Source organism: Desmodus rotundus, chromosome 6 (assembly GCF_022682495.2).
Source record: "Desmodus rotundus isolate HL8 chromosome 6, HLdesRot8A.1, whole genome shotgun sequence".
Classification (NCBI taxonomy): domain Eukaryota; kingdom Metazoa; phylum Chordata; class Mammalia; order Chiroptera; family Phyllostomidae; genus Desmodus; species Desmodus rotundus.
The window spans coordinates 90917229-92055696 of NC_071392.1; the positions used below are offsets into that span (position 1 = coordinate 90917229).

The 1138468-nt window shown below is 53.0% G+C and overlaps 8 protein-coding genes, 5 long non-coding RNA genes and 1 pseudogene across 36 annotated transcripts; 7 read left to right on the forward strand and 7 right to left on the reverse strand.

The window, feature by feature from the left end:
- Window positions 1–230: 230 nt before the first annotated feature.
- Window positions 231–22325, reverse strand: XRCC2 (X-ray repair cross complementing 2). Its single transcript, XM_024564444.3, has 3 exons — window positions 22182–22325; window positions 13657–13738; window positions 231–4863 (listed from the first exon to the last, which is right to left on the reverse strand). The coding sequence occupies exons 1-3, from the start codon at window positions 22218–22220 to the stop codon at window positions 4139–4141; spliced, it is 846 nt and encodes a 281-aa protein (XP_024420212.2). The 5' UTR covers window positions 22221–22325; the 3' UTR covers window positions 231–4138.
- Window positions 22326–22409: 84 nt separating this feature from the next.
- LOC112308349 (small ribosomal subunit protein eS4, X isoform) lies at window positions 22410–28312 on the forward strand. The gene is made up of 2 exons (XM_024564550.4): window positions 22410–22543; window positions 26901–28312. The coding sequence occupies exon 2, from the start codon at window positions 26937–26939 to the stop codon at window positions 27726–27728; it is 792 nt and encodes a 263-aa protein (XP_024420318.1). The 5' UTR covers window positions 22410–22543; window positions 26901–26936; the 3' UTR covers window positions 27729–28312.
- A 21306-nt stretch (window positions 28313–49618) lies between these two features.
- LOC123480194 (uncharacterized) lies at window positions 49619–52909 on the reverse strand. The gene is made up of 3 exons (XR_006656097.2): window positions 52410–52909; window positions 51336–51427; window positions 49619–49939 (listed from the first exon to the last, which is right to left on the reverse strand). It is a non-coding gene; the product is annotated as an uncharacterized lncRNA (long non-coding RNA).
- On the forward strand, window positions 52113–99141 carry ACTR3B (actin related protein 3B). Of its 6 annotated transcripts, XM_053926404.2 has the most exons (13): window positions 52230–52291; window positions 64189–64244; window positions 67023–67256; window positions 71777–71901; window positions 72638–72748; window positions 81636–81731; window positions 82972–83079; window positions 85731–85874; window positions 88454–88627; window positions 90205–90297; window positions 96969–97094; window positions 98095–98178; window positions 98661–99141. In XM_053926404.2, the coding sequence occupies exons 5-13, from the start codon at window positions 72656–72658 to the stop codon at window positions 98754–98756; spliced, it is 1014 nt and encodes a 337-aa protein (XP_053782379.1). In that variant the 5' UTR covers window positions 52230–52291; window positions 64189–64244; window positions 67023–67256; window positions 71777–71901; window positions 72638–72655; the 3' UTR covers window positions 98757–99141. The 6 variants fall into 6 exon arrangements, with proteins under 6 accessions (XP_053782377.1, XP_053782378.1, XP_053782381.1 ...); XM_053926402.1 differs by lacking the exon at window positions 67023–67256 and having other exon boundaries at window positions 52113–52291; XM_053926403.1 differs by lacking the exons at window positions 67023–67256; window positions 90205–90297 and having other exon boundaries at window positions 52113–52291.
- Window positions 99142–135061: 35920 nt separating this feature from the next.
- Window positions 135062–135879, reverse strand: LOC128781207 (RNA-binding protein PNO1 pseudogene; annotated as a pseudogene). Its single transcript, XR_011651387.1, has one exon. The product of XR_011651387.1 is annotated as an RNA-binding protein PNO1 pseudogene (transcript).
- A 284000-nt stretch (window positions 135880–419879) lies between these two features.
- On the forward strand, window positions 419880–928444 carry DPP6 (dipeptidyl peptidase like 6). 4 transcript variants are annotated; one of them, XM_045198757.3, is made up of 26 exons: window positions 419880–420222; window positions 736107–736221; window positions 748421–748519; window positions 774136–774230; window positions 787497–787571; window positions 820900–820952; window positions 837858–837939; window positions 862635–862755; window positions 875092–875246; window positions 877483–877580; window positions 888242–888365; window positions 889367–889405; window positions 894870–894977; window positions 897166–897257; window positions 898056–898103; window positions 899650–899768; window positions 908274–908321; window positions 913986–914084; window positions 916217–916286; window positions 917431–917625; window positions 920535–920589; window positions 922112–922223; window positions 923637–923695; window positions 924487–924559; window positions 924664–924737; window positions 926600–928444. In XM_045198757.3, exons 1-26 carry the CDS (start codon window positions 420172–420174, stop codon window positions 926741–926743), a joined length of 2403 nt encoding a protein of 800 aa, XP_045054692.2. In that variant the 5' UTR covers window positions 419880–420171; the 3' UTR covers window positions 926744–928444. The 4 variants fall into 4 exon arrangements, with proteins under 4 accessions (XP_045054692.2, XP_024420239.2, XP_045054693.2 ...); XM_024564471.4 differs by lacking the exon at window positions 419880–420222 and adding an exon at window positions 513313–513643; XM_045198758.3 differs by lacking the exon at window positions 419880–420222 and adding an exon at window positions 578834–578978.
- Window positions 928445–935314: 6870 nt separating this feature from the next.
- PAXIP1 (PAX interacting protein 1) lies at window positions 935315–964764 on the reverse strand. Of its 6 annotated transcripts, none has more exons than XM_053926684.2 (21): window positions 964571–964764; window positions 961252–961386; window positions 957715–957758; window positions 955751–955814; window positions 954258–954371; window positions 951995–952639; window positions 948055–948586; window positions 947514–947608; window positions 945932–946027; window positions 945197–945334; window positions 944739–944860; window positions 944141–944325; window positions 943226–943269; window positions 941429–941499; window positions 939691–939793; window positions 938101–938269; window positions 936671–936771; window positions 936446–936580; window positions 936290–936365; window positions 936121–936181; window positions 935315–935756 (listed from the first exon to the last, which is right to left on the reverse strand). In XM_053926684.2, exons 1-21 carry the CDS (start codon window positions 964649–964651, stop codon window positions 935741–935743), a joined length of 3027 nt encoding a protein of 1008 aa, XP_053782659.1. In that variant the 5' UTR covers window positions 964652–964764; the 3' UTR covers window positions 935315–935740. The 6 variants fall into 6 exon arrangements, 4 of the variants coding, with proteins under 4 accessions (XP_053782659.1, XP_053782658.1, XP_053782660.1 ...); XM_053926683.2 differs by lacking the exon at window positions 964571–964764 and adding an exon at window positions 962856–964467; XM_053926686.2 differs by lacking the exons at window positions 935315–935756; window positions 936121–936181; window positions 936290–936365; window positions 936446–936580; window positions 964571–964764 and adding exons at window positions 937306–937376; window positions 962856–964483.
- A 387-nt stretch (window positions 964765–965151) lies between these two features.
- Window positions 965152–966769, forward strand: LOC128781245 (uncharacterized). Its single transcript, XR_008427186.1, has 3 exons — window positions 965152–965475; window positions 966079–966165; window positions 966322–966769. It is a non-coding gene; the product is annotated as an uncharacterized lncRNA (long non-coding RNA).
- Window positions 966770–967653: 884 nt separating this feature from the next.
- LOC123480195 (uncharacterized) lies at window positions 967654–989442 on the reverse strand. Of its 3 annotated transcripts, XR_006656099.3 has the most exons (6): window positions 989132–989442; window positions 978371–978414; window positions 976641–976706; window positions 976186–976289; window positions 972798–973004; window positions 971030–972554 (listed from the first exon to the last, which is right to left on the reverse strand). It is a non-coding gene; the product is annotated as an uncharacterized lncRNA (long non-coding RNA). The 3 variants fall into 3 exon arrangements; XR_008427118.1 differs by lacking the exons at window positions 978371–978414; window positions 989132–989442 and adding an exon at window positions 967654–967793 and having other exon boundaries at window positions 972365–972554; window positions 976641–978072; XR_006656098.2 differs by lacking the exons at window positions 978371–978414; window positions 989132–989442 and having other exon boundaries at window positions 976641–978072.
- An 804-nt stretch (window positions 989443–990246) lies between these two features.
- Window positions 990247–997725, forward strand: HTR5A (5-hydroxytryptamine receptor 5A). Of its 2 annotated transcripts, XM_053926736.2 has the most exons (3): window positions 990275–991059; window positions 994330–994464; window positions 995890–997725. In XM_053926736.2, the coding sequence occupies exons 1-3, from the start codon at window positions 990319–990321 to the stop codon at window positions 996409–996411; spliced, it is 1398 nt and encodes a 465-aa protein (XP_053782711.1). In that variant the 5' UTR covers window positions 990275–990318; the 3' UTR covers window positions 996412–997725. The 2 variants fall into 2 exon arrangements, with proteins under 2 accessions (XP_024420319.1, XP_053782711.1); XM_024564551.4 differs by lacking the exon at window positions 994330–994464 and having other exon boundaries at window positions 990247–991073; window positions 996093–997725.
- A 39075-nt stretch (window positions 997726–1036800) lies between these two features.
- Window positions 1036801–1063651, reverse strand: LOC112308340 (uncharacterized). Of its 7 annotated transcripts, XR_008427090.1 has the most exons (7): window positions 1051826–1052025; window positions 1043075–1043432; window positions 1042654–1042744; window positions 1040383–1040571; window positions 1039949–1040261; window positions 1039802–1039859; window positions 1036801–1039485 (listed from the first exon to the last, which is right to left on the reverse strand). It is a non-coding gene; the product is annotated as an uncharacterized lncRNA (long non-coding RNA). The 7 variants fall into 7 exon arrangements; XR_006656091.3 differs by lacking the exons at window positions 1042654–1042744; window positions 1051826–1052025 and adding an exon at window positions 1063455–1063651 and having other exon boundaries at window positions 1036803–1039485; XR_006656088.3 differs by lacking the exons at window positions 1042654–1042744; window positions 1051826–1052025 and adding an exon at window positions 1053394–1053531 and having other exon boundaries at window positions 1036803–1039485.
- LOC123480190 (uncharacterized) lies at window positions 1056538–1058670 on the reverse strand. Its single transcript, XR_006656087.2, has 3 exons — window positions 1058531–1058670; window positions 1058234–1058442; window positions 1056538–1057916 (listed from the first exon to the last, which is right to left on the reverse strand). It is a non-coding gene; the product is annotated as an uncharacterized lncRNA (long non-coding RNA).
- Window positions 1063652–1066194: 2543 nt separating the features above from the next.
- Window positions 1066195–1074970, forward strand: INSIG1 (insulin induced gene 1). The gene is made up of 6 exons (XM_053926692.1): window positions 1066195–1066350; window positions 1066770–1067189; window positions 1069745–1069869; window positions 1070769–1070935; window positions 1071409–1071508; window positions 1073266–1074970. The coding sequence occupies exons 2-6, from the start codon at window positions 1066796–1066798 to the stop codon at window positions 1073293–1073295; spliced, it is 816 nt and encodes a 271-aa protein (XP_053782667.1). The 5' UTR covers window positions 1066195–1066350; window positions 1066770–1066795; the 3' UTR covers window positions 1073296–1074970.
- Window positions 1074971–1128689: 53719 nt separating this feature from the next.
- EN2 (engrailed homeobox 2) lies at window positions 1128690–1134066 on the forward strand. The gene is made up of 2 exons (XM_024564450.4): window positions 1128690–1130136; window positions 1133298–1134066. Exons 1-2 carry the CDS (start codon window positions 1129476–1129478, stop codon window positions 1133612–1133614), a joined length of 978 nt encoding a protein of 325 aa, XP_024420218.2. The 5' UTR covers window positions 1128690–1129475; the 3' UTR covers window positions 1133615–1134066.
- The last annotated feature ends 4402 nt before the right edge of the window (window positions 1134067–1138468 follow it).

Here is a 1138468-nt window from a genome sequence, read left to right on the forward strand (position 1 = left end):
TTCCCTTTTGCCAACTGAATATACACTGCTGAAACATGTATTAAATTTCTTTCTTTGAAAGGCAGCTCTTCAAATTAAGTTCATACTTAATTATGTCTAAAGCTGGTCCATATCTTTACTCTCCTCCAGAATAAGACAAGACCTTAAGACTATCATGTTAAGTGACAACCTTACGAGGTCTTTCCAGCCAATGAATACGAAAAAGAGATGTTTATTGAAGATGATACAAGACACATATATATAGGACAATGACACCTCAGTCCCCTTCAATTGGGCACCTTGGGACCTCACACAGTTCTCTCAATTGCCATCAGCTGCCCCATTGTATTTTCCTGAATCTCATCGATGATCTGAAATCTCTTCCCTTTCAAAGGTGATTTTAGTTTTGGGAAAAGCTGGGAGTCGTGGGGTGCCAAATCTGGGCTGTAGGAGTCGGAGTCACCTGGGTCACTGATCTTTGTTGATTGCAGCCCACACACGTTCGACAACCTCAGGCGCTCTGCTTGTTGCAGGCCTTCCAGAGCGTGGATCACTTTCAACAGATTCTTGACCATCTTTGAAGCATTTGTGCCACAGTTTTATACGTGCCGCACTCATTGCATCGTCCCCAAAACTCTTCTGAATCATCTGAGTAGTTTCTGCAGAGAACTGTTCAAGCTTAACGCACGACTCGATGGAGATTCATTGCTCTACTCACCCAGTCACTTTAAATGTGACGGCCACACAGTACACGTGCTCACTCAACAGTGTCTACCGCCCCCACTGACTAGTACAGTGAAGTCATTGTTCACACATGCACATTCCAGTCTAGTCTCCTTGGCTGCCAGGTTACATCGATGCTGCACAAACCGTTCTCATTATATTAACAATGGCTGGACTTTTGCCAAAAAAACCTATCATATGCACTAGGCACACAGGCAATGGGTTACCTAGAGTTTTTACTTTTGTCTTTTTCTCCAGCATATTAGACACTATTGTTTTATATTATCACTATTTCTTCGGATTTACTCAGGTGCTTTCTATTTTCTTTACTCACGACTGCTTCTTACACCTCAGACTTTCTGGGATAACTGTCCTCTTTGAACTATATCTTTTAGAAGCCCCTTTAAGTGTGGCAACTTTGGTGATAAATTCTCCACTTTTTTTCCATCTGAAAATATCTTTCTTTCACCCTTATTCTTAGATAATCCATATAGCACAACGGTCTGAATAAAATTTTTTTGAATGATATTACTAATATAGCATTTGATGGTTGAAACCTTAAAATTTATATATACAAAGGAAGGGATAAGGTAAGTACTATCTTAATTTTGTATAGCATTTCCCAGATGAATGTCTGAAATATCCTTTGTATGCATTTGTTTTTTCTAGATTCTCAAAATTATCCTGAGTTCACCTTTAAGAAAAGTATTTTATGATATCCATTTTTTCTTTTTTTATATGAAAATAGGTTAAATTTTCTAAAATTTGTAATCACTCACTCATTATTCTTTTGACTCTCTCCAGCATGCCTGTATCTGCTCCCAACATAACCTAGGACGTGTGACTTCAATCTCTTTCTTGTTACGCCTGATTCTTTTTACAGTTATTAAAACTCCTAGTGTTCAAGAAATCCCATTGGCATAACTTTTAGCTTAAAAGAATTTTTTGTTAACTGGGATTCTTAATTCCTTCCAGCATGTTGGATAACAAATCTTTTAAAGATAACGAAGTCTTTGGTCTGACACATTCATATATAATTGATCATTTAAGTTAATATAAAAGTTCATTATTTTTTAATCATGTTCCCAAAGAGTAAGTTATAAATCTGTGGGTAACAGTTCACTAAATTAACGCTTCATTTATGCAGAGGAGAAGTGAAAATCCTGTCACAGTCAAGGCTGGAGTTCTGCTAGGAGCTGCAAGTCTCACAGACGTCTGTAAACCGCTCGCCTGGCCACAGTGCGGAGCTTGACAGGGAAGGTAACGGAATTGTCATCTCTTCTCTTAACAGCTAAAAGAAGAAGTAGTCTATGCACTGGCTGGTGCGGCCCAGTGGACTGAGTGTCGGCCTGCAAACCGAAGGGTCGCTGGTTTGATTCCCGATTGGGGCACATGCCTGGGTTGCGGACCAGGTCCCTCACATGAGAGGCAACCACACATTAATGCTTCTCTCCCTCTCTTTCTCCCTCCCTTCCCTTCTCTCTAAAAATAAATAAATAAAATCTGTAAAAAAAAAAAAGAAGAAGAAGTAGTAGTCTAGAACAGAGCAACAGATTCCCAATCCTAATGATCACACACCCTTATCAGGATTTGGAAAAATAGGTAGATCCCTCCTGAAATAGCAAGTGTACAAATCACTTCCATGTGACATTGACATAGTGCACGTAACAAAATAGCCAATGTGACTTGAAAAAGGATGAACTATAGATAAAATACGTAATATTTTAAAACACCTGAAATGCTATGAATGGCAAAACAACATTTGAGCGCAGACAGGGGTGTGGAAGTGAGTGACGGTGATGAGACCCGACGCCATTGCACTGATCACCCCTTACAGTCACTGTTACTGCCACAGTGTGGCTGGGGCGGGTGTTGGGCCTGGAAGGGCTGCGAGGGCGACACCTGTCATCTCGTGCTGACGCTTGGTTCCCCGTACCCTGCCACAGACGCAGTTCCCAGACAGGGACTGTCACTCATTAGCGAGCCAATCCCAGGAGGCCTCACACCGAGTGGGGAGTGAGAGGCAATGAACAGCATTAATGAATGGGTTACAGCTTCACGCGCCCAGGCACCAGGCCTGCTGGGGCTGCTTGGGGAAACAGCACAGTGCCCTCTCCCCAAGGGACATGTACTTATAGACCATATCCTGAGCCTCACTGGTAAAGCACTGCCCGGCCCAGCCCACCTGCAGCTCAGCAGGCTCTGGCATCTAAAAGCCCCCTGCAGAAGCCCCCAGGCCCTGCGTGGCCAGTGTGGCTCAGTTGGTTGGAGCGTTGTCCTGTAACCGAAAGGTCATGGGTGCAGTTCCAGGTCAGGACACATACCCAGGTTGCAGGTTCAATCCCCAGTAGGGGTGCAACAGGATGAATGTTTCTCTCTCACACTGATGTTTCTCGCTCTAAAAGCAATGAAAAAAATGTCCTCGGGTTAGGAGGAGGAGGAGAAGAAAGAAGATGGAGGAGGACGAAAACACCACTGCCATTCCCTTCTCCTCTCCCCAAGGATACCTCAGACGTGTCCGTGACTTAAGACCACCTGGCATAGAGACTGCATGAGTGCCAGGGTCAATCTATCAAATATTGATCCAATTTCATTTCTGTTTGCATGGAAATCGCTCTGCTCTGCTACAATGCATCGTCTTCCGGGCCCCTTGAGGTGTGAGCTCCCCATCTGGCCGTCACGAGGCCAAAGCATGCAGAGTCTTGCCCAGGTCGCAGCTGGAAACGGTCCGAGCCATTTTGGGGTGTATTGAAGCATTCTAAATACCAGCAGGTAAGAAAATACTAGCGACACACAGTTCTAATAGTTTCAGTATTTGTCTATCACTTAACAACAAGGAGATAAAAATTTCAAGACACTCTTCACGGAATTCCTTGAGTAGTTATCTTATTTCCCCGTGTTTAAAAAATGACACAGAAGCCTAGCCATAATACACCACCACCTTGGAATTCAGTGCAACTAGCGCAGATCAGAACGGCCTGACTTTCCACAGCTCTCGGTGGGAAAGGCAGGTGGGCAGACTTCTCGTTTCCACTGCATTTACAGAGAGAACAGCTCTACAGAGACACTGCCCAAGGCACAGCTTCCGAAAGGAGCTACATATGAAATTAGAATCTTTCCTAAACGCATCACTGAATTCCAGAGATGTGGCACCACGTTGACAAGTCCACTTTGTTTAGGCTGAAATGAGCATATGATGTATTGAGTTTGAAGCAAGCTTTCACACATAGTTTTATTGTTAGTATCACTTCGATGAGGCGGCAACAACCCGGGAGCAGCATTTTCTAAGGTGTTACTGTACTGGTGCAAGAAATCTATTCTGCATAGAAATACTGTGAATTCCCTTGGAGTTTAAAACCTCAGAACCGAACCACTTTAGCCTATGAACGACTTTTCAGAACCTGCATAATGTCCTACAAGACCATTCCGATACATATCAACAAAATTCAACCCCACTTTCTCCAATAATGAAAAAGTGCTTCTTTACGCTGTTACTCTTTAAGTGACGTGAAAGTAAAGAAAACTGGCTGGCGGCTTTAGCCCCGTCTTTGGAGAAGAAGACCCTGCGCGTCACCAGCCGTCGCCAGGCCTCACAGAGGTAGGGCCGGTAGTCCACGCTGGCGTCCCCGTCACCCAGGTGGCGGGAGGCCGAGGAGGGGGCTTCGCTGGAGTCGGAGGCTTTCTGCATTAAACTCTGTGTGGTCGCCAGGAGAACCAGGCGGTACTCCCGGACAAGCTTCTCCAGGACCTGAGAACACTTCTTCAGAGGGGCCTCCTGCAGGCTCACGCTCCCCCCTCCGTTGGCTCGGTCTATCCAGTAGAAAGCCGACAAGCTGTCCACAATCAAGAGGCAGAGAGAGGGGTGGCTGCAGAACATCGCTTCCAGGGAGTGAAGTGTGAGCAGCAACTGGGAGCTGCTACTGCAGTGCACCAGGAAAAGCCTTCCGAGGCAGCACTTGACCACTTCCTCAGAGCTCTGCGCCAGTCTATGCTCCAGAATGGTAACAAGCCGAAGCAAGTCAAAGTGGTAATCTGTGTCAATGAATAAGACTTCTATTTCCAGGCCACCTTCGGATCTGGGAAGTACACACCGTGCTGTCATATGATACAGCATTTCTGTTTTTCCTGTTCCTTCTGGACCATGAAATTCAAGAATATCACCTGCGTAAAATTTAAAAACGTCAGTCAAAATGCTGCAGCACAGTAAGGGCATAAATGAAAAGTCTGCAAAAATGTTTTAAAAGACATTCACTGGAATGCAGAAGAAAATCTAAACCATTTGCCAAAATGGGTCTGTAGAACAAGTCGGTCAGTCATGGTCTGAAAGCAGAACGACAGGCGAACCGCATCCCGGGGACTCTCCCGGGGGTACACGCACGCACGCACGCACGCACAAACTGGTGGCACAGGGAGGTAAAGCACCACAGACCTAGGGCCTCCCCAAAACGCTGCTGCTTACAAAGGACGCGCTGTTTCTAGGGATGGATCACCCAGTGTCCATTCTCTCCTTTTCCCTTAAACACAAAAGCCCCAGTTGGGGAAGGCCATGGCCAACTTAAAAACTATCTTTCTTCATCTCCCTTGCAGAGGGGTCACCGGGCGTCTGGGCTGCAACCACCGAGGCACGCGGAGGCGTCTGCCTGGACTTCCAAGCCCTGCCAGACTTCCCAATGCAGGCGGCCCGTCTGCTCTCTGGAGAGGGAGCAGCTGGTGGGGAACAGTGAGGAGGAGAGGTGGGCCCTATGGGGCAGGCCTAAGAGGGGTGGGCAAGAGGACAGGAGGCACCCAGGACCTGGGCCACCGCCTGCCTGATTCCACTCCTGATGTGAGGAAAGTAAGCTTGTACCTGGTAAGCCATAGGCTGAACGTCTGATACATGCAGATGAAACAATTCCCAACTAGGGTTTCTCAATGTTATGGGCACTGGGGGTGGAGCTAGCCTTGACCGTGCCATTTCACAGCTACAGGCTGGTGGGTGAGGGCCCACAGCTCTCGGGCCTTCAATGCCAACAGCACCCTCCACTGAAAATGCATCTCCGAACGGCCCTCGGGCCTTCCTTGCTGCATGGCTCTCAGGAAACTGTGTCCATTCGGAATGGCATCTGCGCTGTAGGGGAGAACTACTCCCCTACCATCGTAAACCCAAGTCCGCCACTCTGAACTTGGAAGAGCCAACCAAGTCTTTCTACATAAGTTCCAGTAACTCTCTTTCACTGAGGACAGCATGAATTAAATAAAACACCCGGGCACACTGTCCTGCCTCCGGAGCTTTTCAAAACCCACTCTGAACAGAGGCCTTTCAACTCCTGCTAAAACTAAAACTTGCCGAAACTACTGCCATTTAATTTACAGCTGAAGTGCAGACTAGAAAACACTGTTGAAATGCAGATTCTTAGGCCTCAAACACATTACATATTTTGAGAATCCAGTTACTTTATTTCTTGTTACGACTAATATACCGTTATATGTTGGAACAGTCACAAATAGTGTGTAAGAAATTTAGCAAGTTGCTACCATACTATATTTAAGGTAATATAAAGTGTCAGTCAATTTCTTCAACAATCTTAAATATAATTTACTCTTCAAAATTTACGTTAAAAAGATCCCCCTCCAAAGATTCCAGCCTCAAGGAGCGAAACTATTTTCACATCAACGATTGCTCATGGATGCTCTTATTAAACGTTAACACGGTAACTAAAACTATACTCAACCCAGACGTTAGGTTTACTCTCTCCAACCATATCCCTGGGGACCTAAGCTGCCCGCAAATGAAAGTCCTTCACGGCCGTGTAGCACAGGAGAGCGAACGACACACGCAGGAGGAAGAAACGCCGACACAGAGCAGCGCCAGTGCTAGCGAAGGGACGCCGAAACTACGGCTCCCAGGCTGACTCTGACAGTGGCTTGCGGGACACAGCGGACGGTGAGAAGGACGGTGAGAGAGACGGAGAGCATAGTGCGGCGCACCCTGCACCAGCGCCCTGCCCTGTCCCCACCCCCCCGCCCCGCCACCCGGGGCAGAAGGCATACACGGATGAGCAGCAGTGGGCCTTCCCAGAGCATTTCACAAATGACACGCACTCTTCACAAACAACGTCACGTGGGCCCCAACGACAACACCGAGGTAGGAAAAGCAAACTTCATCATCTCCCACGATCACATTTATTGTGCTGTATACAAGTGGGGGGCCCAAAACAGGAACTACCTTCTGGAGGGCGGGCCCTTGGAGAACAGGCTTCCCTGGCTAGGTGAGTGCTCTAGGAATCCATCTGTGTCGGTGCACCAGCTGGTGTTGTTGTGAGAGGCTGTGTGCAGCTTCAGTGAGATTTTTGGAGACTCTTTCAACACATTTGCCCATTGCATGATGGGTGACTTACCAGTGCACCTGCCCAACCACACTCAGTGTTCAGCAGATTATGACCAGAAACGGCAGGGCCCCTGTGCCCCACCCTCCCTACTCACCCGATCTCACCCCGAGTGACTTTGTTTCCCTGGATGAAAAACCCTCAAAAGGACGCGTTTCACCGATATGGAAGAGGTGAAACAAAAAAGCAGAAGCACCAAAAGGCATCAGAATCGATGAGTTCAAAAACTTTTGAGCAGAGAAGAAAAACGTTTCGACAGGTGTATTGCATCAAATGGAGAGGACCTGGATGGTGACTGAAATTGAAACATGAAAGAATAAATACAGTTTTTTATAAATAAAATGTTTTAGGGGTGTTGGCTACTTTATAAGGTTGGGACTTGAATATTCTATCCCCAACATAAAACACTATCTTTTTTATCAGATGACTTTCTAAGAACTACTTCTTTATTCTTTTTTTAGATTTTATTTATTTATTTCTAGAGAGAGGGGAAGGGAGGCAGAAAGAGGGAGAGAAATATCAGTGTGTGGTTGCCTCTCAAGCGCCCCCTACTGGGGACCTGGCCCCACCCCAGGCATGTGGTTTGCAGGCTGGCACTCAATCCACTGAGCCACACCGGCTAGGGCAAGACAGGAGCAGTTTTCATAACACCTTTCAGCATAACTTGAAAGAATAAGAAGAAGTCTTTTAGAGAACTTCCCTACGTGGTTTGACAAGGCCTCCTAAATCCATACATCAACTAAAAAACAGCTGATGTAGTATATGCTTTCCTTAGCTCCTTGGTTTGGCACAAATAAAACTGAGGCAAAGTTTAAGGTTAAGTCCTTGGTTAAGAGGTTATTAGGGCCCTGGCTGGTGTGGCTCAGTGGACTGAGTGGTGACCTGCAAAGCAGAAGACTGCTGGTCCAAATCCCAGTCAGGGCACATGCCAGGGTTGTGGACCAGGTCCCTGGTCGCGTGTGTGCAAGAGGCAACCGATAGTAAGTTTCTCTACCTCTCTTTCTCCCTCCCTTCCTCTCTGTCTAAAAATGAGTAAATAAAATCTTTTTTTAAAAGAGGTTATTAGCCCTGGCTGGTGTGGCTCAGTGGACTGAGCACCAGCCTGAGAACCAAAGGGTCGCTGGTTCAATTCCCAGTCTAGGGCACATGCCTGCATTGCAGGTGAGGCCCCCAGTAGGGGGTGCACAAGAGGCAACCACACAATGATGTTTCTCTCCGTCTTTCTCCCTTCCTTCCCCTCTCTCTAAAAATAAATAAATAAAATAAAATAAGAGAGGTTATTAGGTATATAAAGACACTCTTCTACAGATTAACAGCAAAGCAGATAAAAAGGTCATTTATAAAAACTGGGGAAGTGAAATCTGCAAACTTGCAAATTACACGAGTATTACCATTAACATCCTTGAACTAGATGAGCTGAAATCAGTTGCACTGTTTTTATAAACATTTACTATCTAATCATAAAATCAAAAATCGTTCCAAACAGTGTGTTCTACAGAGGGGACACAGGCCTTGCAAAGGTGTGTGAAGTCGTGCACCCTGTCCAGTGCAGGCTCCGAGGGTGACAGTTTGTAGTCAACAACAAACCACAACAAGAAACACCACCCCCCCCACAAAACCCTGTGTTGTTTGGCACTTGGAAAATTAAACGAAATCAGAAAATCTGGATGGGTTGGCCTCGACTGTTACTCTCACAGACAGAATGCAGAGAGGGTTTGGGTAACAGATTGTCAGAGTGAGCTGATGAATCTAAAGATCCTTCAAAATAAGGAAAAGAAAAAAAAACAGCCTAAAAATACATCATCTGGGTACCAAACTACTCATGGTATAACAAATATGTTGGATCTGCGCATTCTAATCACTCTAGGACTGAAGAGGTAATAAACTGGAATATGGTACCAAATCACTATTCTCCAAAAAACCATTGAAAATGCGTCCACGACAGCTTCAGAGACTCCTGTTGACCCTACATCCCTCACTGCCTCCACTCCAGCCTCACGGAGACAACTTCCCACAAAGTGCTGCTGCTGCTGAGCAGCGGTCTTCATCACCCACTCTTACGTACCCCCTGCTCCGACAGGCATTCACCAAACCAGTCTAACAGCCTGAAGATCTGTGAGAGTTTCCAGTAACTTTCGTTACTGCCTGAACAAGATGGTGTTTTAGAAGTTTCTGCAGCCCTGGCCGGGTGGCTCAATGGGTGGGAGCACCCGCCACACACCAAAAGGTTGTGGGTCTGACCCCTGGTCGGGGTGCGTACAGGAGACAACTGATTGATGTTTCTCTTTCACATCGATGTTTCTCTCCCCCCCACCTTCCTGTCTCTCTAAAAATCAGTAAACGTATCCTCGGATGGGGATTAAAAAAATTAAAAATAAAAGCTTCTATAAGTGTAATATTCAAATGTATAAACTGAGTGGCAAATCCACATTTCAATGTCAATTTCATAAAGTTAAATTTACCCTTTCCTTTTGTCTGACAGGTTTGATCAAAATCTGTCTTTATTGTTGATAGCTTAGAATTTTATTGCCAGCAGACCTGCTCTACAAGACATATTAACGGGATCCTTCAGGCTGAATGAAAGCTCAGCACACCGTAATTTGGTCCGACTTAGTTAATGAATGAAGCTCACAGCACACACAATAACCATGTGAGTAAACAGGAAAACCAGTACAAGTGTGATCTACACTTGCAATTATTTTACCCACTGATTTAAGAAACAATTCCAATTATGTTAATGATTTTAAATGCTTATGGGCACACGACACAGAAATATATAATTTGTAACGGCACAAAGGAATGGAGATACAGCAGTACAGTTTTTATAAGACACTGAAATTAAGATGGTTTTAATCCAAATTAAATTGTTATAAATTAAGATGTTGATGGTAATCATCAGGACAACTAATAGTAAAATAATATTTTCAATTTTTAAAAGATTTTATTTATTTATTTATTTTTGAGAGATGGGAAGGGAGAGGAAAAAAGAGGGATAGAAACATTGACTGGCTGCCTCTCGTACACACCCCAATCAGGGACAGAACCTGCAACCCAGGCATGTGCCCCAAGCAGGAACTGAATCGGTGACCTTTTGCTTTGCGGTATGACACCCAACCACCGAGCCACACTGGTCAATTTTTTGAAAAAGGGAAAATAATGTTAAGGAATTAAAATGGTGCACTAGAAAATATCTACCAAACACAAAAGATGGTAAAGGAGGACTAAAGAAACCAAAAACGCCAAAGACATAAAACAGCGAAACGGGAGTCATGAGCCCCACCTCACCGATAAATGCACCAACTGTAAATGGCTCAGACAGTCCCAACAGAAGGCAGAGACTGCGGGACGGAGTAAGAGATGTGGTCACAGGCTGTCTATGGTGGGCACACCTCACATAACAAGGCACAAACATGTCGATAGTAGAAGCGCAGAAAAAGCCGTTCTATGCAAACCACTGACAGAAAGCTGACGTGGCTCTTCTGTTATTGCACAAAATACTCTTGGACAAAAGCTGCTGTTAGAGACAAAGACGGATGTTGTTTTGTGTTGTGGGAAAACACAATGAGCGTTTTTACGTGCCTGGCCACAGTGTTTAGCATTCCACGTTACTGTGAAACGGACCTCCGGAACTGCTTCATCCTGCTAACTGACACTCGGTGTCTACTGGACACCCCCCTCCCGCTTCTCTGGCCCAGCCCTTGGCAACCAGCACTCTGCTTTCCGTCTCCACACGTCTGACTGTCTCAGATCCCTCACATGAGTGGAACTGCAGAAGTGTTTGTCTTTCGGTGACCGGCGCACCTCACCTAGCACATCCTCAAGGTTCATCCACGCTGCACCGTGTGACAGACTTTCCTTCCTTTTCAAGGATGAATTATGCCCCCCCCCATGTACGTACCATATATCGTTTATTCATTCATCCATTGAACATTTGGGTTGCTACAACTTCTTAGCTGCTGTGAACAGTGCTGCTGTGCACACGGGCATGAAAACATGACTTCAATGTGCTGCTTTAAATTCTTTTGGATAAGTACCCAGAAACAGAACTGGTGGATCACATGGTAGTTCCACTTTTACGTTTTTGAGGAACTTCCACACTGTTTTCCATAGTGGTGGCTTCATTCTACAATCCTATCAACAGTGCACAAGGGTTCCAATTTCTCCACATTCTCACCAGCACTTCTTGTTTTGTTTTGTTTTATTTCAGCCATCCTGATGGATGCGAGATGACAAATAGGACATCTCATAAAGACACTGAGTCAATCCGTCCATGAGATTGAATTTGTGCCCAACAATACACGAAACCCCAAAGGACACAAAGCAACAAGTAACAGAACCAAAAAGGCAGACGATTCACAATTACAGCTGAAGGCCTTACTGCCACCTCCAGTAGCGGCAGAACCACCAGTCAGAAGGTCAGCACAGGCACAGGAGACCTGGACACCACTAACACCCAGCGAGACCTGAGAGACGCCGATGACACACCTGCCCCGATCGCAGCAGGATGCATGATCTTCTCAAGGGCGCGCGAGACATTCCCTAGGGTAGACCATGTGTTTGGCCACCAAAAAGTCTCAATAATTTAAGAAGACTGAAGTCACAGATGCTCTCTGATTGGAAAACAATGAAAATAGAAAAAAATAACAAGCTGTAAATCTTCTCGACCTTGGTGTACATCATGGCTTCTTAACTAGACCAAAAACATAAGCAAGAACAAAAAAAGAAACGCAGATAAACTGGACGGCATCAAAATTAATGACTTTGATCCTGGCCGGGGGCTCAGTGGGTCAGAGCATCGTGCTGATGCACAGAGGTTGCGGGTTTGATCTCGGGTCAGGGCACCTACAGGAGTCAACCGGTAAGTGCAGCGATAAGTGCAACAACTAATCGATGTTTCTCTCTCCTCTTCTCTCCTCTTCCTCAATCTCTAAAAATTCAACTTAAATAATCTATAACTTATGCTTCAATGGATACCATCAAGACAGTGAAAAGAGAACCCACAAAATGTAAAAACGAAATATTGGCAAATTATACCTTTGCTAAGAGACTGGAATCTGAACACATAAAGGACTCTGACAACTCAATAGTAAAGACGACCCAATTTTTAAAGTGGGCAAAGGCTCTGGCATTTCTCTAAATCACACATAGAAGCTGCTAGTGAGCACATGCAAAGAGGCTGAACGTCACCAGTCACCAGGGAAATGAAATCAAAACCACAGTGAGGTATCACTTCATACTTGCTGGGAAAAAACTATAATCAAAAAGTTGGACAAAAATGTTTGTTTGCACACGTGGGGAAACTAGAACCTCACACATTTCACTGCTGGTGGCAAGTAAAATGTGCAGCGGCTTTGGGAAAATGTCTGGCCGTGCCACAGAGTCAAACACAGGGTTGGCACGCAAGCTGGCAGTCAGTCCCTCTCATAGGCATTACCCTAGAGAACTGAAAACACGTCCATCGGAAAACTCGTACAGAAATAATCACAGCCCTGGCTGGTGTGGCTCCGTGGACTGAGCGCGGGCCTGTGAACCGAAAGTTCACGGGTTCGCTTCCCAGTCAGGGTGCACGCCTGGGTTTCAGGCTAGGTCTCCAGTGGGGGGCGTGCGAGAGGCAACCGATCTATGTATCTCTTACACATCAATGTTTCTGTCCCTCTTTTTCTCCCTCCCTTTCCCTTTCTCCAAAAGTAAATAAGCAAAATCTTTAAAAAGTTAAAAATAAATAAATCTAAAAAATAATAATAATTATTATTATAGCATTATTCCTAAGAGCCAAAAAGCAGAAACGACTCAAACGCCCACCAGCCGACGAGAGGCCAGCCAAATGTGCTGCATCCACACGGACGGGCTGTTCAGCGACAGACCGGGCAAGCCACCAATGCACCTTGAAGAGACTGTGCAAGGCACACGAAACCAGTCACAGAAAAGGACCATGTTCTGTGTGGTTCCAGTGATCTGAAGGGACCAGGAAAGGAAAATCGGTAAGAGTCAGAAAGCAGATTAGCAGTCGTCTGGGGTGAGGGGTGTGGAAAGAAATGCGGAGTAACTACTGACAGGCACACGATTCCTCTGGGGTGACTGAAATGTTCTAAAATCAGTTGTGGCGGTTGCTTTACTGTGTGAGTACGAACAATCACTAAATTTACCCTTAAGTGGGTGAACAGCATCACTATAAAGCCGTTACATTTAAAAAACCAACCCAAGCACACTCCCTTCTCTCTAAGCTCCCCGGGGAACGCAGCACTGAGGGGCCGAGCAGGCACGCCTCTCCCCACTGCGGGACCACGAGGCCCCGCAGTCCTTCCTGCGATTCTCCCACTTCTCAGGAGTGAAAAACAGTAACAAAATCCCCACAAATACGGTGTGTAGGGGTAGAAGAGGCCCCCTTATTGTGAAGATGCACCACAGGTAAGCCAAGCTTCACGTCATCGGACATAGAACGGGCAGGCACTCGGTGGTGACCTGTGGCCGAGCGTTGACAGCCACCCTGCAGAGCCTCCTGCTAGGCTAGGCGGATGAGAACGCACAGGCAAAACCACTGGCGTCACTGGACTTCAGGTGTGGCCCGGTATTCCGAGACAGTTTTTACCGTGCACAGGTGAGTCTTCGTCCGCAAACAGACACGGTTCCATTTCTTCCAGGGACCTTCTACCTTCAAGCCGGGCGAGGAGCTTCAAAAGAAAAAAAGAGAAAAGGAAAAGTCATTACCTAAAAACATAAAACCCTAAAAAATCCACATTTATATAATTTTCCAGAAATCTATAAAAAAGGTGTTTCATAATTTTGAGGACTTGGAAGGAATTATGAAGTAGGAAATACAATGGAGGAGAAAAGTTGTGTTCACTTATCCGGAAAAAGAGTTCATTTTCTGTTTACGCACCAGACACCAACAGTATGAGTCTCTGCCCCAAAGGAGCGCAGAGGGCAGTTTAAGACACAGGGGCAAACTGCTAACTGCAGAGTGGCCGCCTTCCCCCAGCTTGACAGTTGTCTTTCCCTCGTCTGCCCATCGCACTGTGTTTGCCCATCGAACAGCTGGCTCCTTATCCAGTTCGGGGCAGGAGGGAGGGGGAAGGTGGAGGAAAACGCCTGGAGGAGCGCCTCCCTAAAGCAGGTGGGCAGGTGGAACAGAGGCAGCAGGTGCAGAGGCTACAAACAGCAGTGTGGGGGTCAACCACAGGCAGACTTGAGATGCTGGAGCTTGCAGCACAAAACCAGCAGGAGACAATGAGCCCTAGAGACAGAAGTCAGATTGCGGGACCTGCTCTGTGGCTGCACACAGGGCAGGGGTTGTGAGCTCCACGGTGAGAAGCCACAGTGAGCAGAGGTCGGGATGCCAGCAGCACCTCTGCAGGATCACTTCCTGGGCCTGGGGCTTCCCATCAGTACAGGGGGGATCGGTATCACCCTCACAGTGTGTGAAGAGTGCTGAGCTCTGGCGCTGCCCTCCTGTGAGTGCGTCCCCGCCTTCCTCCCCCACAGGCAGGCGTCTTCGAAACCCTAAGGGTCCCTGCAACTTGCAACCAGGGGGGCGATGGGAGCGGGAGCTCCCATCTGGGGCTTACCTCCCCCCCATCCTGTCTCCAAGGCCCCTTTTCTCTGCCTTTCCAGTGGGCCAAAACCTCCCGCCTAGGATCTCTCCTGTTGCTTCTTCTGTCCTAAGCCCTCCCTTGTTTCACTGTCCCCAGATTTAATAAACAGCCACTTAAAAAAAAAAAAACAAGAGAGTGCTTGGCACTATGACCTGATTTTCCAACATCATCTTGGTGGCCAGCCGGGCACGGGCCTGACAGTGAAGCAGGCCTGGGAGCAGGCTGGGGCCGGCCACAGGGCCTGGAGGAGAGCCTGCACCCAGGCCAAAGTCAGTGACAGCGAGCAGGACACAGGGACTGAGCGGAAGGACAATGCAGGGAGCAGGCTCACAGCTGACTCTCCGGTTTCTGGCCAGCGCAGGGGAGACAGGCCTTCCATGCAGCACAAGAAAGAGCACATCGCACAAGGGAAGAAAAGCTGTCACGCTGTGTGTCTCTGTGCACGACGCATGAGACTTGCTGAAGTGGTGAAGAGGTTCCATACCTGAGCTGGCAAATGTTTACTGAGCTTCTGTCACGTACAAAGCGCCATGGCAGGTAAAACGGGGACCGCGAGGATGAAGATGACCATTAGCCTGCCTCGAAGACCTGGCAGGCTGGGCTGTCCAGAAGACGTTTTATGACAAAATAAGGTGCGGACGGCCAGCTTCACAGAAGACAGAGCGCCCTGGGCTGGAGCGGAGAGTGTGGGCGCACCCAGCTGACCAGCTCCCAGGGCTGGCCTGCACAGTGGGGGGTGAGGGGGGAGACACACACCGCTGGCTCCCAGCACAGTGCCGGCCATGGCCTCCAGCTGCACGAGGACACGCGCTCCTCTTCACCCCAATAAGCCTAACAAGTCTGACATCAGAATGTCTTCGATGAGGCAGAAGGTATTAATTCTATTAAATCAAGACCTTTGGGTACTTGTAGACATATTCTGTATGACAACAGGGGGTACTTAGTAGTAGTAAAGAATTTAACCTTGACCAAAGAGAGGTCTGGCCTTGGCTCCTGGGGGAGAACCCCTCAGCTTCTCAGTGGGGGCTTTGGGTGGGCTCAAGCTCTGGTTCCAGCTCCGGCATCAGAGTGGCTGCGGCTGAGGTCAACTGCTTGGGCGGTCGACTATGTCTATGGGACAGAGCCCCAGAGCTACTCTGGACCCCACGTCCGAGTGGCCTTGCCTGGTGGGCACACTGCCACCAGCTGCTGGGGGAAGCTGGCACTGTGCAGATGCCACTGGCGGAAGACACTAGGTCTGCACTTGGAGTTCTCTGGACGCTGTCCAGTCACATCTCTCCCTCGGCTGATTTTAGTCTAACCCCTTTCACTGTCATAAGCCATAACCACGAGCAAGGGGCAGGGAATTCTGCAAGTCCTGCTAACAAATTCTTACACGTGAAGGCGGTTTTGGGGACCCCCGACCTTGCAGTTAGCGTCAGAGTGAGTACATTCCCGGGGCCTCGAATTCTGCAGCTGGCGTCCAAAGTGAAGGCAGTTGGGGGGATTTCCCTGACTTCACACATGCATGAAGTACTTCTGCCCCAAACTCAAGAGTCATGGTTTTTCTCTAGGAAAAGCAACTGTATGATCCTTTGGGCCGGCTGCTTTCTCCCTGGAACACTCTGTTACTATTGCTGAACTTTGAAAAACTTGCACCTACCGCTGTGAGCATGACAGCTTCCCAACACTTAAGATCCTTTGGGTGAACTCACAGCTGAGTTTAATTAATGTGATTTTTCTGGATAATTATTTAATGAAATGTGTCAATACTTGGAAGATCTGCATAACTTAGCCAGTTATTTCCAAATGACCAATGCACAATGCTGTATCGCCCCTGGGCAAAAGACAGATCAATGGGCTTTAACATCAGAAAAATTCAATGGTATAATTTTATGTTCTACATTGCAATTAGTTTATAAAAACCACAACTTGTCAAGTTTTGATAGAGTGTCAAAGAGTATCCACAGTGATCTGAGAAGGTCTTAAAACACTCCTCTTCCCAGCTATACACCTGCAAGAGGCCACACAGTAGAGAGTAATGCGCTGGATACAGCAGAAGCACCCAGAGCAGACTACGGGGTGTGTTTACAGTGTGTCCAGAGGACAGACATGCTCATCGGGATGATTACTTGGGAAGTGCCTCCAGGTGCCTGTTCTCACGGCCACTGCCGACAACGGCGCTTTAGAACCCTCCCCTCCGAGATTCCTGTGTGAGATGGCACTCAACAAACTATGGTCTTACAGACGTGACCCCTGGACAGAGGGGGCAATGCTCCGCCTCCCAAACTGTTTGGCTGAGCCAATCAGCGTCTGACTTTCCACTGTCATTGAAAAATCAGTTTTCTTTTCACAGGATGAGAGCTTTCCACCACTGACAATACTGAGAACCACGTTCCACAACACTGCAGCAGAGAGTGCAAAGGGAGTGTGAGCAACTGCCAGCCCTTAGGAACACAGTGGCTGTGCCCATAGCTTTAACCTCACAAACGTGGACACCATGAACAAGAGAGCTTCCAAATACGAGCAAAAAAACACCTGAAAATCTGACACAAATCTGAACAACCCTTAGAGAAACTAAAACCCACGATGTCCAGATTTGAGGAATAAGTTGAAGCAGCACCAGTCAATCCAGATCCAGAAGCACGAAGAAGAGCCTGCTGGGCGTCCAGGGGAAAGGGACCCAGGTACGTGCCGTCTGCCACGGCAGTTCTGCTTTCAGGGAAGACGGACACATCGGGCAGCCATTAGGGTATCCCAACGACGTATTTCTCTTGCTTCCCTGGGCAGCCTCTCCGAGGCCCAGTGTCCGTGGGCACGACTATCAGTCTGTCTGGTGTTTCACAAATACGGTTAAGTAACAGGTTTGGCATTCGGTTTGTAAATCAGCACCTCCTAGGTCACAGGTGGCAAACATAACGCCCACGGGCCGAATCTGGCCCCCCACCTTGTTTCTACTCGGTGGCAGCCCCGAACTCCTTGCCCCTAGTTAAGGAGTAGTTACATTTACAGTCCTAAAACTACACTCAGCCCCCTGAAGGCCACCGCGAGGCTGGTGTGGTCCCTGGTGACAATGAGTCTGACACCCTGCTGTAGGTTTATCAGCTATACACCTGCAAGAGAATAAGTTGAAGAAGCACTAGTCAATCTAGAGGATGGACACCATAAGTACCTAACAACTGATACGATGTGAACTCACTGTGGAATCGGCCGTACCTCACTTACAGACGTTCTCCCTTTCACGTGGGTCCCACTAACCGTCTGTTACTCTGTTTCTCAGAGGAGAAACACTAGGAGACACCAGAGCCAGGATCTGAGCTCTCTGGCCCCCAAAGGCCAGAGCTCCACTGCGCCGCACAGCCCAGAGCCAATCGACTATCACCGAGTCGGATCAAGTCCGAGGACAGGAACGGAAAAGAGCCCTGGACCTCCTCACTGAGGCGGGAGCCAGTATGAGCTCCAGGCTAGCATCTCTCCCTCAGCTCCGCCTCCTAGCCCTCCCTCCGACAGCAGCGGGAGCCCCAGGGGCCCCCACAGCAGCAGCACTGGGGCAAGGGCACAGTCCGCAAAAGCAACAGGACTCGGCTACATGGGCAGTTGCTAGCACACACTTCAGGGGAGTCCCGTGTGTGCCAGCGACAGAGGGAGGAGCTGGGGACACAGAGGAGAAGCAGACCCAGTTCCCGTCCCCAAAGACCATCATGGGGCAGAGTCGAAAGGTTAAAAATGTACAGCCAAGCATGGCAGGTGCGGTGACAGAAGCCCACAGGGCTCTGGGAAGGTAGGAGGAAGGGTGGTCGGCCCTGCTTGTCGGGGGGCACCTGTAACTCTGAAGGAGACAGCTGGCACCGTGTTCTTCCAGGCGCACACGGGGTGCGCACTGACAGCACAGTGCCTTCCTCCCTCTTCCTGGAATGTCCTTTCCCCATTCCCGCACTACATTCCCTACGGCCCAGACCAATGAACAAGCAAAAATTCTACACTCTCCAAGGCTCCCTCCTTCCATGAAGCTATTATTATACTTAAGAGCCTGTCTCTTGATGTGGAGGTAAACACTTAAAAGGAAATTGGCTCACCACCAGTTCCAAAATGCTTTCCATTTGGCAGAAACTTGGTAGCTGCCTGGTAAATCAAAGGTAAACGGCACAGGTAGGCAGCAGTGGGGGAAGCACGAAGAGTGTAAAGAACCTCAAGCCGCCCAGACCCTCATCTATCTGGGTAATCTGTGCCGACCTGCACTGCGCAAAGTCCGTGAGAGTTCATACGGCGTCGTGGAAGTTCGAACACTCAGACAAAGGCCACCAGAGGCAGTCGTACACCCCCAAAGCCTATTAGGCAGAACACCTAACACAGAGATGTTTTTAAATGTGTTTAGTTTTGGGGTAAACATGTTTACCCTAGAGCAGGGAGGGGTGCCTAAAGAGCAAGCCAAGCAGAAATAAATGGCATTTCGGCAAACGTGTTTCTAAGACTTAGCTGGATAAAGGCACACTTCCCTGACCTTTTGTGACTCATCTGTTTGCAGAGGGACAACGGCAGCAAGGTCCAAGTATCAAGGGCCACCTGCAGAAGCCAGCGTGCTAACCACCCCCCCCCCCCCCGCTAGTCTGCAGCCCCACACAGCGCTGGATTCCCACCCACAGACTGCAGACAGTTCGCAACGCTTCCACTGGTGATTTAAGGGGGCAGCTACTTCAGACGGAAGTGTGTAACTACTGGACTGGCCCAAAAGTTCATTTGGTTTTTCTCTATACAATGGCTCTAGTAGTGCTGAGTTGTCTCTACATTAGAAACAATTTCGTTAGATTGTATTAGGACAGCTTGTTACATCAGTGTGCATTTTTAAAAAACATCAAAATTGGTGAATTTTTGTGTAGCCATTTTAATATTGAAGATGGAAGAAAATAACACTTAGGTACCTTATGCTTCATTATTTCAAGAAAGGTAAAAACAACTGAAATGCAAAAAAAGATTTGTGCAGTGTACGGAGAAGGTGCTGTGACTGACTGAATGTGTCAGAAGTGGTTTGCAAAGTTCCTTGGTATTATTGACATTCTGGCCAAATAATCCTCTGCTGTGGGGCTGCCTTAGGCATCGGAAGGTGTTTAGCGGCACCCCTGGCCTCTGCCCACTAGAAGCCAATAGTGGGAGGTAGCCGACACACTCAAAATATCCAAATCAATAAAAGTTATTGGTGAAAATGAAAACTGTGTCTTTTACTTTACGGAAAAAACTAAGTGGGCTTTGTCCAACCCAGCACCAAACCCAGGGGAAGTCAGAGAGCAGCTGCACTGCGTCGATGGCAAGGGGAAGGGCAGCTCTGTTACCATGTGCGCGACAGGTGCCCACTGGCCCTTGTCACAGCAGTCCTTTCCATCAGAGGGCTGTTCCCTCCCACGCGAGAAACCAGGCTCCTCTGGCACTTTGAAAACTAATTGTCTTTCAGGACATAGTGCTAGGCCTGGCTCTTCAGTGAAGTGTCTGTCTACATTACATGTAAAAAACAACTGTTACTCATATACTACGTGGTTAAATTCCATTGTTTCTTAGCACAACGTATTCCCTGAAGGGCCGCTGCATTAATAATGAGTACTTTTAAAAGCAATCACCCTGGTCTGGCTGGTATGGTTCAGCTGATTGGAGCGTTGTCCAAAACCAAAAGGTCGCAGGTTTGATTCCTGGTCAGGGCACATGCCTAGGGTGCAGGTTCCATCCCATGTCGGGGCGCGTTTATTCTTATAAACCGATCGTTTCTCTTTCACACTGATGTTTCTTCCCCACCTCTCATCTCCTCTCTCTAAAATCAATAAGCATGGTCCTTGAGTGAGGATTAAAATAGACAGATAGATAGATAGATAGATAGAAGCAATCATCCTATAAGAGGAAAAGGAAAACAGATAATTATATAAAAAGTCAAGCAAAAATTACTACATATACCTAATAAGCAGCATTAATGTCTAGTACAGGGGCAGCCCTGGACTCCATCATGACCGAGAGACCTCCGCCGCAGAGGCCTGGCTGTGGTTCTTTGCTTTCAGTAACATTCCACGGTTGTAATCAACCTAACCACATCCTTAAAGGATAGAATGTAGATGCTGACACCCCTTCTTAACGTCAAGGTCTGCAAAATGGTCATTCTGTGTATGAAATGGTAACTAGAACATTTACAGGCCCTGTGCATGGTCTACTGACCACAGAAAACATCTTGCGACCATCCCAGGATCAATGCCCATCTGAGGACAGTTGGGGACACCTGACCTCAACCTCATTCCCAAGCCCCACAGCTTCCCAAGGCCATCCTCTATAAGCCACCCACACGAATCCCTTGAGAGCTTGACTTCTCTCTTCTGGTCGATTCCCTTGCCCACAAGCTCTTTGCAATCAGCTCGACCTGCCTGATCTTGTCCTGAGCCTGGAGAACCTGGCATTCAAGGTCCAGTAACACTTCCTCCCCTCACCTACATAAAAGACCCTTCCTCATCCACCTTTGCCTGTTTCCAGAGCTCACCTCCCAACACCGTTCCCAACCACTGGCTTTGTTCCACCCACACACAATGGCTGGCAGGTCGCCTGAAAGAGCCACTCACTTGCTACTCTCTGCTTTGCTTGCCGCTCCCTCCGTGCCAGACTTCAAATGGTCCTTCCAACTGCTGCTCAGGGCCTCCTCCCAGTTAGTCTCTCATGATCCTGCCCCTCTAACGGACCACATGACATACACACCCCATGATGTTTAGGTCAATCTCCTTTCCTAGTTCTTTAAATGGCACGAGTTGTTTCTTTTGTTTCTGGCTCCTATTCCTTAACCAGTGGGTGACACGTAGTAAGTGCCTGAAACCCGTTGGTTCAATTCCTGAACAAATTCTTGCAGGACATCAAATGGTGTGTGCTGGTTGGGAAAGACTGAGGCAGGAAATGTAACCGCCTGTTCAAGAAAAGCGTCCACAAATGCTCCACCTGGCAACTGCTCTCTTTTCCGAGTTTCTCTTCACCTAGGGACCGCCTCTGACCCTAGCTAAATTGTGACAGGTTTGGGCCATAATCCTATCGAGTAGAGAGCTCGAATTTTACCTCCATCTGCGCACGCAGAAACTAGTGCATCTACGGGATTGAATTCGTCTGGCTCTGCTCCGAGAATGTGCTTTTTAGGCCACCGGTCTCGGAGGACTTCGCGTCACCGGGCGACTCCAGGTGCATAGGTTGGGGGTGCACAAGTAGGGAAGGCTGCACAGGTGGGAGTGCACAGGTGGGACAGGGCGCACAGGTGGGGAGAGGCGCACAGGTCTGGGGAGTGCCCAGGCGGACGGGTGCATGGACTGGGTGCGGTGCACAGGTAGGGAGTGCAAGGGTGGAGGTGCAAAGGTGGGGTGGGATTCACAGGGGGAGTGCACAGGTCTGGGGAGTGCACAGGTAGTGGGGCGCACTTGTGGCGGGACTCAAAGCGCAGAGCGTGCCCGGCCCGGAGCCGCGCTCCCAGCCTCCCCCGCCTTCCGGTCTCCCTCGACCTGTCCTTTTTTCCTCTCGCTCCCACCCCGACGACTCTCACCTCCGTCCCAGACTCCGCCCTATGGAAGTCGTTACACATCGCCCCAAAGGCTCGGCGCACCTGGCACTCAACTTTCCCGCCACCAGCGCCATTTACCGCCGGCAACGCCGGCTCCGCCAGTCAGCCAGCCACTCAGACGCGCCGACCCGCTGACCCGGACGCGAACGTGTGCGCAGCGCCCGCCGCCGGCCAGCCGTGGAGGAAGTGGGCCTGCGCAGGAGGCGGGCCTGCTCAGGACTGGGCATGCGCAGGAGGCGGGCATGCGCAGCAGGGCGTGGAGTTTGAAGACGGCAGACGCCATCGCGGAGCGGGACCGTGCGGGCGGTATCTTCTGCTTACAAACTTCGTTTCGTGGTTATTAGGTAAAACTTACAGTATGTCCTTATATTTTTACTTTTAGACAAGTTTTTAGTGAGTAATCAGGCTTTTTTCGGTCCATTCTTGGGTTTAAAGCCTGTGGCTGAGTATGCGACTCGCGGTGAATTCTGAGAAAAAGAAAAACCACCCTACACTTAAAAGAATTTTTAAGATATACGGAACCTGCGAATTTACCTAGGTTTTTTTCGGAGGTAGAGGAATTCGGTTACTCTTGGTTTTCAAGTGTTCACTCGTTAAGGTAGGTAGGTGTTAAATAGACACGGAGATAGAAAAAACTAGACGGATGTCGAGTACCATAGGCCAGGCCTTGCGCCAAGTTCTGGGAATACGACGACGAGTAAGAGGTGTGCCTGAAGGGAGTTGAATGATTTGCTGGAGTGTGTTTTTTTAAAAACGCGCTTTTCAGTGGCTGCGTCTGTCGTCTTATCCTTACACTTGCCGGGATGTAAATAAGAAATAACGATTATATAACAGCAATGGTCGCTAACACCTACCGTGCTGAGTACCTGCAAGGCACGGCCCTAGGTGTGTGTTTGTAATAACCCATTGAATCCCCGCAGGCCTGTGAGGCGCGTGCGGCTACGACCCGCGTTTTACGGCGGAGGAAATAGAGCCGCAAATTTGGCCCACGTGACCGTGTTGACCGGATGTAGCGGATCAACACATTAATGGAAAATAGAAAGCAAAGACGACGAATGTGGACAGTTCCTTAAACACACACTCACACACGACTCTGAAGGAAGGAGGTAACACGGGATCTAGAAGAATATGTAGGACAGAGGGTCTCCTAAGAAGGCGAAGCCTGGGGCATGTTCAAGTGCAGATAGGAAGAGCCGGGAGGCTTCCTGGTCAAAGACCGTGAATCGTGGCTGCTGGAGGGGGGAGTCGCAGCCTAAGGAGGAAGAGTGGGAGGGGGTAGGTCTAAGAAGCGGCTGTAGCGCCCCAAGAAGCGCCCTGTCATCCACTCTGAGCAAAGACAGGGCGTTGATGAGTGTGGGGCAGGGAGCTCATAAAAACTGAGAGGTTCTAGGCCGAGGGGGTCTACTTTTCCTCTGAAGGAGAAGGCAAGGTAGTAGAAATACAAGCCTCAGAGTCCTCTTGTGGAAGGAGACCCGCACGAGTGTTACCGTCTGTGGGCTCTGCCGAAAACCTCCGTAGAGACGCTTTTTGGTCCATTCTGGAGCAGTGGGTTTGCGGAAACTGAAGTGCTGTTCTGCTGTAGAGGGTGGCAGCAGCTATTTTAATGGGGGGGTGGGGGGTCCCTGTAGCACGCATTGTCTGCAGTCACATTTAATACGCAGCACATGTCAGTACAGTGTTTTCATTGTAAGTGTTTTTTCCCTCCTGAGGTACCGTCCTCCTGAATTCCAAGATGGATTTTCTGAGCTCAGAAACACCTAGAATTTTCATCCTGGTGCTGTCACTTACTACCATGATACACGTTATTTACCACGCTGACCCTTTGTTAACAGAGTACTGTAATGACACAGTGAAATAATGTCCTTCAAACAGCTGACACAGCACCTAGAACAAAGTATGGGTTCCCTTCCCACTTACCTGCATTTCTTAGGTCATCATTTAGCATGTTGCTGGAGAGACATGAATACTCAATACCTGTCTCCTGTTCACCATGACGGCAGTGATCGGGGCCGATTAAGATCCATGAGCCTCTCTGGTCCTTACCCAGGAGGGCTAACCATAAAGGGGTGAAACTTATCTAGGCATTAAGATACGAGAGCAGGAGATGGAGAGCCACTTTTATTGCAGCCCCGGTCCAGGAGATACTTCGTGTGGTGGGAGGGAAAGGCACTTGGAAAGAAGGTGAAGGGAACAGCAGGCGGGGCATGACTGGCAGGTCACCGCGTGTAGGGCGGAGGATTGTGATGGGAAGCTTGGGGAACCAGCTGGCACACCCCCACCACCAACACTCACTCACTCTGCCTTCCCCCAGCCACAGAAGCGGGATTCTGAATCTGTCGAGAAAAATATCGAAAGTGTGCCAGATTTCATTGTCTGCTCTGCTAAGCAAGTCCCCAAATGTCAGTCCAACTGAGGGTATTGATGATAGTGATTGCTTGAGCTAAAATCCTTTTTGAACTGGGGTCCTGGATTTCCTGACTTAAATCTCTTTCTCTCTAATTCTACAAAGTGTCAAAGTTGTTTAGTGAACAAAGCAAAATCAAGCCTATTGCCCATTTTAAAAGATTTGCGTTCCCTAAGCAGAAGTCTCCCCTTTGGTAATGCAGCCCACTCCAGGTTCAAGTGTCACCGGACGCTTTTCCCCTTGTCCTCTGGTTACTGGCCCACGGGTAACCACTGGAAGGAAATGCTGCTGCTCTGGGTGCTGCTGTTGCTGTGAGTCAGGCTAACATGTCAGCCCGCGGGCTCTCTACAGCTCTCAATAACCCACTTGTAACAGGGTAGACTGAACTTTCTGAGTGAACAGAGCAGAAGCTCAGAGAAGCAGGAGCATGACTGTAATTGAGACAGGCAGGAAGACTGTTTCAGAATGGTGGCAAAATGCAGCCAAAATGGGTGGATGTGCTTTTCATTCTGAACTGAAAACTTTATGCCTAGTTAAGCTTTCTCTTTTTTTATCGTTGTTCAATTACAGTTGTCTGTGTTTCCCCCACCCCAGTTAAGCTTTCTTAGTAAAGATTTGGATCTAGCTTTTACGATTTGAGGAACTAGAAATTTAGACCTAGTAATAATAATGCCTATTCTAAATGGCAAGAATTTAAACTGGTAACACTAACCATTAATATCAGAGCAAACAGTTTTCTGGAATGAAAAATAAGAAATTTTTCACCCATTCTTTAAAAAGCCTAGGGAATTGTACCAGCTTATGAAATGTGTCTTGCAGGTAATACTAATGTTTCTCATTACATAGATTAGAATATTTTTGGCTGCAAGTCACAGAACACACAGCTTTTACTGATTTAAATAATAAATGGAACTTTCTGGGTCACACGGCTGCAAGTCCAGAAGACAGACAGACTTCAAGGCTAGTTTAATTGAGAGGCTCAGTTACACAGTCCCTAATTCCTTTTTTCTCTGGTCAGATTCTTATTCTCTACCTATGTGTTCATACCTGAAACTCCGAACAATCGGGGAATGAGACGGGGGGGGGGGGGGGGGGGTTAGCTGAGGCCTGAGCCACGTGCCCAGCCCTTAGGCCTGGGGATAGAGGTGTGTTCTTTTAAAGGTTATGTGGGCTCTGTGGAAAGGGGTGGATAACAGTAAATGACCAAAACAGAAGGGGAGTAGTTAGGAGAAGTGGGGGGTGGATGCTGCCAAGTCACCCTCCAACGAGGACACAGGTACAGAGCCACATTTCCAGGTCACCCTGTGTACGCACTTTTGTACATAGTAAATCTTTCCTCAGAAAGAAATCAGTATTTACGAAGAAGGCTTTGTAGTTGAATAGTTGTGCTGTGCTACGTGAGTTCCTTGGTGCCCACCTGTGGGCGGGACTGGCCCAGTCCGTTAGGTGAGCACCTGCTTGTATGGTCTGTCTTGCACGACCTGGCTTTGAAGTTACTGGACTTAATGCTTCACAGACATCACTTGTCTTTTAAAGAACGCGTGAGGCGCTGCCATAAATTGCTGGTAGAAATGCAAACATGTTCTGTCACTTTGGAGGGGGATTTGGTGGTCTCTTAACAAAACTGTATGTTTAACTTTTTGACACATTAATCCTACTTCTAGGAATTAATCCTCAAGTCATACCTCCAGTTCCACCCCTAGGTATATGCCCTTAAATCCATTGACACGGGTTTTAAATATGGAGTTTTAAAGTCCATCATCAACTCTGCCCTGCATTCTGGTCCTGGCTCTGTCTCTGACTTCCATGCGGCAGCAGCTTCCTCTCGGAAGTGAGGCCTCTGGAGTAAGATGGTAGCTCCACTTATTGAAGGTCAGCTCTGTTCCAAACACTGCTTCTGGCTCTGTGTGTATGACTTCCAGCCCTTCCCTGCAGGCTGTCTACTCTCACCTCACAAGCGAGAGCTCTGGGGCCCAGAGAGGTTTAGCAGTCATCCGGTCCTCCAGCTAGTGAGAACCCAGGTCTGCCTGACTGTGAAGCCTGTGGCCTTCCTAACACATTCAGTTGCTTCCAGAAGATGCAAAGATCTAAAGCGTTTTACAACTCTAGAGCCTATGGTTCTTTACTCTTTTTAAAAGTTCAATTTATTGAGGTAACATGGGTTAATAACATATTTTAGGTGTATGATTTTGTAATCCATCATCTGTGTTCTATTGTGTGCTCATGCCCCAAAGTCTGGTCCCCTTCCGCCACCATATGTTTGACCCCTTTGTGATTTTTTTTTTTTTTCCTTTAAGCAAGAAGAGGGTCCTCTTAACGTGCCTAGTGCAGCCATGGCTCGTGGTCCCAAGAAGCATCTGAAGCGTGTAGCAGCTCCAAAACATTGGATGCTGGACAAACTGACTGGTGTGTTTGCTCCTCGGCCATCTACCGGTCCCCACAAGCTGAGAGAATGTCTCCCTCTCATCATTTTCCTGAGGAACAGACTGAAGTACGCCCTCACGGGAGACGAAGTAAAGAAGATCTGCATGCAGCGGTTCATTAAGATCGACGGCAAGGTCCGAACCGACGTGACCTACCCAGCGGGCTTTATGGATGTCATCAGCATTGACAAGACTGGAGAGAATTTCCGTCTGGTCTACGACACCAAGGGTCGCTTTGCTGTTCACCGTATCACACCTGAGGAAGCCAAGTACAAGTTGTGCAAAGTGAGGAAGATCTTTGTGGGCACAAAAGGAATCCCTCACCTGGTGACCCATGATGCTCGCACCATCCGCTACCCTGACCCTCTCATCAAGGTCAACGACACCATTCAAATTAATTTGGAGACTGGCAAAATTACTGATTTCATCAAGTTTGACACTGGTAACCTGTGCATGGTGACCGGTGGTGCTAACCTGGGGAGAATTGGCGTGATCACCAACCGAGAGAAACATCCTGGTTCTTTTGACGTCGTTCACGTGAAAGATGCCAATGGTAACAGCTTTGCCACCCGTCTCTCCAACATTTTCGTTATCGGCAAAGGCAACAAACCGTGGATTTCCCTTCCCCGCGGAAAGGGCATCCGCCTCACCATCGCTGAAGAGAGAGATAAGAGGCTGGCGGCCAAACAGTGGGTGAAGTGAGCCTAGGTGGCATGTTTGGAAAGAACCTGTAATTAAAGATAATACAGCACAGAAAGAAGAAGATGATGGGCGGACTGACACGTTCACGAAGGCGTTGATGATGCTTAACCTAGGTTTCATGCCCTTTTCCTGTGGGACTTAACAGCTAAACAAGTGTGACAGTCCCCTCCCCTGCAGTCACTCTCTCTCCAGCCTCTTCTTTGTCGGTGTGCCCCAGGGTTGGTTAATGGCACCTTCCGTGTGCGACTAGCTCTCTGCGCCCCCAGAGCTGCAGAGCTCGCGTTTCACTTGTTCCTTTTAGTCACATTTCTCTCTCTCTCTCAGTTGCACAGACAGTTTTTGACGTGTATTTGTAGGTTTCTTGCAAAATAAGTAGTTTTGTTTTGAATGTTTATGTAATTGCAGTTGAAATTTTAATATAGATTTTAGTTAATAATGTATTAATATTGGTTTATTAAATGTAGCAAGTACACCATACCAATGTAAGATGTTCCTAATTGGTTCCAGATACATGGAAACTCTACTCTTACAACTTTTCTGTAATGTAAAATTGTTTTAAAAAATAAAGCTTATTAAAAAATGAATGTGTACAAAGATGAGAGGTTCATGGATAAAAATATTGCTATTTAAACTGGTAAGTTAGTGTATCTTACCACCTTTTATATTGAAACTAAAATGGGGGGTAAAGTGTGGCAAATACCACAATATCTTTACGAGTTCTTTTTTTTTTTTAAGACTTTATTTTATTTATTTTTAAAGAAAGAAGGGAGAGAAACACCAATGTGTGGTTGCCTCTGATGTGCCAACTGGGGACCCTTTGGTTCGCAGTCCGGCACTCAGTCCCCTGAGCCACGCTAGTTTTGTTTTAAAAACCCAATAAAACTCATGTTAAAATACTAAAATATTCCATATACATTATAAATTCATCATAATTTATAACTTTATTTTCAACTACAGGGGCAAAGGATTATTCTTTACCTTGTTTAAATAATGCACAAAATTAGGAACCTCATTCCTGCTCATCTCCCCAAACCTTGTCAGGCTGAAATAACTACCTTCATATTTGATCTTAACATTTGTAAGGGATCAATAATTGAACAGCACAGAATTCTGGGAAAAGCTGAATAGCTTATGCTCAGCACTGAACTGTTTCTAAATGTCCTTAGGCATCAACCCAAAACATACATCAAAAAGCTATCTGTTGGCATTGGGAAGTGAGGCAGCATGGATTAGAATTGTGAATCAAGAAACGCAGCAAGAGGGCGTTGTCGGTTCCACTGCCGGTTAAACTGCTTGCTGGGGTTTTTTATTACCTACGAGACAGCGTGATTAACCACAGGGACAATGCCGAGCAGGGATCTAGAATCTGTTCATCCTGCATAACTGACACATTGTGCCTGTTGGTTAAAAACACCCCGTATCTCCCACCCCACGGCCTGTGTCCACCGCCATTCTACTCTTCAATTTTATGAATTTGACTATTTTAGGTACTTAAATTTTTTTAAGGGTTTACTTATTTTTAGAGGGGAAGGGAGGGAGTAAGGGAGAGGAACATCAATGTGTGGTTGCCTCTCACATGGCCCCCACTGGGGAGCCAGCCTGCAACCCAGGCCTGTGCCCTAGACTGGGAATTGAACCAGCAGCCCTTTGGTTAGCAGCCCACACTCAATCCACTGAGCCCCACCAACCAGGACTAAATTTTATTTTGATTGATTTAAGAGAGAGATGAAGGGGGTGAGAGAGAAACATTGAATTGTTGCTCCACCCATCCTCTCAGGTTGATTCCCACAAGCCCAGTGCATCAGGATGATGCTCCAACCAAGCAAGCTGCCTGGCTAGAGCTGGACCACTTCAGATACTTCACATAAGTGGAGTCATGCGTATTCAATATTTCCTTTTTTTAAAGGCTAAATACTACTCTCAGGCTGTCTCTCATAGTGACTGTAAGGATCTTGAGTTTAGGGACCAGGATTGATTTGTTTATAATAACAATGCAATGTTAAATGAATGAGTGAATGAATTGCTTACCGCTTTCCTATATTATAGTACAAATGTTTGCATTTTTCTCTCCCAATAAACTCGTAATTCTCACCTCCTGCAGGGGGGTGAGGAGAGAGGATCATATCATTTGGGATACTTCAAACTACAGATGCTTTCACATTCTGGTGTGTGCCCTCTACTCCCATGTTCAAGGAGCACCCTTAGGAAACCACTTGATGAGAATGTGTCTATTTCAATTGAGAACTCTGTCCATCTTACAGTTGCTCTTTGGGAAGTCTTTTGCCTCTGGCTGATCTTAATATTCTCTTTGTCTTTGGTTTTTGTAAGTTCTGTGATGTAGCTAAGGATTTTTTTCTTTGTAATTATCTTGCTTGGCACTCATGCTTGTATTTGCAGTTGATATCTTTCATTGGTTTTGGAAAATTCTCAACCATTATCTCTTAAGTATTGCTTCATCTCTATTCTCTATTTCCTCTCCTTTGGAACTTCACCTACATAAAATTTAGTCTCCCTACATCTATTTCTTTCTCTTCCATGGTTTCCATCCTTTTGTCTCTCAGTGCCTCGTGCTAGATATTTTTTTTCTAGCATATCTTGTGATTTATTAATTCTCCAGAAGTCTAATTGAACTCTTAATTTTGATTATTTTTAATCCTATTATTTGAAGTTACTTCTGTTTTAGTTTCCAGTTCTTTGCTGAGTTCTAGAGTACTTTAATCTCTAGAAACATTCAGCACAGTTATTTTTACACTTTTGAGTAAGAACTCCATTATTTTACACTGGCTGGTGTAGCTCAGTGGATTGAGTGCCAGCTTGTAAACCAAAAGGTTGCCGGTTCAATTCCCAGTCAGGGCACATGCCTGGGTTGAGGGCCAGGTCCCCAGTAGGGGGTGTGTGAGAGGTGACCACACATTGATGTTCCTCTTTCTCCTTCCCTTCCCCTCTCTCTAAAAATAAAATAAATAAAATCTTTTTTTAAAAAAGGTTTGTGAAACCAGAATTAGAAAATAATACTTTTTTTTTAAACTCCATTATTTTGATCCCTTAAGGATCTGTTTCTATTGTCTGTTGTTTCCCTGGGTTTCAACTGACTTGGCTTCTCATAAGCTTGTTTACTTTTTGTTATGTGCAAGACATTGTGTATTAGTTACTGCAGAAATAATTTGAATATATCGATGCTGTGTTTTGCTAGAGATTTATTTACATTTGCTTTCGGCAAGTGTTTAGGGACACTGGCAATTCCAGGTACGTTACTCTAACACAGGCCTTGAGATGACTGGAAGCTGTGCTTTGGTTCATCCTTATTACTAGGGTTGAGCCCTTGAACTTCCAATCCTAGAGTGTGTGTTTTGTTTTTTTTCCCCAGAGCTCCCCTTCACTGTAGGTTCCCCCTCTCAAGGTTGTCTAAGTATCTGCTTAGCTTCTCCGTCTTTCAGTTGCTTTTTCAGGAATTAGCAGGTGCCACAGGAGAACAGTAGACCCAAAGCTGGATGCACCTCTTTGGGTTTAATTAGTTCCGTGCTGTGTTGTTAGTTCCCCCAAAGCCTTCACACAATGTAGTCTTGACTTTTGTGTGGCTTTTCTAGACGTTCTCAGTGAAAGAGTCGTTCCCCATTCTCTAGTCTGCCATTTTTAGAACACACCTAATTCAATCCTGATTAAAATTGTATTTTCACCAGATAAGCTAGTAGTAAAAAAACAAACAAACAAAACCCAAATATTTATTTTTAAATGTCTTTTTTTGTTGTTGTTTCTTTACTCTGGTGAAACTACTTCTAAAGGCTTTTCTAAATAACAGAAGCAAAGTAGATGGCGAAACAAGATAAAGGAAAAGATCTGGTTAATTCACAAACTGCATAGTTAACCTGAACAATGGAGATTAAAAGAAGAGAAAATTCCCAAATGAGGTTAAGCAGATAGTCTTTTTAAAAGGCATTTATGTATTATTTGTTTTCTGAAGCAAATTTTTCTCCATGCAAAGCATCAGGTAATCAGATATTTCGTCAAGTAGGACAGAATTTTGTTTTTCCTTCCTCGGTGACCTGGGCTTGTACATGACCACATGTCTACCAGGGATGTAGGCAGCACCAGGTTGAAGGTGCAAGCAAGGCAGGTGACCCCGTTCATGAAAAAGATGATCGCCAAGTCAGGGATCAATGCTAAATACACGAGTTACGGCCTGGGCCAGGGTCAAGGCAAAGTGGGCACCAGCTAAGGGAGCAAGACGGCATTGGCAGTCAGCTGGCCACGGTGCCCAGGGGTCAGATCAGCTGACTCAGGTAGGGCAGCGGCCCCTGGAGGGATTCAGGGAGACAATGTAACCGGGACATTCTGCTTTAATTTCCCTCTTGTCCGGCCCAAGCCTGGTTCTGAACAGGGTTCTGAATGGGGCCTTCCCAGAGGAATTCTGGGGAAGAGAACTTCCCACTGGTTTCTACAGACAGACAGGGAAGTGGAGTTTTACACTTCTCCTGACAGAGGCAATTACAGCCCCCAGAAACAAGGCCGGGGCAGTGTTTCCCCAGACTTGATCTGGTCCCTCTCTGCGGGCTGACGACCACCTCAGCACGGGGATAGTGGTGTGGAGGGTGGCTGCCCCTGTGCTGCTGAGAGTGAAAGAGGAGTGAAGTTCACACGCAGAAAAGCTAAGGGGAAAATACCAAGGCCAGGTTGCAGGTGGCTCTCCACCTCTGGTGACCACGGCTGTCTCTGCCTCGTGCACCTGAGAGGCCGAGGCCCCTTCTCTCGGGAACCTGGAAGGAAATTGGTTGGATGAAGACCTGCTCCCCACTCCTGCCGTGCACCCTCCTGTCTCATCTACCTTCCCCTGACGGTTCAGATTCACAGAATCTCTAAGTGAAAAGAGAACTTAGCCCTGGCCGATGTGGCTAAGTTGGTTGGTGTGGCTCAGTTGGAGTGTTGCCCCATAGACCGAAAGGCCGTGGGTTCAATTCCTGGTCAGGGCACATACCAAAATCGTGGGTTCAATTCCCTGTCAGGGCACATGTCTAGGTTGTGGGTTCCATCCCAGTCAGGGCACATACAGGAGGCAACCCATCCTTGTTTCTCTCCCTCTCCAAGCATGTCCTTGGGTGAGGATGTAAAATAAATAACATATAAGTTACAAGAGAGTTGAGGAGGGGAGCTTAGTGATACTGTCATAGGTGCTTCCCCAAAGCAGGAATTCCTTTTAAACTTAATTTTTTTTTCAATTTTTATATTAAAGCATTCTTATCAACTGGCTGACAAGACTCTACTTACGCACCATCAATGTCAAAAAAAATTGCTGGGCATTCCTTTCATTTTATTACTTATTAAAACACAGGCAGAACCAAAGCATCTACTGAGCTGGGTAATTCTCCATCCTATCCCCATCCCTCTCCGTGTGGCCACCATTGTTCAGTTTCTAGGCATTGTAGAGAAAGTCTCTACAACGAAGAGGCTTTTGTACAGGTATTCACATGTGTGTAGCAGTCTTCCTTCAACCAGCACCAAACGTAACTTTAAAAAAAAAAAAACAGTACAAATAACAACAGAATTCTATGTTAAATTCCATTTCTGAGTACTCCATGTCACAGACAATAGCACCTAAAACTGGACTGGAATTTTTGTGGATTCCAATGGTTAAGTCCTTATTTGAGCTTCTAGAATGTCACGGAATGGGTTGGACTCTTCAAGGCAATGATGGTTCTGTGAGAATTTCACAGCTGCATTCTCCTACTTGTCTTCCAGCCCTCTGCCTTCCCCGTCGCCCACTCCTTTACCACACAATTCATTTTGGCTAAATGTTTTGAACTCCTGTATTCCTCCTGTGGCATTGTGGAATTAAAATAATTATACATATTTCTTGCCAAAAAACCCCCACCAACCTTTCAAAACAATAAGCTTGCTTTGAGTTAAATGAAACAAAGTTAATGACTTTTGGTGAAAGGTTTGTTTGGTGGTTCTTGCTATTAGCGCCGTATTATGCCATTATAAGGCATTTCTTGTGCTATTACAGCATCGCGTTACAGAATGTTGGCTTCTGGAGACTCCATATCTGTTACCTGAATTTCACTTGCGTGAATTAGAAAATCAGGTACTCAGGTGATTTTTTAATTTTTTTTTTTTGCAGCTGGAAACCTAAATTTTAAAAATCAACATAACTTTTTAAAAAAGTTGTAGAGGAGGCCCTGGCTGGGTAGCTCAGTTGGTTGCAGCATCGTCCTGCTACACCAAGGTTCCCGATTTGATCCCCGATCAGGGCACATACGAGAGTCAACCAATGAGTGCATAAATAGGTGGAACAACAAATTGATGTTTCTCCCTCTCTCTCACCCTAGCCCTCTGAAATCAGTAACATAAAAAAAAAGTAACTTAAAAATAAAAAAATTGTCGACACTATCTCCTAAAGTGGAAAAAATGTTTAAATACATTTTTATTGTGTAGCATGTTTACAGATGCAATCAAATTTACTTATGAAATGAAAAATAAGTGGATTAAAGTGAAAGGCAATTGAAATACCCAGCTATGTAAAATCTCTTATTAACTGGAAATCAGTTAACAATATAATTAATTAGGCTTCCTTCTTCAGAATTACGAAAATGAAACTGCTACAGGATCTAAATTGATGAAAGAATTTGTACTTCAGCAAAGATCAAAACACAAGATCGCCGGAGATATTTTAGGACGGGAAGACTTCTCCACATTTTTAAATGTACTTGCAAAAATGGGAGACACTGATTCTGAGCCAGAAGACTCCGGTTTATGCCCCAGATTTGCCTCTTCTTAGTTGTTGGTCTGTTTGAGCAGCAGGCTCCTCACAGGGCCATCATCATCATCATCATCATCAATAACTGGTATTTAGGGACCTTTTCCTGTACAAGGGCCTTACACAGATGATCTGTTCAACCAGCCATGAGGGGCGTGCTCCTGTTATCCCTGTTACAGGGGAGCAGCAGGCTCAGAGGGGCTCCTGAGCCTGCCCAAGGTCTCACAGCCCCAAGTGGGGGCCTTGGAACCCACGCGCAGACAGCTGAGTCCTCTCCCCCAACTCAGCTGAATTTGGGGGGGTAATTTCTTTAAAGGGCTTCCTTGTATTTCCTTCATTCTATTCTACAGGTCTTCCTGCAAGTCACCTCTCAGACACTGTATTTTGTCGTGTATAATGCACTCCTGTGTGTAATGCACACCCACGTTTTTGGCCCACACTTGCAGGGGAAAAAAATCTTTCGATTTTTTCATTTGATTATTTATTTATTTATTTATATGTAGAAACAAAGCTGATTATCATATTCCAGAGTAGTATTTTGCCTACGGATATCACTATTGCTTTCTGGAGTTAGACTTTTAACGCATAAGCATAAATAAAAAATTAAAACATTTATGTAGATACGGAATTAGTACTACCCATGTACAATGCGCATCCTTATTTTCCCCTCAAAAATTTGGGCAAAACAGTCCACACTATACAAGGCAAAATACGGTAGTTCTTTTCCGAAAATCTGACTAGTTCTTGGTTTGTGCACGTGAAACCCCACATTTTTGTACCTGGCACACCAGGCCTGCCACACTCGGCTCCAATTCATCTTCCCAGACCGTCTCAGAGATTCACCCCACCCACTGCCCCTCAGCTGAGCTCTTTCTACTTCTGTTCCCATCCTGTTAGGGAGGGGGCCTCTCTCAGGTGCCATCCTTCAGGAGGCCAGGTTTTCACAGTCCGCCGGGATCTCTCCCTGCCTCACCCGGAGAAACTCTGGGGCGCAGACTGCCTCATCCATGTGATTTCCTTAAATACACCGGCCTGGATAGTAACTTGTGTGCGCGAATTATCCCTTTTGATGTGCTGTAAGAAGATAGACAGCAAGGTACCGCTGTTCCTAGGGCCGGCTTTTTCCAGAAGCGGGAGGTGGGTTTGAGCCCCGCCCCTTAACAGCCTTGGAGGCCAGACTATTAATTGCTGGGTTCTTCTGCATCACTTCTGCTGTTTTGCCCAACAAAGGGAAACTGTTAAGCCTCAGGCCATATGAATCAAGTAGAAACCTCCCTCTAGTCAAAGCCTTGGGCCCACTGCCCTGCAAGTTTACCCGGAAAAAAAAATCCTAACTCTCCTTCCTTCCTGGAATTTCCTCTAGGCTGTCTTGAAAGCAGAATTTGACCCTGTGGTTTTAGGTGGAATGGATTATGAAATGCAGTTAATAATGGCACCTGCGATCAAAACTGCCTTTGCATATTTCTTTTGCAGTAAGAAAAACTGATAAAACTGATATATTTAAATTGCTGTGAAGTACGCAATTAAGAGTGTTTTTTCACCTCTTTATGCTAGGGGTTCAAAGTCCTTTTACAAGCCGAACTGAGGCAGAAAAAAAACCGTTCCTTGCAATGCAGCCTTACAGTCAGACAACACTGCCTCCTAGTGTCTAACATAGGTACTGCCTAACGTGCATGGACTTGAAGCTAAGTGGGTTGCAAAGGGAGGTTTTGTAGTGGGTGTGAGTGTGTATTTACCGGCCAGCATACATTTTCCAGGATGTAAAAGCTTAATCACAAAACAAAGGAACCTTGAGCTTTGCAAGACCGTGATTCAGAGTCTAGGAGAACTCACGCCTTCCTGGACCCGGCAGGCGGGTGGAGAGCACTGGAGCTGTGGCAAAGCCATTCCCCTTACGCAGGCACTGGCTTTCCTCAATTTCTAAAGTGCCACAGACCCCCAAAAACACTTTTGGGGGCCACGTCCAATTGTAAGTCGCCCCTCTGCATCAAAAGGATTCTAAATGGGAGAAAAGAGACTTTCTTTCTCTTGGGGTTTCTCTTTCATTCTGAGAGGCTGCTGGAGCTAGTGGCCTGTTACAGGGCTTACGAATCCAGGCTACTTGTTCTCCCCAGTGCATGGGGACTGCCACCGTGCTGTGGGTGACCCTGAGGTCTTGCAGCCTGCTCCATGGGGGCGGGACCTGCCCAAACAGCGCTCCCAGTGCTGATGGCCCCGTAGGTGGTCCAACACCACTGCCAGGACCTTGAAATTCTTCATACGCTTTGAACGGGTGGACCCCACATTTCCATTTTGCACTGGAACCTGGAAATTACATTGCTGGCCCTGCATTTAGTAGAATGTGCTACGTTTGTATCTTTTCTCTCTGTTTGCTGTGTATGCTCCACGTACTCGGTGCCATCTTTTGCTCTACAGCTCCCTCGGAAAAGAAGGACAGTTGTGGCCGTGGTAGTGTGGACCCATCTGGGCCTCCCAACCCCAGCATCTGAGACTAGGGGTGAATGAGTTTTTCCGAATGGCCCCGGCCGTGGTCATCCCACAACCCCCTGAACCGTGAGGCCCAGGCATCCTTGTGGTTTGTTTTGTCATCTCTCACTGGATCCTGTGCAGCTACCATGTTTATTCTTGTTCCCTGGGGGCCTCCTTAAACAGACAGGAACCCCTGCTGGCGACCCCAGGTGTCAGCGACAAAGGCACCAGGAGCTGCCAGCTGTTTCGCATAGGGCGTTATTCCGAGACAACTTTTGATCACAAATTTGTCTGTACTCCTCATATCTCCTTTCCCTTCCTGCATCTGGCAGGTTTCTGCTCTTCTCTATGGTCTCCTTACCTACCAACCATGCTACCTAGCTACCTACCTACCTGCCTACCTACCTACCTGTCTACCACATGCTCTTCTTTCTACCCGCAAGCCTGTGAAATCCCATATCGGATGCTCTAAACATTGTCGGGGAGGAAAATGTGTCCTCCACCCTTGAAGTCCTTCTGGCTGTGCTGACAATTAAGTGAACACAACACAAATGAGCAGGAGAAAATCAGCTCGAAGTTTAGTAACACGCACATCTCCTACACAGGGGCGGGGGGCGGGGGCGGGGGCGGGGAGATGCAGGAACACTGGGTAATTCACCGAAATGGTGGAAGCCACCACCTTAAGTACTGCCTTGGGCTGAAGATCAAAGGTGACACTGGGGATGGCGTCAGTTAGGAGAGGCGACCAGGAGAAGTAAGGGAAACCAGAGTAGGACTGTTATGCAGATTTAAGACAGGCTTTCTCTAGTAGCAATGAGGGCAGTTTGGGGCCAGTGAGGGACACGCCCTCACAGGTGAAGGCTTCCCTTACAAATGTAAATGGCACTTAGAAAGGGTAACTTTTAGCTTCCCCTAGCTCTGCAGATTCTTCAAATTCGCCAGGCTCAAATAATCAAAATCACAGAGAGGCTTATTTGGGGATGGCAAAAGTGCTCCACAGAAAAATCTTTCACAGCCTGGCCAGGTAGCTCGGTTGGTTAGAGTGTTGTCCCGATTCACCGAGGTTGCTGGCTCGATCCCGGTCAGGCCACAGGCAAGAACCAACCAATGAGAGCACAAGCGAGTGGAACAGCAAATCGATGTTTCTCTCTCCCCTACCCCACCCCACCTCTCTCTCCCAAGTCTGTACTTTTTTTAAAAAAATTAAAAATCTCTTTTGTTCGCCCCTAATCTTCCAACCCTAACACCACAGTTATTTCATTTACTCAGATTCTCATCACTTCCAGCCTTCTCCTTCCTGTCTCTGCGTCAGTCCACCTTACCAATGGCTGTAGAGTCACCTCTGTGAAGAGCAGCCCCTGAGCCCACCAGCCACAAAGAAAAAATGTCGGTCCCTTGGCCCTCCCCTCCCCCACGGTCCTTTCTACTTCTCTTCTGGCACCTTCCTTGAATTACAACAGTTTGTGTGCTTGTCCAAGGGGACGGCGCAGGAAGAAAATGAGACTGGTCTCCAGAAGCCATTCAGTAAAACCACCTTTAGTTTTCTGTTACATGGGCCACGTCAAGGGGCTGATTGGTCCTCGGCCCCTGCAAGACAAGTTGACAGGCAATCGCCCACATTTTTGCAGACCGATAACGAACATTCCCGGTGACCCAGAACAAACTCCCAGTAACCCAGAAAACGCTCTTCAGTGACTGCAACAAGAAAAGCCCGATTGTGGAAAGCAGAAAGCCTGTTTAATGACCATGGAATCACCTTGGGAAAAGTTGTCATTGGGCCAATGGAAGCAGTAGACAGACCCTCCCCCCACCATGACCATGTTAATGACACAATCACCACCACCCTCCCAGTTAGTCCGATTCATTAAGCCCTTGGTTTCCAGGAACCAAATCCCGTCCTTTGTCATTAGCTGAGGTAATAAATGCTGAGTGGCACCTTTCTCCAGCCACCCATTTGATTAGCGTACAATGACCTCATCCTAGTTGTGCACCCTTGCAGGACTCCGGCTGACTTCATCAGGGCCCGCGTGCAGCACCTTCCCTAACATGTCCGCAGAGGAGAGTTGTAAAAGCCTTTTCTTTTAATTTGTGAATGTTGTACAACGAGCTGTAGCCTGCCGTTCATCGCCTCCTTCGACATCTTGTCTTCAGTTTTTGGTGCCTTGCACGCCAACAACTTGTGGAGAATGAGCCCCTCTCCATTTTCCAGCTTTTTAGCACAAGTCACCGTCTAGTAAAACTTCCTAGAATTTAGAAAACCCGAGTTCAAGAACCAGTTTACTCTGGCTGGAGCGTGTGCATCGGTGCTTCAGCTCCCGAGTTATTAATAACCCCACCTGACGTCTGTTGTCCTCCTCCTCCTCCTCACGGCACGTTCCCATTTATCATCTCGTTTGACCCTGCGATAACCCTTTCAGGTGGGTAGGGAACACAGAATTCATGGTTATTGTCACACGAGCCTCGGTGCGGGTGTCTTTGGGGGGTTCTGTGCATCACTGACCTGCGGTATGTACTTGGGAATGGAGCCCTTGCATCACGGGGAGACATATGCTAAACTGTAATCAGTCCCGTTGAACAGCCTGCAAAGTGCCTGCCCCAGTTCACACTCCCCTCAGCAGCAGGTAAGACCCCCGGCAGTCCCACAGCCTCACGGACTCTGGACCCAGAAGCTTGATCTGACTGCGGAGGGGCCCCCCGCTTCGGCACGCCCAGAGGTGACCTGCGTTCACTCGTCCGGAAGAACACGGTATCTGGTTTTCACTCTTTTTTCACCGGAACAGCCGTGGGTACGGAACACCTAGATTCATGAACTCATTCTGGGTTACAAACTGGTGATATTCTAATTCTATCATTTTAGTCCCTAAGCTGAAATAATTTGATAAGGAACAGCTGCTCCCTCATCAACTATTAAGTAATGCTTCTGTAAATCTCATAGAGGAAAGTCAAGATAAGTGCCTGATTATTTCCTTTTATTTACTACATTTTCGAAGAATGGTTTCCTGTCATCTTCAGGAGGTAATTAATCTGTTGTTTAAATATTATTATTAACTCACGCATTTGAGCATACTTGCTGGGTTTTAACTCTTTGTAATCCTTATCTTTATATGAAACTCAAATTGCCCCATCTCTGGCCACCCACTGGGGGCCTGACACTCTAGGTTGACTCAAGTCCCTTTGCCAAAACCAGAGAAGGTTCCAGACTACGAGGGACAGCCCCTATGACCTGTCAACGTAAGAAGCATTTACACCTGTAGAGAATTTTTGGTGAGTTTATCTGAGCCAAACTGACAACAATCCCAGGAAGCGATATCTGAACAGCCTGAGAAATGCTCCGGAGAATGGCAGTTCAGCACCTCATTTCACCCGTTAGAATCAAAGGAGGAGCCCCAGTGGCTTCCATGAAGTCCAGTGGTGATCGATCAGGGAGGCAGGAGAAAGCAACTCGGGACGCCTCTGAGACTGGATAAAAGGTAAAATGACAGACACTACCTCTTTTACACAGGTGGGTAAGATGAGTGCTATCGTACCCCCGCTCTCCTGGCCCTCCAGGGGAACAACTTGAACTTCCCCATGAGAGGAGAGGACGTCCAACTGCACCTAGAGGTGGCTGCCTGATGGGGCACCCGCTAGTGACAGCTGTTCCTCTCCTGTTCTGCTTTGCATCCCCCTACAGGTGTCTCCCGCACTTCCAAACTGGACTACCGGCCTCGGAGGCCTTGTCTCTGGGCATGCGTCTGGGGACCCCAAACTGAGACAGAAAGGTTAACAAATACACGCAAAAGGGGGTGCAGTGTGTACAATAAGTGTACACAGATGCAGGGAGGGGTACAAAGGGGAGTGTGGTCCATTCTACCCACCTGGGGCAGGGGTTAGAGGTATGAGATGATCTGTGAGCTGACTTTTTAAAATGTTTTTTATATGAAAGATCTCAGTTATTTACTTTTAGAGAGAGGGGAAGGGAGGGAGAAAGAGAGGGAGAGAAACATCAATGTGTGAGAGATACACGGATCAGTTGCCTCTCACACATTCCCAACTGGGGACTTGGCCCACAACCCAGGCACGTGCCCTGGCTGGTCATCGAACCAGTGACCTTTCAGTTCACAGGCTGGCACTCAACCCACTGAGCCACACCAGCCAGGGCTTTTTAAATTAAGTTGATTTTAGAGAGAGAGAAAGAAACATCGATTTGTTGTTCCAATTATTTATGCACTCATTGGTTGACTCTTGTATGTGCCCTGACTGGGTATCGAACCCACAACCTTGGTGAATTGGGACGACGCTCCAACCCACTTTGCTATTTGTCCAGGGATGTCAGCTGAGTTTTGAAATAAGTAGGCAAATAAGCGGGTGAGTTTTGGATTAAGGTGGGGATAATGGGGTGGGCCAGGGGTGGGGGGATGATGTGAGCAAGAAGAGGAATCTAGACGAGTGAGCAGAGATAGGAATAAAGTGAGGATTGGGAGTGGGGTCTCGGCTTGTTACGAGGTGAGGCCTGAGATGCTGGCTGGTCAAGGGGAGCTTAGCATTCAATCATATGGGTAACAGGGAGCCCCTGAAGTGACCAACACATGACTTACACGATCAGATTTGAGTTCCCCTGAAAGTGGCGTGGAATTGGGGAGGTTATTTAGGAAGATTACAAGAGCCAAGTTAAGAGAGTGAGAATGTGAACTAAGGGCGTAGCCGTATGGGAGGAGGGATGCACAGAAGGACTGCCGTGGAGGGAAAGCTTCAGGAATTGAACGTAGGGGCTGGAAAGGCAAGGGGATGTTGACAAAAACCACCCCAAACTTGCAACAAGTTAAAAAGGCAGGCACATAGTTCTTCAATGACATCGTAAAACGGCAAACTCCCACCCAAGGATTATCAAGGTAGTATATTTAGTTCAACTCACTGACTTCTAAGGACTAAAGTTCCCAGGAATTTACATGTTAACCTGTAGATGTTTGTCTGGCAGAGATGCAAATAACTGCTCTTTGGTGGGGGGAGGGGGAGAAGGGGACAACCCCAAGGTCATGTCCTATTGTCCTCTAGGATATCAGCCAGTTTTTAATGCAAACCGCCAATCTTATCCTAATAGTTCTTCAACAACTTGCTACTAAGTACCTAGCTCCTCTTTTGGCCTTCAAACCAGTCTTAACATCTTACCGTTTCCCACGTTATTGAGTTGAATAAAATATTGGACAAGTGTTCATCTTGTATTGACACAGGAATCCTGATTTCGTCACTTTCAAAATGATACTTCGGTAGCTTGCATGCATGACTTTGCGTATCTGGCTTTGGTGACAGTGCTGGGAGTGAGACTTCCCTTAGAGAGAAGATCTAGTTTGTTGGCAAAGATAGTAATTTATGCCTTTATGTACTTGAACTTGAGGTGCCCTTGGGACATGCAGAAGCAAATATGTACTGAACTTCCCAATGGAGATAGGAAGGAGTTTAGGGAATGAGGATAATGTAGCAAAGAGGGAAAGTCTTCCAAGTAGTTTTTAAATCAAATTAAGCAGCAGAGTAATTACTTTCAATCCAAAGATATTTTGAGAGTTACACTTGACAAATTAAGATAACACTCTTGTTGCAACTCTGTAACAGTCAGACCAAACATAAAGAGACCGGCCTTTGCTTGTCATCAAAATAATCTTTAGATGCTATGCGTGTTCAGAAGGGGGAGACTATTTAAGAATTTACCCAAAACTGGGAGATAGTGTCCAAAGGTGTGTGGCATGTCCTTCCAAAGCCACCCAGGGGTGCAGCCCAGCCACAGCACATCTAGGAGACTGTGCTCTCTCTCTTCATTATTGATTACCCTCGAGCATAAGGCACTGTACTAAACCCTTGGCACTCTCAGGAATACTCACCTTCAATGTTTCTTCAATTATAAGGTACCGTTTTTTCCATCATGACATTTTTCTAAACACTTACTTAAAGCAGGGTTTTTTTTTTCTCAAAAAAGCTGTTATAACTTGATGGTGCTCCTTGTGATTAAGGAAATATTGTACTATTTTCAGGTAACTTTTACTTACATTCTTGTAAGTATTCCTATTAACTAATCAAATCCCCTCATTCTCCATTTACCCGTCTAAGACACTGACAGCAGAGCGCTCTCAGTGGCTGGCAGTGATCCATCCATCAGTCATCCAGCACAATTGGGAGAGCGAGGCCTGTCAGTCCTTTTAAATTTTCTTCTCCAGTGAAGTGAGTGTTTCAATTGCTAGAAATAGTGGAGCGACAGACAGGCAATATTTTGATTTTCATGGAGCATTGAAATTTCGTATTTTGAATAACACAGTCAGTAGTAGATATAAAATTAAAAAAAAAATTAAATGCCCCTGGGTCCGTACCTTTGTTCTAGATGTCACGGCATCATAAATCCTCCCTCGATAGTTACACATCTTGATTTTGGGCTGATTTGGGCTTCTCATTTCTTGTCCTCCTAAGAGCCAGCCAGTGGGGTGAGAGTTTTGCATCATTAGGACTTCCTTCCACTTGAAGGCGAGCTGAGGGAAAGACAGTGAGAGTAACTGAGAATTCACCTCGTTCACCGTGCTGCTCGCGAGTGTTTCTGAGGACACGTGGTTGTACTAAATGGTCAGACGCCTGTCTCTCCCGGTTCCGAGGCGATACTGGAAAGTGAGCTAGCTGCAAGGTTGCCCGTGTGGGCACACTCCTGGTAGAAGGGCAGTTTGTAGAAATTGATTTTAGAGAGAAGCAGGGGGAGGGGAGGGGGGAGAGAGAGAGAGAAACACTGAATTGTTGTTCCACTTACTGAAGCATTCATGGGTTGCTTCTTGTACGTGCCCTGACCTGGCAATCAAACCTGCAACCTTGACGCACGGGGACGATGCGCTACCACGTGAGCCACCCGGCCAGGGTCTGCACTGGTCCTTCTATTTCCGTTGTCATCACAGCCCTCCATGTGGACCACCTAAGTGGTTCCTCAATACATTTCCCTGTGTCCAGTGTCACCCCCCTGCCTCCTCCCCCCCCCCCCACACCCTTCCTGAAAAGTATTCGGATATTTATTGTTTAGAATAAAATACAAATGTCATAGGACAGCACGGAAGGGTTTTCCCAACTGGACTTCAAACCCTTCTAACTTCACCGACCCGATGCGTCACCGTGGACACCCCCCCCCCCCGCCCCCGCCCCGGCAGTGAGCCTCCGCACCTTGGAAAACGCAGATCTTCTTTCCTACTCTGTGTTATTTCATCTAAAAATGTTTCTCCCTCTGTGGATGGGGCTTGTCCCTGTTCTCCTAATCAGAATTAATTGTGCTCTTGCCCCCTACCTGTATCTACTTCCTTCTTGCCACACCCTTACCTGTTCCTCCTTAGGCCCCTGAAAGGTACTTAATAATGAATGCTTAAACTCCGAGCTCAAACCCACACCCTGGCACTTTGGTTTGAAAGTCTGTGCTGTGTACCAGGATGGACTCTTGAGCTCTGAATTGCAAATTCAGACGTGACAATTAAGTGTCCTTGGTCATAATGGAAAGCTGGTAAGAGGGCATGAATGACTACAGATAGCTCATCTCCCCTCATGGAAACCTGTCTCAACTCTCAAGGGCCAGTGAGAACAGTGATAACAGGACAGAGGCCCGGCCCAGAGCGGGGCTGCCCAGGGCCGCTGGTAGTGTGCAGGTTCCTGCCTTCACGCAGGAAAGATTTCACAACACGAGTGCAGGGGGCAATAGGGGTCTGTTTATTAGAGCTGGGGACAGTGAGACAAGGAAGGGTCTCGCGTACAAGAAGCAACAGGAGAACTGAGGTGGGGCTGCCCTAGCCCACTGGGAAGTCAGAGAAAAGGGGGCTTTGGGGGCAGGTTCATAGACCAGCTCAGGACGAGCTGCCGCTGCTCACTGCTTCCCTGGTTGCAAGTCTGGTGGGGCCCTTAGAGGTTAGGAGATGCCTGCCTGGGGGGGAGGCAGAGGGGGAAGAAGAGGGGGAAGAAAATGGCTGGGGCAGCTTCCCAGGGGGAGAGCATGCCCTGGGTCCTTTGGTCCTTTGAGTTTCTCTCTCTCCCTCTCTCTCTCTCTCTCCCTCTCTCTCTCTCTCTCTCTCTCTTTCACAGGCAGGAACTTTAGGGCAGGTCTCAGGGGAGGGTTTCAGCAGAACAGTCATCCTTTTTCCAGGTGTGCTCTTTCAGGGTCGTGGTGTCCACTGATTGGTCAGTGCCCGGCAGGGAGTCTTCAGTCACTGCCGTTGGTTCTGGCGTTGCCCATCTGGCTTTGCTGCTTTTCTGGGCCTGGAGCTGAAACACAACTGGGGCCCAGATGTTATCTCCAGGGAGGCGACCTTCTGTCTCTGCCTGTAAATTGCTCGGCCAGTTTGTTCAGCTGTCTGTCTCAGTTTCCTTATTCCACTTGCCAAGGAATATTCCTAGCTTCTTACTACCCTGCCTGAGCAATACATTTGTTTCAACCCTTTTTTAATTCCCTTGGTTAAAATCCAAGTAGCCAGGATGGAGCTGCGTGACTGTGGCCGCACCAGTCTCAGGTTCAGAGGGTGCGAACAGCAGCTGCTGAGCGTCGGGGCAATGGTGACACAGAATGCCTGCTGTGTCACAGGGTCTGGTATTTCCCTCCGCTCAGTTTGAAACTGGGAAAAGCCCTTCCTTACACAGAGGGGAACCAACGTGCAGAGATACTGAACAACCCGTGCATAAACATTTTCAAGTTTCCGAGGTGGGATTTGGACACAGTGCTGAAAGGCTGAAAAATTTGGGCTCATTCCATACTCTAATCAACAAGTAAGGTGAATTTTATACATTGTTTTGTTGGTAAAACCAACACAGTTGAAAATGTCTGGATTGAGAAGGCAGGACAACTTTTTACCTTCACTGACAGCTACTTGCTTACAATGAGCAGGGACACAGTGGCTCTCGGTTTTTCTGCAGACTCCTCCTACTTAGAGTCATCTTGTACCTAGATAAGCAAGCAGCACAGGAAATGGTAGGATAAGACGCGGAAACATTGTAACTCTGTATCCCTTTTCAGATGCACATTGTTGCAATCCGAGTTTCATCAGGATGCAAAGACAAACTCAGCAGGCATGGCTCCACTCCCTACTCCCTACTCCCCCTTCCCCCCCTCACGGCTCACTCTGACCTATTTGGGTTTCCCTGCCCACCTTCTCAGGTCCAAAAAGACCAAGTCATTATCTGGGAAGATCGTTTGAAATGGCATGGTCTGGATTCATCCATTCTATTCTAATTGCATATGAGTTCCTGCCGTGCACTTCTGAAAAATGTTCTAGAATGAACGTCTATAAGGAAAGGAGAGGCCCCGCCCCCCCACCCCCCCCCCCCCACCCCGCCCCCCGGGAAGCCAGCTCCTCCAGTCCCTGTTGCTGCTTGTGAATTTCACAGCTGCAGGGATGCAGTTCTGTCCAAATTGCCCGGAGCCCAACTCTACTACTCAGCAGTTTTGTGCCCATTGGCAAAAGAATGAGATTTTTATTGGCTACTATTCAGTCTCCAGGACATGCCGTGACTGCCTAATGGGCATTCGTGGGCATTGGTTACTGGAAATAGAAACTATTCAAGGTGAAGGGCTCACAATTTTCAAAGTGTATTTGAAATTATTGGAGGGTCGGGTTAGTCTGAAGGACCACGGATTGCAGAGCTTCCTTCGGGCTCCGATGCATCAAACCTATGCTCAGCAGATGCTGTGTTTGCAACATGTTTGCATTTTCCCGTTTCCTCCGTAGGGCCTGATGGAGGTGCCCGGAACAAAATTAAATTCTTAATATATCCTAATTTTAAAAGTAGGAGCCTCCATTTTCTTTTCTTTTTAAATTTTACTTATTGACTTTTAAAGAGCGGTAAGGAGAGAGAGAGAGGGAGAGAGAGAGGGAGAGAGAGAGAGCGATTTGTTGTTCCACTTATTCATGCATTCATTTGTTGATTCTTGTATGTGCCCTGACCGGGGATCAAACCCACAAACTTGGCATTTTGGGATGATGCCCTAACCAACTGAACTACCTGGCCAGGGCCTGACCCTCAGGTTTCTTGATAAGGAGAGGCATTTATAATACCTACCCACAGGATTGTTAGGAACATTAAATGTGATGATGTATTGAAACGCTTTGTAAGCTCAGCCGTGACTATAATTCACTTCACAACAATCGGGTAGGAAATAGCTCCAAAGGAACCCGCCTTTCCGTCTGTAGAGCAGGGGACTGTATCACGGTGCGCCTGCCCAGGTTTCACCTCTGGACTCGGACGCATAGACAGAGAGTTAGTGACTCCTCACCCTGTTCTGCTGAAAAAATAAAGTGGATCTGAATGGAAATGGGAAGGATGAGTGGACTTTGAAAGGAGTCTCACAGGATGAAAAGGGGCCAGTGAAGAAATGTGTTCTAGACTGAAGGCCTACATGAAGAACCTGGCAGCACAGAGGGTTAGGATTAGCATGAGATGCGATTTGAAAGGTAACTCAGGGTCCTGGCTGGTGTAGCTCAGTGGATTGAGCACTGGACTTCGAACCAAAGGGTCTCAGTTCCATTCCCAGCCAGGGCACAGGCCTGGGTTGCAGGCCAGGTCCCCAGTAGGGGGCGTGCAAGAGGCAAACACATATTGATGTTTCTCTCCCTCTCTCCTTCCCTTCCCCTCTCTCTAAAAATAAATAAAAAGAAATTTAAAAAAATAAAGGAAATTTGGGAGCGGATCATCAAGGACCTTGTTATTGTAGAGGGTTTGGATCACATTCTGTAATAATAGGGAGCTGCTGAAGGTTTGGGGGACAGGAGGGTGACAAGACGTACTGGCGTCCTGCATTTTGGCAGGACACCTCAGAGCAGTATTGTTCGCCCAAGAGACGTCTTGCACAGGCAGAAGCGTGGAGACAGCGTGGCTAGAGGGAAGCTATTGAGCAGCTGAGGGCGAGTGACAGTAGGTAAAAAGCAGGGCTGTAGACACACGGGAAAGGAGCCGTGGGGCTGAATGAACAGGACTTGGCAGCTCAGTGGGTAGTGGAGGGGAGGAGGGGGGAGGGGGAGTCCAGGACCAGTCGTCATGGAGGGGAGGGGAGGGAGAAACATAGCTGCGTTGGTCTGAATATGCGTCAGCTAACCAGTCCTTCCTTAGCCATCTTGCGGTTTCAGGTGCGTTACCAGCTCTGGCACCGTCGCATCTCTCTGCCCAATCAGCTCCCACTTGGACCGTTTCCCTCCACTACTGCCAAGACCTCCCGCAGGTCGGCGCAGCGCAGTTGCGGGCCCTTCCTCTCCCAGGAGAATGCCAGCGGCTTTCAAAGGAGCAGGGCACTGATTTCTGGGTGCTCCCTTCACCCTTTGTGTCCTCATGGCAACGGGGAACTCACAGACGGCTCCTGCCGGCAGCTCTGCCATTGAAGGTTCCCAGAGTCGCTGGGTGGGCCGTCTTTGAAGACGGCCTTTGGTGTTTGTGTTCTTTTTCCTTCTTGGCCCAGCATGACTGGCTAAATGCAGGAAACTAAGATCACATTGTCCCAGGGCTCACTGACGAAATCCCACTGGACAACTTCCGAGCCCTGGCTGTTTTCTGAAGTTGGCTTCACAGGCATAGAAATGCATCCAAAGGGGTTATGAAAAGTTGGTCCAAGGGTGGTGCTGGGTTGTGCAGCACTCGGGATAGCAGTTAGGGAGGAGTTGCATAGTCTACCACCCAGGAGATGCTGAGTTCTACATAGGAGGTGTGTCTGCTTTCCATGTTTCTGCCTACTGGGGATGGTTGGGGGTGGAGGGGGTGGAGGAGGGGGCTCTTGTTGGGCAGAAGCACATATAGAGATGCCTCTTTGCTAGAGAAAACCAACTGACAGTCTCCTCCCATTGCCGGTAGAGAGAATGTTGCCAAGTCTATGGGAAGGAGCAAACCTTAGCAGTATCACTAAGAGAGATGGCACTTGAAGTGCTTCTTACAGAATAGGAGCTTTACTTCTCCGTGGGGGTTCTGCTGCAGATGCTGTCAAAAGCAATGCCATCAGTCTGTGGTCTGCAGGAGTTTCAGATCTGAAAAGAGTTAACACCGCAGCACGTGCCGGGATGTACATACAGGGTGGGGCAAGAGTAGGTCTATAGTTGTGAGCACGAGAAACTTTGTTCTTGTATTATTATTCATTAATTGTTGTGTTGTTTTCCATATAGACAACTGTAAACCTGCTTTTGCCCCACCCTGTACAGAAAAAAAATCAAGTAAAAACAGAAACGATACATATTCACTTTTATTTGCTCATGATAATAAAAAGCTAATAGAAGTGACTGTCTTGTCTTGTGTAATCGAGAGGTTGAAAACCTGCCTGATGACTTGTCCTGACTGAATAACCACTTTTTCTGAGTTCCTACAGGATGCCAGGTAGTATCCAGTGACCTGAGGACACGGAGCCCCCAGGGCACTGGGTTATGGTGGTGTGACCATTACCGTGCTACCACGTTTGTGCACGGGTGGAGGGATGCAGGTGGCCCTGTGGGAGCACAGAGGACAGGGAGAGTCTTTTGTGAAGTTGAGGAACGGCTTCACACAGGTGCCAATGCTCCAGTCGGGTCAATAGGATGATTTGTTTAAATGATGATTCCAAACAGAGGTGTGAAAGGGTGTAGAATGAGTGAGAAAAAAGTGGATGAATTAGGAAAATGATGAGCGAAGCAGAACCTTTTTTTTAAAAGATTTTATTTATTTATTTTTAGAGAGGGGGGAAGGGAGGGAGAAAGAGAGGGAGAGAAACATCAGTGTGTGGTTGCCTGTCATACATCGCCTACTGGGGACCTGGCCCGCAACCCAGGCATGTGCCCTGACTGGGAATTGAACCGGCGGTCGTTTAGTTTGCAGCCTGCGCTCAATCCACTGAGCCACACCAGCCACGGCCAGAAACTATTTCTTGTCATTTCCGTCCTGCTGATCAAACCCAGTTCCAGTCAACTACCAGCAGCTGTCTGTTTCAGATGACACGAGGCCCCCTCTCCAGCCCAAGGGGTCATCCTTCCAGGGGTGTCCAATCTTTTGGTGTGTCTGGGCCACACTGGAAGAAGAAGAGTTGTCTTGGGCCACACATTCAATACATTGTGACATGTAATCACAAAGAAAATCTCATAATGTTTTAAGTAAATGTACAATTTTGTGTTGGGCTGCATTCATAGCCATCCTGGACCGCATGCAGCCCATGGGCCACAGATGGGACACACCTGGAAGCCCATCACAGTACAACACTTCCCTCACCCACGGCAGCTTTGGGCACTGGTGAGTAATACGAGTTGAAGTGTGTCCCCTAAAAAGACCTGTTGAATCCCAACACCTGGTACAAGGGGAGAGGACAGAAAGGCCCCTCTCAGGCCCACTTTACGAGTGCCAGGTCTCTCTCTTTCTTTGAGACGGTCGGGCATAATTAACTGTTGTTTCTCTGAGCCTCTACTCTCAGGACTGGGAAGATTACTAAAGGCATCCCCTGTGCAGGTGTTTTAAAACTCCCACAAACAGGACTTTCCAGACCAAAGCGCCAGGACCCCGAGCCCAAGATAACAGTGAAACAAACTGAATCTGCGCTGTGAGCCTGAAACCTCCCGATTTACGACTACTAGCCAAGACAACCGGGCTACACCCCTGCCCCCTTTTTTTTATCCAATAAAACTCACAGCCCCGGCCCCTCAGGCCTGGTGCATTTCTCTGCATCTAGCCCTTTCCCTGTCTTGGGAAAGCGGAAACAGAACTTCGCCCTCTGCATTTTCTTCTCCTTGTGAATTCCCTCACAGCCTGTGTCACTGGCCGCCCTAACACAAGAAATGGGATCTTCTCGGGGAACAAGGCCTTTGCAGTGATCGAGGTGAGGAGTGGTCATTAAGGCAGGCCTTCCTCCATCCAGCATGACTAGTGTCCGTGTGAGAAGAGACTGTCATGTGAAAGGCAGACACACTCAGGGAGAACACCATGTCACAGTGGAGGCGGGGACTGGAGTCATGCACCTGGAAGCCAAGGAACATCAGGGACTGACCGCAACACCAGAGCCAGGAGAAAAAGCACAGAACAGAGCCTTCTCTAGGGCCTCCAGACCTCGATTTCAGCCTTCTACCTCCACAACCCTGAGCCAATAAACGTTTGTTGCTTTAAGCCTCCCAGTTCGTGGGGCTTCGTTAGGGCAGCTCCAGGAAACTAATGGAGCTGAGCTGGTTAATGAAACTCCAGCAGAAGCATTTTCTAGCTCTGGGTCTTATTGGATCCTAGTAGGTGAATTAAACAAAAGGAATGATCAGGGGTTACCTAGAATGACCAACTAACCTATTACTTCTCCTGGGGGGGGGGAATAATAATGCTTTAAGTACTAGTTAAGCTACATGGAACTATGGCTCCAGAAAGCTCCTAAAAATGAATGTCAAGAGTGGGCGATAGGGCAGGAAGTAGAAAGCCAGTGAGACCTTCAGTACCTTTACAATGCGGTAGGTGCTTGGCTGCTTTGGTCCCTGGTTTCGGTGAGAACTTTTGGACGATTCCATCTTTGATACTTGAAAACTTTTTCCTGTAATGATGTGGGTGTGGTGTTAACTCAATCTAAGATCATTCATTCTTTAAGGCTGCCCACGCTTTTTTTTTTTTTTTTGCATATTTTTCCTCCAGGGAATAAATTATGCAGTGTTCTGCTAGATATCTTAAGTCTACCAACATATACTCTCATATATATGTATATATATATATATATATATATATATATACACACATATACACACACATTACATATTCTTTATGGTGAAAGTTATACATTCATTCACCAGACATCTGGGTGCTTTCCACGGATGCAACAAATACTCTGCACACACGTGCAATATGGGTCACCACTGGTAAAACAAACACCAGCCCTATCCGAGTGGAGCGGGGGCAACAGGATACAAGTAATTACATTAAAGAATTTGCTTCAAGTGCTGTGAATGAAAGCAATAGATTGCTGCGATAGAGAGTAAGGTGTGGGAAGGAGATAGTTTCATTGAAAAGGTGACATTGGAGCCCAGACTTAAAGGATGAGAAGCAGCCAGGCCGCGGAAACCGGGTCACGTTCACGGTAAGTCAGTTAAAAATAGCCCCCAATCTCTAGAGCCGGAAGGCCGGCGGTGTGGGTAACGAGGCCTTGCCGCCAGCACTGAAGATGGCGGGCGGCGGGGGCGTGCCCACGCCCTGATTGGCCGGCTGGTGCTGCGTCACGTGGGCGGCCGCCGAGCATCCGGGCTCCCGGGGCCGCGTTGCGGAGGCTCCCGGGAGCGGGCGGCGCGGGGCGAGCGCGGCGAGCGGACGGTGGCGGGGCCTCCGGGGTCGCCCGCGTGGGCCGAGTGGCGCGCGTGCGGAGGATGGCGGGCTCCCTCCCTCCCTGCGTGGTGGACTGCGGCACCGGGTAAGAGCCGCGGCGCCGAGCACCTGCCCCGCGGCCCGCCCTCCCTCGCCTGCGTCCTGGTCCTGGCGACCCCCGTGCAGGTGGAGGCGACCCGCCCCGCTCCCCCAAGGCCACTCACCTTGACTGGGAGGGAGTCGGGGTAGAAGCCGGTCCCGCTCGCCTCGCCGCCCCCTCTCCTCCCTGGCGGCGTCCTCTGACCTGCCAGCTTCCCCCGAACGCCAGCTTCGGGCAGATGCATGCAGACCCTCCGGCGTCCCCTGCCTCCTGCCCACCTAACGGTGTCCTCACCTCCCACCGGCTTTAACACCGGCCCTCTCCTGGTCCCCGGGTGCATGTCATTGCTCCTGGCTGATGACTCTTAGCTACTTACTCGCGGAGGCCGTTACAGCCGTTCACCAACTGACACCTTGCTTTGCAGCGCGCTCTGCTGTCTGCCAGTATCGGGGGCGCTGGCTCAGGCTAAGCCCGGGCTGTAGTTTGCGTAGACTTGCCCTTTCTGTTAAAGAAAAAAAAAAAGGCTCCATTTTGAAAAACAGGCTAAATTCGGGAAAGCCTGCTTGTGGTATAGGGTTTTTCCCCTCCCTTCTTTACTTTTTGGGTGTGATTGCTTCTTTTGATGTTGTCAAGATAGGCAGAAGAGGCCTTCGGAAATTTCCTATACTCTCTTGGCCCAAGCTTAGCTGATTTTTGGAAGGTGTTACTGAATCCGGCCAGCTGGTAGTTTAGCAATTCAAGGTTGTCTGCTTGCTTTATAGATGAGGTACGTACTAAAATAACTTGGAAGGAAATGTAGTCTCTCAAAAGATTTTTCAAGATGGGATTTTAATCTTTTTTTTTTTTTTTTTTGTGACGAAAGTGCATGCATGTTCACCGTAGCCTTGATTCTTTTTGTGCATAAATGCACTTGGTTTGGTTTCCTTGACAACCTTGTGGGGGTGTCTTCTTTAATTTGCTGTCTGTTCATCTCCTACTGATCTTTTTTTCCTTTTGCTGCTGAAGCCACCATTCGTGGTTACAGGCTGGAGAAAAACCATTGCCTTTTTGCTTGGACTGATTCTTCTTTCTGAACTACACATTGTGCCAAAAGCATTATGACTCTTTATTTTAGAGGTCATTTTGCTGCCCAAACCAAGCCAAAGTCAGGATTGGTATTAACACCTCCCCACCTCCAAATGTGGGCTCCCTGGCCCATCCCTTCCTCCCACTACCGAGTGTTCACCCCTCACCCACCAAATCTGGGAAAGAAAGTATTTTTTCCCCCCGCATTTGCATGTGCGATTTTTGCTTTTGTATTTTTGGCCTTGTCAGGCTGTTAAAATCCAAAGCATTTCTTGGTAGTAGCAATAAAATAACGCCCACAGGGTTTGTCACTTTTAATATTAGTAAACCGGGGACTTTCCTCATCATTCTTGCTATAAATATCTAAAATGACCTCAGAAGTTTTGACCTTCTGAGGTCAGTGATCAGTGTAACTTGGCTCTGTTGGAGGTAGAACTACAGGATGTCGTGCTGTGGCTCAAAGTCACGCCACCTTCAGGCTGTCATAGGCTTTGGTGCTGAGACTCAAACAGTGGCAGGGGATCCGACAGTGGGTGTCACGTGGGCATGTTCTGTGATGGGAAGGACTGCGGTCCGTCACGTATGCCCAGTGTCCAGTGGACGGCCAGAAGGAGCCTCCCAGAAGAGCCCACATTTACTGAGAGTGTGTTAGTAGTTCTTATATTTCCTAGAGAGCTTACGTGTATTTTTTGGATGGACTTTTACTGCAAAATAGGATCAAAAGGGGTAAACGCAGAGTAGAAATAACTGGGACCAAGGGAAAGCATGGGCCTGGGAGTCACCCGAAGGTGCAGGCCTGGGGCTGCGGTCGTCCGGCCCCACGGTTGGCCTCAGTCTGCCTGTCTGAGTCACTAAGAGGCACCTTCGCCATGTGATTCCTGTCACCAGGAAGCAAGAGGAACACCTGGTTCTCAGGTGAGAGAGCCTCCTCTAGTAATAAATTCTAACAGAAAACTTCACCTTGGCTGGTCTTTTCCAGTCCCCTCCCAATGCCGCTCTCCTCTGAGGTCTGTCAGTCTGGTCCATGACTCCATGCCTCTGGTTTTATTTTGTCCATCAGTTTATTTTCCACATTTAGATCCCACGTTTGCGTGAAATCATATGGTGTTTGTCTTTCTCTGACTGGCTTATTTCCCCTAGCATAATGCTCTCCAGTCCATCCACACGTGTACGTGTAGCCCTTGGGCACAGGCAATAATGTGAACGCCAGGGGTGGGGGGTGGGGTGGGGAAGAGGGGGTTGGGCGAAGGGGGCAAAGGTGGGGGGAAATGGGGGACATCTGGAATAGTGTCAACAATAAAAACTTAAAAAAAGAAAAATTCACAGGTAACCATACATGGTGGACCCCAGCGATTCAGTAAACAGTATATTAAGTGGTAGTTTCTGTAGCAGATGAATTCATCCTGGTGGCCTGGCACCCTCTGATAAACCCAAGACCGATGGGCCGATCACCTCTGCTGGGGGCCAGGATGGTACGGGCTGTGGGGCCCGCCCGATCCAAAGGCAAAGCTTCGTTTATTTAAAGGAATTGCTGGGGTTCATAGTTTTCAGAGAACATTCACAAAACACTAGTCTCACTTCTCACAACCAAACTTTTTAAAGGAAGATTCTGTATTTTTTAAACCTGTTTTGAGAACCTTCTAATCTATGGAAAAGCTGCAAGAAGTGAACCAAAAAAACCTACATGTTCTTCATCCAGTTTCACCAACTTTTAACATTTGCTTTATCACCCTCTGTGTATCCATCTGTATTATTATTTTTCTGAACTGTGCTTCAATGTATACTGTCTGAGAACGAGGAACTGTATTAGCACAGGCTGATGATCGAAACCGGAACGGTTCACTTTATACGGTGGCGTTACAGGCAGCCTGGGTTCCCGTGCACGGCCCCGTGTATGCCGTCCCTGTGGGTTCTGTCCTCCCTGTCCTCTAGCAGCACACGTGCTGTTTGGTCGTCATCTTGTCCTTTCAGTCCCACTTAACTGGAACCGCCCCTTAGCCGTTTTCTGTCTTTCCAGGTATTGACATTTTTGGCAGCTGGTCCTTAGGGTATCCAGTCAGCAGGCGTTCTCCCCTCAGTTTCATTGACCTGCAATTGACATATCACACAGTGTAAGTTGAAGGTGTGTAGCATGTTGATTTGATGATACATTTGTATCTTTGCAAAACGGCCATCAGCACAGTGAGAGCTGACCCCCATCAGGGCGCACGGTTACCATTTGAGTTCTGTGGTGAGAGCACTGAAGATCTGCGCACTCTGCCCCTGCGGAGCGCCTGAGACAGTGTTGCTGACTGTGATCGCCGTGCTGCCCCTTGGATCCCGGACCTGTTCTTGTCGTCAGAGGACTGAAGATCGTGCTTTGCCTGGTTCCCGATAAGGTGCCCTTGGGGTGTTTGGACTTGGCGGTGCCCACTAGCTTTCTTCTCTGCCTGGCTCCTGTTTCCCTTTTTGTTCGTCATGTCGTTTGTGGAGAGAGACCCTGTTCGTCCTTGAACTTGCACCCACTAGTTTTAGTATCCATTGGTGATTCTTGCCTTTAGTGGTTATTACAGTGAGGGTTGCAAAACCATGATTTAAAACACACACACACACACACACACACACACACACACACACACCTCTAGTATTATCTACACTTGTCAGTTAACACTTCACTATCAGGAAGCAGTTTTCCATAGCCCCCATTTATTTATCATCTGCCTGGGTTATTATTGATACTTTATTCAAAGGGATAAAATCCATTATGTCATTACTGTATTCAATGGGTTATTATCTGTTATGGTCATTATTTGTTTTGAAGCTTAAATTGTTTCAGATTTGGCCAGCTGAAACCCGGTCAGCCTGTTCCTGGTGCTCATGGGACATGTCCCCCCAGTTTTTTTTAGCATTTTGCTATTATCAAAAGACTGCAGTGATAGCCTGAGCAATGCATACACCTTTTAAAAAAAATTTTTAGAGAGAGAGGAGAAAGAGAGAAACATTAATGTGTGGCTGCCTCTCACACGCCCCCTACTGGGGACCTGGCCCACAACCCAGGCCTGTGCCCTGACTGGGAATCGAACCAATGACCCTTTGGTTTGCAGGCTGGTGCTCAGTCCACTGGGCCACACCAGCCAGGGTCTTACACCTTGCTATATTTTTTCCTGGAGTATCTCTGGGTTATATGTCTAGAAGTGGAATTTCTGGGTCAAGGAGTAAATGCATAATGTGATTTTGTTAGACAGTGTTGATCCCACTCAGCGGTGTGGTTCTGCAGCAGTGTATGAGAACGCCTGTCCTCTTGCAGCTTTACCAACAGTATATCACCATTTTTAATTATTTTTATCAGTCCAGAAGGGCGGAAATGACACATCTTAGCATAGTTGTAGTCTGACTTCCTAATGTCATTATGTGGGCAAATGAGCATCTTTTCATATGGTTAAGGGACATTTGCTTTTCTGTTTTCTGTCTCTTCATGCCACTAGCCCATTTTTCTGTGGGATTTTGGTCTTCAACTTTATTTTTAGAAGTTCTTCAGGTGTTAGGGTGTGTTCAGAGTCCCACATCCTACCCCTGGGTTCAGTGATTTGCTAGGAACAGTCATAGCACTATATTGAAAGGGTACAAAGCACAGTTAGCGGAGGGGAAAAGGCACTCGAGGCAGGCCTGGGGGAGACCCGGAGCTGGCTCCCAGGGCCCTCAGAGCCGCACCCCTGTGCCAGCACGACTGACTGGGGAGCTCACTGAGGCTCTGCCCAGGTTTCCACGGCTTGGGGGCTGCTCGGGGCGCTGCTAGCCCCGGCTGACACTCCAGCGTCCCAGAAGGAGAGCAGGTGGGCAGTGCGAACTTGCTAGCGTGGGTCAGGCAAGTGTGAACCACTCCTACCTGACCGGGGATGGCGGCCCCCTCCCCCCCGCAACCCAAGTGCCCAGACGCCAGCCAGGGCAGGACTCCAGCGCAGGCCTGTTAGTGCTCTTCCACTCGCAGGGGCGCCCACCCTTCGTCAGGTCAGATGCAAAGACATCTTCCCTATGCGTCGTTGTCTTTCGTCAGACAGAAAACTTTAAAGCAATCAGATATATTAATTTTTTTCCTTGCTCTTTCTGGATTTTGAGTCATAGTGAGGGAAGTGTCCCCCCATGCCCAGGTGCGTGTATGTGTGTGTGTGGGGTTAACTTTTTTATTTATTGATTTTAGAGACAGACAGACATTGACCTGTTGTTTTTTGCTCCACCCATGCATACGTGCGCACATGGCCTTGGCGTATGGGATGATGCTCCGACCAACTGAGCCACCGGCCAGGGTGCAATGCTTTGTTTTTTGATGTGTAGGTGGATTCTGATAAGTATTTCATTTAGATCTTTGCATCAGTGGGAGCGTGTGCACGCCTGTGTGTGTACATGTCCCCTCCTTCTGCAACTCCTGTCACTCATGTGTTGATTTTTGGGCTGTTTCTTATCTTTTCTCTCTGTTTTTCATTATTCTGTCTTTTTTCTTTATTTCTAGGATATTCCTCTTTTAGCATTTCTCTTTTTTTATGTTTGTTCTAATTTCCATGAGCTCTTTGTGTTTTCTAAATGTTCTTTTAAAAAATAGCATCTTATCTATAACTTAGATTACTCTCGCCAGCAAAGCTATCATTTAGGATGGAAGGGCAGATAAAGTGTCTCCCAGACAAGGTCAAATTAAAGGAGTTCATCATCACCAAGCCCTTATCATACTAAATGTTAAAGGGACTTATTTAAGGAAAAGAAGATCAAAACTGACATTAAAAAACTGAACATTAAAACTAACATTAAAAAGAGAGCAAATTCACAACTATCAACAACTGAATCTCAAACGAAACAAAGCTAAGCAAACGACTAGAACAGGAACAGAATCATAGGTATGGAGACATTTGGAGGGTTATCAGCTGGGAGAGGGAGAATGGGGGAAAAGGTACAGGGATTAAAAAGCATAATTGGTAGGTACAAAATAGACAGAGGTTGTTAAGAATTGTATGGGAAATGGAGAAGCGAAAGAACTTATGTGCATGACCCGTGGACATGAACTAAGGGGGGAATTGCTGGAGGAAAGGGGGTACCGGGTAGAGGGGGGCAAAGAGGAAAAAACTGGGACAACTGTAATAACAATCCATAAAATATACTTAAAAATAAACAAATACAAAAAATAGTATCTTGTTCTTGTTTCTTGGATATGTCTTCACAGGAAATCGATGATAGTGGGTTTACTTACTTATTTATTTTTGGTGTCAGCGGGGTGTCTCCCTGTAGTTTCTGTGTCCGCCAAGTTGTTTTTATTGATTTGTCTGTTTTTGTCCCTGTGTTTCATAGCAAAGGTTCTTCTCTGATGTTGGTAATTTCTGGCTGCCCACTCAGGATTAAAATTGAGAGTTAAAGAGCTACTGAGCCACTGTGTTGTGTAGGTTTGGCTTGCTGATTTTGAGCTTAACCAGGGGTGAAAGAGGCAGGTGGTTTGCTGGGGACTCTCCTGGTGTATCAGGGTTTTTAGATTTCAGAGAGTGCTGGGATCAGGAGGAGCAGTGACCCAGCAGTGTGGGACGGAGGTGGGAGTCGTCCCAGGCCCTTGAACCCCAGTTCCCTAGGTCCCAAGCGGCTAGGTTCTGGAGCCTTTCAGAACCCGGGTGTGTGGGCTGGCTCTCAGCTGCTGCTTTGGTGGGGTTTCTCGTGTCTGCAAAGCCAGTTACCACTGATACCACTGAGCCCCTGCTACCCAGGGCCAGGATTTTGCTATTGCCTCCACTTTTTTCCTCCATATATCTTTTAAAAAATCATTTTGCTTTGGTGTTAGTGGGGCTCTGGGGCAGAGTGAAGTGAGGTGTTTAGTCTGCCATTTTTGCCCGGGAGTCAGGATTCACTCGGCGATGCTCCAGACCCACAGAGAGGCTGTGTGTGCCTCCTGATGTCACATTTACCGAGCGCAGAGCAGAAAGTGCGGCCTGTGGGAGAAGTGGCCAAGTACAGGGCCCGGCCCAAATAACGCCCCCTTTTACCACAAAATCCTTTATTACAAGACCACAAGCATGTACTTCTGTAACATCACAATACCACACTCCAGCACACCATACGACACTTCAGGTGAAATGCTTACGTTAAAACTACACATTACCACACCCATATTCTTCCCCTACTAACCACACTCTAGCAGGCGTTACTTCTGCCGGGCCCTGTATAGTAGGTAGTGTAAGATTTACAGATCAGATAGCCGAAAAAGGATATTGGATTTAGACAAAATAATAAATTTGAACGTGCATCTGAAACTCTGTCCCGTAAACACAGACCACGCTTTTCTGTTCAACAACCTAAGGAACATGGGGAGAACCGGGTCCGTGGGAATTTGCAGAGGACAACGTGGGAAGTGTGTACGACTTAGAAATACGTCATAGGGCTGGGGAGTGACTTTAGTTTTAATAGAGCCCTGTTCTCCGGCAGTGTAGTCACAGTTGGTTTTTTTACACTGAGAAAATCTTGGGAGCAGAGCCGTTCTGGGTGGAGTTGGGGTTTGCGATTGGACTTCTCACTGGACTTCACACGGGTCTCATTCGGAAGAGCCTCCCGGCAGAAACACACCATTTAAAAAACGCTGTCTCAGGTGGGGCCTCTCCACTTTCAAACGTAAATTAGTTGAGCTTAAGCTTGTCACCTTATGCTCTCCACACGGCATTGTAGCAGGCACTCCAACCACATACACGTGGGGTGTGTGTGTGTGTGTGTGTGTGTGTGTGTGTGTGTGTGGAGGGGACCGTCATTGGGTTAATCCCCCCCCCCAGCTGCCTGCTGAAAGGGGCTGTTGAGGGGAGGGGGCTGCTGAGGGGAGGGAGCTGAACGGGGGGGGGGGGGGGGGGGGGAGGGGAGGGAGGTGACAGAGCTCTGCCGGAGGCGGTTTGAAAGGTGTGGGGCAGAGGGGGCTGTCGGATTTGCAGAAACAGACATGGGCAGAGGCATAAGGTGGCTGGAAGGCAGAACGGGGGCAGGTGAGTTTAGGAGTGGGAGTGAGAGGCATCTTAACTGGTTCCTCTCCCTGGTGCTTTGAGTCGGAGCCTGAGAACGTATTCATTGAAGAGGTGGGGTTATCACTGCTGGTGTTGCTCTGTGCAACTGTTGGCCTTGTGTCCCTGTCTGTCCTGCTTCTGTGAGAGGAAAGGGCTGGGGTCAGGGCTGCAGGGAAGGCCACGCTGAGGTGACGATGCGCTGCCTCTGGAAGCACAGTGAATGCGTTTGGGAGAAGGATGCATGCCTCCGCCAGGCTGGCCGCCTTGTGGGGAGCTGGTGCTCAAACAAACATGGCCCCAGGGGCTGTTAATGTAAAATTATGGGTCTTGATTCCTCATGTATACACCGAGAACTGGAAGAGAAGCAATAGGACACCTTAGCATTGCCCGCCAGGGGCTTCTACAAGCGGAAGCTATGAAGGGAACCGCTCAGGAAAAGAAGTGCTAGATCTGACCCCCCGAGCTGTTTCAACATTTCTGTTTCAGGAAGGGGTAGCTGAAGGGAGACGACAAACGGGCAAAAACTAGCCGTATATCTGAGCAGGCATTAATATCGTCAGTATGTAAGAGTTCTCGCAGATGGATGAGGTGCTGAAACTCTATAGAAAGTTTGTGTAAGGGCAATTCAGGGAAGAAATGCAGATTGCTAGCACACAGCAAGTGACACTCTGTAGTAGGAGAAATGACGTCATCGAGTAACGAGACCCTTTTACTTGGGAATTAGGAGATATTTTCCAGGAACAGTCATATTTAACCCTGAGGTAGGGCTAGTTATTATTCACCCTTTTCAGATGTGGAAACTGAAGAATTGAGGGGTTGATTCACTTCGAGTTAGGTGATCAGCCTAAGTTGGTGCCCTGGGCCCCATTAAACCTGCTCGCATTGTGCACGTGCGTGGTGCAGCGACCGCTTTCAAACCATGCTGTCCATCTGTGTGCGGCAGTGACAGGTCTGCTTCATTTTTGACGCGTGTGTGGCGTTTTATCGGACGACGGTGATAGAGTTCGTGGGATATGTCCTCTGTTTGGTGGTGTGTGGGTGTTGCCGGTTTTTCGTGGCTCTTCTGCCGTTGAGCGCTGCAGTGAAGGTGTGTGTGCGTGCCTCTGTGCGGGAGGTCCCTAGGAGTGTGCTGCTGGGCCGTGGGGCATCCGCCTTTAAACTACTTGGAGCATAGGGCGTCTGCGTTTAAGAGTTTGACAGAGAGAGACTTCCCTTTATAGCAACTCCTTGGCCTTTGCTGTGCCCACGTGCCCCCGGCAATCAGCGGCCATCGTCTTCAGGACGGGCTCAGATTCTGAGCGGGGTGTGCAGCGGTGGGCTCCAGAAAGACTGAACACTGTGACTTGGGACACAGAACTACTGAACATCATTTTTTTCAAAAATTTTAGTGAAATATTTCAAACAGAAAAATACTAGTAAACATGACAAAAAACACATAGCTAGCACTGTTTTAGTGCTTTCTTTCTATTTATGCATTTTTAAAAAAAGATTTTACTTATTTTTAGAGAGAGGGGAAGGGAGGGAGAAAGGGAGAGAAACATCAATATGGGAGAGAGACATGGATTGGCTGCCTCTCACACGCCCCCTACTGGGGACCTGGCCCATAAGCCAGACATGTGCCTTGACTGGGAATCGAACCTACAACCATTTGGTTCACAGGCTGGCATTTAATCTACTGAGCCACCCCAGCAGACAGAGAAACAGATACTGACAGATAAAGTAACTTGGCCTAAAGTTACATACCTGGCAAATAGCAGAGGTTAGATTTGAACCCAGGTGGTCTAGTGCCAGACTGTATGGGCTTAACTGGTACAATATACTCTGTTGCCCTTCAGAAATACAAAAAGTGATATCACACACGTGAATGATATTTAGTATCTAATTTTAATAAATGTTACCATTTTGCTATATTTCAGGTTTTTTTTTTAAATAACCCCACTGCACAGCAAGTGCTCTCCCCTGCATGAGAGCTTGTGTTGGACGGTGTCTGTGGTCTTTTCTGGACCCCCCAAAATGGTTTTGAGTGCTCCCCTGTCAAACCCCGGTCCCTTCCCCTGAGTTTGGCTGTGACAGCCTTTTCTTCCGTCTGGTAAGAGCTCATTCAGCGGGTACTTCCGGAGTGTCTGCCACAGGCCAGGCACTGCCAGGGCGGGGCACGGTCAAGACCAAGCACCCCGTTCTGGTCACTATGCAAGTCAGAGTCTTCACTGCATGTGTGGGAGTGCGGATCTGCTTCACACAAGGGGCAAAACCTTTTCGGGGGGTGGGCAGTGTGGCCTGTTGGAGCCGTGGACTGAGACATGACGACGTCAGCAACTCCTGGCCTGCCTGTTAGACCCTATCGCTTCGTCAGCCTCGGGTCAGTGACTCTGTTTGTCTGTGTGTTTCATCCCTAGGAAGGTGGTTGGATTGGGGTGATTGGACTTTTTTAAGTTCAGTATATGTTGACTCTTCTGGAAAGCTCCCTGGCTGGGGGTTGGGTGTAGACCGGCCCTGTGGGTCTGGAGGGCCCTGGGGCAGGGGACTGGTGGGTGCACGTGTGGCTGGGTGCCTGTGGGCTTTGGGGGGCCCGCACATGGGCGTCAGGGCCTGGCCTGGCCCGAGCTCCATGTCACCAAGACCTCCGGTCCTGGGAGCCTGGCGGTAGGGCGGGGTGCACGTGGGCTGGCTTGCTTTTTGGTTTGTTTGTCTCTTCAAACCCTATTCACTCACTCTGTGTTCAAAATAGCAAAATTAGCACAGGGGAGAATACATTTAAAAATCATGAAATTAATTTGTTAGAATTTGGAATGTGTCACCACATCACAAAATTAGCATCAAGCATCTTGAAAGACATTTGTAAACTGGAATGAATCAATTAAGTCATTTTCAGCACCACCAGCAAGCATTCCTATCCGTCACCAGTGTCGTTGCCGGCCGGGGCATGTTGTCCAGCCGGGGCTCTCTGTCCGGCCGGGGCTCGCTGTCCAGCTAGGACTCCCTGTCCAGCTGCCACTGTTCGTCCTGGTGGCAGATCCTGACTCGTGTTTCCGGCAGATGGTTCTGGGTGGTGCCTCCCCGCCCCCACCTTCTTTTTTCTTAATGTAGGAGATTAGCAAACGCTTTGCGAACAGATAGTAGTGTGCTGGCATTCACTGCAGTTAAGACTTCTGGCATCTGTCACACCGAGCATCTTGACAGAAAATGGGCTCATTCGGGAATGGGAAGGAGAGAGACGCTTCTGTCAGATCCTCGTGGGCAGTGGGGGGGTGGGGGGGTGGGGGGGTGGGGGGGTGGGGGGGCGGGAGCTGTCGCCGCCAGGAGCCCCTGCATTTGAAGAAAATCGTGTAACCACTTTCTAACAGCCCGCCCCACTAAGATCACAGGTTTGGGGACTTTGAGAGCAGCTCCGGCGGTGGAGGCTGCACGCCGAAATTCGGGCTCTTTCTCAGCTTACTGGCGGTCTGGCCCCGGGCAGCCACCTTCAGGCCTCAGCCCCTCGCTCTCCTCATTCACAGAGTGGTGATGCATTCACCTTGTTCACCGGGTTCTTGTGAAGGTTGAGAGTGTGAAAGCACTTCTAAAGCTGCTAGGGGCCCACAGGGGTAAATCATGGGTTAGTATATGTGCACCAGAGCTTTCCCAATAGAAGCAAGCGCAGCCTTCCCCGTTTTTGTAACTGCATGCTCACCCAAAATCAGTGTTTGAGTCCCAGCTGCCGCAACTGCTTTAAAAAAAGAAAAATTTCCAGGGACTCTCCCGAGGCTGGATATTTTTGGGCTTGGAGAGCTTGTGATGGAAGGCGTGAGCGGGATGCGGAGGAGAGTGTCACTGTCTAAACTTGTGTTGATGACTTTGTGCTTCTAGGTACACCAAGCTGGGCTACGCCGGCAACACCGAGCCTCAGTTCATTATCCCCTCATGTAAGTAGCGCTCGCCCTCGGTGGGGGGAGCGGGGGTGGGGGTGGCGCTCAGAGGCGTCCTAGGCACCCCCATTCTGGTTTTAAGGTTCGTTCATTTACCTGCCATCTTCCTGGAGAAGATTGTGCGGTTCCTGGGAGGGTCGTTTATTTTGACACCTAGTTCCTGAATATTGTTATTGTCTGCGGCTGGGACCCAGCCCCTCCCACCTCCCCCCCGCCCCCCAATTTCTGGCAGCCCTTTGTCACTGGCGTTGGCCTGTCAGCCAGGGGGGCTGGCAGGGGCCTTGCGTTCCATCATACATGTCGTTTTGTGTAGAAGTGTATGTGTCTCTGTGAGGTTAATCGGTAATTTGTAAGCACAGTTTCCTCAACCAGCAGCTTTGTGGACTGAATATCCACTGTGCTTACGACTCACTCTAATGCAAGACTATTTATTTTTAAACGCGAGGCTGTTGTTCTGCGTCCAGGAGTGCCCCGCTGTTGCTTACGTGTCAGTCACTGGAGAAGGACGGACTAAAAGAGGAAGCGCTCTCACAGACAGCGCCACCTGCTGTCTCCGCAGGAGCCTCCAGGGGCGGGTCAGGTGCTGGGAGTGCGGAATTCTTCTCTGAAACCGTTTCAGCTCTAGGTTAGTGTTTGGGGACAGTTGTCCAAAGAGGAAGGCGCATCAGTTATGAGTGAAGCGAAACTCTGCCTTCTGGACGTAGCTCTGGCACAGTGAGTTGTGGTCGTAGAAAGTGGACACTGTTAGGGGCCAGTGACAGGTGATGACAGGCCCTCCCAACCAGTGTGGGACTTGGCAGGTAGGTGCCCGGGAGGGAGGGAGCTTGGCTAGTGTTTACTCCAGGGAAGGCGGAAGCTTTTTGGTGGACTTGGGCATTCGGATCACTGAGAAGCACACCCCGATTCCGTGAGAGTGTTTCATTCTCTCGCGCCGTTCCCTGCTTGCCGGGCCACTCCCTGACCTGAGTCTGGCTTCCTGGTCTGAGTGCTCTGATCCCGCGATGGGTGTCCCCGACGACCGCCTGGTGGGTCTGGGGCGTCCTCATTTCAGCTCATGACTTGGCATATTGGTTTGCGCTGCAGAATGGGGGCTCGCAGGCCCCGATCAGGTGCCAGCAGGATTGGCTCCCTGGGGCCCCTCTCCCTGGCCTGCCTGCTGTGCCTTCTCCACGGCCTTGCATGGCCTTTTCTCCTCCTGTGGCCAAGACAGAGCTCTGGGTCTCTTCCTCTTCCTGTGAGGGCACCAGTGATCTTGGATTAGGGCCCACCCTCCGGACTTCCTCTACCTGTGTTTGCCCCCGCATAGGCCTCATCTCCCAGTACCGTCCCACTGGGGGTTAGGGCTTCAGCAGGCGGCATCGCAGGGGACGCGCTTCAGGCTGTAACAGTTGGCATGCTGAGGACGGACTGGTTTTCTGTGTGTCTTGTGGTTGTGACTGCCCCGGACTGGCCTGTTCCGCGCCCAGTGGATGAGTCGGCCTTTCTGGCTTTCAGAGCAGGTTGGATTTGAACCCTGCTGGGTGCCTCCGCCGTAGCAGCAGCAGCTCTGAAAGGCTGGCCCTGCGCCTCTGCTTTAGGGCTTCGGCACTGAAGCTGTCATCAGCACGTGGTTGTCGGCGCCTTCCAACCTTTAGGGGTTTGCGGCATTTTGTTCGCTGTCAGAGGCAGGGCCCTCAGGTCGGTGCTGTGGAAGCTTTGCAGCGGCGGAAGCTGTGAGGTACTCAGAATGTCCAGCAAGTGGGGGTTAAAGAAGAGCTGCGAATGCTGCTGGCCGCACTGTGGCCAGAGAGAGAGCAGCGCAGGCAGGTTAGTGTTCGGGGCAGGAGGGGCCTTGGCCCCGGGGTGCACGGCTGGCTGCCGTGGGAGAGCTGGAGCCGAACAGCTCCTCTGTTCACAAGTGAAGGCCGCGGCCCATGCGCTGCAGTGGCACCGGAGGGCAGGGGGGAGCTGGTGCGCTGTGGGGTGGCGGGGGGGGGGGGGGGCTGCGCCAGGTACCGGGACAGGGACCAGGCGTGCTGACTGCAGCAGGCACACGGGCAAGGCCCCTGGTGAGGGTGAGGGCAATCACAGTGCCCAGCAGACCTGGCAGACGCGGAAAGAGAGAGGGGCCCAACGATGACGAAGGACCTTGAACTGCCTTCCTAAGGAATTTCAGTTTGCATTCCAGGACCCTTCAAAGGGGTCCTTTCCGAGGCTTCCGCTGGGACCCGGTCCTTGGAGCAGGGAGGTGGGAGCCCCATCCCACCCCACAGGGCAGCTCTGCTAGGCCTGATTGGTCTGCGCCTCTGTGCAGTTTGCTGACTGTTAGAAGGAAGGGTTTCCCTACCTTGTTTTTAATGGTGAGTTGTGGGAGAATACTGGGAATCACTGCAAAGTTTCAGAAGAGTGAGCATGGGGGGAAGAGGGAGGGTCGGGAGAAAGAAAGTGCATTTTAGGCATTGGGTGCTGGAAATGCTCAGGGGTGGGGAAGGTCCAGCAGGCGGCCAGGGAAAGGTCTGGACTGGAGGCAGAGGCTGAGCCCAGGGATGCTTTTCTTCTTCAACAATTAAATTGACGTCATTAAAGTCTTTACTCCCCCCCAAGCAAAAGATATAAAACAAAGACCCATGTACCCAGCGCCCAGAGTGAACAGACAACTGGATCTCGCCTCGTGAACACCTGAGTGCAAACCTGCATCAGCGTGCGAGCCAGCCTGCTTTGCCCCGCCCTCCCTGCCCCTGCTGTCCCCCCCCCTCCCCCCCTGTGGCCGAACCTGTACCCGTGTTGGATGCTTAGGTTGCAGGTACCGGGCTGCTCGCACAACACGCAGCATTGTTTGGTGAGTGTAGACATTTCCAAAGTGGTTTCTTTCATACGGTGACTGACTTCCTACGCGGCACCCCGGACCGAGGTCAGCGTTCCAACACCAGCTCGTGTTTTCATCGGGGCGTTCTCCAGCGCTCTCTGTCGTGCAGGATGGTGCAGCGAACATCTCCTAATCCGCGCGCGCCAGCTTCCCACGAGAAAGGGGTGAGCAAAGGGGGTTCCATCACCCGGGTGCCGCTCTCCAGGCGGGTCAGGCGGTCAGGCGTCGTCAAACTGCGGGTGCTCCCGAGGGCTGGCGCCGACCGCTCGGCCGGGGGGTTTGTTTCGGCGCACGCCTGACAGCAGGTGCTGTGGGACTTCACTTTTTGCCGTAGGGCGCCTTTCATTGCCCGTTCCCGTCTTTGCCTGTGTTTCTGTTGCACTGTTTGGCCTTTTTTATGGAGTTACAGGAACTGCTTGTATACTCTACTGATTTGTTGCGTTTATCTTCTATGACATTTAAAAAAATTTTATTGGGAAGTTTAAACATTTTGCTGTAGTCAGATTTATTAGTCTTTTTTAATAAATTGTTTCTAGTTTTAAGAATGCATTTCTGCTCCAAAGTCAGAAAGACTCTCTATATTTCTTAAAGGGAACTGCACGTTTATTTTTTCGTCCAGTGTGCGAGTTAATTCACGTGTTTTCCAAATGGAAGGGCGCTTGTCATTTCTCGAAGAGCACATTTGACACGCCTCTTCCATTGTGCGAGGCGCCATCTGTGCCTGGGAAGGTTCTGGCGTGTCTGTTTGTCTCACTCACGCGTGTGTTCGTTTTCTGCCCCACGTTTGCTCTGTCTCAGACACGGTTTTTTAGCATGTGTTTTGTGTCTGCCGGGTCCAGTTCCTGTTCCTTTCCTCAGAATAGCCTTAGCTATTCCTAGGCCCTTAGTCTTGGTTAGAAATTTCGGAGTCAGTTTAAAGTCTGTAAGAATTATAAGGGAGTTTTGATTAGAGACACATTCAATTTGTAGATTTTTTTGGGAAAACTCTGACCTTTTTCTAAATGGCCTTTTTCCTATCCATGAATATGGTATGTGTCTTCTTGTTTATTCGTGTCTTGTATGTTTGTCATTAATGTTTTGTAACACTCTTCAAAAACTCACACACACCTTTTGCTACATTTGTTTTTAGGTACCTTTATGTTTGTGTTGCTGTTGTGATTTTTTTTAGAATTAAAATTTGTAATTCCTTGTTGCCAGCATATAGGAGGGATACTGCCAAGACTTCTGAGTTGCTTCTGAGTCCAGCAGCCCTGCTGACCTGTCTGACTCGTCCTATAGCCTGCAGGCCTGTCACTCGTCTGTGCCGAATATTGTGTCCACTGCAAGTACTAGCGGTTTTGTGTCTCCCGTCCCGACACTTCCATCGTGTGCGCTCCTCGGCCTGGCTGCACTGGCTGGGGGCCCGGCCACAGAGACTGGGAGTGTGAGACAGGTTCCCCGGCAGCAGCGCCGCCTGCCCGGGCTTTTGTGGGAGGGCCTCTGCGGGTCGGTGCCCTGCCCTCCACTGCGCGTGGACTCTGAGTCCTGCTTCTGTTCCTCTTCTACTAAAAATGCGTGAACGGGTGTGACAGGCCAGATGTTCGTGTCTCTCGTGGGATGACCCCGTGGTTTTGAGCGTGGAAGCTCCGACTCCAATGGATTCCACTCATCTTATTTTCAAACATTGAACAGTCATTTATTTCGCTTTTGAGAGAAGCCCTATTGGGTGATGAAATAGCAAGTCGTATCTGCTGACTTGTATTTGCAGGTGCCTGTTGGGGAATCTGGGGATGTATTTGTCAATATTCATTTTTGCCTCGGTGTTCAAAAGTGAGATTGGTTTATAATTTTCCATTCTTACAGGTTTTTTTTTGGTCTGCTTTTGTACATCAAACTTTTACTGGCTTTGTAAAATGAGGTGGTTAGCGTTCTTCTTCCGTTCTCTGGAACTCTTTGTGATAGGTTAGGGATGACTTACCTGGAAGGCGTGGTGAAATGTGGGACATGCTTTGGGAACACTCTGGATGTTTTTGTTTTACGTACTGGTGTTGTCGGTCAGCGGCTGTGGCAGGTGTCCTGGGAGGCAGACGTTCTGTCGCCATCTGCAGTGCCGCTCTGCCTCGGGTGTTCTCTCCCTGGTAACCCTCCTTCGATTCGCCCCGACGACCTTTTAGCATTTGGAAAACAGCCTCTCTCTTGGCTCCGCACATATTTCTCCCCGTATAATTAAAAAAATCTTCAGAATGTTTGCATTTTCCTTTATCAAGTTTAATCTTGTTAGTATTGATTCATCATTACAGCTAGCTGTGGTGTTTTATTTTTGAATTTGTTTAAGTCACTTGCAAACTGTATTTTCTTTGTCTTCACAATGTTTTACTTTGGAACGATTGTAGGTTCCCAGGAACTTGTCCCGCCTTACACAGTTATTCAGTGCAGTGACATCAGAACTGGGGAGCCGGCGTGGTGCCGGTGTGCCGCTCTGTGTGGTGCAGGTATGCTGCTCGGAGCTGGTCCATCCGGGGTAGGCTCATCCCCTCCACTGCAGGGCGCAGGGTGCTCCCCACCCTGACACTCTGCCCCTCCCACTGCTCCCTACCGCTAACAGCCATTGGTCGGTGCCCATCTCCACAAGTTTACTGCTGTGATGATGTGAGAGCCGCTCATTCATCCAGTGGGCGGCCTTTCTCACTGGGCCCTTCACTTGGCAACACGCCCTTGGATCTGGCCCAGTGCCTGTCCATTGTTCCTCTCTGTCCCCGAGCCGTATTCCAGTCTGCTGATGTGCCGCAGGGTGTCTAGACGTCCATCTGCAGAGGACATCTTGGTCATTTCCAACTCTTCACTCTCACTAACACAGTCGCTGTGAACACCTGTGCACAGGCTTTTGCGTGGACGTGAGTTCTCGGTTTTCTGGGCAGACACTGTGGAGTGCCGTTGCGCACTTCTGTGGCAGGTGTGTGTTTAGTGTTTTAAGAAACTGCCAGAGTAGTTCCCCCCTTAGGTGGCGCTGCTGTGTCTGGGTCTCGCGGGCCCTTCCTGGGACACTCGCTGCACCGACAGCATGTGGCTATCCCCTGCACCTTCCCTGCAGCCTGCAGCTGAGCGGCGCTCCCAGGCTACTGTGCGCATAGTGGCCTCATTCCCGTTCCTGGTCCTGCCACTCAATGCACGGGGAGGCTGTGTGCGTGTGCCCAGTGGGGACGGTCCTGGTCCCGGTCAGATCCCCGGCTGCTGTGTTTGCTGACCTTCCATCTTGTGTCCTCGTATGTTCTGGGCCTTCTCGCTGGCGTGGTGTGCTGGAGACCGCCGCTGGGGTGGCAAGGACCTCTCCTCCACGGAGAGCCCTCCCTCCCCTGAGTGCTCACAACGCCTGGACGCGATTCTCCCTCACGTTCACAAGGCCTGTCTGGACCACGTCTAGCTTTTCGTGAGGATGAACGGGAGATCCGACTACAAGCTTTGTGTGCCTTTATTCTTTACTCCTTTTCATGGGTTCAGTTGCTTCCTGTATCACAGTTAAATGTATTTTGTTTGTTGTTGTTTTCTTAAAAAATTATTTTTATTGTTGTTCAGTTACAGTTGTCCCCATTTCCCCCTGTTGCTATTTCTAAGGACCACTGACCGTAGGTCTGCTGTGGTTTGGGGTCACGGTACTTGGATCTGCCTTTCCAGGAGGGGTAAGATTTGCTTTGCCATCACTTGAGTTTTGGAGTGTGGTAGCTTGATTCGCACTAAGTGCAGCACTTTCATTTAAGGCAGTGGGGGGGGGGTCTTTCCTGAGTGACGTCAGGAACTGCAGAACCATTTTGCCTGTGTCTCTTCACGGTCTTTTATCCCGACTTGGCAGTTTGGTCCCAGACTTGTGCATCATTGAGTCTGGTCTCGTGCAGCGGATGGGATCCGTCATGTGTGCAGGCCTCTGGGTGAGGATCTCCGGGGCTAGGCCAGCCACCCTGCCCGGTGCCTTTTACACACCTGCCCTGTGTCCCTGACGGTCCCCTGTGGTGCCTTCAGTCCCCGAGATGGGTTGTTTCTTTCTGCAGGTTGCCTAGATGAGGTGGGCCCACCCTGCTTCCCTGCCCATCCTCAGACAGCAGCGAACTGCTTCCGGCGGGGCACGGCCAGGCTCAGTCCTGCCGCGTCAGCCCCGCAGGAGTTCTGTCCTCGGCTTTGTGTCCCCTTTTCTAACAGGTGGAGGAAAGGGGGTGGGCAACCCCCTTTTTTGTGTCCGATACTAGCCAGCCACCTTCTCGTTTTCCCTTTTAATGGGAAGTCAGTTCTTTTCCTTTTGTAACAAACTGAGGCGTATTTTAAGTTTATCTGATGCAGAGTTTTATTAAAAGGATGTAAGAGCATACAGGCATTACTTTTCAGTTGTCTCTCCTCTTCTGTATTCTGCTTGTAGTTTTGTCTCCTACCTTGTGTTTTTTCAGGTGAAACTGAGGAGTCTAGTGATGTAGCGTCTGTGGGCACTGAGAGCAGACCAGCTGGGTGCCTGCGCCCTGCAGAAAATAATGCCGCAACATGCTAACTGGTCTCCGTGTTTTATGCACCGGTCCTCTCTGCGACCCCTTGACCCTCTGTAAATCCCTGATGTTGGAAATCTACTTGTACATACTTAGGGATTATGTCATCCTTTCCTAATCATGCAAATAAATGTGGATTGTGACGGAAATCTTTGTGCTTTTTTTTTTTTTTTTTTAAGGTATTGCCATCAGAGAGTCGGCGAAGGTGGTGGACCAAGCGCAGAGGAAAGTATTGAGGGGCGTGGACGACCTGGACTTCTTCATCGGGGACGAGGCGATAGACAAACCCACGTACGCCACAAAGGTGAGCCCCGGCTGCCCCGGTTCAGGCGAATAGCCGGGCAGAGCGCCGCAGAGCGAACCACGCAGAATGTAGACCGTTTGGAAATTGTGCTCGTGAGTCGCATGTGATCTTATCCTTACGTTTGACGGGAGGTTTTGTGGTTGCTGTTTTGACTGGGGAATCGAGTGGATTTTCGAGGCCCCGGGACACAGCCTGGACTCCGGGGTGCTGGACTCCGTGTGCAGGCGGGCTCTGCCGCGATGGACAATCACAGGTTGGCTAATTAACCTGTCCGATATGGAGAGTTGCGGATTGGTTCACTAGAGGGCAGCACTAAAATTATTTGCGGAGACATTTGTTCCAAAAAAGAGAAGAAACTCCTGACGGACGGCAGGTGGAGCAGCCTCGCTTTGCGCCTGCCTCTCCGGTGTTAACACGTTCTCTGTGGGTGGCGTGAGGGCAGCGGCCCAGCCTTTTTGGCACCAGGGACTGGTTCTTCCGTGCATGGGTGTCCCTCGTGGCCCAGTTCCCAAGCTGTACCGGTCCGCGACCCAGAGGTTGGGGACCGCTGCGTTAGAGTGTAGACAGTTACGCGACAGCTTTTCTGTTAAAGTGCCCGTTGGTGCCGTAAGTGATCGCCACTCACTCATGCAGGGAGGCGGGGCTCTGTAGCGACTCGGTCTCTCACGCCTGGCCCTTCGGGTGCTGCTCCTGCGGTGGGAGCCCAAGCCTGACATGCTGGTCTCTCTCGCCTTAGTGGCCGATACGACACGGCATGATCGAGGACTGGGACCTAATGGAGAGGTTCATGGAGCAGGTCATTTTTAAGTACCTTCGAGCCGAGCCTGAGGATCACTACTTCTTAATGGTGAGTGACTGCAGCCGAGAGGGGGTCTCTCTCTCTGTAAACTCCAAAGTGCCTACCGGTAGATTGTGAACCCGAGATACTCGCTGAAACAACATGTGTGAATCAGGCTGCTTTTTGGGGCAAATAACAGAAGGCTGAACAAAAATCTGTAGATCTGTAAAAATCAAAAGGGGCTCATTATCTCCCCAAATAGGGAGCCTGGAGTCAGGTGGCCCCCGAGTGGGTTATCTCAGCAACAGAAGCGAGGCCTGCCCGCTGCGCTAGCTTGGCCTCCTGTGTCGGTCCCCCTCTGGCCCAGGTCTCTGTGCCGCCTCACAGTACATCTGCTTTCAGAGCTGGGTGCGCGTTTGAAGATTCCTGGAGACCTTCCCAGCAGGTTGGCCCGTCGCCACTGCCTCACCGGGTCACTAGCAGGGGAGGCCTGACAGGGTCAGGGCCGTCCAGGTCCTCTCCCTGGGCGGGGAGGGGCCCTCTCTGTCACCTGGCCCAGGGGATAGGTGCCTCAGCGGCTTCTGACAGCCAGGGAGGGGGAGGGAGGGACTGGTGGGGTAGGAGACCGCCGTGCACTTCGACAGCTGGGGAGTAGCTGGATGGCGGTATTTTTGCTTCTTAGAGCAGAGGGAACCAAGGCAAGGTGTTCTTTCGCCGGGGTTTAAATTTTGCTGTAAAGTGAAGTCGAACAGGTTTAGGGCCCTGATTATGCCACTTGAACTTGTTCAAACAAAACGAAGCCTTGCAGACAAATGAGAATTCCCTTGTGGTCACGGACTCCGTCCTAATTGTAATACTCATTATTACGTGTTTTCTACCACGAACTGTTTTCTTTGAGTTAAAATTAATTACGTCTGAAATGCATGCTTTATGAGAGCAATTGCAGGCGACATCAGCTGCCTACTAAAACCGCCCTGCTGTAGCGTTGGGCTTTTCCATGCGGGGCGCTGGGAGCGGGCCCCCGGCAGGCCCGGCTGTGTAGCACTGCTTAACGTTCGGGGTGCAGTGCTCCTTAGGGTCCTCTGGCTTCACGTGTGCTGCTGCCAGGCTGTGTGACAGTGGAATCTGTCTGCTGCATGTCCGTCCAAGCGAGCCCTCGGCGGGGCTCCAGTCTTTCCTCCCGGTGTACCTGCACAACCGGAAGTCAGCAGTGGTGTTTGCAGAGTGCCGTGTGTGTCCCCCGCTGCCTTCCCAGCGGTTCACGCACAGTGAACGGGGCCAGGAAGCTGCCAGTGTACCCATGTGGCCTTGTCTTTGTGGCCAGAACACATCACAGCTGCCCACCTGTCCCACTGGGCACTTTCCTTCCCCAGCACATCCCATTGCTGCCTGCCTGGTGCGGAGGGCGTAGGAGCCGGCGCTGTGCCCAGCCCACCGTGCCATCTGCTTAGCTCACCATGCCGGGAGCCGGCCGGCCGTCCCCCTCCCCTCTGAGGGCCCTTGCATTCTAGGCCTGTGGAGCCAACACGCACAGCCAGGACGCAGCCCACAGGGAAGCTCTCCTGATTTTTTGCTCTGATTGAGCCGGTGTATTTAGGCTAGTGAGGCAAAACCAGCTGCCAGGAAAGGGTGGGAAGTGTCTGGTGTGAATGTAGAAAAGCTCAAGTCCATTTGCCGAAAATGAAGACCTGTAGCGGACGTTCAAGAATAACCAAGTGTGTCAAAGATGAGAAAATACTGTGTTACAGGTATTGTTTTCTGATCCACACTTCATTTTTTTCTTTTTACTTTTTTAATTGTGTTTTTTCCATCACCATTTATCCATTTATCCCCCTTGTACTCCCCCTGAGTCACCGTGCTTTGTCCGTGTCCCTGAGTCCTATTTCCTTCTTCCTCAATCCCTGTACCCTTCAAACCCCCCATATTGTTTTCAGGTCTGCGAGTCAGTGCGTTGCAGGGTGCAGTCACCGTGGCGATGAGAGTAGGGCCTTTCCTGCAGGGTCGTGTCCTCGCTGGGCAGTGAGCGGGGCGGGTGCAGAGGGGCAAGCAGGCCGAGGGGCGCTGGCCAGGTTGCAGGAGTGAGTGGAAGGCCCTCGCTGAACGGCTGCGTGGGATAAGGGTTCTCGGTACAAAGGGTCTGAGTAGGCGGTCCAAGTTGCGCATCCCTCCGTAGCGGGCATGGTAGTTCTTCCCGACTGCTCTGACCGCCCACCCAAGCAGACCGGGTGCTCATTACGGCCCCTGCCTTTCACGATGTTTCACAGACTCAGCCCACTTGAGTTGGTCGTGTGGATGGAGCAGAGCACGCGGGAATCACTGTCCTCTGACACTAAAGCGCCTAGAGTTCAAAGCAGAACCACGTATTCCAGAGAAGCGCAGTGCTGTGGGTGGAAAGTTAGTTGTGCCTTCGGGAGAGACTGGGGACTTTGACTGTGATTGAAGTGAGAAAGAGCAAATAAAGAGAGAGGACGTCACCCTTCCGTCATCTTTTTGTTCCTTCCTGGTCCTCGGTGGGTTATGGGTGTTGCTGCCCACGTGGGGAGGGACATTTCCCCACTCAGTCTGCTGACCGTGCCCTTTTCCAGAAGCACCTCCCAGCTGCACCCGGCTCAGTGGGCACCCCGTGGCCAGTGAGGCTGATAGTGGATGAGCCTTCCCATGCGGCGTGTCCCTCCCGGTGCTCAAGAAGCCCAGAGACCCGCTCTGTCCGGTGGCCTTCAGCCGCTGCTTCCCAGACTTGCTCAGTTAGTGACCAGTCACCTGTGTGCTTCGTAGCTGCCACTGGGTTGCCATCCCTCCCCCACCCCCCAGCCTCCCTCCGTTGGGATTTAGATGTGGTAATAGGGTTGCCGTGCTGCAGTTACAGGGGCGGGTGGGGCAGGATTACGTACGGTGTGCGGTTTGCTGTCTTCATCCAGAAATGTGGATTGGTTTTAGGGCCATGACCGATTTTTCGTTTTGGAATCGATACCAGATCATATTTCACCATTGTTATGAATAAAAATGTTTATGTAGTTTGCGTTCGTGTGATGTTTTAATATGTCTGAGTGTTAAAAAGGGAGAGCGTGATACCTCCAATTTAGAGCTTGTTATAAATAATGGTCTGGGAAAGTTTTATTTAAATTGGCCTCCTAAAGGAACAACTACTGGTAGTGAAAGTAGAAGAAACGGAGGATTGAGGGAGAAATGGGCTTATGATTATGGCTCACAGAACCCAGGAGGATATCCCCTTAATAAGCTGGATTCGGCTCAGTAACCAGGGCACCTGATTACATTGTAAAACATTCCATAAGTGGAAGTGTATGGATTTTAATATGACTCCTCCACAGGTGGTGAATTGTTTGGTAGCAAGTAACAGAAGTATAAAAAACAGCAGTTTAAACCAGTTAGGGGTTTTATTGTTAAGTTTGTATTGCATTGGCCACTAAGTCCTTTACTTGTTTTCCGTAAAATAAAAGACACGTTTTTAATTTTCATCAATAACTTTTATTGATTTGGATATTTTGAGTATGTTGGCTACGTCCCACTGTAGGCTTCTAGTGGGCAGAGGCCAGGGGTGCAGCTAAACATCTTCCAATGCATAAGACAGCCCACAGTGAAGAATTATTTGGACAAAATGTCAAGAGTACCAAGAAACTTTGCAAACCACTTCTGACACTTTCGATCAGTCACAGCACCTTTCCCATACACTGCACAATTTTTTTTTTGCATTTCAGCTGCATTTTACCTTTCTTGAAATAATAAAGCATAATACACTGAAAATGTTGTGTATTTTCTTCCATCTTCAATATTAAAATGGCTGCAGAAAAGTTCACCAATTTTGATAAGTTTTTAAAAAATGCACGCTAATAAAATCACAGCTATCACGATACAATGTCACGACGTTGTTTTGAATGAAGTTACAGACAACTAAGCGCTACTGGAGCCGTCGTATGGAAGAAATGGAAGAAACGGAGCGGACTTCTTGGCCAGCCCAGTAGCAGGGAGGCGGTGCTGGCGTGGCTGCTCCCTGGCGTCGCGAGGGACCCCAGAGCTCCGGGGTGGTCAGCATGTGGCTCCATTCGAAGGACGCGAGCTGGCAGCTGCCCTCGGCACCTCCTTGGCCCAGGAAAAGGTGGGGGTGCGGGCAGAAGGGAGACTGCTACCTGAGGCTACCCTCGGCCTTGTGAGGAGCTTTTCTAGAAGCCGCATCCGTCAGCTTTTGCCTCCTACCGGCCAGAAGGTAGCTCCTCCGCCACCCCCATACAGGGGGTTCTGGGACAGGCTTCCTCTGGGCCTGGTGTTGCCCCTGTGGTCAGTCTGCGTCAGTCGGGGAGGCAGAGGGACACTGGGTCCGGGGTAGGCACTGGGTGGTGTGTGCCGTCACCCTGTGGCCACAGGGGTGCAGACAGTGGCGAAACGGGAATTGGGCCGTTTTCAGAGCTCTGGCCGGGTTCCACCTGCATGGGGAGTGCCATCCACATTGGACAGCCGGCAGGCCCGGGGTCCCCGGGTCCAGGTGCGCTGTGAGGTTTCTCTCTGGGTGGTCAGTCCACTGGGAGGCCCCATCGGGCATCTCTGTGCCTCCTCCTGAGGTTCCTGTTATGGAGCTGCTGATGTGCCGCTGAAGACGCGGAGGGCGTCTCCCGGGCTCTCCCCAGCCCTGCCATGCCAGCACAATGGGTGTGAGCATCCAGGCTGCTTCATTTAACCTGTCAGCCATGTGTTTATGATTTCACACTCGGCGTCGCGCCCCCGCCTCTCCCCGCCCTTCTCCCACAGCCTTCGTGACCCTTGTCTTACGGGCCGTCCGCCATCCGTCCAGTGGGTGCTTCTTGTCCGCTTAGCAGTCCCACTGCTTTTAGACGTTTACTTCTGTTTCCAGTTTCTTGGTGTAACGAGAAACAATATAAGGTAGTCTTTGCACAAAACACCTTTTCCTGTACCTGCGTAAAAGGAACCACCAGTGTGTGACGAGGGGGCCAGTGGCGAGAATGGGTTTGGAATCTTGGGCGGGCCACTGCCCCAGCCCATGGCCCGCGGAGGCTGTATTTGTGCTCTTGTTGGCGTTGGTGCCGGTTTCTTTTGCACTTTTGGTAACTTTGACCTTCAGTATTTTTCACCTGCTTGCTAGTTGAATTTCCTCTCGTGAATCGCCTGTTCCTGTCCTGTGCTCTTGTGCATGTCCTGGTCTTACCGCCTTCCTCGTTGCTGTAACATAGGTTGTGTCTTCTGGTGTGCAGTCCATTCCAAATAGTGACAGCCGGCATTTAGCGCGCATTTGCTGTGTGCCTGCCCCTCCCCCGTGTTCACCTGTGTTCACGTATTTCGTCCCTCCGCCATCCCTGAGGTAGGTAGTTATCGGTCCCGTTTTTCAGGCTGGGGGGAGGTACCTTCGGGGACACACTGTGACCAGCACTGGGACAATCTACAGCTATTAGCTCACGTGCTCTAAGTGAGAGAAATCTGAAATAATAATGTCTAACAGTGAGAGTGAGAACGAGGTGCTGGGCATTACAGGTATGTTGCAGGTATTCATCTGAACCCTGAGGAGGCACATTCAAGTAAGCCACGTGTTGTTGGGTGACTTTGAGGTCCCTTATTTACATCTGCTTTTGAGTGGGACTTCATTACCTCTCCCCCATGCTTTTAGAGAAAGCTTTCTCTCGCCCATCCAGGGGGCACACGGACTGCCGTGCTGGTGGACAGTCAGGCCTGCCTGTTTGACGAGGCAAGCACCCCCACACACCAGGTCCCGGGGGTGCGGGCGGGTCCCCAGTGCTTCTCTCCTGCCGTGGTCCCAGCACTGTGCCAGTTCCGGCTTGGTCCCTGCAGAGTGAAGTGTGTGCAGGCACGTGGATTACGCACGTGCTTTTGCTTTGTACAAATGGTGGCAAAGTATACACGCTGTTGAACACGTTGACTTCTTATTTAAAATAATTAGAAATCATGATAGAAGCATAACATGAGATTTGCCTTCTAACCACTTTTAGGTTCAGTGATGGTAACTGTATTTGCATGGCTGTGTAACAGGTGTCTGGAGCTTTTCCATCCCTCCTGAACAATCCCTACTGAACAATGCCCCCCTCCCCCATACCTTCTATTTAAAAAAAAGTTTTTATTAAAAATTGTCAATACAAAATGTTTAAGCATGTTTGCAGTATGGAGATACCTTTAACAGTTTATCATAGAAACTCTTTCATAACAGCATATATGGAGCTCACCCTTTTTATTTTATTTTTATTTTTAGAGAGGGGGAAGGGAGGGAGAAAGAGGAAGAGAAACATCAATGTGTGGTTGCCTCTCATGCGCCCCCTACTGGGGACCTGGCCTGCAACCCAGGCACATGCCCTGACTGGGAATTGAACCTGCGATCCTTTGCTTCATGGTCTGGTGCCCAATCCACTGAGCCCCTCCAGCCAGGACTTGAGCTCACCCTTTTTAATTAACACAAAGTATTGTATTTTATGTGTGTGGCACAATTTAACCAGTTCCTTAATGATGGCTCTCAGGTCACTCCTGACCTGGTACTATCGCCCTCACCCAAACGCTGACTCAGCCTCTCTGAGGCACCTGGGCTTAGGAGGGTCTCTTGCCTGTGGGTGCCATTGCTGAGTTTCCCCCTTGGATCTGCCGATGATTTCCATACTGGTGACCCCTTTCCCTGAGCTCCCCCTCACGCCTGGTGCTGCTAGAAGCACTTGGACTCCTTCCGTCTCCCCAGCTCTGTGAGGTAGGTGCTCGCTGTGACTGGAGGGGGAAATCACCTCCCAATCAGTGAAACCGAGGCTGGGCTTGACCCGGCTGCTTGACTTCAGAATTGCTCCTAGCCCTGTGCATCCGGCATGCCGCGGTGACCGCCCGGTCTGGTCCGAGGTCAGCGCTTTATTGTTAGGCTCTCTGTTTTCAGTGTGTTTTCATTTATGTGTCACTGTTTTACACCCAGTCTTGGTTTTCTCTCTGCTTTGTGTTGGGTGTGTGTTCTTTCTAGCAATTTCACCCTGTATTTGCTTAGTCCATGTGACACTTTCACCCTGTTTGTTTAGGGTGATTACTTCCTGCCCCGAAGAGAGACCAGGTTGGCACATTCCCACATTTTCTCTCTCGTCCCTCGTCTTCCTCGCCTTCCTCGCCTCTGCCCTCTGCCTGTGGTTGACTGTGTTACTGAACTGACTCTAACATCAGCCTTGACAGCTTTCTGTACATCGATGCCTCTGCTACTTGCCAGTTTAAAACAGTACCTTTCGATTCCCCCATGAGAGGTATCGGTGTCTTTACATTCTCCCCTTTATGGCTACATATCTCACTTGGTAACTTCTCCGCTGTTTTAATTTGAAAATCACATGCTGTTCCGTAACTGCAATTCCCAGGGAGGAAAAACCTTTCGTCTCTCATCTGAAGCTTACTGCGCGTCTTCGGCTAGACTCTCTGCCTTCTCGTTTGGCTGACGTTTACCTTCCAACAGTGAAGTCGTGCGGGGCTCAGGGGCCAGGTTCCCCGTGCTGAAAGACACTTGCTTTTGCCTGGCACTGGGTGGACGGTGCGGTCAGGTGGGGAGTGCGGCCCCGCCTCCCTACCGTGAAGGCTGTCAGTCCTCCCCGCGTTGCCGGTGACGCTGGCCGCCCCCCACCTCAGGGTGTTTCAGTGCGCTCGAGCTGCAGTGATGCAACACCACCAGCGGGGGCGCCCCAACAGCAGACACTTGTCTTCTCGCTGCTCTCCAGGCCTTAGGTCCTGGTCGGGGTGCAGTGAGGGCTGGTGTCTGGGGCGGCCTGTCTTCCTGGCTTGCGTGAGGGTGGTGCCTTTTCCGAGCGTCCTTGCGTGGCCTTTCCTCGGCTGGTGGGCAGGTGAGAGCACCCTGGTGTCTATTCCTAATGAAGGCATCGCGGTCCTATAGGTCTCCAAATACAGTCAGGCTTGGGTTTGGGGTTCAACAGGAATTTTGTGGACAAGGTTCAGTCCATAGCAAAGGGTGATGTGGGCTTTCTTTTCCCCCAAAAGGCTCTCAGAATTTTTATTTATTCTTTTTCTTTTCTTTTGCAGCTTTAAATATGTGACGTATGTCCATACTTACTGACATGGGAAAATTCACAGCATACTGCTGAATGAAAAAGAGCAGGTTTACTTATTCTTTTTATCTTCCTTTAACCCTGATATTTCCTCCCATTTGATAATGGCTATGATTTTAAAATAGATACTCGAAGTTTTTGCAATGTCTTTGGCTGTGATTTCTATATGCTTTATTTTTATATTTTTCTGGGTATGGGTCTTCCATCTGCCAGTTGTTTTTCCTACGACTTTTCTCTCTTCCCTCTCTTTTTCTTCAGCCTTTTCTATGGTCTTTGGCTACCTTCTGTGTGTTCTTTCCTCATCTTTGAATGAGGGGAGTTCTTCCGGGACTGCCTGTGTGTGTGACCTTAGGCAGGGGAGTGGACAGGGCACAGTCTGGGGGAAGCTGCTTCTGCTCAGGATTCTGCTGCCCTGCAGCCAATGGCGAAGGCGTTCGTCTGGCCTCACTCCTGCGCGCTGTGGCTGGTCTGCCCAAACTGCTCTTCTTGCTCGAAGCAAGGGCCGCCTCTGCTTCTGCTCTTTGGAGAACTCTCTCATGTTTCTGCGACTCAAAGCCCCTGGGGGGTCTCTCGGTGCATCTCCCTTGTCTTGGTGGAGTTTCTGTTGCCCTTGGCAACTTGCTGCAGATCTGTCCAGTCTCCGGGTGCTCAGGCGCTTTGTTGCCGAAGCCAGAATTTTCTCTTCTGAAACTCGTCCTTGGTGTGGGGTGGTCACTGAGGGCAGCGGTGTCCGGAGAGGCCTTCACTCTGCCATCTGACATCCCGAACGGCCAGATTTCTGTAATGAGCCTCTCTGGTCTGCTCCCTGCACAGCATCCTCATTATCGTGTTTCTTGGTTAACTTTACGGCTCTGATGTGATTACATGAAATCTGGGTGAATACTAAACATATGACTGTTTTCTTACAGACAGAACCTCCACTGAACACTCCAGAAAACCGAGAGTATCTTGCAGAAATTATGTTTGAATCTTTTAATGTACCGGGACTCTACATTGCAGTTCAGGTAAAAGCCAAGTGATGTTTCTCATTCCCAAAGGGTCGTCGCTGGCTCGTGGTGGGCCCAACGCTGATTCCAAAGCGCTCTGTTGTACGATGGTGCTCTGCATTCTTCCCTCTGCCACTCCCGCAACACACACACACTCACAACTCTCACACACGCACACACACACACTTTAACACACAGCCACACGCAGGAGCACACTCACACACACAACTCTCACACACACATGCACTTTAACACACAGCCACACGCAGGAGCACACTCACACACACACTCACAACTCACACACATGCACTTTAACACACAGCCACATGCAGGAGCACACACACACACAACTCTCATACATGCACACACACACCACTTTAACACACAACCACACACAGGAGCACACTCACACACACTCACAACTCACACACATGCACTTTAACACACAGCCACATGCAGGAGCACACACACACACAACTCATACATACACACACATGCACTTTAACACACAGCCACACGCAGGAGCACACTCACACACTCACAACTCTCACACATGCACACACACATGCACTTTAACACACAGCCACACACAGGAGCACACTCACACACACACCCACACACTCACACACACCTCCTGTTCATCTCAGACTGAAGTTTTCCAGCCGCAGTGCTTTGGACCGAGCAGGTCTTTGTGGTGGGGCGTCCTGTGCCTTGCAGGGGATTTAGCAGCATCTCTGGCCTTGACTCATGAGGGGAAGCACCACCACCAGCCTCTCCTCCCCGAGGTGTGACAGAACATGGCACTGGGCATTTCCCGGTGTCCCCTGGAGGGCAGCGTGGCCCTGGTTGAGAAGCAGTGTCCGAGCCCCACCGGTGTAGACTTTCTGGGTGGGGCTGGGAACCTGTCTCTCACAGACCCCCCACGTGTGTTCTTCCTGCAGCCTGTCCGTGGACCCCATTGGGGACTGGGAGGTTGAAGTGCCCTCTCCCGGTTCCATACCCAAATCCTGTCTCCCTGGCTTTTCTTTGTACAAAGTTGAGTTATTTCATTAAAAATGAGCCCTCCAGTTTAAGTATACAGAATTTGCATGCTCCTGGTTCAATTTGGGGTTTGAATTTTGCAGGGGGGGGAGGATGGGGGAGGGGAAGAGTCATTCAGACTTACTCGGCAAGAAGGACCTTACTGCTCGAGCCTGAGAAGCAGCGTGCAGACGCCCTCAGAACAGTGCTGTGCGCTGATGGGTCCTTCTCGGAGCAGGCGGTGCTGGCCCTGGCGGCCTCCTGGACGTCTCGGCAGGTGGGTGAGCGCACGCTCACTGGGATCATCATTGACAGCGGGGACGGCGTCACCCACGCTATCCCAGTGGTAAGCAGGCCCGTCAGGGCCTCCCTCTCTGCGGGACTCACCTGGTGGGAGGTAAGGGAGCACGTTAAAGACGAAAACCTCTTCTGTAATTAAACTGCCACTTGCAAAGTCACAGCTGTACGCAGAGAAGGAAATGAGAGTGTTTAAACCAGGTGCGTGAGAAGGGAGAGGACGCCCGCGCCCGAGGAGAGGCAGTTCTAAATCTGCGGGGCCGCCCGCAGCGGGGTCTCCTACTCTGCCTCCTGTCCGTGTCGCAGTCCCTGGAAGGGAGGGCTCTCCTGTGTGTGGTCCTCCCGCTGGGGATAGGCCTGCCACCCTGGGAATCCCATTTGTTGGGTGTGCGACCACCGGAAGGATTGCCTCTCCTCTGTGACAGGACACGGTGGCTTCACCCACCTCCTGCTTCAGAGAAGTGGCCACGGCAGTTTGGAAACTTGTTTAGGAGCCAGGAAAGATGGAGTGTGCGCTGGGACTCGCAGATGCTCTGCGTGGTCGCGCTTCAGTTGTGCATTCCAAATATTAGAGGAGTGACCCCCAATCGGGGCTTTCTGTTTCTTGGTTTGGCCCAGTAAGCTATTTAAATGGACTGTTTAAAGTTGTTTTTGCGAAAATAAATTGACACAGTTGGGAGGGAGGGTATGGGGCGCAGGGGGTGTGTGTGGAGGGTGGGGAGTCAGCCCCGCCCCCAGAGGCAGCCGGGCCCACCACTCAGGGTCAGTGCATTGCACTCACCCGGACTGCACGTGCGGGGGGCGGTGCATGGAGAAGGCCTGCTAAGGAGGCAGGCTGGCGCTCTTCCTCGGTTCCTTTGCTTTCATTGGGAAAGCCGTCCGTCTGCATCTCACGTCAGGACTTGGAGGAACAGCTCGCTGCTGATGCTTCTCCTCCTCAAAGGCCAGAGCTCCCGGAGGGGAGGTTAGCGCAGAAGAGTCCCGTTCCTCCCTGGCCCGGGCCCCGGCCAGGCTGCCTTGGGCTGTGCCTCTCCGGGGTCGGAGGGACGGAAGGGACTCCAGGCGTTCTCGCAGAGTCCCCTGTGCTCGGAGCTCCTGCAGGCCCGTCTCGGACCCGTGCTCCTGCTGTGCGTCACTGAGAGGGGTTGGTGCCACCGCGCTTGGCTGGTGACACCGACTGGAGGCGCCCCACTCTCCTCTCCCTGAGGGTCTCCTCTCAGCCCGGAGCAGCTCCCGCCCTGGGCCCTGCGTCCCCCGCTGCCCACTCTCTCCTGTACCCGACTGAGGAGAAGAACAGAACACAGGTTTTCCCCGGTGTACAGGCCCGCAGGGAAAGTTGTAGTTTGGGTTTTTCCTGAAAAAAAATTACATTTGTCTTACAAAATTTGGATAAAACAGAGAACTGGAAAGGAGAATATAAAATGACCCACCGGCCCACCCAGAGAACCAGTCCGGTGCTGGCGGCAGAGCCAGGGGCCCTTCCTTAGCCTCACGGTGAGCTCAGGTGAATAGCAGAGCTGTCTGGCTTTGTGTTCCGATCGTGTAATACGCTCGGAGTTGTGCTTAGTGTGCTGACTTACGGCTTCAAGTTGGTCTCTGCTGTGTTAATAATTTGGACATAAATTTTACCTCCCACTTAAAATGTTTTACAAACAACTCAGATCTTGGGGAAAGGCAAGTCTGCTCTTGCTCTTGGACGTTAGGCACCTCAGACAGGAACAGAAGGGGGTGTGGTGACTTGTCCTTGAAACTTAGTGTGGCCGTAGCCGGGGCTCAGAACCTTGGGACACATCCCTCTGTGAAACGTGGCCAGCGGTTCCCTGCCTCGCCCCCTGCCACACCTGGGCACGGGCACCGAGGCTGGTGCTGTTCTGTGGAATGGGGGTGTCACTCCCACTGCGGTGGGAGGGGTCCGCTCCGACCACCATCCCCGGGGAGGGAGCTGGGTGTATGTCCAGGCACGCAGCTTCCCACCAGCCATGCCCTCAGGAAGGTCGGTGAGGGGCCTGGGGCCGCGCTGGGCATGTGAGGCCTTGGCCCGCACACGTGGGTGCTGGGCTGCATCCCACTCCTGCCACTGCCGGCGAGCCTCTGGTTCAGGCAGGCGGCCCAGGGAGTGGGCCCGAGGTGTGACCAGCGCCGGTGTCAGCGTGGTGGTCAGTGGACTGATGGGATTGCTCCTGACGGGCGCTGGACTGGCTGTGGTCTGGCACTCCGCCTTGTCACGCTGAGGGCCATCACTCACTCTGTACTTTGGACACAGGCCCTGGGCTGAAGCGGCCACAGATGCGCCCCAGTCACTCGGCTGGCAAGGGTGCGGCCGGAGTTGGAATCCAGGTCCTTAGAACCGAAGGGCTGCTAACTTAACCGAGTTGTCGATTTTTAAATAAAAGTAGGTTTATAGCGGATTAGCAGTTTACAGATAAACTAAACCCTTCCCTTGTGATTAAGGACTGAAAAGAGACGGGGCTCACAGTTCCGACATCAGCATCTCTTTTAGGAGGTGGGCCGTCCCTTGTGGTTTTTCTAGGCGTTTTCCTGATGAAGGCGTCACTTCCGTTGCTGGTGGAGAGGGCGGGTCACGTTGGCGGGGTGGTGAACACTGTCACTTCAGAGGACGCGTCCGAGGTGCCGCATGGGGCAGCTGGGGGGCTCCGCAAGCCCAGTCGCTCACGTGTCCTGTGCCCCTGTCCTCCCCAGGCAGAAGGCTACGTCATCGGGAGCTGCATCAAACACATCCCCGTCGCGGGCAGGGACATCACGTATTTCATCCAGCAGCTGCTCAGGGAGAGGGAGGTGGGAATCCCTCCCGAGCAATCCCTGGAGACCGCCAAAGCCATTAAGGTAAAAATGGGTGGGAAACGGGCTAGTTTGGGGGTGAGAGAGAGCTGGTGCCCCCTTCCTTCCTCTCCCGTCCCTGCCAGTGTGGGTCTTGCTCTGTTTACTGCCTGAATCCCGGATGGGGGTGAAGGACCCAGCGCTCAGGTCAGCACTGCAGTGGCCTGGGAACTGACGGAGCCCCGGCTACGTTGCAGCCCCAGGTGACTGGGGCCTTCTTAGACAGAACCTCAGGTTAGCTGAATGGTCTTCCGCACGCCCTACACCTGCGGCCTGTTTCTGGAACAGGAGCTAGTGGCCCAGCAGTTACAACTGGGAGCCCTGGGCCGTAGCCAGCACTGCACTCCTTCCCAGTCCCCGCCCTGTGGGGCGTTCCCTGAGAACTGCCGTGCAGAACAGTGCGTGGTCCAGCACCCAGGACCGTCCACCAGAGCCTGCCTGTGATTGCTGACTCCAGGCACCGTGCTGGACGAGGTGCGGGAAGCTCCTCCATCCAGGCGATGGGATGGGAGGAGGGAACCTTGGTGCGCACTCACACGTCGCAGCACTGGTTTGCTCGGTGTCCCTGTGTCCCTGTGTGAGTCGCAGATGACAGGCCGCTCTAGGGGAGCTTCCGCGCTGCAGAAGTGGGACAGGTGGTTACTATTTTTAGTCAGAATGCAAGAGGTTCTTAGTCACGCCAGGATCATCATTTTGTGCACGGTGAGAGGAGGGCTCTGTGTGTTTCTGAGGAGAATTTCAGTGCGGATGCGAGCGTGAGCCTCTCCTGTGGTTCGGAGCTGCCGTGGGGGCTGATGGGAGGCGACCCTTTCCAACTGGGGAAAGTTTGCAGAAGTATCATCAGACTTGCTTTTTTAGACTTAAATGCTCGCCAAGATTTCCCCTCTTCCTTCCCTTGCCTCTCTTCAATGAAACACAGTTTGGATATAGGACCCAAACTCCCGTGCCCCCCAAGTCTGTCACGAACGTGAATCAGAACTGAACCCCTGTCCCTGACACTCAGGGGCTGAGCCGGCGGCTGTCAGTAAAGGTTCCTGAGTGTGACGACCCCTGGGGCTGCTTCTGGTCCCCAGGGTGGCTTTTACTCTGCTCCCTGGCTCTCTGGGATCCGGTGTGGACCCTGAGCTCAGAGCTGGCCCACCCAGGCCACGAAGGTCGGGCGTGAAGGGACTCCTTTCACGAGGCTCCCGAGAGAGCTGCACTGACCCTGCCATTGCGGGCTGTCGGCCCTGTGGCTCGCCCTCGCCTCGCCTCGCCTCTTTCTGTAAAGGAGAGCCCCCGGAAGGAGTGGAGGGCTTCCCCTCGTTGGGTCCCTGCCGTGGCTGTGCCCTGGGCTGCGGGCAGGCCCGAGGCTGTGTGGACCGTAGCTCCCACCATCCTGGGGCAGGAGTCCAGCACTCAGCTGGCTGCGCTGCCCTAAGCACTGACCAGGCCTCCGGGCACGGCGTAAAGCTCTGTCTTCAGCCTGGTGGCTTTTCACCGTCCCCACTGGCCCGCCCTCTCTGCCGTCAGGGAGCACAGTGTCGCGTAGCAACCCGCCCACCAGTCTTCGAACCCTGTCAGTGGATCAGGGGTGGTATTAGCCTATGGTTCAGGGATGCTAAGAACTTCCGAGTTCACGTCGTGAGAACACCTTCAGAGGTTCTTCCAAAACGTGTATGAGCACCAGGGGGCTCCTGCCCTGCAGTGGGGGCTCCGTGTGCTGCACAGGGAGCAGGGCTGACCCAGCAGCTGCGGATCACCCTGCAGACCCTGAAGCCAGGCCGTCCCGGGCTCCGTACCTCTGCACGTCTGCCCACAGGAGGCTGGCTTCCAGAAGCTGGTACTCAAGCGCCACCTGCAGCTTTACTGAGGTTAGCGCTGAGGACAGGTGATCTGCCCAAAGACCCCCTTCCAGCGCCCACACATGCAAAGGGAATGGCACACCCCGGCTGGCAGTCCACGGTGAGCCACGGACACGTTCTCCTGCACAACAGCAGCAGACTCCCGGCCCCCTAGGTCTGCCTTGCCTTGTTTCCATGCCTCCTACCACCTGGTGACCTGCTGTGTCACCTGCTCAGTTGTTAGGGACTCGCAGCCGGGGGCGTGCTCCAGGGCAGGGGTCAGTGGGTACTGTTGACGTGTGCCCTGGCATGCAGTACATTCTGCCATGGGGCCGACGACCACACGGGGTCAGACTGCGCAGGAGGTTGACAGCTGGCCGACTGGTCAGGGTGGGCGTCAGGAAGTGCTGTGCAGGGAGTCCCTGAGGCAGGTGCCCTGTGGAGACCTAATGGGAATAAGGAAAGGGGAGATGGAGACAGGGTACTTCGGAGATGCTTTGAGATGTTATTTCAGGTACTATGGCAACAAATTGGAGGCAGTGAAGCTGAGAATAACGGCTGAGTTGCAAAGAGAGCAGCTTTACGTGCCTGAAATCCAAGCGTGGTCCTGTCTCCTGTGCCGGACGACAGACGCGAGGCCCGAGGGCTTGTCCACCCCCCTACCCGTCGGGGGTGTTTAAGGCTTGGGTCACGGGCCTCTGTCAGAGGAGGCTCTGGGTTGGTGGCTAATGCCTGGTGGCGTCTGTGTGTGTGTGTGTGCAGGAGAAATACTGTTACATTTGCCCCGACATAGTCAAGGAATTTGCCAAGTACGACGTGGACCCCCGGAGGTGGATCAAGCAGTACACGGGCATCAACGCCATCAACCAGAAGCAGTTCGTCGTCGACGTGGGCTACGAGCGGTTCCTGGGGCCCGAAATCTTCTTTCACCCGGAGGTGAGGCCCTTCCCCCGCAGTGTGTTGAAGGGCAGCGTGTGTGGGGCGACGCCGCCCCCTCGAGTGCGTGACGGTCAGGTCCCAGTCCCCAAACGAGTGGACCGCCCTGTGTGAGCACAGCGGGCTGGCACGCGCGCCCCTGTCCCTTTGCCTCTCTGTGGCCTGGCTTACCCGTGCGCAGTCGGTGACCCGTTAGACCACGGGTGTGAGGGAGGAGCTGGAAGAGCAGTCGAAGACAGTGGAATTGGGACGAGTTGCACACTGATGTGACGACAAGCGGCCTCAGTGACCGAGCGCGGGGTGCCCCTGTGTAAAGTGGGTAACGTAACCTTTCCACCCGATGCCAGCTTCTCACCCAGGACGCCTGCCTGCTGTGCCCCGGCCACCAGTCACTGTGGTTACAGCCTCTGTCCGTGGGCTGGCCTTCCCACTGTGTGCTGCTCAGTGACAATCACGGCTGTCACCCTTTTAGCGGGCGGTCACAAATTACCATCGTTACTTTTGTAGGTGCAGTAATTAAGGTTTAAATAGAATGCATTTAAAAAAAATTTATTTATTTTCAGAGAAACGGAGGGAGAAAACGAGGGAGAGAAACGTCAATGTGTGGTCGCCTCTTGCGCGCCCCCTATTGGGGACCTGGCCCACAACCCGGGCATGTGTCCTGACTGGGAGTCGAACCATTGACCCTTTAGTTCACAGTCCTGCGCTCAGTGCACTGAGCCATGCCAGGCAGGGCTGAAAAAATGCATTTTTAAAATAGTTTGGTATGTCTTCCTGCCTGATTCAGTTTGTATTCAGTAGGTAGGTTGCCAGCCTCTGCCCATCTTCAGATGGACACAGGACTGTTTTGTGCGGGGAAGTGGCGCAACGCGTGTGCACCGCTGAACCTCATAGTGTCCCGCCGGTCCATGCGTGCCCTTGACCGCGCTGATTTGCAGGAGGCCTGCAGCTGGCCGTGTGCAGTGGACAGCTGGCGAGCAGCTGGGTGCCAGCTCCTCCTCCCTCAGGGCTCGAGTGCGTCAAAGCGCCCCTTGATTTTAAAACGTATTTCAGATGTGACAGACGGCATTATTTGTGCTTTAGCTCATGTAACTTCGGGAACCGAAGCTAAGGCCGTTTCCTCAGCGACACGGATGTGATGTCGCTTCGTTGGAAAGGCGCCGCGCAGCGACCTTTCACTCACTGTGTTTTTGTCTCGTTAACCCTGGCTGGTTTTTTCATGAATTAGTGTCCTAACCGATGTGTTCGTTATACACTCTCAGTGTTTCTTGGCATTTCACACGCACCGTGCCCACACTTTGGCGAGCTCCCGTCGGCACGTCTCACCGTGTGTGTGACACGGGCCGTCTGCTTTTGTCGTGTTGGGTAGTTTCCCTCCCTCTCTCGAGGGCACATGTTGTCACTGGTCCGCACACACAGTCGTGTGGGCTTCATCTGACATTCTGTCCATTCCCACATGCCGTGGTCACAGGTACAGTCAGTTCTGTATTTGCTGAAGACGCTTTTTAAAAAGTAGTTTTATGTTTTCCTGTTGAGGGAAATGTGTAACGTTTCTTTTGTATCTACATAAAATGCAGTTTGCCAACCCAGATTTCATGGAGTCCATCTCGGACGTTGTGGACGAAGTCATCCAGAACTGCCCCATCGACGTGCGTCGTCCGCTGTACAAGGTACGAGCCGCTCGCCCCGGCAGGGCACCCTGAGCCCACTCCGCAGTCAGTGGTCCAGCGTCCTTCCAGCAGGCTGAGAACCTCGACCTGCAGACGTCCCTGTGTCCCCTCCTGTCTCAGAGGACTTGCTGAAGGCCAGTGTAATGGCAAAGGGCCTTTCTTGGAGTGTGGAAGCCTTAAATGCTTGCAAGTAGGACTCGGTAAACTGGAGGTATTAAGTATTCTCCTGTCTTTCACCCACAGCTGCCCAGCCGTACTTTAAGTCAGACGACGTTGACCACACGTTTGCTGGGGAGATGCAGGTCTGTCCGCGTGCTCCCCACGGGTCCTGTCAGGTGCAGACTCGGGCTCGGTGCCCACGCCGTGCTGTGGGGCTCGTTAGAGGCTGGCCTGGGACAGCCCAGAGGCAACACCCACCTAATGCTTCCCCAGATTCTTTTTTGAAACTTGAGAAAACGCTAATGCATGTAATTACAGGGTAAAAGGGAGTGTTGCTGATGGTCAAACGTTGTGAGCAGAGAGGCACGGTCAGGCAGCTTCCCTTCACCTTTGACTCATCAGTCCCTGGGCGTGAGGGAGTCAGGGTCGTGGCCCAGCCTCTGCACCGCGCCCCGCCTAGCTCAGCTGGTGCAGGCCCAGGCGGTGCATTTCAGAGCGTTGGGAATGGGGCTCAGAAAAGAGGGACTGATAACGTTTTTCATCTGTAAGTCGAAGTACTAGGCAGCCTTTAAAAAGAATGGGGTACATCAGTGTAAGTTCAAATGGAAAGCCATCAGTATATATTGCTACGTGAAAAAGCAGCTTGTAAAACTTACACGTAGTGTTTCACTTTATGTGAAAATGTAGCTTGCGTGTGTATAGAAGGAAAGGTCCTGAATGACGTATGCTAACTTTTTTCTGGGAATGTCAATTCTTTTAAGTTTTTCAGTACATTTACTTGCTCTTTTCTTTTTCTTTAATCTTTTTTTTAACTTTGGATAATTTTTTACTGTTCAGTTATTATTGATGTATGTGATTAAACATAAGTGATCCCCCACAAATCTAACACCCGTTGGACACTGTACGTAGTTACTCCACTCCGCTGACTGTATCCCCTCTGCTGTGCTTTGCAGCACCTGGCGTTCTGTACGTGCCAGTGCGTCTCAGTCCCTTCATGTTTTCTCACCAGCGCGGGATGCCACCCCCCGCCCCCAGCCGGGGGCTCAGGTTTTCAGGGGCCAGCAGAGAAGAGGGCGTCTCCAGAGAAACAACCAGCAGGGGGTCACCACGCTTTCTCTCCATCTGCCTCTGCCTCCACCTCAGCAGGACTGAGTGTGAGGGACTGGCCCGCGTTCAGTGTGGCACGTCGGACATTTGACATTTGTAGCGTGGGTGACCAGCTGGGAACTGAGGCAGGAGCTGGCTGTGAGTTCTCTAGGTGGGGCCTGCTGGGGAACCCTCTGGTCTGCCCGTTGGGCCGCCACCGGCTCAGGTCTCGGTGAGGAGGTGGGCCGCAGGCTGGCTAGGGCCGTGGAGGGAGAGGCCGTGTCCCGGCTGTCCCGTCCCCATGGCCGGCAGCTGTCTTGGGCCAGCCCTGAGACTCGCCGGCACTTCTTCTCGGGCCCTTGGGCACATCTCAGGGACAGGTGTGCTCTCCCTGAACGGGACTCGGAAAGTCAGGGGCTTCCTGTAATTCTTGCTGCGCTGGGGGTGGGATGTTTTTGTTGTATTAGGAGATGTTAACCTTAGAGAGGAAAGGCAGGTCTGGCAAAGTGAGAGGCCACAAGCATTTACTTGAGATCTAAGAAGGGCTACTCAGGAAGCGTTGATTCAGGCAGAAGCCCAAACAGTGTTGACAAAGGCGAGGGGTGTTTGGGAGACAGGGAAGGGGACAGGGACACCCACGGCAGGACAGCGTTGCTGTCGCTGCAGATATCTGTGTTCTCATTGTCCTCGCAAGCAGTTCTTTGGGGCTCGAGGCTGCTCTGGGCCCCGTGCCAAGGTCACTCTGTCCTGTGTCAACCTCCAAAGGTCGGAGGCATCGGACATGAGGGGCAGTCCCTCTGGGGCGGCAGCTCCGGCTCCCTTTTAAAGTGGCTCCGTTTACATTCGTGTTCCGTGACCCCCTTTTGGTCGAGGTCTTTCCTCGGAAGCATCGTTGGCCAGGCGTCAGAAAGCAGGTCTGAGCTGCTGTCAGAAGCATCGCTGGGTCTCTGTTGTCAGTGGCCGACTTGGGGGATCTCACCGCACAGCCAGCACCCACTCACCAGGAGGGCTCATCCCAGCACGTCACGCCCCTTGTGTGTGTGTGGGGGGGGGGTGGGGGGGTGTTTTCATGAACCCTGGGCTGCAGGTGAGCCCGTGGGGCATCAGAGAAGAGGGTGCCTCTCCGCCGTGTTCCCTGTGGGGCAGACGGCTTCTGCGGCTCTGGGGGTCTCCCCTAGGACATCGCAGAGGCTGCAGTGAGCAACTCGGATCACTGGGCGACCTCAGTCGGGGTGGGGTCTCTGTAACACCAAGCTGCGCAAAAGAACAAAGTGTTGAAACAGCAAAATTTTTATAGCAGAGGACAGGCCAATTTCAGTTTGAAGACTGGGCCCGGACCAGGAGACCACACCTCAGGGCAGTCAGGTGTTCAGGAGCCTTGAGGTGTCAGTGGGCCGCATGTGACCTCTGGGCTCGAACCTGGGCTTTCTCCAGTTCCATCCCTGTTTTACCGGAGGTGGTTTATGTGAGTAGGACAGGAAGCACTTGCCAACAGCAGAGCGAGCCCTGCCCTGCCCCAAGCTAGGATGCGGTCAAGGGCGCTTCTGTTGTCTCACGTAACTCGTGCAAGGGGATTGAAAGGTGTTTGCTGGGGCGGTCGTGGCCACGCCTGCCCAGGGAAAAGTGTCCTCTCAAATGTGGCCCCATTACGGGAGCTGACGTCACCAGATAGATACCAGACAGCTGTGGTTTTGTGTTCAACCAGAGGCGCATTTGAACCTCGAAGTAGGTTTAAAGATGGTGTCCAGTGTCGAGTTACCTTCCCAGTAAGAAAAAAGGGGGAGCCCTGGCTGGTGTGGCTCAGGGGGTTGGGTGTCGTCCTGCAGAGTGAAGGGTCGCTGGTTCGATTCCCGGTCATGGCACAGGTCTGGGTTGCGGGCCAAGTCCCCAGTTGGAGGTGCGTGAGAGGCAACCAGTCGATGTTTCTCACATTGATGTTTCTCTCCCTCTCTTTCTCCCTCCCTCCCCCTCTCTCTAAAAATCAGTAAATAAAATCTTAAAAGAAGCGAGAGGGGAAAGGAAGCAGTAACTGTTACGGTGAGTGCTTTGCCCCTGACATTGTTGTGAGGGAGGCACTGAGGTCAGGAGAAAGGAGGAAGAAGGTGTCGCTTCTGCAGGCCTGGTCCCCCATCCTCAGCACCCACCACCCGCTTCGCTGCCTGGGAATTTTAACTTTCTCGTCCTCTATTGGGTGCGCAGTCCAGTTCGGATGGGCTTTCTGTAACCTGGACACATGGGACTAGGAGTCAGCACCGTTGCATTCGGCCGCATGTGGGGAGGTAGAGAGTACCTGAAATTGTGGGCAGGGGGGTCAGGGAGGAAGGAAAAGATAAAGGTTTTAATTTCGCAGCAAAGGTGTAATTTACCAAATTGCCGTAGGTCATAGGTGCCGTAGGAGGAAAATTTCTCAGATTAATGGGTTTTTACCTTATTGTACCTATTTATTATGGGTTGTTACCTGATTCTTTCAGCTGTGATAAATTGAACCAATTTTTATCTTTTATGGTTTGTGGTTTTTAGGTCTTAAATCAAAGAAACTTTTGCCTGTATCACAGTCATGAAGATTATTTCCTTCTGAAGTGCTTTAGTTTTAGGCTTTCCTTTTAAATCTGTGATCCAGGTTGAGTTAAAACAGTAGGAAGGGCCCGCGTGCCCCCGAGCTTCCCACAGCCAGGGCAGCATCCTGGGCCCCGTGGCGTGTGTTCGCAACCAGTGTATCTTCCAGCGAGGCCTGCTCTCCCGACACCGAGACCTGGGAGATGTTTCCTCCAGGAGGGGACGCCGTGAACTTCCCACTGCCCTCTCCTCACGGGCCTGGGGGGGTGGGTTGGAGCGGAGCTGAAGCCCTTCGGGTGAAACCAGGAGACTGCCGGGCGCACAGGTGGCGCCCAGGAGCCTGTTGTGATGTAGTGATGTTACAGTTCCGGTCCTTTACAGGCTCGAAGGGGCACCTGCCCTTCAGATTACCTTCAAAGGACAGCAGCCGGGTCTTGAGACTCTTGCTGTTTTCAGTGAAGAGCGGCTGTACCTCTCGGACAGTCCTTTAGGGGAGGAGGTAGCTCACAGAGTCACACGGAGGAGGCCGCAGGAAGCTCGCGGGCAGACCAGCCTCCTCGGCCGTGGCCTCCAAGCTCCCTGCTGTGGAGCAGGGACTGGCCCTCCTCGCCCCGGAAAGAAGGTCCCAGAGCAGTTGTTGCTGTGGAGTTTTACAAGTAAAAGTAAATGAAAAATGAGCAAAGCCCCCACAAAACCAGAACAAAAAACCCTAAACACAGCACTTTAGGAACACACCCTTAGAAATGTCTGACTTCAAGCAGGCGCCATCCCTGTGCCCCCCCACCACCCCCCAGCCAGGATCAGGTCTTCCTGGGCCGTGGGCCGTGGTCTTTCCCCCAGGAAACAGTTGGTGGGCCTGACCCGCAGTTAGCACCTGGGACCGGGCACCGTTTGAGGCCCATGCTGAGATGTGGTGACTGAAATATCAAGGGCGCTTTTAAATTGTGATTGTGGGCAGCAAACACGTGGGCAGGTTGTGTGAGAGCGACCCCAGGGGAGGGGACCTGCCCGAGAGACGGGGGCGGGGGTGGTGAAAACACCCTTATAGTATTGGCTTGTGATTGCTGCCCGATCGGCCAGGGCCCGGCCCTGCTGTCCCACCTTCTGGCCATGTCCTAAATGAGTGTCAGTAACCAGGGGTGACCGAGTCCAGTGATGGCCACAGTGGCTGGTGGCCCTGCACTCCGTGACAGGAACCCAGCACTCTCCTGCTGTTCCTGAGGCTTCTCTGGGGGGTGACAGGATCTCACTCATCCATGACCTTGACCCCAGGATGGGGTGTCGAGTGAAAGGTCTTGACTTGCAGTTTGCCAGGAAAAGGTGCTGCCTGACGGTCTCTGTGGGGAAGCCCGCCCCTCACACCGTGGACTGGACGGCAGCCTGGGGTCCTCGGCCCTGGGACCATGCCCACGGCTCCTAGAGAGCAGACAAGGCTGTGGCTGGTGCCACAGCAGGGTGGGCCATGCCCCGTCCTGGGGGCAGACACTTTCACCGGCCCTGTGTCTCCTGTGACTGTGTCAGGTGTTCTCCCTGAGGTGGGGTTGCCCACCTGGGGTCTCAGTGTGCATGCAGTGTCTCCTTTGAGTAGGAGGTGGGCAGAAGCAGGGCGGCCACCCCATGTACTGGGGAGGGCAATGGGAGTCCCCAGTGCTCCTCCCACCAGACAGACAGAGACAGCCAGCCTGGGAGGGGTTAGCTCAGAGCCACCCTCATCCCTGGCCCTAGGGCCTAGCCCACAACCTCCCTGAAAAGTAGGCTCTGCTTGGGGCTTTCGAAGGTGATAAAAAATGTGAGTTCAGTTTGGTAGCCGCTTGCTGGTGGCTTCCGTGGCTCCTCTGTGGCACCTCTGTGTCTGAGGCAGTGAGACAGCTTCAGCTCAGCAACTGAGGGCTTGTTCTAGGTGGTGAGCAGCCTGCTGACAGGCCACAAAGGCGGGTGCTCTCCGCAGACCCCTGGTGGGAGTGGGGGGCTTCTTGCCTCCCAGCTCCGTTTCTGCTGGTCTCTGATTTTGCCTGACTGACCCCAAGTCTGAGTGGGTGCTGGCACCCCTGTTCCGCTCAGGACTGGCTCCTGAGGATGGCTGGGGCCAGGAAAGGGCAGTTCTGTGTGACCCGTGACCTGGGCCGCCAGGGACCGGAAGGCACGTGTCCCCTGCTGGTTCCTGCGATGACACGTGCTCGCCTGTCCACATGGCCAGCCTGGGGAAGCCTGATTGGGGGGCGGGGCCGGGACTGCCTGCCTGGGGGCTGCCTGGCTCCCTGGGGGGCGCTTTATTTTCCTCCTCTTCGGTTTTCTCCAGTGACAGTTCCCGTGAGAAGGTGAGTCCGGATATATTTAACTTCAGTTCATGGTCCTAAATAAAACATCCTGTAGTCTGAAAGAAAACTCTTTCATCAAATCTGGCAGGAGATTGAATGAGGCCCCCGGCTCCCCCACCCCCTGCCCGGGCCTCTGCTGTGGCCCCTTAGCAGGATCCAAGGGGACGCGGCAGCAGGGGGTCTCCTTTGAAAACACCTCCTGCCAGGGTCGCCCTTCCCATAGCTCGGGCGCTGATTAGAAGACCTATTTCCCCGTGATTATTACGGCCAGGTGAGCGGAACGTCCAGTGTCTCTTGGCCAGTCCGTCGGTTCACACAGCCCACCTGCTGCTGGTGCTTGCGTGGCTCCCGTGCAGCGGGCAGTGGGCACGCAGGGTGGGGCTGCTCTCCGCCTCCCCTGCTTGTAACCGGGGGCCCCGAGACCACTGTGCTTCGCGACTGAGTGCTCAGTCAGGTGGAAGCGGGCTGGTCGCAGCAGGAGCCATCGGGCAGGAGGGGTGTGGGTGGGCGGGCGCCCCCCCCCAGGAAACCCCTCTGCTTTCTGTCTTCTAGAACGTCGTTCTTTCAGGAGGCTCGACCATGTTCAGGGACTTTGGACGTCGACTACAGAGAGACTTGAAGAGGGTGGTGGATGCCCGGCTAAGACTCAGCGAAGAGCTCAGCGGCGGCCGAATAAAGGTGGGGGCCGGGTGTGGCCGGGGGCAGGGTGTGCTCCTGTGCTGCGCAGACTCGGCTCGCCCTCCGGGACCCGGAGCCAGAGGAGTGTGGTTGTCTGTGTGTCAGGGAGTAAAGCGGGTTTGAATCCCTCTCCCAGCCACATTGTGAGGTGGCGTTCCGAGGTGGTTGCCCGAACCCTTCCGAGTGTGTCGTGGGGAGTGTGTCATGGGGACCCCGCAGTGCCCGCCTGCCCCGTCTGCCAGCAGACCCCCTCTGTGCTGTGAGATCATACATGTGATGACCGGTCTCCAGGGAGATGGGGCCCCTTTATAGGCAGGACCGCTGAAGTCTTTTGGGAACACTCTTGTTAACCCAAACGTCCCACCTGCGCAGAAGTCACAGGGCAGTCTGCCCCCTGGCCCCGCCCTGCCCTGGCTGGTGATCCTGAGCGGGCTCTGGAGCAAGCGCAGGGTGGCCGGGGGAGTACATGCGTGCCCTCACCTGCTGGTCACACTGTTGGCCAATGTCACTTCTCACAGCATTTTTGGAACACTTAGTGTCATTTGGAATTATTTCTACAATGCTAAAACATCTAATTTGTGCAGTTAAAAAAATGAACTGGGGTAGTTGCTTGGATTTTTTCCCCTTATTTAAATGCCTTTAGTGTGAAAGATAAGTCCTCTCTGGCTTGCCTGCTTTGTTCTCTAACAAAGTACCCCCCTGGGCTGGGGTCCAGAGGCTAGGGCTGGGGGGGTGGGGAGCTCTGGGGGCTGGGGTGGGGGTGGAGGTGGGGGGTTGTGGGGGGCTTGGTGCTAGGGGGCTAGGTGTGGGTGCACTGGGGGCCAGGGCATTTGGCAGCGGGAACTTCGTTTCTGAGCCAGCGGGTGGCTGATGTTGTCACAGAGGGACTGGACGTGGAGAGCCCGTGCTGTCAGGGTGGGTGGAGGCTGCGTCCATCTGGGGAATGGTCGTGGGAGACGCCCGTCCGCACTGGAGTGACCCGCGTCCCCTTCCTTTGCAGCCCAGGCCCGTGGAGGTGCAGGTGATCACGCACCACATGCAGCGCTACGCCGTGTGGTTCGGCGGCTCCATGCTGGCCTCCACCGTAAGTCCCGCGCCTGCGCCTGCGCGGCGGGTCCCCTGTGCGAGTGCAGAGACGTAGTCTCGGGAAGGTCAAATAGCAGGTGTGGCTCTAGACAGTGCCACACTTAGGGTAGTGAGGTCGCGAGCACACGGTCGTTTATGCTCTCAAGTGTCCTTGCTCATGAGGGGCGAGAGCGCGTGTGGAGCCGTGAAACCCACACGGAACCCAGGACCGCCCCAAGCAGGTACTGCCCACCCCCTCGGATGTGTGAGTAGGTAGCGAATTGCTAGTTCGGGGCAAGGGTGTAGCTGGTCCCAAGCAGGCTGAGCAGGTTTGGAACCGGCCAGCTGTCCCGGCCCAGACGAGGTCAGTGTGGTCAGCGTGGCAGGAGCCAGGTCTGGAGGAAGGGAGGCTGGACAGGCCGGGGGGCTCGCTTGCTGGGCAGTTTGCTGCCTTCCCTTCCTCTCTGGAGCATTCACAGTGTCCTGCCTGTGGCCCCTCAGCCCGAGTTCTTCCAGGTCTGCCACACCAAGAAGGACTACGAGGAGTGCGGCCCCAGCATCTGCCGTCACAACCCCGTCTTTGGGGTCATGTCTTAGCGCTGGCTGTGCCGTCGGTCCGGTAGTGTCATGTCAGTGAGAAAGTGTCCTTCGGAGCCGGAGACGCCTGTGGCCCCTGTGAACGCGGCGCTTGGTGTCGAGGTTGAGGAGGGGCCTGTGTTGCCGAGTGCAGGAGGCACCCCGGCGCCAGCTCGGTGACGGTCACCGCGTGCGACCTCCGTGGCCTCCCTGCTCCCTCACGTCCCTGCAGTCCACCCGAGCTTCCAGTGACGAGCAGAGTTCTGAAGGCGTTCAGCTGCGACTTGGAAGATCGTTAGGAAAACAACCTAGAACGAGGCACAAAATAGTGCCCCCCCAAAGAGCGTGGGGCCGTAAACCCTGTCCCTTCCAGCCTATTTTTGTAAATAAAATGTCATAAACTGGAGGCACAAAGGGATGTCTGTCTTTTCTGTCACTTTGTGTTTTGTGGTATTTGGTGCGACTGGCTGGTCCCCAGCAGATGCTGCTGTCCCCGAGGCTGGTGCCCTCGCTTCTCCCTGGACACTGGCCCTGGACGCTGGCCCTGGTGCGTGCAGGCGTCGGACAGTGGGCTTGGCCCCGTGGTCACTGGAAAGTGGCTGCGCTGGGCTGGAGTGATGGGAAGTTTTAGCACCACCTCCGCGTGAGAGTTGCCCAGGTCACATGTGCTGCCACGTCCTGTGAGAGCCCCTGGTCTGCTGCAGGGGCCGTTCGCTGTGGGTGAGCGTGGGTGAGATGCTACCCGCCCAGGGGAAGACAGGCGGCCGGGCTCTCGGTGAAGATGCCCTGTGGCGCTCTCTCACCTTTCTCCTCGGTGCCCGTGTTTATTTTAAACAGCATTGCAATCGGCTCCCCCTCCGTGGGGCCTAATGGTTAATATGGAGCCTGGGAGGAAATTTCCTGACTGACGGGGGCTGCCCGCCCGGACTGCTCCAGCGTGGGGGTGGTGTGGTGGCCGGGTCAGCGTTTGGGGTGGGGGAGGGGTGCTCCGGGGGATGTCCCGTGTCCTTTCCGAGGAATGCAGAATTCACGGCCTGCAGTATTGCATAAGTACTCCGGCCGTGGCTCAGGAGAGTGCTGGCTTGGAAGGTCATATTGAGAGATTTAATTTTACTCCATTCATACAATGTTGCTAATTACTTCTGGAGGGGAAGCGAGGGAGAGAGAGGAGAGGACCATCCATCACTTGTCTCTCGGAGGCGTCCTGACCCGGGGACTGAACCTGCAACCTTTCGGTTTGCTGGATGGAGCTTCAACCAACCGCACCACCCGCCAGGGCTTTAATGTTACTTTTTAAACTGGGGGGTTTGTGGTATTTCTTCCAAGATGTGAAATGTGTTTTATTCTCTCAAAATTTGCCTTGACAAAGCAGGATTTGCTAGCTATGTCAGTAATTTTAAAGTTTCTGCACATGCCTTTTCTCCAGATGGAATTAGATTGTGATGTAATGATGCTGACGGGTAAAATCAACCTTCCGCGACAAAATGCCTCCGCGAACAGTTTCCTACAGAAACATCTCAGCGCATGCACACTTGCAGAAACATTCTAAAACTAGAGCTCACTAGTGTTTGGAGCCATCCCACTTTTTGGTGGGTAGGAAGCTGCTTTGCCCTGTTGAACAGATGTGGTCTGAAGTCCGCTCTGTGACGATAAGAATGTTACAGGGATGTGTGAACTTGAGACCGGGTAACATGTGTGAGAGTGTTTTCCAGCATCGAGATGGCAGGTGGCGGCCAGCTCAGGTGCTCTGCACAGGGCAGCTGACGGGACACCTGTCTGTTCTGCGTAGGGACCCCCACCCGCCATTCCTGACGGCTTCGGCTTCCGCTCTTACTACATTTCTAGCCAAGACCAGGTTGAAGAACGTGAGGCTGATGGTTTTGTTCCTACCCATGCAGGGAGAAAACCACCAGTGAGAGAAATTGGCAACCAAAGGGGGCGGGTGCTTAGCTCCCTGACAAAGGCAGGTCCTGGAGAAGGGGCGGGATGGTGCCCTGAAAGCACCAGGTGTGTGCTGGGAGCAAGGGGGACTCCCGCGGAGCGTCCATTTCATCCCGAGGGAAGAGGGAAGGAGCCAATGAGGTGACCTTGGGGTCGGGGTTTTGCCAGCAAGTGTGGTAACAAGGCAGGTGCCCTGGGGGTGTCCGGTAGTGAGGCCGCTGTGAAGCTCAGGAAGGGCAGGGAGCAGAGGGAAGGGAGAGGCTGGGGGTGGAGGGGCCTGAGGACTGGGGGTCCCCCGAGCGTCACAGTTTGGAGACGGGCTGAGGAAGTGGAGCACTTCTCAGCAACAACAGGAGCATTGTGCCGAGGTGGGGTTCACTGGGAATTGAAGGGTTGGGGTGTTGGAGGGGTGGTCCAGTTGGGGTCTGGCATCCTCTGGGGGAGGTCCGGGGCCTTGGAGGGGAGGGCAGAATGTGGTCTGGCAGTCACTGTGGGGAGTGACACAGAGCTGAGCCTGGCCCTGTGAGGGGACCTCCACCAAGTGCGGGCTGCGCAGGGCAGCGCCCCTGGGAGGCTGGGGTTACTGTCTCCCTGTTTTCCAGGTCGGAAACTGGCTGAAAGACATTGACCGACATGCCCAAGGTCGCATGGTGAGGAAGCAGAGAAGTCATTGTTTGGTCTCAAGTGTGCATTGTTTTTTTAAAAATAAGTATTTAGGATTTAAAAAAAATATTTATTTTTAGAGAGAGGGGAAGGGAAGGAGAAAGAGAGGGAGAGAAACATCAATGTGTGGTTGCTTTTCCTGTGGCCCCACTGGGAACCTGGCCCACAACCCAGGCACATGTCTCAACTGGGAGTTGAACTGGCGACCCTTTGGTTCACAGGCTGGCACTCAATCCACTGAGCCACACCAGCCAGGGTTCAGGTGTGCGTTCTTAACCAGTCCTGTGGAAGCATGTAGATTTACAGGCACCGAGTGGGTCAGCCGAGGACAGGCGTCTCTGGAGTGCTATCATAAGATGCTGACAAGTAGTGTGCGGAAATCACAGCGGGGAGCTAGAAAAAGTCCCCCTCAATCCAGCTCCCTTGGCGTATCGTGTCTTCTAGGAAGCTGCTGATGTCGGGTGTTTTGCTGTAGAATTAATTTTATTTTTGTTCGAGTGCTTTGCCAGTGTATGTTTTGCCGTGTTCATTGATTGTACTGGATGTTATGAGGCAAAGGCGATAGGAGGGAGTCATTAATCTGGGCGCTGCGAGCCATTTGGGTCCGTAGTAGGTGTTCAGCAAATTTTAGTCATTATTCTGTTGAAAAACAATTATTGTGCCCTGAGGGCCCTACTCACCAAAACTGCATTAACAAGATAGTTTTGGTAGAGAAAAGAGAATTTTGAGGTCTCAGAGCTAAATGGTCTTTAGGACCTCCAGTAAGAAAATATTCTTTAAATGATTTTATTCATTTAATTTTAGAGAGAGGAGAAGGGAGGGAGAAAGAGAGGGAGAGATACATCGGTGTGAGAGAGAGACATCGATCGGCTGCCTCTCATACCCTGCCCTCACTTGGGACCAAATCTGCCACCGAGGCATGTGCCCTGACCAGGAATTGAACCGGTGACCTTTAGCTTGGTGGGATGATGCCCAGCTGAGCCACACTGCTCAGGGCAAGCAAATGTTTTTTTAAACAACACTAGTATATCGTTGCAGAGCCTAAACATCATTAGGCCTTTTTCTTATCGTGACATTGCTGATGCAATGGAGTCACTTACCATCCACCGAACAGAAAGCCACCCCGTGCGGCCCACGCCTGCCACCTGTGCCTGCCCAGCTCCACCCTGTGAACCACCCCTTGTAGCCGGGGTGAGAGCGTCTTCAGTTTCTTCGTGCTCCGTCACCATGCTCCTGCTGAACTCATGGGGCTTTTGAAAACGACTCTTGGGGTCACTGTGTTATTCCTGCGGCAGGGTGGTGGGGCCCCGTCCCTGGACTGCCCTTCCCTGAGTCCTTGTCTCCAGCACGACCTCCCATCGGTTAGCCTCTCCACACCCGGGATGCCCGTGTCCCTCGCCAGACTGAGATCATTGAAAGGAGGGGACTGATCTTTGCGATGCAGGTGCCCTGTAAGTACTGAATTAAGCCCCTTGATTGCGATTCCCCTGAAGACTCCATTCCTGGTTTTCCCAGGCCATGTGCTCTGCACTGAGAAGTGGAGTGTGCTTGGGGAACCTTAGGTGAAAGGCGGCTTTGAGTGTTGGGGTGTCAGCTCCCGTTAGCTTATGACTCTGAATGATGTGACGTCTCGCCCTTGCGTGGGGACTGCCGTGGGAGCCACGGCACACCTGGTGTGACAGCTTCCCTCCACCACGGTGACCAGGCGGACGGACAGACGGACGTGTCTATGATAGTAGGAATCGCCAGTTCATGCTGCGACTTCACAGGTGACATGCTCGCGTGTGACTGAAGTGATGAATTCCTCCTGTACAGTCCCTCCCTTCCATCTCGTTTGTAAAAATTACGATCGTGCCGAACAAGCCTGTGAGGTTAATCAAGAGCACAGCTTATTTAGCACCGCAAGGGGGCCCGTTAAGAATATTTATCCGTTAAATAATTCTTCACTTAACTGGGGAATATTTCATTATGTTTCTTTTAGAAGTAACTGTCAGGCTTGTTAAGTAGAAATAGATTGGCCAAATAATTGTGCGAGGCTTTAATTGGCAATTACATCAGTTTCCCTTGGTCAGATGGAAATAAATTTTTTTAAAAAAAGAGAAAATAAACCGGGGCTTCATATTGATGTGATGGAAGCAGTCTTCTAGTGTTAAAATAGCAGTTCTTTCCACCCTGCGTTATGTCTCCAAGTGAGCAGGTGTTTTGTTCCCTGCAGGTTGACGTCTCCGGTTTACACTTGTTCTGAGCTCAGGGTGCTGTCGGTTGCATCTGGCTGTGTGTGTATATGGTCCTGTGTCTGTATCACTAGTATTTGCTGCCCTGCGGCTCAGCTGGAGCATCGTCCCGATACGCCGAGGTTGCTGGTCCAATCTTGGGTCAGGACACATACAAGAATCAACCAATGCATGCACGAGTAAGTGGAACAACAAATTGATGTCTCTCTCCCTCTCTAAAATCCATGAAAAGTAGCTCAGTTGATTGGGTGTCATCCTGCAGAGCGAAAGTTCACTGGTTCGATTCCCAGTCAGGGCACATGCCTGGGTTGCAGGCCAGGTCCCCAGTAGGGGGCGCTTGAGAGGCAACCACACATTGATGTTTCTCTCCCCCTCTTTCTCCCTCCCTTGCCCTTTCTCTACAAATAAATAAATAAAATCTCAGAAAAAATAGTATTTGCTACCAAGAATTTCAGAAATTTTTAATTGGTAAAAGAGGATTGATAATTTAATTGATAATATAGCTTTAAATCATTAAACAATTAATAATTACAAACCCAAGGATTGAGGAGGAAAATGTATATGATATGGTATCGGCCACCTTTTCAGTCTTAAGGGGTCAGGTCAGCAGTAATGGTTGATTTAATTCTCTCTTGGCTACATTAGGACCCACTGCAGATACAGTCTGAATAGTTTTCCATCAGACATACTGTGGCCTTGAATCGACCTTCTAGCTGCTTCTTGTCTGTGACCGGCTGTGGTGACCACGTTGGTCTCCTGGGAGGTTCACGACGTGGTGTTGTGCGTGCGTGACCTTGAAGCAGAGTTTGGGGGACGTAGCAGAGTCAGGCTGTCTGACCCCTGCATTCAAACTCGAGCAATGCCCTTGGCTGGCTGTCAGTCGGTCCCATCTCCGTCCCCGCTCCTTGTGTTTACCTGGCGGGACAATGGCCCTGGAGCCAGGGTCGTGGGGCCTGCAGTGCCACTGGCTCCTTTGGTGCGTCTGGGGGGGATGAGCTGGGGGCAGTGACGAGGAGGCTGTGACGTGAAGCAAACTGGACGTGAGGGTTGACTGCTCTCATTGCACACCTCCGGGGGGAGCCCTTCGGGGTGTGGCCTGTAGAAACCTCACCCTCGGGGTTGGTGCAATCCATCCTTCTTGCCTTAAGTTTTATGAGTTTTCTTTGAAACTTGAAAAGCCATCATTTATTGAGTTCTAGCTCAGTTCTGGGTACCGTGCTAAGTCCCCATACTTATCAGCGCCTGTTGGCTGTGCCTGTGAGCCTCCCAAAGCCAGGCTGAGGTGCAGTGTGTTCCTGGGTGGGTGTGTCCCGTGGGCACACTGCTTGAACTGCTGCCCCGGGAGAGGGCAGTAGAGGTTCCCAGTTCATGGCAGGATTCCTCAGACCCCAGCTGTCTTCTGCGCTCATTTGTGACCCGTCCGATCTGTACAATTTGCCTCGCTCCCATGCTGGTGGAGCGGAACTCTGCCTCTGCAGCTGCTGGAAGCCAGCCAAGCTCCCTCAGGAAGCAGCTCCCAGGCACACGAGCGTCTCTTGGGACGTGGGGCCACTTGTGAAGAGCAGAAGCACTGAGGAAAAGAGAGATGGTGTGGGAGGAGATACACAGAAATACAAACACCAGCTCCAAATGTAGTTGATTGTATTTTTTTTTACAGGGTCAAATTCTTTCAATGATTTTAGAAATCAAAATGTTACCCAGCAACTATGAAGCAGGATTGGGAACTACCCAGGCTGGCTGAAGACAGAGGCTCTGGCTTTCCTTCTAGACTGAAATATAAAACGTATCCAAGGGTTAGAACAGTGAAAACACAGAAGTAACTTAAACCGCTGTTGTTACAGTAGCCTAGGATTGCGGACCACCCACCACCAACCGGAGCTAGGCCAGGAAGCGTGGCCGACACCGTGAGTTTGGACTTCCAGTCCCCAGACGTGTGGGAGAGTATGTTCCTGTTGATCTAAGGCGCCACTTTCTGGGGCAGCGCCCGGCGTCTGTGCCGGTGGCTGTGGGCGGCATCTGCTCAGACCGACCGTCTGAGATGCTGGAGTCCACCTAGGTGAAACCCACCTAGTTCTCTGTGGGTTTGAGCATAAAGGGGTCTTGAAAGATGAGGAGGAAATTAAAAAAAACACACAACAAACAACTCAATTTTGCCAAAGCTCTGGGTTATGCGGCCCAGAATCGGAGCTGACCTTCCATGTGATTATCCAGCAGAGACTGCATCCTTGTCGCTCACGGAGCAGCAGCATCTCCCGGGAACGTGGGAAACGTGGACTCTCAGGCCCGCACGCCCTGGACGCGCGGAACCTGCGCACACGCTGCAGCAGGCGCCCGGCTGATTCTCACACGTTCAAGGCGAGGAGGGAGGAGGCAGCCACAGTTCCTTGGAGTTGATACCGAACATGCTTAAATGATTCCAGCAAAGTCTGAGCCCTGGTTAAATCCAGAAAGGCCGGTGGTTTAATGGTTGAGAGTTCTCAGGGCAGCCCGCTGGGAGAAGGGCCGGGCTGTGGGTACACCAGGGACAGAAGAGGGTGCTTCTGTCGGCTCCCAGGGGGTCCCTTGGTGGGTGGCACCTTCACAGGTGAGTTGCATTTGGTGTGGGGAGGTTGATGGAGGGAGGAGTGTGGGGGACAGGGTGCCCAGGGAGGGGGGAGGCCGAGAGGGGCCAGGGAGTCAAGGATGAGCCCAGGAGCCCACCCTCCCTACACTACCCACCCCACAAACCGACACCCCCCAAATTTTACTACCGACTTTGCTTTTGTTTTCTTCCACCAGCTTTGTTGAGATACAACTCACATACAGTGTAAGTTTAAGGTGCACAGCACTACCCGCTATTGAATGAATGTCTGTTAGATCAAGGTTTTAGATTTTACACTGAGAGATAACCCGGAATGCAAATGCCTCATTGAGACATTCACACATGAGGAGGAAAATTAACCGCGGCCCAAGATTGGAGATCAATTTTTTAAATGTTTGTCAACAAGAAAAACGAAGCAAATGCATCCCGACAACTAGGCTCGTGGCCAGGGGCGGGGAGCGGAGGGTGGGGGGAGGGGTGCGGCGTACATCAGCCGGCTCAGACACTCATCTTCGGGCGTTCCCGGAGTGGGCCTACTGGCTCTTTGAACCCAAGCTGTCATCCTAGAAGCAGCCTAGGAAACGGCCGCAGGAAGCCGGTTCCCATCCGCCCCCCCAGCCCACACGCGCACAGAGCTCCTCCCCCGTGCACAATGCCACTTGAGGCGCTCACAGCTAGGGGGCGCTGTTCCCCTTCGTCCAAGAACGCAGTCAGGTCCAGGCCAAGTTCACCACGCTCCGCCTCTTCTTTGTTAATTGACGCTGTTAGAAACCCGGAGCAGAGGACCTGGAGGCCAGGGTGGACATCCCGGGTCCTGCTTTGAGTGATCGTGCAAATCTCGGCATATGTCCTCACCTCTGACCCTCCGTTTTCCAGTCCCGCACGGAGGATGTAACTGAGTTGTCCGAGTGGCGGGAGGCGGAAAGGAGGTGGGGATGCCCCGGCGCTGAGATACGACACCTCTGGGTGCCTGGTCCTTCCCTCTCTTTCCGCCGTTTGCTCTCTGACCCTTTCTATCTCCAGGGAGGGAGAGCCCGAGGTCCACAGGCGCCCTGGTGGTCGGCCAGACCCTTGCCCGCTTGTCCCAGAAGCGGACGCCAGAGGGCGCGCCAGCCCCGCGGCCGCCCTGGATATGGGAATTGGCAGCAGGTTTACTGACTGCTGAACCCCGGAGCTGGCAGGTGCAGGGTGCCGTGTGCGGAGCTGGCCCCACCTCTTCATTTCCCGGGCGAGGACACAGTGCTAGAGAGGGGAGTGACTTGGTCACGGTCCCCTTCGTTTGCCCAGAACCAAACTCTCCTGGTTCCCAGGCCAGTGGAGGGGCCGCCTCTCCCTTGACCTTGAGCGGAGCCTTGTGGAGCCTTCAGGCCACACACAGGCGGGCTCCACAGGCAGCAGCGGGGGGTGGGCACGCAGCTGGCCTCTGCTGAAGCCCCCAGGGGGACTTCACCTGTGTCCCTCCTCGTTCCCTGGGGCCTTTGGGGATCAGAAGGCAGCCTCCTCCCAGGTTACCCCCTGGTGGTACTTCCCAAGGCAGCCGCTTCGATCTTTCTCTGCCCTTGTTAGCTTGTTCTCTTGCCTTAAGATGGAGAGCCCATTCGGGGGAGGTACCAGTGTATTTTTCCGATCGATTTCTTGTCGGGTCTAAGAGGATCAATGGAGTCATGTGTCCAGTTACACTGACTGAGCCCGCACCATGACATTGCAGCATGCCGAGGACACGTGACAAGGGGCAGAGCTGCTCTGCTCCCTGCTCCCTCCCAATCCGAGTGCTCACCTTCTCAGACCCTTCCTGCCCAGGCAGGTGCCAGGGGCCCCGGGCAGGGGGTCCTTGCTACGCTGGTGGGACACAGGCGGTGCTGGTTCATGAACCAGCAGGCGGGGGTGGCAGGCACAACAATGCCGACGGTGCCGTTGGGGAGACAACTCAGAAGTGCTCAGGGGAAAACCTGGCTGGGAGAATGAACGCTTTCCATTTTGACCGTGTACCGGCAAATTCTGCTACTAACGCCGTGCTCTGTCTAATAAGGAAGTGAGCCTGCGCAGCTGTGATTGGGCCCTGCCCCTGGGTCCTGCCCGCCATGGCTGCTGGGTCAGTGGTGGGCGCTGGGTCTAAGACGGGCCCAAAGAATCCACCCTTTGGAATTTGAAAGTGGGCGTTTAGAGAGTGAGCCAAGAGCAGATGGATGGAGAGGAAGCCGACCCTGAGCTCATCCCGTCTGTGGGAGGTGTAGTCCGAGGTCCCTGGGTGCCCGCCCCCATTGGGCCAGCTTTTCTCGGGCTCCCTGGAACCTACACCTCACAACATACCGTCCTGTTCTGGAGATCGCCTGCATGGATTTGTATTCCCGCAACCCAGTACATGCTGACTGAAAGAGACTTCTTCAGAGGGCATCTGCCCTGGCTCCCATAGACCTAGGAGTCCAGAAGTTTTCTGTATGGTGGCCTTTAGGGACCATGCGGGGTTGCCGATTTCTAGCCTGCAGGAGTGCGCCCTGTTGGTTGCATTTAAAATGTTCTGGTTCTGCCTTGGCTGGTGTGGCTCAGTGGATCGAGTGTTGGCCTGAGAACCAAAGGGCCGCTGGTTCGATTCCCAGTCAGGGCACATGCCTGGGTTGCGGGCCAGGTCCCCAGTAGGGGACACATGAGGAGCAACACATTGATGTTTCTCTCCCTCTCTTTCTCCCTGCCCCTCTCTCTAAAAATAAATAAAGTCTTTAAAATAAAATGTTCTGGTTCAGTTTCCCTGGAGAGCCCTGACTGCCCCGTGGGGGCCCTGATACTTGCACTGCAAACACAGCAGAGGCAAGGCCGAGCCTGGGCTCCTGCGGAGTTTCCACCCTGGTGGAGAGAGGCCTGGGGTGCAGACTGGATGAGGCCAGACAGGAGTAAGTGCTGCGAAGACAGATAGGGCCTGGGAAGGGGACAGGGACGGGGACGGGGAGGGAGAGGCAGATTGTTCCCTTAAACTAGGTTACGCACGCCTCCTGCAAGCTTGATGTATTTCTTAGCAAACCTATTTCTTCTACATTTATTTGTATCATCTGTATACCTTTCAGAAAACGTGGACCTAAATTCTGTATTTCTTTCTAAAATAAACTTCAGGGTTTGAGCCGCCCAGACGAAGGTCGGCGGGCACAGACTCTGAGTGGGCGGGCCCTGTGCAGTGACAGTGGCCTGATGTCCCAGCTCTGGGTGCAGGGCGAGGAGCCCGGGTGGGAGGCCGGACCCTCCACCACCTCCCGCAGCATCTCGCTATTGAGCCAGGCCCAGGCCTCCTCTCTACGTCCTCGAGCAGTTCTGATGACCCCTCAGCTGCCTCCTGGGGCCAGAAGTTCAAGTGGGAAAGGGTCCAAAGGGACCTTCCAGGAGCCCAGACCCCGTGGTGCCTCCTGGATGGCACAATCTGATTTTCGGCTGATCTTGGGACTTGTTCTGCTGGGTGGATACCTTCACTCTGGGTGCCGTAACTGTGGCCCGCTGAGGGATAACAACATTAGCAGCCTGAATGAAATGCCTCTCTCGGTCTCCCTGGTCTGTCCTGGCAGGCTGGGGTGGTGGTGGGGGATACTCGTGGCCCTGGACCAAGTGTACGGTACTAACAAGCAGTAAGGAACACCTGCCGCCGAGCCCGGCAGGTGGGAGACGGGACAGAATCTGACAAAGTAACACACCGGCCAAGTCCTTCCCAAACTGCCCTCCAAGCGGCCGCAGCTGCGGTTGAAATTAGAAGCAATTAAACGATAAATACGGATTACTGGCTCTACGGGAGCTCCCGGGTATCGACTCGGCCCTAGAAGAATAGACTGTCATCCTCCTTGGCTTACCTGGGATTCTAGCTCACCGCTAATTAAAGGCCGTCCTAGGAGTGTTCCCTTGAATATAAAGAGCTCTTGGACACTGGCAGGTTCTAGAAACTGTTGTTTGGCTGAAGGGAAGTGAGGACCCCTGCCCACTGGGGCTCCAGCCCTCTGGGACACTTGCAGGCCGTGTGCTTTAAGCAGAGGGGTCGACATTGCACGTCCTAAGTTACCCGACAGCGTGCGCGGTTCCATCCCGGCTGAGATGTTTGGGAACCAGCGGCTGGGTTATCAAGTTTTGAAAAAAAATCCCCATGTTGTCCAGTTTTGCTTTCAGCCAAATTGCTTTCAGACAGTTGTTTCTGGCTGGAATCAGTGCTCTTGAATGTTTACCTCTTCCTCCTCCCTGGCCATCCGCACACACATGCACACATATGCACATGGCCACTCACACACATGTGTGCGCACCTCCCACGTGCAGGCCTGCACACCAAGCACACACCACACTCCCGACAACGCCCTCACAGTACATGCACCTGTACCCCACATCCAAGCCCAAGTTCCCGCCGTCCCCCTGCTGGCTCCTGACTTACCCCTCTTGGCCACACCAGTGGCTCTCCCAACCATCCACTGGTCTCTAGCACCGTCCCTGCTCTCTGCCTGAGAGCGTCCATCTGCTCACTTGCCTGTTTCCTCGTGCTCACCTGTGGTCGGCTGCCTCAGGAGGTGAGATGTGGAAGGGTGGGGGGTGAGCCCATTGGGAGGCAGGAGTGGTGGGGGCAGGTTTCGGGGGGGTGGAACCTGAGGGGCGTCTGGGGAGATCTGGTGAGGTCAGCGGGGGCAGAGCATCGCAGCGCAGGTGGGGCCCTGGACACGCAAAAGCACAGGGAAATATTTATGGGAAATGACGAGAAGGGGGAAAACCAACTTATGTTCAGAGCAGAGTGAAAGCCGTCAGTGGGAGCTACAGCTAGAGGAGCGGGGAGGGAGGGCGCCTGTCTTCCTGTGCGCCCGAGGCCCTGCATCGTGGGAAATGGTCTCTCTGTCTCAACCCGGGACAGTGTCAGAGCCGCAGAGAGCAGAGGCCTGGGGAGAGGAAGTGCTGACTTCCAAACCCTTTCCCCTCGGAAGAGCTGTGCAGCGAGCACGAGACAGGCCAGAACGGAGCGCCCAGCGGTGGGGGGCCGCGGGATGTCTTGAATGTCAGTGTGACACAGCCCGCTCTCCCTGTCATCCTCGGCCTGCCCTCCCCACCCCGTTCTGGGTGCCAGCTGAGCGATGCTGTCGTCTGGGAAAGCAGGCTGTAGGGGTGACAGGGACGACTAAACTTTGGACACATTTCTTCCCGGTTCCTGGCCGCTGACTTCCCTTCCAAACACACTTCATTAGAAATGGGAAGGTTCTTTCTCTGCACGTTTGCGATGTACATCTTTGGAGAGCCTCTTGCTGGTTTTTACAACCCAGGACTGTCCCTCCCGGACCTGAGAGGCCGTCTCTTCGAAATGTAAACATCAGGGAGAGAGCACCCCTATCTTTGGTTTCATCTGGAGTGGGAAGAATGACCCCTGAGGGCACCTGGCTCCCAGGAGGGAACTACCTCTGTCCTGAAGGTACAAGGCCACTTTCCTTTTGTGTAAAGGTGATCGCTGGGCAAACAGAGGGACTACAACCCTGCCCCCCACCCCGCCTCCCACCCTGCCCCTTCCCTCCAACTCTTACAAACCCTCCTGCCCTTCGGAGCAGGGTAGTTCTAGCTCCGCCCCCCCCGGCCCCGCCCCCGCCTCCGCCCCCGCTGCCCCCTGCAGTAGTCGTGAATAAAGCCTCCCTTGCCTGTTTGACTTCGTGTGATTTTTGCTTGGATGGAGAGCTGGCCACACCCAGGGAAAGAAAGATGGTTTCCTTTCGGGCAGTGGAGAGGTGGAGGGTGAGTCCCTATGTCCCCTACAATTTTGTGGCTCATTTTCTGTGTCCTGAGCAGTAAAAATGGGATAGTGGTTGGTGTTATTGCTCCTTCCCAGGAAGTACCAGCCAGCCACGGTACCCCAACCTGTTCCTATTAATGTTTAATCCCAAAAAGGACCATCAGTACTTCAGTCACTGCTACTACCATTACTGCCACCGCCGCTATCACTGGCGCAGTCACAACCTCCGCTGCTCCCGCTGTCACCTGGGCTGTCACTTCTGCCACCACGAGTACCACTCTCGCCACCTCCATGACCACCGCCGTGGCACCCTGCTCTCCCCACGGCCCGGGCCCCGGCTCCCTCGTGGTTCTCCTGGACGGACCCATCAGAGAGTTTCTGCGCGGAGTTCCACAGCCACCAATGGCCGGCTTGCCTGCCCTTGTGCCCAGGAACCTCACCCCGTCCCCCCCCTCCCCCGCCCCCGCCCCCGCGTGCGTGACCGGAGCCCCTCCCCGAGCCCGGCCTCACCGGGGCTAAGGACGAGGGAGTGCTTTTGAAATAGTCCGATGAAAGCAGCATTGATTTCGATTGGGCAGTTCGATTTCACAGCCGTGAGACATTCAAAATTATTTTCTTGTAGGTTTTAGGTTTGTTTTTCCGTCGCACGGATGGGGAAATAGCGGGGCCAGTGAGGCTAGCCCTCAGCTCTGCTGCTGTCCGGGGGGAATTAATTCATCCCTTTGTAATGGAAGATTAGATCCAGGGATCATTTTTAGTTGGAGGCTCTCTTAAGCCATGTAGTAGAATTCTTGGCAGTCAAACATTTTAGGGTTTTTTTTTTTTTTCCTTTCTTGAGTTCCTTTTCGTGAGTTCCACCCCAGACAGGTGGAATGTTCTCTAATGCTCTGTCTGACCCCTGAGAGGAACAGGCCTTATTGTCTTCTCCTCCGTGATGACAGCGTCCCCATGTTCTGTATGTGTGTGGGGGGGAAGTGGACCGTCACATCTGTTGGAGGAAGGGACAGAGGTCACTGAGGGTCCTGAGGGTGGCCGGTGGCCGGTCCGGGGCAGCCCTGCATCCAGGCCGCCTGCTCTGAGTCTGGGCTACTCATCAGCTGCGTGACCTTGGCCGATCACTGAGTTCTCAGTTCTGGGTTTCCCTCGTCTGTAAATTAAGGACGAATCAGGAGACTTACCGCCTACGGTTGTTTGGAAGATTAGAAATAATGTTTACACCTCAGAACAATTCCTGGTGCACTGTAAGTGTAAAGATACCTGTAAGCGGAGCATGTTATTTCTTTCCGGGAAATCGTGGAATTACTTGGCGGAAGCGTCTAGAGAGCCCTGATTCCCGCAGGCACTGGCTCAAAAACGGGGCACTTGTTTTTTTTTAAGTAGAAACTTAAATTTATTTTGTAATAATAAATGAGTAAAATCTTAGAAAAAGAGAAAGAATTAAACGTTTTTCTGATTTCGTTTCAGTTAAAATCTTTAAAAATGAGGAGCACGTCCTGGGCCGTTGCACCTCACAACGCAGCCGGCTGCCAACGTGGTACCTAACGCTGCCGAAATTTGAGTTTCTGTTAATATTAAGTCCTAAATAAACCAGACTTAAGTTTGGAAAAACTTTTTTAAAGATTTTATTCACTTACCCTCAGAGAGAGGGGAAGGGAAGGAGAAAGAGAATGAGAGAAACATCAATGTGTGGTTGCTTTGTGTGGGTCACACACCCCCTACTGGGGACCTGGCCTGCAACCCAGCCATGTGCCCTGACTGGGAATCGAAGCAGCGACCCTTTGGTTTGCAGTCTGGTGCTCAATTCACTGAGCCACACCAGCCAGAACTAAGTTTGGAAAATTTATGTTAAAGTGTAACACATACAGCAAAGGGCGCGAGCTGTCAGTAGACAAGTTGTGAATTCTCACTTTGTTTCACAGGTGGGTAAGCCCTGCCCTGAGGTCAAGGCGGAGGAGCGTCCAGCATCTGGAAGATGCCCCAGTGTCCCTCTCTAAGGCAGCCCTGGTCCTGCCTGCACAGCCCCCATCCAAGGGGACCGGGCTTGGACTCCTATCTCCGCTGGTTGGTTGTCCTTGACATTGACGTGCCTTTAACTTGTATCGTAACATAGGCAACTGTTTTGTGCTGTGGCCGTTTGCTCATCACTGTATCTGTAAGATTTGTCCACTGTTCCAGTGCGTCATTTACCACAATATTTTCTTTTATTATTTAAAATATTTAAAAAATTCTCATTCGAGGGCATATTCATTGCTCTCGAGAGGGGAAGGGGAACAGGGGGACAGAGAGAGAGAGAGAGAGAGAGAGAGAGAGAGAGAAACATCTATGTGAGAGAAACATCGATTGGTTGTCTCCCATACGCACTCCGACCTGGGATCGAACTTGCAACATTTTGTTGTACGGGACAGTGTTCCAACCACCTGGGCCACACTGGCCAGGGCTGCCACAATATTTTAAATCCATTCTACTCTACATGGACAGCCGCATTGTTCCCAGTTTTTGGATGTCACAGAGAAAGCTGTGGCCCATTGCTGGGCGTATCTTCCTGTAGACAGATGCTCCAGTGCTGGGCGTACATATATTTACAGCTGTTACATCCTTTCAATGAATTGACTCCTTTGCCATTAAAGAATGACCTTCCTTGTTTTTGTGACAGATTTAAAAGTATGTTTTGTCCGGTGTAAGTGTAGCCACCTCTGCTGGCAATATCTGTTTCCAGCCCTTTACATTCAGCCTGTCTGTGTCCTTAACATAACATGAGTCTCTCATGGGCAACATAGAGTTGGGTCTTGTTATTTCCCCCATCCACACGCTCTAGAGATCTTGAGACTGGAGAACAAATCCACTGCATGTAAAGTAATTATTTACAGGGAAGGCTGTAGCAGGTGTTAATGGTCTTCTGATTGCTTCTCAGTGCTCTTATGCCTCCTTTCTTTCTGTCTGCTTTTGTGGCTCAGTGACGGCTTCTTTTGTAACGGAGCTGTGATTCATTCCTTGTTAATGGGTGTGTGGGTGCGTGCTAATTCTGTGGTCGTCACGAGGCTTGCTGGAACACCCTATCGTTACAACAGCCACAGAGGTAAGAAGAGCTTTCCTACAGGTGGCACCTGAGGTCCTCGTGGGTCAGGCAGATGGAGACGCCGTCTGGAGCTTAGCAGAGAGAACTTTGGTACCACAATGGCCCGGTACCGGAATCCCGGCCTTTGGGGTCACCTGACTACTTTGTCCTGTAAAAGAGGAACTTAACTTGGAGACTTACAATGTCCTTGACCACACTAGAGGCTGCCATTGGTGATGAAAACAGATGTCTAGCATGAAAGTGATTGTTTCTACAGCTGGAGAAACTGAGAATTCTTGATCTCATAATCTTCCAAGGTCCCCGGACATTTCAATGGGTGTCGGCTTCGGCACGCTGTCTGTAGCTGGCTTTGCCTGCTGGCTGGTTCTGCTTAGCGCCGTGGTGCTGGCTGTTGGTCTGTGAACCATACTGATCTCCAGCCTCCATGTGGTTCCATTTACTCTGGCCGGGGAACAACGTACCCGTACACCTGGTAACTTAACAGAATGAACACACATTTTGACCATGAACCTGAACTTTGTGCAGGACTTGGTGGGGATAGTGGGTGGTTCCCTCATTCAACATCAGCTGGGGCAGCTTGCAGCTCATGATCTGGAAACTTCTGAGGACTCGTTCACTCACATATCTGGCTGTTAATGCTGGATTTTGGCTGAAGTTCTTCTGGGGGCTCTCGGCTAGAACTGTCTCCATGTGTCCTCCCCATATTGTCTTGGCTTCCTGCAGAGGGAGAACCCCCCCAAAAGAGGAATTATCTTCTGGAGGGCAGGCCCCTTGCAGTCCAGGCTTCCCCCACTAGGTGAGTGTTCTAGGAACCCATCTGTATCAGTGTACCAGCTGGCGGCGTTGTTGTGAGAGGCTGCATTTGGCTTCAGTGGATGTTTTTTTTTTGAAGATTCTTTCAACACATTTGCCTATTGCATGATTGGTGATTTATGAGCACACCTGCCCACAACACGCTGAGTGTTCAGCAGTTTTTGACCAAAAACGGCAGGACCCCCATGCCCCACCCTCTCTATTCACCTGATCTCCCTCCAAGTGACTTTTTTTTGTTTCCTGTATGAAAAAAGTCCTCAAAGGGAAACGTGTTGCCAATTTGGAAGAGGTGAAACAAAAAACAGCAGAAGCACTAAAAGGCAACGAAATCAACAAATTCAAAAACTGTTTCAAGCAGTGGAAAAAAATGTCTCGCTAGGTGTATTGCATCCAATGGAGAGGGCTTTGAAGGTGACTGAAGTTCAAACATGTAAGAATAGATACACAGTTTCGGATAAATAAATTCCAGTTTTGGGGGTCCCCCGCCGTAGGGAGTCTGGGATCCAAGGACTGGCAGTATTGCTGCGGCATTTCCGGCGTGTCATTCTGCCCCACAGGTATTGGCCTCTGTGACTCTCTGAGCCTGCCCCCAGCCCTCTTCGGCAGCCCGCTCTCCCTTAGGCATCGCCGATTATGTCTCAGGCCCAAAGGACGGATGGGCTTCTGTCATCTGGTCTGTTGTCTTTTACATTCTTGCGCCCAAACAACAGCATCAAAGAGGACCACGTGAACTTGGCAGCCGCTGGTGGGGAACGCCCAAGCCCAGAAAAATGCCTGCAAAGTCTGGGCTTTCCAAGTTTTCCTCTCCTGTCAGCAGAAACAGTTAGATTTAGGGCCTGTGAGATTTAAGATGTTTGGTCATACAAATCAAAAACCACCAGTCTCCTCGGGTTAACCAGGACAAATTTATGAGGAAGAAATTATACTTTAAGAAAAATAAGATGCTGTGAGATGAACTAAGACCGTTCTGCTGGCAGGGCCATTTTTCCTCGTGAAATCTTGAATTTCGCATTCAGAGAACGGTATTGTGGGTGCCCTTACGGATGACCGAGAAAGCGATATATTTGCAAAGTGAAGTTTTCTTCCCGGGAAGCTCGTCTGTCCCCGACTCGTGGTAAAGACGTTTTGATTTATCTGCAAGCCACACTTCCCCTCAGAGGGGTGATGAAACGGACCAGCCCCTGAAATACGAGACGGGCTCATTCGGATGGGGCGAAGCCATGTGCCTGGGACGGCTGTTCTCCACCAGGGCCTGCTGGCCCTGGGAACAGGGGCGTTGAGGAAATTTATAGGATGAATGGAAAAACGAAGAAGATGAATGGAAATGGGGAAAAAAACCCATCATTCCGAAACTACCGAGAGCCAGAGTTTGAAGGAAACGCGAGATAAAAATGGATGCCTCAATGTTTTAAAAGCGATTATGCAAAACAGGGTATAAACCAAGTAGAATATTTGTATAAAAAATTGATCTATCAGTAGTAGCCCAGGAAACTCCAAAGTAGCGGCAGGGGCTGTGGAAGTTGGGCGGCCCCTGCATTCTTTCATTTTACAGACATTGTAGAGCACCATCAACCTCCCAGGGCACTGGACAAGCTCCCCGAAGTGTAGCGTCTAAGAGGCGGTTCTTGCCCCTGAGGAGCTACCGTCTTGTAGGGGACTGTGATGGGCTGAGTAATTGCCCCCAAAGGGACCCTGGTCCTGTGGCTGTTATATCAGAAATGAGCCTAGCAGGTGTGATTACGAAGGAGCCTGAGTCGGGGAGATTATCTTGGATCGTCTGAGGGGGTCCAAACGGTCCCTGCAGCATCCTTACATAAGGGAGGCAGTGGGAGGTCTGGCTGGGGACGAAGGTGGTGGGATGGCCAGGTGTTATGCTGCTGGCTCTGGAGATGGACGAAGGGGCCGTGGGTCTGAGACGGCGAGGAGGGCAGGTCTAGAAGCCAGCAGAGGCATGTGGCCCTGCGGACACCTGGGCTGGTTCCAGTGGGATCCAGAGTGGACTTCCGATGTTCCAGTTTGTGCCCTAGGAGGTTAATGAGGGATTTCGACTTAGCAGATACGTCTACGATATAATTTTAAGGACTGTGGAGGTGCCTTTCCGAGGATGTCTGTCACTTCACTGCTGGCAAGTGAAAAGTTTCCACGGTTTCTTTCTCTGGCTTTAGGATTTGTTCAGTGGTGGTCAGGGATCAAATATCCTTGGGTTAGAGATTTCAGTCCGATTGTTGGGGCTTCTGCCAGACGAGCTGATGAGGAGGAGAAGTGGAAGAGCGCGTTTAAGACAGGTGTCCGTTTCGGGAGATGTGTGACGTCACCTGACTTTTTAATTTTGCTGTTTCAGACTTTTGTTTTTTAAAGAGACAGATTGAAACTTACGTGTGCAAACACATTTTGGCCTTATCTAATGCCCATGTCAGATATTGTGTATTAACTCTAACGGTACTGCCATTGGTTAGGAAGAAAGTTAAATTTTATATTATATTTTATTTTTTAAAATATTTTGTTTATTTTTAGAGAGAGAAGAAGGGAGGGAGAAAGAGAGGAGAGAAACATCAATGTGTGGTCGCCTCTCGAGCACCCCCTACTGGGGACCTGGCCCACAACCCAGGCATGTGCCCTGACTGGGAATTGAACCTGCGACCCTGTGGCCCACAGGCCGGTGCTCAATCCACAGAGCCACACCAGCCAGGGCTATATTTTATTTTTAAATTTTTTAAAATTTTATTCTTCCATCACAGTGTATTTTCAATATTATTTTGTATTAGTTTCAGGTATACAGAATAGCGGTTAGACGGTCATATATAAGTTAGATTTTTTTTTTTCTGAGCCCTTGACTATTCTCAAAGTTGGTAACTCTCCCATTCCATGGAGAAGCTGGGTTGTGGGCGTTATTGCAAACTGTGTCCAGGGTCCAGCGATTTGGTGGGCTGTAAGTCTGTCTGTTAACATTTGGGGTAAAGACAAATAATTCACACGTGCAAACACGCCCCTTCCCCAAGCAGGGACCCCGATCAAGTGCTGAGTTTCGTTTCCATGCACAAGTCCACTTGTGACTTTTTTCTGAATTTGAGTCGCCTTTGATGTAAGATGCCCGCTCCGTCCTGTCTCACTGAGAAGGAAAGAAATCCGCCACAATTCTTTTCTAGAAGTTTTGTTTTATATTTATTGAAAGGTATTTTAGCCTATGCAGACAGATTTTTTCCACTTATCATTCTGTGCATGTCCGGGAGGAAAAAAAAACCTAAGTGAAATTGGTGGAGAGAATCCTGGAAGAAGTTTCCAATCAGGGCCTGATGCTTGCGAGTCCCCTTTGGCTCAGAGTCACTACAAAGCCGTGAAGGGCATTGGCTAAGGGACATTCTAGAAGAGAGGGCTCCGCCGCATTCCGTGGGGTTTTCTCCAGTCTCCCCACCGTGCCCACGGAGTGTGCTTGGATCCCGGTGAGCCCCCCCTGCTTTGTCGCTGAAGGCTCCTTCTCTCCTGCCTGTGCCCTTTGCGGGCCTCTCCGTGCACCCAGCCACGCTCTGCTTTAACTGGGAACCATCCTCTTTGCTTCCCACACACTGATTTTTTTATTAGTAGGCGTTGTGTTTCCACAGCAGTTTCAGGTTTACAGAAAAATCGAGCAGGACGCTCAGCACGCCCCTGCTGCACGCCGTCATTTCGAAGACACCTGAGCTAGCGATCCAGCTCAACACGGGGAGGACGGCCAACGACGGCCACGGGGACAGGTGAGAGGCCTGGTGGACAGGGACCATAGGACGCTTCATTGCACCCTAGGAGACGGTAGGACTATCAGAAATCCCAATTTCAGGGTGCGAGGACATGGGAAAAGGGGCCGTGGACATTGCTAGCATTCACTGCCTTTGCTTAAGGTCCTGCTGCTTTAAATCCGCGTCCAGCTGCCCCGCGAGCCGCCAACGGCAGCTCTCATTACAGACGGGTGAACAACAGCTTGGAAAGCAAAGGGGTGTGCTCCCGGTAGGACACCTTCGAGGACAGCGACCCAGAGTCGGCAGGGCGACCGCTCTGACTTGTTTTTTACATCCTTCCATGGAGCTGGGATGCCCCGCGGCACGCTGTCCCCTGTGCGAGTTTTAGAGAAAGGGGACCCCGCGTGCCCGCATTTACCGGAGGAAAACAAGGACTCCTGCCGTGGTCGTGACTCTTCAGGGCTGGTGCGGGTGACTCATGTGTCTGCAGGTACGAGCCCAGGGGTCAGAAAGGATCTGCAAGTGTCGTTTGGCATTTCCAAACGATCACCGACTGTCCAGACAGCCGAAGACAGTGCCGCTCCCTTCCTTTGCTCTCCTCCTTGCTGATCTGTCCTCAAAGGTTAGCCCTGGTGGGAAAGAATCCCAGTTGTTTTTGTTTTTTTTTTTTAAAGGTCTTGAAACACTTCCATTTGAAAACCTAATTTGCAGGGGTTTATGGATTTAATTAGCCCGAGGTCATTTGTTGGTTTGCGATGGAGGGTGGGCGCCGTGGTGAGTGGAGTGTCTGAGCCCGGCTCCCGTGGGCAGTGCAGCGACCCCGATGTGCCGGACGCCTGCAGAAGGCCCACAGATCCTCAGGAAGCACTGACATCTGTGAAGTTTAAAAGAGAGATGGCGCCGGAGGGTACTGTTCAGCCAGCGAGCTGATCATTTTGAGGCTCCCATAGTAAAATGGAGATGTCACGAATATACAATATTCATGGTGGGGGGTGGCTTCTGGTATTTATTCTCTCATCTACTCAAGCGTCTGTATGTGACCGACATGGGGGGGGGAGACAACAAGGAAAGAGACGGGGTTCCTGCCCTTGGCATGATATCCACTGGCCGCAGAGGCAGACAGATGGTTTGAGTGTGGTAATGGGGGCCGCTTCCCCAGAGCGGGCTACGGAGGGAGGGTGGGCACCCAGAGGAGGGCCTACCCCACAGTGGCTGGATGACCTCGTGGGCCAAACTGGGGCATTCTCTTGGTGCCAGGTGACCGGAAGGAGTTTCTAAAGGGCAGGACCTTTGGAGACGGGGTGGACGGGGAAAGGATTTCTGGTTCTGCTAATGACTCAGGATTCTGGCGAGCTGAGCCTTGGTGACTGAGGTAGAAATCCTTGTACTTCGATGAGGTTCTCCTCATGTGTGTGTGACATGTGACGGGTTTGCCTGCTCCCTCCCTCCCTCCCTCCCTCCCTCCCTTCCTCCCTTCCTTCCTTCCTTCCTTCCTTCCTTCCTTCCTTCCTTCCTTCCTTCCTTCCTTCCTTCCTTCCTTCCTTCCTTCCTTCCTCCCTATGTTTACTAAGCACCAACTCAAAGCCGAAACCGAAGTCTTTTTCTGACCCAGGAAACTCTGCGGTGCTGGTAGTGTGATCGCTTCCGACTGGATTCATTTACGGTTTAAGCTCCGCTTTGGGCGACACCGCTCTCAGCTGGGTCTCATCCTAGCTGCTCTGCCTGTTTTTCTTGTCAGGCTTCCTTTCCCTCTGTCTTTCCTTAGTGAGGATACCTCTGGTCCTTTCTTCTTCTTGCTGTGCATCACTGCGGCCTTTCTCATGGCTCCAGCTCATAGCTTTAATCAGAGGGAGAGGGGGAGAGAGAGAGAGAGAAAGGAGGTTGGCTTGTCTTAGCTGATAGGATGACTTGGGCACTTGGGCAGCTGTCCCTGCTGCTCTTCCTGCTCACGGACAAGATGACCGTGGGGCCTCCATCCTGACTTGCTGCAGCTGGCACAGCCCAAGGGGACTTACACTCTCAAAAGCCTTCCTAGGGCGGCCAGAGCAGAGGACCACAAACCGGGCGGCTGAAATCAGGCATTTATTCTCTCTGGTCTGCAGACTGGAGATCTGGGACCCAGGTGTCGACACAGCCATGCGCCCCCTGGAGGCCCCTAGGGGAGGACCCTTCCTGGCTTCTAGGTTTAAAGATTTTACTTATTGATTTTTAGAGAGAGGGGCAGGGAGGGAGAAAGAGAGGGAGAGAAACACCTATGTGAGAAACATTAATCGGTTAGTTGCTGCTTGTACACGCCCTGGCCAGGGACGGAACCCGGAACCTAGGTACATGCCCTGACCGGGAACCCGCGTGGCTAACTTTTGCTTTGCAGGATGACGTCCAGCCAACTGAGCCACACCAGTCAGGGCTTGGTTTCTAGCTTTTGGACGGTGGCCCCCAGTCCTTGGTGTTCATGGGCTTGTAGATGCATCACTCCAATCTCTGTCCCCGTTGTCACACGGCCTTTTCCTCTGTGTGTGTCTCTATCTCCAAGTCTCTCCTTCCTTACGAGGTCACCAGCCATTGGATTAGGGACCACCCCAATCCAGTGTGAGCTCACCTTCACCTGGTCGCATGGCAAAGACCCTCGGCCACGCGACGCAGCATATTGGCAGGTTCTGGGGATTCGGATGGAGATGTCTTCGTGCGGGAAACGGATGTGCTACCTCCAATACCATAGCGGAGCACACCATAAGGGCAGGAGCGCAGTGCCCAGCCATGCTGTGCCTTACCCATAGTGCATGCTGGGCATGTTTTCTTTTCAATTGATCAGAATTTACGTCGATCGTTTGCTCTCAAGCTCCCTTCACGGGGAGGAAAGTTTGGTGGGAACGTGTGGAGCTTCCTGCCGGGAAGCACCAGAGGGCGGGAGGTGGCAGCTGAGATTCCTGATGGAGGAGTGGTGGAGGACGTTGGGGACAAGCGCCAGGAACAGGTTCAAGGCAGAGACTCAGTGGCTGAGGCAGGACCACGGAGCCAGCGGGGGCCTGAGGCCGCAGCGGGCAGAGCTTGGGGGAGGAGCAGTGACTGTAGCAATAATAACAGCTCATTACAGTTCATTAGCATCTGCAGTCATTCCGGGTGTGCACTGTGCTCACTGCTCTTCGTGGTTGTCACACTAACTCTCACAGTCACTCGTGAGGCAGGTGTCCTTCACGTCCTCATTGCACAGGTGAGGAGACTGAGGCAGGGAGCGGTCGGATACCTTGTCAGGGCTTAGGAGTGGACGAGGGGCAGAGTCGGGATGCAAAGTGAGGTGAGTTCTACCCCGGAGTTCGTAAGGCCTGCCCACGTTAACACGCCTCAGTGACATTTCTGGCGTCCCAGGCCTTCCTGTGCGGTGGCTGCTGTGGGTCCCATAGGCTGGGTCCCCAGGAAGGCCAGCCTTAGGGGACTGAGCCCAAGGTGCTGGTTTGGTTTGCAGTAAGTTCCAAACAGCTGAGCCGACTATACTCAGATCATTGAGAATAACCTGGTTTGCACCATCACAATCAATTCTTTCATTATTATAGTCGTTGTTCTTTCCCATTGGCAAAATGCCCCTTGTGGGTTTTTTTTCCAGTTTTATTGGGATATAATTGACATACAGCTTCTGTAGAAGCTTAAGCTATACAGCGTGACGACTTCACATACGCATATTGTAAAATGGTAACCACGATGTTGAGTTAACATTCATCTCCTTTTTATAGTTACAATTTTAAAAAAACCCTCACCCGAGGATATTTTATTGAGAGAGAGAGAGAGGTGTTGATGTGAGAGAGAAACATCGATCGATTGCCTCCTATGTGTGCCCCGACTGGGGATCGAACCCACAACCTTTGGGTGTATGGACGACGCTCCAACCCACTGAGCACCCCGGCCGGGCGGAAACATTTTTTCTATCGTGTTATTTGCAGCTCTGATAAATCGATGGCGTCTACATGAAGTCCCCTCTTTGTGGGCTCCCCGGTCAGGTCTTTCATCCGTACTATTATTGTTGTTGTTCGCCATCGGCAGGCCCTCTCTGCAGTGTTACCTGCCGCGCCAGTACATTGATGGCAGCTCCTAAATGAAGTCCAGTCCAGGCTGCTGTGAATTCTGCTGAAGCTGCTCCTTGCCTTTGGCACGAGCACCCAGCTGGGGTGAGCCCTGTATTAGCATTTTAATTGCTGGCCGATTGCTTTCCTGGTGTGAGGCCCAGCCCAGGAAGAGACAACAAGCAAGTTTCAATTAGTTCTCACCCTGTGATTGACTGGACCCATAAAGAATATCTCCCTGTAGCACTTGGGGAGCAATAAATACCCTTGGATGTTCTGGAAGCAATAGAGAACAGTAAAGAAAAAAAAATCACCTTTACCGAAGTGTGCGTGTCTGGGACCCCTGTTGGAAGGGCAGTAAATTTTCTTGGGTGGGTTCTCCTTGAAACAACACAAAACAAGCAAAAACCCAGGGCTCCTCCCAGCACCTGGCTGGGCTTTATCTCCTGAAAGCTAACGGGGTGTAAAATAACAGGCCCCAAACGGAGTCCTTCACCCCTGCCAGGACAGCGAATGGAGACTCAGCCACAGCAGTCAAGCTCTCCCAGGAAGGTGACCTTTCAACGGCCGATCTGAAGTTCCTGGATAGCACCTAGTGAGGCCGTCCGGATGCTGAGACCACGCAGGTGCCTTCCCACCCAAAGAGGGCAGGCTGGCCTGAAACAATCTTTTCTTTGGCCACGTGATGTCCTTGTCCAGCTCTTCTGCGTATAAAAGTCTTCCAGTCGGTACAACCCCCGAGCATCCTTCTACTTGCTTGGTGGGATGCTGCCCGATTCACGAATCCCTTCCTGACACGATGGAATTTCGTTCCTGAACAATGGAGATGCCCCTCCTGAGTTTCCCCTCTGCCTGCTTTGTTTTGTAGGGAAGCTGGCTCACCAGAATGACATCTGTGATGCCCAGCAAATGTATGACCAGGTTTCTAGTTCCTTGGGGGGGGGGGTTGAGTGCTGAGCCCTGGACGTTTGGTACCTTTTGGAAGCATTGGGGCAGCTTGTGAAAATGCAGATTCCTGGGCCTGTCGGCACAGGTCTGGCTCCGGAGGCCCGGAGTGGGGACTCTGATGGTGCTGCTGTCCCCGCAGTGGACTAAGCCTCAGACAGCGTTCTTCCTCTCTGTGGGCCGCTGCCCTCCTTTCCTTAGAAGTTGCAGTGGTGAAGTCTTTCTCTGCCTCTTGAGGTGTTCATCCTCCAGCCTCCCGCCCTCCCAGGAGGGTCTTTCTGGAGGAGCTGGGAGCCATCTCTTTGAAATATCATCATCAACACAGATTGTCCTCTATTTCCCTGTCCTGTGAAAGGGGAGGAGCCTCGGCTCCATGAGTGCCAACCAGCAAACTCAGGTTGCCCAGCCTCCCCGTTATCACCCTCTGGTCCTTTCCCACCAGCTCGCCCAGGGCTCACAGACTTGCCTGCTTTTTAATTTTTTTCCTCCAGTGCAGTTGAGTTAAATCTCTCTCTCCCGTCGTATTGCAACAGCCTTGAATAAAGTCTGCCTTCCTGCGTTAGCTCTGTTACCTTTGCTTTGATGGTGTGGCCTGAGTTTCGGAATCTCACAAGCTCCCAGGTGACGATGCTGGCTGGGGACGGCCCTTGAAAGAGCAGGTGTCGAGAGGTTAGGTGAATGGGAGAAATGCTGTGTGTGTGTCTTGGATTGCAGGGCCCCTTGCATGGGTCCTGCCTCCTGTCCTTGGGTGGGACTGCGTCCGCCATGGTGGTTCATGAGGGGACTGGTCTCCGGGGGCATGGGCACGGGGCTGTGTCACCTGAGACGGCTTTCACCTTCGGTAGGTCTCAGAGATGACACGGACCGCCCCGAGGTTCACCCAGTGGCTTTGCTCAGATGGCACATTGCTAGGTGCTCTTTGTGCCACCAAACTGTCTGGCCCTGGACTTCCTACACTTCGAGGGGAGGATATGACTGCAGCTTCTATCCTAGGAGCTAAAACTCCTTTCCTTATTTCTAAGGCTATGTAGAGACCAGTATTCCATCTAAGACCTCTGTTCTGCAGACTCCTTAAATCTCCACGCTTCTCGGCTGTCCATTGGAATAGGGTCTCCCGCCGTGGACGGGGAACGGACACTTGTTCGTGGCTTAGTCTCAGCATAAACCTTTGGTGCCGCCCTCAAAATACAGATCCATCCCCGAAAGGCTCTGTCTTCAGGGCCAGTCCACGACGGGGCATTCATGCCAAACTGGCATAAAAAAGAGGAGACGATTGTGCATATTTTGTGTGAAACGATGTTTAGATAAATTAATAAAAAGGAATTGTGCTTAAAACAATAGAGATTGTTTTTCACGTTCTGTACTTGTGTTTGAACCCTCTTAGAGGTTATGGGACCAAAAATGATAATAGTCATTTTGTACAAACCAATCTTTTAAATTGCGCGTATTCTTCAAGTTACGACACTAACTTACAACATGTCGCCGGCACTCGTGTGCATTCCACAACGCATCCAGCACCATTTGCTCTCTCTCACTGTCCACCGTTGGCGGTTAACTGGGGCTACCCTATTTCTTAAGGTCTTTTTCTTCAAAGAAGCCATTAAAGAGCGGGAGTTGGGAGTGGCTTTGTAAAAAAGAACCATCCTGTTTGAAAGTCACCTTGCATATCTGTCATCTTTCTCTGTCCTGTTCTCTGACTCTGTCTCTCGTCTTTCCCTACCTACTCTCTGTCTCTCTCTCTGATCTCTCTGTCTCTATATGTATATACGTACAGATACGTGTATCAATGTATCTGCGTCTATCTCCCTGTCACCTCTGTATCTCCACCTACCCATCCCTCCCCCCACGCGTCCGGACGGAAGGGAGGGCAGCTGCACCCAGCAGAGGGCGCTGCAGGCGTTCATGGCTTGTGAATCTCTGTGAGGACGTGGCCCAGAGGAAGGAGGGTGCAGCGTCTCCCTCTGCAATGGTCCCCCACCCCCATGTCCACACACCTGCCGCAGCGGGAGGGACAGGCGGGCTGTGTCATGAGCAGAGGACGAGGCGGGCCTGACAGAAGCGGGGGGGTGCCAGTCTCAGAGAGAGGGGGCTGGACATTCATACGGGGACCAGCTTACGGGGGCCCTTGCAGCACAGGGGGTCCAGAGGAGACCTCGCAGGTGAGCCACGTGACAAGACATCCTTCGGGAAGACGAGCCTGGCAGGGGAGCAGCGACAGCTGTGGCTGGGACGGCTCTCTTCCGCGGGGTCTGGGTCCCGAATTTGGAACGGTCACCTGTGGCGGTCACCGAGGGGGCGCTAACGTAAAGGAAACAGTGCTCCCCGGGCCGGAGCAGTCGGGGCAGGTTGAAAAGCCCCATGTGTTAACACCTGGGGACTCACTGCCCGTGTGACGGGGCCGTGGGCAAGGTCACAAGACGGTCACATCTCTGCGGATGAATGGCTGATCAGAGTATCTATTACTGTGGTCGGCAAAGTAAATCTGCTTTTATAGGCGGTTTGCTTTGGAAAACGAAAGCTCTTATAAATTGCATTTGGGTCAATTTTGCTGTCACCCTGTGAACAGTGACGTGTGAGTGTTCTTGGGGATGGGAGCGTTCCTCCCTGGGTCTCCCATCCTGACCCCGTCAGGCATCAACAAGTCATCCTGCCCCATCCTAACCCCATCAGTCGTCAACAGTCCATCCTGCAAAGCCCAGGACATCGTCCTCTTTCCATTCGGGTGGGAGGCCACGCATCTAGGAGTCGGCGTCTGAGGGATGTAATAGCCTGTCCAGGAAGTATCCAGCCGTGTACTAGGGAAAATGGAGATGTTTACTGAAGAGGATACAAGATACAAGAAACATTGTACTAGGACAATGATGCCTCAGTCCCCTTCAGAGTAGGCACCTTGGGACCTCACACAGTTCTCCCAGTCGCCATCAGCTGCCCCGTCGTATTTTCCTGAATCTCATTGATGATCTGAAATCGCTTCCCTTTCAAAGATGATTTTAGTTTGGGGAAAAGCCAGAAGTCACAGAGCACCAAATCTGGGCTGTTAGGGGGGCTGAGTCACCTGGGTGATTTGACGTTTCACCAAAAACCTCTGCATGAGACATGATGCATGAGCAGGCACGTTGTTGTGATGAAGCTGCCAATCACCACTTGCCCACAGCTGCAGCCTCTGAATCATCTGAATAGTTTCTGCAGAGGAATGTTCACGCTTGTGCTGAGGGCTGAGAGAGGGACACGGAGACTGGGAGGGACACAGCGAGGGAGAGCACTTTGACCCTGCCGACGCAGGTTCCCGTCCCTCCCTGAATGAAAACAGACCTTTTTCGGGATGGGAATAATTCCTCGGGACAGACCCCATGGTTGGAAGAGGGGCCTGAAGCAGTCACTTGTGCAGCGACGGTCACGGCGGCCAAGAAAGAGGAGGAAGCAGCCCGAGGGTCCATCGCCGATGACGGGTAAACAAATGTGGTCTCTCCATGTGACAGGATGTTGTTGGCTCTCCAGGCATTGGGCTGCTACCACGTGGCTCAAAGGACACCCCCCCATCACAGACTGGTCTCTCCGGCATGGCCAGCGTCCCCCTCAGAACCCGCCCCATGACTACCGAAGACCAGCCCCCTCTTTGGGTAAATGAATTCTTCACTACCCAGAAGGGCTTCCTGGGGGCTGTCAAAGGTCGATTGATCGGGAAAGCAGGGGGGGGCCCCCCCGCCATGGAGACAGGGACACGGAGGCCAGGTTGACGTCGGCTCCGGTTGAAGTTGCTATGGCGTTAGACTCGAAGTCACTTGAGTTTTTAATCAGGAGGGTTTTCAGGAAAAATAGTGTAAACTATTTGAAACTAGGTGAAAACGTGGTTTCATAACCCTTGGATGTCACGCCCGAACCTTTCCTAATAAAACCCACGTGACGGTCACCGGACCCGTCTGGGGACTGTAACTGTGTCTGACTAAGGGCTGCTGCAGACGCTGCTCCGTAGGCTGAGCAGTCGCTTGGGGAAACTGAGGACGTTTCTGGTTTCCTCCTGACTAGTAGGAAGATAACCTCCAAGGTGACACCTTTATTGACTTACAGGATATCAACTAGTTTTTTAAAAAATATGTAACTCAGTGATCTTATTTCAATGTTTCTTTTTTGCATTGATGGCATAAACCCCAGGTTCTCCAGCCCCCCCTTCATCCAGCTCTTGGACTCCGCAGGCTTTTTTTCTCATTAGTGAGTTAACTAGAAGTTTCTCCCAGGCTCACAGCCCATGTGTGTGAGCTGGGCTTGAACCAGGAGCTCAGAGACGGCATCCGGTCCGAGTGGGGGGGGTGGGCAGCCTCTCAGAAGCTCTGCTTTCTCAGCCAGCCCCTGGTTTAGCTAACTCAGTGTGTTATTTGGGAGGGAGCACTGGTAGAGATGTCATGGGGGGGTGGGGGGGGTGAATGCCCCATCCCCCTTTGTACCCCATTGCTTGGTTTTAGCGCTCCAGGGCTGGCTTTGCTGCTCCCCACTCTCCCCTTCCTGTCTTCCTCATTTCTTCTGTCTCTCTCCTCCTCTACAGCCCGTCCCTCCTGCTGCGGTACAGGGATCCCGACACACTGCCTGCTGTGTGCCTTTCCCACCCCAGAAAGGTGGGACGTAGGTATGTAGAGCGAAGAACAATGTCCAATTATAACGGGCTCACTGAGCGCTCCTGGGCTGTGTCCTGGAGCAGAGGCGACTGCTCTCTGTGTCCTTCACTGTCCCCGCTGATCAGGGCGCAAGTCCAGCAGGGCGGCAGCGAGGAAATTGTCAGGGGGGTGGGGGGGATGGATGAAAGTATGCCCAGGACCTCAGCGATTTGGTCTGGATTGACCAGAGGTTCTCATCAAGGTCCTGTGTGTGTTGGTAGGAAATAGCCGGCTTCAATACAACGGAGCGATGCTCTCGGATAAACGTCGGTCCCTTTCGGAATAACGACTGATTATGGAGTGATTTGGCTTTTAATTTACCCCAGCACTTAATGTGTTCCTGTTAACCGAATACTCCCCCGTGCGAAGCGCGACCGCAGTCGAAGACAATGACGGGTGGGAGCCCTGGGGCGGGGGGGATCTCCATTAGGGAGCAGCTCCCGGTTGGTGGGGCTGCCCCCAGCCTGAGGCCTGGCGGCTTCCAGCTGAAACCGGGGCCAGCCTCGCTGCTGCGGCGGCACCTCTAACCTTTCTTCACCTGCGGACTGTGCATCACACAGTCCAGTGCATCCCGTCATTCAGAAGAACATCTGCGAAGAGCCTACTGTGTGCCGGGCACGCGAGAACACTTTAAGGGCAGCGCTGAAGGAAGAAAGGAGTCTCAGGGCAAGAATCCTGAGGAGAGTGTGGCCTTGGAGAGGACAGCCTTCGCGGTAACGTGGGCTTTGCTTCCGCCACAGCCCACCCTCCTCTCTGTCCTCCCGCCCCTGGACCTAAGAAAATGAGATCGTCCTGCCAGGTCGGCTGTTTTCCCCAGTGAACTGGGGACGAACGAGTCATCAAACATGGCCAGCCCCCACCTCCAAATGTCTAATGCTGATTCCCCGCCTTCTCCTAAGTAACAGCTTCTTCCTCTTCCCTTGTTCGTTTGGAGTGATGTCTGACATCTGACCCCGCGGTGTGCTGGGGGATGTTTGACAAGGTGTTCCCACGAAGAGAAAAAAAGAAACGGCGTTCCGATTTCCTCGGTGTGGAAGGGGTGGGAGGTGGCAGCCCTCCCCACGCTGTTCAAGCTTAAAACTGACTTCAGCTCTGACCCTCTTTCTTTCCCTTCCCTCCATTGTCCAGCATCGGGACACAGGACTGGGCTTCCTGCTGTCCCATGCCCTGCGGAGAGCCCCAACACACTCCCGCAAGCACGTCACCGGTGTGAGAGGTGCCCTTCTTGAGCTTCCTGTGGGGCTAGGGATTCACGGTGGGGCCAGCCCCGCCCCCTTGGGGTATTTAGGGAGTTCGTGGGAGCACTCCTGGTGCTCACAATGATGGGGTCCCAGCTGGCATTTAGGGGACAAAGTTCACGGGTGTCTCCTGGTGTTCAGGACAGGGATGCCTGGAAAGACTTGTCTTGCTCAGCATGGCTTTCGAAGTTCATTCACAAAGGTGGAACGTTTGTGTGTGATTTCTGAGCCGAGAACCTAATTCCATTTTACTTCTGAATGTGGAGTTTTTTGTTTGTTTTTGGATCTAATATATACTGATAGTCCGGTTGTATTGTTTTAATCCTTATGTGAGGATGCGATCATTGATTTTAGAGAGAGAGGAAGGGGGAGAGAGAGACGGAGAGAGCGAGGAACATGGATGTGAGAGAAACGTTGATTGGTTGCTTCCCATATGCGCCCTGACCAGGGATCGAACCTGCGACCTTTTGGCGTATGGGAAGAGCCTTTCGGCTCCAACCAGCCGAGCTGCACTGGCTTTTGTTCCTGTGCCCTCTCTCTCTGGTTTCTCCACACTTTCTGATCTTATTTTCCTCTAATCCAATCTTATTCATTACATCTACGTCTAAGACAATACCATTTATTTGGGGGGGGGGGATAGAACAAAACACATATCACCGATTATTACAAATTATTTTTTCACCACCTCCTTTAATCAAATCAGGCATTGTGTACATGTGTGCGTATATTTTGAATTTTGTATAAAGCTTATACTATCTTTAGAGTTCTTTGAGGGGACAGAAGAGAGGCCCTTGGCACCGCCAGACACCCTGAGAAAGCTGTTGCCCAGGCTTACAAACTCCCCGGTTCGGAAGCCGGCCTGGGCCTAGAAACAAAGAGCACTGTATACACTGTTTCAAACAGTGTACTTCTGAATCCGGCAAGCGGACTTCTCTAGGGGGCGCAGGACGCCCTGTGCGGGGCACGCCTGCGAGAGAAGGGACGTCTCTCTCGGGCGGGTCTACTCTCACTGTCCATAGCGATGGAGCAGCACAGACAGGCGGGGAGCCGTTGGGGAGCTTGTGCCCAGCCTCAGCGATGTCTCGGGGGGGGGGGGGCAGGTGTTCGGAGCCCCTGATGGGCCGCGGCCGGGTGGTGGTGAGATCTGCGGGGTCATGGGTAAGGTTGCTGGGAGGCACTCCTTTCTGAAGACTCAGGAAGAGCCCTTTTTGGGGGGGCGATGAGGGTTAGGTGGGGTCCCGAGGGTGAGGTTCCCGGGATGGGATTTGGGTGCTTAGCAGAGGAGGAAGAGGCCAGAGCTCGCTCACTCTCCTCTGTGTGGGGACACAGGCAGGACACACCTGTCTGCCAGCCAGAAGAGGGCTCTCGCCACAAACGAAATTGGTTGACACCTTGATATTGAACTTCTCAGCCTCCAGATGGTGGGAAATAAGTGTCTGTTGTTTGATCCACCCAGCCTGAGGTATTTTGTTACATGGGCCTGAGCAGACTAAGAAGGGAGATTTTCTGAAAGTGGGCATGGGGGTTGGGGGGGAGGGCCAGGCTACTGTCCTTCTCACGTGCTCTCTAACGCTCAGAACTTGTTAATTATTCTTAACAAGAATTCTTAAACCTTGTTACTTATTATTTGTTTAATCTGTGACGGGAAGATAACAGTTTCTTCCACAAGGGGTCATTGTGAGCGAGCTGCTTGTAAGAGCTCAGAACTGATGTCTTTGTATGTAGGATGTATACGTTGTCACACTGCCGTCTTTTTATATATATATTCATATATTTAAAAGTTACTTTATTGACTTTTAGAGAGAGAGAGAGAGAGGAAGAGAGAGAGGGAAACATGGATCTGTTGTTCTGCTTACTGATGCATCACTGGCTGATTCCTGTATGTGCCCTGACCAGGGATCAAACCCACAACCTTGGTGTATTAGGACGATGCTCTAACCCACGGAGCTACCCGGCCAGGGCAGGCAGCCTTTGAGTTAATACTTCTCTGCCCTTTATATTCAGGTCCGCAGTGATGTGAGCCCCAACCAAGGTATTTATAATGGGACTTATCTCTAGGAAAACAGTGACCTCAGTTGCCAAATCTCATTTTCCTACCTTGGAATCACATTCCAGATTCTCTGCCAACCTCTGTCCATTGAGGGGCTTGTGGGTCAAGGTCTCACTGGCTAGTTCCTTCCAGAACTGCTGGTGTTGGCAGCGGCAGCCACGTGCTGTTCTAAGGCAGTGGTCCCCAGCCTTTTTGGCACCGGGGACCGGTTTTGTGGAAGACAGTTTCCCACAGAAGGGTGGGGGGCACAGGAGGCGGAGCTCAGGCGGTAACGCAGCGAAGCTTCTCTCGCTGGCCCGCTGCCCACCTCTGCTGTGTCCCAATTCCTAACAGGCCACAGACCAGCGCCAGTCCACGTCCTGGGGGTTGGGGACCCCTGCTCGAAGGAACAATTTAACAGCGCGTAGTCACCTCCTTATTAAGACTATTTCTTTATTCTGAATGTTTGCATTATTTTTGAAATTTAGGGGAAAAAAGGGGGTTAGAAAAAGGAGAAAGGAGATACAAGGTTCCTGGAGCATGGAGGGTGTGCCTCCTGGAAACTCATCATTCTCTCCTTTTACCCAGTTTTCGTCTGTTCCTGCAGACATTAACTCTCCGTCATTCTCCTTCCTGTGCAGGTGGGTCGTGTGATGGACGTGTCCTCTTGCATAATGTGTTTAGATACTGGATCTGAAGTGAAGAGGGACAGATTATTATTAACAATATTGATGATGCATTACAGCTTTGTGCCTCCGAAGCGCTGGTATGTCTCATATTTCAGTCCCGGTTTTGGACACTATGCCCCTTAGGAGAGGCTTTAGACAATAAACCCTTGGCACTTGTGAGTGATTTTCCCCTCAGGCCTTTTCAAGTCTTCACGATCCGTGTGGGCCACTTCCTCCATGCAAGGGAATAACGTGGGAGCTCCAGGTTTGGAGAATAGCAACTTTGGACACGGCAGGCAGAGGACTGCCGTGGGGAAGGAGCTGCTGAGTCTGGGGCCGCGCTCTGGGCCCCAGGGACTGGGCTGTCCTCCCACTGCCCATCAGAGGCCCTCCCACCCCATTCCCACCACGCCACGCATCCCTCGTCATCAGCCCTTACCCGTGAGAGCTGAATCGGGCGACACTGAGTGGTGAATATAGAAATACAGAACATGCTGTTGACGTTTCTCACTCAAGACCTTTAGGCAGACATGTGGTAACTTAATTATCTGCGGGACTATCTCCCACTCCGTTCTGGGCTTGGCCGTGGACTCTGCCTTTGACACAGCACGCCCAGGGGCCACTGATCAGAACTGGTACCAGACTGGTCCCCTCTCTACCACTCTGGAGTCACATGATTCTTCTGCTGCTGTAATGTCATCGGATGGAATCCATCAGACGCACCCGGGCTCAGGGACCACCAGAAGGGAGAACAACCCTTTAACGGAAGAGATGAGAACCTCTGTGTTGTGATCCCAGGAAATCTGGGGGACCAGGACCTGGACTCCTGGCCCAGTGACCTGCTAACGGCATCACCCTGCTTTCCAAAGAGCAGGAGAGAGTGCCCCGTTTTCCCCATTTGGAGTTGACTGCAAAATTACAGAGCCGCCGAGTCAGAAGGAACCCGACCAGTTTTGTCTACATCTCGGGAGAGGACCGGTCGCCCAGCCTGCGCCTGACCCTTTCAGTGGCAGGGAGCTCTCTGTCGCAAACCCTTCCATTTTGGGTTCCAGTTGAATTAAAACCTTCTTCCCTGGGGCTCTCCCCCAGTGGCCCTGGTTTGCTCCCTAGGGGAGCCCCGCAAGCGGCTGACTGTGTTATCTTTGCCTGGGAGGACAGAAGTCTAACTTGAGTTAAATGCACCTCCCCCACACGGCTTTTACAAGGCAAATGTGCCCCGGCAGGGTGGCTCCGTGGTTGGAACGACATCTTTTTCTTTTTTTTTTAGAGATGTACAAGCACACGCATCACAAGTTTAATGAAGTGAGTTCTTTCATTTAAAAAATGCATAAACTGAATCAGACAATATTTAAATAGCCAGACACCAGTTAAAACATTCTATTACATTTGAAGAATATATTTTCTAAGGAGTAAGAACATTCTTTTATCATCTTACTACTTAGAAGAAACCCCACATACACACTTACATAAAGAATAACATTTTTTTCCTCATGTCAACCTGTTGATACAGGTCTTTAATTTTAATTTCACAAGTCACAAAACAGGTACAAAGAGCAGCCTTTTTGGTTCACTCTGGCCAAACTGCTGCTTACGAGTGACCCGACTGTAAAATAGTGACACATCACCCAGTACTCGGGGCCGTGATTCAGAGAGGTTTTCTGAGACAATACTTTAATTACAACTTGGAGAAGAAATTTTCTTCAATTTAAAAGTAAAAAACTTATAAATTCATATAGAAAAGCAAGAGTTTTCCCTCCAAATGAGTTAGAAACTGCAAATCTGCTACATGTAATTTAAAATAAAAAAGATAAGTTATAGTTAATGTTTAAATATAATCATGGTACTGAAGTTGGATACTTAAGTTACACTCAAACTTGTTGAGTGAACACTGTCGAACTTTTCCTTTTTGTTTATTCTTCCCGCTGAGAACTGAAGAAGGGAAGGAGATTTGAAGTCCCTGCAAAACCCCTCACATGGCTTCTTGTGACTCCTGGTGACGGGGAAGGTCTTCTCTAGAGTGCAAAGACAAAAGTCTCCGATCTGAACTCAAAATCGATCCGCTGCTCTGCTGGCCACAGCTCAAATATTGCCATAAACCTTTGACGGAGGATTTCCCAGGATGAGGTTGCAAATGGCAGTTCTTGCCATCTTGATGTTTTGGAAAGAGCCAAGAATGTGAACTTTCACATCAGCTAAAACTATCCGCGTCCGTGTCACATTCTCTATGGTGAACTTGGTTTTTCCTCCTTGGCCAGCGATTCTTCCTATTGCCCTTGACAGGTGGTCTCCCTTTAAGGGCTTCACATCTGTAATTTCAAAAGACTCTAAGAAGAGGTCATTCAACCTAATTAGAGCAAGTGCATCCTCCACCTGAAACCCGAGAATAAAGGCTTTCACAAAATCAGCTGCTTTTGTCAGAGCGCTAACATCCTTGGTTTCTTTACAAGTCCTGATTTCTACATTCCTCGATTTCAAGTTAAAGCGTATCTGAAGTCCCAAATATTCTACAATAGGCGTAAATATCTTCAACCAGTTCTCTTTTAATGGTGTGTATCTGTTAGCTGGGACTGGAATTTTCCTGGTTTCTTCTTTCCCGTCCAGGATCCCGTCCCTGGAGAGGGGCGGAAAGACGGGCCTCTTGGCGGGCCGGGCCTCCACCGTGTCCATTGGACCCGCGTCCCCGCCTTCCCCGGCCGCAGACAGCTCTTCAGCCTGCTGCTTCTTCGCCCGTCCGCCACCCTTGCGAGTGACCTGGGTGAAACCGTCCTCGGCCGCGGCGTCCTGAGACTCCATCTCGGTGGCCATCCTCAGGAATCTCCTGGAACGACATCTTGTACACCGAAAGGTTGTGGGTTCGATCCCCGGTCAGGACATGTACAGGAGGCAACCGATCGATATTTCTCTCTCTTTCTCTCCCCTTCCCTCCCTCTCCTTCTAAAATCAATGAACATATCCTTGGGGGAGGATTAAAAACAAAGTAAATGTAACGGTGACCATTTTAAGTGCGCTGTTGGGTGGGCGGGCGGACACTTCCAGACAGAAAGATGCTTCGGGGCTGGCATAGCTCCCTGTGGACATGCTTTCTCCTCCACACAGAAGGCCAGGCCCAGTGCTTTGGGGAGCCCCAGGACCAAGTGGGGTGTCTGCAGCCCTCCTAGGAGCTGCAGACGAGGCTGCTGTCACACGGGCTCGGAGGAGATCGCCTTCCAAGGATTTTCTGAGGGTTAAGATGGCTTCCTTCTGGTACCTGAGCATCTCCTTGGGTGCCAAGGTGACGGATGGAAATTTTTTCCACAATGTAAGCCGTTTTGACATCAAGTGTGCTTTTCCGAGGCACTTTGGAACTGATCGTTGGCCATCAGCCTGTGACAAAGCTGCATATTATCGGAAATACCACAGGAGCGGCTCTCCTCTGCTCTATAACTCAGGGAGCACGCGAGGCGCTGAAATTCTAATACCTCATTTTCATGACAAACGAGGCAACAAGAGCCCCAAACGGCAGCCATGAATCTCTGGTCCTGACCGCGATCCATTGCCCCGGGAGGGGCCGAGTGCCCGGCGCTTAACCTCTCGGGCCACACGTGGCTGCATGGGGCGCATGCTCAAAGCCGACCCCCCCAGGGTAGGGCTGCAGTTCCCGTGGCTCTGGCATCCTAATCACTTGAGTGGACTCTATTCTAAGGCGCACGGACAGGTCAAGAGGCCAGGATGGTTAAGAGGTACACTGGACGTGGCTCACAACACAGAGAGCCCTTGGCAAAGGGGCGATCCATAGCCACAGGAGTGGAAACGCCCCGTGGACGTGAGCCCGTGAGTCGTGGTTAGCGCCCCGTCCGGGCGGCTCGGCCAGAGTATCCGGAGGGTACCAGGCAGTTAGTTCATGTAAGCGGTCGGTTCGCTCACTTGATGTGCAAACCAGAACACGACTCAATGTGTGTACCAGCCCTGGAGATGCCCAAGTACACTCAGCCTCAGTTACAAACAGTTTTCACGACAGAGCAAACTTGGAAGTAGGACACAGGTCCATCTGACCCTCCAAGAGGAAACTCTGGCGATTAAAACACGAGGGGGTGGGGGTGGGCTTATATTAGCCAGGGTTCTCCGGAGAAACAGAACCCGGGGCATGTGTGCCCGTGTGTGCTTATATGTGTGTGTGTGCATGCATGTAAAATAACGAACTGGCTCCTGCGATTATGGAGTCTGGCAAGTCCCGGGATCTGCGGTCAGTAACCTGGAGACCAGCAACCCTGAGACCCAGACAGAACTGATTTTCAGTCTCAGTCGAAGGCAGAGAAGAGGAACCAATGTTCCAGCCTGAAGGCTGTTGGGCAGGAGGAATTCCCTCCTCCTCAGCCTTTTGGGTCTGTCCACACCTTCGACTGATTGGGCACGGCCCACCTGCTGGGGAGGGCAATCTGCTTTACTAGATCTGCTTCAAATGTGAATCTCCCCCAGCAACACCCTCCCCCGGAGTCGTGCCTGACTGGATGTCCGGGCACCCAGTGGCCCAGTCCAATTGGCACACAGAACTACGTGTCACAGGTCGACCTTGTCAACCTGGCTCCCACACACGTCTCCTTAAACCATCCTTAATCTCCAAAGAGAGATAGTAACCAGGTCATAATTCTGCCCCACTGGATACAGTTATCCTGAGTACGACCGAAAACGCACGAACTCCTACCCCAGAGGAGGAGGTAAAGCCTGTGAGGGAGGCTTACTCTGGCCTGTAACTTAAACACTGTGAAGTAATGTTGACGATACTTTAATACCATGCAAGAGAGTCCACGCATTTCGTGTTATGTGATGAGGGAATAAGAGAGGGAAGAAAACAGAGGCATTTGCTTACTACATACACACAAACACATTCACAACAAAATGAGGAGGACATTCTCACGACCGTTATGGTCCTCCTTTCTGTAACTGGCCACCTGGTCATTGCTGCCTTTCATAACAACCTTCTTGTACTACCGACTGTGTCCACTTTGTCTTCAGCCAGCACAGCTGGCTTGGTTTTCACCTGGTGCGGTGACCCCGACCTTCTAGACCAGGGTGTCAAACTCATTTTCCCCGTGGGCCACATCAGCCTTGTGGTTGCCTTTAAGGGGCTGAATGTAATTTCAACTCCTGAACAGTTAAGGAGTACTTACGTTTATACAGTCCTAAAATTATTTTGGCCCTTTGAAGGTAACTGCAAGGCTGATGTGGCCCCCGGGGAAAATGAGTTTGACACCCCTGGTCTAGGCCATTAGGAATCCTGCCTGGATTGAGTCATAGTTTCCCATGGACCTGGGTCACAGGGCCTGGAATGCTAAGAGGTGCCTGGAGGGACCACCCACATTCCAGAATAGTCTTCCTTCCCTACACCGTGGAATGGTGGTAGCCTGTTCATTCAGAGCCATGAGGAACCCGAAGAGGCAGGTGGCCGGGGAGCAGGGGCAGAGTGAGTGGGCTGAAAGCAGCACAATCCACCTGTTTGGTGATTGGTTGGAAGCTGAGGGGTGGGGGGAAGGAGGGATCCCAGCAGTCCCCCGGGGCTGTGGCTCCCATCGGGTGGAAAGGAGCAGTTCAGGGTGCTCCGATGCTAAGGGACGGAGCTGAGGGGAGGGAGGAGCTGAGTGATGGCGGGAGCACCCCCGCCCAGCCTCTGCCTCCACGGGCTCCCCATCTGTGTGCCTCCTGCCGGTGTCTGGATTCCTCCTACATTGTCTCTTCACCATGCTTCCTGCCTCAGCTGCCCTGAGGTCCCCGATGTCCCACCTGGGGTGGGGTCCCCCTCAATGCTCCCTCTAATCCACAACATCAGTGCTCATCCCAGGGCAGGGGACAGCAGCCTCCTTTGCTGAAGGTGCCCCAGTGTCTTGCACACCCTCAGGTCTCCTCACCCTGCCTATTTGTTTTGCTCCAACCCTGTCTGTCCAGTCCTGGCACCACCTGGGAGCACGCTTAGGAAGCAGACCATGTGAGTAAAGCTGGGTGGACAGAAAACACATTAAATAGTTCTCAGCCCCATTCGGAAACGCATGGGGCTGAGCTTAGCGGATGTGATTAAAGGACTCGCTGTCTGGCCTGTTGGAGAGAGAGGGATTCAGCAACAAGGATCTCCAGACTCTGTCCCAGGGGAGAGCTGTCCTCCGGCTCCCTGGCTGCTTGTCTTAAAGCACCAGGGTCCTTTCCTTCATTTGCATTAATAGATCAGTCTAAAATGATTAAGCCTTCTGTGGTTTTGCTGCCCATAATTCATTGAATCATATAAAAGCTGGAAGGGAGTTTAGAAAGAACCATCACCCCAAACTTCGATTGATGGATGTGAGAACCAGAGAGGTTAACTGACTGGCTTGAGGTAGCACAGCAAGTTCCTGGCAGAGCGCTGAGTAGAACCCAGGTCCTTGTCGGTGGGATCAGCTCTGCTTCTTACCCTCCCCGGGCCTGCAAGAGGAGGCTGGCTGAAGCACATGGCGACGAGCTGGTGAGGAGGAAGCGACAAGGAAATGTCCTCGCCCCGTGCTCCATCCCCATCTGACACTCTGCCTCGGTCACATGTGGGTTCCGAGTAGCAAGCAGAGCTGACGTTTTACTGGAGCAAAACACCAAGGGACTGGTGTGCCCAGGCCAGGCTTGGAGTTGTGAAACCTCAGACGAGGGATGAGGGCAACACGACACGGGTCTGAGAAAATGGTCCTCGGTGATCTGTCCTCTGGACTCACGGCTGCGGGATGCCCAGAGGCAAGACAGGGAGACCCCTGCGTGAGGGGCAGAGGGGCTGTGCCGGGCTCCCCGGAGTTGTCCTACAATAAGGATGGGTTAGGAACTGGGTCTGGCCGATTATACAAGAGGACCCACCCGCCTTGTCTGGCAAGAACTGAGGGCAGGCAAAGCTCCCATCACACGTCTGCTGCCCTAACTTCGCTCACAGCTGGGTCAGCGCTGAGTGAACCAGGAGCAGCCTGAGCTGGTGGTGAGGGGACTCAGGACAGAAGCGGATGACTCTTCGGCTAAAACGACCCTATGTGGTTGTTTCACCCTCGTTCAGAACATTATTTAGATTGGCCTATTCCATGCCGGAAGACGAGATTGAGTTCCACGAAGCCACACTTGGTGGGTAGTAATTGTTTGCAGAGCCATTTTCTACTTTTCCTAAAGAGCTGTGATGGGGAGAATGATGGTAAATCGTTGGTACATATTCTCAGCCGCTTTAGATGAAAGCTGTTCCACCATGCATCCCGCAGTTTCATGGCCACTATCGGAGCCCTGTGGGGCAGCCTCCTCACAGGCCCTGCGTGCACTCGACTGGCCCTTGCACGGCTCTGCATTGCCCAGCGACTGCCCGGCACGTTCGAACCTCGGAGCGCAGCGAAGGGAGGCTCCGGGGAATGAAGAAGGAGCCGGGGCTGCGGGGAGACCTGCACCCCCTTTTCAGAGCGGTACAAGGAGAGGGGTCAGATGCACATATGTTCTTTGGAGGGATCTATCCCTCTATTGCCCGAGGCTTCCTGGGTAGCCTCACTGAGCGCGTCTGCCTCAGTCGTCCTCCAAACAAAAACAACAAAATAAGCACCCACGTCGGCCTTATATCCGACTGTCCAGCAGGGGTGTCCAGCCTTTAGGCATCTCTGGGCCACATTGGAAGGAGAAGAGTTGTCTCGGGCCACACATTCAATACATTGCAACACGTAATCACAAAATAATCTCATAAAGTTTTAAGTAAATTCGTGATTTTGTGTTGGGCTGCGGGTTGAACGCCCCTGGCTGCAGCGGGACCCTCTACCTCAGGGCCATTGGGCCACCGGGCCACCACACGGATGAGCCCACTGCAGATGGTGGAGTGGGAAATGCACCCACTGTGTCCCCGCCCGCTGTTGACCAGTCATGCCACGTCACCACCCCACTTCGTTTCCCTGGTGGCCTTGCTGCTTGGCCCACCTCTGCAGGCGTTTGAGATTCCCATACAAAACCCACACAGTGCCCCTCCGGGGAGGTGTTGGCCCTCCCAACCTGGGGGACCGGGGTATTTTCTCAGCCATCCAAGCCCTGCTTCCATGGGAGGTTGGTATTGAGGTCATCACTCAGCACTAAACGTTAGGGCCCTGCCACCGGCGCCTGGGAGACTAGGACTTGAACTTGAAGTACCTTAAATTCCGAGTTGATTCATTCATCAGTGCTTGGGGCGATGGTGGCTGCGGAAGGAAGGCGGGCTCTCCGCAGAGACCCGAGCCACATGCCCCTGGCAGACCACATCGAACTTGGGAGCGGGGAGGAAATAGCGGGAGGGTGGATGCATTTCGGGAATCTTAAACGCATCACGGGAACCCCACCCCGCCAACAAAGCGGGGGGCAGCGAACAGGGGTCGATAGCGCCTGGAAGGCATTTTTGCGGCTCTTTCGATGCCTGGAGGGCTGGACAGGGCAACGCGGCCCCTCAGCTCCCAGCTCTCCTCGTGGGGCTCGGGGAAGACCAGACTCCCAGACCCCCTGCTGTTGGCACGTGACTAGTCCCAGCCAATGAGCTGCGGAGAGTCATTTCCTGGCTGCCGCTGGGCTGCCCTCTCCTGGTCGGGGAACGTGGGGTCTCGCGGTGAGTTGGGGGAACTGGAGGGAGCAGCTGGGATTGCTGAGTCCCCGGGAGCCCCCGGTGCCCCGGGCTGTCGCCCGCATGCGCGGAGGGTGTGGTACAGAAGGCAAACAAGACATTTCTCAGTGCTAAGCTAATGAGATTTCGGATTTTTTTTTTTTTTTTTTTTTTGGTTAATTTCGTTTAGCCTAGCTTTTTTTTTTTTTTTTTTTTTTTTAATCCTCACTCGGGGATATATTTATTGATTTTGGAGAGAGGAAGGGAGAGAAAGACCTTGATGTGAGAGAGAAGCACTGACTGGTTGCCTGCCGTGCACGCCCCGACAGGGGGAGTGAACCCACGACTTAGGTAAGTGCCCTGATCGGGAATCAAACCCCCAGCCTTTTGGTCTGTGGGACGGTGCTGCAATCCAGGGAGCCAGCCAGGGCCAGCCTAGCTTATCCTCACTGATGGAATGATTGGGTACTGCTGGAGATGGAAATAACAGAAGGGGCAATGGTCAGCCTGCTGCGTGCGGGAGGCTTGTGACACGTTCCCACCTGGTCCTCATCCGATTCTTTCTTGTTTTTTTTTTTAAGGTTTTACTTATTTAGTTTTAGAGAGAGGAAGGGAGGGAGAAAGAGTGGGAGAGAAACATCAATGTGTGGTTGTCTCTTGCATCCCCCCTCCCCGCTACTGGGGACCAGGCCTGCAACCCAGGCATGTACCCTGTTGGGGAATCGAACCTGCGGCCCTTCGGTTCATAAGCTGGCGCTCAATCCACAGAGCCGCACCAGCCAGGGCGATCTCAGCAGCTCTTGTCAGATTGTGTTGGGCTTCATCTATTTTGTTGTCCCAAATGTCCAATCTTCGTCAGCTGTGAAACATCCGAAGTGCTGACGGGGTTCTTGTGGGCAACACACTTCTCACTGCCGAGTCTGTGGGCTTAGTTCTTCTTAATTACGTCAGTGCTGGGCCATCATTCACGTTTACTGATGCTGTCTGCTCATGTCTCAGAGATTTATGGGGGCCCAGATTCAGCCCGCATACAAGAGACCGCAAGAGATCTCTGTATTCTCAGCATCTTTTTGCATGCAAAAAATGTTGTACAGTTATTACATGAAGCTTTCTAATAAACAAGCTCTTGCTTCTCTGAGTTTGCTCCTTGGGGCCTTGGGAGGGGAGTTTGGAAATTTGGGATTGATTTTGCAACTCCTGGATCTTTTCCCCAATGGCCGAGCTAAAAATCCATATTTCGCACTCAGAGTGTCTCATTTCTAGTTCAGGGAGTGTTTTTGAAAATGATATACAAGTTTGCTAGGCGGAATTGAATTGCTTTTATGTACGTGGCCTTGGCCTTCACATCAGCAAGTGTAAGATGTTTGGATTTCAGTCAGAAGGAAGCCGAGTGAGTCTAGAATCCCACACTCCAGGGAGGCTGGCGGTGAAATGAATCGAGGCCAGTGTGTAGTGGCTCCATTCTGGCTGCACGACGCCGTTCTCGGGGACGGTGGTTCTGAGTGTCAGGAGGGACGTTCCGACATCTGTATGTCTCGAAAGCCTGACATGTAATTCTTGTGTTCATCTAGGTGTAAGAACCCTGGATGTGACTTTAGTCTAGTGAGGGGTGGGAAGCTGGTGGGGAAGCGCCATGCATGTCTGTGCGGTGAGCCCAGGTTTCGTCGGTGGGGACGTGAACCCTGGCCTAGGGAGGGAGCATGAAGCCAGAGGTGATGGGGTTTGGTGGGCCTGAGCGTCCCAGCAGCAAGCACCTGATGGACATTCTGGGCCAAGTCCTGGGCTGCCCTCTGAATGCATCACCTTCCCAAATAAAACCACGAGCCTGTGTGGTTGGCGTTACTATCCTCACTTCGCTTATGAGAAGAGCAAGACCCACAGAGGGTTACTAACTCGGCCAAGACGACATAAACAGGGAGTGGGCATCGGGGGTTGTACCCCAGTCTTCTGGTGGAAGACCCCTGTTTTCTCCCTCCCGGCTGGAGGAAGGAAAGGGAGACCAGTGGGGACACTAGTTGGGCGGTGGGGGGGCACCTGCAATTGTCTTTGGAAGGGACACTATATAACGCATGGGTGTGAGCATCCATTCAAATCTCAGCATGGCGGTCCGACGAATTTGATGTAATTCTCATCGCGTGAAGGACGAAAGCCGTAGATGGTGAAGTGACAGGAGACAAACAGCAGGGTTAGGGAAAGAGGGGGGTGGTGACGGGTGATTGGTGATCAGTGGGAGACTGTGGTCAAGATGGGGGCGACCAGTGTGGACACTGGAAAGACGAGATTGGCAGCAACTTACCAGTCACGTGCACTCACAGCTGGGGCGGAGGGGGATGACAAGCCATGCAGGCCGCATGCGGGTGGCCCTTGGGAGCAGAGTGGACATGCGAGGGCCATGGGAAGCAGGCTTTGTAGTAACAAGGGGGTGGGGTGCCCCTGGTCCCCGCAGGAGGATGGGTTAGGTCTGTTTGAATGATTCGTGGGCTGGTGGGGATGCAACCCCCCTGCTCATGGCTAAGCAGGCACTGTGCCCAGTCCCTGTGATGGGGGGCGGAGCTTGTTTGACCAGAGGGTCTTATCTGCAGATCGGGCAGGGGGACTCAGCGCTAGGCCATTTGAGGCCCCCCAGTTTACGTCCAGGGCACGTCAAGTCAGCCTATGCCGTGAGTCTTAATTTTGGGCCCTAAGCAGAACCAGTCCTTCCTCGGAAGGTCGTAGCGATGACAAAGATGGATGACAATGTAAACTCAGGAAGCACATCATTAAACACAAGGTGGTTACGGAAAGAGCTGGAAGCTTGCTGATGACTTGCGGTTGTTTTCTGAAATTTTAATTTTGCTCGACAGCGACGCACTAGTGCCTCCAAGCCAAGCCGGCGAGTAGGGGCAGGACCAATTGACCCCCTCTCGGCCTCTGCTGCGTGTGGGTGATTCAACCCCTCGACCTCCGCTTACCTGCCAGGTGGGCACAAGCCTGCATCCCCGATTGAGTGAAAGAGACCTTCATGCTTAGCTTTTGTTCTTGAATAAAATCCTACCAAAAGAACTAGAGGGAAATGTTACATTAGGAGGAGAGGTAAAAAAAAAGGGGGGGGCAGATACAACGTCATATTTTCATTAAAAGATAGTTTTTTCACCACCCGCTATCACAACTCTTTCCCCTTTTTAAACATTTAAAATGAAAACTGACGTGTAACTCTGCTCCCCAAATAGGATGGCACTGTCCTCCTCCCGAGGGTCCTGGTGGCCCCCGGGGGTGACACGCTGGCTTGCTGAGTGTAGCGGAGGAGCACACTTGGGGTGGATTTGAAATGCAAGTGTTGGCAAAGAGCTCAGCAGGATTCCGCGTTTTCGCGGGTCCTTCCCTCCTGATTTGTGAAGGTGGATTACAGGAAGGAGCAGTGGAGGAGTGATTTATGGATTCACAGAGCGGGGGATAAAGCACAATATAAAATGGAAAGGACAATTGTGGCTCCCAGCCCCGCGACCTGGATTTGAGTCCCGGCTCCATCACCGGTCCATTGAAGAGCTGGAGGATTTCCCTAGTGGGTGTTCAGCGTGGGTTCCATGGGATCCCGCTGTGGCCACAAGCAATGTCATGTCCATCCCCCCTGTAATAGAGCAGTAGTTTTTTTGTGCCCTACACCTGAAATATTCCCCAAACTTCTGTGTGCTAAGGCAGAAACGTAAAAGACAGCTGGGAGTTCTCCATTCCCGGCCGAGAACCTGCGCGGGATCAGGCGTCCTGCAAGCCGCCTGCCGCAGGAAAGCGCGAGGCCCCTCCGATTCCTGTACATCAAGAGCAACAGGAAAAGAAAATTAAAAAAACCCTCTGGATTTGGGGGGGAAAAAGGAGGGATAATTTTCTTTGGTGTGATGTGATTGAAATGCGTACAAGCACAGGATTCAAATAGGCACAGCCTGACTTCTACAGTCCCGCCCGGAACGTCTGAAGCAGCACTGAAACCGTTATGCCAGGACCAGCCTCTGTTCTGCACACTGAGAGTCTGTGTGTGTGTGCGCACGCGTGTACCGCAGCTGGACAGACAGACACACACAAGAGAGACAGACGTACGTGTCACCTTAAAAACAACTAATGCCATTGAACTTCGAGTGTTTGCAAACCATACAAGGTTGGGAATGTCTAGCAATTGCTTGCAAACTTGCCAGCTGCCTGGTTAATTATGAAAAGGAAATCTCTTTGCTTTCCCATAGCCTTCCCAGTTGAACAGGCTCATCTGCGGGATAAAAAGCAGATTGGGAAACTCTCCACGTTGCACACGGTCCTTCTTTCTTGTCCAAAGATCGTCTCTTCAGCAGATCACTTAGGTTGCTGTGGGGGCAGAGGTATGTCTTTGTAAAGATAAAATTAGATTATCCCGTTGCTGCCCCTAAAAACAGGGAGCTTGTGTTGTGTTTCATTTTTTTCACGACGGAGTCGGGGAGCAGAGGAGCTGCCTTGGTGTTCCGGAAAAACACCAGCAAGCGGCTTTATTGTGTGCGTGGGGTGGTCAGTGCGTCCGAAGCAGCAGGTGCGGATGTAAGAGGGCAGGTCCTCAGGCAGGCAAGGCCACGGTCCCTGGCTGCTAGTGCTTTGTTTTGCAATTTGTTGCCATGCCAACTCCCTGCTCACCTGGGCAGAGGTGGGGGATGGGTCAGTCTCAGAGATAATTGCAGCCACAGAGCCCAGTGCCAGGGGCAGCATCGTGTGGAGGGACGTGCCTTCCGTGAGTAGAGAGGGCGAGCACCGCTTCTGGAAGCTGACACAGCTTGTGCGATGTGTGTGTGGGGGTGGCTCCCTGTTAGCATGGACCAAAGGATGCAGACCCCTTGTGGCCACCAGGAAAGGGCAAAGCAAACCTGAGTGTCCCCCGCCCTGGTCAGTCCCTCTGCCCACTGAGCTGCTCTCTCCCCCCTCCAGACTTGGAGCAGATCCTACACTGGACAGTTCCCCCCGGATGTTGCCCTCTGTCCAAAGCATACTTAAAAGGAGTCCCGGCTTGGTTTTCTTTCTTTCCTTCCTTCCTTCCTTTCCTTCCTTCCCTTTCCTTCCTTTATTTCCTTGTTGCATACAGCACAGAGAACAGCTCTGTTCCAATTCTGTCGAGTGTATTCGCAGTTCCACATCAGAAACCCTTTGCATTTGGAAGGACTGCTTGATCTTAAATCCCCAGTGTGTGTGTGAGATTTCTTTTAATCCTCATCTGAGGACACTTTTTCACTGGTTTTAGAGAGAGAGGGAGAGAGAGAGAGAAGAAACATCGATGTGAGAGAGAAACATCGATGGGTTATCTTTTCATAGGCACCCTGACTGGGAATCAAACCCCAGACCTTTCAGGCAATGGGACGATGCTGTAACCAATGAGCCACACAGGCCAGGGCCCCAGAGTGTGTTTTAATCCAACATTCAGTCAGACTGAGGAAGCCCCCTGTGCCACGTGGGCTTTCCTGTTAGTCCTTTCTATTTATTTATCCTCATCTGACGATATGCTTTATTGATTTTAGGGAGAGGGGAAGGGAGGGAGGGAGAGCAGGAGGGAGGGAACTGAGAGAGAGAGAAAAACATCGATGTGGCAGAGAAACATTGATTGGTTGCCACCCACACTCTCTCTGACCGGGGATGGAACCCGAAACCTAGGTGTGTGCGCTGAACGGAAATCGAACCCGCATCCTCTTGGTAGACAGGTCGACACTCCAGCCAACTGACCACCCGGCCAGGGCACACTCCTTTTGATGCAGAAATCTAAATAAAACATTAACAGAATCTACCTACCCATCGAGCAGTAATGCACGACCATGGGGGGATTGCACCAGAACGCGAGGCTGCTTTGATATTAGGAAACCCGTTAATATACTCCATCATGTAACTGGCTGAGAAAGATGAAAAGCCCTGTCCCATCTATGATAAAGATATCCGGCAACGTCCAGCACCAGACACCAAAAGGCATGTGTGTGCGTGAGGGATGCTCCCAGAGGCTCAGGCTGGGACGAGAGACGGGGGCAGGGAGCCCTCTCCGGGGAGAGCGACGGCCGCACCCCTCACCGTGCTTACGAGCCACCTGGGAAACCTGAAAACACTCACGTGTGCAAGCCCCTCAGAGGCTCTGACTCAGGAAGTCTGGCGTGAGAACCAGAATTTTTTTTTTCAACAAGGAATCCAAGTGATTCTGACAAAGGTCGTGCGTAGGCCAAACTCTGAGGAACATTGAACTTGGTCGATGGCCCTAGTGGCTACTGGAATCAATTCCAATCAACAACGGTGTCTAAGATTTCACGGTGGAGCCACCTGTGGCCAGAAATACGAGGCGAGAGGAACCTGCCGGCTGAGCGTTGCCATGGGATCCTCACCCGACGGTAAAACAGACCGGCACCGTGAGGCTGGGTCGGAGCCCCCGGGCACTCCGCGGCTTCTGCAGCAGACACACGAGTGGGAAACGGAGGAATCCTCTGTGCAGACCACTTTTGAAATGTTTCTGCACCACTGAAAATCCATTTGCTCTCTCCCTTCAGAAGCGAGGACGACAGTTAATTGGGGCCTTTACCCTCCTGCGTCGGCAAAAGTGTCCCCTTGCAGGCCTCCCTGCCGAGGGAGGTGGCCTCTCACCGGAAGCATGGGCTGCGGAAGAAATTGCCAGGAGGAAGCAAGAATTTTTTAAATTTTTTATTCTTAGACGGTCCTTCCCCCCCAAATAAAACAGCCCTAAATATACAGAAGGTCAGGGAGCACTTCTAATATGCTTATTTTTAGAGCAAGCCCAGCCTGAATGAAACAAATTCACCTTCACGAAAAGGAAAGACTTACAAAGCTTGTGTAGTATTTACTGGCGGGAAGCGATTTTTGTGGAGAGAGAGGAATAAAGGGAGAGCGACGCTGGATGGAGCTGTAAGGAGCTTGGGTGGTTTTGCTTTCAGAGCGAAGAGGTATTTGGGGAACAGGACCATTTTGGGGTTAGCCGTGGTCCCAGCTTGAGCGCCATCTATAGGCCTTGTTGAGCCGTGACGGGGACCACACACGCCCGCAGAGCTGGTGAGCTGGGCCACCAGGAGGCCACCAAGTGGACGATGGGAAGTCTCCTGAGCAGCGCCCATTCTCAGTCTTGGGAGCTGGGCCAGCCGCCTGCTCAGCTGTGACGAGGCGGGAAGGAGCGTGCAGGGCGCAGGGTGGGTCCAGACCTCCCTCCCCCCACCCTCCCACCCCCACAGCCTAGGAAGAAAGCAGCATTAAATTAGAAACCATTCCCCCCTTTAGGCCTGCAGCCCAGGGTGAGCCCTGAAAACGGTGCCTTGTTGCTGGGACCCCAGAGAACCTTCCGGACCCTGAGGGGCATCGCTGCCTCGCTGAGCCCGGGGAGGTTCCTCTGGCCCCGGGAGAACCATGTGCGGCTCAGCATTTGTGGGTTCTGGGCTTGGGCTCCATAGTCGAGGCCCCAGACAGGACCCAGTCACCAGGGAGCCCCTCACTGACCTTGGCTTGTCTTGTTTCTCTCCTCTGGGACCCCAGCATCAGCTGGGACTCTGAAGTGAGGTCCCTACCTTCCTCCCCGAGACTTACGGCCCCTCCAAAAACTGTCTTGTCACTGGGCTGCCGTCCAGGCAGCCTGGGACTCCAACTGACTACTCCTTCCGTGGAATGACATCTGCCAAGACCCCGTGTCTAAACAAGCCCATGTCCACAGCTGCCTGGAGTGAGACCCTCAACTTGTCTTCTGCGGGGACAGGGCACAATTCAGGCTGCAACACCAAGAAGCCCCCGAGACCACAGGGGTGATGGCTGAGGGAGAGGGGCTGTGTGAAGGACTGGGAAGCAGGAAGGGGGTAGGTGCCAGTCACACCTGGGGCCAATGGCTGTGACAGGGCGTAGTTTGTCCCCACTCAGGAGAGGGGAGCTCAGAGGGTCACACGTGGAGGGAGGTTCGGGGCGCAGATGCAGCCACCAAGGAGGGTCGCTGCTCACACAGGTCTCCCTTCCAGAAGCATCTCGTTCAGCTGCAAGGAGGGTCTCTAGCTCACAGCATCCAGGGGTCAGCCCCTTCAGGGTCCACCTCCGTTTGGGACCTCTGTCCAGTGGGCATGCTTTATGGCAGACCCACCCCCACGCTTCCCAGTAGAGAAGATGATTCTGGAAGCAAACGTAGGGTGAGTCCCAACAGCTTAGGCTGCTGATCCGTGGAGATAAGGAGGACTCCGTGAGGCAGGACACATGTCCCAAGGTTCAAAGTGACTCTACAGCCAAAGAGGAGACAACCTACTGTCCCATGTCGTGTCCTCTCCTGCCTCTGCTGTGAAACTCTGCTCCCGGGGTGGGCCAGGCACCTCTGTTTACTAACTCAGAGATAAACTGGCGGTGGGACCCCAGGCAGGAAGTCTCTGCAATGTGTTCCTGTCTTGGTGGAGCCCACGCAAGATACCAAGACTCTTCATTCTCTGGAAGGAAGTAGAGCCAAACATGCAGGCCAGTCCTCGTTTTTGCGGAGTTGTTTCAGTGTGCAGTGAGCTGGACTGGAAGTGACAATGGTACCGGGGTGAAAGGGTGACTTTCTTCGGGAGTTAGAGCAGCAGCACTGGTGAGGGCTTCGGTTCCCGAGGAACTCCGACTCTAATTGCCTTGATTAGAAAAGGTAACTTATTGGGTGACTGAAGCTTCCAAGACAGAGTCAGGTCTGGCTGGATCCAGGAACTCACACAAGAGATCCATTCACCCATTCAAGGTGTCTCCCTTCCCATCTTCCATCTTCCTGCCCTTTGAAGACTTTCTTTTCTTTCTTTCTTTCTTTTTTTTTTTTTAAAGATTTGGCTCAGTTTTCCCTCTCCACCCTGGTGGCACCCTGGTGGCAGGTCTGGGTTTACCGTGGGCTCTCCTTGTCAATTTCTGCAGAAAGCAGATCTGGATGCTGAAAACTCCAGCGTCACATCCCTGAACTGGAACAGGGGGTTGGGTCTGTGTTATCCTACGTAGGGAGCTTGGTGTTGGGTCACATATCCTGGGCCTGGGTCACATGTCCACCCGGCAGCAGAGACGGACACAGCCCCACCCAAACAACGGGGGAAAGTGGTGCCCACGGAAGTCCCCTGCATGCTTCTCAGAAAGAGGAGAAATGGGTCCCATGCAGGCACCGTCCCCAGTGCCCCCTACCCGCCCCTAGATCAGCCACAGATTAGAAATCTGTGTCTTTAAGTCGGAGTGAATTAGCCATGGCTATGAGCCTCATCTTACTCTGGAAGAATTGCTTTCCTGCAGCAGCTTTGGACTCCAATCAATTTGCTAATTGTAATTATTTTCATTAAAACAGGTGCGCCAAGGCTTTGCACTTTGGCAACACAGTTCCCAGGCTGAGTTATTGCCCGTGGCTGGGAGCTTTTAACGTATTTCTTGCTGAGTAGCCGATCGATATTGCGCAGCAGTTAGGGGCAGGCCCCACCCCCGCAGCTGGGCTCCGTCCCCATGCCTTTGCCCTTTTGTCCTTTCGTCCTGTGGGCACCAAGCTGCCTGATGACGACGCTGGGGGAGCTGCTGGGGCTGGAATCTTGGAGCGACCCCTTCGCTTGCTCTTAGGGGGTTTAAGCTCTCAGGCCCTCAATCTTCTCATTAGTGAGGTGGGTGGCCTCCCCCCCCCCACCCCGGGATACTGGGACGGTTTCAGGAGAAAGGGAAGCCCCTGCCTCGTGTCCAGTGCACGGTGGGAACCGAACTTTTTAAAATTATGTTTTATTTTCCAAATACAGTTGACATACAATATTACACTACTTACTCTTGGGTGTACAGCACGGTGATGAGACAATTATACAGCTCGCAAAGTGATGCCGTATGTAGTTCTTAGAATATTAATGACTCTATTCCCGGTGCTGGACAGAATGTCCCCGTGACTTTTCTGTGACTGACAACCTGTACTTCCCAATCCCTTCACTTTCTTCACCCAGCCAGCCCCCCGTCAGCCATCAAAATGTTCTTCGTATCCACGAGTTTGTTTCCGTTCTGACTGTTGGTTTATTTTGTTTCTAAGATTCCACGTAAGAGAAATCCTATGGCATTTGTCTGCCTCTGTCTGACTGACTTCACTTGGCGTAATGCCCTCTAGGTCCACCGTGTTGTCACCGGTGACCAGACTTCCTGCTTTCTTACAGCTGAGTTCCATTCCATCGTGTAGCTGCACCTCTGCTTCTCCTGCACCGTCGGTCAACGGGCACTTGGGCTGCTTCCTGATCCGGGCGATTGTAAATAACGCCGCAGTGAGCACGGGGCAGGGTGCATATGTCTTTTCGAATTCGTGTTCATGGTAATTTCTTTAGACCACTTCCCAGAAGAGGAGTCGCTAAGTTCTTCTTTGTCTCGTGTTGTAAAGTGTGTTTTGTCTGATGTCAGTATTGCTGACAGTGTTTTCATTTCCATTTTTACGAACTACGGAGCCTAATCTGTAGAACCTGTGTGAACTCAGATGCCGAGAGGGTCTTCCGCCCTTGGGAGGACTGGGGTGAGGCTCTGTGCTGTGCCTCACGAGTGTCGGGTCTCAACACCTAGAAGTGGATGGTGACAGCCTCATCCACTTCTAGGTGTTGAGACCCGACGCTCGTGGCCTGAGACCTCGGATTGGCGCAGCAGTGGGCCCGATGCTTGGGGAAACATAACTCTCACCCACACATGGGATGGTCATTCTCAGATAAAGAGTTCCCTTGTGCAGTGAGGCCTGATTTTAATCTCAGCCAACCGCGCCCTGGGCATAGTCGCCGCCTTGGTGTTTAGCCAGGGAAAGGGGACGGTGACTCCCCAGGAGGTGACCCTTCTTCGTGTCCACAGAGGAGAGAGAGGGGCCCTGGGCGCACCTTGCCTGCTGGATCCTCGGACTATCTCTTTCACATGCACCCCGGACTTCCAAGGAGCTGGGAGCTCAGGGGCGCATATGTGACGGCCAGGGCCGGGGCTGGGGCACACGTGCAGAAACCATGCCCGTTTGGTTGTCTCAGGACCCCCAGAGCCCTCAGCGCAGGGCTGGGCCTGTCACAGTGCTCTGCTCTTTGTCACTGATGCCGAGGACACTCACTGTGCCTGGCGGAGACTTACTTCAAGGACACGTTTAAGAACGTGACTGCGGCCCTCCTGCGTCTGCAGCGTTCGTCCCATCCATCGCGCTTTGGCAGCGCACATTTTGTTTTACTCTGGGAAGCGTTCTTTGCATGAGAGAAACGCGGCAAGCCTGGATGGGGCGCTCCTTCCCCTGTGACCTGTAAGTACACGTGCCGGGGACGGGGGTGGGGGAGGATGAAGGAACAAGTCCTCCTGCTTTCCTCCGAAGTCCTGCCTGTGACTGGCTGGGCAGGACCCCCTGCCCCCCATGCCCCCCATACCCTCCACGCTTTCCTGGAGCCCAGGCATGGTTTGCTCCACCCCCGGCTGTCTGGTGTCCTTCCACATAAGGCAAAGCCTAGGCTAGAGCCGGCACCGTGTGCAGTCCAGGGACCGGTGTGAAGTCCGGGTCCCTCGAGCTGCCCACGATGTTGCTTCAGTGAGAGGACACACCCTTCGTTGTGTCCTTGGGGAAGGGCAGTGCCATGCCGCGCTCCCGGAGCCTGGTGCTAACAGCTGTGGACACACCAGGTGCGTAGCCAGGGCACGCTCCGCCTCCGCCAGGTGACAGCTACAAAGTCAAAAGCGAACTACCACCTTCTTTTGGGCAGTCGTCTGGGACACAACATGCCCCTACTTAGAAACCTTCCTTGGCTGCCCCTTTCACTGAAAAGAAACCCACTACCATTCCCGCGAGGCCCACGTGATTGGCCCCGCCCACCCCTGCAGCGGTTCCATCAGCAGCTGAGCGGTGGCGGCCCGCCTGCTCCTTGCGTTAGGGCCTGCCCAGCTGTTCTTGGCCAGGCCGGGAAGCCGGACACTCCCAGGGCCAGCACTGTGCCCTGTCCTCGCCACATGGACCCCTCTCCTTCGCTCTTCCTGCGTCCAGCTCCCTGTCATCCTTCAGGCCCGAGCTGGTTACACAGGTTGCACCTTATCAACACCTGCCTCCCTTGGTTCCCGGGATAAGTTTTTCTGATACTTGTTGAAGCAGCGAGGGAGGCTCTGCTTAGGGCTGTCATGACAGGTGCTGAGATTCGGTCCAGGGAGAGAGATTGGGCTCAGCTGCCAGCACTACAGAGCACAGGGAGATACATAGCCAAGGAGCAGGGTGGGGAGGGGTCAGTGGATGGAGAATGACTCAGAGGAGCTGTGGAGGCGGGAGGACTCTCACTAAATGGCCCTGACCTTGAGCTGGGAGGCAGGTCAAGGCGATCAAATCCCAGCTGGGGGTGGGGATGGGGAGTAAGGTGTCTGGTCAGAAATCAAGGGTGAGGTTCAAGGGTGAGGTTCTTTCCACACGGACTCGGCAGGACTCTGGAGGGTGCTTAGAGGGGCGTGGCGGAAGTTTGGGCAAGAAGACGGCCTTTGTCATTGCCCGATTGTCTCTCTGTTGCATTTCTCACAACTCGGTGGCCGCCTTGGGACTTAACGGAAATCCAAGGGGACTCCCCAGTGACGCCCCGGGGACCCCTGCCGCCCTTCTCAGGTCTCAAGAGTGTTGTACCTATACTTTTAAGTAACCTTAGGTAGAAAAACATCAGCTGGCACTTTTAAGTGATTGGAAAGGGTCTGCCAAGGTCAAGTGCAGTCTCCTTCTGGCTGTGGGATTCATCGGAGCTGGCGGCTGACTCCGTGATTTAGGAGAACTTTGGCCAAACGCAGACCCTTTATTGAACAGCTTTCTCACCTACTGGCCGGACTGCCAAGAACTCCACCCTGGTGTGTCCAGTCAAGGGTGGTCGCGGCCAGTCCGCATGCCAAATTTGTCTTACGTTCAATGCAGCGTCTTCCACTGGAAGCCCCGTGCTGGATGCTGGGCGTGGGAAGGGGGTGGAGGGAGTGTGTGGTCCCGGGGTCTGTGACATTTACACCCGGCTAGCAGGAGGGCTGGCCGGCCAGGACCGCAGCTGGCCGTGTGCTAACGGGCCCCCAGCTGCAGGGCATTGCATTTGTAAACAGAGTCGTATTTGAGTGTTTTTTTTGGTTTCGATCTGACGCACTTGCTCGAATCTTCCTTCTAGGGCAGTTCTCATGGCGACCAACTGTTTCAGTTTGGGTTTTTCTGAGAATGTCTGAACTTCTTCATTTTTCAAGAGGCTTTATTGAGCTATAATCACCCACCACACAATTCACCCTTCTAAGGTATCCAGGTGGGTGGTTTTTAGGACATTCACCAATCTGTGCAATTTTCCCTACAGCTGATTTTAGATTGTTTTCATGACCTCAAAAGTAACTACGGCCCTGGCCAGTGTGACTCAGTGGATTGGGCATCACCCCGCAAACCAAAAGATCGCAGGTTTGTTCCCCGGTCGGGGTGCGTACGGGAGGCATCTTATCAACGTCTCTCTCTCACGTGGGTGTTTGTCTTCCTCTCTTCCTCCCTCCCTTTCCATCTCTTCAAAAATAAATAAATACAATCTTTAAGAAATAAAAGTAACTCCATACTTCTTAGCGCTCACATTCCAAATCCTTGCAATCTAGAAAGTTCAGAAAGAACCGATTTGGTCTACCTCTGACCTGAAGTGGGGCTTACACTAGAAGGGTTGCCCGCAGTCTGTGATGTCCCCAGAATCTTTGTTGAGAGAAGAATACCGGGGTTAGTCCTGGGAGCCACACATCTGTTCCCCCCCTTTTGGGATGGAGCTTCTGACGCTGTTGAGGTTGCAGGAAACGGGAGGAACGGAGCTGGGTCCCAGGAGGATGTGGCCGCCTCCAGTCAGAGTGGCTGTCACGGTATTTATTCCTCAGCGGGACACTGGTGGCATTCTGGGTAGGACCGCGCCCCTCGGACTGGTTCATCCCATGTATTTCAAAATGTTTAGCGCCCACGGTTCCCTCAGACCGGTGTCTCGTTAGTCCCACAGTTTTGTCCCAAACAAGTTTCTGATATTTCCAGACATCCCCTCGGTGTAGGTACCAGCCTCTGCCCGTTCCCTTGTGTCGACCACTATAGGACACGTGTGGCCTTGGGACATGAGACACAGGTTTTCAGGATCAGCGCTTGGCAGTTTGTTTTTTTTTTTAGATATGGGTGAGACTCCCTCCTTCCTGTACCCTTTTTATATGTAAATTTTCCCTGGCTCCCTGAATCTGCCCTACAATCGGTAAGTGATACAGAAACGCGTTGACTTTGTCCCATCATTCAGAATTAGAAGTCGCTGAATTCTGGACTTTAAATCTTAAAAGATCTGTCATTTTACTTCTTGTCTTTGGTGGTTTTCCCCAACCAAACATCGGCCTCCCACTGGCTTTTATTGCAACGATGCTGAAGGACTCAGAAGTCCCCCGGGGCAGGACTTTCTCATTTGGGTGGGTAATGCCGACTGAAGGACTTTTGTGGCATTAGTGCCACTTTCAAAGCAAGGAAGTCCGGAAAGTTCTCACGGTCACTGAAGCCACCGCCGAAACAGAGCTTGCTGCCTCTCTCTCAGTGGGGTCGTAGCCTCTCAGCATCGCTGCCTGCACGTGTGACTCATTTGTGGGAGGCGTGTAAAGGACATTAAACATCCACACCCTCCTGGCTGGTAGCTGCTGTCCTGTCCCGCCTTCCTGGACGCAGACACTCCGGGATGAGGTCACCTACAGGAGGTCACACGTGGACCGCGATGCTGACCTTGGCTCCAGCAGCTGACAGCTGTCGGAGAAGTAGAGAATCCTCTTCTAATTGCTGCTCAGAGACTAGCTAGCCCCTCCCTGGGCCCGTGGGAGCAGCGGGCCAGGAAGACCGAGCAGCTTACACAGCTGAAACTATTCCGTGGAGTCAGTCCACTCGGAAACACAGACTTCGGGCCAACCTGTCTCACCACGTCACCAAATACAGGGGTGTGTGCAAGACCGATTGGTTTCAGTTCCAGTTTCTGAGTCTTTGTTTATATTATTCTTTCTAAAAATCCTCACCTGAGGACATGCTTACTGATTTTAGAGAGAGAGGAAAGGAGGGAGAGAGAGAGAAAAAACATCAGCGTGAGTGAGAAGCATTGATCGGTTGCCTCTCACACACTCCCTGGCCAGGGATCGAACCCGCAACCTTTTGGTTATAGGATGACACTCCAGCCGACTAGCCACCCAGCCAGGGCTGTTCTTCTTTATGCCGAGAATGGCCTTACTTCTCTCTTCCTGTCCAAAACATTTCCTACTCCTGTGTCAAGGTCTGACATAAATTCCACCTCTTCCGTTAAACCCTGTCGGTTATTACCCCCTTTAATGAGCTGTCTCACTGGACGTACTTACCACACCTAACATCTTTGCTACCCATGGGTGCGGCATCACTCTAAGCCAGCGGTCCCCTACCTTTTTGGCACCAGAGACAGTTTCTACAATTTTTCCACTGACCAGGGCGGGGCCACGGAAGGGGAAGGGAGGGAGGAGACAGGAGGTGGAGCTGAGGCAGTAATGGGAGCGAAGCTTCCTTGGTTCGTCTGTGGCTCCCCTCTTGCTGTGCCACCCCGTCCTAACTGGCCAGGGACTGGTACCAGTCCTTGGCCTGGGGGTTAGGGACCCTGCTCTAAGCCACTGCCGTGCTAGGACGTCCATGCTCCTTGTCGAAATTGGAAAGAAGACGCTGAGTAAGTACTCATTTATGGATTGTATAAAAATGCAGAAGGGATTTTGCCTTCCCACCCCCACATTCAAGTTGGGTTACTTTCTCTTCTTCCCCCAGCCGCCCCGGTTATATCCCGGACACTGTCTTATTCAGCAGGAAAGCAGACACTTCCTGTCTGGCTTCTGTGAGCTTTATTTGCCTGCCTGCTTTTTATCTGCGGTCTTCACTTTAATTTGTTTTTAATTGCTTATTTAACACACCTAGCTAGCAATTCAGGTGAAATGGCTCTTTGACAAACGCGAGTGCTTTTAAACAAGTGCTAATTGCTTTTGTTAATTAAAAGTAATGCTTTATATTGTGTTATTGGTCGGCTCTAATATAAAACTGGATTAATGACTTCTAATCAATTCTGCTCCAAAAGGACTTTCCTTTGGAGTCCTCGGGACTTCGGGGGCGTGCTGTCTGGGTGGAATGGGGAAAGGTGGCGGGATGTGTGAGGCGGGCCGGCTCAGCCCCTCCCACCGCGCCACAAGCTCCCTGGAAGCCCTGGGTGAGGGCCGTCTCGGTCTGGGGCCCGATGAGAAAGAGAGACGTGTACCCACGACAGGATAATTGAGGGAGATTTAGTAATGGGACTGTTTATAAGGGCTGCGTGAAAGCGGTGACACCAGCGAGGTCCCAGGACCAGAGGGAGGGAAGGCCGCTAGGACCTGGACCTGGGGTGACAGAGGTCACTAGACAAGGCTGCCTTCAGGAAATCCATGGCCCGTGTGGCTGGAGGGCCTCCTTGAATTGAAACGGCCTGGCAGGGATGGGTCCAGGGCTCCAACAGCTGGTGCTCACTTGCCTTTCCCCTCTGAACTCTTGCTGGCTGAACCCACCTGGAAGGGGCGGGCCGGGAGCCCAGTGATGGAACCCAGGTGAGTTGGACGTGCACAGGTCTGCAGGGCCAAGGGGAAACAACCAGCACAGCCACCGGATGTATTTCAGGTGCCCAAGAGGCCAGGAATCACCGGCTCAAAGGATGGAAAGCTTTGTTCGCTGTTGCTAACTTTTCTTCCAGAAAGGGGTTTCTGGTTCATTTTCCCACAGCTAACCTTTGCCCTGTCGGGAACCGTGCCTGGGCCCTCTGGGCCCCAGATGGGTGGTATGTGGTGGCGCCGCACAGCCGTGACGGGACCTTGGTGTGTGCTGCGTGGAACACTCAGAGAAACTGCGCTGTTTTCACGGAGTGTGATCATGCCAAGGACATGTGTGCTGTGCATGTTTGCTTTGTGGGAGCTGATGGAGCCCAGTTGTTACCTTAGAGCAATTTACCCTTCACCTTGGCCTCCCTCCCTCTCGCCTCCATGGGTCTCGGCATTTTCTTCCTTCCTTCCTTCCTTCCTTCCGTCTTGATGTCTTTCTTTCTTTCTAAGATATTATTTATTTATTTATTTTTACAGAGATGAGAAGGGAGGGAGAAAGAGAGGGAGAGATACATCAATGTGTGGTTGCCTCTCACGTGCCCCCTACTGGGGACCTGGCCTGCAACCCAGGCATGTGCCCTGACTGGGAATTGAACCGGTGACCTTTTAGTTCACGGGCCGGCACTCAATCCACTGAGCCACACTAGCCAGGGTGGCATTTTCTTTAATGTTCCTCTGCGAAGCCTAAGGATGTCCTCGCAGCACCCTAGGCCACGCACACAGTGTGTCTGGAATGAGTCTAGCAGGAAGCATGGACGTTCTACTGATTTGTGTGAGTGGGATGTTGGCGTCTTTATGTGTTGCTGGATGGTCTGTTTCTCCTTCTGCTATGTCTATTTCTGTTTCTGCTAGTTTTTGCTCTATGTGTTTTTCAGCCTTTTTGTTAGGTGCATCTGTGTTTATAATGATTATAATTTCCTGATGGATAGACCCTCTTATCACTATAAAATGGCCTTCTTTAATTCTAGCAAAACGTTTTATTTCGAAGTCCACTTAGTCTGGCATTGACACAGACCCTCCACCCCTCACAAAGATGCTGTCTGTGTACTATCGTGCATCCTTTTATTGGCCACCTTTATGTGCCTCTGAGTCCAAACGTTCTCCTGCAGACAGTCTATCATTGGGTCTTGCTTTTAATTTAGTTTTTTAAATCCAGCCTGACAATCTCTGCCTTTCGATTGGCTTGTGCCGTCCACGGCCATTCTGGTCTGCTCCCCCCAGAGTGACGCACCAGCCTTGTGAGCAGGGCCGGGTGCAATGGGGGCCTGGTCTCGTGGGCCTGTGCCCCTGGTGTGGACTCGCTGTGTTCCTGGTGGGAAGGGGACCGCTGGGGCCTGGTGCAGACATTCCGCCCTCCAAGGCAGGCCAGGGAGAGGGGTGGAGCCCTGTCCTCTCAGCCACACCTGCCTGGAGTCCTGGGAGTAGGGCATGTGCTAGTGGCCTGCCCCTCAAAGCGAAACTGCGACCTTGGCGCAGAGGCGCCCTGTGTCCTGGGCCACACCTGCCCAGGGCCGAGCACCTGCGTCGCACACATAGGGCTGGGGCCGGTGTCCGGTGGGTCCAATCCCACAGGCTCTTACTGCACTTCCCAAGATTCAGGAGCTTTTCTTGAATGAATGTTTCTCCATTTGCTAAATGCCTTTAGCAAAATCTCCAGAGAGTTTAGATGACTGCTTCAAAAAAAATTATTTTCCCTAGCTCAGTGGCTGTTTTCTGGGGAGCAGGGTCGCTGGACCCAGCAGGGACCTGAGTGAGCACAGTCATCTGAACTGCCACCAGAATTCTGCCACACCATCTCAGCCCCTCAGATTCGAGGGAGAGCACGTGAGACGACTAGTGTTGACCCAGGAAAGCACGTGGAATACCAGGGGCTTTCGTGGGCACGTCGGAGGGAGCCTGCCCTTCTGCCTGAGGGGGAGGAGAGAGAGGAAGCAAGGCCACTGGAGTTCTTCCCAGAGTCAGAAGCAAAGCCCACAGGCAGGGCGGAGAGAGAGGCTTGGCTCTGGGGACCACGCTGGCCACCCGATGCGGGGCTTGGGGTCCCTTAGGTCCAGCGGGCGTTCTTCTGGCCGTAAAGATGGTTGCTGTGCCCATGAACGGGCAGCCCTGCCTTCCTGTCCAGTTCAGCATTTCTCAGGAATCTATGACCAGAGGGTGTCACTGTGTCCCACGTCTAAGATTTTCTCCCTCAGCGATGCCCTGCTGCCGGAAGGAGCAGAGAGAGAGAGAGAGAGGGAGAAAGAGAGGGAGAGAGAGAGGGTGGGGGAGAGAGAGAGCGAGGGAGTTCTGTCGTTGCCTCTGTTTGCGTTTCCCTTGAGGATTTACACACAGTCAGCACCAGCAGAGTCTGGAGACAGCCGATGGTTTTTATGGCCTTGTAATATTTAGTTGGATTTTTTTGGTCTCGTATTTCTCTACTTTTGAAACAGTCAAAAGGTGCTCATGTGGCTCCCACTTGGTTGGAGAGAGCAGACTCCATATGCAAACGAAACCTAATGGTATCAAAATACTGTTTGTGTCAGAATTTGAAGTGGTCATTTATTCGCCAGGTGTCGCCAAGCCCCGCGGTCGCGTGGGGCAGGAATGGGCTCCGGTACCACCGGTCCCCAGGTTAGTGTGCCTGAGGCTGGGGAAACACCTCTCCCCGTCCTTCCTTAGGTGATGTGCCCCCCCCCCCATTTGTTTTCATAATTAAAACAGTGAACGGTGACTTGTGACGATAATTAAAATGGTGAACCATGATTTATGATAACAAGTACAATAGTTTTGTTTGGTAAATATTGTTTACCAGCCAATGATTCCGTTTGTGATTTTTAACTCTGACAAAGGGGACCAGAAGGGGACATTGCTGGAAGCCCCTGGTGCACAGTGACAGGCCAGCTGCAGAGCAGGGTGCTCCAGCTGGGACTTCCTTGGGGGTGACACTGTCTCCGCTCTTGTGCTGTAGAGCATTCCGCTGACTAGACGCTTGTGAGGATGAATCCGAGGGTCTGAGTGTTCACCATGGTCGGCATGCGGTTCTAGCCATTCCCAGCACAGGAAGGCTTTCCTGCAGGAAGTATGACGTCATCCCGAAGTCCTGGGACAGGAAAAAGCATAAGGTGATCAGAAAAGGGACGTTCCCCAAGGTCAGGAATGCGACGTTGTCATTCTAGTGCGGATTCTGACACTTGGCTCTTCAGCTGACGCACCTGGAGAACGTTTTATAAAGCAGAGGCTGTGCTTTCTCATATAAAAGGATGTGACGGCTGTGATTACATTATAAATAGGTTCCAAGAGTGGTAGGTGAGGCAGAAAGCTGGGCGTTTGTGCTTCTACCTACCAGAAAGGTAGCTATATAAGTGTATGCTTATTCTTCACACACACACACACACACACACACACACACACACACACACACGAGCAGATGCCAGGGTCAAGCCCTGATGGGTCTCTTAACCATTAAGTGAGTCTGTGGTGGGCTCAGCACCTGTTTATTCCTATAGTGCAGTGCCTCAGGAAACCCTGATGGACAGGCTCTTTGTCAACAGACCTCCTGTGCCCTATCACCGTAATTTACTTTATTACTTTTCTTGGGGTGACTTTGGTTAATAATAGGGTTATGTAGGCTTCAAGTGTCCATTCCTATGACACATGATCGGTATATTGAATTGTGTGACCACCACCCAAAGTCAAATCATCTTCCGTCACCCATGTTTGGCTCCCTTTTTCCTCTACCGCACCCCCCTCCACCCTCCACCCCTGTGGTAACCACCACCTGTTGTCTGTCCGTGTCTATGAGTAATTTTCAAAGGGCCACCTCCTGAGCATGTAAAGAAATTTTTTTTATCCTCACCTGAGGACAGTTTTCCTTGCTTTTTCAGAGAGAGAGGAAGGGAGAGAGAGAGAAGCATAGATATGAGAGAGAAGCATCGATTGGTTGCCTCCTGCCCGTGCTCCCAACTGGGGACCAAACCCACCACCCAGGTATGTGCCCTGACCGGGAATCGAACCCTCAACCTTTTGGTTATGGGACGACACCCAACCCACTGAGCCACACCGGCCAGGGCCTGACCACCTTTTTAATGGAAATTGATAAGTCTATTGTTGGCTTCTCCTTGTCAGACACTTTCCTTGCGTTGTAGGTCACCGTGGACCGTGTAGCAGCTCCTAGAGCTTAAAATGGAAATTCTTAATTCTGCTCAGTTGCCCAACTCATCAATTTCATAATAGACTAAATATTTTGATATTTCAGCAAGTGTTAGCCGCCTTCGTTTTGTTGGCCGAGACGTAGCTATGCTCAATCATTGTTCAGTAGCTGTTACTAGGCGGGTTCCTGTGGGGTTGATCCAGCCATGGGCTCCAGTCGCGCCGGCTCAGCCTGGGCTGACGGTTTTCAGGCCCCAGGAAAGCGATCAGAGAGAATGAGCGCAGTCAAGACAATGCTGTTAAGAGGAGGGTTTTGAATTATATCATTGATTTTGGGAACGTGTCTTTTATTAGAATGAAGATCAGTTTGAAGTATTTCTGAAAAAAGGATTATGAAGGATTTGCATCTTCTAATGGGAACCGAAGCTCTGTGCGCTGCCGAAATGTCACGTTACAGAGTTAATCCTTTAATTTAACTGATAGGCCCTGGCGCTCCTGTCACGGGGAGAGGGAATTGGACGTCGGTCGAGTGATATTTTAAAGATATTGAGACGCTGGGGAAAGGCCACAGTGTGGAGAGAGCAAGATCGGCTGTTAATGGCTCTGTGATTTTAGCCAAGCTGCCTGGCTCTCTGAGCTTGGTGTGGAGTTGAGAGCCCAGGAGGGTACAAAAGTGTCTAATAATCTCTCTTCTCCCTGTCAAAAAAAAAAAAAAAAAAAGGAAAAAAAAGAAAAAGAAAAGAAAGAAAATCCAGTGTCGGTTGTCAGAAGTGGGCCTACGCATGATTGTGGGCACCGAGTTTTTCTCAAGAGCGCCCCCCAGGAAGTGCTGTTGCCTGGGTAACGAGTAGTTTTCTCCTGTCCTCCAGGGCACTCCCATCTTCCCTCCTTTCTCGTCTTGCCTTTTCTCTCATCCTTTCCTTGGCCCTCAGGCCTGCCTCCGAGACCATGGCTGCTATAACCCTGCAGCGGCTGAAATCACTCTTGTAGTGTCCCTGCGAACTGGCTGCCGTCTTTCTGCCAGTTACATACAGGGTTGGGCAAAGGTAGGTTAATGAGGATAATAATAAAATACAATAATTAATGCATAAATAAGAATGCAAGAATAGCCTGGCTGGTGTGGCTCAGTGGATTGAGCACCGGCCTGGGAACCAAAGGGTCAGTGGTTCGATTCCCCGTCAGGGCACAGGCCTGGGTTGCAGGCTAGGTCCCCAGCAGGGGGCGCTCAAGAGGCAACTACACATTGCTATTTCTCTCCCTCCCTGCCCCTCTTTAAAAGTAAATAAATAAAATCTTTAACTAAAACAGAATGCAAGAGTGAACTCTGTTTTGCGTACTCGCAGCTGTAAACTTCCTTTTTGCCCACTCCTGTGTCAATACACCATAATTGGTATTTTTCCATCTTCATATCCCTGTTTACACATCAGTTCCATTCTCATCTGTACCCACCTCCGAGAGACCCCTGAGCTGTCTTTCCTTATTGTCATTCTCATGCTCAGCAATGAATATTGACAGTAAAAAAATCCCCCGTTAGAAGAGAGTAAAAAGGCACAGAGACAGAATAAATGTGTCCTGAGGGGAAATGAGAAGTCCGGCCCTAATTAGGCATGTGCTTGGGGAGGAGGTAGGGCCAGACGTCGAGCAGTTTGGGACAGAAGAAGGGTCACGGAGCTGCCACGCACACTCCAGGCTGGAGGCCTGTGGGCAGGGAGCCCAGCAGGGGGCACTGTTCAGATCAGCGCCCGTGGAAGGAGCGGCAGGTGCGCAGCTGACCTTGGCGGACTCAGGACCGGGCTCAGCTGAGCCTGGAGGCTCGGAAGCTGAGAACCGCACAGGGAGGTCCTGAGGTGCCTTTGAAAGCACGGCCAGGGCACATCGCTGCCTGAAGGCTGCGGGTGGGCAGTGATGTGCCCTGCTCATGGGTAGTGTGAGCCCAGGCCGTTGGGACAGGGGACTCGGTGGCACTGAGCATGTGGCCTCCGAGGTCAGTGTTCACACCTGTGAGCGGCTGTGTGTCCCGGATGCCCCCTGCTGGTGGCGTGCCATGGTTTGTTGCCATTCTGCCGGCGGTCAGCATTTCTGTGATAGAATTAGAGGCCTGTAGTTCCCAGAACAAATGAGTCATTTTGAATACGGGGAGATGTGTAATTCATTAGGCTCTGAGCCGTCAAATGATTGGGTCAGAGAAACAAAGTCACATCAGTTCAAGTGACACCTGGGAGACGGCTGCGTGAGTGGACTGGATCCCCCAATAGGAGTGTGAATTTGGTACCCCCACCTGTGGGAAGGCAGCCCTCAGGACCCGCCTCAGCTATGGACTCACCTGGCCCCACACACACCTCTTTCTGGGACAGCCTGCACCCAGTGACTGCCAGGTTTGGGGGTATAAAGGCCCGCCTCCCTCACGTCAAGTTGGGAAATGGCTGAAGATCTTAAAAAAATGAATAAAGGTGGTATCATGGATTTAGGAAACTAAAACCCCCCAGCTAATCAGGAGTGTGGGGAAAAGGACTCAACAGACGAGGCCCACAGAAAACACCCAGCGTCCGCAGAGACTTATCCACCCTGATCGATAAGTATATTAAATAGAAAGGTACTCAAACTCCAATGAAAAGGCAGCGATATACTCTAAGAGATAAGGCCAAGAAAAACAGCAAGAGCATATAAATGCCGTTTACAAGAGAAACATTTTAAATATGAAAGGAAGATAATTAAAAATAAAGGGACAGGGGAGGTGTACCACGCATGCATGGACCACACGAAAGCGGTGTTGCGGATTGAACTGCACTCCCCGCCAAGTCCCCAAGTCCGGGTGTTGACGGCCCAACCCCAGGGTGACCACCTGTGGAGACAGGACCTGCAGGAGGTAATTCAGCTGAAATGAACACAGGACCGTTTGTGTGTTATGCCTCTGGACAGTGATTTGGAAATGCCACTGGAGTGAAATGTAAAATTCCAGGCTTTTCCCTCTGTGTTGAAGCTACCGATATGTTTCCTTCCCGTAGGAACCGTCGTCTGGGAAAACTCCGAGGCAAGCAGAGGCAAAGTGAACTGGCTGTTTAGTCTCGAGCCACAGAGATTTCTCCTTTCCGCACCGGAATGGGGGTCTCTTGGGATCGGCACGGTGCGCTAACCCCTGTTCTCTGCGGGAGGAAGCGCTGGCTGGGGGCCTCTCTTCTGCGCAGTGACTCCCTCAGATGACACGTGCGTTTAACAGACCCATCCCTTTGGCAACTCTCTAGATGCTGGTGGGTGGTTTGTTTTGTCTCGGTATCAGCGGCAGAAACAGCTTCACGTTGCGAATGCGGCTTTTACTAAAACACAGAATGTAAGGCAGACGGATTTGAGCAAATGGGATGTCGTTTTAAAATATTGGCATAGATACAAATGTATTACTCATATCAAGTTTCCCCCTTTGCTTTGAAAGTGAAGATGATTTCGGTGGCCGGCTCTAGATAAGTGTGTGTGTCGGTGCCTCCGCAGCCGTTGTTCGTCTGGCTCCAGGAGAAGATGGAAATCCCGTCTGACACCCAGTTCCGCCGCCTCTTCTCTGGCTGGTCCTGCCTTTTTGCTTCTGCTCCTTATACACGCAGTTTTTTGCAGGGAGCGTCACACTTCATAAAGTTCTCCTGTGTCTGCGTCCTCCACAGAATCTTCCAGCGCCAGGACAGGGACGGGGTCTGGCTGGAGGGATGGGCATGAGATGCAGTTGGTAGACGCTCTCAGTCTAAAGGTCAAGTGCAAAGAGTTTCAGCCAAGATACGGAAATGCCCTAAATGTCCTTTGGTGTATCAAGGAATATTATTTTTATATATTTACCTTAATGAAATAAATCGTAAGCCGCTCATCAAGTGGGAGCTTATACATTTATTACAGCTTATTTTCTATTTTGTTCCTTTCAATTCTGTATCAGACAAGCCCCATTTCCTCCCCATTGCGCAGTGTGAGCGGGTGACCTCAGAGCTCTGGGACCTCTGCCCGCTTCACGGCTCTGAGCTCCGAGAAGACGATTATGGTTCCTTAAGGAGCAGGTCCTGGGCCACCTCACGGGTCCCGCCCCCGCGGCCCCACCTCAGGGTGAGTCCGCTCACGCCTCAGTCACACACCTCCTCTTGAGTGCCCCGCAGCATTTTCAGCTCTGTGCAGTTAGGAGCACTACACCGTCAGCTTAGTCATAGTTTTCACGGTTGCCAAGCTGTTGGGGTCATGTGTACCGGGGAAACCACAGATGGCTTCAGGCAGAACAGTTGGATCTCCTGGGGTCCGTATGGCAGCAGGACAGGCAGGTGAGACAGGTGGGGGATCACTTCGGCAGTCGGGGACACTTCGGTGTTGGGAAAAAGTGGTCCAAGAATGAAGACTGTGATGGAGGCCGTGTTCGAGCCGAGTCGCATAAAGCCTGGGGGTGACAGGTGTCAGGGTTGGCAGAGCAGGGACAGCTGCGTGTCTTACTTCCCAAGCGGCGTGGTGGTCCACGAATTCTCACCGGTCCTCCCTGCCTCCTATGAGGGCCCACCTGTGACCCACGCTCCCAGATGCAATTGGGGTGATGCTTCAAAAATGCAAATCAGGCCACTTTGCTCTCCGGCAGGTGCATCACTCAGGCCTGGTTCCTGTCATCTTCTCGTCACCTGCCGTGTTTAGGGTCCGCCACCACTCAGCACCCTGCCGTCACTGGTTTAGAAAGGACAATCCCGAAGAAATGCAATTCGTGTCTGTCGGTTTGGCAGAGTCTGCAAAAATCTGCTACAGCGAAACAGCCTGTTATTACCTCTCTGGGCCACCGGCAAACGGCCAGAGGTGGAGACCTCATTTCCTTCCTCGGACGTGGCTGGCTCCCCTGGGCCCGGCTGTCCGCAAAGGGGCAAGGCCTGTCACTCTGCAGCGTCCCTCCCCTTCCTCACTCTGCTCTCCTCTCCCCGTCCTGGGGACTGGGGCCCAGTGGAAGCTGCCTGCTTTCTAAGCTTCTCCTCCTGCAAGCTTGGGGACAGTCCAGTGACAGCCGTGCTAGCTCTGTCCTGGTGAACCGAGTTCACAGAGGGCCACCTCCCTGTGTGAGGCAGCGCTCTGTAGGGCCAGCCTGCACCCCAGTACGTTTATGGGAGTCTCAGCCATCTTTCACCCCTGGTGGTTTACCAGCCCCCCAATCAAGCAGTTCCTGCCCTGGAAGCAGCCTCATGGGATGAAGGTCACAGTGGGAACGAAGAATTGTCTTCCGTCGCCAATTCCTCTGAGAAGCACAGGCGAGCACACTCAGCGAATGCGAGCTAGCACTTTCCGGGGCCCTGCGGAGCTGACAGAGCCCACAGGGGGGCCCACTCGGGGTCTGAAAAGGCACGGCCAGAGCGGCAGCAGCAGATGCTCACCCCTAGGCCACCCCCTCTCACCTGTCCTGACCACATCTCCCCGTTGTGGGTTGAGTGACTGCTTTGGATCACTGGAGCGTATCATTTGGGGTCACCTTTGTAGGGACGTTTGAGGAACCCGGTGGGGGCTTTGATGGTGTGGTTTGCATGTCACCTCGAACGTCCACCGGCCACTGCGTAGCTGTCAGCCTGTTGTTACAGGTTCTGGAAAAGGGCCACCGGGGCCTGACGTCGGTTCTCTTGACATCCCCCATGAGATATTCAGAAATGACGTACCTTCCTCCACTTCTGACTCAGTTTGTCCCGGTTCTGTCTTTCCAGCTGTGCAGGCCGACAGAGGGTCAGTGGGCCAGATATTTCCTTGATATTGAATTTTCTAGCTTCATCGACTTGCCTGGTAGCAGCTTCCATCACATGTTGATCTGAGAGAGAGAGACAGACAGACAGACAGACGAGAGACAGAGAAAGAGGTCAATTTGTTGCTCCACTTACTGACGCATCACTGGTTGATTCTTGCATGTGCCCTGACTGGGGATTGAACCCACAACCTGGGTGTACGGGAAGCTACCTGGCCAGGTCTTCCTTATGTTTCTTATTAAAACCCATGTCCTCTCCCCGTCCTTGGCATTCAGGACGTGTGGTCTCAGTCAGTCAGAGAAGCTGCTGTGTACCCCATGAGCCGCTTTGCGCCCGGAGGAGGGCAGCAGGATGAACCTGCTCAGGTGTATCACCACGCCTTCACTGGGGCCCGAACCCCAGAGCCTGCCTCCTGGGGCCTGTGAGGTGGCTGATGCGGACACAGTGTGTCCAGTCACACAAGATGGGGACCCCTGTTCTCGGGGTTCACTGAGGACCCGGAACACCTTTCCCCTTTAAGTACCGCCGTCCCTTCTCCCCGCTCATGCCAACTCCCCACCACTGTTGGATTCCCCATTCCCAAACTCCGGGGTGTGGCGGCACCCCACGGATTTCCTAGTGCCTTTGAACCCAGCCTCCTTCAGGCCCTGGGCTACTCAACTTCCTTCTTTCCTGCTGGGAACACCCCCTGGCTGTAAAAGATACTCAGACTCCTAGAGTCCATCCAGTCAAAGCTAATTGGCTTTACACTCGTCCTTCTTGAATCCCTCTCAATTCTCTTGTCCTTTTTACATCTCCAGGAAAGACAGTTTTTACCCTCTGCTCTGACTCCGCCCCTCCCCCACACCCTGCCCAGAGCGCCACATGGAATTTCCTGGGTGTTTTCCCAGGGAGAGAACACAGGTCCATTCACTGATTAGTGGATAGACAGCTCTATCACTTATTATTCACATAACGTGAAAAATTGATGGGGCTTGTTGACATCGACACTATTAACAGGCAAACTTGATGATGATTGAGTAAAAATTAGATGCCGCATTAGCCAGGGGTCTCTGTTTTTGTGTCTGTCGGCTGGATCTTAAGCAGCTGATTTCTGAGGGTGGGGCGAGAAGGCAGGAGGTGACAGCGTTTAGTTTGGAGGAGATGTAGCAGAAAAGTGTAACATTTTATAACTCAGTTTACAAGGAGTAGCTTCTGAAAGATTATTGGGCCTCCTGACCTGACTCCCTGAACTTGAATAATTCAACTAGTTGTAATTAAATATTCTCACGGAGGCGTGGGTGATATTCTTCCCATTTAGTTTATTGTGCCAGATTGCAAAGTTAAGAAGCGTTTTTTTTTTTTTTTAAACAAAACAAACTAGTATCTCTTATCCCTCAGAGAGTGTTTTAAATTTGACCGGAAACAGAGACTTCCTAGCTTTAATTGGTATTGGCCTTGGGTTAACTATTTCTGTTCCGTATCAGTTCAAGAGACGTGGACACACACAGAGTCTAGAGTGGAGCCAGCAACAGCGACTCCTCGAAACATAAAAATACGGTGCTACACCAAAAAAAAAAATCAAATAAAGATCATTTGTTCTAAATACCCTGCAAAACTTAACTGGTAAGGTGCAGCCAACCTTTTTTCTCTTTTGCTGTCCTCGCCCCCACCTGTCCCAGGTGCTTCCTGTGCCGTATTTCATCCCTCTGACGTCTCTTTGAGATCGTTTTATTGGTGCGTAGCAGACGGGGAGACTGAGGCCGAGCACGTGACCTTCTGGAGGCCACTGACCGTATCTACAGTTTCTAACACGCCTTCCACAAACTACGTGTGTCAGAAACACTTGGGGTTCCCACAGGGGGATTCAGGGGGCTCACACAGAGCTTCTCCATATTTGGAGCTGGGACCCACGCATTTTTGTTTTTTAACCTCCTTCCTAGGTTGTTCACGCAAACACCCACGCTGGGCAGTCCGGCCGCAGCGAAGCGATTGCTTGGCACCTGTGGATTCTGTGTGGGGACTAGAACTCCATGCCGGGGGGAGATGGTTGGTCGGAAACGACCGAGGGTGGAAGCAGTGTTTTGTATCCCGAGCACTCAGACCTCCAAGGGCCCCGAGCTTTCCGAGTCCGAGCTACTTGAGTTCCCTGTACATTTCCTGCACACTGCGGACCCTCACGGGTGCTCCTTTGGCTAGCGGGGCCCTAGCAAGAAGATAGAAGCCATGCCAGGCCTGTGACCGGAGGGACTTCAACACAGGGAGCCGGCTGCAGGGGTGGCAAAGACGGGACAAGTCAAGTGGGCCAGGAGGCCGCGGAGAGATCTGGAGCCGCTGGAGGGTGTGCAGCTGGAGGGAGTATGTGTTACTAGAAACTGAGCCGTTTGGCAGGTTCTAGAGGCATCTGGGGCGAGAATTTCTGGTGAGAGCTGCCGTGAGAAAGGAGGTGCTGGTGACGTGGCTGAGGCAGGGTGCGGTGAGCCGGGGAACGCCGGGCTGCCTCCCTCCCCTTGCACCTGGGTTTCCGCAAGAGCTTCCCATGAGTCCAAAGTGACCAGAAAGCCAAGGAGGCTGGGGAAATTGAGTTCCCCAAGTAGGGAGCGAGGAGGGAGCAGGCGTCCCCTTCTTTCCCTCTCGTCTGCCCATGGAGGACACGCCATGAATCTGGCTAAGGGGGTTCCATGCAGGCACCTGTGGAACGTGACTCCCAGGGCAGGGCCCTCTCCCGCCTCTCAGGTTGTTTCACCTCTATGCGGAGAACCACACACAAGCTCCCAGGCCCCGGCAGGGTCACCGTCCTGACCTCACACAACTGGGGGCCGGACCTGCCCTGACCTCAGAGAGGGAGGCCAGCCACCCAACTACCCACTCCACGGCAGGCGGGGACCGGCCACTCCCTAATCCTGGGAGCCTGTGATATGTTAGTTACACTGGGGGAGGGGTTCTATGTGCTCATCAATTGACCTTGAAATTGAGACATGCTTCTGGCTTGTCCAGATGGGAAGCACCTGTCCCACACCTGCTTTGAGAGCTGGTAAAACAGGAGCGCCAGATGCTGAGCGATCACGTTGCTTCATTGTCCTCCCTTGTAGATGGAAGAAAGGTTGGTGTGGGCTCTCCCTGGGAGCACAGGAGAGTGGGGAGCGGGCATGCTGCCTGTGCTTGCCTCTGCTGGGTGCCCCTCATGTGAATTATCCCCTAACACCCATTGTCTGTGCCCTGGAACCTCCTCAGAGATAGTCCCCCGTGCTGGCACCTTCCTGTTATCCAAGGACTTCGAGGTTGTTCTCATGGTCTGTCTCCTATATTTCTGGGGGACCGGAGAGGAAGAGATATGAACTACGGACTTAGGCCACCTTCTTGGACTGGCAAGGTGACAGGGTGGGTGAGAAGTGACCCTCGAGTGAGGTATCGGGGGCAGACAGCTGATGCACAGTTTCACAATGGGGAGTCTCGGGAGAAGACAGTGAAGGGGGAGCTGTCTCCCCCCAGGGGTTTGGAGGAGACACTGGCACTGGAACAACTGACTGCTCAGCAGACGAGCCATGCTCCACGGGAGGTTCCACGTGCCCTGCTCCGCAGCTCTGCACCCGTGGGGCTCATTCTAGAATGCCACGTTCTCTCAGCTTCTTTCTTCTTCTCCTTCAAAGGCAGGAACTCATGACATCCGCACCCTCTTTGATATCCTCCTTTCAAATGGGCACATCTCATTAATTCCTGTGGGTGGGGACTTCCCGGTGAGTGCTCTCCACCCTCCTCTTCTCTGCCCTCCACCCGGGGTTTACCTTTCTCGGGTCCCTTCCATCCGCTAACAGAGGCTTGGGTACAAGATGGGAGAGTGACAGACAGGAGCCTGGTCCTTGCCCTTGGTTGTGTGCCAGGCAGAATCTCCCTGGTGCCCTAGCCCTTGAGGGGAATCCACCCCCATAATCCCGAGGTCCTGACTCAGGCCAGGCAACCCCGCTGTGGCTCATGCTGCTCCCTGTGCTGGGAGCCCCACCTGGTACCTGGGGGGCCTCCTTGCCCCACTTTGGCATCTCCATTCTTCCAATACCTGTGTAGGTTTCCTGCATCCAACCCCTGTGTTGGAAATTCTACCCTGTTTCTGTTTTCTGACTGGACCCTGGCCATACAGTGCTCACCTGGTTTCTCGACAATGCATTTATTGTTAACAAATATTAATAATAATGTGCTACTTATTTCTGCATGCCAGGCACTGTGCCAGATGCTAGGGGCCGAAATACAGAAAGCAAAGTCACTGAATACGTATCTGTCGCCTTGAAATTCACCGGTGGCAGAAGGGGTGCAAGGGCCACTGTTCCTGCCTCAACCTCCTGCCGCGCCCTCGGGTGCAGAGGATTTGGCACATCTTTGAGTTTTGACTGTGACACTGAGAAGACTCCCCAGGAAGGGTGCTTCAGTGTGGATGGCCACGTTTCCACTGGTGGCTAAATGTCACACTCGTCAGCGAGCTTTATGGCTCTGTCGTGGCCAAGTGTGGTGCTGACAGCCGATTGCAGAGCCCGAGTGTTGTGCCTGATGGATGTTTTGCATCAGGCGGCGCCTGGCACCCGGTATTGGGTGCCCTGTGCTCTGAGTGTGCAGAGAAGTTTTATCTCCAAGCCGGGCTCTTGTAGGAGCATAAATGTCCCAGATTCCTTTCTGTTCTTGGACGACGAAGGTTTCATATCATTGCGGAGCATTTCTGGCGGCCAATGACCACGTGGTCAAGGCACATCAAACCCTCGTGATGGCTTCGACCCAGGCAGGATGCCGAGCTCCACGGCCGCGCCTTCCCCACCACGGGAGTGCCTGGTGGGAGCTGGCCCAGAGGCTGGGCCGGCAGGACCTTGGTCGGACGTGGCTCTGTGCTCTGTGAGTCTGGGGGGAGGAGCACGTTGTGTGGCTCCCTTGGAGGCTCTGCACGGCCCCACCTCGTGGTGGCCCGTTTGGTGTTTATCAACTTCGTGCCCAGAAGTGACACTTCCCTGCAACCAAAGCCCTTCTGTGATCACGGGATGCTCGCGGTGATGGGCGGGTGAAGAACTGGGCCGCGGGGTGTCTGCTGGGCCTGGACCGTGGTACCAATGTTCCCTCTGCCCCTGGGTGATGCTGCATGATGCTGCCCCAGCAGCTGGATCTCTAGAAGCTCGCTCTCTTGGTCCAGTGAGCTATACCATTTCTTTGGTGTGAAACAAGATTCTTACTTTTTTTGAGGGGAAGGTGCGGCCCCATTGCGAATTGGATGAATTGATGGCCCTTCCCCTGGAAATGGGTATTTGGATGTGACTTTGCACAGCCTCTGCTCCAATTCTGATTGGTGCGAGTGTCCAACCTCTACCAGCGGGCACCCTGCTGGGCTGAATAGCGTCTCAGGATTGGAGCGTCCAAATGTGTCCCTGACGGCAGGGAGATGCTGTTGCTGGGCGGTAGGAGAACCTGTAGGGCATAGTCTGTGGGTCGTCGAGTGGGGAGGGGACCAGTTACCCACCTGGATGTTTGCAGGCCACCCTTGATTTATTTTTCTTCTCCCTTCTCTTGACCACCCAATCTATCTGAGAATCCAGTCAGCGTTCTGCCCCCCCGAGAGATCACCATTCCATCGGCTTTCTCCCTCTTTGTCACTCTTCACTCAATCATCTTCTTTTCCTGCCTGGACTAACTCATCGCATCCTCACGGGCCTCACTGCGCCCTCTTTGACCTGCCTGGTCATTCTGCTTCTCCCAACACGGCGACTTCCTTGAGCACAAATCAGGTCGCCTTGCATCGTTTACCTTCCAAAACGTCCAAGGAGCCCCTCCGGCACCCGCCTCTCTCACGGGCTCACGAGGCTGCAGCCAGGCTCAGCGGTGTTCTTCCTGTTCTCACACCTGCTAGGCTCTTTTCCTCCTCTGGGGCTGGAGAAGGGTTCCAGAGAGAATGCCACACCTGAAAACCGATTTTCACGTGTGTGCTGCCTTACCTGTCCAATCAGATGGAGCTCCCTCAGAGCAAGGGCCCAGCTGTACGCTTTTCATCGTCCACATCGCCCCCTTTGCCTCCACTCCTGCCCCTTTGCCTGCATCTCGGACAGGAGCCCGCACAGATTCACTCGACACATTGTTTGTTGAGCCCCTGCTGCCAATGCGACCAGTACCGGGGACCTAGTACATTTAGACGTTGGGAAGGTTTCTCGCTTAGTCTAGAAACACGAGCCACCGTGCAGCGATGGTGGCAGTGAGGAGACGCTGGCCCTCGCACGCGTGAGATGTGTCCAAGTCGGTTTTCGGCTCGGGTGGAATCCCGTCATTCTAATGACTCCGGAAAGCCATCTCAAGCGAGCCTCACGGCGTTGGATTAGTCACCGACTAAATAAGCCTTCGTTGCTTCCTGGAGTAAATGTAATTTCCCAGGGTGCTAGACTCATTCCTCAGCTGTAGCTGAGAGGGTGCAGCAATGGAAAATAATTGTATCCTTAACTAGAAGAGACAACAAGCCGGGTTACCCTTGCTTCCTTCTCTCCCTTCCCCCGTGATAAACTTCTACCCGGAGGCTTGCCTGAAACACGGCAGAACCATAAATCAGCGTGGTTGGGGAAGAGGTATTCCCCTTTCAGCCACAGACTCTTCCTCCAGACGCAAACACGGCCACCACACAGTGTCAGGGGTGAGCTGACTTGTGCTTAGGGGTGACGTGTGGTGTGGGCAGCCCACCTACCAGCTTCGCTTTAAAGCTCTGTCTTAAAAAGAAATTTAAGGCAGGCCTTGCCCAGTGAGAACCCAAAGCTTCTGTGGTGTTGTCTACTCTCTCTGACCACACGAGGGGCACCTCCTCTGCCCCCAGTTTCTTTCTGTGACTCGGGTGTCTGGGCGGATCATCTCAGTTGGTGGAATAGGCCCCCCGTGAGCCAAATCACGTGGACTCTATGTCCCTCGGCGCCTGTCTTTCGGAGGAGTAACTGCAGAGAGGAAATCAGTAAGGAAATCAGGACATCCTGGGGTGTCCCTGGCAATCTGTTGTTAATGAGAGGCCTTCTGAACTGGATGACCCCGCGTGACCTGTCCCGAATTCGTGATCTGGCATGTCCCTGGCCCAGCCCCATCAGTGAGCCTGTCATTTCAGGTCCTGGGCCCCTGATAGGGGCATCATTTAGAATAAAGAGGCAGGTGCGCTCTGTGGATGGTAGCCTCCCTCCTGTGCGGCCCTCTGCCCCCCTCCACGTCCTTCCTGCTCCAGTTTCTCACCCGGATGAAGCCCAGCCAGCCTCCTGCTCCACGAGACGCCCTGAACTGCTGCTTCAGTAGGGAAGGGGGGGCTCTCCACCTACTCGCTTTCAGCATGGGGTCGATAGCCCCCCCATTCCTAGCTTATCATGTGGGCTCTGGCTTCCCTCACGACAGGCAGCAAGACCCAGAAAATAGGCAAACGGGCCCCCTCATTTGGGACAGAGGCAGCTTTACTCAGCTCTTGCCCTGTGGCTCTCCCCCGCAATCTCCTCCCCTGTTCTTCTTACCACGTGGCTGTGCCCCAGCTGCCACAGGTGCTGTTGGTGCCCCTGTGTCCCCGCCTCCACCTGCATGTGGGCAGGGTGGGCTGCAAGTGGTGGAGAGTTAAAGCCCTCGGAGCAACCTGACAAGGTGGCAGGAACTCACCTGCTTCACCTGTCCCTGGGACAGTGTGGAGGGGTGTTGGCCCCGCTCTCTCACAAACCTGGAGACCACCCATGGAAGCACCTTCACGGCCTTTGCTACACCCCCTGGGAAGATTCGTGATGCAACCCAGTCTGTCAGAGTGTGTTTCCGCCAGGAGGAAGTGAGTTTAGCTGCATTTAACCTAATCTTTCCAAATGTGAATAGACTCACACAGGTTTTTACCAGGCCCCTTAGTAATATCATCTTGACCTGCTTCTCTGGAAACCTTGAATTGGGTGAACCCCCAAATCCTCAGTCTCATTCAGTGGCCTCCATAATCAGGCCCGCAAATCAGCCTGGTCTCATCTTGCACGGCTTTCCCACATACATCTCCGACGGGCAGAAAGGCCGATTCGTTCTCCGGAAACACCGATTCGTTCTCCGGAAACGCCACCCACCACCATCACTCCCTGTGTCAGGCTCCAGGATCATTACTCCCTCGTGGCCCGTGTCCTAATTCTCCCAGACCTCGCCCGCCACCACCATCGCTTAAATGTTAATGTATGAATTAATCACTGCTCACCTGTGACATCTCTTCAGCTCTCTTCCATTACCCAGCAACTAATAAGGGCTGACACTTCTTGACCATCGGCTGGGTGTTCTGGGCTCTAAGGAAAGCCCTTTCTATGCGTTATTTCCTTCCGCTATTGGTCTTCTCTGAGGGCGTGGCTGTGAGTAGCTCTCCGGCCCTGCACAAGCTGATCTGTGACGGGAGCGCAGAAACCCTCGCCTGAGCCTGGGGCTGGTCAATAGGGGCATTGATTCCAACTCCGCACGGCTTCTGAGCTTCAGCCGGCCCTCGTGTGTCTGTCTCTTTGCAAAAATCATTCTCTCATCCAAATCTCTGTAAAGTATCAGATCAGGCTAGTTTTGGAATTTACTGATTTATTGCCTTTTTCAATTCGCTGCTTTCTAAGGGTTCTATCTTTAATGAAGTTGCAAATTCAGTGCTGAAGTCAAGGCGATAGATTGTCCTTAAAAAAATACTTGTTAGCAAGATAGAGACAGACTCGGAGAGAGCGAGCAGGCTGACGGCTCTGGGTGGGGGCTGGGTGGGGGGTGGAGGGATGGAGCAAAAGAAAAAAGAGAAAGCACTCATGGACAGGGACAGCAGCGTGGTGACTGTGTGGGGGAGGGGGGTGGCGAGCTGGAAGAGGGTGTAGGGGGATAAACGGTGATGGGAAAAATAAAATAAAATACTCGTTATCTTCTTCACTTTCTACACTTCGCCATAATACAAAGACAGTGAACAAGAGAGCCTGTAAACCTAAATAAAACCCAGGAAGGCAGCACAAGGAGAAGACAGCGGGTATGCGCATCTCAAGTTGCTTGTCAGTTAAAAAAACACAACAGTCAAAGCTCAGTGAGCAACCTCCCAGACTCTTCTGGAAACCTTTGTTGCAGGCAAAGGCAGTGTGATTAAAAAAGAGCACAGAGGCGAGGAGAGTGGGCAGCAGATCTCAAATTATTCTAAAAGCACCCCCGGAATGAGAAAGTCCTCCTAATTGGGAAGACACCGACGAGTTGTGGTAGAGACTACGGCACCAAATGCAGGGCAGAGCCTTCAAATACAAGTGATACGAGGTGGCTGTCGTCGAGAAGCATAGCTTCTGGGGAGAAAAGGACCAACAATAAGTAGCAGGCACCTTGGGTGACTGGGTGGTAAAAGGTACAGAAGCAAAAGCAAAAATTAAGGTCCTGGAAGACAGACGGTAATACAAAAATCAGAGGGAACGCCACCACCCCCCACACAAAGAAACTCACTCACTAGAGAAACTGAGGGAGGAGGCAAGGAATGGAAGAAATCTGTGCAAACACCACAAATCGGCAAACCAAATAGCGTGAAACTGAATATGTCTGAATGAAGTTACCAGAAAAACTGGACAAATGGGAATGAACACATTTCAGCTGTTGGACCTCTTCCCGTAAAGATAGCCAAGGAAAAACCAAAACCAAGAAAACCCCAGACTGTAAGATGTGGTCTGAGTGAATCAAATCTATTAAATGAACAGTTATGACAGGAAGAACCACGCTGGCTCAGAAATGAAATATGAACAACAAAAAGCGCAAACAGAAAGAAAAATGAGGAGCTGAATGAACTCAGGAAAGAAACGGGAGAAAAAGACAAAACCGTCTCAGAAATGAAGAGGGCTCCCAGGAAATGTAATAAAGGGCATTGGAGAAACACAAGAAGCAATCTCCACATGGAAATAAGATAAAAGGGGACGTAAAAAGGACCAAACAGGCCTCCCGAAGAGGCGTCTCGGAGGAGCAGCTCGACTGTGGGATCGCCTGTGTTAAGGATCGGATCTTCACTCCCTGGTGTCCAAACGTTAATTGTTGATGCCACAAACAGCCCTGTTCCCCATCAGAACGGCTCCATCCTGTGCTGCCCCCACGTGAGCTTGTTCACAACATCTCAGGCTCTGAAATCCTCAAAGCTGTCTGCAGTATTATTGCTGCAGAAGAAGTGACTCCGAATCTTACCAGCGTGAAGCCCCACGCAGGTGCAACTGAGCTGGGCAGTCCTGGCCCGGGCGTTCACAAGGCTGCGGTCAGGCCGCTGGCCGCGTCAGCTGGGGCAAGGGGGTCTGCTTCCAAGTTTACTCATGAGGCCTGTCTTGGGGGCTGCTCCTGATGTGGTTCCCCCAGGATGCGTCATCCAAGGGACAGAGAGGGACTTCTGTGGCAGTAAGTCCCTCTCAGCCTGGGAAGCACAGCATGAAAGGGTGGTATGAGTTTGCTCTGGATGCTGTAACAAAGTATCATGGACTGGTGGCTATAACAACAGAAATGTATAGTCTCAGGGATTTGGAAGCTGGAAGTCCAAGGTCGAGGTGTCAGTGGGGCTGGCTCCTTCTGAAACTCCAAGGAACAATCTGTCCCATGCGTCTCCAAAAGCTTCTGGGGGTTGCTGGCCACCTTTGGGGTTCCTTGGTGTGCAGATGTACCCCCATCCTTGCCTTCACCTTCACAAGTTATCCCTTGTGTGCGTGTCCATTCAGTGTCCAAATTTCCCCTTTTTCTAAGGACGCTTCAGTCTCTGAATAAGGTCACATTCCCAGGTACTGGGGGCTAGGTTCCTCCCCTCTTTTGGGGGGAGGAACACACTCCAGCATAACAGAGTAGAACCCCGTTTGTTTTGGGGGACTCGCTGGGAAAGGACATCCTTCAGGTTGAAGGCTGGGTGGTGTGAAGCTGGGCAGCTGAGAGGGCAACAAACTGGGAGGTGGAATTCACGGGCATTTCTTTGCATTTTTCTGCACTTCTGAGATTTCTTGTCCACCCAAGGAGTAGTCATATCTGGTCTGGGGCTAGTTTCCTGGCCGCACTGGGGGGGAATTATGTATTTTCTCCAGGCCCTGTGACTTTGGGCAGCGCTAATACTGAGGTCTGGGAGCAACGACCTGATTCATTAAACACGATGACGTCCCTGCAGGGGCCCGATGACAACAAGGGGCATCACGGCCCCCACGCGTTTGATGGGAGACGGTATGAATGTTTCTCCCACAGATACAGTGGTGCTGCCCCATCGCCTCTGTGTGAAACCTTGCGAAGCTGTTGAGACGGGTTTGGGAAGCGGGTGGTATGTGTCTGATGAATTTTCCCCTGAGAATTCCAAAGAAACAATTTATGTTGGTGCTGTTGTTACTGCAACCACTATCTACACCTGCTCTCACTTATTGTGCGTTAATTTTTTTTTAAATTAATTGTCACCCAAGGACATGCTGCTTATTGATTTTAGAAAGAGAGGAAGGGAGAGAGGAACATTGGTGTGAGAGAGAAACATCGATTGGTTGCCTCCTGTACGCACCCTGACTGGGGATTAAACCCACACTCGAGGTACGTCCCCAGCCAGGAATCGATCCCACAACCCTTCGGTATATGGGACGACACTCCAACCCACTGAGCAGCCCGGCCGGGGCTCATGCATCAGTGTTTCATACACTGAACAATCTGAATTCCCACGTGGTCGACACACGGTGACACCAGCCAGCTGGGCCTGAGTAATGATGGCCTGGGCGTCTCCTGGCCTGTGAAGGAGTTGACGTTCATGGTGAAGTCAGCCTTGAGTCTTCCTCTGAAATTTTCTGCCCGCATCCCAGCGGGAACAGGGGGCCACTGAATATCCATGAGCGGAAGGGCAGGATGTAAGAGACTCCGTAGACAGATTTCGGCTGCCCTCCGTCCTAAGCAGAAGAAGTAAGTAGGAAGGCTTTGTGAGTGCCAGGCCTGCAGTGGGCGAACGGGCCATCCAGAGGCAGGGCCTCACGGCTGAGCGGCCGCCTTCAAGTCGGCAGCCCTTGTGTTTCCAGTCACACCCAGTTCTCGCTCACGAAAGGCCACCGCGATCTTGAAGACATTATCTCCGACACTGTTTGTCTGCTGCTGGTTAAGCAAACGGCAAACCCAAGTGCCTGCTCAGGGGAATTAACGCCCTCATTTGTCACCAGCCAACGCGGCAAAGCTCCCGCTCCCCTTCTCACGGATTGACAAATGGCTTTGAGGAAGCAAAGTGAAAGGTAGCCTGCCTCCCTGGAAGGGGAAACCGATCAAAGGAATTGACTACCCTAGTCCTTCCCATTTCAATGAGATGCTCTTTCTGCCCAAATTAAATGAGCTTGTCAGAATAAATAAGAAGACCTGGGTGCCGCAGGTGGCGGCCAGGTGCTGAGTCAGGGCGATCCATGTGGGGGTGGCTTTGTTTCTCACCCACTCTCTGCTCCAGGCCGGGTGTGTGTGTGTGTGTGTGTGTGTGTGGGTGTCTGACCTCACCCCGCCTTTCTTATTGATGCTTCGTGTGTGCGCATCCCCCTCTGCCTTTGATACAAGCCCCGCACAGCCTTTGAAGCCAGCCTCTAAATCTTCTTTTGGAAGTTAGCACTTCTGTGTCTGAGTCCCTGCCACATGCAGGGTGCCCTGTGCAGTTGGGCTCCTCGTCATCTTCTTTCCCGTAGTCACGCTGAGATTTTGGAGGCCATTTGCCCTGTCCTCTGCCACTCTGTATCCTGCATCCCAGAGCACCGTGCTGAGGACACGGTAGGGACTCGATGTGTACCTGGTGAGGGGTTCCATCTGTAAGAAATCACCGGCACCTACTTTTGGTGGTCCAGCCCCCATTCTCTTCCCTTCTGGGAGTACTCATGTGGAGCCCTACCCTAGATGCTGTGACAAGCCGCTCCTCTCTTGTGATTCACTGCGTGTTTTGTGGGGGCTGGTCTCTTAGTCCCCGTCTGGTGGGCACAGCGATTGGTTCAGGGAAGGGCGGGTATCAGAAGGCAGAGCGAGCCTCGGAGCCTCTCCTGGGATGTGGGTCATGCCCAGCGCATGACCTTGGGGACCACTAGCTATGTCTTGTGACCACGAGGACACCCTGCCTCAGGTGAAGGCAGGGAAGAGGGATGTTTGAGGATGTCATTGAACCACGGGCCAAGGTGTGCCTGTGACTTTCCAGTCTCAAGGACCAGTACGATCAGCTCCGGGAGTGAAGCTAGGCGAGCTGTGTTTTTGTTATCAATAGCCAGCAGGACGCAGGGGTAGTTGGTAAGCATCTCCCTGCAACTCCCAGCTGTTACGGGACAGCTCATGTCTACTCAGAGCTCAGGGGGCTTTTCAAACAGAATCCCACTGGGACAGTTTTTCTTTTTGTGACACTAATATTCAGTTACTTTTAGGAGGAGGCTATGACAACATGCCTTCCACTGCTGGGAAAACTGTGGATCGTGGGGAGGAAGTAACAGGCAAATTTCCTCCAAGACTCCCTTCCTGCACGGGAGCTTTCTGGGAATTTTTCAGGCAAATGCAGAAAGAGCAACAGTTGGGGAGGGAATGACTTCAGACGAGTTTTCACTTTTTTTTTTTTAACTTCTACTCCCAACTCCAAGGCCCCATGGCTGGACCCCACCAAGGAAATTCTATCTGTGTCTCCCAGCAAATCTTTTCATTCTTTTCCTGCCTCCGTGATCCAGCCCACTCACGTGACACACGCCCACATCCACACCATCTTTCCTTGCACTCACCCTCAGCAGGGCCGACATTTCTGGCCAGATGCTCCTTTGTTGCGGGGTGTCCTGCACTCTATATGGGGTTAGCAGCCAGCCTGGCTTCTTCCCAGTAGACAACACTGGTACCCCCTCCTCTTCCTGGGGTGTGACAGCCAAACATGCTTACAGACATGGCCCCCTGCCCCTGCGGCTCAAAGTCACCCCCTCCCCTCATGGAGAACTTCCACCCTCCAGGGAGAGAAGGAAGTATAATTTGGAAAAGCCACTTCCCAGTTTGGTGATAGCTTTCCTGTTAACGTGCCAAGTCCATTCGCACAGGGACATTCGAGTCCTGTCAACTTTCTAATCCTGCTACAGGGACCAAGGCGTCAAGATACGGGGAGCGATCAGGGACTGGCCGATTCAGTAGCTTTGTGCAAATGCCTTCGGTAGTCGCACGGTCAGTTGACATCGTGCTCCCAGCCAGTGTGGCCGTTGCCCAGCCAGGACGAGCAGCCCGCGTCTAGGGCTTGTCGTGCGCAGGAAGAGCACAGTGGACCCCTCCCTGCTGCTCACTGAGTGTGAGCTGTGCATGGGCACAGCGTGCGTGCACCTGGTCATCGCAGAGCGGGTGGAAGGTCCGCATTACTCCTCCCTGATATCCGTCCAGATACTTGACCTCTGTGAGCCTCGCACCAGCTCCAGCAGGCTTGAACTTGGCTGTCTGACCTTGAAGCGCACACCGTTTCACCTCGGCCAAACCGCCTCCTGGAGGAAGGGAACTTCCGCAAAGGAACGTGCTCTAGGCAAGCACGCTGCCGTCTGGGCTCCGGGGCGGGTCACCTGGGAGCCTTGCTGAAGAGTGCGTTAAAAGCGTGCTGTTTCTTTCCTTTCTCTGTGTCTCAGGCTCTCAGGTTGAAGGGGTGGTTACTCGTAGGTGTGTCACACCTTCAGTTGCCTTCAATGTGACTATGGGGTCCTTTGTTCTCAGAACCCAAGTGTCTGTCCCAGGTCCATGCACAGGGATCCCCCGCTCCTCCCTTTATCAGCCACCCACCTCGCGCCTTCCTGCCCCTTCGCTAACATCAGATGTTCATACAGACCCTGTTCCCACCCCCTCGCCATTCCCTGGGGGGGGGGCCAGAGCCCCGATGGGGCCCCCTGTGGGGTTTCTCTCCCTTACACATGAGGTTTCTTCAGGTCTCGGCAGCAGAGTTCCTGGGGACGCCCCAGAAAAGTCTTCTAACTTTGTTTCTGGCTTCACCTTAGTTCCCCTCTCCTGCCTTCATTTTTCTTTTCTGCCCATTCTTGATTAGAAGCTCTTCCTCTGTTCTCTCAGGCCCAGCCTACGATCAGCTCTGTGCCTTCTGCCCTGAGCCTGGTGACTGTGCCCGGGATTCTGTCATTTGAGTCACACCTGTGGGGAGCAAACACAGTGAGTAGATAGGGGGCCCTGCTGGAGGGGGCCTGGGAGGAGGTGGAAGACTGACAGACTGGCCTGTCAGTGGGTCACCTCCCTGAAGCAGGGTGTGGCGTGGAGGGGCAGGGAGCAGGCGACTCCACCCAGGCCTCTGGGTGGTGGAGGGTGTTCCCTTGAGGGTGTGGCTGTGGGAAGACACACCTCTGCCATTTCAGCACTAGAGTCGAGGACCATTTCCAGGAAGGCGGACAATCCTCCTGCTCACTACTCTGCCGAAGGAGATCTTCCGGCCAGGCCGTCATCACTGACTAGGCCCCATGTCCTTGACCGAATCCAGGCCGTCATGGAAGAGGCAGAGAGACCAAGGCTGGGAGGTGGGGTGGGGAAGAAAGGCCAATAATTCAATCATGTTGAGCCAAAGCTGCAGAGACAAGATGACTTGGGAAAAACCCCAAACCCGGGGTGTTCTAGCTTTGTGGTGAGTCACCAAGGATCCCAGTGGATACCGAGCTCCTCTCCGAACACAACGTGATGGTGTGGAGGATTTTGGGAATGCCGTCATTCGGCGGCAGGGAGCCCTGACCCCTCCGAGGAGATCACCATCTTGCTGGCCTTTGAGATCTGCTTTGCGAGCGGAGGGCAGCTGCGAGCGGATAGAGACGATTGCACACTCGGCCTCACGTCGCAAGTGCGCTAACATTGTCCACAGACGGAGCCAGCCAAGGGCTTATGTGGGTGCTTCCCGGGACCTGGCAGTCCACTCGGGGCTTTTCCTTCACGAGGGGACCGTCCGGGTGGCAGGAGCCTAGAGCTGGTCTGTGACTGTTTGAAGGGAGAGGCTCCGGGAAGGAAGGCAGCCTGGTGCCCGCAGCGATGAAGGCCGGCAGGTTCGATTTCTCAGGACACCCAATGCCAGGGGCTGGCTCTGGCTCCCGAGCCCTGCCCGCGGGCGGCGTGTGCCCAGGCTGAGCTGACCGTGTCCGAATCCTCCAGCCCACTGCTGCTGCGTGTGTCTGAGCTGAAGTGTTGGGGTAACTCGCTGTTGGAAGGGATAACGCACCTTTGATGGCGAGCTGAGCCATGGGGCACCTCAATAGGAGGGCGCAGGCCAGGTGACTTGGGGCGTAGTTTAGGGAAGTGAGGCTTTGCTGCAGATTGGATGCTGTCAGGAGGCAATGGGAGTCGTTCTCTGATTGGATGGGTAGCTGAATTCTGATTGGTAAAAAAGTCCCCCTGATGCCTAGTAGCCAGGATGAGGGGCATGGGGTCCCAGGCTACCGTTTTGTCCACGTTCAGATGTGATTTCTGAGTCTACAGCTGTGTGACCGGAGAGGAGTAGGGACCAGTGACAAGACTCCTGACTTCCAGCTCAGCTGGCAACAGGACAAGGGCAGGGGCGGGGCAGGACTCAGCCCTACGGAGGAAGGAGGGCTGCTTGGTGCCGTGGTCTCACCCAACCAGGTCAGCAGCGGGAGCGTGTGCTGAGGGTGGCAGTGCCATTCAGGGATGAGAGTGGCCTCGGCAGCTGACTGGGGAGGATGCGATCGCAGTCACTGCCGCCTCATGCTTGTCTTTCTCACTGGCTGCCCTCCCTCCGTTGTTTGTTGGTGAGGGAGCTGAGGACGGAAGGCTGTGTGTGATTCTGTGGCGGGTTCACGGAGGTGCCACCGAGCTGTCCCTGCAGGAGCAGGCAGAGTCTGGCACAGGGAGGGGGTGGACTTCATCCCCTGGGGAGAGTGCGGGATGTTTGGATTTGGCTCCAGGGGACCTCCAGAGAAGGAGCCACAGCGGCAAGGGTCAGAGGGTCTGCCCAGCACACATCCGTGTGAGCGTGTGTGTGCGCATATGTGTGTGTGTGTTAGGCTAGATGGGGACTCGGGCCGTGGACAGTCACCAGCACTGGCAGGTGACCAGCCCGAGGGCCCTGAGGTGACCACACAAGGGCAGGGAGTGTGCGGCCGGACTGCGGTGGCCTCTGCTTGCTGCCATGAGGACACTGGTTGGTGTCAAACAGCAGGGCAATGTGTGAACAGATTGGCCCTGGACAGGTTTGCTCTGGGGTCATTGCCCCTAGCACCCCCCTTGGCTCTCAGCAGGGTCCCCAGGGAGATTTTGGGTCATGCTCTCCAATAGGACATGGGCAGTCATCCCAGGTGCACTGCTGAGCTGAGCTTGTCATCACTGTCTTCCGCTGCGGGTCCTCCCCCCACCTGCCTGATTGGCCGTGACCATTCACCCCGCTCCTATTTCTGGTCCCCTTCCCGATTGGGCACAGGTCTCTTTCCCAGATCGCCTGTGGAGGACACCTAGCCCTGCGTTTTCAGGAGAGCAAAGCTTTGCTCTAACCCCTCGTGCCCTGGCTGTGGGTGTGTCCTGCGACTCAGTGGTCCATTGTCCTTACTTGTGGCTCCTGGAAGCACGTCCGTCCACCCTCAGAGCTCATATTCACGGTGACCAAAGACTGTCCCAGGGGGAGAGGAGGCAGCAGACACAGGATGATGAGGGAGGGAGTCGTTGCCAGTCCCCTGATTGCACTTTCACGGAGGAGCGCAATCAGTATGCAAATGGCTCTGTGTCTCAGCCGCTTCAAGGACGCCAAAAAACCCAGCTCCCTCTGCAAATGCACTGACTGCCTAAGACGTAGCCCCTCCCAGTCAGAGCAGTGTGCTTGCCTCCCGGCTGGCCCTGCAGAGCTGTGACTGAGGGTGGGCTCACAACCATGGCCAACACAGGGACCCCTGGCGCTCCGAAGACTTGGGATGGGCTCCCAGGGGGACTTGGGGCTCTGCAGCCGCAGGGCGTTGATTGAGTGGAGCCTCTGTGCCCTGGAGGCCGTTAGAAGGCAGCCACTGGGATCCTGGTGCCTTGAGGTTCCTGGGAACGGCCTCCCAGCAGCGCCCTCCCAGCAGCGCCCCCATGCCCTGGGCAGTCTCTCTACCATGTTCAGCCAGGGGAAAAAAATGTGACTAGTGGATGCATCAAGGCTTGGTTTACAACACGAAAGTCAAGCTGGCATTTGGCGTTTACCAAATTCTGACCCGGGCACGTTCCCGGTCTTCTCTCCTGTTCCTCCTCTGCCCCCCAATTCCATTGCATCTGAACTTACCTGTGTCCTCTGTGCAGGTGGGGTTGCTCCTTGCACGAGGCCACACCAGTGTCCTCTCCCCTTTGCCCAGCTCGTCCGCCTAGGACCCGGCCCCCTGGTGCTGGTCTGGGGCGTTTGGTGACCATTGCTAGAGGTACCATTGCTATCACAATAACGACTGGCTCACCTTGGGCGGGGAACTCACTTCTTGGACCCTTAGTTCCTTCCCGGGTGAGCTGTTGGGAGGGGAGCAGGGGCAGTGCCCGGGCTTCCTGCCAACACCCACTGGCCCAGAGCGGGGTGCCCCCGGGGGGCTCTGATCCCTGAGACACGCCAATCACAGGATGCATGCTCAATCCTAGTTTAAGGGAAGCGTTTGCTTCCAAATGCCGCCTTCTTCTCGTCCTTGCCCCGCCCTGCCCCCACCCCACCATGTTTCACCAGCCCAAGTTCACGGACATCATTCATTCGTTATTGGGGGGCTGGGCTCCTTGGCTCTTTCAGAGACAAGATGCCCACCGCAGGTCCCTGTGTGAGTCCACCCGTAGTTTCTCTGCAGAAAGCTACATGAGGTAGGCAGCATTTTCCAATGGTAATTCTGAAAAAACAAACTTGCCTTTTGTCCTGTAGGCTTTCTGGAAAATTCTATGAGCCCTTTCTTGATGGGGGTGTATGTTTTATTTTACAGATTTCTCTGCCCAGCATCCAACTGGGTTTGCAGCTGAGCCCTGCGCTAGTCTCTGGGGGGCAGGGGACATGTGGACTCTCCGGAATGAGGGGGGCGGGACTTGCTGAGGGGGAACATGGCGGCTTGCAGGCAGGGAGTGCTGTCCCGATTGGCGTCAGAGCCTCTGATTTGGGGGCTGAGCTGATCACTCTGCGAGGTTGTGGGTAGGAGTTCTGCAAGTATTTCCTTGAACAAAAATCAAGGCACAGCCTGTCTTTGATAGAACTCAACAATCAGCACCTGGAAAGTGAATCCCGGTCACTCTTTATACGCATTCAATTTGTAAAAACTTGGTAAGGATACCTGACTTTGTTAATCTGTAAAAGTGACTGCAAAGTCCCCCACTGCCCAGAGGGGAGGAGGGCGAAGGACACCCAGGGGAGAAGGGGATGGTGGGGGTTACGTGTCGAGGAGATGTGCTCACCAGCTGGGGGAAGGCCCTGGGCTTGTCGTCTCTGTGGCTGGCAGACATGGGTCCACAGAGCTGCCAGTCCGTAAACGGCTCAAAACATGCTTATTGGGCTCACATTTTAAACAATTGGACGTGTAGAGGTTTGAGATTGGTTGCTGGCAGTCTTGAGCAAATGGGTGTCAGACTGTGGCGATGCAGTGAGCAGGCTGCGGGCCAATGCGCGGAGGTCAGGAGGCCATCGTGGGGCAGGTGGCAGGTGACCTCTCATCTCCCCTGCTCCCCCCGGGCCTTGGCTGCACTGCAGGTTAGGAGGCTGGAGGGACTGGGGGCTGATCCCAGGACAGGATGCGACCACAAGGTGGCAGCGCTGCACACTCTACCTGAGCTCAGCTTGACAGGTTTGCAGGGGATGGAGGGATTTCAAATTCCAGGTGCAGGTCCCAGCGGAAGAAGCCTTGGGGTGGGGACGTTCCTCAGGCGCTGCAAATCATGCTATATTTGGTAAAAACAGAGCCACAAGGACGCGTAACTCCTACCCAGGAGGGTCCGGCTGAAGGCCAGGGGCTCATGTCCGGGAGTGTGTGGCTAAGACAGGTCCCGCTCACACCCCAGCTCGGACAGCAGCGATGCTGAGACACCGCTGTGGCTCCATGTGGGTTGTGCAGTTTGATTTCTGTCTGGTCCAGAGTCTCCACCATCACACCCCCACAGATAAAGGACTTAATGCGGCACTATTCACATTTTTGGAAAAAAATGAGTGTAATATTTTTCTGACCTTGATTAGGGAAAAGTTCTTTTTTTTTTAAAGAACAGAAATGTTCATGATAACATAAAGGAATGAGACACTTAATTATTTTAACATTAATAAATTCTGTCCGTGAAAATGTGTTATAAAAATGGTAAAAAGATCGCAGACTGAGAAGAGATAGATATCTGGAATGCATAATTAATAAAGTGTTATCATCAGAATATATTAAAACTCTCTATGAAACCAAAAGAAAAAGATAAACTAGAAAAACGAGCAAAAGACACAAATGGACACTTTGCTGTGGAGGGAGAAACCAGCGGCCAGTCAGCACCTGAGGACATACTGCATTTCATTGTCGATCGGACCGGCCAGACTGGGGAGCTCGAAAGGGGTCAGTGGTGGGAAGGATGGGAGCCAAGGACGTGTGCGCACTGCTGGTGGGGACGTTATCTGGGACAACCGAGTGCTTTAGGAAAAAAGGTTCGTGTCTTCTTGTAAGCTGAACATTTGCACGCCCCGTGATCAGAAGCCACCCTGTCCCAGGCACGGACTCACGAAAACGTCTTTGACGTGAGCACCGGGGGGCGAGCACAATGAAGTTGATAGTGACCCTATTTATAATGTAAACCCCCCCCCCCAACAAACAGGAAGCAATGCAAATTCCATCAATACAAGCATAGGAGATAGAGAGAGTGACCTTGAGGCAGAAAAGTTGGGATGGTTTCAGGAACGAGGGCCACACCTCTGTGCCAGGTGTGGACTCCATGATTTGTCAATGGTTAGCTGTCAGCTCCCCAAAAGCAAGTTCAGTAAAAGGTGCTGGGGCATCATCTTGACCCTCATGATGTCTTGGACGGAAACAGTCAAGGGCAGATCCTCAAAGGACTTTGGGTACAAACTTCCAGTGATGAGATGGACAAGTCCTGGGGCTCGAAGGCACAGCGTGGTGATGATGGGTAATAACCCTGCGTCATAGACTCGGCAGTGGCGAGGAGATCTCAGATGTTCTCACCACAAAAACGACATGGTAATTGTGTGTCTTCATGGAGATGTCAGCTAACTATGGTGCTAACCAGATTGCAATATATAAATGTATCTAATGAATGCGGTGTGTACAATTGTATATTAATAAAGCTGGGAAAGTTTTAAAAGGACAGGCAATTTAAACGTTAGTGGTCCTGAGGTGTTTTCTTGTTTGTTTTTCTGCGGAGCCGCAGCTTGTTCATGCCTGGGTTTTGCAATCCGGGCTGAAGCCGCTCCCCTGGACCAAGGGCGCCCGGCCGGCCCGCTTCCCTGGTCTGTGTTAAGGGACTCGGATCCCTTCTGATTGCTGCATATTTGACTTTGGATATGTTCTATGGCAATATTAAAAATGTGCCTGCAGGTAACATTGTCTTATGAGTAGCCCTGCAGGTTCCTCTGATGTTCTGACTGCAGGATTTGTTTTGTTCAAATAGAAAACCCATCGGGCATCGGACACAAAGAAAAGTGTGATGGTGTCATAGAAGAAGCTGCGTTGTCAATCCTCAACAAAATATTGGCCATCCAGGTCCAGCAATACATTAAAAAGACCACACACCAAGATCGAGTGGGGTTCATTCCAGGGATGCGAGGATGGCACAGTATTCGCAAATCCATAAACGTAATACATCCCATAAACAAAATGAAGGACAAAAATCACACGATCATACCAGTAGATGCTGAAAAGGAATTTGATAAAGTCCAGCACCTATTTATGTAAAAAAACACTCAGCAAAGTGGGAGTAGAAGGATCATACCTCAACATAGTAAAGGCCATTCATGAGAAACCTACATCCAAGTTTATGCTCAATGGGCAAAAACTACAAGCGCTTCCCCTAAGATCAGGAACAAGACCAGGGTGTCTACTTTCACCTGCCTTATTCAACATAGTACTGGAAGTCCTAGTCACAGCAATCAGACAAGAAAAAGAATTAAAAGGCACCCAAACTGGAAAGGAGAAAGTAAAATTTTTGTTATTCACAGACGACATGATATTGTACATAGAAAACTCTATAGTCTTCACAAAAAAACTACTCAACCTAGTTAGTGAATTTGGCAAAATAGCAGGATACAAAGTCAACATTCAGAAATCAATGGCGTTATTGTACACCATCAATGAACTATCGGAAAGAGAAACTAGGAAAAAAATCCCATTTACTACAGCAATAAGAAAAATAAAGTACCTAGGAATAAATTTCACCAAGGAGGTAAAAGACCTGTACTCGGAAAACTGCAGACCACTGAAGAAAGAAAGTGAGGAAGACACAAACAAATGGAAGCATATACCGTGTTCATGGATTGGAAGAATTAACATCATTCAAATGTCCATGGTACCCAAAGCAATCTATAGATTCAACACAATTCCTATTAAAACACCAATGGCATATTTCACAGAGCTAGAACAAATACTTCAAAGATTTATATGGAACCAAAAAAGACCCCAAATAGCCTCAGCAATCCTCAGAAAGAAGAACAAAGTTGGAAGATCACAATACCTGATATCAAACTATACTACAAGGCCAGTGTAATCAAAACAGTCTGGTACTGGCGTAAGAACAGACGCATAGATCAATGGAACAGAATGGAGGGCCCAGAAATAAACCCAAGTCTCTATGGTCAATATTTGACAAAAGGGGCATGAACATACAATGGAATAGAAATAACCTCTGATAAATGGTGTTGGGAGAACTAGACTGGTACGTGCAAAAAAGTGAAACTTGACCACCAACGTACACAATGCACCAGAATAAACTCAAAGTGGATAAAAGACTTAAATATAAGTTGTGACACCATAAAAGTCCTGGAGGAAAACATAGGCAGGAAAACTTCAGATATTCCAGACAGCAATATTTCCGCCAATATATGTTCTAGGACAAGGGAAATAAAGGGAAAAATAAACAAATGGGACTGCCTTTTGACCCAGTGATCTCACTGCTGGGACTATAGCCTAAGAAACCCTAGTCACCAATTCAGAAGAACCCATACACCCCAATGTTCATAGCAGCACAATTTACAATAGCCAAGTGCTAGAAACAGCCTCAGTGCCCATCAGTAAATGAGTGGATCAAAAAACTGTGGTACATTTACCCAATGGAATACTATGCAGCAGAGAGAAAGAAGGAAGTCTTACCTTTTGCGACAGCATGGATGGAACTGGAGAGCATTATGATAAGTGAAATAAGCCAGGCAGTGAAAGACAAATACCACATGATCTCACCTATAAGAGGAACCTAATGAACAAAATAAACTAACAAACAAAATAGAACCAGAGACATGGAAACACAGAAGAGACTGACAGCGACCTGAGGGGAGGGGAGTGGGGGATAATGGTGGGAAGAAGGGGAAGGGACTAGTCAAAGAGCATGCATGAATGACCGACGGGCATGGACAAAAGGGGGCGGGGACTGACTGTGGGCATGGGGTGTGGGCTGGGCAGAGGAGGGCAAAGGGAGGGAAACTGGGACAACTGTAACAGAATAACAATTTTAAAAATCTAAAAAAAAAGAAGGTAAATAGGACATCCTTTACCTTATAACAGCTGCCTACCCGAACTCCACAGCAACTTCATACGCCGTGGTGTGAGCCCACGGGACAAGGCATGAGGCTGCGCATTTAATCCACATGTGTCATGTGGATGTAAAAGCCCTTTAGAAAAACAGTGGGTGTAGGTTTTCTGTCTTTGCCTGGACCCGCTTCCTTTCCCACAATGGGGGAGACCGGGTGCCAGTGAGGATGCCCCAAGCACTCGCTTTACAGAGGGCCGGTGTCTCTGCTGAGTCTCATTTTCCGGGTGAGACAGTGGTATCTTTGGTATGGGAAGGCTCTTACGGGGCCAGTTGCACGTGGGTTTGCTCCTTACTGGCCCTTGCGGGCCTATTCAGCAAGTTCACCTACACAGCTTGATCTCCTAAGATGAGAACTAAGATAAATGAAGGCTTTTGATAGACCTGTCTTACTATTAAAAGAAAAAAAAGTGTTATAGATTTGGAATGCAAGAACACAGTTAGTTGGAATCTGACCTTGAGTGTAATTCAGGTGTTAGGTGGAAGTGATGGTGTTTATACGTCAACTCTTCTTTCCTCAAAGTTCGGTTGAAGTTTGAAAATGGAACAGGGCGTGTTTGAAATAAGGCGACCGAAGTGGGGGAGGGGAAGAAACACAGGAGGAAATAAAACCAGGACAGTGTTTCCCTCTCATACTTGTATTTACCCAACAAACACTTCTGAAGCGGGATCCACGCCAAGCAAGGTGCTGTAAACGAGCAAGGTCATGGCTAAGTGAGCAAACGGCGCTTGTGATGAAAGGGGTAATGAACGAGATCGTTCCTGTTTCCACTGAAGTAGTAACTGGTAATTAAATCTTTCTGGTCCATTGCCTGGTTGTTTCCATTTCTTCCCTCCCTCCCTCTGATGAGTGGTCTTCCTGTGAGCAGTGTGCTGGACTGGAAGGTCCATCTCTCTGTCTCCCTTTGTCCGCCTGCCCCACGTGCTTCGGCCAATGGAATTTTAATGAACTTGGTGTGAGCGGAGACCTTCAGTTTGCTTGAGTGGTTGGCTTGGCCTCTTGCCTGCCTGGGATCCGTTATCAGAACACCTGGAGAGGCTGCTGGTCCAGCAAGGATGGGAAGACCAAGGGAACAGAACCGAACTCGCCCCAAAGCCTGGAGCCAGACTCAGCCGACCCGGGGCCCAAAGCAGGGCTGCTCCCGGTGACCCGGAGTCTCCTGAGTAAGAAGTGGGATTGCAAGTTGTAAGCGTAAGACACTGAGTCTTGCAGTGTTTTGTTAAACAGCTTCAGTGCAGCTGGTATAACCTCGCAAGTGAAATCGAAAATGAATCAGGGGGCGGGTGTAATATAAACAAGGTCAAGTTTTGGGATAAGCGTGTCGATGATGCATTCTGGTCTTTAATGAACAAGAGTAATGGTAGTTATGAAGTTATTTGAAAACCTTTCTCGTATAGGGACAACAGGCAACTCCAAACGGGCATGTGTGGCCTGTCTAAGAAACGTTTGACCGCTGGTTAGCTGCCCTCGGAATTCTCGTGTGTTTTACAAAGTGTTTGCGTCGGCTGTCATTAGTCAGTGCCATTTCGCACCATGACTGCAAAGGACAGTGCTGGCAGATGAAGCTGGAAAGTGAATGAGAGCCCTGGCTGGGTGGCTGCATTGGTTGGAATGTTGTCCCTTATACCAAAAGGTTGCGGGTTCAATCCCTGATCCGGGCACATGCCTGGGTTGTGGGTTCGATCCTGACTTATATTTGTTTCTCTTTCTCCCCCTCCCCCTTCCTTTCTTTCTAAAACAAAAAATCTATAAACATATCTTCGGGTGAGGATTCAAAAATGATAAAAGATAAAGCGAACAAGGAAAGAATGATGCTGGCGGACACCTTATGTTTCCGGTACCGCGTAAAACTTCCCATGATTCCATCTCGACATTTCCTGGACACGTTTGGTTGCCGGGTCTGTGCCGTGTTGATGCGCCCGCTCTGTGCCCTGAATGCCCAGGGCAGAGGGAAATAGGTCGGCCAAAGTTCGAGCTACTTCACCTATCGGGGAAGGAAGAAGGGGGCATAACATGAGGTGGAGAGTTTAGAAAATGCTTTTGCTCTATGGGGAAAAAATGATGATTGAGCCGGAAAAAAAAATTAGCTCAGAACGTCTCTGTGTGGCCAGGATGATGGATGGGAGAAGGGGACAGAGGGAGGCACAGGGAGACACCCGGGCACTTGAGAGGTTTGACTCAAGGTTTGGACTCTCCTTCTACCTGCTTTTTAATCTTCACCTGAGGACATGCTGATTGATTTTAGGGAGGGGGGAAGGGAGGGAGAGAGAGAGGAAGAGGAACATCAAGTGAGAGGGAAACATCGATGGGTTGCCTCTCCCATGTGCCCCGACCAGGGGCCGAACCCACAACCTCGGCGTGTGCCCTGATGAAAACCAAAGCTGCAGCGTGTGTCAGTGCGCAGGACGGTGCCTGGCCCACCGAGCCACACCGGCCAGGAGAAGGTGCAGACACTTGAGTTTTGTGCATTTTGGCTGTGTTTTATGATTACTTTCAAATCTCCCTGATGTGGCTCGATTCCAACTTTCACTTCGCTCGCAGAGCTCATCCTCCCGGTCTGTTTGTGGAGGAAGGCTGATTATAAAAACTCGGTTCCTTGCTGTTTGGCCTCATCCCTTCCTCGGAGATTACAGTGCAATCTCTTCAAGTCAGACCCGTGGCTCTAGATCCGTATGTTTGGGAGCAAGTACCGTATTTCGCTGTGTATAACGCGCATCCTATTTTTCCCTCAAAAATTTGGGCAAAAGTGTGTGTTATACACGGCAAAGTACGGTAAGTTCCTTCCTTCTTCAGACTCTTCTGATGTGTATTCTAGGGGAGGAGATAGACTGAGGGTTACTCTATTTTTTCTGGAAAAGGTTATAAAAAACCAGTTAATACTCGAAAACACAAAGACATACGCAACCTATGATTAAGAATTTCACAGTAAGTCCCTTTGGTGCAGCAAAAAACATCCACGTGTGTGTTATTAGAAAAAACCAAAACTCTATCTCTCCCAAAAAGTAGGCTAAAAAACCCCTCTCAGTGGTAACTTTTGTTAATATGTTTTTGGTTATGTTCGTCTATGTGCTAAAAAGCACTCGTTTTTAAAATCATTTATGCTTTTTTGGTCACGGGAATGAAACTTCTTATCCACCCCTTGCTCGACGGGCCCGTGCTCATCGAGGTGAAAATTCGGCGCTGATTTTACTCTCCGGGCATCCACGGCGGGCAACAGGGTCCGTTCGGAAGAGGACGCAGCGTCCAGCGCAGGGAGCAGAGTCAGTAGCTTGTGATAACTACACGCAGAGCCGGGTGGGCACGGGCTCACCCGGCTGCTTGCTTCGTAAGTGACAGAGACGTCTAATCACCGCGCGGTACACCTGAACCTAACGCTGAACGTCAGGTGTAAATGGAAAATAAAATAATAAGATAAAGTAATACTGACACGTGATAAAAATGAAGTGCAAATGCTATCCTCAGAGAGAGAGAGAGAGAGAGAGAGAGAGAGAGAGAGAGAGAGAGAGAGAGAGAGAGAGAGAGAGAGAGAGAGAGGAGCCTGGTTGGAAACCAAACGTCACACCTACTAACTTATGAACGTGTACTCAACAGAGAACTGGGCTTCCACCCGTCTCAGCAGAAAGGAGGATAATGAATAACAGTTAATTTTCTCCCTGTCAGATTACTAGAAGAAGTTTAAATTCCGTGGCTTTCCTTCGCCCAGCCCTGCCCGATCTCACGGTCCCTGAAGAGTGGACGCTGTGTAAGGACCAGCCCTCAGTTCCCGGCCAGGGGCCTCTGACTGTCCTGACGTCTGGGAGGTGGATAGTTTTTTCTTTTTTTAAATTTTCCCTTTTCTCAGTCACAGTTGACATGGAATACTGTATCGGTTTTGGGTGCACAATGTGGTTTTTAACCACTTGTGTGCCGTACACAGTGAGCCCTCTGGTGAGTCTGGTGCCCACCTGGCCCCACTCACAGTCAACACCGTATTATCGGCCCTCTTTCCTGTGCTGGTCTGCACATCCTCTGTTTTCATAACTAGCAGTTTGTGCTTCTCAATCCCTTCGCCTTTCCCACCCAGCCCTCTAACCCACTCCCATCCGGTGATCGCCAGTTTGTTCTCTGCATCCGTGAGTCTCTCGGTTCATTTATCTATTTATTTTAGTTAGATTCCACACGTAAGTGACATACGGTATTTGTCTTGCTCTACGGGACTCACCTCACTGAGCGGAATTCCCTCTAGGGCCGTCCATGTTGCCACAAAAGGCAGGATATCATTCTTTTTTTTTTTCAGGGCTGAGCAATTATTCCATTGTATAGATGTCCCACCTCCTCTCAGTCTGCTTCCGGGTGAGTTACCCAAAAAACCTGACACCCTAACTCCAAAAGCCAGACACAAATGCTATCCTCAGATGTCCCCTGCAGCCCTGTTTATAGCAGCCAAGCTGTGGCAGCGGCCCGGGAGTGAGGCCACTCCCCAGTCCCCAAAGTCCCAGCCTGGAGCTCTCCCCCTGGGGCTGCCCCTCTGTGTGGGGCCCTGGGACTTGGGCCTTTCCCCATTCCTGTCTGTCAGGCCGGAGTCGCTCAGGAAACCAGATGGACTCAGTGAGCTAAGGAGCAGGGTTTATTAGCGGGGACTAAGTGGGAAAGTGGCGCCAACCTAGGGAGGTTGGGGAGCCAACCAAGGCAGGTTAAGACTCACCTGGTTGTTCTTAGGGCAGGGTTTTTAAGCACAAAACCCCGCGAAGGGTAACTGGTTGGGGTGACAGAGTCTGATTGGCTAGAGCTGGTTGCTGGGCGCCGTTTCTGCTGACCACTGTTCTTGATGCATCTTGTCAGGCTCCAGTTAAAGCTGCATCCTGTTATGCTGGACAAGCTGACCCCAGACCCCGATCTTAGCCGGGCCTCTGTTTGTCCTGGGCAGGGTCGGCAGGCAGTTTCCCAGGCAGGCATTTTCCCAGGCTGCAATTTCTCAGGGTACAGTTTTCCCACCTGGTGATTCTCCCTTCCTCCTAGGCCTACCTAGGTCTGTCACTGTCATGGCCCCTGTTTCTAGTTCCTGTATTACCTGTCACCTGCTGGTCCATCAGAGAAAGAGGGGCCTTGGAAGAGATCAGAGGGGGCAGGAAGCGTCGGGGGCTCCATGTCCCCAGCTTCCTCTGTGGGGTTGGTCCTCTCCAGCCCTGGCGGCCTCCTCTTCAGTGAGTTCCGGCCGGCCCAGTGTGCAGACAGCCCTCCGGTGCCAGCCCTGGGTGCCTGCCCTCTGCCCTCTGCCTTTCTGTCCACAGCTTTGTCATCAGCCCCTCGCAAATACATCTCTTCAAATTTCCCAGGATCCAGCCTTCCGGTGTTGGCGGGGACGCTGACTGGTACAAGGCCATCCTCCCACAGATGCTGGAAATTCACTTACATCACAAGTCCCTCATCTGGCTCCTTTCTTCCTCAGGACAAAGGGGGAATCGTCGAAGCCCAGTGCGGTTCTTCCATCAGCCCTAATCTGTGTCCAGCAAACGGAAACGCTGTCGGCGGTGATGGAGTGAATTGCTGGGTTTCTATGTCATCAACAGCCGGGGAAGAAAGGAGGAGCGTGTCAGGGGAATTAGTGCTCACACGTAAATGAAAGCGAGTTCATCAGAGCTGGTAAACTGCGCTCCCCTCGGGCACCGTGGCGTGCCCAGCGCCTTGCTTTGCATCCTGAGGGCCGTGCGCTCCCTGGGTGGGTGACGGTTCTGCAAGACAAAGACGTCGGGTTAGTGACAGAATAGGGAGGCAATTATGAGTGAACACATCTTTTGTTCTTACAGTCACGTCAGCTCCCCTGTGCGGACATACTGGGACGGCGTCTGGAAAGTGGGAACTTAATATATGTTCTCTCTCCGCCCCCACCTTCTCTCTCCCTCCTCTTCCCCGCCCCAAGGCCAAGTGCGGAAAACAAATGAAAAGATAAGGACTGCGTTAATGAACTTTAGATGCCAGGACAAAGCAGACTTGCTCTTTCCTTGCTCGCCCCCACCCACCCCGCCTTGTGCTCTGGCTGTGCGGAGGGGACAGCGTGGGTCTGGCTCCAGCAGGTGACGGTCACAGGCCATCTGGTCGAGCCAGGCCGGCCAAGTCTCAAGGTGCTGGGAGCAGGGCTTTGTCTAGAAGAACAGACGTAATTGGCTCCACGCCCTTTCCTGGACCGTTCAGATCAGGCGGCAAGGCTGACACACCCTCGAACTTGCAAATGACACTGAAGGTGATGGGGGACCCGAGGGGAGGGGGCCGGGAGGGTGGGAGGTGTCCTCGAGGACCCGCTGGTGTACATCCATGTGGGCTCCTGACTCGGCTTCTCCTCCCTGCTCAGGGCACCGGCAACATCAGCCCCTCCTGTCCCCCCAGCGTCCCCTCCACATCATCACCCCACCCGAGAATTCCTCCTCCTCTTCCTCGAATACACCGATTTCATCCCATTTCCCAGGCCCCTGTCTGATAGAAGATAATGGGATGAAACTAACACACATAAAATAACCAACAAGCTACAAAGTTACCATCCGTAGCTCGTGTATTATTGAAACACGATAAATGGCTTGGTTGTGACTGTCATTGTCGGCATCGTGCAGAGTTCTTGAGGAATGCAGGGGCTGTGGGGGGCGGAGGGTCAGAGTTCACCGCCCGTGCCTTTCCAGCGACGCCCTCCGCCGAGTGTGGGGGGACAGAGCAAAGGGCCGAGACCCCCGGGGGTGCACGGGAGAGAATGGGTCAGACAATGATGCGGCAGGGACCCCGTTTAGCTTCTGTCCCATCTGGGACATTCGTACCACTGTTTACCTTTAAATCACACACCGTGGCCCAGCCCAGTCCGTCCATAGTAGCTGCTACCTCAGTGTCACTTCTGTGTCCCCCTGGGCAGAGAGCCCCGAGTCACTGCCCGACACTCTCACCGTCCACCGAGGCCGCCTGTGGTCGCCTGGCCGACGGGCCGAGGCAGACCTATTAATATTCAGTCAGATACCGATAAAGCCCTGATTCTGTGTGATTTATTTATCGAATTGACGTGCCCTCCAAAGCCAAGAGCAAATTAAGTGAGTGTGGGCTTGTGTTGTCTTGAGCCTGCGATTCAGATAAAAATCAAGCTGTCATCTTCTGCATGCTGGGAAGATGAATGGGCAAGTGTGCTCTCTGGGCGCTCCGTGTAGCGTGCGGAGCAGCCAGGGGCGGGGATGCCGGCCTTTGGACCGTGGGCGGCTTTTATCAGCAGGATCTCTGTCATCCCAAAGGACCTAATTAACAGTCCTGCTTGTGTTTTCCTTCTTCCTTTCTTCTAAAACCCGTACGGACATATCGGCACCCTCTCCTAAATACCTGCTTTACATCCTATTCTCACAGTCAGTTTATGCGTTGTCGGGCATTTATGATGGGCGCATCTCAAATTAAAATCACCTGTCCTGCAAGCCGGAACCGGGGCCCCCCGAGAGGCCTGGGCCAGGCCAAAGGTTGTCTGTGCTGAGTTAGGTCCAAGCCTCGTGGGAAAGTAGGAACCCATGTGTAGGGAGGTTTCTTTTTTAACTCTCCATCCACCACCTTTTTGGTTAAGAACTTGGGAGACTTGCTGTCCCCCTGCTCCACTGTGGGGCCAGAGGAGCGTTCAGGAACTTCGAAGCGCTGTCCACTCCCAGGGAGACGTTGGGAAGCAAACAGCTTGCTGTTGCATTTAGCCAGGAAGTGACAGGCCTCCCCACCGGGGTCCGGTGTGCCCCACAGGGCTCCCGAGGCCTCGTAAGGGGTGTACCCCTCACACCCGCTCTGTGCCCAGTGCCTGCCGTTCACAGTGGCAGGGACCTGAGACCACAGCACGGCTTGTCCCTTCAGACGCCTGCTTCGGGCGGGGGGGGGGGGGGGGGCTTGCAAATCTGATCCTTGCTGAAGAATGGGAGCTAAAGTTGAGGTGAGCTCCATTCTGTCCCCGCCCCCAACCCGGTGTATTCAGGGAAATCGGGAAGGAAGTGAAGTTCCCCTCCATCTCCATCTTCCGGCCTCTATTACACTCGATGGAAAAGCATTTCCCACCCCCGGGGCCCGCAGCGCCCGGGCTGCTCTTGGATGGTGTGGGTTCCCCGCGGTGCTTTTCACACACACTCACACACACTCGCACACCCCTGTTCTCTCCTGCTCGGTTCCAAACTCAGTAATTACATCCTTCTCTCTGAACACCTCAACTTGGGGGTGAAGAAGAAAGCAATCTGTCCAATGTCTTCACTTATGGTTATTCCTGTATCTTAGGGGGATACCTACTAGCACAAGTGATGGATGAATCCAGGTTTGAGGGGGGACAGGTGGGAGCCAGGTGGTCCGAGAAGCCACGGGGCTTGCAGGGCCCTGAGGGCACACAGGTGTGCAGGGGCGGCACTGGCTCTCAGTGGCTATTTATTTTGGGACAACAAGGCACCAATTTCCCTGCAAAGCACAGCCTGGTGGACAGATTGGGGGTGGGGGGGGCATTTAGAGACCTGGGCTAATGCCACCACCAGGACAGGGGAAAGTTGTGTTAGAGCGGTCCACACAGCTCCTTCGGTGAGGCCGACTTAGACCAGAGAGCATCGTCTGGTTGAATTTGAAGGCTCCCGCTCTGCTTGTTATGGGTCCTAGACTGGCGGGAAGTCCAGTACTCCACTGGAGTCAAACAAACTTCGTGCTTCTGAGCGCACTGATTCTAGGGGATTCACTAAGCTTTGCTTCTGGGTGTCCCAGTACCTCCTCAGTTTTAAAGGTGTTCCTTGCCCGAGAAGGGTTTTTCGGGCAGCATTCCATATACATCCTGTAGGACAGGCGTGCGAGTCTTGTGTTCAAGTCGACTGTATCCTAACACGTTAAATGTTCCTGGTTGATCAGTCATTGAAAGACGTATAAAAATCCCTCTTATTTTAGATTTTCCACATTATTCTTTCAGTTTTTAGAGTTATTGATGAGAGAGAGAGAGAGAAACATCGATCTGTTATTCCACCTACTGATGCACCCATTGGTTGATTCTTGTATGTGCTGTGACTGGGGATCGAACCCGCAACCTTGCTGTGTTGGGATAATGTTCTAACCATTTAGATACCTGGCTGGGCAAACCATCAAAACCTTAAATGCAGTATTTCTGCTTTATCACCATCCCAGTGAAGACCTTTTTCTCATTTTACCCAATATTCCAACACTTTCCTTTAGAGCAAAAGAATCCAATTCAGAATCCCACATCAGAAGCTGTCATATTTCTTTAATCTGGAGAAATCCTTCATTTTCCCCCTGGCCTTTACGTCCTTGGCACTTCTGAAGCTTTCAGGCCAGTTATCCCACAGTATGCCCCCAAATTTGGGTTCGCCCAGCATTTCCGAATTGCTGTCAGAGACACACGCTCCGCATCTAGTCAGGTCACAGAAATGCCGAGTGTTCTTTCTTCACGGTGTCCCGTTGGGTGACGTGTGATCCCACTGTGTCCCTGCACGAGCTACACAAAGGTGCTGTTTACACGCCAGGGTTCTTTGCCCTGTGCACTCAGCGCGCACTTTGTGACGAGCGACTTTGAAACTGTGGAGACATCTCCCCTTGTCCTTGAGTCTCCGGCTGACTCATCACGTCAGCGCAGGCTTGGGGCGTCCTGTGCTCCTCCAGGAGGTTTTTATGGCCGAAGGGTTCCCCACCCGGTCAGTGGAGCCTCTCTGTGCAGGTGCCTCTCTTTGACGTGTCTGTCGCCTGTGCTGACTTCCTGCGTGCAGCACAGTGGGTTGTCATTTTGTGCTTCTCTGCCCCAAACCTGGACCCTGTCAGATCCTCGAGGAACCTGGCTTCTTTGAGGATGATATCGGGAGGCCGAGATCCGGGCGCTGGGCGTGCTCACTGCCCTGAGGAGATGGTGCCGTCCAAGCCACTTGCTGGACACGGGGGGAGGTGTATGTACAGACCCCCCCACGTCACACATATGCACACTACACACACCACCTATCACATGCCCACACACCCTATCACACATCACACACACCACACATACCACACATGCCCACACCTTCATTTACACCTACTGTAGGTACATTGGTCCACATCAGTTTCTCCGATTCTCTCATTTTCGTAGAATTTTCCCCTCCCGGGTCTCCTCCTTCCCTGTTGGGGAAAAGTCTGGTCCCCCTCATTCTCCAAGTCTTTCCTGATTTGATCAGTTCCCCAGACTCGGGCCAGTCCCGATGGACTGTCCTCTGCAGGGCCCTCATGCTGACCCCTTGCTGGTCCCTTCCTGTGAGGGCCCTTTCCATCCGCCGTCCCTCTCCTCCAGGGGTGTGACACCCCCTCTCCTTGGAGTCAGAGCTCGCGGCCACTGCGTGTCCCTACATTTGTGGCGTGTTTGTTGCTATTAGCCAGCTTTTCTACCTGCCCGTAGAAGGAGGGGCTCCCTCATTATTTACCTACAATATTTTTGAAAACTAGACTCTATGTGGGTCCTTCTAAAATTTGCCCCCAATTTTTACCAAAAGCCTTCCTTAAAGTCACTGTGCCCACCCCGGACGGGGTGGACAGCTGACAGCTACCCAGACCGACAGCACCCTTCCTCCCTGGGGCCACTCCCGTCCCCAGATCCCTGGAGGGAAGGGAGAGAATGTGAATTGAAAAGCAAACCCATCTTTCAAGTATATAAAAAAGATCAAGCGCAAGGAGAGCAGAAGAAGGGCTGATGTGGCCCAAACACCCGTGCCTTCGAGAGACGTGCGAGAAATAATAGGATTGAGCCGTAAAATCTTTATGGCATCCCAGGAATAATTGAATATTTCAGGGTTTGTTGTGCTGAGGCTTTATGAGCCAAAGAGGGGACCTTTAAAGTTTATTTTCCTTTGCTCTTCAATGGCTTTAATTAAGGTTGGACTTGAGGCTGGAAGTTGCTTGGAAACTTGAGATTTAAAATAAAACAAACTCAGGAAGCCTACATCACTGCTAAAGCTGTGGCGGCCCCAAATGGGCTAATAATCTGGCACCATTTGAACACAACATTTTAAATGTTTCTATTGAGTAATCACTCAGAGATGCCAAAATAGAAATGTTTATGAACACGCCTTGCATCCATCTTTCTTTATGTTCATGACCTGAGTGCCCCTGGGTTTTTTGAGGGGAGTTTCTGAATGATGTGATGGGTGTCTCCTGCCCCCTGCCCCAGTGGAAGCTTCTAGTATGTTTAATGAGCGATGGGCTTCAAAGCGAACCCTCGGGATAAAAGCAGACACAGGCTATTCTCATTTCCCCCAAAGCAGGGGCCACTGCCACACACACACAGCTGTCACTCTCCTTTTGAGCTGGCCTCATCTTCGATCGATGGCGAAGACATTCCGTACTCAATAAAGAAACGGAAGTTGCCTCTGACCCCGCAACATCCTTCTTCACCCATGGAGTTTCTCCAAGGGGCATGAGAAATAAGTAACTACATTACCATTTAATGTCTTTTCTTCTCCATATCACTGGTGATTTCTTTTTAGGTCCTGAAAGTCTCTTTTTCTTTAATTAACCAGATTTGACTGCATTAAATACAGGAGGTCTGTCTGGAAAAAGTCCAGCCATTGTTAATGTGATGAGAATGGATTGTGCCACATCAAAGTCACCTGGCAGCCAAGGAGAGTGGACTGGGATGCACATGTGTGAACAATGACGACTTCACTGTACCAGTCAGTGGGGGCGGTAGATGCTGCTGAGTGAGCCTGTGTACTGTGTGGCCGTCACATTCAAGATGACTCAGCGGTACAGCAATGAATCTGCATCAGATTTGCATTAAGCTTGAACATTCCTCCACATTTGGATGATTCGGAAGGCCACAGCTATGGGCGACTGGTGATTGGCAGCTTCATCATGACAGCGCACCCACTCATGCATCACGTCTGCTGCAGAGTTTTTTGGCGAAACATCAAACCACCCAGGTGACTTGGCCCCCTTACAGCCCAGATGTGGTGCCCTGTGACGCCCAGCTTTTCCCAAAACTAAAATCACCTTTGAAAGGGAAGAGATTTCAGACCGTTGATGAGATTTAACTATGACAGGGCAGCTGATGGCTGTTGGGAGAACTCTGTGAGTTCCCAAGGTGCCTACTTTGATGGGGACTGAGGTGTCATTGTCCTGTGTACAATGTTTCTTGTATCTTGTATCCTCTTTAGTACGTGTCTCTGTTTTTCCTAGTACGTGGCTGGATCCCTTCCACTTGTGTTTTACTAATCCTCGGCTCTCGACCCAAATTTCACCTGGTCTGAACGTGGGTGTGGGTGGCATTTAGACACGCTGTGGACATGGCCTGAGACAGGCCTCAGGTTGTCTCTATGATGAGCAAGGAGACTTGTGTTCCAGGTCCTCAGGTTCCGGATGTGAGGCCCCAAGACCCAGTGATTTAACAATACCACTTGGTATCCCGGCAAAAGTGAGGACAGGAAGCTGGCCCTCTCTCATCTCATCCCTGCATGCTCCCCACGGGTGTGTGCTCTTGCTGTATGTTTTTCTAAATCCTCATTCTCAAACAGTTTTTAATTGCTTTGAGAGAGAGAGAGAGAGAAGAGAAGAGAGAGAGAAAAACATTGATCGGTCGCCACCCATGCGTAACTAAAAGTCGCAGCCACAAACAGAAATGCCGAAGGAGAAGGAGAGGAGAGGAGAGGGGGAGTGGGGAGAGATGGAGAAGCGAAGTGGGAGCATCGGCGAGGGGGGCGGGGTGCGTTGCGTAGCAGGAAGCGAATCCATGGAAAACCCACGTGACAAGTTCCGGCAGGTGAGCCTCACCTCAGCTCCACAGGGGAGTGAGTTTATTCTGAAATGGTTTCGGGAGGAGAGGCTCAGACCTGCCAGGAGAACCGAGGACAGATTTACTGAGCGGGTCAAAGGGAATATCCCTGCTTGCTCTCTGTGGGAACGAAAGCTGGGGGTATTCGCGGGCTAGGACCGCCACAACATGTCCCGGAGAGCAGCGGGCACAACAGAAATTGTTTCATAGTCTGGACCCTGGATGTCCCAGATCAAGGGCTCCTGGGCTTGCACTGTGCCTCATGTGATCTCCCCTGGGGAGCACACATTGGGGGTGTCCCGTCCTAGGAGCCCAAATTCCCTCTTCTTTTGTGCACACCTGTGAGACCCTTGTCACCTCTGTCCAGGCCCTATTTCTAAACACAGAGACATTCCAGGGTGCTGGGGGTTAGGACTTCAACATGTGAGTGGGGGGTGGGGCCTGACCTGGCCCATCACACCCGGGAAAGTGGGAGAACATGGCCCAGTTACAAAGATGCTAGAGGGGAGGGGACCGTGCCCATAAAGGAGGCGGGCTGGTGACTCGTGCTGGAGGAATACGAGGTACCTGTGAAATCCCTGACCTGGAAGTTGAAGTCTCTTCAATGACGCAGCTCTCTCCTGTGGCCAATGGCCCTCTCAGCTCCGTGCGCCCTAAAGGGCCATAGGATGCAACCACGAAACCCCAGAAAGGACCCTGATACTCACTCTCACTCCTTGTCCTTCCCGTTGAGCTTCCCCACAGGAGCGGCCTTCCTCTACCTGACAGGTAGGCGTGTCGTCGTCAGGAAGATGCACTGTGCTCTCCAGACGCGGAGGACAGCGTCTGAGTGTGGGAGGGAAGGGGGCCCGAATCACCGCTTCCTGATGTGGTGGCATCTCGGGAGGCTGATCCCCAAATGCAACACGGGGGGTCCCACAGCGGGGCCTCGAATAACCTCCTCTCTTGCAGCATCGTTTGGCCGTAACGCAGTTGAGGTGCCGTTGGCACTGAACTCTCGTTCGTAGCAGTTGGCCTGGGGTCACATCGGTTTTGTTATCCCTCCTTTTGGTTAACGTTGCAGAACCCGTGGGTGATGTGAAGCGAGGACTTCTTGCACAGATAAAGTAACTGTCACACTCCCTGCCGTCAGGGCACTCGGACACTGCGGTGTGACCCAGGCCTGACATTGCAGTTATTCACGCTGGGGGGCGCCCTCCACGTTAGCCAAGGGTTTCCACGAGACCCCCTCTTTCTGTAAGAAACGTTTGCGCACAGGCTCATGTTCAGACCTGAGGTGATCTGTTTAGGCAGCCTGCCTGGTCTCATCACACCTGTCACTTTGTCCTCTGCTCTGGGGACTCCACAGTCACAAGGCTTCTGTGTGTGACTTTCTCAGACTTCGCCAGGTGGGCGCAGGCCGGTGGTCAGAGACAAGGGCTGCCAGCAGATGGTTTTGTGCAAATAATCGGGGCGGGGCGGGCACGGCCAGGAGGGAAGTTTTCTGGATGGAACTGAGACAGTGTAACTCGGAGGCCCCTTCATAGTGTCCGTCTTTCCCTGGAAAAGCAACAACTCGTGTTCAGTCTCCGCCTGACGCTGACGAGCTCTGTGGCTTTTATTGCGTTTCCTATTTGTTTTCATTTTCAACAATAACCGTGCATTCTTAGCCTCTGTTTTCTCGGGAACAGCTCCCAGTTCTACTGTTCAGGGAGTGGGGAGTTATGAGAAGAGAGGAGGAGGCGAAGGCAAGGCTGGGGAAGCAAATAAAACTGCTCCCAGGTGAATGTCGGCTTTATAAATCATAACCAGGACCGGAGCTCCACACCTCAGTCCGGCCCGTGCCCTTTGCTACGTGTGCATCCCGTCTCAACAGACACGTTGGGAGGATTCGGGTGAGCTCACGTCTCCTTGTTTTGAGCTCTCTGAAAGTGCCGGGAGGCATCATCCCTGGAAAGTCTTTTTTCTCATCCAAAGATATGTTTATTGACGAGAGAGAGAGAAACATCAACATCGATGTGTGAGAGAGAAACATCGATTGGTTGCCTCCCGCTCACGCCCTGACTGGGGATTGAACCTGCCACCTAGGCATGTGCCCTGACTGGGGATCGAACGCTCCAACCAACTGGGCCGCCCAGCCAGGGGACGGGATGTCTTTTAGTAACAAGGCTGCTGCGTCTCCCAAAGCCTCACCTATGTCCATGAGAAATGAGTGGCCGAGTCCTTTGCGGCCCAGGTATTTGTGTGCGAGGCAATGCACCTCCTTGCCTTCGCTGCTCCATGAATCCCTGAGGCCTTTGGTATATTCGTTGGGGACACCTGCTCTCTTTTGTCCTCTGCGGTCCACGTCACAATATTTGGGTCTGACGTCTCTCTGTTTCTTTCCCATCCATCAGCTCCCCACCCGGTTGGATTAGGCATTTCCGGCCAGCAGGTCACACCTTTTCTCCTTCCTGACCGCACATTAGAAACGCATCGATGACACATGTGCCGATCCCCGGTCAGTTCTGCATTTTCTGACACAGGGCTCTCTCTTGGTCCTCCATCCGGCCACACCTGGACGGTTGTGTTCTCAGAAAAGGAGGAAGCCGGGGCCCCTCCAGAGCGCCCTCTGCTCTAGGAGACAGAAGCGGATCTGCAAGCAGGATCGCCTTTGGCCATGTTTCAAAGACAAGAGATTTGTTTGCTGGACAGATTGTGGGGACAAGGGTCTGTGACAGATGCAAATCCTTGGACTTCTTAAAAGTGGGATGACACCCAAGCAGCGGAGCCACCCCAGTCAGGGCAGGGCATTTATTTTAGATGGGGCTGAGCAGCACAGCAGACCCTGCTTCTGGGTCAACGCTGACCTTGGAGCCGAGCTGCCAAATCACCTGGACTGGACAGAGCCTGTCAAGCCCCAAGTCCACGACAAAGCACAGGCCAGGGGGACAGACTGGAGGTGCCCAGTGGTCCCAAGGCTGCCCCGTCTTCATGCCAACTCCTCTCTTTTCTGAGGCGATCTGAGAGATGTTCTGTTGTCTTAGAATCTTCTAGTTCTGTGTCCTTTATCTTCTGCTCCTCACCCCCCATTTTCCACATCCCAGGGTGGGCCACCGGAGGCCGAGGCAGAAAGGTGCTCAGATGCGAGGGGCGCTGCCAGCTGTCACACCCGGGAGACGAGGCTTCGGTCAGCAGGGGCACGGAGGGCAGCAGCAGCCAGGTTGCTCGTTGTCACATGGAAAGGGAAGATGCTAGAAGCAGCCCTGTGGTGCAGGACTGGGTAGAATTCAAAGTGTTGGTGGGACCCAGAGGGGCGGGAGGACCACGCAGCCCAGGGAGTGGCAAGCACCTGGGGCTCCCCGACTGTGGCTTCTCCTCACCGTCCTCCTCCAGCAAGGGCCAGCCAGGAACCCACCCCCTGCTCAGGGGACGGTGGGGATGTGACAAAGGACACAGCAGCGAACCTGAGAGGCCCCCCCCCCCCCCGCACATCCCCCACTGAGCCAGGGCCATAGGACCAAGAAAATAAGTTAGCTTGAGAACAGATTATAACCTTATGCGCACGGCAAGAAGAAATCCATACCGATATGAGTGAGTACATGAACAAAAAACGGAGAAAAGAAAGTGTTTCCTTGCGGTAGAATAACACCTGATACCTAGAAACAGAACGAGGGCTTGGAGACCGTCAGTATCGAAGGGGGAAGTACGGCAAGGAAGGGTCAGGCAGGGTGTTTCCAGATAAGTGGGAGAGGCGGACACTGGCGAGAGCAGCAGAGAGAGGCGGGAGGGGACTGCAGATGCAGGGAGGGGAGCAAGTATGGGGGGAGGGCAGGTGGGGTGCTGAGGGAGTGAGACAGACCGGGACTGGGGCGCAGTGGCATGGGAGACACCGCTGAGCTGGGCTACAGGACCCTCGGCTGGCCGGCCCCTTGGGGCTGGTCCGTGGATGGAGCAGGGAGCTGGGGTGGGGGGAGTGGACTGAGGGGCCAGAGCAGGAAGGGCCTGTAGGAGCCACTAAAGGTTTGACATCATTTAAAGACAAGGATCAGTCACTCAACGGTTTTCAAATGATCAACAGACTTTACAACTTTTTTTTTTTTTTTTGTGCTGATGTTCTTAGAGACCCTTTTTCAAGGTTAACCAGCCCCCCTTTTCTTGAATAAACTGGTGTCTTTGGCTCAGACTAGGGTATTAAAAGAGGGATTGTGACTCTCTTTTTGTTGTCCTATGTTCATTGGACTTTTATTTTATTTTTTTAAATATATTTATTGATTATGCTATTACAGTTGTCCCATTCCCCCCCCACTCCACTCCATCCTGCCCACCCTCCTCCCTCCCACATTCCCCCCCTATAGTTCATGTCCATAGGTCATACTTATAAGTTCTTTGGCTTCTACATTTCCTACACTATTTTTACCCTCCCCTTGTCTATTTTCCACCTATCATCTATGCTACTTATTCTCTGTACCTTTCCCCCCCTCTCCCCCTCCCACTCCCTTAATGACAACCCTCACGTTCTAGTTGTTTGCCTAGTTTGCTCTCGTTTTTGTTTTATGTGTGGCTGTTAATAACTGTGAGTTTGCTGTCATTTTTACTGTTCCTATTTTTGATCTTCTTTTTCTTAGGTAACTCCCTTTAACATTTCATATAATAAGGGCTTGGTGATGATGAAATTCTTTAACTTGACCTTATCTGAGAAGCACTTTATCTTCCCTTCCATTCTAAATGATAGCTTTGCTGGATACAGTAATCTTGGATGTAGGTCCTTGCGTTTAATCTTGGGTAATGTAATTATGATGTGCCTTGGCATGTTCCTCCTTGGGTCCAGCTTCTTTGGGACTCTCTGAGCTTCCTGGACTTCCCGGAAGTCTATTTCCTTTGCCAGATTAGGGAAGTTCTCCTTCATTATTTGTTCCAATAAGTTTTCAATTTTTTGTTCTTCCTCTTCTCCTTCTGGCACCCCTATAATTTGGATGTTGGAACGTTTCAAGGTGTCCTGGAGGTTCCTAAGCCTCTCCTCATTTTTCCAAGTTCTTGTTTCTTCATTCTTTTCTGGTTGGATGTTTGTTTCTTCCTTCTGGTCCACACCATTGATTTGAGTCCCAGTTTCCTTCTCATCACTATTGGTTCCCTGTACATTTTCCTTTGTTTCTCTTAGCATAGGCTTCATTTTTTCATCTGTTTTTCGAATAGATTCAACCAAGTCTGTGAGCATATTGATAACCAGTGCTTTGAACTGTGCATCCGATAGGTTGGCTATCTGTTCGCTGCTTAGTTGAATTATTTCTGGAGCTTTGAAGTGTTCTGTCATTTGGGCCTTTTTTTTTTTTTTTTTTTTTTTTTTTTGGCGGGTCTGTTACTTTAAGGGACGGAGCCTTAGGTGTTCACCGGGGCGGGGTAATGCTGATTGCTGCGCTGTGACGCTGTACGTGGGGGAGGGGCCGAGTGGGAGCAATGGCGCCCGCCTCACTCTCCTCCCGCTTTCAATCTTTCACTCCGCTACCCACAATCAAACTGGGCCCCTCTGGTGCTGTTTCCCGAGTAAGTGGGCCTGTGCACACTCTAGGCCCCTGTGGGTCTCTCCAACAACCTCTCCTGTGAGGCTGGGAGTCTCTCCTGCTGCCGCCCCAACCCCCACGGGCGTTTTCAATCAGAGGTTTGAGGCTTTATTTCCCTGAGCTGGAGCCCTGGGTTACTCGGGTCTGCTTCGCTCCCCGCCGTTCGTCCGGTATATCTGTGGGCGAATGTGGTGCAGCGGGGTGCTACCCGCGGCTCTGCCTGCCCCGCTCTCCGCCACTGTGAGTCCGGCCCTCTGGGTTTATCTGTGCAAATGTGGGGCCGCAGGGTCTGCTAGTGGTCAGACTGCCTGCGCCATTGGTCCCACACTCCGCCAGTCTCGGTCCCGCCACAGCCACGCGAGTCCTCTCCACCCTGGTGCCCATCTCCGCCCCTCCTACCAGTCTGGATGAATGTCCGTTTTCTATTTCCTTGGTGTTGGTCCCCCTTGCTGTTCGATTCTCTGTCAGTTCTGGTTGTGCGAGGAGGCGCAGTGTGTCTACCTACGCCGCCATCTTGGTTCTCCTCCTACAACTTTTTCCTTTACATTTTATGGGAACATTATGTAGGTGTGTGTTTGTGTGTATACATGATTATACTTACAAATTGTATATAAACTGGACATGTCATTGACGGCCAGCTGGATGGATTTCCACACATGAAACACACCACACGTGTAAGCAGCACACCCAGGAAGTAACATGTTTCCCCCCCTTTCTGGAAACGGCCCCTCGCAGACCTTCCAGAAACCGCCTTCTGCGAAGACAGCTGCTCTTCCCCCTTCGCAAAGCGTGATGTATTTCATCTGTCTCTGTCAATTATCCGGACGGAGCATCTTTTTTCCCGAGATTATTCAGCCAGATCATTCCCCGCGGACGGGATATCCCTGCTGCTGCAGAGAACCCCCCGGGCGAACAGAGCGTGATTTCTGTGTGCATTCCGCAGCCCGGGGGCGCTGGGGCGGTTGCCGGGTTCGGGCTGCTGCGAATGATGCTGGCGTGCGTGCTGGCGCACACCGGCACGCGTTTCTGGAGGGCACATTCCTGGCGGTAGCGTTGCTGGGGACGGGCGTGTTCAGTTTTCGCAGAAAAGGTCAAAGCGTTTCCAAAGTGGTGGTGACAGTTTGCGCTGTTTACAGTCACACTCCATGTCGTTCTGTAGCAGTTTCAGGTGCACGACACGGGGGTCAGACGATCATGTGATCACAAAGCGGTCCCCCCAGTGCTTCCAGTGCCCACCTGGCCCCATGCGTGGTTATTATAATGTCACGGGCTCTGCTCCCTGTGCTGGGTTTTCCATCCCGTGACTGTTTGGTAACTGCCACTCTATACGTCTTTGTCCCCCCCGCCATGTTTTCCAACGAGGAGCTCCCCCCAGCCCCCCAAACCCCCTCCCACACAACCACCTCTGCTTTCTGGGTCCACGAGTCTGTTTCTTTCTCCTTTGTTTATATTGGTCTTCAGCTTCCACGTCTGGGTACAGTCACGTGGTACGTGTCTCTCTGTCTGACTGACTTCACGTTGCCTAACATTTGCTCTACGTTCTAGACCATGGCTGTGTATTTTCAATATGTTAAATTTTAGTTCTGGCAAGAATGTCGTGCTGTTGGATTGGGCTGACGAGGAGCCCATTTTGATGGTCATTGGCTGTTTGGCTCCGTTCTCCTGTGCAGTGTCTGCTCCAGTCCCCTGCCCCACCTCCCCCCTTAACCAGGTTATCTTTTAAAAATTGACTTGTACGAGTTCTTTATATATGCTGGAGATCATTCCCCTGCTGAATACATTATCACTCTCTTCTTTTATTCTGTGGGTTGCATTTTTCCCCTCTTGGTACGAACAGTGTCTTTCAACGAACAGAATTTCTTAGTTTTAATATCATCTAATTTAGGGCTTTTTATGGCTGGATTTTTATGGTTAATTCTTTTGCCCTTCCTAAGAAATCTTGCCGACGCTAAGGTCATAAAGACATTCTCCAGAATTTCCTGTAAAAAGCTACACTATTACATCAGTTAGGTCGGGATGTACAAGCCGTCCATCTGGTATTGATTCCCCCCCTACTGTGTGACGGGGTCGATATTTTTCGTACAGGTATCAAATTACCCAGCTTCGCTCATTGGAAACCATATCCTTCCCCCGCTGGGCTGATATGTCAGCTTTCACATCAGAAGAATGTGTGTGTCTGTGTGCGTGTAATTTGGTCTGTCTGCTCTGATTTTGTTGCACAAACTCCAAAGAACACATACCTCTAACTATCGAGGTTTTTCTGTCTGTGTTTATATAGGAAACGATATACTTATGATCCCAGAACGCAACTCATATTTTAGCGAACGTATGTGTAGCCAAAGCCCCGAGGGACACCCCCCATGACCTGGTGGAAGGAGGGAGTCGCTTGGGGTGCTGTGAGCGGCTTGCTGCGTGGGCCAGGGCGTCTCGGACTCCTGGCGCTGACAAAGACCTTTCACGGCACCCAGATCCCTGTTAGCCGTCAGGGAAGTGATCGCAGTGTGGCAGCGTTTAGTGCTTTACTCCCTAACTCGACAGCTCGTGAGTTGTTTGTAGGCGTTCGGCTGCGTCACCTTCCAGGACAGTGGGAGGAGCTTTCCCGTTTATGTGAGGTGCATTCGATAGGGCAGGAGGCAGGTTCCCAGGTTTTGTGCAGGTGGCTGCGTGGCAGGAAGGGATCCATGGAAGTGTGGCTGCACCTCCCTCCCACGTGTGGCCCAGAGAAGTTTCTCACACTCAGTCACGCTCCCTGTCCCCCAAGTCCTCGCTGTGAGTGATCGAGTGGACTTCCTGCTGGTTTATCGATCCTGAGGCTCTGGGTCAAAGGTCTCAGCTGTGACCTTTCGTGTGCGCCTGTCTCTCTGGAATTCCAGGGAGGGGGCTTTCCCTGCCACCTGCGTCCTCTGAAGGGTCCAGTGAAAGTCATAGACTTTTAGTATGTCCGGCTTTTTCTTGTAGGGGTGACGTCCCAGCTCCTCACAGGTTGCAATGGAGTCGGGAGCCTTTCTCACGACACTTAATTCTCGTTTTGACCTGAGTTCGTGGGAGGAAGAGGCTATGGCCTCAGGCTCCAGGATACTGACCGGGGAGGAGCAAGGTGTGATCCTGATGGATTCACTACATGACACACTCCTGCCAGGCGGCCATTGCAATCCCCGTTTTAAATGGACAACTAGCCCGGGTTGGTGTGGCTCAATGGATTGAGCGCCGGCCTGTGACCCAAAGGGTCACTGGTTCGATTCCCAGTCAGGGCACATGCCTGAGCTGTGGGCCAGGTCCCCAGTAGGAGGCGCTCAAGAGGCAACCACACATTGATGTTTCTCTCCCTCTCTTTCTCCCTCCCTTCCCCTCTCTAAAAATAAAGTTTAGGTATTACACAATTTAAAGAGATTAAGCAAAAACATCCTCATAGACACAGACAACAGTGTGGCCATCACCAGGGGAGAGTGGGTGGGGAGGTAGGAGAGGGCAAAGGGGGGAATCGACGGGGATGGAAGGAGACGTGACTTGAGGTGGTGAACACACAACACAATATGCAGATGATGTATTAGAGAACTGTACAGCTGAAACCTGTATAACTTTATTAACCAGTGTCACCCCAATAAATGCAATTTAAGAAGATACTAAACAATGTAGCTTAATGCTAACTGGGAGGGAAGCTTCTCCCAGAATCTTCTGAGTTTCACATTTTTGCTGTAACATGGAGAACTGGAACCGAGCCTTCTCGTCTAGGGTCCCGTTACGTTGTTGCATGATACCTTGTTGCATGTCCTCAGTTCTATGCAGACTGAACGGAGGGAGAAGCGATGCGTGTGGATGTCCCGGTGACGACGTGTTCAGAGGTCGTTTCCGGACAGGTGGTGTCCGCCTTCCGAAGAGCGTGAGGGTGTCCCCGTTGGCAGGATGAGAGGGAGCGAGAGGGCCAGGGGTTTCCTAGGGAACAGAGTCAGCACAACGGGGGCTACTGTCTGATGGGAGCAGCCTTCAGATGGGGTAAAATTCTCACTTGAAAATGAAACAATCATTCCGCCTTGAGTGTTACCATCGCGAGTAGCCTCATGTCTGTCATTGCAGAGATTCAGGCTCCCCCGGGGCGCACGGGGAAAGGCTCAGGCCTGGGGGGCAGTGTGGCCAGAGGCCCCAACTGTCCCTCCACCATCCAGCCCGACATTGAGATCGATGACAGCTCTGTCCTGGTTTTCTTCACCCTTTGAGCAAATGCTTGCCCACGTCCCCTCCGGCTGGATGCTGTGCTGGTTTGGGACAGAGCTCTCCCCAGTTGGTGAGAACGAGTGGATGACTTCCCCAGGACGGAGCCCGGATCGAGGCCCATGTGGTCCGAAGCCCCTCCCAGCATAGGGAGCAGGGCTAGAGCCCTTTCCAGGAACCGGCAATGTGCTTGAGTGGCCTGTGGGGAAGCGGGGAGAGCACGGGGCTGAGATCTGGTGCCTCTGGACAGCTGATTAAAGTTATCTCCAGGCTCAACGTCCTCGCCCATCAGATGAAGGGATTTAAAGGGAACGCACAGCTGATTCAGCTCTGAAACTCTGCCGTGTTTGTGCATGTGTACGGACAGACTTGGACCCGTGTATAAATATTGTGTGTAAACACATGTAAATGTGTGTATAAACATGCACACAAACACGTGTATAAATATTAATATATAGACCGTACAAATGGATATGTGCATATATGTATTTATTTCTAAATGTCATAAACAACAAGAAAAAACATGGGGTTTCAGTTTCTCACCTTTATTTCGGGACCAATTGCTTTTCTTTCTCATTTTTTGGGCCATTTTTTTTCCTGCTTTTCCTCTGTTGACATGAGCCTGTCTCAGTAAAGCGTTGCTCACCTTTGTATAAAGCCAGACCTCCTCTTAAACCTCCTTTTCTCCGATTCCAGCCTTCCCTCCTTTCTCTAAGCAGCGAACCCACCAAGACACGAAGAAATCAACAGAGAACTCACCTCGTTGGCAGCTTTCTCTCCCTTACTCGTGTTTGGGGCGGGCCCGTGCGTACCTTACTTAATGTATCCCACCGAGGTTACCTTCAGCCTTGAGGTTCCTTCCTGTTTCTTCCGTTTCAAAAAGTGAGAGGTTACTTTCTAGCTTTTAAAAAGTTAATAGCAACTAATAAGGACTTTGATAAAGGCAAAATAGAGCATTAACTCTGAATTGATAAGATGGATGGATCTCTTTTGGGGAAAATGCATGGAAAAACTAAGGCAATGATATATTTTTTAAATTCCCCTTTTTACAACAGATTCTTTTTTTTGCTATAAAATTCAATCATTTTATTTTTAATTGAAATTACTGGGGTGACATTGGTTAATACAATTATATGGGTTTCAGGTATACAGTTATCACACATCATCTGTATATTGTGTTGTGTGTTCACCACCCCAAGTCAAGTGTCTTTCCATCCCCATTTATCCCCCCTTTACCCTCTCCTATCTCCCCCCCAAATAACAAGTTCTTGTTGTATACAATTTGCACATGACCAACAAAGTGTGGGGAAAGAATATATTACCCAAACAACCAAGCAGTTTAATTTAAATCCCAATTACTTCAGTGGTAAACACGGGAGGAATCGGAGCGGTGATTTCTGACAGCAGCAGTGGCTGACATGCAAATCACGTTGGATGAGGTGCCAGGAGATCCGACATCTAATCTGCCATCTAATAAACCTGCGTGTCCCTGCGAAAGGTATTTCACTTCTCCCTAACACCCGTGGAATGAGAATAACACCGGCATGCTGGTTATCTCTCACGGCGTGAACACCACCCACAGCTCCCACGGCATCCTCAGGTTGTGAGTGTGTCTGCTGGTTCTGGGTGGGTCGCTACCTGCCCAGATACCAGCGGAGGGCAGGCAGGCTCCACCTCCCGAGGCAGGGCCAGCTAGCTTCTCCCCAGACCCCGAGAAAGGGAGATCCTCTTCCAGCTATTTCTAGAAAACACACACTTTCTGGCTAAGCTGCTATGTTTTTATGCTTAAGCGTTGCCTCAGAATATGAAGTGCATATTACTCTGTGTTTTTTCATAAATTAGCACCTACTCAAACAATTTTTGGTTAAAACGTTTTTGCAGGCTTTCTTTTATCTGTATGTTATATCTGTCTGTCTGTATATTTCCCCTAGCTCTATTGAGAGATGATTGTTGTGTAACATTGTGTAGGTGTAAGGTATACAGCATATTGATTTGATACATTTATATATTGTAAAATAATTACCGCATAGCCTTAGCTAACATCCGCATCCCGACACATAATTACCATGTTCTTGGTGTGGTGAGGACACGAAGGTCTACTCTCTCAGCAGCGGAAAGGATAGGACACAGGTAACTCCCTTCACTGCGCTGCCCATTAGAGTCCCAGAGCTTGTTCATCCTACAACTCAAAGCTTGTTTACATATATTTTTGAGGTTTATTTACAGTCCTGCTGAGGACTTACTATGAAGGATGGAGCTTTTACACCTTAAGCCCTGTACCTTTGATAGATACGGTATTGGGTATAAATGGAATATTTTGGCTTCACAGCTGACTTGCCACATTGTCTCAGGATGCTTGTGGATGAATCAAGTCCGAGCTCGTATTTATGGGCTTCCAGGCCCGGGAGGATTTCTCTGGTGGGAAATAGTGATATTTGCCTCCTTAGTGAGAAATAGAAAGCGATTAACCCCCCCTTTTGGCCTTAGGGTAAGATATTGCCGTGGCAGGAAAGGACCCGTGGATGTGGAGGTGGGCTGTGTCTGCCACTGGGTCCAAGTGAAGCTCTTAGTGGCTGTTCTGGTCAGCGTCATTTCCATCCCCAGGGGTCCCTCCCGGCTCTCAACGGAGGCTCCGTTGTGTGGGCTACAGGCTCAGCCTTTGGTGCCACTCAGCCCAGATTCTGCATCTTCCCACCAAGCTCCGCAGCCATGCCCCCGACTGCAGCCTGTGCCCTTGACCTGATCCGAGAAGCCCCTGCTTACAGAGTCAAGGTTAAGTGACTCCTCTGTAAACCACTCACTCAATGGTTGGCATTAAAATCAACCTGGTAGCTGCCATTGTTACTCGTTTTACTTCATTATCACCATTCTTATGCTTCTCAGTGTGACACCCGCCTTCAAACAGCCTGTCCCAGCTCTCGGAATTCCTGATGCCTGGGTGGCCACGTCTTCCTCTTGGGCACCATGTCTCAGCAGCAGCCCATGACAGAGACACCGAGAAAATTCCGGTGGCGGCTGCAAGGCCAGACCCTTCTTCCCGGGACGGCTCTTTAAAGGCACATCCCGGCAGTGGGGTTTCAGAAATGAAAAGGGCTGGTCCCTGCGTCACCGCTGACGTCCCTACCACTGCCCACGGGCTCCCCCTCCCCCAAGTGTCCTTTCCTGGTAGTTTCCATCTCTATTGGGAAATTGAAGGAGAGACAGTCCTTCCCAACTCATTTCACGAGGCCGACATCGCCCTCACACCACGGCCTGATGAGGACAACACCCAAAAAGGAAAATGATAGACCCTTGTCTCTGACAGATACAGGTACAAAACCCCTCAACTGAACACAAGCAAATCGAATACAATGCTACGTTAAATAGACAACACGTCACGATCGCAGGCGTTCATTCCGGGGTGCCAGGATGGTTCGGCATGGGCAAATCGATCAGTGCGATACACTCACGTTAACAAAATGAAGGAGAGAAACCATAGGATAATATCGATTGATGCAGAGGAAGCATCTAACAAGACACAACATTCACTTACGATGAAAACGCTCAATAAAGTGGGCGTAGAAGGAAAGTAACTCAACATCATAAAGGCGACAGATGCAAACCCCCAGCCAACATCACACTCAATGGTGACAAACGGAAGTCTTTTCCTCCACAATCATCCTCTAAGACAAGGATGTCTGCTCTTGCTACTCTTCTTCGGCACGCACTGGACGTCCTAGCCAGAGCGAGCAGGCAAGAGAAAGAAAGCAAAGCCCCCCAAAGTGGAAATGGAGAATTAAAATTGGCCCCTTTTACAGACAAAGATGATTCTTTATAAAGAAAACCCTAAAGACGCCATCAAAAACCCGTTAGAAACAGTAAAAAAATTACAATAAAGTTGCAGGATACAAAACCAACATGCACAAATCCCCTGGGAATGCACTGTTGAGAAGCAGCATCATTTCTAATCTTTTATCCCAAAAGAAGATGAGGAGGACACCTGATGAAGCTGAGGACGCCCACGGAACCTCTGGGTGGCCCGTGCCAAGACCGGCTCAGGGCAATCCACCGGAATGTAATGTCCAGGAAACCCTTGGTGACTGGGAAGGCGTCACCCCCGTCCCCCACCGCCTTCTCTTCTGGAGCTCAAAACAGAGCCAGCTGCACCGGGCTCTCCCCATCCACCTCTCCCCCGGGGGCTTGGTTTCTGCCCCGGTTTCCTAATTAGTCTTTCCAGCAGACGTGGTCTGAGCAGAGTGGAGGGTGCAGCTTCTCCACGGTCCGGAAAGGACACCCTGGGGCGGCAGTGGTGTGTGCAGATGGCAGGAACGTTTCAGCCACTTCACCACACCCTGAACTCGCAGCCAGTACAGCGGAGACGCCTTTGACTCCACCCACCGTCAAGCCACAGACCTGCTGCCGAGTCCTGGAAGTGGATTTTCTGGACTTGACCCAGGCTGCTCGATGAAGAAGCAAAATGCTTTTTGACCCATGACCTTGTCCCGGTCAGGACTCCACTCACTTGAAATGCCGTCCCTTTGTGGTCATTCACCCCTGTCTCTCCTGGACTTAGCCGGGACCTAGACACCCAACCTGCCCCTCCAAGTCTTTCCAAAGCCTTAGAATCTTCCAGTCCGATGCTCAATACACAGAAAATCAGTGCAAATGTACTTCCCTAGCACGGCCTCACTCACATGGTAAAAGAGTTCGAGTTACGGGTGAAAGTCCTCACCCTGACCTTGCCCGGCAGCAGGTTGGTCCAGGAATGAGATCAGCTGGCTTTCAGAAGAGTGCGTTAGTGAGAATCTCCCTCTGATCGAGGGAGGAGCTTTCTCCCTCCTTCAGATTCCCCGTGAGTTACCATTTCATTTGGGGAAAGCGGCCAGCACGTCACAGGGCCAAAAAAAGACAGGGGACAGCTGCCCGGCCTTGCTGTCACTGGCTCCTTCCATTGTCACCGTCCCTCCCACCGGAGGGCAGCCCCTTTGGTTCTATTTCTTGAGCAAAGCACCTCTGCTTCTTTCTCAGGACCTTTGCAAAACTTTACAATTTAACAGGGTATGTCAGTAAAAAAAAAACATCTTACGGACATTCTGCCCTCAAATAACAAAGGACTGAGTGCCTTTCAAGTCCCCTCGCTGGGCAATCAGTCTCAAGCAGGGACCCACATTCTCAACCTCGCCACCAACGCCCGGATCCCACGCCCACACCGGTCAGGAGCCAGCTCGACTTCGATTTGCCTCTCCCGAACGGGCAGGTGGTGGAAAAGATTAAAATGGAAAATGAAGCCACTGCATAAAAAAGAATAAAGGTTTGACATAGGCTATATAGCATGGGTGGACCTTGAAAACTTTCTCTCAAGTGGAATAAGCCAGGCACAAAAAAGACGGATGTTGTTAATTCCACTCGAGTGGAGTATCTAGAATGATGGCAGGTTCGTACGGATAGAAAGCAGACTAGAAGTTACCGGGGGTGGCGGTGGCGGCGGTGGCGGTGGCTGCGTCCCATGAGTATAATTAAGGCCACCGAGTTCTACACTTGAAAATGGTTGAGGTGGTCAGTTTTATGGTGTTCTGTCATGTGTATTTTACCACAACTAAATACAACAGGAAGAAGTCCACTAAAAACCGTTATAGACGACATAAAGATGAAAATGGGATTGGGACGACCCAGGACAGTCAAGTCAACCATCCAGGTGAAGTGGATAATTTCTTTGACGAAGAGGAACAGGAGAAGAAACAGAAAATCTAAACATACACACACACATTTAAATTTTAGAAAGAGACCTATCAGCAAAAACAGGTCTAGCTGAGGTCTAGTTGACTTCACTAGCGAATTGCATCAAAGATTTAAAAAGAGTATTACAGCATTGCCCATTTGTCTTCCAGAAAAGGCAGCAAGAGGAAACGCTCTGGAATATTTTTACGAGGCCCGTATGACCGGGAGGCTGGACATCTGACCGGGACGTGGCCAGCAGAGAAAATTAGGTCAGCGTCCTCCGCACACGTGGTAATAGAAGCGCCAGGGGGCGCCCAGGCTTCCTTCCCACGGGCAGAGCACGGCAACGTCAGGACTGAAACCCAAGTCGTTTGCTCTTCGTCGCCAATGCTTTTCCAAGAAACGATACTTTGCTGTTGTACATTTTTCTTTTAGTTTTTTAAAAAATCCTCACCCAAGGACATTTTTCATTGTGTTTAGAGAGAGAGAGAGAGACATCTATCAGTTGCCTTCTATAAGCACCCAACTGGGGATAGAACCTACAACCTAGCTATGGGCCCTGACCGACAATTGAACCCACAACCTTTCAGTTACGGGACGATGCTCCAGCCAACTGAGCCACACCAGCCGGCATGTGGGGGCACTACCTTTACGCAGAAAACCCCGGCAGCAGTGTGTGCATTTAGAACTCTGATGTTAGACTGACCCGGTTCTCCGAATTGCAGTGTTTTCTTTGCCTTCACTGTTGGGCCCCGAGAACCACCGGGAGCCTGCCGCGCCCGGCCTGCAGGGCTGGGAGCAGCACGAACTCCGCACAGCCACAATACCCAGGGCCCGGTGCCCCGTTTTCTGTTCGTGTGCCTGCCGCATCCGTCATTCGTCTCTGAGCTTTCCTGTGTGTGGTTTGGGGACAAACGATTTCTTATTCCCCCTGTATCCCTGTGCCTGGCTCTCCAGAGCCTGTCACTCACTATTTCCTGAGTGACTGAGCCATCAGGGCAAAGGCCTCAGGAGAAAGGGTCACCCCCGCCCCACCCAGTCGGCCCTACCCCGCCACGCTGCATTGCTGCATCAATGATTAATGATTCGTCTGGAAATGAAGGTCCTTCGTGATGCAGGCAATGATATTAAAAGCAACGTTCTCATGGCGCCAGTAAACGCAGCGTGGTTCGAGTTGCCCGCTCACCGACCACGCGCCGGCCCGGGTGGAGGTGGTGTCGGTGTTGTTGGTGGGGCGATGCGCCACAGTGCGCAGCGTGACTGTAGCTGTTGGACTTGCCCAGCGGGTGACACACAGGGCAAGTACAGCTGTGCCAACGTCGTGTATCTGCAAATTCATCCGTGTTTCGTTGATGGTGATTTTTGTGTCTTGTTTAATAATTCCTTTTTTTTTTTTACCCCGAGGCATTGTCTTTTATTTTGGGAGGGTTTCATTTTTACATATTAATACTCAACACATTAAAAAGTTATTTTTTAATGGTTTTACACAGGTATCAGCCTTTTTGCACATTTTCCCGACACAATCTATTGAAAGCTGAGCTTTCCTCTCTGGTTTCTAACATCACTGTCAATGTCCTATGCATCATATTAACAGGTCACTGTCTGTCACTTTGTTCTTTGCCACTACGTAGTTGGCACCGATATCACAGAGGTTTCATTGTAGTAAGTTTTATAATAAGTCCGATACCTAGTAAGAAATTTGGGGGTCCATTTCTTCTCTCTTTGTGGTGTTTATTCCAGAGGTTTTAAGAAAACATATGTTTGTTGAAGCTTGTTTGTTTCTTTTTCCACTTTATTAAGAATCATTTATTGTATCTGCCTTATTTTTAAATGCTTATTCTCAGTGTTTAACCTCCCTAGACATTTCTTCCTAGTCTCTTTATTAGTGCACAAATCCCACCTTTTTGGGGTCCAACCCCAGATGCCAGGGAACTGGCGTGCTTCTGGTCATTCGGTCCTACATGTTTCCTAGTTTCCTGTGCGAATAGCTGACGAGCTCGTGAGTTATCTAAGAGCGTCCGTGTTATCTGAAGTCTGTGTTTGTTGCTCATTTCTACATTATTTGCAGTTTTGCTGATCTGAGTGTATACCACTCAGAACCCCAATGGGCAGCCGCTGCCACCCTCACGTGGGTAAACTGAGGAAGGTTTAAGGAAGAGGCTGTTTACTTGTGTGTAGGCGGGGTTACAGGAAACCAAGACAGGACAGTGGGAACAGTGTGGTACCGGCAACAACAGCAGGGGGTCCTCAGGACTGAAGGTCAAGGGGAAGGTCCAGGGGAGGGCCAGGGCTCAGAGAGCGTAGGTGCTGCGGCGAAGGGTTTCCCGGGAGGGGCTGCGGTCTTGGCAGAGAAGCCTGTCCAACCTACAGCCTCAGGGAGGAGCCCGGGGAGAAGTACCCTGACTTCACTCTGCTCCCCAAGGCAACCTTCTGCCAAGACTCCTGCCCATGGAATCCCACCAGAAGCCCGGGGCAGGGTGGCCAAAGACGCCATCCGCGGCGCTGGGCCTGCCAGGGTACAGGGCACGGGCTTGGATGGCATAACCACAGCGTCCAGTACGGCTCCTCGCTTCGGTCTCAGGACCCTCTCTTCTCTGTCTGTCTTTCAGGTAGAATAAGTGTGTTCTCAACACAGGGCAGCAAAGCCCCACCAGCTGCCGTATGAACACAGAGTGACGTCAATATACCCGAAAGCGAAACTATTAGTCCCCACCCACTCTGCTGAGGACAGTCAGAGGCCCAAAGGGGGAGTAATTACCCTAAAACAGCTCACACGTCTCTGATTCTGGAGCTTGTCAGGGCGTCTAAGCTGGCGATGCCCGGGATTGATTTCATGTTCTGTGTGTGCCCTTCTGGGACCCGAGCACGTGGGGTCCTTTTATCTGAGGGGTGCTTTCAAACCTTCATTTCTTCATTTTCTTCAGAGACCCCTGGGGTCTCTGTCTTTGTGGGGCAGCTGGCAGTGTTCCATCGAGCAGAACTAGGGGCTGGCAAGGCCTGAGTCCCACTGGGGGTCCTGCCAGCCGGGAGGCGTCCTTCCCCCCAGCACATCCCAGGGCTGGGGACAAACACGAAGTATGTCTAGTGTCCCACTGGTCGCCCTGTGACAAGTGTCCCACTGAGGATATCTATTTATGGCCCAGCCTCCCCATTTCAGCCTGACAATTAGCATCAGTCCAGGGCCGGAATCCGACAGCCTCCGCAAGGCTCTCGGTCTTGCTTTTCACCCGTAAGTAGCTGGGCTTGTAAATGGTTTCAGGTCCCACGTGCAAGGCTGAGCGCTCTCCGCGTGTGTTCCCACGGCCACACGCGTGTAGGAGGCTCCGAGAGGCAGCAGAGAAGGCAGACAGCACATGGGAGTGGGCTTGACTTCAGTCAGACGTCTCAGGTGGGACCGGTCCTGGCCTCTCACTGGCCCGGGAAGGGTCTGCCTCTTCAGGCGGGCTCACCCCCTCCCCACGCAGCAGAGTGCGTTTGCCAGGCCAGGCCAGGCCAGGCCAGACAGGCGCTTCGGGCACCCGAGGTCGCAGGTGGACGAGGAGAGAGATGGCCATGGCCGGGACAGGAGCTGGAAGAAGAAAGACTGGACCCAGGGACCGGGGCTGCGTTTACACGGGAGAACTGAGGGAGGAAGGGGGGCCGTCATTTCATTTGGGCCGTGGGTGCAGGGTGATAGAGAATACAGCGTGAAGGGGGAGGGGTGAGGGAGAATTTTGGAGGTGATCCAAGGGGATTTAAGTGTGGTTAGGCATTAGAAGTCAGATTACCTTTAACGACTCTGAGAGTTTCCAGGGGAGATGGAAATGAATTCTTCCCTCGATCATTTCCACCTGTGTGTACAATGTTCTAAATATACCCGTGACAGAGCTGTCCTGGCGTAAACTCAGTTATGCTCATTTTGTCTTCCCTGCTCTTTTATTTATTTACCAAAATAACAGGGAAATACCCTCCTTTCCCTCCGACCTAGCTTGGCTCTGCCGGGCATGCCCCCTGTAGCTCCCGGGGTTGGCCACCAGGAGGCAGTGTTGTCTCTTTTCAGACACAAGGTTAGAAGGTCCCACCTGAGGTTAGAGATTGCTATTAAAATAGAGGAAGAAGGAGACAGGGGATCCCAGGTAAGGGCTTGGGTGAAGGTGGGAGAGGTGAGGACAGAGCAGGACACCCTGATGAAATGAAATGGGCTCCCTCAGACCCTGGGGGGCTCTGATACATCAGATGACCCCTGCGAGGCAGATCGAGGTCTCTGCAGGTGCTGGTATTTAGCCGTTTACCTGAAAACAGCTGCTGGCCCATGGTCGGGGCAGACGAGTTCCGGCAGACGGGCTCCTGCCCCCTGATCTCCCTCCAGGCCTCTGCTCAACAAGTTATTCAAGGAACGACTTGATAAAGCCCCTGACCCCCTGCTGAGGTGCCACCTTGGGAGGCACGGGACTGGGCTGTCACCTCGGCCCTGCACCCGGAGCTGGGTGCCCTTGAGAAGTGCCTCCCGTGTGAGCCTCACCTCCCCGTGTGTGACGCCTGTTACTGATGGAAAGTCGGATTCCACTGAGTGCCGGGCCGCTGATACAGATGCACGGTTTTGAATAAAAAGTGGTTACGCATGAGGAATGAAAGTCTCTTATTGTTTTAGATCTTCCTGCGTGAAGGCTTTTGGAGATGTGCCTCTGTCCAGGCTGGGTTAAACTAGTCAGGCGCTGTCGGGGCTGGTCTGTGTGTGGCTCACCCGCTTCAAGCTCATCAGGACGGGGGTACCTGTGGCTGGCTCCGTGTTGAACTGCCCCTCGTCCCCACCTCCCGAGAGCCCTGGGGTCACCCGGGTGCTCGACTGCAGGATTCTTGGGGCGCGAACCGTTTCCTCCACCCAGAGAAAATTGTGCCGTCTCCTCTACAAGCTCCTGTCTGCCTGGCTCTTTGATTCTGCAGAGTGCCCACGGCTGCCTCGCCCTACCAATAAGACCCCTGGCTTTACCCTGCCAAACCTGACCCCTGCCTCCGTATTTTTCTCTCACTTCGATCGGCACTTTGTCCCCTCAGCCACCATCCACCTTGTTGCCCCACCCAAGCCCAGGGACACTGCTGCTTCTCAGCTTCAGTCCACACTCTGCTCTGCGTCTGCTCCGCCCCTTAATAACCTTAATGATGTCATATCTCCAGTTTGCTTTTCTTGGTCTGGAATGTGGACGGAGCTTGTCACTTGCCATCTTAGTTTCCTCTCTCGGCACTTTCCTGGCTCCCTTGGCGTTCTGTGGGCTCATGGAGGACAGGTGACACCTTTGTCTTTCACCGTGTCCACCCCCCATAGCATCCAAATAAGAGCTTGTGAAATAATTGGACCAGAGTGTGGCCCTCGAGCTTTGCAGCTGAGACGAAGCCTGGACCCATGAAAACCTCTCAGCCAGGGAAATGCATGCAAATTCCTGCTTTGGGGGAAAGAAGGAGGTCTTTTCCTATGCATACACTTCCATAAAATCATCTCTCAAATATACATAACATTTGAATACATGGAGCCTCAGCCTTGTGAAGCAAGCTAAGCAACGGCCACTTTTCTGAGGGTTTAGTTGTGAGATGAGAAAATTGAGCCTCAGAGGGGCTGAGAGGTTGCCAAGGTCACGGGGCTCGTACATGAGTGTGCTTGGCAAGAAATAGGATCTCTCAGGTTGGCCGCCATGCCGGTTTTTCATCACGCCGCATCCTCGTGACTTGGGGAGCGGGTGATGGGTGATGTCGGCTCACAGGTGCTTGTGAGGTGAATCTCTGACCCCTGTTCGTGGGGGAGAATCCTTTGAATTGGGGCTTAACAAAGACAGACACTAACTGGGGTGAAATAAAGTGGTTTAAAGGCATTTTGAGATACTTCACCCAGAGCCGCACTACTGACAGGCAGTTACAAAATGAGCGTGGAGAAACCTCTCCCCGCCAATGAATTTATTTTCGGGAAAGTAGCGAAATTCAAGGAGATTATTTTTCATAGCTATGCTCAAAAAGTTTAGCACATGAATAATTGAGCCACTTCCCAGCACACTCAGTATTCATTTGTAAGTGTGCTCTGGATAGTAAAAGAGAGAAAAAAAGCCATTTTTGAGAACAGGTGTTGCGTTGGCCAGGTGTTTACTTGTTTGTCAGAAAACTTCGTAATTCCATTTGCAAAGGACACATTGGTGGTTCTTTGTTGATGTATCGTTGGGAAATATATTAGACAAAGTAGCAGGGAGGAGCGTAGGAGCCTGACTCGTGGGTGCCCGTGTGTGTGCTGCAGGAGCCTGGACTGAAACCTGCAGGAGTCTGCTCCTCTGTCACCCTTGTTACTCCCTTACAGTTCAGCTGAGCTTGAATTGTCTTTGAGACATGGCCCGTCCAGCTGGGGGCACACAGCTCTGCAGGGTGTGGATTGCATGAATGTTTCCTGTCAGTTGTCCTTATTAAGTCACGGGGAGAGTGTGTCCTCCACCCCTGGTCTCAAGGGCGTGGAGTGGGAGGAAGTCTCATTCACAGAAAGCCAGTACAGATGGCTCTTCTTTCCAATCCTCACCTGAGTACATATTTGATTTTTCAGAGGGAGGGAGGGAAAGAGGGAGGGAGGAGATATCTATCTGTATCCATCTATCTATCCACGGATCTGTAACTATATATCTACATACCTGTATCGGCTGTCTCCCGTACGCACCCTGACCGGGGACCGAACCTTTCCACTTACAGGACGACTCTCCAACCAACAGAGCCACCCAGCCAGGGCTGTTGGTTATTTCTTTAGGTGCTTCTTTAGGCCTGGTGAGGAGCTCAGGTCAAACCGAAGTGAGGAGATCAGCGACTGCTGGTAACATTAAGGAAAGGATGGGACTCTGGGGGGTCTGCAGCTCTTGTAACACATATTGCAAACAATGTGTCTTATTTAGACCTCCTGCTCTTGCATGCGTTTCTTCATGCACCAAATGAATAGCTTTTGAACTCCTGAAACCAGAAAAGACACCCGAATCCGGGCTGCCTGTCACTACCAAACCCAGGAAGCAATGACAGAGATTGAATCTTTATGGGTGCTTTATTCAGATGGCCAGAGATCCGAGAAGATGGTGGGTTCATACCCTAACAGACCATCTTCCCTTCTCTTTCCAGGCCAGACTTTTCATAACAGGGAATAAACAAGGAGTGGTGAGGGCTTTGAGACTCAGGGAGGATTGGGGGAAAGAAGCTGCAACATTCCTGTCCTGGGCAGTTAGCTGTTCCCAGGGGCAGTGGTCATCTGTCTCTCTGGAACACAAAGGCCCGGATGTCTCCAGTTGTCCCCAGGGGGTACTCTTCAGCAGTGCCCCGGGAGGTCAGCTGTTTTCCCAGGAGCCAGGACGGCCTCATCTTTAGTTTCTGAAACAAAAGCTTTCACATATGCATTACTTGCTAGGCTTATAACTTTTTACCTTAAGCTAAAATTTTCCAACTCTCGAGTCCCCTATCACTGCCACTATCCCAGGCATAGACAACAGTGGGAAGAGACAGAAATCTCTGCCTCCGTGGGGCTTACAACCTACTGGGGGAGGATGGACGAGAGGTCGGAAGCTGTGTAGAGGTTTTCCGTGTGAGCGGCCCGCTTCCCACCGACTGCAAATGTCCGTGAGATGGGATCCTGCTGCTACCCTTGGGGAGGGGAACAGGAATCGAATGGAAGGCTTCCCGGACTGTGTTCCTGAAGGGGGGGGCACCATCAGAAGAAGCTAGTCTGTTTCATTTCAAAGGCTTCAACCAAATGCAACTTAGTTTTTACTGGTAGGAAGGTGTTAAATCAAAGACCTAGGGCTCCCTCCAGTGAGGGGGTGCGGCTTGAAGGGAGAACGGGAGATTGTTGGTTAAACTCGACCATCTTTCTCTTTCCCTCCCTCTCTCTCTCCCCCTCTCTCCCCGGCAAGTTTGGTGCTGTCTCATAGGTTTCCTTCAAAATACTCAATGCTTGGCTCCGACTGTGCCCTTGGTACAGGTGTGAACGCCAATAAACGTCAGTGCATCTGGTTTTTAACCTGAGCCCAGGTTTCTGGTAAGTGTGGTAGACTAAGAGACAGCACAGGGGCAGACTAGCAATTATAGTATTGGAACACGTGGTAAACATTTGTGGGGATTATTCTTCATCCCTGTCACTTCCATCCACTTTTTTTTGCCTCCTTGGTCTTCTCTCTCGGTGTGTGATGTGTGTGTGACGTGTGTGAGTGTCTCTGCTCGCTTGCCCCGCATCTGCACCAGTTGGTTCAGACACAGCAAGGCTGTGGGAGAGGGTGGGAGTTTTTCCTCCTGCTCCCCCCTCCCCTTTGGTCCCTGGTTCAGGGGTGGGTGGTGCAGACACAAGTTCAGTGCTGCTGGGTGGCCCCCCTTCCACAGCCCCAGCGCTCACTGGGGTGCACTGTTTCTGCTTCCTGGCCCTTCGTGTATGTGGGTGGGGGGGGCGGTGGAACCCTCCAGCCCTGTCTGTGGCTCTGCACCCGGTCCCTGCAGTCCCTCCTGTCCAGAGTCCCCCTGGGCGGGCCCGGGAGCCCTGACGGTCTCCCCGATGTAGTGATCTATTTGAGTAACTCAGCACTGACTACAACACATTGCTATTAAAAAAAAAAAAAAGTCACGATTTAAAGGGAAGAAGGCATGAGGATGTTATATAGGTATCCTGTTTTTCCTTAATCATTTTTTAAATTAATTGATTTTAGAGGTGGGGGGAGAGAGAGAGAGACAGAAAACGTTGATTTGTTCTTCCACTCATTGATGCATTCATTGGTTGAGTCTTGTATGTGCCCTGACCGGGGATTGAACCTGCAACCTTGGCACGTTGGGATGGCACTTTAACCAACTGAGCTCCCTGGCCAGGGCCTCCTTAATGATTTTAAATTATTGTGCAAACCAACCCTGTTTTCTTCTAGCTTCAAGGCATCACTTTTTTAAAACCACTCTTAATCCTTCAATTTCAGAACAACTCTCCCCACCCCACAGAATATATTTGACTTTGGGGCATCTCAGCCTCTGAGAAATTCCAAATCTTCAATTCTCTGATGACGTTGCCGAGAGCTAAGATAGAGTTCTCCCCATGTCCCCCCAAACCGCGTGAGCCGAGCAGACAGACACGCCGACGTCTGCCATCTGTGGCAGCAGGGAGAGGACACTGCCATGGGGGACGGGGAGGTGAGGGGACTTCACAGAGAGGTTGGCGTGTGCATAGGACTTGGTGGGTGAGTCGGAATGTGTCTTCTGCTTGGAATGACCTTCACCCTGTGGGACTGGAGAACAGTGAGGTGTATTTGGGGACGATGCGTCACAGTGAGGGCGGAGCAGGGCTGGAGGGAGAGGGGCAGTGTCAGGATGGCCGCGGCCGCCCCTAAGTCTCCTGGACTCACAGCCTGCTGCCAAGGTCACGTCCCAAAGGCGCCATTTCCCTCTTGGAGAACGTCACGTCCCCTCCCTTTCCGCTTATGGGACAGGAGGGACTGTTCTCCACCTGCCCATGTGAAAGCCTGTTATTAAGACAAGACAAACCTGAAGGGAATTATTTTCACTTTCCTGATTAAAAAAAGCACCAGGGCACAATTGAGGTAGCTACCGGTCTAAATGTATAATTTACAAACGAGAAACCTCGGCCTTTTCTTGAGTCAGTGCTCTGCCTTTCGAAATCTCGCCTTTGGGTTCATCCTCAGGCGTAAATGATTCTCCCACTGAGTCGGGCCGGCTGCCCCTTTCAGCGCGAGCCCCTGCTGGAAGTTCAGAGTTAAGTTCTGACGTGCCTGCCTGGTCTCAGGCGGTGCGAACGGGATTTATGAGGTTCCTCCTGCAGCCTCTTCCCCTCCTCTGGCCTCACCTTTTCATCTCCGTTCTCCCCGCCTGTCCTCGCTGTTTTCGGTTCTCTTTATTGCTTTCCCCATACAAATCCTCGCTCTTCCTCACTTTATCCCGACTTGGGGAGCCCTCCTGGCTGCCCCCACAATGGGAACCATCGACTGGGGTGAAGCCTGGGGTGGGAGGGAGGAGGGCGGGGGGCAGGACCACTTCAGGTTCCGGCACAGCGGGTCTAGTGCATCCCCAGATTCTGGGTAAAGTAAACATTCTCAGACAGAGCTCCCTGCCGGCCTCAACGTGGGCCTGGGATTCTGTCTTAAAAGGTCTCGTGCCCACGTAGCATGTCACGGTAGCATTTATCACGTTAACAGCAGTCATCCCGCGTAGCTGTGGGACGGGCAGCGGGAGGAAGATCTGGGGGAGGCTGCGTGGGGGAGGGGAGGGGCTGGCCCCCACGTCCCAGGCCCCGCAGGGCAGACAGACACCGGAATTGCTGAGCATCTCCTTCGTCCCAGAAATTATTCTAGAAAACTGATGTGCACACATACTCATAATAATTCTATGTGAAGTATGAGTCCCATTCCGCAGAGGAGAAAACCGAGGCTCCCAGGAACTCGGCCGAAGTGGCATGGGCTTGCGAGTGTGAGAACTAGAACTTGAAGGTGAGCCTGGCGGGTTCCCAGGTTCCGCTGTTCTCAGAACCTCTGGGAGGGCCCGAGCCCTTGGCAGGCCCCTGGCAGGGGTGGGAAGCAGACTTTGTCACAGCATGCCTCCATCCCCACCTCCCCACCTGCCACCAGCCCCCCACCCCAGAACTGCCTACCGATGACAAGTGACCGCCTGGGACTCACGGCAGACAAGCCGGAGCAGCCATGAGGAGACCCAGGGACACCTTTCTCAGGTCAGTCACCGGGACTAGGATCAAGGTTAGGCACCTGCTGGTTCTCTCCAGTGACCTCCAAGGACCCCTTGCACACTCGTTAGTGAAGACGGGCCCTGGCAGAGGGGAGCACGGGCACCCCGACCCCCGGGGACGTCCAGCAGTGGGGTGGCCGCGGGGACTGGGAGTGTCGGCCGTTGGTGGTGGGGTCAAGAGAACTGTGTCTGGTTCCTCAGGAGCCAGCACTGAAACTGGAGACACCCCTCGGGGCGGTATGGGAAGTCCTCCCCACAAGACAGCAGCAGCTGTGGGGTGTGGGCTACCTCCCACACTGTTTCCCAAAACGGCAAAACAGGGCCCGCTGAGGGAAGGACAGAAGATGAAAGGAGAGGCCTTCACCGTGCTCGGAATGGGCGTCCAGCCACGCGGCGCCCAGCTGCGACCACGTGGCCGCACAGCTACACTGCCTCCCACCTTCCTGTCACTAGAGAAACGTACGCAGTGATCACGCAGCAGTTCGCCCCCCCTTAGCAAGGGGATGGAAGCGCGGGAGGAGGCGCTGAGTCTTCCCATCCAAGGGGCCCACGCAACAGCACCCCTGAGCTCTCAAGGCCGCAGACAAGACTACCGGGCAGCCTGCTGGCCTGCGCCGTCCTCCCTGGCGTGGACGGCCGTCCAGACTTCTGGGCCCCCTCGGTCTGTGAGGGAAGGCTCGGGCCGAGCCCGGAGGTTGGTGCCCACCCTGGGGCTCCAGGCCCAGCCCCCTCTCACCTCGGGAGTGGGGGCGGCTCGTTCTGACGCTTTCCATTGTCTTCTTGTTATGTGGTTCTGGTCTCCACGGGCCCATCTAGTGAGTGTCTGTCTATTGTCCTAATAAACCATAATTTATAATCTGTCAGGGATCTCCTCCACATGAGATATTCCCGCGGTTATTACTGGAATTGGTCATCCTTGAAATCCTACGGAGAAAGCAGCCGGGGTTGGGAAGCGTGCTCCCTCTGTATGATGTGAATAGATTATTTGTCTTCCCCCCGGGAATGTTGGTGCCTGGACTCAGGGAGCTCTCTGGTTCGTAGGTTTAAATAACAGTTTTTAGGCATCTTTATGGATGTCCCTTTATCCTTTTAAAAACATTTTGACAGGACAGAAAATGAGCTTGCTAATGAGTTTTCTCTCCCTGACGTGCACTATCTTATTGTTCTAATCTGTCCCCGGGGACGCAGACCAGCTTCGTCACGCCCACAATTCCAACAACGTCCGGACACTGCGCAGTGCAAGTGGAGGCTCGCCAGCTGCGGCAGCTCAGCCGGGTGGGCGGCCCCTGTCACCTCATGTGCAAGGACAAGGTAGGGGTGCATTTTCTCTCCCCTCCGCCTGCAGCTCCTAAGCACAAAATCTTCCAAACTCACCTGGAATGCTTGTTCAGAAAATGACTTAGACGAGACAAAGTAGAATTAGGGGAGAGTTCCAGCTCCTCTAGGCTGCAGTTCACAGGCACCCCCAGGTGGTTCTTAGCCTCAGAGACATTTTGGAAACTGTGATTTGGGGGGCGATTCCGGGGTCCTGTTCAGAAATGTGGGAATGGGGCTACCGGGAACCCAGGTGTGGCGGTGAGTCACTATGATTTAGGATACATAATTCAGTTGTATTTGTTTTTAGTGGTCACTTTGGGAAGCCTGGTGTCGATGAATCACAGGGGACACTTCAGTGTCCTACGGGGTGATGAGCGGGGACAATTGTCCACACAGAGTGGAAAGGTGCGTGTTTTGTCTGGGTGGCAGGGAGCAGAGGCATCAGAGAGAAAGCACCTTCTGTCCGGGGACCCAGCTCTGTCACTGCCCGGGGCGGCATCTCCTAGCCCGGTCCCGAAAGTGACTTCCAGCCTCGTTGCAATGTCTCAGGATTATTTCCGGGGAAAGATACTGTAACCTTCAATGTCATCACTGTAACAGTGAGCAGGGACCTATGGCTGAACACAGCACAGATTAACTACCTGGCACTTCTGTCCTCCAGAAATGTCCCCTGGGGGTCCCCTGGGCTAAAATTGCAGCGTCTGCAGGGCTGGCTCCTTCCGGGGCTTCTGGGAGGGGGCTGTTTCCTGGCCCCTTCCAGCATCTCGAGATGCCCACCTGCCTTGGCTCATGGCCTCTTCCTCCAACTGCCAAGCGAGCAACGTGGCCTTTCTCTAACCTTCTCTCCCTCCCAGCCGTCTCTCACCTGGCAGTTGAGCCTCTTGTAGGAAAGTGTGAGGGCAGGTTCATGGGGGGGCCGATTAATTCAGCAGGAGGAGCTGCCCAGAAAATAGCACAGTTTGCTTCCCATATGTGCCCTGATCGAGAATCAACCCTCAGCCTTTTGGTGAACGGGACGACCCTCCAACCCACTGAGCCCCCCGGCCAGGGCCAGGCATTTTTTTGACAGATGGTTTCTACAAGGCGACGTTAACCAATCCATTCAGTCGACTGCCTGACACCCTTTGTCTATGAACTCTCACTATTTTGCATTAGCTTTTACCAGTAGGACTTTTCTTTCTTTCAACATTTTAATTTTTAAATAATTTTAGACTTACAGGAGAGTTCCAAAAATAGCAGAGTTTCCACAGATTCCTTCACCCACTTTCCCCTTCTGTCAACCTTTTGTAGAGTCCCAGCCTGTTTGCCGAAACTAAGAAGTTGACCTTCACATTACGCTGTTAAAGTAGGTACAGAACACACTTGACGGTCACCAGGTGTTTTCATCGCGTCCTCCCTCTGGTCTCCTTCGCCTCACCCAGCCTGTGACGCTTCCCAGTCGTTCCTTGCTCATGATACTTTTGGAGGACGCTAGTGAGGGGCTTTACAGAACACCCCTCAAGCTGAGTTTTTTCTGATGGTTCCCATGATCACGCGGAGACTGTGGCTTATTACCAAGGACAGCACTGCGGTGACAAGTCCTTCTCGGGCCATCTTCTCAGACGGTACGATACGGTTGTCCCCTCTTCCCTCTGGGTTCACTTTCCACGTTTCAGTTACCCACAGTCAACAGTGGTCCGAGGTATTAAGTGAAAAAAATCACAGAAACGGCCACTCTGTCAGTTTCATTTTGTTATCAGTGATGAAATCTCCTCCCACGCCATCCCACCTCGGACATAAATCATCCCTTTGTCCAGCGTCTCCCCGTTACTGACACTGACACTACCCTCCGCCCTGTGGTCACTTAGGACTCATCTTGGTTATCGGACCCACCGTCAGGGTACTGCGGGAGCTTCCCTTCGAATACCCTTCATCTTACCTGACGATGGGCCCGAAGTGTAAGAGTGGTGGTGACGCCGGCCGCGTGCTTTCCTCCCGTAGGTGAGGAGGTGTGTACGTGCAGGGAGGAGCATGGTACACACGGGGCTCCGTACGGCCTGCGGCTTCAGGCGACCCCCGAGGGTCTTGGGACATTTCTGCTGTGGATAAGGGGGACGACTGCATGTCACTGTGTGTTACTGGTCACATTAGCCTTGGTCGCTTGGGGAGGGGATGAGATCCCAGGACACGTTGGTTGTGAGGGCCACGCAGCTCACCCAGTAACGCACGTCCCGTATAAATGACCTCCTGCCGCGCTTTCCGATGTTGGTCCTCTTCCGATGCTCCCGTTTGCTGGCTGAGAAAGCCTCGCCTTGGAAGGTAAACACTTTGAATAAAGCCTCAGAGCTAATAGATGACATTTCCAGGCTCATAGCCAAGCCGACACCAACCCAAGACTTTTACTGATTTTGTCAGCTCCCTGGCATCTGGGGAATTAAATTCCCTGCCCCAGATGGAGCACTGAATAAATATGTTTTCACTGACTCATTGGAAGGGGGGCGAGGGTGGGGACGAGGTGCCAGAGAGAAGAGCCCACACCTGAGAAACCACTGCCACCATGAGGGCCTGCACATGCGCGTTACCGCCCGAAGTTCCCTGCTCTTACAGTCATTATGGTAACAACGTTTAACCGAAGATCTACCTTCTTAGCCAATTTTAAATATTCAGGAAAGTTCTGTTCACTACATGCTGTGCGGTAGATCTCCCAAGCTACGCCCTTTGACCAGCATCTGCCCAATTCCCCCACCCCCAGCCCCTGGCATCCCCGTCCCCCCTCTGCTTCTGTGATTCTGACTGTAGGGGATTCCTCACCTACGTGGGATCCATCAGCGTCTGTCTCTCTGTGTCTGTCCTCTCTCACTCAGCCCGCATCATCATAAATGGTAGGGCTTCCTTCCTCTTAGGGCTGACTAGTACCCCATTGTATACACACCCCCCATTTGCTTTACTCATCTGTCAGGTGGGCACAGAGGTGGCCTCCAGATCTCGGCCCCTGTGGGCCACGCTGCAGCGGTCACGGTGTGCGGACATCTCTCTGAGACTCTGGCTTCCGTTCCTCTGGGTGAGGGCCCAGAGGTCGGAGGCGGGACCCCACGGGAGCTCTGAGGTGGGGACTGAGGCCCCTTGTTCACGTTGCAGAGACCCAAGCGGCACGAAACTGTTGGGAGATTTGTGCCGAGAGAAATGATACCAACTGCTGATTTCTGATCAGAGAGAAGAAAGGGTGTCAGAGACCCCTAGTGATCGAAAAATAGAAAAAGTTTCCACTTTCCTTCAGGAGATTTTCAGGATATCTCTCTGTCTCTCTGTCCGTCCATCCATCCATCCATCCATCCAATCGATCCTTCCTATCTATCTATCTATCAATCATCTATCTATCTTTCTTTCTTTCTAAAATACATTTGGCATGGTGTAGTTGCTCTTACAGAAAAAGGGGAATTAAGTCTGGGGGCTTGACTTATGAGAGAATGGACTTAGCATTAACTGACCGGTGGAACAGCACGGGAGGGGCAGATTCGGGAGGAAAAACCAGGAGTTGTACTTCGGGTGGCTTGTGTCTGAGGTACTTGTCAGCTTTCTAGGAGAGGACGTGTATGCAGAGCTCAGGGAGGGTCATGCATGTTTGGCCACCTGTGCAGGTGGGTGGAAGGTGGGACCAGGAGAACGGACGAGGGGATCCCGCAGGTTGGTGTCAACAAAGAGTAGAGACATCGGGAGCTGCGTCCTCATGAAATGCCAAGGTCCGGGGCAGGGAAACGAGTCCGGGGAGACGGAGAGGGAGCGGCCAGTACGACAGGGGAAGCAAGAGCGTGGCTTCCCCGAGGCCACGTGCAGGCAATGCTCCTTGATGGTGTCACATGTTGATTTGAGCAAGATGGTCGTGGTGGAATGGCCATCCGGTTTGATGAAATGGAATTGACCTTGGCGGGGAGTCATTCTGGTTTTATGGTGGAGAGCACAGTCCGATTGGAGTAGTTCCAAATGACAATGATGGGGAAGAGTGTGGACTAAGGGACTGTGGCCTCTCTCGAAGAACCTTGACAGAAAGGAATGTGGACAAGTGCAGAAGAAGCTGGAGAGGAGGTCCACTCCGGGGAGGTGCCTTTATTATTGTTTTGAAAGGCGGGAGCACCTCTGTATAACCGTGGAAATGATCCACGGAAAAGGCAACGTGTGGTGTGAGAGGACGGGGAGTGGCCACAGTGATACCCTTGAGATAGGCGGGGAGACCATGCCCTGAACCTGCCTCCCCGGAAATGCTGGTGGACGAGACTTGCCCCTGCTTGGGGCCCTGGGGACAGCTTGGCCTGACGGTAGGACATTTCCCACGTGATGTGCTCTTCTCTCTCCAGTTGGTGAATATTTTCTGTCCTTGGGCACCTTCCGGAAACTTTGCAGGACATTGGCCTTCCGTTTGCGGGGATTCCTGGGCTTTTTAGTCATGGCTTCCCTTTTCTGAGCTGACCCTTACTTCCGTTTTCCTAAAGTCCTCCCTTCCCCCGTGTTGGTGAAGGGCACTGGGGGCATTGGCATCGGCAGGCTGGAGGGTGCAGCTTCTCCCCCCGCCACCTATTAAAATCCGGTCACTACTCCCACTCTGCCTTTCCTTTCCCTACACACGGTATGGCAGCCACCCGTGTCAGCCTCCAGAGACAAAGTTCGGCTTCTTCTAAAGAACACGGGCGGTCCCAGACTGGCTGCAGCAGACCCAGAATAGCACCCGGAGCCTGCGTGTCCCTCTCCAACTCAGCTCAGGTATCACGTCCTCTGCTGAGGGCCCCTGACTGTCCCAGACAAGGTGACACAGTCCCGCCTTTGTCTGCTCTGCTGTTACCTTATAATTCTCCTGCAGTAGGTCCATGCTTCCACCGTAATCAATACCACCTTGAACCACAACTATATATCAGCACGAGATTCTCGTCAGGCTGCACCGAGGCCCCAAACGCTGAGAATGACAGACATTGTCACCCCATTTTGAAGAAAGCATCCAGGTGACCTCGTAGGAAGAGCTTAAGGAGAGAACTAAAACGGGCAATTCTGATGTCAGTTAATTCCCTACCCGCAGCAGTGAAAGAGGCAGAGGTGAGAGAGAGCGAGAGGGCAAACCCCTTTGGGAAGGGTTTTCAGCGTGAGGGGCATTTCCCAGGACCCAGACTCTCCGTACCTCCCCCATGGGGTGTGGATGGGGTGTTTCATTCCAGAAAACCCCAGGAGGCACCACGAGTGTCCATGTTAGTATGTAGTCCCCATGGCCTGCGCACTGACGCCCCCCTCGTGGGCTTAGAGGCAGGAGGACGTGGCCAGGCTCCATGGCAGGTGGACAGACGACCTGTTTTCTACATGTTCCCAGATGGGAGGGGGCTGGGGCTGTCTTCACACAGGTGCCTTCTAAGGGCACTCCCGGAGGGGAGCAGGGTCCCTAGAGAGAGGCGGTCAGCAGAGGCTCAGGCGCAGCAGGAGAATGAGGGTGTGGGGCCCCCTTGGGGAGAAAAAAAGGTGACATGGGACCTTCTGCCTGAAAGAGGGGACTTGAGGCACAACACAGATGCACCCAGAGAGGCGGTGAGACACACAGACACAGAGAGGCAGAGGGACGCACAGACACAGAGAGGCGGAGAGACAAGAGAGATCCCTACCAACTAGAAAATAAAAAATAGAAAACCTAGTTCTTTATGCAACCAGAACACCAACACCAACTCCGCCCTGCACCCGCCACACGATGTCACACGGACCTCTCTCCTGATGCTCCTTCCCGGCACCACCCAACCTCGGAACGGTCAGCAGTGGAAGCTGGTGCGTGGGAGTTGCCTGGTGTGAGGACACCACCCGAACTGACCATGGTCTCATCTGGCCCAGGGACGTGGCGGCAGGTCCCCCTCCCCTCTTCCACAGCCTCGTCTTCATTTCTCTTCCTGCCGGTGGACCCCCGACCTCTGGACTCCACTGAAGCACACATCTAAGGTGCGTCTTTTCTGGGCTTCGCTCCCTTGGGCTGGAACAGTGGTCGGCAGCTGGGTGCCCGCGAAGGGTGCAGAGATCTGGTCCAGGTCGGGAATCCGGGACTGGGGTCTTAGGTGGGCTGTCTGTGGGGCCACATAGGTAGACCTGTGGGACAATGGCCTGTGCCAGGCTGGGACTCAGAAACAGAGGCCGGTGCCCGAGGAGAGAGCCCTCTGCGTGGAACGGGTACGGGATGTTTTATTCATTCATCCATACAGTTTACTTTCACTAGAACCTAATTCGTTGTGACTGATGGGATTCTGGGTGGTGGTTTTCAAACCTTAACATGCACAGGCCTGACCTGGGAGCCAATTAGAATATCCAGATTCTCGGGGCTCCTACCCAGTGAAGCGACATGAGAGTTGGGGTGGGCCCTGACGATACGCATTGTAACAAGTCTCCAGGGGGTAGGACACCTGGTCGCCAGACCACTAGGCGTGTGACCGTGCTCTGGCCAATTCCCATTGTACTCAAAGCCCACCGACCGTGGGCTTTGTCTCCTTTTGTGTTTCTCCCTCCGAGAGTCACGTGATTAATGCAGGCCTGTGAGTGAGCCAGTCGAGCGGGGTGGGGGCCAGCCTGGCAGTTTGACTTTTCCACGCCAGCTTGACAGGGGTCTATTTCAGCCCTGCAGAGAGCCAGGTGGGTCCCTGGGGCGGTGGGCAGAATGAGCCACCCTCCCGCCTCACTCAGTGTTTGCCCAGGAAGACTTGCCCCGTCCCCAGCCCCCGGGGACAATGCTGCGAAACTGTGCTCCTCGCTAGGCACGGCCCCCGGCGGCCTTTCTAGGACACTGGGGATGGTGGAGGGGGGGACGTGGGACGTCATTTTAGGCTGCTCTGTCGCCGTCACACTGGAGAAGCCGGGGGAGTTGGCAGTCCCACCGTGAAACAACTTCTTCCAAAGCTGCTCTCCTTCCTGTGCACAACCATGGGTAGAGACAGAAACCGTCAGCCCAGCGGGCATGGTGCGCGGATTCTCTGGGCCCGAACGGCGTAGGTGGGTTAGGAAAACACTTTATCAGTCTCTTTTTTATTTTTGCTGGGGGAGGCAGTATTTCCGACAGGTGGAATTTGGGGAGAAAACACAACCCAGACCAAACCCGTGGGAATCGCACTTCTTGGTGGCACAAATTGTTCTTCGGGCACTTACTGTGGGGACGGCCTGAATGCCGGGTTTGCAGGCTGAGAAGGTGCTCTCTAGCAGCTGCTAACATTGTGGTTTTTCAAGCAGTGGAAGTTTCTAGATTATCTGTCATGTGTTCTCTCCCTTGTGGGTAACAACACTCTTGTCCTCTACAGCCTCACGGGCAGAACAAAACAGCCCAGCCTGTGGCAGGACTGCAACTGTGCATTGAATGTCGCCGCATTGTGAGGGGAGTCTCCTGTAGACCAATAGGAAGGCACCGAGTACATGCACATCAGTTGAAAGATCACAGTGATTGGCCCTGACCAGCTGTCTCAGGTGGTCGGAGCACCGTCTCGTACACCAAAAGGTTTCAGGTTCGATACCCGGTCAGAGCCCAAATGGGAGGCAACCAACTGATTAATGTCTCTGTCTCTGTCTGTCTGTCTGTCTGTCTGTCTCTCAAGGCAAGGAACACATCCTTGGGCGAGGATTTTAAAGAAGGTTGCAGTGATCGGTCAGCATGGATCAGGGTGCCTTCCAGGAGCCGGCACGACGACGCTGAGCATTTTACGCGTCGTGTCTATATTTTTCATACCCTTTCCATGCCATCATTGTGGGAGCGGGAATTAAGGCAGCTAGCATTCGCACACTTGCCCAGATGCCGCCTGGCTGTGTTACCCCAGGCTGGCTCAGGGACAAGCCCCAGGTTTCTAGGTCGAACTCACGACCTCCCCGTGACATGGCTGTCCCCGCCACCGTGCCAGCCCCCGTGTGGTGTTCCAGCTCTCCCTTCAGTCTCGGATTTGCTAAAAACAGTTCTGGGGCTGAAGGGCTTGAACGTGGCCAGCCATCTCAGGGTCCTCCTGGACGTCAGGAGCCCAGACACTGAGAGGCGGGCAGGCAGCCCTTGGAAGCCCTGCTAACACCAGCACTGGGGCTGCTACCTGCTCCGGAGTCTGCTTCGGGTCTTGTTTTGAATGAGGCCAAGGCCGTGCCCTGGGGGGCGGGGGATGCTGTCTTCCCCAGTGGTGTCTTGGGCGCCTGGGGCTCTCTGCTGTTACCCTCTGTCTTTGCCTCTCACACACAGCCTGAGTCACGGGTGGAGACGTGACTCCCCAAGCTAATTCTTGTAGGCCCCGTCATATAGACCTGGGTACCCCTGAATGGACGGCAGCAGAGACTAGCCTCTGAGTCTCCCAGAAGCCCCCTGCCCTTCGAGGCCCCCCTTCACGTCCACCAGACAATGTCCTCGAGAAGCTCTGTGAGGTGAGCCTGCCTCTCACAGGGCAGTGGCCAGAGGAACGAGCAAACTTGCCCGTGAAGGTAGACACAGCCGGTAACAGCCATTTCTTCTCTCTCACGATCCCTCACAGGCTGGTTCTAAGGGCCTCAGGAGTCTGGAGGTGCCCGACGGAGACGGTCAGTAGGGACCGACCACGTCGAACCCTGCGTGGTCAGGTGGGAGGACAGCAGCTTAGGGGACTGTTGACTTCAATGCTCCTTTGGTTCAGGCACAAACTGGCCCCTAGCCCTGCACCAAAGAGTATTCTCAACCGTGGTTTGGGCACGATTGTCCCTGGGGTGTCCCTGAGCAGCGCCGGCACAGAGGCGGGGTCTGGTGCTTGTCCTGTGCATGTGTGGTTCAAAGCACTTCCTTCTGCCCTCTGAGGCCGTCCTCATCCTCCCAGGCCCGTTCCTGGTCTCTCCCAGTCCCACCTGCTTCTGTCATTCACTCAGCTTCGTGCCTGCAGTCACGTGTGCACAGGAGGTGCCCTGGGGCTCACACCTGCTCCTCCTCCAGTCTGGGCCCTGGGCCTGTCTGACGCCCAGGCCCGCAGCCTCTGTGAGCAGCACCCCTTACCGGTGGGAGAGGCCACAGGAGAGAGAGTGGGGCTGATGAAAGCGGCAGGTGCAACGATGTACCGATTACCGACTGTGAAGGCACAGGAAATGCTAACTAAGATGATAAAAGCATTGAAAACCAAGGAATGTAAAAAGGTATATAACACACGCTGAAATGAATGAATAAATCGAAGAAAGATTTGATTACTTGGACTCCACAGAAATGGAAAACTTCTGCTCTCCAAAGGACACCATTAAACTAAAAATACAAGCCCCAGGCTGGGAGAAAATATTTGCAAATCATGGATCTTATAAAAATATAATTACCATACAAACCAGCAATTTTCACTGCTAAACTATGCATATATCCAAGATAAATAAAAAATATATATCCACACAAAACTTTGGGTCTGAATGTTAATAACAGCATTTAACAATGGCCTAAAACTGGAAATAGCCCAGATGTCCATCAACCAGTGAATGATAATAAAATGTAATGTATCTGTATTAATAGCTGTCTGTCTGTCTATCTATCCATCACCTATCTGTTTATCTCTCTCTCCCCCCCTGTCTACCGACCTCTACATGGGTGGGGTGGGGAAAGAGTTGCAACACGTCCTTCTTTACTTCCTAGGGGTTTTACATGAACCAGAGGAGGCCCTCCCATACTGTTGGAGAAGGAAATATTTCCAAAGCAAGTTAAACTCCAGCAGTTTCCTGTTTCATTTCCTCTGCAAGCAGAGCCTCCCCTGGGAAATTGTTATAAAAAGATTAAATGTGCTCATTGTAAACCCTGCCAAGGTAATCTTTGCGTGATGGGAAGCGCCTGTGCCTTCATCCCGCTGCAGTGGAATTAAGAACAATTTCCAAATTAAACTCCATTCTGCGGGCTACAGTTTCCTCTTATGAATCTTTCAATTGAATAACTGACTTAAAAAAAAATAAAAGAAACTCTGGAGATTATTTATCAAGCATCCCTCCAAGTGCTTTGAGCTATTATCCAAAAATTGCTACTTAAACGGTGAGAATGTATTTTTTAAAAATCAGAAATGCATATTTATTGTACCGCATGATTTTAATATTAGCTATTATGTGCTTTTCGTTCAATTATTGTGCAAATGAGCTATGGATAGGAAATGCCTGGTGCTTATTTCCAGTTTGCACTCATGAGAAGACCCCCAGGCAGACGGTGGGCTTCATGGAGGAGGAGGCCGGAGGCCAGCCGCACGTCTGGGGGGGGGCATCTGAAGCCCAAACTGGACCCATGGAAGGAGAGACTATGAAACATGACGGGACTTGACAAGGACAACCCAGTAAGACAGGTAAACCCAGACAGGCATATTGCCACAAGGCACGGTATGTCATCGTGCTGAACTTCTCCGAGGAAGAATCTTTTCACAGAGACCAAGGTCTCCAGCGCCTTCGCCTTCATGTTACAGACGAGCCCGAGATGCAGGATCACCTGCTTAGGCTCCCGGAGCCCTGTGTAGGCTCCCTGCCCACCCCCGTCTGCACCCTCTAACCTGGCGGGAACGTGTCATTAACTCTCATCCCTGGGTCCATGGGAGGCGTGGCCTCTGGAATCTGTCCTGACCGCAGACTAGCACGGGGTGGAGTAAGGGTCCCTACACCAGACGGGCCCTTCCATGAACACTGAGTCAGGCCTGTGCCCTGCCTGGCTCTTCTGCTCCAGATGCTCACCTCCTGCCCCAGCTCTGTCCCCGGGGCCCAGCTGTGCGTCCCAGACACCAGTTCCCCCAGGGCTCCTTGGAGCCAGCAGTTCGGGATGTGGCCGGAACACCCACTCAGCTCTCCTGAGTCAGTGTGGCTCTGCTTCTGTTCCTCCTGATGTCCCTCATGCCCCCGTCCCCCACCCTAGCTCTCTATCAATCTGGCTCCTTGGTTGTTACCAAACAAAGGGGTCCATTTACCTCCAAGCATCAAAGCCCAGAGAGAAAGAACAGAAGCTTGCAGCCGAGAAAATAGTTAGTTGGGGAGATGGGGCTGTGCCCGGAGTCACAGGTGAGCCAATGGTCAAAGACCTGGCTTCCAGGAGATAGATAATATAGTGGGGAAAATCATTAATCATGGGGCTAACGGAGTTAGGGCTGTGGGCTCTACTGGTTGGTTGGTGCTAGGCTATGGGGTCATTGATCGTGGCGTCTGGCCCTGACATCAGCTGTGGAGTTGCTCTGTCTGATTTTGCAAAGATTTGTTGGGTGGGATCGTTCTGTTTTCTTGGTCTGGAGCTAAAACACAACTGAGGTCAAAATGTTATCCTTAGTTTGAATGAAAACCAAGGTCAGGAGAGCTAGGACCTTGTTGCTAAGACTAGTTACTAACGCCTTGTTCTTCTGTGGACTCACTTATTGCGTGAGGCCAAGAGGCGGGAGAGTCAGGGCTCTGGGTGAGGCTGATCTGAGTCAAGGGGGAAAAATAAAAAGGAAAGGGCAGATTAAAGAAGAGGTTGTTATGCGGTTTTAGTTTTGGGTGCATTTCCTGGAAACCTAACTCCAAGTGGCTGAACCTAAATGGATGGTGTCTTGTGTGTGTGCCTGGTGGCTGTCATGCCTTCCTCTGGACTGGCCAGCCGGACTCTCCATCCTGACCCTCCAGCTCCACGGCCGGGTTGGTCTGTGACCCATGCACGAGTCGGGTGTGCAGGGAAGAGGGGCCGGCTCCCATCCTTGCCCAGGCTGCTTCTGTCCCCGTGGGTGGGTAGTGACTCCCCTCTAGCATTCTAATCCATTTCTCAATGGGGTCCATCTCTAGCCTTGACCTCCAATCTCCCTCTGCCTTTTGTCCTTTTAGACTATGCTGTTCCTCCGTGGGGCCCACTGAGCCGCGGTTCCTGGGAGGGGAGCCTCCCGCGAGCTAATGGGGAGAGGAAGAGGCAGCCTTTGCTCCCCACCCTGCTCTGCCTCCCACCACTTCTCCCAGGAGGAAAATCTGCTCGAGGGGACGTTCACAGCTCTCTCCCCACCCATGCAGCTGTCTCAGGCACTTCCTGTTTGTTCTCGTCCTGTCCTTTCCCTGTCTGTCTCAGCCTGGAGGACTCTGGTCTCTGAAAACCGGACTCCCTGGGCTCTTCTGCCAACTGGTCTCAGGCCTGAGCCAGCCAATGGGGCACTAATGAGGGGGAATATCCCCCTTCTCTGCTCAGACCGTGTCTATGGCAACAGCCATTCTCCCACGAGGCTCCCTCCCTCTGTGACCCCAGCTCCTGGGAGATGCACACCTGGGAAGGGTGGGGTTTCCTCCTTCGCTCCTCAGCCCAGGGTTGCTCATTTTGGGCGCCCCTTGGCTGTTTGGTCCGACTTCACTGACGGTCAGCCACCTCATCAGCGAAGCGGCAGAAGCCTTTGGGGTAAACAGAGTCACCCTGTATTACGCAGTTGTAAACTGCAATACGGTGCGGCTTCTACCGCACGCATCAGCGTCAACAGGACCGTGTGAAAAATTAAACTGTCTTCAGTGGTAACCGCAGAATTGCAGCCTTATTATTGCCATTAGCAGTACCCAGGCGCAGTCCGACTCCTGACTTCCAGGTCTGCCTATGTACAACTGGTCAACCCTGTAGGCGTGCAGACAACCACATGGCGAGATTGAGGGAGTGTAGGACCATTACCTGTGACCTGGGCCAAGCCGAAGAGACGTCTCCTACTGAAAGCTCCCTCTCCCATCATTGGTGCACATCACCAAGTCTAAGCATCTATCACTAAGATGTCCAGTCTTTGTTAGGTCCTTTAGAAAACGCCAGAGCAGGAAGACAAGGTATAAAGGATCAGGGAAATGCAAATTGAACCATAATGAGATATCACCTCACACCTGTGAGCCTAGGTATTCTTATAAAACCAAAAGGTAACAAGTGTGGGTGAGGATATTGGGGAGAAGGGAGACCTGGCACACTGGTGGGGTGAATCTAAATTGGTACGGTTGTTATGAGAAAGAATATGGAAGTCCCTCCAAATATTAAGAATAGAACTACCATATGACCCCGCTTTCCTCTTCTGAGTATTTATCCAAAGGGAATGAAGTCAGGATCGCAAACAGTTATCTGTTCTTGCATATTAATTGCTGCCTCATTCACAATAGCCAAGCGTGACAATGACCGAAATGTCCAACAAGAGGTAGATGGGTAAAGAGGGGAACCCCATCATTTGGGACAGTGTGTGTGGTGGACCCGGGGGACAGTATGCTAAGTGAAATAAGCCAGATGCAGACAGACAGGTACTCAGTGGTGTCGCTTGTGTGTGGAATCTGATACCATCAAACTCATAGAGGCAGAGGGCGGATGCTGGGCGCTGGAGGCTGGGGGAGGGGGCCATGGGGAGATGTTGGAGTGAGGTGCAGGGGCGCGAAGTTTGATTTATGCAGAATAAGTAAGTTCTGGGGAGCTAATGTGCAGCCTGGTGACCGTAGTCTTCTGTCCTGGATACTCGACATTTGCTAGGAGGTAAAACGGGCCGGGACCTCATGAACAGGTCGAAGTGCTAATTAGCTGGATTGTGATGGCTAGTTCACCATTTACCCGTGTATCAAACCATCACACTGTACACCTTAAATACACACAACAAAAAAGAAGAGGAAACATGAGACTTCGACTCTCACAGAGTTTATGGAGAACGAAGGGCACGGACTAAAGTGGCGTGACGTCGTGTGAGACACGAGCAACGCCTGCTGCAGAAGGGCCTCAGCCAGGAGAATCACCGATTGCTGGGCGTGACTGGCCGTCTTGGCGGAGGCCAGAAAATCTGAGACGGATCTTGGAGAATTAATAGTCAGCTCTAAAAGCTATCTTTATTTCAGAGAGACACGTAGATCAACACATCCACTGGAGAACAATTGGAAACAACAGAAAAGATTTGAGAAGGCAAACATTTCTCCTAACCCCGTAGGCCATAGATACCAGTACTACCAGAACAAGCTTGAAGAACTTGTATTTTGCCCATTATCCCAGTTTATTTCTCGTCTCTTGACTCGAATTTACACTCCATCTGGTACTAAAACGGTTTCGAGACATCTTAAAGATGTTTAAAAAGGGAGAATACAAAACATTTTAAAATCACAATAATTCTCATTGCCCAGTAAAAACCTTTTGGCCTCTATTAATTGATTTTATTCTTCATCCTTGTTCCCAAGGCGAAGAGAAAAGCATTGATCTCTATTGCTGCTACTGGCCGAAGACAAACTTTCTGCTTTATCCATCAAGCCTTTTCTTGTTATTGAATTCAAATAGGATGGAGGAGGCATAATAGATAAAGCATTCAAATACGGTTTTTGAAAACATGCAAGTAAGCTGTTCCAAGGCAAAGGGGCGTAACTGCTGAATTATCTTAGTTGCTGGCAAAACTGATTTCTACTAGGCTATAATACAGCCTGTGCTCACTGAAATCTATTGTTCCAGCTTCTTCTAGCAAAAGAACATAAAAAAAAAACCTTATTAGACTGTGGGCATTAGAGGGCCCCGCTCCAACATCAGACGTCTCAAGCCGGCCGTCAGCAGTAGGGATGACCGTCTACTCCTGTCTGAATTCTCTAGCACAGGTCTGCGGCTCCCAAATTCACTACAGCTTTGAAATTCATTAACATAAGAGACTCACGCCCCCCCCCTCCCCATCTCCCAGTCATGGCCGAGGACCAGCTGCCATGCTGATGTGTGGAATTTAAATTCAGGGAGGGCCCCAGCAGGCTTCAGGGTACCTGCAAGCCTTAACAAGAAATCTCTGCTTTTTAGTCCAAAATAGTCTTTTCCAGGTGATGGGACACGGGAAGCAGGACCATCAAACCCGGGAGACCTAGGGGACGTGTTCACGCCTCCTCGTGAATATGTTTCCTTAGTTTCCTGACTGACTCTGAATGAAATTGGCAGATCACAAGAGTAAGTCACAAGATTCATCACCAGCCAGTCTACTATCAATAAATTAACCTGGGAGCGCGGTTATTGATCCTTGTCCTGTCAGGCGTTACCGCAAATCCGATTTTCGCCATGTAATTTCCACGCATCTGAGGCTGAGCAGATTAATTTCATGTGAATTGGCTTTGAACTTTAAAATATTACTTACTGTTCCCAATATATTTGTCCGGAAGGAACAACCAAGGGTTGGCTTTTCTAAAAGATTAGTTTTTCGTCCCGTGAACTCCAGGTTAAAGGACCCCGGGGCAGGCAGCTGCCTGGAGAGTCTCAACAGCGTGGGGACCTGCAGTGACCGTTAGAAGTCCCCTGCTGGGGCTGACCCCTCCTCCTCAGGGGAGCCAGAAAGATGCTCCGTGGGGAGTCCCTTCCAAGGTGTCTTTCCTTGTCTGTCTCCTCCTTGGCTGTCGTCCTGAGAAATGAGCTGATGGCCGGCACCCAGGACGGCGGGAGCCAACGGGCAGGTCCTTCACCCAGGGTGGCCGGTCCTGGGCGCTCCATTTGTCCCCCACCTTCCTGTGCTCCGGGACTCCCACCTCGTCACCTGTTCCCAGAGTGAGGACACGCCATCCTGGAGGAGGGGCTTCAGTGTTGGACTTCAGGTTGGAGAAAGTGAAAAAGACCCACGAACAGGCCCTGGAGTCCGAGTCCAGTGGCCGTCCGACATCTTTGTAGGTAGATATCTGTAGATCAGCCAAATCCCAGAACCATCTTCAAAAATTGTTTCCCAAATGTAAAATGACATATCAATAGACGTGAAAGCTAAATAGAAATTCTTTGTATTGTTTTAATAAGTAAAAACAGAGGCAGAATCGTGGCATCTGGAACCTCTGTGCTTCTTCAGGTCCTAGAGGCCCCGGAATGAATTAGGCTACATGCAGGATGGCCTCTGTCCTATTATTTTTTAATTTTAAAAGAGACAAATATGTCAGCCCAGATACATGTATAAGTACTTTCTTTTGGCCTCCGTTCACACTAGGTTCTCTCAAAAGTAATTTTCACAAGACAAGCCATGCCAAATTCTTTGGCATGCTGTGAAATCTGGGTGCTGTGAGTCTTCGGCCCCTGTTTTATTCTGTTCCGCTGCAGAAAGTGCTTCATCAATTTAAAATGTTGCTCATGGACACGGGCAACAGTGTGGCGATGCTGGGGGTGGGGGGTGGGGGTATAAGAGGAATAAATGGTAATGGGAAATTTTGTCGTTTCAGGTGTTGAGAATTTCTGAGTACAGAGACTTCCACCTGACTGGGAACGGCACGCAATTGGGACTTCAGGGGGTCATTTGCTAGAGTCCAGTTTGTTGCCACTGCTGACACTGTGGGTTGATTACTGTGAAGCATTTCTGAGGGGACCGTGTCTGTCTGTAGTTGGGCTGATGACAAGGGGGTGCCACCATATTTAAGTACTTTTTTTTCTTGTATTCAATGTCAGGTTTCTCTCAAAACACTCTGTAGTTCACCAAAACCAAATCAGGGAAGCAACCTAGGTGTCTGCCGGTAGACAAATGGATAAAGAAGATGGGGCACATGGGCACAATGGAATACTACTCAGCCATGAAAAAGAATAAAATCTTGTCATTTGCGACAGCGTGGATGGACCTACAGGGAATCGCGCTAAGTGAGAGAAGTCCGTCAGAGAAAGACAAATGCCACAGGGCTGAGCCTACATGTGGAATCTAAAACAAAACAAGAGAAAACAAATGAATAAAGAACACAAAACAGAAACAGACCCATAGATGCAGAGAACCAGCTGATGGCAGCCGCAGGGGAGGGGGTGGGGGCTGGGTGAACAAAGAATTCCGGAGTCATTAGTCTTCTCCTCTCTGCCCACTCTCCGCCCACCCGCATACACAAGCCCCAACATTTTACCAGTCAAAACAGAAGCAGCCGTAGTTTTCTTCACTCAGGAAAATACTATTTTTACAAGGTCTCTCTGCTCTACCAAAATTTGTGATACCACCACAAAACTAAACGATGGATGTAATGTTTCCTTGTAGACTGAATTCGCAACAATGGTCAGCACGCGGTTAGCTGTCTCAGCTTGCACAGGACGAGCCCCTGGAAGTTCCACTTCGGTTCCTGACTCAGGAAAGTGGAACCACAGTTCCAATTCATGAAGCTGAGGTCCTTTCGGAAGCATCTGAACGCAGTGGTATGAACGGCTGTCCTTCAGTCTTTGAAAAGCTCTTCGGTTCCCACGGAGTCAGACTACGAACAGCCACGACCTGGCGTGTCTTCCACACACAGGGAATTTTGGAGGAGAAGACGAACGTGTTTCATTTAGAAGAACAGTCTTCTCAGGAGAACAAAAGCTGCTTTGCAGAGCGATGTGAAATGCGCCTTCTGAAACTGTTAAGTCACCCGGGGGGGTGGCACAGTCTCCCTAGAATAACCATCTGGGTGTGAGGGAGGTGCCGATTGGCTTCAGGGGTTTTACATGTTCTGACTTCCCAGACAGGGGCTCCCCACGGCCTCTGAGCCCGAAACCCAGGCCCGCCTCCCTGACACAGACCGTGTGTTTGCCGGTTGGAATTGACCTGAACTGTTCCCCACCCCCCTGCTGGGACACCTGCCTCTTCCCGGCTTTCCTTGTGTTCTCTGCCTTCCTACATCCGCCCTGCCGCCTGGGGCCCTTTGCTCTGTGATGACCCTGCAGCTCCATCCTGGCCGGCGACCGCCCACTGTCTGGGCTTGTCGCTGCTCCTGGCTGGCTCCCTGTCATCCTCAGTCATAAATCTGGAGCGGGATCTTGCCTTTCTCTCCCCAGTAGCCTTAATCTACCCCGGCAAACCTGTTTCCTGCTCACCTGATGTGCAGCGGAAAGCTGGTGTAGTTTGAGGTAATGGTGGGTAGATGATAAGTTAATGATTAATGTGAAACGTTTGAAGATTTTTTTTGCATAGGACACTTTTAAAACCTGCTGTTCTCAGATGCTGTTCCAATGAGCAAGAGAGAGTTTATATTCTGTCGAGAATGCCGGGTCCCTGCTCCCGATTCTTCTCTGCCCCCTGCCCCCTCCCCTCTTGTCCCTGCTTCTCAGGGTCGTGGGCAGGCCAGGCCATGGCCCTGGAACAGGACAGCCTGAGTCTGGACCTTAGAGGCACTGCACGACTTTGGGCCAACAATCAACCCCTGTGCCATGGTTCCTGACCCCGTCACCTGGGCGACTGTGAGAACTGACCAGGCTGACCCATGCAAAGCACTGAGCCGGGACACAGGGAGTACACAGTCCCCTGTGAGCGTGAGTCACTGCCACCATATTTCGCAGGACACTACTTTTTTCTCCCTCCTTTGTCACTCAGCAAAGACAGAAACTCCCTCCCTCGCTGAATCAAGGCGCTGCGGGCAACGGGATTCCGCACAGACAGGGCCACGCCGCAAAGCGTCCGTCTTTCATGGGGTTGTTTGCTGTTAGCGTTGAGTGTAAGTGTTCTGTGTTTCTTTATATATAATCAATATATGTAGGATTATATACCTGCGTGCCTGCCCTGCAGCAGAGGTATATAATCTCCTATTGGTCGTGTCAGTTCGAGCTGTATAGTGTGGTGAGCCAGCACTTCTATACCTTACCGTGTGATCGCGCTATTAATTCTCATAGCCGCCCGTCACCGTGTAAACTCACCCCAATATTATTGGTTATATTCTCCTTCACGGTTTTCCCCCGCCCCTCTGGCAACCGTCCCTCCTGCTTCTGCTTCTCCGGGGCTGTTCTGGTTCTGTTCTGTTCATTCATTTGCTTTGTTCTTTCTTTAGATTCCACATATAAGGGAAGTGATACAGTATTCTTGGTTCTCTGTCTGGCTTGTTTCCTTAGAATAATACTCTCTCTGCCTCTCCATGCTGTTGCAAGTGGTAAGAGTTCATTCTCTGTTATTGCTGCAGAATGTCTCATTCATATGTGTGCGTGTGCGTGTGTGTGTGTGTGTCACATCTTCTTTATCCATTCACCTCTTGGTGGGCACGTGGGTGGCTTCCATAGCTTGGCTATTCTAAGGAATGCTGCAAAAAACATATATTTTTTCAAATTCGTGTTCTCGTTTTCACCAAAGCTCCTCGTTAAATGTAAATTTGGAGAGCCAGAGCACAAATTGCTGGTTATCGGCTTCTGGGGACTTTTTTAGGGGGCAGTGGACCTGTTCTCACACTGAATTGTAGCAATAACGGCTCAACTCTGCCAGTTTACCAATAGGTGTTGGGTGGCTCACTTGCCGTGGTCACAGCAGGGTTAAGCTGCACCCCAGCGAAGCCGTTAAAATGGCACAGGCTATGTCTGGCTGCGGTCACTGGCCCCAGCTCCTTCTGCTGACAGGGCCACCTCATCTTCTGCCGGTGGCTCTTAAGCACTCCCTGCGTGTCTCTGGACCGCCCGTGGCTCAATCCCTTATTAAGTTGATCAGTATCAAACACCTCGTGCGAACATTATGTTCCTCCCTCTGAAAGCCACTTCCCTTCAAGTAATTATTAACCACTACTGTCAACGGCCTTCTCTCACGCCAGCTGGCTAGAAGTCTAAGTGCTCTGGGGCCATTTGTCACCACGACGACACGTCTGCGGTTCTCTGGGCCCGCAGCCTTAGAGAGGTGCGTCCGCCTCCGTGCCTGCCTTCTGTCCCCTGCCTGTCACTCTCCTGTGCCGTTAACTCACCGCTGCTGTGAGCCTCACCTCTTCCTCCCGCTGCCATTCCGAACAACAGAAGAGCAATCGCAACCCAGGCCCTTCGAGTGGACTTTTTTTTCTGCCAGCACTGTGACCTTGAACTTCTCAGCCTCCAGAACTGTGAGAAATTAATATCTGTTGTTTATAAGCCAACCGGCCTTCAGGGTTTTGTTATAACAACATAAAAGGACTGAGATATAGGCAGATTGGGCCACACACTCTCCAGAAGTAGAACCCAGGGCAAGACAAGGGGCAAATGGAAAAACCGGCAAATTCAGCTTAGCAGGAGCTTGAATTTTTTTTTCTTTCTTTTCTAGAAAGGAAAGAAGAGAAGCATTCTTCCCACACTTGATTCTACTAGGGTGAGAGCTGATACCTTTGGTCCTTCATCAGTTACCCAAAACCAAGCCACCAAGCAACTGACCAACAAAAAGGAAAGAATCGCCCCTGCCCCTCCCCTCAAAAAAAGGAAAATTAGAGCTGAATTCTCCCAGGAGGGCGGTAAAGACAGCAATTCCAGCTCTGACCCCGCTGCTGTGGGACCTAAGCCAAGACCCCAAAGAGTTTTGAAGGGACCTCTTCGTGCCCAAGACTCTTCCAAGTAGGATTGGTCTTGATCGTAGAGGATTTGCATGCAACTCAGTGGCGACAACAGACCTAACGGTATATTGGGGGAAAAAAGAGTTTGTAAATATTGCGATTAATGTCATCTCCCAGGTTCCCTCGCCCACTGGATAGAAACCCAGTATCGGCAGTCAGTGAGGAGAATGATTTATTCATTTGGGTTGTTAACTTAGTAATTGACCCTCGGAAGCACACATAGGCGCCAGTATGTGAACGACTTTGCCCAATAAATTGTCGTCCAGACCAGGGTGAAAAGTGGAAGGAGCCACCGCTGATCCTCATGCCAGGGCCATAGTCACTGAGTCACCACAGACTTCAGGGACATTCCTGAAGTCTCCACCGCCCTCCCTGAAACCTTCGGTCACACGGACGTAGGGGATTTCGATCGAGTTCTTTTGGCTTTGGGAGCTCCTTGGGAGACTGAGGAGTGAATGTGAGGGGGTACTGCTCGGGGCGGAAGACACGGGGAGACGCCAGAACCAGGGCTGACCTCCCCGCCTTGCTCGGGATCCCGGGGTTAGTCTGCTCGCTGCCATGCAAAGTGCCAAGATGGGAGACTTTTCTCATGGTCCCGGAGCCTGGAAGTCCAAGTTCAAGGTGTCTGCAGTGGTGGTTCCTCCGGAGGCCTCTCTCCTTGGTATGCAGGTGCATCTTCTCCCTGTGCCCTCACCTGGCCGTCCCTCTGTGTGTGTCTGTGTCCTCGTGTCCTCCTCTTCCAGGGACAGATTAGATTAGTCCCCCCCCACCTCATTTTCACTTAGTACAGTCTCATCCTCAGGCCCTGGGGTGAGGGTTCGATGGATGGACTCGTGTGGACGCAGTGAAAGGCTACTTTCCCGCACCCCTGCTCTGCTGTCCGAGTCCTGGCTTTGTCCTCCTGGCCTTGTCCCCTTCCCTAGCGCCAGCTCAGGGGGACGCAGCCCCACTTTTGCGGTGGCCTCTGTGCTCAGAGAGAGGGGTCAGAGACTGGGGGAGCAGAGAGGGCACTGGCCGCCCCAGAGTGTTCATGTGAGGTGTGAGGAGCATCTGCACCTTTAAACTGGGCACCTTGGAGCCTGTTCCTGCCTCCCCCCGCCCCGCGCAGGAGACTCAGGGGCTGGTGCCAGCTGGGGGAACGTGTTTGCTCCAGGGACTGTGTTTATGTTCCTGGGTCTAGCAGCCCACGGGAACACATGGCTAATGAGGGTTTTGCCTGTTAGGGACAGAACTGTTTATACAGCTACCGAGGACACGGAGCAGCCGGTGTGCGGGGGCGTTCAGAGAGCCAGCTACGGCAGCCTCTCTGTGGAGGGGGGGAGTGGGGCGCAGCAGGCCCGGCTCTGTGTTTATGGAGTGCCCGCCCGGGGCATGGCATTGTCACGGAGCCAGAACCTGTCAGGAGGGAGATAGGACAGGCATGGTCCTGGGTCTTGGCGTGTTCCTAGGCTGCCAGCAGCCCTGGGGCCAAGGGTGCCCGGAAACACCCGGGAGGGGGCAGGCACAGGGCAGGCGGGGCAAGGCAGCGTGCAAAGAGCGCTAGAGGTACAAATGCTGCTCGGCCCCTCGCACCCTTGCAAGGGGGCGTTCCGGTGAGGGAGTGGAGTCTCTTTCCGGGGCGGGGAACTCTTCTCTCCCAAACCATCCCCTCACTGCCTCCTGGCACGGAGCTGTCCCTCCGTGGCACCGGGGATGAACAGCTGTCCCCACAGTGTCACTGCAGGTGGTCTCCCTGTTCCCAGTGCTCCTGCCTGGTGTATGAGAGAATTGTAACCCCTGGAACCTATAGAATTTTGTTAGCCAGTGTTACCCCCTACATTCAATCACAAATATTGCTGTGGCTAATTTAGCAAACGGCAGGGTTTTACTCCCATCTCTAGGGAGTGGCAGAGTGAGCAGGACACAGTAAATGCTGAATAAACGTTTGCTGACTGCATGGAGGAAGAGGCGTATTAGTTCCAGATCACAGTGCCTGGACAGGCATATGCCGCCCACTTCCCAAAACAGTGTCAACAGAGAACAAAGAAAAGAGTGTTTTGCCCTGGCTGGTGTGGCTCAGTGGATTGAGCACTGGCCTGTGAACCAAAGGTCACTGGTTCGATTCCTAGTCAGGGCACATGCCTGGGTTGTGGGCCAGGTCCCCAGTAGGGGGTGTGTGAAAGGCAACCACACATTGATGTTTCTCTCCCTCTCTTTCTCCTCCCTCCCTTCTTCCCTCTCTAAAAATCTTTAAAAAAAAGATACAGAAAAGTGTTTTAATAGGTGGACCCGACTCAGACACTTTATTGTGGGTCATGCTGTGCTGGAGAAGGGGGCAGAGTGGGCGGCACAGAGGGAGCTAAGGGTACTTAGAGGAGGTGGTGCCAGGCCTGGCCTTGAGCACAGGCGGGTTTGGAGGAAGGGAAGGGGGAAGGCAAGGTTTGCGGGAAGAGGACGGAAGGGACAGGAACCCCAGATATGGACCTGCAGCAGGCAGGGGCAGTGTTTGTGAGACGGGAGGCTGAGCAGTCACCGTAGGGCTCGGTCCCCGGGGTTGTGGGGGGTTGGGGTGGCCAGGCCGAGTGTGGTGATCTGGTGTCCCAGGCTGGCTGGGCGAGCCCGGTCCCCGGGTTGGAGGCGGTCCACATTTCCGTCATGAGTTTGTCCGGGCTGCCCACGCCTCCGCTTGCTGCTTCCTTGTAAGCTTGTTTTGCAAAGCGTTGCAGGGAAGGCCACCTGTGAGTCCATCTGTGCGCTCTTGAAGGCCTGCGGCCCTCTGCCACCTGCTGCCACCACTCACAGGTGTGTGGGCTTGTGGCCAAGGGCTGAGCCAAGGAATCCGCCACCTGTGAGCTGGGTGGCTCTAGGGCCAGATTGCCGGGTTTTCCTACCATCCCCTCTCAACTCGCCCTGCTCCCTGCTCCCTGTGTACGGTCACACACACACACACACACACACACACACACACACACACACACGCGCGCGCGACCACGCTCCATGCACCCACAGCCCTTCGAGTCATTTTGATGGCAGAACTTTTTCCTTCCACTCCGTAGTGAGGTGTTTCGGTTGGTCTGATAAACTCGGTCCCATGAAGTGGCACCAACATAAAGATTGTATTTATTTATTTACTTACTTACTTATGGATTTATAGAACCAGCAAGGGAGGGAGAAAGAGGGAGAGAAACATCAATGTGTGGTTGCCTCTCCTGCACCCCCTACTGGGGACCTGGCCCACAACCCAGTCATGTGCCCTGACTGGGAATTGAACTGGTGACCTTTTGCTTCGTAGGCTGATGCTCAATCCACTGAGCCACACCAGCCAGGGCAGAATCCTTTTTTCTTTGTTCTCTGTTGACACTGTTTTGGGAAGTGGGCAGCATGCTCCTGTCTAGGCAATTTGATCTGCTGCAGGTGCGGTCCTTCTGTCCTCCTCTGTCTCGCCCATGATATTTCTGGAAAGAACGCTGGGTCTGAGGTTGCTCAGGGTTCTTGGAAGACTTCCCATCAGAAATACTCTGCTCACCGGGGAGGATCCTGGCTGTGGGTGGGAGCAGGACCGTGTGCTGATACCTACCCGCCATAAAAAACCTCTTCTTCTGGGAGCTAGTCCGAGTCACATCTGTGTCTCTGTGGCTGGGCACACCGCCAGCCCCAGCTGCTCCCGACAGCGTGTTCCTATCTGCTGGCAGAGGCAGACAGTGAGGTCACAGGCCTGGCGCCCTGCACAGCTGTTGGGATGCCGATTGTCCACTGAGTGACAGGTTTCCTCCCCAGACACGACACCGGGGCCTGAATGCCACGGTGCTTGCCTGAAGTGTGAAGGTGGTAGAGATGGGTGCTCAGGCTCTTATTTTCTCCCTAATTAGCATGAACAGCTTTACGAGCTAATGTACTTAAAGGCTCCCTCCCTTTGGCCAAGCGGAGCCCCAAACCTATATTTTTATAGCTCAGAACTCAAAGGAAGAGACCCGTGTATGAATCAGGGTTCTCCAGGGAAGCATAACCAATAGAATGCATGTGTGTGCACATGTGTGTGTGTGTGTGATTAGAAAGACAAGGTCCCAAGACCTACAGTTGGTGAGCTGGAGACCAGGGGATCAGGAGGTGGTGTGTAGGTCCGGGACAGAGGCTGGTGGGCTGTAGACTCAAGGAGACCCGATGTCTCAGTTGAGCATTAAGGCAGGAGAAAAGCCTGTGTCTCTGCTCAAAGCAGTTGGGCGGAAGTTCTTTCTTACCTCCGGCTAGCCAGACCTTCAACTGATTGGGCGAGGCCCACCCACATTGAGGAGGGCAATCTGCTTTCCTCAGTCCACCACCCATTCAAATGTTAATCTCCCCCGGGAACGCCTCCTCAGACATGTTCAGAATCACGTTTGACTAACTAGCAGAGCACCCCATGCCCCAGGGAAGTTGACACAGAAAATGAAGCATCACAACCCCCCCCCCCCCCATATCTTAACTTTCATTTACGTAACTTCATTTAAGATTGTTTGGCTCTGTCCCGATTATGTCCACCCTGTGGCCCAATCACTGTGGATCGGGGTGGGGGCAGGGCAATAGACCATCACCATTCTCTACTTTCAGAAAGCGGGTGGGCCGCTGTGATTGGTGATCAAAGTCATAGATGAGCACCGTCCCAGGACAGTGCCAGTGCCAGGTGAGAACAGCAAAGGGACTGTGGCAGCTGATGTTTTGCACAGGACCCTTGGGTATAACCTCATAGTTCATGGAGCGCTCTCCACGCTGTCTTATCCAATTCTCACGACCTCCGGGCCAGAGAGCTGGAGCACAGAGAGAGAGAAAGGGGCCCGCTCCACCATGAGCACAGAGCTGGAGAGTCAGACCACTCTTTGGCTGTCCCCAACCCTAAGTGCTTTCGGGCAGGAACAGGTGGTCCACCTGCAGGCACCACCCTTTCTGGTGCCTTCTGACCACAGTAACGGTGAAGTCCCTTGATTCACCTGTGGGAAGGAGGGGCTGGTGGGACCTCACTGCTGGGGACCCGAGCAGGCAGAACTGCCAGGTCAAGGCTGTTCGATCAGTCCCCCACCCCCACCTCCGCTGTCACTGTCCTCCCTTCTCATGGCGGGCCCAGGCCGGCTTCTAGACTATTAATTTGGGCTTTCATACCTCTGTAAGCATGTTCTGCCACCGTTCCCACCTGTGACTCCTCGGAGGGGCTCATCCATCAGCCTTCCCCTCGTGAGGAAGTACCCAGCTGAGAAAGGCGTCCCTCCAAGGACGGCCGTGCGTGCGGGAGTCATCCATCACGGCCGAACGTGTGTGACCGAGGAGCCTCCTACAGCCAGCGCCATAAGGCAAAAGAGGGGGCTTCTCTGACGGCATCGGTGTCGCCGTGCTCCCAAGAGCAAGATGGATCTGGTGGCCTCGGACCAGCGAGGCCGGGGGCAGGAAGCGGGGTCCTCCAGCCTGTGAGAGATTTCACACACCCAGCACCAGGATGGAAGCCAACGAGACCTGAGCGATGGGGGTGGAAGCTCTCTGCAGACTGGGGGCTCGGCGGTGGCCTCCACACACAGAATGGGGGGTGAGCCAGAGAGAAACCAGCGAGCCTGCCACCTCCCTGGCCACTCTTGCCCCTGCTTGCCCCCTCAGCCCACATTGCCTCTGCTACTGCCCGGGACTGAATTTCCTCCCTGGATCCTTTCCACTCGCCACACGCTCCTTTCTGTTTTAAAGCGAGGAAGCAAAACTCATCTCCTGGCCTAGCTTTGCAAGTGTTATTTAGGGGAGTTCAGGGGGTGAGGAGAGGGTTGGTTTCTATCCCCCTCTCCACCCCCCGCCCCCAGGTCCTACTGTTTAAAAATAAGACAACAGACAGGAAGACTTGGGAAGGGATCCTTCTTAGAAGGCTGCCCCGGGAGGCTACCTCTGCTGATGAAAATCACACACCCAGCAGAGTGTGGTGGGCAGAACAGAGGACCCAGAAGGGATGGGCTCTGTGTGGCCTCCGCACAGATGGCCATCCTGCCCGGTCACGTATCCAAGGAGCAGCCGGCTGGCTGGCCACCGTGAGAATGCACAGTGCTGGTGATTACAAGGATGTGCAAGATTTTATTTATTTTATTTTTAGAGAGAGGGGAAGGGGGCGAGAAAGAGAGGGAGGGAAACATCAATGTGTGGTTGCCTCTCATGCGCCCCCTACTGGGGACCTGGCCCGCAACCCAGGCATGTGACCTGACTGGGAATGGAACCAGCGACCCTTTGGCTCGCAGGCCTGCACTCAGTTCACTGAGCCACACCAGCCAGGGCTCATCCCTGGCTTTTAAAGCAACACATTAGAATGCGTGTTAAAGACTAGCTAGCACTCAGGTCTGATATGGATAAGGGACTCCGTTTCTGATTCCTACCCATGGTGGCCGGGCCTTCGAAGCACCTGATAATGAAATCTCAGTGGGCTAATTGTCAAATTCTGTAAGTTTTGTCTTCAAGGTTTGTACTGCTTTAAAGAAAGTTGAATGGCTGTCACCCAGAGATTTCTCTTTATATTATTCTATGTTTCCTGAACTTGGTTTTTGAGTCAGGAACCTGAAAGGAGCTCAGTCTCCCGTGTAAGACCGGGAGAAACGTCTGGGCCGATTTTAACGCCGCCCCGTGTTTGCGGGAGGCCGGCTGGCTGCCGTGAATGGCGATGTCCCGCCCGTGAATGTCTCCGCTTCCTCCTTAATTAAAATCTGTGCTTCTGCACCGAGTCAAGCTGTGATTCTCAAGCAAAGAGCATCGAGGCTTCTTTGTTTCAGAAAAATAACAAGGTAGCATGGCATCCTCCCGGGCGCGGCCGGGCTGTTAATGAGTTAATCCATCCGTCACTGAGCATTGACTCAGGGGGGGACTGGGTCCGTGCAAAGCACAGTGTTGGGGTTTGGGGGGACAAAACAATGAATAAAACAAGAGCCCATCTTCACGGAGAAAATGTGATTCTTTCAAGGGTGCAGAAAAGGAAGGGACCCTAACCAGATGCATGGGGGCCCAGCCAGAGGCCATGGCATTTGGACTGAAATCCTCGGCTGACGTCCCCCGGCCTCAGGGCCCCTTGAATTCCGTGCTCATAGGGACTTCTGGGCCTTCCTGTTGGGACCGGTTGCAGGTGGTTCAGGAAGGTCCACGTGTGACGTTCCCCATCCTGCCTCGAACCTGCCTCCATTCTATGAAAAGGGGGGGGTAACAAAGACATTATTATTTATTAATAATCCATCTTTTTTTTTACCTCTTTGCTGAGAACACTGTCTTTGCCACTCGCGAAACACCCTGATACCCGAGGGCCAAGCAGAAACAGGGTAGTGATTTTTAAGAGTTAAACTGTGACAGTGATGATTTGTAAGCCAACGGTCCACCTAGGGAGGCATTTCAAATGCCACCTCTGAGTGTCCTTGACTCCCAGCGACTCCCAGCGACTCCCAGCGGGAGACGAACGGGGTTGTCTCAGGGGAGGCAGAGGTGCTGGCGGCTCTGCGGGGTTCAGTTATTTGCCGAGCGTCTGTCCTGTGCTTGCTGCTGTTTTAGGGACTTGGGGTACATCAGCCTCCCCCGCAGCCACCGCCCGGGCCTTGCGGACGTCACCTTCTCTCTAGGTTAATCCCACATGGAGATCTCTGCGGGTCTGTCCTGATGCATGAATCAGTCTTACAACCTGGTTCAATGGTTCCTAGGCTGGGGGCTTCTGTTCTCTTCTTGTGTACGTGGAAATGCTCCAGGAATGTCCTGTTACTTTGGGGTTTGGACAGGAATGAGAGAAACACATCCTGCCCCAGCGCTGGGTGGGGGTGCAAGAAAAACATCTCACAGGGAAAGATCGAGGACTTCTGTCTCTGGGCCAGGAAGTGGGTGGATTTCTGACACCCGGATCTCTTAATCACATTTTCAGAAAATTTTTCAAAAACAAAACAAAACAAAACACCAAACCAAAAAAACAGCCAGTGCCCTTCCTCTGGGTAATTTCTATCCTGTTTCCCCCGCATTTGTGTTTGGAGATTTTATTTGCAAATCCTATGAAACTTTTATCCATTTTATCAGCATTACAGAGAGGGTGCGAAATAAATAGTGGATTAAAATTCATCTGCATTAATATTTATTAACCTCGTTCCCTGGAGTGTATCTGTTCCTCCTACACCTAAGCAAACGAGACTGGATGGATATCACACAGCACTGGGTACCACTGAGTTAGTCATTATTAATAATGTAATTACCGGCCGCGTTTTCCCCAAAGGAAAACTTACCTGCTGGGGCGACCCACGCTGGCGGAAATTGAATAACATCTCGGTAAGAAAACAGCTGATTTATTTTATTGACTCATCTCTGCCTTCTCCGGGCTCGTTGGTATATAGTTTATAACATAATTATCTACTGTCTTAATTGATTCATCAGCTATAGGTGTGTGTTCCTCTTTCCCTTTAGCTTTTAAAGCTACTTCAGGGAGGCCTTCATTTTGCTTTTTGCTTCTTTTTGCCTTTGTCCAAATACCCTAACAGGCGTGTCCAAGCTCGGGCGTCTCTGGGCCACGCTGGAAGGAGTTGCCTTGGGCCACACATTAAATACACTGAGACATGCGATCACAAAAACATCTCAGATTGTTTTAAGTAAGTTGACAATTTTGCGTGGGGCCTCATTCATACACATCCTCGCCTGCATGAGGCCTGCGGGCGGCGGGTTGGACACCCCTGCCCTGAAACAACAAGTTCAACCCCGGAGGGACAGAAGATACCCAGTAATTAGCTGGACGTACGAATAGGGCAGCTTTCGCGGCCTCGCAACCCACTCCGAACTCACTCTGAAATGCAGCCGTTCATTTTGTCCCCAGTCCGCGGGCCGGCAACGCAGGGTGCGCTGGGCGGGCCAGCTCGGCCGTGGGCTTCTTTGTTGGTCTGCGGGCAGCTCTGTGCTGCTAGAAGCCAGATGAGTGCCCTGGTGGTGGTCAGCACGGCAGAAGCACGCAGGACTCCTGGAGGCCCAGACCCGGGCCGCCCTCTCCTCCACCACAGCCCACCGGGAAAACTAAGTCCCAGGCCCTCTCAGACTCAGGGGGTGGGGAAACCAATGCCCCTTCCTGACCAGAGGGCCCATAAGTCACGCTGCCGGGGGCACGGTGAGACTAATGGCCTCTACTAGCCGTCCACCGCGTGGTACAACTACGTTTTGTCAACGAATTCCGATGAGTGAGTCACACACATGGATGCAGTCGCCGAAGCATCCCCCCTGGGACTCTCTTCCGTATCAGAACCGTGGGTATCAAAGGTAACGACAACACGGATGTCCGACAGCTGCCTCTGACAATCACTCTCCGCTGCCTCTTTCTCCATCCGCGAGTGAAGAAGCAACTCCGCTCCGTCCTATGCACAAGGGTTACGTTTCCAGGCCTAGGCCGCCGGGACTGAGCTGAGCTGCTGAGCCTGGTGCAGCCGGGGACCTACAGAAGAAAGCGTCAACAGCCCCTAAGCCGGTAGAAACTGCCCAAACTAAAAACTTCATTTAATGTAGTCCCTCTTCGGGGCTAGTGATATGGTGCGGAAAAAATTAAGGATTTTGCAACAGACAAAATGAGGTGTGAATCCTTGAAGAGTTGAATGATCCCGGGCTCACTAATTAATTTCGCGGAGACTGGTTTCTTACACATATAAATGTGGGGGTTACACCAGGGGCGTTGCGAAGATTAAACAGGTAACGTGAGCGTCGCCCCTGGCACGTACCAGGCGTCTGAGAAGTGTCCGTTCCCATTCTTTCTTTATCTCCTTGAATTTCGCTGTGTTTGTGGTTCTTGTTAAGGGTTCAGTTTGTATTTTCTGGAGCTTGGTGGCAGGTCCGTGGTGGCTTCACGGGTCACTCGCTGGAAGAGAGAGGTCCAGGAGAGGCTGGAAGGAGAGCTCAGCCTGTGCGTGCTCAGGTTGTTGTGGTCATGGAGAAATGCTCTGCAGATTTCTGAGTCAGTTTCTCCCCAGCCCCGGAGTCTAGAATACCAGAACGTCTCAACTTCCATTCCCGGAGCCATCAGTTGCTGACGAAGGACGTTTCACAGAAACCAGACATAATCTCAGTTCTTTGTAGAAGGAGGAAGACCGTCCCAGATTCTGGTGGCCCTCGGTCTTGATCAGTTGACATGGGCAGGTAGTTATGGTGGCCTTCTTCAGAGTCAAGTTCCTTCACGTTGCGATTTGAAGAGGTCCTGAAAACCTCCCTTTATCCCAGTCCTTTCCGTTACCAGTGACAAGAGAGGAAAGACCGAAGAAGGGCTTCCTTTCAGCACAAACAGCATTGCGTATACAGCGCCCCAACTTGAAAACACAAGACCCGATTTTATACCTCATTTCTCACACCCGATAATTCATCCCCACTCCCCAAATCTGCCATCCCGCCCCTCCTCCTTGGGTGCCAGCGTGTGCCCCCTGAAGCACCCTGGAGCACCCACCCACGGCGTGTCCAACTAGCTCTTTACAAACCGACCATTCTCCCCAACCACACTGTGTGCCTTGGGAGGGCAGGGGTGGAGCCTGCCATATTCATCGCTCCCCAACACGCTGTGTCCCTCCCTGTGCTTCCAAATGATTTCTTGAGCGCCCCTCTCCCTAGGGAATGTCCCTCCTCAAACTCCCCTAGACACCCCTTGTTTTCATGGTTTCAAATCTTAATTCCTCTTCCAGACATTCGAGACCCTCCTCCGTGGCTCGGTAAACCGCTCCCACCTGCCTTCCCCACCCCCGGCCCACACCGCTGCCCGGGGCTTTCCCGAGTCTTCTCTGTGTTGGGTCCTCCTCATCCTTCACCCCTTAGCCCTGCCCTGACCACCCCGCTCCTCCAATCTCTGTGCCTTCCTCATGTTCACGACAGAACTTCGCAGTTAGGGATTTTGTGACAGATCGTTTCTCACCGTTAGGTGATGTTGCATCTATGAGTGCATTGGAGTGGCTCCTTATAAACCAGTCTCCCCAGCCACCCCGTAGAAAACCAAGCCCGATCCCACTGTGACCTCCTTGGGCCCTGCCCCCCACAACTAATGCTTCCAGAGCATTAAGCATTTAATTAATGGTGTCGAGTGACTGGCCGATCGATGGATAGTAAGCACTTAGCAGCTCCTTGACCTGATGTCTGACAAGGCTCCCCATCGCTCACCTCACTCAGACTGTCTTGGACGCGGCGAATGGGGCACTTTGTTGTACAGAGACTGATGGGAGCCACGCTTCGCTTTTACGTTTCGTAGATGCCGCATCTATTCTGCAAATGTCAAAGGGAGTTCCTGTGATCCGTTTGGGCAATCTCTACCAATTCGGGGCTTGGACCTCAAATCGATACGTTTGCGAAATATCAAAAGAATGGTTTGAAACCACATGAGATCTTTTCACACGTCGGGTAAATTGCCTCTCGTTATGGTGCTTGGGATTTTCGATTATTTATATTGCACACGATTATTCTGAGTACAGTTCTTTAGCGTGTACTTTCTGATGTTTTTGAAATATTCTTTTAACGGCCACTATCCTGTTTGATTTATTTCAAGGCAAAGAACGTTTCTTCAGTCTCCACTGCGTCCCAGATGCTCTGCTGGGGGTCAGGGATGGAACGTTAATGGCGCATGGTCCCCACTCTCAGGAGTTCGCAGGGAGGTGGGGCCGTCGGAACTGTCTGTGAGACCACTCAGTCCACGTCACAACAGCTGCCAGAGCCAGAGGCAGGTGCCGGTGGGGCGGGGGGGTCTTTGGTGCAGAAGGAGAAACCACCGTGGTCTCCTCTCTGTGTGGGAGGGGCTCTGGGGCGGGTGCCGCTCTCTGCCCCCAAGAGGAGGCTCAATGGGAAATGCATGGTAGGTTCTACGCAAGGTGTTTTCTCATGAAAGGTGGGTTCCTGATTACACCTTGACTATAGAGGGAAATACCTTAAGTCCCCAAAATAGGCCCGTCACTGTACCCAGACGAAGCACTGAGAACTTGCCAGTATCTGTCACACGGTGGGAACAATACCAGGAGGCTTTGTACACCTGGCAGCATCCGCTCAGGCAGGGGCCTCTTCAGCTAGGTGTGTGACTGACCTGCGATGCCCGTGCCGTTAGACCCGGGCCTCCTGCCACGTGGGGACCAGCATCCACCTGTTATCACCTAAGGGGGTGCTCCCGGGCAGGTGGCAGGTGGTGGTTTGAAAAGATGGAAAAGCACAGGGCACTTGGGAGGCAGAGGAGGAGAGCTCAGCTCTGATCGGGATGCCGTCTCTCCATGTCTGTCTCTGGCCCCTCCCAGTGGAATCTCGAAGCCAGGTGGTTTGCTCTGTGTACTTAAAAAAAGTCCTCACACCAGGATATGTTTTTTATTGATTTTAGAGAGAGAAGAAGAAAGAGTGGCAGAGAGAGACAGAGGAAGCGGGAGAGAGAGAGAGAGAAAGAGAGAAGCATTGATATGAGAGAGAAACATTGATTGGCACACACCCTGACCGGGGATCAAACCCGCAACCTAGGCGTGTGCCATGACTGGAAATTGAACCCGCAGGCTTTGGGTGCGCAGGACAATGCTCCACGCGACTCAGTCACCTGGCTGCTCTGTTGACGTTGACCCAGGCCGGCAGGTCACCCTGGAGGCAACAGCGCAAAGCAGCAGCCCACAGGGACCCTGTTCTCTGACCGCTAATGCCGACTGCCCATCCGGTTCCCGACCTCTTGCTGTGCTTCCAAGTATGTGAATAAAATAGCAGCAGCAACAAAGGGCGGGTTTCTCAGGGACCCCCTTAGAGAAGCTTCCCCACGCGGTCTGTTTGGACCTGCCTCCCCCAGGGGGACCCCCGAGGTGGACAGACCAGTTTACTGATTAAACCCAAGAACCAGGGACCCCGCCTCCAGCTCCACCTGCCACAGGGGCGACCACAAGTGACATATTGAACGTTGCCTGGGCGGGTCTGGAAAGCAACATCTCCCTCACACTTTGGTTTCCGTTTCTTGTTTCCCTTGCCTTGTATCACGAACGGCGATATTGCTGCAGAACCTCGTACGTGACCTGATTTCCTTACCAGCCCTGCCTGCTCTGGGCAATAAGCAGTATTTCTTGTGTGGACAGGTCTGTAAAGGGAACGATGTTGGGCATTTCTTCCAGGTTTTTCCTCAGGAGGAAGTATTTGAACCGAGCAAAGATGATTCTAGAAAAACCCCAGTGTGATGTCAGGCCCCTGAAACCAAAACATCAGCCGGGCGCCGACTGCGGGCCGGAGCCCTCGGGCACAGGAGGGGAGTGGGCACGTGGCTCTGAGCGGACTTCCGTGGTCAATGTGCTGTTTCTTTTGTGGCCAATGTGGACCGTTTGAGCTGGCTGGCAGCCAGCCTGTGCTGTGACAGAGAAGCCCCTCGCGGAACTAGCATTTCTCGCTTCTCTTCCAAAATTCTGGCATCCAAGCGCCATTTTCAGTTACGGTAGAAAGATTTCTTTTTGAGGGTGAAACGCATGCACACACACGCATGCACTACACGGGCACACATGCACATGGTGCATACATGTGCACACACACACTCTCTGTTACTAAGAGGATGGCTCTATTACCGCCCAAAGGCACTCCCCACAGGGCCCAGCTTCCTCCCTCAGCCCTTGCTTCTGGTGTCCGTTTTTTGTTCTAACGTGCCAAGGACAGCAGGGATGTGACCTCCTGTCGGTGCGGTTGCTCCGGTGTTAGGTCCCAGCTTCAGAGTGGAGCTTCTGCCCCACTGGCACCTCCCCTGTGAGCCAGCCCAAGGCTGGAACAGTGAGGGGGCAGGGTTGAGTCATTCGGAACCGAAGTGGAGTCTCGCAGTCCTGGCCGACCTCGTCAGTGAGCCAAAGGCACTTTCTCCCCCAGATTAAATCCCGCATTCAGAATAGGAGCGTTTCATAAGGCAACGAGTAATGGGCATTTCTATAAAGCAAATAAACCAGCATCATTCCATCCCAGGCCACGTCCTGGGGTTGAGGCCCCCCTTCTGCATAATCCCCGCCTTCTACAGGGACCACAGAGGTTCTGCGTGGAGAGGGGTCAGGTTCACGGCCCTGGGCTCAGTGTCCCAGTCACCAGATTTTGGCTCTGAGGTAGCAAGATGGAAGAATGGATTCAAGCTGTTTAGAGAAAAATCTTTCTCCCAACATGGAATCAGCCTAAATGCTCACTTAACCAGAAGGCCCCCAGCTCCAGCCCACCTGTTTTCACATCCCCAGGAGGCCTTTGTTTCTGAACAATAGGAGCATAACATCCCCAGGGAAGTCCTCTTGCTAACCAGGAATTATCGTGTCTCACAGGACAGCGCCATGAAGGAAAAAATGGCATTCTATGTTGACATAATTATTATGGTTTATTTTCGGGGACATAAATGGTAACGATGCAACGGACTGAATTTAATGCCACTGAAAATTACATGTAATCGCTATAGACGGTAGCATAAGCCAAGCCTTGTTACAGAAAATGCAACTCTTGAGTGCTTTCAAACTTTTTTCACACTTTTTTTCAGCCCTAGAAGCACCGTTCAAATTAAATTGTACATGGAACTTTATTATTGAAACGGGGTGGGGGGGTTGCTGGTCTTCTGTATTCTGTTGCCAAAGTCACTGCCTACCTGCGGCCATGACCCGGTGGTTGTCCCCTGGGTGCTCCAGGGGTCTTGGGAGCTCCCCCTGATCGCAGTTTAGCCTTCTGGCCCAGTCCTGGAAGCACCACATCCCCGTTCCAAGGTTGCCCGAGTTCACGTGTGGTTCTAACACTTAGCAGCTGTGGGGCGTGTTCCCATGACTGCACCTCTCTGGGCCGGTTTTACAAATAGCAAAATTAATTCATAGCCCTATTTACAGGAGCTCACAGAAAGGGCTCGAGTTGTGTCTAGCACTGTAGATGCTTAAGATAGTAGTTCCCTTTTATCCTTGGTTCCAGTTTCCCAGGTTTGGGTTACCCATGGGCCACCGAGGTCCAAAAGTATTATGAAATGGAAAATTCCACAGCCAAACGATTCCTAAGTGCCGAGTGGCGTGATGGAGTCTCTCACTGTCCCTCGCAGCCCCGCCCATCACCCCTCTGTGCAGCCTCTCCTGGACGTGCACACTCCCGGCCTGCTGGTCTCTTAGCAGCTGTCTCGGTGATGGGACGTATTTAAGGGAGAGAGGCCACATTCACATAACTTTTGTTACAGCATTTCGTTATCATTGTTCTATTTTATTGTTAGTTACTGTTGCTCGTCTCTCACCGGGCCTGATTTATAGGTGAAACTTTACTACAGGGAGGTGTGTGTCGGAAAGAACACAGGATGGGGAGGGGTTGGTACTATCCATGGTTTCAGGCATCCACTGGGGGGCCGGGACGTGTATACCCCCTGCAGATACGGGAGGGGGGTGATTGCACTTCAGTTTCCACCAAAATGAGATGAGACTCCTCAGCTTTTTGATGGTACAAAAGTGCCCAACAGCATGGGCCATCGGGCCAAAACTATCTGTGAGATACAGTGAAAACGCAATCAGTGAGCAGTCCCCTCTGGTGCCTCTAACTTTAAAACCTACAGGTTTGACATTATTTAAAATTCGAAAATATTGCACATTAGTAATGTGTTACCCTTAAATTAATATTTTAAACATTTCATGTAGGCACTTGAAAGTAAATGAAATAGCCCTGACTGGTGTGGCTCAGTGGATTGAGCTCAGGCCTGTGAACCAAAGGGTTGCTAGTACGATTCCCAGTCAGGGCACATGCCTGGGTTGTGGGCCAGGTCCCCAGTAGGCAACCATGCATTGGTGTTTCTCTCCCTCTCTTTCTCCCCTCCTTCTACCCTCTAAAAATAAATAAAAATAAAATCTTAAAAATATATACCATCTTTAAAAAAAATGAAGTAAATGAGATAGACATTTTCCCTACCCCTCCTCACGTGGGCTGTCTCTGAGCTAAAGAAGTACTCACACAGACGGCAGCTGTATGAGTAGAACAAAGAGCCCTCCAACCAGCCCTCCTGACTTGCCGTCAGGAGCGTTCAGCAAACCAGGGCCAGGGCGTTTTCACCCAGGGTGTTGACAGGCACACTCGCTCTGATGTGAGGACACAAATCAGGAAGATGTTTTTCCTTTGCTGCTTTTGCAAGAGTTTACCACCTACGAGCCGCTGGCTGACCTCGTGAACCTCAGAGCAGCCGTTCAAGTTCCAAAACATCCCTCACAGGCCACTGGCACCTAGCCCTAGGTGCAAGAGAGTCATCAAAAACGTTTTCCATTGCGTTTCTGTCCTGCCCAAGAAATGAGATGATGAACTCTTTCTTAGCTGTGACTCTCACCCTTGCAGTCAAATGCTGCTTGTGGGCCATTCACATAGGAAGCAAAGCACTGCCCTCTTTGTTTATATTTTTGTTTGGTTTGTTCCCCCTGGTTCAGTTCTCCTCAGTGGGGAGTTGGTGATTCCCGTGGGGAGGTGTTTGGGTGGGGGTGGGTGGGGGTGGGTAGGGTGGGAAGCTTCCCAACCACGTGGACGGCTCGGTGGACAGCAGCCAAGGTCAGAGCAGAGGTGAAGACTAGGCCAATCCCTTGCAAAACAGGAAATTAACTCCCGAGTCCTCCGAACCTCTTTTCCTTTGTGAGAACTGCAGCAGCAACACATTTTAACCTGCAAGTGAATGCAGTGCTTTTAAAAAATCCATTATAAAATCAATTATCCTTTTTTATAGCCTGGCTGGAAGTCGCCATGTATCAAACCCAGCATTAACGAGGACAGACTTAAATCCTACATCGGCTCCACCCAGCGGTAAACAGACCAGGATGGTCAGATTGTGGGCTTGCGGATACTGACATGCAAAGGCGTGGTATTCCTGTCTGGACGTTGAACGTGGGATCCCTTCCCCTCTGCCCCTCCCCCACCCCTGTCTCGTTCCCCTCCCTCCTCCCTCCCTCTAGGTAGTGCCGCCTTCCAGAACGTTCCTGTCAATTCTGTAAGGTGGTTGCTGCCTTGAGGGAAGAAATTCTCTCTCTCAAGGAACAAGACTCACCCGTCCCCTCGGTCGGCCAGCAGCCTGTCCCCTTGGCCAGGACAGACCACTCTCCACAGAAGGCCGGATAAAGACTAATCCCATGACATTCTGGCTGTTTGACACGTGACACAGGGTCCTGAAGGAAGACGGTAACAGGGAGATGAACAGTCATTGAGGAAGGGCAAGTGCATCGGTAACGATTCCGCACGGTCACGGAGCAAGCCCCAGGCCCCAGGAGACCAGGCCGCCGGACGCGAGAGCCACCAGGGACATTCCCTCATGAGACATCATGACAACGCCTCCTTGGATTTGGGCGTCTGGGGCACTTGATCCCTGATTTAAGTAAAATAATACAATTCCGCCTTTTGGGGGCGTTTTCACAGAAACAGGGTAAGTTGCTGTTCAGCGTCTGTGACAAGTTAGCTCAGTCACGTGGTAGAGCCTCGGAGCTACTTGCGTGCGGGTTTGCTCATCTACGACAGAAGGGCATGTACATGGGCCACGTTAGAGAAACCTCCAGTTTTCTAACTTTGTGGTACAGTGGATGGTATGTCAACACGGCCTCCATTCTTCCCTTTCTGGTACGGTGTTTCTTTCCCCCGCTCCTGCCCCCGGGCTGGCCCCGCAGCTTGATTTGACCAACAGAACCGGGAGAAAGAGATGGCGTCATAGGTCCAAGCCTCGGCCTCAGGAGACTTGGCCCGCTAACGTCTTGTCTTTGCTCGTGGAAGTCTGTCCAGCATTCGCGTGGGCCAGCCTGCTGGGGCGCAGAGGCCTCCTGGGGCAAGGCTGCCACCCCAGGCCAGGCCACCCCAAAGCGGTCGGCGGATCCAGTCAACTCCCCCGCTGGCCACGGCCGCACGAGGGCCAAGCCAGATGACCGCCCCCAGGTGGCCCGCTGACTCTGGGGAAATAGCAAATGAGGTGCCCGAGTCACTAAGTTTCGGAGCTGACTGTGCAGCAGTACCTCGCTGGTACAGATGACGGCCCCTTCTGGAGTCTGTTGGCGTGCGCTGTGGGTTCGATCCTGGATCAGGGCGCATATGGGGGACCACAGATGGATGTTTCTCTCTCTCTCCCTTTCTCTAAAATCAATAAACATACCCTCAGTCCTTTAGTGAGGACTAAAATAATAACAATCATAAACAGAGTTGATGTTGATCTTCTCCAGAATCGGGGTGTGTCTCAACTCCATTTGTCAGATGGAAAGCAGGACATACTTTTGTTTCTCTTGTAAGCTACTAGCTAGTTCCCCACCTTTCTCTGAGCGTTTGGGGAAGTCGGGATCACAGATACTTGACCACAAGTCCCATATTCTGGCCCCTTAGCTCAGCTATCAGCTCAGGCAACACAGAAAGATCCCTGGCGTGGGGGGTGGTTTTTGGAGCATCGCCTGCGTATTATTATAAATACCAGGAGACTTTTCCTGCTCTGGATGAATGTAGGTGAATTTACTTATTGGATAGGAATGGAGGAAAGATTCACTTACCCACAGCGACAAGAAAGACTCCGGCGTCAGCGTGATTATTTGAATCCTGACTTTATTGCATTTGTAAAAATGATACATGCTCACTATAAAATATTCAGGCAATTCGGATAAGATTAAAGAAAGCGACAGATCATGGTGAATCTTCAAAAACAGTAGTGCTGTCATGGTGTGAACATCATCTCACATATCTCTCTATTCTAATACGTAAATAAGAGGCCGGGGAGAAAGATGAAGGGATTTCTGAGCAGAGTTTCAGGTTTGACATGCCTTTCATCTAAAAAGTATTACACGTAATAATCCTCAATTTTGTCGGGGGAGAAAAGTTAAGAGTCCAAATTCAGATAAATATCGATTCAATTCCTTAGGTACTGGTTTCTCCACGTTTATTCAAAACCTGAGAAGGATGAGAGAATCAAATACCAGCCAGATCTTTCCGGCCTCGGCTCTTCCCTGTTGCCTCGCTGCATCCGGTAGGGCCTGTTTTATACGGACGGGCTTTTACAAAGATAGAATATGACTGGGTATCACCGTCTGTCTTGCTGTGCATCTCAGCTCCTGTCCGGGGCTTCCCTGTGGACGTCACCATGGGATTCTACTCAGCCCATATGTGACTCGGCAGGGGAGCTGACACCCGGGGCAGAGTCTCAGGCCAGTTGTTCCCCCTGTCCCCACAATCCCCAAACAGGGCCGGGTCTTGGGGTTCTCAGGGCCTCATTCTTATGAATCAAGCCACCATTCACCTGTAGCAAGAGCTGCCCCACTCTGCCTTCCTCCCTCACCATGGTCCTGCCTCCGGCTCTCCGGGGGGTGGGGGGGTTGAACTTCAATGAGAATAGCACACAGTCAGTGCTGAATTCACCCTGAGGTGCTGATACGAAGCTTCAGCCAGGCTCCCCTGGGCCCTCTGTCAGACGCGGCCCTGTCTTCCGCCTGCCTTGCCGGGTTGTAGCAAGAGTCCCACCAGATCAGTGTAGTGAGAATCCCCCACCCTTGATATCTGATTGAGACCCTCAACCCCCACCTTTGAAGTCCTGGCTCACCTTCAGCAAGAATCCTGCCAGGGGGACTTAGCAAGACCCCCTCCCCACACACACCTTCGATGTCACCTCTTAGCAATTTTCCACCCACTGACGCCCACCTGCCCCGTGGCTGTAAATCCCCACCTGTCTTTGCCATGGGGGGATGGAGCCCAGCCTCTTTCTTCACCGCCTTCTGCACACATGCATTGAATTAACAGATGAATAAATGAACCTAAGGACTCCCGTTACTTGGGGTCGGTTGAATGCATATCGCATTCCCGAACTGAGAAATAGTGAGATAATCCGAATCAATACCTTTAAGTGGTGCTTGAGGTGAGTAGTCAATGAAGGTTCGGTGTGAAAAATAAGAATGACAAATAGCCTTGCTCTCCGGGCTCTGGTGTGGTTTCGTACGGTGGCGTATTCCGGCGTGCCTTCCCCTCTCCTTAGCTGTCCGGGGGAGCTCTGGAGCTTCAGTTTTCCCCTTGAACCTTTTTGAAGGGCTGCTCTACATCGTAAGTTACTGGGGAGGGTGGGGAGGGTTTTGTGGACTTACTTTTCCTCCCAATGCTCCTGGGTGGCGCCACATCGTAGATGGGTCATACACTGGACATTCTGTGGGACTTCTTTTCCTGTCTGCTGGTTGCTGTTGAATTCTTGATGGGTAGTTATTATTTATTAGGCACTAGAGGGACAGAAACGGGGTGACCTGGCGTCGTCCTGCCATCTTCACTGTGTCTCATGAGAATTCGTACGCACGGGCACTTACATTCATTGTCTCTCAGGGACCCAGCGCTGTGACATAACTTTATACTGGAACCCACTTCCTGCCCACTGACCACTCACTCTGTCCCATGCAGGGGGCAGACGCTGGGCCCGGGAGGGGGAACGGACACCCTGAGTTCGTCTCTCCTGAAGGCAGGACAAGGTCAGTGTGCTGGACGCAGGGGCCACAGTCAACCTCAAGGCCAAGTGTTGTGAAGGCCAGCAGGGAAGGGGGCAGAGGGGGGTTCTGTCTGTCCTTGAAGCCAAGTCTCTGGACAGAAGGGCTCAGACTTGGGTCCTGGAAGAACCGGCGTGTTTGGCCCCCATTGTCACGGCGGCTTGTCTGCTAGGCGTGACTGTTATACCTTGGGGAGAAGGACTCAGAGCACCACCCTCCGTCAGCATTTCTCTCAGTTCTTGCTAGAAACAGGCAACAAATCCTTTTAAAATCTTCACAATGATGAGCGAGAAGAGTGATAAAAGGCAGGGCTGTGGGATGGGGGAAGGGACTTGTTTATGTGGCTGATAGAGGTATAAATTGCTTTAATGGTTTCGGAAAATGACTTGACAGAAACCTATTAGAGTAAAAACACATTTGCATTTTGACACAGAAAGGCACCTTTGGGGGAATCTAGCCTATCGCAATGCGACCATCACGGTGTAAGAGTAGAGGAATGAAGATGTTTACCGAGGTGTTATTTATAGCAGTGACAAAATGGAGAAGCTGGCGCATCGACTGTCGGCGCACGAGAAGCTAATACTCCCGGTGCTCCCGTCTACAGAACAGTGCGCAGCGACGGGGAACTAGATCGGCTACGGTGTTAGTTGCAGAAAAGGCGATTTTTCGAGTCACGCGTGTGAACTGAAAAGAAGCCTTCCTACCTTGCGTGTGCGTACACGTGTGTGTGGTGCGTGTCTGTCTGTGCAGATGCGTGCAGGTGTGTGAGTGCGGACAGAGTGTGGAAGGAGGTAGGCTAGGGTTTGAATGTTGATGGCCTTGGAGGGGGGGACACGGGGAAACACTTGACTTTGACCGTTCCCTGCATCAGTAGGTGATTTATTTTGCTCCGACAAGCAGCATGTATTACTTCGGTAGGCTGAAAGGAAAATCCGATGAAGTATTAAAAAATAAATGAAATCTTAATAGTTTGTGGCCCACGAGACAAATGTGGAAGAATCAGGGAGTGGGGGTCTCTTTACTATCCGCGTAAACCCCACCCCTCACTCCCTCAACGTACATCCAACAGCGTGAGGGGCGCTGTGCCCACGGGGGAGGGGAGGGAGACCCCCTTCCACACCGAGGCTCCCCACCCAGCAGGGGGACACACTGCTGCCACCTGTGTGTGTGTTCCGTGATCCCGTGACGGTCATCCCCCTCTCGTGTCACTGAAGACGGAGCACCATGGAGCCACCACCATGTCCCTTCATCTGTCTAGCTCGTGCGTCCCTTCCCAAAGTTGAATATACAATTCCCACTTCTAAAGTGTATCGGCAGGACTCTGTGTGATGCCGGACCCCACTGTCCAGGCCGAGGCATCTGTTCCCGAGTGCAAGGCGTTAAATGACGGGTCGGCGCAGAGCAGAGGTAAGACACGAGGGCCTAGCCCTTCACTCTCCATCCGAACAACCTGCTCTCGGTAACCGCTCCGTGGAATCGAGACCGTGTCTTCAACAAGTTCGGTGGAAAAGCCTAAATGAACATCCTCAGCGCATTTTTCTCTTAAAAAAAAGCCAGTACGCACATCTCAGGAGATTATAGGGATGTATTATGAAGAGCTTTGAAAAACACGAATAAACACCATGCTCAATTTAAGGCTGGGCAGGAGGCTCCCAACCAGACCTGAAAATAGGGCGGGGAGGCCAATGAGGACCCGTCTGAACTCTCAACGTCCCCACCTGTAGGTTTTGACCTTGTTTCGTTCTGCAAGAACCGTTAAAGGTGCCTGAGCAAAAGTTCAGAGAGTCTCCCCCAAACTCCCAGGGGTTCCTGCTCAGCATCAGGAAGAATTCGTAGGCAGGTGAAGTGTTTTTATTCAGTTATCACTCAGTGGGTCTCGGAGTCTGCCCACCACCGAAAAAAATAATTTGTTTGCTTGTGCATAGCAGAAGTGAAACGGTATCCGGAGAGACGAGACTCAGAAACACATACTTCCTGATAAAAAGCCAAAGCAATTTTTATTTTCTTTATTGAAACTAAAAAATTGTTTCAATTGCAGTTTAAATTCACTGTTATTTTGCTTTAGTGTCAGATGCACTAAAGTATAGTGCGGTAAAGTATAGTGGTTAGAGACCACATACTTTACACAGCGCCCCCCACCCCGACATTCGGGTGCTGGGACCGGCCTTGGTGAAGGGCGCGAGGTGTGGGTGCTGATGCTCGCTGCGGGCAGCTCGGAATCTGAGCTCAGACTGCTTGATCTGCGTCATGAGAGGAGGCAGAGGAAGGGTTAAAAGTCCTCATGACCTCTTCTGCTGCCTTTCATTTAAATTCTCATCTCATCTTTGGGAGACAGGATTCATTTCTGAAGCTGGGCAGAGGGAACAGTGGCAGTGGAAGCCAGGAGCAAGCTGGGCTCCTGGCTGTAACGGGGAGGCTGGCTGTTTCCTTGGTCCCCAAGGGCAGGGAGAGCCCGCCCTTGGCAGAGTTGCTCTGAGGAGAGAATGAAATAATAGACACAAAAAACATTCACAGGAAGTTACAGGGGCTCCGAATGTAAGAGGGTTATTACAGCATTCTCTCTTCTTTGCTATGGAAACCGAGCCTTTCCCCACGGCGAGAATTTGTATGTTCAGTCTCATGAGGGTCTAGACTTAATTAGAAACCTTACTGTGACGGAACCTTCTGGAAATGCCCCCAGAGAGAACTCAACAAATGACCAGCAGTTATCCCAGGAGGCCTCTCAGCAAGATCCCGATGCATGGGAGGAGGGTGACATTTCTCCGAGACACAAAGTCACCCAGACAGGCTATGCATTTTGCTGTCCTTTGCTTTTCCCACTGGAAGATCTCATGTTTCTCTCTATCACAGTCTAAAGTTTTCAAGCAAATCAGTTGGAGCTGGTAAGCCAGAGAAATTCATATATAATATCAAATCAAGCCTCATTAAGCCAAACCAGACTTCTGTTTTCTTCAGTTTCAGATGGAGTTGAGCTGAGGGCTAGAGGTGCAGAGTCCCAAGAAGGTGGCCGATCCCACTGGGACGCATGGATGGGCACACTTCCCTTCCAGAACCTTCTCACCCTGACTCACACTTTCCTTTCTTTTCTTTCGAAGGGCCCTTTTGAAAATAGCTTGATGGAGGCACAGTTTACCTATAGGAAGCTGTATACATTTAAGATGTAACATTTGATCATTTTTGTTATATTTCTACCCCGAGACCTCCATGACACCACCTTTTCTGACCGCCGCTGGGAACCAGTTAGTGGGTTTGTAAAAGAGATCCGTGCTGTTTATTACCCAGGTTTTGCCTCTATCTACAGGGATGTGTAAGAAGGTAATTGAGCCTTTGTGCACATGAATTTGAGGAAAAAAGTCACATTTTTTACTCCTCCGACTCACTCGAATTTATTTTATCCCACTACCTCGCACCACTGGGGATGTGTTTCCTCCTTTCTCTTCATCTATTTTAAGAAAATCCCTTGTCAATTTGGGGGATCTTTTTGTGGAAATGCCTTGTTTAATCATTGTGCGGCCCTGGCCGGGTAGCTCAGTTGGTTAGAGCGGTGTCCCGACACGCCAAGGTGGCAGGACTGCCACAGTCCTGGCTGCGGTCCTTCTCACCAGGTTCCCTCGGTGCCCCATTTGGCTGAGTTGCCGGGCAGAGAGATTTACTGGCTGCTGTTAGTCAGATTCCCAGGGCCTCGTAGGGTGGGGGGAAAGTCCAAAGCTGGGGGAGAGGTGGGAGCCCATGGCTTTCCCTTGTCTTTCCGTGGACAGGCCAGGTGGTGCCCGAATATTTGCAGAAGGAAGGAAGGCTGGCACGAGCTATGGGCCCCTCTGCGACTGAGAAATGTTTATTAAACCCTGGTGTGCCCACGACATGCCCAGAGCCAGGAAGGTGACAAGCCAAACCCTTAGGGTTTTACGACTGTCCCCAGAGCACAAACTCTGCCTCTACAACAGAAAAAAGTGGGTGGAATGCACGGAAGCATGGGCTATGTGATGCCCCAGGAATTCAGAGAGACGAGGACCAGGCCGGTGCTGGGGAGAAGGAGCGGCCTCCGCTTAAACACTGCGGCCATCAGGTCTGGGTGGGCGGGAAGGGGAGAAACAGGCTGTGCCTGAAGCTGAACAGACAGCAGGATGGGTGTCCTGGAGTAGGACCCGGGGTTAGGAGAAAGCAGGCGGGTCCTCTTCTCTCCCTTCTGCATGGGGTTTAACTCTGGAGATCTATATTCATGAGGGTAGTGTGGGGTCCCGCAAAGTCCTCCCACTGAGGCAGTGAGGTTGTCTCTCAGATTCGGGGGGAGGAGGATGCTCTCGACTACAAGAATCGCACCAAGTCCGGCTTGCCTGTCCGCCCTCGCTTTGTCGGAACTGGTGAGAAAGGGCAGGTAGACCGTGGACTGGGTGCAGAGGAGGCGTGGGTGCGCAGGTGCACCCTCCAGGGGATGAACCGACCCACCCTCAGTACCAGTCCTACGTAGAAAGTTGGGCTGGCCGTTGTCTTGGAGACACTGTACTTCCTCCCGAACATTTTTCAAATGTTTATGTTCTTTGTTCTAAACAACTCAGTGATTAATAAAAACAACCCATCTAACATGGCCTGTATGTCATATGTAATAGGCACTTTACAAACACACCGTAACTAAATCTGCCGTTGTTTAGACGTGAGACCTAACCACAGGAAAAGTCCACCACCGGGCATGACCCTGTAAATGCACGGTGCTTCGGGTCTTTGGCCTCACGGCGTTAATAACAGACTGTTCTCTGTCTCCCTTTGCTGCCGCCGGGACCGGAATTAACTGCTCTCTCTGTCTTCCTGTTATTTCCCAAGCCCTCTCTATGTATGAAATGAGGTTAATATATATTAATGTAATATTAGGTAGACATTTAATGTGTACTTAATGTGAATCATGAATAAAAGATACTGGGCCCACTCTGGAGATGTGTGACCTTCAGTGGTATTCTTCCAGTGGGGACTCAGTCTTTTCCTTCTCCAGGGGGGACAGAGGGACTTCGGGGACCTCTATGTAGAGTCGGTGGGGGTAGGCGGGGCTTGCTTCTGGTGACGGTGGGGTGCTCCCTTCAGCACTTCTGTAAGGTTTCCCACAGGTCACCCCGGAGGTACCCTGGACCATGTTTGGGTGGACCCTTGTCCTCTGCAGAGAGAGCTGTGCTTGGCCAGACACATCAGCCTGAGGGAGGCGGAGTCCACCCCGGCCAGGGCAGGGGCTGTGCCTGTAGAAATAGGGGTGGATTTATTCTCCCCCGGGACCCAGGGATACAGAAGGTTCAACAGTTTGACAGTTTGCCCACAATGCCATTCGGACTTCCCCCGCGTGGACAGAGCTCCCTGTGGCGTGACTCTGTCCATGGCAGGTTGCTGTCCCTCTCCATCTTTCTCCAGGACTCAAAGACCTAAAGGGACAGTGGCAGATGCCTCACTGGCTTGGTTCAGGTGCTTGGGATTGTGGCAGAGAGTGATGGCAGTATCATGGCGGGGGGACAGTGGTCAAAGAAGAAGACCCCTTCCTAGGACACATCTTCTGTCCCCCAAGCGGTCACTTGGCGGGAGGTGCCGCAGAGCTGGGGGTGGGGGCTGAGCTCTCGTGCTCTTTGCCGGCACGAGGTGCTCGTACATATCCCTTCTTTCTCTGTTCTCTGATCTTCCCAGACTAGCCTGCACACGCTGATGTGGTGTAGTGAAGCTGTGACTTCCACGTCACCCCAAGGGATGTGGCCAGTGTATGCCTCTGAGAAGCCCATTAGGTTCTAGGTCACTGTCCAGTACCCATGGGGTTGACAGGAACCAGGAGCCCCACACTTCTCCAGAGATCAGAGCACCATTCCAAAGAGAGGTTATTCCAGGCACTTGGGAGACTGAGAAACTGAATCCCGACAAGCTCCGGGGTAAGTATACCCCCAACTGCGCCCAACCCGTGTGCGGCAACTCTCGGCTGGATTAGGGTAAGAGAAAAGGTGAGAATAAATGGCCCCCATGGACCCCTTGGTCATCTATTTTACAGAGTAGGATTGGAATATCAAAACTGAAGTTGCTTACTCTAGATTTAGGACCAGAATTCAAAGATATGTCTTTCGAGTTTTGTGTTCATTCCTCCTTCATCTTGGCTGTCCTTGGTAGCAACCTCGTTCCTGGTTAGAGTGACTAATTATGGCAGCGAAGACGGCCTTCATGTTCCCCTTGCTGGACTGGACCTTACACCGCTTCCTCCTGACTCTAGGTGCTGACTCGCCTTTCCTTGGACTCGCACAGGTGGCAGACACAAGGCCCACGGGCTGAATCCGGCCCTCCACCTTGTTTTATCTGGCCCGGCACCTTGTTTCTACTAGGTGGCAGGGCCAAGCTCCTTGCCCCTAGTTAAGGAGTAGTTACATTTAGACAGTCCTAAAATTACATTTGGCCCTTTGAAGGCAACCACGAGGCCGATGTGGCCCCCGGTGAAGATGAGTCTGACACCCCTGCTAGAGCGTTTGCTTTAGACAACTTGTACGTGTCAATGTTTTCTCAGTCTCTGACAGGTAAACCCTTTTAAAAGTCTCCTGCCAATCATATAACCCAGGACTCTCGTTCTCACTTATGATAGAAGCACCCAGCAAGGTGGGAGTAGAGGGTGCATACCTGGACATAACAAAGGCCACTCATGAGAGACCTACTGCCAACATCACACTCAATAGGCAAAAACTGAAAGCATTTCCTTTAAGATCAGGAACAACGCAGAGGTGTCTGCCTTTACCACTCCTATTCAATATGGCACTGGAAGCCCAGCCCACAGCAATCAGACAGGAAAAAAGAAATAAAAGGCATCTGAACTGGAAACGAGGAAGTAAGGCTGTCATTATCTGCAGACAACATAATACTATACATTGAAAACCCTATAGGCTCCACCAAAAAAACTACTCGAGACACAAAGTCAATGTTCAGAGATCGATGGCATTTTTATACACAATAATAAACTATTAGAAAGAGAAACTAAGAAAATGATCCCATTTACTATTGCAAGAAAAGAAAGTACCTAGGAATAAACCTAACCAAGGAGGTAAAAGACTTGCAGTTGGAAAACCATAGGACGCCGAAGAAAGAAGTCGAGGAAGATACAAATAAATAGAAGCACGTACAGCATTCATGAATTGGAAGAATTAACATCATTAAATTGTTTATACTACCCAAAGCGATCTATAGATTCAACACAATTCCTATTGATGTACCAATGGAGTATTTCACAGAACTAGATACACCTGTTCCAAAAATTTATATGGAACCATAAAAGACCCCAAATAGCCTCAGCAATCCTCAGAAAGAAGAACAAAGTTGGAAGAATCATCATACCTGATATCAAACTGTAGTTACTACAAGGCCACTGTAATCAAAGCAGTCTGGTACTGGCATGAGAACAGACGCATAGATCAGTGGAACAGAATGGAGAGCCCAGGAATAAACCCAAGTCTCTATGGTCAATTAATATTCGACAAAGGGAGCATGAGCATATAATGGAATAAAAATAGCCTCTTTAATACATGGTGTTGGGAAAACTGGACAGCTATGATTTGGTCACCGGCCTGCAGTGACCGTGATGTTGTAGCTGAGATGAGACAAATTCACACAGACTATTGAGTCCTGTGGAGGAAAAGGGACGGTGCAGCCACTCTCTCAAGAGAAGAGCGCCCTGACCCTTCCTTTACAGGCTTTTATTGCTTTTCTGGCCTGCAGTGCATTGAGGATGGTCCTCATTTACTATGCACAGGTTCACTTTAGGCATTACAGAAAACAAAGGAGAGGATGTTGCTAATGACATAAAAAAAGAAGGATATTTGCAAATGTAAAGGGAAAAGTGGTTGAACTGGTTACACTCATCCTTGGAAGTTTAGCATAGAGTTTAGGAAGTTACTGTAAAGATATGCAGAAACGTTTGCTGCCTCAATTCAGGGTGAGGGAGTTTTAGCAAAAAGCAAGTCTCAAAGCAGCCCAGGTACAATGCAGGCCTGATTCCCCACGGGAGAACCTATCTGTGGGCGTGGGTCCTGTGTGCTGGACCTCGCTTTCCACTGACCTTTCTGAGTGGGAGCGGGGCCCACGCCATGCAGAACTGTCTCCTATACAGCTACATGCAAAAAAGGAAACCAGACCACCAACTTACACTGTACACCAGAATAAACTCAAAATGGATAAAAGACTTAAATATAAGCTGTGACACCATAAAAATCCTAGAGGAAAACACAGGCAGTAAAATTTTGGGTATTTCACAGAGCAATATTTTTTGCCAATATATTTCCTAGGGTAAGGAAATAAAGGAAAAAACAAAACAAAACAAAACAAATGGGACTACATCAAATTAAAATGTTCTTCACAGCCAAAGAAACCATCATCAAAATAAAAAGGGAACAAACCATATAGGAGAACGTATTTGCCAAAGATATATTGGTCAGGGATTTAATCTCCAAAATATTTAAAGAAACTATATGACTCAACACCAGGAAGACAAATAATCCAATTAAAAAGTGGGCAAAGGACCTGGAAAGACACGTCTCTGAGGAGGACACACAGAGGACCCACAGACATATGAAAAGATGCTCAGCATCACTAGCCATCAGAGAGATGCAAATCAAAACCACAATGAGATACCACTTCACACTGGTCAGAGTGACCAACATAAACAAATCAACAAACAACAAGTGCTGGAGAGGATGTGGAGAAAAGGGGACCCTCGTGCACTGTTGGTGGGAATGCAGACTGGGGCAGCCACTGTGGAGAAACATATAGAGTTTCCTCAGAAAATTAAAAAATGGAACTACGTCATGACCCAGTGATTCCACAGCTAGGAATATAACTGAAGAAACCCCAATCACCAATTCAAAAGAACCTATGCACCTCAATGTTCATAGCAATGTCCAAGATTTGGAAGCAGCCGAAATGCCCATCAGCAAGTGAGTGAATCAAAAAACTGTGGTCCAGTTACACAATGGAATTCTATGCAGCAGAGAGAAAGAAGGAGCTCCTACCCTTCGCGACAGCATGGATGGAACTGGAGAGCATTATGCTAAGTGAAACCAGCCAGGCAGTGAGGGACAGATACCATATGATCTCACCTACAGGAGGAACCTAATGAACAAAACGACAAATGAGCGAAACAGAACCAGATGAGTGCAGAGTAACGTCCAAGTTCTTAATCACGTGACCCTTGATATCTTGGCCGCTCATGCTCGGGGATTTTCTAACGATGGTGACCTGGGCATCACTTCCTGGACACGCCACACTGATTTAGGCCACCAGGACTTCACTCCTGCTGTCTCACTTCTCACAGCTCTGGCTTACACGTTACCTGCCCACAATTCTGGATTGCTTGTAGTTCCCAATAATTGTGTATCTTTTTTGGGGAAGTTGACCCTTGGATTGGGTACACATACATGGCTTACAGAGCCGATGGACCATTTCCTCTTCCCCGTCCCCAGTGCGGGGTTTCCCCAGGGCTCAGGTGTCCTTCAGCACCACCACGAAGCGGTAGGATCCTGGTGGGCGTCACCACCTTAGGCCCTTGTCTCCAGGTTGTTTCCAGGGATCTTGCTTATTAGCTGGGTTACGCTGCCCTGCGTGCCTCCTTCACCCCCCATTTCCCAAGGGGACTCCTCCACTAAATCACACGGACAAGAAACCTTGTCTCAAGCACTGCTTCTAGAGAATTCTACAGAGGAACTACACTTGGCTTCTACCCTGGAGAATGACTAGGCTACCAACGGGAGACAAGAAGAAAATGATGGTCATTGTCGCTGTAGGAGGTGGCATGTAAGATGGGAATAGGGTCCGTGGTTGGGAATTTCAATAGAAATATTACGTCAGTTTGCCGTGTATAATGTGTGCCCACATTTTGTGCACATTATATGTGAGATTATTATACCCATTATAGTACCTGTGGTGTGTAATCATTATACCCATGTACAATGCGCATCCTTATTTTTCCCTCAAAAATTTGGGCAAAAAAATGCACATTATACACAGCAAAATGGGGCATTTCTCCCTTATTCCTACTTCCTAGAGCTTTCACCTGCCCTTTACGCTGTTTTTCACCTTAACATCCAGGCTCTAAAGACATAGAAGTAAATGTGAAAACCCTTTAAAAATGTACGAACTCTCAGAGTGATTCAGCGGCGGATCTTCGTTGCTCTGTAGATTAGTTAGAACGGCAGCAGAATGTTCTTATTGAATGCAGTGATACCGGTGTATTTTCTAGGGTCTCTCTGTGATGTGTTCTCTTTCTGAACAAGGCACTTTGTAAAAACTGTTTAAAATTCAAGAGATCGGCCTGGGAGGTCTACACTGAAAATTACAGTGATGCTTGCCTTTAAGTCATTTGCTATTTTCCTCCCTTATTTCTCTGGGCTGCATGAGGCATTGCCTCAGTCTAGGTTATGGTTAAAGAGGTTTCTGTTTTCCTCCCTTAATGTGGTTAATTTAACCTGAATTTTCCAGCTCCATCAAAGCACTAGCGCACCCCCGGCGCTGGCCCTCTAATGGGATTTGAATAACACGCTGCTCTATGGCCCCTGAAAACTGGTCTCCTGCGCCAGCACGTGGCATCGAAGGGTGCGCTTTATCTCTGCTCCCGTCTGAAATGCCTGCTCCTATTCTGCAGGCCACGTGCCTCCCTGTGAAAAGCTATCGACGGAAGCATAAAAGTAGCTCATTTTCAGAGGGGTTTTCCAGGGAATCATCTTCCAAACATCGAATTTTAAAATTAAAACAGACTCAAGTATTAAAATAGATCGAAGTGGCCTGCGTATGTGGTTCTGCCAACTACAATGTGCACTAAAATCCAATCACACATTCGGGGACCAGGAGATACCACTGGCTGTATCCGTGGACCCGGTGATGGCACCGTGGGCCTGTGTGTCCCCTACACACACCACCTTCAGTGTGGGGGCAGGTTATGGTGACACTTATATCCCCAGGACCCTCTGTCCACCAGGTTCCCCCGATGGGCGAGCATTCCCTTCCCCCACCATGTGTTACTGCACAAATGGCCGTAACCCTTTGGGGAAAGACTCAGTGAATCACAAGTGTCCCCAGGGGCTACTGCGTTCCAGCTCCTTTGAGACCCACCTGCCCTGGAGAGAGATGGATGCAGACATGGTAGAGGTAGAAGCCGATCGATGATCAGTTGCCGAAGTGCCTCAGCAGTTTCCACAGCGAGTCCTGGGGCGGGGCTCATGCTCTAGGTTAAAGGAAGGACTGAAGGTTGGGTGTGATTGGACGCGGGCTATCTCAAGGATGCGGGCTGTCACCAGGCATGACCTTAGGGAGGGGGAACAGCTTCATCTGAGAGCAATCTCCAACCAGACACCTTCATCTAAGAGTGGTCAGCAACCACCATTTATTTCCGGGACCCAGATAAATTAGTTCTTCAGTCCTGACGGAGGTGGGTGGGACCTGGGACCTTGGACCTTCATGGTCCGAGATGCAGCCCCGCCGTCCAGTGTGGAGTTCTAGGGAAAGGCCATCTGAGAAGTTCGGTGGGTTCCCACCAGGTATTTTTGCAAGTGGAGGAGGCAAAGAGGCGGAGAGTGCACGGGCTGATTAATTCCAAAATTGAAAAGCATTCTAGGCTCTAGCTCAAAAATTGTGAATCTGACCTTAGGGCAAGTGTAAGATTGGGCAATGCTTCAGCTCCCTGCAGAGTAAAAATGTTAAAGGAAATTGTGCAGGTGGAGGAAAATTGATTCCAGTTGGAAAAGTGCAGCTACATAAAAAAATGAAGAACACCAAATATTGTAAATACGTTAGTAAATGCAAAAATCCACAGATTTAAAAAAAAATCCTTTTTCTTTTCTAAAGATTCTTTAAAAGAGAACTGGGAGTTTAAAGAAAACAATAATAGTGTTTTGTGCAGCTTATGAAGAAATAAAATGTATGAAAAAGATAGCACAAAAGATGGGTGGGAAGAAATTAAATGTAATATATTTATAGTAAGTATGAAATGGCCTAGTACTATTTGAAGGTAGATCAGATAAGTAAAAGAGGCACACCCCGAACCAGGGGTGTCCAGCCGCGGCCCAGGACGGCTGTGAGTGTGGCCCAACACAAAATCATTTACTTAAAACATTATGAGATTGTTTTGTGATCACGTGTCGCGATGTATTGAATGTGGGGCCCAAGACAACTTTTCTCCTTCCAGTGTGGTCCCGAGTCACCACAAGGCTGGACACCCCTGCTTCTATACAACAATCACTGAAAGAGGAAGTATAGCTAATAAGCCTACAGTAGCGATACAACAGGCTTGAAAATGTGCTCCGTCCAAGAGACAAGGCGAAGAGGAAAGTGCAGAGACAATGAGCCAACAGCGGGCGGTCGAAGTAAATCCAGCATTGCTGGTCCTGCCTGCAGGCGTCCGAGCTCTCCACTCAGAAGGCAGAACGCAGAGAAATCAGTCCTAAACCTGGATGCATTCCACGGCCCCTACAGGACACACCTCCAACACGAAGAAGAGGGAACAGCACTGCATCAACGGGAATGCTGCAGCGTGAGTGTCTGGGTGACAAGGAGGGCCTTACGGATGCACAGATTTGGGGGGCAATATTCAAAATGAATGACTTTGGGGGGGAAGAAAAATGCAAAAAAAAAAAAAGAAAAGCAAAGGAAGGGAGACATGACCTTGGCAATTTAGTGGTAAAAGAAAAACAGCCAAAAGGGAAATTTTAAGACAAAAAAACACAAAGTCAAAAGGAACTCCACCCCAACTACACAGACGCACACTAAAAACTAAATAAATAGAATGAAACCCACCGTGGTACCTGAACTTTGCTTCCCTAAAAGCAGTGGGCGTTGTTAAACTAGGAACTTTGTAAACCACTTTGATCCCACAAAAATGAACAACACACTCCTGGCTGGGTAGCTCAGTTGGCTAGAGCATCAACTTAATACACCAAGGTTGTGGGTTCTATTCCCACTCAGGGCACATACAAGAAGCAACCAATGAAGGCATAACTAAGTGAAACAACAAATCGATGTTTCTCCCTTTCTCTCTCTCTCCTTTCCTCTGTCTCTAAAATCAGTAAAAAAAAAAAAAGAACAATACAATTTTAACATGTCCCCACAGGTTATTGTAAAAAACCACCAAAATTAAATTCAACACACACCAGCTGAGGTAGACCTGCCTCTTGACACGTAACCCCAACACCACACCACAAATTGTTACGGTCCAGAGTGCTGGGCAGAGAAATCTGTAAGACAAACGAAATGAAAGAGAACGGGAGTGGGAACGCCAAACTCCACGGCCAGAAAAGAAGGCAGAGACGGCGATCGCAGGAGCACACAAAGCGAGGGAGTTCACTGCAATTAGAAAAGAAATGGAAGAAACGGCAAAACTCTCCCAGAATTTAGTAATAAATTCCAAGGTATAGACTCGAATGAAAATGCAATGGGAATCCTTGAAGAAAGGCGAGAGATGATAATAAAACTCATTTAAAAATGAGGTTAAAAATAAAAGAGTCAGAAAAAAGGACTGGAACCAAAAGACAGGTAAAGTAGAAATAACACTGACAATTTTGGGGGACCCCAAGGAAGAAAAGCAGAACAATAGGACTGATTTTAAAAACTGTAGCCCGAGAAAACTTTTCAGAAGGAAAGAAGAAAGATAACTTCCACCTACGCGTTGAAACCGGGTGCTGAGAACGTGGACCCAGACTGATGAGCTCTGAGGCACATCCTTAGCAAATTTAGGTTTTTCAAGACGAAGAAACATTTGTCAAAGCCTCAAGCAAAAGATCAAATAATTTACAAAGATAGAAGCATTAGCGTGTCATCTGGCCCTTCAGAAAGGAGCATAGAGGGAGTTGGAAATGAAGTTGCTTTTTAAAAAAAGTATCAAGCCGACTGGAAAACAGTTCCAACACATAAGAGGTGAGGCGATTTTGTACCCAGAAGCCCTTGCTGAAAAAATTTGGAAGAGAATGAGTGTCATCTGTCACAGGGATCAGACCTGGAACAATGGGAGGAAGAAAGTAAATAATGACAGTTAGGGACGATAAGAATAAAATGAACCCTATGATTCCGTGTTCATGGAAATCGATGGAGGAAAAGAACCAGCTTTTTCTGATACTAGAATTCTACTTAATACACGTAGAGGAACTGATGGCAGAGAACTAGCCACACTGGCGGACACCACACCCAAAACAGGTACAGCGCTCGCTCCAGGACCCCAGCCTCTCAGCTCCTTCCCCCCACCCCACCTGCTTTTATGACTTTTCCTATTTCCCAACTCCCTTTCCTTAAATCTTCACGAAATAGGGTTATTAGAGAGTTGACTTGGTGCTTCTGAGTCTGCATTTTCATTTTCAGAAAGTTGCAAGTGGGGTTCTTTTCTTATATATGTGCAGGTAAGTTTTCTTCAAAGCACCTCATTATAAAATACAGGCAGGTGAAAAGGAGGAAATAAAACTTACTTTCAATGCTCCGCCCCGACGTAATCACTATTCACATTTTTGTGACTTTCCTTCCAGTGTGGACTTGATTCCTTCAGTCTTTGGCTTTTTCAAGGAGGACTCAGGGGGCACACAACGGCCACCTCACAACAGCAAGCACCTCGCCCGCCTCCATGTCCATGATTCCACCTGTGCTGAACTGAGGACCCGAGTCTGGGAGGCACTTAAGCAATACTTCCTGGCCCTGGCTGGTGTGGCTCAGTGGGTTGAACGCTGGCCTGTGAACCAAAGGGTTGTTGGTTTGATTCCCAGTCAGGGCACATGCCTCGGTTGTGGGCTGGGTCCCCAGCTGGGGGCATGCAAGAGGCAACCACACAGTGATGTTTCTCTCCCTCTCTTTCTCCCTCCCTTCTCCTCTCTGTGAAAGAAAGAAAAGAAGGAAGGAAGAGAGAGAGAGAGAGAGAGAGAGAGAGAGAGAGAGAGAGAGAGGGACTTCCTAAATGGCCAGGTGAGAACGGCTAACCGGGGGAGAGTCCCACAGACTAACTCAGGGCTGAACGACACCCAGAACACTGGGACACCGGGACACCGGGACACTGGGGCACAGCACCAACAGATGCTCAGGTTCTATTCCCAAGTCATGTCTCGTGTACCATCCATGACCAATGGCAGGTCAGGATTGATTGAACATCCCACAGAACATGCAGGAGGCCCAGGGAGGTTTCCAGAATGCTACAGAGTGTACATTAATAACCATGACCACATAACATGTATCATCCACACACTTTTGTATTATGCGCTTGGCCCCCAGTTCGTGTTTGGACGCATTAGCTCAGAGAGACCGAGTAGTAACTCATTCAAGGTTACTCAGGGATTAGTGAGCTGTGCAGCTGGATTTGCCTGTAGCTATGCCCTGAGCCATGGAAGGATGGGGAGTAGCCTGGGTTGGAGACAGACAACCCGAGGCCTGGCTCTTGTCCGTGACCGTGCACTGTGCTCCCTGGGTATTGGGGCTGGATGTTATTATCAGACCATCAGGTGATACCGTGGTTTTCTAGGTGGGTGACAATTGAGTTAATGAACTTGACCCTACACCACTCACTTCCAGCTCTACTCAAGACCTGCCCCTTTATCCTACATCTGAGGGACTATGTTTTTCTGATGTTGTCACTCCAAGAGAAAACATGGGCATTCTGGTGTCACGGTGCCCCTTGGGGAGGGCCGAGTATGTTTGCTAGCTCTGAGCCGCTACATCCGGCGGACCGCATCCTGTGGAGCTTGGGGAAGCGGCTCTCCTCTCTGTCTCGGCCACACGACGGGTTTAAAGCTGTCCCTACAAAAATGCACAGTCAGCCAAGAGAATACAAATAAAAAAATGACAACGCAGAGCTGAAGGCTCCTCGCAGGGCGGACGCTGTGTGGATCGGGCCACGGATTTGGCCATGAACTTGGAAACACTGTGCGCACTAGTTCATGCCTCTCTTCACTGCAGTGTCTCATCTCCGTGTGAGCCGACAGACAAGCCCGTGACGGCTTTGGCTCCCGCTAGATGAGGTGTTCTTCGTGCACACAGACGGTCTGGGCCGTTCCGTCTTGTACAGAGTGGTTATTATTGTGCACCGTACAGTACTGTGCTCTCTCCAATTCGTCCCGTAGCAGCAACGAAGAAAATGTTGCGTTTTCATCACCGTTGTCTTCGGCACCCACTTGGCTCCCTGCCGTGAGCTACTCACTCCCTCACTGTGCGCAGGTGGTCTGAGAAAATCAGGCACAGCGTACAGACAATTGATTCCTCACGTCGATGCTCTCCTAGGGTCTGGCATGATCGAGTGTTTTGGTGAAGAATAAACCACACTGTGGAAGTTCATAACGTAAGATTCCACGAGGGCGCGAGACCCATGTCCGTGGCTGATCAGTGTTCCGAGCCGCTCCTTTCGACCAGGGCTCACACTTCAACTTCAGGGAACAAGAAATGACTGATTTGCGGGAACTTTTGTGCGGAAGTAAAATAGCTCCATACCTGGTAGATTTCCCCCCCCCTTCTCCTAGGAGTTTGCAAGAACATTCTGTTCTCAATATTTTAGAAATGGTGGGTTTTGATTCCTTTATACCCTTTTAACTGAATAGTTCAGCAGTTCTTCTCTGCAGCCGATATGAAGATATCATTTTCCTTCCAGGAGCCATGGTGCTGCTGTGATGAATCGCCTGGACGATGTATGTGCAGAAATAAATTAGCTTCCCGGAGCAAAGTGAAAGATGAACTTCGTTGCTTCCCAGAGACAATATATTATCAGCATTTTCTTGATTTAATGTATTTGTCTGGGTCTTCTGCCTGCCGAATTGTAAAAATATGCACACGCAGTAACATATTATCTGTCTGGCATCACAGAGTGACGTACAGCGCGAGCAATAAAGCATGATGTGGTCCTAATTACAAGAACAACCTGTAATCATTTTTTTAGGTGGAAAATGTAAGAAAAATCAAATATGAACATAAAAATCATCTACAGTGCTATAATTCTCGCAAGTGAGGTGGCAGTTTTTAACGAGCCTGATATAAATTGTTTCTGTTTCTTCTGTGTAGTGCATGTGTGCATATATGTTACATATATGTGCATATAACTCACACAAAGACTTACTATGCAGTGTGGTCTAGAACATAGTGTGAGATTTAACACATCAGAGCTACTTTGTATTTTTTTTATACCTTAAACACGTTAAGGAATGCGTCGAACTGTTCTAACTTCTTTCATCAACAACATGCTGTTAAATAAGTAGCTTGCTTTTAATTTTAGATTGTCTTTCATTACACAGTTATAAGCATCTACTCCCTGAACAGCCCCCTGGTATATTTCTACACACAATCGGATGATTTCTGTAGAGGAAATTCTGACAAGTAGAACGGGTGTGAGGAAGAACGCACGTTTGAAGTCTTTTAATACATATCGCAACATTTCTTTTCTGAAGATGGAACTGATTCACACTCAAACTAGCAGCGGGCTTTTTCCTCAAGCTTCCCGCAAAGCTTGTGTGCGTGTGATGTGTGTGGTGTGTGATGTATGTGGGTGTGTGGATGTGGGTGTGTGTGCGTGTGTGACGTATATGTAGTGTGTGTAGATGTGTGGGTGTGTGTTTAGGGTACCGAATGTATTCAGAGCTAAAAGGTGACATTTCTCAGCCCAAGCTAAACTCCGAATGGCCATATTCCAACCAGCGAGACATTCTTGGCTGGGAATTTGCGAAGGGCTCCTTCAAAGTGGGACAGAGTTTGAACGCCTGCCTTTCACTGCCCGGCCTGTGGACCAGAGGCCGCTGCCCCTGCCTGGGCCCCTGGGGGGAAACAGTGAAAATGAGAGCTGCTCACAGCCCAGGATTTTAAGGACCGGGGACGCCTACAGCAGCCCTGGGCTGGCCCCCTGCATCTGCTTTACGAGGAACCCAAAATAGGTCCTTCCATATTTAAGCTGCTCTTAGTTGAGGATTTGCCTTCTACGCAGCCAAGTCCTAACTGATGAGGTGTGTGATTGATACCAAGTAAAAGTCACATTTCGGTCCCTAAGTTTTCTTGTATGTAGGAGGGGCTGCCGTGGGAAGCGTAGCAGGAGTCTGCAGGCCGCTTAGATGATCTTTAGGGTTTGTCTAGCCATCACTGCATGGGTCCACTTGGCTTCCAGGTGGCTTCCCTGTTTCAAAGCCTCAGAATAGTGACTTGTAAGCCTCTCATTAGCTCCCAAAGTCGTATGACTAAACAAAGAAAAATGAAACGACAGCTGCTGCTTTAAGGGATTCTTTGGTTGGGTGTCTTTTCATGTATATTTTCATAATTGAGTTTTAGAATAAATTTAATTCTTAGCACAATGAAGCTGCATTCAGTTAGATTCTACTAGTTAGTTGTATAATAATTTGGATAAAGTCTGTGCCAAAGATTGCTTCACTTTTTTTTTGAGGGGGGAAGAAAAGGATTCTCCAAACAAATCAACACTGTAAATAAGGCAATTTATCTCTGCTTAGGAAAGCAATTGCTCTCAATTACTATAGAAAATCTATGTACCTAGAGTTCATTAGTGTGTTAATTAGAAGTCATTCTTACCCAGCTCATTTTCTCTTTTATAGCACTTTGCTAGAGGCTCCCCACTCCATGTTGGGGTCCAGCAGGAAGTGCCCAGCCTGTGCGACTTTGGAGGTGTTTGGGCACTTAGTCCTCCGTACCCCGTTCGCCTGCATCAGTAAGTGTGCTCTTGGTTATTTGTTTGTCTTCCCAGTCACAGAAGAAGGGAGGTGAAGTGCCATTCCTTTTCTCTTAAATTATTGATACTTCGGCAGTTTTATTTCCTACAGCTGACGACACTCCAAGGAAAATGGTCAGAAACCCACAGTTACACTGAGAGCTCACAGAAATGCTGGCTCTTTGGGAGAAATGATTTTCTTCCCCTTTTTCCCCAGCAGCGGGGCGGGGTGAGGGGGGGGAGTAAAGGCTGCTGGGCTGCTGGGAATGCTGGGAGGCCGGGCAAGGCTGCGGCGAGTGGCAGAAGTTCCTTTCTGACGTGGGTGTCCATCTGGGATGAGACAAATACCGAGGATCCCCTGTTGTTCCCAAGCCTCTCTCTTGATTGGTTGGGGCTCTGGGCAGATCCCCCAGGAGCAAGAAACAAATTTGCAATCTCCCCGCAATGCACCACGCGATCGTGGGGTATTGTTTGCTTGAAACTCTCTGTAAAAGAACTCATACAACTCAATAGCCCCCAAAACACAAATAACCCAATTAAAAAATTGGCAAAGGACCCGAACAGACATTTGTTTCCCCTAAAGAAGACATAAGAAGGCCAACAGGTACATGAAAAGATGTTCCATCTCACTAATCATCAGAGAAATGCAAATTAAAACCACGGCGAGATGTCGCCTCACGCCCGTTAAAACGTCTAACTTCAAAGAGACGAGACAGCAAGAGCTGGCGAGGATGAGAAGAAAAGCCAGCGCTTGTGCGGGGAGGTGGGAATGTAAATTGGTGCAGCTGCTGTGGAAAGCAGGGCGGAGGTTCCTCAGAAAAATCAAACATGGAACTAGGACCCAGCAATCCCGCCTCTGGGTGTTTATACAAAGGAAATGAAATCAGGATGTCGAGTGGTACCTGCACCCCCGTGGCCACTGCTGCGTGGATGACAATAGCCAGGAGGTGGAAACAAGCTAAGTGTCCGTGGACAGATAGATAAATAAAATATCATTCATACACACATGCACACCCAATGGAATATTATTCAGCCACACACAAAAATAAATCTTGGCCAGGCCAGGCAGCTCAGCGGGTTAGAGCATCATCCCGATGCCCCAAGGTTGCAGGTTCTGTTCCCAGTCAGGGCACATACAAGAATCAACCAATGAGTGCATCAATGAGTGGACAAACAAATCGACATTTCTCTCTCCCTCCCTCTCTCTCTCTCTCTCTCTCTCCCCCCCCTCCCTCTCTCTCTCTGCCCCTTCCCTCTCTCTGTCTCAAGTCAATAAATGAAAAATTAAAAGAAAATACATAAAATTCTTAAAAATAAAGAAATCCTACCAGCTGTGACATGGATGGACCTTGAAGTCATCATGCTAAGTGAAAGAAGTCAGAGAGAGACCAGTAATGCTCAATGTCACTTCCGTGTGGAATCTAAACAGCAACAAAGTACAAAAACCCAACTCATGAAAGAAGATCAGACCTGGTTACCAGGCGGGGGAGCGGGGGGAGCTGGAGGAAGGTGACTGCAGGTACAGATGCCCAGTGACGAGGGGAAGAGTCCTAGGGATGGAATGCACAGTGTGACTAGAGCTGGCACTGCTTGGCAGCGTGTGAGGAAGTCCTGGAGAGAGGAGATGCTACGAGCTCTCATCACAAGGGGACATTGATTTCCTTGTCTCTTCTGTCTTTATTGAATCTATTCGAGATGACAGATGTCGGCTGGACCTGCTGCACTCATTTTAGAGTACATATAAATCATCATGCTGTATGCCTTCAGCTCATACACTGGTGCATGTCAATTATTTTACAACGGCATTGGGAAAAATAAGCTGACTAGATCGCGTTCAGCTGGTGGGGAGAGAGCGGGGAGGGAGGTGGAGATTCTGATTATCGGTTTGACCCACGTCTACGTTTTGCAAAGTGCTCATCGGCTCTGGTCCTTGGCCCACTCACGCCCAGGCTGCTGCAGAAGTTCCGCTCTAAAAATTCTAGAGGCCTTGAGAACCAGAGCCAGAAATGCCACTTCCCATTTAAACTGGCGTCTGAGATCCTTTGTGGAGGAAAGCCTTAACGCCAAGAATTTGCCTCAATGCCTCCGTGTCTCTCTTGGCTCTTGTCCTACGTCAGTCCATCCTCGAAGGTCACAGCCAGGTCAAGCTCTACTTACAGCCACTCCTTTCAACTCCTTTCCCCTCACTGGCTGGCGCCTTTTCCCTCTCCACAGTCCCGCTTAGCTCTGCCTGTCTCCTCTACTGAGGTCAGTGTCTTCCTCTCCTTTCCCCAACTTCCAGCTCCGCATTTGCTCCCCCGAGGCAAACGTAACTAACTCTTTTTTTAAAAAAGATTTTATTTATTTTTAGAGAGGGGAAGGGAGAGAGAAAGAGAGAGGAACATCAATGTGTGACTGCCTCTCATGCGCCCCCTACTGGGGACCTGATCTGCAATCCAGGTCTGTGCCCTGACTGGGAATTGAACCAGCGACCCTTTGGTTTGCAGGCCAGCACTCAATCCACTGAGCAACACCAGCCAGGGCCAGGGAGTGATTTTCAGGGTGTGAGTGGGTGGGACGTCTCTTTGCTTCTCAGTAACAAGGCACAACTGTCAGAGGCATTGGGTGTTGGGGTACGTGGGGCCTTACAGATGACTTCCTCCCACCTTCCCGATCTTGAAATGCATATTGGGGAGGGGGGTTGGTTACCGGGACCCAGGGCAGAGGGTTCTGGAAGCACACTGGTCCCCAGTCCCTTGAGCTCCCTGCTGTTGACCGTCTTTGTTACATTTGCACCCCTGCAGAGAAAGCACTGAAGTCATAACTTCTTTCTATAAAGCAAACGTGGGCCTTGAATATTCAGAGACCTGGATGCAACCCACTCTCAGGCCCAGTAGCTATCTCCCTTCCGCCCACGCGCATTTCCTCAGTCACTCCCTGCTTCACGGAGCTTCCTCTCTTGGCGGCATCTTTGCAACAGGCAGTCACTTCCATATCAGAAACAGCTTGAGAAGTGTGGTGTCCGACTCACTGTTGATCTTGTCTATCAGGCTGTAAAATTCTTAAGGGCTGAGAGCTGGGCCATGTGGGTAGGGTCAGGGTGGGGTTACCAAGCTGTACCTCAGGCGGCACCCACCACATGCCTCGTTGCCCCCCCAGGGGGCTCCCTGAATGTGGCTGATAGGAATTTTCATTCCCAGAGTAGAGAAAGGAGGGCTTTTTAGGAGCCGCTGGGGAAGAACATACGGCTCAGGGCTGGCTGCTACAAGAGAGGCCCGCTGGCCTTTGAGAGAGGGGAAGAGAGGGAACAGGAGGGTTTCTTCCTCAGGCTCAGCGCAGATGCCCCGGGAGGCATGGGGAAGACTCCTGAGCGCTTCCAATTCCAGGAAGCAGGCTTGAAACGCTAAATAAATAATTGACCATTTTAAATTATTTAGACCACTGGCTCTTGACTTCTTTTGAATACTGGGCCCCCTGGAGCAGTTGCTGAAAGCTCTGTTCCCTCTCTTGAAATCAGCGATCACACACACACACACACTTTGCAAATGAGTTCAGAAGGTTCTGAGGCCGACTGATGACCGTCCGCAGGCCCCAGGCCTTGCTGGCATCAGACACCAGCTCACACGCACCCTTGCCAGCATTCGCAGAAGGAGATTTGGAATGCAGCCTCTCGACCTGATGAGGCCAGAGTGCATGCGTAAGTAGCCACTCTGACTCCCGGACGGTTTCTCACGTGGATGTGTTATTCTTCTTTAGTGGAGAGGAGGGCTGGCAGGAGGAGCCAGCATTTTTGAGGCCTTAAAGGCCCATAGGGTGATCCGAAGTATGCGCTGATTTCTCTCTGGGGTGATAGAGCAGGTCAAATAAAACAGATTCAAGGCAACTCAGGACACATTTGTGTGTTCACGCACGGACAGGTTTTACTTCCCCTGGAGAACGAGGCTCCGCATGAATTGTGTGATTTCAACCTCCAAATGCTGTGTTACTCTTCCCATGCACGTATCTGGTTTCTAGCAAACAAAGGAATAAGAGTCTTTTTGTTTATTTCTTTTTAACTATGGGGGAATGAACGGGGCCTGGAAAAATGAGGGCACAAGAACGAGGACTTGGAGAGACACAGGGACATATTTTGTGTCAAGAAAATGATCTTTGCCCTGGGTGGGCAAAGAAGCCAGTGGGTTGGAGAGTCTTCCTGTGCACCAAAGGTTGCAGGTTCGATCCCCAGTCAGGGTGTGAACAAGAGGCAACCAATTGATGTTTCTCTTCCTCTCTCTTTAAAATCAACAAACATATCCTTGGTTGAGGATTCAAAAATGAACAAATAAATAAAAAGAAAACAATCTTCAACTCCCTGGAAGCTTTGAGGGAACAAGGAGGGAGAGACATGTCACTTCAAACCAGGACACCTGATGCCCCAGCAGGAGCCGCCGCCCCCTCTGGAGCAACAACCCCTCATTTCTACAGGTGCCCCCCAGAAGATGTCCAGACGCGAAGGGTTCTTTGACAAAGGTGCTGTGAAGTCTCAGCAGAGCTGGGAGTCCTGGGTGCACGGGGACCCTTATTGAAACCCTACCCTGCAGAAGTGCGTTGCTGGGTGTCAGGAAGGCCTCGGAGGGAAGGTGGAGGGACTGACGCTAGACTCCTCACACATTCGCTAGAGAAACGCAGCTGGAGTGGCTCAGCAGGAACCCGTAGCTCAGGCAAGCACGGTATGGGGGTGGGGGGAGGAGAGGCCCTTCCATAGCAGGGCTGGGGTAAAACGAAGCCACTGGAATGAGTGTGTGAACCTTAGTCAGTAGAATCCTACCTGCGGTGACGAAAAGGAAAAGCAGATAAAATCCCCTGGACGCAAGACGGTGCTGAGGTCCTGATCCATATGCATCGTTACCGAGAGTCTGCCCTTCAATCCATCCGTTTATTCATCGTGTAAATATTTCTCCATCACGTGTTTTGTCCAAGCCACATGGGACTGTGCTGAGATTTTAGTCTTAAACGGGAGAGTTTTCCTGTATCACAGAGACCACATTCTGGCTGAGAGGAAGGGTGTTAAGGAACCAATTGTATAATTAATCTTTTCCTGCAGAGGTTCTGCATCCTGTCTGCTCCCGTCAGCAGTGGAGAGAACTGGCCAAAAGGGTTGGAACCACCGTCTCTGGCACTGGAGGAATTAACCATGGGCTTGCAGCCATCCTGGGCACGCTGACTCCGGAAAACCTGCTGAAGCGCCATCTCCTCATAGGAGATGAAGCTGGAAGCTTGGGGAGGCCCAGGTGCTGACAGTGTGTGGGGCAGATGACCAGAAATGACAGAGCGGCACAGAGAGAAATCACAGATCTCCAGAGGACACCCCCCCCCGCCCAAGTGTTCGGCAACGAGCTAAGCAGCACCTGCGTGCGAGGAAGCTGCTGGTGACTGGGCCTCGAATCCACACAAAGGACAGGCGGGGACTGAGCTCAGAGCTCACCAGGGACCCGGACCAGGGTCTGCTCCCGCCACCCAGACGGGCAGCTCTGTCACTGATCAGCAACGGGCGTGCAGCGGTGCTCAGAGAGGCGTCCCCACGAGTGTGCAGTGATTGGCCCTACACTCACCATGCCCCACCAGTGTTCAAAACCAGAGCTAAAAAGACCCAGCTGCGTCCAAGAAACTGAATTGAAGGGGAGATGAACGGTGGTGGGCGGAGACTCGCCTGGTGTGGGGGGTGAACACAATACTGTGTGCAGATGATGTGCTATAGAATTATACCCCGACCAGCCGAAGGAAGGAAGGAAGGAAGGAAGGAAGGAAGGAAGGAAGGAAGGAAGGAAGGAAGGAAGGAAGGAAGGAAAGGAGGGAGGGAGGAAGGGAGGGAGGGAGGGAGGGAGGGAGGGAGGAGAAAGAAAAGAAAGGAAGGAAAGAAAGAAAGAAAAAAGAAAGAACAAAAGAAAGAAAGAAAGAAAGAAAGAAAAGAAAAGAAAGAAACTTAATTGCATCCTGGGGGGAGGGAAAGAAGCTCAAAAATATTCATAAGAATAGAAAAATATTCAGCTTCCAACAAGCTAACATTTACCGGTCTGGCATCCAATCAGAGATTATTAGACATAAAAAGAAGCAGAAAATCACAGCCCATAATAAGGATAATAATCAATCAGTTGAAATGAACTCAGAAAAGACACTAATGTTAGAATTAGCCGACAGAGAGCTTAAAATCCTTTTTATGACTGTGTTCCATGTCTTCAGAAAGCTAAGTAGAGAGACATGCAAGTTATAGAAAATACTTACATTTCCAGAGATGAAAGCTACAATATCCAAAATAAAAAACACACAAAAAGGGATTAATGGCAGATGAGGCGTTGCGGCAAGATTGAGAAATGTAAGACTCTGCAATGGCCACCACCCAGAATGAACCATAAAGACAAGACTCAAAGGGTCAGTGAGCCAACAGGTTCCTGTTGCCTAATAGTCACGAAAGCAGAGCGCCAGAGAATAAAGGAGAGGGGAGAACAGAAAGACTGTGCGAAGCTGCAATACTAGAAAATTTTCAGCCCTGGCTGGTGTGGCCCAGTGGATTAAGTATGGGCCTGTGAACCAAGAGTTCACCAGTTTGATTCCCAGTTGGGGCACATGCCTGGGTTGCAGGCCAGGTCCCCAGTGGGGTGTATGCAAGAGGCAACCACACACTGATGTTCCTCTCCCTCTCTTTCTCCTTCCCTTCCACTCTAAAAATAAAGAAATAAAATCTTAAAAAAATTTTTCATAATGGTGAGGAGTCAGTTGGCTTAGGCAGCACAGGGCTCAGGGTCAAGTCTAGGGCACTCCAGGCTTCATCCAGGCCAGGAACTCAGTCCAGCCACGCCCCTTATGGAGGTCCCTTCTCTGCCGTGGCTGCTGGTTGGCCCATCGCTCCACTGCTGTTTTATGGGAGCTCCGCCCAGGCCCCCCCTGCGCCCTGGAATTCATCCGTGAGGGCCTGAGTGTTTCTCCTGGTTGTTTTCCTTCTGGAATACTCTGTGCTGAGTCTCTGCGAGACCTCCATCAGTCCGGTCTGCTCTTGGGTCACGCCCAGAAGATGGAATCGATTGTCAGTTGCGATGGCACACGCAGCGTATTAAACAAAATGCGGAGAATGGAGAGGTCGCTGCAAATTCATTGGAACAAGACTGACGTCCTAGGCTTGAGGATGAGACCTGACCTATTTCTAAGACAGCGGAATGTGGACAGACCCGGGGATGGGGAACCTGAGCTCGAACAGGGAGGGAAAGAGAAAAAGACAGGAACCAAACTCTGTCACGCAGGAGCTGGGTGGCCATTGGGGAAACAACCTGCACGTTCTAAGCCTCAGTTTCTCCATCTGGAAAACAAAGGGAGGGAGTAACGCAATGCTGGGGAAAAGCGTGCCAGTTGGGCTAGGCGAGAAGTTACAGGGCGAAACCCACCAGGATCCTCCCTGGGCGAAAGGTGGTTCTGTTCTTCATTCACGCTCCCTGTCCATGGCGGGCCGGAAGGAGGACAACTCGGCACAGCCGCTCAGGGGCCCTGCTGGTGGGGCAGCCACCGTCTTGCACGCTTTCATCTCGGCCACACGGACAGAGTGTCTTGGAGGAGAATGTCATACAAGCAATGAGATGTTTCAACCCGTACCCAACTGTTTCTGCGATGACCCCATAGCTCCTTGGCCAGGACCCTCCCTGCCTACCCCAGCGGGGCCACACCATGCAGTCCTACTGTACGTCCAGAATCTGGGAAAATGAGACACATTTCAATGTTAGCGTTCACCGCAGACAGGTTCTGCGAGGAATAAGGAGAATAACGCCTGTCCAGGGCTCAGTCCGGAGCCTGGACCACCGTGCGTCCTCGGCACATACTTTAGCTTTTATGATCTTTAAGGAGAGAGCTCGTGAAGTGTTGGGCAGATATGAAATAAGATGTTGTCTAGTAACTATTTTACCATATTCATTTTCACCTGTGCGCCTCTTCAGTAGCATTATCCCCGTGTGAGAAATAAGGACACAGACTGTGGGCTCTTCGGCGACTTCCCTTGGCCAGGTCACCCTGGCCCAGTCCAAGCAGGTGCCCAGGTGAGCCGGCGCCAGGTGACATTTTCACTACGCAGCCTTTTGTTTGTGACAGAGCCACTTCATGTAAAACAATTCACGTAAAAATAGTCTGTCAGCGTATGCTCACGAAGTACAGGTTCTCCATTGCCACACCTGCTGATGGGTTCTGAGGGTCAGGATAGAAAAGGTCTCACCCAAACTCCCACGGGGAAGATCAAGACGTAAAATGACTCTGTCAGCGCCGTGTGACCGGTGCCCCATCAGACGATGCCATCGAGTGCTCAGAAACGCCTGGCCGGAACAAAGGTGTGTGGGGGGAGCTTCCTGAGCTAGACAACGCGGGACTGAGTCTGCAAAGTCTAGGAGAAGGAGGTTGGATAAAAAGGACAGGAGTCTGGGGCACGCCTACCAGGAAGAGGAGTCACGTGTGCAAAGGCGTGGTCACTTGGAAAGCGCGGCGGGACCCAGGACGCGGGGTGGGGGGGGCTGCCCGTGGCTGCAGCACAGAGGGGAGCGTTGCCAAGCCCCCAGCGTGGTAAGGTGCGTGACCTCTTTCTGCAATGAACCGGTGTGGAAAAATCGTCTACACGCGGAAAGTTTTAAAAGGCAAATGAATGCTTTCCACATGTGAACTTTACTTCCGTGACCTGTGAAAACACTGACGGGCAGTCCCACCGGCGTAAGATGTCATCTGACATCAGGGTGACGATTCGATTCGCAGAGCAGCACCGCTTCAGAGCAGAGGAATGTCAGACTGAGAAATACCGGCCAGGGGAAGTGGTGTTTCTGAAGCCTGACGTTTCCAAACCTCCCCTCTTCTTGATAGTTCGTGTTGTATTTCGTTTGAGAAAATGTTCGTCGTGACCCACAGAACTGATTCATGAGCTGCTATCGGGTCACGCACACCCTGTGCAAAACCTTGGTCTGGAGACGTTTTCCACGGTTGCGTCGGTAGGAAGAGTGTGTCTGCTTGATGGCCCGAGAAAGCAGGTGGTCTGTTAGACCGCTGGCTGGTCCAGGAACCTTCTGGAAGGGGCCGGAATAGATCTCAGATGGCTGTTCCTGATGGTTTTTGATGGGAGGGTCTTTTTAACAGCACCAGTTATGGTCTGGTCCAGTGCCCACCTGCCGAGTGGCATCCTGCTCGCCCCCCTTCCCTCCTAACCCCGCTCTCAACCTCCCCAAGGAAGAGCGGCTCCCCCCCCTCCCCGCGCTGCCTCTCCGCCAGATTTGCAGAGTTGAGCAATTGGCTGTTATATTTGCATAAACATTCAGGTAATGCAGAGATGATCAATTTTAAATAAATCAAAAATAAAGAGAAAACGCAACATTAAGATGATGGGGAAAAGTTTTTTTTCTCCTCCATCATTCTGGTTATGAATATCAAGGTTCGTAACGAGACAAGGCATGAAACCGTGTTTTATTTTTGTGCGTCGGTGGCTGTTGCTTCAGAAGCCATAAACTTCCAGTAAATAGGCTCCCATCGGACAGGGTGCCCCATAAAGCAGAGTTCACTGTATTTGGAAAACACGAATAAAATCGCTATGAATAAGTTTTATGTTGTTGGATTTAAATAGCTTTTTAATGTTTCCGAGAAAGAATAAAGCAGTTTTGGAGACGGTCTGCCCCTCCCTGCCCCACTGCGCCCACTTCTGTAACGCCAGGACAGAAAACCTTGTGAAAGGTCTCTGAGCCCGCACGGGTTTGTGCGTGCGGGAGAGGAAACTGCCCAGCCCGTGAAGGTGCCCTCCCCGGGAGCGTCAGGCCGGGCCTTTCCCCGAGGGAAGCCGACCTCGTTTTGTAAATCAACACTTACTTTCCGGGTTCTCTTCGGCAGGAAGTTTTGACCATTCCTCTCGGGGACAGTGAGTCAATTTGAAGGCGTCTTGTCCTCTGCCTGACACCCTGGGCTCATTTAAAAGCCACCTCACTGGTGCGAGGAGGTTTGATCAGGGCTCCATTCCAAACACGCTTCCTTTTTCTCCTCAGAGGTTTGGGGACTTCGGCATCACTGCCATTTCAGAAATGAAATTCTGCAATGACAGTGACCTTCAGGGGACCTCCTGGTAATTACCCTTTCCCCCGCTCCATCTAGACAGGGCCACGCTCCCATTCTGAAATGAAACTTCCCGATGAAAATACCAGGAAGACGATTTTTATACCCTTTAGAGCATTCTGTCTGTCGCCGTCTGGAAACCTCGAATGGATGCAATATTCCTCCCAAAATGTGAAATTGGGAACTTGAACCCCATGTCCTTATGAGACATCAACACGGAAGTGTCTACCTGAAAATGACAAGCTGGGCCTGGAGCATCTTGTGAAATCGAAAACTGAGAAAGTGAAAACATACAATAAAATAAAAAATTTATACGGGGTTGTCAGAAGGTCATGGGAAGCAAGTCCCGACCATAACACTGGACACAACTTGAGAGAGAAAATAAATACTGATGGCATAAATACTGATTACAACCGAAAGTATAAAAAAAAGTCAAAGTCCATAGTGAGATTTATAAATGAGTGAATAAATAAACAAATGAAGAAAGGAAAACTCTTCCCTATAGAAGGAACGGAGGAAAACGGGAAGTCACCGTTAGCACACAGAATGAAGACTGCGGAGAATGAGCCCCCGCCCCGGAAGGCTACCATGAGTGAGGAGTTTCAGGCAAAATGGTATGTCTGAGCCTTCCAACTTCACTGTGCTGGGCGCCCCAGGATGCCCGTCGGGTCACCCTGGAAAGCCCTGAGAAGCAGCCGTTGCAGATTTCTGATGGCACAGAGGAAAGCACTCCCCCCTAATTACTAAAACGCACCACCGATCAGAGCCTTGGGAAGGGACGCACCGGTGAGGTCCCAATTCCCGAACAAGACAAAGTAAAAAGAACCCCCTGCTCCGGACTTGGGGTGTCAGACCACTTCCACTCGCCGGGTACTCTCTGTGTCACGAGGGACACAGGCCGCTTTGAACATGTCTCTGCCCTGTCCCCAAACATGACTTCCTGTTGGCCTTGCCGGTGGCTTTTCCGTTTCCCTTTGGGACTCCAAAGGGGTGTTTAATTCCTATTCTACGGCCCACCTGTAATGCGATGAAGACAGTGGATATTTCTCCCTGATGTCCACGCATTTCTTTTCTAGAGGGAAGATCTCTGGGTTCTTCAGCCATATAATCAGAAGCCCAGACTTTGAAAAGCGTTCTTGGGATCAGAAGGTCAAGGGGCTTGTTGATCCAACCTTCCTCCTCCTCTCGGGAACACAAGGGGGTTAAGGAGGAAAAAGAGGGTAAGAAGGCTGGACGACCACCACTTGCTGTGTTTCCTGTCCTCGCCAGCAGCCAGAGAACCAAGCCTGTTCCTCACCTTCCTCGATCTCCCCACTTTCCCCGGTACCTGCTCTCCTAAGCCGCGGTTCATGGGTAACCAGAACATGATTCATTCAAACTAAGGTGCTCATAGGTGATGAATCGATACACTACCCTTCCTGGAAAACCACTGCATTTACCTGTGACTTTTACGCCTTCCAGCCAAGGAGGGACTCAGGTCTATTTTAGTCCCTCACACACAGATGTACCCCTTGTTTTCCAGTCCCAATGTATTTGCATTTGAAAAAGGCACTCTTGATAGAAACAGACACCCACGGAAGAGCTAGGGAGTGAGGAGGGCAGGTCGGTTGGGCCCCCTCTAACAAAACCTCGTGTGTTACCTGTGAGGTGGCCCGTGTTTTACGCAGCGGTGACATGTGTGGACTTCCATGGCTGCCAGCAGGCCACACATCGAAAAGGTGGTTGGTCAGCATAGGAGACGATTGGTAAGAATACCCTTCCTCAGACTATTTCTACGATTACGTCTGAGTTTGTCGCAGATGAACAGAAAATAGAAACAGAAAGACTACTGCGTCCGCCTCCGCTGAGGTGCTGGACCTGGCCGGCATCCCCGCTCCTGGGCAACCGTGGGGCAGTTCTGGTTCCTGGGCCTCAGCTTCCTCGTAAGGAAGGTCGTATGAAAACTGCATGAGTTACTACACGCAAAGCACTTTCTACTTGGCATAAAAAACGTTTAGTAAATACAGTTCCATATTTACTACGATTTTTCTCTTAGCTGATACTTTTTTCTTAATAACTGTATTCACGTAAGAATTGTCCCTGCTAGTGTAAAGCTGTGCTGGAGAGCCATGCAAGGGCCCACCGGAGCGCTGCCGGGCAGACAGTGCCCGACTGGGGCACGCAGCCCAGAATAGCAGGTGTGTCCTCCTCTGCCACCTTCAGATGGCATCGGCCACTCACCTTTCTCTTGACTCCCCTGGATGTGTGACAAGTTGGATCTGCGTGTGGACCGGCTGACAAGGTACAATGTTCTGACATGTTAGGGGCAAAGCCATGTGTACTGGATACATTGTAACGTAACATGTCATTATTCTGCATCTGCTACATCTGACTTTCCTGAGTTTACTTGATGTTGGTCCGTGACCTGCCATCCCCTGATGGCTGGGTATTGTATTGAATTTGCTTTTGGGTCATAAAACCCCAAGTATGACAGTCTCCCCACGGTGTTCCCATCAGAGCTGGGGGGCTCTGAGGTTCCCCCCCGGCATTTCTCCTGCTGCGGCGGATTCTGGTACCCGAGGTCTGAAGTGAGGTCGTAGCGAAGCACTATGTTTCGCTTCAGCCCCAAGTTCCCTTTCAATCTGCAAACCCTTGTGGGAGTTAAACCACCAGGAGACAGCCGGCGGCCGAGGGCTGGTTGGCAGGTGGGCGGGGGGCAGGGCGCTGAAGTATGGACTCGTAAGGAGAGGCAGATCCTGGTGGGGGGGGTCGAATGGCCGGCTCCCTTCTGTACACTGTTCCCTTCCTCACACTCTGGCCCCCATCGCTGGGTCAGGACACGGAGCTGTCCTCTGAGAAACACCTGCAGGCTGATCACGGTGGGTTCATGTTGTGGTACCTGTGGATACCATGGACAGAAGCAGGAGGGGCGAGGACAGAGGGGGCGTGTTCCGACAACTTCCAGGAGAGGAAGGCATTGTGCTGCCTCATCCCCAAATCCATCGAGCAGGTGGCGGGGAAGGGAATCACAGGCCCGTAGCACTTTCATCTTGCATCGTTAACGTTTGGCCAGGAAGCACCAAGAGCGCAACAGCGAATATTGGCATTCTCCTTTTCCTGCGGAGACGACTCAATCCCAGAGGACTGGACACTCCCGTGCCCGGGGGCAGTGGGGAGCAAGCTCAGGGTGACCCCGAGGCCAGGGTAGAAGTCGGACAGTCGTGAACGACCAAATGTGGCATTGAAAAAAAGATCGAGCCTCGGCCCTTATTGATAACTCTGAAGTCCTTTATTGATGATCGTACAGTAATAATCTGTGATTTCCCTTTTGTGTTCTACAAAGTTCAAACTAGTCTATGAAAGTCAGAGAGCCAGGCCGCGGTTGTGGGCAGGTGGTGAGTGGCCGTGTAGGAAGGAGGGACAAGGAACCACAGGGGAGTTTTTAGGGACGGGCGTGTCCATAGTTTTGATTGTGGCCGTGATGGCTTTCTTTGTCCAAATCTGTGTAATGACACACCTCCAATATTGCATTTTTATCTTACACCAGTTATTTCTGTACAACGCCGTTAACACAAACGTCCTCAAATACCACATGTGTAAAAATGTTCACAGCCCCGTTAGTCGGAAGAGCCCCAAGCAGGAAACAACTCACGTGCCCATGAACAGGGAGAGAGATTTTTTAAAAAGTTGTTGAATCTTTATGTAATAAAACATGTCACAGCAGATGAGAGGAACGTGTGATCGATACAGGCACCCCGAGGGGTGAACCTCAAAATCAAGGCAGCCATGATTGTATTTATGTGGCACCTCCAGAACCAGCAAAACCTCGGTGTGATGTCGGACATCAGAATGTGGTTGCTCTGGCAAGTGAGGGAGGCCCCACGAGTCGTGGGTTCAGTTCCTCGTCGGGGCATGTATGGAGGGAAACCGACTGATGTTTCTCTCTCTCTTCCTCTGTCTTCAAAATCAGCCAAAAGAGACACCACACACGCACCACACACACACGGCCCTCGGCTGGATATTGATGGTAGTTTCAGGCTCCAAGTCTCAGGGTCCCCCGGCCGTCACTTCAAGGAGCCAATCACGTTTGTCCCCACATATTCCTGTAGGGTGGACATTTGTCTCCCACAGGGGACAAGGAGCCTTCCCCCTTTTGCTCTGTGGGGATGATCCACGCCGTGAGTCTGGCTGGAGGGAAAAGACTTCCTTTGTTGAGGGAGATAGATTCATTCCACGCCTGCCTTCCCAGCCTGTCTCGGTCTGGGGCCCAGGGCACGAGCGCGGCTCTGTCAGTTACCGTCACAACGAGGCAGCACGCATCAGGATAAAAGATGGTTTGTTCTCAGAGCAGAAAGACACCAAGGTCCTGAGACTCAGGTAGCACCGTGGGACCCTCCCTCCAGCAGCCCTGCACTCCTGACGGGCGGATGGTTTCCATGGGAAATGAGATGCCAACTCTGCTGGTTTCAGCTACTGTGTTGCTGGTTACCTGTCACCTGGTACATCCCCCGGCCCGACACCACCTCCCCAGCCCATTTCACGTTCAGCTTTGTTGTAAGAAAGCAAGATTCTCTTTCATGTTTATTCACTTTTCTTAGATTCCTTCCCTGAGGTCACAGTCAAATCATGGTCCCGGAGAGGTCTGTTTGGCGATATATTTTAATTTGCCATCTGATTATTAGAGGGGCGTCAGGGATCGTACTGAGGAGGACTTAAAGAACGGACAAAAAGTGGGACACACGGCTGCCCAGGTCATAGAATCTTCTATCCACTGTTCACGTGTACCAGGCATTCTGTCACAGCTTTCAAACCACAGCAAATAGTTGGCGTAGCCCACAGGAGCCAGGGGACAAGGAACTTTTATCCATGTGTATTACTTGCCAGAGACCACCTGAAAGGTGTTCGTCCCCTAGCTCCTCTGTCCCCACCGCTGGAGGGACTGAACGTTATTTCCACTTTCAGACCCCCAAAGTGGGAAGCTGTCTGTCTGGAGTGAGGTACCCCGACTGTCCATGGGCCAGTCAGGAGTGAGACACAGCTCTGTCTCCCAAGTCCCCGAGATGATGTCTTCCCAGAAATTTCCTATCTGCTCACTTGTGATGGAAAGGGAGTTTGGATGAAGCCTGGTGGGTTCCTCTTTGCTTCTGGTTCCTTTTCACAAGACTGTTGGAAGAGAATAAAATCGCTTCATTACTGTGCCCAGTGTCGGGAATCCGGCAGGAGAGCCGGGGGACCGTGATTCCCTGCAAGCACTGAGGGTGAGCACCGTGGAGACTTGCTTACCGTTCAGAGCCTGACTTCCTGGGAGCGAAGCAAGGGGGAGAGGGGCCTCTCTCCTGCACTGCTCCTCCCCACCGTGTGTACACGGGTGGGGGGGGGTTCCCATCTCCTGCAACACCAAAGGCAAATAAAAGGATCGGACCATTTTACAGCTGCCCCCGTGTCCTGCTTAACCTCCACTCCGCAGCCCCCAAGGCCAGCTCTGTGGGGGTCTGGGGGAGTAAGGCGTGAGGGGTTCAGATGGTCATGTTGCAGGAGCCCGTGAACCAGTCTGGGGCTTTACATTTTTAATACTGTCCTTGGAATAAATATTGTGTTTCTCTGAAATATTCCAAACTAATTTGGCTCCTACGCGAGGAAGGGAAGCCAGCTTTAGAGAAATAACATTGAACCAATTTTCAGGGTAGCGCTGGGATCAAATAATTTTGCATTTATCATTGAAGTTAATTGTAATGAGCCGACGTCTAATGAGCTTTACCTCTGAACCCCACTGAAGACAATAGTTAATGGCTTCACTTTAATAAATGTTGTCAGGGTGGAGACTCTCACAATGACTGAGCACCGAGACTCTCAATTACCACCGAGGCTAGGAAATGGAGACGTACAGAGCTTAGCGACATGCATCGTCGGGAAAGGCCCTTAGCATCCAGAGGTGGGATGGGGCCTTGCACTCACAGCTACGTGACGCAAAGCAATTTGTTTGAAATAAACACGGAGATTCAGACTCGGTGACAGTGTTGAGGGCCTACTTATGTGCCAGGAGGGGGTGTTCTCACCCTCCTTGGTTTGATCCTTATTTTATCTGACGAGGAAATTGAGGCTCTGGAAGGTGGTACATGTTGTACCGTGAAGAGCTGCATGGCGACAGCTCCCTGATTCAAAGCCTCTCTTCTGGAGGCGGTCAGGAGGGTGTCGTCCAGTCACGTGACTGCTAACTTTCTGGGGAATGGAGGTAGAAGTCCAGAAAGTCAGTGGGTGGGCCAGGGAAAAAACAAAACAAAAAAGACTCATTTCGATACTCTCAAGACCCATCCATGTTGTCACAAATGGCAGTATTTCGTCCTTTCTTTTTTTTGAATTAAAAAATATGTTTATTAATTTTACAGAGACAGGAAGGGAGAGAGAGAGGAAAAGAAAAAACATTAGTTGGTTGCCTCCCATTTATGCTCTGATGGGGGATCGAACCTGCAACCCAGGTATGTGCCCTGACCAGGAATTGAACACCCAGCCTTTTGGTGTGCGGGACGATGCTCCAACCAACCAAGCCCCACCGGCCAGGGCTGTCCCATCCTTGCTTGTGTCTGAGAAATATATAAGTAATGAGATACCTAGAGATGAAGATGTCTCACCTCTTCTCTCTCCAGTCATCCGTCGAAGGACACTTAGCCTGTCTCCATGTCTTGGCCACCATGTCTGTACAAGGTGACAGAGAACACAAGATGTTCATTGGCAAATAAACGTTTTCCAGTTTTCCGGATAGATGCCCGGAAGAGAGATGGCTGAGCCATATGGTAGCTCTGTTCTTAATTTTTTGAAGATGCTCCATACAGTTCCCACAGAGGTGGCACCAGTTCACATTCCCACCGGCAGTGGATGAGGGTCTCCTTTCCTCCACAACTGGCAACACTTGTTATTACTTGTCTTGTCGATAACAAAGTTCTACCAGCTGTGGGGTGGTGCCTCACTGTGGTTTCAATTTGCATTTCCAGAACAGCTGGTGACGGTGAGCATCTTTTCTATCTGTCTGCCATTTGTATGTCTTTTTGGGAGAAGAACTATATGACTTCACTCATATATGGGATATAAAATAGAAAGCAACAAATGAACAAACAAAGAAAAAAACCCTAACAGACACAGACACAGTATGATGGTCACCAGTCAGATGAAGTGGGTAAAGGGGCTAAAAAATACATTCCGTCAGTGACAGCAGGGGACTGCACTTCGGACGGTGAACTCGCGATGGAGAATACAGATGACGGATTATAAAGTTGTACACCTGAAACTTATAGCCTGTTATTAACCATGTCACCCCCCCCCCAAATTAATAAAATTTAAAAATAATAAAGCTACATTTTAAAACCAAGTAAGAGACACGCTTTCTACTCCTGGGGGCGTACCACGTTTGGGTTTTCACACACTGTTACCACGCTGCCCCTTGGAAATGCAGATGCCTATAAACGGACCGGCGCTTCGGCTCAGAGGCCGGCATTCCTTCCACGCGCTCGGGCTGAAATGAGTGTCGGCAGGTGAACCGAGCCTCACTTACGTGACTAGACATGGCTGCCGATATCTGGAGGAAATCTCTCTTTTTCTTTTGCTCCCTTTCCTTCCATCGTGTGACTTTGAGATGTGTGATATAGGTTGTCTTGACATGGAAAGAAATAGCAGGGAAAGTTTTGTTTTGAAGGAGCTGAGCAAAGTGAGAGGAAAGGGAGGTGGGCAGACAGACAGGTAAGGCATTCACCGCCCCCCAGCAGGTGGTGTGGAGTTGCTGCTGGGGACTGGCGGCTGGACTCAGGAAGTGAGGTGGCAGAGAAAGTCCTGCTTTGGGAAAGTCCGTCTGAAGGAAGAAGGTAGGTACCTGCTCGCTCCCTGCCGTGGCCCAGATATTCCAAAGTGGCGTTCTCGCCCCATACAGCCAGGCCGTGTGACGTCACCCACATCCACATTCTGCAGGTGCCGTCACTCTGTGGGTCAGCGTCCTGGGCGCTGGCTGCTGGCCATGGACACAGCCCTTCCCTGCCTTCCGAGATGTCCCGGAGAGATGAGCAGATGGGGGAGACCTGGGCGGCTCATGTCCCGTTGTGCAAAGGGGGCTTGAGGTTACTCAGGAAAGGAAGTTGTAGAGAGTCCCCGAGCGGGTGAAGCTGAGACCATGTGACATGGTCCGTCCCTTTTGCAACCAAACATCTGCCCATCACGCATAGGAGGACCAGAGGATGAAGTGTCTGAAACTGTATTTAAAACAGTCTCCCATGAGTGGTCAATGTATTGCTGGGGGGACGGCTGAGAAGGGTCTGAGGGTGCTGCATGTTCCCACGTCACCAGGTGGGCACTGCAGCTGGCCCGGATGCGGATGGCCACAAATGGCCACAGGTCTTGCTATTGCATGGACAAACAAGTTAAACTCAAATGTCAGACCCAGGCGCGGTGTATCAGAAGACACAGAATACCCTGGCTGGTGTGGCTCTGTTGATCGAGCACCGAAGTGTCGCAGGTTCAATTCCCAGTCAGGGCCCATGCCTGGGTTGCAGGCCAGGTCTCCAGTAGGGGGCGCATGAGGGGCAACCACACACTTATATTTCTCTCCTTTTCTTTCTCCCTCCCTTCCCCTCTGTCTAAAAATAAATAAATAAAATCTCAAAAAAAAAAAAGAGAAGAAGACACAGAATAAATTAAGCTCGTGATGGGAGCAAAGCTCCCCTAGGTAAGCAGAGGCAAGCAGCCACTTTGTCCCAGTGGGCTCCTGCCCCAAGGCTGTAGCGTAGTGCAGGAGGGACCCTGAGGACTCAGGGGAGGGCAGCAGGGTCGGGGGAAGGCAGCAGAGGTCTTCCTGACCCTGCGCGAGAAGGAGCCACGATGCAGAGTGAGCTCCAGGATGTGGCAATTCTAGACTGTGGGATTTTCACTGAGTAAGTGCCATGCAAGGAGCTGGGGCTGGGGCGGAGCACAGGGAAGAGACTCAGGGTCAGGAGGTGCCATGGCAGGAGGCATCGGATGTCTGGTCCCAGTCTCAAGACACCCCAGTGGAACGGTATCATGGCAGGTGACCCAGCCCCGACCCAGATGGACGGCTCACGGGCTTGGAGAAGGCAGAGTCTATCTACCCTGGCTGCCTGACTGGGCGAACAGGGAGCCTTCATGGCGGATGCACACCGTCCCCTCCGGTTGCTGCCGGTCTCTTTGCTCCATTCTCGGCGGGCAATAACAAATAACGACGCCCCAGGAAGGAGCAGGAAAATGTGATGCAGAAGTAACAGAAAAAATCGACAACGGATGCAGAGTCAGTGATGAACCAGAATTTGGGAATTAGCGGACAAAGACTTACAATAGCTATTTTAAATATGTTAAGGAACTTAATGAGAGAATGATCAAATTCGGCCAAAAGATGGTACATTTCAGCACGAATAAAAAGGAAGGAAGGAAGGAAGGAAGGAGGGAGGGAGGGAGGGAGGGAGGGAGGGAGGGAGGAGACAAAGGAAGCTCTAGATGAAGACTTAACTGCATGGGCTTCCTGGCAGAAGAAAAGATTTGCAAATGAAAGACAAGGCAATAAAAACTATACAACCTATCAAATCTTGGTCTCCTTCTAGTAACTCTTTTATGTTCTTATTGTAAGTCACTTTTCCCCTGCATATTACCATAGCCGGCATGGTTTTTAGTGTCAGCTGGAGACCGTGGGTTGTGACTGTGGAGTCTGCCTGACCTGACCTTCCCCTGAAGAGCATTGCGTTTTATCTTGGCAGGCAGTTCAGGGACCTCAAAGTGGATCACATTTTTAAATTTTTTTAAAAAAATTTTATTTATTTACTTTTAGACAGAGGAGGAGGGAGGGAGAAAGAGTGGGGGAGGCAGAGAAGGAGAGAAACGTCAATGCGTGGTTGCCTCTCATGCGCCCCCTACTGGGGACCTAGCCCACAACCCAGGCATGTACCCCGACTGGGAATCGAACTGGAGACTCTTTGGTTCACAAGCCTGTGTTCAATCCACTGAGCCATACCAGCTGGGGCCACAGTGTTCTTATTAAAGCTTGATTGCAGGCTTGGGTGAAGGGTGCTGAGTTTAGTTTCTCCCTCTTCCCTAGGGAGTGGCCTTGCGAGGGTCACACCCGGAGAGTTCAGCTTACTGACTTGCTCTCTGTCTAGGCACAGATTCCAACTTCTCCCCACGTCATGTGGCTTCTCGTTTCGGCTTGGCCCAGAGGTCCCGGGTAAGTGTTCTTCACTAGTCTTCCTGATGCTCACCCTGGTAAAGCTCAGCTTGGGAATCTCCCAGGGAGATGGGCTTTGAGGCACGGATCCCCCACCTTCCAGCTGCCTGGCATCTGAATTAACCACTCTCCTTCAGACCAGCACCTGCCCCTCGAGTTTCGGCTTTCGCAGCGGTGCCCTGCGTGCGGCTGCAACCGAGCAGGAGAGAGACATGGGAGATGGGGTGATGGAGGCTGAGGCCGGAATGAGGCATCTCCCAGCTGGGGCAGAATAGGATCACTGGTGACCACCCAAACTTAGAAGGGGCAGGAAGGATCCTCCCCTACAGGTTTTAGGGGCAGTTTGGGGGTCCTGACGATACCCTAACTTTGACCTTCCAGCCTTCAGAGCTGCGAGATGGTAAGCTTCTGTTGTTTTAAGCCCTGGGTGCAGGTGCTTTGTTGCGGCAGCCTGGGGACACTGTGGGGGACGCTTGGAGGTGTCGGTCGGGAGAGAGCTTGTCGTGGTAGGAAGAGCACAGGGCTGGGCTTCCGAGGAGGTGACGGCCACCGCTCTTTCTGGAGGGGTCCGGTCTGGCTCGGCAGTGGGAATGACTCGCGTGGTTATTTAGACAAAGACAAACTGGGGTCTGGGGCCTGAGGGCTGGACTGAGCCGGTCGGCCGATGGTATCGTGACTCCTACGGGATCACAGCGGGATTTATTTGACCAGTTTTGGAAGCACAGCCCTTGGGAAGCAGGGGCTACCCAGACGAGTCTGTTTCTGCGTTTATTTATCCGTGTCTCTGTCGAATCTGAATGTGCCCCCTGCTGGGCCACATCTCATAATAGCCATGCGACCTGGGGTGAGCCGCAAGCAGCTGAGGCCCCCGTTTGCATCAGTAAAACGAGATGTTTTGATCCGAGTCATCAGCATGGCTTGCAATTGACAGATAATCCGATTGCAAGCTTGGGGTGGAAGAGCAGAAACGACCACCCAATGGCAGCATTGCTCCCAGAAAGAGACCCCTCGGTGGGGGAAGTCGTGGCTCCGCTGAATAGATCCGGACGGGCAGAAAGTGTATGTGCACGTGTGTGATGTAGGTACACGCATGGGTGTGTACATGTCCCGTTGACGGCCAGAACGATCAGTTTCCAGAATTGCGCCATTCTAAGAACAAATCAGACTTGGGATTTTGCTCCCGGTGAAAGGGCTTTTCTGGGTATGCGGCAAGACTTTTCTCCCCACTTTTTTGTTTGTTTGTTGTTTGCATTTTAGTTTCGTTCTTCCTTCAGTAGCAAATTGCTTCGTCCACAGCTTTGCTTCATCACTTCTATTGGCCTCCACCTGCTGTCTCAGGCTTCCTGTCCATCCTCGTTATCATTCTTTGCTGAGGTTACTCCAGTGTAATTCACCAACGGGAAAAACCTTGCATCTGGTATCGTTGTTCACGTCCTTGATGTGGACAATAATGTGTGCCCACCCTCGCCTACACGCCTGCAGAGCCCGTGGGGAGATCTCTTCTTGTCCGTGAGACTGTAGAAAACGTCCTCGGAATTGGGCATCTCGTCTCCAGTCCGGGCTGTGTGTCCTACAGATGCGAATCAAACTTTCTGAAGTTTTTTACTATAAAATGTGAGGCCTGGGGGAGTCATCTTATCTTTGCCAGATTTTGGAATCTCTGCTTCTGGGACCTGGGATTGCTCGCCGTTCGCAGCACGACTCGGGCTTCTTGCACTTGGCGAGTACCAAATGCTTCCGCCCTTCACGTGAAGTTCAATTCCACACAGAGAAGCGGCGACAGAGCCGTCTGCATGGCTCACTGCTGTACTGTGCGCAATCTCATTGCACTCGCTTTAATTAAGCGACAGGAAAATTCAAAGCATTCTTAATGAGCCAGTGAAGCAAAACCCCTTTTTCGTGAGATCGCATTGGTTATTGAAATGAGGTTCCTAGAATTCATTGTCTTTTTTCCAAAGACTGATTAATAACTGGTACCAAAGTCTGTTTTCACGGCAAGGCGAAGGAAAATCTATCACCTGACACCTCCGCCCTCGTCTCCATCCATCTCCATCCCAGTCAAAGACAGGCTTTGCAAAAAACAAATAAAAGATCTGAATCATGGGCAAATCAGTCTTTCCCAAAGGCTTCCTGCTAATTGCTCTCCCATCTCTCGGGAGATTTATTCACACTCGGAACCTCACTAATGCATTGGTGTAGTTGTGGTGGCAGCTAGGGAAGCAGAAGTTCTGTTTCCTTACAGATTCGGCATTTTCTTCCCTCCCCAGTCAGAGTGCGGGGCGGGGCTGCGTGGGGGCGTGTGTCCATTCGGTGGCTATATCTGTCCAGGTGGCACATTGCCATCACCGGATGCCGATGGGGGTCCCACGCACACGCGTTGGTAACTGTGCCGTGAGCATGTGCTCACGGGGCCGTCAATTATAAGTTGTGGTTGGAAGGCTCTTCCCACAGAATGCGTCTTCGTCCACTGGACATGCTGCCTGATTTCCACCAGGAGGGGTTAGGCGTCGTGGCTCCTGGAATGGACGACAAGGGATGTGGCTGAACCTTTCTTCTGGAAGCCAAATCCAAGTTGTAATGTTGCCATATTCGGTTTCACTTTGGCATGGAGATGGGGTTGGGGAGGAGGGTGCAAGGGCTGATGGGCTTTCTTGAAGACACAGTGAACTGAAAATGTGTTAGGCTTTTGAAGGTGGGAGGGAAGGAGGGACACTGAGCCGCAAGCACACCATGTCACCATTTTGCCGAAGGGAACATGGGTGTGTCGTTTAGTATAAACTGTGCTAGGCTGATGTTCAGGACTTCAGGTCCAAGTTCAGCTTCCTTAAAAAGTAGACGTATGTGTTCACGCAAGTCGTTCCTATTTTTCTGACCCGTACGAGTGGGGAGCTTGGTGAAACCATCTAAACATTCTCCCAGCTTTCATGATTCATCATAACCTGCCATGTCCTTGCCCCGCCCACCTGTCAGGGCAGCATATGGCACTGAGTAGCCACAGGGGCCATGCCACTGCCCAGACATGGCCAACAGTGACGGTTGTCAAAAAACCAAACACACTTGTGAGCTGTGAATGCGTGTAATCAAGCGTCATGACATCTAGTGTCGGAAAAGGTAGCTGAAGCCCTCGTGGGTCAGTCCTATGGAATCGGGCAGCACAGCGGGGTGCGTGGTCACCTTCCAGGATGAGGCTGTCCCGTGACTGCAGACCTGGAGCAAAGACGTTCTAGAAATGCCAGAGGTGGCAGGAGAGATGGAGGTGCAAGTGAAGGCCCCTACGTGCAGATGGTGTGTGGGGAGACGCTGATTTAGGAGACCTGGGGGAGTCGGCTGAGTGGGGGTGGCCGAAGAAATGGACAGACATGCCCTAAGAAGACAAAGGTCAAAGGCAGGGGAGCAGGGACTACAGGGACAAATCAGCCAAGGCTGTGTTCAGGCTGGCGGGTCTGAGCAGGAAGCCCTTCACGGTGGGGACCAGCACGTGTCAGGCAGTGTGGCCCCCGCTCGTCTCCCGTGGGTTGGCCCCTGCTTGACTGGGGGTGGCAGATCTTCTCACAGAAGATCGGACAAGGGGACCCCTTCAGGGTCCGGACTTGAAGGAGAGAGCTAGATTTCTGAAGATACTACCCCCAGACGGGAGGAATTGGTAAAACAAGCAGAAAGGGAGAAAAAGTACTTAAAATAATTTAATGTTTGATGTTTCAAGAAAATGAACGTCAAATTAGGCCTTCCTGGTCCCTCAATGCTTCAGTCATGTGTTCCATTTGAATTAACACCGGTTGGGGACGGCCTGTGCCCATCTTCTCAGGGTGTGGAGCCTCTCCCTGCAAACTCAGAGAAAGCCTTTGAAGAACAGTTATAACAGAAACAAACTGAAATCCATGAAGGTCGCCTGTGATCAGAACTTCGCTTTCCAATCTGGGCTTTGCGATGTACAAGTCTGGTGCGTGTGGCCCAATTACGGTACCCAGTTCCCTCGCGGTGCAGCTGGGACTGTGGCCGGCGGGCTTACATCAGTCAGGAGGTCCTGTGTATCATCTTCCCCTCACTGGGGCCGGGCATTCTGATGGGCACTTGCTGTAAGAGCTGGGGGAGGGGAGGGAGGAGGAAAGAGAATTTCTCATGCCCCCACATCTGAGATAATGGATGTCCTCTGTCCGCCCCCGCCTGCCTTCCTCATTTTCAGTTTCTTCCTCCTTTCTGGATGGAAGATTTCGTAGGACGGAGCTTTTAGGCATAATAGTAGAAACCCCAGCTCCGTGCTTTAGCCGCCACATAACCTTGGAGAAATTACCTGACCTCCTGACCCTCCATGTCCTCCTCCATGAGTCAGGGCTTCAAGCAGTTTTCGAAATATTAGTGGGCCAGCAGGAAAATCGCCAATGTCTCGCAACCGGCCGGCGAGGAACCACGTGCAAGAAGGAGGTGAAGTGGAATCTGGGCGGTTGGCATGTATCACAGGACAACAGCGGTGTCACTTTTGTCCCATCGCCTCAATCATAACATCAACGCTGATGGTCAGCAGGGGAACCGGCGGCCTGTTTAAGGTTCACAGCAGGAGGGGCAGGCGGGCACTGGGAGGGAATTCAGCGCTGCATCGCTGGACTTGGGTTGGAGGCGGGAGGCTGGGGGAGAGATGCGCGGCTTGACCGGTGCCCAGAACCACAGTGCGTATCCCCCAAGGACACAGTGAAAGTCCCCTCCGACTGGACTGAGTGACACCATGTAGCCAGACACAGAAATTAGAGGCATCCCTGTGAGGACAGGGAGAGAGAAACCCCACAGTCTTGTTGCCATGGTTACATCTTTGGGGGGTAAATGCTGGTTCCGGGCCGCCTCGGTGGCAGAGAGAGCCGGAGAGCTGGTTCCCATTCCTTGTGTATTTGGTTTTGATGGAGATTAATTGGCCCACAGCATGTGTCGGTTCTGGTGACTGGACATTTGCGTGCGCCCTGACATCATCACCACAATAGACGCAGTCACCATTTGTCACCTGACATGGTCGCAGTTGCTCTTGTGAGAAGTGTTAAGATTTACTCTCTTAGCAGCATTCTGCTGTTCCGAACAGGGCTACTAACTATGGCCACCGTGCTGTGCGTCACATCCCGGGACGACTTCTGATCAGGAGTTGGTGGCTTTGACCCACTTCACCCATTCTGCCCACCCTTCAGCTCACACCAATCTGTGCTCTGTATCTGTGGGCTTGGTTGTTTTTTTTTACATTCCACATAAGCGAGACCCTACAATATTGGCCTTTCTCTTGCCGACATATTTTATTAGCCTAACGCCCTCCAGGTCCAGCTGTGTGGTTGCAAATGGTAAGATTTCCTTCTTTTTCATGGCCGAGTTGTATTCCACTGTCTGTACATGCCCCCTCTTCTTTATCCACTCGTCCACTGAAGGGCACATAGGTTGCCCTCGTGTCTTGGCTGCTGTGAATACCGCCGCCGTGAAAGTGGGGGTGCAGGCATCTTTTCAAGTCGGTGCCCTCATTTCCTTTGGATAAATTCCCAGAAGCGGAATCTTTGGGGCAAAAGGCAGATCCGTTTCTAATTTTTTGAGGAACTTCCATACTGCTTTCCACAGTGGCCACACCAGTCTGCCTTCCCACCAGCGGTGCACCAGGATCCCCTTTCTCCGCAGCCTCGCCAGCACTTGTTGTTGGTTGATTTATTGATGGTGGCCATTTTGACAGGTGGGAGGGGAGATTTCATTGTGGTTTTAACTTTCATTTTCCTGGCGAGTAGAGATGCTGAGCATCTTTTCACACGCGTATGGACCATCCGTATGTCTTCCTGAGAGAAATGTCTCCTCAGGTCCTCTACCCGTGTTTAAACCAGATTGTTTGGCTTTTGATTTTTACTATGGAGTTGTATAAATTCTTTATACATATTGGATATTAACCTCTTGTCAGATACACGATTTGCAAATATTTTCTCCCTTTGGGTAGATTGCCTTTCGTGTGTATTTCAATGTATATGTAAATTAATTCACATGAGCGGTTCCCGGCACAGAATAAGTGCTATAGGATTTTAGCAATTCTGGTAAATGTATTAATATATTAGAATTAATTATGCATGGGAATGTCTGTAACTGTATTATAATTAATATTATAATGATAACATAGTTACAGTATTTCCCAAAATTCTATGGCATTTATTCTGTGCCAGTCACTGTTCAATGTGATTTACAGAAATATCAACGAATTTCATTCTCACACCAGCGATGAGTTGTCACTATTATTATCATCTGGTTTCATTGACCTCCCTGTCATCTTATTCTCGTTACCATTCCACAGATGACGGCCTTGCGGACGTTCAGCTCGGGAGGCAACCTGCCCCCAGCCCCACAGATGGACAGCAGGACTGGGATCTGAGCCCAGTTGGGCTGGCTCCGGCACCTTGGCTGGGAGCTCGTCCCCGGACAGGAAGCACAGGCACACGCACTTGTCACTAAACGCACAGACAGGCACGGGGGCGGCAGAGTCTACGTGTCCTCCGAGGGGCACGTGGTTAGTGACGTAGCAGTGGTTGCGCTGGAGCAGCGATTTTCAATCAGGGGCGCAAGAAGTTTTAAAACACTCCCCGCTGGACTGTTTAGTCAGGGGCACTGACCTCTTTTCCCTTAGATTGTCAGATAAAAAAAAGTGACAGCCACAGCCATCGGGTATGCATGAATCCAAATCTTACCTTTGTTTTTGGCCAGGTTAACAAAAAGTTGTATTTGTTGGTATGCCACAGAATGATGGTAATCAGCCTCCGTGCCCCGTCCTATGAGGAAGGTTGGAAGTCGCTGTGGTTGAGGAAAGGACGTGGTTGTCTTTTATCCCCGACACAGATTTGCAGATAGCTATTCACTTCCTCCCAACTCTTCCATGGATCTCCTGGCACCTGTTATATTTTTTTATTGCTCTTGAACTTAATCAGACTGAAGCCAGGTAAATTATGTGATTAATATTATCGACAGGAACTTATTACGTCTCCAACTGCCCCTGCCGGAGCTGCGGTCTCCCTCCAGACCTCAGGAAAGTGGTATTGTTATTCCGAAACCCACAGTCTGTCTGCAGCAGACAGCTGGCATCCCTTTGCAGTCTGGCCTTCATTTGCTCAAGGCTGAGGAAAGTGGAGAGGCCTATTATGCCCATAGAATTATCTGGAAAGCTCCTGCAGGTTGCTGAGTGGGTGGGTGAGAGAGGGGGCCGGATTCACGGGTCAGGTTTTGAAAGAAAAGAGAGTCGCGTCTTTTTATCCCTCTCTGAGCGCCAGGCGTCCCAGGGCCTACTTTTCAAAGCCGTGGCTTAAGGTGCAAGTCGAACTGTGTAACGATTGTATTGAAAACAAGCCTGCCCAAGGCCAGCATTTCACACGCGTCCTTACAAATCCAAACGGTAATCTGCGGTCTCTGTTTAAGTCTCCTTTCCCCGATGCCCTTGAATTTCACATGATCAGTTGTAATCTTCGGGGAAATTGCTTCTTGTTGTTGGTCGAGTCTGGGTATGAGTGGGACAAGGGGGAGGGGCGTCCCTTCCAGGGAGATGCAGGAATTTCTTCCCTGAGCTCTTGACTTCAGGTCTGTCTAATGAGGATCTATTAGCCTGGCGTTTGAAGTGCGTGATTGAGAATATTCACTTCCGTCTTGAATTATGGCTCCCTTGCCTCTGTGTGTGCAGCGAATAAAAAAATGGCACCAGCAGACCTCTGTGGGTGTTAAGGAATCAACCCATGGAACGGGGTCGGTTAGCACAGGGCCTGACATGGAGTGAACATTCTACTTTATATAAGAAGCCAGCTGCCAGCATCATTGTATTTCCATATTGTAACTGTGATGACCAGATTACCTCCACCGCCTGCCATCCAAGACTGGATCTGATGGGATTCCCTGTTGTATCCTTTAGATAGTGGTGGTGTTGTTTCAGCTTCCTGGAGATTTCATGTGCTGGGGCAGGGGCGGGGGTGGGTGGAGGGGAGAGAGGATCCCTAGAAACGTAATCTTGCTGCAGAGAAGCTGGTTTGGGGAGCGTCAGGTATTTAGGGAAGAATGCAGGAACTCAGGGAGCCTGAGGCACGGAGGTCAGGCATCTCCCTGGACCTGAGGCCAGGTCATTAAAAGGGGTCTTTGTCAGTGAGGAGGAAGTTAGCACCTAAGCTACACAACCATGTCACTTGCTGGTATTGCTCCCAGAGCTCTGGTCAAAGATATATCACTAGAGGCCTGGTGCCTGGGGACCGCTCCGCGAGACCTCCATGACCCCTGCCCCCGCCCCCCCAAACAGGAAGCCATCGGGGTCCAGTTTGGGAGGCTGTCCGAGGCTGTCATGGCAGTTTAGAAAGAGCAAGCCATGTTGTAGGTGTTCCAGAACACTCACCTGCATTCTCCTCTCCGCTCCTCCAGCCTCATGCCTCCACCTGCTCAGGTGACTCTTCTCTCCGCCTTCTTTTAAACGGCAAAATCCAAACCGCTCCGGGCAGGCTTTGGCCATGGCGTCCAGAAAAGAGTTTCCATTTTTCTTCCCAAAGGACTTTCTCGGGGACACCGTCAGCAGGGAGTACCGTCTCCTTTGCTTCTGACAATGGGCTGTCACGTGCTCCGTTTCCTGACAGGGGCTGAATGACAAGGTCCAGACCAGCCCGTAAGTCCCCAGCAGGGGACCAGTCTGTCACGGGGAGTCCCACCCCTCCGAGCTGCTCATCCAAACCCTGCCTACAGGCAAGTGCCCTGGCGGATAATACATCCCAGAGAAAACCGACCCCTCGCCCTGCTCTGGGGTCCCCACCTTACACCCGTATCTTCTGGAGCCCCTCGAGTGCTTCCATTGTTGGTTTATTAGCTGAGGTGTTAGAAATAGATTGTTATACAAGAAAAAAGACACATGTGTGTGTCTGTGTGCGTGTCTCTGTGTATGTGTGTGTGTCTCTGTGTATATATGTGTCTGTGTGTGTGTGTTTCTACGTGTATGTCTGTGAATCTGTGTGCGTGTCATCCTGAAGTAGCTTTTACATTTTCTTCCTGACAGGACTCTTATACATTTCCCTCGTATCTGCAGAAGTGCCCAGCACGGTGGCAAGCTCATTTTCGATTTCAAGTACACAGCTATCGATTATTCCGTTGGTGGTCAGTAGCAATATGTCTTCATAGAGCGGCTGTTCATTAAACAGGCCGGTCTCTTAATTTAAATACATCTCTATAACATGTAATCATATGCCTAAACCGACTCTTAATTGCTGGGGAAAAAATATGGGAGGAAATGAATTCCCTCAGTACTGAATTTACATCTTAAATGTAGAAAATAACAACCTTCGTCTGTGATATATGGAAGCTTAACTTTTTGACATATTCCATTGGCAGACTCTGGCATTATCTGAGTTTTGCAGTGTTCAGGGGCTTATTTCTATCTTGCCAAGGGCTCAGCTTAATAACCAGTGACAGCTGAACTAACACAGAGCAAGTGTCTTGTAGAAAACCCTTCCCATAGCCACTGAGTGCTGTTTTGGAAGTTGGCTTTGCCATTGAGAACAGGGCCTGCAATGTGGGGCTTTAATTGCCATCATTGGGGGGTGGGACAATGCAGGGCCTTTGCTGTCCCCAGGGCCCAGTGGTTTTAGCTTCCTCCTGATCCCCCGCCCTGGTGACAGGAAGACTCACGTCAACAGGAGCTGGCCTCCACGCAGGTCCCAGAGCCAGGTCCCAGATCCTTGCCATCTGGGGAATGCCGGTTTCTCTACCCTGTTAGTGGGACTCCTGCCTGGATTGTAGGACCATCTGCTTTATGGTCTGGGGGGGAAGGCTTCTCTAGAAGACCACTTCACTGTCCTCTAATCTTGGAACTTCCTGAGGGCAGAAGCTGAGTGCCGTAGCTCGTAAAGCCTGCTTCTGCATCCTGAACACTAATAATTCTTTTTTAAAAGTTTCTTTTTTCCCTTTTTAAAAGACTTTATCTACTTATTTTTAGAGAGAGGGGAAGCGGGGGAGAAAGAAAGGGAGAGAAACATCAATGTGTGGTTGTTTCTTGCACGCCCCCTACTGGGGACCTGGCCTGCAACCCAGGCACACACCCTGACTGGGAATCGAACTGGCAACCCTTTGCTTTGCAGTCCAGTGCTCAGTCCACTGAGCCACAAAAGCCAGGGCCTGACACTAATAATTCTTACAACAGTTCCAGGAGCTATGATTCCCCTTTCCCAGGTCAGTAAACTGAGGCCCACGCAGTCGAAGTGGCTTGTCCCAGGTCACCTAGCCAGTCAGTGGGGAAGCTGCAGTCTAAGCCTGGTGCCTCTGATGACTACCTGCAGGTCCATTCTGCGGATCTCGGAGATGTGAGAGGCATTAATATTGCAACGCCGATGTGCATGAGGGACCCAAATGTCACGCACAGGCTGCATAATACACACACACAGAGCGCTGACCTTCGGCCTGTGACCTGTGGCTTTTGTGACAGGCCTCGGCATTTCTCAAAATGATGCAAACGTTATCTAGAGGTACTGATAAAACATAGGCCATTCTAGACACTTGCATTTTGGTCTATGACTAAAAGCTTTTTATGCCTTACCTAACAAGTTAATGAATGGTTGGGGGTTATTAAAATTAACATCTGTAATGAAAATCAGCACAGTAGCATGGTGCTGATAATCGGGAAGCCTCCAGGGCGCAGGAACACAAACGTTGTTACATTTCTCTGGCTCAGGAAGGAAGCTCTGATCCCCGTAATACTGTCAAAGATGGCGTGGGCGCTGTTATTTTTGCCGTTAAGTTACAAAGTCCTGTTCATTTACCCTTATTATCTGCTCAGGTTTTGAGTGGTGCTTGATTAATGTAAAATGAATGGAGATGACTATGCATTAGCAATATTTCTGCCTTTGATTTTCCAGAAACTTGACCTTAGGTGCGTCAAGTTGCATATTATTATGCAAGTATTAATCACCACCTCCACCTTACCAATGACAAATAACCCACTGCAATATTCAGGTCCTGTGGCTTGTCGGGATCTTGCTGAGTTTTCCACATAATGTGGCATCTCCACGGGTCATCTCTGAGATCCCACTGAACCACAGCTGGCTCACGAGTGAAAGGTATTTGGTAACTGTTGCATTAGAAGAGAGAAGACAATGCAAATATACACATTAAATGTCGGACTGAATACGTGTGCAGTGGTGAGGTCGGTGTGGATTCGGTTCATCCGAGACAGTCCCACTGAGGCGCTTACACACAGGCTGGTGGGTGACTGACCGGCTTGGACTGGACGTTGCTGGAGCTCAGATGTGGCCCGAGTCCAGTCCACAGAGAAAGCGCTGTCAGCTGAGGCCGCGGTTGGTGCGAGGGCTTTGGGTGGAAACGTGAGGTGTGTGCAGAACGGTGAGAGGACGAGCCCACTGGCGTGGAGCGTCCAGACTGGAGAGCCGTGTCGATAAGATCAGATGACTTGGGGGGGACCTTGGCGTGCAGATCGCTAGAAAGAACAATCCAGAAGGTGTGGTAACAGCCAAGATGCCCCTTTACCTACCACGTTGTATCACTCCTGGTTCTCTCTGGACCTGTCATGGCCCTTCCTGGGCCTTCGCGCAGGATGGGGACACTCGGGACCTGCAGGGCCACTGGCGTGTTGGGGAGGAACCTGATTCTGGAGGAAGGGGGCAGGGAGAGGGCAGCTAATCTGAAAATTCAGCAGGAGGGCAGCCGAGTTCCAGGGCAGGAGCCGAGACTCCAGGTTCCCATGCGCCAATGTCTCGCTCTTCGGGAGCTGAGCGTGCTCCTCAAAGGGTCATTACCCCGAGGAAACGGCCGAAGTTTCCATTTCGCGTTAGAATTCAGTTCTGGAAATTACTTTCTCTGTGGATGGCGACTCCCACTGCAGATTTCACTGTGGCATGTTTAATTCATTGAGAGGAACACATTGTTAATAAGGCTGAGAACCATTTATGATTGTGAATTACCTTGGCAATTTTTATAAAATATAAAAGAATATGAGGTGCAGAAGATGAAGGCCCACGCAGGGTCCACAGCCCGAGAAACAGAATATTGTTAACAAAACTAAAGCACAGCAGTTGGCCCTTCAGCCGCCTGTTTGTCTCCTTCAAATTTAAGATTGTTGTACGTTTTGTGCTTATTATTGCTTTGATCTTTTTTTGTAGTTTTACCAACTGTGTATGTATCCCCTCGAATACAGCAATTACCTTTGTGTGTCTTGGAGCTTTTCAACTGATTTCATATTCATTTCAGGGAGGATTTCTAAAGAAGAGGGAGAGGAAAAGACAGAGAGATGCAGGAAAAAGGTTTTCAGAGTGGAACGTGTTTTAGCTGGACTTTAAATAATTAGGAGTCTGTCACCAAGACAATTATCATTGACGGAGAGAATCGCGCCAGTAAAGATGCCGACATACGAGGATGCTGGAAGCTAGACTCCAGGGTCAAGGAGAGACTCAGCCCTCAACCGTGTTGATATATATGAGTCGGGAGTAAAGATTCTCGAATCCCCCCAACTTTCAGTGGGTGCTGGGTCAAGGGTAGACAGGAGCAGAAAGAGCAGAGTTAGGGCGCTGGGACACGGGGGACCTGCGAGGAGGGGCAAGAAAGGATGTGAATTATGGCACAACTCACCCAGTATTTCTAACTATGCAAACGGAAGCCAAGTTAGATTGCAGTCCATTGCATACTCAGCTGTTCCGATTCCTGGATCGGGAGCGCGGATCTCACAGTTCCTGGCCACTCCGTGTTTCAGGTGACATGTGTGCAGTGAAGGAAAGTCGCTCTAATCTGATCAGCTCCAGTTTCACACAGGTGGCTTCTGCGTGGCCTTGGGGTCCAGCTTGAGTGTGGCCTCAGGGAGCTCCTCGGATCGCCCTCGCACACTCACCCTCTGTGGAGTCTGCACCCACCTGCCTTCCCGCACCCGCCACGCATGCCCTGGACCTCTCTGGTTAAGTTCCTGGGTCCCGTGCACTGTCTCTCTGCACCTGCCGGTTCTCTCCTTGTGGGAGCTTGGGCTATGTTGCTGTCTCTTCTACCTTTAGCACCTTCCACGGCTTAGTATTCAATAAATACGAGGTCTGTCTGGAAAAAGTCCAGCCATTGTTAATGTGACGAGAATGGTTTGTGCCACACTGATGTGACCTGGCAGCCAAGGAGAGTGGACTGGAATGCACATGTGTGAATAATGATGACGTCACTGTACTAGTCAGTGGGGGCAGTAGACGCTGCTGAGTGAGCATGTGTACTGTGTGGCCGTCTCATTGGAGCAGTGAATCTGCATCATTTTTGCATTAAGCATGAACATTCTTCCACAGAAACTATTCGGATGATTCAGAAGGCTGCAGCTATGGGCAACTGGAGATGGGCAGCTCCATCACGACAACGTGCCCGCTCATGCATCACGTCTCATGCAGAGTCTTGTGGCAAAACATCAAATCACCCAGGTGACTCAGCCCCCCTACACAGCCCAGATGTGGTGCCCTGCAACTTCTGGCTTTTCCCAAAACTAAAATCACCTTTGAAAGGGAAGAGATTTCGGACTGTTGTCGATGAGATTCCGGAAAATACAACAGGGCAGCTCATGGCGATTGGGAGAACCGTGTGAGGTCCCAAGGTGCCTGCTTTGAAGGGGATTGAGGCATCACTGTTCTATGTACAATGTTTCTCGTATCTTGTACCTTCTTCAACAAATGTCTCTATTTCTCCTAGTCCATGGCTAGATACTTGCTAGACAGACCTCACATGTATTGCGTGAATGAATAGATTTAAAAATTCTGGCTGTGGGATGACTCAAAGATGAAGGACCTCCATTTTTAAATGGTTATTGTGCTGTGTTCTGGGTCAGCAGCCCCATCTACTGTGTCCACACTGAGCTGTGTGATTTACCCGAACACGGACATAAGGGTGTATAAAAGTGGTATGACGCGCGGTTGTTCTCGTTTTCCAGAAAGCCGTGATCATGATATACATTGTCTTGTTCTGTACTTTGTGTTTTTAGTCAAAGCTCTTATAACATGCAGAAAAAGTAGATATATCAATAAGGAGAATTCTATTCTCTTCCAATTACTTGGAAAGGACTTGTATACTAATGGGAACAGAGCTACGAGTAGGTACACTAAGTATACTGCCCAAGAACATTAGCAATATCATTAGGAAACCTGCTGAAATATTTAGTAGTTTCTTATTTTTAACGGAGGCCAAGGAATTCACAAAAACCAAGACTATTTTCCTATCTCGATGTGGATAAGGTTGTGGGCTTCTATACTAGAATAACATACACACCTTTAATAATTACTTTATTCATACAACTCTTATGTTTTCCCATATTTTTATAGCTTCTAGAAATTATTAATATTATGCGTGTCCTTTGAGTAGTTTGGTTTGGGAAGTACTGTTAGCTCCGATTTGGACCCAATTTTTTGCAAAGAGATGGAGTTTTCCTAACTAGTCCTAAATAGTTAATGTCCCCAAATATCATCCCACTAGAACAGCATTATTCTTTATACCTTTGTCGTTTCCAGCCTGGGACACAGCTCTTTATCTCCATGATGAAATAGCTCTATTTAACTATGACAGGTCTGTAGTGTTTAAGGAATGGGAAGATGACATTTCAGGAATGGGTTGGGGCAATATTTTGGAGAATTTTAGAAGCCCTGCTATAGAACTCATTTTTCATCACATGGAAGTTTCTGAACCACAGTTTTATGGAGGCAAAAATGGTCCTAATACAGGGTAGGGCAAAAGTAGGTTTACAGGGAACATAATATAATAATAAATAATAATACGAGAATAAACTGTGTTTCACGGACTCATAACTATAAACCTACTTGTGCCCCACCCTGTACCTGTGAGGAGAGCCCAGCACTGGACCTGTCCAGTGAGCTGCGCCCACATTATGCTAACAGGGAACCTGGGAAGTCACCCCGTAAGAACCATTTCCTTCCAAAAGCCTCGCTCCCGGAGGTGGCGCAGGGAAGTGTCTGAACTCCTGCTTTCCTCCACGAGGGAACCTGGGTAAGTGAGTTGTCTTTCAGCGTCTTCTCTCTGGGTACGTTCTTTGCGGGAGTTCGATGTGTCACCTGCTGTCCTGTTGTACTGCACGTGTCAAAGCCGGCGAAGAAGTTTCCTTTATTCCGATTTGCTTGTCTTCAATGCAAAGTTCTGCCAGTTCAACGCGGAGAAAAGACCCGCGAAAGGCAGAGCAGCTGGCTTTTCCTGAGGGTGTCCCGTTCCCTGGGGAAAGTATAAAGCAGTGACTGCATTCATGAAAACGGTGGCCCACGGAAAGGGGCAGCTTCAGTGACAAGTGACAGGAAGTGCCCAGCACAGTTAGACACACACTTATCATATGACCCAACAATTTCATTCTTAGGTGGGCCAGTTCCCGGCATGAACAGTGGGGAAGCCCGTTCATCTCAGACTTTTCTCAGCCTTCCGGAAATACCATACAGTCCGAACAGACACCGGACGCCGTCTTGGCTGGAAGGTAGGCCCATCCCGAAATGACAAATGACTATCAAATATTCTGCCAGCTGTTGAACAAAAGAAAGGAAGGAAAGAAGAGAGAAAAGAAGAGAGAGAAAGAACATGGAGTGGTGTTTTCAGACTTCAGCATACATCCTCATTTCCTGGAGGGCGTTTAAAATAAGGACCGCTGGGTCCTGCCCCCAGAGTTTCTGACTCAGTGTGGGGTGGGGACCAGGAATTGGGGTTTCTCACAAGGGCCCAGGTGATGCTAATACCGCTGCTGGGGAATTGAGAGAAGTAAAGACACAGCTCACCTCATCCTTAATGATCGAAGACTAAGCTCTTTGCAATGCTGAGGGCAAGGCCAGGATGCCCATCCTCGCCAGTTTTTTCAGTTGTGTTACTGATGGTCCAGCAATGAGGAAATTTCTGTATATCTGTAGCTACACCTATCTGCATATATAGATACATATCTCTATAACTTATACATATGTATCTACAATTTACTGATTTTGAGATAAAGCAGTATTTGCATATATGTGTGTATGCATATGTATATATGTATGGAGAGAGACAGAGAGAGAGAGACAGAAAGACAGAATCTACTCAGAAAACCCTAAGGATCTACTAATTGTCACCCAGATATAACAGGGGGGCTCATCAAAGCGGAGGATGCAAGGGCGGTGTACAAAACCCAGCTTATTTCTACGCATTAGCACAAGCAAGTGAAACTGGAATTTAAAACTGAGAGCACCCCACAATTACTTTGATAGCATTACCCAAGTGTGTGCGTGTCCTGCGTGCTAAAAGTCGTAAAACATTGCTGAGGGACGTTGCCGACCGCCTCCACAGGCTTCGAGATGACACATTCAGGGGCGAAGCACCCGCACTGTGAAACATTCATGCTACCCCAGCTGATAGTAGATACAAAGTGATTGCAATCAAAACTTTTTAGCCTATTAAAAAAATAGAAATAGTTACACTAATTACACAGTGGAAATGACAATGCAAAGGAACCAGAAGAGTCAAAACAATTTTGGAAAAGAGGACCAGAGTTGGAGGACTTCTACAATTTACTGATTTTTAAGATAAAGTGGTGTTTGTAGAAGGGGGGCCACATACATAATGGATCAGAACAGGGCCCTAAAATGTGTTCCTCACGTGTAGTTGACTCATTTTTGGCAGAAGTACCAAAGTAATTCAAAGGGAAAAGGGTGGTCTTTTCAGCACATTCCAAAAAAAAATAAATAAATAAAATTAAGGTATCAATGAAAATAAACTTCAATATTTACTTCACACTTTCCACGAACAGCACCTTGAAACAGATCATAGTTCTCAATGGAAGAACTAAAACATAAAAATCCAGAACAGAGAATATAGGAGATGCCTCACTGAACTTGGATCAGGTGAAGCTTTTCCAAACAGGACAAAACACATAACCATAAAAAACCCGTAAATCAGACTTTATCCCAATTTAACAGCTTTGTTCATGAAAAGACACTGTCAAGGACATGAAGAGCTCAGTCATGGGCAGGAGGACACACAGCATCTGACTGGTAAAGGACTTGAGTTCACAATATATACGCACAGGCAACTCAGCAACAAAGAAATAAGCTGTTTGATTTTTAAAACAGATACAAAGAACTCAAATAGACACTTCACCAAAAAAATGACATGACTGCCAAAAGCACGGGGTACTCAATACCTTAGTGCTGAAGGGACTTTTTAAACTCCCACGACGTACTCTCCTATAATCACAGAAAGCTGAGACTTGGAAGGCTATCAAGTTTCAGATTAAGGTGTGAAACAGCCCCGGTGGGAATGTGGAATCTACAAAGCCTTTGGAAGACAGTTTGATAACCTCTTACACAGTTAGACACACACTTATCATACGACCCAACAATTTCATTCTTAGGTATTTATCCAAAAGAAATGAAAATAGGGCCCCACATATATTCATCCTCAAAGGTTCCTAGCAGCCGTACTCACCTTAGCCCCAAGTTCAGCAAAAACCAAAACCTATTACCTGCTAAGTAATAAATTATAATGCATTCATAAAGTAGAATATTCCTCCTCAATAAAAATAAACTATCAATACATGCAACAACATGAATGAATTCTATTAAGAAGTCATAAAAGAAAAAAATATGTATATATGAAGGTCTGTCCAGAAGGTATCCAGCCATGTGATTTGAAAAATAGAGCCATTCATTGAAGAAGATACAAGATACAAGAAACACTGTACACAGGACAATAATGCCTCAGTCCCCTTCAAAGTAGGCACCTTGGGACCTCTCACAGTTCTTCCAATTGCCATCAGCTGCCCCATCGTATTTTCCTGAATCTCATCGATAGTCTGAAATCTCTGCCCTTTCAAAGATGATTTTAGTTTGGGGAAAAGCCAGAAGTCACAGAGCGCCAAATCTGGGCTGTAAGGGGGCTGAGTCACCTGGGTGATTTGATGTTTTGCCACAAAACTCTGTATAAGACGTGATGCATGAGCAGGCACATTGTCGGTGATGAAGCTGCCAATCACCAGTTGCCCATAGCGGCGGCCTTCTGAGTCATCTGAATAGTTTCCGTGGAGGAATGTTCAAGCTTAACACAAAATTTAATGCAGACTCATTGGTCTACTCACTCGATCATTTTGAATGCAATGGCCACACAGTACACGTGTTCTCTCAACGGTGTCTACCGCCCCCACTGACCAGTACAGTGAAGTGGTCATTGTTCGTGCATACACATTCCAGCCCACGCTCCTCGGCTGCCAGGTTCCATTGATGTCGCTCATATGCAAACCAGTCTCATCATATTAACAATGGTTGGACTTTTTCTGGACAGACCTTGTATGCCACATGATTCCATTTATATAAAATAGTGGAAAAGGCAGAATTCTAGTGAAGTAGCAGGTCGCCAGACGTAGCCCTTTTGGAGTGATGGAGGTGTTCTGCATCTGAGCGTGGCGATGGTCACATGGCTGTACCCACGGTATCGAAACTCACCCAACTGCCCTTAGAATGGGTGAATTTTATATCTGTTTTAACTCGGTCTGATTCTAACAATGAACTACACTGGCTCAGTCAAGCCATACATAAAGAAAGCTAATTGCTGAACTTGGACTTCAGACAAGGCGCCCACAATGTCTGCACAGGAGACGTCTAGATGCTACTGAGGGGAGGACCTTACAGCCATGTGGTCAGTGGAAGGGTCTAAATCACACCCGAGTTGTAAAACCACCACCGCCACAAAGGAGAAAAGGTTGCATCGTGGGAGAAAGGAATGTTGTAATTTATGTTAAAGTGGTTCAATGTAAACGTTCGTTCTAATTTTCACCTAGAAGAGGTTCCTGGGCACGGGAAGTGTCCTAATGAGGAGTCACCTCTCTGGGTTTGTCCCCTCCAGGGACGCCACTGGCTTTGGTTCACAGTGACCTCCACGACCTCCATGACAAGCAGAGGCCGCTGCTATGGCTAAAAGGAAACTTTGTGATTTTGAACTGTTTTCTTTCTCCACAAAAACTGGCTTTCGGAGCTATTTTCTCACAATAGACAGAACAAGCCAGTGTCGAGATTCTAAAATCCCAGGCTGGCTGTTAAAAGCTGAGCACGGCATTTGTCTTTCTTGTTGCATTTTTCGGTGTAGAAATCCGAAATCTCTGTGAAGCAAGTGGACTCCTCTGGGCCAATGGAGGAGGGTACCAACCAGAGATCCCAAAAGAGAAAGCAGGCAAATAAGCTGCAGAAGTGGTGTACCCTGCTTGATCCTTCCTTTCCTCCACCATTCAGCATCTTGAGTTATTTTTCTCTAATTTATTGCCACCCAATTTTGTCTTTCCTGTGACTCTGAAATTGCCCTCCCCAAGTGTCACCGGTGGGTTGCTTAATGCTAAAGCCAGCGTGCAGCATCCGTCAGAACGTGCCCAATTCCAGGCAGACAACCCTCTAATGTCAGTGGCTTCAGGCAATGGGAGGTCCTTCTGTTTTCTGTCTGTTGACTTCTGTCAGTCAGTGAGGGACGCAGGCTGCTTCCATCTCGGGGTGCCGCCATCTGCCACGCTCGCCCTCCGAGGGGACACAGAGTGGAGGAGACACATGGGAGAACGAGGACACTGACAGTTCCCAGGACACATGTGTAGGTCTCAGAGTTCATAGCAGTAGGGGCAGGCTTCAGCTCAGCATCCCCACTGCTTTGGGTGGCCTGTCACCTGCAGTCAGAGACACATCCTCGAGGCCTGCCAGTTGAGTGAGTCCCAGGGAGAATGTTGAAAGGAGCGCTTTGCTGGCGATCGTAGAGAAGTGCGGCTGGTTCGGCGTGAGGTGGAGCTAGCATGAAGGATAACGATGCTCACGAGATGGTTAGCTCCCGCCTTCGCTCTGTGTTGGAGGCACCATCACGAGACGGTTTGCGGATCTTGGTCCCTCAGCCTGGTTAGACGTCTGCCTGACCACGGTGACAAAGGCTGCAGATTAGATGGGGGACTCGGACATGGAAAACTGCTGAGGCTCCCCCAGAACCAACCCATCAGCTTTGCCCCACCCCTCGCCCTCAGTCTTTGCCTTCAAAAGACCTTGAGTAAAAACCATCGCGGGTTCTGGTTTTGAGTGCTAGCTTCCTGTTCTCTTTGCTTGGGCTCTGGGAAGACAGCACTTTCATTTCTCCATGGAAACCTCTGTGGTGTTCTGTGTTTGGCTCTGTTGGCATTGGGCGGGTGGACCCTCTTCAGTTTGGTAACAGGTGACAGTGACACGGAGTCAGGTGTCTTGGGGGAGTGCATCACCTCTGCTCACTGTCCATCAGCTGGACGGTCACACGGCTCCGCTCTCAATGCTCTGGGCAGAGAGAGGCGGTTGGCAAGTCCAGGGGGAGGAGTGGACGTGCAGGTCTCTGCGAGAGGTGGCCTGCAAGCAGCATCGTGGCCCAGCCTCTGTCCCTGGGCTTCTTGGTGGTCCCGACCATGGGGGCTTTGCCTCACTGTGGAGAGACTGTCTTCTCTCAGCTCCAAGGGCTCCGTCACTCTCGAGTTCCCTACCCCTCTCTGGCCCCTTCTCTCTGAGGTTCTTCTCACGGTCTGTCCTGTAAATGACACCACCCTTCCTTGTTCTCCCCCTGTCCTCCTTGGCCACCGACCACCCCACCCGATATCTATGTGAGGAGCCTCAAAACTGTATCCCCAGCTCAGACCTCTTCCCAAAGCCCAGCCCTAGCTGTCCAGCTGCCTGGTGGGCACATCACCCCGCCCACACCTCCCCTTCCTCATCGCTTCTTCGACTCGGTGACTGGCCCCACGGGCTGTACACTGCCCCGTCATCTCTGCCTCTCCTCTCCTTCCCTTTCTGCTTCTCACCTTGAAGTCCTGATGGTTCCACCATCGTTGTATTTCCCAGTATTTTCAAATGTCCTGCCCCTCAGCATCCCAGCTCCAAAACCCGTCACCATTTTCCTTGTTGACTGCAACTCCCGCAGAGGACACTGGGTTTTCAGCCTGTCCCTCCTGCGGTCACACCCCACATTGCAGACAGAGCCAATCACACTGCTTTGTACCTGCAATGCATCAGCAGCCCCCGTCCCCACCCTGCCCCTGCCCCTGCCCCCATCCAGGGCTCTGCTCCCAGATCAAACCCACATGCATCAGGTCTCTCCTTACCACCAAGTCCCTCTCTCTGCTGAGTCTCCTCGTTATCTCCATGTGGTTGGGCAGAGTCACACGCAGGCCACACATTCTCTTCCTTGACAGACCTTGGCCATGATCGGGGCTGGTGTGCCCAGGGGCCAGCCCCCCCCCCTTTCCTGTCTGTGATGGACGCTTGTTCCGATTTCAGGAAGCTCTCCTTGACCTGCCAGGACTTGTCCCAGAATCACACTCCCAGGTCACGGCAGGTGGAGGGCAGTGCTCGGTAACTTCCAGCCAAATAAACAAACCTGTGGCAGCCGGAAAGCGAGGAGCGAGGGGGACGAACTCAGGGGTTTGACCATCTGGGACGAACACGGGCGTCGTAGATCCCACATACACTGAAGGCCAACGTAACACTGAACTGCAAACCTTCCCGCAAGTACGTTTACAAGTAGGTTCTGTGTAATTAGCGTTAAGGAGCTTTGTTGAAGAGTCACAGGAAGGTTCTTAGAGGGCAAGTTCTAAATTCATTATTTCTGGATTATCTTTAAATGAAGAGACCCTCAAAAACTCAGGAATAAAGCCCAGGATGGAGAGCCGCACCAAGCTGTTAACTAACTCTTCCACTCGGGGACGCTGTTTTCCTAACACGCACAATCGGTTTCATTAGTATGGGAACAGTATCCATTTTTTTTAAGCACATATTTTTTTTTTAATCCTAAGAAACAATCTAGAATGGAAACAAATTTGAAAACTCATTTTCCTTGTTTCTTTAAATGAGCTCAGTGACAGCGATCTGTCCCTGCGTCTGAACTTGCTCCGTCTGGCATGCCTGCGTCGCTGAAGACTGCCCGGCGCACGGACTGCATTTTAATCACCCAAAGCATCAGGGCCGGCGATGGGCAGCTTTGAGGCTGCTGAGTAGCTCACATGGTTGAGAGGGAACCCAGATTCCTTCTTCTGGGGGACAGGAATAGTGCCACCGTTTTTTTTCGTCGCTGGTCCTCACCCGCGGGCTGGGCTATGGTGATGCTGACTCAAGGAGGAGAGTGGGCAGAGCAGAGGCCACATGGTGGCCACTGAGAGTGGGAGGGGCTCCCGGGGCGGGGGGACCTGAGGCAGACCCCGGGGTATCAGGAGAGGAGACGCCAAGAGCCAAGGCCTGTGGAATGAACACGGAGGCTGGAATCGTGCGGTGTTAAAGGACCACAGGATACTGGTGTGCGTGCATGTGTAAAAAGCTCTTTCATTCTCTTCCTTTCCCCCAAATTAGCGGCATAGTGCCAGAGTGGTCTCTGTGCATAACCGTACACGCCAGGAGGTTGTCATCAGACGGATGATTAGATGGCTAGGCAGATCCATAGAGGGGCAACAGCTGGATAGGATGGAGATAGATTACATAGAGAGAGAGATGACAGCTATGCGAGATAGATGGTAGATTAGACAGAGACGAGAGACAGATCAGAGACAGAATAGACAGGTAAATAGACACGGAAGTAGACAGGATGTAGACAGATCATAGAGAGAGAGGATAGCTACGCTAGAGAGATAAATGATGTAGGTAGAGAGATGGCACGTAGATAGGAGAGAACAGATTGGACAGACAGATGGATCAGATTACACAGAGTATAGACAGATGATGGATGGCCGTGAACAAGAAAGAAATGGTAGATTAGAGAAAGAGAGGGATATGGCAGATACATAATTGAGAGATAGAGGATAGATCAGATGGACGGATGGATGGATGGATAGGTAGACAGACACACAGAGAGATGTTGGTGAACATCAGCTGGTTCTGCAGTGCTCTGGGTCCCGGATGCCTTGTGCAGCTGACTCCAAGGTCACAGGCAGATGTGTGTATACTTGACTAACAAGTAGAGAGGCTTCTGCAAAGCCAAGGTCACCAGGAGACATCAGCACCAGGAGCAGCTCAAGGAAAGGAAGTGGGAACCGGACCAGCTTCATGATATTCGTACAGAGCTGCCTCTGAGTTCTTAAGGGGCTGATGGGTGCCCTCGCGCCTTCCCTCCCGGAGTCGTTTTCAACAGGCCTCCACGGTGGCGGTGGTGGGCGTGTCCCGTTGTTTGCATCCCCAAGTCCTGCGGGTGCGTGTCTGTCCCATGGCAGTGGCAGCCTCAAGGCTTGATTAGGCCACAGCCCCAAGACATTTTTCATACGGTTTGTTCCTGCTGTCCCTCTGATTAACATGCTATAGTTTGTTCTGTGTTATCTTTAGAGACACTACGGCAAGATGCACGCACTTCTCATGCAGCTTCCCCAAGGGGTTTCTTATGTGCAAAAGGCAAAGACAATGGCCCCTTTTCACGAGAGGAGAAACAGCTTCTCACGTCCTCCCACATCTGCGACCGTTCCCACGTACCCGGGTCACTCGATAGGAGGGACTTTGGAGTTGAGGGTGATGATGATTTATACAACTGAACACAAAGCGGAAAGGTTTGGGAGTTAGTAACGGATCTTACCTGGCAGATGTGAATACATAGACTATTTTCCCCAAGGCTGAGACATGGTGTAACTCACGAGGTGCGTTGGAGTTGAAGAGACAGCTCTAGAATCAAATGATTTCAAAATCAATGTCAAAATTCCCCTTTTTTGAAGTCCTGCTGCTCTGCCAAGCACTGTATTTCCACCCTACACGAATCCAAGAGCTACGACCGGAGTCAGTTTGGCGTCTCCCCTGGTCCGGCAGTGACGCCATCAACCAGCACTTCCCCTGTGCAAACAGGAACTGTGAAACAGGAGCCAGCCCCCACCCCTGGACCCGAGACGCAAGCTCAGGGAACGCAGGGGGAAGACCACAGCTCCACGCGTGCACACGTTGAGGGCTGCACATGGGGTGTAGGTCCTGGGGAGGGAGAAATCTATCAGGGCTGGAGGGCTGCATGGAAGAGGTGGACTTTGACACAGGTTTTGAAAATTGCATAACGTTTGAAAAGGCAGAAGGAACGTGGGTGAGGATTTAAGGCACTGGGGCCACCAAGGAAGGAGGAAGCACCATTAACAGTCAGGGGGACACATACATGGCAGCCGCATAGAGGACAGAGCTCACTTGACCTCAGGTAGCTGGTACATGATGGTCATGAACTTGGCACAGCCAGATACTGGCAAAAGGCTTGACTACTTTAACACTGAATCTAAGGAAAACATAGTCTACAAAGTACTGATGAAATACGAGGGACACCCCAGTGGCCGTGAGTGGCTCCCCAATTCCAAGGAGCTGGCTGGATTTGAGTGGCCCGTTCCATCTTCCCTGATGCCTGCTGGAAGCTGCGTCCCCCCGGGGTGGGCTTCCCTCAACACGCTGGCCCCTTCAAGCCCATCTGCTGATGTCTGGTCGTTTCTTGACACATAACCATTCCCAGTAGGGCTGAAATTAAATTGGGAAGGACACGGTAGAACTTCAGGTAAGAGCTCAGTGGGGCGGGTGAGGAAGCTTGGAGGCCCGGACGCTGCTCTCCAGGGCCTGCGGCGCTGTGTGAGGTGAGGGCTCTCGGGGGTGGAAGCCCCCGAGAAGGAGGCTCCCATGTCTGCGTTTCAGGTCCGGGGCCTTCCTTTCTGAAGACGAAGGGGGAGCTGCCTCCGCTTTCCTTTCTGCCGTCGTCTCCCTAGGTTCCTTTCTGGCCAAGGCGTCCTTTGCATTTGGTGTCCGCGAAGGGCAGATGCGCCTGGCATGAGGCGGGTTCGCTCTGCCTGTCCATCACCAGCTCTCAGGAGAGCTCAGTCTGCATGGGGATTTGTCATTAACCTTTTATTCCTTTTAAATTTCCTGTCTGTGTACAGGGTCCGGCAGAAGTAAGGCCTGCTTGAGTGTGGTTTGTAGGGTAATAACATGGGTGTAATAATGTATAGTTTTAATGTGACCATTTCCCCTAAAATGCCATATGGTGTGTTTGCGTGTGATATTGTTACATTACACAATTGCATGCTTAGGATTTTGTAATGGAAAACGGGCGTTATTTGTGCCGGACCCTGTATTTATATTCGCTGTATTTTGAAGTTACAGAATTAGGTGGATACACGTTTACAATTGTTGGATCTTCTTAGTGAAGCAACCCATCAGCACACAATTAATATTTTTAGTTTTAAATGCTTTTCCCCATTCAAGTACATATTTCTCTGAAGTTAGTGTAGCCTCACCTGCTGTGTATATAATTATTTTATTAGCTATTTCTAAATTAAATTAGTGTTTGTCTGACATAGCTTTTCCCATCCTTTGACTTTCTTGCGTGTTCTTACATTTTCTGGTTTTTAAGCAGAGCATTTGGCTCAATATTGTGGTCACTGAAATGCTTGAATTCATGTATTCCATATTGTTTTTCTCTTTTTCTTTGTCCTACTTTTTCTACATTTTTTCCTAATTCAGAGTGAGGTCTTTTTTTTTTTTTTTTTTTTTTTGGTTAAAAAGGTTTATTTATTTTTAGAGAGGGGAAGGGAGGGAGAGAGGGAGAGAAACATCAGTGTGTAGTTGCCTCTTGAACGCCCTCTACTGGGGACCTGGCCTGTAACCCAGTCATGTGCCCTGACTGGGAATCGAACCAGTGACCCTTTGGTTTGCAGGCTGCTGCTCAATCCACTGAGCCACACCAGCCAGGGCCAGCGTAAGGTCTGTTTCATTGCTTATCTTGTCTTCCTTCCGTTTTCTCCTCTACCACTTTATCTTTCTCCATCTTTTGGTGGCCCTGAGAATTTTAACATGCATATTTACCTTGAAGAAGTTTAAAGGGCAACCGATATATTGGCAAATCAAGCGGATTATAATGCTTTAACTTTGCCCATTTCTGACTATTGTACCTAAGTGCCTAAATTCAAAGATTCATTTAAAAATATATATATATACTTATTGTCCTTTTTAGGTTTATTTGCAAGTCGTTTTCTTTCTTCACCATTACTTTTACATGTCAAGCCTTTCTCAGGAATTTTTTTTCCCTTTCTGAAGCACACCCTTCGGACACTGCCCTCGCCCCTGTGGCCTACAGACTCTCAGTCACTATTCTCACCCGACTAGGAGCCTCACCCAGAATGCGAATCGACAGGGTCCGAGGCAACTGCAGCCAGCAAGACTCTTAATGACAGGTGCGGTCCGTGAATTGAAATCCGGGAGTAAATTCCTTGTCATGTGTGGGGCCTGCCTGGGCTTAAAATAACACTGCTGTGGGGATTCCTTTAGCAAGCTTCCGTGACCATTGTAATTTCGTCCTCATTCTGGAAAAATGGTTTTGTTATGTAGAGTTATCAAGTGAGAACATTTCCCTATTTGTAGCTCTCAGCCTAGCGACCATTCCTTCGTAGCTATTGTGTCTTCTCTCCCTGAAAGGTGAAATTTCAGTCTCTGTCGTTTGGCAGGTTCACTGCGGCACTTCTAGGTGCAGAGTCCTTCCTGTTGGGATTCAGCGGGACTCGCGCACCCGAAGACTGGCCTCCCGCAGTTGCAGAGAATTTCCCCCCATGAGCTCTTCACATAGTGTCTCTCTTCCACGGTCTTCCGTGTCTCTTTCTGAATTTTTGATGGGATGAATTTTAGACTTTCTTCCTTAATCCTCTCTGTTTCTTAACTTGATTTGCCTTCCGATACAGCTCCCAGGTCAATAGCTCTGTTAGCATCAGTTAGCATGATGCTGTGGGTGAGATCATAGGAAAATGGAGAGAAAGAAGGAGGGAGGAAGGAATGGGGGTAGGGAGAGAAAGAAGGAGAGAGAGAGGAAATATGAGATCTCTGGTCCAGAGAACAGACCGTTCACACTCAGGGAGCCTCTTAGTCCCGCTCCCCAAAGCGTGATACCATGAGACAGTGATCGATCACCAGCACGCTTTGCCAACTTCCCTGGCTGCGTTACACCGCTTGTCATTTCTTAACATGCCACATCTCACTCACCTTCCTGCTGTTCTCTCTGAATGAAACCCTCCCCCCACCCCACCTGCCTCTCTTCATCTGGGTGGTGCCTCCTGCAAACTTGGATACCCTGGGAGCCTTCTGCAAACTTCCTCTTGAGGCTTGGGCACCCTGCACTTCTCTCTCTCAGAGATAAGTCTGCCCACAAACAGATTCTTGTTCATCTCACGACACTTTGAACTCTCTAAGGGCAGGAGCTATCTTTCCATCTTTGCATTCCTGATGCACCTGGGCGGGGGTGGGGACGGGCCCACCGCCCTTCCCGGGGTTTCCTGCTCTCCAAACACTGCTACCCACGGCTCTGTTTTGTGTTACTATTTTGTAACATTGTACCCCAATTGTAAAATGTCAGACACAGAATAATACTAAGTTCCATTGTATAAATTTGTGACATGTAGAGTTCATTCTGTTTTTGCTTTCAAGACTGCTATCAATTATGACATCCCAGCCTCCTGTCCACTTCCCCCACCAGCACAAGTTCAAGTGCCTACTAAGGTCTCATTCCCTGGGAGACAGGAGAGGTGAGTATCTGCCAGCAAGAAATAAAAAGGAGGAAAGTGGCCAGTGGGTAAGAAAAACACGGGCTTGTAAACTTATTAGTTACAAGCTCACCCGGAAACGGCTCCGTTCGGAGGAGGAAAATAGTAGAGACATTTCTGTCCTTCTTTTTCAAATATCTCCCCTGCCTCCACGGCGGAGTTCCACAAGCTCCGTTTGGGCTTACGGAGCAGCCACTTCAGCCCCTTCGCTCCAGCGCTCTGCGATTTGCATAGTTTCATAACCTGTTAGCGCGTGCTTGTTGATGGTTCTCGGCTGGCGCTTCCTGCTGAGTTTTACTGCAGAGGTGGGAAAGCGCCGAGCAGCAGTTTGCTCCTTCCATTTCCCCGTGCAAACAAAGTCAGGGAACAAAGACAGACGCGCAGGGACTGCAAACTATCATTATTATTTTATCAACAATAATAATGCAATGCTTCATTGGAACGGCTTCTGGGTAATAAGTGCACCTAAAAGCAAGGGAGGCAGGCAGGCAGCAGAAGCCAGATTCCCATAATGCTACACGGATTCCTTTGCTCAGGGCCAAGTGCGGTCTGACAGGTGAATTGCAAATTTCTTTACAAAGGAAATAAGGTTTTCCTTGTGACTGAGAGGGAGCGTTTAGAAGGTATGTGTCTTGGGCTGATACTGGGTTGGCCAAAAATGCTGTATGGTTTTTTTTTTTCTGTAAAGTAAAAGACATTTTTCATTTTCACCAATAACTTTATTGATTTGGGTATTTTGAGTACGTCAGTTCTCTCCTGCGTGGTAGAACGTTGATTGTTCTCAGTTAATGTCTCGATTTGATCGCTGTCAACTTCTACTGGTCTAACCAACCGCGGAGCATCGTCCAGTGAGGAATCTCCAGCAGGAAACTTCGCAAACTACCTTTGACACGTTTGATCTGTCTCAGCACCTTCTCCACACACAGCAGAAATCTTTTTTTGTGTTTCAGGTGCGTTTTTACCTTTCTCGAAATAATAAAGCATCACATGCTGAAAATGCTGCTTATTTTTGTCTATCTTCAATATTAAAATGGCTGTACACAAATTCACCCAATCTGTGGGCTTATGTTACACCCTGAAGGTTAGACTGCGGTGTACATTTGAGGGGAGGGGCCAACCATTCCATGCTCAAGGTTGGAAAGCAGGATCCGTGGGAGAAAGTGGAAGAAAAACGGTGTCTTTAGTTTCTGTAGTCACTGAAAGTTGGCATGCCCCTCCATTAGGAATCTACTCACCCACCATCAACGCAGTAGGTCTGCCCCCATTAGAAATCACTGCTATATGCATCTCACATGATAGTCGCTGCAAATATCTCAAAACATCCTTAACTCACAGCGTGACTTGGAAACTATGAGCCGCAACAATTTAAAAATCACATGCTACTACGCCAGAAATTTGTTTTTCACATTTAGACCCCTACAATTTCGATATAGTTCATTTCCTTTCTAATCCCATAGGCATCTTCTCCTTCTTTTTTCATTGAAAAACGTGGTCTTAAGAGGGCGTGTAGACTTCCCCCAACTGTCCAGGATCCACATCTCTGACAAGGGCGAGAGCTCGCCAAAAGGTCCCAGAAGAAAGGACCAGCCGCAGCCGCGGCCCCGCCGATGAAGTGTTCCAACTTCACAGTTCTGCTCTTGGCAGAAGAAAAAAGCCGATGCTCCCTCATAAACTCACCAACATAAGAGTTAACAATCAACTTCAGGGGGGTGATGGGGAGCTCAGCTCCAAACAGAGCCCCTTCGAGGTTTCTAGCCAGAGATTGCCCAGACCCCAAACCTCGGGGAGGCTGATGCTTGGACCTGTGGGCTGGGAGCCTCGCCTTTCACATGGCAACAAAGGAACCCCATGTCCTAAGGAGGCAGAATGGAGGCTTGGAAGAAGCACAAAAATTACTTTGGCACCAAACAGACTAGGCAGGGAAACCTCTCTTTTCCCCATCACTTCCCATTCCTCTACAAGGGAAGCGAAGGCAAAGAAACCCAGCGTTCTTTCTGGTTGCAGACTTAGCACGCCGCTCACAGTCCGCTTGGGCAGGTTCCTCTGTGAGTTTCTAGGGATGTGGTCCTCCGACGTGGCCACACTCCCTTGTACTCTGTCTAGAGGATCCTGTGGACAGTGTGGCTTCCACATTGATTTCAACGTTTCAAGTCCACTCATCAAAGTTGCACAGCCCATTTCCAGCTCGACACCTGTCCCAAAACCACAGGCAAGACTGTGACCCCAACCTGTGTCTTCTGGGGAAGACTCCTGCGTCTAAGGACAGCAAGCGTGAACTCTAGGACTACATAAGTGATCGAGGAGTGGACTGTCGAATGCTCGTCTCTATAACTGCATCGCAACATTGGGGGTTCAGCGTTGACTTAGATTAAAGATGTCGCTGATTCTCAAGCCATTTGTCGGGATGTCACCCTTGTCATAATGGGGTGTCCCTGAGGGACCGTGACTCCTTCCTCTCCCGGACACCCAACCCTCAACCTCTACTCTCAAGTGTGGGGGAGGGATGGCTAGCTCCTTGTTATGAGAACACTGCTTGCCGGTAGCTTAGCTCTGACCTTCTGGACTAAATGGTAGAGTGGGGACATGAAGTCAGCAACAGTCAAGGGTGCACTGAAATTAACTCTCATGTTTTCAAGCTCAGACTCTTGTGGACCTTCCGGACTCTAGATCAGTAGACAAAGATAACTGTGAAAACCCCGAGAAAGAAAAATCCACCCAGCAACCCCGGATGGCAAGTCACGACACATCGTAGCAAAACGTCCACCTGGCAGACGGACATTGCACCTGGAGCGTTTTATCTAAACTGCATGGCGTATTGTTTCAATTATTAATAGCCACTACTAACCGGCACCTGGTCTTTGCCAAGTATCAACATGTGCTTTAGAAAAATAAGATAAACTAGAAGTAAAGCTTGATACTATTTAGGATTGCCCAAATGGCTGATCTCCATGGCTGGATATTAGAGTTGATATCTGGTACCTTCAAGTTACATGGGGCTACGGACTGAACTGTGCCCCCTACCCTACCACCAACATCCCTGTGTTGAAGCCCTAACCCCAAGGCGATGGAATTTGGTGATGGGAGGTGATTGATTAGGTTTTAGAGGAGGTCACGAGGGTGGGGTGACTAGTGATGAGGTTAGTGCCCTTACAGGAAGTGACACCTGGGAGCTTGTACTCTCTCTCTCTCTCTGCCAGGTGAGGACCCAGAGAGAAGTTTCATCTGAATGCCAGGAGGAGGGTTCTCAATCAGTTGGCACCTGGATCTTGGACTTCCAGCCTCCGGAATGGTGAGAAATATGTCTCCGCTGTTTAAAGCACCCCGTCTGTAGGTGCTGTGATGGCAACGTGAGCTTACTAGTAAACACAGAATAAAAAAATATGTCCTCTGAGAGTTAAACTCTAAAATCAGCCTTGCAAGGACCTATGCACAGTCACTGTGGAGATAACAGGTCTCAGGTTGGAGCGAGACTTGAGTACCGTCGGAGTAAAGGCGAAATTGATGCAGTTTAAGAATACACGAGCCCGGCGCTGTGTCTGGGAGACAGGAACACTCCGGCAGGGCGCACAAAAGATGCTTCCGTGTGAAGCGGGACCTGGGAAGCCAGGCTTGTCTCTGCATCTAAAGAGCTATGCAAACTTAGAAAGAGAACCTGAAATTAAATCTTAGCGCTCACGGAAGTATAGAATAGCTCCTCCGTCCTCGCCCAAGGGCAGTGTTTATGCACTTCAGCGAAAGCCACGGCAGGCATGCCTTTCTCCTCCTCTGAGGGGTCAGGGGACCGTGTGGCTGGTTCTGGCACTGCCTCTGCACAGCCTGGCCCACGGACACACTCGCTCCCCACCCCTTCTTCCTCCGGCACACGCTGTTCCGCCGGGCCCGTCTGTATGCGGCACAGTGACAAGAGGCAGTTCTTTCCTCCACGGCAGGTGGCACGTGGTCAAGAAAGGCTCTAGCCTGGCTGGGTGGCTGGGTCGCTGGGTGGGTTGGATCATCGTCCTGTGCACCAAAAAGTTGCAGGTTCGATCCCCGGTCGCTGCATGTTCAGGAGGTAACTGATCAATGTTTCTCTCTCACATCAATGTCTTTCTCCCTTGCCCTCTCTCTCAAATCAATAAACATAACCTCGGGTGAGGACTGGAAAAAAGAAGAAGAAAGGTTGTATACCCCTGCACTCTGCGGTTTTCTCTTTTTTTAAGTTTGCTTTTATATAAATATCACCCACAACCGAGATAGCTGCTGAGCCCAGCTTCCATGCAACCTGTCCAATTGATAAGAAATAAATACGCCACCATTATTTTACCTAACACAATTTAAGACCAATGTAAAGCTTCTAGTGTTTTATTTAAAAATACATTTCGATGTCCAAGGCCGTTCAATGTAACTACACACTCTGAAGATGTCAGAGAGTGTTTTAGGCAAAGCTTTCGAATCTCAGGAAGATAGTTACGAAATGGCACTCACTTCGCAGTCATTTCCGATTAGCTTTAAATTGCGTCATATTACTCTGAAATATTCTATATATTATAAGTCTACTGTCTTCTTATTTACCTTCCCTAATGTTTACCGTGTACCTATTGTCATAGGTTTTTCCCCAAATAAACCGCCCTCTTCTGCGCCTGTCCAAACTCCGGCCAACTCCAGCCCCACATCCTCCGAGTCGATCCTTGGCTTGACCGCTTGGTCCTCAGAGCAGCGGGAAGCCAGTACGTGCCTGCAGCCCCTCTCAGCTCTGTTGTAATGTTATAGTCCTTAGAGTTTGTGCATAATGGACGCAGTGCCCGAAAGCACTTTTTGGAGTCAGGGTGATGAATACGTTGTATTTGCATGTTCTCCAAAGAATGCAGGAAAATGCTGATGCAAACTAGCAGCTTTAGAAATATGTGCTGATTAAATAATCCATAGCAATTTGGGAGAATGAGTATAGTTATTTCTTTTATTGCAACACACACACACACACACACACACACACGCATGCGCCCAGGGAATTAAATATTTAAGCCAAACCAAAAAGGCCGATGGCTGTTGGTAGGAATACAAATTAGCGCAGCCATGATGAAAACCCGTCTAGAGGTTCCTCAAAAAATTAAAGCTGGAACGACCTCACGGCCCAGCCATTCCTTTTCTGGGGATTTATCGGAATAAATCCAGAATACGAATTCAAAAAGATATGTGCGCCCCTGTGTTTACTGCAGCGTTATTTACAATAGCCTGGACGCGGAAGCAGCCCAAGTGCCCGCCAACAGACAGTTAGGTGAAGAAGAGGTGGTGCGTGTTTACCATGGAATATTACTCGGCCATGAAAAGAATGACATCTTACCATTGTGACAACATGGATGGACCTCTAGGTATTATCTGAAGGGAGATACGTCAGTCAGAGAAAGACAAATACCATGTGATTTCACTTATATGTGGAGTCTAAAACACAAAACAAGCCGATAACACAGAAACAAACTCACAGACCCAGAGAACAAACGGATGGTCCTCCCAGAGGGGAGGGCGGAGGGGGCTGGGTGAGAAAGGGGGCGGGGTTGAGAAGCACAGAGTGGCAGTTACAGAATAGTCACGGGGACATGAAGTCCAGTGGGGGATCTAGTCAATAGTATTGTACTAACCGTGGATGGTGTCTGCCGGGCACCAGACTCATTGAGGGGAACACCTTGTCAGTTCCGTATGCGTCTAACCACCATGCTGGGAGCCTGAGACTGATACAATATTGCCTGTCAGCTGTGACAGGAAACACAGAAAAGTGAAATGCAGACGTCAAAGCGCTCAAATAAAGGTACAGCCACTTCTCGTTATTCCCAAGTCATATTGTATAAAGTCTTTGTGAATGCTGAACCATTTTTCCCACGCAGAACAGAAGGTTAGGTCCCCGTGAGCCTCTGGTCACAGCATCGCACATTCCATCGACCGTAACTGCCTCGTTCTGTGTGTGTCTGTTTAAAGAGATCTTATTTATTATACGCTTTTGATGCACGAACGTTGGACTCGCGCCAGCAGCACTAGAATGGGGCCTGAATGAGGTTCATCGGACACTCGTTATTTCCTCCATGAGGAGCATCGCGCCTTCTCGAGGTTGGAGCGCAAGAAAGCAGCGCAGCACTCTGTTTGGGGGCCGTTTTACACGGCAAAACACCAACAAAAAGCACGAAAACGCAGAAAACGCCTCACCAAACCGACCACAGGGGCCGCAATAATTTCAGGACTGTATAAATACAACTACTCCCTAACTGTTAAGGAATTGCAGTCGCATTCGGTTAGAGCTAGGGGTGTCACAGCCCAGGACGGCTGTGAATGTGGGCAACACAAAAATCATGGATGTACTTAAAACGTGACGAGATTTCTTTCTGTCATTACGTGTCACAAAGTATTGAGTGTGTGGCCCAAAACAATTCTTCTTCCAGCGTGGCCCAGAGACGCCCAAAGGTTGGACACCCCCTGCGACAATCTCCATCCAATAATAAGTCATCCATTTTTTCAAGTTAAATACTATTTCCCCCTGTTCACATCGAAGGGCAGCATCCCGGGGCTGCTTGGTTCCCACCTCCAAACACTTCAGACTTAACTGCTCGCCGACGGTGTGGTGCGCAGAAAGTGCCGTCAGTCATTCCAACTCTGGTTAATACCAGCAACGTCGCCACCGAGAGAAGGAGACTGGGGACGGGTGGATGTGCCTCAAACCTCCCATTCCGAAGACCCACGTGCTGTGTTAGGAAAATGAAATCAGCAACTCGGGACGCCCCCAGGGCCCCTCCTGACCCCACCGCAGGTGGCGCCTCTGGCCCAGAAAGTCAGGTTCTGTGGTCAGAAATGGAAAGGTGGTCCAGCAGCAGCTGCAGGGCCGCTGCCCTCTGCACACCCTTCGCTGGTGGCACTTGGGCCCTAGTCGTCCCAGCTCTGTGACCAGGCAGGGCACTGACTGGGCAACAATTATGCGTTGACCACGGGAGCAGTGCCAGCACCCCGCTGTGCGTCTCACTTAGCTTCCCGTTGGGACACTCGCCCCGTGTGCCTTCTGGTCGGTCAGGGGAGCTGGTCTGATGTACCCAAACGGTTGCCTTTCTGGTAAATCGTGTGATAAATGAAGTCTTTAGCACCCGTTTATTTTCCTGTGGACAACTCTGTGTCTCCTGGTGTGCCCCCTGTCTGGGAACTGGGGACCCACATTTTGTTCCTGACCCGTCACCTGTTTATAAATTTCCATCTGAGAAGAAGCACCAATGAGATCATCAGATGCACACACCGTGGTACCCGACACCCCTCCTAGAAGATGTGGCTTTAGATCTCATCACCTTTCAAACTGTGAAGAAGTACAGCTCTCACTGAGGAATTTCAGGCCAGAGAGGGAGAGGTTCCTGGGCAGAGAACCGCAGCCCCCTCGGGTCCCCTGCACAGAAAGTTTCCAGCATGGTCTGCCCCTGAGGCTCATTTCCCACGTCCCCTGCACCCCAGGGCCCGGCCCCCTTCCCACAGGGGCGCTGCACTGACACGCACAGCAGAGTCACCCTCTCAGGGAGGAAACAAACCACACACCTGCACCGTTCCCAGGCCTGTCCACGTTCCCAAGCTAGTCTACGTTTTAAAGAAAAATCTCCCATCTTTGCAGGTTTCCCTTCCTCCAAAAAAACGAGGGAGCCAGTAGTGGGAATTCCAGGACCGAGGAGACAGAAGGAGAAGGGTGCTTCTCTCCTTAGTGCCGGAAAACCAGAATGAGGATAAAAAACAGGAGGAAAATGGCGTTGGCGTTTCAGTGATATTGAGTGCAGATAGACGTTCTATGGGGGAATGTATTTCTTTAAGTTAGTGCTGATAAAAAGATTCGTTCGGGATTACTATAGCCCTAAGTCTAATTTGGCCTGTGTTTAAGAAAACACATTATATTACTAACACATCCCCCTTTACCTATTATTCCTGTTTATTATAAAGGTATCTGATACAAATCGTGATGGATTATGTATTTTAGGCTTTTAAACATCTAACATGGCATGTAATCTCTTATAATGTAGAGAAAATCTATAACAACCAGATTAAAAAAAGGGTTGAAAATTGTTATAATTCAATGAAATGGGTAAAAATCATTCTTATTAAATTAAAAAATTCTTACCCTCACTTTTTAAATTTGATTCATCAATAAAAATCATCCCACGTCTTCATTTGCTCTTAAAATAGAAAAAAATGCAGTTAATTTTAGTTTTAAAGCTGTCATAAGTTTAAGAAAAATCAATGAAAAAATAACAACTTGGCCAAACAGCAATTTAATGAAGGAATTGGAAAAAATGTAAAGCCCGTCAGTGTTTATTGTGAGTAAAATAATGAGAATTAAATCCGAGGGGAGAGTAAAGAACAGCAGCAAACTGTGGGATTAGAAGTTAGGGTATTTCCATTTACAACATTGATATTTTTAAAAATTGCAGTTAATGTTCAATATCAGTTCATGTGAGTTTCGGGTGCAGGTAGACAAATAACTCACGACGTGATTCCCCCAATAATTCCAGCGCCCAGCTGGCACCACTCATCGTTATTACAAGCATTGACTGTGTTCCCTGTGCTGTACTTCACACCCCCGTGACTGTTTTAGTAACTACAACTGGTACTTCTAAATCCCTTCACCTTTTTTACCCATCCCCCAACCCCTCTCCCACCTGGCAAGGGAAACAAATGAAAAATGAACACATAGGATCACATCAGACTAAAGTGTTTGCGCAGCAAAGGAAACCATCAACAAAGCAAAGAGACAACCTCCTGAGTAGAAGAAGTGAGTCACCAGTGACACCCTGAGTAAGGGGTCAATACCCCAAATTTAGAGAGAACTCATTCAACTCAACATCAAAAAACCCAAATAACCCAATGAAAAAATGGGCGGAGGACCTGAACAGACACTTCTCCAAAGAGGACACACAGATGGCCAACAGACATACGAAAAGGTGCTCGACATCACTAATCACCAGAGAGATGCAGATTAAAACCACAGTGAGATATCACCTCACACCGGTCAGGATGGCTGTCACCAATAAATCAACAATCAACAAACTCAGGCGAGGATGTGAGGAAGGGGGAGCCCTCGTGCCCTGTGGGGGGAATGCAGACTGGTGCAGCCCCCCTGGAAAGCAGCGTGGAGGATACTCCAGTTCTTGCCCAGAGTTTAACATTGACCGGGTCGCGGGGACAGGTGTCGTTAGTCACCCTTCACTCAGCAGACACTGCTGAGCTCCTGCCCCATGCCAGGAAGCGGGTGAAGAACGGGTCCGGGAGCCACAGAAGCCCCCATCCCGGGGTTCTCACATCACAGCTCTTTCTCAGATTGCCCTTTGGATCCTTGACCTTGATCCTTTGAGAAACATTGCGGCAAGTACTTCGAGTTTTCACTTTGTTGCTAACTCACGTGTGTCTGGCACTGTCTGGAAAGCCAGTCCACGTGACAGAACAGCTGACCGTGCTGACCGCCGCTCCCGCTGCTGGCAGCCAGGAGAGGGTCCATCTGAGTGACCTGGGCCAGCCTGGGCTGCCCTAGGTGTTCACTCAGCCAGGAGCTCATTCAGCAAACACACCTGACCTACCAGCTGCCGGGAGGTATTGCAGGCAGGGGGATATGCAAACTTAAACTTCCGACTGTTAATCCTGTTACTGTCTTCAAGAAAGCAGGTGGGTTAGCGTGCCCGAGCATCATGGATGGACATCAGCCCAATTCGTGAAGGCTGCTTCGAGGAGTGTGGTTCGGTCTGCCAGGTGACGGTGAGGAAGGCGAGGATGGGGCAGCGGTGGGGAGAGTGAAGAAGAGTGTCCCAGGACAGTGTGTGGTCCTTGCATGGGACTGAGAGATGACCCCGGGCTGGGAGAGCACTGAGTTTTTGTCCTTAGACCAGAGAGGATACGGGCCCTGGGCAAAGACCCCCAAACGCATTGCTCCTGGCACCTGCCGGGAGGCTCTGCTTGTTAAGTTTGACCTGTCTGCATCCACATGGGCTGCGGTATCCAAACCCAACTGCACACACACACACCACACCCACACACAGATACCACACGCACATGCACACACACAAACACATCATACACATGAGCACAGCACACACACGTGAACACATCATACACACGAGCACAGTACACACCCCCCCACAAGCACTCACATGCATATACCACACACACATACACATGTACACACACCACACACACTATTCCCACAGGTTACGACCCTGCAGCTGGTCTTATTTCCATCCTCCTTGTTCACGAATTCCACATCTTCACATTCACCTACCTGCTAAAACCCACTTGTACTTTCAAGGCAACACTCGCCACACTTCTGTCACAAACACACACCAAGTGGAGCCGCCGCGCATGCCCGCAGCTGAGGCCGACCCGGGGTGCCCTGCCCCTAGTTTCGGCTCTCACGGCCTATGTAGTGCCCTATCTGCCCCTCTCTTGTGCCTCTTGTTGGTGATTTTGCTGCTGAAAGGGGCCCCCCAGCTCAGGGCTGAGGGACGGTCCACTCTCCCTGAGCACGGGAGGCTGTCAGCTGGCTTGCGGAGAAAACACATGCATCAGGTGAGCTTCCTTCAGGGGTCCATGTCGATGCTGTTGGCCCTGAAGTCGACGTTAGTGAACCAGCAGTACAAATCCAACAGGGTGTCTTTAAACAGATTCACACGCAGAAGGAACAAGGTTATGTGCTGATCGGTTAATGAAACCGTCGTGACCAGAGGCAGGCAGGAACCTAACCTCGTGGTTCTGCCAGGAGCAACGGTTCGGCGTTTGCTAACTCAGTGCTCACGAGCCTTTGTAGACGAGACCACCGTGAAGGAAAAGGATCGATGTAGAAGGTTCGTGCCCCTTGCATGTGATGGAGGGGAGGGGACACAGCTGCTGGGGACAAAGCCAGGAAGGGGGCATATTTGAGGGCGCTGATCTTTAGACTCCTGTACCGCTTCTTCACGCTTTCCAAGCACTTGAATTAATCTCTGGATCCGTAGACCAGACAGAGTCAGAGTTCTCTGTACACGCGTTTGCTCCTGGCGCTGCTGCTGGGAGCCGGGGCATGATTCTTTCCAGAAACGAAGCTCATTAAAAAATACGACGTGAATTATGATCTGGCCCTGCACCTAATTTAAGAGCGACCCTCCACGGGACTGGTTTGTAGAATTCGAGTAATACCTTTTAAGTATAATGTTCCTTCATAATTAAAATGCCAAAGGTTCAAGATGAAGAGAGAATCTTAAAAGCAGGGAGAGAGAAGAAGTTAGATACCTCCAGGGGAATTTCCATAAGACCGTCAGCGGATTTTTCTAAAGAAACTTTGCAGGCAAGAAGGGATCGGCAAGAAGTACTCAAAGTCATGAAAAGCAGGGTCCTACATCTAAGATTGTCCTGCCCAGCAAAGCTGTCCCTTAGAATGGAAGGGCAGATAAAGATCCTCCCAGACAGGGAAAAGCTAAAGGAGCTCATCATCACCAAACCACTATCATATGAAATGTTAAAGAGACTTATTTAAGAAAATGAAGATCAAAACTATGGACACTAAAATGGCAAAATACCTCTCAACGACTGAATCTAAACAACAAACTAAGCAAACAAGAAGGTCAGAGAGTCCTGGATACAGAGGGCGTTTTGATGGGTGGAGGGGGGTGTGGGGGAATGGGCAAAGAGGGGAGGGGATGAAGAAGTACAAATGGGTAGTCACGGAGTCGCCATGGGGACGTGAAGTGCAGTGTAGGAAATGCAGTAGCCAATGAACTTACATATATATATGTGTACACATGACCATGGACATGAACAATGGTGGGGGGACGGCCTGAGGGAGTGGGGCTTGCTGGGTGGACGGGGGCAAAGGGGGAAAAGTCAGGATAGCTGTAACAGCGTAATCCACAAAAGCATAATTGAAAAACAAATGTAAGGTCCCTTGACTTTACATTTTTCTGTGCACTTGCTTAAAAATAATACTTTCTCCATACAGAGCACCTGCTCTTCCTGAAGCCACAGTGCTGCCTCGCTGGCTCAAGGTACGGAAACGAGTCGGAACCGCTCCTGACGGTCTCTGAGACGCTGCGATGCGATCACGGCTTTATTTGGCAACTCTTCACTTCATTGTAAGTTATCTCCAACAAGTGGGAGGGGCTGGACGGTAAAAGGCACCCTCCTCGGTGTTTATCCAACGTGACCATTTCATCATATCGGCTTCAGATTCTTTTAAGATGATATCGTACAGATGAAGCTGAACCCCCTGCTCCCCCCCCCCCCCCCCCCGTGCTGTCCCCGCCCCCTTGCCCAGGTGGGCCCCTCACCTGGTGCGCATCCCTCTGTCCCAGGCTACACCTCCACGACTTCCTTGAACGCGTGGTAGAGTTTGTGGTTAAGTCTGTCCACCCACGGCATCGTTCTCTACCTTTCCTTCCCCACTTCTTGTGTTTGTAAACAGTGTTTTCCATCCCCTTGCCCGTCTCTGCCTTCTCATGAGTGGATGGAGACCGTTTACATTTAAGGTAGTTGTCGACAGCTCAGGGGTCTGGATGCCACTTTATTGTTTGCGCCGCGTCTCTTTCTCATTCCTCTGTCCTTCTGTGCTTACCTCCCTGTGGGTTAGACCGGCATTTTTTTGAGATCATGTCTTGGCTGAGTCCTAGCCTATCTGCGAACACTACTTCTCATAGTTTCCTTGGTGGTTGTTCGGGGAGTACCAACATCGTCCCAGAACTCCCCACGGGCACGAGGATGGAGGGCGTTCCCTGGAGGGACCATGTCCTTTATAAGGGTCCTCACGCTCCCCACGCTTTGCCTGCATCGTCGTCAGCATTTCCTCCCCCTGCCCTGACACCGCATCACGCAGTGCCATAATTTTTGCTTTAACCATCAGATATGACTCTGGAGCGCTCCTGAGGGGTAAGACACCCGCTGTTGCCCAGGGTGCGGCCCAGGGAGGCGCCTTGTTTGGCTCCATCTCCTTCCTAGGGGCACATCCCTTTGGTTCCCCAGTTTCTCACAATGTCTTCATTTCCCGGCACCCTTGGAGGGCATCTCCTGTGAAAACAGAATTTTCACTTTGCATTTTTCTCCTTTCCGCCCTCTGGCTTCTAGAGCTTCACAGGAGAAATCCCGGTGAATCAACATTCTCTTCTGTTTTCCTGCCATAAAAAGTGCTTTCTAATAAAAATGTGGCCAGTTGTTTACCTTTCACTGTGACTCAGATGGGTAAAGAATTCTCCCTGGAGAACTGTGGGCTCTGGGACCACCGGCCTCCCTCATACTGCCCGGGCAACAGCGGGCTCGGGCGTAGGTCCACATGTTCTTACACCTGCGTGAACCTGGCCAGCGAATCTGTGAACTCTCACCTGTATCAGCCTCACCTGAGAAAGGCAGGGAAACATTGTGCTGGGGAAAAGGGTCACCAAAGTGATACTCCTTTCACTGTTTTCTTTAGGACTAGCCTGGACGGCCATTTAGGAAACGCTTGCCCTTTTAGAACTTCATCACGACGCTACAGGTCGCTGACCAAGCCAGCGTGAACAGTCAGAAGTGTACGGTGTCCTCACCCACTGAGTGTGCCTTAACTTAACCGCTTACACTCTCTGGGCACCTTGCTTTATTTCCACCCGAATAAACACAGGACAGTTCGATGATATTCCCGGTATTCTACTTGTGTGCTTGCTTTGAAAATGCAAGCATGTTGTTTTTGGAAGAGGGAGTTTCTTTAAAATACCATGTTTGGTAAATTTTCAACAGTATCATGTACATTGTCACGGGCAGTGTGATTGGGGATGGTAGTCCGCAAGCACCAATCGAAGTCCCGCACCCCTCCCCCAACACACACACAAGAAGAGACCCATGGCCCGGAGGACAGGCATGGGCACCCCATTCTGTTAAGGATGCTGATCTTGCTCGGGGGCCTCCACTCTGCCTCACGCACACACACAGCCAGCCTGCCTCTGGCTTTCCTGAACCCTCCCCGGGGAGCAGCATCACCTAGCAGGGTGTCATGAATTCCTTGGGTAGCTGGTCTTAGAAAACCTAAAGCAGCCGACTACGTCTGGAGCGCTTGCCTTTGAACTTTGGGGACAGGAGAAAAACGCTCCTGAAGCTGAGTCAGCAAATCCCAGCAGAGGGTGAAATTGGTTCTGCAGAGACCGAACAGCATGCGCTTCCTTCCTGCTGAAAACCGGTGGCCATTGAAACAGTTTCTGCCCAGCGACCGTGAGGTCAAGTCCAAGCTTCGCGGTCAGGCCTTCGCACAGCCAACCTGCTTTTTCTCCACAGGGCCCTTTGGCCAGAAGAAGGCTGCCCGGCCTGGTGCGCAGGGACAGCTGGGAGAATCTTGCCCCTGCAGCTCTACTTCAGTGAAGCTGATGACTCAGAGTCACCCGTGTCACTCCCCTCCTCTTTCGTGTCCTCCTCAATCTTCGAGGCGAAGCCCAGCTCTGCTCCTGCACGGGGCTTTCCCTGAGGCCCATGGCACACAGGCGTGCCCCAGTCCCCTGCACGGATGGGTGGCTCTGTATGGCTCTGGCACCGCTAACTCCACAGTGACCACACATGCCCACATGCAACCAAGTGTGACATTGTTAAGCAAGCAGGGTCCAGGCTAACGTTTAAGATGCATGTGATGGAAACTCTCACTCCAACTCACTAACATCTGGTTGCTTTTTTTCTGGGCGCAGACAAACGACAACTTCCACAGAGACCCTGGGCAGCCCTGGCTTTCTGATCCCCAGCTGCGGTGACCCCCTGGACGCCACAGACCAAGATGGCAGAGCAGCAAAGTGAAAGCTGGCAGAACCTCTGAGCCGCCGTGTGGACCGCAGAAGACTCTGAGGGAAGTGACGTAAAAACCTTTGATCCATTAAGCTACTGTGTTGGCGATGATGTGGAAGCGGCAAGGTTTCCTGTTCGAGTCCTGAATCAGACATTCGCTGCAGCCGCTGGTGGAGAAGGACTTTGTTTTACAAGTGACCAGTGGGCTGAGCCCCACACCCAACAGGCAAGTGTCCGTCCACCCGCGATCCTGCCCATCACACATCTCCCGCGTACATCCTCACACCGTCCTTATCTGCTCTCCCTGGAACGACCGCCGAGACCACCCCCAAGTCCTCATCACGGCACAAACAATGTCGCAGCTTGGAAAGGAAGATCTCTGTGATTAGAAGCACGGGGGTCTCCAACTGGCGAGAAGAAAAAGCCCCAGAACAAAGAGTTGGGGTGCTTACAATTCAGTGGCACCTAATACTCCTGTAAAATGTTTACAACAGTGGATTTCACATGACGTGTATTTTGTCACAATTGGTGAGGTCCTTATTACGCTAAATGGCTTGAAAACACCTTTTTTCCTCTTCGGGAGCTCGGTTGTCTGTGCTATGTCGCTTGGCTTAGTCAACCACTTCATCACAGAGCATGCAAAGAAAAAAAAAAGCCCAGCCCAGATTTTTTTTTGCCAAATTAATAATGCTTTAGAATATAATTCAAAATCATAACAGGACTAGGAGTCCAGCCAGATGCCACCAATATCAAAGATAGGGCGTCTGTGACTTTTTAAAATGAAATAATTCATGGATTTTCCCGCAAAGTGTATATATATATATGTATGACGTAGAGCAGCTTTTCATGTCTCTGTGCTGAAATATTTCAGGAGAGTGGCAATTATTTTAAGGCAAAGTCGATTCTTTAACTTTGAAGTTGCACTTGACCTAGGTGGACACACTGACTATCAAACATCGTGTTTGGCATTTGCTTTCCTCAGGAACCAACGTGCTGGGGAGGCCACAGGACTGCCTAGCTGTGTGTGGGGGCCCTGGTGAGGAGTGGAGCCTGCGTCTGGGTTTTTTAAGTTTTATTTTTTGTATTTGTTTACTGATTTCAAAGAGAGAGAGGGAGGGAAAGAAGGAGGCAGGGAGAAAGAGAAACATCGATTTGTGATAAGGGATTGAACCTGCAACCGTGGTGTATCAGGACAATGCTCTAATCAACTGAGCTACCTGGCCAGGGCTGCAGCTGGGTTTTAAAGAACAGGAAACAGAGAGTGAGGCCAGCATGGTCCCAGTGTGGGAGCAGCAAGCCCAAAGTACAGAATCAGGCATGGGGAAGGTGCATGGGGTGCTCGGAAGGACCATTTGAGTTGGCATTGAGAAGAGGCCATGAAGGATGGGCAGACAGAGAAAAACCAGCAAAGGAAAACAGTGGCAATAGTCAGCGTCCCTCTGTGGAATTCACCCAGCCTGAATTTAACGCCTACTTACAACAGCAAAACCTAGAGAACGGACTTTGTCCTGTGGATGTATTGTAGAATTTTAGACGTAGTAACTTGGTACATGGAAGTGACTCTACACAACCAATTAAAAAGGCTCCCGCCCTGGCTGGTGTGGCTCAGTGGATTGAGCACTGGCCTGCAAACCAAAGGGTTGCTGGTTCGATTCCCAGTCAGGGCACATGCCGGGGTTACGGGCCAGTAGGTGGCACACAAGAAGCAACCACACATTGATGTTTCTCTCCCTCTCTTTCTCTCTTCCCTTCCCCTCTCTCTAAAAATAAATAAATAAAATGTTAAAAATGAATAAAAAGGCTCCCATCTATTTTCAGGAATGACACATAAATCAGACCCACATCGCGGGGTTAGGACTTGGGATTCTCTCTGTCAGGGAGAATGGCAGTCGGAAGGGGTTCGCTTAATCGCAATGGCATCGTGTGCTAAGGCAGGGGAACGGAACAGATCACCATTTCACGAAATTTCCTCATGTTCTAGAGCCCTGCCGACATCAGAGCAGCTCACTCAGCCTTACAGGACAGTCGGTGAGCTCGGGGCGCACACTGACTGAGAAGAGACACTGATTCCTTTGACAGTATCCCGCACAGCAGCTTCCCCAGCACTCGGGAAGGGGTCCCGCAGAGGTGGGTAAACCAGGCGGCTGGAGCAGACTGCGGACTCGGGCACTTGCCCAGTGAGGAGCTGCGGATCCCCGCTCCCACGCCCCGGGGATGCCCCGCTTCCTCTGCCGGTGTTTGTAAACCAGGCTGTAAGAGAGCTGTCCGTTCCAATCATGTCTGTGTCCACTGTTTGGAATGGTTCCTTTGGCGATACAGTGTGTTGATCTGTTATAATTACAGTCGTCATCTGCTCCTGCCCCGGCCTCAGCTCAGAGCTGGACGCATTTCTCTCGCCTGCCAGGTAAAACCTGAGTGTGGCGGGCCACGTCCCCTTTGAGACCTCTTCTAGTCCCGGTCATTGTGTGATCTGGGGATATGATAAAACTCGCCCTGGCCGGGTAGCTCAGTTGGTTGGTGCATCATCCAAATATGCCAAGGTTGTGAGTTCGATCCCCCGTCAGGGCACATGCAGATTCAACCACTGACTGCTGAGACAAGTGGAACAACAAATCGATGTTTCTCTGTCTCTCTTTCTCCCTCCCTTCCCCTCTCTCTAAAAATAAATAAAATCTCTAAAAAAACTAAACGAAGACAATAGTTGTCAGGTAGTACCTTCTAATGCCTCTGTTTGGGGTTCCCCTTATGGGCCTACTGTGCACAGGAGGTTATGTTGGAAGACGAAGCAGGAAGCACGCCCGGGAACGAGGGGGATGGAGATGTGTGAGGCCCATTCCTCAGGCCCAGGCCCCAGGTCAGCAATAAACACAAGGGACTTGATTAGGGGAAATACCTGATCAGGGAAAATACTTCATTAGGGAGAACAGCGGGCGTGCTCTGGAAGCCCGCAGTGCAAGTCTGGACCCAGCAAAGGAGGGAGGGAGACAAGCTCAGCCAGGTGCTTTGGTGGTGGTGGGGGGGGTGTCTCAGGACATTCTTGAATAACAGCTGGCTGTCAGCGAGGTCCCCACCTCCCAGGGGCGGGCCTTCGTGGTTGCCATCCCTGCTGCCCTCATGCAGCTGGGAGGGGGGAGCCCTTCCACATGAATGCCCGAGGGATCCCGTAGTTTGGATGCAGCTGGGGCCTCAGCCTGTGTGGCTGCCTGGGGCTGGGGGAGGCGGCCACCCCATGACACACAGAAGGAGAAAGAAGCCCACAGAATCCAGTCACAGCGTGGGCACTGGGGGCCCCGAGAGAAAGGGCAGGACGCAGCTCCCAGCAGTCCTCTCCTAGCCTCAGGGCCGGGGCATTGACCTGCACGCCCCCTGGGTCGGTCTGTCACTGAGGATTTCCACAAGGGGCAAGAATTCCACGGCGCTCCCAGCTTGCCACGTGCCCAGAGTGCGGAAAAAGACCTCCAGCCATCAACTCGGGGTCTGTAGCCCCAAGCAAGGCTGGCAGGGCCGGAAACGGCTAGGTGGACACAGGCAGAGCAACCCCTCCCCCCCCCCCCCCCACCTCAGGGCCTGCCAGAGAGCCAAGCAGTGAGCTCAAAGCAGCCCCCTGCTGACCGCCTCCCCCACCCCCCACCCCCAAGGAGTTCTGTTTACTCCTGTACCTGCCCGCCACAGGTTTTTAAAGGCCCCCTTTTCCTTTCTTTAGGGCATGCCTTGAGAAGACCATTTGCAACAAAAGCTAAGCCGTGGGGCTGTCCATTGGGAACCCCCAGCAGATCAGAGGGAGGTAATAAGGAGACAAAGTAGCAGGGCAGTTAAGTGTCAACCCAGAGCAGAGCCAGGGGGACGCACCAGAAACAGGGACCGTGACATGCGTCTCCCACGGAAGAAGAACGGATTCCGGAGAGCAGGGTGCTTAGGACAGACTTGTAATTGGTGGGCATTTCTTGCCAAGAAGAGTCTGCGACTACTTCACAGGTAGCCCGGGGTTACGTAACCACCGTCTGTAACCATGGTTCCAAGGGCCAGAGCCAGCAGACTGGCCAGGTTGGCGAGGAGTGCGTGGTGTCCCGGCAAATGCAGAAGGCGTGGTCACAGTTCCCAGGGACACAGAGACCTCCTCAGGACCTCGCTGAGTGCAGGAGCATTCCAGAGTTGCCCCAGAGGCCACACTGACAGACACCCACTCGGCCCGAGCAGAGGCGCTGGCCCCATGACCCTGAAAATGCAGCCGGCATTCAAACAATATTAACAGGTGCTAACGCTAAACGAGGGACGGAAGGAGGAACACCTCCATCACCCCAGATGCCTTTCTCTCTCAGCCCTGCTTGCCCGTGGGGGAAACAGAATGAGCTACAGTCATTTCAGCTCACAGTGGCGTCACATGTTAAAAGCATCCCTAGTTTGGGCTTCAGCCCCCCGCTGCCGTAAAGGCAGGCTGTGCGTTGACCGAAACGACCCTGCTCTCTGAGAGCGTGCTAGAGACAGGACCCGTAATCCACGGACTGTGCAGCGATGCCGCTGTGCTGTGCCGGCCCCTGCTTAGTGCGGTGTGACGGGCGGGCACTGAGCGGTAGCCAGAGGCCAGCCGGCGAGGGTGAGGGCCACCCGTCAGAAACAGGGAATGGCCGTTCAAATTGGATGTAGCAACCCCCAGTGGGGGTGGCTGCCCAGTGACATCACCGTGTCCTCACTGGAGCAAGTTCCTGGAAAGCCGGTTGCCCTCTCGGACATCCCTTCTCTCCTTGGGTGCCGAGCCGAGGGGCAGCACTCTGTGCTTTCACATTCCCAGTTCAAATGATTAGAACCCCTAAAGCAGTAGCCGAATGCCGCCAACCGTGAGGCTGCGTTTAACTCGGTAAAGCCGGCATCCTGCTTGACTTGCTCTGGGCTCCGGGCTCCTGCTTCCTGGTCGGAAGGGAGCCGGAAGCACAGACTACTTACTGGTCGGGCTTTGTCCTCAGTGAACGGTGCTGGGGCACTCACCCCCGGTGGCCAGTGTTCGCTCCAACTTGAGGGTCACCGAGGAGATGCCAGGGACCCAAAGACACAGCTACGTGGCACAAAAGCCAGGACACAGCCCACTGGTTTGGGGGGAGGGGACGGCGGTGGCAGGAAGGAGAGAATGAAGCCTGAGGCTCCTCTCCCTCCCACTTGCTTCCCGGACCCCGACAATGTGTGGGGGACTGTGAGACTCTGGTCTTCCAGGACTGAGAAATGGGTCAGCAGTGAACGCGCCAGGTCTGGAGCGGCGATTTTTACTATTAAACAAGTACAATGCATTAGTAAAGTGGTGACACTATGCCAAATGCCCTAGCCATCCTATTAATTATTGAAACGGAGTGGCAAGGGGCAGAGGAAGATGCTTCTGAAGTGGCTGCCACGGTCCCATCAGAAGTGCCACATTTATCGTGAAATGCAGAGCGCTTAGTGAGCGTGTATTCTGCAGAGATGCCCCAAACCGAAGATTTTTCTAATGTTACTAATAAACTTGGTTATTTAGCTAAAGGGATTTCAGAGCCGTGTGGAAGGCACCACCTGGATTTTTTTTTTTTCTGCTTATGTTATAAAGTGAGAGAAGGGAGCTGAATCAAGGGAAGAATTATTAACCAAGAAGAAAACAGGGAACCCCAACAATATAAAAATATACTCAGAGATACCTGGTTTCAGCTGGAACAAGGGAAGAGCCCAGAAGTTGTTACATCCGCCCTTTCAACAAGAAAAACCTGTGTTGACTAAAAACCAGTGATGTTTCTTAGATGCAGAAGGGAAGCGAGGTCCCAGGGCCCACAGCTCCCCGAAATCTGAAGACAGTGAATCAAGTCACCGCTGACTCAGAGCAGGCGTCACAGGTCACTGGTGAGGTTGACAACTTGCTAGGGACTCAGGGTGGGGCTGTGTCCCATGAGAGCAAAATGTCCTCGGAGGGACCACACACTCGGGGACTTGACCTCCAGAAGCAACGCCCATGAACAGCAACGCCCAAGAGTTCCGGGCGGTCAGTAACGACGGCAGGGCCCTCTGATGACCGCCCACGCAGTGCAGGCATCTCATAGACACCAATATTTGGGAACCTCAGTTTGTTCACCTGGAGAGGCAGCCCTACGCTTCCCACCTCCGAGCCGCAAAATAAATGGGAAATGATTTGCCCAGGGATGTCCAATGGGGAGAGCAAAGCCAAGATTCCCACCAGGGTCTGCCTCCACGGCCAGCCACGCGCGGCCCACTGCGTCACACCGATGCCCCCAAACGTGCTCCACAGTCCTGAGACAGAAACGTCATGAGCTGCTTTTCAACTTCTTCCATGGGCCAAAGCCACCGAAACACAATCGCTTATTTTACTAAACGGGGATGATTCCTATTTGCACTTGGGAATACGAAGGAAATACAACATTCACTGGCAAACCCTGAGAGTGAAATCTGTCACGGACCCAGTGTGACGTCAAGGGCAGGCTGGTGCTCACAGGTGAACCCAACTCCCCCCTTCACTTTATAGACGATGAGGGTAAGGACGCGGGGCTGGGAAACGCAGACCCAATCGTGTGGCTTGATTTTCCGTCCCGAATATCCAATCTCAACTCTCCGTACCGGGTACATCTAGGAAAACTCTTGGATACACTCCACTCGGCTAATATCACAGCTGCACCCTAACGTGTCCCTGGTCCCCAGTTCGGACTTGTGATTCCACTGTTGCCAAGCAGTCCTCACGGCGCAGCGGCCCCTTTCCGGGTTTGTTCGTCTCAGTTCCCCAGGGTCACTTTTCCTTTTCTCTCTGGATGCTGCCTAATTAGGTCATGCCTTGACAGGCGCAAAAAGGAAAAAAGAGAGAAGAAAAGAAACAGCCGAAGCCCTAGGGAGCTGCAAAGAATCGTACTGCAGACCCGAGAGGGGGCGCCCTGCGCCCGCCCCCAGCGCGCGCGTCCCGCAGTGCCGGCCCCGCACACCCGCCCGCGCGCAACGCCGCCCGGGGCGGGGGCCTGGCGTCCTCGCCTGTGGCTGGTGGGGACTCGGCCAAGAAGCTGGGTACCGTCCCAGCTCCTCCTTCTCCGCCCCCGCCGCCCCATGCGGAGCCACCCAGCAGAGCCTCGCTGCCACCTTCTGACCATCCCGGGAAGACTGGGAGAGCGCAGCCGGGGGCGGGAGCGGCCGGGAGCGCGCCCGCCCCTCGGACCTGCGTGTAATCACCGCTTGCGGGCGCGGGCGGGGGCCCAGGCGGCACTGACGACGGCTCAGCGCGAGCGCAGAGGGAGCGGAGCTCGAAGCCCGGTGCGGTGCCCGGCGGCTCCGTCCGGGGGACGTCGAGCGCGGGTCCCCGAGCTCCCACGGGTGTTCCCACCCGGAGTCTCCCCCTCGCTTACCTCCTCGCCCCTGCCCGGGGTTCCCCTGGGACTTGCTGGGGCTTCTGGTCACGAGCGTCCTGGGCGGGTTCCCAGGAAGGCAGCGCCGGGCACGGCGTCCTGGGAGTGGCAGGCGGGCTTCCTGAGAGTCCGCACCGCTTCCCCTGCGGCCGCGCTGCGGGCTCCACAGCCCCGGGCGCCGAGCCCCGCAGAGCCAGAGGCGCGAGGGCGGGCTGACGCGCCCGCGCCCCTCTGGAGAGGGCGCCCTCCTGGCCACCGCCGCGCGCGCAGAAGTTTTGAAGGTGGAGTACCGGGCCCTTAACTTCTCCGGACATGAATCAAACCGCGGGCGTATCCAACAGCGTCAGGTGTCCCCCGGGCAAAGGCCCCAAGGTAAGGGACCCGCGACGAAGGGGCTGGTACGGGACCTGGGGGGGGCAGGCCGAGGCGGCCGTTTGGGGCGAGTGGCCCCGCTGGTCCGGGGACTCGGAGGCGCCTGTCCCTCCGGGTGCGTGGGGTCCTAGCATCCAGACCGCCGACGGAGCGCGGGGTCTGTGAGGAGAGGTGCTGGTGCATGAAGCCAGAGCCGACGCGGGATCTGCGGACGGGCGGCAGGGGCCGCTGTCCCCCGGGTCGCCGGGCTTTGGGGAGGGGGTCGGCAGCGGGAGCTGGGCCCGGAGCAGTCAATCGCGACCTCCGCGGCGGGCGCTGGCGGGAAGCGCTCTGGGTCTGCGCGCGCGCTCCTGCCAGTGCCGCGACCGCGCGCTCCCTTCACTTCAACGGGCCGCCTCTAACCCAGAGAGAGTGGTTTCCAGGACAGGACGGACGGTCGGAGGAAGGAGAGCGGGCAGGGGCCCGAGGAACCGAGGCAGAAGCTTCTGGTAGCCCGGAGTGTGCAGGGAAAGGACTGGGGCACTTCCACGCGCCGTGCACCGGCTCTCCACCGGGGTCCGGGTGGTGCGCGCGCAGCCTGGCTTGGCCGCTGGCCTCTGGGGCTCACCTTGGTTTGCGGTTAGTTTGCAAGGAAATCCTTACCTGGGTTACCTGGGGGAGCCCTGTAGCAGCACACGGGTCGATGTGCTTGTAAAATATTTAAAACCATTTCTATTTTTTTTTTTTTAATGGAAAGAAGACAAGAGCTTTGGATCTTGGATTTGCTATGTAGCCTGAATTCCTGCTGTGTCTTTCAGCTGGTGTTTGCTACCCCTGGTAGCGTTTTCCCTTACATGCTTTATATGCAGACAGGCATTAATTTTATTAGTGTGCTATTCGAAGATTGTTCCCAATAATGACTGCTTGCCGGGGGCTGGACGTCTGCGGTTGCAGTCTGTAAAGATACTGGATTCATTTGGCGAGTAAAGGAGCTCTTGGTCAGCTGAGCTATGTGGTATGAGAATTGGGGACTTCATACCTTTATTTCATCAGAGTAATATCCAGAATCTTCTACTCCCATCAGGTGTTGGGTGAAATAATTTCATAAGCAAGTCATCTCTCTGATCTCCTTTCTCCTTAACTATCATTGGAGTAGTTACGCTTTTCACATTTACTTTATTTAATATCCAGAGCAAATGTCTTTTTAATATGTAGGAGCCGATAGTATAAGATTTTAAATTAAAAATAATAAAGTTTCACACATCGGTGCATGTGTGGTGGAGACACCTGCGGAGTTCAGAAGATTCAGTTAATTTCTTTTCAGAAATGCCTTTGGTTCCCCCAGTGTTAACGTGATACATTGTATGGCACCAATAAACCTTTCTGGGACGAGTTCCAACAGACAGCGGCAACTTAGAAGGTACCAGGGCACCTATTAGTCATGGGCCAGGGATCACCAGGGGCAATGAGCTTAGTCTGTGGAATCGTATTAATTCAATACACACTCATCCTCCACCACTCAGGCAGCAAACACTGTCGACTCCCCTTACGTGCCAAGGACCCAGCACCCCAACACAAATTTAGACATCACCTTTTCTGTCTAGGACGCAGTTCTGTTCATGCCCGGCCCCTGGGGCTTTAAAATCTTCGATGCTGCCCGCTGTCCACTGCTCACTGCCCGAAGTGGGATTATTACCCTCGTCTGCTGGAAGTAACACACACTCCAATTCCCTTCCTCAGAGAAGAACGCCTTAAGCCGCAGTTGGCCTTTGAAGTGTGTGGATTTGCAGGGTGTCCTTTGTCTTGAAGGTCCCTGTGATGTGTCAGTGCCGGGGGTGGAACTGATGTGGGGCCGGTGAGTGTTCCAGCCTGAATGACGGGGTCCCTCGCAGGGGGTAGCCGACCTGGTTGAAAAGTGCCGGCACGCCCACGCAAGACGTAGGATACACCAGTGTTTAATGGACTATAAAACTCGATGAGTATTTGATGAGAAGTCTGAAATGGGTGTGTTTCCACTTTATGTGCTGTTCGGAGAGCTCGCGTTGGCGGCGGCGGCGTGGGGGGGAAGGCCAGCAGGACCGCGTGGCGGTGGCACTCGCTGGGCATTGTCTGTTGTTTACCCGTCCCTGCTGTTGCAGCTTCTGTGGGGGAGGGAGGTCACGATGATTTGCGCTCGGGTGGATGTGGCTTGGGGAGCATTTGCTGTTTTTCCTTTTTAGGGTGGCCCTTCGGCGGGCGACCTTAGACATCTTCGGATGTGTCCTGAGCAGCAGGGGGCGGGTGGCGGTGACTGACCATCAGCTAAGAGCTATGGAAGACCCATCACAGGCTCAGTAACCTCTCTGTCATTCCCAGTATGGGTAGGAGCCACTGCCCCTCGAGAGCAGGGATAACCGCTCTCAGAGGGACCGGCGTGTGGCACTTGGGAATAAGATGTCCCTGTGGGATCCCACAGTCAGGGCTACCCCGTGTTGGTCTGGGGCTGGGCACAGTGACCGCTTGGTAACAGCTGCCCCTGTCCTGCAGGTAGTCGAGGCCTGACCCACAATCGGATGCTGCCCGTGGACCCGTCGGGGGCCGACCTGGGGCATTTCCACGGGAGCAGGTGCTGGCTAACTTCGCCAGCTCGGGTATGATGGCTGTCTTCTGGAAACATACTAAGTGTCTGTCTTTTTTCTTTTGTTTTAAGTTACAAAATGATATATTCTTTATGATACTAGTTAGATACAATTACATATAAGAAGAGAAAAGATGGTAAACCAACAGTTACCTGTGATTAACTCAGAATTACGAAATAAGATAAGGATTCTTCACTATAGTTTCCACTCCAGTTTTCTAAAGCTCGAATGCATTGTGTCCGTGGGGTTTTTTTAGGGCTCAATGAGCCTATTTTGTGATAATGTTACTAAACAATATGAACATTTAAAATTTTGGTTTTGAAAACTTATGTGTCATTGTCTAAATTATTTTTCAAAATCCAGTATAATCTTTATTTTAAACAAAGAGCTGCTGTTATATTATTTGCACAACGCGTTTGCGTTTCCTTCTTCATACTGTGAAGGATACTCACGTCCCCCGCGGCAAAGGTGGTGGTCACTGCTGCATCTCAGTACTGCAGAACGGCAGGATAATTTAATCCTCAGCGTGCAGTAGGCGTTCCGCCGTGTCCCAGAATTATTCTGTAATTTGTCGTTTTAATTTCTCCCCTTAACTTTGTTCCGGGGTCCCCTCACCAGCACTCTCCTTCCTTCCGTGCTTTCTGTTCGGGAAGCCTTCCTGCCAGGCCAGGTGAGCGCGCTCAGCTTCCAGCTCTGCTTTCGGACCTGCTCAGTGGGGTGTTAAATGGCTAACATCCCGCCTGCTTAGAGGAAAATAAACTTTTATTTTTAAAATATTTTAGTTACTGATACACTAGATGCTATGCTGTATTTAAAGCTTGCATTTCGATTGTTTTAGGGGAGGCTTTTTTCATTGTTGGGGGAGGTCGTTGAGGGGCTGTGTCGGCAGGTGACTGAGTCTCTGGACCTGGCCATCGGGCAATGGGAACCTGCCCCTGGCCTCCTTGGTCCTTGGGATGTATGCCCCACCCACCACTCCCACGCTAAGGTGCTCTCAAGGGATTGAGCCCACCTGGACAGGAGAGGGGACTGAACCCTATTTGAAGCTAAGATCCTGGCAGGTGTGCCCAAAGCAAAGCTGTGCGTAATACCCCTTGCTTAGTAGCGCACCTGTCACCTGTCAACCCAGGCAGCACTGCCTCTTCCTCCCCACTCTCCCTGCCCTCCTGCCCGGAAGCCAGTTTCGGGTTTCACCTGGGAACTCCCGGGGTCTGGAACCCACAGCGATCAGGTATTCCCTTCCGTGGCCCTCGCTGCTGCTTCCTGCTAACATCTGCCTTCTCCTCGGGCCTTCTCCAGCACAGGGGTGGCAGGGGTGAGGCCCGCGGGATCCGTGGGGCGTGCATCTCTGTCATTTCATTTCGCTTTGGGACGTTTGAACAACAAAGACCCTGCCACTCCAAACCACTTGGCCCGGTAGGAATGCATCTTGTGAATTCTGCTAGCTACACCGCCCTGCACGGTCACTTCGCCTTCGTTCCAGAAGGTGGTGTTTTCTGGGCATGGAATTCTGACTGAGGAGATTTTGGTTTTTCTTTCTCGTTTTTTTTTTTTTTTTTCTACTGGGACGTGAACAGCCATATTCCCTGTTTGCAATGCGCCGTTTTTCTCTGTTTACTTTCAAGATCATCTTTCCTTTAAAATTTTCTCTAATTAAATGTGTTGGGGTGGCATTGGTTAATAAGTTACATAGGTTCCAAGTGTACATGTCCATGATACGCAATCAGTATATTGCATTGTGTGCTCACCACCCAAAGCCAAACCCTTTTCCATTAGTACATGTTTGGCCCCCTTTACCCTTTGCTATGCCCCCACCCCCTTCCCTCTGGTACCCACCACACTGTTGTCTGTGTCTACGAGTTTCCATGTGCTATCCCCCATGTGAATTAAATCGTATGGTTCTCAGCTTTTTCTGGCTGAGTTATTTCACTTAGCAAGATGTTCTCAGGGTCTGCCCATATGGTTGCAAATGGCAGTGTCTCGTCCTTTTTGATGGCTGAGTAGTATTCCATTGTAGACATGCACCGTCTCAAGGTTGTCTCTTGGTCTTTGCTTTTTGGTGTTTGAGTATTGTGTGCCTAGGCACTCATTTTTCCATAGTTACCCTCCTAGGAGTTCAGAGATCATCTTGGATCTTTAAAGGCACTGTATTTGGGGATTTCGCAACCATTATTTTTTTCAAACTTTTTTTCTGTCCTTAATCTGTTAAGATGACACTTAGTGATATAGTGCACACTTTCTGTTGTCCTGGAGGTCTGAGACTGTTCATTCTTTAAAACCTTTTGCCTTTTCTTCCTCACGTGTGATCATTTCTGTTGCTCCGTTCTCGCATTCATGCCTCTTCTGTTTCTCCAGTCTACTCTTAGCACGTGCAGTGGTTCATTTCAGATGTTGTTTGAATTCTAGAGTTTCCTCTTTCCCCTTTTTCATAGTTTCTGTTTTCCTTGCTTTGATTTGCTCTCTTTTTATTCATTCGGAGTACTTTTTCCTCTTTCAATGAATGGGTCTCCTTATCACAGGCTCTGTAAAATCCTTACCTTCTCATTCCGGCACCTGGGTCCTCTGGGGACTGGTTTGTGTTGACTGTGCTTCTTTCTTGAGAGTGGGTCACGTGTTGCTATTTCTTTGTATGTTGGGTTATTTTGAATTGTATCCTTGGCATTGTAAATGTTGTGTGGAGACTCTGGATTTGGTTATGTTTCTCTGAAGAGCGTTGGTTTGTTTCAATTTTTAGTGAGCAGTTAAGTAGAGTTTTGTAGGTTTTGTCCTTGTATCATTTCTTGGCCACCTGGACTATTCCAGTACTTGCATGTCTGTGGGTGGAGGTTGGTGGTAGGTGGGGGGCGGGGGACAACCAGAGCAGCCTTGGGCAGCATCCATGCAAAACTTGAGGCTCTCCTGCTGATCTTAATGCTAGAATTTCCCTCTCACTTACCAGCTTCTGCGGTGGCCTCAACCTAGGTCCTCTGCAGAATCTTCTACCTTTCGGTTGTTCTGAGGAGCCTTCATATCATCTGCTTTGCATTTTTCATGAAGATATAGTTACAGGTGTCACAGCTGATTGGGTGTGAGAGTAACTCAGTCATTACTGGCAGTGGAACGCCACCTACGCTTTTCATTAGTCAGTTCAGTGCCCAGACTTTAGCATCAGTCGTTTTGGGGACTTTGCCTGCTGTGCGCCTATAATCAGCAACATCAACTTTCTCTGGTACCTCAACATCTTGCGAGACTGATTCTTAACGTTATTTTCCCAGCTCTTCAGTTCAAAACTTAATGTTCCTCTGCACTTTGCAGCTCCATCCAGGAAAGAATGGGCAGCTGAGGTCAGACTTCCCAATGCTGCTTCTGTCTGTCTTCTCCCACCAAGGCTTGTTTAGGTCTTTGTGAGCCTCTCTCTCTCGTTGACTCTCAGTCTCCTTCCCATTTCCTCTCCTGTTAGGTTTTCCTCCCCTCCTCTTTCATTTCCCTAATGTGTGTCTTCCTGAATTCACATTTTGATAAATTATAACTTGTAAAATCCAAAAGCTCTCATTTGTTCCTTTTTTTTTTTACCCTGTCAGAAAAAGCGAACACCAGCTTCCTGATCTCCCCTCTCCAAGATGCCTCCTGTGTCTCTCCCACTCTTTCCTGTCCCTTTTTGTTCAGATCAGCAGAGCTTCCTTCTTGAGAGGCATCCTATCCACTTAGCAAACTTTTCCTCCGACGACACATCTTTGGAATTGAGCAGCCTCCTCCTCCTCCTCCTCCTCGTTTTCAGGGGTGAACGATTTCCGACTTGGGTTTTAGGACACAGCTCAGCCACCCACTCCTTTTCTGTGGGAAGCCCTCCCTAAGGATGGATCAGCCATTGACTCACAGCTGCTGTGACGAACTCCAGCGAGGCTCTCGGATTGCTGATTCGGCTGGAACCTGCTACGGTCCTGCCCTTTCTCCTCCCTCACACGTCATGCTTCACAACCCCCACCCCTGGGCCCCAGCTGAGTCATCTCAGAGCCAGAATTCACTGAGAAAGAGACTTCCGGTATAACTCTGCAGTCTGCCTAGTGGCTGGAATTTCAGACCTTCCCACCTACTCTGCTCCCTGTCCCCGCCTGGTCCTGGGCATCTAGCTCTTCCTGAATGCCCGGCTCCCTGACCTGTACCAGGGACGGCGATGTGCCTCATGTCTCCCCTCAGAGGGACCCTCCACCCCCGATATGGAGTATTTTAAAACAGGATCTACTTCAGAGGGGGCGGTCAAGTCAACTGTTTCGTAAAACCTGAGATTCAACAAAATGTCAGTTGTTAAGGAGAGAGCCAGGATCCCAATCCCCCGATTCCTAATTCTTGCCCCAAGAATTCACTGATATGAGGTGGTTACATGGTCTGTCTCGTCCACCTGAGTACAAGCCAGGGGCCACGTCTGCTAGACAGTCTGTGAACCCACCTCCAGGACACGCCATTAATACGTACTGTTCGCAAGAGCAGGTGCAGCTGATGGTTTCTCTGGGCCGCCACAGCTCTTCCCACGGAACAAGGAAGCTTCCTTGTCTGGTGGGTAATTTCTGAAAGAAATGGGAAAGGGCACTGATACGAATAGAAAATGTAAATTCCTCTTACAATGCAGAATCTGAATCATCCTGAAGAAGTTTAGAAAGTTTAATGTAGGGCATGAAACATAAATTACTTTAATGACTTCCAGGATATTAGCAAACATCTATTTATGTTATTTTGCTCTTACATTTTATCGATTTTTAAAAATTTAATTGCCCTCGTTTTCTCAGTAAAATACATAAAACGCATGTAAGCTCATGCATAAGTTAAATTTCCAGGAATAGAGGTCAGGAAAGGAGTAGTAATTATTTTTCCAGTTTAGCTTGTTGAATTTTTTTTTTTAAGTCAAAAGCTGGACCTGAAATGCAGTATTTTAGTGACCTGAAATCTTGTACCTCACGAAGGAAACAGACTGGAATTTTACGGACCCCAAATCTGGTATTATTTTTGATGAAGGGCCCAGAAGTCTGTAGTTAACTAATGGGAGGGAGAGAACATCTGAGTTCTTGCTCATCTTCCCCCCGCATTTGTAGGGCCTTAGAAAGTTTGCATTGGTGTCGTTTGTCTGCTAGTCTATGCTTACATCTTCCCTTTTTAAAAAAAGATTTTACTTATTTACTTTTAGAGAAAGGGGGAGGGAGGGAAAGAGATGGAGAGAAACATGTGAGAGATACATTGATCGGTTGCCTCTTGCACACTCCCAATTGGGGACTGGGCACGCAACCCAGGCATGTGCCCAGACTGGGGATCGAACCAGTGACGTTTTGGGTCACAGGTCAGTGTGCAGTCCACTGAGCCACACCAGCCAGGACATGCATCTTCCCTTTTTAAAGAAAAATTTGAATGCAATATTAAGAGATCATAAGACATTTAGACAATGCTATCATTAAAAATTGTATCTGACAATATGTGGATACAACAAAGCAAGTTCATATTATTTATTTTATTTTTCATAGACTAAAAAAGCTGGGGACACATTGGTGTTTGTTAAAGTCATTTGAATGTACAAGTTCCGATTTGCAAGTTCCGATCCCTCCTCGTGGTGGATTAGTTATTGTGGTGGCAGGGAAAGGAGGGGAAGGCATCGATCGACTGGATCCCAGAATCAGCTGGGCTGTGCCTCCTGTTCGAGTTGTGTCTCAGGACGTGGGTGCAGAGCTGTGGGTCTTTTTTTTCTATCTAGGAACAGAAGGAAGTCGGCTGAGCTCAGAGCCCCATCAAGCTCTTCCTGCTGATATTCTGACCCTAGAAAGAGTCGTAAGCAAGGCTATTGCTGTTATTCAGGCATTCCTGGGCAGAGATGGTAAAGGTGATCTTATTGTTTGATACACTTAATGTGAATCCGGAGCCAGTGGGAGTCCTTCACACTTTAGTATGAAAACAACTGCCTGCTCCACAGAGCTGACATAAACTTGAGACCTGAGACAGAAGGGTTCGGTAGGAAATGAGGCGGTGCCCCCTCTGTCCTTCCACTTTTTGTAACATTTTCATAAGTGTTCTGTTCTCCCTTCTTTATGACAGAGACTGAGGAAGGTAGGCGAGCTTGCATTTCTCCTTTTCTTTGTTAACTGAGGAAACCGAGCTCCATGATTCTATATACAAATCACTTACGGTCCCAGGGCTGGTAAAATCAAGAAAATGCTTTCAAACTGAAAATGTGTAAATAATGAATAGCATTGACTCTTTTATCCAGGAAGCTTCAACCCAAGCCTCATTTAACCCATAAGTCGATTACTTTCCTCAAGGCTGAGTAATCGCTATGTATTTTAGAAACAGTGGACTCCTTGTTTAATATTCTTTTAAAAAAAAAACAAAACTGCTACTTCTGTCGTGATCCAGGGTCTTCACAGATGAGACAGAGAATAGCAGGATAAAAGACCCAAGTTGTTAAAAAGGAAGAAGGCCTAGTTATAGGATGGCAGGCAGAGGACAAAGGGGGCAGGAGGTAGGACATGTCACTTGCCATTCTCACGACATACCCCACAGTCCCAGAAAACCAGGGCTCAGTGTAACAAACCTTTCTGCTTCCCCAAATGGTAACTGTAATTCTTGCTGACCGAAGGACGCACGGGGTTCTTACCGACATGCATTATGTAACATTTTCTATATTTGCCTCTGGCCATTTTTCTGTGGGACCACTGAGAATAGGTTCTACCATAATTCCTTCCGGCATATGGGCACTGCGGCTTGACTTCCTCAGCATCATAGTCAGAAGTCTGTAAAATCATACCAAGAGGCATCATGCAAAAAAAATAAGAACAATAAAGCGACATGCATCATCTTCCGTGGTGCATTGGCTCTTGAAGGGGGCAACGCCTCTTTCGTGATTCATTCGTCACCTGCCAGGCGGTCGTCTGTGTCATGGAGGTGCTGTCTCTTATCTCCCGGCCACTCCCTTCCTGGCCCACTGCCTCACCTCTGCCCCTTGAAACACAGGACTCTGCCTTCTCCCGAGCCCAGCCGGTCAGTCCCAGGCCAGACACGTGATCCTAGGTGAATAGGTCCACAGGCTGAGCTGAGCCCATCAAACACCTGCTCTGGGGAACTGGAACGAAGGGAACATGGGGATGTCATCAGGGGACAGAGGACACTATGTGGAAGGTCACATAGCCTCTGACTGCTACATGCGTCTGTTAAGCTCAGACAGCTGTTGAGTGAGAAGGCAGGGCGCAGCAGAGGTAGTGAATTATGGGGTCCCCAAAACTGGGAGTGCACGGCCTTTCTTTCAGGCCTTCTAGTTCCCGTTCTTGTGGAGTGTGTCTCTCCATCCCTTTATTTCCTGTTTAGTATTCTGATGCATGTGCACCATTATGGGAAATTGATAGAAAATAGAGAAACATCTTGCCTGACTAGCAGGGTTTTCTCCTTTCTTTCCCGCCCCTCATTATCACTGAATAATTCTGGTGGTGTTGAGCGGACCTTCTGATGAGCTTCTTTGCCGGTCTTTCTTCCTCTGTGTCTCTGGAGGCGCACGTGAGGAGGGAAAGTAATGTCCTGGGTTGCTTTCTAAGCAGGAGTGAGTGGCGGCCGCTTCCTGGGCGGTTATTGGCCAGAGCTGAATTGATCTGCAAAATAAAAGGTGTCTGGGAGGCTTTGTGGCAAGAGATGAAAGGGAATGAGACAAAAAAGATGATGTTGCTGGCAGCCAGAAGCTATACTTGGGGGAACAGGCTAGAAATGTTGCTTATCTCGCTTCAGAGAAGTGTCAATAAAACCTTCCGGGTTTGCTAATGTGTGATGTGCTGGACTTGGGGAGTCGGGTGGCTAGATGGCACATTGGCTGTAGGTTCATTCATCTGGGGGTGGGACAGGCGGCTAGACTGCCTAAGGGGGGGGCAAATTCCATCTATACTACATTCGTTTGTTGTTTTTGTTTTATTTTGTTCAAACTCCTTTGACTGGCTTTCTCCTTATTTTGCAAGCCAGTGAGCTCTAACGGAAACGAGGTGCAATGTGCCCTGGCTGGTGTGGCTCAGTGGACTGAGTGCTGGCCTCAGAACCAAGGGGCTGCTGGTTCGATTCCCAGTCAGGGCACATGCCTGGGTTGTGGGCCAGGTCCCCAGTAGGGGGCGCACGAGAGGCAACTACACATGGATGTTTCTCTCCCTCTCTTTCTCCCTCCCTTCCCCTCTCTGTGGTGCAGTGTGTGAAGTCCCCAGAGGCTTCAGTAAGCGTTAGCAGTGAATCTACTGCGTTCTAGTGACTGTGTCAGTCACGGACAACCTTTATTTCCCCCTCAATCTGTGCCTTCCAGACAAACCTTCTCTTGTTTGTGGCCAGATTTGTGAAGATGTTACAGCTGTTCTCTGGTCCCTTTGCCTCACAGATAGCGTGATTTCAGAAGTCAACACACCCAGCTCAGTCTCCTACAACAAGGTTACTTGCAAAATTCACTCAGCGTCCGGCTTCTCCTCTGTCCACTTGGAGCTGCTTCAGCTCTGGAAGCCTCCAGTGGGGGTCTTCTCCTCCCCTCTTCCTAGCGTGTCTCTTACTCCTCCGCACCAGCGAACCCCGCTTCTCACGTGTGCAAGGCTGGGTGCAGGCGGAGAGACGGGGGGAAAGACGGATGTGACATGGCCGGTGCCTTTGAATTCTGGAGATAGGTCCCCCCGGAATCGGCAGACATAGGGTCTCATCCAAAACAGCCATTGGGACATTTGATCCAATGCTCAAGGCCCTTCATCGTTGGTTCTATGAAAATGTCCTTGAGCGCCGGCTGGGCAGCTCAGTGGATTAGAGCGTTGTCCCAGTACAGCAAGGTTGTAGGTTCGATCCCCGGTCAGGGCACATAGAAGAGTCAACCAATGAGTGCACCAATGAGTGGAATGACAAATTGGTAATGCTTCTCTCTCACTCTCTCAAATCAATAAAGAATTTTTTTTAAACCTCCCATGAGCAGATTTGGTCATTTTGACATGAACCACAGGAGACAAGAGAATGGGGTTTCTGGGGTCACCTACCCTGTTGATGGGCTTTGTGGCTGCCTCCAAGTACTCCATCTCTCCAGGGTTCAAGCACTGTGTTTTAAAAAAACATTGCCTTTTAATGTGTTTTTAAGTTTTTCTTAAAGATTTTATTTATTTTTAGAGAGGGAGAGGGAGAAAGAGAAGGAGAGAAACATCAATGTGTGGTTGCCTCTCACACGCCCCCTACTGGGGACCTGGCCCATAACTCGAGCGTGTGCCCTGACTGGGAATTGAACCAGTGTCCCTTTGGTTCGCAGGCTGGCGCTCAGTCCACTGAACCACACCAGTCAGGGCTCAAGCACTTTTATTAGACAGTGTGCTGTGTTAGGTGGTCTCCGGGGGTCTAGCAAATACTAATATTATATGTATACATGTACTTTATGCTTACCTTCTGTGCTATGTCAGTGGCAAAAACTTGCGATCTGAGTCTGCGTGTTGACCTATATTTTTATTTCTGGGACGGAATATGGAAGCTCACCGGCAGTAAATGTTTGTGAATGCGCTGGCGTGGAAGAACTCTGACGGGAGATAGTGATGTTCTCACTTTTGGCCTTGACGGGGCCAGCAGAGGCGGCCCTTCCGAAGTCGAACAGGACCGGTAACGGCGTGGTAAGCCTTACAGTCATCAATACAGTGGAAACAGGCAAGGAAAACTTGTACTTTTTACTCACACATCTTAGTGATTCTATGTCAACGGAGCCTCCTACTCTCTGTAAGTTAAAATTCACAAAAACCATGCAGTCTTTCCTCACAGCTCCTAGATTCCGACTTCCAAAAGTGTCCGTGTTGGTTCAGTCCACAGCAGAACCCACTCCATTTGCAGAATCGGTGCCTTGGCAGAGTCCTTCTAATGACGTGTTATTACAAACAGGGAAGTGCCTCTTTAACATTTGCTAGCCGGCCAAGAGGAAGGGGGAGAGGGCAGGAGGAGGCGTGGATACCCACAAGGTCTGACCCCGCCCGCCCCTTGCCGTGTCCGTGGGAGGCGGGGGTGGGGGCAGGTGTCTCTGTTTATCGAGGACAGCAGAAACACACCCACTCATATTCTCCCTGTCAAACCGTAGCTCTTATTTTAAGGGATGAAGTGAGTGAATTGCCTGCTTCACTGACTGCTACTTGGAAGACAGAACATTCAAGTGTCAAACTTATGTCTCACTGTACCTGCAAAAAGGCGAGACCACTCCCAAATCCACGCATGAGATATTAGGGGGAAATCTGCAGTCTTATCCTGGACGAAAAGATCAGCCCACACTGAAGTTCCTTTTGCAACACCATTGCATTTAAATCCATTTTCTGTTGTGTTTCTTCCCAAATGGAGACCTGGAACAGATCCACCCCGGGAGGGTGAGTAAAAATGTGGGGCTGAGTGAAAACTCAGCCAACAGGAGCTCTTTTAACGCCCTCTAAATGCATTTCCATGTCTGAAGTGGAAGACTTCAAGCTAGGAAATATCAGTAATGGGATGAGGATTGCAGGAGGAAAAAATGATTTGGATCTCGGTGGGGTGTTATGGGAAAGAAAATACGAAGTTGATCCAATATCTACAGTGATATTGAGACAGCCATAAAAATAGGGATTGACATAAATAATGGACATTTACTGAGGATCAGAATATTTTTTAACTTGGTTTTGGAAACAGCAGCCCCCCAAGCAGAGGTGGTCCTTGGCGGTCATTAGGGAGGAAACAGGACAAGCTTGGTCCCTGGGTGAGAAGGAGGAGTGCTATGTCCCTGGCGTATCTCCCGTCCTGTGCTCCTGTGCCGAGGACCCAGCACGTTAAGTCACTCACGTGAGGTCAGATGTCCATTAGGAGGCAGATCTGGGCTGCAGCCCAAGACTCTAGCTCCAACTGCTTCGTTCGAATACCACGCTGCCCAGTAAGTGGTAGGAAGGAAGTAAATTCATCAAAACGGTTATTTAGCAATTCGGTCATTAGCTGAATTGGCCGCGGAGCCAACCGTCTTTCTACGGGAGACGAGCAGAATCGCACAGAGGCAGTTTTACCCTAAACTGAAAACATCGGCTCTGATTTATTTGTGGAAGGATCTTTTATTTTCACGAATTGCTCTCGTATCCGTTCATCTCGCAATCCTCTCGTTAGTTCTAGTGATGGGTTTCTGCTGATTCTGTGTATTTGCTCGGCTCTCCCCAAAGGACGGCTACAGCAGTTGCTTTCTCTGCCTGTTGTTCTCCCGTATTTATCTTATGTTCCCCGTCGCTGGGGGCCTCTGCTGTGTCACACAGCGGTGTTTCTAGGGAGGGTTCCTCGTCACTCTCCTGTAACTGGGGTACACGTGGTGTCGTTTCCTGAGAGAGGGAAGAGCGGGAGGGAGCCGCGTGCAGGCGAACAGCATCGCCCCGTGACATCTCCAGCTCTGCACGGCATCTCGTGCTCTGGAAAGAGGTCACTGTAGGAGATTTAGACTCGGAAATGGGTTCTTGGGAGAAAGCCCAAGAAGCAGAAATGCAGGATCAATTCTGAAGAATGGACATGGAGCCTTATTCAAATTCCCAAGAGCTTTAAATAGGAGAGACTTGCCTCCACAGGCACAGCAGCTGCTTGCTCCTAGGGGTGGCCACCAGGGAAGAATCTACACCCCTCCCAGGCCTGGATCCCAGTTTATAGGGGCCGGTAGTAAAACCCCATGGGGGGCGGCCGTGTGGACCGCCAGGAAGAACAGTGCATTTCTAAGTTAACAGGTAACATCAGGGAGTTATCATACCTGACACTTATCTTTGGGTGGTTTTCTGGGTCCGTCAGCCACACCTGAAGCCACAGAGAGTTAAACAGTCACAGAGGTTAAACAGAGTCCAACATTACCCAGACACCTTTGCTGCCAGAGCCATATTGCATCTCTGAGTGCCCCTCTGTGGGTATTAATGTAAACTGGGAGATGACTTTCCCATCTCTGCTCAGGGATGTTAAGAGCTGCAGAGTCCCACCCATCCTTACAACAAGGAGGAGCTCAGTCAACGTGCAAGGTCATGCCTTTTCCCATCCATGAGAGAGATGTGGTATCGGACAAAGAACTCCGGGGAGGGACAGGAGTATGGGATTCAGACACAGGCACCTGCTTCCTTGACTTGACTTTGTCAGATGACAGTAGGAAGAATTCAGCTGGGAAAGTCGGTGGATGGGTTGGTCGGGGTCCAGTGTGGGTTGGTGGGAGGGGGGAAGCCCCCAGGGGCTGCTGCAGTGTCACACTCTTGTGCTGAGATCGGGTGATCTTATGAGTGATAACGCAGTGCAACACGGGATCTGAGATTGGATCCTGGGAGGGAAAAGGGGCCTTAGAGGAAAAGCTGGGGACATCCAACTTGTTCTCTACTTTAGTTCAGAGCATCTGAGCAACACTAACGCCTTGGTTTTGCTGCTTGAGCTGATGTACGATCACGTTAGGGAAGATGCGGGAAGGGTAGACAGGAATTCTCGCCTATGTCTGTGATGTTCTCCTATGTCTGAGACGATTTTGAAAGAAAGAGTTTAAAAAGCAGGAGCTTAAGGGTTACAGAGAACAGGGTGCAAAGACAAAGGTAAAACTGTTTATCATAAAAAAAAAAGTGCAAATGAAGGAGACCGTTCATGGAAACTGAGAAGGGAGGTTGGAGCGAAGCTATAAAGCCGAGAAAGCATGTCCTGCCAAACCCAGAAAACGGCTCTGCTCAAAAGCGCGTTTTTATAGGCCTCCCAGGAAATAACCTCTCTGGAGGAAGGAACAGTTCCACGGTCACATTAGTTTGTGGAATAGTCAACTTCTCGAAACTCTCAGCACTTGTGAGCGCAAGAAAGACTTTGAAAAAAGCTTGGCTACTGAACTCTTAAAAAAAAAAAATGAAGGTTTCCCAAGATCTTTAGCTGTGAATGCTTTTTAAAATTTTCAGCAGCCCTTTGATGTTACTTCATGAAACACAGCTCCCAGCACGTTATTGGTATTTATATGTTAAACAGGTGTTTATTACGGACCTGTTATCCTCCCGGAGACCCGGGCCTCTCAGGAATACACTTGGGCAAAGGTCGAATTGTTACAATAAGACAAAAGGGTGTGGCCTTGGGGCACACAGCCCTGATAGGTATGTGGATAGAAAAATAAGGAACAAGAAGGATGAAGACAGAGTCTAGGTTGAGAGTCCGGCCAGAACACCGACTTCTAGGCTGGTTAATTCTACCTACTGGCCCTCTAGAATCGTGTTTGGTTTTGATGCAAAGATGTACGCTTTCAACAACGGTGTTTCTCCATGCAGTGGACCATCACTTGATGTCTTCCCATAACCTTGGACTTGGAGGAAAGGAAATATATATATAATTCTAACTGCTGAGGAGGAATAAAAATGAAAAGAATGAAAAATGGTCGCCGTGATACACTTCCCCGACAGGTTTATTGCTGTTCTTTCTTGAAACATCTGTGAGGGAGATGTCGACAAGCCTGGGACCATTTTTTATACTTAGGCGTAGTCTCTGAATTGTTTTAGAAGGAGCGTGTTTTTTTTTTAAGTGCGTATTAATGGATTATCTGCACAAGACAGAATAATGAAGGGTTATAATTACTCAGGGCCCATTTCTCATGTTGCCTGTGAGGACTGAAGTCTTCCACAGGGTTGGCCAACCATTGCATGAGGTTCCTGGAACTTCCGTCCGAGATGAGAAATAGTCCAAAAACACGCCAAGATCCCTCATCAGTCCTGGGTCAGAATTCGCCAGGGTGTCAGGGGCGTTGTACACACAGCGAAGCACAGAGGCTGGGCGGGCACTGCACGTTTAGCCACGGAAACAGAAGATCTTCTGGCGAGAGCTGCGCCCACGAGCTCTGGAGCTGGGCTGACTCCAGTGTGGAACAACGTGACCCACGGCTCTTCCCGGACCAGGAGCAGCGCGCGTGCAAACCGCACACAAACACCCTGTCCCCTCCCTTCAAGTCAGTCCATTTGAGAAGAGTCAAGCATGGGAGGTGTTTTGCCCCCATGAAAGCTTGTCTGTTCTTTCTGGGATCTCCCAGGGGTGCTCAGGGTGGCATGGCCCTGTGTGAGGTGTGTGGAGACGGGAAATGGGGGCCAGGAAAGGGGTCGTGGATGCTTTCAGGGAGCCCCTGTGCCATTCCTTGACAGGGGAATAGATGTCACTGTTGAAAAGAACTTGAACTCAGTCATATATTTGACTTTTAGCCACATTTGTGAGATGTTATTAATGGTTTTTAAAAATATAGTGCAACACCTATAGCCTGCCACACACACACCTGTACAGACAGCTCCCCCCCACATGTCTGTGCAGACAGCCCCCCCCACACCTGTGCAGACAGTCCCCGCCCACATACACACCTGTACAGACCATCCTACAACTGCCTTGCTCTGTGGAACTACCTGAAATGTGGGGTGTGGCCTGCAGATGACACCAAGGGAGCGTTTGTCCAGCTTTACTTTATAATGAACCTTCACTGAAGAAGCCGGGAAGCTGGTAAGACCTTTGGTGGAACAGGTGTAAAGTGTCACCTCTTACAGACCTGTTCTCAGAGCACAGGCCTGGGTGCAGGGGAGACATGCGGCGGGGGGGGGGGTTTCTGACCCACAGCTTATTTCTGACCACATTGGACTGCAGTCTGGGGTGAGCCATAGCATCCATAGCGGATGGAAAGATAAGGAAGGTGGCAATGAACATGTATCATCCTCCACTCCCCAAACCCTGTGAAAAAGTAAAAATGGCAATAGGAATGTGGATAGTCTGATGACAGGAGAGTAAATTAGCTATTTTAGAAAACTGTTATATGCGAAAACGGAGCGTGACCCTCCCCCACTACCCAGCCGTCTCACCCCTGCATGCACATGCGTGCATCGGAAGACACGTACGGGAATATTCATGGCAACCTTGTTATAAGTCCCAGGTTGGCAACAGCTTTGCCGTCCGCCACAGTAGCCTGGATACAATATCCTGTGTTATACTTATGCCCCGAATTACCCTGCAGCAAGGTAAAAGAAGGAAGCATAGCTACATGCAGCAGCGTGGGGGTACAGTGCCCCGACGTGGCGGAGAGTGTGAGAAGGTGTGACTGGTGCTCGGGGAGCATGTTGAACAGGTTTGCCCGGTTCCCTCTGTATAGCTAACGTCGCACTTATAATCACAGCGCGGCCACGGACATGACAAATGTATGATCAGCACTTTGCAAACAACGCCATCATCGTGTGCGCCAGCCTATTCTGCAAGTGCAAACTCATCAATCTGGAAACGGAAAAGGATGCCTTCTCTATATTTAGCATAAATCTAATTCCACGAGGTGGAGGTGCTTAATTTGGAATTGTGTGCTTGGTAGTGAAAATGGTAAAGAATATCATTTAATTCCCAGAATTGATTCTATCTTGTTCATTAGTATTTAGCTAGCACTCCACCTGCGGTCTTTTTTTTTTAAATATCATTAGGAAGCATGAAATATTTTAAAAGGCAGGTAGTTGATGGCCCTGAATGCTCTAGGTCTTCCTGTTTTTGAAGAGAATTGGTTTTGGGTGATATATTGTAATAAAAACAACTTAATTCCACGTGAATATACGCCTTGTGACTTCTACTTTAAATTTGAAACACCCGCTGAGTGAAACGGCAGTGACGCTCATAAAAATCAGTCGGTAATTGCTGGGACTTTGGCATCCTCAAGGCATGCCTTGGGAGTGTGGAAGGATGTATTGGTCTGTTTTTAACAGGCAACTCGAAACTGTCAGCATTTTTTTCTCTGAAATGCTGAAGTTTGTAGGGAACACACAAATGGAGCAGGATGGGACGTGGGTGTACATGTTATTCATATTTGCTAGATTGGAGTAAAATAATGTGAAATCAACCCTTACGCCCTCAGCCCAAACTGAAGACTGCCCCAGCCTCCTTAAATCCTGAGAGACAAAATCTTCTGTGGCACAGAACTGACTCTCGGCCCCCCGGGGTGCTGGCGAGGGGCTAGCGCCACATCACAGGTAAAGCAAAACCAAACCGAATCCACAGCAATCGCCAGTGGACTCAAGAGGTGTTCTCGTCACCACATTTGCTGCTGTTGTTTTATTTTTATGTTTTAAAAATGTGTTCAGGTGGCATTGGCTCATAAAATGCATAGGAATTGCAATGAGCTTATTCCTCAGGAGGGCAGGAGGAGGCAGGGCAAAGAGGAAAGAGTCGCATTATCACAGACCCGAATCTCTCGACTGGTCTCACACTGCGTCCCCTCCGCCCCCTGCCTCCACCTGCTGAGCCCGTGTGGGTCCCCGAGGCCAGGGCTCTACGCTTGTTCCTGAGTCCACCCCATCGTCTAGGACAGGCCCATGGGGATTCGACATACATTTGTTGATTGAATTAATGATACACAATTTTAATATTGCATAGGGGCATTTCACCCCCCATTTCCTATCGGTTTCCCTTTATTAATTTTTTTCAATCATTTACCAGGTGTCTTCCCATTTTTTAAGTTTTGTCCAAATTTACTATGCTGCATTTTTTTGGAAGAAAGTTTCCTTTTTAATGTTGAGGGGTCATACTCTGCATGCCAATCTGTAATTCTAACGCATTCCTAATCTTTGGGTTCTCTCCTTAAGGAATGGGAGCTATATGTCTTCGTTTTTAGAAGTGTTTTTTCTACCTTTAGTAGAACTTGATTGCTTTCTTCATACAGGAATAAACAGCAAATAAGTAGGACCAAGCATTTAATGTTTGCTGTGATGTCCAATGTGGACTTCACATCTACTTCATGCGAAGTGGATACTGTGTGTCTACTCAATATTCTTGCCGAGTCTCTGGGCTGAGACAGCATGGGCTTGCATGCATTTGACTCGTATCTGGCCGTCTACTGAACGACCTGGACCGTGACTGACAGGTTTTCAGTGGGTCTGCTTGAGTGGTCTTGTTAGACACTTACTGTTCTTCTCTCTTGAAAAATGCGTACTTCAGCCTTTTTCTATTAACACTGTCTTCAGTAGTGCTAATGGTTTGTGGCTAGAAATGCTAGTTAAGAGTATTAATCTTGGTACATAAGCGACCACGTGGAAATAAATACACATAGAAACACAGAGAAAATAAGTACACCACGTCAACTGATTCACAACATAACTTTCCAGACAACAAAACCACTCCAAAAATGTCCACATCCCTAGAATTTCAAAATGTACAAATTAAAATGAGGCTCTTCTGCTTCAACAGTTGGGCGCGTCCTTTTTTAAAAATCCACACTGATGAGCAAACGCTCTAGAGATGCATTTAGCGTTATCGGCCAAACCCTCAGGGAAGGCGGGAAGAGTCCCCCTTTTTAAAATGTGCCTTGGATATATTTGGATAAATATAGGAACATACTAAATATTTGTTCATTTTAATAGAAAAAATAAACAATATACTATCCAGATCCAAACAGCCATTTTCCAGAGATGGCGTTCCTCATGCAAGCAGCAATGGGTTGAGAAAAGCAATCCATGTTTGTTTTAAAATTGAACATTAATCTGTAAAAACTTAATCAGAAAATGTTATTTGACTGTGGTTCTACTTAGGTACTGAGTTTAGGGGTAACTTGCCCTTTTTATTTGTGTGTGTGTGCAGCCCCCTGGTCTAATTTTCCATAATGATGCTCCGAAATGAAGGGGGTTCGTGGTGGGCACCTCTAGCGTGACCCTCTGGGTAGACTCACGTGGCCAGCCCCTGTGTGCCTTCATCCAGTTTCCTTCTCTGGCAGGAAAAAATTCTAAATTCTTCAAGACGTGGCAGATAATTTCACAATGTCTATTTTATAGATATTAAATTTGAAAACCCCAACGCTATATTGCTCCATTCCAGCTTGTGGGTGTGGCTTGAAAGTTTTTTTCTTTCTTTCTTACGTTTTGGAAGACACCCAGCCACTTTCCAGAAAAGGCCCCAGGAAAATTCTTTGGAACCCCCTTTGGATCTTTCAACCCTTTGGAAGCGCGGATTCCCTGGCCTTTGGGTAGCAGTTAGTGGTCTGTAATCCGCGGCTGTGAGTTGGCTGACCGCTTCCAAATCAGGAATGAATGGACCTTTTTATCCACCCTGGCGGTCTGTGAGACCGTCTGCATCGAATTGTCAGTTTCACTAGAAAAGGAGCCAAATGAGACAAATTCTGTTAGCTCAGTGGTTCTGAAACGAACGTCCCCACTGCCTGTCGGCGAGAGCGCCTGCTAAGGGCAGCTCCTGAGGACACAGCTTGGCGTGCTGTGGGTCACTGACCCCAGCCACACCGAACGTGCCTTTCTCTTTGTTACCTGCAATCTGCTGTTGACATCGTGGGTGAGACCATGCTCGATCAGTGAGAGAAGGTGAAGGGATTAACCAAAAAACACGTAACACGTAGACACAGTCAGCAGTGTGGTGACCGCCAGAGGGAAGGGGGCCATGGGTCGGAAAGAGACTTTGCGTGGGGCGATGCTGTGCCCAGGGGTTTTCTTGAGTTGTACGCTTGACACCTGTGTGGTTTTGCAAACCATCGGCCACCCCCAAAAATTCAGTAACAAATCGCAGTGATAAGGCATGCTGTCTTAGTTTAGCTGCAGTGTTTTTGTAACCGCCCTAACATAAAGCAGTGTCCTACCGTCAACGGTGTCTTGGATTCCATCGATAAGGATAGCACTTGGTACCGTCCCCTTTACTGTCCTGAAATGAAACTCCCTGCGTACGTGATTTTCAAATCCAGTGTAATCACCTAGCTCCCATAGGGCAGGCAAACAAGAGGATATTACTATGTATTCTCTATGAAAGTGGTTCCGCACAGCCGAGCCCTCACACGTATGGAGGTAGTCGGGTATTTATTTCTATTATGATGCACAGGTTTCAGAGAAGTGAGACAGTCAGAAGCTGTTTTTTTCAGGGAGTCCATCGAAATAATAATGTGGTACCGCAGGTGGGTGCCGGAGGGAGCAGCAACACAATGATAAACAACAAGCGAGAGTTACTCGGACTGGGAGGACAAGGAAGAAAATAGCCTTAATTGAAGCAGCGGTGACGCGCCTTGGAAAATGATAAACTGTTGAAGTGGAAATAATGAGAAACCGTTTTCACGGAAAAGCCGGGACTTATTTACAAGTGCGATGTCGACATAATTGCCTTTGTGGGATGAGCAAGTGACACCCGTCCCTGAAAGTCCATTCACTATTAGGAAATGCTTCTGAAGTCCAGTTGCGTATTCGGTTCTCAGAACTGAGAAACACACCTTGGAGACGATATGTGATCCCCTTCAAAGGTCGGCTGGGAGGAACTCATAAGCAAGGAGCCCACAGAGTGTGTGTGTGTGTGTGTGTGTGTGTGTGTGTGTAGACTTCTGGGGTGGAGTCAGAGTAGGATGAGAAAAATAGCAGCTAACTACAGAATGGAGAAATAGTTTTAGTAACTAGTTTTCATAAATAAATATCTGTTGTTGTGCTAGATAATTTTAAAAATTGGGTTGAGAGAGAAAGGAACAGGGATGGGGGAAGAGAGAGAGAGAGAGAGAGAGATTGATTGGTCATTCTACTTAGTTATGCATTCATTGGTTGATTCTTAACATGTGCCCTGACTGGGGTTTGAACCCACAACCTTGGCACATCGGGACAACACTCTAACCTACAGAGCTGCTGGGTCAAGGCCGTGTTATATAATTTTTAAAATGTGTAAGCTGGCAATGGTATGACATGCTTTTTAAACCATCTTTATTAATGAAATTCAATGAGATCCCTGCCTTTCATGTGACTTTATAAGTGTAATTGTATTTGGTTTTAAGTCTCCTAAGAAGACGGTCAAATCTCCACTATTACATCATTGCAGTTGGGTCTACATGCTTTTGGGTTTTCTACCAATTATGAAATTGGAAATGTTACAATAGATTAAGTAGATGTATAGAGTGAATACATTTTTCCATTACTCACGTTGAAGTTCTTAATCCATTTACGCAACCCTCTCCACAGTAACGATCTCCTTGTCCTTGTATGTAACTTCTTGTAAAACGTTTTAAAGATACATACTTACTGTAGTTTATCCAGGCAGCTGAGACAAAAATCCCATAGTCTGGGTGGCTTACGAACAGTGGGCATTTGTTTCTCACTGTTCTGGGGGCTGGAAGTCCAAGGTCAAGAGGCTGGCAGGTAAGGTGTCTGGGGAGAGTCTGCCTCTTCTGCTCGCTGCATCCTCCCCTGGCCAAGGTGAGGGGGGAGCTCTCTGCAGCCTCCTCTCTGAGGGCACTAGTGCCACTCATGGCTTCCCCAGGGGCCCCACCTGCAAATGCCAGGGTCATGAGGCTCCCCATGTGAGTTCCGGGGACACGCACAGTCAGTCCGCAGCTGTCCTAAAGTATTGGCAATATGCTGCCTGCGGGAGGTTTCAGCTCCCGGGGCGAGTACAGTTCGTAGGAACGTGGGACGATCCTGTTTCTTAGGGCGGATCTGTGTGGTACAGACCAGTTGGCACAATCCCCGCCAGTTGGTTAATAAATGCCAGCAACTTCCCTGATCAAAAATACAGTCTCATCAGTGTTGGGGGTGTCCCACTGACAGCCCCAGCCGGGGACCCCGGGGAGCCTGGAGGAGCAGGTGTGCAGGAAGTGGACAGCGGAAGCGATGCTCTTTGATATGCTACCTGAGTGTGTTTCAGTGGGGGCGGGGACTGTGGCCCAGGCTGGGCCCCTCAATTAAACAAGCAATGAGGCTTCATCGATTGGAAAACAAAACAAAACGTCCGCCAAGGACATCCCCCACTATACATCGGGACCAGCAGCCGTGCCTGTGCATGGCAGGCTTCTGTCCCCGGGGAATCGGGACAAAAGGTAAAGGGACCTCCCCGCTTCCTCCCTGTACCCCGAGGGGTGGCCCCTGGGGGTCAGCCAGTGAAAGTGACTTCTCAATATTCTGCTACGTCAGCATTTGGCTCTGCCCTGTCCTGCCCGGGGATGTGTTATTTGTTTTGGGTGGGGGCACAGCAAAGAAAGCAAGAAGTATCAACAGGTGATGCTGGAACAGTTAGCATTCTAGAAGAAAATGAATTTAAAAGCTGTTTGACGTGTACATGTAATATTAAACTCCAGATACATTAGGAAAAGAGGCACACAAATTTATAACAAAATAGGAAATGGAAAGTAAATCCTAGGCTTGAGAGAAAAGAAAAATATCTCGAAGAACATAGAGCTTTGAATTCCTAATTTAAAAAAATAATCCATGCAAACAAAACAGAAAGTATGAGAAATATTTTGAGCAAACACAGCAAAAGCTTCATCAAACTAATAACTAAAGAAATACAGCTTTAATTAATGCCAGTTTAGCAAAAATTATCGAACTGATAGTCACCAATGCTGACAACAGTTAGTGTGTTTTTATTCCAGCCTTGTAGGTACCACCGTGTGGATGAGTGTGCAGTAAGTGACAAAAGAAGGTCGAAATAAATACATTGTGATATACATGTAACGCGCGTCACATATATACATTTGAGGCAAAAATTTTAAATCATTCTCATCTCCAGGCTGATGTTTTATTCCTGAGGCATCAAAGATGTATGGTAACGTCAACACTTCGGACACTAGGCGACAGTCCCTGTTCAGGAAATGAGAGGACAGAATTAGCGAGCTAAATGGAAAACCTACAAAGACACTGGAAATCCCTGCGTGTGCGAAGACAGGTGCAAAGGCTGTCTCGGCAGGCATTTGGAGTCCGGCAGAAATAACGCCATGGGGGTGGTTGGTCGGAACATGAATGTCTCTCACCAGACGGACAGCAAAGTGAACATTTCACCTAAAATGTCACATGGGGCTTGCATGTGGTATTATTTTGGTTTTTTTTTAAGAATTTATTTACTATTAGAGAGAGAGGGGAAGGGAGGGAGAGAGAGAGGGAGAGAAACAGCAATGTGTGGTTGCCTCTCGCATGCCCCCTACTGGGGATCTGGCCCACAACCCAGGCATGTGCCCTGACTGGGAATCGAACTGGCGACCCTTTGGTTCGCAGATCAGCACTCAGTCCCCTGAGCCACACCAGCCAGGGCTGAGTATGATATTTTTATGTTACAGAATGACATGCTTATGCTTTTGTAATAAACGATTTGGCATAGATTACCAGCTCATAAAAAAGGGGTGTTATTTGTGCTGAACCTCTGTATCTTCATAGTGATTAGAACATAGTTAGAGCTCAGAAATATTTGCCATCATCTCTGTATCTCTAAACGTCGATTTCCTTTGTAACGTCTGTGTTCAGTCTGATTTTACTCGAGACCTTACATTAGCCACTACTTTGAAACAGATGTGCGTGTTTTTTGTCCTCGTGCACTCCTGAAAGCGAAGGGCCGCGATGACCCTCAAATCATAGTCTGCGCACCGATCACAGCTCTGGGAAGACGACCTCTGTCATTGTCGTATGGGAGGTAGTCTTAGTTTTGGATGGTGTGGGATTCTGTCACTCTCCACTCAGCGCATCACCTCTTCCAGATTCGAGATTTGTGATCTACATAAATCAGTATTCGCGGGTTACCAAGAATGTGCAGAACCAGAGGTGGTAGGTGGGCAGGCCACTGTAAACGTTCTGAGAACCTCAGCCCACCGTGGGCCGGTGCCGAGTGTCTGCTGGCTGCTCCTTCTGTGCTGAGACGCTTCAGCAGGGTGAGGACTCTCCAGCCTTCCGGGAGCCCTGCAGTCGTGGGAAGGGAGAGACGCGTGAACCAATGAGAGAAACATTCAGAGAACAGAGGGTGAGTGAGCAGAAAAAGATTGCAACGTTTTCTGTTGCATACAATTTTTATACCAGACAAGAATGTGTGCGTTAAAATTCAGAGAACCCCATGTTGGCCTTGGTCCTCAGCAGGGCATGGTTTCTTGACGGTTATGCTCTTTTTCCCAGTACATTTTCTCATTTTCTGAAGTTCTCACATATCCAGCATGTCACTTTATTTCCCAAAAAGATGCTGTAAGTGAGGAAGGGCCGGTATTGATGTCGTCCTCTGTAAAACGGAGGGGGAGGCATGGAGCTTTTCCGACCTGCCTGACGTCACAGGGTCCCTGCTGTTGATACCGAGATTCTGACTTGGATTCAGCTGGAGAGGAGGAAGCTTTGGTCTGCGGCAGGTGACTTGGCGGGGCCGCCCTGGGTCTGGGTGCACTTCTGCATGTTCCCTAACCCGCCGGCACCTCTGCTTCCTCACCTGTGATGGGGGCACAAGGACCCCCAGCCCAGAGGTCGAAGGGAGGGTTCGGTGAGGTCAAGGGTAACAACAGGAAGCTCCCTGTGCCTACTAGTGGGAATTCTTCCGTTATAGGTCATCTTGGGCTTTGGTTAAGCGGGTTCACTGATGAACTGCCCCCATGATTTTGAGGCTCTGAGACAGTTAATGTCTCCAAACAAGAATTCTACCCTGTTCCGTCTGAGAGAAGATGAGAATGAAGAGACAAGCACAAATATTGACTTCTCGCTGGTGCCTGCAGTCAGCTGGTGCCTGCCTCGGCGTGACACAAGATCACCCCTCTTTCAGAGCACGTTGCCCCCCCATCTCTCTCAATTATTGATGCTCTAAATGCACAACAGCTCCTCTCTGACAGCGCTGCCCGCCCTTCCGTTGCCTGTTCCGAAACCCGCAGAGGAAGGAAATTTTAACTCGTATTTCTGCACATGAAATTTGGTTCACGAAGTCACTGAATAAGAAGCTGTACCCCCGCCCCCGCTATTTTTATTCTAAATACCCTGGACAGAAGTATTTGGTGTGTTGGAAATCCAACCGGCTCCCTGTTTAAGATCCATCCAGCGTCTGAGCCCGGCTCGTCCCACTGGCCACTGTCTGGGTCAGAGCCACTGACAACTCTCACCCCAGTCACGGCAGCAGCCTCATCGCTGGTCATCTGTTTCTGTTACCGTCCCTCCGTCTTGCCCAGCCTGGCAGCAGCGTGGTCCCGGAAAGCAGAAGTTGGACACTCTGCCTCCTCGGCTCCGAATCCTGCAAGGACAAAGGACCAGGTCTGTCCCGTGCAGTTAACCCTTTCCCAACGGCAGCGTCTGCGCCCTTCTGGCCACCTTGGCTTCCTGTCTCGCTGCTTCCCACTGGCTCATCCGCTCCAGACACGTGGGCTCCGAGTGTGCCTCTCCGGCGTCAGCACGCCCCGGCCCATTCCCACCCTCGGCCGAACTTCCCCCCAGATGCCCGCACACCTTCCTCCCAGCAAGTTCAAGTCGTTGCTCACCTGTGGACTTCCCAGCTGTGCCTGGAATTCCTGACGGCTCTTCTCCAGCTCCGCTTGTGTTAGTTTCCAAATCCCGGAGCCCATCAATCCGAACGCAGAGATGCGTGACAAATTTTATTCTCTCTAGAGCGAGGTGCCTCTTCACTCCCTCTGCCGTCGGGAAGGCGTGGCGGTTTTGTTCCCGTCCCTCACCCACTCACGGCAAGATGCATAGCACCGAGGCCAAAGCTCCTGAGAAAACCCGCGGACTCGATGAGGCCGTCCCCGTGGGCAGAGGGTGCCTCATGCCGGGACAAGGTGGCACTTACTTGCTCCGCATGGGAAGGGTCTCAGAAGAGCCCACCCTGAGTGTGAAGGTGTTCTGGGGGTGCCTAACTAATGTATTCGCCAGTATTTTCCTTCTTCTGACAAGAGTGATGTACGACAAGAAGTGGCGTGTAGAGAAACCAAAAGCATTATTAAAAAAAAATGAAGACAGTCTTGATACAGCGTAGCACAGGGTTTGCTGATTTTCTCGTTTGGAGTGGGCTGACTTCACTGTTGCTCGGGAGCGGCCTGGCGTGCTGCGCGGCTTGGGGGCGGAGAGCAGGCGGCGCTGTTGGGGTGCAGGCGGCGCGGACAGATGGGACCTCCCGAGGGAGAGGGTCCCGGAGCCACAGGCATGGCAGACTTCGTCAGGAATGGCTTTCTTCCCTTCCGTGTACCTGGGGGAAGAGCACGTACCTGAGGCTAGGGAGAATCTTCGCAAATCATTTTTACGATCGAACAGTAAGGTTCTGGGTGGTGGGAGATGAGCCCCTCTTGCGCTTTAATTCCCATGCACCCGGCTAAAATCCTGCCGTGACCCCCCCGACCCCGCACACCTTACGCACCTGTTTGCCTGTTAATGTCTTACAGATTCTTTGTTCCCCTTTCCTCCACCACCCAACTTTCCTGGACGTTTCCTGCCGAGATGTAACCCCTCTGTTTCCTCTGAGTTCTAAGCACTGCAGACCCCTGAAGTGTAGACATCCCTCCTTCACTGGTTTACTTGGACAAATGTTTGCCCGCCCAGTGCCTTGTTTGGGTCAGGAGCTGGCTCGTCAAGGCCCTGGGTACGCCCGGTGACCAGGGCGCACGCACGTGAGACTCAGCTTGCTGCAGGCTAGGGCTGTCGAGACTTAGATACATATTTAATCCCGGTATAGGGCCTTCCACAGAAGCGGTGGGGGTAAATAGGTGGTGATGTGACTGTCTTCATCCATCGCATGTCTCGTCACTTCTGGAGAACTGTTGCAAATGTAGAAATCAGAATGCCTCTGAATCCTCTTGTCCCTTGAAAGTATCCTTTCTGTTGATGCTTCTGGTCTGTTCTTGGACTGCTGTGGGTTTTCTCTCACGGCCATTGAGGACTGACCCCTTCTCTTTGTCACATGGTGGAGTATGGGTCAGAACTGACCCTGTTTCAAGGGGGAGAAGGGAAAACAGGGAACAATGGAGAGAGGTGAGAGGGTTCCTTGGACTGTGAACAAATACCAGTGTGGAAATTGGATTTACCAAAATGTGCTGAGAATTAGGTTTGTGATTAGGAAATGTGATTTAACCAAGGACCCCTATGGCCTTATAATTTCCATCTTTTTTTTTTTACTGGAAATCAGTGTCAAATTGCAGAATCCTCTCCCTCCTGTCTTGCTAAGCAAGAACTGATAAGCCACGTGTAACATTGGGAAAATTGAAAATTCTCTGGGAAATTGAAAATTCTCTGGGAAATGAGAATGTACCAAGATTTCTTACCTTAGAAGATAGTAACGGTTGTGGAGTGAAAAGGTTTAGGGGACTTGAACTAAAAGGCTCTGTTCGGGCCCCCAAATCGGCCTGCTTCTGGAGAGTTGCCACTTGTCCCCGACGCTGGAGAACAGGCAATGTGGCTCATTTGTGGTTTCATCGGTGGCTCCGTGGAAGGTGGGTGATGAGTCACTCCTCGGGTGCTGCGGGACTGGGCACTCGGTCCCGCCCGGCTGCCTGTAGTATTTGGCGGGGGAGGAGGGCAGGGGCAGCCCGAGGGAGACTGTTGTGTGCAGGGCCGACAGCCCGCTGCTCTGGGCCCCTTCTCACTTCCAAACACCTCCACTGACTCTTCCCCTGCCTTCATCAATCTTGAACTCAAAAGAAGCTGGTGCCTGGGGATTGTGGGGCAAGATGAACGGTGAGAGAAGGTCCCGTGCACCTCCTAGTGGACAGGGGGCTGGAAATGGGAAGTGCCAGCCAGCCCCATAGAAGGAGGCGTTCCAACAGGCGACAGCGTCCGGGCAGCCACTGTGGCTCTGCGCACACATCACTTCCCCTTTTTTATAAACTCTGCTTTCCAGAAGCCTCTGTGTCCCCACTCTGTCCTACTAGCCTCCACTCAGCTCTCCACCATGGCTGCAGACCGTGATAACCTAGCCAGGTGCACAGCACAGGGCAGAGGGTCACCGTTGACAAGGACTGGAGGGTAGAGGCAAAGCTCCCAGCCTGCCCTGGGAGCGTCTGTGGTGCTGTGAGCTCTCCATGGTACCGTTGTTTCTGCCCTCCCTCCTGTTTCTGCTCCTCTCTGCCGAATCCTCGGAGTGTTCGACTTCCAGGACCACCCAGCCCCTCACGCGATGGAGGGGTGGTGGCCAGCCACCGCGTGCAGGGTGATGTCATTCCTGCAGACAGCGTGATGAGCAAATGTGTAAAGAGAGGTTGTGGACAGGAACGGGGGTAGGGCATGTGAGGCGGAACCAGAGACCTGTGTCCCGGGCTGGGCTTTGTCCCCTCCTGGGGACGTGAGCTTTGCCTAGGCAGGCGGCCTTTCTGAGCCACGTGTTCTCCCCGCTCGCGGGGCGGAGTTCTCTTTCATCCCTTCTTGGGGCTGCCTGCCGAAAGGATCAAATGAGTTCATTGGCGGGAAAGCTTTCAAATAAGGCATTTCAAAGGAAGACGTTATTCATCTATTAGGGATTATTATTGTTAACCCAGAAATAAAAGGCCTTTCAGAGCGAGAGGCAACAGGCAGTTATTGGATCAAAGAGGAGCTCTTTGGGAAGCACAGGTCCAGGCAGACACCCTGGCTCTGTTCCCACAGGAGACGGATGCCAGGGGTGTTCAGGAGACAGGGAAGGGGACAGGGCCACCCACGGCAGGACGACGTTGCTGTCGGGACAGATAACATGATGTAGTGATGCTGATTCTGAATATTTTAAAATTTTATTTTATTTATTATTTTAGAGAGAGGGGGAGGGAGAGAGGGAGGGAGAGAAACATCAGTGTGAGAGAGAAACATCGATCGGTTGCCTCTTGTACACACCCTGACCTGGGACAGAAACGGAACTCACGGCCCAGGCCTGTACCCTGACCAGGAATCAAACCAGTGACCTTTCACTTTGCGGAACGATGCCCAGCCCATGGAGCCACACCAGTCAGGGCTAATTCTGAGTAATTCAAACATTTCTCAGCCCGGTAGCCATCAGCCAGGAGGCTGGGCAGCGAAACGCTTAGGAGGTAAATCACTAGCCTAAGAAGGAAGCAGCAGGTTGCCAGGACCCGACCTGACCCCTTCAGCCAGAGGGTGCTCCCCAGTTTCCTCTCAGTCACTGACACTTCGTTCTGAACAGCAGCAGCTCACCAGGTGGAGGTTTGCCCCTCAAACGCCCCGTCTGGGGGGCAAATATATCTGGATATGTCACCTGAAACGAATGATTGAGGCAGAGGGCTCCTTCACTGTCTTGGGGCCCGGGCACCCAGTGGGAGTGAGGTGCCTGGAGAACGTTGAGTGGGGGGGAAAAACAGGGCGTATCCGGGGTCGGGGGCATCTGCTTCCTGATTTTCCACGGGGCAGGGGGGCATTGCTTGTTATTTCTTCAGCGCCCTTCTGGTACTTCACGGAGGTTCACACATTCTGGAAGGCAGCTCTGATTGAGGGCAGAAGGTGGGACCACAGAGGCATGGTGAGTTTGAGGCCTGAGACACCTTCGAGATGATATGCCCAAACCCCTCAGCTCAGGAATGTAGACATGAGCGCTCTTCCCTTAAAGGCCCAAGGCAGTGATGCAAATATTATGTTTTTTATTGCAAGGCTCTCGTGACGCTGCAGAACGGCTGGGTTTTTGGTGGACTGTCTGCCAGGTCCTGGCCTGAGATTCTTTGTGTGAGGTCTGGGCTCTCACAGACAAGGCAGGCTTGTAGCATCAGTGGGCCCTGGGTTGATGGTTGTTTTGAGTGAACTTGTCAATGTGCTAACTACAGAACGCAGGTGACCTCAGGAAGCAGTCAAGGTCACAGAGAGATTTAACACAAACCGACAGGTGGCAGATTCCTGCCCCAGATGCACGGCCCCATCCGCTTGCTCTGACGGCACCGATCCCGCCTCATCATCCCCTGGTTTCCCCCACACGGGTCTTCCTCCTCTCCCCGCCTTCATTCCCTCCTGCTCCTGCTCTTGTAAGAGAGCAACTGGGAAATGGGATCTGTTTATCTTCCTAAAGGAAACTGGTTTATCTGGGTCCCCCTCCTGGTTCAATCTGACTTTTCCTGGCAACTTGATGCTTCCTAGGGCTCTGCTTGCCTTTTAAACTTTGGGCCAGGGCGGGAAGAGGAGCCTTAGAGCCCCCTCCCCGTGCCCATGTCTGCAGGACATTAAATAGGTCTTTGTAGACTTGGGGCCTTGCAATGCAGGGAGGCCGTGGGTCTGGGTCCCGGCGTGGGGATCTGGGTGTGGCTGAAATGTACGTCCCCTGACACCGTGTGTGTTTGGAGTCTCCCTAGTGGTTTAGGAAGCATGTAAGTGCTGAGCTCTGAGAAGAACCAGCAAAACCCGCTGAACATTTGAGCCACAGTTTTATGCTCTTGGCCGGATGCCAAACCAAGAAGCCTGGCGCCACGAAGGAGGCAAGGGGGTCAAGGCTGGGTGGAGACCCCTGGCATCTGCACAGCCTCCAGACCAGCAGTCACCCTCTGTTACCACACTGCCGTGCTTTCCGGGCACGTGGAAGTATACAGTTTGCTGCCACTGACAAAGATTTAAAACACAGGAAAAAATTCTCCCATATGCCACTCAGTGTCACGGTTATGAAGATAAGGCACCGAAGGCTATGAAACGCCAGCGTCCTAATCAAAGTGTCCGCTGGAGATGTGTTTGCATCAGAGCTGTCGTGCCTGACCTAAAAACCCCAGAGCACCCGGGGGCACTTCTACAGAAGAAGCTGCACGAGGTTCAGCTGGTGGCTCTTCCGTCTAACTAGGCAGCCTTGAGGGTCCTGACGGAGCTTCCCTGGGGCTGCCCAGGCCACCTGTCGTCAGAACGCCCGTGTAGGCTCGCCAGTGTCATCTCTGGGCGATCTGAGTCACGTGTACCTGGAGTTCGTCTCCGCCACGCTGGCATTCTAAATTGTTGCTTGTCATTCCACATATTTTATTAAAAGGCGTTTACGGAAAGAAATGAATATGTATTAAGAGACTGTCATAAATTCGTGGAATAAGGAATGGCCCTTTTTTCAACAATCTAACTAATTTACCTCCATGCCACTATTATATAAATTAATATCCCCACCATATATCACACCCCAAACTTAGTTCTGGAGAGATTTAAGTAGCTAAGTGGAAATACAGAGAAAAAGGAAAACATACCATAAAAACTAAGAAAAATGGAGATGAATAATTGCCTATTACCTCAGTAAAGAAAACATTCTCAGAATAAAAGCAACAAAATGATCCCAAGGAAAAATATTTTTAGATTTTTATTTAATAAGTATATTACATATTTAAAATACCTAGCAGAAATAAAAGAAAAACAAAAATCTGGTAAAATGTTTGCTAAAAAATCCATATGTTAATGTACTTAATATATTAAAAGGTCAAGTATATTTATGAGAAAAATTGGGAGAATTACATAGTCAAAATAGTCTTAAAATAGAAACAATTTTGAACTCACTATAATGATTGCGTTTCTATGTATAATAGTGAAAAGTTGGAAATAACTAAGCCCCCTGTGAATAAATATTGACAGTGTACAAATTATAATACTTCATGACGATGAATAATGCTTCTGTAATTAAATCTCCTCTCCCTGCAAAGCTTGAAATACGAGTAAAAAACAAATACAAAAAGGACTCTGTTCATAACACCCTGGAAGTGCGCAACAGCTGACCAAGATTTTGACAAACTTCCATAAGACAGAAGGAAGGTGGGGCCCTATTAACAAAGCATCCTGGGAACGGAGATCAAGGTCAGCCTCCCTGCAGGTGAGGGTTTCGCCAGGTGAGACCCTCATTCTCTAGGGCTGTGCTCTGTCCCCTGATGCCCCCCTGCAGCCCTTGGGGAGCAGCTGCAGAGGGAATGGGAGTCCTTAGTTGAGGGCAGATTGGTGGAGTGGGCGCAGGCGTTTTTATGGAGCCACACTCCCTGTCTCCGTGGAGCTGAGGGTGTTGCCTCCATCTGGGAAGGTGACACTCGGACCCTGCAAAAGAATGAACTATTCACCAGCGACATTAAGGACGGCTGGACCAGTGGCTTGTGCACATGGGAACATCAGCGACTGTCCTCCCTATAAACATGTAAACGGAGCCCGGGGTGAACTAAAGGTGCAAATCTGGAAAACAAACCTCCGTCGTGTTGAAAACATGTAGACGCGTGTCGTGTCTCCCTGGCCCCGCGGGGGGAGGAAAGGGTGTCGCAAACAAGGCGGGAACACAGCACACGTGACGTACGCAAACTATGGAATTCACTGTGCTGCACTGAGAAGTGTCGGTGCACCCTAAATCAGATTTGTTAAGCCTCACCCGAGGATATGTTTACTGATTTTAGAGAGAGAGGGAGAGACAGAGAAACATCGACCGGTTGCCTCCCGCACGCACCCCAACTGGTGACCGAACCCCCAACCTAGGTATGTGCCCTGACCAGGGATGGAACCCGCAACCTTCTGGCGTGTCTGGATGATGCTCCACCCAACTGAGTTGCCTGGCCAGGGCATAAATCATTTTTTAAGTTGGGGTGGAGGGGAAGCCACACACTGGAGAAGGTATTCACACCCATATAACCAAGGTATGCACACCCCAAATATCTAGAAGGCTCTCACAGATCAATAAGTCAAAGAGAAGCAACTGAATACAAAAATGAACAAATATGAGAATGAACAAAAGATACAATCTAGCACCTGGAGGAGAAAAACCCAGGTGGCTGCTGAGTGTATCCGAATGACCTCCTGATTTATTCACGGTCGGGAAAATGCACCCTAAAACCGAGGAGGGTGTCATTTCTCACCCCTCACGATGGCAGCCACTTCTGACGTGATGATGTGTGGGAGAGGAGAGGGTGTCCAGGACGACTGTGAGGCCCTGGGCAGGGGTAGCATGGGGACAGTCCCCAGGCATATCAGCCCGGGAACTAGTTAAACGCGAACATGAAGACTCATGAAAAAAAAAAAAATTCTTGTTGCAGCATCACTTGTCAAAGTAAAGGTCCAGGGACGAATTTTGAAGGCGCCGGTCGAAGGGATAGACACACAAATGGTAGTGTGATAAATACCGTGGGGTACCATGCAGTGCAGGGGAAAGCTGTGCACAGCAGTGCAATCTTCTCGAGTGGTTTTCACCCTTCTTTTCCGGGAGGCGCAGTGTATGGGGGCCGAGGAGGCCACTGGCCACGGAACTGCTGGAATCGCAGCGTCTTCTCCCTATGCACTCTTGGGGCCCCACCACCGTGGGGTGCCTCTGAGCTCCGAGGAGCCCAGCTACGGAGCCACCCCTCTTCCCCCACCTTGAATGGGAAGCTTAAAATTCATCTTCCACACTCGGCCAGAGCTTCGGGCTCTCTGGCTTTTCTTGCTGCGGCCTGGCATCTCTCAGGGCAATGAGCGCATATTGATTGACCGATCTCCTGAAGTATTCATCTCTCACACAGAGCTCCCAGGGAAAGTGCATCCACACTGCGAAAGAGGTTGTAGCAGAGTTCACAGAGATGTTGATGCAAATAATCTTCTCCTTGTTTTAACATTGATTGTCGAGAGAGAAAAAGAGAGGGAGAAGCATCGATTTGTTGTTCCACTTTTTTGTGCAGTCATGGGTTGATTCCAGTATGTGCCCTGACCGGGGATCGAACCCACAACCTTGGTGCGTTGGGACGATGCTCTAACCAACTGAGCTACCAGGCCAGGGCCACACATAATCTTCTAATGGGTCCCTCTCTCTGGACTTTCACCCGGCTCCACCCATGTCACACACTACCTAAAAATTAATCTCTCTTTTGTACAGACAGGAGCACATTTTTTTTTATGCTCAAGATTTCCACTGGACCACATCCAACAGGAAGAGAGGAGTCCAGCTCACTGGCCTGAGGTCGTCCTCCCTTCACGCCACAGTCTCGGGTTCTGTGCGTCGTCTTATACACATGGATCTGAATAAATCCGTGAGACTGAGACGCCCTGAAATTCCCACTCGTGTTGTATCTTGTAACATGCCTGCGTCTTCCCATCTCACATGGTGGCTCCTGCGTTTCTCACTGGCTGGGCCCCCGGCCACGTCCTCCTTTCTTGTTGCATCCCTTAGCCCTGCTGAACCTCTTGCGACCACACAGGGTCCCAGGCCACACGCTGTCCTAAGATCCCTACTGTATTTTCGCCTCCTACTTTAAACGCTCGGTTTGTTGATTGGTTATGTGAGTATATCCCATATCCTCAGAAATATTAAAAGGATGTCCAGGGAACCCATAGAAAATGAATTCTTTTCTGCGATAATAACATCAACCATGCCAGAGATCTTGAGCAACAGGCTTCCCTCTCCTGGGGACCCGTGTTCTGAACCACAGTTTCCTGAATCAGTGTGTTTCTGGGTAAAATGAGGACAAGAATATTCACGTTATTCTTGGTTATTCTAAAGATTCCACGATAAAATGAAGTGCCGGGCATTCTATCTCTCACGAGGAGTTACTGTGCTTGAAATCACCTTGGTTTACACAGCATTTCACAAATACTCTCTCGTCTGATTCTTGAGATGAGATTACGTGATAGTCAGAACAGGCATTTGTACCCCCGTTCATCAGTTGGGTAAACTGAGGTTCAGTAAGATGAATGGCCATTTTCAGAGCGACCTCTTAGTGAGCGGTATTTACTGCACCTTCAGAATTTTAATCCCACGTTGGTACCTTTGCTTATTGAATAATTGTTGCATAAACCACAACTTGGGGCAAGAAGAAAGTGCATCTTTTGCCCTGGCTGGTGTGACTCAGTGGATTGAGTGCTGGCCTGTGAACCAAAGGGTCTCTGGTTCAATTCCCAGTCAGGGCACACGCCTGGGTTGCAAGCCAGGTTTCCAGTAGGGGGCACACGAGAGGCAACCACATGTTGATGTTTCTGTCCTCTTTCTCCCTCCCTTCCCCTCTGTCTAAAAATAAAAATAAATAAATAAATAAAAGAAGATAAAAAAAGAAGAAGAAAGTGCATCTTTCTGTTTATAAAGACAATGTAGTGGACAAATTTAAATCCAGTTATGTTGAGTAGCTACATGTAATGCCCAATTTCAGCTTTGATTGTTTAGGTAAGTAACGGTGCAGCACTTGGCCTTTCCTGCAATAACCATGAACGTGAGCTACACAAACTGCCCCAGTAACCCAGTGCCCTGTAGGGCAGTGACGAGGACCAGGGAAGCAGGATGAGCCCACAGGGCAAGGACGTCTTACTCTAGGTCAGAGTGACAGGAAGGGCCCTCTGTCTCCGGAGGGACGCGTGCAGCAAACAGACGTAAATAAGTGTGACTCCAGGGAGTCCAGAAGGGAGCTCGGGGAAGAAAGCTGAATTTATTTCTGTCTAACCTACTGTTTCCTCCTTTGCAATATAACTTCTAACAAGATGCCTGACAAGTGATTTAGCCACGGGTGTGATTACTGCTGACGTGGCTGCGAAGGAGTGGCCACCTCGTCTCTTCCTGGTGCAGTTCAAATCCGAGGAAACTCAAAGACTAAGCCTGCCCCCTACTGGATCTGGAGTCACACCACGGGCAGTTGGAGGAGCGGCTGTGTGTGGTTTTGCTTTGCAGGGTGTGCGCAAGCCTCCTTTCCCCAAGCAGTTTAATCCACTTTAGCATGAACCAAGCGTTGTCTTCCTGGTAGAATTTCAGGTCCCATGGGGGACAGCTGGATGGCAAGCGCCTGTGGTCTGCCACGTACCTGCCGCTGTGATTGCTGCTCTCATTCACTTTGTAAAATAGGAGCCACCCACCAACAGACCATTAGGAGTGCCAGCGGTTTTGGACACGTGTTAGGGGCTTGATATGACCCCAGGAATAAAATCGTGCCAGAATCTAAAAGGCCAAACCCATGGCCATGAGGGTGGACCAGGGAGCTGAAGGGAAAGGTGGGCATGGGGGCAGGATGCAGGTCACTCACCTTTGGGGGAGACTGGCCTCCGGTATCACTGGGGCAGCAATATTAGGGGGTGGGGGTGCCATGGCACCTGCTGGTGGTTGGGAGACAAGGGGTGGGGGGGGGCGGGGAGAGGGAGGAGCTTACAAATGTGCAGCAGCCAGGAGGCAAGATGTTGGCAGGTGACTTCAAGCACAGGATAACGCATGCCCCCTGGTATGTCCCTTCCTTCTACCTAAGCATCCTTTAGTCTGGCTCTGCCCTCCCTATACGAGCGTCCGCACAGCAGCTGGACTGTTTATGTCCGCGCACCTGGAACTGCGCAGATGTCAGACCCCAGGGACCGGGAACTGGGCGGGGCTGAGGCTCCTGCATGCCAATTCGTGAAATCATTGCCCCTGTCTCCGTGGCTCAGGTCTCCGTCCCCCGTTACTGCGTTTGGGCAAAGGACCGGAGAGAAGGCTGGGGCCACAGTACCTATCGAAGCCAGAGTGAGCATTGGAGCGGGAGGGATGGCACAGCCCAGGAGTCTCTGGCAGCTCTGATTCTACATTTTCGTATTGATATATTTCTTTCTTTTTAAAAAAAAGATTTTATTTATTTATTTTTGGAGAGAGGGGAAGGGAGGGAGAAAGAGAAGGAGACAAACATCAATGTGTGGTTGCCTCTCATGTGCCCCCTACTGGGGGCCTGGCCCACAACCCAGGCATGTGCCCTGACTGGGAATCGAACCAGCGACCCTTTGGTTCACAGGCCTGCACTCTATCCACTGAGCCACAGCAGCCAGGGCCATACTGATATTTTTTGTGAGAGAGAGAAACACTGACCTGTTGTTCCACTCATTGATGCATCGTTGGTTGATTCCTGTCTGTGCCCTGACCGGGCATTGACCCCACACCACTGGCTTAGTGGGACGACGCTGTAACCAACTGAGCTGCCCAGCCAGGGCAGTTTGCTCTGACGTTAAAGCAGCCAGAGAACAGTGGGTTCAGCCACCCCGTAGCCTCCATGGAGGACATCACGTAACTTACCTTCCCTGGGCGTCTTCAACCACAGAAACGGGCTCCTGTTCCCAGACCAAGGCGTTTTGCTGCACATAGAGAACAGTGGCATCTCTCCCCGTTGTCAGAGTAGTGGATTAATTTGATGCATTTTGGAGTTTTTCTCTCAATACCGTTCATCAGTCCTTGGCACCTGCCAGACTCATAGTGACCAGGGTGTGGCTTAGCATCTCCAGGAGGCACAGGGCTGTTTAGATTCAGAGCATTTCTGTTTAACACCTTGGGGGGTCTCTACACCCAGCCACGGGGGTTGGGGCTCTGTTCGGTGAACCAGTCAGAGAGGCTCCCTGAGCTCTCTGGTCCAAATCACTGACAAAGTTCGACGAGACTGCCCCAAATAAAAGGTGTTTGGATCGTCTTCTGTCTTCGGTGCTGCTGGGGAGTCTCCCGTCCACCCAGGCACCCACCAATGTCCAGCTTCCGTCATGGCTGACTTGCCAGGCGGTTTCCCATTGTGGCCACGGTAGTTATGGGTCCCTACTGCCCAGAAAGCACCTGCTTGTAAACACTGAGTCAGAAGACAAGACTTAGTAGCGTTTGTTTTTAGAGAATGATCATTTCTAACCACTGGGAGATGGAGCAGGATTCTACCCAAGGAAGAGGACGGGGTTGGGGGTGTTTCCTCTCCCCAAAAGTGGAGGCGTCAGTTACATAGGATGATGTGTGATCTTGTAGCTGCAAAAAAGTGGGTTTTGTGTTTCCTCCAGGGGTTTTCAGGCACGTCTCTCAGTGGGTGGCTGTCAGGTTGCACAAAAATTAATTTAGCATCCGCTGCCTTATCACCTCCAAGGATAGATGTTTTTAAAAAAATGGAGGCTCACACAACTTCAGTGAGTTAACTGAATTCACTTAACTAATATAGAGTGGACTTGGGTTTGTCTCAAACTCAGGTCTGAGCCCTGATGCCTTTCCAAGGGAAATTATGTAATTCAAAACCCTTTTCCGCCTCGAACATACTGTAAATGTTGGCACCAGTGTGAGAACAGTTTTCTACCGTCCGCTTGCATGTGTGAAGGGCCGATGATAATCTGTCCGCATACCGGGGGTTTTACAGCTCTTTGTACAATAATAGCTCTCCTGAGCTCCCATCACCTGCGCCCAGGTGAGTGTTAGCAAAGCTCCTTTGGGAAGGGGGCTCCTTGGGAACAGCAAGCCAAGGGTGGTCTTGTTGGGGGAAGCGACGGGGCAGCGTGAGATCACCCAGGAGGCGAGGCTGTGTCTGCCTCCCCACCGGAGTCACTCCGGGAGAGCTGGGCATCCTGGCAGGACCCGATCTCCCTGGGCACAGGGTTCTTCCTGACACCACAGTCCACGTGGCAGAACGGCTTCTGAGTCGCGTGTCCAGGGCCTCAGTCCACAGTCAGCGCGGCCAGAGTCTGGTTTGGAGCTCCGTCTGCCGAACCGAGCCGGCTTTCTTGGGTCTGTGCTTTGTTCTCCCTTGAGTTTCGAGTTTCAGGGACTCTGGGCCACAGACAGACACTGACGAGGATGATGAGGCCGTTACACACCTGGGGACGAACCTGCCCCTGCCTGAGTCAGGCCGAGAGAGGGGGGAGTGATGTTTTTATGTCATGATTGCTGACACAGGGCGGAGGGAGATGAGAGAGGGACCCAGAGAGAGGGACCCAGAGAGACTGAGGGGAGGCTGCACGGGCCGATCCGAATGACAGAAGACAGGGCAAAGAGCTCACATCGAGTATGACATGTCACCTTATTCCAACTCGGCTTCTTGGTATAAGAAATGGGAAACATTTCCAAAAACTGCAACAAAACAGCCCGGTCTGAGGCTGGGTGGAAGCATCAGAGGCCACACTGTGCCGCAGGTGATGCAGCTGATGCAGCTGGCAGACGGCGTTCCATCGGCTTAAACTAAAAGGGGGCAGGACTGTCGATTGTTTGAGCTCATGAGTGAACCTCTCCCCACGCAGGACGGGGAGATTCTGGGCAGTGGGAGCTCTGACCGACACTCACTTCCCACCCCAGTGTTCCGGAGCTCGCTGCTAGAATTGTCCGCAGGACTTGCTAGATAACTGTGGGCCACTCCCCCGAGGTTCTGATTGAGAAGACGTGGGGAACAGGCCTAGAATTCGTTTCTAGAAGGTTCCCAGGTGATGTTAACACTGCGGGGCCGAGGACCAGAGTGGCAGAATCTGCTCCACACGGATGCCTTAGAAGTCACAGTATAATCATCTTGTATGTAATAGTCCTCTTCTGCTTCTTTTCTCCCTTGGGAGAACATAGGCTCAGAGAAAAAACTAGGAATTCTTTTACTGGTAGCACTGACGAGGAAAAAAAACCCAGTGTAGTCACTCTGACAATCTCCATACTTTACTCTGGCAGGTTAAATAAAACATAAATACAGGTGGTCCCATGATAAGATATAAAAATACAGAACTGCTCTATCGTACACCTGAAATTAATGTAACTGGTATAACATGATCTACCACCTATACATAAAAAGTAAAAGACATAATAAAATAATAAAGGACTAAAAAAACCCCAAAATGCAAAGGCCTTGCATCATTAGCCACCTCTGAGGCTCTCATGCGTGTCTGTTAGCTCTGCGCGGCGGCGGCGAGCTCATCCTCCATCCCGTTGGTGAGGACGGAGGGTGACGGGCAGCGAGGCGATGGAGCCTGAACGCTGTAGGTGTGAAGGTGAACTTGCTGCCCTGGACTCTCAGCCCTGTCTCCCAGGCAGCAGAGTCAGCCGTAGGTCCCCATGGCAGCGGGGACACATCCCTCTCAGGCAGGCACCTCCTCCTTTCTGGAGTCACAGCGGCACGGAGAGTGGACCCCAATAGAATCTGTCAAGTTAATTGCATCCAGGTACCTAATAATTATGTGGTGGCAGCTGCAGTGGTCCCCAAACTCTAGCCTGAATCAGAATCATGTGGGGGGCTCGGGACAGACAGGTGGCTGGGGCCCACCCAGAGCTTCTGATTCGGGAGCTCTGTGTCAAGTGGGGGCCCCCAGCCCTGCCTTTCCAACTCCCACGTGAGGCTGTTGCTGCTGGTCCCCGTTTTGGGAACCATGAGTCTACATCGAAATAGGGAGAAAAATTCTAAATTTTGAAATTTTCACATTGCTAAAGTGAAGATGATTATTCAGAACATCGCAGGTGTGTGATCCCTTTGCTTGTGTCCACCGGTGACAGCTCTGCTGAGCCATCGCATCCGGGGCACTTCATGCAAAAGAAGTGTTTTTACTAGACGTGTACGGTGGCGGCCTTGACCTTGTGCAAGGGGCACGTTTTAGACAAGGTGCCAGCTCTCATGACGACCGCCTCTGGCACTTGGTACAATACCCCAGCCCAGCTCTCCTCAGCAACCGCTCTGCACCCAGACGGGATCGGCTGCGGAGGTGGAGGTGTCAGTGACGGCTCTCAGTCCCTGGGGACACCCTGCCCGGCAACCCCCGTGCAGGCAAGAGTGGCTGCGAGTGCAGGCTGTCCATATAATTTGAGGTCTGTGATGTCAGAACACAGCAATTAGAGACTTCAGTTAACATTCGTTGAGCCTTCTCGTGAGAATTCTCACGCTTCTCTTAAAGTAACCCGTGCATTTTACCCTGGAATTTGGTCGCAGTGTTCGCACTGATTTTGGTATTGAGTAGGACATTTCCTGAGGGCAGGAGGAATTTTTTTTAATTAAAAAATATTTTATTTATTTATTTTTAGACAGAGGGGAAGGGAAGGAGAAAGAGAGGGAGAGAAACATCAGTGTGTGGTTGCCTCTCCCGCGCCCCCTACTGGGGACCTGGCCCGCAACCCAGGCATGTGTCCTAGACTGGGAATTGAACTGGGGACCCTTTGGTTCACAGGCCAGCACTCAAGCTACACCAGCCGGGGCTAATTTCTGCTCTTAATGCTTTTGCCAGTACCTCCCCATCATGCCATGAATACATGTCTATTCAATGAAAGTTTTAGCCTGTCTTTTAGTGCCAAGGAGTGACCTAGAGCCGGGTGGCGTTGACCTTGAGAAGGGCCCACGCTACAAACACAGGTGGTCGCAAAGGAAATTGAGTCTTCAGATCCAAACAGTTTACAGACAAAGACAGCACGCATTTCTGTCTACGACTCAGTCAGTACCCCCTAGAAAGGCCTGGATGGGGTTGTGTGTTTCATATTTGCCTCAGGCAATAACAGACCCTGCCCCCAGGGTCCTCACTTCTGGAACAGGCCGGTCAAGAACGCTTTTGTCCTTCGAGCCAAGCTTGTGAAACCTGCGGCAAAAAGCGCATCAGGGAGGGGCACAAACCACAGTGCTCCAACTTTTTAGGGACACGGTGCTCAGTGAGAGGTCTGATGAAAACTCTCCATCCCGGAAGAGAAACCAGCAAGGACTAGCAAGAGACCAAAGCCCCACGCCAGCCCCTCCTCGAGGTTTGAGGCTCTGTAGGCAGAGGGGCCTTTGCCAGATGAGGAAACGGAGCACCAGCCCAAGTCACCACCAGAACACCAGTGGCGCTGGACTTGGTCTTGGTCACCATCCTCCGGCGTTGCTCACACACAGAGGTGCATTCTTCGTGTGAACGTCCGAGTGTCACTTACGTCATCTCTTCATTACGTGAGTGACCTCCAGGAAGTTTCACAACGACAGTCTCGAGTCACGTGTGACAGATGATCTAAATCACGGAGGCCCCCTTCTTCCGACCCTCTTATCTCACTGTCAGCTGCCCACTCTGCTTCTTCACGCCCATTCCAAATGCTCACTTCAGGCCGCACAGACTCATTTGTCTGGTGCCGAATGAGGCATTGAATGAAATTTTCTAAATACAAATTAAAGGCTATCTCTCTGTGTCACCAGGAAGACCGGTGTCTCATTCAGCGAGATAATGGTGTGCGCCCAATGAGTTTGCAAGAGCTGCTCAAACCAAATGGGTTTTGCCCACGTTTTAAAGTCTTCCCTCATTTCGCTTATGTATTGCATGCAGACACATAAATCTTAAAGTAACTGGAGTCAGCTGGAAAAAAGAAATGTTCTAAGCAGTTACCATGAATGAGTGATATTTGAGGAAGTGGGCTGCGGGAGCTGGGGAGGGGCTCTCGGGGGGCCGCAGCGACTGCTGAGCCTTGCTGATTTTCACTAACGCACTTCACGAAGAGGGTGGACTCACAGCCACCCGACATGGGGGTTTTTCCTTCTGTGTCAAATGTGTCTCTTGCTAAAAAAACTTCCAAATGCAAAGTAACTGTCGCTGCGTGTTTTCAACTGTATACGATTCGCTAGTTTACTGTGTAGCTGTGTTCTTACTGGCTTCTCACTGACGGTCAAGTGCACAGAAGAGCAAAGGATTCAGGTGGGCCAGGGGGGCGGGGGGGAGGTGGTGTTCCCTGAAATGTATATGGATTAAAACAAGGGCTAATTGTCTAGATTTATTTTCCTGTAAGTGAATGTCAAATACACATATTGGAGTCTTTTGGTCAATGCTGCAGACACAGTCTAAGAAGCAGTATACAGGAAGGCGGCTAAACTTGACCCTTCCCCTGACAATTTAGCGTTGTTTGAGAAATATTTTATTGTTGTTTAATCTGCGTTTATTGCTTTTATTTTCATTTTATATGATCTAGTTAGTCTTTCTTATTTCTAATTTACCATTCTTATTCTTTGACAATTATTTTGACCAATAATTAATACTTCAGCTTTTATAATGTAACATTTTTTTGTAGTAAACAGTTTTATTATTTCCCTCAGAGTTTCCTTTCCTTTTTCTTTTTTTGAGATACAGAAGGGTTTGTGGTTTTTTGTATTTTGTCTTTTGTGTTTAATCTTTTCCTTTAGGGTGTCTGCCTGTTTATTCCTTGTAAGAGTTGCCTTTCTACTCCAAAATTATCTAAATTTTTATCTTAATTTTCTTGTAGTCTTTTAATGACTGCATCTCTTTTAAACCTTCAAACCATTGGATTTTACTTCACAGTAATGAGTGAGGAAAAGATTTACCTTAATTATTTTCCAAAATAATTAGCTTAGTGAAGTTAACACAGCTGTAGCTTAGTGAAGTTCTCTCCTTTCAAGGGTCCAGCTTACCCCTACATTTAGGAACTTTCTCGAACCATCCGCCATGGTACATGAATTTTTTTCCCCAGAGTTGGTGAGGTTAGCCTGGTGGAAGCTTCTTGAACATTACTGGTGTCAAAACTGTCCAAACCCGCCTTGTAGTTCGTGCTGACCTCTCTCCGGAGCTGCGTTCCATAGGTTGTTCGAGCCAGCCCTTAAGATGCCACTCTTGGTTTTTCTATTTTTATTTCTGTACATTCTCCCTGGATATCTTTCTAATTTGGCTCGTCGGGGTCGACAGTCCCTTGCTCTGCGGTCGTGCACATTAAGCCTGGTCATTTTACTTGGTAGTTCCATCCTCTCCCGCATCCTGGGGTCTGCTGTATAGGGGGGGTGGTTTCTTTAGATTTGACGTTAGGAAGGCTTATGCCTCCGTGTTTTTGAGAAGTGTGTAACTCAGTGGTTTCTATGATGTTTACAGACGGGTGCCACCATTGCCACAGCCTGTGTTGTAACTTTACATTTAGACCCTCACCTGGAAGAGAGGCTCTGTACCCATACCTGTCACCTCCCTGCCCCCCAGCCCCCAGCCGGCGTGGCCACTGGCCTGCTTTCCATCCCTGTTCGCCTGCTCTGGACGTTTCATACTGAAGGAATCATACAACGGGTCTCCTGAGTTTGCTGTGAGGGTATCGCTGGCTTGGGACGATTTGAGACGTGCTCCCGCCTTGTCCGCTATTTGGAAGAACTTGTGAAGAATTGGCTTTAGTTCTTTTTTAAATGTGACAATTCCCAGTGAAGCTGTCGGGGCCGGCACTGTTCTTAGTGGGCAGTTTTCGGATTACTAATTCCACCTCTTCATTCATCGTAGGGTGGGGTGGCTGGCTGGCTGTGCCCACTTCCCTGGGCCAAGGGACGCCCAGGTAGTTGGTCCAGCGTAAATCCGGGTGTTTCCATGAGGGTGTTCCTGGATGAAGTGAACACTTCCTGAGTGAACGGAGAACAGAGCAGTGCCTTTCCTGACGTGGGTGGGCTGTTTGTATCTCCATCCTCATTCCCGCCTTGGACCCTTATCTGCAGGAATCTTCAAACAGGGACATTCAAGTGATTCCCTGCAGAGAAAGATTTGCATTTTCTTCGACCACAATGTGGGGCCATATCCAGATTGGATTGCCTTAAACCTAATGTTGGACTTGATGTGTTTTGGGCCACACAGTGGATGTGAAGGAGGTTCTAAGCCTGGGGGGCGGGGTTGGGGGTAATTAGTAGAGACATATTTTCTTCTATTTTTGCATGATCTGTGGAGTGTTGTAACAAGGCTCAGTTAGGTGAGGATGCCACCCCCACCCCCAGAAGTTGCTTCCCCAGGTTCCTCCCCCACCCGATGGCCTGGGACCCCGACTTGTCTCTCGTCCCCATGCTCCCTAAAACCCTAAATTTCCTCCCATTCTGATGCCTATGAAGACAAATATTTTTATTTAAACAAAGAATAGCTTAACATTTTATTCACTTTTTTTTTTGGAATGCCGTAAGAGTCAAGTTTTTCCCCAATGTCTATGTAGCTGAAAGTGAAAGTTTTCTTAGCAGCTTTTGTTCCACACCGTTCAAGAGTGTGTTTTTCGGTCCGTAGGGGCTTCTGACTTTTTATGTTCCTGTCGCCGGTGTGAAGCATCCTCCCTGTACAGTACATCCCGCTGCTGGGAGCCAGGTACCCACCTGGTGTCATAAACACCGCGCCTGTCTTCCCTCCCCGGCGCTTGCTTGGCATTTTCTCTGTAGGCCTTTATTTCACCCTTCCTGCAGCGTTTTAAGTGTCTTTTATACTGAGTGACAATCCGAAGTTAATTTATAGTCTGCTTAAAAGGACATCTCTGTTATCGAAGAGATAAAGTTGGAGCCATTAGGAGGATTAATATTTTGGGACAAATTCCTCCCCTCTTATTTTGTGCTTTTTTTCTTTTAACACTTCTTCGTTGCACATTTTTCTTTCTTATATGATCATCAGTTGCTGTATAACAACATCGCCATGCTTAGCTGCTTAAACAGCAAGACGTTTATTTTCTCAGGGGTGAGGGGCCCAGACGTGGCTCCCCACGAGCCTGCCCTGCAGATATCTCCTGTGGCCTCCGGCACGCCGGGGCTGCGCAGGGGAGAACCCGCTTCCAAGCTCGCGTGCTCATTGGCTGCATTCAGCTGCTGGCGGTTTGTTGGATAGTGGGGCTCCATTTCCGAGGGGTGTCCACCAAATCCCGTGCCACACCCCGTGGGCATCTCCATCGGGTAGCGCACACAGGGCAGCTGGCTTCTTCAGCACCAGAAGGAGCAGTTTACGGAAAGGACTGATGGCACAGTGTCACCAGGTGACAGGTCCCAGCACCCTGGCCCCGCCCTGTTGTTTTGAGAAAGCCGGGGTCCTCCATGGTCAAGGCCAAGGGACCACACAGGCGCGTGAATTCCAGGAGGTAGAGTCACGGCGACCTCCTTCAGCTGCGCCCACCGTGCGTCCCCTGCCCTGTTCAGTAGTGACACCATTTTCTTTTATGCTTTGGGTTCTCTGCATTTTAACGTGCCTACGTACACCCATACTTTCCCAGCAGAGTCTAGAGTTGATCAGAGCATACAGTCTCCCCCCAAGTGAGCCAGGTACTTAGTTCACAAGGTTTTGTATGAAAAAAGTGTTCCTGCAAGTCTGGGGGGTTGCACGTGGTCAGGAGAGGTGGCCCTCGGCATAATTCTGATTTTAGAGGGATTATTCACGGTGGATTCACATCTGGGTCCTCAGCGTTGTCACTTAGCTCTTAGCCCCTATTGACACACTCCTGCCCCATGTCCCCTCTCAAGGGACCTTATTTGCTAATAAGTTTGCTAACCGAGCAGAATAATCACACTAGACTCAAGTGTTAATGACGGAGGATGTCTTTCTCTGTAGCCATCCAAACCACATTTTCAAGATGACCGAGGCCTCTGTGCCTTCGTGCAAAGGGGGGGGGGTCAGCGTGGGGGCTCTTGGATCCTTAGGGGGCTTGATCTGCAGCTCCGTGTGAGGTCACAGCCAGCCCGGAGGAGTCAGGGTCACGTGTGGACTCAGACCTTCTTCCACAGGAGACGCCAGACACGGTTGTAGCCAGGCATCTGGGCGACGCTGAACCTCCCATCACCTGGGTCACTGCCTCCCTCGGTCCACAGGTGTAGAAAGTGTAGACAACAAATGTAACAATTATTTCCTTTTCCTTCCAATTCATTTCCTTTGCTCTTCTGAACGAGATTTTAAAAATGGAAACAATTTGTTTCCCTAAAGACCACATGTTAAAGGCACAAACTGGACTAAAGCTTTCACCTACAATGTTTAGGCCCCGTCCGGGTAGCTCTGTTGGTTAGAACCAATAGGTCAAGGTTGAGGGCGTGACCCCCAGTCGGGGTGCATGTGAGAATCAAGCAATGAATCCGTCAGTGAGTGGGATGGCAGATCCATGTTTCCCTTTCTCTCTCTCTCTTCCTCTCTCTCTCCCTCCCCTCCTCTCTCTCTAAAATCAATCAATAAAAAATTTTAAATAAAAGAAAAAATAATTTCTCTTTTCAAACAGGCTTAGCAAAAAAAAAAAACAAACCAAAACCAAACCAAAACAAAACAAAACCCAACCTCTTTGTAGTTATTTAGAAAATACTGGACAGAATTCCAATTAATGCTTCTTGGTAAGTGTGTCCTTAGAACTCCGAAATTCTCTCTCTGCTCCCCCGCCCTCTCCCCCACCCTGCATACATGTATGTTTGTGTGTGTGTGTATAAAAAATCGCTGACATTAGTTGCGCTAGTCAATATTTAAACTGCTAAGCTCAACACAAAATCTGAAATTCTATCAGGAAGGAGCTATTTCTACCACTTGAGAAATGTCCTCTCTCCCCAGCCCCTGCCGTGCAGCGCTCTGGCTGACGCTGGACCAGAGCCAGGGTGGCTCCACCGGAGACCGTTTGGGGATACGCTCTGAATGTTAAGTCGGCCGGGACGGTGTGTTTGGCATGCGAGGCCATCAGCCGGCGTGGGTGCAGGATGAAGACATCAGTTGAACTAAGACGAGTGCAAGCTAGACATTACATCCAGACCCGTTCGGATGCTCGTATTTCAGCACACACTGAGAGCACCTTCTCATAAACTCTGAGGAGATACCACGAACGTGTGCCTGGTGTCATTCAGGCCCGACCCGCGTCCTCCTAAGGCCTCCCCGAGCACGACATTTGCGTGTGCTACAGGTCCGCTGTCCTTTCTGTACCGAAGAACCGGTTCACGACGTAGATAAACTGTGTAAAAATGTCTGTGGCGTTCTCAGTGCATTCCGAGGTTCTCTAGCTCTGAACGCACGATGATATAATCTCTTTGCAGGGACTGTTTCCATTCCAGTGTGGGCATCCCATCTCATTTCTAATTAGTCATTAACATCCGCCTTCTAAGGACCATGGGGGAGACACTCCGCCAGCCCGGCTCAGGTTCCAGGATTTCCACATGGAGCTGTTTCTTCCTCTCCTGGCTGGAAAATGACAGGACGGTCTTTTGTGCCGTCAGTGGGAAGGCTCCATGGAGATGGAGTGAGCTGAGGAACCGCCGCCACGTTGTCACTGCGTTGGTGAGGAAGACTCAGTGCAGGACATTGTCACCACCCAGAACGAGGGTGTTGTTCCTGTGAGCCCGGGGACACCTCCTCAGGGGGCTGGTCCTGCTGCAGCCAGTCCCCAGGGCGAAGGGGAAACAGAGATTGGAGAAGTGTACACATTGGCCAAGACCCGACACTTGTTCTCAGGCACCCCCTCCCTGTGTCTCCTTCTGGGACCCCACCCCCTACACCCCAGGTGCACCAGAGGCCTCAGATAATTGCACCATTCCGACTCAGGTCCTTCTAGAATGCTTTGCTTCCACTGAAGCCACCCCTGCGCCGGCCTGGGCAGCTGCTAGCTGGGGATCCAGCCCACTGACCTCGCTCGCAGTGCTCCCCGTGGGCTGCGCTGTAGGCCTGGGCATTTCCTCCTCGGCTTCAAACAGACGTTTCACGAAAGGGAAGATTTTTATTTCCTTTCCCGAATGCAGGCATGGCTGGGTGTGAGGGGAAGAAGGTGGCTCGATCTGGTGGCATGAAGTGAGGCTGTCTGCGATTGTCATTATTGGGGACAATGAAGGCAGCATCTGGCTGTGTGGTGACAGTTCTCTGTGCCGTGTGCGATGCAGTGAAGTGGTACGTATGCCCCCAGACGGCTTTGCCACTCAGAACTCCATCGCTGTGTACCAGTGGTCGGCGGGTGGAGCGCATGTCTTTTGCGTCTGTCCTGGAGGTTGGGGCTTAACCTGGGGCGTGTGGCCCACCGAGTGAGAATAAATCTGTAGAACAGATCAGAACATCGGAAGTTGCTCGGCCATGATTGTGTCTCTCCAGGGCATGAGGCTGGCGTGGGTGACGGGCCAGACACACGGAGGCAGGGCTGGGAAGGGGACATCCCGTCCCAGGACTGATGGGTGTGATGGCATTAGGGGATAGCCTGTGGGAGGTGGGGGTGGTGAGGATCGGATGCAGTCATGAGGGTGGAGCCCGTACGAATGACATTTGTGCTCCTGTAAGAGTCAGGAGAGCCCTGGCCGGGTGGCTCACTTGGTTGGAGCATCATCCCATACACCAAAAGGTCGCAGGTTCGATTCCTGGTCAGGACACATGCCTGGGTTGCAGGTTCCATCCGTGGTTGGGGCGTGTATGGGAGGCAAGCAGTCCATGGTTCTCTCTCCCTCTCTCTCTCTCCCCCTGCCTTCCTCTCTCTCTAAAATCAATAAAACACATCTTCAGACAAGGATTAAAAGGAGAATAGTCAGGGGAGCTTGCCCGGTCTGCACCACGTGAGGACAAGGAGAAGCTGAGACCTCCCTCGGCAGGCAGCCTGAGACCTGGAGGCAGGTCGTCCCCAGAGACGGACTCTGTCAGCACTGACCTGAGACTCCCGGCCCCCAGAACCAGGAGCAAGAAATCTCTCTTGTTTAGAAGCCACCCGGTCTGTGGCTTTTTGTCACCACGGCCCATGCTGACTGAGGCAGGCTTGACCTGACTCAGGACCCTACCCCAGCCGTGACACAAAGTGGGAGCCAGACAGGAGGCTGACATCTGAGGGAATGTGACAAGACCAAGTGTCCCACGTCAGTGACAAAGGTGAAACCGGTGACCTGCATGAGGGACGAGCAGGAACACGCGTGTGAGGTGCCAGAGCTGGAACCCATGTTGTGAGCTGGACCGGGCAGCGTGTCCAAGACAAACACGCCGTCGCTGAGCTCGTGCGTCCATGAGTGAAGCAGCTGTTTCCCGCAGGCACCGTGCTGAGCAGCGCTGCACCTGGAAGCTTGGGGTGCACCTGCTGCACAGTCACCCCTGAACACAGGCTGCCATCACTGTCACCACGTCATCGCACAAACCAACCACTGCTGCTTGGCCGGGACACCCAAAGCTTGCACCCTGCTCCAGCGTGGGGAGATGTTTACGTGTGGACCACTGTTTCAGTCCAAAGGAGTGACCTGAGAAGGATGAGGTTTCACATCCTTAGGCCCCTGAGGAATCTCCCCAGGGTGACTGGGGGTGCCAAGGGGTGTGGGGCTGTACACAAGCCCCCCTCCTACCCGCCTGATGCCTCCTCATCCTCCCCTCGGCTCAGTGTCCCACAACTTGGTGGTGGGCATCCTTGCCCTGTGGCTTCAGACTGCTTGGGCCAGTGGGGACCCCTGCAAGAGGTGGAGTCGGGACAGGGGGCGTGAGATTGCAGCGTGTCATCCTCAGCCCTTCCTGGGGCGTGGTCCCCGCCTCCCCACCCCCAGCTCCTTCTGGCCCCAGGTGAGGAGTGGCTCCCCAGTCACTAGCCACGGGGACAGCACAGTCCTTGGTTGGTTTTCCCCACCCAGTCTTGCCTACACCTGGAAAAAAATGTCCTTTCCCTCACCTTTTCTCCACTTCCTGGTATGAGTGCACCTTGTGCGTCCTGTCCCCTCGGGCTCGGTCAGCCACACCCTCGTCATTGTCTCTGTGGCTTCTAAGCTCTTCAGGGAACATTCTGCCTCAGTCACCCTGACAGAGCCAGCAGCTTTGCCTTCGGCAGGTAGAGGCTCAGAGGCACACCTCATTGGCAAACAAAGCGGGGACAGGTGTGTGGGGGTTCTGTACCCGCATTCCCCTGTTTTAATTATGCAGGAAATGGTAATTTTTAAAAGCGTTACTGAGATGCTTAGGAAGCAGCAGGTGTTACAAAATTGCATTTTTATTATTCTTCCCCATATTAGACATGGAAATTATGTCTCTCCAGCTATTTTACCATTTGCTAAATGTTCCTACTCAGTTATCACAGATAATGCTTCTTCTTAAATCATATGCACACAATTAGAAACTTTTAGGTTAATTAATTTTCCATATTAGAAGGAAAAAATTACATAAACTCAAGGCGGTGGGACTAATAGTATTATTAATAATAGTTATCACAAGCCATAAGTATATTTATAGTTTATATGCATAACAGTGCAGTCCTTGCTTTAAAAATATTGAAAATTATAGTTAACGCAATTTGGTTTCAAAATTCAAACTCTCTGCACGGGTACACCCTATAAGTAAGACGTATCTGTCTAATGACTCAATAGAAATAAAGGGTAATTGATTATCCATTCAGATCATTATATTCTAATGCGTCTAGCACACCCAAAAGATCGATAGCATAGCATTCCAAAAGCTGCAGCGTCACATAAAATTCGGAAGGAAGTTTTGCTGAGGAGTGAGCAGCATTTGGGGGACTGAGAAGCCAGGAGCAGAGCTGGAGGAGAAGGGACCTGCCCAAACCCTCTGCAAGGAGCTCTGGGCCCAGGTCGGTGAGCGGACGAGCTAGCTGCAGCGTACCCGTCACCCACACGGCAGAAGGCCATCCCGGTCTGGTAAAGCAGGTGTGTCCACCCAGCGCAGAGACCGGGAAGTGAAGTCACCGAAAGGAACACCGTGGCTGTGTAAGGAGGATCGCGCTTGCCGACGTCATGAAACTGTGTTTTAACATTGAACTTGACATGTTCATGTGTGAATGGCCCATGGGCAACAGCGTGGGAATTGACTGTGGGAGCGGGGGGAGGGGAGGGGCAGAGGAGGGCAAAAGGGGAAACATTGGGACAATGGTAATAGAATAAGAATTTAAAAATGATTACAAAATAAAAAAATAAAATGGCTGCACCAAAATTTAAAAAAATATTGAACTCTAGACAGACGGCCTAACCAAAAGGACAGCGGGTGGTAGCGACTCTTTAGAGAAAAGGCCCTAAAAGGAAACAACACCTTGTCCAATAGCTGGCTCATTTACACAGATGGCCTCCTGTGCAAAAGTGCTGCCTGTCAATAGTTTAATGCTTCTTACGTCTCCTGAAGAAGGTGCCAGTACCAACCAAACGCTGCATGAGGCAGAAGGGCTCCCTGGACCAGTCACAGTGAAGCACTATTGGCTCGGGGGTTGAACTGCCAACAGTCAGCCTCAGGTGTCGAAGGGGCGAGGCGTGGCGGTGGGTCGCAGCCAGGTCCCTATCCCTTGTTCCTTCCCTTGTAAACTCTGTGTGGAGCACAACACTCTCGTTCGTGTTCAAGAGATAAGTGTGTGGGGAGAAGAGGGCCCCCGATGTGTGCACACTTGGTCCACAGCAGTCTGTTACCCAGAACAGAAGCCCATGGTGGCCAGTCTAACGCGAAGGATGGGGTTGGCCAGTGATCCCACTGCTGGGACTATACCCTAAGAACCCTGGAACACCCATTCAAGAGAACCTATGCACCCCAATGTTCAGAGCAGCGCTATTTACAATAACCAAGTGTTGGAAGCAACCTAAGTGCCCATCAGCAACTGAGTGGATCAAAAAACTGTGGTACATTTACACAATGGAATTCTACGCAGCAGAGAGAAAGAAGGAGCTGATACCCTTTGCAACAGCATAGATGGAACTGGAGAGCATTATGGTAAGTGAAATAAGCCAGGCGGTGAGGGACAAATACCATATGATCTCACCTTTAAGTGGAACCTAGTCAACAAAACAAACAAGCAAGCAAAATAGAACCAGAGACATGGAAATAAAGAACAATCTGACAGTAAGCAGAGGGGAGAGGAAAGGCGGGTGATGGGAGAAAGAAGGGGAAGGGTCAAGGAATACGTATAAAGGACCCACGGACAAAGCAGAGGGGGGAAGGATTGAGGATGGGAGGCGGGGGGTGGGTGGGGTGAGGGAAAATGGAGACAATTGTACTTGAACAACAATTAAAAAATAAATAAAATAAAGGATTGAGTTGGAATGATCTCATTCTTGAGATGTGTGGGATTTCAGTGGGTGAAGGAACCACCCTGCTCCACTGAGCGAGGCCAGGCATGAACTGAATTTCCTTGAGTCTTGGTCTCCTGTGGTGAAGGGAACCAGAGCCGAAGATAGAGACCCTCTAAGGAGCTCTGGGGGGGTGGCCCCTGCATACCCCTGGCAGATCTCCGATACAGTTTTCATCAACAGAGCGATGTGCCTCGGCGTAAAAGGAGATTTATTTAAACATGTGTGGTCTCAATTCTTGGGAGAGAGCGCAGTGAAAGAGAGTTCCTACAAGCCGCCTCATCCCCTGTTTTATTTGTTAGAATCACACCCTGAACACCTAGCCTTTCCTGCTCACAGCTTGAGAGCTCGGGGAAGCAAAGAAAAGCTCACCTCCCCTTGCCCTCCGTGTGGAATGGGGAGGCAGAAGTGTAAATAAATAGTCTTAATAAGTTGTTACAAGTGCCATTCCTGCGACGAGAAAGTGCAGTGCTTAAGGGGCCAACGCGACCACTTGAATGTGCCATTCTCACCAAGGTGGTCATTTCCCTTCCGGCTCTGGGTCAGGTGTCAATGCATGGTCAGCGAGCACAGCTGAGGGATGCGCCAGGTGCAAACCAAGAGGGTATCGGACTTCCTAGTTTTCTATCGGTGGCCCACATGTGACCTCATTCATCCAAACTGCCTGCCACTCTGTCTCTCTAGCCTCAGAATGCTGCAGGAGCTCCTGCACCGCATCGCCTCTCTGTCTTGGGAGGGAAGATGAGAGGTGGAAACGTCCTTCCTTAAGAACCAATGTGTCTCTGTCGTTCTTGCCTTGGGGCCTCCTCCGCCGCCTCCGGGCTGCACTTCACGTAGGAAGTGGCTCAGGGGCTCTCCCTGCTGGTCTCAACATGCTTTTCCATCCTCATCTCCACCCCCACCCAGCCCCCAGCACCTGGAGCTTCGAAATCTCTCCGCCCCTCCTCCGCCACCTCTCCACTGGCTCCAGGACCCTAATGGCTAAGTTTGCATCGCTGCTCGGAGATGGATTTCAGCTGTCTCCCCTGTGTCAGCATTCACAGACATTTGCCCCAACAGCCCCCAAGCGCTGCGTGGGTCGTGCTTGTATTCTTAGCGTCGTTGTCGTCCAGAGTTGATGTCCCCCCGCCAGGCGCTGCGAAATCCTTGCAGGTCAGACTGTTCCCTGTAATAAAATCGCTGTGCTGGGCCCATCCTTCGTGTCCCTACATGTTTTAAGTTAATTTGCTTAATTCCTAACTATTTTCTCCAAACCATCGTGATTATACCTGTATATTTTATAAAATAAATACTGACTGATCTTCTCCCCGCCAGAAAATAAAATCCTGAAAATGTATAGGTAAATCTAATGATATGGAATGAGCGATGTTTTCCCTGCAATAAGAAAGGTCGCATGTTAGAGAATGTTAGTGATGGCTGGTGTATCTCTGCACACTATTCCCCTCTCCTTTCTTGGAGAGCGAATAAGAACTTTACTCTCTCTAAAAGAAAGGAAGAAAGGAAGGAAGAAAGAAAGAAAGGAAGAAAGGAAAGAAGGATGTTAGTGATGAATTGATCTATGAGTAAAAGAATAGCTTATGAAAAATCACTTTTTTCCTTAGGCACTGTGATGATTCATTGTATGAGTCGACTCAACTGGGCCACAGGGGGCCCAGGTCATTGGTCAAACATTCCGGGCGTGTCTGGGAGGGGTTTCTGGATGAGATTCACATTGGAATCAGGAGACTGAGTTGAGCAGATGGCCCTCCAATCGTGTGGGTGGGACTCACCCAATCAGTTGAAGATATGAACAGGATAAAATGGCACCCTGGCTGGTGTGGCTCAGTGGATTGAGTGTCAGCCTGTGAACCAAAGGGTCCCCAGTTCAATTCCCAGTCAGGGCACAGGCCTGGGTTGCAGGCCAGGTCCCCGGTAGGGGGTGCATGAGAGGTAACCACACATTGATGTTTCTCTCCCTCTCTTTCTCCTTCCCTTCCCTTCTCTCTAAACATTAATAAATAAATAATCTTAAAAAAATAAATATTTTTAAAAGAATAAAATGGCAGAGTAAGGGGGAGCTTCTCCCTATCTGCCTTGAGCTGGGGTTGTCAGGTTTTTTTCTGCCTTTGAAGTCAAAGGGCAACATCAGCTCTTCTTGGGTCTGGAGTCTTGACTGGAACTCACAACACAGACTCTGAACCCCTAGCTTTCTGATGTCAGGTTGTCAGCCTCCAAATTCACGTGAGCCAATTTCTGAGAAAACAGACACATTTCCAACCCATTGGTTCCGTGTGTCTGGAGAATGCTGACAATCACAGCCGCCTTGGCCTTCACTTTTATAAACTGTGGATCCCACGTGCTGAGTTCCCTTACAGTGGAATTCACTGAGGTAAAGTTAAACTTCAAGTAAAAAGGAAAGGGCACGGGTGAAAATGACATGATGAATCTGCTTTCGTGTTGTAAATATCACCCATGTCAAATGCAGAACTGAACCTTTTGCCAAAGGCCGCAAGTTCAGTCCCAGCCACATGAGTCAGAGGAGCCTCTGGAGGCCACGATAAATACATAAATTAAGGCTGGAGCAGGAGGACAGACAAAAAAAAAAAAAGACTTCCCAGCATCCAGAAGTCACCAGCTAAAGGCAGCCATGTTTGTCAGAGCGAATAGTTGCTACTAAGTATTCAGAGTTGCTTCGCCCTGTTATTCCGTCCAGTAGTCCCTCGTTATGCCTTCCTGCAGCCCTGTCACTTCTGTGGGCCTTGCTGCCAGTGACCAGGCAGGGACTGGGGGACACTGCCACCCCAGACAAAAGTAGTTGGCCGCAGTGGTTGGGTAAAATACTCAGTGTACGAACAGAGTTATTTATTAACTTAAGGGTTAGTCCATATCATTCCACTGGCCATTGGCCGAGATTTGTAAAGGAAGCTGTAAACATGACAGATTAAAACTGCTGTGAGGTCTGTTTTCTTGAGTTTCCCCTCCCCCTCCATCCTGCGGTGGTGGGAGGCGGGGAAGGGCCCATTGTGGGGAGGCAGTTCTAAGGGGCCAGCCTTGGGGGGTAAGAGTGGGAAGAAGATTGCAAAGGAACAAGGGCCTCCTCCAATTAAGAGGAGAAAGAACAGCTTGAAGCTGCTTCAAAACCGAGTTTCGAATGGCGGCATTTTAGTCCCGTGCGCGAGGGTGACCTATGATGCATGCCGCATGCATCGCTGCAGAAAAGCTGCTCTGAAGAACCCCACCACGGAACGAGGGAGTGCTTCTAAGTCAAAGACTCATCTACCTGCCACTTTCTTTTCTTTATTAAAAAAAAGATTTTAGTTAATTTATTTTAGAGAGGGGAAGGGAGGGAGAAAGAAACAGCAATGTGTGGTTGCCTCTTGTGCGCCCCCTACTGGGGACCTGGCCTGCAACCCAGGCCTGTGCCCTGACTGGGAATCAAACCGGCAACTCTTTGGTTCTCAGGCTGGTGCTCAATCTACTGAGCTACACCAGCCAGGGCTGCCTGCCACGTTCTGAGCAAACCACATTCATGGTCCTTCAAAAGCTGCTTTTCAAGCATTGGACTGTGTCCACCTATTTCCTCCCCTTACCTCTTGAGACAAATCATCAGTTGCAAGTAGTTTCCACCTGTGAACCAACTGCTTGTGTGTGCTTAGGCATCCATATATTACGGATTTATGTAATACATACATATGCATACGATGTGTAATCTATGCACGCAGGTAGGCACTGTGGGTGACGGACATATGATCACGTTGTAGTGGCTCCGAATTTGCTGTTGTGGCACAAGTTCAAAACTGGCCTCTTACGCATTCTTGCACGTGATTTTTTTGTGAATGTAAAAAAATAGAAAGGTTTTTCAAACCCCTCCCAGCTTCTCAGGCTCTCACGGTCCCCCAGCGGAGAGTGCGCGCGCGCACACACACGCACGAACGTGAGTTCAAGCCTGTTGCTCCCACGCCCTTTGAAGCAGCTCCCAGGTCCGGGTTCGGAACGCCCTGGGCCTCCGTGGGGAAAAGCTGCATAGGGCACCTCCTCTGTAGGCTCGTCGAGCCGCCTGGGTTGGTCAGCGCTGGAATTTTTGACGGTCCTCTGCGTGCGCGCTCTCAGGAGCGCGCGTCCCTGTGTGGTCCTGGAGCAAACCCGTGGCTGTGACTGATTAATCCCTGGAGCGCCTAGGGGTGGCGATCGGGGAACCCAGGGCGTGGTCTCTGGGCCACTTGCCGCTTGGGGTGGAGGTTGGGTCCAGGAATCAGAGCTGGCGTGGGCTGGGGGGGCAAAAGCCCTGGTGGCTACGGGTCCTTGCAGACCCTTTGGTGCCCGGCTGGAGTGGAGGGAGCAGATAGGATCTGATCCACAGAAACAAAGGCACGAGTGTAGGGGGCGGCTGGGGCAGAGGGACGTGGAGCCTGTTAAGCCAGGTGCACCGCCAAGGGTGGCGTGCCAGCCGGGGCGGGAGCTGTCCAGCAAGGTGTGGGTGTGGTGGAGCTGCCGCAGCCGCAGATTCCGGTGCAAAGTCGGGTGCAACCATGGAGACGCGCCATGTGCCCCCTAGTAACCCGAAACAAACAACATATTTATAAGCTGCCATCCCCGCGGCTGTCCGCTTCCCCCCTCGGCTTCGCCACACTGGCTTCAGAGGAGAACAGCGCGCCTGGCTCCCCCTGCCTCCCCCCGCCCCTTTGGTGCGATCCAAGTCACCCCCGGGCATGAGGGGGCGACTCCAGTGCGGAAATTACGGCGGTACGTGTTTGTAAAACCCAGTGGATGTGCACCAGGCGCACTGGCCCCACGAGGACACGGGGAGGGGGCGTCTGCCTCAGCGCAGATGTTTGCCCAGGGACTCCCAGCTCTCCCCAAACGACTGGGACGTCCTTAACCTCTATGCCCCGGAGCCTTTCTGGTCCAGCCCAGTCCAGGCAGAGCACACATGTGTACGCGTGCGCGCACGCGCACACACACACATACATGCCTCTTCCGCCCGCCCCTGGCTTCGCCACCACCACGCCTGGGCCCCCACCCTCAGGGACAAGTGCGGGGACCGCTGATCCCCGCGCTGCCTGCCGGAGGAGCCCCTGAGCCACTGCGCCGCCCGGTGTCCTCAGTGCGCCCCGCGCGCGCATCGCGCAGCTGTCTTAGGCTAAACGCCGACTGCGAGCCAACCGGACTCGGACGCGCAGGCTGTGGGAGCCGGTCCCACGGCTAGTCCTCCTCCCCGGCTCCCGCTTTTGTTTAAAGCAGCTGGAAGCCCACACCCTCCTCTCCTCTCCGGCTTTTATTTTTCTTTCTCGGCTGCGGCCCAAAAGAGTTGATTGCTATTGTGATCCGCCTGGGAGAGGAGAGAGCAGGGCAGGCGCAGGTGGGAGAGCCGGAGCCTGGGAAGAATTTTCAGTTCAAAAGCCAACTCCGCCCAGTCGCCACTGCTGGTGCGGTCCCTACTTGGATCCCTGCTGAGACAATGGATTAAGTTACTCTTCCCTGGGCCAGGAGTCGCCTTCACACTTGGGGCAGCATGAAGGAAAAGGCAATGATTAAGACCGCCAAGATGCAGGGGAACGTGATGGTGAGTGCGCGCTGCCAGGCGCGGGGCCAGGAGGACCGGGCGGGGAGCGATGCATGGGGCGGAGGGGGGGTGGGGGGTGCGTCCTGTCCTCGCGAGTCCTGATCCTTCGGCAGTGACCAACCGGGACTCCCGTGCTGCCGGCGGGAGCGGCTCCCCCCACTTCCCACCCGAACACCCCTGGTGGCAGCTGAGGGGTACGGAGGATCAGGCGTTCATTTGCAAATCGCAACTTTGTGGCTTCCGGGTTCCTTTGCTTTGGGCATGTGGCTGGCGTCTGGGACAGGGGTGGGGTGTGGAGGTGAGGCAGGGTCTCTGTCCGAGTTCCAAGTGGATACCCCCTGGGCTGTGCTGGGGCAAATGCAGAGAGGGGAGGTCACCCAGCCAGGGAAGGGCCACTGCCAACCCCGCCTGATGCTCACCGGGCCTCGGGCTTAAGTCCCCAGAGCCAAGACCTGTTGGGGTTGGCTGAGCTTTGGGTCCACATCGGGCACACCAGTCCTCTGCTGCCACCTCGGCCACCCGCCTCTCCCGGGGGCCAGAGCCCTGGATTTCAGAGAGATGACCCCCCCCCCAACCCCCCAAGGGTGACTGTGCCAGTGAGCATAACCATGGCACGCGGCCCCCCTGAGGATCACCACGCACCCAGCGGGGTCTCAGCGTGGGTAACTTTGCTAACTCAGGATTCCAGCATCCCTCCTCTGCAGCAAGCCCACCCCTCGCCTGCCCCCAGGCCCACCTAGGCGCTCCTGTGGTCCCGTTCCCCGCATGGGCCAGGCAGGGCGGCTGGGGTCCTGGTACCTCCTGGTGAGGACTTAGAGGTTGCCATCTTGTTCTGTTGAAATGAGCGTGAGCCTGTGTTTGGGTGATGTTTTAACCTCTTCAGGGTTGCTGTAGGATGATGGGAGGAGGACCCCTATTTTTTTAATTGTTCGAAGGTACATTTTTTATAAGGGAGAGCTCACGACATGGGAATGCCCCATTACTTTTTTGAAGGGTCGAGGTCTGGAGCTGTTTGAGATCACGCAGACAGTAATGCATTCTGAGGTCTTGCTTCAACCAAACAGAGACAAGCAGTGAAACACTGATTCGAATCGACCACATTCTCAGCGTGCTTAATCATGCCCACAGCCAGACACCTGTTGACGGGGGGAGGCAAGGGCGCCATGCGTTCAGAAGCTGACCTGTGGCATGAGGCGTGGCACCCCTCCATTGCTCCAGCCTTAGGAGCGACTGTATCCAGGGGTAAATCTGCAGGCCCCCCCCATGAGATGACCCCCTCCCCCCATTTAAGGTCCTGCACCAGCCTGTGGGTTCTCTGGCCGGCTGCTGACCTAATGGCTTGTTTGTGTGACTACGTCTGCTTCCCCCATCCCCCCACTCCCTACTTGGCTGTCATTTCTTGTATAAACTGGGCAGAAACGTGGAGTGATGTTTTCCAACTAAATCCCCACTGACACCCATAAAACTTTATATTATGCTTTGCAATGTGCTGAGAAAAACCTCCCCATTTAGGACTGAGGCAAAAGAAGGGATTCACATTACTTATAATGATAATAATAATAATAAAAACATTATTGACTCATTACCTAAATCTTTTGTCAAAAAAGCATTTCTTCTCTCCGCTCAGAAGGCACATACTGACCTAGCATGTCTTGTTATTAATGGCTTTTAAGGTGCCCGCCACCCCCTCTAGGCTTTTACTTCAGAAAATAAAGAACAGGAAGGCTAATACCGTTAGCACCCGTACTCTGAATAAGAACGTTCCACGTGGTGCCCTCTGTATGTACTTCTCCGTGGTGACCTTTAATAAGTTTAATCAGAGCAAGATGCATGGGAGCCTAAAGAAATTCTACAGCAACCAATCATATTTTTTAAGAGCACCAATGGCCTGGGAGGAAAACGAGACACAGACTCAGCTTCGACGTGTTCTAGCAATTCTTAAATTGGTCATTATTGCCCCGCAGTCTGGTCCGTGCCTTTGTCTGAAATTTCGTGCTCCAGTGAAATCCACGCAGCATTCCCTGAACTATCCTTCTGCACAGAAGTCGTTGTTCTGGGGCTTTGCCATCCCTGATTCTTCGTCAGTGGCTTGGGGAGCCTTGGTGATCACAGCCTCACTTGGATTAGCTGGCTGGCACTTTCTCTGCTCTCCCCCACTTGATTGCAAGTCAGGTGCCACTTTGCATCCGAGATGAGGCTGGGACCGCTGACGCCCGTCGCTGACAGGGGGTGGCTGCACATCTGTCTGCTAGGAAAGGCGGCAGCGAGCCCCACGCCGGCCACGCGGATGCTCCAGCGTGGCTCCCTGCACAGGGCCGGAGCACGTGGCCTGTGTGGACTCTCGTTGGCGGTTTGATATTTGAAAGAGTCACACTTGGCACTGCCCAGATGGCCACAGCAAGTGCCACCCATGCCTGTCAGTGTTTTGTAATCCAGGCTCTTCTCACTTATGGTCCACACTGCGTGGCCATCCAGGGCGTGCGGCGGGGTGTGGACCAGGGCTGTGCCGCCAGCAGCCTGACCTTGACCTGTCTTTGCCAGCGCTTAGCCACGTCCTTGACAAGAAATTGTTACTATGAAACCTAGGAATGTGTTACTCCCCACACTCTGCGCTGCGTGGGAAGCTCATTTCTGACAGTGGTCAGGTGGCTGTGAGCAGGCCAAACAGTTGCCATTCTACCTGGTCTCCTTTTGGGACAACGAAGGGAATACGTGGGTGGACTCAGTTCGCAAGTTGCACTTTAATTCCTGAGAAAAAGTCTGTTTCATAAGCTTCGTTTCTAACATCGTGAGAATGCCCTGCCCAAGCAGACTGCCTGCAGTTTAGTACATTGAGGAAGACATGGGGATTTTTTTCACTCTCACGACAAAGATGATTTACAAACAACTGTATTTTCATGCATTCTTTAAAAGTGTGTGTGTGTGGGGGCTTGCAACACATTTCCATTGTCACTATCAGGCTGACATGGTACTTACCCAAATGTGAGAGGAATTGGCCGTTTCAGAGAAAGGTATAGCCTCTTGCAGTCGGTTGTGGGGTCCGTGGGAAATTGCATTATCCCAATAGATCCCCCACTCTGTCTGTCCATAGGAGCTCTTCCCACACTTTGAGTTGCTTCGTGGAGACTAAGTAAAGGTCGCGGGGACAGCCCTGTGCCCGTGGGGCAGAGCCCCCTTTCCTGGGTGGGTACGTGAGGTGGTGACGGAATCATGTCAGAGGAGGTTCGGGAGCTAGACGTGGAGGGTCAGACGTCAACTGGCCACAGGGACGTCTGAGAATCTCGTGGTTGGATGGTGTGGGCTTTCGGTAAAAGTTGCCATCTGGGAATTCCCTTTACAGGCAAAGTGGAGGTTTTTTTGTTTTGTTTTTTTAAATGGCCCTGGGGGCTGATATGAGGTCTTTGGTCCCTGGTTGGATGTATCTGTGAGATTATGAGCCAAGGATCTTTCAGATCAGGCCTTTCCGAAATTTCCTGTGTTGGGTAAAATCTAGAAACACACCTCCTAGTGCCTTATACTGGTTGGCACCTGGCAACACAAAAGCCGAGGTGGTAGGGTTCTTCTACATGAGCATCGTAGCACGCTTTTGGGGGGAAATTTACCTTCTTGGAGTGGGTTCCAAAAATCACTTCCCAGGTCACAGCCTTTTGAGGTATGGCCGTGTGCCCCATGTTGGGGTATCTCTGTCGCTAGCTCCCCACTTCCTTGCTGTTCAGCATCCTGTCCCGAAACCATCAGCCCCGTGCCTGGCCTCGTCTGCATGCATGGATTCTGCGTGCAGCTCACTCACCTCTCTTACGGGATTTACAGGATCGGGTAGACTTTAATTGCTTATAAAATAGGAACAAAATTGCTTAAACTTCCAGGAAGAGGTTCCCAAAGCTAGAATGTTTTCTAAGCAACCCTCGGGTGCACAGGGCTGCCCTGTTTCCCAGGGTCCCCTGCGGGTCCTGACTGTGGACCACGGGGTCTTCCTGTTGGCAGGTAGACACACACTCAGGTGGGCCCTGGCTGCCGTGGCTCTGAGGGTTGGAGCGTCGTCCTGTGACCGAAGGATTGGGGGTTTGATCCTCAGTTGGGTGTGTAGGATCTGCGGTAGGGGTGTGTACAGGAGGCAACCAATCGATGTTTCTCTCTTTCTCTCTCCCTCTCTCTCAAAAGTAAGAAAAAAAAAAATCCTTGGATAAGGATTAAAAAAACCAAAACACTAAGTTGACCTTTTCTGTCCCAAAGTCATTTCTCCCTTTTCTATAACCTGTCTCGGCTGCTGAATACGTTGCTCCAAACCTGTCTGTCGGCTGGACTTTGAACTCTCCGGGTTATTGCTACGAGGTGTGGGGCATTCGGACGTACTGGCATCTTTTGTTCCCTCCCGGCAGGGGCTGTGTCTGGGAGCCCGCGAGTGGGTGTGTTAAATGAAGGGACAGGTGGCCATTTCTAGGCCTCTGCTGCGCTTTTCTGAGAAAGGCCCGCGATTTCAGTTACACGTTTCTTTAGTTTATGTTAATAACGCCTTCGAGTCTGAATGCATCAGGCAACATGAGAGGGGCTTCCGTGTGTGGAGTATTCTCCACCGAGGCTACAGTGGAAGCGGACCTGGTGCGCACATCTGGCACTTCGGTGGGGGGGGGGGGTGTTGTGGTTTTCAACCCCACTGAGCAGTTCTCTGGTATTCAGCTCAGTCCCCCCACCGTCTGCCTGGGGGTACCGCCGCATCCCACAGCTCAAGGGCTTGGTCCTACAAAACTGCCCCCACTTCGCATGCCAATCTCAAGCCAAGGTGCCCTGTGCTTCTGAAAGCCTGGCTGGAATCAGAGGTTTGCACGGCCCACCCTCGGGTTCGCTTATTTTTGCTAGAGATCCTGACAGAGCTCAGAAAGCGCCGTCCTGTCTTCCTGGTTTATTACAAAGGATATTAAAGGATATGAGTGAACAGCCAGAGGAAGAGACACCGAGGGTGAGGGCCGGAAGAGCCCCAAGCACGGGGGCTGGTTTTATGTGATGAATTTGATGGGCAGGGCGACATGTTAGAACTCAAGAAAGAGCGAGTCCCAGCCTGTGAAGGGCCCATGTGCGTGCTGAGCCGAGAGCCCTGCGGTGGCCAGACCAATCAGAAGCCCCATCGCTGTGACTTCCTGTGCCCCCCACTGACCCCCCTGTCCCCTGGGAACAGTGGGTCTTAGCAATGGCTGGATGAGAGAGTCATCTGGGAGGCTGGGAGATACCCAGGGGCATTGGCTGGCCCTCTGGGCGGGCGGGGTGGAGAGCAAGTGGTTGGCTGGAGGCCGAAGTTTCCGGCCTTGTTGGGTGTTTAAATTGCCTGAGGAACTTCAGTGACTCCCAGAGGGCACACGCACACACACCTGCACACACGTGCACACACAGCACCCTACGTGTGTCTCTGCTTGGCAGCCTGGGCGTCAACACGTGTGCTGAGGTTCCCGCTGTGCAGCCAGGGTGGACAACCACTGGGGGAGAGGGTTGTTCTGAATCAGTGCTGTCCTCAAAACCAAGGAGATCAGCAGACTGTTAATACGAAGCCCTGTGGCTCGGGAAAAGGTACCCCGAGGCTGGAGTCTCCGGTTGCAGAGGGGGCAGGTGAAGGGAAGGAGGGGGAGGCACCCAGAATCAGAGAGGCAGGTAAGGGCGCCTGATGCAGGGGGAGGCAGCCCCAGTCCCAGGGACCAGCTGAGGAGGCAGCCGGGTCCTCACTGGGTCTCGCCTCCTCGGGAGACTGAGGACAGGAGATCAAGGAGGCGGGAGAAACGCATTGTCTTTCTCTCCCTCTCCTTCACCCCGAGAGAGGAACAACCCTTGACTGTTGGACGCTCTATAACGTGTCTGTGACCCTCCTGAAAAGTTATTTCCAACCAGGTGGGACAAGTAGAAATGAGGAGGAGTGGCAGGAGACCTTCTGGAACTGGCTGTGGGCTCTCTGGGCGGCCCCTCTGCATGAGTCTTTCCTCATGTGTGGGGTCGGGGAATTTGCAAAGATGGGCTATTCCCCACCCCCCCAAAGGCAGGCTTAGCACTGTGCCTTCAAGGCAGACCTCAGGACATGCTTGAGAAGCAGCCTCCGGGCCAGAACACAGGTTTTGCTGACACTATAATTTCTTCTGCCCTGACCTGTGTGGCGCCTGCTATGTCATCAGTCTGTCTTGCCCTGTGTGACTGTTCAGAGGCAAAAGAAAACTAGGCGGCATTAATGTACTTACTGCTAAGTCACAAAATCAAGAGCTGCCACTCCACAGGCCTGGATGACTCAGGCAGAAGTGTGGGTGCCCGCGTGCCCGCGCATGTGCGTGGGATGTACACACGGGTGATGCACACGCTTGTCGGATGTCAAGTGCTTGCACCACGGTAGAGCCGTGGGTCGGTGGGGGAGCTGCTGCGGGCACAGGCCCTCTCATTGCTTGACTTCCTTAGCGGAGAAAAACCTAGCACGCTGCAACGCAACAGCAGGGTGGGAGGTTCTCCTGATCAGTAGGGTGTTACTGCCTGCCAGCCGCGTGGGACACAGGGCCTGTGGGCAGCGCACCCGCCGCTGGGTGTGAGGAGGGGCGGGGCGTGGTGGGGGCGGGGCGCGTCCTGGGAGCTGGGAGCAGCGCAGGGTCGATCCCATTGCTTTCCCCCATCATAACAGCATTTGAAAAGTAAGCTTTTCCTCTCTTTCTATTTTCTCCCAGCGCCCTGGGCTAATGCCTCTTCTAGGCAACACATACTTTTATTTCAAAGAATTCTCATTTTTATTATTTCGGTAATGTGTGAACAGGCAGTAAAACCTCTACCCATAGGAACCCAGCTGTGAAGCTGAGTACATCAGACTAACAATCTTCTGTGACTCGAAGACTCGGAGCTAAACTGGCACTTTTCGGGGGTGTCCTCTACCATATCCATTCAGATCCGCTTCCTACACTTAACTCTACATTTCGGGGAGACGAAGATTGATGAGCTCCAGTCTCCAGTTCTTTCGTTCTTACCAAAAGGATTTACTCATGGACTAGATTTCTCTATGCTCAGGCAAAAAAACCCCCAAACAAAACCAAAAAAACCCCAAACCACTTTATAAAAATCATCTATAATTATCTGTAACGGAAAAGCAAGGATTTGGGGGTTCAATACTAGTTTTCCAGAGTTTTCCGTGTACCAGATCCTGAACACACGTTTTATAATAGGATTTCTCTTTGCTGTTCTTCTTTCTATGATTCTGTGAATTGCTGATAGGGTTCCAAGATCCCCACCCTTGCATTTCAAACCTAATTATGTTAATAACTTACAGTTTGCACAGCGCCTTTCCAGATTACAAACTAATTTTGCATGCACGCTTTTATTCGATTAGAACAACTCCTTGTGTTCGGAGGACAAAAATTATTTCTTTTCTGTGACTGAGAGCACTGAGACCTGGAGAGAGGGCAGAGCGGGAGGGTGCGGGGCTCAGCTGGGCATCCATTTCGGGGCCAGGTGTCTTGTAGGCGAATGCATCTCCTTCCAGAAGTTCTCTTCCTTGCAGTTAACAGCTGGCAGGAAACATGGAGCCCGGAAGCTGGAAGAGAATCTAGAGGGATCTCGAACATTCCTTCCCGGAATGCTCGGGCCCTGTGGGGTGTCTGGCCTTGGCGGGTTGCCCGAGTTTGCACCGGCTGCTGCGTGGCCGTTTTTCCCATTTGTGCACTAGGGTTGGGTGCGCGTGTCTGCTCTGTGCTGCGCGTGGAGACAGACTTGAGAAAGCATTTCGCGTGGGCTGGGCGAACACCCGTGCGGTGGGCAGGTGGGCACAGCCCCTTCTCCCCTGCGGAGGACAGTTGCGGCCGGTAGAGGGCGCAGGGGCACCTTCCCCTACAGAGGCCTGACGCGTTTCCGAATCCAAGGGTAACGTGCCGCTTCACTCAGCCACCCGTGAACGGATAGAAAAAGCAGGAGAGAACACGCCACCTCCGAGCGCTGGATGCGCCCCGGATGCTGAGAGCAAGGCTGGGGACCGGAGCCAAAGACATTAGAAGACAGACGGGTCTGTTAGAAGGTTAAGGCAGGTTTGGGAGCTGGCCCTCCCTGACCCTGGGAAGAGGGACGGAGACCCCCGTGGGATCCCAGGCCTTCCAGAAAGGGCAGACTCGGTCGGCAGGCGGGGGCTGTGCGGAACACGAGCTCTGCAACCCGCCTTGTTTCCGCAGACTCCAGGGTCTTCCGTGCCATCTACGTTTGCACTGCGGCCTGCAAGCGAGCGCAGGATCCGCCTCTGGGGCTTTGATGATTTGTATACAGTTTTTACCGAGAGCCTTCGCTCAGATAATGTGGGTTTTTTGCATTCTGAATAGCTGGCTCTACAAAGCCTTGTTGATGAGTCACGCATAAAAAGGCTTCCAGTGCCGTTCCTCCTCCTGCTCCTCCTCCTTTCTGAGTTTTGTAAACCAAATGTAGGTTCTTACCCCAGGTCGTGACATATGCAGTGGGAGACAGTGCCCGGCTGCCACTCGGGGAGCTGAGCCCAGCTCCCAGGACAGACCTGTCCCCTCCCACCTTACTATCTCCACCAACCGCCCCCCCCCACCACCAGTTTCAGCCGAAGAGAAGCACTTCCTGACACTGAGCGGAATCAGGAGTTGGCTGACCAAGACGTGAGCCAGGTCTTCCCTCTTCCCCCCACCGCGCTGGCCTGATTGTTTTCTTTCTCCTGAATGTTGTTTTCCTCTGACAGTGTGAGTTGGGGTTAATTTAGGCCACTTACTGGTGAAGGCGTGACTGAGGAGTCACTGGGTTCTGGGAAGGACAGGAGGCTCGTGGGTCCACGTGGCCAGAGGAGGTGGCACACGGCATTTTTAGCTGTGGATTTACTGGAAAATTGGATCCACCATAGACCTGGATTTTGAATGTCCTTCAAGTTCTCCAAGAACCTTGCATGCAGCCGCTTTGCACAACAGCACTTCCCCATAATTTCCCTCTCCCAGCCGTGCTTCTGAGAAACGCGTTCCACTCAGAGTGCGTGAGGATTAAGTAAAGCTGATCTGCTTGAGCGTGCATGCGACTGTGAATGTGAGTGTGCACAGGCTGCACGTGTGTGTGCTCACACGCATACGGAGTGCCAGGAAGCCACGCTTTGCCTCCCTTTCTTGGTGATGGTCCAAGACCACCCCCTCTAATCTGACCACGAGAACAAAATGAGTGGCAGCCAGATGTAGACTCCCAGTTTGTCTGGAGACAAACCCCGAGACATCGCTGCTGTGAAATACCTTCTGGAAAGCAGTTCCCAAAGTGGGGAGTCTACACACCAGTATGGGCATCCCCTGGGAACCGTCGAAATGCAAATTCCTGGGCCCCACCCAGACCGACCAAAGTCGAGATGCGGAGGAGGGCGGGGCCCACGTGGGTCCTTTAGCAGGTGATTCTGGTACGTGCCAACATTTAGCTCCAGTTTACCAGTCCTCACACTATCTGTGGTACAGGGCCAGTTTATTTTCTTAATGTCCCTTCCATCGAAGATTTGTGCTTTTATAAAATACAGCAGCAATGAAGGAATTCAAAAATAAAAGGTACACAAAATATACCCTCTCCTCCGATTTTGTATTATTAGGTCCAAAGATATAAAATTACTCTGTCCATTGCTGTAAACCTTTCTAAAGGGCAGACGCTCAGTTTCCGTACTTGGTGCACTGCGTACCGGCAGCTGGGCCCTCTGGCCCGAGACCACACCCAGAGCAGCCGCGGGCTGGGGGGGCGGGACTCCTCCCTCACCCACAGGCTGCACAGCCCCTTCTACCTCAAAGCCCCTGGAAGGGAAGTTTGGTGAAAACAGTTTGATTGCAGAATAAGCATCAAACCACACTGGCAAGACAGGAAGGACCCCTCTGTCCTATTTAGCTCAGGGGCTGGCAGCAGGTGCTGTGGGTAGGTGTGCAGTGTGGAGACCGGGGGCAGCCAGGCCCATGTGTCCCCAAGACCCTGGGGGGTGGGGCCTAGTCATTCCTGGTGATTACTAGTCCAAGACGTGGCTCCTGGATTCTGGGGAAACATTTCCCAGTTTTGAGGCTGACTTGAGGCTTCTGTAGCCATGAAAATGACTGGTGTACAAAGAGGATTTGAAAGGGCTCAGAGAGAGAAATTTTGAAAGAAAAGCGGAGAGAATCTCTTTCCTCATCTCCAAAGGGAAGAATTAAGCCTCTTGGTTTTAGTTTGTGGTTTCCCGTGTACCCCACATTCTGAAGGGGGTGTGCCTCTGTTTTGTCTTTTCAGCTTTATCAATAGCATACTTTTGGGTAGCAAGCAGGGTGGTGAGTTATGACCCCTAAATGATTTTCCTTCCTTCGCGTGACTGTCTCCTCTTAAATTTGCTCCCCGATGATGGGGGCTGCCATGGGTGGAATTAAGGTCCAAATGATGGCTTTCATTTCTAAGTTTCATTATTAAGAAAGAATTGGGTATTTTCCCCGCTTTGCTCTGAAGTTTTTATTTTGGGCTGTGCCGACTTGAAATGATTTATTTTCCTAGACACCCAGGAAATGTTAATTACCACGAATAAGACCATCCTAAAGCCCACACAAAGGCTTTCTTCCTCCTCCTCCTCCTCCTTCAAAACACAAAAGGAGATAATGCTCAAATGCTCTTATGCAGATTTTGAAATTCCCTGGTACATTAACAATGCTAATGAGAGCGGCTGTATCCCCAGAGCTGCCGCGGAATCCGGAATGTTCCCAGGGCTAAGCGGTGTCTCAGGACCACCCTGCAGATCAAAATTTCACGTGGAGATTAGTTCCTTGAAAATGACTCCGTGTCGGCTGAGGGCCTGAAGGAGGGCTGGAGGGTGTGGAGCACAGAGGCCTCTGGGGGACAGAGGCTGACGCCAACCCTCTTCTCCCAGGTCACCATGCAGCGGGGACCTGAGAAGCTGAAATGGATGCTCATCGACCTTGAGCTCCCAGGAGAATGGCCCTTCAAAGTGCAAAAGGGGAGAAGGTGAGGAAGGGGCGTCGCAAGCATAGGTCAAGTGGCCATGGTGAAGGACCACCCTCTTGATGAGAATGAAGCCACCCTCCCGCCAGGGTGACCCTCTGGAAGGACTGCGAATGGCCTTGCTCAGCTTGGTTATGCGGATGATGGCATCTCCCCACTAACCTAGCACCCGCTTCCTGCCGTGCATTTGGAGAATAAGCGTTCAGACTCTTTGCAGACGGGTGGACACAGTTTTGTTCAGGTTGCCATGGGGTCTTGGCACAAGGCCATTGTATTCTAGAAGCTTCTGATGACTTCACCCCAGGATATATGTTTCTTCCTGTCCTCCTTGACCTCCTTCCCATTAAACACAGACAGGTGGAGGTGTGTGAGCTCACACTCGATGGAGTCCTGGCAAGAACACCATTCTGGCACCTTCTGGAAGTTCCCTACTACCACCGAGGTAGTAGTGAAACTGGGAACGCCGGCGTTCAGCTGCCTGTCACTCCCAGACCCAATAAGCAGAGGCAGGGATTGAAGGGGCGCCTCCCCCTGTAAGGGCGCTTTATTCAGAGGGCCGGCCATCTGAGAAGACGGCAGGTTTGTCCCCTGACAGACCGACCTAAATTCCATTTTAAAATGGCCCTTTTTATAAGGAGAACAAAGTGTAGGGAAGGGGTTTGGAATTCAGGAACCAAGTTAATCAGATAAAAGCTGCAGCATTCTGCCATCTGGGTCCTGGGCGGCGGGCATCTCCCCCTGGGCACAGGGGCTCAGACACCATCTCGATGGCATGCAGGCCTCCCGAGGCACACAGGTGGAACTGCTTATGGCCTCCTGGAGCCAGGTGGGTCATACCTCCAGTTCCTGAAGCAATAGCTTCTTCCATGCATCGATTACTCAGCTTATCTATTACCTAAACCAAGAATTTTTCCGACATTTGAGTCCCCAATCAGTAGGGGAAAAAACCCACTTTTTAAAATGGGAGTAGGCGCTGGATGAAGGAGACGCTCACCACAGGTGGCCTGCCAAGAAATTACGGAGAAGGAAAGAAATTGCGGAGAAGGAAAGAAACCCTCATGTGGGGCGGCTCATATCATATGTGTTCATGGCACACGGTCCCTCATGTTTGCGTGTGAGGCCTCCTAGAACCATTTGTCACACAGTCTGCCGTCCCCTGGGGCCTGGGGTGATAGTCCCAGGCAGAGCACACCCTTGGGGCTGCCTATGGGAGCCGGGTGCCTCCCCCAGGACGTGGGGGCGGGACATCTGCTCTTGGCAGGGGGCGTGCATTTCACAGTGATGGCCCCCAGGCTCCTGGGAAGGCCGTTTCTGGGTGATGAACCTAACCAAGGCCTCTGGGCTTCCAAAGCATACATCCCGCACACGATAAGGGGCCTGTGATGACAGGTTTGAAGGGGAATGGTCTAAGGAAAAGGGGAAAGCAGAAACATTTTTCCTTATTTTCAACCAGGAGAATGGCGCGTCTTATTTTTTAATTTGTGTGTGTCTTTCATGCTGGGACATTGAAATGAATGACCTGTACGGCAGCCAGCAAAGTGGCAGACGTTCCCCGGGGGGGGGCCTGGGGCCCGTCCCAGGCTCACGGCGAGGGCTTGAGTTGAAGACACAGTTAGGCGGACGCAGCCTCAGGAGATGGGCCACGGACGATGGGGCTTGATGGAGCCGCCCCCTTTTCCACAGATTTAAGAGCAAGAAACACAGTGTCTTTCTCTGGAGAGCAGGCTTTCCTGCTGTGGACTGGAGGCGTTAGGACCATGTACCATGTGGGAGGGAGGGGCCTTCTAGGGCTGGGACAAAGGTCAGCATTGTCCCAGGGCCTTCTCGCCCAGGAGTGCCACCTCAGGCGGCCTTACTCTTGGGTTCTTATGCATTTCAGCGCTTAGCATGTGACGAGCCAGGAGGTGGCACTTTGCATCTTGCATCTCCCTGAATTCCCAGAACCGCCCTGGGTGGAGGTAATGCCATCAAATGAGGCTTAAAGAAGTTCAGTTGGAAAATGGCCCACGGACACCTAGGTAGCAGGAAGGCCCCAGCGTCCACCTCAGGTGTGGGCGGCTCGCTCCGGCACCTTAGAAGGTGTTTGTAGACACAGGTCCGATTACTTAATAGCTTCTCACCTCACTAGGATGAGACCCATATTCTTCCTGGGACGCCGCCTGGTTGCTGAAAATGCCTCGAAACTCACCTGCACCCCCTCCCATCCCGCTGGGGTCCCTAAAACACATCGGTCTTGGAGTCACAGTTCCCTTCACCTGGGACTTTCTCTCCCTAGATGCTGGCTCCCTGTTTCCGGAATGCTCTCCCTGTAGACCTTCAGGCAAAATCACTCTCCACCGCCTCTCTCAATCCTGTTATTTATTTATTGGTTGCACTTCCGTTCCCAAACTGGAAGGGAAGCTCCCCCGATGGGACTCTGTCCTCTTCACCCCCTTGTCCCCAGTGCCTGGCATAGTGGGAAGTGATTGCAAGGCAGAGAAAGCCAAAACCGGCTGTGGGTTTGACCCGCGGGAAGGGCGAGCCTGCAGCGGTTTTACTGGAATAGCCCTGCACTGGCCCGCTGTGGAGCAGCAGCTCAGCAATAGTCCTGTGTCGGTCCCGCCTGCAGGGGCAACATTGTAACATCCACATTCACAGATCGGGGTCAAAAGAAGTTCCGCCTGCACGCGCGGGCCAGGGAGAGGGAAGTACCTGTCGTGATCCATTATGGTCACCAACACAGTCTCAGCGCCGTTTTCACCCCTCCTTTTAAGTCACTTCTCTGTCATGCCGGTCCTCCGTCTTTCAGTGGGCTCCCTGTGTGTTCCCCGGGCGACAGCACCCATTGAGCACCTGCAGAGGCCCCGGTGCCGAGTTCAGAGCAGGGCCGCCCACCCGGGGGCGAGTCTGCACCTCGCATTTGAGTACTTTGGGCTCCGTTAGGAATCTGGAACTTTCCAGAGCCTCAGAAATGAGCTCAGGGCTTTCATTTTATATCAGGTAACCACACTCTCCGTGGTGTCTGGGGTACCAGCCTGGAAAGAAACCCGTAAGAGTTTTTGCAGGAAAAGACTATCCACACCAAGCGGAATAAATAACGGTATCAAGGGCTTCTTATCAGTTCTGGGAAGTTTTGCCACCTGGGGAGTTCAGGTCAGATCAGATTTTGTTCCCAGATGAGTTTCAAAGGGCTCTGTCGCTTATGAAACGGTGACCTACATAGGTTGAAAGTGTTGGGGAGTCAGGATGTGTGTACACAGCCACCTCCAGTGAGTAGGTGTTGTGCGGGTAGGGCCCACCAGGAGGAGACATCGGTAAGGAGGGGGGACCCGTGAGAGCCCAGGGCTTCCCGGAGGAGGTGCACCTGGACTTGGACTTCGGGCGAAGGACCCTCCACGCAAACTGCACCCTCCTCAGCCTGGACCCCGATTCTCATTCCTGTGACATTTCAGCTGCCAGAATAGCTCTTTGAATTCGGTGCTTAGAAGGATTCAGGGAGACTAAAAATGGCAGGATTTCCCACAGAGCTGTTTGCAAGAAGAGAGCCGTGAAGTGGGTTGTTGAAAATAATAGGGTGAACTTGAAAAGGCAAAAATGAGGATGAAAATAAGGGCAGTGTTCCTCAGACGGAAATTTCTCCAGCTCAGTGTTCTCTAAGCAGTTCTACTCTCGTTTTTCTTAAAGGGCAGTTAAGTAAACTTTAGAAATTAGATATCTATGTCTCCATCTATTTTTCTTTGGCAGGTGGGTAGAGTTGAGCTGCTCATTTATAGGTGATGCCTACTGCTTCCCCTTTAAGAGTCCCCCGGGCCCATTGGCCGCCCTTCTGACTTAGGAAAAATCGTAAACCAGTGGGGTAACCTGAGGAAGGTGAGCATGAACTCTCAGCCCAGCTTCTGAGCATCATTGAAAACCCTGCTGTTATGTTACCTAGTAACCAGGGGTCAAGGTCTCCTCTCCAGTAGTAATTATGTTTATAAAAGTTTTTCTAGCCCTGACCAGGGTGGCTCAGTGGGTTGGGCATCGTCCCGCAAAGCAAAAGGTCGCCAGTTCGATTCCCGGTCAGGGCACGTGCCTAGGTTGCAGGTTCGGTCCCTGGTTGGGGGCATGCACAAGAGGTAACTGATCGATGTTTCTCTCTTACACATCGGTGTTTCTCTCCCTCTCTTCCTCTCTCCCTTCCCCTCTCTCTAAAAAGACATAAAATCTTTTAAAAAAAGGTTTTCTCTGTATAACTGTGTTTGGGAGTTATGATCCATTTCTCATCTTCAAATAATGGGATGCAATGAAAAAACATGGTTCTTTCTAGTTCTTAACATAGCAAGTCTTTGGCTCAATCTAGAATCTATCAGAATAACCCTTAACACAGAGATCCGTTGTTTCTGCACATTTCTGGGAGCCGCCTTACCGCACCGTGGTCTCAAAACTGGGAAGCATGCTGGCTGGAGGTGATTTGCTATTGCTTCTCCTTGCTTTAAAAATGCCTTTATTGACCCGAATTTCTGCCCCCTCTGTAGCTTCTGCTCATGGGTTCTAGAGCCGCCATGTGGACCAGCACCAAGCACATCCTAGCTTCCTGGGTGTGTGTCCCCTGGCTGAGGAAACCCACCCTGTCTCCCTCTGTAGTGTCCCCTCTGCAAGGCAAAGGTTGCTGACTCTGCTCTCAGAGCCACCGTTCCGTGTTACTTTTTAAGAAACCTTTATAAACCTTTTAAAGCTTTGCGGGGAGCCAGCCCTTTGTCAGTGCGTGGCAGGGAGGGCTCCCAGCTTCAGAGCTCCGTGAAGGTTCCCTCTGGGTCTCCTCCGAGAAAGATGGGAAAGCGTGCCGTGGCTTCTGGGGTGGTCTCATTGGCAATGCGTACACGCGAGAAATACAGAGTTCCTTATGTATGCTGAGAAGCTGGCTTTGTCTCTCGTTGCCTGAACGGCCAGAGGGAAAACCTGGATTTCACCGTCGCCAAAAACAGATTTATTTGGCGGAGTCAGTTCCTGAGTCCAGGAAGCCTCGTTCCCCTTACTCACCTGCCACCTGTGTGTCTGGGGTTGTTTCCTCAGGAGGGAGCACAGTTTCTGAAGTGCCTGCTCCTTACCCATCAGAGGCGGATCGGGGGGTGGGGACCGATTCTGGGAGGAAAGGTCTGCTTAGAAAAAAGAGAACCCTCTTTCCTATGTTTTACCGATTTTGGAATCAGCACGTGATTGTCCATGAGGTAGGCAGACAGCGTATGTAAGCTGGGCGAAGATTTAAACCCCTGGGTGTTTCAAAGATGGAGGTTGAATAAGGCTGACGTTGGTGACCTCATGGTCCACACCTGTCCCTCTGGGCCACTGAGCCCAGGGACAGAAGGCAGGGGAGCTACCGCACCTGTCCCTTCAGATACCTGGGCTCCCTTCCGGTTATCTGAAGGTTCCAGGAAGAGAGAAATAAAGTACCTCCATCCGAAAGCATTTATGAAACCTTCTCGGCGACTGGTATACCTCCCATGGGTTGTGGGTGGCTCATCTGGTCCAGCGCTGAGAGGAAGCTAAGCCTCCTATTTAAAAACAGGGCTTCTGTTTGGACCTTTAATAGTGCCATCCTTTCAGATGGCACCAGGCACAAGTGTAAATTACTTTTCTCTTTCTCTTGATGGGGAGATACAAGGAAAATTCCAAACACCACAACCATTTCAACCCCTTAATTTTTACTTTTCATTGTGACGGAACTGGAATAAAACATTATATAAGTTTGTCATGTATAACGTTTTACTTCGACACCTGAATGTGCTACCAAGTGGTTGCCACCTAAAGTCTGGGTCCCCTCTGTCACCCATGCGGTTGACACCCTTCACCCATCTCACTCCCCAAGCCCTGTCTCCTCCGGGGACCAGCACTCGGAACTCGGTAGCTGTGAGTTTGTTTGGGTTTGGGATGTTTTGTTTGTTTTGTTTGCCTTTTAACACCCTCAGTCTTGCACTTCAGGAAACTGCAGACGTCTGTATAAACAGCTTATCAGATCACGTGATGTTTTCGGTGGCCCTGGAAGGGCTATCCAAGACTGCAGGAGGTGTACCTGATGCATTGGTTGCTGGTTTCGAGCAGATGAGGACACGTTGCGCTCGGCCCTTGGGCCTCGTGGACAGAACTGTTACCTTAACCACCCCGCTGCCTGTCTGTCCCCCAAGCTCGAGTATGGCAGGCACCATATTCTGGAAATAACATAATCATAAATTATCATGTCATATGGCCCTCTACCACATGGTCTTCGGGTGCGTCGGCTGCTGGGGAGATTGACATTTAATTCGGACTGAGATGTGATTTTAAATCGCCTCTTTGAAGATTCTTTCATTACTCCTCATTATAAGCTGTGGAACTAACGTGTCGCTAAAGACTTTGTTCAGCTGAGTATCTTTTGCTGTCTTAACATGATTGATCATATTAATCACTTTGGCCGTTTCTACAAAGGCAAAGGGAAGAGGCAAGTTCCTTCAGACCTTAGTGAGTGATGTTATCTTTGTGAAGCTGAGCAAACCACAGGAGGTCATTATCTTCTCTAACAAATTGGAAGTGATAAAGTCAGGACCCATCTGAGGCCTTGGGGATGGTCCCATGCTGTCCCCACTGTGGGTCAGCTGTGGAGGCCATGGTTGAACAGAAGTTCTGACCCACAGCTGGACTTCTGAGGTTTCACCCATGTGCTGTTTGCAATCAGTGGGAAAGCCGTGAGCTTGGAGGAGGGGATGTGGGGTAGTGGCCCATGTCATCCAGGCACCAGGTGACTGGCCCATGTCCCTGTCCCCTGGTTGGATGACTGGGTTACACACTTCTTTTCACGGTTTCTCATGCAGCCTGCAGGGGAACCCAAGGCCTCTGTTTGCAAGAAGCCTGGCTGGGAGGAAGGACAAGAAGGCATTAACTCGGGACAGCACCCATGGGCCCAGCCCCGCCTCACACACGTGATTTACCAACCCTTTTCCATGTATTTAACCCCCTGGTAAACTCCAGTCTCTGTCTCAGTAATACAGTTAGTTGTCTACCTTGATGAAAACGTATTTAACACGTGCTTTCCTGATTTTCAGTGGATTCCAAAAAATGAAATATACCGTATTTGGCATGTATAACATGCACTTTCTTTGCCCAAATTTGTGAGGGAAAAATAAGGATGCACATTATACACGCATATAGTGATTACATGCCATGGGCATGATAATCCCGTGTATAAGGAGCACAAAAACGTGGGTGCAGGTTACACACGACAAAGTACGGTACTTTAGTCCCAGAACTATAAACTCGAGGGGCTGGATCGGAGAGACCGTCGGTTCCACCCTGAGTATTTGGAGAGCTGTCGCTGGAGGCTTTCAGGATAAGGGGCCCATGACATGATGCTGCACATCACGATCAGGGATCTCTAGATGTGAGGAGAGGTGGTCAAACATGCTAATGCACTGGTCGTGGCGGAAACACCCCCTGCAGCCGGGAAGGAGGGATCTGCGGGCCCCCAGGCTCCTGGTGTGTGTGGTGTGCAGCCTGCAGAGCCAACCAGGAACAGGAAATCCCCAGCTGGTGCGTGGCGCGTGAGACGACACAGAAATGTCGCTGACGCCAGTGCCTCTGCGTGGGCGGGACTCTGTCACCTTTACTAAAAACTGGGAGGCTTTTGCTCACAATGGCCTTTGAATTTGTAGAAGCTGGTGCTAGCCATGGTCTTTGAGTCTTCAGCAGGGGAGGGGGGCACGGTGGGACAGAGGGACAGAGGGAGGGAGCTGCCAGCCAACCAGGGACGTCAGTGGGTCCCAAGTGGCAAAGGGGCATGAAGGCATTTAGGATCACCAGGGACAAAGTGCTTAGAATCTCAGCCTCTCTCTCTCTCTTTTAAAATCCTCACCTGAGGGTATATGTATTTATATTAGAGACAGCGGAAGGGAGAGACCGAGAAACATCCACATGAGAGAGAAATATCAGTGGGCTGCCTCTCGCACACCCCCCAACCAGGGCTCAAACCTGCAGCCTCTTGGTGTACAGGACGATGCTCCAACCCACTGAGCAACCCAGCCAGGGAAGAATCCCAATATCTCTTTACGCTGACAATCATTGCCTGTTAGACCAGCTTCCTAAGATTAAGGGCCAGGGGAACGTAGCGTCCTAAAACTTTAAAATGGCAAATGCCAAACTTATGATGGGGGGTGTGCATGTGTGTGTGTGCCTGCTAAGCTTTTGAACTAGAACTTGGAGATGACCACACTATGCGGAGAGGCACGTTATCCTTAGAAAGCAGAGGTCAGAAGCCCAGGGAAGTGGTTTCATGAACAGAGGGAGGAATGGTGCATCGTGTTCTTATAATCTCGCATAATCAGGAGCTGATCTTTTTAGGTCTTCACAATACTAGGTGTGAGAGACAGAGGGTAATACAGGGCCGAGCTGATCAGAAGTGGGTAATTCTGTAACATAACGGTTTCACACTCAAGCACACTATATGACATTTTAGGTGAAATGTTCACATTAAAACTGTGCACTATCACACCCGTCTTATTGCCCTAGCAACCACACTCACGTGGGCCTGGTTTCTGCTGGACCCTGTATTTAAACATAAGTGCCACGCTGGTCACACTGTGGTTATACATCACCCCACTGGTTAAATCTGTGAACAATGTTGGATACGGTCTCTGTCTAGCTGGACGGCTTCGGTGTAGATATTTAATTTCTCGTGCCTCAGTTTCCTCATGTGCATAATGCAGTATCATGAGTGTGGCCATTGAGGGTTAGGAGGAAGTTTAAGTGCGTGCACATTTTACGTACCTGCATTCGTGGATGCTGATTAAAGCTGTTAGGGGGCCATCCGTCTTTGCCTGCAGCCACCCTTTCCTCCTCTGTGGAGACCTTTTCCAAACCCGTAGCTCTCTGGGCCCTTTTCCAGGTTTTTTGTCCTTGTTCTGGATCTCGACATTGGGCCTGGGGCTCTGGCCGTGTGTCTGTACTTCGAGACGAGAAAGAACACCACCATCCGCGACGGGCTGGGTTTTGGTGCTGATGAGCATGCACCCCCCACCCCAGCTGTTGGTCTGTGTCCTCCCGGGTCAGACCCAGAGGGCAGAAGGGCTCCTGGGGCCAGGTGCCCCAGGGCACAGGTGCCCCCAGGCCAGACGGTGAGTGGACAGAGCCTTCAAGGAGGTGCTCTGTTGGCTGAGGGAGCCCCAGGGCTTGTTGAGCAGTCAGTCAAGGCACATTCGGGGCTGGACACTGCTGCCATTTTGCCTGCATGGCTACACTCAGCCTGGCCATTGACACTGACCCTCAGGGCGTGGGTCCTCCAGGGCAAGGACAGAGCCTGATGACTGGCTTAGGGCTGGACAAGGGCCCCAGTGAACCTGAGCTGAGGGTGGGGGCAGAAGGAGCCCAGTGATGGGGAGATCAGAGAGCTGATCCCCAAGGACGATGGTCCACCGCTGAGCCAAGTCCTAGGTGCTGACTGAGGGTGGCAGACGTCACCTGGCACTGTGACCTGAGGCAGGCTCCCTTGTCTTCCCCTGCCTCTGTCCCTATAATCCCTAAACTGCCTCCTCATTGGGGCAACTGAGTGTTTACCTTTGCTAAATAGTGTGCCCGTTACAGCCCAGTAACACACAGGTGTTCCTAGTGTGACGTGAGGGTGGCATTGTGCTTTTATTATAGTTTACTCTTCACCCAAGGATATGTTCATTGACTTTTAGAGAGAGAGAGAGGAAGGGGGGCAGAGGAAGAGAGAGGAGTGGGCAGCAGAAGAGAGAGAAAGAGAAACAGAGAAACATTGATGTGAGAGAGAACATCGCTCGGTCGCCACCTGTATGCACCCCCACTGGGGATGAAACTTGCAACCTTTTGGTGCACAGGATGGTGTTCCAACCAACTGAGCTGCCCGGCCAGGACAGTGACATCATTCTTAGTCCACCGCCGACCACGGCAGTTCCTCCAAGTCACTGGCGTTTCTCAAGGCAAAGTCCCGGACCCATAAAGTCCAGGAGCTGTTCTCTACGCACCATACTTGGCTCTGCGCAGCCTCTCCCGTTGAACTCCGTAATTCATTCATTCCACCAAAAGCTATCCAGCTCCCAGGAAGCACCAGCTACTCTTCTGAGGTTCGGGACCCCCTCAGTCCTGATTCGTAGCCGCCGGGTCCCTCTGTCATCTGTTACCTGCCACTGGGCACGTCTGCATGTCTCTGTGTAGCATCGGGCGCCCACAGGGACAAGTCAGTCACATCAGAGCAGGAATTGCTCCATTGATTTGTGAGATTGTATTACACATGGCTTGAAATCACATTTATATTCTAATAGGAAAGAAAAAAAAGAAGAAGAAAAAATACCAGATGTTCAACTTCTATTTAAGAGAACAGATGTACGAAGCCCTGGCCAGTGTGGCTCAGCTGGTTGGGCATCGTCCCGTAAACTGAAAGGTCGTGGGTTCCATTCCTGGTCGGGAGTGTGGGTGGGCTTTTCCCCACTGTGTTGTGGAGAATGTCAGGGACATGGGCGGGTTTTACTTGGGTGTTCACATGTCCTCAGTGGGGAGGTTTGATGGATGTTTATAGGTAATTGTCACTTGATTGAAGGGCAAGTGAGGTATCCAAGAGTGAGCTACACACTCCCCTTCCCATCTTTCCCTTACTTGAGACTATGTCTTTATGGCAAAGACTGGCTCTTCCATGAAAAGGGATTGAAGAAATCATCCACTGTTTAGAATTTCTCCTCACACAGCAGTCCACCAAATTAGCAGGTCTCCAGGAAAAATGCGAGTCAGAAAGATGGTATTTGTCACAGAAATGCTCCCTGGGTACTGTTGTGTTTTCAAGGAGCAGCTCACGTGTTTTACTTAAGACATCCGATGCAAAAAACTGAACACAGACGTGTGCTTGTTATGAGACCTTCCACAGTAAAAATTCACCGGAATTCTGTCCGCGGACACGGTCGCCTCAGGTATTTCCGTGGGCATCCACTTAGGCCAGCTCTGCCGCGCCTGCGCACAGAGGGTAGAATCTGCATGACACTCATGAGACCGTGAATTCTGCCTCAGTTATGTTCATTTTAGCCTCCACGGTGAATGTGGGGTGCCCCTCAGTTATGTTCATTTCAGCCTCCATGGTGAATGTGGGGTGCCCAAGAGATACGGCCAACGCAGTGACCACGTACACAAGCAATGCATCATGTTATCACGAAGGTGTTAGGTCCGTACACATTTTCCTTGCAGATGAGTTAGAAAACATGGGGAATGGCGAGAAAAAGTCCCAACCCTATAACTCTACCTGCCACCCATGGGAAGCTCACATTGTTCATCCCCTATGCATTTCCCCGGGCCTTTTCTGTTTCCATACATAAAAATCATTACTTGGAAGGGCACAGGTGAGAAACAGGCTGGCCTGCCAGCTGAGTCCACACAGAGGGGCCGCTAGAGCGGAGACCCTAAGTGGAAGGTACCCGGCATATTGGAGGTCAGCAGGTCCGAAGGGCGGCAATATGAGAAACTGGTAGGAGAGATCCGAGAAGGGAGGGAGGGCGGCCTCTGGGACCCCTGGCTCTGTAACGGCTGGCTTTTTGTCTAGTGAAAGGGGGGTGATCCAACCGCTTTGAGCAGAGATGTGAGGTCATCTGACTCGGGTTACGGGATCTGCTGGTTTGGGAACGCACTGTGGTCACGGCGAAGCAGAGAGACCTCGCAGTAGGCTATTTCTGTAATTCGGCCAGGAAATGATGTGGCATCTCGACCCAGGGGGGTGGTGGCGCTCGGGTGTGAAGCCAGGACTTCGGGTCCGAGGAGACACAGGGGAGGAGACGAGAAGAGGGCCCAGGAAGGCACGCAGGCATGGTCCTTGTGCTTTACCGAGGCTGCGGAGGCCAGGGGAGGAGCAGTCAGGGTCGACGTTTCCTGTGTCCTGCCTGTTGAGTTCAGAGTCTGGTTGAGTTCAGAGGGGAAGGGAGGAAGAAAGAGAGGAAGAGGAACATCAATGTGTGGTTGCCTCTCACACGCCCCCTACTGGGGACCTGGCCCACAACCCAGGCATGTGCGCTGACAGGGAATGGAACCGGTGACCTTTCGCTTTGTGGGATGACACCCACCCCACTGAACCACCCTGGTCAGGGCCCAGAAGACTTTTTAAAAGCATAAACCCTCACAGATCCACTCTGCTGGCTGTCACTAAATCTTCCTAACGTGAGCGGTTTAGAAACCATTGGGTGGACAGCTCAGGGAGGCAAAGCCACAGCTACGGAATTGCCTTTAGAGCCTGGGGTGCATTCTAGGGCCATGTTCCCTGCAGTGTCCTGGATCTGCTGAGAGCGAGCAAGCGAGAGAGCAAATGAGCTAGAGAGAGAGAGAGAGAGAGAGAGAGAGAGAGAGCGAGAGATTGACATAGAGACATTTAGTGGGAGCAAATGGGTGAGTTTGACTTGGCAACTATTTCTTAAACTTGGCTCCCAATAAGCTAGTAACAGCCACGATACCTCTTTGTACACACAGCGTCTTTTAGAACCACGTGACTAATTTTCATCTGTGGTTCTGAAAGCAGCTCTCACGAGGCAGTTCCAAAACTATCGTGGGCAGCGGTGGTGTTGAGGATCAGCTGTGTTCTGCCCCCAGGTGCCTCTACTGTAGGGAATGACACCTGCCTGGATGTGTGTGGCTTGGTGGCCTTTGAGATTCTCGTCACCACCGTGGACTTAGAGCTTCCCCTCTGAGTTACAAACACCGAATAATTACCAGAAATGAGCCGTTTACTGTCACTGAATGACAAGAGCGTGTTACCCGCTCGCTTTAAGAGCATGGGACTTGGCCCATCAGATTAGAATGGAGGTGCTGAAAAGATCTGCCGTTTTACAGGAGAGATGAGAACAAGGTGGGGAAGCCGCACTGACTTTCGGGGGCACCTGCCAGCAGCCGTGGCAATCTTTCTACGAGGGTGAGGGAGACAAGTTTCCCATCTTTTCAGGCTTGTGGTATCCACGTAACTTTTCTGTCTTCAGGTTAACTAACGTCTAGGAAGAAAAATACTGTTGTTGGCTGAACAAAATAGTTAAAGATTTTCGTGGCCCCCCAAAAAGATGCCAAGGTATTATTCTGCCAGCGTCCGCGGAGGCCCCCCTGAGGCTTTGCTGGCAGCCTCTCTCCCGGTTTTTTCACACGCTGAGTACACACATTCTTTTTTACAAATGCTTTCTCCTTGGACCACGATTGAATTTTAATGTGTTTCTCTTGAACTTGTATTGTGGCTGCTGACCGATGCAGCAGCTTCTGAAACATGTCCCTGACGGAGGTGTGAAATCACAGGGCTGTTTCCAGCCTTCTGTGCCCACATTTGTGTCCTTGAACCCGTGGCTTGTCACCTTCTTCACGTGCTGGTTAGTGTCTGGCATTGAAGAAATCCCCCAACAACCCGTAAGCAAACGGTTCCTGCTCATGGGCTTTCCGGGCCGAACCACGAAAGGCGTTCTGTCGGCCGTTTACAGATGACAAAAATGAGTGGTGGAAGGCAAGTGTGAACCCCCTCTTTTATTTGGGGCTCCTTGCTTTTGATGGCTTGTTTTGTTTCTGCAAATGGGGGGCCACCCACAGCCTCCTATTTCCAGGGGAAAGCGTGTTCTGATTGATACAGTGTCCTTTCTTCCTTCCCAAGAGCACACAGAAAGAGTGGCCCTAGTCAAGGGCAGCCGCCTGCTTTGTCTTCCATCCTCCCGGACGTGACAGAGACAGGTGAGACCGAGAAGCTGCTTTCAGGGAAGGAGCTGTGATCACTAGCCTTGCTGCCCACCCGGGGAGGGACAGACAGGTGGCCTGGTCCACACACCTGGCAGGTTTACGGAATGCTGGACAAGAGTCCCAGAAACCTGGCTTCTGACCAAGACCTGCCCTCCCTGTCTCGTCCCCAGGATGCTCGCTTTCACCTGTGGAAACTGTCAGCTTCCTCACCTGTAACAAGGTTGTTCTTTAACCTGCTCATCCGCCAAATCTCACTGAGTTCCACTTTCTGTGGTTCTGTGACAACCGCTCTCCTTGCTTAGGGAGCTTCTGGCCGCCTCCCCGACTTCTGTCTTAAACACGGAGCGTCCTCAGCGCGCTTTCGCGGGGGTCCAGCCCACCTTCTGCTCGGCCCCATTCAGGTGAACTTTCATCTACGTTTTGAAAATAGGATTAACTTTCCGAGGACCAGAAGGAAATGAGTCCAAGGATAGTCTCAGTACATCTGCCGGCCCCAGGAACACGTGCACGGTCAGGAGTAGTTCCTCACCTCGGATGCCTCGCCGATGACGGCCTGGCCCCGAGCCAGCCGCTCTGCACACCTGGGCAGATGATGGTCCACGCAGACTGGTCTTTCTCCCCACCTGCCCTTCCGCACCTCTGATTAAGGCCCGGTGCACGTCCCACCTTCTTGTTCCTACGTCTGTGTCTGACACTCTCACCCTGATACACACACACGCATGTGCAAACCCCTTGGCCAGCAAAGAGCCGGGGGAGCTGGAGCCCCCTCTGCCCTGGACAGACTCTGGCCAGTGTGTCATGGGACCCTGGACAATGACAGCAGGAGACCTGGTGGGGGTACAGGAGACAGAGGGGCGGGACGGGACCGGCAGGGGAGTGAGCCGGCCCTGTCACAGCACACGGACACAGAGGAAGGACTGATTCTGGGGACAGTGACAGCCAAGTACAGTTCTCGCTTCTGGGCTCTGCAGGCAAGGGGCAGGGTGGGCAGAGAGAGGTCTGGGGAGAAGCACCAGGAGTCTTGAGCGCTGGGAATGGTGTGTCTACACAGGCTTCTGAGCTCTGCCTTCACCCAGAATTACGTGCAGCACGGTGCAGGTTTTCCTTAGAAGCGCAGAAAGCAGACAGAGGGGTCAGGCCGTACACACCAAGACCGCATGGTGAGAGGCATGCAGCAGTACTGCAGAAATCAGCTGGCGGGGCAGGAGCTGCCGAAACCAGGTCAGGCCATTTGTGCTGGGAATTGGACTTGGGCTGGCGAGTGGGTAGGACTGGCCTCTGGAGACTCAGGACCGAGAACCCGGGGCGGAGTGGCGGTGGCGGCTGCAGGCTCAGCCCCCGCTCGTCCCCAGTGCTTCCTGGGTGCTCAGCTCCACAACATTCCTGGTCTCCCTGCCTCCCTGCAGCGAAGAGCCTGCCCCTGGCATGGAGGAGGGGCAGTGTGGGGCACTTTCAGAAACGCAGCCTCTGGATTGGGTGGATGGGTGTCTGTCGTCCCAGTGTGTGGTGCGTTTGTGGCAGCCCGAGCAAAGGAAGGCACCACCTAAAGGCTGTGGGATTCCTCAGGGAGAGAAACCGCATGGGGACACCCAGACCCCTGGACGTGGGGTGGGCCTGATGTCGGCTTTCTGCACTCTGTAGTCAGCGGTGGTGAGGGTCTCCCGTGGGGTGGTCCTGGGAGGCTCCATCAGTGACAGCTGCCTGGGGGCCATGGTGCCTGGTGAGGACGCTTGACTTCACGATAGCGTCTCATCTCAAATCCTAGAGCCACGCCGAGGGCAGGCAGGGGGGCGTCCAGCCTGTCCCGGGGCCCCGGCTCCTGGCTGCCCTGGTGAGGTGGGGCTGCAAGGTCCTGCCGGCCAGCATTGCCGCCGCATGTGAGCTTGTGACGATAAAGCAGCACCTTTCCCTCCTGTCACTAAACAAAGGGGCTGTTCTACCATTGTTTTCTTTTTACCTTTGTTTTTGCTGTTGACTACCAGCCCTTCAGAACACCTCCTCCTTCCTTCGGTCTGCTCTCTTGTGTTTTCCTTCCCCTTCTGAGTGGCTGTTGCTCCCCATTTGGGTTGGACTTGACCTGCTGGAGCGCTGAGGTTTGTCCCTGGGGGCTCTAGGAATGGTTCTGGAGCTGCCCCCCACCCCCACCAGGGGGGCTTTCAGCAGGTGGAGCAAGAATACCCGCCTTTTAGTTAAAATCAAAGAAATCAGAGAAGCTAGTGCCTCTTGACTAAGAGAGTGGGGGACGCAGGTTATGACATAGGGACATAGGGTGGCCCTGGCTGGTGTGGCTCAGTGGACTGAGCACCGTCCTGCAAACCAAAGGGTCACCAGTTCGATTCCCAGTCAGGGTACATGCCTGGGTTGCAAGCCAGGTCCCCAGTAGGGGGTGTGAGAGAAGCAACCACACATTGATGCTTCTCTCTCTCTCTTTCTCCCTCCCTTCCCCTCTCTATAAAAATAAATAAATAAAAGCCAAAGGGACATAGGGTGACAAGGTCACTCCAGGGACTTCAAGGCCTAACCTGGTTCTTGAATTCGGAATGAGGCAGTGGGACAAAGGAGGAGCCACTCCCCCATGTGTTATGTTCTCCCGAGGGTCCCCCATCTCCCCAAGTTCTGGTCTCCCTGTCTAGAGCAGGGAGCAACCCCCGAAGCCCATGGCCTTCTCCCCACGCCCTGCGTCTGATTACACGACCGTTCCTCCCCTCTTTATCTTCCTTCTATTCCTGCTCATGCCTCAGGTGGGCAAACAAGCTTTCAGAGCTGGGGGTCAGGGCCTCCCTGTTTTGGACTGAAATCTATCCTTGGACCACTTATAAAGTTGCATAAGAAATCGGATTTATCACTTGGAAGTCTAGAGCAGGCATCCAAGTCCTTTTGTGAAAAACGAGGGTTTTTAGGGTAGAGAACCAAACCCCTACGTCTTCAGAGAGCAAAGAGAGGACAGTGGCATTCGATCTCTTCCAGAAAGGCATGGCAATTTCCTGCTTGGATGGGACTGGACACGAGAAAAAGCCTACCAGATGAGTGACAAAAACGCAGCCTGAGTTACAATGGCTAAGATTCTGGCCGCTGGCCCGTATGGGCTTGGCCTCATAGAGCTTCGGGGGGCGTTCGGCCCCAGGAACACCAGCTCCGTCCCCATCCAGCGTGACTCCCCTATGTGTCTCCTTTCCCCCACACATTCCACACACACAGAAATGACTGTTCCAACAACAGGGAGTCTGCTCGGTCACCGGCGTGGCCACCGGGCAGAACCCACCGGGCACCTGACGGAATCTCGTCAGTGCGGTGGAGGGTGGACAGACGTCCTCCATGTGCCCGGCCAAGTCCCTTCACTACAATTCCCAGGCTCTCCCCACAAAAGCACTTGTCCGCCATACATCAGTACCAGCGCCAAAGTCCGTTTTATGTCCTTTGCGTGTTCTTGTACTACAGAGCTGGTGTTTTTCTGCCCTTTCCCTAAATGAAGTGCTTTCTTTCTGGGCCATCTCGGTAATTCTTTACAGTCAGAATAAAAATACATGGGAAGAGGTAGAATGATGTGATCTTGGACCCTGTTGTTTTCAGTTTTCGGTGCCTAGAAGAAGCTGCGTGAAGACCAACACCCATTAAGTGACAGCCGGTGCCATTACTCACCTACTTAAATACGATACAGACTCGCTAGGGTTAGTTACTGTTGACTCGATGCTTAATACGGTCCAGGTACCACGCCATCCATCAGGTTCACGTGTGCGTAGTTCCCTTCTGATGGCCGAGAATAATTCTCATATTTATTCAACAAATATTTATTAAGTTCCTGCTCTGTGCCTGCGAGCAAACGAGGCCGGGCCCCAGGCCTGAGAGAGTGTGTGAGCTCACAGTCCAGCCGTGCCGGCGGACGTTCAACCATCAGGGAAATGAGTTTTAAATTATAGTGGCAGTGGGGACCTGGCCGGGGTGGGGTGCTCTGAGGAAGTGACTCAGCTCAGGCTCTGGGTGGGGGACCTTCCCCGAGGACCAGCTTCTTTCACTCGCCAGGCATTTGCTGGGAGGAGGCAGGCCCTGTGCTAAGTTCAGGCCGGGAAGGAGAAGAGGAAGGCGGAATTCTCACTCTCTGGGAGCACCACACCCCAGGAAGGAGGACATATCAGTAAAAGTTAGCGCACTGTGCAACGAGAGGTCGTTCTCTGGCCCTCCCTCCTGGACAGGGGCACCAGGTGACGGCCTCACAGGGCACCGGAGGAGCTGGTGGGCCTCGGAGGGCGGGTGGAGGCCAGCGCAGAGCAACACAAAGTCTCCTTGTACTGAGCTGGAGGCCAGGAACTGGACCGGCCGCCACAGCATCATCAAGGCCACGGAAGGTTCATGTTTCCACCCGGACAGGTGAGGAGGCGAGGGCGTGAGGTGGAAAGTCCTTCCCACGATCCCACGATGCCGTGCGCAGGGTCCCTCTTGTCCGCCACCTCTGCGCACTGGGATGGAGCTCCGCCCGTCCCCTCTCGGAGCGCAGAGAGCTTGCGGACGGACAGACGGACGGAGAAGCCGACACAGGCTCATCCTCCCAGCCTGAGTGTGGGTGCTGCGTCCAGGCCACGGGTCCCATATTGGAACTTTTGTTGTGACTTTCGGGGGCGGACCCAAGTTCAAGTGCCTGGGCTCAGCACACTGCAGCGCTACAGTCTCATGGACCCAGCACCCTGAGAATTAATGGTGAGCGGCTTTGCACTCAAAGGGATTGGACTAGGTGACTGTAATTCACTCTTGGGGACACTGTGGTTCCAGAGAGAGGAAGTGGCTTACTCCACATTTCACTACCATGGCAAAGAGATGGGGCCACAGTCCACCAGTTCTGACCTGTGCCCACTACGCTGCCCCCGTTTTCTCCCCCCACCCCAACAACTGGGATAGTAAGCCTGGAAACACCGCCTCCAATGCCGCCGGCGATCTCCAGTCCTCTCCCTCCTGGCAGGGCTCGGCCTCCCCCAGCTGCCTCTCGGAGCAGTCTTCACTGTCCCTTTTTGTCACATCCCAAATACACGTGTGACATAAACCAGGGCCCTGTGCTCGCGCAGCTCATGTCCCTTCCCAACCAGTCACCTATCTGGCCTTTTCCTTCAACCCAGTTGCTGTGCCTTTTCCATCCGCAGAGGAATTCTGAGATCCAGGGTCTTCATTGGTCGGGCTTTGCGCACATGGGAGACATCCAGAGTGCAGAGGGGTGCAGCCTGTTTTCTGTGGGTGCCCAGGGCACCTGAGGCGCCCCCATTGCAAACCAGGAGGCTCCCTGCAGAGGGACAGAGGCACCATCCGTGCGGAATTCCTCCCGGGTGGTTTTGTGCGGTGTCAGCAGGGTGCGCTGTGCCACAGCTTTCTTTGGAAGCTGAGCTGAGCGAGGGCACAATAGGGATGCACAACGGTGGGGACACAAGTGTGCCCTGTCGTGTCACAGCGTGGCGTTGGGACAGACCAGCTGCTGTTGGTCCCAGCCGCGTCAGGTTGCCAAGGTCCCAGGAGCTCCAGGAAACCAGGCGGGGATGGCAGTGGTGTTTTCTCCAAGCACGTGGCTCAGCAGCTCCGAGATCTCCCGCATCAGGGTAGGGGAGGGGTGGTGCTGGGTGACTTCTGTAATGAGGTGGAGGTTTCCAGCCCCTCTGAGGCTGGGGGGCTGTGTGTTTCTCATGCAGTGGACCCTGGGCTGGCTGCTGCTGGATGGAGAGCACCCCAAGGAGCCCTGCCCTTTGGGTAACTTTCTGCTTAAAACAAGGGTACAGGAAAATAGGAGCTCACACCTCCATCTACAGCCACCTGGATGCATAACCCACCCTGTGCTGTCCCCACAGCGGCTGGGGGTCTTTGTCAGGAACGGGGATTCAGGGGAGAAGGTTTGCCAACCTCACTGGCTTAGAGCTACAGTGTGAGCCACACGGGAAGATAAGAAATACAATCTTTCTCACAAAGGATACATTTGTGTCTCTGAAGCTTCTACATGACTACTCAGAGGCGTTTCCAGAATGTGCTTAATAAGAATGTCTCTCTGTCTGTTTCTCTCTCTCTCTGTGTCCAGATTGGAGCTGCTGTAGTGTGCATTTACATTAAAAAGAGGGAAGGACAGCTATCCATTCATCCATGTGTCCGCACCCCTCCGTTAACTGCCCCCGCCAAGCAGGGCACTGCCTGTGACCTGGCGTCATGCGCTCAGTGCTGCCCAGGTGGGATTCTGCACCTTCTCTCTCTGTGACACCCTCTTACCAGTCACCGTGGGATGCGATAGCAAATGCCATGTCCCTGTGGCGGGTGTGGGCACTTGACCGCAGAGGTGCCTGCTGCCCTTGGTCTTTGTGGAGGAGTGGGAAGGGACACAGTGTCCCAAGGAGGGTGATGGCCAGCAGAGAGCGGGTGAAGGGAGGCTGGACCTCTAGAGTGAACGTGTGAACTTGAGTTAGCGGCAGGAGGACACTGAGCCCTGGCCTCTGCAGATGTGCATCCTGGCTGGTCTCTGACCTCTCTTGACGGGGCAGGTGGTGTCTGGTGTTGTGGGCACCGGAAGATGGGACCCTTTGTCTGTCCCTGTAGCTACCAGCTCAGGGAGACCAATTCCAGGTGCTTCTGATTCTGCCTCTTCCCACCCACCCTCACAAAACTTCATTTTTGCGGCTTATTTCTGCACCCTGGGCAGCATTCGCGGAGCGTTTGCCAGAGGGACGAGCCCCGTGCTAAAGGCTGGACACCCACTTTACTCAGCTGACCTTGACAGATCACTGGCAGGGCCACACAGCAGCTGGCCGGCTGCCCAGCGGGGCCAGGTGGTCAGTCAGTCTCTCACACCCTGCCCCTCCATCCTCATGTGACGGCCCGCTCCCTTCTAGATGGTTCTGATCTCGCAAGAGTCTTGTTCATCCCTGAATATCAACAGATCCCTAATAAAGTGTTATTCAAAAAGGCCCCAAGCTCATTATTTTATTAATTAGAGAGCTCCTAAATACGCAAATCTCAGCAGCCAAAGGAATGCCTCCTGAAGGACTCTCTGCCTGGCAGGTAGGGTGATACCTGGAGGCAAAGAGACCTTCCTTCCTTGTCCCTCAAGCTCTAGAAATAAGCGCCTGCTGGTGTTGTGTGATCTGGCCCCAAAGAATGAGTAATCCTGGAAATTTCAGGTGTTGGGTTGACTCAGTGCTTTTGACTTAGGTCAGGGGGCCCCTGGGACTGTAAGCCCAACTCGTGCCTCCCTGTGCTGACACCCCCCTTCCTCTCCGCCCTCCCCACTTGCTCGCACCCTGTGGGGTGGGACAGCCCAGGGAGCCCCATCAAGATTCCCCTCGGCACACGCTGCTGTGGGATATGTGGATAGTCGCTTACTTTCTAACCTCCGGGTGTGAACGAGCAGGGAACCCAGAGAGATGTTTCTCGGTTATTGCCAGAAAGACGTGTCTGCCAGTGTCTGTGTTTATAAGAAGCAATTCTCCTTCCCCGTAAGCCGCGGTGTTTATTAAACACGTAGTAGGGAATTCATATTAAATATCTCCACGCCTCTGCCGCAGCCTGAGTCATGCGGGGCGTCACGGCGGAAGGGCGGGACTTGAAAGGGAGGGTCCGAGCCTGCACCCAGCCTGCAGCAGATGTGGTCCCCTGGACACTTGCTCCTTCAGATTCGGGCCCGTGGCTCATGGTTCCCACTCAGGCATGTGAGCGTCTGCTGTGTGCATGGAAGATGGTCCGAGGGGCCTAGTGGGGTTGCCACTGCTGGCGTGGGAAGGGGACCGGGTCTCCTAAGAAAGCACTGCGGCCACGGGCCTTGTTATTTCGAGGATTCTGGTGCCCCCTGGCCTCCTCAGGGGTGTCTGGCCATTGGTAGCAACCAGCACCGGCTCCTGCCGGCTGCCAGCAAACATGTGTATACTGTGCTCGTGCATCTGCGTGCACACCTGTGAGAGCATGTGGACATGCACACGTATAAGCACACACATGCACACGAGTGTCGCACACATGTGGGGATTGTGTGTGTGGTATGCATGTGTGTGCGTGCATGTTTGCATGTGTGCACACACTCACCACCAGGGTAAGCTCGATTTCAGCCATTTGTGTGAACACAGCCCCCAAGCTAAGACGTGCTTGGACCCACCCATGGAGGGGTGGGGGAGGTGGCTTAGCCCCTGCCCAGTTCTTATGACCCTGAAGCTGACTCCTGAAGGACCAGACGTGGCCATTGTGTGCAGGGAGGGACAGGGGACCGTCAGGCAGCCAGAGGAGATTATGTGTTCCGAAGGTCTGTGGGCAGTTTGGAGGAGAGACGGAGGGGGTGGCGTGGACCAGGAGCCCGTCCCTTCCTTCCTCATGCTCCGACCCGGAGGATGTGTCTGAAGGTCTCGTTTCTGTCCCTAAAACTGCCAAACCGAAGGTGGTGCCTGGGGGCCGTTTTCCCAGCAGTAGGTGTGCAGAAACAGCCCAGGACCGAGAGGGAGAGCCGGCCAGGCCTGTGGGCTGAGGCATCAGGGGCCTTCAGGACACCGTCTGGCCCTGTGTCTCCCCAGCCTGCGCCCCCTGCGCCCAGGCACTGAGGGCCCTCGGATTGTTGTTTTTGTGGAGGAATAACAGTGCTGGGTGTTAATCAGTTCCAAATTCCTCACTGGAGCCCCCTTGGAGCTGTGTGGTCTGCCTGTGGGGACTCCTGAGAGGGACCCACGTCCAGGCCAGGGTGCTGCCTCTGCAGAGCTTGCAGCCCCCCTGGAGGCAGGTTCCGGGCTGTCACCAGAACATACCCAGAATGTGGCTTAGCATCCGGTGCCCCGGGAGTGTGGGCGAGCTGAGGAGGACTGATGTGGGTACGCTGGCTGCAGGGGACTTTCTGCCAGGAGTAGTTGTCAAGGGCGGTAAGATCAGGCACCCCCGTGGGGAATGGAGGGTTTGGGGCAGAGAAGGGGGCAATCTGGGCCAATGTGGAGGTAGGATGGTGGGGGAGTTGTGCTTTTTCTGAGGAAGATGCTGATTTCCAAACACGATGAGCAGACAGCAAAGCTGGCAGGTGAATTCGTCCCTAGAGGAGCGACAGCCGTCTCTGGGGAAGGTGTGACGTTCCCGAGCCTGTCAGGATAATTCACACGCGGGCTGCGAGTCTCTTTCACGGCAGCCACTTGAAAAAATCGAATCTCCCTTCAGCTTCCTTTTGGCCGAAGGAGGCCAGAGAGGCATTGTGATATGCACTGAGCTCGTTAGAGATGTGCCCACGCCCAGAAGGACTGGGAGCCCAGGGTGTGTGCGCCCCTCAGGATGGACCCATCGAGTCCTTCTAGTAAAGAAAGGACAGCTTAGCCCCTACTGGTGTGGGTCAGTGGATTGAGCACTGGCCTATGAACCAAAGGGTTACCGGTTTGATTCCCAGTCAGGGCACATGCCTGGGTTGCGAGCCAGGTCCCCAGTAGGGGGTGCATGAGAGGCAGCCATACATTGATGTTTCTCTCCCTCCCTTTCTTCCTCCCTTCCCCTCTCTCTAAAAATTAATAAATTTTTTTAAAAAAGGAAAAGACAGCTTATAAAGCACATTTATTTCTTTCCTACACTCCCTACTTGTTCTAGTTCTAGTTTCTAAGTCTCCGTCGAACCTCTAGGGCACGATCCATCGCACCCTCCACCACGAGAACTCGAGGGGCCAACAAGTGTCCAGTTATCACGATGGACGGAGCACGTACAGCGTGAGCGCACCCCGGAATCTCCCAAGGTCTGGTCAAGCACAGACGCCGCTACGGTTTTAAAAGACTTACGGCAGAAAGCTCCAAATCTTGGTGTAGTTGAGTGTATCTTAATGCAGGAGAAAATTACTTTTGTGAATCTTTTCCTGGCAGCGTTTTCCTGTTCCCTTTGATAAGCTACGGTGCGGTGCGGTGGGGTGGGGGAGAGAGCGAGCCTCATCTTTATCTGAAGCCCGCAGCAGGGAAGCGAGGCCGTTCAGAAGGCCTTCCTCTCAAGCCACTGGAAATAAATGTGAATACTCCCGTTCTCTTTTTTATTGGATAATCTCGCCCACTTTTAAAAACATTGTTTTCATCTCCCATTACATTTCCCCAGCACCCTCCCGTTCATGTTTTATTTTATCCTCAAACCACAAGAATTAAACAGGGTTTGCGTTATCGCTGCCTCTTTGCAGAGAAGGTTCCTGAAGATAGGGAGGGCCAGGGAGTCTGTTCCTAGGCGGTGAGGCTGGTGAGCGAGACCCGGACGATGGGGATGGGGCAGGGCTCCTTGCAATTCTTTTGTAAGTAAAAAAAAAAAATGTTTAATCCCTTCTGTGCACATCCTCAAAATACTGCCCGTTTTCCACTTGTTCACGATCCGAGAATTGTGGGTCAGGACACAGCCGAATGAGGTCCTGTCGGGGCCTGCCTCCTCCACTAACCGACCGTGCCGGTGGGGGCACGTCTTTGATGTTCCGGTGGCCTGATTTCCTTCCCCACAAAACGCGAGACCCAGAAACGGAGGGTCGCCTGGTCATCTGGACTAAAATAGACTTCGAGAGGTGAGCCTGTTGCTGTCTCCGCTAGGGTTCTCCAAACGGAATCAACACGGGGTGGGGGGTCAGCTAACCAGATGAGGCCTGTTTATATTATTGAGAGATATCTCCTTTACTTAAATGTCAACTGACTGTAGATTTTAAACTTTTTTTTTACTTTTTATCCTCACCAGAGGACATGTTTTCTCACTGATTTTTAAGAAAGGGAGGAGGGAGGAGGGAGAGAGAGACCCCTGAGCCACACCGGCCAGGGCCTGCCTGTAGATTTTAACCACATCTCCAAAATCCCTTCACAGAAGCGACGAGACCGCCATTTGGCCGAATAGCATGGCAGCGTGGCCGAGCTGCACAGACATGAAAGAGCGGCCTTCACAGCTGTGACAGTTGTCTCCTCGGACTGGGGTGTGTGTCTGTAAAATACTACCATCGCTACGATGGTGTGTGTCCCTTCAGACAAAAGAAACCTAAGCGCATCACAAACTATGTCCGTAAAGACAGGGAGAGAGCATCCAGCATCCACGCTGCCCGGCTTGCATTGCCTTCGGCAGTGACCATGAACATGGGCCACCTTAGGAAGACACAGCCCTCTGTCTTCTCCAGGAACTTCACACTGTCAGCTGGCCTTCCCTTGGGAGGATTTCCCCAATGCAACCCAATCACAGCGGGACCTTTCTTTCTCTCCTCAGACGGTCCCAGCTCAGCGTGTGGGGGTTGGCGGCACGCTGGGACACCCCATAACCCCTGCAAATGTCATTTGTCTCTGGGGCAGAGGCAGTGTTACCACGTGGCACCGTGACGGCTGCTTCAGCTGTTCTCTGGAATCAGTTCTGACCAGAGCCTTAAAGACTGTCTTCAGCCCTGGCTGGTGTGGCTCAGTGGATTGAGCACTGGCCTGTGAACCAAAAGGTCACTGGATCGATTCCCAGTCAGGGGATATGCCTGGGTTGCGGGTCAGGTCCCCAGTGGGGAGCATATGAGAGGCAACCACACATTGATGTTTCTCTCCCTCTCTTTCTCCCTCCCTTCTCATTTCTCTAAAAATAAATAAAAATAAAATCTTAAAAAAAAAAAAGGACTTCCATCAGCATAACAGCCCTTAGGGGTATCACAGTTAAAATTAAAACAAAACAGATGTGCTGTTAATTCTAGATTCAGACCAATGAAGAAGTTATGAGAAAGCGGACCTCGGAAGAGTCTGCTTGTGACTTCTTCCTTTTCTTGCCCCTAAATGCAATAGCTTGCCTGAGGAGGTAATGAGTTCCCCATCCCTAGTGACATTCAATCCAAGAGACAATGGATGAAGCAAGAGATGGGAGGCCAGGCTGACGTGATCCAAGGGCAGGAGGGAGAACTGTAGGGGGCATGGCAGTCGGGGTGCTGAGATGTCAGAGAGGGGTGGGATCAGAGAGAATGTCAGTGAGGACTCGAGGGGCCCTGTGTACCTGTCGCACCGCTGAGTCCCCCCAGATGACCACGAAATCCATAGACGAACCAGCCCACCAGCAGGGCCTGTTGGTGCTGCCATCTAGAGGCGGGGGGACAAGTGGGCACCTGCTGTGACGTGCTCAGAGATTCGCTGGTGCAGGGGCCACCCTGAGGCTGGTGATCGCCAAGGGTCAGAGAATGACAATAACAGTCAGTTATGATTTTTGGGGGGCTGTAGCATAAACAGCAGCGTCTGCGCTGGTTTCTGACCTGAGCTTCCCAGCATCCAACCACAGTGCCTTTGACCCCAAGCACAGTGTGCTCCTAGGTGGACCTGTGTGAGCAATGCACACACCCTCAGCACGGGTGGGATCTCCTTCTACTGTCATCCATTTCTGGGGGGGACTCAAGTGGCTGCCTTTTTTATATTTTTTTCCCTCCCCACAGCAGCTTCCTGCGGAGAAGGGAGCTGCCTTGTTTATTCAGAGAAAGAGCCACGTGACCCACAGGTGCCGCAGGTGGAAAAGCAAATTGTTAACTTTCTCCTAATTAATCCCCATATGGAGGAATTAAACAGAGCTCAACTCCTACTCCGTTTTGGGGTCGGGAATGCTGATTGCGATGAGATGGATGCTGAGTCCTATTGAAAACCGTGCCTCTGGGTGCAGTGGCTGGGAAGCGCGATGTCGATTCCGTCACTGTGTTTTACCAGCTCTTTTCCTGCTCTCTCTCTCTCCCCCTCTCTAGGCACATGCTTCAGGCCGAAATTGCCGTGTGTGTTCAGTGAACTTGGTGGCACTGTCAGTGGTGACTGAGTCACACGAGTGCTGGGAGAGGGCCCCCAAGTCACATGGGTAGGGGCCGGCCCACTCTCACTGGCTCACTGGCTTCTGTCCCTGGGTCATGTGAACTTGACCGAGTGTGTGTTGAAATGTAGATATGTGGACAGTGGACAGATATGGGGCCAGATACGTTCAATACGATTTAAATTTAAATTGTCGTCCTGGCCGGGTGGTTCAGTTGGTTGGAGCGTGGTTGCCTACACTAAAAGGTTGTGGGTTCAATTCCTGGTCCCGGTATGTACAGGAGACAACCAATTGATGTTTCTCTCCCATATCAATGTTCTCTCTCTCTCTCTCTCTCTCCCTGCTCCTTCCTCTCTCTCTAAAATCAATAAAAAAATCCTTGAGTGAGGATTTTAAAAATGAAATTGAAATCGTAAGCAACACATTTTATTCCAAAGTGGTGGCCTGCACTGGTGTCTTGTCCCCCAACGGTGTAAAAAAACGCTTGTTCCCCTCACCTTTTCGGGCAGAGCTCTGTAAAGCACCTGGGGGGTTAAGGTGGAATCTGGGGAGACTCCTCAGCCTTTATGATTTTTTCCAGTGTTTTTTAGACCAAATGTGCTGCTCCATACAGTATCCACAGGCAAGACTATGTACTAACAAAACTGACTTTTTCCCGTCAAATTTGCTATATATGGTGGTCCGGAGCGCTGCTCCCGCGGCCTTGGGCAGAATGCTGCGGCCACCATGAGGAGCTCTGAGTATCTTCTTTGGACTTCCCTACACTCTTTTGAATTTCTTTAGAAATGGGGGCGGGGGGGGGGGGGCAGGAGTTGGGCCCTTGAAGACAGGTTTTGGTTTTTTGAAAAGCGGTTGAAAGCCATTCATGTGCAAATCTGCCCAGCGCGGGTGTGCGATCAAGTCTAAGTCTCAGGTAGCTTGTGTCCTGCCGCTGGAAGGCCTCGGGGTCTCTGTGCAGGGGCACTCGGGTCCCTTTCCAACTCCAGCGTTCCCAAGCACATCGGTCGCATCTGTACGGCCCCACACCAGCTGAGCCAGGAAGTTCTGGCAGGAAACACCCACGTGGGCGAGGGTTCCCTCCTTGATCAGAAAAGATCAGCGATGGCTGGACCTGCGGGGATCGCAAAGCTGGATCAACGCGGAACTTTATTTTGTCACAGCAGGAAAATGCCGTGGTTTCTTCTCTGAGCTCATCAATCCTCGGTTGGTACCATGGCCCAGCTCACTCTCCGCAGCCGGGTTTTCCTCTCTAGGGAAGGGTGGTGGGTGTGGGTCTGAGTGGGTTACCTGCTTCCATGTGTCGTTGAGTGACACGCAGCCTGAAGACATATTATTTTTTAATTATTTATTATTATTTTTTAAATCCTCACTCCGGGATATGTTTATTGGTTTTAGAGGGAGAGGAAGGGAGGGAAAGAGAAAGAGAGAGGGGTGGAGAGAGAAAGAGAGAGGAAACATCAATCAGTTGCCTCCCGTACGCGTCCTGACTGGGGATCGAACCCACACCATTTGGGTCACAGAACGATGCTCCTACCTACTGAGCCACGTGGCCAGGGTCACATGCGCCCTTTCGTTGGTGTCCCTTCAGGAAGAGTTCTTTGCTGCTTCGCAGATGATTTCCAAAGGGCACCCTCCCCATTCTAAAGCCCAAGGAAGGATGTGGAGCTTTGCTGGGAGCCTCCTTCCCCTCCCGGTGCCAGGTGGGCTTGGCGCCACGGTGACGAGGGAGCCACAGAACCCAGTAGCGCTTTGAGTTCCCACAGATGTGATTCTTCCTTACACCCCACGATGACAATTCACCTTTGAACGTGGCTCAGAGCTATTTTTAAGGCGTCCCAGAATAAAAAGAGGTTCTGCAGGAAGGCAGGAGAGGCAGACACCTGAGTGCTGTAGAGAACAATGGCCTTTGGCGTTCACCCAGATGCCTTGTCCTCAGTTGGGGTGCACACGCAACTCACCTGGCTAGACCTGCGCCGGGAGGCTGTGAGCACAGGCGGACCGAAACCCAGCTGCCTCCTCTGAAGCTCGGAGCACGTTCTGCTCTGATGTGCCTCCTGCCTCCTCCGCTTGTGATCCTATCTACCTGCTGTGCCGAGATCCAGGAGGGAGGCTGGGGGTCCCACCCACTACGCTGCGCCCAGAGATTCACTAAGGAAAAGCAGATGACAGTATGGTGGCCACCGGAGGGAAGGGGGTAGGGGATGCGGGAGATGGTGAAGGGGGGATAAATGGTGACGGAAGGAGGCTTGACTTGGGGGATGGTGAACACCCACTACAATACACAGATGGTGTGTTATGGAACGGTACCCCTGAAACCTACATAATTTTATTACCCAAGGTCACCCCGATCAATTCGATTTTAAACAAAGATGACTCTGACCCCTCTTGAAGTTGATCACGGAGGTCGCTGTGCGTGGACGGCCTGGGTTGACGCCTGTGCGCGTGGGCTGCAACGTGGGAGTGAGAGCTCGTTCTGCCTGGTGCTTCACGATGCGGTGCGGGCTGTGGAGCACTTCCTGTCTCCGTGAAAGAGCGCAGCTCCGGTGTTCGGCTCCTTCTCTGCGTCTGAGCCTTGGTTCTGCTCTCGGTCTGCATTCAACTCTGAGGGTGAGGACCCTCTGGCACAGGCTGAAGCGACTTCATTTTGGTAGTTCCGACACTTTTACCCAGTCGGGCCTCACCCAGCCCTGTTCGTCCCACTTACGACCACTGACTAGGTGCTTGGGAGGTAGACTTGCCTGTGGGGGGTCCGATAACCTGGAAAGGATCGGGCACATTCTGCCTGAGCCGAGACCCCTGGGTGACATCGGTCTGTCTTCCAGTGAAGCTGTAGGCTTTTTCCATCGTGGCTGGGCACCCAGTCCCTGCTGGGCCACGGCTTTGACGGGTGTCTCTCCCAAGTAAGCCACCTTTTATAATCGGCTTTCCCATGACAAAGGGCTAACGGAGGTGCAGCTGATGGCAGGCAAGGGTGGGCTGTCAAGGGTGGGCTGTCTTGTTTGCTTGTGGGGAAGCGAAACCACCAGGCTTCATGAAGGAGCTATTTTAACTTCCTTGTTTCCCTTTGGGTGATCCCACCCCCCAGCACAGGGGGTTTTGCTTAAATGGCTTCTCAGATCCCTTCTGCTCACAGAGTCTGCAGCACGCGTCCTGGTTCAGGCTCAGAAATGAGTGTCAGATGCCCTGGCTGGTGTGGCTCAGTGGGTTGGAGTGTCGTCCTGTAGCTGAAAGGTGGTGGGTTCGATCCCTGGTTGAGGCACCTACGGGAGGCAACCCATTGATGTTTCTCTCTCGCATTGATGTTTCTCCCTCCCCTTTCCTCTCTCTCTGTAAAAGCGATGAAAAGACATCCTCGAGTGAGGATAAAAAGACAGATAGATGGATAAATGGGTGTCACTCCAACGCTCTGCCCTGAGGGTCCGCTGCAAAGAGCCCGAGCATTATGTCATTCCTCGTACATGTAGTTTCATTTCAGGGACAATTTGTTGATGCTTGAAGTCAAGGACCCTGAGCTCAAAAGGTCCTTGTTGCTCAGATGCACGCTCTGCTCCCCGAGCCGCCGAGGGCAGGGTGCTGGGCGCGGCAGGCAAGAGCCGAGCGGCGGGCAGGACTCAGCTCAGCTGAGTATTTTGATCACTGGAGACAAAGCTAACCCCTCCTAAGGCATGTCCCCGTGGGGGCTTACATTTGGATGAATGCTTTTAAATCTCATATCAGGGAATTCAAGCCGCTCACTGCTCCGCTTTGCGTAGCAAACTCTTAATATCCACTACGTGCCAGGCACGGAGGAGGTGGGGAACCGCGGGGCATCAAATCCAAGTTCACAGCCAGATGGGCCGACTTGCGCAACCTGGAGAATTCAGGTGCGTATTTCAAATGAAGAAAATCCGGTGGAAGAAACATCAGGTGTGTAATAAAAAAGCAAGAATGCTTAGCTTTACGGAAGAACTATCTTACTGATGAAAGAAGTCATCTGGGAGAGCACCCTGAGGCTTACATGTTGAGGCTAGATCATTGGAAATAGGGCAAACATTTAAAAACCTCATGAAGTGCCTGGGAATTTTAGCCTGTAGAGACGTTTTAAGACTGTGTTCGAGAAACATCACTGAAAGGTGCTCTTTCGAGAAAGTGGGGATCCTCTTGCCCAGAGGCCTTGTGAGTTCTACAGCAAAGTCTCCTCGTTCTGGGTCTGCAGGGAATCAAGGCAGCGGGAAGGAAGAGAGGAAATGCGGGATGTTTTCCAAACACTGCTGTGCGCACGGTTCTATTTCCTTACTTGGAGCACGGAGTGAGTGGGGCCTAAATTCCCCTCAAGGCCTTCTTTGTTGACATAAGTTTTCTTATCACTCTGACTCAACATTCAAACAGTGAAAACACAAAAGAGGAGTGAAAATAATAATTGTCTTTAAGTCTTCAGCCCTGGCTGGTGTAGCTTTGTTGGTTGGAGCATCATCCTGTAAACCAAAAGGTTGCAGGTTCGAGTCCCAGTCAGGGCACATACCTAGGTTGTGGGTTCGATCCCTGGTCTGGGCACATATAGGAGTAGCTGGTTGATATTTCTCTCTCTCTCCCCCTCCCTCTTCCTCTCTCTCCAAAAGCAGTGAAAAAATGTCCTCGGGTGAGGATAGAAAAATCATTATCTCTAAGTCTTCATTGCATATATCCTCTTAAAAAATGATAAAAGCAAGATAGCCTAGAAATGAAATGTGGAGGCTTTGAAGTCACAAGGCCTGAGATTAAACAGTGGCTCTGCAGTCACCAGATGGGTGATCTGGGGAGTTGACTCGACTGCTCTGGGCCTCAGTTTTCTCATCTGTGAAATGGGGGTGGTAACAGCATCTATTCCCCAGGGTTGTTGTAAAAACCAGGCGAGTTAATGTGTGCAAAGCTGCTGAACACGTGTTCAGCAAGAGGACATTTTCAGTGTGTTTCAGGGACTGGGATTCTTGTCTTTACTTCTATTGTTACGATGACCTACTGTGTGCAAAGTGTTGGGGGCGCACTTGGACGTGGGAGCTCGGAGGCATGGTGTGCTGAGAACAGCACCCAACATCAGTGTTTGTGAAAGAAGGGCGCACAGATCCATGAGGCTGGGCGGGAGGCTAGGAAGTGCAGGGCTCTCTAGTCCTGCACACCATGGCCACTTTGCTAATGTTCTCGGGACGTTTCCCTAAGAGACAGCGATAATGAGCAAACCTGATATAACCACCACCAAGGTCAAAACCAGGGCATTGCACCCCACCAACAGCCCCCAGGGCTAAACAGGAGGCTTTCAGTGGAGGCTCCAACAGACCCTCCCCTCAGGGACCTAGGTGAGAGCAGGACCAAAATTTGGGAAACGAGACAGCAAGAGTGCCCATTGGAATGTGTCTGGGAAACCATTGTGTCGTGAAACCGGAAGATTGGATGTTGCACCAGGTTGGGAGGGCAGGACATGGTTTTCATGGGAAAGGGGAAGAAAATCCCACAGTTTGCGTTTTCCAAAGCTCAGCTGCCTGTGGGCGTGATGGGGCGTTGAGGAATGCCATGTGTAACGAGGGACATAATTCAGCGAGATGGGCCGGGGGGACCCTGTGGCTGGATGACACGTCGGGCCAGGTGTGCTCATAACATCGTAAAAGGATGGAAGGGCCACCGGAGCTGCGAGCCACTCCCTGGGTCAGCGCACCGGCCCCACTGCCCGAGCTAAGCGTCCCTGCGGCAACCCCATGACCTTTCCCTCCCCCAGCGTTCTACCCAGCCTTGTGGTTCTGGTTCTTTTCCCTGTCACGGGTGTGCCTTAAGTGGCATGTGCTCGGGTGGCACCCCACGCTGTCATCACAGAGCCGGACTAGGCCACACCTCCATGCAAGGGCTGCTGGGAAGTACACTCCTGGGCTGGGGACAGCTCACCCATGCACTGCGGTTGGCGTCCACCTCTCCGCCACGGTTGGGTCTGTCCTGTTATGTCACGTGTAAGTGACAGCTCCCAGGTCACCAGCTCCTTGAGACAGGTGCTGGGGCGTGTTTGCCTTTGCTTCTCCAGGGCTTGGAGTCGTTCTTGCCACGTGTTTCGCATGCACGTGCTTGCACACACAGAGTGTTCAGACGAAATCGTGGGCAACACATTAGATCTCTGGGGATATCTTTTGCACGATGGATCCGTGGCTGTCCTGGGTCTAGCAGCTGGGTGTCCCAATCCTTAGGTCCAATCTGGGGCTCCTACTCCTAACCCTTCAGCTCTCTTATCCCGGGGCCGTGGGTGGGCTGAGACGGGAAAGGTAGGGGCTGGGTGCTATTAGTTCTTTAATCTCCTTTTTGCACATCAGAGGCCATTTTGATAGGCTTTCCCTGAATTTCGTGGGAAACTGGAACATTCCGTACTCTACTGGAGATGGGAAAATTGAGTAGGGTGGCAGAGACAAAGGAAAAGAGACTCTGTCACATTTTAGGAAGTAAATCAACTCAATTTCTTAGACGTGGCATTTGGGCCATTTGGAGTGCCTGGAAAGTGAGCTTTTCCTGCTGCTTTGAAGTTGCTGAAATGTGATTCTGGAACAATCTACATTACTGCAGCCACCTGTGTGTGAAAGCCCTTTGTTTCCAGCCCATGAGAGTCCCGTGGGGGGAAATCTCTGGGGAATCAAAAATAAAAGGCTTCAGCGAGCAGCCTAACCTGTAGTCTCTCTTACCTCTCGGCATCGGGCGGACATAAAGGTGAACCCAGGCGGCCCTTGAACAACACGGGGACCCCTCACTCAGGGCCGCATACACGTGGATTTTTCCAGTAAATGCTGTCCGTACTGTATGTTCTCTTCCTTGTGGTTTTCTTCATAACATTTTCTGTTTCCCTGGCTTACTTTGCTTAAAAATACAGGGTAGAGCCCTGGCTGGTGTGGCTCAGTGGATTGAGCCTGAGAACCAAAGGGTCAGTAGTTCAATTCTCAGTCAGGGCACACGCCTGGGTTTCGGGTAAGGTCCCCAGTAGGGGGCTCATGAGAGGCAACCACACATTGATGTTTCTCTCCCTCTCTCTTCTTCCCCTCCCCTCTCTCTAAAAATAAATAAATAAAATCTTTAAAAATACAGCGTATAATACATACAAAATAGGTGTTAATCAAGTACGCCATTGGTAAGGCTTCCGGTCCACAGTAGGTTATTAGTGGTTGAATTTTGGGGCAGTCAGAAGTTACGTGTGATTTTTGACTGTTTGGGGTCGGCGCCCCTATCCCTGTGTTGTTCAAGGGTCAACTGTATAACTTCTCTTTCAAAGCAAAGCAAGTGCCCAATACATCATTTAACGACTCCCTAGAGAGGGGGCCAGGAGAGAGAGATCCCCCCACCCCCCGGTTCCAGTGGTTGCACATTCTGGGATCTGACCCACAAGCCCTCTGCTGAAAGTCAGATCCAGCCCTCTCCCTCCCAGTCCCCACTGGAGGCAGGAAATAGATTCCCATTTGTCATCCTTTAAAGATGTCTTCATGTAAAAAAACACGGCATTTAAAGGCATCCCACGCAGCCCCGTCTTCCTCAGAAATCCTCACTGCCTTTGGTCTGTCTGTCTGGTAGAGAGGTAATTCTCTCCCTGGCTTTCTCATGGCTTCCTCTGCGCTCCTTCCAGGATCTGTGCGTCTCTCTCCTGCGGGCTCCGGGCCGGACTTGGTGTTTTTAATTAAGTTGTGACCCAGCCAGGCGCTTGCTCAGCTTTTGCAGATCTCAGGAAGTGCCCCCAAGGAGAGATTGGGCAGATAGAGAGAATCTGAGCACCTCATCTCAGTCCACAGGCAGGGTCACGAGACAGTTGGCCAGAGCCAGGGGCGGAAAACCACAAGCCACGCTGGGACTGAGCCTGGCCGCTCTCCCGGCCGGCGATGCACCGCAGCATCGGATTCAGCTTTCGGCGAGAATCCTTAGTGAGCTTGTCCTTCAAAGCCCCGCGCGTTCTTGAGGTTTGAGGTGTAGACGAATTCACGCCCCAAAACTTCACAGACGATGGAAACTTCAGCAAGAAATACCATTGATGTCTTTTTTATCCTAAGGCTAAATGTTATGTTGGATTGCTTGTTTAAAATAATTTTTTTAATTTTTCCACCATAGCATACATACAGTATTATATTAGTTTCAGGTATCCGACATCGTGATTGGACAGTTATATACCATGCAAAGCGGTCACCCGATTTTTCCAGGACCCACCTGGCGCCACCCTAGTTGTTACAGTATTATTGACTATAGCTCCTATGCTGTACTCACATCCCCGTGTCTACTCTGTAACTACCAATTTGTACTTCTTCGTATCCTCACCTTTTTCACCCAGCCCCCTAACCTCCCTCCCATTGGGCAACCATCAGTCAGTTCTCTGCATCTACGAGTCTGTGTCTGTTCTGCTTGTTTTGTTCTTCAGATTCCACATAAAAGCAAGATGATGCGCTATCTGTCTTTCTCTGTCTCTCTTACCATTGGCTTCTCACGAGGATAACCGGTTACACGGTTTGTAAGTCCGAGGGGCAGGTGGCCTTAATGCCTTATATTTCTCCTTACAAAGCACCTTGTACAGAGGTGTGGATGCTCAAAAACCTGATGTCAAATCATTTCATATCCCTGAAAGAAAAAAGAAAGTATGTATCAAAGAGTTTGTAGCCAAGTCACACTGTCCCAGAGCAAGGCTGGGGTTAGTTTGCTTTGATCTGTTGAACTTCCGGGCAGGCAGGAGGGATTGGGAAAATGGAGACATCATTGTATGGAGTGGGGCGTGGTTCGTTCTGGGTCGCAGGTGTGATCACTGAGCTGTGAGCATCGGTACCTTTGAGTGGACTGACGTCACTCCTGCTGGTTTGTTCATGATTAGAAAACCCAGCGACGAGGAGCAGATGAAAATATAAAGGGTGGGCATTTCTAACCATGCGCTGCTCCATCCAACAAGATGGTGTCTTTGCTGCACCTGAAATGCCTTTTCATCCTTGGGATGGCAGTCTTTCCTGGGTAACCGAGCAGGTTTTAGAAGTCATCCCCAAGTAGGTATGTTTCCCAGAATCTCAGAACAAATTCCTGGAAGCTTATGCCCCTCCCCGCCCCGCACAGAGGAGGAGGTGAGGAAAGATTCCTCCCCCGGCCTGCCCAGAAGGACCTTCTTGGTCCTCACCTTGTGTAATTAACAGGCATGGGGAGGGATGCAGTCAGACCCATGGAAAAATAAACTACCTGGCAGCCACGTCCCCTTTCTGTTGGCTCCAGGGCTCCATCTCCCAACTCTGGAACAGGGATGCTGGGCCAGGAGCAGCAGCCAGGTGCATGGGGGAGTGATGCTGAGCCCCGCCCTTCCTCCCAGGGGAGCCTGGTCTTCCCAGGGTCCCTGAAGATGTGCTGGGCTTCCTCCCTGTGCCTCCCCTTGGTGCCATCCAGTTGCCGTCTGCTTTGAAGGCAGAATGAACCACGCAGGTGTGTATGAACAGCACACATGAGCATCCTCCTTCCCAGCCAAGGGGCAGGGGACGATGGGATGCAGACCCGACCAAACTGGGGTGTGGGGACCTGAACCTTGGAAGCCAGCCCCAATGGACCCACACCACAAGCCTCTCAGTCCCTGGCCCCTAATGACCCTGTGTCCCGGAGAAGCCCCGAGAGTAAGGGTGACTTTCTCGTTGGACTTCATCTTAGGTGCGTGGTTTGTCCCCCATTCTTTATTCCCTTGACGATGGAGGAGGGAGGGAGGGCACGGGCGGACGGTGATGATGCGTCAGGCAGAGGGAGACAAGGAGCTGGCCGCTGTGGCTGCACTTGGGGCCAGGACGGCTGGCAGCTGTGGGGCTGGTGCTGTGCAGAGTGCGGCGGGGCCTGGCCACCATGTCCCTGCTGCTCGCGGCCCCCCGGGAGCCTGCCGTGCCCTGTGCTTTCCCTGGTGTGCTGGTAAGGGTGTGACGCGGCTGTGGGCGAGCTCGGGAGGAGGTGGGTCGGTTTACCTTCGTTCATTTGCCGTGGGGAGTGAGGGTTGCATTATTATTATTCTTTTTTTTAGTCTTTCAAGTTCTGGTCTCACCCACCATTTTCCAGACTTGAATGCTACTCAGTCAGCTGAGGTAGCAAAGACAAGAGGGGACAGGCAGGGAGTCCTCCCCAGACCCCCAAGTGAGGGGGCCCCGAGGGGCGGGCCTGGGCAAAAGAGGCCCAGCTGATGGATCACCTGCCAGTGGGGATGGGTGCCTGCCAGCACCCCTGGGGAACTAGGCGCTGAAGAGGGACGGCGACTTGGCAGGAGGCCAGAGGGGGCCGAGTCCCGGGAGTGTGAATCTCTGACTCCCAGGTGAACACTGTTTTCCCGGGACTGAGAGCGGGAGTCAGCGGGGGCGTGGACCGTGTGACATCAGAGAAGGAAGGGACAGTGTGTGACGTCAGCCTGGGCAGTGTGACATCAGCAAGGCACGCACAGTGTGTTGTGTGGAGCAAGGTGGGGCAGGGCTGTGGGGACAGTGCGGGACGTGAGCCACTCAGTTCGTTAAGCAGAATTTCTCCCCACGGAACCTGTGTCAGCGCTCGGAGCCGGGGGTGCGGGGAATCGGTGTTTCCGCACAGAGACCACCCCGGGGCGAGCCAGGGGGCCGGGGGCGTGCGGAGCTGGCAATGAGGACCCAGCGGGGTGGTGCCCCGCATGGTGAGTGTGCGAGAGAGTGTGAGCAAGTGTAACCATGAACGTGTCCATGTGAAAGAGGATGAGTTCATCAGTGTCAGCATGCGTGTGGAAGTGTTCGTGTGGAAGTATAGTGTGCAAGAGAGTGTGTGGGTGTGTGTGAATGTGTGTGAGCGAGATCATGGGTTTGTAAGTGTGAGGACATGTGTAGCTGTGATTGTGGGCGAGCAAGACTAAGGGCGGGAGCACACATGTGTGAGTGTGAGAACAGCGAGCACATCCCCACCTGTGCTCGGGAAGCAGCTCGGTGTAACCCAGGCAGCTGGTCTTGCACGGGGCAGCTGGGACCGGCCCAGCAGCTCTTTGTCCCACAGTGTCCTTCAGTCGGAGCCTTGAAGAAGAGCAGGGTCAGAGCTGCTGGGTCCGGATGGAGCGTGTGGGACTTGGGCCACGGGGCCTCCCAGGTGGTGGCGGAGCCTGGGCGGCTCAGCTCCTCCTTCTGCAGGGGAGGGACTCAAGCTGGGTTCAGGGTTTGGGACAGCCTGGCCCGCCCCGCCCCTCAGAGACTTGGAGCAACAGCGTCACAGGGAGGGAATGAGGATGAGCGGCTGATGTGTCCAGGAGGGAGGCCCTTCCCTCAGATCAGACCACGTGGCAGCAACCTGCCTGCCCCCCAACCTCTCTGCCACCGGTGACACCAGCCCCGCCTGCAGTCCAGGGGTGTGATAGTGACCGGGTGAAGATTTCCGGGGGGCTGATTTTAAATCCTTTTTGCGCCCAACACTAAGTGTATTGTTAGCTGGCTCAGGTGTAGCTGAGATGGATTGTGCACCCTGGGGAGAGAAGGCTAGTGAGAACCGCCCCCCAATCAAGAGTCACCCTCGGTTCGGGCTTGGAGGCGACCCGCAGCTGGAACAGCTTGGCTACCTCTGTGATGGTGCCCAGGCATCTGCCAGAAGTTGCCTGTAAGTCAGTGATTTAAACTCATATTCATGGTGTTTCATTTTGTTTTATTAAAAGCTCTCTCCTCAAATTCTTATTTCATGGGAATTCCGATTAGTTGAGGAGTCATATTTTAAATTGAAATACAAGGCGGAAGTAACATCCACTCCATTACGTGGTGCCTGGGAAAATGAAGACTGTCCTATTCGCAAACCCGCCCACAGACGCTCTCGGTTTACTTTGTGTGCCTCTCCCGTAGGTGGTTTTCCGAGGCTTCCCTTGGGGCCAGATTCGGTCTGACGGGGGAGTGCATAGATACGCATTATTTCAGTGAATACTTCCCCGGAGAACACCGTGTGGCATGGAATGGAAACAGTCATAATGAAGGGCCACCAGCTCTGTAAAGCGGCTTTGTAAAGAGTGGAATTCTACCCTACTCAATAGTATTCTTTGATTTCAGTTGGCTGGGGGAAAAAAAGATTAAAAAAAACTCCTCCAAGGTGGAAAATTTATATTCAAGTAGTTAGGAAGCCCATTCAGAGTAACCCGGCTGTGTGCTGTTTACAGAAGTGGTTTGCCTTTGAGTGTCTGCAGACTACGCGGGGTGGGGGGCCGGGGGTGCGGGGGCTCTGGGCATGGTGTTTTCTTTGAGTGCAAGTCTATTTTATGCCTGTCAGAACCCATGAGGAAAATTACTAAAAAACCCTGACATGGATTCACTGGCACACAATATTTTGACATTTTCATTTCCCATGAGGAAGCTAGGATCTGATTCCCGCAAGGAGCCACGAGACTTGGGGCAGAAACCTGCAAGTAGAGGGAATTTTGCTTGCTCGTTAGTTTTCTCTGGAAAGACTGTAGTTCCTTGTCCACCGGTAGGAGGAATCCATGCCTGGCACCTGCTGTCACAGGATGCCCTGGGTGACAGCCCCTGGCCCAGGTCCCCTGTGCTCTGTGTGTGGAGAGGACCCCCACTCCCTGCACGCAGGCAGCCGCCCAGGACCTGGCCTTGGGCTTTGCCCGAGGCAGGCTTAGGACCCAGGTTCCAGTGCTGCCATCAGCGGAGCTGCGTTCTTGACCTTGGGAAGCTCTCTTGGCTTCGGTGTTTTCGTTTGGAGCAGAAGAGCTTGGAACGAGAGGAGGAACAGGAAGAGTCGTTTGCAGGTCCAGGCGCCCGGAGTGTGTGCCAGGTCTTCTCCCGCGGGCTTTGGCCCACCCAATGTCGGCACCCCGAGGACGAGACCCGGCTGCGGGGTCCCTCTCAGAGATGCGAGCCCGAGGGACAGGTCCCAGCCAGGTCACACGGCGAGGAGGCCGGGCGCTGAACGGCGCAGCCACGCTCTGTTTGTGCTGAGACCTCAGACCACCCTTGTCCAGAGATCCAACCAAGGGCGATGACGAGAAAGCAGACGACAGGCCCATTCCAAGGTGGGAGCCGCTTTCATGGAGGGTACCATTGGTGGTCACCATGGTCCTCTAGGACACTCAAGGACACTGCCCTCCCCCTCCCAGCCCTGCCTCCCTCACCCCTCCCTCACCCCTCACAAGTCAGCCTAGCCCGGAGACATGGCCTAGTATCTCATAACCTGCCCGTCACCGTGGAAGCTCTGACATATGGAGGGCCCTGTCTGGCAAAACCTTTCGAAAGTGTGAGAACCCTAGGGCCCCTCTTGGGGGTCTTCCCCAACAGCCCAAGGGAAGCTGAGGTCTCGGTGTTTGTGGGTGTCAATAAAAAAGCCATCAGTTCCAGCCATGACTGCATGCACCATGCTCACGGAGGGGTGGGACTTGGTGATGTTCAGCTATTAAGCTCTTTCCCAGCGAGTGCCTCTGGCCAGTGGAGCTGAGTCCTCACGCTGCCTTGTCCATGGAGCGCAAGCTGTGGAGTACGTTTGACAGTCACGGAGCCAGACGCTTGGCTACTCAGAACATTGCCCAAGTTCCTTCTTCCCTGGTGCCGCCCAGGGTTTGCAGGCGTGGCCACAGGGCGTGCAGGGTCGTCTGCGGGGTTGGTCCTCTGCTTGCACATTTGTATTGTATACGTGTATACATTGTATACACATATTGTTTACCAGGTGTATGTTCTCAATGTTGCTGCCATAGCAACTTTTGAATGTATCTCTAAGTTTACAAAACGGCTCTAAGTAAAAAAGAAAAATGCAGCTCAGGCATACAGTTTAGCTGTCCTACAAAGTGGAAGGAGGCGAGGGGACCTCGTGGAGTTCGGGTCGATCACCATGGTTAGCCCCGTGCAGGTCTTCGACCTCCGCTGTCACGGGTGTTTCGAGTCCTAGGAAGAGTGAGCCCCCGCTGCTTTGTTATGTCTCTGAAGGGCTTCGTCCTAAGTGGACCAAGGAGCCGCCTGTGTCACTGAACCCATGGGGCCCTAAAAGCAAGACTTGCTCCCGTGTCTCTCTTGCACACCTGACCCCATGCCGCAGGCTTGTGCTGCTCAGCCCCGTGTCTCCAGGGGAGCCTGTGAGTTCCCGGGTCAGCGTATGGTCAGCCCCCGGCACAACGCCCAGGACAGACTAGGTGTCCCGACACCCCGGGATGGCCTCGCAGAGTTCGGAGCAGCTCCGTGCGGCGAGCTCAGACCACACACGGGCTGTGGGTGCATCTCGATGAACAGACTCGGTTCGTGTAGTGAGAACCCTCACTCGGTGGGAGCAGGAATGAGGAGGATTCTTAGCATCTCTCCCACGGTGCTGGGGGTTGGGCGGTACTGAGGTTGTGTCCCAAATTGTCACATCTGCCGAAGGGGTGAGGGCCCCGCAGGCAGCAGACGGCAGCAGGCAGACAGGAGCCCAGAGGACAGAGTACGAGGAGGTGGCTTGGACTCAGATTGCGTAGCAGACTTTCAAAGGGAGAAGATCAGATGACAAGAAACGTCCTCGTCCGGCCTGTGTCTGTCCCCGTGCCTCTCTGTTCTGCAAATGCCAGGATAGCTTCCCTCACGGCACTTCAAGGCCTTGCGTTAGGATTCAGACAGTACATTTAGAGGTGAAGAAAAGAGAGGAAAAGGCGGGGGTGGGGAGGAATGAAGTACGGTTTTTCAGACAGGTGTTCAAGGAAGAAACAGTTCTGGTTGATTCTGAGACCTCCGCCAGGTGAGGTTATAACAGACGCCCAGGGAGGGCGGTGCGGCTTTTACACAGACTGCACGGCTCTGCTCGGCGCAGCTCCGGGAACAAACATCTTCCTCAGTGCGTGACCCATGGAGCCCCAGACCGCCCCATCCGGTGGCTGCGGCACAGCTTCCAAATTGTACTTCTTGGACCTTATCAGTCTTTCCTGATGTGTGTCCCAGATAACAAGGCTAAAATTAAAAAAAAAAAAATTACCCCCCTGTGGATACTGTGGGGAGGTAGGTTCTGAACCATGAAACACGCTTTACAAGAGCCGTCAGCTCGCCGTCAGGGAAGCCGTGCTTACGATCAGTCGTCCTTCGGTAAAAGCCGGGCTTGTCCGACAAGAAGTCTCGGTGTTTTGCGGATGCCCTTGCTGCGTGTACCAGTCAGACATGCACCAGCCATTTGGTTGCTAAAATCCTGCCCCTGGGATTGGCTGAACTTGGCCGAGCTCCGTCCAATGTCAGCTGCTGGGCTGGCTTGCTCCTACAAGAGCTGAGTCCTGTCCGCTCGGCCGAGCTCGCCAGGGGCGTCTCAGCTGAGGTGGCCCAGCTCCACCTGTGGGTTCTTAATCTTCCCTCCAGGACTGGGAGGCCTGGTGTCTGCCTGGCCAGGGCCGAAACGCAATAAGGCACGCAGACCCACACAGGGTCTCTGGGGGTTCAGGCTCAGAACAGGGGCAAGTGGCATAGGCACAGGACGGGGAAATAGTCCCATCCCTTTGGCGGAAGGAGCAGCCGTGCCACGCGCACGCACTGTGGAAAGGGAGGTGGGAGGTGTCGGGACCACAGGCAGCTGACCCCAGGCGGATTGGTCTCGGCGTCTTGTGGATGCTCCAAACCCTGAATTTGCCCAGGGTGCTTTTAGGACGGTGGCTGGATTGTCACGACCAACTTGTAGCCTCCCTTCTGCATGGCTTTCTGTAGACTCGCAGAGGTTCAGATCCCTGAATTGGTACAGCAGCGAGGTGCCTGGGAATTTTTTCCAATATCACTTACTCAGTGAGCCAACAGCTACCGGGCAGCTATAGGATGGGCAGCACCTGCCACGTCTTGGTCCACGGAGACAAAGCCCAAGGAGGGTCCGCATTTACCCGGCGCTTCTGCATTGCTCGTTCGGGTTTGCTTCCACTGTGTACAGTTTCTTAAAGCCTTCGAGGCCGGAGAAAGGAGGTGTAATTCCCAGCGTTGGGGCTTGCATGCAGAAAATAAACGTGTAAGTTGTGTAAGTTGAGGGTTTCCTGTGGCTTTGGTGATGGCTACATTTTCAACCTGTAGAAAACAATAATATAGCCCCCGCTGGTGTGGCTAAGTGGATTGAGTGCCGGCCTGCAAACCAAAGGGTCGGCGGTTGGATTCCCAGTCAGGGCACATGCCTGGGTTGTGCGCCAGGGTCCCCAGTAGGGGGTGCACAAGAGGCAACCACACATTGATGTTTCTCTCCCTCTCTTTCTCCCTCCCTTCCCCTCTGTCTACAAAGAAATGAATAAAAAATCTTTAAAAAAGTAAAGAAAACAATAATATATATTCACCTCCCCGAATCTGAATTGATTTTCAACGAGGGTGTGCGAGCAGAGTGTGAAGCCACAGAATTGCTTCCGGAGAGCAGGAGACCCGTTTCCTCCTCGTCTCAGGGAGGCAATCTGAACGGTGCCTGTCAGCTTTGGGGACTTCAGTGGTTACACGGAGATTTTGTACAACTTTGCACGTGTTCCAGACGTTACCATTTTGCTCCTTACTGGGAACATGTGGAGAACTACATTAGTTAATTAATTAATGCATTAATAAGGTATGTTTCTCCGACATGTCTCTCCTGGGACAGCTGTCAGTGGCTTTAAAAGGGTCACCATGGTCTGTTATGTCTAAAACCATCCTTACCTTCTGCCTTGTTTCGTGTTCACGGGTTTTAGAATGGGACACAATCAGACCTCAGAAAGCACCTTTATTTCCTGACCTACGGAGAGCGGGGTGGGCGGCCACGATGTACATTCTCGTTCTCCAAGTATATGTGTCCGCAAACCGCGGAAAAAAGTCGAGATTATGTGAAAAGGAACTTTTTTTTTCTTTGATTGCATCTGGGAGGCCTTTAATCACAATTCTTACCCCATGAAAGGAGCGCACTTGCTTTTTTTAGACTCCGGCATCTGGTGGCCGCACCCTGGTGGGCACGTCCGAGAGGGCTGCCCAGCCACCGGAGGGGCTGGCGCTGGCCGGGGACCCGCATCCTGCTGGGTTTACCTGTTCTGATGGGAGTGCCCCCCAGGTTGGGGCTCTTGGCTTTCACCACAGCTACTCAGACTCGGTCTCGGCCCTGGCCCGCGGAGCTGAGGATGTCCTTGGTTGTAGCAAGAGGTGCGATTCGGTGGCTGGAGGCAGAAATAGGTTCTGTCCCCCGCCGGTCCTTTCCAGGGGCCGGATGTCCATGGTGTGCTCCAGGGCTAATTTCAGCTGCCTTTGAAGTCACAGAAAGGGCTCAGCTGGGGGGTGGGGGGACGGTTCCTCCCAACAGCCAAGCCAAAGCTTACATAAGCCAGCTGCCAGCCAGCTCTGCAGCCACGGGGCCCCGGGCTCCGGTCCCAGCCTCAGCATGAACAGCTGGGGGGACGTCGCCCAAGTTCATTACCCTCTCTGTGCCTCCGTTCCTCACCAGAGAATGAGGCCACAGAGGTCTCTTGTCCCTTGTCAGGCCAAGTGAATGTGAAATCGGCTCACCCATGTGGGGGGCTTACAAGAGTCGCCCCTGGTTGGCTCCTGCATGTTTGGGTAAGGCACAGAGGTGTACGGCAATGTGGCTTTTCAGGCAGGTGATGCACCCCCAAGGGGGACCCGAGTCCCACCGCCGTTTCCAGCCTCACTGTTAGGCAGCTGTTCCCCTGGGAACAGACTCGGCTCCTCCTAAATGGCTGGAGGCTCAGGAGGTGACTCCGCTCAGACTCTTGTCATCCGCGGGTCACAGAGGCGCAGGGCCACCGTGTCGTACCAATGTGGGCAGCAGCACTCGGCCACACTCTGAGAGCAGGAATACATATTTTATTCATTCATTTTTAGAGAGGGGAAGGGAGGGAGAAAGAGAAGGAGAGAAACAACAATGAGTGGTTGCCTCTCGCGCGCCCCCTACTGGGGACCTGGCCCGCAACCCAGGCATGTGCCCTGACTGGGAATCGAACCAGCGACCCTTTGGTTTGCAGGCCGGCACCCAATCCACTGAGCCATACCAGCCAGGGCAGAGCTGTTCATTTTGCATGCAGGTGGTGTGTTTGGTCTTCTGGGAAAGGTACCCTTGTCATACCTCAGCACGGGCCTCCTGTGGCTTCTTTCTGCTCTTTGAGGGTTTCCGTATTCATGGGAGTGGTTTTCGGTGCTGGCTCAGCTTCCAAGTCGCTCGCGGAGCACTTTATTTTACTTATTAATTTTTAAATCCTCACCTGAGGACGTGTGTGTTGATTTTTATAAAGAGAGAGGAAGGGAGAGAGAGAGAGAAACACCAACCAGGGATCAAACCCATAACCTAGCTATGTGCCCTGACCAGGGATCGAACTGGCAACCTTTTCGTGTATGGGATGATGCTCCAACCATCGGAGCCACTGGGCCGGGGCTCATGGGGCATTTTAGATGTCCCGTGTGCGGGTCCCACTGAGGTCCCCGCTTGGCGAGCGCCCTTGTCTGTCCCCCAGGGAGACTGCTTTATCTGTGTGTTAGAAAACCCCATCAGAGGAGCAGCCTGGGAGAGTAACCTCTCATCGGATCTCTCACTTTTGCTCTCGTAACAACGCTGGGACAGAGAACTGGGCAGCTGTCACTGCCCTCTCTTAATGACTGAGGAAGCCGGTGCCTGGAGGCTAAGATTTGTCTGAGGTCACATATTGAGCTGGTCGGGGTCGCTTGAGCTCCACGCTTCTGCCATGGCTCATCCAGGAACATGCATTTCTTGCCTCACAGGGAGATGCCAGCCTACACACCACCCCCCCACCTGCTCTGGATGCTCCCTGGGCGGGTTCTCAAGGTCTTTCTCTCATGTTCGTGTCCCTGTCCCGTCCTCTGTAACCACGTTTCAGGGCCCTTCACTTCCAGGTGGGTGGGCAGGAGGTAGAGCAGGGGATGGCCTGCCTGGCGTGGCCCCCCCTCAGTCCCATGGCTGCAAGGGCCTCTGGGAAATGTAATCCTTCTGCAGTGCAGAAGAAACACCCCCCGTCTGCTGAGCTCACGGCGTGGGGTCTGTCAGGACGGGTGGCAGTTCGGCCTGGAAATCTAAGTAGCGAGGATCTTCTGTGCGTTAGAACGGTGTTCCCGGCGTTTTATTTTCTGATCTAGCGGGGTCAGAACAGAGTCCAATGGGGTCATTACTTATCTCCACCATTTTCAAGGGTGAACAGATTCAGAAAAAGCTGAGTGACTTGTGCGAGGCCACGCCCCTGAGGAGGGAGGGGCTGGAGGACCTGCAGTCACCTTCCAGTTCTGAGACTGGGGATCTGGCCAGACCGCACCTGCAGCCCAGGCCCGTGGGTGGGTGGGAAACCAGGACCACGCACCCGTGTACTGTGGCCTTAGGCTTAAGCAAGTCTTCATTGACTGGAGGGAAAACTGTAGTGGAAGTTGCTGGAAGGCTTATCCTGTTACCAAGTAGAAACACGGAATTTTTCTACATCCTTAAAAGCTGTTTGTTCCTCTCCCGGGGCCCTTCTCTGTAGAAGCCTCGCAGGAGGCTTCATTTTCCCCAGATGGGCAGCTTGCTGCGGGAAGTGAGGCAATTAGGAGTGTTACCTGTGACACGCAGGGGGACTCTGTCCACCAGCTTCCTCCTGGGGACAGCGTCCTCCACGCCGAGTGCTCCTGGACGCACAGCGGCTGTTTCCCAACGAGCTCCGCCCCTGCTGTCTGTGGTCGGACGCAGAGGTTTTGGAAGCCAGTGCCCCGGCCCGTCTTCCCAAGGGGTGTCTCTTCCCTTGAGCTGCCTGTCCCTGACGGGAGAGCTTGTTCTGGTCCAGCAGAAGGCAGGGCCCCTGGGAGCCAGGCGCCCCCCGGAACCAGCAGGGAGCCACCAACTGCCACAGCATATGGTCTGAGGGGCCCCCGACAGCTCCAGCTGAACCAGCCAGCCCGGGGCTTGGAACTGTGAGCTCATCCTCCTGGGAAGACAGACAGGCTCTCTCACCCCCAGCCTTGGCTCCGGCCCGGGCTGAGACCAAAAGCAGCCGTCCTGACCGCTCCGTGAAAGCGACGACGGCCTCCGCTCAGACCCCAGCCCCGGTTCACTTCGCCATCTCCATGCCTGCTCTGCTGGGCGCTGAGCCCTCACGGGGCGCGGCGGCCGTCCGGCCTCCCTGCTGACGTGGCTGCCACATTCTCATACCAGAATTGTCCCCTAAAACTGCGAGGAGAGTCAAGGAGGCAGCTACACTGAGATGTGTAACGTATATGAAACCATGTTCTCAGACACTTGTCTAAACTAGAGCCTTATTATTAGGTTTTCCATCCAACACACCTGTCTTGCATAAGGCATTTGATAGCTTGCTTGCCAGAGGTCACCAGCTTCATGCAAGCTAGCCGTACCAAATGGGAGGCGTGTCTCCCTGCTGTGGTGCCCAGCTGGGGGGTGGGTGGAAGAAGGGCCAGGGGTCCCCTCTGTGTCCCTCCGAGATGTGTTCTGGCTTGGACGTTCCTGCCTGGGGCTGCTTGCCTCGGGAAGGTCAACACAACAGCTTTGGCCAGTCGATTTTGGCCCTTCGTCAGAAGCCTCTGAATAAAGACCATGAGGGGCCCACCGTCGAGAGTCCAGAAGACTCGCCACCCCAGGCCCTCTATTCAGGGAGCCGAACTCTTCAATTAAACCAAAATCATTTATTCATCACAGCGTTGACGGCCCACGGCCACAGGTGTCTCCTCGTGAGTGAATGCAGCTGCCCGCTTGCATGTCCACGTCTTCTTTGGCTTCTGACCGGAAGACGAAATGCAGGATTAGGTTCGTGCTCAACGTCTGTTTTTCTGTTTTATCGATCCAGGTAGCCACTAAAGCTCGAACCACACAATGGGTTCTTTCTTCAATTCCTTTTTTTAATTTTAAATGAGCTTTATTTGTGATGCACGAACGGAGCTTTAGGTGGAGGTCTTTGGCGGTGTCTACAGTTTGGGAATTTTCGTACCGCCCATCTGTGTGGGTGGGCAGAAACCGTGCTGAGAACCAGCTTCCATGCCAGAGCTGTGCCCAATTCCATTAGGTTTCTGGCACAAACCCCTGGAAGAACGGTATTGGGTTTTGTTTATTTGGCATTTCACAGCGCCGGTACATCTGGTGCCCGTCCCGGTCAGAAATAGTCCAGGCTGGAGGTGTGAGTTCGGGTGGCTGTGCCTGGACCAGGTCCCCAAGGGGCCATTGAGAATGCTGGCGACTGCAGTGTCCCTTCCCATCACCTTCCTGCTGATTTGGTCACCCTCCCTTGGGCCACCCAGAGAAGAAAGGTCTGGCCAAGCTCCCTGATCCAACACAGGCCCCCAGAGTTCCCACTTGGGAGGTGGGGTGATGTGACCCCAATATGTCCCATTTTCTCACCTTGTAAAGGGGGCTTCCCACCCCGGTATCACAAGCATGTGTCCCGTCCGCTGTTGTCCCACTGGGAGAGCCTGTGCTCAGTTTGCGGGGTTTTGGACTCACACTCTGAGCCTTGACCCTGACCCTGACCCTGACCCTGCACCCTCCCACAGCACCAAAAGCTGAGCTCGTCTCAGCAGGGAGTCAAACAAAAGATCAATCATTTTTAAGGGGCTGTGAGACCTGAAATATAAACCTCAGTCCGCGAACTTTAAAAGCACAGAAAGGATACAAATCGAATTTGCCTTCTCTCTAAGAAAATACCTTCAAAAGCAAGAGATGCCGATGTTTTATATTATTCTTTCTACCCAATGTATTCTCTCTTGCTTCAGGCAAATATTTTTTTGAAGCCGTGGTTGGTGCCAGTTAGCCAAGCCCATCAAACAAAAAAGCAGGCTTTTAAACAAAAGGTTATTCCCTGAGGGTGAATCCAGACAGTTCGCCCCATGCGTTCTTGGGGTGATGACAGAGAGTTAGTGCTGGTGAGGACGTGGGTGATGCGCCCACACAGCCTTCATTTCCCAGATGAGGAAGCCGTGGTTCCGGGGTGCAAACTCTCCCCATGTGGGGGATCCCGTGAGCTGGAGGGGGGGTCTCATGACCCGTGTGCGCTGGGACTCAACTTTGTTCCTGGGATGAAACGTACGAGATGATGAGACGGCACACGTGGGGGCGGAAACAGCTGCAGACAAGGCAGAAGGCGTAGCTCTATTTCCAGGCGGCAAAACTCGGGCTCAGAAACTTCCCCGTCCAGGTAGCACTGAGAAAAGAGTGTTGTGAGGTTTGGTACCTGGACTAGCCTCACCTGTGAGCCAAGTTCTGCCCCTTCCCCCCATGACATGAGACCGCCTTGTCATTACATTGTTTAAAAATTAGGCAGAAACCTTTCTTGCCAAGAAGCCAATGACCAAAAACCTAAGTGTAAGGGCGGAAACGATTAAACTCTTGGGCTAACACTAGGCGTGCATCGCCTTTAAGAGAGAACCAAGTGGAAATTCTGCAACTGGAAAATACCATCTCTGCAAAGAAAATAATCAGTAAATGTGACCTTGGACGAGGCAGTGGTTTCTTAGGTGTGAAACCGAAAGCCCAAACAGCAAAGGAAAGAATTAGGTAAATGGGACTCTGTCAAGATTGAAAACTTCAGTGCATCCGGGAGTGAAAAGACAGGTCGGGGGGAAACCTCTGCTTGTCTTGCCCCTCACAAGAGACTTGCATCCAGAACTGTGGATACAAAGAGAACTGTGACTCAATGATAAAAAGGCAAACAAATAACCCAGCGAGTCAGGGGCACACGCGGCGTGCACCTCGCCATTTACGCCCTTGAACTGTGTACGTAATCGCTGTTGCCCAGTTCGCCCCTCTCAGCTTAGTTCTGTGGATGCATTTTCTCCTGGGTTTTGGGTCTGCTTCCTGGTCCTCTGTGGGTGTAATGACTTTGCACGGGGTCGCATGCACGGTGGACTCTCTGTTGTGGAGAATCTGAATGTTTTCAAATTTCTTTAAAGAGGCTGAGCTTTGTTCCGGGAGGCAGTGGATGCAGTGGTGGGTCGGTTCTGTCCTGGTGGGGCCGTGGGGGGGGGTTGTCGGAGAAGGTTCGCATCAGAGGGCCCCACGCGTTCTGCATTCTTCTGCCTGCTCTCTGGTTTCTGCTCCTTCCACCAGTGATGCCACTGATGTGGACGGTGTCCCCTTCTCTGTGCTGCAGGCTGGAAGGTGACACTGTGCAGACATCGAGTGGGGGCGCCCAGCTGCCCCGGGTTTCCCCTCTCCCCAGGGTCACGGCCTGGCACTCTCTGAAAACTGTTGTTTTGTGTATTTGGTCCAGTTGTACAATTCCTTACATGGAAGGTAAGTCTGGTTGCTCGTTATCACGATCGGAACCGCAGGTGGAGTCGAGCGCTTTGTAACACTGCCGTCCTTCCCAGGGAGGAGCTTCAGCCAAACAGTAAAATTCACGGGCCTCAGTGTGGAGTGTGTTTCTTAGAGAAACCTCAGGTTGATTTAAACAAATTTAGGTCTTTATATATATTTTTTAGAAGTAAACCAAATGTATTTCAAACAAGGGATATCTATTTGAGTTATCCTCACACCATTCTGCTAGATCAGATGGTAATGTTCTGAAAACTACTGTAAAAGCCTTATTTTATAGGAGCAGATACGGAGAGGCCGGCCTCCGATATGCTCATGTCTGTCTCCCGTCTTGACTGGATATAATGTTGCCTGCTTCCTCCTGATGGCATGTTTTAGAAAATTCTCTAGGACTATAGAAGGAACAAAATACACGCTCTTTTCCAAGTCCCTTTCAAACGGCTCTGTGTGGATCTTTTGGCTTTAATCAAGGAAGTCTGAGTCTCAGTCTCATCCTCGTCCAGCTGTGAAGGAAAAGAGATTCGGGGCCACCCACTCACCCCCCTTTTCTGCTCTCCCTTTGGCCATCAACTTTCCTGCCTCTCCCCATCGTTTGTTTTTCAGGCGTGTGCTGACCCGTGCATCTCACCCTCAGGTTCTAGAACTAATCGGCTGGTTCAGGTCAGGGGCTCATGGCCATGCTGGAGAAAGCATCACTAAAATGAGGAGACCCTGAAGCAGGAGGGGCCTTGAGCTCTCCGCCTGCGTGAACACAAAGGCTGCTTGGGAAACTTAGTTCTTACGGGGCTCAGAATGTGCTTTTGCAACGACCCCATTTTTCAAACGGACACTTGAACTTAAAGTGGGAATTTCGGAGAAACCGGTTCCCCATTGAAACATGGCCTTCCTGGGGGGAGAAAGTAAGGACCTTAGGAGATGGGTTATTCTTCTCAAGCCCACCACGGTCCAGGGCTTGGGGAGGCTCACTGTTTCTGTGCCTTCAGCGTCTTCTCTATCTTCTTCCTATTTTTCTTTTTAGATTTTATTTATTTATTTTTAGAGAGTGGAAAGGAAAGAGAAGGAGAGGGAGAGAAACATCAATGTGTGATTGCCTCTTGCATGCCCCCTACTGGGGACCTGGTCCACAACCCAAACATGTGCCCTGACTGGGAATAGAACCCGCGGCCCTTTGGTTCACAGGCCAGCACTCAGTCCACTGAGCCACACCAGCCAGGGCTTAATACTGAAACGCCTTAGAGCTCAAGTCTGGTGTGCCTTCTCTTTCCCAATGTGTTGTACTTGTAGAGGGTCTCATCCAAATCTATGGTCTTATACGCCATCTACGCAGCGATGACTCCAAATTTCATGTCTCTGGTCTTGCTCTCTCATTTGAACCCCAAACTCAGTCTCCAACGTGCCCATCTGACACTCTCTTTGCAGTCCTCACTCAGTCAAAGTACGACTCCTCACCCCCATGGCTTACCGCCGTCCTTCCACCCCCTCAGTTTCCCGACTTGGCCACGGCCCCGCCCACCGCCCTGTTGCTCACATCAGACACCTCGGAGCTGTAATTCTTCTTTTCATCACTCCCCGTCTAATTTGACAGGCCCTGTTAACTCCATCCTCAGTCTGTGTCCCCAATCAGTTCACTGCCCTTGCTCCTCTCTGCCACCCTCCTCATCCCAGCCACCGTCACCTCTCTCCAGGGTCACTGACATCGCTCCCCAAAGTCTCCTGCTTTCATTCTTCCCTCCTATGATCCACTGTCTCCAGGAATTCGCCGGAGCGATTCTGTAAGATGTAAATCAGACCCAATCCCTCCTGTGCTTCGTGTCCCTCCTGTTGGCACACCTGCACTGAAGCTCCCCACCGAGGTGCCCCACCAAGGTCTCTGCAGGTGCAGCCTGCCCCGCCAAGGTGCCCACAGGTGCGCGCGCCCTGTCTGCTTGCCCTGCTTTCTCCATTCTCTGGCCACAATGCTCCTCCTCCTCATCCTCAAATGTGCCAAGTTCATGTCTGCATTGCAGCCCTTCTTTCTGCTGTTCCCCTGGCCTGGAATGCCTTGTCACAGGTCCTTCCCATCACTCAGTCAATGCCAAGGTCACCTCCACCGAGAGGCTTTCCTGACCACCATAGTTAAACTCCCCCCTCAGTTGTACTATTGCCTCCTGCTGTTTCAGCGTCTTCTAAGCATGTATCACTATTAAGACATTACCCAGGGAAATAATCATGAATTATCGCCCCAGTTTCCCCATTAACGTAGGAAAGGAGCTTGCCTGTCGTGTTTTGCTTTAATCTTCTGAAACCCGGGCCCCATGCATATTTATGAAGTATATTTAAATTTTAAAAATTGAAAGATTCAGCTTTAAAAGTGGGTTTATTCATCTCAGTGTTGGCAAGGAGCTGGTGTGCGTAGTAATAAAACATCTGAATTAAGAATCCAAAGGCTTGAAATTTAGCCAAGACGTTGACGTCGCCGAGGGTGGCCCTGAGCTTCCCATTTGCTCATCCATCAGATACTCTTAATGCCTTTCTTGTCTTCTTCCTAGAGCGTGTGAGCCAATCAGGTGAAATAAGGCATCGTCACAGATAGGAGAGTGACAAAGGGTCCTGGCTGGGTGGCTTAGTTGGTTAGAGCATCATCCTAATTGTCACCAAGGTTACTGGTTCGATCCCCGGTCAGGATACTCACAAGAAGCAACCAAGAATGCACGAATAAGTGGAACAACAATGTTTCTCTCTTTTTCTCTCTCTGTCTTCTTTCCTCTATTTCTTTAAAAAAAAATTTTTTTTAAAGAGTGAGAAAGCACCACATAAATGTTAGGTTTTTGTACATTACACATCTAACTAGCCACCTGAAAACTTGTCTGTGCCAGAGTGTGGGACAGGTTGAAACTCACCTGAATGAGAAGCGCCTGATCTTTTTGGCGCCGGCCATACCAGGCACAACCCACAGGACCAGGCGGTGCCTGGTGCTGCAGGCAGCAGCCAGAGCAGGGCTATGATTCACCACCACCACCACGTCCCTACCCATCCAGGGGCTGCCACCTGCCTGTCCCTGTCCAGCCATTCCCTGTCCCCTTGGAGATTGCCTCCTTTTGGCACTAACCGTGACTGCCCGTGTTGTCCACTGTAATGCCCACCCCGTGCCTGGCACTCATGAGCTGCTAAGTGGTGCTAAGCTCAGTAAGAGAACCAGGAATGGCTGCTGGGCTGGGAAGGGGAGCCGGGCCCCCGGAGGGATGGAGAGTGAGTCAGAGGCTCTGTTTCACCTGTTTGGTAGAATTTCATCCACTCTCCCACCAGCCTTATTTTCACCAGCATGAGCGGAAGCCCACCCTTTGTGGAGTCCAAGGCCAAGCAACTACCCCCATGCCTGGGAAAGAGAGAGCGAGTTCACGAGCTCTGTAAGCACCATGCACACGTCTGGCTTTGCAGTGGTGTCATTGTCACGATGTGACAAACTCACCCTGGGGGAGACCCTCCCAGGCAGTTCCGGGCTAAGGGCACAGGGTGACAGTGACAGTAACAGAAGCGTTTGTCACACTTGACACTCCGAGGAAATCAAGGTAAAAAGCAGGACCGAGGGTGAGTGCAGGTGGCTTTTGGCATGTCAGCCTCTCTCTGGCAGGAGAGGCAGACAGCCCCTCCGGTGGCGGTGGCGCCTGTCAGGTCTCAGTCAGGAGGGGCCTTGGGGGATGAGAAAGAGTTCAGAGGGCGTTTCCCCGTCTCTCAGACCCCCACCCAGATCCTTCCCCATAGCTGCCGAGCTCCACACGTGCCTCTTGCAGTGAGTTGGAAAGAGGGTATACGGCAAAGCGCAAGACAAATTCAAGAACCAGAGAGAACAGTTGCAGACAATTCCAACACGGATGAGTAATGCAAACACCCGTTGTTTGTTACGCAGTAGGCAAACGTTTAATATTAATAATTCGTGGAGAAAAATGGCCGTCACTGGTGGTTAATGCGCGCACATGTGCTCTGGCTACTCTTCCTAAAATGCCCATCGTATTAAGAGTTTATTGTTTTAAATTTAATTTTGTGAATCCGGTCATGTTTCGGAGGGGAAAACAAATGGCCTGTCTGAAGCCAGACTTGCCTCGTTCCCCTCCCACCTCCATCAAGTATTCATCCGCCGGGCCATTTTCTTCCATTTCAGTCTAAGTTTCAACACCCACGTTGCACTGAGTACACGCAGCATCACTAGCTTCGCTAGCCCGTCATTTTTCTTTAGAGATGTTTGCTCCAAGGCGGACAGCTCATACACATACGCACATGGCAGTGCTTTCCAAACTCCCTCTTCTGCAAACATAGCCGTTAAAGAACTGTGTCAAAAGAAAACACCCTCACCATGTGGGCTTTCTCCCAATTCCGGGGACGGCACTCTTATTGATTTCGCTAATACCTTCTAAATAGTGACCCAAACTTAGTGCTTCTGAGCTCATGGATTTTCCTTGTTCCTGAAACCTTTATTGAGCTACCGTTGCCAGTAGTAAGAAGTGATCCTCGATTAAATCCAGTCTTCCTGGAGGTCACATGAAGCCTCTTCCTGGAGCTCATGGGAGAGACCAGGTTGCTGGTGGCACCTGCTTTGGCTTCATTGTGGAGTCTGGGTCATCCAACGGGATCCCACGTGGCTCTGTCTGTAGAATTGCGTGAGTCGTCTGTCTCCCTGCCTCTTGCCAACCGCGCCCTGGGCGCACAGCTGAAGTGGCACCTGCAGATTTTAAATGAAACCTCATGACATTTTACACACACACACACACCACGCACACCACGCACACCCTGCACTTTTATACGGTCTGAGATGCCATGATGCAGGATTTGTTTTGTGTACATTCTGAACTCTGGATGCATCGGTTTTTACTGCTTTTCTTCAGAAGAAAGTACAGTAGAACGTCTCCTTAGGGGACGAATGTAAGGACTCCCTCCCAGGGCTGAAGTGGCACAGAGAAGCTGACCGATGACCTTGAACCCCTGTAGATCACAATGCCTAGATGTCCCTTTTTGCAGGTAGTTTTTTGGAGCGTTAACAGGTGAGTGTGGGATTGCTCGGGTAATTGGAGAGTCGGAGCTGGGACCAGGTCTCCTCCATTCTGATGCAGAGCCTTTCCTTTTCTGAGGCCACCATCTTCCGTGTGAAGTGGTTCAGTGAGGGAGAGAGGGGTAAGCAGAGGGGCAGGAGGCGGGGTGGAGAGAAGAAGTACAAGGTGGTGAGTGAGGGAGGCGGCCCCAGCGGTGAGCTGCAGAAGACTTTCCGGCATCACCTCGCACCAGACAGAGGCAGATGTGTTCGGCTTCCTGCCGCGAACCCTCCCCCTCCCGTGTGAAGCCGAGTCCTGTAGACAAACAACTGCTTTGTCTGCACACTGTCTTGTGTGTGTGTGTGCGTGTGTGGTGGAGCACGAGGTTGAGGAAGAAGCGGGATTTCACATCCAATTCAACATGAGTTTGCGCGGCCGGGCAGATGTACTATGGACAGGAAGAGGAGGGCACCCTGGAAATGTCCCCGGGAATCCAGACAAATCCTAGTGAGGGTCTTACACTTCCATCAGGGAAGATAGAGGGGGTAGAGCTGGGGGTCACTGAACCTCCAAGGGTGGGGAGAACCCAGCTACCATCTGGCTGGGTCTCCATGTGGCTCGTGGCATTGGTAGCTGTCAGCTTCTCAGCTCCTAGCTGAGGGTCATCGCAGGACCTTTTCCCGACTCTTCTGAGGGTGGGGGCCCTCCGGAGCTGAGGTGCCAGACACTAGTCTGATTATAAACTAGGGTGGCCTCCGGCCCCATCGTACGATGGACTGATCCCCTCATTTCCTGTAGCGCTCAGGATGCAGTGAGCACGCCTTTCCAGGACACCTGGTGTGGACGCACCAGTCCTGCCTCCGAGGTAGCCAAGACACACCTGATAACACAGTGTCCACGTACAGCTGTGGCCCCCGCTCTGGAGCTCACCGTGACCCAACACAGGAGCAGCGACACCTCCAAGAGCAGGTGCTGGAGGTGGCTCTGCACACACATGCACACGGACACAGACACACATGAACACACATGCACACGTGCATTCCCTCAGTCTGTGTTCCCCGACTCACGCTAAAGGGCATGTGTCTTCACAGCCGTCGACCCCACAAAGTTGGTGGGGTTTTGCTGTGTGGCCCTATGGGGGGGCCACGGGAAGCGTCACCTTCACATTTTTTAAATGACAGGTTGTGATATCACCGAGACCTACAGTCTTCCAACAGGATTTTAGATTATTTCTTTAATTACTCCACCATGGAGGAAATGATGAGAAAAGATGTATCCATCTCTGTTACAAATGCGTCCAGTCATTAGACATCAGGGCCAGCCCAAATGTCTTCCTTGAGATGATTTTTTAAAGGCGTCCCTGTGACCTTTGGTGTCCTGAAGATTCTGGGAGCTTCTGGTACGTATACTCCCTCACTGTGCCCAGAGAGGAGGTGACACTACCAGGCTGCCTCATTCCCTTCCCAGCCGCAAAACCCTTCTTTTAAAACATGCAGTGTGGAGGAGATGGGACTCTGAGGGCAAATATGTTTTTTGTCATTTGAATTAAAAGACTCAAACTGGCCAATCGGCCACCTGTCCACCCTCTGTCACGTCTGTCGATAGGTGCCTAATTCAGAGAATTTGGTGAGTTGGTGAATTCACACGTGAGCACCAGAAGCATCCAAACCACTTCCACGGGTGTTATTTTGCTTGTTGCTCACAAATCGTGTTGCAGGGAGATGGATGGTAATCGAATAAATTGCCCTGTGTACTTAAAGCCCGGGCTTGTTGGAGACAGGACGGATTTATCCGAGGGTCGGTTCCATCTTCCCCTTCGTGCCAGGGCTCCTCAGAATATTGCTCTGCAAACACAGGAAAGTGGGAGAAACCAGCTGCGGTTTGGAGGGATGGCTTGGGGAGGTGACGTGGCCAAGGCCACACATGGCAGTCCCTGACTTCCGTAACTTCAAACATCCCTTTGAGCTCCTACATGTCATGGCCCCACAGGGCAGTGCTGGGTCAGGGGTTTGCTGGCCGGCTCTCACCTAAATAATCACCTGCCTTGTGAATGGAGCTCCAGCAGACGGGCTTCTGTCCCTGTGAGCGTGACACCTGGGCTCGGCTGTCCTGACTCTTCTGTCCTCACAGAGTCCGTAGGAGACGCTGCCGGTGGATGTGTTGTGACATCGAGGTTTCAGACTCTCAGTTCTGTGCTCACGAATGGGCTTCTTCCAGGGTCAAATCCTTACCCAAGAGCCCGGTATAGGTTATAAACCCATATGGGGGTCCTCGTCTCTCCCACAGCGTCGAAAGCTTTCCCACCCACAGGCTGGCTGGACTCCCACCATCGCGATTTTATTTCGGGGGAGTCAGGAAAACAGGGGCACTTCCAGGACATCTCCTTGCAGATGCGAAGCCCCGTGAGCAGCAACTGTGGACCCATCGGTACTGAACACCTGATGCCCATCAGGTCCCGCCGATGATTCCTTCCTCTGCTGTTTCTATCCGAGAAGGAGAACAAGCGAGGGGAAGTCCCGAGGTGAAGAGAGACCATGTCCGGGGACACAAGGAAAGGCCGTGGTGGGTGTGTCTGTTAGTTGGATTGGGGAGAGGAGAGTGGAGAAGACGACAAGTAGTTAGGAGGTGGGGGGCGTCGAGAGGGGGAGTTTGCGGGGGCAGAGAAAGTGTTGTCTCTCACTAACATTTAACCAGCATTTTTGGTGACATGGTAGGAAGGTTCCACTTTTTCTCCATTTGTGACAACTTGATTCCTGGACACAACTTACCTCTTCAAATGTCACTGAGGGGCAGTCATCCTGTCTCAGTCTCTACCAAAGGAATGGGGGGCAGGAACCGGGCACAAAATAATAGGGCTCAGTAGGAACGTTATCTCCAAGGGTAGTTTAGCGTTGCTGAGATCTTTCCGTGGGGTCTATTAAGAAATGACCTCAGTGATATTTCATTTCAAAGTTTATTTTTGATTATGGGATGTTGTAAACCAATGAGACACCTCTTCCATGCCCACATAAGTTAAAAATCAATATGAAATTCGAGTTCAAGGCATGAAAAGGAAGTCTACCAGGTGCCGGCTATTGTCTTTTCTGGTTTTGTTCGGAAAAATAATACAAGAGGTTAGGATCAAAAGCTTTGACATTTAATTACGATGAGTGGGTTCTAAAGGGAATTACATACAGCACGATTATTTTCAAAAAATAGAAATGCAGTACAGCATCTTTCTAATAATCACCGTTCCCATACTGCCCGCTCATTTCCTGTCAGGGGTGGGGATGGGTTTTTGACCCTTACTAACCAGGAGTAGTGTCTGAATGTTGGGGGCTTACTTCCTCTAAACATTTGCCCGAACCGTTCGCTCACCCGGTTCTCCCAGGCTCTGAGAGCCATTGCGACCACCGTCAAACAAAGCATCATCTGCGAATGAGTGTACGATGCCAACTTCCGCGGTCTCACAGTCCCGGTCCTCTGTGGAAGATCCCAGCAGGAAGCGGGTTGGGGGAAGAGAAGGAGGAGGAGACAGGGAAGAGCCAAGGCTGTCACCCCACCCTTCGGTGTCACCTAGAGTCTCCAGAAGTTTGCAGTCAGCCAGTCCGAGAAAGACAAGCGCCATACAAGCTCACTCGTAGTTGGAATCTAATGAACAAAGTACATGATGAACCAAAGGGAAACAGGCCTGGACACAGGAACAGACTGACTGCTGTCAGTGGGGAGGGAGTGAGGGGCTGGATGATGAAAGGGGAAGGGACAGCCAGAGAACATATATGCATGACCCATGGACGCAGACAACAGTGTGGGGATGGCCTGAGGGAAGGGGGGTGGGGGCTGGGAGGAGGTGGGTAAAGGGAGGGGGGGCAATGGGGACATCTGCAATAGTGTCAACAATAAAAATAGAAAGAAAGAAAGAATGAATGAATACATTGAAAACCAAAAAGTTATTTTATGTGGTCCTTAAAATGAACTCACCATAAAAAATAAAACTTGTTTGCATTAAAATAAGTATGTGAAACCCTTCACGTGGGGGCGGGAATCCTGAGACAGAAGCCGGTGGCCCCTCAGTCTTCCAGGGACTCTCCCGCTCGGGGGAACCTGCCCTGCTCTTGCAAGGCTCCAACTCCGGCCCTTTGCACTGGACTTCCCACCGACTTTCTGGGCCTGCAAGACTCTCCTCACCTTCCACCTGCTGTGTTCAAGTCCTCGGGCTTCCATGCATGCATCCTGGCTGTCTGCATCTCACGCGCGGTGAGGACAACCGGCCCCTCCCTCTCACAGCTCACCCACTCCGTCTCTCCCTGACCGTAAATCTCAGCGACTCCACTGGCTGTTTTCCCCCCTATAAATCTTCACCCAGCACATGTTGCTTTCCATCTAAATAAGTATCTCTCGACCCTCCATTCTGATAGGCTGACATCTAAATATTTGGCTTCCTAGGTCTCTTTATAGATGTCAACCTTTCATCTTTCACTGTAACTGAATTAAATTTCTTTTTTCCACACCCCTCTTCTTCCTGAAAAAGCTGTGTTTTTAACAATTTTTTCCCATTGTGTCTTCAGAGTCCAAAGATGTTATTATACACAGTCTTTCTCCCTCCCAGCCCTGGACCTTTCTGTTTGGGGACCAATCCCTTCTCGTTTCCTTTATCAAACAGAAATCCCACCCACTTGGACAGCGCTTTCTCTCTGAAGGACTCACCCACTCTCGACCTCTCTCCCTGACGCGACACCTCTCTCCTATTCCGCTCTGCCTCTTGCTCAGAGATCACGCTGGGTCCCTCTTCCCACTAGACTCTGTGGATGACACTTCTTAGTGGCATTTTGTGCCATTTTACCCTCATTTCTGATTAGATTGGGATGTGCCCTGTTCTGTGGTGTTTGAACCCCATGAGGGCTACCTGGGAAGTCTCACGTGTTCCATTCGGGCTTCCTCATCTCTCTGTCTCTCCTTCCCCTCCTGGGGAGGCCCCTACTCCTCTCTCTGCTTGGTGTCCCTCCCCCTCTGCCGGCCTGCAGGTGCTCCGCCCACCCTTACTCCCCACCCCAGCCATCAAGCCTCTGCTGTGGTCTCCGGGAAACCCACCGGTCTGGAGTCACGTCTCTGTTGCCTTCACTCCCCGCTGGTTCTTGCTCACCCTGGGCACTTGGCTTTTCCCTCTGGTATCTTGTCAAAGGATAGATTCCTCTGCATCCCCACCCCACCCCACCTCCCTCCAGGGGCTCCCTTTCTCAGCCTTCTTCTCTCATAAGCTCTGGGAAATTTGTCTGCATCTCGAACTCACGGCACAGCCCAGAAGTTTCTTCTGACAGGCCACGCAGGGCCCGGGACACCAGGGTGGCTGTCTGCCTCGTTCTGTCCCATTCTCTTAGCAGGCTGTGGTGGTGGGTTTTGTCCAGTGGGACGAGGCTGTGAAATCCGCAGATGCAGTATGTGGGGGGCCTCCCTGCCTACGCTCAGGGGCTCACTGTGCAGCACCCCACGCCCCCTATCTATTTTATGCCCACGGCTGCCCCCATGCCTACTGGGGTGCTTGTTGCTTTTCTTAATGTGTTGAGTGAGAAGCTCTCAAGATGTTGTTAAGCACCTTCCCCCAGACAGACCCTGGGGGGGGTTCATTTGCTGGAGGTCTTCATGCATCAGTTTTGGTGCCCCCACAAGGCACGTCTTGTTAGCCACTTCACTCCAGAGTCGGGGATGGGGGCAGTCCTACCCCAGCCCCTCTGTGGGGTCACGACCAGGCCCCAGCACATAAAGCTCTCACTCCGAGTACCTCCATTTGTTCTGCTCTGTGAGATGCACATGAAATCCCTCATTGCCTGGGGCCAGAATATGGACATGTGAGCCTTGGCTGGTTTGGCTCAGTGGATTGAGCACCAGCCTAAGAACCAAAGGGTCGCCGGTTCGATTCCCAGTCAGGGCACACACCTGGGTTGCAGACCAGGTTCCCAGTAGGGGGCACACGAGAGGCAACCACACATTGATGTTTCTCTTCCTCTCTTCCTTCCCCTCTGTCTGAAAATAAATAAATAAATCTTAAAAAAGAAAAAGAGTATGCACGTGTGCACACATGTGTTGTATTTCCCTTGTCTCTGCCTCAGTAGAATTAACAATCAGGGTGCGTACCACACGGTCTCATTTTCCTTAGAGGGTCCTCAGGGCAGACGTGCCCCTGGCCGCAGAAGCTGCTCATGTGCACACTCATGCACATGCACAGTGATGCATGCACGCGTGCACACACACACACACACACCTCTATCCCACGGCCCCACCCGGTCCCAAGGCCTGGTGAGTGCCCCCCGTGAGCCTCTGGCTCTGGAGAGACTAGTTCATGGGCGTCCCTCTGGCTGGCACCCCTGTGAACCGGGGGAGTTTCTCTCTGGGAAACTCGTACATGCTGATTTTCTGCCAGGGCTTCTGAGTCAGATTGAAGTGAGGGGCACAAAGGTTTTCCTTTGATGTCAGGCCCGTTCCTTCCATGGGACAGTGTGGAGCTGAGGCGAGGTTGCCGGCATCAGAGCCAGTAGGGTCGGCCCGACTGTTTGCTTCCGAGCCATGTTTTTGGGAAACGCTGCTGGCATCTGCCCAGCTGAACCCACCAGACTGGCAGAGAAGGCTGCTTTCATTCCTGCTGCACGCACAGGGGTCGGGAGCCCTCTGTGGGGCTGCAGGCGAGTCCAGCTGTGGCCAGCGACCGGGCCCTGGCTCTTCGGTTGTGAGGCTGATGCCCAGGGTCCCTGTTAGGACAGCAGCAGTTTCCTGCACTTGGGGACACACAGAGCAAGGCCTAGGGTGGTGCCAACGGGCTGAGCGATGCTTCCACCCTGGTAGGTTATAAAATGCCACGTCTCTGGCAGCTCACTGGTCAGGTGGACATCTTGGCCCCTGGGCACCCTGCACACTGAGACTGTATCTTTCGAGGTGCCAGGCTCTTTCCTCCATCTCTCCTCAGGACACGGCTTTCCCTAAATCCCAGGGTGTCCCTCCCCAGCCTCAGCCACTGTCCCTCTGGAAGTCCCAGGTGACAGCTGCTCACAGCTCAGTCTGTTTCCAGCAGTTTCCCTTCTGTTTCCAACTTGCCAGCTACGAGCTTCTTCAGAGGACCAGAGTTTGTCGGAGGCGTTTATGGATGAACATCTGACCTTAGGCCCCCCACTGACCCCCAGGGCTGAGGCTGTTGCTTGGCAGCTTCCCTGGCTCTGCCCACCAGCAGCTCACATCCCTCACAATGTTCCTGCTGCTGGTGGCTCTCCCTCCTGTCCTTTCTGTCCCCGACAGGGAACACAGTGACGAGGTGGGTACTAGGTTTCACCAAGAAAAGTCTTTTTTCGGTTCTTTTTCCAGTTGTGTTGAGATATTGACACAAAGCGCTGTAGATGGGTAAGGCGGGCGGCGTAATGATTAGACGAATGTATCCTGTGAAATGATTAACGCGGCCGTTTGGTTAACATTCATCATCATGTACAGACGCGGGAAGAGAAAGTGATGGGAACTTATTTTCTTGTGATGGGAACTCCCAGGTCCCACTCGCCCATTGGCTTTCCTGAATGCCACACAGCAGTTTAATGCAGTCACCAGGCTGTGCATGACACCCCAGTGCTCATGTGTCGGCACTGGGACCTCTGGACTGCCGTCTTCCAATTCCCCCAGACAGTGTTAAATAAACGATTTTTAATGGGAAAAGCTGAACCTTGAGGACCAGGCTTCTCTGGTCCTCTGGTGTCTGGGTCTCCTTCATTCTGGGGTATTTTTCTCTGTACTTCAATCTCAGCTCTGTCCTCATCTTGGACCCTGAAGCGTGATCTTTTCATATGGGATCTCAGGGAGGAAAGGAACAAAGGTCGTCATTATTGTTCCATCGTCTAACTGAAACATAGCTTCCTTCAGTATGTCTGTAGGAAACCACAGCTTTGACAACACCTGTGACCAGTAGAAATCAGATGTTTTCATGACACAGTGACAATTGAAGTTCCCTCGGTGTGTAGGTCACTGTCACCATGAATTCAAAATTTAGTTGTTTTGTGTCCTGCCTGCTCCACAGCATTGGGGACTGTTGCAGAAGCTCAGGCAGCAGAGCTGGTCTCTGTAGTCACTTAGCCACAAACTCAAGTGACATGCTTTTGGGAGTGCAGTTTAACTCAAAGCCTTTGGAGAATCTCATGTTCCTTGAGACAAGAGTATCATTTTCTTATGAAGTTACGGAAACTTTCATTCTGGTTTCACCATGTATCTTGGCAAAACAGGAGTTCCATTCTTACAATCGTCAAAACAAAGAAGTCAGAATCAGCTGTCCAGCTTGACGGGCATGTTTCCTTGTCAAAGACAACTTCACGGTTAAATATTGCTAATTTATCTAAGCTAAAACAGCCATTATGCTTGTATATCTTTGAAAACAAAAATGTATGTCTTGGTTAGAACATTGTCCCAATATGCCAAGGTTGCAGGCTCAGTCCCTGGTCTGGGTGTGTAGGGGAGGCAGCTGATCAATGTTTCTCTCTCTCTCTCTCTCTCTCTCTCTCCCCCTCTCTCTCTCTCCCTCTCCCTTTCTCTCTCCCTCTCCCTCTTTCCATCTCTCCATTTCTCTCTCTCTCTCTCAAATCAATAAATATATATCCTTGGATGAGGATTAAAAAATTAAAATTAAAAAAGAATCAACCAATGAATACATCAATAAGTGGAACAACAAATCGACCTCTCTCTCTCTCTCAAATCAATACATTAAACTTTTTAACCTATGTTTTAAATGTATTATATTGTGAATCATTAATGAGCCAGTATAAATAGAATTTATATTCTGTGTACTTTTATAACTTTTTCAAAACAATGGTTTTCTTTGTAATCTGATGTGTGTTATTTTATATATTTAAATATAAGCTCTGATAAAAAAAGACACAGGCTTTACCATATTGTCACAGGGCTTCATTTCTTGTCTCATTTACACCTAAAGAGACAAAGTCTAGAATCTCTGCACTAAAGAGGCACTTTCCTTATCTTCTCTGTTCTGTAAATTTTAGGACCTTGACCTCAGTGCTCTTCAAACTTTATCTCTGCTCCTCTCTAAAAGTAGTGGTTACTTTGTCCTGTGAACCAATTTTCCTCTCTCTTGCCCTGTACACCCTGTGTCTCTGAGGCCTTCCCCAGTGAACCGATAAGAGTGCTCCTCACAGATGACTCAGTGGAGTTTCTGCGTCGGAAGTGATTTAGCTGGGTTATCTCAGAGTCAATACATCCTCCACCCAGAGCCCTCCATGGGGTCTGAATCCAGAGATTCTGTCCGAGGATGCTAGGCGGTCTGATATTAACCACTCTTTTATATGCAAGGCACTCATTTAAGTATCTTTTGAAGTCAATACATATGTACTTGTCTTCTACTTTATCCCTAGAATGTACACACCTCTGCGGTTAAGAAAAAAAAAAGAAAGAAAATATTCTCCGTCTCTTTCTCTCTCTCTCTCTCTCTCTTTCTTTCCCTCTCTTCCATTCTTTTTTTTCCTCTCTCTCTTTTTGGTCCTTCTGCACCGGGATTTGACTCTGCAGAGATGTCTCTTGCATCCTTAGCTGTCTCCTTGTCTCCATATGAAGAAGATCAGACTGAGTAATCTCCAAGGCCTCTTCCAGCATCAGCCTTCCTGTTTAAATTCACTGTGAGATGGGACACCTGCCTCTGGTGGCCTCATGACCTGGTTGAGAAGTGATCATTCTTTATATTGTCCAAAGTGTCCCAGAATGTCCCACGAGGCTCTGAATCTTTCCCACAAAGAGGTGATCTTGCTTTGACAGTCCCTTTACCTTCGTGTGTCTTTGGAGCAGTTGTATTTGTCTCCTTGAATGATTCCATAAACTAACCAGCAGTTGCCCATATTCCTTGGTTGATTAATTTTCTAGAAAAGTCAGAGCCCTTCCATGAGTCCAGTTCTTTTTTGAAAACCAACAGTGTCTCAATGTATACCCTACATGCTTGTACAAAATGCCTCTTTTTTCTTGGTGCCCATTTCTGTGCGAACAAGAGCAAGCCATATTTACTACAAATAGCTGCTTCTTGGATTCATTGTAGTGTGACACGATTTCTAGACCCCTTTGTGATTGGAATGTAGTGATTGATTAGAATTCATTATAGGCACCAAACAGAATAGTTCCTAGAGACACGTGGCAGCACACGTCCACCACGGTGAAATTGGTGGCAAGTTCACTGAGATGATTACGAGGAACGATGTGAACTCAACAGTTCTAGTAATAGTGTTTACAGCTGATGCAAGTGATGGCTTCCTCACTGTGGGGCCAAGTGCATAACCCAGCTTTTGCTCCATCACTGTTGTCAAGCTGTATTTGTTCCTTCCCAGAAACATGCAGCCTTGATTTTTATCTGAAGACAGAAATGTACCTGGTCAGATTCTTTCACGGCAAGAAAGGTGTTTCTGTTGCTTGTAGTATATTTCACAAAGCTGATGACACAGAAGAATCTCAAGTGCCCCATTGTTCCAGCCCGCGGAGTGTGTAGCTGAAACATTAGAAATCTAGGGACGATGTGAGACTCGTGTGAGGTCGTACAGACAGGAAGTGGAGCCCGATCCATGCACATGGCTGCAGACCCTGGCCTGCCTTGGTGCACACTGTCATGCATCATTGTTCTCTACGGCCACGGTCCCTGAAGCAAACGTGTGGACGTCCCTTCCTCCCTCTCATTCTCCTGTTTTTCCTCCCGTCTTTTCTGTGTGCATGTGTGTATGTGGCTGTTGAGACTGGCTGTTCTCTTTGGTCCTGTTTTTGCCATATGTTAAGATACAACCTGTTTGGGAGTGTGACATCCATCACTCAGCTGTATAAACGATGGCTCCGTTCTCACACCCATTATCAATGTGTCAGGCCGTGATCTAGTGCTCTGCAGTCGTGAAAGTGGCCAAGGACAGTCACTAAGTTATCCCTGCGAGCATCTGGCCATAGAGTCTCCCCTTTCTGATGTTGGCATTGGAGATTCATTTCAGTTTCCTTATCTCCATTGCTCTTTCCCTCCCATCATCACTGTACTTGAAGATGTGCTCTTTTTTATAACCGAACGCAGGTCCGGCTGCCCGCCACTTCGAAGGCCAGTGCCCGAGAGGCAGGTGCTGTGTGAGGGGAAGTGGTTTATTTGGGTGCTGCCCCCTGGGAGATGGCAGACTGTCGTCTTAGAGCCCGTCTCCACATCTCAGGCACCCTGGCTAGTTTGTGTAGGGGAACTGTGGAAAGCGGAATTTCTGGGGACATGCCGTTTCTCGGCTCTGCTCTCAGTGGTTTCGATGTCATCTCCTGCATGCGCCATTGTGCAATTCCATCGCTCCATCTGACATCTGGGAGCAGGACGAATGGGCAGCGTCTCTGCTGAGCTGACATGAGCCACTGACACCAGTCCGACTTCCTGTGGTCAGGGCCGTTTCTTGGTGAGGCAGGAGCTGCAACTGCAGGTGTCTGTAAAATACTCATAAGGAAATGTCAGTACACGGATCTCCAATGAGTCTGTTAGTGCAGCCTGTTCTGTAACCACCAGCTGATTGGTATATTATGTTTCCTTCAATCACTGTCACAGTTTCGTGAAAACTCATCCGTCTGTTTAGTTGGTTCACCCTCATCATTGGTTGGGTCCAAATCCCCAAACTCATCCAATTCAAAGTGAAAGAATGACCTTTTCTGAAGCTAAAGCGTGTATCTAATGGCCAAAGTGAACAGCTTCAACCTGACCTGCTCCTGGAGTTTGGCTTCTCGCTAGAGCATCCTTTCGCCCAGTCTGAGTCCTCTGGATCCAGCCAACTCTGTGCACTAAGGTCTCCAAACTTGCGGGTTGTTCCCAGGGTCTGCTTCTGTGGAGGTAAAGCCTTTACCCTTCCTTCGTGGAGAGTTTCCTCCCTGCTTAGTCAGTGAACGTCTTCTCCCATGGCGGCAACGGACAGTGTGTGCTTCCATGCCCCTCCCGAACGAGAGCGGGAAGGCTCCGTCGGACAAGAAGTGTGGTGTGGTTGAGTAAGGGATCCCCTTTAAGACGCGAAAATAGATAACTAAAGGGAGTGAGTTGCCCTCTGCACTCTGGAATTCCCCTCTGATATGCAACAAGGGTGCAGTAATGACATGGACGTCAATGTTAAATCACGCGCATCACGCCACTCACTCCAGATCACGGGCCAGGACCACAGGCCTGAGGTGATGTCTCCCTGACACTTAGATGACCTTGTGTCTCTCTGCCCTACATCAGAGGACAACAGTTCTTTCCTTCTCCCTCGTAGGAGCTCCTTGGGATGATGGTAGTCAAACGAGGGGTTGAGGCATCTGGAGTCTGGTGTCCCCGTTTCGTCTTTCTGTACTGCTAATCCTTGACCAGCTCAGGTTTGAACTCTCGAGTTCACTAATGTATAGATTTGAAAAAATACAGAAAAGGATTTTCTCTTTCTTTTGATTTTCTTAACATTCTTTTTCCATCTTTACATAAGAATGCAGTATGTAATACATATAACATACACTATATGTGTTAATTGACTGTTTGCGTTACCAGCAAAGCTTTCAGTCAACAGTAGGCTATTAGTAATTAAGTTCTGGGAGAGTCAAAAGTTATAGATGGATTTTTGATTGCACAGTGGGGGCTGGGGGGAGGGCAGGTAAGTGCTCCTAACCTTGGCCTTGCACTGATAAACTAGCATTAGATTCCCATGAGGAGGTGATATTCTTTGGAATCTGGGGACCCAGCAGACAGGCACATCTTTGGTGAGTGAACCTGGGCATCGGCAAATGCAGTAGAAATTATGTCCGAATCCGAAGGCAAAAGGAAATCAGGAAGCAATTTATTTTTGAATAACACTATGCACTATGGTGTGGTTTTTTGTTGCGTCTTCCTTAGTCTTCCTGGTTTGAGACTGATGTGGACCATGAGTGTGGGTGCAGACCTTTGGGGATCCCTGGGCTCAGTGGAAAATCACAGTGATTGTAGAATCAGGGAGTGAGCTGTGCCTGAGCTGTGCTGAGCTGGGGAGGAAGGCAGCCTGCCCAGGACCTGAGAGGACAGAGGTCGTTGACTCCGGCTCCCTTTGGCCCCTGCAGGCCCCTCGGGGGAAAGGCCTCAGTCTGTCTGCATTCCTGAATGCATCTTCCCTCCAGGGTTCTCCGCGGTCGCTAGCCCAGAACCAGCATTTGAAACCGGCAGTGAATGTCTCCCGGGACCACACGGCAGGCTTCTTCCAAGGCTCTGCCAGAGGCCACGTGCATTTTTCCCAGCATCTCAGGTAGCCCTTCAAGCGTATTTTTATAGAGCTGCTTTTAAGACTCACTGATGCTGCAATGAAAAAACACACTCAGATGTGAAATGACTCACTGGGTGAAAAGCAAATAAGCAATTAAGCAATGTACAGGTTCGGCTCCATCAGCATCATTCCTCACCTGCAGCATCTCAGGAGTGGAGCTGGACGCTGGTCATGGACAGTGGGCGAGAGGGGAGCAACCTGTCTGCTCAGGAGCTTGTCCTCCAGAGAGAAGGCCCAGAGGGGGGCGGCACCAGGCACTCAGCACAGCCCGTCTGGGAGGAGCCCAAGGGGTCTGCAGAGCAATGCATACGAGGTAGCAGGGTTTTCAAGCTTTCCTTTAAACTCACGCACTAATGTCATAACTAACACAAGTGACTGATGGATCATGGTCTGAAAGGCACCGCTGTGGGCAACCCAGCAGCTTCATATCACTGGTGTCTCCGTGGTCCCCAGCCAAAGCACCTCCCAACAGAGCCTCCCATGGTGTCTTCCAGGAGACACCCCTGTGAGGATGGATGGTCGACACCAGTGGCTGAAATGAGTTTTCTTCCCGTTTGGACAGCTATTCAGCGCACCAGAGAGCTCCTGGTAGGAACTTGAGTCAGGCACGTGCTGTTCTGTGCCAGAGCTTGTCATGGGGGCTAAGACAGGGCCGGTCATCGTGAATCAATGACTGGATAGCACCAGGGAGAGAGTTGGGAGTTCTCTACAGCAGGCACGTATGGATGCCCCCAGGGTTCAACAAGGCTGGCAGTAACTTCTACAGAATGCTGGTATGAACATTGGGGTGCATAGGTTCTTTTGGATTGGTGTTTCAGGGTTCTTGGGATATAATCCCAGCAGTGGAATTGCTGGGTCAAAAGGCAGTTCCATTTTTAGTTTTCTGAGGAAATTCCATACTGTTTTCCACAGTGGCTGCACCAGTCTGCATTCCCACCAACAGTGCACTAGGGTTCCCTTTTCTCCACAACCTCTCCAACACTTGTTGTTTGTTGATTTGTTTATGATGGTCATTCTGACCGGTGTGAAGTGATATCTCATTGTGGTTTTAATTTGTATCTCTCTGATGGCTAGTGATGCTGAGCATCCTTTCATGTGTCTCTGGGCCCTCTGTGTGTCCTCCTTGGAGAAGTGTCTGTTCCAGTCTTTTGACCATTTTTAATTGGGTTTTCTGTTTTCCTGGAGTGGAGTCATGTGAGTTCTTTATGTATTTTGGAAATCAAATAGCCAAGTGCTGGAAGCAACCTAAGTGCCCATCAGTAAATGAGTGGATCAAAAAACTATGGTACATTTACACACTGGAATTCTATGCAGCAGAGAGAAAGAAGGAGCTCCTACCCTTTGTGACAACATGGATGGAACTGGAGAGCATTATGCTAAGTGAAGTAAACCAGGATGTGAAAGACAAATACCATATGATCTCACCTTTAACTGGAACGTAATCAACAAAATAAAAAAGCAAGCAAAATATAACCAGAGACATGGAAATTAAGAACAATTTGACAGTAACCAGAGGGGACGTAGGAAGGGATAATGAGGGGAAAGGTTTTCAGGAACTGCTATGAGGGACACATGGACAAAACCGGGGTGAGGGGAGAATGGAAGCAAGTTAGGGAAGTGAGTTTGGTTGGGGTGGGGGGACTGGTTGGGGGAAAATGCAGAAACTGTAATTGAACAACAATAAAATAATAATTAAAAAAAAGTCCTGGGAGGCTTCTGGGAGGGAGTGGCTTTTGAGCTGGGCTTGGAAGAAAGGCAATTCAATTTCACAACTTGCTGGGAGGTGCTTTAAGTGCATGAGTCGTCAGAATCACAGCAGTCGAGTGTACCGGAGACTCACGGGCTGTAAATTTGTTTCCTATTTCCTGGCAAAGGGTGTCACCTAACATGGCATAGCCTCCTGTCTCTGAATGATTTTTTACCCTAAAAGAAGGAGGAGGAGGAGGGGGAGGAGGAAGGGGAGGGGAGGGGGAGGGGAGAAGGAAGTGGCAGTCGCAGTGGAATGGGCTGGCCCAGGCGGGCACAGCTTGCTCATCATCAGCCATCCGTCCCTGAGTACAGCTCCCTGGCTGGGCCCGCCTTCATCAATGCTGGTCCAGTGTCTCATCCACTGAGGACCCAAAGGGACCCAGGATCTCTTCTGAACGACTAAATTCCTGGCATAGGAGCCATCCGTGTGTTGCAACCGTCCTCCACACTGAATGGGAATGTGGCTACGAAGCCCCCCACCTGAGAAATATCTGTCTTTAATAAATGAGAAGCCAGAGTTAGGGCTCGTCTACCGACTTGGCGTTACTATTCCTAAGCGCTCTCAAACCACTTAGGACCCGGCCGTCTTCCTTTTCAGAGGAAACAAGGGCCTTCTAACAGGCCGCCTTGGCCCTGCAGGATCTGCAGCGCAGAAAGGGTGGGTCCCCGCGAAGGGCCAAGCTCCCCTCTGCGAACAGGGCGAGCCTGCGTTCCTGCGCTCCCACAGCGCCCCCAAGCGGCCGGCTGGTCTCCCAGCGGCCTTCCCTCCGTGGGGCCCTGGCCTGTGGTTTGCGTTGTTTTCTCCGTTTGTTTCCTTGCTTTGCTGGGCGGTGAGCTCATCAACGGTTGTCATAACCAAAGCTGCCAAGGAACAGGACTTGCCCGGGGGTTTGAAAGGATGGGGATGTTATCGCGGGGGTGCTGCTGGTATGGAAGGGAGGGGGCGGGGGGCGGGGGCAGGGAGAGAAGCAGTGAGGGCGGGGATGAGGAATGTGGGCCAAGACCCGAAAACAAACCGGGGCCCAACACCCACAGCAGGCTGCCAGGTGGAGGAGAGCCCTGGAGAAGCCTGTCCTTCCTCCCTTTTCTCCAGGTTCCCTGAACGTTGTCTGACACCCTGCTGGCCCCGCCCTTGATGAGCAAGTCCCACATACTGGGAGGGAAGTCCATTCGTCCCCCACCCGCAAACAACTTTTTGGGAGCGCCCTCTGCAGGTGGGGCTCAGGCTCCAAGGCCTGTTCCCCTGCCCCGTGCAAGCCTAAAATGACATTTTATTTAGAGAAATAATGGAAACGTATACTTCTGCTGAAAGTAAGTTTCTTCCCAGATATTAAATTTTTAAAAATTTATTTATTAATTTTAGAAAAGCAGCGATTTGTTGTTCCACATATTCATGCCCTCATTGGTTGCTTCTTGTATGTACCCTGACTGGGGGTTGAACTCACAACCTTGGCGTATGGGGACGATGCTCTAACCAACTGAGCCGCCTGGCTGGGGCCTCTTTGCAGATATTCCGAGTGCCAGGTCCCCTGTGCTCTTCAGAGCTGGTCTGTCGGTCTGTGTCTTTAATCTTCACTCTGGTTCCTGGTGTCCCGGACATGTGCTCGGCCCACCTGTGGGGGAGCTGGCGCTGCTCCTCCTGGATGCTCCAGGCTTTGGTCCCGTCCCCTTCTGGCTCACAGCAGTGTTGGTAGATGGGTCCCCAGGTCAGGGTGTGCGTCTCAGGGGCCTGTCTAGGGCACTGAGGTTGCATATCTGTAAGCCCTTTGTGTTGAAGGTGCTGATGAACCTGAGTGTTTTACCTTGTGGGTTTGGTGGAGCACTGATTCCCTGCTCCCCACCCTGTCCTGTTGGGGATACATGCTCCTTCTCTGTGGCTTTGTTGTCCCTGCGTAGAGAATACCCCCTAGGACAGGTTGCCTCCTCCTTCACATACCCAGAAGGCCTTTGAGGCTGCAGCTGCCCCCTCCAGGCACTGCAGCTGGGGAGTGTGGGAAAGTCACCCAGAGCTCCACACACAGAGGAGTTGCCTGAGAACCACAGACCTCAGCAAACAGAGCTGGGGGGAGAGGGAAGCTTACTGACCTGTTCTGTGGATTACTAGCCAGAGGCAGCCTCTGGTCTCCTGGAGGTGAGGTACTAGGAGAAGTTTGGGCTCCCCCAGATAACACGTTGCCGGAATCTGTGTTGTGGGTGAAGCTCTCGGGACATCCTCACGTTGCCAGTGGGCAAACGGATGCTTTGTGCCTTATCCTCATGCAAAGAGCCATCGGTGGCGGAGCCAGGGGCCGATGGTGTCTGCTGGGGACAGTTGTGGCTTTGCGCCATTTCCTGCTGGCGAGGGGCTAAGACTGAGGGGTTTCCGTCCTGGGTGGGCGGGGGGAGGAGGCCTGGTGCCTGTCTGGCAGCTCCGTCCATGCTGCTGGAGCTCTGGGTTTGCATTCACGCCAGCATTGATCTTCCCGTGGCCACACGTGGCTGCGGCATCTCAGAGCTGTCAAATCCTCTCACCCCTGTGTCCCAGGACAGAGAGCCGGGGTGGGGGGCATGGCTGGGAGGAGAGACAAGGGTCCCTCCTCCTCACACTCTCTGTTACCAGGGAGGAAAAAGCCTCCGGTCGTCGCCTGGAAACCATTTTACATCTTCAGCCAAGTAGGCCCCCTTAGCCTGAGGACTCCGTTAGTGGCAAAAAAGTGAGACAGGATGGGCGTGGCTTCAGGGTGACCTAGGAAGGGCTGGCGGCGGCTCTCACTGTGCAGGATGCCCGTGAGGATGTGCACACAGGAAAACTTCACTAATTCCCTCTGGGAAACAAACTAACAAAAACAACCAAAAAACGCTTCGGCTTTCTGCAAAGCCCCACTTCAGTGACTAATTGAATTCTTTCTCAGCACGCAGCGCAGCGCGAATCGAGCGTTGCTTTGGAGCCAGCGACCGATAAGGAGGTATCTTTGGGGACACCCTCCTTGGGGACACCCTCCCTCACGCGTTAAGTGGTCAGATCTGTCCTCTCCCGTCCAGGGAAGTGGGAAGATGGAAGTGACGGAATGTGGGGACGGGTGAGGGCCCGTCAGCCTCAACTTCTTAGACCCCTTCCCCCGGGAGGCTGCTGACAGGAGCACTGTGGAAGGCATCCTAGGGACAGTGATTGTTTTCCCTCAAACCTCAGTGACAGAACGGGACAGGAGAGGCTAGGGGTCACTCACGTTGTTCCTCCTCCGTCAGCTCTGCGCCCAAAGACTGCCACCCATGCGCCTTCGTCACAAACAGAGCGAGGCTGGGTGCGCCGTCACCTCCACGGTGCTGAGGGGGACTCCCTGTTCCAGAGGCTGTTTTCCATCACGTGGATAAATCCAAGCAGGCTGCCCTCCTGGGACTTGGCGAAGTTCAAGGTCCGATGTTCACGGTGTCTTCTGACTGGTGTGACCAGTGGGTAAACTACTAGGCTAGCGCCTATTTCGAGTTTTCCGTGAACATGCCCCCATACAGAAGGGGAGCCCCTCAGGCTCTGTGGCATGAGTGGGTACCTTATATGACGTCTTAGGCTTTATCCTGGAATACTCGTGAATTCTGCATTCCATCTCGCAGTAGATTTGGACTGAATAATTATGTGTTGTTTTTCTCCGAGTAAATTAAGTGCTCAAGAAAGATACTCATCTTATGGATTTGACTGTCTCAATTTGGAAGCTCCGAATTTATTTGGATCACCGTCTGCCACTTACCCCTCGTTTGGACTTGAGCTTCAGGCTGTGCGTGGTCCCAGAGCTCTGAGAGAGAGAGAGAAATCGAGGAACCCAGAAAGACAGGTGTAAACACAGCCTCTTTTATGGCAGGTCGACTAAGAAACCCTCCGCAGCCCTTTGAAAATAGTGATTGATCCATCCATCTGTTTTTGTGAAGGTTGAAAAGGTTCTGTATAAACGATGCGAGTTGGGTATTGTTGGGTTATAAAGAAATGAAATGACGGTGACTGTGGATGCAATATGAGGGTCAAGGTCATGGGACCCATCGGGGACTCAACGTGTGACCTACAGCACAGGAAAGGGGACCCACCTCCGCCTACTGTGGCAGAGAGCCGATTTTGGTTTTGCTGTGAGTGAGGAAACAGTCCCGTTCGAACTGCTTATGTGCCTATTGGATTGATTCAGCCAATGGACGATTTCTGTTTACCTGCCAAGCAGAACAGAAGTGGAAGTAATTGTTAGGGGAGTTAGTGCTCTGAGTTCCAAGTGAGAATGATTCCAAATGTAATTAGTAGTATAGGGAAACTTATCTTTCCCTTTGTGAGGACATCGTGCGGAACTTGGGACAGCGGAGGGGGCGTCGCCGCGCACAATGAGTCCAATGACCCGCGGGAACAAATGAGCACCCTCGTTCCAGCTGTATTGCTCCTCGTGGGAGTTTTCCATCAATGAGAACCCATGGCTTCTCGGGTTCGCCAAGCCCACGGGTGCGTGAATCGGGGTTTTGCATCGATACCTCTTGTATTTGCCTGAGACCACGGGAGGTCACAGGGCATCAGGTACCACATTCATTTTCTTCCCCGGGGTTAAGTCTCATGCTTCCTTATGTAGGACCTACTGTGCGTATGCCGATCGCTACTCGTCAGTCTTAAAGGCGTGCTTGTGGTCCGCAGAAGGTGTTTGAAGCTCAAGAAAATCTGCTAGGCCACCTACAGTCACATCAGCTTATTTTTAAGTGTGTAGGGACGTCCCACGGAAATTTGGAGAAAATCTTAAATGGTGGCAAAAAAAAAATAATGAAATGGATTTTATAATGAACATTTTAATGTGCCTTAAAGGCATAGACTCGGGAAATTAAGTTCATAAAAGTCAGTTCTCTACTTCAATGTGTTCATTAACTTCATTGATTTTTAATTCATGAGAAGGATTTTTTTTATTGCATTAGAAAGCAATGAGGATTTTTAAATGAAATCAATTTGGAGAGTGAGGCCTTTTTTTTCTTCTTGCGGTTCTGCAGAGCTGGTCTGCCCAAAGCCTGAACTCACAGGCCCAGCAGGAGGGGGAGGGGCTCTTTGCTGAGGGGCGGCATCAAAGCACCTCTAGGATCAGCCCAGTAGGAACGGTGTTTTAGCTTTGATCTTGCCTTTGGTGTCTGCTTTGTCATTGCCCTTTGGCCACTGCCTTCTTCCCGAGATGAGCCTTAAAGATCTCGATTCAAGGGCGGAAGAGCATTTGGAAAACGACCTGCGAAGACCAGCTGCCATCCCTTCGGTTCTGGCTCTGAATGCACGGGGCTGCGAGCCCCTGCTTAAATGCAGGGCGGGTACAGGCCTTTGCGCATGCTCAGAAAACGGGAGGCCTGGGGAGACTCCTTGCTAAATATTTCCAATTGCTCAGCCGTTTCCACCAATGAGCCAACGTTTCTGGAATCTTGGGGTGACCGGGGTGCCGTCTGAGAAAGCTCTCTCTTGCGTTATTGTGGGCAGTGGATTCTCACACTGGAGTGCCCACCGAAACTGCCTGGCGGGCCTATGAAAACACAGGATTGCTAACCTCTCGCCCCGAGTTCTGATGCGGTAAGTTTGGGGCGGAGCCCGAAGTTCGCTTTCTCACAAATTCCTACATGATCCTGCCACCCTGCTGGCCGGGCCACTCTCTGAGGGGCCGCTGCTGGTGGGCAGAAAATGCTCCCCAGCGCTCCGGCAGTAAGAAAGCAGGGCGTTCCGATGTGATCTAGTGGTTTCTAACAGTCTTTTCCTAGTACAACTAGCGTGGCTGGCAGTGGACCAAAATGAACAAGAAGGAGCAGGAAGTACCTCTACTCACAAAAGGAGGGCGTTGCCAGTCTGGCTGGGTGCTGGACAGGGTCGGACCGATCCACCGGGAGATGCGCAGACTGTAATCTACAAAAGTGAGGACTGTGTTTGATTCACTCATCGGTTTCATCCCTAGCACAAGGCTCGCTGCCTGGCACGTAGTAGGCCTTTAGATAGTTCCTGAGTAAGTGAGTGAGTTGCTGACAATCAGCACTGACATTCACTGTACCGTTTTTTAAAATCCTCACCCAAGTTTTATTTATGGGTTTTAGAGAGAGAAACATCGATTATTTGTCTCCCATATGTGCCCCAACCGGGGATTGAACCCACAACCCTTTGGTGTTCTGGACGATGCTCCAGCCAAAGGAGCCCTCCCCGGCCAGGGCAGCTGTGCCATTGTTCATGTGTGGATGGCGATTTTGTTTTACTCACCTAACGACACATGTGTGTTCTATAACACAGCACCCCAACCTCGGTGGCTCATACGGCAAATATTCATTCCAAGGACCACGTTTGTGTGGGGCAGAAATGTCCAGGAAGCAGGTGGTCCTTCCCCAGCCCTGGCCTGCTGCAGAGACGGCTTCTGGCCCTGAGTGTCTCCAGGCAACTTGCTGTCACGCTCTGCCACTTAGAAGGAGCCCTGCTCTCTTCCCTTCTTGTGTCTCACAGTCCAATGTGAGAACCAGTGTGTGGCCCTGAAGGCCAAGTCCATGGGCTGGTCTTACTTTCCGTGCTGTGTCTAGCTGGCCAGCCCTGCCTTTTTGAGTGGGTCACCCAGTCGTCCACTCAGCCTCCCTGAATTTGAGCCCTGCCCTGCGTCCTAGGGGAGCACCAAATCCCCTTCTGCCCTTTAGACACGGAGTCCTTGCCAGTGGAATCAGAGTTTTTATTTTCGGAAACTACTTCTATTGGCATTCAAGTGAGGACAGGAGGACATGGCTGGGGTCCCTGAATCAGCGGTTTGAATGACCCTGCTTCTGTCTTTCCTCTTTTCTTCTGTTGCTGCTTTCAAGCAACACCCTAAGAATCGCTTGTAGGGGACATGACACAAAAATAAAAAACCCAGGGCGGGTCCAGTCCACCCACCTAGCCCGTTTTACATTTTGTCTAATGGCTGACCCGGCCTTGGTTTTGAAAAATGCTCCTCATTGGTCACAAGAGAGCAGATGGCAGCTTTCTCTCCTTCCAGCACGCAACCATCACCGCCGTCAGTTAAAAAATGGGAGCACTGAGTTGCAGAGGCTCATTAACGTCACTTTAACCTTGAAGGGAAGCAGATTGAACTTAACTCGCTGGCCTCCGAGAAGTGAGCAGCGTGAAGAGGGCCCGGGGTTTTGCAGAGCTGAGTCGCCTTCCTGTTAAGCGAATATGCTTGAATATGCAGGAATGGGGGCGTTTTGGATAACAACCTGGTTATGTGCAAATGATCACCTGGGACAGACAGAAAACGACACTGTCTTCTCTTTGTCACGCCCTGAAGATCCTGAGAGCCCAGGGAAGACACTGCAGACAGTCGCTGGCCTGGCAGCGTCAGGAGGGCTGGAAAGGCAGGCGTTGGTGTCTGCCTGGCAGGTACGGTGATTACCTGGTTAGTTCCCGACGCCACATTGGCACTACAACGCCAGGTTTTGTAAGTATTCAGAGAGCAGCAAGGACTTTTTAGAGGAAAAGAATACATAGCATACTGCTCTCGATCCAGAGCAAACAAGAATGAGTGGCGAGGAGGAGAAGGGGAAGAAGGGAAGGCAAAAACGGGAGGGAAGAGGCAGGGGCTGTGGTCCAGTGTCCCTGGGGGGCATCGAGAAGGAGGGGACAAATCCCTGAAGGGAGGAAGGGGAGGTTCTGGCACACCCGGCACCAGCCTAGGAATACAGCACCCTCACTGGGTGGATGACCGCCATTCGGTTGCACCAGTGGTTGTCGAATGTCCTTGCGTGGATGCCCCGCGTGCGCGCTGTGCTGGTGTGGTTAGCCATCCCTAAGTCTTGAACTGCGCGTAAATACCTGGCAGGTGCGCAGGGACAGTACTGAAATGCAGAGAATGGGCTTCTGGGGGATTAAAATGGAACCTCATTAATTTTACAGTAAGCCTTTTGGTTGGGTTAAAATAAATGTTTGTCTGAAAACACATTGATCTGTCAGAATCTATTTGGAAAGCTCAAAGTGAGCTCCATTCATACCGGACCGTGGTGGTTTGTCAGAGCCAAGCAGGGCCGTTCTTGTTTTCTCAGGCCAGATGTTTCCTATCTGTAACGTTTGTAAAAAGGTCAGACTCCCCAGGCCCTAACTGGTTGTCATCTTGCAAAAAGTAACTTTTTAAAAGATTTTATTTATTTATTTTTAGAGAGGGGGAAGGGAAAAAGAGAGAAACATCAGTGTGTGGTTGCCTCTTATGTGCCCCCTACTGGGGACCTGGCCTGTAACCCAGGCATGTGCCCTGACTGGGAATCGAACCAGCAACCCTTTGATTCTCAGGCCCATGCTCAATCCACTGAGCCACACCAGCCAGGGCCAAAAAATAATTTTTTAAAAGAGAGAGATACATAAAGGTGTGGTGAGGGTTGAGTTGAGAAGGTGCTTTGTATTCATGCATTTAGCACTGTATTTCCTCAAGCCATCCCATTGCTTGTTTTGTTTCTCCCATTTCTATGAGTTCAAGGTGATAACATCCACAGGATATCCTGATGGCCTGTGGTGTAGGAACCCCTTCCTTCAGAGTAGCCTGCGTTGGCCCTTTCATTTCTCCACGTTTCACAGCTTGGAAGCAAACAAAAACCCGAAACAGTGTTCTGCCCTCCTCCTTCCCCTCGAAGAGCCAGCAGAAGTGAACTACGGGATATGACTCTCTCCTAGAAATGAGAAAACCTCTTAGCTAATGAAAATGATGCTTAGGCTGCTGAGCTCAATGTGCGTTTGGTATTTTTACAATGCTTAGCTTGCATGGAGACCCAAAAGTTGCCTTCACTGTCATTTAAAAAAAGGGCGACCCACCAGGTTTTGCAGCATCTGCCCAATCGCAGTGACTTAATCCTATTTGCTCTGCAAGTTGATTCCTGAAATAGACCCCCCCCCCCATTTCTTTATTCAATGACAGGGTAGCAATAATCCTATGAAACTAGGTAGGAATATGGGTCTGTGGACCTGAATTTTAGTAGTAAGGAATTAAAATCTTGATACGAAATGGTCCGTAGAATATTTTCGGAAGTGCTTTTGCACACTTACCCAATAAGCGGGATAGAAAAGCACTTCAGTTGCGCATCTTGGGGATGTCCAGGGACAGGCTGAGTGGGGGGTCACGACAAGCCCTCTGTGCAGTGCTACAGCCGTATGGAACGCCCGCCACGAGGCCCTGCTGCTCTTCCGAGCATTTCCCCCCTCATCCCTCATCCGGGGGGGATGGGGTTCTCAAAAGGTCATGGAAGACAACAAGCGAGCTAATGACGTCATCGCACTTGTTAAACGCCCTAGCTTGCACTTCTCTGCAGTTGCTCTACGTCACTCATCCTAAAATGGTAGCCGATTTACTCTTTTGCATTTGGTAGAAGTGAAGACGGCACAGCAATCCGTGTGCGGTGTGCAGGGTACATTCGGACAGGTGAGCGCGAAGGCTTGCAAAGACGCATGCGCAGACGTGCGCGCATCCATCCCAAGTCTGAAACCTCCATCCCAAGTCTGAAACCTCCATCCCCGTGAGCTGCGCTCAGTGCGCCAGGGGGAGGAAGGGAGCCCACCTGCTCCTAGGTCAGTTCCTGGGTCCTGCCCCAAGACTGCACCTGCGGGGCCTCTCAGGGCCCCATCTTGGACTTGGCCTTGGTCTTTCGCTGGTAACTTGCTTTCTTCATACTAGCCTTGGAGTGGCCCTTGCTTTTCTGGACACCCCACCCCCCATTTCTCCTGTTTAATTTTCAGATTTGCTTTTCTCAACACAACTTTGTGCCTCTGCTCTCCCTCCACCTGTGTATGACTTTATAGTTTTTTCACTTTCTAAATATTTTAAAATAGGAATTGCTTATCTTATTGTCTGAATATTTTTTTGAAGTCTTCCTAAATTTTATTGTCATTGAAATAGAACATGGATTGAGCATAAGAGCCTCCAAAAATCTATTTTAAGCCCCCCAAATAACACACACACAAACTGAATAGAAAACCTAACTTTTCTCCCCAGCCTCCCTGGCGGTGGGTTAAGGCCGCGATTTGCCCCATAATTCCTGGCTTGAATTGAGCCCAAATAGGGCATGAGCCCCCCCAAATAAATCACAGCAATGTGCATAAAACTCAGGCAGAAGGTTGGGGAGAGGATTTTAATTTTGACCAAATTGTCCTTCAAAGACTCACAATCTCACTTGAGAGTATACTTTTTAAAAGTGAGAGACGCCTGTGCCTTTACCCCCCGTCCAATGCATTACTGCTGCCACCCATACACCCATGCAGTATGGTGACATATGACCTGCTTCCTTAGAGGTGCTCTATGTTGTATAAAATATGTGAGCACACCAAGCATAGAATGCTTCTTTTTCTTAGTCTGTGTAACACACACATGCCCATTTCGCACACAGGTTGCATGAGTGAGCCCCTAATTGCACCTCTGTGTACTGAAACACCAGGACCTAGAGCCCCAGCCGGCAGCTGGAACGGTCCTTTCAAGTCCCCTCAGGGATCAGAAGCCCAGCGGGGGGCGGTGGTGGGGGATGAGAGCCAGCTTCTCTGTTTATCTAAATGTGATGGCTTTTAAAGTTTCCTTTTATTCCTCTGTATTCAAAGGAAAGGGGGGCGGCCAGATCTCGCCCCTCCCCGGCCCTGCGCTGGGGCACCTAGGCCTTGGCCACTCAAGGAGCCTCTTAGGTGTGGGGACACTGGCCTCCCTCGTTTTTAAGTTGCTGGAAAGGAAATTGTTTTGAAACCACTCTCATGGTGGCACTTCGTACTCAGCGAAGGGAAACCGCACAGGGAAACCGCACGGAGTTGAAGGAAACAGAAAACTGCCCCCTGGCCCAGAGCTTGGGGAGTGTGCGCAAAGGCGTCCTGTCCCGGGGGAATGTTCACCGCAGCCAGCTTCTCCCTCCAGGCTGGAACCAGAGGGCAGAGGGAAGGTCAGAGCCAGGCAGAGCCTCGGGGGCAGCAGCGGTGCCAGGATGGCCTTGGACTCGGACCCAGCCGAGGCTGGGAGCCCGCAGCATGGCGAGCTGAGGGGCGGCCTTCCCGCTCTCTGAACACCGAAGTAGTAGTCCCAGAGCCTCAGCCCGCGGAGCCCCGGAAGAGGCAAGGGTGAAGCGCCCACCTTGTCCCGGTGGGAGCAGTAAAGGGTCCACGCGGGGCAGTCTCCCACCTGTCCCTCTTCTGGAGTTTGGGGCCCTCTCCCTGGCTGCCGTTTAGGGTGGCACAGACCCTCCCGTGGGGAAAGGATGCAGACAGGAGGGAAGGGGTGGCACAGGGAGGAGAGTGGGGTGGGGTAGGGAGGAAGAAAGAGTGCCCACAGCCTCTGGAAGGAGGGAGAGGACCCTGGAGGCCGGAAGGGAGGGAGGGCCGGAGGGAGGAAGCCCAGCGCCTGCGTCCTGGCGTGGAAGCCGAGCGCGAGGCCAGGCCGCGTCCTTCCACACAGGGGCGCTGGAGCACGTTGTACTGCAGCGAGAGAAAGAATGCCGCCCTGACCCGGCACCCTTCCGCGTCCTCTCTCCCCTCTCACCGCCACCCCATCACCTTGGTCCCCACACCAGGGATTGGGGTGGAGCAAGCTTTGGAAAAGTTGCCGTATCCAAACACTTCAGCCTCGGCTGCATTTACTGAAAAGGAAGATGGGCGCGGGGTGTGTGTGTGGGGGCGATGTATACACATTGGGGATGTGTGGGGAGGAGCGTTGAATCCGTGGCTCTGAAGGCTCCAGCAGGGCCCCCCCCCCAGCCTTCCCTGCCCTTTCCTTCCCTTCTTTTTGAGGCCAGATGAAGGGAAATGGGTGTTTTTGGCGTGCAACCTGGTTTGGGAAGGAGGGAGGGCACAGAGAAACCAGTGTCTCCAAGCCCCCCCCCCCAGCCCTACAGTTGGTCCACGCGCACCCCGATGCGCACCCCAGGGGTCCTGGCCGCCACTGTTTCAAGTTCCGAAGGAAAGCTGGAGAAAAACAGGAGGGAGCCCAGGCTGCCGCTGCCAGAGGTGCAAACCCGTGGACACAGAGTGCAGCCCTGCTGGGAAGAAGGGCACCCTGGGGTGCTGCCTCCCACCCCGAGTCCCCCCACACCTCCCTACCATGGACCTCTTCTCACGCGCTCCGTCCCAGCGCAGTGGGGTGCTACCTCTCAGCGGGGCCGCAGAGCCCAGAACCCCCAGCGCGCACCCACCTCTTGCGCCCCTCCCAGCTGGCCCCCATGACCTGCGAGACCCTCCTCCCTCATCGCGCCCCACGTACCCCATACCCGAGAGCCCGCCCGTCCTCACTGCCAGAGCCCGCCACCCAGGCGCCATTACCAGGCGGGTGGCGGGCCCTGTGGGGAGGAGGAGCCGCGCGGGGGGCCGGGCCGGCGGGAGCGCGGAGATGCGCTCTGGAGGTTCGCTGCTCTCTAGGTGGTGCCTATGCTGGGGCCTAGGCATTTCCCTCCCTTTATCTTGTTTGGCATTTTTCTTCCTTTGGCGGCTTTGATTAGGCCCTTCGTGGCCGTGGTGAGGAGTTGAAAAAACAGAAAAGGAAAGAGAAAGAGAACACGCCCCCAGACCCGGGCCTCCCCGAGCGCCAGGGAGGGGGCGGAGGAGGCTGAGCCTGGCTGTCGCTTGGCTCGGACTTCAGAGTGGCGCACGGAGGAGCAGTGGCCCGCAGCCGCTCGCCTTCCTCCTTGCTCGTCTGCTCCGCTTTTCCCCTGGAGGGGGTGGGGAGAGGGAACCGGGAGGGAGAACGCCGAACAGCGAACCGCCCAGCAGACAGCCAGCGAGAGCGCGCGCGGGGACCCATGGCTTCGCTGTACCAGAGGTTCACGGGCAAGATCAACACCTCGCGGTCCTTCCCGGCGCCCCCAGAGGCGAGCCATCTCCTGGGCGGCCAGGGACCCGAGGACGACGGTGCGGGGCCCAAGCCCCTGGGATCCCAGGCGCCCACGGTGGTGTCCCGGGAGCGCGGCAGCGGCGGCGCGGGCGCGGGCGGCCGACCCCGGTTCCAGTACCAGGCACGGAGCGACTGTGACGACGAGGACGTAAGAGCATCTTGGTGGGTGGGGGGCGGCACGGGCTTGGGGCCGAGCACAGCGGGAGACAGAGGCGAGTTCGCCTGCGCGTCTGATGGTCTCCGGTCGCCCTGTCACTCCTCCCCTCCCCCAGCGCTCCTAGCAGCGCCCCCAAAGACACTCCTGAGCGGCGATCTCGGTCGCTGCTGTCCTGGAGCGGGTCTCTGTCTGCCACGGCAGCAGCCAGGAGTTGGTGACTTGACAGAGCAGCATTCGCGGCGGCGCCCCCCCCGCCCCCCCCTCAGGTGGAATTGGCTGGGGGTCGCGGAGTGGGGGATATCTGTTGTTCGCGGCGTGGGGCTGTGGATCCAAGCAGAGAATTCGGTCTGGCTGTGCTGACAAGTTGATTTTTCTGTCTGTTTCTGCTTGAAGACTAGGGGAAGACAATGTCCCAGGCTCTTTTCCTCCCCCTCCCGCCTGTAACTGGAGTCTATCCATTGTGCCCCCTCCCCTCTACCTACAGCATCCCTTCCCTCACATGCCTTTCCTTCTCACGTTTCCACGGCACTCCCCCACCCCCTGCCCCGCTGTGGTTGATTTTCTTTAATGAAAAAAAAAAAAATGAATGAAAGCGTCCGAGGCCCAACCACCTGTCTCAGGGCCCAGTGCAATTTCTGCCTACGGGCCAGGCCTGACCCGCGTGCCTGCCCGGCCTTGGACCAGCAACTCCACCTTAGGCTGTGTTGGTGGGAAACTTCTCCCCGAGCAGCTTTGCCACTCTTTGCAGGGCAGGAAGCCTGGGTTTCAAAGGTTGGATTTGCATATCGCCTTATTAACTGGTGACTCAGGCAGGACACCAGCGGGCTGCACAGAGGGGTGTGGACCCCGCCCTGCTTTCAGGGGCGGGGCCAGGGAGGATCCTGAAGAGGGAACTGCGCTTTTTTTTGAGACCTTCTCCTCCCCCTGGGAAAGAAGAAATCCCAGACAAACTCTCTGACAAGTAGCAGGGCTGCTGCGGCCCCTGGAGGCAGGCAGGGTGGGGCGGCTGGTAGCACCGCCCACGGTGCCAGTACCTTTGAGGAGCTCCCCGCTGGGGTGCACCTGGGCACAGGCCCCCAGACAGGCCTCTCAGTGTCCCCTGACCAACACAGGGCAGCACGTGTCCCTGCCCTGAGAGGGAGGTTATGGCCCTCAAACACGCCCTGCACGTGCGGGCCACCCTGCCCACTACTTGGTGTTTGTTTCTCTGTAGTACAGTACAAGGTGTGTGTGTGGGGGGGGCGGGCAGGGGGGCTTTTACTGGGACAGTTTTGGAAGAAAACCCGCTGAGGTTTTCGTTCCTGCTCGTCTCTGTTTTGTCTTGTGAATGGAGGATGTGGGAGCTGCCGCAGAAAAGACCAAAGTTTGTGGGAGATCGAGAGGTGACGTGTACATCCTCCACATGGCTACATCCTGTAGAGATCGCGCTGGACGTTTCATTTTTTTTTTATCTTTGGATCCCTTGCAGACGCTCTGGTGACAGGGATTGCTCTCCGAGAGAGACAGGTCCCTCACTTCAGTGGGTCAGGTCCCCAGGGAAATGCAGGGGCCCTGCCTTCAAGGCATCGGGTCCGGAGCTGGCAGTCTCTGAGGAGGGGTTTCACTGGGGTTGGGGGAAGATTCTGGACGGTTAAACTACTGGGGATCTCGGGAGAGACAGTTGAGCTGCAATGCAGACAGCAGTGATGCACTTTTTTTGCCTCAAACCTGACTGAGGCCCCAGGAACTGTGCTCTGCGGGGAGCGAGAGCAAACGCAGCTTCTCCTCGGCGGACTGTAGGTGTCGCTAGGCGAAAGGCGAGGGGAGAGGTCCCCAATTTTGTTTCACACGGTCCCCGCCCATCCTTTTCTTTCCCTTCACATCTGTGCCCGGAGCACACCTTTCTTTCTTTTCAGGTTGACACCTGTCTCGCGCTGGTTCTCAGATAAGCAGAAGGGTTGAATGGAGGAACAAGTCGGCAATTTACCATTAGTGAATTCTTGCTGTGCAGCATATCCTACTTAATTTCATCAGATCCTGACAGGAGTGTGTTTTTCTTGGGCATTAGAGAGGGAGGGGTGTGGTATCACTTTAAATATAGTGTCTGTGTCTATAGTATCTTTATGAAATATACATAAACAGTAAAAAAGTCTGATTAAACCGATGTCACGGGGCTAAATGTAGCACCGATTCCTTAAAACTTTGATGTGCTTTTCTCAGAAACGTTATTGGAAAAGATACATCTAAAAATGCACTCAAAAGGTAAAGCAGTCCCCCCCCCCCCCCCGCGAGAACAGAGTCTAGGTTGCTGGAGATGAGAGGTACTACTTAGAAACACAGTTGCTATAAAAACTGCTTTCCTAGTACCTGCCCTTGTCAAGATTACGGAATCCCGAGTAGGCGAGTAGTCGTTTTGCTACTCACGTTGAAACCTGAAGGCACAGGACTAATTGGGCACACGTTGCCTTTATACTGTGTGTCTAGGCGTGCACTTTTGTAACACCCACCCGACCAGTCTGGGAGTGCGCAGCTTGGGTGGGGGCTGTCCGAGGTGCTGAACTGTGCTCGCATTAGAGCACGGGAATTTCTAGCAGGTCTGCAAAGTCCTAACCCAAATGCTGGTGGCTTTTTACTGCCTTTGCGGCCCCAGGTCTAAGCAAAGAAGTCACATGCTGAGGTTGCTTGGCAGGTAATTAACTAGCAACGTGTTATGTTTCTGCACAAACTGCATCTGTCAGAGACCCCACCCCCCCGGGTAGCACCACAGAAAAGCCTGTTTGGGGGCGTGGAAGATGTCAAGTGTAGCTTGGCCATGGAAATAAAGCCAGCGTGCCTTCTCCATCAGCGTTTCCTCATCAGCCATAGACTTACTTCAATGTAAAATCAGTTATGTGAGCTACCCCTCTGAGGAGTCAACAGCTATTTTGGTTTAAACTTCTATTTGTGGGCTTAAAAATCAGGTGACTCTTTAAAGGAAATGTTGCTGGAAGTGACTTTTTAGTGAAATGTAGTCACGTCAAAAGGAATGAACTGTGACTAATGTTAAAATGCTGACCTCTGCCACGTCCCATTCTTTTTAAAGGTTTTATTTATTTACTTATTTTGAGAGAGGGGAAGAGAATGAGAGAGAGAGAGAAAGAGAAACATCAAATGTGTGGGTACCTCTCACATGCCCCCTAGTAGGGACCTGGCCCACAACCCAGGCATGTGCCATGACTGGGAATCGAACTGGCAACCCTTTGATTCGCAGGCCGGCGCTCAGTCCACTGAGCCACACCAGCCAGGGCTGTCATGTCCCATTCCTGAGCATTTCTTTTTAATTTCTTTTTAAATGTTTTAAAATTAAAATATAGTTGGCATACAATGTTATATTAATTTCAGGTGTATATTTTTAAAATTATTTTTAAGGACTTTGGAGGCCTCGGCTCCTATCAGGGCCGTGGTATTTTGGGGGTCACGTCAGCACATTCCTGTGGTCCTCATTTGTGGCGACTCAGGTTTCCTCACAATACAAATGTGAGGACGGAAGGCTTTTCGAACAACTAACTTGGCCCGAACAAGGATGGAGCAGGGACGCACTGTGCGCACTGTGCGCACTGTCTGTTGGCCTGGTGGCGGGGCCAATTTCATGGCCCTCCAGCAGCCAGCCAACCTGTCCCCTTCCTGTCCATCCTGATTTTTCACGGGTCCCGTGTCAAGACCCCAATCGTTTCTCCTCGGGATTTATAAACTTCAATTTTTTTAAGTAGCTTGGCTCCGCGTGTACGCTTCTGTGCCCGATTAGTTTTTCCATTCCTGTTTGCAACGTTTTTACATATTTAATTTCACACTGTTTTCCTAATATATGAGGACAAGGCCCAAGCATTCAACTATCTGCTTGGCCCTATTACCCCACGACAAGGTGGTCAGGGCTGAGGGCACCCACCTGCAGGGCGGCGGCAGGTGGCCCTGGGCGGTTTGGTGATTTCCCTGAGGAGCAAAGCCACCTCAGCTCCTCCACAGTGATGTGCCCACAAGCATGTGCTGGGTGCTGGGTGGTGGGGAGCGCACCACAGACATGTGCCGCCGCTGTCACTAATAATGTCACCCCTTTATGTTCCCTTCAGCACCGGTTCTTTCTCCTTCTCTTGCAAACAGAAGCAAAGACCACCTTCATGGGTCCCGATGGCCGTCTCTGGCGACTGTCCTATTTTTCTTCCTTCTTTCACTCCAACTTGTCGCCTCTTTTTACCGTCAACCGTCCTTACTTAGCGCGGTGGCAGATTTACACTCCTGCTGTCCTCACTATGGAAGCTGCGCACGAATTGCCATCGGTGTCTTCTCGGTGACTCTGTGTAGTGGCCGGGCTGCTTCCTCTGTAGCCTTGGCTGCTACAGCCTTTGCTCTTGGCGATTATCAGCCTACACGTCAAAATGTGTGCCTTTTTTTTGGTATCATGTATCTTTCATGAGCTAATAAATTCATGCCTTGTCTGTCTGTCTCTCTCTCTGTCTGAACTTGGCCTTTAAGTTCTTTGGTAAATCACTTCCTTCTCCTGCCCTTCATGTAGGAGATTAAGGGAACCCACGCGCCAAGGTTTGGGTCTCCACTGTTCTGTTCTTCCCTTTCAAGCGTTCCTGTTAAGATAAATGAGATGCGAGATAAATCAGAGTCAAGTTCAAGGGAGCTGAGCGTATTCTGCAGCTTTTGTGTTAGAAGATCGCTGAAGTAGCTTTATGGCGCACATGCACATTTCTTCTGAAGATAACGTGGAGAACTGGGGAACTGAGAGGAGGTTTCTTCCAGGCTTTTGCTCCTCATATGAAGCCGCTAGACAGTGGGTTGTTCTTGCGCTGGTGACAAGTACCCACACGGAGTCTGTCTCCACCTTTGTCACTTCCCCCTCCCTTTACATAATGTGCTTGGTCTACATAACATTCTGCCTCATCTCCTTCTTTCTACCACGAGTAGCGCCGATCCCGGCACTTCCTGGATGGCACTCTGTGTCTGGAAGTGTGGACAAGTCACACTCTCTCAACATGTTGCTTTCTTTCTTGTAACATTAAGTATGTCACTAGATAAGCTTTGAGGTCCCTGAATGGGTTTAATGTCCTATAATGCTATGTCATGGCCCCCTGCTGGATACAGTAGCTGTCCTCCTGAAAAGCTTAGTTCTTTCACTTTAGAACGTGTTTTAAACATGTGGGAAGTGCTTCCTACCTAAGACAGTCTCTCTGTGAATGTTTTGGTAAAGTGAATAATCGCTTAACTTTTTCTCTTTTTCACTATCTTTTCCTTCCTTCCTTCCTTCCTTCCTTCCTTCCTTCCTTCCTTCCTTCCTTCCTTCCTTCCTTCCTTCTATCCTTCCTTCCTTTTTTCTCTTTCAGTTACGCTTTACTTTCAATATTACTTTGTGTTAGTTTCAGGCTTAGGGCATACTGGCCAGACAATCATAAGTACTTTACCCAGTGTTCCCCTGATACTGCCAGCACCCACCTGGCACCTCACAGAGTTATCACAGTATCATCTACTACCTGGCGGTTACAAAACAGTCACGGGCTGCCTTTTGACCCAGAAATCTCACTTCTTAAGAAAACCGAAACACTAATTCAGAAGAACATAAGCACCCCTATGTTCGCTGCAGCGTTACATGCAATCACCAAGATTTGGAAGCAGCCCAAGTGCCCATCGGTAGACGAGTGGGTAAAACAGCTGTGGGACGTTTACACAGTGGAACACCATGTGGCCATAAACAAGGAAGGAAATCTTAGCTTGTGCGACAGCACGGATGGGCCTGCAGAACATTATGCTCAGTGCAATAAGCCAGTTGGAGGAAGACAAGGACCATGTGACCTCACTTGTCTGTAGAATCTAATGAACAAAATAAACTAACAGAATAGAACCAGAGGCCCCGGGCACAAGGAACAGACTGACAGCTGGCAGAGGAGAGGGGATTGGGGGCTGGATGAAAGAAGGGGGAGGGATTAAGTGAAAACCGTCACAGACACGGACAACAGTGGGTTGATAGCCAGAGGGAAAGCGGGGTGGGGGAGATGGAAGAGGGCGAAGCAGGGTGGATAGGGACATGGGACAGAAGGGGACTTCAGTTGGGGCGATGGGGATGTTTTGTTGAGTTGCCCACTGGAAACCCATGTGGCTTTGCGAACGTTTTGCCCCCGTACATTCGATTGAAAAACAGCTGCGGGGTTGTAAAGTGCAACATAAGGAACGTGGTCACTTCACTCTGAAAAAGATAACTCAACACCTACAAAGCATTCGCCTCTCTCAGCACAGAGACGATCGGCACGATGAGGCGGGTGTCTGTGTCGCACGAAAGTGGGGCCGGTGACGCGCACACGGAGCGGTAGGCGAGGGAGGGGTGCAGCCAAACAGCCTACCGTAGCGTCCTACCTTGCAGTCTGTTAAATCAGGGCTGTGTGTCCCTCATGTCACCTTCCCGGTGACCTTGGCTAGGGAGGAAAACCAGAACCCGAGCTCATCTGTGGGCTGGAACAGGTATCAAAGGGGAAGCCTGATTTCTTCGCCTTTGGTCGAGTCAATGGTCGACTGTAAATTGCAAGAAACACATTGCAATGTGTTAACAAGCCTGTGCTCTCCAGAGCCAGCCAAGGACAGGTATGGGTTTGCTTGAGGCCAAATTTGTTCATGAAAAGTGAACATTCTGCCTTCCCCGTGGATCTGAGCTCTGTGGCGCAGGAAGGCTTTTGAGGGAGGCAGGAAACCCAGTGCACGCGGCGTGCCTTTGCCCTGCCGCCAGGGTGGACTTGCGGAAACCTCATTTGGGTGTGCTACCTGTGGATTCCAGGGGGTCTGAAGCACCGGGAGAACCGGGGATTAATTTATGTTTCTAACAAGGGAGTCAACTCCTTTTCCCGCATGAGATTAATATGCTAGTATCACTCTGTAGACGGCAATTTCTCTAGATGTTGGCTTTGGACATTCTTTTTCTTCATAAAATAGAGCTTTTTGAAATTTTGTGCCCAAAGCTTTTCCTCCCTTTGGAGTCAGGATGATTGATGAGTTTATGGTTGGCAAGCAACGGGCAGAATGTGCTGAGCAGGGTATCCGCGCTGATTGTGTGTGACCGGCTCCTTTTAATCGCCGTGGTGATAACGGCGTGCCTATCAATGCATTTATCTCTGCAATAGACATTATTGATCCCTCGCACGGAGCATTGCCTTTACAAACAATAGGTATAGTGATCCTTTTACAGTCGAATTCTGCCTGATTTCGTGTTAAAGGCACTGAGTGGCCCGGGTGAGATTTTGAGGGTTTGCTTCCATTTTTATGCACGTTGGTTTGATTTCATCGTACACGTAAAGAAGCAAACCAGTACAACAGCAGCGCTCTACCTTCCCAGAGAGTGACTTTGGGAACATCTGTAATGAGCGAGCACTGTGGAAAAGAGCACTCTGAAATTCGTTAGCGTCTACTTTAACAACAAGCTGATCAGTGTATCTTGGATACTATTTGGCAAATCGCTTATATTGTCTGGGGCTCAGAGAGAAGACTCAGCCTTGCACTGGCTCCCGCGTTCTGGCAGGTCTGTGATGAACTTCATTATATCCCCGAGTTTAAACAGTAGGGACAGTATGTGTGGAAAAGTATGAAAACCATGTCGCCGTGGGCTCTTTGTTATACCGCCCACAATATCTTTCATGCACCACACACGCTGCATGAGGTGTATCCGCAAGAAGGGGCGCAGAGATGCAATGGGGGAGCTCAGGAAGAACAGGGAATACAGGAAGTTGTGTAAGGGGCGGGAGGGGGAAGGAAGCAGAAAGAAAAGGTGGAAAAACTCAGGCAGAATCCCTGGCCTCCAGTTCCGCCGGCCATTTTCTGCAAAACACTCAGTTTTCTAAACTCAATTCAGACCCTTCATGGGCCTCGTGCCAACTATATGCCCCCCCACCACGTTCATTGCTGCGTTATTCACAATTGCCACGATCTGGAAGCAACCCCAGTTCCCGTGGATACATGATGGGGTAAAGATGTGGTCCGTGTGTGCACCTGAATGGTGCTGGGTCACAAAAAATGGAACCTCACCCTTTGCGCCAGCTGGGATGCACCTAGAGGGTATCACGCTAAGTGGGCTGAGTCAGGCAGAGCAAGACAAATGCCATATGATTGCACTTCTACGTGGAATCTGAAGAACAAAAGAAACTAAGAAACAAAACAGAAACAATTCTTAGGCACAGAGAACATTTCCATGCTTCCGGGATGCGAGGGAGGCTGGGGGGGGAAGGGTGAGAAAGGGGGAGGGTTGGGAAGCACAGACTGGCAGTTACAGAATAGTCGTGGGGGTGGGAGGTCCAGCACGGGGAAGAGAGCCAGTGATGGTGTGATAACTTACGGAGGGGGGATCGCTGTGTAAATTGTATAAATGTCTAACCACAAAGCTGTACGCTGGAACCTAATCTAATACTGTATGTCAGCTGTCACTGACAAATAAAAAGTAAAGAAATGAAGCACCTGCGGGACTGTGCTCCCCTGTCCCTAAGAGATCGATCAGTGTGGCCCTGTGTTCCCGTGGCTGGTGGGACGGGGGTGTCAGCCCAGCACTTGTACTCGGGGCTGGGTTGCTACCCTGTCTTCCCTCTTGCCACCAGGCTTTCAGGCAGTGCCTGGAGACCCTTGGAGTCCGAGGAGTAGAGGGTCACGTGCAGAGGCTTCGAGCGTGCCTGGTGCAGAGAAGAGCCTCAGTCCCTGGGTCGGAGTCCTCGGCCGGGCTGTGCCCTCGTGTTTCACATGGAGGGAGGGCAAGGTTATTTATAATGTAGCAATGGAAGGGTGCGAGGCTTCACCGAGATACCAGGAAAGGTCAGCAGACACCTCCACCTTTCACACAGCCCTTTCTCCCTCCATTAGCATCCTGCCCGTGACCCTTCTGCCTCCAGTTTGTCTGCGGAAGGTGCCATGGGTGTCTCTTCCTCCTTTCCAGGTTTTTCCTGCCTCTGAGTGGATAGAAGTTTCAGTCCCCAAATGACTGGTTATCCTTTAAAGGGAGAGGGGGAGCCAGAAAAGACAGGGGCCTTGTTGCTATGGAAACGGAGCTGACCTGAGGAGGAGCAGGACCCTGGGTTCCCAGTCGGGCGCTGGCCTTCCTGAACACGCAATCGTCCGTGCGCTTCCTGGCTGCCGTCCTGCAGCTGCAGCGTGATCCCACCCATCAGCAAGGCTCTGGTCCCCCGCGTTCACGGAGCCCTCCTGAGAGGAATGCTGATGTCCCCGCCAGGATCCCGCTGCCCCTGCCGAACCTGGTCCTCCCTCCGCTGCAGCTGTAGAAAAGGCCGTCTTGCCTGGGGTTCATCAGTGTCTTGCAGCGGGAGAGGACCTTGATGGGGCGTGTGCGGCCCTCAGCATCTCAAATCCATCTGAGACCCCTGGGGGTCATTTTCTATTCCAACAGCATCTTCCCACCACTGTCCTTGATGTGCTTCCTTCTGCTCCAATCCAGTTCATCGTGCTCCAGGTCAAGTTCATTTCCCACACTATAGACAAGAGCTCTTCAAGCTTCCTGCGGTCACAGGGAGTCCCCTCCTGACCCTCTGCGCATTGGGATTTCGCATGGGCAGTTCCGTGTGCCCGAACACTGTTCCCAGGGGGTCCCCATGTCTGGCTCCATTGTGCTTTCGGGTCTCTGCGCCAGTGTCACTTCTGGTGAAGAAAGTCACACTACCCACCATGTTTAAAATCGCAACTCGCCCCACCTGGGTCTTCCCCACTCTGCTCTGCTTGTTTCTCTCCCCCCCTGGCATTTGTCACCTCCCAGCAGGTACTTGTCTTTCTAGGCTGTTTCGTTTGTGTCTCCGTCTGTGAGCGTATTAACTGAACTCATCCAAGGGTCTTCGGCCGGTCGGTCCTCTGGTGTGCCAGGCATCTCAGACAGCGCCCGGCGTATCCCGGGGCTCAGTAACTATCTGTCAAGCGGAGGAGGGAATGGATGGATGGCTTCCTCCCTGAAAAGTCTCTGGTTGCTACTCTCCAAAGAATCCCCATTCCTTGATTCCCGTTCTCCAAAGTGTTTTTGAACTTGAAAGACTTCTGGAATTAGAACTCTGAACCTTCGATGTGGCTGCTTACACACGTCCCCAAACAGGCCCTTCGCATTTTGGAATTTCCTTTCTTGCTTGAATATGAACCAGCAACTCCTGATGATCCAACTTAAGAGCACGGTTGTCATGATGAGTCCGTTACTAGGGAAACCACAGACTTCACTTTTGTAGGACCTGCTTTAAAAGTGTAAGAGTTAGCATTTGTAATATTTTGTGGGGGTTCAAAAATAAGTAGGAGTTAAATGTGCTTGTTTACGTATGACCATGGTTGCTGAATTTTTTGTGGTTATGGAGAAAGTCGTAGAAAAGAAGGTCTCGTTAGAGAAAATGCAAGTCATTGAGAAGAAGAGATTTCTGTAAATGCAGGGAGGTCATAGGTTACTTTTTTGATTAGAAATTCACACCCCCTAATTTTCAGTTTGAGGGGAAGAAAGTGATCGCGGCTTCTTCTCTCCACGATCGTCTGATCTTCTCTCTATCTGACGGGTAGGTCAAATTCAAGTGTTTTGAACTGGGTATCATTAGAGGAAAACTAGAGTTTCTGGGTCAAGTGCAAAGTTTCTACCAGAAACACCGTTCTGGGCTCTGCCATCGGGGGCCTGGGGATGTTTTTGGGTGTCTCTGTGCGCATTACTACCGGGATGGGACAGCCGGGACTTGACCTGTAGGGGGGAGCCAGGCCCAGAGCCTGGGATCCTTAGGTTTGGTCCTGACTTAGCTCTGCTCCGTCGATCTTCAAAATGGCCCGGCGACACGCCCTTCTCAGGTGTCTCAGGGCTGCTGTGAGACTGATTCCGCACGCTGACGCAAAGTACAGACTTGCGGTTTTCACGTCCTGGTGCCAGACGGGGTAGGAATGCACATGTGTGTTGTGAGCACCCCTCTCTTCCACCCACCCGGGAGCCGAGTGTTTCACAACCGAGGAGGGGACGCACTGGCCCGCCCACGTCGTCTGGCCTGGGTCTCCTGCCGCACTCAGATGGGTGGGGTGTCAGGGACTTGCAGGCAGGCTCTGAATTTGCCCGATGGTGTCAGAGCACCCGAGATTAACAGAGGTAATACACCGGGTGGTGAGGAGACAGAGCCGTGGATGCTCAGCTCTCTGACCACAAGATTTAAGTGACAAAGTGCCTCAGAATGTGCAAGGACAAGAGACTCACGAAAGCACGTTTCCTGCAACATTACATGAAGAGTAGGAATGTGAGCCCTGGCCAGGTGGCTCAGTGGATTGGACTGTTGTCCGTGCACTGAAAGGTCCCGGGTTCGATCCCCGTTCTGGGTGTGGACGGGAGGAAACCGATTGATGTTTCTCTCTCACATTGATCTTTGCTTGTTGGTTTGTTTTTCAGTCTCCCTCTCTCCCTTCTTCCCTCTCTAAAATCAATAAACATGTCCTCAGATGGGGATTAAAATAAGTGAATAAGTAAGTAAAATAAAAAGTTTAAAACAGAAAGAATAGGGATGCGAGTTCATGTGCCAAAGTGTCAGAGCTCAGCACCTGTACAAGTCCAGGGAGAGAGGGGGGGATGAATGGTGCACACACACCCCTGCCTCCCACCCCCGCCTGGCTCTCTGCTGTGGGGGGACCCAGTCAGCCCGGGACACCTGTGGAGCTTCCACCGCCACAAGCAGCCCAGGCAGGTGCCCCCAACTGAGTTCCCCACTGTCCCTCCCTGTACATCTCAGAGGGGTCAGGGCGTATAATTTCAGGGGCTGTGGGGTGATCCCGGAATGCCACATTCAGCCTCTCCCTGTCACGTGCTGGTCACTGGGGACATAAATGGCTGGAGGAGGAGGGATGAGGCCACCGGGCGTTTGGGCCAGGGTCCAGAGAGGACGACCTTGGAGCAGACAGCTGAGCTCAGCCTGGCGAGCAGCAGTGAGGTCCAGACGGCTGGGGAGCAGGTGGCACTGAGCAGGAAGGTCGCCGGTCCCCGTGTGACAGCATCCATTCCATGCCGTGTCCACCAGCAATGCCCACAGATGACGTGACCCTCAGCAGCCAGATCCCGGGCTTGGCTGTGCAGTCATGCTTTCCAAGCGGTGCCCCTCGGAGTGCTGGGATTTCTGATGGAGCCGCCACGTGGAGGCAGAGGCGGAGAGGGGACAGAGCCGCCTGAACTTGCCCCCCTCCCCTCCCCCAGCCTCGGCAGCCACTGCCCTCGTTCAATGTTTCACTTGTGTGCACAGTTTCACGTGGAAAGGGACTTTGGTATTAGCCATCTCTGCTGGAGCACCGGCCCAGGCACGCAGCAAGCACACCGATGCCAGCAGGGGTCTGGGATGAGCCGTTCTGGCTACAGTGTACGGCATGTAGCTCATCCAGCTTAGTCATGGGTGCGCCTGATACCATGATGACAGCAGCCGGGCTGGGGGACGCTTGCCAGCTGACTTGGGCCCTGCAGAGCGTCACCTGTCACGGGCATGGCTGCAGCGGGGGTGGGTGCGTGGGGGCGCACACGGCCCCTGGACTCTGACTGCCCAAACTCCGACTGACTCCACCCACCATTTACTCGTCACTTTGCCTTCCAGTTACCGGGTGGTTTTCTGACTTCAGTTTCCTCATTTATAAGCTGATGGGGGAAATTATGGCGTCTTTCTTACGGGCTTATTGGGAAGGTGGACTGAATACAGGTTCAAACAGAGCAGCAGCTGGCATTCTGTAAACAAATGCGATCTTCTCATTAAGCCCTTCTTACAAGACGTGGTTGTTTTTGGAGGAGACGTGGAGCTTTGCAGCAATAGGTTCCAGGTCAGGTGCCCTGTCCAGAGAGCAGCGGGGGACGTGTGAGCCCCACACGGGTGCCCAGGACCTTGTCACAGCGACGGAAGACACAGGGACCCTCCCCGGGGGTGATCATGGGCAGCCCCAGTGCCCGACGCCTTGAAATTTAGCTAGAAAATGGTTGTTGGAAACCATGACTGGGGCTCCATCGTTGGACTGAGAACTGGAAGTTCTCCACACGGTCAGTACTGGGTCAGGAATGCTTCCCGGGCCACGGTCAACAGATGTCCAACTGGAAGCTGTTGAGAGTGTGACCCAGGAGCCAGCTGCTGGGTGAAGGGAAGACAGACAACAACTCAGCCTGAGACTTTATTTAAAAAGGGCACGTTAGCAGACATATCCTCGTAAGACACTGAGAGACAGGAGAAGTGTCGAATTGGGGAGCTACTTAGAAAAGCGTGGAAAGTTGCCTGGGTGTGGATTTGACTACTGTAATTTAAAAACAAAAATACCGAGCCCACTTCCCAGTGCGTTTCTCCGAAAATGTCACTCGTACAGCATCCTTTTTAAAAAACATTTTTAGAGTTTTTAGATGTTTTTATTCTTGTTTATTCTGTTACAGTTGTCCCAATTTCCCCCCTCTTTGTCCTCTTCCGCCCAGCTCTCCCCTCTCACCCGCAGTCAATCCCCACACCGTTGTCCGTGGGTCATTCATACATGTTCTCTGACTGGTCCCTCCCCCTTCTTCCCACCTTTCCCGCTGGGAATGACGGGTGTCTTCCACCTGCACCGCCTGCCTCTGTCCTTGGTCCTGACCCCTGTTCCGCTTGCTCCGCCCCTGCCAGAGCGGTTAGTACGGACACACAGCTGCAGGTGTTTGCACCCTGCCCTCTTCCCTTGCGTCTGGGCTACAGCTCAGACTCAGCTGTTTTGGTGGGAGATTTTAGGGGGTGGGACTTCACGTCGTGGCCCCTGTTCTCAAAAGCCACCCTGACTCCCTGATCCCGGTGACAGGCTCCTGGGTCGTCCCGTCTGCACACGTCAGAGAACACGGTCTGTCTGTCTTTCCTTTCTGCGGGAATCGGCCCGGCCCCCGGCCTCAGCTGGGGTCGTGTCGCCCGGTCTGTGCTGTCTGCCTCCGCCCGTCCACCAGCAAACAGCCCTGGGCGGGAAGGAGGGCATCAGCAATGATTCCTCCCGCCCAGCACGGGGAAGGAGAGGCAGCACCCCGCACAGCCGCCCCCTCCGGCCCCAGTGTCGCTGGCATTTCTCCGTGGTTCTTCATTTCCTGCCCAGACACTCCCTTCCACGCTGTGTGTGGTTGAACAGAAATGGGGTTATTTTTAAGATGTGCCCGTTCAGAAAGCAGCAGCAACCTCTCTCGGGGTTTGTGGGTCCTTCCCGGGCGGTGGATAGGATCTGTGTTTAGGAATGAGCAGTGACAGGGAAGAGTTTTACTGGGAAAGGAAAAATGTAAAACGCCACAAGCCACACCAGCATCATCGCCTTCGTCGGTCTCTGGGTCCATTCAGTCAGCTGACTAGTGTAAACCTCGGGGGATGCTTTGCTGCCACAGTTTGCTTTCCAAGATGACCCCTCTCTGCCCTCCATGGGACTCGAGTGTTGTCTCGGTGGCCCTTCTGGGGCAGCCCTGTCCTGACGCCTCTTTCTGGGCCCTGCGTCTCAGTGGTCTGATGCCTCTGTCTTTCCTCCAACCTGCCGTGCTCTGCTGGCCTCCGTGCCTCTGGTCCCCTCCACGTCTGGAAACCCCCGCCATCCCCCAAGCCCAGCACGAGGTCACATTCTCTGTGAACCTCGCTCTGGAAGTGGCTCTCCCCTCTGCTCCCTGGGCCCCGCCCATCGGCGCCTCCCGGGGACGACTCCCTCACACATCCAGCACAGCCGCCCGGTCAGAGCTGAGCAAGCCCACGTCCGATGCCCTTGGAAGCCGAGCACACATCAGATGTGTGTTCAGAATGTAGACAGAACGGTGACACTCGGTGACAGACAGACGTTTCTCAGCATCCTTTCTAAACGCCTTCCCCTGTCCGCATCGGAAATAGTCTATCATCGGTCAAACTAGGGGAGATGCAGAGAAAGCCAATTTCCAATCGCCGACGGCGTGATTTCTAGGAACGGCCAGATCACAAGTGCTCTCGGCTTGGAGGGCCAGGCGGTGTCTGTCCCCACTGCTCAGCTCTGTAGGCGGGGAGTGGCCGCAGGCCAGATGTGAACACAGAGGTGTGGCCGCGTTCCAGTAAAACTTTATTTACAAAAACGGGCTGCAGGCCCATTGTCTGCAGACCGAGGTGTGTTTCAAAGGGGCCCTTGGATCAAACCGGTGACCCAGAGAGAACAGACTCTTCCCAGCCCATAGAGAGTGGCTCCGGGGTTTTGGGGGGACCTGAGATGCTGGCCCCACGGGCTGTGGGGGCCCTGGGTCACATGGGCAGGAAGTCAGTGTGACCCACCAGCAAAGAAGCTGGTGAGGGGCAGGATGTGAAAAGCAGCCAGTGTGGGAAAGGTTCTGGTCTCACGACAGAGCCAAGTGCCCCAGGGTCGTGAGAAGAGCCTGAGGGGAAGGAAGGCCCAGGACTCAGTGTTGTGACTTTATTGTGACCCAGCAACAGCCAGGCTGGGCTGCGTGGTGGGGATGGTGACCTGTTGAGTGGGCAGTGCCCTCGGAATAAACACAGACTGTCCCCTCGAGCTCGATTCGGGGGAAATCAGATTTTTTCTTCTGTTCCTGTCACTAACATATGCTGTCAGCTTTAAGAGATGGGGGGAGATTGGGGTTTGGGGCGCTATTTTTCTACGGGCCTTTTCATGCCTTGCTAATGAGGCGATGTCAGGGCTTGTTCACACGATGAACCCCAAGCGCTCCCGCTCGGCCTCATTAGAAGGCTTGATGAAGACGGACGAGCGGGATCCTTCTGGGGGTCCGAGCTCTGGCCGGGCCACCCCACCACGGCAGTAACCAGGGGCGTTTCCCACTGTGTCTGCTTCAACACCCTCCACAACCTTTCAAGAGCCAGGCTGTGTCTCTCTGCCTCACAAAGTGTCTCCGCCGTCTGGGGCTCTGCCGGGGCTTCATCTGACCTTCCCCTGTGACAGGCACATTTGCGGGGCCGACCTGCCCGGGGTCTCAGTTCTTCCTCGGTGTGCGTGGTTCCACCTGTGTGCTCAGCGCCCTTGGACTCTCTCGGGCCTCGCCCCGGGGGCGGGCCTGTTATCGATGTTCAAGGCCACACCGTCCAAGGGGTGTTACATTGCAGCTGAGAGAGCACCAACCTGGGGGGACAGTACCCCAGCCCCAGTCCCCCCCCACCCTTATTCCGAGTCACAACATGCCCATCCCTGGTGGCCGCGTGCATCTCCCCACAAGCACCTCACCTCCCCGCTGGTGCTGCGGCTGTGTCTCCACTGCCCTGTTTGTCTCCTGCCACTCTCCGTGGTGGCCGCTCCGCGGCAGCCTCGCCCATGAGCAGGTTGGACCATGTGACGCTCTGGACGCCCTCTGTAGCTTCCTGCCTGGGGACGTTCACGCTCCCGCTGCTCTTGTGCCAGCTCATTAAATTTCCATTGTGGGTGGCAGACACCTTCCAAAGTGACTTACACAAAACAATGACAAACTGTCACAAGCCACCAGCCCCGGCTGTCACAAAGGCCATCTGTTGTTTCCGGAACTCGGGACCCGAGGAGTCACGGCTTCTGCCGCATCTGGAACCAGCTGCTTCCAGAATTGTCTCCCCAGCTCTCTCCCCCGCGTCGGTGCGATCTCAGGCCCACAGCAGTGGCTGGCATGGCTGTGTCCCCATGTGTGGCCATCACAGCTCATACTGAGAGCGGAGGGCTGAGGCACACTGTCCCCCACGTCCCCACGGGGAAACTCTGCAGAGGCCTTGGGACCAGTCACATTGTCCTGGCTTTGTCGTGAGCTCACCCTGGGGACGGGATGGGGACCGGCCAGGGCTGGAGCTCCAGCAGGACACGGGCTTCTCCGGAATTTGTCGCCTCCTGGAAGGCCACGTCCCTCCATCTTCCTCGGACAATCTTCACCCTTTCAGGTCCTGTTCTGACGCCGTCACCTCCAAAAGCACAGCTCATTGTCCCAGACGTGAGACCAGGCGGTCCGAGGTCCCCGAGCCCTGTTAGGGCACCATCCCTCTCGCCTTCCCGTAGCTCTCGGTCGTGACTGCTCGTGTGGGTGACAGGCGTGAGGGCTGTCACCACAGCCCTGTGCAGCGAGCCCCACTGAGGGGGACGTGCAGAATGAAAGGCGGGGAGGGGACAGGCTGCGGGGCAGCGGGAAGAAGGGGAGGTGTCTTGTCACCGGTCACTGAGCAGAATGAAGAAGGCTGTCTCTGGTCCCCGAGTGCTGTGGCCTGAGGAAGGCACAGCCCGCCTGGACTGGGCGGCCCCTGCTCTGTGTGTCCCCAACCCGGGGACAGTGTTACGTGTCCACAATCGGACCTGCTACCCTCTCCAGGCTGATGTCGGTAGCCGATTGGCCCTGAGCGTGATGAGGAGGAGCACAGATTCAGGCCAGGCCACCGTGGAGAACGAGCCTGCCTGTCCCTACGTAGCCCCCAAGGTCCCCAGAGAGGCACCGCCCAGTTCTCCCGAGGGCGCTGTGTCCTGAATTCTGCAGCTTCTGCTCAGGGCACGAGAGAGCCAGGGGCGGAGGTTTCAGAATACGAGTCACATTTATCGTCCAGGGCAGCCCTCCCGTGTCCCACCGGCCTCCCGCATCCGCAGAACATCCCTGTTTTTAATGTAGGAACCGCCCTCTTTCCTAAGCCCTCCTCCATGCATCTGTCAGTACTGAGTAAGTACCAGCCACCAGCTGTTCCCAAGTCCTTACAATCAGACCTGAGGGCGAGTCAGCGGGCTGGTCCCTGCCGCCCCTGTGCTGGGCAGCTCAGGGATGTGCGGACCCCCAAACCGACCTGCGTGCAGAGGGGAACCACCACTGTGCCAGGACCAGGTGGGACCACTCAGGAGAAGGGCCGACCAGAAAGGGGGCAGAGGATAAGACTCCGGCTCAGTAGAGGCAAGAACAGGAGTAAAGAGTCAGAGTGCCCCCTGCTGGATGGCGAGGAAATCTGCCCTACCTGGCAGAGGTGGTGCGGTAGAGATTATACTCATTTCGGGAACAAACTTGCACCGAGAGCAGCTGTGTCCGAGCCAGGGCAGGGCCGATGCTGCTGGGCACAAAGTCTGGGGCGTCACGTTGTGGGGGGGGAGAGACAGACACGTAGATGAGTTGGGTGTATCTGAGGCCGAGACTCGGGGCGTCGTGCAGTGCAACTTTCCCTTGCGACCGGGCAGCCCTCCGTGTGCTCGGCCCAATCCAGCAGCCGGCAGTCACCGTGGCCGTCGGGCACTTGCAATGTGGCTGTGCCGCTGCATCTTAGATTTTCCCTCGTCTGAGCCCATCCATGCAGCCGCAGGTGGCCGGGCAGCACAGGGCTGCGGTTCAGAGGGAGAAGTTTGCGGTCATGTTCGTCCCAGGAAGCCAGGTGCATGAATTCCCTCGTCTGAAGACCTCTCTGGCGATCTCTCCACACAGGCAGGGGATTTGGCACAGGGTGCTCCATCTGTGAATGGCCTTGCCATCCAGGTAGACCCTCACCTTCTCTTACTGTTAGCTGATGGAGTGTGCGGAGGCCCTTTGGGAGCGGGAGGAGAGATGCTTCATTTGGCCTCAAGGAGGTCAGGGAGGGTTCCCGGGGAAACTTGAGGGCTTGCGGTGCTTCTTGACAGACCAATAGGAAGGAACCGTGGGGGAAAAGGAGGAGGAGATTTCAGGCGGAGGTAGCAGCCCTTCCAAGGGCACAGCGATGCAGAGGGCTGAGGCTTTCCCGTCCCTAGATCTCCAGGAAGAGTCCGCAGGGTGGAGGTATCAGAGATGCATCCTGGAGATATGTAGGGCGTCGTGGCTCCTGCGTGGACGTCAGACCTTGGGCGATCTTTCTCAAGGCGAGGGGACGTCATGGGAAGATGGGCGGGAGGCACGTGGCAATGTTTTCTTCAGATTAAAAAAAGAAAAAGCTTCTGAGTTGAGCCTGGGGAATGAACGAGGCATGTTTGGTGGAGGGAGAGAGGAGCTGGGGGTGGGGGAGGAGGCCAAGAAAGCCAGTCGCGATGGGGACTTGTGCCCCATCCTACACATGTGCCCAGGACAATGAGCAGGGGGAGGAGCCACGCCAACCACCAGTGGAGGCCGCCTCTGCCTGGGTCCCCGTGTTCCATTTCCATTTCCGTGTTTTCCAGCTAGAAGCGCCGGGAAGAAGGGGCAGGAGTGTAGGGTGTTTTTATGTGACTGACGGAGCTCATGGCAATTGATCGGCTGAGGGGGAAGGTGAGGTTGGTCAGTGCCCTGGGCTGAATGTGTCTCCGCAAGTCCAGATACTGGAGCCCTCCCCGCACTGTGGCGATATTTGGAGGTGGGGCGATTGTAGGAGACTCTAAGACAGAGTTTCCTGCAATCAAATTCTGGATCATTTCCATTTTCTGTACTGAAAAAAAATGCATAGTATTTTTCTAAAACTCTAGAAGGAAATAAAACTATGGAAACAGAAAACTCAGTGACAAGGAGTGACTTACTTGGGTGTCTCTGTGTTATGACACTTTTTAAGGGTTAATGCATGGACCCCAGAGTCTGAGAAAAAAAAGTACACTTTTTGGAAATTTTCAAATGATGTTTGAAAGTATTTGTCCTGTTATTTAGATTTAAAATTTTTTTTTTACTTATTTGGAATCGACATCAGAGACATTGGTTAGCCTTTAAAATAACACTTCACTTAATTAAACACAGTTGTTGCCTTGTTAGAGTTGGATGAATGAATCCATTCCATATCTACTTTGTTTTTCCTGGAAGAGGCATTGTCTCACTTTACAGAAACATAGCATTGTAAAATGACCAGTTATGTGCAGGCCTTTAAACAAGGTGGTTTACTCAAGCCCAGAGCGTCTGTAATTCAAATAGTGCTTCAGCTGAGCCGTTTCAGGACTTTCGCTAAAGCAGTGAAAAAGAGGAAAAAGTTGGCTCCAAACCCCACGCTGAGGGACAGGTGACCTCGGCCACGCTGTCCGTCACAGAAAGGGGGGCTCCTCCCCGGGCGCAGGCCCGCAGGTGAGGCAGGAAGAGAACCCTGTCAGCAGTTCAGTTCCTGGGTTCAGACACGCTCATTATAAAGAACATCTTTTTCAGCCTCAGCTCACTTCTGTCCTTTAATGAGACCAATGAATACACTTACTCCTCAGAAGGCGGTGGTGGGATACGTATCAATTTATGAGGCGTCCGTTCCTTTGCGGAAAGGTCCTAGGAAACGTCGACTCGACGAGTGTTCCGTGACCAGTTACGAGACAGCTGTGCTGGCTTCCCCCCCCCCCCCACCTTCCACATTGGCTTCTGGGACGTGTGCTTTTCCCGGGTGACACGTTTAATCGTGGGGACCGTGCACAATTCTAAAAGAAAAGAACCAACTCCGTTTTCTTGATTAAAATCCATTTGAAACGAGACGGGCCCTCTGTTTAACAGCAAATTAAAATGATTTAATTCTCACCTCAGAGCCTTCTTCAAATATTCGGGTTAATCAAGGGTCTGGGAGAGTGTGTTTGTAGAGCTCCCTTCGACCAGTTCTAATGAAGTGGGTCATCCACGGACTGATCTCTGAAAATCGGCTGTTAATGGTGGTAACTCCTTCGTGGTGTCTTTAAACCATCTTCTCTGATACAATGGAGGCTTGAGAGATACACGTGATATCAAAAAGGAATGCCTTGATATGAAAATAATCAAGAATAACGTTTTGTATCCAATAGCAGCTTTTCATACACATGCATGATGCTATTTTTCTGATACAGATTCAATGATCTTAGGATACATTTCAATTTGAGGCTGAAATAGACCCAATCAGGTTCCATAAGAGTGATCCCTAGCAAGTGAGTGATTTCTACTGGTTGTACTGGCTGATGGTTGAACTTTATCTGGGGTTTCGCCAGAAAACGGAGAAAGGAAAGACCTTCATTTGCCGCCTCTGTGCTGGGCAGGTAAATGCATTCTCTCACTTTACGCCATCATAATACTGTGTGATGGGCTTTATTACTCATTTTGCAAATGTGGAAACGGAGTCTAAGAGGTTACCTGACCTGCCCAAGGCGTCCCGGATGAGAGGAGCAGGAGCCTATGACCACCTGGAACTTTCTCCGATTTCCCTGGCTCCTCCATCAGACGAGGGCAGGGAGGGAGCTAAGTTCATGGACGCTCCCAGACCTACGTACAAGCAGAGGGAATTACCCAGCTTTGAGGCTCTCCCCACGCGGCCCCTCTGCTTCGTCCATCGCTGTCGCTGTCATCTTGAAGCGAATCCCGGAGACTGTGCACTGGAAATATTTCACTAGCCCCGGGTCCCGCTCGTTTTCTGCTAGCCCTTCACACCACGTGTGTTCTAGGACATCTCCGAATGAAAGTCTAAGCCAGTGCCTCTCTCTTGTTAACGAAAAACAGATTATTGGGGGAAGGATGTGGGTCTTCCTCAGGTGTCGCACGGAAAACCCCAGCTAGTGAAACTAGCCTAAAAAGCTCAATCCCTTGAAAACAGGAAGAGGAGTGCTGTAAAGCAAACAAAAAGGGTCCCTGGGGTAGCTTGTGGTTTCCACGCACCTGCCTGAGACGCTTGCTGTTAGGGTGATGTACTTCTTACACGTGGACAGCAGAGGGCGCGGTTTACTGGTTAGATTCTAGCTTCAGGATCTGCGACAGCACCATGAGGCTCGAGCCTAGGAAGCATTGTTTCTTATGCTAATAGAGAGAAATTATTAGTAAGTTAAGGGAGCCGCAGGGGAGGTGGACAGGCAATCAGCCTGCACTTTGGTTAGTCCCCCTTAAAAGTCTGTACATGGCTTCAGGATTTTCGCTATGGGGCGGGAGTCTTCTTTGGAGAATTAAATCCTTCTCAGTGGTGTTTATTTCTTCCCTGAGGAACAGAAAAAATGGCCCATGGCCAGATACTCCAGACCAGAGACTTTCCACCGGCGTGTGACAAGAATGTTTAAAACATGCAGTACCTGACTACTTAGTCAGGGGCGCTGACCTCTTTTCCCTTAGATGTCAGATAACAAAATGACAACAGCCCACACAGCAATAGCCCCCCGGTGTGAATGCACTGCTTGACCCATAAATATAGGTGCTATTATAGAGCTGCATCTTACCTGTCACACCACATACCTTCGCGCCTGGTTGGTTACTTCTTGGTCCCGGATCCTTATATGCAGGTATAGGCACCTGATTTTTTTAAAAAGTCACTTTGGAGCAAAAAAGGGTAGGTAATTACTATTATTATTTTGTAAATCCATCCAAATTATACGTATGTTTTTGTCAGATGGACAAAAGATATATTTTCTGATGTGCCACAGATTTCAGGAATTAGCTTCCGTGTGCCACAGGGTAGAAAAGTGGGAAACTGGCTCCAGCCTTGCTCAGAGCTCGGCTGAGCCAAGCTGGGTGGTTGGAGAACCTTCCGGAACTCACTGCCGCCTGAAGGAATAATTATGGCCGACAGGCAGGATTTGATTCCGTGACCTTCTGGACAGTTCCACGCTGTGGTTTGTGATGCACGGGTCTCCCGAGCCCCCAGGCTCCTGGGCGGAGCTGAGCTGTGATTTCCAATATCCTTCCAGCCAGCTGGGAGCATTGGAAGGGGGTAGCCATGGTTGATGGCTATTGATGCTATCGGTGATTGATCGGCTCCTGCTGGCCCGTATACTTGTGTCTGCTGCGCACCAGGCTTGTTAGTGAGGCTGGGCTGAGTGGGGTGCAGGTAAGGACCCTTCATCACCTGCACTCAAGACCTGGGCAGCTTGTCCCAGGGTCAGCTTATGAGCTCCAGGGGGTGGGCTGAGCAGGGTGGCACCAAGGGACACGTCTGTCAGAGGCCACACCAGCCTGACTCTGGCCTGTGCTGTGAGTGGGTGCCGCCCTCATGGGGACCCTGGGACGGGAGGGGAGAGGCATGGAATCTTACATTCAGGCCCTGCGATGACAGGGAGCCTGGCGGCCTGAGGAGCCTCCTGCCTCTGGCCCATGTCCCCAGACAGAGAGACCTTGGCATGCTGCTCCTCTGCTCCCCACACCCTGCTGTCCCCGAGTCACCCTAGGGAAGGGCTCAGATGTGACGTTTCATGGGCATGTGCTCCCCAGCCTGGCTGGGCCTGGCTCACAGTGCTGCCCTGCAGTCTGCCGGGCTCACTGCCGTTCTGGTACCTTCCACGGTCTCCCGCCCCTGCCCCCAGCCTGCAATGTCCTCTCTTTGGTGAACTCCTGTGGGACGGCCTCCTTCTCCCCTAAATCTGTGCCTGTTAGAAGGTATTCCCAGAGCCTCCTCTTCCTCCGGTGGTCCCCCGTCTCTGGGTTTCCCATGATGGCACTTGGCGTCTATGTGGGTGATTATTTGCTTACATAGAGGCCATGCCCGCCAGCGCTTGAGAATGGCGAGGATGAGGGCTAGCTCTTATGTCTCTCTGTACGGAACCAGTGCTCAGAAGACACAGTGGTGCGTGAACAAGGGACCCCCCCACCCCGAAGAGCCCTAACACGCACAGGCCAGAGCTCAGGACTGCCCCGGCTGCAGACGCTCTGACACCCCTCGCTTCTAGGTTCCTGGTGTTGGTCGGCACCCTGGGGAGACACGGGTGTTCAGGGAAACCTGGGTGTTAATTTAACTTATAAACATACGGTATTTTAAAAAATTTTTAGATTTCGCCCAAGGATATGTTTTTATTGATTTTAGAGAGAGAGGAAGGAAGAGCAAGCAAGAGAGACAGATAGACAGACAGACAGAAACACTGATTTGAAAGAGAAACACCAATCAGTTGCCTCTGGTACACACCCTGGCTGGGGATCGAACCCACAACCTTTTGGTGTATGGGATGATGCTCCAACCAGCTGGGCACCCAGCCGGGGCAAAACATATTATTTTAAAAATGTCAGTTCCATACCAATTATGTGATAAAGTGAAGTATTCTCCATGGAAATTCCCATAGGTTGTTTATTCCTCACGGAACATAAGCTGATCCTGAATCAAGGCAGCAAGTCCCAGAAAAAAACAAGGATTACGTGAGCAAAACAGGGTGTGCGTGTGCCTGTACTGTGATAAAAATGCACAGAAATAGACCCGGAGGGCATGTGACACCCTCCAGCCACGACCGTGGTCTTCGGGGATTTAGGACCGGAAGGTGGAAGGTTGTATGTGTGTATCACACTCGAAGCTGCGCTCCGCGTGCAAATGGTGCGCCTTTCCCTGACAGTGGATAGAGTCGGGTCACAGCAAAGGCGGCGCAAGCGTCACGGACAGGACTGACTAAGACTGTCGTGCGGAACATTCCGTCTGTGAGAGGCCAGGACTCGCCCTCACAGGCCAGGGGACAGGCGGACATGGTAGCGACCCCCACCCCGGGGGCTCGCACCCTGTGCCAGGCGCTGTCTCGGACCCCTTTCAAGCACAAGTTCACGTGCTCCATACAACCACCACGAAGTAGGAAAATTCGTTCCCATTTATGCTTCTGGAAAACTGGGAAGAGAAAGGTTACATTGCTAAAAGGCCAAATTATGGTGTGTAATTGCTGTGAAAGGAACGTTTCACAGATTGGGAAATAATTTTTTTTGATACATATAAATTGTTGATCGAGATAGAAAAAAGTATAAAATTAGTTTGCTTGGCCTAGCTGGGCGGCTCACTTGGTTGGGGTGTCAGCCATACACCAAAAAGCTGTGGTTCGATCCCCGGTCAGGGCACATGCCTGGGCTGTGGGTTTGGTCCTGGTTGGGGTACATAAGGGAGGCAACCGATCGATGTTTCTCTCTCTCTCCCCGTTTCTCTCCCTAAAATCAATGGACATAACTCTAGATGAGGATTTAGGGAAAAAAGAAAGAGGGAACCCACTTTCATCCCCATCCCTTGCTTGTCCCGTCCCCGCCCTTCCTCGGTCCTCCTGTGGAAACCCACGGGCCCGCTGTGGTTTGCTCCAAAGAGTCCCCCGGAACAACTGGGGGTGACGGGAACAACATGCCTGCCCGCTACCCCAGCGCTGGTGCGTGGGGTCCTCCACACATTGTGACAACTGACTTTGAAAAGGCCTCTCCGTTTGCTGAGGATTTGCTTTTTCTCCAAGAGCTGTGTTTATTTGGTCAACTGGGCAGTAACCACTTGTAAGCCCAGGCCACGCGATGTATCTCCTTTAAAAGTCCCCGCAGAGAAAGACGGACCCGCAGGATTTGCCTCTGTGTGGAATCTAAAAGAACCAACTAAGTCAACAAACTTAACAGCAACAGACTCCGGGACACAGAGAGCAGACTGGGGGTTGCCAGAGGGAGGGGGGGCGGGGTGAGGAAGGGGAAGGCGTTGAGAAGCACAGAGTAGCGGTCACAGAACAGTCACTGGGTGGGAGGTCCAGCACAGGTGGGGTCGGGGGTGGGGGGCACCAGACTTATGGGGGGATCACTGTATAAATTATATAATTATGTAACCTCTGTTCTGTATACCTGAACCTGACACAAAAGAATACTGAATGGGAACTGTAATTGAAAAACTGACGAAATAAAAAACGTGGAGTTACCAGGTACTCAGGAGGAATTTGCGGCCAGCAGAGCGCCCCGTTGTGAACCCTGAATAGACCGCCAACCGAATTCTTCTGCTTCTCTTCTGCAAAACCCTGACCCTGGACCACTTCCGCCCGCCGTTCCCTCAGTTCTCCCTGTGATTTCCATATGAATGAGCCCCGACTCTGGTACAGCTCCTCCGTCTACAGTGACCTTGGATTTTCATTTACTTTTCCCAACCAGGTATTCAGCCAGCGTGTGCCCGTGCTAGAGTAGGATGTCCCCTGCTTCTCCGGAGTCTTTAGAAGTCCTGGCACCCCGCTGAGGAGATGCTAAATGCTCTGGGGAAGAGAGTGTGCAAATAGGGTGATCAAAGAACGCAATCTTCCCGCATTTCTGTTACGCCGTCCTCAACTTCAACGTACCTGTGCACCCACGTCTCTTCTGAGGCCTCATTAAGCCTGTGTGTGTCTTCCCCGCTGAAGACGGACGGAGATTCCAGAATGTCAGAAAGTTCTGAATTTCTCTCAGATTATGAGCAATAGGGAGGGAGAAGTCAAGTTATTGAATTATTCCCCAAAGCTCATTTACTGAGAAAGCTGTGGGCTGCTGCTGAAGGCGTGTGAACACCGCCGCGGAATGTTTAGTGAAGGAGTTGGAGAAATTAGAATCCCGTGTAGGTTAGAAAGATTTAGGGACTTTTTGTTGTTGTTGTTTTTGTTGTTAAAATCTCTGGCCGACTCCTGGGAAATAATGAGTGGTTCCCATAGCAACTGTGCCTTCACAGGACATGGGGAAGAACATGAAAAAGGGTGGAAGGACACCTAGGTTTTGACTTTAATTTTGCAGAAAGAAATTCACCCAGGATGATGGATCAAACAAACTCTAGTATTTTCCTTCCAAAAAGTGTTAGAGAAAAAAAAAGATTCCAGAGATGGATGGGAACCACACAGGAAATGAACACAGGGTTGGTGGTTTGTTTGTTATTTTCCTAGATGGAAGTGCCCTGCCCTCTGCCCCCACGCGTCCGTGAACTTGCCCCTGATGCCATTTGGAGGGCAGCTCTGCTTCAAGGCCGACCTCCGCGTTTCCCCTGAGTGCCTGGCAGCTGCCCTGAAAGGAGAGGTGTCCCAGGGCCTCAGCTCTCAGGCGGACACCGTGCTGTTGGCTGGAGGAAAACAAGCCTCGGGAATCTTGGAAGGAACGAAATAGCAGATGAAGCGTAGGAGCCATTAGCAGGCGAAGGGAGCAGCTTAGAAAGGAAGGCTCGTGTGAGGGCAGGGCGGGGCCTGGGTTTTTCACCCAGCAGGCTCTAGGGCGGTGGTTCTGGGATGACTGACCCAAGTGGGTGTGGCCCCTGTGAGTGGGAGAAAGAGACCCGCCAGTGGGGTGGACAGAGAGACCCGAAGGCAAGGGGAGACTTGGAACCTTGGTCAGCAGGCTTCCGTCTGGGCGCAGAGATTGACCAGGGGCTGGGTAAGTGACAACAGCCGGCCCCTCAGACACTGGCCTCAGGAGTCCCCGCCCTGGCTCTCCCTCCCCCACGCGGGTCTGGTCTCTGCACTCCTGCGGTGTCACCTCCAACCTCACCCCACGGGACCTGCGGGAAGTGCCAGGCAGGACGTAACCTGCGATGCAGCCTCAGCCCTGGCCCTGGGGGGACAGACGGGCACCAAACTAGGCCAGTCCGCAGAGTGTTCGAAAGGCACCCAAACAAGGTCAGGCGTGGGGTGCAGGGAAGCCACCAGGGTCCGTGGCTGGGGTGACCCTCGATGCACAACTGGTCCGATGGAGCTGGCTCGACCTCAGGGGGGCTTCCTGCCCGCACACCTGGGGGAGGAGAGTGTGGACGAGAGCTCACACCTGTGTAGGGTTCCTCTGCATGTGTTTGTGCCCGGCCAGTGGGAACCGCTCGGGGTGGGTCAGGTTTGTGTGTCTCCCCCACTTGCTGAGGGAGCCTCCCCCACCTGGTAGGTGGCTCAGAGGGTTGGCGCATTTTCCCGTGCACCAAAAGGATAATATGGGTTCGATCCTCAGTCGGGGCGAATGTGAGGGGCAGACAATTGATGTTTCTATCACATCAGTGTCTCTCTCTTCCTCGCTCTCTGAAAGGGATGAACGTGTCCTCGGGCAAGGATTAAAACAAAGACTTATCTTTACAAAACCCTCATTATCTCTTGCTATCTTTTTAAAATCTTAACCCCAAATTAAAACAAAACAAAACAAAATGAAAACTTCCTTAAGGACCAGCAGTTCATGGAGGGCCATTTCAGACACTGACCAAGTTCACACTGGCTGATCATGCTTCTCCATCCGCTTCATTGTGTCCGAATCCCAATGACCCTTCCCGTGCCCAGGAGAGCCCCCCCAGCCCCCCCCAAGGTCTCCCCAGCAGCCTGCCACAGTCTTCACCCCCTCAGACCCAAAGCCCTTGTCCACCTCCTCACACGACCTTGGCCTTGGTCACGCTCTCTTGTTACATCTTTCATATAGTGACTCATAGTTTATGTGCTTGGCTAGCTAGACACTTTGTGTCTCCTTTCAATTTCTGTGTTTTTTTTAACCGATGTCTGTTTCTTCCTAAGTAAGCTTTGAGAGTTTGCTGTGGAGTGAAGAGAGTAAGTTCTGCGATTGAATTCCCGATCCCTGAATAGCGCTCTTTGACTCTGTGATAGCTGCATCAGTTGAGGCAGAGAGGAGCCGAGAAGCCGTCCCCTACTGTATGTCCTCGTGGAAAACTGGGCCGTTAAAACACCGTGTGGCTTTCTATTCTGCCTTTCATCTTCCACTTAGCCTTTGTTTCTCACCGAAAACAAAATGCAAATCTTGGGTTAGAGCTTTAAGACAACGTGGTGCTTATGTGGAAATAGAAACATAAATCCTCCCTGATTTCCTGGCATCCAGTCCCCACGAGACAGGGCGAGATGCACTGAGCAGAAACCCGAGACCGTCCCCGCCAGTTGGAAGCCCGGCTGGGAGTTCCGAGTGACCAGAGGCGAGCAGGCGCGTCCATGGGAAGCATCGCCAGTAGCTGAGGCTGCAGCGGTGTTTTTCTCTGGCTTCATTTCTGGGCTGACCTCACATGTGAGCAACTTCGCACATAAGGGGAGTGGCAGTGGGCAGGGGAGGGTGACCGTGAGCTCTGGGGCATCCTTGCCATCTGCTGCTGGGGACCCGGGAGGGCCTTGTGGGGTAACCCAGGCCAAGGGCAGAAAACATGTCCTCGAAACCAGGGAGGCTGAGAAATGGCAGATCCTTTCTTCCTTCCTTTAAAAAAACTTTCTTAAAACTTTTTTAAAGGAAAGTGTTCCCACTTTTATTTTTAAAGATTGTATTTATTTATTTTTAGAGAGAGGGGAAGGGAAGGGGAAAGAGAGGGAGAGAAACATCAGTGTGTGGTTGCCTCTCACATGCCCCCTACTGGGGACCTGGCCCACAACCCAAGCATGTACACTGACTGGGAATTGAACCGGCGACCCTTTGGTTTGCAGGCTGGCACTCAGTTCACTGAGTCACACCACCCAGGGCAAAAAAAAATTTTTTTTTAACCCTCACCCAAGGACATTCCCTCATTGCCTTTTAGAGAGAGAGAGAGGGAGACAGGAAGGAGGGAGAGAGAAACATTGACATGCTGATCAGCTCCCTCCCGCACACACCCACACTGGAGATCGAACCTGCAGCCTTCAGATTATGGGATGATGCCCAAACCAACTGAGCCACCCACCCCCCTCCAACCAGGGCAGTTCTTCCTTTGCTTTTGTTCTCTTCAGGCCCTCAGCTGGTTGGACGGCCCGCTGCACAGGGGTAGGGGGATGGGGGAAGGGCCACCTACCCTCCTGGGTGCACGGATTCAAAGGCTAGCCTGGTCCAGAAACACCCTGGCTACTCGGGGAATTGCTGTGCATCTGGGCGCCCCGCGGCCAGCCAAGTCGACACCTCCCATTAGCCCTGATGGAACTAAAGAGTTTAAACAAGGGAAGTGACGAGACCTGAAATGTGCTTTTGAGGAGATTAATTTGTCTACTGCCTACAGTATGGAGAGTGACAACTGCGTTGAGCAGGGATAATTGAGAGTAAATAGAGGGACAGGCGTCAGGAGACAGCCAGCCGTGGGGGAGGCCGGGGTGGGGGGGTTCCCGCCCGAGCTCCAGCAGCAGGCGCTCGGGTGCTGTCTGCATGTGCGTTCCTCCTGGAGGATGGGGCTTTGCATCATGGCAGCTGTGAGGTCATCCTCCGGCTCTGTCCAAGGGCAGAGTGTCCCGCACAGTGGATGGGAGGGGTGGGGGTGCCTTTCTGTGCGAGAGATGTCTGCCCGCACGGCCTTCCGAGCCTGATCTCCGCCGACTCGATGCCGTGCGCACGGCCAGTGGGCTCAGTTCAGTTCCTGAGGGGCTGCGTGTAGCTGCCTGTGTTTCCCGGAAATCAGGATCTGGGCTCTACGTGGTGGATAATTTTGTGATGGTCTCATGGATGTGGGGAGGGGGACGGCTGGACGGACTTGGCAGAGTAGAGAGGGTGCTGCTGTTGGTGGGTCTTGTCTCAAGGTTGTCTTTGGAGGTCCACAGTGTCCCCGTGTGGCTGACCTCTGCCATGCCCAGCAGCCTCGCTAGGGGCGGGCAGGGAGGGGCCACGGGAGCTCCCCAGGCTCCAGTGCAGGCGGCGGGATCCCGGGGTGACAAAGGAGGGGAGAACGGATGGGGGTGTGGTGTGTTGTCCTCCTCGGTTGTGGCTGGAGTTGTGCTGACGTCAGGGGTGACGGGTAAGCCCCTTAAAAGACCTTTCCTGACACCTATTGATAAGATGCGAAGACAGGTGAGTAGGGGAGAGGGTGCAGTTGGGTCAAGTCCCCCTTGATGGGCATGAAGAGGGGCACCATGAAATCAAATGTCGGGCATGAGTCGCAGTGAAAAGTGGTGAATGATTTTATAACCCCTTTTACAGAGAAGAAAAACTCCTTGGAGACTTGGGTGAGTCGATAAAATTCTCCGATTATCAGCCCAGCAACTGGAGTGGAAAGTGAGAAGAATCGAATGCCGACAGGGGTGTTTACATAAGAATACTCGTGTGTCAACTAAGGCAGATGGGAAACTGCAGTCGCGGGCGAGGTGCCCGCTGGGTGGGCTGCAAAGTGACATAGGAGGACTCTTGGTACGCCTGCTGTGTCCACATGGTAAAATATCATGCCGTTAAAATCGTATTTTGGAAGAATTACTCCTTATAGAACGAAGTCTCTCTTCTACAAGATGACGTGAAAACACGGGAAAGTAAAATCTGAGGTGAGGTATAGGGTCCGATTACTTACTGACTGTTGATAAGGAGTAAGGAACACCAGAAAACTGATGGTAGAGACTGTACCCTGGTAGCTGTCTCTGAGGGTGGGGGTGTGATTAAACCATGATTTCTATTGTATTCCTTCCAAATTCTTTTTTTTAATTATTGAGATAATTTTTTGTGTGTATTTTACTTGATCTTTATTGTACTTCTTCCATTATCCTTTATTCCCTTTATGCCCCCTCCCCCCAGCAATCACCACCCTGTTGTCCATGTCCGGGGAGTCTGCAAATTCTTGTATTTTACAGTTCGCCGAGAGGAGGGAAGGGTCTCCCTGTTGGGCATTGCCCGCAGTTCCTCAGTTCGGCCTTGGTTCCCACCCTTAGGCTTCTCGTTCATTCTCTCCATAAGGGGCTTCACACAGGCTTCCCCAGGCTCCAGGGTTCGGAGACAAAGCCCTTCTCACAGTCCCAGGTGACAGGGACTTGAGGCTCCTTGGCTCTGGGACCTGGCACGAGGAGTCGGGCACTTGGGAGCCTCTCTCCCCACCTCCTGGCTCCTCCAGGACCACTCACGTGGCCCCAGTTTTGCTGGGTGAGTGGCCACGTCCTTTTTCCACGTGCACATGTTTTCCCTGCTTTCCAGCTGTCTTCCCAGCTTGAACGTAAGCATGTTTCGTCCTCACCCTAGTATCTTCCTGGGGATAACCCTCGTGTCTGTGTACACTCCTCTTTCCCAAAGGATAACAAGAGGGGGATGACCGAATGACCACACTCTCTCCCCTCCCGGCTCTGTGGCAGACACGCCTGCTCCCTGATCTTTCCCTGTGATTCCTTGTTTCTCGGGTTTTGGTTACTGTTGCTCTTCTTTTCACGTGTAGCATGCATGCCAGCTGTCGCTTCCAAAGCCCTAGCACTCCCAGCCACCCACAGACTTTTGTACGAGGCTGGTGGGTATCATTCCAGTCGACACGTGACGGGGTTGTGAGAACAATAAACGGGGCCCACGCTATTCAGAATCAGAGGGGCTGGCTTCCTAGGGTCAGCGGGTTGAGCTGGTTAATTGGGGATTGAACCTGTAACCTAGGCACGTGCCCTGACCAGGAATCGAGCCCAGGAGCCTCCAACCAACTGAGCCCCACCGGCCAGGGCGATGCATTGAATTTAGATGCTGGCGGTCCTCTCCCTGTGGACCTGCTGCTGGAGGGGAGGCCACACGCCTGATGGCAGGGGTTCAGCTGTCCTGCATGCGTTCCTAGGGTGGGCAGAGCCCCCAGGACCCAGCCCCTGCCTCGCTGATTTCTGCTCTGTTGCTCGCCCAGCGTGTTGGCCTGCCTGCTTGTCCCTCCGTTGGCACCTCCACGTCCCTGTGGCCTGGAGGGTCACATGTGGCCTTGTGCTCCCGGAATCACATTCCCCTGGGGCCGGTCCACCCCTCAGCCTGGATACTTCCCGGTCTGGCTGCCGAGGGGTGGCCGCTGGGAAATGCAGCAGGGTGGGGAGTGGGGGGTGGGAGGTGGGAGGGGCAGCACTTTCCTGGTGTTTTTTTGGCTAGACCTTGAGAAATTTTGCTTCCTGGACAATTTAGTTGCACTTTATAAAGATCATTTGTCAGTGGCTAGAAAACTGGGCATGCGTGATGCATGGCTGGGGAGGACAAAGGGGCACTTTCTCCAATGTTCCGTCGAAGTCGGGGCTCTGTCGGATTAGAACTCACTGTAGGAGCCCAGCGTGCGGGGCTCCTGATGATTAAGAAGGCACAGTGTTCCCACTTCAGAGCTCTGGGGGCTTCTAGAACCATCTGCTACCCTGAATTCATGTGGGGCCGGGGACCAGGGACGCCTTTGGGGACTTCCTCAGGGCTCCATTAGCTCTCGACACCTTTGGGTTTCTGCTGTTCGTTTATCTGCTTCTACAAGTTGCAGCTCTTAACCTGTGACTATATCGTTCAGCACGGGTAGGAATAAATGCTCCAAGTGTGTGCCACACCCTGCCTCCCCTGACGGACCTCCAGCCTGTCACGGGGCCCGATTTCCGGGGTGTGGAACTTCGGAACTTGAGGGTAGACACGGACATCCCAGGGGCAAGCTGAACAGGCGTGACTATATCCTCAGGGGAGGGTCAAACGCAATTAAACACATATTAAACATTGTAGTAATTGTCACAAAAGGGAAAACAGCCCCCTTCCCCCCAAATAACCCAGACTCATGGTGTATGCTGTGTGCACCCGTTCCTGTTGGTCGTGTGAGTCAAACCCCAAATGACCTCAGTGGCCTCTGACCCAGAATGCTTTGTAATTCGTAGAGTCGTTCTCTATAGTTTTTTATCCAACAGACTCTCATGGCTGGACCCCCTGGGTGCAGGCGGCTTGACAGTCACTCCCGGTGTGTCCTCGCAGAGGTCTGAGACCACCGTAAACGAGAAACCGTTAGCCATCAAGCGCTTGTGACTTTGAGCAGGTGTGAGGAGTGACAGCTGGCTGAGGAGCCTGGTCAGGGGCTCAGGGAGCGCTCTGCTCTGAAAGGTGGCCCCTGAGCTGAGACCAAGCGGTGAACCAGGGCTGGCTGTCACCGGGGAGAGGTGTCACCGAGTCCCTGCAGGGTGAGGAGGCCGCGGGGCTGCGCAGGGGGTGCCAGGGAGGCTGTGAGTGGCGGCTCAGGTCCCTGGCCTGTGTGTCGGGGAACAGCTGGCAGACACGGAGCCCTGGAGCAGGCGGCCCTGGGCTGGATGTGCCGTGAGGTGGACGTGGAGGCGGGACACCGACTCTGACAGCGTGTGAGCAAGGCAGGGGCCGTGGCTCTCTCCGTGGCACAAGACACCCGGCCGGTGCCAGGCTCTTGTGAGAGGCCCTCCTGGCTCCAGGGCTCTGCCGATCACTCTGATGGGGACCCTCCCTGCCTGGTGACGTCCCCGACTCCGGCCCTTCGCTGAAGTGGGCTGCGTGAGTGTCCGCGTGCTCCTGAGCCGCAGCGGTCATTCGATTTCGTGGGAACTTCAGCAGTTTCTGTTGCCTTTGAAATGTCGCTCCGTTGAATAAATAATTCACGAGGGCTGGGCAGTGAAAGGAAAATGAAGAACGGGGTTCACCCAGACGTGTGAACAGGCAGCCTTGTTCCCTCCTCTGCGTCCAGCAGGTCACCTTGCTTCTGAGTAGTCACAGGACCCAGGGAGGGGCGGTCACTGTCGGGACACCCAGGTGCTGAAGTCACAGGGCTCTGCTGGCCGGGACGGGGATGCGACAGGCAGACACATGCCCCACCCTCAGGCCAGTGCCCCGGCTTACGCTGCTTTGGGCCACCAACCCACTAAGTGGCCCAGCTATCCTCTCTCAGCCCCCGAGTCCTTGCTTGAGCCTTTGGTAAAATAACTGACCTAAGTGAGTGCCGTGATTGGATATAAAACAATCAGTTTGGAGGATTTGTGTCACGTCGTCCGGCATCGCTGGCTGGTTGCGAGGGGAGGGGCTTGCATTTACTTGAAATAATTTAAAAATAGATCACGTCTAAATATGGAAAATGTGTAACAATTGTCAACATCTGGATGAGGGGAATTCGGAAAGTACTTCTGTCCCCCACTTTCTGATGTGTTTCCATGCGACAGTTTAAGAAGTTGCCCATGAAGATTTTCTCGGGGATATGTGCGTTTCCTCTCAAGTACGCCATTATTCTTCCTGAACGGACGGACAGGCGGGTGAGAATTAATCGATCTGATCAGCAATCGATTAACCTCCCACGGTGCCCATCAGAACACACTAACCCCTGGAGAAGTAAGGCCCCTGCATGGGAATTAAAAAAACACATATTTAAAGACTTGAATATAAGACCTGAGACAATAAAATGTGTAGAAGAAAACATAGGGACCTTGGTGGGAAAGGGGTTGTTTTGAACTTGGCTTCAAAGGAAAGGGAAATGAAAGCAAAAATAAATTAGTGGGACCACGTCAAACTAAAAAGCTCTGCAACGCAGCAGAAACCGCCCATAAAATGAAAAGGCAACCCGCAGAGCGGGAGACGGTGTTTGCAAACAGTACTTCCAGAACAGGGCTAATATCCAGGATATATTTTTTAAAAACACATACCACTGAACCACAATAAAACAATCCAATTTAAAAATGGGAGGAGGACCTGAAATCCCCTGACACTTTCCCCAAGAGAAACAGATGGCCGACAGATCTACGGGCGGGCGTGTTTCCACGGCAGAGCGAGGAATGGGGCCCCTCTGAGCTCCGCGTCTTTGGGGGGAGGGTCTGTGAGGCCGGGAGCTGGGGGGTTCCTGGAGGGTCCATGCCAAGGGGAGGTGGGGGAAGGCAGGAGCCTGCAACATACAAAATCTAGTTCTTAAAACTCTGATGCCAGACGGGAGCCTCCTCTTTGTACGGTGGCCGTAGGGTCCTACCTGGCTTGAGAGAGAGAAGGGAAGGTGAGCGGGCACCAGAAAGTGGGAGGAGTGGAAGCGAGTGCAGCTGGGGGCTCTCTCAGGGGCCTTGTCATAAAGGTGCAGGCGATGGGGCGGATGAGGGACCACACGCATCGATGACAGATGTGATGGAAGCAGGGCGGTGGGGCCCGGGAAGCGTTGAGGGGCTCTCCACAGGAGTCGCAGCCTTGACTGGTATGCAGGGGTCCTGGAAGGCCCCACTTCTAGGTCTCATCCTGCTGAGAGGCAAAGGTAGGGAGATCCGGTGGTTGAGAAGTCACAAGGCAGGTAGCCCGTGGTCATAAGAGTCATAAGAGTGTCTCCATGCGGGACCTGGGGCACGGGCCATTGGTGTAGACAAGAGGCAGCCGGAGAAAGGGACAGCTCAGCAGGGGCAGGGGGCTCAGCGCGCACCGCTGTGGGGTAAAGGCAGTTGGAGAGGGGCAGCTCAGGGGGGAACCCCAGGAAGCGGCCTGGGTGGACCTGCTGGGCTCCTGGGACAGGAGGGGACCCAGCCTGCTCAGGACAAGGGCTCCGAGTTCAATTACAAAAACAGGAGCCGGGTGGGGACAGAAGGAAGGATTGGACGAGTGCCAGGCACCAGACGTGACCAGCAGGACCCACATCCGTCTGCATGGTTTGTGACTATTCGCACTCCATCTGCCGTGGAACGGAGCATGTTTTGTTGAGCGGGGGCTCTCTTCCCGGCCTCAGTCGCTCACACTGGAGTAGAATGGACAGAACAGCTCACAGGCTCGGCCACCTCACCCTGCAGTGACACAGTGTCCCCTCGGCTGCCAGGCGACAGATTATGCCTCCCCCATGAGGACTCAGTGGGGTTCAGAGAGGGGAACCCAAGTCAGGCTCCCCTGATGGTGCCTGGCGCCCGGCAAACCCCGAGGACACAGCAGCCATTGTTGTTGTCACAGCTGCTCCCACGCCGGCCGCCCCTGTCACCGTGAATTGTGATTTAGGCCGGAGGCTAATGGAGAACATTCACGTCAGTTAGTGTCTTGTCTGGGCTGCTCTACAGGGAAATATAAAAAGAGAAGCAAGCAGGTGGGGTTTTTTTGGTGTTTGTAAGCTTAGTTTCCTCCATGGCATTAGATGTCTCTCCGGTTCTGTTCTTTCTTTGTCCTCGGACTGGACCGTGTGATCCTGTCTGAATTTAACCAAAGGAAGTCTCCCTGCAGTGGCTTGGCTGGGGGCATGGGAAGGCCCTTTGGAGCGATGGCGGGTAGGCCGGAGGCATCGGTACGGGTAATTTTCCCACATCGTCACAGTATTTTTAGGTGTAAGGCAGGATCCTTTTCCCTAATAGAGAAATGATGAGGTACACGTATTTCTAAATTTTGTTTTAAAGTTTTGTTTACATTTCACTGAGACCAGAATGAGCAGGGATTGGGTAAGGACGTGGTGTTGCCAACCCACCCTCTGAAAAGCTCTCCTGGCCTACTGGCTGTGACGCGTCTCACAGCCCAGCGAGCTGCCCAGGGAGGAGTGTTAGACATGTCCTGCGTCTCCAAAGTCAAAGGCGGCTCCTTTTGGCCATCAGGCGAGTTCCAAGTAAGTAACAAGGATACACAGGTCTTTTTGACCCATCTCCTCCTTCTCCGTGTCCGAAATGGCCTGTCATCTGAGACGTCCTCAGCTCTGTCTCTGAGATGGCAGGGTGGCCAACGACAGACACACTGAGTTAGGGCAGAGGGCGGGAAGTCAAAAGCCACACGAGGGACTTGTCATAGTGGCGTCATTGTTCCCAGATGATCCTAGTGACACTTTTACAGGGTGTGAACACTTCCCTGCAGGTTGGTGGCCCCAGATAGTGAGGCGGGTGATGAGCATCTTTTGGAGGGGGTCCTTTGGACAGTTTAACAGGCGCGGGGGCACACTGTGTGGTCCACGACGAGGGCGCTGTGAGCGCCTGCCCTGGGTGAAGGGGCCGTCGGGTCCAGCTGTGGCCATCAGGGGCAGCGAGCCGTGACCTGGTCCCCTCGGCCTTGTCCCTGCAAACCTAACCAGACTTGGGTGAGTCCCTGAATAAATTCATCTGTCTAGCTAACGCTTTGTCACCTTTATTGACTCTTCAAGCCCCGACTTTTAACTTCCTTAGCTCACTCTCTAGTTTTTCTACTTTCTACTTTGTTTATTTCCTCTCTCGTCTCTATTTCCTTTCTTCTGCCGGCCCCAGGTTTAGCGTACTCTTCTGCGAGCTTCTTAAAGTCGAGTGTTAGATTATTGATTTGAGATCTTTCTTTTTTAATATAGGTGTTTACAGCTATAATTAAACCTAATTTCCCCTCCAAGCTCTGCTTTCTCCGCATCCCATATGTTTTGTTAGGTTGTGCTTTTCATTTTCATTCAGCTTAAAGTCTTTCTTAATTTCCCTGGTGGTTTTTTCCTTTCGCCTGTTGGTTATTTATGAGTGTGTTGCTTCATCTACACAGCGTCGTGTGAATTTTCCGGCTTTCTGTCCGTGTGGGTTTCTAGGCATGTTCCTCTCTGATCGGGAAACACACTCTACATGATTTTAGTCTTTTGGCACGTGGTAGGACTTGCCGTGTGAGCTAACAGGCGCCCGTCCGTGTGCACTCGGGACGAGCGTGTGTTCCGGGGCAGCTGGGGGTGGGGCGCTGCAGGTATCGAAAGCTCGGTGAAGGACCCGGCCTCTGACGGGCGTTCCAGCCAGCACAAGCCTGTGCCGCACCAACTCAGAAGCACACCCCAGATGATTCTGGTCTGTTTTCTGCTGCAAAGGCACGTGGTAGATTCCAAATCCACCGCCTTGATTACTCGATAAGTTATGTGGCTGCTCCAGGAATTTGGTGAAATTTTTTTTGTTGTTGTTGCTATTTTTTATGTGGATAGAGCCCAGGCTGTCCAGTTCCTTAATCCTGCTGGGTGTTCACTGGAAGTAGCCGTACCTGCTAGGAAAGCAGACCCAGGACTGTGCTGGTGGGGGCCGTTTGAACTTGGATCAATAGTGGGTAGGGGTTGTTGACCTTGAAAGTGTGCCGTCAGTCTCAGCTAGAAATTTGCAGGGTTTTTGAAATTCTTTTTGGCTCCAAGAGAGGTAGCAAAGCTCTCTAGAAGGTGTCTGTAAACATATATGTAAACAGAAGTTGCATTTCAGTTGATTAAAAATAAAATCGTGAAAGAGGGCCATGCTGAATTGATGTGAGGGGGAATTGACCTAGAGACAAGGCGGGCGTGTGGTTTACCCTCCAAATGAGGCACCTTGGCAGGGGGTGGGGGCTGTGACCGTTCAGGTGAGAACAGCAGACACAGACCTGGGCGGCCCTGGGAGAAGCCAGAGTGTATTGTCACCTTGCAGAGGTTTCGCATTTGCTGGGGACATTTGGCCAGAGGCCAGGAGGCGGTCCTCTCTGTAGGCCAGCTGAACTTGTCCCCAGGATTCCCTTACCAAGAGTAACATGGGGATAGTTTCAGCAGCGTGCTTTGCAATTCTATGCACAAACTTTAGAGGTTCTGCTTTTTTTTTTAAATCGGCCATATTGCTCCATGCCCCCGTCCAACTGCTCCAGCAATTAATTGCTCCTTGCTTGAATTTACACCTGCAGAAGTGGTCAAAATGTGTGTGGCGGAGCCCTGTGACGTTTGAAGACAACTGCCCACTTCCTCTGCTCGTTTGGAATTCTGCTCTGTCCCTGGGGCCTTCCGTGCTGAGGAAAATGGCCCGTACTGCTAATTTTACAATCACGTCACCCATAACTGCTGCGCTTTCGGCATTTGGTAGGTACTGGGTTTATGTTCTTTGCAAGCGATTAAATGAATATCTCAAAGCCAAAAACAGAAACAAAAGCTAATTCCCTGATTGCTGTGGACGTTTAAGGAGACACCTGCCAAGAGAAAAGGGAAGGCAAATACGACACGTTTCTTTCTGGCGCCAGGAATCCAGGCCATTTCTTTTACGCACAGATTAAAACTATAATTATAGTCTTTGATGAGGAAATTGAATCATGAAAAGGCTTTATTCACAGGGAAGGAAATACCCAGCCGGTCACCTCGGAGCCACAGGCCATAGATGTAGGTGACCCTGTGCTGTCGAGCTATGTTTCAAGGACTGTGTCTGCCCTTGCCTCCTGCCCCTCCTGCTGTGCTCGTGGGGGGCGGAAGGGGAGGAGGGACCCGGGCAGTGTCCCCAGAAACAGCTCTTCCCAAGGGTGGGAAGAGACCGTTTCCTGCATCGGCACAGTCGTGGGACCTGGGCCAGGTGGGGATCTATTTCTGTCCCGGCACAAGGACAGGTTTCCCCTCTCTGGGCTGTTCCCTGTCGGCCCTCATTTTACAAAACATTTCCGGCTCTGGCCTCTGTGCCTTCTGAACAGCGGGCGGGGCCACGCCGGACCTGCAGAGGCGCTGCTGGCCAGTGCCCCTTCGTAGGAAGATGCCAAAGTCCACGTTCCTGTGCCCGCAGAGACAGGGGCTCAGACGTGTGTGGGGGAAAGTGGGGGAGGAGACGGCGGGGTGGGGGCTCTGAGCGCTCTGCAGAGGGACGGGTCAGGACCCTGACAGGGCCACCGCCTGGCAGGTGTAGGTCCATACCCACTCAGGATGCTCCTCCCTGCCCTAGATTTACAGGAATGAGCTTTTATTTAGTCCTGGAAGAGGCTCCGTAGCGGCCCGGAGTGACTGTCACCCGTGTGTCCTGTAGGCTGTGGCTATTGAAAGTGAGCTGGGACCTCTACCAGTAGCCCCGCCCTGCTCCAGACATCTTGCCAAAGGCCCGCGGGGCCTGGGAAATATAACTGCTGAACTGCTGTGATGAGTGACAGTCCCCTGGAGGGTCTGGTCTCAGCTGAGTGACTCAGGACCCAGCACATGCCCTCTGGGCCAGAAAGGGAGGGGTTGGAAGTGGCAGGTGGGTTTTGCTTCTTCTCTGCTTTCTGAGGACCTCAAGTCTTCATCGTGGGTCTTTGAAAACCCATGTTCTCACCCCCCACCCCCCAAAACAGACAGAGTCCTTTCCTCCTACGTGCTGTCTTTAGATGTCTTCGAGTAGTAGTCACTCCCCTGGACATGCCTGAGAGAGAGCAAGCAGGGGTCCCTTAGCTGAAAGGGGCCTGAACGGGCACGTCCCCCAATCTGTTCACGGGGGGTAGAGCAGCTGAGCTGCTCAGCAGGAAGGCGACTTCACCAAGCAGACCCCCAACTCCCCCAAGCCAGGGGCGCACCCCGGTGTGAGAGCCATTTCTGCCGTCTGGCTGGGCGGGGCCCCCTTATGACCTGGACGACCTGGACGGTAGGTGTGAGCACTGCAGGCTGGAGTTCTGTCAGTTTTCTTCGTTCCGTGTGGGAATCCGAGATCCAGAGTTGTCCGGTGAAGACAGAGCTCCCGGCGGAACTGGCAGGGGCCACACAGAGGCATGTTCCGGGAAGACAGCATCTAGGCCTCCACCGTAAACAGAAGCGCAGGCATGAACGTGAGGACCCGTACGCTTCACGGTACAGATGCCGCAGAGCAAGAGCAGGCTGCTCGGGATGCGCGGAGGTGGCTGCTGAGCCGGTCACCGAGGAACACATCCAGGACAGGGGTTTTTGGGTCTTTTTGGAACACACGTCCCGTATGAGAAATAATCCTTTTTTGTCAAGTGTAGTAAGAGTCAGTGTGGACATAGATGAGGTCCTGTGTCCCGGTTCTAAATCAGGCAAAAGGCTGGACTTCTTCCTGGGTCTTATCTTTAAAATGGGGGTGGGTTAGCTCTGGCTGGGGTGGCTCAGTTGGTTGGAGCTTCATCCCATAAGCCGAAGGGTTATGGGTTCGATTCCCAGTCAGGGCACATGCCTGGGCTGCAGGTTTGATCCCTGGTCAGGGTGCATGCAAGAGGCAACCAATCAGCATTTCTCACGTCAGTATTTCTCTTCCTCTCTCTCTTCTTCCTCCTTTCCCCTCTCTCTAAAGTCAATGAGCCTGTCTTCCAGTGAAGATAAAAATTTTTTAAAATAAATAAATAATAAAGTGGGGGTCAGTTACATCTCTCCCTCCCATCTGGTCCACAGTGTGGCCCATGGTGTGATGTGGGGGAAAGATGATAAAAACAATGAGGATTCTGCACAGTCACATTTACCTGTTCGTCACAAGACTCAGACCCTATTGAATATTGATGTGAGATGGAAGCTTCCGGAAGGGAGTGTGGCCGTGCGATCTCATTCTGAAGGAGCGTCGGTTGTGACTGATGCTACTAGACCATGGCAGGAAAATGCCACGATCTCACTGGCCCTTCCTCTTCTGGCCCCTCTGGCTGCGACTGCAGAGGAGCTGAGGTCAGAGTGCTGGGTTGGAGGTCGGCCTCGCTCTGCCAGTGAAGCCCCTGTTATTTGTCAGACCCCTCTAGAAATAGGTCACCTCCATCACCTCCTCCTCCCCTGCGTTCCGTGGTTATAACGTACATCGGGAAAGCTACCTGGACCCTATTTGGACAATATTGGATTAGCAGGATGCTTGATTAAATCAATAATTGGGATGGTGAGGGACTTTTCCTGTACTAATTACCTCTAGAAGAACTAATGTGCTCTGTGGGGATACAACGTGGAGCTTTGTTCATTATGTAAATGAGGATAACACAAGGAAAAAAATATTTTGAAAAGGTGCCCTTAGGACTCCGGCTTAGCTGTGTCTCATGGAGCATCTCCCTTAAGGAGAAAAGGGTAAACAGTCTCCTGAAATGTTGTAGAAATTCTAATCATAATAGAAACGACTTCGATTCATAAATTATGTAGTCCTGAAAAGTTAAACATTCGCCTGAAAGTATAAAAATAAATTGGATCTTTCATTTTTATATACACACACTTCTCTTTCTTCCAATAAATAAAACACAACATCCCTGAAGGAAAGAGAGGGCAAGCCAACGTATTTCACAAATTAGGATCAGGCCTTGTTCACTTTTGCCTAAATTTCACCGAGGGGGAAGGAATGTTTCCAGCTCTTCTGTGGGGCGTTCCAGACATTCCACCTGGGCACAGTGTGCGTTGGGACAGAAATCAGCCCCCTCAGCGCCCCATCCGCCCCCATGCTGAGAGAACTTGGGGCGGACAGCTGGTTGATCGATCGGCTGGCTTTGCCACTGCCTCGTCACTGATCCGGCCAGGTGCTCCCCTTGGCTCGCTAAATATGTTCTCTAGACACGGAGCAAGGTTTTTGATGTCCTGAAAGGAAAGGAAATTGCAGTGATTGCCCGAGAGCCAATAACTCACTGCCCCCCGGGGAAAAACGGGGTCGGCGATTGGCATCACCATCTTCTCCACACCTCAAACCGAACTAGACACACTGCTTCCATCCCCTCACCCCCAGACTTCCGCTCTGAGGACCCCTGGCCCCTCGCCTGCCTCAGGTCCTTCTTCCATCTCCGGTCTCTTAAGGGGCCTCCCGCATCCTCTCCAAAGAGGAGTTGGATGACTTCCCTGACACCCATCACAACTCCAGATGGGAGCCGGTGAAAGGGATGAACTGTTATTTCCAAGGCGCTCTTCCAGTGCATTTCATATTCTGCATCACAAAAAGGGGATATTTCATGTCTTTGGTGGATTTCCACGGTCTGAATGGTAAAGTCTCCACTCCTCAGCCCGCTGCACAGAGACCTCGGGGCTGTGGCTCAGCTGTCCAGCCTCATCCCTCACCGCACCGCATCACTCCCTTCCCAGGATGATTTCCCCACACTTCTCTGCTGGCGGGAACACGGCTCGCCATTCACGTCTCAGCTCGCACTAGCTCCTCTGGGATGTTCTCCCTCTCTGTGGGGAGCGATCACACCCTCCTTGGGGTCCCTTACCATGCTGGGTGCAGCACTGTGTGCTGACTCGTGCGTCTGCTGTCTGTCCTGGACACAGAGAGAGACAGACAGACAGACGCAGGCAGAGAATATAATCCTAATAGGAATTATCTTCACTACAATTGATATACATACACGCCAAGAAAGGAGTTCTGGGACAGGAGTATTTAGGTTCCTTGAAGATGGTATCTTAGCTCGTTGCTGAAATGTGCCATTTTATCGTACCTCACAGGTAAAGAAATAGGTTCAAGGACCCCAGGTTCACCCAGCGCATCCCCTGGAGTTCGGGGGCTCCTCTCTCCCTGCTTCTGCGGTGATAACTGCGCAGGCCAGCGTGTCTTCCAGACACCAGTCCGTGAACTTCGTGACCGCACAGAGGGTTTTGAAGAGAACTGAAGGCTTCTTGTCAGGAGCTGAGTCCTTTGTTAGGAGATCGAAAAACCCTCCAAGGGGAGAGAAGATAGGGTGCCACCCTCCTGGGGCTCACGTGTCACAGGGAGGAGACGAGTAACCATGATTTTTAGCAATCCATTGCCTTAACCACTCGGCCATCTCGTCCCTAGTGACCATGTTTTTTAAAGGGGACACGGGATGGCACTGGTCAAGCACCAGGCATAACACTGCTGGGAGAAGTCAGAAATTACCCTCCTTCCACTTCCTAACTTTGTAGTTTTTGTACAGTTTAGAGTCCATCAAAGAGTAGGTAAAGCAGGAAAAATGACAGCGTGTGGCTGTCCTAAGGCTGAAGTGGCAGGCTCCCCGCTGTATCTGGGGCCGAGGAAGTTATTTTTGAATCCATGGGGCACACTTGATCTCGCACCTCCGCCTGCTCACTGGCCCACCCCCGTGGCATGGACTTGGCATTATCACAGGGAGGCAGAGGGCCAGCTCAGTGGTACCCACAGGACCACGCGAGTCTCCCACAGGCTGCGTGGACTTCCTGTTGCCTCTGCTAACGGGGTCCACACCTCTACTCAGCAGCCTGCTAACGTGACCAGACACTCCCCACGCGGGGGGCTTCCCACCCCATAGTTTATGGAGTCTCACGCCCGAAGGTTCAAACCACTGATTCGGCTCCACACAGGGCGGCATCGAAGCTCGGTGCCCTCTTTGTACTTGGGGATATTTCCTCCGTCAGAGGCAGAGTGCCTGTGAATCAGTGCGATTCTGTCCGTCTGTCTCCGGGGGACTCCAACGGTGCAGGGAAACAAGGCTAATTCTTCTTGATCCCTGCCCCCCGGACGTGCCTTCCCCCTGGGGGCTGAGACTAGCCTTTCTGGAGGGGAAACCAGGGAAGAATCTGAATTTTAGAGCCAGAAGTCTCAGGAACACTGATCCTGGGCTCACCCCCTGCATGGTGGTGGATGAAGGCACTTCCGTTCAGAGGCACTTTGCACAAGGAGGGGTGGTGTGGGGGGAGCAGCCGCACGAGGGCTGGGGCTGCCCAGGGACCAGGAGGGAGATGCGGGGGGGGGGGGGGGGGGAATGGCCTCGTTCCCTGACCTGCCCGTCCCTTCGCGCGCCCTTCCTGGGGGTCTGGTGCCCATCGTTGCCGGACCATGGTCCCCCGTGCTGACTGCTCCTGCGTCAGAGGTGGGCAGAAGCCCGGGATGTGGGGACCTAGTGCTGTTTCTGTCCTCAAGTCGTCTGGTGTGATCTGGCCCCTGAGTGTCTCCAGCTTCCGCTTCCTGTGAGCCCTCACTTCTGTGAGGAGACCACACTTCCTGTGAGTGAACGCCTACTTCCTGTGAGTGAACGCACACTTCCTGTGTGCATTCTCACCTGCACCCTCACTCCCATCGCCCTGGGGTTTTGGTTCCAGGTGCATGTAGGATTCCTTTGAGCAAGTGCTCTCCAATTCTGTGCCTCCTTCGCCATTTCCTCCCAGCCCCCCACCCTGTCACCAGTGTACCCGCAGGCCTCTCTGTCACGGCTGCTGTCTCCCTGGGGCGTGCTTCCCTGGAGACCCACGTTTTTACCCTCTGTGGCACTCATTAGGAGTGTTATTTAATGACTGTTGGTGTCTCCCTGGATGGTGAAAATTTGCAAGGTGGGTGCTGTCCTTCTTGGGGTCTCCAGGGTCAGCCGTCCCTGGGGCTCCCCAGGTGTCTCTTGAGGAACAGAGACATGAAGACTGGGAATCTCCCCTTAGGAGACAGAAGCAAATTGAAACGTGGGCTCAGGGAATCTTTCCAGGCACCTTCCACCAGTGTGATGCGTGTGGATGCGTACAACGTGCTGATTTCTCGCGGCACTTCCCAGCACGCTACAGCATCTTTATTTCAGGTTTTCGGGAGGCTGGAGAGTGGGTTGCCTGGAGTTCTGTTGAGACTAGTGCCCGGGTTTTGAGTCCTTTGCTCAATATGTTTTCAGACACATTTCACTTGTGAAATTCCTAAAATCCTCTCACAGTGCTCTCACCAGCCCTTAAATGCATCACTTCTCCCCTCCGACGCCGACAGCTCAGACCTGGAGGGCTGCGTGGGGGTTCCTGCTTTGTGATTCCTCAAAGACAAGTACGTGCCTTGGAAAAGGTCCAGTAAAATGCTGTCGCTGGAACCTTGGAACCTCATGAAGAGAAGATCCAAGAAAGACCCATAATTTACGCACGAATCGACTACCATACGTCTAGCGGTGGAAGCTTTGCTTAAATGGCTGCAAACAGCATATTATTCCAGCTGGTGAGTGGGGTCCGTTACGATCTACTCCCTAAATGTTGCAGCCCGCGGCCTGATTGTGGAACCGTGAGCTCAGCGATTTACCTGCACACGGAGGCGGTGGGACTGTGAATTCACTCAAAACACTGCAGTCGCCCTCAGGAGATATGTTGTGAACCTCGATCGTGTGTAAATTCCTCTCAATTGTTGGTTAGGAAGTGGCCAGGAGTCCTCTTGGTTTCCACGCCCTTCACGTGTTTCTTAGGCCATGTTTCATGCCGACCTCTGACCTCCGCCGCACCTGCCTCTGGCCTCTGTCCAGTTTGGGAGCTACCCCTTGCCATCCCCTGGAACAGGCCTTCTGTGAGTACCGTCCCTGCCAGAAGCCGGCCCTCCTCCCAGGCACAGCCCACCTCTGTGCCCACAGCCTCGCACGCCCCCTCTCTAAGGTGTGCCCTGACCGTGTGGGACTCGGGCTCTGGGGCTGCTATGCCAGAGCGGGACCCTGTTCTCAGGATGGGGGGGGGGGGGCTTGGGGCAATACTGGAGTCCTGGCAGCGCCCCTCCCAGACCGTGGCCCAGTGACGACAGAAGTGAAACCTCAGAAGGGTTAGGGTCACAGGGAGCAATGCAACATCACAGGGCAGGCAAGAGCCCCTGGCAGGGGTCCAATTCCTTGCCCAGAGGCTGTGGCATCTGTCACAGGGAGACCGACACTGAGGGCAGCAGCCAAGGATGTGATCGCTGTTGGAAAGGGCCCAGGACCCTTGGGTGAACTCTCCTTCCCTGCTGAGGGAAGCGCCCAGTGGCTCAGAGATGACTGTGGCCACAGCTGCACTGACCTTCATTTCTCCTCTCCTGGAGCTTGGAGCCACCGTACCCGACAGGGGGCCGTCGTTAGTGATCGAAATTGGAAATGACTGTGGTCTGAGGCAAGAGTGGGTGCGTGATCAATGTGGCTTCTTCCTCCAAAGGTCCTGGGCCATCTCCCACAGCGTGTAACCTGTTCAAGGCACCCCACTGTCCTGCCGTGGTCCCACAGGCCTTAGCCGATGTGATTCCAGGGTCAGGGACCCCACTCTGCGAGCCCACAGCCTCTCTCAGAGAAAAGGAATAGACCAAGTGTCACAGGTGTTTTCACGAACCGAAAGCGTGTGGACTTGACTGCTTCACTTCCACCCTTGCAAGTTCATCCAAAGCTGGCACACGCACCGACCGAGGCTTTTTATGAGTCTCGGCCCAGACGCTTCATGCCAACAAACAGCTCTCCGGAAGGAGCCGGTGTTATTTATGTAAAGAAGCCACTTCAAGTGAACACAAAGAGCGAGCGAGCAAATGCTTGCCGGTGGCGTCGGAGGTGCTTTCTGGAGTGAAGATGTTATTTGGAAAGACTCCAGATGCTCAGAGCTTGAGAAAGTCCAGGGCCGGGCGGGTGACTCCCTGTTGCAGACCTGGCTAGAGACTCAGGTTGCGGGCCTGCCCTGCTGCTCTGCAAAGTTCTGGCCTGCAGGCCAGCCTGTCCCTTTCTGTCATCGACAGTGGACCGTGGTTGTCACTGGAGCTGTCAGGTTGTGAGGACGAATATAGACCCACAGGGCCCCGAGCCTGTTGGGTCAGCTGTGAATACCGTCCCAGCCCAGACCCGTGGCTGCCCAGCTCACATCACAAAGGCTGGAAAGGGGAATGTGTCACCATGCATTTGAGGGGGACATTTGCTGAGTTGGAGCAGTTATTCTCCTGAACTGCTTGTTGTTTTTTTCTTAATATTAACTAAACAAAGGCAACCATGGATGTGAAGCCAGTTCAACACGAGTAACACTCAGGCCCCTCAAGTGACAAAAGTGAGGGGACATCACTTAGCAAATGCCTTGTCCACTCCTGCCGGACAAGGAAATGCATCAGCTACCTGGGAAACACCTTCTGTCTGTCCCAGCAGGTGGCAGCCCACATTCCTGGGGGTTCCATTTCCTTCTACAGCAAAAAGGAACCCCTCCTCCCTCCTGAGAGAAGAGGGAGTGGGCGTGGCCAAGCTCAGATGAGATTCTCAGCAGGCAGGGTGGGGGACACTACCCCCCATGAATGATTCCATCCTGAGGAGGCCAGTGAAAGGCATGCACGTCACTGGCTGGTGTCACCCCGTAGATTGCACCAAGCTGATACCCATCATTCCAGCTTCTCTTTATCCCACACCACAACTGCGAAGATGTCTCCTTCCCATCCCCTTCCTACCCCCAACAATACAGGGCCCCCCAGGTGGCCCCCACAGCCAGATGGCCTAAGAGAGAGCCAGAGAGATAATGGTATTGGCCTTGGGCAAAGGAGGGACAGATAAAGATGCCCCTTTGCTTTCAAGCTGCCTGAGACAGACAATCCAGTCCTCCTGTCCTGCCTCGTAGACCTGAGCTGCCCTCCCGCCTCACGGGGCAGCAGACCAAGTCCACCTGAAACAGCTGCCCTGGTTTCCTGTTCAGATCGCTTGACCCTTCTCCTGAGTTCTAGGGCTGAGCAGCGACCGGGAGCCCTACAAAGCTGAAGTGTCCAGGGGCTGCGCATGGGATGGTAGCTGTCAGATTCATCCGACATGGATGCATGCAGCCCGGTGGGGGCAGCCCAGCGCCTGGCTGGGATCTTGCACCCTGTGCTTCTTACTCCGCCCTCCACACCTCTCTTCTTCGATCTTAGACATGTCCCTGAAGAGTCCACCCGAAGTTCAAAGCCTACATTTAGACTTTATTTACCCAACCAGAGGGCTCTTCAAGTCTACGCATTTTTTATTAGTTTGGGAGAGACAGAGAGACATCGATTTGTTGTTCCACTTGTTTATGCATTCACTGGTTGATTCTTTTACATGCCCTCACCTGGCATAGAGCCCACACTGGGATGATGCTCTAACCAATTAAGCTACCCGGCCAGGGCTACCATGTGCGTGCATTTTTAAGAAAAGGACCAGATCCGATTAAACAACCATGAGTCTGTTAGCTTACATCAACCCACACGTTAGAAAAGGGGGCCCGAATATCCCAAAGGAATCAATTCGATTCACATCAAGGTTGCTCTGGAGGGTTGTATAAGATAATCACATAAACGCACGTAGCTGTTCGCCATGGTATCGTTCACGCCACTTGCCCCGTGCAAACCCAAGGAGCTGATTTGGGGAACCCTTCGAAATGCCAGCAGGATTCGCTGTTAGTGGTTCTTTCGAAATGGCAGCATGTACACGGTACCTTGAATTATTTACCAGGAGTGGTCTACATCCATGGAGCGTTAGAATCGTGTTTTTTTAAAGGCTCATTTCTAATAATAACACGACGATTAACCGCAACGATTGGAGAACTGCCTCAAAACCTTTTTGTTAGTAGAGAGAACATAAATTAATCAGTTAATACCTAAATAAAATGCTTGAAGCTTTGTGATCTCTGGGTTCTTGGGTTTCTATATGTCCGATTAGAGATTGATCCCTCTAAGATGTCTGCAAAGCCTCTGGGATGTGGGAGGCTGTGAATTTCCTGTGAATTTCCTGTGAATTTCAGGTTAGGTTGGAGCCAGATGGCTGCTGTGTTTGTTGACAGTCTTTGTGAAAGCAGAGTCCACTTCCCCGCCGCATGCAGTGAGCCGCGATGAACGAGTCGTGTCCAGGCTTTGAAGGACCCCGGGGGCAGTCACAGACAAACCGTCACATTTTGGACACTGTGCCGGCTATTTTTGGCCACTCCACCTGTGTCCTGACAATGCGTGCTGGCAGTGATACTTAGTTTCAGGAAGCCGTAATTAGTAGTTTATTTTCCTTCTCTATTGAAGAGCTCAGCTTGTTGCTTTCTGGCAAATTAGAATTTCACCAAACATTCTCGTTGAGAAAGTGCCGTGTGCTGCAAAAGCATCAAGTGTGTTTCCTGACTCTTTTTTCTCGTCCCACCCCAGGGAAAGCCCCTTGTTTTACTGACGGAGACGTTGAGGGCTCCATGTTGCTTCCTCTGAGCTTCCAGAAACACTGTGGTTTTAATTCTGTGTTGTTTCTTGCCACAGCCCTATGACCCAGCATACAGAAGGTGCTCAATAGATATTATTTGAATGAATGAATGAATGAATGAATGAATGAGTGAGTGAGTGAATGTGGTATGTTGCTAAATTCCCTTGGGCCCTGTATGTGTTTTGCAATAAGTCCCTTGCTTCTGCTTCTATTATATGCTTGGTGGCCAGAGTTCCCCGCACAGCCTGTGTTGACAGAGCTCCTAACTGGAGAAAGAACCACACTTGCCCTGAATTAGGGCTTCTGTCCTGGACCGTCCGCAGTACCTGGCGTGTCCTTTAATGTCATGAAAAGACACCCTCAGTGCACTGTGTCTCAGGGGTCTCAGCAAGAAGACCCACGTTCATGGCCGTCTTGTCAGAAGAGTAGCTTGAGATGATGCGGGGACCAGAGAAATTAGTCCCTATGCATTTAACGCAGCGATGGGCCCGTGTGATAAACGGATTCGGAGTTGCCTCCAGTCATGCCAGCTGTTTGCTTGATGCACAGCAAGTAAAAAGGAGCTGAACCTAAAGCGCAGGAAGACACGTGGAGGGACTCTAGGTACATTTGTGCAATTCACCAAGGGTCGCGTAGTCAGAATGCACTCTGACTTGTGGCTTAGAATTCGGAGATAGCGTCCTCTGAGGAAATGCACGAAGGTTACCACGAGACAAATGGCAATGACCTCATCTTTTTTATTGGATTTTTTCCCATTACTATTTATCCCCCTAATACTCTCAATCCCCCCACCCCCAAGCACTACACAATGACCTCATCTCTAATTCAATCCACATGCACTCAATTAAGCTGTTTCAATAAGGGACACCAGTCGTTATTTGCAAGTACATTACCAGACGAATGTCTGAATCTCCGTGAGATCAGCGCAACGTGCCGAGTAATGGGTAAGAGGCCGGTGTTTGGTTCGCGTCAGACAAGTTACTTGGTTTGAGATTTGGGTTTCAGACTGAGTGTGCAAATCTGCGGGTGGGTTAACAGTGACCACACATGTAACCAAAGACAGTCCCGTGCTCACTGTTCATGATGTGTTCTCCGAAGTGTGTGCGAAAGTAGGGTGTGAAAACGATAAACCCCAACTTTCCCTAGGAAGATGGCTCTAGAAGCTGCAATGCAAAGGATTATGAAGTCCCTCGTTGCGTCTCATCTTTAAGACGCAGTATGCAATGTGCTGCGTGGGATTACACGTGTTACGTGGTTTTGCTCTTTTTTCACTGGAATGACTGTGCAGGTGGACCTTCAGCGTCATTTATCACTTTGGCGGTGTCCAGTCACGTCATCGATAAGCCCACAGAAAACGAAGGAGTGACCTATGACCCTTATCTTTGGAATCACTCCTTAGATCTCTGCATTTTTCTACTCACTTCTACAAAGTGGGCAAAATGTGAAAATTAAATGTCACGTGAAAGCTTCTGGCCCAGGCCAGGTTGCCTGGCTGGTTGGAGCATCGTCCGATACACAAAAAGGTCGGGTTCCTGCTCAGGGCATACACCCAGGTTGCGGGTTTGATCCCTGGTCGGGGCACATAGGAGAGGCAACTAATCAATGTTTCTCTCTCAAATCAATGTCTCTCTCTCCCTCTGTCTCAAATCAATAAAAGCATACCCTTAGGTGAGGATTAAATTAAAAAAAAAAAAAAACGTATGTAGGGTTGGGGGAACACAGATGTTGCTAAGATGGACCCGGCGAACAGCACCACACACGTGCTCATTTGCCAACTATGACCACAGTTCCGAATTAGACCCACCTGGATAGGCTCACAGGCTGGATGGCTCCAAGGTCAAATGGGTCCTCCAGGCTGTATTCTTTCCTAGCAGGCTGAACTCAGTGGCAGGAAGTACCTGAGGGATGAGACAGCGCGGAGGAGTGGCCTGGGATTCAGTGGTCATCGGCGGTATGAGTGTAGCCAGGGTGTCTTCGCAACTGCTTCTGGGCACAGGGTCTGTGCCAGGCACCATAACAGGAGACACTAGAAGAGTTTGTGTCTTCCCTGGCGGCTGGTCCCCATTCCTGAAAGTTCTGAGTTGAGCCTCCTTGGTAGGGTGTCTTTGAGGGGAACGTGACACCCTGAAGTTTGTGTCTTCCCTGGCGGCTGGTCCCCATTCCTGAAAGTTCTGAGTTGAGCCTCCTTGGTAGGGTGTCTTTGAGGGGAACGTGACACCCTGAACCTGTCACTACCACTGAAACTACCCAAAAGGTGGAAAGATTGGGCACGGTGCCGCGGGTACCAAGCACTCCATGCTGATTATTTATACTCGCCCACATGAACATCAGCCTGTCATCTCAGATAGTAAACACTCGAGAGCGGGGTAAGGGGTCACCCAGTCCAGAGCACTAAGGAGCAGAAATAGGGCTTGAACCCAGGACTTTATTTACTGTGTTCAGTCTTCTTTGGGCTACACCATCCTGAGTCCGTGGTCAAATGAGCCCCGATAAATGAAGCCAACACCTTCGAGGATGGATGTGAACCCTTTTGGTGCGTTGTTTAGTTATTCAGTGTGTTTAGTGTTATTTAGTACGTTGCTTCATTGGGTTAAAGAGCTCTGTTTCCACAAGAGCCTTTGCATCTCAGGCTTTCTCAGGGTAGAGCAGAAGTCATTGATTTCTCTGGCAAACGGTCTGGAAGGAGCGGGGCGAGCCTGTCTCCTCTGTGTTGTGTGAGCCGTTGGGAAACGTCAACTGAAAGATGCCTCGTTATCTGGAGCACACGTAGCTGGGGTGGAATCTGTCCCTTAGACGCCCCATCCATCACTTGGCTGGCTGTCACTGCTGAACGGTGAAGAACGTGGGAAAATTTATACAGGTCGTCACCCAAATCCAGAGCGCACCAAAATTTGGCTTCAGTGGCGGCATCGGCAGGTCCGACACAAACGTCAGACTCACTTTCAGGAGGCAGAATGATGACTTGGAAAATCGCTTAAAGGCAGAGCGTTCATTAATCCTAAACTAACTTCTCTTTATCATTTTGGCAATGAGATTACTCTGCTGATACAAGAGGACTTGCTAACACTCTGCTTGTCCTTGGGGGAGAGAAGGAGGGGCCAAAACATGTGAGTCATCTGATCTCAAGATGACCCACTCTGCCCTGGCTGGGGTGGCTCAGTGGCCTGAGTGCCAGCCAGCGAACTGAAGCACCACCAGTTGGATTCCCGGCCAGGGCGCACACCTGGGTTGCGGGCCAGGTCCCCAGTTGGGGGCTTTTGAGAGGCAACCACACATTGCTGTTTCTCTCCCTCTCTTCCTCCCTCCCTTACCCTCTCTCTAAAAATAAATACAATCTTTAAGAAAAAAAAAATCTTCTTGTATCTTTCCCTTGTAACCAAAAGCAATATATCCCTATCAAAAACAGCAAAACAAAACAACATTCCTATTCTTTTGAAGGAGAGTGTGTGTAAACCCTTCCTCCTGAGCACCCAGCTCATCACCCGTTCCCCCGACAGGAACCTCGTGGGCAGCACTGTGTGCCAGGGCCTGCATCAGTCCCAGCACGAGCCCCCTCTCCCGAGGTCACACAGTCCCTGGAGGTGGGGATGAGAGCGCCGTGGTTTTCCTCGTTTACTTTGCTGCTGCGGACGTCACAACCGAAGCAGTGTGTGCCTGGGGGAAGGTCACCGACCGGCTCCCTGGCCCAGGGTTCACTGCTTTGGTGTGGATATGAACAAAGTGCGAGAGTTTTCCAGGTGACCAGGAGTCCCGGCTTCCTGACTCTTTTCTCCTGGTAGCTTTTTACGTCTCAGACTCTGCTCTAATGCTCCCTTCCCGGTTCCTCAGCCTGTCTGGTTCTGTCTTTGCATCTTTTTAAAAAATGCATTGAGGGGTGACATTGGTTAATTCATTTTGTAAGTTCCAAATGGATGTCAACTCTTATCTGTCCTGTCTGTCCCTCCTCTTTTTTCCAGTGTTGCTTCTTATAATTCTGAGTGGGACTAATAATGGGTGACTGCAAGGGAAAAGAGTTAGGCCTGGAGTAATCTGTGTGCCATCGCAGCTGGGGAAAAGGCAGCTGGGAGGCACTCACCCACAGGCACACATTGAACTCGGGTCCCGGGAAACACAGGAAAATGGTTTCCAGTCTCTTGAAAAGGGAAAATGGCCCGTCTTTTCCGCTCCTTCCCGCCTGACAGCTGGTGAAGTATGATTTTCCAGCTCCCTCCTACTATCCGCCTGACCAGGAGCACTTCCACGTCCTTCTACCGTAGATTTGGACACATTGGCTTAACGCGGAAGAATGTGGGGGCTCTAGAAAGAAGTACAGCTCGTTGGAGATGCTGATTTTCCTCTGGATCCACTCCCACTGGGGTCAGCGGTTCTCTACTCCCAAATCCCCAAATGCCACTCATCTGTCTGTCTTTGCAGGTAGCCTAGCCCGTTTCTACACGAGTCAGCAGGTCATACGAAGGATCCTCTCAAAAGCCAACCCTGTGCTGGGTGTTGGGGACAATAAAGCAAAGGAGAGGCATGTTCCGTCTGAGAGTTTAAAATGAAATTGCATGCATGTGTGTGCCCACGGGAGGATTTTGGTGAGGGAAGTCTGCTCCCACACACCCCTGCACTTCGGGGCAACCAGCAGCTGGGAGGCCACCCTTCACTCAGCTTCTCTCGGTGTAGCTCTGTTGTCGGGTCAGATCATTAACAACTGGGCGCCATACAGTCCTCCCAAGGCACCAGGCATTGGGGGCGTAAATAAAAGTAAATACCATGAAAGAAATCGCCCTAGACTTCAGAGCTCAGCTGCACAGGGAGACGAATTCTTAGCAAGTGGCGTCTTTCCAGGAAGCTGCTCAGTTAGTCCCGAACTTCTGTGGGAGTACAGGGCGCTGGGTGCTGGGTGAGCTCGGAGCGAAGCTGTGTTCCGAGTCTTTTAAGCTGACGTTTCCATTTCTTAATGGGAGCTCACCTGCTGAAGTTGCGCATTTTGCCCAAGGCTGGCGATGACTTGGAAATGCTTTCATATTTTAAGCTAGATTTTGACATTCAAAGAGCTGAGCTCTCTGCATCAGCATTTTACAGCTTCTAGAAGTAGCTGTTATTAGGCCCTGACTGGTGAGGCTCAGTTGGTGGGAGCATCGTCCAGTACCCCAAAAGGCTGAGGGTTCAGTTCCCGGTCAGGGCATGTTCCTGGGTTGTGAGTTCAATCCCCAGTCAGGACACGTGTGGGAGGTAGTCAATCAATGTTTCTTTCCCACATTGATGTTTCTCTCCCTTCCCTTCTCTCTAAAATCAATAAACATATTTTAAAAAATTTAAACAAAAGCAGCTAGCCCCACCTGGAGCTTCCCAGGACAGCTCTCTTCATGGGGTGAGACCTGCTGCACCCCAGCAAATGCTTCCTGGGCTGTGACCCCTGCAGCCTGAGCTCTGGGTTGACTTAGGGAGAAAAGTCCAGATTTTCCAGTTAATTTAGTGTCTTTGTCATTTTGTTAAATAGTACTTCCTGTTCACAAACCACGCAGCACAAATGATTCCCTTTCACCTCTGCAAAATACCTGCGAGATAGTATTATTTCTGATTTTTAGAAAAGTAAGCGGAGGCGCAGGCAGCCCAAAGTCAGAGAGCCTGCCGCTGGAACAGGGTCGGCCTTGACGCTCCACGATTCCTGCCGGTCTCCCAGGCGTCTGCTTGGACCCAGTGCTTTGATGTGCTCGCCCAGGGCAGACGGGCCTGTCTCCCACCTGTCAGGCAGCTCGTCCTCCTGACAGCGCCTTCTGGGCGTCCTTCCAATCTCATTTGGAGCTGTTATTGGGGAGCAAATCTGCTTCTTTCTGCCAGATTCAGTAGAGGCCGAGAGACGGGAGAAGTAGAAGAGTGGTGGAGGCTAGCAGCAGCAGGAATCTCCCCTGCCCCCCAGCCCAGCAGGAGCAGGGCCTCGGCAATTAGAACTGCCGCTCTGCCCAGAGGTTGTGGAGTCAACAGAAGAGCCGCTCAGGGTCTCAAGACGCAGAGGCTGGCGGCGCAGAAAGCAGGAGCCCAGGAGGCCTTATTATTTCAGCTCCAGGAAGCTCTGTGGGTTCAAAGCACTCAGCGAGCTGTTTGATCCAGGCTGGCCATTCCAACCCAAGCACAGCGAGACACACAGACACATGCCCACATTGATTGCCGCTGGAGCCTTCTGGTCTACCCAACAAGGCACACGCTAGGGAGAGGAAGGTAAAAGAAATGATACTCCATGTAGTTTGGGCCATAGATCTGACCACAGTCCTCTGCTTTGCTCTAAGGAAGGGCAGTACGGAATGTCACCCGTCCTCGAACACAGGCAGAGGGCGTGGCCGCCCCTGATGCTGACGTGTTACGGGCGAAGGCTGAGGTGCAGGCCAAAGGGTTGACACGAGTCTCTCAAGTCAGTAGTTTCTCTCTCTCTTTGTTTTAATCCTCCATTCAGGATTTGTTTATTGATTTTAGACAGAGAGGTAGGGAACGGGACAGAGACAGAAAGACATCGATGTGAGAAAGAAACATCAGTTGGTTGTCTCCTGTACGTGTCCCAACCAGGGACCAAACCCACAACCCAGGTACGTGCCCTCACTAGGAACTGAACCTGCAACCTTTTGGCGCACAGGACAGTGCTCCAGCCAACCGAGCCACCTGGCCAGGACTAAAGTCAACAGTCTCTTAGTCATCGAATCTTAGTTGACTCACGTTCCATGCCATCAAGGTGGGTCAGATGGCGGGGGGCTGTACAACTTGTCAGAGGGCCGTGAAATGCATTTCTCTGACTATAACGACGGAGCGAAGGGGAAACTTCCTCGGGTTGTTCACCGCGAACCAGACACTACAATAAGCACTCCGAAGTATTCACTGTTAAATATCACCACTGCCCAGTGAAATAAGTGTCATTGTCCCCAGTTTTAGATGAAGACATTGAAGTTGAGGTAGGGTATATTTGGTAGGTGTAATTCTGTAGCAATGAGGAGACTCATCTTGAACTACCCTTGGCCACACAGTACGTGTGGTCATTCAACAGCTCTACTGCCCCCACTGACTAGTACAGTGAAGTCGTCATTGTTCACACATGCATATTCCAGTCCACTCTCCTTGGCTGCCGGGTGGCACTGACGTCGCACAAACCATTCTCATTATGTTAACCATGGCTGGACTTTTTTCAGACAGACCTTGTATACGTAAGAAAGTATGTAGCAGGGATAAGAACCTGATGAAAAAAATATCTTAAGTGGTGACGTGGCAGCTGCCTTCCGGAGAACAGGGCTGAGTAGGCAAGTATCACTGGGGCAGCTGGCCACGAGGAGAGACGGATAATGAACATTCCAGGGGAGACGACTGTACTGAGGGAATCTTTGCACGTTGTTACCAGCTCCCCTGTCGTGCCCGTTAGAATATTTAACCATAACTTTCTCCCTTGACCTCCTGGCCGTGGAGAAAGTACATTTCTAAGTCTGGGAGCCCCCCTCAGGAAATCGGCCCAGGCAGATGTGATCGGCTCTCCTGTACTTGTGAGACCACCGTGGTCAGAGGCTTCAACAGGCGACAGTGTTCCCGAGCGAGTCTTCACATCAGGAAATCTATTGTGTTTGTGAAACACCCCTCATGGAAAAGAAACTGTAAGAAGGCACAAGCTGATGTTGTGTTTAAAATCACTGTTTGGAGTAGAAAGATCTCCTGGTGAGTTCTGGTAGAATGCATCTCAAACTCTAACTACTTCCATTTCTTTCTGAGGAATTTTGGCAAAGAGTTGGCTTCTTGGCTTAAGCAAAGTCCGGCTAATTTTCCCCGATAACGCTGGCATCGCCAGGGTTTGTGGGACCGAAATGGTTTCGGGCTGTGCCCGCGGGGGTGAGGTGAACGTTGCCACAGTTGGTTTGGAGGAATGGAGATTTAGATGGCCGAGAAAATTCCAACTGAGGCAACTGCACAGGAATTCTGTTTTTTGTGGTTTTTCAAAAGTCAAATGAAGGAAACCACGGAGGGTAAGTCGCAGCTTCTCCAAATGCATGTTCCAGCGGCTTGGGCAGACCCCGGGTCCTGAGTTGATAATTTTTTTCATATCGAGGCCTTTCTCTCCTGCCCCATCTCTGCCCCCACCCCCATTCTCAACTTCCTGATGCTCCTGCTCTTTCTTTGGCCTTCCTCTCCGATGACTCTCCTTCCTCTGTCATCATCAACCTTCCTTGCCTTCCTGCATTCCCCCTCACTTCCCACCCCCATCCCCTCTTCTTGTCTTCCTGCCTCTGACCAGCTCTGGGACCCTGAGCAAATAGTCAACTTCACTCTACCGTTGATGGGATGGAGGCGGAACTCTCATTTATGTGAGCCCAGGCTTACCCCTTCCTGTGGGCTCCCTGAGAGATGCCCACTCCCAGGCGGCCCGTGGGATGGCACCCGTGGGATGGCCTCAGAGCCTCAGGGCTCTGCCACCCACGGTAGCTGTGAACGGTTGCTTTATGGCACCTGTGAAAATCTCGCCTTGGAAGCTCCAAGGGCAAGTCCTTTTCTCCGATAACTTCCGTTGGTTTTCTTAGGGACGTGGGTGTGGGGCTTCCGATGCCTTTTGCCACACGTGCCTCCCGGGCGTTCTTCTGCTGACAGATGACTTTAAAAATGTAAATTTTCTTTTCTTATTTAGGTTTCTTTGGGTGAGAGCAGAATAAACTGGTGGCACCCAGGGGCTTGAATCACACACTATTTTCTCCAAAGCACCGGCCGCACCAACCACGGGCCGCATGAGTTTGGACCAAGTGTCTTCCTTTCCTGAAGTTTCTGCTTCCCCACTGGAAAGGGGGGCAGTGAGAATACCCCCCCTTGCACGACTGGGGAGAATTCAATGAGCTTACCCACTTAACGCACATAACGCTTGGGTTTTTTTGTTTTTCGGTAAAAATCACAGTATAAATTCACCACCGTAACCATCTCTCATGCGCAGTCCCGTGGTGCTGCCTGTTACCCCGTTGTCCTGAAATAAATGTCCAGGCTGGCGCGACTTTCCAACGGGAAGACCTGGGCGGGCACTTACACCTGCGGAGAAACAGTCTCTCGTCTCTAATCACAAAACGAAGACCAGACGTGTAGCATCTTGGCATGACCCTCCCCCACCGCGCCACCCCCGCCCCACTCACAGACCCACCTGGAAATAATTTGTGCTTTTCTTTAGAATTGTCTATTCCACCATCTCTCCCTTACTGTAAACCTGGTTCCTTGTAGATAAATCGATATCCCCAAGGTCAGATAACTTATTTGTGTATATGTCACTGGAGATTTTGATCCCTATAATGAATGCAAGCTGTTAATTTTCTGCTTCTCAATTTCCGTCTTCCCCTCCACCCTTCCCCCTCCCTTCCCCTCTCCTACCATCTTTATTCTTCATTACATCCTTGTAACTTCTTCCAATTTCTCTTGTGTATGCTTCCTTCTCTCCCCTCCCCTCTCCTCACCTCCCTTCCAGATGCCCTTCTTCAGTCCACTCCTGCTTGGTTAATTCGCTGGGGTTGAAATTGATGGTCATGTGGCCCATGGACAGTCTTCGCGGTTGACTTCCCAATCAAAGCAGCCCTGGGCCACGGCAGAGCTGGGGGCTGCCCAGCAGTGCGGTGGGGCAGGAGGGGTGATGACCTTCACGGCTAAGGAATGCTTTTGTCCACATAACTCCACCTCTCAGCTTCCTTCGGCAAAGCCAACAGTGGAAATAAATTATTCAAGAAAGTTTCAGAGGACTCTCGCTGGCTCCCAACCTCTGAAACTGTAACCAAGCACCATGCCGGAGTCATTTATTTGTCCGTGGAAAGACTTCTAGATGAATTGGTGTGCAGTAGGGCCAACCTTCATTAATTTGATTTTTACTTATTTGCAATGTCACCTCACGCAGAGTTATTTCCCACTTAAAATGTCTTCCGAGAGCACTGTGGGGCAAGCACGACCCAGGCCCGGATTCTGGGGGTCTGTTTGAAGCCTGTGTGGTACTCACTCCCTGCGGGAGGTGGAATTTGCACATTTCTGTTTGGTGAGCTTGAAGAATAAAAGGCCATTCATTGGTTCTTGGAGACCTAAGCCTTTAGATGGATGGCGTCCCATAGGGACTGCAGCGAGCTCAGCGTCCACCAGGGGGTCCGGGAGCAGGGGCGTCAGGGATGCCGCGCCTCTTTAAAGTGCTTTCCTGCTGACCAGCAAGCATCCTTGGTTTGTTCTCCTCTGGCTCATAGGCTCAGTCCCCGACCACAAAGGCAAAGCCGCAGGAAGGCACAGAAGTGCAACGCACGGGCTTTCTCTCCCATCCCCAGCAGGCGTGTCGTAGTTTCAGTGAGTCACGAGTACGTGTAAGAAGAGCGCCCAAGAAGCGCTGGTTCTGGGTGAAGCCCGTTTCAGTGTCTGTGAGAACAGTAAAAAGGCACGTGGGCATGCAGCCACAGGCATCTGTACGTGTGAATGAGGCCGCCAGTGGAGGGCTTCCCCCTGCACACAACGCTATCATTCCCACGGAATCTCACAGCTTCCAAAGGTCCTTTCTCATACAGGGTCCGGCAGAAGTGAGGCCTGCGTGAGTGTGGCTGGTAGGGTAATAACATGGGTGTAATAATTTATAGTTTTAATGTGAACATTTCACCTAAAATGTCACATGGTGTGCTGGAGTGTGATGGTGTGATGTTACAGAATGACACGCTTACGATTTTGTAACAAAAGATTTTGTAATAAAATGGGGGCGTAATTTGTGCTGGACCCTGTACATTTTCCTGTCTCGTTCTAAGCCAGCCCTTTTCTGCGTATGTCAGTTAGGGTCCCAGCCTGGGAGGGGGAGGCTGGAGAGCCTTCAGAAGCCATCAGAGAAGAAACTGTCCCAGACCAGAGAGGTGAGAGGCGTTGGCATGGCCACCTGGAGCAGAGGTCTGCATGGGGCTTTCAGATGGAACCCATGGAGACAGGTGAGACCTCAGGGGAGGGCTGGGTGGGGCCCGGGCAGGGCTGGTCCTGGGCTTTTCAAGCCCCAGCCCCCCAGAGAGCTCTGTGTCCCAAGCCAGCCTCTACAGAAGCGGCAAGATCAACATACTTGCAGGAATAGCGCAGAATGACACAGCGTCCTGCAGCCCGAAGCAGATGACCAGAGGCCCCTCCCCTGTGCTTTGTCAGGGTGTAAGCCCACAGGACCCTGGAGTGGGCCAGGGGGTGGGGGTACCCCAGGGCTGACTGAGACCAGCAGCACGTCAGACAAAACACCGATGCAATTCTAGTTACTATAAAGACAATTGGGGGATGCGACACTTCTCGTGCCCTCAGATTTGTGGAGGTCATGCAGCACGCAGCACACACGAGGAGGGTGTGGGGTGGTAGTGCTGCCTGTTTATGGAAAGTTTCGGGGAACAGGGAGTGAAGAGTGCTGGGGGCCACTGGGGTCCAATCAGACAGTGTGACTCTCAAAATGGGTATGTACAGGAGAAGCCACGGACCAGGCTGCTGGTATTCCGAAGCTAAATTCCCAAACGCTGAAAACTCAACCCTTACACGCACAAAGGATTGGTGTTTTGTGGGTGCCATCTCTGAAAATCAGACAGTAGATTGTCTGTCACGTATAACCCGGGGAGGTTGCAAAGGCTTGTTTATTGTGGCCTCCCCGCTCGCTGGCCCCCACATCAGCCCCGGGAATGACCGTCACTGTCTTGGCCCCCACATCAGAGCCCCGGTGTTGCTCACGCAAGACGCACTCGCTTGCTCTGGGAAGCCGGCCTGCCTTGCTATCGTTCTCATCTTTTTAAAAGTACCAAAATGACCTTTGTAGTTGCTGATTTTCTGCGCCACCTCCCATGCCCCAGCGTCTCACTCCACTTTGCAATCCCTTAGAGCGTGTGCACTGTATACCATTTTAGGAAAGCAAAAATTACGTGAAGGAAGACTCCTTCATTTATTGAAAAATCAGTACCTGGTTCATGTCACTTGTGGTATGATTTAAACCAAAATGATGTTACAGCTCATGGTGTGCCAACAGTGTCATAAAGGTTTGGAATCTCCCCAGTGGATTCAAACACTGAAAGAAAAAAAAAACCCACCTCATTCTATAGAAGTATAAGAAGGTGCGAAGTACACTCAAAATATGACTTATTCACAAAATACTTGCATTCATGTCAATATTTATAAAACATCAATAACTGACCCTTTTGCCCCAAATACTGAAGTCCACGGACATCCTGCTTTTTAAAAAACAATGCAGATGACGGAACTCCAGGTGATTTGGAAAAAATGTGATAAACACGACAGAATCTAATTTTTTTAGAGCTTTGCCCAATGCAGACGGATTGGTGACCTGCCCTTTCTTCCCTGTCACTGTAATCAGTGACTCAGTCTGTCCCAGAGCTAGGGTCCTGCGGCGTCTATTTCCAGGGCTACCAAGCCATCACGCCCACCCTTCCAAAGCCGTAGAAATTCACCTTCGCATTACTTGATGATTGTATCATCAAAGAACTGTTCATCAGCTTTTCTTGGTCCTTGCCGCAAAGATCTTTCTTGCGAGACTCTTTACGGAGGAAACCCTAGACACCCCACCAGTGCCTTGGCTTGGGACCATTCCATCAGCGATCCCAGTTCCTGCTGCGATCCCGTCGTTTATCCTTCGACTCCTTTTAAGTGGAGAGTGGCTGAGCCGGCGGAGCACTCCCACGCACAGTCTCCGTAAGGGCGGGATCAATAGGCCACACGCAGACCTGATGCACTTAGACTCCGGAGCCCAGGGAGCCGCCCCTTGAAAACTGCCTGCCTGCGTTCTGAGTTCCAGTAAAGCTTTTAAGCTCCGAAGGAGATGACCATTTCTTTGTCTTGGTTTTCCATTCCAAGACAATAAGGGACTGTCCTTCAGATAAGAAGGGACCATTACGGTCCAGACAGCGGGGTCATGGCATAATTTGAGAGGCCCAGTGAGAGGACGCCCCGCCCTCACCAGCCTGGGGTGCCTGTGTGCGCCCGTCCACCTGCCTGCCCGCCCGCCTGGAGCCAGAAATCGCTGCTGTTTTGTAGGTTTCCAACGAGGCGTCGCTGCCTCGGATGTGAACGGCTTACCCAGCAGGACCTGGTCGCGAACGGTCTTAAATCAAGGTCCTGAGGTCTCCGCCCTCTCCGCGCACTTACACCTGTGTCAGAAAATGTACAGCCTGTGTGATGAACACCTTCAGTGTATAAGCGGCTATGCCAGGAGTTTATAAACATTCCTGGCAGTTCTCTAGGTGCTCAGCTTGTGCCTTTGGCCATTTTAAAACCGTTTAAGGTATGGGGAGGTCACGAACCCGTGTCTCCTAGGGACCCCTGGGTTCAGCCCCGCATTAGTCCGGGATGTGGACGTCCATCCTGCTCTGCTCAGGAGGATGAGCACGCCCATCTTCTCACTTCAGAAACTGCAAAGTACCGTGACACTTCAAAACCGTTAAAGGGCCACTTGGTCTCAGTATTGATGGCTTTGGGAGCAGGCAAACTAGGGAAATATCTTTATGAGATGTAACAGCCAGCGTGGGCTAGGTCACGCCCCAGGAACGAGCAGCTCCGGGAATCCCGAAGCTCAGAGGAGTAAGGGTTATTTCTCACTCATGCAGCACATCCCCGCTGGTCAGTCGGCAAGGGGGCTTTGCTGTGACACCCTCCTCACCTGTCACCACGTCCGAGTTAGACAGCTCTGGACGTTTTCAGTGGCCTTTGGAGCGGCTGGGGCTGACGTGGCCCCTTGCTCCTTCCAGAACTCACGGACCAGAACTGTCTCGTGGTTCCTTCCAACCACAAGGGACTGGGACTGACGGTCGGACATGTGCCAGAGGTGGTGACCACACAGTGGATGACTGTGTGCTTTTCACTGGAAAGACGAGCCGTTAGCCTCATTCCAGAGGTGAGACACATACTGTGGTGACAGAAATTTTGTACCTCGTCTCTCCTGGCACCTGGGTCCTGGCCTCTCAGTCTTCCCTGAGATGCAGGTCCGGGAGCTCGTCCCCCTCCCCCTGCCTGCATCTGGTTCCCTTCCTCCTCCGCCTGTGCCTTCCAGCACCTTCCTTTGATGGTGTTCCTCCTGGTGACCACTCTGTAGGGCTAAAGAGGAGACAGGCCAAAAGGCTGCTGCCATCCATCCTTGAATTCGCTTCCCAGCACCAACCGGTAGAGCTGGGATATCGTGTGTCAGCTGGCGTCCCAGCCTCCCAGCTCTCCCGGCCTCGTGCAGCTTTCTGCTCCTCCCTCCTTCCTTCGTCCTGCTGGGTCAGTCAGACTGATTCGCCCATGCTCTTCGGTTCCTTCACTCCCCGCTGCCCCTAATCCCACCTTTAGAGCCCGTTACTGCCATGGTACTGACATATCTCATAACCAGCCCTGGCTCATAACTGGCTCAGGTGGTTTGGAGTGTTGTCCCGAATGCCAGAAGGTTGAGGGTTTGGTCACTCTATCAGGTCATGTGCGGGAGGCAACTGATCGATGTTTCTCCCTCTTCCTCTCTGTCTCCCTTCCTCTTTCTTTAAAATCAACGAGCATACCCTCAGGTGAGGATTAAATGTATATATTTATGTGTCTTCTAACAAGAACATCCCAGAAAGGTGCCCACTCACTGCTCTCCCCGTGGTCCCTGCCCCAGAGCGAACCTGCTCTTTCCCATATGTTAGGATGAAAAACGGGCGTGTGGGGGGGAGCTGACACAATGGTGCAGGTGCAGCCCCTCCCCTCGTAAAGGGGCCTGAGCAGGGGCTATCTAAACGTGTCTGGTCCTCCTGCCAAACTTCTGTAAAGAGAGAATCACCTTTCCGAGCAGTGACGGGGACACCTGAACACCACACATTGGCCCGGGTGCCGTTCCTGTACGTGTGCACACAGTCCTTCCTCACCTCCTCGGTCTCGGGGGACCTGCAAGGGCCCCCACACTGTGCCCGGTGCCAGGTCAGGTGCTGGGAAGACGGTGGCCCTGTCTCTGCCCTTGGGAAGGCCTGGGTCTCCATGGTGAGCTGGCCCATTCGCAGGGACAGTGCCGGGTAATTAAATCACAACAACAGCTCTGGGCTGCAGATGTCTGTCCCAAGCACAGAGTTGGCGCCTGTCTGGCTCACCTAGAATTTTCCATGGTGCCTGGCCTAGAGGCAGCGCTCAGAAAACATGTGTGGACTGAATCAGAGAACGTGGCAGCTGTGAGGGTGATGAGTTGGGGCCAGTCCCTCGGCACGTTGCTTTCCCGGGAGGGGCGCTGAGACATCAGGAGAGGTGTCTCTGGGTTGACCCCTAATGTCCTCCACCTTGGCTTATGACTCCTCAGGAACGCCTGTCTGTCCCCTTAGCGTGGGACTAAGTGGGCAATAGGCAAGAATGTGTCTTTGAGTGATCAGAGTTCACCCTCCAATATCCCAGGCACTCGCCCACCTGGGGTCAGAGCCCCACACAAGAAGTAGGGGCGGTGGGCAGGCAGGCTGATAGTGGCGGGCTGAGACACATGTGAGTGTCTGTCTTTCTCAGAGCAGAATGAGATTTCCTAGCTGGCCCATGGGAAGCAGGCAGAGGAAGATGGGCTGTTGAGAAAACGCTGCCAGTTTCCCCACGGGAGCTGGGGAGGGGCCTTTGCAGACACCCCGGTCTCCCCTGTGTGGTGCCGGCAGCCAGTCACTGCAGGCTGGCAGCTCCCTGCCCTCTGGTCCCCCGAGGCAGAGGGGGTCACGTGCAGCAATTGGTTGCCTGGGCTGAGCGGCGAACGCTGTGGTCGTTGGCAAGCTGCATTAAAAGCCGGGAGCGTCTCCGGTTGCGAGAACCTGGGGCCTCGGGCGTCCACCGCTCACACCAGCCACAGGAGCCCACTCTGACCTGCGACCGGCGGGGATGAACTCATCCAGGCTGCCCAGGGTGAACAGACTAAAGCAATTCTGGAGGGTGAGTAAAGGAGACAAATCAACTTACTGGGGGGACGAAAGTTCAATTTGGAGGGGAAACTCAGAAAAATCTAATGTGCCATTGGAGACGTTCTGCGTGATACTTGCCTTATCTTACAGAATGCCCGTGGGGAGATTCGGCTCTGTGTTTCTGGCACCTCGCCCAAAGGTTAGAATTTAATTTTAACTGATCTGCAGTAGACACCGTCGGCAGCCAGTCCAGCGCTGGGTACTGACTCAGAGACAAAGTTAGGGTTTTTTTTCTGCAAAAGGCAGGTCAGCGTAGGGGCCACAGAATGACGGCGAAGTCTCTGGACTGCCGCCCGTGCCTCCTGCAGCATGTTCTGACCTCGCCTCTGGGAGCCAAGTTGAAAGTCGTGGCCTGGAGAACAGGAAAACAAGCCTGTGTTTTCTCTCGGGCTCGACGGCTAGCAGAAGCCCCGTGTGCGTAGACAGGGAAAAGCTAAGAAAATCGCAAGCTTCGGATGGCCCCATGAAAGCGTTAGATGTGATGAAGGCGGTGTTGGCACCTCACGCCCTTCAAAGGCACGGTGCACACTGTAGAGAGACCGTGGCCGTGGTCCTCGGTACTGAGCAGATTAGCACCAAGCTGCCTAGTAGCAGATGGGGGCGCCTGGAATTCCCCCGTCTGCCCCTTCCCTGGGAATGATGGAACAGAGGTGGGAAGTGGTGCTTATTTCCCCTTGTCAGACCCCGAATTCAGAGCAACAAGTAAAGAATTCATTCCCGGATAGTCTCGGGGGATTCAGGGAGATGAGTGTACGTGCCACGTGTTGGTGTCAGAATCCAGTCCCTTGAGTGTTGTTTGGGACTTGGGAAAGAAGGAAGGGAGGGAGGGAGGGAAGGAGGGAGAGAGGGAAGGAGGGAGAGAGGGAAGGAAGAAGGAAGGGCGCCAAAGCTGATTTTCTGCAACGCCCCCCCAATGTGTAATGAGGAGCTGGAATGAAATCACGGGTAAGTTTCTATCCAGCTTTCATGTCGTTCCACTCTACGATGTTTTGTATGCTAATATTAGCGCCCAGGCCATTACAGTTTGCTAGATGAATAAATCACAGGCGGGCGGTGTTACCAAATGCGTTTCTGACTCTAGGTAAGTGGCTCTGTCATTTAAGGGGGCCTGGGGTTATAGATGCTCTGCCCATTACTCCGTGAGTCATAATACCTCTTTACTTGGACTTCTAATGCTCCTCAACGAGTTTGCCAGTAATTCTGAAATTACTTGCTTAAGCAAAGATCTACATTCAACTGAGTAGAACCAAAAATCATTTCTTCCCAAATTGAAGCATATGTGTCGTGGATAAATGGATGTTCCACCTGGTTAAACAAGAGCAGAGGAAAACCTGTAAACGATAACACTCTGTAGAAGCACAGAGGCAGCTTGCCCAGCCCTGGCGGGAGGCCCATCCCACCCCCAACCCACCTTCCCCTTGACCTTGGCCCAGTGGCTTAATGCCCTTCATTTTCCATCTGTAAAGGGAGTATTTCCTCCCAGCTCCGCGAGATGCAACCTGAGCACATGGGAAGCAGATTACTTTCTGCTCTAAATTTACCAAGTGTCTGTCCAGATTGTGTCTGAGAAATTCCAATTACATTTGGCTTCTAGTTGTTAGAGGGCTCTGAGAGCGCCTTGTCGAAGTCGTACCCAGACTGAGACGGTCTCTCCCTGCAGCGTCCGGTGCAACGGCCGAGGTCACGCGGAGACGTGTCAAAGCACAGGGGGGTCATTAGTTGTTTCTCTTGCGCAGCCTAAGCTTCTTTTGAGCCCTTAACCTCTCCAGCAATCTGAAAACGTATTGCATCTAACACCCCAACGTTTCAGATGAACCCCTCCGTCACCGTGTCTGAGGGGAGGCCCCAGGGCCCCGGGGCACCGCGTGAGAGAGGGTGTAAGGCTCCCACACTCTTCGCACCCACAGCAGCCCCGCTCGCTGGGAGGAAGACTCGGCTGATAGAAATAGACCCCCAGGCCTTCTCTAGCCAACAGCACAGCCCAGATAGGGCTGCGCATTTCCAAATCGTCTCTGAAGAATTCCTTAATTATTTAGGGATGAGGAATTTAAATGGGTGATGTAATTACTCTGCAGTCTCAGCTCTAAATTATTCACCCCCTTCCTCATGGTGGTTTTATTGCTGGCCACTCCAGGTTGTTGTTAATACAATTTCTAAAAATCAGAGATAGATGAGAAAACAATTTCAGAGAAAGGATTTAAAAGCCTCTGAGTGGCGATGTAGCATCCATTCGACCAGCCAATGTCAAAGCCAATTGCTTGCCTTCCTGCAGCCTGTCTGCCTCGTGTCCTGACCCCAGAGTGGCCGCCGGATTTCGTGAAGAGCCCCCCTCACGGTCAGGACAACTTCGAGGGAAGCCCGTCCGTGCTGGTCTGCGGCCGAGGCTCTTTTCAGAGCGTGGGTGTAAATTTCAAAATCCGAATTAAATCTGATACTACTAATTTAGCCTCATTACAAACAGTGGCAATCTTCCCCTGATTTTGGTAGCTTCTGTATAATTATATATGTTTTCTTACCAGTAGCAGGTGGAAATAAGAGAGGTGTTGTTTACGCGTGGACCCACGGCCGGTCCACGGGCACAAGGCAGGGACAGGAACGTTTTGGAATTGGTGCTTTAAATGGCTTTGCCGGGTAGGCAGCCTGCGTACTGTAGCCCAGTGACTAATGGATGTCACCAGGAATCTGTCCTCCCAAGTCTGGGATCCCAAGTGACAGATATCTGACAACAGAAACCTGTGTACCAGGAAAGCTGGCCCAAGCTCGCTGGAGGACGCAAAATCGATTTGCTTCTTTCCCCCCCCCCCACTCTGTGGACGCTCTGTTGCTGATGCAATGACATGAGCCGACCCAGACGTGACCGCTGAAGCACAGCCACGTGGGGTTTAGCAGAGCAAGGAGCAGGACACAAGAAATCCCATCTTGCCTGTGGTTTCACCCCAATGAGCACTCGACCTCTGAGCCTCAGGTTGCTCACCTGTGGGACTCGGGGGGGAGCGTGTCCATCAATCAGGGTGATTGTCTGCCCAGGTAGTATGGCTTTTCAGAACTGGCCCCTACCCAGACTCTGCCCCCATCCAGTCAAGGCAAAGCCACAGAGGGCGGGACCCGCAATACCAATATATATGTACATTAAGAGTTAAGGTCATTCTCAAGGGCGGCCAGATCGAGAACCATTACACTACCCGACAGTCCCGTCTGCCTGCAGCGTTTTACATACTAAGAGTCTAATGGTTACATTTCACAATGAAAGCGCTACACAGCTTACACTGTGGCTGTGGCGGTTCTTCCTCATGTCCTGGGCTCTGCTGGAGATGATGAGTTGAAAGCTGTCAAGCAGAAGATACAAAGGACTTGAACCTCCCCCCGTCCCCCCAAATAGCTTTCTCACCATTAAGCTTTGAGTCTCCGGCGGGCCGTCAGAATCGTTGATTCCCTAACGGGACATTTTCGGTCCTCAGAGCAGTGAACTCTAGCTCCCAGGGTGAGAGAAAGTAATACTTTCGCGTGTGAGCTTGTCTTCGGCGCCACAGAGGTCCGATTGGGTGTTGGGCGCACAGAGGTCACTCAGACACCGTCCTGGCTTTGACTAGTTTGCAGTCTAGTGGGAAAGTAAGTGCGGCTGTGTGTTTTGGGGCATCTCAACCTGACGAGGCTGGCTGAGCAATTCTCCAGTCTCAGAAACATTTTGTACGCGTTGCGAACTCGAAGGCAGGCCCCACCCCCCTCCTTTGCCCACTTGAAGGTAGTAGCTGAGTTGTTGGGGGGGGGTTCACTCCCCTGTCCACAAGGTGTTTGATAAGCACAGAGACTCCAGACCGGCCCCCGGCCCCCGCCCCTGCCCCCTGCCCCCGATTCTCGGATGGCACAGCCTGTTTATGCGGGTGCTCAGCAAACCTGTTCATGCATTTAAGTGTGCAGGCCGGTGTGTGTGCGTGTCAGTAAAAGAGGAAACGGTGGGTAGTTCACAAGGAATAGCACAAGCTGGGAAGCCAGTCTGAGACACTGGCTCGCTGTGGACTCATGCCCCGATGGGTTCCCGGCAGCCCCCAGGACCTGATGTTGAGTCTCCCTACCCCGGGTCTGTCTCCGCATCCAACCCGCAGCGGGATTTCCGCCAATCTCCGAGGAAAATGGCGATCTGGGCCCTTGGGTCCCAGTTCAGGCTCGGCCTCAGGGCACAGTGTCGCCTTCTGCAGACCTTGTGAGATGTGCAGAGGTTGGGCCTGACCCTGTGTGGGTCTCCCCGACCACTGTCTTCCTATGGTAAGAAAGAAGGTGGGCGGGGGGAGTCAGGCAGGGAGCGGCTCCTTCTCGCCCAGGGGCCCGGCTGGGCTGCCCGTGGGGTTGAGGAGAAAGGCTTGGACGTTGCAGACACACCGAGATGTGGATTCTGCCACAACCGTCCGGCTGAATACCAGCAGGGAGCCCCCTCGAGGCAGGGTGTGCAGCCCCCACACAGGGCTTGTAGGATGAAGGTGAAATCCAGTGTCCGCAGCAAATGCAAGCACATCATGGGCGCTCAGGGGAGGGTGGCTGGGTGCACCCTGCATAGGGTGCTCACTCCCCCCACCGCCAGTCTCTGCTCAGTGGCTCTGATGTGGTGGGGTGAGGGGGGTGCCTGGCATGGCAGTGGTGCATTTTGAAGAAGGAAAACACTACCTCTTATGCTCCCAAGGTGGTGGGGCAGCTGATGTCATTGTGTAGGGGGCTGTTAGCCTGTTCCCACCCTCCTTCCCGCGTGTCTCCGGGTTGAGACCCATGAGGCTGTGTTTGTACTAGAATCTCTCTGTGGTCTGGCTTGTGCGCGTGTATCTTTCCACACAAACCAGCTCAAAGAGGGAACGCGAGGTAACAAAGTGTAGTGCATTCAAACAGCTTCACTCCTCCAAGCCTGCCCGAGTCGCACAAGGGCAGCTTGCGGGCAGCACGTCAGGCAGAGGCGGCCTTGGTGTTGGATGTGGCCTTGAATACCGTCCCTTTGGAGAACGGGCTGAGTATCTTTTTAACCAACACTCAAAAATTATTAATTTGGCTCTTTATTCATGAACATTAAAAGCTGGAAGTTAATAAATATTTTATGATCCTAAAGCTTAAATGCAAGCCTGATTGATATTGTGGGCTGAAGAGCCGAGGACAGGAAAGAGGCCTCCTCTTTCCAGAATTTACAAAATCAATGTCAAGTGGGCTGTACTCAGCCATTCAGTGTGTGACTGGCATCCTCCAGTGCGGCCGACCTCGGATGGGACGGTGCAGCCGGGAAGCCGTGGCGTGGCCCCTGAGGTCTCCCGGTTACTAAGGCTTCATACCTCTTCTGCCTCTTCCCGGTGAACTTGGCAGGAATGCTCAGGGCTGGGGAATAGAGTTGAGTCTCACCACCCATTCAGCAGAAATGTCACGGCTTCAAAGAAATACGCAGCAGCTCTTCCTTCTGGAAAGGTGAGAGGTTCCTGGGCTAGAATGTATCTTTGAACATCAGCTGTCAGTCTTGGAATAATAAGTTGGCTCATCTTTCTTTCTTGTAGCTATGGCTGGCATAAAAAAGGGCCAAAGTACACATTGCGTTCATGCTGTATCATTTTTTCCCTGCAAATATGTCAGTTTTCTTTAAAGTTTTTTCCCCTACTCCTGTGGAACCAGAAGCGAGTCTTGGGGCTTGCTATTGATTAAACAGGTGGATGAACCTTTCAGGTGGGCTAAAAGAAACGAAACAAGGATAAATAGGTCTTCTCTTTTCCAAAGGTCTAAAAAAAAACCCATCAGAAATCCACCTTGTGCGCTGGCAAGAGCTGTTACATCTTAAAGAAAAAAGAAGAACATTGAATAGCCTTTTCACGGGGTGGTCATTCCGGGAACTATTTTGAGCCAACAAAATCTTGAAGGTTGCGCTGCTGTGTGCTCATTGGGGAACCTAGAAAGTTCCTAGTACCAGGCGTTTTAAAAGAACACCCGCCGATATTTTGCAAGGGGAGATGTTCAGGGGTGAGATGTGCGTTCTCAGACTTGGTTGACGGCGCATAACCAAGGAGCAGCTGGTGCTGATGGCTTCCCGGACAGGCATAGGAACTGGGTGGGTGGGGTAAGGGGGGCGGTCTGTGAATATTTCATTATTTGGGGAGGAATTTGCTAGATCGAGATTCTGTGCTTTGATTCTGTCCCTGTTGCTTGGACCAAGGCACTGGCTGGAAAGGCGAGTACGTGGAACACAGACCTACTGGTCAGGTGTTTAAAGCGTTGCAGTGTGACCATGCACTGGTCTCTCCGTGAAGGAAAGACTGCTGATGATCCTTGACCATGAACATGCGGAGAACCCTCTCTGGGGCAAAGAGGGACTCGTCACGGTAGCTTGAGTGGTTCTTTGGCCACCTGATCTCAGTTGCCTCATCTGTAAAAGAACGGTAAGCTCACTGATCCTGTGTGATTTTGTGAGCAGTAAATGAGATCCCAAATGGAATGTGTAGGAAGAGGGTCTGTCAACCCCTAACACACGCTTTTTTCTGTTTTCTCCTTCTATGGGCACTAGCTCATGTTTTAGTGTTTAGCTACAGATGAAGTGTTGTGGCCATATGACTATCTGTTGGATGGATGATGGATGGATGGATGGTTGGATGGTGGATGGATGGATGGATAATGGATGAATGGAGATTCAGATGGTGGGTGGAAGGATGGATGGTTGAATAGATGAATGGATGGAGAGTTGGATAATGGATGGATGGAGAGCTGGGTGGTGGATGGATGGATGGATGGTTGAATAGATGAATGGATAGAGAGTTGGATAATGGATGGATGGAGAGCTGGGTGGTGGATGGATGGATGGATGGTTGAATAGATGAATGGATGGAGAGTTGGATAATGGATGAATGGAGATTCGGATGGTGGGTGGAAGGATGGACGGTTGAATAGATGAATGGATGGAGAGTTGTATGGCAGATGGGTGGATAGTGGGATGGCGGATGGATGGAGGGATGATGGATGATGGATGGATGGATGGTTGGATGATGGGTGGCGGGTGGATGGATAGGTGGAGTGAGCTTGAATCCAGTTTATGTCTACATTACTTTATGATTGACTGCGACTCTCTTAGGAAGACATCCAGTCTGTGTTTAATTAGTTTGCAGGTATTTCTGCCACAGAGCTGGTATGACTGTTATCATATCACCTGAGAACATATTTATCGGTTGGGAAAAGAAGGCAGGAAAACAAACAGCAAGCAGGCTAAGCCCTTCAGGGGACAGCGGGTGTGGGTTTCTTCATGCCCGAGCGTCTGCCTCCTGCCTTCAGCCGCAGGAGTTCAGAGAGGTTTGAAGGGGCCTCTTAGACCCTGATGCCTTCTCTCTGCAAAGATCTGAAAGGGAAAATAAAGTCTCCAGCTGTGTGGAATTATCCTTGAATTTCCATTTTTTTCTCAGTTGCAGAACTTGTTGAAAACTCCTGTTTTCTATAGAATGAGCCCATCTATAAATAACAACCTTCTCCCGCCTCTAACCGCCCCCCCCCCCCGCCATAGTTAGCTAGCACCTGGCTCCTGGTTCACCTAACAGACATGTCACTTCCCTGACTGTCTCTAGGCACCAGGCCCAGCAGGACGAGTTTGGACAGAAGCATAATGGGGCTCTGACGGAACTAGCCTCCCGGTATAAGGATTTAGTGTAAGGAAGGGCTATACAGTGTGTGAGGTGCCAGGGAGAGACAGGGGTGAGCGCTCCCCCAAAACTCCAGCAATTAGCTGCACTGGAAGGCACGGAGCTTGGAGGAAGACCGCTAAGAGGGGATATTTCAGTTAGAGGCTTAAAAATAAGTCCATATATCCCCATATGGACCAAATGGATTCCAAGCAGAGAAAACAGTATACAAGGTGTTGAAACATAAAAATTGATGAGCTCTTACCCAAACAAGAATATTCCACCCCACCTAGCGAGGTAGGTGTCCCATAGGTGTCGGGTAGGTGTCTGAGGTGGGATTTGGAGCCAGGGTGCCTGAGATGCCCTGAGGCCAGGTGGGGGATGCATTGCTATCAGGGAGCATGAGCGAAACCCAGGAGTCACTTCAGATAGGGAATGCAGAAGTCCATACATCCCCTGTTAGGCGTGTCCAGTAAATAATACTCGGAGATGATCCTTCCCATACGTGAGTGTGTGTGTGTGTGTATTAAGGTGAGCAAAACTAGAGGTTCTTAGGAATTCATTACCTTCCGTTGCCACGGAGGAGCGAACCAACTATGCATGTGGCTTGCAGGAGTCTTTCTCCGAGGCTGTTTACTTGCAAATTTCAAGACCAGATGGAAAAGGTTGGAGTGATTTCGCTATAAATAAAAAGCACATTATACTTGCAGATCCTCTGCAGCAGTGCGGCTGGGCCTCACCTGTGCGTGCGGCTGTGTGCCGGAAGTCTCAGCGGGGATGAAGGGACAGGGAAAATCAGCATTCATATGAGCGGTTGGTGGACCCCTGACGCCCTGCGGGTCAGGCTCTGGGTGGACATGTCCCAGGGTCTTCCCTGCTGAGTGCTTGCCTTTTCTTTGTGTGGGGACAGGGTAGTTCTGTCACCTGGTGTCACATTTTGCCTGTTCCCATTCGCTCACACGGAGGGTAGGGGACTGGACAAATGGGTCCTTGGGGTGTTTTCCGCCTTTTTCATTTTAAAATTACCCCAGCTGTTGAAGCATTACACAACCCTGATTGGCTCACGAAGATAACCCTGCTTCCAAAGGGCTGCAGGCCTGAACTAAGTCATTTGTCGTTATGCAAAGATCACACAATGTCACGTGACTGCATGTACTAGCCAGGGTTCCAACGGCGTATGTATTTATATTCCTGTGTATGTATTACAAAGAAGAGCTACGTTGTGAGGACTTGGCGCACACATGTATGGAGACTCACAGGTCTGCAGGTGGGGTGGCAGGCTGAGACCCCGCCTGAGCTGACATTCGAGTCAAGGCGAAGGCCACAGAAGACCAGTGACTCAGCAAAGAACCAGTCAAGCAGGAAGAAGACTTCCCTCTGACTCATGGGAAGGCCAGTTTTCTTGGTCCTCTCTAGGCCTTCAACTGCTTGGGGGAGGCCCACCCACCTGAGGAAGTGCAATCTGCTTTATTCAGTTTCCTGACTCAAATGTTAACCTCATCTGGAAACAGTCAGAATACTGTCTGACTGAGTGACTGGGGAAACCATGGTCCAAACAAGTTGACACATCCAATTAAGCATCACAGGGCTCATGGACATCAGAGGATTCCAACTTGACCTTCATGCAGCCTCTCTGCTCAGGGCATTCGATGAGGGCTGTGGAGGATGGGAGGAGCTGGTCCAGCCTTGTGTTTGTTTTATTGTCCCGTCCTTCGGAAGCCAAAGCCCCCTTTCTGGCCTTTCCCTGATAAAACCCCTGTGAACACACCTCCTCTTCCTATTGGCCGTCCTTGGGGTCCTCCCAAATCCTTGTCATGCCCATCTATGCACCTGGTCCACTGGTTTTCAAGGGGATTTGGTAGGATTTGCCCACAGGTGGGAGTTCTGGTGGGGTCCATCTGAGGTGGGTTCCCTCTGCTGTCTCCTGAGTAGGGACTTCAGCTCCCTTCCCCCTCCCCCTCCCCCATCTGCCAACTCCTCAGCAGTTTCCAGGTTCAGGTGCATCTGCAGAGAACTTCTTGGTCGTTTGCAGCCTTTCAGCCCATAGATTGTGCTGGGACCTTGAGCCCCATGTCTCTGTTACAGCCTGGGTCACACCTCGTCTCATCTTTGGTGGGGACCGCTGGTGAACCAGCCGTGGTTGTCTGTGCAATCTCATGTTTTCTCTCCCCTTGCACATCATCTCCCTTCCTGCCCACACTGCCGTACGAACCAGTCGGGACTTGTCTTCCTGGCGAACAGGTGAGTCTGGAGGAAGCCGATTGGGAGCTGTGTTAGGAGGACAGCTGGCACTCGCTCACATGGGCGTTCGTTACTGATGGAGAGTTTGTGTGAGGGCCTGGCACGGTGTTATGGTGGCAAAGAAGAATTCGGTGGCATCAGTGGCTCCTGGAGCCTCTTCTGAGACCCTCTCCTAGTCGAGCGGAGCCCGTGGGTGACGCCAGGCCCTCTGCAGGCTGGTGGCGGGGGAGAGCTGGCCCCTCTACCCGGGCAGCTCGGTGGCACCACGGTAGGCTTTTCATTCACGGATTCACAGGCCACGCGCCGAGCTGCTGGTCTCCTCTCCCGAGGGTGTGGCCTGTGCTTTGGGAGGGGTCAGGCCGAGAACCAAGGGACCAGAGACTGGAGGACCCTTGACCCTGGGGGTCAAAGGACCGGAGGCCTTTGCTAACACGCATGCTCAGGACAGTGCCAGAAACTCCAGGGCCGTGCTGTGTGCTTTTGACTCAGGAAATTTCAAAATAGGCAGGACCTCGTGCTTCCTGTCTCCTGGGAGAACCCCTGGGAGAGAGTCATTCTCTTTCCTGGATTCGGTCGCAGGTGTCCTACCTGTTTTTTTCCTGGTCTTCCTCTGGAAGAACAGTGACAGCTGGAAAGAAAATCAGCGCAGTGCTGTGATTATTTTAGTGCTTGGGAAGAGCTAGGTTGCAAGGTGTTGGCTGCTCAAAGTCTTAGCCCCACCTTGCCACCAGCGGTGGAGCTCCGGGCTCATCGCACACACCTGTCCAAAGAAGCAAACCTTCTCCTTGGTCCTTGATATGAGTCACTTGAGCCGTCTTTGTAGACTTGGCTTCCTTTAAAAGAAAATATTCTTGTGACCCCTTTTCCCAAGAAAAGCCATCCCTTTGTGATTAATGAAGGAAGCCCAGGGTGGGCCCAGCTGCTCTCACCTGTGCAGCCCAGGTTTGGGGCAGGCGGCTCGGGCTTCCAGCACAGGCGGGCCAGGCTCTGCTCAAATGACTGTTCACGCCTGTGACCATGTGGCCTCGCTGTCACCTCCATCTGCTCTGCGCACTGGCCTGTGTTGTAAGGAAAGAGAGGTCAATGGTGGCTCCTTGAGTGCGTCCTTATAAAAGTGACACCGTATTTGGAAAGAGCCTAGCGCTTAAAATATATCGTCAGTTCGCTGACACTGGAGGAGCTGCTAGTACACCCGGGGGATGTGGTCTCTGCCCTTCTGGAGCCTGGGTGCCCCAAAATGAGGCCTGGGAGGGTATGCATGTCACTTAACCACCATCCCCTCTTCAGGGGTGCAGCTTCGGTCCCCTTTATCTGTTTACTTCTCTGATCCCCCACCTGGGTCCTCGTGTGGCATCCGGAACAGACACATTCCGTGTCTAGCATGGAGAATCCTGGCCTCATCGCTGTTCCATGGTCCAGCCCCTCGAGAAAGTGCCCCCTGGGAAGTTAAATGGGGGTTCTTCGTCCCCTTGACGGGACACAAGGGAAGGGTCCTGAGTCCCTGAGGATCCTGGGTCATTTGTCCCACCTCTGACAGAATGGGCAGCGTTTGGGGCTTGCCAGACTGACATAGAGAAGGAGCGGTTACTTAGTGACCTGTGCTGCTTTTACTGCATGTAGAAAGGTTAACTGTCGTTAGCCTCCCCTTCCCTGATGTGCACACGTGACAAACCCCGTGAGTCTTAAGACAGGACGGCGCTCAGGCTCTGATTTCCGTGGATGGACGGGAACAACCGGGCTGTTGACATCCTTGTGGCAGGTCATTGCCAAGGTGAAGCGGGGGAAAGGGTGTTTCTTTTCTGTGGCGTGATTTATGTTGGAGGAGAGCTCAGACTTTGTCTGGAAGCTGCCGTGAGCCGGGATTCCAGATTTATTTCCGCTACTGTCTGGCTCGGTGGCCCTGTGTGTGTGTGTGTGTGTGTGTGTGTACACCATACATGTGTCTCTATCCACTGCCAGGAATTCTAGACAGATAGATAAATAGATAGATAGACAGATGGAAAGAACCATTATTCAACTGCAAACTAAGCACATCTGAGTAACTCTTTTCTGTGCCGAAGTCCACTTTGTCTGTTCCAGGCATTAGATTAGGGCTCCGATCCTGTGCTCATTCTGATACCGATACTTTAATAAGCACCCCTTTCCAGCGCCACCTCGGACAGCCCGTGGCCCGTCACTAATCATTACTGATGGACGTTTTTCCAAGTATTTATTGCCCCCCTCCCCTCCGCTGTTAAGGATGCCCTGCAGGTGGCTTTGTCCCTTTTCTTAATTGAGTTTTTGGTTGGAGATCATTGTAGACTCACAGGCGCCTGTCTCAAGTACCACGGGAAGACCCCAGGGACTTGTTCACTTGTTTCCCCCAAAAGTACCACCTTGTAGATCTGCAGCGCAGGACCGTGCCCGGACGCTGACCTGATGCCGCCAGGATACGGGACACTTCCACCCCCCAAAAGGTGCTGGTACTCCCCTTTCATAGCCACAGCCACACCCTCCCACCTCTGCTTCTCCTGCCCCTTGGCATCCGCCCGTCTGCTCTCCGTGTCTGTGAGCTTTTAATTTCAAGAACGTTCTATAAATAGAAACGCTTTGGAAGTGGCTAGAAGTGGTGTTTGCACGAGATTGTGAACGTGCGGAACGACTCTGAATCGTTCACGTTAAAATGGTTAATTTTATGTTGTGTGGGTTTCACTCTTCTAACAGATTTGCCGGCACCTCAGAGGTCAAGTGCCCAGCGTCCTATCAGACACAGGGTGTGGACAGAGCATCTTGAGTGTGTCCAGGCCAAATCGGGGTCAGGGGGGTGGGGCATAGAGAGAGGGAGGAAAATACCCAGTTGAAAGTATGAAACATGTAGCAGGTACAGCAGCAGCGTTAACACACCCGTGTAGCACGCATGAATTCCCGGTGACTCTCTGCTGCTTTGAATCCCAGAGCTTAATCCAAGCTGCTCCGTCTAATCACGGAGCCCTTGGAGACGGGCTCACTGCCCCTCCCGGTCTGTGCACACCACGGTGGTGGGCTGCTTTGTTTCTCTGTAGCAAAAGTGTGAGGGGCTGTCCGTGTTCCCTTTAGATTTTGTACAGCGTGCTGTCGACCTGCATCATTTTGAAGGAGCAGTATTTAACATGAGCACTAAATATTCGCAAGTGTTGAATGTAAAGTCACTGCCATTAAGTCAGACCTCTTCCCCTGGTTGGGGCTCCACAGGCTTTCCATGGTTAAATTGGACACACGGAGGATAAAAAGTCATTGTCGCCCTGGCTCAGTGGCTGAGTTGGTCGGCGTGCCGTCCCATCCACCAAAAGGTTGCAGGTTCGATTCCCAGTCCGGGCGCGTACCTAGGTTATGGGTTCAATTCCCTAGTGGGGCGCATAGAGGAGGCAACCGATGGCTGTTTCTCGCTCACATTGATGTGTTTTTCCCTCCTTCTCTCTCTCTCTAAAATTAATAAAAACATATCTTTGGGTGAGGATTAAAAACAATTTTTTAAGCTGTTGTCTACTAAGTCCGCAAGGCTGCATTTATTCTCCAAAGAGCTGAACCCCAAGACTGTGGAGCGCAGCAACTAGTAGTTGGCAACGATTGGGTACGCCTGGGGCAAAGGGGCTTTCCACCCCAACTGCAAAGCGAGCTTGCTTTTAAACAAACCTACAGCCAGCTGTAGAGGGAGCCCAGCCCAGCCCTTCGCAAACATCCCCTCATTTTATCAGTGAAGCAACACCACCCGGAGAATCCTTTTTAAAATAGGAATGTTGAAGGAAAAAAAATACCTTTTAAGAAGTAGCAGCCATTTTTAAGAACATTCATATTCTGATTTTTGCATGTAGTTGAATTCTTTTAAGGACACATTGTTTTGTATTCTCGTGGCATGCCACAGAAGACAAGCATCGATTAAGACTTCCTCATTATTTAGGAAAGAAAAGAAAAAGAAGTCTTCAGTCTCCATTAGCGGTCGCTAGCCTCGATCGCTGAAAAAAGAGAAAAAAGAGGACCGAAATACTTGTGGCCTCAGAATATCAAAAACTTTTCCTTCCGGAACCCCTCATGGTTTTTATGTAGGTCTAGAAATGGAGGCAAAAAAGGTCCTTGGACAAAAACAGAGCTGACCCCTGCTCATTGCGGTCACCAACATCACACTGCCCGTTGACTCTGCCCAGCCTTGAACAGACCCCCGAAGACCAAAGATGTCCAGGGCCCCGCTGCATCCAGCAAGTTGGCCGATGCACCCCAGCCGGAGTGCTCGATGTGCTGTTTATCCTGACTCCGGTCAAATCGCACTCTGCCCCACATAATAAATACGAAGTAAGTGTACGCACTTGCATAATTTGCCGAATCGATTGGCAGCCTTAAAAGCCTGGTTCCCCAACAGAGGAAATTGGAGAGCTCGGCAAAGGTTAAATGGGTGCCTTAATTGCCGCGGGTGCATTAAGAACCTATTGGCCTATGATCACAGTAGGAGGGGACCCACCTCACAGCACAGTCAGGGAAATAAGTTTTCATTTTGCGGCCATTAAAGAAATATCAGGTCCAGGAATTGCACTGGAAAAAACGGGGCCTCCTCAGTCTGGAGAACTGTCTCACCAGAGTGTGATTTTCTTCCTTCTACACTCTGTCTCCCGTCAGAATTTAGAACACGTTAAAAAGCAGGGTTTATGCTCAGTTTTTAAAAAATCCTCATCTGAGGAAATGCTTATGGATGTGAGAGACAGAGAGACAGAAACATCGATCAGTCGCCTCCTGTACATGCCCCGACCAGGGATCAAACCCGCAACGTAGGTGTGTGCCCTGACCGGGAATCGAACCTGCAACCTTTTGGTGCACAGGACGATGGCCCAACCAACCAAGCCACCTGGCCAGGGCAATAATTGCTGGTTTCTCAAGGAGCAACAAAGGGACCGGGCATGGGCCCCATAAACAGATGCATTTTCTGGGACCCCTTTCTCCCCCTTTCCCAGAAACGACAAGAGTTTTGAGGTCCTCTGAGGACATGCCCTGGTGGCAGCCAGTGTGTTCCCCGGCGTCTGAATGGCAGGAGAAGACGATGCCACTTGGCACAGGGTCCTCGCAGGAGCCATCCGGCCCCGACCGCTCCCTGTGGAGGGAAACACACAAATGTGGGCTCTGGAAAAGGGAGGGGGCGCCCCTGGGACCCATTCTCTTCACGTGCTGCGGGCCCTCCCTGCCCGTGGTTTCTGGCCACCACAGGTCTCTCATCTGGGGTGCAATCCGTTGTGTCATTATGTAAAGGTCGTAGGTAGGGTTTGAGGGGGCACAGGGGGCCAGTTTGCGGGGACAGAGGTTCTGTGTGGTCCCAGGGCAGGGCAGAGGCTGCAGCGCCCCTGGCTTTGGGGACAGACAAACAGGGGACTGCGGGCAAAGGGCACAGGGATCCCTACAAATCCACTTGCACCCACGAGAAGGGAGGGTTTATAATAACCCTTTAAAAGTGGGGGGGGGGGTGATTTCTCCAATGATAGACCAGCCATCGGCACACGTCTTTCCCGCCGTCCCAGGTTCCCAGGAGAGGACACCGGCCCTGGGCCCTGGTGGGTCCCAGCCAAGTGACTTCGGTGCTGCCTTTGTTGACTCAGCACAGCTCACGTTTGGGTGTTGGTCTCACTTTTGCCAAATCACGGACTTCACACCCGTGTGCAGGCTTCCCACGCAAACTCCACGCGCTCTGACTCCGTGATTTCCCCACAGAAGCCCAGACCCTCCGGGCAGGGGAGAAGGGGAAGGGTCCGAGGAAACCATAAAAACACGGTCTGTGTCATTCTGACCGGAAATCCCACATTTAGGCAGCATCATGTCCCACGAAATGGGAATAAGAACGCTGACCTGGTCGAGTTTTTTGAGGGGGAAGCTCGGCCTCGGTCTCCATCACTGCCCTCGCCAACTTCTAAACACCAGCCCCCCGTAAGGAGATTGCATATTTAACAAAAAGCTCTGAAATGACTATTTGGCAATGACTCCTCTTAGATCCCTCTTGGCCAGAGCACAAACTACACGGTTCGGCAGAGTGTGGTCACCCGGTGCAAACAGGTGGTGTGAGGGTTTGTCATCGGCTCACCCACGACTTGGTGGTTCCCTCCCACAAACGCTGTGGCTCTGAAGCCTGGGGCAGCCTGTGCTGAGTAGCCCTGGTCCTCGGGACTTGTATATGGACTGCTCATTGCCTGACCTCCCAGCGCACCCACAGAGGACGACATGGGAAGGAACAGACACTTGGATGCTAAGCACTCAGGGCTTTTGCCAACTGAACGCCGCAGGTCTGGCGCGCTAATGCATCCCTGGGACGGTGCGATGCGGTTGATGGGCCATTATAGAATTAGAGTAATTAGAACCACACTCGATATTTAGGAAATTACATTTTTCTCAAACAAGATAAAAGCCCATACGCTGTAAACAGACGTGTTTGTTCTTTTTAAAATTATATTTATTCAGGCGACTTTGGTTAATAAAATGATAGAGGTTTCAAGTGTGTAATTCTGCATACGGCATCATCTGGCCATTGCACTGTGTGCTCACCGCGCAAAGTCTAGTCTCCTTCCACCTGCACGCAGTGGACGCCCTCGCCCCTCGTCAGCTCCCTCCCACCCTCCTTCTCCTCTGGTCGGCATCGTGCTGCCACCTGTGAGTTCATTCGTGGTGTTTGTTGCTTCGCGAGTGAAATGATACAGTTCTTGGGTTCTCGTTCTTTCCTGTCTGACTTATTCCACTAGGCCGTTTCTCAAGATCCATCCATATTGGTGCAAATGGCAGTATTTCATTTTTTCTTGCAGCCGAGCAGTGCTCCAGGGGATAAATGTATCACATCTTCTTTATCCGATCATCTATCAAAGGCCACCTGGGGTGTTTCCATGTCTCGGCCACCATGAATGATGCCGCAGTGAACGGAGAGGTGCAGCTATCTTCATGACTAAACGTTTTCAGATTTTTGGGGGGTAGATACCCAGAAGAGGGATTGCTAGGTCATGTGGTAACTCTATTCTTAATTTTGGGGGGACTCTCCACACTGTGTTCCATCGAGGCTGCACGAGTTCACATTCCCACCGGCAGTGCACGAGGGTTCCCTTTCTCCACAACCTGGGACATGTGTGACCCCTTGTCTTGCTCACAGCAGCCGTTCTGACAGGTGCGAGGGGGCGCCTCACTGTGGGTTTGATCTGCATTTCTCTCATGGCTGGTGAAGGTGAGCTTCTTTTCATCTATCTGTTGGCCATTTTTGTGTCTCCTTGAGACAAGGGTCATTCATTGTTGTAATTGGGTGGTTTGCTTTTTGTTGTTGAGTTGTATTCTTTATATACTTTGGATATTAGCCCCTTAAGGGAGTCATCGTTTGCAAATGTCTTCTCTCATTCACTTGGTTGCCTTTCTGTTTTGTTGATGGTGGAGGGGTTTCTGTGATCTTGACCCCAAAGGCCGACATAGCATTCTTAAAACATAGTGTGCCCGTCACCAGCATGCACATACCTAGGCTCGTATTCAGTATAAGCAAGGTGATGCTCGTTAAGGACACAGAGAGGTAGTCACTGCCCTCAGCTTCTGGGGGCCCAAGTGCCAACCTCGTCCCTTCCTCTCTCAGTCAGAGGGGAAGTCCTTCATCGGTCCCACTTTCTTCTGCCCGGCTCAGAACGGAGAAGCTAAAAAGCACTGATGTGACTGCAAAGGGAGAATCGCAGACTGCCCACCACCTCGCGCTGGATAGTACGTCTCAGAGCGCCCGTGGGCTCCGAGGGGCCTGGGGAAGCCAGGAAGAAGGAGCGAGCTGTGGTTTGTTACTTACTCTCAGCCGCAGCTTACCGGGTAGTGGTACTGCCTGAGCACCCTGAGTGTGTAGGGCTGGCCAGAAAGTTCATACAGTTTCCCCCATAAAATGAAAGTCACATTTTTCATCTTCGCCAATAGCTTGATTGATTTGGATATTTTGAATATGTTGGCTATCTCTCGGTATTGGCTTCTAGTCGGGGGAGGCCAGGGGTGCTGCTAAACATCTTCCTATGTAGAAGGCAGCCCCACAGGAGAGAATTATTTGGCCAAAATGTCCACAGTACCAAGAAACTTTGCAAACCTCTTTGACATGTTCAATCAGTCACAGCACCTTCTCCATACATGGTACAAATCTTTTTTTGCATTTCAGTTGCATTTTTACCCTCCTTGAAATAATAAAGCATAATACACCAAAAATGTATTATCTTCCTCCATCTTCAATGTTAAAATGGCTGTGCAAAAATTCACTGGTTTTGGTAATGTTTTTTTACATGCACGCTGATAGGACAGCTGTCACAATACAATCTAACAAAATTGTTTCGAGTGAAGTTACAGACAACTAAGCACAACTAGAGCCATCGTATGGAATAAAACCAGACGAACTTTTTGGCCCACTCAATGATTTATATATAAAAAAAAGAAGCTACATAAGGAGTGGAGAAGCACGTCCCATTTAAAATGCATCCTACGTTGGCTCTGGCCTTTGCCCACAGAAAGCCAGTGATCTCGGCCCCTCCTGTGGAGAGGGGTTTTGCGTTCACACTGCTCCTGGGCAGATGTTCAGGTGGGATCCTGGGGAAGCTGGCCACCTGCCTGTGTGCGGGAGCAGAGGGTGGGGATGCAGAAAGAGCTACTCTCGCCATTATCACCTACCTTTACCACCTGGCTCCTGGTTTCCCAACTCACACGTTGGGTGCCCTCCCCACCCCCAGACCCAAGTCAAACAGCCCAGACGCCCGGACTCTCTTCAAAGAGGCGAGAGAGGACAACCTCATCTTCCAAGGAAACTGAAACGTCACAGTGACATTAAGTGAAGCCATTCACCTGGCTCACGGTCTCTCCTCAGAGTTCAGGGCACTGAAGGTGTGTTCTCCTTCCAGCAGCCCAGGGCGTGGACATGGGAATTACTCATGGGCTTTTTGGGGGTGGAGGCAACCCTTAGTACAGCTTTTGCTTCCTAATGTACTTGACCGGATCTCTGTGGAGGGCCACATCACACGGGCGTGGCTGGCCGAGAATTCTAAATCACAGAGTCTGCCGCTTTGCACTCAGAGGGGGCAGGAGATGATTCAGCACGTCCCGGGTCTTCCTGTTTCCACGCGGACGGTCGTTCTTGCTCAGAAGCCTTCCTTCTGCAAACTCTCCACCACTTCACCACGGAATCTGTTCCTGCCAATCCGCCGGGAGAAATCACTTCTCTATGAGACAGCAGGGCGGAAAATGCAGACATAAGTGCTTTAAGTATGCGGAGCCGTCTCCAATTCCCAGCAGCTGAGCCGACATTAAAGGACTGTCCCGAAAAAGCAAGTGCTGGGACTTAAGGAATGAATTCGCTGGCTTTCGGGCACCTGAAATTCCCGTCCCGGCGCACATATTGAAGGGACGGCCACACGTAGATGTGCCAGATGGGTCTGTGTTTGGGGACTGTGTGTTTTGCAGCATCCTTGGGACATTAACTCTTGATTACTCTGAAGTTTTGCTTTGTGAGATGTTTTTTCCCAGTGTTATAAGACGGCTGGCTGAATGGCGGGGGGGAAAGGGCCTGCGTGAGTTCTGTGCTTAGCATGTTGTGGGAGCGCCGTCCGCCACGTCCTTGACCTTCATCCTCAGGTCAGGGGAACAGAGTTCAGACTCAGGAAAGTGCCCACCTCTGAACAAAGACAAAATTCCATTTTCAAATCGCGACTGAGGAGTGGGGTGCAGACATGTCAGGGACACTGCTTCCAGTGCCTGTTTATTCGTCCCGCAAGCAAAGCCAACCCCGGCGGTTCCCTCCCGTCAGTGAGGAATCCCCCGACCCCACTGAGGCTGCAGGTGACACACTCCCTTGCTCACACGTGCTCAAGGGCACACCAGCACCGCCGTTATCCGGCAGTCTTTCCGGGGTTACCCACGTGAAAGGTTTTGTTTGGCTCACACCCGTTTTATTGGATTCCGTCTAAAGCACGTAGTGTCCTCCCCTGCTTTCCTCGGCGAGGGGCCCCGGGCACAGGTTCGTTTCCATCAGTGATGCTGCTGGTCAGCGTCGTGGCTGCCTGTGTCTCACTGTAGACACCAGGTGCAAGCCTCCCAGCTCACCTGGCACGTTCCGAGTCGCAGCTTGCTGGGCCCGTGCTGTGCATTAGGAACTGGGGAGCCCTCCAGAAATGACTCAGTCCCCTTCCCACAGAGCAAGCGTGAAGGCTTTTTCTTTATTTTTGAAAAAAATCATTTAATTCTCATCTTAGCACATGTTCATTGATTTTAGAAGGAGGGGAAGGGAGAGAGAGAAACATCGATGTGAGAGAAACATGCTCAGTTGCCTCCCGTACGCACCCCGACCAGAGATCACCCCAAAACCTAGGTATGTGCCCTGACCGAGGACCGAACCAGGAGCCTTTGGGTGTACGGGATGATGCTCCAACCAGCTGAACCACCCGGCCAGGGCAAGCGTGAAGGCTTTGTGAACAAGTCTTACTTTAGCTTTTTATTTAGGACCCAGAGGCCTTTGCTCTCAGCGGGGTGGGCGGCACCTTATTCCTGGTACCGTGGCTGGTCCACGGTCTGGTCAGGGCTCACCATTTGCGTGCACGTCGCAGCTGAAACTCCAGGCTGAAGAGCCTTGGCTGGGGCCTGGCTGGGAGACGGAGGTGGGCCCCTGCCTATCGCTCAGGCCCCTTCTTTCCCACCCAGCCTCTCTCTCCTCCTTTATTCTGCTAAACAGCCGATTCGGTGACCTTTTCAGGCCTGTGACTCAGTGACTGGGTGTTAGCCGTAAATCTCACAAAGGTGGCTTCACTACTGAAACTTTTATGAAAATGGTGGCGATAATGGCTTCATCACTCTCTGAGATTTCCAGATCGTCCCCCCATGGCAGGGAAGCTGGCGTGTGGCAGCGTCTGAGAATGGCTATTAACCTCGGCTAAATTAAACACAGGGGTGGGTGAATCACGCTGGAGGCAGGCCAGGCCCTTTCCAGAGAAGAGGTTCAGAGAGCACCCCATTTCAATAAGTCTTTTGCATTATTTAAAAAAGGGGGGGCATATTAATTCCTGGTAAGCGGAGAATTTAATTTCCCCTGAATTATTTAAAAGAAAGTGAAGAATCTCTACTATGCTTAATTTGGTGGCCACAGGGGTGGGAAATCTTTGTGGAGGGGCCTCAGCCCCATGTCATGTGACCACCTTTGTCCCTGGGCCATTGGGAGCAGCCACGTCGCTCGGCCTTTTCTTGGAACTGCATTCGGTCTGTATACATTTTCCGTTCTTTTTCTTTGGTTTTTTTTAAAGATTTTATGTATTCATTCTTAGAGGGAAGGGAGGGAGAAAGAGAAGGAGAGAAACATCAATGTGTGGTTTCCTCTTGTGCGCCCCCTACTGGGGACCTGGCCTGAAACCCAGGCATGTGCCCTGACTGGGAATCAAACTGGTGACCTTTTGGTTCTCAGGCCTGTGCTCAATCCACTGAGCCACACCAGCCAGGGCCATCGGTCTGTGTACACTTTCTTCCCTCAGCCTTTTCTCCTGACCCCCTTTGACCCTCCCCTCCTCCCACAACCCAGATTTTGCTCATCATCCAAGGCCCAGCTCAGATCCCACAGCCTTGGAGGGCCCCCCCCGCCCCCCCCCCCCGTGCCACAGGCCGACACCCCGCTTGGTCCCCCCGGAGGCACCAACTCTTAACGTCCGAGTTGCGGGTAAAGGAGCCAAGAGGTCTGGAGTGAAGTAAAATGAAGTGCCTTGCAGCAGAGGGGAACCCTTCAGTAGAGGATGCTCTCCAGCTCGGGAAGTCTCTGCCCACCCGTGTAATCTACCTCGGGAGCATACCTGCCTCACCCACCTTCGCCCCTTGATGGCTTGGGGGCAGGGCGAGAGTGGAGACGCCCTAACCCTGCAGGTCCTGGGCAGGGGTTCTTTGCTGTTTATCACCTGCGACTGAATGCCCCTCCCACAAGCACTACACTCTCAACCCGAAAGCGAAAGGCCGACAACGAGAGAGGCAACCAGCATGTATTTGAGACCAGAAAGAACAGCCCTTCAGGAAGCACTGGTTCAGACAGACGCCCTGGCTCTGTTCCGACGAGGAGATAGAGGCCAGGGGTGTTTGGGAGACAGGGAAGGGGACAGGGACATCCACAGCAGGATGGCGTTGCTGTCGGTGCAGAGAAATGACACAGTGACTTGACTTCTAAGCAATGGTTTTCATTTTCAGGCTGGCGGTCGTCAGCCTGGTCGTCGTCGTATCTGTCTGCCTTCTCGTTGTCCTCGCAAGCAGTTCTTTGGGGCTCGTGGCTGCTCTGGGCCCCGTGCCAAGGTCACTCTGTCCTGTGTCAACCTCCACGGGTCGGAGGCATCGGCCATGCGGGGCAGTCTCTCTGGGGCGGCAGCTCCGGCTCCCTTTAAAAATGGATGCAGTTGTGTTATTTTTTATGACACAATATAATTATTTCTCAAGTGATAACGCGCGAGATGATGGAGAGCAACCCAGAGAGCTCGCGCAGCCCAAGGCGGCATTTGGGCAGAGGGAGAGCTAATGAGAAGAATCTTGGCTTCCTCGCCCCAAGGCCTGAGAATATTTGCATAAACAGACCCCAAACAAACCCCAGCTCCCCCCCCTCCCCCCGCAAGCCTTTCAACAGGTGCTTCTAAAGGCCGAGGGCCAGCAAAGCCAGGCGCTAACCTTCCCCAATTCATTCTATTCTTCGTTCTTCCGTTCTTCCGTTGATACCTTCTGCAAACATTTCGTTAGCATCCGCAGCATGCTGAGTACTGGGGACCCATGGTGAGAGCCAGCAGCGCTACTGATATGTAATTAGAGAGATAGACAAGAACCAAACACAATCACACAGCCAAAGGTAGCATAGGAACTGGGGCCGAACCTGAGAGGCAGGTGCTGGTGCTGGTTAGGGCCTCTGATGGTGAACTTAAGGCAGACCCCTCCCCCTACCCTGAGGGTCCAAGCTAAGACTGAGACCTGAAGGATGAGCAAAGGATAACTGGGAAAGGTAGAAAGAAGGGGCCCAGCCCTGCGTGGGGAGGGTCGGGCTGAGTGTGACAGCGTGGAGAGAGAGTTGGAGATGTGTGACCCTGCATTGTCCTGCGGGCCACGGTGTAGAGTCTGGCACTGTCCTAGGAACCATGAGAACCCGTGACAAGGAGGGTCAGAGTATCAGTTTTGGATGGGATGATTTCCCATCTGGACACAGGAAAAGGTCCCTTCCTCCCCGGAGCGGAGAACAGATGGCCGGGACTTGGTGTGCAGGGGGTGGAGAGGCTGGGAGGTGACCGTGACCTCAAGGCCCCGGGCAGGTACACAGACAGCTTGGCCCCGGATGGCCGTGGTGATGTGTGGAGAGACCGAGAGCGCTGAGGTCCCACGTGAAAAATCCACGTGACCAGGGCCTGGGGGTTAGGGAAAGGTGGGTGTCCAGGGGGTCGGCTGAGCTCTGCACCCTGAGGAAACCACAGAACCAAACTTGGAGGAAACTATAAACTTGAAATGTGTCTGGATTGGTCCCCAGGCCACTCTAATCAACGGCGAAGCTTCATCTCGCAAGACAGGGCATTAAAAGAAGACCTGACACACATTGACTGTGCCGTGTGCCCTGAACGACATTGTTGATCATCTGAAAACGGGCGTGTTCGGGTGCCTCGGTGCCTACGACAGCTTGCACAGAGTTTGTTCTCGAACTGGAGATCCTGCCAGGCCCCAAAGTGTAGCGCGAGATCTCACAATTTAGCAACAATCAACCACAGAACAGACCCCCGGTGACGTGCAGGGGAGACCACACCCGCCCCACAATCCGAGGACAGGAGAGGTCTCTGGCTGCAATGAGTCATTAGCTCCTTACCCTCCAGCATTTCAGAAAAGATTCTGACGTCGGAGTAAGCGTGTCAGGAACAAGAAATGACTCCTAAGCCTTTCTGGCTGTTTTATTTTTAGAAAAGCGTTTTTACATACTCAGTTTTCTGAGAATAGTCTGCAAGAAATTAAGAAAGTACGAGTTTCCTTCTAGAGAGTACGTAGTATACATATATTATGTATATTGTTCATGTGTACCGTGCACCTCTGTACATGCATTACATGCATATATGTGTTTATATATTTACATGCATGTATAATGGGTGCCCAACTGGGGGCAAATCACTTCTCTTGGCCTCAACTTCTTTCATGATGAAAGTACTGGGGTTTCATGTTACCTGCATTCTTTTAGCCTTCCAGAATTTTTAACGCAACTATTTCAGTGTTACGGCTTCTACCCAGCAGTAAAAGAATGCTAACTGATGTTTTCCCCTTTATTATAAAAATTTGAGGGGGGGGGGAGGTGGAGAAAAGACGATCTTATCGGTTTGGGAGCATGCCGTGGGCCAGGCTCTGGGTGTGTAAAATCCCATCAGTGTCCGCGGCTTCTGTAACACCAGCTTAGGGAGCATGTTCATTCTACACAGCCTATGGACAAGTAAGGAACAGAGGGATTTATTAATTTCCTTAAAGTCCTTCCAGGCAGGCTATAACAGTAGAGTTATCTGGCTTCAAAGGCAACATCCTGCCCCAGGTGACCTTGACCCCCCCACCTCCCCACGGACCCGCGCGAGCGCCGTCTCTCTGTGGAGGCGGTGACACTTGAACTTTGATGAGCAAGTACTGTTCTAGGGCAGGCTCACGGCATTTGGCCCAACGCCCTTACATCTGGAAGGCGATTGTTATTAGCAGTGACAGAGAGACCACTAGAACCACGTCTTTTACAAATTTTATTGAATTTATTGGGTGACACAGGTTGATAAAACTGTATAGGTTTCAAGCGTACATTTGTCGAATGCATCATCCGCATATTGCATTTCATGTTCACGACCCAAAGTCAGATCTCCTTTTGCCATCCTATAGTTGACCCCTTGACCCTCTTCTACGTGCCCCCACGCCCCTTCCTGGTAACCACCTTACCGTCGCCTGGGTCTGTGAGTTTTGCATCTTTTGTCTTGCTTGCTAGTTCGTTGCCTTCCGTGGGATGTCTCACACACAAGTGGAATCACGTGGTACCCGACTTTTTCCACCTGACGTCAATCCATCCATGTCGTCGCCAACGACAGTATCTCACCTTTGCTTGTGGCTGGGCGTGTTCCACTGTGTACATGTGCCTCTTCTTTATCTCCTCACCCATGAAGGGGCACGTCGGCTGTCTCCACGTCTTGGCCACTGGCAATCATGTTGCAGTGAACATAGGGGTACCCACATCTTTACGAATCAACATTTCACATTTTGGGGTACATACCTAGAAGAGGAATTGCTGGGCCATAAGGCAGCTCTAGTCTTAACGTCCTGAGGATGCTCCACAGGGTCCCCATCGTGGCTGAACCAGGTTACATCCCCACCGGCAGAGGAGGAAGCTAGAACGAAGTCTTCCCGTTTCATGTGTTGCCCACTTGCTCGATGTTGCAACTCGAGACTCCCAGGAGACGTCTCTCCTCCAGAAAAGGGGGACAGAGAGGAACCAGGGAGCAGACAGATGGGAGGCCTAGGCTGGGTGGACTTGGGGGCTGGTGAAAAGCAGGAAGATAAAGAACCTGTCACCAAATCGCGTCATGTGGTACAAGACCCTTCGAGAAACCCTAACGAGACTCACAAGTATCTTGCCAAAGAAACTAGAAGTCACTTGAAAAGTGGAAACCGGAGAAATTCTGTTCTCTGCAGGACGTGAGTTGATGGCCGTAGAGTGAAAACTTAAGGCTTAAACGTCGGGATCGCCGATTCCCACAGAAAGAAGAGAGTGGTAAGGAGTGCCCCAGCTCACAGGTGTGAACCGAGATGCCCGTCCTTGCTGGGAACTCACGCCAAAGACGCAGGGCGGGGCTCACCAGAAGGTCTTTCTGGTGTCTCCGCCTGTGCCGGGAGTGTAAGCATCTGCCACAGTGCTGCACCCCCGGACGCGGAGGACCCTTGGCCGAATCCCAGAACGTAGTGACCAGAAATAAAGGTTCTTACCCCCAAGATCTTGCAGGAGTGAGCCCCCCAGGGGCTTCCTTAGACGTCTCTGCGGATGAAGACCCCCCATCAACATTGTGTCAGCAGGTATCACGGGCGTGTGGTCCCGTATGGAGGGATCACGGCTGAGCATCTTTGGTTATTCTTGGTCGTATGTGACCGTTAGGGTCAGAGGAGGCTTGGGTCCAGTTGTCCCCTGTCAATATTTTGCTCCTAAACATTTAGAAAGTTGCTGAATCTCTCCTGTGCTCCTGCAGGATGGGGTCACAATGCCCCCTGACCAGTATTAATGTAGGGGCGGGTGGCCCTACATTAATTAAAACTAGAATGGCCATATGATTCCACAACCCTGCTTCTGAGTGTTTAGCCAAAAGAATGAAAACAGAGTCCCCACAAGGTATTTCCACAGCCACGCTCAGAGTGATAGCCTTTGTCATAGCCGGGGAGTGGCAGCCATCCAGTGGCCCTCCATGGGTGATGGATAAAGAAAAACGGGGTCCCGTCCACACAGTGGGTGGCTCAGCCGTAGGAATGAAGGCGATTCCAACCCCGGCTGCACCGAGGATGAACGTGGAGGACAGCGGGCTGAGGGAAACAAGCCGGCCACAGAAGAACAGATACAGTGCGATTCTACATCCATGAGGAACCTAAAATTGTCAAACTTAATGAGATCAGAAAATAGAAACGGGGTGGCCAGGCCTGGGGGGTGGAGGGGAAGGACAATGGGACTCGGGTATAAAGTTTCAGTCCCCCAAGATGAATTCTTCCAGAGCTCTGTGGGGCGCGTGGTTAGGGCTAATGGTGCTGTGCTGAATGCTTAAAGCTATGCTGAGCGTGCTCATCCCGTTTCATCCAATCCTGCCGCAAAGAGAAAAGCTCAAAGCACATTTGCGGATGTACCCAAGAGGTGTTCCTCCTCCCCGCCCCCTGCTCGAGTTCTTCACCCTGCCCTCTCCCCTGTGTGGTTCACTGTCCCCCCTAAACTTTTCTCACCATGCAAGGAGAGGGTTCAGGCGCGCAGGAGCTGAGTGTGGGTGGGTTACTGTCCAAAAGGGCCAGAACTTCGTGATTAGCTGAGGTGCTGGAAACCTCAGTTATTTGTGAGACGGGACTCAGGGGCACTGTGCATGGTTGGTCCTCTGTGTTTCATTTATTCCAGGCTCCCCGCCAGCTCATTCCCTCTGGTTACGGTTTATTTAACCTGCTTAGAAATTTCAGGAGGAAAATAAGGGGATGAGACATCGATAGTAATGAGCAGTCTCCCATTCAGAAATGTCATTGGGGATTATTTCTCTTCATCCCAGTAGCAACGGCACATTTGAAAAGCAGGAATCATTACAAACCCGATAGACGAAGCTTAATGGAATCAATAATCTAATGGGGACCTTCAGATCAATAACCCTCAGATTGTTTTCTGTAGTCCAGTAATTCCCAGCGAATACGTCAGACGGAGTCTGACACTCTATTTTAAAACCTGTCTGGAGTGATTTTTGTCCCTAGTAAAGATGCCAAATTGATAGTTTTTAGAAATTGCCGAGCATCAGAGAAGCCTTGTCTAATCCGTCAGAGAGTGGGCTCCTTGCTTGCATTTCACAGGAGTCCCTGCTCATCACGCCCCCTCGAAGGACTTCTTTATTCAGCGTCTGCTGCAGCAGGGACATGGGAAAAGATCCTGTGTCCTTCATCTCAAGTAGGAATAAAGGTGAATGACACAGCTTCTGTTTCAAGGAAGTCATCGTTTTGTTTTGATAGTTAAATACAGAGGCTCTGCCCTGTAGGGCACCAGCAGACAGGTGGAAGGATAGGGAGGGAAAAATGTAAACTGGGAAAGGACCTATTTCTCTTCACATTAAGTAGACCCTCAAGTTACTCTCCTAGGGCCCCTAGGGATGGAAGAAGAATTTTAATTAGCATTCAAAATGATTTTTAAAAATAACATATGTTACTCTTTGAATAGCGCTTTTTAGCTTTTAGAAATACATTTTAGCATCCTAAAGGGCGTAGAGAAGAGATGTTTCTGGTTTGGGAACTGGAGGTCCTAAAGGGAAGTTAAAGTTGCAAGATCTGAACTGGCAACCCTGGGAAGTCTTTCCAACTGTTTACATTCTCTCTTCCCTCCCCGCCCTGCCCCGCCCCCCACACTACTGAGCTGACATCACTCTCTAAGCTTAGGGAAAGTTCTGTGGGGAAGCAAGAAAACCAGACACGGTCCCCACCCTTCGTACGTAGCTGGTGCAGGTGTGTTCAGCAAAGCAGGCCAATCAGCACCATTTCTCACTGCTTACGGACGAAGGTGCAGCAGGTGAAACGGGCCACAGATCCACGTGGACGGCGACATGGGCCACGGCTCTCTCCTGCCTTCTCTTTCCCACGGCTTCGGCTTCCTCATCACAAAGGGGTTCACGCCACTGATTCCCACCTGGGTCCTGGTGCTTTGGGTCTTAGTTGAAAGCTATGAACCTGGGCCCTAGCCTGTCTGACCTTGAATGTTTCTGGTCCAACCCTTTTGTTTCATAATTGAGAGACTTGAGGCTCCAACCAGTGAAGGAGCTTGGCCAGCATCCCCCACCCCCTCCCTGCTCCCGAGTTAGGTGTGCAATTGGGAATGTTGCCACAGCCATTGGCCTCTCAGCCACCTCTCTCCCTGTCCCCTGTGCCTCTCCAACTCCTCACTGAACGACACAGACCAAGCGCTGTGGTTTTTCAAAGACTCGGTAAGAGGTCCCTGTAGATTTTCCGGTCTGTATCACTTTTAGCCACTCAATAGCACTTACTGAATGAGTACTCAGTCCCAGGCACGGCACCAACCCGTAGGCAGAACCAAAGTAAAACGAAGCTGACGAAAACATCAAGGTCAACCCAAATTATTCTGCCCGCGAGCGCTTAAAATGATACTGTAAAGAGAAATGGTTTATCTCAGCCGTCCAGTTCAGGGCACGGTAATTGGTGATTAGTTCTTCTTGATGTTTGGAGGACATCTTGAACCAGAATTTGAATACTGAATCCAGGGGCAGATTATCCCAGGCCATTTCATCGTCTTCCACTCTGCTTTCAACTTGACCGTGGACCCTCCTCAGCAGGGTCTCCGGTGGTCAGGATCGCGGTTGGCATCTGGGGTCCCGTGCGGGCCATACCCAGTCCTATCTTGGAAACGGCATCTCTAAGGTGGAGAGAGACGCCAACATGACCTTGTTTGCTGCTCCCGCCCTTCCATGCGGGGTGAGAAATCGCTGGGAAATGCCAGCCATCCCCGAGCGGGGAGAGATGGGTAGCCCAGGACAAGACTGAGGACCTGCTAAGCGCTGGCGTTTTGGGCGCCGGGTCAACGTTGTGGCCGGAGCAGGTCGGGGCAGCCCTGCAACCGCGGGCCCTCCCTTCAGCGCATCATTTGGGATGGTTAGAATCAAGACGCAAGGGTAGGGGCGAAGGCAGGCTGGGGGATCACAAAAATGACCCTCACGGGGTCTGACAGCATGGAACAGGAGGTGGTGTCAGCAAGCAGGAGCATGGCGGGGGTGGGGGGCCACGGCAGATGACCACGCTGGCCCCAGTATGGGCACGGCTCCTGACTGGGAAGCCGGAAGCCAGCGACAGTGGACTCCAGCCGGCAGCGTGCACCCTGGCCAACCCGGGAAAGGGCAGCCGGACACACGCAGAGCAGGGCTGTGTCTGAGGAGGCGTTTAGGAGGTGTTCAGTCGCTGTGTCCCCTCGGGGCTCCAGGTCAGGGGTCAGAGAAGGAAGGCAGATCGTGGCGCGCCCAAGGCAAGGCTGGTGGTTCACTGCCTGTGTTCTGGAAATGCGATCGTTGCTGTTGGCAAATAAGCAGCCTGATGGGAAAAAAAAAGTTCACCTTTTCATCACATTTATAAGCAATACGATTTTATGGGTATTTCCCTAAGTGTTTCGTGTATCGATGGCTCTGCCTTAGCTTTCATCCCATTCGGATTTACAGCGCTGGAAGGTCAGGTCAGGTACCGAACCAAAGAACGAGCCACCCATGACCTTGAAAGAGGCGACTTCCGCCTCCATCAAAGACGAAGCCCCACTCTGGGAAGGGGGTGGCCGCCTGAGACTGGCTGGGTGGGAGGGGCCCCAGAGCACGTGGACGCTGCGGTGGAGGTGAGGCCGGGGGCCCAGGTGGACACTGGTGTGTCACAAACGATGTTCAAAGCAGACACGTCTGAATCCAGTGTGCTCCTTGACTCCGGTCTGTGACATGGTCACTCTGCTCCTCCCCCGTCTGCCACATCCCCACCCTGTCCCATCACGCTCAGGCCTGTGTCACCTCTGCCCAGGGGCCCCCAGCCCCCTTTCTTCCAGATCATCTTCCAGTCACCGATGCGGGATTACACATTGCGAGGCCCCGCCACCTGAGACGCGTCGGGGAGATTGCCCGCAGGGGCTGCCACGGGTCAACTTCTGACAGGCGGTCAATAGCCCACTCACGTGTCGGATCTCTGAGTGTATCCACGGGCTCCGAGGTCAGCGGGAATCGTGGCTGGACGCCATCTCCCTAATCCACCCACCGGGGAGGCACGTGGCGGCCGTCCCATTTTTCACACAGAGGCAGATGAGGCTGCAGGTCTGCTGTGTGAGGACAGTCACTTGGTTTTTCACGAAGGACCAGTGCAGGGGCGAACGCTTTCCTCAGGACCTGTGGGAGGAGACTAGGGGGCCGGGAGGGACCTCGAGGGCAAGACAGAAGGACGGATGGGGTGGGGAGGGGGCAAGGGACTGGAAAACCCTGCTCTCTGACAAGCGTGCTCTCCAATGGGCTGGGTGCTCGCTGATCAAGTGCAGACAAAGAAGCAGCCGCCCAGGGGGCCAGCAGCCAGTGCAGAGCCCAGAATCAGCATTTTCAGGGTGGGGAGAGGTGGGAACACAGGTGGAAGTTCAGGCAGGTCATCATCTGAGCTGGAACGGTGACCCTCCAATCGCAGAATCCCAGGCACTGAGCGGGGGTTCGGTCTCAGGCTGGCGAGCACTGGAGGGAAGACGAACACTTCCAGAGAGGCAAGGGTCAGCATCCCTGCATCTGTCCTTTCCAGTTTGGTAAATCCCTTTTGTCCTGTCTCTTTGCGGCCTCATGCATCACACCTGCCTGGCTCGGAGGAGGTCTCCATCTCGGTTTCTCCAGCTGCCAGGCACAGCGGAGGAGGCTGGAGCTGGAAGGCTGCAGACTGCTGGGATAAACTGCACTGGACGATGTGGAAAGGGCGAGTGGACGGCGCAGGGTTGGAGGCGGCATGGACCCGTGAGGAGTTCAGATAGCTCATCTTGCAATTTCTGTTCCTGAGGCCTCTGTTTCCTGCTGGTGTTGAAAATGAGTAAATGTCAGTTGCTCTGTTGGGGAGACAGGAGCCTGGTGGAAACGGTTCCACCTAGAAGCCGGGGACGAGCTGTGGGATGGAGGGAGAGAATCCTCCGGGCAGATAGGGAGTGCTCGGGTGTGAGCTCTATCATCTCCAAGAGCCGAATTCAGAACTGGTTGTCGTCCCTTTTTGCAAACACAGCAGGAAGACACAGTTATGAGTGATACATAGTTGAGGAGGGAGGAGGCTTCTGCAAACAGTCCCTTGTTCGCTGATTCAGACTTACTTGCTTCATGGTTGCAGTGATACAAAATCTCCACCCAGCACCCCCCTGGTGACTAAGGAGCCTCTATTCTAATGACATGTTAATAAGCCTGTTGTGATTGGATGAATTGCGTTAACCCAAAATGCATGTGTTGGAACCCCAACCCCCAGTACCTATGAGTGTGACCTTACTTGGAAAGAATGTCCTTGAAGATGTAGTTAGTTAAGATGGGGTCTCACTGGAGCTGGTGGTGCTTAATCCAATGTGACTGTGTCCTTGTAGAAAGAGGAAGTTTGGACAGGGACATGTGGCGGGGGTGGGGGGTGAGGGTGGGGGGCGGGTATTGTGACAATAATGGGAGTGATCCAGCTACAAGCCAAAGACAGCCAGTGACCAAGCTCCAGGGCCTGGGAGACACACCTGGGACAGTCTCGTTCCCTCCCAGCCTCTGCAGGAGCCAGCCCTACTGACACCTTGATCTTGGACTTCCAGCCCCAGAACCAAGAATATATCTTTCGACATCTCAAGCTCCTAGTTTGCGTTCCTTTGCAGCTCTAGTAAACGCATCCAATACTTGAGGGAAAATTAAACGCCATGCAAAGCAGAGCTTGTGTATGCAACAAGTATTAGGGTGCTCTTAAGGAGAGAGGAGAGCGTACGCTGGGGACTGTGGGGGACAAAACCCTCATAGGAAAATCAAGCCATTTGAGGGAGTGTGGGGTTGGGCAAGGGAAAGAAAGGGAAGAAAAAGAGACTGGGTGTGCTTTAGCATTTACTCTTTCTTCAGCTCGCAAAGCCTATTTCGGGTGGCTGGGGGGTGCCGGGGGTGCCCTGCCAGGTGACGGGGCAGTGGACTAAGTGTGGACAATGCTGTAATGGAGCCTTTCCCCAGGAAGGCCCTTTCAGATGGCAAAGGGCCGGAACAGAGGGGAGGGTTCGGAGAGGAGCCCCCTGATGGCTGTTTTGGGGAAGGACATGACTTTGGTGCTCCGGCCACCGGTGACTTGGGCGGGCAGGTCTGCCGTCTGGAACGCGGAGGTGATTCCATCGCAGGAACAGTGAGTCTCTGCCGTCCTGCAAAATAAAGTCGGCTCTCGGCTGGCTGCTCACACAAAACCCACTGACCACCGACGACCTGTCAGCTCTCCCTCCCGTTTGAACTTCCTCAGCTCTCCCTCAAGAGCGCCGGGTCCAGCACCTCCTTCTGGGTCCCCACAGCCAGGCTGTCCTCAGGCTCCAAGCCCCTGTCTCTGGGTCCTGACCCCCCACCTCGGGGCCGGGGGATGTATTGGCAGCTGGGGACGGGGTGGGTCCAGTATGGGGGCAGCGTTTCTTCTGTGACCCTTAAACCTGCCCCACGTGTGGCTGGCTCTCCAAGTCCAAGGCGGATGTGGTTTTAGGGCATCCTTTGTGTGCACGATGTAATACAGGCAAGGTCACAGGAAAGCCGACTGGAGGGGAAGTTGAGCAGACCACTCCCAGGAGCCCACTGTGCACCGGCCTTGGTGCTGAGTCCAACTCCCGCGAGAAGAAGCCTTAACCTCCAGCTCCAGGTGTGGGTGCCCCGCTCCCAGAGGCCTGTCTCACTTGCGGTCACACTTGCCTTTTGCTACGGGCAGGTCATCCAGGCTCTGTGGGGCTCATGTCACTGACTGGCAGCTCTGCTCCCTGGTGGCCAGTCACCTCTGTCCTTGTCAGGGACTTGAGGTACCACCCTGCTCTGGGGAACAGCTGCTCCCCATCTGCTCAGTAATCACCGAGGAGTCGGGGGCACCATTTTCACTTGGAAACTCTCCTCTTTGTTCCCCTTTTCTCCGTCCTCTCTCCTTAGTGGTCGGTGACAAGTCTGTCACCACACTGGGGGGGTCAGTGTGGTCCTGGCCAGCAACCATCTCTGGGGGCGGGTCGCGACTCTGGAGTGCTCAGGTGCCCACACTCCCCCGTGAGAAGACTCGCAAGACACATCAGAGCCCTAGGCCGTAGCAGGTGATCCCTCAGTATGTGCCGAGATGACACTTTGTCAGAAACGTCACACCCCAGGGCAGCACGACCCTGCGAGCCCAGGGTCTCACTGAAGGGCTGGCCGCTGCCCAGAGGCAGGTGTTAGCCCAGAGTGAGTGGGCGAGGGGGGAAGGGGACTTGTCTGGGGGGCGCCTAGAAAGTTGGGGGGTAAATAATGACTGACACCACAGACACTCGAGTCTGGGAGAACCCCGGGACCTCCTGGTGGCCTGTCCCCTCCAAGTGGGGGTCAGACTTCATGCAGACACGGGAGACATCTGAAGGAGGCTTTTCCCCCAGAGGGGTGTGTTACTTGGCATTTTTAATAGCCCCACCGGTCAGCCAGGGAAAAGATCCGAGCTGTAGTATCGATCATCTCCTGGTGGGGAACAGGTTGATGTTGGGACCGTAAATAACATTTGCGTTTGCTGTGTGATTGGGCCGAGGTTGCGCTGGACAGCCGAGCAGAGAACTGCGTTTCCTATCAGGTGTGAAGGTGTGGGCTTTCCCTGAGGTCTGCACCCCGAAGTCGGAAATGCTACTGACGTGTATTAAAGAGTTAGATCTACTCCAAGCTGTAACAACTCGAAGACAGTGGAAAGTTTGTTCCCCTTTAAAATTAAATTGATGAGCCCTGACTGGGTATATCAGTGGGTTAGAGCACCATCCCAATGCGCTAAGGTTGTGGGTTCGATCCCTGGCGGGGGGCACATAGAAGAAGCAACCAATGAATGCATGCATGAGTGGAACAACAAATCGATGTTTCTCTCTCTCTCTTTCCCTTCCTCTCTCTCTAAATCAATACATTTAAAAAATTAAAAAAATTAAATAGTATGAGTTGGTAATAGCAGTAACTGACTAATGCCCTAACTTTGAGCCAGGACAGAGTAACTGACTGAACCCTTCCAACAGCCTAATGAGAAAGTGCTACTGTTATTACCACACCTTATTGTGATACTGTACATTTTATTTGTGGATATATTAGTATATTACATGTCCATATGTAATAATATACACTACATTGTATTTATACACAGTCTATACGTGTATTGCTTCTCTTATTATTATGCTTCCCATATCTTGAATATTTCATTTCACGTCTGTTTTCCCCCCTCTCCCCTGGTCCTCACAAAAATCTTGGACACACAGTGGACCAATGTTCTTATTCTTATCGTCACTCGCAAGTGACAGACCTGCGGCCCAGAGCCACGAGAGGGTTGCCCCAAAGCCACACTCCAGTTAGCAGCGGGTGCGGACTCAGTTGCGGAGCCCTGCTCTCAAGTTCACGTGCGTCTTTGATTTGAGCCTCACGGAATTATTACCGTGGTGGTCACTGTTGCAAGCGGCCATGCCTGCTTTTAGGAGATGAGGTGAACTGCGCACAAGTCTGGAGCGAGTTCATGCAGGAGGTCCAGCCAGGTCTTTACTGACCAGCTCTGAAAGAAGGCCTCAGGTGGATTTATGTTCTTCTGGGGTAGAGGCGCGGTTGGAGACTATTCCTCTACCTATTCCAGTTTAAGGTGCTTATTCCTCCTCTCACGGGATTGAGCTTGAAATGTGTCCCCACAGTCCCATTGTGTCCCCTAGAGCACATGTGGTTTCCCACAGGTGACTGAGGCTCTGTGTTTTCGAGAGAAACGATGAAGCTAACCCTCCAAACAACAAAAAACAAACAAAGCCTACTACTTTCTAGCTCTTAATTCCATATTTATACATGCATTTTTCTATGGTGCAAAAAAAATATATTCCAGAACTCTACTTAGTGTTCATGTAGCCGGTAGGTTTTAAACGGAAAAGGATCCACTCCGATAGTTTCATCTCTGCATTTAGCTAAGTTTATGTCCCATGATGTAATTCTAGTAAATTTGAAGACACTCCGGCATAATTCGCATTATCCCCGAATACCGGTCTTTAGAAGACATCTTCTCCTCTCAGCAGGCCGTGGTGGGCGAGGAATAGCCTACTCTTATTTTATTTTATTTTTTTGGTTTGGCCAGCCCCGCCTAATGGTGCACGCCGATTTCATCTGAGTTCGATGCAGGCTTTTGTTTCTGGACAAGTATTTCTTGCACGCGAAGAGCAGAAGTAGACAATGACTGCTAAGCTCCATCTCCCATCCTGTGCCGCCCCCAAGGCAAGATGGCAGAGAGTGAAACAACTGTAACATGTTCGAAACAGCTGTCTGCCGTGAAATCATAAACACTGGAGCGGGAGTTAGAGACGTTCAGACCCTGCATCCTTAATGTTTATTGGTCCACGTTGTCTCCTATGAGCGAACATTCCCTCCGTGGGCCTCGATTCAGAATACAAAAGTGTGGGCAAAGATCTGGCCGGCGTCCTCATCCACATTCCCCTCTGGTTTCTTTAGGGACGAAGGCTGTTTCCTCAAATCCTGCCGACGGGTGTAATGATCGTTCCGGTATTTTCTTACTAGCAAATCAATGGTGACAGTTGTTTCATCGCCACAAATATATCTTATGACAGACAGTGAGGTTCAACCATTTGACATGTTTGGAATGGGCATTATTTCCCCCTTGAAAGGCGGTTACGTGCTGGGCATTTCCGCCATGTCCTGGGCCTGGACCAACACTCCTTGGGGTACTTGGCTCTGACTTTAAGGCACTCTGAGAGGGACGGGGTAGCTCATCCGCAGGTCCTGACTTCACTTGTTAGAGAGCCGGGCAGTTTCGTTGATAAAAATATGGGTTAAAAAACGCCCTTCTTCATCAGTTAAGTACATCGTGTTTGACACCATTGGAGAAGCACAAAGAAAACACATTACAAAGTAGCAGGTAATTCAATGAGCTTGTGTATCTACAAGTTGTCTTTTTGTCCCTTGGGAGAAAACAAACATGTTCTTCATCACAAAGTGTAATTAACAAGAGTGTATTTAACAAGGGTGTTAATTACAGTGCAATTAACAAGAGTCTTCCTCCTTTTTCCTATTTTATCCAAACCCTCCACATTCTTACAGATCCATCTCCACTCCCATCGACTCAAAAAAGCCTTCTTCAGGTACCCCTGTACCCACTAATTCATTCCTCCTCAACATTTGATTACTTTGGACTCAGTATCATACACTACCTGGCACTAGCTTATTCTTATTCTATTTTTTTTTTGCCAGAAGGAAACACACATGTTTAACCCGTCTCTCATGTTAATATCGAAGTTTAAGAAGATCCTGCTGACTGAAAAAGTCAATGTCAAAGCCAGTGTCAATGATGGAACCACCTGCGCCTTTGCTCTAAAGCAGTGTGGCGGGTCCCCCCATTGTTTTCATCTCCTGGGATTTACAGAGGAATGGGTCCCTGACAGGTGCTCATCAGGGCCTTTGTGTTGGATTACTCCGTCTCTTAACTCCGAGACGGGGAGGCAGGGCAACAGAACACGGGAGCAGCGATCCGGAGGTTCAGAAGTCACTCTTTCCTTTTCAACATTTGTGTTTCCTCCTTTACAACCTGCTGCCACTCCGCTCTTTCAGGGAAGACTGTAAAATGCATGACAGCAATAGCGTGAATGCATGGAGTTCAATTGTTATAAATTTCTCATGTGAATTGTTTTAATATCGATTGTATATAGCCTATGAGAGGCCAAAGGTGCAAGTTGTAACACCCAAGGGAACAAAAACAACAGCAAACATAATACAAAGAGGTGTACCTACAAAGCCAACGAAAGGCGTTCAATGTGGGATACTGAAAATATTTGAGCAACCCCAAAGAAAGTAGGAAAGAAGGAATCGAAAAACAAAGAGTAAGCAGGACACATAGAAATACACCAATGTGGTAAATTTAAAGTGAAACGTATCAATAATTAGATTAAATGCAAGTGGATCAAACACCACAATTAAACACCAGCACTTACCATATTGAATTCACTTTCAGCACAAAGGCTCAGGTAGGTGAAATAGGAGAGAATGGAAAAAGATACACCGTGAAGACCGTGAACGGAAGAAAGTGCCTGTGGCTGTACTCATATCAGACAAGGCAGACTTCAGATGAGGAATATTGTCGAAGACAGATACTCGATAACCGTAAAACAGTTAACTTACCAGAAAGTCATAAAAATAAGAAACACACATGTATCTGGGAAGAAAGCTTTGACACACAGAGAGCGAAAACCTGATGGAATTGAAGGATAGTGGGGGAGTTCATCAGGTGTTGCCGAGAGTCACTCCCTTCCCTCAGACAGGACGAGTAGGCGCCGTTCCAGTGCACGTGTGCATTGAAGGTGCGTTCCTGAGCTCACTGATACTTGCGGAACACACTCCCGCAGCTGCAGAGTGGACATCTTTTAAAGGGCCAGCAGAACTCACATTGTGTGGAGACACAATTTGCCTAAAGAAAACTGAAAGTTTAAAACTTACAGAGTATTGTCTTTGCCCACAGGACCATTAAATCAGAAATCAAAAAACAATAAGCTATTTTGTAAAAGTACAAAATGTTTAGAAATTAAACAATATTCCCTTATCCCATGGGTCAAAGAAAGTACAGGGGTAAGATGATAAATATCTTAAGCTAAACGAAAATAAAAATGACATATATCAGAGCTTTTGACATGTGGCTAATGTAGTACTTGTTGGGAAATTTATAGCTCTGAGGGTTTATATAGAAAAAAGGAGGATAAATCAATGATCTAAATCTCCTTCAAGAAATAAACAAAAGGAAATTCAAAATGGACTGCAAGTAAGTAGAAAGATGGAAACGATTCAGAAAAATAATAAAATAGAAAAATGACAAATAATAGAGACAACCTACATCCGCGAGGAGAACGGATAATGTTAAAATGTCACTCCTCCTTAAGTTAATGTATGAGTTTAATACAAGTTCCAGGAAAATTTCAACCCAGTGGTAGAAAGTAACAAGCTGATTCTAAAATTTACACGGGCATTTCGAGGACCTCGAATACCTGAACAAACTTGAAAAAGTACCCAAAATAGAAATAATCAATGGAACATACTTGTGTAGAGTCCAGAGTTAGACGCATACACACACAATCAACTGATTTCTGAGGGAGAGGGAAAGCATGAATAAAATTTGGGGGAAAGATGAACTTTAACCTCTACTCTCATCATAAACAATCATCAATTTTAGATGGATCGAAGCACTCCTTATAAAAGCTAAAGTGAAGCTCCTCGGAGAAAATAATGGGAAATACCATAACTTTGGAGTCGGTAAAGGCTTTATATATGAGAACTGAAACTCACCTACCATAAAAATTGATGCATTGAACTTTATCAAAAAAAATGTCTACTAATGTCTAAAAGACAATGTTAAGGGAATTAATCGTCTTGTAAAAGATTGGAAGAATTGTATTTAATTTCATCTGTCTGACAAAGGACTTGCATCCACAATATATAAAAATGCCTACAAATTAATCATTAAAAATGGGCCTGAGATCTAAGCAGGCACGTTACAGAAGAAGTTATATGAAAGGTCAGTGTGACGTGAGATGGTGGCTGGCCACATCCTTCATCGGAGCGGTAAAACTCTTCCACGACCTGCCGGAATGGCTCTTCCCCAACGCTTCACGGCGTGGAACGTTGGCAGCAGTGTGGCTCCGGTACATTGGTACATTGTCAGCTGGGAGTGTACAGTAGTAGGCAGCACTACTAGGGATAACCGTGTGGAAGTTCCTTGTAAAGCTGAGTTTGTGGCTTCCGACGGCAGTCTGCGGCAGCGTCAATAGCCGTGAATCCACGAAGCCACAGAAAGGCTTGTGTGGGACGTTTATAGCAGTTCCATTGGTCATAGCCCCAAACTGGGAAGAAGCAAGATCTCCCTCCACAGAGAAGGGAAAGTAAAGAGCGGTGCATTCACACAAGGAAGTAGTCGTGAGCGATGCCTTCCCAAGCCTACTGGAGTGTGGGTGCGTCTCAGACGTGGTTCTCGTGTCTGGCGTGGATGAAGTTCCACCCAAAAGTACGTGCTCGTAATTCAGTGAATGTGAACTTCAAGAACAGCGGGGGACTTTGGAAGAGCGGTTGCCTATGGGAGAGTGGGGGCGGAGCTTACTGGAAGGGGAAACAAGGAAATTTGGGAAAAGATGGCCTGTATCTTAATAAGCATAGCCATTTGTCAGAGTTTGATGACTTGCCCACTTACGGTCTGTGCATTTTACTGTGTTTTCCACTGTGAATTTCGCCTCCATGGTAAAAAACAGGGCATATGTTGGTATGAGCCTCCATTCTTTACGCCCTTTAATAGTAACACTGGGGTACTCAGACGCTAGAGGGTAGCTATGAGTGGGGTCGCCTAAGACGTAGACCTGACTCTGGGGCCCCCGGGGCATTGAAGACTCACCGGGAAACTCAGCATGGCCTTTCCCTCCCATTCTGCCACGCGGTGTTGCTGTTTGCTCAACTCGTGAGCACCGGGCACGGAGCTGAATGAGAGCTGAAGGTCCTTCTCTGAACGTGTCAGCAAGAGGCTTTCTGTCATTTTGTGCATCCAAGACAAGCACACCATTCACTTCTGGAGGCCAGATCAAACTTCAGGAGAGCAGCTTTAATTTGATAGAGAATGAAAAAACATCAATTAACCTATTAATTAACCCAGGGAAACGCTTAACTAAGGAGGTCATCAAATTGCTTTCTTTTTCTTTCTTCCTTTTTTTTTTTTTTTTTTACCCTTTATTGAACTTTGGTTTTGGCTGGAAAGTGAGCTTATTGGAGCCTAAAGTTGGGATATGAAATTTTCTGATGAAGTTATGATTGTTTTCTTTTAGGTTTTTTTTCCAATGTGAATTTGTTTTTTATTGTTTGTTAATTTTTTTAGTATATAATCTTCATTTTATTTTTCCTCTACCATTTAGTCTCCTTACACAGCCCCCGCCCCCCAGTTTGGTGATGTGCCGGGGTGTCTGGGACACGCAGAGGAAGCCAGAAATCAGGCAGCTGAGTGAAAATGTTAACTGTCCTGACAAGGTTTGCATCCCTGTGGTTTTCTCCCCTGTCCTGGTAGTTCTGGAAGGTTCTGTCACTTTCAATCGACAGGGAGTACTTGTGGTCAGAGAGACTTGTCAGTGCCTCTTTACCTCTTTATCTATTTATTTATATTTAATTTTTTATTTTTGTTGAGTTTATTGGGGTGTCTCTGGCTAATGAAACGATGGAGGTTTCAGGCACACACTTCTACGGCACATCCTCTGTATATCGCGTTGTGCGCTTACCTCCCCAAGTCACGTCCCCTTCCATCACTGTTTTCCCCTTCTCCCTCTTCTCCCTCCCCACGCCCTTCCCTTCTGCTGATCACCACACTGCTGTCTTGGTCTATGAGGTGTGTTTTGTTTGGGTTTCTTGGTTTGTTTGGGTTTTTTTGCTTAATCCCTTCACCTTTTTCACCCAGTCCCCCACCCCCTCTGACAGCTGCCAGTCTGTCCTCTGGATCTGTGGGTCTGTTTCTCTGTTATTTGTTAGTTTATGCTGTTCACGAGGTCCTCATTAAAAGATGACCTGATGACTGAGAACCGGCACAGACAGTGACTTCCGCCAGCACCCGGGGCTCCTCCTTTCCCTGGGAGACGTGTGAGCAGTTCAAGTATCAGAGAAGGCTCGTTCGGTTCGATCCTGACGAATTCCTTCAGCTTATACAGATTGTGTGTCTGTCTTTCAAGCATTTGCTTTGCTTATGTCTCAGAAGTGTTGGGGGGGAGCTTCTACACAACTCCAGGCATTCGTGCCCCACCTCAGAGGCTGCCGGCGGCGGGGGGGGTCACAGCTCCCTGAGCGGGTGACAACTGCCATCACCTATGACTCTACGCACACACAGAAATTTGCACCTGGTTTTGAGGGTTCGAGGCCCCCTACAATTTGTCTTGTCTTCTCTAGGGGGTTGCTGAAGCCTGGATTAAAGGCACAGAATTCTCACTTCTCGTGCTGAGTCCTCTAAAACCAGCACAGACCCGTGTGCCGGCAGGGACCTGCGGAGTGTGTGGTTTGCCGCTCCTGGTGCTGGGCGTGGCACTGGGGCGGGCCAGCCAGGCCGCCAGAGGGTCCATCTCACGCGTCTGTGAATGAAGGCGCTCACCACAAGCTTCCTCTGCCTGCAGATTCAAGCCGGAGACCAATGGATTTCTTCCCTCTTTCTGATCCTGTGTGGGAATGACAGAAAAATGGCTGTTGCTCCCTACTTAGAAAGAAATGCCTTCCCCTGAGATGAATTCAGACAGCTTTATTTAATGAAAAACGGCCTTGTCTGTCTCTAACTGCAGTCTTCCCCGGTGGGTGCCACCCGGCGAAAAGAAAAATCCGTCTCCCGGCTGAGAGGCGTCTGTGTCGTGGTGAAGATGAAGGGAGGGGGGAGAGGTAAAGGGGAAGAAAGGCAAGGAGAGGCAGAGCGGGGGGCCAGGCGATGTGGGGGGCGGCATCACCTGGAGGAATGCCTGTCTGCATAGCAGTTACACCGTGTGCACGCGGGGACCTGCGGAGCACGGGCTTGAGGAACACTGAGAGGCCCCGTGGGAGGGAGGTAGGAAAGTGGCCACCCAAGGCTCACGGCTGGCTGGACTCGGGGACGTTATGTCACCAGCCTGAGCCTCAGTCTGTCTGTCTGTACATGGGAATAATACCAACGTGTTTGCCAGAGTAAATGAGAAACCATTCACGGGCCTGCGGATCACGGCAGAAACAATGCCGTTTGCTAGCTCCTCTTCCGTCAGCCACGAATCAAGCTGCAGAAGGCCCTCCCACAGCAAAGCGGGAAGACGCAGAGTGAGGCGTCAGGGCTGCGCTCGATGGCCAGAGGGGTGTTCCCAAGAGCTGCTTGTTTCTTAGGAAAGGCTACAGCCGGTGTGGAGGGTGCTGAGCTTTGGAGCAGGGGCCGCTTGGGGGAGGAGGGAAGAGAGGATGCAGGGAAGACACGAGGCCAGGATGACAGGGGGTTGGCCAGACAGCTGTGCAGGCTTCCTGGGAGTCCAGAGGACACAGTGTGGTTGGAGCAGGACCAGGGCACTGGTGGGGTGACACGTCCGGGACGTTGGCCTGCCGCGGCACAGGGTCGTATTCTTGGGTACAGATGGAAATGACTGGCTGACGGGTCGGACAGGATGTAGTCCAGCTGGCGTGGGGTGAGCAGACCTACCTACTGCAGTTAAATTGGAAACCAAGGCCCTGAGGTGCCCCGTATTGCGTGCATGGGTGCATGAGTGTAGTGCAAATGGAGGAGGAACGTTTGAGATGAAGCTCATCTTTGGTGATGACATCCCTTCTATCCAGTAACAAAGCAGGGCGGGCAGGGGGCAGGCAGGGGGGCGGGCATTCACTGCTCACGCCCTTTAGAGCCGTGGTCTGTGGTCCACATGAAGCCTCCCCATCCTTAGTCAGATCTGTCCTGCTGTAAAGTCTCTGTACACAGTGTGCTTCCTTATTTCCCATACCCAGACTTCTCCCCCCAAACCCCATTCTACCCCCCACCCAACCACACACGCTCCACTCTTCCTGCCAATGGGTGACGAACACATTTCATGGAACCTGTTCCTGGTCCACTGTTGCCATTCCATCAAAGGAGGCAGATTTTTAGTGTTGAAAGTTACACCAGATTAAACACCAAAAAAACATGAAGGAAAGACTTCAGTGCTGGGAATTCTGTGCTGGTTGGAGGGCTGACACCATCCAAAACCAGAGCCGGCAGTTTGTCCGACTTCCCTGACCCTTGGGCACAGTCTGCCGAGCCCATGCTCAGAACTGTTCCCGAGACCCGTCTTCCCCCCAGACGTAAGATCCTCCACAGCTAGGAGAAGGCTGCTGGATCGCTCCAAGTCTTCCCCTTCTGTCTCAGGGGATTCTGATCTGCCACAATCAAAACAAAATGGAAACAAAATAAAAATTTAGAATATCTCTAGGAAGAAGGCAGGCTGAAAGAAGATGAAGGGGAAACTCAGGGAGCACAGGGCGAGTGGCTGTTTGGAGTCGTCAGTGAAATAATCTCAGACACTCTGCGCAGTGTAAACTGTGCCCACAAAATAAATGCCAGGAAGGTGGGAGTGAGTGACAAAGAGCTATCAACATCATTTTCACAGCAACCAGTCTCTGCCAAGAAAAAAGCTGGTAATAGTCTCATTTTTCTTGCAGATGAGTTGCCTGAAAAGAAAGGGAAGCAGCGGGGGAGGTCCCCCTGGAGAGATTGTGCTGAGAGGCTGCGGGAATGTGCCGCTCCGCGCCTTCGCTCAAAGAAGCTAAAGTGAGCGCAGGGAGGGAGATAAGCAGGTAGAAGCCAGTGAAGAAAGCAGGAAGATAATACAAATTATATAAACGGTGCTCCGTGTGGCCTACTTCACTAACCGTAATGTTAAGATTTTTTTAGAGTTTGCCTTTGCATGCTGATTTAGAGTTCGAAATGAGTGGCCCTGGCCAGGCGGCTCAGGTAGTTGGAGTGTCGACCCCTATATTAAAAGGCTGGGGGCTTGATTCCAGGTCAGGGCACATGCCTAGTTTGCAGGTTTGATCCCCAGTCAGGGTGCCTATGGGGGGCAAACAATTGTGTTTCTGTCTCACATCAATGTTTCTCTCTCCCTCTCTCTCTAAAGTCAATAAATATATTTAAACAATTTAGAGTTAGAAATGAGGTGGTGTTTATCATTGAGAAAAATATTTCAATTTTTATAGGACTATATATACAGGGTTTGGCAGAAGTAAGGCCTATTTGAATGTGGTTGGTAGGGTAATAACGCGGGTGTAATAATGTATAGTTTTAATTTGAACATTTCACCTGAAATGTCATATGGCGTGCTTGAGTATGATAGTGTGACGTTACAGAATGACATGCTATGATTTTGTAATAAAAAAGGGGTGTTATTTGTGCCAGACCCTGTCTATGACTATAATTATATGCCGTTACCCTCCTCATACCAAAACCATGGTGGTGATGACGATGATGGTGGTGATGGTGGTGGTGATGGTGGTGGTGATGGTGGTGGTGATGGTGGTGGTGGTGGTGGTGATGGTGATGATGGTGGTGGTGATGGTGACGATGACGGTGATGATGACGGTGGTGGTGGTGGTGACGGTGATGGTGATGATGGTTGTGATCATGATGGTTTTGATGGTGATGGTGGTGACGACGATTATGGTGATGTTGATGGTGGTGGTGGTGGTGGTGATGGCAGTGATGGTGATGGTGGTGGTGATGGTGGTGGTGGTGATGATGGTGATGATTGTGATCATTTGCTCTTTATGAAGAGGAACAATGTTTCAGCTATTTAATATATTATCTAATTTATTCATCATGACAGCCCTTCCCAGCAGCTATGATTACCCCCTTTCTGCAGCTGAAGAAGTAGAATTTGGAGAGGTTGAGGGAATTGCTGGAGATGACAGTTCCACCCTCAGTGATGCCCAGTGTCACCAGCGTGCCCCCTGAGGCTGCGCCTGTGCCTTGGCCCCTCTTGAAGTGGAAGACTTCTTTCATACCGTCATTTGCTCTTTCCTGTCACAAACTTAAATCTAAAGTCTCCTTGCAAGCGTGCGCACTGCAGGTGTGATGGGAGGTAGGCTTGCTCTGTTCGTTTATATTCGGGTTGGCCCACGGTTTGGTCTTAAAGGTGATGGCCCATGTCTGAGCCCACCGTGAATTTTTGTAGAACAAGAGTAGCTGCACTGAGTTTTTCAGCAAAATCAAAGCAGGGGCCCGTGAGTGCTGTGGACTTGAGTGCACTGTCGTGACTCAGTCACCTGGTGCTTCCTGGGGCCATTTTGCGTGTCCGCAGGGCAGGTTGGGGCAGGTTCTTCCTGAGTGGTTCCCAGCAGGGCTCACCTCGGTGTGTGTCAGCCCTGAGGGCTTGATGACAAGACCTCAGAGTGGGCAGCGTTAGGGGAAATGTAGACACATTTTCAACAGGTTAGGAATTAAAACAAAACAAACACCCTGATGAAGGGAACAACTGAAATCACTTATTTCATGTCTCACGGAAGGTTTCCAAGGAAGGTTCAAAGGAGGCCCATCAGGCTGTTGGAAGCCGAGGAGGGAGGGCTGTGGGTAGGAGGGAGGCATTATCGCAGAGAGCAGGGCAGGTCATTGCAGATATGAAGGCAGGCAGGGTGGTTAAGAGCACCATGTGGACTAAAAATCAAGGTGTGTGACAATTCCTGGTAACATGAGCTCATGAGTAAAGACCCATATTCGTGGTTGGTTTGGGGTGACTGGTCTGTCAGGTGGGCAAGCGAGAGGAGTATTGGGGCATTGGGGACAGGAGGTGACAGCCGAGGTGGTGCGGTGAAACCCGAGTGAGCTCCTGCCTCCGTGTTAGGCAAGGAGAGCTCAAGGTCACGTTCTGGAATTGGAAATCCATTACCTGGGGGCAGGGGAAATGTGAAAAGGTTTTATGACACCTGAGCACCTAGGTGGACAATGAGAACTATTTAAAGGTTGAAAAGGCAGCAGGCTTCCTGACTTATATATCCTGAAAATGAGGAGAGAAAAAGCCAGTAGGATGTGAAATTCCGGGAGGAGGAGCCACTGCCCAGAACAGTGAAGGAGGCAGGGCCCTGGGGGCAGGCTGAGCATGGAAGGCAGGATGTCAGGTGGGTCTGGGGCCTCTCACCCCCACATTCTTGCCCCACCTTCCAGGAAGAACAGTGTCCTCTCATCCTCCGTTTCCCTTATTGTCCTCTGCCCTCCCTGACGAGGACACGGTTGGTATACCCCACCAGAGACCAGAGACTAGATGTTGGCAGAATTTCCCGGCCACAGTACCTGAAAATTCCTTGCTTTCATGGTGCTTTCAAGAGACAACATGATACAGCAAACCTTTGCAACCACATGAAAAACCCTTCTCCAGCGAGTGAGGACACCGGGTTTCTACGCCTGACCAAGAGTTGCGGTATTTATTATTTTATCTGCTGCTCCTACGGCTTCCATGTTGGTTTCACCGCCTGTGAGATCCGCACAGGGTCATCTGCTGTCTCGGGCCCTTTTCCTATGGACGGCAGGAGAGAAATACGGGACCCGTGCTCAGGAAAGCCTGAAATGTTTTACGACCTGTGGGGAAGGATCGAGCCAAACTGTCACTGTGTCTGGGATCTCAGGATTGATAAGGGAAGATCTATTCCGCGGTAGACACTCACACAGTATAATTAAAGTCTGCCTACAAGAGGAAAAGCTCTTCCTGACGAATTGTGGAATAAATTATTGGCCCAGATTTTTAGAAGTTCAATGGTCGTTATAATTTATCTTGATTAGTAGACAGGCTTCATAAACGAGAATATGCGAAACATCGATCCGCTCTGTAAGCGCGCTGGGTGGGGCCCTCGGCACAAGCCAGATGCCGCCAGCCAGCAGAGGGTGGCTCGCCAGCATGGGGTGTTCAGTCTGTTCTTGGGGAGCACTCGCAAACCCCGAATCAGCTGCACCCTGCAGTGCGGTTCTGTGCATCTCTGATGCGGCCGCAGGTGCCAGTGAGGCGGTAGGAAGCCTCCCGGTGTGGAGTTGCCGCTGCATCTCTGTCTCAGCTTCTCTTTAGGGAGGTCAAGTGTATTCAGGAAATGGTACACGATACAGTATCATCTGAGTGTGAAGGCGTGACATACTCCCTTCATTCCCTTAACAGAATGTACCCGATGATGTTCTTGCTCTTTCTAAAGAATCTTTCCTATCAACACCTGGCCAGACTGTGCCCACGGGGCCACAGACTTCCCCAGCAGGACCGTGTCATCCGGGGCCGCGTGTCTCTTGTGACACAGACTCACTGTGTGTCCTCAGAAGGCAGAGAAACACATGGGGACAGGTCAGCTGAGGCCCGGGCGGTCATTTCAGCCATTGGCAGAAGACAGCCGGGCAAAGCAGTTGGTGGCAAAGCTGGAGTGACCCCGTTTGCCGCCACAGTCAGAAGAGAAGCTGAGGGACCCCGTCCATCGGCTTCCCTGAATCTCAGCTTTTCCTTTCCTTAGTTCCCAAGGACAAACACCCAAGGGCCAACCTCTCGGTCAGCTCCTGCGGTCATTTCCTGATGCGGTGGGTGGTCTAGTCATAAAGGCCCTAAGCCAGAGCCAGCTTTCTGCACGTACCTGGCATTTCTTACGGATGAATTCACGCGTTGGCAAACACAAAGTGAGCTATATTTAGAAACAAAACCAATTATCGTGTTCCAGGGTAGTATTTTGCATGCGGATATCATTACTGCTTTCCAGAGTTCCACTTTTAACACGTAAGCATAAATAAAATAATTAAAAACATTTATATTGATACAGAATTAGTACTACCCACATATAATGCACATTCTTATTTTTCCCTCAAAAATTTGGGCAAAAAAGTGCACATTAAACACAGCAAAATACGGTACGTGAGATATTCAACACTTTATTATAAACTAGGCTTGTGTTAGATGATTTTGCCCAACTGTGGGCTAATCTAAATGTTTGGAGCACATTTAAAGGAGGCCAGGCTTCACCGTGGTGCACAATTGATTGGGTATGTTAAGTGCACTTTTGACAGAGGGTATTTTCAATTTTCAGTGGTTTTATTGGGATATAATCCCATCGTAAGTGAAGGAGCCTCTCTATGTGAATTGCATGGAGCAGAGTCATGTTTTCAAAACAAGCATTTTAGCAGAACTGATTGCCTGCAAGCCCTCTCTCTGAGGAACTGGGGATCTCATTCGAATGAAGTAGGATAACCCAGAAATGCTGACTCGCTAGGGCCAAATTCGATACATTTGGTCTCTCAGAAAGTGATCAGTGGGCCGGTTGGGTGGTTTTCTTGCAGGAGACAGGTCTTGAATAAATGCTGTAAGTAACGTCACAGGAGTTCAGGTAAATGCATGGGGGTGTGGAGGGGGGATGGAGGGAGAGGGCTCAGGGATGGGAAGGTGTCAGGTGAGGCTCTGTGAAAACAAGGTACAGGGGTCCCTCCCGGGGGGGGGGGGGTCCTGTGGAGGAATTCCGCCCTGGCCCAGAGCTCAGCCCAGTCCCGGGCACACAACCTGAGGTCTGCCAACCCTTGCAGAAAACCCTTCCCATTCCCAAAGAGAGGGGCGTTCTTAAAGTGCATGGAAACGACATACTGCAATAATAGTGAGCTGGAATGAAGGATGGGGTGCATGGGCAACACCAAAAGCACCTCCATGGGAGGTTTCCCGGGTCCTGGGATGTATGTTTCCATTACTCGAACTGTGAAGACTTCATGTCTTCACACACCAGAGGGAAGTCGCACCAGAAGGCAGGCTCCAGAAGAGTCTGTGTCAATTGCCTGTCATCAGCTACATTGTGTCTCCTGAGTTCAAGGATTCAGCAACACGCCAGTTACTTGCCACCCCAGTGAGGCAGGTGCCAGGCAGGGCTGCCTCTTTGTGGGGTAGCAAACTGGGAGCAGGCGTGGGGACAGCTGAGCTCCAGTGTAATTCGCTGTGACTCAGGACACAGAACAACCATGCCCAGGATGGCTCAAGGAGGCCCCAGGTTGGACAGGCGACCCTTCACCCTTCCAACAGCACAACTCTCCCCATCTCATCGTGGGTGCTGGAGGGAAATCAGACAGGCTCTCCCATTCACAAGGGGCGTCCCTGCTGGGCGGGGTTACCAGCAGCCCCAGCCACCTCCAGACAGAGCATGGGCCTTCTAGGCTGGTAGGAGAGGGGCACAGAGACAGACCGAGGGCCAGCGTGAGCCACAGACATCAGGCTGCCGCTCCAGTGAAGTGACACCAAAATGTTGTCGCAGACATTGGAGCTGAAAGCTACGTCTACATACCCTGGAGGGAAAACACCCAAGGAGAGAGGACAGTCTTATTCACAGAGGGTAGGAAGTGTTCTGTGGTCAGGGGTCCCCGTCACCCACGGTCCCCACAGAGACTGAATAACGAGAGGCTTTGGGGAACGTCTGTAACCAAATCCTGTAGGTTCTATGGGACGATCTGGGGCTATTTCCCTGGTTTGTCATGAACCTGTCTCAGAATTCCCTGTAGGTCCGGTATCTTGACTGTAGACTCCTCTCCCTGGGCAGACGGTTAACTTGCTGACTGACGACAAGCACCCTGAGGTCCTGACCTGCGAATCCCCAGCTGCAGTGCGGTGTCTGCCCACACCCTCTATGTTCCGATAACACACGCTCTGTTTGGACGGGGCTGTCTCCTGCTGTTGGCTTTTAACTAAACGCCTCGTTCATCCAAGTAGAAAACGTGCTCCACTGTGCCCACTGCCTCGCACTACGGAGAACACCCCTCTCGTCACTTGTCATGGCCCTTTGGGACAGCCATGGATTTACACTCAGACACCACGTTAGCATCACTGAAAAGGGCATTGGCCCAGAGGGAAGCGTCTCGTTCACTGCCGGACAGGGCCCCTGAGAAGGCAGCTCCGTGAGCAGGGCACGGTTCCATCCATTTCTCCCAAACATGCATCGCTCAGCACGCAGCCAGGCTTCCCTTCCTTATTTGGATTTTGAGTTTAGAAATGTTGGCATCTCCAGAATGTTGTGAGCACTCATTTCAAAAACCCCATTGTTGCTAAGTAGTGGGCGGGGGCGTTAGGAGGGTTACTGGGGGGAAACAGAAGAGCCGCAGATGGATGAGCGGTGATAACAGTGACCGTCCCTCTGCCTGCTGTCAAGAGCGGAAGGATGAGCCGCCCATTGTCCCTATGGTGTCCTTATGTTGCATCCACCCCAGACTCATCACAAGCCTGCCCTCACCCACACCCATCCGGTCCCCGGGTCCTTGGACGTGGCTGTGCTGGGAGCTCCCAGAAATTCTGCTTTGCCCAGTGATGCTTTGCAAACAAGATGCCCAGTGGTGTCCACTCGCTGTTGAAGGGGTGCACCATTCCACTCAGTTCCCATGAGGTCCCTTTACCACGCCTCCCACAAAGAATGTGAGGGACATCCAACCTCACGTCCCTGGGATCTGGAAGACTTCTGTCGATCTGGGGACACAAGACGAATGTGTTGCTGCTTGTCTCTCACACTCCTTTGTCCTCAGGATCTTCTGATCTGGGTGGGTTTGAGTCCAAGTGATTTGGAGATCCCAGGACTGGAGGGTCTGCCCTCTCTCTTCGGCTCAGCCTCTCTGCCTCTGGCGGTGTGCTGTCCAACAGAAGGGTGAAGGAGGCAGGTCAGAGAAGGGGGAGCTCCAGGAGTACAGGGAGAAGCTTTGGATGGAGGGGCAGGGCCAGAGGACACGCCCCTCCAAAGATAACATCATTCCACACCTTGTGACCCAGACAGCTGTGCCAGCAAGCCATCCATTCCGTACAACAAAACACGTGTCTCTCTCCCCATTGTGACGGCCATTAGCTTTAAAATTGCGTGGGGGCCATGACCCCTATTTAGGGCGGTGCACTTTTTTTGCTGGACCACACACAGTCTCATTGGTGGAAATGGTGTGCATGTGGACGCACCGTGTACGGCTGCAGAAAGAAAAGGGGCAGATGACACCGTCCCCACTCTGTAGGGTTTTTTATTATGTTCGCTTTTGTTAATAAGCAGCAGGTTTTAAACTACAATGTTAGAGTAAAATATACACTTTTGTTTCTTTGTATAAGAGATTGAGCGGGAAATGGTTTCATCCTTAGAATGACTATTTTTTCCTGAAGCGCAGACCATTCCAGTCAGATGGGCACGAGTAGAAAGATGTCGTCACAGCAGCACCAACAGTTAGGAGGAAACTCGCCCTTTATATGCAATGATTCTAAGGGTCTCACCATAAATGCCCGTCCCTGCCTTTACTGCTCTTCCCAGAAGCCCGGGAAGCCAGATAACAAGATGTTTTGTTAAGAGTTGGCTGTGCCACATGGGAATAAGGAACATGCAGCAGGAGGCAGGGGAGTTGGTTCTTTCCCTGATTTAGGGAAGGTCTCAGGGTCCTCCACAGAAAATGCACAGGTTGGCATTACTCTGCAAAGACCTTTTCAACTATAGAATCCAGTCTGCAAGGACCTTATCAACTGTAGAGTCAGGTCTGCAAGGACCTTATCAACTGTAGAGTCGGGTCTGCAAGGACCTTTTCAACTGTAGAGTCGGGTCTACAAGGACCTTTTTCAACTGTAGAGTCGGGTCTGCAAGGACCTTTTCAGCTGTGGAATTCTACAGTCCTGTCTTCCCAGTCCCTTTCTCTGTCCACAGCTCCTCATTGTAAAATAGAAACATAAGTTCTAACCAGCATTTTGATGGCATTGCTTGATTTCTCTAGCCTAACACTATTCTTAGCTCATAAGCAATACCAACAAAATTAGCAAACACGGTGGCCAGTTTCCCCGCAACAGGACGCATAGGAGCCGCTTCAAACTAGAACTGGCCTATGGACAAGTCAGCTGCCTCAGAGAGTTTAGGTCCAGTCATCACCCCTTGTCCATCAGCATGGTGCTGACAACCCTGACCTGCTGACAGAGGAAGTCCTTCCCCTCTTGGCACATCGCCCTGGCTGGTGTGGCTCAGTGGATTGAGTGCTGACCTACAAACCAAAGGGTCGCCAGCTCAATTCCCAGTCAGAGCACATGCCTGGGTTGGGGGCATGTGAGAGGCAACCAATGGATGTTTCTCTCACATGTTGATGTTTCCCTCCCTCTCTTTCTCCCTCCCTTCTCCAAAAGTAAATAAATAAAATCTTTAAAAGAGAGAGAGAGAGAAGTGTTAACATTCTAAATTCCAGCCTCTGCTGAACTGGATTCTTTCATACCCATCAGAAGATTTAATTCTTCAGGAAGTTAAATCCAGACCTGCAAAGTAAGGTTTTTTTCAGGTCCTCCAACACCAGTTACCAAAATCTGCAAATCTGTCTCAGTTTTTAACTTTTCTTCTTTTAAAAGCATTTCACCGCCTCCATGTACATTGGCTTCCAAACCCAGCTCTGGGAGATCATGAGTATAATTTTAAACTGAGTGAGTTCTGAAGTCACTGCTTTTCTTATACCTCATTGCAAAATGTCAGAAATAATTTTTTAAATTAAAATAGAAGCTTTGAAAATATATATACAACCCTTCATCTCCACCCATCTTGCCTTGCTTTGGACAATCACAGAACTGTGGGCCACAGTTCTAGCAAACGTGGTCACCCCAGCCTTGGGGTCAAGGACCGAGGTAGATGCCAAACACGTTTTGCCGACGTGACTTCAGACGCCCTGGCTGTCCCCAGACACACCTGCCCCTGGTGCACTTTCAAGTCCGAGGCCGGCAGCCGGGTCTCCAGTTGCAGACCTCTTAAAGGACAGACCCTACGAGTGAATTTCCCGATTTTTTTTTGGAGTTGTCACAGCTGTAACGGAATCAATGACTCCTTCCTAGTAAATGTAAAAATTTCTAAAAACAGTGAAGCCAGTAAGGGGGCCCGCGGCTTCATTGTGATTTGGCCTGAGCGTGGCCCTGCTCCCCACCCCGCCCCCACCTGTCCCACAGCCCCCCCCCCCCCCCCCGCCCTCCTCTCCCTCTCCCCTCCCAGCTCTGAGTTCACAGTGCAGTTTGGAAACTCCCGAGAAGCTAGACCCTTCTCTTCACCTGTGACTCTTGTGTTTGAGATTTGCAAGGCTTTCCCCGTGTCTGGGAGGCCACGGCCGGGGCTGGGAACGGAGGTCGATTGGCGGTTGAATGGGCGCATAGGAGGAGCGCTGCCAGGCTGAGCTGTGGCGGGGACGGTGAGGGCGGCGGCGGTTTTGCCAAAGCGGCGAAACGCTTTTATTGGTGGTGTTCCTATGTCATTTCAAACTACGCGTGTCATCTTAGAAATGTATGTGAAAACCCAGCGAGCGGGTGGTTATGGGTCCCGTTTTAGAAGCCAGTCACCTGTGACACAGCATCGCTGACTAGTTTTCCCCAGGGCCACCCAGACGAATGTGGCGAATTCTGAATTCAGGGTTGGGTGTCCCGAGGGGAATATCCTCTGTGGCTCTCAGTAGCCAAATGTCCCTTAGAGCCATGGTGGGCACAGCGTCTCAGAAGACGGCCTGGATACACACAGCAGTATTTCGAGCAGGTGCCAGCTTGTGGCCTGGAGGAAAAGAGGCCATGTGAATGGGGTGGGGGGACCTTTCTCACTGTGGAGCTGACGATCTCTGTGTTTAGATCGCTGTCTCATTAGCCTGACTTTTGAGTCCAAGATAAACTCTTAGAAAGGGGTATCGATGCATCCACTGAACGCAGGGAAGGCAGGGACGGAAATGGAACCTTCATTGTTGGAGGTGCCCTCGCAGCCTGTTTAAAGGACTTGCTTGTGGACAAGCGCATTCCAGGTCCTGGACGTTGGTCTGAATCTTAGACCCGCTGTCCTCAGGCGGATTGAGCTCTCAGCAGAGAACCCCATGCCAGGAACGGCTGAGCAGACCAGCCTTTGCAAATGCAGCCCTGAAAGCCCCGAGTAGGTCATGTCTCTTCCTCTGGAGATAATAAGCGTCCTGGCCGCTGGTTTGAATAACAGCATTTATCTCTTATTCAAAGCTCAGAACGTTTTGTAACTCCTGATAAATGTTAAGAACAGTCAGCAGGATATTTTGAAAGAGAGTTACATTTAGCACAGATAGGAGTAAAATAATTGTTTACCCCCACCAAACCTCGCTCAAATGGGCCAACAGCGGGAGCAATCACTCTGTAATCCGCCACAGTGTAACAGAGCTGTCGTTGCTGTGAATGACACAGTTACCACTCTTCTGTGTGCTCTGGGTCCCTGCCGCAGGTGCAGATATAAATTGTAACTGTTTCCTTGGAGCTTTGCAAGGACTTGAGCTAAGGACTCAAGATACGCCACTTGCCCTGGCTGGGTTGCTCGGTGGGTTGGAGCATCGCCCGTGCACCAAAAGATTGCCGGTTTGATTCCTGATCAGGGCACCTACGCAGGGTGCAAGTTCGATACTCAGTTGGGGTGCGTACAGGAGGCAACTGATCGATGTTTGTCTCTCACATCGATGTTTCTCTTCCTCTCTCTCTCTCTCTCTCTCTTTCTGGACATACCCATATCTTCGGGTGACAATTAAAAACATAAAAAAAGATGTGTACTTTCCAGGAAACTCCTCGGAAGTCCATTCACCCCCGGGGCTGAAATCCAGGTCGGCTGCTGGTGCTCAGCTCGTGTATTGTAGCTGTTCAATGAATGATGGCCTGGATTATGCCTATTAATAATTAATTAGTCACACATTCCATTTGCATTTGCGTTTAATGAGTATGGTAGTGGGGAGGTTCCTTTCCACTCCGCAAACGACATGCTTGCAGGCTAACGATGATCCCGAGGAAAAGCGCTCTGCGGACGCTTTTCTAGCCCCTCGCGCCCCCCTGTGCGATGACACCGATTGTCCTAAATACTCCGCGGTGTTAACACACGGGGTCCTCCCAGCCCCTCCACGAGGTGAGGACAGTTATTGTACGTTTTCACCGACGGGGAAACTGAGGCAGGTTAAGGAGCTTGACTAATGGTATGTGGCATGGAGGTTGCTTGCTATTGAGTGCAATGCCTATTTGAGAGAATTCACACACAGTGCTTTATTTATGGAAGTTAGGCATCAGAACGCATGCCGTTCTCCCAGCCTGCCACTGGGAAACAAAACCAGCCAATCAAAAGCACGAACGTGTGTCCGGGTAGGTAAGTGTAGCGCGGTCTGCAAGGGGTTAGAATGTATCTTCAATGCTCGACTTGGAACAGGAGGTTCAATGAACGGGGACGGGGAGGCTCTGGAGCCACACCCACACTTCCCTGGACCTTCCGCTCAGGCCAGGATCAGAACACACAGGACTTCCCCTCTGGTCTCAGGGGCGACCCCTGGACGTACCTATTGGCCCAGTCCCGACCGGGAGCCGGGGTGATGGGCAAAGCAAGCCCTCACTGGTGGGGCCCAGGCTCCTTCTGAAGACCCCAGGGGACCTCATATCCCAACCTGCTCCCCTTCTGCACCCTGCACTCCCACCTGCGTTGCCTCGACCGCGCCTCTGAGAGGCCGAGGGAGCACACGTGCCGTGAAGCATGACCTCTGCCACCAGATGCGAGTGACTTCCACTTTATCTGCCTCCGTTTCCCCACCCGCACAGTGAGGACAGCGATTGTCTACTTCACAGGGTTATTTTAAGAGTAGTTTGGTTCATTCGTAGGGACTATAAGGAGGCCTGGAACGTGGCGCCGGCCGGTAAGGGTCAGCATCGGCATCGTCACGGACAACGGGGACTCAGTGAGCTCCTGTCGGGACAAAGCAGTATTCTGGGCTCCACGGGGTCTCCTGCACTAGGCTTGGCTTCTTTCTTCAAGGAATTTCCCATCCACTCGAGGCAAACAAACGACAGAAGAAACGCAGACAGCCATTATTGCAGCGCTCACACCACTAGGGCTACTGTGGGAACAACAAAGACAAAGAGAGCCCCGGGGAAGCAGAGCTGCATGGAGAAGCTGAGTGTCTTCAGGACCCCGGCGTCTTGCCTGAGGGCCACTCGGATGGTCCAGTGAGATGCAGGCTGAGCCCCGTGCAGCCCGAGTGTCTGAGAGTGTGACAGGCAGATGCCAGCCACAGCCCACACGGACTGAACTGGACATTACGCTCTCCGGCACGCCTGTCCCTGGCTTGTTAGTCTGACCCCACGAGGACAAGGGAGCCAGTGCTCTGGACCCAGACCATTTCGTTCCTCTTTGCAGACACGCGGCGTGAAAACAGCTGCGTGAGAATAGGAGAACACTGTGCCGTGCTGCAGAGAGCTTCTGTGCATCCGAGTGTTTTCCAGACTTGGCCTCGTTGGATCTTTACGGCCATTCGTGTTAGACCAGGAAGGCAAGATTCATTTCTCCGTGTGACCACTGGGGAAGCCGAGTCCCAAGAAGATGCCTGATTGCAGCCGTCAGAGACTGGGGGAGTGAGTCCAGGAACCTGAGCCAGCTCGGGTCCAGGGGACCACGAGGTGCCCATCGTGGGTGGGACTTCACTGACTTAGAGACCAGCGGGGGTCATTGTAACCGGATTCCGCCAGGACTAAGAGACCATTTGTGCAATGTAAGTGGAGCACAGCCATGCAAACATCAACTGACTGACTGTATTTCTGAAATTAAAACCAGCTAAAGTACCCCCAAAATATTAAAAACAGGAGCCCACATACTCTAATGCCAATGTGCCTTGCGGCATTATTCACGACAGCAAGAAGGCGCAGACAACCCGAGTGTCCATCGAGTGATGAATGGAATTAAAAAATGTGCGGTATACACACCATGGAGTATCACTTAGCCATAAAAATGGAATGGCCTCGGATACATTCTACAGCATGGACAAACTTTGAAAAAGTTATACTACATGAAATAAGCCAGGCAGAAAGGACAGATGTTGTATGATTCCACTCATACAAAACATCTAGAACGGGCTCACTCATAGAGGAAGAAAGGAGAGGCAACCAGGAGCTACAGGGGAGAGAGCAGGGTCTTATTTAAGCTCAGGGGTTACAGTGTTTCTCTTCTGAACTTACAGTGGCGCTGGCAGCAACATAGTGACTGTGCTGACTCACCGCCTGGAGTCACACTCTCAAAACCGATACAGTGGCAGACTTTACGATTCATAAAATTTATGGGACCACAGTTTACAAACACAGCTACAGTAACTCTCTGTGAGGAAATGATTTGAAAAAGGGAGGTGAGGGCGACATAAGGAATATTGTAAATTACGAGAAGGGTGATAGGTTCTTGTATTTCCCGCGAGAAGCAGCAGCGCTCTCGCAGTGCAGCGCTATCTCAGTTTAGTTTGGTCATCGCCGCTGCGCATTTATGAACTGCGTGCAGAGCCCTGATGTGTTCTGAATACCGAGAAGACAGATTCAGTAAAAAGACGACCGAGTAACTTTCTGCAGGTGATCCGGCGCGCTTTTCATTCTGACAAATGAACCGGTAGTGAGGAAGATGAGGGCCCTGCTTTTGTAAACTTGTTTATCCTTCCTTTCTCCAGAACCATCTGTCACCTGCTTTTCCCATCACACTGCAATATACCTCTAGGAAAACACACCTAATTCCTCCCTATTGTTTTTAAAATGTATGCGCTCTCGTTCCACGTGCTGGGTAGTTCGCAGTGTGTGTGCTGTGTGTTGGAGAAGAATCAACAGGATTTTTTGAAACTGTGGAACCAGAGAGACGCTCACGTAGTGCAGGACGGCCAGGAATTTCCCTGAGGCAGAACGGTTTGGTCTAGTCCTGCGGAGAGAGGAAGCAAGCCCAGGTCCTGGTCCCCGATCAGCCTCGGGCGACATCATCACCTGCGTGTGTGCACCTCCATGCAGCCATGAGTACTCGGTTTCTGATATTTAACCCCAGCTGCATGTCGAGGGTGGCACTGAGCCCCGGGTGCACGAGGCCACGCAGGGTACCCTGCCTTGGGCCCTGCGGAGCATCCAGACCACACAGCACCGCAGGGCGCTTGCTTAGGGGAGGGCAGGAGGTCGTTTGTCCATCCGATCGCCTCACCTGCCGAGTTCCCACGCAAAGCACTCTCCTCTGCAGACGAGGGAATTGTTGAGAACCCCTGAGCATCACGGCAAGGTGCCCCAGGTGGCTCCGAGTCCGTGGCCAGTTGACCTTCCAGCCCAGACTTCACCATGGCCTTCAGGACAGAACCAGGGAGCAGCTCTTCTCTCCTGACACTTTCTGGCCCCCCAAGGCCATTACCCTGTGGTCCCCAGAGTCCCCAGCTCCGCTTCTGCGATTTCTGACTTAGGGAAAGTAAAACTCACACAGTGGGTGTCTTCGGGGAACACTGGTCTCCCACCAGCGACATGCCTGTTGCAGGGCCAGAGGAGGGAAGGCGTGAACAGGAGGAGAGGTGTGTGTTTGGGGACTGCACAGTCTCCCCGGCGGGTCAGGTGGTGAAACTGTTTACGATGACGGAGAACAAAAAACCCGGCTTTGCTGACAGCCACGTGCGTTTGCTTTCTGAGCAGATGACCTGGCCTGCGTGGAGACAGAGGGCCGAGGCGGGATTTCATGCCTTAGGTCTGCAGAACGTCTGCTCGCAGCCAAACGTCTCCCAAGTTCACAGCTCGGTCGTCCGGTTTAGGGACGTGTCCCGTTGTTTTGCAGGTGGATGCGTCTCAGGGGAGCCAGCCCTCTGCCGTTGTCATCTCTCACCCAAGAATAATTCTGTCCTGAGGGGAAGAACAAGGGGAGAAGGAGGCGAGCGGTGGACGGGCACTGGAGGGGCGGGGATTGGGGAGGGACAGGGCACGCCGCCTGCTTCCCGCAGGGCCCATCTGCTTGGTGGCCGTGACTGCCTCCCGGCCACACTTGTGAGACCTGGACTCCCCAAAGGGCCGGCAGAAGGGGCTCTTGTCACTTCCCACCTCCTAATTAAACAGCAGGTCTGGCAGGGCAGGAAGGCAGGGCCAGGCGTCTGGGGGAGGAGGCAGCTGCCCCACCCTCCGTGGGAAGGCAGTGCGGAGATGTGCCTGCCATTTACGTCCCCAGGTGACCGGGCTGTGACGGCAGTGACAGGGCTTTTCAAGGGGGTGTGAGGTGGAGAGAGAGTTGTCCCTTGTCCTCAGTGCAGCCCAGCAGCTGTGCCAGTGACTTCTGCTCCCTGACCCTCCTGCCCAAGATGGGGGAGAGGACTGGGGGGGGGACAGGGTGCAAGGCAGGGCCAGGTGAAGGGACTCAGAACTGGACATGGGACACATCAATGCCACAATGTCCCCCTGGCAGGTGCAGCCAGTGATGGACGTCACTCCCGCTCGTGAGGACGACATGTGTGCGTGGCCCAGAATCCACCAGGTGCATGGGCCACCTCGGTTCTCCGTGCAGGGAAGGCACCATGGCCAGAGGACCCCTGTAGCCCATGGTCATTGTCTGTGGACCTGACTTAGAGGCTCGCTCATGTGCTGCGTTGAGAAATCAACATCAAGCCAATAGGTCTAATACGACAGATTGGATACTGTCCTTCCTGATTTAATCAGCTGTGATGTTATGGGGCTGCCCTTCATGGTCATTCAGAGGAACTTGGACCACGTTCTCTTGAGCTCAGCCTGGTGGGGCATGCTGGAAACCGAGACTCACGGGGACTCGTGTGAAAGAGGAGTGCGTTTCCTTCTCCTGTACTTGACCTTGGGGGTGAACAGCCCAGGCTTGCTATGGCAACTCACCACAGGACCCTCTGGTGTTGGGGTTCCTTCTGTGGCCCCCATGGATAGTCTCAGTCTCATGGTTCATGGCTGAAGCATTCCAGGTGGAAAGATGGGGAAAGGAGGGAGGAGGAGGGGAGGAAATTGAAAATATCCACTGACCGACCCTGCTCCTAGTCACTCCCACGTACAGCCTGTCATAGCCCTTTTTAGGTGGCAGCTCGGCTGGGCCAAGCTTTTGGTCCAACTAGATGTTGTAGGAGGTTTCATATGTATCCCGGTCTGTGTGGAATTAACATTTAAATCAGTGGACTTTGAGTAAAGCAGATTACCCTCCGCTGTGTGGGTGGGCCTCATCTCATCAGTTGATGGCCGTAGGAACAAAAGGATAGACCTCGACCTAGGAAGGGGAAATTCTGGGAATGCTGCCTCCAGACCGCCTTTGGACTTGACCTGCAGCCTCCACTGTTCCCTGGGTGTCCAGCCTTCTCTCCTACCCTGCAAATACTTGCAAACTCCCATAATCCAGTGTGCCACTTCTTTAATATAAATCTCTCTCTCTCTCTCTCTCTCTCTCTCTCTCTCTCTCTCTCTCTCGGGTTTTCTTTCTCCATAGACTCTTGCTGCCCATATTCCTTTTAATTTTTTAGGGAATTGTACGTTGAAAGTAGCTTTTCTTGCAGATGGTTAGTGGTAAAAAACTCAAAGTCTCCCTGGCCCTACTCTAGAGACATTTTGACCTCAGAGCAACAAGGTAGCCAGCGTGTCTGTGTCCTGCGGGCAGTTCTGCTGTCTGCAGCTGCTCAGTAGAGACTTCCTGGGGGAGTGACTGTCCGAGGGAAGCTGATTGGCTCCTCAGGGCCAGGGGCGTGGGGACAGGGGAGAGAGAGGCCTCCAGCTGTAGGGGGACCCAGGCCGGCCTGTTGGCAAACCAACCTCACCCGCTGAGCCTGCACCCACCACCCTCGTCACATGCCTGGGGTGGGGAGAGAGACGCTGGGCTAAGCCCCCAGGCCCACCAGAGGTTGTCTCTCTCCAGGAGCACCTGCCGTGCCTCAGCCCGGTCAGGGGAGCCCGCAGGTCTCAGAGGCTTGCAGTGAAACCGCGCAGTGGGACCCATGACAAGAGGAGGTGGGTAATGTGGCGAGACGAGCCACTGGCCATCTCCCCGTGGGCAGGCTGGCCTGCCCTGTGCCCTCCAGTCTCCCGCTGCCCGTGCCCCAGCCAGCCTGGGCCAGACCAGCCACCAGCGCCTCCTGCCTCAGGGCTGTGGCTGCTCTGAACGTGCTCAGTGGCAGAGCAAAGTCCAGCCCTGGCAGCCGCCTCTCTCCCTGCGCCTTGGCAAAAGGAGCGCTCACCTGGGAAAGGCTGAGACTCCGGGAAGCACCTGAGCCCCTCTAAAAGGGAACCTTCCTAGACACCGAGGAAGGCACTCACCCAGAGCAAGGCTTTTGTGAGCCCCCTCTCGCCGCCTGTTGCTGAGCAGAAACAGGGTCCTCCTTTGGAGAGGTAAGGAATCGGGCTTGCGCACAAGGACTCGGCAGGTGTTTGAGGAGACGCAGGGAGAGTGCGTGTGTGCGCATAACAAAGGGTTGGATCAGTAGAACTGGACCCAAACTTCTTGGTCATTTCAAGTTCAATTTCCTCCTAAGTCAAACGGAGCTGATAGTCAGAGTTATAGCTGCATTACGTCCTTCCCCAAATGTACATGTTCAAGTCCTAACCCCAGTACCTTAGAACGTGACTGTTTTGGGATGGAGGGCCCTTTAAAGAGGTGATTAATAATAGACACTTCTCCCAAGAAGACACACAGATGGCCAACAGACATGTGAAAAGATGCTCAACATCACTAATTAACAGGGAAATGCAAATTAACACTGCGCTGAGCTATCACCCACACACCTGTCAGCGTGGCCGTCCTCAGTAAATCAACAGACAACAAGTGCTGGCGAGGATGTGGAGAAAGGGGACCCTGGTGCACTGTTGGTGGGATTGCAGACTGGGGCAGCCACTGTGCAAAGCAGTGTGGCGGTTCCTCAAAAAATTATAAATAGAACCACCAGCGATCCCGCTTCTGGGAATATATCCAAAGAAAACAAAGACACTCATTTGAAAAGATACCCACACTCCCATGTTCATTGCGGCGTTGCTTACGGTCTCCAAGTAACCTTGGAAACACCCCAGGTGCCCCTGGGCGGATGAGGAGCGTGTGTACGTACAATGGAATATTACTCGGCCATGAAAAGATGCAGTGATGGCATTTGTGACAACATGCATAGCCCTAGAAGGTACTATGCTAAGGGAAGTAAGTCATTGACATGCAGAATCTGAAAAAAAAAATCCAAAACAAGTAAACAAACAAACAAACCCCAGAAACAGACCCATGGATACAGTAGAGAGTGAGCTGATGGCTGCCAAGGGGAGAGAGTAGGGCGGTGGGTAAAGGTAGATTAACTTCAATAAATAAGGAGAGTTTGCCAAAAAAAGGAAAAAGAAAAGGTCCAAGTTGATTTGAACAGATTGTTTACTAAGTAATATGTGTAGTATCTGGAAATTGTGCCCTTTCTTTTTTTTTAAAGTGATTCACTACAGGTAAAAATAAAAAATAAATAGAATCAAGAGGTGATTAAGGTAAAATGAGGCCACATGACAGGCCCTAATCCAATCTGACTGGTATCCTTATAGAAGGAGGAGATAAGGACACAGGCCACTAGAGGGACGGCCACCTGAGGACACAGGGAGAGGATGGACGTGGTGAGAGGGCTCGGAAGGAACCAGCACCTTGATCTTGGACTTGGAGCCCCTGGAATTGTGAGAAAGTAACTTTCTGTTGGAGAAGTCACCACGTCTGTGCTACTTTGTTGCAGCAGCCTCAGCAAATTAATGCAATATGTATCTAAGGGATTTCTCAGGATTAATTAAGGCACTACGTACAAAATGCTCGCGTGTTCCTGGCACAGGGACCAGTTAACTAAGCTCAGTCTGCTCCTCCCCAGGCATTTCGAGGCAGCGGGGTGGCCCCGGCGCAGGTACTCCCGAGGCTCTGGTTCTACTTTGGCTACTTACTGGCTGGGTCACTAGGGGTGTCCTATTCTCTAAGTAGCAACTTCCTTCTGCCTAACTGGGGAGACAGCAGAGCCTGCATCACAGGGTGGCTGGGGATTGGACAGCCGTTGTCACGGCATCATGATAGGGACGGGAAAGCATCGCCAGTCCCCTTCCCTAAGCACGTCTGTTATCAGTTAAGTCCCCACAGAGGAAGGTGCCGGCAGGGGCGCAGGGACCCTTTTTGCTGCACTCCTGTCCTTGCCCACCTCCCCCTGAATCTTCCTCTGAGCCACATTCGCGCGGTCTCCAATTATTGAGACCCACACTATTGCTCTATGCTGTTCTCTAGAAATATGTCCATACTTTTTTTCTTTGTCTGCACAGCCATGGGGGGCACCACGTCCTGTATTTGCAGCTGTCACTTTCTCCTCTGCCTGATGAGTTTTAGACGACAGTGCTGATAACACTCGGGAGAGTTTGGTTCCAGGCGTACCCACGAGGCGGGTCTCTCTGTATCCATGGTGATAGTCACAGGCCTTTCACTTGAATGGTAAACTTGAGCATGGCGTGTGTCCTCTGGAGGGATCCTGATGCGCTGGGTGAAAGGCAGCTTTCCCCCTCTTCCCAGCCAGACCTACCCAGGTGTACAATGCAGTAATTTTTTTAAAGATTTTATTTATTTATTTTTAGAGAGGGGAAGGGAGGGAGAAAGAGAGGGAGAGAAACATCAATGTGTGGTTGTCTCTCATGCACTCCCTAATTAAGTCCCTGAGTTGCGGCCCACAACTCAGGCATGTGCCCTGACTGGGAATTGAACCGGCAACCCTTTGGTTCACAGGCCGGCGCTCAATCACTGAGCCACACCAGCCAGGGCAATGCAGTATCGTTAACGAGGGGTGCAGCGGTGTAGAGCGCATGTCTAGAATCACGTAATGGAAATCTGCACGATGGGAATCTGACACCATGAAGCATCACACCCCTGGCCTCCTCCCCCCACCCCAGCCCCTGGCAGCAGCCACTCCACTCTCTGGTCCAGGGCTCTGATTACTTTAGATCCCTCACAGCAGTAGAATATATCCTCTTGTGACTGGCGTACCGCACCCTGGGTCTCGTCCTCCACGTGCACCGTGTCACTGAGCTTCCCAGGAAGTCCTGCCCTTTCTCTTTTAAGAGCTGTCAAAGTCAAGTGTGCAGATGAGTTGGCCATGGGGGGCCTGGTGCCAGAAAGCCCCAGGGAAGGGTCTGAGGGGCACCTCCTGCCTGTCCCTGGACCAGGCTGCCTCACGCGTTCCCACCCGTGGCTCCTGAAGAGCAGAGGTGATGGAGGAGGATGGGGGGGCTTTGGGGGGGCTAGTCAGGCAAGCCGCCAAGGGGACCGATGATCTGATGCCGGCAGGAGACTCCTTTGAAGTACCAAGCAGCATCTTGCAGACGTGTGCAGACTGCGCATCATCCCCATGTTCATTTTAGATGTAAAGTCACGTTGAACGTCTTCACTGAGAAGCAAAACAGAAGTGCCTGAAAGAAGGGACTCCATATTGTTCCCCAGCACGCGTACACACCTGGGCACCCCGGGGTGCTTACTGCCCCCTCAGCTGGGACCCAGGGCCCCTGCCCCTCTCCCTGCCCTCGGGTAGCATCAGCCCTGGGTGGAGGCCGGCCGTGGTCTTGGTGGGTCAGCAGTGGACCCTTTGGGGATGTCACCAGACGGTGGTTTGAGGTCTGACCCGCCCCAGAGGTTATGATGGAAAAGGAAAGTGGAGGAGGGGCCAGTTCTGAGACACCCAGGAATGAGCCTGAACTGCTGGCGTAGAGTTGGCAGAGGGTCGGTGACCTCGGCTGTCACCCAGGTCCTCCGGGGGCCACTGTGGCGCAGGTGAGTGAGGGGACAGAGGTTGCTCGCCCAGACCTCCTGTCCGAGTCTTTGTGGCTGGAGCCTGCAGGGCGGGGTTGCTTGGGGACCTTGGTGGCCCCACTTGTCACTGGCTGCGGACGGAGCCCTCGCCCCGAGCGCCTGCGTGCCTAGCACAGGCCCTTCTGCCCACATTGCAGACCACCTATGTTCCACACACTGAGAGCAGAGCCACGAGGGAGGGGTCCACAGGGGTCCGTGGCACTGGGGTGCCCGGCCCAGAAACTCCCCCATCCTGCAGGGAGTCTGGGCAGAGGCGGCAGGACACCAAGCTCAGCCCCGCTGTGTGGAGGACTTCGCACCGGGCGCTCCTTGTTTGTACTCTTGGCTGCACGATGCATCTCCCAGCCTTGCCAAGGAAAGCTCAGACCAGATGTCCTTGAGGCTGTGGCGGGGTGGGGTGACAGGCAGCTCTGCTTCTCTCTGAACTCACCTGTCAACCCCTGAGGACACGGTGCCCTGCGTCCTGCCAGTGTGTGTTTTGTAAAATGACTGGGGGCAGTGGGCTTCGGGAGGAGCTGAGGAAGAGAGTCTTCCTTAATCCACTCTGTCTCGTCCCTGCGAGGAGCTGCCCGGAGTCTTACACGGGAGCCAGGTGAGAAGCAGAGGTGCCTACGGAAGGACTTCCTCACTGAGGCCCTTTGCTGGCGCGGCGTGCAGGGTGGCTTCGCTCTCCCAGGCCACCACGCGCCCCACCTGGAGCCCTTCTGCTGGAGGTAGTGGGCAAGGCTGGGAGGAGATGCGGAAGCGTTAACGGGGGTACAGAGGGGCCGCGCAAGAGCCCTGGCCCGAGGGAGTCCACGTTTCTGGAAGACCAGCAGCTCCCGCCTGCAAACTATCGCGAGCAGAGCTGCACCGAGAACCCTCGGTCTTTCTCCTCCCTCGACCACCTGGGTCCTCCACCTGGTCCTGCGGGTCAGCACAGGGCAGCCGGGACCCGACCGGGAAAGGAGGGCCGCCACCTCCAGTGTCGGCCCCGCTCGCCCGGAGCCCCAGCCTCGGCCGCAGCGGGGAGCCTCCGTCTTCCCGTCAGGCCACCGCAGGCCCTGTCCTGTTAACCCTGGAGGTCCCGGATGACTTTCAAAGACACACGGGAGAGTCTTCGAGTTTCAAGATGACACCTAAGTTTTTGGAAATTTAAGGGAAAACAAAGGCCAAGATTTCCGCTACTGGCTTCCGGCACGACCCACGCCGCACGCAAAAAAAGACGCTATTCTTTGGTGCGCACAGACCTCCTGCCTTCTCGAAGGCCCGGGCACCCGGCTGAAGGAAGCGCAAAGCACCTCCCTCCTGTGGCCCCTCAGTGCCCCCGCCCAGGTGCGCCCCGCGGGCCTGCTCAGCTGCTGCGGCTACTGAGGGACGCAGGTCCGGCCACCTGGGCCCGGGCGGAGAGGGCGGGGACGCGTTCCAGGGGCTGTGCCCCGGCAGAGCCGCCTACGTCCCTGGTCCGCGTCCTGCCGTCGCCCCAGGCGCAACCTCCCCAGCCCCCTGACACCCCCTCTTCAGCTTCTTGTCACACGGCGCGCCCTCTCCTTCTTACCGTCCCTCCCTCCCTCGTGGCCTTGTCCCCAGCGCCCCCTCCTCCCCCGTGTCCCCTCCCCGACGCACCCTCTCCAGCCTCCTTTCCCAGGGCGCGCCCCCTGCTCCAGTGCCCCCCCACCCCGCCCCCCGGCGCCCCCTCCCCAGCCCGCCGAGCCGCAGCCGAGCATGCGCCGTGCGCTGGGAGGCGGGCGGGCGCGGCGCGCACACTCGGGTCCCCTTCCTGCACCGCGCCGCCAGTTGCCGGTTGCTAAGCAGTTATCGTTGTTTCTGTGGCGATTGCAGAGGCTGTTGCTAATTGGAGAAACCCCACTAAAGCCGCAGCATCTCCCCTCTTCGGATCCGCTCGCTGATCTTGGCATCGCGAGGGGAAACTGAGCTGGTCTGCCCACCGTCCCTGCCCTCCCCCCCCAGAGCCGTGCGGTTTGGGAAGTATGCACTGAACCCCAGTCCTCCCCGCCGATTGCGCTCTGGTGACTCCCGACTCACCGTCTGGACGCACCTGCCCCTGAGCCGGTGAGCGCCGGCAACCATGACCACCGCCAAGGAGCCCAGCGCCTCCGCGAAGCCCGCGCAGCAGCAGGAGCAGGTAACGCCGCCGGGACCGTGCCTGTGTGCGTGTGTGCGCGCGCGGTGTGCCCGCGACACAGCGGAGAGCGGGGTTTCTCGGGGGTCTTGTGTCTGTGGTGACGGCAGCCACCTGAGCCACAGAAGGGGCAGGTGAGAGAAAGCGCCTAGCGAGCGCTGCGGGGTCTGCCTTTCCCTCGCGCCGCGCCCCCCCCCCGCCCCCCTGTGTTTTTAAAAAGCTCCCCTGGTCTATCTGTCAGGCGGCACGGGGAGCGTCTGCTGAGGTCAACTTGGCGTGAAGGGACTTGGGACAAAGGCCTGTCTGGGCAGAGCTGCCCAATGGAGCATGTGTCCGTTGTGAAGGTTTCCAACTACTTATAATTTTTTCTTGGGGGTGGTGGTGGTTAGAGGAGGTGCGCTGCCCCCCAAAGTTCAGCGCATTCCCATCCTCCAGTAGGACTTTGCTTTGGTTCTAATGTAAGTCAGAGGAAGGCATGTTGAAAGGACTTTTCCTTGGGTAACCGGGTCCCCTTCCTCCTTTTTCCTGAAGGGATGAGCCCCCCGCGGCTGCTCACTCCGAGTATTTAGGGAGTGCAGGGTCTCCCTGCTGGAAAAGCTGAAGGATGTGGCCTCTGGGCCACGTGGGACCCCCCCCCCCCCCCCCCCCCCCCCCCCCCCCCCCGCTCGCAGGGAGCAGGTCTTACAGGGCTGGGCAGGAAGGGCAGGACTGCCCTGCGCCCCCAGGTGGCAGCAGGCAGCGCCCCCCCATCTGCAGGATCTTGGGGAGTCGCGGGGCCGGCGGGCGGGTTGTGAGCTTGTGTGGATGCAATTCCTTCTTGGAAGACCTGGACGCTGCTTACCTTTCAGCATGGCCCCATGTCCTCCCACAGGCGGCTGAGGTGGTCCTGGCCCCAACCCCGGGGAGATCCCAGCGCTGCTGGCGAATCAACAGCACTGTCTCCTGTCCCCTCTTCATTTCAGGGCTGTGCTCGCTGGGACTGGGGCCCGGAAAGGAGAGCCCTCCGGGGCCCAGGAAAGCACCTTGCCTTGGAGGGGGGGTAGGGGGGCGCTGTGTGACAATCTTACCACCAACTATTCTGAGACCGTCCGTTCGAAGGCAACTCAGGATCTGTGTTTTGTGCGAGCTGCGGTTTTTTTGGTCATTTCCTCAAAGCCCATTTTTGATGTAAAAAAAATAAGACCACCTTATTACCACTGTCCGCTATCAGCTGAGGAACGCAAATACAGTTTGATTTGCCCTGGGTGGAAGGGGTGGGACACAGGGACATCTGAGGGCGCTGACGGTCAGGGCAGAGCCCGAGCGAGGGTTTGTGTTCTGCGTGGCAGGGAGACCAGCAGCTCCTGGTAGGCACACCCCGCCTCGTCCTCTGCCGGCCCCCCCACCGAGGCTTTATTCAGTAAAGAAGCATGTGCACCCTCAGCCGCACCTTGGCCTCCTTCGCTGGCTACGCCCTGAACGCGCCCTGGGTGTGCAGGCTGCGCCAAAGGGAGCATTTTTGACCTTGGGTGCCAACCCAGGGGCCTGTCTGTGCTACCTAAAAGGGGCTCCACGGCTGCTGTCTCGTTCGGCTCTCTGATCCCCCCCAGGCCTGGAGAGTGGGGGTCATCTGGGCGTGGGTTTGGGAGGATGTGTAAGCTCCTGTTTGACGTCATAACTTTGGGCCATTGGATGTGTCCCCCACCGCCCCCACAGGCACCTACTCCAATCCTGGAAGAAGACGTCAGCAGTGCCAGCCAGCATGGCTGTGGCCCCGGGAGCTGCTGGGAAGGCCTTGTCCCTGACCCCAAGAGAGGCACGGAGCCCCCTGCCCTGTGACATGAAACAAACTTGGGGGGCGGTCAACAGCCGAACTAGGGCAGGAGAAGCCAGACGGGGTGGGGTGCAGAGACCCCCCTGCTCAAACAAATGCACCCACAGACGGCCACGGTTAAACCCCCAAGGAACCGCTCAGAACCAACCCTATGAAACAACACTCAGCTCACCGGGCGTCCCTTCCTCTCCCGCGGGTGGCTCTTAGAAGGCGTTCTCCCTGTTTATTCTGTGTACTCAGAAGGCGGGGCTCTGACCACCACGGTCTCGAATTCTTCACTTCAGTTTGCCCCTGAGGCTCTGGAGGTAGCCCCTTGCCCAGGCTGGTCTGGGTTTACGGGGAGACCAGGGTGCAGGGAAATGGTCCCATGTCTTTTAGGGGAGAGGAAGAGAGATGCCGGTTTGTGGTTTGGCTTGGGTTTTAAGGGGATTGTTTAATTGGACTAACTTCCTAGCTTTCTCTCAATACCTTTCCTCCCTTCCTCCCTTCCTTCCTTCCTTCCCCCCTTCCTTCCTTCCTTCCTTCCTTCCTTCCTTCCCATCTTTCTTTCTCCTCACCCAAGAATATGTTCATTAATAAGAGAGAGAGAGGGAGGGACAGACATCAGTTGCCTCCTATACTCGCCCTGACTGGGGATGGAACTGGCAGCCTTTCGGTTTATGGGACGAGGCTCCAACCCAGCCACCCGGCCAGGGCCAGGCCTGATTGCATCATAGAAACTCCGTGGTTGGGGCATCCCGAGTCTCACACTCGAGGCATTAGTCTGAGGGTTTGGGTTTGATGGAGCCTGATTCTGATGCCCAGTGTTCTTGAACAGTGTGTGGTCCTTGCACTCGACTGCCGTCGAGTGGCTGGCAGGCTGGCAGAGGGAAGTGCCGCACCTTATCGGCCTTGGCAGTCGGAAGCCAAGGGCGTGGTGGCAGCTGAGCATGTTGCATGTTGATGAAAAAATCCAGGAAAAAGTATAAAACCAAATGGCTTTACCTGTTAATTTTACCAGATTGCTGGGTTTTTCTCTCCCGATTTTCTTGCTAAAACATGTACTAAAAATAGGTGAATATGTTGGAAGGGTTTTTTTTTGGGGGGGGGGGTTGTTCGTTTGTCTTTGATGCTGTGTGGATACATTGGAATAAACCACAGGGAGAACAGACTTCTAGGAGACTATTACTGCTCTTTCGCTTTGCAGATGCTAAAATGGACTTTTAAATGATGTGTTAACAGCCCAGAAATGTTTGGAAACAATCTCTCTTCTAAGCTGAATGAATCAGCTGACAGGGTGCTCGGGGAAACCTGAGTGGGCATCGGCCCTCCTGTGCAGAGTGGAGCCCAGTTGGTGAGGGGGGAAAGCAGAGGCGAATCTGATTTAAATTTAGAGCGTCCTCAGCAACAGCCTGCATCCCCTCGCAGAGGACCAAAGGAAGGGACTTCTCCCCTTCAAGTCAACAGAAGTACAAATTCGCTTTAAAACCTGCTGTCCTCGTTTTGAGGGACTCACTGCTGGGAAGCAGTGATCAGAAACGCTGGGGAGAGTATCAGTTCTCCGGCTCCCAGTGAGCCCTGAGGCAGTCTTGCTCAGCACTGAGCAGGGGTCTGCTTTTGGCGGCAGTTGCTGTGTGTGTGTGGGTGTGGACACACCCACAGTCGGGGCCTCGTACACCCCGGAATCACAGAGCCATAAGAGGCCTCACCCGTGCACCTGTGACCTGCTCCGCCCTGGTAGGCACAAGAATCTCACAAATAAGGGCGAAGGCACCTTTCCTTAAAAGATCTTCAAGGAGCCTCTTTACACATAGGAGCTACTGTGTTTTATTGGCCAACTTGTATCCTTTTCTCTGTGTTACTAAGTTCACTTACCTCCGTAACTTCTTTAGACCTGAAAACCAGCTGATACTTGGTGTGTAACAATTATGTTTGTTGCTTCTCAGTTTTCTTCGAGCTGCGCACACCCTGACACACAGCCCTGCTGTGTGTGTGCTCCTACAAAAGCTTGGGCCCTAGGCCCCCGTGTTGACGGACAGGGGACATTATTTGGCTGAACCATTGTAATAGCAATGCCGTCACCAAAGAGCTTTCTGAAGCGAGGGCAATGTCATAATCAGCGCGTTCAATAAGGCACATATTGAAATGCATGGAGTTGGGGCTTCCGAGTGTGGACAGACCTTCCCTTGGGCCCAGAGGCGCCCTCCCAGAGCAGGACTTCTGCCAGTCCCTGTCCAGTGCTCTGTGCATTTGGCAGTGACATTGGACACTGAAGCAGAGGACCTGGCTTGGACTGTGTTAACAGTTACATTTTGTATCCAACTGTGTTAAAGGAAAACGCAGAAAGGTCTCTGCAATGAAGATGAACGTGGTGTTGAATAAACTCAGAAAGTGGAAGGCCCTGGCCGGTGTGGCTCAGTTGGTTAGAGCATTGTCCCATAGACAGAAAGGTTGCAGGTTCGATCCCCAGTCAGGGCACATACAGGAGGCAACTATCAATGTTTCTCACATCGATGTCTCTCTTTCTCCCTCCCTCCCTCCTTTCCCCACCCCTTTCTCCTCTCTCTAAAAGCTATGAAAAATGTCCTCGGATGAGGATAAAAATGTTTCCTTCCTTTAAAGTGGAAGGAACCCTCAGGGAACAAGACTCAACGTTACGTCTTTTTTTGTGCGTCTTGCACAGGTGAGGCAGACCTTTTGGGGTTCAGAGAGTGGCCGTGGAGCCGGGGGGCACACTAGGACTGGTCAGCCTCTCTCCTGCCCGTGGTCTAGGCTATCTCAGGCGGCGCCCACGAAAAGGGAACTTGAAGGAACCGGGTGAAGAAAAGGGACGGCAGATTGTAAAGATTGCGCAGAAATGCGCCCGGTGCTCATGAGCTTCAGAGAGGGGACACAGATGCTCTGTGGCTGCAGAATGGGGTGATGTGAGCCGGCTTTGAGGGGGGAACTCAGATCGTGGGTGCCCTAGAGAAAGCACGTGCAGAACCAGATAGAAATCCGTGCCAGGAACTCCAGGTGGGTCCTGGGGCGGAGGGGAAGATTGGGTGGGGGCAGCAGGGTGAAGCCTTTGAGGAGAGGACAGAGGGTGGCCAGTGTGATGCTCTTCTTAGAGGCTGGTACTTAGTGTCACAACCAGAGCCAACAGCCTGGTGACGAAGCAAGCACCTACCTAGAAGCCATAATCTGCTGTGTTCTGGTGCCTATAGGTGGCCCCCCGTCTTCTGAGAGGAGGTCATATGAAATGTTAAAAGAAAGCAATAGGCAGGTACTACTTACTACACTAAGTGAGAACCTAGTCAATCCCAAGGGGGCTGTATGCGGAGCCCAAATCCAGCAGCAATGGGAGGCAGCTGGCTTTCATTTCTGAAAAATGCTCTCTCTGCATCAGACCCTTCCTGGGCTATGCTGACATGCCTTTGAACTCCTTTCTAATACTGGAGTCACCATGGGAAACTTAGCCAAGACCTTCAGATGCTCCAGAGAAACCTCGGGGACTTGCAGGGGCCGGAGAGGGCTTTCCATTAACCTTCACCGAAACATCTCCAGCTCCAGCGTGCCTGTGGAGAATGTCGAGATGCTAATCACTTATAGTAATGAGCGGGCGCCATGCTTCCGCCCCGCTGGGATTTGTCGCTTCATTATCATCTATGGAAATGAGCCACACCTGTGTGTGACGTTAAGGGGTTTGCTTTTGTAGCCGACATTGTGCACCCTCTCTCCACGGTAAAAAGAGGGCAGAAGGAGCCCATGGGTGAAGACTTCTAAAAATGAAGGAAAATAACATAATTTGAGAAAGAAATGGTTCTGCAGAAGCTTTTAGAGATCAAGGGTTGTTTGAAGTCCGGGGTTTGAAAAGATCAGGCAAGGGAAGGTTGTGTGTTCTTGGATCTGACGTGTCGTTCTGTTGTGTGCAAAGCCCAAGTGAGCTACAGTGTTTCTCTCTCAAGGGTTAGGTTTGGTTACCTTGTAGCCTGAAAGCAGGAGAGAGGGTTAACCATGTTAATCTGGGTGGAATTTAAGGCCAACTCCTCTTTGTTGTAATTCTGCGGGAAGCTAGCTGGCATTCTCAAGTCCATTACAGGCAACTTGTGTTCTTTGAAGTAAGGAAATAAATAAGTGAGGGGGAGGGGCGGTAGCGAGAGTTTGAGAAAAATTGCTCTGGTAATGTGATCAAATCAGAAAGTTCAGAGCAGGTCTTCCTCCTCCTCCTCCTCCTCCTCCTCCTTCTCCTCCTCCACCTCTGGGGTACTTTTCCGGACTCTGCTGCCCTGTCCCACGTAGGCCTTCTTCTGTCACCTCTACCTAGCACCTGTGACATGCCATTATTTGCTCGTAGTTGACTCGACAGAGACAAATCCAATCTCCAAAAAGGCCAGTGCGATGCATTAGTCTCCTTGACACATTTTGTAGCAATCATCGCAATTAACTGTGGGTAAGGAAACGCCATAGAGTTTCTACTGATTGGCATTTTACGTACAAAGTTACAGCAGAGTGGATGGAAGGAAAAATAGGGGGGTTTAGTCATAATCATTAACCAACATATGGGGCGAGGTCCCAACGAGGATCACCTGAGTCCCCTGATGTCACGGGTGGGCTGTGTGTGCCTGCTAATCCCACGTTTAGGTCAGCGCTGCTCTTGTGTCAGGCAAGTCGGCCTCTCTGGGCTCCCAGGGCCGGCAGGACTTGATGGGAATGGAGTTGAAGTCAGCAGCAGCCCCTTCTCCCTTCGTAGGAGAAGTCGCCGTGAGCACGGTCATGGACTCAGAGCCGCGGACCCGCTTCCAAGGTGGCGTCTGTGTGTGCGCACGGCGGCGGCTGGGAGGCCGCACCACCCACAACTCAGTCCTCCACGGGCGGCTCCACACAACACGTTCCTGATCTAACCGAGTCCCGATAATAGGATTTTTATGGCAATTTTTATATTATTTCCTTACTGGTATCTGATCAACTTTTTAAGAGATTTAACTTCACCTGCCAGAGCCCAAGAAAAACTGCCCGGGATGCTGAGCATCATCCGCAGCAGCTAGGTTGTTCGTGGGGAAGGTGGGCTTCCAGGAGGTGTCTGTGCGTGTGCCTGCCCACGCGTGTGGAGGGGTCACCAGCCCAAAGGCGGCAGCAGGATCTGCATGGTCAAGTGCAGGAATGGCTGTGAAAGGGAGGCTCTTTCAGAACATTTTCCAAGGTCAAGCTCTGTCTCCTGACCCCTGACAGGCGCCCGTGATTCCTCTTGAAGACGGTGGGAATTTGTGCTCGGGGAGGAATAGATCCGACCCCCCCAAGATGAGCAGCCTGAGCAAAGAACTCGAACCTGTCCCCCCATTTTCTCCTGTAGAAGCTCACATGCCCCAGCGTTCCCCCTGGGTGGTGGATGGATGTTTTAAAACTCACCAAAGACTTTTACTTCTCTGATTTGAAGAGGCTAGTTTATCCTTCCCATCGCATTGGATTATCCGAGGCCGTTCCAGCGTTCCCTTGGGAGAATCTAGAACTGCGGCGCTCATTGTGTAGCTTCAGTCGGGGCCCTGACAGGGAGCGGCAGGGTGACACGTTCTCCAATGTTAGAGGCCCGTCTGGTACCCCGTTCACTTACTGCATGGACGTGAGATCGGAGGAGGGGTTTTTACTTTGATGAGTGGCTGCCACAGTGTGAGGAGAAGCAAATTGGGGGAACGCAGGGCTCGCCGGGCTGGTGCCTAGCTGGAAGAGCAGTGGGGGTCCCATCTGGGCCATGGGGCTCAGGCCGGGCTGAGGCGGATGCGCCGGTGGGTGTGGAGAAGACCCCGGAATTCAGGCACATGCTCACCTGAGAGGGTTTCAATGGCATGATGGCAAGGAGACTGTCACCAACAGCGGTGAGGGGTCAGACACATTCTGGAGAGAAGGACGGGAATTCGGGGGTTCCAGGGGATGGGGCCGAGGCCTGGGGCAGCAAAATCACACTTCGGGAGTGGGATTATTTAATCCGAGTGTGTCTTCATCAACTAGAAAGATCTGGAAGCTTCTGGTTGTCAAAGACCTAAAGGCTGGTGAAGCCCCACATAAAATTCATTTAGAAGCAGCAGGGTATTTTAAGGCATTGTGGGGTGCCTGTGTGTGTGGGTGTGTGTGTGTGTAGTAGTAATTCTTGAAATAGCCTGAGAACTTTCGAAGAAGACTCAAGACGGTTAGCATTTCTGGCTCTGACTTGGAAAACCAAAAAAAACGCTGCAACCCGTGCCTTGGTGCCAAGCCATACAGTGCCCTGCTTGAAGAATGAGATTCAAACTGCTTCATCATGAGAATCTTAAAGCCCCAAGGCCCCCAAGCTGCCATCGTGAGTGTTATTCCGACACCGGCTCTTCCAAAGGCGGGCAGGGGCGGGCGCTTCAACCTTCACCTGACCACGGCCCCTCATCTCCGGAGTTGGGAGGAGATATGAGCCTCGGCCTGGATGCCCCTCCTGGAGAGTCCCAGCTCCTCCCCTGGTAGCCAAGGGGCCTCGGGCACATCCGCCGATTGCATCTTTGGAGATAACGCCCGTCACCCTGGGGGCTGTGAAGACAGCTTCAGTCAAGCACAGACTCCCAGCCACTGCTTAAGGAGCGCCGACTCCACGGTCTGACGAAACCTGGGGACCCCCGCGCGGGTCTCCTCACATTCGGCGTTCGGCGAAGACTCATGTGTCCATTCTAAGAGGAGTGGTTCTGTGACATCAGGTCGTGTTTGATGGGAAGGCGTTTCAGAGCCCGTCCTGGCCAGTGATATTTGGATGTTTATGTCCGTAACAGGAAGCATCTCCCCCTTGGGATATAAGGCCCATCTGACTGTGGAACAGGGCAGAGCACTGGTCCAGTGGCCCCAAGACGGGCCGGGGAGCCGCAGAGCAGCGTGCAGGCCGGACAGCTATTCAGCAGGGTCATTGTGCCTGGCAGGGGTGAGGCTTCCAGAGGCCGAGCCACCCCTCGGGCACACGGCACAGTCACAGGGCCACTTTTTCTTTTTGCACTAAATCAAGCAATCCCCGGTGAGACCTCCTGAGTCACATTATACTAAGAAAATTAACACAAAAACTGACATTAACTGGAAACTGCAAAGGAAATAAAGGCACCGAACATTTGAGAGGCATGACAAAGTCCTTGTCTGGAAGTCTGTTGGGAGAAGGCATAGACTTCAGGCGGAAGCGGGTTCCTGCGGCCCTTTGTCGGCCCGAACCGCGGCTCTCCCTCTGTCCCTCGCTCTGCGCCGGGGACAGCAGGTTTTCCATGGTGACTTTTCACATTGAAGTAATTAGTCACTCCAGGCATTGCTTTTGAAACAAGAAAACACTAGGGTGTATCAAATGCTTTCCCCCGCCCTCCCAACCGACTTTTAAAAGTAAGTGCCAGTTAGTAGATTCTGCATGCTTGGGGGTATGCCTTAGGTGATTTCCAACCTCACCTTGCACGTGAATAGCCTCCAAGGTGGCAGTCACACAGCAGGTGTGGGCAGATGGGAGGGAGAGAGACACCTCCCAACCTGTCACCTGAGCGGAATGGGGACGCGGCTCAGCAGGAGGTCAGGGGCTGAGAATCCAGGCATTTCATTCATTCGAGTGCTTGCTCTGAATCAGCAGTGGGTTGCTCCTTACCCCTGGGTTACCAGAGCCTGTGGATGGCATGAGGCTCCCAGATGCCGTCTGTCTGTCTGTCTGTCTGTAGACTCCTGGTGCAGTGCCTCTGTTACCTGAGTGTGGTCGCCCAGCCAGTGAGCACAGTCTTCAGACACAGCAGTTGAAATGTGCTCAAACCGCAGGGAAACCCTAAGTAGCCGTCGCATCTGGGTGCTTGCAGGGCGCAGTGGAGGCATCGAAGGCGGCTGGGGGTGAGAGGTCGGGACAAATGGCCCGATGCCCCGCAAGTGGTGGGTGAAGGGCCAGTGAGCCGTGGGGGTGATGAAAGTCTAAAGGAACCACTTGTAGAAGTAGAAGGAAATAAAGTAGGTTGAGATATTTTTAATTACTATCTAAGGAGCTGTTTCAAATTATTGGAAGAAATGGCATTTTTTTATTTCTGGGTTGCTCTACAAGGCCAGCTGAGGATTTATGGATTCGGGCCTCAGATGGTAGCTTTGGCCGGGTGTCATAAGCACAGGCTCTTCGAGTCCTGGCCAACTTTGCAGCTGTCCTCTGCCCACGAGGTCCACTCTGGACAAGCACGATGACTGTCACCGTGGATGCCCACCTGTGCTGTCCCTCCAAAGGGGGCAGGTTTGACTGAGAGCGCTTCTCCTTCGGCATCTTGAGACTTCACTATGGTGCCTGATTCGCCGTCCTCAACACACAGCCGTGAGCCTCTGAAGGACAAAACCACGTCTGTCCCTCATGTATGTCCAACACCTGGCAAGCACACCGCCATCCACGTGCAGAATGGGGCAGTGAGCCAAACGGGGCTTCCTCCCCCAGCCTGCCCTGGACCACAGTCTGCAGAGTGCAGAGGTCCCAGGTTCTGTACATGTTTCCCTTCAACACACGAGTCAACTCTTCGGAGTCTGGAGAGAACTAAAACCCGAGCCCCTGACTAAGCAGCTCCCCCGGCTCCCCCTGCCACGCCCCTTTCCCAGAGTCCTGCCTGCCCTGCCTGAAGCCGAGTCAGCACTGCACGGCATCAGCTGTGTGTCCTGGGCACAGGTCACCCGCAACATTCAGTCTTAACTGGCGCACACCTGCAAAATAAGTGGATATCCTCTCCTTTGTCACCTGGGTAGACAGACAGAGAACAGACGGGTGTGCAAGGACACTGTTGAGAAACGGGCTGTTGTGCCCCCAAAGCCCTTTTTTGGTCTTTTTTTCCTTTGATGTTGAACCCTAAGCACCTGGCATTTTCATGCACTGAAGTGATTTGCAGAAGCGAAGAAGAGACGGGAAGACCCCAGCTGCACCGCCTTCTCCCAGGCGACAGGCACGCTGACTTGAACACTGGGGACTGTCCTCTCAAGTGCAGGTGGGAGACGTGCTTTGAGGGAAGAAAGAAAGAAAGAGGGTCGAGGTGGGCGGAAGGAAGAGGTCTGGGACACCCGCCGTCTTTGCCGATTGGTGCAGACTGGCCAACTTGGGTGAATAGATTTATGCGGGACTTCCGGTGCGGCTAAGAAGGTGAAACCCTTTCCCAAGGAGAAATTAATGAAATACCCACACTCTGGCTAATAGAGCCAAGGGCATGGGGGCTGGAGGAAGAGGGGCCCCAGCCTGGGCTTCAGGGGGTCTGAGTTTGAATTCTGGCTCGGGCACTCAGCAGCGAGGCGGCTGTGGACCAGGGCATGACCTCTGTTTCCCCAGCCCCCACCAGTCCGGCTGTAGGAGAGAAAAAGACAGATGGATACAAAAGTTGATTTCGAAGAAAGTGTGTCTGCCGCATGGCATGAAGCAGTTTATTTTTCCTTAACTGCCGCTCTGCTAGAAATTGCACAGATAATAAGCTGCATTTGTAGCAATTAGTCTACAGTTTTTGACTATTAAATTCACTTAGGCGTGTGGCTGAATAGTTAGGTTAAGGTGTTCGGAGCTTAGTTGTGGTTTAGTAGTTATCAGAAACGTATTTATTTGTAGCTTAGGTCCTTGGCTGACTTGATTCAGTGGTGACGCTGCTGTGAACTGGGGGCTGTCAAGTAAATTGTCTGTCACTCGGCATGCAAAGCGCCCCCCGTATTTAAAATTTATTGAATAGGACAGTCTCAGAGTGCGGCCAGGTTTTAAAGGGGCCGAATTTTGGTTCTGAAGAATTATAGTCTTGGCGACAAGTGGATATATGATTGGAAGTTTTTGATTCGTTTGCTTCTGTAATATCTCTGTTGACATTTTCAGATTTGTGCATTGCACTGCCCTTGCTTGTATGAGGAAATTATGCTTAAAGAAACAGACAGTAATGGAGTCTAAGAGTAGGACTGAAGGAAACAAGGATCGCTGTGCCCGAGAGGATGGCCTCTGCCCCTTGCGGAGCTTATGGCGGCACAGAAACTGTTGTCAAACCAATAGTAAGAAAACCACTGGATGTTTCGCTTCAGTCTTAATTTCGTGAAAGAAATGCAAGAAACTTTCTAATTCTGTAGTAGCTTCTGAGATGATTTCACTTCTTGAATTTAAAGACTCTACAGGGAATTTTAAAAAGCACTGGGTTTTAAATGTTCAAGAAGTAACATTCTGTGAGAGAGGAGAATCTTCTTCGCTCCTCACCTCAACTCCCCTGTGTGGGCACGGAAAATATTCACGGAGACTGTGGATCTCGTCGTTTTATTTAGAATCTGTGGGAGAGTTTTTAACGTTGTTGGACTCGTTTCTTACCTGCTTTCGCTCACTCTTCCTATGCTTTGGAACGGCAATTATTCTGTGACGTAATCCTGCATAGGAGTTTGATGAATTTCTGAGTGAGAAGAGCGTCTTTGTTGGCAAACAAATCAGTTACACCCCTATCCACCTCCTTCTTTCTGGACACCCTACGTCTCTTCCCTCCCGCCTCCCGAACTCCCAGCCGAAAGACCGAAAAGCTCAGGATCCCATCACTGAAGGTTCTTTGCAAACAATTTGTACCCTGATAAAACTCTCTAGAAGGGTAAATCCCTTGATCTCTAGTTGTTGAGCAGCTTGAAAATTTCTGATTGCAGGGTCCGTAGAAACCACAGGCAGATGGTAGGTTACCCTTGCAAGGTAGGAATGGAGAGATTTAGTTCTGTTTCTTTGTACATCAGGAGGTGTTATTCTAGTTCTTCTTGTAAGTGGGGTGTGGCAACAGCCCAGTTCTCATGTCCCCAGCCATAGGAAGGGGCATATTTGCAAGAGAAAAAAGAAATAGCTTTGCTCTCGTTGAACATCTGAGAGGCAGGTTCTTTGTCGGCTGTTGGCATTGTTGATGGGAAGATATGCGTGTCCACCTGCCCATCCGTCCTCCCATCCACCCCACCCCCACCTCCAGGTCTGGTCTGAACTCCCGCCAGCGTGGTCTGCATGCCGGTCTTTGCTTGGTTCTTCAGGTCTGCCGCTCAGGAACGAGGCCGGCACATCAGAGGGAAGTAACAGAGGCTAAGCAGCCGAGGACTGCCCGGACGCATGCTCTCTTGGGTGCTCACCATCCTGAGTTACCTCCTCTGTCACGCTGATCTTTTAAAGCAAAACTGATGTTTGATAAGTATCTATTTCATGTAAAAACACAAAGACAACTTTGATGTAAGGCTTGGAATAAAGCAATCACTTTTTTTTTTGCCTTCAAATACTTTTTGCTCTAATGCAGTTGAAATATTTATTTCCAATGACAAGGCTACAACCTCTCATTTTCCCCCAGAATGTTAGTATCAAGAATACAGTAATACTACTATATACTTGTATAACATTTGCCATCAGTGCTAATAAAAATGTAACACAAGTGACATACACAATGAAAACATTTTTAATAGCCACATTAAAAAGTTAAAGAGAAATAGGTGGAATTAGTTTTATATTTTGTTTAAATCAGTATATCCAAAATCTCTTTAAAAATTTTTTTCATCCTTACCTGAGGATATGTTTCCTGATTTTAGAGAGAGAGGAAGAGGGGAGAGAGAGAGAAACATTGACTGGTTGCCTCCCTTACGCACCCTGACAGGGAATCAAGCCCACTACCATTTTGGTGTACGGGATGATGCTCCAATCAACTGAGCCACCTTATTATTCTAACATGAAACTAATATAAAAGATCTTTTCCATTTTTTGTCCTTTCTGAGTGTTTGAAATCGGATACACATTTCACGCCCAGACAACATCAGAGCTCAGACTAGCCCGTTTCACGAGCTGAACCTCCGTGTGTGGGCACCATCTACCGTTGTGGTCGGCAGCTCTGTCCTGAGCTTGGGTTTCACCTACACCACTTCACATCCCCTTCTGCTGCCTTCCACTCTACTGTACAGTGAAAGATTCACCTCCCGGAAATAGAAACTGTATCTAAGCTCCTCCTTATGAAGACAAAAACTAGCCAGTCGTGTCTCTGTTGCAACCTACACTGCCACATGTAATAATTTTCCAAAGTTGTAGAAGAGGTGGTATTATTTCTATACAAGTATTTACTACATTCTAACTGAGAAGAGGGTAGTGTACACTCAGTACAAATATTTCTTGGCATGTTCAAGGTGTTAAGCACACTCTGGGCACGGTGGATCCTCAGGAAATAGAAGAATATCAAATTTAGCAAGTTTCGATTGTGTGCTAGGCATTGTTCTCTGCACCGATAGAAGTGACGCTTGCCACGTGGGCTGACTTTCAGCGAGGAAAACGTGTGGTGATTTTATAAATCTGCTTTCCTCGTGTCCCTTCCACCCTCTTTAGGATGAATCCTGGCTCTGAGGGAAAGCAGCAGCCACAGCTACTTGAAGGGAGAGTTGAGAGAGGAATTTGCACCTGAGACTCTTTTCCAGGTTATTTATGCTCTGCTCTCTGGGGAGTGATGGAGATGAGAAGTGGGAGGCGGGCACACACAGGGGACTCAATGATTGTTCTCTCCCCCACGCCTGCAGCCATGGGCCTGTGGATTTGGGGTTGTTTTCAGGGAAAGTGAGACTTATTGGAGAGATGCCGGGGCTGCTGATGTGGCTGAGAAGGGAAGCCTTGGGGAGCATAGCAGCTGTGTACATGCGGACCCTGTTTCCACTCATTTGGAAGGTGGCCGCCACCAGGTTGCACAGCCGCACCCCCGGCTCAGTCCCTGGGAGGGGACTCCCCCCACCCCAGCATCCCCACCTGGAAGAGTTCACAGAAGGACTGTCTGCCCGGCCCTTCACGGGTCTGGTGGCCGCTGGGGCGGAGGCACTCGGATCCCCCCTTCTGAGGGCAAAATGTGGGCATGGGACAGACCTCAAATGCTCGAGTCATGTCGCTTTGCTGTGCTCCTTGGTGCTTTTAGAAGGAAAAGCACCTGAAGTTACGGAATCGGAACAGTTGGTTTTCCTGTCGATTCTCTTCGGGCGGCATAAGCCCCATCTGACTAAAGCAGCGTTTCTTTTATGTTCCCTTTAAATTTTAATTCCAGTTTAAACTCATATGATCGTGTATTGGTTTCAGGTGCACAGCTTAGAGGTTAGACGATCATATACTTTATTTACACAGTGTCCCCCTGATATCTCCAGTCCCACCTGGCCCCACCCAAGGTTATTGCAGTATCAGTGGCTCTCTTCCCTGCGCTGGACTTTACATCCCTGTGGCTGTTCTGTACCTGCCGGCCTGTGCTTCTCGGTCCCTTCCCCTTCCTCACCCTGGCCCCCAACCCCCTCCACTCTGGCGACCACCAGCCTGTTCTCTGTGCCTGTGAGTCTGCTTCTGCTGTATTTGTGTACTTGGTTCATTCGATTCCACGGATGAGTGAGATCGTACAGTGCTTCCTTTCTTTATCTGACTTACGTCACTTAGCCTGATGCGCTCCAGATCCATCCATGCTGCTGCAGATGGTAAGATTTCCTCCTTTTTTCACTCTGCGTCATATTCCACTGTGTAAATGGACACAGCTTTTTAATCCGCGCATCCATCAACAGGCGCTCGGGTGGTTTCCATAGCTCGGCGGCCGTCGGTAACGCTGCAGCGAACTCAGGGGCACATTTAGTCTTTCGAATTCGTGGTTTGGGCGTCTCACTGACTGCGTTTCTGACCTTCACCTCCTCACTCTCTGACACTTGAACAAGAAACCCATAGGAGCAGAAAGGTCGGTGACATGAGGAAGCCCATTTTCCTTTGGTCCAAACCTTGGTCCCTGACGATTTTCTCTGCCATGAAGAGAATTGCTCTTAATAATTCACTTTTCCAGCTTTTTGAGGCAACATGGAAGACTGCAAACAGCTCCCGGCCTTAGGAAACCCCAAGGCTTTCTGCGGCAGGGGGCTGAGCACAGACTCGTGCGGCAGAGCCGTGTGGGACGGAACAGAAACCTCCCCGTCCTCTAAGGAAGCCTCGGACCCCAGGTTTGCATGGGGTGGGGGAAGAGTGTTGATCGGGTGCCTGCCGTGGAGAGGAAAGCGTGAGCTCCTGAGCAGGGTGCACAGGCAGCAAGTGGTGTCTTTGCAACATCTGAAACGTGACCTCAACACACCGACTTCAGATGCCTGCACTTGCGTCATGTGACCTCGAAGTTACCCACCGGTGTCAGAGGCCCGGTGAACACCAGACCGGTGGTGTGCGTGCAGGTCCATTCTAAACAGCGGTACTGTGTGGCCGAGCGGCAGGCCTGGGGTCAGCCCTCCCGGTTACGGTGCCGCCCGTGAACCCTCTGTGGGGAAAAATAAACACTATAATGAAGGGCGTTCCAAACCAAGTGCACCTGGCGACCGCTGATCGGGCAGGTTAAGTGCGGGGAGCTATTGTCGGTGTGGCCGTGGGGTGTGACATGGTGGCTCCCTTCCGAGGCGACTCTGTCAGGAACGTCTCTTGGCGTTTGCGTGAGCTTCTTTACATCTGCACGGCAGGAACTCGCAGTTTGCATGAGACCAGGGCAGAGACAGGGAGCTGGGCAGAGACAGGGAGCTGGGCGCCCATAGGCCACGGGGCTGAGGGCTGTGTGCAGAGGGTGTTGGGGCTGCGCTGGCGTGGGAATGGGGTCCCACTGCCCCAGGGCACGGGCTGTTTGGGGCCGGCTCCACCCTGGGTGATGGAGGACTTGCCGTGCTCCCTACAAAAGCTACATGCCTGTTTTCATCACCAGCCGCCTCCTGTCCGGCGCCCCCAGCCGCGCGGCTTTATGGACGCACTCGCCACCTCTCCGATCAGTGGGCGGTTGATCTTTCTTGATGAGAGAACTTCGGGTGTCACCTTCTCTGGGCCCCACAGCCTTGGAGCTCCCCATTGTCACACCTCTTGGGGTTGGCTCCCTCCTCTTCCTGGGGGTCTCGGGGCCCCCGGAGCAGGGTGAGGTGTGCTGTCTGGAGTTTGTGTAGGCATCTCCTCACACTTGCACACCCCCTTTTAGGCTGGTGCCCACAAGTCCATAATATTGTGATTGGAGCTGGTTGAAGTTGGTGGTCGATAAAACCGGTCTGGCTTCATTATACGAAGGTCTGAGGGGCTCGGGCAGGTGGGAGGCCATCAGGAAGCTCTGGGATGTAATTATAGGTGGAGACGTACGGACACACTGGTGTGACCAATGCACGTTACATAGGCACACACGCCCTCTGCCAAACTTTGTTCTCTGACCACACACGTCCTTTCCGGGGCTGTCCCCTTCTGCCCCACTTAACCGTTCCCGAATCTTGTCACTCTCCGGGCCACCAGCTCCAGGTCACTTCCTGAGTATTTCTAGCCCAATGGGCACTGTTTCTACGTGTTCAGGAGGTCATGTCCCTTCACGATATTCTGAGATTTAATACGATTTAGAAACCGTGTTGCTCGCCGACACGGCAGGGAGCTTTACAGGTGCTCGGCCTCTCCCAGGTGGGCGTCTCTGGGGTCCTCCCAAACCCCAGGGTGGGATGTGCCGTCTCTGTTTGCCACCTGAAGACCCAGAAGCTCAGTGAGAGAATGTGCCTGGGGCCGTGGTCGCTGAATCAGGTCTCAGCCTGGGCTTCCTAGCTCCATACCCTCCCACCAGCTCCCTGCTTAGGGCCACTCAGGGCCTGGATAGCAAGTGACAGTTTTCAGGGAAGCGCTTTATAACAAAAACATTTTCCGCTCCGGAGTATCCGTGCCTGGCCTGGGTCGCCTGGAGCCCCTGCGGCTCTACAGCTTCCAGGACTGACCCGCAGGTTCGTTTCTCGCACAGATGGGGTTCTCGTCATTCTTCATCAGAGTTGCTCTCTCTGTGCACTGGACTGGGAATCGCACTTCAGGTCCACCAGGCTAGCCCCGGCCGGGTGGCCCCATGGGTGGGAGTGTCATTCCGTACCCCAAATGGTGGCAGGTTGACCCCCGGTCAGGGTACATGCTTGGGTTGTGGTTCGGTCCCTGGTTGAGGTGTGGACGGGAGGCAACTGGCGATGTTTCTCTCTCACATCAATGTTTTTCTCGCTCTCTCTCTGTTCCTCCCTCTCTTCCTCCCTCCCTCCCTCCCTCCCTCCTCTCTCTAAAATCAACAAACATGTTAAGTATTTTTTAAAAAACAATCCACAGGACTTTAGCTGGAATCTCTCTTCTGGGATGGAAATTCCATTCCCTAAAGAAAGGCAGTGACATTTTTGAATGAGGTGTTTACGCTAATGATTGAGAGAAACAGAGAGAGGGGAGGCCGTTTGGTCCTGTTCGCTCTATTTTCGTTATACACCGAAGCCTCGGCCGGCGCTTTCGTGATGTATTGAGAACTGCACCAAGACTGTTGGTATTCGATAAATATCATTAACGACCAGAGTAAAGACACTAATATTCCCATCAGACACACACCCTTGAATGCTTAGGCCAAGAGCTCACTTTTAATGAGTCCAAATAAACAGAAATGTCGCCTCTCTGTTACCTGGATAGTTTACCTGTTTGGAAGCTGTATTGTCAGGATCTGCCAAATGACGGGCGTGCGTCACTGTAATTGAGCCTTAAGCCCGACAGTTTTATTGAAAAAAATAGATTTCAAGTTATTTTTCATACATATACACTGCTAAGCCTGTGCTTCCGTGGTGGAAGCTACCTCAGATGGGGATAACCTTCCATGTGTGTTTCAAGGAAAAAAAACAAAGACACACTCTCTCCTCTCCCTGAGATTTGGCAAAAATTGATCCATCAACTCTCCAACGACTTATAATAAAATGAATGTATTGTATCCAGTATCCAAAATACGTATGTATGGCCCTGTGCCAGAGATGTGTGTGGCATCGAGCCCGGGGTCCTGTCTGTCTGTGGTTATGTCACCCTCGCGCGGCTTGAGTCCCGACTGGAAGCGGGACGAGGTTTCTAATTCACATAACATCAGCCTTTCCCATGCTGAAGTCACCCCTGGCCTCTAAAAGGGCTCAAACGCTGTATGTCGATGGAGCAAGAACGAAGATGTAATTATGACGAAAGCAAACCGATGACGCAGAGATGTGATTTGGAAGATGTGAGAACTCGGTGGGGTACCGGGGTGTCTGCTGGTAGCGCTTGTCCTGGTCCAGAAAGGCTCGTGCCTGCCCGGCGTTCCGTGTTTATGGAGAGCGTCTGACCCTGGCATCTTCTGCGTTGTTAATCTCGGCCTCTGCACGTAGCAACACTTGAGCGCATCTGCAGGCTCGTCATTCGTCATTCGGGTCACTGTTGCGTAGAAGTAACGCCACTTTGTTTTCCTGTCGTGGCTTTCTCTGGAGAATTAGCTGCTCAGCACGGAGTCCTCGCCTTTCCCGGGGTAGAAGGCAAATGAAATCACCCCCCAGTTTTCCACAAGGAAGGAATGTAGAAGGGGAGGCGGTTTTTCCCTTTGGTCTGGGCTGCATCCAGGGAGTCCCAGGGGGGTGGGCTTCGCTACCGATGCAGAAAGGCACACGGGTGAGACTTCTGTTCCCTGGAAATGCACGACATTTTCAGACAGAGAAGAGACACATGGGTCTAAGTCTCTTTGGGTCAATGTTGACATGTTGCTTGAAGTCTGCTAGCTGCAGATCGCTGCTGGGGTCTGTATGAAGATGGGTGTTTCTGGGGGGGGGAAGTTTTAGGCTTCTAGGTGGTGCTGAGAATTTAGAGCGAAATCTTAGAGTGATGGGTCTCAGGACAAAACAGAAGAATCAACGCTTATTAGAATTATGAGGATGAAAAGCAGTTTATAGGTTTTTTTGTTTTTTAATTTATTGAGGTGTGGGGAGAAAGAAACATTGATTTGCTGTTCCACTTACTGATGCATTCATTGGTTGATTCTTGCATGTGCCCTGACTGGGGATCGAACCCGCAACCTTGGTGTGTTAGGATGATGCTCTAACCAACTGAGCTACACAGCCAGGGAGTCGCTGGGTCTTTAACAAGTGTTTTGTAGGTAAGATGACCGTATTTCCCAATTGTCATAGGACAATCCCGGTTTATGCCGGTCATTCTGGCTTGAGTTTAAGAGCGTCCCTTTCGTCCTCACCAGTCCTCGGTTTGGGAGCAAGTCACATGGTCGACATCTGTATTAATGCATAATTAATATCTGGAATAGCAGTGGGTTGAAAAGAAGACTTGGGTGACAATAATTTTGAGGTCCCCTTTTACTATACTTCTGTCTGATATCTATGCCCATGTCTATTTTTATTTGAGTACATTTTTTAGAAGAAAAAGGAAAGTTAAGAAAAATGACCAAACTTTGCCCAAGCTGTTGGGAAATTTTCTTTCCACAGTAGAACTGGAATTCAGAACTCAGCAGCTTCGCTGTCTGTTCTCACACCCACCCGAGAAGGCAGGGGGAGTGGGGAAAGCCAAAGACGTAATTGGGTGTGAAACACACGCATGCCTTTTCTCCTGCACGCGTTTGCTCCTCAACTGTCACCGTCTACACCAGACACGTGATTTGCTTTTGCCAGGACAGCGAAGAAAAACACAGATATTATGAACCTTGCGATAACTTGCAAAAGAAATCCCATTCGCCCAGGCTATTCCGTTTCTGTTCTGCCTTCAGTGAAAATGTGCGTTAGTATGAGGAACATCCACAATCGAATGCTCTTAAAACGGGAGCCCCTCTTGCGTGTCTTTCCTGGCGTCCCTTTGACGGCGGCGGTTATTCTTCACGTTTGCGGGAACGATCTTTGTGAGGTCCGTGATCTCAGGGCGGCCGTGGTCTCAGAGCCACGGGGTGCCTGCCTGCTGCCAGACCGAAAGAAAAGGGGCACGTTTATTCCTTAGATCTCTATGCCCCTCGGCTCTCTCTCAAGTATTGTATGTGTCCAGGTCAGAAAGCCGCCTCTGGGGGCAGGGGAGCCCCTCGGGAAATAGTCCGTGACAGCTGATGAGTTCCTGGCGAGGAGGTGAAGAAGGCAGGAATGCACAGTAAAGGCTCACAAGAGCTGAGACCCATCCCGCCACTGGGAAAGGAAACCCTCCAGACAGGGAAGGTGCTGGGAAAGGTTCCCATTCAGCTAGCGGAACAGCCGCCCGAGTGTTTTTCTGGTGAACTTCTCCGATGACCTGTATGCAGAGTGTGACAGAAGGAAGGGAGATGTGCGGATGGGGAGCTAATTGCTTGGGCATGGATGTGGCCTTGGAAAAGCCCTTTGTTGGTCTGCCTGGTACAGCCTGAAAGAGAAGAGAGCCCTGCTGACTCCCAGTTTGTGGCAGGGAACCAGAAACTGTTACATCAGAAGGGAGCCTTAGGGACCCCTGTGCACCCTGGAACGAGGGAAAGTGACACCGTAGAAGTAAAGGGTTTTTTTAACTCACGAGGTTACCTGCTGATCGGTGGCAGGACCCAGGCTTACCCCGCCTCCCCCCGCACTGGGTCCCTGGTATCAACCCCGTTTCCCGGAGAGCAGCAGGGAGGCTGTGGTCACATTGAGACAGAGACACAGTGTGGGCCAGATCCAACACCTGTCACGTCACAGGTGCATGAGCACCTGCAAACAGGGTGAGGTCTGCAAACACGCGTTAGTCACTTCTCCCTGTTTCTCATCCAGGTGTTTCTTCTCAGCATCCTGTGGGAGCCCAGCCGGGGTTGTCGAGGAACCCCCAGAATATTTCTGAATGTGGACGGCCCCAGTCACAGAATCTTGCATCTTTCTAATACCTTTTACCATTCTTTTCCCTTAACAGTATTTTTAATCCTCACCCGAGGACATGCTGATTGATTTGGGAGAGAGAAACATCGATGTGGCAGAGAAACATGAATGGGTTGCCTCCCGTACACGCTCCAACCGGAGATCAAACCTGCAACCTTTTGGTGCACAGGCCCACGCTCCAGCCCATAGAGCCACCTGGCCAGGGCTGTTGCAGCGATTTGGAATGCTTGGCTAAAACACCAGCTTTAGCCTTAGACATCTCTTAGGGACGCATACGCGGGTGGTAGGGCACTGGCGTTTCGTTGGTGTTTGAGTTTACTTAAATGCCCCCACTTGTCCGACTTGCGCGCACCCTTACTGTGCACCACCCAGGGTATTTTCCAGATCCGCATGGTCCACTGGGACTCGGTCCAATGACAATTGTTTGTGCCCGCGCTGACCACTATGGGAGCCCCTAGGGATGGCCCCATTGAGCTCTTAAGATGTGGCTAGTATGGCTAAGATGTGGAATTTTTTATTTCATTTTGTTCCAGTTAATTAGAGTCGACACAGCCACAAGTGGCTACTTCTGGGCCATTTGTAACCGTAGTTTCAGGCAGTGGTGTTGGGAGGGGGAGATGAATCACGACCCCTGAGGGGTGGGAGGTGCAGGACATGGGTAAACAGACCATCACTAGGGAGGGACCCTGTTAGGTGCCTGTCAGAACAAGGTCCAGGTCCTGCGGGTTAGAATGTGAGCAAGAGGAAATCCCGACAGAGAACTGATATTTGAATCTTGATGATGGAGCTGAGTCTACGCTGTACCTCAGTGATGAGTATGAAAGGAAAGATGCCTTTAGCAATGGGGAAAATGTATACAAATTTGCAGGAGGGTGGGGGACAGAGGCACCCAGAGTCCCTCCCCACTGTGGGAGGTGAGTGAACATGCAGCACAGTGAGAAGTCACCCTGAGCTATGTACACTTTTAGCTCCTTTTCCACCATAACGTGGACCATTTTGGACTTTAGCCTCCTCTTCTGGGTGTGAGGAGTTAGGGCTTAAAGCCTGGGGCCAGGCTGGGACAGTGGGGTGAGTCCTTGCCACCTTAGACCTTGTCACTGTGAGCCTCCCTCCAATTAGTCCTTGGGAGCGTCTTCATTCACGACTTGCTGTGATACTTCCTTCAGCACCGGGAGAACTTCGTGGTTTTGTCATGGCGACCCCGAGAGGTGGCATCTGTTGCCCCAGCATTGATGGTGGTCCCTCAGCTCCAGCTAACACGGCAGCTTCTCGCTCTGAGTGCGGGCACTGTTGCTGCATTATTTCTTCCTCTTTCCTGTATCTCAGGCCCCCACGATAAACGGCTTTCTGTAGAGCCTACGCAAAGCCTGGGGGGTATTGGAGCCAGCAGGCTGAGAGATGATTTTGGAGATTCATTCACCTACCATCACCTTGCACGGCAGTCCCCAGGACACAGAGGCTGTCTGTGTGCCTTTTTTGTGACAGAGAACAGAGAACAGACTATTTTTCCCACGACCTACCTGCTGGCAAGGCACCAGAAGTCTCCGCTGAGCCCCAAGGAGCCCCCTGGGGCTCACTCATAATAGGCGGGTGCACCCCAGGTAGACCAGAAGACTACAGTGGGGAAGCACAGGCCCGCTCTGGTCAGTGAACCTCCAGGCTTTTGATGGTGTGGAGCCTGAATCCCTTCTTCATCCAGATAGTCACACTAATCCGCAGGGAAGCTGGTTTGACGGGAAACAGAGCAGGGGGGAGTGGTGGTCAGGCGAGCAGGACCCAGCTTTGGAAAGTGTTCGTGGGGGAGGACAGCTGTCCCTTTGCCATTCTCGTGGTCTCCGTTCCCAGCGCGCTTCGAGCCTGTCATCTCGCAGGGTGGACACGCATCAGAGAGGACGGGACTGTGAGCTCAGCAGGTGCGGCTGAATCTCGAGCTCCGGTGAGAAGCGAACAGCCTACCGAAGAGCAGAGCCTCATCCTCCGGGTCCATAAAAACGCTCTTTTGCTTTCCCAAAATAGGGCTGCCGCCAAGGCGCCCGGCAAAATGCCCGGCCTCGTGTGCACGGTTCTTTGGGAATGGGCTTGACATGCAGCGTCCGTGTGGTCTGCTGTTGGTGTGTTGGGGCCAAGGGTCACAAAAACAGCTGTGAGGGGATCAGACACATGTTTTTTGTGAAGTCTTCATCTAAGCTCTTTCAACGTGCATTGCGCAGAGATCTCCCGGAGATTTTTGTCAAAATGCAGGTTCTGGCCCTGGCTGGGTGACTCAGCGGGAGCATCATCCCACACACCAAAAGGTCACAGGTTCAATTCCCCTTCAGGGCATGTACAGGAGGCAACCAATCAATCTCTCTCTCTCTCCGCCCCCCTCCCTCTCTCTCTCAAATCCAGAAATATACTCTCAGGTAAGGATTTGAAAAAAAGGCAGGCTGTGATTCTGTGGGCCTGGCGTGGGTTCTCAGAGTCTGCCTTTCCAACCAACCGTCTTAGTGATGAGGCCGCTGCAGGCCCCCAGGTGCGTGTGGGCAGCAAAGCGTGGGGTCGTCGTCCGTGTGTCCGCACACAGTCTGTGGTGTGCCCACTGTGAAGCTGTCGTCCAAGTTCAGGCAGGAATCTCTTAGAGTTTGAAGTGCGAGGTCCAGAAGAATCTGAGAAATTAAGGGCCAAGGTGGTGTGTTCCAGGATCCAGGTTTAGACAGTGTGCAAACCCCTGGGGATTCCGGGCTCTCCCTGAAGAGAAGCAACAGGAAGTTTTCCCTCGTCAGGTCCTGTGAATAATCTGTTTAATCTCACGACGTCGCTGAGAGGGTGTGTCTGCCCCTTTCCCACTCACCTGGCGCCCCCCACACCCCCGTCGCTGACAACACTTAGCTGTCATCATTGGAAACGGCCGAAAACTCTGGCCTCGGAAGCGGGAAGCGGCTCTGGGGCATGGCCACCGGCGGAATGCGGGGTTGGAGGGTGGCAGTCAGCAGGCTGGTGTCCGGGAACGGCTACCTGGTGCCCGCGGGAGGAACGCCTGTGATCGATGCCGTTCCCGTCAACCCCGTCTCATTAGAGATGAGCGCTCTGTGCCACCGCAGAACGGCTGCAACTGTTCCCTTTCGGCTGTTTTAATAGTTCTGCTTGAAGCCTATTTGTTTTTCCTTATTTCCCAGTGTCTTTGAAGAAAATCTATTTTACGCTGTACAACCCAGTTTGCAGAGAGAGGCCGTGTCCGACTCTGGGAGGAAACAGACCTATTTCTCAGGTTTTTCCCCCCAAGGGGGGGGGTGATTAAACTGTGATGCTTTGAATGTGAAACACACACGCATTTATTTTCTATGAATTCCTGGAAAATGGTCCCCGTTTTTAAACCTCTGGCCTGGTTTTGCCACTAGAGCACCGTGGTGGCAGATCCTGGGCTATAATTCCAGGGCGTGGGAACGTCGTGGGAGGATTAACGCTGGAGAGCGTGACAAGGCGGAGCTCCCACGCCGCGTTTCGAGTGTTGAAAGCATCGATTTCTCCCCCCCTCCCGCCCCCCCCCCCCCCAGAACTCCTCGGAGATTGGCCGCGCCCACTCGGGGGAAGGCTGGCGAATCTCTGCCACACGGATGCTGCGGTGAGAGTGTTGCGGAAACACAGCTCTGCTTGATGAGAAGGCGCCCGGGAGTGTAATGGGCACTTCCCATCATCGCAGGACTCGGAATCCAGAAGACAAAACTCCTGCGTCCAGTCAAGGCTGGAGGAGCCACAAAAACCACTCAGCTTGATGTTTGGGCGTTTATCCAGCCTCTGAGTTTCCATAATTTTAATGACTCAGGCCAGTCATTAGCTTTAGGTTGCGTGTTGAACTGACTTCTTTCAAGGCTTTCACAAGCGCTCACCCGCGCGGACCGAGTGTTACAGAACGGAAGGGGACGTCGCTGGATTCACGTCCCTTGTTACCACCTTCTGCTGGAGGCAGCAGTCGGGGTTCAGTGGACTGTTTCCGTCCTCGGGTCCCAAGTCACGTTTACAAGGTCACAGAAGTAACACAAAGTATCGCTGGTGAGGAGGAGCGATGTTGCTTTGGCGTTGCTAATTTAACTCGTTCGGGTCCTGGGCCTGTTATCGACATCTCGCCTTCAGCATTTTAAATATGCACCGACTCAGTTTAACATTTGTTACTTGGTTTTTGTTTGTTTGTTTGTTTTTTTAAGAGAAGGTAGGGAGAAAAACTTGATGGAAGATTCTCTTTTGAGTGCTAGTTTTTCCTCAGTCCTGGGTATGTTGTTCCGTCTTCCAGCAGTGTTTCTCCCATACCATCCACTCTAGAATAGAAGGCTCGGGGAGCAAAGTGGGGGGGTGCAAAGGACCAAAAGAGAAGTGATGTCCACACTCATAAGAGCAGCTGTCACATGTCCCTGTCACTGTGAGGCAGGAACAAACATGCCGATCCCCCAAACCAGCATCCCTTCCACCCTCAACCACAAATTACGGGACCCCCACGCCACCCTCAAGTTCAGTAATTCATGAGAAAGACTCACAGAACTTAGCCTTGAACTCAGGATCACAGTTCATCACGGGTGACAGGACAGGTGATTAAAATCAGTCGAGGGCGGAGACACAGGGGCCGGGGCCAGGGGACTTCCAGTGTGGGGCTGCTTTTGCCACCTTGCAGGGGTGTTGTGCCCAGTGCTGATTTCTCCTGGCAACAGTGTGTGACCTTACGCCCACCAGGGAAGCTCCCCTGCAGCTTCGGTGTCCGGGGGGGTTTTGCCGCCATGTGGTCGTGCAGATGTGGTGGAGTGCCTGCGAGCGAGTTGACCTTGGTCTAGAGCTCCTCCACAGCTTAAGCTGATAACCACGGGACTCCAAGGCTCACCCTAAATTGTATTGGTAACACAGACTATTCAGTGTGGCCCAAGACTCTTAGGTACACAGAGAGATTCTTTCTTTTAAAAAATCATTTATTTATTTGTTTTATTGTACAAGGCCATTCTCATTAAGCAGCTCATCTTGAGGGCTTGGAGATGATGTCCCAAGATTCCAGGGCAAATGCCAGACCTGTCTGGGGGCCATGTTCGTTCTCAGCGGCACTCAGACGAACCAACCGGGGCGTGAATGGTGGTGAGAGAGGCTGGGACGTGGCTGATAAGGGAGAGCTTCACGGGGTCCCTCCTCACAGGCGTGAGGACGATGAGGCCCATCAAGTTTAACTGGACACCTGATTTTAGACCCATCACTGAGGGGCAGGCCGGAGTTAACGCTGAGTAGAAATGGAGAAAATGCCTTTTAAAAGTATTCACAGAGAGCCCTGGCCAGTGTGGCTCAGTGGGTTGGGGCATTGTCCTGCAGACCAGAAGGTGGTGGGTTCAAATCCCAGTCAGGGCATGTGCCAGGGTTACGGGCTTAGTCCCCAGTTGGGGTGCATATGGGAAGCAACCGATCGATGTTTTTTCTCTCATATTTTTCCTCTCTCTCTCTCCCTCCCTCCCTCCCTCTCCCTCTTTCTCTCAAGTCAATAAACATTTTTGTAAAAAGTAAAACTAAAATCAGTTAACAACAACAAGGATGGTACCTGAGCCGCTTCGCCTCGTCTGCCCCCTGCCCCCAGCTTGGAAATCACAGAGACGTTCAATGACTGTTTGGTCTTTGAGAAAGGCTTTCACACTGAGCTTTGCTTTCAGGGAGTCTGAATAATGTCCCTGACAGTTGCTAACCAGCTCACAAATGATTGCCGGCCTGTCTTCTTTAAGCCTGGAGGAAACTATCACTAAACGGGGCGGGGGGGGGGGGTCTTTTCCGAGTCTTTCTTTCAGCATATTCTTCTGTAACGTCAATGGTGGCCCTTAAAAGAAATCCAAAATGACCTAACCAGAGCCTGCTGCGTCCCAGAGACCTCTCCTGGGCCGGGTTAACGTTCAGACTCCACTGGCCAGCAGTCCTACTCCTCGTGACTGAAGCCTAGGACACAGTCCCACTTGTGACAGATTTCAGACGGAAGGAAGGGTGTGGTGCATCACGGCATCACGCGTATGTGGAAAGAGCCTGAGGAAATGGCAGCCTTCTGCCTTGTCTCTGAAGGAAGCAAACGTGGATTTAGGAATTGGGCGTGGTGGCCCTGGGCGGGCGTCTCAGTTGGATGGTGCGTCATCCCAGACACCAGAGGGCTGCGGGTTCCACCCCTGGTCGGGGCACATATCTGGGCTGTGTGTTTGATGCCCGGTTGGGGTGCATTTGGGAGACAATCGATCGATGTTTTTTTCTCGCATCAATCTCTCTCTCTCTCTCCTCCCCTTCCTCTCTCCGTAAAAATCAATAAACATATCCCCAGGTGAAGATTCTTTTTAAAAAGGCTACTTTCTTAAAAAAAAATTAGACATGGTTAAAAGAGAAGGTAGCATATCATTTACAACCATGAAAAACTGTGTCCAAAACAAGGGCCTGAGGATTATATGCAGCTGCGTCTGCCGTCGCATGAAAATGGCGCAAACAAAACACACAGTGTCACTCCCATCGTGTGTGTATGGGGGCCCGGGGGGGGGGTGTCTCCTGGGCTGAAATTAATATTAAAAATGAAGCGAATTGCTTCGACGCCTTCTGGGGTTAGGTGTGGGGGGTGAGGCGGAGAAGGCACTTTGGTGGGACCATCCTTCCCAGTCCCCAGTTCCTAGGTGGCTGCCCCCCACTAAGCGCGGGGGGAACCCTGACCCTGTTCCTGTTCTGGTCAGTGGGCATCCCCGAGAGTGGGGGAGTCGGGCGGCCAGGCCCAGCAGGGTTGCGAGCCGAATTTCCCTCTGTGGTGAGGGGATGTGAGCTGCGTTCCTCAGAGCACCCAGAAGGTGACTTCGGGAAGGGAGAGGGGTTTCACATGCCGACTGTCATCTTGCCGTCGTAACTGCGTCCGTCAGAAGCCGTGGGCGTTCACCAAGGCGCTTGTGTTTATCCCGGCGAAGGGCGGACACGGGACACACGCGTCCTTCACTGCTCCGCTGTTGACTCATCCTATCACGGGGGAGAGTTCTTTAAGAACAATCCCAGCGCCGCACACCTTCATTGCGCGATATATCTCACCTGTCGAGTGTCGACACTTTGCCGCCTGCAGGTTGCGTCGGTGGCCATCACGGTGACTCTCTGGACACAGCTCACACCACCGACCTGTAAGCCACGTGTCGCAGACTGTGACCCTCCGCCCGTAGGGGAAAGGTTCCCCGACTTACTAAAAATTCCTACAGTGACTGAGGAGTACAGTGAATCCAGGAGGCTGATAAGGTGGAATTAGGTTCCCTGTCGTGACCAGGGAGCGCTCTTTGCCACACGGCATCTCCAAGGCACTGTGTGTCCGAGGCCACGGGCCAGCACGGCGTCGCAGGCCAGCGGGGACACAGGCTTCCAACAGCATCCGTGCTCCGAATCCCGACTTGGAATTCCGAAGGTATTGGTGGGAAGGACCGGTCAGCACGTGAATGTGACACGCACAGTTTTCCGCGCTGACGGCTGTCAGTTAGGAGCTCACAGGTTGTAATAACACGTGGTACGTTCCTGGGTGTCCGTGGCTGACGTGGAGAGCCCCTCGCTGTGTCCCTTACAGGAAAGACAGATGTCATACAACTGTGTAGTCGTGCGGACGTGGGGACCTAGGAGGAATTCAGGTGGCCTGCCCCAGCCTCTGGACCCGGTGGAAGACGAGCAGTGTCTGAACTGGCAGAGTGAGGACCCGGTGCCTCCTCAGTTCCACCCGGAGGGCTCTTGCCCATGTTGCTCCTGTAACAAATCAGGAGAAGTTCCCAGGAGGGTGACAAGTGCCGTGGCCACCCAGAGGCAGGAGAGGGTGGCCGAGAAAGGGGCCACTCCAGCTGCTGCTCTTGGCTGTCAGGGACCTCGCTGCCCAGGCCTTCGAGGTGACCCAGACACTGCGTCCAGCTCAGCGTTGGAGTCACACGGCACATGGAACAGGGCCTGCGTGGGTGACAAGGGGCTCTGAGAGCTGCCAAACCTGACAGCCGCCCCACGCTCTGGAGTAAGAACCAAGATAGCGTGGATTATGCGATTCAAACTCAATGCCAAGGTCATCAGACTTGGGGGGGGCAACACTTTGGGCCAGATGGTTCAGGGAGCTGTGGAGTCCGAGAACCAAGTAGGACTTTGATAGGTGGGCGGAAGGGGGGGCCATGATCAGAGATACAGGAAGTGGGGGAGACAGGGAGGGGGTCCAGGAGGGCCGGACATGCTCGCCCACTTGAAAGGGTGAGCACCGAAGAAGGTGCCTTTGGGGCTTCTTCCGCCAGGGAAGTCACCAGCCGTCAGTGGCATAAGATGGCTGGTGGGCGCCCTGTGGTGGTAACTGAGTGAGGGTGGAGAAGATGGAGAAGCATTTAAACGCCAGCCTGCCTCACACCTTCCTTCAGATCCCCAGGTATGGAGGGGCAGACCACTCTGATATGGGCAGGAGTTCTCCTTCCAACGCTGCACCTGAGCGAACTCATAGAGGGGCGGAGGGGGGACAATCAGCTGTAAGCAATGTCACACTGGGGCTGAGTCACTATCCCCCGTGAATAGGACGCCAGTGCGTACAGACAGCCCAAGCCAGGCGGAGTTCACGTCACCTCCGCGGTCCTTGCCCACGGGACTCTTGTATTTGCAAACGTGGTGTTAAAGTGAACTCAGCTAGAAGTTTCCATTTCGGACCATCGAGTAGTTTCAACCTTGTAACAAGAGAAAATAACCGTGCTAATTCTTTAATGAGAGCGGCGTATGCCCAGGATCCGAATGTTTGGAAAAATCCTCTCCTAAAATCTAGACTCATAGGCAGGCCCGCATCGTGGGCACATTCCTGCCAGGCCCAGCAGCTAATTGTGAAAAAGATGGGGGACCTGGCTCAGCTGCCCCCCAGCATTCCTGAGGCTCTTCCTCCTCAGCCAGGCCGACACCCAGCACCCCCCAGGTTTCTTCCCATGCCCAGTGCTCAGGAAGGACCCCTGGAAACCACTCCCCAAGGCGTGGATGGTGGAGGAAGTCACCCTTCCAACATCTCAGCTGGGACAAACCCACCACCCAGGGAGGGGGCGGATGAGGTAGAATTTCAAGCACCTGCTGTAAGGGGCTTTGTATGTTGACCCCGAAGGATCCGTTGTTTGGGGACTCCTGTCTGGCGCCCGAGATGGTGCCACGTGGAGCCTGAACCCTGGCTCCCGGTGCCAGGTCTGTGGGGCTGGCGTAGGTGAGTGGACAAGCCCCTCCCGCCCCGCCTCCACCACAGACAGTGTTTCTCACTCAGTGCTCCTGGCCTTGCCTCCCGGCGGAGGTTCTCCGTACGGCACCGTGCTCATTTTATCCTGAACTCGTGACTTTCTGCAGAAGGTGCAGTTCCCTGCCAAGATGTCCCGGGGAAAGATGGGTGACAAACCTAAGCGTGGCTTACATTTTTCCGAAGGGCCGCAGAGCACGGTTTCTCCAACGGATGGTCCTGCCTCCTGACCTTGACTCTGCACCAGCCCGAGAAGCCTTTTCCCGGGAATTCTCACGGCTCCGAGTCCCTCAGATATTTATCGGGAAGGCCAGACGGACATGAGAGGAATCCCGCGGTCTGGGAGGCTGCTTGGTCGTGTGACCGGGCGGAAGAGCAAGAAGAAAGGGACGATCTCAGGAACACCTGGGTGACACTCATGACTCACAGGCATTTACTTCCTTCTTTTTTCTCAAGTGTGTTGGGTGACATCGGCCGACACAATTACGTAGGTTTCAGGGGTACAATGCCACTATGCGTCATCTGTATGTTCAACACCCCAAGTGACGTCTCCTTCCATCACCATTTACCCCCCTTTACGCTCTGCCACCTCCCCCCTTCCCTCTGGTTGTCATCCTGTGTCTGTGAGGTGTTGGGACGCTTTGTTTTGTTTTTCTTTATTTCTTTCTTCTTCTTCTTTTTTTTTTTTTTTGCTTAATCCCTTCACCTTTTCCACCCAGCCCCCAACCCCGTCCCCTCTGGCAGCTGTCAGTCTGTTCTCTATCTACCGGCCTGTTTCTGTTTTGTTGGTTACTTTACTTTGTTCACAGACATTTACGACCTGAATGTACACAATGAGGCAGAAGCGGCAGACACAGTATCTGACCGAAAGGCGTCAGAAGATGCAGTCACCATATGAGAATCTGGACCCTTAGCTCAGGGCCGCGGCTCCTGTCTGCGCCTGTCTGTAAGGGCGTCTTCTGCAGTGAGCGTGCCTGGCGTCATCGGGCCACTTCTTCCTGTAGCATCAGAGGGTGGCCCGGTGGCATTTCTGTCCCATCAGCCCTTCAGACGCCGGGGCCCGTGAAGGAACAGAAGCCTCATTGACTGGGGTGCTGCTTGCTGCCGCCGCACCGCTCCCTCACTTGCTCTGGCCTGGTTTTTTTTTTTTTTCCTTCCGAACATGATATGAAAGCAGATATCTGGGCCGTCTTTGCTGAACTGGCACTGCCTGCCCTCCTCCATTTCAGTGTCCACGACCCCTTTCTCTTCCTTCCGGAGCTGCCCTCCCTGCCCAGCCAAGGAGCCATGCCGGCCGGTTCCCCCCTGCGCCACCCCTCCGCCCCCACCTCGAAGCTATTAACATCCGAAGCTGCCATTGAAACTCCTGATTTCGAGACTTGCCCCAGACTGGCTGTGATCAGGCCCCATTATTTGTTTCCTTTTAAATCAAGTGCTGGATTGCTGGGCCGTGTGGGGTCGGCCCTCGGTGGTTACCCGCCAGCCAGCATCATAGACACGCAGCGGCCGTAACGGGAATGGGCTGTAATAGAACATTCTGCTGCCTTTCCTTCTCTGTATTCGGCAGCGCGTGGGCTGCATTGGGAATGCTACTCATTCAGAACGTGCAGGGAAGGGGCGGCGGGCGGGGGTTCAGACCGATGTATGTGGGCACACCGGTTTGGTCCGTGGGACGGCGGAGTGGCGAGAGGGGGTGGCTGGCTGCCTGGCCCCCGGGAGAGGGCTTTGAGCTGCCTCCAAGGAAGTGACGTCCCCCAAGCGGCTGTTCCTGCAGCGCTCCCGGGACAGAAAACCCTCACTGTCCACAAGTCCCCAAGAAGAGCCCTGCGATCAGACGCGTGGTGCAGACCAACCCATTTGAATTCGGCAACAACTTCTCGCGTAATTAATGTAAACAGACGAAAAGCCAGTCCGCACATCCCAGGCCTGGTTGCTCTGGCGCACGAGTCTTCGTTTTCCTCATCGCACTGGATGAGGGATTTTGCACCTGGCAAATTGAAATGGATGTCGCTGGTCCTCCGTGCTGTGGCTCAGGATGCGCCTGTGTCCGTCCCCGTGTTACGGGGTCAGCAGCTCCACCATCACAAGCACAATCTCCCCGGTTGCTTGGAGCCACCGTAGTGGGCCGAGGTGGATATGCGGAGACCACGGGCTGGGTTTGGCACTTGTCAATGACACACGACAGATGTTTATGACTCCGTTGCAGACACAGACTTGCAGAAAAGTCTGAAAGCCTCCATGGGGCAGAAATGGATACATTGTCAACACTACTGTTATTTATATTCTGTGAAGGGTGGCAGTGAAGGAGCCGTTTAACAATGAACTAAATCAAGAGTCCCTAAACACGTCCTCCTCAGCACGGCCCACAGATGCCTGTTCGGGGCTGCGGTCTGGCTCCCTCCCGGCTTTGGTGGACCGTCACCGAGCCGGCTGGCGGGGCTGTCTTCAGTCCTCCCGACCTTCATTCCGCTTTCCTGGCTCGCCGGCTCTGGTGAATACTTCATCCCCCCCTGACTTTAACGCAGTATATTTTCTGGTGTTCTTAAATACCGAGGCCCCAGACTGCTGGTCGTGAGATCTCGCTGTTTAAAAATGTGTTTAAGAAAATATTTCCTTTCATTGGCCAGGTGTTGGGAAGTATGGGCGATAGAGGCAATAGCCGTGATGTATGTACCACATCACAGGTGCCGATGGTTCACAAGGCGTTTTACCTACGTACTTCAATTGACACCACAGTCAACTTTGTTACTGTCATTAATCTCACTTTACCATTGAGAAAAGCAACCCCCAGGGCCATGGGCATTTCCTGCTTGAGGTCTCCCAGGTGGCACAGACACGAGCGAGCCTGAAATCCCACCGCAAAGCCCACATCCCCCGCCAAGAGGGCTTGCCGCTGTCAGTGGCAAGGGCGAGCGTTGCCAGTTTTTCAAAGAGTTGGACTTCTTTCAACTTCCTGTTACGTAAACACGTCGATTGCATTCTCTCAGGAGTGAGCTCGAGGCTGTTAGCACACGCTCACTTTTTAAGCTTTTATAGCTAGTGGTAAATTACCCTTAAATATTGGTTCATCTAAATTCTAATAAATCATTATCCTTCTGGTATTTAGAAAACGCAGAAAAATCATGTTTATCAACTACGTCCAGTAGAATTTCTAGATACCAAGATTGAGCGGTACAGGCGGGAGGAGGCAGCGAGGCGTCTGGGGGACGACCTAGCGCCCCTTTGCAGGAGGTAAGCATCGGCCGGGGACGTCCCCGGCTCTGTCCTCCTTGGTTGCCGACCGGGGTCCACGTGGAGGAGGCAGTGTACTCGGGACTTGCTGAAATGGGTCACTCTGAGTGTTTCATTCGGTGCCTCTCTACACTCCGCCCCAGGGCTCGTGAACAAAGGCGGAGGCAGGGAGCGGAGGGAAGCCCCTCCTCACGGGGCCAGGATTCGCCCCTTGTTTTCTCACCTCCTGACCCAGAAGTACAGATGTGAGTTCTTCCTTCTCTCCGAGAGCAGTGCTACCCCTCTGAAGGGGCGAAACATCCCACTTCTTCACCCATCTCTCCCCTACGTCTTGGGGTGCATGTCCAACTTTTCCCCTTTGATGACGTACAATTTCGCATTCACCTCCACACCCCCGGCTTCTCAGATCTCACCTCGGAGACGGCTTATTCTTCAGTCGCCTTCTTCTATGACATAAGTAGATGATGATCTTTGAATTTAAAAAGGCAGTCACTTCAGAGCCAACGAAAGGGGACATTTCAGCGCAGAGTGATTCCAGAGCAGGCGGCGCTAGGGGGACAGTGTCATGGCTGACCTCCATCCGTCAGGAGTGTGACCCGAGCTAGCGCTTGGTCCCTTCAAGGTCAGCCTCCTCCCAGAACCTGAATCCTCAGTGCTCGGTTCTCGTCTCCAACGTGTTGGTGTTTGTGCCATCTGCAAACGTGTAGTTAGTTACTATGTAGCTAATCAGGAAAGCCGGCATTTTGCTGGAATGATAGGAAGGGGGAGTTGCTGAGTTATGAAAGTCAAGGCTGCCAGCACGAGGACAGGGTCTGAGAGACAGGTCAAGGTCAGCCCTCCAGTCGCTCTGGAAGGACCTGGATGCCATAGAGAGAAGGTGCGCCGAGGAAGGTGCTGTGCCCCCGCAACTGGCACTTCCGAAGGCGCTGGCCACGGTTTGATCGGGGGCTGGGCCTGGCCACGTGGAGAAGCCTCCACCCCCTTGGGGGAGGGAGGACGCAGGAGGACGAGGGGTCAGTGGGGCCTGTCTCGCTCTCCTGTTCTCAGCACTCCATACTTGACAGAGGAACCGGGTGGCAGAAGGGACGTGAGAGCATCCTCCCGAAGCTCCGCCTGTCCGCACTGAGGCGGGGATGCAGTGGGCTCTGGGGAAGGATGACAGATTCTTCACGCCCAGGACTCTCGGCCTGGAGGCAAACCAGTGGGTTGGGCGTCCACAGCACCATTGATGCTTCTCATCCAGAAATTGATGTGGTCCGCCAGCGGCACCTTTTGACGGACGGGAACCGTAAGTGAACGAGACGGCAGGGCGACCGCCCAATTCTTAGCGGCTGCTTACTGGTGTGGCCGGTGCCTCAACAGCAAATCGATCACTGCCGGATTTTAGGGTGAGCCGGGCACGTAAAATGATCAGTGTGCTTATTAACGGGATAGCCAATGATTGCTCTGGCAAAGAATCCAACGCGGGCAAAGGCCGTCTGTCCCGTGGACCTATGGAGGGTTTCTCCTCGGGACGGGCTGTTCCAGACTCGCCCTGTGCCCCGGGCCGGGGGGGCTCAGCTGGCTGGAGCTCCATCCTGTGCACCAAAAGTTTTCAGGTGTGATTCCCGGTCAGGGCACATACCTGGGTTGCAGTTTCAATCTTCATTCGGGGCACATATGGGAGGCAACTGATCAATCTCTCCCTCTCTCTCTCTCTCCCCTTCCCTGCCTCTCTCCCTGCCTCTCCCCCTTCCTCCCTTTCTGTCTCTCTAAAATCAGTAAATGTATCCTCAGATGAGAGTTAAAAATAAAAACTCACCTTGCTCCCCCCTGAGATGCAGGTGAACTACCGAGCTTTGCTAGAATGACTGAGGGTACACTTACCCTGGGGCGCAGGGGCGGTAAATGGCTGAGTGAAGCAGGGCTGAGTGCCCCGCAGAGAGGAAGGGGAGCCCTGCTTTGGTTCAAGGCCAACACCACGGCTTCCTTCAGTTACCACCACACCTGCCCGCGGCTCGTCCGATTTTAGGGATGAGAAGCCAGGGCTCACTCAGAGTGTGTACGTCGCCCAAGGGGGCTTATGAATGGAGGGGCCCAGCTGCTGACAAAGGCTGTTGGCCTCCAGCACACACCTCTCCAGGCATGCTCCGAGGTGCACGCGTGGGTTTTGAGACGGGGCAAGTGTCAGCCAGCTTGGTGGTCAGTCTCATCAGAAGTCACACTGGTGCAGGTGTAGGGTCATCTTGAGCATCCCCGTGGACCTGTCCCCCTCAGGGCCAGCTCAGTTGTCTTTCCTGACACCTTGTTAAAGGACCCAGACAGACATGGGAGGAGATAAAGCTGACGAAGGTCGGTGGCAGGGACATCGCTCAGCCCTTGGCCCCCTCCCTTCTCCCTCGAACCCCACTCACTGCTACGAAGGGGACTTCGCCTGGCAGAATCCCACCCCATGCTTGTCTGCTCTCGAGCACGCCTCCACGTCGCTCTTCTGGCTCCCACCTTTCATCCACCTTCTCTCAATAAAGCCTGCAGTTTGTAAACGCCTCAGGTTAACTTCCTATGAGTGACAGGTTTTAAAACAAGCATTGCTACCAGCTGTACGGGCGCGCCAATGGGAGGACTTGGGCGGCACGAGAGGGCCGTCGAGGTCGGCCCCCCTGCTCCGAGCCTGCAGCACCGCACGGCCTCACAATGACCACCCGGGCCCCGTCTGTCTCGTCACACCTCAAAGGGCTGACGAGGCACCGTGTCAGCGGCGGTGTTTCAGGGCTTTGCACACAAACATCAGTGAGGAGCCTGTAAAGGACTCGCTGGTCAAGTGGGTGATGTCACTTCAGTTGTGCGGGTGGAGGCGGGTGTCCCAAGCATGTTGTGGGAACTGTCACCATTTGACCGCCCTGCTGGGCTTTGCTATGTCTTCTGTTTCCTGCCACCAGCTGCCCCTCTGTCCCAGCGGGGCAGCCTCGACTCCCAGGATGAAGGGAAGACCCTGTGGGCCTTCGCACCTGAACTGTCTCTCCCGTTCATGCCCACGAGGGCAGAGGACGAGGCCGGCCGGGCCTTCCTGCCTCGACCTGGGCTGGAGACGCGTTCTCGGAGACGATGAACTCCCAGTCGGGGTTTTGAAGATCTCAATGGTTGTGTGTTAAATGAAGAAGATGCGAAGGACCGTCATTGGATCAGACAGTTTGTTTAAAGCGCCGCGTTTTAGGCAGAAATTCGTTTCCAGGACATTAAAAGATTCCAGTGCTAATATTTACAAATCCTTTCATATGCAGGAAAAATTAGCCGCCAAATCTGGCCGTTAACGCATAATCTTTATTTGACCAAAGCTTGATATAAAAATGGGATAAACTGTAATTTATCTTCACTGACAGCTAATTACCTGGAAGTCTGATTAAAGGGAAAACGAAATTTACTTAATTAGGGTTTTGGTGTTGAGTCTGTATACATATAAACATGCCCATTTCTTCTTCTGCGCGAACATTGCTGGAAATAAACCACCAGTTTTATTTCGTCCATTCAAATGTTGCCAAACCGCGAGCAACATTGGAAGAGTGGGTATTTGACGGACAATGAGAACAGGTGTTGGTAGATCCAGCCGGTTAGAGAAGAGCCCACTGGCACGGCCTGCGGTGCTGATGACTAAGTAGTTTTCTTGTTTTAACTCTCAGCCGGAGGAGAGCCGGGGGTGTGCGCCGAAGCTCCCCGCCCCTCTGAGGCCCACGGGCTTGGGCGGGCTGAGGAGGCTCCGTGAGCCTCCACGGGACTTGCTGTCTGTGAGGCACGCATATCAATCGGGGTGCAGCCTTTTTAGGGTTTGAAGAGCTGGGCAGTCAATACCACCGCCCCCCTCCCAATCTGTGGTTTCACTTTCCAAGGTTTCGGTGACCTGCGATCAAGAGGGGTCCAGAAATACCACGTAAAAAATTCCCGAAACGATTCCAAACTTTTGAATTGAGTTCCCTTCGGAGCTTCATGGTGATGTCCTGCACCCTCCAGCCCCCTGCCCCCCGACCCGGGATGGGAATTGTCCCTTTGTCCAGCTCCTTCCTAGTGTGTGCTCTCCCCACCCGTCCATCAGTCACTTTGTGACCGTGTCAGTGGTCACAGAGAGAGACCCCAGTCACATAGCTTTCGTGACAGCATATTGCTGTACTTTTTCTACTTTATGGTCAGTTATTGTTCACTTCCTACTGTGCCCAGTTTATAAATCAAACTTTATCATAGGTGTATGTGGGTCAAGGGAAAAATAGGGTTCAGTACCATCTGAGGTTCCACCTGGGGTCTGGGAGCGTGTCCCCTGTGGATGCAGGAGGGATGCAGGTGCAAGCAGAGGCAGAGTCTCCTTTCTCGCCCCCCGAACTCCTGGGGAGACGCGATTTGAACAGGAGGCCCCCGTAACTCTCCCGAAGCGGTACAGTGAGCCCGTCTCCCTCTGTGAGCGGCAGAGAGTCAAAGAAACTCATTAATTTTCTAAAGTGATCTCAGAGTCACAGGGCGCTGTTCTTAAATGAGGGAGCTCTTCCCGATTCAAGCGGCAGACCTGCCCGCAGTTCCGTTCTATGCACACAAATAATTGGACTAAAATACTATTTTTGAAACATATTTTGGGTTTTAATCAAAATCCCTGAAGAAATGAAAGTCTTAATTAAAGCCGAAACTATTCTTCCCAGGCCTGAGGTTCTCCCCCGTGTTATTTTTCATCCTCACCAAACATCCTCTATGATTAAAGTGGAATGTAAATGGCGAAATAGCCAATTACTTAAAGGATAATATCATTGAAATGAACCCAAAGCAAAGGGAAGTCACTGTGGACTCGGGGAACGGAGCAGATGAAAGGGACTCCGAGGGTGGCGTCTTCATTTCAGGGAGGTGCTGGTGCCAGGTCTGCTCATTTCGTTATCCCTGTCCTTCCCCATCGCAGAATCGTGTGGAGTAATTGGGAGTTCTCCAAAGTGATGACTTCTGACAGTACTTCCGAAAAGTGCAGAGTGGTGATTGAACACAGGGAAAGAGTCTTAATGATTTAGTTAAGGATTGCAACGGGGGCTTCTGAAAGCATCGCTCTCTGCCGCTGCCCCGCCCAGCTCTCGTTGGGCTCCAGTGGCGCCCAGCCAGTCGTGGCGGGAATCCTCTCTGTTCATTCCGCCCCCAGACCGCGTGGGCCTGAGGTTACAAAGAGTAAAGGGATTCCCGTGAAGCTGACCCACACCTCCAGCTCTTATGACGCTATCAGCAGGGCCATGGAGCTCTGCGGTATTTGTTTAGAGTTTTGGGAAAATGGCATTGCTAGATGATGGGGTTAAGAGTGGTCAGGGCGCTGGCCCTCATCGGCATGGCTCCGATGGTTGGACATCGTCCCGCAGAGCAAAAGGTCGCTGGTTTGATTCCCAGTCAGGGCACGTGCCCGGGTTGCGGGTTCAGTCCCTGGTCATGGTGTGTACAGGAGGCAACCAATTGATGTTTCTCTCCCTCTCTCTCTTCCTCTCTTTCTAAAATCAATAATCGTATCTTCAGGCGAGGATTTAAAAAGAAGAGTGTTAGTGATTTCGATCAGGTATTCCGTTCAATACGAGAGTCTCTCCCTCCTCCACGTGGTGTTGGAAGTTGGCAGAGGGCGGAAGAGCGCCCAGGCCAGGAGCCGTCGTGGGTGGCGCATCCTGGGAAGTGGAGGCCACGCGGAAGGAGACGGCCGCGGGCGTCATGCTGGCTTCTTTTTGATGTCGAGGAAAGAGAGGTTGATGTTTCCGGTTAAACCCACAAACACTTGACTCGCAGGCACACCTGGCTGGCTCGGGGCTGCTGTGCTGCGCTGTGACTTGCCAGGGACACAGGGAAAGCGGAGCTGCAATGATTCCTGTCTCCGGGACACTGTGGTGAAAGATGGGGTTTGGGGGAGTAATGAACTTGTAATATGTGCTGCCTGCGTCTCTCACAGCTGCCTGGGAGAGAGTCTGCATGAGCAGGCAGATGAGGCCTCTACGGCTTCGGCTCTTCGAGGGTCTCTCACAGCTCTCTCCCTCTCGAAGCATTAGCGCTGGGGAAAAAATGTGTATTAGTGAAAGTCAGAATTAGAATGTCAGCCATTTATTCTGGAAGTAGAATAAAAAATAACTTTTAAGATTGGTATGGATTTTTTCCCGTGGCCGGGCCTCGAGTCAGGGAGGAGCAAGGGCAGCCTTTGGTCCCGCGAGATAATACTGGCCATAAACCAAATGCCTTTGTCGGGAGGTCAAGGTGAGCCACTTCTTCTCTACTCTCGGGAGGGGGACAGGAAGACCGGGCAGGTGAGCTGTTAGTAAAATGTGAGTCAGACGGACGAAGCCTACAAAGAAACTACCAACCAGGGCTCCAGGGCCACAGACGAGAGACCCCCGTGGCATCCCCTGGAGAGTGTGGAGCGGGCTTCCTAGTGGAATCACTCCGCCTGAGAAGGTGCACCCATGTGAACATTTGGCTGCAGAGGGTGGGATCCAGTAGCTGAGCCCTGCAGGGGGCGGGAATCACACTTGCGCCCCACACCTGCACCTGCACCCCACCTCCCAGGACAGAGACTGGGGCAGTGGCTAGATGCCCTCCCCTCTGGGGTGCCTGGCCACCAGCTGAGTCCTGGAACAACCCCTGTGTGCTTGCACCTGGGTGTGAATTTTCACAATCAGATCCCTGCTCACAGCAGGAAGAGATAGACAGCAATAGTCTTCATCGTTATGATTATAACCCCCCAGCCAGCCCTGCTCTGCGCCTGGAGGAAACCTGGCCATGTCGCCATGGTGGTGATAGTGCCAGGCAGGGCACACCTGCGCCAGGTGTGGGAGAGGCCTGGACGGCTGCTCTCGCAGTGCTCAGGCTGCCTATGAGGTAGCCACAGCTGATGGGCCACTGTGAGGAAGGGAAGGTTAAGAGGTAAGTTGGTTGCTACTGAGGCTGGTCACCAGTCCAGAGGTGAGCCCATGCGGTCCTTCCAGGCTCCTGACTTGCACAGGAAAGAATTCAAGGTCAAGTCCCCGTGATAGCAAAAGCAAGTTTTATTCACGTGGGTGGAAAGAAGGTACTACGTGTGTTCCTGGAGACAGGATTGGGGGGTGGGGGGTGAGCCTGGGACAGACCGCTGCCTGATCCTCCCCTGGACGGAAGTCACACAGGGTGTCACTGTGAAGGAAGCATAGGAGTGGACACAGGCGAACTCCCAAGTGAGCCGTCCCTTGCCATTGGTCCGTTCTTGGCATTTCATGTGTTTCCAAGAGTGGGTTGTTTCCGAACTTGGTGGCCCCAAATTCTGACTCCACCCCTGGTGGGGAGGGGCTCTTGCTCCTAATAAGGTCCCTTCTGGAAGCGTCTCCTGGCCTTTGTCCCCCTTGGCCCCTGTTTACTTGTGGTATCAGTTTTCATGATAATGATGGTGCGGGCACGCTTGGGGGTCAGTCTCCAGTCAGTTTTTCCTCCATCTCGGGCTCATCTGATTTTAGCCAGTCCTTGTTGCTGATGACTTCTGTGATAACGGGGTTTCCTGCCATAAGCTGCTTCCCTCTGATCACGCACAGAGGTGGGGGCTCTGGGGAGAACCCCCAGCGGCTCATCTGCCTGGGAGGTCTGCTCCTGCTTTCCGTTTCACCATTAACTTCTCTCTCCCGCCCATGTCGCCATCCTGGTGCCCGGGGGCACTACCACGGTACCGCAGCGCTGGTGTTTGGCTCTCCCTCGCTGGCCCCAAAGCACAAGGGTAGTGATGCTGGCAATTCAGAGCCGCCAGAGAGAAGCCACGGAGGGCCTCCTTTCAGGGAAAAGGTGCAAGTTCTCGACTTAATGAGCCATTTTGCCATCTGACATCAGCACAAGAGGGAGGGTGAGTGCAGGCCGATGAGGATTTTGAGAGAGCGGGAGACAACATTCACATAACTTTAAATTCAGTGTGTTGTCTTGTTCTATTTTAAGAGTAGTTATTGTTGTTCGTCTCTTACTGACTGTGCGTAATGCACAAATTAAACTTTAGGGTAGGGCTGTGTAGGAGAAAACACAGTGTATGTGTAGTTCAGTGCTGTCGGTGGTTTCAGGCACCCATGGGTGGGGTGGGTGGCAGGTCTTCCCCACGGAGAAGGGAGGACTACGCAGTGTATTCAGGGAACATCTTTGCGAAGTTTCTCTTTTTCCTTCTGCCTGAACCGCATTTACTTTTTGGTAACAAGAGTTTGGACTAGACTTATTCTGAATTTTTTGAATTGATGTGAAGGAAAGGCCAGGGTGTCAAGAGCTAGAATAAGATCCCCAGGGAGACGGAAGGGCATTCGGAGAGGGTGACCACGCTGGGCTGACCCCGGCGTCCAGGCGCCGGCCCATTATTCTGTCTGATTACAGACTCTCTGTGACAATTGACCGATGGGAGGGAGAAACTCTCATTTTTCCCCATGTGTTCCTTCCGACAAAGGGACAGGCCCTTTGATGAACACTAGCTCTGATTACAGGCTCTCTCTCACGGAGCAGACAGAAGCACGCTAGACATCTGACCTATCAGATCCGAGCTCCATCCAAATAAGGGAAGACCGTCTGCTTAAAGCAACAGCGGACCTCCCGCGGATGAGGGCGGCGCTGTGATGGTAATGATGATTTAGGGGCAGGGAGCCTGCAGTTAAAATTCGTCCGGAGGACTCCTGGCTTTGTGTGACAATGAGAGACAAGTGTCTGTGGTTCACGGAACAGATAACGTCCTGGTGTTGCCGGGCCTTTGCCAGAGAAGACAGGTCCTTTTTGAGAAAATAAATTCCATCATCAAGTTTTCTTTCTTTGTTTCTTTCGCGTTCTGTTCTGTCCTTTCGTATCCATGGGAAATTTCCACTGAAGTCCATGGGGAAGGGTGTTATTTACTGAGCCGCTGCCATTTAGTAAGCCGTCCAGCAGGGTGAGAGGCGCGGGGGGTTAAAAGCAATAAGCAGCCCTGGCCAGCATGGCTTTGTTGGAGCATCACCCCGTGATCCGAAAGGTTGTGCGTTCTATTCCCGGTCAGGGCACAGGCCTCGGTCCCCAGTTGGGGCGAGTGCGAGAGAGAGGCAACTGACTGATGTTTCTCTCACGTGGATGTTCCTCTCTCTCTCCCTCCCGTCCCACCTCTCGAAAATCAGTGAGCACGTCCTCAGAAAGAGCAATGCGGCGGCCACAGTCCCTGTGCCTCTGTGCACCAACCTGACTCAGCGAAATCAGTGACACCGACGGACATCCACGGGGGCAGGTCCACACCCCTCGCCATCCACGTGCTGCTGCTGTCGGCTTCAAACTTCATAGAAATGGAACCAGAAATGCACACTTTTTGTGTCCAATTTTATTTGCTCATAATGGTGTCTGAGAGAGAGAGAGCGCGTTCTCTCTGACGTCACAGGAGTTCACCCTTTGGTGTTTCTGTGGGGTGTTGCTTGTATGGACACAGCCCTGCCTTCTGTGGACGTGCATTCCGCCGGTGCGCGTCCGTGTTGGTCCCAGGTTCGGTCCATCGGCTCCGCGCCCTGAACATCCTTGGTGTGTTATTTCAGGGCATAACCACGTGCATTGCTCCTGGGGACTGCGAGCTCTGGGTCCCGTTCTGCCAGAGATTTCCAAAGGAGTTATTCCATTTATGCTTCTGTGGGCCATGGAGGAGGAGGCCATTGTCTTCAAGGATGTGCTGTGCTCGCCAACACTTGGAAGGAATGGCCAGGCGGTATCGTGGTTGGGGCTGTGGTTGACGTTCTGGGAGGGGAGATGGAATCTTGTCCTTTTCAATTCCATTTCTCGGATGTCTAAAGAACGAGAATTTTCCATGGGCTTGCTTTCCCTGTTGTCCAGCTTCTTGCCTCAAGTCCCCGTTCCAGTTGTTGGCCCATTTTTATCACGTATTTTGTCTGACTTCCCCTCTCACTTGTTGATTTGTAAACGTCACTGACATATTCTGGATGTGAGGACTTGCCCAGATGAATAACGGCAAATACCCTCTCTCCACAGCTCTCCTTCTTCCACAGGGTTTTGAGGGACAGAATGTTAGAATTTCAATGAAGCGGGTTTGTCAAGCCTTTTATGTGGTGTTTCATGTTTGTCTTCATATAACAAAATACCTTATTCGAGGGTATGACAATGTGTTCTTTTGTCGTCTGGGAGCTTCATTATTTAACCATTTAGGTCTGCGATGCCAGGGGGTGAGGTGGGGGTCACGCTTTACATATTTTTGTATGAATATTGGCTTAGTACAGCACCAGGTGGTGAACACACCCTCACTTCCCATAGTAGTGCGTTATTAAAAGTGCCTCACTTTTTATAGGGTCTATTTCTGGACTCTCCGCCCCACTGGGCTGTTGATTCTTATACTGAAATCACGCCGTTGAAATCATTGCACCTTTAAAAATAAGTCTCGTCAATGGGCAGTTTAAGTGCTTCTGATATTAGCTTCAAGATTGTATTTCCTATTCTTTGCCCCTTTACGTTTACTTAAAAAATTTAGAATCAGCTTACGAAATCACACACAGAGCCGTTGCAGGGTTTGGTTGAGACTGCATTCCACCTACAGAAGATGAAATTGGTGAGGGTCTACGTATTCACACTACGAAACTTCCCAGTCCGTGAATGCGGTATGCCCCTCCACTTACTGAGATGTTGTATTTCTCTAATGACGCTTCACTGTCTCCTGTGCAGACGCCAGGCACACTTCTAGGAGGTTGTTTTGTAAGTGTGAGGGGGGGCGGGGGGAAGAAGGGGTATTGATGCTAATAGAGTTCTTTTCATTCTTTTTTCAATTTCTCTTTGAATTATAGATAACGTGCAATATTATGTGAGTTTAGGGTGGACAACATAGTGGGTGGTTGTTTATACGCCTTACAAAGTGAGCCCCAGAGAGGTCTAGTGCCCACTGGCCCCATCCGTAATTACGAAAGCATCGTCGACTTCATTCCCTGTGCTGGTCTTTACATCCCTGTGGCTATTTTGTAACTAGCGATCTGTACTTCCTAACCCTTTGACCTTTTTACGCATTTCTCACCTCTTCCCTTCTGACAAGCATCAGTTTGTTCTCTGTATCTATGGGGTTGTTTCTATTTTGTTTAAAATGTAACTAACAGTTTACCAGACAAAAGTCTCGCTCCAACCTCTCTCATGCAAAGGAAAATCATTGTTAAAAATGCAAGAATTCAAATGCTGCCTTTCTCTTGTCATCCCCGTGGTCTGTTTTACATCAACCGTGAACAACGAATATCTGACCTTAATATGTAAAGCAAGAGGTTAAAGTACAAAGGAATTCATCTAAAAGTAAATTTTTTTTAAAAATCACATTCGTTCTCTTTGATCTTGTAGCAAACGTGCAGAGTGCAGCCTTTGTGGACGCTTTATCTGTAGAAAGTCTTCCGGGTTTGTTGGAATTCAAGTAAGATTCATTTAACAAGCCAGCATAGTTCATCTGTTAAATCACAGCACTCTGCTCCCCATTTGTAAAATAGCCTCCACACGAAGGAAGTAAGGTCAACTGCGTGAAGTTTTCGTCTAGCCAAATTGCTGTTAATTGTATCAAAGGCTTCGGTAAGGTCAATAAATGTTGCCTTTTCACTCAGCATAATGCTCTCCAGTTCCATCCACGCTGTTGCAGTGGGTATAAGCTCCTTCTTTCTCTCTGCTGCGTAGAATTCCATTGTGTAAATGTACCATAGTTTTTGGATCCACTCATTTGCTGATGGGCACTTAGGTTGCTTCCAGCACTTGGCTATTGTAAATTGTGCTGCATACCATATGATCTCACCTTTAACTGGAATATAATAAATAGGGAAAAAAAGGAAACAAAATATAACCAGAGACATTGAAGTTAAGAACAATCTAACAATGGACAGGGGGGAGTGGGGAGGGGACAGTGAGGAGAGGGGATTACAGGAACTACTATAAAGGACACATGGACAAAATCAAGGGGAAGGGTGGAGGTGGGGGAGGGAGGGGGTTTGGTTGGGGTGGGGTGGAGGGATGGGGAGAAAAGGCACACAACTGTAATTGAATAACAATAAAAAATTAAAATTAAAAAAAAATGTTGCCTTTTCACATCCTGTCTTGAAAGCGGCAGAAAATACGCTCCTTTGCTCCGTAATGCATTCAGGCTTGGGGCAGCTCACCGAAGGTGTACCGGTAGATTTTCATTAACTGATCTGCACGCATTTTGTCTCAAAAGAATGGAAGGAGCCATTGGCAGCCTCAGAGCAGCATTAGAAGATGCGCTGACCACAGGTCCTCTGTTGGTGACGGCAGTGGTGTCTCTCACGTAGAGAGACAGGCTTCGACTGAACAACTCCGTAGAGAGTGTGGACTTAGCCCTGGCCGGGCAGCTCGGTTTTCGACCATCGTCCCGATACACCAGGGTTGCAGGTTCGATCCCTGGTCAGGGCGCCTGTAAGAGACAACCAATGAACGCGCGAGTAAGTGGGACAACAAGTCAGTGTCTCTCTCTCTCTGTCTCTTCAGTAAATAAACATTAAACAAATAACCTGGAATGGGGCTAAACAGAATAGTGCACACTGTGTACCCATAGCCCTGGCAACGCCTCTATCGGGGGCTTGCAGCAAAGCCTTTCCGCGCCATGCGGCAGCGAAGGCACCGCAGGAGACGGTTGCCTTGTTCCCCGTGAGCCAGGCACAGCGATGCGTTGTTGCTAAGTGACCACACGTGTGATTTATGACTGTGTTACAGAAAATTAAATTATGAGGCATAAATAAGTAGAGTTCATATGGAGCCTTCAAATAACAGGAAGCAGCATAATTACCGTTGGCTTCCACCAGGAGGTCACTCCAGGTGGCCGGGCCGGGCCAACCCCTGCTGGGTCTGCCGTTTCTATGGCGGGGGATGAGGGGCTGTGGGCCAGGGGCTGATGGAGGATCTTTGACTGTGTGTCTGGTGCCGAGCTACCCAACAGGATGCAGGTTGCCCAGGTGGCCTTTGCAGGAGCTGGGATTGATTTTTAATAATGACACCTGGCTGAGTCGCAGCGCATTGCCACATCACGGGCCTCAAGACCCCTGATTAGTGTGTGTGATTGTCATTGTTCCTGGCAGGACTCTGCCTGGAAGGCCGGGTGGGAGACAAGGACGCAGCAGGGTTCTTCTGATGTATCTGTGAGGGCGAGATCACATCGGCGAAACCACGTTGTGTTGACTGCATCCGCACTAGCGTGCAAATGGGCTGAAAATCAAAATCAACACGGCGGAATTTACCAGGGATAAGTGCCACCTCTCGTGCAGGTTAAAAAAAGAGAGCAATTTCAAGAACACCTGAGCAGAGAGGTCTCTCGAGAGTCCTTGCTAGCAAAACAAAACGACAGAATGACACCTTGCCTCCTCGACGACCTCAGGGTGGGTGAGGGTGAGTCTGGGGACACTCTGGCAGGAACGATAGGAAACAGGTGTTGTGATCGAGTACCTCATCTTAATATCCATTCACTAATGTTTGCTCAATGAGCTATTGTTATTATTTTTTAATCCTCACTTGAGGATATGTTTACTGAGTATCGAGAGAGGGGAAGAGGAAGGGAGGGAGGGAGGAGGGAGAGAGAGAGAGAAACATCAACTGGTTGCTTCCTGTATGCTCCCCAACCGGCAATCGAACCCACAACCTAGGCGTGTGCCCTGACCAGGAATCGAACCTGCAACATTTTGGTGCACGGACGATGCTCCGGCCCACGGAGCCACCCCGCCAGGGCTCATCTGTTCAGTGTTGACCCCAGGGGGTGTCCTCACACAGGAGAATGTTCCGTCAGTGACTTATCCTGGGTTTGATGGGGCTCAGCGGGTGGCCTGTTCATTTGGCTCGGTGTCAGGCTGAGAGAGAGCAGCTCGACTCCATCATTTCAAGAAATAAACTGACTCAGGAATGGAGGAATCGTAGATGCCTGCTGGACCGCAAGGGCCTCCACACATCAGCATGTTAACGCAAAGCTGGGCGGTGCCGCTCCCCCAGAGAGGGAAAAATAAGAACACAGTGAAAATAAGCCTTACCGTGCCAGGACCGGTTCTCAGGAGCAGAATCGCGATGCAGCAGCGATGTAGCACAGGTGTCGCAGAGAGGGGCCCAGAAGTGACCTGAGCATGGATTTGGTCAAAGCTGAGAGACAAAGAATCCCGACAGGACCGTTCTGTTGTGCCTTCTTCCCGGGGAGCGGTGGATGGCCGTTTAACATGTACCTACATCTCGTAGAACGGACCTGGAGCCGAGCGTGGCCCCCTGGGCTGGGAGTCCACGGACTTGCGTGGAATTCACTGCCAGGTCCCCAGGTGGCTCCTCCCGGCCACACTGTTCGTGTTCACGGCCCCTCTAAGCAGTGGGAATGAGCATTTTTTTTCTCTCCTGGTGAGTATGACACCCCTGTGCTCCCGGCAGGTTTTGTAGCTGCCTGTCCCACCCCCGGGGCTCTCTCCTGTCACGCCCGGAGGCCTAGCACCGAGCGACATTACTCTCACTGCACAGAAATGTTCACACAGCTCCGGGTGGGAGTGAGCTCTCAGTGGAGGCTGGATCCTCTTGGTAGGATCCCAAATTAGGGAGAGAAGGAAGAAGGACCCCAGGCTTGACGGGCTAGGGGAACCAGTGTGACCCATGGACCAGGATTCAGGGACCCCGGCGAGATGCTCTGCACCTGCAGCCCAGTGCCTTGCCCATCTCGTGCCTGACGGTGGAAACCTTTCCACAGCTCCAGGTCCACGCCTTGCCTTAGCTTTTTCATTGGAATCTGCTCCACCCAGGGGCAGGGTTACATCTTCCACCCAGCAGTGCTGGTCAACCTAGGACGCCCAGAGGGGACCAGGGAAAGAGCTTCTAGAAGCGCAGGTGCCATCACACACCTGTAGAGAATCTGATGTGATTGGTCCCCAGATCACTTACAAGCCACCCCCCCCCCAGCCCCGGCCGGTTGGTTCGGCTGGAGGGAGCATCGGTCTGTGCACGAAAAGGTTGAGGGTTCAGTTCCCGGTCAGGGAACTGACATGTGCCTGGGTTGCAGGTTAGGTCCCCAGGTGGGGCCCGGGCAGGCAGCAGCCGCTCGGTGTCTCTCTCCCTCTCTCATTCCCGCCTCTCTGAAATCAATAAACACAGTCTTGGGCAAGGATTAAAGACTAATAATAAAAATAATAATAAAGAAACAAAAGGTCCCCCAGAGGGTTCTCATGTGCACCGTGATGGGGCCCCTGCCTTAGGGTGCCTGACCACATCAGGATTTTTTTAAATCAACAGGATTCCTGAGCATGAGGAACTGGGAGAGTAGAACCCACCAAAATAATTGAAGGGGTTACAAAAACCAGGATCGAAATCACTGGAGGCAGGTTTTCTTCCCAATCAAGATGCTCAGTGTCGTCTGCGTGGTCGTGTGACTCACTCCCTGTGAAGCCTTGTCATTCTCAGCTGTCGGCCGTAGCAGAGATGTATGATGAGATTGTCAGATCCACTTACAGGGAGTTTGGACGTGCACGGGAAGCTCACTGACGGTGTCGATCTCCCGGCGGGGCACGCTTGTGTATGAGAAGGGCATGTGGGGTCAGTACATCCATCTTGTTTCCAGGGTGGACTCTGCCTTCCCCGGGGGCAGATGAGGGTCCCCGACGCCCCAGCCCCAGCTGCAGCCGCCCCGCCTGCTTGGCCTTCAGGACGCTGATGTCAAATCACATCACGGGGAAACAAGAAGCGTGCTGCGCCGATAGTTAGTGTGCCGGCGGCACTCACGGTTCACCAGTTAGAAAGTCGCGTTTGGTTTTTGGTTTTGTTTTCCTATTTAAAGTCTGCTGGTCGGGATTTCCAGGGATTTCCAGACTTGCGGGGACTGGCAAGCTTCTGCATCTGTGTGCCATCATTGCCTCTGGCCCCTGGGAAAGTGTGAACCTGTAACAGTCTGGACCGACCCGTTACAGGTTGTTACAAACTTTCATGCTTTGTAACTATCAACTTCTTACTGAGTCCCAAAGCCACATAACTCTGCTCCGTGTGGTACAGTTTTGTTTACTTGACTTTTCCCCCCAAATTACTGCGAGAATCTCATTTAAAAGAACGTCCAACAACTTCTGTTAATGAAATTGAGTAGCAGACGAAACAATAAAACCATAGAAAGTATCGGAGTAGAGCCTGCGTAGGGTAAATCTTGTCCCCTTAAACCTTCCTCTCCACAGTGTGTGCACGTAATTGGGTTGTCATGTGAAGTTTATTTTATGGGGTGCGACGTGAGTAAAACTTTGAAAGCTATTGGAGAATGGTACTAGTTAATCTCACCACACAGGCAGTAAACATCAAGGCAGTACACTCTCGTGTGTGTGTGTGTGTGTGTGTGTATTTTAAGCCTCAGCCAAGGGTATTTTTATTGATTTGAGAGAGAGACAGAAACATCAGTTGGTCACCTCCTATATGCACCCCGACTGGAGATCAAACTCACAACCTAGGCATGTGCCCTGACCCGGGATCGAACCTGCAACCTTTTGGGGTATGAGATGATGCTCCGACCGACGGAGCCACCTGGCCAGGGCTCTCATATTTTCTGGTGAATTCAGGAACCAGGACAGACGGTGAGCAGCCCAGCTCCCCATTCTCGCTAGGTGCTGAGCAGCCAGACCGGCGGTTCTCAAACTGCGGTCCCCAGACCAGCAGCATCAGCATCACTCGAGAATCTGTTGGAAAAGCGAATTCTCAGGGGTCCTCTCCCACATCTGCTCCTCGGAAACTCTGGGTGTGGGGCTCAGAAAAGTACATTTAACAAGCCCCCCAGCTGATGTGTGGCTGTGACATCAAGCACACAGGGAGCCACCAGCATGTAAAACATCAGACTGCCCGGGAAGGCTGATTGGCGACCCACGTTTTCAGAACAAATTCTAATACTTGGAAATATGGACCCGCTCACGAATCACCGTGTGGTTAAAAGTGAGCTGGGTTATTTTTTTTTCCAGTGGATAAACATTAAACACAACGAGACTTGAAATTTTGCAGCTTGGCCGCCCTGGCCGGGTGGTTCAGTTGATTGGAGCATCGTCCAGTACACCAAAAGGTTGTAGGTTCGATCCCCGGTCAGGGCACATGTCTAGGTTTCAAGTTCGATCCCCAGTCGGGGTGTGTACAGGAGGCAACTGATGGATGTTTCTCTTTTTCATCAATGTTTCTCTCCCTCTCCCTCCCCCCACTTCCTCTCTTTCTAAAACCAAGAAATACATCCTCTGGTGAGGATTAAAAAAAATGTTTTTTAATTTCATGCAGCCTTGGTCACACCGCAGGCAGCAATGCTTATGAACACGTGAAGCATGTAAGAAACGCATTTGTGTCGTGGAGGGGGGACTTCCATCAGTCCTTCATGTGTACAAACCCCCTGTGGCTGACGGCCTTGAAGTCGGTCGCGTCAGGCATCCACGAGGTAGCTCACCTGCCTCCAGCCTCACGGCTGCCGCGGGGCTGGTCTGCGTGCCCACTGGCCCGCACGGCCTGTCTCTGGGGTTGACAGCTTGCCGTGGGCCCTCAGTAATTCAGAGAAATCATGCCCACACAGCAGGCTCTAATCCCCCTGTTCCCGAGTTGTAATTTGGCTGCTAACTGGAGGATTTTCTCATCCTATTGTGCATACGGGTAGAATAGCGTGCTTTTCCAGCATTTGGCTTTTTGAGAAAGTCGGTAATTCTGTATTGTGTTCCTTGCCCCCAAGAGGAAATCCTCACCTTCGGGGGGAGTCTTCCTTTGTCTTTCCCCAAACCGTTTTGAGGACAAACAAATCAAATGAATAATAATCATTAGGGTAACACCCACAACTAATAGGTATTGAGTATGTCGTAGATGCTGAGCAGCGTTGTCAGCTATGTTATTGTACTAACTCGCAGTTTTTATCACAGTCCTGTGAGGCAGGTGATCTCCCCCACATTTCCCACGTGAAGGACTGAGGGGCAGAGAGTTTACATTCCAACATAGTGGCTGAGCCGGGAGAAGCACGCAAACCCTCAGGTCTAGAGTTCAGACTCTTCACTGTTTAAAAAAAAAAAATTTTAGGTTTTATTTATTTATTTTTTTAGAGGGAAAGGGAGGGAGAAAGAGAGGGAGAGAAACATCAGTGTGCAGTTGCCTCTCGCACACCCCCTACTGGGGACCTGGCCCATAACCCAGGCACGTGCCCTGACTGGGAATCGAACTGGTGACCCTTTGGTTCACAGGCCGGCGCTCAATCCACTGAGCCACACCAGCTGGGGCTTCACTATTTAATATAACTTCTAGAACCTGCATTTGAATGAGTTGTCCCTTGTTGACCAGATCCCTTAAGCCAGCAGTCCCCAACCTTTTTGGCACCAGGGACCAGTTTTGTGGAAGACAGTTTGTCCCTGGACCGGGATGGAGAGATGGTTTCAGGATGCTTCAAGTACATTACTTTCAAGCTCGCCTCCTGCTGGGCAGCCCAGTTCCTAACAGGCCCAGACCAGTACTGGTCCATGGCCCGGAGGTTGGGGACCCCTGTCTAAAGCCATTTGCACACCTGTTTGGGTTGCCAGCTGAGCCACATGCAGACATCGACCCCATTGTTGTAAATAGGAGAACATCACCTTAATTCTAGGTTGGAACCTCAGGGGCGTATGATCGAAGGATCTCTCAGTAACTTTCAATAACCTCGTCCGTGTCTGTAGAAAGTGGGCGTGGTGAGCTTTTGTTGAGGGTAGAAGCTCTCTTCTTCTTGCTTCCATTCCCCGGACCCAACAAAATGACGAGGCCACGCAGATATTTTTGAGTCGATGCCAGCCATCTTCCCAAAGCTGCAGGGTTTCGTACATCCTTTTCTGCCCGCTGCCAGGCGCTTTCTCTCTAGATATGTCTCACTCAGCGGTGAGAGCAGCAAAGTGGAATGAGCTGTTATTCCACAGGGAGGAGCAAAGAAATTGCAGGGAGATGTGTAAAAAAAGACACAGTATCAAGCTACTATGAAAGAGTAGGTAACGGATATAAGGCCCCCTTAGAAACATGTTGATGTGACACCCCTGCTCCACACAGGGCCCCTCTCAAAGGTCACGGAGACACCCCCAGAGCCAAGAGCTGCCTGGGTTGCAACCAAGAACTTTTAAATCTAAAGGGTTGCTTTCAGAATTTGCCTTTCAAATGGTGGTAAGGGTGAAGAGGATGGAAAGCTCTCTTTCTCTAAGACACGTCTTCTAATGAATGTAAAGAGTGTTATGGGTTTAGAAAATCATGATGTTGCAGTTCCTAACGTAGTGGGCCCAGGCAAAAATTGCCAATGAGTGCCAACATCATTAAGCGACAGGTCGTGTGTGGGGGGTTGTATCCACCAAATCTTGAAGTGTAACCCCATGGGTTCTCATTAACTAAACACGAAAAGTAGAGCTAACCTTCTAGCAGACAGGCCTAAGGACCACAACTTGAGCAAATGGCCAAGCGCAGTATTGCCAGTGTCGACAGGAGTGCGTGCTTCCTGATACGGCGCGATCCGTAAGCAGCCCGCAGCAGCCCTCTGTAACGTTATTGCCAAAAATGCTCACGGTAATTCAATCAGACACATCCAGACTGCGGGGCTTTCTAGAAGACATCTGGTCTGGACTCGTACAAACAAAACACACAGCCACGTCACCGTGGAAAACCAAACAAACTGAGAGCAGTGAGGCAGATGGGGGGATAGATGTAATTAAAAGAGACAAAATAGAAATAACAACTAATGCAAACCATTCGTTTTGATTCATTCTTTGACGTAAAAAAAATAGGTATAGAAGGCATTTTGGAAACAGTCAGGAATTTGAACAGGGCTCTGCGTCCGAGTTGAGTCTTTCAGGTGCTGCAGTGCGGCAGGCAGGCAGGGCAGGGCGGGATGGCGTGGGGGAGTGTCCCAAGTGAATCCCTCCTGGGGCATTGTGTGCGAGGGACTGTCAAAGGTGTAGCAGAGATGTCTGCGTGTGTGTGTGGACAGATGCATGTACGTGTGCAGAGAGTATGTGCGTCTAGGGAGAGTGCACACGTGACACATACACACAGCAAACTGTCAACCATGGATGACAGGGTGACAGGGTGACATCTGCATGAAGCCCATCAGGTGTTCATTGTCCTATTTACTCAACTTTTCCCCAGCTTTGTGATTCTTCTTTTTTTTTAATGATTTTATTTACTTATTTTCAGAGACAGGGGAAAGGAGAAAGAGAAACATCAGTGTGTGGTTGCCTCATGCGCCCCCTACTGGGGACCTGGCCTGCAACACAGGCATGTGCCCTGACTGCGAATCAAACCAACGACCCTTTGGTTGTCAGGCCGGTGCTCAGTCCACTGAGCCACAGCAGCCAGAGCTTTGCGATGCTTTAAAATACGAAGTGTTGGTGCAGGGGGGAGGTGACGAGACCTGTTTGCACCAGGTGAAGCTGATCACAGAAAAATGCCAGGCTCGGTCTTACTCATGTTACCTGTCTCCTCTGACACACCCTTCTCTTGGGGGGTGGATGTGTTACATTGTTTTGGGGTTGCAGAAAAGCACCCAGTCATGATTTTCATTTCTGTGGGCTGTAAATCTATCACCAGAGGAGGGGTTTGGCGGGGACGGTGGGTATCCAGTAGCTTCCTCTCAAGGTGGTCCTTATGGGACAAATACTGGTGGCCACCGTCCCGGGTCAGCCCCTGCCTGATGTTGGCATCTCCAGCATCTGGGCACAGCTGGCCCTGGGTTCTCTCTGAAAGCATGTTTTATCTCTGCCTCCTCCCTGGTGACTGGGTGGGGTAGGTATCAGCTTTCAGAGGCAGAGGTAGGGGTTCACCCTGCCAGGTAGGGTCTGCCGCAGCATCAGCTCCACCCACTCCCACCCGTGTCCAAGCCCCTGGGGACATCCAGCTCCAATAGCAGGGCCTCTCTCTCGCCAGGAACACGGGGAGGATTCTGGTGCTGGGGGTGTGTCACAGGGAATGAGCCCAAGGTGGCCTGCAGGTACCAAGCACTCACAGTGCTGGTGGGAATCGCATCTTACTTTCACATACGGCGCTTGCAGACTGTTCCTGGTCCCCAAGGCCCCTGAGCCACCCTGAGGACGTTTGTGACTCACGGCCAGCCAGCTTCCTGCCCCCGGCCTGCTCCCCCTACCTATGTCTCCACTCCCTTTGCACGCGGAAGCATTTCGAAGGAAGGGAGGGCCCGAACAGCGATGTCCGTGTCTCAGAATTGTGAGGGGGACCAATGACAAATGTGCACACGCACGGCTGTGGGTTTGTGTCTGTATATGTGTCTCTGCATCTGTGTGCACGGGGGCCTGTGGGTGCATGGGGGGGCACGCGGGCACACACATGTAATACAGGGCACACAAATTTTACCTACTGACCCCGCGCTCTTCTTCGGTATTTATTAACATGCTCCGAGCTTTTCAGAGACATTTCCGGCCGAGGCCTCCTAAATCGATTTCATAACCGGCAGTTTGAGAGCGACCGGGCTCAGTGACACGGGTGACAGGAAGCAATCTAACAGGCTGTCGAAGGGGCGTGTGTGTTGTGTGCACACGTGTGTGTGTGCATGTGCCGAGCCTGTGTGCACATTCATGTTCACTTTCGCAAACGTCCGACTATCCCCCTCCGCCTTGGGGACTCCGCCCCACAGCCCCGGGGCGGGCTCTGTCACTGGGCTCGAGCTCCTGCCGCCTGTGTCCCCAGGTGCTGTGACAGTGCAGAGGCCCTGCTTCACCCCCACAGGGCGCTGTGACCAGCCAGCAGCGGAGTCCAGAGGGCAGCTACGGCCCTGATGTCCCAAGCTAACCGGGGTCAGTGTCCACGAGAGGGGCTTTTTCCTTGGGGGAGCTCATTCCTTCCTGCACTAACCTTTGCTGAAGCAGCAGCAGCAGAATACCCATGCATCTAAAATGCACCAGGCCCTGGCCGGGCTGCTCAGTGGATGGGAGCGTCACCCTGTAACCAAAAGGTCACGGGTTTGGTCCCTGGTCAGGGTGCAATGGGAGGCAACCAGCCGGTTGAAGTTTTTCTTTCCCATCAATGTCTCTCTCTCTCTCCTTTTTCTTCTTTCTGTTTCTCTCTAAAAAAAAAAAAAAAAAAATCTATAAAAACACATATTCTCGAGTGAGAATAAAAAAGAAATTGTGAGTGCACCAGGACTGCAGGCTGGCTCAGCAGTGACTCCCGCCGCTTGAAGTCACCAGGTGGGCCTGCAGCGGGAGCGTGGGTCCCACGTGTCTGAATCTGCCGAGCCGCGTCCTGTGCTGGGGAGCGGCCTTGGGCAGCGATGCCTCCCTGCACTTCAAGTTCCTCAGAATGAAGATCGCAGACTGATGGGGGCACAGTCCCAAGTGTCTTTGTCCAGGGTGGGTTAAACTTGATGTAGCTGCCGAGGCGGCCTAGCCGGATGCCCACCTTGGAGGGACGTTTACGCTCCCGCGGTCGAGGATTTGTCCTGCATTGCCTGACAACCTGTAAGGTAGCAATAGCAGTAATGGCAACAAAAACAGCAGCGACACTTGCTGTGAGTCCACCTCAGCACCAAGTACGTACATTCTGCGCCTCTCTGTTCTGCCATCAGCAGAGACTAAACGCAATAGTCACCTGCTTCGGTCGCATTTCCCCCGCCTTTCCCGCGTGGGGCTGCCGGCGCGCATTTCCATATTCCTCTTGAAAGTCTCCAACCTGCCAAAGCAGGCAGAAGGGAGAATTATGAGTTCATCAGATTCAGTATATCGCAGTGAACTTGGTGACAGACTGGACCGTAATTCATAGACTGCAGCTGATATTAACACACGGCTATTTCTGGCACGGCCCCCAGCGATCCGTCAGCCACTGTTATTAATCTGCTCTCAGGCTGCCGTCAGGTAAATGGGCAAGTACTTGAACTCTTGGTTCCCCTTGCCTTTCTGAATGGAGCCCTGAAAGACTCAGGAGGCAGCCTGCTTCCCCATCACGCCCCTTGCCGCCTCCTACTCTTCCATTTTCTTTCGGATCCTGCAATGAAGGGAAACCCACTTCACTTTGCGTCTGTTTTGAAAACATTATTTGATACTTAGATGTTTTCTGTGGGTTGCCCTCCAGGGCACGCAGACGATTCTTCTGTGCAAAATGTGATGACTGCTAGTCGCTTTTAATGTACGGACATGATGAGCACTCTCAACGATTAAACGCAAACATACAATGGAGCTTTTTTGTCTCCTAAGTCTGTGACTCAGCAGTTTAAAAGATGTGTTAGTGAATCATTTAAAATACAGGGTCAGGCGGAAGTGAGGCCTGCTTGAGTGTGGTTGGTAAGGTAATAATAGGGGTGTAATGATTTATAGTTTTAATTTGAACGTTTCACCTAAAATGTCACGTGGTGGGCTGGAGTGTGATAGTGTGATGTCACAGAATGACACGCTTATGATTTTGTAACAAAAGATTTTATAGTAAAACGGGGGCGTCATTTGTGCCAGACCCGGTAACACCCTTCTGTTGGACCCATGAAAGGGGGTCCCCCAGCATCCCTGGACGATGGGCCTCCGGTCATTCCTGACCAATGATCCTTGAGCGGCTGACCTGTGCCAGCCTCCCACTTGGGACCTCACCCATGCACCTCACTGAATTCTCTCACACGTCCCTGTATGTGTATATGAACAGCACTGGCCTTGGGAGGTTGATTCCACCTGGAGGAACCACATACATGTTGCCATATATGTAGCGATCGCAGTCTTAGCTCTTTACTTCCTGGTGCTCGGTTTCCTTCCCAAGCGCACTCTGTACCGAGAGTGGCATCCCACATCCTTCCCCGGGGGGGTTGGCCTGTTTCCGGGCAGAGGAGGCTGGTTGGGGAAACTATCCTACACGCTGAAGGGTTACCCGCCCCCATGGTGAGAGCACCTGGCCCCGCACAGCCCCCAGTGCATGCAGCCCCCTCACCTTGGCCCCCAATATAGGCAGAAACGCCGATCATTATGCAGGCGGGCGCCCTTTGTCCACTGCAGCAACTCCAGAGCAGCGGCCCTCGCGCGCAGTGGCTGTAAGATCAGGGCGTTAAAGGGATGCTGCCACCTTCGTACGAGACGGCTGTGCCTTGAAGTGTAGGCGTTTTCGTTTCAGGATGAAAACAATAGGTTAGCAAAAGGGAGATGGTTCAATCAGCCTGGAAGGGGCTTATGATTTCAAGGAAGTTTTACTTAAATTCTCTGTCAGCGCAGATATCAATATTGAAGGAGACTTTTATGATTTCATCGTCTCGTTGCTCTTGAAATGTAACCTTTCGTATCTTGGAATTAGTGTCAGACAATAATGTCTCTCGTAGTATTTGTGAGATGGTTTATTTCAGTGCCGAAATACAGAAGAAACTGAGAGAACGAGGTTCTATTTTCAATTTTTTGAGCTAGATTATGCCTTGAAGGGGTAAGACGTAGTTGATTTCCCTCGCATTCTGACAGCCCTCAGAATGTAACTGGCAAGTGTATCCTTACACAAAATTAATCTAATCACATTCCCCGTGGTAACTTTCCTATGTAGCAATTGGATTTTTTTCTAAAAGGATTAAAGAGCAAAGCTTTGAAGTCAGATGGGTGATTATTACAAAAGCAAATTAATGCAATTTGACCTAATTTCCAGACCGCGGCATCGTAAGGAGGCCTTGTAAGAATAGCTATTATTGCAAATGTATTTGTTTACAATGCACGATTATGAAACAGTCTAATTTTTCCCCTCCATACCTGAAGGTATGCGTTCCAATACAAGCCCTCCCTGGGGGCCATTATGGATCGAGTGATGTTACTATGGGAAGGAAGCCGGACTCTTTCATTCATTTGTTTATTTATTTGTTAATCCAACACATACTTTGTTGCACATTTATCTTATGCAAGCGGGGACAATGGTGACAAACAAGTAATATAAAACACACCAAGCTGAGGTACAAAGGAAGGTAGGGCGGTGGAGGCCAGCACTCCACGCGGTGATCGGGGGAGGCCTGTCGCCTGCACGCGGAGGTGGCCCTGTGACCGGCCACCTAGTGCACCTGTGGGACAAAGGGAGGCTTTGGGTGCACCGCGCTGAGGCCATCGGAGAGGCTGGAGCAGAGAAGGAGTGAGACCTGTCCATGTGTTTAGTCTCAGTACGGTGTTAAGACTCTAGACCACGTCAGTGGGGGTTTTATTGGGGCACGGCGGTGCCTGGGCAGTCACGGGGCAGGTCCCCGGCAGGGTGTGGAGCTGTGAGCAGCACTGAGGAGTGGGGGCTTTCCCCGTGTTGAGCCCCTGCCTTCTCTGGGACCGCCCATCGTCCCCCTTGGCTTTCCTTTTGGGTAGAAAGCTTTCCCCAAAGTGCCTCCTTCTCCTGCTCTGCCTGGGTTTTCGGTGACGGGCCCACCCACCTCGTCAGATGAAATGGGAGGATGCCAGTCAGCTGCCGCGTGCTCTGGCTGGGCGGGAGCCCCATAAGTGCTGCCTGCCGCCATCTCTCCCGTTTGCCTCCCAGCTCCTGTGTAGGCTGTTGCTTCCTGCATGAGGCCACCTGTATTGTCCTCAAGGTCAGGGTCTTGTCCTTGAACCCTCCTATTGCATACAGTGCCACAGGCAGGGTGGGTCTGCCACGTCCCACCAAGTCACCTCTGCCACCGCACCTGTGCCTTCTCCCTCCCGGCCTCCCCCAGCAGCTGGCTTCACCTCCAGTTTCATGGCCAGAGTTCCAGACTCTCCTAAGCCTTCACCTCTGGGTGGGTGTCCTCCAGACTCAAAATCGGCGCCTCTGACACCATCCCTCTCCTTGTGCCCGTGTCCCCTGGATTCACGATTCAGGGGCACAGCCTCCAGCACCCGCTGGCCAGGTGAGAAAGCCCTGCACTCTCCCTCGCCCTCCCAGACAATCTGCCAGCCCCTACCTGACCGTGCCTCTCGGAGCTCCCAGACCCCCTGGTGCAGCTCCCACGGAGACTCTTAGCAGAACTGTGGGCTCTCAGAGTGTGAAGGTCAAGTGTGGGCGTGGCTAAGACAGGCTGGTGACTTGACCCAGGTTGCCGTCCAACACAGAACCGCCACTGCTTCACCTTTTCTTTCCTTAATAAACTTAATAAACTGCACACTGAAAAAGTAGCAAGTGACAATAAAGTGATCCCTGTGAGCTTCGTCCTGAGGCAGGAGCGTGGACGGACTCACCTTGCTCATGTCCCCTCCAGCTGGACTGTCCTTGGTGAGGGATGGCCTTGGGCTTCTGGGCAATGAGACCGTCCATCATCCGAGTCAGAATTTGCTTATTGGACTTGACCGAGGGCCACAGTTGGACCAGTGCACCTGAAGAAGTCTTCAGTGGAGAGTTGAAACCAAGCGGTGGTGTTTTTTGTTGGACTTCAGTTAATTAGAAAATTAAATTAACCGCAGCCCTCTTTCCTGGAGCTTTCTGGTTAATGGATGTGTTACTGTATTTGGATTAGAGAGGCCCCAGGAGGCACGAGGTTACGACGGCGTGGAATTGGAGGACCAAGGAAAGAAGGAAGCCCAGACGGTGCTCAGAGTCCCGCAGCAAGGGGGGCCTGGTGAGAATGTGGGCTGGAGCCTGAGTGACCAGGGGTCTCCAGCTGTGGGTCAAGGGCTCCTAAAAGGGGGCCGAGGAGATGAACGTGTCGTCTCCCACTCTTCGTCAGGAGGAAATGAGTGTAAAGCCGGAACCCTGCGCGAACAGGCGTTATCATGCTTTTAATGCGCATTTCAAATCAAAGTGTGTTTCTTCCCTCCGTGGTCATGTTCCATGACCTCCACAAATGGGGACTGGACTGACTTAGAAACAAACAAAGTCAGGGACAGGCTAACCTCAAGAGAGGCCAATCGTCCAAATGGCTGAGGGATTTTGGTAGGACATTTTCGGTCCCAAGATCAAGTCTGAACTGTCCCCAATGGAGAGACTTCTGCCAGAACTCAGGTTCCAGTCTGAGGGGTCCATGCCAAAGCTCGGTGCACAGGTCTCCAGAGGCGCGTCCCGTAAACAAAGCCCTGCCCACAGTCGACCTCGGGACACCTGCCTTTGTCCTGCAGGAGCCTGGGGACTCCAGGAGGGGCGCAGGCTGGGTGGGAGCGCTTTGGAGTCGGCCCACACATAGGAACCTGTTCTGTGCCTGTTTCTCCTGTCGGACATAAACATTCGTAGTTTTACATGAACTGTTTTTAAAACGTCTGATACCTTTTGGGTGAGACTCCTCTTTGCCGAGCTGAATTTTTTGACTTGACCTGATGTGACTCTCGAGTCACAGACATCGTAGCACAGACCAGAATAATTTTGGCTTCGCCCTGGCCGGGCGGCTCCATCGGTTGCAGCATCGTCCGCACACCAAAAGGTTGCGGGTTTTGGTCAGGGTGCGTACGTGAAGCAGACGAGAGATGTTTCTCTCACCTTCTTTCTCTGTCTCTAAAACTCAATGAGCATGTCCTTGGGTGAGGATTAAAAATAATAATAATAATAATAGCTGTGATCGCGTGAGGGCCCCGTGCATGGCACTGTGCTGAGCAATTTGGGCTCGTCGTATTCTCGGTCCTCAGGCCACCCTGTGGGTGGGGACACCACAGTCCCCACGCTATAGATGAGGGACTGAGGCTCACGCAGCTGCGGCAACATGCGCAAGGCGGCCGGCCCACCAGCGGCAGAGCTGGGACTCAAAGTCTGTGCCTGCCCCTCTTCCAGACTGTTCCAGGGGTTCTGCTGGTGTGCGAGAAGGAGGGAAGCAAAGAGAATGCCCCTTGTTTCCTTGTAACTTCATGGAGAAGAGCCATCAAGTTAGCACCTTGCTGTGCACCAGGAGACCCTCGATGCTCCCGTGGGATGAGACTGCGGCCCCATGGCGGGCTCTAGCAACCTCGAATGGCAGACCATCTCCCAGAGGGCCCGGGGCATCACCTTGGCTCTTTACTTGGCCCGGGACCCACAGTTTCCAGGGTTCGGAGGGCGCAGACAGAAGATGTCCTCTGGCACAGAAGCAGGACATCACACTAAACCGCAGAACATGCGGGGAACGGGAATGAAGCAGAGCCTGCTTTGAGAATCGCGCATTCTTTCAGGACACAGCAAAGCCATGCCCGAGAGTGGTCCTCACGACTGTCTCGCAGGGAGCGCCAGCTGAACCCAGGCCGATAGTGGCCGTCAGAGTGAGGACAAGTTTGTGTGATGCTGCCCATTGGCCCGAACCGTATAAAAATGGCAATGGAGGCAGGAATCTGCTGAGAAAGGAATACGAGAACCCCATTCCAGTTTTAATTCCCTGTCTGTGAGCTTCACTAGAAAAGGAGAGGGAGTTCGAGTGTCATCAAATTGATGGAAAACGGTATTTCCCCTACCAAAAAGAAAAAAGAAAAAAGGAATGCCTTTCTTATGAAATAGCACCTGCGTTACTGAATAAAATTTACCCACACTGTGTGTGATGTGTTTTCCGTGCAAGAAATTATAAGCAGATGACCCGTAATAAATCATATCCCACCACAGCCCGCGGCTCCTATCAAGATTAATTCTCTTCTGATGGGGGCGGCTGCTCGGATTCTGATGGAAATGGTGATGTTGCTGGTGTCGGATGAGTAGCAATGTATTCGTTTGTTGTTAAACACTCCTGAGATGCAGAGGAATAGGCCGACCAGATAGGTAGGTGCGTGACCTTGGTTGGCTTTGTCTTGTCCCTGAGGAGAGGGGACCGAACGCGCGCGCGCGCACGCACACACACCCACACACACAATTTCTGATAAACAAGCCTTTGTTTCTTCTAGGTTTCATACATTTCTGGCTTGGCTCTTGGTGCCTTTGGGCTTTAGAGTCCACCTTTTAAGTAAAACAGTGTTCGGGGGGCATATTTACTTCAGCGTAACCTTTCTCCGAATGCGCTTTTCTGGATTTACAGCCAACGGTTGTGACAGTGCGAAGCGCGCGCTCGTTCTGGGCACGGCCACGGAGTGCCCGGGATCTGTCCCGCAGTGCGCAGGCTTTGCGCAAGTGGGGCTCAGTCTTGTTCCCCAAATCTCCTGTATTGACCCCATTTTTAAAAGGGAGGACATCGTGGAGCAGCCCACTTACTTAGCTTGCCCGAGCCATTTCAAGTAGCTCACAGCAACGCCTGGGCTGAGCCCCGGGGGAACGCAAAGACTGGGGTGCTGCTGTGCTGCCAGAACCCTCCCTCCCTCACTCTCTCTCTCTCTCTCTCTCTCTCTCTGTCTCTCTCTCTCTCTCTCTCTCTATCTCTCTCTGTCTCTCTCTCGATGCATTTACATGTCATCGTGACAACTGTGTCTCCTTCTCAAAGATGTCCTGACCCAGCCGAGCGCCCCAAAGTCATCGGGCAGGAAGAATGTTTTCTCTCCCATCATCATCTCACTCCCTTGTCCTTTCTACATTACGATCATAATTTTTTCTCCGTTTCAGGTGAACGGGCAACCTTCCCTTCTCTTTCTCTCTCTATTCGGGTTATTTTGATTTTGCAAAGTGGAGCTCCCCCAACCAGAGAAAATCGGGTGCCTCCCTGCACCCACTTATCACTCTTCCGAGTACCCACTTCTGGCATCACAGAGGCACGATTCTTTTGGGGAGAAAACTTACATTTTGCAGACCTTGTTCCTGTGTCACTTCTGTCTCAGAAGTTCTCTCCTTGAAAACAGCAAGGCTCGGGCGCTCCGCAGGTCACGTTTGCTTGGCAGACTCGGCTGACCGGGAAACACATGTGATGAGCTGCCTGTTTCGAAGGAAGGCACCGTTTCTCCAAGGTGAAACAGTTCAGCCAGATCCCTGCAAGGCCTTTTTTTATTTTTGGAGAGGAGAAGGGAGGGAGAAAGAGGGGGAGAGAAACATCAACGTGTGGTTGCCTCTCATATGCCCCCTACTGGGGACCTGACCCGCAACCCAGGCTTGTGCCCTGACTGGGAATCGAACTGGCAATTCTTAGGCTGGCACTCAATCTACTGAGCCACCCCAGCCAGGATGCAAGGTCTTGTTTCTCAACCACCCCCTCTGATGTGAGCTGCAGTAACAGGGCCTTGTTAATGGAAGAGTAGCTGCTTTCCCGATTAACAGTGTACAGAATACTTAAACCTCCAAGCCCCTGCTGGTCCTCTTGGGGGTGGGCGAGGTAAGCTAGAACAAAGCCACAATGGCAGTGACTCTTTGGACCCTGAAAGTCCAAGAGAAACCACGCCACTTCAGAAGCGCCATGGCCGTTCTGGTTTGAAGGAGGAGAGCCCGTCCCTCCCAAGGAGAGTTGACATCCCAGGACACCATCTACAGGAGGTAGCCGTCTGTGCCACCTCCTGTAAAATGCAGCTGTGTGGGGAAACGTGCCAGAATCCTGCCTTCCGAGGACTCCACCACCAACCACTTCCATGAAATGGGGGTAACCAGACCCTCCCTATGGCAGCCCATGCACTAGACCTTGGAAAGACCCAAACGCAAACACCAGGCATTAGGTTGTGTGTACTTTGGCTGCAGTCAACCAGTACATGGCGTGGGTTGTTCTGAACATCTCCGTTGAGGGCTTACTCTGGGCAAAGAACTGTGCTCTGTATCCTTGGAAAGTGAGTCTGTCTGCACAGGGACCACCTGGTGGGACACAGTAGACCCTGAGGGAGGAGGGACCTTCTGGGAGCACAGGGCATGGGCCCAAGGAAGCCACCATGTGCTGATGGCCGCCTTCTTCCCTCCACACCTACGGGGTGTGCTTTAAAAGGCTTCAGGCAGGGCAGAATGTTCCTATCCAAGTGGAGGGTGGGGATGCTTCCTGGAAGAGACAGAATGTTGCTTCAGCCTTGGCTATAGATGCAATTTAATAAGATACAGACATTGGAAAGGGCCTTCGGGGAAGACAGAATGCTCAGCGCACCCAGGCCGAGAAGCGCGGGTGTGCTTGGGGAAACCGAGTGGCTCGGTGGGGAGGGAGGGGTGGATGTGCTTGGCAGTGGCGTGGAGCCTTGCTAGGAAAAGGGGGAACTGGTGGGCAGCTGTGATTGCTGTTGAAACGTGTGGATTTTAAGGAATAATGGGAGTTAGTGGAGGCCAGGAAGTGGCGTGGCTGTGCGAGGAGCTGTGGAGATTCTACTGTATTTGCCCTGGAAAAATCAAAGCGCCCGTGTTGGGGTTGATGCCACTGGTGTTCCCAGCCATGCGAGGTCAGTGTGATGGTGAGAAGCACCAGAGACTCAGATTGTTGGCCGCAAAGCTTCCGGGAGGTGAAGTGGGGCCCCTGGAAAGAGGGCATGACCCCCAGCACAGTTATAAGCATAAGCAAGGCAGCTGCTGAGAAGGGACGCTGGAGGGAAAATGGAAGCTTGAGGAAGGGTGTTTGGAAAGACCTGGTTTCCCACTGCACCGTTCCCCGCTGCCCTGCGGGATTGAGTAACAACAGGAACCAGCTGAATGACTGGAAAGAGCCTGAAGTCACAAGAGGGAAGATTTAGTTGTGACGTACATGAAAGGCATAGAAACTTTAAAGACACATAACTCTTGTTCAAATAACAACTCGAATTCTTAGGCTCAGAAGGAATGAAGCATCTGCCCCCGGTTGCATGATTGCAGAGTTTTATTCTGTGCAAAACCGAGATCTAGGAGCTCATCCTCAGGGTTGAGCATGGGGTGGAGTCAGACACTCACCCGAAAGTGCCGGGTGCTGTTCATGCATCAAAGGCGTCATTGAAATGCTGTCCCCTTTTCTTGGCTGCTGTGACAAGGTCTCACCCACAACATAGCTCTGGGGACTCCGCATGCATCTGTGCAGCACCCTGGTCCATCCAGGGGGGCCCCCTGGTGGCCTTCAGTGTGTCCCACTCCCCCCTGCCAGAGATGGCGCTGGTGATGTGAGACACCGTCTCTCCTGGGTGAGCTCATCAGAGAGAGGATGCACAACCTCGGCCGGCCCTGTCTCCCTAAACCCCCGGTGAAAGGGTGACGTGTTTGGGAGAGGACAGGGAAGAGACCCCACGTGGGCGGCGTTGTCACAAGTGGTTCCTGGGTGTGGAAGGGTCAGAAGGACTCAGGTGTGAAAGGAGCACAGGTATGGAGGCCACCTGATGGATCTTTCTAGGTGTTTCTTCATCCCCGCCCCCACCCATTGCAGGAGCTGCCATGCATTTCCCAAACCTGGGCCTGGGAAGGAGCGGGCAGCCAGGGCAAAACCTGAGGGGTCGTTACCTGCACCTGCTGGAGGTGTGTGAGGGGCGGGGCGGGGCGTGAGGAGGGAGTAGGGAGGGAGCGCGTGGACATTAAATCTCGAACCTCCTTCCTGTGTTGCGTGCTCCGGTCTTTGTGGTCCTTGAGAGTGTGGGTCAGGCTCTTCTTCACCTGCTTCACGATTTCCAGCCAACCCGTGGGGCAGGTGAACAGTGAACCATGGACACACACACCCCTCGACTTGGCCTTGAGCCCCAGCAGGTGCACCAGACCGCCCGGGAGGACCCTGGAGGAGTGGTCGACCCCACAGTCCGGGTTGCAGGTTCTTCCCAGAGGCACCATCAGCAGCACCTGGGGCCCTGTCGGAAAGGCACTTTCGCAGGTCACATCCCAGACCTGCTGGGTCAGACTGGGTCCTGTAGTGCTGTCCCTTAGTGTGTCTCACGACCCAGTTCTGTTCCAGCTCACGGCGATCAGAGAAAGAGCCAGGTGAGCATCAGGGGGATGTAATCAGCACGAAGGTGTGGCCCTCTCAGGCCCCGAGCTCACAGCTCTTCCTGGGCAGGAGGAGGAATCCTGTGGATGGCAGTCATCAGTCACTCCTTCTCTGCTTCACCTGGTCCCCTGCTAACAGCTCAGGCAGGTGGCCCCTTTTCTGTGGGCGCACAAATCACCCATCGTCCTCCTAGCCTCTCACCTTGGGGATCCTGGGTCTTTCTACCTGGTGTTGGATGTGCCGTGGACTTCCCGCACCCACTCCAGGCCGATGGCAGACTCTGTTCAGCAGGCACCTGGCCAGGCCTCTGTTCCAGCTGGGCTTCCTACCCATATTTAAGTTTCTGATGTAAGGTAACACCCTCTGAGAAGATTCCCTTCTCAGGGGTCCCCTTTTCCAAAGGGTGCGGAACTCTCTACCACGGTCACGGGTCCCTCACACTTCATTTTTAAAGACAGCATTATATGCATGTTACATCTTGACTGCCCCAAACTTACCGAAAAACGTTTTCAGAGAAAGACTCATGTCCCACATTATTGGGGTGTTTTCCGTGCCCGGCCAAGCGCTTAGGCCCAGTCACTTAGGAGGTGTGCTGTGATGCCCTTGAGGTAGATGTCGCTTTTCCCCACCACGATTTCGCCAGGATATGCTCGACTGGGTTTATTTTTGCTCCCTCTCTGCTGTCTGCGTTTCCTCTAAGAAGCTGCCGCCAAGGAAGGAGTGGGTCACGGGAGATGATGCTCTTGGTTTGGTGGGCCCACCTGGTTGGTTTCTCTTTCGAACCTCGATTTAAAAATTGGGGAATTTCAGGCACAGAGTAGAACGTATGGCTGCCTTTGAGGTAAGGGAAGGTGTGGGTCCCAAGTCTTCACTCCCAAGAGGAGCTGGCCAGTTATGGTGTGGAGAGGGGAGTACGCATCCCGAGCTGCCTGGTTCCCGGCGCTCTCCGAGCCGGGTCCACCATGGGTGGTGACCACCTGTCAATCATCCCCTGGCCGTAGTAATTTCCTTATGGTAGAGACGGTTCTCTGTGAGGGCTGCCTGGTTTCTACTGTTGGCTCCGCGACTTCCTAGCTGTATCTAAGCAGCCTGGCCGAAGTCATTTACCCTCTGTCCCTCGGTTTCCTTTCTGTAAGCTGGGGAGGGTCATGGTGCCCAACTCACAGGTCGTGAGGATTGGATGAGTTACTATATGAGGTCGGTGCAGAAAAAGTCCAGCCGTTGTTCGTAAAACAAGAATGGTTTGTGCCACATCGAAGTCACCCAGCAGCCAAGGAGAGTGGACTGGAATGCGGATGTGTGAACAATGATGACTTCACTGTACTCATCAGTGGGGGTGGAAGATGCTGTTGAGTGAGTGTGTGTACTGTGTGGCCATCACATTCAAAATGACTGAGTGAGGAGAGCAATGAATCTGCGTCCAATTTTGTGTTAGGCTTGAACATTCTTCCACAGAAGCTCTTCAGATAATTCCCAAGGCCGCAGCTGTGGCAACTGGAGATTGGCAGCTTCAGGACGATGCGCCCGCTCATGCATCACGTCACCTGCAGAGTTTTTGGCAAAACCTCAAGTCACCCAGGTGACTCAGCCCCCCTACAGCCCAGAGTGTGTGCCCTGTGACTTCTGGCTTTTCCCACAGTTAAAATCACCTTTGAAAGAAAAGAGATTTCAGACAGTTGGTGAGATTCAGGAAAATACGAAGGGGCAGCTGACAGAGCCTGGGAGAACCGTGTGAGGTCCCAAGGTGTCTACTTTGAAGGGGACTGAGGCATCATTGTCCTGTGTACAGTGTTTCTTGTATCTTCTTCAATGAATGTCTCTGTTTTTCATATCACGTGGCTGGATATCTTCGGGACAGGCCTCGTATATAAAGCAGTTAAAACAAACCTGGCACGTGTTGAGTGTTCAAAAAGTGTTTGCTGTTATTGTTATTATTTATTGTCCTCAGGGCTAGTTTTGACGTGGTAGTTGTCATCGTTTTTACCAATGTTTCCTTTCAAAGGAGAAAAGCAAAAGATGGATTAAGAAGTCACATGTTTCAAGAAAAATGGGATGAAGCCAATTTCTTTTTTACAGCAAAGACCTTTTCTGTCCGTTTCATGTGTAAACACACTGGTCCCGTACCAAGAGGACTGTGGTCCAGTTTCATCAATTACCTGCTGGGGTGTCTGTTAAATTGAGGTTGGAGAAGCAGTTTAATTCTTGAATTCCTTGAGCCAAATCTATCCTCAGTTTGAGTGGTTTGGGGTTTTTGTTTGTTCAATCTTTTAAAATATAAACTTCTTAAAACTTTTGAGATAATTAGATTAAAAAAAGTGATAAGGTAGTACAGAGAGTCCTTCTAAACCCCGTACCCAATTCCCCCCACTGTTAAGAGCTTGCCTTCCTGTGGCCCATCAGTGAAAACGAAGAAACTGAGATTGATAATTACTGTTAACTACACCCCAGACTTGGCTGGGATTTTACCAGCTTTTTGCAGTAATGGCCTCGTTCCGTTCCAGAATCCAGTCCTGAGCATCACATCGTATTCAGCTGTCACCTCTCCCCAGTGTCCTCTGGTGTGTGACACGTGCTCCATCTTTCCTTGTTTTTGCAGACCTTGAGTCGTTTATCTGGATCCATATGGTTGGAGGCTGAATCATACCCCTCACACGTAGACGTTGGCATCTTACCCCCCTACACCTCAGGATGTATCTGAGCGAGGGTCTTTCATGAAGTAATCAGGCTAAAATGAGGGCCTGTGGGGGTGGGGGCCTTAGTGCAGTAGGATTTGGGCCTTTATAAGAAGAGGAGGTGAGGATGCAGACGCACCCCACCAGAGGGGTGGCCTTGGGAGGACGCAGGGAGAGGGCGGCCGTCCACATACCCAGGAGAGGGTCCTTGGGACGAGCCAGCCCCGCCCACCCCTGGGTCTCAGGTTTCTGGTCTCCAGAACTTTAAGGAAACAATGTCTACAGTTTAGGCCACCCCAGCCTGTGAGGTATTTGTTGTGAAGGCTGTAGCCAACCAACCCAAGTGTGGTCTCACCTATGTTTATTTTATACTTTTTATTGAACTCAAATTCTGTTATTTATGTGGTTGTTCAAACTGCCCCAGCTCCGGCCACTGGGAGCTGGTTGGGTGGGTTTCCGCCATCCCCCGGCATGCCCCACACTCCCAATATTCGAGTGCTTGTTTCCGGTAGAACGAGATACTCCAGGCTCCGTGTGTACTTCCCTTACCCTGGCTCCAGAATCAGGCGTTTCTCCAAAGAGGGTAGGGCATGCTTTGCAACAGCACCCGCCGGGAGGCCGGACTCATCCTGATCCCAGTCAGCCTTCTCCCAGTGGGAGCCTCACCGCTCTCCAAGGTGCTGACTGGGAACAGCTTTTGTGCTGGGGAAGAGAGAGGGAGAAAATAAAACAACATCACATTCCATCACCGTGACAGCCGTTCTCTGTTCCCATTCGTGATGCTAATAAAGGAAGGAAGAGATAACACTTGGGGGAAATGAATTCAGAAATCGTAGCATTTAATGAGTAGCACCTGTCTCTGCAAATCCATCCCTCAAAGAGGACATGCAAGATGCCGTCCATAATCTTGTGTGTGAACAAAGATCACACAACCTCAGGTTCTCCTAATACTGTGTCGTAGCAAAGGCAGCTGGGAAATGTGCAAAATCCATTTGAGGGATGTTGTTTAACAGGTCGAGTCAGTGGATTTTGGAGAAAGCAGTCATGAGGTTGGCGGATGTTCCTTCTAACTCTGCGAATAAACAGGTCCAAACTGCCTCCAATGTCCGCTTGGACTGAAATAGTTCAGATTCAGTATTTTGTTGGATTTACAGTTTGTTTTGTTTTGTTTTGTTTTCATACGCATGTGTTTGGTGGGGTCCCCATACCGTAGGGAAACCAATACTGTGATGTGCGTTTTCCCGTATCTTCCTAACACGTTCATCTCTGCAGAGAGGGCTAAGACCCACTGCTGGCTGTCATTAGATAAGCAAATGTGGTTTTCCACTTCACAATCTTTAATCAGCGGATGTTAAGATTTTTAATTTTACTTGTCATAAGCACCATAGTCCCGTCGTGTGAGACACTTTGTTTCCTTCCTTTGAAAGAAAACTAAGTTTAGTGTTTTCCTTTACAGCCTGAATTATTTGCTAGATTAAAAAGCGTTTAACATCACTGTTGAGCACGTGGGAAAAAACAAACTGGTCGTTGCAGTTCCTTCTTTTTATAAAGAAATATGTGCGCATCTGGTTCCCTGAGAAAACGGGTACTTTTATTGTTGACTCCTAGGACTTCAGACAGATGAGTCTACAAGACTTACCAGGGGGAGTATTGGTCTGAGAACGTCTCCTGCTTAACCCTGGTTTAAAAAAAAAAATCAAATCAGATATTCTAGGACTGGACATACCCTTAAAGGGTCCCTGAGGGCACCCCCCCCACTGTGTTTGGTTGAAATTGTTCCCAAATGACCTTTATAAAGAGAATGCCTCTAGGTGTCGAGAGGAAATGTCACAGAGAAGCACACTCAGCACCTGTAAGTGCTTTCTCTGGTTTTTCGTCACTCATGTGGTGTCCATCCTCTTCTGTCCTTAAAAGCTGTGGTGGGTGTTCATCTCCCCGGGACATTTGTGAGGAGGCCTTCTGGACGAAGGCCGAACTTCTGGACCTGTAGGGTAACCCACTGTCCAGAAGGTCAACCATTTCAGCCAAAGTCAACTGTGCACAAGAAGACATGTGTGAACTCTCATCCTTCTTGGCCGACGAATCCTTCTCAGCTTACTTCTCTCATGTGTGTCTAGGCCGTTCATTTTGAAACACCTACCTCCCCTGCTTTGGAAGGAAGAAACGTTGTGTCCTTCATCTGCATTTGAATAATTGTAACTCTGCATTCCTGGGATTAGAGATACTTAGAGCTTAGTGATACTTAGATACTTGGTGATACTTAGATACTTAGAGAGTGAGAGCTGCTGGCTTAGGCTGGGTTTAAGAGGCCCCCTAGTCTGTCCTCTTCACTCTCAGCAAGACAGGTAGATATGTCCGCTCAGGCTGCCATAGCAGAATACCGCAGACTGACAGCTTCAACGGGAGCATTTGGTGGCAGAGTTCTGAAGGCTGGAGTCCAAGGTCAAGGTGCAGCAGGGTGGGTTTCAGATGTGGCCCCCATCTTGCAGATGGCCATCTTCTCGCTGTGTCCTCACTCACGTGGCCTTTTCTATATGCATGTGACCTCACTTAACCTTAATTACATCCCTAAAGGCTCTGTCTCCAATACAGTCCCACTGTGGGGTTCCAGCTTCCACATATAGACTGGGGGTGGGGTCACAATTCACTTCCCAACAATGGGCGTTCCCTTATCTCTGTAAGAGCTTCTCGCCCCATTTCCTGCAGCTCCCACGGTCCAAATGCAACAGCTTTTCTTTGTGCATTAGATCTTTCTTTAAATATATTTCATTGATCATGCTATTCCTGTTGTCCCATTTTTTCTCCCCTTTATTCCCCTCCACCAGCATCCTCCCCCCTGCCCCGCCACCGTTAGTTCATGTCATACATATAAGCTCTTTGGCTTCTCCATTTCCTATACTATTCTTAATCTCCCCCTGTCTATTTTGTACCTGTCATGTAGGCTTCTTATTCCCTGTACCTTCCCCCCCCCATTCCCCCTTCCTCCTCCCCACTGATAACCCTCCATGTGATCTCCATTTCTGGGACTCTGTTTCTGTTCTAATTGTTTGCTTCATTCATTTTCATTTTTTTAAGTTCAGTTGTTGATAGTTGTGGGTTTGTTATCATTTTACTGTTCGTAGTTTTGATCTTCTTCTTTTGTGCATCAAATCTTTGAAAGCGTTGCAGCTCTGTGCCCGACTGCTTCAGGGCTGCCTCATCGGAGTGACTTTATTCCCCAGTCGATAGCTTCCCCCACTTCTTTCGCAGCTAGTGTCTGCCCCACCCATGCTTCCTGCCCTGGAACCTCACGGGACATGGTCTGGGGTCTCGTAGGTCCTTCTCCTCCTCATCAATGCTGTCCTAATCTGAATTCTGCAGGTCGCTGTTTCAAACATTCAAAGTGGAGTCTGGGAAACATCAGGGTGTCCCCTGGGAGTTTAGCAGACATGCAGACTCCGGCCCTGCCCCAGGCCCCCGGGCCCCAATCCTCAGCGTGTCCCGCAACTATTAAAGTCTGAGAACCCCTGCTGGAGGCGGCTCCTCGATCTAAGGGGGAAACAGCTGCCCAGCCTGTCCTCCCAGTGCTGGAGTGTCCCTGAATTCCTGCTGTGTGTGCGCTGCTGAGTTTGTGCAAGCCTAAGCCACCCCAGCGTCTTCTCACGGGGCTCCTTTCCCCGAATGGTGTGTCTGATATTCCTGTGCCGACCGGCTCCTTACTCAGTTACTCAGGAACACAGCTCTGTGTCTGAGGGGCGTGGCACGCACCTGTGGCCGGACCCCGTTTGATGGCGAGGGCTCTGGGACCAAGTGTCAGACTGAAATGCGAAGAGAAAGGAAGGTTGCCGACAGTTAAGGGTGTGTGGCCATGTTTCTCCGCCTGGGGTGCTTTCTTTTCGGGTGCCAACCTTCCTAGAGAAAAAATGGGGAATATTATTGGAATCCACTTACCTGAAGCCACATTTCAACTAAGGCTAGTTTTAGATGTTTACTATGTATTAAATACACAAACCGTCTTATCCATAAGGGCTTCAAATAGTAATTCCTCCTCAGGGATTTTTTTTTTTTTTTGGCCCATTGGACTTTGCGAAGTGTGAATACAGTTATGTGAGTCAAATGCTTTCTTTGCAACGGCTTGAGAAATTCAATAAGCAGTGATTTAAAATAATTGAAAATTAAGCGAAAATCAAAAGGAGTATAAAGCAATTTTTTTCCCACCAATCATGCGTGCTAGTGAGCCAAATAAAAATAACCTGCTTTCTCATGGAAATTAATGCAGGATTCTTCTCACGACCACGAAATGCCTTGCAGAACGTGTTTATTTCAGCCTTACTATCGTACAGAACTTTAAAACACGACATCAGTGAGACTTCGGGAAGCGTACAGTCTGTACGTGTCCTGGGTTCCTGAAGCCATTAGGTCCAGGACATTTACGGAGAGGAAAATGCCGTGGTGGCGCCGTGTGACACTGGCAGACTCCGCAGAGCCGTGGCGTCCCCCAGCGTTCCACAGACACGTTGAAAACTTGGCCTTCGGGTCTGCCGTCGTTAGGGTATCGGCATCCAGGTTTTAGGTGAACCACCGAAGGGCCATGAACTTAGCTCAGGAGCGCACGACTACTCGGACTAACCAAGTGTACAGGCACTGGGAAGACCTAGAAGAAAGAGCTTCTCTGTCAGAAAGAAATGATTTGCACCTTGTGAGGTTCCTCTCCCATACCCGTTCTGTGATTTAAAAAATAATTAAAATTAAAAGGGAATTTCTTCCTTTTGTGATAGGCTGTTGGAGTCGATCTTCCCAAAGTCCTAGTTTACTGAATCACCTCTTTAAACTCTTCAGTGGTTCTCAATTTCCTATAAGATAAAATAAAAACTCTGTCTTGACATTTAGAGGGTCGTAAGGTGAACCCCACTTCCCGTATACTTCTATCCACCCCCCCCACTTCTCCCCTTCACAAATACTCTTTCAAATAACCTGAATCTCATATAACTCCAGGTCTTACTCACTCCTCAGTTATCTCTCTATTGCCACAAAACAAATCGCCCTGAAATTTGGTGGCTTAACACAGCACTAGTCCTTAATGAGCTCCCCTAGTTTCTGTGGGCCAGGATATTGGGGGTAGCTGGCCTCTTGGTTCTGATGTGACCCCTCTCAGGGGCTATGGCTGGGGCCACGGGATCATCCAGGGCCAGCCTGGGGCTGGAGGACCCACTCCAGCTCGCCCACGTGGCCCGCACGTGAGTCCCGGCGTTTGGCTAGAAGCCCCAGCCCTCTCCACGGGGCTGCTTGAGCATCCTCATGGCAGGGGGCTGCCTTCTGCCACAGGAAATTGCCTGGCTCTGGGCCCGGGCTGATGCTGTCACGACTTTTATAACCCAGCCTCGGAAGTCACGTTTTGTCCCTTGCACCATAAGGGATGGGCCCCACGTAGCCAGGGCTGATTTAATTTGGAAGGAGAGCGCACGGGCGTGAACAACAGGAGGTATGCATCCCAGGTCCACCTTGGAGGCTGGCTGCCTTGGACCCCATCTCAGACCGGCAGCCCCACCGGGCCCCCCACTCTCCATGCTCTCCTCCCCCACACAGCTAACGCCGTGTTCCTCTGTGCCCCCTGAGCCACCGAGAGGAAAGGAAACCCTCTGGCGGGTGTTAGCTGTACCAGTCAGGCACCTCTGCTACCTCTGCGTGTAGAGGATTTCTCTCTCGAGTTGAGTTATACTCCAGATAAATAACTCAAGGACAAGTTCTAAGCCTTAGAACACCCTTCACGTGTTCAGTACTAATAAAGATGTCTTAATAATCATGACTCGGAATTAAGCAGGAAGCTCTCCTGGGTCTAATATATTCACCCCTTCTATGCTGTTTGTCTCTGGCTCCCGTGGATTTGCATTCCTCCGCAGGCTTCCACGTGTGTGCCGGGTCAGTGAGCCGCAACTTGGCCGAGTGTTGGGAGAACTGGTCTGATGTGGCAAATTCTCGAGGTCGTGAGATCCGAGACATGTTGCAGATGGAATATTACCCCAGCGTTGAGACTCCTGTGCAGTTTGGGCTCCCTTCTGAATCAGTAAAAGATGATAAAAATTAAACGCAGTATGATCTGATTGTTAAGTTTTTTTTTAAGATTTTATTTATTTACTTTTTTATAGAGAGGGAAGGGAGGGAGAAAGAGAGGGAGAGAAACATCAGTGTGTGGTTGCCTCTTAAGTGCCCCCTACTGGGAACCTGGCCTGCAACCCAGGCATGTGCCCTGACTGGGAATCAAACCGGCCACCTTTCAGTTCGCAGGCCAGCACTCATTCCACTGAGCCACACCAGCCAGGGCTGATTGTTAAGTTTTGACCTAGTTAGTTGAACTTGATTAGTGTTATAAATCCATGAACAGCGGTACTGGCCAGCTAGAACACCCAGCTCCCTGTCTGGGCCAGAGAAACGCGTGTTCCATATTGGAGACACTGAGCCATTTTCCCTGTTAGAAGCTTTATCTTTTTAATTGAATTTGATGTCCCCTCCCCAGTGTCCAAAAACCACAGTGATTTTTGGATGGAGCCAAGCCAAGACCTGCACTGGATGGGCTTGAAATGGGGCCCATCCCTTCTCTGCCACCCCCTCCGCCCTAACACTGGAGCTGATAACTCTTTAGGGAGAAATATGCCCGTGGTTATTTTGCTGCCAAACTCTAGCCTGTTGATGTAGTTAGCCGTTACTAATTTGAATAAATAAGAGCCAAACTCCTGCTTCCATGAACAAACAGTAAGCTCGGTGAAGCCCAGGAAATCAGTCTTGTTCAGATACAGCTTCTGGGAATCACGGGGTCCCTTTCACTCCCTGTCTTCTTGCAAACCATGAGTACACAAACCTCCTTACGTGACTCATTTCTCATGTGGGTTAAGCAGGCTCCTTAAAATCACATCTCCCAATCAGCTTGCTCACCATTCCTTTTCAGTCACGGGTTCAGCGTCAATTAGGACCCAGGTCCAGTTATGGCGCGTCACACCCGCGGCGGCCGGCCTGAATGATCGTTTTCTCCGTGTGTTCTCAGAACGTGCAGTCTGCTGTCAAGGACGCAAGTGAAACAAGGCCAAGGAGCCCCGACTCCTCGGTTTTAGGAAGATTCCCAAGTGCCTCCCAGCATGGCTCCGTGGCACCTGGAATTCCTTAGTTAGCATTTTTTTTTTCCTGGCTGTGTGCTGATAATGCTTCTCCGGGCTCCATCTGCACACAGCTCCCCCGGGGGGCCCGGTCAGTGCAGGGTCTGGCTCCGTGGATCTGCCGGGCTGGCCTTTGGCTGGTAGGGCGGGCATCCTCTCCGGTAGCCAAGGAAGATCACCTCCCGAGACTGAACAGTTGCCATCGGCGTGACTACAGAGCACTGGGCCCTCGTTAGGGACCCGAGTGCAAGACACTCCTCATGTAGCTCAGGTGACTCACAGGTCGGGCAGGCAGGAGAGCTGGCGAAGCTGCGGACAGGGTTCAAGGGGCAATCAGAAAGCTGTGACCCCCAAGAACAGCAACACTATGAAACTGGCACCTGCCCTAAACAAAGCCTGAAGGGGCAAGGGAGCTCCCGAGGGGGTGGTTGAGGAAGGAAGTCGCCCCTGTCAGGGAAGCTTGGCAGAGCTGGGAGACCCCAACAAAGAAATCCCTGGACCTCTGGCCTCCTTCCCAACCAGCTGCGGCCAAGGCTCCCTGCTGGCCAAGCTGAAACCCCCAGTGAAGGCAGACAGGGGGACGCAGTTCGCAGGGGTTGGGGCTGGTCCCCCCAGACACGGAACAGGGCCAAGGACAGGGCAGAATGACATTTGGGAAGGACCAGAGAGAGAGCACCCCACACAAGTCCTGCTGTACTTTCCTTTGGGAAGAGGAGAAGGCGGAGAGAAGGGGGTGGTCTGATGAAGACCCTCATTCGGAGGGATTAGAGACCCCAGGCTGGACATTAAAACTCTGGCCCCTGTCCCAACGCAGCAGTCTTCCTCTGGCAGCTGAGCAGTCCACGCGTGAGCCAATTCCAGGGAACTTGCAAAACTAATTTCTGGGGAGACGATCCTAGGGTGAGCCGTGCCTGTAGATGGGGTTCCTACACCTCAGTATCTATGCACGTCACCTGGGCAGGTGTTACTATATGAACATTCTCTGTCCCCCACCCCAGAGACAGCAGGTCAGTAGGTTTCGGAGGGCCCAGGAGTCTTCCTTTTGACCTGTTTCCCTGGGTGATGTTCCCCGGGGGATTCCAACTAGGCTCCCATCGTGTCATTTCACGAAATACATGAAGTTATTTCCGATCCTCTTTCTTGTCACGTCCATTAGCTTTTTCCTTCTGTCCCGCAGACTAGAAAACTCTTCTTTCTTTTGTCCAAAAAATCTTTGGCTTCCTCTCTATGGAGGCAGTAATTAAGTTCTGGCCCGAGCCATTTTTCTTCAGATAAGTAGACTAATTACCTTGACATTTCCTTGTAGGTCCAATTTTCCAATAAAATATTTACTGTGTTCTTTTTCCTTGCGGCTCCTTACCAGTTCTCTTCATCTGTTACCTAACACCCAAAGTAAAATTTCTGTTCTTTCCTTGCATACGCCATCATTCAAACACACGCCTCAGGTCTCCGTGGTGTTACTGTAAACTGGGGTCATTTTTTAAAAGTCAGTTTTACCTCCAACAACAATAAAGGTGTCCTTCAGTGTTTTTTAATGGCAATATTTAAACACATTGGGTCATAAGATAATGACTTACACTGGGCTGATAAAATCAAAGTAACAAATGAATCTTAATTTAGTTTACAACATAAACTTGCCTGGCTTGTTTGTGGTCTGGGCCCCTTCCACATAACAAAATTTGCCACTCAAAGTGCAGAATGTGTTTTAATATTGGGTGAGCCAAAAAGTCTATATGGTTTTTTCCATAAAATAAAAGACACATTTTTTCATTTTCACCAATAACTTCATTGATTTGGATATTTTGAGTGTGTCCGCTCTCTCCCACGTGGTAGAACACTGATTGTTCTCAGTTAATGTCTCAATTTGATTGCTATCAACCTCAGCTGGTCTCCCCGACCGTGGAGCATCATCCAGCAAGAAATCTCCAGCACCAGACTTCACAAACCACTTTTGACACGTTCGATCAGTCACCGCACCTTCTCCATACACGGCACAAATCTTCTTTTGTGTATCAGTTGCCTATTTACCTTTGTTGAAATAATAGAGCACAATACGCTGAAAATGTTACGTATATTCTTTCATCTTCAGTATTAAAATGACTGCGGAAAAATTCACCAATTGTGATGTTTTTTAATGTTGTACTGACGTTTTTAGTACTGACATGGCAGCTGTCACAATGCACTCTAACGAAATTGTTTCAAATGACATTAAAGACAACTAAGTGCTACTAGAGCATCTTAAACCACACAAACCTCTTGGCCAACCCAACAGTTTCAAGTAGAAATTATTTGAGAGTGTGCTGTATAAATAGCTGCCCTGAAAAGGCCACCATAACCCACATTTCCCCTTTTCTTACTAAGGCAGAGGCGTAATTCTTCACATGCGTGAGATGCCCACAGCTGCCGCGATGTGTTTGGCTGTTGCTCCATCCCGGAGATCCAGAGCGTGGCCCCTCCAGATGAGTCTTCCTCACGAGTTGGGTGTCACAGGTCTTCCCAGTCTCCCTGTATCTCATGTTCCCGGCTGTTTTCCGCTCGGTGCCTTCTAAATTCTTTTCTTCATGTTTCTTTTTTATCCCACCTTTAGTTCTGAGCTCCGTGCCTGGGCGGTGCTAGGCTGTTATTTAGATCATTTGCACCTTCAAACCCAAGTGCTTTTACTTTCTGGTCTGCAAAGTAACGCATGACGGAAATGACTGAATTGCCCTCCGGGTATTTGTGTCTCTTCAGCATTTTTGATCAGTGCTTGTGTACACTCTGAAGCTTCTTTTCTGTTAGTGTTGATTTTGTGCTCATAGCTATGCCGGAGGGGAGAGAATTTCATTTAAATCCTGGATTTGCGGGGTATTCGGTTTGGAGACAGTGGTAGAGGCATTGTGAGAGACGCAGAGAGAGAGAACACCAAACCCACGGAGTGTCTCTAGGAGTCGCTCCCCATTAATGTCACTGGTAGGGACTGGCCTCATTGGCGTGTTACCACAATCTTCTAAGGTAAGGGCCACTCAGAGTTCTGTTTTCCACCGGGGGCTCCTCTTAGACTCCTCCAGCCAAATATTACCTTTGGAGCACTTCGAACACCTTTATGAAAAGATAAGAGCCCCCACTAACGAAGATTAATTAAATGAGCCAGTAACACAGACTCAGAGTGTGTGTCAGGCAGGCTGACATGGTGAATACTGATGAGCATGTGTTGGATGCTTTAAATGTTATTTAACATTTGTTCCTCCTGTCTGCAAGTCACTTGTCCTCCTGAATATGGGCACACAATGATTAGGAAGCTGTTCCACCATCCTGAGAGAGAAGCACCATTGATTTTGTAATTTGCTGCTATCTTCTACTTATCGTAAATGGTCCATGATACATAAAGTAAATTTATGTCAGAGCTTCTCACGGCAAATAAATATTAGAAAGAAAATACATTTAGACCAGAGACTGAAGCGATGTCATGGCCGATCCTGGGGTTGGGTTGGCGTAGTTTATTTTCTCCCGAAAATAGTAGTAGTTGCTGCGTGGGTGTTGTCCTTTTTTAGGGTATTTGATTCCAGCTTGACCTGAAGTCTGACAGCTTTTAAGGTGCAGTGGGGGTAGTAACCAGTCCTGGTCTTTCTCCGGGCATGATGTCAGTAAACGAGTGGAATCATTAATCAGTGCCTGCCTTGCTCCAGAAGTCATCAGGGTGGCGTACAGACTCCTGCAATGCCTTCCCATGCATTTTGGATGAAATACAGATCACACGACATTGCCTGGACAGCTGTCCTGGTTTTCCCTGTGCCTTCCCTGCAACTTCATCATAAGACATAGCCCTGGCATGTCTAAGCCACATGGGCACCAGGCTCTCACCCTCTGTGCTGAGCCCCCTCTGAGCAGAGAACCTGCCCAGCTGTTCACCTGGCTACTTCCTATACATCCTTCAACCACCAAATTGAATTCCACTTCCTCAGAGAGAGCCCTGGCCTGCCTCTGTGGCCCCCCCATGAAAACTGGCACCCCCCAGCATACACTCCCTCCCATCACTTGGCTTGCTGCCCATCCCTCATGCCTCATGGTGTCATCTTTGGCCTGATGTCTCTCTCTGCCGCCCTGGGGGTGAGGGCAGGCGAAGTCTCTCTTTTCGTCACCACTCCTGGCCAGTGACATCACAGGTGGTTATACACAACACATGCCCAACTGCGGCCATTGTGAACTCTGCATGCAAGGATGCAGTTCAACAGATTAATACAGTCTGAAACAGCCCCATAATCTCCACCCAGGGCCTGCACCCCCGAAGCTCTTGCACCTTGCCTCCTCCTTTCCAATGGGGACTCCTCTCTCGACACCAAGTTATGCGACATTCCGCATTTTCTGAAAGTTTCTTTTTTTGCTTGTCTCTATAGACTTAAGTATGAGCCCTGTAGTTGTAGTTTGCCCACTGGTGAGCTTTCTAGCAGAGGAATCCTTCGGCATATATGATTAGGGTCTGACCCACGTCACTCAGCATTAGGTTTGTGCAGCTCACCCGGCTGTGCCTGTTGCAGTGACTGTCATTTTCATTGATGTGTGACATTACGTCGTATGGAATATACCACTCACTATGGTCAGCAAAATAATGACCCCCCCTTCCCTCCCTAAGATGTCCACATCTCAGTCTCAGAACCCGTGAGTGCTAGGTTGCATGGCGAGGCGAACCAGGTTGCAGGTGCCGTGAAGATTGCTTATTCCCGTGGTTATTAATTTCTCTGTCACCCGTGGTTAGTAATTTCTCTGATGCTCTATATCTTTCTGAGACTGAGTGACATGAAAATGCCAGTGTTAGACCCTTCTCGATGACAAGAATAGCTGTTTAAAAAAAAAAGTTGATTTATTCTAAGCCAGCTAGACTTTAAATATACTAGAGCTTTCTTTATTTTTTAAAATCCTCCCCCAAGGATATGTTGATTGATTTGAGAGAGAGAGGGAGCTAGAGAAACATCAATGTGAAGAAGAAGCATTGATCTGTACATGCCCTGACCAGGGATCCAACCTGCAACCCAGGCATGTGCCCCAATGAGGAATCAAACCCTCAGCCCTTTGGTGTATGGGAGGGTGCTCCAACCAAATGAGCTACCTGGCCAGGGCTGTTTATTGATCTTAGGGAGAGAGGAAGGGAGAAGGAGAGGGAGACGGGGGAGAGACGGAGAACATCAATGTGCGAGAAACATGGATCAATTGTCTCCCGTAAGTGGCCTCCTCAAGGATCGAACCTGCAGCCTTTTAGTGTACAGGATGATGTTCCAACCAACTGAGCCACCCAGCCAGGGCAAAAATACCGGAGCTTTCTCCTTGAGTCAGTTGGCACCTACAACAGTGACTCGGGAATAGCCCACAGGACGCCCCTGCACATTCTGCGGTGCCAGCTGTCTCGGTGGTATTTGCTTGAGCTTCAGTTGCCCCTCCTGCCACCGAGCGGACTCTACACCAACGCTCATAGATGATGACAAGTGTGGATTCTTGAGGGTTCATTACGGTAATTGCTAAATTTCGCTCAGTGTTTCTCTGGAAAAAAATAGCTATATCTACAGCGGAAAACCCGGTCTTCCCAAAGAAAATTGTATGTCCAATTAGCAATGCTTGAAGTTGTAAACCGAGCCAGTAGTCCAAATTTTCACCTGCCCTTCACGTGTAGCTACTCCCCATAGGAAGTGCAACAGTGCCCTTCCCCGATGAATGCGGACGCCTCCTCAGGGAGGGAGCCCTGGACGGAAGGCTTCGCCGTCCTTCTTCTCAAGTTTCAGAAACCAACTTGAACTAGTTTGAATACAATGCAAAGTAAAATATCTCATCAAGAAACAGGAGCATCTTCTTAAATCAAAGAGGAAAATGCCTTCAGGCCTCCGGAGGAGAATTAAGTCTCTTCTCGGCCTTTGCTTCTTGTCGCTCTGCTCCCCACCTCCCTCCTTCATTCATCTGGCTCCGTAAACCTGCTCTATTTTCTTCTGAACCCCCGTGTGTGCCGTGGGAAGAGGGCACTCCCTCTGCCACCCTCCCTCTTTCTCCCGTGCTTTGTGACGATGGTGAGGAGTCAACTGGAGTAGTTGAAGTTCCCAGGTTGGTCCCTTTACTCCAGGCTGAGGGGGAGCAGAGAGGGCTGGCAGGATGGAAGTGTGGCCGCCAGCACCCATGGGTGAGGGAGGAGGGCAGAGGGTGCCATGCCAGAGGGTGGGAGCAGGGCGGCACACCCTTTGGAAACGCTGAGTTCAAATTCTTTTCATCTCTGCCATGAAATCGCTGGCGGTTCTTGCCTTTGAGCCTTGTTTGTTAGCCACTGAATCTTTATGGAGAGAGCCTGCAGGGGTTTGTGACACAGACAAGTGACAGGTGGGGCTTGCCAAAGAGCCACCCATGGGCCTCAGTGCCCGTGTGCAAAGACACCCATGGTGTCATGATGGATTTTAACCACGGCTGCCACCAACGGCCACGCGGGAGGTACCTGAGCTCCGTTTTACATTCTGCCACTTGTCTGTGTAGCCTGCCTCCCCTGGAGGGATTTCTCAGGGCGGGATGTGTTGCAAAGTGTCTTCTGACCAGCACCAGGTGCCGGCGTCGCTGCTCTGTGACTTACGGAACCACGGGGTGCCTTTGGCACATTGCATCAACACAGTTCCGCGTCGGACCGAGCTCCGAAGGGAAGAACAGCTTCGGCTTTGAATTAATTTCATAAAAAAGCTATCGGCACTGTCTGTTAAACTGAAGGCCTTCAAGTAACATCAGGGCTTGGTGTACTTGTAGGTAAAACATAATGACGAAGAAATTTAAAAATATATATGTAATTACAGTTGGTAATTTGCACATTCTGTGTTTTTTCTAGAAGGATGGATAAGGCAGGTACTCACTTGGCAAACGGCAAATGCGCCCCGCAGGCGGGGGTGACAGCCGCCCTGGTAACCGGAGGTGGATGTGATTTCAAAGGGCTGTGCCCCTGGCAGGAACAGAAAGCCCTGTCATGTAAGAGTCCACATCAGGAGTCTCAAGGTCATAGCAACGGAGCTTGGATCTGGGTTCCGTCCCTGGGGCACAAATACAGGGGGTGGTGGAGAGCCCCCAGGGAACCGGCGGGTGGACAGCCGTCAGGGACAGGAAGGAGCATCAGGCAGGGAGGGACAACCAAGAGTGTGCCTGTAATAACGGAGGATGTCAGCCCTTCTTCGTCACAAAGAGAGCGATGGTTCCTAATTAATCACCAGGCCACAAAAGCACAGCCTGTCAGCCAAACTTAATTTGTAGTTAGTGACATCAGTGGAGGGTTTCCGAGGGGTCAGTTTCCATCCTCCGCCACCGGTGCCACTGGCCACGCACTCCACGTGGGCTGCCGGCCGAGCCCCACCCTGCAGCGACTTACAGCCACTGATGTGCCGTCCCACTAAATAAGGTCTTGTGGGTTCAGCTCTCATCTATTCCTCACACTCGCCGCCAGCAGAGGCAGCCCAAAGCCCTAAGGAGACCAAACAGCGTCCACAGGGGTGGGGGGAAATTCGGGGAGCAGGGAAATCTCCCAGCTCCTCCTGCACGCTCTGCTGGCCTGGCCAATGAGCACCAGCTCCGCCGGGAGGCCTGGCTAGTTCACATCTATCTTCTGGACATTTATAAACTATCAATTACCTAAACTCGGGTCTAATTATGCCTGAGAAAAGGCCCCTTTCCGTTCGGGGAGCCAGACTTGGTCTCCTGTCTCACCAGCCTTCTGAGAGCTGGCCTGATGGAAGAGACTGACTGGCCGAACGAGGGAAAATTGGGAGAAAAATAATCAAATTCACATCCTCCTTCCTGAGTGAGGGGGCCATCTGGTTGACCCCTCTGCCATTAGCGAAGGGAAATAATATGCAAAATTGCCAGCTGTCCCCATCGTGGCTGGCAAGGCATGGACCTTTGCTGCTGCTGCAGTCCCAGCCCCTCCCGTCACCCCGGTCACGCCTGTTTCTGCGGCTTTCCGGGCTCCGATCTCCCGTGGCAGCTGCCGTAGGGAGAGGCCTTCCTTTACTGCAAAAATCATCTTCTGCTCTCGCATCCAGGAAGCTCACCTTCTACTGCATTCCTTCCATATCTTCAGCTGTGTGGGGCTGTATTTACACGACCTAAGACAAGCCTGCCATATGCCGTGTGCCCAGAACACCCCAGGGGCCTATTTGCTGTGGGAGGAGAGCCCCTCTTCACTGCAGAGTCACCGACCTGTGCCCTGGGCCACCCCACTTTGGGAACCCTGCTAAGATTAAAACTGATTTCCCTGCATTCGAGCTCTGATGCAGCAGTGACAAGTGACAGAAGGCGTGTGATGCCACCGTGTTCTTTACTTTCTTTAAATAGAGCAGGCAATCGAATGTGCTTTGGAGTCCTTCCCGTACTGCACAGCAGATGTTACTGAAACATCAGGTCGTAGTGAGAACAGTAAACAGTGAAGCGATATCTTATGTTGCTACAATTGTTATAAATCTTAATGGTCTCCCAAACCCATCCGCGCTTAGTCCTAGCACCTGAGCAAATGGATGTCTTTTGTCTCCCAGCCTTCTTTCACTGTTTTAAAAAGGGTGTTATTATTTTTTCAAATCCTCACTGAGGGCATGTTTATTGATCTTAGACAGAGAGGAAGGGGTGGGAGGAGAAAAAGAGAGAGAGAGAGATGTTAGTTGCTTTGTGCCCTGACCGGGAATCGGACCTGCAACCTTTTGGTGCCCAGGACAACATCCCAAGCAGCTGAGCCACCTGGCCAGAGCCAGCCTTCTTTGCTTTTTTCCACTTATCTAGCTTTCAGTTTCTTTAATTTCTGAACTCAGCACCTCGGAGTTTTCATTGCAATCTTTGCTCCTGATCGTAGACACAAGGTAGCAGGAGAAATCCTGGGGGACGTTGGAAGCTCGGGCCAAGATGAGATGCACCATTAACCCAGGGGGAGAGGGCATGCGTGGCCCAATGTAAGGGCGTGGGTGGGCACAGACGGCAGGCCACGGATCACGCTGGTGCCCGAACACGGTGCTGTCTTCATTATTTTACTTTGTATTTCTCCTACCCCCCTTGCGCAACCCCACATCCAGTACCAAGCTCTCATCACACATTACTGACATAACAGCCTTCTGCAGAGATGAATTTTATAGTTCAAACATCAACAACCTCAGCAAAGGTTGAGTCTGTTTTTAGTTCATTGTTTGCTTTCTTTTTCGCCCGTGTTAAAAATAAACATGAGCATCCACCGCGTCGCTAGGGGCAAAGCAGTTGCCAACTCTGGATGTCAGCTTGCATTACCTCGTTCAGCACCAACTGCTATCCGCGACCTCATTAATGCAACTGGGCTTGTAATGATGCTTGGCTCTCTGCGCCAATCAAACCGTTGCTTTTCTGCCAGACGGGCCAGCAAATAACAGCTCCTTGCTATGAAGGTGCTCACGGATTCAGTCGTTCAGCAGACAGTCCCCGAGCGCGGCCGTGACCCCAGGTTTGCCCCAGACATTGGGAACAGATGCGTCCGGGCCACTGTCATTAAGTAGCTTGCGGTCTGGTGATGACACAGGTGTTGGATACATACTTTAATGGTGCCATAATGTTGCCAAAAAGCATTTACAAAGTATCACTGTTGTGTCCGATGACAGAATAAAGAACTCTGCCTGTGAAACCAGGGCAGGCTCCCCAAAATGTCCCGCTCAGCAACTAAAGACGGTGGATGCATTTGCCCGATGAAGTGAAGGTGGAGAAGAATATCGGGAAACAGAGGTGGAATACTCAAAGCGGGGAGGGGGGCATGGGAGGGGCTGCAGGAGCAGTGAGCTGTGAGCAGAGGGTGGGCAGGGCTCAAGCGGGGCTCAGAGGCAGACTGGAGGGGCCCAGACTTCTGTGCAGCGATGGGCAAAGTGTTTTGTCCTCGAGGAAAGAAGCCAAGAGCCTCAGAGAGGGCCCTCAATGCAAAAGGGAGACACAAATGCGTCCTGGCACGGGGTGTTTGTTCTTTGTCCCCTCCTCCCTGCACTAGAATAAAAGCCATTTGACTTGTTGGGTTGATAACAGTGTCATTGCCCTTTTTCTACTGTTTTTTACTGCTTTTTTACTTTTTTTTTTATGAAGAGTCTTAGAACAGGGTCTGGCAGAGAAAGCCCTAGATTACTATGGGAAGGAAGGGAGGGAGGGAGGAAGGAAAAAGGAAGGAAGGATAGATGAAGGATGGATGAGCGGACAGATGGATGGGAGATTTGTCCGCCTCCTTGGAACAGAGGGCTCATGTGACCAGACCCTCCCCTTGTATTGGCTCCCTGAGGCGTGCGTGTACCCAGCAGAACGGGGACTATATCACAGCCTCATTTCCTCCATCCTAGACAAAAATCTATAATTCTACTGAGAAATGCCTTACTGAAGCTCAACATTTCAGGGGATAATTTATTAACTTCCTTTGCCCTTCATGGGAAGCAGGGTCATTTTTTGACTCAAATTTTTAATAATTCAACTCCTGCAGGTCAGGAGGAGGAAGTCTGAATGCGTGAAGCCGCATTTGATGTCCAAAGACGCACACACGAGCCTGCAGCCGGTCTCCAGATGCACCTCTGTGCTGCGGTCCCACCTACTGAGAACGGAGTGTGCAGAGAGAGAAAGTTAGAAAAAAATGAAACATCGCGTTTTCTTGGATTAGCAAGATAGTTTGTGATGGTTTCCTTTTTAAATTGTTTTCCTATTATTGTTGTTCCAATGTTGCTTGTGTGGAAGGCAAAAAATTACCTGCACTCTGAACAATGAAATTTGGCCAATGAAAACACAGTCTAATAAAGAAGTTCTGCGTGCCCGTGAGTACGGAGACCCTGCTTTTGAACGTAAGAATTCGTCTGCCTGGACGGCAGTGTGCAGAAATGGCGTACACGAGCCAGAATTGCGCGCTCTGCTCTCCACGTCTGTGTTGGTTACGGCACTGTGCCTCCTCCCGTGCAGTCATCAGGGTTGAATCCACTCTTCCTGCACCTTCTTTTCTTCGTCCAGGGAGCGTGATGGAGCGGTCTCTGTCCCCTTTCCCATTCACGTTTCCACGCACGGTAGCAGCTTCCGTTTCATGGCTCTCGTTCCCATCCTGCATGTGTCCGAGGGTGTAACTGTGTTGCTCATTTTTAAGATGATTCCTTCCCCCCTTCCCCCCTGGACACTGACCCTCCGGGTCTCCGTCAGGCGCTGCTCATCCCACTCACTCCCCGGCGAAGCCGCCCTTCTCCAGCTGGGCAGTACTGTACTAACAGTTAGAAAGAAGGACGTTTTATCGATACACAGTCCTGTCTCTGGTCCTCACTCTACCTTCAGGGGCTGAATAACATACGTCTTCTCTCTCCCACGTGATCTTTCCAATAAATGGAAACTGAGTATTTGGTTTTCGAGACTGAATGCCCCCTTTAACCGTGCTTCATGTGGCGTGTTTTGCAACTGTCTGTATCTTCTGGTCATCCAAGTGGGGTAGAAGTAGGTTTACCGCCGTGTGTGTGTGAAACACGACGTTCATTCTGGTGTGATTACGTATTAATTATTGCGTTGTTTCCCATGTGGACGCCTGCAAACCTGCGCTTGCTCCGCCCTGTATTCGTGGGCTCTCTCCCTTGCTCATCATCTCCGGCCATGTCCTGGCCATCCGTCCTGGGCATGGTGGGCCAGGGAGGGGCACACTGGTGACATCAGAGAGCTGCCTCACTGCGCCTTTGTTCAAGAGCTTTTACAAGTCCATCGGTTACCTCTCCAAGTTCAGGTTCAAGTGCCCTGTGTACAGATGAAACCCAAACACTGATGGACCCACTGGTGTTTGGAGGTGGGGAAAGGTTCATTCAACTGGCCAGGATGAGAAGAGAGGGGAACAAGGTCACTCAAACCCGACTCCCCCAAAAGCGGAAGGAGGGCGTTTTATGCAGTGGAGGAGTATGAGGGGGGAGGTGTCAGGGAATTGAGAGATGGGTCTGATGCTTTGGTCCCCGGGAACATTTTTCCCTGCCAGGCGCCCTGTGGCCCTGCAGCTGCCTCCTCCTGTGTGTGATGGTATAATTTCATCCTCACCAAACTCTATTGTGAGAACAGAGGGGCAGGAGGAAGAACCAGGATTCTGCAAAATATCTCATCGTTGTGCATCAGCGACGTTATCTTCCCGCAAAAAGCCGAAGGTAGACACCTGGCGACCGTAGTTGATGCTGTCATCGCTTTGTGCTTCCCCAGCTAGGTCTTCCTCTCCTCTCCAGCAAAAGGTGCCTTCAAACATTTCTCCTGGAACGTGCCGTCCAGGCCCGCAGAGCACAAAAACACACGTTCTCCACCTTTGACTATAAGCTGCATGACAAAGGCGATGGAAACATTTAAAGTCTATGTGTATGTCCTGGTTAAGAATCCAGTTACTTCTAGCTGCCAAAGAAAACCCCCAGGGGTATTCAGATCTCAAGGGGGTTGGCTACCGTACTCCTAGCTGGTTAAGAAAGTGACAGAAAGCAAAAGTCCTTGGTTGTTTTCCATCCAAACATCGGACAGAGGGGTTTAAAATAAGGTTTAGAATTCCAGATTCTTCTTATTAGAAACAAAATTGAAAATTCATCACTTGTTTGAGCTGATGGGACAGTAACATGAACTGTGTCCTTCCAGACCTGGGAAAAGATTTGGTGTTGAGTGTTGACGTGTTGGGTTTTGGGTGGCGTGGAGTGTTGACGTGTTGGGTTTTGGGTGGCGTTGAGTGTTGACGTGTTCGGTTTTGGGTGGTGTTGAGTGTTGACGTGTTGGGTTTTGGGTGGCGTGGAGTGTGGACGCGTTCGGTTTTGGGTGGCGACCCTGGTGTTCAGTCTGATCAGTGTTCGAGAAGTGTCTGCAGGGGGCCGCCCATGCTACATTGGTTCAGGGATAGACCTGCTTTGAGATTTATGCTATTCACGAATTTGATGAAAAGGGCTTATTTTCTTGGTAATCGAGGGTACAGTGAAAAGCTGCCGAATCAGCAAGATCCTATCATCTCTGGGTATTGGCATTCTCATAGAAAAACCCAATCCAATAGGAAATGAGATTGTCTCGGTATAACATTTTGTCAAGATTTCATGCCTAGGTTTAGTCTTATCTGTTAAAAGATTTTATGTATTTATTTTTAGAGAGAGGGGAAGGGAGGGAGAAAGAGAGGGAGAGAAATATTGATGCAAGAGAGAAATGTCAATTGGTTGCTTCTCACACGCCCCCTACTGGGGAGCTGGCCCACACCCCAGGCACATGCCCTGACTGGAAGTGGAACCGGCGACCTTTCAGTTTGAGGGATGATGCCCACCCACTGAGCCACACCAGCGAGGACTAGCCTTATTTTTAAGTGCTAAAAAGTCACTTTGTAATAGGTAAATTAAATGCTGGATGGCAAGTAAGAGCACTGCTAAGAATTTCTAAACAGCTACAGAATTGTTTCCTGCTCAGACTAACGGCTCTCAGAATCTGTTTAACAACCTAGGTAGCAAGTGTTTGTGGGTTTGAGCTGAATTTTTCTTAATTCTATAACCTAGATAAGCCGGTGTTGAGGGTTTAGAGTCTAATTTTTCTTAATTTGATAACCTGGATGGTCAATCTTTAATATGTAGATCTTAGGTATTAATTATTTGCCATCCCATAGTTGCGTATATCACCTTTATTTTCATTTGTAGCCATTTGATACGGTCTAAGGCCTTGCGGTCTTCGGTAAAGAAGTGTCTATGTACCGCATCACCTGTTTTTGAGGCCGCGTCCATTCTATTTCGTCCTGACTTGGAGTTAACATGCATCAGAGTGCTGGGCCGCAACGGAATATTCTGTGATCTGTGTACAGTGGAGCTAGAAAAACCAATTATAATTATTAATACAGCACTATTCTATTTCTAACTTCCTACGAATTGCCAATATCACTTCCTTCGTGTCTCACAGGACCCCAGTTCGAACTGTAAATTACGTAACCCCAACAATTGGAAAGGAACTAACGTTTTGGTTCAGCAGGCAGCATGCCTGATTAAATGCCTAGATTGATTCCGCCTTTAGCACTGTCTCCAGATGTCACCTCCCACCCCCAGTCCCTGCTCCAATGCAAACAGGGTTCCCCAGCATAGGGGCGGGTGTGTCACCCCATGAAGATGGTCCCGGGGTGCCTGGAGGCCTTGTTTGAGGGGCCGTGGAAGTTAGACAAGGCTCAAGGTAACAGTGTGACTGACGTAAATGAAGACAGAGGAGAGCGGACATAGGGCTGGAAAATGGCGCATACTCGACTTTGACCTCTGGGGGGTCATAGGTGGGCTGTAATGAAGAGAAAACTCTACCATCCTCACCCTGAGCTGTAGGATCGAGTTTATTGGATGGAGAAATATTAAGTTCCCATGAACGTTGGGAACATAATGGTGTATGAGATTCTTTCTTAAGGTCTGACCACGGTGCAGGGAAGACAGGGGGTCGAGAAGAGAGTTCATCGCGGCTTCAAGGGTGAGAACAGGCCTCGTCCCACGGCTCCATGTCTTGGGTCCTGACGTCGATGCAAAGCGTGGATTGGGCGTGTTTTGTTTATTTTGCTCACCCCGTTTCTCCTTTCTGTTGTCGCTTTCAGGAGCTGGTGGGGAGCAACCCCCCCCAGAGGAACTGGAAAGGAATCGCCATCGCGCTGCTGGTCATCCTGGTCATCTGCTCCCTCATCGTGACCTCCGTCATCCTGCTGACCCCAGGTACCTCTGTTCTTCCCGGAGCAGCTCGTCCCTGGAGGGGGAAGAGCGTCACTTCCCCTGCCGGTTCTTTAAGTAACTACGTATCACATAGTTTCCCTTTCCCAGGTTCCAGTTGTCCACGTGGCCCATGGTAAAAGGGTGTTATACTCATATGCGGTCAGCGAGGAAGGCCCACCATATATTCTTTGGGTTTGTTCACATAACGGCTGGCCGGGGGAAATGCTTCAATTAAAATACACAATTACGTACTCACGTTTGATGAGCTTAAAGACGGCAGCCTGATAAAGCTAATTGTTATAGATATCGCACAGCCTTCTGGGTAGTATGTCAAGGACGCAGTAAGAAAATTATTAAAACAACGTACATGAGTGTGGGCTAAGAATTAAGTACATATTAGATACCACTGATGAAATAAAAGAAGTGTAAGAGTCAGAAATCTCTCAGAGAAGGAGAAACACGCAGAAACTGTCAGCACAAAACCTGCAGCAAAAACGTGTGTGTACACAGACGTTGTTCCGAAAGTCAGGGGTACAGAAGCTTCGAGGAGAGACAGGCCCTTCGGCAGGGAGTTCGCAGATCCGTTTGTGGAGGGGCGATAGCGGAGTAAGATGAGGGGGCGGGACAGCCTTCATCTCGAAGGTCAACGTAGGGCGTTACGTTACGCAAACACGGCCAGGTGTGAACAGTGTGTAACAACTTCATCCACCCTTGTTGTCGTCCCTGCTGCCTGGTTGTGTGGGCAAAAACATGTTGCGATCCTCAATAAATAGACGGCACGTGCATTATTTATTGGCCTTTTCCAATGACAAGATGCAATGTAAAAAAACCTTGAATAGGTGTAAAAGATGCGAGTTTTGGTGTATGTTTACACTCTCATCACAAAACTTCAGTGAAAAGACGGTCGTCTTCACCCTGAAGCCCAACCAGATAACGTTATCACAAGAGAGGGACGCTATGGGCCAGTATGTCTCCTGAATTTGGACACAAACATCTCAACCAGATCCTAGGAAGCTGAACCCAGCAACCTGTGAAAGGGACCGGAATGATCCATCCTGGGAAGGAAAAGTTGGTTTCACCTACAAAAAGGCACAGGTGGTGCCCCTGCGTTCCTGGAATAAAGCAGGGAGATGACCATCTCCATGGAGACAGAGGAAGATTTGGCAGAACAAAGAAGCTTGTCCGCGGGTGCCCGCAGCTGCGTTCTTCCTAGGAGCCAGAAGGCGGAAACGACCCAAACGCCCTTCGCCCGGGGAGCGGACGAACAAATGCGGTCCCTCCATCCCCTGGAATATTATCCAGCTGTGAGAAGGGGTGAAATGCTGTATACACCACAACACAGATGGAACTGGAAAGCATTACGCTGCGTGGAAGGTGTTAGACATTTGGACTCTGAAAGAGGCAAATCCATAGGGACAGAAAGCTGATTGGTGGAGCCCAGCCGACAGAGGCTGCAGGTAGGGACAACAAGAAGTGACTGAGAACAGGTGTGAGCTTTCTTTTTTTTTTAGGACATAATACTTTTAGAGAAGTTTTGGGTTCACAGCAACACTGAGAGGACAATGCAGAGATGTCCCCTACATGCCCCGCCCTGCCTCAGAGGCACAGCCTCCCCTGTTACCGGCATTCCCACGAGATGGCACATTTTGTCACACCCCACAAAGCCACACTGACTCGTCAAAAGGAGGCTTCTGTGGGGAGTGACGAAAGTATTCCGGAATCGGATCGTGGAGGAGGGATGCACACGTCTTCCTGAAATGTGAATTTTATCTCAGTGAACTTGTTAGTGTGAACAATGTTGAGAAAGTGGTAAAAAAAAAAAATTAAAGGTGTGATGGTCACTTACAGACGAAGGCGCCCCAGAAACTGACGTTGGAGACGCCTCAGCAGCAAGTCTGACGAGAGCGAGCAGCCTCACCCCGTGCGGGGTTTGTGAGTTTCCCACCAGGGTTGCCTGAGATGTTTGCACTCAGGGTTCTGTGCAGTGTTGAACATGCCTGACTGCTCGGGAAAACATGGACCCACCTGCGGAAAGGTACAGGACCGCGCGGAGAGGAAATGGGGAAGGATGCAGGCAAACCCGGGGAGGGGCAGAGCAGGCTGCCAGGTGTTCGGATGACAGGTAATACAATCACTAATGAATAACAATACAAGAAGAAATTTGGTTTCTGTGTATTCACACAACTACAGACCTCCTTCGGCCCCACCCAGTCCTCGTCCTAGCTCGTGATGAAGCTGCTGAGGATTTGGGTCAGCTGGCAACTCGAGCCACTCCACGTTCCCGTGAGTGTGAAGGCAGCCGGTGTCCCTTGCGCGGATGGAGCGTGCCTCGGTGTCTCTGGTTTCCTTTGAACCGAGCTGTGCTTCTGTAACAAAGTGATTAGTGCAGGTTTGATTCTGTGGTTGCCCCACGCTCACACTGGGACTTGGAAAGGAAGGACGCTTTAGGAAGTGTGGTGTGACCCACCCTCTCGAGTCCCCCGGGAGCATTCACAGCCTCTCGCTGTTGTCATTTTAAGGGATAGATGGCCACAAAGCCTTCCATGGTGTTCCAGAGCAGCAGGGCTGGGTAGGAACCTCTGGCCCGAGGAATGGGGCTGGGAACCACAGGCGGGCCCCTTCCCACCACGTGCCCCATTCCGCGCCACACAGGGAGCTATCCCTCAGTCTTCTCGACAGTCTGGGGACCCATGGAGTCAGCTGCTGTGTCCCAAGGGCAGCCCCTAATCCTGGAGGTGTCTGGCATTCAGTCCGGGTGCCGCAGGAGCGGCCTTCTGCCTGCAGTGAAGACAGAATACAGTCATCGTAAACCGCTCTCTCGGAACGCTGACAGCCCGTTGTCAGGGCGACAGTGAGCCACAGCGGTGGGGCTCCGGGGGACTCCCACAGTTCCAGACAAGGCCGGGAAGAGAGCCGTTTCTTCTGTTCTTCTGTTCAAATTCAAGGTGGCTCCGTCTTGGCACACTAACCCTTTGGTTCTGTCGGGTTTTTGCAGCTTCCACTTCTTCATCCAGGTTGCTCTGCTCTGGGGCTGTGTGTCCCCCCACCTCGGGCCTTCCTCATCCTCTCTCCTTTCTGGATAGAGCAGTGACTTTGGTTCAGGACTCAAAACGCCAGTAGGCAGAGGAGAAAGTCGAATCATCCCCCTGTCCCGAGTGGCAGAACCTCCTCGCGTGGGGCCGTAGTGCCGTCCACTTGATCAAACATTAGCCATCCCTGGAGGGGCTGAGCGGCGTCTGCAGCTCAGTGCCCCTGACGTGTGGGGAAGGAAGAGGCACGGGCTCCCCAGGAGGGCGAGTGCACTTCCAAAGGAGAATTGCACGGAGTGTGGCCATTAATCAGGTTGTGCCTGTAGCTGAACTGTCGACCTGCCGACTGGGAGCGGATGGCAGGGTGGGAGCGGCTTCCAGGGGAGGAGGAGGGCTGGAGTTTAGCCTCGAAGATGGACAGTCCTCGGAGTCACAACACCTGGGCGCCTTTGCACCGCTGCGGGTGCCTTCCCACCGCATCGGGCTCTGCCCACCCGGGCTTGCTCCCGGTTTTGTTACAACGACTCAGAAAGCAAACGGTTGTCCTTTTAAAAACTGGTCCTTTCTCCAGCGCTACCTATTTCCAGTCTTGTGTTCCGGTTTATTGAAATTCAGATTACAGCATTTGCTCTCCCCTGGTCGCCCCCCCCCCCAAAAAAAAATCTGTTCTGAGCGCGCTGGCTTCTGTCTTTTGGTGAAAATGGTTCCGGTTACCTGTGGGTCCCCCTCTCCACGCCTGTACGCAGTGTCGTGGCGGGTTGTGCCGCTGATGGGCCCCGCGGCAATCATTCTGGGCAACAACTGCCTAGCTCCACGGCTCCGTCTAATTATCCCCACTTACGCACGACTGATGTCGTAAAGATCACATTAAAAGTGCTCGAGGCAATCTTTGCTCCAGACGGATGATCCCGACGAGAGCCTGTCCTTTTCAGCTCTGTCATTCATTCCTCCCTTGCCAGTCGGTGCTCTTTCCTAATTTCTCCGTGGAATAATAGAGTCAAAGTTACCTTTTTTATTTCCAGAGACGAAACGCGAGCCTCCGCTAGGTCCCACGCAGCCCCAGCCTGCTGGGGCTGGCTCCCGATGAGGGGCCTGAGGAAAGGACTCTCCTGGGCCTTCTCCCGGGACGCAGTTACTGGGGTGGGAGCTGGGGAATCAGCAGGATGCTGTTTGAGTGAAAACAGCCCTGACATTTGATTTTCATGGAGTTTCACGTTCGAGATGGATAGGGGTGTGTGATGGAAAACATTAGAACACCCTCAGGTGGTATGTCAGTGAAAAGCCTTGGATACTTGAAAGTCATCTGGAAGGCGGATTTGGGGTGAAGGCCAAGGAGAAGTTAGAGACGATGATGACTCACTAATCTTTTGGGGTGGAGCGTCGCGCAGAGATTACTTTCACACCCTTGAAATTGCATCCCCGCGTGATGGAGGTCTAACGGCGCTAGCGCTCGGCTTATCTTTAAAAATAAATAAATAAATTCAGTTGGACTCAATAGGCTTTATTAAGAAGACAAATCCAGCAAATTGGCAGTTACAGCTCATAAATCAGATTCTCCGGCAGAGGAGTTTCTGACCACGCTGGTGAGGCTGAGCTCAGTCAGGTGTTCCAGGCGTACGCTGGCGTCAAAACTCCAGCATGATGGGGTTTGTTGGGGGCAGGGGGAGGAGCTACATTATAATTACACTTGAGAGAATCCCCCCACTTAAGAATCGTTACTGCCAGTTAATAGAGCGTGTTCTGCAATAACCCTTCCACGGATTTTTAAAACGGACTTTATTTCGTAGAGCAATTTTAGGTCCACAGTAAAATGGAAGGTAGATGTTTCCCGTGTCGACTCTGCCCCCGGACACGCCTAGTCTCCCGAGTTCGAGCATCCCGCCCCAGAGCGGTGCACCTGTTACAATGGATGGGCCAAGCCTGCCGCGTCCTTGTCACCCCGAGGCCGCAGTTGGCCTGTGGGGCGGTCGCTCTTAGTGTTGCACCTTCTGTGTGTTTGGCTGGATGCGTGGCAGCATGCTTCCATCGTTGCAGAGCAGCTTCGCTGCCCCAAACGTTGTATCTGTTCGTCCTCCTTCCCCGTAACCCCTGACAAGCCCTGCTCTCGGTACTGTGGCCTTTGCGAGAATGGTGTAGTGCCTGTGGGGGGAGTCCTGCAATAGGCGACCTTCCCAGATGGGCTTCTTCTCTCAGTGACCTGCAGGTCAGGCTCCCCCATGTCTGTCCGAGGCTCGACACCCCGTTTCTGTTTAGCTGAATGATGTTCCATTGTCTGGGTGAACCACAGGTTATTTCTCCATCACCTACTGAAGGGCACCTCGGTTACTTCAAAGTCACAGCAGGCAGGTATGAATCAAACTGATAACCATCTGTGTGCAGGTTTTTGTGGGGACGTAAGTCTTCACCTCCTTTGGGTGGAGACCAAGGAGCACGACTGCTGGGTCCTGTGGGGAGAGTAGGTTTAGTTTTGTAAGAAACTGCAGAAACACTGGCTACACCGTGTGGCATCCCCACCGGCCATGAGTGGGCTTGTCCCACATCCTCATCTACACTTGGTGTTGTCAGGGTCTGGGTTTTTGGCCATTCTAACAGGTGTGTGTTGGTATTTCATTGTTTGAAGCTTATCTTTTTAAAATTCTGGAGCAAATCATTTTTGAAACTTTTATTACTATATATTATGTATAATACAGATGCATATATAATAAATTCATATATAAATCATTGCTGGGTGAATTTTCAAACTGAACCAGCTCCTATAGCCAGCCCCTTACAGAAAACAGAAGGCAGGAGTAACCAATTTGCTAACATAGTAAGATAGTTTTGCATGCTCTTATGCTTTTTACATTTGCAGTACAAATCTAATCATATACTATGCATACTTTTCCACCTGGTTCTTTTGCTCAATATCATGTTTGTGACACTTGTTGCTGTATTTTATTTTATTTTATTCTTGAGAGACAGAGAAACACTGAATTGTTGTTCCGCGTATTTTTGCATTCATTGGTTGATTCTTGGATGTGCCCTGACCGGGGATCAAACCTGCAACCTTGGCATACCCAGATGATGCTCTAACCAACTGAGCTACCTGGCCAGTGCTCGTTGCTGTATTCCAGATTGTACTGATGCCCAAGTTTTAATCTGTGATGGATTACGTCATTGTGAGACCTTACAGAATCCCTGTGAAAATTGCCACGTAGTTTAACAGTGATTTAATAACATTGTAGCATAACAAGTAATGTGCACCTCCTCGTTTGTTGGTCTTGCAGGAAGAGATGGCTTACCCTTTCCTTCCAGGTGTTGTCCCTCTGCGCTCCTTCCTGCATGAAATTCCCCCCTCAGATCCAGCTTCATCCCCTATGACCAACAAGTGTGACCCGCTTGGCTGTCCGAGGAGGCACAGCTGGCCTGACAGGTCTCTGCCTGGGCTCCCCTGCCCCTTGGCACCTGCAGTTGTGCTTCCAGATGCCGTGGCGTCTGCTCGCACTCCCCTGCCCGCTGACTTCTGGGATGACTGGGGTCCCCTCTGGTTACGAGATAGCTCTGTGTTTTTGCAGACTGACGTCATTTGGTGGGTGCTCACGGAGACTGCATGCTGTCGATGGGCAGCAGAGACAATGCTCACTGGGACCGTCCAGAATAAGGGGAGGTGGCTGAGCAGGAGGGGCTCTGGGGGGCGGCTGCAGGGAGGCAGAGTTCGAGGCTTTGAAAACCACGTGCAGTAGAGATGGAAAGATATCCATGAAGACGGTCAGCATGAGCTGTAAGTGAGCCCAGGGCGCTCGCTGGACCACAGGCGCCTGGCGCGGGAGCCTTGCAGGGACACCCGGGTGTCAGGAGTTAAGACTGCAGGTCAGGGGTGGGAGCAGATTGAGAGGGTCTGAACGCCAGCTGCTGGACTTTGTGTCGTCATCTGAAGGCTCGGACTGTCTGTCACAAGTTGTAAGTCATAACTAGCTTCAGAATCTGATGAAACAGTAGGTCATCTCATCATTGAAGGCAAAAGGGGTGTGTGTGCCCTCGTTAAAACTGGGGCGCATGTCATGAAGGTCGTGGCCCTGGCTGACCCGTCCATGAACACGCACCTAAAACCCGGATGTCATTGCGTATCCGTTAGAGGACTTCTGTCCGCAGTTGCGGAGCGCCTAGCCGCCAGCACCCTCACTGTGCATGTTGGTGCCCTTCCACATGACGAGGAGTCGAGGTGTAAGCAGGCCCGGGAGGGTTCGGCGGCTCAGACCTCATCTCCTCTGCCATCATCATCAGCGTTTTGGCCAAGTCTGCGGTGACATCCTACACCCCGTCTCCTACTGACACGGGAAGGAAGGGAACCTCCCAGAACTTTCCTCACGGATCCCGGTCTACCCTGAACACAGCTGCTTTTGTGCTCTAACCAATAATATTGTGGAGCCCCCCTTAGCCGTGGGGGGTGGAGACAGCAAGTGATTCCTCGCAGTCGGCCTGGGCCGAGGCGGACGGGCCCCGACGAGCAAGAACACACAGTGTGTGAGCTACTCCAGCAGCACCGTCTCCTTCCTCGAGCTGGAGCGGAGAGCTCATACCGTCTTCAAACCGAAACCAGGTCTGAGAGGGAGTTCTGACGGAGTCTCCCAACAGAAAGAATTTATTTACGCCGCTGCTCACTTTATCGTTTAGTAGCAAACTTCCAAAGCCCTGAGAAGCGAGTCTTTGCCGTCTCTCTCGACTTTTCATCATTAGTTCTAGAAGGATGGTGCGGTGCATCCTGCTTATTTATGGATTCTCATCCTAAAGAGCCGTTTATCTGAAGAATGAATGGCCTTGGGTGCTTATTATTCATGCTTGCATTAGGCTTTTAGCTGAGGCAAGTGTGCGTACATATTTATCCATAAAAGGGCCCTTTTCAGAGCGCGGCTGCGTTATGCACCCGTGAAAAACAGTGAATCTTACCCCGGCACCACGGTGTTCCTGCAGTCTGTCACCTGGCCTCCACCGGGGCCTCTTGGTAAATTCTAAGTGAACTCATGATACAAGGGGCTGGCTGGCCTAGCAGTTCTTATTTCTGGGGACTCTCTGACCCATCGGGAACCAATGGCATCCATGCAGGAGTCTAGGTCGAGGTACCAGATCAGGGGCAGGAACAGAGAAATCGATGGTATGGTAAAACCGGAGACCTGGAGAGAAATTGTGGGAAATGACCTGGGCAGGTCACGGGGGGTGGTGGGGAGTGGGGAGGGCTGGCACTCCAGGCTGGGATTGGCTGCCTTCTCTTGTAGGTGGGACTCGACCTGCAAGAACAGCAGTGATTAGCTGTGCAGAAACAACATACGAGGGGGGACCCCCCCAAAAATCAGAATTTATTTATAAAAATATTGTGTACTTATTCTTCCATATGTAAACTCCAGTCACCTTCAAACAACTCCCCCTTGGAGGCAACACACCCATTGAAATGTTTTCCCACTGCTCAAGACAGTTCCCGGACTCGTTAATTCTGATGCCTGCTGGCGCTTCTGCCTTTTTTGTTTCACCTCTTCCACATCAGCAAACTATTTCCCTTGGAGGACTTTTTTCATCTGGGGAAACAAAAACAGTCACTCGGGGTGAGATCAGGTGAATAGGGAGGGTGGGTGGGCACGGGGGTCCTGCCGTCTTTGGTCAGAAACTCCTGAACGCTCAGCAGTGTGGGCAGATGCACTTGTCAATCACCCATCATGCAATGGGCAAACACGTTGAAAGAGTCTTCAAAAAAATTCACTGCAGCTAAACGCAGCCTCTCACAACAATACCAGCTGGTGCACGGATGCAGAAGGGTTTCTTTATGTCTTTTTTTTTAACTTAGTATCTGTGTGGTTATTGCATTTTCAGAGAATGTGGTGGCACAGTCGGAAGTGGGAGGGAACGTCTCGAGGGGTGTGGTGGGTGAAAAAATGTCTCCTGGAGGACATCACCGTCCTGGTGTCTGGAACCTGGGACTGCCACCTCATGTGGCAGGAAAGCGGTCGTCGCAGACATGTGTCAGAAGCATCTGAGATGGGGGACTTCCTGATGGTCCAGCGGGTCCTGCCCCCCACCCCCCGTATCTTTATAAGCAGGAGACAGCGGGAGATTTGGCACAAAGAGAGGGGAGGCAGCGATGTGTCTGGGGTGGGAGGCAGAGACAGGAGTGGCCCAGCCACCAGAAGCTGGAAGAGACAATGAAGAGACTGTCCCCTAGAAGTTCCAAGAGAGGGCGGCCCTCCTGACCACCAGGTGTGTGGTACTCTGACAGCAGCCACAGAAAACCGAGGGGATGAGGGGAAGTGAATGCCTTTGCCCATTCTGGTGTGGCCGAGGCTTGACCCAGGAGGCGTGACCGTTGACTCGTGGGGAGATCAGAGCTGGAAGAGGGACGGACACTTTGGGGAACGAGACAATGGCCATGCCTGGGCCTTGTCTTCCTGCTTCTCCACCCTTGCTCACCCTGGGGGTCCCTCCCGGACTTCTATCACCACTCCAGGGACCCCTCGTGGCTTCATGGTGGGGTTCTTTATCATCTCCGCTCCTGGAGAAAGGCCTGAAATGCATCCCACGAAGGTACTCACATGTGGTCTGCAGCCTTGGAGGGGAAAGACCACACCTGTCCCCCTCGCTGACCTAATTCTTTCTACTATTTTGCGGACACGCATCAGACAGGTAAAGCGCCACCGACACGTCTATCAAAATGAGCAGAAGGAACCAAGTGGAACTAGACCAACCCACAGAGCTGTAGCATTCTGAGGAGAAGTGAACGTTCTGTGTGACAGGTCTGGGGGTTTCAGAAACTCTGTCACCCCTCGAAGGGTGTTTGAGTGGCGCCGGCACTCCAGATGCAGGTGCTTGGGGGTTCACACGGCCCCCCGAGCTACACTGGGAGAGTCATCTCACCCCGTCTCTGCGGGGAGCACCGCCCACCCTGCACAGAGATGTCCACACAGCAAGGGCACAGTCGTTCAGGGGAATGAAAGCAGCTGCCCGGGGCGCTGGAACCTCGTGAAGACACATAGGCTGGTTCAGACGCTGAATATTGGTGTGACTCTGTGGTTAGGGTCAGAATATGGCTTTATTCATATGTATTGTCCAAGTAATAGATGTATAAACAGAAAAGTAAACAGCAGAAAAAAGATACTAAATTAATAACCCAAGTCAAATAATGTAATAGTCGTGTTCACAAACTCTCAATGCTACAACCGGTGCCTAGATGCCATTACTTTCCACCATGTCTGATTTTAGTTTCTCTGGAGTGTACCCTGTGATTCTTCGTATTGCGCTCATACGTCCATCTTCACGGATCTGCCTGTCCACCGCTTTGTAAACTGATCGTGTTGGAAGGTTTAGTGACAGCCAGCAAAGTGGATCCGTGATGATTTATGCTTTTACAGAGTCTTCTGGGACTTGGCCAGGGTGGCTTGGTGGGTTGGGCGTCATCCTGCAAAGCAAGAGGTCCCCGGTTCGATTCCTGGTCGGGGCACATGCCTGGGTTATGGGTTCTGTCCCCAGTTGGGGGCGTGCAAGAGGCAGCCAATCAGTGTTGCTCTCTCACATCAATGTTTCTCTCCCTCCCTTCCCCTCTCTCTAAAAATAAATTAAAAAATTTAAATGGAAAATCCCTTTAAAGCATTCACAGTTTCAGACACAAATGCACATTTCTGTCATAGAGCCTGACACTGGGCAAAGTGTCAAAGAGACAAAACTGTAAAACTGAGTCACCAAATAATTGTCTGGGGAATTCGGGTCCAGGCAACTTTCCTTTCTTAAAAATCCATCCAGAGCTACAATGAGTTCCTTGTTATTTGGCTTGTGACTTTCTTAAACCAACCAGTTTTCTTAACCGTTCCATCCTGGGAGGCGCCACAATCCCAGAAGCAGCTTTGGGGATTCCATTCTGAGATGATTTATTCTCGTTCTGTTAGGTAATCCCACCACCATTTGCATCGATTCCCAAAAACGGGCCACAGATTTTGAAATAAAAAATTCCAACAAGCACTATGACAGCCCAGAAAGTGGAACCTGGCTCAGCAGCCAGACGTCACAGAGAGAAGTAGACAGAACAAAACATCCCAATGTAAAGACTCGCCGACCCGGACCCCTTCCACGTAGGACGCACGCAGCCGCACACACCTCCCACAGCACCGAGGGTCACCGCACACAGCAGCACAACCCAGAACCCGGGAATGAGGACGCTGAGTCTCCCAAAACAGTGGTGCCAGTCTCTGCCTTCTGTCTAAGAGAGCAGGGGCGTCGCCAGGCACCTGGGGGCATGATCTGCATCTGAAATGGTTCAATCAGGAGTCTCTCATTAACATAACAGGCGGGGCTCGGTAGAGGCACTGCCCCATGGGCTTAGTCCATTAGCTTAGGCTCAAGGGCCAGACGGACTTGGGTGGCCCTTCGTCTTTGAAGAGATGGGTGGGTTTTTGCGCCTTGCGTGGACAAAGCCCCTTCAGAGGCAGATCTAGGAGCCCTCAGGCTTCCCGGTCTGGACATCGGATAAAAGCTGCCCAGTTTCTCAGGCCTCCCAAGCCAGTGCCATTCACATTCATGATGCATCTCCCCTCACCCAGGGCGGGTGTTGGCTGAACGCCTTCAGAGCTCATCCCGGGAGCTCACTCCCAAGTGCAGCGATCAAGGGGGCGCAGGGCAGCATCTGGCCATTTGCATGCCGACATTTGGGGTGTGACCCCATCTGAACAAGAACTAACCCCCCAGCCAGACAGTCAGGGACAAGTGAGGCATACAGGGAATAAATGCCCGAGAACACGTCAGTTGCGCTTTAACTCCCAGCAGCCCCATGGCGGCCAATAGTTGGCCTGTACTAGATGCCCAGTGAGCGCTGGATTACACGGTGCAGCTGAGAGTCTTTCTAGGCATTTGTTCCTCCTCTTTCGACGACCTGCCCCCTGCTGCTCATCAGTCAGCGGTATTCAGAGCTGAAGGACGTGCTCACCCGTGTATGGTGGCACAGGGAGGGCGTGACGCGGGGCCGTTTCATGGAATCGCAGTCCCCTTGCCATTGAATTTTAAAAAAATGAAAAGTGCTGCTGGCTTTTTTGTTCAGCGTGCATTTGCAGAAATCACATATCACCGTCTAGCTTGGTTCTGAATGGCAAGCGAACGTCTGTGTTCCTCTTTTACCGGGAAATAAAAAGTGTAACTCTTTGCCTCGTTTTTTTTTTCCCCAGCGGAAGATAACAGTCTGTCTCAGAAGAAGAAGGTCACGGTGGAGGATCTCTTCAGTGATGAGTTCAGAGTTCACGACCCCGAGGCTAAGTGGATCAGTGGTGAGTCCTGCCAGCCTGGGGGACAGGAGAGCCCCCTACCTCCCCACCCGGCCACATGGGACAGCGTGGCTATCCTGGCTGCCTCCTGTGGTCTCTCAGTGTCCCTTTGGCCACAGCAGCAGATCCCCTGAGCTATTGCAGCGATAATCTTATTATTGTTCTAAGAAAACATGTGTCTGGTAAAATGGGGCTGCTCCCTCGTGAGAAATGAGTCCTCCGTGTGGCCTCCCAGAATCATCCTGTCTCCCACGGAGACGGGAGATGTTGCTAAGCAACCAGCCCTGGGAGAGACATAGCTGAGCTTTCCTTCCTTCCCTGGTCTCATTCTCCATTGTTGTCCGCCCCCCCACCTCCACCCAGCTAGATAGAGGGGCCAAGGAGCTGAAAGATGCCTCCAGAATGTGGCCGGATCAACAAGACAGTGCAGTCCACCTCTTGCAATCTGGAAGGCGTCTGTTTTTCTTGTCTAGGGGGGGTTTTAAAACAACAAAACAGAGCGGACATGGAGGCAGAGGGGGAGTGGTCCTAAGGCAGTTTCGGGTGCAGGGCACGCTGGTGTGGGATGACTGTAGGCGCGGTCACAGCGCAGAGACACCAGCCACGGCACAGCCAGCCCCCCAAAGTCCTGCTCTCTCCAAGAATGCTGTTTGTGTTAGGTCTGAGCCTCAGTGGGCACACTTCAAAGTGCGTCTCGGGTCAGAGAATCTTGTCCAGAAACGCTAGAGATCTGGTTCGAGTCCTGGCTTGTGCAGGAGACGAAACCCAGAGGGGCTCCGTGACTTTCCTGAGGCCATGTGGCCACTCAAGGGCGCAGCTGTGGCTGCGAGGTTGTCCCCTGGCTTCCTGCTTAGTGCTCTTCCAGCAGCTGCCCTGCCGCGGGACACGCTGGCCTTGTGTCTTCCCGCAGTCACGCTGTGCCCGATGCTTCACAAACTGTCACAAACCAACTCGCAGCCCTGCTGTCTTCCCCTCTGGCATTCCCTCTGGCTTCAGAACGAATTCCTGATGCTGCGGTGAGCTGACTTAAAAATGAAAGAAAGAGAGGGTTCTCGGAGAGAATGGATTTTATCGAGGGAGACCAGAGGCGAGAGGGCCAAGGAGAGAACCCAGGGCTCGGGGGTGTGACTGAGAAAGCAGCTGTAGCTTTGGTCTGGAGGCAGACAGGCCATCTGCGCCCCGTCCATCGCCCGCCCCCCGCACTGGCTGGAGGCGGCAGGGTACGGTTGCGTTCATGGGATTATTGAGTGACGTGGAGCTGGGGTGAGCTTTCGAAACCATCCGAACCCTCGTTTTTTCAGCTCCGCTTTATTGGGGACCCGGCGCTGCGGGTTCTTGGAAGACAGACAGGCCCATGAAAATGGGGCAGAATTAAGAAAATGGGGGTGTTCAGCTGGGTCTGTTGGAACGGAAGGTTGCGGAGCAGTGCGTTGGCATGGAGAAAGCTTAGGCTTGTGCCTTAGGCGATGTTTTTATTTTCTGTGTATTATGTATTTATGAGAGCGAGTTAGGAAACAGAGCTGAACACTGTTTAAAAGATAATGAAAATCGCATGTAATTTTGCCAACCAGAAATAACCAGCATTCGGGGGGTACACTTACCTTTCAGGTGGTGTAATCTGTGAGAGGATGCTAAGGGGGTTGAGTGGGGGAACGTGTACAGCCTGGACCCTAAACTCATTTCCAGTTCGACTCAGTAAACGTTCCGTTAGCATTTCAGTATCTCCGAGGATCTCATCACGTAAACCCGTGCCTTCGCTGGCCAGTCTTCAGATACTGCAAGTTTAGGCAGCGAGTGGAAATGAAGTGACAGGTATAAAAGCCACCGTGACTGAGAAGGGAATAAGGGGAGCCAGCCATGCAGGCGTGCAGGGGCAGAAGAAGTCAGCGGAGGGTGGCCTGGAGGCTGTCGGCCCGGTTAACCAGACCAGCGACTCCATGCACAGAGCGTGGGTTCTGCAGCTAGGCAATGAGTCCGGAGTAGGAGCCGGGAAAAGATAAGTAAGCTCGAAGCTGGGCAGGAAGCTCAGTGGGAGGTCAGAGCCGCTTGGAGAATCGTGGAAGGTGAGCTCCTGGGCATTCATTCTCGCAGGGGAAGAGAGAGGGCAGGTCCTCGGGGCCCTGGGGGGTCCGAGGAGGCAGGGGAGGCCCTGGAGAAAATGGCTTAGCATCTTGTGGTGGCGGATGAAGAATGCATCAAAGAGAAATTGTCCCTTGGTGGCCATGCCCTCCGCGCGGTCCCCCAGCCCCGGGGCACGTCTCCTGCAGGTCGTGGGGACGTTCCGACTCACACTTGCGCTGTGGACTTTTCCGAGCCACCCCAGCGTAAATGCCAAATACCCTCTTCCTAATCCCGGTTGGATGACAAGCCGGGAAGGTTCATTCTAGAGGACGGTTTGTCTGTGGACAGCGGCTCTCTGCCTCTCCCGCATCGCACTTACAGACAAGGAACCAGCCTGCTCTGTGTCCGTGGGGTCAGGGGTCAGGCCCTCCGCACAGGGGGCCGGATGCCACAGGCTCGGGCCATGCCCCTGGGAGACCCCTCTTACCTAGGCAGCCTGGACCGACCCCTGGAAATGGTCTGCTGAGCCCCCACACACCTTCGGCAGGCCCACTGTCGAACCCAGGGCAGACCCAGGGTTGTTAGGGTGCAGGCGGGACCCGATCAGCTCACCTGCTGGCTCTGGGCAGGAGACCCAGGGTAGGGGGGGGACTCCAGGACCCAGACCTTCTGTGTTTCTTTACGCTCATTTCTACGAATCCCGCCTCTTGTGAGCCAAGAGCCCTCTGTGTCTCTCCCATGAAATACTAGAGAGACTGTAAAATTGGAGAAAATTGCTTCCTTTGAATGTAGGAAAATATCAGCTGGCTGGCTGATCCTGGGAAAGTATATGTTGTAGGAGATTAAATTGACGGTAGGGCTCAGAGCTCAGAAACACTTGATTTCGTGTCTGCGTTGTCCTCTTCCCGTCGGTGGCTCTGACACACCAGATGGGTTTCTGCGTGGAGCTGGTGGGGTTGGATGGAGGGGGCATCACAGTGTGACGTGGTGTGCTATTTCCACTGCCGTCCGTCTGAAGGCCACTGCTTTGTACAATCGAAACCATTAGGTGTTAGCATCGGAGAGAGGGAGGGAGAAAGCTCCCCGGGGGCCACTTCTGCAGCCGAGAGCCATTGGCCACAGTTAACAGCAGGGAAATGCCTGGAAGGACGGGTTTCACAGAGGAAAACATTCTTCAGTGGCCCGGTGGGGCGTCATCGGAAGTCACGGCACCAAATACACCCTATGACCGTCACTGCGCCTCACCTAGAGCACTCAGGAAGGGGACAGGGTGGAATTATATCACACGTTAGTGTGAACCACCAATTTATCCCCCTCTTTCTCTTGCTGTAGATTTCAAGACGCCCTGTTTTCAGGAGCGGGGGAGCCCCAGGGTCTGGCATGAGACGCCAGCTGTGTCTCGGGCTGCCGTCCACGCTGCCACGCAGAGACCGAGACTGTTTCCCCACCACCTGTCGGCTCTGCTCTGCCGCAGTGCACTGCCCACCTTCCCAGTGTTTGAGCTCAGATGTCACCTGGCTAACGTCCTCCCAATGTTTCCGGTCGGAGTTCCCCGCAGGGAACGTTGGAAAGCCAGCCGGCCGCGGTGCAAGCGGCGGGGAAAGCTGTAACCTCCAGGGACAGAGTGACAGCAGCCGCAGAGCTACCTCGGTCACTTCGTTTGAACCTGTACTAAACCCAGGGAGGTTGGAGCTTTAATCTGCACCTTAGAAATGAGGAAACTGTGACTCAGAGGAATCAGTTGCTGTGCCAAGGGTCCCAGAATGGCTGTGGATACAGGGGTGTCCAACCTTTTGGCATCTGTGGGCCACACTGGAGGAAGAAGAGTTGTCTTGGGCCAAACATTAAATATACTGTGGCACACACTCACAAAAAAAATCTCATAATGTTTTAAGTAAATTTATGATTTTGGGCCACATTCACAGCCATCCTGGGCTGCGTGCGGCCTGTGGGTCCAGGATGAACACCCCATTCCTGGCGTGCTGCCTCAGCCTCACCGTGCCCGCCCCTTTCCCTCCCATCCTCACCTCCCTCCCACCTCCCTGCTCCCTGGACCTCAGCCTTCCCGGGCATGTCCCCAGGCAGGTCAGCTTCCTGGCTGGCTTAGAGCCTGTTCTTTTCTTCCTCTGCAAACGCTTTTATTCCGCATTCCTCTGCATCAGTAACCCTGACTAGTCCTCTATGGCCAGTCCCAACCCGATTCTCCCCGGGTGTTCCCGAGCGGAGTCATGGGCCCACTGCCCAGGCCGTGGTAGAACTCTGTGCCACTCCCATCAGGGTGGCAGGTGGAGCCTCAGCTGTGGGTCCCAGCCTTGGGGATGCCTCTCGGGGCAGAGATGGTAGCTCACCATGGGCTCCCCCTGACCCCCGGACACCAGGCACCCTCCCAGCCCTCTGCAGAAGGCTCCCTAGGCCCCTCACTGGCTGTTTAGTGAATGATCCAGGGCATCCCGTCACTGCAGGCTCCGTGGGGCCAGAGCTCCCCCAGGAAGGGGAGGCGTGTTCTGCCCCTCCGCTTCCCTGGGAAGTGGGACGTCCGTCCTTGTTGGACCCAAGGCAGAGCCAGACCAGGGCGGGAATCCTGTCTCTGCCTGTTAGTTTGCGTTACAGGGGGACGGGCTCCTGTGTCCCCTTTTTGGGTCTGGAGAATGTATGTGCATGTATGTGCGTGCGCCTCTGTGTCAGCTGAGAAAACTCCACACCCGTGAGGAGGTCTGTGTGTTTATCTGAGTCAAAGTGACACTTGCCGGGAAGCAAACCCTTGGCGGACTGAGCAAATGCTCCAGAAAATGGCAGCTTTGTGCCTTATTTTACCCACCACACTCAAAGGAGGAGGAGTAAGGAGGTCCCGTGAAATCCACTGGTCGTAGATTAGGGAGGCGGGAGAAAGCAAAGTGGGGAAACCTCTGGGATTGGATCGAAGCAAAGTGATAGACACTTCTTCACACAGCGGGGCGCCGGCTGGTTAACAGCCAGCAGTAAACACAGTGACGGGAATGACGAGGGGAGTTGTGGCCTCTGTCTGCTGCGGAAAAAGGAAATTTCCGTGACATCCCAGAGATATGGTATCAGAGACGCAGACAGACAACAGACAGGCTCAGTCAAGGTGAAGACTGACTTTTGTCCGGGAAGATTCCAGCCTGGGCAGGACTTCCCGCCATGGCCTGCTTCCACGTAGAGGGTTTTCCTTTCAGGCCACGCCGTGTGGCTCCCTTCGGTCTCTGACTGTGTACGGCGGCCACGCGGCCCCTCTCAGCCGGTCGGGTTCGTGCGTGGCCCCTTTCCATCCACACGTGCAGATACTGCCTTTTCGTGACAAAGGCATCTGGAGTGAGGTTCACTTGTCGTTTTTCCTCCTTGGCGAGGTTGGCGTTTTCCAGGATGTCGTGGGGTTGTTCCGGGCCTCCAGGGCTTTTCAGGACTTTTCCTGAGGGTCCCCCCCAACACTCGGCCCCTCCAGTTTTCCCGCCCAGCGGGGCAGACAGTGAGATGTGCCCTGAGGCAGGACACGAACCTACAGCGGGTCTTGCTTCAAGGCCCTGTTGAATTTTGGGGAGGGGACGCCCACCAGCACTGCTGGACCACCGAGAACGCTGTCACCCGGAAGCCTTGCTTCTTTTTACCTCCCTCCGAATTAAGGCATAACCTGTAGGTCCCCACCTACTGCAGCTGCCGCACCCAAGGGTAGGCCATGTCTGTGTGCTCTTCTTGCTAGAATGTTCTCTTCAACGCCGCCCAGGAAGTCCCGTTCGATAGGCTGCGACCCGCAGAGGAGCACTGACATCTGTCACCGTTTCCATTCCGTTCTCCCGCCGAGCCTGTAGCCACATCAGCCTCGGAGAGCCTAGTTAGTATCACCGACACCTTTTCAACCACCGATCACCTCCATAATTAATGAAAAATGAGTCCCATGGCCTCTCCCGTGACTGAGTCTCATCCCCTACGACCAGCAGTCGATGCCTGGAGCGTATCTAATTTGACGTCCAGGTGCCCGTTCCCATCTCTGTCTTGCTCTTGATGGACAGATGGCTTCTCAGGGCCATACGTGCACTAAGGTGGCCACTTTCTGTCCCTCACGGACCCGAGCGAGGGTCTGGCTCTCATGAGGTCGCCGTGCACGTTAACTCACTGAAGGAATAACTCAGGACGGGCACTGAGTGTTCACGGACCAGGACTGAGCGTCTCACGTTTCTGGCCGATGGGAGGACAACCAGCTTCTTGACTGAGTGTAACTCTCGGCAGTTTGCGAACGTATGTAAACATTTATAATGATAATACGTATCTCATTTCCGTGTCCTGTGTTCGCAGGGCGAATCTCAGATGGTGAAGGGAGCTCCCACACCAGATTTGTTCACATAATTTTTACCTGTCAGGTGTGATTCCATGCACCTGGTGCCTAAGGCCAGACTGGGCTCCCCGATCTCAGACTCGCCCCCTTTTCCTGCACCGTCCGTCCTTGCAGGATGATTTGGGGTCATGAGGAGGAAGAAGGCGCTGTCTGTACTGTTGCCCACATGTTCACCTAGAAAGCGCCCCGTGTCTCTTCACTCACTCAGGTAGCCCTCCGCCCAGCGCCACGCCCAGGAAGGGTCCCTTACGCATGCACGCATGGGTGCCAGAAAGGACTGGGGGAAAGTCGGGACAAATGTCAGGTGGTGGTAGAATGTCCCAACGACGGCAACCAAAGGGATGTGGCGGGAGAGATGAGACCAGGTGCACAGCAAATATTGATTTCATAGGAGTTGCTGGTGTCCAGAGGGGCCACCTGCTTCTCGCCTCTGCCACGGCTCTCTTCCCAACCCTCATTCTGGCTCTCGTCCTCCCTGCCCACCTGACCCCTCTCTGCTCACATGTCACACAGCAGTGAAATGTGCCTGAGCTCACGGGACAAGCAAGCAGTCCTTGGTGGCTGGTGGTGTCCCCCTTTCACAAATGGGGAAACTGAGGCTCAGAGAGGCAGCACATCTTCCCAGTCACAGGGCTGGTATCGAGCCGAGGAGACGTGGCTGCAGGATTGTCTCTCTGAATCTACGAGGGGGACCCTACACCCCACGGCCAGGTGACAGTCCTCAGACCAGGAAGAGCATCATCTCACTTTTCCTTTTCCTTCTCATCGGGGGCTTCCTGCTGAAGGTCGGCTGTGAAGTCCCACAGAGGGGCTGAGGCTCATTTCCAACTAGCCCAGCAATAAGATGTGGCCCAGAAATGGCCATTCCCCTGGCAGCTGAAAGCCACCAAGTTCTCCCTGCCTGTGCTTCCTCCGAGCCCCAGGCTGTCGGTTTGCACGTGAACCTGAGGTTCCTTTAGGACAGCGTGCACTTCTTCGTCGCTGGGGTTAGCAAGCAGCCTGGAGCTCCGGGCGGAGTCTAACAGGGGACCTTGTAGGAAATGCCTTCCACCAAGGACAGTGGCCCTGGACTGACGCAGGACCCAGAGCCGAGGGGCAACCACACCTTCTGGAGGCTCAGCCTCAGGAACATTTTCAACCCCCAGCATGACTTTGGGTCAAGCGTGACTTGAGGAAATAAATTATAGCTTGGGCAGGGGTCCTTTCTCAAGGGCATGAAATGAAGACACGGGGTCTGTGGAGCTCATTCTCAGTTTGTCCTGTTGTGTCAGCTGTAAGCGCAGACCTGCGACCTTTCCGGCGTCTGCGAGGGACTGTGGGCGCCGGGTTCTGCTGTCCCTTGTTAGTGAACAGGAGGTGAACACCCGCTAGACCCGAGTGTGAACCCGCCGTGATTGGACGGTGATTCCCGATCGGCGATTTACGGGCAAAGTCTTCAGCTTTCCTGAGGAAGAATCTGTTCGGGTTTGGAGATGCTGCGGATATTACAGATCTTCATGTTAATGATGTCCCCATGATGCGTTTTTAAGATATTTTTCTCTCTGGGATAAACACTGGAAAGCGTGATTTATTGCAGGAAAAATACAAACGTAAGTGGACCTCTTAAGGCTCTGAACAGAATGCCTTTCCTGAGAGTCGGAGCCCACTGGTCTCCTGTCTGGAAGGACTGAATTAATTTTCAAAAAGCAGCGTGAAGATGTTATGAACATTAAAGCTCTGAGAACTCATTTAACATAATTAATTTGACCCAAAGGCGGGGCCGGGAGGCCTGGAGATCGAGGGTTTTCACTGTAGGAGAGTGTTTCCAGGTGCCCGGTGTTTACCCTGTAATCTTCAGCACTGTGACTGGAGGGCCCCTCGGCGCTGAGAACGGCAGGCACAGGGGACAGACCCCCAGGAAAGGCGCGCTCTCGTAGACTCACGGCAGCAAAGGGGTCTGTGGCTCCATCGTGAGCTTTGTGAGGGGGGCTCTTTAAGAAAGACCAGAAAGCGTCCGTGTAGACCCGATCCATCGCTACACAGTAGTAGTTTGAGCCAATAGGATGGGCTAATACCTGCTCTTCCATTAACTCCCAAGTGTTTGCTTCTCCCAAGCCTCCCAAGTAGGCTTCTCTGATATCACGTCAGAATTGGGAAATGTAACCCTGGCCCGGGTCTCGGTAGTTTGCAGCATCATCCTTGCACTGAAAGGTTGCAGGTTTGGTCCCCAATTGGGACGTGTATGGGAGGCAGCCGATCCATGTCTCTCTCTCTCTCTCTCTCTCTCTCTCTCTCTCTCTCTCTCTCTCTCTCTCCCTCCCTCCCTCTCCTCCTCCTCCTCCTCCTCTTCCTCTTCCTCCTCCGCCTTCTTCTCTCTCTCAAATCAATAATAAAATATCCTAGAGTGAGGATTAAAAAAATTGGAGACACGTACACGTGACCCCCAATGTCCTTTAAATGCCCAGTGCTGGTCTCCCCACCATGATTACAGCTAAAGAACGTTGGATACGTTTGTATAGTTGAGCCTGTTTCACATTGAAAGAGTATCAACCAAAAGTGCATTCTCTGCCTTCAAGGAAGCAGCATGCTAGTCCAGTCACTCTGTCCCTCAGCCTTGTGCAGATGCTGGGGGCGAACAAAGGGAGAGAAGCCACCCCCCGCCCCCCACCCTAATGCAGTTCACCTTGTCCTTAGGCCAAATCGTCTTTCTCCAAGCGCCAAGGATGGGACAGCTGAGAAAGACCTTTCTGACCCTGTAATTAAACTCTTCCTTGGACACATTGAACTAAGACACCATGCTGAGCGGGTGGGGGGCTCCGTGGCAAAAACAGGAGTGGGCGCCGGCTGTCTGAGACTGTCCCCGCAGAGAGTACTCCACAGCAGAGTGCCGAGTGAAAGAAACAGAAGGAGCATAAAATATGCCCATTGTCTCCCAAAAAAGGATCTACATTTTCTTACAGGTACTTGGGTAGGGCGGGGCAGGAGGGGATGCTGGAAGAGAATAAAAGCAGAATTTGTCTCCTGCAATTACGCATGCTCTTTTTCTTTTCCATTACTCACCTCCACGTTATCCCTGACAACTGGACCCCCCTTCTAATCTTCCTGCCAGAAAGCAGCCAGCTTCCTGTTCCACAGGGCGTCAGAGGACCAATGCGTCTCTCTCCCGTGGTGACAGGAACAGGCTCAGGTGCCCCGGGCAAGGAGCACTGAGCACAGGGAAGGTGAGAGACAAAGGCTCAGGAGAGAGGTTGTGGGAGGTGTTGGAATCGACAAGCTGCTCACAAGGCGGCATCGTCCTGTTTGCCCCTGATCCCCGATCCCCGATCCCCGCAGAGCCCTCTGCAAACTCCAGGGTCACAGAGAGTGGAGAACTCAAATGCAGTGAGAGCAGAGCAAGTTGCTTGGATGGAGCTGGGCTGAAGGTAATAGAAATGCAAGTGGCTTGACCTACAGAGACATTAATTTTCCTCACACAGAAGACACAGAGACAGGCCATCTACGGCTCTGTTCCAGCCCGAACCTGTGGTGGGGTCTCTTCTCGCCAGGGCACAGGCTGCTCAGCCTCGCCCGCCGGGCACTGGCACCAGGCAGCTCTCTGCAGGGGGGCGGGGGAGTCCTGGGCGGCCCCTGGCCTCCACCCACACGTCAGTGACACCCACCACCAATGCTGTGAAAACCCCAGGCATCATCTAATGTGCTTTGGGGTGCAAATTGCCCAGGTCCAGAACCTCTGTCCTAGGTCCCCGCTCAGATGCTCCCGACCTGCAGCTTGGATCTGGAGGTGCTTTCAGAATCAAAGTGGGCAAGTCCGTTTCTCGGAGAGAGACAGCTTCCCATTTGACAGCTTTCTGTGTCTGTCTCTCGTCATTGCCCTGGATTAGGCCACGTGACTGCCCGATCTTTCTTCTCTTTTTTTATTTCTTTTATTTTTCAGTTGCAGTTGACATTCACTGTGAGACTAGTTTCCGGTGCACAGCTTAGTGGTTAGACCATCATATACTTTATTTACACAGTGATCCTCCGGATATCTCCAGTACCACCTGGCCCCACCCAAGGTTATTGCAATATTAGTGGCTGTCTTCTCTGCGCTGGAATTTACGTCCCTGTGGCTTGTTCTGCACCTGCCAGTCTGTGCTTCTCACTCCCTTCCCCTTCCTCACCCCGCCCCACTCCTCTCCCATTGGGCAACCATCGGTTTGTTCTCCGTGTCTGTGAAACTGTTTCTCTTTTCTGTGTGTGTTTATTCTGTTCCTTAGACCCCACATATCAGTGAATATGGCCCTTGTCTTTCTCTGTCCGCCCTGTCTTCTTGCACACAGTAAGGGGGGGCAGTATTTTTAACTGGACATGTTGAAACTCTAGAAAAAAGTTGGGATTTGAGTAGCAAAGAGGAAGCAGAGTGGATTCTGGGCAGGCGGTGCCCGCCGCAGGAGGTCAGAGGAGAGAGGCGTAACTGCAGTGACGTAACACATCTCGTGGGGACAGAGCAGGTGGCCCTTGTGCTGACCACACACTCGGAACTGCGGAGGGTCAGCGAGCTCCATGGCAGCCCGTCCCGAAAACGAACTGGGCTCTCGCTCACCTTTGACCGTCCAGATGACCGCCCGCAGCGACGTGAGACCGCTCGTCTGAACGTGCCTTGTGGACGCAACCTCGGCGTTCTCTTCCTTTTTTCCTCCTGAAAATATTTCTCATTTAATTTTTCAGGGACGGTTGACATGCAGTATTGCGCTAGTTTCTGGGGCACAGCAGAGAAACGAGGGACTTGTGCAACTTCCAGAAGGCTCCCCCTGGTATTTCCGTCTGTGGTGGTCGCAGTATTGCTGACTCCATTCCCTGCGCCGGGCTCCTCCTCCCGGGACTGCCCTACCTGCCTGTTCACGCTTCTCAGTCCCTCCCCCTTCCCCGCCCACCACCCCCGACACCCCCCTTCATAAAGGAACATTGACGGAACATTTCAAGAAACCTGCGGGACCAAGAGCCACGCCACGCACGATCCGAATTGTAGGTTTTGCGAAAATAGTCCAAATGTATTATGAAAAAGTTCCACAAATGTGTGCTTTTCTGGTAGGGAAAGTAAGGCTTTCAGATGTTTATATAAACTTAATGAGTCTACATGTCCGCGCCCCAGGGGGCTGGGATTAAAACCCAGTGCTCCTGATGGATGGATCGATAATATGAACAATAAAGTGTTAATGTTCATGAATTATCCCTGCTTGGCAGCACGGGGCAGTTCAGAACTGGGTCCTAGGTCGCTGTTCTTTCTTTCTTTCTTTCTTTCTTTCTTTGTTCAAGTGCAGTTTCTATTTAGTTTTAAAAGCCTCAACAATGTTTAGAGGAGTGTGTGAAACAGCGCCCCCCGGTGCCTGAGGTTACACATGCACATCTCAATAACGGCTATTTTCAGTCCCCCAGAGCTGGGGGTTTGATTGTAAGCCCAACGATAAGTACATTTATGCGCCAGCCGCCGCCGTGGGCACTCTGTGGGCATAGCAAACAAGCCTGCAGACAGATTCGATCTGGCCGGCTGACTGGGCGTGTGATTTCTTCATCACTGACCTATTCGTGTATCGCGTTACCTGGAATGTAAATTTAGCTGCCTCTCATTTATAATAACGAAGCAAGGTGGCATGTGATCATTTGAGCAAGAACCCTGCTTCCTGCCAAAGCCAAGAGCCTCAAGAATGATTTCTGTAACACAGTGAGGTGTGATGTGGAAGAGATATGAGTCCAGGAATAGATGAGTCAAAGGGTCAACATACGGGACCTAATTTTAATGAAATATGACTCTCGACTCATCCATCTCTTCTCCATCCTACAGACCATTACAGCCCAGAACCTCAACAGCGTATTTCCGAAAGCGAAAATTAAATACTGCCTCTAAAAATAGCCTTCCCCAGCGAGAAATGTCTGAGTTTATCTTTAAAAATTTAGGCTGCATTAGGTGAAAAAGGCAAAACAGGAAATGGGAAATATTGATTTTTTGCGTGCTGGGGAACGCTACTAAAATGAGATGAGCTTTTGACATGTGTAGTTTGTGGATTTAAAACCTCCACCATGTGTGGCGTGGGACCTGGGACGTGGGACCTGCGTCTCAGACTGTACGAAGCTGATGTATTGAAAGAGTGACGTATATACACCCACATACACACACACATGCATATATGTGGCATTATCCAGAATAATCAAAATATGGAAACGACCCAAGTGTTCATTGGGATGTTACCGACCCCTTACAGAGGACGGCATCCCGGTCTGTACCGCAACGTGGATGGACCCCGACAAGATCACACTACGTAAAAGAAGCCAGATGCAAAAGGGCAAATATTTCATTCCATTGATCGAGTTTGTATTGAACCAACCTTGACGTTCGGGGATAAATTCCTCTTTGTCTTGGTGTGTAATTCTCTACGACTTGCTGGATTTGGTTTGCTGGTATTTTGTTGAGGATTTTTGCATCTATATTCATAAGAGATATTTGTCTGTAGTTTTCTTGTGATGTCTTTGTTTTTTTTTTTTTTGTATCAATGTAATACTGGCTTCATAGACTGAGCTGGAAAGGGTTCCCTTCTATTTTTGTCATTATTTCTCCAGATCTAATCTCTGCTCTTTTCTCTCTCAGTTCCCCTTTGAGGCCACCATGAGGCAGGTCTCTGAAATTAATTTTTCTTCGTTCCTTTTTCTTTCTGCTCCTCGGACCGGATGATCTTTGTTATCATCAAGTTCACTGCTTCGTCCTCCTGCCTGAACAAATATTATCTTTCCACTCTCCAGTGGCTTTTTCATTTCAATTATTGCTTTCATCTCCCGAATTTCTATGTGGCTCATTTTAAATCATGTCTATTTCTTTGTTGATATTTTCTACCCAGGGATACATAGTTCTCATTTGTTTTAGTTTTTTAGATGTGGTGCTTCTTTAGTTCTTTGAACATATTTATAATAGCTCATTAATTTGTTCTTTTTTGTTGAATGTATTTGGTGGTTAATAAAATTATACAGGTTTCAGGGGTACAAGTCTGCGATACATCACCTGTATATTGTACTCTGCGTTCTCCACCCCAAGGCACATCTCCTTCCATCACCATTTATTCCGCTGTCCCCTCATCCACCTCCCCACCCCCCTCCCCTCTGACAGCTGTCAGTCCGTTCTCTGTACCTGGGAGTCTGTTGCTACTTTCTTGGTTCATGTTGTTCATCAGACTCCGTAGCTACGTGAAGTCATGGGGTATTTGTCTTTCTCTGTCCGGCTGATTTCACTTATATAGTAGCTAATTTAAAGAGTTGTTTTCCTAATACGTCTAATGTCTGAACATCCCCAGGAATAGTTTTTATTAACTGCTGTTTTGTTTTGTTTTTTTCCGGGGTGTGCACCATACTGCCCTATTTCTGTGTGGGGCTTGTGATTTTTGTTAAATCCCAGATATTTTTAAAAATCTCGTGTGGCGACTTTGGAAGTCAGACCGTCCTTCTCCTTCAGTCTTGTTGCTGTTCTTTGTGGTTTGGTGCTGTTTCCATAGTTCATGGCTTCCTGGACTAATGTAATAACGTCTGCGTTCTCTTCCTGTGCAGACCCTAAAATCTCTGCGGCCTCAGCTTAGCAGCAATTTCCTCCAATTCCTTGAAGCAGCACGTCTCCCAGCTTTGGCCAGCGAGCTCTGCGTGCTCAGCAAGGCGCAACGTCAGCCCTCGGCAGGCACGGTGCAAGCCTGCCAGGTCCTCCTTTGCTGCCTGCGCAGAGTCTCAAGGTCAGCCTGGTGGGGACAAGGGCGTTCCCACAGTCTCGCAGGCTGCAGGCAGCACACAGGTGCTCGCAGCCTGCGAGAGTCCCAGTGTCTCGCTTGAGGTTTTCGAAGCCCTCAGGGACCTCTTGTTCCCTCGCTTTCCCTTTGAAGTGTTTGGTCAACTTTCCCTTGACAGCAAGGAGACTGTTATCCCCTCCAGCAGCTGCTATTGGAGACAATTGTCACCGATTGTTTCAGACAAATGCCCCAGGGAAAAGGCTTTTTTGTAAGGAGCAAGCTCTGAGCTGGGGAATGAAGACAACCGGGTAGTGCAGCCTGGAGACAGATGAAAAGGCAATCCTCTAGACAAGGGGCTCTCAGAGACCGACTGTAAGGCTGTCCTTTCCCTTCTGGTAGCTTCTCCCCGGGATGAATTTAAGGACTCCCTCCATTGCGAAGCCCTTGGTTTTCAAGGCTGCCTAGGCGCTGGGGACAGGGAGATGGAAATGTGACAGGTCCAAAGGCCACACAGGTCACTGTCCCGACCAAGATTCAGCCTTTAAAAAAATAAATAAGTGTCCCTCAGGTGGCCGGAGGTCATTGGCTAATAGCCGAGGTCTGAGTAGAGCTGATCTCGACAATTTGTGTGGTCTCCGGGCTTTCACAAAGAAGCAGGTCTCTCGGAGGTCCTTCGTCTGCCGCTCCGCAAGCGGCTCCTCCTCCCTCTGTCGGGTTCTGTGCGCGGCTCTTTCGCTGGTGGTCAAAACGGCCTGCTCCTCAGCTCTGTCACAGCTACTCCCAACGATGCTTGTAGCCCCTTAACACTCCCGAGAATTTCCAGGGAAGATTGCACATGTTTCTGATTTTCGATGTTCCTAGGAGCAGGGTATTTCTGCGTGGGTGAGGGGTGGAGTCGATTGAAACCCATCTTTCTGACAGGTTTAGTGTTTCATACCATATTTTATAAAAATACAATTACCTGAGAAAGGTAGCCCCGCTGACGGATCGGCTCCGTGGAGCCCAGACGGCGAACGCTTTCAGAGGGAATGTTCTTTGCCTAATAAAATGCACGCTGTCTTGACTGCATCGGATTAATGTGATTCTCAGTAGTTAGCTGAATTCTTCCAAATTACCTCTTTAAAGGCAATTTCTCTTCAGTCGTTTCTGCACGGAATGCTAAAAGCATGTAACACCTGATTACCCACAACTCCTGAGAGAGAAAAGCAGCTTTCTTTTCTCTCTTGGAATTAAGATCTATGTTTATTTTTTTAAAGATTTTATTTATTTATTATTAGAGAGAAGGGAAAGGAGGGAAAAAGAAAGGGAGAGAAACATCAATGTGTGGTTGCCTCTTGCACACCCCCTACTGGGGGCCTGGTCAGCAACCCAGGCATGTGCCCTGACTGGGAATCGAACTGATAGCACTTTGGTTCGCAGGCCGGCACTCAGTCCACTGAGCCACGCCAGCCAGGACAAGGTCATGTTTAGGACAGAAGTGCGGTGCTCCCCGCATCCTCCTGGATGTGGCGTGGTGGCACCTTAACATCCCCTTCTGCACTCTCAGTTGGGAGGGTAATTAATATATCCTCACACGTCTTCCCTTCCCTAAGACAGTGATTAACAGGATGGGGTCGGCTTCCCTCGGGAGAAATCCGGCAGCCAGGCTCTGTTAGCCGGTGTTTTTCCAGGCCTGAGGCCTATGGAGTTTCCAGAGTCTCCAGCAGATACAGAAATTGGTTTTCAAGTGAACAAAGCTTATTATCTAATTTCTCACAGCACCTCCTTCGATGACCACTCCATGTATTAAGCACCAGCTGTATGCCCTTCGCAATGCAAAGCACTTTAGGTTGCGTGGTTAAAGGCCCTCGGTACTTATGAATCGGTGAGGAAGTGCACAAAGACGAACTTGGTTCACCGTAGACAGTGTATCCAAGAGACGAGGCTCATGGAACACCACGCGTTCACACCCAAAGCGAAGATGTTGCCGGCAGAGACTCGTCAGTCCTCAGAGACTGGCCTTCGAGGAATTTATGAGCACACGTCAGCCGAGGTGTGGGGACGCCTGAACCAAAACTCTGCAGGAGACGTTCGTCCACCACGTGCGGGGATAGCGAGCAGAAGCAGGACAGGAAGGGGCTGACGCCCTGTTGTTACCGGACAGGGGGCCTGGCTCCGAGCGGGCTGCCCGGGGCTGGCCAGTAGTGTGTAGGGTCCTGGCTTCGTGTGGGGAATTGTCTGTCACACATGAGTCCGGGTGACTATGAGGGTACCTTTATGAGAGCTGGGGACAGTGAGACAAGGAAGCCTCGAGTAGAAGAAGCAACAGGAAAGAGCCCAAGCAGGGCTGCCTTAGCCCACTGGAACGTCAGGGAAAAGGGGGCTTTGGGGACAGGTGCAGGGGGTCAGCCTGGGATGAGCTGCCACTGCTCACTGCTCCCCTGGTCGCCAGGTGTCCTGGGGACCCTTAGAGTTTAGGAGATGCCTACCTGTGGGGGAGGGAGAGGGGGAGAAAGTGGCCTGGGCTGCTCCTGAGAGTAGGGCTCATGCTAGCTCCTTTGTCTTGCGGCTGTCACTCTCCCTCTCTCTCTCTCTCTCTCTTCCCCCTCCCTCTCTCACTAAAATCAATAATCCTGTCCTCAGGTGAGGATTAAAAAAATGTTAAATTCATTTCCATGACTGTTCTGTGACCACCAACCTGTACCTCTCAGTCCCTTCGCCTCTTTCGCCTGGCCCCCCGACCCGCTCCCCTCAGCAACCGTCAGTCTGCACTCGGCATCTGTGAGTCTGTCTCTGTTCTGTTTGTTTATTTATTTTGTTCTTTGGAGTCCACGTAGCAGTGAAATCACACGGCATTTGTCTTTCTCCAATGGACTTAGCTCACTCAGCGTAAGACCCTCTCGGTGTAAATAAATTGCAGAAACTACAATGCAACATACAGGCGATGTATTAGAGCTGTGCACTTGGAGCCTATCTACTTGTATTAGCCAATGTCACCCCAATACATTTAATACATTGTTTCAAATCCCAGTGTGTTTTCTTCCTTAGCCACGTAAGCATGAGGTTGACGAGGTTAAATACCGAAGAAAGTGCTTTGTGGTTCTTTAGTGGGCTTTCCATACGGTAAGCTGTCGAAAAGTCTGAATGTGACTCTATGGCACCCATAAAAATTGTCCCCATAAATAGGAATGGAAATTTAAAAGCCGTTAAAAGTGATTGGGCAGTCCATTAATCAAAGACAAAAAGTGAGCTGTCTCAGGTCTTATGATGAAAACTAAGTGAAATTTAAAGCCACACACGTCATCTTTGAAATGTAGCTACTTCCCAAGTAATTTCCAAGCTGAGATCGCTATTAGTCTGAAGGTACTTGTCTATGAAATTACCCAAGTTGTGAGAGTGGGTATTTTGGTGTCATTTTACCGTAATTTGAAGCCGCACAATCTAACAGCCCATCACTCTCCATCTGCCCACGCATGCATACGTTTCCACCCAGCGGCTCTGCTCTTTGTTTGCAAGAATCAAGGTTTTTCCCAAGTCTATGCCTCTTCATACCACCAGACTCACAGAACACAATACCCTGGCTCGTTCTTGAAGGACAGAAAACATTGCTTGCAGGTTTTTCTCATTTATTCCACTTCTCAAGCTGTTGCAGGAAAATCAGACACAGTGACTTCCCGGTCAGGTCGCCCTGACACACGTGCAAAGTGGCCGCTGGAGGCCTGGGAAACAGAGGGAGCAAATTAAGCAGCCAGGGATTCTCCCCAGACACCCTACTTGGGGGGGAGGGAAGATGGGTGGGGCCTCTACCTGTCGTCTGGTCTCCGGAATGTCAGCCTTGCTGCCTCTCGGTCAAGTACATGCAGGCAGGGCCCGGGGCCCAGGGGTGCTGCTAGCTTTTAAAGAATGTAATGGAAAAGCTTATTCTTCTGAAAGATAAGAATCATGGTATGTCTTTTTAAGATTTTATTTGTTTACTTTCACTTTTTAAATATATTTTATTGATTATGCTATTACAGATGTCCCACTTCCCCCCTTTATTCCCCTCGGCCCTGCACCCCCACTCCCACCTGTATTTCCCACCCCCCCTTAATTCCTAACAACTTTTGTGATGTGAGCCAGGAAAAAGAAACAGAAGAAAACTGCAGAGCTGAAGACACATGTTTGCAGACCTGCTCCCAAGTTTGCAGACATCTGCTCAGAATCCCAGCATCGGCGTTATCGTTATGAGCCGGGTGGGTGTACGTGGGGTCTCCCGGTGGTCTCTCGTTTCCTGCGCTCACGGCGGGGGGGGGGGGGGGGGGATGGGGGGGAGCCTCCGCTCTGGGTCAGCTTTCTGCCCTAACGTGCCTCCGCTCACACCCTGTTGTGCCGGCCCAACCCTCTTGTGCGTTCCCAGAAGTCAGGGGCTGCGTGATTTTCTCTCTCTATTCCAAAGGATGGCGGCACAGGGAATGATTAAATAGCCGTCAGTTTGTTTCAACTCTTTCATCATGTCTGTGTCCTCGACCAGTATTTCTGCTGGAGACATTTAAACGTAAGGTAGGCCGCGGTCTTTCATCCCTGAAGGCCACCATGTGCATCTGCGAAGGTGTATTCTCCCGTAATCCACAGCAGCGTTGTGTCTACAGAAATGACTCCAATCCCCCAGTATCATTCAAGTCCCTGGGCACACCGGGACTTTCTCCTTCGTTCTCAGCGTATCTTCTGTGTGTGACTTCTTCATCCCGGCGTGGGTGAAGAGAAGGATCCTGCTTATGGGGGTTAATGCTGTCTCTGGGGTTGCCGGTGATGGAGAACTACTGGTCTGTTCCCTGTGGATGTAAGTCATTTCCCTGCATCAGGCCGGTTGCGTTGTAGGGCTCCCCACACCCTGGATCTGTCTTACTGCTTCCTTGTGGGGTGCCGTACACGTTTGCCCGCGATGCCTGGTGATCCCAACGTTGACTCATGGGCTGCAGTCACAACCCCCACATCCCTCCATTCTAACATGCTTCGCCCACTCAGACCGGCAGAGGTTTCCTGGGGTGCTACCTTGGTACCGGGAAAACATCCTTTCAGCTTTTCGCCGAATGAGTTTAGCACTTATCGATGAGCCCAACCTGCATCGAGGGCTTCTGTAAGGGCCGTAAAAGGATGATGTTCTCAGAGACTCCCACCTTTCCTAAGCGCATTCTCATGAAAACACGTTGCGTACCTGCTTTCGGTACAATGGGCATCCCTTCTAGTTCCTCGCCGTCTCTGTTGGTGCTGATGTTCCCCTGGTGTGTCGGACGTCTGCGTGCAGTTCCTGTAAGTTCAGACAAAAGGATGTAGTTACCACATGGGGTTGTTTTGGGGGGGAGGGTGGAAATATCGTGATTGCCAATACACCCTAAAACACAGGGGTGTCCTGGGCACGTTCTCCCCACTTGTCAATGCACCGGTCTGGTGGGCACCGCGGGCCACTGCCCACCAGGTCACCTGCAAGGCAGTACGACATTTGGGGTATCCTGGAAATATTTTTTAACTGTTTAAAGGTCTTCTTTCCCCCACACCTGTCATGGTCTGGAAGTGTGGGGGCACACAGTCAAGGGGGATCACTGGCCTGCCGACCATGTAGTTTTTTCTTAAGATTTCATTTATTTATTTTTATTAAGAGGTGAAGGGAAGGAGAAAGACAGGGAGAGAAACATCCATGTGTGGTTGCCTCTCGCGCGCCCCCTATTGGGGACCTGGCCTGCAACCCAGGCATGTGCCCTGACTGGGAATCGAACCGGTGACCTGGTTCAGAGGTCAGCACTCAATCCACTGAGCCACACCAGCCAGGGCAGCCGATGACATTTTGAGGATACCCTTTGGTTTTCCCTGTGACCGTGATGGAGTGAGAGGGGTGAATTTTCAGGTGGAAAGTGTGCAGTGGTGTAAAGTAAGGCGCCTTTGGGACCGCCCCATAGCACTTTGGCCTGCTAGACAGCATATCCGGAGGGCTCTCTGCAATGACGGACGTGCTCTGTGCCTGCATGTCCCACCCAGCACCCACTGCTGGGCTTGCTTAGTGAGTACTTGACATGTGTCTTGTGCAAATAAGAATTTTTAAATTTTATTTAATTTTAACTAATTTTCAGTATTCATAGGGACACATGGCTACCTGTGTAGGCAGCCCCAAGTCATAAATATGACCCAACTAAAAACATTTGCATTTGGCGTATAGTTCCCCAAATAAGTATAACTTCTGATACCAGCTTTCTAATTATCGCTGTCTTTGGAAGCCAAAGGAGAACTCCCTCTTGGCCAGAAGCAATGTATCCACACCTGGATTGAGCACTTGACATCCATCACTGTCAATTCACATCCCTGGCTGCTGACTTTGGCGGGAAAGATTTCAGAAGTTTAATTTACGGGCCGGCAGTCATTGGAGAAATACGACAGAACCAGCGCCGCCCCCTGCCTGCGGCCAGCACACGGGACGCGTTCTGAACGCACAAATCCGGGCAAAGCTGAGGAAGACAGAAAATGTTGGAAGGAGCCAGCAGAGCTGTATTTTTATGAGAGCTGCTTGGTTTTCTTAAACTAGTCGAGCTCTGCAATCAATTTCTAACTCTTCATCATAGAAAACGTTAAGCCTAAACAACAGTGGGAAAACTAGTAGATGCCTTGCACGTGTCCGTGACTCAGCGTGAACAAGCGCTGCCTGTCGGCTGTGGCACCTCATCTGCGTGCTGACCTTGGTCTTGGCCCACCCCTGTTGTTCGAAAGCACGATCCAGACCCCGTGTCATTTTATCCTCCTGTGTCCGAACGTGAGCCTCTGAAATGGAAGGACTTACCTTGTTGGATAGAAAAGATTTACATGGCTATTGTATTACCCTAAAAAAAGAGAACAGACCCCAAAACATAAACAGTACTTTCGCCAAGCACTAGTTATCCTGTGAATCCTATTAACAACCTCAATAATCCTGTGAGTGATTAAACTTCCAGTTGTCACATAAATGCCATTCTTTCTCGAAAAGAAAACCAGGTCGTTTTCGCTACAGTTTCTCTGCGATTTCTACTCACGGTATCGGTTAGAACGTGCCTGTGTGCTCTGTATTTCCTGTCATCGCTAACAGGCGGGTTAGTTTGAGCTCTGGTTTTTTTCGGGGGGGTAGCACGTCACCATCAGTGTTGTCTCTCCCCTCAGGAGGCATTAATGGGACTGCCTTTGACTCTGTTGTGTGGCCTTTGCTGATGGATATCCTCACTCACTAGGAGCGGCAGAGTGGAGGCGCTCCAACCCCATGGGGGTCCTTTCTGCTGGACACCTGGTTTTGAACATGGAACTCCCCTGTGAATGGGAACGAAGGGACATTTTCTTGATGTTTTCCCTTTTCCGTACCAGGTGTTAAATTGCGCGCTGACTGACAAGCATCCTCCGACAATGGCCCATTGATCGAATTAGGTGTTTCTTCTATAAGTATCATTTTATGTTTGTGAGCTCACGCAGAGTTAATAAGCTTCCGTCTATTGCCGTCACTCCAGTGGAGGCTCTGAATGTCCCGTCGTTGGCCGGGGAGAGCCTCTTCCACTTGGTTTTTGAGTCGTTTGGCTTGAACACCTTCCATGGTATCTGAGCTGGTTCCGGTCCCGGACCAGAGTCAGCCACTTACAGCAGGAATCCGGAGCTCGCCTGCGCGGCAGTGGCCTTGCTCCACCACGCTGAGGGGGTTAGGGGGTCCGCAGCGGGCTGGCTATTTTCTGACCGCCCTCCGGGTGCTGATGGTCTTGGGGAACAGGCTGGAGGCTGTGTGTTACCACGTACGAGCGAGCTATATCTGAGGAGAAAATAGACTAAGCGACAGTAGAACATCGTTCCTATTAGCAGTAATTAAAAGATCATCGTGAGGGCAATCAAATTTACCCCGTTTATTACGTGCGCTCTTTGTTTCCAAAATTAAAATCTGTTCTTCCCATGCAAAGGTGCTTTGCGATGTTGGTATAATGAAGGATGAATATACCCCTCAAACCAACCAGCGTGCAGAAATCACACTTATCAGTAAGAACCAAATGATCGCGATTGCTAAGAAATCAATAACACCACGAAATGCCACAGTGTTTTTAAAATGTTTATCATGGGTGAGACCTTTGAACAAGCTTTCTAAAAAATACATTATTGTCCAGCAAAAACAAGCCACATGTAAAGTCAACTCAGATATATAAAACTCAGTCAGCGACTGGAATTTTGTCTTATTTTTGGAAGAGCAAGAAAAGAATGTGTCGCTGTGCTATATATTTTTGTATTACAATTTGAGGAAACAGCCTAAAATGAGAAGGAATCACTTTTGCTGCTAACAAACGAGGCAACTTATTTCTAGCTCTTCAATATTTTTAGCTTTTCGAGGGTCGCTCAAGCACACAGAACGGTGAGCCCAGTGAGGTGTTCACGCACAGAGTACTGCGTGCGTACTTGGCCTGGGAGACGTAATCGGCCGCAGGTGGCGATGGGTGAGATTTTCTGCAGGAAATCTCTTTTTTTAAGAACCTCACACTTGGTAATTCTGAGAGTCCACACTGAGTGTGGCGTTTCGGTTCATCTCCCCACCCTGGAAGCCCCTCACCCCTCACCGCATCGCGGCGCAGGCTGAATGGGACATTAGCTGCCGCAATCTCAGGCGGGGGCGCAACCCCCCTAATCTGAGACAGCCGACCTGACAGAAAGAATAGATGTTGTTTTGGTTCATTCACACCGGACAGCTATTGTGTTGGCTGGCGTCATTTCTTTTATCGGACAATCTAAGGGAAAAGCGGTGTGTGCCCCTGACTGAATGGTCAGGTGTAGTGTTTTAAACGTTCTTGCGGCACGCGGTAGAAAATCGCTGGTCTGATAAAAGTTGCCGCAAAATATATAAAACAAAATTTCGGGAGAGAATTGACCCATCATGATGGATTTCAACGCGAAATTCTTGATTTGTCTTTGATTTCAAAATTTCAACATCGTGTTCTTCTTGAAGGAAAGGTCAAGCAGGCAAACATTAGCTATGAAACAGGCGATTGAACGATACAACCAATTTGACGAACGCGCGCTTGGAAGAAATACCAGAAGGAGAAGACGTAGATGAAGGAGTGGAGAAAATATTTGGCAGATGAATGGCTGAAGATTTGGTGAAGGTGTGAATGTGCAGACACGAGGTGCTCAGCAAGCATCAGACAAGACAGACCCAGAGCAGCCCAGTCCACAGGCATCGGAGTCGAACTGCTGGAAATGAAAGACGACAAGTAAACCTCAAAAGCAGCCAAAGGAAAAGGTGTGGGAGAAACACTTGAGGAAACAACAGCCGAGCTAACAGCCGACTCATGGTTCCGTCAGAAACCACGGCGGCCAGGAGAGGGCAGAACGAAATTTCAACATGCTGAAAGGAAAGGAAAAAGAACCTATCGACCTAGAACTCTCTGTCAAGAGATAACGTCCTTCAAGGGGGAAGGGTACCTGAGGACATTTTCAGGTAAAACCAGCATAAAGGGACGGGGGTACCAGCAGATGCACACAGCCAGGGACCCTAAAGTCCTTCATGAAGTAGGACAATGATATCTGGCAGAAACTCAGATCTCAATAAAGAATAAAAAGCATCGAAACGGTAAATCGCGGGTCAATGCGAAAGATCTTTTTGGCATTGCCTTCTTAATTTCTTTATAAGCCCTGTTTCGTTCCAATCAATCATTGCAGCATCCTCTTGTGGAATGCGTAAGCCCTGTTGAGGGAATACACATCGTTATAAAACCACGAGGCTGGGTGTGGGCCTGCAAACGTGACCAATTTCTGTGTGTCTGAGAAGCAGTATCGTCAACCCCTTGTACACTGTGTGACAGCGGAAAGTATATATTAGAATCCCTAGGACAACCACTAAAACTAAAGGCAAAGAAATGCAGCTAAAAATAAGGAAATTAAAATTCTAAAAATATTCAACAACAAAGTGAAAGTCAAGAAACAAAAAATGGGGAAAGAAGTTGACAGACAAGTAGAAAATAAGCCAAAAACGATGAAAAAGACCAAACCAAACTGTATCAGTATTTCATTAAATGCGCATATGGTGCACGCACCAAGACAGACCATACTATGGGCCACAGAAATGTCCTAATGAGTTATAAAAGACTGAAATCATCTACAGGGTAATCTTTGATCCGATGAATTTAAATTAAACATCTATAAAAATAAGAGGGCCAGAGTAATGCTATATATTTGGAGATTAAACAACACATTTCTACATAATCATTGGGTCAGGCAGACATTACAGGGAAAATTAGAAATAATTCGAACTGAATAATAATGTAATTCAGTCTATAAAGTCTGTGAGATGTAGCTAATACCAGCCATAGAGGGAAATTTTTAGCCTTAATAGTTTTATTAGAAAAGATGGAAAGTGAAACCGAAGATCGAAGCTTCCACCTCAACAAACCAGAAACAGGAGAGAAAATTAAAGCCTCAGCAAGCAGAAGAAAGGAATAAAAAGGAAAAGAATGTAGTTCTCTCAGGTAGAACAAAGAAAGACCAGAAAAGACAATGCCGTCGGAATTACCCCAGTCTGCACGCAGCGTTTCTCCTACAACTGTGTGAAATACCTTTGCCATCACACCGGCTCAATGGGACCACCTTCATGCAGAGAGATGTTCTTCCTCCTCCCCTTTGTGTGTCCTGCCTGTCACCCACAGCCGTATCTGCAGAAAGTTCCCCTTTCAGTGACAGTGTGTGGCCCTGCAGGCACACACAGCTGTTGTTCCTCTGCATGCATACTAGTCTGTGTAGCGGTTTCATTAGTGTTCCAGGCGGCGACTGATTGTACAAAGTAGCACGGTCACTAAAGATACAGTGTAGATAGTCAAAGGTCTCTGAGGAACAGCCAGTTCCTGTCAGAGCAACAAAGGAAACTTGTGGAGGAAGTGCAAACAATTCCACAGGCTGTGGGCGTCCGTACACATGTGTGCACGTGTACAGATTTCACCCCAAAGTTCCAGACACAAGAAATTGGTCTGGCCCTGGCCAGGTGGCTCCGTTGGTTGGAGCGTTGTCCTGTGCACCCAAAGGTTGCAGGTTCTATTCCTGGTCAGGGCACATAGCTAGGTGGTGGGTTCACATAGAGGAGGCAACTGATCGATGCTTTCCTCTCTGGCATCAATGTTTCCCTCTCTCTCTCTCTCTTTTTATCTCAGTGCCAATTATCTTCCATCCCTTATGGTAGCAGGTTTCTTGATCTACCATCTGTGTCCACTCTGCGTGTCCTACCCAAAAAAGATCTAGAGTACCCCCAAAATTTTGTGAGCGCGTGTGCTTGCGCTTTATATGCCGGCGTATAGAACGGGAGTAGGAGATAATATTCAAAGAAAAGCTGCCCGTGAGGTTGTGTTAAGAGGAACTAAATATATTTCCCCACATTGAAAGGAGCCTTTGATGAAATGCTGGCTATATTTTTTCAGAAGTAGCCCATTCATTTTACTAAGTGTCCGTCAAACGCTCGGTGAGCTCCTTGATGGCTCATGGTTCTTTTTTAATTTCCTCTCTTGCAGATAAAGAATTCATCTACCGAGAACAGAAGGGAAGTGTGATACTGCGGGATGTTGAAAGTAATACGTCTACCGTGCTAATAGAAGGCAAAAAAATCGTAAGTACCCTCCGCGATGACCAGGATGAGTTCCGTGGCGTCTCTTGCGGGAAACGACGTTCAGTTTCAACTTTCAGTACAGCCACGCAGAAGCAATGAACTTGGAACACTGCAGGCTGAGCAACGACAGATAATAAGAAATCGAAAGCACACTAATTTAATAAGATCAAAGCCCGGTTTCTGCCAGGGTTTGGGAAATTTCTCCGAGGTGTTGAAAACAAGTGTTGTAGATCAGAGATAATTGAAAGATAAAGTCCCAAGGCTGCCCGCATTTACAGGACAACGGTGGTCATGCGCAGAAAATAGTTCTGGAGGACTTGCTCAATCTCCTCTTAAAAAACAAACTAACCTCGCCCTGACTGGGGTGCTCCGTGGGTGGAGCATCATCCTGATACACCAAGGTTGCGGGTTTGATCCCCAGTCAGGGCACAAACAAGAAGCACCCAGTGAATGTTGAATAAGTGCAACAACACATTCTCTCTCTCTCTCTCTCTCTCTCTCTCTCTCTCTCTCTCTCTCTCTCTCTCTCTCTCATCAATTAAAAAATAAAAAAAACAAGTCACTGGCTGCACAGGGGCACTGGTGCAGGTACCGACTGTACTCACACTGACAGCGGCGAATGATGTTGGCGCTTGAAAACCAGTCTGCTCGGCCCGTGTGAGTGTCACTGGTGTGTGATCCGGGAAAGCCTGTCTTCCCAAAGATTCAAATGGCGTCGCGACGTGGAGCTTTTCTGTGCCATTAAAGGTGTTTCTCAAACTCGTGGCTGAAGCTATATACCCAAAATCGATTTAAAGAGAATTAATTTTTTTTTCACAATAAGTTCATTCTCATTGTTAGAAGGGCTGCATCTCCAAGTTTAGGGAGGGGACCCTACTCTCATCTGAGGCAGTGGGGGAATTGAAGGAAGAAACTAGAGCAGATTCCAGATTAGAATGACCGGGACACATCTCAGGTATGAATGGGAAACCTAGAAGTCCTGGGGGTCAGGGGGCCACAGATAAGCATCCCGAGCCCAGAGTTATGACGATGGAACTCCTGGGTGACTGGTAAGGACCAGGCAGGTCCCTGGAGCCTCTGTTCCAGGGACAAGACAGGATGGCTCCACTGTGGCCCCACCCCACCCCCAGACTCATTCAAATGCCTCTCGACTCAACCTTCTTTTTCCTCCTCAAGAGCATTTTACTTGCTGTTTAAACACCTTTTGGTTCTTGCTGGGGTGATGATAGCTTTTTCTTTAAAAAAGAAAAAATCTCATATGAGGTTTAGGATGCAGCGAATCCCGCCCTGTACACAGACACAAGGGAAGCCCAGGGAGGCGGCCCGGCAGGATGGCTCCCAAAACACGAGCTTCTTGCAATTAAACAGGGCTCTCTGCAAAGTGAGGCTCAGGAAGAATGGATGTGCCTGCGTTTTTGCATTTAAACAAAAACCATCTTTGGCCGAGTGACTCCCCTGTGGAACTCTGTCTCAACCCACTCCGAAGTACTGCCATTGCAGAAATGGATTTCTGATAGGAATCGAGAGGGGGAAACCAGCAGGCATTGGCCCAGGGTAAGTGCATTTTAATGTCACCGTGATGTCGATATTTCCTGCGAGGACGTCAGTTTAGTAAAAGCAGGAGGGCCCCGTGCACGCAGCTGCACTCAGCCGTGAAATATGAGCCCGTGAACGGCCTTCTCCTCAGATCAATAGCTGCTGACACGTCGTTTATTTTCACCGAAGTTGTTTTAGCCGAGTAACGAGGGAACTTCAGAAACCACGCTCCGGAAGGAGAACGGGAAGAACTCTGTCTCGCAGATCGGCAGGCCCGCTCCTCGAAAGGCAGGCTTTGTCTTCGTAAAATGCCATTTAGCCCCTCGCGTGACAAATGGTTATTGAGCGCCGAACATCGACGGCCTGATCAGCCCCAGTCACCATCACGCCCAGTTTATTCCTGTCTCGAAGCTGCATTTGCACGCTCCTGCAGACAGACCTCGGCAGGAAGGAAAAGGGGGAACGTGCGGAGGGGCTGCGTCCTATTTAGATCATAGCGACTGTGGGCTGGAGCTCGGCGGAGCCAGCGAGCCATCCGGAGTGAGGGTCTTCTGTGGGGTCCAGCCAGGGATGTGTGTCCCCTCTCTGCGGTGTCACAAGCAAGTGCTGAGAAAGAGAAGCCCAGGCTTGTGGGGTCCTCTTGCCTTTCTGAGGTGCTCTCTTCTTATTTGACCTCCAGAAGCTTTGAGCTTGTTTGATAAAAGCAACCTGCACAGAAAGGCTGTGCTCCCCGGGAGGCCTCCGGTCCTCTTTAGGTGGGTCTGTCTGGCAAGCAACCTGAAGCTCGTGGAGAAATGGAAGCGAAGTGGTGAAGGCGGTGCTCCGCAGGATTTTAAAACAGTCCCTCCCGCCTGGACCTCTAGCCTCATTCTCTTTCCCCGGCCACTAAGCACAGACACTTCCGCCCTGGCTGGTGTGGCTCAGTGGGTTGAGTGCTGGCCTGCAAACCAAAGGGTCGCCGGTTTGATTCTCCATCAGGGCACATGCCTGGGTTTCAGGCCAGGTGCCCAGTAGGGGGCACACGAAAGGCAACCACACATTGATGTTTCTCTCCCTCTCTTTCTTCCTCCCTCTACCTCTCTAAAAATAAATAAATAAAATCTTTTTAAAAAACAGAACAGATGCTTCCTGCACACGGTCATGTTAGTGTAGCCAGGCCTTTTGCCTTCAGCTTCCTGCTCTGGGCTCCTCTGCTTCCCGTGATGCTCTTTGCTGGGCTGGACCCATGGAAGGGATGCACATGGATGCAAACGCCGGGCAGGCCAGCTGGGAAGCTTTTAAGGTAATTGATGGTCACAGAGGAACAGATTAGCACTGGGGTGTAACTTGGGGACCTACGACCCGTCCTTGGAACTGCACGGTGCTCAGGGGTGACAGGACAGTGGGAAGGGTGTACAATCTCCGTGCACCTCTGACTTGCCCCTTGGGCGTGCTGGGAGGACGCAGGCTCCATGGAGCCAGCTGGGATGTGAGCATCAGTCTCGAGTGGCTCCAGAGAGTGAGCCTGGGCAGCTGCGGGCTCAGGCAGGGTGAGCAGGGGGTGCTGAGCGATGTCAGCATAGGAAACGTCCAGACCTGTGAGAAGTTTGGTGTGTTTATTTGAGCCAAAATGACCACAGTTGTTGGGAAGCAAAACCTCAATGGACTGAGCAAATGCTCCAGAAAATGGCAGTTTTGCACCTTATTTTACCCACCACACTCAAAGGAGGAGGCGTGAGTGGGTCCCGTGAAGTCCACTGGTGGTAGATTAAGGAGGCAGGAGAAAGCAAAGCGGGGAACCTCTGGGATTGGATCCAAGTAAAATGATAGACACTTCTTTACACCAGTGGGTGCAGGAGAGTCACCAGCCAACAACGAACAGTAACAATGAGGGTTTGTGGTCTCTCTCTGGTGTGGTGACTGTGCTTTCAGGGGTCTGGAAAAACGGAAGTTACCCCGACATTCCAAAGGCGAGTTATCAGGCATGTTCTAGAAGCAGACAGACAACAGACAGGCTCAGTAAAGGTAAAGACTGACCTTTGTCAAGGAAAAGTAATGGCCTTGGCCATGACAGCCTGCCACGACCTGGTTCTAGTTAGAGAGTTTTCATTTCAGACGCTCCCATGGGGTTACTTTCGGTCTCTGCCAGTGTAAGGCTGCCGCGCAGACCTCCCCCGAGCTGCCCAGGGGTAGCGTGTGGTGCCTGTTGGTCCATAGTAGGAAGGCCCCCAGGAGGACCACATCAGGGCACCTCAGGGCACAGCCCCCCCGCCACCTCAATTTTGGCCCCTTCCCCACAGAAGCTGGGGCAGGGTGCCTCCCGAGCCAGGTGGGGTGTTTGAAGCCAGTGATCATGGCAAGTGGCAACCTGAGATCGCTACAAGTAACAGGGAAAAAAATCAACCTTAAATGAACTTTCACTTGAATTACATATTTGATACCCTAGGCATTCCAGGACATTTTATTTTACTCTCATTTTTTAATAATTTAAATGTCAAACAATGTATTTCATTTTTATGCTCCTGCAAGACTCTTGTCAACAAATTAACAAATTAGAAAAAGGTCTTTGTTATACTATGTATCCTGTGAAAGGTAACACTGTCCATATTACTACTGCCCAAACTGGGTCTTTGGGTACTTGGGCGATGGCTGTCTGGGTCCTGGAAAATCTCACAAAATTTTTCTCTGCTGAGTAGGACACTGTCTCCCTCCCTGCCTTCTTCCTTCCTTTTTCCCCTTCCTCCCTCCCTCTCTTCTGCTTCCTTCCTTCCTTTCCTTTTTTCTTTCTTCCTTTCTTTCTGTCCTTCATCCTTTCTTTTTTCTGCCTGGCTTTCTGTTCTCTCTCTCTCTCTCTCTCTCTTTCTCTCCCCGCCCCCCCCATTAGCAGCGCTGTGGGCTCTCAGTCCTTGACTTCGTACAGAAAAGATTTCATAACACGAGTCCAGGTGATTTTGAGGGCACATTTATTAAAGCTGGGGACAGTGAAATAAAGGAAGGACTTAAGGTAGAAGAGGCAAGATCACAGCAACAGGGGTGGGTCTGGGTGGCCGAGCTGCCTTGGCCCTCACAGACGAAGTGAGCCAGCTGGGCAGCGTGCACTCAGGGAACAAGTCACCGAGGAGGCCAAGGGAGGGCCCTTGGAGAAAGAAAGCAAAGGTACGCGCCTTGGAAAAGAAGGACGAGACAGGTGTGGGCGTGCCGTAGAAAGAGAGAGACTACACTGGATCCTTTGCCTTAAGAGTTTTTTATCTGTTTTCCAAAGGCAGGAATTTGAGGGATGGATCTCAAAAGAATATTCACCAGCTTCCCAGGTGTGTCCTTCAGGGTCGAGGTCTCTGCTGATTGGTCGGCACCAGGGCAGGGGTCATTAGCCATTGCAGCTGCTCCTGATGCAGCTGCGGCATCCCTTTGTCTGTCTGTCCTGCTTTCCTGGGTCTGCGGCTGCCACACCTGAGCCCTAGATGTCTCCTCTAGTTTGACCAAAACTGTCTCTGTGGTCCGCAGACCTGAGGCTTTGTCCCTGAGAATATGTGATGTGGCTCAGAACCTCGTTGTCCCAAAGACTTCACGCTTAAGGGAACGGACGGGCACTGGAGAGGGAGGCGGGTGAGGCGGGGTGCTGGGTGGGGCCCACGGGGATCAGTTCCCAGTTGTCTCAGTTTCCCCATGCCACTCGCCAGGGAATTTTCCCCATTTCTGACTCTCCTGCCTCGTTTCCGGTAGAAGCGCTTTTAAAACAGACTTCGAACACCTTCCTCAGCAGCCTGAGGGCTCACGGGGGCTGTAACTCTTACAGAAGCTCGGCACCATCCCTCCAATTCATCTGCGACACACTAGCGCAGAAACCCTCAGAAGGGCGGAGCAACTGGCTTGCTTTGGAGATTTAGGAACTTAAAGCCAGGATGGTTCCTGAGGACCATGTCATTCACGCCCTTCTTCCCTCAGATGAGGAAACCAAGCTCGTCCACAAACGGAGCTCTGGCCTGATCGCCCCTTAATGGGCCTCGACCGCAGAGACCCGGGCTGAATAGTCCCCTGTGCTGACCTGTGGGTGACGGTCATACTTCACACGCCCTTTTTATTGCTAATGCCAGTGGTGGCAGGAAGTGGTAAGGCCGATGCTGTCATTCACGGAATCATTTAAATTGTCCCAGGGGTTTAGAAAGCGGCTGGGCGATTCCTTCAAGGTGAATAAGAATATTGATGCACCCTGGCTGGTGTGGCTCAGCGGACTGAGCACTGGCCTGCGAACGAAAGGGTCGCCGGTTCAATTCCCAGTCAGGGCACATGCCTGGGTTGCAGGCCAGGTCCCCAGTAGGGGGCGTGCGAGAGGCAACCACACATTGATGTTTCCCTCCCTCTCTTTCTCCCTCCCTTACCCTGTCTCTAAAAATAAATAAAAATGCCCTTGAAAAAAGAATACCGATGCATTTTGACTCATCCCAGGGAATTTTTCTTAAGTAAATAATCTAAAAAGTACAGGGAAAAAAAGCCCCTGAAGCTAGAGAAATAAGATAAATAAAAACAGATGAAATATGATGTAGCCATTACAATAATGAAGACAATACGGTAATGTGAAAAATGGTTACGCTGTTACACTAAATGAGCACAGAAGATTACAATATTGGGCCTGCACTTTAATTAACAGTTGCAAAGTGCATGCGTGTGTCTTCAAAAGGCTACCAAGCGAGCATCGAACTGTGAGCGTCGTCCATCTCGGCAGGGGGCAGAATTTTGTATTCTATTTTCCAGCGTGCTGGTTTCCGTAACGGCTGTTTGAATGCTACTTGTTCGATAATTGTAATCACATTTGTAAAAATTCAGCCTCATGTTTCAGAGAGATTAGGCTTCCTCCCGTGATGAATGGGTCAGTGCTGTCGATAGTTTCTGGAACACTTAGAAGGGAAAACCAGTAAATTAAAAAAAAAAAAAAATAAGCAGCCTCCTGTTGTTATGCTTATGTGAGTTTTTCTCACTTTTTATGTCTGTACTTGTTTTAATTACTAATCTACTTGTTTTAATTACTTATTGAAATGACTGAATTAACATTTAAATAAAGTGTTTTTGTTTCTCTGGTGTATGTTCCTGTCTGATTTTACATAATCATTAGACTGCAGAGTTTGAATTTTTATCTCAGTCTCTAAAAATTAATGAACTCTGCCTGCTCAGAGAGGGACATAATTACAAGTATTATTAGACACATTCCAGACTCAGGGGAAAAATAATGGGCCCGATTGTGCTGCGAAAGAAGGCCGGGATGTGGCCGGGATGTGAACCAGAGATGACTTTTTCCCCATACTTCATCCAGCGTACTTGACTTTCTCTGCTAATTTGCATCTCGCTGCCTTCCGTTTCATTTAATTTCCATCCCGTGCTCCATGTCTCACGGTGGGGGAGGAAGAAGCCCGCCTTCCTAGACACGTCTGTCCTCAGGGCCAATGTGGGACCAATCGCTCAGGACCGGGGTCCCCCAGGGTCCTCCCTCCTTGCCGGCAGGAGCCAGTCCAGCTTCCCGCCTCCTGGGCTCTGTCTCTGTTTCCACCCCCGAGTGGCCACTTCTGTGCGCCAGGCCTGTGACTGGGACAGAGTCTGGGACACTGTAGGCAGCCTGGCCTGCAAGCACGCCCAGCCCGGGGCCGAGGGCATGTGGACACGAGTCAGCCGTGAAGGGGAAGTCACCTTCTTTGGGTCCGGAGTCGAGAAGCAAACCTGGGGCCACGGTGCCCACTGGGCTGCTCTGTGGGTGTTTATAAGCTCAAGGCCAGATTTCTGGCTTCTCTTGGGAAAGAAAAACAGGAAGGTCTGGTGGAGGCAGGACCTCATTTCCTCGCAGGCAGCAACTCTGGCCGGCGGAGCAGACGGCAGCTGGCTCGTCCCTGCCGTGACCAACCACACGCAGGACCTCTCCCCGGACCGACCCCTGAGTTCCCAGGCCCCCAGTCCCGGACCAGAAGGATGGCACAAAAAGTACCTGTCTTTGCAGGAATGTTGTCACTTTTTGTCACCTTTTCTCTCTCTTTCCCTTATGAAAACAACAGAAAACAAAAGTATCTGTACCCATTGTTAGTCTAGTTTTTCCTTTATAAGCTAGTCTGGTTTTCATTGTTAAGTAGGTGAGTAGAATCTGGCTTGCCTGTGTCTCTTAAACACCCGAAAGGTATCAAGTAGCAGCTTACTCTTGTGGACCCCAAACCTGCGGTTCTCAGTAGGGTAAGGGAGGTCCAATGTCATTCTTCTGTCCCCCCTGCCCCGGACTCCGTCTTTTGACCTTAAATGAGCATCTTCCAGGCGCAAGGCCCCGGTCTGGACCAGAGGGAGGCCATCCTCTGGATAGGGTGGGACGCGGCGTCCCCAGCAGGGTGACTGAGCTGCAGGGTGGGTGTTTCACGGGCAGACAGGGTGGCAACTTGGTTCGTCTTGGAAGGAGCCCAGGGGCTGCCTCAGGCCCAGGTGAGGGTGGACGAGGACGCCCGAGTGGAGGCAGTGACAGGGAGACAGGGAGGGGGAGGGGTTTCAGTCACATCGTGGAAGCAGACCTGAGACCTGCGTGCGTTTCGCGTGCGTTTTGCGTGCAGGCCGTGACTGCGAAGCAAAGCACTACTTGTCTGTGCTGTTGAGCCTTGTTAACGGCAGAGCGGTGGCCTCAGAGAGCCGAAGTGGGAAGGGTGGGGGATCATGGGGGAAACCGAGGCTTCAGTGGGGAAGAGGCCGCTGCGCTGTGCGGGCAGCGTGGCGGAAGGAAAGCTGAGAGCTGGGTGCCGGTGCCGAGACCAGCACTGTGCTGAGCTCTGCACGCAAACCTCCCTCGACCGAGATCCTTAGGAACCCTGTGAGTGGCAGTAGCCCGTTGTTCTTACGTTGCAAACGAGAAAAGTCTGTGGGGGTTAAATAGCTTTTTCTGTGTCCACTGGTGCCTTGCAGGCAGCTGAGAGCCTGGAGGGCGGAACCCAGCTTTGACTAATTCCAAACGAAATCATGTCTAGATTTGCATAGGGGAGCCAGCTGCGGCCTTCGTCCCTACGGTTGTGCAGACGGGCTGGAGGCCAGCGTGCCGCGCCCACGGAGGACACCGCAGCTGCCGGTGTGCGGTTCACACCTGCGACTCCCACGCTGTGTGGCACAGGGTTACTCCTGGGTGCCACGGCACGCTGCATGTGGCCCCACAATACCAACTGGAGCTGCCAAATATTGAGTCTGGTCAGCCTAACACACAGACAGACACACACATAATGCTGATGTAGCCGAAGTGTGGAATTGTCTGTCCTTGCTAAACCACCTGGAAACTTCCATCATCCTCCCTTCTCTTGTATAGCAACAGCATTTTCAACTCTTCTCGGGCTCGCACAGCTGGGCGTGGCACCGGGGTTGCGTGTGAGGTTCTCTTTAGTGCATTAAGGGCCGGCGCGGGCTGGGGCTCCATCCTCCGTCGCCCAACCAGGTCCCTGCGATCCTTCCTCCTCGCTGACCAGGAAAGGGGAGAGTTTGATCGTCCCTTTATTTTCAATTTGATGTGTTTTCCCATCGAGCTGCACATAGAGTCTTCTTGTAATTCCATCTTTTCAGCGGCTTCTATTTTATCATTACTAATCTTGTCCATCTAGTTCTTTTTCTTCTTTCCCAGGATGCTGTTTTCATAAAACAGCCTGTGGATGGATGTGTGCTTTCCGCTGTTCACTTTATTTCTTTTACTTGATACGTTGGGACATTCTATCATTTTGTATCTCTCTCTTCCACTGATGGCTGCTTTTCTTCTCTGCATTTCAGTCATGTACCAATTTATCTAGTGCCTGCAAATAAGGCACCAACCCTTTAGATATGGATGTAACTCACCAGAAACATGGTTACAATTTTATACTTGGCTTGGGAAATGTATCTTTCACTCAAATGGTCTTGGGGAAAATGTTTAGACGTGTGTTAGGTGGGTTTTGCATCCATCATTTGCACCTGGCGGCAGTGTGAACTGACAGCCCATAATGTCCACAGCCATGGGGGCACGGGAATGGGGGTGACGAGAAATTCGTGAAACTCGACCTGGGAGTGGCAGTGACAGCTTCTCAAGGAGCCTCGTGCAATTCCCACCTGATAGCCTCAGGAGCTACGGATTGCAGGTGACCCCCCACCAAGGGATGTCATCTGTGATGAGTTGAGTGTAGGAAGTTTCACTCTTTGCTGGTTCCTCTTGGTATTAGCTTTACATCAGCACCATTATTGTAACAACTGAGGGTGTCGTCCTTCATTCACTCAGCAAACATTCCTGAAGCTCCTGTCATGTGCCGGTCACGGTTGGGCACTGGGCTTAGAGACGCGATAGAACAAATTAACGTTCTCTTTTGGACATTTGGTCCTGGCCATGAGAATAGAAGGTGATCATCGTTACCCTCCTAACATACGCAACTGTAAACAGGACACAATTAGGGGATAAAACAGTGTCCATACTTTGGAAAACAGGCCACTCATACTGGGGACCCCTGAACAAAGGAAATAAATGAGTCCAGCTAGCCCCTGAGCTTTCTGCTTGGAGGCTACTGCTGAACTTCAGCACAGGGAGGAAAACTCAAGTCTCTTTGTCTTGCTGAGGTAAGGAAACATCGGATTTTTTAAGGGAAAAATTATGGCTACAATTTATGAGACAGAGTACACGGGAGGGGGAAGCGAACTGGGTAAGACTTGAGAAGTGGCGTAGGGTTCCCTGGAGACTTGGGTTAATTGTTGATCTTTGTAGATATAAAGAGTGGAACACCACAAGGCAGGAGAAAATAAAGTTCTGAGTGAAGAACAATTACAGGATCTCATACGAGGAAGAATTTCCAGGGCTCGTGAATGACCAGGAATCATTTAAGTTTCTTTGAGCCATGAGACATTAAGCGGAGACTCCAATTAGCTCTGCAATAATGGCCATTGAAGAGAAGCCTGTAAAATGTCTTTAAAACAAACCTTGAAAGAATCTAATTAATCCACAAGTAATTAACTGCCTGTCATAAAAGTCCAACATTTTCTGAAAGAACACAAATAGACTTCAAGATTCAATGAGGGAAAATTCAAAATATCTGATGTTAGTTTGTTTTTTTTAATTGCTACATATACAAAGAAGCAGGGAAATGTGACCCCTAATGCGGATAAAAATCAGCCAATAGAAGCAAACCCACAAATAACTGAAATAGTGGGATTAGCAAAAAATGCATTAAAACTTCTAATATACACACTATATGTCCCAAATGCTCAATGACATAGAGTCAGGAGCACATGGAAAAAGAAATTGAAGATTGTAAAGCACCCAAGTAAAATTTCTAGAGATGAAAAATAAAATATAAAAATTTTAAATTCAAGATTAACAGCAGATTCGATACCACAGAAGGAAAAAACTTTAATTAATAGCAGGACAAACTATCCAAAAGAAAAACACAGAGAGAAAAAAATACTTAAAACAAAAAAAAACTTGAACCAACCCTCCATGACTTGGTGGACAGTACAAAGTGTATTAATGTACTTCTCGTTGAAGCCCCAGAAAGAGAGGAGAGAAAACAAACATTTGAAGAAATAATGGCTGGATTTTTACCAACTATGATACAAGAACTCAAACGCCAGCCATACTAACAGGGGGAGGGGGAAAACCCACACCGACGTATATCATAATGAAGTTTTGAAAGACAGTGAAAAATACAACACTTTCATTGCAGCCGAAGGAAAGGGACCCGTCACTGACGGAAGAGCAGAACGCCAGCAAGCTCTTCGCCAGACACAGCAACGCAGAAGACAGTGGAGCGATGTCGTTCAGACACTAGGAGAAAAATAAAGCTGAATTCTCTTGCATCAAAAATGTCTGCTTTAAAAAGAGATGTATTTATTGTAGAGAGAAGGGAAGGGAGGGAGAAAGAGAGGGAGAGAAACATTAATGTGAGAGAAACATCGGTCGGCAGCCTCTCACACATGCCCCAGCTGGGGACCAGGCCTGCGACCCAGGCTCGTGCCCCGACTGGGAATCAAACCGGCGACCTTTTGCTTTGCAGGATGATTCCCAACCCACTGAGCCACGCAAAATAAAGATGAAATAAGGAACTTTAAAATCTTAGAGAATTAATTGGCCACTCAGCCCATCAGCAATCCCACCCTTACATATCTATGCTATAAAAAACTAAGCGCACATATGCACAGCAGAGTCGTGGGTGAGGATCTTTATTGCAACATGGTGTAGAGTAACAGCGGACTGGAAACATCAGTCGGTCCTCACTGCTGGCAGCTTCTGCGTGTGCTGATTCGCCCGTGTGCTACAATGTATCTGTGACCTCATACGAACGCTCCTGGTCCCTTTGCAGTCCTCAGCTCTGTGCAGAGGGACAAAAATTGTGTCTTGTCCCCTGCCTTCTGCTTTCAGCGCTCCTACTGTAAACAAGTCTTCTTTCTGTGGTCTACCAGGTGCGGTGTTTGTCACACTTTCGTTTTTTGTAGGGAATTATACTGATTAGAATGCACCGCTCCCCCACCCCGGAAATAACGCTCAGTGTTGCATTGTGTTTCCAAAGTGTACGAAGACTGTGCTGTGCCTCATGGAGAAAACACATGTGTTATATGAGCCTCGTATAGGCACAAGTTAGAGTGCGGTGGTTCACCCTGAGTTCATGTGAATGAATCGACTATATATATATATTATCTGTATAATATATATATTATATATAGTATATTATATATATATATATATATATACAATCTGTAAGACGCCTTTACACAGAAACACACCTAAGACGAGGGTATGTCTGGATTGGCTGACGACAATATTGTGACCACAGGCTCGTAGGAACCTAGCCCTGGATTTCCCTTAGGAGCAGCATCACTAATTCAGTACTTCTGGAGATGTTGTCGATTACAACTGCTATGAAAAACAAGAACCTTCTGTAACTACCCTTTGGTACAGACCGAGGGAATACATTCAGATGTAGGCACACTACAGAGTATTATGCGATGTGGAAAGATCGCTCATTCAAGCTAATGCGGCTGCTTTAAAGCTGCTCCTCCAAGTTATCGCTGCGTGAGAAAGGAAACTGCAGTGAGACGTGGAACTGATGTCATCGTCGGCTGTGGTCACACACCCGTGTGTTTGCTGGTGGCTGGACGCTCATTTCTTGAATGACGCACACTAGACTCAGAACTGAGAGCTCTTTTGACTGGGGGTGGAGGTCTGCGTGGTGGTGTCAGCGCAGCAGACGAGGGGGCGTAAAGTCGAAGGGAAACAACATTTTCCATCAACCGATTTGTGTAAAATCTCCTGTGCACGGTGGGAACCCTGGTAGTCCTCTGTACACTGTGGTGTGAGGTCAGTGCCCGTCATGGCGAAGAAGCCAGGCGCCAAAGAGTGGGTAGAATGTGATTCAATTTTAGGAAGAGGCTTACTTCCTTTAAACTTCGAACTCCTAGAATGAGCAAAGGAAAGTATGTTTGTAAATAGAGATTGGGAGTCTTGTGGGCAAAGATTATTTGTTTTTATTTATTTCTAATTGACTTATCTCAACAGATACAATCAGGATTGTTTTGGTGAAATTTGAAAAATAATACAAATAAAATGGGAAGCATCAAGTTACTGGATATGATGCAGTTAGCAAAGGGTTACAGCCACTTTTAACAGACGTTAGGAAGCTGGCTGCCTGTTAATTTTGTTAGCAAATTTTGGAAATAGCACCAGCCAGCTGAGTGTCCCTACAACACTTTGAGTTATATTCTATATGATACTTTAAAGTCCTCTGCTCTTTTTTCTCTTAGGAATCCCTGAGAGCCGTCAGATACGAAATATCTCCAGATAAAGAATACGCGCTTTTCTCCTATAACGTGGAACCCGTGAGTACTGCGCCTTTGTGTCCAAAAAAGAACTGTTTCTCTATTCTGATTTGTGATTAAGTGTTTTTCCTTGAATCTTCATTCTTAGTCACCTTTGAATCCTGAAATAGTGGGTCCTGGAATCATCTCTTTTTATGCCACACTGCCCCCTAGGAGAGAAGAAAGGTATAAAAATCCCTTTGACAGAAAAAAAAAAAATAGCATTCTTTTTAGGGACTTTTTATAGGGTATTCTTGGCAAGATGGTGAGGAGTTGTATCTTTAGAGAGATTTATCTTAACCTGTTTTGCAGGGTGGCTGGGTTTTGGGGGTTGTTATTTTGTTTGCTTGTTTGTTTTTCTCAATCACATCATAAATTGTATCCCAAGAACAAAAAAGCAACTGGCAGTTTCTCCCGAAACCAAATGAAGATGCTCACTATCACCTCGTCATCACCGTCTCCTGGACAAGAGGGGAAGCGGCGCTCTCATTATATAAATCCCTGTTTGGGGCACGTCACACATGAGTCTCCCAGAAAATGTCACCAAAGTTTCCATAAACTCTCATCCTGGGCTTTAGCGGCAGCCTTCCCCTGGGTCTTGCTTCCTTATTGTTTTTTTCCTTCAACCGGCTTATAATGTAAAATTAACTATGACTCTCTCATTTTAAATGAGCCAGAAGGTATAACTTGTTTGCATCCATGAAACAGACATCCCACTTCCAAGAGGTCAGCGACTTCGGCAATGTGCCTCTTGCGGAACTCTGTTTTCCGGCAAATAAAATGTCAACTTTCACTGCCTTTAGCCCTCCTCTGCGCCTGTTCTAACTGGAGTTCCGCGGTGCCTCTGAGACAGGCGGGTGCCTGCCCTGCGCTTTGGTGTGAGCAGCCCTGGAGCGGGCCAGAGAGTGCGGTCCCAGCAGGCACCTGACAGGCCAGCTCCATCCCCTTCGGGAACCCGGAAGGTTGGTGGGCATGGAGATGCAAGTCCAATTCTGGCATTTTTAGAACTTCTTTTAAAAGTATTTGACACCTGGATTCTTTATTGGAGATTTCAATTTCATTCTTCTCAATGTAGGTCTTTTCTCTAACTGTAGTCTTCCATTGTCTGGGTTTTTTTTTTTAATATCCATTATAGAAAAGTTTTCATTTCCTCCATCCAAATTCTTTGGAAGGACTGTTCACCTCTGTCTGACTGTGGTAAGGTAGGTAAGGGGCGTCCAACCTTTCGGCGTCTCCGGGCCACACTGGAAGAAGGAGAGTTGTCTTGGGCCACACATTCAATATACAAACACCAATGAGAACTGATGAGCAAAAAAAGGTTTTAGGTAAATTTATGGTTTTGTGTGGGGCTGCATTCATAGCCATCCTGGGCCGCATGCGGCCCACGGGCCTCAGGTTGGACACCCCAAGGTCCCTTGTAGCCTTGGGACTCTGAACGGCCTACCCCAGCCCCTACCTTCCCCTCTCTGGGCTTCAAGTCCAGGAGCCTGGTGTGTGCAGATGAGGGAGCATTGCAGCCCCTTCGCCACCCTGGGAAACCACCCGAAATGTAACATCGCTCAGCAGAAGTCTGCAAGACGGTCACGGGGATGGGACAATGGATTTGTTCTCTACCGCTCAGGGGACATAGCTGCCCCCTGCGTGGGGAAAGCCTAGAAGGACAGGTTCCAGGTCGTCTCAGTAGGGAATCTTTTCCTCGCGGGGGCATCTCAGCCGTGGGATGAATTACCGGATTTGGTACTGAGCGTGCTGCCCCCAGAAGCCTTGCAGACCAAGTGATACACCTGTTCCCTGAAGTCTAGAAGATTCTAACCTGCGATGCTGTGGGGCCGGGTGCGGAAGAATCCTCCTCCAGCCTTCCTTCTCGTTCCCCGCGTTTCTTTAGAAAGAGTCCCCTGGGATCTCATTACACCTGATGACTGTTTGGCGAAAGAATAGTTTGCTAAATATGCGTCTTCACCACACAGAACAGCGGCCGGAAGTGGGAACCTTTGCGCTGAACGGCCTTTGGAGCGAGACCGTGTTCAGCTCTTCTCACCTCGGGGGAAATGGAAGAAATTTGGATTTCTTACAAGCCAACTACAAGATGATTCAAGTGTTGCGAGTGTACACTGTGTGAAAAATCTATAGCGATAGATATTTTAACCTGAATCAAGAAGCAGCTCTTCATAGATTTCCAGGCCTGGGCAGTTACCGTGCGAACGGCTATCGGAACCAGAGTCCGGTTCTTCTGGAGGGAAAATAGAGCCGAAAAGCCTCGGGGTTCTGCAGGCAAACTTGGGGTTCGTGTCAGCACGAACTTCCTAACTGGATAAACCAAAACGCGGGTGTTTCCAGAAAGGGGGGTGGGTCTCCGGGGAATCACCTTGGTCTGGGATTCGGGATGACCCAGGACTTCCGAAATCTGTCTCTAGCATCAGGAGAAGTATCTCTCGGTATCCTAAAAAAAAGGCTGTATTTACATAAACTTGAGAACTCTAGTCAAACAAAGTTCAATGTTTTTGACTGCAGGATTTTTTTGAAGCTTTTTGTGTTCTCATGAGGGGTATGCGGTACTTCCAAATGGGAATCACCACAGATGATTCCTATCTAAATGTAAGAAAAAAAACCTAGCATTTTCCCCTGGGATCCTTGCTTATCACAGTCTTACTCACGTATATCAAAGGCAGCTAGGATACCTTGTTTATATAAACTCACTCCACTTTTCATTAGAAAGACAATCATAAAAAAAACACTGTTGTACTAAGTCACAATCCAATTCCTAACCCTCTCTCATGTAGTCGAGTAAATGTTTCGTGTACAATAAGATCTCAGTGTATCAGGTTACAGTTCCAGGTAAGAAATCTAAACATTGCAGACGGCCTCGGGAATCCAGGACCATCCTCTCCCCTCCCGGCTCTCCCTGCTGCCCGCCCACCGGAGTGGAAGAGCCGAGTTCCCGTGCCCGCCGGCACCCCTACTGGAGCGGCCAGCGGGCCCCCTGAGCTGCCTCAGGGGCTGTGCATGTGGTCTGCGCTTCCCCGGGGACTGAGTGTGACAGTACCAGGTGTCTCACTCGGCACCTGGCAGACAGCAGGGGCTCCATGAGCTTCATCCTTTCCCCTTCCCGTGTCCCTCCCTGGGGCCCAGACACAGGGCTCACCCCCCAGAAGATGCCGATCTCATTCTAGTTCCCAGTGGTGTTGCCACACATTCTTTCATTCACGAAAAAGTTATGTGCCGATTTGTGCAACTGAGCTACGCCCCTTCCTTCATCGAGCACGCGGAGTCTGCCAAGAGGCATTTCGCGAGCAGGAGCTTAGCCCCAGCAGGTGGGTTGGGAAGGCTTTCGTGAGGGTGAACCCCCCCAGTGGAAGCTGACCGAGTGCTGTGGCAGGAGGTGGCCCGGCAGGGGGGGGCGGGAGGTGTGCGGGATCCTGTGTGGCCAGAGAGGAGGGACGAATCGCCCATCTGGTTTGGGGCTCGGAGGCGGGCACAGGCAGCATGAGCTGTTCACGGGTGTGTTTGAGGGTGCTGAGTCTCGGGGGCTCTTTCTAACGGGAATCTGTGAGTGAAGACCCGGAGGGGGTGTAGATGTCTGTGATGCAGCAATCTCAGAACCGATCATCCTCGAGGAGGAAACGAAACCAGGGCCGAGGAGGGGTCACCTGTGCAGACAGGGCCCGTGGACCATGCAAAAGCAGAGGAGGGGCGTGAGGCTGAGTTGGGAGGAAACCCAGTGTGTTACGAAGGTAATGAAGGCTAAACCTTCTGTGAGTAAGAACAGGGAGGCCCGTCAGGCAGGAGGAAATGCAACAGCGCCTGCTGTTACCTATACAGGGGAAGGAAAACACTTCCCAGCAGGCGAAGGACCCCGCACCCTGGCTCGCCGGGCTCTGGAGGGCCCAGGTCAGTGACCACTCAGCCTCACCTTCTCTCGGGTGACCTTCCTTCTCGTGGCCGGAAAGGCTGTCCGTGCGAAGTTCATGCCCTGGCTCGTGTTTCCCTCCGGACCTTCCCCCTGAGGCCAGGGGATGCTGGCACATGCTGGGTTAAGGGACGGTCACTGTCACAGCCAGCGTGCTCCAGTGGCTTTGGGACCTTCTGTCTGGCCCTCTGTATCTCAGAGCTCTTGGTGCGGGGGAGTAACGGGGAAGCACTTCCCCCTCCGTTTCTGTCCTTGCGGTGGAGGGTGGCCCGAGGAGCAGCGGCGACCCCCGTCCTCTGGGTGGTGCGGGGCAGAAGGGGCCCTGCCCAGCCGTGCTGGTGTGAGGCTGGCTGAAGCCTGCCTGCCACCCACGCCCTGGGCCCTGGGCACAGCGGTGGGTGTGTAAGGGGCATGCTGGGCGGTGACGGAGCAAGGACACAGGGACAGAGAGGGAAGGCGTGTGGGTACAACAGGAAGGTAACAGCCCGAGGACAGTAAGCGTCAGAGGAGAGGTTTTTCACTGTAGCTTTATCGTTTTACTGTGGGCCTCTTCCCCTTGTGTATTCAAACCCAGTGCAAGGCTGCCTCATTTCCCAGCTGTTGGCGTAGCTGGTTTATTCGCCCCTTTTCACACGGTCAGCCACTCACTGAGAAGGACGCTCTCTTCCTCTCCCGTCCACCCCACCCCGGGGCCCCCGCCGGTCCGTCTTCGTGGATTCAGGGATGAGCGTCGGCTACTGCCCGAGCTCCTGAGTTCTGGGCCAAGGTTCAGTGTGACTTCACGCACTCTGAGTTCTGGAAATCCCGTCACAGACCCAAAATATAAGCTTATATAACAAAAGCACAATCGTGTTTGCGAAATACCTTAATTCTATTCCATGGCTAATCTAGAAATGCAGACTCATGCTACTTAGTATATTTTCTTCCAACAAAACTGTTCAAATATTATGAATCTGTAACTTGGCTGGCATCCGTAGACATCCACAAATTAGCTGCTTTTCACTACATCAACTTTATGTTTTATGGATGGTCTCAAAAATGCCCTAACCTTGACTGGGGTGGCTCGGTGGGTTGCATGTCATCCCTCAGAGTGAACCAAAAGGTCGCCGGTTCGATTCCTGTCAGGGCGCCGGCCTGGTTGCAGGTTCGTTCCCCGGAGGCGGGGTGCGTGCAACCAACTGATGTTTCTCTCTCACATCAATGTTTCTTTCCCTCTCTTTCTCCCTCCCTTCTCCTCTCTCTAAAAGTAAGGGAATAAAATCTTTTTAAAAATACCCTTTTCAAAGGTGTAAAAAAAACTATCAGTTCGATTTGAGAGAGAGTACACCCGAGCACATTTCGCCAGGCCTCACCCACCTGCAGGTCCCTAAAGGTTGTCTGAAATGGAGGAAATAGTGAACAATATTCCGTCTTCACGTACGTGGTAGCAGCTTTATGGTTTGCAAAGTGTGCTTTTTTACATCCTCCCATTTCTTCTCAGAAGACCGTTCCTGCCCCGACGAGCCAGGGCTTCCTGTTCAGTTTCTTTCCCACAGAGAACACCGTCATCGCTTTCCCAACGTACGGTTCCCGACGTGCTCTCTGGAAACTAGGCCAGACGTTAGGGAAAACAGTAATTTTTTGTCGCATATTGGAAACGGCATTCACTACACTAACTGAACCGTCGTCGTTGGGGGAAACAGTCCTAAAACCGGCTCACCTAATGAGAACGGCTCACCCAGCGTTCTCTCACACTGAGGGATACCTGACAGATGCAAAAAGTTTTCAAAGCCCTCTTGGGAGGAGGAGAAAAAAGTATGTGAATGGGGTATTGTACATCCCTGAAAAATATGAATATATTCTGTGACTCACCCCCATCACCCGGGCTCTTGCTTCGGGCCTGTGCTCTCTCTCTACAGTGACACCACCCCCTCCCGGTCACCTTCGAGTCCTCCCACACCCTCCAGACTCCCGAGTAGGAAAGCCCCCTCCTCCGCCCACTCGGGGCAGTGACCCCCAGGGCGTGCCCACAGTGGCCGCTTGCGGGCGGCTCTGTCTGCTCCCCACGGGACTTTAAGACCCCCAAATGCAGCCTCACACCCTGGCTGTCCCAGCAGATCCTCCATTAACTCATGCCTGGTTCCCCAAGGCTAGGCTGCCCCTCCGCTGCCCGTGGCCACGGGACCGAATGTGTACCCTGTCGTGTCCAGGAAGTCTGGGAAGCCCTTCACGGTGATGAGCCGCTTCAGCTCCCCCGACTCACGTTTCTGAAGTCACACACAGCCTTGTTAGGCCAAGCGTGTAAAAGGTGTGTTCTGCTAAATAATCTTCTAGAGCCTTTCGCGCTAAGGAGGCTTTGGACGCCAGAGATGCGGGAGGATGCCGCTGGCGTCCTCAGGTCGGGCTGCACGCAGACGGGCTGGCTGGCTGGACGGTCAGCACGGTCCCCTCGGCCTGTCTCCTGTCTCATGTCCTCCTTGACTTCAGTGTGGAGGCAGATTATATACAGCGTGATGAAAAGTTGAATTTTTCTTCCCCGTTTCCTGTTTATAGGGGTTTGTTTGTTTGTTTTTGTGTTTTTTTTTTGGTGTAGAGTTCTCTGGGTTGTAAGACCTGCATAGGTTTGTGAAGCCATCGCCACAAATAACCCCAGAAAATCGCTTCCTGTCACTGCCTTATGATCAGGCCCAACCCCCAGCCCTGGCTCCTGGCAACTGCTGGTCTGTTTTCTGTGTGGCCTTTTCTAGAACGTCACGGAAATGGCAAGAAACACCGGGCAGCCTTCTGAGAGCAGCTTTAGAAAGGAGAGTATTTTTTTAAGTGCAAATATGGAGGAAACTTAGGCTTCTTTGGAACGTGATTGCCTTCCCTGTGTACGCATTTAGAGTACTTTTGCTATAGAAACCTGCCGTATTTTGCCATGTCTCCCACGCTCCAAAATATAATGCACACCCATGTTTTGGGCCCAAATTTGTGAGGGAAAAAAATCTCTCGTTTTAATTTTGTAATTCAATTTTTTATTCATATGTAAGACCCATTATCATATTCCAGGGTATTATTTTGCATATGGATATCATTACTGCTTTCTAGAGTTACACTTTTAACGCAGAAGCATCAATAAAAGAATTAAAAACAGACAGAGGGAGAAGGGTGCTGGGGGACCCCTGAGTTGTCCCTCTGTCCCACACTGCTCCCCGCCTTTAATGAAGCAGTGATGTCAGCATGCAGGACAAGCGCAGGGACAAAATCCCATGGGAAGATGTCAGAGCAGACACAGAGCTCCGGACCTGGACAGCACATCCGTCTCAGCTTCCGGCCACTGTCCTCGGCACGTGTTTTACTGGACAAGCGACCCCTGTTGTCCAAGCCACTGCCCATTGCATGTTCTTTTAGCTGCAGGTAGATGCATCCCAGGTGACAGCATGCACCGTCCCTCCACAGGGACCCCCTCTCGGCCTCGTGCACCTGGCTGTCTCCCCTGTTCAGAAATTGAGTGTCTCTGTAGGCGCCACCCCAGACACCCTGGGCACCTCTGGGACTCCACCCAGCACAGCAGTCTCCCCGCTCTGCTCCCCACTTCCCTTTGCGCCTGGCAGACAACGACCGATCAGATGATCAGCCAATGAAAGAATGAATGCGTGTCGTGAGATCGGCAAAGGGAAGATGGGAAATGGTCTTACGTGTTCGTGCCGAGCGTGGCCTTTGTCCCACACAGAAGGGGTGTAGCGTGCTTGGAGGCAGGGGGGGGGGGGGTTGACTCTAACCCCGCCCCCCCAGAGGCGGCCCTTGCTGTTCTGTTATTAGTCGTCCACGCACCTCCATTCGCTCAGCAGCGCCAGCAGGCACAGCTCAAGCACTGAAGCCGGTTCTGCGCCTCCCGGATGGCCTGCGCCCATAAACCTTGGGCGGGGTCAGGCTCCGGTCGGTAATTTTCCTGCAGCCACATCTGCTCCCCGAGATGATAATGGGGAGCAGCGGTCACTTTCTCCAGTGGGGCTGGCCAATGCAGTGCCTTGCAGCTTTTCTCCTAGATCGACCCAAATCGCACAATTTGCCCCCTGGGATGGGGGACCCTGCTTCTTTCTCTCGGTTTCTGCTGCTGCTGCTTGCTGGCTCTGTCAGACCAAGACCAATCCTTCCCCCGAATGTTGCCTCCCCCACCCCCGGTCTGCTGGTGACTGTGACCCTGGTTTGTGCCTAAGGACCCAGCGTGACACTCCCCAGGGAGATCAGGCTGGACTGTATTGCTCCATCCGCAGTATCCCATCCTTTTAGACAAAGCAGCACCATGGACTCTGAGCTGGACGACTGGCCCTTTCTAAGTGGCCCAGCCCACGCCCACTTCACAGACAGGGACAGCGAAGGTGGCTCCTCTAACGTCCTGAGAATCATTGCTGGTGAAGTCAAAACCATGCCCACCCCTGTGCCCCAGGGCTGTTTTCCCATCCAGCCCCCTGTCTCTCCCTCTCCCGGCTTGGTGCAGGGGGGTCCCAGTAGCCAGGACCTGGCACGATTGCCCGCTTACACGGCCTCACCTGCCTCGTGCGGGGAACTGCCCAAGGCTTGGAGCGGATGCCAAGGGGGAGGATCACAAACAGCGTGGGGCTTTGCTAAGTGCACACCCACCGGGCAGCTGTCCTCAGATGGAATGTGGGGAGCGGGAGGCGGAATCAGGCTCCCGTCAGTAATTTTCCTGCAGCCACATCTGCTCCCTGGGATGATAATGGGGAGCAGCTGCAGGCAGACCTGAGGTCAGGGGAGCTCTGAGCAGCGTCTGCTTCTGTTCTGGCCCAGGCTGCGTGTTCAGTACCACGGAGGAGCCACGTGCTCTCCTCGTTGGGCTCAGTCAGTGCCGCCTCTCTGCCCCTGAGGGTCCCACCGAGGAGGCAGGGGTCTGTCACTGGTTAGAATGGCTCCAGAAGGTGCTGGCAGGGGACTTGCGGTCAGTGTCTCAGCTCCTGACCACAGGAAGGCGCTGCTTATCCCGGGTTCCAGCGCCGTCCCCCCCCCAGGCAGGTGATAGCGGGCAGGGGTGCTTTCCTCGGGCTCCCACACACGCACCCCTGGGCCCCCAGAGCCCCCAGTGAACTTCTGTCCCAGTTAATGCATGGCATTCCAGCGAGACACGGTCCTTAGCCCAGGTCTGGTCTGTCATCGTTGAGACCTCCGCCTTGCGTGTTAGCACAGGGCTTACTCAAGGGCGTCTTCCGTCACGGTACTCCTCTTAGCCGTCTGTCTGGGATGCCGCACGTGTAAATCACATTCAGCTCCACGAGACAGGCAGCTTTTCTCTTGAAACTAAGTCTCAATGGGCCTCACCCCATCAATAATGTACGTATTTCCAAAAATTAGAGGTTTTATGAATGACGTGAAATGTGAATCATAATCTTTAAAAATCGCAGGCACATGCTCTTCGTGTCTACGACATTTCGCAATCGCCTCGCGCTCACTGTCGTGTAGGCCGGACGGACAGACGCCTTCCCCACTAATGAGCAGGAAGCTCGTTAAACTGTGATAGATTCGTCGAGGCCCACGAAGCCACTTATCAGTGGGAAACAGAATCTGGGTGTAGCAACCTCCCACGTGAATCACGTCGCCCAGATCTGCCTCTTCCCTGTCCCCAGAGTCTGTCTGTCTGTCCCTGGGCGTGCCGGCTACTTCTGTCTGCTGTCTGTTTTGTTTTCATTGACTGGTGGGGGGCTGGTGGGCGTAGATGCCGGTTCTGCGTTGTCGGGAAAACCACGTAAGAACTCTTTAACAGTCCCAGCCCTCCTTCAGCTTGCGTTACGGTTCATTAACCGAGTGTGTGTTAAGCAGGCAGGGGTCTCCTAACGCTCCTGGTCCCCACCTCTCTCCACACGCATGTGGACTTGCTGCGGTTCACGGATTCCGGGCATTTTGAGACTGAGGGATGCGGGCAGATGTGTGGGACCCTGTGCAGACAGCTTCCCTGGGGACGGTCGTTCCTGTCACATCATTGCCTAGTTCTGCAAACACAGAGTTCTTTCCTTGGAGACCCCTCTCTCCTGAGGCTGGACAGTTCCGATTGGTGCAGAGTCCTTCTTTAGACCGATGTAAGTTAAATTATTGATCTGAGAGAGAGAGAGGAGGAAACATCGATTTGTTCTACTTCCTGATGCATTCACTGGTTGATTCTTGTGCAGGCCCCAGCGGGGAACCGAACCCGTAACTTTGGTGCATCGGGAAGATGCTCTGACTAACTGAGGCACCAGGCCAGGGCCCAGTCTCCTTTCTGAAACGTGTGGTCTGCTGAATCTTGTTCCTCCTTTGACACAACGGTGGCCCATGGATGTCCCACCTGGTCGAGAATGATCTGTGTCTGTGTGTCCAAGACGGTGGCAAGGAGCACTTGCCAAGTGGCCGGTGTGGCTGAGAAACTCAGTCTACAATTTTATTTCACTGCAATTGCCTTACATCTAAATCGCCACGTAGAGCTGGTGGCTGCCAGGTCAGACAGTCCAGCTGCAGAGCAGCGCTGAGTAACACTGCTTCCCCAGGTCACTCGATGGCCTGCAGGTGCAGGAAGGTGGCCCTCATGTACCCTGAGTCTGTCCTTTGCCTGGCGGAACCAGTTTTCTCAGAACAAGGGTGCAGACGCCCCAGAACTCAGCCACCTTGGTTCACCTTGTGTAGAATCTGGATTGATATGATTCATTATAAACAAATAAGCAGGTAATTAGTAAACAAACGAGTTTTCATTCTTCATGTAACTAGTGTCCTATCCGATCACCTTGTCTTCTTATGCAAACGGAGATTTTTGGTTCTTTGACCAAAGGTAGGGAGGGGTGGGCAAAAAGAAAGGACAGAACCAAAGAGGGTCATGTTTCCTTAAGCGACCCCCGCCCCCACCTTTAGCTCTCGGTACCATGGGCTCAGTAAAGCAGGCTGTGAGAAGCAATGCAGAGACCCTGCAGGGATAGCTGGGTTGTCTCTTGTCTGGGTGGGGTGCCCCCAGCCAGCACCGTTCTATGAGAGTGTAGCCGGTAGACACGAGGCGAAACACACAGCCCCGCCCCCCGTGAAGCAGCACCGCCCTGTGACAGACAGACTCCAAAGACCAGGGGCCCGTGTTGGCAGTCAAGGTTCAATTCTGTTTTTAGTGATCAAAAATTGCTTCCTTAGCAATTTCCAAAGCTTTTTTTTGTCTTTTTCCATCTCATGCAAGCGCAAACATCTCTTTCTAGTTTCTTTTTAGAGCCCCCCAGTATCACAGCATTTGGGCCAACCGTAATCGAACAGTGTACCCCACACTTCCGTTGGGAAGGGAAGGGCCCGGCCTGGCAAACAGCCCACTGTGCACCAACGAGGCAGACACCATGCTTTACTCAAACCAAAGAGCCCTCCCAGCCAGGATGTGTTCATCAACCACCAGTGAAATCAAACGTTGGCAGCTGTCCTTCCGTGAAGCATCTTTGCACTCGTCGGCCTCACGGTGACAGACCAGGGAAGCCAGGACAACGACGGCAGAGGCCACAGGGACAAGGATTAGAAGCGATGACCGGGACAGGAGGGGCAGCCACATTCTCCCCCTGGTGTGAATTCAGCACCACATATGCCCAGGGTGGGTCTTTAATTTTCAAAAAGGTTTTTGCTTAAAACAGAAAGAAAGAGAGAGAGAGAGAGAGAGAGAGAGATAAAGAAGGAAAGAAGGAAAGAAGGAAGGAAAGGAGGGAGGGAGGGAGGGAGGGAGGAAGAAAGAGAGCTGTTGCTAGAGATTAGGGTTAAGACTAAGGGTTGAATCGTGGGTATCGCCAAAATGATGGCCTCTGAGGACAGAGATGGTTGTTGTGCCGGTGATGATGGTGATGATGATGAAGAAGAGAAAGAGGAGCAAGAGGAGGAGGAGGAGAAACAGGAGGAGAAAGAAGATGAGGAGGAAGGAGGAGGAAGGAGGGTGAGGAAGGCGGAGGAGGAGGAAGGGGAAGGAGAGGAAGAGGGGAAGGAGGAAGGGGAAGGAGAGGAAAGAGGAGGAATGTGGAGGAGGGGGACGGAGAAGGAGGAAGGAGAAGGAGACAATAACAAGGACACGGGTACCGACTCCGCTGATTGTTGGGGTGCCAGCGTGGAAGATGATGGCAGTGGGGACAACGATGACTTCGTGGTGATGATGGTGGCATCCCAGGATGTGCCATTGTCATTTCTCGGGGCCTCTCTTTGGGAAGAGTGTCTGAGATCGTGGAAAGCCTGGAAGGAGCCGGGAACAGGGCGTCCGCAGTGGGTGAGCAGATCGCATTGTGTGCCCCGCTGCATGCTGGGAGCAGACCCCCTGAGATGAAGGGCTTGCTGTTCCCCCGCAGCCCCACCGACTAAACAGGAACGGCCTGGGCCAGATCCAGCGGAGGGGGTCACAGAGGCTAGACCTGTTGACAGCTGCGGGCCCTGCCCGGCCAGCCGCAGAGGAACAGATTCCAGAGGCCAGAGCAGGGCTGGGGTCCCGGGTTCAAGGGATAGACCTGGGTCTGGGCTGAGTCAAGGGCGGTCCTCAGGGCCGGGGATAAGAAGGGGTGTTCCTGGCCCGGGTCTGCGCTCTTTGCCAGCGAAGGAGGCCCTGATGGCACAGCAGGAGGGGCCGGCTGCCTGCAGAGACAGAGGGGGACAGACGTCACTCCCCTGCTCCTGGAGGCACCTGGCCCCAGAGGGCCCACTCCCGTCACCCCACTGCCTGGGCCCCACGGACGGCCCGGCCTGGTGGGCGCTCAAACCGATGGACACAGCAGGGTGACCGGAGGAACCCGTACACGCCGGTTCTGTCACAAATACCGCTAGTCAGGACCAGGACAGCAAGAGAAGAGAGGAGTGGCCGAGAAGAAAGTGTGGGTTTGGAGCATGTTACCAAAAATAACGCAGAGAAAAAACAAACCGTCGGCCCCTTGGATTCACTTCAGATCCCTCCCAGCGCCGTTCACTCATCCAAGGACGGCTGATGAGGCCCAGGGTACCTGCCAGCCAAGCACTTCCTTACCGGCCGCAGGCACAGCTGATGGAGTCCTCGCTCCCACAGACCTTACTCTCTGCTGGGGAGACCCCGTTGGAAAGTAAACATTTGTGTCAGGTCGGGATAATAAGGCAGGTGGACGACAGGGTGCAAAAGCCAGGCTCCCCGAGGGAGGGGGACCAGGGCGGGCCTTTTGGGGACGTCCCGTGGAGACAGAGGCTGAAGGAAGTGCGCTGGGCCCCGGCGATCCGAGGGTGGGCCCTTGGGGGCGGGTGGAGGGGGGCAGTGGTGCTCAGGCTGCAATGCTGCAGGGGGGTCGGGGAGGCCAGTGTGGCCCCAGGACACTCATCTTTATAAACACACGGTGATGTACACAACCGTCTCCCCGGCTGACCTTCAGCCCGCAAACCACCCTAGACACAGCTTCCCCGAATGAACAGGACAGCTCTTCCCCCCTCCAGGCAGGGTGTGGCTGGCTCCCGCATCCGTGCCTGCCGTGGACAGGCTGGCCATAGGTGCTGCAGTAAGGGGACACCCGTCTCCTGCTGACGGACGTCATGCAAGCCCCAGAGAGAACCACGAGCGTGGTGGCCTCACTGTTAGTTGTGTGAGGTCGCCGTCAGCAGGGCGTGATGCACGGCCAGGGCAGCAGCCGGAAAGACCTGAGCACTGCGCTGGGCTCTGGGCACGGGGGTGGGGGGCAGGGGAAGCCCCAGCGCCCACTGTGTCACCATGGACCCGAGTGCTACACAGAGTGATGCTGCTCGTGACTTGGGCAGCACCGTCCACAGCGGTCACATGCAGGCTCTGCAGGGAGGACAAGTGACTATGCAAGAGCGTGTCATCCGATGACGCATGGGACCTGCAGTCTGGAAGCATCGGCACCGGGATGGAGTAACTGCAAAGTGCCCTCACCAAGGACACGTGCTGTTGGTTGGTCGGCCGGCGAGGAAAGTGCAGAAATGACAGGGTGCCCCCTTACCTTCCTCTTCCAGAGACAGTGGGTTCTGACAGGTTCTGCTTCTTTCTCTAAACAAGGGACCCGGGGACACGTTATTCCCACAGGCTCCCTCGTGTAGGGGATGCTTGGGCAGATCGCGGCGTGCCTGTGTGTCTGTGTGCGGGCCCCCGCACTCCTCGCTGGCCTCGTTGTCCTGGAGGGTAGGGGACATCTCTTCTTCATCATCATGTCCTTGGGGTCCTGCCACTCTGTGTAAACTAAGAATGAATGAATAGAACTTGTAGTTTCCCCTTGGGGCTCAGTCATTGCCCTGGCCCAGGTCACCTCAGGCCAGAAGCTGCTTGTGACACATAATTCCCGTAGTGTTGGCAGCCTCCAAGAGGGACTCACACCCTCTCTTGCCTTTTTGTTTGCCTTCCTCCATGCATTCGATGCCTTCCTCATTCCCAGTGTTCCCCGGGGCCCTAGAGGAGCACAGTGCGGTTTGCCGATTGGACGTACACGGACCTGTCTGTGGTGAGAGACTGGGACCCAGGATGCTGCAGGAGCGGCCCTGAGGGTCCCGGGTGGGCTCTGCCCCTGAGCTGTGCCGAGTGGCTCTGCCTGCATGTCAGATCTTCCTGCCGTCTGGGTAGGCGACCCCACTGCACCCCGACCCCTGGGAGCTGCGCAGGCCGGCGAGTACAGGGCGGGCTTGTAGAGACCCCTTTCAACCTCCGATTGCTGATAGATTTCTGGTCGGCAGCCCTGTGTTTGCATGATGCTGACTTTGAAAACAGCTGAGTGCTTTGGAATGTCACTCAAACCGACGTGAAGGGTTTCTAACACCATCCCAGCCTCCCTGCTGTCTCGTTAGCTCCTTCCCGGCGTCCCCTGTCCCCAAAGTCACCGTGCTGTGGGGACAGGGTCCTGGACCAGGATCCCGCACCTCACCCCCTGTGCTGCCGTTTCCTACTTAGACCTTGAGAAAGTCACTGGAACTCTCTGGGCCCGAGTCCCTCATTACCCGTCACCCACCCGAACACCTGCAGCTCCGTGCTGTTTACGTAAGGGTCAGTCAGAGTGGTCGGTGCCAGCCAGCGGCCTTCTTTCCCGCCGTAAGAGGGGGGTTCACAAAATCTCTTCATGGTACCCCTGCCCGCACGCCCCCCTGCCCGCACCCCTGCAGAGGAGACGCTTCTGTCTCCGCTCCATCCCTTGAGTTTGCAGAGCAGGGAGCAGGTCCCGCTGCGTGGTCCTTCGCCCCGCTGGGCCCACTGTGTGCCGACACCCGAGTGGAGTGTGCGCTGCTGAGCGTGATTCCTCGCACACGCAAACCCTCACCTCCTGTTTAGAACGGCGCGGGCCTCGCTTTTCCCAGGCCCAGGCATTCATTTTAGTCACCGACTGGAAAGAGCGTCTGACCCAAATTATGAGAAGCGGTGAAGTAAAACCGGCCCATTTTTCTCCGCGCTGAGAGGGAGGGATGCCCAGGGTGTCTCTCATTTGCCGGGAGCTCAGCCGGGTGCTCTGAGGGTGCAGGAAAGGGGCTGACTCCTGCGTGGCTGGAATTTGCACTGGAGCTGACGGCACGGTGCCTGGTGACTGCCCACCTGCCACCCCTGCGTCCCGGTCACTATGTGCAAACACAGCTTTGAGAAAACCTTCAAGGTGTCCCCGACGTCTTTACATCCACTGTGTGTGAAGATGCAAACGATGTGAAACGCAAGAGAAGAAAGCCTGGCATCGTGAACCTTCCAGAAAGAAAACGAAGAAAACCGCATCGAGACTGAGCTGTTTTCTAAAACGAGACTCACGACACCAGCCTGCGAATTTCCACAAACAGACACACACGGCAAATTGGAGCCACTTCAGGAAAGTAATAGAATCCAGCTTTATTTCAGACTAAATATGTTTCGCCGGATTTTTGACAGCACAAGAAATTATCTCCATGGTCCATTTGTTTTATTTTAGGGTACGTTAGAATAGAGGGTAAAGGAGGCTGTGAGTGACAGTGTGCGTGGCATCATTAGCTGCGCCGGCGGTCGGCGGTCGGGCGGTGCTCGTGTGAACTACTCACTACCCTCAAATCGTCCAGGGGGAGGAGGTGGCCCTGCGCGTCCCAGCACATGGATGCAGTGGCAGGGGTGGGGGGGGCAAAGGCAGGAACCCCGGGGCCTTCCAGGGATTCTGGGGCACGATGGCTGACGCAACAGGAGCACGTATGAGAGACGCAGATGAACAGAGCGGGCACCGGTCTCGTGGCTCACTGCCCCGCAAGTCACAACCCCAGCAGTTCCTTTGTTTGCTGGGACAGCCATCACAAGGCCCCCCCCCCCCCGGCCTGGTGTCTGCACGACAGAAGGGTGCGTCTCCTGCTCTGGAGGCTGGGCGTTGGGGTGTGAGTGCCTGGCTCCTTCTGAGGCTGTGAGGGACGGTGTGCCAGGTTGCTGCCTTCAGCCTCACAGGGCGTCTCCCTGTCCCCAATATCTGGGTCCACATTTCCCGTTTTCATCAGGACACCACCGGTCACAGTGGGTGAAGACCCACCCTAGGGACCCCACTTTAACTTGATTACTTCTGTAAATAAAGCCGCAGTGGGAGGTCCGGAGGTTAGGACTCCAATGTGTCTTTTTGGAGGACACCGTAATTCAACCTTTAACCAATCGTTCGGAAGAAACAGCACCTTTGGTCATTGTTTTATGTTTAGATTCTTTCGAAACCCAGAAGAAATCATAGACCCGTACTGTCCGTCTACCTACACGACGGTGCTTGCCTTTCATAAACACACTTGAATTTCAAGCCCTGAATTTTATACCAAGAAGCAAAGCTCACTTGACACCTCACACTGAGGTCCAACCCCCCTTATAAGGTGAAAAGGAAACGCACTGATGGAGACATTGTAACACTAAACTTGCAGATGCACGCTGTGCAGAGCAAACATTTTTTTCAGCGGGTGTTACTCATGGCACCCCTCCCCCTTGAGCCATGGCTCATATCCTGGACACGGTGACACGGGCACCCTGATTATCGCCTGCGTTCCAACTGGCCACCCAAGGGCATTGTCGCTGTCACTGCTTCCAAGAGCAAAACACTAGTGCATGAAATTAGCAACATTATAAATAGATTATGGCCACTGTGACAGACAAAGACTGCAGTTATCCCTTGGAAACAACGAAACAAGTCCAGTCGAGGCTTGCCAAATGCCTCTGCGTTATTGAGGAGCCGACCAGCAGGTCAGGCGCCCGACTTCCTTGGGTACATCCTGGCACTCGACTCTGGCGTGAGGGGACTGAGAACAGGCCAGCGGAATCGGTGAGCATCTTAAAGCAAACGAGGATGCTCAGAATTCTAGGGGGCCTTTATTTTTCATAGAGCTTTGCCTGAGAACAAACGTTGGGTCGGAGGCAGAATTACTGTCAGCAACAATAGAGGCTTAGAAGAAAAACGGATTATCATCTTCAAAATGGAAGACAGTGAAATAGTTGAGCTAATATTGTAGCTCAACTAGTATCCATCTGGTGATAGCCAAGCAAAAAAGAAAAACCTGAAGTACCGGTATGTATGTTTGTTACAGCGTTACTTACAATGGCCAAGACTGGGAGGCAGCCCAAGTGCCTGTCAGTAGTAGACAGGCGGATAAAAACGCTGTGTACATTTACGCCGTGGAATAGTGCTCAGCTATAAAAAAAAGAAGGAAATCTCACCCTTTGCAACAGCATGGATGGACCTGGAGAGCATTGTGCTGAGTGAGATAAGCCAGTCAGAGAAAGACAAGTACCGTGTGATTTCACTCGTGTGTGGAATCCGATGAACTAACAGACAAAGTAGAAACAGACTCACAGATGCAGGAACAGGCGGGAGGGGATTGGGGGCTGGGCGAGGGGGTTAAGCAAAGAGAAGAAAGAAAGACTCACGGACACAGACAGCAGTGTGGCGATCACCTGAGGGGGCTGGGGTGGGGCGGTCGCCGAGAATGAAGGGGGGAAAATGGGGATGGAAAGAGACCTGACTTGGGGTGGCAAACACACAATATACAGATGGTGTATATAGAATTGTACCCCTGAAACCCATGTAATTTTATTAACCAAAGCCACCCTGATAATTTAATAAAAGAGAAAAAACACCGAAGTTGTCTGTCGTCACCAACAGTCGCCCAGCAGACAGTGAGATGCGGTTGTGAACGGCCGTCTGTCCAGCGCAGCTTGTGGGACCGGCACCCGCGTGGAGCCTTGGGGCAGTGTTCCTCTGGTCCCTGGACCAAACAGCAAAGCGGGGGCGCTGCTGAGCAGAGGGCCCTGGAGGCTTTGTGGGTCTGCTGCTCCATCGGGTTCCATAACAATAACGAGTTTCTCACTGAGGAGAAAGGGTTTTACAATTGCCCACCAGCTTGATTGCCTGGATGTCCCGTAAATGTTGACGCTTCCCCAAAACGGCCTTTTGTGTCTCCTACACACCGAGCCGCTTCTGTGCCGTATTTTCCTTCGTTGCGTTTTTTTCTGGGACTGATCGCGTGTTCTCTGCCACTCTTTTGTCGCCATCGTCCCGGCGCCCCTCTCCTGTGCTCTCGCTGTCTAGCGTTTTCAATTCCATCTTGTTTAACCCTCCTCCAGTGACTGCTTTATCACTTTACATAAACTGTTTGGCTCCCGTTGAGGGCGCATCTCATCTCTGGGTGTGTCTCATCATCTCATCGATGGTGACGGCCGGGCGTGTCAAGGACCATCCCCGATGACAGGCTGCCTCCCTTCCCGGTCTCCCGGCCATCACATTGGTAACAGCTTAGCTCCGACGTTAGGGTTTTCCCTTCTTTCCTGAGGATGGTAATCCATCTTTCTTCTCAGCCCGGGTTGTGGCTGATCGTAATTCTGCCTGGGATCTAACTCCCCGCCCGCAGGAAACCCTCGGCCGTGACTGCTTTACCACGGTGTGCGCTTTCACCCTGATTGGTACGGTGTGTGGATTTCTTTTTATTTTTCCTGCTCCCGACTGGCTGTTCTGCTTCACTTTGAGGAACTGTGTTTTAAGTCTTAACAAATTCATAGCACGTTCTCTTTATTAAAAAAAACAACAACAAAAAAAACCCACACCTTTTTGTTTCCTTTCCTGCTGGAGTGTCTTCTTTGTGTATTGCTTTCTTATGTTATTTTATGTGTCTTTTAATGTTTCTCTCATTAACTCTTAATGCTATATTGTGTGTGCTTTGCTCTAATTCGTATTCCAGCTTATTAATTTCATTTCAATTATGTTTAATTTGTTGCATAACGGGCCCATTAACTTTTTTATTCCAGTGGATGTAAGTTTTGTAAAATCTGGAAATACTGTTTGGTTCCTTAGAAAGCTTTTGGGTGGAGGGTAAAGGTTTTGTGTTTTGTTTTTGTTTTTTTTTTTTCATTTACTTTGCTCACCTTCCAGGTGGTTTATTTTTTACGATTTATATTTGTCCTGTTGCGATCTTGTCTCAAGTGACAGCACTTTGCGTGGTTTCCACTGTCAAGATGGCCCCAGACCATGGTTGCACGTGGCTTTGCTGGGGCTCCAGGAGCTTTAAGTTCCCTGACGGTGTCTGCGTTCATCTCTCCCTGGAGATTCACTGACAGCTGGTGGTACAGATATGAGCCCACAGACAAGTAGGGTCACAGCTCGGGGGTGGGATTTGCAGAAGGAGACCCTCCGCCCCTCCCCACCCGCCCCAAGCCCTGGCATCACAGGAACTGGGTCCCCCTGTCCAGGGCAGGCAGGTAGAAGTCTCTAGTCCCACTTGCAAGGAAACAGAATCCAGTGTGCCGCTGGCTTTTTCCAGGAGCCCACGGTTTCAGTAAATGACCCCTCAGGGCCCAACCCCCTGCTTCCGCCCCCATGGGGGCACGGGAACCTCAGACCTCACCTGAGCCTGCACCCGGGCCGAACCCCATGCATGCCCAGGCTTACACCACGGCTCAGCGTCCTTGTCACAAATTTTGTCCTCATTCCTGGCACCGGTCCTCTGTTCCCGGCTGCTGTGCTTTCTAAAGTGTCATGATGTCGCGTCTCCGTGTGCTTGATGGGAGGGAGCTCTCCATCGACTTCACGGCCGCACCTGTCAGCAAGCCCACAGCACTGCCACTGGGCGCTGGCGCCCTGACACCCGGCACACAGCGCACTTCCTTGAGAGAGACGCCGCGCCTGTGGAGCAAGCTTGCACGTCTGTTCACCGAGGGACCGGCTGGCGGGCTGGGTCGGATTCAGTGTTCTTGTTGGTGCTCCGTGTGTACTTCCGTTCTTTTCGGTGCCTGTGACATAACTCGTTCTCCTGTGCCCGCAAGGGACAGCGGTGCCTTCCTGGTGTCTGTGTCATCACACACACACCTGCACACACACACACACACATGGGCACATGTATACGCACACATATAAGTGTGTGCTGGACACACCCACATAGCTCACACACTTACACATGCATGCATGTGTGTGCACTCACACGTGTGCACATATTCACTCACACATGCACAAATGCACTAGCACACACACCTGTGCATGCTCACGCACAAGTACACATGCACCTGTTCAGTGATACATGTGGAAACACTCTCACACATACAAATACACAGAGATGCATGTTCACAGACACTCAACCACACACATGCACACCCATGTGTATGTGTGTATATGCATGCACTCGCATGCATGCCCACAGGTGCACACTCTCACAGAAATGCACGCCTGTGCGTGCATGCTCCCACACCTGTGCATACATGCTCCCACACTTGTGCATACACACACACACATGCACACTCACACACAGCACACGGCATGGCATCTGTTCACCTCCCTCACCAAACACACCCCCTTATCTCCCTGACTCCGGGGTCCATGCCTCTTTGCTGGTCTGGCCTCCCGCCCTGGCCTCCCCAGGTCACCCCTCCTTGACCTCCACAGTTCACTCCTTACTATCTCCATGTAACCTATAAGCTCCGTGCTGCCTTTCTGGGCTCACTCTTTAACAGACACACTGGTTCTTTCCACCGTGCCGTTTTCCAGAAATTGTTACTGCTCTTTACACTCTCTTTCAAAAATGCAAGTGCCCCGCTGCATTTTTGTCTTCCACCTGAGATGCAGCCGCACGAAACTCCAGCCGGTTTATTTGTTCCTCGATTTCTTTGCTTAGCAGATATTCATCGGGCAGCTACCACGTCACAGCTGGTGTTTTAGGTTCTGAGTGTGCCCTCGTGAGCAAAGTAGACAATCTCTGCCCCCGGGAGGAGAAAGAAAGTCCTGTCCCTGCTTCTAGGGCACATAATCCCACTGAAGAGCTGAGATTTCTATTAACAATACAAACCAGCAAACCCTGAGTCTGGAATGCGCGGCGCTGATAGCAACGGCCACAGTTTACACGGCGTCGTAGGTTCTCGTAATTCCAGGGGCTTCATCTTCCAGAGACTCAAAATTGAGTCTCGACAACACAGGAGAATGTATCCAGCCCAGAAATAGATGGGAAGCGTTTCAGGTGAGGAGACGGAATGAACGAGGACCCCGAGGTGGTGATATACCCGTTGTGTGGGGGGCACAGAGCTGGGCAGGAGTGAGCCGCTCGCTGCTGGGAGGTACCAACTTTGGCAGGGAGCTTGTTGCTTCTCATAGCCGGTGTCCTGTAGGGAACTGAAAATCTCTTCTTTGAGTTCTGCCGTGACACGTTGCTTCTCCGGCCAACGTCTGATCCTTGAAATGAAGATCGTGCATTAGCGTTACATCAAGTTTTACATGGAAACTCCAGTAAAGTCTACACTGCTTATGTTTTTTGTAGCACTTGTGTGTGTGTGTGTGTGTGTGTTTCCAGCTACTGTTCTGGGGGAAATTCTAGTAGGTTCTCTTTTTCCCAGAATCCAGCACTTGTTTGCCCTTCTCCACCACCTGACATGTCCTTTCCTACTGCCAACCCCGGCAGCCCACTCGACCTCGGGCTTTTTCTGATTGGGCTGTAATTCTCAGTCCCCAACCTCTCCCCTCTGAGAAATTGATGCTGAATCATCTTCCTTCGGTCCCTTGAAACTCCGACCCTAAGTGGTACTTGCACCCCAGGCCGGCTGCCGGTTGATTCCCCAGGTGACCAGCCAGGGGTGAGTTTGCATCCCTCGGTGCATTCTGGGTCGTTTCCTGCAGTTAACTCTGCAGGTAGCTGTGGTGGCCAAACCGATTTGTCATGTCCTGGCTTCTGGTGTCTTGTAAATGGTACAATGCACAGTTCTACGTCCACCTGGCTAGATAAGGCACGATCTTTCCAATGGGAGGTGTACGTTAATTCAGATAAACGATGTGGCCTTTTTCCCCGCACCCACCTCCTTCCTCCCGGCCACAAGAGCTGACTAAGAAAAGAGGAGTCTTATGTCAACGTCCGATGTTAGAGGAGCACTTTGCACAAAACTCAGGCTCAGTAAATGTCTGTAGCCCCCCTAAAAAATTACCACCTGGACCTCTTGGGTATCCATAACAGATACTGACTCTCTTGGTTCTAGAGGTTTCTGGCTTCCTTATCTCTCATAAACACCCCAGAGAAGCGCATTCAACTACTACTCAGCCAGCCCTTCTTCACCGATAAAAGGTGCCCTTGTTTCTGCTAAAACCGCCAGTGCTTTATCTCACAGATGATGGTAGCTGTTTTACAGAATTTTTTAAATCCTCACCTGAGGGAATGTCTTATTGATTTGAGAGAGAGAGAAACATCGATGTGAGAGAGAAACATCAATGAGTTGCCTCTCACACCCACCCCAACCAGGGGTCAAACCCACAAGCTTTTGGTGCACGGGATGACGCTACAACCCACTGAGCCACCGGGTCAGGGTGCTGTTACTTTTTTCAATTAAACTTGTTGAACTGAGGTCATTGCAGGCTCACATGCAGTTGTGAGAAATCATACTGAGAAACCCTAAAGAGTGCTGCCCAGCTTCGCCCGACAGGGGCGCCTGGTAAGACGGCGGCACAACCCCACCCCCAGGACACCGATGCGTTAGTTCTCCGCGTCTCCCCGTGTGTGTGGATTCGTGTGGCGTTGTCCCAGCTCAGACACAGTTCCATGGCAAGGAGCTGCCACCTCCCTCCCTCGAGCCCTGCCCAGCATTCATCTGTTATCAATCCTCACAATTGTGTCATTTTGAGAATGTCACACAAACAGAGTCACAGACTATGGAACCTTTTAAGTGACGTTTTCCACTTCGCATTGTTCCCTGGAGACCTGTCCACATCGCCACGCGGGCCGATGGTGTGACCCGTGTTATGGTGGAGGGATGTTCTGTGAATGGATCTCAGGGTTCCCTTCGCCCGATGAGGACGCCCGGTGAGGCCACCCAGGTTGTCCCAGCTGGGGACTGCTCCCTCGCATGCCGCCAGGAATGGAAGCTTCCTTTCTCTGGGGTCACTGTCTAAGAATCCAGTTCTTGGACACTGTGGTAGCTGGAGATCAGCTTTTTAAGCAACTGCCACAGGCTTGCAGGAGGCCGCACCGTCATGTCCTGTTCCCCCCGCGATGTAAAAGGGACCCAGTTTCTCTCCACACTCAGCAGCCCTCGGGGGTGTCAGTTAGTCCTTCTGACAAGTGGGTGGTGGCGTTTACTTTGTGAATTGCATTTGAGTGTTTCTTTGGTAGTTAAGGATTGTAGTTACTGTATCCCCTACTTGATGGACGCCGCCAGTGGCCCCGGTGACCACAGGCTAACTTCAGGTCACAAGGTGGACGCTGGTAAAACTCTCTCCAGCCCCCTGTGATGCTGACCGCTGTTTTAGGCACCCCTCCCCCGTCAAACTGACCCTCTAAGACTCTGCAGATTCCAAAGAGGTAAACATGTGCATTCCCTCGTTTTGCCTCCTTGAAAATATGAGTTCATCAAGTAAAGATCTATGACTTTGCAAGGACAAAAAACACGGTTGGAGGCCATGGAACTCACTGTCTTTTGAAAGTATGTCCCTGTGGCCCTGGCCAGGTAGCTCAATTCGTGGGCACACCATCCCGTACACCGAAAGGTTGCGGGTTTGATCCCTGGTCCCGGTGCATTTGGGAGGCAGCCAATCAATGTCTCTCCCTCTCTCTCTCTCTCTCTTACTCTCTTCCTCTCCCTCCCTCTCTCTAAAAAAAAGAAAGAAGGAAGGAAAATTAGGACAAAGGCTCTTTGAGCAGCTGGCACATGCCGTGCTTTCTGTGCGTGGGAAGGAAGACTTGAGAAGAGAAGGAGGGACCGATGACCAACCAGTTCAAGGCTGGGCAGTCAGAGCCATGGGCCGAGGACTCAGTTCTTTGGACGGAGGTTCCCAGACGCGGGCGTGCACGCCTGCTAACCTGTCTGTGCAGCTTTGCCGAAATTCAGACTCAAAGCCTCAAAGGTTCAGATGCGATGAGTCTGGGGTGGGCCCAGGAACACACGTTTCCACAAGCACAGTGGGTGAATCTGGGGCAGCCCACGCTCTGCAGGTGACACCTGGCGAAGCTCCGCCACAAACGGCTCTCAGAACGGTGCGGAGCCGCCATCCGGTGAGCCCCGAAGAGCTGTGCTGGCCGACGGGCTTCGGTGTTTCTACCTGATCTGACCTCAGCCTTCCGCTCCGAGGGCGGCAGGTTCCTCCTTCAATGCTCACTGGCGAACCTCACACACGGCAGATGTACAGTGAGTACTGACTGTGCTGCCTGAAAGCGCCCCTCCCTTCCAATCCTGCTTTAAAATTCCCCTCTGAGGCAAAACCGGCCCGGATTCTGCAAACGCTTTTGGAATTGTCGGCCCCAGACAAGACATTGGGAGCCCGTTTGTGGGGAACACAGAATTTCACTACGTGCAGAACTGCCAGTTCGAGTGGGAGACCCAGAATCAATCTCAGTGAAGCCAAAGGCTGCCTTTTTCTCTCTGCGTGACGACGTTGTTTTAAGGCTGCGTTCGCTCTGAAGGAGTTTTTCCCCTTTCCTGACACTGCTTCTAGAAGCTACTGTTGCCGCCCTACCGGCAGTCCAGGGAAGACTTTTCCCATCGGTTTATACAACACTTCCTTCCATATCTTCCTCTGCACAGCCGTGTCGTCACACCAAAACACCAGGTAGTGCCGTCCCGGCCCATTGTGGGGGGAACTCCCCCCATCCACTCACACGGGCAACTCGAATTAAATACTTGGAAATCTCCAAAGACCAGGAGACCCATAGGGACATTCACAGATGGAAGTAAGATCTATTTTTAGAGCCAAAAATTGAAGACCCACCCACACCTACTACCCCGCATTTTCAAGAGGTTAAAATTGGCTTATTTTCCGACGACAGCTGGCATACCGAATTAGGTTAGTGTCAGGCGTACAGCATAGCCATTAGATATTTGTAAGACTTACAAAGTGATCGGCCCCTTCAGCCCGGCGCCCGCCCGGACGCATCCATGGGCATCACAGTATTACTGACTCTCCTCCCTGTGCTGGACCTTCCATCCATCCCTGTGACTGTTCTGTGGCCGCCAGTCTGTGCTTCTCAATCCCTTCCCCTTCCACACCCAGCCCCCCAAGTGCCTCTCCTCTGGCAAGAGGTTTTGGTGTTATTTAGGGGTTTTTTTTTCCCCCTCAAGCACAGTGAGCTCTGGACCTTAACTTTTTAAAAACACAGTCGTTTGCGTCTCCTTTCTCTCCCTGGCTGGGTCGCTCTCACTAGCTCCTCCTGTCGGCCGTGGCCAGGCTCGGAGACGAGTGTGCATCTGGGCCGTGCTGCCAGGGCTCGTTGAAAACCTCCATGGTGGTTACAAGTTAACTTGACCTTCTGGGCAAGCAGTTATCACGGGCGTTTCTAACGGTTGTTTCAATCTGTGCTTTCTAAATGTTTCCCTGCAACGCTGAGCTCTGCACACAAGGGCTCTTAATCTTCTCTCCTCCGACTTGATGGAAAGCAGTCTTCCCAGCCCCTCATCACCAAGTTTTCTCTCCCGGCCCATGTTCACGGCCGGTCCCCAGCCCCCTGCCTGCTGATGAGAGACATTCCAGTCGGTCCTCACCAGGGGGACGTGGAGCTCCTGCGGCACCTGGCACGGGACATCCACTTCGAGGCTCGGGGAGAACGCCAGTGCCCTGTGGCTTAAGGAGGTCGCTTATGCAAAGATGGTGGCCTCAACAGTTTAGGGCTTTGAAGAATTAAAAACGAAACTGCTTTATGACTCAGCGAGTCCACCTCTGGGCATTTATCTGAAGAAACGCAGAACACTGATTCGAAAAGATACCGTACCTCCGTGTTCTCTGCAGTGTCACTTACATTTGCCAAGACATGAATCTGAGTTGGCCATGGAAGGAAGGAAGGAAGCAAGCAAGTGGAAGGGAAGGGAAGGGAAGGAAGGAAAGAGAAAGGAACCTTACCGACTGTGACAACACAGGCGGTCCCAGCCAGTCCAGCCCCAAGGGCAGGTGTGGTGAGAGTCACATCAAGGGATCCTGGAAAACGTGTTGTGAATTCAAAAGACTGCTACAGTGTAAGGAAGTTTTACTTATTTTTATCTTGCCTCCCCTCCCCAAGGCTGAGCAAGAAAAGGAAAGTGCTGTGTTCTGAGGCACAGTCAGGAGGGAGCCGGCAGGGCGTCCTGGCAGAACAGCGAAATGCAAAGGGCGGTGACAGAGGAAATTGGCTGCCAGGACTAATGCGAACATGTAGTGTCTGTGCCCAAGTGGCCGGCCAAGTAAAGGACAGGGATGTGGCGGGCTGTTCAAGAAGCCAGGGCGCTCTGGGGTGTGGCTTTGAGAGTGAGCTAGGAAGGAGATTCTCAGGGACTGCTTTCCTGGAATGTCCTCCTCACCTCTCCATGACGATAGCATCTGTTCCAGTGGTGAGCCCGTGACGCGTGGACAGGCTGCTGGAACTGAAGTGTCCCAGTGGAGACTGGAGGAAATGATTAAAACAAAAAAAAGAAAGAAAGAAAAGAAATTACTCAGCTGTTTCTGGACGTCAGAGATGCACTTGAAATGGATACCTGGAAATATAATTAGAATCACAATTGAAATCTTTACTGTTCATCTCTGAAATATAAGATGTTTTCTTTACTTGGGTGCATCCTCATTTTTTAAAATATTTATTTATTTATTTTTAGAGGGAGGGGAAAGGAGGGAAAAAGACGGAGAGAAACATCAATGTGTGGTTACCTCTTGTGCGCCCTCTACTGGGGACCTGGCTTGCAACACAGGCATGTGCCCTGACTGGGAATTGAACCAGTGACTGTTTGGTTCTCAGGCCCACACTCAATCCACTGAGCTACACCAACAGGGGCGCATCCTCATTTTTAATTGTGTATTTGTCCTCAGAGGTTCTCAGAGTAACTTGCTACTGAAAAGCATTTACGCAAAGGACACACAGGCTGGAAGGAACACCTCCGTGCTTGAGCTGGACGAATGGGAATCGGTCACCAAGGAATGAAGAAAAGCGGTTTAGGGCTGGGGGTGGGGTGGGGGACAGAGGAGACCTTTGAAGGGGCTGCAGGTTCAAGAGGAACTCACCATCCATAAGTCCCTTAACTGTAAAAATTTGGGGGAGAGGCCCGTTATTCTAGAAGGAATGGAGTTGAGATATGAACCCTGAATCCCACGGATTTTAAATCACTTTCCTACCTCAAAACTGACAACTCTACACCTCCCCTGTTTGTGGCACTCGATTGCAGGTTCTGTACAGTTGGGAGGGAAAGTCAGCCAGCCAGGGAGGGGACAAAGAACATTTCACTTCCGTTGAGTCTTTTCCTAATAATTCCCTCACATCTTTACTCTTTGCTGAATATTTCCATTTGCGCTTAGTTATTCAATGTCCTCTAGAAAAATCGTTTTAAAAGTCATTACAGCAAGGGGCTTGACTTCATGAAAAGGATATCAATAGACATTGGCAGGGTCCGTAGATACATGTGCCAAGTTCAGTGACTGAACATGAGGGTGGCCGCGACTTTCTGCCTGAGAGAGGAGGACCCCTCTCCGGGAAGGACCGCTTCATTCAGATTTTCCTCCATCACTCAGCCTCCGCGTCAGGACTTAGAATTCACCGGACCACCTGCCATGGGAGCAAGGACAGAGACAGGCGGGAAGCTGGGTTGTTTGGGCAAGATGGGGGCCGTGCCCAGTGGGACCCAGGAGCGAAACAGGAGCGAAACAGGAGATGAAAAACGAAGCAGGGTCTGGCTGTGCCACGTGATGAGATTCCTGCAGAATCTCGGGAAGGAAGGGGTGTCGAGGGACATAAGTAATTTCTGTATCAGCAGGAGCTCGTCAAGTTCGACCTGCAAAGGGCGGAGCGCGTGGATGTAGGATTAGGCGGCTGTGCCGCACAGGTAAACGTAAACGCAGGCACCTTGCCTGCGCAGAGGGCTGAGAGCTGGGGGCAGTCCTCAGTGGGGACCTGAGGGATTCTCTGAACGGCACGGAATTTTAGTGGCCACCAGGTTCGGTCCACCTCTCCCTACCTCCTCCTCGATCGATGCCCCAGGGCCACTGAGCCTTTCTGATGTGGGGTAGCTTCAATCACCAAGCGTCAGCCTCGCCGGTCTGAAATCTATTTCCTCATATCAGGTGCTGGCCAATGTCCTCTTCCCCTCAGCCCCCTCTGTCCCCGGCAGCCCCCCACCATTGCTCCAGGGTGTCTCAGGCGGCTTTCTGCCCAGGCTCCCGCCAGCCTGGCCACCTTCCCAGGACTAGTTTGGCTTCTCGGACTTACTCCTCCTAGAAAAAAGGCAATGCCCTCCACCAAGTCTCTCCAGATGTCAAGAGAATGAGTTTCCAAGACAAGATCTTCGTTGCCTCTTCCCAGAAAGACGAGATGAACTGGTTCACTCCTGTCTCGGCCACGCGATGAAAGATGCGCTCATTTATTTGAATTATGCAGAGAAGGACTGGATGGAGGGGAGACTGCTCCGCCCCACCTGCCCCAGAGCCCTGCTGGGCCTCAGCCGCCCACAGAGTGATTCTGGGCTTCTCGGGGAAGCAGGGTAGCCGCTGGGTGACGGGGGCGATTGTAAGATCAGATGGGATTAATGACTGGTACCAGGAGGCAGGGTTTTTAGAAGCAAGCATCAAGGCCAGGATTTAGGAATGCTCCGTGTCCACGTGGCAATTCATGAAGCGTTTTTACAAAAACGAGACATCTGTCCCCTTGCCTCCTTGTCCCCGCACCCACCGGGAGCTTGGGAGTCATGGGTACAGTCTCAGTTGTCTGAACTCCGTTGCCTTCGTCAAGGGCTGTCAGGGTGTGAGAAAACTTGGCGGGGGGTGGGGGGCGGCGGGCAGGTCCGCTACTGGGACCGTGATGATGGCATCGTTGGTGTTCACGTGTGTTTGAATGCACCCAAGTACACACGTGTCATATGTGTGTGCTTCATCTGTCGGTGACATGGGCTGCTTTCAGAAATATTCTTGGGAAACAAGGGGAACATTCATAGGGCACCATCTCCACGAAGTGTCTGGTCTTACAGGCAGCGGCTTCCTCTCCCCGGGGCCTGACTGCCGTGTTCGCTCCCAGTAGAACCCAGTGGCCTGTCCTTCTCTTTCGATAGCAGAAGCTTCTGTGCCCCGAAGGGACAGACCCGCCAGGCACACGCTCCATTTCCTCCCATTTTAAAGCCCAGCAACCACGTGTTTTCCAGCTTCTTCTAGCGTCGTGTTTCTCGTCCCTCCTTTGGGTTGTATTCTCTCATCCTTAACTTCCCATGCAGGTAATTTTCCTTCCTTTTTTTTTTTTTAACCAGTTGTTTTCCAAACATCATTTTCTTTCCCCTGCCGGAACTGTCTTTCTCCTGTTCCTCTCTCCCAGTACTTCAGCCCCCGTCCACATCACATTGTCCTGTCTTATTCCTTTTCTCTTTCTAATGTGTTTGTCAGTAGCAGTTGGCATTCAATATTATTGTGTGTTAGCTTCAGGGGACAGCCTAGTGGTCAAACAACCTTGTTCCAGCTGTGGTGTCTTTGACCCTGGCTTGGGAGAGCCTTGCTCTGAGCCCACCTACCCGCTCCAGCATGCGTAACCCCCTCTGTGGGTGCAGTACCAGCTGGAATAAGAAAGGGGCTGTAGACGCCTCTCGAGCAGAATGGAGATTAGAGAAGCCATTCTGTGTGGCCGTGGGAAGCCCCCTTGGACTTGAAGGTGGGCCAGTGGGTTAGAAGTGACTAGAGCCCCAGCTTGTGTGGCTCAGTGGATTGAGTGCCAGCCTGCGAACTGAAGGGTCACCGGTTCAATTCCCAGTCAGGGCACATGCCTGGGTTGTGGGCCAGGTCCCCCCAGTAGGGGGCGCACAAGAGGCAACCACACATTGATGTTTCTCTCCCTCTCTTTCTCCCTCCCTTCCCCTCTCTAAAAGTAAATAAATAAAATCTTTAAAAAAAATAAAGAAGTGACTAGAAAGGAGGCTGTGTAGACTTTCTTCTGAGCCACCGTGATAGTTAAATGGGGAGAACACCAAGGAGTGTGGCCAGGGATTTTTCTTTTTTACTGCAGGAGACTTATGTCCTGCACATTTGGGAGAAGGGACAGTGGGGAGAGGTGAAAAATGAGGCAGGGTCTTGTGTGGCCGAAGAGGTAATAACATTCAGCAGGGAGCAGAAAGGAAAGGACAGGGGCCCCAGAGCCGAGTCTCGGAAAGGAATACGGTGGCTTCTTTCCGCTGGGAGGATGGATGTACAGGAAGGCTGCCCTCTGGCACTTGCTGGAGGGATGGAGGGGTCAGGATTTGAGAAGGACTTCGGCACCTTCTGAGGGTAGCTGGCACCAGAGCAGAGGAGGAAGAAACCGGGAGTCAAAGAAGCCAGGTTTTCAGCTCACCTTACTGAGTGCAGGACGGAGCCACTCACCCAGATCAGAAACATCCAACTTGAAGTCAGTTTTCACGCGCGTGGAAGAGTTGGTTTTGGAGACCGCTGAGTTTTGGGTGCCTGTGAGGCACGAGGTGGAGACGTCTAGTTGGCAATTGGGTGTATTGGTCTGCAGGGAGGAGCTAGAGCTGTAGAAGTCATAATACCGTATTTTGCCATACATAATGCGCACATTTTTGCCCAATTTTTGAGGGAAAAATAAGGGATGTGCCTTATACATGGGTAGTACCTGAAATACCTTGTATCTATTTTTGAGTTTTGTAATGATTTGTTACATAAAGTTTCTCCAACCATAATATGTTCAAAAATAAATGCTAAGGTTCCTTTATAATACAAAACCCCCCCACAAATATCTAATATAAATAAATAAATAATTGAATTGAAAAATTAAAACCAAAGATTTTTTTCCTCTGAAAGTTGGGGCCTGAAACCATGGGTGCACATTATACACGGCAAAATACGGTATTTCGAGAAGAAAGGCTCAAAACTGCGGGGATGATGGATGGTGTCAAGAGGGAGGGGATGAGAGTGTGCATGGGGGGCTGAGGTAGGAAAGACCATGGGGAAGTCGAAAATTTGGCTCATTGGTGGGGGGGGGCAGAGAGAATAAGCAAGAAAGCTGTGGGCAAAGGCAGGATGTCTCAGAATACAAGCAGCTGGCCGATACAAACTTACCCCAGGACACTCCTGGGACCTGTTCGATTTTCCCCCCATTATTGAACGCCCGTACCAACTGTTTTGCCCGATAGATCAAACCATAATAATTTGTTGAAATGGCTTTCCCCCTCCCGTGAATGGTGTTTTGGGAAACCAGTTTTCACGGACTCATTTCCCAAGGGAAACCCGAGGGTGTGGGAAGAAGCCGAAGTAATTCAGGAGCTTGCCAAAGCGTGCTCTTAGAAAAGCAACCAGTCTTACGAACGCCAACGCTTAGCATTTTGTTTCCCCCCGCGATCAGAAGTGTTTGCGGCCTCTTTTAGAGAAAGGCATAGAAATACAATAGATACACAGAGACCACAAAGGAAAGACAGAGTTTCTAAGGAACAAATCCTTTCCAGGAGACGCAGCTTTTTTCTGTGCCTTTCGAGCTGAGGCATCGTGGAAAGGAAACCGCAAATGCGTGCACCTCCACGAGAGGTTGCCTCTGTGCGTCCGGTCCTTTTGGCTCCGGGTGGACGGGCTACTTTGTGGGAGAGAATGTTAGATTGTTTCATCCTAGAAATGAGAACATTGTTTCATCTTCCTTCCATTTCCCCATTTTTTAAAGAGGAGCGTGAGAGTCATAACTGCACTTTCATTTGTAAGGCTTTCCACGTGCACGGAGTTTTTCTGGAAAGCCCTGTGCGCATCAGTGCCAAGCGGATCCAGCACCTCAGGTTTCCCCTCTCTCTCTACTTCTTGCCGCTTTCTCATTTTCCTTTGAGTCCTTGCGGTCAGTGGTTCTGTTTTCCAGATATTTTATTACACTCCCCATCCACTTGGGCATTTTTTTCCTCTTTGCCTGACCATATATAGACAGAGAATGGAAAAATGGATAGTTTGCTCTTCTTCCCATCATCCTGCACAAGGGTATTTTAATTTGTCTCCCTTTTTCTTTTTGGCCGCCCTCAGAAGACACCCACAGAGCCGAGTTTGAGGGTCAGTCAGTGAACCCAAAGAGGGACACAAAGGGAGAAGCGTAGGTGTTTGTGAATGGCATGACCAGAGAATAAATTGAAGTCACTATTTCTGGGTGAATTAAAGAAATAGGCCTTCAACCAAGAAAGACAGCGCATGTTCCTTACTTTGCCTGTTTATTATATCTGTTGGTATCCCGGATTTTTCGGTCCACGGCCATCAACTTGGACTTGCAACTTGTGAGTTAGGAGATACACCCTTCGGTCAGGCAATTTCCAGTGTGTTTAGAGAGAGACAGACCTCAGATCAAATCTCGCTTGGGTTGGACTCACATTCCTGAAGATTCACTTTTCCTGGTACCCGAATGCGTCCCCTCTGTGACCCATGCTCCACGTGAGGTCTCTCTTCTTTGGTGTCCTGTGTGACCCCTCCTGTCCTTAGAGGGGTGACCTCCAGTGTGTGTCCCTGAGCACTCACCCACACTCGGTGCCAACCCGCAGGAGTTACACCGGGAAAGGGAGGAGAAGCATGGTCTTCAAGGGGTCCCCAGGGGCAGCCGAGATGGGGGAGGTTGCAAGACTCAGAAAACACTCTTTTGGCTATTTTGCTACCTTCGTTTTGAAAGCTATACCCCGCCCCTGCCCCCAGCCTCACCATGAGCCCCTCACTCATCTAAATCTCGCTCACCCGACCACACAGAGGGGCAGCCACGGGCCCCGTAATCCCATCGAGGTCCACGGTGGCCACTCGCCAAGGACACGCCATGGAATTCGCCGTAATTTACAGAAAACTCCCCAAGGGTGTGGGTCCCTGTCAGCCTCTGATGGCCACAGTGTCCTCATTAGTTCTGAACTAGGTGGCACAGAGCTGGACTGTGGGCCCCTGGTTTAATCGCAGACTGGGTCGCCACGGAGACGACATGGCCGCCTGGCAAACAGAGGGCAAAGGACGAAAACAAAACGGCCTGCGAATCAACTTCCTACATCAACAAAAGGCTCTGATCCCAGAGCCCCGGATAATAACTTCCTGAGAGTGTTCCCAGTCACCCTCATGTGAATGAAAAGCCCCATCGCCCCACCCCCGTCCCGCCCCCGCTCTGTCTCCGCGCTTTTTCATTCTGTTTTCTTTTTGTCTGTTTCAGATACACCAGCACTCCTATACTGGATATTATGTCCTGAGCAAAATTCCTCACGGGTAAGATCGTTTTTCCCTTCTTCTTTTCATCAGAAACCAGCAGAACAGTGTCCAAGGCAGAACACTTGACCAGTTGCTCAGTTGTTAGGAAGTTTGAGGGCGGGAAGCAAGCACCTTGACTCTGACAGCATGGGGTGCGGACACCGCTGTGGGGCCTCCGGGACCCTTCTCTGGGTGGCTGCCCCATGGTTGAGGCGGTTCCTTGAGTCCTGCACTTGGCCCCTTGGGAAGCCCCCCTCCTAGACCAGCTCCACTGGAGTGCAGGTGGGGCTGGCCCTGAGACTCTCATACGTGATAGACAAGGGCACCCCGAGCCCATGCGGCCTCTCAAAAACACATGATCGGGGGGACCTGTCGTGGGAGTTCATCTCTGGGGCCCAAAGACGGTAAGACCTGGTTCAAGTTCGGTGAAGCCGTTTGGTGAGCAGGACACATGGAGAGACAGTTGCAGAACCAGGGACGTGGGGCAGGGATGGCTTTTTATTGTCTTCATTTCTATTCTTCCTCTCCCCTCCTCCTCCTCCTTGTTCCTCCTTCTCCCTCCTCCACCCTCCCATAACCCCACCCCCCCTCCTTCTTCCTCAGCCCATCTTCCTCCCTCAGACCCTCCGTAGTTCCTTTCCATGTCCTGGGAAAGGTGAGGTGCTCAGGAGTTGTTTAGAGCACGAGGCAGAGGCCTCCGCATTCTCCCCACAAACATGTTGCACAAACAGCCAGAGTTCTGACAAGTATCGTTCGAGAGCGTCAGTCCCAGCGTAAATCTCTGCAGCCTCTGCCGTGTGCTCCCGGTTCCCCACTAGGTTCAGGCAGCGTGTGGGCGTAAGCTTTGGAAAACAAACACGGAGAAAACCGTTTCGAATGAAGGATTCCTGTAGACACATGGCAAAATGCGGTTCCTAGTTTCTCTTGCACCGTGAGAACGATCGAACCCAGAGGACTGGCGGTGGCCTGGGAGAGTAAACAGACAGTGTCCAGGGACATTTTTCATCTAAGGCATATTTCAAGTCGAAACTCAAATGTTTTCCACGCAGGAGCAGCCCTTCTGTTATTTTTCAAGCAGATACGCATCTTCAAAGGTCACGACAGGCAGGGTGTAATTACGCCTCGAGATTTATCTGCCCCTTCTGGGAACAATACAATTTATGGTATATGATGGCTCTTCCGTGCCGCCTCATACAAATTTGTAAAACTCCAAACTCCACCAGCATTTTACGCTTCCCCTAGGGTGTTAGCGTTTGACTGTGCCCCGTCAGAATCTGGGAGAAACAGATTTCAAGAACTCTGCTCAAGAAGTTACCAAGCCAGGGGCATGCCCGAGGACAAAACGGTCTGTGCGGGGGGAACCTGGAGATGATCTCACAGTGACTGTCCCCCATGCAGGATGCCCACACATAATAAGCCACTTTCGGTATTTCTAAAATAATCACGGTAATAATCGTTGCCACTATTTATTGGTTGATGTTCATACACCTTCACCCCCGTACCCTGCAAGAACAGCATCCTCATCTACATTGGCAGTGAGGGCACCGGGAAGTGAACGGCCTGCCCGACCCCTCCTAGCTGGCACCCAGCAGAGCTGCACCCCAGCCCGTGCCTGGCTGGCTCAGAGCCCCATGCTCCCTAAGCAACCCCTTGGGTTACAGGAGGGACTGTCAGCTGGGGCACCAGGAGAACATTTAAAACATGCAGTGCCAGGCTACTTAGTCAGGGGGCACTGACCTCTTCTCCCTTAGATTGTCCAATAAAAATAAATGACATCAGCCAACACATTGGTAGCTGTCCGCTGTGAACGAACCAAAAGGATACCTGTTTTTTGTCAGATCTTTGGCAAAAAAATAGAATCCATTTTTGTTTGGTGCACCACAGAATGGTAGTGATTCGTGTACGCGTGCCCAGTGATGAGAGAGGCTGGAAGTTGCTGGGGTACATTGTAGCCGTAAATAGCAGAGTTATCCTTGTGCTCGTGTGTGTTTCTTTCCAAGGACTGGGATGTAGCGGATGACTTGCTACATTGACCAGCAACACTGTCTGGTGGGTGAGGAAGTCGGTGACCCCGGCTATCACCATGTAACTGACACCGCGTATCCAGAAATGGCCTTGTTCTGCACCCCCTCCCTCTTTGTCCTAAGATCACTTATGGAAGATGAGTCATTGAATGATTTCCTAATATTGGCAAAATCTTCTTTCTCTTGATGAGACAGTGGGTGTCTGACCTGGGGGAGCTGCTAGGCCTCAGGTGTTTTCCACCAACCCCTCCGATGTCAGCCAGCAGGTGCTAAAGCAGGTGGCGAACCGAGACACAGTCGGAGTGTACAGCTTACGCCGCAGGTTGGCGTGGGGTACAGAGGAAAGCTCAGAGAGAGAGAGAAACATCGATCAGGTGCATCCCATATGTACCTCAACCAGGGATGGAACCCACAACCTCAGCATGTGCCTTGACTGGGAATTGAACCCTCAACCTTTTGGTGTATTGGGACGATGTTCCAACCAACTGAGCCACCCCACCAGGGCTCCGTGTTATTAAAAAGATGGCAACAACTCCCACCTTATAGGCTCACTATAAAAATTACATGGAATGATATTTATAAAAGACACAGCAGAGAATTTTGCTTCTAGTGAACAAATGGGGTTATTAATTTTTTAATATGGTAGTAGGTACCCAATGTATACTTGTGGTCTCATAGTTAACCATTATCTGGCTTCACTTTCTAGGCAGCTCAAATCCTTTCTGTCCCAAGGAGAGACATGATGTACTACATAATGAAACCCCCTTTCCTAATTTCTCAGAGCTAAGGGTTGTTCCACGACACCCAGGTAATTACATGGGATTTTTCATTTCTCTCTTAAGAGAGACATCTGCAACCTCAACTGTCCACAGTTCTCAGTATTCGCTATTTCTTGTCTTAATCTGACCTGCTGCCGTTAAGTTGAAGGCATTCCTGTCGAGCCTGCAGAGGAAGCAGAAAAGGCGATGTAAGTCAACAAATATTGACCGAAATGCTGTATTGCGTAACAAAAGCAATGGTTGCCACCCTTCAGAAGTTCAAAATCTTGTTGGAAAGAGAAGACACAGGTGTCTACATGTCATTTAGGGCCTCGGATGAGTATTTTAAACACTGAACACAGAAGAAGAGAGAGCGGTGAACACCAGACGTCTCATAAAGGCGGTCTGGTGTGTGCTGAGCCTTATATTAAGTTTCCTTTTTGTTTGTTTGTTTGTTTTTTGAATAGATAGAGGCAGAGAGGAGATAGTCCCGGTCGAGAAAATCATCAAACAGGCTTGGCCTTTGCAATGAGCCAGCGTCTTCCAGGAATTCCTGGGGTGGGGGTGGGGGGGCACGTGGGAGCAGGGGTGTGCAGCTGGGACTCCGGCTTTGTAGAGATAAGGTTGGGTGACCCTGAGGACAGAGAACATAGATGCCACCCTGGCGTGACCTGTCTCTGCAGGAAGAAGGTGCTGAGCACTTGGAGCTGATGAAGACGGCAGGCTCAATTAGTCTGACGCCTGTGTATAGAGTAGGCAGAAGGGAAGGGGTGCGTAGCCGCACGATTCAGTTAGGAGACCTGGTGGGGAGTCGTGACCCCATGGCACTGGGCGCTCCGTCCATGTGGAAGCCACATGTGATCACGGGTAGCTGGTGTTGCCTTGGCAAATGAAGACCGATTCCAAGTGTTCATATTGCATGTCCCTGTAGTGAAATCTCAGGCCGACTGTGAGTTGAGCCTGGTGCAGGAGAAGGTTCAAAGTTGTGAGTTCACGGGAGGGCGGGATGAGAATTCTCAGGCCCGGGGACCGTGCTTCTGTGGTGGAGTGCGTGTCCTTCCCAGCCCTTTCGTCCTGCGTGAATCCCCCAGGACGCTGCCTGTGGGCCTTGCACACAGACAGACACGCTCAGACTCTGGGGAGCATGCAACCTGCCAGAGGCTGTGTGGATACAATGTGTGTATACCCTGGGGAAGTACCCACGTGAAGCCAAGATGCAGAGGAAAGAGATGTTCTTACAACGGCACTTTCTGTGTCTGTGGCTGTTGCTGGCTTGCCCGTGTTTTCAGCACTCTGGACAGATCCTGGGCCGCTGGCTGAGTCTCACCTGCTTCCCCCCTTCCTCCCTTCCCCACCCTGCTCCCTTCTCTCTCCCCTTCTGCCCCTTTCTGAGGTGGAGGAGGAGGAGTCTTATCAAGCTTTACCACGAGAACATGGGCTTGAGAATCAAATAGGTCCCAGAATAAGTTCCCAGTCCGCCTCTCTGCCTGTGCCATTGTGGGGAAGTCAGTCCTGTCGCTTCCCTGGACAAAGTCCCTGTGTGTATGTAGTGGAAACACAAAGCCCGGCTTGTGGGGTTCGCACAGAGGCTATGTGGGACACTGTGGGACACCGAGCTGGTGAATTTGAGCACCCACAGTGGTGGCTGCGTCCGTGGTGTCACCGAGACCATCCAGCACGTGGCCATATTGAACCCACCACCCCTCCCCACGCTGTCCTTGCCCTCGGATGGAAAATGCATTTCAACCCCAATGTCAGCTCAGATGGATGGTGATGGCTTCCTGGAGCTCAAAAGGAGTCCAGAGCCCGGCTCCGTGGGAAAGACCATGCTCTGTGCATGCAGAAGGAGGGGACGAAGACACCCGTCCTGCCTCCAGGAGCCTCGCCCACCAGGTGTCCAACCGATGCCCCCAAGCGGAACAGGCTGCTGGGCGTCCATGCCTCCACTCACTCCATTCTCCTCCACACCCCTCCACGCAGCCCAGAAACTCCCTGTGTCCTGCATCGCGTATCCAAACCCCAATGCCAAAGCCCCGTCCTCTACGCCCTCCTCCCACCACCTGACTCCCAGGGGACCGTCTTTCTCGTTTCACGCTGTCACTTATTCTCATGCTAAACTGCAAGTGACCTTGTGGCCAATACACCGTTTTTTCTGAACGGAATGTTCAGAATTGTTTTCAATGTGCATCTGCCAGGCACACATCGTCCCCCCTCATTCACGGCATCAGAGAGAGGGGTCTGGCTGGGGGGGCTTGGACAGGGCAGTGGGCGGCGTGACTGCACAAAACCCCAGAGGAGGCTGCACCTTGGGTCCTGCTCAGCCTCCCGTGGGACAGTCATCTGTCAGCGGGAGAAACGCCATCAGTCACATGCACGGGGGGCTGTTCCCACCATTCGATCCCCATATATCGCTGGCTGTCCTCAAGGACTCCTGCCGCATCAGGAAGATTTCCACACAAACAAACCAGTTTGAACATGAGGTGAAAGCTTGCAGAACACGTCCGGACCCTACAATGCCCACTCCTGTCCCTGGAATGGCCTGCAGCCCGGGGACTTTCCTCAGGGGGGGGTTGGCAGGCGGAGGACGCGAATGAAGGAATGAGGCAACCCCGACCATGAGGAAGCTCCCACCTGTGCCTCACCCCAGATCAACCACAGGAGAGTGTGAGGAAGGGACTCCGCCGGGTGCTCAGGGGTCCCTGGCCAGGTGGCTGAGTGGGTCGGAGCATCGTTCTGTAGCCGAAAGCTTATGGGTTCGATTCCCGGTCGGGGCACATACCTAAGTTGCGAGTTTGATTCCCAGTTTGGACATGTGCAGGGGGCAACCGATCATCGATGTTTCTCTCTTTCCCTTCCTCTCTGTCTAAAGGCAATGGGGGGGTGGGGCAAGCATATCCACCGGTGAGGATAGAAAAGAAAAAGGCAGGCAGTGTTATTTTGCAGCTGGGGTCGACTGGCCCTGCCCCTCCTTAATTTGCTCTCATCGCTGAGGGACCCCCGGGCTTGTTGTGGGAGCTGAGGAATAACCCTTCTGTCTCTGGGAGCAAGTGACAAAAGTCTCCCCTTGAAACATTAATTTCCTAGTCCTGTCGACAGACGCAGTGAAGTAGAGGCAGGCGTCTGCTTAACAGTGAACTTGGAGATGACTGTAACGATCTGCAGTCACAGTCAAGGTCCCTCGTACGGCAGTCTGCAGCGAGGAGCCCTGCTGGAGCCTGCTCCTTCGTCCTCCCGATGCACCCAGGAAGGGTGGTCCAGTGAGTCCCGCTTCACCACCCCGGTCTGGGTCCACGTCCACCCAGACTGTGGCTTGACTTGGGCTCCACCTAGTGGGCTCGGAGGGAAGTTGCCCGTGTCTGTGCATTCTCTGGCTCCACGCTGCACTGACCTTGGCTGATGAATCCCAGGGCCGTTTGAAAGTCACAAAATTAGACACATGTTTGCTGAGCCCTTTCCACTGGGCCTGAGGGTCTGTCCCCTGAGAAGGACCTGTCTGCATCCCTGAGGTCAGCGCTCACCGTTTTGGAGACCCTTGGCTATACAGCAATGCCTGAGTGTGCCGGCCAGCAGCACCCTGCTCCTGCTACGAGGTTGCTGAGCGGCCGGAGTGTGCCTGGACTCCACTAGCCATGGGGTAGACGGCGGGAAGGCCACTCGGCTCCTTCCCTTCTGGTTTGTTTTGTGTTTACATCTCCTTTCTCTCTTCTCTGTGCCCCAGACCAGAGAGCCCACCAGAAAGCCTCTTTACACTGGGGACAGTGGCTTAGACCAAGCATCAGCAATGGCCTTGATGAAGAAACAGGGATTTAGACACAGGGCTGGGGGCTGGCGGAGAGAGCAGCGCATGTGTGCAATTACAGGGTCCTCGGGCATCGCTTCCTCCTAATACAACCCCGGCTTTTTCCCCCGACACGTTTTCAGTCCGTGCCCGGCGATGGGGGCCAGGCCAGAAGCACTGCTACGGCCAAGGTAGAAGCCACTTCCGTCTCCCTGAGATACTGCGCCGTGCCCCTCCCCCACCCCCGTGGTTGTCTGGGCTGCCTTGTCGGCGGGTTGTCCTAATGGCGAGGAGTCGCTCATGCACGTGCCTTGTGACGCTGGGGCTGTTTCCAGCCTGGGGCTCCCAGGGAGCACAGCGCTGTGAGTGTCTGCGTACAGGATCTCCTGCGGGCACGTGTTGTCATTTTGGGGGTAAAACACCTAGAAGTGGAATTGCCGAGTGGGACAGAGATGGGTGTTTGACTTGATACACTGCTGGATCGCTAGCCACCATGCTTGTTCCGTTCAGACCCCCTTTGTATTTTTTTAAGATTTTTATTTATTCCCTTTTTAGAGAGAGGGGAAGGGAAGGAGAAAGAGAGGGAGAGAAACATTGATGTGTGGTTGCCTCTCAAGCGCCCCCTACTGGGGACCTGGCCCGCAGCCCAGGCACGTGCCCTGACTGGGAATCAAACCAGCAACCCTTTGGTTTTCAGTCTGGTACTCAATCCACTGGGCCGCCTCTCCCTGCCGTCCAGCCTGACCGTGCATTTCTCATCCCCCGAAGTGTTCTCTTGGGAGCACTGGTTAAGCGGCGGGTCCGTGGAGGAAGGGAATGCCAGCTGGAATGGGAACAGGAGGTGAGGGCAGAGCCCCCAGGAGTGGCTCAGAGCGTTCCAACCCTGTGCATGGTCCTCGCTTCCTGGGCAGATTTGGGGTGAGCGGAGAGGATTTCGTTTTGAGAACCACATCTCTTGGAGAAAGAGCTAGACACAAACTGTGCATGTCCGGGGGGCTTACTTGGTCCTGCGTAGGGCCTGCTTCAAGGCCAGAGGAAGAACATGGAGCCTTCCTCACCCAGACTGTACAGAGACTGTACGGAGAAGCCTGCCTTCTGACCCTGGGGCTCCCTGTGCCTGCCGAGGCTGCCCGGCAACGTCTGTAGGCAGGGCATCCTGGGCTCTCAGACTTTACCGTGGCTGGACAACCACACCCTGAGGAGGAGAAGCAGGCAGTGCTGGCCCTGCGGGGGGTGGGGGGAGGGCAGTGGGTGTGCACGATGCCGCCTGTCCGGGCTGCTCGATGACCGCTGGCCGTACCACGCAGCGCGCTGCCGCGGCCCAAGTGCCCGGGTTACAAAGAAGCCGCACAAAGCAAAGACTGTGCCTTGTCCCGACTGGAAGTTAGTTCACTGACCACGGCCTGGCTCTCTGCCCTTTCTGCCCCCAGCAAGGTAGACGGAGGTGCCCAGACTGAGGGCAGAGGGCTGGTCACAGCAGTGCCTTAGAGGGCTCCCCTTCCTCACAAACCCAGATGTTTGGACAACCAATCCGCCATCGCCAATGCAAAGGCCAGGTTTGTTACATCTCTGTACATCTTGACCGCATCACAGGCTACTGTGTGCACTTCTGCGGACCTTTCGGTGTGCGAACACACCCACCTTCTCCCCCCGGGGCCCCAACGTGAACAGCCCGACAGCGAGTGTGAGATAACATTTCTTAAAGGATAGAAAGCCATCCAGTTCCGGGGCAGATGGGACTCTGGCGTTTAACCCCCAGCGGTACCGGGACTGGAATTCCTCAGCCAGGAAGGGGGCTGACTGCAAACGTCCGCCCGGGAGACCTTCAAACTTGGCCGCTGACCTCTGCCAGGTCAGCTCCTCCCTGGGCATCTGGTCTGCCTCCTTCAAATAACTGCCCACCCCCACCCCCACCAGCTCAGGTTGTGCGATGATTGTCTGAGAGGCAGGAACCCCTCCGCGGGGCAGCCCCGAAAAATTCAGCTCGGGAACCCGACTGTTTCCAGGCCAGACTCTGAAAAATCTGCGTGCGGGTTCTGAGCTGTGCCTTTGGTCATCGGAAGCGATGACTGAGCAGGCCAAGGGGCAAATCTGTAATTGGGAGAGGAGGGAGCCGAATGAGTCAGGACGAGACGCTGAGAGTTAGTGGGGGAGCTTCCAGGAAAAAGGACCTTTCTCTGCAGCCTGGTACCCAGGAGCTGGTCATCCTGTCGAGCACCAGGGAGCTGGAGAGAGACAGGAGAGAGAGGCCAGGGGACAGGGACTCAGCTCGCCGCCTTCTCCTGGGTCTTCCTGTGCTAATTAGCTGGCGGATCTGAACCGTTCTCGCTCCACAGTTTTTTTCCCCTCTACCGTTCCGAGCAGCTGTGCTTTGTAAAGTGTTGCTTTTTGTTCCCCTACCTGAGCTGTGACAGGTGTAATGTTGTCTGGCTGTGCAGGGTTGTCCTCTCTCTCTCTCTCTCTCTCTAAGTCCTCTCCTGAGGATATGTTTATTGCTTTTAGAAAAAAAGAGAGGAAGAGAAAAAGAGAAACATCCATCAGTTGCCTCCCGTATGTGACCCAGTCGGGGATCAAACCCACAGCGGAGGTAGGTGTCCTGACCAGGGATCGAACCCACGACTGTTTGGTGTATCGGGACGATGCTCCAACCTCCGAGCCACCGGGCCAGGGCTGCACTTCCTTCTTGTTGGCCACGTGCTCACACTGGATGTTTCAGGTTCTGTGACCCAATATCAAAAGGCCCCCAGACTGAGTGGTTTCTAACCGGCAGTTAGTTTGTTCATAAACCTTCAGTTCACATGCAGTTCAACAGGGGGAGGCCGTCTCTGCTCCCATGGGTGTCGGGGCGGGGAGGCAGCGTGGAGGCAGGGACCTGGGCGCTTCCGATGACTGCCCCCCACCCTGCCTGCCTGGCGGTGGAGAGGGGCCGTCCACTGAGACCTCAGCTGCATCTGCTGGCTGAAGCGCCTCTCTGTGGTCTCGCGTGGGGCCCGGGCTTCCTTGCGCCCTCTGCCCTCTGGACGCCTCAGTGCAGCCAGAAAGCCCCTCCCCGTTTCAAGGAAGCAGACTCCCTATGGAGGACTAACGCCAAGGTTTCCCAAAAACATTTGAAACCACAGATAACGCCCCCTCCGTGTTTGCAAGCCCGGCTTGCCACTCGGGCCAGAGGACTGTGCTGGGTTTCCGCTCTGCCGTTTCTGTCTTGCAGGCAGCAGGCATTGAAATGTGCACTTTTAACTGAACCACAGGCTTTGTCCTGAAGTTCAGGTGCAGGCCCTCCTGGAGCTCACACACAGTGGGGTGGTCTAACACAGTCCTGTCCTGGTGTGTGAAAGCCGACCCCTGCCCTCTCGGCCCTCCGCAAGCTTGACTGGAAGAACTCTTCAGAGACCCTTCTTAACGGGTAAGACGCACAGCCTCTCCCACAGGCACACGTGGACTGTGTTTAAATAAATGGCATGATTTCTCACTGCCCTAGTTGTCCGTGGCCTTTCCCCAAACTGCCTACCGTGTCCACGTGAGAATCCCCGCTGGCCGCTTCCCCAGCTCTCCCTGGAAGAGACGATCGAAGAGCCAATTATAAATTGACGATGAATACCTCTAAGAATCCGTAGCGACTCGTTTTAAGTAGAGCTAGAACAGGAACTGAACATGTGACTGACCCCCCATCTGGGATGATGACATTGGCGAGCGACAGCAAGTAAGGAGCCTTCGGACTCAGGAGGGTCTGCAGTGAAACAGGGTCACTTCCGGAGGCCCCTCCACGGTGCACACTGTTCTGTCCATTCTATCGGCTGCCGGCCCACGGACTGTTCCGTGAAGTGCGGAGCCTCATCGACGTGAAGAGACAGTGTTGGTTAAGAAGCTCATCTTTTTCTAAGACTTTCCAGAGCTGTGTGCCCTCTTCAGAGAAACCCACAGCCAGCAGACCTTTCATCCTCAAGGACTGTGGGGTAACCGGTGGCGGCCCTCTGCTGCCCGCCCCCCATCCCTGGCCGAGGTGCTGGGGTGGGGAGGTGAGTGGGGCTGGGCGCTCCGCGACCCCACCATTGGTTCTGAGCCTGTTTCCACGTCTCGGCCACACGGGGCTGGTAGCTGACACCAGCTTTTCCTCTGAAACACAACAAAGCTTTCAAATAGCCACGGAGTCTTCGGGTTTTGGTGCCTTGTCTTTTATTCCATTTACGTTTGCAGAAGCCACATCTCGAGTTAAGGGTGCTGAGCGATTGGTTCTGCGGGCTGGTGAGAGCGGACTCCCCCAAAGCTGGGGTCGATGTCGTGGATCAGGGGGTGCAGGAAGGCTTGGGCAAGGAACGGGGGAAACAAACCCTTGAGCGAGAGGGAAGGGAGAGAGCGCCTCTCGGAATGGCACCCATAAACATCCACCCACACCTCTCAGGAGCTTCTCCTTGGCGAATCCCCACCGCACCATCAGCCTGATCAGCACAGCTGGTGACCCGTTTGCTCCTGACCCCGTGCCGCGATGTCGAGGGCTCCCTCTGGGCCCCTGAGCAACTTTGTGCCGTGATGGGACTTCACGGAAAAACAGAGACAGAAAGACCCTCCAGTGATCGAACGCCTATCTTTAATGCATGTGGGGGCAGGTGACATCTGTGTATAGAAAGGTAAACAGATGTGTTTGTTCTAAGTGCCAGGAAGGTAGGCTCGAGGGACCCTTCTCCAGGAGCGGCTCTGAGGACGGTGGGTTGACAGTGGAGGGCGTCCCCACGGCCCTCCCACTGCAGAGCGCCCAGTCCCTGACTCTGCATGTGCTGTGGGTGGCAGAGACCGTCTAGTTTTGGAAACACCGTGAGCAAATGAATTGTTTGCCTCTCTCTTCCCGCCATGACACCATGACACCGACTCCAGGCCCCAGGATCTGGCAGGGCTGCTGCATTCACCTCCTCGTAGAAACCTCCCGAAGCCCAAGAGGACATGCCTGGTCAGAGGAGGAAACGGAACCTCCCCAAGGCCACCTAGCTTGTAAGGGCGGGTCACTGGGGTTCCAGCCCCTGGCCGGGCCCAAAGGTCACACTCTCATCCTCAAAACAGCTGCTGTGGGTGTCACCTGAGAGCTCGGGACAGGTGTCCATCCTGTCGGCCAGAAGTCTGCTCTGAGCGGGACCTGGAGGAAGGCAACCAAGCAGAGGGGTGCCATGATGTTAAAAAGATTAAAGAAGGACAGTTCTGGGTCACACAAGGCTATGTAGAGAGTGAGCAGGCTTAGGTGGCACCCCAGGGTCGGGGGGGACCTTCTCTCCTTCCTCCACCCTCCTCCTCTCTGCCCCAGCTTTATTGAGATATAATTTCCATACCGTGGAATCCATCCGTGTAAATTGTACAACTGAGTGGTTTTTAGTGTCTCCCCAGAGCTGCGCTACCATCGCCTCATTCGGCATCAGAACTTTTTGTCATCCCCGAAATAGGCTTTGTCCTTCAGCTCAGTCTCTGGGCCCCTCCCCTCGCCCCTCCCCCTTCAGTGGAAGTTTTGAGCACCGGTCTGGTGTCCACACTGGGGGCGCAGTGACGTAAGACGCAAGTCCCCCTTTATTTACAAAATCTCTCTCTGTAGCTTTATTTTGTGTTTATATTTGTGACCATCGATGTTAAAGTGTCCCTGTAACTTGGATGAGGGGTTGTCACGAGTATTTCAGAACAAGTCCCCAGTCTCTGGGGCAGGACTTGTGTATGCAAATCCCTCACGAGGAAAGGGGCTTCTGACCCTCACACACACACAGAGACAGCTTGAATTGACTCAAACGCTGGCCACGCAAAGGGCTTATGCCAGTGAGGGCCCCTGCCTGCAAGAAGCTAACTATGCAGTGTAAGATAAACATTAAAAAATAAAGATAAAACAAATAAAGAAAAAAGATCAACATTAAAAATGATCATATACATGTTTAAATGCTGTATGGGTTTAAGGCTTTACTGACGCTAACCAAGTATCCATTGGCGGGTAGACTGGGTCCCACAGATCAGGGTGTCAAACTCCTTTTTTCCCCGAGGGCTGCATCAGCTTCGCAGTTGCCTTCAAAAGGCCGAAATAATTTTAGGACTGTATAAATGTAACTACTCCTTAACTGTTAAGGAGTTGAAATTACATTCAATCCTTTGAAGGCAACTGAGAGGCTGATGTGGCCCCCAGTGAAAATGAGTTTGACATCCCTGACATATATCCATCCATCATCCATCCACCCATCTATCCTTCCACACAACTATGCACCCAACCATCCATCCGTCCACCCATCCATCCACCCATCCATCCACCCATCCATCCAACTATCCATCCATCCACCCACCCACCCATCCATCTATCTACCCATCTATCCTTCCACACACCTATGCACCCATCCATCCATCCGTGCACCCATCCATCCATCCGTCCACCCATCCACCCACCCATCCATCCATCCATCCATCCACCCATCCATCTACCCACTCATCCATCCATCTATCCACCCGTCTATCCTTCCACACATCTATTAACCCATCCATCCACCCATCCACCCACCCATCCATCCTCTCTCCGGCATTCACCTAATATGTATGAACATCTGCCATGCGTCAGACACTCTGCCAGGACCGGCAGGGTCTTTTACATTTTCACATTGTCGACCATGCTAAGTGTATAGGAAGATTTCAGAAAACATGTATGATTTGACACTGAAAGTGCTATTTTTTCATGCCTTTAGCCATGAAAAGGTAGGAGCCAGAAAAAGCAACTTTTAGCTTTTCTTTCCCAAAGGCTGTTTTTGTTGGGAAACTTTTCAATCCCTTACTCCAGCTGAGGAAGATAAATGAGTAAACTTTCCTACACTAATTTACTCTTCAAAATGCAACATGATTTATGCCCTGTGCATTTATTGCTCAAATAAGCAAAATCTGAGAGGATTGCATGGTTATCTGGAGATAGAGTTAAGTCCAGATAATTGTGTTTGCCCTTAATCATTTTTTTACCAATTCATCTCTGCCCCGAGATGATTCATACAGAGCCTGGCATGGATTCTTTAAAGTAAATGAATAAATAAAGAGAACGGCAGAGATGAGAAGATATGCGGGGAGGAGGGAGAAACCAACAGCAAAATAAATAAATACCTACTTTCATATTCTCTCTCTCTCTCTCTCTCTCTCTCTCTCTCTCACACACACACACACACACACACACACACACACACACCCCTGAGAATTTCAGTCTGTTTGATGATAATGAACCAGGTCTTGGGCTCAGGGCTGAGAGCAGTCCTGATGGTCTTCCTGGAGGAGGCAGTGCCCAGGATTTCTTCTCTGGTGGGAGCGCGTGCTCCACAGGAAACACTACGGAAGCTCGGTGAGTGGCAGCAGATAGAACTCCTGCAGGTTGACTCTCGCTGTCCTTTCCGTCCTAACTGTATTCTCCAGCAGGTGAGAAACCCGGCCCCTCCCTCCAGTGTGTGTATGCACCTGTAGCTAGCTCACTCTAGTGCACACCTGCAGCCATTTCCGAATGGCTCGCCTACCCCTGGGGGGAACTCATGGAGGCACCAGGCATCGGCAGTTCCCCTCTCTGCAGCTTTGCGGGATCCTGTCAAAAGACTGTTTCCAGAAGTTTCCTATGTTGGTTCTTCCCCCCTCCCAACCCCCATGCAATATTATGCTTATCCGTAATAGGGTTCTGTCCTGTTGTTAGGGTTTCGACTCCATTTTGAGTTCCCCCACATCCTGGTTGGCTTTCATCGTTTCTCTTATTTGGGGGGTATGTGAAGAATATGCAGAACCCTATTACAGTCTAAGACCAGGTGTCATACCAACAAAGTCCACCCAGAGAAATGTGACTCCTCGCTCTTTCCAGGGACCTCAGTCCCCACCTTCCTTCTCTGCACTCTCCCCTGTGCGCAACTAATCTCTGGTTTCTGGGTGGCACTTCTTGTAATTCTCTTATTCACAAATGAGGAAATGCCTGTATAGTTTCCTATATCCCTTTCTTACATGACGGATCTCACACTAGGGGGCGTTGCATAGCTCCATCGTGGGAAGTACCGCCATCCCTTCATAGAGACCTTCCTTCTTTTTCACAGCTGTATAATATTCCATTGTGAGGATGTACCATGGTTTCCTCAACACACAATGTTCCTGATACTTTGTAATTACAAAGCTGCAATGAATACAACTTTCGGCATATATGTTTTTCTATCTTGAGAGGTGGATCTTCTAGGGTTTAGTCTGGGTCCAAAGTTAAGTGCATATTGAATCACGTATCGCCAAATTTCCCTCTGAAAGGATTGTACCGATTAGCATCCCCTCCAGCAAAGCATGAGAATGCCGGTCTCCCCCAGCCTCCCCCCCACAATGTATCATACTGGTTTTCATTTATTAATTTGAAAGAGACAGACAGAGAGACACACTGATTTGTTCTTCCACTTGTCTGTGCATCCATTGGTTGATACTTGTATGTGCCCCGACTGGGGATTGAACCCACAACCTTGGTGTTTCAGGACAGCGCTCTAACCCACTGAGCTACCCAGCCGTGGCCTATGTCATCCCTTTCTTGCTTTTTTTTTTTTGTATGTTTGTTTTGGCAAGTTTTGTAGATAAGAAGTAAGTCGGTATAGTTTCAATTTGCCTTTCTCCAATTTTTTCTATGTCTAGTACGTTTTCATAGGTTCAAGGGCTATTTTAATATCCTTTTAGAGACTTATCTGTTCGTGCCTTTTCTCACATGTCTGTCATTTCTTGGCCTTTTGTAACATTAATTTTAGAGTTCTTCATTTGATGGAGATATTAGCCATTTGTCCATGGGATGTGCTATGAATATTTTCTCCCCGTCCCTCAATGGTCTTTTGTTTGTGACGTTTTGTCATGGAATTTCTTAAAATTTGTATGCAGTCAGATTTATTGCTCTTGTATTTCCTCTCTCCTGGGTCTTGAGCCACCCGTAGGAAACCTTTCCCTACATAAAATTGGGGAGGACGTCAGCCTCGCTCATGAGAATACTGTGAGACAGTTAAATAGCCCACGTGGCGGAGTTTGCTCCAGTTCCTCGGGAACCTGGAATGGTAAAGCATCCCAGGACTCCCCCAAACTGCCGGGGCTCTCAGCTGGCCCCCGTCCTCGTCACCCCTTACTCGGTGCTCTCTCCCCCGTCTCCCGGTTTCCCGAGTCACAGCCCACCCAGGACACCACCATCTGAAACTGCTGGGCAGACTGTCTCCCCTGCCTAGGGCTTTCGACTCTGAGGTGGATTTCCTCTCGTCCGAGCAGGACCGTGGACCGTGGACCGTGTATTCTAGAACTTCCGACTGACCCGAGCCCTCCATGCACACGTCCTTACCCGCCTCCCCTCCCTTCCCTCTCTCCTCGTCTCTCCTATTCAGCGTCTTCTTTCCCAAAAGCCGTCCACCACAGTCTCTCTGCAGGTGAATGAGCACATTCGTAGCTGCGTCTCCTGCTTAAGAAACCTGGTGGCCCCGTGGCAGGGGGCTCCGCTGACCAAGGCTGGCCTGTCCCACAGAACATGGGCAGAACCCTTCGTGGGGAGCCCGTCTTCGAAAGCAATAGGAAGAGAGTCTTGTCTGTACATTGTAGACGGCGGTGGCTACAAAGTGTACTGAATACTTGACACTCACAAAGGTGTTAGTTGTTTCTTTCTTAGTTTTTCTTTATGACTGTTAAAGGACATAGGAAGGGTTTTGTTGGCGTGGCATTTTGCATATAATAAATTAAGAATAAAAAATGTAAGCGATGTTTGAAAATGTATTTCTCTTAATTCTCTCTCTACATGTGTATCTGTAACACAGATACATGTCTAATGTATCCATATATACATAATATATATCTAATGTATCCACATATAATACTATAGATATACATAGATGTGTAGGGTGATAGATATAAATATCATTACTACTCTCTCTCTGAGGAGGTCTGTCTATTGACACAAACCAGAAGATGGAATCTCCGCTCGAAGCCACTCATTTTGGAAAGTCGCCGTGGCCTGGCATTATGCTTAGAAAAATAAAACAAACACCTATCTTCCAGGAAAGCCACACATGGAGACATAAATTTTGAAGATGTGTTGCTGCATAGCTGTGCATTTCCATTGTTAATTTGGACTGTTCTGAATGTTTTAAAATTGACCTATAGACCCCCCTGCACGTTCTCTCGGTGGATGTTGACCACGGCGCGGGGTGGGGGTCAGGGGACCTGAGGCACCTTCACGTGAATTACACGCATCTGCAGAAACCTGGTGGACACGGAGAGGGTTATTTAGTAACAGTCCTTGAGTCTGATGCAGCGGAAGGAGAAGGGAACAATGCTCAGCAGGAGGATAAAGTTACAGCACCTTAAATTCTTGTTTCCCACCGTTCTGCTTTGTTCTGTTTTCCAGGGACCCTCAAAGCCTAGACCCCCCGGAGGTCAGCAATGCGAAGCTCCAGTACGCCGGGTGGGGGCCCAAGGGGCAGCAGCTGGTAAGCAGACCGCGTCCGGGTCCGCATTTTGCATTGGGTGCAGCTGACGTTATACAGCCTGAATCTGTCTCACGCTCCTCGGCCCGTGTGTGCGGTGGATAAGCATACCAGGGCATCTGCCCATGTCTGGTTCTCTTTTGTTGGAGAATCCTCTTAAAACTGGAATCGCCTTTGCTTTGGGGTCCGTACCCTCTCTCCCCAGATGGCCCCGGCTGTGGCTGTGGGCGCAGCTGACGGATTCCCTGGGAGGCCTGAGCGCCCCCTCATCGAACACTCTGCAGACGGGAGTTATCAGGCTCGTGGGGCCCTTGGACGTGTCTTTGGTGATGCTCCTGGAACTCGGGCGCCTTTCTGTGGGGGGTCCGATGAAGCAGGGAGCTGTGTGTCCCTGTGGAGCATGGCCCCCTGAAGTGGCAGCGTTGCCCGCAGCTGTGAGGCCTCTGGGTGCTACACCCCACGTTTCCGCGGAGTCCTACCCAGACGAGGTGTTTGGAGGTTCTGGGTGATGGGATGGTGCAGGGGTGTCCAGCCTTGTGGCGTCTCTGGGCCACCCTGGAAGAAAAAGAGTTGTCTTGGGCCACACATTCAATACATTGTGACACGTGATCACAAAAAATATCTCATAATGTTTTAAGTAAATTTACGATTTTGCATTGGGCCACATTCACAGCCGTCCTGGGCTGCATGTGGCCCACGGGCCACGGGTTGGACACTCGTGGTAGCGGAAGGCCTCTGCGTGAGGTGTCAGAGGGCGCCGGGGCTGATCCTGGTGTGGGCTGACCTCTGGGGGAGGGGGAGGTTTGGCTTGCGCAGGGTTGAGGCTGCTGTTCGTGGGCCCCGCTTCTGAGTGAGCGATTTGGGGAAGGGGCCCTCCCACACCTGTGTCAACTTTAGCCTGGCGCCGTCTGGGACCCTCCGCTCTGTGCTGCTTGATTTTAACTGTGTCGCCGCCGCCCCTCCCCCTGCAGAAAGTCCCAAACGTTACATCACCATCTTCTCCCGCATCTTTAAAGCTGATTAACTAAAGCTGCATTTGAAAAACGCCTTTTCCTAAAACAGCCCAGAAATGATCGTCTCTATGATCTCGGAGTGGGACGGTACGGCCTGGGGCGTCTACCGTCCTAACACTAAACTAGTCCTGTTTTCCCCGACGGGACGGTTCTCTTTTCTCGATTCTGTTTTATGTGGTGACTTCCAGTAGTTCAAACTGCTTGAAAGAACAGGGGTATAGCAGCCACCAAACTATTGTAGCGGTCACTGCATTGTCCCTAATGCTAAACACTCAGGAATCAGATTTCAAAAAGCGCGTCTAGCTGCTCGAACTCCGAGTGTCCAGGAGGACGATTGAAGGAGGTTATTTTTCTTTCTGACACGTCGGCAGCAAGGAGGGCAAGGGGTACGCCGGCCCCCGCCTCGCGCCGGCGTGCCCCCTCCACACCCAACACAGCACTTTGCCACATTGTACGTGAGTCGTGAAGGGTCCAGGACACTCCACACTGGAGGGGTTTTGTGCTCGCACTGGGTCACTTAAAGAAAGAGAAAATGCTTTTTCTTTAAAGCGTTTGGGTTTCCGCCTTGCAGAAAAATAATTTTTTACACAGCCCATTAATGTAAAAAATCGTACTGCCAAAATGTCAATAGTTCAGCCCGGGATATGAGATGAAAAGGTTGTTCTAGAAACACCAAATGCCTTGCTTGGTGGCACAAGGGACAGGGGCCACAGATCTGAGGAGGGCTTTTGTCTCCTGTACCTCGTAGGTGTGGCAGCCCTGTGGGGACCGTCAGCTCCCAGGTGACAGCAAGGTGCAGACGGAAGGGCCGAGTGGGTGCCTGCAGCACCGAGCCAGCCTGGGGCGGGAGGGGCGGGGGGAACAGGAACGGCCAGGCCACCTGCCCCAGTGTGGGAGTGGGGCAGCAGAAACTGGGTCACCAACCCGACTCTGAACCCAGAATCCGGTCCAGAAACACCATGCAGCCCGCAGCCACGTCACGGGTCTCGGAATCCACAGTCCTGACTTCGAACCTTAGAAAGAGAAGAACGTTGTGCTGCGTGAGTTCCGTTTCTCAAGGGCCGTGAATAACGAAAGATTTGGAGTCAAAGGCCGCATTCAGAACTCGGTTCCGGCTGGAGGCGTGGTGGCACTGAGTGGGCATGATGCACGAACCACGCAGGGGCCGCTGCGTGGGTTAAGTTCATCTGTTAGGAGTCCATGCCACGGAGCCACGTATAAAAAAAGTACTCGGTAAACGGTGGCTTTTACTGTTGTTGTTGCTGTTCGGATTGTTACTTGGCTTACCCAAAATGTAGAGAATGAGAAGCGAAATAGGAATTGTATCCAATGACCGTTGGGCGAGGGTCCAAAGGTGACTTAGGCTGCTCTGGGTAAAGCCAGACACGGAGCTCACACGGCAGGGGTTGGGAGGGTGTCCAGGGGGCCCAGTCTCTTCTCCGAATCCCCTCCACCTCGGAGGGGTGCTGTTTGGAAGGCGCACCACCAAGTCCTATTCCTCCAAGTCTTCAGCTTCACGTAGGTCTGCAAGTGTCTGTCCCTTTGGGTGACAGCGGTGTCCCCTGCTCTGCTGCCAGCCCTTGGAGACTGCGTTTCTCACAAACCACCTGGATGTTACACCCCAGAACGCCCTCATCTTCTACCTGGAAGCTCTGCCCTGGGACCAGTGCCTCCCCCTTGCCCTCCCCTGCCCCCTCCCCCCACCCCTGGTGACCACCATTCTGCTCTAGGTTTCCACCAGTCTGGCTTTTTAGATTCCCCATGTCAGCGAGGTCATGCCGTGTTGTCTGTCTCCGCCGACCTGTGAAACGGTGATTACGTGTCGGATGGAAGTGTCAGCTGGTGCTATGGAGGTCATCAGTTTGTGACACTTTCAACTTACATATTGTTACTTGTCAATTATATCTCGTTAAAGCTGGGGTGGGGGGCCCTCCTGTAAAACAGAGCACCCAGTCCCAGCACCCAGCAGGTCAGTCACCCCTCCCGGAAAGCCACCGGGGAACTGAGCCGAAATGGGGCGGGCGAGCTTCCCTCGGTCACGGCCATCCCCAAGGGCACAGCCGCTCAGCCTGTTGTGAGTAACTAAGGGGGCAGGGAGCATCTTGTCACCACTGACAAATCCAGCGAGGGGAGCAAGATTGATTTTCCCAGCCAGAAGAGATCATTTCGTGAGACGCCACATCCACAGCGAGGCCCGGGCTGAGGTGGCATCCCATTAATAACTTATAAAACCCTCTAATCAGTTTGGGTTAATTTGGTATTCATTGTAAAAACATCCATCACGGGCACTGACGTCCGTGACAGCAGCCACGAAATTAATTCCCAGGGATGGAGACCGCCTTACTGGTCCTCCAGTAATGGCTGGAGCCGGGGTGGCGAGTGAGCTGCCGGCGCGGCCAGGGCGCCCTTCAGCGTGGACACAGTGCGGCACCAGCTCGAGGCCCTGTGGGAGTCCGTGGCATCCACGTGCCTCTTCGCTCAAGTAAACACTCAGTTTTGGTGATTAACCTAGTCGGACAGATGGGCCGGCATGGCCCGGCCACCTGCTGCTCGTAGCTACAGAACGAGGAGAGTGAGGGCAGACGATGGAGCTTTTTCCTTCCACCCAAAGGCACTTTCAAAAGCAGGGACGTCAAAGCACAAAAGAGCAGCCCCGGCTGGTGTGGCTCAGTGGATTGAGCGCCGGCCTGCAAAGCAAAGGGTCGCCGGTTCGATTCCCAGCCAGGGCACATGCTGGGTTGCCAGCCAGGTCCCCAGTAGGGGGCATGCAAGAGGTACCCACACATTGATGTTTCTCTCCCTCTCTTTCTCCCTTCCTTCCCCACTCTAAAAATAAATAAAATCTTTAAAAAAAGATGATGAAAATACGCAGGAAGAGTCAGGAAGACGTTCCTACACGGGAACAGACAAAACGACATGAGCGAAGACATTAGCAACTTACCTGTAATAATTCTGAAGGCTGGAAACACCCTCGGTGCATCTAGGGCGTCTAGGGAGCGTGTGGGGAGGTGTCCTACATCCACAGGACGAGCTATCCCACAGCCGTCCGTCCAAAACATCAGGAAGGCTGCCCTGGCCAGGGGGCTCGGGGGGTTGAAGCACCATCCAATGCGCAGAAAAATGTTCCGGGTTGGGGCAGGTATGGAGGGCAACTGATGGATGTTTCTCTCCCCGCCTCTTCCTCTCTCTCTCAAACCCTCCGGTGAGGATTTAAAGAAGAGGTGGGCCGTATAGACACAGGGGGCATACAGCATCCAGTCAGTCACATGAACACTAAAGACATGCTGTCTGGAGTATGCTGCATGTGGGGACACGTCACCCGCCTCTAACAGTCCCTTGAATACAGCCACCTAATAATTTCGTTAAAAATGAAACAGAAGAGGAAATCTGTCGTCAGCAATGAGTTTTAGGAATTCCACTCAGCAGACATGCACTCCAGCCACGTGAGGGGGAGGGCAGGCTTTCAGGGGGTCCGAGCCCCCCCCCAACAGTCCTCAGGGACGACAGTGTCTTTTATTCTGTGGGTTGCAAAGCACCTTGCAAATGTGAGCTTTCTCCCCGTCTGGGCTGCAGTCCATAAGAGCTACTGTCTCCCAGAACTCAGTTGGAAGCCAAAGCCACGTTGAGAAGCAGCTGGACGTAGGGTTGAAATCGGGGCCTGACCTCGTGAATCGGAGGGTAAGCTGTGCTCTCAGCCTCCCAGCGCCCCTAGTTCGATTGTGATGGAGCAGTGTATTATTTCTTAGGGAGAATCTGATTTAGAAGGGTGCTCACATCGGCCTGGGTGATATTAAGTTAGCGAATTTCAGGACAATCTATCAAATGCAATTTAAAAGCAGGACCAGCGTTCTCTGCATTAAGGAGCAGCACCTCCCACGATAGGTTCCTGAGATACTGTAACGAGGCAGTTATAAATCAAAATAACCTTTTTAGACATTGGGGCGGAGGGTGGAGGTCGAAGTTACATGGTAGCCCTGGGCAAAGCCGCCCCTCCCACCTGCGGCCAGAGCAGGTCCTGGATGTTTTGGGGTTTCTCCTGGCAGCCTCGGGTTGTGCGGCTCGGAATTCTCCGTAGGGCCTGCAGTGGGCTTTTAGGGGCTACCTTGTGCCCCTCTCCCGTGTGCATGGAGGGAACGCCTCTTTGTCATAATTCTGGAAATGTTTCACGGTTGGAAAATATCACAGCAAAGGCCCCAGCCCCTCGTCTGTGTGGAATAACCGTGACTTCTTCTCCCGCGAAACCGCCGGTCCCCGTTTCTGTGACAGTCCATCACAGGCCTCTGTTCATCCTTCAGCTAGTTCGCCTCCGAGTAACTTTGTTTCCCAGACCCAGTGCTAGCTGTACCAGGAACGGGAATGGTTCTCATTATGTTTGGCTCTTCCACGGCCCCTGGCTCCGTATGGAGCAAAGCACCGGTTCGCGGCAAATAGTTGTTACGTGGATGCTATCCACGAGGGAAAATAAAATGAAATGTCGGATTTATGGGCGCCAGGTCCAAAATTCATGGAAAGTGGAAAAACTTGATGTTCTCGCCGAGAAAATGTAACATTCGACAACGTGTCTGATGCTTAAGTAACCCAGCCGGGCCCCGCCGTGGAAGGGGTTCTGGATTTTTGAGTCCGACCATTTTTCCTAAAGTGTTTATTATGCTGTAAAAGACCTCAGAATGAAGCTGTGAGGTTTGCCAGTAAAACCTGTCCGGAAGAGTGGGCTGAGCGTCCTAGCCAAATGGCGGGGACTCCTTGCCTTTCCCTGGGAATTTCAGAGGACAAAGGCGCCCCATCCCTGTCCCACCCAGACCCCAAAGGGGGTTCTGGTCTGTCTGACATCAGAGGGAAGAGCCAGACCTCACTGTTGGTGCCCCTCCTCCTTACAGCCCCCTCCCCCGGTTATTGTGTCCAGGGTTGGTAAACATCCCAGAGAGGGCGGGGAACCTGCACAAACTATTTAGCTCCCTGGAAACAAAATGCACCGGAGAACTTTGGCAACATTTTAGCAACATCTAAATCCATTATTGGCAAATGATTTCTCCTGCCTTCTCTTTTCAGTGGACTTTCCAGGACTCCTCTGTAGCATATGTTGGCCCTTAGCAGGGTTAGGGTTACCAACACTGGAAAGATACAATGCTTCCCTTTCTTAAACCACCCTTCCTGGTCTTGGTCCTTGTGTGACCCCCTGGGACCACGGGCTCTGCACGTGATAGGACAGTGACACAAGTGAGCTGAGGAAATCAGTAAAGGAGATAAAAAAAAAAAAACAACAAGAACAGATCCGGTTTTATTTATTTTAAACTGCACTTATTCTTATGTGCATTACAGCTACATTCTAGTTCAGCTGTTTCCATTTCTAACGAGCCATCAGCAAATTAGTGAATTGATTTTTCTGTTTGTTCTTCAGGGTGGAAACCTAATCACTTATCTGAATGGTTTTAGATTTTAGCCTAATGGCTGAGACGGCCGTTAGGAATTATGTTTTACAATGTCCTCATGCGGGCCTGGTTGGACAGTGTAAGTCACCTACATCTGAGACAGCACAACCGTTCAGCGCGGCCCCCTGAGGTGCCCGCCGGAGCCTCCAGCCTGGGTGTGTCCTTCGTCTGCCCCCAAAGGTGCTGCACCTGCCGGGGCCTCCACTCAGCTCCTCTGCAGCACCCGGCCTGGGCCACTCCCTCTCTCGAACTCACCACTGCCTCTTGGTGGAAGGTCCCGGTCTCTTCAGTGGCCCGAGGCACAACGCTGGCGTTCTTGACCCCTCTGTCTTCCTCGCCCCCCTTGGCACACAGTCTTGAGATCATAGACTCTTCTCCTCTCCACGCCCCCCAGCCCCTCCCACCTGGATCCCTGCTTCATCTCCCTCCCCGAGTCCACCCCTGCTCCAGAATGCTCTCCGTTCTGCCCCTGGGGGGTCTTATCCATGTCTGTGTGTGAATTCTTCCCCCAGCTGCCTGGTGCCGGGTGGATCCCAAACTCCTTCACCCTTCCTGAGGGGCTGCCCCTGCCACCTCCCCTCCCTGGCTGAGGACCTGAACGTCCCTGACCCTCTGCCACCTCCATGCCTTTGTACTTTCTGTCCCTTTGTCCAGAACACACTCGGTTCCACCTCCACCTCCAACCCCACCCTCCTGTGCCTAGTTGAAGCCTCCTGCCTTCCCTCTGCGGGAGATTTCCACCAAGCCCTCCCTGCATTCGGGAAATTCTCCCAGATCCCCACCCTGGAGGTGTGGCCAGGCCCCGGCCGGGCACCCCCTGCTGGCCCACCGCTGTCCCTCACTTGTCTCCCAGAAGACTGGCACCTCCTAAGAGCTCCCCGGTCGCTAACATTCGCAGCCGCACAGTGCGGCCTTGGCCTTGACCGTCAGGGAGCACGGAGTGAGTACCGGAGGGGAGGCTGCGAGGAGCTCCTGTACGAATCGATGACCCGCAGTGAAAATCCGTTGCCTTTTCGAATGGAAGTGTAAACCCCAGGCTCACACACTTTTCTGCATTTCCACCTATTGCGGAAGCCGGAGGCCATGCCGCTTGTGCCCCTCCCTCCCTTCCTTAAACCTCACCCTTTCAGACACCGAGTGAGTCACGGCAGCCTGTCACAGGGCGTTCGAGCTCAGGCTCAGCACAATTCCCGGAAACTTCCAGATTTAGAAAAAATTACTGCTGCACATGCGTGCATTTATTTGATTAGCCTGATTTCCTCCACAGCCCACAGCTCACATTCCTTTCAATTTTCTGAGAGATGTGAACAGTTAATGACCTGCGAGTCACTGACGTATCCTCTGAAGTCACCGCTCTTTCCTATAAATCTAGCCCCCAGGGACAAGCTGCGCGGTGGGCCTGCTTAGCCAATCCCGCCCTTTAAACGTCCCAGGTCACCATTGCATGATGAGATTAGTTGACTCTAAGATGTTCCCACCAAAAGGCACAGCATCATAAAAACAACCCCTCGGTGGGACAGTGAAGGGGCCGCTCCAGACAGACGCATAGCAGACCCTCCCCTGTGGCCACGCAGCCATCACCACCACCCATGTCCCTGGGGAGGCGAATCTGAACCGGAAGACGGTGTCGGCACAAAGCCGGCCCGGCGAGAGGCTGGTCGCCCTGCCTCTCCCGTCCTGTGACATGGAGAACATGCACAGCAGCATTATTTGTGACATCCCCGAGAGGGGACAGAGTCTGTAACCCCTTCCCTCCAGGAGCCCTACCAGGACGCTGGCCGAGGGTTCGGCAGCGGGACACATGTTTAGTGGAAGGGGTTCCAGCAGTGGGTGAGGATTCAGACAAACAGGGTCCTGACTCGGCGACACCAGCTCTTGTGAAGACCACGGCCCAGGGCCCGTGCAGCGGGGCCCGAGTACGTGGGCATCCGTGTATGTCAACCTGCAGGGGCGGCCAGAGCAGAGCTGGCAGGGCGGGCTGGGCGGCCTTAGTAATTCACCTCAAAGCCTCACACTCACAGTTCCAGCTTCACACAACAAAGGAGCTGACATTCTGCTGTTCATCGCCAGGCCTATAACAAAGGACTGCGTGACATGCAAAACTGCTGGTCACTGGAACACTTCCAGTGAAAGCGTCGCTTCCCCAACCAAGGCAGTTGTGCCCGGAGAGGTCCACAGTCGAGACTGGGCAGGTACTAGCAGCACGCCAGTTTACACTGGTCCTGGCCGGTCGGCTCCATTCAAAGTCAAGTTCAGGATGTGCCCTGGCCAGGTGGCTTAGTTGGTTGGAGCCTCGTCCTGTGCACAAAAAGGTTGTGGGTTCGATTCCTAGTCAGCGCACACGCCTGGGTGATGGGTTTAGTCCCTGGTCGGGGCGTGTATAGGAGGCACCCAGTCAATGCTTCTCTCTCACATCCATGTTTCTCTGTCGAATCAATCAACATGTCCTTGGGTGAGGATTTAAAAAAAAAAAAAAAGATTAGGATGTTAGGAAGTTGTTTATCTTCTTTTCCTCCCAGCCCTGGGGGAGGAGCCACTGCCCACACTGATAGATGCTGTATGCAATATTAATCGCTCCTGTGTGATCTTCTCCCATCAGCCCTGTGAATAATGAAAAGACAGCCCGAACCGACAGGCGCCGGAGTTCAGACCGCGAGGTGTCCCTGTGCGGCCGCTGTGGTTGGGACGTAATAACTGACAACAAAGCGGCCCTTTGTTCGGGGCTCACAATGCGCCTGTCCCCTCGCCCGCACAAGGCATTTCGCATGTACTGTCTCTTTTTGTTCTCCACGTCTCCATTCAGCAGTGAGAAACTGGAAGTTCGGAAAATGGGAACAATTCACCCATGAGCGGGCACTGGCGCTGGCGTCAGAGCCGAAGGCCGCGTCCCGGTCACCCGCCTGCTGCTCGCGCAGCTGAGCCCAGCCTCGGCTGAAGCTCCAGAACGACTTAGCTGAAGACCGGATGAGTTCTTGTCCGTGGAAAGTCTTTGGAAAATCTCTCAAACGCCCGGCAGCTGTAACGGGCCATTATCCCTGTGCATGATGGTGTTTGCCTTCAAGGCCACCCGGAAGGGCCTTTGTTTTGTCCCCTGCAGTATGTAGAAACTATCGGGAAAGGTCTCCGAGTGTAACTAATCTAAGTCCCTCTTCTCTCTCCCTCCCAGCTCCCCAAAGGGAAGGAGATGTTGGCCTCACTGTGATATTTCCGTCTGCATTCTCTGCAGGTTCCTTAAATGAACCTCAGATAAGACACTAAACCCCCTGATTAGAATAAAACGCTCCGCCCCGAGGTGGGGGGTGGGGGGGAGAAGAGCCTGGAGTCCCGAGCGAGGGCCCCTTCCCCACCTCCCCAGGGTGTGACCTAAGCATTTCTCTTAGTTTCCTACATTTAACTATCTCTTGTTGCTAATGTACATCATATGAGCCAAAATACTGAGGTAATACACAGGGTCCAGCACAAATAACACCCCCTTTTTCTAATTTTTTAAAGATTTTTTAAATTTATTTTTAGCGAGAGGGGAAGGGAAGGAGAAATAGAGGGAGAGAAACATCAATGTGTGGTTGCCTCTCATGCGCCCCCTACTGGGGACCTTACCTGCAACCCAGGCATGTGCCCTGACTGGGAATCGAACTGGCGACCCTTTGGTTTGCAGGCCAGCGCTCAATCCACTGCACCACCCCAGCCAAGGCACGCCCCCTTTTTATTACAAAATCATGTCATTCTGTAACATAACAATATTGCATTCAAACACACCATGTGACATTTTAGGTGAAACATTCACGTTAAAACTATAAATTATTACACCCCTATTATTACCCTACCAACCTCAAGCAGGCCTCACTTCTGCCAGACCCTGTGTAAGAATTTTGTAGCATCCTAATATTATTACTAATGAAATGCTTTATAAAGACGAAAGAATATATGTGAAGTAGGCATGTGACTTAGCACATGGCCAAGACTCCGCCCCACCGCGCCCTGCCCCGCCCCCTCCCCCCAGGCATGTCGTTGCTCTGAACTTTCTTCAGGCTTCTGGACGCTTTTCACCTAGAGTCTTACCTCGTGTTTACGAATCCCCAAATAACACGCCATTCCTTGTCGTGAACGGGATGTAGCTGAGACTGTGGGTCGTGGACACTCCTGGGACGTGACTTTGCACTCAGCACCCTTTGTGGTGTCTGCGGATATGCACCCAGGTACCGGTGCCTGGGTGGCAGCCGACTAGTCACACAGATGCGCGTGTCACACTGCGTCCACTCAGTGTCCTGTCTGGGGATATGCTCCTTATGTCTAGTTCGTTTTCGTAACCCTCACCCAAGGATATTTTTACAGATCCTAGAGAGAGAGAGACATCGATCGGTTGCGAGCTGTACGCGCCCCTGATCGAGGATCGAACCCACAACCCTTTGGTGGATGGGATGATGCTCCAACCAACTGAGCCACCCGGCCAGGGCTCTAGTTAGTTGTTAAGTTCACCTTCATCCTGTGTCAGTCTCCAGCACCCAGCGCTACGGTGCGTGGGCCGGTGGTAATCACAGGAGTCCCGTCCTTGGTAAAAGAACTGCTTTCAAGCCCCACCCTTTAGCGAAGGTGCTGCAGGTGAGCACTGGCTCCACGACGCCCTCGGTCTGTCACGGAGCATCCTTTCCTGTTCTCGTTTGTTCAGAAGTTTTGTTTGTTTCTTTGTTTTATTTGGCTGCTGCTCTTGTGGTTTCCGTTGAATGGACTCCTTTTTCTTTATGTTGAATGGGTTCCAGATTCGGTGTGTGCTCTGCGTCCACGGTCATTGTCACAGCAAAGTACACAGAAGCTTTTCTCCTTCAGTCTGTCTGTGAGGCACGCCACATCGATCACTGGGAGCCCATCGAGTTCCGAGGATCAGCCCGCTGGTTAGCATGCAGTATTTTCTATCTTTTAAACATTTATTTTATTTTATTTTATTTATTTATTTTTAAGAGAGTGGGGAAGGGAGGGAGAAAAAGAGAGAGAGAAACATCAATGTGTGGTTGCCTCTCGCGCGCCCCCCACTGGGGACCTGGCCCACAACCCAGGCACGTGCCCTGACTGGGAATCAAACCGGCGACCCTTTGGTTCGCAGGCCAGCGTTCAATCCACTGAGCCACAGCAGCCGGGGTGCATTTTCTCTATATACACCCATTTTGCTGCATCTTAGAAACTAATGTTCGTTAGAATTTTTGCATCTATGTTCATGAGTAAAACTGATCTACTAATGTAGCAAATTACATTACTGAATTTGACTTAAGTCACTTTATTAAAATGTCCCCTCAATGGGAACAAATCTAAAACTCGGGATATGTTTGTATGCCTTCGAAGACCAAAGATTATCTTCAGCAATTCTCCAAACCCGCCGAGCGAGAAGCAGTTCCGCCCCCGTGCAGTGCTGCACGGCCCGGACACCGTGGTGGTCACGTCTCATCGAGGGCGCCGACGATGCTGCTGCCTGTGCCGTGCCGCCCACTCCGTCGGCCACGATGTCTCGTCACTTGACCAGCTGAGGCACCTTCTCTGGAATAGCACGGCCTGGTCTTGCTTTCGCTCTGCCAGGCAGGAGAGCACTATCTCCATTATCAAACTCACCGTCTTGTCTCACTGGCCCACAGACAACTACAGGGGACCCCCTGGCCCCAAGCCCCTGGTCCACATAAACGCGGGAACTAAAATTAGGTGACAGGGCTCGGTTATGGGATGGTCACCCAGGCGATGTCGAGTATGTCCCATTAACTGCATTCAGACTTCCATCAAAATGGACACATTTGGCTGAGTGGCTGAATTGGTTGGAGCATCGTTCTGTACACCAACAGATTATGGGTTCAATTCCTGGCCAGGGCACATGCCTAGGTTGCAGGTTCGATCCCCGGTCTAGGCGCGTATGGGAAGCAACCGATGGATGCTTCTCGCTCCCATCGACGTTTCTCTCTCGTGCATCTGGAGTTCTTCCCCAGAAGGGGCCATCGGTACGGCTTGTCGGGCAGCCCTCCACCAGGAAGGCACCGGTGAGAAGCCCTTAAACAGATGAGTCCCACCTGCCCTGGGCAAATTCACGCAGCACTGGACTTGTGGATGTCCCAGGTTTTCACCCGACTCTCCGGAACTATTTCCGCCGTGAACAGGAGACAAAGCCGGAGGGTGTCCGAGGGACCAGGGCACTATCATGACCCCCATGTAGAGCCACCCCAACCGCTGGGAAGACAGAAGACGGTCCTACCAGCTGAGTCTAGTTACCTCCAACCTGCCCCGCCCCATCAGAACGGGCGCAGGAGGAAGACTGGTCTTCCTCCCCGCCTGGGTGCGCGCATTCCTCCCCATGGCTGCCTGTGGGCTCCTTGTAACCTGGTTTGCAAACAGGGTCAGGGTTGAGGACCAAAGACCGCCCTGGTTTCAGGTTCTCTGATCTCTTCCCCGTCGCAAGGATCGTCTTAAGCCTGATTCGCTCAGCAGCATTTGCGCTACGCCTTTGGTACCCCGGCCACCACTGCCTTGACCCACGTCCCCTGTAGGAAAAATAATTTTTAAAAAAGGGCAGTTTGCGGCCACCACCAAAAACCAAATGCTGTACATAGAGTGATGTCATTTGCCTCCGAAGACTATGGATACACTAGAGCGATGCAAAAAGAATAATAAAGAGAGGCAGTGGGTGGTCTCCATCTGCGCTCTGGGTGGGTGGAAGGAATGGAGAGGAGTTGAAGTGCGCAGTCACGAAATTGCTGCGCGTTCAGCCCTCTTCAAACGCTGGCTTCCAGACCGGGAGACAGGCTGACATGCTCCTAGCCCTGCTCCTCTCCCCCTGTGACAGAGAGAAGGAACGCGAGTTGCAGGCCAGAAAGGTCAGCAGACCTGGCAGAACTACCGACGACGGTGTGTGCTGCCGCTGCCGACTCTGCCTGCGGCCCCCTCCCAGCTGGGACGGCGGGGGTTCCGTTTATACCAGTGATACCGATGTCCCTCATCAGAGACACCTGTTTACGTAAAAAGGGAGTTTTTTTTTTTTATTGTATCCTTACCCAAGGATATGTTTGTTGATTTGAGAGAGAGAGAGGAAGGGAGGGAGGATGAGACAGAGAGAGAGAGACAGAGAGAGAAAGACAGAGAGAAACATCGATCAGTTGGTTGGCTGCCTCATAAATGCACCCCGACGGGAATGAACCCATAACCTTTGATGCTCCAACCAGCTGAGCCACTGGCCAGGGCAAAAGGGAATTGTTTGGAGTTGTTTTCTTTTTTAAGTAAAATAAATAAAAGGAGCAGTGATTCTCCCAGTCCACAGCCAATCCTGCAGGCGGTCGTGGCTGGCAGCCTTTTCCCACACTAGGGAGATCCCACCCCAGCAGGCACACCCGGCCCTACGCCTCACAGGACTGCAGGCAGAGTGGCAAGGCCCTAGGGACGCCGCAAAGGTCCCTGAAACGACCGCCAGGCAGCCGGCTCTCCTCCATGCCATCAGTGCTGGTGCCCGTCCTTGGCCGCTGACGCGGAAGGAGAAATCTAATAATATCTTGAGTCTGGGCCAAGATATCATACTTTCTGCTCACATGGTGAGAAAAATTACAAAATGGAAAACCATAGATTTTGGAGCCAGACAACCCCGGTAGCTTTTCTGACCTTGAACCTTCTGTGCCAACATCCCCATCCATAACACGGACGTGATTAAGAGACCTACTCTGCATGCTTATTGGGAGACTCTGAGGAAATAGATATAATCCAATCACATCGGAGTGACCATGTGAGAAATACCGCGGAGCCCCGTTGGGGAATCTCCACGGTTTCCCTTCCTCCTACCTTTTTCTTGACGGTTTTGCCCTCCTGGGCGGAACACATTTCCAGTGTTTGGAGGGAAGTCACTTAATAACAGTCCGGGGTGAAGAAGGACTGAGATCCTTCGGGGCTTTGAGAGTTTGCGTTTCCCGGTCGTAGCTCCTGTGATTTCAGGAGCAGCTGCAGATTCTAAGGAGACGCACTTGCCTGTGGATTCGGGGTTTGTTTGGGGTGCCGAAAGCTCATTACCTCACCCTCCTTTTCTCCGCTCGGGTGGGGAGGCACTTCATTCAAGAACTCTTATGTCTCCTCCTTGTGTTTCCACTCATGGCCACAGCCTGCCTCTCAGGAGGACTCGCTTAAGGATTCAAGGTGGTAACTTGGCTCCTGAGGGGCCTTTTGGAAGGCGATCGCTCCTCCACTGAATGTGAGTTATAGCCCAGCTGTTTGGAATGCACCCAGTCCCCTGCAAGCAAGGAGCGCCCGGGGCCTGGAAGGAAGCCCCCCCCTCCCCCGCCACGGTCCCTTCTCCTAGGTCTCTCCAAGTCACATTTCCATGCCATGAGGTGACCTTACGCAGCGAGGACTCTCCTGACATGACAAGGAGCTCGAGACTTTGCCTTCTTAATTAACACTTTTACTTTGCTAGCATTTTGTGGGGCACTGATTTTTCAGAAGTGCTAATTACCAAGCGCAGCAGAAGGTTTGGCTGCATATTAAACTATTTCATCACACACTCCCTGCCGAGCCCAAAGATGTCCTCACTTGGCCCAGCCGGCCGGGCAGATGGGGGAGGCGCCTGCCCGGTGTGGCTCACAGAGTCAGGCACACGGTCTCAGAGTGTGCCGGGCGGTGCGGGGGCTACAGAGCCAGACCCGGAGCCCGTGGCCCAAGCCGCCCCAGTGGGCAGATAGCTCTCACTCACCCCCTCTGCGCCTCGGCTTCCTCCGCCCTGGGGTTGGAGCGGCACCCACGGCCGGCTCACAGGAGGATCGCACTCGTGTTGGTAAGGCCTGCTGACGTCATCTGACGACAGAACAGTGACCGTGCCCTGGTGCACGCAGACAGGACACGCACCCTGCAGGCCATGGAGGAAGAGGGGACCTGGGGTCAGGCATGTGTGTGTGTCCACAGGGCCTAGCCAGCAGTGACTCTGGTTGCGTCTCAGACACGGGGGGCGAGGCAGGGTGAAGGGGCCTGGGCAGGCCTGAGCCCCACAGCAGGGTGCGGCCCTCGGGGCCTGCAGGAAAAATGGGACACCAGGTTCCAGAAGGAACACTCTTGTCACTGAGCCTCATGGGGTGGGTGTTGGAGTAGGTGGCTCCCAAAGGCTCTGGTGATGATATTTAGGGACGAAAGGGAACTGGACGTGGGATGCTTGTCCACCGTGAGCCGGGCTCTTCCCAAGTGTGTCACCCAGGCCACACTCAGTCCCCGATGGACGAGGGTGTCGGTCTCTGGAACGCTGTGCTCAGGGTGGCGTCAGGTCCAGGCTGCCTGAGCCCCAAGCTGCCTCCCCAGGGAGGTTCAAGTGACCCGACACTTCAGGACGTGCACCTGGCCACGGCCAGGGCTGTGCCTGAGGGCTAGGGTCAGACTGTGTGTGTGTCCCCAGCTGGCCCCGTGCCCCGGCGCCATGTGGAGGGCAAGGCTGCCCACACAGGCGCCCTCACTTCTCCTCTGGTCCCTCCAACCCCAACCCTGGGATGCAGGATGGCATCCGAGGTCCTCGGACTTCCTCCTGCAGGGAGATGGTGGGGAGACGTGGGGCTGCTCCGGCAGAGGGGACGCGAGGCCGGGGGTGGGGCCCTTCACCGTTGAGGACACCTCGATGCCCCAGGGCTGGGTGCTCCTGCATCTTCTCCACATCTAGGGACTGTGGGTTGTTGCTTTAAAGAGGAATTACCGTTGACCTGGGGACCCGTTTGCAGAGGGAGGTGACAATGGAGAGAGGACAAAGCCACCGACCACGAAAGGGGGCGTGTCCGAGTCAGACGCCCCTCTGGGGCTCCCGGGTTAGGACCCACACCTTGTGTGGCGGTGCTCCGTGGCTCCGTGGGCCCCGGTCTTATGTGGTACACGCTGGCTTCCAGGCCCCCTCCCACGCCACACGGCACCCCAATTCAGGTGCCAGGCTCACTTTAGATTTTCACTTCTTTTTATCTTTGATTGGTTTCCCCATTGTAGAAATACTACAGAACGTAGAAAGTAAAAAATACAGAAAATCGGAAAGGAAACTTCTTACAATAGTACCAGCACACCCAGTATGTGTAGACAATTACTACTGGTGTTCTAGTTTGCCATTTTTTACAGTTTTAACAATTAGTTTCGTATCCCAGCCTCCCTGCTTACTGATATGATTAGCATTTTATGCAATTAAATTCTTGTTGTGCACATACTTTTTTCATGGTTACATAACATTTCATTGACTGGATTCGCAAAAATTTCACTCACCATTTCCCCGTCGGACCTCTAGACTATTTCTAATATTCCAGCTTTGGCCCTAAACTGTTCCTTATGTGGAAGTATTGGGTCAACAAGTATGAACACTTCTTCAAGGCTCTTGATCCACCTGCGCAAATTTTTGTCTGTCTTTAATCACTCATTCTTACGGCTTCCTCACCGGCACCAGGCTTGATCAGTTAAAAATATATATATATTTTGAATGCTATGATTAAAATTTTTTGCTGATATAATTCAATTGCCTCATTACTTAAATCGGCATCAATTTAATTACATCCCACAGTTGATTAAATTAACATGTATTTAATAGTACATCTATTCTTTTCCATGAATTAATAAGACCCATGGTATCTTTCTCGTTAATTCCCTGGTTTTGTTCTTGGTCCGCTGGCCTCGTATTGGCCTGGTGTGTGAATAGCAGAAATGGGCAGGCCACGGAGCGGGGAGCGGATGGTGTAGCAGGAATAACCTTGGAGCTTCACAGTCTACCCTGGAGCCGGCCAAGGACACAAGTGCCAAAGGTTGCAGACCTCTGAGCTGGACGCCCCTTTATACCCCTGGTCACCCTCTGGCGAGGTGCTAATGAGCAGCGGTCAGCTCGAGAGATAAAGAGCTGGGGAGACAGAAGCTTCAAAGACCTAGAATAATCTACAGACCAGGTAAGGAGCCCTGATGGCTGCAGAGAAGGGGGCTGTTTAACCTGTCACCTTGGAGACAGAGTCTGAGACCCAGAGTCTGAGACCCGTCCCCCGCAGACATCACAGGCCAGGCGCCTGCATGGGATGAGCTGGCATGGTCCCAGACGCGCGTTCCTGGCTTTAACAAACCCTCGGACTGAGCGCCGCGACACGTCAAATACGGGCTCGGCTCCGGAGACCCACGCAGGAAAACCTGTCGCTGGGAGCAAAGCTGCCTTGCTGGTGGCCGGAGGCTGTTCCGGTTTGGACCTCATGCAGCGATGCCCAGAAACTTCCTCTGGGGGTCAGTGGAGAGGCAGATTTTCCCATCACCCCAGGAAGATACTGGGAAGTCCTTTCACCTCTTTGGCGTGGACGGGCTGGGCGTTCCCGGCAGTGCGAAGGGGTGGGTGTGCGGGCGGAGGGCGTCCTCGGGCGGATGGTCTCTACCAGGCAGTGACTTTTCTGATGGCCTCGGCGCTTCTAGGGAGTTTTCAGGTCCATATTCGTGAGTTTTGTTCAGACTCTCCCCATGTCTGTTCATACCGGTCGACCTGCTAGTTTTTCGTAAATCTGTGTGTGTCAGATTCGAGCGGAGGTGCTGCTAGCACCCAGCCTGATGGTGGGACCTGAAGATTCGCATCTCTGCCCACTTCCCAGGGCTGCCACAGCTGCGGGCCTGAGCCTCCTTGGGGACTCACTGTCCTCTTGGGATAAGCCACATCGTATGTCCCCCACCCCCCAGCTGCTCTGTGACCTCGGGTCAAAGCTTAGCTTTTCCCACCCTGCATTTTTTTTCAATGAAACAAGGCTAACACCTTCCTTTTCATGGTGTCGGGACAGTGAGGGGCCGCGGGCCGCAGGCCGCAGGCTCGGGGCCAGTCCTGGCTCTTGAACTTATGACGGGCCTCGTCATGACAAGTGTGACCTTTCAGAGGTCGGTTTCCCCACCACTGGAGTGGGGTAACAATTCCCAGTCACCCCCATCGCAGCGCGTTCAGGAAATCAGCATTTGGAAAGTGCTCTACCCTGGCTGGTGTGGCTCAGTGGATTGAGTGCTGGTCTGAGGACCAAAGGGTCGCCGGTTTGATTCCCAGTCAGGGCACATGCCTGAGTTGTGGGCCAGGTCCCCAGTAGGGGGCTCACAAGAGGCAACCACACATTGATATTTCTCTCCCTCTCTTTCTCCTTCCTTTCCCCTCTCTAAAAATAAATAAAATCTTTATTTAAAAAAAAAAATGAAGGAAGGAAGTGCCCAGAACAGCCTTCAGCCAACATCCAATAACATTTGAGTAGGAACCAGCAACTGGAACATACAAAGCATCTATCCATGCGTGGCAAGCTACTGCGCCCTCAACAGGCCGTCTTTATTTTTGCAACCATGGGTGCGGGTGCAGGAACCAACCAGTGTTCACAGCGAGTGTCTGCGAGGCTCCGATGGGGCAGAGGAACACGCCGGCAGGCCTCTGCTTTCTTGGAGACTGGGGAGGCAGTGGACGAGGAGAGTTCCTGGTCAGGTCCTTCTCTTGTCGCTGTTGACTTTTTATTGCACTGATTGCGGTGACGCTGGCTAATCAAACCACACAGCTCTCAGGCGTAGAATTCTACTGCACGGTGAACATGGCATGGGATGTCTGCCTGCGGGAATGTCCTGGGCAGACGCCGGAGGTGCAGGCAAAGATCGCTGTACAGAGTTACATGGAAGAGCCTTTTATGGCCATAAAAACAGAAAGGGTTTTGTTGTCAAGCAGGAGAGGCGTCAATAAATAAACTCTGTTCTACCTCCTGAAAGGCATGTCTCAGACGCATGGAAAAGCGTTTCTGCTGTGAACTTTAAAACAGTGTGCAAAACCGTATCGGTTCGATGGCCCTAGTTTATTAAAAACTAGATTTTAATACCTTACCCACAACTCGCAAGTGCCCACACACCTGGAAGGAAATAAAATACAGCGAAGTTTATTTTACTAGTTGTATTCTGTGCTTTGTGCAGTCTGTAGGGTTGTGGCGGTTTTTTTATCCTCATCTGAGGATACATTTATTGGTTTTAGGAAGAGAGAGAGAGAGAGAGAGAAGGAGAGAGTTAATGTTGAGAAAGAAACATCAACAGGCTGCCTCCTGTGTGTGCCCTGACCGGGGATCGAACCTGCAGCCTTTCCATACGCAGGACAGCACTCCAACCCACTGACCCACCCGGCCAGGGCAAGTGGTGGCATTTTTACTTTTTCCATCGCTACTCTGTAGCAATGGCAATGACACAGGGTCAGAGTGAGGGGTCCCCTGCCATCCTGTCCCCGACTCACAGTCAGCCAAACTGATCGCGTGATCTCAAGCCGCCCCTTTGTTTTTCCGGCACCCGAAGCTTTTCACTGTGTCCTCTCCTAGGTGTGAGTATGTATCCACTTTGTAGTTACTGTGTAGCAACTTTACTCCAGTAAGACTCAGAATTCCCACTGTCATCCGTCAGCATTTTGCTTCTTCGCCTATCTCCTACAAGATATGTTGACCAGGTTGCAAGGTTTAGCGACAGAATTTCTGTGTTCCACAGACGTTCTGTCTGTGTGTTCTGTTCCAGTGATGTGTGTTAGCTCCGTGTACCAGGGGCGTCCACCCCGCGGCCCACAGGCCGCAGGCAGCCCAGGATAGCTGTGGATGCAGCCCAACACAAAATTGTACATTTACTTAAGACAGTATGAGATTGTTTTGTGATTACGTGTCACGATGTATTGAATGTGGGGCCCAAGACAAATCTCCTTCTTCCAGGGTGGCCCAGAGAGGCCAAAAGGTTGGACACCCTGGGTAGTCTTTCCTGTGGTAACAGTTTCCAGTTTGCCTTAGGAATATGTAACTTCTTCTGACACCGCGGGACCTCTGGTCAGTGACAGGCCCCACTGTGATCATCCAAGACAGTTCTAGGTTATGTCCTTTCAATTAAATTGTGTGCAATATGTAACAAGATCTTCTATTCTTACTTGCTACAAAGTGTTAGTCAAACCGTGCCTGGTCAGGACAGGGTAATTCAACAGAAGAAGCAGAAAACGAGGGGAAAGCGATGGTGAAGAGTCCCCATCACCCAGATGTGTCCTCGAGATCAGGAAAGCCAGGAACCCAGGACAGTGTGATAGCCGGGGTTTGTAACTGGCACACGAAGGATCTATTTCCTCCTTGACAGCCATGTGTTGGGTCCACGGTGGATATTCAGCTTCCGCTTCGTGATCCACAGTTCTTCTTTTGAAGACAAATGTGTTAACAGCATCGCTAATTAATTCGCAGAAGGTCATTTCCTGATCTAAATATTCATGAGACATTCGGATGCCAGGATGGTAAAGGCAGAGGAAATCTTGGAGATCCACCAACCGGCCTGCTGTTTCCCGGGGAAGGACGTGCGATGCAGCCAGGTTCCCTCACCCGCTCAAACCCGGGCAGCTGGTCGTGTCAACCAGAATTTCGGTTTCCGGTACCATGTCCCTGCCACGTCATCCTTCCACCCTGAGCTGCGTGCCTGGCTTTTTGTCAGGCGCCGAGCTATCTTGTGGGCTTCTCTTGTGGCCTTGATTTTCCAGAACTAGAAGCAGAGTTGCCCCCTGTGATGGTAATTGTCCCCTCTCTGGTTCCTGAGAAGAGGGGCTCCCTCTTTGCCAGGTGTGCCCCTCGGAGTCTTGTTGTTGTGACCACCTGTGAATACGTGGCTACGCACCAGGTCGTGAAATATGGAGGGCATGACAAACATGTAATTCTCTCTCTCTCTCTCTCACACACACACACACACACACACACACACACACACACACACACAGGTCAGGGGCCACAAACGTTGATTCCTGCTGAGTCAGCTGAAGCTGTATTAGCTTTTCAGCTTCCCAGAAGAGTCGAATAAAGCCTCGATCAGTCACACCCAGCTGCCTCGTGTAGCACAGGTCAGTACAGTTGTTCCCCGTACTACCTAAGGGAAGGGAGTGATACCGGTGAGCACGCCCACAAAACCTCAGGGAGGGCGGCTGTGCGGAAGGGTGTGGACCTAACCCCACCCCTCTTTCTGCCAGCCCACAGACAGTTCTGAGCAAGAAGAGGAGGTGTTTGCATCGATGACCTGAGGCGGTACAAGGTCCTCAGCCAGCAAGCATTGCACGTGGTATGCGCCATTCTGGTTAATAAGTCAGGAGAGTAGATCTCGAATGAAGACCGAAATTGAAAAAGATCTTTTCCTTAATTAGACAATTAACCCAGAAAAATCTATTTGACTGCAAGTTCGCATTTCTCCAAGGAATTCCGATTAATTGAACTTTCACAGAATGCACTATATCCACGAATGTATGACCGTATTTAGTCAAAATGCTCATAAAAAATCAGACTAATGACAATGGGATGTGTTTTGTGAGAATGGCGGAAGAGACATCCCCACATAGTGCTGGGGTATTCGGTTCGCAGTTCAGGAAATCTCCCCTTGGAATCGGCGTGTGGCTCGGGGCAAGGGACAAGCTGAAATCGCTCTCAGCCTGAGCTGCCCCCAGCCTCCTGTTGCAAGGAGATGAGACAGAATTACCACACCTGGAGGTAAGGGGCGGCATTGGTCTTGTTGAATCAAGAAAAAGTGAAATAAGCCAGCCAGAGACAGGCAAGTTCCACGTGATTTCACTCCTATGAGGAATCTAATGAACAAAATAAACTGGCAAACAAAATAGAAACAGACTCACAGACACAGAGGACAGACTGGCAGCTGTCAGAGGGGAGGGGGTGGGGGCTGGGTGAATAAGGTGAAGGGATTAGGCGAAGAAAAATAACTCCTAGACACCGACGACAGTACGGGGACGACCAGAGGGAAAGGGGGCAAAGGCTGGGGGACAGACGGTGATGGAAGGAGACGTGACTTGGGGTGGGGAACACACAGGACAATGTTCAGATGATGTGTTATCGAATGCACACCAGAAGCCTGCATGATTTTATTAACCACGGCCACCCCAATCAACTCAATAAAAAAAAAAGAAGTTCATGACCAGGGAGGAGCCACCGTCCTCACATTCTAGGCCAGTGGGACAAGGGACGAGGCAGTGAGTGGTCTCACCCAGATGTCACCTGCCACACCTGGGAACTGGGTGCTGTGCCACCTGTGCGCACAGCAGTGGATAAAACCCAGCCACTCACCCCAATACGGGAGCTCACCAAGGCCCAGCCTCCCCGGGACTTCTACCCTCTGGTGCTTGGCGTTGTGTGACCACAGAAAACAATAGCTTCCAGCATCTTCTACTCCGATCGGAGGGAAACGTAAAGCATCTTCAAAGCAAACAGTCCTTTGGCGCTCCGCATTCCGCTTCCTTCCATTAGAAAGAACGCCAAGGTGAGAAAGGGTTTAACAGCTGTCATAGCATGCTTTACTTGCTCATTAGATTAATTGCCACCGCCTCATTGGATTCAAAAATTTATTACAGGCTGAGAGCACATAAAAGGAGTTAAAGTTTTGTCATACATCTTGCCCTGAGGCAAACTCATGAGAACAGCTACTGGAATTAAATTAGGAGCTGCTCTCCTGTCTGGAGGGCTTCCAGCTCATTTCAGGGTGAAGTGAATACTTTACGCTCCGGGAGGCCTGAGCAGAAACCGGGCACCTGGTGGTCCCTTCAGGTCTATCCTGCCGACAGAGTGATGTGGGGGAACTGCCTCCTTTGCATCTTCAGTGAGAACTGTCAACATCCCCACTGTTTCCCGGACTGTGAGAATCCCCCCTCTCGGGATGTGGAGAAAAGGGAAGCCCTCCGGCACTGTTTGGGGGAGTGCAGGCTGGTGCAGCCACTGTAGAAAGCAGTATGCAGACAGCTCAAAAAAATTAAAGATGGATCTGCTTTATGACCCACTGATTCCACTGCTGGGAATCTATCTGAAGAAACCCGAAACCCTAATTCAAAAGAATATATTCCCCCCATTTTCACTGCAGTGCTATTTACAGTCGCCAAGATCTGGAAGCAGCCCAAGTGCCCGTCAGTAGGCGAGTGGATGAAAGAGCTGTGGTACACTTACACAGTGGAATACTACGCAGCCATTAAAAAGAAGGAGCTCCTACCTTTTGCAGCCATGTGGAAGGACCTGGAGACTATTATGCTGAGTGAGAGAAGCCAGTCTGAGGAAGACAAGCACCATGAGATCCCACGGGGGGTGATCTGCCCACTCTCATGGCTGGCGGTCCAGCTCTGCCTTCTGAGGCCAGGGACTGACACCTGTCCGGTCCTCCTCTGCAGATTCACATCTCACCCCCTGGCGCCCCTTCCCAAGCCTCTGGTGAGGGCTCCCTGCTGCTCCCAGAGACGGACACTGCCCGCCTGCCACTCCAGCCACTTCTTGTCCCCGTTGGGACAGACCTGCCTCTGCCCTTCCCTCTAGATCTTCCTTCTACAGGACCTGGCTTCCCAGCCCCTCTCTCCGCCCCGCCCCTCATTCAGCTCCTACCTTAAAGCTCACTTTCTTGGCACTGTGGCACCTGCTGCAGCGTGGAGGCAGCTTGAGGACAGAAAGAGAAAGAAGCCAGTCACAGAAGGACCGAGCGGTGGGATTCCACTCATAGGAGGTCCCTGCGGTTGTGACATTTGTAGAGACAGACAGCAGGACGGCTTGGTGGTGCCAGGACCTGGGGAGGCGTGGAGGGGAGTGAAAGTTTCATGGGGATGGGGTTGCATTTGGGGATGGGACCAAGGCCTGGAGATGGCCATGGTGGTGGCCACGTGGCAAGGTGAACCGTGCACTTAGAAATGGTTCAGGTGATGCATTTTGTGCTGTATCTGTTTCTGCACAATGAAACAATCTTTTCTCCGTCGCTCTCTCGGGGAACCCCTTGGCCTGAGCTAGGGAGATCCAGCTCACATTCCCGGAGCCCCACTCGTCCCCATGGGAACATTCTCCTCTTCGTTTTTCTTTTTTGCAAGTAGGATGAAAGCGTGTGACATGTCTCACCTCGTCTGTTACAGTGTACAGAGCAGGGGCCTCTAAATAAATTTTAATGAATATTGAATGAATAAATCTCAGGTTTCCGGTTCCCCAGCCCACCCCCCTTCTTGCTAAGAGGAAATAGGATGGCTAAGGTAGTCAATTCATTTGATGTCGAGGTACTCCAAATCGCCCAGCCCTGGTAAACGATGACGTGGGGTGAACTATGTGGAGTTCGATGTGGGGTTCGAGTCTCCGGTCAGCCTGAAATGCGGCTTCTGTCTGCTGCGGGCGAGCCCACAGGCTCCCCGTCCCATCGAATACAGGCGCCAGGAAAATGCAGGGCGCACGCGGCTGGTTTGGGACTTGGAAGAGCTCCCTGTGTGACAGCCACTTTCTCGGTTAACACCGTGTGTTTTCTCTTCCCAAACTAGATCTTTATCTTTGAAAACAACATCTACTACTGCGCCCACGTCGGGAAGCAGGCCATCCGCGTGGTCTCCACGGGCAAGGAGGGCGTCATTTACAACGGCCTCAGCGACTGGCTGTACGAAGGTGAGCCGTGAGCCCAGCCCGGGCGCAAGGGGCGGGGCCGCGTGGTTGCCATGGTCAGCGCGACCCCTGCTGGGTTGTGGTGGGTGGAGGCGTCTTTCCCTTTCACTGCGACATTAACTCAACTCCAGCTACTGGAGGTTCTGCTACCTGAGAGAGGTACTGTTGGAGTCTCAGGGAGCATCAGGCCGTCAGGTGGGCAGAGCGCTCAACTGGTGGCCAGGTGTGCCGGGCTCTCCAGGGCCAAGCCCTTCTGCTCAAGGGCTGGAGGTGCTGTCCTGGGAGGGGCATTGGGCCAGGAGGTGACTTCTGGGGACACTAGTCTGTGCTCAGGTTTGTGACTCCCACACCAGTAGGTAGAGGGCCTCGTTTTGCCTCGAGGTGGGAGGGCTGGAAAAGAAAGGGGAGGTCAGCCAGTCTGAGTGAGTCGGGTCCCAGGTCCTTGCCTTGCTGGACATTTCCTACCCCCGGTGTCCTTTGGTGCCAGAGGGCGCCGGCTGTAGGCATTATTAAACATTAGACATCCGAGGGAGGCTCTCTGCTCTTAATATTTCTTTTTATTTTTTAACTTTTTTTAAGGTTTTATTTATTTTATTTTTAGAGAGAGGGGAAGGGATGGAGGAAGAAAGGGAGAGAAACATCAATGTGTGGTTGACTCTCACACGCCCCCTGCTGGGGACCTGGCCCACAACCCAGGCATGTGCGCTGACATGGAATTGAACCAGAGACCCTTTGAGTCACTGGCGGGTGCTCAATCCACTGAGCCACACCAGCCAGGGCTGCTCTTAACATTTCTAATCTGCCTCTACCCTGATGAGACCGTCACCATCACGTACTGCTGGCTGTTCGGGGCCAGGCTCTGTGCTGAGCACCGGGTTTCTGTCCCCTCATGTAACCGTCCGTCTCGGTCCGTTGCAGCAGACTGAGGCTACAACAGAACGTCGCAGGCTGGGCGGCCTTCACAACACACACACTTCTCACAGGGCCGCCGGCCACTAGTCCAAGGTCAAGGTGCCGGCCGTCAGGGTCTAGGGAGCAGTTTCTCCCCGCCTGCAGACCTGTGTCCTCAAGGGGTGGGGAGAGAGCGAGAGAGTGTGCCCTGGTCTCCCGTCCCCTCGTAGGTGCTCTCATTCCCCCCTCTGAAGGCCCCTCCTCCAGATACCAGCCCAGTGGGGACTGAGGTTTCAATGCGGACTCTGGGGCGACACCGACCTTCAGTCCCTCCCACCCTTGTGACAACGTCCTGAGAGGTGACCAGCATGGAGGCACCGTGAGGGCGGGCCGTCTGCCCACGTTCACGCAAGGTTAGGGGACGCGTCCCAGGGACTGGCGCTGGTCAGGTCCAGGAATCCCGACGTGAACCTGTCAGCCTGTGCTCCTCGCCACCGGCCCCCCTGTGACCACACAGTCACCAGGCCATCCTGGGCCGAGGGCGGCCAGGGGGCGGCGCTCTGGGCATTCTCAGCCCGGAAAGTGCCCTTTGTCCCCACGCTGTGCTTCCCGGAGGCTGGGATCCTGCAGTACAGGCGCCTCCTGCGGCCCCTGAGCGTTGTTTCCCATTGGGAGGCCACTGAAAACTCCGAGGTGCGGAGTCCCCGTCAGGGCCTCTAGTCTCAGTGGCCGGGATGGAAGTGGCGCACGACAGGACGCATGGCTACAGGACCGCAGGAGCGCAATCGACGGGTGCTGCGGAGCCCCGTCAGACACCGGGCAGCCGACACCCCAGAGCGCTCCCCGAGCCCCTTTCCCGTCAGCTCGCCCCCACTCGCGGCCCCTTCCCGAGGCCACCCCGGTCCCGACCTCCGAGGGGCTTGTCTCCCAACAGACACGCGGGCCCCTTCGAGGCCGTCCCCTTGGGGCGGTTCCCTGAGAGCGCCCAGTTTGTGCTGATGTGGCCGCTGCAGCTCAGCACACCCAGGGTTCCAGTTCCAGAGTCGCCTTCTGGGCCCCAGGAGGCTCTTCCTTGAGGTTTTACTGCCACATAATCCCTGGCCCCTCGGGAGGGTGTCACTGCAGCAGTGGAATGAAGGGGACACTGACCGATGTCCACTGTGGTCTCACCGCCCCATGAGTGGTAGTACCCGAGTGCCCGAGCGGTCAGTGGCAGACCCCCCCGCATGCCCCTCAGAGAAAGGGCTGGAAGTCCCGGCTGCAAGATCCTAGCCCACCGTGGAACTAATCTCCTTTAAAAAATCCGTAAGCAGGGGATTTAAAATATCTTTTTTAGTATCTCCCTAATCAAATACAAAGCTCATTGCTTGGCAATGCAAGTTAAGCTTTAGCTTTAGCAAAAATGCATTGAAAGGAAATTTCTCTTGGAGGCACGTACGCGAAATTGTGTGGGTGTGAGAGCGGCGCCCCAAATGGTTTACATCGGTCACAGCCGGTGTGGCAGCTTAATCGACTTAGTGCCATTTCCCCGGAAGGCTCAGTGCACCAATACCTGGATTTCTGTGGTTGGGGGCCCTGGGGAAACTTGGTTCCTTCCTTACTTATGGAAAGGTAAACTTTAAAGATTGCCTGTTTCTAGTCTGTGACTTAGTTTCATTTCCAGACACTCCCTTTAAAAGAAAGAAAAAAAGGAAAAGGAAAGAAAAACTATTGGGAGGAAGAAGAATAGCCCGGATGGGTGTGCGCAGAGCCAGACTCACCGGGAGCGGCTATTTCAGAGCAGAAACTCTGCTACAGACACAGGAGATGCTGCCGTGGCCGCTCTGTTTTCTGCCCCCAAAAGGATCTTAAGTGCACTGAACATCTCGAAGGTTGAGGGCCGAGGGAGGGAAGGGGTAGGAGGCATCGGGCTGCCGGAGTTTCCAGCCCATGGCCAGGTTCACACGTAGGAAAATCCCCCCACAGTTATAACTGAGGCCGCCAGCGCCGGCGGAAACGCACCCCGGCCATTGGCAGCGGCCCCAGACTGCGGGTCTCTGCTCTCCCGGGCTGGTGGCGACCACACGCCGACATTGTCAGACAAAATGCATATCTTCATTTTCGTCCTGTGGGCAAGCGCCGTGCCATTCATTACACTGAATGTTGATTTTAATATCAGAGTTTAGAGACTGTTTGGTAAGCGCCTACCGCTGCTTTAAGGTTTTCCAGAAACTAAAATGCAGACGGTCCTGGAGGTTTTTGAGAACTCTGAGGACCCTGCTAGGAGCATGCGCATTTGCAGAAGGGGCCCGCGCTGTTGCAAAGCTCCTGATCTGTTAGGCGTGCGGGCAAAGAGGTGGGATGGTCCACGTGTGTCTGGAAGGGTCTTGGTTACTGGAGCCACAGAATTGGGTGTATCTTCCTGCTGTGGCCCTTGGTCTGCATCCTCGCCATCGCTGTCCTATGCGCGAGGAACAGTGGGAGAGCGCAGACCTCTGGGCCTTTAATTTTCTAATAATGACTCCGTCTTCAATGTTTCCGCTGAACCGCTCTTGCCAGCGCCGTGAGGTGCATAATCCAAAATGCATCTCGTTACCCGGGGCTGCGTCGTGAAAGCCGGAGGTCGGTGGGGTCCCTTGAGAAGCACGTCCTTCCCCGCGTGCGTAGGTGCGTGTCCCTGTGTCCCCACCTCCTGAGACGGTGGTGCAGGAGGGTGGGTGCGGCCTTGGGAAGGTGTTTGTGGGGCCTGGAGCCCTCGGGAGTGGAGACAGCAGCTTGAAACCTGTTTACTCAGTATCTGGTTCCATGCAGATGCAACCCCAGGGCTGGCCTCCCACCTGGGCTAGTCCAGAGGTGAGAGCTACTTGGAAAGGTGAGGGCACCTGGGGGCAATGCTTGGCTGGGAAGGTGGCAACAGCAATGGTCACCCAGGCTCTCGGGCGTCCGGCTGCCCAGGCAGGCAGCATCTATGGACAGGTACCAGAAGGGTGAGCCCATGAGGACAGACGCATTCTGCTGGGCCCTGGCTGGTCCCCTTGTCTCCCAGTCCTGTCTTCCTAGCACATCCCCCCCCCCTGCCACGATCCTGAGTGCCATCTGCTCCCTGGGGTCCCAGCCCCACGCCTCTCTGTCCTCTCTCTGTCCACCGCCCCATCACTGACTGCTGTCATTCCTTTGGGAGCTGCTATGCAGGACGGGGTAAGAGCCATAGACCCTGGAGCCGGGTGCTGAGGGGTTTGTTAGCACCGCGGAAGGAAGGAAGGGAGGAAGGCAGGCAGGCTTGCTCCTTGTCTGAGTGAAGGGGAACTGGTTTCCTTGGAGACTCAGACACTCATCCCAGCCTTTGCCCTTTGGCTCCTAAACCTGTTTGTCCCCCTCTTGGGGCCCTTCCCCTCCCCCCCATTCTGAAACCCTGGTCTGGAGGAACTAGGTCACTCTGAGTCCCCTCCTTCTTCCCCGACCTTTTTGTATTTAAATGTCAGGGCGCTAAACACACAGAGAGACTGCAGGGAGTCGGAATTCACGCTGATGACTCTATAATGAAGTCTTTACTTCTCCTCACATCTACCTAGTGGGTGGGCGGGAGGAAAGGGCCCCAGCTGCTCCCCCGGCAGGCGATGTGGGGGACACAGCACGGGGTGTCACTTTATCTCCACCCCCCTTAAACACACACACCCCTCAGGTGTGCACTGGGAAGGAGTTGCTCTCCGCCCCCTGCTGACACCCTCTGCTTCTCTCTCTTTTACCCCCTCTCCCTTCCTTTCTCTGCCATGCGTGTGCGGAGGGCGGCCGGGGAGGTGCAGGGGGCGCAGACAGCTCAGCCTCTTCCTGGCGTCTGTCATAGCAGCTTGAACTTGGAACCACAGAGACTCGGGCCTGGCATTGCTTCTGGAAAGGAGGACTGTGAGGGACAAAGATTCGGGGAGCTGGGTTTCAGGCTGTTGGTTCACCACGGGGGAGCCTGTCCGGGGAAGGCCAAGGGGACGGCGCCGGGTTGGGGTGCCCTGACGGGACTCCTGCACTGGCCAAGGTCAGACTCGACCACAGGAGCATGCGGCTCGGCCCCCAGACGCATCCCAGAGCCCAGGCCCTGCTCCCGCTGCTCAGCCCTCGAGTCCAGCCTCCCAGCGCCCAGCAACCCACCTGAGGCTGAGCGAGGCTCGTCTGCCCAACAGGCAACAGAATCCCAGTGCTGCCCGGTGGCTGCCGGTGCCCAAAGCAGAGCTGACCTTTCAGCTCTCGTCAGAAAAAACTCCTCCTGGCACCCTGTTCTTCTGGCAGGAATAAGTGGGCCTGGCACTGGTTTTATTAAGAGAAACCCAAAAGCTGTGTGGGGGCCAGAGCTGCAAAGCATTGGGGTTTTAAACAGAGGTTCCAGCGATGGTGCCCAGCCAGGGGCTCACGGGTCACTTCTGGACAGAAGTGGGCTCTTGCCAGACCTCAGGACAAGACTGCCAGGGCTCCCAGAAACTTCAGGGGTGTCCAACCTTTTGGCGTCACTGGGCCACACTGGAAGAAGAGTTGTTGTGGTCCACCCATTCAATACATTGTGACACATCAGAAAAAAAATCTCATAATGTTTTAAGTGAATTTACAATTTTCTGTTCATCTGCATTCACAGCCGTCCTGGGCTGCACACGGGCCACAGGGTGGACGCCCCTGTATCTAGGTCAACTCTGCTCAGCACCCGTGTTCTTTTCGGTTCTTTCCTGCACCCGGCCCCACCGGTCCTAGCCCCACTCCCAAATCCCTGTGCCCACACCTCTGGACGAACAGCAGGTGTGGGAGGGATTTGCATGTGACAAAATCTGTCCCATAAGAAAGAAAATCCAAGACGTGGCCGTGAGCCCTCCTTCCATCGGCGACGATATTCAAGTCCCCACTGAGCGCCCTGCATCTGTCCCTCACCCTGAAAACACAACGTGGGACCCATCAGGGGTGGGAGACAAGGGGGAGGACGTGGGCCCTCCCCCAGGCGCATGCCCGCTGGGAGCTGAGACTCCGTGGGAAGCAGGTCTTCCTGGTGCCGCCGGGCGAGAACCGTGCCCTCGGGCACCAAGGCGGGGTCGTCCCGTGAAACAGGTGCTTTAAGATCCAGGCCTGTCTTCGAGCAGTTTGCATAATGCAGGGGCATTGGTCCAGATCCCAACTGTACCCACGTCTTCCCCATGACTGAGACACTTTTGGCAGAATGATGTATTTGCACCCGGAAATGAGAAAACCAAGCAACCATTTATTCACTAATTAGCTAATTCCGTAAACAGTGTCTTCCCCCAGATGTCCGTCTCTCAAGGCTCCACCAGTACAGGTTCCCCATCTCTTTTCCCAGGGCTGTTGTTCATGGCACGGTCCCGGCCGGAGCGCTGACGATGAGACCATCTGTGTCTCACCCCTGCGTCAGCACATGAGGGAAGACTGGGGGCATTCCGGGCATCCCCTCCCAGGGCACGGGAGGCAGGCCCACGGCCGCCCACATTCACCCACGTTGTTGGACACTCCACACCCCAGGTCTCCGGCCTGTCCGCCGGCCTCGGCATTGAGGAGAAGTGGGTGGGGATCTGGAGCCCGTGGGACATGTGGATAGAAGAACAGGTCTCAGCCATTGGCCACCTCTCCCCAAAATAATCAGTGTGCCCGAAACTCCCCTGCATCACTAAGCCAAATGAAGTTTCCTTGGGCTCTTCAGGGAGCGTAACAGGCTATTGATGGCCCATTCAAAACCATAAAGCCAGAAATGAGGGTGAGATTGGCATGCATGGTGGCTATGGCTGAATTTGGGGGCATCCAGGTCTTCTTGCAGTTGAGTTGTCTGCTGTCCCCACTCAGTCACGGTCATTCTACCTCCAGGACAGGAAGTGGGGACTGGGCCTCTCTCTGTATCCTCGGGATTTATATAATGACTTCGGTTTCATTGTAGCATTGAACTGAGCCAGGAAAAAATCATCACTAAGTGGAAAGTAAGTGGAAAGGGGAATTGGAAACTGTGTAACAGGAACCTTTCCATAGGTAGGGGAGACTGGGGAAGCGGCCTTTGTTGAGTCTAGTTCAGGGAGGGCGGGATGGGAAAGAGGAACGGTGCAGGGGGTGATGCTCCGGTAGCAACAGGGAGGGTGTGAGAGACAGACAGACAGACAGACAGAGACACAGAGAAACACAGAGACAGAGAGGGAGACCAGGGAGAGGGGGCACAGACAAAGGTAGATTTCAGCCCCGCTGCTCAATTCCCACTGAAACCCAAGTCTGAGGAGCTAACGTTTGTTTCCCCCAATGTCACTGTCTTCAGTGACACTGAAATCCCATCCTCTGCGTAGGAGAATAACGAGGGACCCGTTCTCCCCAATGGTGTGTGGCCTGGTTGCCTTTGAGGGGCAGGTGGATTCTCAGGGAGCCACCACATGTCCTACCTGGGCCCGGTGGAGGGCCTTGGGCTGCCTACCCCACAGAAGCAGCTTCTTGAAAACTTCCTGCTTAAAGTAGGCAGCCACAGAGAGAAGCATTTGTCACCTCACCCCCCTAGTATGACAACAAAGGAGAACAGCAGGATGAAGGCAGTAGGGTGAGTGCGTGGAGAAACTGCCCCTGAGCAGTAGCCCCCAGGGGGCCACAAGGAAAATCTGTCCCAGCCATCCAGGCGAGAACCACAACCGCCCCCCCCCTCAGGGCACTCCCTCCTGGCCAGCAGTGCGGGGTGGATGCTGCCCCCTGGTGGCCGCCACGCACATGGGGCTGCGTGCTTCAAGCGCTCAGGTACTGCTGCTTCTGATGAAAATGAGATGCAAATCACAGTGCGCTGATTGGCCATGCGCTGCCTGCATCACCAGAGAGCAGCTGCACGTGCCTTCTGCTGCACACGCGCCCAGTTCTGTTTTAGCGCCACCTCACGCCCTCTGTTTAATTCTGTTCTCAGCACCTCCGTTAAAATATGTAGCGGCAGGAAAAAGGCAGCAGATGCAAGTGAGAGTAAATCTGATTTTCCGTATTTAGAAGGAGGCCATTTATTTCTGAATACAGATCTATCCAGCATGTTATTTATGTCTTTTGCGATTTTCTTGGGGTGCTTTGATGGTCTCCAGTAGGCCCAGCACGGGGACACGGGGGGCAGGCACTTGTCAGCAGGCAGCAGCCTCAGGGCTGTCGGGCGTCCAGCGTGCATCTCGGCCCATCTCCCTGCCTGCGTTCTGTTTTGACGTATGTCTGGCCTTGTTCCAAGATGACAGTTGGCGATAGTGGTGTGACTCAGGCAGAGGGAGCCGCCAAACAGCCGCCTGAGCTGCCAGACTGCGCAAAGCGTCGCGAGAAACCGGCTAGGTTCTGGGTTCTGGTTGGCTGGGCACACCATGTCCTGGTGCAGCCGTGAACCAGCAGTTGGGAGACCACACCTGGCTCTGCCCCTTGGTCCTGGGCTTCTGTGTCAGGGACTCGCCTCCTGGCGACGGTCTCCAGCCCACCACTTCTCAAAGCCGGGGTGGGCGTGACGTCGCCCCCGGAGTCCAGGCAAGGTTCTGACACGTCCTGTGAGCCAGTTTCCAGCGCCCCTGGGCCTCAACTCCTGGCTCTGCTCCTGGGCAGGCTGACATCGCCGGGATCGGTGTGACAATTCCCAGAGTGCCCCGGGTCTGTACAACTGGCAAAAACCCTTGATTGGCATGGCCAGTGGGGATATTTCACAATGGCTGGACCACCCGTGGAGGTTCTGACACATGCGCTGGCCTTGGAAACATTTGGGGAGCACTTCCAGTTGGCACAGCACTTTTGAAGGGCGATGCATGGTCAAGGGCGCCACTCTGTTCCGCGGCAGACCTGGGACAGAGTGGCGCCCTTGATGGGCCACTCTGGGATGGGCCGTCTGGGCCTGACGAGCTGGGGCATCTGAGGGACCACAGGTGAATCGTGAGACCCGTCGGCTACCGCGTCCAAGGCGAGGGAGAGACGTGGGGGACAGGAGTGGCCCCGGCCCATGGGACTTCCACCTTGGCTGTTGTTCATCTCAGTTTAGTTCAGCTCAAGCCACAGACTGAGCGCCTGCTGTATACCATGCCATACTGTGCTGGGCGCTGTGCCTTCCCCCCGGGACTGTTTCCCAATGGATGGGAGCAGCTTCTGGCTCACAGGGACTGACTGTGTCCATGGGGCAGGAGGCTTCTGGGGTGCGTCGCCCCTGGCAACGGCGTGGCTCCCCTTCCCATTGAGGTGTTCACGTCTGCCTCCCACAGCCCTGCCCAGATGCTGAATCTTGTGAACACACCTGTGGAACTGCAATGTCGTCCCATAGTATCAGGTTGCTAAAGCTACACAGCAGGAGTACATGGGTGGCTTAGGGGACCTTGGTCACTGCTCAGTAATCAAATGGCCACCGAGGCACTGGTGTGCAGAGAGGCACCAGGGTCCCCTCTCCATCTGTTTCTTGGGTACAAGCGGAGACCATGGCCTGTGCCAGGGAGGGCACCGAGCATGTAAGGCCCCACCTCACGATGCTCACCGAGTCACTGGTCCCCGCGTTAATTCCACGAGTTACCACCTCAGGCAGTAGATGGCCACCAGGGCGGCTGTCCTCAAAGGAAGGGCAGGGATGATGTCCAATGAGTCATCGCCTGTCACCCCCGTTCCCTCGGCTTCACAGGTGCAGCCGTGTTTGAGAAAGTGCTACCCAGCTGGGGTGCACGGGCCCCAGTGGGGAGCAGGTAAAACTCATGTCCTGGGCACAGCCACCTCACCCCTGTGGCCTGAGGTTCAGTCCACGGAGCTAGTCCAGTTCCAGGTGACGGCCACCGGCCCAGGAATTCAAAGGTGGAGCCACTGGGGACGGCTGTCAGGCACGGCTCAGGCCTGACCACTGGGATTGGCCAGGCTTTGCATTCTCCGTTTTTCCTGCATCTCTCCCACAGCCTGTGGCTCCCCTGCCTCCGCCTCCCCGCCATCCCTCCTCCTTCACGCAGAGCTGCGGTGCTGCCCCCTGCAGGCAGGATGTGTCTGTACAAGTGGAACAACCGAACAAACAAAAATTAACAGCTTGACGCAGCTGAGAATAGAAACTGTTCCAAGGGTTGTTTTTAGTTTACAGTCAATTAACCTTCCTCTTAGAAAAGCAACAGTAACAACCTGCCCTGGCCAGGTGGCTAAGTTGGCTGAAGGGTCGTCCCGTGCACCAAAAGGTTGTCAGTTTGATCCCCAGTCAGGGCACATAACTGGGTTGCGGGTTCAATCCCTGATTGGGGCACATACGGGAAGCAACTGATCCGTGTTTCTGTCTTGCTCTCTCTGCCTCTCTCCCTTCCTCTCTCTCTAAAATCAATAAAAACATAACCTCGGGTGAGGGTTTAAAAAAAAAACCTTAAAGCCTAATTTCCCATTTGATCCACATGGTTTCTGACCCATTATTTTTAAAATATGTTTTCACTGATATTAAGAAATAAATGCGCAGAACAGCTCCAGCCGATCACAGCGACGGCCGCTCTGTCAGGGTTCTGTGCTGAAAACACGTATTATGATGAACTTTCCTGTAATGCGTCCTAAGGGGAAATATGACGCCTATCATAAGATGTTTAAAATAAAACCAGGGTATAAAGGAAATGTTACCTATCATTTCAAGGCTATAATTTTGCTTTCTGGTGAAAAATTCTAACTTTCAGAAGAGGGCAAAATAAAGTCAGCACTTTAAGAAAAAACCCTTCATAAATACAAACTGCGGTATCTCTCCGTTGGTAGTTAGTGATTCTTCAATTAAAATTTTAATTTCAGAATCTCAATCATTTTAACTTTCCTGTGACTATTAACGGGCTGATCAGCTTTGGCAAAGTACCAGGAAGAAAATATAACTGTCTGAGGAAATTAAAAATCATTACAGGGTTGCTAATACACTTTGCCTCAGACACTAAACCAATCTCTGTACGGATTATTAAATTAATATCAAGGTCAGAGTAGAATGGCGGATTTTTCCCCTTTTGTAAATTGGACACGTTTCAGGAGGTGAATTGAAAACAGTGTTTGGTTGGTCCCACGACACCGTGGCAGGCTGCCGAGGGGCTGCCGGAGCCCGGGCCACTGGCATGTGGGGGTAGAGTGGGACCGGAGGATTTGCTGTAGATGGATGTCCCCGCGGCCCCGCCCACATTCCTGGCCACGCCCGCTGGCTCTGACGTCAGAGGCGGGCATCGGAGCAGTGGTGGACGGAGGTGAGCAAAGCAGAACCAAAGAAGAAACCAAAGATAAATGTCACTTCTCCCATCGTTTTCCGCAGCCCGCCCCCCCCCCCCCCCCCCCCCCCCCCACTTCACGCACTAGCTCTGCCTCTTGAGCAAATCATTTCACCTTTCTTTCCCTTTAATTTCCTTTCGGGGGGAAACTGTGATGATGAGCGCGGCTGCCGGGAGTGGCCGTTTTCAGGATGAAGGAGGAAGTTATTGACACGGGAACCCACACACTGAGCCTGCGCGTTTTGATAGGAGGGGGGCCATCACGCTGCTCCCCGGCCTGCGTGGCACCTTTGTTTTATGTACCATTTGCCTTGGGTGGGCTTGCCCTACCGTTCCCACCTAGCCAATTTTCTTTCATTATCAAAAAGAAAGGAGCCCTGGCAGGGTTGGCCAATGGGTTGGAGGGTCGTCCTGTTCACCAGAAGGTTGCGGGTTCGATCCCCGGTCGGGGTGCATACGGGAGGCAACCGATCGATGTTTCTCTTTCACATAGATGTATCTCTTTCTCTCTCTCCTTCTCTCAAAAAAAAAATCCATAAACAGGCCCTCAGGTGAGGATTTAAAAAAAGAAAAGACAGTGAGGAGGACTTGAGTGTGGGTTGTTTGTTTGGGCTGTTTTGTTGCAGAAGAAACAGAATTTTTGCCAACGCTTTCATAAATGACCCATAAATGGGCAGTGCTTCTTGGCTCAATCATCTGTGTGCCCCCCGGGGCTCCCGTCCCCAGCTGGGGCCCTGGAGGGAGGGGCGGGCCATCGGCTCCTCCTCTCTTCTCCAGTTCCCCCAACCAGAGAGGGTGACCGATTAGAGGTCATCCTGTTAGCGACCCCCCGGAGTCACCGGGCAGGAGGCCAGATGGCTTTGCAGCAACGCCCTCTTGGCCACTGCATCACTAGGGTCCAAGCTCATTACCATTTGAGCCTCTCTGCTCTGTCAGCTGGGCCCCCGACTGCGCACCTGCGTAGCCCCCCGCTGACACGCGTGCTGTGATGACAGGCGATGGTTCCCGGCCCTTATGGAGAGGAGGCACTGGTGCATTTGTGGGTAACAAGTCCTCACAAGTTTGTGGGTATCGGGTGTGAGGGTGCTGAGCTTGGCATCAGTGCCGCGCACTCCCCGAGCCCCCTGGCGGGAGGGCAGATGCAGGGCCCAAGGGACAAGCCTCTCACGGCTGCAAAGGTGCAGTGTCCCCGGCAGTCACCTGCGGACGAGCCTGCACCTCACAGGGTCCCGACCCCTGCGTTGACCGGTCACATCTCTGCTCTGCTTGCCCTCAGAGGAGATCCTGAAGACCCACATCGCGCACTGGTGGTCCCCGGACGGCACGCGGCTCGCCTACGCCACCATCAACGACTCCCGCGTGCCTGTCATGGAGCTCCCGACCTACACGGGCGCCGTGTACCCCACCGTGAAGTCCTACCACTACCCCAAGGTAGGCGCCGCCCCGCCCCTCCACTGCCCCACCGTCCCACATGGGGGGCTGTCACCCTCAGACGTGTCAGCAGCCACTCTGTCCACAGATGCGGGCAAATTATTTCCCGTCACATCACACTCAGTCCCTGTCGACTGAGTTCAACTTCTTGGCACGTTTACTTCTTTTTAAATAACTGAACTGCTGTTAATCCTTGTCTGAGCTTCATCTGCCTCAAAGTAAGCACATTCCCACCACCTGCAGTTCTGGGAGACAAGCACTCACAGGCCCCCCCCTCGGGACATGCTGTCCTCTCTCCTTCTTTAGGATTTGTCTCCGGGGAGGCCTGAGGGTCCTGCCTGCCCCTGCACCCTGGGTCCACACCGGGCTGTTCTGCGCTCGGTCACGTCTGGCCAGTAGTGTGTCTACCGGCTCCCCAGACCGGGATGCTGACACAAGGAGCCTGCGAGGACACAGAGCAGTGGGCAGGACAGGGGCCAGTGTCTGACCCCCTTCTGTTAGCGAACTAGAGTAACATGTGCCAGGGGAGGGACGCGGCTCCCGTGGACACTCATGGCTGCGATAGGCGGCCCCTGGCCCCTGCGCCCACCTGGTGACAGCGTGCACTTCCCGCGGGGGCCGCCCCTGACGGGCTCCTCCAGCCCTGCCAGAAAGCACTGAGCCCTGCTCCCCACACATCGGATGGCAGCTGGGGTGTGCCAGCCAGCCTATGGCAGCAGGAGGGACAACAGTGTGCAGGTGCGGCCAGCCAGGTGCAGCGGGGGAGACACCTGGTGTCTCGGTCAGCTCCAGCGGCTAGAACGAACATGACAACAAACCCAGAGGCTTGGGCAGGACTGGAGGCCGGGAGTCCACAGCCAGGCTGATGGTGTGGCCGCGCGCTGCCAAGCACCCTCCTCCAGGCCACACTCACACCCACACTCACACCCATCACACGCATGCACACACACATATACACACCATGCACACACACACCACACCAGACACAGCCACACAATCCCACACCACACCACCCACACGCATATTCACACACACACACAACACACTCACACTCATACACACTGAGCACCTTCACTACAAACACACATCACACTCATACCAAACACTACACTCACCACACACACTACACTCACACACTCAGGAACATGTGCACTCACATTCACACCCACACTCACACATACACACACTCATACACTCACACACCACACACATATACACACACATACCACACACTACACCACACACGGTACAAACACACACTCACATTCACATGCACACTGACATACTCTGCTCATTCACACAGTAACACTACAAACACACACTCACACACCACACATATACACTCACATTCTCACTAACACATATACACATGGGCATTCACACTCACACACACTCACACACTGCACACACCACACACTACTGTCATCACCCGGGACGGTTTCTTGGGTGAACCCTTGTAGTAGGGTCCCTTCAGTCCAGGGCTGATGTCCTTAACCTCACGGTCCGCCCTGGGACCGGGGCCCGGAACCCAGACCTGTGAAGCCCCAGCTCACTCGGGGTTGGACGCTTTGTGTGTTGACAGAAAGCTGGCCCATTCTAGCCGGCAGAATTCAGACAAACTTGGCCCCCTAATGCCTTCTCCCGAGTCAGAGCCACGGGCTGGCAGGCCATCTGACTGTGCCCACTCAGGGGGCCCGTCTCCTCCCACACACTGGCCATCTTCCTCTCGGGGAGCAGAGGAAGCCAGGGCAGCAGTCCGGTCCCCCGTCCCGCTGACCAGGCTGGTGCATCCCGTCCCCAGGCCGAGGGAGCAGGGGGTGAGCAGGGAGGAAGTTCACTTCCATTCAAAGGAATTCGTCTTCCCCGCTGCTGGGCCACGGCCGGCATCAGTAATGCTCTCCACTTCCGGAAGTTTCTCTCCTCCTCCGTGTCTAGTTTCTCTCCCACCCCCTCCCCGGTGGTTAATCGAGTGGGGCTGACAGATGGGGGCAGGGGCGGGGGGTGCAGAACAGTGAGGATGGCATGGGATCCCTGGGCAGAGCAGGGCTTGGCTACCTTGGCCACCTCCAGTGCTCATGTCCCGGCAGCAACCATGTGCCCTCTGCAGGCTCTGCTCCTCAGCGTGGAGCTCCAAGGTCCCCGAGCCTCTGACCGTCCTGGGAAAGCCTTGCAGGACTCAGGCTCTATCCAGGAGACAGGCGGCTTCCTCATGTCCCTATCCTTCTGTCCTTCCCAGGCTGGCTGTGAAAACCCCACCATCTCCCTGCATGTCATCGGCTTAAACGGACCCACCCACGACCTAGAGATGATGCCTCCTGACGACCCACGCATGAGGTCAGCTATGTTAGAAAGCAGTAATCATTAGAGGAGTTATTAGGGTCGCATTTGCATGGTCTCCGATGTATTTTACACCCAAGAAAAAGCTAAGTGTCTGAAGTCTTCCTCATGTTTTACACATCAGTTTCCTGGGAACAGAACGCCAGTCATACCTGTCCTACCATTTCCCACCGACGCTGGGGGTCCGTTCTCCTACCCGCTCCCAGAAGGGGCCCCGGAAGACCGCACGTCTCCAGCAGGGGGCGCAGGACACGGTCTTTCCCAGAAAATCCGCACCATCAGACTTTCTGTCTCTGACGCCCCATTTTCGGAGCATGATTTTAGGGCATCGCGGTCCCCTGCTGGCGCCGGGATCCGAGCGAGACTCCTGTTCCGGGAGCCAGCCCTCCCAGATGGCGAGGCAGCCACCGCGTGGCCGGGGGAACATTCTGACACAGATAACTCCCCTGCTGTCATGCAGGTCTCGCTTAGATGGATCATTTCTTGAGCAAAGCAGTGGAGTAGCCTCTCTCAATGTGAAGTGGTCTGAATATCAGTTTTGTCTTGTCCCGAGGCTCAAGCTGCCTGGGGATGCAGTCACTTCCAGAGCCCACCGAAGTCGTCGCGAAGCCGCACTGGTGGGAATACCCATGGGGAGGCGGGCAAGAGGAGGGTGTGGGACTGGTACCAGAGCCCGTGCATTCAGAGATCCCCATGCATCCAGAAACGGGCCTGTGAAGCCCAAAGTGATTCCTCCTGAGATTCGGCAAATGGCCCAGATTTTGCCACAACTCTAGCCTGGGTCTGCTATCCAGTTCCAAAAACCCTGCGTGATTAGTAGCTTCCAGCAACGTCTGGAAGGGCAGGCTCCACCCCTCGGGCTGCTCCAGGGGCCCGGCCCAGACTGGATCAGGGAGCCCGTGGTTCTGCCGGTCTTTTGTGAACCGTGTTCTGCCGGTCTTCTGTGAACAGCCTCTGGTGGTGACGTCCACAGTCAGACCATCCGCCCACGTCCCTGAAGCCAGAGGTCCCTGTAGAATTCCAGGGGGCTTTTCAACCCTTCTTTCCTCGGCAAGATGTAAAATGCGGTCAGGCCCTCAGGGGGACAGACCAGCCTTCCGTGAAGGGCGGCCCATGCCTCTGTCCCTGCCCTGGCAGCGGGTCCCCAGGCCTGACTTCCTTATTGCCCCTCCTTGGGGATGGGCCTTTTGTGGGCACCGGTCAGGGGGCCCAGTTGACTTGGCTGGTGACATTTGTGCCAGGATGGAAGACACATTTGGCGTGTTCCTCTGTCTCCTCTCCTGGCGATCCACAGATGCCGTCTCTTCCCCGCAGCCTCCTGGGGCCCCGTCCAGCACACTCTCTGAATTAATACAGAAAGTCACCTGGAAAATCTAAGCCATCTGTGCGAGTTAATTGAAAATCTCGTTTAGTCAATTTAGTGGGGCTGTTTCCACAGGCTTGATTAGCTTCAAGGACAATGAAAAATTAGCCTCCCTGGGAGCTTGTGGTTCGGTCCACTCACTCTCCCTTCCTAAGCTAATGGTGATGATGCCTTTTCTCTGCCACCTAAGGCCACCATAGGTAGCAGTCACCCTTTGTCAACCCCCTTCTCTGTCACACACCCTGGGGGCTTTTTCAAGGTGAGCACAGATGCATCTGAAATCGTAGCCCCCTGGGATCGGACGTGTATGGTGCACTCATTATCGGCCAACCGTTGGACGGAGAATTCCGTGGGGGAGGAAGCAGAGAGGTGACGATTCGGGGGGCGATAGACTGGAAGAAATCGTTCCGAGCAGGTGTGAGGAGGGCCGCGGGAAGCGTGGGGGTGGGAGAGGGGGCCGACCTTGGCTGCAGGGTGCCGGCATCGTGGCTCAGAGCAGTGTTACACCATCGGCATTTCGGGCCTGGAGACTCTACCGTGAGAAGATCCTGTGCATTGGAGCAGCATCCCTGGCCTCTGGCCAGTGGATGCCAGCAGTGCCCTTCCTGACATATGACCATCACACCTGTCCCCAGTCATCACCCTGTGTCCCCAGATTGAGGACCACTGGTTGACAACGAGGGGTCTCAAGTCAACCGTCTGGGTTCAGATCCCGGTCTGGTCGTGGTCCGGCTTCCGCGTCTTCATCTGTAAAGTGGTGACAAGTAACAGTAGTAAGCGTGGATCCTCTCACGGGTGGTTGTGGAGATTGGAGGAGATGATTCGCTCAGCACAGGGCTGGCTCGTGGGAGCAGCCCGTCGCGTGGCTGTGGAGGCCACCTGTCGGCTGGCACCTCTCCTTTCAGGAACTCCGTCCCGCCCTGTCCTCAGAGCCTCTGGGTCCCCCACCCGCCTGCCCACCCGCCAGGTCTGCTTCCACTGGGCAGACTGACCGCCAGGCAAGCATGGGCCAAAGACTGTGTAATGCTCACCAGTTAATAAGGTGTCAGAACCAGTCCAAGGGGCATTTGAGAAGCTAGCTTGTAGGGACAGCTTGACAGAGAAAAGTCAGGGGAAGGAAGTGTGCTGGGCAGTGGATGCAACAGGGCCCTCAACTGTGAGCTCTGGTGGGGTCTGACCCCCCTGCCAGCAGAGACGCCAGGCACTGGAAGCCACACCCAGTAACCTCTTCTGCCTCCTTGCGGGTTGAGGATAAATTTTCTGACTGTCTCGAAATGGCATCCTGAACAGATGCCCCCAGAAAACCCTCTAAACGGGGTCAGAGTGCATGCACCCTCTGCTCAGAAACGCCCTGTGCTTTCCCGTTAGGCTCAGGGAAAAAGCCAAACTTCCCACCTTGGCCTAAAGCCCCGTCTCCCTGCTCGGGCCGCGCCAGGGCTCTCTGCCACCTGTCCCTCGGATGCCTGTGCTGGGTTGCCCTTTCTCAGGTGCTTTGCCCAGGGCTCCCGCTGCACACGGGCCCCATCGATGCGCTCACAGCTCAGCGCCCACTCCTTGCTTCAGTTTTCTTCGGAGAACGTACCCAGCAGGGGCGTCTGCGGGCTTCATTCCCCGAGTCCTGTCCCACCCACCGCCCCCGGAAGGGAAAGGCCGCAGGGCGAGGCAGGGACGAGCTGAGCCCACCTTTGTGGGATGGGCAAATTGACTTAACACACAGCCACCAAAAAGCCTGACGTCATGGATTCTTGAAGACTGAGACGTCTTTGGTTGCCCTGGTCCAGGTCTGAGACACGAACACCAGAAACTTTTAGCCCTCCATGCCGTCCTGTCATTGGATGCAGAAAGCTGGGGGGAGACACACTCGTCTCTCCACCCACCCGGCTTCCCGCTGCGACGCCAAGAAAGACACGAGACAGAAACAGAGGGTTTATTAACGCCTGCGGCCCACGTCAATGACAGTCAGTCGAAGCAGCTCAGACAGCATCTTCAAGAGGAATGATACATTTGTAGAGAATTAGTGGGATGAAGGGAAGCAGCTCTCTGTTTCCAAGGGCGCAGACTGTGGGAAGGTCACTGGCTGTGCGGAGGGGACCCGGGAAGGCTGTGTGCCAGGTCCTGGGGCGCAGCTCCGGGCTCCAGGAAAAGGAGAATTTGCATCCGGCCCGTGGATGGAAAAGGGGGAGCTGCTTCTTCCTGGCCTTCAGCGCAGCTTCGCTGTCGTGTCCAAAGGCGCATTTGGGGGTGATGTAGTCTGGTTTCCGTTGATGCTGATCTGAAAAAGAGAAAAAGCAGACGCCTGCTCTACGCAGAGATATAAACAGGAAGGAGACAGAACCAGAGCCCTCAAAGGCCTGGCCAGGGACAGGCGACAGACAAAGAAATACATAATATTAAACAAACTCAGTGTGACAAAGCCCGTACCCTTCTTTTAAGGCTTTGCGGACGGAGGAGCAGTCCCATCTGGGGGCAGCGTCCGGCGGAGGAGGGTCTGCTGGCATGCACGGGACTGGGGACACAGGGTGTTCTTAAAGCTCCTCGCGTGCCCCTGCAGCGTGGCCACGGTGGACAAGCCCTTCTCAGTGGCGATAGACCCACCTGAGATGGAAGGACTTCCACGTTTTCGAATGTCCCCGCCTCCGCCCCTGAATCTGCTCTCCTGCCGACGTATTTCTAGTCCCGTCTTTTGTGCTCATGTTACGGACTCTGGGAAGGCGGCTGTTTCCTCTGAACAGGATTTCCGGGTTTTCTTGCGAGCATCTGGGGATGCCTCACACACGCAGGAAGGCTCTCTGTGCCCTCGGAGTGTGCCCTACTGCTACTTCTACCCTCTGCGTCCCAGTGAGGACCTGGCCGCCTTAGTACTCACAGGAGTTTATTTCAGGGGGCAGTTCAAGAAGACCAGCTCGACCAGACAGCTTCCGTGGCCACTCGGGGGTGGGCTTCGTTACCCCCTGGGGCGAGAAGCCACTCGGGCTGCAGGGGTGACCGGCCTTGATTCTGCTGGTCACTGAGAAGGGCGTGCTCAACGTTCCCATTGGTCTCGGGTTCTGGTGCTGGCGTCAGTACAAAGGTCCAGTGCTTTAGATGCCCGGGAATCGGAGCCTACGTACGAGGGCGTCCGGTGAAGAAAGCGTGCTCGACGTGGCTGTGGCCCGTGGTTGAACAGGCAGCCAGATGGTTCTGGAGAGGCTGTGAATAGACACACAAGCCTCGACGCGCTCTTTGGCAGGCTTGTGCGTGGCAGGAAAATTAAAATGAGGTTCCACCTTCCCCGTCCCCATCAGTAAGCCACCTCTCCGGGCCAACAAGCTCTTCCAGCCAGAAACGCCGTGTTAACATTTGGAGATGTCGGTGACGCCCCGGACAAGGTTTTTCAAGGCCAGGTCTCAAGGCCGGGTGAGCCAGGGCACGTGAACTCAAAGGGTGTAAGTGGCAGGCAGGGTTTGCCCCATGGGCCCAGCTGGCACACACAGCCAGGACATGATCTGACGGCGTGTGCAGGGAAACGGGAGCTGTGAAAACCAGCGAGCCCTCGTGGTTTTAACATCGCTAGGTGTGCACTGAGGTGTGAGCAGGTGGGATTCACAGCTGCCACCTTCACACACGTCTGTCCCTCGCCCCTGTCTTTTTCATGGCTTCCTATCTCCAGGACTCTGTTTATGGAAGGGGTCACCGAGTCTCCCCGTGTCCCTTGCACTTCCCGCTGCGCCACCTGTCAAGGAGAAGAAGGGGCCCACAGAGGGCAGGCGACTTGTGCAGAGTCACCGCCGACTCAGGGCTGGGATCCTCGGTGGACCGTCTGTGTCTGCTGTGTCCGCCCCAGCTGCCCCGGCTGAGCAGACCCCTCCCTGCCTACCCAGACATGCCCACTCGTCCTCATCAGCGTTCTGGGTAGCCTATCAGGCTGTAGTTAGTGTTGGAGCTTAGGGTTCGGGGTAGGGCTTTGGGCTAGGGGTTAGGGTCTGGGTTGGGGTTAGTTAAACGTTGTTTTTAATGCTGCCTTTCTCCTCTGGTGACACAGCCTTGGCAAGACGGTCCCACAGACACCCAGCACTGTCATTGCTGACTGTGGCTCTTTCGGGGCAGCCCCTGCCTCTCTGAGTGGCAGTGACAGCCCATTGCCACACGCCCAGGCGGGGGCAAAGAGGGGACCCGTGAAAAAAGGCTCCCATCCCCGTGCACACGTCCTCCGAGGCAGGTGGGCTGTGATAGGACCAGCACAGTGACCCAGGGTTTACCACCTGCACTGGTGCCACAGGCTCGGTGGGAGAAGCCACAGGGCAGTGGGGCCCTGTCACCACGTCTGGTCTGGTTAGATGCTCTGTGTCCCCTCTCTGTTGGCGACATCAGCACCTCCCCATGGGGTGACCTCCTCTAACTACAGTTCACTTTATTGGCATCACGATCTTTCTCATGCCAGTGTCCCTCTCTTCTCCATCAGCTCAGTACTGCCCCCTGTTGCCTTGAGAGACCAGATTCCTCCCATCCTGAGTGTTTGATAGATTTCTCTCTGCGTCCCCAGCCGGACGAGGCAGGCCCTTTGCCCCTTGCCCCAAGGAGCTCCCCGCCCTGCTGCCGGGGGGTTGTCGAGGACGGGGAGGCACCATGGGGTGAGGGGGCTGGCGGCACAGGTCACAGGGGCGGGGAAAGGTTGAAGGAGGGAAAGGTGACCGTGGCCATGGAGGACGTGGGGCCTGGGGAGTCTCTTCCACACCAATTGTCGCTGTTCTTGGGTGGGCCAGAGACACCCGAGAACTCCACAGGGAAAAGCAGGCTGTCAGCTCACCCCGACTGCTCAGCAGGAGAAGGTGGGCATGTGGGATCCTTGGGCTTCATTGCCTGTGAGCTTCCCCCCAGTACACAGCGCACACCCAGCCCCCACAGCGCCCCTGCAGAGGGACTCAGCCGGGACTTGTGGAAGTGCCGCTGTCCTCGGAAAAGAGGGCCCAGCCCCAGGACATAGGCCCCCCACCACGCTAGAGGGGCACCCGCCTGGGGAAGGCTTCCAAAGGCCCCATTCTGGAAAGTTCAGAAACCACGGAAGCTCCTCCAAGCAAAGCTCCCATGTTGTCTGCGCACCTCAGAGCCATTAGCAGCTGAGTACAGTTTAAATGAGAAGGAAAGCTTCGCAAGGCTAAGTCACACATACTGGTTCCGTGTCTCTTGGTTCCAAAGGACAGAAAAAAAAATACAGGTGTATTCAGTGTGTGGAGGTGCGTTCTCTGTAGAAGCTGTTTCTGTTTGGTTTGGTGAGAGTTCCACTCAGATCTGAATCAGCATTGACAACTTTCGGGCAGCCCTTCCCTGACCTGCAGTGGGTGACCACTAGGGGGCACTCGCCTCTGTGACCAGTGTCTTCAGCTAAAGGGCAACAGTGTTAGTTCAAGATCAAACTTTTTATCTCCTCCTCCGTGATGCAGCCCACATACTCAGGTTGCCGCCTGGCTAATCAGATCTTACCGCCTTTGTGGATACTTATTTTATTGACTTATCAAATTAATTGGTGGATACTATTAATGAAGTGTCCTTTTGCTGACCTGCCTTCTGCTGTTTTCTTTGCTGTTAATGGTTCACTTCTTGAGGAGCTTGGAAAAATTACCTTGTTCTTATTAACTCAGTCTTGCCAGAAGCTCCCAGGGCAGCCACAACCAGGTGCACCCAGAGGGTGGACACCTGTCCCTGCGTCCCTCGTGCCAAGCCAGGGTCACTAAAATGTTTCTCCAGAATGCCACGCATTTTTTTGTTGTTGTTAATTTTCACTTACATTTACCTTTCTATTTCCTTTTTACCAAAGTACTGCATATTCATGCTTAAAGTAGAATCGTACAGAAGGGGTTATAGCGGAAAGAATATTCCCTTCCTCCCCCCTCAGCCATCCTAACCCCTGAGGGAGACGACCTTAACTCTCTTATACCGTTTCCCCTGATAGTAACATCATATCACTAAAAAAATGCTCATTTTACTGATTTCTACTCATTGACTTATTCATTTCTGTTGTCTTTTTTAAAATTCATTTCACAACGAGAGAGAGAGAGAAACATCAATTTGTTGTCCCACTCATTTATTCATTCACTGGTTGATTCTTGTATGTGCCCTGACTGGGGATCGAACCTGCAACCTTGGCGTATTGGGACGACGCTCTAACCAATTGACTTACCTGGCCTGGGCTGTTATTGTCCTTTTTTATGAAAGAGAAGAATTCAGCACACTTACCTCTACAGTCCTCTACCTTCTCCTTCTATGTGCATTTTATTTTCTCACTGGGTTGCCTTCATAAACTTAAACAATACTCCTACAAGTTCCCTTCGTGTTGCATTATGACAAAGAAAAACTGCTAACTCCCCAGTCTGTAAGAGGAAAATAATAGTCCTGCCTTTTCCTACAGGCCCTTCCCCGCCCCTGCCATTTAGAAACTTCTTTCTGTCTTTGGGTTTTATTTTATATCATTGAAATTGACAGCATTTGCATTCTTTCTTGTAACCATAATTAAATCTTACTTATCTGTAGGCTGATTCTAAAACATTAAAATTGATACATAGCATGGACTTTATTATAAGTCGTATCTTTCATGGTAGAGCTCAGTAGTACCCTGTGACTGTCTCTTTTCTGTTCGGCCTTACGTTTTTCCCAGAGTTTTAAGTTGCTTTTCTTTTTCACTTGGACTCTTGGGTTTCATCATGCTTTATCGGGTACTCTGTTGCAATGCCCTGTCCCCCAGACCGACCTCTCCAGGCACCTGCCACTGTTCTTCTCTAGTCTGGATGAGTCATTCATCATCACATTGGGCACGGATGCCATCCTGGGACATCCCTTCCTGCTCTCCATGTGGGAACCAGCAAATCATCTTCTTCCTTGACTTACACCCATTTTTGTCTGGGGCACATCCTCGAGGTGCTTTCCTAGGACAGGACTGGGAGAAGTAAACTTTCTGAATTCTTGAATATCTATTTAAAAAATGCCCTTTTCTCACATTTGTTGAAAATCTTAGCTGTGCACGGACTTGTCGTTTGAAAACCATGGTCTCTGCAGTTTGGGGTATAGTCCCACTGCTTCTGGACCTCAGCGTTGCTGGTGGCAGACCTGAGGTTGCTCCGATACCTGCTCTCCTGTGGACCACGTGCTTTCTTACTCCTGAAAGCTTTTTGGATGTGGGAGTAACTCGTCTAAATGTGTTCTCCTCTGTCATCTCTCTCATTCAGAGACTCCCCCATGGAATTCCTGTTCAGCCACAGTTCTCCGTCACAGGCCATATTATTGCACCTTGACCTCCAGTCCCCAACGTTCCCTCTGGGGTCCACCTCCGTGGGCATTTTGGATCGCCGACTTTTCCAACCAGCCTCAGCCCTTATAACTCTTCTCTCTGCTCCCTGTTTTCCAGAAAAGGAGCAAAATCTAGCCCCTTTCCTGTTGTCCTTATCAGTGTGAAAATAGACCTATTTTATTCCTTCATTCTCACAGCAGTTAGATTTCTAGAGAGAAGAGACATTTCTGACTTAGATTGGAAACCTCCCATTTGTCCTTAATGACCTTTGTTTCAAAAGTGAGCTCTGCCTCGTAGAAACGAGCAGTCGCCTGCCACCCCACTAACTCGCGAGCATTTTTGATCAGTTTGCCTTTGAGATTGTTTCTAGGAACGCATACTTGTTCTCTGTTTGCCCGTCTGCTTTTTAATAATTAAGCCGCATCCCCAGCAGCGCGGACTGTATCCATCTTCCTGTCCCCGCTGGTCTGGGACGGCACTATTATAAAATATTAAATTATTACAGAAGCTGTTCTGTTCCTACGTAAACCATTGTGATTTCGGGCTGTTCACCCACTTCAGGCCTACTGATTCTTATGTCAGTAAAAGCCTCGAGCCAAACTGTGGCCTTAGCGCCTTTTTGTTTAAATCCCTCTCCGTGGGGCCAGACTCTTTTAAAGACCATCTTGGCCACTACCGTTCATTTCTTCTTTTAGATGAACTTTAGAATTATTTCGTTAGCGGCTCTCTCTTAGAAAAGAAACTCCTTGTTGTTTTTCTCAGAAGTAAATTGTTTTCCTTAGCAAATCTTTAGTATTTATCACGTGTAAAGCCCTGTGTGCCTGGAACAAAGACACAGAAATGGATAATGCGGATACGGTTTCTGCCCCTTGAAGCTTCAATATCATCGATTCCGTTCTCGCAAACTGGTTATTACTTCGAGAACGTTACCCCATCGAGCTTCTTATTCTAGGAACGTGGTGTGTTTGTATTCCTTTTTTCTTAAGTGGTATCTTTCTCTTTCACCATTTGTGTTTCTGTTATGAATCTTCTTGGAAAAAGTTACTTAATGTTTCTGATTATATGAAATACTCACCCAATATCTCTTTTATTTGATATCATTTTTTTCACTTAATAGTGACTTTCAATATTTGCATTCAAACTTGTAATCAAATTGAGAGTAGCTTAGGACCAGAGAGGGAAGAGTTGGTTTTGGAGATGACCTTCACGCATGTTAAGCTTATGACTTGGTGCCTTTCGTGTGGAAATCTGTGCCTTCAGCATGCGGTGTATTCAAGAAGACACACTTTGAACAAGACGCTGCTCGTTAAAATCACACTGAAGTGTTAAATGCCATTCGACCTGTAATAGTGGAGAAGGTTGACGGCAGCCAAAATGCTGATCCTTCGTCAAAACTTATTGCTGGGTTGTTTTCCTTAGAACTCGAGGATTCTATCAGGACATATTTAGGCATCTCATTCATTTATGTGGAACCTGGACAATGCCCTTAATCTCCATGCCCCCTGTGGGCGTGTCTTCCTTTGTCCTTGGTGTCCCCTTCTCCTCTGCTACGCACCTTGGTTTCTCCATAAGAGGCCCCTACCTTCTCAGAGGTGACCCCTTGCCCTGGCTTCTGGGTGGGCTTCCCCAATGTCCCCCCGTTTCCCTGAATCCAATTTCCCTCATGTCCAATTGTAGCTTCCTTGTGGTCCTGTCCACCCTGTGTGAGTGGCCTTGTGTTTTCTGCCCCAGAGAGGACAGAGCCCAGGACTCTGTGATGTGTCCAGGTTTGGGTGGCAGCTGGCTGTGACCTCTAAGCTATCAAACCAGAGGACGCCCCGAGCCAGGGTCCAGTCCCCAGTCAGCTAGAGGCCAAAGACAGCCATGGAGAGCAGAGCCAAGCTCAGCATGGGCGGCACGGCCCCTTGGGAGCCTGTGCCCCCCCCAAGATGCACTCCAGCCGCAGCCCTAGTGTCCAGGGGGCTGGGGGGCGCCCGTCTCTGGGCTCTGCGGTCCCCACACAGCCGCTCACCCTGTACGTGTGTGCCTCCACAGGGAATACTACATCACCATGGTGAAGTGGGCCACCAGCACCAAGGTCGCCGTGAACTGGCTGAACCGCGCGCAGAACGTGTCCATCCTCACCCTCTGCGACGCCACCACGGGCGTCTGCACCAAGGTACATGGGGGTGGGGGGGTACTGGGCCCCTGCAAGCAGGCGGCTGAGCTATTGTACCTGACGGTCCAGGTGGCAGCCTGCGTGCAGGTCTGCGCTTTGCTGTCACCTGGTGGACGATTCAAGTACTGCTGTAAGCCCAGGGCTCGGCCCCTCAGTGCCTCCCAGCGGCGCACGCTCCCGTGTGACCCCAAATGTTCATTTCCCACCTGAAGAGAAAAAAAGGCTTGTTGTGGCTTGGGAACCCCGAAGCAGCTGCTGTCACTGCGGGGCCCAAGTGGGTCGCAGTCTGCAGTGTACCTGGTTTTGGCACATAATTTAGAGCACACCCGGGTTACTCCGGGGAGCTTGCTGCGGGGGCGGGGAAGGAAAGGTGGGCACATGACTGGGTAGCTGGAAAGTCCCCAAAACCTCTGGCCTGGGTCCCTGATGTCATACATCTCCCCAGGGGTGTCCTCACTGTGCTGAGCAGCTGTTTCTCAGGGTTTCGGGGTTCGTTTTGTTTGATCCTCTAGGATGCCTTATTCCACACAGTTTCACAAGATCTACTTTTTATATATATTTTAAATGGCTCTTAATGTTTGGTCTGCAAAACTCTGTTACTCAGACGTGAACTGGGAAGTCGACGGATGTCCACGTACGCACGCTAAGTCCCTAAAACAAAGTGGCGCCTGAGGCTTGCCTTTCAATGGGCCCATGCCTGCCCGGTCAGGGATGGCCCTCGGATGGTAAAAGCTCCCCATTTCCCGAAGGATTCCTACCTGCCATGGCTTGTCCTTGTCTCTGGGGAGAGTGACATTTTCCTTGCTTGGGGACACTTGGGCTTGGCGCGGAGCCACACTGGGACGAAGCAGAGAGCCGGGACCGCCTCCTCCTGAGTGGCCGCAGAGCTGTCTGTGCCAGCGCCGCTGCCGGGCAGGGGAGCAAACCGTTCCTGCGCAGTGGGTCCCAGGCACGCGGCTCGCCCAAAGCCCCTCCCCTCTAACGCTCTTATTCCATTGCAGAAACACGAGGACGAAAGTGAGGCCTGGCTGCACCGGCAGGTAACTACTCCACATGCGAGTCCCCACCCACTTCGCTGTACCAGCCCCCGGGGCACCTCATGGGGGCTTTGAGGGCATTTGCCGCAGAGAACAGTGTCTCACAGGGAATCCCACGGGGACCCCAAGGGGATGCACAGAGTGCGGGGCCCTGGTGAATGGGGCCACCCAGCCGCCGCCCTGCTCCCCTCGTGGCCCTCGGCGCTCCATGGTGATGGCTTGAAAATCCGAGCTCCTGACGGTTTTTAGTGCACGGTGCACGGTGGTTGGTGAGTGCTGAGGCCTCAGGGAGATGCGGCCCTTCTGGGGAGTTAGAAATGGCCTGTCGGTCAAAAGCGCCTTGGTATGACCTGCTACGGAAGAAGAAAATGAGAACGTGGGTAATATCTCTGTTTTCTCCGCGTGGTTTCGTGGGGGACTCGTGTGCGGTGGAGGCCGGACGTCAAACCCATTCCCAGCCCTAACTCAGCTAAGAGATGCCCACGAGGCCAGTTCTGGGAATCGGAGGTTAGAAGTCAGGGGGTCCTACAGTAACTCACTCCGTGGCCCCCCAAAAGATTAAACTTACACAAGAAATAAAACCCTAAACACTGGTACAGTCTTCCTCTTTTCTCTTTCCACACTGGCCACAGAAAGAACAGGTGCGGGAGTTTCGGAAGCTTACTTCCTTCTTATTCTGCTGAGTGGGAGGAAACCGCTTGAAAATTCTGTGGGGAAAACCACACCGGGTCTGAGACTCCAGACCCCGCGAGGAGGACACGGGTGTGCTTCTCGGTCGACAAGATGGGTCCCGTTTGTGGCAAGTGTGCAGGCGGGGCAGTGGGGCTGCTGGCGGGGCTCTGCAAGGACAATCTAGCGGTCCTGACTGGCGTGTGCTTCCTCTATCCGGCGGTTAGCGAGCCGTCCCAGCCTTCCAGCTCTCCTCTCGGGGGCGGTGGCCTCAGAAACGGACACTGTTACTTTCCAATGTATCCAGGTCTGCTTCCCACCCATCTTATCCAAAAAAGGAATGGCCAGTGGGGCTCTTTGTTTTCCTGTGTCCAAGTTTGAGGACAAGTCCAAGCTCAGGAAGAAGAATGAGCGAGCTCGGGAACCCTAAGATATTAGCAGGGGAGTTATGCCGGGAGGGGCCTGGACTTGGGCTGGGACGTCCCCGACAGCCACCTGGGCCAATGACATCTAAACAGACAGGTACAGCAATGTGACGGCGTTCCCCGCGCGTCAGACAGAACGCCAGAGAGAGGGAAGGAAAGGGCCAGAGACAGTCCTTTATCTATACAGGCTTCGTTGGACTGCGGTGGATGGGTCGGGCCAGGCACGTGCTGGACGTCATGGGTGTCAGAGATGAGGCGGCTGCTCCCACCGAGCGCATGTCTCAGCCGTGTGATGGTGAAGAACCTTCCACCAGAAGGCTGCTCCATGCCTTGCTCCTCTGCTGACGGACCTTCGGGTTGCTCCCACCTTCTCACCATGCCAACATTACGCCGAGCGAAAGCCGCCAGACGCAGAAGCCCGCCCCTGGGACGATCCCATTGACACGGGCAGAATACACACAGTTGCAGAAACAGAAGGCCGGGAAAGGCTTGCAACGGCTTAATGGAGAGAGGTTTCTACCTGGGGCTGTGGAAACACTTTGGAACCAGCTACAGATGGTGGTTTACAATGTTGTGGATGCACTACAATGCCACTGTTATTCAGATGTTTCATTTAGTGTCATGTGAATTTCACCTCAACTTTTTTTTTTCAATGAGCCAGCCAGAACCCTGGCCAGTGTGGCTCAGTGGGTTCAAGCGTTGTCCCGTGCACCGAAAGGTCGAGGGTTCGATCCCCAGTCAGGGCATGTGCAGGGAGCAACCAATCTATCTTTCTCTCTCAGCCTCTCTCCTTCTCTCTCTCTCTCTCTCAAATCAATAAAAACATATCATTGTGTGAAGATGTAAAAAATAAAATAAAATAAATGAACCAGCTACAGCCTCGGCTCTCAAGACGTCGCATCGTAGGGAGGAGAAAGGTGCACACACTTCTAAGTGCAGCAAATGGGAATCACCTTAACATAAGTTCCGGAAACCAGCGTCGAGGTGCTGGCGGGCGGGGACCAGGGAGAGCGGAGGGGGACCGAGCCCCTGATGGCGTGCGTGCCGGATTTGTGCCTGGCTAGGAGGAGGTGAGGGATGGACTTACCAAAGCACCGGGAAGTTTGTTTCTTGCTGGGAGGCCAGGTCAAAGGGTCCCAGCTTCCCTGTCGGCCAGCATCCCAGGGGGTCGTCACAGTTTGGGGCCCATGGAGCTGGCTCCATGCCCCTCGCTCACCCCTGCATCGGCTCTGCAGAGGGGCCACTGACACTCAGCCACCGCAGACTGTTCTGCGTCTATCTGCCTGTATTTCTCGCCCATGTGGGAACACCCGCCAAGCCCCCTGTAGGCAGCCCAGGTGTTATTTGAGAGCTGGACCTTTCCATGCAAAAGCAAGCCAGCCCTTAAAAAGAAGCAGGGACTCGAATTCTTACACTTGTAAAATGTAAACGTTAAAGCCTGTACGAGGCAAACAGCACCCATTTGTGAACAGCTGTGGAAAGCCAAGCAGTGCCGTCTCAAGGATAAGATGGAAAGTCCTCCGAAGGAGCCCTTTCCTCCAAGCAGGGTGGTGCTTTCGCGGCATCTCCACGGTCCAGGGGGAAATCCAGTTTCCACAATTTCTCATGACATTCCTTTCAAAGACATTTTTCATAAGTGAATCCACAGGTGCCATTTTTCAAAATTAATCTGTAGCTTCCCACGTCCTTCAAGACAACAGGAGGTCTAGAAGGTGAATTAGGAACTGATTTGTGGCTGGACCTGCCATCTGCTGCCAGTAGGGCTGCTGACCACCAGCCATCACAAAGGCGTCCCAGATGTTCAGCCCCACTGGCCCAGGCACAGTGCCATTTGGAGAGAAGCCTGGAGTCTGGGACATGGTACCAATGTCCTGGAGACCCAGTCTGCTCAGATCAACTGTCAGCTGTTTACTCATTGCCAGGGCAACAGGGTGAGTGGGAGCATTCCTGGCCATCCATTGAAACTTCCATCTCCTCCATTTTCCTCCGATCTCTGTCCAGAGGCAGTGGGACCCCCAAAGAGATTCCCAAGGGCCAACAAGAGGAGGCAAAGGTGAATGTGCATCCTATGGTGGAGACCTGACACGTGCCCTCTCCTCGGAGAGTATTCCAGAGAGAGAGGCCGTCCCCCCACCCGACACCCCCCCCATCACCACAGCCTGTGACCTTCAGAGTGGGTCCTGGTGCAGATTCACCATCACCCTGCACCAGGCCATCTCCCTTCCGCTGGAGAGTCAGACCTCTTGGTCAGTTTCTGACCCTCTTTCTCTAACTGGGATTTCGGTTTTGTGAGTGCAAAATTGGGCCAAGACGAACGTGCCCGAACCATGGAGAGACATGGCAGGAAGTCCACCAATTGCTCAGGAAGCATCTCACCGAGAAAAGGAAGTAGCTCTGCACCGATCTGCCGTGAACGGATGGTGGGAGACCAGGCATCACACGCGATCAACGCCCTGTGACCCAGAGAGGCGAGAAACGCTTCCCCCCAAATCCACAAGAGTCGGGACCCGAGTTAACATCCAGGTTTCCGCCCCGGCCGGGTGGCTCAGTGAATTGGAGCATTGCCCCTGCACATTGAAAGGTTGCAGGTTCGAGCCGCGGTCTGGGAGCCTGTGAGAGGCAACCAATTGATGTTTCTCTGTCATATCAATGTATTTTTTCTCTCTCCTTTCCTGTCTCTCTAAAAGGCAATGAAGAGCCCTGGCTGGTGTGGCTCAGTGGATTGAGTGCCAGTCTGCACACCAAAGGGTCTGTTGGTTCAATTCCCAGTCAGGGCACACGCCTGGGTTGTAGGCCAGGTCCCCAGGACGGGGTGCTCCAAAGGCAACCACACATTGATGTTTCTCTCCCTCTCTCCCTCCCTTCCCCTCTCTAAAAATAAATAAATAAATCTTTTTCTTAAAAAAAGCAATGAAGAAATGTCTTCAGGTAAGGAGAAAACAATACCCAGGTCTCCTAGCCACTGCACTTTCTCACTAAAATCCATTTACTGCCCAAGAGCCTGAGTCTCAGGGAAGCTCCCAGGCTGGCCTTTCTCCCGCCCACTACGGAACATTCCAGGGATTAGTGTGAAGATGGCGCTCCCATGACCCACGCCTTCTCAGTCTGGCCAGAAACACAACGCTTCTGGCCAGAATTAATTCTTTCTTCCATTAATCCAGAGTTGTTTCTCTCTGCCAAAAGTGCCAACCCTTCCCGCAGAAAGCCGCGGCACCGTGGGGGCATCCGCCCTGCGTTCGGCCAATAGGAGCACAGGGAAGAAAGCCAATTCCCTGCCGTTTTCTCATTTCCTCTGCTTGGAAATGCCGTGCTTCCCACTCTAAATGGGGAAATAAATATTTGCAGATTAAAGCTTTCATTTCATTGCAAATGTTCCCGGAGATTAAATGCCATTTTAACCACGTTAGTTTATTTCTCTGGGCACGTCATATTTGCATGTGTTCCTCCGCGGCGGGGGGGACGAGGCCCGCATGCCAGCTGGGGCCCACTTCCCGTCCCGCACCCGACCCCACGTGAGCGTGGCTCCTTGAATCAGAAAGTGTGTGCCGCAGCCGGCGAATTGCTGTTCGTGGTGGAAACTCTCAGGCTGGAGCGTGGAGAAGCTGAGATGACGCTACACCAGAACCTCTTTGTGCCCCTGCAAGATGACAGCCGCCCACAGGGGGACCCAGATTTGGGGGTGCCCGGCAGAAACAGTGGACACTGGCTGTGAATCCAGCCTGGGATTCCCTCCCTCAGGGAAATTGGGGGTGTTCCGTTTTGTTCTCATCAACTTTCCTCCTGTTGGAAGCTGGGGGTGATGGTTTCCTCCGCCCACTGTCCTAGAGAGGATACATTGTACCTTACAATGTACACGGTGTGCCCTTAGAGTGGATACAGTGTATCCTTGTTTGCTGTTCCTTGCTCTCCTCTCCTGGGTGGGATAAACAACAACAACAAAGACAGCAAGGAGAGGATAAAATTTATTTTCAGGTGGTATCAGGTTTGGTGGTGTTCAGAATTCTGTTCTTTGTGATGGATCATTAATGCCTCTGGGGGGATTCTGCAAAACGCCCTGGCTTCAACAGGCCCCGGTGCAAGGGGGACGCACTGCCCCTGGGGGGCTGCCTGAGCACCGGGCTCTCTGGGGTAACACCCAGGTCCGCTCTGTAGTGGCACCTCATGTATCCCCTGTAAATTCTTCATTGTTCCCCTTGCCTTATAAAACCGAAGGCTGGACTCTCAGTTCCATGGAGGAAAGGCCCCCACGACAGCCTGGCCGTTTCAGCTGCCCCTCATTAGAAAATGCCCCTCCAGATGCATCCGTCCTCGTTCAGCCCCTTGAAAGCAAACGAAGCCTTTGCCCCGTCTCACCAGCTTGCTGTCACCCGCAGAATGAAGAGCCGGTGTTCTCCAGGGACGGGCGCAAGTTCTTCTTTGTGAGAGCGATCCCGCAGGGCGGACAGGGCAAGTTCCATCACATCACCGTGTCGTCCTCCCAGGTGGGTGCCCGAGTGCCCGAACCCAGCATGCCGTGCAGGGTCGGTGCCCGCCTCCGGAGGCTGACTGCCCAGAGTGCGCCTGTCCCCTTCTGAGTCCCCAAGGCGAATCCCAGGCACTGAGACTGGAAGGGTCAGGACGGTCGCTGGTTCAAGCGAGAGGTTCCAATGGGGTGGTGGGTCACGCTGTGCCTTTCTGTTGTCACCAAAATGCAAGCGATGCTTCAGACGGTATCCAAGGGGACTCTGCTGTCCATTGGGCGTGAGCCCGAGGACATGTGTCCACTACTTGTTTTGACAGTCCTGCCCCTGTCAGCCTGTCCTCTCCACCTGTGGGGTGTCCCCTACACTCTGTCCTGGAGGCCGGGGACCCCATGGTCCAGCGTCACAAGGAACCCCACCTCACGTTCAGCCAAACACAGGTATTGCCTGTCACGCTGCTGCTGGTGGCCGTCACCGCCCTGAATCCGGGGTCTTGTTCAGAGAAGGGCCACATGTGTCCCAGCTGAATGTGCGTGGACAGCCTAGGACAACCTGGGGACTGGGTCCCCTGCAGAGAGGGCATCCGGGAGCCCGCCCATCTCCTCAAGGGTGCTCCCTGGAGCTGAACATTCAGGGACCCAGTCCTCGGGAAAAGGGTGGGTGGCACTTTCAGGAACCCCATCCTTGGTGTGTTTCCTGTTTGTGAAAGAGTCTAAGTTATCGGGGACTGGGGCAGGTGAGTAAAACTCGATTTAAAATAAGGTTATCAGAGCCCTGGCCGGGTGGCTCAGTTGGTTGGAGCATTTCATCCCATGCACCAAAAAGGTTGTGGGTTCGACTCCAGTTGGGGCATGAACCTACGTAGGCTGTGAGTTTGATCCTTGGTTGGGGTGTGTGCGGGGGGCAGCCAATCGATGTCTCTCTCTCTCTCTCTCTCTCAAATCCATAAACACACTCAGGTGAATATTTTTTAAATAAATAATGTTATCAGAAATAATCTGTAGGTAGGTAGAAGGCTCATGTTTATGATATGGCCGAAAAGGCAGTGTCGGAGCTAAATTCCAAGCGTGTCCCCATAAGAACAGTGTGCACGGAACAGAAGGGGCCGGCTGTGACTCTGTGGCAGGGGACAGTTTTCTCAAAATCTGAGTGAGGGTCAGGTGTCTCCGTGTCCAACCAACTTAATCACGTGTCCCACATGGTCGGCGGCCTGACCAATGTCCATCTGGTTATAACTGGGGCTTCGCTCTAAAGCCCTGACTCCGTGCTTTCCCAGTGCGGGTTACTTTCGTCAAGATTCAAACATGTTTCGAGGTTTCCACTCAGCCGCAGATTCGGGGTTTATCCACGTGGCCAGCACATGCCAGGGACCCTTTGAAACATCCCAGCAGGAAGTGGGCCCACCGCCTGCCACGGGGAGCTCCTCACACCCCCAGCTTTTCCCACACCCGCCTGCTCCCACGGCTCTCCCTTGGCCCACATCCTCCCGTTCTGTGGTCCCCATGCCGTGTGCCTTGGACACTGCCCTGACTTCATTGCCACCTGATCGGCCCTGCTCCCAGGCACCGGCCTTGTGGAGCTGCCGGCCCGTGGCTGGCACCCGGGCTCCTGCACGCCCGCCTGGGACCACACGGGCCTGCGGACACAGTCACATCTCTGTCCCATAAGGGCTGTTGTTGTCATCGCTTTGCTCTGGGAGACTAAGGGTGTGTGCGGACGTAGCGCTCAGGAAGCCGTCTCAGACCAGCCTCGTCCATGGTGGTGGAGGAGTGTCTCCTTCCTCCCTCCCCTCCCCTACTTCTCTCCTTTTTCCTTCCTTCCCTCCATCTGTCTTTCCTTCCTGCCTTCCCTGTCTCCTCACCCTATCTCACCCACCTGCCCTTAGCCCTCCCCACCCCCCTCCCCCACAGTGCTGACTTCTAACTGCATTATCAAATCTTAAGGAAACAGTGTCCACAGCCCGTGAAGCCGTGCTTCTCCTCCTGAGAGGCACGTGTCTTGGTGGAAGCCATGGGAGGGCAGCACTAGCTGATAAGCATGAGACGTGGACCTCGCAGACCTTTGGGGCAGCGGGAGCCAAGGGCCGGGTGGTCAGCCGCCCCGAGGAGAGACCGAGCGGCTGTGGCAAGCAGCACCCCCACCCCCGGCACCTAGGGGCTCCGGGACATGGGTCCCACGCTCCGCCCCTCACGCGGCCTGTCTGTTCCAGCCCAACAGCAGCAACGACAACATTCAGTCCATCACGTCCGGGGACTGGGACGTGACCAAGATCCTGTCCTACGACGAGAAGCGGAACAAGATGTGAGTGCGGCCGGATGGCCTCCTGCGGCTGTCGCACACTCGCCGCCTCTCAGATAAGCTCTGGTCACTGGGCACAGAACAGGGTCCTGTCTGTCCTGCTTAGCCGCCCCAAGGTCCTAGTCCCCCCATGGACACAGGTGTAGACCCCCTCCCCTGGACAGCCCATTCTGGGGGCAGGCAGGCGCCAGTGCAGGGAGCCGGAGCCACATCCTGGTGGCCCTCGAGCCTTGGGAGCCTGCGCCCCACCAAGTGCTTTCCGAGCAGCCTCACCCCACCCGACGACGTTCGGCGAGGCGGGCCTCTTGCCCTCCCCACTTCTAAACTAAACAGGCCCAGACGAAAAGAAGTGATTTCCCCCAGGTGTTCGGGCTGTAGCAGGTGCAGCTGGGGTCCATCTCGGCCGATGCTGGTCCAGGCCCATGTGGTCTTCATCTGTCCTGATGAGGGCCCAGGCCCTGGCTCTCCCCACTGGGGCTCTAAAGGGGAAACCAGTCGATGGGAGTTACTCAGCCAGGGCTTCTGTCCAGGGTCCTTCCCCTCCAGAAGGCTAACATCCTGTTGAGAGATTCCCGCACCCGAACCCCGGGGCGCACAACTGCCACTGTCTGCACCCCTACAACCAAGCCTGAGGGCAGGTGCGGGGACACGGGGCCCGCAGAGGCTCAGCCCTGCCTGAGGTGTAACTGGGCCCGAGCGGGGGCACAGAACGGGGCTCCTGAGAAGCATGTGTGAGTGGTCTGGGCTGGGAGCCCCACATCTGCCCCGGGCCCGCTAACTCCTGCACACCTGCCCCCGCAGCTACTTCCTCAGCACAGAGGACCTGCCCCGGAGACGGCACCTCTACAGGTAAGGGGACCCGGTCCACCACCGTGAACGGCAGCTCCTGCCTCAGTGGGCATCCAGCAGGGCACTCTCCCAGCCTCACATCCCAGAGTGAGGGGGTGGGGCCAACCAAGAAAGTTCCCCCGATGAGCAGCTGCGGGGTTCGGGGAAAAAATAACGAAAAGTGCTCGGGCCCCCCAGTTTGAAGCTTCATTCGTATTTCTCCTTTTGGCAAATTGAGTTTTCCCCTGCTAATTCCTTTCTCCTGGAGGAATTCTAGCGGTCTTTCCTTTTTACTGTTAGTCAAATACGGACATGGGAGGAATGCTCTCCCCCAGGTGTTCTGGAGGGGCAGCCTGGTCTGGGGGCAGGAGGCCAGCTCTGCTGTCCCTGCGTCACGACTGGCTTGCCCTGTGACACTTGGTGGAGTCCTATAATGTAAAGAAGGCGGCAGAGGGGGCGGAGGGAGAGGGCTGAGGTTTTCCCAGGGCCTGGCCCTCTCCCGCACAAATCCTCTCGGCCACCTGGTCGTCATTCTGACTAAAGTGTCTGGCTCTGAAGTGAGATGCGCAGAGGTGGGAATGGGTGCTCGGTGACCTCCCGGGACTTCCCAGGCCTGCAGGTGGCAGCGGGTCACCGTCAGCACACACCTCAGCCACTCAGAAAGACATTGTTCTGCAGAGATCTAAGGGCTGGAAGAGGGTGGCTCCTAGCCTGGCCGAGCCGAGGCCTGGTGTCCCCTCTCCCAGGTGGCGACTATGCCCCCTACCATCCTCTGAGCCAGCATGGGGGGAAACTGGCAGACCCAAGGGGTCACAGCCTTGCCCCCACAGCAGACTGTCCATCCGGCGTGTGTGCCAGATAACTCAGAGTGGTCCGCCAACATGCTTGTCAATGGCGATCCCCACGGACCACCAGCTGTCCCTCTGACCGACACCCTTAGGAAGGTGTCCTCTGTCCCTGAAGCAGCTTCGCCCTCATTTACAGGTTTCCAGCTGGAACCTCACAGAGCGCGCAGACAGGAGCCTCTTCCAGGTGTACTGCAGGCCCCCTGGGCCGCTCTTATGTCCAGAGACACACGTTCAGCCTTTGAGCTGTGAAATCACTGGACACAGTGGTCACGCGGGTCCCGATGTTCGGGGTCCACTGAGTGGGGAGCGAGGCCCCGTGCCACTGGCCTTGGAAACAGCCAGCACTCAGCTCGGCAGGGTTTCTGGACTTCCTGCCTGTCACCTGCCAGGCCCTGGGAGGGACTCACAGATCTGGGACATGTGTCCTCAAAAGCCAGTCACATGCTTGGAGAGATAGTTGTGGATACAAAGTGCTAGAGATTGACACCAAGCACTACTGCCCCCACATCAGGGACGTGCTCGGGTGCATAACAGCGTAGGGACCGTGCGGAGGCCCCCTGCAGGAAGGGGAGGCGGTGGCACCCCAGCAGGGAGGCGGCATGAGAAGCCCCCCCGACTGTGGGGAGGGCAGGGGCCCCGGGCCACCTGGGTGGGGATTTGCGTGTTGCCTCTGCCGGGTCCTCCCTCTGGGACTCACGCCGCCTCCTCTGCCCCCGCAGCGCCAACACGGTGGGCTCCTTCAACAGGCAGTGCCTGTCCTGTGACCTGGTGGGCAACTGCACCTACTTCAGCGCCTCCTTCAGCCACAGCGCCGACTTCTTCCTGCTCAAGTGCGAAGGTGGGTCCCTGCCGCGGCCGGGGGGGTGTGGCAGGGTGTGTGATAGTGCTGCAAGGGTCACAGATGGTCCTGCCTGTGCTGTGTCCATTAACCCCAAATCTGCCTCCATTTTCCATTAAAAAATGCCCTGTGAGTGAGGTGGGATAAGTGCCTCACACACCAATGGACCTGCACCATCGACAAAGGTAGCAAAACGATTTCAGGGATCAATTTCTGAAGCACGGTTGGAGAATGAGGTTATGGGAAAGAAGTGCCAGCCCTGGCCGGTGTGCCTCAGCGGGTGGGAGCGTCGTCGTCCGGCACACCAGAAGGTCGCGGGTTCGTCCCCATTTGGGATGCGTGTAGGAAGCACCACTCCCTCTCTCCCTCTGTCCCTCTCTCCCTCTCCCCGCCCTACTTTCCTCTCTCTCTCTCTCAAACCAGGGAACATACATTCAGGTGAGGATTTTTTTAAAAATCAGACACAGTTCCTGCCTTCAGGGACCCCTGTTGGGGGCATGGGGAGGACACTTCACAGAAACGTCACTTCATGGGGTCAGAGCCCTTAGGAAGATGTGGGGGTGGCTGGGAGAACCAGGAGCTGTGCGGGTCCCTGGGCAGTGTGGGGACCGTTCCCTCGAGGTGGGGGCGGCGGGAGGTGCGTGAGCAGGCTCCGTGGACAGGAACTCCTGCGGTGCGGGAGGCTGAGAGAGCGGGGCTGGAACTACTGTCCTTCGGACGATGTGGTCTGCTTGTTCTATGTCCTGAGTCCCAAAGAAAACCGGGGGACTCTGTGTCTTACTAGTGCCCGCCTCGTGTCAGAGGCTTCAGCGTCAGCGGCCAGTCCCCGCCCCCATCGCCCAGCGGGCAGGCGGCGCCCTCTCCACCTCACGGGAGCTGAGAATGAGCTCTCCGCAATCCGTGTGGCCGAGGCAGGACCTGCTTTCATCCAGGGTGGACTGGCCACGCGGGCGGAGGAGGGTTGTCCAGACCTCACCAAGTCGGAACGCAAAGCAGACCTAACACGTGGTCACTGTGACAATTTCTTCACACACCTTAACTTGTGCATCCAAGTAAGTATTCTTCCCAGGAGGTGGGGCGCTTGCTCCATTGGGTAGAAGTTGCTCAAAGACGAGGACCCCCTTACAACATGGTTGTTACACGGCAGACGCCTGCGGAGCCTTTCCTGCTCAGGAGGCGGGGTCAAGGCCGTCAGCAAAGGTGCAACACCTTCGTCACGACACCTAGCTCTGTGGGACCTTCCGCACTTTTCGAAAGCCAGAGCTCACCCGAGAGCAGGAATTGGTGGCTTTCGGATCATTCAAGTGGACGTACCTCAGCCGCTGAACTGACCACCAAGTTCACAGCTTCCCGAGGCATGCACCCCGTCCATGAATTCTTCGTCACTCATTGAATCAGCTAGTTGTGTCAGGTAGCCATCCACTGCGAGCCAGGCTAGACCTCTAAAAACGTCACCCAGGTGGTGGCCTCCGGGGCCTAAAATGCGATGGCTTCAATGCAGACAGTTCCTAAAGCCCCAAGCTTTTGTAAATCAACTGCCCAGAGATATCGGTCACATCCCAAAGGCTCTTCCTTCTTATGGTTGAAAAAGCTTTTCTTCTTCAAAGTGCCTGCCGTGTGCCCTAACTCTCTGTTGTAATTTCTAGAGCAAGAAGTTACACACGACTGTAAAAAGTTGACACTGTTCCCCATCCTCTGTGGGCGTGTGAGACCACCCACCAACTTCTATGAACCCACCTACATGTCTGTCCTAGACATGCAGCCCCTTCTGAGTCCCCGGGACACAGCACTGGACTAAAGCAAAACCCAGCGCCGTGCGGTGGAGGGTGTGGTGGGGGGAACAGTCACAAGGTTTCGAAATCCAACAGCCACAAAATGCATCTGCAGCGTTGAGTCCGAGAGCCCTGTTCTAACGCTGTGCACTAGTTTCAGCACCTCGGCCAGCTCCCCGTTCACAAGCAGACCGTCACCCTCATCCATTCCCCGTGTAGGAGAGCGGGGCGCTTCCAGTGCAGAGATCTGGAATCCCGGCGCTGCGGAGGCGGAGGGCCCTGCCCGAGTCCCCGGAGGGAGTAACCTGTCACATACACCCCCTTGGAGGGTCCAGATGCGAGGAGCGAGGACAGGCACTGTCTCTCTGATTTTCTTTTTTAATTTATTCTGCTGACCCTTTGTCCAGATTTGTGTCCTTTTTAATTACTCCTTGTCCTCTGGAGCTGCCTGGTCGCTCCATCCAGAGAAGCAGACGCAGGTGGAAGTTAATGGTCTGGGATGAAAGAGACAGAACCCAGGTGCAGAAGTGGACATCCGCTGTCTGCAAGTCTGTGCCGTCACCGCGGCCTTTTATTTTTCTCCAGCTTGATGTTTTCCCCTCTGGCTGCAGGGTCCTTACGGATGAAAACTCCCTTCCTGTTGGTTATGAAGTCACTCATGTCAATTCACTTATTTCCGCCTCAGGGACAGTGTACATTTGGAAGTCAGACACGCAACTGGCGCCAGAATTGTCTCTGTGACTAGCCAAAGTTCAAAATATCACAAAGAGCAACTGTCTTACAAGGGGAGACCCCCCAAAAGCCCGGAATTTATTTATTAAAAATCGTGTATTTATTGACAAATTTAAACTTCAGTCACCTTCAAAGTCCTCTCCATGTGATGAAATACACCTAGCAAGACTTTTTCTCCACGGCGCAAAACTGTTTTTGAACTCATCGCTTTGGATGCCTTTTGGTGCTTCTGCTATATTTTGTTTCACCTCTTCCACATCCGCGAAGTGTTTGCCTTTGAGGACTTTTTTCATCTGGGGAAACATACAGAAGTCACTCGGGGTGAGATGGGGTGAACAGGGAGGGTGGGGCATGGGGGTCCCCCCGTCTTTGGTCATAAACTGCTAAACACTCAGCAATGTGGTCAGGTGCACTTGTCAATCACCCATCATGCAATGGGCAAATGCGTTGAAAGATCCCTCACTATAGCTGAATGCAGCCTCTCACAACACCTACTGGTGCACTGATCCAGATGGGTTCCTGGAACACTCACCCAGCGGGGGGAGCCTGTCCTACAAGATGCCTGCCCTCCAGAAGATAATTCCGGGGTTTTGGGGTCCCCCTTTTATTCTACATTGGGAATGTCCTGCTTTTTCTTTATTTCTTATTTAAAATTTCATTAGGATTTAGCTGTCTTCCTAAATTATCTGCCAATGTTCTGGGAGCCTACTTCATAGAAATCTTGAAACCAGCATGTAACCTTAACATTCACTAGGAGCGGTGGGTCTGGACCACCAGGGCCAGAGGAGTGGGAGGTGCCAGTCCTCAGAGGGGAACCTGATCCTGGACCACGGGGGCCATGGAGCCAGGGCGCCCATCTCCCGGGGGAGGCCCTGACCCACAGACGGGCAGGGATTAGCATAGAATCCATAGACTTAAGTCACAGTCCGGCCTGGTTCTTAGCATGATCTGTGTTCTCCTTGTTCAGTGTATCTTTATCCGCATAGTTTACGCGTGGCTCCGAAGGACATTCTGTATTAGAACAGCAGTGACAAAGCATGGCCATGACGTGGCTCCAGAAGCTGGAGCACCATTCAGACCCGGGCAGTGGGGACACTCACCTGGTCACTCAGAGAAAAGTGGGGGCGGGCAGGTAACAGCCTGTGGAGGAACCCTAAAACACGGCTGCGGTCCACAGAGACCCCTCCTCAGCTGAGGTTAGCCAGGCTGCCCTGACAGGCCGCGGCCAAGAGCACACACAGGAGTCTCTGCTCACTGACCGGCAACCCACTCAGCAAACCTCGTGTGCACACTGCCCCCCAGATCCTGAGTGGGCACCGGGGAACCCCTGATTCTGGCCCAGGGATTCCAGTGTTGTCTGTCTGTCTGTCTGTCTGTCTTCTGTGTCTGGGGAGCAGGGAAGCCCAGCAAAAGTACCTATGTTAAAGTTTCAATTGAACGTGACAGAGGTACCAGTGGCACTTAGAGTCCCTGTTTCAGGGACAGGTGAGGACAGGACACAGTCTCAGCAGCGTGGTGAAGAGCTAAATTCCTGAATCGAGTCAGGACGGGCTGCCGTGCAGCCAAAGGGGACAGGGGCTGCCAGGGGGCCGTTTGCTCTCCCTCCCTCTCTCTCTCTCTCTCTCTCTCTCTCTCTCTCTCTCTCACACACACACACCACACACACACACACACTCAGGAAATGCAAATGTCACATCAGCGTGAAAAGAGGTTCTGCTTCACTGAGATCTGAAAAATGTAAATTCAAGCAATACCAAGATACAAGCCATGACACTGGTAAAGAATAAAAATCAAGCATTTGGGGGGTTATAACAGAGCTCCGTATGCTATTGAAGGGTGATGAGATAGCACTTCGTGGGGTTCCCATGTCTCTCCCCTGTGAGGGGACCGTGAGCGTCCTCGGTGTCCCGCCCCCCCCGAGGCTCGCCCATCACTGTGGGAACCATGGCAAGGCCGAGGCGTTCCAGGAGCCACGTGTGTGCCCGCGCGCCCCTTGCTCAGTCCCTGTGGCCGTGAACGCTGCACGTTCAGGTGCGGGCACCCGGGGGAAGCCGCCGTGCAGGGGAGCGCCCAGCAGGGCCACCACTGACCACTCACCATGAGGTAACTTTAGCACAAAATAGATCTTCCCATCTCTCAGAGCACTGAGATGTGAGGGTTTTATGCTTGAAACCACAAGTTTATTTAGTGAAAATGGATACAAAACTTTTCTAACAAAACAGTCGCATCTCCAGTAACCAGGTGAACTGACAGATGTGGTCTTACCTGTGTGCAAAGGTGTGTTTATGGTAACAAAAAAAAAAAAAAGGAAATAGCCTAAAGGTTTCCTAAATGGACGGAATAGCTATGATACGTTCCCATAATGGATTACTGTACACCTGGTGAAAATGGTGATGTACCACTTTTTTTTTAAGATTTTATTTATTTAATTTTAGACAGAGAAGAAGGGAGGGAGAAAGAGAGGGAGAGAAACATCAGTGTGTGGTTGCCTCTCACACGTCCCCAACTAGGGACCTGGCCCACAACCCAGGCATGTGCCCTGACTGGGAATTGAACCAGCGACACTTGGCTCGCAGGCCAGCACTCAATCCACTGAGCTACACCAGCCAGGGCAGATATTGAGCCACTTTTTCAAATCACATCTGTATATTACAGCACTCACCATTCCGCAACAAGTGTTCATGCAACGTTACAACGTTCCTGTTTCCCCTGTCGGGAGGTATGTAGCTTCATTCCCCATGTTCAGTTCCTCCTCCCCTCTCTTGCCGGTGGCTAGCTGGGCACCTGGCCCCTCAGACACTGTTCCCATTAAGGACACTGTGCCTCCTTGTCTGCGTGAGCAGCAGTGTCTCTGACATGTCACCCAGGCCCAGAACTGTCCCGCTGTTGTGAATCAGTTCTCCAAAGTGGCTCTGCTCTCCCACACTCCTGCCCCATGGGACCAGAGACTGGGATACAAAGTGTGCCGCATTGGGATACATTGGAGGCACGGGCACAAGCCTGCAGGAGCCAAGCAGGGCTGTGGAGGACAGGACATGCAGACGTCACGCATTTGTGGGGTGGCCGGGAGTCGGGGCTGACCTAACAGTGCATCGCACACACATGGTACAGTATGGGTGGCATATAAATTGTTAGGAATACATCCCATGTGGCAAAACTATCTTCAATGTGCAGGGGTCCTGGCTGGGTGGCTCAGCCGGGTGGAGCGTCATTGCATGCACCAGAAAGGTGTGGGTTCAATCCCCAGTCGGGGCACATGCCTGGGTTGCAGAATCAGTCCCCAGTCAGGGTGCATACAGGAGGCAACCAGTCAGTGTTTCTCTCTGTCTCTCTCTGTCTCTCTCTGTCTCTCTCTGTCTTTCTCTCTCTCTCTCTCTTCCCCTCCTCTCTCCTCCCTCCCCCTCCCTTCCTCTCTCTGTAAAATCAATAAAAACATATCCTCGGGTGAGGATTAGAAAAACTTTAAATATGCAGGGAAGTGATAAATATTGTACTAACTTCAAGATAACAGTTGCCTCTGGGAAGGGTGCCGGCTGAGAACCGGGGAGGGTAACAGGGCTCTTCAAATCTGTGTCTGAATATTTAAGCGAACTCAGGCATCGCGGCGTAGCATTAAGGTTTGATAAAGCTGCCGGTGTCCATGCAAGTGTTTTTCTGTTGTTATCTGTATGTTTCCAACACCGGCTTCCCTGTGAGCACGAGCGCGTAGATGCAGAGGGCCGTTTCAGGACGTCTGGGGGACACTCAGTCAGGTTGCTTCTGGGAGGTGGAGGTAAAGCATCTCCTACTGACACTGTTCCTTTCTTCAGTGTTTGACTTTTCTAGAAACCTGGGTCAAGTTCATGAATTTAAAAGTGAGGAGGGACGAATGCAGGCACCCCACTTTCTTACGGTGCGGACAAGACAAACGTCTGAAAATGCTCCCCTCTGTAATACGGGGTGAGGGGCACCCCCTCCGCAGGGCTACTGTGCACGCTGGAAACCGTTCATTCGGACCAGCCAGCAGGCGCCTTTCCCTAGCAGGCGCCACCCAAACCATCTCTGTTTACGTTATTATTCTGAACAAAGGAGGTGCTCTGTCTGCGAGTTCACCCACCCCGATGTGAGCCGAGAAAGTACGCAGCGGCTCTTGCTTTCTCCACAGCTTATCTGTTCTTTCACTTGAGCCCCCTATGTGGGAAAGGGGGGTGTTGAGCCAGGAAATGTAGTTGGATTCAATAATTTGCCCCCACAGCCGGCATCTAAATCTGTCGTGGTGAATGTTGTCTGTTTGGGTTCGAATCCGCAGACCCTCAGACCCCTGCCCCCGCCCCTCCCACGGTGGACGCTCAGGTGAGCAATCAACCCTCAGGACGCCAGGTTCCATTTGATTCCGGAGAAACGACAAATAACCTTTTTGGTAGTAAGTCCCAGGTACTGCGTGGGACATAGTTATGCTAAAAAAAAATATGTTGTTTAACTGAAATTCAAGTGTAGCTGGTGTCCTGTAGCCCTACCCACCGGTGGATAGGGAGGGGCGCGTGATGGGGGAGGAGTTCAGGGACCTCAGACGCCGACTGTGCCTGGATGGCATCTGGGTCCAGCCCCTGGGCTGCGGGACTATGAGGTCTGTCTCCCAGCTCAGCCAGGGCCTGAGGGAGTCGTGGGGAGGCTCTGGCTGAACCGGCCCGTCCTGCCTCCTGCTGAGGCTGCGGACCCCTGTGCTTTTTGGCTCATCCTCTTCGGGCCCAGGGCTGGGGTGTCAGTCTGTAGCCTCTGCACAGGGGTCTGGAAGCCCTCGCTGGGGTGGGGCCTGCAGCAGGGACCCTGGCCCCTGACTCAGTCCCTTATTATACGGCACCCTGGAGGGGAGTGAGAAGTTCTGATGATGGTCTCAGGAAGCTGAGCTCCAGCCGTCCCTCCACCCAAACTGTATGCACCCTGCAGCTTAGATGCAGCCACCCTGTGCACATTCAGAGCTTCCCAGAATCCCCAACCCGAAGCAGAGGACAAGCAGCATGCCTGACTGGTGTCCCCAACAGCGCCTGCGGGGCGCTCTTCTAGGTGGGTGTCTGGGCGAGGCGTGTGAGCAGAGACCTCACCGAAGAGAAAGACAAGCCCCGCCTTTGTCTGGCGACAGAGGTTTCGGGTGGAGAGAAGAGGCCAGGGGAATAAGCTGAGTGTCCTTCCAGACGTTCAGAAAGGCCAGCTCGCTGGGACAGAGTGGGAGCAGGAGAGGGCAGGGGTGAGGTGGTCCCAGCCTGCCCCTTCCCGTGCTTTCAAAGTGATACGGAAATGATACGGACGCCCTTTTCCTTTCTGGGACCCCCTTGGGCCGAAGTGACAAAAGAAGTGACGCTGCGCTACAGTGAGGAGGCCCCTTCTTCCTGTGTGGCCCCTTCCCTCGCACTCCCCGGGGCTCTCACCTCAGGGGCAGCTGAAGTGCCTGGAGGGAGAGCCGGGGCACAGCTCAGCATTTGCGAAGTCATCTTGTCACAATTCATCCGTTCTCACCAAGTGTCACAAGGGGCCAGTGGAGGGAGTGACTCCTTCTGGAACAGCCGACCGGAGTCGTGTGGAAGGGGTGACGCAGGTGGCACAGGGCTGGGGTCCGGGCAGCAGAAATGAAGTTATCGGGACGTAAGCAGAGGATGCTTTGTACAGGGACATTGTGTGGCACTTCAGTAATCTAAGGCATGCACACCGCCCTGGCCGGAGCTCGGTGGGTCGGAGGGTCGACCCGCAAACCAGAAGGTTTTGGGTTTGATTCCCAGTCAGGGCACAGGCCTGGGTTGCAGGTTTGGTCCCCAGTGGGGGTGCAAACAAGCGGCAACTGATTGATGTTTCTCTCTCTCTCTCTCAAATCAATAAGCATGTTCAGTGAGGATTCAAAATAAATAACCACCCCCCCACGGCCCAAGTTCACAGACTTGGAACCAAGGCTGGGGTTCGCCCTTTGTTCTCAGATCCACTAACAGCCCCTTCTCGTTTCTTTCCCGGTTTCTCCTCTCGGCCGACGCAGGTCCTGGTGTCCCCATGGTGACCGTACACAACACCACAGACCAGAAAAGTAAGTGTTTTTGGTGTTTCTTCATCTCCCTGTGACTTGGGGGAAGGGAGCAGAGTGGGGGCTATGAGAGCCCTGCCGCGGTTTCCACTTGGGGACAGGGACGGGCGGTCCTTGGAGTTCAGAGCACCCTGTCACCAGTATGGCTTAAATGTGATGGAAGGAAAAGCCCGAGTCCCCAGCCGGAGGTCCCACCCCCCACCCGGCTGAGGCACCTTGCAGGCAATACTCTGAACCCCAGCCCCGCTCAGCCTGTCCCCTTCTTACAGCCTGCCATGGAGACACAGGGCCCAGCAGCACCTCAAGGCTCACCTGTGGGTCCAGGTGGGTCCAGGGCACCTTCACAGTGGGAGAGGCTCTACGTCCACACTGCTGCAGGGGCACACTTTCCGGGGACCCCCGAGGAAACTATAACTCTTTTTTTTTTTTTATTGAAGGGACCCCATACAGGTTGACATGGGACATCTTTTTATTTTCTTAAGAAAATATACTTCTTCTATTTTGAGTTTTTGTTAAAACTTAGAGGTACATAGCTCATTTCCTGACAAAGTGTGTCCCTTCTGAAAACTCTGTGGTCTCAGGAAAGCTGAGCAGGAGGTGGGGCCCGGTCAGCCCCTGGTCTAGGTGTTACACCCGTGCCACCAGAAGTCACAGTCGAGGGATGCGGAGGGGGCCGGGGGCGCGGAACTCGATGCGCCCTTTCTGGAAATTACTGCAAACAGCCGGGGGGTGCAGCTAACCTACCGAAGGCCCCCGAGCAAGTGCAGTGGGATTCTCCTGGGAAACCGAACCTCCGTTTCTTCGCCCCCGTTGGGCTGGTTAGCGGCAGTAACCCCTCAACCCAGCTGTGCTGACGGACCAGAACGTGCGGGAGCTCCTCCGTCCGAATGCCGCGGGGGGCTCCCTAAGTGAAGGGGCGCTTTTAAGAAGCATTCTTCTATTTGCATTCGAACTGTCCCTCTCGGGACCGATTCCCAAAGGCAGAGAGAGGGCCCCATGGAATAAGAAGTGAGAAGCTCTGAGAGCAGGCATTTCGTGGCCCCGTTCCCTTCCTCTCTGCGTGAGATTTAACAGCGAAAAAGGCGTCACCATTGCACTAGGCGACCTTTGTGTCCTCTGTGTGTGTTGCTGTCTTTGAGCCCCGGGTTCCATGCCTGGTTCAAACTCTGGGGCTCTTTCCTTCTGGCCTTGCCTGCCTCTGCATCTGTTGCTCTCAGTAGGGTCCCAGATGTCTCAGAATGTTGACGGAAGCCACCAAATAAAGTCCGGAAAGGAATGATTAACGTGCCGCCCACCACGCAAAGGAGAATAGGGCTGTTTTCTTTGTGCAGGGTCTGACTCAGGCCCAGACACGGAGGTTCGAGGGTGCCGGGAAGGCCTCCCGGGTGGGTGCCCACGTCCCCCTGCCTCGCACAGTGCCCGAAGTGCCACCTCGTGTCCTCATTCTCATGGGTCAGGACAAAGGCTTCTCTTAAGATGTAAAAAGCTGTCGCCCTGGCTGGGTTACTAAGTGGGTTGTAGCGTCATCCCAGACACCAAAATTTGTGGGTTCAACTCCTGGTCAGGGCACATGCCGGGGTTGCATGTTTGATCCCTGGTCAGGGTGCACTGGGAGATGGCCAGTCAATGCCTCCTTCTCTCTCTCTCTCTCTCATCAATAAGCATGTCCTTGAGTGAGGATTTTAAAAAATTTATCGTTAATATAAAGAGCTGCTGTATCCGTTCAGGTTTTATTTGGCTGCGTATAGCAGAAAGTTCAAAATAGCCGCCACTGGAAGCAGGTAGGAGACATTTTTCACTTCCCGGTCACCCCTTCCTCTCACCTCTGGTGCATGGCATCCAGGAGGAAGTGGCCGTCATTCTGCGTTTGAGCAGGAAGATGGGAGAAAGGCGGAGCCCACAGGGCATCCCAGTGACTGGAACGAAAGACGCGGGAAGCTTTGGTGGGATTTCCGTGTTGAGACTGAGAAGTGGCCGATATCGTTCCCATGGGCAGGAGACCTCCCTGAGGGAGACGTCGTGTGGGACTGGCAGGGGCGGGAGGAGGGACGGTTGACCAGGGCCACAGTCCCTCTCCCAATCAGGAACAAGGGGGATGAGGCTCGGATGGCCTGTGGACACGTCCCCAGCCGTGGTCTGTGGAGGCCAATTCCAGAAGGAGCAGGGGACGGATGGGTGTGCTCCATGTGGACAGGTCCAAGCAGGAGTGACCCTCCCAGGAAGGGTCTGTGCCCGGAGCCGCAAGCACAAGACTCACAGGGACAGCATCAGGACGCTGAGGTTGGGAGGACTGAGCTGCTGAACTTCTCCCTCTAATGTCGGCCACGCAGGGTGTCCCTTTGACAGAGTCGCACGGCCACCGTGTCTCTCAGGCCAGCCCACCTGAGGCTCCCATAACTGACCCTCTGAACCAGGTGTGTGCTCTATAACAGCATCCCCAAGACCACACCCCACACCCAGGACTAGAAACTGGGGTCCTCTGACCACCAAGCACAGGGCGTCCCTCCCACAGCCTGGGCCCCGGGAACTCCATGTCTTTTCTTAAGTTGCCATCACCTAAGTAAGGTGCTCGCAACCCCAGCCTCTCCAATCAAGGTGCCAAACACCAACCCTGAGTTCTGCTGATGCAGCATGGAGTCCATGCCAGTGTTTGAACAGGGCTCTCGAAGTGACAGACCCACCCGGGAAGCCAGGAAGGCTGCTGGGTCCAGCCGCGTGGAACAGAGCGGGCGTGGGGGCCGTGTGCCTACAGCGGGCTGGCAGGAAGGCCAGAGTGCCAGGGGAGGTGGCCTCTGGGCAAACAGAAGGCCTTGCCTGCCAGCTGATGTGCGGCCCATCCTGTGTGAAGGTGACCACCCGGAAGCCAGGGGACACTGCCGGGCAGGCAGCCAGTGAGGCTCTGGTGGGTCAGGTGTGTCTGGCTGAGGGAGGCTGGCCAGGCACCCGCCCCAGCCCTGCTCTGAAATCTGACATTACTGTTTCAGAATTCTCTGTGCTCCCTGCCCTGTCCCCGTGACCCCAGAGCCACCCTGGGAATACGGGACACCTTTCCCTTTAGAAATGCTTCTCGACAAACAGCCTGCGGGCTGTTGGCAGATGTGACGCTGAATTAATTATTTATGAGCCGTTTCCTTAAGAGCGTAATTGGGGTTGGGAGCGAAGTGTCTTCATTCGGGTGCCCCAACAAGCGAGGTGCTGGGTTGGAAGATCCAGCGCCACCCCATGAGGACGTCGCCAGTTTCCATGTCGGAGTGAGAGCGAGTGCGGCCTAGACTTGCGGGTACTGGCCAGGGGTGAGGGGCAGTCACCCCGTTGGGCTTTTGTAATGAAGCAAAGCCAGCTCCCTCTGGCCGCTGGCATCCGGCTGACACCAAGTGGAGACTGGGCAGAGCACTTGGCCTGTCTGCCCCTCGGGCCCAGCCTCAGCCTCACACCCGTCTTGGCAGAATGCTGGGCACACTCTCTGTGCACGCACTCACACACGCGTGCCTGCACTCACACGTGACTTCCTGCAGAAACGTGGGGAACAGAGCAGTTGCTTTGGGGTTTCCTAAGACTCTGGGCCCTAATTTCCCCAAATTCAGCCTAGTGGTGATTTCCCGATGCCCAAACCAATGGGATCTGGGAAGAGCCCGGGGTGGGGGGGCTGCCCCGTGTCTGCCTCTGGGCGCAGCTGGGAAGTCGGCCCCCGGGAGCAGGCTTTGTTCCTCCACACAGGATAATAGCTAATTCCACGCAAAGCTAAAGGAGATTCACATTTAATTAAGGAGTGGCCATCCGCCTGCTGCAGACTGGGGGCGCCCATGGCCCCCCGCATCAAAGCAGAGCCCTTCGGGGGACGTGCGATCTCATTTCCTCCTCCAATCCGGCCCCCTTTGAATGCAATTATGGGGACAAATAACATGGCTTAACCCAGCTCCCTTGTGGGACAGCCCGCTCTCTGCTGATAAAGCCAGCGTGTGGGCAATCACGAAATGAGAGATCTAATATTTAACTAAATTTAATAGTCTGCCGCCTTTGGTGCCTTTCTGTGAAGGGTGGGCATTCAAGGTGGGGGGGTGGTGAGCGATTCAAATGCAGGTGGTGGGTCCCGGCACAATTAGCCCAGGGCGCTCCCACGTGACGCCGCGGCTCCGAGGTGCGGGAATGGTAAATGGGCATTTCGGTGTCAAGTCTGTGTTCGGTTACCTCCAGGCCAGCTTAACTCGGCAGGCAGCAAAACAACAGGCCCCCTGAGTATGCTGTCTCTCCTTCGGGGTCAGCATTGGAAATAGCCGGGTGAGATCAGAACTTGCAAATTCAAATGCACCCCCTAGTAGGGAGAGGGGCGCAGGGTCTACAACTGTGAGAAGCTCTGTTCAGCCCCCTTCAATGGGGAACCGCGGCTGGCCAGGGCGGTCTTGTCACACAGCCTTACCGGCCTGTGGGGCTGCGTCTCCAGGAGGGGCGGAGCCGTGGCTTTCTTGTTGGGAAAGACACTGTACCTGCGTGCCTGCTAATCCCACGCCTCTTCGGCAGTGGCCATTTCTTAGCACAACCCACATTCGCACCCCCCAGGGCCCGTGGCTGCCCGCCCCCCCAGGTTTATCTCATGGCGGACAGGCCACGACCTCAGGTCTGGGAAAGCTGAGACCTCTGGGTGTCTTTGCGGAGCCCCTGGTGGGCGCCTGCTGTCCCCAAAGGGACGGCTCCACGTTCCTTGTGACACTTGCTGGCAGTGACGTGCTCGAGGGGTTCCGCGTGACTGGACGAGCTCATGGTAGCATCCTCCGAAGAAAAAATCCGCTTTCACAGCAGACCACACGCTGTCCCCACAGGGAGGCTCACACGAGGAGGAAATAAGGAAGCCAGGCGGGTTTGTTTCCTGTCGGAGGGTGAAATGCGGTGGACAGGCCATCTAAGGAGAGGACTGAAGTGGCAGATGAGGGGCTTTGTGCCCCTGGGGCGAAAGGCAGGGGCGGCACCTGCATGTCCTACAACTAGGGACCAGGTGGGTGTGTGTTGGTGTGGGGCTGAGCACATCTCTGACCCGGAGGGAGAGGGTGAGGATTGGGTCCCCAAACCAGAGCCCCTCGTGATGAAGGTGAGAAACGGGGATCTTACATTTTCCCGGAAAACTGGATAAAGAGGACCCGCCTATTCTCCCGTCCTCCCTTGGTTTACCGGGCCGCTCTCTCGGGAGAACCATTCACCCGAGCACGAGTGGGGTCCGGCACAAATAACGCCCCTGTTTTATTACAGAATCATAGGCATGTCATTCCATAACGTAGTATCACACTCCAGCGCACCATGGGACACTTTCGGTGAAATGTTCACATTAAAACTACTCATCGTTACACCCATATGACTGCCCTGCCAGCCACACTCAGTCAGTCAAGCAGTCGAGATAGAACGCACCCAAACTGATAGTGTGAGAAAAGCCTTTGGTAACAAAAGTCTGTGTGGGGGGCTGCCTGATACAGTGGGGAGACCTCCCACCCACCCAGGCTCCTGACTGTCACCTCAGAGAGGTGGCTGATGTCTCCATTTTGCGGTTGGTGGGGTAGCAATCACGCTGGTCACCGCCAGGACCGGCGTAGGCCCGAGCGGCGTGGCGCACGTGAAAATCCGCGGCTTCGGAAGATGGTGGCGGACTCCGAACGTGCTACTTTCTTCCCTCCCCTTCAGAAATGTTCGACCTAGAAACAAACGAACACGTGCAGAAGGCCGTGAGTGACCGACAGATGCCCAAGGTGGAGTACAGGCAAATCGAGATCGACGAGTACAGTGAGTACTCCCCCTGAGAGGAAAGGCCGACCTCCGCCCTGAGTGGGCCCCACGGTGTCCCCGCCCGTTCCCTATGTAGAGAGTTACTCCACAGGGCGCAGGGGTGGGCATCCTCGTACGGGGAACTCAGGTGGTGAGACGCCATATTCAGAGGCAAAGCTGGCCCGCCCACATGGAGGACGCCCTTCACTGGGGCAAACTTCCACACAGGATCCAGAGTCCTGGTGTTCAGGGCCAACGTTGTGAGAACACTCACATTAGTGTGAGCTCACGATAAATCCAGAAATGCCCGGATAGGCATTTCTGTGCTGTTCTTTTGCAAGGAAGAACCAAAAACTAAAAAAATAAGACAGTTTTAGATTGCTAGTGGAGGATGGAAGGATGGGTGGATGGATGGATGATGGATGGGTGGATGGATGATGGATGGATGATGGATGGATGATGGATGGATGGATGGATAGTTGAATAATGGATGGATGGATAGTTGAATAATGGATGGATGATGGATGGGTGGATGGATGATGAATGGATGGATGGTTGAATAATGGATGGATGGATGGATGGATGGATGGATGATGGATGGATGAATAATGGATGGATGGATAGTTGAATAATGGATGGATGATGGATGGATGGATGGTTGAATAATGGATGGATAGATGGGTAGATGGTGGATGGATGTTGGATGGGTGGATGCAGACCTCAGGCCAGGCCCCATAACTTGCGGGGCCCAGTGAGGAATGAAAATCGGGGTGCTTCTTTCCCAGTTTATCACAACAGCAGAGCATTAAGCCCACAGAAGGCCCTTACGTGGGACCACACATGTCTGCCCAGGTCACACCCTGGGAAGCCAGCTGGGTGGACATCCACAGCCGGACTCCAGATTCCTGACTCCCACCACCCAGGCCACGGGTCCGCAGGCCTTCCCGAACCCTCCCTCACAGCTTCCACACATCCGCTGCTTCCTCCCGCAGCCTCTGGGGACAGACAAGCCGCCTTCCTTTGCTGGATCCCTGCCTCTCCAGTCCTCTCTGCACCCTGCTGCCACGTGACATTTCCCAAACCCCAGGGCACTAAAGGGCAATCCACCCCCTCTTCAAAAGGTGCAGAAAAGACCGTCAGAAAGCAATTATCAACCTTCGCCCTCCCTTCCCCACTACATGAGGCCTCTTTCCACGCTGAGGTTTCCAGGGACAGGGGAAGGGAAGGGAAGACGCCGCAGAACACCTGGAAGATGCCGCCCTGCAGACCTGCCTGTATTCTATTGTGCTGTGGTTTCCCATTTGAGGCCAGGGCTCCCCTGGAAGGGCTCTCAGGAAAGGCAGTCTGGTCTGCCAGTCCCGCCCAGGCCGAGCCTGCCGGCGGGCTTATCACAGACAGGGAGCGCAGGCCAGGCTTCCTGGATAGTCAGTGATAAAAGCCCGAGCCTGCTTGTCTGCTGTCCCCGGGCCATCCACCCCATTTGCAAGCCATTAGCATTCAGCTCCAATCTCAAATGAGAGCTGGTGAGAGCAGGCTCCCCTGCCTGGGGTGGGCCTACAGGAATTCCGCAGGGAAGGCCGCTAATTCCAATTTAATTGCTAATCTAGGTTATAGTTAATGTCAATAAACAATTTCTATCTCGGGTGGGCAGGTTTGTTTGGGGGAGGACCGAGGAACTGGCGAGGAACACACCCCCACCTGCCACTAATGCCACCGTGCCAGGTACCAGATCCGCACCGGCTCTCTGCCTGCGTGTCCGAGTGTCCCAGTCCACAGGCGGGCACCCCGGCTTTGTGCACAGGGTCCCCACAGCTCCCAGACTCCCCTCTAGGCTGCCGCCCCGGCCCTACCGCCAGCCATTCCATCTTGCCCTCTCCTCCCGGTCAGCTGCTTCCCCAGGGCCCCTCCCCCACTGAACCACTGAACTCCACTTGCACTGCCCTCGGGGGCTAGTTGTCCCTGCCTGGATTCCCCTCAACCTTTAGCCAGCTCTGGGAGAATCACATCCTTCCTGTCTTCCAACTCATTGTTGTTGGCAAGATGGAACTTAAGCCTCGGCCGGAGAACCACACAGGCAGCCCCAAGTTGCCCTGGACCTGCCCTCCCTGGCCCGTGGCCCTAACCTGCCGCCCGTGTTCTGTGTCTGCCAGGCCTGCCCATCCAGATCCTGAAGCCGGCCACCTTCACAGAGACCACCCACTACCCCCTGCTCCTGGTGGTGTGAGTACCCCGCCACTTCCTTCCCGGGGTGCTGGCTGGGAGCTCAGTAACCCCGAGAGGCAAATCTGGAACTCGTAAGCCCGTGACAAGAGGGAGCCGTGATGTTGCAAAGTGAAAACTCAGGTTGGCCCTCAGCCAGGCTCAGGTTGTCTTTGTAACTACAGGTGACACTGTGTGCATTCTGCAGCTCACTGGGGGTGGGGTGGGCCTCCCGAGCAGCAGCTGGCTCTGCCCAAGGCCTGGCCTGCTGGTCTGGGTTGCATTTCCAGCTACAAAGCGGCCTTGAACCTGTGCACCGGCCCACAAAGAATTATTTCAGATAGTCCTGGGCTAATGAACAGTCCTTTTAAGAGCCCTCTAACCTGCCCTGACACGGGGGTCTGATCAGGAGCCCCCGCCCCCCAGTGGGGAGCAGCCAGGCCCTGCACCGGTGCCCGGGATGACTCACCCACCCTTGCAGAAGGGTCAGCCCATCCCTTCCTCCCCGTCTGGTCTTCCCAGCACTCTGCCTGTTGGCTTGGAAAGGGTCAGAGGGGAGCAGGGGCCCCCTGGGGGTGTATCAGGGCCACAGGGCAGTCACCCACCTCGGCAACAAGCCTGATGAGCCGGCTCAGCTGGCCCAGCTCCTCCTGGTGCCCCAGTCCCACACTCTGCAGTCCACCCACTGTCCTCACGGTCGGGACAGTTAGCACTTGGCCTAGAATCCCACACACACAGCACTTACACCCCACACCCCACATACAAACATACCACATGCACACCACACACACACACCACACACCACATACACACACACCACACACACACCACATACACACCACACACACCACATACACCACATACACATACCACACACACACCCCACAGATACACATAGCACACACTGACACACACACAGGCGCACACTTCCCCCCCACCCCCTTTCTCCTGATGAGACGGATTTTCATCAGTCTCTCACAGAAGCTAAGGGCAGTGCTCTCTCCCACCCACTCTGGCCTCTTCAGCGACCTCAGGGAGACCCTAGGGGCCCCCCAAGGTGACCAAATTGGGGCACCCAGCCAGCAGGTGGCAGCCAGGGGGAGCGGCCCAGGCTGCGTCGGCCCAGCCGCCTGGGAGACCCTCCAGCACTGCCCGTCTATTGCAGGGACGGCAGCCCCGGCAGCCAGAGTGTGGCGGAGAAGTTCGAGGTGAGCTGGCAGACGGTGCTGGTGAGCAGCCACGGGGCTGTGGTGCTGAGGTGTGACGGCAGGGGAAGCGGCTTCCAAGGCACCAAGCTCCTGCACGAGGTGCGGCGGCGCCTGGGTGTCCTGGAGGAGCGGGACCAGCTGGAGGCTGTGCGGTGAGGGTCCCCCCACAGAGTGCGTTCTGGCGGCAGCAGGGGGTGGGTGGACGAGGCTGTGTGTCCCCTCGGCCCCTGCCGGCCTCTCCGATGTCTTTCTGCTCAGGGCACGTGTTTTGCATGCAAAAAGCTCCGGCGTGAGTGTTTCCATGGGGAAAGCCCCCCAACACTCACGGCGTTCGCCAGGCTGGCTGGCTTCTCTGTTTCACGGATCAAAACACAGTGCAGACAGAGGCCTCGGCCAGGGTCCACGCGCAGCATTGTCCCTCTTCACAAGGAGAAGACAGCGAGAATGTGAGTGAGGATGGGTCGGCGAGACAGAGCAAAGGGCCGCGCCCACCCAGGTGGCTGGTCAGAAAGCACACGCCGCCTTGCCCGCGGCCCTGTTTGGTCCACGTTCCACCACCACCTGTCTCGGTGTCCGCAAGCCCAGCAGGGTGTCACCGAGACAAGAAGAGGCTGGGTACAGGAGCTCCAGGGGCTCACGATTACTGAACGAAGTTCACAGTTGCCCGGGAAAAGAGGCATCGGGCCCCCGTGCCAGGCTGCGCCTGGCCGCTGGGTCACAGGGCAGAAAGAGTTTCCATAGACGGGTGTGCCGTGGGCACACTAACGGACGGGCCACTGAGAGACCCGCTCAACCAGGTTACAGACTCGAGTACTCAGAATGGCCAGAAGGACCCAAATGGTGACCTTCCCTCATGACTGCGCAGCACGATGCGGGCCCTGGGCATGTGCGGGGGCGGCACGCAGAGCCCCTCTATTGAGCGTGTGCCGACTGAGGGTCGGGAAGCTCGGCACCTCGCCTCCCCTGCTGCCTCGCCTGTGGGCTAAAAGGGTTCGCTTCACTGGCTTTCCCCGGCGTGTTCTCCCGTGTTTCCCAACGATGGTGGCCTTGGCGTGTGCCCAGATGATGATCTTTAAGTGACATGGTGGGAGCAGATGCCCACTGTCCTCCGGGGAGCTGTGAGCTGCTGGAGGAGGGTCAGGCAGCGTGTCCAGAGCCCCGTGTGCATTGCAGACAGAAGACACGGAGGAGGAAGAAGTGTCTGCCTAGCAGGGAAGGTGCGTCTGTGATGTGCTCTGGCCGGGACGTTAACACCACAGAGGTTCACAACGTCAGGTGTACTTTAACGATGAGGAAGCATGTTGACTCTGGATGTCTCAGAGGGGTGGCAAGCCCCAGGGCTGCCAGCTCAGAGACCCAGGCCCTCAGCACCTCCCTCCTCAGCCGGCCATAGCAGCAACCTCCTCCTGGGCTCATTGTCCTCATGTGCACAGGATGGCTGCCAGGAGCACATCATTGCATACTTCATTCACTGCCAGCAAGTTAAGAAGGGAACTACTTCCAGAAACTTCGAGAAAGGAAAGGAAGCAACCAGCCCAGCTCTCCCTACATCTCCTGCCCCCTCCGGAACCCCACACCTGCAAGGATGTGTGAGCAGTCACCCTGAGGCCAGCAGGTCCACTGTGGGTTCAGGCAGAGGACAGGCAGGAGGATGCCGGGCCGGCAGATGGCAGCTGTGTCCACCACAGAAGATGTCTCGGGCTGGGCTCAGCAGTGACCACAGGACTTATATCCACAGCTGCGAGGGGCCCTGCCCTGAGAGGTGACAATGCCGTCCCTGCCTCGTTGTCCCTCCTCCTCGTGCCTGTCCACCTGCCACTGCTTTCTCCCGTGCTCACTCATCCTGGTCGGACCCCTCCCTGCGGGGCACACAGGCCTCTCCAGTCAGGGAAGCACTCGGCGTCCTGCAGCCGCTGGGCCACGTCCGGCTGCTCCCCTCCGAGCTCGGGGGCAGGAGGGCAGCAGGCTGCTTCACCTGCGCGGGGTTTTCTAAAAACAAGGGCGCGATCCGCTCTCTCTTCGAACACAAGGGCAGAACCTGTTCCCAGAACACAGTAAATAGTGTCAACTGCTATTCCTGTTTATCGAAGATTACACCAAAGATTTCAAGGACAAGCACAGGCAGCCTGTGGCACATCTGCGGCCACCGTGAGCAGGCAGACTCTCCGAGGCAGCTGAGACCCGAGGACACTGCCCTCGGCTCTGTTTCAGACCCCGGTCTGTATTTCCATTCACCAGCGAGAAATGGCCCCTTTGATCAGGTTAAGAAACCTCAAGGCCGGCCCAGCACCTCAGCTCGTCGACGGTCCGGCCCCTTCACCCTTCCTACTGCCCCCCACATCGTGCTTTTGAGCCCAGGATGGCACATTCCATCACTGGGGACAGGTGCAAAGTCCCCTCACCAGACAAACCAGTGTTGGGGAAAGGGACAGTCCTGTGATGGATCCTGTGGTCACACAAGTGTCAGACGGGCCTCGGGGCAAATTAGCTGCCTGGAAGGGATCCCAGGGCCAAGGCCTCGCCCCCAAGGGTGGGCAGGGTTTGCTGGTTGGAGCACAGGACCTGCCTGTTCCGCACAGAGCACACCCCGAGCCAGGGCGCTGCGTGGGTGGGCGGTGGAGGGGCAGGCGTGCAAGCAGACTGGGACGGGGCTGGGAAGCGCTCCAACTGGAGCTGAATAAAGGAAGCACAAGGCAGGGACCCCCTCCCAGGAGCTGGGGACAAAAGACGCCTTGGGCAAGGTGGGAGCCCTGCTCCCCGACTCCCAGCCCTGCAGCACAGAGCCAAAGTGGCTTTTGTCCCCGCTGACCCCAAAGCACCCTCACAGCATCTGGGAAGGTTGGAAGTCATGGGGTCCAAGCGAGGGCCCTCAAGTTGTCACATGGGAAGACAGCCTAGACACCAGCTAGATGGACGCAACGAATACGCAGGTCAGAATTCCAGCGTCTCCTCAGCCACGTGGGGCTCTTTATGCAGAGATGGCCGGGAAGCACAGCCCCGGGCCCCCGGGGCAGAGAGGCAGCCCCGCTAGGCAACTAACCCCTGTTCTTGGGCTTCGCAGGACGATGCTGAAAGAGTCGTACATCGATAAAACGCGCGTGGCCGTGTTTGGGGAGGTGAGTGTGCTGCCTGTCACCTGACTGCTCCCCCGCCCAGCTCAGGACCATGGCCTGCACGGTCCCTCACCCGGGCCTGGTGCGGGTTTCCTGGGCGTGTCTCTGGTCTGTGGTGTGCGAGCAGTTATTTCTTCAAGAGCGAAACGCTGGGAGGCCGTGGGGTTCTCTAGGGAAAACCGATTGGATGGGCTTTGTGTTTCGGAGCAGTTCTCGGTCCTCAGCTAAACTGAGACTAAGGTACAGAGATTCCCCCTGCCCTCCCCACGCACAGCCTCCCCCGCTCTCAGCGCCCGTACCAGAGGAAGCACTGTTAGAACGGGCGAACCCACAGAGACACCCCGAGGCCATGGGTCACTCCAGGTGTCATTCACTGAATGACTTGGGACAGATGTACGAGGACCTGTGTCCATCATTACAGGGTCACCCAGAGCAGTCCCACCGCCCTGACGTCCTCTGTGCCCCGCCCACCTTTCCCTCCCCCTACCTTTCCCTCCCCCCACCACCACCCCGTCCCTGGGAAGCACGGACTAGCGTCTGGCACTGGGTGGCCTTTGCCTCCTGGCCCCTGTTCCCTGGGCAGCAGGCAGCCCCCGTTTTCTCGCTCCCACTAGATTCTAAAAGGGCAGCAAACGTAGGCCAAGCAAAGAATAAACATGCAAAAATCACCAGTTTCCCACCAATGATCTGGGGAAACTCATCACACTGAAATTGTAATATGACGATGCAGAAGCCACGTGAATCGGCATAACCGCGAGGAGTTGGGCTGCTCGGCTCCAGGCGGGGTGCAGCGAAATGCCTTTCAGGCTCCTCCCTGTCTTTTCACGGCTCACAAGCTCCCCCCCTTCAGCACTGAGTAGTAGCCCGCCGTCTGGGTGGGCTGAGGTTTGTTCCATCCGCTGCCAAGGGGCACCCCAGGGTCGCTTCCTACCTTTAGCGGCTGAGAACGCAGCTTCAGCAAACATCCAGGTGCAGGATGGGGGCCTTTCGTGTGAACCCCAAAGCAAGAGCACATGCGTGGGTGTCTGTCTCATGGTGGCCCCCGAGCCGGCCATCACAGCGGCCCTTTGACACGGCATCCTGGCCGGCCCTCCCCCAGAATCACACAGCATCGTATGTCATGGGTGGGCTTTGCCGGGAGACCAGGAACCAGCAGGAAATGCGGTGCAAAGGTGCATGTTTCCAGTGCTTGGTGCCAGCCCTGCGCCCAGTGGAGATGGTCTCCGTAATAGAATCTAGCTCGTAACACCCCTCCCCCCGCACCCAGACCCACTCACACTTCAATTCGCTCTCACCTGTCACCTCAAACTGCGGCCCCAAGGAGGACAAGACGTGCACCATGGAATATGTAGTTGAGAACGTATTCGGTTTTTCCTTTTTACCTGCCTTTAAAAAACTGAGGTTGAATTTGTTTTTTAAGCAGCTCCCTGATAATGCTTGCTTGAGAGGCCAGTGTGTCCGAGGCCGCTGTCCACTACTGAATGAATGACGTTTGCCCCCACTTACCGCCTTTCTCTCTGCCCAGGACTACGGGGGCTACCTGAGCACACACATCCTCCCTGCGAAGGGTGAAAACCAAGGCCAGATCTTCACCTGCGGCTCTGCGCTCTCTCCGATAACAGACTTCAAGCTCTACGGTAATGCCCTTGACTAGACGCCACGCCCCATGACCCCCACTGCCCTCCCTCCGGTGCCGAGTCCCTGCCGGCCCCCACACGGGCACCCACAGTGGATGATAAACTACACGGGTTGTCAGGCTCACTGGGGAAGCACAGACAGAGGACCTGGGGAAGGAGAGGGAGGACTTCAAGTCACTTGTCCCCGTGCCTGTGAGCCAGGTCCCCCAGCTCATGCGACCAGAAGACTCAGCCAGTGGTTCTGACCCTGGCGTGCCTGCTAGTGAGAAGGAAACGAGGGGGCCTGGTGGGCAGATGGGTGGAGCAGAGACTGCTGCGTGCGGTGGAAGTGGGGCAGTTACGAGGGCTCGGCCCCCCTCTGCCCTCCACCTGCCTTCCCCCCAGGCATTGTGGGCCCCTGTCCTTGGAGAGGGTGAGGGGCTTTCTCACTGGCAGGAGCCGGAGACCAGGGACAGGGGTCCAGCCTTCACCCGGCATGGATGCGGTTCTGTGTCACTATTAGGGGGTCTGAGGCTCCTACCTCCCCCCGCTCTGGTCAGTCAGCCCCTCTGCTCTGGACATGAACAGCTGTGAGATGTGAGCCCCCCCACATGCCCTGTCTCCACCCCTGTGGGCCCCACCGAGTGGCCTGGGGACCACTGTGGCGTCCAGCAGCCCCAGGCTCCCACACTGACCTTTACAAAGCACCCTAATACGGATGGCAGCGGACCATCGCCCGAGAACCCTCAATTCCAAATCTTAACCAGTCAGATGAGTTTTTCCCCGGGAATGCACATAGCAGATTTTACATTTTTGTAAAGACTCAGTGAGTCTTTCTTAATTTTTTTAATTATGCCATTTCCCACGTGCCTGATTCGGGGGGACATCAATGCTGCCGTCCCCCACCTGGCGGTCACCCTGCCCCAGACAGGGCGTTGGCCCTGCTGCTTGATGAGGAATGTCCCCAAAACCTGTGGGCGCTGTTTGGAGTGCTTTGTGGACAGGGTGGCCCCCAGATCCTCCCGCAAGCCTGGGCCAGGGCTGGGGACAGAAGGGGACACGCCGAGGCTGAGCACAGGGCAGGTCCCGGTGGGAGCCGGCTCTGAGTCTTCATTCTCTCTCCCGCACGGCGAGCGGACTGGGGAGCCCTGTTTCTCTGGGATTCAGGCAAAGCAGGTTCTGCCGAATTAAGGTTTCACCTTGCTGCCTGAACCCCGGTCCCAGGCACTTAGGTATTTAAATGTCCCCACGGCTCCCTGTGATTTCCCTGGAAACATCCAAGCAGCCGAGTCAGGTGTTTTAAAGATATTCGCTAGGTGAGAGCAAGTGAGCCTGCCCTGCCACAGCCCCGTCCCCCGGGGCAGGGGACCCTGGGGGACCCACTTGCAGGCTCTGCACAGACGTGTGACCCTCTGTCTCTCTGCTTGTACTCAGCATCTGCGTTTTCTGAGAGATACCTGGGCCTCCACGGGCTTGACAACAGAGCCTATGAGGTAGGTGTGGGCGCCGCTGCTCCTTGGCCAGGTGGGGACTTTGATGACCGTGATGTTGGTCACCTCTTCCCTGAGCTCCTCTCTCCCTCCCATCCCACCCCTCCCACTCAACCTGAACCCGCACCCTCCCAGGCCGCCATCCCTGACCTCTCCTCCCATCAAGGAGACTTCCCCATCCCCCTTCTCCCATTCTGTGACCAGAGGTGGCTGTGACCCCCTCGGGTTGGTGTCATGTCCCATTCTGGAACTCGGGGGACAAGGAAGAAAGTGGGACAGTCCTTGGACGGCGGAGTCTGTCCCATGGTCCTTAGAGGTTGGGGGTAGGTGCCCCCTGCCCCCACCCCGGACCCAAGGCTGCTTCCGCTTTGGAAGAAGAAGCTATTGCTCGGGGGTCAGATGACTCCCGCAATGCGTCCTGCTAAGTCGAGGCCATTCGGTGGCTCAAGGCAGACATCCCCAAGGAGGCCAGCCTTGTGCTGAGCAGCAGGACAGTGGCCCTGAGGTTGAAACTTCAGCAAGGACAATGGAACAGTCTGGCCAGGATGCCATCTCCTCTGAGGCCAGCATGTCTCCATTCCTGTCCCCGCCCCCTCCTCTTCATCAAAGGGGTCCAAGGGAGGAGAGCAGAGGCTTCTGGGTCGGCTGGGCATTTCTTTGCCGATAAAAAGCCCCAGTTCTCCAGAAGACTGACTCCGAGACCCCGCCCTTCATTCTCAGGGGTCTCTGAACACACACCGCCCCGTCCCCGCAGCACAGCCGCTAACTCTGTCCTCTTGCCCCTGCCTGTGCAGATGACCAAGGTGGGCCATCGGGTGTCAGCGCTGGAAGGACAGCAGTTCCTGATCATTCACGCGACCGCTGACGGTGAGGGTGGAGGAGTCGCTCCCTGGGGCCCCGGTGAAGGCCACACCCCAATGGCGTTCTGGGTGTGGAGAAACATGCTCCTCTTTCTTCTTTTCTTCCAACAGAAAAGATCCACTTCCAGCACACGGCAGAACTCATCACACAGCTCATCAAGGGAAAGGCTAATTACAGCCTGCAGGTAGGCGGCACACACCTGCACCTGTGCGTGGCACGTGCACCCGGTAGACAAACCAGCAGGGGCTCATTTTTCAAGTCGTTGTGACAGTTCCGTCCTGCACGCAGGCAGAGTTTAAACCCCTTGGGGTCTCCCCCGCCCCCTCCCATCCCCCCATGGCTGAGTAAGGCAGCCAGCAGCCACTCCACCCACCTGTGAGGCCATGGTGGCCCTGGCGTGTGTAGGTGGGGCTGCTGTCCCAGTGTCAATGAGAGACCTAGTGGGTCCCGAGCCTTCTCTCACCGGCCACCTGCTGGGCAGCAGTGCACCCAGGTCACCCAGCGCCAGACAGCCCCAGCACTGGCTGTGGCTGAGCAGTGGACAGAGACCCCCACGCTCCCCCGCCCAACGCCCAAACTCTCAGCCTCCTCACTGCCCTTGAGCTCTGGTTCATGGCCCAAGTCCTGGCTCTTTCCAGCAAAGCACAGTGCTGCTTCTGGAAACTTCTTCCACCTCCTCCCTGACCACTGGTTCCTTTGCTCAAACAGGTATGACCCCAGTGTCTCTTGGGGGTCTAGGGATCAGTAAATGGGAGATTCCCTCAATACCCTGTCCCTCCGAGAGCCTGCCCCCTGACCTCCCTGTACACTGTCCTGCGGAGGGTCACCTGTGGGCTGGGCTGGCTGGGACAGTGTCCTGCTCAGGTGTTCGGCTCAGGTGTGGATGGCCGCGGAAGGAAGGTCTTGGTTCATGTTTCATGTGAGCTTCTTCCGAACGTTCAGAGCACAGTGGACTTGACGGCTGCCGTGGCGTCTTACACATAGGACATAGCCACGGCAGGTGGGCCAGCGTGGACCTCTCCCCTAGGTAGAGGCTGTTATTATATCAGCAAGGTGCTAAGCAGTGCATGTCCCACCTGCAGACACAGGAAACACCTTAGTAGAGACTCAGTGGGTTTGTAGCAGCAGTCAGCTGCAGGGTATAGGGCGCGGGGAACTGGGGGCCCAGAGCCGGAGGAGACGTGCTTCCTACTATTTTTCTTTTCTTTCCAATATACTGCTCTTGTACTAGTTGAAGTTTACCGTACATATAATAATAGCTCCATGGCTCATGAATAAATACTCCAAAATAAAGTGAATGCCACCCTTCAGAGATGTAAGCAGAAGACACAATTCTAAATGCAAGAAGCAGCCGGGTACCATGCAAAAAAGGCGGGCTTTCAGGTCCCTTAGACTTGGCTGTGAATCTGGCTGGGATAGGCACCTTTCTGTGGACATGGTGCAGCGCCCCTAGCGTAGCGGAGATGTCATTACATGTGGCCAGAGAAGAATTAGCTACCATCGTTTTTAGCACTTCCTAGGTTCCAGGCCTCCTTCTGAGTGCTTCCCGGGGATTGTGGTGTTTAAGTCCCACACAACATTACGAGCTAGATTCTGTTACGGAGGCCATCTCCACTGGACACAACCGGAAACTTACCTGTCCTCGGCCACCCCAGGGGTGAGTGGTCAGCCAGGGTGCCAAGGCGGGCTGCAGCCCAGGGAAGCAGGACGTTTTCCAGGCTGCAGAGGGTTAGAGAGCACACGCAGGATTCTGGCCACTCCCGTGGGCGCTGAGGCCCTGCAGGCTTGGATCCCCGCGCGCATGTGTCCATGTTGCAGATTCAAAGCCGTGCAGATTCAAAGCCGTGCAGAGCCCGCTGAGCCAAGCATCTTCTCGCTTAGCCAACGCCCATGTGCCCTGCTCCCGGCTGCCCCTCCGGAGGCGAAGGCCCTGGAATCGTGTGGGGAAAACTCACTTTGCAGGTTCCCTGGGGCCCGCGCCCAGCCGTGCACCCTGCTCTCCTGCAGGGATGGCAGGCCACCCCTGACGTCCCGCCTTCCTTGCAGATCTACCCAGACGAAAGCCATTACTTCCACAGCGCCCCCCTCAGGCAGCACCTGCACCGCACCATCGTCAACTTCTTCGTGGAGTGCTTCAGGGTTCAGGACAAAGTGCCCACAGCCACAGCCAAGGAGGAGGAGGAGGACTGAGCGCCGCCCCAGCTGCCCCTAGCTCAGCGTGGCTCTCCCTGGACCAGTGTGGGGCTGGGCACCCCGCCCCCCTCTCCCGCCCAACCGCCCGCCAGCGCTGGGGTGGGGGGCGGGGGGCGTTCCTGATCCCTAGCATGTGTGTCTCAGGCCCGAAGGCCGTTTTGCTTCAGAAACCAGCTCCTTCCCGGGTGGAGGTGCCGTGTCACTCCCACGGGCTTCCAGGGAGCCTGAGGCTGTCACAGCCTCCCGCTGGCCGCAGAGCGACAGGTGCATCCCACATCCGCCCGCCCAAGGACCAGAGGACGGCTGCAGCGAGGAAGCCGGCCCCGAGCGCGAGCAGCGCCCCCTGCAGGTGGCACCGCATCTGGTCTGATGTACCCACGCCCTGGAAACCACGAGAGCACAATTCCTCTAACAGCACTTCCTAGGTCGGCTTGCTCCTTTCTGTACTAGGCCACTCCACGTTTTACGGGGCTGTGCACCCAGTCTTACTGTAGCGACGCTAATGGTTAACCTTATGGAATTAATTCGTATTTTTCTATGGTTTTTACCTGACGCTGTCTGCGGTCCTGGGGTCGTTTTTCTGTGCCGGTTTGTCTGTCTGTCCGTTGTTCCTTATCCTCAGTTTTGCTTTGCTTTCTCCCGTTGGCCTGTCAGCTTGGTACCTGTTTGTAAGAAGAAACAGATCAGAAGGGACTCACTGTTCGCTCCTCGAGGTCGGCTCAAGACTTTTTGGAGATATTTCCACACACAGAGGAGGGGAGAAACACCCAGTCCTACTCACTAAAACGAGAAAGTTCTTAAATGAAAGCTCTCTCTCCCGGCCGGCAGCAGCAGGGTTCACGGTTCGCTTAGATTCTCGTCGTCCGTTCACGGACGCCCTCAGGCCTGGCCTTCTGCTCCTCGGCAAGTTGTCAAGTCTGTTCCGATGACATTTGGTTTTAAAAAAAAATACATAAAAAGACAGAGAGTGGACACCACCCCAGGTCTGTCATGTGAGCTCGGGGGACGGGAACCCTTGAGGAGAGTGTGGGCGTTCACAGGCATCATCCTCCGCCCTGGGGATGCTTGGTGACCCCCTCCCGCCCCATGGAGCCGCCCATGGACACACTCTCCACCAGGCATACTTCCGGGGGCTGCGTGTGTTTCGTTTTGTTGTACATAAAGACAGGCATGTGCGCCGGATGTGGCTCTGTGTCCCTGGCCCCTCCCGTGGTCCCCGTCCCGTGTCACTTGCATGCCGACCCTGGCTGGCCTGCATTCTCTACACGTGCCCATTTTGACACCTGTTGCTCACCACCCTTCCCTCTGAAGCTAGTTCTCCGCCCGAACGTCCTGATTTCTCCAGCTTCTGGCCCCCTGGGGGTGGCAGGGTGGGGGGACACTTTGTCAGCAGAGAGGACACGTCCATGTCACTTTCGGGTTTTGGGCGTCATCACCGCGAGCCAGCTAGTTCCATGGGAAGATGTCCAAGGGCAGGGTTTTTTAAGGTGACACATCACCATTTATGGAAAGACCTGTGGGCCACTGGGAAGGTGACATGGTCACGCTTTTGCCACGTTGGGGGGCTCGGCCAACAGCGAGCCACCTAGGCCTGATGGGCTGCCAGCTCAGGCCAGGGGACCTGGTGGTAGCGGGGCGTGGGAATGTGGTGCGGACGGTGCACTCATGCGTCCACGGAATAAAATGTTATTTTACCGCTTGGAGAGTCTCTTCTTCCCAGCGCGTGACCTTGGGAGCGTGTAGGGCAGCGAGAAGTCTAAGGCGCCCACTGAGAGCTGACCTAGGCGAATGCCCGTCCCCAAGTGCCCGGCGGGCAGTGAGCAAGCCCAGTTCCAGCCCCCCCCCCAGTGTCAGTCGTAGACGGGCCAGGACCGGCGAAGCCCGGGTCAGTCAGAGACAGTGAATGGGGGTTCCGTCAGGAGGGCTGGGGTGAAGACAGGCGTCCCTGTCCTGGAGGAAAACTGCCCACGACGAGGCCTCAGAAACACCTGTTCCAGTGGGACGCCCATACATCCCTGACTTGTCAACCCATCACGCTGGTGTCAACGGAGCCCAGCCAGAAAGCAGAGGGGAGCTGAGGAAACCAACCCAAGCCCCAGAGAAGCTGGAAATCAGTGCAGCTCCCCCGCCCCGGCTGTGCCCACTGGGTCTTAGCACCTGTCCCGTCATGGATATTCCATAAGCAGGGTCTGGGGGAGCAGCCCCGGGCCCTGGTCCTGAGACGCCAGGCTCCCTTTTGCAAACCATGAGCTCCAGGAAGCCATTCACCATCTGAAGTCTGTCCCCCGTGCCCCCCACTGTACGGATAGGGGGTCTAAAGCCCAGTGAGGCAAGGTGTCTCCAAAAACCACACAGGAGGGCAGCCGCCCTCCTGACGCCCCTCCCTTTGGCCTTGCTGTGTTTGGTCTCATGCTGAGCTCCGAAGCCTGGGCCTCCTGGGTCTGGAGTGTCCCCCTGGGGTGTCCCTGTCCCCAGCCTGGCCCACAGGGAGCCCAGCTTGCTGGGAACGGAGGTCGGAATCTAGATTCTAAACCAAAGACGAGCCGTGGGTGTGTCCAGCCCCTTCACAGCTCAGCCATTGGACCTGCACCGTGACATGGGGGAATGCCGCCAATGACACTTGCGGCCAGCAGGGCCCAATCGGTCTCATGCCCTGGACCCCGAGCCCCGGGCGACAACACACACAGGCATGCAGGCACCGCGCTGAGCTCCGGCTCCCTCTGAACTCGCCCCCCTCTCCACCCCCCCGCAGTCTGAGCAGGGGCCCTAAGGCGCAGGCTTGGCCCCAAACCTGCAGAATCCTGCGTGACTGTTGCTGATGACACAGACAGGCCCCTGGGGGTGGGGGGAGCAGCACCTCCGAGTGCACGCAGGCGGCCTGCCCCCCTCAGCCTGCTCCCCCAGCGGGTCTGCTCTGACTGTGGCGGCCACAGTCTTTGCCACAACCACCGCCCCAGCATCCTGGGCACCCAAATGCCGCTCAGGTCAAGCCATACAGGACAACAGAGCCCCCAGCGCCAACTGTCCTCAGAGGCGTCCCGTTGCCGCGCCCCAGCATCCAAAACGCTTAACCGGACTTGGGACGCCCGCAACCCGCAGCCCCGATTTATTGTGGCAAATGTGTCTCCCGAGGGCACCCCACACACACCATCCTGCCACGTGGGACCACTCTCCCCCCCACACTCACCCCACACCTGCCTGCTTCACCCTCACATGCACACACACATTCACGTGCACACACACTCATATGCACCCTCACATTCATGCACACACACTCATGTTCACGTGCACACACACTCATATGCACCCTCACATTCATGCACACACACTCGTGTCCACGTGCACACACACTCATACGCACCCTCACGTGCACACACTCACATATGCACACATTCTCTGTCACTGAGCTGGGCCGTTCTTTTCTGGGGGTGGCCCTGTGCAGGGCAGGGCCCCTGCAGCCCCTGTCCTCCCCACCAGACTCTGGCAGCAGCCCGTGCCTTGCTCCTGGGGCCCTGCCCCTCCCCTGCCTCTGAGGAGCTGGTTATTCACAACAACTGGGCATCTGTGGGGCAAAAGGCAGAGCACTGGGGGGACCGATATCATTATTAATAACAATAGCAACCCCTGCGTCCACCGAGAGCTGGCCTGTCCTGCCGCTGTCAGCGTCCCGCCGGGTGGCACCACCCATGGGCACACAGCCGGCACAGGGAACCCCCACAGCCTGGGACGCAGCCTGTGGTCCGCACTGTGTGCGCCAGGGAACACAAGGGACAGGAAGATGTGGAAACCGGCCCCCGCTTTGCCCCACCCCGAGCGGGGCTCTAACTGGGCCCTGGACAGAGTCCACGCATGTCTGGTGACTTGGGGTGACCTCCCCCGACTTGGAATAATAGGTTGGGTTTGGGTTTGCATTTTGCTGCTTGATTTGTTCTGGGTGGAAGGGAGCGAGGTGGGGTCTTCTGCCAGGTGCCTGGAGAGAAGGCAGGAGGGGCCCTGGAGGTGGCAGGCACTCAGCGGGGGTCGCTGGGGACTGCGTCCTGGGAGGCAGAGGCAGGTGTGGCTGGCCGTGGCGGCAGGGGGCTGGGTCCCAGCCCAGCAGGCCCCACCCAGCACCAGTGCGGTGAACCCTCCAGGTGGTCTGCAGCCCTAGCTGACCGGCGACAGTCAGAGGGGCAGACCCTGGGCAGCGAGGGGCTCGAAAGGGAGGCACTCCTGCGTGTCCAGAGGGCAGACAAGAGGGGCAGCCAGGCACATAGAAGCTCTGTGCCCAGCCTCCCCGTGGGGCCGTGAGCCCCAGGCATTGTGAGAGGATATTCTCAGAAGGGGGACGCCGCAATGAAGGGCGTTTCCCTCCAAGAGACCCTGGACGGAGCAGAGACACCTGGGCTTCCCAATGTGGTGGCTGCATGTGTCTGGCAGGGCCAGGGTGAGACAGCATTTTAACAGTAACTCTCTCTGGTCAAGTCACACGCAGAGCCCTGGCAGACTCATGGACGGGCAGGGAAGTGGGCCCAACTGTGACCTAAACTCTGCTCGGATGACGTCAGCAGATGGTGGTTTCTAAATCCCGTCTGGACAGGAGTGTCAGCCTCCCGAGAGTCGGAATGCTTGCTCACTGAATGGCTACTCACTCGCTCGAAGGAGAGCTCAGCCCACCGAGCTGGGCTGCCGAGAGCGTCTGGCCGGGAGTCCAAGAGAAAACCGTGCACGGCCTTGGCTGGAGGTCGGGGGTTCTGCACCACAGTCATGCCTGGGGGCCCTGCCCACCAAAGGCGGAGCCTCTGCCCCAGGAGCCGGCCTGGTGGAGGAGGAGGGTGGCAGGTGTGGCTGAGTTCAGGAGCTGAACCACCTGAGCCTCTGACACAGAGGGAAGACACCTGTCTGGGCAGCTTCCATCCCCACGCATCCCCAGATCGGGTCCTCGGACCTGGGGTCTCCTGCTAGAGTAAAAACTCCCACCCCCAAAAGTGGAGCAACGTCTGCAGGGGCCCCCAGAGGGGCCTCTGCATGGGGCCAGGCCAGTGACAGGCATGCCCAGCTGTCCCCTGGCCCCAGGCTTTGTCTCCTGTCTGTCGGGAGTTCACACGCACAGGTGAAGGCTGTTACCTTTAGCCGAATCAAAAAATGGCAATCAGGAGAGGCGGTTCAACATCAGATCTTTAGATCTGAGCCGCCAGCCAAGGCTCCCAGGCTCCTGAGGCCCACAGCTGCTTCCCCTCTGTCCTGCAGGACCGGCTCTTTCTTTTCTTTCTTTACAATTTTATTTATTTATTTCTAGAGAGAAGGGAAGGGAGGGTGAAAGAGAGGGAGAGAAACATCAATGTGTGGTTGCCTCTTGCATGCCCCCTACTGGGGACCTGGTCCACAACCCAGGCACGTGCCCTGACTGGGAATCGAACCAGCGACCCTTTGGTTTACAGGTAGGCGCTCAATCCACTGAGCCACACCAGCCAGGGTTAATGTGGGTTTCTGTTTTTTGTTTTGAAGTGGCTACTGGAAAGGTGAGAGTCAGACATGCTCCCCAGGGATGCTGAGGAGCAAGTTCTTTAAGATACACTTTTAGTTTTATCTGACATATTTTAGCCTGATAGCCTAAGACTGCTGACACTGCATGCCAATCGTCTTACCCTCATTTTCCTATTTCCTTCCTCCTTAATTGTAATTTATGCCTCTTCTGTTTCATGTTTATTTGTAAATTGCCTCTAGTTTTCTCTAGAATGAAGTACAATATAAATAATAAAGGCAGTCATAATTTATTCACTTGCTAAGTCTGTTATTGAAGATTTTATTTATTTATTTTTAGAGAAAGGGGAAGGAAGAGAGGGAGAGAAACGTCGGTATGTGGTTGCCTCTCGCGCGCCCCCTACTGGGGACCTGCCACCCAGGCATGTGCCCTGGTGGGAATAGAACCGGCGACCCTTTGCTCTGCAGGCCTGCGCTCATCCATGGAACCACACCACCTAGGGCGTCACTGGCCCTGTCTCACTGACCTCCCCCAGCCCTGCGGGGTCGCGGCAGTAAGGCCTTGCCCGGCGCGCAGCCATTGGCCCTGGGTCTTAGGGGGACGTTTCCTGGGGCTGCTTCGCGCCCCTCCTGCTCCTGGAGGTCGCTCTGCTTTCCGGTTTCACTGCAGGGAATGAAAAGCGCCCAGGAGTGACTTGCACCAGCTGAGAAAGTGCGCGGGGAGCGACCTCCCTGCCCACCGGCCGTTCCCGGAGTCTCGCTCCGTTCAGCTTGTCCTGCGACCTGGCACAGGTCGGGGCGGCGGCACGACCCTGGCCTCTGGAAATGAGGCGGGACCCGGAGCAGCTCCCACCCAGTGCAGGGGCTCAGGCCCTAGTGGGAGGCGGGCGGGAGGCTCTTGGGATTCCGGCCCGGAGCTTCCCCTGCTGCTCTTTGCGTCACCAGCAGAGGGTAGCAGAGGACAAGCGCTGAGTCCCGCTCAGCCCGCAGCTCCGACGTGAGCGCTGCAGGCTGGGCTCAGGCGCAGGTGACGCGTACAGCTTCGGAGGACAGAGCTCCAGTGACGGGCAGGCAGAGGGGGACCCAGAACGGAGGTCAGAGGTCGGAAGGCTCAGAGCCGCATCCAGGGCGGGACGGGCGCCCGGCGCCCGGTCTCAGCCAGCAGGGCCCCTCCTCCCGGGGCTGGAGCTGAAGCTTGTGGACAGACAGAGGGGAAGTAACCTCGCAGGTGGCCTGATCCTCAGCCCCTCCCTGCAAAGCCAGTGAAAGGCTTAGCTTTGCCCTCGGCCAGCCGCGTCCATCCACCGTCTCTCTGTCTCCAGGCTCACACTCACACACCTTTCAGGTGCCAGCAGTTAACGCCCCTCGGAGGCAAGAGCACCCTCGGGAGAGGGCGGGACCGGGACCACAGCTCTCCCGTGGTCCCATCCCTGCCTGGAATCTTCCCGACGGTCCTTCTTCACTCTCAGACGCGTAATGGGAATTGCCTGTTACTCTCCAGGGCCTCTGAGGTCTTGCTCCGCGGGCAGGTGGTCCCTTTGGCTCAGATAAACTCTTACTGACCACTCTCCACAGGTGAGGGCGGTGCTTCGGTCTTGATGAGCTGCAGCAAGGAGCCAATCAGGGGCGATGAGTTCCGCTGGGCCCAGACACTGGGGAGCTGGGGAAGCCGACCGGCCAGCAGGTAGCTGCACCGAGTGGAGAGATTCCTGGCTGGCCGCAGCGCGGGATGGGGCACCGTGGGGACAGAGGCTGTGCCGCCAGTGGGCTTCACAGTGCAAAGGCTGTTAGTGACCAGGCCTTGTCACAGGCCCGTGCGGGGCTCGGACACCGAGCCACGGAGAACTGAGGCAATGTCTCCCACCCTGTTGAGGCGAACTCTCCCCTTTTCCCACCTGTGCCTGGTTTCCACGTCCAGGCCCAGCTGGTGACTGCGGGGGGTCCTAGAGAGCCCTGGGGACAGAGGCGATGGGGAATACCAAAGGCGGGCCCTGGCCTCGCATTCTCAGGGCGGTGAGGCCCAGGACAGCCTCCAGCAGGACACCGGCCCCCACCCCACCCCCACCTACTTGTCGGTGTGGAAAAGAAACACCAGTGGCGTCGATGTCAGAACTTAGGCACGAAGGGGTGCACTGTGAATCAAAGGAGTTTCCAGGCATCCAGGACCCTGCAGCCTCCCGCAGGGGTGGGGCCCTCGCGCCAGGTGTCCCTGGTCCCAAGCCGCTGGTCCTTGCTCGAACCTGTCCTCCATTGCTTGCAGTCCGCCCGGTGCCTCCTCCCAGAAAGAGCCGGGTCCTCGGGGGGGCCCGTCTCCAGGGATCGCACCAGGCTGTTCTGGGAGCAGCACTGGCGCCCGTGTGTGCGGCCCTCGGTTTGGTAATCATCTCTGGGGTCGCAGGCTGCCATCAACCCCTCTCTGTGCTGTATCCTGAGCTGTTGGTCCAAAGAGGCTGCTTTGTCTCCCTAGCCCCACGGTGTCCCTGCTTTTCGTGAGCTGCCAGAACAAGCGATGCCGCGGGCGCACGTGGCATCGGCAGCTTCACCAAGGTTGTGCAAGCCCCGCCCTGGCTCTCAGACTCTGATGCTGTTGTGGCCAGACTCCGAAAGTGTCTGCTCTTTTTATATAAAGCAGAGTCCATCCCAAGTTCAAATGTATTTGGGGGAAAAAGGACCATGTGGCCAGGTGTGTGTGTGGGGGGGGGGTTTGTATCTGTATGTGGCTGTGAGTGTGCATGTCTGTGTGTTTGAGTGTGTGCTTGTGGGTGAGTGTGTACAGGGGCCAGCACGATAAGCCTACCAACCTCCCAGGTGACTGACCCGGGAGGACTCGGGCCTCCCGCTGGTTTCAGCTGAGACCAGCAGCCCCTGTGTGGGGAGCAGACAGCAGCTGGGCCGAGCTGGGCAGGGCTGGGCGCTGTGACTGCTAGGCGGCCCCTCAACCTGGGAGTTCCCTTACTGCACTGCTAGAGGGCGCTGACTACCGGAAGTTACTTTGGAAACAAAGTCGCTAGAAAATATTATTCCTTGAAGTTACTTCAAGCGACCCGCTTGAAGGACAACATAAATTATGCAAAAAATACAAAATAACAAAGGATCGCTCCACTCTAAGTTCAAAAGTACATTTATTTAAAATGTGGGCAGGATATCAATATAAAAGAACAGCGTGTAAGGAATACAAAGAAAGTACAAAACATTTCAAATCTTCAAATTCATAATTTAGAGATAGCAAGTCTTATTTACACTGTCCACACGGGACCCACACCAACAGTCTGAAAACATTTAAAAACCCGGCAAAGAAATCATAAAACCTGATGCGGACTCTTAAAAGTCATTTAATACAAAACATAATTTATGTTCCTCAGTAAAACCGCACATCCTAAAGATGCAGCACATGTACTTAAACACGTCCTCCAGCTCTAAGCGCTGTCCCCTCCGGAAGCAGCTGGAGAACGAGGGCGGGCGGGACGGTGGCCCATTCACGGCGGAGCCCACACTGGGGACGGGGCAGCACCAGGCACCGCGGTGGGGACGTCAGTTGAACTTGTACGTGGGCTCGCTGAGGAAGACAACTCCCGAGAAGGGGCGGGGCAGTGACAGTGTGGGAGGGCCCCGACTTGGTGACCTGTGTCCTGCCCTCCTCCTGACCCCTGGCCTGCGGCACCCACCACCTGCCCACGTGCACCAGCCCCGCACCCCCTCCCCCATGACTCCCACAGACCAGCGGGTCAGTGTTAAGCAATTCTCCCCGTCCAAAGGGAAGCCCCACACACACGTGTGAGCGGGAGGAAAGGCCTGGAAAGGCAGAGCCCACGCTGGGTGAAGACAAGATGCCCCCTGCAGGCTCCCACACCTCTGGTCTCGGGTCCCACCTGCCAGGGCAGCCCCTGAGCCTGGCCCTCGCCAAAGGATATGACTCGTAGTCGAGCGTCTGCGTGAGCACCCCGGTGAGGACAAACTCCGCGTTGTGGACGTCTGGAAGCAGCAGCGGACATGACGCCCGTGAGCAGTGTGGTGAGCACTTGCCCCCCCGCCCCGGCCCCTGGCCCCCTGGCCCCCCGCCCCCCGGCCCGCCAGCGATACCGATGCCCCGGGCGAAGTACTCGCGGCACAGGTGCAGGTCGTTCTCGCAGGAGACCAGCACGATCTCCGACAGGCTCTGCGGGGACAAAGGTCCATGTGGGCCCCCGTGCAGCGCTGCGTACCGCGCTGGGGGACGGGCGCTTCTGCCAGGCCCACCTTGTTTTGCTTGTGCTCCAGCAGCTTCCGGAAGGACGGCGGCTTGGACAGCACCTTCCCCCCCGCACACTCCACGATGGCTTTCATCGTTGACAGGCTGGGGCAGATCCCGGGCGTGATGTAGAAGTACTTTGCCTACGAGCAGAAATGGAGGCCCGATGTGGCCCGAGAGCTCTGACTTTCAGAGCCTGCCCTCCAAGGCTCCGGTCGCTCCGCCTGAGTTACCTTGAACAGCGGGGAGACATGCGCCCTCTTCAAGGACTCCTCCAGGCTGAAGGAGAACAGCACCTCGGCCTCTGCGTCTCGGAGGAGGTAGCTCTGCTCATCTGCAAGCAGGACGGCAGGGCTCTCAGGGCAGGGGGCTGGCCGCTGGGGCACTGTGCCCACTGCACTTCCTCCACAGGCCCCGCCCCACCGGCAGACCCCTCCTCCCAGGTCCGTGCTGGGGGACCCTGGGGGTGGCCCAGCCCTGGAGGGGCGGGCCCCCAGCTACCAGCACATCCTGCGTCTCTGGGCCATGGCCACCAGGACCTGAGGGACCCTCGACTCAATTAGCTAATCTCAGTCCATGAGTGAAACGTTACCTATTACCAAACACACGTTCCTTCTAAGAATGTAAAGTATAGGGCCCTTTATAAGGACATTTTTAGCAAAGTCTGAAGATTTCCGGTAACTTTAAATCCACTGGTTTCCAGAACCGTCAGAGTAAGACTTAAATAGCCAAGTTCAAGGTCACAAGACGTCCTCATCTTACAAACACGTCCGTCTATATCCCACGGGCTCGCTCCAGTGTGCGTGCGTGTGTGCGTGTGTGCACGTGCGCGCATACATAACCACATAGCCTCACACAGAACTCCCACCTGGGAGCACCCTCGTCAGACGTCCGGAACAGGGAAGGACCTAGACTCAGGACCGGCAACTGGGGACAGACCTGTGACACAAATTCAGGACGTGTGGGCCACCCCATTTTGGCCACAGACCATCCTTCCTACAGTTGTAACACAGTGCTTTAAAAATGTGAAAACCCACCCTGGGCTGGTGTGGCTCAGTGGACTGGGAGCCAGCCTGCGAACCAAAGAGTTGTTGGTTTGATTCCCAGTCAGGGCACATGCCTGGGTTGTGAGCCAGGTCCCCAGTAGGGGGTGTGCGAGAGGCAACCACACATTGATGTTTCTCTCCCTCTCTTTCACCCTCCCTTCCCCTCTCTCTAAAAATAAATAAATACAAATTAAAGAAAAAAAAAAAGAAAACGTGAAAACCCCCCTTAGTCTGTGGGCTGGTGTCCTCGTCCTGGGTGAGAGCAAGCACACCCCAAGGAAGTTTTACAGTCGCTAGGAACACAAGTCAACCCATCAGCCGTTCTCAGGGGTGTAAGGTGGAAGAAACCAAGGATGTATAAATACAGAAAAAATTTAAAAAATGACTGGTTAAAAAAGAACAAAAAGGGCCCACACAGAAGCGAGGACTTGAGGTGAGAATTTCTAGGGCGAGCGGGGCTGCGATGGGAGGGGGGTGGGGGGTGTCACCAGGAGCAGAAAGCGGCCCTGAGCAACAAACAGGGTGAGCCGTCTGCAGGGTGCAAATGGAGGGACATTCAGGGCAGAACCCTGCCCGCAGGCTGCAGGTTGGCCCTAAGGCGCCCCCGCCCCACTCACCAATGAACTTCTGGCACCGGAAGCTCTCGTCCAACCACTCGGGGGTCACGATGTGCTTCACCACCGAGACGGCTGTCAGGAACTTGACGGTGCGAGTGACCTTGCTGGCGATGAGGTGCGTGCACTTGGGCACAGACTCAGCGACGTCACCCCCGAGGATGTAGAGCTTCTGGAGGCCAGAGGCAGAAGAGACGCGGGTGAGGGCTGCGGGCCCCACAGCCAGGACACGCCGAGGAACACGGTCCTCGGCCACAGAAGAGAAGAGCTGGTCAAACCCAGCCTGCATCTCTGCAGGGGGAGAGGGAGGGGCAGAGTGCACAAGGCCCATTTCTGCCATTGCTTTCACAGAAATGAAGATCGGGCACGAACCCCCCTGGGGTGCCAGCCACACAGCCCCAGGCGTGAGTGAGCAGGAGCGGCTCCTTTGTGGTGACGAGGGATGCACCAGCCTGGTGAGGCCGAGACGTGGGCTCCTGAGGCACACTGAACCTCCTGTCCCTCTTCTTATTTTTCTATGACTTTTATTTATTTATTTTTAGAGAGGGGGGAAGGGAGAGAGAAAGAGAGGGAGGAAAACATCGATGGGTTACCCCCGGCACACCCCCCAACCATGGATCTAGCCCGCAGCCCAGGCCGGTGCCCGACCGGGGATTGAACCGGCGACCTTTTGGTCCACAGGCCGAAGCTCAACCCACTGACCACACTGGCCAGGGCGTCTGTTTTTAAAAATGACAGCATGAAAACTGACCAGACACAAACAGAAAAGATGGTCTCAACTGGACTGAATTTAAAGGTAAAAAGAATGAAATTATACTGAATTTATAATAGTAGCATTTATAACTGTTTTTCTTAAAAGAAAAATGTATGCTCTCACCTGTAAGTGGAACCTAATTAACAAAACAAACTGGCAAAATATAGCCAGAGACACTGAAATCGATGACACACGGAGAGTGACCAGAGGGGAAGGGGGGGAATAACACGGGAAAGAAGGGGAGGGACGTAAGTGACAGGAATGAGGGACCCATGGACAGAGCCGGGGGTGGGGGTGGGATTGAGGGTGGGAAGTGGGAGTGGGTAGGGCGGAGGGAAGTGGTGGTGGGAAAATGGAGACAGCGAATTTGAACATCAATAAAAAAAGTAAAAAAAAGAAAGTGTGAACACCCGACACAGGCCAGCTGACACAGCCCCCGCCCCCAAACCCCTCCCAACCGCAATCCCACGTCCCTGGTGCTGCTACTTCAAAGAGCACATCACAAACACACCACTCCCGTGTGACCTTGGGACCTGGGGAGCTACCCTCAGGGGGCCTGTGGTCCCAAGCTGAGGGCTGAGGGGCCCGTCCCTCTCACCCGGGGGGACGTCTGTGTGGGAGGGACCCTCGCAGCCTCGCCCGCACGCATGGCAGCAGCCTGCTCACTGGCACCTCATGGCCACAGCCCAGGAGGCGGGTGTCGGGCTGTGGGAGAGCCCGCAGCGAGCCGGGAGCCCCTGGCTGTGTGGCTGGGCCCCCCCCCCGCCACCAGGACAAGCCCCCAGTGAGCGCACGGACGCGCCCGGGGCCCCCGCTGCAGCCCCCGCAGGGCTGGTCACCTTGATGTACTGCTGCACTTGGGCAGGCTCGAACCCCGTGAACAGCACCAAAGGTGTCAGCTCTGGCGCCAGCTTCTTCGTGGGTGCTGGTATGTCTTCGATCCTGTGAAATACACATGGGAAACTTGGCACTGTTACTGTTCACGTTGAAAGGCCTATGAAGCCCTGGCTGGTGTGGCTCAGTGGACTGAATATGGGCTGCGAACCTAAGGGTAGCTGGTTCGATTCCCAGTCAAGGCACGTGCCTGGGTTGTGGGCCAGGTCCCCAGTGGGGGCCACATAAGAGGCAACTACACATTGATGTTTCTCTCTCTCTCTTTCTCTCACCCTTCCCCTCTCTCTAAAATAAAATAAATAAAATCTTTTCCATCGCTAAAACTATTTTTGGAATGGCAGTTTGCTTCCATTACAAAAGTTTATGTTGTTAGTTGAAAAAAAAGTAGTAAAAAAAGGCCTTTGAGGACCTGGCACTGGGGGCTTTCACCAGCACGCCCAGCCTGGAGCTGAAGCGGTTTCCTGAGGGGACACATGGCGAGGTACTTGTCCTTTCTTCCCGGCTCATGGGCACCCACCGCTTGAGCACTGCTCAGCACCCACAGGCAGGCCCCCAACTCATGGTTCAGATAAACAATTAAAAATTTTTAAAACTGGTCCTAGCTGGTGTGGTTCAGTGGATTGAACATCAGCCTGCAAACCAAAGTGTCACAGGTTCGATTCCCAGTCAGGGCACATGCCTGGGTTGCCGGTCAGGTCCCCAGTAGGGGGCGAGAGGCAACCACACACTGACGTTTCTCTCCCTCTTTCTCCCTTCTCTTTCTCTGTCTAAAAATAAATAAGATCCTTTCATAATTTTTTTAATTGGCTTTTCTTTTTAATTAGCTTTAAAAAGAAGGCAAACATTCAGGTTGGGCCCAGCTCAATGGTGCCCCCGTCCACCCCTCCTGCAGCCCAGACCCTGGCCCCGGCCCCGGCCCCGACCCCAGCAGCACAAACCAGCTGTGACTCAGGCACATACTGGCAATCAAACCTCAGTCCTTTCGTTTCCTTACATCTTTCACATCCTACTAAATTTTAGCTTAGATTTCATGAGACAGCCTAGGTAAAATAAATCTCAAGCCTATTTGTGGCATTTTGGTAACATATGTTAAAAACTGTAATCCTGTAGTTCTGGCTCTACTATAAAATTGAACGGTTCACAGGCTGTGTGGCTGGGGGTTGCTGAGGAGCCAGAATAGAAATGACGAAGGTGCTGGGGACGGCGGCAGCCACCGAGCAGCTGGGCTGTCCTGAGAGCAGTCCGCAGGGACGGCTTTCTGCACTCCGGACGGATGCAGTGCACGCTGCCCTGGCCGGCCCTGCGCCGGCTATGCCGCAGGGCGGGGCCACACCACCCACTGAGCGCCCTGGCCCCCTGCTGGCGAGTGCACCCAGCCCGCCCCACCCGCCCCAGCCAGCGCTTTCTAGGGTGCGCAGGGCTGGGCTGCCACCATATCCTGGGGAGCCAGGAAGGGGCTGCTTAAAGAACACGAGTCTGCTGGGGGGTTTTCTTTTTAGAATGAAGGAAAGAGGGAACCGGCCCATTCACCCTTTCGATAAAATGAGAGGCGTCGCAACAAGGCTGTGGAGCAGCAAGCAGGCCCTTTCAAGCCCGATTCCTGGGACAACGCCAGGGACACCCCCACCACCACCCCTCCAACAGCCCGGGAGGCAGCCCGCCAGGGCGAGGGATAGCGCGTACCGGGCTCTTTTCGAGCAGGGCTGGATACTGGTCCCTTCGCTCTGCTTCAGCCTGGGGGACGGCCTCATGCCCTGGAATTAAAACATCGTGTACATCATCTCTCACCCAGGCAAGGTAGGGGCCTCCGAGAGACCTGCACCCGGGGAGCCCAGCACCCCTCAATGCAGGACACACCCCACTCTCGACCTGCGCCTGCCACAAGCACAGCACGGACGCCGCATGCCAGGAGCAGCAGATGACGTGCCCAGAATCTCGGGGGCCCCCCAGCTTGCCTCCCCCGGTCACGGAGCCCTGCGGCCTCCCAGGACATCTCAGAACTCTCCGGTTTTTCTTCCTTCACCCCACTTAGAGTTTAGGAAACACACTCAATCCAATCACCCCCCCAAACACCGAAACAGCGCTCCTGAAGCAGCCAGGCGCCTCTGAGGCCCGCAGACTCACCCGACAGTCAGACCAGCAGCATTACCGCCAGGCCCACTGAGCCCCAAAGGAGACCCTTGTCCCCGCAGTGTCCCACACTCAGCCTCTGAGGCCGACCGATGACTTCTTCCAAAAAGACCTTTCCTTTGTTTACTATCTGAGACAACTGATTCTGCATCTTGCTGATCTCCCTACACACAGTCTGCGCTTCCTCAACCTCACCGCTGAGCGGAGCCCCGAGAGAAACGCACGCACTGCTGCGGGGAAGACCTGACCTCTCAGCCCTGCGGACGCGGGGTCTCGAGCCTTGCGAACAACGGCGGGAAGGTTTCCGCTTCTTGCAAGCGAACCGCCCTCAACTCTACTTCCTGCGATCAGAGTTAGTCTCCAAACTGCACTTGCCGGGGGCAACTGCAGAGACAGGAGAGGGGCCAGCCACAGGGAGGATAGCCCCCAGGGCCCCCAGGCATGCAGCCTTCAGTCACCAAGGAAGCCACAAGAAACCTGGGCCAGACGCCGCCTGAGGACAGGACCACGAGGCCAGGGAGGGAAATGTGAGGTGACCCTGTCCCCATCACTCCTCCCGTGGACCAGGAGAGGCCTGCTGTTGCTGGTATGGAGCGGGCGCGGGTTATCACAGCAGAGAGGACGGACTGCTGTGACCACGGGGTCCCCAGCAGGAGAAAGCAGCCCCCAGGCCCCCCGACCAGGCCATGCCAGAGTGCCGACACCCACAGCGAGTCCTCAGTCCATGGGAGACATGAGCACAGGCCCTCTGCAGCCAGGAGGAGGCGGGAAGCGTCAGACAAGGCCTGCGAGTCCCCCGCAGACACACGGGGGGCACGGGCGAGAACACGCCTGTGCGCCTGCACCCTACACGTGCTCCCTCAACAACAGCACGGCAGCACTGCCGAGGGGCCAGACAGGCAACAGCCCACCGCAGACAAGGCCTGCCTCGGTCACCTGGAAAACAGTGTCAGGAACGCTGACGACGTCTGACCCACTGGGCCACACAGGTAGAACCAGCGCTGCGCAGAAGGGGCTACCCACACCTCAGGTACCACCTGAGGTATCACCTGAGGGCCTCAACCACTGTGCCAGGACCCTGCCTCCTGGGACGCCACCTAGGACACGAGGAAAGCATGTCCCCGCCCTTCACCCTGCCGCCCCTGGGGCGAGCTGTGTGTCTAGGGTGCAGCCCGGGGCCCCTGCGGCACTGAGGGCACGTCTTCGCCCGAGCCCCTCCGGGACGCATTAGTGACGAGGGACACGGCGCTGCGGCTGACATGCACTCCAAGTTCTCCACGTGCAACAGCAGACACGCCCGCCTGTTTTTGTGACACAGATCAGCCCAAGCGAGGCGCCAATGTGACCTACCATCAGCAGCTCTGGGGACACTTTCAGCGGGACTCTCCACGCATCTGGAGAAGAGAGACACGTGATTCTTACAACAAGGCACTGCTCACACTGAAGAGCACACTCTGGAAGAGTGGGGTTTTCTGGGGCTCATCACCCTAGACACACAGGGGCCCAGCTGACAGCATCGTGAGGACGAATGTAAGGACTGTCACCGAGTCACAGGGGCTGGAGGAGCAGGCTGTCCCCACAAGGTGTGTGCATCCAGCCAGCTACTGTCCTGAGTGAGGCCCGTGAGGAGGCAGTGCAGCAGCTGTGTGTCCCCCGCTCTGGAACAGGTGTGGCCACTGTGGGACTGCCAGGGATGAGTGGGGCTAACAGCCAGCACCACAGCACGCGGCCCCGTGTGGCGCCACACTCAGACATGCCGAGGATGGGCTGGCAGCCCAGCGCTAGAGGCAGAGGGAGCAGAGGATGGCTAGAAGCACAGAGGAGTGCACTCAGGGTCAAAGCTGCTGGGGACAGTGTCACAGGCTACTTCCCAAGGCAGCATCTGGAGGCGGCACTTGAACGGCCACTTTCTGAGGGACACCCGGCTCAGTGGACTCGGCAAGTCAGAGCCTATGGTGTGTGTGGCGGGCACGGGCCCTCCCTGGGGTGACAAGCACACACGGCCACCTGTGCAGCACCAGTCAACCCAAGGGCAGTGGCGACACAGCGAGGACTCAGTCCGACTTCACCACAGGGGAAGGGGGACTGCCTCAGGGGTGGGGCCTCTCAGGGCTGCGCGACCGCTGGAGAACCCCGAGGGCCCTGCCCTCTCTAAGCGTCTGTGAAAAAGCCCTGGGCCTGCGGGAGGCGGGAAGTGTGGGAAAGCAGCAGGGGCCGAAAGGGTCAGGACAGCTGTCGGGCCACAGAGGGGGCGGGGCCACTGACCCAGGAGGTTCAGCACGAGGTGCGGGGTGGGGGCAAACGGGTCGGGCAGGTTGAAGGCCGTGTAGCGGCTGCACTGGACTTGCCGCAGCGCCTCGAAGTTCCCCAGCAGGATGTCCCCGAGCCACTGCGCGTTCACGCACGGAATCCTCCACTCTTTGGCTTTTTCATACTTCAGGCCGGCCGGCCTTCCCGGAGGAGAGAGCACAGCGAGTGAGCGTCAGCATTCGCGCAGCGCGCACGCGTCTTCCCTCCCCACAGAGCCCGTGAGCACACGTGAACACCAGTGCTCGTGTCAGATGGCGGGGGCGCCTCCGCAAAGCGGGGCCACACCAAGGTGCGGGCTGGGCCACGTGACGTCGCCTACTGGTCCCGTGTCTACCTCGCTCCCACAGCCCAATGACAGTGACATGTGTGTCACTTCTTCCTCTCACCCCCTTTCTGTGCTTCACGGACATGCGTGAACACTGTCACGCATGCCACTGCCTTCTGCCGACAGACTGCCTTTCAGCGACACCTGCGACCTGCACAGCGGCCGCAGACATGCCGGCAGCCCGGCGCCGCCCCGGCCCAAGGGAAAGCGCCCTGCTGCCGTGCTTACTCTCTGCAGATGAGGACTGTGTTGCTGCGGCACAGGTAGCCCGTGTACTTGGCCCCCGCCAGGTAGGCCATCAGCTTCAGGTCGTCCCTGTCGCCGTCGACAAACCCAGTCACGGAGATGATCTGGGAGGAAGAGGAGACTCGGTAAAGCTCGGCTCGCCCGGGGCTAGTGCCCACGCCGGCTGTCTCCCGGGGACGTGCGCACACAGCCGCACTCTCTGCACTAGGGAGGGCAAGGGGCGCATGGGCGTCGGTCGGCCCTCCACTCGAGGCGCTGGCCCGTCCGCCACGACTTGGGTGGAGCGCACACAACTGCCGACGGAGGGCAGCCCGGTGGCGGTCTCGTTGGGGGCAGGCCCCCCCGTTCACCTCAGAGCCTCGCACAGTGTTGGAGACGCTGCCACACCAGGCATATCTCCCCCTGGGCAGGACCACATGGCCAACAGACACTGGCCTTACATGCTGGGAACAGGGCCGGCCTCCAGGGGGGAAGGCCACCGGGAAGTGCAGGGCCCGGTGCGGGGGCAGCAGCTGCTTCTTCTTGAGGATGGAGTTGAGCCAGTGAGCAGTCACACACCGCTTCCTCTCCCTGAGGGCCTGCGGACACAACAGGACTCGTCTGCGCCATGCCGTGCCGCTGCGGGGGCACGTGGCTCTGGGAGGCCATGGGGCTACAGCCCCCGCAGGGCATCACAGAACTCCAAGCCACCCAGCCCTCCATTCACTCAGGGCGACGCCGGCGCAGCAGTCACCATCAGCACCAAGTAGGTGCTGCTCCCACCGAGCGGGAACAGGAGCAGCAGCCTGCCCCGGGGACGCAAGAGAGACACCTGGTCACGACCTGCAAACGGACATCCCAAGAGGACTACGCATAGTGAGCCCCATACCCCTAGAGCCCGGATAAGTCCCCTGAGGGCCCCATGTGGGGTCAGGCAGCTGCCAGCAGGGGCCCCTCCTGCAGAGGCTCCTGGGGGCCACCTGTCAGGGCGGGACAATGTGGGCGTGGCCCTGAGGCGGGGCTTCTGGGAGAGAAGAGGACAGCTGGGGGCAGCGTGCACCCCGTGGGGCCCTGCAGATGGAGCACCCTGGAACCTGCCTTTCTCAGGGGGCTGCCCAGCCACCGCCTGCCCACAGTCCGTGCTCATCCCCCTCCAGGACACATGGGTCCTCCCCAGCCACCACGGCGGCACTCACCTGTGCGAACGCCCCGCTGACTTGGCTCTCGCAGAGCAGGTGGGTGCAGCGGCTAGAGAAGGTGGGGTCTACGGTGCCGCCATGTGCCTGGATGATCTGCAGGCAAGACGGGCAGTGCTATCAGCAGCGAGCCCGCGGGACCAGCACGGCAGTCACTCCACACCGCATGGCCTCCCACACAGCCAGTCCTGTCTCTACACAGCTGAGCACCCCCAAGTACAAAGACATGCGTGAAGCGTATGTACAGACGTCCCCACCAGGCCCCGTGAAATGAGAACAGGCCCCACTCTCACTAACTGCAGTGTCCAGTGGGAGGGACAGATGGACCGCTGCTCGCTGAACGGGGGTCTCGATCCAGCAGTCCCGAGACGAGCAACCTCTGTGCGCGGGGCTGTCCCACCCACTGCAGGGTCAGCGGCCCCCCGGCTCCCCACTGGGTGGGTGCCGACAGCCTCCCGCAACCAGAGGACAGGAGATGTCCCCAGACGCTGCCAGTGGCCCTGGGGGTGGAATCGCCTGCTAATGGCCATTATTCTAAAGGCAGGGGTGGGGGGTGGGAGGGCAGCAAATCTGAGAGTTGGTGCACACCAAGAATTCGTTTAAAACCAGACCCAGCTTGGGGGTGAGGGGACTGCCCTGTCCCCTACTCTGGCGGGCACAAGGCGCCAGGCTCCTGCCGGAATTTAAAAAGCTGCGCGCAAACCAAGGCGCTCAGCTCACTGGTGCTGGAGAGGCCGGCCCCAGACAACACTGCTCCAGCGACTGTGCTAAGATGCAGCCCCTTTTGTCACTGCGACTCACACAGCGTGGCGAGGCACGCGACAGAGAAGCTCCGTCTCCAGCCCCCGGAACGCGCCACGTGGACATTGACCCCCGGCCTGCTGGACCCCCGGCCGCCTCCTGTCTGTCGCTGTGGCTGCTTCTCCACCTGCCCCGTCTTCTGTCCCGCTCCTCCACCTGTTGTCCTGGGCCCTACCACCTGCCTGGGGCATCACAGGGGCCCACATGCCACCACGAAGCTCACAGGGAAGCAACTTCAACGGGTGCTGGCCGAAGCCCACTTCCACTCATTCCAAAGCACACTCTCCGACTTGGTTCTGCTCTGTGGTGTGCAAGGACAGCGTTTATGGAACTTTCTTTTCTTTAGAGGCCACAAGCAAATCAATGAACCGACTCGCTGCAGGCCGCACTGAACCAGCAGACTCACGGTCCCTGCCACACGGGAGTCGGGGCTCTCGAGCACTCGCCTCTGCAGAGACAGAGGTGACTAAGGCACCGCGAAGTCGGTGGTGCTTGTCCTACGTCACCAAGTCCCTGACCTTACTCCCACACCCGGGTTTTACACAAGCAATCCGTGCCCCTCAGGATGCCACGTCAAAAGGAACCCTGCCGACGGTTGAGCCCAACCTAATTCCGCACGGCCAAGCGGACGAAAGACCAGGAAAGTCATGGGCCCTGGGCCACAGGAAAGGCGGACAACCAACCTCATCACACACACAGGACGCCACGCAGGCATCTCGGTGAGGCGGCCGAGGGGCCCCAGGGAGGAAACCCAACCGAATCCTCAGATGCACAGCCTTACCCTCTTCCAGGTGGCCAGCAGCTGCTTGTCGGACATCTGCTCCGGGTAATCCGCGATGGCAAACACACAGCCCAAAAGGAAGCCTTCCTCCGGGACTAGAATTGTACAAGAAAAAAAATTAAAGCCCATGAATATGCACGCACAAAAACTTAAAACCCTCCCACCAGCTCACTGGGAAGGGCTGTGTTGCAGGCCATGCCCTGCCCCGCCATCCCCGGGCACGGGCTGCCGCTGCACACACACTGGCTTGGCCGGCGTGGAGATCGCCACGCAGGAGCCCCTGCGCAGTCGCTGCCAGGCCCGGGCCACGTCCAGGCAGTCCCCAGCACCGGACGTGCTCCAAACTCCCGCATCCACCCCGCGTCTGATATCCCAGGCACCAAGGACGGTGCCTGCTCCGCTCTCACCGCTCTGTTCCTGCTAGGCCCCCATTTTGTACCGACTACTTTGACATAAATCCTCACCCACCCTCAAACACTCTCCAGGCATTTAAGGAAGAGCAGGCTTTTGAGAAAATGGAAGGAAAAAACCCATTACTAACTCTCCACTGCTGGGTCATGTCCAAACAGCGGCTGTGGGGGCTGCGGGGGCTGGGGCAGGGGCAGCGGGGGCGGGGCCTGGTGCTGCAGTGCCTGTGGCGTCTGACTCAGGTGCTGCGCAGAATGTGTCTGCAGCTGCTGCTGCTGCTGCTGCTGCTGGTGCAGGCGCTGCAGCTGCTGCTGCTGTAACTGGGCCAGCTGGTGCTGCTGCAGCTGGTGCAGCTGCTGCTGCAGGGGCTGGAGCTGCTGCGGGCGCGGCTGTGGGAAGGGGTGCGGCTGCGGCTGCGCCTGCGGGAACGGGTGCGGTGGCTGCTGCTGCTGTGGGAACGGGTGTGGCGGCTGCTGCGGGATCTGCATGATCTGCTGCGGGGGCAGGTGCAGGACAGGGTGCTGCGGTGGCTGCGGCGACGGATGTGGCTCTGGGGCCCCCTTCGCTTGGCTGAACAGCAGCGTGCTGGCGTGCGCGTGGCCCCGCTGGCTGTGGCTCACCTGCTGCTCCATGTTTTTTGTAGGTGCCGAGAGGGACTGCAAGATCTAAACCAAAAGCAAGGTGAAGTCACCCGCGGTCCCTCACACGTATGAACGGTAACTAGGAGAACAGGAGTGCCTCTCACACAGTCCTTCTGCACTCCGCTAAAGGGCCCCAAGCCACAGACCACCCCCGTGCTCCTTCAGAATGGACTGAATCAGCCTCACCAGCATCAACAAGCAGGGTCACACTGGAGACCCCACCTGCTAGAACCGAGTCAGGTGGAGTGAGCTGTGGAACTGGAGCGCACGGACTAAACGCCCCAGACGGCCGCAACGTTCGCAGCGCGCAGCCTGCAGTGACCTGCGTCACCTGGTCAGGTGCTGCAGTGCACAGCCCGTCACCCTCCCGCCCCAGACCTTCCCTCACCACGTGACGCCCAGGAGTGGCAGGCACGCCTCTCCCCACAGCTGTGACAGGAAAGAGGTCCTGAGAGAGTCCAGTGTGAAGACCACCCCGCATGGCAGTAGCAAGAGGAGCCCGCACAGACGGCCGCCGCCCCGGCAGACGCCAGCCCCCCGTCCGCGGCCGCCCTGCCTGGACACTGGCCCTGCGGGACAGAACGGCCCAGCAGCAGGCTGGTCAAAACGGTGACTGTTCCACTGTTCCCCAACAGAGTCAGCGGCCTTCCCCACAACGCCTTGGAGCTTTCAGAGGGGCAAGTGCTTCCGACCTGAGAACAGCCCATAGGCCGGGCCATTTCCCTCTGGGTCCTCCCAGCCTCACGACATGAGGAGCCGCTGAGGGCTCCCCAGTTTCTGGTGGCAGGTGACCATCATCCTGCGCGGTGCTGAGTGAAATGACAGAGACGTGTGTCCCAACATCCTCACATAACAAATCAGAAGCCAACTTCTCACAGCCAACGGGCGCCAGGAGCGAGCAGTTTACGAAAGCTCCGTCACTACAACTCAACCACACTGAAAACATACTCGTGTTTTGAATAAAACTCTAGAAATTCAATTGTAATGTAAACCACAGCTACACAAAAATGTCAAATTTGCTTTTAACATCTATCTTCCACTTACATGGACTCCGAAACGTAAAGGTATTAGTTTGCAAGGGCAGTGGCTCTGGAGTTAGTGTCAAAGCCACTGAGTCTAATGCTGAAGTCAGACCCCACAATGGAGCGGGTAGGGTGCCGAGCTCCGTCTCCAAGGAGGCCTTATAGACCAGGCGTCTCCAGCAGGAGTCTCTCCACGCTTCCCAAACAGGCACACAAACCCGGGGCACCAGGACAGCTGGTTCTTCCCCCCTTAAAGGCGCTGCACGGCGCCCGGCACAGTAGAGGGGACGCTAACCCTGGCACAGGAGACCGGCGTCCCGTGGGGGCCCCTGGGAGGGAGGTTGTCACTGTGCAGCTGTTGGTACCAGCTGACGGTCTTCACTTTGCAAGTGTATTTCCACCCTCAGAAACAACGACCCAAGGTGGGGAGCAGTGAGGAAATTAAGGCCGTCTGGCACCACAGAGAGGGCCAGCTAGTGGGCTGCCCGTGCTGCAACCCTGCGCACCCTCCCCGGCCACATGGGCCTCCCCACACGGAGCCCATGGTAGGGGCGCCAGAGGCCAGCCCCGCTCAGCTGACCACCCAGAGCAGCGGGCCTGTCTGGGCGGGACCGAGAACACCTGCGTCCTCACAGGGCCCCCGCCCTCCGCTGCCTCCGGGGCAGACCCACCCGCGCTGAAGAACAAAGGGAGGACGACTAGCCACTGCTCCGCGCGGTGCCAACGGGCCACACAGAACACAGTGACTGCAATGCCTATCGGCGGAGTTTCTCCTTCCCAACTGCCGGTCTTTGTTCAAGTCGGTCAACAGCAGCCGCTGCAGTAGAGAAAGCGCTGGGATGCACGCCACATGGCTCCCAACCCTTGAGAGTCTGCAATTTAAGCGGGGTTCTGATGCTTGGCCATGTTTCCCCAACTCCCTGATCCAGTTTTACACTGACTGTCTCGTGTTTCTGAAATGTCAGTGGCAGAGCACCCTCATGCTCTTACGTCGCTGGGAGCGCGCAGATGCTCTGCACCCAGGCCTCACCGATCACACCCTTGGTGTCAGGGCCGGGCGAGCCCCCCAGGCTCCCCTCAGGGCAGGCACCTCTGCAGAAGTCCCGCCTGCAGGGAGAGACAGGCCCACACTCCCTGGTGAAGTCACTTCATTTCAGGGGACATTACCTCTACATCTAAGTGTGAACTTAGGAAAGTTAAGATTCAACCCAGATTCACTGTATCTGAAAAATACTCTCCGTTCTATTCTACGTGGACGACTTGTTTGGAACCCCCACCAAGGAGAGGAAGAGGAAGAAGAAGAGGAAGAAGAGAGTGCGTCCTGAGTGCCAGGGCTGGGCATGGTCGTCCCCCGGCTCTCCCAGCCCTGAGACACCCCTCAGGCACATCCCACCAAGCCCCCTGCGTCTGCACGTGCCACTCCAGACCAGCCGCCTCCCGGTCCCCACCCTGCAGGGACACATCACCCCTCACCCTGACGGTGCTCCCACCTCCCCAAGACCCCAGCCCCTGGGCTGCTCTCTGCTCCAGGAAGGCCCCACGGTGCGAGAGCTCCACTCCGTGGCTCTCTGCCATCTCCCTTCCTGCCCAGGGGTCCAGGGCCCCATGCACAGTGCAGCCACTCCATCTCCTCCCGCCACTTCGCACAGACGCCCTCGGGACGATGGGCCTTGCTCCTCGTCCCCTCAAGCCGCTCATGTTGCTTGAAGTTGCCCCCCTAAAGCTGCCTCCCTCCCCCGGCTGCTGTGGCTCACAGTGGGCTGAGCGCCGGCCTGCAAACTGAAGGGGCACAGGTTTGCTCCCTGGTTCCGTTGCACGGAGAGGCAACCAATCACTGTTTCTCTGTCACGCTGATTTCCTCTCTCTCTTTTCCCCTCCCTTCCCCTCTCCCTGAACAAGTAAAATATTTTTTAGACACTGCCTCCCCCCACCACTGTCCTCGACACACACACACACACACACACACACACACACACACAGGAGACCCATGTCCTCCCACAGTGAACACCGCGAGTGGGCAGACCATGCCACAGAGAGAAAACAGTGAAGCAAGGGCCACGCAACAGACCGCAGGGTTCAATTCTAAAACCCCGCATTGAGTTTTTAAGTGACTTACAGAGAGTCAGACAGAGAAAGACGTGTGGCATCCAGAGAAGATGGACAGACAGACAGACAGGGACAGATGCCCAGACAGCACAGGCAGAGGGCTGCAGGGCGAAGTGGGGAGGGGTGGGGAGCTGCGGGACCGCGGGTGGAGGCACAGTCACCACACAGGCTGGAGTGTGAGCCCAGGACACTCCGTCAGTGAGTGCCTGCAGGCCTGCGCAGAGGCGGGCCGCCCGAGACCCACCCGGAACAGCACTGGCCGCTGCCCCGGGAGCAGCGCCAGTGCGGTGCGGACAGGACTCACATGCGCCACGCTGGGCGGCCGGCCCGCCTGTGGGACCTCGGCACTGTTGGTGACGTTCCGCAGGGTCCGGACGGCGGGGCTCCAGGCAGCCGCCACGTCGCGCCTCTCGGGGCTCTGCAGGCTGGGCCCCGAGCCCATGAGGCCCCCACGGCCATCGGGAGGCAAGATGCCCCCAGGGACGGGCGGCACGTTGGCACACAGGTTGATGAGGCCCGGCTCCTTGCCTGACGGCAGCCGGCGCTTGGCCGCCGCCACCTGCGGGACTTCGGCGGGGGTCCAGTTCAGGTTCCTCTCCTGCTTCTCCGGGGACGAGTCTGAGGAGTCGTCGAACATCAGCTCCCCCTTCGGCTTCACAGTGCCCGCCTTGGGCGAGAACTGTGGGTCCCCCGATGGGGACCCTTCCTGAGAGCTGGCAGGGCTGGACTTGTCGTCCGCACTGCCCTCATTTGGCGAGTCTCGCTCCTCGTTCTCTACCTCCTCCTCCTCCTCCTCCTCTTCCTCCTCCTCCTCCTCCTCCTCATAAATAATCAGGCGAGGGTGGTAGAACGCTTCATCCTTCCTGGTTTTCTCGGACACACAGTCCAGGACCCAGTCGGGGGTGACGACCCGGAGGCTGGCTCTCTTCAGCGCGCAGGCGTACTTCTCCTAGGACAGAGCACACGCCCCGTGTTAGTGACCTGGGCCGCCTGCAGCCGCCCAGCGCCTGCCTGGCTGCCACACACCGTGCAGCTCACTTTCCTGTGCGGCAGAGGCGCGCCCCAAACAAACCTCTGCTCAGGGACCACTGGATGGTCTCATGCCTGCAACAAGCGTCTCCTTGAAACATGCTTAAAATTAACTTCTGTGCGTGGTGTTTTAGACACAGGAGCAGAGCAGTGAACCCCATGGAACGCCCTCTTGCGAAGGGCCTGACTGCCTGCCGTCTGATCGAGCTCTTATTGGCAGCACACTGGCTGGGGGCAGGGTGTCTGCAGGACGGCGGGACTTCCTGGCAAGGGGCCGAAGGGCGGGACACAGAGGGCTCTCTGACCGCTGAGGGCCCAGGATGGGCACCCATGGACAAAGGAAGCGGGGAAGGGGGAGGTCTGAGGCTGCTAACAGCGGGCCCCTGTCAGCCTCCGAATGCGGAATGCGCGGCTCCCGGGCCAGCCAGCTACCGGGCGTGGAATGCTCTCCCCTCAGCTGTGACCCAACGCTGTCGCTAGACGGGCCCCCACTCTCATCGAAGCGTGTTGCTTCTCTCTGCATTTATGCAGAATGCAGATTTTTACTTAAGCAGAACTTCAGACTCACATCCCGAGTTACCAGAGACACGCTTCTCGGGGACATTGGGACTCACCGTGCTCCCACCACACTCGCTGGCTCCACCTGCACCTTCTGGTGAGGAAAGCAGCCCCTCAGCCTCCGCCTGTGACAGGGCCCTGCTGGCAGGCGGCCGCCCCACCCGGCTCTCCCCGGTCCGGGCGCTCAGCGCCCACGACACGGCTCGAGCGGCAGCAGTGAGGACAGCCGGAGGAACGGCGGCTACCGGACAGACTTTCCACTCTGCACGGCGTACCTGACTGGCGGTCCTACGCTGTCGCTCGGGGGGGACAGGTGTCACTTCCATGGCAGAGCGTTCTGGGGCATCAGTGCACCCAGCACCCAGAGGGCACAGAGACGTTGGCCCATCCGCACCATGCAGTGCCACACAGGACAGGCCGGGCCGGCGACCGCCTGCACGCACTTCTAACCAGTGTGGGGTGGGGTGGGGGTGGCGTGCTGCTGACCTGGGCGCCCCCCACCGGAGGAGCAAGCCCTGGGGCCCACCTGGGTTTAGGGATACGAGCCCGTGCTGGTCCAGCGTGGTTTTACGGATGCTGGGCGATTAAGAAGGAAATAACCAGAAAAGTCAATAAACTCACGTTTACAGTTATACTCAGAACACGGCTTTCTAAAAAATTGTGTAGAGGACTAAACATATGGATTGTCACAAATGAAAATGAATTTGTTTTACTGGATTTGAAAGGAAACTCCAGAGATTCAAAAACTTTCCTCTTTTCTCCTGAAATCAACCCCAATTTCTGTGGGTGCAGAAGTCACACCCGGCTCAGAAGAAATCCCAGTCCCCCCGCACCCGTCGCGGCATACCGCCCGGGACAAACGCGGTGAACCCACAGACCCGCGTTTGCGAATGGGGTCCAGGGACTAATGCAAAAGCAGCTCCCGGAGACGTGCCCCGGGACTGGACGCCCGCCGAGGACGCGTGCGGAGCGGCACTCACCCCCTTCGGCTCCGGGACCACCAGGTGCGTGCACTTCCTGTTGAGGCTCAGCTGGCAGGCGCCCCCGTAGAAGGTCAGCAGAGCCCACAGGGCGCTTCTGTCTTCAGGGGACACCTGGCGAAAGCAGAAACCAGGCCTGCAGGGCAGCCCGCGCATCTGTGTGCCGTGAAAACGCACCGCGGCACGCAAGGGTTCTGCTTATCTACTTCTCTCCCTCGCTAAAGGACAGCACCCCCAGCGTGCGCTTGTGGGAAGAAGACGAGGTCTTCACTGTCTGCCTGTGGCGACAAAGAGCTCCGTTCCTGTCACAGTTTCAGAGGCTCCACTTTCCTTTGCCTTCTCACCGAGTGAGCGAATCAAAAAGATGCTGCACCCACACTCCAAAGACGGAACAACGGTCATTGCACAAGAACACGGGGAAAAACGTCAGAAAACCGAGTACACACTCCACCTTCCACCTGCGTGGAGGAACCCGACAGCTGCAAACTGTTACCTGGGTCCGCGTCCCTCTGTTAAAAAGGCGTTTTCTAAAAAGCTAGACTACAACCAAAATTTCTTTTCATCTCACCTGCGTCCTTCACACGCCCTTTCCCAGGGGCTTCCTCAGAGCTGGGGCGGAAAGGCGCTCTCTGAATTGCCCTGGGGGCCGAACCAAGGGGCAGGCCTGGGACCACCCTGTTGACCACTGACCCGAGCAAGCGCCGTGTGACTTTACAGCCCGTGTGACTTTACAGCCCGTGTGAAGGACACGGGCTCCACAGGCTGGGCCGAGGAGGCAGGATGCAGAGACGCTCCCTCCTCTCGGCAACCGACACCTGCTCCGCCTTCCCGGTGGTCCCCATGCCCTTTATTTGGTTTGCCCTGCTCCCCCCAACCCGCCCCCATGCCTGCACACGCACCCCACCCACCTCCAGACCCCCCAGCCCCAACCCCACCCTCTCGGAGCCTACGCCACACTGGCGCCTCCGCGCCCAGCCGGGTCCCCATGGGTGACTTCTGACCGCAGAGGGCAGCGTGGGGACCGAGAGGCTGGACACCATGGGCCCAGCTCAAGTGCTGGGGGAGGGCCTGCAGGGCGCCCCGGGCACGCGTCCTGCTCGCAACGGGCTCCCGTCTCTGATGACGACCTGCACCAGACGCTTGGCTGCCGGCCGCACCCCTGCCACGTCCTCAGGGGCGGGCGCAGCTCTCCTCATGGGCCGCACGGCCCATGACTTACTAAAAAGACTCTGTCTCTGTTTCCAGCAGAATCCTCGTCGTCTGGCAACTTCACATTCATTGCGCTTCTGTCCCAAGCCCTCCACCTGCGCCACTGTCTGCACCGGGGGGCCCAGCCCCACCCGCTGAACCCCACACCACGCCTAAACAGGGACGTGTGTCACGGCCGCCCCGAATACTCAGCGCGGCAAGCGGCTTCTCTGACACAGGTGTGCCAGTAGGCCTGACCCCGGCCACACGTGGCCTCGTGGGACGGCGACCAGGAGCACGCTTACCTGGGACAGGCAGGCAGTGATCCCGAAGAAGACCTGGCCGGACTCCGGGGAAAACCCGTTCACGCTGAGGCATCGTGTTAAGGCTCCAATGTGGCAGGTGCAGGGCAGCCTGCCTCTCCGGGCAGACACACACCTGCCCCTGCCCCCACACATGGTGGGGGCACAGACCCAGGGGACTGAGAGCAGTGTACCTGGGCGGGAGGTCAGGGCACAGACGGGGCGGGTGTCCTGCGAGACACACTCCCCATGCCGGGCGGCACGGCCCCTCACACAAGGATACCCCACCGGAGCCAGGTGCTGGGCACACAGGGCAGGGCCCCCCACACGTCCCAGGGGCGCTGCCTCCACGGTGAGCACAGAGACGCCTCCGCAAGGGCCCAGGCACCTGTCTGGCACCACCACTGACCACACAGGCCGGGCCCCTCCCTGTGCCCCCTGGGGCCGAGCTCTTCCTGCAGCTCGGCCCGTCCACGCACTCTGGGCCCGGGGCCCATGTCACAGCCTTGTCAGCGCAGACAGTGACCCTTGTAAGGGTCTGCGGTGCCCACAACAGAACGGGAGGGCAGTGTGCCCTGAGGCGGGTGAATTGAGAAAGGCAGGTCACACTGGAAAGCTGCTCCGCCCAGGCCTGCTGAGAAACCCCACGAAGGCCGAGCCTGCCTGACCGCAGGGAGCCCCACACACCCCAAGCTCCCACCTTGGCCCAGGGAGACCCCAAGCGTGCAGTCCACCAGTCTCCGCGCTCCCTCTGGGACCCTTCAAGCCCCTCGGGGAAGGGCAGGAAGCTTGCCGAGAAGAGGCCTCCCAAAGGAGCTCCGGGGGTGGGGCGCAACAGCCGGAAGAGCTTCTTGCCGTCCCAAGTGCCCTGTCCCAGTGTTTGTTACCCGTGTCTGTGCCGAAAGCAGACTCCCCAAAACAAAACCAGAAACCCGCTTCCTTTCCCCTTCACACCATGGATGAGACATCTACGATTTCTGCACTGGCCTGGCCCGAGTCCTGCCCATCACCCAAGAACTGCTTATAAAGGGAGGGACGCCTGCTGTTTACCTGCGCTCCCTTCAAATGCTCTCGAAACTAAGACGCCCGACGTCCACGTTGGTGCAGGAAGGGATGGACACGTCCACAGACTGCCCGGCCCCACGGAGAGCAGGGTGGGCCTGCTCTCCGCCACCACAGCTGCCGGGGCCTCCCGCGCCCTTCACGGTGGGTCCCAAACCCACTGCTGCCTCTCCCGTGGGGGAAGCCTCCCACTTTTGGGGTGAAGCAGGAGCCAGGAGGCCTGGGTGATGGGCCAAGGGCCTACAGGGGCCTGAGTGCCCCTCAGGAAGGGCTGGAGGGGCAGACACAAGGCCTCGCCCGCCCTCTGCAGGCAGTGCCCAGCCCGCCTGGGGTCCTCAGCCTGCACCCAACGAGCGAAACCTCTGCCAGCAGAGTGGGAAAGAGTAACCCGCCCCAGCCGCACGGCTCAGCTGAGTGGAGCGTCAGCCTGTCCACCAAAAGGCTGTGGGTTCAATTCCTGGTCAGGGCACATGGAAGGGAACTGACAGATGTCTGTCCTTCTGTCTCGCTCTAAAAACCCACCAACATCCTTGGGGGACGATAAAAACATTAAAAAACTCCCCCCACCTGCTCTTCAGGTAATTGCCACTCAGCTCAGAGACACAGAGCTTCAAAACCACCCCATCTAACTAGACATCCCAAGAACGGCCCGTTTCCGCCAGGACACTGAGCTCATAAGCAGCAGTGCCCAAGGTCACGTAGCCATGTCCCGGGGCCTGGAGCATGGCTGCCCACCCCTTTCCCAGGGTCAGGGCAAGGGTCGGCACGCGACATGTGGCACAGGAGGGAAGACAGGAGGACCGAGAGCACACACAACACAACGTGCCCCGCACCCACTTTTCGCCCTGGCACCCCCACCCCAGCCTTCAGGTCTCCCCCCTTCCTCCCTCCCCTGAAAAGGATACGGCAGGAGGGCTCCGCACTGCACAGAGAGGGTCACCCAGGACGGCTGCAAGAGAAAACAGAAGCTCAGGTCAGAAGGCATCGCCACCTCCAGCCACGACAGGGACGTCCTGTGCTAGTGCTGCTCCTGGAGACCACAGGCTCGGCTGTAACCGACCCCCACGCGCCCCGAGTACCAGGCCAACGATGCGTTGTTAACGCCCAGGAGAAAAGCCCAAGATCACAGGTAAAAATTTAACTCCAGGCTTGCACGTCACCGCGTGAGCCTTCAGACTGGTGGCAACACCGCCCTCCCGATGGAGGGATGGGGTTGGACGGGCCCCCTGCGCCCCGCGCCTGGCACGCCCCAGCCCCTCTAGAGTCCTCCTGACCCTGAATCGGATTAGGGCTGAGCCCGTGAGCTTTCTTCAGTGAAGCCAAGCAGGTGCCCCGTTAGCAAGCCACGAAAGGTAGTTTTCTCTGAATTCTAAAACTTGGATTACCTGCAAAACCTTTGGTTAATCGCTACCTTTCAGGTAACCTGTATTTCTCTATTTAATTTTGAAATTACAGGAGTCGCTACGCCGACAGCTCTGCTGCAGGGCATCACTCCGTGACAGCCTCGTGGCGCGCCCACGCCAGCTGGTACCCCCCCCCAGCAGGCGGGCGGAGACTGCTGCACGCAGAGATGAAGAGGGCAGGCGGACACGCGGTCTTTGCGCTGAGGCAGCTGGAGCTCCACGCTGACAATCTTCACACCACCTGTCGCTGTCCTCAAAGCACCTCTGGAGACCGGCGCCTTCATCACTGCTTCCGGCGCCACCAGCCCTCGTCCAGTCCGAGGCCACCTTCTGCAAACAGCGTGTAGGGAGGCCACACACTCTGCACAACGAGGGTGGCTCTGTGGGGACAGTCACTGCAGATGGCTTGGCCGGGCTCACGCGCAGCTGGCGGACAGTATGGAGGGGGAAGCGCTGTGCCCAGCAAGGCTCCACGCTGCTGACGTTGAGCCAATTTCCAGACCCGGGGAAGCCGATCAGACCAACACGGTGACGTGTCTCTGCCCCTTCTGCCCTCAGTGCACCTGTGTCACAAGGGCCACACGGGAGCAGCAGCAGCACCCAGGGGAGCACCCTGGGAGCTCCTGGGTTGCATTGTTGAGCACCAGGTAGCTTCTTGGGAGCCAGTGTCTCTGGGGACCCCCCGGGGGTGACCCGAGGGGTCTCAGTGCCGGGCAATGTCGTGTAGCAGGGCTGGAGGGCAATGGCCGGCGGTGGGAGAGGGGCAACTGTGAGGGGAGTGCGCTCGGCTATAAGAAGGGCACCCACCCCGGAGTGGCCCCTGCGGCCACAGGGAAGGGTTGGTACAGGATCTGCTGACAGACCGCTGGGCCAGCTGCCACCGAGTCCCCACTGTCAGCTCAGTTAGGAAGCAGGAGGGCCCACGAATAATGACGCAGAAATGGAGAAAGAGAAACCGAGTCATCAGGAGCCATTTGTCCCAAACGTGAGGAACAGTAGTAAATAAACCCACTGCAATTCAGCATGACTAACATTCTGCACGACGCCCCAGGGCCAATGAGGAAGACACTGCCGGCAGAACTACCCGAACGTTCTCGCGCCTGAAGCAGCAAGTACTTAAGCGTCTGTAAAACTCGAACATGCAGCAGAGAGCGACCGTCACAGTGCGTGAGAAGGCCTTCTCTCTACAAGGTGTTTACCAGGCTCAGCATCGAGTGCGCAGGGAAGCCCGCTGAGCTCAGCGTACCCCTGGAGGAGAGGGGTCCCCACACGGAGGATCCCGGAGTAGGTGGCACCGCCATCCGTGCCCCGCAGGCCAGGATGCTGACGTTGGGGAACGACAGTGTGCTGGGGACTCGTGTTCAAGCCCTAGAGTCAGCAGGGCCCTGGGCAGGGACAGAGCAAGCGAGGCTGGCAGAGCAGTGACGACTGTGAATTGGGGCACCAGGTCTTCCATGCGGCCTTGACATAAGCCCGATGCTCCCAGAAATGCATCTTGTACATAACAGGAAAGAGACTGCTTTGTTCAGCCCGGAACCAGAGTGGGCACAGTGGCCACCCGAAATGTGCCCTGCGCTGCGCCTGTGGCTGTCACAGTCCCTGGCTCTGCGGGTGGCGACCTGTTTCCAGCAACCTTGGTGCTGCTGTGCCCAAGCACCTCCATGCTGACGGGCCGCTCAGTACTTCCTTTCTTCTTCCTCCCGTGCACTCCAGTCTGGGCAGTTTGCACGTACACATACATGCGTGTGCACACGCATCATAAACCACCGGCGTTTCCTTACGTGCAAGTCTCACTTGGGCCTCACACACACAATACCTGCCACAGTGGTGGCTCAGGGGCGCGGGGCTTGGAGCCCCTACTCTGAGGGCGTGTGAGGGCTCCCCAGGTCCCCACACACGTGCAGCCACCCTGCCGGGACGACAGCCTGACCGCCGTCTGACAGAGGGTAAGCATACGACGGGCAGGGGGCTAGGGTGGCAGCCCTGCCGCTAGGGCACACCGGAAGCAAACCCGGGGCAAATGCAGGGTCTCAGGAGGCGCAAGGCGCACAGCCCAGGGCGGTGGTGGGTCCTCCCGCAGAGCGGTAGCAACGTGCGCCGGCGGACTCCCCGGGGCCCAGCCTCTTGGCGGGCGTGCCTGCAGAGGGGGCCGTGCCGGCCACGCGGAAAGGAGCACCCGGGGCAGGCACAGCCCCTCCGGCTCGCCCGCTGCCCCAAGTCGACAGTCACTCTGGCTCACGCAGCCGAGTGGCGACAGCCAGGTTTGAGAACCTTCTTGTGAGACAGGTCTTCCTGGTGTGTTTCCAAAACTCAGGTTCGGGGGCGGCCTCCGGCCAGCCCAGCACGCCCTCCCTGAGCCCCCCGCCAGCAGTGAGCCACAGCCACTCTCGCGCTGGTGGGGTGTAGGGCACAGCGCTCAATAGCGTGGGGGAAGGAAGACACAGCAGTGGGGCAGAGCTTTTTAAAACAAACACACAATACACAATATTAGAGAAACACTGAGAAATCAAAACCACAAAATTCGATTCTAAAAACACACATTCAACGTTGGTCGGTCCAGCTCCCAGCCACAGCAGAGCAACAAGCAACGCTGACAGAAGGGGAGCATCCCCGCGCCGTGGCCCCTCTCTAGCACAAGCTACCCGGGTCAAGGTGAGAGCAGCACAGACAGCCACCAGGCGGGCAGTGGGACGGGCTCTTAAGCCAGCTGAAGTCAGGGCCACTTGCCACAGGCCGGGCGGGAAGTGACCCTGGACCAGGAGCTGCTGCCCGGCAGGCCCGCACCAGCTGCTGAAATCACACACTGTTCTATGAGAACTCCCCTGGGCCTGAGGCTTCCCGAGGACACGCCCATGTCCTCGCAACAGCGTGACTGGGCCTGAAGTCACAGAGGCCAGTCACCAAGAGGGGAAGGGCTCCAGCCCCCCAAAGCCCCCCAGTCCAGCGTCAGCCAACACTGACAAGTTCCGCCCTAACTTCCACGTGCTGCTTTCCACACACGCAGCGGAACGCAGAGAACTGATCAGACGTGCTACCGACCTTCACGACAGGCAGGTCAAAGACCTCCCGGGCCTCCCCGACCTCTGGGTTGTCCCCATCTTCTGAGATGATGTGTGAGGCCAGTGCGTTGTAGGACACCTCCTTAGCTCTCCCAGCTTTCAGCAGCTGAACAACCTTTAAAATAAACACACGTTAAAACAGAAAAGACTGCATCTCATTCTCGGCTTATGTTAAGTTATTGTGAACCATGCAAACTAACTAGAAACACTCCCCCCCCTTCGCCTTCCACGCTGAGTCACAGCCAGCGAGACGCTGGGGGACAGTAAAAAGCAGCAACTCTCCGTGTAACTACAGGGGAGCAGAGAGCCCACTGCGAGCCAGGTGCCACGCGGGGTCTCCACACCAATGACGGGAGGAGCACAGGCACACAGCACGCAGTTCAGAGCGTGGCGTCAGGTGCCCGCCACCAATGGGAAAGTCTCCGGGAAGGACACAGCAGGTCCCTGACGGGGCGCCACAGGACCCGGGCTCTGGTGTCTGTCACAGGGGCTGCACTAGAACTGCTTTTGTGACACGTCCTCTCGCTGCAGGTCTGAGAACCCACGGACGACAGTGCAGCCGCACTGGACGTGCACAGAGCCCTCTGAACTAGAGGGACACGGGCTGCACTGTGGGGAGGGCCACAGTCACACTCGGGGCAGGCACACAGGCACACACGTCACGCTGTGGTTTCCTTCTGAAACAAAACAATGTCTCGAGGAAGACAGGAGGGTGTCCAGCGATGAGGACTTTGCAGAAAGACTGTTGGTGTCAAAGGAGGGAGGGCGCTGGCTGCACCAGGAGGAAGAGCCACACTAAGCAGGTGAGGAGGCAGCTAAGGGGCCTGAAGGATTGTCGCCAGGGCAGGAGGAAGACACATGTGAGAGACTGGGCAGGACTGGCAATGGCAGGGACTGCGAGTGGGGTGGGTGGCCCGAAGGCGACGCATGGGCGGGGCAAGAAGGACGTGTAGTTCAGGTCTGCCCAGCCTCGATCGTCCGTTTGAGATGTAGGGAAAGATCTTCAACAATGGACACCTCAAGACCGGGCGCAGACAGTGCGGCTCCCAGGGTACACCCCCTGACGGGGCAGGGCACCCACACAGCTGCGTTTACCCACATATGGGACAACCTCTAGGACCGTTCCCCCACCGCCAACACAACTGGAGCAGACGCCAACGCGTTTCCAATCATCAATTAAGCACCGGGTCGTGGGCCACAAACCAGCTCCCTTTCCTCCCCGGACCTCCGAGCACGTGGAGCCTCAGTCCCAAGGAAGAAGGCCCTCCTCTCCCCACCCGCCAGTCTGTCCCGGCCTCGCGGCCGCGTTTGTGGGTCTGCAGACCTCATCTCCTCCCGCGTGCTGCCTGAGAACGACCAGGTCACCCGCATCAGCACAAGGGCACAGCCGCAAACGCGCATGTCCAGGCCCCGGCCCCTTGGCCTCCTTTCCACGTGGCTCCCTGAAGCGCCAGGCAGCCACAGCCGCCTCCGCCTCCGCCCCGACCCCTCCTGTTAGAGTCAGCTGCACCACGCCTGTTCTCCCAGCAGCTCCCTATCGACACTTCCGGGGCATCTGTGGACTGAGGCCGCCCAACCGCTGACCTGGCCAGTGCGCATGCTGCTGCTGCTGCCGACCTCCGCCTCCTCTGTCCAGTGCAGCCCACACACACCGACGCCTTCCCACCTCTCCATGAAGGAAACCATCTTCCCCTCTTCCTCACCTCTGCTTGTCTAGGGACCCGCCTGAAAGGACACCTACCCTGAAGGATTTCAGTGGGGCCCCCCATGCACCCCAAGGCCTAGCACCCCACTGAGATGTGCTCAGGGGCGCAACCAGCTCCGCCCACGGCCACCCGTGAGATCCGTCTCTCCGTTACACCTGGACCCAGTTCCACGCCTGACGTGCACAGAACGTGCGACACATCTGCTTTCTGGGTCCGTGTGTACTAGATTCAGAGAGTCGGATGTCGTGGCTCTAGGCTTTTTAGAAAAAAAGTCGTTGCAGATCCAAGTGGTTTGTGAAGGACATTTGTAAGCACTCAGACGTGACTTATACTTGAGCAGAGATAGTTGAATGTCAGCTTGTTCCAGGCTTTCAGTAGTACTGGGTTCCAGTCCCTGGGAAGAGCCCAGTCCCGAAGGGGAGTGGGGGGAGGGAGAAGAGGGGCTGAAGAACAGCAGACAGAAAGGGAGACTATCAGTACTGGGAAAAGCTAATGCTGTTCAGAACTGTTCATGTTTAAGTTCAAAGCCAAAACTCTCTTCACCTAAAGGTGCAGTGGAAGGACCATCCGGGCCAGCCCAGGAGTCGGGTCGGTTACTAAGGCACCCAGCCCCGCTGAGCCTCCACCTCCCTTCCTCACCAACCACGTGCATTTGCTAGTCCTAGATCCGGCTGGCTCCGCACCCTTCCTCCAGGCTTGGCACTCCCTGGGCAAGACACCCAGGCATAACTGCATGCATAAACTTAAAGGGAACATCAGTAGATTAACCCAGGGAGCTTATTCAACCAAGGCTCCCGCCCACCGCAGGAGAGGAAGACTCTGGCTTGGAAAGAAATGGGCTGCCGGAAAAAGCGTAGGGAAAGCCCCAGCATACTTTCGCACCCCAAAGTTTTGAATACTGAGACGGAGGATGCTACCTGGGCGTCCTCCGCACTTCCAATGCGATTCAGGCAAGTAGGAACACCGAGCCACTCAAGTTCGCAGGGGGCGAACAGAGCGCTTCTCAGGTGCACACAGATGACAGCTGGGTGGCTGTCACACCAAGCCGGCTTGCGGAGCCCGAGAGCCCAGACGCGGGAGCAGGCAGGCGGCGGAGAGGTGCGTCCGGGTCCCAACCCCACCCCGGGAAGAAGTGAAAAGTGCGACTCCAAGGAGGCCGCGGGGTCGCAGCGCCAGGAGACTTACTAAGGCCAAGCGACAGGACAGGTCGCCGGCTCCCCCACGCGGAGGGCGGCGACACTAGGCCCGAGCGAGGATTCCAGGGGGACACCGAGCAAGAGGGACTCCGGCGCAGACTTCCACCCACGTGCTCTCCCCTCCTCTCTGGTCTGGTTAGAGCCGAGGGTCCCGCAGAACATCTACATGTCTGTCCCCTCCCAGGATCCCACAGACCGCCCTCCCAGGTCCCCTCCCGAGGGTCCCAAGGACCAGGTCCTCTCCCTCTCTTCGGCCTGCTCCGCCAGGCGGCCGAGCCTCCGCGCAGCCAGGCCGGCAAGGACCCGGCCTCAGGGACCCGAGTTTCAGCGCCTGAGCGCGCGCCCGCGGCAGGAGCGGAGCCGGGCCGGGGACGCGGCGGCTGCGGTGGCGCGGTACCTGCGGGTCGATGTCGCCCACCACGTAGTACTTGACCTCCCTGAACATGTCCTCGGGAACTTGAGGCGCCCGGTCCGCCATGGTCGCGGGGGCCGGAAAGCTCCGCGGCGGCTCCCGCCCCGGCCCGCGGGGCCCCGTCCCCAACGGCGCGGCCCCGACCCGGTACTGCGATTCGGGCCCACTCCCCCGCCCTCCGCGCCCCCGCCCGCGCCGAGCGGCCCGAGCGCGGGAGCCGTGCGCGCCCTGCGGGACGCACCATCCGCGGGCCGCCCGGGGGAGGGCCGAGGGGCGGGCGGACAGCCGACACCGCCCAGCGCCTCCGCTGCGGCCCGCGGCCCGGTGAATACGGCCTCCGCGCGGCCCGCGCCGGGGACCGGGTGCGCGTGGCCGCCGCTCGCTCACGAGGGGGCCCCGGGGAGTTGTGGAAACGCGCGTCCCCCACGTGCGGCCGGAGTGGGCCGGTCCCGGGAAAAGAGGGAACGGCAAGCCCCTCCCGTCAGCACGCGCGGCCGCCCGGAGCAGCGCATGCGCGCGGGGACGGGGGCGGGGCGCAGGCGGGGCGGTGGCGAAGGTGGTCGGAGTGCTGCTCGGCTTGCAAGGCTAGAGCACAGAGGGGCGGGACGTCGCTGGCCGCTGCCCGAAGGCCTGGGCCCGGCTGAGGACGGGGCGCAAGGGCGAGTCGGGGTCCGAGCCCTACCGGCTGAGTGAGGCGTCCTGGTCCAGGTGGACCCACCCGGAACCCCCGTCCTACCGGGACCTGGGCTGTGAGTGGGAGCTGCCCTCACCTCCCTGCAGAGCCTCTGACGACATAACACGGCTGTGACGTGCTCCTGTTCTGACGTCACCTTTTTGCACAGCCGTGACGTATTTCCTCTCCAACGTCACCCCGTCTGCATGGCCATGAGGTATCCCCTTCTGACGTCATCCCTCCCACACAGTGTCGACGTGTTCTTGTTCCGACATCATCCCGTCCTCACGGCTGTCACGTATTCCGCTCTTGCGTCATCCTTCCCACAGTGCTAATGTGTCCCCACTCCTACGTTACGCCATCCACACGTCCGTGATGCATCCCTGCCCTTAAGTCATCCCTCCCAAATAGTGTTGTGTCCGGGCTCCGATGTTCCCCAGTCAGCTAGAGGAGGCACAGGCTGCCCAGCTCCACAGTCCCTGGTCCCTCCCGGCCCCTCCTTGAGGGGTGCCTGGGGCACCAAGGCGTGAGGACAAGAGCCACATGTCCCCTGCACACAGCCCACCCACCGTCCTCGGGAGTCGGCTTTTTGGCCCAGGTGGCCGACAGCTAGGTCCAGCACCTTCTTCCCCAGGTGTCGGCCTGAGTCTTTACCTAGTGTGGCTGTCACCGGTTAAGCAGAAAGCTGTTTCTAAGTCAGTGTTAGTGAAGTTAGTTTGAAAAAAAAAAAAAAAAAACTTTAGAAATCACTGTGAAGCTCTCCTGTGACATGAATTCGTTGTGAAGCTCTCCTGTGACATGAATTCGTTGTCGTTTTCAGTCTGCTGTGACCACGGAGAAGTTCCGAAGGTGAAAGCTGCCGGATCGGGCGAGACGGGTGCAACCGCCCTCCCACTGGAAGAGTGGAGTGAGTGACTCCGTGCCGGCAGAACGCCAGCACGCGGGGAGCCTTCTCATAGCCCGCACGTCTTACCGCTCTAACGTCGTCTATGCTTTGTCTTCTGCTTTTGTCTTTTTTTAATGCTCATCGGAGGACTTTTTTTTTTTTTTTCATTGCTTTTAGGGAGAGATGAAGAGAGAGAAAAGCATTGCCTGTATGCGCTTTTGGACCTAGGGAATCCAACCCGCAACCCAGATACGTGCCCTGACCAGGAATCGAACCTGCAGCCTTTCTGTGTATGGGATGATGCTCCAAGTTCTGAGCCACAGTTGCCGGGGCTGCTTTTGTCTTCTGAACAGTCTGGAATATGAATCAGCCTGACTCGAAAGCTAATGCACTTATGTTACAGATAACAGGAGCAGTGAGTGCTTGCTTGAATAAGAATTGACCACCCTTCCTCTGAACGTGCAAGCATGTGCAGGGTGCAGCAAAAGTCAGGCCTGCCTGAGTGTGGTCTGTAGGGTAGTAAAATGGGTGTAATAATTTATAGTTATAATTTGAGCATTTCGCCTAAAATGTCATGGTGTGCTTGAGTGTGATATTGTTAGGTTACAGAATTACATGCTTACGATTTTACAATAAAAGATTTTGTAATACAAGGGCGTTATTTGTGCTGGGCCCTGTATTTGGGATTGACCATTAATAAAATTTCCCAGTGTTAAGAAAATGATAGTGTAATTAATTAGTTCAAAATACAGAACCCAAGTCATGCCCTTTAGTTGGCCCATGTGAAGAAATTTGTTTAGCTCTTTTCTTCCTTGGTTAAATGGGAACTTAGCATGTAACTTTACTTTGAGAGACGTAAAGCATACTTCAAATGGTTATTTTATTTTGTAAGTTAAAAAAGAACTCGTAATTTTCTGCAGGACAAGTTTACCCAGCCGTGACTTCTGATAATTCAGTGAAGCAGATTCTGAACTAAGAAATCTCCATAAATCTCCACAGTTGACCCTGTCGAACCGTGCAGGGTCAGTGTGGGGCATGGTGGGCCTCCCACCGCCAGCTGCAGGAAGGCCGTGGGGCAGACGCCCACCAGGAACACATTCTGCCAGTAATGGAAAATAAGCATCTTTAGGTAAAATTGAATTTTACGTGGAGGGCAGGTGTTCTGAGGAAGTCTGGGAAACGGACATCGTGACATCATGAAAGATGGCCGTTCACCAGAAGACTGAAAGATGGCAATTCAGTTTTTAAAAATCAGCACCAAAACTCATAAAAATGATCGTCAGCAAAGGTCCATCTCCATCAACTGTCCATCCACAAACTCATAGAAAAAAACCCGCAAGGAGACTGCTGTGCGCCCTTCATGAGTAAATAGATGTCTATCGGTGGCCTTGGGGGCACTTAGGAGACGACCCGCTTTAGGGTAATAACAGTATCGGCTTGTTGCACGGGAGCTTGCGTTTCTCGGGCTTGCCCGTCCCAATGGGACACGCCAAGCATTACTGTTCTCACGCTTCTCCCAGCTAAGGGCAAAGCAGGGTCATTTTGCTGATAATCAACCTCCAGATGACAAGTAGCCTGTTTAATGCTAAGTTGATAAGTAGGGTAATACATTCCTTATTTTCTGTTTTGTGAAATTAGGTAATTCAAGGCTAGGAAAAAAAAAAAGTGTGAAATTAGAAAAAGCAAAAATAGAGCCAGGAATATTTCACCCAAACTGGACCTACTGGTGGGAATTTGAGGCAGTGAGTTAGGTAAGTACTTCCACGTGGTTTTTTAAGAAACGCATCTCCATATATGACATACAGCAACCTCAGCCTTGTTCCCACATTCTGTTCTGGTCAGCTAGTCACACACCAGGGAAGTCAGACATTATCAGTGTTTAGTAAGCCTTCGCTTCCTGCAGTGTAGTTCGAATTTATGGGCTACGACATTAAACCTTTGAACGAAAGGGCAGACTTGAGTCAGAGGCGTGAACGGGCCAGAGTGTTACCCCAGGAGAACCTGGGAGTTCTGAGACTGGTTCATGGGAGAGAGTCCCCTGCCCCCCAGGGCACAGTCTCCACCAATCATCATCTGCTCATTCAAGGCAGGAAAACAAAAACCAGCCAAAAAAGTAAATGTCCCTGAATCCTTGCTTCCTTGCCCCAGAAGCAACACCATTGAAATCCTTGCAGACGCTGTCCTATGCAAACATTTTTCCTTTAAAAACACTACACCGCACACATTCTTACATTGCTGCTTAGGAAACAAAACTAGGTCCTTGTATGTCAGAGAGTTACACTAGGTCAACGCCATGTAACGGATACGTCACGTCCCTTCGCTTACTCAGTCCTGTGCCCTGGCCCCCAATAAACTATGACAACGCTGCAGTGAAGCGGCATGCCTGTGTCGTGTGCTGGCCGTGCCCTGCTCTGAGGTGAGCCGTGCCCCCTGCCCATCCTGCCCCCCTACCCCCACGCAGCCTAGCGCCCAGCCAAGAAGGCCTAGGTCACAGGCTGCGGGCAGTTTTGCCCTGGGGGTGGCCTGGCACCATCTGGAGATGTTTTTCGTTGTCCCCACTAGAGGGGAGAGGGTACTGCAGGCATCTAGGGGTCGAGGCCAAGAAGCGGCTGAGTCTGCAGGGCACCGAACACCCCACAACAGTGAGTGACCCCGCGCCGAGTGTTGCTGGCCCTGCTGTTGGGAAACCCGGTTTCAGATGACGTTGGAACAAACTACACATTTTGTTGGGATAAAACATTGAGAGCTTCTCGCACGTGACTTGGTGGCTTGCCCTGACAGCTGTCCTCCGGATGGGCACTCGGGCGTCTGTTGGAGAGCCACTGCTTCCAGCGCCACAGACCAGGAGAAGGCAAACAGACACCCCATCCTGGAGGTTCCACTGCCCAGTGTAGAGAGCAGTATGCTCCCCAGTCCACCTACTTCCATTGGCCAGAACCTGGTCTTGTGATGCCAACCTCAACTGCAAGGGAGGCTGGGAAATGTAGTCTCCCTATGTGTCCAGGAAATGGACATGAGATGGAGGGTCATTTTTTTAAAAGATTTTATTTATTTATTTTTAGAGGGGAAGGGAGAGAGAAAGAGGAGAGAAACATTGACGTGTGGGAGATACGCACCCCTACTGGGGACCTGACCCGAAACCCAGGCCTGGGCCCTGATGGGGAATCAAACCAGCGACCCTTTGGTTCGCAAGCCAGTACTCAATCCACTGAGCCTCACCAGCCATGGCTCATTTTTAAGTTAAAAAAAAAAACCCTACAAATTAAGATTACAGAATGCAATATAACACATTCTTAAAGATAATGTCAAATAACCATGCTTGCCCATAGCTCCTCCACAGATACTTGTTGCATTTGGGGTTATTGGCTTTCCACGGACAGGGTTAATGGCGTTCTAAAACAGCCACCAGGTACTTATTGTAGGCCAGGCACGGACACGCCGGCGTCTTGCGTCCGTCTCCCTCCACCTCAGACCTGCAGACCGTCCTCGCCCGCTCTCAGTCCCAGGCCGCTGACCCGATGGGGTTGCATAAACAGACCCCTCAGAGTCTGCTGGGGTGGGGACGTCAGTGGGCGGGGAAGCCCAGCAGAGCTGGGAGGGGAGGAAGAAGAGTGAGTTAGGGTGGTTATTTCCCAGGTTCCTCTCAGGTAGCCTTGAGCTGGCTAAGCCACCTGTCCTGTGCAGCTCTCTCCTTCCTCCCATCTCCTCGGACCTGGGTTCACACCTGTCCCCACCACCTGCCCACACCTGTGTCGGTCGCCCCCTCAGAGTCGGCCTTCTCAGCTCCTCACGCACGTGCTGCCTCTGCTGTGGCCCTACCCACCTCGTGGACACACAGCCCTGACAGGGACATTGAGAAATGTTTTCTCAAAGATAAGAGAGTACACCCCGGTTGGTGTGGCTCAGTGGGTTGGAGCGTTGTTCCATAAACCAGAAGGTCACAGGTTTGATTCCTGCTCAGGGCACATGCCTAGGTTGCAAGTTTGGTCCCCAGTTGGGGTATATTGGAGAGGCCACTGAGCGATGTTTCTCTCCCTCTCCTTCCCTTCCTCTCTTAAAATCAATAACCATGTCCTTGAGTGAGGACTTAAAAAAATGAAGAAGAAAATAAGATACGTCTGCCCTCAAAACACTAACCAAGGTGTGCATACACACGCCCACCCCTTGTGGAATTAGCCCTGAACACAGCCGCGACTTAGAGGACAGGTGCCCGTGTGCCAGAGCTGAGGTCCTGGCAGGCCAGCAGAGGGGGTTGTTGGATCTGAGGTACAGCATACTCCTAGATCTGGAGCAAGAGGAGAAAAATAGCTTCGTAGCTACTTAAAGTGAAGTGCTTCGTGCCAGTCCAGCTCTGGGATTAATTACTGCTTCTCTGTGGCCTTGGAAGCCATGGAAATAAAATTGTTACGAATTGTATTGACTGCTTGATGTCAAGCACCCGCAGCATGAACACGCCAAGGACTCGGAACACATTTGTTCACAGAGTCGAGCACTCACACCTGGGGGGTGCACTGCACCCACCCCAGCAGCCACTGCCCGTGCCGTGTGCCCCCGAGATCGGACCAGCCCCATTTCCTGCTGGCGTCCTGCGGTGTGGGCCCTGAGACTTGGGAGGGCCCACACAGGGTGGGGCTGCTCACCTTCCCCTAGGTGAGATGAAGCGTCCATGAGAGATCTCCAGCAGAGAGGGCGCAGGAGGGCCTGGCCATGGTGCCGGGCCCTCGTCCATTGCAAGGGGAGCGAGAACAGTGGACAAAGGAGGGACACGCCAAAAACACCCCTCAGGATGCCTGTGTGGATATTTTTACACTTTGAGCCACCACTGCCCACGACACTAAGCACCACAACCTTATTCTACCCGGAGGGTGGAAATTTATAGCCCAAGTTGATGCGGACAGGCATCACAGTTTAGGGGTTCTCTGCAAAATGGACCCTTGACTTCATCTCAGACGGACGGTTCACCCACTAATGAAAGGCAGTCCTAAGCTGGGAGCTGGTTCTGGACCGTAGGAGGCTGACGACAATTTTAACATCCCCCTCCCTCCAGCCTCCCGGCCGGTCACTCCTAGGAAGACCTTTTCCTTCTCCAGGACTTCGGGAGGCAACCTCGACTCCTCCACCGAAAACACTGTGGCCCAGAGAATTCACCGTTACCAGCAGCACTGGGCCAAACCCATCTTTCTGGACTTATTCTGATTCATTCTTTAAAAAAAAAAAAATTAAACTATGTCTAACCACTCTGCTGTACAGCGAAACCAATAAAACAATAATGTTGAGTGTAAGCTGTAATTGAAAAATAAAATAATAAATAAACTGACAACCCCGCCCCCCCAGAAATTAAAAGGAGCAAAGTCAGCTTCACCCATAATACAAATTTTAAAAGGTAAACTCTCTGAAAATAATGTTTACAGTACAGAAAATGTAACTTTGTACAGGTTGAAGAAGAGACCACGGACTCACATTTTTGTAGCTAATATTTGTCTTTCGGATTCGGTCGAAGACCAAGAGGTGTTTTTTAGATCTCAATTCAGAACTTCCTGGTTTCAGTGTCTTGAGTCAGTTTTAATTTTCTGATTTAATTAGCTTCCTAATTAGAAGGGTTAAATTAATTAACCTCATTATTTACTATATATTTAATGATTTCTCCTCTGTCGGGAGTCACTTCATTTTCAATAATTGGAAAGTGTATGACAAGAGGGACCGCCGCCCGGTTGCTCACTTAGTGCTTTGTGAAGTGTGCCAGGAATGGGACAGACCGAGGGGGGTATCGGTGAGAGGTCAGACACACGCACGCAAGCTATTCCCCCACGTGTTTCAAAACGCGGGGCGTGTAAAGACTCGGGTGGGGGTTCAATATTTTCCATCAATAATTTCCACGGCTGCAGCTTTTATCTAAGGTTAAAAGACAGCCTAGACCCCAGGACGGTATAGGAAGCGGCCCTACCAGACGATCTGAGGTATGTAGACAATAAACTAACCAAGACGCATCGAAAAAATACCAAATGATTATGATGAAGGGACATTTTCTGAAGTTACCAGCAGGTATAAATGGCTCAATAAAGCACTCGGGCTTTCCTCAGCCTTGTCTGCGGGCTGGCTGGATGTCGTTTTGGGAAGACACGGTGTGCCCCTAAGCCTCGTATCTGTGTGGCTTGTGCAAAGCAAACAGGTCTCATCCGGCACGTCTATTTATGTGTAAATATAAACAATCGGTGGGTACCTTTCAACGGACAGATGCACAGGAAAGACCAAATTCTTCCTTTTCAGAGAACAAAACTGAGGTTGTGGCTCCGAAGCGGCTGCATTTCTCTGTCCCAGCTTTTGACGCGCCTCCAACGGGTGGCAGAGGCGCGCAGCCCTGACCGCGCTCCACGGGGACAGCCGGGGCGTGCTCCACGTCCAATGCAACCCTGACATAGAGAGAAACAACGCGGCCTGATGACAGGAAGGCCACTCCAGGTGAACCTGGCCGAGCACCTTGGTACACACAGCAGGGTGAGCGAGTGAACTCCGACCCACTGGCACACCGTGAGCTGCGCAGGTGCTGGGCTCCGTGTGGGGAGACACCGTGGGGACGGGGTGACTAGGGAGGGCCTCCTTCAGGGGGTGAGCTTGGGAGGGCCCTGAGGACTAGAAGCGGTGGGGACACTCACCACGAGGGGCAGGAGCAGCCTGAGTTCATCCCTGGGTCCAGAGTGAAGGTGGCCAAGGGATGAAAGCGCCAGAACTAGGAGAAGACTGCTGCCCAGAGGGAGATGCTGGGGGCGCATGGAAGACATACAGAGAAGTACCGGTCCGGCATCAATCACGCCCCTTTTTCACTGCAAAATCTCTTCTTGTAAAACCATAAGCATTTCATTCTGTAACATAACAAATCACACTCAAGCACACCATGTGACATTTTAGGTGGAATGTTCCCATTAAAACCACAAATTATCACACCCATATTATTATCCTACCAACCACACCCAAGCAGACCTCACTTCTGTGGGACTCTGTAGAAGACCTTCCAGGAAAAGCTGCCCATGAAGAAACAATAACCAACCATGTTTCTCACAGACTACAGTCTATCTATGATTCCTATCAAAAAATGTATAGGCTGCCCTGGCTGGTGTGGCTCAGTGGACTGAGCGCCAGCCTGTGAACCAAAGGGTTGCCAGTTCGATTCCCAGGCAGAGCACATGCCTGGGATGCAGGCCAGGTCCCCAGTAGGTAGTGTTCAAGAGGCAACCACACAGTGATGTTTCACTCCACCTCTTCCTCCTTCCCTTCCCCTCTGTCCAAAAACAAATAAATGAAATCTTTAAAAAAGACTTAGGGACTCCCAGCCAAGATGGAGGCATAGGTAGACACACTCTGCCTCATGGCACAACCAAAAGGAGGACAACAACAAATTTAAAAACAAAAAACACCCAAACTGACAGAAAATTGAACTGTATGGAAGTCCAACAACCAAGGAGATAAAGAAGAAACAATCATCCAGACCGTGAGAAGGGGCGGAGACGGACTGCCAGGTGGAGAGGACTCACAGGCAGGGCGGCAGCTGGAGGAGTGGGCCGTCCCACATTCGCATGCAGATAAACCAGGAGGAACAACTGGGGAGTGAGACAGACCGCGCAACCCAGGGTTCCAGGTGGGAAATAAAACTTCAAAACCTGATTGAAACACCTGTGGAGGTTGAGGCAGCAGGAGAAACTCCCAGCCTCACAGGAGAGTCTGTTGGAGAGACCCACAGGGTCCTAGAACGTACACAAACCCACCCACCCGGGAATCAGCACCAGAAGGGCCCAATTTGCTTGTGGGTAGCGGGGGAAGTGACTGAAAGCCAGCAGAGAGCAGAGCAAGTGGCCTTGTTCCCTCCCGGGCCCCTCTCCCATGTACAGTGTCACAACACAGTGACATGAGTTGCCCCGCCCTGGTGAACACCTAAGGCTCTGCCCCTTACTATGTAACAGGTGCATAGAGACAAAAATAAGAGTGGCCCAAATGAAAGAACAGATCAAAGCTCCAGAAAAAATACAACTAAGTGATGAAGAGATAGCCATCCTATCAGATGCAGAGTTCAAAGCACTGGTGATCAGGATGCTCCAGGAACTCACTGGGTACTTCAACAGTATAAAAAGGACCCAGGCAGCAATGAAGGTTGCATTATGTGAAATAAAGAAAAATCTACAGGAACCAACAGTGACAGGAAGGAAACCAGGACTCAAATCAATGATTTGGACAAGAAGGAAGAAAGAAACATTCAACCAGAACAGAATGAAGACACAAGAATTCAAAAAAATGAGGAGAGGCTCAGGAACCTCCAGGACAACTTGAAACGTTCCAACATCTGAGTAATAAGGGTACCAGAAGGAGAAGAGGACAAGCAAGAAATTGAGAACTTATTTGAAAAAATAATGAAGGAGAACTTCCCCAATCTGGCCAAGGAAATAGATTTTCAGGAAGTCTGGGAAACTCAGAGACTCCCAAAGAAGTTGGACCCAAGGAGGAACACACCAAGGCACAGCATAATTACATTACCGAAGATCAAAGATAGGGAAAGAATCTTAAAAGCAGCAAGAGGAAAGGAGACAGTTGCCTACAAAGGAGTTCCCATAAGACTGTCAGCTGATTTCTCAAAAGAAACCTTGCAGGGAAGAAGGGGCTGGAAAGAAGCATTCCAAGTCCTGAAAGGCAAGGACCTACATCCAAGATGACTCTATCCAGCAAAGCTATCATTTAGAATGGAAGGGCAGATAAAGTGCTTCCCAGATAAGGTTAAGTTAAAGGAGTTCATTATCGCCCAGCCTTTATGATATCAAATGTTAAAGGGATTCATCTAAGAAAAAGAAGATAAAAAAAATGTGAACAGTAAAATGACAACAAACTCACAGCTATTAACAACCACACCTAAAATAAAACAAAACAAAAACAAACTAAGCAAACAACTAGAACAGGAACGGAATCACAGAAATGGAGATCACATGGAGGGATATCGGGGCGGGGGAGTGGAGAATAGGTGAAAAAGTACAGGGAATAAGAAGCATAAATGGCAGGTACAAAATAGACAGGGGGAGGTTAAGAATAGTGTAGAAAATGTAGAAGCCAAAGAACTTATATGTACAACCCATGGACATGAACTAAGGGGGGGAATGCTGGTGGGAGGGGGTGTGCAGGGCAGAGGGGAATAAAGGGGGGGAAATGGGACAACTGTAATAGCACAATCAATAAAATACATTTTTAAAAAATCTTTATAAAATGTACAGGCTGGCAGAGGGGAGGGGCAGTGGGGTGCTGGGTGGAAAGGTCGGCAGGTACAGGACGGTCACGGCGTGTGGAGTCCAGCACGGGGAACAGAGTCGGTAACCATGGCTGGCGTCAGGGGCGCCGATCTACCCAGGGATCACTTTGAAAGGCATGGAAATGTCTAAGTGCTATGCTGCGTGCCTAAAGCTGGTACAAAAGAATACTGAATGTCTGCTGCAATTGAAAAATAAAAAATAAATTACCCACCTAACCAGTGTGTAGGCTGAGAGGGAGACAGAAGAAGCTGGTCTTTTACTAGACCCCTTTGGGAGAGGTCGGTCCCTCTCCGGGCTAATAGCAGGCAAAGTAGTCCTAGTCGCACAGCTCAGAAAAGCGTGAGCCCAGCAATGCCCACTGCCCTCGTCCCAAACGCCCAGAAGCTTCTCACTGCCTGCAGAGGCAAGTCCAGTCCAGCCAGCCACCTGTGAACGCCATGACCACCCGCTCCCCACCCACAGCCCAGACCTCGAGAGCCTGGCTCCTCTCCTGCCCCTCCCCCTGCCCCTCGTTCACGCTCTTCCCGCCAGACCAGGCAATGTGACTTCTTCAGACACGTCCAGAACGACCTCACCTCCGTGGCTTTGCACAGACCATCTGTCCGTCTGTCCATCTGACCTTCACCATGTAGCAGCCAGCACAGGTGTTTCCTCCTCTCCCTCCGGCCAAGGTCAACGTCCCATTTCAGGGAACATCTCTGGTGCCTTGAGACAGAATTTCTTTGGCCCATTCTATGCATGGTTATACACAAGTTACCTGCCAGAGGCTGCTGGGCAGGGGTCAAAGATGACGGAACCAACTCTGTGTGAGAGCGTCCATCTCAAATCAGTATCTCGGCCGGGCAAGGCGTCTGAACTGTCCTGGGGGTGAGGAGAAGAGGCTGGAGGGAACCTAAAATGAGGGAGCTTGACTCCATCCCGTTGCTGACACTGGAAATTCCAGAAAGCCCTTATACTGGGCCGTTTTACGCCCTGCCCCGCCACCTGACCCCCCCCCCCCACTACTAACTGAAACAGGTCCTGTGTCCCCTCATGGGGGCGCCCCCTCCACCCCGCTATTCGGTAGGGTGCTGATGTCCAGCGGGTGAAGGATAAATACTCAAGGAGGAGATGCGGGCCTTTCTGAGTGGATCGGCATCACTGCTAGGGAATGTGCCCCTTGGAGTTAAGTTGTCACCTAGGGCAGTGACCGCTGTGCAGGTGTGAACTCACCACTGCTCTGCGGGACAGCTAAGTTCCAGTTTCCAAGTTGGGAAACGCAGGGCCAGCCAACGCCTTCTGGAAAGGGCCAGAGAGAAAATACTTCAGGCATCATAGGAGTCTCTGTTTTGACTTCCGAAGGGCTGTGGCAGCGTGAAAACAGCCGTAGTTAATATGTGTGCCGCCCAGTAGAGCTTATTTACACAAACAGGCAGTGGCGGAGTCAGCCTGGGGCCCGCTCTGCGGCCTCGGGGTCTCAGGGGTCGGTGGAAGAAACCCAGACTAACACCCAACAGGTGTTACCTGTCCCCCGGGGCTGCTGACCCGTCAGCCGCTGTAATGGCTCAGATCCCGGGAGGCCTGTCTGCATGCTTGACCACGAGGAAAACAGGGGAATTCGGGCTAATTAATTAGTCCAGACTTTGAAGTCCAGAGAGAACACAGCCTCATATTAAGTGCAAACAATCATCCTAAGTAATATATTTGTGGCACTTTCATTAAATTTTCTCTCGAATCTTGGAAAGTACGTATCTCCTGGCTGCCAACATTTTCATCTTGTATAATTATGAGGCCTCCCCAAATAATCGCTTTTCAGTTTGGGATACGCAGTGGGGCCCGGCGCCAGCTGCTGAGCCTTGATGGAGCCGTTTAATTTGAGGCTTGTTACCACGGCACAGGTGAAAATGAATAAAGTCTTGGTGAAATTCGTTCGGAGGATATCAAATGTGAATGCCTATTGTGTAGTGATGTTCGCGGGGAGAAAGAAGATCATCACTCACATAAAAGAAGCTGAAAGAAGCCATTGTCAAGACAAATACGGGGATTTTAGGGACATTTTCCCAAGTTATTAATGAAAACCTTTTTCATTACAAAAAAGGCAGACGTTTCAATGTGCAATAACCCTTCTTGTGAATGAACATTTGCTCACCTCAGAAAGCAGTCGCAAAATCAGATATGTGTTTCCTTAAATACATTCAAATACTTCTTTTTTTTTTTTTGTCTTCTCCAGGACCAAGAAGTTTTAACTTCAGGACACTTTCAGGGATGGTGAGCCTACAAGAGTGTCCCTCAATTCCAAAGACACATTTTTTAAGATGCTAAAATACCAACTACCTGGACGTTCTAACACTCTTATTTTCTGAGTAGGGGTCACGAGTTAACTCCTTCCTCGAGCACTTCATTTTTTTTTTTAACTTAAAAACACTGCCCCTCAGAAAGACAAGGACGGTGGTGAGAGGGTGCGTAGCCGGGAACAGGGCGGCGCCCGGGCGAGCCCAAGAACGCGGCAGCGAGGAAGCCGCTGTGCGCTCTGACTGGGGGCCTTGGGTTGGGGCGGCTTCCACCACAGGGTCAGCAAACGGCCTCCAGCTGAGGGCTGAAGAGGCTGGTGTTCATCTGGCTCCTCCATTACTCACTTGCTCCCGTAGAATAAAGAGTCGGCTCCCTACCTGTGGAGAGAAAAGAAAACAAGACCTTGAATAGCTACAAGCACCGTCCGTGGACACAAAAGCACTGTGCTATCAGAACACTTTGCTCAGGCAACCGTTTTAGTGACTAAATGACTTAATAGAGTTCTGGGTAATTCTAATGTGTTTCTGAGCAGAAGAATTTATAGCATCATTGAAAAAAAAAATCAGAGGGCTATGGGGACAGTGTCCAGTTCCACGTTCCGTTTCTACAGAAAATGGTCCGTGTTCTGGAGAAGATTGTGTCTAGTCACAGCAGAAAAACTGCACATTTACCTTGTGTTTTAGGCTCCGTAATTTGTGGATTTCGTTCCGTGTAGCTACACCATATTCATTGGAATCAGAGAGAAAAAGCTTATTTAGACTTTCTTTAGCACTGGTATTTATGTATTCATCAGAGATAAGCAGACTTGAAAATCAATCCATTGATTTTGCCCATTTCCCACAGTCGATTAATCTAGGCCGTCATTTCTTGGAACCCATCTTAGGAAGACTTGCTTATATCCTTGAAGCGAATATTTTCAGATATGGGCTGATCTATTCCAGCTTTCTCAATGCTACACAAAGACCCAAAACTGCAAATAAAAATGTCAGCCTTTATCAGGGTCTTAAGTGGATCTGCATCAAGAATCTCCTTTCCTCCCTTTCTCTATACTTTCTTCCCAATCCCCCCCCCTTTTTGAAGATTTTATTTATTTCTTTTCAGAGAGAGGGGAAGGGAGGCAGAAAGAAAGGGAAACATCAATGTGTGGTTGCCTCTCTCGCGCCCCCTACTGGGAACCTGGCCGGCAACCCAGGCATGTGCCCTGACTGGGAACCGCACAAGGGACCCCTTGCTTTGCAGGCTGGCGCTCAATCCACTGAGCCACACCAGCCAGGACTCCCCCTTTCATTCTAATTCTTCCCTCTTGCTTCACTCGGTGTCATCCTCTCTCTTTATTTCATTAGTGCTGAGAGAGGAGACTTGAAGAAGTTGGCGTCAGACAAGAAAAACTTTAGTTACAGGAAGGGTTAACTCAGGAGAGTTTGATGTTGGATATGTGACTGATTTCCACCCTGCATCTTGCAATCATAATTTGGTTCATCACAATTAAACATTTTAAGACATTCATTTTGGGGGTAAGATGTTCATTTCCATTAGCAAAACATTCTAGCTTATTCATACCGCCCCTTCTCACGGCCCTTGATGGGCCTCCATTACCTTGCACTGAGTTCCCAGACCCGTTTTTCCCTTATTCCACCCAGGGATAATGTGGGCCCATCTATTGCTGCCTGACAGCTGACCGGAGATTCCTCTTCTTCCACGTCCACACTTCTATGTGGAACACAGGGGACCCTCAGTAGTTCCATCCCGTGCGATTAGAGCCAATGGTAACCATGACAACATACGCGTAGCCAGGTGCTTGCTAAAGGCAAAGGAATTAGGGGACGGGTGGTGGGAGGGAGCGCTGTGATTGCCAGCTACGACCCCAGGAGCAGCTGTGGAAAGAAGCAGGGCTGGCACAGTGACGGGTGTCGCTCCCTTCCTCCGACGCGGACGTGTTTCTGTATCAGCCGACCTACGTGTCTCGTCTCCCTCCCATCTTCCTATGACCTGACATAAGATGCGTAGTTCCCCCTGGCCGGGTAGCTCAGCTGGTGAGAGGGCCGTCCTGATATGCCAAGGTGGTGGGTTCAATCCCTGGTCAGGACACATAGAAGAATCAACACCTCAATTTCTTTCTCCCCTCCCAACCGCCGTCGATAACCGAGGCTTTCTCTTAGGAAGGGGAAGTCAGCACCCCTCTGTCCCTTTCTCCGCTCACACAGACCTGCACAACAGATCACGAAGATTTCTGCCCCCTTCTATTCCAGCCACGTAACTGCACAGTTAGTTCCCGGTGAGTAGATCACAGCACCCCTCCACGTGGGTGTATCTAATGTAGCAAAACAGGTATCCCTATCCTGGCTCCACCATAATTCACGGGACTGCAACCTGAGTGCCCGCCTACAGAGGGAGCTCTAGCTTTGGGCCACCAAGAACCACACTGCAATAACTGACTTGGTTCTACAGTTAGAAGTGGTGCTTTGGCCCTGGCCCGATGGCCCAGCTGGCTGGAGCGTCCTTCCGTACACCCAAAGGTTGTGCGCTCGATTCCAGTCAGGGCACACACCTAGGAGGTGTGTTTGATCCCTGGTCAGGGCGTGTACCGGAGGCAACCGACTCATTCATGCTTCTCTCTCTCTAATCAGTAACACCAATATCCTCGGGTGAGGATTAAAAAATAGAAAGAGTGGTACTTTTATTTCTGTAAGATCAAATCTCGATCCTGAGAGAAAGGCCACCGCATCACAGAACGTGCTCCTTGTTCATTGTAATAGATGCAGGCGGCTGCCACCAGCCGGCTCGGCCACCCCGCCACCAGTGGGCCAGTCTGTGGGACGCTCCCTGAAGACATTAAAAGTAGTTTTTTTTAAAGGTATTTTAGGACTTCCGGCCAAGATGGAGGTGCAGGTAGACACACTCTGCCTCCTGGCACAACCAAAGGGACAACAACAAATTTAAAAACAAAAACTGACCAGAACTGTCAGAAAATGGAACTGTATGGAAGTCCGACAACCAAGGCATTAAAGAAGAAACATTCACCCAGACCGGTAGGAGGGGCGGAGACAGGCTGCCGGGCGGTTCGAGTCGGTGGCTGGCGGACCGGGTGGCTCCACATTCGCATGCGGATAAATCAGAGGAACAACTGGGGAGCAAGACAGACCCCACAACCCAGGGTTCCAGGTGGGGAAATGAAGCCTCTAAACCTCTGACTAAAAACCTGTGGGTGTTGTGGCGGTGGGAGAAACTCCCAGCCTCACAGGAGAGTCTGTTGGAGAGACCCACAGGGTCCTAGAATGTACACAAACCCACCCACCCGGGAATCAGCGCCAGAAGGGCCCAATTTGCTTGTGGGTAGCGGGGGAAGTGACTGAAAGCTGGCAGAGAGCCAAGCAAGCTGCATTGTTCCCTCTCAGACCCCTCCCCCACATAGTGTCACAAAGCAGTGACATGGGTTGCCCCACCCTGCTGAACACCTAAGGCTCCTCCCCTTACAATGTAAGGCACAAGGAGACAATGAAATATGCCCCAAATGAAAGATCACATCAAAGCTCAAAAAAAACCCCAAAAAACCAACAACTAAGTGACAAACAAACAGACAGCCAACCTACCAGATGCAGAGTTCAAAACACAGGCAATAAGGATGCTCACAGAAATGGGTGAGTATGATCACAAATTATATTTAAAAAATGAAGGCTATGCTAAGTGAAATAAAGGAAAATGTACAGGGAACCAACAGTAACGGGAAGGAAAATGGGACTCGAATCAATGATTTAGAGCAGAAGGAAGAAATAAACATAGGTGTATGTTTATTCTTCATTCTGGAACAGAATGAAGACACAGAACTCAAAAAAATGAGGAGAGGCTTAGGAACCTACGGGACAACTTTAAACATTCCAACATCCGAATCACAGGGGTGCTGGAAGTAAAAGAGGAAGAGCAAGAAATTGAAAACTTATTTGAAAAAGTAATGGAAAACTTCCCCAATCTGGCAAAGGAAACAGACTTCCAGGAAGTTCAGGAAGCTCAGAAAGTCCCAAAAAAGTTGAACCCAAGGAGGAACACACCAAGACACATTACAATTACATTACCCAAGATTAAACAGAAGGAGAGAATCTTAAAAGCAGCAAGAGAAAAGGAGACAGTTACCTACAAAGGAGTTCCCGTAAGACTGTCAGCTGATTTCTCAAAAGAAACCTTGTAGGCAAGAAGGGGCTGGAAAGAAGTATTCCAAGTCATGAAAGGCAAGGACCTACATCCAAGATCACTCTATCCTGCAAAGTTATCATTTAGAATGGAAGGGCAGATAAAGTGCTTCCCAGATAAGGTCAAGTTAAAGGAGTGCGTCATCACCAAGCCCTTATTATGTGAATTGTTAAAGGGACTTATTTAAGGAAAAGAAGAAGATCAAAAGTATGAACAGTAAAATGACAACAAACTCCCTAAGCAACTGAACCTAAAACAAAAACAAACTAAGCAAACAACTAGAACAGGAACAGAATCACAGAAATGGAGACCACATGGAGGGTTATCAGCGGAGAGGGGGAAGGGGGAGAATAGGGGGGAAATGTACAGGGAATAAGAAGCATAAATGGCAGGCACAAAATAGACAGGGGGAGGTTAAGAACAGTATAGGAAGTGGAGAAGCCAAAGAACTTATATGTACAACCCATGGACATGAACTATGGATGGGAATACTGGTGGCTGGGGGTGTATAAGGCACAGGAGAATAAAGGGGGGGGGGGAAATGGAGCAACTGTAATAGCATAAACAATAAAATATATCTAAAAAAAGGAAAAATTAAAATGTTAACTTCTCTAAAAAATAAAATAAAAAGTATTTTATGTCAACAAACAAGTGTTGGCAAGTATGTGGAGAAAGGGAACTCTCGTTCACTGTTGGGGGGAATGCAGGCTGGTGCAGCCCCTGTGGAAAACAGCATGGAGGTTCCTCAAAAGACTAGAAATGGGTTTGCCTTTTGACCCAGTGATTCCACTGCTGGGAATTTACGATTCCTGAATACCAATCAGAAAGAACATAAGCACCCCCATGTTCATTGCAGCACTATTCACAATTGCCAAAATCTGGAAAAAGCCCATATGTCTATCATTAGATGAGTGGATGAAAAAGCCAAGGTACGTTTACACAATGGAACACTACGCAGCCCTAAAAAGGAAGGAACTCTTACCCTTTGCGACAGTCTGGGTGGATCTAGAGCGCATCATGCTAAGTGGAATAAGCCAGACAGAGAAAGACAAGCACCGAAGGATCTCACTCACATCCGGAATCCAGTAAACAAAATAAACTGACAAACAAAACAGAGAAATAGAGAGGAGGGCACCCGGAGCAGACTGACAGCTGTCAGAGGGGAGAAGGAGCCGGGACTGGATGGTAACAAGGCAAGGGATTAGTTTAAGAACAGACGTGCATAACCCATGGATGGCCACAAGGGGGGGCAGGAGCTGGGTGGACGAGGGCAAAGGCGGGGGTGGCAATGAAGGCGTCTGCAATACTGTCAACAAAAGAAAGTTATTTTAGGCACGTTTCCCTGAGTTAGTCCACACACCTCTGTCCTCCCCATAGGCCACCCTCCAGCCTTCAGGACACTGGCCACTCCTCCTACCACACGCAGTGGACGAGTGGGTGCACCACCCACAGCCCACCCATAGGAGGCACTGTCCTTCAGGGCTACCCCGACTGAGGCCGCCATGCCACCAGCTTTCCTCGGCTCGGACCTACTCCGTGGTCTATGCCAGGCCGCTGCTGGGGGCATCCTTCTCCCCTGGGAGCCCATCTTGTGGGGGCACCTAAGGGACCCTGCTCGTGGTGATTGTCTTGTTCCATCGCCACCTAGTGTCCCAGGCTCTGGGGTCCCAACTGCACAGGGCTCAGGCACGCCACACACCGCTTTGCTCAGGGGGCGGGGTTGTCTGTGCAGGTGGCCCTGGGAATCTACACTGCAACTGCATTCCTGGCGTTCACCTCACAATCCACACGGAGCCTTTCCCCGTCGCAGGCTGATCTGGTGCCGGGGGCCTTGCCGGTCCCCAGATCCAAGCGGAAGGGCCGCTTTTCCCACAACCAGGTCCCTGTGGAGCCCCTTCCCGCTCTCACCGCACCCACGCTGGCGGCCTTCCCAGGCCGCCAGGGAGGTGACCAGATGCGATCTTGAGGGTGCAACATGCCGCCCAAAGCCACCACCAAGCTGGAGTCTTCCCTGGGAGGTGTCGCAAGCCTCTGATGCAATCATTCTCCTCCTGCGTTGTGAGGAATATCCTGGCATGCCCCAGACCAAGGGACCCCTCCTAAGAGGGTGCAGCCAGGGGCCCCCCAAAGAAGGATTTGTAATGGGGTCCAGAACTCAGGGTGTCCAGAAAATATTTAAAAATATAGGATGCCCTCACCCCCACAAGTCTGAGCTGGGGGATGGGATGCGTGGAGCAGGGCCATTGAGAGCTGTTTTGCATAGCAACCGTTTTGCAGATAACCTCTAGAATGGTCATTAACATATCTATAACCTTTAACTGGTTTCATAGATATGCTAAATAGCTGTGGCCATGCTTTGAGCCAGGGGGATGGGAGTGACTTCTACCCAAGATGTAACTGGGAGGCAACTCCCCCTGGTTGCAGCGCCTGTGTGAGAGCTTGGAGATGATTGGCTCCACGGCATGGGGCCACACCTGCCCGGACTTACTATGGCAGCCCAGTGAAGCTGGAAAAATACGGGAATGCTGGCAGGTGTCGCCAATTGTGGGAGGAGTCGGAAATGGGGCTGCAGGGGAAGATTGGCGCTGGGATTTAAACCCAGGCACGGCAGCCATGACGGGAGTCACCAGGCGGCTTTGGGGCTCCCTTTGCCATGCAGCTTAGGAAGCCAGCAAGCAAGATGTAGCAGCGATGCAGAGCTCTCCCTTAGCAGTTTGGAGGAATGCAGGAGAGACACTATGGTAAGGAAAGGGGTGAAAGGACTCTTGCCGGTTGGCGAGGAGGAGGTGCCATGTGGTTTTGGATTAAGAACTGGACATCCCGGCTACACAGCTGATGGTGCTGGGAACCTCGGGAGGCCTGCCAGCCGAGCATGAATTACTGGGAAGAACCGGGGGCTGCCTGGACTTCTATTTCATTTCTTGAGATAAGGTACCCCAGATCGGGCCAAGGGGGGAAGGAAGGACTGTGGGTGTTTGTGGGTGTTTTAAGGGACTTTGGGATTTTAATGAAGACATTAAGTCATTACTCTGAAGTCTGTATAACTTTTGAATGAGTAATTCCTTTCCTTTTCACCAATCTCTGGCATTGAGAGCTGTAATTCCCTGGCGGTAGTCAAGGCTAACCTACTACAGGGGGACCCCAGGAAAAGAGGGGGTCCATTCGGTAACATTGCGTGACCCCTTCTTCGGTGACCAGTCAAGGAAAATGACAGGAGACCACATGCTCAGTGGCTTTAAAGTAATACAGCTACTTGTACATGAGCAATAAAAGCCACCAAAACTAGCCAGGAAGGATCCGCCCTGTGAGAATCAAATCCTTCCAGCCCCTGAGATCAGTCTCTGCTTGGAGTGGGTCCGCGCCCTCATTCTCTGCTCTAAACTCCGGGTGTTCGGTTCAATTCTTTGTCCCGATCACCAAGAACCTGGTCACCTGTGCCCACCTGTGACACCCTGACATCCTCCCTGACGTCGCGGGTGCCTGACTCTCCTAGGTCTTATTTCCCACCCTTCTGGGTAGTACGTTTTACCAAGGACTGGAACAGATGCGCTCCCCCAGCCCGTGTGCAGTCTGCATCATCATCGTGGTCCCTGGGATGTTCTGACAAACGCCTGCAACAGCAGTTTTTGAACATTTTGGTCTCAGGACTCCTTTCTAGTCTTCAAAATTATCATCTCCAAGAGGTTTTGTTTACATGGGTTTCCTCTATGCATATTTACTGGCACGTAAATTTAAATGAAAAACTGAAAACATATTTGTGTACGAATGCACTAAAAATAAAACAATCAACTCATGTTTCCATACTTGACATCCTTCTGGAAAATAACTCTTTTCAAAAAACATTTTTTTGACCAGTCAAGATGGCAGCATAGGCAAACAAGGCTCACTCCCTCGCACAAACATCAAAATTACAACTAAATTATACAACACCCATCACTCAGGAACGTCAGAAATCGCACTGAATGGAAGTCTGACAACTACGGAATTAAAGAAGGAAACCACATCCGTCCAGACTGGCAGGAGGAGCAGAGGAGTGAAACGGGCTGGTCCCACACCCACGTGTGGTGCGTAAAAATTCGGGAGGGATGTCTCGTGAGTGAGGAGTCCCAGCCTCACACCAGGACCTCCAGCCCAGGGTTCCAGTGCCAAGAAGATAAGTCCCCACAACTTCTGGCTGCAAAAACCAGCCGGGATGGACTCAGTGGAAGAAACTTCTGGAGCACCAAGCAAGCAGTTCCTCTTAAAGAGCCCACACATGGACTCACCTACTCAGACCCACACCCTCTGAGCTCCAGCACCAAGGTTGCAGGGTGGAAGGCACCAGTGGCATACAGGGAGGAACTGAAGTGTCTGGCATCAAGGCGAGAGCTGGGGAACAGCTTTCTCCCTGACAAAAGGGCAGACGGAGGTTTGCTCAGCCCTCCCCCCACAGAACCACAGAGCAGGCAGGTGGGTGCCCTATCTGAGACTCCATCAACCCAGCTAACTCTGTCTACCCCGCCCTGGAGATCCCCTGGGGCTCTGCCCCACCCAACCTAGGGGCCCACCCAACCTGTTACCTGTGACTTTCCATATAAATGGCTGATCTTGGTTCATGCTTCACAACTTCCTAATTCCTCTCAAACATGCAACGGTGGGCCTCAGCAAGCCCCCAACTCCTAGTACTTCTTGCTAAGTAGCCCCAAGCACAGCACTCCCAGCAGCCAGCCTAGAGTCACAGTTTAGAGAGCGGCTCCGCCTGGGAATCCCCAAGCCCAGCACGAGTAGCAGCCATCTCAGATTGTTTTATAGCCGAGGTGGGGGTCGACCTTGGCCTGCACCACCCAGGCAGCCGCAGAGCCTGACAGTGGAGGAGGATTTCAATCATCTTTTTGGGTAATTACAGACAATTTTCTGTGACGGTATTGCAAAACCCAATAAATGATAGTTTATTCAAGGTTTGTTGCAGTGTGAAATCTGAAATCACGCACATTTTGTGCTCCGTTGCATTAAAAAAAAATCCATTGTTCTGTTTTTCCCTTTGAAATGGATCTTTTATCCTGTGCAACTTTGTAGCCTCACCCCCTGGTCATGTGGACATTTGAATCATACAGACTTTCCCGAGCTGAACATAAGTCATTATACAGTATCAAAAAAAAAAACCAAAACCCAAAATCACATCTGTTCACATCACCATCAATCTCATCACAAAGGTCTCTAAGTATTGGGAAGCTGTCAATTTTACAGTGGCAGGTGGGAGTCTCCCAAACTCCCGATTTTCCCTTCAAAGCTCTAGTTTCCTGACGGCTCCCCAACCCCGCCGGTTGTTTACCATGAAGTGTCGGCTCACTTCATTTGTCTGGAGAAAACTACCCACCAGATACCTCAGCCTGAATCATGATAGGTCATCTCTCGGGAGCGCTTTCAAATAACAATGGTGCTTCATTACAAAAGCTGCTAGTTCACCAGCTAACTTCATTTTCATGTCGCAGCTCTTAAAGATCCTATTTGCAGCCCTGGCCGGGGGGCTCAGGCGGTAGTAGTCTGTACACCAGAAATTTGGGGGTTCGATCCCTGGTCGGGGTGTGTACAGGAGGCAACCAATCCATGTTTCTCTCTCCCCACCTCCCTCTTCACTCTCTAAAAGCACTGATCATATCTTTAGGTGACTATTAAAATAACAATAACAACTCTATTTCCAAATACAGCCACATTCTGAAGGACGGGATTAGGACTTGAGCATGTGGATTTGGAGGGACGGGGGTGCATTTCCGCTAATAGATTGTGTTCCCCGAGCTAGTATTTCAGAGGTACCTCATGGCAGGTGAGAGTTTTGTGCCTGTTTATATTTTAAATGCTTTAAATCATGGCCACACTCGAAGATAAAAAGCTGGAATGTTCTGATTGTTCCTTTAAGTCTGTAGGACATAAACCTGAATTTCTCGCCCTGGCTGGTGTGGCTCAAGTGGATTGAGTGCCCGCCTGAGAACCAAAGGGTTGCCAGTTCAATTCCCTGTCAGGGCACTTGCCTGTGTTGCTGGCCTGGTCCCCAGTAGGGGGCGCGTGAGAGGCAACCACACATGGATGTTTCTCTCCCTCTCTCCTTCCCTTGCCTTCTCTCTAAAAATAAATAAATAAAATCTTAAAAAAAAAAAAAAAAAACCACTCCTGAATTTCTCAACAGACGTTGGTTCTTCTGGAAGCACTGCCCTGGATGGATGGCTTTCCTGTGTGAACATCCTACGTGGTTTTTAAATTTGCTGACACTCCAGTTTTCACAGAGCATCCTCGGGTATCCCAGGCTTGGTCCCTAATTAGACAGCTGCTCACTTAACTCTCAGTAAGGCTGCTGCACCACCCCCTGCTGGAGGGGAATATGATTGCAAGCCCATGATGCCTTTGAAGATCCCTATGGTGAGATACCATGCTTAGGCCTGCCTGCCTGAAACACAGAGAATGGATCCCTCCAGCTCAGGGACCCTGAAACATGAACCCCTGCAGAACTGCTCAGAGCCATTTTCTTTCAAAGAAGAGGTTTCATAGTTGACATCTTGGGGTTCTGGGACCCCCGGAAGGTGATGTGTTAGAAGCAAACACAAACCTTCCCCCGGCCAGAGGCACAGATGAGCACCACATACAGGCAGCCACAGTCTGCTGTTTTTTAAGGGATATTTGGTGAAGCATCGCCACCAATCATGTTGCATTGAATGAATGGCATTCTCATCAACATTTCCCAATGGTGTCCTCTCCGCTGGGCCCCAGTGGCTTCACTTTACACCTGTAGAAACTAACATATGTTTCTCTCCTCAAATAGCTTAAAGGTTTCTGGACAAATCCACAGCCCACCCAGTGTAAATACGTGGGACCTCATGACACCCATTGTACGCATTTAAAAATGTTTCATGCACCCTGGCCAGGTGGCTCAGCGCTTGGAGCATCGTCCCATACACCAAAAGGTGGTGGATTCGACTCCCAATCAGGGCACATGCCTCGGCTAAGGGTCTGGTCCCCAGCTGGAGCAAGCATGGGAGGCAGCTAATTGATGTTTCTGTCACACGTCTCTCTTTATCCCTCGATCTCTCTCCCTCTCCCCTTCCCCCTTTTTCTCTCCCTCTCTGAGATCAGTGAATATGCCCTCCGGCGAGGATAAGATACAATCTTAAAATGCTTAATGCCCTTTTATTTCTTTTGTGTCATCTCATTTTTTATTCCAATTCATTTTATCTTGCTACCTCACGTACCTCTTTGTGAAGCGCTGTAAATCATACCTTGCGGGAAGGAGCTTCGGGCGGCTTCTCAGTGACTGTGGATGTGAGTGTGTGGAGAGAAAGGACTCGATGTTTCCCTTTCAGTGAGATGGTGCATTTAGGACAGTATTTCTCCCAACTCTCCCTGGCCTGGAAGCAGACCAAGTGGAGCCCTCTGAAGGGTCTATGCAGCTTCTCTGTGATTCTAGAAAGTGGATTACACATTCTGGCTCTCATACGTCAGCCTCTCGAGGAACAGCAGCAACTGATGATATATCTTGTGTTTTATCCTTAAAGGAAAACAAACCTTTATGGGAAGTACTGGGTTGGGGGGGGGGCGGTAGGTAAGAGGGAGGCAATAATGAACTGAAATCTTCCAGAAAAGAAAGGCCAGCGACCCTAAACTCGAACATTTGCATTACCGACTAGCACCTACGGGAAGCTGAGAACGCTCTCGGGGCACGCAGACCACCCCTAGAAGGACGTGGGTAGGGGGGGGCTAGAGGAACGTTTCAAGGAAAGTTCATTGGTAAACTTGTTCCCCGCGGAAAACTCATTGCAGAGAAAAGCGGCAGGACCGTGGACAGCACCCACGCTGGGGGTTCTGGGGGGTAGAGGGGCGGCAGCACCACGGATAGCGCCAGCGTGGCTAGCTCCGGGCTAGAGGCGGGGAGGGGCGACCTTATCAGCTGATGTCTTACGTAGGCTGGACCCCCCAGTTTGAGAAGTCCGGTCCCGGTGGGCTTTCCGGAGCTGCTGAGGGGGGCGGGGGCGGGGGACTGGCAGGAGGCAGGTCCCGCCTGCAGCTGTCTGGAGAGAGAGAGAGAGAGAGAGGGGCGGGCAGATAGGCTGCGCGCCTGGAAGTCCTGCTCTGACGCACCAACCTCTCCAAGCATCCACACGCACGCTCCGCAGCGCCCAGCTTCTCACAGACTTCGGAGATGCGCGGCTCTGGGTGACCAGTCCGCTGCCTCCTCAGAAGCGAAGAGCCCCGGGCATGTGATAGCTTCGATAGCCCTGGCTGAGAGACGCAGCCCTCGGGTTCTGCTCCTCTAGCCTCTGAGGGGTTCAGACCTGCTCCCTCTCCTCCACGCAATCTCCCCAGATGCTCACAGGCATTTCCTAGAAGCCCACTGAGCAGAGTGACCACCTGAAGTCCTCCTGAACCCCTCTCTGCACGCACCTCGGGCCAGTCTCCTGGCCCAGAGATGGATTTTCTGGAGAACATCACCAACTCCTCCATCGACACCCCTACCCCTCCGGAGTCCAACATCAGCATGGGCGCAGAAGACTCGCGCCCCAGCCAGCCCCTCCACTCAGTCTGGGGCGTGCTGGCCCTCACCTTCCTGGGCTGCCTAGTGGCAGCAACGTTCGCCTGGAACCTGCTGGTGCTGGCGACCATTGCCCGGGTGCGCACCTTCCACCGCGTGCCGCACAACCTGGTGGCGTCCCTGGCCGTCTCCGATGTGCTGGTGGCCGCGCTGGTGATGCCGCTGAGCCTGGTGCACGAGCTGTCCGGGCGGCGCTGGCACCTGGGTCAGCGGCTGTGCCAGCTCTGGGTGGCGTGTGACGTGCTCTGCTGCACCGCCAGCATCTGGAACGTCACCGCCATCGCGCTGGACCGCTATTGGTCCATCACGCGCCACCTCGAGTACACGCTGCGCATGCGCAGGCGCGCATGCAACGGCATGATCGTGGTGACGTGGGCGATCTCCGCCTTCATTGCGCTGGCGCCGCTGCTCTTCGGCTGGGGGGAGATCTACTCCGAGGGCGAGCAGGTGTGCCAGGTGAGCCGGGAGCTCTCCTACACCCTGTTCTCCACCGTGAGTGCCTTCTTCCTGCCGCTCTTCGTGGTGCTCTTCGTCTATTGCCGCATCTACAGGGCCGCCAAGTGCCGCGCTGGCTTCCGCAAGAACAACTGCGTGCGCCCCACGGCGGACGCCGGGAAGGTGGGTGCCACTGAGCCCTAAAAGCCCCTCTTTTTGTGTCTGAGCAGGCTTCATGCCCAGTACACCTCCCCTCGAGTGTGTAGAAAGTGGAACTTTTAAAGGTTTTTCTTTGGGGGAGGGCAGGGGTTTGGCTGGGCTGGGAGACCCAAAGAAAGAATCAGGGGTCGGGGTCCCAGAGCCGGTAATGTCCTTCGTCACCATGGTGATGGAGTCCTCCCTTCTGTGTAAAACGAGGGGTCTGGGCCATCTACGGGGTCCCCTTGGGCTCCCAGACTTAGAACAGCCGAAGGGGTCATGTCTGGGGCTGTGCTTGGGGGTCTGGCAGCTTCCTGGCCTTCCAGGGGGCTGTTCCAGCAAGGGGGAAGGGACAGGTGGTGGCCCGGCTTGGCAGGAAGATGGCCGTGCCCCAGGCAACGCAGGTGCGTGTTTCCACCCGGTCTCTGTCTCTCTTTGCAAATGAAACGCCCTTGGGTTTGCTGAGTGCTGCATCTCACAATGCGAAATTGAAGGTGGGTCTCCACGGGACTCAGGGAGCCCCTGTCCACTGCCTGCGCCACATTCTGGGGCCAGCCCCCAGCCCCCTTGGGCTGCATGGTGGCGGAGGGCCGCTCGTTTGCCTCCCTGCACGTGGGCAGAGCTGCAGGGGGCAGCCTGAGGCAGGCAGTCCCCCAGCCCGCCCTCTACATACGGCATGTAATGTGTAATAACTGCGAAGGTGACGGGGAGGGCTCTTCTGTCATTTTCTGTCCACCCCCACTTTCCTGCAGTTGTTAACTCTTGGTCACCTGGTAGTGGTGGTCCTGGGCCCCCCCTCGGCCCCCCACCCATTGCCAAGGATGATCCCTCAAACCTAATGCACATTCTCAAGCAGGTCTGGTGTCTACGCAGTGCCCATTTTCTGGTCTGGGCAACAAGGTGGACTTGGTCATGCATGCTGAGCAGGTCTGGCTTTGGTGCAGGGGTGACGCAATGACAATGACGCCATCTTTGTCATGGAGAGTGTGGTCTGGGGAAGGTGAGGCACCCACTGTGATGGCCGCCACAATCAGAGCTTCTTCCAGCCACAGCCCATGAGCCCAGCCTGGAAGGGCTGGGTGCAGGGGAGGGAGGAGGGAAAAGGGGTCGGTAGCTACCCACCCTTTCATCTAGAACAATGTTCTCAGTCAGGGGGGTGTTTTTGCTCCCCCCACACACACTGCAGGGGACATTGGGGATGACAGGGCACATTTCTGATGACCAGGACTTGGGGAGAGGAAGCTAATGGCCTCCTGTGTGCAGAGACCAGGGACAGGGACCCCCGTGCGCAGGGCTGGAGTGTGTCTCTAGCCACGGGGCAGACCTGTGCTTCTTTCCCACATGCCACTTTCTCGGGGTCATGGATGGCACTGGAAGGAGGTGCAAACTGTGAAACCTCTTCTTTGGGGAAAAAAAAAAAATGCTCTGAGCCATTCTGCCAGGGTTCATGCTGCAGGGTCCCTGACCTGAAGAGTGACAAGCTGCCTGTCAGGCAGGCAGGACAGCACGCCCCCACCCACCACCAAGCAAAGAATCATTCCCACCTGAAGGTCAATACTGCCAGATTGGGAATCCCTGACCTGTTAGATTTCTAAACAGCACAGGGGGCCGAGGCACAACAGTGCCACCGAACCACCTGGGGCTCAGGTGCGTGACATTTGCCCCCACTCCGGGGCAGGAGCAAGGGGGCCAGCCACCTTCGTCACTCACGTGGCCCTACTCACATGGACCCACTGCCGTCAACGTGCAGGTAAAGGCTGCTTACAGGCGGCACTGACACCCTCGAAAGGGAAAAGCAATTACAGGGCCGTCTCGGGGCCCACTGTGGCAAAGGAGGGAGGGCTCCCATGCTCTGCTCCAGAGGTGACAGCAACAAAGCGTCATGACATCCTTGTGCTTTTAAACATGTATTTTTAGCACTGTTTTGTTTTTTTCCTCTCTGACAAACAGCTTTGGAAAAATACATCCTTTGGCTTTGCAAGGTCCCTGGGGGAGCCCAGGCTGTGCCTGGTACACAGGGCTGCCTCGGGCCTCACGTTGCTGCGAAGGGTTAATTACAGACCCTGTTTCCCGATTTTGTGGTGGTCAACAGGTGCGAAAGTTTCCAGATACAGTGCCCCAGGAAGTAGCTGTGTTACCTGGGCACGCAGCCCTTCTTCCCTGTTTACTGACCTGCTGAGCTTTGGTTCACACGCACACCGAGCTCCTCACCTGAGTCAGACACTGAGGCAGGGGCAGGCAACACGAGACAGAGAGACCTTGTCCTTGTCTTTGTCCCTGTCCCGGGGTGACAGAGCAAGGGCACAGGTGGGCTCTCCGAGGTGTGAGTGGGTCACCATCCTCCTGTGAGCTGCGTGGCAGGTTGGCTGGTATTCCACAGGTGTGAGTCCACCCCGGCTACCTGGCCTTCCAGAGGGAGGGGCTGGCACTGAGAAGTGACGTGTCCTGGAACCACAGTAAGTGCGAGAGGGACTCGTGGCCACAGAGCGCCCAGTCCTACCCGCAGTTTGTGGGAGCACTTCATCCCCAGTCCCCCACTCCGGGTACTCTTTCAGCCACAGCGTCACGCTGCCAGCCTGCCTGGTCGTTTCCTGTAAAAAGAGGTTGCTCTGCCTCCTCTACAGTGTTAGCCCAGGCAGCTGAAGGGTAGACTCCCAGGCTACTAGGGTTAAGCTACTTAAACAGATGCCCCAAGGCTCAGAGTGTGTAATCTACTGTCAACTCCTGGTCTTTGAAATGCAAACATAACTCCCCAGGGCGGTCGCTGCCCCAGGACTTTCTCCCTGAGAGGATTTTATCTCTGCCTGCTCTGGAAGGACCTGCAGTCCTTTGAGAGCATGGGGGTGGGGGTGGGGCAGTTAGTCCTCCCCTCACAAAGGGTCCTACTGACCCCAGGCTCAGGGTGGACGCGAAACAGCTGATTTCAGCCCCGCTCCAAGAGCCCAGCAGCTGCAGGAGAGAAGTGGTCGGCTCGGAGGAAGTTGCAGGTATACGGTCTGAGTATTACCAGGACGGTCCCCTCGTCTTGGGATCCTCTGCTTTGTTGTCCCCAGGTTCTTGGTTTAGCAGCAGACCACATGCTTCAGCTCCTGGACATCCTCCCAGGAAACTCAGTTCGGGATGTTTTCAGAGAGCATCACAGCGCCAAGGAACATGCATTTCCTGTTGGTTTTTTAAAGGACACCTGAAGGTGATGTGTTTCCCCCCGCCCCCCACCCCAGTCCTCACCCAAAGGTATATTTCTGTTGATTTTAGGAAGAGGAGAAGGAAGGGAAGGAAGGGAAGAAGGGGAAGAAGGGGAAGAAGGGGAGGAAACGTGGATGTGAGAAAGCAACACCGAACGGCTGCCTCCGGTTCCTGCTCCGACTGAGGGTTGAACCTGCCGCTGAGGTATGTGCCCTGACTGGGAATCGAACCCACAACCTTCTGGTGCAGGGGACGGCACTCCAACCCACTGAGCAACCCTGCCAGGGCAAGATGACATTCCTGTCACAAGTGAAAGACGTGAATGATTCTGAAACATACCCCTTACTAGCATATAGCCCCGTCTCCGATTTTGGCGGTTTTACATGTTCAGTCATTCAACACTCTGGCTTCTGTTAAAAAAAAAAAAATTGTATTTTATCAGAAAGACTGGACTATATCAGATCTGGATTTTTTTTTTAATACAATCCCCACCAACAAACTGGGTGTTAGGGTTTGGGACTAGCATATCGAAGTTCTGTTGCGGGGTGGGGGGGGGCAAAGACGCTTCTTCAATTACAGACAATCACGAGAACATTCTTTTTCTTTCGGCTGAGGATTATACGGTGAGTCATAGGCTGCTGAACTGGCGGTGATAATAGGAGGGAGAGGACGTGAGAGTAATTCACAATGAACCGACTAGCAGGGACATGCTGGGTGGGTTTTGTCAGCGCTGGGGACTCACCCCGTGAGGTAACGTCCAATTTTGAGGCTTCCTAGGAGTTCTGAAGACCTGTTGACTAATTTAACTGAGCCCCTCATCACTCGGCTGCGAGGAGGCAGAGCCTAGGTGGCCGGTGGTGACGGGTGGCTTCAGCTGGCGCTGCGTCTTGGGTAGGTGCCGCAAGGTCCAGTTGACCCCCCTGGACCCTGGTCCAGGCTGTCCCTATCTGCACAAAAAAGCAGACTCCTGATAACACAGGGAAGACAAGCCTGTTCCCGGCTCACTCTACCCCCTGTCATCTCTCCGTCTGCGGGCTAGTGCCGTGTCTCTGGTAATGTCTCCATACACAGCGCAGGCATGCTCCTGGGGAGGTCCCATGACCTAACGGGAGCACGACCCGGGGTGCTGGAACATTCCGTGTGGAAGCAGACCCTGGCCACTGAACTCGTCAGCGAGCCACAGAAACGAAACCAGTGTGCTCCTGGTAGGGACCTGGAAATATCGGCCACCAGTTGGAGTACAGGATGGGTCAAGGTTTCCGCCACTTGCAGTTTTCCAGTAAATAAAATGTCCTCTCCCTCGTGCCTTCGAAAGCGTGGCCTGCAGCCACACATCTGTCTTCTATGATCTCCCTTCACCCTCTGGCGGGATCGATCTTTTTTAAAGAAATCTTTTCTGTGTGGGATGTTTTCTTTCTAACTTATTACAAGCCGAGGTGCTTGTTTCCCCTTTAGAGGACTCACATTGCAGGCTGGAGGCTCTGCTGTCCCCTAGTAGCGAGGAGGGTGGCAGGTGCCGCCCCCACGCGCAGAAGCCCATGCTGCTGTGCCCCTAAATTATGGGCACTTCCCTTTCCCAAGGGGCAGGGGATGGCGGCTTGTCACGAAGTTTCTGCTTGCGTTTTCCAGAAGGAGCCCCAGACGGAGCCCCAGACGGAGCCCCAGATGGAGCCCCAGACGGAGCCCCAGACGGAGCCCCAGACGGAGCCCGTGACGGAGCCCCAGACGGAACCCACGACGGAACCCATGACGGAGCCCATGACGGAGCCCACGACAGAGCCCATGACAGAGCCCATGACGGAACCCAGGGCGGAGGCCGTGATGGAGCCCAGGACGGAACCCAGGACGGAGTACTCGGCCCGCCACGACAGGGTCACCCTCCACACTGACGCAGACACGTGGAGGGAGCAGCGCGAGCAGAGGGCCGCCGTGATGGTGGGCATCCTGATCGGGGTGTTTGCGTTGTGCTGGCTGCCCTTCTTCACCACGGAGCTCGTCAGCCCCCTGTGCGACTGTGACCTGCCCACCATCTGGAAGAGCCTCTTCCTGTGGCTGGGCTACTCCAACTCCTTCTTCAACCCCCTCATCTACACGGCCTTCAACAAGACCTACAACAGCGCCTTCAAGAGCTTATTTTGCCGCCACTCCTAAGGCCCAGGCCCTGGGGGATGAAAGAGTTACTCCTGCCACCCAGTAAACTCCCCCTTGTTGTCTGTGGCCCCCGCCCATAACCCCCTGCCCCGCCCTGGTGGAAGACACCAGTCCTCCCTCCTCAGAGCCCTCCCCCTGCTGTCGAGGAAGGCAGGCCTCCTCGGTCAGGTCGGGAGAGACTCTCTCTAGCTAATCTCTCTGCGGCTTCTGTCTCTGTGCCCATCAGCTACTGCCTTGGCTCACAAAGGGCCTTTTCCTCTCCCCAGCCTGGCACGGTTGTCATCCTTGTCCCCGAAGAGTCAGACAAGGCAGGTAAGAGGGAGGAAGTCAAATAGTACAGGCAGGCAGAGAACGAATTTGCACAGTGACTCAGAAGTTAGGATGGGACATTGGGGGGGGGCAGGAAACCATCATCCCAAGTGTCGTGGAATAGTCCCCATCGCCCACCTTCCTTTGCACAGTCCTCGTTTAGTGTGCCGTGATACTTATTGTGTGTGTCCCCTGTATTTGACCACAAAGTGTCGTGTCTGTAAACTCCTTGGCGTCCGCAGCGGCATCTGTAAGACCGGTGGGTGTGGACGCTGCGGCTGTGTGCGGCGCATGCGCCTCCACGCACACAGCTGCGCACGAGGGAGAAGGCTCTCCTTGGCGTGTTTATCTGAAAAGGCGACCCACCGACTCGGAACAGGAACTCAAGGTCAGATCAGACTCCCCCTTCCCTTCTGAAGCAGCCACTCACGCACTGTGGAGATGTCCACCAGTGTGGGACAGAACCTGCCGCCCTTGCTTCTCGGCTCCCTGTCATCCGTACCAAACCTCCGACATCACCGCACCTAGACCTTCACCCTGGAATCATGAGTTCAGACGAAAACAACTGTCCTGTGATCGTTGACTCCTTAACAAAGGGCTATGATGGCATATTCACCGAATACGTGCTCTTTAAGGGGAATAGCAGAATAATTTGATAAGTGCTATTTTTTTATTGATGAGTGCCTGCTCGAGGTCCACGCCGGCCACCGAGGTGAAAGGCAGAGGTGGGGGGGGGGCCCAGAGGGGCTCGGCCCGCACAGGGGACACCTCGGCACCGCCGGTGGGGCTAGCGCATTAGGTGAGGAAGCTGTGTTTACATGACGACGTGGAACCCGGGTCATTGTACATACCCTTACCGAAACTGCCTCTGCTCTGCTACGCCCCCCGTTTTCTTGAATGCATGCACTTAACAATTAGATACTGTGATACTCTGTGATCGTGATGATGCATCTAATGACACGTGTGTTCTTTTGTATGTAATAAACCGTATCAATAAAGATTTCAAAAGCAGGACGTGTGTGTGTCGATCCCAGGCCGGAGGTCGTGCCCCGTGAGCACAGCCAAGAGGGTCCCCATTCGGGGAGCGTGAGCAGTTGGCACATGGAGGCCGGGAGTCTAGTCACGATGCAAGTGCAGGCCGCTTATCTCGGGAAGCAGATCCATTCAAGCGTTTCTTTGGAAACACCCTTAGACAATTCTTTCTCCTTTCCCTTGAAGAGCTGCCCCCACGGCTTCTTCAAATGCAGGCTGCTCACTGTTGAATTACCTTCCCCACTCGCTGTTGCTTGGAAGCAGTGACACCATCAAATGCCGCTATTTTCTGGTGTCGGAGCGGGGAGAGCAGCTCCCCTCACCCACCCCGCAAACTTCATTCAGGGCCCTGCAGCCGAGAACAAAAACAGGACAGCAGAGTCGGTGGGGGGCGGGGGGGGGGGGAACTCTGAAGCGTCTGTGTCAGCTCCAAATCCGTGTGACGTGTTTTTTATGCTACTCATTCACTTCAGTGTTGGTCTCACTGTTACAAAAAGATTTCTCTCCTCCAAACTTTTCAGCAAAGCCACGCTTTGGGAGGGTGTCCCACAAGTGTCTGGTGGCTTCCACTACTCCTTGCCACCCTCCCTACACGTCCCCCCCCACCCAGATTCTGGACACCTTTTTGGAGAAAGATGTTATTCTAATATTAATTTCAAGTTCCCACTGAGGTTAGTATTAATACTTTACCAAGACAAATATGTTTTGTTGTTGTTACTATATTTAAGGGACATCCGCACTTCCCAGATGTCCCTTAAAAACACACACACATCCCCCACACACGCTCTGCTGAACCCTGAGTGCAAGTGGGAGGGGGCGGCGGCGGGGCGTGAACCTCCTGCTTTCCATCCCCACACCAGACGGTGTTAGGAATAAGGAAGAAGAGGCCAATTTCGATGGCACTGGGTGTTCAGGGAGCAATTCAAGTATCTCTGGGTCAGGGTCACTCTTGGCCGCTAGGACACAGGCAGCCATTTACAGGCTGGTCCTCAGAAAGGACCCACCAACTACACTGGCCTCTCTTCCCGTGTGGGGTCCGGCAGAACCCCCTCTGCTTCCGGAAGCAGCAGCAAGGCCTCCGGGCAGGGTCGATAACCCTAAGGCCCCACCCTCCCCTCCACTCCCCAGTCCTGTAGGGAGTGTCAGTAAAAGCCTGGAAGGGAATACAGATACCTGAGACTAACGTCTCTATCACTAGCATAGAAACCAGCTCACCTGGGCCAAAGTGCCCCCTGCTGCCTTCCTGTCTTCCCTGGAGCTGGCCATCCTTCCTGGGCCTGGTGACCGGGCTTCGCTCAACAGCAAGCCCTCCACTAGCTGGCTTTGGACGGCCCGCCATTCTCTGCTCATCCAGAGAGCCAGCGGCTGGCAGACCAAGCTCCTCCGGGTTGCTGCGGACGGAATGAGGGCGGGGCTTCCTGAGCCTGTCCTACATCAGCACACCTGGCTCCTCACCTAGGCACACCAGCTGATCCCAGTGGGGCTTCCACTTGCTGGTTTTCCTAGGCCCTTAAAGACCCAGCACCTGAGCCGGCCAGCTGCTCAGAGGTCTGTCGAGGCCCTCGAGCTCCTGGGGTAGCGGCCCAGATGGCCTGCACCCCCTTCCCGTGGGTCTCAGTGCCCCTAGAGTGCACCCTCCTCAGAGGTCCCAGGACAGCTCATCAGGCTCCTCCTCCGAGCTTGGAGAGCTTGGTCACCTCAGGGGGTCCTGTTGCCCATAGCCCTCAGGGGGACCTGCCCCCCAGTTCCCACCTCTGGTTCCATCACCAGCATGAGCTCCTGACTAAGGAGTCCTCCCTGTCACCGGGCTGGTGATCCCTCTTCCCCACTAGCCTCTGAGCCACACAGGGAACAGGCCACGAGGTTCGAGGGCATGCCCTCCATGGCTAGGCAAGGATGGCGTCCTCCGTGTGTGCCCCAAGGCGGGTTGCTGCAGGGTCTGTCCCGATGACCCCGGGGCAGAGCACACACCCAGGTGGGCACACGGCGAGCGGCGGCCCTTACGTCACCTCAGCCTCTGTCTCCCGGCCTCCACCTTCTGGGTCAGCTTGCTGGAAACTGAATGCAGGGGTGTCATGGACCCAACATGCCCCCCACAATTCATCTGCTAAAATTCTAACCCCAGTATCTCACGGTGGGGGGGGGGGAGGCTGTATTTGGAGACGGGCCTTTACAGAGGTGATGAAGGTAAAATGAGATTATATGGGGGGGGAGTCTCTGATCCAATGACACTGGTGTCCTTACAAGGAGAAGAGAGGAGGACGCAGACACACACACAGGGACGGCCATCCGCACGCCCAAGAGAGGGGCCTCGGGAGCAAGCAGCCCCGCTCACCCCTGGATCTCAGCCTCCAGCCTCCAGGACGGGGAGAGAAGAAACTCATGTTTAAACTGCCTTGTCTGTGGTGGCTCGTCACAGCAGCAAGTAGAGTCACATGCTCACACGGGGCGGGGGCATCAACCTTGCTGGCAAGGACGGCTGTCAGAGCCCCACAGGTGGGGGCAGCAGTTCAGAGCTGCGCCATTGGCCGCAGGAAAGGGGTCTGCCTCACAGAGTCAGACCCGCCCAAGCCTCCCGTCTGGCGTCCCCTCCTCGGGGCCGCTCCGTCCTGACCAGGCACCCTGAGCAGGACCGGAGGTCCTGCCCCGAGAGTGGAGAAGGGGGCTGTGAGCATGGGGCAGAGAGGTGGGGAGGAGGACCCCTCTCCAGCTCTCCTCACCCCTCCTGCCCCTCGAGGTGAGTGGTTCCCCCTGGACCCCAGGGAAGGATAACAGCCAGACCACACCGACCATGTCTGAAGAACAGGTGCCCCTGTGGTTCCCAGCAAAAGGGACTGCTCTCCAGTGTCCCCAAATATCATTTTTCAGCATCTTTTCAACAATGGACAGTTTGTCTTAGGAACTTAAACTTCTTTCTGTGTTTGGGGGCAATCGCACGTTCTAAGGAGGTCAGAGGTGGGGCCACTGCTGTCCTTCAGCCTGGGGCCACGCATCTGGGGACAGAAACCAGTGCCCCGCGCTCCCGCCTGTGCGGCCGTGGTTTGAGTAAGGCCCACAGGCGAAGTGACAGAGGGCTCTCAGTGTCACCGAAAATGAAAAGCAGCAGAGTGGAGAGAGCTCTGCATGGGGGCGGACGTGTGTGAGAACACGCTGCGATGTGTTTAATGGCTTTGCTTTTCTTTCCTCTTTTTTACTTTTTTATTGAACATATGGGGGTGACTGGTTAACACAATCCCGTAGGTTTCAGGGGTACAATTCTGTGGTACGTCATCTGTATATTGTATTGCGTATTGTATTGCGTGTTCACCCCCCAGGTTACTCTCTTTCCATCACCATGTGTCCCTCTTCTCCCTCTTCTCCCTCCCCCCTCGGACCTGCCCTCTGGCGACCACCGTGCGGTGCTCTGTAAGGCAACAAAGCGTTGCAGCCCCCCGAGGGTGCCTGCTTCTTGGTGGGCTTGAGCCCCCCGCGGGCCTGAGGCTCTGAGGGCTCAAACCCACCGGGGAGCAGGTGCCCTGCTCGCTCATTCCCGCCGCCACACTTGGAGCTCCGTCTCTCTGGAGTTATGCGTCCCTGTCCACCACGGGGCTGCTCCTTTCCTCCTGCCACGCCCTCTCACCCTCGGGGGGGCCTTGGAGTCTGTTAGGACGCCTGGTGACTCTCATTCCTCCCTGTTCCCACTGTCCTGCGATGCCACAGTTTTGCAAGACCACTCCAGACCATTTTCCGACCCCCAACTTGTCTACTGAAGGCAATACCTGGCAGCATCTTCATTAGCATTGCGCCTCAGTGAGGCTGAGTCATCCAGCCCGAGAACAAAGGATGTGTTTTGTGAGACGTGAATGCATCCGCCCCCAATCCCTCCTCAACTTAGCTCGGTGCCGAGTCACTTCTGCAGAGTGAGTCAGGCGGCCTTTCAAACCCCCCCGCCAGGTGATTCAGCAACTGACTCAGGTGTCTCTGGCCTGGGGCCGGTGCTCTGGCTCTGGGGCTCTGTGAATCCCCCAGCCAGCTCTGCTGTGCTGGACGGAACTGCTTTAATCTACAGGTCTCTGCACCACCCCCGCCGCGGCTCCTTGCTGAAAGAAGCAGAAGAAGAAGCACAGAGTCTAAGACTGAACGGACCACCGGTGGCCCCCAGTCGTGGGCAGCTCTCTGAACAGGAACAAGACGTCGGGAAGGTTTCTGCTCAGACTTTACATCCGGCACTTTGCTGATTGATTTAATGCCACTGCAATTTTCCCTGGTGCGTTAAAGACCATTGCGTAAATGCCAGCCTGCGCCCCGGTGGCCACAGCGCAGGGCCCACACCCGCCTCTCAGCCAGGCTTCGTGCTCCAAACACCCACGGCCGACAGAGGCTGCTCCTTTTGAGCAAAAAGATAGAGACACGGGGTCTGTTGGGTGAATTAAGTATGGTTTTCTGTTCGGAAATACTTCCCTATTCCTCCTTTAACTTGAGGGCCAAAGTGCCAGTCACCTTAAAAAGAATGTCCAGGCCCTGGCCGGGTAGCTCAGTTGGTTCAATCCTTGGTCAGGACCCATGCAGTCAGCCGATGAATGCATGACTGAATGGAACAAAACCCTCTTTCTCTCCCTCTTTCTCTCCCTCTTCCTCACGCTCTCTCTAAAATCAATACATTAAAAAAAAATTAAGATTTTATTTCTTTATGTTTAGAAAGAAGGGAGGGAGAAAGAGAGGGAGAGAAACAGCAATATGTGGTTGCCTCTCGTGTGCCCCTACTGGGGACCTGGCCCACAACCCAGGCATGTGCCCTGACTGGGAATCCAACCAGCATCCCTTTGGTTCGAAGGCTGGTGCTCAATCCACTGAGCCACACCAGCCAGGGAAAAAAGAAAAAAATCTTTTAAAGAATGTTCCAGTGGTAATTCTGGCTGGTGTGGCTCAGTGGGTTGGAGCATCATCCCCTACACCGAAAGGTTGCAGGTTCAATCCCTGGTCCGGGCGCATACAGGAGGCAGCCAGTCCATGTTTCTCTCTCACATTGATGTTCCTCTCTCTCTCTCTCAAAACAGTGAATGTCCAGGGTGAGGATTAAACAAAACAAAGCAATGTTCAGATGGTAGAGGCAACCACTTTGTAACTTTTAGCTGGTTTATTTTGGCTAACCACGAGCATGAACATAAACCTTGTTTTTCTCGTTCCAGGGGAATGGTTTTCTAGAAACTAGACACAATTACAAGGAAAGAGAATTTTGTCGCCCACCAGCTGGGAGACAGGATCTCACGGGCTCACAGTTATTAACCGGCGTGTATTGCACTTTCTCAGTATTTGGGGAACTTTAGACCACTGTAAAGTCAGAGTGTATTGATGAAAACAATGATGGTTTCCCTCCTTCGTGCAAGTGAAGCGATGCCTTCAATGGTCACTTAAAGGTTGTCCTACAGGCAACCAATGCCCCTACCGCCCTTTGTTTGCTGAAACAGTCCTTGGTCGAGGACCACGTGAGCACAGCGGGACCGGAGCCTAGAAACACGTCCACTCTCGCGACCTGGTTCGCAGCAGCCCCTCACTCACGTGACTTTGTACTTGATCATCAGAGCCAGCCCTCAGGAAGCCACGTGCAGGCTCTCCCAGTCCCGTTCTGAGACTGCCGGCGTCTCAGCGCAGCAGACACCTGACTTCGGGTGCGGGCAGTGTCTCCCTTTGCCCGTGACTGGATCCCAAGGAGCCGCAGAGCCCCTGCCTCAGCAACACCGATGTGTTACCGGCTCCGTGCCGCATTCCAGCAGGGAAGCTTCTGGATGAGGAGGTTTAGAAAATTGAGTATCTTGTCTCTCCGTGTGTAAAAGTAGCTTTCAGTTTGAATGCCTTGGGGAGAGGGGAACTTCCCCGAACTGGTGTTGCCTCCCTGGTGGAAACCGACTACTTTAAAACATAATAACCTGATTTTGTTTGCCATCCTCGTGCCTCCCCTGTGCTTTCATTGAAACTGTTAAGTTTGAGATATATACATATATATGTACATGTATATATCAATATTTGCCTCCTTGGTCCTTGGAAGATTGTGAGGCAGCTTATAAGGAAACCAGACAATAAAATAATCATCGTAATAAATCCTGGACACACGTCAGAAGACATCCCAGAAAGTGCGGGAGGAATAATTGCTTTTGGAAAAGCACCAAGGGGTCGACCCTCGGCTCTTCCCCTCAGAGCCTGAGAAGGCTGACCACCCCCCTGAGCCTCGAGATGCAGGGAAAGTAAGGGACCCGGGAGTAGGTTCCGGAGGCAGCTAGAGCCCGGACCCAGGTGTGGGAGAGCCCCATGTTTATCGCTCGCGAATAAAATGCCAGTGAGGTTGTCCAGCTGTGCCTACACCTGTGGGAACAGCCTCAAGAAACTCACCTGCGTCTTACCGACCTGGAACTGCACACACCTCGTGACGAAGGGAAGCCGGTCTTCAGCCCCAGCGAGGATACGAGAAACTCAACTCCCGCTTCTGCGGAGCTAAAGCTCCCCGGTTTCCCGGGCACCTTCCTGCGGGTCCTGTTTGTGCCCGGCGCACTGGACCTTAGCGAATTGTCTCCAAAGATGGCAGGTTCGCCTGCTAACTGAGCCCCTAATTACAGAGTGTGACCCGGCTCACAGAGCTGCCATCAGAACAAAGAGCTCCCCGGGGACCCCGCGCTCACAGATCCGCGGGAGTAATGAGACTTCTTAGCCCACGGGGTCTTTGTCTCACCAACAATGGGTTTCTCGTTTCGACCAGCCGCAGATGCGCACGGGTCTTTCAAACAAGAGAGGCTGTCTTTTTCAAAGTAACATAAAACTTAGTCTCCGATGTTTCAACAACACATTGAAAACCACTTTCGGCAGTGGTCCTTGGGGCCGGTTCCCAGGAAAGGCCAAACTCAGATTTCCCCCAGGAACATCTTTTCCTCCATGCCTCTACCTTCCAGTCTGTTTTTGGTGACTCTGCCTCCAGGTCGCTTTCTTGGGTGGCGGCTGGACTGAGTGTGTGTGCCGCACACACGCTCTCAGTTCACACATTGGCCCCCAGAGACCCCCACGGTGAGGGCTGGGGAAGAGGCAGAGGGGACTGGCTGGCTGGGACGCCCCTGAAATATGAAAACCAGCCCGGGTCTGTCTCTGTCAGGAAGGTACCCGGACAACGGACGATGCTATGATTTCATTCTTAAGAGAAGCAGAACCTTCAAACGAGGTTTGGTGAACCCGCAGCCTGGAGCTGGCTGTGTCTGCAGAGCAGAGTCAGGGCGGTCGGTATCCCTGGGGACAGCAGGTGGACGCAGAGCAGAAAGGACACCATTGCCAGGGGTGACCTTGCCCTGCGCACTGCTGAATGCTCTGATGCTCTCTCTGTCTCTCTCTCTCTTTTTTAAAAGGTTTTCTTTTTAAGAGAGAGGGGAAGAGAGGGAGACAGAGAGGGAGAGAAACATCGATTGGTTGCATCTCACACGCCCCCTACTGGGAACCCAGCCTGCAACCCAGGCACATGCCCTGACGGAATCAAACTGGTGACCTTTCTGATCACAGGCCGGCACTGAACGCACTGAGCCACACCAGCCAGGGCACCGGGACACTCTCTTGGATGGAAGCCCTTGAGAAAACAATCTGACAGCCACCCACGTCAGGAAAACTTCCTATGGCATCGACGTCCGGGGCCTATGGGCTGCACTGCATAGCTTACAACCTCCCGATTCTAAAAATCCCGCCGCGGGGGCTCCTGAGGTCCCCACAGCGGGGGCTGGGGGGGCCTATGACTGATTTCCCAGCTCCCTCTTGGAGCAGGACGCCCAGCCCCCAGGGAGTCGTCCTGCGGCCACGCTTACTGCCTCTGCCCCGGCATCTCAGCACTGAAGGGCGAACATGAGCTCTGGGTGGAACCACCCGTGACAGGTCGCCTGCTGCTCCATGCTCACCGAGGGCTGGGCGGGAGGTCACACCTGTGGACGCAGGCATTCTCCCTCCAGGACGAGGACGGGGAGAGAGCAGACCATCCTAGAGGGCTCATCAGAGCTTTTGCTCCAATAACTGGAAAACAGAAGCAACGTTAATGCCTCTCAGTAGGGAGTTTGGTAAGATGTCACAGAATAGTGCGTACAGCGTGTGTGTGCGTGTGCACACATTATAGGAAACGAGACTACAATATGTGTCTACTGGAAGGAGCTTCCCAACAGGGCCATCTGCTGTAATACCACTTTGCGGGGGGAACTGTTGGTTTTTTTTTTTTTTTTAAGATATATTTATTTTTAGAGAGAGGGGATGGGAGGGGAAAGAGGGAGAGAAACATCCATGTGTGGTTGTCTCTCGTACACACCCTGAACTGGGATCAAACATGCAGCCCAGGACTGTGCCCTGACCAGGGATCAAACCTGAGACCCTTGGCTTTGGGGGACAACACCCACCCCACTGAGCCACACCAGTCAGGGCACACTGTTGTTTTTAAGTACCTATTGACCAAAGGAGGTGTGTGTTTCCTAGAAGGCTCTAGAGCAAGACGTGAATGTCACTCATCTTCATGCATGAGAATCACAGGTGACGTTTCCTTCTAACTTCTTAGCATTTTCCGACCTTCCGGCGCCGACCACAATTCACAGTTGGAGACAAAGGTGTTTGTGCTTCTGAGCACTCTGTGAGTGGAGACAGCGCTGGCCTGTAGGGGGCAGAAAACGACCCTACAGATCCCGCATGGACTCGTTCAGCAACGGCGCTGGGCCCCAGGGTGACAGACCCGCCGCCCAGCGCCCCTCGTGGGCGTTCGCCTGGAAAAGCCACACCTCCTTGCTGATGGCTACCCCCTGGTGATTTATGAGAGCAATAAAGGCCTGTGGTAGAAAATTCCAGCAAAGTATATGTCATTATCTTTCCAGGGTGACCCACACAGGGCATGTGCCTGCCCATCTGTCCGCCCCGGGGGGCGGGGAGGATGGGGGGCTTCTGTCCTGTCCCCTCCACTGACCGTGAGGCCCCAAGATGGGGGGGGTGGTACTATGTGTGATGAATTATTAATGGAAGAAGCTGTGAAACCATGAATATTCAAGGGGATACATCTGTTTTCCCAGATGCTTTGTGGAGGGCAGAAAAGGTACATTTCACCGAATAGAACAACTTGTTAACCCCAGGTCTCCTTTTGCCTGGGCCCAAGCTCTACAAGGAGAAAAAAAGATTCTTCTGACACGTCCCACGAGGGTCCAGCTAGGACGCGCTGGTGCATGACCACAGTGCCCCGAGAAAGCCCTGATAAACAATCTCAACACCGCGTCCCCCCCCCTTAGTGGACGGGGGCCGCCTGGGAGGCCGGGACATTTGAACACAGTGAGCGAAGACACCAGTTGAAGTTGGAGAAGGGGAAAAAGGAGAAGGGAGAGCCCCCAGGGGTCTGCAGGTAGAGGGTTGCACCTGGAGTCCCACCTAGACTCAGACAAGGCCACTTCGTCCCAGGTTTCCACCCTGGGAAGAGGACGAAAGTCGCCCCGAGACCAAGGCCTCCTGTGTGCAGGGCACATCTACGCCCCCACCGGCCCTGCAGGGGGGAGGACGGTTAGGAGCGTAGACGCGGCTTCAGGAACGTCCTCAGGCGGACACTGTTTGCCAACACGCGACCTTCACCGTGACCCTGACAGATGGAATCTGTCTTCAGCCAGCCTTTGCCAGGGGGTGTCCCCTATACCCAATCCCAAGGAGCGGTGACGGACATTATGAGGACACGGGATCCTAGCACCCAGGAGATTAGGAGCGACGGCCTCTTTGCATGTCCGAGGAGTCAGAGAAAATGACCCTGTAGCCGCTGAGGCTCTCTAAGGGGCGGAACGCAGGCCCCCGGGGCTGGTCTGTCTGGAGACAGTTGTGGCTGTTGGAAATGGGGGCTGGTGGCGCCAAGGGCCGGCGCTCTGCAGATATCTAGAGCGCTGAGTCCGGAGAGAGCCTCCTACGGGGAAACCCGGAGCCCAGCAGGTCACAGTGCGGCAGTTCAGACACTTCCCCGCGTGTCTGCACACTTGACCTCCCCCACCCCGGCCGCCCCCAGAGCCCTTGTGGGTGTACCCACTGCCCCGTGAGTGGCTCTCCAGTGATGAGAACTCACTGGGTCAGATACAAGGCCTCGTTAAGGGTCTGTGTCCCCCAGGACCGCTGGGGGGTTGTCACCCGCTCAGAGAGGACCAGGGCACCCCCAAAAAGGCTCCTCTCAGGGGATGCTCCCCCAGCTTCCAACGCCGGCAAGCCTGGCTCCTAGCAGGGTCTCAGTGGACAGTGAGATTTCTGGAAGAGGCGGCCTCTGCTTCCCCCTGCCCCCCACATACTCGTCTGGCTGACATCCGGCCATAGCTTGCCTGTGGATATTTCCATGAGGAAACAATCCTTGAAGGGTTTGGAAGAAGCATAGCAACAAATTCCAGTTAAACCTAACGTCTGAGCAGGTATTTCTGGTTGTGAAACACAAGAGCTTATAAATCAATACCTCGAGCCCTCAAAAACATAATTTAAAAAATCCAGCCTGGAGCCTGTGATTGCGACTGAGGAAGGAGGGGGTTCTGGGCGTCGGAGAGGTTGGGCAGAGAGGGGGAAACAGATTGGTGCCCGGCCCCCAGTGACCGCATAGTAGGCGCTTTTCAGGTACACGACTTGCAAATATTTTCTCCCATCCTGGAGGTTGCCTTTTCACTTTTTCTTTTTTTAAAAGATTTTATTTATTTGTTTTAGAGAGGAGGAAGGAGGAGAAAGAGAGGGAAAGAAACATCAATGTGTGGTTGCCTCTTGCACACCCCCCACTGGGAACCTGGCCCGCAACCCAGGCATGTGCCCCGAGTGGGAATCGGACCAGCAACCCCTGATTTGCAGGCCGGCGCTCCATCCACTGAGCCACACCAGCCAGGGCTCTTTTTCACTTTCTTGATAATGTCCATTCACGCACAAGCACATTCAATTTCGGTGAAGTCCAATGTATCTATTTTTTCTGTCATCGTCTGTGCTTTTGGTGCCTAAGAACCCACTGCCCCATCCAGGGTCGTGAAGATTTACCCCGTGCGCGCTGCTAAGGTGCTCACAGTTCTGGGTCCTCTATTTTGGCCACCGATCCATTTTTGGTTCACTCTTGTACACGCTATCAGGTGGGGGTCTGGCTGGTTTTTGCGTGTGGATATCCCCTTGTCCCAGCAGCTGGGACACTGGCTTTTAAAAACTTTTTTTTTCTATTGATTTTAGAGAGAGAGAGAGGAAGGGGGAGAGAGAAGGGGGGGAGAGAGACGCATCAATTTGTTGTCCAATTATTCATGCTTTCACTGGCTGATTCTGGCATGTGCCCTGACTGGGGATGGAACCCACAACCTTGGCGCACTGGGGCGATGCTCTAACCACCTGAGCTTGGAGAGTGACTTTAGAGAGCCCGTCCCATCCATTCTAGCATGCAGCCAGATGAATGCATTACTGTCTCACTGCCCCCTGCCCTGCATCCCACCCCCACCCCCGCAGCCATGCCTGCAGCCCATCCCCACTCCTGGGGCTCAGCCAGGAATCTGAGATGCAACCTTCCCATTTCCACCCTGCACGTTGTGAAGTCTCTCCCTACACCCTGGAAGGACTTTTGCAGTCAGAGGGTGGGGACAACCTGGACTCGGCTTCTGGCCAAGACGATCTGTGCACCCCCGGGCGTGTGGGATTCGAGGTTTGGGAAGTAAGGTGGGAAGACCCCCAGAGTCTCTGTGTTTAGCTTGAGCACACTTTTCCCTGAGGCAACAAGCACGAATTTGGCTTAGGCTCCTGCTGGCTCTGAGGCTATCATTTGCTGGGCTCCTTCCAAGCCATGGCTTCTGACCTGGGCCACCGTCTGGCGTCAGTCGCTAAGGTCCCTGGTCACAGCCTGTGACTCCCGCCATCCAGAGGGACTCACAGTGACCTGCAAATGAGTCCTCTTGGCTGCCTGAGCTCCACGCCCCTGGACTGAACTAGTGAGAATCAACTCCTCTGAGGACGGTAAGGTATTGCTATCGCGTTCTGTGGGTTTAAATGCCTGCACCGTTCTCTTCCACATGCTCAGTCCCACACCACAGACCTTGTGAGGTTGGCGTGGCAGGCACAGAAGGAAGTGGGAATCTGACAACCAGGTAGACCTGGCCCGTGGCCTCGCCCTCTTCCTGCTTTGGCGGGAAGCCTGGGAAAGAGCAATGGGGCCCAAGCATTCATTAATCCGAGCGTCCCTAGGTTCAGCTCAGGTGTGAGGATCAGGCTGGAGAGCGGGGTCCCTCCCCGCCAGCCTTGCGTTTCCACAAAAGTCGAAGCTAGTGTGCGGGACCCATGCTCCAAGTTCTAACTCGGTGCCGCTGGGCCGAGGGACGGCCGACTGCGTCCCTCCTGTCCGCCTTCCCCTAGGAAGCCGGAGGCTATTTTTGCTCTCCCCTGAAAAATAAAGGGCTTCATTGCCCGCTGGAAGGTAAATTGACAATACCAGTTAGTCCTTGGCCACTTGGGACACCGTGACATTTCTGGGTGCTGCTGCTCAGTCCTGCGGGAGCAATTAAGACTCCAGAGGGGCGTCTGCCTGGCGCTGGAGAGAGGAAGAGACAGACGGGCTGCTCTCCCGGGAGGACCTCGGGTCTCCGTCTCCGTGCTGGCAGCAGGAATAGGCACCATTCCACGGCCCTCACTGGGACCACTACGGCTTCCCAAGAGTGGTCCCCTTGGACAAGGATGCTTGTTTTGCTACTTAACTATTATGATTATTTCTGTATTATTAATTTTTTTGGCTTAAACTCCAGGCCTCTGGTGACGTCCCAAAGCATTCGGGGGGCGGCTCTTCCGTCTGCCCACATTTCCAGTCCGCTGAGGGGCTCCCGGCTTTGGGTCAGCTGTGTCTGGGCCCCCTCCAGCCTCTGATCTGGGCTGCGGGAGTCGCTGGGGAGCCCTGGGCCCCGTGCACTGGTCAGACACCCCTGAGGAGCTGTGCTGCCCCCCCGAGGACTCCCCGCCTCTGGTCTGGTCTGCGCTCTGGACAAGCAGTTGTCCCCCTCCAGAGCACAGGTGCGGCAGCCAGGCTGGGTGGGAGCTGGGTGGGTACGGGGACCCTGTGGAGGGACCTGTGGAAAAGTTACTACCAGGCTGAGGCCGTGAAGCTGCAGAAGAACAGAGGTCCAGGCCATGGTGGGCAACCACCCCCACCCCCCACCCCCGCCCAGAGTCCTCACACCTGCCTCACACCTGCGTGTCACTGACCTACACCAGCCTGGGCTGCAGGAGTGGACCCCCGGCGACTGGAAAGGGGAATTACTTGTCAGGAGCTCAGGCCGCAGGGGGCTGAGAGGCAGCACCTGGTGGCGCGCCAGAGCGAGCTCAGGTTGCCACCTGGAGACCAGAGCTGGCCTCAGGGCCCTGTTTGTCTATCCACCTGGGAATTTTCCTTATTGTTTGTCCGTTTTCATACATTAGGAAAACTGATCCTCTGTCTGGGGTGCTGCTCTCCGGTGGTTTCCCCCCTTTATCTCTTGACTCTGTGTAAAGACACACGTTTTTGCTGGCAAAGATCACAGCAGTGAGACATGTTAATCTTTAATTTTATGGCTTCTGAGTTTTATGTACTAAGGCCTTTTCAGTCCCAGCCTAGAAAACAGCTCTCCCACTGATTCGTCCCGTATTTAAGGGTTTACTTGTGCATTTAGGTTTCTAATCCATTTGGAATTCATCCCGGACGGTGTGAGGAGCAAATCCCACTTAATTGCTTTACAGCTATCTCCCCACCTTCTCCCCGAACTCGGAAATGCCTCTGTAAATGCCTCGCGCTCCTCCCTTCAAAAGGCGGATGCTGATGATTCTCCTCTGACTGCAGGGCAGACAGAGGGGGCTCCCTTCTGACCAACAGGATGTGATAGAAGTGACAGCGTGACTTCAGAGATTGGGACATAAAAGGACAGCAGCCCCTGCCTGGCTCTGCCCTGGATCGCGGCTCTGGGGGAAGCCATGGGCCGTGCTGCGTGGGGAGGAACCGAGGCCTCCCACCCACCGCCAGCTGTCCACTCGGCACGCGCAGGGGAGAGTGTCATGGAAGCAGGACCCCCAGCCCCAACCTTCAGACCCCTGCACCCCCGGCCGGGAGCTCTGCTGACCCTCACAGGAGACCCACGGTCAGAAGCGCTCCACGAAGTTGTCAGTGATTCCTGACCCACAGGCAGTGTGCAGAGCAAGGTGTTCTGCAAGTCTTCTCAGGATGCTAAACGCTCAAGCTCTTTGACAACCGGAAACCTCTGTCTCCGTGATTTTTGAGGACCGTTTAAGCCACTTGGAACCGATTTCTTTGGTACGGTGTAAGGTAGAGCCCAGTTTCCTTCTTCCCATGCGTCTGTCTGGTTTTCCTGACGCCACGTACTGAAGAAGTTGTCTTTTCCGCGCTGTAAATCCTGGCGCCTTTGTTGAAAATTAACCGACCGTATACGTGTAGTTTTATTTCTGGGCTCTCTAGTCTGTTCCATCAATCTACCTGTCTGGTTTTGTATGCCGATACCATACTGTTTTGATGACTATAGCCTTGTCATATAGTTTGAAATCAAGATGTGTGATGCCTCCAGCGTTCTTCTCTCTCAGGATGACTTTGGCTACTTGTGGTTCCCTACAAACTTTAGGATTACTTTTTCCATTTCTACAAAAAAAAAGGCCATTGGAATTTTGAAAGGGATTGCACTGAATCTGTTGGGCACTAGGGACATGAATACTACATGGTATCACTCATATTTGGACATATTTTTAAAAATCGACCTCAGAAACTCAGAGGGAAAAGGGAGGTTTCCAAAGGCTGGGCATGCGGAAGTGGGGAGAGGCTGGTAAAAGTAACAGACCGTCCATTATAAGATGAAAAAGGTCTGAGATTGAATGTCTGACACGGTGACTACAGTTGATGACACTGGATTGTAAAATCGAAATCTGCTAAGACAGCAGAGCTTAAGTGGTCACGGGAAAAAATAGTGAGGTGAGTGTGTGAGAGGTGAGGAATGTGCTGTTTAACTTGACGGCGGGAACCCTTCAAATGGTGCAGGTCCATCACATCAGGAGCTCGCATATTTTAAATATATTATAAATTTGTTTGTCAATTATGTCTCAATAAAGCTGAGAGAAGATAATACGAGAGATGGGTTCTTGGGTAGTAAACACTTCCTACTTCAAGACTGAATTTTTAAAAAATTCCCACTTGAGGGTATGTTCATTGATTTTTAGAGAGAGGGGAAGGGAGAAACAGAGACAGAGAAATATTGATCAGCTGCCTCCTGTACACGCCCCAACTGGGGATCGAACTTGCAACTCAGGGATGTGCCCTGACCGGGAATGGAACTGTGACATTTCAGTGTGCAGGACAACGCTCCAATCCACTGAGCCACCCCGGCCAGGGCAAGGGCGAATTCTCGCTGTAGCAATCCACGTGCCCTGAAACCTGATGCCGGTGCGAAGTGATTGGGCGGGGCCCCTGAAACCGACTCATGTGTTCTGTGTCTGTTGGTCTGGAGTTGGTTTTTTTAAGTACATTTTATTGATTATGCACAGTTTTCCCAATTTTTCTCCCTTTATCCCCCCCTCCACCCTGCCCCCTCAACCCTCTAGCATCCCACCCTTAGTTCATGTGCATGGGTTGTACATATAAATTCTTTGACTTCTCTGTTTCCTATACCATTTTTGACCTCTCCCCATCTATTTTATGCCAACCAATTATCTTCTTCTTCCCTGTACCTTTCCCCTCTATTCCTCCCTTCCCCCTCCCCACTGATAACCCTCCATGTGATGTCCATTTCTCTGATTCTGTTCCTGTTATAGTTGTCTGCTTAGTTTTTGTTTTCATTGTTTTTCTTTTCTTTTAGGTTCATTTGTTGATAGTTGTGAGTTTGTTGTCATTTTACTGTTCATATTTTTTATCTTCTTTTTCTTGGATAAGTCCTTTGAACATTTTATATAATAAAGGCTTGGTGATGATGAGCTCCTTTAATTTGAACTTATCAGGGAAGCACTTTATCTGCCCTTCCATTCTAAATGAGAGCTTTGCTGGATAGAGCAATCTTGGATGTAGGTCCTTGACTTTCATGACTTTGAATACTTCTTTCCGGCCCCTTCTTGCCTGCAAGAGGGTTTTTTTTGAGAAATCAGCTGACAGTCTTATGGGAACTCCTTTGTAGGTAACTGTCTCCTTTTCTCTTGCTGCTTCTAAGATTCTCTCCTTATCTTTAATCTGGGGTAATGTGATTATGATGTGCCTTGCGGTGTGTTCCCCTTTGGGTCCAACTTCTTTGGGACTCTCTGGGCTTTTCCTGGACTTCCTGAAAGTCTATTTCCTTGGCCAGATTGGGGAAGTTTTCCTTCATTATTTCTTCAAACAAGTTTTCAATTTCTTGCTCTTGTTGTTCTCCTTCTGGCACCCCTATGATTCGGATGTTGGAATGTTTCAGGCTGTCCCAGAGGTTTGTAAGACTCTCTTTGCTTTTTTGAATTCTTGTTTCTTCATTCTATTCTGGTTGGATGTTTATTTCTTCCTTTTGTTCCAAATCGTTGATTTGAGTCCTGATTTCCTTCCTGTCACTGTTGGTTCCCTGTAGATTTTGTTTTATTTCATTTTGGGTATCTTTCATTTGTTCTTTCATTTTTTGACCAAGTTCAATCAGTTCTGTGTGCATTTTGATTACCAGGGCTTTAAAATTCTCCATCAGATAGGTTGGCTATCTCCTCATCACTTAGCTCTCTTTCTGAGGTTTTGCTCTGTTCTTTCATTTTGGCCACATTTCTTTGTTCAGGCCCCTGTTAAGTTGTAAGGGGGCGGGGCAACCCTCCTTGCTATGCTGCCTGTGGGGGAGGGGCCAGAGAGGGAACGTGCGGCTGGCCTGCTGGTGTCTAGCGCACTTTTCAACGAACTCTCGTGTGAGACTGGGCATTTCTCCCACCACAGCAACCCCCGCTGTAGCCCACAGTCAGCTCTGAGTCTCAGTTTCCCCTGAAGTCAGCCCCTCCAGTGCAGCCTGCCGTCTCGCTGCAGCCAGCCCCACCCCCACGGTCCGCTGCCTCACTGCGGTTTCTCCATCCACCTCCTTACCAGTCTGGTTGTTCTGTCTGACTGTTTCTTTAAACCCGTGATTCTGTGCAGTTTGTTTTTGTGTTGGAGTTCCATGCAATTTGCTTTTCTGGCACTTCTGATTGTTTATTGATTTTAGATTGGTTGTTATCCTCCTTTTGGTTGTGCAAGGAAATGAAGAGTTTCTACCTACGCCTCCATCTTGGCCAGAACTCTGGTCTGGAGTTTTTTGACTGCCTCTTTTTCAGGGGAAAAAGTAGATTATTATCCTGTAAGATGCTGAAACAAATGGACATCTGCATTTCTTTTCATGCATTCATTGGTTGAGTCTTGTCCACTGACAAGATCCCTGACCAGGGATCGAATCCACAGTCTTGGGATATCAGGATGATACTCTAACCAGCTGAGCTCCCCGGCCAGAGTGGACACCTGCATCTCTGTAAGAACACACTGGAGGTGAACAGCTCTGTGACACATCAGGGCTGCCCAGGTCGATGCTGAACGAGCTGAGTCTGCACAAGCCTCTCTCCAGTGGACAGAACACACCCCCAGTGTCCAGAGAGAGCCAGGAAGGTAGGGGGAGCCGACCTGGACCGCAGCTCCACATGCTCTAGTCTTTTCCATCCACCCTGCCCCACTAACCCCCTTGTCTTATCTTTATCACCAGCGATGATACCTGGGCCAGAACCCCCACCTGAAACACAGCCCTCACGGAGCAGCTGCGAGTCCAGCGTTTCTCCAAGTGGGAAGGAGGGATCAGCAACCGCGGAAGCGGGGAGTCTCCCCGGAGGCCCATACCTCGTTTCAGCCGTGTGAGCTTTCTTATCAGCACTGGGCCTTGCAATGTCTCCTGAATGTCTCACACGTTCCAGCTCAGTGGAGAGGAGTCTAGCTTCAGAGCAGAAACATCAGGAACAGTGTAGAGAGTTTTCCAGGAGAACAACACCCTCAGCATCCTTACTGTACTGACTTCTTACAACTTCACGCACACTCACACACACACGCACACCATTGCTCAGGAAATCCGACTCAGTAGATTTAAGATTTATCTACTCTGGCCCTGGCTGGTGTGGCTTAGTGGATTGAGCGCCAGCCTGCAAACCCAGGGGGATGCCAGTTCAATTCCCAGTCAGGGCACATGCCTGGGCGGCAGGCCAGGTCCCCAGTAGGGGGCGCACAAGAGGCAACCACGTGTTGATGTTTCCCTTCCTCTCTTTCTCCCTCTCTTCCCTTTTGTCTAAAAATAAATAAATAAAATCTCTTAAAAAGGATTTATCCATTTTGTATACGGGGCTAATGGGGTACATGAAGGACTCAAAAATAGGCAGAAGCCCCCTATCACTGAGGGGTCACAGCCTGTGGTACCGAGACACTCGCAGTGAAATGGCCGGTCATTCTCTGGTGAACGCTGAGCCCTGTGTCTAAGGGGTCCCCATCTGACCCTATTCTTCCTGATGACCCAAACGACTTGGGCTTTACGGCGTTAAATGATGTTGGGACTTACTAGCTTATTTTCCCAAGGCTAAGATGATGAGTTCGCAAATATAATCGTCCCCTTCAGCCACACAAATTTAAGAGACAGTAATAGAGCCAAACGTCCCATTAGGTTTTATATAGATTTATAGCGGTTTTTACAACAGACCTGAATTCCCGAATAGTTTCCTCCGGTGACTATGGACTTAATAGTCCATATTTGTCTCCCTTCCATGATTGCCTCTGCGGAAGATGACAGGTATTGGCCGAACTCCTACCGATGCTTGGTAGGAAGATTTGTCTGCTAACAGCGGTCTCTGGGGTTTTCTACCGAGCTGTCCAACCTTCCTGTCTCCGAGGTTTCCCCTTCACAGAAGCCATGAGAGGTTTTGTGCTCCCTGAAATAATACAACTCCCTGGTTATTGTAGGTTTTATAAAAATCTCCTGACCGTTCGTTCCTTCGGCTCTCAGACCGCACGATGCGGCGACTTCAGGCGCTTTTCTCTCTTGGAGGCCAGACCGCCTCGATTCCGTCAGCCAGTGTCAAGTTACAGATGTTCCACGGAAGGGTTTTCAAATGACAAAATGTACAAGAAATTGCCACTTCGGGCAACGCAAGTAGGTGGCACAGAAGCACGACACCCGGGAACCGCCGTGGCCCTGCGGCAGGTTGCTCAGCAGGCTGAACACTGGGCGCCGGCGCTGACGGTAGACTCAAGGGCTTGAGACAAACTCGCTCCCACGGGAGAACCTTGCAGCGTCAAGCCCGCGTCAGTGGCTGGACTTCCGTCTTCCTTAGGGGCCTTTGACCCGATTGGCCACTGGCAGAAGGGTGACCGGTCCTGGATGGACTCTATCCCTGTTCTGGACTCTAAGGGAGAAGGACTCAGGGCTGTCCCTTTCGGTGGCCACCATCCCCGTCTGTGCAGCAAGCCCACCCAAGGGTGAGGGGAACGCCGGCGGGAGCAGGGCCAAGGACGGACAGGCGTCCATGACATGGTACCTGAGACACCCACGCCTGCCTGACGCCAGCCCTGTCCCCAGGCCTCCTGGGTGTGAGTCTTACATTCTTTTCTACATGAGTTCCTTTGACTTCGGTTTCTGTCATTTGCTGCCTAAGTAGTTTCAACTTACTTATCGGAGGGGGGGAACACTTCAAGGGGTACACGACCCAGAGTCTTGTGGGGAGTCAGTGCGTCCCTGCAGGGATGGCGTGGGTGAGGTGGCACCACCCAGCCAATGACAGCTGTGTCGGGTCTCCCCTCAGTTCTCACAGATGTCCTCCCTTCTACGTCCTAATCTGCCTTGTCCAGGCTGCAGGGACGCCCCACAGCATCCTGGCTCCTGGACTCATGGCAGCCCCGCATCCAGGTCTCAGGCACCTGGGTCAGCAGGTCACAGCCTCTGGAGTCCAGCCCACAGGCCCCACCCCCCACCCTCCACCTCACTAAACACATGGGACCTCTCTTTCCTGCTTCAGGGATGGCAGCAATGTCCCGGGACGACTCTTTGCTAGGTGTGGCCCTCTTCTGCTTCCCTCGTGGCCCCTCCCCTCCTGGGGTATCTATCCCAGCGAGGAAAATCGTTGTTCAATGATCGACATTTCCTTACTGGGCACAACTCGACCCCATGGGCTTGGTCCACTCCCGAGTGGCCCCGCTGGGGTCTGCTCACTCCGAGGGGGGACGTCACCAGGATGAGGAACAGCTCCAGGGGGAGGGGCCTCCCCTTGTGCTGACCCAAGCCTGCCCAGACGCGCTTGTCCTCCCCACCGTCCCCAATCAGAAGTGACTGCTCTGCCGCTGAGACTGTCACCGTCTTGGACAAAGACAGATGATTTTGCAGTTTCTGCGAAAATTAAGTCATCCACACCCAGGCACCTCTGACATCCTCAGAGCATGTCCAGGCTGAGAGCCGCGGCCCTCGGTTCGTTGTGAGAAATAATGGGCAAGAGGCAGGCACCAATGTGTGGGCGTGGGCTCTGCCGCTGGGCGGCGGGGGTTTGCAGGTCCTGCCCATCAGTCCTGCCCATGTTTGGAGCCAGAGCCCAGTTTGAAACCAAGTAAATGACGAGAACCTGGACTGTGTCTCTCTGAACTGCCCACATATCCCTGTAGGTGACGATCGTGCAGCTTGCTCCCAGGCCCCATGAGGAGAGGAGGAAGCACAGGGGACATCGTGGTTGGCCCTGTGTGGACGTGCCCGCCAGTCCATCGGCCCCCTCCCCTCCCCACCTTTCCACACCTGGACCTCAGGCCAGCCCCGGCCACAGGCACAGGTCAGGCTCCGATAATGAAGGACGGAGATGCCCTGTGAGCTCCCCCAGAGGCAGGTCACGGAGAAAATAGGTGCCATCACATTCCTGGGTGCTGACCCAAAGTCCTGGGCCCAGCCACGGGCGGAAAATGACTCCAGAGGGAACAGCCCAGGAAGCCCAGGCGCGTGGGGACCTGGGTACATGGGCCTGCTCCAACCCGGCAGCAGAGAGGGCATGGCCAGGAAAGAGCCCCTGTCCACCTTGACCCACACGCCCTTGGCAGGGGCCCCCTTGCCTGTCTCGGTGAGGTTAAGGTGTAGAGGCTCCCCACGTGGTCAGGGCAGCACCTCTCCAGGCAGCGGCTTAGATGCCCCCAGCACCCGCCTTCCCCAGTCACGGCAGTCCTCCCATGCAGCCCCAGGTGATTCTGCTTGCTCTGCGTCTGGGGCCTGGCCTGGGCAAGGGCCTCCCTAGGGTCCCAAGGCAAGTGGGACACGGGATGGAGCGGTGACACGTGTAGAACAGCTGAGAGGATATAGGATGGACCAGTTTCCCGGTGGAGAGGGGCTGGCTGCTCGCCACCTCTGCGGGCCTGGTCCCTGGGCTCGCTGTGTCTGCGTGATGGAGGACCCTGTCAGAATCCTGTGAACAGAACGTGGACGAGGGAAGGCTCGAGAGTCTGGGTCCTGAGTCCTAATTCTGCCCCTACTCTCCTTAGTCACATGCTCCTTGATGTCTGTGCCCTGATAGGGACTCACTCTGATTTCTTTTCTTATTTTTATCTTCCCCCAAGGATACGTTTTTATTGATTTTTTTTCTAGAGGGAGAAGAAGAGAGAGAAAGAGAAATACCGACTGGTTGCCTTCCCTATACGCTCCGACCAGGGATTGAACCCTCAACCTAAGTATGTGCCCTGACTGGGGATCAAACCAGCATCTTGTACAGGGGCAACACCATAACCAACTGCGCCACCCGGCCGAGGCCCCTCTCCTTCCTTTTGACACACCCTGTGTCTAAGACAACCCCTCGAAGCCCCCTTTCCCTGAGCCTCGCAGCCCCATCCCCATCGCCTCAGGCATCCGCCTCCACCTTGCCTCTGTGCCTGCCATCACCGGCACATCAGCACCCCTTCCTGAGAAGAAAATGAACCTGCACAGAACTTGACGTCACCATGTGGCCACAGCGGCTGGAGCCGCCAGATGGAAAAATGAAAACTAGAAGCAGACTCCAGGGGTTCCGGGCTGAGGACGCGGCCCTCCTGGGGCCCGGAGCCTTCAAACTGTTCCCGGCACGTCTCCGGCAGCCTGGTTCCAACCCTGGACTTGCCCTCTCTCTCTGGGTGACCTTGAGCTGGTGATTTATTCCCCGTAAGACTCTATCACATATTAGCAGCAGCAGCAAGCAGCAGCTCTACCCTCGGAAGGAGGTTGATGGAATAAAGGGGAAAAACCTCACGCTTCAAGGGCTCGGGACGCGCCGTGACCCTGGGGGCGGGTAGCTAGCTCCCAGAGGCCCTGCCCTCGGACTGGGCTCACTGGTGACTCAGGTGAAACCGCCAGAGCTGTGGGGCAAGCAGAGAGACGGAGAGGCCCCTCTGACCTCACACCCCTGAGCACACTCACTCGGCCCGCCCTCTCCAGCCGGCTCCCTCTGACCCGGACCACACGGAGCACTCGGCCCAGCCCCTGACACTGGACGGCAAGGACCCTCCCACGCCAGCCCCACTGCGGCGTCCACCTTGGTTTTCACAAGTGAAGAAGGGCCCATCAGCTGGGTAGAAAGGGGGAAGGGATGAAGACGTACAAAGCGATAATTACAAAACAGTCACGGGGCCCTGACCAGGTGGCTCAGCTGGTTAGGCATCACCCCGGGCACCAAAAAGTTGTGGGTTCGATCCCCGGTCAGGGCGTGAGCGGGAGGCAACCAAGTGATGTTTCTGTCTCACAATGATGTTTCTCTTTCTCTCCCCCTCTCTTCCTCTCTTTCTAAAAGTCAATAAACATATCCTCGCGTCAGGAATAAATAAATACATACATATAAAATAGCCGCAGGGATGGAGAGTACAGCAGAGGAAATAGAGCCAAAAATATGGTAATAACTGTGGTGCCAGGTGGGGACCAGACTTATTGGGAAGATCACTTTGTAAATTCTATAAATGTCTCATCATTATGCTACACAACCGCGACGAATATAAAATAATATTAAATGTCAAGTGAAAATGACAAATGGAAAAATTTTAATAAAAAGAAAAGGAAGAAGAAGAGCCCATGAGAGCCTCGGCGGCGGCAGCATTTCACCCCACACACACTTGGGAAGGGTGCTTCGGGACGTCTGTGTAAACTGGCATTTCTTAAACTTGGGGGGAGCTCAGATGTGGGGAAATCTACCTGCTTACGGAGGTGTGCAAACACACGTACACACACGGGACCACGTGCCCAAGAACCTTCCCTGAAATACTGGCCTACAAGGCAACACGGGTGACTTCCACAGACACATTCGGCAAAAGCAGCCAAAGGCAAAGAGGTATCCATTCTGTGGCTCTCTTTAGATGCAGATAAAAATCTCCCATCACTGAGCCATGCTGCTCGGAGCCAGGACGGCGCCCCCTGGGGGTGGGGCAGTTACTGCAGGAGGCCAGGACAGATGCTGAGCTGTTAGTCACTCCTGTGTGTTTGACCCGGGAGCCCATTCCATGGTGCGATCAACTTGTGAGACTCACTCAGTGGGAAACTCAGGATTTGGGTATTTTTTGTAAGTCTGCTGCAGTTTAATTAAATTTGGTAGAGTGAAAGGGAAGAAATACTCCCTCGGATACCTGTGTACACCGCTGTCTACAATTAATTTCTCCATTGTCTACAATTAACTACACATGAGGAGAGAGAAGGGGGAGGCTGGTGTGTGAATCCAAGAGAAAAAAGAGGGAGAGGGGAAAAATGAAAATCAGTGTTTTCACTGAAAGCAGTAAAAGTACCTACAACAGAAAAGGCAAAGGAAGCAATCCCCCATCCCAGCGGTTCTGGTGATAAAATAAAGTTTCCGCAATTAGACACGGGAATGCCTCGCTCTCATTATGTTTTGTATTTAGATGAAATCACCGTCCAGAACACAGGGCAGGGAGTAAATTGGAAGCTTTTTTTAGTTCTTATCAAGGCTCTGACTTCAAACAGAACAAAATGTCAAGCTTAATGGTCCCTCCAACCACGAAGCTAGAAATCAATTTTTAAAACTCATTTATTGTGCCACAGCTGGGTCACCAACAGACATTATTTTCACAGGAAATTGCAGCCACCAGCTATGAGAGGTCTGGTTTTCTGCAAAAACTGTACCAGAGAAAAATGAAACTGCATGTGTTAGAAGAAAAACTCTCTCCCCAGGAACCAGTCCTGGGAATGAGAAATTAAAGTGAATGAAAATGGATTCTCCCCAAGAAAAATGAACTCTGGAGCCCCCTACCTGGCTTCTGGACGAACCAGAGGCCTGTCAGTGAACGCTAAAGTTTGAAGTTCAGAGTGGAAAATTCAGGTGAAGATCTCTGTGACCTTGAAGGCCAAGAAAAACTTCTCAAAAAAAACCACATCCACATCAAAAACCGTAAGGCGCACTCGCGCGCGCACACACACACACACACACACACACACGTGTGCTTGATCACATCAAAACTAAGGGTCCCATCAGGTCCAGAGAAGGACGCTGTGTTACTCGCGGGTGACAGGAGAGAGGGAGGAAGATACAGCAACACCCGCAACAGATGAACATTTTGAGAGAAATTTCGCACTGCATGTGACAGCTATAGTCACACGACAGGCCGAAGCAGGAGACGGGAACGCCACGTGTGAGCAGGCCCTCAAGGGAGGACGCAGGGCGCCCGCCGCAGTGCTGGTGGAGGTGGAGCTGGGCAGTCGTTCTGGGGGCTTGTCACTGGGACTTCGTCAGCACGGGGCTGCAGCCACAGTGACGCCCCGGTGGGCTGGCTGGTGGGGCCCCTGCTCCCTCCTCTACAGCAGGATCCCACGCCCACACCCTGTTCCCCGTGGCTGTCCCCACCTCACTGAGGCCGGGCTCGTCCGGGGGACTCGCTGCGGCCTGTGGAATACGCATGTCACGGCAAATTCAATGGCCTTAACGATTTTGTCTCTGCCTCTTGAGTTCCAAGCAATTGTCCCCAGGAGAACATGCCCTGGGAAGACACTGGTCCGAGGAAGATGAAGAGACATGTGGGACCTGAAGCCAACGCACAGCCGGGAGCCAGGCCCATGCTCCCCACCGTTGGCCACTCCACTGGGTCCCCACCAACCGAGGGCCTGAGAGAAGGACGCAAAGTTGTCGCGGCACAGCTCTGAGGTGAAGGCCGCCACAGCTGGTCATGGGGTCTGGGGGAGCCATTCTCTGAAGCACTGTGTGGACCCGCTTCATAGGGTAAATGGTGCCCCCAGAAGATATAGCCACACAGGCCCTGGCTGGTGTGGCTCAGTGGATTGAGCCCCAGCCTGGGAACCAAAGAGTCTCTGGTTTGATTCCCAGTCAGGGCACACGCCTGGGTTTTGGGCCACGTCTCCAGTAGGGGGCATGCAAGAGGCAACCACACATTGATGTTTCTCTTCCTCTCTTTCTCCCTCCCTTCCCCCTCTCTAAAATAAATAAATAAATAAATATTTTTTAAAAGCTATGTTCACACAGAATCTGCACATAGGATCGTATTTGGAAAAGGGGACTTTTTAGATGTGACTAGGTTTAGGATTATGACATGAGATCATCCCAGACTAGGGCGGGCCCTAAATCCAATGACAAGTGTCTTCAGAAGAGCAGAGACAGGAGGAAGACAGCAGAGCCCTGTGACAATGGAGACAGAGATCAGACTAACGTGTCTACAGGTCAATGGACAGTGAGGACAGTGGGCCACCACCGACCCAGGAGTGAGGCCGGGGACAGACAGCTTCCCCCCGAGAGCTTCCAAAAGGGGCCAGCCATGCAACACCTGGATTCAGGACTTGTGGCCCCCAGACCTGGGAGAGTGTAAGTGGCTGCTGTTGTAAGCTGCCCGGGTTGTGGGACCTCATCACAGCAGCCCCAGGATGATGCGGTCACCCCAACGGACCCCCAGTGGTCACTGGCCCAGGAGGGACTCCCAAACTGAGGCCGGAGAACAGCGCCCCCAGGGGCGGGGCTGCCAGGAGCCTCCCTTCCTGAGATGGAGCTGGAGAAGGCCGCTCTGGCCGAGGCTGGGCCCATGGGATGGGAGAGGTGACACGGTGGTGTCTGAGACGGGCAAAGGGTGCCAGCGCTGCATCCTGGACCTCCGATCCCACGGAGAGGGGCAGAGCCACAGTCAAGGGAGCCTCGGGCCCCGCCGGGGAGCCTGGCTCGGCCCTGGGGACGTGTGCCCGACGCCTACCTGGAGGGAATACTCAAATCCTGAAAATGCACGGGGTCGGTACTGTGCAGAGATGTTCAACAGCCCCCCATCCATAAGGACAGACCTGGCATCAGGGCCGAGCTGAGGGAGGGAGGTCTTGGGGAGCTCTCTGTGCTCATGGCCCCTGAGAATGGCCATGGAGCTCTTCCAGTCCTCAGTCTCCACCTTGTGACACTTGCCCTCTCCTCTCAGCACGTCCCGGAGAGGTGGGCGTCCAAGGCTCGGAGGAGAGGCCCAGCAGACCAGGGAGCCTGGCTGCCAGGTGGGCCTGGAGCCCCCACGTCGCTGGGCAGCCGCCCCTTGTCGTGAGCGACCCCACAAAGAAGCCGCCCCCAGGTTTCTTTTCTTTCCTTTGTTTCTTTTTTCCTTGGTTTTGCAGCAGAGAACCCCCCTGAGAGTGACTCATGCTTGCGTGTTCTGGACGCAGAAGCTCTGGCCTTTGTTTGAGTTTCTCCTCGACCCTCGGGGCTGGTGACGGCCACGCCGTCCAGAAATAACACATTGATTCACGCCTTAGTCATCCCTCTAGCGACTATGCATTAAGTGGATGCTGGAACTCAGAGTCCTTGAGTAGCCTGGACAGTATAGCTGAAAACAAAGTGTAGCCTGGGCCGGGTATCTGCACGGGTTGGAGCGTCCACCCAATACTCCCAGGTTGCGGCTTCGATGCCCAGTCAGGACACACACGGGAATCAACCAGTGATGACCGGCCTGCAGATAGAAATGGAGCCTCCAGCTTCAGAGTGGATGTGCTTCTCCAGCACAACCTCAATGAACAGGGAGGCTGGGTCTCTGCCTGGAAGAAGTTTGATCCTATGGGACAGCACACCTGCTCGGCCCATCCTGCTTGGTTCCCCCCAGGCAACAAATACTCTTAGACACTGAATCAGCATCAAGAAACGTGCCCTGGCTGGTGTGGCTCAGTGGATTGAGTGCTGGCCTACAAACCCAGGGGTTGCCAGTTCAGTTCCCAGTCAGGACACATGCCTGGGTTGTGGGCCAGGTCCCCAGTAAGGGGCGTGCACAAGGCACCGACACAATGATGCTTCTCTCCCTGTTTCTGCCTCCTTTCCCTTCTCTAAAAATAAATACATAAAATCTTTTAAAAAAGAAAGAAAGGAAACTTTCAAGGTACTGATGACCCAGCAACCCCACCCTGTATTCTGAAGGTCCCTTAAACTTCCTGTCTTCCCTGCAACCTGCGGCCCAGCTGAGACTTTTCAAAACCAAGCTCTTCACTCCGTGAGCCTTGAAGCCTTCCTCGCTTTTTGGAATCTGGTGTCACCGTTACCTTGGATCACGCATGTGCGAGGCCATCATGGTGGCATCGCCTCAAAGGGAACAAGTTTGAATCTGCTCCTTTATATTCGACACCCTGTCGGGTTATTAAAATGATTTGAAAGAGGAAAAAAAAGAATCGACCGATGAATGTATGAATAAGTGGCACAACAAGGCAATGTCTCTCTCTTTCTCTCTCTGTCTCTTTCTCCCTTCCTCTCTGTCTCTAAAACCGATAAATAACAATTTTCTAAAAAGGAAAACAATGTTTAGCTCTGTAAAGAGAGAGTTAGCAGGGACTGGCATGTAAGGAGCAGCAAGCCTCAGTCAGCCAGGGAAGGAGTGCCCGGGAGACCTTCTCGTCACCCTGACACGTCACCCGGCATGCTCACGGTGACAGAGTCACACCCCCTGGGGTGGGATGACAGCTGGCTAAGGAACAGCGGGTCTTGTTTGTGTTTGAGGAGCTTCTTAGAAAGCACTGCTCCAGCATCCGACATGAAGCAACTCAGCAAACAAAGTCATTGTTTTCTCCCAATTTGGGGGGTGATTTTGCTCCTCCTCCCTCCTTGGCACGGGTGCCTGGTGGGGCTTTACCAGTAAAGAAGGCCCCCCTCTGCCTTCAGTGGGGCTCATGTGTTCAGATCACTATAAGCCCGTGGCTGGTTCAAGATATCCTTGCTGACCTCACCCTCCGTCACGACAGCGATTTACAAACTGGAACTGCAGCGAACACGCACAGCACCCCTACTTTTCCCCACTCTCCTTCTCCACTCATCCCTCCCTTCCACCCCAAAATGTTCACAGAGAGTCATCAACAACCGTTCACATCCTGGTTTCAAAGAGGAATTCGATCCCAGGCAGGACCCTGCACTTCCGGATGCAGCCGCTGGGCGGCGCGCTCCCGCTCAGCACTGAGGTCGTGGACAGGCAGTGCCTGGGCCCAGCAGCAAGGCTGCGGAGAATTCTTTATTTCATTCCCTGCAGTGTGAAAGACAAGGCAGCCCAAGTAATTTTCCCTTTAAATGCGCCTTCACCGTTCATGAAGTTATTTTTTCTTTAAATGTGCCTTTATTGCTCTGGTAGCGCTCCATTTCCCTTCAGGGGGTGCAATTTGCGCATCGGAGCTGAGCTGCTGTAACTACGAAATGTTGAAGACTCAATCTAGCTGCTGGAGGCTCCCGGAGTGGGGGCTGCAAAGGGCCTTCTTCTGGTGCTCCAGGAGAAAGCTGGGGTCAGAGGGGCCCAGCGCTGGGGCTCAGGGCACGGGTTCAGTGTCAGGTTCTGCTGGTCTTTTCAGGCTCCACTTAACCAAGGGCTCACATTGGGCCTCTGGTTATAGGTTGGGTTCTTCGTCAATCCAGCCAACATCAGCTGTACCCAAGGCTGTGTGGGAGCCAGTGGCGGGAAGAAAGGTCCATGTTTAGGGTGGGAGACTCAGAGAGGGAGGGAGGGGAAGCAGGGGGTCTTCCGAATGCACTGAGGCCTGATCCCCAGAAGGGGGTTTAAACCCTGGGGGTGACACATGAACCTTGGTGCAGGCCCACAAAGGCCCCTGGTTCTGCTGCTGTGGGAGGGGGGACCACCTTGGCGGCGGCATGGGGGGCACTTATCTTAGGGAATTGGCTCACATGGCTGTGGGGGCTGCATGTCTGTGATCTGCAGGGTGGGCCAGCAGGCTGGGGGCCCAGGGAAGAGCCGCCTGGCTCTGCAGCCTGAGGCTGAAGGCTCCCTGCTGGCAGAATCCCTCTTCTACATTGGGAATCTTGGCTTTTCCTCCTAGCTCCTTCAACTGGTTAGGCCAGGCCCACCCACTCATGGAGGGCAATCTGCTGTCTTCAGTCTACTGATTTAAGGGTTATCCTCATATAAAAAAATACATTCACAGAAACATCTCGACTGCTGTTTGACCAGATATCTGGGGCCAGTGGCCCAGCCAAGTTGACATACAAAACTCATCATCACACCCCCTGCCATCCAGGAAATCAAGAGTTAACCACGACTGACTTGGGTTGCAGGCGAGTGCTTTGTAGTTGGCTATGCTCCTCTCAGGGGTCCTTATCAGAATCTGGAAAATCAGTCCTGGGTCAGGACCCCTGGGAGGCATCCTTGGGTCCCCAGTCTGCTCTGCTTTTCTGAATTCTCCTCCTGAGACCGCCAGCCCCCATCGTCACTTCCTCCTCCAAATTCTGAGCTCAGCCGGCTGCATCACCGGCTGGAAACAGTTCACCTGTTTCCTGGGTGCATCATGTTTTGTTTAACTGGGGGGTGTTGCTTCTGTGGGCACAGCTATCCCCATGTAAGTAGTTCCTGGGGGCAGTGGTGAGCTCACTCAGGCAGCTTCACTCAACAGCATCCACCACGGGCTCCTCTAGCTGCCGACTCTGTTTAAAGAAAGACTTCTCTTGTCTCTCCTCATAAGCCGTCTCTTTCCACCCCAAGAGGATACCCGTCCCGGATTTGGGGACAAGCTTCAGTCCATCTGACGCTTTCTGTGGCCTTACAGGTGTTCTCTTTATCTTCCCAGTCTCCTCTCTCCTCATCCTCACGGACCTGCCTCGCCATCTACTCCCCCATGACCCTGTGGTCTTGATTTTCCCAGAGGTTAAGTTCAAGTTCATCTCAGGGATCAGCTTTCTCTCTGGCTTCAGTTAACTCCTGGAGCCAGTCTATACAGCCAAGTACAACCTCAAAATGTTCAAAAATAAGTCACAGAAGTATGACATGAACACACTGCAAATAGCAAGTTAGATTCATCAGCATGGGAGCCAGCAAAATGGCCATGTTGGCTCCAGGAGCAACATCATGAGGCTGGGGGGCCACCCTGGCTTCTAAATTAGGGGTCAGGGTGACCGCCATCCTCCAGAGAAATGGGACTGCAGTCTTCGGAGTCATCTTCTCCACCAGACAGAGGCATTTGCATTTCTAGTGACAAAACCCCCACAAATTAACACATATCTTCCCCACGTCTGGGCCCTGGTCGGCAGTAAACACCAGTCAGATGGAGCCGCCAACACTGGACAGTTGAGCCAGCTGGGGGTCTTGGCCAGGAGGCTCGTGGAGGCCGCACACCCTTCACGCCGTGGCCATTGGCACAGCAGGTGGGCTGGACTCCGGGGGCCTGGCTGGACACCCCCTCCCCCTCTGTGGCTAACCTTGGCTCCCTCCCAGCATGGCACTCCCAGGTGATCTGACTCCACACAGCTGCCAGCCTCGATGAGGGGGTCCCAGGGTGGCATCCCTTCTACCCCCGAGCAGGTTACAAGGCAGCACAGACTCAGAGACGGGAGCAAAGGCTCCCCCTGAAGGTTCTGTGTGTCCATTCAGCTGCTGGCCAGCTCCCATCAGCAGTCACGTCACGCCTTCCTGCGCCTTCCAGCCGGAAGAGCATCCTCAACTCCCTCCTTCTCTCTCTCTCTCTTATTTTTTATCCTTACCTGAGGACATGCTTAGACACTAAGGGAAGAAGAGAAACAGCTATGTGAAATAAACATCGATCAGTTGTCTCTCACGCACCCCGACTGGGGAATAAACCCGCAACCCCGGCCTGTGCCCTGACCAGGAATCGAAACCACAACCTTTCAGCTTAGGGGATGATGCACAACCCACGCAGCCCCACAGACCCGGGCCGTTCTGAGTGCCAGGCCCCTTTTAAGGTCATGGGCATGTGGATCGGGTCCTGAGCTAGATCGACAACTACATACTATTTACCTCCTTGCAGGGTTTTCTCTTTTCAGACACACAGTTCCTTATTTCTGGGGAAGGAAATGAAAGAAGATCCCGAAAAGAAGACTGCGCATCCACGGAAAGCTGCAGAGACTGAACAAGCCCCATCCTGCCCCCCCATGTCACTCTGCCACTTCAACGCCATCATCTTTGCTTAGAGAGAATCTGGTCACATTAAACACAGCCCGAGGGTGGCAGGCACTGGGCGGCACAACCACAAAGCAACCACAAACCATCTTCATGCACCTGCTCTGACCCGTCTCAGGGGGCCTGGGGTCCCCAGGGAGAGCACCTGAGGGTTACTCTCCATGCCAGGGCTCACGGGCTCGGCACTGTACTGCTTACAAAGTGGCTGGCTTACCTGGCTCGGTCCTCAGCCTGGGAGGAAGGCCAGCTTCAAAGAAGTCAGCCCGCTTGGTCCAGTTATTCTTGGCTGGAAACTATTTTAAAAGTGGTCTGTTTTCCCCGGAGACACGATCTGAGCTACATGTCTTTGCTCCTGACTCTGTCCCGCGCCATCCGGGGCCAAGTCACGGCACTGACGTGTGGACGATGCTTGCACACCCGCCATCCCACCTGAGCTCCTCACCCGTGGCCGCCTGTGGGATGAAGCAAGCCTGGCAGGCTCTGCTGAGAGACATCAGGTGTGGAGGCTGCAACTTGAACTTAGCCCAATGTTTGACGAGCCCCATCAGCCAGGGAAAGCGTGGAAACTTGGGAACGTCATAATAATATCAGTAAACATGGGAGCGGGAGAACAAGACACCACGCCATGTCCCCAAGAGAGCGAGTTAACACAGAGATGGCAGCTGTCACCCTGCACTAGTGGTTTAGGCCAGTGGCTCCCATCCAGGGTGACCGTGGCCCCTGGGGATGCTTTGGGTGGTCACAATGCGGGGAGGGAGGACACCACTGGCAGGTGACAGACGGGAAGCAGGGAGCTGCACCTGTCCCGAGTGTCAGCACCGCGGAGGCTGAGAGAGCGGGTGAAGGCGCTCCACCTGCTGTGCATCCACTTAACCTCGCACATCCACGTGGGCGGACGGGGTGACCACACCCCACGTGACCGCCAGGCCCCCTCCTTACTGAGCATCAGAGTTGTAGGCGTGAACCGGTGAGATGGGCCGGCCAGGGAGCGTGGAAGTGCCGGAATCCACTCAGCTGGCTTGGGGTGGGTGAATAATCGCAGCCCAGGTGAGAATTGTCAGCACAGGTAAGTGACAGCTGTCCCAGACAGAAGGCTCCGTCTCTCCGAACTCTGACCCGGGACCCGGAGTGGCCAGAATGTTGCCAACAAGCTGGACAAAGATGGAGTAACCACGTTAATGCACTTTTCTCGAACTGAATGGCTCTTGGAGACACGCCCGAAATAGACTCAGACCCACAAGGCAGGGCCGGTGTGCAGTTCTGTGTGGGGGTGCAGAGCAAAGCTCTCGGGGCAGCCTCGCCTTGTCGCCCATAGGCCGTCCCTGCGTGCCGAGACCAGTGACGATGGCAGACAGCTCTGTGCATGCGGCAATGCCCCTGACACCAGCACCTCGCTCTCCCCAGAACGGCAGGCAAGCCAGGGCTCCGGGAGGCGGCTATCACGACTTTCACAACCTGGCCTGAGCCACACGCCGCCGCAGCCATCTGTGGCTGGCTGCACAGACCAGCTCGGGGCGATGAGGGTGGGGACCCCACAGGGTGGGGGTGAAGACAGAGAAGAGGACCCCTGGGGCTAGGGGAGGTGGCCGTGCAGTCAGGAAGCAAGGCTGCCCCTCTGCTTCTGGTCAAGAGTCGCCTGACACAGTAACTTCAACAGCTTAAAAATCGAAGTGGGAACACAGGCACTAAAGAAAAGGTGGAGGTCTCCTCTTAATATGAGATGAGGTGCTTTTTCAGCCAAAAAAACCCCCTGAAGTGATGTCAAAGAAAAGCACTTTGGCCCTGGCCAGGTGGCTCAGTGGGTTGGAGTGTTGCCCATACACCAAAAGGTTGTGGGTTCGATTCCCAGTCGGCGCACACACGGGAGGCAACGGATTGATGTTTCTTTCTCACATCGGTGTTTCTCTCTCTCTCCCTTCTCTCTCTAAAATCAATGAACTCAGCCTTGGGTGATGATTTTACAAAAAAAAGGAAAGCACTTTGAACACATTTGCATTAGAACGCATGACTAATATGTAACCGTTGTGAATATTAACACACTAAATATTGTAAGAGAAACATTCCAAAAGCAAAACTTACTGGAGATTCAAGGAAAATAGACAGACATAGGATTTATAAGAGATTTATTTGCCCCTCTGGCAGGTTCCCTGCTCCCCTCTCCCCGCCTCCTTTGGGTTTTGTGGATGTAAGTTTTAGTCTTTCATTAAATGAACTCACGTCCTTGGGGCCGTATCTGTTTGCATTATTTTATTTGCAGTTTCTCTGGGCACCGCAGAATCCTTGCCGAACCTTTCAGTCTGCTCGAGTTTCTGTGTGACCATCTAAAGGTTGCTCCTGCCCTTTGTGTAAAGAATTTGAGAAAAAGAGTCTGTTCTGTTTACCCAGGCATCTGCCCATTTCCGTCACTTCCCCTTCGCCCACCCAAAATCGGCCAAGTTAGAAACCACAGAAAAACTTTAATTTCAAAAGGGAGAAATAATGTCAGAAATGGTTGCGAATCTCAGTGTAATAAAATGAGAGGTTGATAAAAATCACCAAACCAAAAAGGCCTTCACCTGAAAATTTCACAATTCCCTATTAATGAACTTTTGAGTCAGAGGGAGCTGCAAGGTAAAATTACAGAATCCAATTATAGAATTTCTGGGAAACAGTAAGAATGAAAATGCTCGAGAGAATTTATGGGATACAAGGAAAGCGTGCTCATAGCCTTAAATATTTCCACCCGTAAAAAACTAAATTAGTTCATTATCTTGCTCCAAAAGTTGGAACAGGAACAGAACAAACCGAAGTAAAGCAGAAAATGCAATAAAGATAAAAGAAAAAAATGTTCTAAAACAGAATAACACTGGAATTAGAAATAAATCAAAAAGCTGGTTAAGCCCTGGCTGGTGTGGCTCAGTGGACTGAGTGCCAGCCTGTGAACCAAAGGGTCACCGGTTCGATTCCCAGTCAGGGCACATGCCTGGGTTGCGGGTCAGGTCCCCAGTAGGGGGCGTGCCAGAAGCAACCACACATTGCTGTTTCTCTCCCTCTTTCCCTCTCCCTTCCCCTCTCTCTAAAAATAAATAAATAAAATATTTGTTAAAAAGAAAAAAAGCTGGTTAATGCCTAATCAAAGGAAAAGTGAGAAAATATAAAGACACAAAGTAAGAAATGATGACCAGGCGTTATGCTACATGCTCCCACACACGTTGTTGCGACTCTCCCAACAACGCCATGACGGCAGCTGCTGGTGTTATTATCGTTATCACATTTATCTGCACTGTACTAAGTGAGACAGCAAGACCCAAGCAGGGCGTAGGTCTCCCAGCTACAGAGATGGGTGGGGCTGGCACCGACACCCACACTTCTGGCAGATGCCCTGATATTATGATACCACCGTCTCCATCCTAATGATGCAGATGGCCTGGGTGTGGGGGAGAGTGGGGACCATTTTATCTGGGCCTGTCTGTCTCTTGACGAGATCGGCACGGCATTCCCCACTCTCTGGGTCCAGGACCCCTTTAATCTATGTATTTACAAAACAGAGGCTTCCCAAGTCCGCCCTGCCTCCTCCTCTCCTAGGACAGTGGTGAGCGACAAGCCGGCCCCAGAGGAGGGCATGGCCTCTTCTGAGCCTTCTCTTCACCTGATTGGCTGAGACAGAGAAGAGGAAACTTCGGTCCAGAGAAAACCAAAGGCACAGCTGCCCTGGGCTCTTTGGGGCCAGCCGCCCAACAAGACCATAGTAGGCCATTTCCGTCAACAGTATTGGAATCGGGGTCTCCATCTGGAAAATAAAACGGGGAACTACTTCCCACTAGGCCCCAAGTGAAACATAAAATGCAAACAACAAAAGTTCAAATCCTATAGAGGAAACTATAGTATAATCCTGGAGGGAGGATGAGTATATGTGTTCACAACTGAATAAGCAAACAACCCGAAAGGAAAACGGGCCAATGGGTAACCAGAAGAAAATGATAAAACCTTTGGCCCTGGCTGAGTGGCTCAGCCGGTTGGAGTGTTGCCCCGTGCACCGAAAGTCTGCAGGTTCGACCCCCAGTCAGGGCCCATACCTAGGTTGCAGGTTCAATCCCCAGTCAGGATATATACCGGAGGCAACCGATGGATGTTTCTCTCTCACATCGATGTCTGCCTCTCTTCCTCTCTCCCTTTCTCTTTCTGGAATCAATGAATGAATCTTCAGGTGAGGATTTAAAAAAATAATAATAAATAAAACCTTTGCCCAATGAATACAGGAAAAGCCACTCACCCTCATGAATAATCAGTGAATGCAAATTAAGTTAGCACCCAGTTTCGGCAGGGTTGGGAGAGGGGTTAGTGCGGGCTTGGGCCAAGGTGGCTGGATCGGCCTCCTCAGGCTGATGTCACCGGTTGACATAACAACCCGAGGGTGTAAAGCACCAAAATGTAGTCTCTCCCTGTTCTGGAGGCCAGAAGTCCAAGATCAAGATGAGTTCCAGCTGCCACACAGCTTCTGGGGCCCGGGAAGGAACCCTCCCTCCTCCACTGGAGTCTGTCGGCTCCAATCCTTGCCGGTCCATGGCTTGTGGGTTCATTACCCCAGTCTCTGCCCCCTGTACGTCTCTGCGTCTCTCTCTCACCTCATGAGGTCACCAGTCACGGGGGTTAGGGCCCTCCCTCATCCTGTGTGGCCTCATTTTCACTTGATTGATTCTGCAAAGACCCCACTTCCAAATAGGGAGAGAGGGTCAGGGTACTTGAACTTGGAGGGGACTAGAGGACCCAGGACAGCAACTCAGCCATCCCTTTCCATTTGAAGCACTCGTGCCCTTGTCCTTGATTGTCCTATAAGCGTGTGTCTCCCTGCCGGACCCTGGGCCACACGTCTGGAACGAGAGGCACAAGGAGGCCTGTTTCTAAGAGCACCCTCGCTTAGCTAATCAGTCGGACCCAAACCTCTGCGTCGCACCCCTCCTCTTCCTGCCGCGTCCCAAGCCTAATGCAGAGCAAGTCCTTTGGTGCCAATTTCAAGACCAACCCATCTTCCCACCCCCATGGGCAGACCCCCACCCCCTGGCCTGGGGCCCACACCTCTAGCCTGGTCCGTCAGGGAAGCTTTCTAACCTCTCTCTCTGTCCCCACATGTCTCCCCTGCTCCCTGTGCTCCCCCCAGCCCTGCAGAAGGGCTTTAAAACATCCAAACCAGATCACATCCTTTCCTAGCCCCAGCCCCTGCTTGGGCTTCTGGTATGGTTCACCTTCACCCACACTCCGGAGTCGTGGCAGAGGCTGTGTGGGGGTGTCTGGAGGGGCCAACTCAGACCCTGCTTGGCTCTGAGGATGCGGGGAGGGCCAGCCCCATGGGCAGCTGTTAGCTTTGTTGACCCCGATCAGTGAGGTGACAATCGCTGGCCTCTGCTTCCCCTGCGGACTGGTACCCGACGGCCTCTGAGGTCTGCAGTACCATAACTAGGACTCATCAGACCCGGCTCCAGTTACCATGGCAACGAGGTTGCTATGGGGACGCTGCACTTAAAGCCGATAGATGTCATCCTTGGGGTGGGCCAGGCCCCTCCTGCACATGTACCCGTGTGCCATTAGGGGCTTATCCCTGGGCGAGGGGGTGGGGGAGGTGGGCTGGGGGGCCTCCACTCTTATCCCCACGTCTGTCTGAGCCCAGTCCTCTGGTCTGTGAGCCAGCCTTGGCCATCCCGCCTTCAGAAGTTCATTAAAAAACCAGTCAATCGGATGACATTTGCGAGATTTTTGACCATCTCTGGCTGGCCCAGGGGACCGGCTCTGGTAGAAACATGCTAGACGCAGCGTGACCTCGAGGGCGGCTCGCTGGGCCTCTGCGTCCCTCTGCCCCTAAGGGGCGGGCAAGGAGGGGGGTTGGCAGACTCACTCCCAGGGCCGCTGGGACAGGGGCGGGGGCCTATCCCTTCGACACTGAGTCACTTCGACCTTTCATGAATCCCAGAGGGAAAAGGTCGTGGGTAGACCAACCCAACTTGAAGTTCTGGGTTCTTTTCCCCGATAATCCTTTCTTAAGCCTCTGGGCACCTGCCGCAGCCTCTCTGTCTAAGCAAACAGCACGGCTTTCAGCCCTGTGGGCCAGGAGGCTGGGGGGCTGGGGACCAGGCACTGACCACACACAACCAGCGGTGGTTGCCGAGGCCAGGCAGGCAGGCAGGTACATTGGGCCTCTCTGGCTGGAGTTTCATTGTCTCCCAGGCGACCCCTCAGCAAAAAACAAAAGCAGCAGGTCTCCCCTGGTTTGCCCTGCGCAGGGTACGCAGTTTTCAGATTTGGCCCCTCGGCCCCTGCTCATCCTCCCTCTCCCTCTCTCTCTCTCTCTCTCTCTCTCTCTCTCTCTCTCGGTGACGCAGACCTCCTTGCCAGGATTCAATTTGGGTGCGTCTGGAAATCTAGCAGCACGCTTCTCCCCAAGTCAGAGCGTCGCCGTGTGGCCAGGCCCGCCGCCTGCAGGCATCGGAAAATGTGTACGTGTCCCAGCACACACAGACCAGCATTAGGCGACACCGTCCCAGAGATTAACACTAATTTGGTACTTAAGTCCCACCAATATTTCCCTCTTATGTCAATAAAGCTCCATGCTTATCTCGGACACGGGCAACTGCTTAGTGTCGGTTCTCACGCTGCACTTGCAGTGGGAACCTGGCAGATGGGCCGGCTGCAGGCCTGCTGGCTGGGACAGCGTCCTTCCCTCCGTGTCCTGGGGCGGCAGCATCCTGTGTGTTTCCGAGGTCCCTTCATTCCTGACACGTGGCAGTTCCATTGTTGACAGGGAGGAGGAGAGCGTGGCCAGTGGCCTCAAATGGGTGCGTGGTAAGATGTGCAAAATAAAATGGTTTGGGCACTTGGATGGACTAAAAGAAAGAGTTTGGCCCTGGTCGGGTGGCTCAGTTGGTTGCAGCATCGTCTCACACACCAAAAAGTTGCGGGTTCGATCTTTGGTCAGGGCACATTCCTAGGCGGCAGGTTCCGTCCCTGGTCGGGGCACATATGGGACACCTGATCTCTCTCTCTCCCTCTCTCTCTCTCTCTCTCTCATCAATACATACGTCCTCGGGTGAGAATTTAAAAATAAAAATAAAAAGGTTGCACTAATTTCAGCCAGCACTGCCTGGAAGCAAATTTCTGGGGAAAGCAATGAAAACAACTAAGTAGGACCTGGGAGGTGAGGACTGAGGTTCCCATGGTGGGGTGGGCCCTGCTGGAGGAAGCAGGGAGGTCCCCGCAATGCCTCCAAGTATGAAGGAGCCTTCCAGTGGGGGGTATGTGGGGGGCCAGGGGAGCTGAAAGGCCAGCCAGTCCAAACTCTCAGCCCACCAACGCTAAGGACAGAGGGGTGCTGCGACCAGGCCCCTGCCTCCCGCACGCAGTGCCTCCTCAGCACTGTGCTGGGCATGCTCTGTGAACCGGGAAGGCATGAGACCTGGGCAGCCTTCTCAGCAGCCCAGACGTGGGGTCCAACCTGGTAAGGGGTGTGCCCAGGAGGGCGTTTCCGGATGTGTGAACATGTGAATCCCCAGCCTGAGCCCAGGCAGGTGCCCTCCCCGGGCGCGGGGGCCTCATCAGAGTCCCGGGGGTCTGAGTGGGACCACAGCAGGCGACAGCAAGCCGCTCTGGGCCTGTGTGTGACCTGAGACACATCGTCTCCTGCTGGGACTGGGCCTCATCCCCCACACCCCCCCACTGCTCTCCCAGGGCTTCAGCTTGCAGACGGCAGGCAGATGGTGGCATGTAGTGAGCCTGGTCCTTACAAGGCCCGGGAACACACCTGGGTGCCCCACACGTTCCGGTTCTCTGCAGAGCCGGGCTGAGGAACACCGGACACAGGGGCTGGTCTGCACTCCCCCGCCTAAGCTCTCCGGGCCCCCACAGCCCGTCCCTGGCTCCGCCAAAGATGCGACAGTGACATCTGCTGGCCACTGAAGGGACTGACCCGTGGGAGCCTCTGGTGCTCAGATGGCTGGATGGCGCTGGGGGTGTGATGTCATCACACGACCCCCACGGCGTTTGGTCTTCCGCTACGACCACCGTGAGTGTGTACACAGCTTGGAGGGTCAGCCCCGCACCGGGCACCGGGCCGCGAGCGCTGCCGACTCAGGCACTCGGCCCTGGTTAGGGGTGTGAGCTGGCGGCAGCAGAGGCCCCGGGGGTGGAGGGAGGTGGGCCTAGGTCAAGTTCCTACTCACCTGTCTTCAGCTGACAGTACAGAGATTCGCCACCCATCCATGGAGCTGTGCGCTGTCAAATTCTTATGTTGAAATATGAACGGTTGATTACTGTTTTTTTTTAAACATCGAGTCTTAATTTATTGATTTTAGACAGGAAAGGAGAGAGAAAGAGAAATATCTGTCTGTTGTTCCACTTACTGATGCATTTATTGGTTGATTCTTGTATGTTGATTCCTGACTGGGGATCAAACCCACAACCTTGGTGCAGCGGGACAACGCTCTAACCCACAGAGCCGCCCAGCCAGAGTGATAGCTGTCATTTTTGAAGGAATTAATAAAGGAAACTTTTTGGTTTTGTTTTCTAACATGGTGAATTTCTCACCGGTCATTTCCCATATGGTAACTGCTACTCAGACAAAGTAGGTGGGGCCTACTGTGGGTGGCCCCCGGTAACCCCTAAGGGTGTGGGAAGGTCCTGAGAAGAGTGTCTGAGTCCCAAGCTCGGGATCCCAGCTCTGTGGCCTGTCCAGCAAACCAGCGTCCTGGGTTCCTGTCGCTGGGGCCTCTCAGGGGAGGGAGGGAACAGCAAACACCGTGCTTTCTGTTTTCCAGGCCCTGCTCTAAACCCTTTGCAAACAGGTGCTCACTCGATCCTCCTCTAATGCATGTGGTCAGCACAGTGACCACCCCCATTTCTGGAGGATGCACAGAGAGGCTGAGACACTTGCCTGTGATCACACAGCTGGGAAAGGGTGGGGTCGGGATCTGGAGTCCTGGCTGTTGCCCTCTCGGCTGTGCTGTCTCACAGGCCACATCACCAGGTGCCGATGTTCCGAATGCACGTGCTTTCCACCTGCCTGTGCATCTGTGTGGGCTGCTCAGTGGTGTTCAGGCAGGTGGCACTAACCTCCAAGTGTACAGAGAGGGTGTGTGAGTGTGAGTGTGTGTGTGTGTGTGTGTAGTCGGCTCGGGCTACCAAAACCACAGATCCGGCAGCTTAAACAACAGACATCTGCTTCCCCACAATTCTGTGGCCAGCCGTCCTCTCCCTACGTCCTCACACAGCCGCCCTTCTGTGTGTCTGTCCTCATCCCCTCTTCTTATAAGGACACCAGGCCCAAGGGATCGGGACCCACCCCTATGACATCATTTCACTTTCGTCACCTCTGTCAAGGCCGGTCTACAATGCGGCCACCCTCTGAGGTAGGAGACATTTGGCAAAGTCTCACTTTATTTAAAACCTCGGCCCGGTCAGGTGATTTTTCTCGGGAACAGAGTGGAAGCTGCAGGCCCCCTCGCAGACATGTCCATCTCTTTCTCCAGCACCCTGTCCCTCTCACAGGTCCTTTATGCAAATGACCAACATCCTCTCTGGTCAGCAGGAGAGGCCCCTGTGAACGAGGAAGCCCCTCCAGGTCATGAAGGTGGCAGTCGGGGGCCAGCGCCCCCTGCCGGTGAGGAGAGAGAACTTTCTGGAGGCGGACAAGGCTTTCCGGCAGACCCACGGGCCCCATTCCCCGGGGGGCTGCCACAGTGACTCTCCACCTCCCTGCCCCCTGCCCTCACCTATCCCATGTGCTCCCTGGTGCCCTCTTCGAGGGACCTCCTGCCTCCCCACCATGGACCTTGGCAGTGCCCATGGTTTGTCTCGGCCAAACAGAACGTGGCCGTGACCCTGTTCTACCTGGGCGTGGCCCTCAGGAGGCCCTGCACACACCACCCTTCTGGCTGCCAAGTGACCTGGCGTGAGCACAGCCACGCCCAGAGCCAAAGGTGCCTTTGACACCTGGCTGTCTTCATTGTGGAGACGAGTTTGAACTGAGTTCCTCTCACCTGTAGCAGGTCCTCCAGATTACTGAGCCTCCCAGCCTGACCTTGGCCTCGGGCCCCTCACAGACACACCCCAGACTGACCCTCCAGCACGCGGCTTAGGGAAAGAATGAAAACCAAGGCAAGGAGTCTCCTCTCCCCAGGGGTGGGAGCCCCAGCTGCCAACGGCTCCCATAAATATTCCCATTTGCTCAGCCCTGCAACACACAGAAAATGTTCTCAGCATCGCCCCCCAGTGGCTGCAGGGCAAACACACCCGACAAGTGGAGCTCAGAGCCTTCTTGCCTGTTTGCTGTCTGTATGGGAAAGGTGTGTGGTCCAGGTGTGGGGGTTAGTCCCCTTGATCGTGGGGGCGGTGGCCTGCTGGTTTGGCCTCTTGCAGTGTGGCACGTTATTGTTCATGTCCAGCTTGGCCCTGTTTCCGACACGCTGTGATGGGCAGTGGGGAAATAAATACTGGTACCAGGTCTATCTCTGTGTATGGACAAAGTCATTCTCCCCTGTTAGCCTGGGCACTGGGAAGCACACCCTTGGGTCCCTGGGCAGGGTACTGCTCCATCCCCTGGACCTCTGTGTCCCTGACGTCCTGGGGGCCGCTCACGCTCATAGCTCAGTCCGCTGTCCACATGAGACCCTATTAGGACCTTGGATACTGGAGACCCTGGACACCTCATGGGCTCCGTGGTTGGAGCATCGTCCCGGGCACCAACAGGTTGTGGGTTTGATTCATGGTCAGGGCGCCTACCTGGGTTGTGGGTTCGATCCAACTGATTGACATTCTCTCTCTTCCTCTCACCCTTCCTCTGTAAAAGCAACAAAAAAAATGTTCTCAGGGGAGAATTCAAAAAAAGATTCGCCAACCCCTGTAAGCTGAGAAGGGTCCCCCAGTCACCTCAGAGCTCTCGGGGGGCGGGGTCCCAGGCGAGGTGTAAGAGGAGGCATTGGCTGAACGGCGTTTCTCAGCATCAGCATGGCGCAGAGGTTGTCCCGGGCAGGAACCCGGACCGAGGTCAGGTGCTGGGAGCAGGGACAGCAGGACTGGAATCTTCCTGAACTCTGGGAGGATGGGACCAGCTGTCCTGGGTGGGGGGAGGGGGACTGCCTGGGTGGCGGGTTTCTAGCCCGGGAGGCTGGAAGATGACAGCACCGTCGACCTGATGCCAAGGTTACTGGGGAAGGTGCCCCTTGGGCAGGTGACCTGAGCTCTGTTTGGGGAAGTAGGAAAAAAACGAAAGCCCTCATTTCAGACCTGATGGAACACAATCTCTTGGGAAAGCTGAAATCTACACCTATGAAGCAGCTACAGCGAGTTAGAAAGGGATTTACCTGTGAGTGCAGAAGAACATGCTGCAGTCTGACGTGCTGCAGGGGCTGAGGGAAAGGATGATAAATGCAGCCCAGGGATAGGAGAGTGATCCTGGAAGCCTTCCTGTAGGCGGTGAGTCTCAAATCAGGTTTTACGAGACGTGGATTGATGACCAGGAGAACATTCCAAAGTGAGGAGGAGGACCTGGGCTGTAGTCAAAAAATCAGAAGTCTCATTCAGAAGTTTGGTTGTAAGAGAAAATACTGAAAGGGAGGGAAGGGACAGACGGGAGAGGCAGTCGAGGAGAGGGGTGCCTTCCACTGTGGGAGCAGAGCTCTTAGGAAAACAACTTTTCCAGGACCAGCAATCAGGACTGGTTTATTTAATTAGAGCGATGATTTCAGGCTGCTGCAAGGAGTGGGGAGAGCTCCGCCCAGCACCCCCACCCCTGCCCAACCCCCACTGGGGGCCTGGCTTACCCCCTGCCCTGGAGGCTATTTTTACCCGCCTGAGGTCGCCAGGATTAGTAAAGGTAATTACACGCCACCCTGCCATCCCTAACAACCCTCGAAGAGTTGGCAGACATAAGCCTAGAAGACGTCCATAAATAAACATCACCTAAAAAATGTTAGGAAGACCAAGTTCCACTCTGGAAGAATGTTCCAGAAATCAGAGCAGAGCGCCTCTGCTGGGGGGTGGGGGCCTTCCCAGGCCCTCTGGGTGCGCAGGCTCCCTGCAGGAAAGGCCTCCTGAATGTTCAGTGAGCCCTCCCTTCCGTCCGAACCACGGAGCCCCACCGGCCTGCTGCTTCTCCGGGGCGATAAACCCAAACCCCACCCTGTATTTGGTTGTGGTGTTTTTTAAATAAAGGAGGGCGATACATTGCCTTTCTTCCTTTAAGAGTTCCGCACCCAGAAGGACCAGTCATATGTACAGGCCTCAACACGAAGCTCACTAACGGTACTTCCCCGCTGAACCTCCACGGGGAGGAGAGGGCCCAGAGAGTTTTGGAGTGAGTCCTGCCCCTCCTCCCGCACCCAGCAGCGACCCTCTGAGGGTGGAGAAGGGCCAGGCCTGGCTGCAGGGGCTGGGGCTGGGGAGGGACGCCGGGGTCCGAGCCGCCGGGCACCCATCAAGCGCCAAGGCCATCAGAGAGAGGAGGTGTGAGGCTTCCGAAGAGGGCTGTGTTCTCACTGAGTCCTTCCTGGGGACACTCTCAGTCATGGGGAGCTGCCCTCTGCTGGCACAGCCCAGATACCCCGGGAGCAGCAGGGGCCAGCTCTGACACCCCATCCCAGGAGGCCACCCTGTGACATGTGGCAGCCAACAAGAGGAAGTCAAGCAAAGATGCAGGCGGGGCAGAGGCACAGAGAGACAGACAGACAGACGGAGAGGAGAATTCGGAGAGTCGGAGGGGAGGCTGGGGCAGGGAGTCTGCTGTATGCTCTCAGCTTCCCCGACCCGGCCCCACCCAGCAGGAGGCAGGTGGCCACCCCAGCTCCTCCGGAGTCCCTTCCTCATACCAGACCCTGTCTACTTAAGGATCTGGGGAGAGTGTCATGTTCTGCCAACCATAGGTGCCTGCATGCCACCCAGAGTGAGAATTGAGGAACCCACCGCTGCGGGGAAGGGACAGGTGAGTGGAGTTGGGATGCGGTCCCCCGGCCCCCGGCCCCCGGCCCCCGGGTCCCCCTGCGTGGAGGAAGCTCAGAGAAGAGCCTGAGCTCTCAGGAGGGGGATTTGGGTCTTTTCTGGAAACTGAGGATGACGGCCGAAAAACAGACTCATACACCTCCACCTTCGGGAGCCTAACGCAGGCCCGACGCTGGGCTCCGGAACAATCCACCATGTCGTGCTGCTCACGGCGGCTCCCAGACAGCAAGTGAGCACCTCGGGGACACGGGCTGGGGCTATGAAGTGCGTCAAAGGTCCAAACTTCCGTCATAGGACAAAGGAGTCTTGGGAATGTCCGTACGGTGTGACCATAGTGACCACACCGTAGTGCATATTTGAAAGTGGCCCAGAGAGTCCCTCTAAAAAGCTCCCATCCCAAGAAAATCCGTAACTCCGTGGGTGGTGGGTGCTAAGGAGATTTACTGGAGAGGTCACTTCATAGAATGGGCAAATATCAGATCATGAAGTTGAATGCCTAAAACTAATAAAATGCCATATGTCAATTATATCTCCACTTAAAAATTAAATGAATAGCTCTGGCTGGTGTGGCTCAGCGGGTTGAGTGACGGCCTATGGACCAACGGGTCGCTGGTTCGATTCCCAGACAGGGCACCTACCTGGGTTGCAAACCATGTCCCCAGTAGGGGGCGCTCAAGAGGCAACCACACATTGATGCTTCTCCCTCTTCCTCCATCTCTTCCCCTCTCTCTACAAATAAATAAATAAAATCTTTAAAAATAAAAAACTGTAAAATTAAATGAATAATAATAATAATAAAGGCATAGTGACCAGCAGCCACCAGGTAGGAAAATTAGTAGCTGCACTGATGGAAAAGCAGAGAGAAGCCTAAAATGCTGGCTGCCTGGCCCTTTACAGAAGTTTGTGCACCTCTGCCCCGAACCATGGACCACGAGGTCACGTCCCCGGGTTCACAGCTCGACCAAATCCACCTGGATTTGCACGTGGGCATGCCGTGCAACCAAACGCTGTCGGAGTAACGCCCGCCACCCACTCACTGTCCGTCTGTCCTTCACTCACAGGGGAACACTTCGTGGGGTCGACGCTGTTGATCTTCACAAAGACGGTGGCACTCTGGTGACGTCATTCTATAACGTGTCCCAAACACCTGTCTAAAACAGGTTCTCAGCCCAGGAGGGAACACCGCACTCGTCAGCAAGCTCAGCTCAGTGGCATCTCGTCCGTGTGTGAAGCGCCCAGGTCGGGAAGAACGAGGAGTTTCACCTCCAGAGCCAACAAAAGGGGAGGTCGGATCACCTGTGGTATCTTCACCTGACCATGTGCTGAGCAGCTCTCACAAATGAGGTGGAGGGCGGGTCTTTATTGGCACGGGAGCCGCCCGTCAATGCTGAGTAAAGCGGGTTGGAAGAAATGGAGTCTGCAAACAAAGAAACACATACACTCGACAAAGATATTTGCATAACAGGACGGACTTCTCGAACGTGGTCCACCCCTTAGGAGGCCCATGAATAGCTAGTTCCACCCAAACCCTCAAAACTGTCCAAACGGTAACGAGAGTCTGTTACTTGCGGTGCCAAGGATTACCACACACCCTGTTCCTTCTTCTTTTAATCCTCACCCGAGGTTATGGTTATTGATTTTGGAGAGCGAGGGAAGGAGAGAGAGAGACATCGATGTGAGAGACAAACATCGACTGGCTGCCTCCTGGAGGTGCCCTGACCAGGAATCGAACCCACAACCTTTGGGTACACGGGATGATGCTCCAACCAACTGAGCCACCCGGCCAGGACCACCCTTGTTCCTTAAAGTGGTTCCATATCAACCTCAGTCTAAGGTTCAGGAATTTGTGAGGTGTCACCTCGTCCCCAGTCAGCGTCGTGCAGAGGTTGGGGGGTAGGCTGCAGACAACAACTCGGCTTCCAGGGTTTCCTCCACTCTGTTCCGCAGAGTCGGCCTCGCTAACTGGCTATGGCTCTGCCCCTACGCTGGTGGTTCTTAAACGCCCCATTCGTGAGAATCACACGGGAAGGTGGTAAAAGTGGCAGCTTCCCCGGCCCCACCCACAGAGACCCTGATTCCTCAGGGCTGGGGTGGGGAGTGGGCTCTGGGTGACCAAACACAGGGGGGATTCAGGCACCCGTGGCCTAGCCCATGGGTTGAATATCAGCCCAGTCGCTGGGGGTCACCCTGGAGCAAGGAATGCAATGCTTGACCTGAACCTCACCATGAAGGGAGGCTGCCACTGGCTTTGGAGATGGAAGGTGCCACAAGCCGAGGAAAGCCGGGGCCTTGAGATCCTGGAAAGGCCAGGAAATGACCCTGCACTAGAGTCCCCGGAGCAGCCAGCCCTGCTGACGCCTCAGTTTTGGCCCAGCGAGGTCACCTATTTATTTCTTACAGGTTTTACATTAACTCCGCCCAGTGCCGCCATTACTGACAGCAGAAATGAGTGACTCCTTTCTCCGCCTCCGCAGCATTCTGGGGGCGGCCTCCGCTGAGCTCGTAAACATTCATTACAGCAGCCTGAAGTTCAGTGGTGACAATGCCTTCTTCTTCTTTGTGGAGGTGACGGCCTTCCCAGCTGACAGGTGAGTCAACAGCCCCGAGGGATCAAGGGACCCAGGGCCCTTTCATCAGGTGACATTCCAGTTCTGACACTGAGAGTCGCCTTTGAAGGACTCGAGTGCCCTGCGTCTGCCTGCGGATGATTGAGATGCTTGCCTGGCGACTCTTAGGTGAGCAGAGGAGACAAAGTCAAGTGCAGGTCAGCGGGTGCCTGAATGATCACAGATGCTGGCCCAGGTCCAGGGCAAAGAAGCCGCCCTCGTTAAAATAGTCCCAGATGTGGGACCCAGAGACTTGTCCAGAGGGCTCGGGAAGAAGGACTTTGCTGCCAACTAGCCGGAGTTATTCCTTACTAACGTTCCCAGCCTGTCCGGCCAACGCGTTGCTGGTAATCCAACAGGTGGAGGAGACAGCGCTTTCTTCCCGTCACTTTCGTCCATGTTTGTCAGTTTCGGCCGCTGACACTGTCTCAGGAATGTCACCCCTGGCTATGTTCAGGGACTGAGTCCTCAGTAATATGGGGGCTCTTCCCACGATCGAGAAAGTGCGGGATGTTAGCGAGGAGTCCTCTTTGCAGGGAAGCAGGGCCTGTTTCTTGCCCTCGGGCGGACGGGGCCCCAAACCCAGTGACAGACAAGGGCCCTGCTGCGGCCTCCCCGAGGCGGGACTGCGTGTCAGGAGGGGCTCCCAGAGGAGGACCGGGTGGTGTCCCGTGTCCAATTACACGGATAATTACAGGGGAGGCCCAGCCCAGCAAGGAGGTCCGCAGAGGCAGGCCCGGGGCAGACTGGTTTCTCAGCCCCGGCGACCTCTTGCCGTCAGCAGCCTGGCGCCATAGGCCTCTACCTGCACCGGCGCTGCACCTCTTCAGAGAAATGCCCACGAAACCAGAACGCAAGGCCACCGCACACCCGCCCGCAGGCCTGGGTCACTTCCCCGTCTAAATCACATCATTCCAGAAGCAGTGAAATGCGCAAACACACAGCCGCCCTCCAAACACCCGAACAGATCACCAGGCAGGCCGTGTGCTGACCCCTCAGCTGACCTTTACAGTGACCCCACACGGCCACTGTGCTGGGCACCTTCACGATCTCCTGAGGACACTAACTAACTGGGGCCCAACCCTCAAGCTTTCCAGCAGCGCAGCCATAAGGAGAAAATTCTAGAATAAAATGCAGAAGACGTGTGTTCTGGCCTGTCACTCTAGACTTCACTTCTCATCCGAAAAATATACGTGATCATTTATGTTCTCAGACGTCGGTGCCTGTTTGCTTAAAAGGCAACATTGTAGCCCTGGCTGGTGTGGCTCAGTGGACTGAGCACTGGCCTGCGAACCAAAGGATCGCCAGTTCGATTCCCAGTCAGGTCACAGGCCTGGGCTGTGGGCCAGGTCCCCAGTGGGGGGCACATGAGAGGCAACCACACACTGATGTTTCTCTCCCTCTCTTTCTCCCTCCCTTCCCCCTCTCTAAAAATAAATAAGTAAAATCTTTAAAAAAAAAAAAAAAAAAAAAAAAAAGCAACATCCTGGCTCAGGCCCGGCACACACGTCACAAGAGTGTTTGCTGGGGATGGATCGCAAAGCCCGGACTTCGGAGTGCCACCCCGCTGTCCCGTGCATGGGAGCTGTTTCCAATGCCTGCGTTGGCTCAGACGGGCTCATCCCTTTAAGGGCCAGTGTCCACCACAGCCATTTTTATCATCGCCTTCTTTTTAAAAAGAGTTTGAGCCCTGGCTGGTGTGGCTCAGTGGATTGAGTACTGGCCTACGGATCAAAGGGTCCCCGGTTCAATTCCCAATCAGGGCACACGCCTGGGTTGCTGGCCAGGTCCCCAGTAGGGGGTGCACGAGAGGCAACCACACATTGCTGTTTCTCTCCCTCTCTTCCTCCCTTCCTCGATCTCTAAAAATAAATAAAAATCTTTTAAAAAATCAATCACTTAAAAAAAAGTTTGAGGCAACAGCAAATTTTAGTCGCCTTCGATCATGCTAGCATTCTATTCCTCCAGTCTCTGTCTTTGACAACTGCCTCTAGTATCCATTCTGCCTCACTTCCTCCATAAGAAAGACCTGCTTTCTAGCTCTCCTGGCCTCTTGCGCAGTGACATGTGGCTCTGTCCAAGTTCAGGACAATGAGATCAAAGTAGAATTGGCTGGTGAAACTTCCGGGAAGTCCTTAAAGTCAAAACTTTCCTTGCCCGCTTTCTTTCTTCTACTTGGAATGTATACCTAATGGCTGGTGCTCTGGCAGCCATATTAGACCATGAAGTAACCTTGGGAACAGAAACCAAGCATGGTGGGACTGACAGAGAGGAGCTGGTGGGAGCCAGAGGTTGGGGCGGAGGGGAAGGGTAGTTAGTGGTTAATGGAGACAGAGATATCGTGGTGCTGATGGTCACACAACCATGTGAATGTACTTAACGCCGCCGAACAAGGCACTTAAAAGAGATTAAGTTGGTAAATTTTATATCATGTGTGTTTTACCATAACTTAAATAAAAAACAAAAACCTGAATTTCTCTCCTCCCCTGCAGACTTGCTTCTTGCCTGCATTTCTAACCTCACTGGATGACCCCCCGTGCTCCCACTCGCTCAGGCCACAGGTCAGTTATCCCAGATTCACCAGCTCTCCCCGCCATATCCGGCTGGGCACCAGGGCCCCACGTCACATCCATCCCCCATCCCCGGGAGCTGCCACGCATCTCCTCCATCCTCGGTACAGTGCCTATTCCCCCTCACCGACCCCATAAGAGGCTCTCAGCTGATCCCTGGTCCCTCCCACCATCTTCAGTCTGTGAGTCACACGGCCACCTGTGCGGACCCCCGAACATTTCCCGTGCTCTTTGCAGCAGCCCTACCTGCTCACCCTGGCCCCCGCCCTGACCACGCCTCCCCTGGGCATTGCCGTCACGCACCTGCTCTGCCTTCCACCTGGAACGCCATTTCTCTCTCAAGTCAACTGCTCACCTCCTGAAGGCACCGCTGATCCACAGTATGGGGGGCTCCCCGCCCCCAGCTTCCCTGGTCCGCATCCCCCAGCATGTGGGCATCGCTGCCCTCTGAAGAGCCAGGTCTGGCAGGAGGGGCCGAGGCTGGTGTCCTGGGGTCCTGCCCCCTGAAAAGCCTGCCCTGGTCTCTGATACAAGTTGGTTGAAGACATGGAAAGGTAGGGGGGCAGGTCTGGCGATCCCACACCATCGTTGCCTCCTTCTGGCTAGTAAGTTCCAGACTCTGCAGGCCGAGGGGTCTCCACAGGGCCAGGCGCTCCCTCAGCAGCCTGGAATCTTCTCCTGTGCCGTGAAAGAAACCTCCCAGCTTTTGAGACCTCGTGCGCTCTTAAAACTTCAAAGTCGATCTTAGTTGTGAGTGTTAAGAAAGCGCATTAATTCATGAAGCAAAGGCGGTGGCTTGGATGACCGGAATCTGACTTACAAGGCCTCTGGGCAGTGCTCCTCGGAAAAACTTAGAAGCCACGACAATAGGGATGGATGCTGGTGTGCTCACAAGCACGTGTTCGGCACGGGGCACCTGCGGGGGGGCAGAGGGGCCAGAGGGAGCATCCCAGCTGATGGTGGTGATGGTCCCCAGTGGAGGGGGATGCCCTCCGATGTTCCTCAAGGGTCTCCTGCCTGCCACCGCACCCCGGCTAATACTTCTGGGAACCTGGGACATACTAGTGACAAAGATGATGTCCTGGCTCAGGAAGAATTTGCGTTCATGGAGCAAGTCACGCAATTAAGATGTGGCTGGTGAGCCATGGCCGGGTAGTCCAGTGGGTTGGAGCGTCATCCCAATGCACCAAGGTTGTGGGCTTGATCCCCAGTCAGAGTGCATACAAGAATCAACCAATGAGCCCTGGCTGGTTGGTGTGGCTCAGTGGATTGAGGTCTGGCCTGCGAACCAAAGGGTCACTGGTTCGATTCCCAGTCAGGGCACATGTCTGGGTTGTGGGCCAGGTCCCCAGTAGGGGGTGCATGAGAGGCAACCACACACTGATATTTCTCTCCTTGTGTTTCTCCCTCCCTTTCCCTCTGTCTAAAAGTGAATAAATAAAACTTAAAAAAAAAAAAAAAGAATCAACTAATGAATACACAAATAAGTGGAACAACAAATCTCTCTTGCTCTCTCTAAAAGTGAATAAATGAAAATTTTAACATAAAATAAAACGTGGCTGGTGAAATCATGCCAGGCGGTTGCAGAAGGGAATTGGTGCCGGTAAAGAAAAATAAAACCAGGCGAGTGAGTAGAGCATGGGGCAGCAGAAGAGGCCTCTGGGGGCAAAGGTTGCTAAGAGGGAGCACGGTGAGGGAAGAAATGCCTCCGGGGGGCGGGGCGGGGGGACCGCTGCAGAGCCGTGCCTCCTGGTCCTGTTGCAGGAGCGGGAGGAAAGTGCTGTCTGTTCCGGCTGACCTGAAACGGCCCACACGCTCCACCGATGACCCGGCTGCCCAGGGCACGCCCTGGGCCTCAGCACTCCCCGCGGGCTGCCGGCTGTCCGTGAGTATCGTTCAGGTTAGGAGCTGGGTGCCCCCCGGAAAGGGAGGCAGGAGTCCAGTGATAGTCACAGATATTACAGATGGGCCAGTCTGTCGGTGACAACCACAGCAGCTCAGCTGGTACGGGACAAGGTGACCGGTTAATCACCCCACGGAAGCTAATGAACACTCCACTCTGTCCATTTGTGAGACCGACCCACGGGGCCAGAAACTGGGCGGGGGGCCCGAGGAGGGACAGAGGGCAGGCGGCACCCACAGGGGGAGTGGGCGGGACGTTCCCAGAAAAGGCAAGATGGTGAGAATCCACAGAAGTGGGATGTCACCGGGTGGGGACCAAGGCTTCGGACGCCTTGAAAAATATCGAAAGGAGAGAGAGAGGGGTCCCAGGTAGCAGGCGGCTCCCTGCCGCCTACCTGTCCCCACCGTCCCTTCTGTGCCTGGTGGTCTGGGGGGTGGCGTGGAGCCAGGGCACTTGCTCTGCCAGGGTCAGAGGAGCGCAGGCCCCACCCCACTCTCCAACGGACGCCGACCTGGCGATCAGGCCCACCGCCCCCAGCAGTACTCTGGGACGCCGGGCTGGGGGAGAGCACAGCGTCAGCCAAGTCTAAGGAAAGGACAGACAGTGGGCTGACTCAGTCAGCTTTCCAGAACGGCACAACCTTCCGGAGGGGGTGTTCCCACTTGGCACGGGGTGAGAGCCAAGTTTCCAAAACATCCTGTTTCCACGCTCGGCTGCCTGTAGCGTGCCGGAGTTTGCACAAGCAAAAGCCAATAGGGACCCAGAGTCGGTGGCTCTCAGTGGGGGGCCTCCGCCTGGCCATTGGGCCAGCACAAGGCCGTGCCGGGAAGTGGGCACCTGGCAAGCCAGCTGCTGTGGAACCCCTACAGGTGCGGGGCTGGCTGCACCCAGCTCCTGCTTCAAGAGCAGGGCCCGGAGATGAAGGGGACCCTGGCTGGTGACAAAAGCATAGCTGTGTTTGTTCTGCAAACAGCCCTTGGGGAGCCGGAGGCAGGCACTCAGAAACCCCAGAAGTGCCACAAGGCAGGCAGTGGGTGTCACGGGGAGACCCTGATTGGTGGGGCGAATTCCCTCCGACTGCAAATGATGCCAGGGCGACAGGAAGAGAGCGTGTTGCAATGCACACTTGCGACACCCACTCTGTAGAGGAAAGCGGCTGCCTGTTGGGCCCCACCTTTACCCCGAATGCCATCCGAGTGACCAGGGGCCGGGGGGGGGGGGGGCCTGAACAAAGCTGTCATGACGAAGCCAGAAGCAGCCTCGGAATTAATTTTCCCTTCATTAAGAATACCCTAATTTGCATGATTAATATGTCATAGTCACTAAACACAGGCAGCTACGAATAAAATCACTGAACGAAAATGCCACCTGCTAAGCCCAACGGAAGAAGACAAAGAAATGAATTGATACGGGGACCTGAACTGGACACTCCATGTTTCCCCCCAAACCCCAAACCATGCACAGAGCGCTGGAAATGGCCCCACGGCTGGGACAATAAAGAGAGCTAGCTTTCCAGATGTTTCCGAGGCAGGATGGGCTCCAGGTACTCTGGAAGCTGGAGGGTCACCCTCAGGCAGTTCCAAACACCCCAGCCAGGCAGCTGCCGCCCCGCCCATGGGCTCCCTCCCTGCCCCCACCCTGCTTCCTGAGCCAACCCCTGGTCACCAGGTGGGACATCCCAGGCCACAGTGGTGCCACATCAGCCCAGATCGACGCAGCAGCCTCAGCAATTTCTGGCTGGAACCGGGGGGAAGGAGAGAAGGAGGTCACCAAGGTCACAGTGACCACAGGGAGCAGAGGGGAACCCAAAAGGACCCTGGGAGAGCCTCCAATGGCAGGGGGTGGGTGGCGATGTGTTGAGGGCCCTGGCTGGATGCAGTATGGGGCGCTGGGGAGAATTCATGTGTGGGTCCAGGGCGCAGATGGCGGGCCACACCCTGGAGGACAGCCTGTCCAGCAGAACCTTCTGCCGTGAACGGAATGTTCTAGATCTACTGTGTGCCTGAAATGTGGCTGGGTGACAGAGAACCTGCTCGTCCATTTCATTCCATTGGCAAGAATGGCAATCGAAAGAGCCACATGTGGCTGGGGGCCACGGGACCCACTAGGGCCCGGAAGGAAAGAAGGACTAAGGGATGCAGATGGAAAGGGGGTTACTTGGGGGTCAGGTGGAAGGGACCCACTGCTTCAAACCCCTCCTGTTGATGACCGGGAAGGTTCGATGCTGCTGTTGAAAGGCCATCTCCCAACATGAGCAAGAACCGACTGCGTCCCCTGATGAGGCTCAGTCTCCGTCTGATGTCACAGCTGATGGGACCTGACCCTCACCTGCCACTCCAAGTCTTCCCTGGGCCGCACTCCCATTTGTTCTCCACATGCTCGGCTGCTGCCTCTTCCTACCAGCCCTGAGACCATTAATCAATTAATTGCTCAGTTCTGACCTAAGTGACAGAAAAGTCCTGAACTCCCTCAAGGTCAGGATGGGTCAGTGTAGACAGGAAACCGGGAGAATTCAGAAAACACGTGTCCTCACCTGCCATTGTATCAGGGGCGCCTACGGACCAGGCTAAGCCACGTCGAGGGACCCCCATGGTCTAGAGTCATAAAAATATGAGAAAACAATGAACCAAAACCATGAGAAATGCCTGTCAGGGTCAAGGAACCAGGAAAACCCTTGAGCAGAGTGCTGGGACCCAGGGCTGACCCGAGCACATGATGTGATGAGTCTCACCCGCCGTCTCTTGTTTTCGTTGGCACGGGGGACGGGAACACAAACCTGCTCCCCCGGCGAGGACCCACGCCTCCGGGAGGTCCAGTCGGTCCAGGCTCCCTCTTAATACCGCGGCAGGACTTCAAACCCTCTCTGAAACTCTAGAGGAAGCAGGCGTAAGCTGATTTGTGCAGAGCAGACAAAAGCAAGTTGGAGAGAAGGAAGGCATTGTCGTTGTGCAACAGCTCTCCTGGACAGCAAGCACACTCCGAGAGGAGGGACGGCCCTGCGGCTCTGGAAGCCAGCGGGAGGGCTGCCAGGCAGTGAGCTGCAGAAAACAACTCGGCCTCGGGGCAGGGGCGAGGCCGGTGGAATCGGCTGGGGTTTCCACAGAATTATCCAGCTGTGGCACCCAGAAAAGTTCCACCGTCTTTCCCCAAAATGTGCTTGGCCGTGATCCACCCAGACCTCAGAGACTCAGCTCCGAGGGGCCCCCGGCCGGCAGCATGGGGCTGGGCCGCCTACACTGTGCCCTGTGCCCCTCGTCTCTGTGGATCCTCACTGCTGACGTGTCCTCTCCCCACCCGGGGACCCGGCCCCCCACCCTCGGTCTCTGTGGCTGAGCCCAGGCCTCTCCTCACACCCTGCACACAGCCAATTCCAAGCTGGGCAGGGAGGGCTGTCCACTCTGCTCTGCTGAGTGAACACCAGCTTGTAGATCGCGGCCACCCTACAGAACTGAGGCTGCCGGCGATGACCCCGGGCCCGTGATTGCTTCTCTCCCGTCAGCAGCCAGAGGTCTGGGAATGCTACCAACATTTTGTTTTTCTCCATTAAGGCAAAGAAGAGAGGGCAAAACATCGGTGTCGAAACGCGGTCACTGACATCAAACCTCACCCCAGAGGCCCCCACACACATCTGTGCCCAGAGGCCACCACCCCGCCCCCGTGGCGACACGCCAGCCATGTCAAAGGCCTCTCCCCCAGAAGGCACCAAGTGTTGAGGCATCTGTCCATTAACCCTCCCTGGGTCTTCCCCTGGGGCCCTCACACCCCGGGAGTCTCAACGCTTCTGCGGTCCCACCCGACATCGGTTCAGAACCACGCAGCCTCCGCACCCCTGAGGGTGGTGGCCGGCCCCCACTGGGGCTCCTGAGCACGTCTCTGTCCAGGCAGTGTGGGTGTGGAAGGGAGCTCAGCTGCCAGAGTGCTCACACTTTAATAGGGAAGCGCCCACGTCCCACCACTGCGGGTTAAGAAACAACTGAGACTCAGAGACATGTGGGAGGACGTCAGGAGGAGGCACCGCCCTGGCCTCACTGGGGCTCACGGAAGGACAGCCGAGCCGCGCCCGGAAGCAGGGCCTCCACCTAGACACACGGTTTGCACGCACACAGGCAAAATCCTCCCGTCTGCCTAGCAACAGATGACAGTACGCAGACCCTGCGTGTATCTCCCACAGGAGACCTGACGCCGAGTGACACCTATTTGTGGGAGGCCACACGGGGGCTCCCTGAGAGCCCGGGCTGCCCTGCACCCCCGACACAGGATGGAGCCCGAGGAGGCACCCACAATTTGTCCATCCCTTACCGCGTTACACTCGATATAACCTCAACACGCGGAGGGGTCCCAGCAGGAGACACATCGCCGGGAAGGGTCCCTGCGTCCTGGCCCAGCGGCTCAGGTTTAGCGTGTGGCCCCTGTCGGTCCACTCAAAGGGCGGTCGTGGGAGCCTGGGAACCTGCTCGAATGCAGACCCTGGGCCCCCATGCTGCCCGAGGAGACTGAAGGTGGACGAGGTGACGTGAGGGGACCTGGGCGTCGAGAACGGTGCCGCTTTCACGAGCTTCAACGTCCAGCTTCGCCGCCTTGTCCTCACAAAAAGGGACAAGAAGCCGTGGGGAGCACAGACGTTGCGTCCGCCCCCAAGGGCCCCGCCCCGCGCGTACAGTCAAAACGGAGACCGTGCAGACCCCTCCCAGCCTCCCCTGGCGTGGCCGACGGGAACGCTCGGTGGCCAGATTCCTGGAAGGCATCTTCCCGGGAAGCGCTGTCTGCTGGCTCGGGGAAGGCGCGGGACAGATCGATAACGCCGGCAAACAGGCACGCTGACTCAGGAGGAGCCGCAGGTCAGGGCAGGCAGAGGGCAGGAGAGGTCGCGCCTGCTGGGCACACGCGCGCGCGGCGCCGCCCTCCAGCCTGCCCGGGCCCCTGCGGGTGCCCGCGGAGCAGTCTGCCTCCAGGGAGTGTTCCCCCCCCCCCCCCCCCCCCCCCCCCCCGCTCTGCTGCTGTGGCTGCATTTCCCTCGGAGACAACGCAGAATGGGGTGGGGGCTGTGGAGGGGAGAAAGGAGGGGCTTGAGGGGGCACTGAGCTTGCCCCAGGGCTCCCCCAGCCGTCTCCCCCATTTCTGCACGCCCCCGCCCTGGACTCAGGGCCGTTCTGAGAGCACATGAGTTCGCTGCAGGCTGCCAGGTGCATTGCGGGCTGCAGGGGTGCCCCTGTATTTGCACCTGTGTGGGTTTAATTTGGGACTACACTCCCAAGCTCACAGTGGGCAGTGGGCAACGCAGCCCAGGAATCGGCGACTGGACGTCAAGGCCAGGACGTGCAGACTTACAGTGCATTTATTGCTCAAGCACTGGATCAAAAAGTATTTCTGACTTAAATATTTTAAATTTAACTATATGAATCTATCTATCTATGTAAACACGCAGAAAGCCTTCAAAGCCAAGCAGTGGGGAGGGGAAGTGCGAGGAACAGATTCTTGGGGCCTCCTGATGTCTGAGGAGGCGGAAATGCAAAGGCCGTGGAGAGGCAGAACCGGAACTCAGAGCCCCAGGACCTCTGGCCAAACCGCTTGAAACCACAGCGTTTGAAGACCCGATGCACACACACTCTTAGTCCTGGACGTGGGGAATGTTCTAGCAAGCAAGAGTAACACGCGCTCTGACTCTTGGACACATTCAAGGGAGCTCCTGGGTAGAGAGAAGCCAAACTTTGCTAGTTTTCTGCTCTCTTAGAAGGGGGGCAGGAGGGGTGTTCTAAATGAATTATGATTCCACTTCCTCGGCAAGAAGTTCATGTCTGACACTTATTAGTAAAAAGGTTTAGAGCTTTTTGAGAAATGCTATGAAAAAGGACTGTATTTAAGGAACTGACAAAGCTATAATATAGGGGTGTCCCATCCGCTATAATACAGGGGTGCACCAGGAACCGCAGCCTCAAGAGGGAGTGTGGTCCCCGTATTGAACAGACACAGGTACAAGCACAGGTGCGCACTCGCTGGGGGCTGGCCAGGAATGCAGCATCCCAGGCTCCGCCCTGCCCCTGGGGCCTGGGCATCAGAATCTGCATTTTCACAGGAAAACCAGCTGCTGTTAGAGGCATCTCGTTACCCTCAGCACTGATCCTGAGCAAGCACTCAGTGCTGTCTGTACTGAGCAGACAGCTTTTACAGAAGATGAATCCTTTTTGTAAAAGGAGCAGTCTGCGTTTACAAGAAGAACCCACTTTTCCTCCCTCTATAGACCGATGTCAGTTACAATAACCAGTGGCCCCGCCTGGCCACACACGGGAAGAGGGAGGAAAGTCCTTTTGAAAAGTCTCTTGGAGAAAGAAGACTTCGCCCAGTTTGCTGAAGCTATAGGAAATTTGAAGTTGAGGAAAAGCGAACTGTGGAAGGCGCCCGTGAGGGAAGTCCCTGGAAATGTTCCATCTCGGGAGAGGTGAGCGGTCACCCACAGGCCTCTGCACACAGGTGGGGGGACGGGGAAGCGCCAAGGAGGGAAGTGAGAGAGCTGGGGCCAGCCTCGTGGGCCATGGGGCCTCCGCTGGGTCAAGTCCAGGGTGCGATCACTCACCCAGGAAACAGAAGCCACTTCTGCGGTTTATTCAGCAGACCCCGAGGGGCTGCGGTGAGGTCTGGAGGGAGTTCCTCCCGGCTGTGGGGGCTGGGCTGGTGGGGGGCAGGCACCTGCGGGTCCCTCCCCAGCCCTGGACGGAAGAGCTGAGCCAGCAGACAGTTTTGCAAGGATAAAAACACACGGATTCTGTTGAAAGGACCCAGAGCAGCCGTGCCGAGCAGTAACGCACTTCATAGTAAACGCATCTAAAATATTCTCTTTAGTGAGAAAAATGCCCTCGCACATCTGTTCTATTATTCATGGCTTTCCCGGGGGCTGGCCCAGGACTGTGATGCCTCTAAGAGTCTCCTCTTTTCATTTGTTCGCGGGGCGCCGGGTATGTCTTCTGACACAACTCACTCCGAGGACGCGAGCCGTCTCCGCGGCACCTCGCTGGCAAATCAAAGGTCCGTGCGCCCTGGTTGAAAAATAAAACGCATTGACAGCAAGAATCCGAACGCAGCCTGAAGCCTCATAAATAATGTTCCGAGTCAAGTGCTCCTCTTCCGGCACATGTGTCGGCAGCAGCTCGGGTCGATCACAGCCCTTTCAGAGACGAGCCTTCCCGGCGGCTCCCTGGCAGGGTGGCAGCCGCCAGACCGCGCGGTCAGTCATCCCAGGTTTGGTAAGAGGCGCCAGCCCTGGCCACGGCCTCCAGGACACAAAGTGCTGGAGCCACCTACAGACAGCAGGGTGGGGTGCCACAGCGCAAGGCTCAGGCAGAACCCAGAGAGGGGCTGTGTGCCTCTCTTGTCTACAGCACGTATGGCCGTGTGAACAAAAACGCTGCAACCCATTACAGGGTTTAGGCCTGTGCTGATGGACCACACGTAACAAGTAGCATGAGCGAGGTGGGTGGTAAGTGGTTATTTATTTATTTTTTTTACAGTTGTGAAGTTTTCACATTTGCGTGAAATGATACAGTAATAACTCCAGACACTGACAAGGGAAGGGTATAGATTGCATACCTGTAGGGCAACCACTAAAAGAAGGCAAAAAAAAAAAAAAAGATATAGCTTCAAAAGACCATGGATAAATGAAATTGGAATTTGAAAAATCAACCAACTCCCAAGGCAGGAAAGGAAGAAAAGAGAAGAAAGAAAAAGACAAACAGCAAAATTGTATCAATGATTCCAGTAAGTATAGAGAGTTAAACTCTCCAGAGAAGGGGCAGAGTGGATTTCAATGAGCAAGACACAGTGGCGAGCTGTGGACAGGCGGTGCTCTTTAGACATAAGAACACAGAGAAGCTGCAAACTACGGGATGGAAAACCCAGGCGAGGGGTGAGGAGGCGGGAGCCGCTGCATTTGCATCAGATCAAAGACATCTGAAGACCAAGAATGCTACCAGAAATAAAGAGGCACATTTCATAATAATCAGAGGATCCATTTCTCCCAAAGGCCGAACGGTAATAAATGTGTATGCGCCTAATAATAGAGCTTCAAAATACTAGCGGCAACAGGGCACAGCCAAAGGGGACGGCCGTGCCGGCAGCTGGGAGCTCCGCGTCCGCGGCCCGCCCTGCATCCTGAAGCGGATCGCCCACAGGTCGGGAGAAAACTCACAGGTAGGTTAGTGATGGTAACTTTGGTTGTGCAAGGTTTGACTGTTTTCAGCTGCTGAATGGGTCATGCGAGTAAGCAGACACCGACCCCAGGCACGACAGCAGGTCCCTCTGGAGATGGTTCAGTGTCCCTTAGAGTAGAGGTCATCTGCTTCTTTGGTGAGGTCAGAAGGCATCCACAGGCCCAGACTCCCAACGGGTGCGGCCCTCAGCTCAGAGAGGAGCGAAGGCCCTGGGTGTCAGTGAGGCCCACGCTCCTCTGTGTCCTCAGCTTGGAGCAGCGTCCTCTCTGCCTGCCAGCTGAAGTCACTCTGCATGGCGGATGCTCCCTGAGGGTTTGTGCTGTGTTTGTTTGCTTTTTGCCATGCTGTGGAATTGATTGGGGTGACTTTGGTCCATGAGATGACAGAGGTCTCGGGTGTGCAGCTCCGTGACACATCATCTATTTACTGTGTTGTGTGTTCTCTGCCCAAGTTCACGGAGGGTTTGTGGAGTGAAAACAAGGGAGGGAGGGACAGTGGTGGCCTGAGGATCAGCCGACTGGACCAGAGCTGCCCGCTCTGACTCCCATGCTGTATGGATGTCCTAACCCAGGACTCACTGTCTCCGCCTGCTCACACCTCTGTTGTAGGTGTTCGTGAAGACTGGACAGCACAGGTGGGATGGGCGTTTCCATTTTGCAGGATAACCGAGGAAAACAGGGCTGTGAGGTGACCCCGTCTGGGCCCGGCCCCCCGCTTCCCCACTCTAAACCCCACCCACTAGCAATGCCGCTGCTGACAGCGACTTGGCCCACCGCCTCCCCTCCTCCCCGCATGCTCCCGCACCACCGGCCCTGGTGAGACCTGGCCCCCAGTGGACACGGGTGTCCCCGGCTGAGATGGGAAGCGCCCTTCTCCTTGGGCCTCAGTCCACCCCTCTGTAGGGTGTCCCGGGCTGCTTTCAAACAATAGATACTTACTGTCCCAACAAGCCGGGCGGTCAGCTTCACACGCCCTCTGAAGGCTCTGGGGGTGGAACCCCCCTCTTCCAGCTTCCGCTGGCTCCTGGCCATCCCCAACACCCCTCAGCTTGTGGACGGTCACTCCAATCTCTGTCCCCATCATCATGTGGCCTCTCCTGTGTCTCTTCCTCTTCTCCTAAAGTAACACTTGTCCCGACTCATCACATCTGCAAAGACCCGGTGTCCGAATAAGGCTGGATTCTGAGGTTCCACAATGTCACGTACCTGGGGAGAACACCGTCCAACCTAGTGTACCCTGTTTGCCACAGCCATCTGCCATCCTCCGAGTCCTGGCTCCACTCCCTGGGGATGCGGGCAGCCGACACACAGCCACCTCTGCATCCCAAGCCTGCCCTTGGCCAGAGCAACCATGCTCAACCCAGGCACAATGCTCCGGCAGCCCGGTCCCTGTGCCCCCTGACCCTCACGGCCCTGGTGACTCTCCACGCCACTTCTGCCACCCAGTCCCAGGGCCACTCCGTGGACTTTGTCATGGGCAGCTGCTCTTGCCAGAGACCATGTGCTCATGAGCTCCCCGTGTGACCCGAGTTTCCTCCTCCCCATCACATACCCAGTGACATGTTTGTAGGGGCTGGGCCCCATCATTGGGCAGAACAAGCTGCCACCCAGAGGCACTGTGCCCTCTGTAGCTGCACGGATGCCCGGGGTCCTCTCCCCGCTGCATCCCTGCGTGTCCTTGTTCCACCAGCCACCGGCCCCATTCTCCTTCCTGTCCCTCTGGAAAACTGGTTCTCAAGGCCCCCGAACAAGGGCCTTCCCTGCCCAGAGCGAGGCAAGAAGCACGGCCACCCGCCTTGAGGAATCGCGTCACCCACCACCACAAGGTCCTCAGCACTGAGACATAAACCGAGGTCACCTCCTCAGCTTCGCTGTCACTGCACCTCCTCCCGCAGCAAAAACAGAAACTCCTGAGGGCCAACACCTTGAGCCCACCACCCGCCCACCCGTCCTGGCCCGCCGCTGGCCCCGGCCCCTCCCCTGAACCGTCCTTCCTTGGTCTCTCTTTCTCCTGGAATCTCCCCATGGCACTTAAATTGTGCCCGCCCCTTCCATTTTAAGAACAAAAACTCCCTCCACGTCACATTTGCCCCCCGGTTTCCTATTTCTGTCCCCTCTTGGTCTCTGTGTCCCGTGGGCTGCAGAAGCCTGGCTGCTTCCAGTCCCCAGGGCCCCACAGCCCACGTCACCTCATCCCTCAGCTGCCGACTCTCCTTTGGGGATGCATGTCTGGGTGCTGAGACCTGTACCTTTTTCCCTCCCTTGGACCTTCAGTGGGGTACCCTTCCCCCCAGGGCTGTCAGAGGCTCATGGGTCAGTCACCCCTGGACCTGGCCATCGTCCAATGGCTCTGGTCACCACTTTCAGCGGTCTGTGTCCCTGAAATACAGAACCACACAGAATACAATCTCCCACAGCAAGGGGCTCATCTCTCGGCTAACCATGGCTCTCCTAAACGCCTTCCAGTGACCACGTGACCCAACGGCAGCTGCAGGCCTGCCCTGGGCTCTGACATGCGCCCGCTGCTGGCCACGGGTGGACTGAGAACTCCGCAGACCCAGGACAGCGGGGTTAGGGCTGCGGGGCGAACACAGAGCAGCTAGAAACAAGAGGCAGAGGGCTAACACGTCTCTTTTTCTTTCCCTGAAAGGGCCTGTTCTTTTTTTCTTTCTATTTTCTTTTTTCTTTAAGGTTTTATTTACTTTTAGAGAGGGAGAGAAACATCAATGTGTGGTTGCCTCTTGCGCGCCCCCTACTGGGGACCTGGCCCGCACCCTAGGTGTATACCCTGACTGGGAATTGAACAAGTGACCCTTTGCTTCACAGGCCAGCACTCGATCCACCGAGCCAAGTCAGCCAGGGCTGAAAGGACTGCTCTTGCAGGACATGGTGGGTGCCCCTCCACAGTCTGTCCAGAAGGCAGCCCCCGTGACCGGGCCAGTGGGTGTGTTTCCACGACCCGCCACAGCCAGCTTGACAAGGCACAGCCTCAAATTTGCTTTTCCTTCTTCGCTTTGTCCCTTTGATAGGGGACGTAGGAGTGGGGAAATTTTAGTTTAAGTAATAGCTAATAAGCTTAGTAATCAATACATGTAAAAGCTTTTGTTCCAGGAACTGAAGGTGGGACCCACCCTGACTCCAGGAGACCACAGGCAGCTCCACCTGTGCGCCTCAAGAGGACTGCAAGCAATTCAAGATGATGTCTGAGCCATTGTGCTCCAGCGGGAGGTGACCACCGCCCAGGACGCAGCTAAAGACCACCGCCTGGGGCACAGCTTAAGACCACCGCCCAGGGCGAGAACGCTGAAGTTGGTTTTCTTTTAACCCAATCAACTTTCCCCTGAATTTCAAACCCCTTACCTACACTTTGTTCTCCATATAAAAAGGGCCATTTTCAAATGGAATTCAAATGGAATTCTGTGGTGAACAGAAGCGTGGGTGAAGACGTGGGGAAGTCCGAGCCTCTGCCTCCGCCGGTGGGCGTGCAAACGGGGCAGCTGCTCGGACGACAGCCAGCCACCCGCAGAAGGTTAAGGACTGACTGGTGTGACCCAGTGGGCCTAGTGGCATCCCCAAAACGGAAAGGTCGCCAGTTTAGTTCCCAGTCAGGGCACAGGCCTGGGTTGTGGGCCAGGTCCCTGGCTGGGGGCGTGTGAGAGACAACGTATCCATGTTTCTCTCTCACATGGATGTTTCTCTCTCCCTCTCTTTCTCTCTCCCTTCCCCCAAAATAAATAAATAAAATCTTAATAAAAAAAAGATTAAGGACTGAGCCACCACATTGGCCACAGAAGTGAAAATGTACGTCCGCTCAGGGACTTACCCGTGAAGGTTCACAGAGACATTACCCATCACAGACAAACAGCAGAACCAAGGCACCGAGCCAGGGGGAAGGGAAAAGCAAAGCGTGGCATTTCCTTGTAGTGGGACACTATTCATCCATAAAGAGCAGTGAACGCTGACGCCAGCTGCAACGTGGATGAACTTTGAAACACTATACTAAAGGAAAGGAGGAAGACACAAAGCCCACATATTATAGGGGCCGGCCCCTATGAAATTCCAGAGCAGGAGACGTGGATTAGTGTTGCTCAGAACTGGGGCCTGGAGGCGGGGCAGGGCAGGGTGGGGGCGGCTGGGGGTGGCTGGCGGATGGGGGGTGACAGCTGAGGCCCAGGGAGTTTCTTTGGGCCAGTGGATGAAAACGTTCTGAAACTGCCTGGGGCGATGGCAGCACAACTCTTGAGTGCTATACTTTCCGCGGGGGAACTGCAAGGTTTGTGGATTGTATCTCCATAAAACTGTTACAAAGTGATGAGTCATCTACACTGACTGACTTCAGAGGATGGGTGAGATCTGCCAACATCCAGTCCCCTTACATGTGAAGTGCGATCCCACTTGTGTTTCGATCCCACTTGTGTTTCGATCCCACTTGTGTTTCCTAAACCACACCCACACTTAAGCGGAGGAAAACTAGCTGGAAATACACACCCCAAATGTTACAGAGAGTATCTCTAGATGGTGGGGTTGTGGATGTTTGAAAAGTTTTTTTAATTTATTGATTTGTAGAGAGAGAGGGAAAGGGAGAGAAACAGGGATTTGTTGTTCTGCTCATTCATGCACTCATTGGTTCATTCTTGCATGTGCCCTGACCGGGGATCGAACCTGCAACCTTGGTGTATCGGGGGCAACACTCTAACCAACTGAGCTACCCTGCCAGGGCTGGTTTACAGATTTTCTAAAATATAATTTTCCCCATTCCCTGAATGCTTTACAACCAGCATGCGATGTTTTATTTAAAAACAATATACTCAGTTATCTACCCTATTTTTACAAATACTTATAGTAAATGATTATTAATATTTTCATAAAGGAGTAGCAGGGACACACACCACGGGCAGTAGACCGCTCATGACAGCAGGTCTCAGGGTCCTTAGGATTCCCCACCCCCCACCCCAACCCAGGATTCTTCTCTGCCCAAAGGAGCTACAGACATTTTTTGCTTTGGTCAGTGACCTGGGAGAAGGTACGGTGTTGTGTCAGTTTGTGAGCATTGGTGGACACTCCTCGAGGCCCTTGTGTAAGAGTGTGTCTGCAATGATGAGTAGAAAGTGGTGCCCGTAAGAACTAAGTGGGCCCTGGCCAGGTTGCTCAGTGGGTTGGAGCGCCACCCCGTGCACAGAGAGTTTGGGGGTTTGATCCTTGGTCAGGGCACGTACGTGGGTTGCAGGTTCGATTCGGCCCTGAGTATGGGAGGCCACCAATTGATGCTTCTCTCTCACATAGATGCTTCTCTTTCTCCCTCTCTCTGTCTCCCCTCTTCTCTCTCTCTAAAGTCAATAATAATAATAATAATATCTTCAAGTGTTAGATTAAAGGAACTAAATGATACCCTCGTGAATACACCCCCCAAATCCTGAACCCAGAGTAACTAACTAGTGGGGCTGGGAGAACAGACCGCGGTGTGACTTAGCAGTGAGCTGCGCTGGGGAGAGAAACAGTGCCCCAGGGGATAGAGGTCAAAGTCTGAGAGTATTCCTACGTGGTTTCTGATCCTGAGGCTGCGCTTCTCAAAACAGTACATTCAAGTTCTTCCACCGTCATCCCCCCAGACCGACTTTGTTCTCAGGACCAGACTCCACAGGGCAAACCACAGACCCGGTGTTGGGGGGGGGGCAGTGCCGTGACTCTGAGACTGAGGCCAGCTGACAGCCCACAGGTGTCCCTCCCATGTGCCCACAGGTCCACAGCCCGCCCCCCCACCCCAGCTCGCAGAGTCCCGAGCAGGTGCAACAGGGACGGAGGGTCAGAGAGGTGGGGCTGGATTAGTATGGGGTTGGGGAGAGAGGAAAAGGTGAACAGACCTTAACGCACTAACTAACTAATGGAGCTGGTAGAGCCTTTCCAAACGGGAGCCAGATAACTCAGATTCCATCAAATCCTTCCCCAAGGTATGTACCTGGGCAGAAGTGTTACAGCTGAAAGAGGTGTGGGGCTAGTCTGCGTGACTAGGCAGGGCAGCAGGAGAGAAAAGACAGGCGCTCCTCCGCCTTAGATGCTGGAAGACAGGGGCACCGATCCCTGGGCAGCTGAGAGACGCTGGACACAGCGGCTCAGGGGCTGAGCAAAGAGCTCTCACCTCTGCTCATTGGGCCTCACGTACCTGAATCAACCAGTCTGTGCTGAAGAGAAGCTTGCTGCGTTTGCTGTGTCTCCTAATTGAATCCACGACCTGCCTCCATCTTGGGGTAACGTCTGTGATGTACACACATCCCGGATGACTTCTGTCAGTGCTTCTGGACACGGGGAGGGCGGTGGAGGGGGAGTCCTGGCAGAGGCTCCTGAGGGTTGAAAAAGAAAAGACTCTCAGCTACAAGGCGTTCCTTCGTGTGGGCCTGCCACTGTTCATCCAACTAGTTTCCCATCGGTGGACAGGTGGACAGCCTTCTGTTTATTTATTTATTTTTTTCCTGCTATTACAAAGTTCCAATGTTCCTGTGGCAGTAGGTGGATAGACAGATAGATAAACAGACAGACAGACACAGATGGATTTATCTATATACCTTCAGGCTCTTATGCAACGTGGAGCAGAGATAGCAACCAAGATCTAGATTTCAATGTTTCTTTCCTTCTTTTTTTAAATTATTTTATTGTTGTTCAATTATAGTCGTCTGCATTGTCTTCCCCCCTCCCCCCCTCCCCTGTAGATTACAATGTTTCTTCAAGTCAAAACCGCTCTGAACCTTTGGGAACAGAGGATGTAATGGTGACCAGGACTTAGACAGGAACTGAGAGAGAGAAGCTTGATTCTGCCCCAGCCTCCAGGGACAGGTGAGGGTAGAAGCCCTCCATCCCGGCCGCTCCCACAGTCTGGCCTGTGCTCTAGACGTGAACACAAGCCACATCACCAGACACACTGGGCCTCGCCTGAACATAGGGGTTCGAGATCAGTTTTCAGTTCCCGTCTACAGCGACGACACAGAAGCAGAAAAGATTAGGTCAGGTCCACACCAGTGTGGCACCCCGAACTGGGTGTTGGAGAGGCGCGCACAGCACCAACCCATGGTGTCCGGCCTGGGAGTTGGAGGCAGCGGGAGAGAAACCAGGACTGATGCTGAGTGACAGTGACAAGATACTGGCTGGCAAATGTCTTTACACTGTGCTTTTCAAGGTTCCTCCGCTTCCTTGCAGTCAGGAGTGCGGGCACAGCCAGGTACGCTTCCCTTCCCCTTGAAGTGTCCTGTTTATCATTACAGATTCATGGGAACCCTGTACCCCAAACAAATGAACTTTGAAAAAAACCCTGATATATCAGGAAGACATTTTGGGTTTTTTTTTTTTAATTTCAATCCTCACCTGAGGATATATTTACTGATTTTAGAGAGAAAGGGGGGGGGGTGGGGAGACAGAGAGAGAAACGTGGACATGAGGGAGAAACATCCATTGGTTGTCTCTCCTACGCACCCTGACCGGGGATCGAACCTGCAACCTAGGTATGTGCCTTGCTCTGGAATCCAACTAGCGACCTTCCCATCTATGGGGCGAGGCTGCAACCAACCTAGTCACCTGGCCAGGGCTTGTTTTGGGTTTTTATGGTTTTTTTCACCCTTAGCCACAGACCCGAAGCTTAAGATGTCCCACTCGTGGTGTTTCATGCTGCCTGAGTTCTAGGTTGTTTTGGCGGAGGCAGTCTCTCTACCCTTGCTATCCCAGGACAGCACATAAGACCGAAACTCTTTTTTTAAAAAGATTTTATTTATTTAATTTTAGAGGGGAAGGTAGAGAGGGAGAGAAACATCAATGTGTGGTTGCGTCTTGTGCGCCCCAGACTGGGGACCTGGCCTGCAACCCAGCCAGGTGCCCTGACTGGGAGTTGAACCAGCGAACCTTTGGTTCACAGGCCGGTGCTCAATCCACTGAGCCACACCAGCCAGGGCAAGACCAAAACTCTACCTTGTGTTAAAACATCTTAAATAACATGCTCTTGCTGAACAAGAGATGGGTTCCTGGCTGGCATGGGCCTGCCCCGATATGTGGACGGCGTACCCATGCGGCAAACGAGATTCAAATACATGGCCCACCGACAAGATCGAACAGTATTTCATTCTTTCCTGAGCGGTGTCGTTGGTTTGCCTTCCAAACGTGAGGACAGGCAAGTGGGAACTGGAAGAAATTACTGTGTGAGTGGCATGTTTCTCATCTACATTTTCATAAAGGACTTGACATCACCAAAGGCTTCCGAGCCACTCTGGTCGCCTGCAAACGGAAAGCACCTTGAATGGCAGGTGCATCCCTGCACACACTCGCTTTCCAGGAGCAGGTGTGGCAACCATCAGGAGCCTCGGGGCGGGACGCAGAATCCAGGTCGGAGCACCATCAGCTGACCCAGCAGGTGCACTGACCACCTGTTAACAACAGAGTGGAAGACTCAAGGTCGGAAAGGACGCTTATCCATGGGCCAAGTGTGGGTCACGGTCACGCTCTAGATTCCAGGGGTTGCACCCTGGAGAAGCGCGGCGGCGCGTTTCTCCAAGCGGTTTCCGCTCGCCCCGGAATCCGCGCGGCACCGCCTCCCACCGCGGACGAGGGATGCGGCTGCACCGGGGCCGGGCGAGGGAGGCCCACAGCGCCCGCGCTCCACCAGCCCCTTACGGTGCCCCGCGCTGCGTCTGTCGGTAACTCCCAGCCCGGCGCAGCCCCCCAGCCCGCGCGCCTGCTCGCGTCCGTCCGCGCTCCCGAGCCAGCTGGCCGGGGGTGGCGTGTGCCTACGTCATATGGGCCGCCAGCCTCCGATTGGCCGCGGCCGCCTCACCAGACCGCGAGCGCTCGGGCGCGCGGGAGGGGCGGGGCGCGCGGAGGCCACGCCCCCAGGCACGCGAGCGGGGCGGTGGCCACTCCGGTCACGTGACCCAGGGCTCCTCAGCCTTCCTTATAAGCCTCGCGCCGCGCGCTGGGCGCCGCGGGCCCAACTCGAGGCGGTCCGGGCTGGGACCCTTCCGCGTCGCCTCCTCCCACACCTCCTTGGTCCGCGAGCCCGCGGGCGGGCGCCCATCTGCCAGGTAGGCGGGGCGCGGCGGGGGCCTGGGAGTGGGACAGCCGGCCTCTCGCCGGGTCTGCGACCCCGACCCCAGTCCCGGCGGGGGCGGCACCCCTGACCCCGTCGTCCGGGCCACGGGTCCCCTCCGCCCGCAGGGACACCAGTGCCCTTTGCTGGGCAGTCTGGGAAACTTTGGGGCCGGACGGGGCGTGCACGGGATACGTTCGGGCGGGAAAGGAGCCGACTGTGCAGCTCGCGCCTGCGCCCCCAGCCTCCGTCGTGCGCCCTGTGCCCTGGGCTCCGGGGGGAACAGCGTTTTCCTGGACGTGATGGCGGGAAATGAAAGCACAGCCTCCCCAGCGGGCCTCCCTGCCCCTGCCCGGCCACTTGGAAATGAACTGGGTCGCGACCCCGCCTTCCCAATCCTCTCTTTCCCTCCAGGACAGCCCGTCGCACTCCGGTGACTGATGCCCAGGCTGGACGACCATTTCTGGAGTTGTCCCTGTGCTCGCGGCGCCAGGCAGCGAAGCTACCCTACAGCCCGCGCCGGCGCGCTGGCGGCCAAAGTCGGGGACATGGTCACCTCCTCCGTGTCCGGCTCCGCGCTGCGGGCGGCCGGCGGGGCCCCGGACCCAGAGCCGGCTCGCGGGTCTGGGAGCCCTGGCGCGGGGGGCCAGGCCAGCCGCTGGCATCCCCACCTGCTGCAGCGGGGCCTGGTGCTATTCTCGGTCGGGGTGGTCCTCGCCCTGGTGCTTAACCTGCTGCAGGTACAGAGGAATGTGACCCTGTTCCCTGACGAGGTGATCGCCACCGTCTTCTCCTCGGCCTGGTGGGTGCCTCCCTGCTGTGGGACCGCGGCTGGTGAGTAGGAGTTTCAAACATTTTTTTTTTTTAAGTGTTTGGGAAACGTTTTCCAGGACTCTGGGAAACGCGGGTTTGAAAAGGGAGCCATCCGTGCAGGGGACAAGTGAGCCTCTCCAGGGCTGGCGTTCGGGGGAGGGGGTGGAGGGCTGCACCCCGAGCGCCAGCTGCAGGGTGGAGATGGAGACGGGCATCTGCAGCGTGCATACCGGGCACCACGGCCATGCAGCCAGGTCCTGGTCGCGGTTCTCGCAGTTTGGGACGCGGGCTGACACTCGGCCCGCTGCTGTGATTGGTCGCCCGAGAACTGGTGAGCGAAGGCCCTGGGCCGCCATTGGCTGCCGTGGCCACCACGCTACGGGCTGGGGGACCGAAAACAAACCGTCACGTGGGTGGGAGGCGGAGGCGGAGCCTGAGAGAGGCCTCCCCAATTCCTTCTGAGGGGACGGGAGGCAGAGCCCAGCCCTTCCCCAATCCTAGGGAGGGCGACCCTGCGTTCAGAGGGTGGGTTCCTGCCGCGCACCTGGTGGGGCACAGGTGCTGGAAACAACACAGGCTCAGGCTAAACTGTCGGTGCAGCGGCCTCCACGGGCAGATTTCTACTAGCTGCTGTGATGGGGAGGCTGAGTCACCCCCTGTCCGGGCCGCAGGGTACTTCTGAGAAGTCACAGAGCATATGCGGTGAACGCAGCCCCGCAGCTGCTTCCCGTGACCTCAACTCCACCACCGCGTGAAAACACAGAGGAGTAGGCCGGCCCTGTCCTGGGCTCCCCACAAACTCCCGGGGAGGGCCCCTGAGGAGGCGCAGGCCCTGCTGCATGTTCTGGCTGGCACCTCTGGCTGCCTCCCTCTGCGCCCCTCGCTTTGATGCCTCCTTATGGGGTACTTGACTCTGCTCCACTGCACAGAGGTGGACACTGGGTCCCGGGGTCAGCAGCCAGGTCCAGACTGGTGCCCTTAACTGCACGCTGTCTCCCTGCAGTCTGGGGTGTCCCCTGACCGTGGGGATGGGTCACACACTCACTGAGGACAGCCGGGGGGGGGGGGGGGGCAGGAGGCTTGGAGTGGAGCATGTTCTAGCCAGGACATGGGGTGGGGGGTGAGGGAGGTGGTAGTTTCTGAGCAGGGGTCAGGTGTGTTCATCTTGGTCCTCAAAGGAAGGGTCCTGCCTCATTTTTCTAGACCCTTTAAATATACGACTGTGCTGGTAAAAATTTTGTTTGAGAAATAAATCTCAATAGAGATTTCTATCTCAATAGATGGGGATTCTATCGTCCACACACATTTGGTGCAATAGTTTAATTCTTTGAATCAAAAACTTGATTTTAAAAGGTTTCGTTTAGGCTGTCTTTGTCAGGAAATACCAGGAATACTTGAAACAGTTCCTCATACCCTTTTTTTTTTTTCCATCTCAGCCAAGAGCATGAGGGAAACATTCCCAGCGCATTCCCCTACCTAGCCTTTGACTTGAAAAGGGGAGGGTAAATTACAGTGCAGTAAGTCACCGAGTTTCCGGTTCTGTTTTTCAAAGCTCCAAAGCAGAACTTGGTAAAATTGAGCATGAAATGGAAACTGAAAGTCTTTCGTTTGAGCTTTTGGCTGGAACTGTGTTTCTTGGTTCTCTGTTCCAGAACCTAAAGTAGTTTCCCCTCTTCCCGGGGACGCAGGGCAGAGCCTCTGCCTGGCTGTCTTGTCCCCCCATGGGGCCCACAGGCTGCATCCCCACTGGTCACCAGGCTCCTCACACCTTCCATTGACTTCTCTCCTGGGGTGCCACGCCTTCTCCCATCTGAATTCTCTCCTACTCTGAAGCTGTGCGTTTCTGTGTCTGTGAAGACTTCCTTGCTGTTTGGATCCCAGCCAGCTCCTCCTCTCTCTTTTTGTTACGTGATGTAACCCACATTTCACACAGGAACGGGCCCATCAGCAAGCCGGTTCTCTGCCTGGACCACGCACTTCCGCAGCTCTGGGCTCAGGCCCCAGGGACAGGAGCGTGCTTGTCCAGTGGCAGCGTGGCCCAGCATGGTGCGCGGGGTGCTCGGGGTCTCCTGTCCGGTGCTGCCCCCTGGGCATGGGTACGACCCAGATGTCGATGTGGGAGCAGCACCAAGGTGCCGGCTGGGGGGACGTTGGAACCGGCGATGGGACTCGCATCTCAAGTACTCATGGGAGCTCCCCTCTTTGTGGTAGGATGGAAGTCCCATGGGTGACGCAGACAGAAAGCGCTTCCGCAGGCTGTTCGGTGGTCTGCATTCCAGGCCCCTGCAGCTGAGCCTCTGCTCAACCCATGCCTGTGTTGAGCTGAACCGAACAACAGTGGTTTTGCTTTAAACTCCTCAAAACTGATTTTCGCGTGTGTGTTGGTACTCCAGGAGATCAAAAATACAAAACGAGTCTGAATTTCAGTGTTGTGTTAGAGCACGCACATCTAGGAGAAGCGCTGGTTTGCGTCACCTGTTAATGGCCACACAGAAAGCGTGTCGTGTTAAGCTGCTGTTACATCACGTTACATTATTCAGAGCGTGCTGACGCTGTTCTCTTCTCTCGTCTGACAGCGGTTGTCGGCCTGCTGTACCCCTGCATCGACAGCCACCTGGGCGAGCCCCACAAGTTTAAGCGGGAGTGGGCCAGCGTGATGCGCTGCGTGGCGGTGTTCGTGGGCATCAACCACGCCAGTGCTGTATCCTTCCATGGGCGCGCCGTGACCAGAGTGTGGTCCTGGGTCACGGGTGGAAGCGTTGCGTTACTCTGAATGAGCGTGTGCTGCCTGGCGGGTCGGCAGGACGGTGTTCCTCCACGTGCTTCACCTCAGAGCCTGTTACTTAGTTTCTACACAGCAGGAGTTTGGAACGTGGACCATCCCAAGCCCTTCAGTTTATTTCTGGAGTCGGTGAAAGTGCGGCCCGAGGCCAAGGGTACTGTTTTCCCTCCTCTGTCAGGCGGTATCTTGCTTCCTCGGAGCCCATTCTATAAATTCCTGTTTTGGCCTGACGGCCTTGCCTCGCGAGGACCTGGCTCCTGGGGCCCGGTGACAAGCAGTGCCAGGGCCACTGTTCCTCAGGCTTCTCCCGGGAGGCCAGTCCCCATGCTAGTCCGAGGACAGGGTCCTTAGCTCCAGGTCCCCAAGCTCCAGCATCCCCGGGTGGGGCGCATCACACAGAACAGAAGTGCATTTTTAGGAAGAAGGTCCGTGTGTCCTCGGTCTAAGTAGATTGGCAGCTCCTCTGGCACAAGCAGATGATATTTCCAAACCTGAGAGAAAGATAATCTCAGAGTTACCAGTTCTTGCACCTGCTCTGCCCCTACCTTACGGATGAGGTCACACAAGGACGCAGTAAGCCATCTTAGCCCCGCTCAGTCCGTGGCCCCTTGGCTTGTTGAGTCGGGTTTTTACCCAGTGACCCCAGAGAAGCTTCTGGATCGTGGGGCCCTTGCATCTGACCATCTCTGCTGCTCGCCAGCAGCTCTCCTGGGTGGAGGTCCATGTGTACAAGAGGAAAAGCTGTGTGGATTCCGGGGTTCTCTGTGTTTTCACCTTTATAAAAATCGCTACCTTTTCCTTAATTTCTGCCTCATCAGAAGTTGGATTTTGCCAATAACATCCAGCTCTCCTTGACACTAGCGGCCCTGTCCTTGGGCCTGTGGTGGACCTTTGACCGCTCGCGAAGCGGCCTCGGTCTGGGCATCACCATCGCCTTCCTTGCCACGCTGATCACGCAGCTGCTGGTGTACAACGGGGTCTACCAGTAAGCCCTCCCCCCCCCCCCCGAGGGCTTGCATTTGATTTATACAGACACACCATAGACTTAGGCGTGACATTCTCAGAAACGCTGCTGATCGCTGAGTCGCGTGTTGAAAACGCACCACCCACGGTGTCGTGTAAAGCAAGGTCCCCAGTCCCCAGGCCACAGACCAGCACCAGTCTGTGGCCTGTTAGGACCGGACTGTCCAGCGAGCCAGCGAAGCTTTGCTATTACTGCCTGAACTCCGCCTCTTGTCCCCCAACCCCCTGGTTGGTGAAAAATTGTTTTCCATGAAACCTGTCCCTGGTACCAAAAAGGTTGGGGACCACTGGTGTAAAGAGAAGCCATGCAGGAACAAGAATGTCACGTTCCGGTGTCACCAGCCCGTGACGGTTCCGGTCAACAGGCCCCGTGTATCCCACAGCAGGGCTCCCGCAAGGGTCAGCCCGGCCATCAGGCTTCCTCTCTCCCTGCAGGTACACGTCCCCAGACTTCCTGTACATCCGCTCCTGGCTGCCCTGCATATTCTTCTCAGGGGGTGTGACCGTGGGGAACATCGGGCGACAGCTGGCCATGGTACGTGAAGTTCTCATGCTCGCTCCAGGCCCTGGAGTCTGTGTGTGACAGAACTGCTTTATGGAATACACTTTCCTTTGTGTTGGCAAATGTCCAGTGGAGACCCAACAGCAACAGCTATTGAGAAAAGCCACACCACAGAGGTTGGTGGGGGGCCACCTGCGGGTCCCCGGCATGCAACTGCGGTTGTCACTGCTCACAGGACACTGCTGAGCTGTGACAGTGGGTATTGGTTGTGAGTGTCCTGCCTCCTCCTGCGGGGGCAGGTGACTTGGGGACTGGGTGGCAGAGGCAAACGGAGCCCAAGTCTGCCAACCCTGCAGGTGCCAGGGCAGGCCTGGGTCAGCATTGAGGGCAGATGGCACATCCATCCTGAAAGAGCAAGAAGCCGTCCCCCCACCCGTAGCCCGGGCCCAGCGCATCCTGGGAGCTGGCAGGAAGTGAAGTCGGGGTCCTGGGAACAGTTGTTCTTGGTAGTTAAAATTCTGAACACTTTACAAAAAGGAAGCTCAGTGTGGGCATTTCATTTTGAGTTGACTTTGACTTGAAGGCTCAAATAAAATGAGCTAAAAGTAGCAGCAGCAGCAGCAGCAGCAGCAGCGGCTGCTAGTGTGGGCGGGACCATTGCTCTCAGATAAATGCTGGGGCTTCCTCAGAAAACTTATCTTTGCCCCTCCTCTGGTGTTTTTACAACAGGATGTTTTCTGTGCCTGCCAGACTCCCTGCCTGTTAGTTTCTCTTCCCTTTCCTCCCCGAAGTGTCTGTAAATATCCCCTGAGAGCCATGCCTCCTGGGAAAGGCACATCCCAGCTCCCTGCTTTTCTCTCCTCCTCCAGGAAGCCCTCCGTCCACCTCCACCTGAAGGAAGGGTACCTGTCCTCAGGGTCATGGCATTTCCTGGGCCCCAGAGAGCCTTTTTTTGTTTTTTTTGTTTTCCAAACCACAGCCTTTCTAAAATTCAAGACTTGAATCGGGAGTGAAGGGAATTACTTTTGCTGCAGATTAAGTTGGGGCTGAAGAATGAAAAGTACATTTATAATTAGGGTCGTGGTAGAAAGCGGGGACTCCCTGGAGCCTTGACCGTCCCTGCCTCACTGTCGTTGCTCGTGGCACCTCTGGTTTGGGGGACTTCTCCCCACCCCCTGAAACCGCAGCAGGAGGTGGCCACACTCCTCCACCGGACAGATCCGGGCATGGCTGCTGCTATTCAGCCCCGGCTGCAGGTGGGCGTCTGTCTTCGGGGTGGTCAGCCTCGGACATGCTGTTCTCTCACCACTTTGGGCTGGGACATGGATTGGCACTTGGCTCCCGTCATCTGTCGAGGCAGCAGCCTCTTTAGAAAGAGCAAGTGACACATCTCCTCCTTGGAGAGGGAGTTAGGGTACGTGAGTTATACATCCCTAGTTTTCCTTCTTCAGAGAAAGGGAAAAACGAACAGGTTTCTTAGCTCCTTATATTTGTGAAGACAGGCTCGCTCTGCTCAAAATCCAAAAACTCATTTAAAACCCAGGAAACTGGTTCATGTCTTAGGATTGGGCTGCCCCGGCCCGGCCCTTAGCACCCACACGGTGGACATGAGAAGCAGACCTGGTTCTGTGTCTTGAGGGCCTGTCTGCTGCTCCCATCCCCCCATTTCCCGTCCCTATCACCTCGCCCCAGTTGGGGGACTTCTGCACCTGTCCCTGCCCAAGGTCCGCCTGGTGACCAGTTGGTATTACGTACTGAGCTCATCTCACCCCCTTTTTCTCTGTTCGTAGGGTGTCCCTGAAAAGCCACACAGCGACTGAGTCTTGCGCCCGCTGCTTCTGAAGGCACAGCCAGATGTGGGACAGAACCCAGAGCTCCGGACTGCGACGGAGACATCTCTCCTCCATGATCTGCTTTGAGGGGCCTGGCAGATGCACTGCTCCCGGGACAGCCCCGCACAGAGCGGGTGGGTGCAGCCCGGCCCTCCTGGAAACGCCGCCGTCTGTCCCGCGGACCTGGGTCTCTGGTTGGGGCAGGCGGGCAGCGGCGGCAGTTTCCGCGTGTTCGATGCCATTTATGTCGCAAAATGCAAGTTGCCATATTTCAAAGCCTTGAACTGAAAGTGCCAGTCCCTGCTCTCGGTTTGGGGCCACGCCCACGGTGGGGGGAGGGTCTTGAGGGCGCTTAGCCAAGGCTTGTGTGGTAAAATAGAAAGGGTATTCATTCAAAAGATTTTTAAAAATTGGGTTGTGTAAAACTACACAGCGGCGGGGCGAACACTCGCGGCCGCGCGTGCGTGCGTGTCCCACAGCCGGCTGCGCCCCCGCGGTGCTTGGCGCAGACAATCCGAGAGCAGAGGGCAGCTCCCCGCAGCAACGTGGGGATGGAGTCCGGTCTGCCCTGCGCTTTAGCCCTCGTCAGCCAGCCAGCCTGCCGGCCCATCGCCAATACTCCAGCGTCCGGGTAACGGCGCCCTCCCGCAGCCCTATGGGCTTCGCAATCTGTGATTGCTTAGTCCGCGTGCTCCGCCCCAGGCGCCGCTGCTGTTGCGCGAAGCTGTCGGTGAGCACAGCGCATGCGCGGGGCGGGGCCGGCCACGTCAGACCCGATCTGCAAGTGTTGGGTCGTTAACTTCAAGTGCAATGTGTACGAAAACCAAGCTGAGCCTTGTATTCTCCTGCGTATTTATTTTTTTTTTTTAACGTGTGAGATGTTAGAGAGAGGGTTCCCCATCCATCCATTTCAGCACTGCATGGAGGCAGAATTCAGCAATAATTTCTTTCAGGTGGGAAGTCCCTTCGTTGTGCCCTCCACTGAGCCCTGGTCCTTTGAAATACTCCGATTTTGTGGGTTTTAGTAAACCTGTTGTTTTTACTTACAAAGTTGTCTTTCTTTTTTTGTATATTGAAACTTCAGTGTTTTTGGTTTAAATTTTGTGAAAGCAGCTTGAAAGCGAAAAGACGCCTGGGATGGAGGCCAGCAGTTTTGTTGTTTGGGGGGAATCTCTTCCCGTTGATGGTACGTTACCCTGGCCAAGTTGTTTTAGAGGAATTTTGTTGAAAGGAAAAGAGGGTCGTTCTGAACCTGGCAATGACCCCTACACGTTTTCTAAAAGCCAGTGATTGGAGTGTGCAAAGATTTTTCGGCAGTGGTGTTGGCATTTTTTGAAAAATCAAGTTATTAGCTGAAAACGTTCATCAGATCTTCAAGTACACTTGCTGCATAAGGAACAAGTGTTTTTCTCTTCAACCGGAAGTAAATCTGTATCTGTCAAAAATAATGTACCCCAAAAATGTGGATCTGAACACTTTCTTTGCCAATACTGTAAAGCACGTGTGTGAACCAAAGCGATGCAAGTGTGAAAGTGTAAAGCGGTGTAAGGAGTTTGCACTACCCCAGATGGAGCGGCCAGGGAGCTTCCCATTCTAGATTTTCCGCATTGTGTTCTTTTTGCATTCATTTTTTTTTTAATTTCTATTAAAGGTTCAAAACCAACCATTGTATTGATGGGTTTTTCTTCGAAAGGCAGGGGAGTGTTCACATTTGGAATGGAAATATTTGATAGTTTTTCAAACTTCAGCTTCCACACGGCCTCTTGGGTAAACACCACACGTGGATGTGGTGCCCTTGCGGCGGAGAGAGTGTCTTCCGTCCCCTCCCACCGTCTTCACGCAGGCATGCTGTCCTCCGTCTTGGGGTGACAGGCCCCTTCTCTGTGGTCCAGATGGGTGTCTGGGGGTCTCTGGAGCCCAGGAGAGGGGCCACCGCCAGCCTGCTCTGCGTGATCACCCCGGCACCTACCCAGGTGGCCCGAGGCATCATCACCATCTGGCAGCTTGCCTTCTGAATCAGGCCTGTGAATGCCTACTCCGCTGGGTGCCGGGTCCGAGCTGGTCTCAGTGGCCCTCACTCCAGGGCTCAGACCCACGGCGCCACGCTGGCGTAAGCACATGTGAGCTGCAACATGTGGGTGTAGTTCGCTGCCTGGAGTAGCCCGGCCGCAGGACCCGGAGCACGGCGCCTCGGTGCGGGATTTTTGTCACGGATCTGACCCAACCTCGGGGAATCGGCTCCCCTGGGGTTATTCCAGGAAGCACTTAAGAACCACCCTCCCCGGGACTGGGACCTGCCCCTGGTGGGGAGTGGCTGGAAGCTTCTTCAGAGAAAAGGATGGGCGGGGGAGGCAGGAGCCACAGGTGGGAACCCACCCATGGGGTCCACTGCTCTATTAACCCTGCCCAGGGAGTGGATTTTCCAGAAAGCGGCCCTGTGGCCCCTTGGAACGGAGAAGAAGCCACGGGCTGCTCCAAACCTCAGCTGCGTTTCACAGCTTTCGTAAAATGCGTGTTAAGTTGTGAAATGCATTTCAACAACAGCAGAGAGAAAAGTTCACCTTATTCTATACTCAACCCAACACACTTTACAACCAAGGGCTCCTCCCACATTTAACACAAAACTCACAGACCCCCTGGCAGGGAAGGAGGTGGAAGCGCCCCCTGGTCCCAGGCACGCGAAGATTAACCTGAGCTGTGTGCAGCTAACCCAGCCGTGCCCCCTCGGCACCAGCCCGCATCCGCCTCTGAGGGCAAAGTCGGGGAGTGGCGCCGGGGTTTTTCTGGACCCTGGAGAAGTGATTGATCTCATTCCAGCACAGGTAAGGCATGCAGTCCACCAACCGGTCCCTCATCTCTTCACGTGAGAAGGCCCCAGAAGCAGGAACTCGGAGGGACACAGGGCGTGGTGGTGTTGATTTAGCCAGTTTTCAAAGTCACCTGCAGTGTCACCTGGGGCACATTTCTGGCAGGCGGAAGACCTGAATCAGAAGGAATCGAGCCACCTGGTGCCATGTCCCCCCTTGAGTTAGGGATGGTCCCTTTGTCTCAGTGCTGAGACACGTAGAAAGGCCACCATGGGAGCCCCCGACGCTTGGTCCTGACCTGAGGCGCATGTGCACTGGGAGGTTGTAGGGTCCTGGGAAAGAGACCCCAGCAGGGTTCTGGGGGCCCTTTGGGCACAGCGGCTGGCTGTGTGCCAGTGCAGGCCGGGTTCCCCCCGACCTTGGTGTGCATCCCGAGGTCGTGTCGGCCCAAGGAGAGGGTCTGGGCCTGCGTGACCAAGTGGCCCCTGCAGTCTCATGCAAGGGATCTGGTCAGCACCTGGGTGACATCCCCAGGTGTAGGCTGGGCTGATGGCCGTCCACAGCCCGTGCCCCGGCGCCCTGGTGCCTACCTCTGCTGCCCAAGGAAGGCTGGGCCATAGGGATCAGCCTGGGCCACACTGGCTGCCAGCTGCGTGGACGCCATTAGTGCCTCGCCCCAGCCCCCACCTGAGTGCCCAACCTCAGGGGCACCTTTCCACCCAAGGGGTTGTCTTCTCAAGGCGGGCCGCTGCATTCTCTGAGCCCTGACACACGCCTCTGACTGCTTCGAGAACATCCGAATCCCTCATGCCCGGGCCTTCTGACCACCATCCTTGCCCCTGATTTCACATCGGCCACGTCCGGCACAAGAACCACCAGAGCCGGGCGAGTGGGAGTAGCTCGGGCTGAGACTGATCCCAAGGGGAGGAGAGGGACGAGGCAGGTTCCCCCCACGTCAGCACAGGCTGCTTGCCAACAGCTTCCCCAAAGCCTGGCCCTGCCAGCCTGGGAGCGGCGACCAATCCACAGCCCTGCACGGGGCCAACCTGCTCCGAATCGGGGCGCACAGAAAAGCCCTGGCTGAAGGTTTCCTACCAACGAAATCATTGTGTTTCCCAAGATCCATATATGCACAGGTGTTCTCAATTGTACAATAAGTCATTTAAAAGCATTAGGGGAGCCCTGACTGGTGTGGCTCAGTGGACTGAGTGTCAGCCTGCGAACTAGCGGGTCATTGGTTTGATTCCCAGTCAGGGCACATGCCTGGGTTGCTAGCCAGGACCCCAGTGGAGGGGCGCATGAGAGGCAACCCCACCGTGATATTTCTCTCCCTCTCACTCTCCCTTCCCTTCTCTATAAAAAATAAGTAAATAAAAATCTTTATAAATAAATAAAAACATTAGGAGAAAATGTTACTGAAGACCCTGTGTGCCCTGGGAGCCACTCACTCCTGCCTTGGTGGCAGAAACCAAAACCAGTGGCCCGGGAGACACAGCTCTTTGGGGCCACTGGTTCTGTTTCTTCTGAGGAACCCCAGTCCCTGTCCACAATACCATATTTTGCTGTGTACAACGCACACCCACATTTTTGTGCATATTATGCATGGGATTACTATACCCATCATTACACCCATGTATGTAATCATTATACCCATGCATAACACGTATCCTTATTTACCCCTCAAAAATCTGGGCAAAAAACGTGCACGTTATACACAGTAAAATACGGTAGGTACTCAAAGGAAGGAAGTCAAACAGACAGGTGTCAAGCACTGTGAAACCAATTTTTAACTAGAGAGCCCTCTGGTTAGAAATCCAGCACCTGAACTTGGCACCTGAACTTGGCATCTGGCTGTCAGTGAAGAGCAGTCAGATAATTTCCATCTGGGGACCCAGGCTGTCCATGAAAAGCAGGGAAAAGCTTCCTTTCCCCAAATAGGGTAGCCTGTGGTTTGTACCCCGAAGGCCACCTCCGCCTGCAGCCATTTCTCTGGGGTTCACTGTTCCACACCCGAGGTGCCACGGGCTACATTGTGTCTCCCCCAAAGAAGGTATGTGGAAGCTCTCGCTCCAGTCCCTCCCAATGTGACCTTACCTGGGAACCGGGTCTTTGTCACCATGAGGTCTCAGGGTGGCCCTGATTCAACAGGACAGGTGTCCCTGTCGAAGGACAGCCATGGACACAGACAGCAAACTGCCAGGGCATGAAGATGGAGGATGGGAGTGAGGCGTCTTCAGGCTGAGGCCACGGCAAAGGGTGAGGGGCCACAGCTTCAGGCCTGTGGGGTCCCCGCACTCCTGGCGCTCTTCTCCTTTCTGCCCTCCAGAACCAGGAGACGAGATATCTCAGTCATTTATCTGTTCTGTTGTTTCCTGTGATGACAATTTTGCTTTTCTGGGAGCATAATGTGGTCGCTCTAGTGGTCCTCTCTAGAAGTCCCCATCCTGTCTGGACTTTCGGAGTTTCCCCAGCGGCGTCCACGTTCCTTTCTTTTCTTTAAAGATCTTGCCCTGGCTGGTGTGGCCCAGTGGACTGACTGCCGGCCTGCAAATCAAAGGGTCACCGGTTCAATTCCCAGTCAGGACACATGTCTGGGTTGTGGGCCAGGTCCCCAGTAGGGGGTGCATGAGAGGCAACCACACATTGATGTTTCTCTCCCTCTTTCTTCCTCCCTTCCCCTCTCTAAAAACAAATAAAATCTTTAAAAATAAAAATATTTTATTTATTTTTAGAGAGAGGGGAAGGGAGGGAAGAGAAAGAAACACTGATGTGAGAAACATAGATCCATAGCTTCTAAGCACCCTGACCGGGGACCAAACCTGCAACCCAGGCATGTTCCCTGACTGGGAATCGAACCAATGACCTTTCACTTTGCATCCAACCCACTGATCCATGCCAGTCAGGGCCAACCCTCCTTTCTTGTCCTGCTCAAGGATATTGAAATCTAACACAAATTATCCCCAGTGTTCTGAGGTCGGACATCCATGCCATATTACAGATGGCTGAGCAGGACAGTCAAGGTTTGCTCTGGAGCTCTGGCTGGTGTGGCTCAGGGGACTGAGCAACAGCCTGAAAGCCAAAGGGTCGCTGGTTCGATTCCCAGTCAGGGCACATGCCTGGGTTGCGGGCCAGGTCCCCAGCAGGGGGTGGGCAAGAAGCAACCACACAGTGATGTTTCTCCCCTCTCTTTCTCCCTCCCTTCCCCTCTCTCTCTCAAAATAAAATCTTTCTTTAAAAAAAAAAAAAAAGACTTGCTCCAGAATCCATTGTTGTACATTTCTGTCATTTGGAACATTCCCACATGGAGGCCCACTCTGTGTCGCTGGCAGGAGAAGAGGTGACGTGTCACTCTGGATCTCAGGAGGCAGTGGGAAGGTGCCACCTGCAAATCACACTGGACGTGAGGCCCAACACCGCTTGGTCAACAAGGAAGAACCTGCTGTTGTTTGTGTGACTGCAGTCGGCTCAGGTTAAAATCACTCACCAGGTGGCCTTTCCACACTGAGAGCAGTTAATCTGCCGCTAACCCTGAGGGCCGCTGCTGAAAAGAAAACAAAACGGAAGGCCTGGGGCAGAGCCCTCTGCCTCCTCCCCTGGGGGCGGGGCACCTCGCCCAGGTGTGGCAGCCAAATCCCCTGCCCCTGCCCAGCAGGCCCAAAGCCCCTCCCGGGAAAGGAGTGGCCGGGCCTTCCTCCTGCCCCCAAGGAGCAAGGCCCACCTTTCCGGAGTCAGGACCCGCTGCAGGAACCCCAGCTGGGCACTGTGTCCAAAAACCACTTCCCACGTCAGACAGGGGCCTGAACTTGGCCCTGAAATATCCCCAGGGCCATCAGGGATTCCCCGGGTTGGGGCTTTCGGGCACAGAACATGGCTGTATTTGAGGAGAAGGGAGTTCGGGGCCAGGAATCTATTTCCATTCCCTCCAACCCTGCACCCCCCAATTTACAGAAAGGGGCCTGCCCAGTGCCCCTTTCCACAGTTTGTGCTTTTCCCTGAACGGTGCCGTCGCCCCCTGGTGGCCACGGCCGCACCTGCATCCTCCCCCAGGCACACCTCCCCCACCCCAGTCGTTGGAGATAAAGTGGGTTCTACAGACATTTTGTAAAGGCCAGTCTCAGAGGGGGTTTGCATGCTGGAAACACTGTGTGCAGTTCAGTCGTTTTCTTCAGCTGCGTGGAAATGGGACTGAGCTTTGGGCAATTTATTCACTGACTGGGACTTGGGGGACTTGCTGTCCAGATTGCTGAAATGAGTGTTTAGGAAAGAAATGCTGCATGAGCGGCCAAAGCATAAGCTGCCAGAAGGTCAAGTGAATAATGCAGTGGAAATAGCCACCGGGTCCACCCAGACCCCGTCCCCAGCCACCTGCCGGCCTTTTTGGGTTTTATTTCTTTTAAGATTTTATTTATTTTTAGAAAGGGGAAGGGAGGGGAAAAAGAGAGGAAGAGAAACATCAATGTGTGGCTGCCTCTCATACGCCCCCTACTGGGGACCTGGCCCGCAACCCAGGCATGTGCCCTGACTGGGAATCAAACCCGTGACCCTTTTGATTTGCAGGCCAGCGCTCAGTCCACTGAGCCACACCAGCCAGGGCTCACTCTGCTGGCTTTTTTAAACCAGCTGCTCACACCGGTGAATGAGTGGTTACCAGAAACTGCCTCTCCCTTTCGTGGGTTTCCTGGGACTCCCTCTCAGCACCACTCGCCCCTGGGCGTTGCAGGAGGAAAACAGGTCCTTGTCTGAGTTGAAGGGGAATCAGTGCAGGGGCCGAGTCAGGGCTCCGATGCAGGTGCAGGGGTGCCAGGTGTGCGCACCTGCCTTCAGGTGTCTCCGCCTGCCAAACGGCCTGTTTGACCTGGTGGGGAAATGCGCCTCCATGGATCCCCAGCCGAAACCTGGGAAGGAGAAGCCACTTCTGCACAATCACCTGAGGCCAGCAGGTAAGAGCCTCCGCCCCTGGGGCCCAGGTAAAAAACGCTAACAGATGCTGCCGCCTGAGCCACATGGATTTCAAATGAGCCACTTGGTAGCAGGCACATTAATGAAGAAAAATGCAACACTTTTTTTTTTTTTAATTCATGGAGGCGAACAGCTGGAAATCCTATTAGTAAGGGAAACAGAAGAGGCTGGGGACCCTCCCTGCAGGTTGGGCCTGCTGGGAGGGGCCCTGGCGTGGAGGGAGGTGGGCGGTGACAATGCTGGCTCCAGTCCTGTGACACATTGGCATCCCTCTCTGTCCCCACCCTGTCACTCCACAGATCTGCCCTTTGTAGCCAAGGACAGAGCCGGCTGAGGCCGACACTCTTAGCCATTTGGGGGCCATAGAAGGTGCCAGGAACAGAAGGTGAGCTCTCGGGGAAAAGGCCTGAGGGTCCCCAAGCACTGCCCACCGGCTCTGGGGACACCAAGGCCACCTGAGACTTCCACAAGCCACACCACCCAGGGGGCCCTTTGACACAGGCATAGCCAGGTGCCAGAGATTGGGGCTCCTGATGTAGACTCAAAGGGGTACACAGGCCCATCCCTGGGGGCCACCCCCCCAGGCCCAGCAGTGTGGGGCCGAATCAAGACCCCCGCTAAGCCGAAAAGATGGGAAAGACCCCATCAGGGTGAGAGTGCAGGGCGTCTTCCCACCCCAAACCGCCCCCTTCCTGCCCGCCCAGGGTTGCTGACACCCTCGCCTCTTTCCCAAGGTGGGGGTCAAGGCACTGACCAGGCACCCCCGCTGCCAGGGGGCTCAGGTGCAGGACCGGGGCCCCACACCTCGTGGCTCTGCCCCCCACGATGCCCTGGATGGTCCCCACAGCTGTCACTCTCCGGGAACCTGCTCCCACTCCATGTGCAGCCGCCTTTCCGAAGATGTCCAAGGATCCAAGGATTTGATCTCTGTCTTATTTTATCAAATAATCATCATTCGAAAAGGAGCATAGTTTATCTGGCTCTTGATACAAAGGAGCAGTCCCCCGGCCCTCCGCGCCCCACCACTGGCCACTGGCTCAGCTGCTGTTTCTAGGCCCCTCCAGCTGAGAACTGAGGGAGCGTCCCAGCCAGTTCGTCAGAGTCCTCCTCTGGAATCAGCCCTCTGGCTCCCTCACACATTCCCTCTGTTTCTCTGCCCCTCCTCCCAACACGCCACAGCCCCTTTCTCCTGAAGCGATATGAGCGGCCCCAATGTTACAATTGTGGAACTATCGTTCGTGGCTCAGCCTTGGGATTAGTGCGTTAGGATGCTGTTTATTCTTGCTGTTTATTTTCCTGTGCGACGTTTTGTTTTTCCCGACTTTAATCACTGCCTCTCCCCAGCTAGCTCAGCCTCTCTATGTCCCCACAGCCTCCGACAGAGGGCACAGGCTCAGCCCGTCTTGGGCTCTCCTCCTCGGGCTGGTTCCCCCCACCTGGGCCGGCCGCTCCCCTGGCTCCTGGTCTGCTCCCCCACGGGGCTCAGATTCTCCGCCCTTCTGAGCGTCTGCTCCCTCGGCTCCGGGATGCTCACTCAGGGGCCCACTGGGGCCCTGGGCAACATCTCCTCTCTGGTCTATTGTTACGAGTTCGTGCCTTTTCCATTCTTTCCCTCATGAAGACCAAACTCATGAGGAACAATGAAACAGGTGCACATCCCTGTTAAGAAAGAAAACTTTGCAACGCAGTTAAACCCCTGTGGGCTGTCCCCCTGCTCACGCCTGGCCACCAGGCCCCAACCTGGACGTCACCCTTGTTACAGCTTGAACCGTCCCCAAAACGGACAGGCCGATGCCCTAACCCCGAGGACCACCGAGCAGGCAGGGCTTCATTTGTAAAGAGCATCACTGCAGATGCAAGCTAACCAGGGGCCCTTGGGGCAGGGCGGACACGTGCAGACAGACACACGTACTCGAGGAGAAGCCTCACCAGGACTGCAGGTCTGACACCACCCGCCAAGGCCTGGCGGGGTCTTCAGGCTGCAGGACAAATGGCAGGAGCATGACAGGGCAGGGAGAGACCCTGGTCACCAGCAGGTCAGGCCCAAGGGAGCCAGGGCCCCAGATCCTGGCATCCCCAGACGGAGGGAGGCCAGGTGGGGCCCAGGGCAACCTGTCTGAGGACCTGTCCTCCCTGACCTCCAGCACCTGCTGACTGCAGGACCCATGGTACCAGGAAGCTCAGGGCTGTGGTGTGACTGGTGACAGACACGCCCCCGCAGAGGCCACTGCTGGACGAATGCACCCCTGTGTCTGCTCCACTCAGTGTAAGTGCCTGGCACCTTGGGGGCTGCAGCAGAGACCTTGCCTTGCCCCCCAGAAGCCTTTCTTCCTTTTAGAACTTTCTAGAACACCCAAGTTGCAAGTGGGATACCATGGTTCCAGCAGGGTGGCATGGGTATCTACAGGGAGGTGGCTTCAGCCTGTGCACCCTGCCATCTGCAGGGACAAGGACAGGAAAGGGGTGGGGGGGGAGCGTACTGCTCAGGCCAGACCCCCAGCGAGCCCTGGGGGGGCCTCCCCCTGAACCGTGGAGGGCGCCTCTTAGAGGACAGTGCTGGGGCAGAAGGGGGCGGGGCGTGGGCGGGGCTTCTTATTTGACCCTGAACAACTGCAGCAGGCAGAGCAAGCGTGGCCTCATCACGGAACTAGTCTCTACTTCGAATCTTGGCTCCGCGGCTCCCTGAACCCCGGGGTGCTGGTCTCAGCACTGCCACACTTGTACCAGTTTCAACGTCACGTAGCAAAAAGACTCCACTGCCACCGCATCACAGCGGTGAGCTCGCCCTGCATAAGGCCTTCTTCCTGGAACAGGACACAGGGTGCCTCGCTGAGACGCGAATGCTGATTCTGTCTGAAAGGAGTCACCACAAAAATGATTTTCACATGGGCCTGGATGGGTGGCTCCATTGGTTGCAGCTGCATCCCCATATGCCAAGGTTGAGGGTTCAATTCCCAGTCAGGACACATACAAGAATCAACCAATGAATGTATGAATGAGTGGAACAAAAAAGTGATGTTTCTCTCTCTCTCTCTCACTACAATCAATCATTAAAATACTATTGCCCTGGCTGGTGTGGCTCATTGGGAGCACTGGCCTGCAAACCAAAGGGTCACCAGTTCAATTCCCAGTCAGGGCACATGCCTGGGTTGTGGGCCAGGTCCCTAGTTGGGGACATGGGAGAGGCAACCACACATTGATGCTTCTCTCCCCTTCTCCCTCCCTTCTCCTCTCTCTAAAAAGAAATAAAAATCTTTAAAAAAATAAAAATAAAAACATTTAAAACAATCTTAAAAGAAAAGAAGGAAGCAAAAGTGATTTTCTCCAGAACAAATGTAGACTTACCCAGAGATCCTGGGAAGACGTCCAGCTATGCACCTGAGCGCTCACCTTGGCAATGACCAGGAGCTGGTTGCACGCTCACACTGCACCCCAATGGCCCCACGGGGTGCCCCGCTGTGCTCTGGCTCGGCTGGCCTGGCAGGGAAGCTGGCTGCACCCCGCATCTTGATCAAACCGTTTGGTAAATGTGACGCCATCAGCGGCTTACAGGAGACACAGGGTGGAAACCATGGCCCCATCCCTGGAGCTGGGCTCAGCCCTGTCAAGGGCAGGGATGTGGCCCAGGTGACCGGGACCGGTGGGTTGGGGCGGAGGGACAGGATGGACAGAGGCGGCCCCCACAGGGGAGCCCTCAGCAGCCCCTGGATTCCCTCACTGTGGGCCATTCGGCATGCATCTTAGGTTAAAAGGCAATCCCCAATTTTATCAGATTTTAATCAAGATGATCCCATTAAATATGAAGATGGCCCTTGGAGGATGATGTTCTTAAAGAGCCACATGCGGAGGGAAAGAGCAAGAGGAAGCACAAATCCTCTGCAATAATCACACGGCGCCTGCTGCCCTTCAAGGTCACAGGCTTACCATCCCTGCTCTGGGCGACCTCCTGCAGGACGCTGGGTAGCAATGTCATGCCCTTGGGTGCCCAGGTGATGCCTCCATGGTCTCTGAGCCGGGGGCCCGGAGCGCTCCCGTGAAGCTGCGACACTTGTCCCCAAGCAGAGCTTTACAAACACTGCAAATGCCACCAACACACAGCACCTTCACCGCCCTGACCTGGCATCCCCTTGGACTCAGCTCTGCGGGCCTCGCAGCCCTCCCCTTGGGGGACACCACTCCGCCTAGCTCAGGGGCAGCCCTCCACGCTGGGGGATGCAGATGCTGGGGTGGGGGGGACCCTGTGTCACTCGAGCGCAGGTCCTGGCTGGAGTCGTACTGGACGCCCAAGAACTGTGTAGTGTGCATATTTATGTGATGGCATCTGACAGCTTACAACTTACATACAGCCTTGCTGGGGGGGGGGGCGCTTCTCCGTGACAGCCAACCCACACGCCAGAGCCGGGCCCCTCATTGCCCGGGAACCCCAGGGGGTGGCATTCCACTGCCTGAATCCCCCCCACACTCGTCCCCCCGGGGGCCATGCACACAGCAGGACCACCCCTGTAGCTTCAGTCGACTGGAATTATCAAGCTGGTCAGACATAAGCTGCTCACCCTGCCCGGCTTCCCTGGGAAAGCCCTCAGCGGTCCCCTCGCTGGGGCCCCCCGGTCTCCCGACCACCCTGTGTTTCTCCAGTGAGGTGTGCAGCGACCACCCTCCCACCACCTTGTGGCCATAAGAGACGCCTTCCTTCCACGCCAGGGCCCCACTGTCTCCTGTGGGCTGCACCACACGCCACCCGACTCGGGACAGGCCGGAGCTCAGGCAGGCCAGGCAGGTGTCCTGGGCTGGGAGCTGGGGGAAGGAAAAGTCAGAGGGAGGGTCCAGCGCCCTCACACACTCGTCCCCCATGGCCTCACACTTACCTCCATCATCAGGTGGGACACGTGGACATCGCACCAGGAAGAGGACTCAGGGGCGCCTGGCCTAGCCTCCTCGCACCTCAGCTGCCTCCTCCGGCTCCAGAAGGCATTGTTTCCCCAGGTGGCTGTGACCAAGTCCCACCCACCGAGCAGCTGGAACAGCCCAGTGAACGTTCCTCCTGTCCGGAGGCTGGAGGTCGGAGGTCAAGGCATGGGCTGGCCCTGCTCCCTCTGAAACCCATGGGAGGCTTCTCCCCGCCTCTGCCGGCTCCTGGGGGTGGCTGGCAGTCCTCGGGGGTCCTTGGCTCGTGGACGTGTTTCCCCAGTCTCTGCCTCGTGGCACAGATACAGCTGGAGCGGGGTGATGCACCTGCTCTCCTCTGGGGCCCCTCGCCCATGCTGTGTCCCTCGTCTCTGGACAGAGGTGCCACACAGTCCTTGTGCAGAGCATGTTGGGCGGATGAAGATGGAACCGGGTCACGGAGAAGCTGAGGGAGGAGGAAGAAGCTGGGCCTTCACCCCCTGCTGCCCTCCCAAACGCCGGGTGTCAGAACTGTCTCCGGGATGCCAGGGGGAAGCTGCCTGGTGTCCACACGCAGGACAGAATCATCCAGAACACCCTGGGCCACAGGGAGCTTCTCAGAAGGGGAGAGAGGCCCCGGCTTCGGAAAGAGGACAAGCGGCAAATGCCCATTTCTTCCCCCCAGTTCTTCACGCTTGTTTCCTCCAAGTTCCTGGGAGGGGCTGTACCACGCCAATCAGCTGGGGGCTGTCAGTCAGAGCAGGCATCACGCACACGCCTGAAGCCAGACACCCGAGGATCCTGCCGACCCCAGCCCTCCTGGAGCCCTTCTGGAAGCTCCGGACTCGGAGACGAGGATGCACTGGGCGCCCTGGTCAGACTGCGGGCGCCCATCCCCACCAAGCCCTGCCCAGGCGTCCCCGTGCAAGGTGCACGTGGTAAGCCGGCGGGTGGGCTGGCCCGCAGCTGGGCTGCTTCTCCACTGCGTGCCTCGTGGCTGGCGGCCCGGCAGCACACGCTCCCTGGGAGGCTCTGGGTGCAGGCCCGCCGCCCAGGTGCCATGGAGACCCCTCTGGGAAGCCCTGGGGCCCCCAGAAACAGTGTGTACTCACCGACCACGTTTGGATTTAAGCAACCCTGGGGGGTGGGCAGCAAGGCCGTCCTCCAGGCCTGCGGTCGTGAGTCACTCCGGAGAAAGGGGACAGGGGAGAGGGTGCCCCCTCCCCCGAGACCTCAGCCAGACATCACCACCTGGGTGACGGTCAGGTGGCCCCCAGCATCCCTCACTGCGGGCTCCGCCCTGTCTCCTGCAAAGGGGGGGCGAGGAGGGGGCGCCCTCAAGGGTGGAAATCCATCTGCCCCCTGCAGGGTGACAGGGCGCTCGGCCCCCACACATCAGAGGCCCCAAGCAGCCCTGCAGACGCCTCCCCTGCCCAGCGAGAGCGAAGCCCGCTTCACGTCACCTTGCATTTCCCGAGGCCAGGTGCAGTCCGCGTCCAGCGGGGATTTTCAGGACAGGTCGCTGGAGGCTGGGGCGGCTGACCCCAGAAGCAGGAAGGCTGGGGAGACGCCCATCACTTCTTTTAGAGGATGGTGAACCACACAGAGTCTGAAGGCAGACAGAGGGGGAAACCGCCCACCCCAGAGGCTGTGGGTGAAGGAGAACCCGCTTGAGGTAAAAGTAGTTTCCCTGTGCCTGTCACCTGGCCGGCTCTGAAGCTTTGAAACCTGAACCCTAAAGCATTGCAGTTTCACCCTAACAGGTAGCTCACTGGGTTAGAGCTTCATCCTGATGCACCAGCGCTGCGGGTTCGATCCCCGGTCAGGACCCATGCAAGAACCAACCGATGATGCATCAGTAAGTGCAACAACAAATTGATGCTTCCCTCTCTCTCAAATCAATATATTAAAAAACCCTTTTTAATCAGTTTTGTTTTATAGGCAACTAGGTGCTGCCGTCAAACCAGGCAGCTGAGGTGGGTCCCCCCCCAGGGCTCAGTCCTGAGGGGAAGGCGTGCCCTTTGATGCACAAAGACAAATATGAAAACACGGAGGAGATGTCCCTCTGAGCAGAGACGCAGGGATGGCACCCTGACCTCAACGGCTCACGGGGAGGTGGCACGTCACACGATGTCTGTCGATGTCCAGGGGAGGCAGGCGGGAAAGGACACCATGGTCCCCGCTGAGTGACAGCTAGCCGCACCGAGCTTCTCTGTCACCGGGGCCCTTGGTCTCTCCTCCCCACCCTGCACCCGGGCCCTGGCGCCCGGATGGACATGCAGAGCTCTGGGTCCTGCCGGGGTCTGAAGAGGGGCCAGGGAAGAGCCACCGTCATGGTCACGGGTGGGGGTGGAATCTGAGCGGTATATCATGCTCTCTCACATGTTGTCACAGACGCCAGCTGGTGACTGAGACGGCCCCACTTGGAGGCACAAGCACGAAGCTCAGAGAGGTCAGAGGCGTGGGCAAGGCCACACAGCCAGCGGCGAGTGGGAGGGCCGGACTGGAAACCAGGCGTGTGGGGCCGGGCTGTGATCTCGATGCCGCCACCTGGGCGGAGTCTCTGGGGGTGGCCGTTTGGGTTGCAAAGTCTCCGAGTGAAGAACAGCGACCCCTTCCTTTCTTCCGGAGCGAGTTCTCGAGACGTCGAGTAAGAAAGCGTCTGGACTCTGAGAGTGCCATTTCACCCAGCGTTTCACACCTCCCAACCCCTCTCAGCGGTGTGGCAAACACGCCTGACCTTTTCGTGGTGGGTCGGGGGACACCTACCTAGGGGTCGGGCCTGCCTCGCTCCAGCTGCGTCTGTGCCACCCTGTGGGAAGGCAGGAGGCTCTCAGGACAAGAGTCACTGTTGGGAACAGGTGTTGAGGCCGAAGAACCCCAAAGAGGCCTGCGGGGCTGCCCGGGGAGCGGACGGAAACAGATGGAGGGAGGCAGGTCGCCAGCGGGATTAAGGCCCTTAGATCAAAGCCCAGGCCGAGGGCGAGCGGAGCCAGGTCAGCATCTGGGATCTCTCCCCGCAGGGCTGACGGGCCAGTGGCAGGTGGGACCAGCTGTGCCCTTTTATCTGGGAAGATTCGAGGTGTCCTTCATCAAGTCCCCCCTCAGGGGTGGGGCCAAGAGGCTCTGAGGATTAACACAGGGTCACAGCAGTCCCAGGGGGTGGGGTGGCTTTGCCCCTTTCTCTGTCCTCATTTCTCCACGTTGGAGGGCAGGGCTCCTCCTCCAGCCAGCCCCATACATCTTTGTGACCAGTAGCCCTGTGCAGGGCCAGACACTCTGGTGACCAATCAAGGCCGCATCACTTAGCAGGCAGTGTGACTTTGGGCATGTCACCAGACCTCATGGTGTTCCATCTGTAAAGTGGGAAGCATGTGCCCCTGCTGGTATGGCTCAGTGGATTGAGTATCAGCTCTTGAACCAAAGGGTCGCTGGTTCGATTCCCAGTCAGGGCTCCTGCCTGGGTTGCAGGCCAGGTCCCCAGGAGGGGGCGCGCACGAGGCAACCACACATTGGTGTTTCTCTCCCTCTCTTTCATCCTTCTCTCTGGAAATAAATAAATAAAATCTTCAAAAAAAAATGGACTGGACCCTGTCTCCAGGCTCAGTGTGCGGCTGCATTCACACCGGGGTGCGCAGGGTGTGCCATTCGAGTGTGAGTTCCTGTTACTGTCTGCTGACAGGGCTCTGCCCTCCCGGGCCCTTGGTTGGCCATCCGTACGGTTCATCATTCAGGGTTCCTAGGGTCTCTTGTCCCGATCTCTGCAGGGGACACGCGTGCACAGGCAGCTTCTGACCCACAGCAAGGACGGGGCCACAGCAAGGATGGGGAAGAGCCGCCTCTGCTACCACAGTCCTTTCTCCCTGGCAGCCGCCCTCCAGGGGCACCTGGGGAGATGCGAGTGGGGGGTCCTTGATTCCCAGGCCAGAGATGGTGGGTCAATGGGTGTGGTCCCGAGGAGCCGGGCTCAGGCAGAGCAGATGTGGGAGCGTGCAGGTAAATTCCCCTGGGTCCCAGAGAGGCAGACCCCCGACATCATGGAGAAGGCCAGTCTTCCTCAGAATGTTCCAGAGAGGGACCATCTTGCACACATATATCCATATGCACCCCCCGGGCTACCAACTCCTCTCCTGTCACTCGCTGGCCCAGGTGGGAAACGCTGACCCCAGGAGGCTCTTCCCCAGGTGGACACAGGTCAGGGGGCAATGAGACGCGGGAAGGCTTATTTCTGCTGTGGTGTGAAGGTTCTAGATGGGCCTGTTGGAGCTCCATCTAGTTAAGCTGTGACTAGGAAGCTGTGCCCGAGGGCACCTTCTCTGAGTAAAAAACAGACTTTGGAGCAAGCTTGGGGTCACCGCAGTGCCACCCCCTGTGCTGACACCTGTCACACCCGCCCCCAGAGAGCCCAACACGCTATCTGGCCCCTATCTGGCCCCTAGCAGCTGCTTCATAAAACCCGGCGACAGTGGCTCCCCAGCAATCCCCGATTCCAGCGTCGTCTCTCTGGTGGGACTCCCCTCGCCACTCCCCCCCCCACCCCCACCGTGGGTCTCAGCCCTGACTCAGACACTGAGCGAGGAGCTCCCACCCACCTTTCTGATCACACCATTGAAGCGCAAAGCACCATGTGGCCCGGAGGGCCAGGACCCAAGAGGCTGCCATGGGGAGGAGTCCACCATGCACGGGAGCCTCAGGAGCCGGGAAACTGAGTCCTATCCTGTCTGATCCCGCTGGGAGCAAACCTTGGGCGGTCCGATATTGACACCTTCCGGAGTGTTCTCTCATCCCCTTTTCCATCTGGGCTGCACTGCATGGTGGAGTGGGCTGGCCGCCTTCTTTTTTATGTGTTATGTTGATCCTCACCCGAGGATCTGTTTATTGATTTGAGAGAGAGAAGGAGAGACGGGAAGGGAGAGAGGGAGAGAGGGAAACATGGATGTGAGGGAGAAACACTGGTCGGCTGCTCCCCTACACGCCTCCACCGGAGATCAAACCCAAAACCTTTCTGTGTACGGGACGCCGCTTCAACCAACTGAGCCACCTGGCCAGGGCCAGGCTGGTGGCCTTCGTCCTGTCCAGGAATCTGGGTGCAGAACAGGCCCCGTGGCGGGGGGCGGCGGGGGGCGTTGCAGGGCAGGTGCAGAGGTAGCCGCTCCAAAGCCAGATCTTGGTGGTCCATTTCTGGCCACCGACTGCGCAGCCCTGAGAACATTACCCACCTCTTTGTGACTCAGCTTCCTTGTAGCTACTGTGGAGACAAGAGATGGGCCGTGGGATCGAGTGGCTGGGAGGGTTCGGTGAAATCATCCAGGCAGAAGGCAGGGAAGCCTCCCGCTGCAGGTGCTGATGACTCTGGTCCCTGTTTTAAACACAGGCGTGGTTCCTGCGACCCGTCACTGTCTGCCCTCCTCCCGGTAGCCGGCCTGGAAGCAGACTCCCCCTGAGGCTGCGGGGACTTTTCCCAGACCCCTCAGCCCCAGCTGAAGGCCCTGTTTTGCACGGGCCAAGTATTTTTGCTAGGATCCTGCTAGGGCTGCGGCAGGCCCAGGGCAACCGCCTGAGGCTCGAAGGAGGTGGCCCTGTCCCACCCGCCAGGGTTCAGCACCGCAGCCCTGAAACTCGCAGAGGGACGCGGGGACCCCTTCCAGGCGGTGGCGACCCTGGCTGGCGAGCTTTCCGGTCTTTGTCAGCCGAACAAAGGCGTCTCCCCGCTCCCCGTGCCGGGACCTGGACCACAGCGAGCCAGGCGAAGGAGAGAAAACGCAACACTCGGAGCCGCGGTTGTCGGCGGAGAGTGAAAGGACAAAGCCCCTTTGTGTCTTCTGGCTCCCGGTACGGGGCCGAGGACGCGAGCCAGGGGAAGGGAAAACAGTGTGGTGGCCCGCTCCGCCGCCGCTTTTCCGGGCCGAGCGCGCAGCACGGCGCGCGGTGTCGCTGGGCGCGACCTCTCCTCTGGGGCCTGGAGGTCGGCTGCGCAGGGCGGGGGGGGGGGAGTGACGGGGTGGGGAACAGCTGGGGACATGCGGCGCCCGCCCACCCTTTCCTGGGAGTCATCAAAGGCGCCGAGCCCTCGCCGCTGTGATGCCAACTGCCCCACGTCTCCGCCGAGTTTCTGGACAAGTGTGGGCCTCTGCGTCCTGGCTTTCCCTCCCCGAGCAGGAGGCCTCCGCTCTCTGAGTGCATCCAACCCAGAAGCAGGTTCGGGAGGGCGAGGAAAGTCAGACCGGGTGGGACAGAGGCGCCACCGCCACCTAAGGTCCCCTGGCACGCCCAAGTATTCTCCTCGCCTCTGGTTCCTCTCCTGGCCTTACTCCGGCGTTACCCTTGGAGGCCTGGACTCAGGCAGAATCAGACTACTTGTTCCGAATTGATTCGAGAACATTCTAGGGAGAAGACACGTCCGTCTCTGAACTTGGCCTGGAGTTGAGGGCAGGAGGGGCGGCGAGGGTGGGAGAGTGGCAAAGAATGTGCGCCAGGAGGGAACTAGGTGCTCGCCTCGGAGGTGACCAGGGGAACCTGGCGGCCTTTCTTCCGATCTTGAGAACGCACGGGCACTGGGGCGGGGACCACACAGCGCACGGCGCCCGCTGGAGGTCCAACACCCGCCCCCCAGTCCCACCCACGGCTCCCTGGCCGGCGCTCCTCACCCGGCGTGCTCCCGCAGTCTGGGGACATGCCGCGAGGTCAGGTAGAAGCCCCTCGGGGTGCAGGCCGACTTTCGGGGTCCCTTTTCCCTGGGTAGAAAAACTCAAGTCTCCCACCCCCCATTGCAGCCTGGGGGCGAGCGGGGCTGGAGGCCGGCACCGCGAGGGAGTCCCAGCGCGCCCCCTGCCGACCGCACGCGGTGGGGGCAACGCCACCTCTGCCGAACAGGCCTGGTCCCCGCTGCAGAGCGGAGGAAAGCTCGCGTGTGTCACCAAAGACCTTCCAGTTTTGGAACGAAATCTCCCGGAGTCAACAAAAAGCTAGCCTGGTGGGAGCGAAGCGTGGTCAGTGTCCCTTTGAGTGACGTTTGGCCTGTCCAGGCGCCTCCCCCAGCAAAGCCAGGCGCCTCTGTGCCCGCACACGCCGACCCCTCTCGCGCCCGACAAACCAGGCTTCCCCGAGTCTACTACTCAGACCGAACTTCGTTATTCTGGGCGTCTGAACCGCGAAAACCCTCAATAATAGCGAAAGCCAAACCTGGGTCTTAGAGGCCACCTGGGCTCCCTGCATCCGCCGCGCGCAGGGCCGCAGGACTCCGCTCCCTAAAAAAGGCCTGGGGCGACCATGCGCAGGGACTGGAACGGAGCGTGCGGCCTGGCAGGCCCTCTTCCGGGCGCGGCTCCAAACCAGCCGGCCTCTCGCTCCCACTGCCGAGGCAGCTCCCGAGGGCCGCCCCACCCCGGAATTCTCCATCAGGTCCCCTAAACCACTCCTCCGCGCCCCAGGCCTCTTCCCGCGACACAGCCCCTTCCTAGGGAAGAGTTCCGAGGCTAAAAACGCTCAGGCTCTCCGGCCTCCTGCCGCGTCCTGAGCCCCTGAACGGCCCCGAGACCACAGGGCCTCTGCGGGGTCCCTCGGAGGACGCCCGCGCCTCCGCGGTGCGCGCTCCCGCCGCCGGGCCCTGGCTCGGCTGCCCGAGGCCTGGGTTCCATTGCGCACGCTTCCTCGCGGGCGTTTCAACCCTCCGAACACACAACTCATTTATTTATGTTTTTTTTAATGTCGTAAATGGGCAGCTAAATGAATTGCAATTTGTAATTTTTATGGTTAATTTGAAATCTCGCTCTTGTGGGCTAATCCTGTTACTTGGTAGCAAAACAAGGAGAAACTCGTGTAGCGGCTGCAGTAACTCTAATAGGCATTTGATGTTGAATTACGGCCACCGGCCAGAAGAAAAGACGCAGCCGGACTCCGGGCCGAGGGGCCCTGGCGGGTCGCGCAGCCTTCGCGAGGCCGGAGCGAGCGAACCGACCGGAGTCCGCGTCTCCGCGCTCCCCAGCCCCGACTTCGAAATGAAGGAGCCCAGTGTGGCACCCGCTTGTGATCTGAAGGTCCCCCGTGCCCCAAATGCGCGCTCTGCGGTCTCCGAGACTCCCCGTCCTCGCCTGGGACGCACGCGGAGGCCCTTCCTCCTTCCTGTCCGCTCTCTCTTCCTCGCTCTCCGCCCTCTCTGCCTCCCCGTTCTTTATTCGAAAGGGGGAGACGTCCCTTTTTCTCCTTTCCTGGCCCCGCTTCCCAGACCGCCGCTCCCCAAGGGGAAGCTTCCCAGACTTTTTTTTTTTTCCTGGAGCCCCCCAGACTGAAGCGAGGGGCGCAGGAGCCAGGGCGACCCTGTGTCCCGGGGCGACCCCGAGGGCCTCAGTTCTTTCTGCCTTTGGCGCGGGCCGCAGGGGACCCCGCGAGCACAGCGCATGTGGATGGGGGCGCTGGAGCGCGCGGCTGGGCTTGTTCGCGCGTTGTCGCCCGCGCCGTGTTCCTTGTCCCTGGCGCCTGCTCGGTGCCATCCCAATGAGTTTGATTGAAACGCGGCTGCGAGAAGGTGTCGAGCAGGAAACGCGGCGCGCGAAGCGGGTGGGGCGAGGGAGGGAACTCGGCGGGCAGGGGACCCGGAGAGGGAGGAAGAACCGGATTGAGAGGGGGCCCTGCAGACAGGCTTGGGAGGGCGGCGGCGGATCACCGCCTCGTGGCGCTGCTCGGGGACTGCTATTTTGAAATCGGGCGGCCGTCCCCTCCGGGGCGCAGGATGCAAGGGTCAAGTGTCACTTCCTCTGGCAGTCAATCTCCAATATTCCTTGTAATGTTTCTAAATGGACGAATTCATTACGCGCGGACACGTGAATGGGGCGAGGCCGACAGCGCGCTCGGGCAACAGCGTCCACTACGGCTCGCTCCGCACGGCCTAGCGAGCGCGGTGCGTGGAACGCAAGGAGGAACCTGATCGCTGCCGTTTAGTCCTCGCGCGTGAAGGTCGCTTAGGGAAGGTGGGGACGTGCAGGTGCCCCGGAGACCTAATTGTCTCTCTACGGCCCCGTGACCAGTTCCCCTGCGCTCCCGCGGTCTGGTTCGGAGACGCAGCACGCGTCTCGGGGGACACAGTACACACCCACGCCCGGGCCCACGTGCAGGCAGCTCGGTGCAGCCCGCTCTCCCGGCAGCGTTTCAGACAGAGTGGGGGAGGGGCGGCCAGTGTGGCTTTTCTTAAACACTGGGGTCTTCTACTGAAGGTGCCGGTTTGAAAGCTAATAGATAAGATCGCTGCCTCCCCTCCCCGCTGTTTTTAAGAGGAAGCATTAAGTAAAAATAACAGGGAAATACCCCTTCTCCCTTCCCCCTGGGCCCCCGCGATTCTGTCTCCCACCCGGCCAGGACAGGAGAGGGACGGGAGTGGGGTGCAACAGGACTTGGTGTCTCCAGCCAACAGCCTGAGTAGAGGTGGGGGGGATGCTCAAAATGACCTAGGAAGCTGGTGTCCAGAGAGGGAGGCTGCCTCAGCGCTGTGTCAGACAGGGCCTCCCCAAGGTGGTCCTGGAGGTCAGCGAGAGGACGTTTCTCCTGGTGAACTTCTAACTGGCCGTTGGCTGTAGATTACATGGTAGAACGAGCTACCAGGCGACCTCGGACCCGCCAGAGCTTGCCCAGAGGAAATGACCTGGCCCCAGAAGCCCCTCCACTGCTGCCCATCCTGGGACTGGAAAGCCCTGCCTCCCGCCTCTCTTTTCCTTCCTTCCCAGACTTCACACAGCGGGGGGGAGGAGGCCAGGGGGACCCCCGCAACCTGCGAGACTCTGGCTCCGGGTGACCTCCTTCCGTACCCGTGTGGAGACCCCACGCATACCCTGCGAGTCTGAAGAGTGAAGCAAGCAGTTCAAGTTCCTCCCAGAAGGAGAGCAGGCGTTGGCTCTGGGGAGTCCAGGCCAAGTTCAGGGGAAGAGAGGGCCCTGGGTGGGGCTTCACATGAGAGAGCTTTCTTGTTGCGACGTACTGGGGGCTGTTGGAGACCCCCACGCGGGTAGGAGGCATCTTGCCTCCCTCCGTGCATTGGAGAGGTGGTGAGTGGTGAAGGCACCATGGGTGCTCAGCTGCTGGGGTCCTGTGTTCCTCATCTCCCCCAGTTTTAGGTGCATCGGCTCCCCCAAAACGTGCATGCTAAAAACGTCAGATGTGAGGTCTGCTGAAACAGTAATTCCTCATCACGGATCACATCTGGGTTCGTGGTCGAAGAGTGTATTTTCACCACCGTATGCGGGTCTTAGTGTGAACTCCATGTTCTGAACTGTTTGCAATTTGATTTACCTGGAAACGAACCAAAGGAAGCAGGGTGTTCCCCCCCTTCCATTCCCAGCGGGGTGCGGGCCTGAGTGTGAGGTCCTTCCCAAACCTACTCCTGTTCTCTGTCACTCCGCTGCCTTTGGTGAAGAAAGGAGCGATTTGCTTAATTTAGGAAAGCGGCTGTATAAATGGGTGAAGGGAAAATAATGCCACAAAGCCAAAAAATATTTGGCAACCTGAACCTTGAAATTCTTTGCAGAATCCTAAATTTTAAGTTATATATTCAACCTCCCATTGTTACATGAAAAAAGACAACTATTGAAGGGGCCTTTGGTGCCAATATTTTTCAGAAAGCAAGCTCTTTTGCCACCCCCCCCAACACATCCTTTCATTGAAACCTGTCTATAATCGAGCAACTCAGTAATAATAAGGACCGTGTTCTGAGGGTCCTGCCCCCTCTCAGCCTCTGTACCAAACGTGCTGAAGTCACACCCTTGCTTTTTATCTCTACAAGTCGAAATTTCTTCTAGGAGTGGGGTTTCCCAGCACCACGTGTGGGTAGGAAGCTGAGCCGGCCCCCAGAAAGGTTCCAAAAACAGCCCCACGTTACAGCAGAAAGATTCATTTCTGTTGGTTCACATATCGGAGCCAGAAAATTAAAAACAAATATTTGACCTCCCAATTTGGAGTGCGGGCTGGCATTGGACTGGGAAACTTTCCCCACGCATACACAATGAGTTCAACAGCATCACCGCGGGCCAGACAACACTGCCTCCGAGGGGTTCAAATACAAGTCTGCATCATCAGCTCGGTAAATCCAGTGCGGGGAAGCCCAGAAAGGAGCTGGTGTGCGTGAACTTGGTCGAAAGACAACCTCTGGACTTTCCTCGGTGTCGGTGTTTTAAGATCTAGAGTAAAGCTATATTTAGAGAAGACAAATATGAAATAAATACATCCACTTAGGACATGAACAGTTTTGCTTTGTTTTCCAAAGCTACCTCCACAACGGTCTACTGGGACTGAGCTGGCCCTTCCTGGTCTCTCATCACCGACGTGGTCAGCTTCCAAAGCCTCCCATTTCCCCCTTTCCATCTGGGGTCCTCCCCTGATAGCGGGGTTTGTGGCTGTCGTGGGTTTTCCTCATTTCCCCGACCCAGGCTGGCGGTGGGAAGCCGGCGTGGGGCTGCCTGCGCCTCTCCGCCTCTCCCGTGCGACGCCCATCCTCGGAGCTTGCAAAGGAAGGCGGTTTGTCATGTGGGGCCACCTGAAGTGTCACCTGCCGCAGACCTAACGTGACTTCCTTTCCCGTTCCAGTACGCACCTGGCCGGGCTTCCTTACCATCTGGCTTCGCTGGCCGCCTCGGCTCGGGGCTGAATTCTTCCCCAGTGTCTCCTATGCTCGCCAGCGCACTTTCCCATCCCCAAACCCCTCTCCCAACAAAAACGAAAGCATTAAAAGCCGTAGGGCCTGACCCAGGGTGAGGGCCTTTGCAGACCAGGGCCTCTTCGCCGCCTGGGACCCCCAACCTGCTCAGTAGCCAGTGCGCTCCGAGCGCCTGGAAGCAACTCGCGTTTCCCCGGGAGCCGTGGTGCAGCCGGCGGCCCGGCCCAGCGCCTAGGCTCGGGCCCGATCACTGGAGCGGGGCGCGCGCGGGCGGCCCGGCCCAGACCGCCAGGTGCTAACACAGGGCGTTTGCGGTGCTGGTGATTATTGGTGGTGGTGTCTGTGGGTTAGAGACCGGGGCAGGGGCTGCAGACTGAAGGGCTCCAAGGAAGAGGTCAGGCCTCTGGGTGTCTCCTGCATCCTATTGGAAAGGAAAACCCCTTCCTCCCGCTGCGCCCTGCTCGGAATGCACGTGCAGGGGAGAGTGTCGCCCTCTCCGTCTGCGTTCCGTGAGTTTCCGTGGATACCCTTCCTCTCGGAGGACGGCTCACCTCCACTTTTAATTTCTAACTAAACGAACGGTGCTATTAATAGCGTTGTCTGCGTCTGCTAAATCCATCTGCTGGCCAAAGCACGCCTGGAGGGACCGCGGAGGGATACACATCCCAGGCCCAAACCAACGCGCGTTTTGATGTTTTCTCTGCGTTTGGTCAACTCACAGCCGCCCTGGAACTCCCCTTCCCCGGGCCGGCTCCCCAGGAGGACTTCGGTCACTGTACCCCAGTCTGGGGTATACTGATCTCGGGGTGCCAGCGAAATGAGCCAGAGGAGGAAGGAGGGGTGCAGGTGGGGAGGAAGCAGGTGTGCTGGGTCACACACATCTACTCCAGTCTCAGGCACTGGGGGGACCCCTGGGAAAACGAAACCCCACGAATGGATATGGTATCAAGTCCAGGAGAACCCCTAAAGATGGGGAGTGGAGAGGCAGAGAGGTCAGACACCCCCCCCCCCACCCCAGGCCTCTAGGGCTTTAGAAGTGAACTGTACCCAGTACCCAGAACAGAGTTGAAACCAGAGTTGAGATCCGCCCCCCCCCCCCCCCCCCCGTCCCCGCCCCGCGTCGGGAGAAAATGCCAGGTTCCGGCACCCTGCAGCCTTAGTAATTGATCATTTTGAGAAGAAGCTCTGGGGCATGGGTTCAAAAACCAAGCTGATAACCCATTGGCAGCAGCGAGATCTACGCTATTTGTGGAAGAGAAGGAGAGAATTTACACATAAACAAAACCCTGCCCCTCCTTGAGCCTCAGTAAGCAGGACGGAATCAGAGGCGGCCTCAGTTGGCCTAACGCTCCGCGGAGAAGGCGATAGGGAGGCGCCAGCAGCCGGGATGCGGGGAGCTAACTGGCAGCTGCCGGTTAAGCAGGGAGTGCAGAGCGAACTTCTCTTCCTGTTCCTGAGACAGGAGGCAGCGTTTCCCCTGGGGGCTGCCAGGATCCCTCCTGGACAGACAGACAGACAGACAGGCGTCACCTTGACCTTCCCAGGGTTCTCACCCTGCCCCATTTTCTGGGGATACCTGCCTCTGTCTATGGAAATGGGGGTTCCAAAGCCATGCCGACCATCTTCCGCAGAGCCTGAAATGGCAGCCAAAACCCCACGTCCTCTGCCAGCCTCCCCCACAGCGGGCACTGGGGTCCAGCATAACTTCCTCTCCTTCACCCCGAATTTTTGTAAATGTTTCGCTCTCGGCCGAACCTCAAAAACCTTTGGAACTGACTCTGTCCCCTCTGGCTTTCTGCCTGCATTTCGTCCTGGAACGGACCTTCAGAAAGGCCCTGGACAGACCGATCCCAGCATTTCGCAGTGGTGGTCACCCAGGGAACTGCAGCCCTCTGCCCCCAAAGTTCATTGCCAAATGATGATACACAGAAATATATTCTCCCTTGTCTCACCCGCCAAGAAATCAGGTGGAGACACACACACCAGTCTGATTAACATATCTAGACCACATTTGCGTGTGGCAAAATGCAATATTTCTTCCCCGTGGTATAAACCACTGGTTTCTGCCATCAAACTTTCTTCCCTTGTTGAACGATCTATGGGCCCCGTTCTTCAGCGTTTAAAACGCCAGCTCTGGATATGTAAAAACCCGTCGACTTGCAGCCGGCTCTCTGCTGCCAGGGGGGCAAGAAGCGGTTGCTGGCCCCCTCCACAGCGGTGTGGGGTGTCCTTCCATCAAAGCAACGCCAGGGGGCAAGAGGCGTTAACAAAGAGTGGGCGCAGCTCTGCGGTGTCCGCCGGTGCGTGTCCCAGGGTACACGGCGAAATGTCATTTTGCGAGGTTATCCGTTTCCAGTTCCCCACACAGCCTTATCGCTCCCCATTTACCTCTTGGGCTTCAAACAAACAGCCTCTTTAAATAAAACCAGGGGAGGGAAACAGACACCTTCGTACAATTAAAAACCGCAGAAGGCTGCCAAAAGGTATTGAACCTTGCCGGTAATCCGACTTACCTTGCTGATACTCTGGCCTAATCCTATTTTCTCCCCGCATTAGAGTGATTCTGCAAGGCCCTGTTTTGTTCTTCCGGAGGACGCTCCCGTGGCCAATGGGCTGAGGGGCGCAGAGGCCCGAGTCTAAGGTGGGGAGCGGCCCTGGGGCCGGCGCACTGGGGGTCCCAGGGCACAGCCTGCTCGGCGAGACAGAAAGCAAACGAAACCACTCAAGGGAAACTTCGCTGGAGACAAAACACATTCAATTTCCTGGCTCCTCCGCTTTCTTTCCCGGAATTATTTGCTTTTGCAGAGACACATGAAATGCATTAAACACGAAACATGGGGCCCCTTTGGCTCCCTGGCTCAGAAAATCGTGTTTTTGTTTTAAGGATAGGGTAGTAACAATAATACAAATGAAAGACAACAATAACACTCTAGCTCTGGAAAATAAACGCATTTTTGTCACCGAGGGCCCTCCTGGCAAGTTCTTATCTCGCAGGGCGGTGGGGACAATGGGCGTTTGTGCTAATGGCTGCTACTGATCTGCTGATAATAGCTCCCCCCCATCGGAGGCTCCATAGAGAGCTTCTTGTCACACCTTCACCTTGCAAATGGCAGCCCCGGAGGCCCTGACTTTATCGGTCTGGCTCGGGCGTCCAGGTCTGCCCCGGAAGGGACTTGGTCTGCAAGGGTGTGCAGGGGGGCTGAGGGGCACCCTGGTGAAGGAGTCCAATATTATCTCACTGTTTTAGGGTTTTGTTTCTCCTGCCCCCCCCCGCCACCCCCCAACTATCATTTCTCTTTGAAATGTCACGAACTTGGCGCTTTCAAACCAAACTGCCGCGCTCAGGCCCCAGACAATGGGACTGTCAGAGGGCCAGCGCGGAGCTTTTTCTGTGTGCTCACCCAGCGTTAAGCCTTTATCCCACAAAACCGCTGTGTCTGACCGGGTCAGACAAAAGCCAACTTCCATCTTCCGCCTCCGAGGGGCTCTGGGCAAAGCCGGGGATACAGGGCTGGGTTGCCCCACGGGGCAGGGGCTGGGGGAGGTGCGGGGGTCCCAGCCCCACTCCCAGCACCCTCCCACCCCACCCTGCTGGCCTCACCCTGGCATTCCTACCACCCTGTCTTCCAGGACTCCCTCATTCCTGCGCCCTCCCCAAGCCCCCCACTGCTGCCTCATCAGCTCCAGGGTCTTCAGCAGGGCTGGTCCTTCGGGCCCCTTTACGTAAATGGAAATGGCTGTGGCCCTGCTCTGGGTGACCCCTACCCCCAAGGGGCTGCGGACCCTCCCTCCGCATCTCCCAGGGCTCGGTTCCTGCAGGTCGGGGAGTGTGTGCGAGTGTCTGTGTTTGTGAGTGTGAGTGTGCGAGTGTCTGTGTGTGCAGGGGTGGCAGGGTAACTCCCACGGGCTCTCCAAAAAACAGAGAAGCCTGCGTGGCTCCTGGGACTGCCACCCGGGCACCGGTCGGCAGTGAGTGACCAGGGCATTTCTCTCCAGCAGCCTCATCCCTGTGCCTCCGCCAATGGTGAGAATAGGGTGAGGATAGGGTGGGCTGCTGCCTCCCTCCCTCCCAGCCCCAACCCTGCCCTGGCCCCCCACCCCACCCACCCGGCTGAAGAGACAGAGATCCTGAGGGTTGCTCCTGGTTCATGGTCAAGGGCTTGGAGCCGGTCACGCTGGGCCGGACCAGGAGTGGGGTGGGGAAAGGGGAGCCCAGGGACCCTGCAGTCTGCACTGTCCATGCCGGGCTGTGCCTTTGGTCCCCCACTGGTGAGCAGGAAGGGCAGGCAGCAGGCAAGGCCGCTTCAGCAGGCCTCAGGGGCAGAGCTCTGGGCAGTAAGGAGGCAGGGAATGGCCTGGTCAGCGGACCTCCACCTTGGAGTTGAGTTTCTGTGATGGGGGAGGGGGAGGAAGAGGCATGGGCTAAGAACGCAGCCCCCACTCTGCTGCCACAGCAGCACCGGGCAGGAGGGAGAGGGGCACTCGGGTGTCTTGGACGTGAGGGGCAGTGCTGGGGCTTGGTTCTCTCCCGGGAGCCCCCAAGGTGCCCCCAGGGGGACAGGTCCCCAGACCTGGAGCTGGTGGCTGGGGGGAGGATGGGCCACAGTACACGATGGGGGGGCCGTGAAGTAGCAGGAGGGATGGGAGGGAGGGGCAGACTCACTACTGACCTCACTCTGACATAACTGCCCCGTGACCTTGAGTGTGACCTTGCACACGTCCTCTCAGCATTTCAGGGCTCTGGCAGGACCAAGCATTCTGTGGGAAGGCCCACCCATGGCCTCAGGGTGGGCACAGGCCAGGTCAGCTCCGTTGACCTCAGTGAAGTCCACGCATATCCCCAGGGACCTGGGGTGCTTGCGTGTGGGGGGCGGGCAACATAGAAAATCTTACGTGGGAAGCGGGCAAGTTAAGAAATGGCCAAGTGAAGCCAAATTAAAACAACATTACTTCTGCCCACTGAGCTGGCGTGGCTCAGTGGACTGAGTGCCGGCCTGTGAACCAAAGGATTGCTGGTTCGATTCCCAGTCAGAGCATGTGCCTGGGTTGCGGGCCAGGTCCCCAAGAGCGCTTGAGAGGCAACCACATGATGTTTTTCTCCCCCTTTCCCCTCTCTAAAAATAAATAAATAAAATCTAAAAAGAATTGTTTAAAAGATAACAGAAATTGATTCGCTCACAGTTCTGGGAATGGAGGCCTGAAAGCAGCTGTGGGCAGGGACTCCCTGGCCTCTTTCCAGCTTCCGGGGCAGCCTCGGACCCTGGGCATCCCGTGGTGTCCCTGGCTTGTGGCTGCAGCATTCTGGCCCTGCCCCTGCCCCCATCACCCATCACACGGCCACCTTCTCCCAGAGTCTCCTCCCAGCATCTCCCCCCAGCCCTCTCGGGTCCAAAAGTGGCACCTGGAGGAAATCCATCTGGCTGGAGGCTAGCAGGACTGGTGGCCAGAGAAGAGGTCTTCAAGGGGGGGGAGAGAGCTGGGTCTCAGACATGGCGATGGGAGGGGTTGCCCAGGTGTGGGTGCAGGGCAGGGACCCTGTGAAAGTGTGCTCTCAGCAGGTAGCGTCACCATCCCAGGGTCTGAGGAGTCACCTGGACCAGGCCACTGGCCCTCAGTGCCCCTGCTGGCCAAGAACAGGGAAATGCCCCCTCACTGCCCTCCTACCTCTGACCCCTGTTGGCCCTCCCCACTGCTCAGCCCATGGGTGTGTCCAGACAATTCCTCCCGGTGGGTCGGAGCAGGTGGACAAGGGCGGAGTGGGGCGGGGTGAGAGGGACCGACTCAGCCCAGAGGCTGGGGGACCAACGCTGTGAGGGGGAAGGCCCACCACCTGACCAGGCTTTGGCCTTCACCACGCAAACGGCCTAAGTCCTAGAGGCCCCTACTAGCCTGAGAGTGACCTTCTACGCAGACAGGCCATCAATGAGTTGCTTAGAGAAGACAGCCCAGTCGCTCAGGCCCCATCCACCCGAGTCTGTCCGAACTGGTCTTTGCCATTTGCATCGGCTCCAATGACCCCCATGACCCTGCTGCCAGGGACAGGCAGGTGCGCCCAGAGGCAGGGGTCCAGCCTGAATAGCACCTGCTGCTGGTCCCGATAGAGCTCAGAAGTGCCCTTCTGTCTCCATCTTTATCGTTCAGCAAAGTGAAGGTGACAAGGACAGGGCCCCTGAAGTGATACCCCCTCCGAACTAGGCCAGGGAGGCCCAGGCTCCGCAGTCTCCTCTCGGCGTTTCAGTGGTTGCTACGATAACACTTCCTCCGCAGATGGCCAGTGCGGGGACGCGCACAGAGACAGAGGTGCCCGGGGGGTGGACAGAGAGACGCACTAAACCGCTCGCAGAGCTGGACTCTGCGCTGGGTGCACCAAGGACAGACCGTGGGGGTCGGGGGTCATCTAATCAGTGCAGGGACTATCGACTTTCAAATGGAAACAAACTCACCGCTATTTTGTAACCAGCAGGAGCACCCTCCCCAGTCGGGCGTGTTGGAGTGGGGAAATCGTGAGCTGTAGAAACCCCACAGCGTGCTATGTCTCGGAAAATATTGCAGAATGAAAGGCGCAGGGCATATATTTTCCCGTTTCACTACAATGTGTGTGGGACTCCCGCTGTGTGCGAGGGTGGCGTGCTGACCTGCTGCGGACCGCACTGAGAGCCCACGGTCCCCATCTGCCCAGCGCCTGCCCGGGGTCCTGCCTGCTGTGAGGGGCCCATGGCTGCTGGAGTCTTTAACATGTCAGAAGGCAAGGCTCAGTTTGCCCGGCCGGGGACGCAGGGTTAAGAGTGTTCCGTGCCTCACGGCCATGGCCCTAAAGCGGCAGCCAGGGAGGCCTTGGAAGCCAGCATGCCAGCCAGCCCCCCACCCCTGAGTCAGACCACGCGACCCGAGCCACAGGGGGAGTCGGCACATCTGCAGGTTGTTCAGAAACCCAAACGGCTCTCTGTGTCCCCATCTTTCTGTTAGATAGGCCTGCTGGCAAATGGCGGTTGTGAGGGAGCCGGGATGGTTTCAGGTGGGACCCAAACATTTGTTAGCATGGAGACATGGAGGGAGCCCTGGGGTGCCGTCTCAAAGCCCTTCCCCGGGCACTGGCTTCAGGGCGCCACCCCGGACCCGCTCCTGGGGAGGACGCCTTGTCCGCGAGTCCTGGGGTGTCCAGGTGAGGAGGGAGGTAGACCCGGGGTGGGGTGGGGATCCTCCTTAGGGAAGAATGGGCGGGAGCCAAGAGTTCTCCAGGGACAGGAGAAGCTCCGACCAAAGGCTCGAGAGTTCGTGGAAGGGCTCTCGAGACAGGAAACCGGACTCAAGGAAATGCTGGCAGGTTGGAAGGTTTCTGTCCTGAACATTGGAATATTCAAATTCATTGTGTGGTTGCCTCTCTCACGCCCCCTACTGGGGACCTGGCCCACAACCCAGGCACGTGCCCTGACTAGGAATCAAACTGGCGACTCTTTGGTTTGCAGGCCGGCACTCGATCCACTGAGCCACACCAGCTGGGGCAAAAACTGGGCTGGACTTTGAAAGCTGGGACAAACTGTTTAAAATTCAGTTGTCAGCGATGCTTCCCCAGGATCTCTGCTTGGTGCTCATCGCCCTGATAACACGGGGTCCCCTTTTCCTCAGGCACCCAGTCGATTGCTTGACTTAGAAACGGGAAGTCACTGTGGAGGCTCAAGGGTGGCCTCCCAGGGACAGCGATGTATGTGTCTGGCTGAGGGCAGCCATTTTGTCGTGGGAAATGCAATTTCCGTGCAGACTGGGGTCGAGATCCTTTTCCAGACTCATTTGTGGAAGGACCCAGTTTGAGACGTTCCTGAGTGATCTGGAGGGTGTCACCCTGAAGGAGTCCCTGGGGGTCGCTTCGGGGACAGAGGTCCGGGCAGCCACTGAGGGCAGCTGCCTGATTCTCAGTTCCTGGGGACGGACCCGCCAGGTGATGAAGCCTGGTGCTCAGGAGCCCGTGAAGCCGTGCTTCTGCCACCAAGTCGCTGTGCCCTCAGACGAGTCACACACCCGCGCTGCTCAGTTCCAGCTCCCCTAGGCGATCGGACAGTGCCGACCTCCTGCGGCGGCTGGGAGGTGGAAGGGTTAATACTGGCAAAGTGCTGGGACACAGGAAGCTCATGTCCCCACACGTTAGGGACACAGATGAGCGACTGAGCGGTGATGACACCCGGGACGGGGGGTACATACCCAGGGCTGTGCATTCGGGGCCAGGCGCACCTGCCTCCCACCCAGAAGCCCAGATACTGGTGGCCCCCCGGGAGGGGTGGTTAGGCCCCAGAGGTCAGGTGGGGTCCCCCGGCCCCTCTGCCCTGCTGCCCTGGGTGGGGCATCGTCACACTGGCTTGGCCCTTGTCACTGCTCCAGGTGGAGGAGGGAGGGAGAGTGGAGTTCTGGACAAGGAGCTGCCTCCCTGAGGATGTGCCCCAGGGGGTGACAGGGGTCTGCTCTTCCCACCGGCCACTTGGCCACGGTCTCTGTCTGGCCAAGGGTCCCGCTGACAGTCGCTGGGGGCTCTGTCACTCAGAGGAAGATGGGGAGATGGACACTGGGGGACAATTAGACCCGGCCACAGAGTGTAAAGCACAACATGTCACCCTCTGGAAGGTGAGGTCGGCCTCCAGGGCGAGGCGGAGCAGAAGGCCGGGCGGGGCTCTGCCCAGCGCCTCCCGGGGCCTCCGTGTCCCCTGCTTAGAATCCTTGCCAACAGCACAGCCCACTCGCCAGTCACTCACGGTCACAGTCCCCTGTCCTTCTCTGGCTGCTCACTCATCCCAGGGAGGCCCCGAGAGAGGCTCATTTTCTAGATGGTTCTCACAGCGGGAGGGATCTGTCTGTTCTGGTCCCACAACCTCACCTCCTGGAGCCAGGATCTGAGACCGGGTGAGTCCACCCCAGGGCGCCTGAGACGCTCAATTCGGCCTTAAGAATGAGCACAAACACCATTTCTCGAACGACTGGCAGAGAGTCTGACCCCCCGGACATGCGGCAACTGTTAGAAGTCGGTCACGCTCCCCTCCGAACCCTGACCCTGCAGGGACACCCCCGGCCCTGATTACATGAGACATGATATCACGTGACTTTCCACGCCATCTGTGACTCACATCAGCAAGTCACGTGAGGAAGCCCAAAAAGCCGATGAGAGCTTTCCGGTGTGAGCTGCAAAAAGGCAGTTTCCCGACTCTGCGGCTCAGAAGCACTGCCAGGTGCCTGCTGGTGGCATTTCTGTTGGATGCCCAGCTGGCATGAGTCCGGTTTGTCGTCCAGCCTGGAGTGGCCACCGAGTTCCCGCACCCTCTGCCCGACCGAGGAGGCCGAAGCAGGTCTTGCTGTCCCCACGGCTGCGGGAGGAGTCAGCGCCGTTCTGGGGGCCCAATTAACCTAACACTGGGTCAGGTTGGGGCTGGGCCTCCGGTCCGCAGCCTCACCCCCACCCTGCCACCCACCAGCCAAGGACCTTGCCTCTCATGGCTGGACATGACCACTCCAAAGGGCCTTCAACGTGTGGTTTAGGCACGGTCCTCACACCAAAGCAGAAAATTCTGTGAAGAACTGAATTTCAGAGAGGTGATAAAAATCCAGGTTGACCTGGTTACAGCGTTGTCCCGACGCACCAGGGGTTCGGGTTGGATCCCCAGCCAGGGCATATTCGCCCTCTGGTGGTGTTCACACCCACAGCCCAGAGTGGGAGCGGACTCCGCCCTGCCCAGGAGCCGGGGTGGGACACCCTTTCAGGGTCTGTCCTGAAGGCCTCAGTGGGCAGGCGGCCACAAGTCGAGCCCAGAGGCTGCGCCAGCTCCCCAAGCACCTAACTTCATACGGTGGTGGCAGAGGGGGTCCTGGAACCGGGACCCCACGATGCAGGCGGGTGGGTGGGGGCCCCTGTGTAGCTGCAGCCCCAGACACCGGGTTCAGGCTGCGGACTCACCTGAGCCCCCCGGGCCCTGTGGGCTGCGGGCCCTGACCGATGGGGACTGGGGTCTCCCTGCACCACCCTCCCTGGGCGCTCAGTAGAGGGACCAGGGCTGCACGGCCGAGCCTGGCAAGAACACAGGCGTTGAACGCATGCAGGGAGATAGGGGACCTGGCCCAAGAGGGACGCTCTTACCAAAGGAACGGGCCCCGAAGACTGAAACTCCAGGTGCAGTGGCAGCGTGGTAGGTGCCACCTGGGAGGGAAGGGTCCCTCACCTGCCTGCACTTGGACCCTGGGAGACGGCCCCACGGCAGTGTCCGGGTCCGGGCTGTGGGGGGTGGGCACCGAATGCAAAGGGCAGAGAGCCCTGCAGACAGCCAGGGGCGGCCACGTTGTGACTGTGGTGGGGAGTGGACGCGTGTGCCCGAGTCACTGAGGAGTGCGCGCTCAGCCTCTGCTTGGGTCACGGTGTCACATCACTCCTCACTGACAGAGGTCGGGGTCCGCCCCAGGGCGCCAAGAGCTGGGTGAGAGGTGGGACTCCGCAAACACAGGGGCTTCATTGGAAAAGATCAAGGAAGAAACCTGGCTGGTGTGGCTCAGTGGATTGAGCACCAGCCTGCAAACCAAAGGGGGGCTGGTTCAATCCCAATCAGGGCACATGCCTGGGTTGCAGACCACGTCCCCAGTAGGGGGTGCACGACAGGCAACCACACATTGACGTTTCTCTCCCTCTCTTTCTCCCTCCCTTCCCCTCTGTGAAAATAAATGTAAAAATCTTCTTTTTTTAAATAAAGATAAGATCAAGAAAGAAACCCAGGCAGCCCCCGCTGCGGAGGCTTTGGGTGCAGCTCCGGGGTGAAGGTCCTGGGGGCTCAAAGGTTCGAGCTGGTTTGGGGATGGGTGGGAGCTTGTGTGAGTGTGTGCGTGTGCGTGGGGGTGAGTCCTTATCCCGGGAACAGCCCCCTGGAGTCCCCAACTCCAGGTCAACCAAAGCCCAGTGCCGGGGCCATGTGGGCACAGGAGGGTCCTCGCAGCCCCACCCTGAGAGCTGGCTCTGCCCTGCTGATGTGCTGCCCAAATCTAAGTCTTGGTCCTTTGTGAAGCACGGGCAGTCCGTTGCCTAAGCCACCCTTTCACACTCCGCCCACCTGTGTCCCATCCGCCTTGTCTAGGTGCACAGGTACACACAGGGGTGGCCAGGGCTCCGGCATCCAGCCTCCTCTCCCTGGGGGACCCCAGGGCTGCATGTGGGGTTCCCTGCCACCCCGTGAGGGCTGGAGGGACGTTCCCACCCCAGAGGCCCAGCGAGAACGCCGGACCTGGGCAGTCCGGGAGCGCTGAGCCCACCCCCACCTGGCCGGAACAGAGTGCGGGCTGAGGAAATTGCTCAGATAACATCTCCCCTTGAACTGCAAGCCTAGCACTGGTGACCTGCCCACCTGAGTGGCCCTGTTCCGGAGGCCTTGGGGGAGGTGACAGGCCTCCCCTGGGTCCTTCCTCTCTTTGGAATTAGCAGGAAGAGAAAACTCCTCCAAGCCCTGCGGGGAGGCACAGCGGAAACAGTTAGTTACGTTAAGTTTGTCTCAGGTTCCTGCTGTGACAAACTGCTGGCTTGAAACATTCCAACGCTCTTTACCCTCCAGTTCTGCAGGTCAGAGGTCAGACAGGATCTTATTGGACCAAAGTCAAGTGTGTGCCAGGCTGAGCCCTCAGGAGGTTCCGGGGGAGACCGGTCCCTGGCCTGTTCCAGCTTCCAGGGGCGCCCTTGCTCTGACCTTGACCCTAGTCTTTGGTCACATCCCCTCTGACTGTAGCTGGGAAAGGCTCTGCACAGGGCACTCTCCCATTCAGGGTCCTTGACCAAATCTGCCAAGTCCCCTTTGCCACATGAGGTAAAAGCCCCAGGGCCTGGGGATCCAGCTGTGGACATCTGGGGACATTGTCCTGTTGACCACCTCCACTCATGCAGACCCCAGAGATTCCCAGCCAGGTTTCCACGTGCCAGATTCGGTCTCTGCTCTACTCTGTCGCCCCGTGTCCCTGGGACAGACCTCGTCTGCAGAGGAGGAGGGTTCAGGCGGCCCTGCACACTGGGGACCCTCGGCACCCCGGGGTAGACCCTGGTATGGACGCATGACACAAAACGGAAGGTGTGACAGGTGTGCCCCCATGCCGCTGGACAGGGGGCAGAGGGGAGCCCACCGAGGGGGGCGTTTGAGTCAAGCTGGGGCAATCTGGTCCCCCTCGTAGTCCTGGAGGGTGGGAACACGCAGGAGCTCAGCAGCTGATCTGCCTCCCAGAGCAGCCCGCCTCCAGGCAGGATGGAGGAAAGAAGGCCCAGGTGTGGCCCCAGGTGGGACTGTGCCTCCTTTGGGATGCTGGGGACACACCCCAGGTAGGAGCAGGGATGGGCATCCATCTACGATGTCCTTTCATTCACGAATGGGAGTGAGTGCTGGCCACCGGCCCGCCCCGTGCCAGGTGCTGCTGGGGAGCGGGCTGCCCTCGCTGGCCAAGTGGATGAAGCGATGAGCAATCCGACATTATCTATGATCTGAAGAACCCCATCTTGCTCATGTATTCGGTATTCGTTCATTCATTCATTCATTCATTCATTCCTAGGACAGATGTTCCTCAAAACCACCCCCCATCCTGGGCACTAGGAACACAGCAGTGAACAGAGAGAAAAATCCGCCCAGGCTTGCGCCCCGTGATGATGTGCTTGTTCTGCTGTTTCTCCGCACAGCAGCCTCAGGTATGAATCTATGCCTGACTTGGAAATTTAAAAAAAACGACACCAAATTAGCTGCCTAATTAGCTCCAGAGAATACCCGCCCAATCATGGGTGAAGTCGAGTCTCAAACTACATGTGAACGCTTAGCGGTGAATGAAAACAGAACATGATCTTCATCCTTCTCCCCCACCTGAAAGGTGTGTGGTTTTAAAAGCGCCGACACGTTCTGCTTCGTAAAATTTTGATTTCAGTGTTTTTAGCCCGCGATGGTTCTGTAGTCTGCCTGGGTCTTTATTCTCATAAAGTGATTTCAAAACCCCTGCACTGGGAGGATCTTCTGACGAAAAGTCAGCATCCTACTAACGTGCACGAACACGGAGGGAAGCCTGACATCGCGGGAAGGGACAGGCGCCTGTGTGCCTGGGCCTCGTCACTCCTCCCCGGGAGGCACACACCTCGGCCCTCCTCTGCTGGGGTCCACTCCAGCGGGAGAGGAAACTCGCTGCTTCAAGGCCAGGAGCCATGAGAATCCACCCTGAGGGCGGACGTGGGGGATCGGCACAGCACAGGCCCCTGCAGGCCAGCGTCCACCCTCCCCCCGCACCGTCCCTCCTGACGCAGCCGCCTGAAGGGTGGGCCTTTGCACAGGCCCTGTGTCGGCAGCGGTCTGCCACCCATGGGCCCCCTGCATGTCCTCCGGGGCCCGTGCCTCTGCTGCTACAGGGTAGCTTACCTGCAGTGGGGCTCGGAGGACACGCGTGGTTTCCCGTGTCTGCTTAAAAGGGCCGGATCGCCTCCCCGTAACCAGATGTCACAGAGCGCCCAGCGCCTGCATGCTCGGCGGCCCTGTGCGGGGCTCTTTTTTCTTGTTTAAACTCTTGCTAAGGAAAATCTCAAACACACACCAAAGTTCGGGGACTGGAGCAACAAGCCAAAACGGGCTCAGCGCTGGTTTTCGGCATTACTGACACTTGGTGGTGGCATTCCATCTGCCTGCCACTGGGGGGTTGGCATGTACTTAGAGCAAATCTCAGACATTCAGGCATTTTCCCCACACATGCCCTCATGTATTTCTAACAGAAAAAGGCTTTTTAGCAACATAAATACTATCCCTGAAGTAACACTGATTCCTTCATATGGGCAAATGCAGTACGGCTCTGCTTACCAGGTATCAGTCAGTTTGATGAAAAAAGGCACCTCTGCATTGTCTGTCTGTGATTATTGGGGGCGGGGTTGGGCCGCTCTACCTGCTGTCTTTGACCCAGTTCCCTCTCATGTGAAATCACCTGTGCGTATCCTTTCCTCGGAGTCCTCTATTGGTTTTCTTTTTGTTGATTTATATATACTCTTTATATAGGAAGGCTCATTAATATACTAATGTGCACACTCAGGAGAGGAAACGCCTCTGGGGGTCCTTCCTTCAGCCCCTGCTAAGGACTCTCCTCCCAGCCGCAGGGGGCCCAGGCTTCTTCCAGGAACCTATGTTGGCTCAACAGGTGGAACCCATCTGTTAATGCTGTTGACAGGTGTCCAGGAGGCAGATGTCAGGAATTCCTGTGCAGCGGCAGGCCCTGTCTCTGTGCAGCCTGGGGAGCAAGAATTATAACTGCTCCTGCTGCTCCTGGGCCCTCCCCTGCCCCACCCCCACCCCGCTGCTTTGGGGCTTGGAGGTTTATGGCAGGTGTGTGCACACATGGGAAGATTTCTGCTTAGGAGTGACTCCCGGCCTGCTGGGGTCCCTAGCTGCTGTTCCCGTCTCTCTCTCTGCTCTTTTCTATAAAACACCCATCCCCCACGTTTGACCTTCTCGGTCCAGCCTCTTGTTCCCAGCACAGGTCTGGCCCATCAGCTGCACACACACTTATTAGTGGTCTGGCCTGAGGACAGGGCTGGCAGCAGTGTGGGAGGGAGGCCCAGGCAGGGGTGCAGCCAGACTAAGCCTGGCCACCCCGCAGTGCTCTGGGCCAGAGCGGCCTGTTCAAGGTGCTGACAGGGTGGGCCCTTGTCCCGGCACAAGCAGTCACTGGCCATGGCCACCTTGGGAAAGGTGTGCTGTTGAGGTCAGCATGGAGGAGGGGACAGGCGGAGGAGGGGACAGATGGCAGGTGGGGGAGGGGACAGGTGGAGGAGGTGGCAGGTGGAGGAGGGGACAGGTGGAGGTGTCTGCTGACACAGCCGGGCAGCAGGCCCTCCCGGTAATGGGGAATGGGTGTGGTGGGGCGTCTCCTTGCCCTGCTCATCCAGGGGGCCTCTGCTGGGACCAGGCCATTTTGTGAACTCTCTCCTCCTCCTGGGAGCAAGTCTTCGGGCTGATGCTGCCCCCTGACCTCAGGCACCTGTACAGTCCCCTGGAGGCCCTGGGCTGCCCTCTAGGAGGGGCTGGGCGCTGTCCTCCTGCTGCCCCTGGGGGCTGTGGGGTCAGCTCCTGGTGTTCGTTATTGCTCGCCAACTTGAGGCCGACGCTGAGCGGGGGCTGTTAGTCACTAACAATCACTGGCCGGAAGCTTGCTTCTTCACCAACCTCTGCGGCGGGAGCAGTGGCCTGGGCAGTCCCCTGGTTTATCTCGGTTTGCATTTCCTCCTTGAACTGGACAGGTCGGCTCAGTGGCCCTAGGCAGGGGTGTCAAACTCATCTTCACCGAGGGCCACATCAGCCTAACAGTTGCCTTCAAAGGGCCAAAATAATGCTAGGACTGCATACATGTAACTACTCCTTAACTAGGAGCTCAGCGCTGCCGCCGAGCAGAAACAAGGTGCCGGGCTGGATAAAACGAGGTGGAGGGCGGGATTCGGCCCACGGGCCTTGTGTCTGCCACCTGTGCGTTAGACAGTTGTTCGTGTCTCTCCACGTGCAGAGGACAGGGAACCACTATCTTCCAAAGCGAAGCTGAGGGTGAGGGGGTCTGCAAGGCTCTCTGGTGGGTGGCAGTGCCTCCGCCAGCATCCCAGGCCTGCTCTGGGGCGGGGCAGGCAGATCCCCCACTTCGGCCCGGCTCCCGAGCTCCGGACAGGAAACCCTTCCTCAAACACCACCCACTAGCCCATGCTGTCTCGGTGGAAGGCGGGCGTGGGCTATGCAGGCGGGGGAGCAGGGCAGATCCCACACGGCCCATCCCCCCCATCCCCCATCCCCGTAGCTTTCACCTGAGCCACGCAGCGCACGCACACACACACACAACAACTCACACACATCACAATGCTGCAAGCTCCAAACAAGCACGGTGAGCCAACAGAAAACTGGAAGGTACAGCCCAGACGCCCAGAGTTCTCACACCACTTAAGTCTGTTCAGCCGCAAGGGGGCTTGAGGCCGGAGGCCGTGGGGAGCTGGGACTTATCACCCCGGGCACCTTCCTGCCTGGGTCAGCAACTCAGCAAATCAGCACAGCGGATGTTTTTAAAGGAATTTTGTTGCATTTCAAAGAAGATCCCTTTTCCCTGTAAGGCTTCCAGTTTAATAAATACCCAGGGCTTCCCCTCAGATGCACCAGGGCTCAGCGCTAAGGACTTGCGTACCGACTTGCCACTCACCTGGCAAGCAGCCTGCGTCGGCGTTGGAGCTTGTAGATTCATCAAGGCTACGCTGCTGGGCGGCCGGGCCAGGGGTGGGGGGCTCTGGAAGCCAGGAGAAGACAGGGAGAGGTGGGAGCATTAGCGGCCCGATGGCGGCTGCCTCACAGGAAACCGGGTGAGGGAGGCTTTAGAAACAGTCTCTGGGGATGGCAAGTCCTCTTGTTACAGTGGAGACTTGCAGAGCCCACGCTGGCTTTCCCACGCGGCCCAGGCCGGCTCCTCAGAGACGCAGCCGCCTGGGTGCCCCGCCCACTCCCACCTGCTTCCGGCGAGACCAGGGTGCATCCCGATTCCAGGATCCCAAACTCAAAGGCCTTGCACACCCAGGGCTGCATCCTGGGCAGTTTAGCCTCCTGAAGGTGGAGAGAGACGTTCTTCCCCGTGGCCCTCGGCACAGGGGCCCCGCCTCACCCTGTCTCCAGCTGCCACCACCCCCACCCTTCCTGACCACAGTGACATTGAACAGAGTGCCCCAGGGTACATCTCAGAACCACCCTGGGGCCTGCACCCAGCCCTTGGGGGTCCCTGCGGCCCCTCAGCTGGGCGGCACCACAGCTCTCCTTCCAGCCCGACACTGGGCCCACCGCTGCCGGCGGCCCATTCTCTTGGATTGAAATCATGGTTTTCTTGGTACCCCTCCTGCCACCCTGTCCTCACCCCTGCTCCCCACCACAAGGTTATTCTGTTAACTCCTAAGCCCCAAGCTGATGTGTCAGGAGGTGGGGCCCCAGGGCCGTGATGAGGTCATGAATGGAACTCGTGCCCTGATACAGGGACCCCAGAGAGTGTCCTCGCCCCTTCCACCACGCAAGGACACCAAGAGAAGACAGCCTTCTGCAGCCCCCACCAGAGCCCAGACTCCCAGCCCCCAGAGCGTGAGAAGTGAACCCCAGAGCTGTCTGCGGGGCTCTGTGGGAGCAGCCTGCAGGACAAAGGAAGACACCGCCCGATGAGGCTCCCCCGCATCTCTCCATCCCTCCGGCCTCACGTCCGCAGAGTCTCAGGTCACCTCGGCAGGTCCGGGGGTGGGCGCCCAAGGAGGAGGGTGGAAGCTGCTAACTGAAGCCGTGATGTTTTTCTTGGGTGCGAGAAAATCGGTTCTGTGTTTAGCCTCAAGCGGCTTTGAGGGGGATGACGGGGACTCCCAGCTGCTGGGGTCCTGCTCCTTGTGTCAGGAGCGAGGACCTCATTGGCTGTTCCCTGACCGGTTGTGTGATGATGTCATGTGATGGACGATTTCCTCAAGTATAAATTGAGAACAGCAGAGTAATCACAAGGGCCTCACCCACAGCCTTCTCCATTCTGACCCCCACCCCTCACCACCCACAAGCCTGACCCCGGGCCCAGGGACCCAGGCTGGGCCTCGCCAGGTTGTCCTAAACACGCCCACCCCGCCTTCCAGCGTCTCCTTTTGTCTGGGCGCCCACCATGCCTGCTCGAGCCAGATATCAGCCAACCAGCAGGTGCCTGCACACCCCAGATGGAAAGTTAATCGCATTCGAAGCGGCAGGTGTTGTGGCTTTGTCCACACACGGCCCCGAACCTCAGCCCAAAGTTTACGTCCTGGCTGGTGCCTCTGAGTAAAATAACACGCACCCCAAGAAAACGGACCCAAGCGTGCAGAGAGATGACACGCGCGGATTCAACTTCAGGAACTAGGTCAGACACGCGGCGGCCGCCCTGCACCAGGGAGAACGCCGTGGCAGCTGAATTATTCATGCCACGTGGCTCCCCTGCTTTAAACTAGACAATTGAACATTGGTTTGGAAGGTCATTAACACCCAGGAAAAATGCAAATGGTTTTTCTCCCGTCTTTTTAATTGTCGTAGCTGGAGACTCACCACCACCTGGAAATGAGATGGAAGCAGGTCCCCTCCCCGGTGGGGCTGGGGTAGGGACAGCTCCCTCCGCCAGCCTCTTCTCGGATGTGACTGCAGAAGGTCCCCTGGGGGCCCTGGCGGCTCCACAGAGGCCCGGCTGGATGGGTGAGGAAGCAAATTGAGGTTCTATTTAAAGCCTCGTGCTCATCCGCAGGTGATCAAGAGCCTCTTCTCGGAGAGGGTGGAATTGGGGGCAAGCCTCAATTAGCCTAGAAAATACCCCCTCCACTGCCACCTGTGGAAGGGAGTGTTCCCGGAGGTGGCAGGGGGGACTCTTCCCAAACCTGCAACCCGGGGCCCCAAAGGAGGGGGACTCAGCTCGGCTGCTTCGTGACAGTCCCGACTACAGTCCCTCCCGGACCCCCTGTGCCCGAGGCGGCCGGTTTGAAGGGCTCGAGAGCGCAGAGTATTTCATAGCGGCCTGAAGTAAATGGGCGGCTTCCTCCTTTGCAGTCCCATCAGGAGGAGGTCCTGAATACTCCTCGGAGTCAGTTTTGCTTCTGGATCCACTCATGTCAGGGGGTGTCGTGGGTGCCCCGGACTGGCCAATGTGGCGGGGTGCAGCCCCTGGGGGAGAGCGGCACGATCCTTCACCAAGCACCCACCAGGGGCCATGGCCGTGGGCGGAGTGGGAAAGGCCCTCTGCTCCTGGTCCCCGAGGTCTAGTTGGAGACAAGCCACCCACACAGATTGTGGGGTGGGGGGACGAGGTGCTCGTTGGTGCCTGGGGCAGCCCACGTACAGCGTGGCTGGGGGCCGCAGCTTGGCTGGTTACGATTTTGCTGGTCCACAGTTCCTTGTGTGTAGAAGAGAGATGATCAGATCTTTGCGTGCGTGAAAAAGACCCACAGGGCTTGTTAAAAATGCAGACAGCCGGGCCCCACCCTGGACTGGGAGCGGGGTGTCTGGCTCGGTGGGTCTCGCTCGGGCAGCCAAGGCTGTGTCTTTTAGGCAACGGTGCGGGGGAGGCTGCAGTGTGAGAAACGCCGGCCTAGAGAGCGTCCAGCTAATGTCTGGAGGCGGAGTAGTGCATCTGGCTCCTGGACCCAGCGGCAGAATGGGCCGCTGTCAGCACACTCCCGCCGGGTCCCAGCCGGCCTGCTGTGTCAGTCGGAAAGATGCCCACGTTCCCATCCCCGGCACCTGCGAACGTGCCACTGCCGTGTGGATTTGCTCCTCCGACCAGAGGGAAGGACAGCTGAGTGGGTCCTGGGGCAGGTGGGCTGTGGTCGGGGGGCATGGAGGTTGGGAGCAGGGCTTCCGGGTGTGCAGAGGGGTGCGAGGGGCCAGGCACTGGACAGCCTGGGGCGGGGAGCCCTACACGTGAACGCTGACACCTTCCGATGTGACTGTCCTTGGAAGAGACGGAAAGACACGGGAAAAATGTCCCTGTGGCCCTAGAGGTGGAGACGGAGGGCTGTGGCTACAAGCCAAGCGAGGATGAGGGTGCAGGGGACACCAGAAGCTGGAAGGGGCAGGAAGGATCCACCTGGAGGCTTCGAAAAACATGGCCTTGGACTTCTGGCCCCAGAACGATGAGAGAACAAATGTCTGTTGTTTTAAGGCCCCAGGTTGTGGGACTTTGTGCCAGCAGCCACAGGGCACTGAACCCCTCTGCACCCCACCTAAAGAAGCAAGCCCACAGCCTGCTCTCACGGACCGCTTAGCAGCCACCCAGGGTCTCCCTGTGGGTCTCCCTGTGGGTCTCCTCCCCTCTGCTGTTGCCTGGGGCTTGGTTTCAACATTCTCCTCCCCCTCTTCACCTTCCCTGAGGGGCTCAGGCTGGTTCTCCGGGGCCCACAGGAGACAAAATGTCCTCACTGTGCCCGTGTAAGTTTGCTCATCATCGCAGAAGAAAACTGAAAAGAAAGGGAAGATTAGTTGCAATACTATATTTTAGCGAGCCTGATATGTCGAAAGTGGTGTCTTAATGTGGGATCGACGTTCTCACCCACAGCATGTTTGGCCATGTTTTGACCATGTTTTCGGCCCGTGGTCTTTGAATTCCGCGTGCGCTTCCGTCAACAGCAAACCTCACACTTGCACGGCTCATGCGTGCGGCACATCTGTTTTCACTGGGAACGCCTGATGCACAGGCACCCTGGACACAGTCTGCACTTCACACGTGTTCACACACACACACACACACACACACACACACACACACACACACACGGTGTTCCTGGTGTGTGGGGGGCGTGTCTTCAGAGCTGATTTTATTTATTCATCTCCAGAGAGAGTGGAAAGGAGGAAGAGAGGGGGAGAAACATCAGTGTGGGGTTGCCTCTCAAGCACCCCCTACTGGGGACCTGGCCCACATCCCAGGCATGTGCCCTGACTGGGAATCGAACCGGTGACCCTTTGATTCCCAGGCCAGTGCTCAGTCCACTGAGCTACAGCAGCTGGGGCTGGAAATCATGTTTTTAAGTTGACATTCCAGTTCACTAAAATCAGAAATTTAATGCGTCGGTCCCTCTAAGTGAATGTGGAGGGCTTGATGCCGCGTTTGGCTGGGAGAATGCAGGTCCACACCCCCTCCAAGGGTCACCGTTCCCAAGAGTCACCCTCTCCTCCCACCAGCCTGTCCTCCGAGGACGCCAATGGGACAGAAGCACTGAGGGCGTTGAGGCCTCACACATGGGCACCCCCTGAGGACCCATCGGGCGGTGGTACAAGGAGCAGGGGGGGACTCAGGGGACTCTGTGAGGGGCAGCAGGGCAAACACTGCCGGGGCGGGGTGCCGAGCCAAGCTAGGAGGGTGTGGCATTCCTCAAGTAGGTAGGTGTAGGGGGTATTCTAGATGGAAGGAACACTTTTTACCTTTAAACTCAAGGATACGTTTTTATTGACTTTTAGCGAGAGAAGAAGGAAAGAGAGAGAGAAACATCAATCAGCCACCTCTCTGATGCTCCCTGACTGGGGATCGAACCCAAAACCTTTCTGTGTATGGGACGACGCTCCAACCCACTGAGCACACGTCCAGGGCAGAAAGGAACATTTTTCAAGTCTGGAAGCTGGTGTCACCTCACACCCACTGGGATGGCTGCTATAAACAGCAAATAGTAAGCGTTGTCACGGATGTGGAGAAATCGGAGCCCTGGTGCATTGCTGGGGGGCAGCTTGCTGGGGAAGACAGTGTGGCACTGCCCCAGAAAATTGTAAACAGAACACCCAAAGGACCCAGAGCTCACCGCGAGGCACGGCCCCAGGAGCATTGAGAGCAGGGCCTCCGAGACACGGCTGCACGCCCAGGTTCACAGCAGCGTTGTCCACAGCAGCCAGGAGTCGGAAACGCCCCGCACGCTCACTGGTGGGCGAGGGGTACACAGAATGCAGCGCACGCACGCGATGGACTGTTACTCCGCCACGTGCTGCCGTGTGGAGGAACCTTGAGGAGGTTATGCTGAATGGAATATTCCAGTCGCAAAAGGACACATGCTATCTGCTTACATTGATATGAGGACAGGCAGCCTCCTGGCGGGCGCCAGGGGCTGGGGGGGGGGGCGAGAAGGGGGGTGTGCATACAGTTTAATGGGGACGGGGTTTCCGTTTGGGAAGATAAAGCCCCGGGGAAGAGCAGCGTCCCCGTGCTTCGTGCCATGGAACCACTGCTGTGAAAATGATGAAGATGGTAACTTTTCTACTATTCTCATAATTAAAAAAAAAAAACATTTCAATAACACATGACATCAAATTTTTTTCAATTAGACCCGCCCAAAAATGTTCACTAATAAAGCTTTTTCCTAGTAATGTATTGGATGAAATGTATATACTCCTTAACATTTTGAAGAGGAGAACGATCTTCCAAGCCGTATCAGACACTCAGAGCTCAAATTGGCCAGGAGGCAAAATTTCCTTTTCAATCTTGGAATTGACCTTTTTTCAAAGCCCTGGTGGAACTTGGGGTCTCGTGGATGGTGGGGGGCGGGTCTGGAAACTGGAGAGCGCTCCGTGCCTTCAGGAGTCAGATGGCACCGAGCCCCGCAGGCAGAGGGGGGGGGACCCCGGCTGAGAGTCCTCGGGGGCAGTCCAGGACCCAGGCCAGGCCAGGCTGCCATCAGCGCCCTGTGTCAGGAAGGGCCGACTGCGGAGGGGAGCGCAGGCCCTGCGCTGGGTCCCTATCCTTCACCACCTCTACACGGACCTCCAGCTGGTGGCAGTGACCCCCTGTGGCCCACGGCACCTGAGAGGCTGAGATAAAGGTAGAGACCCACCATTCCCAAATCCAGGTGCTTTCAACACTGGAAATCACTTTCAAATCTCATTCGTTGGCAAAGCTCGATCTGGACCACAGAGGTGCTGTCCCTGTGGGAATGTTAATGTCCCTGATTCGGGCGCCGTCAGACCCACGGGGCCAGGCCACGCACGGTAGGTACACTGAGCTTCCCTTCCAAAATCAAGGGAGTTCTGGAACAACACATCAGGAGCTAAGGGACTGTGGGCCCTCGGGGTCCACCTCAGAACATTGTAGCAAAAAACCACTCATTTGTTCTTTGTTCATTCATTCATTCATTCATTCACGAAATACTGTTTAGTGTAGCAGATCTCAAAATACGGTCTGCAGACCCTGGGGGGCTCCTGAGGCCCTTTCAGAGGGTCCACAGTCGATTCTCTGCAGTTCTGCTGAGTCTTAGTGCTGTCGCTGCTCCAACATCGGCCCCCACCTGCAAACCCACCAGTGGCCGAAGGGCTGGTGCCAACAACTGCGGGTGGCCTTGTCACCCCCAACACACAGTTATGGGGATGGAACTCGGCCCCTCTGTTCTCCCAGGTCTCTGCCCCCTTACCCTCCCCCACCCAGATCCTGTCCCCTCTTCTCCCTCTTCCATCTCAGACCTTGACGTCATGCATAAGGGACCAACGCCCTCCCCCCAAATCCAGGTTTTATTAAAGACGGCCCACACCTTGCTTCAGTGATTCCAGGCCCCTGAGGATGAGAGGGGTCACCGAGCCCAGCCGTAATCCCTCCTAACCTCTGACCTCTCTCTCCTTCCCTTTAAGCAAGTTCTCCACCCCCACCGCGCCCCAGCCTCCCCTCCGCCTTCTCTGCTCCACAGAAAAACAGCGCAGGCATTTAAAGCGAGGATGGGGGAGGCTTAAGAGACCGCACCTCTTTAAGGCTCCCGCTTCAGAACCGCACTGGGGGGCTTTCTAAGCGGGGAGGGGGCGGCGGTGCTCGGACGGGGTGGTGGGCCTTGCTGACGATTCCTCTGAGACCCTCTCTGGGGGCGTGGAGGCAGGTGAGAAGGCCGCGTTCCTTCCCCTCGGGCGCACACGTGGGGGCCGGTCCCCACACACCCAGAACAGCAGGGAGGTGACGAAAGAGGTGAATTTTAAAAGGGGCAGTGGGAGAGCTTCTGGACCAGCTACATAGTCTTGGAGACCCACGCGGGGCCGTCCTGGGCTCGATGGTCGCGCCCAGGGGTCGGGGACGCCAAGGACGCGCGCTGGGGTCGAGGCGGCCGGAAGCTCGGGGTCACTGCGGCTCTTCCCGCCTGGGGGCGTTCCGGTGGGGAGGGGGCGGGGAACGCGGTTTCCGATCGTGCCCCTCGCCCCGGGAGGGCCACCCTTTCACTGAGCCCGGAGGAGCGGCTTTGAAGTCGCTGCCGCGCTCGGCCCCCTCCGGCGCTCCCGCCCGCGCCGCGCCGCCCCTCGTCCCCGGCCGTGCCCCGCTTTGTCGCCGAGCGCTCCCCGCCGCGGCTCAGTGGACCACGGCGGCCGGCGGGGCGGCCTCTGATCTGTGGGCTGCGAAGAGCTCAGCGGCTCATTGACAACGCGCGCCCTGCGGGCCGGCGCTCCCCCGCGCTGCTCCTCCCGCCCGCGCTCGGGGTGGGGGTCCGGGCTCTCACTTCGGAAGGAAAGTCCGCCCCACCAGGAGTCCGCCTCGTGGATCCCCGCTGTGATTCCCGGGCCCTTTCTGTTGACGCAACAGTCCCGACCGGGCCGAGGTCCCCTCCTCGCCAGAAGACTGCAGCTCGTCCGGGGCGCATCCCGGGGACCTGCTCCCAGCCGGAGGCCACGAGGGTAGACCCTCCCTGCCTGCGTCCCCGGAGCCGCAGCGCCCCACCCTCCCTCTCGGGGCCCCGCAGGGCACTCGGCAAGTCACGAGGAGTCGCCCTCACCCCTCACTTACTCCGGTGTTTGCAGAGCAGAGGGAGGCCCTGGGAGGAAACCTGCCGTGCGCCCCCTGGGGGGCCCTCACCCAACCGCTGCAGCCAAGGGGCGGGGAGGAGAGTCCCGGAGGAGCCGAGGGGCCGCGCCCGGCCGAGGCTGCCAGTTCTGGAAGAAAGAGACAGGGTCACACCCGAGCGAGCAAAGGCCGGGGGCCCCCACTCACCCCGCCGGCGCACAGCCCGCTCCCGCCGGCTTGCGCGCTCGGCCGGGCGGGCGCACCCAGGGCGATGCAGCGTGGGGCTTCCTCTCCGCCTGCAGAGCGGAGACCACAGCCCCCGTGCCCGCGCTGGCCACAGACACCCCCAGGCCACTCCTGGGCGACCAGGGGAGAGCTGGGGCCCCTCCCCTCCCTCCCGACAGAGCGGGCAGGACCGAGGGGTGCTTGGGAATGTGCTTCCCTCTCCCCAGACCCGACCAAGGCCCACCGCGCCCCCTCCAGTCCGGGAGCTGGAGAAAGCGAGTCGCCTCGGTTCCCGGAGAGGCGGTTCTCCTCGCGCCCGGGCGCAGGCGGGCATCACCGCGGCATGCTTTCGCTCGACTTCGTGTGTTCTCGTTTTCCACTGGGGAGAGGAGATTCCCGCCCGGGAAGAAAGGCTGAGGCCTGCATGCGGCCCAGTCCCGGCCCAGTCCCGGCCCGGGCCTCTCAGGCGATCTTAATGCAGAAGCCGTTCTGGCCGCCTGCCCACTGCAGGCGGGCGGAGCGAGGTTTCCAGCCTGGGTTTCGCATCCGATTTTCAAAGCTGAGCTTTTCGTGGCTGCTTTTGCACGGGGGACAGTTGAGCTTGTATCTGCGAATAAGACAGAAAGCCTAAGTGTCGCGAAAGTGTGTCGTTTGTTTGGGGAACCCACACCACTCGGCCCTCTCTCTGGACGCTGCCAAGTCTTGGCACCAAATCTTCCGGTCCCGCCCAGCGGCCTCAGTGCCTCCTCCCAGGCTCGGAGCGCCCCCCAACATCAGTACTCCGCACCCCCCAGGCTGCGCCGCCGCTGAAGTTAGCTCTGGCAGTGCAAACCGAGAGCTAAAGCAGGCGGTTAATTAGAACAGCTCGCCTGTCTCGCTGCGGGTACAGGGGAGGTGCAAATCCCGAGGAATTCCAGCGCGTGAGCTCCTGACGCGGGGAATCCTCGCACCTGTCCCGTCTCTCTCGGCGCCCCGGCTCAGGCCCGTGCGGTGTAAGGCTCCTGAGCTTTGCCCTCGCCCCAGAGGCTGTTGTGTCTTAGCAGCTACACGGATGGGAGACACTCGGAGGCCTGAGACTCCCTCCCACGAAGGAGAGGCTTTCTGGGGAGAAATGTTTTGTTTGTTTTTTCCTTTTTTAGAGCCACTGGGAAGGGGAGAGATGGTTTTGGAGGAGAGAGAGCACCTCTACCTTGTGCCTACTTTCAAAGGCTGCTTTTCCAGGCTGTTCCTGAACTGGAGGAGACATGGGGGGGGCAGTTTGCAGGATGAGGGACTGAGAGTGAGTCCAGGCCCTGGGTCCACGCATAGGGCAGGCCCCCACCAGGCGGGTGGCTACCCCTGTGAGTACCAGCGGGTGTGCGTCCAGGGAGTCATGGCTGAGTCTTGGTGCTCCCAAAGGCCAGCCCTGGCTCCCCAGCCCTCTCTCTTTAGCCCTGGAATTGCTCCCTTTGGGACATATCTCCCCTCCCCGACATTATGCGTCTAAGAATGTTTATCAGCTAGAAACACTCCTGCTAAAGAAACGACCAACTTCATCACACCCAGTGGAACCGATGGATCGTATAACTCAGTACAATGAATTCTACGTGTAACTCACAACTCGGCGTCACACTTTGGAGTAAACCATGCATCTCCCGTGTAGTTCCATTTGAGGAAGGAAAAAGCAAATCCTTGAATAACGCAAACGTAGGTTTTTGTTTTTTTTTTTTTAATCTGTGCCCCACAACCTGCCCAGCATACAAAACACGGGTTCCCCCAGGGAAGCAGTGATCGGTTGCTAATGGGGGAGGGGTATGCTTTAGGTATTTTCTTCCTGAACTTAACTAAAATTCTGGAACCGCCCCCACCCACCCCCGGAAACCGCACTCGACTGTGTGAATTCCTGGTGCACCAGCCTCCGCGGTGACCTGGGCCCTGGGGAAAGAAGGAAAAGACAAGAAACCTCAGGCCCCGTGAGGGGAAGCAGGTGTTCGGGCGTTTCTTTGGGAAATCTTGTTTTCCTTCCAAAGGTCAAAAGGGAGAGGCGGTGAGTAGAGGCGAGGGTTTCTGGCCTTGTCTGTGAGCCGTGGTCAGCGTGGAGAGAGCGGCGACCCTTCTCCAGAACGCACCTCAGCCTCCACACGCTGCTCTGCACAGCCCTTCCCCAAACCTGCTGCGCTGTCTGCCTCTGGCTGGCTTAGGATGTGTCCTGTTTCCCGGGGCCCCTGCCATTCTGCGGGGACATTCCCTTCCAGCAGAGGGGTCAGGGCTTAGCACTGTCTGTGTGACTCCCAACCGGGCCGTCCCCCAGGCTGGTCCGGGACGGCCCCAGCCAGACCCCACAGCCCGGGCCTCTGCGGGAAAGGCACAATGGCGGAATGGACGCGGGCCAGCTTCCAGAGGGGGCCAGATTTCCCTGGGATCAAGCACCGCAGTAAAACAGGGTGAGGGAGGGTGCAGGAAAGGGGTCCCCAGGGCACAAGGTGGGTCCCACGGACAGGCAGGATGTGTAAGGCAAGAGTCCTCAGCCTTGAGGACCGTCCGGGGAGGGTGGGCCGTGCAGCCAGGAAGAGGAGGGACTTTGGGTGTGGGTGCACAGGCAGGAGCAGAGTTATTACTCGGAATCCCCTTTACAAGCCTCTGTTTTCAGGAGAGGCCAGCTTACAGGAGTCTCCAGCTCAGGAGCCGTGCCCGCCCTGTACCCGCCTCCCTGCTCTCCCAGCGCTGGGGCAGAGCATCAAAGGTCTTTCCCCGTAGGCTGGACAGGAGGCCGCTCCAGGGGGTGCCTCACCCACTTGGCGTCCCCAGCACCCAGGGAGCTTTGGTTGAGCACAAGCCGATTTTGCCCCAGCCCTTGGGGCAGGGCCCGCATGGACAATGCTGATTCCCCTACCCACCTCAGGCAGGCTTCCCGGCGCCAACCCACCCGCCAGGCCAGGGGTGCCTCTGGTGAGCTGGGCCCCCTGGGCCCCTGGGGCAGGGACAGGCCCAAGCCCAGAGCACAAGGACAAGTGCCCACAGTCCCCTTTCCAGGACTGCCACCGCTGCGTTTAGCTCCTCCCTTCCTGGGGTTACTCGGAGGCGGTGTCCCCAGCCCCGGCCCGGCCTGTAGGCCTGTGCTTGGCTCCGAGGAGGAGAGCACAGACAAGCTGTGTTGGCGCCCTCCCCATGCCCCTGCTTTCGGCCTTTGTCTGCGCTTCACCAGGAACCTGGGTGGCTCTCCAGGGGCCGGGGCCCTTCTCCGGCTCAGCCCCACAGCCCCTGCCAGAGCCCAGGGCCCGCCGGCCGCGCGGGGCTCCCCTCACGGCTTTGCAGGGGTCGAGAGTTTGCTCTCCCATGTGGTGGGCATCTCTACCAACCCAGTGCCAGTGTCCTGGAGAGCCAAGGCCACTGTCACTGTGTTTGTTTTCCCTCAGCGTCCCCACACCCATCTAGAGGAGCGTGGGAAGTAGGGGGACAGCAGAGCGGCCAGAAAAGTCACCCTCCTCCAGCCTCGTTGTAAGAAAAAAGGGAAGGCGGGATCTGCAGCCGGGCACCCCAAGTCTCTGGGAGCGCCCTGCCACCCGCTGCTGCGAGACGTTGTTTGTGGCATCAACGTGGGCCCCCACTTCTGGAAGCCTGTCCCTGGGCGGTCCCATTTGAGAAGACCCCCCTTCTCAGTGGGCGCTCTCTGCACCCTGCCAGAGAAGAAGGGGTGGGGTTCCCGCCTGGGGCCTCGCTTCATGCTGGGGAGACACACAAGTCTGGGGTGGTTTGCCTGTTTGCACAGAGAGACCGAACATGCGGGCCGAGGCGGATCGGGGTGGGAGAGCGGGTCAGTGAGGCTGGCTGGGCATAGCGCTGCGGAGACAGGGGCCGAAGCTCCTGTGCAGGCTACGATTTCTGGCACCCTAAGAAAGCGCATCCAGGGCAGTGCCCCAGACTCTGCAGGAGGCCTCCAGCCCCTTTTAGAAGCTTTCCGAAAACAGCTTGAGATTTCTGTGTAAGACAGAACTCCCCCCTCTGCCCTGGAGCAAACCAAGTTTGTGCAGCTTCAGCCCAAATTTGCACAGCCTGCAGCCCACCACCACCCCCCGCCTGGCCCTTTGGATGGTGCCCACTCTCAAGGGGTGGGTGCTCTTTGCCGGGTTTATTTAGAAGTTTGGGTGGGCTTTGGGAAGCCTGAGGTCCGCCCCGCTCAGTAATTACGTCTCTCTTCCTTCCTCTTTCCTCTGCTCCCCCTGCACCTCACCTCCCTGCCGCCCCCCGCCCCCCCCCCACCCCGTCCAACCCAGCAGCCTTTGAAGACCCCAACCCAGAGTCCAGCTTTGCCTGGGGAGGACAGCCGCGTGCTGAGTCCATGGTGCAGCCATGACTTTGGGGCTGGGGCACCAGAAAGAACAGAGCATCAGTCCCCACCTTGGGCTCATTTAATGCCAAGGTGCTCAGAGACAACAGTGTCCAAGAAACTGGAAAATACTTCTCGGGAGGTGGCCTCATTGGTTTCCAGGGGACGGCTGAGAAATTAACCTGGCCAGCTTCGCGGGAATCCAAGGGGCCCTGGGCTCCCCTTCCCCCTCCCAGAGACCCAAATAATTGGACGGTCCCTGGCTGGGGATGATTGGGGTCCCCAGAACTGCAGGAAAATTTCCCCCAGTCCTAAACATGTTCTGATGAGGTGTTCCCACAAACCTCATCAACCCTATTTTCCTAGGGGCGGGCAGACTGTGGGGTTTCATGTTTCGATGCCCAGGCAGGGTCCCTGGCAGGTGTGTGCCTAGCCAGGCAATTTGGTGAGAGCCCCTTCAAATGGGGGAGGAACAAAGAAGAGATGGAGTCACCCCAAGTGAGGAGTGGCTTCCCCACACTGCTGGAATCTCACCGAGGACCACTGAGCCTCGCCAGCTGCCTCCAGGGCTGACCACACCCAGCACCTACCTGCCCAGGCCCTCCTCCTGGGGTTTGTCTCCCTGGGAGCAGCGGGTGGTAACTGTCCCACCCTGGAGCCTGCAACCAGTGAACGGTGCAGAGAGGACAGGACCTAGGTGGGGACAGGAGGGGAGCTGAGCTGGGCTAGGGGAAGCTTCCAAGCCTCAAGGTGGCCCAGTGACCACACTGCGGGTGCTGCTTGCCCAGTCCTCATCCCCATCTCTCCTGGTCTGGCAGTAGCCACAGGGGGTCTCTGCCCAGGGCCCACTCTGCCGTGGGCCTGGCTGTTGGGCACCCTGCAACTGCTGCGATATCCTGGGCTAGCCAGTCCTGGGCACTGAGACGCCCCTTCCTGTCCCCTCCCTGCCCCCTCGCCACCGATGGCACTTTTATTGTGCCACACCCCCCAACACCCTCAAATTGCCCTTTTGGCTGTTTTCAAAGTTTGCCAATGTCCCTAAAAAGTGCATTTTAAATGAGAGACAGGCACACGTGGGTAACCAGGGTGCTGTGGTGGGGGGACAGCGTCTGCAGTTGGGGGCAAGCAGAGGGGAGCAAACTGGAAGGAGCCTGAGGGAGGAGGGGGCCGCGAAGAGGAAACAGAAGTTCAAGTTGGACGTGGGACAGCAGCTGGAAAGGAAGTTGGGAAAGGGGTAGGGAAGGGAGAGGAGGGGAGAAACAAATCCCGCCCCCGCCATTTTATTCGGGACTCCCTCTGGAAGGGGCTCTGCTGTCCAGTGAAACCCCCTCAGAGGAAATTAAGACAAAGCAAGCGAGGGAAAAAGCCTGGTAGCCCCTTCATCAGGGTGAGACTGGGGCGGGAGTGGGGCTCGTGGTTTTTTATTTTTTGCGGGGGAGGCAGCTGCTTTGGGGTGCTGTCTCTCTGGATGCTTTCGAAGGTTTAGCTGCTCCGTCAGCCCCCCTCCCCTTGCCAAGCACAGTTACAAGCGCAGGCTCCTTTCTTGCTCCCCCCCGCACGGAGCACCGCAATCGTGTTCTTGCGCTCTTCCCGGTCCACATGCATGTTTCATGAGGATGCGTGTCCCCGGTGGGACCCCGCCGCCTGCACGCGCCGCCCTGCACGCGCACACGCACACACACGCACACTTACACTCCGTGTCTGCAGGAGGCGCGTCCTGCGCGCCAGCTACGCGTTCCGCACAGGAATCTGCCGGGTCACCAAAGTCAAACGTAAGTGACAACGTCCCTCTCCAGCAGCAAGGAGCGCGGGCTACGAAAGTCCCTTTGTATCTCGGCAGCTCATCTAATATGATTTATGCATTTTTTTTGTGCAAGGAATTGTGGGATTTTTTCCCCACGGTAAACAATATGGAAATGTTAAAAATAGCAATCGCCCAGCGCGTGTCCGAGGACGGACCACGGGGGTGACCCGGCAGGGCGCTGGCGGGGGCTCCTTCCATCCCTGAACCGAGCAGTGGCGGGGAAAGCGCGATCAAGGGCAGGGGACGCAGTCGCGGTCTCGCGGGTGGGGGCTCCGGCGCCCGAGCCCGAGGACGCGGCTGCTTTAAGGGGGGGAGGGGCGGCGGCGGCGGAGGAGGGGCGGCGGGATCCTCCTGTCACCCAGCGGCGGCCAGCGCGTCACGTGGGCGCCCGGCGCTGCGGCCATTGGCCCGAGGCACGTGTCCAGGCGACCGGCCCGCGACGTCACTCGAGGGGGCTCTGTTAAAAATAAGAACAAAATCCAGAGTGAAAGTGTCTCAGGTTGCGCTAAGTGGCCTGGAAATTTCCGAGCCAGCGCGGAGGCCTCGGCGGCGAGGGCGCGCAGACGGCGAGAGACGCGGGCGGCCCAGCCCGGCCCGGCCCGGCCTCCCGCCTCTCACCCATGCAACTCGGGCCGCGGGGCTCCGCGGGGCTCGGCAGGGGCGCGGCCTCACGCCGGTGGGGCGCCCGGGCCCGCAGCGGGGCGGCAGCCGAGCGCGGCGCGGGCCCGCGGGCGTCCATGTGCGTGCTGGCGGCGGCGGGCGCGCTGACCGCTCGCGCCCCGCACCCTCGAGGGCCGGCCCGGGCGCGCGGGCGGGGGCGGCCGGGCGGCGGCGGCGGCCCGAACGGGCCGGGGCGGGCGTGAGCGCCGGGGAGCGCGCTGCCTGCATGCGCGCAGCGCCAGCCCCGGGCGGCCGCGGCGGCAGCGCCGGAGCCGGAGGCAGCTGCTCTCGGAGAGGAGCGCGGAGCCCGGAGGCGCCCCGGGTCTCCGCCGGACCATTGTGACTGTCCCGCGCCCGCGTGCGCGGCGGAGGAGAGGACTGGACTCTTGAATCTCCTGGCTCTGGGCGCGGGGCGACTCTTGGTATTTTCGAACTCACCTCGTGGATTGGATCGGCTTCGCTCCGAACGCGGCCGGCGACTTGTAGGACCACAGCCCTGGCCTTGGCCACTGCGCACCTCCTAGGAAGCTTCAGCGGGGCAGGGGCGCGGGCTGGCCGCTGGGGTCTCCGTGTGCGCCGCGCGCCGGCCGAGGGCTGATTGGAGGGGGTCTCCGGAGAACCAATTTGGGATCTGTCGTGAACAGCATGGAGGAGAATGACCCCAAGCCCAGCGAGGCGGCGGCAGCAGCGGCGGCGGTGGACGGGCCGCGGCAGCCGGAATCCAGCCCCAGCGGCGGATCCGGCGACGCCGACACTGGCCACCGGCGGAATCTGATGCTGCCCGCGGTTCTGCAGGCGCCGGGCAACCACCAGCACCCTCATCGCATCACCAACTTCTTCATCGACAACATCCTGCGGCCAGAGTTCGGCCGGAGAAAGGACGCGGGGACGTGCTGTGCGGGCGCGGGAGGAGGAAGAGGTGGCGGCAGCGAAGGCAGCGCGGGCGGTGCAGAGGGAGGCGGCGGCTCGGGAGGCGCCGAGCAGCTCCTGGGGTCCGGTCGGGAGCCCCGGCAGAGCGCGCCCTGTGCGCAGAGTGCGGGCGGGCCGCTGCCGGGCGGCGGCGGCGACTCTCCGAGCGAAGGAGAAGGCGGCTCCAAGGCGCTCTCGCTGCACAGCGGCGCCAAGAAATGCGGCGACCCCGGCGGCCCCCTGGACGGGGCGCTCAAGGCCCGCAGCTTGGGCAGCGGCGACCTGTCGTTGAGCTCGGATTCGGACAGCTCGCAGGCCAGCGCCAACCTGGGCGCGCAGCCCATGCTCTGGCCGGCCTGGGTCTACTGCACGCGCTACTCGGATCGGCCTTCTTCAGGTGAGCCCGCGGGAACCCTGAGCCCCGGCCCGCCGCGCGGAGCCCGCGGGGCTGCAGGGAGGCGCTGGCGCGGGAACTTGCAGGAGGAAGAAGACACCAAGACACCCCTCCTCCCCAACACACAGCGACATTGTGTTCAGCTGACGCTGTCTCCGGCTCCGGCCAGGAGGCGAGGGGGTTCAGATCGATTCGCCAGGGGGTGTAGACTTCTTAGAACGGCAGGAGCGGCAGGACCTGCTCTCTCTCTCCCGCCGTTTGGAGGCCTCTCCGCGCCGCCGCTAGCCCCCCTCCCCTGGCCGGAGTTTATTCGGTGCGAACGGGGGTCGCTGGAAGACAGGCCCGGAAGCTCTCCGCGCAGTCCCTTCTCCGGTCCTTCCAACTCAGTCTGGACCGGGGACCCACGCGTAGCCCACCCCCAGTCCTAGATCCATTCTGCGACCCAGAAATCCCAGACAGAGCCAGGGAAGAAAGCGCGTGGCTGCGGCTCTTCCCCGAGCCCCTGGCCTAGGCGCGGAGGGGGCGTGCGGGAATCCGGATAGGGAAGGGCGGAACACAGAGGCGCCCTTTGCGCTCTGCCCGGTTTCATTCGGTTTTACCTGCTGAGCCCGCAACGGGGGAGTGCAGCACCCATCTCGCATTCAGCTTGAAGGAGGGGGCCAATACCCCCCCCCCCACGGAAGGGTCCTTCTCCCTCAGGTTTCCCGGGTCGCCCTAAGGGAGGGAAGGAGCAGATTTCGGAGAGGGGGTGTGCTGAAGTGCTGGGTTTCATTTTCAAGGGTCTGGGACTTTTAAAAGCTAAGTGCAAGTCCTCGTGAAAACCACCACCCGCATTAAATGCGGGTTTGCAGCCGCGACCCGCCATTAGGAACAGACTCCATTTGTCCCTGAGCCGGCAGCGGCGACCCGATCTCCTGCCTCCAACTCTCAACTGGTTTTGGGGGGATTCATTTACCCAGATCACAGCACGGCCGAGTCCCTCCCGGGCAGCCCACTCGCAAAAACGTGTGCACTGATCTCGGACGAAACCCAAATTTCTCTAGTTCGACCTGAAATTTGCTCCATTGTTCTCGCCTCCCTCCTTTGTTAATATTTAATTAACATAGAGGCTCACAATGGGGCCGGCGAGGAGCCGCGGCCGGCTTTGTGCGGCCCGCGCAGCCCGCCAGATCGCCGCGGCCGCGGTAGCCTGCGGCCGGGCCTGGCCCGAGTCGCCTGTCTCCCCGGACTAAACCATAATCGTCGTCATAACCCCCCCTGTAAGACCCCGTTTTTTGTTTCTTGGCGTTCAGGAAAAGAGCAAGGCGGAGAATTTTCTCGCGGAGGTTTGGTTCTGTTGTAGAGACTCCTAAGGGATTCGTTTTGAAAGAAAATCCAGGAAGAAACGGAGCTAAAAATTCTGCTTTTCGGGAGGTTTTCTTTCCGTGAAGTGCCGCGTGTGTTTTTTTGCGGGCGGGCCCGCGTCTGCGGGATCCCCGGAAGCAGAGGAGTTTGGGGGTGAGGACGACTGGGTGGCGCGGGAAGGGAGTAGGGACCAAGAACGGGCTCCTGGAGCCGGAGGTTGCGGGTCCATCCAGCAGGGACGGGCCACCGGCCCCTCGGGCCTCGCAGGGCCACCCCCTGCCCCTTTCGCGCCGGCCGCAGAGCGCGGCCCACCGCCCCAATCCACAGGCTCCGGACACAGGTCAGGCCCGCGGCCGGAGGCGGCGCCCTCCGAGCGCGCGGATGGTGACTGTGAGTACGCGCGGGGGCGCGGCAGAGAGTGGGGGTTTCTTTTATAAGCTAAAAAGCCGGGAGTTTGGGCCCAACGGCCCTTGGCGCCGCGTGCCTGGCGCCCACAGCCGGTCTTTGGGTGTTGGCCTTACCGGAGAGACTGCTTGACCGGCTGAGTGGGCGGGAAGGAAGTTTTCCGAGCCCGCTGGGCCCCGGGACCCAGGACCGGCCCGAACCTCTCGCTGAGCGCTGAGCACAGCCCCCCGAGCTCTCTGCCCGCACCCCCGCCCCCACGGTCCTGGTCCGGCGCAGCCCAGGAGCCGCAGGGTGGGGACCTGGGTCCCGGCTGCCTGGGGTCTGGCCTTCTGCAGCCTCTAGCCTCAGGCGCCTCGGGAGAAGTAGGGATCGGATCTCCCCAAAGCTGGTGCACTCACTTCACAGACCGAGACCCTGGGGTACGGTGCTGCTGCACCCCCCCCGCCCCCTCCCCCGGCCTTTATAGCCTCCCCTCTTGCCCACCCTCGTCTTAACGGAGAGAAACGCGTCCCTCTGCCCCTTTCTCAGGCCCTTGCTGGCCCCGGGAGTCTTAGGACACCCGCCCAAACCAGCCTCGGGTGCTGGGAGGCGTCCCAGCGGGCGGAGGCCCCGTGGGCTCAGAGTGTGGGTTCTCTGCTCCTCAAGGTCAGGTGGGCCCCCTGCCGCTGGCAGTCGGGTGGGAGGAGGGGCGGGAAGCCGTGGTCAGCTCCCAGGCGGGGCCTGGGCCCTTCTCCTTGCTGGGGGACCCAGGAGCCTAGGTGAAGGGGAAACTTGGACTGACTGGGCTGCTCCTCACTCCCCCAAGGAAGGACACTTGTGTTCCTGTCCGTGAAGGAAACAGGGCCAGTGGGGGAGGCAGAGAGGGGACTCGCGGCAGGCACATCCCTGGGCCCCGCCCTTCCCAGCATCCTCCTGGCCCCTGGTTCCCACAGCTCTCAGCACCCTGGGGTGCCCCCTGCGGGGTTCCTGAGGGAGCCCCCTCACAGCCCCCAAGACCCCTCCTGGTACTCTGGCTGCCCCTCACTCTTTTCCCTCACCTCCTGCCCAGCACCTAGGCCCAGGCTGCCCTGGTCCCTGGACAGAATCTCACAAAGGGCCGGCAAAGGCCAGGCCAGAAAGTGGCAGGGTTTGCTTTCCTCCAGTTTTCCTTTCACCTGGGGACCTTTCCACGAATTCCACTCTGTCCCCGCCCTCCCTCACCCAGACGCCACCGGCCCACAGCCTCCTCCCTCGGGGTGGGTCACTCGGAGGTGGGTGTGAGCCTGGGCGCAGCCCCCACACACACACCAAGTCCAGCCCCAAGTCCATCCCCGCTGCCCTCCAGGTCAGCGCCATGACCTTGGGCACCCCTCCGCACGCAGCCTGCATCCTCCCACGCAGGCTAACCCTGTTCTCTGTCCTCCACGCCTACCCAGGCCCCAGGTCCCGCAAACCAAAGAAGAAGAACCCCAACAAAGAGGACAAGCGGCCGCGCACGGCCTTCACCGCGGAGCAACTGCAGAGGCTCAAGGCCGAGTTCCAGACCAACAGGTACCTGACAGAGCAGCGGCGCCAGAGCCTGGCGCAGGAGCTCAGCCTCAACGAGTCGCAGATCAAGATCTGGTTCCAGAACAAGCGCGCCAAGATCAAGAAGGCCACGGGCAACAAGAACACGCTGGCGGTGCACCTCATGGCGCAGGGCCTGTACAATCACTCCACCGCCGCCAAGGAGGGCAAGTCGGACAGCGAGTAGACCGGGCCGCGCGCCGCCTGCGCGGGCGCCAACAATGCAATAATTTAAAGTCATAGAAAAAGGGCCAGTGTATAAAGATTATACCAGCATTCCTAGTGAAAAGATCGTGTATTAGCTATGGTTCTGCAATATTCTACGTGTATATAATTTACAGGTGTTGTAAAATCCAAATATCTGGCTATAAAATATTTTTGATTTTTTCTGTGTTTATGAGATTATGCTAATTTTATGATTTTTTTTTTTTTTTTTTTTGCGAAGGGGGCTGCTTAGGGTTTCTTTCTTTCTCCTTCTTCTTTTTTTAATCCCCTAAGCTCCATTATGGGACATGGGACACTTTTTTTTTTTAATTTCAAAAGAAGAAAAAAATTAAAACAACTTGCTGAAGTCCAAAGATTTTTATTGCTGCATTTCACAGGACTGTGAACCGAAGCGAATAAACAGCTCCTACTTGGTCTGTGCGTTCTGCCGCTTTGTTTGTGTGGGCTTGGTGAGGCCAGCAGGAGGGGCGTCCCAATCCCCCATCACAGCCTCGGCCAGGGCGGCACCAGGGCCCTGGCAGGCGAGAGGACTGTCAGGGCCCCCGGAGGAGTGCGGAGGATGTGGGGGGGCCTCGGCCATGGAGAGTGGCTGTGCCCTATCGCCCACAGTGGTCCTCTGCCTGGCCCCACTCTGCTCCACCCTCCTCCTGCCTTCTCTCCCTGTCCACCCTCCTCCTCCTCCTCCTCCTCCTCCTCCTCCTCCTCCTCGCCAGGCCCCTGCGTGCTTCTGTCTGTGTCTGTATTTGTGTCGCTGTCCCCTGTCCCTGCGCCGGAAGCCAGCGCCAGCTCTCTGGCCTCTGGGCACCTGGGCTTCCGGGCTGAGGAGCACACGGGCAGAGGGGTGCCCCACGTGGCTCTGGACTCAGCTCAGGGCCTCTCCGGAGGCTTCCGCAGCCCCTCAGCCCCCTACCCGGGTGGAGGCCCGTCACCTTGGGGCAGGCAGAGAGTCCTGTGGACAGAGTTGGTCTTTTCTTCCTTTCCTTTTTCTTTCCCTTCCCTTCCTTTTTTTTTTTTTAAGTGGCCACTTCTGCTACAGAGAGCATTCCTTCAAGCTACAAGGTGTGTATACACCTGTACACCTGCCCGTACACACCGGCAGGTTCCAGGAGCCCCAGGGCCGGGGCATGTGGCTACCTGGACTTTTAAAGGCTCTCCGCATCCTCCGGGATCCAGAGGAAGGAAGAAAAATGTGTAAATAATCATTTCTTATCACTTTTTGTCTTTTCTTGTTTTTTAAAATATACATTTTATTTTTTGAAGGTGTGGTACAGTGTAAATTAAATATATTCAATATATCCCCGCCAAGTACATATATATATAAACAAACACATTGTCTCTCTATATAACTGCACACTGTCTTCTGTTTAGTGTACGGAAAAAGAATCTTGTCCAAGTGTCCACCTGCAGCCGGGACAGCTGGGGTGTGCCCAGGGCCCAGGCAGGAGTCACAGCAGGCCCCCGGAGGGACTGAGGGTGAACCTCTCTCTTTGCCTTAAACCTCTCTATTTCACTCCGACAGCAGGCTCCCTCCGTACAGACTACCGTCAACTTCCTTTCTCAAAAGGAAGCTCCAAACACAGAACGTTGTCATTTGCCATTCTGTGAATAACCATCTGCTGCTTAGGAAACGCAATGAAATGGTTGCCTTTTTAGCAGGAAGCGAAGTCTTTTGGCTTTTCATTTAAGAATTCTCTTTTTTTTAGTTGATAAAAATGTGCATTTTACAGTTCCAGTATCAAATATTTATAATCTTATGAGAAATGAATGTTTCTATTTCCAACTGTGGTTATCAGAATTGTGAACATTCCCTCTGCATTTTTGTGTGTTTAAACTCTTGAAAGTTACATTAAATAAAAAAAAAAAAACCTGCTTTATTGTAAAATGTTGTTCGTGCCAGGTGGAATGACTAGTTTTTCTGAGTGCGTTTCGAGTCCAGGCGCCTGCCCCTGGCCTCCTCCCACCGCGCAGGCGCTGCTGGCCTTTGCTTCCGGCCCACCAGGGGTACACAGGCCCACTTTTGCAGGTAATTAAAAAATAATAATAATGAAGACACTTTGGATATTTCCTGTGTGAGCACAGAACAACCAAAGTGACTTAAGTACACATCTCTTGACCAGAAGAAAGTGTCCAAAAATATGGTGTTATTCTACTGAATAAAGATTTAAAATCTTGCAGGAAGCAACAGGTGTCCGTGCCCCGGGGGCGAGGAACTTTGCTCACGTGATGGACACTGGAGGCTCCTCTTTTACGTTTTGTTGGTGCTTTTTCCCCCGGAAGTAAAGGCCGGGGACACCACCCCTAGGCTCACGGGCACGCGCGGGCTAAGGACCGGCTCTGCAGGGGTGGCCGGGGACCTGGGTCCCCGGAGGGCCCTGGGCCAGCGCAGATCCGCCTCCGCGAGGCCGCGTAGGATATCCCACGTGCGCCCTGCGCGCCCCATTGCTCTATGCCCGACTTTCTTGGCTGCAAAACAAAAAGTTTTCTTCTCCCAGTAAGAGAAACTCGGGGACGACTCCGAGGATCTTCGGTTGCCAAAGGGGACCTTTCAGGCGGCTTGGTTCCGCACCGGCTTCTGGAGCAGGCGCTGGGCTCCGAGGTTTGCAAAGACGCTTCTGCGTGAAGGCTCCGAGGCATCGGCTGCCGGGTCGTCGCCAATCGGGCGCCATTCTCAGCAGCGTTGCCCCGCCCCCGCCCCTCAATTTGCATAGTTCTGAGGGTTCCCAGATTAAAAACAAAAGCCCACTAGCACAACTCCTATTACCCTATTGGAGTCTTTTTTAAATAAAAGGACAATGTAACAACATTAAACAATCATTTAGTTTTTAATCTGTTTGCAAATCATAACACTATGAAGGGGCAAGGTACAGTTTTGTAAGGTAATGAGATCCCCGTCCCCAGAGGCATGCAAGCAGATCCTAGTCCTACAGAGGCATAGGGAGATTTTTCTTTTTCTTTCTTCCTTTTTGTCTCTGGGAGGGGATTGGACTGAATGAGCCTTCAGACCCTGGAAACTCTGAGATTCTGGTTTTGCTCCTTTGTTTATTAGATTTTAAAAAACCAACAGTGTACAATCTAAGCTCCTACTGATGGAGAGACCCTGCGGCACCAGCCAACTCGCCCTCCAGAGCGGGGAGTGGGGCCTAGAGCCTACGCGGAAGGAAGGCAAGGCTTTTTTCTGAAGCCCCGCGGCCCGCGCAGGCCCCCCTGGGCCGCTGGGCGCCGGACCTGGACCCGTGCACCGTGGCCTGGGACTGCAGCTGGAGAGTCGGTGACGCCCCAACCCACCCCGGCCAGACTGTCGCGCCCGCAGGAGGCCGGCTTCCTAAACGCTCCTCACAGATCAGCTCCTTTGCAGAGGAAGGCCTTGCTCTGCGGAGCTGAACGGCCTCCACCCCCAGCCTGACTGCGTCCGCCATCCTCGGAGCGGCCGAGAGAAGCGCAGGGCTGGGAGCCCTGGGCAGAGGACGGCCGCGCCCAGCCAGCGGGCGCCCGCGCCCTTGCGCGGCCGGAAGGGGTTGGAGCAGTCGGGTCCTCAGGCTGGAGTCAGAGACCGAAGAATAACAGCAGGCCGACGTCGCTCAGCGTGGGCCCGCCATGCGCTTTCTTCGGGGACACTAGTCTGATCACCAGGAGGCCTTCATTTTTATGTGTGTTTGTTTTCCCCTTGAGTGAAAAGGGCTAGTCGATGAGGCTCGGGGCCCGCGGGGCACAGGTGTGCCTGGGCGCACGGACACCTAGGCACTTTATATGCAAATACGCCCGGGGAGCTGCGGGCGGGCTGGGAGGGTGCGTGCGCTCGCTCCCGCTGGGCCGAAAGTCATTGGGCGTCCCGCTGGTTTAATCTGTGGCCTTCGCGGTCTCTGCCAGCTCCGGGGGCCCCCCAAGCGCCCCCCGGAGGGTCCCGGCTCCTCTGAAAACTGCAGCTTGCCCGCGTGCTGGAAGGTTAATAGCAACTGGCGACCAAGGACCACGCTGCCCAAGGCCTCTGGGTACACTGTGTCCTGTGACCTACCCCACCCGCACTCAACACCTACCCCACCCCACACCCGCGCTGGCAGCCCCCGCACCGGGCCTGCGGCCCGCGACCCCTTTCCTGTGCTTCTCCGTCGCGAGGCCTTCTCCAGGCCTCGGAGCAGAAGAGGCCGCGAAGGGTGGGGCGGGCGTGGAGAGCGGCGGCCTCAGGCCAGATCGCGCGCGCGTTCTCCGAACCCCGCCAGAGCGGCAGGCCCGGCCGCCCCTAGTGCCCGGGCCGCGCGTGCCCCCGCACACACCATTCATGGTTTTTTATTAATCTCCAATACCCCATTCTCTCTATGCTGCCCGCCCACAGAAAATAAAAGGCCATTCTTGAAATCGCCTGAAATGTAATAATATTCATTAAAGTGGCTCCTAATTACGAGATTTAATCAAGCGTGGTGCGCTGTGCTCGGGCTCTGGCTGGCGAGGCTGACGGTGACTGCGTTATTATTGTTGTTGCTACCGGCCACGTGCTCAGCCCTGGGGTGAGGGCCACCTCTGCCGCTCAGGCCCAGCCCCCGCAGAGAGATGTGGGGGAACCCCGATGGGAGGGAGGGCCAAAGGACTCCAGAGTCTCTGGGGAACAGGTGTGACTCAGGCGCGCTGCCTTTAGCTAGTCCAACTAGGCCGTGCAAAGCCTGGACAACAACACTGGGCACAGTTAGGGTCTCCCCAGGCCCCTAGGCCCTCCGTGTCCCCGAGCGACGCCAGGCCCCGTTTTCTGGGACGGGGGGACCTTGGGTGCAGAGCCAGGGACCGGCCCCACTGGCTGTCCCGCTCCCCTTTCCGGGCTGCGCCC

Coding starts and splice junctions, on each gene's coding strand:
- XRCC2 (XM_024564444.3), bottom strand. CDS start 22,220: ATGTGTAACGACTTCCATAGGGCGGAGTCTGGGACGGAG. Junction 13,739..22,181: donor GGGCGGAGTCTGGGACGGAG/GTGAGAGTCGTC, acceptor TTTCTTTTGAAG/CTCCTCGCCCGGCTTGAAGG. Junction 4,864..13,656: donor CGAAGACTCACCTGTGCACG/GTAAAAACTGTC, acceptor AATTTTACGCAG/GTGATATTCTTGAATTTCAT.
- LOC112308349 (XM_024564550.4), top strand. CDS start 26,937: ATGGCTCGTGGTCCCAAGAAGCATCTGAAGCGTGTAGCAGCTCCAAAA.
- ACTR3B (XM_053926402.1), top strand. CDS start 52,248: ATGGCGGGCTCCCTCCCTCCCTGCGTGGTGGACTGCGGCACCGG. Junction 64,245..71,776: donor TCAGTTCATTATCCCCTCAT/GTAAGTAGCGCT, acceptor TTTTTTTTTAAG/GTATTGCCATCAGAGAGTCG. Junction 90,298..96,968: donor TGCGTCGTCCGCTGTACAAG/GTACGAGCCGCT, acceptor TCTGTCTTCTAG/AACGTCGTTCTTTCAGGAGG.
- DPP6 (XM_024564471.4), top strand. CDS start 513,404: ATGGCTTCGCTGTACCAGAGGTTCACGGGCAAGATCAACACCTCGCGG. Junction 875,247..877,482: donor AGTCCTACCACTACCCCAAG/GTAGGCGCCGCC, acceptor TGTCCTTCCCAG/GCTGGCTGTGAAAACCCCAC. Junction 888,366..889,366: donor CCACGGGCGTCTGCACCAAG/GTACATGGGGGT, acceptor ATTCCATTGCAG/AAACACGAGGACGAAAGTGA.
- PAXIP1 (XM_053926683.2), bottom strand. CDS start 962,957: ATGGTTTCCTTCATGGAGAGGTGGGAAGGCGTCGGTGTGTGTGGGCTG. Junction 948,587..951,994: donor GGCCGCCCAGCGTGGCGCAT/GTGAGTCCTGTC, acceptor CTTTTGGTTTAG/ATCTTGCAGTCCCTCTCGGC. Junction 939,794..941,428: donor CCCTGCTCGAAAAGAGCCCG/GTACGCGCTATC, acceptor TGTATTTCACAG/GATCGAAGACATACCAGCAC.
- HTR5A (XM_053926736.2), top strand. CDS start 990,319: ATGGATTTTCTGGAGAACATCACCAACTCCTCCATCGACACCCCTACC. Junction 991,060..994,329: donor CCACGGCGGACGCCGGGAAG/GTGGGTGCCACT, acceptor TGTTGATTTTAG/GAAGAGGAGAAGGAAGGGAA. Junction 994,465..995,889: donor GGGTTGAACCTGCCGCTGAG/GTATGTGCCCTG, acceptor TGCGTTTTCCAG/AAGGAGCCCCAGACGGAGCC.
- INSIG1 (XM_053926692.1), top strand. CDS start 1,066,796: ATGCCCAGGCTGGACGACCATTTCTGGAGTTGTCCCTGTGCTCGCGGC. Junction 1,067,190..1,069,744: donor CTGCTGTGGGACCGCGGCTG/GTGAGTAGGAGT, acceptor CTCGTCTGACAG/CGGTTGTCGGCCTGCTGTAC. Junction 1,069,870..1,070,768: donor GCATCAACCACGCCAGTGCT/GTATCCTTCCAT, acceptor CTGCCTCATCAG/AAGTTGGATTTTGCCAATAA.
- EN2 (XM_024564450.4), top strand. CDS start 1,129,476: ATGGAGGAGAATGACCCCAAGCCCAGCGAGGCGGCGGCAGCAGCGGCG. Junction 1,130,137..1,133,297: donor CTCGGATCGGCCTTCTTCAG/GTGAGCCCGCGG, acceptor ACGCCTACCCAG/GCCCCAGGTCCCGCAAACCA.